At 40.7% G+C, this 1101189-nt stretch overlaps 9 protein-coding genes and 8 long non-coding RNA genes across 63 annotated transcripts; 5 read left to right on the forward strand and 12 right to left on the reverse strand.

Moving 5' to 3' along the window:
• Positions 1–3382: 3382 nt before the first annotated feature.
• Positions 3383–29560, reverse strand: SCYL2 (SCY1 like pseudokinase 2). Of its 2 annotated transcripts, none has more exons than XM_083462857.1 (18): positions 29311–29560; positions 26804–27008; positions 23851–24008; positions 23125–23269; positions 21607–21756; positions 20762–20983; positions 19951–20067; positions 19263–19388; positions 18681–18857; positions 17706–17828; positions 16811–16924; positions 15337–15469; positions 14808–14926; positions 13432–13532; positions 11898–11964; positions 11711–11800; positions 9669–9788; positions 3383–8716 (listed from the first exon to the last, which is right to left on the reverse strand). In XM_083462857.1, the coding sequence occupies exons 2-18, from the start codon at positions 26978–26980 to the stop codon at positions 8093–8095; spliced, it is 2763 nt and encodes a 920-aa protein (XP_083318983.1). In that variant the 5' UTR covers positions 26981–27008; positions 29311–29560; the 3' UTR covers positions 3383–8092. The 2 variants fall into 2 exon arrangements, with proteins under 2 accessions (XP_083318983.1, XP_083318984.1); XM_083462858.1 differs by having other exon boundaries at positions 29029–29509.
• Positions 29561–31330: 1770 nt separating this feature from the next.
• Positions 31331–41065, reverse strand: ACTR6 (actin related protein 6). The gene is made up of 11 exons (XM_083462950.1): positions 39611–41065; positions 39061–39178; positions 38513–38581; positions 37166–37289; positions 36646–36781; positions 36505–36561; positions 35279–35377; positions 34226–34304; positions 33114–33285; positions 31953–32091; positions 31331–31777 (listed from the first exon to the last, which is right to left on the reverse strand). Exons 1-11 carry the CDS (start codon positions 39676–39678, stop codon positions 31648–31650), a joined length of 1191 nt encoding a protein of 396 aa, XP_083319076.1. The 5' UTR covers positions 39679–41065; the 3' UTR covers positions 31331–31647.
• Positions 41066–41358: 293 nt separating this feature from the next.
• On the forward strand, positions 41359–74870 carry BLTP3B (bridge-like lipid transfer protein family member 3B). Of its 2 annotated transcripts, none has more exons than XM_083462876.1 (21): positions 41359–41568; positions 49746–49908; positions 50975–51013; positions 51533–51624; positions 52653–52842; positions 53990–54130; positions 55361–55531; positions 56265–56445; positions 56785–56868; positions 57831–58013; positions 58541–58659; positions 59775–59916; positions 61439–61632; positions 63081–64543; positions 65438–65613; positions 66737–66867; positions 69022–69172; positions 70063–70319; positions 70872–70980; positions 73370–73551; positions 73838–74870. In XM_083462876.1, exons 1-21 carry the CDS (start codon positions 41525–41527, stop codon positions 73961–73963), a joined length of 4338 nt encoding a protein of 1445 aa, XP_083319002.1. In that variant the 5' UTR covers positions 41359–41524; the 3' UTR covers positions 73964–74870. The 2 variants fall into 2 exon arrangements, 1 of the variants encoding a protein (XP_083319002.1); XR_014516489.1 differs by having other exon boundaries at positions 41430–41568; positions 65496–65613.
• A 389-nt stretch (positions 74871–75259) lies between these two features.
• Positions 75260–81054, reverse strand: LOC310687625. Its single transcript, XR_014516494.1, has 2 exons — positions 80921–81054; positions 75260–79797 (listed from the first exon to the last, which is right to left on the reverse strand). It is a non-coding gene; the product is annotated as an uncharacterized lncRNA (long non-coding RNA).
• A 1257-nt stretch (positions 81055–82311) lies between these two features.
• Positions 82312–407012, forward strand: ANKS1B (ankyrin repeat and sterile alpha motif domain containing 1B). 18 transcript variants are annotated; one of them, XM_083462891.1, is made up of 28 exons: positions 82339–82447; positions 97226–97283; positions 101639–101719; positions 105928–105998; positions 106387–106543; positions 117766–118062; positions 126525–126600; positions 127165–127266; positions 130572–130688; positions 132644–132819; positions 149634–149774; positions 171408–171573; positions 180516–180652; positions 184353–184533; positions 215144–215712; positions 217093–217165; positions 233549–233655; positions 262772–262870; positions 273382–273534; positions 375206–375313; positions 378963–379142; positions 387613–387687; positions 392373–392501; positions 395183–395254; positions 397859–397945; positions 400495–400632; positions 403124–403291; positions 405112–407012. In XM_083462891.1, exons 6-28 carry the CDS (start codon positions 117928–117930, stop codon positions 405220–405222), a joined length of 3300 nt encoding a protein of 1099 aa, XP_083319017.1. In that variant the 5' UTR covers positions 82339–82447; positions 97226–97283; positions 101639–101719; positions 105928–105998; positions 106387–106543; positions 117766–117927; the 3' UTR covers positions 405223–407012. The 18 variants fall into 18 exon arrangements, with proteins under 18 accessions (XP_083319004.1, XP_083319015.1, XP_083319014.1 ...); XM_083462878.1 differs by lacking the exons at positions 97226–97283; positions 105928–105998 and having other exon boundaries at positions 82312–82447; XM_083462889.1 differs by lacking the exons at positions 97226–97283; positions 105928–105998 and having other exon boundaries at positions 82312–82447; positions 387616–387687.
• LOC310687633 lies at positions 122913–124582 on the forward strand. The gene is made up of 3 exons (XR_014516505.1): positions 122913–123795; positions 123988–124051; positions 124571–124582. It is a non-coding gene; the product is annotated as an uncharacterized lncRNA (long non-coding RNA).
• A 4706-nt stretch (positions 407013–411718) lies between the features above and the next one.
• On the reverse strand, positions 411719–452427 carry APAF1 (apoptotic peptidase activating factor 1). 2 transcript variants are annotated; one of them, XM_083462896.1, is made up of 28 exons: positions 452281–452427; positions 450865–450976; positions 450457–450637; positions 448074–448263; positions 447370–447567; positions 446007–446190; positions 444628–444740; positions 443815–443946; positions 442775–443013; positions 440867–441034; positions 438683–438808; positions 437645–437758; positions 436137–436321; positions 435339–435465; positions 433786–433911; positions 431352–431486; positions 429942–430067; positions 428616–428777; positions 427113–427241; positions 425054–425179; positions 423372–423491; positions 421380–421505; positions 419235–419360; positions 418788–418907; positions 418378–418503; positions 416418–416543; positions 414563–414709; positions 411719–414221 (listed from the first exon to the last, which is right to left on the reverse strand). In XM_083462896.1, the coding sequence occupies exons 3-28, from the start codon at positions 450592–450594 to the stop codon at positions 414075–414077; spliced, it is 3756 nt and encodes a 1251-aa protein (XP_083319022.1). In that variant the 5' UTR covers positions 450595–450637; positions 450865–450976; positions 452281–452427; the 3' UTR covers positions 411719–414074. The 2 variants fall into 2 exon arrangements, with proteins under 2 accessions (XP_083319022.1, XP_083319023.1); XM_083462897.1 differs by lacking the exon at positions 452281–452427 and adding an exon at positions 451541–451844.
• Positions 452428–452582: 155 nt separating this feature from the next.
• On the forward strand, positions 452583–879646 carry IKBIP (IKBKB interacting protein). 4 transcript variants are annotated; one of them, XR_014516491.1, is made up of 5 exons: positions 452583–452702; positions 453472–453667; positions 454125–454242; positions 455884–457119; positions 879568–879645. XR_014516491.1 is itself a non-coding variant. In XM_083462951.1 (4 exons), the coding sequence occupies exons 2-4, from the start codon at positions 453498–453500 to the stop codon at positions 456700–456702; spliced, it is 1107 nt and encodes a 368-aa protein (XP_083319077.1). In that variant the 5' UTR covers positions 452583–452702; positions 453472–453497; the 3' UTR covers positions 456703–459320. The 4 variants fall into 4 exon arrangements, 2 of the variants coding, with proteins under 2 accessions (XP_083319077.1, XP_083319078.1); XR_014516492.1 differs by lacking the exon at positions 452583–452702 and adding an exon at positions 452719–452810 and having other exon boundaries at positions 879568–879646; XM_083462951.1 differs by lacking the exon at positions 879568–879645 and having other exon boundaries at positions 455884–459320.
• On the reverse strand, positions 461130–469277 carry SLC25A3 (solute carrier family 25 member 3). Of its 3 annotated transcripts, none has more exons than XM_083462979.1 (8): positions 469124–469277; positions 468784–468952; positions 466525–466649; positions 464287–464466; positions 464006–464187; positions 462525–462697; positions 461496–461606; positions 461130–461419 (listed from the first exon to the last, which is right to left on the reverse strand). In XM_083462979.1, exons 2-8 carry the CDS (start codon positions 468935–468937, stop codon positions 461259–461261), a joined length of 1086 nt encoding a protein of 361 aa, XP_083319105.1. In that variant the 5' UTR covers positions 468938–468952; positions 469124–469277; the 3' UTR covers positions 461130–461258. The 3 variants fall into 3 exon arrangements, with proteins under 3 accessions (XP_083319105.1, XP_083319106.1, XP_083319104.1); XM_083462980.1 differs by lacking the exon at positions 466525–466649 and adding an exon at positions 466806–466930; XM_083462978.1 differs by lacking the exon at positions 466525–466649 and adding an exon at positions 466806–466933.
• Positions 474208–495218, reverse strand: TMPO (thymopoietin). Of its 16 annotated transcripts, none has more exons than XM_083462940.1 (9): positions 493495–495218; positions 485026–485152; positions 483337–483495; positions 481168–481268; positions 478809–478928; positions 478612–478707; positions 477881–477994; positions 476955–477049; positions 474208–475705 (listed from the first exon to the last, which is right to left on the reverse strand). In XM_083462940.1, the coding sequence occupies exons 1-9, from the start codon at positions 493756–493758 to the stop codon at positions 475408–475410; spliced, it is 1374 nt and encodes a 457-aa protein (XP_083319066.1). In that variant the 5' UTR covers positions 493759–495218; the 3' UTR covers positions 474208–475407. The 16 variants fall into 16 exon arrangements, with proteins under 16 accessions (XP_083319066.1, XP_083319063.1, XP_083319055.1 ...); XM_083462937.1 differs by having other exon boundaries at positions 477881–477991; positions 478588–478707; positions 493495–494352; XM_083462929.1 differs by having other exon boundaries at positions 478588–478707; positions 493495–494352.
• On the reverse strand, positions 502026–508079 carry LOC310687627. Its single transcript, XR_014516495.1, has 3 exons — positions 505951–508079; positions 502835–504605; positions 502026–502768 (listed from the first exon to the last, which is right to left on the reverse strand). It is a non-coding gene; the product is annotated as an uncharacterized lncRNA (long non-coding RNA).
• On the reverse strand, positions 519771–521039 carry LOC310688126. The gene is made up of 2 exons (XR_014516791.1): positions 520731–521039; positions 519771–520645 (listed from the first exon to the last, which is right to left on the reverse strand). It is a non-coding gene; the product is annotated as an uncharacterized lncRNA (long non-coding RNA).
• Positions 733615–736141, forward strand: LOC310688188. The gene is made up of 2 exons (XR_014516797.1): positions 733615–733714; positions 735779–736141. It is a non-coding gene; the product is annotated as an uncharacterized lncRNA (long non-coding RNA).
• Positions 879647–923095: 43449 nt separating the features above from the next.
• LOC310687634 lies at positions 923096–932818 on the reverse strand. Its single transcript, XR_014516506.1, has 4 exons — positions 932712–932818; positions 930694–930784; positions 927356–927412; positions 923096–923282 (listed from the first exon to the last, which is right to left on the reverse strand). It is a non-coding gene; the product is annotated as an uncharacterized lncRNA (long non-coding RNA).
• A 44109-nt stretch (positions 932819–976927) lies between these two features.
• Positions 976928–994789, reverse strand: LOC310687632. Its single transcript, XR_014516504.1, has 3 exons — positions 994703–994789; positions 978804–978883; positions 976928–977063 (listed from the first exon to the last, which is right to left on the reverse strand). It is a non-coding gene; the product is annotated as an uncharacterized lncRNA (long non-coding RNA).
• Positions 994790–1010752: 15963 nt separating this feature from the next.
• Positions 1010753–1037038, reverse strand: LOC310687630. Of its 5 annotated transcripts, none has more exons than XR_014516498.1 (4): positions 1036912–1037038; positions 1035788–1035877; positions 1028517–1028698; positions 1010753–1010863 (listed from the first exon to the last, which is right to left on the reverse strand). It is a non-coding gene; the product is annotated as an uncharacterized lncRNA (long non-coding RNA). The 5 variants fall into 5 exon arrangements; XR_014516501.1 differs by lacking the exon at positions 1010753–1010863 and adding an exon at positions 1018853–1018988; XR_014516499.1 differs by lacking the exon at positions 1028517–1028698 and having other exon boundaries at positions 1010759–1010863.
• Positions 1037039–1062714: 25676 nt separating this feature from the next.
• NEDD1 (NEDD1 gamma-tubulin ring complex targeting factor) lies at positions 1062715–1098184 on the reverse strand. Of its 3 annotated transcripts, none has more exons than XM_083462911.1 (16): positions 1097935–1098184; positions 1095392–1095465; positions 1094872–1095018; positions 1088890–1088984; positions 1085508–1085624; positions 1083791–1083931; positions 1080673–1080902; positions 1079336–1079537; positions 1078598–1078787; positions 1076139–1076264; positions 1075754–1075801; positions 1075237–1075460; positions 1069462–1069609; positions 1068837–1068993; positions 1066105–1066171; positions 1062715–1065297 (listed from the first exon to the last, which is right to left on the reverse strand). In XM_083462911.1, exons 3-16 carry the CDS (start codon positions 1095008–1095010, stop codon positions 1065193–1065195), a joined length of 1989 nt encoding a protein of 662 aa, XP_083319037.1. In that variant the 5' UTR covers positions 1095011–1095018; positions 1095392–1095465; positions 1097935–1098184; the 3' UTR covers positions 1062715–1065192. The 3 variants fall into 3 exon arrangements, with proteins under 3 accessions (XP_083319037.1, XP_083319038.1, XP_083319039.1); XM_083462912.1 differs by having other exon boundaries at positions 1095392–1095933; positions 1096272–1098171; XM_083462913.1 differs by lacking the exon at positions 1095392–1095465 and having other exon boundaries at positions 1097935–1098171.
• Positions 1098185–1101189: the final 3005 nt, after the last annotated feature.

The following is a 1101189-nucleotide window of genomic DNA, read 5'->3' on the forward strand; positions in this document are numbered from 1 at the left end:
GCAATGCATGAACCTCAGCTAAAGCATCCATGATATGCTGGCCATACTGTCACCAGGATCAGAAGTAGCAAGCCACTGAATACTGGTTTCTGGGAAACAGTGGCAGAAGACGGCTACTGTCCTCACTTCTTAGCTGTGGGCTTCAGTATGGCCAGTTTGGATCTTATCCTTACTGACAATATGCTGACAGGGCACCAGGTGTTCACAGAGAGGCCTTATAGGTGTCTTCTTCTGATCTGCTGTACATTCTGGGTATCCTCTTAAAACCTATCTAAGCCATCTTTATGAAGGTTGACTTTAAAGAAGAAGAGCGGGAGCGACAGACAGGTGTGGTAATTTAATTTTGTTGTTGGAGGGTCAATGTGGGCTGGAATACAGTATATATTGAATGAATAGGGAGTGTAGCATCCTGATGTTGACTTTTCCTCCTTCCCAGCTTCAGTGATGTATGGTTTTTCAGCTTGGAAAGGCATTACAGTGGTGCCCCGCAAGACGGAAAACCCACTAGACGAAAGGGTTTTCCGTTTTTGAGCTGCTTCGCAAGACGATTTTCCCTATGGGCTTGCTTTGCAAGACTAAAACATCTTGCGAGTGTTCCGATTTTTTTCCGCCCCCCCCTTTTGCTAAGCCGCTAATAGCCTTTTAGCTGCTAATCCGCTAAGCCTTTAATAGCTGCTAAGCCTTTAATAGCCGCTAAGCCTTTAATAGCCGCTAAACCGCTAATAGCGCTAATCCGCTAATCCACTAATAGGGTTGCTTCGCAAGACGAAAAAACCGCTAGACGAAGAGACTCGCGGAACGGATTAATTTCGTCTTGCGAGGCACCACTGTATATAGACATTCCTAGTTGTTGGCCTCATTCACCATGACACCAAGAGATGGGCAGGATTATCTACCACAGCCTTTAAGATAGGACAGGTTCAGTAACAACATTTATGGTGTCTATATTGTTAGCATCCATCTGTCTCAAGAGACAATGGCATGCGTCTCCAGGGGTGAAGGCAAACACTGCATTAGCAGCACTGAAGTGACCTTTCACAGTCCACAAGCCTAAGCAGTGTGTATTGAGGGCTGGCCAGACCACAAGACCCCCCTCTCGGCATCGCTGATGTATTCCAAAGGAAAGCAGAGCAATACGTTTTGTACTAGCTTGGATTCAGGAGCTGCCGGAAGGAAGCGTACAGGCCCCATCCATCTCTGGATTTGTGTAGGGTTTACAGTGGTATCATAGAATCATAGAGTTGGAATAGACCACAAGGGCCATCGAGTCCAACCCCCTGCGAAGCAGGAAACACCATCAGAGCACTCCTGACATATGGTTGTCAAGCCTCTGCTTAAAGACCTCCAAAGTAGGAGACTCCACCACACTCCTTGGCAGCAAATTCCACTGTCAAACAGCTCTTACTGTCAGGAAGTTCTTCCTAATGTTTAGGTGGAATCTTCTTTCTTGTAGTTTGGATCCATTGCTCCGTGTCCGCTTCTCTGGAGCAGCAGAAAACAACCTTTCTCCCTCCTCTATGTGACATCCTTTTATATATTTGAACATGGCTATCATATCACCCCTTAACCTCCTCTTCTCCAGGCTAAACATGCCCAGCTCCCTTAGCCGTTCCTCATAAGGCATCGTTTCCAGGCCTTTGACCATTTTGGTTGCCCTCCTCTGTTGCCGTTCCAGTTTGTCAGTGTCCTTCTTGAACTGTGGTGCCCAGAACTGGACACAGTACTCCAGGTGAGGTCTGACCAGAGCAGAATACAGTGGCACTAATACTTCCCTTGATCTAGATGCTATACTCCTATTGATGCAGCCCAGAATTCGGGTAACTCGGGTTAAGTACTTAATTCGTTCCGGAGGTCCGTACTTAACCTGAAACTGTTCTTAACCTGAAGCACCACTTTAGCTAATGGGGCCTCCTGCTGCTGCCGCACCGCCAGAGCACGATTTCTGTTCTCATCCTGAAGCAAAATTCTTAACCCGAAGCGTATGTAACCTGAAGCGTATGTAACCTGAGGTACCACTGTACTCCTTAGCTTTGTCACATCCACTAGCACACTGTTGGAACTCATTAAGTCTTTACAGTCTTTACAGACTGCTTCACTTCTCATTATCGGCACGATAGATCAATAATACAATCTTCTGGACTTACTCTAATTCGAAACCATTCGGCTCTGTTATACCAAATACTGCACCAATAATTGTTCTTTCAGATGTTTGTATTGTATGAGGTACATGAAACTATATTTTGTATAATTCAATGCTTTTGCTATCGCCCAGCACTTTTGCTCAGTTACCAGAGTATTAAAAGCTCCATCTTTAGAGCTCATGAGCATGAGACTTAATCTGAGGGTCATGGGCCCAAGTCCCTTGTCAGGCAAAAGATTCCTGCATTGTAGGGGGTTGGACTAGATGCCCCTCATGGTCTTTTTCAACTCTACAATTCTATGACAAAGACTGATAATATTAGTTTCAGAAATACTGTAAGTTATCCTGGAGATTGAAAACTATGCAGTCAGTTAAGTACATCAAACTCCTATATGGAATTAAAAACAAAACAGAACACACCCACACCAAGCCACATTGCTCTCAATTTGCCAACTTCCATACTTTTTGAAAATCCAACTCTGTATCGTTTCATAAGGTGAGCAATTAGGGGAACTGCTTGCTGCTGAAACAAATTAGGCTCATGCGACTAAACATTTGAAGGTTTTATGGTTATCCCTTGCAAAAATTCTTAATAAAATTAAACATACACATGAATACATAGGTCTATGAGGATTACAAGTCACCGAAAACTTTCCTTCAAGTTGCTTTTGTCCAGCTCACATATATTTACTTAGAAGCAAGTTTACGGTAAATAATATGAAACTGAACATATATACCAAGCCCCTATGAAAGTGAATATGATGTTGTGACCCCAAGTATGCTTGCTCATCCACTTAACTTGAGATTCATTTTTAATTGGGGGGGGGGGGGGCAAAAGTTCTTCGGTGGCCTATGCTACACATAAATGAAGTTTGGCTGTTAATGTGACATGAAACTACATTTGACTTAAGAACTTTTGGTATTATGTTCCAATTTAGAACCTCACACTTGTTATGCTATAGTGACATCTTATGGTCATTTTATTCCATTTAGTTTCCATGTATATTGGATGTGTGTTTTTTGGTTCATTTGTTTTCTAAATTCATTGGACCTATGATGTACCTTATTCTTTGCTGTAGTTTCAGCTTAATACAAACATTACTGTATCATTTCAAGAGTGCTGAAATTTATGGTACTCAGAAATGCTGCAGTAACAATGTATATGCAGCGAAAACACCACCACAATGATGAAATATTAGGTACATTGAATTTTAACCATTTGGGAGGCATTACACTCTCACCTTAAAAGGTGAAAATATGAAAAGTTTATTATTTCAATAAAGCAACATCATTCAAGATTTGAAAACTACACAGTTATTCATTCACAGTACAAAGTTGTAGGAATTTCTTGTAACCATCACTGTACATTTTACATATTTTAAGTATTACCAGTTTTAAAAGTTGATATAAAGAATAGATTTATTTTGAAAAGCAGCAAAGTCCAATAAAACCAAAATAGAGTATCATGCTCCAACCATTCTGCTGATCACAAACCACAGCAACACTAGAGTAATATCATTACTTTACACACACAAAATTGAATGCCTTACAGTCTAAACATAAAATTTGCCACAACTAAGGAAGGACTGTACAATTAGACGGACATTAAATATTTTGAATCAGGCCTGAGTTCAATACATATAAAGCCATTGGATATACAACTTCCAACTTGAGAGATATATACAACACTTAAAATTGCCTGAAATTTTAGTATTTCAAAGAGAACCTCTTTTTACAAATTTCTGTACAAAGGGAGCCATTGAAGATTTAGACTGGAAGCCAAAATTCAAAATCAGAACCTGCTTGGAGTAATCCTAGCTTTCCCGTCAATTTCTCTTTGAATGCAGATTGTCACAAGAAATCTGGTGCATCCAAGTTCAGGTTAATTAAAATTGCAATCATATATTGTAACAGTCAATATATACTACAATGCCAAAAAGGCAGACCCAGGTAAATTGTTCTTTTAAAAAATATATCTGGAACTGCACAAACCCGGCAAAATTCAGAAGATATCCACAAGTCAATTTTGAAACATCATGTAACCAGGAGCGAGAGAGCAGTTGTTTATTTAGAGTGAAATATCCACCTCATACCAATTAGGCTAGATCGATGAAACTACAGCATACAAAGATAGAAAAGTATTATTTGTATGTGATACATACATGTGGAAAACTGCAAATCAATTGTCACAAGTTTACACTGAAATAATCCTCAACATTTTCTAATGTACAAACGACAATATTGCTTACTTGTTTTGTTTTACTGTTATGAGAGCCAAAAGCCTTGATATAGTTGAGGGGAAAGCAAGGCTACTGAAATATTAGCCTGCCTGTGAATTTCAGTGATTCGTGTTTTCCAAGTATTAAGACTTCTACCATAATATTGCTTTACAGACCCAGCTAAACTGATGTCAAGCTATAACTTTAATTCCTTCAATTTATAAGGGTGTATATTGGGTTATATCTAATTGGGGATCTGCTGACACAATGACACACATACACACCATCTGCTCTGGAGTGTCCCCAACTCTCTGCAGCCAATTTTGAGACTGTGCAGAAAGTTGGAGGGGACAGGAGAGGAAGTTCCATTGTGCACATGGAAGTCTCTTGTGCAAATGAAACCCCAGTGTTAGTAATTTTAATAAGGGAATATCATGAAAGTAACTGAATATAATAAGTGTTTTTTCATTACATGAACTCCTAACTTTCGTTAGGAACTACTCCCATTTGAAAGAGGGAGGTTACTTCTAGTTACATCCCTTCCTTTCTATTTGTATAAATAACACTATAGCAAAGGCGTTCCTCTTAAATGCCCAACTTGATGGCCCATTCAAACAAATTACATTTCAGCTCATGTTGAGTAAACAGGACTTGATCCCTGTTAAATACAAACGGGGCATATTTAAGCAGGTTTATTATCTGCTGCATCTGCTTTCCAAATTACATAATAATTTTTGTATTTCAAGGAACCCGAGAAGCTGAAACTAGGATTTACAGCTTGCTTTACTAATTAAGATCATACTTCAAGGTATTACAATTCTTAAGAGTACAATAAATAAGAATAGCATTTGTCATCAAGCATTTACAATCATTGTGTCTTTCATACTCCTTCACCCTATATGTTTTTTCAACCATCACACTCTTGCTAGTGACACCTGTCAAGTGATCTAAAGGTGTTGACATATCATGTGTAGATTTCCCGTCATTATGAAAAGGTGAGAGTACTGGTGTCACTAGCATTATCCAAACATCCTATTGAGCACATAGCAGCTCCTTTGTTTAGCTCACGGTAAAGGAAAAAGTCACCAGCTATAAAAGCATAAAAACAGGTCAGGGAGATTTTCATAAATGAACTCTACAAGGAATAGTCTATCTCCAAATTCACAACATCTTCTTGCGGAAATGGCAACTTCGTGGAATTCGGAGAAGTTGAACAAACATCTCTGCTAGCAAATCAGTGAAAAAAATTCCTTCCTGACTCCAAGAATACATAAATTATCTTGAAAAAGAACTTTACTAGAGATTTATTTGATAATCTCAGAAAGAACTATTCACATGTTATATTTAACAAGTGTCTTTCTCATCTGTTGTCTTATGAAAGGTAATCACTATGCTTCTATAAGCAAAAACATAACATGTTGATTTTGTAAGAGACTTTAGTCATGTATCAAGGTGTTTCCTCATTACATGTTTTTTCTGCTTGCAGCCTTAGCTCAAATATAATTGTCACTATTAAAAAAAAAGTGGCCAACAAAATTGCCATTGATCAAAGGTTTGTAAGGTAAAGCCTCCACAGTATTAGTACAAAATGATTTCCCTCCCCCTGCTCTCTCTCAAGCAGTCTCAATGGAATAATGAAATCTGAAAGGCTGAAAAATAAAAAGGTTAACAAGCAAGGCCAATCTCACATGTGAGTATACATATTTTTTTTTACAACAAACTGGGGCAGGGAGCTGTGGCTGGAATACAAAACTTATAATGTTTCATCATGGGTCATGATGGGGAGTTGGAGTTCAGAAACATCAAGAGAGCCCAAATTTAGCCACCCCTGAAAGAAACCACCCCCAGCCTTGTGTCGTTAAAGAAACTTGTTTTCCACATATTATAGGGAAGCTTCATATTCTGCTTTTTTAAAGAAAAGCTTTACACAAAAATGTAAAGTTTGAGTCTTAAGAAACCTGGAGACCATACAAGGAACCTAACACATTTAATATTCATAAATTTACACACAGATTTATGTAGCTAATTGAGCATATTCAGTGAGAGTATTAATATAACATAAATAACACAAGTGTTGTGTGTGTTTTTCTTTTTTAAAAACAACAACACAATTTTATCACTGGTCCCAGAGATACAAAACAAAAGTACTAAGGCAGCAGCTATAATACAAAGTTCTTAAGATACATTTAACAGTATTACAGCTTAAAATTGGAAATATAATTTAACAAAATACAGCTCACATTTACAGCATAAGGCCCTTTGGTTTCTTAAGCAGCAAATGAAAATGATTCAATCAGTGAAAGGCTTTGAAAAATAAAGTATGTAGGCTTTCTATGAAAACGGTAACTAATTCTTTCCTTCTCAAAATAGCCAGCTATAGTCCAAAGTATTATGTAAGAAAGATCTCAAAATTCCCAGGAAAGAAAGAGTTAAATGTACAGTAGAAATAGCAGACAGGGTAGAGACTGGTTCATCCCCCAACTAATTAACCACATAAACTGTTAATTAACCACATAAACTGTTGCTTCCATTTTGGGGGAAACTTATATTTGAAAGAATCCTTTAAGGGAGATGCAAAATGGTTGTTCACTCCAAATATGACTGCAGAAAATTTTATATTAGGCTTTAAAGTGAGACTGAACATTATGTATACAATGATTTGGCATACATTAAACAACCTGCCTTAGTCAACTGGTGCATCATCCAACTTTGTAATTTATTCAACTAAACTAAAACAATTCACTGAGGTCTGTTGAATGTGATCAAATTTAAGTTCAAAAGAAGTATGCATCGGAGGGATGGCAACCTCTTACTTTTGTCTTAAAAGTAACCAGAAACTTGGAGTACGAATTGAAGCTCTTTTCCTACTAGCAAGCCAAATTTCAATGTGATCAAAGTGACTTCTGAATTCTGAGGTCATCCACCTTTGCTTCTAGGATGATCCAAAACAGATTAATTTGCACTTGTATTCCTTTAGCGCCTAGATTTTCAGTGTAGACATAAGCATGATTATTTACTTACTTTTTTAAAGACCTGACTTTAACATCACCATGCCAGCATAGCGGCTTCTATGGTAGGGACTGAACTTTTGGCATAATCAACTGGAGGCAGGTTATGTAGCATGGTTACCTAAGCAGCATTTTTCAGTGATAAGGAACACATCTCAACTGGGAAAATATCACTCCTACATACCTTATTTTCTGCTGGGAAGATTGTAAGTAGCAATCTAGTGTCATCATGTTCAATCTTGTATGTTTATAGCAAGTTCCAGACTAATGTATGCACCCTACTATAAGGTATTATATTATACCAAGATGTATTTAGAACTCAGTATCATATCAAATTCAGACAATACAAGATCAACAAGAGCCCAGGGTTTGAAGACTTCCAACAGCTTATCAGCAATTACAACCTACTGCTAATTTTTATTAGTTAAGATATTTATTTGTAAAATAACATGGTGGTCAGAAGACACATTTCTGAAGTTGTGAGGTATGCGGTTTAAATTTTTTTCTAACTCTGGGCACCTAGATTGACACAACCTGACCTTAAAAGTTTGAAATTAGGGGCAAGAGAGATCACTTTGTGCCTAAGAAAATTAAATGCATAGGCAAATGAAAGTGTATTACTAAGTCGCATCCTGGAAATAGCTTTTCTCTTGTCCATTTTGCTAGATGATGTTTCTTCAAATCAGGTTTTTAACCATACATTAACTCGTTCACAATCAGAGCTATTACCCAAAGAGGTCTTTTAAGTCATTACTAGCTGAGCTGCTGCTTGTCATGCTGTTTGTTGGTTGTGTGAAGTTTTGAGGACTAAAGAAAGGATTTCCCTGCAAGCCAAAGCCAGATTGTCCCATCGCATTCATCTGCGTTCCTAAGGCAGTACTGTTGGAACCCTGAGGAGGTGCAAACTGATTAAGCCATGGGTTTGTTTTTTGTTGCGACAACTGATTCATACTAACTTTAGGTTTTTGAGCCGTAAATAGGCTATCTAAAGCTGACATATCTGGTGGTCTGCTTTGTTGTGCTGGTTGTGAAATTGCAGCTGTAGTGTTCATAGGACTATAAGGTGCCATGTTTGCTGCTGGCATCATATTCATGTTGGCCATTCCTGTGACACTAGCAGTACTGAAGTAATTCTGGCTTGTAGTACCAATTCCCATCCCAAATCCAGACGGCTGAAATCCCATATTAGCATTTAGTCCATTTCTCTTAGCGCTCTCAACAGGGGATGAAAACCCCATTCCAATACCCACTGAAGAAAAGCTATTTGAAGAGGGAACTTTAGGTTTGTTGATGGACTGGCTGGTCAATGATGCCATGCTTTCTCTCAAAGTGTCAGTCAAGTCCTTGGTCTGGAAAAAAAAGCACCTATGGTTAAAATACTTTGCAATAGCACTCAACATAAGCAGCAGCTCTAAGGATGAAAAATAGATGACAGTGCAGTAAGATCATTTTAGGAGGCTGGAATGCCATACTGTACGAGCAACTCAAAGATGAGTTTACAACAGGGGATGCTAACCTATGACCCACCAATAACCTTTTCACAGCTTTCCAAAATTTATCTTTCTTTCTTTCTTTTAAATTAACCATTTGGTTTGCTGCTGTGATGCTCAGTAGTTCTGTGGGCTTGGGGAGGATTCAAAAATGTCCTAACACCCACCCTCAATCAGGTGATAGCAGCACTGTATCCAGTAAGTTGTCTCATGCTTCCTTAATTCACGGGTGCTTCTGCTTTACATAATTTCCTAGAGATTGGATCTCTTTGCTCAGCATCATTGCGGCCAGGATGGTCAGTGCCAGCTGACAGAGAATGTGTGACACCAGAAGTTAACAGCAAAAGGGAGACTGAGTACATACTGCTCCCTCCTTCCACTTACCAGATTATTCATTTGGAGAGAATAAGCTACAATCCATGTGTATGTTCCCTGGCATGTTTGTGAGACATACGTGCACACTCTGTTGTGTATGGGATGTGTGTACATGTGCATGCTTATTGTGGGGTGGACAAGTCCCTTTTATGCCATGCCCACAATAGGCATGTACACTCATACAACAGATTGGAAGGTGCCAGTGTAGCCCTCAAGTTGGAAAAGATTAACAACTCCTGGTTTACAAGTAAATGTATGCGGTTACGCTTTTGCATTCACACATTTGCAACCCAATCACTTTATTAAAACAATGACTTTGGATGCTTATATGCAATTGCAAATTGAGATTTGGAACTTCAAATTTTACAGGATAAAACTTATTTTTATTAGTTAGCTGCAACAGGACCAAAGATTACAATGAAGACTGAATTCATACCTGTTTGACTGGGGCAGTAACTGTGTGAGGCTGAGGTTTAAGTGGCTGTTGGTTTTTCATTTTTTGTGCTTGTTCTTGCTCTTTTGCTAACTTTTGCTTCTCTTCAAGTGTAAGCGATCCCTTCAAAAGAATACACTGTTAGTGAGTGGCATCAACTTCAGAGACTTGAAATAGGCCCAACATCTATTCAGTATTAAAATTATTCAAAAAGAGAAGAGCCTTGCTTATTTATATTTGCAAAAGAATTTCTCAAGAACAAAAAAATAAATTCCTCAGTAGACACACATTATATTTCCTCCTAACAGGTGAGTTTAGTATCAGTTTTAATAATAATAGTAATAATAAACTGACTTAGGTGGAATCTACACACATATAAAAACCGTTCTTAAATGTTTATTTAAAGTGGTTTAAAAAAAAATTAATACTGATTTTTCCATAAGGCTCACCATCACCATCTAGTGTCACATTGTATATTGCACTTAAAACACACTTAAAACGTTTTATTTACAGAGGTTGCATCCAGATATAGTCCCCTCCACCTGCACTGCTTTTCTTTTCTTTTTCCTCACACCTTCCTCTATTCTGGCTTGTGCTGGAGAAGAACATATCTCTGACTTCTCCCTTCCCAATGCACATCTTCTCAGTCCAGGCCTTTTCATTTTCCCACTGCAGATTTACAGAGCGATTAAAGTACTGTTTCATTCAGCCTGCAACTGAGGATGGTGCTTGATCAAGATGAACAAGAAAACTGTCCATTTTAGCCTAGTACTGTCTACACACTGACTAACAGCAGCTCTCCTGGGTCTCAGGCTGAGGTTCTTTCCATCACCTTGCACCCGATACTTTTAGCTGAACATATCAGGGATTGAATCTGAGACGTGAAAAGCATGTTTACTACTCACTGGGTTATGGTCATCTTCCTAAGGTGCAAGCCCTGATATTAGAGGTGGCTGAGAAACTAGCTGATGGCTGAGTGTCATAAATATATAAAGAATGAAAACGAAACCTTCTGGTAACTTGCTTGGCCAGTATTTTCTTAACCCTTTTCTACAAAGTTCTCTTTTGGTTCCAATAACACCCACCCACAGGGACAACGAAAATCTGTTTGTACAATGGGACTTCTGGTTTCTCTTCTCCCCACTGCTTCCCCCATCCAAGCTTCCATTTTAAGAACATAAGAAGAATCTGCTCAATCAGGCCAATGGCCTATCTAGTCCAGCATCCTGTTCTCACAGCAGCCACCCAGATGCCCGTGGGAAACCAGTAAGCAGAACATGAGCACAAGAGCACTCCCTTCCTGTGGTTTCCAGCAACTGGGATTCAGGATTGCTGCCTCCAGCTGTGGAAGCAGACACAATAATCATGGCTAGCAGCCATTAATAGCCCTCTCCTTCTTGTATTTCTCTTATCCTCTTTTAAAGCCACCCAAGTTGGTGGCCATCACTGCATCCTGAGGAAGGGAGTTTCATGGTTTAACTGTGCTGGGTGAAGAAGTACTTTATCTGTCCTGAATCAGCTTCACTGGATGTCCATGGCTTCTATTTAACGCATTCTAGATTAAAAGTAATTCTAGCCAATATTTCAATCTGATTTAAAGATGCAAGAAATTCAACAAATAATTGGATTGGTCATTCTGATAAGTGCTTCCACTCTTTTGCTGTAAAAAAACCAGTTTGGCAACAATCAGGACCACTATTTCATACAAGGCTCAGCATCATCTCATGAAGAAATGCTGATTATTTCTATCAGAAAAACACAGGGGACACCATCTCTCTCCAGCACCCCCTCTACATAAAGGTGAACAATTGAGTACTTCCTATTCCTGACCTCGCAAATCTAGATTCTGAACTCATGAAACCCTGAACTAGCAACACCAAGAAGGAAGGAGTGCACATGGGTCAACCAGGATCCATTTAAACTGGGTTTATTCGGGAGCCTTGGTAGACCAAGATACATAGCTCAGGACAAAGAACCCCTGATAAGCATACTGATGAAAAATTCCTCCTTATTTATACCTTGCACAATAATTTATAAAAGCTTACCTTTCTCTTATTTGCCAACATTCCATTCTCTTTACAATCAGGTCCACTAGTTAAGATATCTGTTCCTAGGCTGCTAAACACCTTGTCAATCTGTTCAAATTAAAAAAGATGGATGAAGATGCATTTAACTTTAAAAATAATTTGATTAAGCAAATACTGGAATGATCCAATAAAGACAGCTTCTTGCCTGATTGCCTGTATTATTGGCTTTTGTTTCTTCAGGTGGGCTCATTGGATTAGTTATATCGAAAGATCTACAATGCAAAAATACAATTGTAACAAGGTGTTAGCAAATAGTTTCAGCATAAAACCAACCCCATAAAAAATGCAAATTAAGAAGACAAATGGTAGACAATTTGCTGTAATGAACTTCTAATTCAGTGTAAGAGAATATGTGCTTTGATTCACCTATGGGTGAAGAATTTGCAAGCTACTTTGCATAAATCCAAAATGATTTCTAATATTAATTTGTATATGTACTTCATGAAGTAAAGCTTATCAGATAATTAAAATATAAGCAACATTAGCTACTATTTGATAGTTTAAAAAAATCTCCTTAATAAAAGATCTTCACCTCTTCGGTTTCACCTGTTAGATAGACAGCACCTTGCCCAAGAGTATCTCTTTTACTTGATAATACCAAAAATGTCATTGCATACTTCTGCAAAATATATTTAGTTGCATCCAAACGTGTCATTCATTCCATGAATGGGACAGCTTCCCATGCTCCTCCTAAATCTGCTGCAGAGTGTTTCCCATTCCTCTGGAACAGACTTGGGGAGTTGCAGGGGCAGGATGAGAGCTGAAAATTGCTGCCTTCTCCGTTTCACTCATGGAAGTCTTATGGTTTCATGTCATCCTTAGTAAGAAAATCTATGTTGTAGGTAGGGAGTGTTTTTCAGCCTGAAAGCCGCATTCCCTTTTCGACAATGTTCCAATGTGGAGTGGTCTGGGAGCTGCATTTAGCTGGAGGGTTTCCATCCCTGCTGAAGAGCAATAACTTGTCTCCCAATTTTGTTTCCCTTTAATAATAGTTTATTCATGTGACAAAATAGCAAAACCAATAAAAAGTATGCTCAAAATATATATACAGTATCGGCAGAGCTAGGACTGAAACAATTGTGCTAAGGAAGAGATTGCTATCTGGTCTTAGATACTGCAATTTCATTTCTAAACAACATAGAAAGGTCATTTGGTTAGCATGGTTGATCTGCAACATAAAAATTAATATTTAAATTAGTGGGAGACATAGTGGATTGATTCCTTGAACATGGAAAACTGGTGTTCCAAGTTCTGCTGTTGAAAATCATTGGTGACTAACCTACCTGACAGAGTTGTTGTGAAGCTAAAAACGTGCCCTGAACTTCTAGAAGAAAGATGAATACAAATAACCAACCAACCAAAGAAGGGTTCTTCAAAAATGGCATTTAAGGAAAGGTTGGTCCAATTTGTTAATTCCCAGTCTTTGCCAATACTGGGAACTGGATGGATATGCAAGAAATGCAGATACCAAGTTAAAAACCCATTTATTATAAGGAAAACCACACTAAAAATATTTGAACTAAAAATTTGAACTAAAAATATAAAAAGGAAACTTGAGTGGTATAACAAAGACACTTGAATCTTGAATGAACAGTGAAAATTTTCCAATTAGTTTGGAAACTATAAGACTGTAAACTATCCTCTAATTCACTGTACATACAAACAATATGCACACTTACTTTTGCTGTTCTTGCATAATATGGATCTGTTCAAGTTTGGTCTTATGCTCAGCTTCCAATTTACATAACATCTCTTTTATGACTGAAATGAAGGAATTAAACTAGAAAAGAAATACATGTATTTTTAATTATTATTTTAAAGGCTGTGCCACCATGAGCAGAATACAGTCACACCTCGGGTTTAAGTCACTTCAGGTTGAGCGTTTTCAGGTTATGCTCTGCGGTGACCTGGAAATAACGGAACGCGTTACTTCCGGGTTTCGCCGCTCGCGCATGTGCAGACGCTCAAAATGATATCATGCGCAAAAGCGGCAAATCGCGACCCGTGCATGCACAGACACGGGTACCGTTCGCATCCAGAGGTACCACTGTATGCAAACAAGAAATATTCAAACTAGTTCCTAGATCTGCTTTCATTTATTAAATTATTAAAAGCTAAATGTTGCACAGCAACTATTGTGTCCCTCAGATTTAAGTTGAGGTAAAAATACAGAATTTTAAAAGTATTTTAAAAGGCATATGCTTTTATTTTTCTAAGAAAATAGATCAAAGTAGCTAACAATGGAATACAAACCCAGTAAAAAACAAGAAACAAACAAGGCAGGGAAGTCAAAGATGATATAAAAAGCAGCCTATAAAATGAACAGTTATAAATATTTGTCCTCGTCCATGCATTTGATCCATATATCTTAACAGCTGACTTTAAGACAGAATATGAGACTGGAAACTAAATATGGATCCCTTGAACATTAGAACACCCACTAGCTAGAGAGAGAAGTTCTGAGTACTGGGATCAGAGAGGGAAATACATTTCTATCAGCAAATGAAGATAAGAGTTGTTGAAAGAGAAGGGAGAAACTGGGCAGCAGAATTAGCATCCAAGTACCGTATTTTTTGCACCATAACACTCACTTTTTTCCTCCTAGAAAGTAAGGGGAAATGTCTGTGCATGTTATGGAGGGAATGCCTACGGGTGGCATGCCTACGGATTTTCCTCCTCTAAAAGCTACGTGCGTGTTATGGTCGGGTGCGTGTTATAGAACGAAAAATATGGTACATGTGAGAAGAAATGGTTCACCATATTTATGTAGAACTGCAATGGATAGCAGCAGGATATTTTCTGCTTTATAGTGGTGTACAAAATGAATAGCATTTTACAAAAGTGTTGCAATCTTACCTATAGCTACAGTTTTTGGTAAAACATGAGACTCTCAGGGTGGTGGGTTCAAGCCCCACGTTGAGCAAAAGATTCCTGCATTGCAGGAGGCTGGACTAAATGACCCTCGTGGTCCCTTCCAACTCTTCAGTTCTATGATTCTAAATCCCAATGAAATCAAGGATATTTACAAATAAACACAGGAGAAACATTATCCTACCTGATTTAGATTAAGATTGTTCTCAATGCTGAGAGGAATCAGATGGGGCAGAACCTTCCCTGCAAGTTGCTCTTTTGTAATTCCCAGTTTCTTATGACTAAACGTACATTTGTAGATACCTTTTATGAAACATTAAACACAATGATTTATCTAATAAATCTAATAAATTATATAATAATCATTATATATTCCTTTGAACCAAAGGCTAGGTTAAATGTATTTTTATTTAAAAAAAAAATTATCACACACAAACTACAATTTACACCTTTCTTAAAAGGCGAAAATGGAGAAACAAAAAGATGCTATATTAATTATTTCTATAACTGTGGGCATTGGTGTGAACTTTAAAAGTTAAACCAAGTCTTTACAGCGTTTGATCAAATTAAAAGAAAACAAAAAATATGGGATATTATTTTTAAAAGTTATAGACTTGTAATACCTTGTGGTATTGTACATTTAACAGTACCACAAAGATTAATACCACAGAGAGACTACTACAGACAGCACAAGAAACAAAATATCATGTTACCTAGAATTCCCATAAGGACTGCGGGTTCCTTGGAAGGAATTTGTTGCAAAAAAGGCAGAATATCATCAAGAACGAACCACTTATCCAAGTATTCCAAAATCTTTCCCAAACAGACTAAGGAATTTACACGTACCTAATGAATATAAAAACAAACCCTCTAAACTAAACTTTTATAAAAATAGAGAAAATGCTTGAAAATATCAATACAGGAGTTTTAAGATTTTTCAGTAGCCATATGTTCACAGGATTTGAATTTTGAGTTAATTTCATATAAACAATTAATGCTTCAATCCTAAACTTACTTGTCTGAGGGTAAGCCCCATTGTACTCAATGTGACTGACTTCTGAATAGACCTAATTTCCCAAAGTAAAGGATTTAGGAAGCAATGTGATTTATCTATTTTTACACACACAGGAACATGCTGGTTGGGAACTACATGTTGCAGTAAACTTACACTGCTGCAAACAGTATCCATGTGCCAAGCTCTCCCACTCAATTGTGTACTATTACTTAACCAGTGGTATAAGTCACAACACATTTTATTTAATATATCCTACATTTCAACCCAATTTTGGTTGCCAACAGATAAAACACTATCCAACACACAATATATAAGAGAAAAAGCAACCCAATGTCCTTACTTCTTTGAATATTGTAAAACAACCAAACTATGGGTGACATCCAACAGTAGTCATAAGCAGAGTAGACCAAATGAACTTAATGATTTCACTGGGCCTACTCCAAGTAAGACTAACACTGGAAATTAACAAAATCTTAACTATGACTATGAACAACAAAAACAGGGTCTTGAGGGTACGAAAAACATATTTTGGCATCAGAGTAGGGAACCTGCAGGAGTAATCAGGTTTTTTTTAAAAAAGTTCTTTTTGAAATAAACATGTTTTCAAGGGCTTAGGAGAGTTACAAAAAGTTTGGGCATTCATGGTATCACAGCAGGGACCCTCCCAGGAAAAATCTTTTGTTTAATGCCAAATTAGGAGGGCTCTGACAGACCCCCCCCCCAAAAAAAAACACTGCTGGGCACCACCTGTGGTCTACAGGTTATTCTGCCCTACCTTAATCTGAAGAATGAAAATGCTCTATTATATAATTCTTGATTTGATGAATCCACCACATTCAGTACCACTTAGGAAAGGCAGGTCTATGGTCACACAATAGTATAAGTCCAGTTTTTCACTATATATATAAATCCTTCAAAACTGGGGTTCTCAATGGAACAGACAGCCTATGTGCACAAAGCTGTGTGCAAATAGGCCCCCACACCTGAAGTTGAATGCAGAGATGTTGGGAACTTCCCTCTCCATTTGTTCATGTGGGACGGAGGATTCATTTGAATCCCTTTATAATGAAGCATAACTTGCAATTGATCAGGATATTATTTTTTTTAAAAAAGAAAATTAACAGCAAAACAATTTCAATATGGTTTTAAAAACTTCTGAATTTTCAACTTACAGCAAGAGATGATGTTTGTAAACAGGCATTTTTAATTCTTGGTATCAGTGAATTTTTCATTGATGGATAGTCTATAAGGTTGGCAAACGTAGGAATTATGTTTAAGCAGAGTTCCTGAAAATAAAAGTATCACAATTAGTATATATGAACAATATGCAGTTTTTAAAAATAATACTAAATCCACAGTTCTGTCTTTCTCTCTGTCTCTAAAACTAAATATACCATAGCATTTTATTTATTTGAAACAAAATTTAGAATTCCACATCCTTAAGAGTTCAGAGCCGCTAATAATAATGAACAACAATGTTTGGCCCTCTTGCCACAGCAAGCACAGCCAATAGTTGGGGATAAAGGGAGTTGTAGTCTTACAACATCTGGAGGGCCACAACTTCCCCGTTACTGGTGTAGGAAAGCCTCCCTTATCAATGTTATTAAAATATTCCTCTGGTAACAAAATGTCCAAAATAAGATGATTAAGCTTGAATGCTGCCTGCAAATGTTTTAGGAACTTTATACAATCACAGAGAGAGTGTAAACTTCCACGGGTTCCATGAATCATGACCAGAATGTTTACTAGAGAGAATCCTTTTATCACTTCTAACTTTCCTAACATTTCTCTCAGAAAGGGCTTCTGATTTAGTGTTGGCACCACTGATGAAAGAGAAGTGATTTTTTGCCTATACTCCCTTCCCCCCTGCTGTTCCCCCGCACCTATCTCCTAGAGCTTCTCTCAACTCCCTGGAACCATTTTCAGGGGTTACTGCAAGTGGAGTAAGCACAAATAGAAAAACAAATAAAAATGTGAGAAGAGAAGAGTGAGTTCCTTTCAGTAAGCAAATCTCCAGCTAGATTTTCCAGCTAGAATGAAGCTGAACAAAAACTGAAATTACCAGACCTGAATCTGAATCGAAGGTGCTTCTAATGCTCGGTAAACCATTGGTAGAACACTGTTCTTTATTTCTTCGGGAGGTGTTTTGGTTAGCAGCAAGTCCATTTTTTGAAGAAATATCAACAGAATCTGTTTTTAAGAAATGCAATATTGACATGTGTCAAAGCTTTAATTTTTGTTAATCACTTCCAGGGTAACATTTGCTATTACCTTATATAATCAAATATTCATGTAAACATAGCAAATGCACACACTCACCATGTTGCTAGCCTGGAAGCATGGAAAATAAGAACATTCTGACATTATTTAAAGATAGTAATCCAATAGCATACATTTGAACTTTCCTAGAGTACATATACAAAGTGCAGTGTTCTAGACTGACAGACAATATATACCCGTTCACTAAAAGTCCAACTAGAACCTAACCAATACAACTAACCAATACACATACTGAAATATGTGGCTGCTTGGAAATATTACTGGCTGTTAAGCTTAATATCATCATCATCATCATCATCATTCCCTGCCTTTTTCCCTGACAGGAATTCAAGGTGACTTACAGATAAAATAAGAACAACTAAAAACATGGAAATAATAATGATTAAAAATCAATTAAACATAAAAAGAATATTAAAAACATACAAATAATTACAACAAAAACAGTATAACACAAGCTCTTTCCTTAAAACAGTCAGTTCCCAAAAGCCTGTTGGAAAAAGAAGTTCTTCACTTGCCAGTAGAAGAACAAAGGAAGCCAGTCTAACTTCTCTGGGGAGGGAGTTAGTCTGGGAGCAGCCACTGAGAAGGCCCTCTCCCACATCTCTACCAAGTGTGCCTGCGAGGGTGGTGGGACCGAGAAAAGGGCCTCCCCCCAAGATTTAATAACCTGGTGTTCAAAAGATAGCCCTAAACAAGATAGCTCTAAAAAACTGGGTAAATGGTTCAAATGGGACCAGAATTATGTTTAAGACAGAAATGTACCTGAATTGGTTCCTGCTGTTTAAAGACAGGGTTGAGATCAGGTAGAATTAACTTTATATACTCTTCTTTGGAACATTCCTCTGCAATGAGCAGAACATTAGGCAGAACAAAAGGTACCATGTCTGGGTTCACAAATTCGGATGTCAAGGCAGGCAAAATCCTCTGCACTATAACACGCTGAAAGAAAACAGATATTATTTTGTAAGGAGATGAAATTTCTTCAGAAACCTGCAAAAAGCATGCTATTCCTATGTATTGCAAGGAAAACAGAAATTTTGCAAAATGTTAACAATATTGGTATATATCAGTTTGCCTTATAGCACACTTTATAAAATGCCAATTTAAATGAGGAACTGTTAAGGCCTTTGCTTTGCTGTATTGTTTTTAACACTTGATTGGGAGCCGCCCAGAGTGGCTGGAGAAACTCAGCCAGATGGGCGGGGTATAAATAATAAATTATTATTATTATTATTTCTTACTCCAAGAACACTATCATAGAGCAGCAATGCATGTTTTGGCTACAAAAGACACAGAGTTCTGTGTCAGTACACATGTCTAGTAAAATAATCTGAGATTGCTGACCTTAGGCAATTTTGGTAGAACTTTTGGCAGCCCTTTAAAAAACTGTGACTTTTGAAGATTATCCCTTTGGAATAACGAATCGAAGTACTGTAGTGTCATCGCCCCAACATCATCAAAGAATGGTATCTAAAAATACAGATATATTTTTTAAAAAGAAAGTGATATTTGAGGTCATAAGCATGGTATATATTAAACTTTTTCAAAAGCACCATAACATTTGCAGCACAATCTTTTCTATGTCTACTTGGGAAAAAGCCCCATTGAATTCACTGGGGTTTACTCCCCAGTAAGTAGGTATACAATTGCAGACTTAATACAATTAAGTTAAACCTGAAAAAGCATATATGAAAGAGAACAAATATAAAATCTCAATTAAATAACAAAGATGGGAATAACACTGAATGGAATTTTTTCTCTTTTTCATATATAGAGAAAATACATATTATCTAGCTTTGGCAAAACATCCTCCTCTAAAAGAAGAGAACATTTTGCAAAATAACAGTTCCAGTTACTCAACGAGTGCTTGTTATCGGGCAATAAAGAAGGTTTAGTCTCCTGAGTTGAAAATTTTAAACCAGAATGTTGTTTTTAAAAACCCTTCAAAATTTAGCAGTTAAATGCTGCTTATTAAAGCACTTTAAAAAAGGTTTTTCTTATATTCTACAGCTATTTTAAGTACTCTTTTTACCTTAGTCATTTGGTCAGCATCTGGTCTGACTGCAGGAGCTACGTTTAACAGTAGTTTTACATGCTCACGGACTTCTTCTGGAATGTCTTGAAGGTTATTGGCGCCCAAACGACTAAGCTGCATAAATAAAGCACATGCATTAGCATTAAAACAAAAGCCTGCATACAGTATGACTGGAATAGCGCTTGGAATTATGTAGTTCAGTTGCATGAATTCATTGATCTACTTTAAAAAATCATTAAAAAAAATCCCTGAACTACATGGAAGGTAGTTCACTTAATTGCTAGATAAACGAAATATGTGTTAAGTTCATTTTGGGGATAATATACCCCTGCTCAATTCATGAAAGACAAACCAAGAGCTTCCCCAGTGTGGCAAATATTCCCACTTCTGCACCCATTCTACATCCATTTTAGATGGTTTCAGAGACACTAGAACAGGTCCTGTAGCTGATTTTCCTTATCCCAATACAACACAATCAAACTTATGAAAATGCAAGTAAAACACATATTTCTACTTTGGTGATGTTCCTTATCAGCAAGGATGAAAGAAACTTTAATAGGGTCTTCTCACACACAGGTGAACCCAGTACCCTGAAACGTGGTGATAACAGGCTCTAAAGCATGAGGCAAGAGTTTTATTTACCCCACATTATTGCTTTCCATGATGACAGACAAGCCACCTCCTTCAGTACAAGTTAAATGTTCTTTTCATTAACATAGAACCAAAATACTTGTAGACACTTTAATACTTTTTCTTCATAATACTTATGTATTCAAATGTGAATTTAACAAACAGACCCATAAAATACCTGATCCAGCTGTCTGCTGAAACTTTTATAAATATCCTGTTTGTTGACCTCAAAAATAGGTTTTCCATTATTAAACACAGCATACATAATTGCTCCTAGAGAGTACATGTCACTGGCTGTCTCACAGCTCACTGAGAGGATGTATTCAGGGGCCAAGTACTCAGGATTTGGAAGACACAAAGATGGTAAGTTTGGATCCCATTCTTTACAAGAGAACTTTGGCTGGGAAAAAAACAGCAAAAAGGTTACAGAAACATAATTTAAAGTGTAAGTTTAAAGAAACATAGCTGGAGTGATTTTCTTTTACATTAATAATGACCTAAAGAGATCTAAATCACTCATGATACCTGAGAGACGTTATCCATTATATAAGGTAAGTAAATCCTGTGTTTACTCTGAGTGCATCCATTTTTTAAAGTTAAGTATATGAGGTCTTTACCATAACACATTAAGAAAATATAAACAGAACATACTTGTCTGTTTCACATTAGCTCTTGGCTAGGTAGCAAGATTATCCCCATTAGCAGTTAGGTAGCCTACCTTCAACATAAATTAAAAGCACTTAACTGGTATTGAAACACTCAATGTGTTGTTGTTTTTTGCGTGAGGGAATTATTCTACTATAACAACGCATGACTTCACATATATTAATGGGCAATATGCTACTCCAAGAAAGACTGTATAACTTAGGAAGAGTAAGCTGCTTAATTCTTGACTGTGGTCGTATCCCTAAAGTTTAATCCTGAACTCAGCAGGTATGTAGCTAAACATTAAGAGCTTAATTAAGAGTCCCAATGTTTCCAGGTTATCCTTTACTGACAATGAAAAACAAATTGAAACCTTACCTCTTGCTCAGATGGATTTATAGATGAGATGCTGAAGTCAAATCCAGTAATTTTCCATGCTCCACTTTTATTCAAAATTATATTTTCAGGAGTAAGGTTGCCATGGACCATTTTCACACTGCTATGTAGAAATGACAAGCCTTCAGAAACCTGTTAGGAGGAATATATTCTTGTCAGGGTGTTTGTTTTAGAGCATTTGGAATAAGCTTAGATATGATGGTATTTGTTGTTTTCCTCTTTGAGAAACAAATAATCCACAGAAGTGAACTGTTCCTAGAAGTGCTGCGGCTGGGGTAAAAAAGAAAGGGGTAACAAAGTAGGGAGATTCAAGTCCAGATCAATGACCAACACACTTTTACCTTCAATCCTTTGCCACAGCAACAGCCATTAGGCACAGCTGTGTCCATGGCAGCAGTGGTTTTGAAGCAGACCCGGATAACTTGCATAGCTGCTATCTAAATATTCCCACCTTTGTCTTGATAACACCACAGTGTACACCAGGATTTGGCAGATCGTAATTTGGCATTTTAATTTTCCTCACTTGTGGTTAAGAAAGAGACCAGCCATTTGTTTTTATAGAATGGGGTGGAGAACCTTTTTGCATCCTAAGGGTCAGAGGGCCTCAGTGGAACACTGCTGAGGACTGGTTGCCAGTGTTTGGTCAGGGGAACATACAGGTCTTTTTAACCAGCCCCCCCCCCACCTGTCCCATATCCAGCTTACCCATACAAAAATCACTGCCCCCTACAGAATACACACACCCTTTACCTTCTGCTCAACCCCTCTCGCCGGCTAATCTTGGCAGATCAGCCTAGATTAGGGTTACTTGGAGGGTTGTTTGAATCCTCATTGCAATGCTGGGATGGGGATGAAAATCACATTCTCCCTGTACATACCTTCTTCCTAATCTTCCCATCCTACACACTTGATCTCTTACTTTAGACAGAGGACATTCCTATCTGTGTCAACAATGTTTTTCAGTGCTTTACTGGAAACCACATTTCTGGGGTCTCTGAATTTCTTGGGGAAGCTGCTGAAAGCTGTTGAGGACTTTTGAATGTTTCCATAACTATGTGCACAGATTCAAGCACTGCAGAGGATCCAAAAATTATGCAAGAGACAGTGACCACTAGAAAAAGGCTAAAACCATTGGTAGAAAGGTCCTGCTCAGTCATATCTAACTAAATAACTGAAATAGGCTGGTACGGTGGGAAAGTGGGCATGATATGGGGAGTGTAGGAGAGGTGAATCCAGCAGCCTAGAGGTTCCCCATACCTAAACTAGAGCATATAAAGTGTGAGGAATAAAATATAAAGGTTTTCTGCTACAGCTAATTAGTTGCTGTGACTTCTTAACATTGCCTTCTAAACAGACGAGGGAAGAAAAAATGTTTCTGCAGGTGGCTATAGTGTAAATTTATTGCCTGGTTTATATAGGTTGATGGCTAGATATTGAGTGCATTATACCCACCCATGTGTAAGACTACCAGCACTACAGACAGGTCACCAATGTGCATACCTGAAGCAAGCCATATTTCATTTCTACATCAAAAAGTTTGTATTCTTTGATGTCAGATGGTAAAGGTGAGGGAAGATTGTCCCAGCTGCCAAGTATGTTAGCCAAACTTGCGCAAACTGGTTCTGTACAAAATGCCAAACAGTCCCTAGAAGGAAACAAATATCCTTAGTAAACACCCCAAATATACTTCAGAACAAGAGGTAAGTAGGTATATAGGTAGACTTTGACTTTGTGAACAGCAACAGTTAGGGAATAGACATTATGATGGTGCAGGATGTTCAAGAAAAAGCACCAGGTGTTGGGCTTCTTAACAGCCTGAAAAATGAAACTCCATGACAGTGAAATCAGCATTCAACATAATATAAATTTCTACTGCACCAGAGAGGGGGAAGGTTCACAAGACCTTCAGGGAATCACGATGAGAAAGTGAAGAACAGAACTCAAATAAGGACAACATGAACTTGGTGAGTTTTGCTCTGCCAAACAGCAGAAAGGAAAGCAGAATAAACCACATCAGTTGTATCTCTTAAGCACTAAAATAATAACGAGGATGTGAATACTTGGCATATATTCAGAATACGGATACACATTGGACAATTACACAATTTCTTTTGGAAGACGTGGATACAGTTTCCAGAAATTAGATTGTGTAGATTATTTAATTTTTGGAAAGTTTTGAGCATGTATGAAAACTCAAACCTATAATTGTTTTAGTAATAAACTTACCTGGATTCTTCCAATGGATGTTGCACGGTCAGCAGCCGAGGATGTCGCAGCCTTGTTAGCTGCTGAACTCCTCGTTTTAAGGAATCAATGATTTGATCCTTCTCAAATTTCTGATATTTGTCTATCAGCTTTTTATCAAAAACAAAAACCGCCACTTCCTAAAAATTAATCAAAAAATATTATTAGTGAACTATATGAAAAACTAAAATGCTACAAAATAATAAAATACTTTTCAATAATAATAAATAGCTTTTGTTGTCTTTCAATTTTAAAATAAATTAGCCACTGCTATAATAGTGTTTCCATCCTGTCTTTACATTATTACAGTGGGCCACTTCAGAAGTTAGGTGTGTTTGTGTGTGTGTAAATACAGGGGGAACTCACGGGAACTCAATTCTGGCACCTCTCAGGTGGGTGCTATTGCCATTCTAAGAACTAGGGAAGTGTTAGTGGTGCGTTCCAGCACCTCTTTTTCTAGAAAAATAGCACTGTATTTTGTGTGTGTGTGTGTGTGTGTGTGTGTATACACCCAAGGAAATTTTGAAACGTTGGAGATTTGGCAGAGGGAAAATGGCAGGAAAATGCACCCTTCCTTTGCAGCCCATCAATGCCAAATTCTGCCCTACCCCACATAGCAACCATATTAACATGGAAAGTTTGCTCCTTAATGTTAAGTTGTACTAACAAATTCAATATTCTATTGAACAATAGTTTGTCTAAACTGCATATTATATTCTCTTCCAGTAACAATTAAGCAAAATGGAAGGTGTTGTGTTAGATTCCCACAATGTCTACATATTAATTACCAATAATGTCCAAACAGATAAATGTCAGACTGCATCTCTATTAGATAGGCTTGCCATACGTTGGATATGTCTGACGTATACGTCCAGGGGGAATTTCTGTTGCAAAGCAGTGGTTCGCCCTGGATCTTCAGCAACACAACTGAATAATTATGTTCACTTTTTTTTTACCAACAGCTCAACAACTTGGGTCACATCTCAAAACAAAACAAAACAAAACAAAAACTCAACAACTTTAACGTTTTCCTAAAAAAATATATGGCAACCCTATATTAGAACACCACAAGACTTCTAAAATTATCCAGGAGGTCTTGCTCAAAGTGTCATCAGGATGTTACACATAGTAAAACTACAGCAGATAGAAGGGACTTATTCACATTGAGCATTTCTCATGGAAGAAACATGTCAGAGCCAACTCTGTTACAAGATTTCAATAATAATATTTTTCTTCAGAACAGAATTGCATAGCTACCAGTATTGTTGTTGTTGTTGTTTTAAATAACTTTAAGGTTTGCTTCTCATCATCAGTGGTAGGCAGGGCAATTTGCTACTGGCAGTTTAATGTGCTCATTTATCCTCTGTTCAACCAGCAGTTAAGCTTACTGAAGAAGAGTTGTAGTAACGAAAATGAATGTAGGAGCACTGGACAGACAGCAACTCTGGAACAGCCACCAGTCACAATGCCACTCACTGAAACCACACCCACTTTACCAAAGCATGAAATGCTGCAATTCTAAAACACACTTCCTTGGGAATTAGTCCTATTGAACACAATGGGACTTTAAACTGCACATTGAACTGCACTGCTAAATAAACACAGATTGCTAATGTTGTTTATACTATTTTTTCCTTTGCAGTCCACATTTATAGTATGGTTCATTTACCAAACAAGTGCATTCAGCATACTGCAACCCTTTTACCAAGCTGCTATGTTTTTATTCCAATAGTGTTTCACCTTAGTAAGTTTCCTATTGACATTTTACCACTACAACTGGCATTATATTAATAATTTTTGCTCTTTGTTGAAAAGATGCACAATATTAGTTATTTATCTACTTTAATACTTGTTATACCAGAGTGCAGATACATATATTGGTATAAGTGCCTAGAACTGGAAACTAAGTTTCAAAGGTATGTTGCTGAAAGACATTTGAATAAACCTATAACTTTCAGTCCCTTAAAACAATTGAGCTACTTTGTTCTGAAGTTAAATATATAACTGCTAAATCAAGTGGAGCAATTTGTTCGAAACAAATCAAAGGTACACACAAAACCCAATATAAATTACAAAGGACTTGATGTATCTATTTGCAAACAGCCAGAGCTACTTGGAGGTGACTAATCTGAGAAACTATGACTAGAACATTTAAATCTTTGCTATTCTTTCAAGATCTGTTTAACCTCAAGGACATTGTGCAAACCATATGAGTGCATACGGTACACTGTTGGCACCTGTCTGTCTTGAGAGACAATGGAGTGTGCCTCTGAGGGTGAAGTCAATAAGCCACTGTGTTAGCAGTACTGAAGTGACCTCCCCAGGGTGCAAGCCTGGGCAGTGTGTCTGGAGGTCCTGGGTTGCCAAGGTGACAGAACCCCCTCTTGGCCTCACTGATGTGGTCCAAAGGAAAGCAGAGCAATATGTTTGGCAACAGCTTGGTTACAAGAGTTGCTGGAAGAGGTGTAGAAGGCGGCATCCAAACGTGTAGGGTTTACTCTTTAGCCCTTTCTTCTCCCAAGAATGTACCGCAAGGCAGATGAAGTCTGTCTTTGCATGCAGGGGTATTCCCTAACTCACGGAGGGTTTGAAACCCATTTGCTACCCTCACTTGGTTTAACTGGCCAGTCAAAGCCATTTCTGGGGTGTGGCATGCTGACAGCTTCTAGGAGTCGTGGGTGAGAGATGAGTGCTGAGTGGCAAGCAAAGGTGGACCAACTACCTCAGAAGGAGCATAATACATCCCCAGCAGAGGTACTCCTCCTGCTTTAACACCCCATACAACTTATACAGTAGATACATAAAAATGATAAGTTACACATACTGTGATTTCTTTTTCTACACCTGTTAAACCATTTATTCTTAGGCAATTGTTCCTTAAAACATCATTGTAATGACATTAAAAGCAATACGTATTTCCCTCCTAAAACCTCACCTGTTTTGTTGATTTTTTAGTCCCATTAAAAATCTTCCAAGCAAGCCCATTGCCACCGCTAGCAATATGTCGTCCAACATCAAATTCCCTGGTAACTGGATTTCCCATGACTGCACTAGTGACATCTGCAGTCACTTTCGTAACCGTGCTCTTCAATTTGTTTAGCATGGACTCCATTGTTATGAATGTATGCTAGTACATTTGCCTACAAAAAATAATAATAATCTCAGAATCCATCTTGGAAATTTTGCTAAGCAGAACATAGACTCTAAATGTTATTAAGTAAATGATATAAATATTTAAGTCTATGTTTTTCTAGCCGGCATTCAATCTCAGTACTTATATCTACTGAAATATTCTGTCACAAATAAGAGCAAAAAGCAGCAGTTGAAAAACAGTTTCTATTCTTGTTTGAAGCGTCAGTATGAGAGATGAAAACTAAGTTGCTACATTTAACAAATTTTAACACAGTTAGCACTTTCTGTTATAATTTAGGTGTTAAAGATATCAGCTGTTTGGGCAAGTGAAAGAAAAACTGTATCCAAAAAAGGATGAATCAACAGATCATGCATAGGAATAGGCAGACAAAGTTAATATGCCAGTTAGGTCTGCCCCAGAATTTATGAAAAACTAATTAACCAGTAGAATTAACATCGCATTGATTGCAAAACAAGTGAAGAAAGTTCAGGGTGTGAATTAGTTATCATAATTGACAAATACCTGGATGTTTAGAATGAGTTCATTTAAAAGCTTAATTGCTGCAGTTGGATAGGCCAGCAAATATATTTTTTTAAGCTGAGCATTAAATGTCTGCTTAACAAATTTAGAAGTATGCCCAAGTGTGCTGAGACTACTTAAATAGTTTCTATCCATTACCTAACACAAACAAATCACTGGATCCAATACTCTTATCTTATCACCTATTGTACCTGTGTAGCAGAGTATATTTGTACAGCTTTTGGGGGTGAACAGGGGAGCTGCAGGGGGTAGGTGAGAAATGCAAAGCCCCACTACACAAGTGAATTTCTGTCACACTTAGCAGGCTGACCTCACAATTGAATCTTACTCACATAAAACTGTTGGATGTCAGCTTTGCAATAAGCAGCAGATAAAACAGTACCAATATATCATTTAAACTGTAAAACATTCTTCTTCCAATTGATTTCCTTATAAAAACCATGCATTACTTGCATAAGCAATTCAGAGCTTATAATGGATCATTTACTGCATTTTTTGTTGTTTTTTCTTAAAATGTTGAGGATTTATAGTGAAATATCCCAGTATACATGTGCAAACTTTGTCTTTCTCCCTCACACACAATATTATACTTTACGAAAGGTTAATGAATGCTACTTATCTATTAATATATAGTAACACCCATAAGACTGTAATGCCACCCTACTTTTAGCAGAAGGATAATTTTTAGTTTTCAGAGTTACTTATGATTTTCTCACAGTACGGTATCTACATTTTAAACTTAGTAAGTCATTCAAGAAAACATACTCTGATGATATTGCGGTATTATTATAAGCATCACAGCACTGAATTTAGTGGTTCCTATGGGAATTTTTAGTAAAGAATTCAGACTACTGCCACTAGCAACTTTCCCCAGGTGGTGTTTTCAAAGGGTAAGATTTCCATTTAACTGCTTACTGCTGCCAACATGCCTCCGAGGCTTGCTGACTATATTTAAACTGAATTGTCAGAAGAAAGTTTCAGAATGGACATTGAACATTCAGTGTCGGAGGCACCGGAAAGCCATTATTTCCTATACAGCAGTAGCCTAATGAAGGCTGTTCCCTTAAAAGAAGAGGTGTGGCTTAGAAGAGACACCTGACAATCCTCACAAGGGCTTTGTCACATACAGTCCTGTAATAAGCAAGGGAAGTAGACATAATATGTGCACAGATGCTCTCACGCCCCATTTGGAATCACAAAAGCTGCAGTTAATGTTCTACATAAGTCACTCGGGTGTGCTTCTGTCAATACAAGCCTTCAAATATATTTTCACGGTAAAATCTACCGTTACTGGACACTTCAGCAATATTTGTGCGGGATACTTTGCATTTATCACAACGAGACTGGTTTCATCTTTTAACGAAGAACCTTTGCTGCTGAAATCAGAGCGACAGTGGAGTAAGAGCAGAAACCTTAAAGAGCAATTAGGGAATTTCAATACCTCGACCGGCCACCCCTCAGCACGGCAGAGCAGCCCTCCCTCTTACCTGAGAAAGGGTTTGAGAGCTCCTGCCACACCGCAGGCAGATAGGCCCCTTGCCTTCCCTCTCCCCAAGTCGGCTGACAGCCACTCGGCAACTGCCTGTTCGTGGGCGGCGGCACAAAAGGGAAGCTCCCCCACCCGCCAAGCCCTCTTGCCCCACTTTGTGAGCAGCCCAGGCCCAACCCTACGGTTCTGAGGAAGGAAGCCAGCGAGCCCTTCCCTTCTCCGCGGTCTCAAGGCCACGCTCGGCCCCCCGCCGCAGCAAACAGCCCCGCGGGCTTCTCACCTCAACCTGAAGGGGGGGAAAGCGCTGCCCCACCGCGGGGCGTGGTTGACCGTGCCGCGACCCCCGGCTCTGCTACGCCATGACGGCCACCTCAGCACAACCTAACCTGACCGGTTCGAACACAGTATATATATATATTTATTTATTTCTCTCTCTCGCTTCCGCCTCCGCTGCTGTCACTGGGAGAGAAAACAGGGCACGGGAGCTGAGGCCGGAAGTCGAGCCCTAGGAAGCCCCGCCCCCCCGCCTCGCGCCGCCAACGGTGGTTTCCGTGAGGGCGGCAAGTTTGATTGTCAGGGCGACGAAGCGCCGGCCTGGCCCTCCGTCGAAGAAGCGACGCGGCGGGTGTGTTTGTTTTGCCCCCCCCCCCCCCGGGATACTTTCGAGCCTCCGCGGTTACCTTTCCGTTCTCTCACAGCGAAATAAAGCGGTGAAGTTATGGGAGAGGAGGAAAAGGCGTAACAGGTTTAAGGTCGAGGAGGAGGAATATATACGGACTTGGTTCTCTCAGCAGAGTGGTCCATGCAAGTGGGGCAGGATAACGGACCCATTACAGTGGTACCTCAGGTTAAGTACTTAATTCGTTCCGGAGGTCCGTTCTTAACCTGAAACTGTTTTTAAACTGAAGCTCCACTTTAGCTAATGGGACCTCCCGCAGCTGCTGCGCCGCGGGAGCACGATTTCTGTTCTCATCCTGAAGCAAAGTTCTCAACCTGAAGCACTATTTCTGGGTTAGCGGAGTCTGTAACCTGAAGCGTATGTAACCCGAGGTACCACTGTATTATTAAAATACATACTGAGTGAATGTACCACAAAAACAGCAAAAGGAATTCTGTGTAAGTGGACGGTGTTCAAACTTCACTAGGTTTGTTTGCTTTTTCTATGAGTGTTGCTTTTTCTATGAGTGTTTTACTTCTAAGGCAAGGAGCCCCAAGGCATAATGTTGGCCCTCAGGCAGTGTATGGTTTCCTATGGAAATGTTAAGGCCTACAAACATGAAGGTTCTGTGGTAGGTGACCATAAGGAGTAATGACTACCCACAGAGATACCTTAGGGTTGTTTCATCCCCTTTATTTGTCAAGGTGTAGCTTTTTAGGAAGATGAATAGGCAGGATTCAGCCAATGGGGTGGGATTCTTCCCATTTCCTCAATTATTCCTTTATGCTGCAGCTACAGGCTTGAATGAATCTTTATTTGCGCCAGCCATCAGCCATAGCAATAAAACAATTCTACAAAGAATAGAAATAAAAAGTCAATTATATAAAATACATTTTAGGGTTTTGAATCAATAGTCATTTATCTTCAAGGGCTCTGGGCTCTCTTCCAGCTTTAAGATTTAAAGTCTTTCAAGTCTTCCAACGAGCTGATGTTCCAAATAAAGGTCTTCCATAGAAAGCAACATCATAGGGTATATTTCACGATTAGTAACCTTTCCCACATCTTCTAATCCACTAGCATACGTCTTGAACAAGTTGGCGTTGTGGACAGGAGTTGCTTCCAAACTACTGTTTTGTGAGGTATAACTGTTTGAGCACACACGCAAATTGGATGCCTCTTTGTAAGTGTAGAACAGCTCAAGTAAACATAGCAATGGTGTCTGGATGCTCTTCTCTGTCCAGATTGCACCACACCTATGAGCAATGGGTTGTCATTCTGCAATGGGGGAAACAAATTATTCCTCGAACAAAATCCAAGGTGGGTTGAAGAGTTGCAGTTTTTTATTTTAAAAAGCAACACATGGCCTGTAGCTGATTTGAGCTGTTTCTCTAATAAAATACTTCATAATACTTTTTATTATAAAAATGTTTTAAATTGGTGACTCTTTTTGTTTGACTTGTTGTCCTCTTTATTCCCTTTCACAGAAAATAAAAGCATTCCTGCTTAAATCCCTCTTTAATGTAATAGTAGATAGGAATTGGTTAAGCAGAGTGTTTGAATAAATCTGGAACTAGCCTTCTAAATTTATGATCTAGTGTTCTTGTGTTCAGTTACAATACAACCACTATTTTCCAAATAAACATTGGATTCAAATGTTTTATTTCATTTCCTACTAAATATTCTAGCATATTTTTAATTGAAGAAATGTACTTTTATGGATATATTTTCAGTTCAGCCATTTGCATCCAGATTTCAGTTTCTACCAGCATTTGAGTGGCAAAGAATATGAAGGAAAAAACCCAATAAGCTACATGTATATAAAAATGAATAAAACCTTACATATATATTAATTGACAGTACAGTTTCATTCTTTAAAAAAAACTACATCAGGGTTCCAATCTAAGAAAACTTCCCAGGTCTTTAACATATACAATATAATGTCCATATCTTGTGAACCATTTAAATATCAAATTTCTCTTCACATATACTATGTCCATTTTCTTCATAGTCTTCTCTGGTTACTACCATATCTTCAAAATCGTCATTTTCAGAAATCAGCTTTCCACCTTCCCAGGAATAAGTAATAGGGCTGGAAAGTAAATAAAATAATTGTGTAAACTGTAAAATACAGTTAGTTTACAAAGTTAGTTTAATATTGATTTTCAGTATCAGCAAGTACTACATTATATGACAATATGGAATATAAAAATAGAGTGGGTAACTGTCAATTGAGAATCCACATTTGTAACTGGAAGGTTACTTACTTCTCTGGAAGAACAACAGAAACATCGTAGTCAGTGGGAGTGAGGCATCGGACCTCAGAGTAAACACGATCCCTGAAGCCGGGGAGATGTGTGTTTCCACCAGTTAAAACAATATTCTTAAAGAAATGTGGTTGCATTTCTATGAAGACCAGAAAGAAACAAGTTATAATTCTACAATAACTTGCTTGATTTCATATAGTTATATTAAGTCTGTAATGAAAAGCATTGGAAGCACTTGCATCAGAGTCTGCAATGAAAAGCACTTGCATTGGAGGCAGTACCTCAGTCACATGTTTAAATATTCTTCTAATGCAAATTGCTTACTTCCAAGTTTATGAAGAGGGTGCTAAGTGTTCTGGCTCCCAATCAACTTTGGATGCATTATACTACTTAATTCAGAAGTCTGGATATTGCATAGGTAACTTCAGCAATTTTACAACAGTAACATGTCAAGAAATAGTGTTTATTACAATTTGTTACTGGAGAATTACTAGAACAGAGGTTTTCAGCCTTTTTGAGTCCGTGGCTCCCTTGACTAACTACATTCTTTCTGCAGCACCCCTGTGGGGCTTAGGAGCCCAGCCTCTCACCATTTTTCAAACACTCCCTTGGGTGTTCCCTCAGCCTTCTCTCCTCTCCTCAGGGCAGCCACTACTGCCATCTCTGAGCTGTCCCCCCCGCCCACCTCAAAGAGATGTGCCTCCTCACACTGCCCCACAGGGCCTGGAACTTGTCTGTCCATTCCCAACAGCAACGGCTGGTGGACTGGCGGGCTGGGCTCCCTCACCTGTTTGCTTGCTTACTCCAAGGGTGTCTCAGTTCCTAGCAACCAGCACCTCTTTACCAGCCCCAGAGGCACCATTCGCCTGCAGAGCTTGTAGCCATGACTGCTGCAACAAACAGCTGTACAAGCCTTTGGGAGGCAGAGATGCAAGAGGGCATCAGAGGAAGGAGGGAAGGAAAAAGGGACAGAAGTCAGTGTTGCCCATAATACCCCTGACCATCCTTCAAGGGTGCCATGGTACACTGGTTGAAAACCACTGTTCTAGACAACTGAGTTTTTGTCCTTGATATGGGAACTTTAGAAGCAAAACAAAAAGTCTAACTATGCAACATGTTCTACAGTTAATTTTGGTAATTACATTGTTTAAATAAGAATACCTTCCGGCAAGTTCTGAATTGAATAAACAATGGCTTCAGGAATTCCCATTTCTTGAATACCAATATCTGAAGGATGGAAGAGTATCTCTGGAACAGCAAATCGCTCATTTGTAAGACGAAGTATTTGTTCACCAGTTTTGTATTTTCCACTTAACACCATTTCTTCCCTTGGCTAAATCAAACAGATGTGAATTAACACACATGTAATAATGAAACCAGCTTTTAATATCAACATTAATCAGTCACCTTATTTGCATGATTTTTCCCATGTAGTAGCTGGGATCCAAAACCTGTATGGGAATCTGAAACTTGTATATTTCTTCCATACAATTACAGTGGTGCCTCGCAAGACGAAAATAATTCGTTCTGCGAGTCTTTTTGTCTTGCGATGTTTTTCGTTTTGCGAAGCACGGTCCGTCGCAACTGCGCCTCTTCAAGCGGCTTTTAAAAAAAAGTGCAAGACGTTTTCGTCTTGCGAAGCAAGCCCATAGGGAAATTCGTCTAGCGAAGCAACGCAAAACCGAAAAACCCTTTCGTCTAGCGAGTTTTTCGTCTTGCGAGGCATTCGTCTTGCGGGGCACCACTGTATACCTAGCTATATCAGCACATAATAACATAGAAATTGCAGCCAACATGCTATGACTGAACAGTAAGAGGATGAATCAACAAACGAAAAATGGCAATTCACATCCCCCCTCTCTCAATAGAGACTATTTTTTTTCTAACTAGGTTGCATAAGTGTTGGAGAACCTTTCATCCTCCAGATGTGTTAATTACCTTGTTTTAAATTTGCGTTTTACATCTGACTTCCTCTAATAATGTTTCCTTTTGAAACATTTAATATAATTTTTATTATCTTTGCTGCATTAAATGTGCATTCTGTAGTTGACCTCCTTTGTAATGTTTTAGTTTCAAAATCTTAAAGGCAATATTTTAATTTCCTGTTAATTATGCTGCTTTGAATATATACTTTATATTGGACTTTCTTCTGTAATGTCTTCTTCCGGATTGTTTTATTTGATGTAGGTTGTAAATGCTTTGAGATCTTTTTCTTAAAAATATATGTAAGTATAAAAATGAAATGAAGAAGAAGACTGATTTTATGCAATTACCTTACAAAACCCTTTTTTTATTGTGCTGAAGTCTGGTAAAACATAGTCCAACATTACTGTATTTTCTTCCCCCTTCAATCTGAAACAGGTTGGAATTCAGAATACATCCTAAGTTAATGATTCTTCAGAGGCACAAAAAAAAAGTATTTCATTGTAAATAAATAATTAACAATTTACCCTAATATGGGTCTAAGTCCAACTTTCTCAAATGTGGAGACCTCTCAAAAGGAGGCTTTGATGATAACTAAATAAGAAAGCTGCATAGGATAACCTCCTTTTGACTTTTAATCAGTAAGACAGCTCACCACCATGTAAAGCTATTTGGGGTATTCAGTGCATATAGATGTTGAACTTAATAGCGGGACAATCACACCTTGCATGGGGTTTATGTTCTGGGGATGGCAGGAATATGCAAAACTGTGTAAATTCAAACCATCCCCACATAAGTATCCTTGCCAAGCGAGCCTTACCATCATCCCCCACACCCCGGGAAGACAGCTTTTAAGCTCTGCCATGCTTACTGGGCAAGTCCCACACACTGCATAGGCTTTGGGGTGCTCTTGCAAGTTCCTGTGGGACTGTCTGAGTTCCTGTGAGATCTTGCAACAACATGCCAGAACCTGTGTGTGCTCTGCATTGCATGCAATTTCAACCACGTAAGTTAATTGCATATGTAGAGCTTGAAAATGATTTGGAACATTGCAGATGTTTCAGTAACGGAATCAAGACTATAAACTCAAGTCTGGCTGAAATGGGACCTCAAAGATCATTATCCCTGTTTCCAGATATGGGGACTTGGGTCAGAACAGCACTCCATACATGCTCAAAGGCAGTCTTCATAACAACATGTTTCAGAGCTAACCCTTAATGAACCCAAGCTTAAATTTAAGCCCCAGACACAAGATGCTTTCAGTAAAGGATATTTAATGTATTCATAGACCACTGTCAACAGAATGGTGGGTTTTTTTCACCACAAGGCAATACATAATAAATTCTTCAGGCCATAGACAAAATTACCATTAACTATATTTAGCAGTATAAAAAAACCCATACTTGGCAGTCTCCATATCCTTGAAAAAGTCTTGGGAAACATAACATACATCTTCTTTCACTTGGTTAATCACATGGGTTTCATCCATAACATGGAGTTGCCTATAATTTTTAAAGAAAATAATGCTACTTTATCTTGTTTTCATTGCTGGTCTGTTATGAGTATTCAATATGAGTATTTATTGAAGCTTAAATGTTATAGTAAAGCTGTTAGATTAATTGTGGAAAACTCACTTAAGCCTTTAATCCTCTGTGGAGTAGGGCATGCTATTAAACCAAAGAACAGTAAGAGGAGGATGAACGTTCTTAACACTGCACTTCTTTGAATTCTCATTAAGTTGTGATTAGGAACTAATCTGTTAAACCAGATGAAGTTCATGGTTTTTAGTAGAAAAAGTTAATAATATTCTCATACCACCCTTTCTATACAAGAGGAACAAAATTATGTATATAGTAAAGGTACTGTTTGATGGGGCTTTTTAAAAAAGGTTATACACCTTTACAGAAGACATTCAGAATTGGCACATGAGTAGTATCTAACACTAAACATCCCTCTAAATAGAACCAGCAAAACCTAAGGATGCAGGGGGATCTTCAGAATAGAAAAGTTCTCACTACTGTTGAGATGGGGGATAGGACATGGGAAACAAGTGGCCATGAAATCTAGGTTGAGCAGCTTAACTCACTGTGAGGAACCCAGCTGGTTTTGCCCATCTGTATATTCCCAATGAACTTTCTAGGGTGTAGCTTATGAAAGTTTGTGTATACAAAAAGAGGTAGCCCTCAAGTGCATGAACCTCGCCCCATTATAGTCTACTCATGTGGCCTAGCATACCTACAGATTCACTCAGATTCTCCATGGAACCAGTAGCATTTGGAAACAACCAACAAGATATGCCAGTAAATTATGGTGCAGTTTCATTACCATACCTAAAACAATTCACAGAATAATTTTACTGCTCATTTTCTGGAGTGTTCCATCTATTTTTCCGATTTAACTTCTGCTGCAATTAATTTATTGCTGCAAAAAACCTAATTTTAAGTATCATTGCATACATTGCACCATAATCGAGGCAAAGTAAGCCTTCACAGTCCTTCAGCAAACCTTGATATCAAAAGTGAGCTTCTCTTTTATCTTTTTAAACAAGTATTTTTGCCCTATAAAATAAACTATGTTTTTATTACTGTGAACCAGATAAGATTGTAATAAATTCTAGTTAGTGTTTTACCTGTAAGAGATTATCTCCTTTAGATGATTGGTTAAGAGCTTTCCTCCCACGTTAATCCTAAGAACAAGAAAAATTTTCTTTTTTATATTGTAAAAACACGAATACATCTTTTTTAAAATATTAAAAAATATGGTTTTTTACCTTATAATGGCCTCCTTCTTCTTTTTACTCCTGCAGTAAGGTACAATGTGTGTAAAAGAATACCCACTGTCTACAATGATGCAACACAGTTCTGATGGGTTATCCCGGAAGTATCTATGGGCACTGAGAGCCCCAGCTGAAAAACAGAGCCATATCATAGTGTCAGATACATTTCTTAACACGTGTTTCAGGCAGAGGGCCTTCTCAGCAGTGGCGCCATCCTTGTGGAACACCCTCCCATCAGATGTTAAGGAGATAAAGAACTACACAACTTTTAGAAGACACCTGAAGGTAATCCTGTATTGGGAATAAATGTTTGACATTATGCTTTTACATGTCTTGGAAGCCACCCAGAGTGGCTGGGAAACCCAGCCAGATGGGAGGTGTATAAATATATTATTATTATTATTATTATTATTATTATTATTATTATTATTATTAGCAAACAAAGTGTTGTAGCAATGCCAAACGAAAACATTTTCTCCCCCAAAAATAAACAGTAAGAGGACTTGCCATTCACCATTTACTCTGAGAACTGCTTGGAATTGGTATTCTTCAAACAATATTTCGTTCATGGACTCTTGTATTGAGCTGAAGTTGAAATAAGGTTCTGTGATGATGATATTGGTATCTACAAAATCTACCTATGTAGGAAAATATTTCAAGATTCAGAAGCAATCTTTCTTTCTTTTTAAGAGTGTATCTAAAATTAGGGTCTGACTATTAATAAATATATTCTTAATAATATGTACAGAGAATATTTCAAAACACTTCACATAAATTATCTCAATAGTATTTGGAACTGCCTTAGAAAGATAGGCCAGTAATGCTCCTCTGCTGCAGATGAGAGACTGGGTAAAAGTGGCTTGATGAAGGGTCATCAATGGCTAAGGTGACATTTGAACTGGGGATTTTCTCCTAACTCACAGCTCACACTTCTTGCCACTGTAGTATAGTAGCTTTCTGTTGTGACAGCAGGAACACCTACTTGAAAAAAAATTGTAGGTTATACAAAATTTAATAAAACCTACATATTTTTACAGAGGTAACTAGTGAGTGGGCAAGTGACTAATGGATGAAGTAATTCAAGCTACCCATTTACCTGCAAGTAGGCTTCACTGAACTCAGAGGGACTTACTATTGTGTATACAGGTACAGCAGGGATGTCCAACAGGTTGATCCCTGGGAGCTTTTGGTAGCTTGCGGTCGATTGCTGGATCCCTTTCCTGCCCCCTCTCCCCGCCCTCCATTGTTGCATGATGTGCAGAATGTAAGACCTTAGTGTGAGCTTGAATTCTGGTTCAGCAATGTTATTTCCTTTGTGTTCTATGGAATTCTTTAGGAAACTGAGTGGTAACTTGCAATAAAAAAACCCCCATCCTAAACTATATCCTAAACTCTATAATGCACTTGCTAAAATGTATCATCCTGTATGCTAAAGACAGTAACCAATAAAAGTCTTGAGTAAACACTGGCTGAGATGGGTTTGCCATGATGCATCTTGGGATGTAAAATCAGCAGGTGCATCGGGGTAGGTCAAACTCCAATTCAGAAAAATATGCAACACTGAGATAAAATACTCTATGAAGGTTTGACAGATCCCACAAGCAGATATGGATTATTTTATCTGCTGATACATCATTCTTTAGAACACCTACACTGAACAAGCACATTTTTGTAAAAATAAAAACCCATGCTTTAAATGAAACAGTAAATGCCCTCATTTGTAGAAATCAAAACACTCACAGTTTAAATTAAAGCTGATGCACAAGCTTCAACTATTAGGTTATGCTGACTTCCAATAAGCAGCCTGCATTTTTATATTCTTCTAGTGCTACCTTCAAGATATAGGAAAGTGTTTAATTACCTGATACATTTCTTTTCCATAAAGATAGTCCCACACTTGTCTTTGAACATCCCAGTTTACCAAGTAGCCCTGTTATTGAAAAAGTAAAGTTACTGCTCTAACCATTTGATATTTGCATAATTTTACACTGTCCTTCAAACTTTCTTTAGCACCCTACTGGAAGAAACCTGATCTCTTGAAGGTGTTTGGATGATTTGGCTCCTGTCCTAGAGTAGTATTTACTCCATGTTATTTATTTATGATCAGGTATAATAAATACATTATTTAAGACTTTATCCTGACCATTTCTATATATAAGCATATTCCTCTGAAGGCAGTGGGACTTACACCTAAATAAGTGTTAACAGGTTTGCAAGTTTAATTTATTATTATTAAGATGCACAGCTAAATACAAACAATAATTTCCATCTAAGGCTCCGTTATATAGAAAGAAATGTTTCCCTCCTTTCTGATTTTAATTTCATTAATATTCTTCATGACTATTGTTCAAAAACTACATCTACTCATGCATAAATCTGACTAAACCATATCCATGCTATTTAAATTACCTTCTGGAACGGGAGTATATAGAAAAGTCCAGATGGATCTTTAATTTCATCCAGTTGGTTAGCTGTAAATGTTTTCAGACGAGCAGTCTTTGATCTAAACTGACAGTTCGGAATAACACTGTGGGGAGGGGAAAGAAACCCAACAGCTTTATACACATTTTTAAAGGTCAGTAACGTAAGTGGCCAACCAATGCCTGTGGGAAACCCACAAGTGTGACCCAAGCACAAGAGCTCTCTCTCCTGCTGTGGTTTCCAGAAACTAATATTCAGAAACCTTACCTCCTCTCACTTCAGAGGCAGAGTATAGCCATCATAGCTAGAAGCCTTTGAAAACCCTCTCCATGAATTTTTCAAATCCTCCTTTAGGTTGAATTTCCTCCCACCATCTAGGTTGGTGGCCATCACTGCCTCCTGGGAGAGTGGGTTCCACAGTAAACTACGGTACTTTAACGTGTCAATTTGCTGGAAACACCTTTTGTAACCCAGATCTCTCTGCCTGTTCCAAAAGAATTTAACTCCATCCAGACCTCAAGCGAATGAGGCTTCTCACCTGACATGAGCGTGACTGTATCCGATCTTGGCATTGTAGGCGCCGTTATCTAACACGAGAGTCGCCATTTTTCTCCTTTGGTCCTTCAGCTCCGCCCCATCTGCAAGCCAGCGCTAAATAACCATGCGGCTGAAACGTCTTTAGTCACCACCGGGCGGATCCTCTCTTTCTCGCCTTCTTATTGGTAAAAGGAACTTAGCCCCGTTGAATGATGGGATAGTGGAGGACTTTCCCGACGTAAGAGAAAATACTGTAGGGGGAAAGTCATAGAGATAGGAAATAATAGAAGAGCTCTAGCTTCCTATGTTTGAGTATTAGGCGTAGACTTGTAATCTTAGACTAATAGAGTCAGTTTTAATATAAACTTAGACTGCTTCATCCCAGTTTCCAGTTTCAGTTAAGTCCATTCAGACAAGAAAGGGGGATGTCTGTTCTTTGAAACTCGGCTCTTCCGTGGTGTGAAGGGAACATTATGTTTTGGGGACCTTTTGGGCATGTATCGGGTGAGATGCCCGGATAGCATCAGCGTTCACTTACAATATCTGTATCGCCTTATATTTCCGCATCTATATAATATGCGAGTACTGTGTATAATTATCGTGGAAACCTCTGTAAGGGAAAACTTCAGCCTCCAGCACTTCTGCAATGTAGGGAAAATTATGTCGCTCAGAGCCAGCTCTCGTCATCTGCAATATAGTCCAATATATAGACTTTTTATTTATTCGCTGCTGATGAGCAGACTTTTCCCAGGACATTAAAAAAAAAGCTTAAAGGAATGTGTGTGTCTCATTTTTCACCCATACAAGGCAATCTGGAAAGATTACTCTGCTGCCAAATGTTGTGTCCTTTAAACACGTTTAAACATTTATTAAAGTGGAAGGTCAGAAATTGGAGAGTCAAAAGGCAGTATTTCACTTACACTAGTTATCCCACACTACATAAACAAAATCCTATCTTTTAGTTGAGGGTAGGTATTGTCTTCATACTTTTAAAAATTCTACTATGACTTTTTCCCTTCAGGCTTTTGGATAGTTTGCGGGCTTAAGGTGATTTTATTCAGCTTGACACTTTGCAATTATTTCAGTAGTACTTATTATTCCCGAGTAATTGTAACCAGGATGTGCTCTTGGATTTTGATGGTAATTAGATGCTAAAATTGGTGAGGAGAAAAATAGTATAATGTGGGGAGGGGCAATAGGGAAGGAGTTCTAAATTGCTTTAAGGAGTCAGATCTTCATTCCCCTCTCATAGCGAATTTGGGTGACAGGGTTCATCGCGAAGAGAGAACACAGGAAAATAAATCGTGTTTTTGTATTACGCTCCTGATAAACGTTGCAAGTGGACCTGGAAAACAGGTAGTTAAGTGCTATTGTGTAAAAGCTGCCCCTCTTCGTTGCAAAAAAATCCAACAACCACAAAAAAACCAACTCCTCAAGATATTTCTCTTTCCCAGCATGGAAAACGGACTTTTGTGAGTGGGGCGGTGAAGCTTCCAGGCCGGCGTGCCTCGCTGCCGTGAAATTATTCCACTAAAGCTTGGATTTAGCGGGCGTCATTCACCGGAGGCAAAAGGTGACACCAGCGTCAGGCAGCAGCTCCCGGGGAGCCCTTGTGGCGGGATCCTCGCCGCCCTTGCCCGCCGAATCCCGGCCGAGAGCCGCCCGCTTCCCCCGTCCGGGTTCCAGGCGGGCGGCGCTCCTGGCGCTGGTGCCGCCCTTTCCCCGCCCGGCTCTGCTCAGCGAAAGCCTGTCAGCTGGCGATACTGCAATCAAGATGGCGGCGGGGCCGGAGAGCGGGTGAGCGGGGGCGCCTCCGCTCCCTGGCACAGGACGGCAGGAAGCGCCGGGATGGGTCGAGGAGCGCCGGGTTTCTTTCGGTTTCCCTGAAGCGGGCGGGGGGTGAGGCGCGCTGGCCATGGCGGGCATCATCAAGAAGCAGATCCTGAAGCACCTCTCCAGGTCAGTGAAGTGGGGCGTCGGAGGCGCCCTTGCCGGGGCCGCTCTCAACAGGCTTCTCTGAGGGAAGGGGGCAAAACTGAACCGCCTCGTAATAGTGCCCCGTTTCCCTTTCGCCGTGGGGCCGTAGGCGAGGGGTGGGAAAGTCCCCGAGGTTGGGACCTGTTCGTCCCTCTTGTATGTTTTGGAGGCGTTGGGCTACCAGAAAAAAACGTATCCCTGACGCGGAGGGTCACTGCGTGTCTGCACCTGAAGCTGGGCAGGTGTGTGTGTGTGTGGGGGGACACTCGCCCTGCAGCAGCAAGAAAACTGAGGAGGGGGAGAGTCTTCCTTGGGGGAAAGGAGCGGGTTGGCCGCCCCATCTCACTCTCGCCCCATCCTGCTTCTTGCCGCAGTCGGGGAAGCCCGCACAGGAATCCCTTCCCCTCGCGGCGTTAGAGGAAAGCCGGGCAAAGCGTGGCGGCGCCTGAGCCCCTTCGCCCGTCCCCGCCGGTGCTAAGCGCGCGGCGGCGACAAGGCAACCGAGCCGTAGGTGTCTCGAGAAGGGAGCCGCGCAGGCAGGAGCCCGAGGCAGAAGTGGGTGGATTGTAAATTGTGTTTGACACGTTGTCTGTGGGAGGGGCGAGCGGCAGCTTGGCTGATGTCACCCTGCACATTGTCTGTTGCAGACGGGTCTGGAGACGCCAGATTTGTGTGGGAATGAATGACAAATCGGGGTTGGGGGAAGCTTGGCAAGTTGTGCACCACGCCGGGGCAAAGGAGATGTCTGTCCGGGGTTTTGATTCGGCAAGGCGCACAAAAACAATAAGAAGAAAAATGGTGATTGGAACTGGGTTATGCTGTTTTCGCTGGCCGTATAAGCAAACCTTTTCAAATATCTCTGATATTTGCTATGCATTTGTAATCCATGATGATTTGATTGAGGGATGTGTATTCGCTGTTGCAGTCAAAGGTTGGCATGATAGGATCACACACAAATGAGGCATTGAGGAACACACACAAATGAGGCTATTTGGCTTGTGCTGCCAAGAAATGAAGAACTGGGGAACAGAGCAGAATGTAAAATCAAAAGCCCTTCCATACCACATTCAAGAGCATCTTATGGAATCTAAATATTGCATATTAAAGGCAACAGATCTGTGTGGTAGGATTTGGTGTTTTTATTTTCTGCCATCGTCTTGAAGGATGCCCTGATTTTCTGGAAAAATATTACTGAGCTTTGGTTTCCCAGAGTATTTGCTTTGCATGCAGAAAACTCCAGTTTCAGTCCCTAGTATCTCTAGTTTAAAAAGGACTCAGTTGGTATGTGATGGGAAAGAGACTTGGGAGGCTGCTGCCAATCGGAGCAAACAGTACTAGGCTAAATGCAGAACTAGACTGATATAATGCAGCCTGCTGTTTATTAACAAGGGATGTCAGCTTATTAAAAAGACTATGAAGTTGTCAAACTAATTAAACATATAATTACTTTAAAACAAAACAAAGCAAAACCAAGCAGAGATATTTGGAAGTGCAATCCTGCACATGTCTACTCAGAAATAAGTCAGACTGAACCAGGTAAATAATTAAACGATTGCAACCTAAGGAGGCCAAAATTTGATCAACTGGGATGGGAGTGGGAATGAGGTATTGTTTTTAAAATGTGTCACATATTCAAGCAAGTTTTGAGTGAGTTTTTTTAACCTTGGGCATTGTCCGAGGGCACATGATACAGCAATGCTGTTGGACGCTAAGGAGGTGTACTTAGAGGAGAGACTGCCAGTGAGCACAGTGTATGCTGTTTTGAATTCTATGATGAAAACAGGGTGAAATATAGCTATCTTTCTGCTCCATCATAGAACATAAGATGATAGTTCAACCTCTTCCTCCTGTGTGCAGTAACCTTTTTTGCTTTTGTGTGAGAGTATTAGGGGTAAGAATATAAACCACTGTTTATTCCTGTTGTAAGTAATAGGTAGACAAGTATAATCCTTGTAATGTGTAGCTTGGTTCCCTTGCTTTTTGGAGCTTCTGCAGACTCTATTCTGTAGTGCATCAATTGTCCTACTTTCATCTCTTCTCTGCATTCCCTAGTCTAGATTATAGGCATGTGTCTGTATGATCTGGAGAGTTCTGCATGTTGACAAGGGATTGCAATTGATTGCCCCAGGCAGCTTTCACATCTCCTTCTGTGAACCATGGTCTAAGATTCTTAAGTAATCAAGTGAACAGTGCGCTAGAGCATTTTTGCCCTGATTTCATTTGATCTGCCTAAACAGGTGTTTGCTTGGACTGTTTACACAATACCATGTGCCCTATTTTTAGTTGGGATTAGTGTGCTTTTGTTTTTCATTTTTACTTGGGGATGAAGTAGTATAATATTTGTTGTTAGTATATGCGAATGTCCTTTGAGATAACAGTGTGTTGCAGTCCCAGCAGTTTTTACATTGACTTCTCTCAGTGCATTCGCCATTTTCACAACCTACTTTGTTTCCTTCCCTACCTGTCAGCATGACACAGTCTGTACCTTTTCTATCTGGATGTTCTATGGACATTGGACTGTCACGAATAGGTGCATACTCAGATATAGTGAGAAATGTTATTCAGATTCTGTGTGAAAATGTATACAGTGGTACCTCGGGTTACAGACGCTTCAGGTCACAGACTCCACTAACCCAGAAATAGTACCTCGGGTTAAGAACTTTGCTTCAGGATGAGAACAGAAATCGCGCAGCAGTGGTGCGGCGGCAGCAGGAGGCCCCATTAGCTAAAGTGGTGCTTCAGGTTAAGAACAGTTTCAGGTTAAGAACAAACCTCCAGAACGAATTAAGTTCTTAACCCAAGGTACCACTGTACAGTGATGTGAATGTTAGTCCTAGTTCAAGGTGGGAACAAGTATGCTAACAACTGGTTGGGCATATCCTACCTGTTGTAGAATTCCTGACCAACTGCAAATGCAAGCCTTTCTATTTTTGTTGAACTCTTATAAATGGAGAGATGCAACAAGGAAATAAATCAGGAAGTGAAGGAGACTGGTGTAGAAAGAAGTTCTAATTGCTTTGGATTGAAAAACTGTAGTTAAGGATAGATCTACTCTGTGGCTGAGAATACACAATTACTTTCTTTTTAATTCTTTTCAATGGAATTTGGTGTTCATTCATTTATTTAAAGCATTTTGGCCCAATCTTCAGCTCTCAGATCAGCTTACAGATCAATAAAAAGCCAAGACAAAATTGACTAGAATTATTCTTTTTGGTTTTTACTTTCATTAGATATTATGATCATATCTGAGGCAGGAAGTACTTTGACAAAGTACCTGCCAGAATTAATTTATTTCCTTTTGGTCAGCATAAAGGAAGCAAGACCAAATAATTCATGTTTATTACTTCCTTTAGAGTGTACTAATTCATATATATTTTATAGCATATGTGGTAAAAAACACGCTCAGTCTTATTTTCCCCTGTAACTCCTGAACTACATGGTAACAGCGTAGTTGTTTGTTGGTGCTATACTATTTATTTAAGCTTTATAGAATCTAAAATCAGGACTTGGCTTTATCTTCTCCCCACCCACAATTTGAAGGCTTCATTTTAAGCCATTGAGATGAAATAGAAACTTCATTGTAAATTATTATCCAGTGTTGCTTATTAATAATATTGTTGTTAGTTATTAAATTTGTATATCACCCTTCATCTGAAGACCTGCATATGATGAACGGAAAGGGCATTTTGACTGTGTTTACATGTCACTATTGGAATCCTTCCATCTTGGTAGTCAATGGAAAAGTGCACCTTTGGGGATCAAGTCAAACTGTTGGAAGGTTATAGTACCTGCTGTGGCTGTAGAGATTGATATGGGAGAGACATGTTTTGTTGCAGCTGGAGGTGTCCAGCTGCGCTGCTGCAGATGCACCATGGCGTTTCTTCTCTCTGTGCTCCTCCCAGTGGTCAACCCTTCTCTGGTCACTGCTATGGATGTATGACTTTACTGTCTGTTTCCAGGCACTGCAGTTGCCTGCAAGGGCTTCCCACATAGCAGGGTTGATGTTGCCAGCCTTCATGCCACTTCTGCAGTAATCTTTGTAATGCAGAGTTGGTCTGCCAATGGGCCTCGTGCCTGAAGCCAACTACCCACAGAGCATGTCCTTGGGGATTCTCACATCTTCCATTCTGTGGACATGACCAAGCTAGCATAGACGTTGCTGAGACAGGAGTGTGAACATGTTGGGAATGTGGGCTTGGGAGAACACATCTTTGTTTGAGACTCTGACTTGCCCTGTGATGCCCTAAATCTTCCTGATGCAGCGCATGTGAAAGGCATTGTGGTGTTGCTGCTGCTGGTTGTAAGTTGCCCACAACTCACTTCCATAAAGCAGTGTGCTCAACACGCAAGCCTGGTAGACCTTCATCTTGGTATTGAACATTAGCATCATATTCTCCCATACTCTTTTGGAGAGATGAGCCATTGCCGTAGGTGCCTTGCCAATATGCTTGTCATTGTAATCCATTACTAAAAGTTTGCCATGAATGTGCAGATGGCTTCTGATTCGTCCCTCCATTAGGGAGAGCAGGAGCAACAAACCATGATCTCTGCCTTATGATTGTGGTAATTGGGGATTGTAGCTTGGGAAACTTGACAGTGGCGTGTTTTGAGGATTTAAATGAGTTCTCAGTAGAACAGAGTGTTGTTATCAGATTTGCTAGTGTGTCAATGCACTCATGTACAAGAAACCATAAGGGAATTAGCAATACTATTCTTTGGATCTTTGCTGGAGATTGTACTCTACAGACTGGATTGCATTGGTTGTGATCACCTTGCTTAGCTTGGGAACTCTAGGATTGACCAATATTAGTGTAACTTCTCCAGAGAGTGAGCAATAAACAAAGTGAAGTTGCAGTTGTAAAACAATTATGATAATCCATGAAAGCACATTGAGTTTTACTAGAGGTTAATGGCTTTGCAGCTTGAAACACTCATACAGAGACTTAGAGTAGAAGGGGTTAATAATGTGGGAGTTTTGCAGTTAAACCTATTAATGCATATCTATGCTGGTTAGTAAATGATCACAGAGCTGTAAATGTTTAGAGAAGGCACAGTTAATGCTCCCTCACCTTCCTGGTGGGAGGCTGTGTTGTTTGTTTCTGTTCCTTTCTCACTCTCTCCTCTTCCTTTTGAACCATGTCAACCCAGTAGACATCTGAGCCTGGGACTTCAGATTCAGACCACATGTTTGAGACTAACTTATGTATTTTGAAACCAAGAATACCTTGCCTGTGTTGTTTCTGCTGTAGCATTGAAGGATGCATGAGTGAGACCTGTGATTACTGTAAGTAAAGCACTGAAACGCACTTAAGGTGGTAGACTATTTACTCCGAGAGTGGTAGAGGCAGCCCCCCCCCCCCGAATTTTAAGCGCTTAATACTGGGACATTTAAATATCTAACCACTTATATTTCCCGTGCTTTACAAATGCTGCACAGATCTGTGCTTTAAATTCTGCTGGAGGCTATTTTGGCTAAAGAGTAAGCCAATCCCCACATGCTTTTTAAATTCAGAGTCACTTTTTCTTTGTACTTCCCCTCATGTGGGACTTCAGAATTAATTGGTATTCACCAGTTATTTATTTCCCAACAACTAATGCATTATACAGGCTAGCTAACCCCACCTTCTTGTTTAATTACTGTAGCACAAGGGGCAGGGCAGGGGCCTACAGGTGGAAACTTGCCATAAACGTAAGTAGGAGGCTGAGCCTTGCAGATTTGGCTGCAAATGGAACTGGGAGGCACAATAAGGTTGCAACTTTCCCAAAGAGTAGCAAATTAGGAAAATAAAGAAAATAGGAAGAAGCAAAAGAATCAAGACATGAAGATTTATCTGTCCCGTGCTTAAAGAAAACTGGAGAAATGAAAAACTTGAACTTCACTATAACTTAAGAGGAGTACTGTCAAATATAGGATAGGAATCCATGTTTGATATCAGACATAGTTTATTTTGGGGCTATTGGGAGAGATCAGTATGTGGCTCTCTTTACATAAAGAATTTTAATCAGCAAGCCTTGTAGAATTATGGGATCCCCTAATCCACCACAGTTCTCCGCATGTTACTGTTGAATTTTAATTTTGTTTCCAGTTAAAAATGTAAAAAATCCTCTTCTAGGAAGATACTGGTGGATGCCTTTCCATTGAAGAGTTTAGAGGCAAGGAAAGAACTGAGCTAATTTTTTTCTAGGAAAAGAGAGAAGGAAGACAGATGCTGTGGCCATCTAAAAGTGTGGTAGAGTGTCTGAAAAAGCGCAGTATGGGGCAGCTTTCTAATGTAGCTCCCAAGGCCTGAATAAATTGGGGGTGCAATGTGTACCCAGTTATAGGATAAACTTACTGGTGAACTGGCTGTGAATCTAATAGGACTTAGTACAAAGATCCAGGCTTGGACATGAGTACCTGATGATGCAAAAGACACTTTTTCATGGACCATGTTTAGATAAATAAATGTGCTATGGACCATGTTTAGATAAATAGATGTTGGCCATGTGATGAGACTTACATTCCAAGTTGACAGGATTACTGCATATCTGTACTTCCGGCAAGCTAATCAGCTTTTCTCCCAGCTCCATTTGGTTCTTTGCATTCTTTCAATTTCTATTTGTGTGTTCTCCTTGTTTGCCTCTTATAAGACTTAAGAGTTCAGGGCTGTGTTGCTTTTTTGGCTTTCCCTATTTCTAGTTTCAGAGCCATATCTTTACCTAAACATAGAATAGAGATGTTGTGGGTATGCCTTTGAACTACTGATTTTTGAAGCTGTGTAGCCTTCAAAAGGATATTGTAGTACTGAAAATTGGCACAGGATCCTTTTCAGTCAATGAATCTGTTTTCGATTCTCAATGCTTCATATTCCATCACTAGAATTCTGTCAGCCCTCTGTCTCTCTGCTTGTTCACTGTTTCTTCATTAATCAGACCCTCTTGTTGGAACTTTTCTTTTGTTAGTCTACTTTCCCATTCTCTCCCCCCCCCCCCCATTTCAGATCATTTCTTATTTCTGCTTTTGAGCTTCCTCTGTGAGGCAAACATTAATATTTTTCCTCCCCCCCCTTTCATTACTGCTCTGATTTATTTTGGGCTATAGCTCTTTTCTCACTTGTGTTGGCATCAGCAGTCACTTGGGAGGGTAAAATCTCCTGGACCCCTATAGGTTCACTGGCACTTTCTGCTAACAGATTATCCTTCCATAAATAGCATCCTTGATATCCTCTGTTAAAATCTATTCCTTCTCTCTTTTCAATTAGGGTAACTATTCCTGTAATCTCTTTTTTCCTTCCAAAGAAAACATCTCAGTGTTTGGCAGCACCTGAGGATGACAAAGCAGCCAGGCTTTAAATGAATTGCTATATACCTACTACAGTAATTGGAGATTGCTGGGAAAAGCTTTTTCACAACGGAGGAAAAGTCTGAGAGGAAGATGAATGATTTTTGGAGAGGTTGGCAGGGAAGAGAACTTAAGGGTTTTGAGAAGACAGGATGGAAAATTTATGTGAAAGTGTAAAATGTTGTAACTAAAAGTAATACACCCAGAGATCAGAATCTGACTAAAATTAGGTTTCAATAACATAATTTAGACTTTGCTTTAGGGATGGCATAGTAGTCAAATACTGTCAATAAGCTATTGAATATTTGACAGCGACTAAATAGTCAAAAAATATCATTAGGTAGTTTTTCTCTTTTAATTCATCAAAGTTTCATTTGTTGTCAAGAGCAGACATAACTCCCGTTTTTGCAGCAGTTGGGGGTAAACCTAACTGCCTAGGGGACATTCAGATATAGGCTACTTGCTATTACAGCAGACATCTCCAAGAGGAGCACAAGCCATTATTAGTGGCAAAGTCTTTGTCAGGCAAAGTCTGTTAATTGTCACTTAGCCTAGGTCAATGAACCATTTTAAACTGAAAGGGAAGAGTAGAGTTATATTCAAATATGAACTTCAGACTTCTTGTTGTAGTCAAGAGACAAACCACGTTGGTGTCTTCTCATGTTTTGATATTTAGTTGACTGTGCCCAAAGCTGCTTTGCACAAATAAAATCCCATTAGATATATTTTAAAATATTTTTTAAATTTGTATATGTTTAGATGTTTTATGTGTTTATCAATTGTAAGCGGAGTATTTGCTTTGTTGTGAAATAACTGCAGTGTTGATATTCTGTTTTAGGTTCACCAAAAACCTGTCACCTGACAAAATCAACTTGAGCACACTAAAAGGTGAAGGTCAGCTAACCAATTTAGAGCTTGATGAAGAAGTGCTTCAGAATATGCTGGATCTTCCCACTTGGCTTGCCATCAACAAAGTCTTTTGCAATAAAGCATCTATTAGGGTGAGTAAGTGATTTTCCTGACACAGGAATAAAGACCAGTTTGCCACAGTGGATTGGAGGACATTTGGTTAATAGGACGACTGAGGCAGGGTCCTCAGAAGTCTTTTGCTTCCTCTTCCGAGGGCGGGGGGGGGGGGGAGCTGGATTGGTCCAGACTGAATCAGATCAGATCAGGATTTACAAATTGTTTTGTACAAATAAAAATTGGGGTGGAGGGAATCGATAGCCCCAGTAGCTTCTTCTGCCCATATAGCTGTATGGTGTCTGTTTCCCCTCTTCTCTTTTGCAGGTGTTTATTTTTCCCTCCCTTGTTGCTTTTTTATTTGCTGTGTCCTTTTTCTAGAGCTACGGTGCTGGCAATGGACAGAATAGTACATAACATGGTCACCATCCATTAGAGGATGGAGGGTGCATGTGGGGATGTGAACACTAAGATATACTATAATCTGTAGTAATTTGTGGATTAGGAAAATGTCTGTCAAAAAACGGAAGTGCATTCACTATCAAATATAGGTGAGATTATCAGTACCCTTGCTTCTAACAGTGGTGATTACTCTGACTGTGAATTGAGTTACGGGCATACAGCAGTTTTTTGTTTAGTTTGCATATCTCTGGATAAGATTAACACCATGTTAGCTTCAGAAGCTAGGTGAAGGGAATTCCTTCCACATGCATATATATTGCATACAAGTATGTAGACCTACATGGACACACAGTCTCTTGACATATGTAGTAAAGTGTATGGAACTGATCCTTACTGAATCAGATTTGTATGTCCTTTTTGGTTTTCTTAATTTAAGTGTCACAGATTATAGGTTTTTTATATTGTGGTGTAATTCATTTTGTTTTGACTTCATTTGGTAAGTTTGCAAACACTTCAGTCCTTATGAACAAGAAGAGGCAAGTCTGGTTTTAGGCTTGCAGAAAGGTATAAATGAGACATTTAATTTTTATGTGTATTGTTATACGCAACGTGAGATTTCACAGTTGCTTTGAGCATTTTCAAAATAGATTGGTGATGATGCCATATTTTCTTTAATGATTTTGTTTTTATTTTATCTTGCAGATACCATGGACAAAATTGAAAACACATCCAATCTGTTTGGTGAGTATGGAATTCAGCTTCCCAAATTAACTATGGTAGAATGTTGATGCATTTGTAATTTCCTTGCAATCATACTGAAATCACTAAGTAATAGCTAGTGGAGAGAAGAACATTTTGCCATTACTGGCAATACAAATACAGGGTTGAATCCAATGAAGTTGTTCTGTTCAGCTGAGGACTTACCTCCTTGTCTTTTGTGCCAGGCCCCCCAAATCTTCCCCAGAGGGTTGGGGGGAAACCCAGAACAGATATGGGGAGCTTGTGGAAGGAGAAGAAATCCCATTGTGCACACCGAAGGTCTTGTACAAAGAGGACAATGTGATTGGATACAACCCACTGCATTTTACATGATTCTAAAGTGTTATAAAGTAACTAGCCAAATTGTTTCTGAAATATTTTGTGTCATGTATTTTCATGTGCTCTCATTCTAAGTTTTAATTCTGCGAGGTGGCTTTAAATTAATTAGTCACTGAATGTAAAGCATTTCAATTGTTCTAAATTTCTCTTGCATATCTAAAGTCACTGGATAAAGTAATAATGGAAATGAGTACATGTGAAGAACCACGCCCTCCTAATGGACCATCGCCTATAGCAACTGCATCGGGGCAAAGGTCAGTCATAATTTAAATGCTGCAATAGAATCAAGCATTACATATGTAGGCAGTGCTGAGGAAAACAAGCTGAATAGGCTTATATATAGTTGTTAATTAAAAGTGGGCTAAATGGCAGATCTGCTTGAGAAGGGCTGGGTTAGGTTAGCTAGATTTGTAGAATAAAGGTAATCAAAGCCCAGTTTATGCATATGATCCTAGTTCTTGTCTTTTCCATGTGGTCCCCACTGTGTAAAGGATCACATGGAGAGACCATGGTGTGAAGTGGGCTGCATGCAAGTATAGCCCACAGAGGCCAGTAGTGATTTCCATAACTGTGTGTGCATTTTTACAAGTCACTGTGACTACTGGAAAATGGCTGCTAGTCAGTAGTCCACATGTTATCTGTTTCATGCTCACATTTCTTGAAGCAATCCAAAGATTATATGTAGAAATAGGCACCTATTTCTCATGTGTGTCTTCTCTGTAAGTGATAAAAAGACCCCCTCCTCTTCCTTTATCAGCTCCACATTGCACTTACAAAGCTTTGGAGAGAATTAAATATAGCTTGTAATGTTGTCTGTAGGAGGGGGAAACAGCCTTGATATGACTCTACGTACACAAAGGGGCCTTATTGAATCATAATAGTGTTTGGGGATTGTGGTGGTGTACAATAAAAGGCAAACCGGTATATGGCTCTTTCATATTTCTCCACCCACCCCTGCAAATGGCTCAGTGTGAAGGAATGTGGTTCGTGGTGTTGTGTCCCAAATGCTTAGGATGCATTGCAGTGTGGCAAAGAACATAATATCTATTATCTCACCTACTTTTTCAAGGTGATCTTCCTGTAGTTCTAGTTTGGCACTCAATTGCAGAAGCTAAAACAGGGGTGTTGACTCTTGGTCTACATAGTTCCAGATTATGATCTGTTCTAAGTTCTTCTTTTATTGGTCTCTGAGTGATTTCAGTGCTAGTTTTATCTTCATTTGAAGTAGTTGTTAAATCTATGCTGAAATTCTGTTTTAAATGCTTGCATTTTATTTCACCAGTGGATATGGTTTTGCTGAAAAAGTTGTAGAAGGAATATCTGTTTCCGTAAACTCCATTATAATCCGAATTGGAGCAAAAGCATTCAATGCTTCATTTGAACTCTCCCAGTTGAGAATATATAGTGTAAATGCAAACTGGGAACATGGTGATCTAAGGTTTACTCGATTACAAGAATCTCAGCGTGGAGAGGTAAGGCTGACTTCAAATTTAGAACAAGCTATTTTATTCTCTCTTTTCTCTTTCTGTAACTAGTTTATTTTCTTTTATACAAAGAAAAAAAACACATTACAGAATCCACATTCCTATTGTAGCATTGTCTAATCAATAATATTAACCTAGTTATTTTGCTTTAATTTTACCATTAAACCTACATTATTTTAATAGCAACTTGCCGTATTGAGGCCCCTATCACCATTATGGCATGGCCTTTAGTTGGCATAGTTGCTGCTGACTTTGTTTGCATACTTGGCATATGACTCATTATTTCTGGCCCTTGCTAAGCATGATAAGTGAAGTGTAAGTGGGGTGGAAGGCTTTTGTGGACCCTAGCCAGTCTACTGGAAACCATGTCATGTCTAAAGAACAATTCCTATGCATGGAGCAGGATACAGCCAAGTATGAATGACAGTCCTTCAGCTATTAGTTATTTGCTACTGATGAACATAGATACCATAATATCTTCCTTTATGTTTAACAAGGGCAACATACTTATACAGTGAAAAAATGTGCTCAGGCGAGGATTTATCTATGAAACTAAAGAATAGTAATTGACATTGCCTTTTTAAAATAGGCATGTCCCTTGCTTTGTGTCTGAAAGTGAAACCATGCCTTTGAATTAAATGTATATTTTGAAATGCATAATATGTGTTTAGTATAAACATTCAGAAATATACTGTGTTTCACCAAGCATAACTATAATGGTAAAAAGGGACTTTTTAGAACCAAAGAAAGCTGGTTCTGCCTGCCCTAGTTCCATTGACTTCAACAGGCCTTAGACATGATTAACTTGGCCCAACCTGCAAAATATAGGTTTGACCATTATATATCTGACCCATTTAAAGTTGATACAAACATGTTCAAATAAAATAACGGAAGAAGTTTTGGATGCTTGATGTCAATTTATTTTTCTTTAATTTATGAGATTATTCTTCCAGGTAAGTTGCAAATTTAAATAGAAACCTTTTTTTGTTCAACAATTAAAGTATGAAGGGTAGAAAATTGAACCCAAGTTCAGATGTGACAAGTCAACAGGCCTGTGGGATCTAGGGAAGCAAGTCTGCCTTTTTACAGTTCTCAAACAGATATTTTAAATCAGGGTACGTGTGTTTTATTTTAGGTACTGACATTTAAAGAAATCAACTGGCAGATGATCAGAATAGAAGCAGATGCTATCCAAAGCTCTCAGCATGAAATCATGAGTGCTCCAGTTCGCCTCATTACTAACCAGTCCAAAATCCGGGTCACACTTAAAAGAAGGGTAATACTGCTTTGTGATGATTTTGTATATTCCTTAATGATGGCAAAGGTGATGGAGAGATTCTGCAAAAAAATATGTATATTTATGTTCAGCATTAGATTTGTTTAACATTCTATTTGACATGAAATGGGTAGAAATTTTAGTTAAAACACAGAAGATTATTGTACAAGCAGGATCCACAATTATGCTGACATGTTTGAGCTAGCACCATTTTCTTCTGATGAGATATCCTGCCTTTCTCTGAGCTTGGAGAGGAAAAGTACCACAGAGAGAGAGAGAGAGAGAGAGAGAGAGAGAGAGAGAGAGGTTGAGAGAGAGAGAGCTTGCTGCTTTATGGATTTCCAAGGCTTATGTTGGACCCTGGAGGTTTTCCCCTAAGTACCTTGTTTGTAGTACCTCTCATACCCAACATGATTACAGGAATGAGGGGCAGGATTACTGATGAGTGCAAGGTTTGATTAGCTAGTGGTCCAAGGCTTCCTAAAGCTTGTAGTCCTTTATTCACAGGTATACTCATTTGTGCTTGTTAAGTCATAGATAATGGAGGATATTAATCTGCCATACTTGCAATAATTTTCTACTATCATGAGAAACAAAGTCTTGCAACAGGTGGGAGTCAGTTTGGCATCTTTGCTGCCAACATTGGATGTCATCAGAATGAGGAGGCTAGCTTTCAATTTTCAGATAATGTATCACAAGGTTTATTATATATATTTATTTTGTATTGTATGGTTCATTTTGTTAATTGCCTTGAGCATGCTAATGGTAGGCTTTGTTAAAAAAAAGCTCAACAACTTAGCTGGTGTCAGGAATTTACTTTTTAAATATGACAATCCTAGCTAATGGGAAGGTGGGTTATAGATTTAATAATGAGAGGCATTGTTTTGCCTCTAACTCAAAAATATTTTTTTCCTGAAATTTCTTGGGACAAATTGATTAGGTATATATTTGTTAAATTAAGCTCCTGAAAAATACTTGTGTAAATTAATGATGCAAATTCCAGCTTGCCTCTACTCTTACTGCACTGCTAATAAAAGGTCACTCTCAGCAGGAGTACGAAAGAACAAAAATAATTGAACAAAGATTCCTGCTTTATGCTATGATTACTGTTATGTCTTGCTTTGTGTTTGCTTAAAAATCATTGACTGTAGTCTCAAATCTTGATATAAAATATATTCTATCAAAATCAACGTTACCAATATTCCAATTTTACTTTTCTCTTCACAACAGTTAAAGGATTGCAATGTGGTGTCATCTAAACTGATTCTAATACTAGATGACTTGCTGTGGGTTCTAACTGATTCCCAGTTGAAAGCTATGGTCCAATACGCTAAGTCTCTTAGCGAAGCTATTGAAAAATCAGCTGAGCAGAGACAAAGTCTAGCTTCTGAACCCACACAGGTAAGGAAAGCAATCATTATTGTGGCTTAATATTAGTAGGTATATTTTCAGGTAAAGTTTGTCTTATCTAATGGGACTCAAACACATTTTAGCCTCAGAAATTTTGCCTGAATGGGGCTTCTGAGTGAATATGTACAGTACTGCACAGTTAAGATTGCGTTAGGATCTACTGGTAGCCCTAGGAGTAACAGTATTGTATGTATTTGTAGTATTCTCTCTGCCTCTAAATTATATTATGCATAGAAAAGCTTTTATCCTGGGGGGTGGGATGAAATGCTGCTTTAAAAAATTATATTCCCTTTAATGAAATTTTGCACTTACAAATTACTCCCATGAAGTAATACAGTAATTACAAATTATTGGCCAGGCAAGTGAGGAAGGAGCTTCCAAAGAACAGGGTGATTGTGTGGGAGAAGTTTGGTATGATGCATCAAGGTACAGTACTTTTGCAAAGCTATCCTCTGTCCCACATGTATATCAGTATATGACTAAGAAACAAGTATGAAAAGAAATGCTTTTAGATTTGTTGAAAGCACCTAACTTTTAAGTTTGGATAGCAGTGAAATGTCATACACCCTTGATGATTAAAGGCGTGTTTCAGATGCTACATTTGAAAGCTTTCCTTAACATGAAAACAATAAGCATTTATGGGAATTCTTTTAACTCTGAGATTTTTCCCCCCAGTGCTTTGTGGTGAGGCTCTTGCTAAAGTTATATATTTGAATGTTTCCAGAGTTCTGCTCCTGCATCCAGTTCTCAGCAGGTGAAAACACAGCAGTCCTCGGCCACTAGTGATCAAAATGATGCAATTGTGAAATTATTCAATGATTTTGATGTTAAGGAAACTTCTTATCATCTAGCAATTTCCCACTTGGACCTGCATATATGTGATGATATTCACGCCAAGGAAAAGGGTAAGTGTTTTGTGTGATTCCTTTATGCTGTTTAACATTGCTAGTCTTTTGTTATGGCTGTCCAAAGATTGATTGCAGTATATTACTAGTCAATTGTGTTCATACACTTTCAGGTTTACGCAATATTTGTTGAATGCTAATTGGTCCTCAACAGCACAGAGCATGAAATGTGCATTGATATAGCCACACTTCCCTATAGGTATTCATAGTAAAGCAGTTTGAGACTTCCCAAGAAGGGAAGCATGTTGTCTTAAAAGTTACCATTAAAAGGCACTTCCTCACAGAACAAATAAGAAACACTACATATGCAGTATTTTTAAGCTTTGTATTATTTTGCAGATGCAAACAGGCATGTTTCAGGAGGTGCTATGCAGCTTTCCTTTAGTCAACTAACTGTAGACTACTACCCTTTTCATAAAGCAGGTAAGAGTATATGCTGAGTGGTTGTTTTTATCAGTCCTATTTGATCAAAATTAGTTCCCAGTATGATCCTGAAATAAATGTTTTTTTGTACTGTATACAACTTATTAAACTACTTGCATGTAGTTTAATATAACAGGAAATGGAATGAGGATGCTGCAGATTCAATATCTTGTGCAAAAATGTGTATTGCACCTTGCTTTCTGCCTGTTGAAAATATGCTTAGATATGTTTTAAAATTAGTGTTCCGAGCACTTCACTTACATTCTCAATAGTCTGTAAGATATATTATCTACTGGTTATTGACTGAAATTTTGTGTGTGTGTGTGTGTGTGTAGTCTTAGCCCTGTAGGATTGCCAAGCAACACCATCGGAGCCTTTGATTCACAGCTCAAATTCTTACCTCTCAAAGCATATGTTAAAATTTGGGCTGCAGCATTAATCAGTTAATTGAACTATCAAAGTGGCAGGTCTTGATTAAAATTATAGCATGATTAATGAAACATTGCTCATACGTCATTTTAAGCCCTTTCAGCTCTCTTCTTGGTTGTGTGCTGCTTCTACCAGAAAATGGAAGATCACCCCAGAACCACCTGTGTTAGTCATGCGGAAACCTCTGGGAGTGATCTTCCATTTCCACAGGGAGGAGCATCTGGGGGAAGGAGGTGGTAGCTTATGTGGCTTTGAAAAAGAGAGTCAGACAAATTAATGGAGAACACATTTACAGACTGAGAATATTTTAAAATGGCTTTAAAGGTGCCGGTACTCACAATGAAGTTGCTACAGTAAGTGCCACACTTTTTAACAATAAAAAAAGAAGTGCCAGTACTGCATACCCCTGAGTACCACCTGGGGGGAAAAGCATATGCTTTAAATAAAAGAGTTAAAAGAGTTTTAAAAAATATACTTAATGGCATGTTTCTAAAATTATTTTTAATTATTGTCCAAATATGTCATACTTACAGATGAGAGCTGCAGCCATTGGATGCATTTTAGCGATGCTACCAAAGCCAGAAGTGGATGGGCAGAAGAATTATTACACGATTTCAAAGGCAATGTTGAATTGCTTAAGCAGGTTATGAAGGATCATAATATAGATTCTCCCAGTAAATCCCCACCCCAGGGGTCTCCACAGCTCATACAAACAGGTACATTATGGCATACATTGTTAACTTATATGAGATGGTTTATATAAAGATATTTTACTGAAATCTTTACAATTGATTTCATGGGTATAGGCCACAGTAGTTTCAGTACATCAGAAGGAATAGTGCACATGCATTGTGATTAATTCCTTTGGGACTGTAAAATAATTTTTAGAAAGTGATGCTTAGACTCATTTGAGGAAAATAGCTGATTAGATTCCAAAGCCTGCACAGATATGGCAAGTGTGCAACCACCAAATTACAAGAATAATCATTTATATTTAGCAAATGAATGGGTTTTAATTTTGATACTGTTGATTTTTACTTAACATGCTTCTCCTTCATTTATCTTCCACTATTAGGTTATATTTTGACTACCCAACAAAGGTTTTCTAGGCAGTTTACAAAGCAAAAATTACAACCAAAGGCAACAAATAATGCAGCAGTGAGATTTTATAAGTAGTGTTTTAGTACAAAGACAGAGAAAGAGTTAATGCTAAACATGATTATATGCCTTCTGTTTCCTACAGGCAAGGAACAGATACCTAAAGGAATTGCTAAGCCTTCCCCTGTGTCATCACAGCAACCAAAGGATAAACTGATGTCCAGCCCTGTGGTAGTTAGACTTGCAGATATTAATATTTATCAGGTATATTTCAGTACAAATTGCTGATATCAGTTCTTTTGTTTGTTGATATCTGCAACTATGTTGAAGTTTTCTTTATACAGAAGCTGACTTTAATGAAAGCTGACACAGGCTTTACCAAGTGGGCATTAAAATGTTTATCTCTTGCAAATCTGGGCTTCCAGTTGTGCTAATTACATGTTTTAATATCTTCTCCTAACTCTGGTTCATCCTCACAATCACAGGGTCTTGTAAATTATTTGGGTCCTGTAGAAATGTAGCCGGGAAACATAGCTGGATTTCACACTGAATTTTGTTTGTGAAATTGGCTAGGTATGGTACAAGTTTGTTAAGGAACCCTTGCTCCTAGATGTTAAGTTGTTCCTCTTCTATTTTAGAAAATAATTACATAGAAAATGGCAGTTCTTTTCTAAGTTTATTCTCCCTTATGTGACATAAATACCCTTTTAAAAAATGTACATATTGATGAATGGGAATCTGAACCCCGGTCTTCAGGCCCTAGTCCAGCATTATAAAGACTCTCCTCCTGCAAAAAGAGGAGTGGTTGTGGGCGGGAGCCGGTCTCCGCCTCAAGCAGGGGGCGTCACCCCCCTGCCTCCCACTCACCTGGCTGGCGCACCATGCCCACGGGCAGGCACCCATCCAGGTGCCTTCGAGGGGGCGTGGACGGCAGCGTAAATCGCTGCCGCGCCAGCCATGCGGCCTCATTCTTCATCGTCCCCGTCGCGAACCACAACACTGGGTAATTTAGGCATTTGTTTGATCACTATAGTACATCAGTGAATTATCTAAACTATCACTGATCTCTTCCCCCTCCCAAGCCTATTGGCAAAATTGGGACAAAACGGGCTATAGTAGGGCAGCTGAAAGTAATCAGCACTCTGAATTTTGAGCATTTTAAGGCTGATACCATCTGAACTGTTCTTGGTATAAATCCAGATATGTGGAAAAGTAGGATAGGTAACAAAACAATTTACAACCCTGCTCCCAAAGCAGTGAAAATACTTTCAAATGTTCGAATACCAGCACTATGATAAATAGAGAAGCAATTGTTCACGTTTGGTACTTCACAAAATCTAAAATATTCTATTGCTAAATGCTGAACTTCCTAATTTCAGGTTTCTACAGCTGACCAGTGTCGTAGTTCTCCTAAAACGCTTATTTCATGCAATAAAAAGTCTTTGTACCTTCCATCAGAAATGCCAGCCATTCATATTGAATTCACTGAGTACTACTATCCGGATGGAAAAGATTTTCCTAGTAAGATGTTTTTAATTTATTTTTCCTTCTTGTAAAGTGTTACTTTTTTATATAATAGAGCATTGGCCAAGGGCAGTTAGACTATTTTGCAAACTGTTACTCTCCTTTACATCTAAATGGGCTTCATTGTGAAAAATGCGGAGCAAAATAGCCCAATGCTCAGAGTGCTCTTAACTTGGTGTGGTCCTTAAAGCCCCCTGTTTTTCCATACCAGTGAAAGCTATGTGTAAGGATGGGAAATGTGTGGCCCTCCAGATGTTGGACTCTCAAATCCTATCAGCCCTAGAGTGGTCAGGGATGAAGATAGAGTTGTAGACCAACATCTGGAGAGCCACAGATTATTCATCCCTCATGTACAGAAGTGTGCTGTGCTCAGATTATGACAATTGGAGATGATACTGCACAGGGATTACTACCCATGCATATTATTTCCAACATATTCTGTATCCAAAATGAGCTTTGCAATATGTAGAATCAGTCTGTGAGTAAAATGTTAACTAAAAGTTGTATGTAAATAAAACAAAAATGTGTTGCTGAATTCAGCATAAGTTTTCTTCAGGCGTTCAGGTGACAACAGTGGCAACAGGGGTGAGGCTGGTGCTTTCATCCTTATTGCCTCTCTTCACATATTTACTTTAATACCTGAAGAGGCTACAGTTGTGATTATAGGAGGTTAACAAGTGAGAGGTGAAGCCTGTTACTTTATATGCAAGGGTTATCAAGTTACTGATGGTAACCTAATAACTTTCAGTAAAGTTGGTACAGTTACAAAGGAAGCTGTTGCAAGCCTAGTGATTCACAGTTAGTTCTGTCAGTTTATATACTGGACAGGAGAATAAAAAAGGTCAAGATTTTGATAGCTCAATTGGAGAACATTATATTGGTGTGTGATTGAGTTTATTCAGTCTTACTCTTCCATGGGACATAGATGGGACTAGGAGAAGTACTGTAACTTAGAATTACCTTACTTTTCCTGTGATAAGGCTGTGTCCCTCCATCATTCTTTCCTGCCCCCCCCCCATATATGGGATTGCAAACATGGTGCTATCCAAATTTTTTATAGTACAGTTCCCATCATCCCTGACCATTGGCCATGATGGCTGGGGCTGATAGTTGTAGTTCAAACATCTGGAGGGCACTACATTGGCTACCCACATTGACTATACACTTAGAATAGACTCAGGGACTAAGATATCACCACTATGTGGCCAAATGAGGCAACTGGGGACAAGAGAGAGAAAGCATGTTCAGGAGAGCCCCAGTTGTGGAAGTAGAAAAAAAAAATCAAAATAACCCATTAAGAACTTGGCATACTCGGTAGCCACTGAATGCAGAGTTCAGAATGCAGTTGTTCAGAAATAGTACTCTGTATACAGCCAGAACATTGGCTTTCAAGATTGGCTTTTCCTATGCCCATAATACTGGATTTAGATTTTGTTAATGCTCTCAGCCAGTTGTTAGAGAGAATGGTGCTACTTCTAAAAATGTTTTTAAGATAATAATTTTGTTTTTATTCCTTTAGTTCCAAGTCCAAACCTTTACATTCAGCTAAACGCTCTGCAATTCACACTGGATGAGAGGAGTGTTCTTTGGCTTAACCAGTTTGTGTTGGACTTGAAACAAAGTCTCAGCCAATTCATGGCCATATACAAATTAAATGACAATTCAAAGCCGGAAGAACATGTTGACGTTCGAGTTGATGGGTTAATGATAAAGGTAATGTTGTCAAAGATACAGCACAACATTGCTCAGTGTTGAATTCCTGCCATGAATGATGCATGGGAGCGGCCACTTTAGAGAGAAAATATGTATTGCCCAATAAAGGGCAACTTGTGAAATGCAAACCACACATGATATAAAAGGGGTAAGTTGTTGTTGGAGATTGAGGCTTCACTTACTTTAAAAGTTAATTTCCAGCTCATTTGACTGAAAAAAAGTTAATTGGAGCAGGTTTTCAGAAGCACTTCCCAGTGGAACATTAGATACCACACAACTTTTTAAACTCTGTAAGCATATAAGGGAAAAAGAGTATGGGGTAATACAGATAGGTAGCCGTGTTGGTCTGCTGTAGTCGAAACAAAATAAAAAAATTCCTTCCAGTAGCACCTTAGAGACCAACTAAGTTTGTTATTGGTATGAGCTTTCGTGTGCATGCACACTTCTTCAGATACACTGAAACAGAAGTCACCAGACCCTTATATATAGTGAGAGGGTGGGGAGGGGTATTACCCTTCTGAGTAATAGTCTAGTAAACAAAGTTAAAGAGGAATAAACTCTGTGGAGTAGACAATTTAGATCTGAAAAGTATTTTAGTAACTTACAGTGTACTAATTTAGTGCATACACAAGTGGAAAACAGCCCAGAATGGAATATATAATCCATTTAAAGAATAGAATATATAACCTGCCAACTATAAGCAAAACCACTTGGCATCTGATAAAGAAGATTCTAGTCCACAAAAGCCTTAACCACAATAAATCTGTTCATTTTTAAGGTGTCAGAAAACACCCTTTTGTATTTTTATTTGCTATGCATATTTATCCTCTTATTTAGTTTTTATTAAGATAGCTTGTTATACTTTGTGGAATTATACCACTAAGGACATCAGCCTTTGTGCTACCCACATACAGCAATCCCACAATTTATGTGGGGGTTATGTTTCAGGGATTGTGCATAAAGCCAAAATTGTGTTTGGTCAAAACCCCATGGGTTCTTTGGTGGGTGGGATTCCCCATGTCATTTTTAATGGAATCCTGCCCCTTTCTGCCTCTCTTTAATTATTTTTAATTTTTTGCCACATGCGTAAAGCACAAGTTAAATGTACTTAAGGTGTGGGCTTACTGTATTCCTTCACCCTACTTTTAGCTTATGTAGTCACTCCAGTGTCACTTCAGCTCCAGTGGGAAGTAGCCAAGAATGTAGCAGTCAGGCACTCAACCTCACTCCAATTTCTCAGCAGTTCCAGTGGAATTGCAACCTGAACTTTGGGAAGCTATGATTGCTCAGAATTTCTGTGTGCTTTGATCAGTAATGTAGGCACTCCCTGCGGTAGATCACATTTCTTTCTGGCATATATTCCTGTAGTTTGAGAAACACTTTTCCCAAAAATTCTGCACTTGAATCGCTTTTGATTTTAAAATTAATATTTATGCTTTTTGTTGCAGTTCATCATACCTTCTGAAAGGAAACGAAACCATAAGGATGATCCACATTCAATTTCTATTCAGAGTTCTGAAATGATTTGTACAAACACAAGGCACTCACCAAACTGTAGGCACTCCGATTTGGAAGCAGTGTTCCAAAACTTCAAAGATTGTGAATTTTTCAGTAGAAAATTCACAGGCTTTCCAAAATCCCCTGACTGTTTTAATCTTCTGCATCCAATTTTCCAGCGACATGCCCATGAACAAGATACTAAGATGCATGATGTCTATAAAGGTTTTATCACTCCCCAGCTGAATAAATCTGCACTTAAAACATCTGCTGCTTCTGATGTCTGGGCAATTCATTTTTCCCAATTTTGGATGGACTTTGAAGGAATGAAGAGTGGAAAAGGACGGCCAGTGAGCTTTGTGGAGTCATTTCCACTAACACTCTGGGTTTGTCAGCCCACAAGATTGGAGCAATTGCACAAAGAGCCTTCTTATCAGAAGCCCCACACCTCAAAACCTGACTCTAGTGACCTTGCAAACCGACTGCAGCGCAAAAAGCTTCTGAAAGAGTATTACAGCACTGAGACTGCAGCCTTGGCTAACGGTATTGAAAACCTGTGCACTATGAGATCCCAATCTACACATTTTATATCTGACGCTGATATTCATGTTCTTGTTCATGTCCAAAAACATGTGAGCATGCAAATCAATCATTACCAGTATCTTTTCTTACTCTGCCTCCAAGAATCTCTTGTGTTGCTCCTGGATAACTTAAGAAAAGATGTAGAGACTGTGACAGGCAAACCTGCAAAACAGGCAGATGTCTGCATTGGGATCTTACTGAAAAGTGCAGACATAGCTCTGTTGCTTCATCCACTGATGCAAGGAAGCACCTGCAAGTCTCCTGTTTTAAAAGGAGAAAGTCCAGTGGCATCAGACCTTTCACCCCTGGAGAATGGAGAAGCTTATGCATCGGAGAGCAAGCCAATTCCTACTAATACTTCACAGATAAGCAGTTCAGATATGAATGCCGTAACTGACAGTAGGTCTGTGAATGCTGATTTTAGCAAAGCCATTCTGACAGACCCTTTTTTCAAATCAGATAGTGATTCGCGAAGGGGAAGTACGTTCTCTGATGATGCCTCAGAAAAACTCTGGGGGAAAATAAATGAAGAAAATAGTGGGCTTTTCAGTCGAAGTGATTCAGAAGAGATTTGTGAGTCACTCAGTGACAAGAGTAATACATATCCCAGGGATTTGGTGAATGTTTTGAATTGCAGAGAAGATTCTCTTGAGATGTTGATGGAGAAGGAGGATGACAAAAGTGTGTTTTCAAATAAGGAAAGTGGAGCAGGAGGTTCACCTCTTAAAGTCAGAGACTTCGAATCTGATGCTGCTTGGCAGTCTGAAGAGCTTGAAAGTGACAAAGAAAAGTTGGCTACAGCCAAAACGCTTGCATTTCAGTCTTCATTAAGGTATAGAAAACTTATAGAAAATTGACTTTGTTCAGATTCAGTAAAGTGGGGGGCCCATGCGGATAACCATATATTGAGACTTAAGGCTACTCTAACATGTTACCATCATTAGGAAGTTGGCAATGGGATTTCTATGGTAGCTTCTTCTGTGATAGCTGTACTGTGCAAGTGCCAGCTGCTGCCAGGAGAAATAAATGGGAGGCATGACTTCAATGAGTAAGGTAGAGAACCAAGTAATGCATAGTATGGGAGGAGAGAAAACACAAACCATGAGGGAGGTGGAAAGGCAGGATGGAATCTGAAAGGGGTTCCTGGTCTTTGAGAAAGGGGTAGACGTAAGCATATTTAGAAAAGGTTTAGAAGGCCTATACACATAAGAAATATATGCCCTATAGCTGTGGCAGCAAAACATTTCGTAGATGCTGGTTGGCTATGCACATTGTGCAGCCTTCCCAGAACAGTTGCTCTAGGAAACTTAGGAACATAGGAAGCTGCCTTATACGAGTCTCAGACCATTAGACCATCTAGCTCAGCTTCACTGACTAGCAGTGGTTCTCCAGAGGTTCAGGCAAGGGTTGTTGCCCCCCCCCCTGCAGCCGCCGCCAACCTGCAAAGTAGGTGTTGTGCCATTGCCATAGCCCTGTGCCATCTTGGAACACTTTTCCTTTCTTGCTGTTCAATTGCCAGGTTTGTTTGTTTGTTTTTAATTAAACAAATCTGTTTTTGACAGAAGTCAGAGCAGGATAAATTTTTGTACTGGATTTAATTATTGCCTTGTAGAAATACAAAATTCTCACCAACATTTGCCTTAATTTAATGGTTTGGAACATTTTTATTTTCTTTGTTTTTTAGTTTTTTACCTTAATAATTTCCTAATATCTTTATATTAAAAAGTGGAAAGCCTAAGGAACGCTGCCAGTCCAATCTCCCTGCATTCTCTGTTTCTTATAAGAACATGAAGAAAAGTCCATCACAAGCCTCTTTGGATACCATGTCTATTGATAGCATGTTGTTGGAGGAACAGTATTTAGAGAGTGATGGAAGTGATAGCCACAGCTTTTTGGAGAAAGGTAAGTAAATGTCCAGTTTTGGGAGGTTAAAGTGATAGTGAATCAAATAATCTTCTGAGTTTTTCTCCTTGATTCCACTAGTGCTTAGTACTAGTTTTAGACTGTATGTAGAAAAAGAGAGAAATATCTTATTTACATTTGTATATCTCAGAGGTATCATTTTCCACCTCTTGTGAAACTGCCATTGTTGTGAAAATACTGTACATTACAGGCTGAGCCCATTGATTTGTAGGGTTGGTTTACCATATGGCTAATGAGTTTCCACTTGACATTAGTGCCAGCATATCTAATTCCAGCCAAGCAGACTGGATCCTTAGAGTATTCCTCATAGATAATTGTTAATTATGACTAAATGCTGTTGGTGATTGCATGACTAATTTTTCCTTATATAAATGAGACATTTTATTATAAAGGACAGAGTTTGACTGGATATTCAGTATATATATAAGTTTTATTGAATTTACTTTGCCATGTATATGTTTAATTATTATGAAAAATTCACTTGAGAGAAATGTATAGATTAAAGTGTGAGCAAGATTTCGAAAATTAGCTTTCTGAGTATTTTTCTGCTGGAGACAGTACCTTATTTCAGTTTTATTGATTTCAGCAATTTGTATACTGCTTAATTAAACATTTCTAAATGGTATACAAGAGACTCAATACAATAAGATTAAAAATGAATTAAAACTATAAAATCAGAATTTAGTTTAAAAGCCTGTTGGATTAAAAAATTCCTGGGTGTTCCTTAGTGATGCACTTTGTGTTTTGTCTCATTGCATAACTAAGTTGGGTTCATTAATTTTAGTTCTACTCTGAGTATAATTAGGTGGATGCCACCTTGTGTTTGAGAGCTGCTTCCTGCAGTCTAAGATGAAAGACTATTCAAACGCTGGGTGAATTGCTTAAGTTGTGCGGTATTTTTGGAAGAGGCTGTAGGTAGATAATGGTTAGATGAACTGAAATTGAGCTGGTCAGTATGCCACATCCATAAAAGATAGATAACGTACACAGCAGTATGTGTGTAGCCCCCTTTAAAATTTAGAAACCTAGTGACAACTGCATGAAGTATCTATAAAAATATACAGCAAATGTAAACACACCTGTCTTTTTATGACTATATAAGCTATCTTGTCAAATAAACCATTGGAAAACACTCCTGATGAAAACACAGTGATGGAAAACTATGGCGGATCATCTCCGGATGTCCTCAGCGCAGCTTCAGAGAGTGCTCAAGATGCTAGCGAAGAAGAAATGGTAATGGTCTCCCAATAAGGAGGATGCTCTCATAACGTTTCTACTGGATGGGGTTGTTTGAGCAGATCTTTGGTCATGAGAATTGAAGCGTTGCTGTTTTGAAAATAGTGGGATGGTGGGGAAAGTATGCAAATGAGGGTGGCACAGCCTGGACAAAAAAAATGGTCCTCAGTGAAATAGGGGAGAAGGCTACAAAGTTCACTCTGCTTTAGCAACTACATAAAAAGAAAGTACAGTTGTACCTTGGTAGTCGAACAGAATCCGTTCTGGAAGTCTGTTTGACTTCCAAAACGGAAGCTCCTGCAGCCAATCAGATGCTGCAGAAGCCCTGTTGGACATTTGGCTTCCAAAAATAGTTCACAAACTGGAACAGTCACTTCCGTGTTTGCGGCATTCAGGAGCCAAAATGTTTGACAATGAAGCTGTTTGAAAACCAAGGTACAACTGTATATGTTGAATAATGTTTCCCCTAGCAATTTTGGAATTAGCAGACAGCCATGGAATCATACAAAAAGTTATGTAACTTTAACCTTTTGTGGCAGCCTCTTTAGTTTAACTACAGTGGTGCCCCGCAAGACAAATGCCTCGCAAGACGAAAAACTCGCTAGACGAAAGGGTTTTGCGGTTTTTGAGCTGCTTCGCAAGACGAATTTCCCTATGGGCTTGCTTCGCAAGACGAAAACGTCTTGCAAGTTTGTTTCCTTTTTCTTAACACTGTTAATACAGTTGCGACTTGACTTCGAGGAGCAACTCATAGAACACGGTGTGGTAGCCTTTTTTGAGGTTTTTGGTGATTTTCGAAGCTTTTCCAAAACTTTTCCGACACCGTGCTGCGCTAGACGAAAAATTCGCTAGACGAAAAAACTCGCGGAACGAATTAATTTCGTCTTGCGAGGCACCACTGTACTCTATAGAGGGGCCAGTATTTCCTTAAAAAGTGAGAATGGGGCTTGTGGATTTAATTATCTACACACACCCGAACAGTGCTTAGAGTAGGAAAATTCAATTGATATATTTATTTCTCATTATGCATAAATCATAAGCTTATGAACTAGCATAAGGTGAACAAATTGCTCCATATGTTTGAAAGCAAATAAATATATGAAGTCCTTCTGCATGGATCTCATGAATGTGAATGGGCTTTTTGATGAGCTGCTGCCAAAATAGAGCTTCTGTGGGTTACATTCACAATTATTCTGTTCTAATTATTTATTTTAAAACTCGTTCCCCTGCAAAATGCTCAGAGCCGCCCACAATAAAATGGCAATGGTATTTCCTTTGAAAAGAGTTTAGAAACTCATTCTGGTTGAGAATACAGGTATCTGACTGGAGCCAGATAGCAGAGCAGGTGGTGCCCTTATTACAATTGCACTGACATCCCATTAGAGTTCATGCCAGTTCAAAGTGCTGGTTATGACCTAAAATCCTAAAAGGATCAAGTTATTTGAAGGATTGTCTTATTCCAGTATAAACCAACCTGTACATTAAGATCTGTGTGAGACCCTTTCAGTGATCCACTATCTGAGAGAGAGAGCCTTCTTAGTACTGTGCCCATGCTCCAAAGCATTCTTCCTAAAGAAAGCTGTCTGTTCCCTTCTTGGGCCTTCCATGGGCATGCAAAGACCTTTTTGTTTCAGAGGCCTACTGAGTTGATTTGATTATGTTATTTGTCCTGCAAAATACATGTTTTATTAGCTCGTGGCTCTTTAGCTTCTCTTCTGTATTTTGACATGTGTGCTATTTCATTGTTTTATCTGTAATGTTGTGAGCTGCCTTGAGTATATCGTATGGAAAGGGAGGATATAAATTTCCCAAATTAACTAAAAATAATCTATCAGCCCAAATATTCAGTCAGCATCCCTGAAATAAAACAACTGAAATTCATCCAAGCAACTATGACTAACAGATGTATCAGATATCACTAACACACAATAGCTATGTTCAACTTGGAGCAGATGTAAGTAGTTTTATACTCAGTGCTATGAGTCAAAAGTTCCCAATGGGTTACAGAACCTACTCGAACTGAAATTGGTTTTTATTTCCCTTCTGTTCTGTTACTTTGACTATGTGATTCTTTGATTCTGCACATTTGTCGGGGTGGGGTGGGGAGCTTTCCCAGATGAGTTACTAATTGTATTTTCATTTTGTTGACAGATGTCTGTTGTGGTTTTTAAAATATTTGGTGTTAATGGTGAAATTGACATCAGAGGTAATGACACAGATGTATGCCTTCAGGTAAACCAGGTTGTACCAAATCAGTTGGGCAATATCAGTGTTCGGCATTACCTTTGCAACCGAACAGCAGGTAAGAACTAATTTAATATAAAAAGGCATTTCTGGTGCTTTCACGCTAGTGAAAATGTTTAAGGATTCTGTTTTGTTGGTTTTAGTATGTTATGACATAGCCTACAGATTTGGACAACTAAAGACTTTAAAGGGGCTTGAAAACTGTTTGCCTTTAGTGGATTTGTAGGTGTGTCTGTGTACTCTTCTGGAATTATCTGAAGAAAGGCCAGAACCTAGATTCCCCCCCCCCCAAGACTTCTCCACCTGCATTAAATGATTATCTGTATTCAGTTGGGTACTAGCATACAGTGGAATCCCATGTGGAGCAAATGGGACTATCACCCATGCAATGGCACTTCAGCTTCCTGTACCTTACCGTCTTTCATATGCCCCCTAAATCTGCTTTGAAGTGTTCTGTACCTCTGCAGAGCAGATTTCGAAGGCATACAGTGGGGCTGCAGGGGATAGAGAAAGTCTCGATCAGCAAGAATAAGTATTCCATTCATTCATGGACAGCATTGGATACAGCCCATAGATTATTCTGCAGGATTTATTTTATACTTTGTTGCGTATTCAGTACATCTGAAATGTCATTAAAAGGAAGAAATGCTATGCTGTGAAATTAATTTGTAAAATAGGCATTTGAGGGGAAATTATGAATACTTCCTTTATCTGATTACACTCCCTTTGACTTTAAAGATTATGGAAGCAGTTTCCATCCTTTTATAGATTTTTAAATCAAAATACCTAATGCAACTTAGCTGTCTAGTAGATGACATAGCCCCATTATATTTTGTGTTGTTTCAAAATAGTCAGTGTTTACATCATGTTGGAGGATAGACTATAAACAAGAGACATTTAATGTCATGTAAAACTGGTTTACCTGATTCTGTACTGGTTTTATAACAGGTTCAGATCCTAAGACTGTGACTGGGCCAGTTAAATCAACTCCTGAAATCAGACTGAGATGGGAAAGTGGACCCAGTGCTATAATACATTCATTGCTATCAGAAAAAAATGGGTTTCTACAATGTCATGTGGAAGGCTTGAGTGCTGATTTCCTAATGTCTTCACTTATGAACATTCAACGTTTTTTGGAAGATGAAATGGTTGCAGAAGTGATGCCCATGAATATAAAAATTTCTAATACAAGGATCAACTTAAAAGTATGTAATTTTTGGAGTGAGATTGATGTCAGTTCAGAGTAAATATTGATAATTCGGGATTGAGGGAAAGCATTGCTTAAAAAAAAAAGCTTAAATTAACAGTTCCTGTTAGGTACTAGTCAATAGTTTTAAAGTTATTAAATGATGTGATGTTTTCAAGCAAGCACTATTGAGTAAAATTTGGCTTCATAGAAAGCTATCCTAACATAAGTGCTGTATATTGCCTTCAGCTAAACTGCAAGATTAGATGAAGTAAAATTCAATGTTCTGCCTTGTTTTAGAGATATTTAGTTGGATGTTTGGAAGCATATTCTCATGAACTCTTTGCAGTATAGTCTCAGAGTTCATCTGTCAGAAACTTGCTTGTGAAAGAGGAGAGTTGGGCATGCAGAAGCAGCCATTTCTCAGAGTCAAGCAAAGTCTCTGTCTCTCTCTGCTTGATGCTTTTGGGAGTTCTGCCATTGACTCAAATATCACAGAGAACTTTACAGTCTGCTTGAATTTAATGTGATATATTTAAAAAAATATGCTCGTATCGCTTATATTTTCTAGGATGACAGCCCACGTGACAGTCTAACTGCTCCTGAACCAGCCCCTGTAACGCTGAATATTGACCTCCTTATGGTGGAGAGGAAAGATGACGGTTCATTTTGCATCAGAGGTCCGCCTGCCTGCCTTTATTTTACCAAATTATTTTTAGTGTTTGGAAATATTTATATTGAAAGTGGGATAAAACTCATAAGAAAATAGAAATAAATATTATAGTCTAATACCGTCATGGGGAAAAATCATGTGTTGCACAATCTAGTCCAAGCCTCTTATCATTTGTGATGTTGTTGGCATCTGAGAGACAATGGAGTGCACGTCCAGGGGTGAAGTCAAAGCGTTGCGTTAGCAACACTGAAGTGACCTCCCTGGGGCACAAGCCTCGGCAGTGTCTGGAGGTCCTGGGCTGCCCTTCTCAGCCTCGCTGATGGTGGTCCAAAGGAAAGCAGAGCAATATGTTGGCACCAGCTTGGTTGCTGGAGTTGCTGGAAGGAGGCGTAAAAGGTGTCATCCAATCAACTTGGGGACTCCACTCTGGATTTGTGTAGGGTTTACTCCTTAGCCCTTTATTCTCCTGAAGGTATCCCGTAAGGCAGCGAAGGTTTAGATCAGAGTTTTCTTTCTCCTGGATGTGCCACCTTCCCAGGTTGACAAGGCCCACCTGCCCCTCCCATTTGGGCTATATAAGGGGGGCGGGAATGCAGCTAGTTCAATAAAACATTTAAACTATGGAGTATGCTAAAATACTAAACTGTAAGTTCAACAGTTTAATGTTAAAGAACATCCGATTTTCCCAATTCATGGAATGAGGCAAGGATGATATTTATTCATAACAAAAATAAACATCATTTTTTATCATATAGATTGATATCATTGGTGAATCATGACTAAGTTTTTGCACTAATAGATTGAACCATATAGGTCAAGATCAGTCAAGCTTTATTAGTGGGTGAACAATCTTCAACAGCACAAGGAGGGTATTGAATTTCTTAAATTATTACCCTGTTGTTGCTGCTTGCCTGATCACCATAAATATCAAATGCAGAATTTAATAGCTTTTGTAATTTTGGACACTGAAATAGCATTAAATCAAACAGAAAGAAACTTTTAAATTAAGACTTTGGAAAATGCAACATAGGTGTAGTTTTCACTACAGGTGATATTAGCAGCCTCATTTAAATTTATAAAGGATTTAAGTTGAAGATGCAAAAGACTAGCTTGAAACTAACATATGAAAGGATAACTAGTTAAGCTTCCAAATATATCTCGAATGTCCGTTTGTAACAAGAGGGCCACATAATTTGGAAATGTATTCCTAGCCCCTATATGGCTCAGAACTCTTAAGAAGTTGCTGATACTTAAGTGTGAAAGGATTAATTTAAATTCTGATATTTGATTTGGGAGTATGACATGTAAAGACATAAATCTGTATTTAGCAAACTAACAGGAAGAAGTAAATGGTAAAACAAAGATGTGAACACTGACTCATTTCACTATCAATAATATTATGTGTTGGATGCAGCGAGATACTAAGGCAAAGGTTGTCTTGAGTAGTAAGAGTTAAAATTTGCTTCATAAACAATAGAACTCCCTCCAATCCAGATATTTTGGAAAGTAAAAAATGAATCCCCCAAAAGACTGATGGGGTAAAGTGGTTAGCTACATCTATTCACACAACTGTAATATCGTAACAACCACTAGACCAGTCTAGCTTATCCTTTTAAGGGTATCTGGTGGCTACACACGTGCCATTAGAACCATAAAGTCTAGTCTTATAAAGGCACCTCAGTTTAAGATGTCTGCAGAGATATAGTTATGTGAAGGTGTGATTGTACAAGGATGCACTTTTTGAAGGATTAGTTATTTACGAAAGCTTATGCTATACAGCTTAGTTTCATAGTACTTGATACTTTTTAGCTGTAGATCATTAACTATTTAATTTTTTTTATATTGACACTGTGCAATTCAAGTTACTGAAATAAATTGCTGTTGAGATACAATCATTGGATGCTATCAAGTGATTTCACTCTTTCTACTCAGTATGACTGATATTGCTATTTACTTATATTCTGCCTTTTTCCTGATTCAAGGCAACTTACAGATAAGAATAAGAACTGCTAAAACACAGAGAAAACAATGATTAAATAACAATTAAACACTGATTGACTTAAAATTATATACATATATAAAATCTATTGAAATCATACCAATAATTACAATAAAAACCAGCATGGCACCAGCCTTTTAAGAGCAGCCAGTTTCCAAATGCCTGTTGGGGAAAAAACCTCTTCATTAGCCAGCGGTCCCTCGGCGGGGGAAGGACCTCAAAACCTGGGCTGGAATGCAACGAGGGAATGCAAGTCTTTCAGATAGCTTGGACATAAGCTGTGTAGGGCTTTATAAGTCATAAGCAGCACTTTGATTTGTGCCCAGAAATAGACTGGTAGTAGTGGAGCTGTTACTGTTGGGTATTACCCATTTTAATTATTATTTATTTTTAACAGATAACCGAACACCTAGCAGTGATGTTCCAAAGACTAAGACAAGTAATGATACAAGAGAACAAACTGCTGAAGTTGATGCGCACAAAAAACAGAATTGTCTGTCTCAAGCTACACAAACATCTCCAGAAATTAGCGGGTCTCTTAAACCTTTTAGGAATTTATCTGATTCGATCAAGGAGCAGGTAACCATAAATCTACAGAACAGTTCATCGTGCAGGTCTCTTGACAAAAATTGTATGTTTTAACATGATTTTTTTCCTTCTGCTCTAGACCATTCCTTTTCAAACTATTCCCCCATCAAAATGAACTTTACAAAGCATTTTGAAAGAGGGAGATGAAGTAATTCTAGATAACTAATACCTTTGGTTCAAACTCATGGAAATTTCAGCATTATTTGGGGGGGGGGAATTGTTAAGAGGAGTCTATATAACACTTATTAAATTCTTAATTTCTACTTTATTATTCCAGCTGATTGAAGAAAATGAATGTCTTAAACAAGAACTAGCCAAAGCTAAGACAGCTCTTGCTGAAGCTCACTTGGAAAAAGACACCCTGCTTCATCAAATGAAAATGATGAATACTGAAAATAAATGACAGAAGACTCTATAATGTTGCACTGGAACAAAAAGGGATACATTTTAGACTGTTTTTGGAACCTGAGCCCTGAACAAAATTTCTGCAGAATAATCAGTTCTGTCAACATCTTCAAGGAATTAGGATGTGCTTCTCTTTAGCCTGAATTTAAGATGCAGTGATGCAGGGAAAATCAATTTCTATTATATGTTACTAATTTGTTTAATAGGTGGTGGCATGAATAAAATGTACCATGTGTCATTGTTAGGCTATCTTCATTTGTGAAGATAAAGTTCTGTTATTGGTAGAAGAAAAGTACTATTCAAGGGAGATTAAATTTGCACTATTAACTGTAGGTGGGCACAACGTGCTCCATCGTAGCTAACTAATACTGAAGTAATCATCCAGAGACTGGGCCTAACACCAACAGAACTTGCCTGGGACTGTGCACCCCCTTTATGCCTACATTATCAGCTGTGTTAATGTGTTGAAACCACTCTTGGAAAGGTGTGACCCAAGAAAATGAGGAAACACTCCAACTGTTCTGGAACCATGCTAATGTTTGGTTTCTTTTTATCCAGTATTTGTGACCATTATACAGTGAAGAATATTGGAGTGGTGCTTGGTCAGCTGATCTGTCACTAATTAATGATTAGACCAGGGCTCTTCAGAGATGATCACTGGTCATTTGTAGGAACATTCCTTACTTAAACCTTTTAACAGATTGCTTTTTTTTGTAAAAATGTAATCTAACTGTATATTAATGCACTTGGGAGGGGGAAAATCGAATAACTGCCCTCTTGGACTTGTGAAATTCCATTAAAAATGTAAAACTGCATTATAAACTATGGGCTACTTGTAAAAATTTAAATTCTAGTTTTCAGCTGAAAACTACTGCAAATATATAAATAAAAAGCACAGATTTGTGCAGGAGGTTCTAAATTTTTAAAATAATGAAGACTACGCCCAATAGGAAAATTCACTTTGGATAGATCTTTCTGAATCATTTTGTTGAAAACATTGTCTGGTATTTGTTTCACCTGAATTATACAATGTTTTACGGAATTGGGAAATACCTTGTTTTTAAAAGTGCAAACCAGAGTCCCAATATTTACAGTTCTGTGGTTGGAGTTTTATGTGTGTGGGAAAGTGAAGAACTGGCTTGGGTGGAAGTGTCTTTAATTAATTGTTTCTCCTGACAGCAAAAATGGGAGAGTGTATATATACTTTCCATTTTGCTAGTCCAGCTTCCAGCTTCCAGCTTCCTCTCATAAGGTCAGCTGCAGTGATGATATTGTGGTTGAAATGAGATAACACTTTTCAAAAAAAGATCTTGTCATTTTTAATAATTTCTTATCTCTAACTTGAAGTGTCATATGTAGTATACTCTGGGATTGCACCACATCATCTCAGTCATCTGGTCAATTCTGAAGAACTCCAGCTCTCTTCTTGTGTCATTCCCAGTAGATGATTCTGCATTAAGTAGCAAAAGTCTTTAAACAGATGATCTTACAGTTTGTATTATTACATTTCATCCAGTTCCTGTAACTCCAGACAGTGAGATCATTTGGTCCATCCATGTTATCTTTCAGTATTTAATTTGAACAAAAAATATTTTTATATTGACATCATCAGTGCATTATCTAAGTTCCAGTTAAACAAATTGATTTAGTTGAGGAGTTTCACTACCTCCTAAATATGAAGCCTTGCTTTCTGGAAATACTTTGATGCCCTTCGAATTAGGCTTTAGCCACATGCTTTACTAAACATTTTTTTATAAAAAAAGATTCCCAAGGAACATTCATTGTTGCTTCAATTACAGCAAGCTGAAGGACTTCAAGGGAGCACCAGCTCCATCTAGTGAGAACTCTTTGAACCTTCCTCTTGGGTTTGGAAATTGGAAATGCATTTTTAGTTTAGTTTCAAGGGTAAACTGTTATAGTTAGTCTTTATGAGGGTTTTATGAATGTAAAACCTACATTGACCAGAATGTCAGCCTTATTACAAATTCTTTTTTATGTGAATAAGTGATCTGATATTAACATAAATAGCACAGGAGGCTCAAATGCAATTTAATTCTCACATATAAAAACAGTCCTTGGCTTTTGACCTATACAAAAACCATTCTGCTTCTCCCCTCACCCCAAATGAAATGTGAGATCAGCAGAGCCATTTTCGCAAGCAACTGTTAATGCTTTTATTCCAGAATATAGAATACAGCCACTAGTCTTTCAGTTTATTTTGAAATGTAAAAACTGATTTCAATATCATTTGGAAAATGGCATGCATGTATTGTCTTTGTTAAATACACATGTCAAAGATGGGAAGAGAGGCACCTTTGGCGAAAACTCCAAACCTAAACATAGTAACACTTTTTGAAAACCAGCTCCTCCTATTTAGCCAACCCAATCCTCAAAACACCTTCCCTCTTCCTTCTAAATCAACCTACCAGGCATGACAGAAGGAACAGCAGCATTGCAGCCAGGATTACAGAGGGAAGGACAAAAATCAGATTTCAGCCCTGCCCCCTCATTTCAGCAATAGCAGTAACCCATGAAAACAGAACTCCCAAAGGTCATCTCGATCATGCTTGCAATGTGCCCGAGAGGAAGGAAAGGGAGATCAAGGGAAATGGAGGGTACAGGAAGGTAAGGTAAGAATTGTGGGTCTTGTGTAGCATATGGTTTACTAGAGGTGAGCTTTACTAGTTCCCCAAAGGTCATATCACAGCCCAGCATGGTTCACTGGCAGCTTAACCTTTGTGCCTAGTATTTTGCAATAGTCTTAATCTCTCATAGAATGTTGGAAAGGTTATGGTCATATAAAGTACCCATTATAGTACCTGCAAAAAACCCCAACTGATTTTATCTGAGCCACCTCGTTGGAAACACAAAACAAGCAAACAGAAAAATGTTGCTATCTTTGTGGACAGACAAGCCCTACAGGTGTACAACAAGAAGCTAAAAGCAGAGGAAGAATCAGAGCATTGGTAGGAACTAATAATAGATTGAGCATCAAGAGTACGGTAATAGGAAGAAAGCAGGCTGCAAGGGAAGAATAGATAGCAAGGTCCAAAGCATGCTCTGCTAGACCATGGACAGCTCCAGGATAGCAGATGACACACTTTGCATTTTAAAGAAACAAACATGATACATGAAGTAGTGTTCATAATGTCACTTAAGCACTTAAGTCACACTTGTCTTTTCAGCTTGTTCACTCACTGCTTCTCCTGGATGAAAAAACCTTGGAGATAAAATAGAAACAAAACCTTACCTAAGAAGAGTTAATAGCAAAGTCAGTGACAGATTTAATACAAGGTGCCACTGCTGTTCTGTGAACTTGGAAACCAAAGAGTGTATTTGGAACGACCCCAAGGAATTCCTGATTCCAACTGATTGGCAGAAATTGTAAACCTGTTGCCCAAATTATGTACAAGTTGTATTCTGGTTAACCATTGGTTAAAGGAGATCAATCATACAGTCATCTAGGAAACTGTTCCCTAATAGTCTCTGAGGTGGGGAAAAGGAACTGGTATAATGAACCTAAAGACTCAGCTATACAGCTGCAAATATAAGCTTTTAAGCGTGTTTTAAGCGCATTATAGACACTAGACTGGATGTCGATAGTACACTTATGTCAAATTCAATGTATTTTTCAAAATGTCTGTTTAAAAAGCATTTTAACAGCGTTTTTTATATGTGTTGAGATTCTACCTAAGAGGGGCTATGGACAGAGGAAAACACACATCCTCAAGCAGGTTCTGAAACCTTGCTATTTGAAAAAACTTTCTTAGTCAGAAACTGCATGTAACCCATTTTTAGCATACCCTCACTGGGGGTCAGGGATTTAAAGTTAGAGGTCTAATGGTAGAATACACAGAAGTCATTCAAAGTTTCCCCAGTGAGTTGTAAAGCTTTTACACAAAATCTTTACAGAAAAATCTACTGGTTTATACCCAACTGTACAGAAATTGTTCAAGGCACTATATTAAGATTGATAGTTTTCTATTCAATCTAAAGTTAGATCAAAATTCTGTTGAACCCTTATCAGTAATGTCTGATAAGTTTATCACCACAAATATAGAATATTAAGTTGAAATACTTTTCACTGAAAACTCTAAAAGTAGTGGTAACCTATAGAATGAAGAGAGATGCTTCAATTCTTCTTCTAGTTTTCAAATACATTTAAGCCTATTTGACATCAGAGGTTTTGCCAGTCATTACAGTGTTGAGATTTCTTGAGATGAAGCATGAGAAAAGCTTTTTGCTGATGAAAAGGGAGGAACTTAAAGGGGCTCTTCATAAATTGCATATTACTGTTGTGGGATCATACATCAGTGGCTGAGTCACTACATTTTAAGTGCCAATCAGGAAGCAACATGGAAGGATTAAGGTACTTATATAACTCTCATGATTTTCTATGCCAGGAACTGCCAGCTGCTGCATGTTCAGCTGTTCTGAGAGGGAAGGAGGAGGTGCAATGAACCATGTTGTTTACAGTGGAAGAGTTTAAAAGGGTCATAGGCAAGAGTTGCCTTGACTTATGGGACTTCTAATATGTCATTCTGCTGAGAAACAGAAAAAGAGCTTTCATATTTTAAACTTATTAATCTTTTTCTGGAATAGGTACGTTAGGGAAGTCATGGGGGTATAGATTTTGTTCTACGTGTATCTTTCATTTTACAAAAAGCAAGTGAATAGAACTTGAAAATAATCTCAGAACATGTTACATCTTTTATGAATTCCCCTCTGAAACATTAATATGCTCATTCTGCAATACTGTTTGGTAAACATGTAATTTAATTGGAGCTGATCCAGCATATTATGTAGACCATATTTCCAAGACAGCCTTGCTGTGCAAGGATAATTTCAAGGTTTTGACATGAGAGTGGCAGCTCCTGAAAACTCAGATTTGAGGAGGCACATACTAATACTGGCGTGGTGTGTGTGTGTGTGTGTGTGCGCGCGCGTGCGTGCGCGTGTGTGTATAATCTGAGCAGATTCTAATAAAAACATGATGTGCCATTTCTGAGCAAAATAGATCAAAACAGAAGAAACCACTCATACATCCAGGTCCTAAGCATTTTTTTTTTAGACTCAGTACAAGCTTGAAGCACAGTCCCCATTCCCCACACATAGCAATGCATGAGTCATGAAAGAAAATGGTCTAATTTCATTCTAAATTTACTTTTTCTACATTTTTAAAATTACGCGGGACTTTTCTGTCATCAGAGCTCAAGCATGGTATCTGCCCCATCTCTGGGTCCTGGTACAATGCATCCTTCTCAGCCATCCACTTAGGTTGAGCATTGGAAACATCTAGCTACAAAAACAACATATAGTAGAACGTTGGAAGTCTATTCATTCTCAGCTCAGTTTATACCCTCTCCAGTATGTCATCTACTTCAGTAGAATGGGACTACATTACCATTCGCCTGCTTTCTGAACATCAGGCATAGCAGAAGAGATTTCAAATACTAGATAACCATCATATGTTCTCTCAGAAAGAAAAGGAGCTGCTGCTAGCCTGTATCAACTTAAGCTTAGCAGCTACAGCTATCTTTTTGAGTAAGTCATTTGTCATTTGCTTCAGGAGCAACACCTTGTTTTACTATGGTATAATCAGTTATTGCTTTGGAAAACATTTTTAAGAAAGAAAAAGAGAAAAAGACATCTGCTAAACGGAACAGGTTGATGTGGGATAGCAATACTTTTCGTTTGAGAACCCCTATGGTATGCCATTTGTTGATGTTCCTCATCCCTACTTTCTGTTCAGGTGCTGTTAGATGGTAATCCTGATTCCTTTTTAGAATTTAAAACTAGTAGAGGGCAACCCTCACCAATGCTGAACTAAACCTGAAAAAAAATGCAACAAATAGGGAAGAGTACAATATTAAAGGCTGAGCTGAAAATTCTGTATAGAATGCTTTATCTTGAGGTTTGTCAGGGCAGGGACAAAAGGCATATAAAAAACAAGGCTATTTGGGGAGAAATGAATATTTTCAAAGTGTTTTGTTGGGGGCTTACCATTGGTGGAATCTGAGACAGCCTTTTTTAAAAAAAAAATCCTGCTAGAAACAGGAAGCTAGATTACACTGAATCAGACTACAGATCTCCCTTACTCAGTGTTGTCTACTAGGGCTGTGCAACTGCTTCATCAGAATCCTGAAGTGACTGTGTTCAGACCCAAGTTGGGCCTGCTTAAAGTGATCCAAAATAAATACCCCCCACCAAAGCTCTTTGGAGATTGTTTTTTATTTTATTTTATAAAAACGTCAGCCCATCTCTAAAATGATAGAAAAAAAATATGAAGAACATAATATAAGTGCCAGGATGGGGGAGAGGAAGGAAGGAAAAGAACTGGATCTTGATCATTGGGAGTTAGAATCTCACCCAACACACTCCGATCACAGTGTTTGGAGGGATGGATATAGCGTAATGGCTCGCTTCTCCAAAAGGGTATGGAGGAATACGATGCTAATAACCAATACCAAGAATATGGTCTACCTACCAGGCTTGTGTGATGGGCACGCTGCTTTAAGGTAGTGATACGAAAATCTAGGACTGTTTTAGAAATTATTAACTAGCAAGGCTAAACCTTTACAGATTGAAACAAAAGAAAGATTAGGGGAAATTAAGAAGAATGTTATAATAAATTTGATTTTAAAAGTTGTGTTAAATATTTAAAGATGTTCTAAAATCTGACCCCATTGCAATAGCCTCAGATATACATAATGCAAGTTCCACTCTCCAGCATAATGACTCTACAGAGTGAAGCAAGAGATATAATTCAATTCAGAGAATTAATTAAAAATATTAAGTTTCTTCCCTTTGAGGAGCCAATAAAAATGAAACGGAAGTACATAAGCCACCATACTGCACAGATGTAGATAATTATTTATATTACTGGCTGAGAAGAAACCACCTGCAGCAGGATAGCTATTTTTTTTATTAAAATAATTCCTTCTCTAATACTCACCAGGTTAGTGGACTTGGCTGTAGTAGTGGAAGTGCCCTGCGAACTTGAACCTCTTTTTTTAAAAAAATGGACTGGGGAGGGGAACCAGGCAACCCATATTTTAAGACAGGGAATCTATGGATTCCATAATATTCCCACCATGGATTCAAAGGTGCCATTTTCGTAACAGCCCAGTGGGTTTAGAGAGGCAAATCTGCCTTGATTAGTGGCTGGGGTGAGGTGTGTGGTGTGAGGACACCCTTTTAAAAAGTGTGGACGCACCGACAGCAAATGATTACTGCTGCTGCTGGTATGCACCCTATGGGTCGCCTCCGCTCTGGAGAACCCCAAGTTCCCCCATATATATCTCCCTTCCCCTCCCCGCTCCCCTTCTCCCAATGGGCAATCCTGGCCTCCCTCGTCACTCCCGTCGCAATGTGGGGAGGGCGGGGAGCGGGCGGCCCAGCTTCCTCCTTCGAAATGTTGTTTTCCTACTTCTCTTTCCCCACCCTGACGGGACTACACCGCGGTCTCACCCCACCTCACCCTCCGAGCTCCTCCCTTTCCCACTCCCTCCCTAACGCTATTCCTGCGTGAGGGTGGGTGAGCGCGCGCTACAGCCACGGCGCGCGTGCGCGCGCAGCTCCTCGTCCCCCCCCCCCCTTTTCGGGCAGCCGTTATCGATCGAGCCGTGCGCGCGTATGTATATGTGTGCGCGCGCGACACCGCAGTGGAGCGCGAGACGAGCTCCTGTTACAGTTGCTGCCGCTATTTGGGCGGGCTGGACAGCTGAGGGAGGGCAGCAGAATCCCTCAACGCAGCGGGAACGGGAGCAAGGGCACGAGACCGGGAGCCAGATAGGGGAGGGAGGGAGGGAGTGGGGGGGGGGAGACCCACATAGTCTGCCAGCCATTCAGAAGCGGAGAACTCTTGTCTCCTCAGCAACGGGCCTGGGTGGCCAAGACTGCGTCTCCCCTTATTTCGCGCCCTGCTGGTCGTTAAGATCTCCCTCACTCTTCACCCGCTTCAGCCTGGCACGAGAGCTCAGAGCACTCACTCTCTCTCTCTCTCCCCGCTTCACCAAACTAGAATTTGGGCAGAGGGTGGGGGGAAGAGTCTTTCTTCCTCTGCGCCCCCCTCCTCCCTCTATTTTTCTTCCACACTCCACCCAGAAATGATCTGCTGAAAATAGGAGGAGGTGATTTCCCCCCTCCCAACCACTGCTCCTGCTGCTCCTTTTTCTGCTGTGTTCTTGTGAAGGCTTCAGGAATATCCCTAAATCGCTCAGTCTGACAGGCGAGCAGGGAAATTATTTTTTTGTGGCGATGGTCCATTTTTGGGTGGGGAGGCGGGGATAACTTACACGGCGTTTTGGGGGTGGTCTCGTGTGAAGGTTCTCTGATGATTCCCGACCATGGGGAAGGACCAGGAACTGCTGGAAGCTGCTCGCACTGGGAATGTGGCTTTGGTGGAAAAACTCTTGGCTGGCAGGAAAGGAGGGCTCCTGGGCAGTGGATCTGGACCTATTCCTTTATCCAACTTGCTGAGGTAGGGATATGGTTTCCCAGCAGGTGCTGGGGATAGTAACCTCCTCCTCCTCCTCCCCTTCATCATCATCATCACCACAACCACCGCCACCCTCATTCTTGCTGTATTATAGTAACTATAAAATATGTCTTTCTTCTGAGTATGTACAGCTGAGGGAGAGGTGTGTGTCCTATATGAGTTTAAAAGCAACTGGCCATGATGTTATTGACATACAGTAGTAACATTTGCATTTATCTCCTTCAGTGAACCGGTAGGAACTTGTATTGGCTTCATTACTTGTACTAGGGCAGAACTTTGGAATATATTGGACAACTTGATGTGTACATGCACATTATTTCTCTCAGGTTTTCTTTTTTCATCTGGATAATAAAAAATTAGTTCATTTGGTAATTAAAGGCATGCTTGCATATTTGTAACTATATAGCAAATAGCCTTCCTCCATTGACTTATGCTTACTGCCCTCATTTGCAACAGAAATTAGCCATGTGTCTCATTAATAGGACTATACTGTTAAGAAATTTGAACTTCCTGGTGAGAGGTCAGCTACAAGCAATAGGTGCAAAATGTATGCAGTCAGTGATTAACATTTTCAGAACTATATGAGACTAGGTTATTAGGCATTTCCAGGTGGAAGGGGCCAATTTCTAATCCTGAAAGAGCTTATACAATGTGTGGGATAGCATTTAATGTAAAGCATGAATGGTACAGTATCAGTACAGTATCTGCAGGTGAGAAGAACATTTTTTTTCTTTACAGGTATTTGACTTTAGTCAAATAAAAGAAGGTCTGCAGCACACAGTTCTCTGTTACGACAGACACAAGTGCAGCAAGGGAAAATGAATTGGCATGCTATTGACCTAAAACTTGAACTAATCATTAAATGTGTTCCACTGCAAGAACAGAAGCAGGCCTGAAGTAATGAAAATTGTTTCAGTGACAAGCAAAAAAAAGGTCATGTAGTTTCCAGGATTCTCCATAGTAACAGGTTTAATATTTTGTCAGGCTGCCACATTATCTTTTTGCAAATGTAGTTGTTTTAAAGGTTATTAATTTTCACCCACTTATTTCTTATTTTTATATTTTGCAATGGTTCAATAAGAACAACATTTTTGTTAGTGTATTGGTTGGCATAGTGAATATATAGGATTGTTTTTAGTAGTATAATTATATAACTTGGGTCAAAAAGGAAATGTCAGTTAATTTCATGAATTTTAATGTAAGCATCATTAATTAAACATGATTTAAAAACCAACAACAACCCTACACATACCAGAAATTCACTTTGATGCAATTAACACCCATCTCTTCTGTAATCAGTCTGTACAGTTCTTAAATGTTTACTTTCTTTGGATTCCTTTTAATAGAGCAGTGTATTCCTATACACATCTCTTTGAGAGAATTTGATGGCTCATTTTTAAAAATAGGGAATAGATTGAAGAGATGCATTTGTAATGTGGCTTGAAGACTACAATGGTGGGTATTATAGAAAACTGTTGATTACTAAAAGTAGAAAGTTACATTAAGTGCTATCTGGCACTATTTTTAATAGAAAGCATATTAGTTTTTTAACGCATTACAGTTGCATATTGCTGCACTTTCCCACCACTCACTTAGCCCTGCTTTTGGAACCTATTTAAAACAAGACAATACATATATGACAAATGTCATTCAGGTTACTCAACAAAGCCAAAATTAAGGCCCTATCTTCAACAAGTACAAAATGTACATATTTATCAGTAAGGCTGAAAAAAAATATTTCTTATTTTTAAAAGTCAGTTAACATCCTGTTTCCTGCTTGGCAGGGGGTTGGACTCGATGGCCCTTGTGGTCTCTTCCAACTCTATGATTCTATGATTCTATCCAGGGTTGTATTCTACTAAGTTATAGAGCAGGCTAACTGAAATCAATTTGTCCATTGATTTCATTAGGTCTACCCCGACTTCATTGACGCAGTTGGTGCTGTGGGTAAAATCTCAGTGCCTAGGACTTGCTGATCGTAAGGTCGGCGGTTCGAATCCCCGCGGCGGGGTGAGCTCCCGTCGTTCGGTCCCAGCTCCTGCCCACCTAGCAGTTCGAAAGCACCCCTAAGTGCAAGTAGATAAATAGGTACCGCTTTATAGCGGGAAGGTAAATGGCGTTTCCGTGTGCGGCGCTGGTGCTGGCTCGCCAGCTGCAGCTTTGTCACGCTGGCCACGTGACCCGGAAGTGTCTTCGGACGGCGCAGGCTCCCGGCCTCTTGAGCGAGATGAGCGCACAACCCTAGAGTCGGTCACGACTGGCCTGTACGGGCAGCGGTACCTTTACCTTTACCCCAACTTCTTTAGATGCAGCACTAAACATTTGCATGGCAGTGTAGAAAACAGATAAATACAGGCACCACCATCACATCAAGTACCTCTCGAGCTTCTTTTGATAACTTTGTTGATAACATAATAAATGATCAGATACATCATATTGCCCTGATACTGCATTAAATTGCTGTTGGATTTAATGGTTTCTTATTCCTAGACTTAACAGTATCACTGACATCATAGTCACTTATTTTGTCTGTTTTTCAAGATCAAATGCTGGTGGCAATTGTGAATCCACTCACAGATGTAGCTTTCTCTGTACAATTCCAGTATTAATTAAAATTTCACTTTTGAAAACTGATGAACTCTCAAACTGGAATGCTTACTACAGTGAGATGAACAAATTTGCAGCTGTCTATTTGGATATTGGCATATGCAAGTGGGAATATTGTGGTATTATGACCCATTAGGAGAAGGATCATTCACAGGAACCCTGAACTTGTATGGTCCTGTACATATAAAGTTTGGAAGTGAAACAGGCCATTCAGAAATAAGCCAGCAGCTTTTGCATTCTAAGGTGGAATCTAGGTATACAAAATTAATTTAGTTTGTATCTTAATAATTGTCAAAAATACCTACAAGCTTGTTGGGGCAGAGGTGGATTTAAGGGAGAGTGATTGGTTCGCCTGCACTGAGCCTTGAGCTGAGAAGGCACTGCAGCAATAACTTAGACCCTCTAAATAGAGATGCTTGATCTCTATTTTCCAGGGTTGTCCCTGATTTAGAGAAGCTATCCCAGCTTCTGATTTGATCCCAAAATGTCCTGCTTTTCCTTAGGACGTCCCTATTTTCATCGGTTAAATGTTAGAGGGTATGGATACAGATAGGTAGCCGTGTTGGTCTGCCATAGTCAAAACAAAAAAATTCCTTCCAGTAGCACCTTAAAGACCAACTAAGTTAGTTCTTGGTATGAGCTTTCGTGTGCAAGCACACTTCTTCAGATACGAGGGTATGGAGGGTATGGAGTTATTCGACTCATGAGTTGTCTGAAAGCAATCCTGTATAGGGAAGTTTTATTTAATTTTTAATGTTTTACAGTGGTACCTCGGGTTACATACACTTCAGGTTACAGACTCCGCTAACCCAGAAATAGTGCTTCAGGTTAAGAACTTTGCTTCAGGATGAGAACAGAAATCGTGCTCCAGCGGCACGGTGGCAGCAGGAAGCCCCATTAGCTAAAGTGGTGCTTCAGGTTAAGAACAGTTTCAGGTTAAGAACGGACCTCCGGAACGAATTAAGTACTTGACCCGAGGCACCACTGTATTATGTTTTTATATATATTGGAAGCTGCCCAGCGGTGGCTGAGGCAACCCAGTAAGATGTGTGGGGTACAAATAGTAACATTATCATTATGGAATGAGATGTCCCTATTTCATCGGATAAATGTTGGAGGGTATGGAATAGAAGGCAAGAGGCCAGGTTGAAATTACCAGGGCCTAGCAATCTAGAAGGGGTCCCAGGGCCTGACTATCTTGCATTTGTTTTATGTAATTTCTAATAAAATATATATTTCATATTCATTGCACACACAATTCTAAATAACTAGCTTACCAACTTGTGCTGTAAACATTTGCGACTCTATATGAACATTTGCTTCTGTGGTTTGACAGTATGACAGTGCAGTCACATTTCTATTTTTTTTAAGTGATACACATTGTGTTGTGTTACACATACAAGTGTAACATTTAAAGTACTGTATAGCTAGTTGAGCAATTATTATATGAGTGCTTATTGATATTAGTCATTAGGATCTTAACATTCTCAATAGGTACAAATATTATATTTATTATTAAACTAAAAATGAGACCACACATTTATTTTAAATCCCATGTAAATATTTTTAGTTGGCCTGCCCTTGCTGGAGGGCACAAATTTTTTTTCCAGTGGGGCTCGAACCTGCTTTCAGTGGCTCTGGGAAGAGAAAGGTATATAAAAAAGAGAGAGGGAGAGAGAGAGTGGCAGGGAGAGGAGGTCTCACCTTGTGATACTTTTAATCCCTATCATTGCAGTACTGAATTTTCAAATATGAAAAAGGGATATACCGTATTTTTCGCTCTATAACACGCAGATTTTTTCTCCTAAAAAGGAAGGGGAAATGTCTGTGCGTGTTATGGAGCGAATGTGTGCTCCCTGGAGCCGAAAAATGAGGCAAAAATCAAACCGCGCTTCAGGGAGAAGGGAGCTCCGTGAGACAGGAAGCTGCTTTCCTGCATTCTGCCTCAGGGTCTTACTGCCCGCCCTCTCTGTTTCCTTGCTGTGTTTGCTCAAACGGAACAAAGAGCAGGGAAAGCCCCTCCCCTCCAGGCAAGTAGAGAGGGAAAGCAGAGCGTCCGAACAAAGAGCAGGGAAAGCCCCTCCCCTCCAGGCAAGTAGAGAGGGAAAGCAGAGCGTCCGAACAAAGAGCAGGGAAAGCCCCTCCCCTCCAGGCAAGTAGAGAGGGAAAGAGCAGAGCGTCCGTCCTTCTATCCTCTCCCTGCTCCGGAGGAACAATGTTTGTGAAGGGAAGAGAGATTACAGGTTCGGCTTAAAATTCTGATTTGACTTCCTGCTTTTTGTTTTTGGAGACACACAGCATTCAAATATGCTTTCTTCCATTTAAAGAGGGAGAGAGAGAGAGAGAGCGCGCGCGCTGGCTGGCTTGGGTGGGTGGGTGGGGGGAAACTTTTGCCTTCCTTTCCTCACGTTATAGCCCTCTCCTGCATTCTTAGCCTTCTGTGTTTTTCCTTCCCTCCCCACTTAAAATGTGGTTACAAAGCATGGATCCACATGGATCCTCAGGATCTTTGCATTGGGTCACCCCAAATTCACCATCAGAGCACACAGCATGCCCATGGCTACAGCCTGCCCCCCCCCAAAAAAATCACGCACCCACTGTTGCCTGGGGCTGCAATGGTGCAAAAACATGGTTACAAAGCATGGATCCACATGGATCCTCAGGATCTTTGCATTGGGTCAGCCAAAATTCCCCATCAGAGCACATAGCATGTCCATGACTACAGCCTGTCCCCCCCCAAAAAAATCACGCACCCACTGTTGCCTGGGGCTGCAATGGTGCAAAAACGTGGTTAAAAAGTATGGGTCCACATGGATCCTCAGGATCTTTGCATTGGGTCAGCCAAAATTCACCATCAGAGCACATAGCATGTCCATGACTACAGCCTGTCCCCCCCCAAAAAAATCACGCACCCACTGTTGCCTGGGGCTGCAATGGTGCAAAAACGTGGTTACAAAGCATGGATCCACAGGGATTCTCAGGATTTTTGCATTGGGTCACCCCAAATTCACCATCAGATCACATGTCTGTGGCCACAGCATGAAGCACAAAAATGATACGTCCACTGTTTCATTCAGAATATTTTTTCCCTTGTTTTCCTCCTCTAAAAACGATGTGCGTGTTATGGTCAGGTGCGTGTTATAGAGCGAAAAATACGGTAGCTATAGCTAGGTTAGCTGTACACCTTTAAACTCTACAAGTCTGGATTAATGGGAAATCTGTGTTGTTGTTGTTGTTGTTGTTGTTGCCCACACCTCCCAGTTGGAGAAATCTTGATGTTTGCTCTACACTGCTTTGAGAGTTCAAGAATACAGTACAGCAAACCACTGATGTTTTAAAGCAGACTGTGAAGTGGAGCAATGAACTGTCAATTCAGACATCACCCCAGCCTGTGTATCTGACTCTCTATTTGGTCTTCAGGTTGCAATTATAGCATTAGTTAGAAAGTCGTTTTATTAGCTAGGGAAGTGTAGTGTTAGGGAGGGAAGTGATACATAAAATCATTATATCTTTTTAAATGTAAGTGGGATTTCTTAGTGGTTTCTGTATTCTGGTTCTACCACTATCAGTGATGTTTCAGAATCATAGGGGACTATTCCTCCTCAGTCCTTACTGGATTGTTTTCAAAACATCATGCTTGGGATCAGTTTAAATACTTCCAGCGAAATGGCCTTCCTTTTCTTTTGTGGACATATTTGGAACAAGGCCATCTCCAGGTTTTGGAGGGTTTTTTGACAACATATTCTCACTGGGTCCAATTGCTTGCTGAACTCCCCACAATTTGCTCATGACAGCAAATTTGTGTCCAGCGTGGAGGTGCCAGGTGCCTCAGATTGACTGCAGTAATATACATTGTGAAGATGCTACAACTCCAGTTTCTCACCTTGTCCTCATTCTGTGCTAGGTTGTAAAAGCTACACAAGCTTAACAGAGAGGCTTGCCAATGATGTGTCTTTCAAACCATGGAGAGTTTGTTTCTTTTTCTTTCTTTTTTAAAAAGAGCTCTGCAGAGATGGAGGAGAAGAAAATCAATTTCTTGTATCGCTGCTGAATTATGAAGCCCATTCCTTTCCTGGGAAGAATGAGCTCAAGATTCATGTCATTTATGAGCAACCCAATGCCCTGGGGATAGCTAGGACTGACTCTGATTCTTCATGTGAGGAAATGACCTGTGCTGATGAGGAATTTTGAAGCTAGCAAGAATCTAGCTAATTCAGTAAGAAGGAAGTATGTTTCTGATTCAAGAAGACTTGAGCAGTGGTATCCCATTTGCAGAAGGAAGCTAATCAATAGGAAAGGACAGAAGAGAAATTATTATCTTTCATCTGCAAATGAGATACCATTGCTCTCCACTGAAGTCCTCTTGAATCAAGAGACATGCTTCCTTCTTACTGAATTGTTTGCTTGATTCATCCATTCATTTGCTACTGAAGGGGCAAAGATCAAACCATCCATAAATTCCCCACCCATTGGGCAGAGGTTGTGAGTATGTCTAAAGTGCAATGAGCTCCTGGCTCTCTGGGAACAAGCTTGTTCCCTTGAGGAAAAGGTGGTAGACCTGGAAAAGGGAAGAGAGAGAAATAGTGGTAGATGCAGCTTTCAGGGACGTTGTCGCTGTTTCCTACTGCCACAATGACAGCTGATATGCTGTCAGGGAAAATGAGGGTCTCAAATAAGGAAAGTGAGGAAGAGGGAAACATTTCCTTAGAAGGGAAATGAGGGGGACATCTATCTTCTGCTGAGAATACTTCTCCAGTGGGTGGAAGGATTGTGGTAGTAGGCGATTTGATCCTTAGATACAGTGGTGCCTTGCAAGACGAAAATAATCCGTTCTGCAAGTCTTTTCGTCTAGCGGTTTTTTTGTCTTGTGAAGCAACCCTATTAGCAGCTTAGCGGATTAGCGCTATTAGCGGTTTAGCGGCTATTAAAGGCTTAGCGGATTAGCGGCTAAAAGGCTATTAGCGGCTTAGCGGCTTAGAAAAAGGGGGGAAGTGAAAAAAATCGCAAGACGTTTTCATCTTGCGAAGCAAGCCCATAGGGAAATTTGTCTTGCGAAGCGCATCGAAAAACGGAAAATCCTTTCGTCTAGCGGGTTTTTCGTCTTGCGAGGCATTCGTCTTGTGGGGCACCACTGTATATAGTTGGGTGTGCAATGGACATACAGACCGCAGGGTGAATTGACTGCCGGGTGCTAAGGTTGAGGATGTTACCTGCCACCTAGATAACCTGGTAGATGAGGAGGAGACAGTGGTTGTGGTGCTTGTGGGCACCAACATCATCAGGAAATGCAGTCACGAGGTCCTGGAAGTCAAATTTAGGTTGTTAGGATGCTGAAAGCCAGGGCTTCCAAATGCTACTGGTCCCATGGAGGGTCAGCCAGCTAGGCACAGCTTTGTGGTCTCAATGCTTGGGTGAGACAATGCCTTTGGGAGGAGGAATTGGTTAAGTTGCAGGAAGCAAAGAGTAGGAAGGAGTAGAAAGGGGTTTCCCCCAAGGACAGGTATTGGAACTTGTACTTTTTAACTTGTTCATAAACAATCTTGAATTAGGAGTAACATGATGATGATACTAAATTGTTTAATGTGTGTGTGGGGGGGGGGAGATTGTGAAGAGCTCCAAAAGGACCTCTTCAATCTGAGTGAATGGGTTGTAAAATGGCAAATGTAATTCACTGTAAAAAGTGTAAATTAAGTGATGAATGGGACGCGGGTGGCGCTGTGGGTTAAACCACAGAGCCTAGGGCTTGCCGATCAGAAGGTTGGCGGTTTGAATCCCCGCGACAGGGTGAGCTCCCGTTGCTCGGTCCCTGCTCCTGCTAACCTAGCAGTTCAAAAGCATGTCAAAGTGCAAGTAGATAAATAGGTACTGCTCCGGTGGGAAGGTAAACGGCTTTTCCGTGCACTGCTCTGGTTCGCCAGAAGCGGCTTAGTCATGCTGGCCACATGACCCAGAAGCTGTACGCCAGCTCCTTCGGCCAATAAAGTGAGGTGAGCACCGCAACCCCAGAGTTGGCCATGACAGAGACCAGCCTTGTACATACACCTGATTAGATACTAGCCTACAAGTCCCCGTAAGTTACTAGCCCATAAAGGCTGAATGAGATAGATGAATTTCTATAGTAAGCAAAGTGGAGGAAGCTCTCTCCTCTCCCATGTGAAACTGTGTGTGTGTGTATTGTACAGACTGGCACACTGTCTCTTGGATATCTTATATATTTGATTAAAGGATATCTGGCCCAGATATCTGGCCCAGTCAGCAATATAGAAAGTTTGATTAATAAATTCCACATAATTTCAACATTTGTATTATAAGCTGTGAAAGCTGCCCTCAGACAGGTTGCTATTACAGTCATGGTCATTGCAGCCAAGATCTATGAAGACACTTACATGTAGTAATTAAAGGCATAATAGCAATTAGACTTTTCAATAGGCATGTTTTTGCATTACACCTTGGAGCGATGTATGCAGTAATTATAAGCAGTTTGTAGTGCTGCTTATTCAGATGGATGCTGATTATTGCTGTGTAAATAAGATAATTTAACAATGAGTTTTTCTGAAGATACTAGTAGTTTGTTTTAATATGAAATATGAACTTAACATCATATATACACTGGTAGCAAACAATTCTTGGCTGTTATGCCTATATATGTTGTTTTAAGAGCAGATTAACTTTAGGCCAAAATGAATTTGAAGAAAATTTTGAACATAAGCTCATGGTAAAACAGATTCTGATTGTTTCCATGTGGTGATTACAGTAGTGTTTTATTTGAGGGTTACGCAAAAACACATATACTTGAATCACCCCCTTGGAACTGCCAGATTCACAAGTCTACATACACAGGAAGGGCATTAGCATCTAGTTGGTGGTTATCTATAACCTCTGGGTCCAGGTCTCTTAATAAGAAGGCTCTTTTTGGCCTACTCTTGAAGGGTCAAGAGAGCCTAAGTAGTTGGACAGACCTCTGTCCTTATATGTCCTCAAGCTGCAATAACTGGATCTCAAAAAAATCAACCTGACAGTGCTCTACTCCAGGCATAGGCAAACTCGGCCCTCTAGATTTTTGGGACTACAACTCCCATCATCCCTAGCTAACAGGACCAGTGGTCAGGGATGATGGGAGTTGTAGTCCCAAAACATCTGGAGGGCCGAGTTTGCCTATGCCTGCGCTACACACTTCTCCAAAATCTACATTAATGTGTTGTCAGTGTCAGCACAGATGTGATAGCTGTGTGGGACTGTCTTTCCTCATACAAACTGACCCAGACCCTGCAATCATCATCTGTGGCTGTTCTTCATGTGCCTCCTCTATGAGCGGTCCCCAGAGGGTGGAAACACAAGAATGGTCCTTTTCTGTGGTAGCTCCCTGTTTGTAGAATGCTCACCCCATGGTGGCTCACCTGGCGCCTTCATTACATATATTTAGGTGTCGGGTGAAAACTTTTCTCTATAACAGGGCCTTAGGTTGATTAACTTTCTAAGGCCTTTAAAATGTGTTTGTGTGAGGGGAGTTATTGTTTAGTTTTTGTGTTCTCATTTTGTATTTTTATGTTGTGAATCACCCTGTGATCTTTGGGTGAAGGGTGATATACAAATTTAATTTTTTTAAAAAATGAAATAAAACATGAGCCAGTTTCATAGGGTCCCATCCCTTGGTTTAAAAATCTCTTTTAACTGTGGGGTTAAGGCAAGAGTGTTTTCTTATTCTATTTATGTTTGTCTTGCTTTAATGGTGTTATGTTTTATTTTCTATTTTCTATTGTCTTTATATTCATTTATTGTAGGCCACTCAGATAACTTTATGTTTTGTGGCAACATATAAATATCGTAAGTAAATAAAATTAGTTGATGATAAGGGCCATGGTCCTATCAAATTTGCACAAATTCCTACACAAAATCTGGAAATTACATAACTGGATTTTTAAATTATTAACCACTTGCAATGTACTGAGATCCAACCCGTGTAATGGCCACAGAGAAAGGAACAGAGAGTGAGAGCAGCCTTCCTGCCGTTAAATAAGGAGTTGGCTCTGTGTCACACGCAGCAGGTAGACTGCTGCTGAGACTGCTTGGCTGAATAGAATCTCTCTTGATTACTGCAAGTCCGCTCACCCCTTTTGGTGTGGCAGCGTTGCAGGACGGCCGAGGTTTCACAGGAGCCCCAACGATGGAGCCATGGCTTCAGTGCATTTCCTGGTAGGCAGCAGAGGCACAAGCCCCCATCACCTATCAGGAGCTAGATCCTAGCCTGCACCCTGCTTTAGAGAATGGGGATGCATTGGCAGAAATGACTGGCAGAATCCGAGACCTGGGAGAAGAGACAGTGGAAGAGGACTGGAAAAAGTTCAAGGACTATCTACAAAAACATTATAAACTGTATGAATGTTAAGAAGATGCAGGATAGAAAACAATATGGCACCAGCAATTTAAATTGAAAGAATATGAGAATAAGTGATGTTTAAGGAAAAGATGAAATTTGGAGTAATATTATGTTTAAATTAAGTATTTAAGCATTTGAAAAAATATTTAAAATTGGAGACATAATATTTGAAATTTATAAATTAATATTTGGAATAAGGTGACAAATTGCTGCTCATAATTTTATAATTGGGAACGCAGGATAGGGAGATGTGAGGATGTCCAAAAAGTTAAGAAAATATGCTTTATAGACAGTTGATCTTCTTTTATATTTTCTATTCTTTGTTTATCTTTTTGTTTCTTTCTTTTTATCTTTCTTTCTACCGTGTTTGTTATATTTTGGTGATGGTATTTTATATGTTTGGTGATTATATTGTCTAAAATCTTTAATAAATATCTTATAAAAAAAATAGAGAATGGGGATGCAGGTTGGGATCTGGACAGTGCCAGGGGGCGGAGCTGACAGAGCAGGTAGGCTTCTCTCGGGTCCACCCCCTGGCCATTTAAGTAGCCTGCACCTGGGGCACTACCTGTTTGTTCTTTCATCTGGTTTCCTTGCCCACCCACCCTTGGTTTAGGCTGATAGTCAAGGACCTTGCTGTGGCTATGGTGGTTGCTGTTCTTTATAGGGCGGGGTAGGAATTTGTCCACTGGGCATATTGGTTCTGACTTGGTGGTTTTGCTTACCTCATAGCAATCATCACAACTGAGGTGGGGCATTAGGGCAATCCGTTGTTTTGGATGGAGGGGAGGTTGTAGTATCCGCCTGCCCTTCCAGACACTCGGGTATCCTGTTAAAGGGATCTGGGGGGTGGGGGTGCTCATGTCCACATGCCCAGGCAGCGCCAGGACTGAAGGTACTCCCCCAGACAGCGGTCCCTGTGGGGGTCACCCTATTTCATGTAAGTCTTTAGGAACCCCTTCCTGGATTGACCTACATGTCATTTCCGGTGGGCAGGCTGGAAGTATTTTGATTGCCCCATGCCCAAAACAAACCTCGTTCATCTGTATTCAATAAAGTTGTGGCATGTTTTCATCCAAACAAGTCTTACTGATCTCTTATTTATCTGGTTTGAGGATTGTGGAGCACAGCGCCTTGGCCTGCAAATGGGCCTATCAGGCAACTAATGGGTATTTGGGATCCAAGCAAAAAATATTAATATTCCTTGCCAACTGAGAATCTTGCTCCCCTTGCAAATGACGCCTTTCATTAATGGGAAGAGTAGTTTTGAGGCAGAGAAAGTTGGAGAGCTAAGAGTTTGGATCTGTGAGTTTAAACTAGATTGGAAGTTATTTGGAGAACTGTAGGGGTCCACACATGTTTGTAGTTGGATTAATTGATTGTATGAACTACTCACATTTGCTTTTTTAGTTTTCTGAGTGTGTGGTCTTCAATACATTAATTATTTCATTTTATTTGCATTCTTTTAAGGCTATATAAGATGACTGAATGTGGCAGGTTGATTTCTTTAGAATATAAATAATCCAGTCCTTTAAAAATATACACACAAATATACAGATTCAGTGTAAGAGTTGCTATAGCAACTAGCTGGTATTTTGATTGGGACATACTGATTGCTGTACAGGTTTCATTATAGAACAAAGAATACGCAAGCATTACAACCCTCAAATTCTGTGTTGAATTAAGATCCTCTCCTTCCTATCATAAATTTCTAAAATGGCAGCTTTGCATAGCCGGAAAAAAAACCTTTCAGAACATCTGACCATGGAAAGTCATGAAAGGTAACCAGGGCTTGCAGTGGCTTGCAGATCACCCATGATTCTGATTGACTATGGCAGCTTCACCTGGAAAAATACCTGGGAAGGAGAAGCCAGCACTCACAGATGGAGAGAGGGTCCTCTGAGGAGAACGGACTACCTCTGTGAGGTGTTTATACAGGTTCGGCATAAGAATTTAAGAAGAGCCTGCTGGATCAGGCCAATGGTCCATCAAGTCCAGCATCACATTCTAACATTGGCCTACCAGATGCCTGTGGGAAACCCTGTTTTAATATCTTCATTCAATCTAATAGAGCTAAATTGCTCCCTTAGATTGGGCAGGGAGATTTAAATAGAATGTACTTATGAAAAAGCTGGTGGACGTTAGTTGCTTCTCCAAACTCAGAAAGCATCAGCTGAAGATGGGAAACAAAACAGAGTGGTAATGGTCTAATATTAAGGCATAGTAGAGATATTTTTTAGCCAAGATGTTTGGCTACTGAACTTTGCTCATTGGTACCTGACTCCATTACTATTAGCAAAGATTATGGGCTATGTTCCCCCAGATTGTTGGAGAAGGTGCAAAACTCTCACATCCATATGTGGTAGGTGTACCCATTGGTGCAGTTTTTTTGGCACTGTGTTCACGAGGAAATACATGCAATCTTCAGACAGAAGGTGCCGCTATTAACTCTGCTCAGCCTACTGCATATAGAGTTAATAGGGTTTTGCTTTGTTTTTTTTATTTGTGGTTGCCAGAGTTGAAACACCAAAAAAACTGGAAAAGTGCAGGAGGGTTATCAATCAAAGGGTATAGCTTTGTCTGAGGAGCTGACATGTACAGTTCATATTCTAGAGGAAATACTAACAATGTAATGTAATGTTACTAAAAATGTAATTCTACATTTCTTATGTAGAATTATTTATTTAAAATGTATACTACTTAATAAAATAAAAATTCCCAATTGGTTTATATAAAAATAATAGCAGTACAAGAAGTCAATAAAATTTAATAGCACTAAAGTAAAATCACAACTGTGGGACAGTTTTATGAAATATATAAGTCATCCAGATAGTCAAATGCACAGAGGTTTTTGGGAAAATGTATTGCAGCAAAAATCAAAGACTGAAATATTATGAAAGTAAAAGGAACTACATATGTGTGTTGATTTATGTCATAACCTAGGTGGGATGTGATTTAAAACACTTATTTTTGACTGTTGCTTAGTTTTTTTAATGAAATTTTGGTTATTTCTTGACGGTATAATAAATTATTGCATAAGCACATTATAATTAGCTCATGATTAGAGAGGAATTTTTTTCTTGTCCACTTTCACTTAAACTCACATATATTGTGGAATATTTTTCCAAATTAGCTTCCTGCACTGGTATAGTTTCCATACTTTCGAGTATACTGACAAACAGATTTTATTCTGTTGTTATAGATTTACAGCAGTGTTCAACTAACCCATCCATCAGTGCAATTATGCAGTGGGAATCATCCCTCTGTCCTTACCATGTACCCTATTCCCTCACCAAATCTGTTTCTAGAACAGGATTGTGTGCACACGGGGGAGGAGAGAGGTGGAAAGTACCGTCGTGCAAGCAGAAATCCTCGCAATGACTGAACATTCACTTAGTGATATGTTGGTTTCCACCCATATTATTTAACCCTAATTTTGGCTTAGAAATGTTTGTATCTGGTTGATACTTTGATTTTTGGGAATAGCATGATGATTGGACTCAGTTTGAAAATTCTAAAATTGTTGCTCTATTTAAGGCAATTGATGTGTTTCTCAGTAATGTATTAGTGCTTTGTCTAACTAATGTAAACAAGGCCACCTGTGGATGAGACTTCAGGTACTAACAGTTACAGCCTGGCTGAGCAGTTATTTCACAATTTGCTTGTTTTGAACCTGAAGTGTTCTGACTACAATGAAAGTAGTATTCCTTCAAAAGTCTCTTTGGATGATGTAACTATACACAAAGCTCAATAAACTGCCTTGTGCTTCCTTTCAGAAGGAGGCTAATGAGAGAGATCCATTGTTGGACACAGTTAACAAAGTTTTCATTCAGTGTAAGTTAAAAAGCTATTTTTTGACGAGTGGCAGAGTTTTTAAACTAACAACCTGTAAAGTAATAGTAAGGCCTGTAAATGTCATAAAAGATTTCCCATATTTTATTGTAAATGTGGAATCATATAAATGCAAACAATAGTAAACATAAGCAAATTAGGTAGCAGATACACAAACATTAATCCAAATCATCATGTTCTACTCATAGCTAAATATTCTTTTCTAGAACTTGATTTCTGTTTTAATATGGGACACATTTCATTCACATTATTATGCAGGACAGCTATTACATTATTATCCCACAGAGGTATTTGTGGCTTTTTCACTTAGGCCAAATATGTTCCTTCAGCACTGGAAAACTAATTAATGTATTGTTTCTTCCTTAGAGGTTAATTTTTCAGAGTTCTGTGGCATTTTTTTCAGCATGTTTAGACTACTCTCTTATCCCTAAAAAAAAATGTAACTTACACATTATCATTTTAAAATGCTGTTTTAAAGCAAGATATCCCTTCACAACACAACTATCTTTTTCAGGATGTAGCAGTACTACAAGTCACTTTAAGTCCCCATCAGGGAAAAAGCTGGGATATAAATATTGTGGGTATCCATCTGTCTCAAGAGACAATGGAATGTACCTCCAGGGGTGAAGTTAAATGGCTAGAGAATCACAGTGCTTGGTGTGGCTACAGAGACCAGTAACTCATAACTGCTGCCTTCCACTATGCTGTTTTTGTTGTGTTAGCAGCACCAAATTATCTCTCCAGGGTGCAAGACCCACTCCTTTCTCAGCCATGCTGATGTGGTCCAAAGGAAATAATAGCAATACATTTGGTGCCAACTTGGCTGCAGGCGTTGCCAAAAGGGGGCGTACAAGACGCTGTCCAACCATCTTAGGGACTCCACTCTGGATTTGTGTAGGGTTTACTCCTTAGCATTTTCTTCTGAAGATCCCGCAGGAGAGTGGGTCTAGATTATTCCTTGGGATTTACTCCTAGAGCCTTTCTCATAAATGAGTATAGTTGCAAGGGATATAACAACAACAACAACAACAACAACAGGAAGAAGAAGAAGAAGAAGACTATGAGTGATGCTAAAAAGTAAACACCTTTTGTTATTAGTTTTGCTCATTTCTATCCATATCCTTGCTACTGCCTAAGAAGATAAAAGTAGTCTATTTGATCATAGAATCATAGAACTGTAGCGTTGGAAGGGACTCTGAGGATTGTCTAGTCTAAACCCTGCAAGTTTGGTGTTATCAGCACCACGCTGTAACCAACTGAGTTATCCAGGAAAATAAATTCACTTCAGTACCCTATCCTGACAATGCAAAATCCAAATCCTTAGGGCATTGGATGCACAGGAAAATAAAATTAAAAGCAACTCAAAGTGTTAAATTTCCCTAAGCATATTTTGAAATTGCACACAGAAAAGTAGCAGAAAATGGTTTCTGCTTTGTCTCCTCAGCATATTCTTTGAATTTCAGCAGCATCCTTGTATTTCATTTGCCAGGGTCATTTGAGAAAAGTTCCAATACTGATCCTTAGAGATTATTTCTAGTAATTTGTTCCTTGGTTAACAATATTGATTGAACCTGTTTTACAGTTCCTGTGATATTAGTCACCTTACTTAATAATTTATTGTGTGAAACTGTGTCCTTTAATGAAAGCCAAATACATTAAATCAGATTTGTTTTCCTTGCCCAGAAAATTTGTTACTATTGTCCAACTCCACCTTACCTCAAATGTATCTAATGCAGGGAAGCCAAGATTAACTTTTGATTATGTTGGTGTGTTGGTCACATTAAATTACCTGACAGGGTAAATCCTTACAAAATCAGAAGGTCCATAAGCTAAATGGTTCACAAGAGCCTCATAGAGAACCAGCAGGAGAGGGGAAAGTGAGAAAGGAGGTTAAGGGCAAGAAAACAACAGCTGAGGCAAGAGGGAACTAAAGCCAGCATGAAGTCTTGGACAGTGAGGTTGTGCATGGAAACATGAAGCAAAGGGTGTGTAAAAGAACAAGATTGGGAGTACATGCTGGAAAGTTCCAAGCAAAAGTTGAACACAAAGTCAGGTGGACTTGTGCGGAGGCTAATGCCTGTGTCTGGAAGCTTTTATCCTCAGAAAGGTCACTTATGTACAGCTTATGGGTGGCAGTAGTGGGGCTTGACAGGCAGATCTATAGAAAGAAAAACCCATCAAGCTGAACATTCTATTCTCTCAGTCTAGGAAGTTGTCATCTCACTGCATTAAAAAATGTTGGTTTACAACTTGGAGAACTAATAATCTGCTTGTTGAACCAGTCTCGAAAATTACATTGCCCTGATGTGTGTGTGGGGGGGGGGGTTTACTTTTGTGGCCCCACACTTGTGGCAGAACACAGTCTGAATTAGATTAGACTAGTCTGGAAACCATCTGATGATTGCCATATTGAAATACAGTGGTACCTCGGGTTAAGAACTAAATTCGTTCTGGAGGTGTGTTCTTAACCTGAAACTGTTCTTAACCTGAAGCACCACTTTAGCTAATGGGGCCTCCTGCTGCCGCCATGCCGCCGGAGCACGATTTCTGTTCTCATCCTGAAGCAAAGTTCTTAACCCGAGGTAATATTTCTGGGTTAGCAGAGTTGTAACCTGAAGCGTATGTAACCTGAAGCATATGTAACCCGATGTACATAGCATGTCTGTATTTGCCAGCAGTTCCCACACAAGTGTCTCACAAATGTGTAGGGTGCAGGCAGGCCTGTGATCAGTCTGCACTCACCTTCATATATTGTTTGTAAGACGTGCTCATTTTTTCCAGCTGCTGCAATTGTACATATCACTGGCCACAAGCTTGTCCCTCATTCTTCCAAGTTGCTGATATGGAGGTTGCTAGCAACTGTGAGGTAGCCCTTAGTTCAGCCTTTCTGTGCTCCTGTGAAGTTTTGGACCAGTTAAGCCATATGGTGCAACCGTCTCATTTTGAGCAGGATATCCTAGATTGACAGAAGCCACCCCAGTTTCTGATGCCAATCTTGGATGTCCTGTTTTGGCTCCCTCTGCCACCACCTCTACCACAGCTGTTGACACACCTTTTTTGGTGCTGTGCTCCCCTATTTCTCCAGTGCCACTTCTGGAAATACTTGCATGTGTGGCATGTGTGTGAGTGTTGGCAGTGGGGGGGTAAGGCTGGCTGGTGGCGAGATGGTGTGAATTGTGGGGAGGCAGTTGTGGTAGTGTATAAGGGTGGCCGGTAGTGGGATGATGCAGGGGGAGGCTGCGGCAGTGGTGCATAAGGGCAGCAAGGTGATGTTGAGGTGTGTGGGGGAGGTTGTGTCCCAATTAGCCTTCCCCCCCCCCAGGATGTTGGAGGGAATGCAGTTAGAATTTCTGCTCTTAGAGACTTGTGAAGCTTGCTGGATCCTAGAATTTTGGCCACTTTTGATGGTTGGTTCCAGACATGTTTTCTCACAGTTTTGTTGGCATAAGTTTCCCTAGTTTATGAACAACCTGAAACTTATAAAACTGAAAGAGGGATTATTGAGAGAGCAGGTGGTGTTCAATTTATACCAAGCACAACAGGTTGCAGCATAGATCATTTTTATAAATTTCTCAGTAGAATGGGCAGTTGTAAAGGAATATTTTTATCAGTTGCAATTTTGCCTGAAAAGTCTCATTTGTTGAGCTCTTCCACCTAGTAAATTCAGATTGTTTCTACCATACTTTTCAAACAAGGACTCTGTGAATTGAAAAATGTAACATTATATGTACCTTTGTTATCCATGAAAATCTTTTAATAAAAACATTTTTATTAAAAAAAAAACACTTATGTTTTGTTAAACTTGAACCAAAAATTTTAATGCAGGTCAAGCACTGAGATGTTGGAAGCTGGTTTACAGGAGAGTCCCAAGGGCCAGATGAAGAGACCCAGAGGGCTGCATCCAGCCCTAGACCTAAGGTTTCCCACATTGGCCCTAGTCATAAGAGGTGGGGTGCATCACAGGCAGAATCAGTGTTTGAGCATCTGTACTTGAAATAACAGCCCCACTTGTATGTTCTGCTGTGATATTTAAGATTGATTAAGAATGTGAAAGAAAATTATATTTTAGAGATAAGGCTTTTGGATATTGGTCATCTTTCTGAGGTAATAAACTTTTCACATTCAATTGCTTTAAAAGCTGACCAAAGTGGTATACTCCCCACCACAAGAATATTCTGCTTCTGATTTTCTTGCTTAAATTTACCTTTATTTGTTGGCCAGTGTTTACATTTCAGTGAGCCTCTGTCTGTATATAATGATTATGGCTAATGTCTTTGAAATAAATAAACCCACAAAACTATGTATTTATTATAATAGAGTTTGTGCTTTATTTTCAGCATCTGGCGAGGACCAAATATAAACTGCACAGATAGTTCGGGTTACACTGCTTTGCACCATGCAGCTTTAAATGGTCACAAGTAAGTGTCAAATGGCTATCAATATTATGCTGGTATTACTTTGTGTTAAAAATGCTGGTATTAACCTGCATTAAGTTTAGACATAGTCATATTTTTGTGTGCACCAAGCTTTAGTAAACTGCCCTACTTAAAATACCTACCCCACTTCTGCTGTTGTAGCAGCCACCTCCATTTTCATGTGTACAAAATAATTTTGTTCTTTCTTTCTTTGGCGAGAAAATTCAATTTGGTTAACAGCAAGCATATTTAAAACACAGCTTAGAGCCCATTTTGGGTTCTAATCCAGGCAATGATAGTGGCAAAGAAATCACCACCATCATTGCATCCTCTCAGTTTCAACCATGGAACTTTTCTACATAGGTAAAGGCCTTTTGCAATGTGACTAGGTTGAAGATGGATTGGAATCTTCCTGCTCGGACCATGGCTATCTACATAATAAAATGCAGCAAGGTTATTTTGTTGTTGCTGTGTTTCAGGTTGTCTGTATCAGTCTTAGAGTTGTCTTTCTTGGAGCTGCCTGTCAGCATGTAAGCAGATTTTCTGGTTGATTGCAGTGCCTGGTATTATTTGGTTGCTGGCTGAGTGGGTACAGCTGGGGTGTCAGTGTGGAGTCATATGCCACACTAGAGGAGTTCACTGCTTTGGGTTACCACTTCAGGGAGACACAGGGACAGGGGTGTCCCACAGTGTCGGCTGGGATATAGAATTGTAGGCCAGACAGTGGAGGAGACAGGCCCATGACCTTCACCCATGGTGACAGCCTAGTTGAGGGGAAGTTTTATTTGGTGGGGTTCCCCCTGAGTGAGAGGCAGAGGGGAGAGTTGTAGTGGATGTACCATCTTCCACCTGACATTGTAGGATGTCTTAGTTTACTATCTGTAGGCCTAATCTCCCAGATGTTTATAGGGATGGAAGAAAATGGTGATGAAATGTGTCTGGGTGGGCAGCTAGCAGAAAGCAAGAAAGATGCTGCTCCAATTCCAGTGCAGGGGAAGGTAAAGTTGGAATGAAGGGACTGACTACCATCTGCAGTGGAGGCCTATATGTTTGGTTTCGGTTCCTTGTTCCAGCCATCCGACATCTCTGGAAGGTACTGGTAGCATTTCCACTGAGCCCTCCAGTCTGCTGGTGCTGTTAGTGAATACCAAATCAGTCCTTTATAAGACCAAGGTCATCCTAGACTTGATTGTGAAATTTGGGTGAGTGAGCTGGGTGGGCTTGACCTTATCCAGCTGTGCCCATCTGGGTACTCGGGTCAACACCAGCCTATACTAGTGCATTGAGAAAGAGGGTTTGCTGTTGTCCACAATAAATATACTTTATTACAATATCCTTGAACTTAAAACCTCTTGACCCTAATATAGATTTAGAGGGCCTGCACCTGGTGTTGGGCCAAAGAGACAGATTGGGGATGCCGCTGATCTACTGACCACCCTGTTCCCCATCAGCACCCCTGATGGAGCTAGCTTTGGTAGTCTCTGGGGTATTGTTGAAGGACCCAGGGTGATAGTCCTGGGTGACTTCAATAGTCATGTGGAGATTGTTACTGGGCTTGGGGCTTGATAGCCTCCATGACAACCATTGGTCTGTCTCAAATGTTCATCTGTCCCACACATCAGGCAGGGCATGATGTAGTCTTTGCCCCAAGTGATATGAGGGATAGGTTGACAATAGGGGTAGTGAAATGCACTCAGTTGTCAGGGTTGGACCGTTTACCTGTTATGTAGAGTGGTGGGCCCTTTTGCCCCAGAGACGGATGGAACTGGTGTGTTCCTGAATGCTCTGGGGTATTTTTAAGTGGAGAAAGCTGTCAGTGCTATTGAAGCCCTGGTCTCACTATAGAACAGCAAGATGAAACAGGTGGTTGATGTGATTGCTCCCGTGTCCTGTCTGGCATTGTGGAGCTCAAGTGTCCCCTTGATATTCTGGGGAACTTGAGGCTAGGAAGCAAGCTGGACAAAGATTTCAGTGCAAGTGACCCAAGTCTCACTCTGAAGCTGCCCAAACACTGGTTAAAGCATGTAATCATGTAATTATCAGTCTCTGTGGCTGTGAAGAAGGCTCATTTTGCAGCTTGCATTGCATCCTCTGGTAGCTAGCCGGTAGAATTATTTTGAATGGTCCAGAGGTCACTGACTCACACTGTATGTGAGGGACCTCTGAGTATACACAGAGTATAAAGTAACTTGACTTCAGAGTGATCTTGACTCTGCACTTATTGCAGCTCTAGCTGAAATACCCAGTGCCAGTAGGGTGTAGTGTGTATGGGGGCACTGTGGGGTGATTGCTCCAGGCATCTTTGGGGGGGGGGGGGCTCCTCACACCATCTTCCCTGAGCCAGCCTTACGGTGCTCTGTGAGGCTAGGATCTGATTAGATCCCAACCTTGCAAAGTGTGGTTGGCTCGGGAACAGCCAGCTTTGCCCTTGAGGGGCTGGGATCAAAGGGCACATGGTGTCCTTCTTATGACGCCTTCCCCGAGCCACTTTGCAAGGCTGGGATCTGATCAGAAACATAACTAAGAACCTTAAAATTTGAACACCTTATTATTATATAGAAGAATAGTTCGGTTATGATTATAACATGGTTTTGGGTGATATATTTTATTATGACCACCAACCAATATAAGCTGATAAACAGAGAATAATTAGTTTACATAATTAAGAAATAGATAATTTTTATGGAAGAGCAAAAAGAAAGTTCTTTCTTCACCATCTGTTTCTTGATGATAGAAAAATTTAACCACCTGTTTAAACAGTAATATAACAAGAATTTCAGTGAATCTTCCTGGTAGAGTTCATAATAAAGGAAGAGTCAGCCTCCCTCTGGGCTTTCTATACAATGGTAGAATAAAAGAACGTGACCCAAAGATGTTCATTAAATGGAATCGTCTTAAATTGGTCAGTTAACAGAGCAGAGGGCAGAACATTAAAGTGAGGGTGCATAAATTCTGACCTATATTTGTAAACAGTTGATGTCTGGAAGTATGAAGTTCTGGCAATTATAAAATATTACAATATGATCACATCTTACATGCATTTAACTTGTACAATTTCAACTATATGTAATTGAAGGACACCAGGAAAATGCAACATGAAACCTGCTTTTAAGCTCTCTGCCTTGGTTAGGAAGCAAGGTCCTTGCCATGTGAAGGTTCTAGAAACCCTGAGCGAGACTTTCTCAGTGGAACAGCTCGACCATCTGGCAGTTCGTTGTGAAGAGAGTTTTTATTCAAAGTCTCTTATATTAGTTGACAGAACTGGAGCTAAAATTGTGTCAAATGTTTTCACTCACCTTCCATTTTTCTTTCCCCCTTTTACAACCCTCTTTTCTCTCCTTATGCTAGAATATTCCATTACCTGCACTTGCAAAAATTGGCTAATGACCTCATGGTACTCTTGCATTATTTCTTCAGCAGCTACCTGTGTGGTACAATACTTTTATAACATGTCTTTGGAAGTGTTTGGGTGAAAGAGGAAGTATCCACAAAAGATGGAACAAAGCCATGATTTTTACCCTACCATCCCAGTATCCATGACCATCCAGCTAGAATATCTCCCCATTGTTCAGTTGACCTAAAACTGCACATGCTCAAAGTATTATTCTTTTTTAATCTGGGTTGGTAAACTAGTTTTTGGTTGTCTCTGTACTGTACCAGGAATGTATAAGTACTTGTAAAGCACAGAATTGTGAAATAGGGGTTGGAGGGGCTGGATAAGATAAGATAAATGCTAATAATAATAAGACTCTTAAGTCCAGCACCTAAATTACCTACCTGCACCACTGATTGAAGGGGAATTGAAATGTAAGCGTGGGATACAGAATAAAGGGGAAAAGAAGAGTTACGAGTGCTGATATTTAGTATTGTGGAGGAAAAGAGAAAGGACAGCCAAAGAGGTAGTAAAGCTGGTATCAGTGCTAATCCATAGGCAGTGGTCTGAGATGAGCTGGGAGTCAGGGGGTAGAAATTACATTAGAATATCAGAGTGAGGGGACAAAGTCAGTCAGGACTAATGGACAAATGTGGAGGCATGACTGAAGAGTAAGCAAGAACTGAAGGACAAAACAGGAGACAAGATCAAAGAGCAAGCCAGAAGTCAAAACCAACCAAAGGATACAGAACCAAGTAAAGGATAAAGCTCAGAAAGACTGTGTTTCTCAGACAAGACTCAACTGTAACTAGAGACCTTCATATTCCTTCCTGTCCAGGAAGATGCAGTGGTCTTTCTGATGTCATTCAAGGAAACTTTGCAGCTAGTGGATTGCTGAGCAGAGTCAAGGCAAGTAAGGGACTGCTGATATTAAATTGTTAATCATCCAGAACTTTAGCTGCAAGCCTCGGGTATATCAAATGTTTATACTCCCTGTAATCTGTCTCTTAAAATATGGATCTTATCTTTGCTCTTTTGATGTCATTATGAATATCTGTGGAATACCCAAGGAGAACAAACCTTCTGTGATTATGAAATATCTACTCTCTTATCCTGTGAGATATAATTCTTACAACCATTTGCAAATGTCTTAGCGATACTAGCTTCTTTGCACTTGTGTTGCTGTCATTTGTGTGCTTGTTTGGTTCCAATATATCATGACAATATGTGCTCTGATAAACCAGCTTTACAATGAAACCTTGTTGTCAATCCTTAGGTCATATTTTATGTTTTTCAGGGATGTAGTTATCAAATTACTTCAGTTTGAAGCATCAACTAATGTGGCAGATAATAAAGGGTATTTTCCTATACACTTGGCTGCTTGGAAAGGAGATGTAGAGATTGTGAAGATTCTTATCCATCATGGGCCATCACATTCCAGAGTGAATGAACAGGTGACGTTATTAAATATCTTTGTTTATGTCTTCAGAAAACACAAGTAAGTATAATTTTATTCTTACAGCTATATGGACGGATTCATGAAGCTTCTTCATGCTTAAAAAATTCTGTGGTTCAGAATAAGGATCATTGTGTTTGTAGAGCTATATGAAAAGGCCAGTTAATTTTAAAATAGCAGACATTAGCATTTAAACAGTTCTTATCATTATTATTACTATTGAATTGTATTCAGCATAGTCTTATTTGACAGCTCTCATGACTATTGAGGCATTGATACTGTTCAGTAGTGGATGGTGCAGAGGGGTAGTTCCTGGGAGTTCAGCATGGTGTATATGCACTAGCAGAGCCAATCTGGCACTCCTGCCAGTGTGTTCGCACAGCATCAACCTTCTCATCACCTTACCCTCCCTCTCTCCATCCCAATAAGCAGCAGCAACTCACCTGTTGGAAGGACAGGTAAACACTGCTGCCCCACCATATCATCTATTACTGGTACTATTACTGTACTACTAAGCAGTAGTAGGGTCTGCTACTATTGAATTCTTTACAGACAAGCAGTGTAGTCCCATGGTTTTTTAAAAAGAACTTTGTATTTCAGAATCACTGTGTGTTGTAGGTTTTCAACCTAGGTGATGTGATGTTGTATACCCATAATCTTTTTAAACCAAGAAATTAAAAACAAATAATACACCAGTGATTTCATACCATTTTTAAAGGCCTCTGAGCTCTGTTGTATATTGCAGACTTCACAGCCTAGCACTACACAACACTATACTGAATATCAAGGCTGCATGTCTTAAAATGAAATAAGATGCCCCCCCAAATCTTTATAATATTGTATATTTTTAGAAGATATTTCTTACCATAGCATGTGATACTCAAAACTATTGCCATTGTCTATACTGTATGTACATGGATTCCTGATCAATATAATGAATCTACATGAATCTAATGGAAACATGTACTATATATTGTATCCAGTGAAATCCCACAATGTCTGAAAACAAAATTCATACACCAGGAATTCTTATTAGCCTCTTCTTGTTCCATTACTTCCTCCTTAAAGAGGAATGCACAACAGATTTTCCAGAACAGCAGGAGTTGTGCTTTAAGGGAGAAGTTGCCAGACATGCTAGGATAGGAGAAATTAGGGTTCATTCACACACACACACACACACACACACACACACACCCATAAGGAAGAGGATAGTGTATTACACAGAAAACAGAAAGTGTCTGATGTAAGGTATTAAATTAATTATAATAATTATTTTAACACACTGATTTATAACTATGATAGTTTTTTCTTTTACATTTGCATACTGTTACAGACAGTAAGTGTTTTGTTAAATCAACAAATATGGAAATGTTTTCAGTTTTGCTCAGGAGGGATATATATGAAAGTAAAGAAGGAGACTTAACTTCCCTCTCACATCAGGATCTATTCAGTAATAGCTGGTCAAAATGTAAAATAGATGAAAATGTGCTGAGTGCAGAGAGAAATAAAAATGGGCTGTATCCAGAGGTTTCTTCAATGATGGAAGGCACCTTAATCCAGCAAAGGCATCCACCAGTGGTTCAGGGAGGGAGGTATCTTTTTCAGGTTCTCTTGTCCCTTTGGCTGAGAGGTAGCACAAATGGTTTCAAAGAAGCAGGCAGAACTGTTAAAAATTGCCTCACTATTCTGTCCTTAACTGAATCAAAGAGCTGTTTATCAGTGAAGGGCACCACTGAATACATCCCAATATGGTGAAATGAATACTCTTTTAAAAAAGGATTTTGCATACGGTTATGGCTTGTCCGGGACGCGGGTGGCGCTGTGGGTTAAACCACAGAGCCTAGGACTTGCCGATCAGAAGGTCGGCGGTTCGAATCCCCGCGACGGGATGAGCTCCCGTTTCTTGGTCCCTGCTCCTGCCAACCTAGCAGTTCGAAAGCACGTCAAATTGCAAGTAGATAAATAGGTACTGCTCCGGCGGGAAGGTAAACAGTGTTTCTGTGTGCTGCTCTGGTTCACCAGAAGCGGCTTAGTCATGCTGGTCACATGACCCGGAAGCTTTACGCCCTCGGCCAATAAAGCGAGATGAGCGCCGCAACCCCAGAGTCGGTCACGACTGGACCTAATGGTCAGGGGTCCCTTTACCTTTACCTATGGCTTGTCCAGGTTTGTAGTTGATGAAAAGAACTTTACAAATAAAAAAGTGTGGAATGACATTATTTTAAAACAATGAAATGGGTTATTTTAAATGCAAAAAATTAAAAAATCTAGTTTTACCATATATTTCCTGAAATATTTATATTGGCTATATATTATCTTGGTGAACATGACTAAGAAACAGACTGAGAAATACTGACAGACAGTATTTTTAATTGAGTTCCCTCTTTAATTAAATGCTTAAAAATCACACATGGTTCTCTCTTACTCTTCTTGATTTAGAAGCATTTTCAGAACTTGAGAGCAAACTGATGATTTTAGACAAGCAAAACTGGGATTTGTTCATGTCTTTTGAAATCAGCTGTATGGAATTTGGATTTTAATAACATAAAAATCACAGTAAAATAGTTACATTAGCAGATAATTTTTATTTAGCTGAGACTGTTTGGAGTCTCTTAGCACATTGTTTTCAATGCTTCCTTTAGATGCTTTCTCCTATTGCTACATATTAAAAAATAAATAAAAGTGCAGTAATAAGATCATGATTTTCTGAGCCAGGAAAACCTAGGCAGTAATTTCCTTTCCTTGGATTAAAAATAAGGAGAAATTTTGTGTTAATTGCTCCTGTAACTGCTCATCTCTGAACAGTCGATTACTTTTGTCTTCTCATTCTTGTTGCACCCTCTAGTGGTCATTAGTCTCCTTCATAGTGAACCTAATGAGAAAGCTACAAGATTTTGGAGGCGTTTGACTCTTAAATCTGGAGTTTCAGAGTAATTAAAGCAGCTCCTATTCACAACAATTGAAGAAATGAACCTATGCTGCCAATTCTCATAGTAGACCAGTATAAAGTAAGCAGCACATAAGCAGCACACAAAACACTACCAAACCATCCTACGTTCTAAATCTTATATTAATAATCCAAAAATTGAGAGAGCTATGTACAAGATCTACTACAGAAGCCACAAACAGAAAACTCATCCAAATTGTGTCCAAAAGGAAGATACAGTCTTTAAATGTTCCTTTAGCCAGGCTCCTGTAGATATCAACGAGGATAATTTTGATCAAACAAAGTGTTGGTGATGTTACGCACAAGTGTTAGACAGGGTGCCGGCGTTTGTCATCTGTTTCGCCTGTGAAGAGGCTTGGGCTTCTTCAGTAAATTCTCTCTCACGATTTTGATATATTTATAAACATTGAAGCCCGAGACAGAAAACTCTTTCTGTTTGTGGCTTCTGTAGTAGATCTTGTACATAGCGCTCTCAATTTTTGGATTATTAATATAAGATTTAGAACATAGAATGATTTTTTAGTGTTTTGTGTGCCACTTATGTGCTGCTTACTTTATACTGGCCTATTCACAACAATGGCATGAGAACGATAAATCTGCTATCTTTGATTTTATGTAAATGACAATGGAGGCTGCTTCTCTTTCTGTTGAGCTTTTATCTGAGATCTGCAAAGGTGCTACAATACGTAAACTAGGAGAGAGTGCAGAGGATAAACTGTGTAGAGGGGATGGTGTTTAATGATGGCTAGGAGTGTGAAACTAGGAAATAAATGTAGAAATATGTTGAGGAGGAACAATCAGGGCAGTAACTGGGGAGGGGGGAACCTTAGGCACGCTGTCGGAGTTATGATAAAAATAGTTAAGGGAAGAAATAGAGAAAATACAGAGATGAAATACAGAGATGGCAGGTATTAGGAAGATTGTAACAGAAACAGAAACATAATAGATAATTGTATTGGTACTACCTTCATCCAATTTTAATAGGAAGGAAATGCCTTAATCACATATGTATAAGCCATGTGGGATGAACCTTCTGTCTAGCATGTGTAATCATTGTGTGTGTCATTACAGTGTATTTTGTTTCATCTTTTATTTCTTTCATTTAATTTAAGAAGTTGAGTAATTCTCTTCCTTATGCGATGACATCTTAAATATGTCTATTCAGTGACAGAGGTGTCAATAGTTTTAATTTATTGTGAGTTGCCTTGGAGGCCTGCTGTCAGGCAGAAAGGCTGGAAACAAATATTGTGAGTAAATAATAAAATCAGGGGTTTTATTTTTTAAAATCTTGAAGTTATGTGACATCAGAATTAATGTAGCTAAAATATGTTTCATTAAAATCACCTGTCTGTTCTCATAGTTTATATATTGATCAAGTGATCATTAATCTTAAGCAGAAGACATTTTGCTTTGAAAAACTATCCAATATTACATTAAAAGCAGTGTCACACTTTATAATTTATTTAGGCTCTTTTTTATTAGATATAGTAAGATTTTAAAAAATCAGAACATGTATATTTATTGTTCATTTTGGTACATTATATTTAACAAACAATATAAAACTCATTCAGGTTTTCCTTAAAGGAATTAATTCTTCCATTGGGGCTTATATGGTTCACCTTTGCTCATTATCTTTAATCAGTGCTTTTTTTCAGCTGGAGCGCTCCGGGGCATAGTTCTGGCACCTCTCAGGTGGGCCCCATTGTGGGCTGGCACTCCCCCGGCCTGCTTCTTGCCTTTACATACTTCTGAGAAGCCCAAAATGAACATTTCAAGTCAAAACAGATGCTGGCCAGTGTGTGCAAGTCTACACTTTTTTTTTAGATCTATGTCTTCACCTAGCTCCTAGCCACTCCTAGATGCGATTTGTCAAGCTATGGGGCAGGGCCAATTCATATAACCTTTTATTCAATCCATTTCCCATCTAGCTGTGGCAGGATTTAAGCTTTCCAGCCGGTCCTCAACCATTGCACGTGCATCCGAGGGTATTTCTGAGCTGCCCTCGACATCCACTTGAATAAAGGAGTCGGGGTGCATTTATTTGGCCTCCACCAGAACCAGAGGCGACCCCAAACCAGCTAGGGAGAAAGGTTGCTGTAGTTCTTAGCACCTCTGTGGACAGCGAACACTGCTGTTGTCAAATTGGCATCCATTCAGGGCTGCCCTGAGTTGCCTGGTGACTTACTAGAACAACTTCATGGGGAGCTCCATCACCTGTTTTTCTTGAAAAAAAGCACTGTATTTAATATATTACAGAGTTAGTTTTTGCGGACATAACTCAGCACTTTAGGTAAAAAATCTTTATACAGATGAAAGTGAACTGAATGCACACCACAGCAAACCTTTCTGAAATGATAACATATGTCTAGAAGATATCATTTTAAACTAGCTGATAAGAAAATATAGAGGAGGTTTCAACAATTTCCCTGTTCTCCATCTTTTCTTATCCCTTGTGTGTCTTACTCTGTGCATCAGTTATTTCCTACCTTCCTTATTTCTCTCTCTCTCTCCCCCCTCCTTGCTCTCTACTTTCCCTTCCTCTTTTTTTTTCTTTTTCTGTTTCTTAGGGTCAACTCAGCAGTTGCAGTAGAACTGCAACCAGAGGTGTTTTACCAATGACACTGACACTAGATTGAAATTGACTAGACATTCACAGTTTTAGTCAGTTTCAATCTGCATCTTGAGTCCCAGGTAATGTCCTTCACAATTTTCTTGCAACATGCTATTCCATTTCTTCTGCACTAGTTTTTTCATGTACATTGAATTGGGTAGAATATATTACCTAATCTCAATGTGTGCTTTTTCAAGTACATCTTTTGTCCCTCTAAATTACACACATCTTAGAACTCCCTGTATCTACACAAGGCCGTGGTATACCTCACTGCCTATTTGAAGCATATGGTTATGCATGCATGGCTTATGGTATACTCATTATGCTTGTGGCTGAAACTATGTTCCACTATGTTTTGGTTAGGTAGATTACGTGTTTGTTTGGTAAAGACCTCTATGTTAAAAATATATTCATTTAAAATACAAATAACTTGAGAAATGTGGGGCCAAGTAAATTCCTGGTAATTTTGTTAGTGGTAATGCCTGTTTAGGTAAGTAAGTGAGTAAGTTACAACCAGGGTGAAATGGCAAAACTGAAAAATAAGATTTGCTAGCATACAGTTTACTGGCATGTTATTTGCCATAAATTTCCACTGACAAAGGAGAGCAAGGTAGGTTGGAATTTTTCTTCCTAGAGCTGCTCCAAAGAACTAAAAAAAATGGCCCAAATATAGAACATGGCATAGGATTAAGCCATTCTCTGCAGCCATTAAGCTATTCTGTTCCTAGGAAGTAGTGACTGATTGCTTTGGCTGTCTATAACTCTGTGTTCATTATTTCTCCCCCTGTTCAGTTTCACTATACTCTTCCTAGGTCACTGGCAGTATTGTCTTAGTGACAGACTTCATAGCAGGTAAAATTAATTCAACATATAAAGGGCATTGAATTTTCAATCCCACATACTTGCCTCTGCCAATTCATGCCCATGTTCTTTTCTCAACAAAACTGATCAGCAAACAACAAAACATTTTATTGTACTTTGTCAGTTCATTCATCCAAATCTGTTTTAAAAATCTGACAATTTCCTCCTATTGTGTACTAAAAGGAAAGGTGCTTCTGATTCCTCTTCGTTTGAAATTTTAGCCAAATTCACAATATGTACTTGATAAGATCAGCACTTACAATATTTTATTTGAAGCAAATATTATTTTATCAGAAAATAAACAACAATTTTAAATAAATACTGTGAACAGTAACACAGTACTTGGAGAAAAAACATGCAGCTGCCAAACTTTATCATGCATGGCTAGTTCTTACAGCAGCTTTGTCTTAAATAAAAGTTACCTGTAGGTTAAATGTGCACATGTATGTTGGTACTATTTTGAATAAAACAAGTGTTTGGAACTTGCTTTTTCAACTTCTGGAAGGGGTTGTTTGTAGTTTAACTTAGTAATTCAAACTACAATAGCACTGTATAGAACATATCTGTTCAAATGTATTATGTCTACAGTATACAGTGGTACCTCGGGTTAAGTACTTAATTTGTTCTGGAGGTCCATTCTTAACCTGCAACTGTTCTTAACCTGAGGCACCACTTTAGCTAATGGGGCCTCCTGCTGCTGCCACGCCGCCGGAGCACGATAAGCAAAGTTCTTAACCCAAGGTACAATTTCTGGTTTAGCGGAGTCTGTAACCTGAAGCGTATGTAACCTGAAGCATATGTAACCTGAGGTACCACTGTATTTCCAATTTCTGTGATATTTTACTATCAACCTCAAATAAATATCTAGTGTTCCTTATTTAGAAAAACATACTTGCAGAGCAATACTGCTCCCCCCCTCTCCCAAATCCACAGTTCTGGAATGAGTTAGGATGAGGCAGAGGTGTCTCTTTATCAGACCCTCCCAGCAGGGATGCTATGCTGCTGCACAGGCCCTTGCTGCAACCACCAAAAGCACAGTGGGGTGCATATGGGTGGTAATTCCTCTGGCACTAGCCTTTGGAAGACACAAAAATGAGATGCTAGGGGATGCTAGGTAGGGTCACTGGTGGACTGCATAGATCCAAAGATGGAGCAAAAAGTGAAAGATAGCCATCCACTAGGGATGTCATTTTGGGGGTGAAATTTTTTGCAAAATTCTTTAGTGAGATGACCTAAAAATATGATTTTGGGTGTAAGGAATTCAAATCTGTTATTATTTTTGTGACCGGACAACATTTAGCTTGGTAAATCTATGTTTGGTTGAAAAGTACATAAATTGCTCTTGGAAAATCAAAGAATTTTAATTTTACCACCTGAAATGTCAGGTAATGCAAAAATAAAAATAAAAAAGTCAGGTAATGCTATAAAAATAGAATTTTGGCTTAAAACATATCCTACTTAGCATACAGCATTACCTTGTAATCAAAAAAGAACATTAGAAAGTAATGTTAATAAGAAATTTAAGCAACATGTTTCATCAAGTCTTGCATTGATTCGTTCTTGGACATCAGCTGCCATCTTGCTTCTTGGCCTCTGATATAGCCCTCGTGTTTCTTCTGTGTATGCACCCTGCCTGCTGCCTCTGTGACTTGTTTCAAACACTTCTCTATAGACTGACCATAGCAGGGCCACTGTGGAACTTGCATGGGCTTATCAATAAACTTATTTACCAAGCAAAACAAAATTATGTTAAATTATCCAAAATACCCCCAAGTTATGTCTCAACTTATTAAGTCCCCTTATTTTTGGAATTTGAAAGTTGAAAATTCAACATCCCCTAATCAACCACCTTCTGCTTTGGCCATCAGGGCTTCAGATGCAGTGGTGGATCTGCCACACTGTTCTACCTTGCTGTCCAGGGCTTTGAACTGCTCCAGATACCCAATGAGGTTTACTTCTAAGTAGACATGAAGGATGTTGCATCAGTTCTCAGAAGTTTTCCATGATTATCTTATGGGCAATAGAAAAGAAACTGTGCATGAAATGAACGTCTCTAAATATGTTGGGATGCGGGTGGCACTGTGGTCTAAACCACTGAGCCTAGGGCTTGCTGATCAGAAGGTTGGTGGTTTGAATCCCTGTGACGGGGTGAACTCCCATTGTTCGGTCGCATTTCCTGCCAACATAGTAGTTCGAAAGCACGTCAAAGTGCAAGTAGATAAATAGGTACCGCTCCGGCGGGAAGATAAACGGCATTTGCATGCACTGCTCTGGTTCGCCAGAAGCGGCTTAGTCATGCTGGCCACATGACCCGGAAAAACTGTCTGCGGACAAACGTCGGCTCCCTCGGCCAGTAAAGCGAGATGAGTGCCGCAACCCCAGAGTCGTTCGCGACTGGACCTAATGGTCAGGGGTCCCTTTACCTTTACCTAGACATGAATAAATTTGTGTTGTCAAATGAGTATTTTATCACCATATGATATACTTAAAATATAAATGTGAATTGTAATAAATGTGAGTTATTACAAGTCTTTCAATCCTTTATATAAGCTACTGTGCCTAATTTTTAAACATATTTTTAAAATGATAACATTTCCTTATCTAATTGTGAAATATTTGTTTAGTGATATTTTTTTTTTGCACTTGTGTATGCAAATAAATGTGAAGTTCTATTCTTATTTCTACATTCTATTAGGGTAATTATGTATATGAATTGTGTGATGGTACAGTACAAAATAGTTCTTATTACATAGAGAATGTTTAAATATACGAAGCCAAAATTCCACTGTGCAAGAGATGGAACTTGTATATTTAAAAGTGTTTGGAGCTACTCTTTTGGGCACAGCCCATCCAAAGTAGCCTACCATTTGGAAAAAAAACAATAATACAATTTTCAAAAACTTAAATCTATCACTCAGCAATGCTCCACTTTTTTTTAATGGAGCCAGGAATAAACTAATTCAGCCAGCACGTTGAATCTGGAAGGAAAATGGGGGGAGGGATCTTCGGAGCTGTTGGAAAAGCCTCCAATTAAGAAATTTTATGCAATAGAAGGGAATTCCATAGCAGTGGATCCACTATATAGAAGGATCCAGGCAATGGGTTTCTAGACCATCTGAAGTTCTTAAAGAGTTTTTAAAAGCACCTCCTTGTCTTTAAAGGCAGCCCCCTGTAGATTGCATTATAGTAGTCCAATACAAATGTGACTCAAGCATTGATCACTATGGCAAGGTTAATCCTTTCTACATGGTGGCACAGTTGGCATACTAGCTGAAACTAGTAAAAGGCAGTCCTTGTCTCCAGTGCCACCTGGGCTTCCCCAGGCAGTGCTGAATCCAGGAGCATTCTCAGCCTGTGTACTTGGGAAGGGCTGCCCAAAACCAACACCATCTGTAAACCACCTTCCAGAGCTGGGGATCTCCCCATCCACAGCACCATATTACTTGATTCAACCTCAGTTTATTTGATTTCATCCATGCCAGTGCTGTTTCCAGTCAGCACTTTAGAATTTCCAGTTCTGAGGATGGAAAGAAAAGGTAGAGTTGTGTGTCCTCAGCATCCTGATGATACGCAGCCCAAATTTTCATTTGACTTCTCCCAGCAGTTTCATGTAATGTTAAAATGTTAAAAAATGGGGAGGGGGGCAAATTAGTCCCCTGTGGAACCCCACTAGCCATTGACCATGGGGCAGAGCAAAAATCCTTCAACACTACCTTCTGAGTGGGACCTTCCAAGAAGATCTAGAGTCACGTTTCAGACCCTTAAGCAGCCTGACCCCAGACTAGAATGGACCTAAGTATTTACTAGCCGTGTAGTAGGTAGCCGTGTTGGTCTGACGCAGTCGAAATATATATAAAAATATATCTGAAGGTATCTGAAGAAGTGTGCATGCACACAAAAGCTAATACCAATAACAAACTTATTTGGTCTCTATGGTCTACTGGACAATTTTAAATCCCCCCCCCTAAGTATTTACTGTTATCCAAAACCACCTGGAGTTGATAAAGCAGGTGTCAGCCTATCACATTGCTCAAAAGGACAAATTGGTTGTCCATGGCCAAAGGACCTAATTTGCTTTTATGTAAGAGAAGGGGTGTGATCAGTTTCCTCTTCATCTACCTGTCAAAGACTGGTGTCAAGGGGCTCGGTGATCCACCATAATGTCTTTTGGGGAATATATAGAAATTATTGCCTTTTGCTCATACACTGAAATCCTAGGATCTCAGCTAAAGTTTTTGTAGTTTTAGGTAAATGCCATCAAAAACAGTGTAACCCAGGTTTCCATCAATTAGTAGGTCCTTAAGTCATATATACAAATAATAAACTTTGTGTATAAAACTGAGTAGACCATTAGTTCCTATAGTTAAGACTAAAAGTATTTTGATTGTTCAAATATGTGCAAAATCCTATCCTCATTTTAGCATTAAAACTGTGTTATTTGGCTGTGTTTCTGTACATTTTCATTTGTTGGCAGCTTTGGGAACTATTTAAAGAAAATGAGTTGGGCAAGAAAATGTTTGTGTCTGAATTAGCTTCAGTAAGCAATGAACATAATCTGCAGAGCGGCATTCAGATGAGACCACATATTTGCCAAGGTTTATGTTCCTCCTGGAGGGAAGAGGCAGGCTTCCTGAACTGTAGTAGAGGGGGGGAAACCAAGCCACCAGAACTTTCTGACTCAGGCTATTGGCAAAATTGATTATGGAAATAGTATCTTGATCTATTTCAGTGTGCTCAACTCAGAGACTATGCCAAGCATCATACAGTCGTTGACAAGACTTTCCCCTTCCTCTTGTAACAGAACAATGAAAACGAAACAGCTTTACACTGTGCAGCCCAATATGGACACTCAGAAGTGGTAGCAGTTTTGCTTGAAGAACTTACAGATCCTACAATAAGAAACAGCAAGTTAGAGACTCCATTGGATTTGGCAGCCTTATATGGCCGTCTGCGAGTAGTGAAGATGATCATCAATGCATATCCAAACTTGATGAGCTGTAACACAAGAAAACACACGCCGTTGCACCTTGCTGCACGTAATGGTCACAAAGCGGTTGTACAGGTGCTGCTAGAAGCTGGAATGGATGTCAGCTGCCACGTTAGTATACAATTTCTAAAATTATTATTTAAACAAAATTTTGTTTTGTTCCATTTAGATAAAGAGATGACATTGTTTTTCATTATGTTTCATTGTTACAAATACAAAGTACAACCTACACTTTGCAACTGGAGTGGCTCTATACTTGACTGCCAGAAGCATATTATACCAGTGTTCAGTGTCTCCTTGGCATATTTCAAATAGGTGTTTCTGACATATATATCAGATGCTTCCTCCTTCTCTTCATATTTTCTATGGTTTCAAAGCTCATTTGAAAACAGTTTCTGTGCATCCAGCAATAGGTAAGAGCTAATAAACGTGTTCTGAGGGGGTATTTCCCAGCTTTATGAATTCCTTCAAAGTTTTGCTGTTACTGATCCTCAATAACTTTTGGAGGCAACATGAAGTTAATTTTTTTAGGGGGGATTTATTTAGTGGCCATGAATAAATTGAGTTGTTTTCATTCATGGATTCGAAACAGGGGAAATTTTTGCTTCAGTTGATCATGTTCAATACCACATCTTCTAATATCTGTGTAAAATTATTTGATGACAAGTAATAAATGACAAGTATATTTCTAAAGTGTTTCATTGTGGAATTTTGTTTACTTTTCTGGCAAATTAAAATAGGGGAAATGCTTCAATGATGTTGCTTTGCAAAAGAAACGGAATATTGAAAATTATCTGAATAATAGGTACATAGAATGCTGCCTTATACTGAGTCAGGACATTGGTTCATCTAGCTCAGTATTGTCTGTTCTGCCTGGCAGTGGCACTCTAGGGTTTAGGGTTTTCCCCCAACTCACCTGGAGACCAGGGACTGAACCTGCAACATCTTGCATGCAAGGCAAATGCTCTACAAATTATCTACTATTTCCGTCCACAAGCTATAGTTTGTTCATAGAAAGAACCATATCTCTCTCTATAAAGCTCAAGAACTACAACCAGGAATGAATTCCATATTTCTACTCTGCCTGTAGAGCATATTGGGCATGCTTTACCTTATTGGGCGTGCTTGAGTGTCTCAAGCAGCAATATTAATAGTGCGGTACTAACATTTATTTAGAAGCTACAGTGTTCCAGACAGACAAAACACGTCAAGTGTGAAAGGAAAAGCTCACATTTGACAATTTTTTTTATTTTAATATAACTCTGAAAGTGGATGAGTGAAGCAATAGCCGTAATATGACATTTACTGCTGTTGATGAATTGGTTTTCTATAAACATGTTGACATAAAGAATAAAAGCATTTTTTATTAAAGACAAAGAAGTAAAAAGTAATATAATCATTTATCTACTAATAGTTATTGCACAGATGTTAATTTTTTTTAAGCCAAGTTACAATAATCACTCTTTTTATAATGCTTTATTTGTCAGATACTCTTGATTATTAGTATTGCTTTAGCCATCAGTTTTCCCAGTTTTGTTTTCCCAGTTTTATGCTTTTCTTTTATTTTCTGTTTCAGGACAAGTTTTATTGCTACCATGTTCCCACAACACTTTATGGTGAAACATTTAACTTTATTTTCCAAGCAATATTCTGTTCTTCTATTTACTTCATCACCTAGGCATTTCAGCCAGAACACCATATATAGAGAACCCAGTCACCTGGCTTCAAGGTCATTTGCCGCTTCATTTTTGAAGCTCTCACAACAGGCTGAGCTCTATTTGTGGCCCTTCCTCTCTGGTAGGTCAAATATCAAACCTTCATTGTGGGCAGTAGTTAGTAATTTGTGCAGGGTTATTTCTTTCATAGAAGAGCCAGCCGATGAAAAATTGAACCCAACTTGAGTTTCCAGGTGAGAACTCTCTCTGAATGATAGGTAAGCACAGAGTTGTACTGCTGCATACACCCCAAACAAAGCCAGGATTGAAAACCTCACCCTTGATAGTAATACCATTTTCAGTTACCAAAAAAGCTGAAGTTGTCAAGTAGCCCAAGTCTACACTATGGTTTCTAGTATTTTCTCTCAGGCTCTGTACATTACCAGAGTGGTAATTTATTCCATTTAATCTACTGCTCAGTCATTCTACCAGAATATGGCATACCTTCATTATTCAATAGAAAATGTTTTCCTTGTTGCAGAATAAGCATCATGAAATACATCCCCTGTTCACAAATGAACATAGGATGTTGTTCAACATACAGTTGTTGATGTTAATTTTTAATATCTTTATTTTGAATCTTATGATTTATGTGGAAATTGTTAAATTTGGTTGTGTGCTTTTTGATGTTTTGTTTATTGTTTATGACTACTTTTGTTATGTTGGTAGTTATGTGTTTTTATATGTTGTAAGCCACCTTTCGCATGGTTTTAACTTTGGGAAGGCAGCATACAAATAAAATGATTGATTGATTGATTGATTGATAGATTGAAAGTCCAAATGAATCTACTTTTAGTGACATGGCCATCCTAATAATGCCAAGAATTGTGACTTCAAAAATTCATTTATTACCTGATTGAGCTGCACAGACTGAGGCAATTCTGAACTTCCCTAAGAGTACACTAAGCTCCATTTATACATACTTCATTTCACCCAAGGGTGGGCCTGTTTGCTCTCATCTGACCAATGCATGGGGTGGATTGATAATGTTTATTTCATAATCCAAAACTTCATTCTACACCTGAATCCCTCCCTAATATTTTTGAAATCAAAAATCAAAGTGTTTGAGCCCATGGTCACCTTTTATTTAAGATGCATTTGATTAGCATTTTTAAGATTACACAGAAAGTAGGTACAATTTCATCCAAATCTGAAGTTTTACTGTAAGAAACTCTTTTCCTTTCACAAAAAACGACATGTTTCTACTTACTCATTTCCCTTGATCATAAATAGAAGTAAGTCCTGAATTTGCTTGATGTCCAGGATGCACTGTATTTTTATTTGCATAGAATGAAGCAATTCTGTCAATTGTAAAGGAAATACCATAATGGAAACAGGCTTGTGTATGTAGTATGTATTTATTATTAATTTTCCATACCGCCTTTCATCCGAGGATAACAGGGCAGTTTACAATACAAAAACTCAAAAATACATAGCATAGTAAATTATAAAACACACACACACACACACACACACACAGTTTAAAAAACCATAGATCATTTAATTAGCCAAACTGGGACAAGAGGAATGTTTCTACCTGGCATCTAGAGATATGTAATGAAGACACCAGGTGAGCTAACCTGGGAAGAGCATTCCACAAGTGGGGAGCCACCACTGTTCTCATGTTGCCACCCTCTGGACCTCTCACGGAGGAGGCACGTGACTAAGGGCCTCGGATGATGATTGCAGTATCTGGGTTAGTTCATATGGGGAGATGTGGTCCTTGAGGTATTGCAGTTTGGAGCTGTTTAAGGCTTTATAGAGCAAAACCAGCACTTTGCATTGGGCCCGGAAACTAATTGGCAACCAGTGCAGTCAAGCTAGGATGGACATTATATGCTCAAACCATCTTGCCCCAGTGAGCAACCTGGCTGCTTAATTCTGCACCAGCTGTAGTTTCCAAACTGTTTTCAGAGGCATCCCCTCATATAACACATATCAGTAATCTAATCCAGAGGTCACCACAGCACAGATGATAGACGTTAAGCAATCTCTGTCCAGATAAGGGTGCAGTTGAACCACCAGCCAAAGCTCCATGCTACTAAGTCCACCTGAGCCTCAAGAGACAGCAGTGGACCTAGAAGTACCCCCCACACTGTTTATCCACACCTTCAGAGGGAGTGTAACCCCCTCAGGAACAGCCAACCTCCCATCCATCTGGCCTAGGGAACCACTCACTAACAGTGCCTCAGCGTTATGTGGATTGAGCTTCCGTTTAATGGTTCTCATTCAGTCCATTACTGAGGTAAGACCATAGCCTTAGCAAAGATACTAGATGTTTGAATTACAATCTTATCTGTCTGTCTATCTGATCAACATATGTCCAAGAAGCTTACAATAAATCTAATAATAAACCACAGAATTCACTTTATGTATACAATTAAATATACAGGATCATGAACAATATGAAATAGCCTAAAAATAATAATAATCAGAAACCACGTTTTAGCAGCTGATAAAAAATATTTTATTCAGGCCAGACTCCCAAATGCCTGCTGAAGTAAATCAAACTCGTCTAATGAATTTTCTGGGAAGAATTTTCTATTACTGAAGTGCCACCACTCCACCACTAAAAAGCTCTTGCTCTATGTCCCAGTCAGAGTATGGATACATTGAACAAGAGGCCTCTGAGAACTGTAGTCCAAGTTGCTGTCGTACATGACTGAATTTGTAGCAAATGTGGATACTGCTATTTCGTGAAAGATTGTTGCCTGTCTAGCAAAAGTATGGGGGCAAATGGAAGACACCATTTTCTGGTTAACACAAGCCTGGAGGAGTGGAACAGAATGACAGAGGCAGATTTAGGGGAGTGCCCCTGGTTTACTCACACTGGGCACCGAGCCAAGAGGGTGCCACAGGGGGTGCTGCAACAATGAAAAACAATGGAAGGGGAGAGCCAGGGGTGCGTCAAATTTTGGTGTTGCACAGGGTGCCACTGAAATTTTAAAGCCCAAAGTCCGCCGCTGCGAGGGGGCCACTAGGGGTGCATCAGAAGATGGCTGACAATAACATCTCTCCGACCCACACTAGGTAATTTGGAGGCTGTGATGGGAGTAAATAGCCTCCCTACCCCCCCCAGGATTGTGGGGGGGGGGGGCTGCCCTTGCCTGCTGTGCCCTATACCACCCCAGAATTTGTGGGGATGGGGGCACTAGCCTTCTGTGGATATCGGTGCTCCTGGACGCTGCCTCTGATCCGCGCCTCTAGCTGCAAGAACTTCAAAAGAAACGATTAGAACAAAGCGAATGCACATATTTCAAGGAAGGAGGGGGAGTAAAGACTGCTAACAGAAGAGATCTCTGATAAACAAGACGAGTCGGAAGAACAAGAATTAACCAGATGAAGATACACCAAGACTCGGTATGGCAAAAGGACTGGATGGGGGAGGGGGAAAAAAACTTTCCTTTCTTTCCTCTATGTGATTAAACAAGAATCCCCCCCCCACAAGTCAGAAATGTCGTTTGAAGGACTTAAGCTGTGGATTTATGTCTGTGTGGAGATAAACTTTCTAACCAAAGCATGCTTTTAAGAAGAGCATGGAATGTATAAGGGCTTTGGAATGACGCAGTTAAAAATACCGTCGCCATATTGGGAAGTTCTGTCGGAGGACTTAAGTCTGGGAGGAGAAATAGAGCTGTTTTTATATTGTGGGTGAAACTCCTCAGAGGGACTTAAGAACGACAGTTCTGTGATTAATGATGGAAAGAGTGATGTTATCTATGAATGCGATGATATATGGAAACCATCTCGATTTGAGGATTGGATGAACGGAAAAATTCACACAGGATTATTATTGGTGTTTATCGGCTTAAGGAGATTATCAGAAGAGATCATAAAGAAAAAAGAGAAAATATACGAACAAGATGAGATGTGGAAACAGCAAGATAAGACTGGATAGAATTATGAACTTTGTTTGGACTGATTTGGACATTAACGCAGTAGCAAGAAGATGATCAGAATCCCCCTTCGGATCTTGAAATATGGGTCCCCTCAACAAAATTTAAAATTCAGCTTTGTAATTCGGAATTTATGTGATGTGATTTGATTTGATTGGTCGGTTAATAAAAATTATAAACAAAAAACAAATCCGCCGCTGTAGAACAAGGAGATCCATGGAATGGAGCAGAAGGTGAGTCTCTTATCACACAACAAATAGATTTAAAATGAGATATATGACCATGATTCCCTGTGGGATGGCTCCATGGGTTATGGCTGGGGTGATGGTTTTGGGGATATATAGCTCGGCAGAGCATTTGAAAGCTGCTCTGATATGTTTTGTTGGCTGCTGTTTTTCTAAGTTGTGTGTGTGTTTGTTTGACAGAACAAAGCCGTCAGAGTCATGAAGTGTGCTGGATCAGCAACCCAAAAGCATGAAGAATTTATAGGTGATTGGCTCTGTACCACATACAGTTCAGGAATACTATGTTTAAAGTGGGCAATATGGGGACCCCCCCTTCCCCATATGTACAATTACAGAGCTACATTAAGAGCTTTGCACCAGACTCATGATCAGATGTGTTGGGGTTTTAAATTTTTTAAGCAGAACATGACCTGTGAATGGAATGGAACAAGCAACCCAGGCATGTCCCAGCCCTAACAGCACAGGAGTATCCCAACCCTAATAGGAAGATATTACAGACACCATTTCCGGAAGAAATAATACATCCACATACATGTGTTGAATGTATTTTGTGGTCACTGACTCTTAAATGGGTGTATGATTTCCACACTTCCCATTTATTGTGTTCTAAATGCTGTACTTTTCAAGATTGTAAGTGGACAGTGTCAGATTCATATGGAACTAAGGGGGACACATATGAAGATTTCTTTTAACTCTGTTCATATATCAGCATTGATTTGGGGAAAACAGTGAAATGTTGTTTCTTTGTTTTGGTGAATTGCAGAACATATGAAAGAAGTGATAGAAGTCATCAAGTGACAGATTGAAATGGACTTTCCTCCCACAATGCACAACTATGATACTTGGGAGAGCATTTACAATGAGAAGATGTCTACTACCAAGTTCTGTATTAGCTTGGTTCTGCATTAGCTTTAGTTCATGAACTAAACAACTGCCTGGATTTAATTCCTAATTCCTAAATGGAATTACTTCAGCCATGGAAACCATGGTACTACAGTACCAGAGAAGCATTCCTGACAGGAGTCTTGGTTTTGTTTGCAGTTGTATTTGTTATCGTTTTGCTTCCCTTAGCTAACATTTCTGATATTAAAAAGCATGGGTACTATCCAATGTTAATCATACTGAAAGTCGACCCACAAAAGACCTAAGTCCATTGTTTAATGTCTACTCTAAGTATGACTTAATTGCCTATTACCCCATTCTTCTCACTTTTTATTTCAATTTTTTGTAAAAGTATTGTTATTGTTTAAATTATAGCTAAGTGTGTTTGTATTAATATTTATTTAATTAAATGTATATAATTACATTTTGCTACATTATTCTATTTTATTTATTATATGGAAATATTACAATATTTTCTGTTACACTATTCATATTTTAGAAAGCATTAATCAAAGGTGCATTTTTCTATCAAGTAAATTAAAAGCAACAATAACGTTCTGTTTCGGTTTCTCTTTGTGGAATGCTTTCACAAAATGTGCATCTTAAAATCACAAGTTACCATCGACATCATGGGTTTGTTTGTTTTAATTCACACTACTTCCCTTTTTAAATCTCTCCTCCCCTAGTTACCAACTTCCCCCCTTCAAATAATGCCAACAAGCATTTACTACCAAACATTTATCATACGTGGTAATAGCAAGCTAATTCTGTAAATACCCATTTGTCAAACAACCCACAAATGAGGAAAGTATCAGCAAAATCCTAAGTTTTTCAGAATTGCTTTCACCAGTGGACACTGGAGGAGACCTAGCATATATATTGGGATAAGGGATACTACTTAACACATTTGCAGAACAGTTAAAAACATGAGAATTCATCTGACTAGTACAACATCATGTTCCTTTGTGGGAGCTACTAGTACATAAGTGGGCATAACAGCACTATTTGCATCTGGTTTGTGGAAGCAAATCAAAGAAGCCACAAATACATAAATATCCTAATAAAGAAAGTACCAAAAATGGTTGCTTGGCTAGGTGGTCCATCTACTAGTTAATGAGGTGCTTGCATGCACACTAATCTTCATTTTGAATTTGACTGACTCCAAATGCAGAACAATTTACTTGAAGTGAAACAGTCTTTGAGTTACAGGTTTTAAAAAGTATAAGCTTGCAAAAAGTGATTAATTTATTTTAACCTGCCAAGATTGACCTTGTCCTTGAACCGCTTGGGATGGTTTTTTAAAAAATCATGTATACTTTTTGTATTTAGGATTTTCAACTGGGAATGGTGTACAAATGTGTGGTCATGAAAAACAGTCTTGTTTTATAAATTATGAGTTTCACAGCAATAATTAAGAGTTTCATGGGGGGGGGGTTAACAATAAACAGCTTCTTGCATGTGCCTAAAAAGCATCTCCCTTGGATGCTTAAACTACTAACATGACCATGTAGAACCTTGTTTACTATACTAAGCCAGAGGACCTTTATGGAGAAATGGTGATCAAATTCAGATATCAGTTATCATTACCATCTGGCCCAATTGGTATTTTGAACCATGTAATTATGAATGTTAGCATCATGTTTGTGTTCTGAGGACTGAGTCTCACTGAATTTATTGGAATGTACTCTTTGGTTAAGAAAAATGCATATGATTTTGTTATATTCACACACAATCAGTGTCCCACGCTATAGTTTATCGTGATAATAAGTTAACAAGTTATGAGATAATTTCTAGGAAGTTAAACTATTTAATTATTGTATTTAATTTCTTTCCAGACAGAAAAAGGGAGTGCACTGCATGAAGCAGCTTTGTTTGGAAAAGTGGATGTGGTACGCATTCTGCTAGAAACAGGTAAATCATAATTATTCTCCAAATGAGTTGTAAATAATCTCAAACTTTCCTAATTTCAAACCATGTTATTTAGTCTTATCTGGTTGCTATTTCTTGCTGAATACCAGTAGGGTTTTTGTGGAACAAACTGTGTTTCCAATTGCCATGTGGCCAGACAGACAATGAGTGGTCCTTGTAGTTGAACTAAGACATGTTCAGTGTCCTTGGAGTATGTCTACTGATGTTAAGGCAAATGAATAGCTACCTCTCCTCTCAGAGTAACCCATACTTGAAGCTGTACTGCCAGGCATTCTATAGCAAAGGCTATTTTGTTTTGTGGTGAAAAAAAGAAAAAAAGAACAGTTTTCAAATTTCTGTAGCCATTTGACTTTTATGTAGTCCATAAACATATATATGAGATTTAGGATACTAATTAGTACATTTTTAACAGCTTGTATTGATATTCAACATGCCATCAATTAGCCTTACAGTAAATTACTGGTCTTGATGTTTGGCATTTATACTGAAAAATATTTTATCTAATAAGTTTAACCTTTAATTGTAAAAACACAATTTCTATTTTAGGAATTGATGCCAACATAAAAGACAGTTTAGGTAGAACTGTTTTAGATATTCTCAAAGAACACCCATCTCAACAATCACTCCAAATTGCTGCATTACTTCAAGGTAAGTCTGTATATATAAGGTGTATAAGATATGATTAAATATATGCATTATGTATAAATATAAAATTTGTGTGTACAAAATATATGAGAATTTTTGCAAAGTCCTTTGGTTATATGTATTATAGTATATTCTAATATTGCATGTCTAATCATGCCTTTACCAAAATGTTCACTTACTGTAATATAAAAATAGGATATCTTTATAGGCTTGGATTCCAAAATTTGTACTTCCTATTTTAAGAGGCAATTCAAAGGCACTCAATTTTTATCATTTTCAGATGCAATGCAGCACTCTTTGCACTCTTGTTTTCAGTGGAAGTGCTGATTGCTCATAGATGATACCAGTTGCGTGTTGAGATCCCGAAACCACCCCCTCGTTGATGAATGAGACACAAGGACACAGATATTTGTTGTTGTTGTTTAGTCGTTTAGTCGTGTCCGACTCTTCGTGACCCCATGGACCAGAGCACGCCAGGCACGCCTGTCTCCCACCACTTCCCGCAGTTTGGTCAGAGACACAGATATTAGGTTAATGTTACTGGGCAAATTTTGGCCACAACTTTATTGGTTACAGAATGTGAGCGGTATTGGCTTAGGCATTGGAATTGACCTGGCTGTATCCGACTCCTGCCTGTCACACAGGTAGTCCGGTAAGGGTCAACCACTGATAGGAGGAGCCCCGTTGATGCAAACAAACTCAAGCTCCCCCAGGTTTCCCTACGGGGTCGTGGCATGCCCCTAGCCCAGCCCTGGACTTCGGACAAGATCCACACCCCCGGATTCCTTTAACGGAATACGCTTAAGCTTGGAGGGGCCGGTGATGGCCACACCTCCCCACCCCCATCATAAGATCAACCAATGCCTAACTGCCAAACCTTACAAAGTTGTGACAATTGCTACGAGGTAGGCGAAAACCCAATGGCCCATGCCAATCTGCCAAGTGGAAAAATTCCTACCAGGCCCCTCAGCGGTGACCAACCGCAGTCCATAGCAAGGCCAAAGTAGAAACCTGCAAATTAGGGAGGGCGGGAGATTGAGGAAGCTCTCCGGCTCTTGCCTCTGTTTAAATGGGGCCTGGCCACGCCTCCCCAGCCAGCGGTCTGTGGGAGTGCTGATTGCCTGTAGATAATACCAGTTGATAAGCTGGTGTTGCACCGTATAATCAACTTTACATTTAAGAGATAATTTAACTGGATATATGTGTTACTGGGTATGATGAAATGTTTCTGTGTGACCATGCTCTTAAAAAGCAATATATATATAAAATAAATGATGTAGATGATATTGTTGAAATGTGGCATCCTTTTATAAAATACTTCGCTGGTAACCCTGAAGAATGGATTTTGTTTTGTATCTTTTTCCTTTTAAAAAAATTGTTATATATTGAAAATTAATGAATATAGATTTAATGAAGTATCTTACTGATATAATATTGGATGAAATAATGTCACCACTTAATCTGCAGTTTTAACAAAGTGCAGATGAGCATGGAACTTTCAAAATATGGAAGGACTTGGATGAGTAAGATTACATTGACATTTCTGCTCAGGCTAAGAATGAGGCACAGTATATTCTAAGTCTCTGGACTATGCTGCTGTAATCAGAACAGAAAATTGATGCTTTTGAATTTGCTTTGAAAGGGAGAAATAATTATTTATACAACTTTTGATTTAGACTTTCAAATATTGAGCTGTTTTGCTCCACTGTTGTGCTCCAATTAATTTGCCTTTCTTCTTTTTCCTTTGTATGTCATGATAGCAACTCATTCTTACCATCATTTATTTTAAAGCCTGCCACTCTGTCGTATTCTTGCAAAAATTATAGAACTCCTAAGCTGATGTATTTACATATGTTGTATAAATGATTATATCATCTGCAACTATCCGTATAAGTTCCTTCTTCTGAATTACTATTCCTTTAATTCCATTTGGCTGTCAAATTGCTAGAAGGGTTTGAGTGATATTACAAATAGGCTGGCAGAGGACTCACGTGTCTTGTCCCTCTACTAAGTTGAAAATTCTTAGAAGCTTTACTGTTAATGATCAGTGATGTGTTTTAACTCAGAATAAATTATATAAATCCATCTACCAAAATGCTTAGCTGGATGGTGGACAGGGATTTATTATGCTGCTAAATTATTGACAACACTTAATTTTCAGAAAATGCATTATGAAAGTTTCCTTTTTTTACTAGATTTTTACTGGTATTTTTATATTCTAAAACTGGCATGGGCCACATAATATTGGGCTCATTTTCTATCTTTTTATTTACATAGAGCTGCCACATATATAAAGCATCCACCCAATGCCAAATTAGATTTGAAGAACAGCTAAGTTGATATGTGAGAGATTTTCTAAAGCTGTCTCATTAGTCCCTTGAAATTCAATAGCTCATTCCAGCTGAGCCTGCTTGTATGCCATCCATGGCTGCATTCCCTCGCATTTCCTGTCTTGAAAGAAGGCAGCTGTGTTTCACTAATCGCAATGCCTGTGTTAAGTCTGCCCTTCATTTCTTGCATATTCTCTGATTGCCCTGTTTTACAGCTGAGTTTCTCACCATTTCAGTGAAGGTGTAATCTGGCAGATATACCACTCCTTCCAGAGTCTAATCTTTTAAATGAAGAGAAACTTATTAATTTGTGAAGAAAGAAGTGATCAAATGATCCTAGATAATGATGGAATCTCTATCCTACTCTATGTACCTTGCTTTACACTGCTTGTGCTTAAATGCTATAACAAAGTCATGTATGTAGCACAGATAGTCACTTAGCTTTTTCTGTGTCTTGTGTGATACAAATTGTTAGGCCTTTGCCTAAGGATAAACATGAAAAAATTTATACAATGTGACAAAAATGGGGCAAACTGGAACAGATACACCCACTCACACCACAGCTGTGTTTTCGCTGCCTAGGGCATTGCTGCCCATAACTTCCCCATAGGAAAACAAAGCCTCTTATTACCTTTTGGGAAAGGCCCTTTTTCTCTTTGGTGTGCCACCATTATTAGAAGGTCTGAGACAGAAAACAGGAGACAGAAGGAATGCTTTTTTGTTTCCTGTGTCACTTTTAAGATTTTCTAGTAACCGCATCATACTTCATTGGGAGTATGTTTCACTGATCTCAGTGGAATTTATACCTGAGTAAACATGCATAGGATTAGGTTGCATGTCTTAAGACATCCCATTTTAATATCCTATAATACTTCAAAACACACACATGTTGCATTAGGATAAATGAGTGAAATTCAAAAATAAGTAAATTAGATGAATTTAAGTATGGTATATTTACTTGTTTATTTTTTACTACAGAATACATAGAAACAGGAAATGCCACAGTTGCAGAGGAACCAATAGAGGAATGTCCAGTGACAAATCATCAATCCTGTGTTTTGTCTCCAGAGATTTCTCCTACGCAAACAAATAAAAGTAAATACTTTCTAAGAATTATTCCATAATAAAGTATGTTACAGAACTATTGAGAAGCACAGTCATTGTGAAATTTTTCAAATAGCTGACCTGTACTGGTTGTTGTCTGGCAAGAATTCAGACCCATCTTTACTCTTTAGAAAGTCAGTCACCATTAGTGTGGTTATTTCCTTTGCTTCTTGCAGCCCTTTACCGTCAAACAATCCAATAACCTTTTGCTACAAGTTATAATTTGTAGTACTCAGTTTCCCTTTCCACACCCTGCTTTACCTTAAACATCTCTTGCTGCCAATTGCCTTATTGGCGTGAGGAGGGCAGCTTGGTGAGGGTCCAGGTTTGGTTTTGGTGTAGTGCATCAATGTCTTCCTGTGCAGCATCCTTCCACAGATGAGCACCAGTGGCTGGTATCTGCTCAGTCTCTTCCCAGGTGGAAGGTTCTAGGGGTTGTACCTTGTGAGGTAGGACAGTCGTGGAGCTGGAATACCTTTGTTGGGTCTCATTGAGCACCTGACAATCTGGCTGTGAAACCTCATCCATCTCCTCATCACTTTTTATCATAGGGATCTTGTCATCAGTCTCCTCCCCTCTGGTTGCATTGCTTATTGGAATCTGCAGATGTGGACTACAGCCGTAACTCTTGTTATGTCAGTCTCCAATTGCGTTTTTTCAGGATATGAACGCAGCAAACCCGGAAGTGTATACTTCCGGGTTTCACCGTGTGCACATGCACAGAAGCACTCTGTGCATCTCGCTCATGCGCAGACGCACTCTATGCACCTCGCGTGAGCGCAGAAGCACTCTATTGCACTGCACGTGTGCAGAAGTAGCGCTCTAGTTGCGGACTTTTCGAGGTGCGAACGGCACCCCGGAATGGATCGAGTCCGTAACTAGAGGTACCATACCATACAGAGGTATTATACATCAATTCATGGCTTGTTTTCCTTCCTTTGACTCATCTGAAAAGTCTGCCACCATTTCTTTCTTGTCAGCTTTCCTGTGTTCATTAAAATGAACCACATGTCTTGTGCTGACTTTCCCAGTACACAGGTCTATTACTTTGTATCCTTTGCTTCATGGAGCATAGCCAATCTTGATAGTCTCTTCTGCTCTGGAATCTAACTTGTGGTACAGAGACGTAGACACTACTGCCAAACACACACATGTGTGTGACAGGTTAGGTACTCTTCAGTTCAAAAGTTCAAAAGGTGTATGTGTTGTTTCCTTGGTTGGCAGTTTTTTTGGAGCTATATTGCAGTGGCTACTGCATCTCCACACGTGCATTTGGGAAGACCAGAGTCATTCAGCATGCACCTAGCAATTTCCAGATCTAAACTTTCTAACACGCCTCCCTTGTTTTATGCCTTCCTTACTCAGGAGAGTTTTCATGTGGTGCTAATTTCAAAGTTTTCAGTAAACTATTTAAAAAGTTTTAAAGGAAGCACCAAACATGTGGAGCACTTTGAAAAAAAACAAAACTGAGTTCACCTGAGTGATGGGGATGTACTTTTGATCTGGAGGTTATACTTGTGCTGGCTATGGAGTGAAAGTGAGGGAAGCAGAGCTCATCCACAGCTCAAAAACCCATTTCTGAAACCCAGTAAAAATCAATAAAAAGTATGGTGCTTCTGAACATGTGAAGTTTTCCAAAAGTGAAAATAACACAGCCAATCCTGTCTGAATGAGGGAAAGCGAGTCCTATGTTTAAATCAGGATAGAGAACAAATTTTCATGGTGTTTTACTAAAGTCCTGACTTCTAGAAGAATGCCCAAGGAGAGTATTTAAATAAGAATTAACATCTGAGCAGTTTACATGTTTACAGAGAGAGGCCATCAAGTTGCCAACTCTTAATCTATTTCTAAGGTTAGACCATGCTTAACACAACATATTTTATATTATATTTAGACTTGTTTTGCTTGGCTTACTACAATGACAGGTTGTTTTGCTTTCTGTAAAGGTGAAGCTGTGACTGGGGAGTTGTCAAAACTACTGGATGAAATAAAACTGTGCCAAGAAAAGGATTATTCTTTGGAAGAGCTTTGTCATACTGTATCTGACCACTATCTGGACAATGGTAGCAAAGTATCAGAAGAAGAACCAGTGATGAATGAAAGCCAATCCACATCCAATATAGTAAGTAAGACAGGATATGGCTTAGTATCTGGCTATTAATAAATTGTTTAGTTTACACACACACATATGCACACACTTCAAATCCCACCACACTTGGCATAATCAAAAATTGTATACTAAATAAAACTATCAATGGTGACATTTTAACAGGAATAGGAATGACTGACAATAAATTCTGTATACATGTTCCTCAGAAGGTAATGCAGGACTTATCGTAGTTGAAGGAAATTGTCTTGATTATGTGGTGAGAGGCAGGAGGTTTTACTACTAGATAGCGTAGATTATCCTAGAACTTCCCAGATTCCTCTGCCTCCTTCTCCCACGGTGCTAAGTCTCTGTTGGGGAATGAATGGATCAGCACATTTGGGCTAGCCCAGGCATAGGCAAACGCGGCCCTCCAGACATAGGCGCCGACTCCATGGGGCCTGAGGGGGCCCGAGCCCCCTCAAAAATTCGTTCGGGGGGCTCCGCCCCCCCAATAATCTCGGGCGCCCCTCCAGCAGGGCGCCGCCGCCGTCCCCTGCCTCCTCCCCACCTGCTCCCTCGCCAGCCAGCCAGCCAGCCGCGCGCCCTAGCCGGAGAGCCCCGGCCATCCCCGTCGCGCAATCGGCTGGATCTCCCTTCAGCAGGCCGTGCTCACAACTCGGCCCAGGGACCCCCCAGCAGCGGATCTCTGGCCCAGCTGAAGAATCCGGCAACAAGCCCCCTCCTCCCCAATCGCTCCGGCTCCGCCGAAATACGCTCCAAAACCCCCCAGATAGGCCGCCAAGTCTCGTGGCGCCCTGAGCGAGGGTCTCTCCCCAACACCGCCACCTCGAACTGCGTTCTTCCGGCTACCCGAGCGAACCAGCGGCAGCTTCCCGGGCGCTCTTCCCGACTCTGCCTCCGAAGAAGAAGAAACAGCCCCCGCCGAGGTGCATCCCAAAAGTTGGACGACGACGCGTCCCGGTATGGGCCCCCCCAATATTTTTTATAAGTCGGCGCCCCTGCCTCCAGATGCTTTGAGACTACAATTCCCATCATCCCTGACCACTGGTCCTGTTAGCTAGGGATGATGGGAGTTGTATCCCAAAACATCTGGAGGGCCGAGTTTGCCCATGCCTGGGCTAGCCAATCTATTAGGTGCCAAGTGCCTGTTGCCTTTCTTGAGATTCCTCAGTGCTTTCCAAGCCTCTGAGCTTCAGAGATGATCCTGCCCTTTTCCATTTCAGGAGAAGAAAAGAGCTTTAGCAGTGGTGAACACATCTGTGGAAACAGGGGCTTGCTCACTGCTTTCTACAGTTTTCTGGATTGGAGCTAATATATATTAAAGGGGTGTGTGGGTGTGGATGTGGGTGAAGGCAGGTACAGTTAAGGTTAGCTAATAGGTAATATTTTATATTTCATTTTAAAAATTGTGTCCTAGTGCATGGCTCCTTAAAGACTTGGGGCAACTTACAATAAAACCTATAAACATTACTTAAATAACAATGACACCAATTAAAACCACAATAAAACATATGAACTATGAATTAATAAAATTACACTAGTAAATCTAAAACAGCAGCAGGTAACATAGCAACAGCATAGAAAATTGTCTGAAAAAGTAGCAAGTCATTTTAAATTCTGCTTATTGTCCAATGCCTGTTGAAAAAGGAAGATTTAAAAAAATAATTTTCCTAAAAGCAGAGATCCGCAGGAAAGTTCCACAGTACAGTTGCCACCATGGGAAAAACTACAGTGGTACCTCGGGTTACAGACGCTTCAGGTTACAGACTACACTAACCCAGAAATAGTACCTTGGGTTAAAAACTTTGCTTCAGGATGAGAACAAAAACTCCAGGAATCAACAATGATATTCTGAAGATATCCCAGAAAACAAACTAGATAACACTATTCCCCTCTACTGCAATACAGTGTTACCTCGGGTTAAGAACTTAATTTGTTCTGGAGGTCCGTTCTTAACCTGAAACTGTTCTTAACCTGAGGTATCACTTTAGCTAATGAGGCCTCCTGCTGCCACCGCACCACCGCCACACAGTTTCTCATCATGAAGCAAAGTTCTTAACCCGAGGCACTATTTCTGGGTTAGTGGAGTCTGTAACCTGAAGCATCTGTAACCCGAGGTACCACTGTATCAGCACCATTTACTGTGGATTTTTTACTTCTTCTTAAGTTATAAGGTTAGTTTTCTTTTAAGAACATGTTTTAATTGGTTTCAGTTACCTTTCTGGCTGCCCTTATTCTTGTAAAAATATCTGTATCTACCCTTTGCTCCAGATTCTAGGCTTTCTTCTTCCCTTCTGCTAAAATCTAGCAGGGTGGCTCTGGTACTGGCATCAGCATCATTGTAGCCATCAAGAATGCAAAGATTCTTACTGCATGAGCCAACTGCAGCATTCTAATGAAGCTAGACATCCCCTTTCCATTACTGTAGTGTTCTATGCTCCCCAAGGAACCTGCAGTGCAGTATGTCCTGTATTGTCCACTATGACAAACACATTTTTTTTTATTTCTCCTGGCACATTCTACAACATTTTACAATTTTTATTATTATTATTATTATTTAGATCTTTACCCCACCTTTCAGCCCACAAGGGAACATCTAAATTAAAACATGGAAATACAATAAATATAACAACAATGCAAACAATGCAACAAAAACAAGACTAAAAAGCATACAATCACTTCTAAAGACAGCAATGTGAGAACATAAAACAGGTCCATTTCAAATGAGACAAAAACACAATAGGAGGTTAAAAATGCAAGGCATATTAAAAGCTTGACAAAATAAGAAATTATTTGTTACTCTCTTAAAAACACAAAACAAAGGAAACAACTGAACCCAGCCGGGTGGGTGAGGTATAAATAAATAAAATATTATAAAATATTATAAAATATTTTATTATTATTATGAGGTAGTTACATAATTAGTGCCTTGTAATTGAAAAGGGCACTCTCTTGTGCCCCAGCCATCCATACCTTAGAACAGAGCTTTCCAAATTTTTCATGTCGGTGACACACTTTTTAGGCAAACATCATTTTGCGACACAGTAATTCAGTTTTACAAGCAAGCCAGAGGTCAAACCCCTTTCAAGCCCCAGGAGTTTAGAAAGCTCTGCCTTAGAAAGTGATTCAGAGGAAGGCCTCAAATGAAGAGCAGAGACGGAAATTTATGGTTCAGTTTGAACATAACACTAAGCCACACTATGCTTTAGGAAGAACATACAAACATGCAGGCTTCTGGAGAGGACATTGTGGTCACTTTGCTTCTCTTCATGCTGATGTGAGCTGAGCCATGGGCTCATGGGTTGTCTGCTGCAAATCACGAACAAATTACACCTCATGGTTTGTCTAGAGTGAGACAAATCGCAGGACTAGAGGAGGAGCTAAGTAGCTGAAATCTCCTCTCTGAGCCTGAGCATTCGTGCTTAGTCATGGTTTGACTTAGTGTTACTTGCAAACTAGATCTTTGTAGTTGGGAACAGTCCTTTAGGCAACTTGGTCCCAAGTTGATTAGGTACTCACCAGCACTTTCATGTAAAAATAAACTGGAAGCCAGCACAGATGATAAACAATGCATGTTATAAAGTGCAGATCTTCCAGGAAGTGTAGACAACTCTGGCTGTTGCATTTTGCACCAGCTGAAGTTTCCCAATTTTATTAAAAGGTAGTTATAAAATCTAAGTGTGACCAGGGCGTGAGCATCAGTGACCAGATCTCCACGAACAAAGAGAAAACGCAGCAGACGTTTGCCACATGCTTATTGTACTGTGGCCTTGGTAAAACACTATGCATTCAGTCTTTGAAAATGTGGATCAAATGCAATAGATCTATCTCATAACTAAACCTCTCTGTGCTTGCATAGAATGTATCTTAATTAGAGAATTGGCCCAATGTGGTTTTTTCTTTTTCTGTTTTTCTTGTAACATAGAAGATCTAATAAATGCTATATTACTACTACTTACTACTACTACTACTACTACTACTACTACTACTACTATTATCCAAAGATCACAGGGTGGTTTGCAATATAAAAATACAAAATGAGAACAAAGTGCATAATAAAACAAAAACAAACCAATAAACCTCCCCCCTTCCCACAAATACATTTAAAAGGCCATGGAATGTTCATCAACCAATGGTCTGGTTATAGAGAAACATTTTCACCTGCCATCTAAGGATCTGTAATGAAGGCCATTCTTGTGTTGCCACCCTCTGGACCTATTGCAGAACAAGCACATAGTCTGGGTTGGTTCATATGGTAATAGATGGTCCTTGAGATATTGTGGGCTTTTAAAGTCTTTATAGGTCAAAACCAGCACTTTGAATTGGGCCTGGGAACTACCGTAATTGGCAGTCAGTGCAGTCAGGCCAAATCAAATCATCTTGTCTCAGTGAGCAACCTGGTCTATGAATTCCGCACCAGCTGGAGTTTCTGAAGTATCTTCAGAGGTAGCCCTATGTATACAATGTGTTGCAGCTGGGCCACTAGGCAAAACTGATGAAAGGCACTCCATGCCACTGAGGCCACCTGAGCCTCCACCGACCAAAATCTAGCAGGAATCAATAGATTCTAACCTGTTCCTTTGTGTAAGGAACTTTTCCGTTCATCATCAAGGAACACTGTCAGAAGGTCACATGATACTGAAATACTTGTAGTTATAACCTTAATTCAGAAATCTTTACCGTAATTAGGGGACAGTCCTACTAAATGTGCATAAAACTAGTGGTGTGGAAAGAATAAAGCCCATGCCTATCTTTACAGTTCTTCCAAGTTCTATTAATATACTATTGATATATTATGTAGTATTGCTGTAGTATTTTATAGTTGTTCTTCAGGTTAATGCAGGGTAAAAATACTGATCCTTTGTGAGAATATTTTTTTCTATGTCTGTGGATGATCAGTTACTCTCTTAACATCGAATTTTGAAACTATAAATTTTATTTTCATCTGTCTAACACACAAATCTAGTAAACCTGTTCTGTCTTTTTGCTCATAAATCATTCTCTCCAAAGTAGTTAGAGCTAAATTCAAAGCAATATTGTAAAATTTAATATTTATGAAAGAGCTTAATTGGTTTTCTTGCAACCGAAGTGGAGCCAGTTCTAACTTATCATACAAACCTCATTTACTGGTTGAACCTGTAGACATTAAATGTGATCCAGTTTGATATCTCACCAACTAATGCAAAAATGTTGTTAAGAAACAATAAAAGAAGGATGTTTAGAGAGAAAAAACATTCTTAAAATTGCCCCAAACTCACATGGTGGAATTGTAATTGTGGATTGTAATTAGCTAATACCTGTAACCCCTAAACTGCCACCATTTTGAAACACGTGGCATAAATAATATGTCATCAACCTGGGTACTTTCAGTTCAAACTTCTCATAATATTTTCCCAAGGGGGTTGCTGCAATCTTTGACCTCTTTCTGGTCCAGAATAGTTATATTTTACTGAAGCAGATTCCTAAAATCAATAAGGACTGATAACACCTGGAAGTAATAAACATGTACAAAAATAATAATATAGCATCAATAGAATGCTTAGCTAGTCAGATTTTTAAAGTATTTTCCAATAGGTGGCAGTCTGGTTCAATAATATAAAGAACAGCATCAGCCATTTTATAAAAGCCTTTAAAAATTATGTGGTTTCTTGTTAGATTGTTATAGAATTAACAGCAAAATATTTTTAAAATAAATATTTGATTTTTTAAAGAAGCAGCTATTCTGATAATACTAAACAAAATATAGACTAAAATGTTGGAAAGAAAATTACATGTTGTCAAGTTTTAAGATGAAGCAAATGAGTTTAACGAAAGCTAAAAAGATACAAACCAGCACAACTAGTATGCCACGGGAAGAATTTTACAGGGAAATAGATTACATGGCTTCTGTTGCAGTCTCTCTCAAGCCCTAAAAAAAGATGGAACTCTGTTGTAGGTCCCTTTTCTTCCCTTTAATAGCAAAGTGGGTATATGTATTTGCATGTCTCAATAGTTTAGATGCAGAGTGAGTTTTCTACAAACCTTTTTTTTAATTTGTCATATTTATATCCCAATTTCCTCTGTGGAGATAAGAGCACAAGCCCTACTGGATCAGGCCAAAGGTCCATCTAGTCCAGCATATTGTTATCCCAGTTGCCCACATGCATGCCACCCAACATTTTGGGACGGTAATTTGGGGCACCCCCACCACCCGCTGACCCCGTCACTAGCCGTCTCCCTGCTACTGCCCCTTCCTTGCCCATGCACTCGCACCCCTACTCCCTCTTACCTTTGTCCAGTCCTCCTCATCCTCTGCAACCTCTGGGGAACATCAGGAGAAGCAGCATGGATTGGCATGGCCTGCCAAAAGGCTGCCCCAGTGCAGTGCAGACCCAAGTGGCCTGGGGAAGGCTGCCCAGCCTTCACCAAGTCTCACAGCGCTTAAATGCTAGGATATTGGGTTATTTGTGATATGAAGGGAGAATATAAGCTACAAGGGGATTCCTGGGCTGCCTTATGCAAACCAGTCTGGCTGACTCAGGGAAGAGCAGAGCTGTTAGCATTGCAATAGAGAGCAGTTGAGGGTCAACAACTCCTTGTCCCAGGTGTGACAAGAGACTGGAGAGTTGGAAGGTTGCCAGGGTAGCTGCACTGGGGGAGGGCAAGGGCCTCTGGGAAGAAGAAAGAGGAAGAAAGGCAGAGATCCATATTGGTGAGGGTAAAGAAAGGACTGCTTGCCCTGCTGTGGACTATGCTGTAAGATCTGGGGCCCCTCCATGCAGATGGAAGGTGTAAATAGGCGAATAAACCCTATTTCCTAAAGCACGACAGCCTCTATTGTCTCTTCTTTTCTCAAAAGGGACACAGACCCCTGCGTGGGCACCTGAGATCCCATACACTCTTGCCAAAGCTTGGCAGAGAGAATATTTAATAATGAAGGGAAAATACAAGCTGCAGAGGAATATCTGGGTTAGCCTAGGCCAGGGTTTCCCAAACCTGGGTCTCCAGCTGCTTTTTGGACTACAATCCCCATCATTCCTGACCACTGGTCCTGCTAGCTAGGGATGATGGGAGTTGTAGTCCAATAACAGCTGGAGACTCAAGTTTGGGGAACCCTGGCCTAGGCAAACCAGCTGTCTAGAAAAGTTCAGAGACATTAAGAAACAATGGAGTTCCATTAAGGCCATTGTGAATGTAATAGAACTATCCCTGCCCCTCTGTTCTGAAAGTGGACAGAGACAAGAGAAATAGAGCTGAGTGTCATCAGCTTACTGCTGACAACATACTCCAAACCTCCAGAAAAACCTACCCAACAGTTTCAGGTAGATGTTAAACAGTGTAGGGGATAAGATTGAGCCCTGCAGAACCCCACACTGAAGGTTCCACAGGGCTGAAAAGCATTCCCCAAGCAACACCCTTGGGGAATGACCATCCAAGTAGAACTGGAACCAACATAAAGCGGTGCCACCTACCCCTAGCTCGAACAGTCACTCCAGAAGGACACCATGGTCAACGGTATTGAAAGCCATTGAGAGATCAGGAAGAATTAACAGGGATATGTTTCCCTTGTCTCTGTCTCCACAGAGGTGAGCAAAGCAGTTTCTATGCTAGAACTGAGCCTAAAGCCCGATTGAAATGGATCCAGAAAATGAGTTTCTTCCAAAAGCGCTGGATCTGGTCTGCGACCACTCGCTCCAGAACCTTGCTCAGGAAAGGGAGATTAGCAACTCACTGGTAGTTAGTTAGGTTTTCTGAATCCGAGAAAAGTCATATACAAACTGTTAATATACATAAATACAATACCTTAAGGTGCCCTTGCAAATATTTTAAAGTAGCTGTTGTACTGTATGAGTATTATTGTACTATTAATATCCTTTATTCCAGTAAGAGAAACAAGTGGATTAGAAAAGGACCAGTTGAGGGCAATGAAAATGATTATAGCCCATGTAGAGCTTATAAATGACAAAAGAGATTTTAAAAGCCAAAGATTATTCACTTTTGAAAGGGAAAGATTAAGAAGAGATATGATAGAGGTGGATAATGTAATGAATCTAACATTGCTGCCAAAACAAATTGGTCACTTCTGTTCCTTCTGTTGTATAATACCAGGGGTGCTGAATGAATTTATATGGCTACAGATGTAAAGTGCACAGAAGGAAAGCAATTCTTTCATTCATGTTATTCATCAAGCAGAAATTTTGCTTCAGTTTAATGTCATTGAATCAACAGGAAAAACTTGATCTTTATTGTTTTTCTGTGCATTGCTCCAATTCAGCAGTAAATAGTGTGTTTTCACAGGAAAACACCAGGGGGGGGGGGAGCACTCAGACAAGGACCTTTAAAGCACAGACCTGTGCCTAGAAACACAGCATAAAAGGAAGTCTGGATGAGCACTTAGTTTTTAGTATTTGTTCCAGTTATTTTCAGAGAGCAAGCAGGAGTGTAAGTATACTCTTTGTTTATCAGCATACCAACAAATATGTATATTTAACACAAAGAATGGTATAGAGTCCTGTAAATAATGCAGAAATGTATTAAATTATTTTATTAATAATGATTACATTATTAAAGCTGATGACTCAAGGTAGCTGTTTTACTACAAGAATTTTTTTAAAGTGGCTAGGGGTTTCCTTCTCCTCTCTGCCCCTTCTATTGTGAGTGGAGCCAAAGGCTCATCTGCCATGTTTTGATTGTACATTCAAGCTGTCACAGACAACCTGGAGGCAACAGCTGTGCCCATGTATGCAGCTGAAATATTTAGAGCCTTCTCCTCCTATGTCAAAATATACTAGATGGTGAGATGTGTATTGGCTCCAGTGTTATAAGGTTTTTGTTCGTGTCAGTTTCCGAAGAAGAGTGAGCAACTTGAATTCTATGTTGGAAAAATGGTTCATGGGACCAGAATTGAGTTGTCAGGGTTAGGGCTGTAGTAATTAAGTTGGGATATTGGTCATGGTGGGCCAAGGGATCAGCTGGCAGGCAGCAGTGCTGGTGAGGAGACTCAGATAGCAGACACATTGGGTCAGGAGCTGGAGGCAAGGCTAAGGGTAGCAAACCAGGCCTGCTCCAACACCAGTAAACCTTCTGAAGGCACATATGCCTTTGCAGGGACCTGTTTTTTTATCTGCTTCCTGAAGAACCAGCTTCCAATTAAAGAGGTGTTTTTCACTTTGGCAAAATTGGTAGATTGCCTGATAATCTCTAGGACTAGTGTGAGATACCAGTAATTTTATAGTGTTTTCAGTATCTGTGTTTGGGGGCAAATTGGTAGTCTATCATATCAGCTTTTAAGTAGCAACATAAGAGCCTTGCTAGACCAGACCAAAGGCCTGTCTACTAGCACAGCATCATATCTTCCACAGTGACCAACCCAAAATTTGTGGGAGCTCATAAGCAGACATGATGGGGGGAAATGGCTGTCTTCACTGTTTTCCCACAGAATCCCATCTGCTGGTATTCCACTGAGTACCAGCAACTGATATTCAGAGGCATGTTTCTGCTGATCCTGGATAAAGTATACAGCTATCATGACTAGTAGACATTGATTATCCCCTGTGAATTTATGTAGTTATCTTGTTGTAAACCGCCCTGTGACTTCCAGGTATAGGGAGGTGTATAAGTTGAATTATTATTATTATTATTATTATTATTAAAGGTAAAGGACCCCTGACAGTTAAGTCCAGTTGTGAACGACTCTGGGGTTGTGGCTCTCATCTCGCTTTACTGGCCAAGGGAGCCGACGTTTGTCTGCAGACAGTTTTTCTGGGTCATGTGGCCAGCATGACTTTGCCGCTTCTGGTGAAACCAGAGTGGTGCACGGAAACGCTGTTTACCTTCCTGCCGGACTTGCACTTATCTACTTGCACTTTGACATGCTTTTGAACTGTTAGGTTGGCTGGAGCTTGGACTGAGCAACGGGAGCTCACCCCATTGCGGGGATTCGAACCGCTGACCTTCTGATCGGCAAGCCCTAGGCTCAGTGGTGTAGACCACAGCGCCACCCGCATCCCTACTATTTATTAATAGTTCCCTTTTAAAGCCATCTAGGTTGGTGGCTATCACAACATCTCGTGAAAGCATATTCCACAGTTTAACTGTGCATTGTGCAAAAGAAGTATTTTATTTTGTCTGTCCTGATTCAAGTATTATTTGTGATGGGGAAAAACTTTTCTCTATCCACTTTTTTCATACCATGAATAATTTAATATACCTCTTAATCACCTTAAAGGCACATATTGAGACAATAATTTATCAGTATCATATTTATCATATTTTAAAACTAATTTAAAATATGATACTTTGACAAAATAGCTCATTATCTGTTGTCTTAAAATCTCTTCCTCCCTGTCAGTTTCCATCCTGCCAACTGCCATATGTTGTCTGTTGCAAAGTTCAACCTGTTGTCAAGGGATGATCAGAGGAAATAATGAAAAACAGCTGGTTGTTGTTCTCTTCAAAACTCTTTATCATTTTCTCTATTTCAATAGACTAACTTCCCACTCATGTAGCCCTTTCAGCATGCCAAGATATTGATTTAGAACTTTTTATTTGTTTCTTTAGTTAGTAAGTAGATAATAAAAGCAGTGAGAAATATATGATTCTGGATCTCTTTTATTCATAATTTAAATGGTGTTGAATCAAACACTCTTGAACAGCTGGATATCTACTCCATTTCCAATTATCAATGTACAGAAAGAATAGTGACACTGCTATAAAGTAGTCTAGCAGAGAATGTAATGTTTCTTGGAAAAAATGATACAGTGCAAATAAATGTTCTTTATTTGTGATAACATCCTCAGCCTTTAACTCCAGATAATTAAATGATGGACATGTAGAGCATATTTTCAAAAAATCAGATTTTTTTTAATCTGAGCCATTTTGTAGGGCAAGGACATCTTCATGAAGGAACTGACTGTACCCCCCCAATGCAAATTAGAAGAAAAAAGTTGGCAAGAAGATAATAAAATTGTGACCATTGCCTACTCACTTGCCATATTATTTCTCTCCCTTGTTTAATTTAAGTTTCCTGTTGCAGCATGAAGAATAATGCATTTTCTATACTCTACCACCCACTTATCCACCCTCACTTACACAGTGGAAAGCAAAGAAGGGAAACTGTTTTTGAGCCAATTTGCTTTCATCTAGGTTGTATTTCATATCTACCATTGTTTATATGAATAGAATTCCCAGGGGGTCTGGCTGGTAAAATGAGACAACAACTACATACTTACAAATAATTCAAAAAGAAGAGTTCCGAGGTTCTACTATAGGTATATTTTTGTTTGCTTTGAATTTATGCCTTTTAAAATCTCTGAAAGCCAAAAAGGCCTTTACATGTACAATAATATAGGGCCGTTTGTTGTTGTTGTTGTTGTTGTTGTTGTTGTTGTTGTTGTTGTTGTTGTTGTTGTTGTTGTTGTCGTCTTCCTCTGTTTCCCAGCTTCACAAGAAGACAGCACCTATGTAGAAGAAGCATATATCAGTAGATTAAAGGGAATCCTGAATTTTGCAGAAGTTGGTAACAATTAAAAAGTTCTTTCCAATATGAGCAAAGATCCCCCAAATGAGTACCTGAAGTGTGGGAATGTGTGCAAAGAATGTATCCCTCACTCTGTTTCATAAACATTATTACTCATTCTGATCTTCTCTCAGATGAGGAAGCTGTGAATAAGTTCTTTTTCCATTGAAGTACGTTTACAACAGCAGAGAGAAATAAAGATGACTTTGCTGCTTACAGTTGAGGAAAGCCTGCCCCACCACACAGATTAATAAAGGAGGGGCTCACTTTTCACCTAGCCCTCCTCTCAGCCACAGGTGTGATGAAATAACCAGGAGAAACAGTGCAGTGGCACTTGGGCAGGATGGTGAATGGACATCTTGTCCTTGCTTAGCCAGAGGATGTGATACTGGGTTGGGCTATGGACTAGGCAGCTCCAGGCGCTCCTCCAGGAAACTGATTTTCTAGCTCCATTTTAATCAGGATTTAGGCCCGGTTTGGGCACAGAAACCACTTTGGTTGCCCTCTGTGATGACCTGTTGGGAGAGAGACGGAAAAGTGTCTCTGTTAATTCTCCTTGACCTCTCAGTGACTTTCAATACCATCGACCGTGGTTTACTTCTGGAGCGGCTGCTGGAGATAGGAGTGGGTGACACCGATTTGTGGTGGTTCTAGTCCTACTTTGATGGACATTTCCAGAGAGGGTTCCTTGGGGGGTGTTATTCAGCCCCCTGGAGGCTTCAGCGTGGGGTTCCTCAGGGTCTGATTTTATCCCCTATATTGTTTAACATCTACATGAAGCCGCTGAGTGGACTGGTTAGCTGGGAAGTTGCCTGCTCTTGATGGGGTTGCACTAAGGACTGGATACACATCTTGGGGGTACTTTTGGATCCTTTCCTGTCGCTTGAGACCCAGGTGGCCTTAGTGGTATGAAGTATTTCTGTTCAAGGTAATCCACCAGAATTTGGGTCATGTTCCCAGCTTCCTGATTCTTCTTAGGCCTCTAATTGATTTTTGTGTGTGTGTGTCCATTTCTGTCCAATTGTTCCTCAGGCTTCAGGGCAAGATCCTCTGTGGTAGTAGTGGCAAGTCTTAGTGCTCTGTTTGCAGTTTGAGATATGTATTTTAGTTGATTAGAAAGGTTTTCAAATGGTGCCAAGAAGATGGTACCATCACCCATGAGGGCCTGGCGAAGTCTATCAGTATAGGCACCGAGTCTCTATCAGCCTCCATGACTGCTGCTGCTTTTGCACCTTTTGGAGGATGATTGTTGCTTTTAGACATATTGGTATATGAGGCCTCACCTGAGTCCCCAGATAATGAGTCTTCAATTTGCTCTTGTATGTCAAGATGTGCAGACTTGCTTTTAGAAGCCATAAAATCATCAAATTATTGCCAGTAAGTTTTTTGCTATTTCAAAACCTATGGTTGTCCCTCAGTATGATTTTAGTCCTGTTGTGATTATGCTGTGTTATGTTGCCATTTAGCTTTGCAGCTAGCCATGCCACCCATTATTATTATTATTATTATTATTATTATTATTATTATTATTATTATTTTTAAATTGTGAACAAATGCATTAAAGATCAGAAAAACCTTAACTGCTTTACAGTGTAATTCTAAACATGTATATTTAAAAGTAAGATTTAAAAAACTTATTTCCAGGTAAGTGTGCATCAAACTTCTATTTTAAATAAGGCCAAGCTAGAAGTTCTCCTCCCCCAGCCACACCAACTTTCAGAGAGAGGAAATTTGCAGACTAGTTGGATAGAAGTGGGATTTTAAAAAAAATGTCAAATGGCCACTTTTTTTGATGTGATCATACTGATACGAGAGAAAGATAGGTAAAGGTAAAGGGACCCCTGACCGTTAGGTCCAGTCGTGGCCAACTCTGGGGTTGTGGTGTTCATCTTGCTTTATTGGCCGAGGGAGCCGGCGTACAGCTTCCGCGTCATGTGGCCAACATGACTAAGCCACTTCTGGCGAACCAGAGCAGCACCGTTTACCTTCCCGCCAGAGCGGTACCTATTTATCTACTTGCACTTTGACATGCTTTCGAACTGCTAGGTTGGCAGGAGCAGGGACCAAGCAACAGGAGCTTACCCTGTCACGGGGATTCGAACCGCCGACCTTCTGATCGGCAAGTCCTAGGCTCTGTGGTTTAACCCACAGCGCCACCCACATCCCTGAGAGAAAGATAACCTTTACCAATTTCATACATAATTCCCCCAATAATAATGCCACTGCTTTTATTAAATGAGTGTTTTGCATTCCTTTGGCATAGTCTTTAAAATATCCTCTAAGATTAACTTTTTTAAAAGAAGAAAGATTGGATCTAATTATAAAAGTGTAGATAGATGGTGAATCTGACACACATCTCTAACTATCAGGGACATATAATCTTAATGTGCTTGTTTGTATGAACAATGTACTAAATCCTTCAAACTCCAGATCCGGCAAAGTTCACCCTGCCATTCTAATCATTTGTGCAAGAGTGCTTGTTTCTATGGCAACACATAATGTAGTACCATTTCACTGTCAAAATAATTTGATCAAGTAGCACATTAAGAAATGCATTGAAATTTAATTTACAAATACATAGCAGATAAGCAAGTATTTTTAAAATGCAAAAATACAGTAAAATATACCCAGTGTATTTAAATGAGAAAGATAAATTGTACATTTAATCTTGGTCAGTCATATGGTATCGTATTTATTTAGTCACCTCAAGTTCCTAGGAGGAAAGGTAGGATAGTAATCTTTTCATTCATTCATTCATTCATTCATTCATTCATTCATTCATTTATTCATCATCCATTTCTATTTCTGCCAAAACACTAAAGAGGGCTTAACAGTTTAAAATAATTGTGTATAGCAAATTCAGATTCAAACTGTTACCTAATGAAGAGACCATTTTGGAAAGGAGAACCCAAAATGGCAGTTGATCCCAGCCAAACTGAGAGCGTGAAACTCATTGGCCTGGTTCAAAAGTAATGTTATACCTTGGTTTGTTTAGCTTAACTTGTTTGGGGACAACAAAACCATGGTCTAAAGTTGGTTGTGACTCTCAATTTCTGTTAACTTTGTTGTTGTGTTTGAGCTCTGTATCCTGATTTATCCTAGTTTGTTGTGTCATCCCATTCTTGCCACTTTCCTGGCTACAGAGAGTCAGCTAGAACAAGTTCTGACTCTCATAAAAATGATTGCCCTAAACATAAAATTGTCTTAGACCCCTGATGGTTTTTTTCCAGCATGCATTTGTACATCTCGATATCACCATGAAGGAGATGGTGTCACAGTCTTCCATAAATAATTATTAATTAGGAATTGCAGGGAGATGAGTGCTCAGAGGGCAGCCTAGGAAGTAGATCTGGGCAGATGAGTAAAAGAAACAAAATGGGAGGTGATGTGGTCCAGGCAACCCATCAGAACCATGTTGGCTAGACTTTGTGAAACTAAACTCAAAATGTCATGGGAACAGTATTGAACTCTAACTAAATTAAACATAAGCACACATAAACAAACAAAAAAATCTCTCCATAGTAGTGGTTGAGCTGTCCCTGGCTTAGCATATTCTGGTCAGAGATCTTTGCTGAAATACCTGGAATTATACAACAACCAATGGTGCCTGTGCTTGCTCTTGCCATTTTTTTTATTGTTTCCCCAGACATGCGTGGTAATCTAGTAGCATTTCACTAGGATTTGGAAATTGCCCATCAATGGAAGTCTCAGTTCTTGTTTACCAAGAGGGACTCATTAGTTAAAGTATCAGAAAAGTTGATGCAACAACATTGAGTTCTGTGGGGAGTGGTGCAGACTGACAATTTTGTTGACATCTGGTTTTTCAATATGTATATAGATGAAGGTAAAGATGGTGGGAGACCACCTGAGTATCAGAGCTTTTTGGAAAAGTCCTTTTCCACATTTATCCCAGGGCTTACCCTTCATAGGAAGTAGAATATGCTTGCTGCATCTGGAAATTTTGCTGTAAGCAATTTGAATGGTTTGGAAATTATACACATGACTTCCTCTTCTTTTATCTGCCTTTTGGTGAAATAAAACTAAAGGGAAAAAGGAGAAGTGAAGGAAGAAACTCTCCTTGGTGCTCTCAAATGTCTTTTCCTTCTTCCTCTGCTTGCAAGAGCCTCCTTTTTTCCACTTACCTTATTGCTGACAAACTCTCACACTCCACCCTGGTTGCCTGGATCCACAGCAGCCTTGCAGGGGGAGCAGGGAATTATAGGGACCGTGAGACTGATGGCTATATCTAAGAAGGACATACTATATCAACTGATGCAATTACACATTTGACCTAAAAGCTTCCCCAACTGCCACCTTCTCACTTCCTGCTAAGCCCTTTCTGTGGCAATCTACCCAACTCCTTTTATATCCTTAAAACCCCAAGTTACTGCTATTACATCTCTCTCTGCTTATCAATAAAGCTGAATAATATCCTTCTTGCGGCCACAGCAAGAAAGCCACAGCAGGAAAGAGGAGGACCAGCAAACCTTTATGGGGAGCATCTAAGAATGTGGGAAGGGAGGACAACTTAGCACTGTTTCTTTCCTTAGAAATGTGCTGAGAGGATTTATTGTTAGCAATGACTTGACTTCTTTTTCTGAGTTATTTTTTTATTACCCCTGCAAGCTAGAAACTGGTAACCTTGCTACTAATGTTGAGCTCCTTGAAAAGTGTTGGAGAATATTTATAAATTCAAGAATGGGTGGCATATTGGGTGCCTGTAGACACTTTTGCTCAATTTATACAATGCCAATTTAGTTATGAGGTTATGTCACACAAGTGGCATCAAAATGTAGACGCAAAGTAAAAAAAATGAAGTTTCATCTCAAGCATTGTTTCAAGCTTTCTAAAGATAAGGAAGGACACTGTTGCATAGTTTACTAATAAAATTAACAATAATCTGCTGATAGATTATTAACAAACACTTTGCTAACCAACAAGCACAGAACTAATTGGCTTTAAATCGATTACAATTGTTGATCAATTCTATGTTAGTCACATTTGAAGACTGAGTAAGAACTGTTGAATGCACTTTTCAACATGCCATTTGAAATTTAAGTAGACTGAAAGTGAAAACAATTCCATACTTCACTCTGTGGAACAGGTTACAATATTTTAAAATCTGAATCATCAGAATGAATTCCAAATAATGTTTATGTCACAGTCATGTAAAGTATAACTTCCTGTAGTTCCATTAGAAGATTCATTCATGCTGGCACAGTGTATACAAATTCAGCTGTGGTCTATTTCAGTAGACTTACCGGTATTTATTTATTTCATAAAATATACAATACACTTAATTTTTGAAATGCTACTCTTTCATCTTCAGAAATCATCCTCAACAAACCTGTTACCAACAGAAGAGGATGAAGAAGATGGAGGTGAAAACAGTTGTGGGCCTACAGGTTTGTGGGAAGCACTGACACCTTGTAATGGATGCAGGAATCTTGGCTTTCCTAGTCTTACTCAGGTATTTTATTCAATTCTTTACTTCACAATAAAACATTGGTTGAGTAATATTTTTTCTATTGTACTTTTTAGTGTTTATTTTTATACCTGAATTAAGAAAAAATAAAGGAGTACATTAAAGTACATTATGTCTTAAACATCAGATGACTTGAATGTTCGGGGGGAAAAACATTCAGAACAAATTGATTCTGAAAGTTAACAAATTACAGCTTTTAAAAATACTTAAATACCTTCTTTGTTCCTGAAACAATACTTTAAAGGCAAAAGGAAATCCAGTCAGTGGAATCAGCGTCTTCTCATCCTTGCCAACTGTTTATTGGTTTACAGAATGATACTAATCCTAATCCTAATCTGCAGAGGCAGCCTTGGATGCAAGGCCTCTTTGTTCATCAGATGATTGAGCAAGTGGCAAATGGTTATATATCTCTGACCTCATACTGTGCACCTTAGAGCTCACAAGCTGGGGGGGGGGGCGAACTCTGGAAGTAGGAAACTACGGAGGATATGTACTTTTCACACAAATGGGGCACAAAACAACCCATCTCCAGAACAGTTATAGGAATGTGAGCCCATTGATAACACTCTTCTGCCTAGAACCTTACAGGTTCCTCATCTCAGGACTCCAGACACTGAATGCCAAACTGCACCCCAACCACTAGAGATGCATGGAGAAAGCACTCCACACAGGTAAGTAACAGAAGCGGAAACATGCTGTAATGTATAACTGCTTCAACTGTCTTCTTTCTCCCACCCACCACCTTTGTTTCACGTGAATATGGGATCTTGTCTGAACTGCCATTCTCTCTCTGCTTCTCCCCCCCACAACAGCAGCAAACGGTGTTTCCCACATACAGGGAAACACTCAGTTAAGTTCTGCTTTGGCAGTGATCTGGCACTCAAATCATTGCAATTGTTGGCCAAACACAAGCACTTTTACTTTGCAGAGTCACATCCCAAAGGCATGGAGAGAAACAAACAGCCACTAGTGTTTCCCAGTGCTATGGCAATGGCACCCACCTAAGAGGTGCCAGAATTGAGTTCCTGTGAGTTCCAGTTGAAAAGGCCCTGGTGTTTCCCTGTAACCTCAAAGGGAGATGTATGGACACAGTCACAACAGTCTCTGTCAGTGGGTGAGAGGCTGAGAAATTAGCACTGTCAGAGTACTGAGGCAGCACCATGTCCAAACACTGGCATTGCTACCTGGCCAGGGTCACAGCAAGGTTGGGGCTGTGTGGTTGCACCAGCAGAACCACTGCACCATCCCAGCCTTGTCCAGGTAAACATCAGTGATGCCACTGTCAGTAAGATGGCTCTTCTGAAGCCCCACCACATGCATTGTTATTGCCACTTCCTTGCTTCTCTCACTGCCTCACAAACACCTATGGTATATTCAGTTTCAGGGACTTTGTGCTATAACCACTGACTTTTGCTTGTTGCTTTCTTTTTGTGTCTCCTCTTGCTCTCTACAGGTCAGTTACTGGTACAGAATCCATCTCATACCCCACTTCATTCTGGCCAGGAGGGAAGTGCACCCCATGACCAGCAGCTGTGACAAGGATGTTTATGGCTATTCATCTGTGGGATTGTTAACATGCTAGGCTCCTGTACCATCACAGGCTCTGTGTTGGATAGCAGGTGCACAATGGTGCTGGTGCCAAAAAGGACTCTGTACACACTACTTGGATGTATTTTGAGCTGCTTTCCAAAGAGAAGGAGTCTTGCTGCAGTAACCGGTTGGCAACCCCACCCATGTACTTTTCCCTTTCTAGATCACCATCCCAGATGCTGTTCAGTAAATGCTACTGTTATGGTGTTAGGGAGTAGTAGGTAAGGATTCCATGCACACACCCAACTAGGATCAGGCCTCAGAATGAGACTCGGGGTGTGATATTTATTTGTTTTAATTTTATTGTCAGGCATTCCAAAGGTAAATGGAGCCATATTCTTCCTGGAGGGATCTGAAGAACTATCTCCTGCTTCACAACTAGAGATGGTCAAATCTAATTCTTGGATCCAGCACAGATTCAATTCCTGGAATAGCCAGGCTACCTTCCTGGTGAGGTAATGGCCCTCTGAATATGGGGCATTAAAGTAACAAAGGAAGTGGCTCTGTGCCAAAAAACAAATGGGTGGGCCTTCTTCCCTCAACTCCCTGATAGTTAAAAAGACAAAGCCGGGAGTTCTATGTGTTTCCAGCCAGAAACTGGAAGCAAGGCAGCAGGTTCAGAAGGCAGTCAGAGCCATGCCTGACTTCTGCAGGAATTGAAAGCTGTGGCTATGGAAGAAGCAAGGCCCTCTTGGGGTATTAATGCTGTGAACCCCTCCATCATAAGCTCAGGTTGCGTATATGTGTAAATAAACCATCTATCATAAAGATACCACTGTCTCTCTTGTCCAACATCATGAAGGAAACTGAATGCTGGGTAAGCGCCTGGAACCCCTGGAATCTCACACTGCTCAAAGATTGTGGTGGTGTGTGATACTGGTGTCAGTAGTAGGATTCATGTTTCCTCAGGGAAGACCTGTGAGCAAGGTGTGCCCAAGTCATGATGGAGGGAGGAATAGCAACACTCCTTGAACAGTTTGAGAGAATGGAGCAACAGGGGAGCAAGCAGCTTGACCAAATGAAGAAGTGACAAAGTCAGCAGCAGAGCCAGTGGCTTGATAAAATAGACCAGCTGCAAGCAGAGTGGGTGAGACGCCTCCTTGGAGGTGAGAGCCCTGGCTGATGAGTTCTCCACTCCCTGGGAGCCTGCTGTAGAAGAATGGGTGCAGGAGGAAAGGCCAGTGAAGGAGGAAAGTGCTCCAGAGGAGAGTGAACTGCAAGATGGAGGTGAAGAGATGCTGCTTATGGATCTCTTCATTCCATGTGTGCCAGCGGTGATGCAAGAGGTGTGCATGCATGAGCAAGAAGAAACAGTGCCTGAAGAGATGCCAGAAGAAGTGCAACAGGAGGAATTGGGAGGTGTGTGTGAACAATGCAGAAGGATCAGCAAGCGCCTGAGGGTTGGCAGTAGAGAAAAATGTGTGGGAAAGTTGGAGACGTGTGTGCATGCACCAGAATAGCAGCTGGTGCCTACTGAATTGGACGAGATAAAACCGTCCAATGACATTGTCCCTTGGGTGCCCCAAGATAGCCTTGCAGGGTGGGGAACCAGTCCTTATAATGGGTGCAGCCCTTACCTAGGCCCCAGCAGTGAGGGTCACCCAGGTTCCAATGAGTTTTGGGGGCAAGAGCCACTTAAAGGCCTGCCTGCCTTTGGGCCCATGAAGTGTTTGAGAGATGTTGGGAGTAAGCAGTGAGGGGAATTCCTGACCGCCAACTTGACTGAACTGAGCCAGCTGATCCGGAAGGTGGTGCTTCCAGATCAGGACTTGTGGCAGAACTTTGATTTGAAGTTTGGCACAGGGGATGAAGTGGACTTACCCAGAGGCAGCAAGAGGAAAATAGATGGAGGGGACCTCCAGTGTGTCAGTGGGAAATCTGATCATGCAGTTGTGTCTTAAGGCCCAGTATGCAACCACAGAGACTGGGACTGGATTTTGAGTTTGGAGCCTCTGATCTACAACCAAAGGGAAGACCAAAGACAAATTGAAGAGTTCCACCTGTGATTTGAGCCCCAAAGCAGCTGTCAATCTACTTGAAATGAGAACTTTCTGAAACTCCAAGGCAAAGAACCATGCAAGCAACTGCAAGGGGTGGGGGCTTGTGCTTTTTGGGACTGTTTGCTTCTTTGCTGCAGGGATCCTTCCTGCAAGGTTTGGCATTATGTCTGTGTGTGTGTTTTGAAATGCTGTCAATTTGTGCTTTTTACATGCTTGTGTTTGATAGGAACTTTTATATCATTTGAGGAATCATTCTGATAACTTTGTGAAAGCTGCTTTGTGCTGCAGTGGGACAAGGGAAAGCATGAGCAAGGCCTTTGGGTAATGTATCTGTGGTACTGAGGTTTGCATCCTAGCTTAAACATGCTAGAAATCCATCATCTTTTAGCATGCCAAGGGTGGGGGACTGGGTAAGCTGCAGAACTGTGACTTAAAGCACCTCAGCTCTGCTTCCCTTTTATCACCTGAATCTTGATTGATCTGGGCTTAATGAGGCATGTGATCCTCATTTGTCCTGAGCCTACTCCAGCTGAGGAATCACACACCTCCTCCCAGAGCTAACAAACCCCACCTGGCCAGCTAGAGTGCTGGGCTGTGGGCCCTTGCTTGCTTCAACCTCCTAGAGCATACCTCCCACAGCTCCCTACATCTCAGAGCCCACTTTGTTTGTGGAGATGGGGGGCCCTCTGGTAATGGGTCCTGCTCTTTTGGTTCCTCTGCACTGACCCTCATCCCTTCGCCGTCCTCTGTCGCCCTGTGAGTACTTTATCCATCCTCCCCTTGCCCTGCTGTGTACTAGTTGTGGCTACATCCTCATCCCCATTGTCCTGCCAGGTCATGACAGGTAAGCACCTGGAACCCCTGGAATCCTGCAATGCTTGGAGATTGGGGTGCCATGCAACAATATGTTTTTACCTTCTCTCCTGGGCTGAGAACCCTAGGATAGAGTGGCTGGTCTACCAGTATGGTGGCAGTGTACCCCTGGTCTAGGAGCAAGGTAAGTATTGCACTGCTCTCTTAAGCGTCTTGCCTTCATGCTATATTATGTTGTACAAGGACTACCTCTCCTCAAACGAACCAACCCAGACCCTGCAACCATCATCTGAGTGCTTCCTCCATGAGAAGCCTAGAGTGCGGTTCTATTAGAATGGGCCTTTTCTGTCATGTATCCCCATTTGTGGAATGCTCTCCCCAGGGAGGCTCGCTGGGCACCTTTATTACTTATATTTAGGTACCAGGCAAAAATGTTTCTCTGTAACCAGGCCTTTGGCTAATTAACATTCTATGGTTTTTTAATGTACTTTTGGGAGGGGGGTGTTTAATGATTTCTTTTTCTTTTATTATATATTTTGTCTTTTCATTTTGTATTTTGTATTTTTATGTTGTGAACTGCTCTGTGTTCTTCGGATGAAGTATACAAATTCAGTTAATAATAATAATAATACAGTGGTAAAGGTAAAGGGACCCCTGACAGTTAAGTCCAGGCGCGAACAACTCTGGGGTTGCGGCGCTCATCTCGCTTTACTGGCGAGGGAGCCGACGTTTGTCCGCAGACAGTTTTTCCAGGTCATGTGGCCAGCATGATTAAGCCACTTCTGGTGAAACCAGAGCAGTGCACGGAAACACCGTTTACCTTCCTGCCCGAGCGGTACCTATTTATCTACTTGCACTTTGATGTGATTTTGAACTGCTAGGTTGGCAGATGCTGGGACCGAGCAACAGGAGCTTTTAGCAGATGACTAAAGCCCTTCTTAAGGAGCACTTGACAATCCTTCCCCCAATCAATATTAATTAAAAAGGCACTTTTGGTTCATAGCCTTAGTGGCTTTGTTGTTGATTGGTGGAGAAATAATAAATAAAACAAGCAAAGTATACAGTCTCTCTTATGACACCTTAACCTACAGTAAGGGAGAGATTTTGGCTGGACTGTGAAATGCTAAAATAAAAGGCTAGGCAACAATGAGAAAGAGGATGGGGGAATCAAAATTATTCCTTGGTTGGATGCTTAGGTGATGGAGATGGTAAAAGGTATTTTTTTCCTATGGATTGAAAGATTTGAATTAAACTTAAGTTGTGCTGCACTGGGAAGTTTCCAGACAGCAGATCTTCCAAAGCAAGAGGGTGGAATTCACTCAGCCTATACTGAAGCCAAGCCTTCACTTCCTGGCCCTAGGCAATTTCCTAGAGAGAATGGCAAGAGTATCTGTTTTTCTAGTAGTCTAGTGCAAGAGAGCTGCTTGCATTAGAGCTAGATAATTCTGCCACACTTGTGTGGACTTGCTTTGGTGATGCTTGTGGTGGAACAGCTTTATTAGACAAAAACATAGGAGGAAGAGCTGTAGCTCAGTGGCAGAGCACTTGCTTTGCATGCAGAAGATTCCAGGTTCAATCACCATCCTCTCCAGGTATGGACCGGAGAGACTCCTGTCTGAAATCCGGGAGACCCATTGCCAGTCAGTTTTCATAGGCAGCTTCCTATGTTTCTAAATGCTTGTGATTTTTGTTACAAGACTTTAAAGAATCTACTAGTGAAAAGACACCATTTTATGTTGATTTTTTATTCTAGAGTTTTGTTCGACATCTCAGTTCACTGTAAATCTTCCCCTTATAATTTGTAACAAAGACACTTACAAAAATGTACCTAGTGATTAAGTTAATGACCACATCATGCATAAATGTCATAGCTTTATACCTTCTATACAAAACAGCACAGTTATTATTAAAATTATTATGCAATAACTTTTTGATTTCTGAAAAGTAAGGCCATAGGCAGTTGTCACAGGTGAGCCATGGGCAGTTGCCAAAGAGCATGCCAGAACCACCAAACAAACCAAGAACTGGAGGCAATGAAAAGAACACTAGCAACAATTGCCCAGGCAAAATCCCAGCCAGCGCAGGAAGATTTTATAACCCTTCCTGGTGAGTAAAGCCAATGACCAGCTTGGATGTGTGGAGCCAATTCAGTATTCAGGAATATTTTATTGAATAGGAAAATAGTTTAGTGCATAGAACAATAGATTCTCAGTTCTAGCTACAACAGTTCCTCACAGATATTTCATGCTTAAATTAATGCTAAAATCAAGTAAAATTCAATGCTGGGTTTATCCTACATCGGACTACAGCATTCAGTTCATTTCCTAATGTTAAGCACTGAGAGTTGTAGGAACACTCCTGATCTAACAACTGAAGAGGACAGCAAAATATTTGGGTTGCAAGATTGGAACAAGTGAAGCTGTGTTCATTCTAATTGTCTTAAGCTGCTGGAACAGCAGCACCATACCTCTTTAAGATACATTTTTTGTGAACTGAACAAAATGCCTGTCTTCAAAAGAAACAAATCTCCTGCACCTCCAGAATATATTTGGGTTAGCATACGTATTTGAAAAGTATAGCATTGTATATGTTGCAAATTGTCCATTATGATGACAGTTCCATTTACATGGAATATAAGGAAACTAGGTCATTGACTGATATGTCTGCCATATGTCTGTCAAACTGGCAGGTGCAGATTATTTTTTTACTCATAGGGAATACAGCCAAAGATAAATTTGTTGGTCATTGATTTGATTTAACAGCAGCACACATTTTTGATTGAGTTCTAACAACTTCAAAAAAGGCCAGGTTTGTGAGAATCAAGAAAACTAGATAGTGGATTCCTGGATGTTAACAAATACAAAATAGTGAATTTAATTATTTACTTTATAAGGTATCTTATTGCCTCAGAAACTGTCATTCACCTAATGATTACACATTCATTTTAATAGCAGAATCTTTAAACAAAATCTTTGAAATTGAAACAACCCTGCTTTATATTTTATATCTTCCAGCGAATGAACAGTTATCTGAAACACTTGTTAACTGGGAAATTTTTTGTAACTAAGGAAATAGAATGTTGGGCTCTGGGAGTTCTGTTGCTTTTTCACATACTATAATTAGGAATGCTTACAATATTGTACCAATTCAAATTTGATCCTGGATTTGGGGTTTCAGCGTTACCTGATCTTGTTAGAACAGCAATGATAAGTGAGATATCATCCATTCATCTGTTTCTTTATTTCTGGACTTTGTTCAGACAGTTGAGTATGCATTGGTTGGCATAGTTTTCCTCACCACTTACTGATGTGCATTGCTAAATAACAGCATAAAAAGGAATCGTAATGGGATTGTGTGATTGCATCATGATTCCTTTTTGCTTTGTAGTTTAATCAATACATCTGTGGGCACATCAGTATGGGGAAGGGCTCATACACATGAACTGAAAACTACACCCAACCGCAGTTGTGCAATTAATTTAAAAAAATATCCAAGTTAAACTAGAAGGCAACCAGGATGGAATGGAGGGCAGATTCATACCAGAGAAAAAATGGTTGCATATACAACATACATTTAAAGCACATTGCTTCCATCAAAGAATTCTGGGAATTGCCATTTACTCTAAACAGAGCTACAGTTCCCAGAACTGTTTACAAATTAGGGTTCCCAGGATTATTTGGGGGGTGGGTGGGTGGGTGAGAGTGGGCTTTAAATGTATGGTGTATATGCAGCCAACAATCCCTAGCAAGCCTTAGGGACATTTCCAGTATCTGCCAGATACACATTCTTATGCTTGCTGAATGAAACCTCAATTGCTTAGTATTAAAGAGTTGGGTCTCACTAACATGCTCGCTGTGGTACCAAATTGTCACAGTACTTCCCACATAACTTGGAAAGGTGTTGTTTTGCATGCATATATAGTACAAAACACAGCGATTCCAACAGAAATCTGAAAATAGCATATTTATAAACCCATTGAAATGGAAGATGTGAATATCCCCAAATGGATAAAAGTATTTCCATATGATTCAGAAAGCTGAAATTGCACTTGTAACCAAGAGAACCTGATTATTAGCCGTTTCTGAAAGAATGCATTTGCATATGTCCTTACACAGATAGTTAATGCTAGCTAGGAAATGGAAATTTGGTACATGCACACACAAATCGAAACAAAACAACTTGATTACTTGAAAAGTCTGAAAAGGAGCCCCCCCCAATCCAACTCAAAGCCCAGCATGTAACTTATCATAGAAAGTAATGCCACAGCATTGGATTCCTTTCAGAAATCAAGCATGTCTACCCTGCAGCCCACTTCTAGCTTCTAGCTCTCACAACCTCAGCTCTGGATTCTGTTCTTCTAATTACCAGCTAGTTGACAGAGGGGGCCCCACCCATTTGCCCTCTGGTGCAGAGCCACTTCATTTGTTACCTTACCTTAGGGCATTAGCAATAAGCTGGCCAACTATTCCAAGAATGAGATTCTTGCCAAGGTTTAATAGAAAGCCCCCCGCCCTCACACACTATATTCCAAAAAAGCCTATACCAAATTTAGACTCACAAAGAACTGGATTTTTCCACTGAAGATATGCATCTTCAGGATTCCATAAGCTGTCAGGGGCTCAGTTAGATCATTTTTTTCTGCCACCACCATGTCTACTGTTATTTACTTATTTGCAATTGTCCTCAACATTCCATGATTCCTGGAGAGTAAGGATCATATTCAATTCTTACCAAGCTTTCTTCTCTCTTTTTTGGGGGGGATGTCTTTTAAATTTAGAATTCTACAGAACATATAGAAAATGCAACTTTATATGTGGTTTGCTTTGGGAACTCACAGTTGTACAGGAGTTCTGAGCTTTGGAACTCAGATGAGCAGATTCCTGCTTACCTGGCTCCACACCTTAGCTGTCTGGCACTGTAGAGCACTTGGTACGTCCAAACTAGGAACTAGTTAGCAGGAAGCTGCTCAGCTAGCTCTGGCAATGAGTGGAAGCAGTATTTCAATGGAACTGGCTGGGGAATTGGGGTGAAGGAATATGTGCTTTACATCAGGAATGTCCAACTGTTAAATAAATCACAGACTGTACCAAATGAAGGAAAATGGTTGGCTTAATTTCTTTGGAAAGTAACAATCAATATAAGGAAGCACTAAAATAAATTTCAGGTCTCTTTCACTATGCTGATTTTCCCTCAATCTTCAGCAGGGTATAATCATTGCCTGCTGATTCCTTCAGGGTAGAATACATAGTGCCCTTTTCTGTTGCTCAGTAGCTGCTTGAATGTGTGGGTGGTATACTCTTAAAGACTCCCAAACTTTCAGTTACCTAGCAGTTAGAAATTCTACTGTAAAGTCAAGAATTCACAGTGTACACTTTGAAGTTTATATGGATATTATGGCTTGCCAATATAGTAGTCCATTTTAATCAATTTAAGGGAGAGTACCATGGCTTTCATTCTACTTCAGCATGTTTGCCAGATTTCAGACAAAGGATATGCTGGAAATAATGGAAGAGGTTACTTTTGTACTTAGCTCTCCTGCTGATTGGCTTCTGCATGAGGAGATGCTGCTGTTGGCAGAAACAGCAGATGAGCAAGTAATTCAACAAATGTAATTATCATAATAAATGCAGTAGCTAGCAATTTAACAGGGAAATAAGCTAGTAAGGGTTATCCTAAAATAAATGTAATTTTGTCTCGTATTTCTCTGTGAAACAGGTAGCCCACGTTCTTTTCCTTGTAAAGTACATAAATTAGATCACGTACCACACAGAGAAAATTTCCTTCAATTTGCTTTAAAACTTTTATCATTGAGCAACATAAATGACAACCAATTTTCTCACTTATACCAACAAAAAAGATACTCCAACCAGTGATGTCTTATGACTGTTTTTCAGGATACACAGTAAATTATTTAAGTCATGCAATATGGTATTCATTTTAGAATCCACCCCCCCCCCCAAACCCCCGTTGCCGCTAGCATTCCATCTCCACTGTAGGATATTGTTGGACCAGTAAAGTGGTCTGTGTATTCTAGGTGAGTTCTAATCAGAGATGAGAAGTAAAAATATATATATATCATTGATTCAGAAGTAGTATTGGGTTACTATGGTTGATCAGAGATAAAATTTTGCTTGCTAATTCATCTTGTGCTATGATTTTTTAAATACCTTCAAAATGCTGTCCAGTAATACTTTTAGTTGCACGGGGGGGGGGGGGGCAGGAATCCACTTAGCACACATAGCTCTTTGCTGTTCTTCAGGCTACTGGCTGTGCTTTGCTATATACCTGCTTTTGTTGTTCTGCTTGGCTATTATGTCATTTTATTACTTGGCTTTTATTTATATTGATGGTTATAAAAAGGTTTATTGCGTGCCACCAGAGTCAATGAATTATTTAGAAAAAGGGCTATTAAAGGTTTAAGTAAATAGTGAAACTAGTTTCCCACTAAATATTTTAAAAAATGCTACAGCACTAGGGAGTTCAGCATTGTTTTTCCACCACAACATCTTCTCCTGGGAGCCTTGTTTAAGCACATACGAGCCATGCTGATAAGGTGTGTCAAAGGTCCCATCAAATTCTAACTGTTGGCGATGTGAAAGTAGCTTGACTGTTTGGGGATACACTCAAATCACGCTTCTTCTTTTCAAGGGAGTATGTAAAAGCACTCAATTGTCAGTACTTTTATAGGAAATGAGGTGTGCCCCTTTGCTTACTTAGAACACAGTCTTAATCTCCCAATACTGATGGTAGGGCTGTGTGTTAGGGTGGTGAATGTTGGCACTAGTGGAGAGGTGTGCCTCTGGGTGAGGGGACACTGTGGTAGAAATCTCAAGTATCACATTCTTCCCCAAATGGTGGCCAACAGTCAGCACTGAAATCGGGTGTTTGGTGGTAGGTGTTTACTGCCATAGCCACATTAAATCCACTGGGGCAGCAGCACCAGACTGGAACTGATGTAGCAAAAAATAAGGGGGGGAAATCTCCCTATCCTGATTGGCAGGAGCCGGCAAGGCTTCAAGTGTAGCAGTGAATCCACCACTCCACATCTTCCTGGCCTTGGTTTGGATTGCTCTGCTTCCAAGCATCATTAATATGATTCACCCATGGTTGAAACCCATTTTGCACAGAAAGACTGCTGTGTGGAAGCCATTTAGAACTGTATCTGCATGGAGACTGCTCTATATGGCAAACTTGTTTTCTGCAGTACAGCCCTACAGATTGTTTCCATATGGTCACAAAACATTTTTATCATTTTGAGAAAACAGTGGTGGCAGCTGATCAATATGGTAAACCATATTATGGTATCATATTTCTGAAATACCAAAAATGAAGCTTTTGCCTTTTGCCTTGTCTCTGTGTGTCTAATAATAGCAGATAATAAGCTTCAAAAAAAGTACCATGAAGTATAATCTTATTATCGACTCAAGGTTTATGATGCCCTAACATGATTATTTCTTTTTTCTTTTTTTAAACCGCTAATATGCTAATACTTTAACTGAATATTACTCTTTAATTATTTGCTAAGCTATGCACAGAGCTATTTATTATTTATGTTGCCATAGTAATAGAAATATTTTAATTACATTTTAAAGGAAGGAGACACATTTCTTTTTCTAAAAACATGCAGACTTTATAATGAATTTTATTTTAGTTTTTTTAATTATGTCATTTTCTTAGAAGAAAAAATGATGCATTCCTTGCGATCATGAGAACACTGTTGTGAAAAGCACACAAGGGAGATTCTCAGACAAAGGGCAACCACAAGTCTGGTAGGAAGGCACCACAGCCAGGAAGCCTACCCTGCGTGGTAGCAGATATATGGAACTTCTTCCTTGCAATGGCTAAGCAAAGTAAATCCCTGCCTAGCAGTCTATGACACCACAATCCCCTCATGTTTTACAGTCATGCATCAAGCTGCCTAGATATGCCTATCAAGCCTTCACATACATTCTACTCAGAGCTGGAAACTGAACTGAAAGGTTGTGCATGATCAACCATCACCCCTCCTTAGTGAACACAAGGCAATGTTTGTTGGCAACGTTTCCATACCGTATAGGTTGTGAGCATCACAGGGCTCATGCAGTGGCTCCACGTCTCTGCTTCCTGCTATCCATATGAGTGGGCAGTATCTTGGCTTAAAAAACAACAACCCACCTACACTATTCTGACATTACACGTTAATGCCGTTATCAGTTTAGTATTTCATTTGCTTTACTTTGTAATTATAAATAGGGATAGTTTTGCCAAAGTTGCTATCATCTAATGCAAGTTTACGTGGATTTTGACCCGTGATGAGGAATGTATCTCACGAGGCATATCTGGATGTTTCTCAGCAACTTCATAAACTTCCTGTGCTTGTTGCTTTCCTGAGACTGCAGAAGATTGGCAGGAAGGTGCTGTGCATGATTGGTGGCCCCGTTCAGTCAGCATAGTAGATCAGAAAACTTGCATAGCTCTGATATCTGTTGTTCATTCACAATTTAAATAAAGATTAAATCATATTATTACCCCTAAACTGAAAATCCAATAATAGGGAAATTGTTTTTCCCTAAAACAAATTAAGGCACAAATCCTTTCCTTCCAGATTGGAAAGTTGGTCCAGGTGGCTGCTGATATTGCAAAGGTTGTGGGTTCGATCCCCGTATGAGCCCGCTGCTTATTCCTGTATTGCAGGGGGTTGGACTAGATGACCCTTGGAGTCCCTTCCAACTCTACAATTCTACGATTCTGTGTGCATTAATAGTGCCTCAATTGGATGCACTCAAAATGCTCACCACCTGTATAGCATTTGACTACTAATGTATCTCTACTGTATAACTCAAAGAAAAACAGAGGGTCAGAGTTAGGTGGCCTTTGACTTTATGTAGCCATACATCACACATACATCTGTGAAAAGATGTATAATAGCCTATTGCATATAATAATTGGGCTGAGGGGAACTCAGCAGCCTGTCAGATGCAGTTATGTACAAACAGATGCAAGAGCAGATCACACACTTGTACCAGCATATGCAAAACACACTCTTATACTGCATCTCCCTCTCTCTTTTACACACACACACACACACACACACACACACACACAGATGTACCAGCTTCCTTCCCCCATCTACTGTCTTCCACTGCTAGAGCCTGGTGACAAAATTACTATTTTTATTTTGGGGTGCGGGTTCCACCAGAGAGGCTTCCATCTGCCAAAGAGACATGGGTGACAATACTTGCCCTTAGTTAAATGACAGGTTCAAATAGGAACTTAAAACCTTATAACAATTAATTTCCACTACGTTGACAGAAAGCATGCCCTGGCAATATCCTTGAATTTCTGCCATAATTTAAATTGCCCAAATGAAAAGATTTAGATATGATTTGGTGCTGTGGAGATAGAGGGGGGGGGGGTTACAGATGTGGAATGGCTGCTCTTCACCACCAAAAATTTAAACTGCTATGATTTTGCCAGTCTTTATTAGACTTTTTTGGAATGAAGTCAGAATATGCCAGCCTTCATTAGGTTTTTTTTGGAACTAGGTCCAAATATACCCCTTACTAGATAGATTCCTTGTTTCAAATATCATATTGATATGACAAATTGTCTTGATTTTACAAAGAACAGAATTCTCATGCATTAGGAAGATAAAATGCTGGGAAAGTCACCCTCCCTAACTTTAAAGCTCTTATGGCTCGATAATTCAGCATCCTATTATTCCCCAGCTCTGCTTCCCCCCCCCCCATTACATGCACAGGTTCTTTGCAGGAGAAGAAATGCTTATGCTGCTTATTCTTATTTTACTTCTAGCCATTTAATAATAGTTGTTTGTATTTGTTGAGAAGCATAAAAGATTGATCAAAATATTCAGATGACTTGACTGAAAACTGCATTATGTTTCTCACACATATTTTTAAAATAAAAAAGCAGATGTGGAATGTATTCCCTAAATATGCACATAGAAATGATAGGATAACAAACTGAGCTGTAACATGCTGCTCATAACTATATGTAAGAGTTTAAGCAAATGTGCCTCTTCTTAATTTTAATAAGAACAAAACAGTGAAAGTGTTCCCCTTGTAGTTTTGTTTTCCTTTTCAGCCACCCATTTAAACTTGGCAATGTCAATATTCACTTTGCTTAGCAGAAAACTGTTAAGAGCAAGAGAGCAGCGTGCAATCATGTCCCCAGTGCTGTTTGGTATCTATATTAAGCCATTGGGAGTGGTAATTAGGAGATTTGGAACATGGTGCTACAAGTATGCTATTGATACCCAGTTCTATTTCTCTGTTACTTCTGAGTGTTGTGGATGAAGGTTATGTGGGAAGGTGGTTCAAGAACTGGGTAATTTGGTTGTTCTAGATGGGATTACAGTCCCCCAATGGAGCAGATACATATCTGTGATGCTTTTTGGTTCTCATTTGTTCCTGGAGGCTACAGTAGGTAAGAGTGTCTTTTACCATCTTCTGCTGATATGTCAACTATGACCATTTCTGGACAAGGCTTATCCCTTCTCCCTTCTCCCTTCTCCCTTCTCCCTTCTCCCTTCTCCCTTCTCCCTTCTCCCTTCTCCCTTCTCCCTTCTCCCTTCTCCCTTCTCCCTTCTCCCTTCTCCTTTCTCCTTCTCCTTGCTTTTGCGTGATTCTACATTCTTTATTGCATCTAGTATACTTGCAAAGGAGTTGGGAGTTGTGTTTAATTTCTAGGAAGAGCAGAGAATGTCAAAACTGGTAAGGGTAGCGATGGCACAAGGTCAGCAGGACTTCTGCAAGTACCTTATCCAAGCCAGAACCAAGTCTCCGCAGCAATGTATTAATCCAAGTTTTTAGCCAGTAGAGAAAACAGCAAGTCATTCACATCAACAGGCTTCATCAGACATCCGTTATTGCAATAGGACAGATTGAGCAGTAAAACAATAAAACAATAAACTAAAAGCAAAGAGAAGCGATGAGGTGATAAAGCAGCTGGTAAGACGTTAGAACTGTGAGTTTAAAACCAAGAAGTGGCTAAAAACTACTTAAAAGCTTAACTGAAAGCAGGAGAGTCTGACTAGGCTGCTCTCTCCGTTGCCATCCCCATCTTGGCTCCTCAAATTCATTCATTTTATTCATTCAAGTACCTTATCCACATTCTCAGGTCTCAAAAGCTGGAACCGATCCCACAAAACCAGACTAGATGGTGCAGTTTAATTTGCTGCCTCAGTGTGTCCTCAAATAGTTGTCCACTAGCATTATTTGGAGGGTTTAATCTCCTCAGTGAATGAAGTTGCAGCAGCTATCAGAAGCCTGCTGTGACAGGTTTGCTAGGCATTTTGATAATAAAATTGCTTGCCTCTGCAGTGACTTGGATGCCATTGACAGACACCAAATGTAACACTCTCTGCAATGAGGTTTGCTCAAAACGTCGAGAGGTACAGCTGAGAGGTACAAAATTATGTACCTCTTTATTCTGAAAGCAATAAAAGGCATGTGCTATGTCATTGTCCTCCCCAAAATGTGACAAACTGAAAAAGAGATTTGAAACGACAAGCATATCAGCACATATTACTTTACAAGCTGCATGACCCTCTCAGACTGGGAAGACCAACTGTTTATAACCTACAACATTGCCTGGTTGTCACACTAGAATTGTATATTTTTGTTCCTAAATTCCCCACTTCCCTGCCAGATACAGATAGCCGCTAGAACTGAATGGAAAACAAATAAATGAATGTAAGATCCCTAGTGATTTCTAGGCCACCTGCCAGAACACCAGCAGCCACATAAAGGATTTTGAAGGCTAGACTTCCAGACACATTGTACTGGGCCTGTAGATCTGTTTCCACATTGAGTCAATCTTATCAGAAGAACACTGCTCTAAAATTTGGCAAGAAGGCAAGCCAGACCTTGAAGTCATCCTTTATGCCCTTGGTAACCCTAAAATGGTGGTGAGAAAATGTACAAATGATTCCTTCCAGGCCTTCATCTTCTTAAAATCTGGTTGTCTGAACTTGCACATGTATGTGCTCTTTTTAAACTAAGTTTCATTTAGTTGTTTCAGCAACTTCAAAAATGTTTCCAGAGGATTAAAAAGAACAATTGTCAAATGATAGAAACCTTGTACAGATTGTAGCCCAGCAGCCCCACTTCTGCGGCATACGTAGCAATCCTGTGGATGTTTGTTCAATTAAACTTATTCCACGGAAGTCTCTTCTGCCTTGTTCTCTGATGTCCTGGGGCTTATAGCACTGCAGGTTCAAGGAACATTTTGCTGTATTGGCGGTTTACCTGCTTATATGAACAAAATGAGGTAACAGCTATGAAGAAGTTTAGAAATTATATGACATATAATGTTGTTGATGTTGTTTTACTGTATTTTTACCCTGTCCATCTGACTGGGCTGCCCCAACCACTCTGGTGGCTTCCAACAAAAAATAAAAACACAGTAAGACACCAAACAGAAAAAGTTCCCTAAACAGGGCTGCCTTCAGATGTCTTCTAAAAGTCAGTTGTTTATTTCCTTGACATCTGATGGGAGGGCATTCCACAGGGCGAGTGCCACCACCAAAAAGGCCCTCGGCCTGGTTCCCTGCCTGGTTCACTTCTCGCAGTGAGGGAACCATCAGAAGGCCCTCGTAGCTGGATCTCAGTGTCTGGGCTGAATGATGGGGGTGGAGATGCTCCTTCAGGTAATTTTTCACTCAACCCTTTTATTATTACAAAACAATATAAGTTTATTGTTCTAGCCAAACCTACAGCAACAGTACCAATAGAATAATACAGATCACAAATCCATAATATGAACCAGCATCCACGATGTGAGAGGTTTCAGGAGACACCAACAAACTTAAATCCAGCTTGATTTCAAATTAAACCTCTGAATTACCACAATCTAACTCCTTTTTCCTGAAATATTTTGTTGCAGTCAGTACATAGAGGGCTGCTCTCTGTGTTACAAAGCTATTATTGTCACTCCCAAAAAACATACCTTCACTGAACCTGCTTTTGGAAAATTGCCTTGTTATCCTAATCAGATTTATGCACATGACTTTACTTACTCCCAATTTTAATACCTAGCTATAGATAGCACTGTCAACCTGTCTGTTATCATGCGATCTTAAACTGCAAAATGTATTTATCATAAGAGCCTTCACAGGGGTATTGTGCAGACAAGTTAACTCTTCACTCTCCCTCTCCCATATGTGTATTTGATGGTGGTGGGCTTGTATTTCTATTCCATTATCTCAGAGTCGAAGTAGAGTGTCATGGTCACTTGGTGTTGCATAGGTGCTGGTATGCAGAGTTTTTCCTGTATTTTGTTCTAGAGATTATGAGATACTACAAAATAGATAAGAGAGCTCATCTTGTCCAGTTCTGATGGAAAAAAGAGTATGCAAATATTTAAGCTGCAGAAAATACTTCCTTTGGGGAAAAGAATGATTTAAGTTGTCTTAAAGCTGGAATTCTCATTATAGCATGTTTATTTAAAAAATAAAATAAAAGACACATTATGTTTAATGGGCCTTACAAGCTAGTGTGTTTAGGACTGCATCCTATGTTAACAAGCAGTGAAAATACTTTGGTCACTTTAGAAAATGTATATATATAAAGCAAGCTTTATTCTCTAAGTTTGCCACATTGCACTTCCAAATTTAGCTATTAAGTTACATTCCTTCACATTGGCTCATCTCTGCTTCCAGGTGAGTGCTTTCAGGAACCATATAGACTGAGTGCCCCAGGCCTTGGTGTAGCCTTAGTAATATGCTTGCTTATATTAACAGTCCAACAGGAGTTCTTTTCAGGCATGGTTCAGTGATCCTCTGTAAGATGAAATCTGGGGGATGGCTAGCCAAAGGGTATGACTTAATTCGGGCAGAGGGCAGACAGAGACAAAGGATCCCTTGCACACTTGAATATATTAGGTGTCAGCATACACGTTCTGGTGATGTTTCTCATAAGAACTGAAAAGATGGGAAGATTCTTGAGTAGAAACAGGAACTCATCCAAGTGAATTAAAGAGTGTCTGTTTAGGAGGTTGCTCTACGTCAGCAACCATATGAGCCCCCCATGTGTAGTTTTGTGATTAGTAATTGGCAAATCTCTTTCCGTTTCTTATTTTTCCAGTCTTTCAGTTCTCCACATTTCCTCATCAGTTTGTGAATTTTTAAAAAATTCATCTCTCCTAATATACACATTTGTGTGCAATTTTGCCCTATATACATGTTTGCAACACAATTTCCCCCTAATATAATGCATATTTGTATGTTGTTTTCACCAATATATGCATTTTTATGCACACTTCACCTGAGTGTAAGTATTTTTGTTCACTGGAGAACTGCATTGCAAAATTCAGAATGGTTTGTATTTTGAAGGATGGCAATGTTTCGATTTGCATATTGTTTCTGTTTGTTTGTTTGCATTTTGACCATTCAAGCTGTAATACCATTTTATTTCACAGTGCCATTTTGGTAGCATTAGACAACTTTATTCTGAACCCAGAATAGGACTAGTTGTTTTTGCTAATTTCCCTTAGTAACTGAAATGTAGTGCCTCTTATCCATAGCGTGCTCTGACTCTGGGCAAATTTGTTTAAAGTATTATTGCTTTCCCAGAGCTTTGAGGTGTATTGTTTTTAAATAAGTTACTTCTAAACTTCCCTCCCAGTTTTGAAGTTCTTCCTACTGTGCCTCGAATAGTGGGCTTGATCAGCAGCAATTAGCATGTGATCTTGCCTCTGCCTTGAAAAGCTTCACCCACTGATTTCTGTAGTAGGACGCTTGCTATTTATCTGGAGTGGACGGCTGAGCAGTGAAGTGGTTGGGTTTGCAAATTAGAGCAAATTATTCAGAAAAGGGAAAACTGAAGCACACTGTAAAGAGCTCCAAAAGGATCTGTCAGAACAAGTGAATGGGCAAAAAAATGGCAAATCAGTGTAAAGTGAAGTGATGCATATTTATTTTTAAAATTCTGCTTTGTATATATGTTGGAGTAATGTGTGTTGAGTGTCTGAAGTGCATTACAGCAGACATGTACTGCAGAAAGGAGTCTGCAACACGTTTACTGAGAAATCTTCATATTGTGCATATTGCACACAGAGTGTGCAAAAATAGTTGAGCATGCACATCCCTCAAGGCCCATTGGAAATTATCTAGAATGTCCCGAGAATGTATACAATCCCGTTGAGATTTGCATATTCTTTAAGGCATGTTGGAACATATGTATATTGACTAAGAAATGTGCACAATTTCTTGTTCACGGACAGACCCTATGCACATTCTCCATGAAGTATGATGAATGTACACAGTGGTAGTTTTTTTAAAAAACACATTAGTTGCTCAATCACATCCATAACATATACATTGGATCTGAACTTATAACAGCTACCAAAGGTAGCTCAATGAAAATGTCAACCCAATATGTGGCAGCTGTGAAAAATGCAAAGTCCATGCTAGAGATTTTTTTTGGGGGGGGATGTTGGTATTGGAAAACACTTATATAAATCCATAATCATGGAATACAGTGTACAGTCCCAGGCATCTCAAAAAGAAAATAGAATTAGAAAAGCTATGAAAAGAACAACCACACCCCACAATGATTGGGGTGTGGAGCACATTCCCTATGAAGAAAGTCTAAAGGTTTTTTGGGATAGGCTATTTTAAAAAATGATTATTAATACTGTATGGTAATGACTGACACTTATGAATGGTGTGGAGAGACACTTTCCCTCCCTCCCTCCAACTAGAATGTGCATACCACAGTACTAGAACCCAATAAAACTGATCATCAGTAGGTTCAGAACAGAAAAAGGGACTAATTTTTCTTACAATTCATAGTTATTTTAATACTTAACATTTTTATGATTGTTGAGATTATATCCCATACATAATCTTTGCAACACTTCTGTAAGGCAAGCTAGTATCACTGTGCTCATATTGCAGATGGGGACTCAGAGGATGTTGTTTGGTTAGGGCCATCTAGTGATTTAAACATCTAGTGGCCCGATTATCAGTGGCGTAGCGTGGGGGGTGCAGGGGGGGCCGGCCGCACCGGGCACAACATCTGGGGGTTAGGGTTAGGGGGCGCAAATCCACGGGTTAGGGGGTGCAAATTACTTGCCTTGCCCCGGGTGCTGACAACCCACGCTACGCCACTGCCGATTATACTAGGTCCATCCTAGTGGGGGACCCAGATTCTTACCCACTGCCCTAGAGCACTATTAATGGTAACACTTTCAATATTCAGGACACACTATACAGCTTTTTGCTATTGTTTCAACTGTTCAGTGCTAAGTAACTGATACAGTCATAAGCACAGCTTTATTCTGCATGTAAACTTGGACAGCTCTGACATTTCAGATTAGTTTGTAGAGATTGAAGGCTGAATCATCTCTAATTGACTAAAATTAGACTCTAATGAAAGTCAGGATTTGATTTTAGGTATATTACTCAATCATAAGACAACAGCTAACAGATTTCTTAAAAATGTGCTGTATCCACCCTGTTCTATCATTGTTGCCCAGAAGTCCTGTTTATATCAGCTGAGGAAATAACCTTTACAAACTGTCAATAATATTGGGAAAATATCACTTTTTACTTGGATGTAGGAATAACGAAACATGCGAAAAGATTTTAACATAGTTTTCCCCCCCTCCCTCTGTTGTCTTCCATATGGTCAAAATCTACACTACAAATTTAGCTTCTTGGGGGTAGGAACTTTTTGCATATGGAACTACATAAAGCATTGTGCACACTACTGTAAAAATAATATAGTATGATCTTTAAGAATGTAATGTAGTATAACAATAATAATGTTCATGATAATGTTTGGACAGCTAGCTGGTTTTTCTATCCTTGTTATAAGAATTAACCCTGAATTCCTTTTTGAGGGAAAATATTATTTTAACAATTGCTACAAATTATTTCCAAAAGGAAAATAATATGCAGTATTTTTAAGCGGCAAACCTATGCACATTTATCTGAGAGTCAGAATTATCTCAATGAGACATACTTCTGGTTAGATATGCATAGGATTATATGAGATTAAGCCCTATTGAACTCAATGGGATTTACTTCTGACTTTGAATAGGCATGTATATAATTGCTTCCTTATCTGGTACTTTTAGAAGAACTTCCAATTATTAACATCACTCACTCACTCACTCACTCACTCACTCATACACACACTCATTTACACACTTTTGCTGTCTTCAGAAGGGCCATTTTTTAAAATTAAAAAGCTATATTTCTTTATTTCAGGAGTCCTTTCCAAAGAAGAGGAGTTATACACTGGAAGCAGTGCCATCTGCTGCTTCTGAGGCATTTCCTGTAGAAAATGAGAATGATCTCTGTGATTTTCTGGATACGACAGTTACAAAGAAGCCCTGTTCTTTAGAAATAGCAAGAGGACATTCCTCAAAGACAGGTAAATGCAGTAGTATTTTCTCTTATAATCAGTGCATTCTACCATTATGTGGTGCACACATTTTGATTAATAATGTGCTATGCACTTCTTTGACGGATGGATAGATACTATGTGCCCGCAGTGGGAAGCAAATACAAATTCCCTTCTCTGTGCATGAGGAATCTCAGGGGATGCTGGCTTCATCTGATTCGTGGTTCCCTTTCCTCCCAGGCCAGCATTTCCCATTGAATGCCCAGAGTTAATGGAGTAAGTTTTCCACTGTTCTTGTTTCTTGATTCCGTGATTCACCTGGCATGGCCCACACTATTTGCATGTCAGCTGGAAATAATCTGTAATTTGCTAAGACTACCTTTGTGAATATATGCTCTCCCCCCCACCAGCAATAGCTCAATCTTAGAGCATCTGCTTTGCATGCAGAAACTGGCAAGGCAGGTTGGAAAAGATTGACTTCCTGAAACCCCAGAGAACTGCTGCTACTCAGTGTAGAAACTAGATGGACAATTGATCTGACTCGGTATGAGATAGCTTCCTGTATTGTCCCCTCTCTTATTCTAATTAAGCCTCTCTTCCTTACAGAGGGGAGGAGTTGTGAGCAGGAGTCATTTCCCCCATTGGCAGGGGGCATTCCAGCCCCTGCCCAGCTGGCTTGGCTGTCGTGCCACACCCCCAGGTAGCCAACCAATTAGGTGGAGGCTTGAAGGTGGGGTTTAGCCACTCAAATGCGGCTGCGGCAGTACTTCCCTTTCATTCCGCTGCTGGTTTTCATCGGATCATACATACTAATGATACTTACTTAAAGAAATCCTTTCCGTTGATTGAAATTCAGTAGCTGGTTAAGTAGTTTCCTAGCACCCGGTCCATGGTCTTGCTTGCTTGCCTGCCTTGCCAGTTTGTCCCTGCTCTATACAGTGGTACCTCGGGTTACATGCGCTTCAGGTTACATATGCTTCAGGTTACAGACTCCGCTAACCCAGAAATAGTGCTTCAGGTTAAGAACTTTGCTTCAGGATGAGAACAGAAATATTGCTCCGGCGGCGTGGCAGCAGCAGGAGGCCCCATTAGCTATAGTGGTGCTTCAGGTTAAGAACAGCTTCAGGTTAAGAACAGACATCCGGAACGAATTAAGTACTTAACCTGAGGTACCACTGTACTTTCAAGGAGAGTTGGGGTAATGACAGATTGAACTCTAGCTTCCTGCAAGCAAAGCAGGAGCCTGGAAAATATATCCAGCCCCCTTCAGACCACTATAAATACTGCAAGCCTGGCTTTCTTTCTCACCTGGATGTAGGTAGGCTAAAAGGGAAAGTGATGGTGGCACTACCCAAGAGTAAATAACCAAAGATGCCATGGTGTCTTGGCCGGCGGTGGGTGGAGGCAGTGGTATTCCCCTGGTGGCGGTGCTGTGTTTGTGGGATGAGGATGGAATGAAGCAGCAGCAGCAAGTCTGGGACTGTTCTGGGGCAATCCTTTCTCATAGGATCAGTTTGAGTACTGCCCTGTTTGTTACTGAGCTTGACATACAGTGGTACCTCGGGTTGCAGACACTTCAGGTTGCAGACGCTTCGGGTTACAGACTCCGCTAACCCAGAAATAGTACCTCAGGTTAAGAACTTTGCTTCAGGATGAGAACAGAAATTGCATGGTGGCAGCAGCGGGAGGCCCCATTAGCTAAAGTGGTACCTCAGGTTAAGAACAGTTTCAGGTTAAGAACGGACCTCCAAAACAAATTAAGTTCTTAACCCGAGGTATTACTGTATTGGTATTTAATATGGTACTATATTTCAAAATGGTGCCTATCATTGCATTTACTGAGTTTCTTTCCAAGTTACCATGCCCGTTATATTACTGGAATTGCAAAATGTAATCTAGCCACAAATAGATGGAATGACTGTCCTCTGCTTCATAAGCCTTTTAATGGATTTAGATATGTATTACCTTATCACTGGGTGCAGGCTTTATTTACCTGTGCTTCTGTTACTGGAGGTCTAAACACAAATGCCTCTAATTTCACAGAGATTAGTGTCATGGGGGTTGGGGTGCTTGACTTCCTTTGCTTGCGCACGTGTGTTTTGGTCACAATTTAGGTAGAAGGTGGTTGCATAGAGGAGTTACTTAGAAACTGAATTTTTATTTTCACTTTTTTACTGTGTATTGAGGAGGCTTAAAGTAAGCCTTGCTTTTAAAAAAACCAAACAACTCCTATTTTTCAGCAATTTGTCTCCCATCTGACCCTTAAGTTAATAATTCAGTTGCCTTTTCTTCATGACAGATGTTGCCCTACTTACATTATTTTCCAGTTCCAGAGCAGCACCTGGATAGCCTCTACTAGACACTTCTATTAGGCCTATTAATTTGCATGTTTTCACTTTGTGACAAATTAATTCTGGTTATATATATATATATATATATATATATATATATATATATATATATATATATATATATATATATTAAAAAAACCATAATGTATTCTTGATTTGTGAGGCTGAGAAATCAATCATCCTTTGAAAAGTTACAGGATTTAATAAATCTGAGGTACCCTAGACACAAAGTAATTGTATCACTAAAGTGATAACTATCTGGCAGCTGTAAAGAAGTAAAGCTTAATCATTTTGGGTGATGATAGGAAATAATTAACTGGTGGATTTAGTGACTGAAAAGCAACCAAATATTTTGAAAACATACTTGTATTATTCAGATATGTGTGTGTTTGTTTTTATAAACAAAATACAAGCTGTAAATGTTGCTTGATTTGCAGAAAATTTAGCTTGTGCATTAGTGGACACACACACATTCCTCGTCTAAGAAAAACTATTTTCAATTTGTTCACATTTCAGTCTTTATTCCTGCCCACCAAAAGCACATACCTTTATTCTTTATATTACACAGAACAAAAGTTTGTAAAGAAATGGCCTCCTCTGCGTTGACATTCTTCACTTGCCATGCATTTCTGGATTATATAAATCCTTGCTGTGGGAAAGGGCCAAAGAATTTGGCAGTGACAACTGCAGGCAAACTGGATGGCCTTCCATACAAAGACATGCAGCAGACACAGCAGCAAACTATACCATGGTCTGGTGCGCTAAGGAGTAAACCTTACACCAATCCAGAGTGGAGTCCCTAAGACAGTTGGATGGCCCCTTGCATGCCTCCTTCCAGCAGCTTCTGCAGCCAAGATGGTGCCAAATGTATTACTCTACTTTTCTTTGGACCATGTCAATGAGGCCAAGAGAGGGGTATTGTTGTCTGGGCAGCTTGGGACCTCAATGCAGCTTGCGCCCTGGGGAGGTCACTTCAGTGCTGCTAATGCAGCAGTTAGATTTCACCCCCAGAGGCATACTCATTGTCTCTCAAGACAGACAGATGCCAACAGATGAGCCAAGTGCTCGTGTGCTTCCTTAACACATTATGATTCAATGAGTTGCTTTCGCTTTGGCACAAACACACAAATGGAATTGCAAACCAGCTTCAAACCATGGTTTGCAATCTTGTTAGCTTGTTGTTACTGCGGAATTTGCAAGCTGAGTTTTGAGTCAAAGAGAAAGAATTAATTGAATCAGACTGAAAGAATGAAGGAAGAGCAGAAGGAGCGCATGAGTACAAGTAATTGTACCAATGCTCCAGCTTTAAGATCTGCAAGGAAAACTCACTCGGGTCTTATGTGTGATCTTTCCTCTAACGCTCAAAGTAGGTCTTGTTTTATGGCTGCAATAATTGAACACACTCTGTAATGGGGCCTACCAGATTGCCTTTTTGTATATTTTAGAAGCCATTAGTGAAGTTCTTTCTTCAGGCATTTTATTCCTTGGGTGCTTTATTAAATGCTTGTATGTGTTCTCTGCTGTTGTTCTTTAACCATATTTTAATATTGAGGTTGTAGTGTCTGTTAAAGAGACATGTCTCCCCTTGCTTCTCTGGGTATGGTCCTCTCCTTATTTAAGTAGGAAAGTGAGAACCTTATTCTTTTCTTCAAGGCAAGTCCCATCTGCTATGCAGAGTTGTTGATCATACACCCACCCAGACCCACACAACCGCTACTACTGTATTTTTCCAAGACAAAGTTTTTTGCTAAAAAAATAAAAGGCAAAAGTTGGGGGTCGTCTTATACATGGATAATGAATGCAGGGGTGGGGTTAGCTGCAGCAAGCAGGTGTGCAATTTGAGGCTGGAGTGAGGTTTGCGGGTGATCAGCAGTGGGTGGGTGATTGGTAGTTGCAGTGAGGCGGGTGGGCAGGTGTTTGAGCAATTGGTGGCAGCGACCTCCCCAATATATATGTTGATGTTATCCTGACTCCTACTGCTCCCTGGTATTAGGACAGACCTGTTGCAAGGTTTCCTTACACAGTGAGTGCTCTTCCCAAACTCACGGAATACTTCGTTGTGTCAGAAGTGCAACTGCACCTTCCCAAACCCATTGAATGCTACAGATATTGTATTGCAGTCTTATTATTAATTGTATTTTAATCATTGTTGGGTGGTGTTTAACATCAACCATTCTTGGAGTAGACCTATTGAAAACAATGGTTCATTGGTTTCAGTTGGTCTCTATTCTGAGTATGATTAACAATCAACATCACCCATAGTTTCTAAATGTATTCTACTTTGTGTTCCAAAGACTGTCTAGAATTTGAAATGAATATAGTGTAGCATTGTTTGGAATGCTCCACTGGGTATTTACAAATTACTCAGGAAATGAATTATTCCCCCTCATTAGTACATAATGAGAATTGTTATTCCAGACAGTTGGCTGACATTACTAAGCAATTCCAGGATCTGTTTCTGCAGGTGAAAGATGAGGGGAAAGATGAGGTTGGTAATCCTCATGCTTATACTCTTTTATATGAGAAGAAAAACAAACTAAGCAGACTCCCTCCTGCCACTAGAATGCATTTCACTTGTAATTAATTCTAAGCACCACCCCCAAATAACTTGCAGAGACAATATCAGGCTTGTTATAGCTATTCAGTTATGTATTTACATTCCTGTTCAGAACAACAGTAGGGATTCCATTTTGTACAGCACAACAAATAATTCAAAACAATAAATGCAATCTGTTTTCTATTTTCTGTTACCCTTTGGTTCCATCTTTGGATCTTCCATCTGCTCTTTAGTTCTTTCTAGTAATATTTTTGCTGTCTGTCAGATCCAGAAATACCCATGTTTGCTACTCTGAATTGTGGCCATTGTAATTTTCTCCCCTTCAGCATATGAACTATGCAAAATTCTGCTCTACATTAAAGCTGCCAGCTTATTTCCCTTCCTCCCCCCTACTTATTTTATTTTTTTACTTACAGACTAAAGCAGCACCGTGGTAGGAAGGCAGCTCCTTGCTGCAACCTGCCCCCAGCACTTGGCAACAGTCTGCAGTGTACAATTTTAAAATGCACAGTCTATGTGCAAAACACCTTCCACCAACTCATCCTCTCTCTAATATATAAGCAGCATGTGAAATGAACATAAATTATTTCATAGGGACAGGTTGATCAGGAGAGGAATGGATCTGCTCTTCAATAACAGGAAGAGAAATTCTGTCTCTCTGTTTTTCTTTAGGAGAGGGGAGCGAGAGATGTGGTTGGTTCACTAGCCACCTTCAGTGAAATGGGTGGTGGAGGACCATTTTCACATTGGGGTTGGACTCTCTCAAGTTTCACATTGGAATTGGTCAGTTGACATTGCTCCCAGATTGACTGTGGTTTGGTTCAATATTAGTTTCGGAAATACCCACACAAATGGTTCAACAATTTGAAGACAGCTCATCACCAGTGTACTGTATTGTCTGACAAGGAAGATAGAGAGAAGGAAATAGAAGAAAATGGCACCATAAAGAGAATTCAGTTTATGAAAGCTTAATATATTTTGAGTCCAACAACTCTTCCTCATAAGCACCTGAAATTGTTTTTTCAAGGGAACTGCTTGAGGTAATCAGGCACTTTTGAAATACGTTCCCCTTCTCTATTGTTTCTTTATTGAAAACCCTCCCACCTCTAGATTTTGCAGTTCCACGAAAACAGAAGCTTTATTGAGCTCCTGGTATGCCATTATACATGGCTGGTGGGCTGTTTGACTTGTGGAGTCACAAGTGGTGTAATTTCTGATAGTTTTGTCTATCCCAAATCATCAGGTACTGCCAACTACCGTTTTTAGACAGTGTGGTGTTTAGTGGGTTTTCTTAATCCTCAGTTTTCACAATGACTGGTTTCTGTGACAGTAACCTGCTATATTAAAAGATGTCAACCTTCTACCAACACTTTTGATTATTTGATTGATGCCTCAAAGGAAAAGTGTCAACAAAGAAGCTTGCATTTGCCTTAGTCCTTCCCACCCCTTTTCCCTACCATGCTGCATATCATCCAAACCAATATTCATGGTAAAGTTGTCTGCTCACTAACCACAAGCTGTAGCCAGTGTGGGACTAGTTCATCACAAGTTCAGATGGCATGCTAAGCCAAACACAGCTTAGCACAGTGCAGCAGTACATTCAGACATACATACATAATTTTATTTGCTGGCAACCTTTCCAGAGTTCAAACCATGCTCAAGCCAGCTTACAACATGAAAAATACATAACTGCAACATAACGAAAGTAGTCAGAAACAATAAATAAAACATAAAATAAAGATACAAAAAGACTACCAGCAACAACAGCAACAACCCCTTCCCAACAAAACAGTCCCAACACCACCCGAGCTCAAGCAGTAAAAAGTACCAGGGGGGAAAAGTGGATTTGTGCTCCTCTTTAGGATCATCCATGCTCACATGGTTTTGCTAAGCCAAAGTTTGGCTTAGCATGTTGTAGAAACCAAGTCAGTTATCTGGCAACGCTAATAATAATTCTTGGAGTCTATATGTTTACACAGTTTCAATAAGCCCAAGTTTGGCTTAGCATGTGTGTGAATCAGCTTAATGTGTGGTTTACTTTTGGCACAACACTTTCACTTAGAAAGCTGTTTGCATATCCCTAATTGTATTGGCAGTCATTTTTTTTTTAGTGCATGCCTTTGATCAAATTTAAACACTTATAATTATGCAGCATTTCCCCCTTTGATTTCTTCAAACCAATGTTCTGCTCTTTGGTTGAAATGTTGAAGTTTTTTATTCTTTTGAATTACTTACAAAATTATAGAACATGTCAAGAAATAAAACCCTATCATGCTTGCAAAACATATTTTACTAATTTAATATTAGGGTCAACCTAGTCAAATCATTTGTGACAAAAAAACCCCAAACCAAGTGAGGTGTATATGAAAATTACTCCAATTTGATATAAAATATGGAATTGTATTGAGGATGAATGTGTATTCTACAGAAGTACAACTATACAAGAAGCTTATCTGAGACCTTTAATGAACCTTGACAGTAATTTATATGAAGTCTCATAGCCCACCCATACCTTAGTCATGCACTTTTTCCTTCAGTTAAAAATAGACATGAATGATTTTGTTGGCATCTGTCTGTTTTGAGAGACAATGGAGTGTGCCTCCGGGGGTGAAGTCAAACCACTGGAGAATCACATCACCTGCTGTGGCTGCAGAGACGGGTAACTCATAACTGCTGCCTTCCACTTTGTTTTTGTTGCATTAGTACATGCCTGGGCAGTGTGCATGGAAGTTCTGGGTTGCCCAGACTGCAGATCCCCCCAGTCTTTTGACCTCATTGTTGTGGTCTAAAGGAAATACATTTGGCTGTAGCTTGACTACAGGCATTGCCAGAAGGAGGCATACAAGATGCCATCCAACAGTCTTAGGGGCTCCAGGAATGGGTGTCTTTGTCCAGGAATCCAAGCGGGGACCGATGGGCCACAGCATCCTTCCCAGTGGTGGCCCTGCTGCGGTCATATCACTTGTCAGGGTCAATCCCCACCCTACTTATCCACCAGCAGTTGGGCTGTTTGATTCTGGATACATACCCAATGACTTGGCCCAAACCTACTTAAATCTGTAATAAATAAAAGTTATTTATGGTTGGCCCCTCACTGGGCCATGGACACAATGTGCCTGGATATGCAATGAAATATAAATGAGGAAATGTTTTTTATAGTTGCATTTATCAGAAGAAACAGATGTTCGCCAATGTATTTCCTGTTGTATTGATCCAAACTTTTAGTGCCATTCAAATTTTTTAGGTCAGACCACTGAATAAGTATTCCCTTTGAGCTTAACATTGCCTTTCTGGATGTAAATAGAGCAATTTGGACGAAATAAATAAGAGATGTGCTAGCTATCTTATATAGTTACTGAGTATCTCTAGTCCATGCCATCTGTGTTTAGCTAGAGTGCTTCCTGCACAAATGTTTAATGTGCAGTATATTTTGAATATTTTGTAAGTAAAATTATCATTGCACACAATAGGAACAAACTGAATACATTTTTATTGTTTGTGGAATCAATATTTCTAGAATCGGTATTGTAAGTTGCACACTTGGTGAATTAAGTATAGGAACCAAAGTAACTGACTTTTGACTGTGATCTGGCAATTGGTTTGCATAGCCACAAATTCTGCTTCCACCTAATAATGCTGTCAGTGATGATAGTACAGACCACCTACTGGAACTCAAAAGCTGTGTTTCAAATCAGCCTTTCCAAGCCAATTGGGGCGTCATGAATATATCCCTAGTGCCGAAATATATCAAATATAAATGAATATATCCCTAGTCACTATTTCACAGCATTCTTTTGTATGCTTGAATAATGCCTAGAGGGGTAATCTTCACACATAAGCTTGTTTCTGCAAGAGTTAGATTTGAATACGTGGCAAAACCTTTGATCAGTTCCATACTGCTCTTCAAAACCAGAAGTGAGCATATTCTAGTGAAAACAAACAATAATAATTTAGATGACAATAACTGTAACATATTCACATCCCCCCTTCAAATGCAATTTCCTGTTTCTAAATGTATTTTCCATAGAACATTGTATTCACTGTAATGCTATTTTTATTCACAGAGAATGCACCTCAAGTAGCAATTATTGCACCAGGTACCAGTAACCATAGAAACAGTTCAACAGGCCCAACACCTGACTGCTCTCCTCCATCGCCAGATACTGCACTGAAAAATATAGTGAAAGTTATACGACCTCAGGTGGGTGGTCGGAAATAAAAATGTTCTTTGATTTTGTTAAAGATTTCAACGTTTTATCTTACATTCCTCTAATAATTTGCAGTGATATGAACTATTTTAAAATGTTGAAATGAAATCCCTCCACTGATAATGCTAAAATATCTTTAAAAGCTTGATTTTAATTAGACCTGACCAGAAAGAGCATACCCAGATTTCTATTTGTGTTCTTTTTCAGCTATTATGCTTGATTTATGACATTTTATTGAAATCTTGTATTGCATTGTTACATTAGTGTACTACACCTTCTCTTGCTTCTCAGCACCTGTTTTTTCCCTCTAGGCTAGTTTTCTTCCTTTTGGACTTCACTGACCTCAGCCACATATGCCTTCACTGATGTTCATTCTGATTCAGTGTGGCAGCCCATGCAATTTTTTGTTGAAGAGGTCACAATGATGCATGAGGATATTGGGAATGCCAGTCACAGCCAAACAGATTAAACAGCAGTGGGGGCACTGAGGGTAAAGAAGAAAAAGTAAAATGATGTTAAGATGAATGAGCAGCTAGCAAAACAAAAAGACACCAAATAGTATTGAAATGTCCAAGTTTTGGTGAGGTGACTTTTCTTGTGTGTAATTAGTTCAGCTCATTTTAAACATGCCAATTTTGATGTAAATATAAAATTGGAGACTACATGGCATAAACATAATTTTGATTGACTGTTATTGCTTGCAAACTCTCAGTTTCTATTTACCTCTTTTAAAAAATGTAATGTGCTTCATGAAATTTATTTTATTTCATCTAAAAGACTTTCCAAGCGTCAGAGCTGTTTTTACTTCATGCTGTCCACACATGCCTCTTTTCAACTCTATAACTCCTTTTGGCTAGCACAGGGTTCTTCATTTCCTCTTTCTCCAGACACCGCTGTATTAGCCATTTATCACTTTCTGTCAAAGCTATTTTTTGTTTGATGGCTTGCACACAAGAAAGTAGAGAGAAATTGGAATTATTGTTAGAACAAGCTGTTATGTGATAGTTAATTGGAAACAGCCTTTAAATGCTATTTTCATCATGAAATTGTCAACAGATGGACTCAGAACATTGAATAGCTGTGCTCTTGGATTAGTTCATTACTAATTCAATGTCGGGACTTAATTAAAGTCAGAGACTTGGTTCCCACTGAATTCAGTAGCATTGCATTCTTTGAGTGCCGAACACTCTATTCAATATTTTTGAGTGAGTGAGTGAGTGAATGAATGAATGAATGAATGAATGAATGAAGTGGAGGCCATGCTTATCAACTTTGTAGATCAGGTAGGATTTAGAGTGGTAAAACATTTCATGCCTTTCAAAGCTTCCATACTGGTGATGTATTGAATTAAGTACCTCGGAGACTGTATCCTCCATAGGTATCCTCCCATATTCTCAGACTATCAGGAGTGCATTCCTCCATGTCCCATACAAAGAGGAAAAGTAATGGTATCCAGGAGCCTGACTTCTCCACAATGGCATCCACTCTGTGGAATGCTCTGCTGGTAACATCCCTCTTGCATCCTATTTACAGCTGTCATTCTGACATCTGGAATATTTTGACACTGGTTAGTGTCCTGGGAGTTGGTTGCTGCTGCTTGGGTTTTCAGCAGTTGTTAATGCAGTTGTGTGTGATGTTGACTGTGATGGTGTCATATATTAATTTTATTATCATTTTAGAAGTACAATTAAAATTATGGCTGTATATACATTTTAAATGCAGCACCTGCATTTTAAATAAACATACATTTTGTTGGTACTATTCGTATTCAAAATGGCTTAGATGCTGATATTCTGGAGCATGAAAGAGCATTGCAAAAAGGGATGAAATTATAGCCTTGTGCCAGAAATGGGAAAATTTGTTGCTAGACAGTGGCACTGCTAGAAAGAGCTAGAAATGATTGAGGATTTTAAAGACTGAAAATTGTTGTGAGTCTCCTGTTTGAGTGCTGTGAATGAGTCTGGGGAATGAGTATGAGTCTTACTTATGGGTCCCAATTGGCATTTGGGTAGTCATTGTGGGAAGCGCTTGCTGAATCAGATGGGCCTTTGGTCTGATCTAGTAGGGCTCTTATGTTCTTATTTTCTTTCAAGGTGTGGACATAAATGTATTTAATTGACCATCTCAGTGGTACAGAAGAGAATATAACACAGCAATGAACCCTCTGATTAAAAATAGGGGGCTTTTTTTGTCTGTCTGATATCTCCCTTCATTACTATCATGCCTGTAGTGTACATTCAGGCAAAAGTAGAACCCTTTTTAAATATTCTGTAATTGCCATCCACACACTTTTTGCTCAGTAATAAAAAGCAACCCATGATCTGCAAGCCTTAAGCAAAAGGTCTGGAGAAGTACTCTAAAGCACAGACTATATCAGGAAAGGCCAACTGATGTGAACCTAAGGCACTTCAAACCGAACTAACTCATTTTGGATTTCGAATGCGTCAAAAGCTTTGGATCAAATTAAAGTGGATTTAAGACAAAGTTTAATTTAGGTCTGAAGCATATTATTGAGATTGTATCACAGAATATACTCACAATGTTTATTTTAATTCTGTTCTATGCCTCATCTGTCTAGATATTAATTTAATTTTGCCATTGAATCAACATTGAAATGCTGTCTCTCCAAACCCACTTCGAAACCTACTAAAATGTCAATATTTTATTGGCATATAAGGTTTTCTATTGACCATACAATCTGTTACCTCGTACTGATATGTTTTTTGGTACTGTATTATAGCAGCTGGGGTGGAGCGGCAGTAGATGATTGCTGTCACATGCACATGGTACCCGCAGCATTGTATGGAGTGAACCATAGAAATAAACACAGGATATTTGTGTTGGGTTGAAATAGGTCAGAATTTATTATTGATTACAGATGTAAGTAGGTTTTGGCTAAGGCAATCAACCCACTTGCTGGTTGCGAAATGAGATGGGGGTCAACCCGGAGCTGGGTAGTTGCCTCTGACATGCACCAGGTGCTACGATCCTGCTTGGGCCGCATTGGGAGAGGTGTCATGGCCTATTGACTTGCCCATGTGGGTTTGTGGACAGAGACACCTCTCCTTGAGCCCTTTAATCAGCTAATGATCCATCCCAATGCCTTATTCACCAAAGTTGTGACTGTTGCTATGAGGTAGGCAAAAACCTGCAGACCAGCCAATTCGTCTGCAGGGGGAGGAAATCCTCCCTGTCCCCAAATAGTGATCAAATAGCCATAGCAAGGTCTTCACGCTGGTCCACCTACTCAACTTTCGGCAGGCCACTTACAACCTGAGTGGGCAGGTGGTGAATCCCATTATGATCTCCCAAGAGGGTGAACTACACAATATCGCCCTCTTAAGTACAGCGGGCATGGACTGGGCTCAGCCCCTTCCCCTGCAATCTGACTTTCCTGATCAATCAGGCCTTCCCTGTTGGGCTGGCACAGCTGGCAGGGGAGGCGCCAGGTGTCTCCCCCCACAATGGCCACATGGGAATAAGATGACCTCCTGGATTGGGCTGTGGCCCTGCTAAGCGACAAACGAGAATGCAATAATTGTAGGAATTATGTATGGAAGATCAATTTACAGGGGAGAAACGCAATGGAATTTTTGAGCATCTGTTTTAACAAACCATTTTTTTAAAAAGGTGATGAACCTTAGAGGCAGAAAATAAATTAAAATATTTACATTTCAATTCAATTTTTTCCAGCCGAAGCAACGTACATCAATAGTATCAGCTTTTGAATTTCATCGATTAAATCACAGCCATGATTATTTTGAAATCAACTCTTCCCTTGGATATGCAAGCTTTACTTCCAGTCCTCCAATCAGTCCAGCTAATTATTCCATTGGATCCATTGAAGGGAGCATTGAAGATAATGACATTCCAGGTAAAATAAAAATAAGTTGCATATTATCTATACATTTTGATGTTGCAATAAGCAACTGGCATCACATCCTAGGCCACCTCTGCTCCCTCAGGGGGACATGGCTGCTTTCTCGGTGGCTTTCTTTCTGAATTCCATAATACTTTTTATTCATTTACATTCCATTCCCTTCAGTTTTTCTAAAGGATTGTTTGAAGAATACCCTAAAGTGAAATACAGTCACGGGGCGCTTGCATTTGGGCTTACTTACACCCATGCATAAATGTGCGGTAGAAGCTAAGGTGTGGGATTAATATTTATCTTTTGCTCAGAGCAAACCTGGTATTTTTATCATGTCAGGTCACATCCTTGCTCTGAATAAATTGTATGATATTTATATTTATTCAGTATTGCACACTCTGTAAAGTGTTTCTCCAACTCATGAATCAAACCACTTTAGAACTGGCTACCCAGGAAATCTAGCTTAATGAAATGAATAGAAGAGTTTTTCATGCTTCGAAAAGGAGTGCTCTGATAGCTGTTCTTGCCCTCGAAAGAAATAATAAAAAATATGAAGAAAAAAGTAGAAGGTGAAAAATTCATCATGCTACAAAAATGAGTCTGTGAAAAACAGTGTAATACATATTGGCCCATCTAATCCAAACAACATTTTCAATTGCTTATATAGTTTGCAAAAGAAAGTCATATATTGCTAAATACCAATTTATCATATGCTTATGATAATGCAGCATTGCTTGTTGTGTTCTGTGGAAAGTAGGAAAGTAGGAAATCAGTGCTTGAACGTGTACTCTACTTGTATAAGTCTCAGGTTCAGTATTTGCAATCTCCAGTTAAAGGATTGCTGGTATCAGAGCTGGTACAATGTATTTATTTATTAAATTTACATGCTGCCTGTACAGCATAGTTTTCTTAATGGACAAACCCACTTAAAGTAAAATAATTAATAAAACAAATGCTAACACCATTACAGTGGTACCTCGGGTTCAGTACTTAATTCGTTCCGGAGGTCCGTACTTAACCTGAAACTGTTCTTAACCTGAAGCACCACTTTAGCTATTTGGGCCTCCTGCTGCTGCCGCGCCGCCGGAGCCCGATTTCTGTTCTTATCCTGAGGCAAAGTTCTTAACCTGAAGCACTATTTCTGGGTTAGCGGAGTCTGTAACCTGAAGTGTATGTAACCCGAGGTACCACTGTATACATCACATAAACCCATTATAGATGGGCCCCAAATCCTGAGGAGCTGCTGCCCATCACAGCTGAAAGTCTTGTACAAGGTGACTCAATAATTTTAAAAAAAGTTTCATATATTTTTAAACAAGATAATTTACTTTGCATACATAATATTGCATAGCTACTACTCTAGATTTCTTCTTCCAGTTTCCTAGACTGGCTTGCCTTGCATGACAGCTAACTGAATGCATTTATTTTAACTTTAGGTCACCTTCATTATAATTTGCTTTATTTCCTGTTCACAGCTGCTAATTCTTCTATTTATACTTGTTCTTGTTGCTCATACTAACATCAGAGTTGTATCTACAGAATGTTTGCAGCCATAATAATTCCTTAAGATTTGAAGAAATTGAGTCATAAGCCATTTAATTTCTACAGAGAAACCAAGAGATTTGGCTAGAAATAATCTTTCAAATAAATAGCCATAATAATCTCCAGCAAAACTATAGCATATTAGTCAGCTGGTTGTTGTTTATTATTTCCTCTAATATTGAACTTGGAAGGTTCCCATTCTATCAGTCTGGATGTGAGATGGGGCCAACCAAAAATAAGGTGGTAGTTGCTGAATTCTCAAGAGACTTCCTAGGTTTGCAGATGTATATTTGTTCATAAATGCAAACAAATCCAGAAAATACCTACTGGCTACCAGGACTTACACTGAGGGGCCTACAAAATGCTGCAGCGAGTTGAGCTATGGAATGTTGAGGTATTGAGAGAGGGGCGGAAAATGGAGGAGTGAGAGGAAGAAACTGGCCGGCTTGAACCTCGAACTACCTTTGGTATCTTGGAAGTGGTGATGAGAATTGGGCAATTGTGCACCATGAAATTAAAAACCTCTCTCATTCTAAAGCGCAGGATCCACAGGGAAGCAAGATTGTTCTTACTGGTCTGAACTGATCAGCTGCACAGGGCTTTGGAATTAGGTCAAGAGTCACATGAAAAGGACCGCAGGTTGCCCACCTCTGCTACAGAGGTAAAGGCAGACCTAGAAGAACGCGACTGGTTTGGTTGCACTAAGTGCAGAGCTTCTAAGGTACCGCAGCAGGTACCGCAGCAGTGACATCTGACAGAAGGCAAGAGGCTGGGGGGCTGCGCCAGCTTTTGGTGTCACGCAGGATGCCACTGATATTTGAGACACCGAGGTTTGCCTTTGACAGAGGAAGGTCTCATAAGAGAATTGCCCAAAATCAAGTTGCGGCCCACCCAGTCTGGGGTGACTCTTTCCTCCCCAGGCAATTCTATGCCCCACCAGTTACTATAAACTGATGATTTTGAGAGTGAAAACAAAAAAACAAAATTTCACAGTATGTAGAAGTTTTTTAACCATTAACAAAACATAATTCCCAATTGCTCACTGTAATTACAATGCACATACAATTAAAGCCAGTGGCATAATTCCAATTAATTTTAATGGATGTGGATTGTCCCATCAGAATTAGTGACCAAGATATTTCTTCTTCTTCTTTCTAATGGATTTTTTTAATAAATAAAAAACCTTACTGTTGCTTGAAATATCTATGCAATTCACATTCAGTTTATGCTTTTTATTCTGCCTGTTTCATCTTTGGATCAGATAGATATTCTTTTCATTTTTTTCCTCTCAACAGATTGTTTATAACTTTGAAAATGCTTGCTGGTTATCAGATAGATTTATATGACATATGAGCAGTAATTGGAGCTGAGGAAACTGGTTAAAAACCCGCTGCAGAGCCTGTAAAAATGAGAATTCTAACTACTGACCTCTTAAACAAACTGCTTCGCACTGTAGACTATAAAGTGCACTTCATTTTATCATGTAGGTACAATCTCATATATCTACTCAGAAGCAAGTCCTATTGAGTTCAGTTGGACATTCTCCCGGATAAGGATTGCAGCCTTTGTTTATTTTCTCCTTTCAGCTTTTGAAGAAGCAAGAGCATGCTTGTTTAATTTTCAAGTCTACATTGCCAAATTCTGGGTTTCTAGACTGGATTTCTGGTACTACTAAAAAACAGAATCTTACTTCCTTAGCTCGAGCTGGCACAAGACATTGTGGTGCCTGGGACTGTCCTAGCAGAATATCTCCCACCATTCCTGCAGTCTTCTCCTTCTCCCACCCTCCTTCTCCCACCCTCCACTCTCCCCTGCCACCATGTCTGCCTCACAGTCCTCTCCTCAGCCAGTCAGCTGTGGGTGCTCCCAGCTTTGCTCTGAGGAAAGGGTCCCTACTCAGAGTGAGGCATTGTGGATGAGGTCACCCAGAGAGCAACCAAACCAGCACTTTGTGGCTCTTTGAAATACATGTTAAAAAATTGGCATTAAATTTTATTTAAACTTTAGGAATTTTTAAACTGTGTTTTTAACCAGTATTTTAAAGTGTCACATATTAGTGGTGGTAGAGGTGCTTTCTGGGCAACCTTGCCCACAGTGCCTCGCTCTCAGTGTGAGCAGGGAGGTGGGCAGGTAGAAAGGAAGGCGAGAAGCAGCAGGTGAGCAAGAGGGAAGGAGTGGTGGCAGGCAGCAATGTTGGCCTGTCAGCTTATTGTGGCAGGTGTTAGGCAACCTTGTGGGGCATGAATGGTGATAATTCACCGCCTGAGGCGAGTGGCTCTTTTCACCTCATGGAAGGTTGGGCCTGTGCCCAGCCATTGTATTATGCTTTTGTGTGCTCATTGGACTTGGTAGTTCTCAAATAATTTACTCATCCTTTGAGTCATTTATTGAAATTGTTGACAGGAGAGAAGACATTTCTTATACAATTTTTTTTTGGTGGGGGGACAGCCACTGGCTTATCATATCTGCTTAAAGAAACAAACTCGGAATACTAAACATTTGCCTAAATAAAAAGATAATCCCTTACTTGCAAATGATAATGAGGCTTGGGCTGTGCAAGAATCCTGGCAGGAGAAAAAAAAATTCAAGCTACGGGGCATAATCTGCTAGTGCCTCAATGTTCCTTTTGCTGTTTATATCTGACACACATTAAGAGGCTGTTCTTGGCAGGCTACTTCCAGCCATAGGGAAAGTGACAATATGAATATATGAGAAATGGAACATCATGTTTTTAAAGGATGTTGAAGTAGTCTGAGCCTAATTTGAAGCCTTTTCTTTCAGCAGTTTGTGTGACAAGTCTTTGCATTCAGCTCTGCTTTGTGATTTTTACCTATTCTCCAATTGGACTGTTTTGTAGCTTAAAAGACAATCTAGGGCATGGGTTGTTCAAACCAGATCCCCCAGGTTATAGCCAAATATACTATATTTGTCAGAAGCACCCAGGAAGAAAGTATACTCAGATCTTCCTCCAAGTTAATAGCTATTGGACTGATGTCAAGCAAGCATTCACTCCACTAATTTTTATGTCTGACAGAAATCTTACCTGTAACCAAAGTGTTATATGTTTTCAGATATAGGCACTTAAAATGCTCTGTCTAAACTCCACACGTTTCTATATGGCAATTCTCTATCTCCAAACTACTAGTTAAATTTAGTATGGAATTATAAGCCTTCAAATCTCATCCTATGCTCTCATTGACGTACAAACAGAACATAAAGCATTTGTTTCAACAAGCTGAAATAGGGAAAGCTGTTTGCTTTTTTTTTTTTTAAAGTAACTGAAAATTGGAACAGAGATTTTTTCATGCTTTCAGTTTTGTTAGGAAATAATTTCATGGTAAAAAAATTGAAATGCACGTTTAAATTTTTTACTTTTTTGTAATTAGTTTTTTATCCCTTTTGGACAATTACACAATTTTCTGTATTTCCTTCCCCACACTGCCATAATCAGAGTTATGTAAAGTATACTTTTCTTTTCCCGTTTGTTCAGTGTAGCTTACAATGACCACTCCCCACATCAAATGGGGGATGCCTTTTGTGTGGTTGTGCGCAGCCCCCCAGATCCCAGTGCGGCTCCCGGTAGTTCGGGCTGGCTTCACCCTCTCCAGGCTGGATACCTGGAGGTCTCCGCCTACCTCAGCTAATTGCCCAATCCCGTCTGGGGAGGCGTTGCCAGGGGATCGGCCAGGTATGGGGAGGGACCGCCCTGCCCACACAACAGAAGGTGAATATTACTTGCGAAGCGTCAGTTGGCTCCAGAGCTTTTCCCACCCTGCCCTCCCTCAGTTAAGTCTTCTTTTGCAGGTTAACCTCTTCTCCACAGGTACGTAGGTGCTGCTACGTCAGGGTCGCTGTTGAAGGGCCAGAAAGGAATTTTCCTGCATTGGCAGGTTTTGCCTTTCCCGTAGCAAAACGTCACAACTTTGGTGGTTTCAGGCCTTGGGCGGAATCCTTTAGTCTCTCTTCTTAAAGGGTGTGTGTGAAGCCTATGCCCCCCTTGCGGCAGTAATCCCAGGGTTCCCCTTTAAAGGGGTCTTGAGGGGTGGCATTGGCTATATGCCGAGAGGTTGTCATTGCTCTCCCCTCCAATGGTGGCGGAATGGGGGGCGGGCTCTCTGCTTGAACATATGTTCTCCAGAGACAGCCCAATCCCCACACATTATGGATAACCCTGATGTCTCCCAGATCCCCAGCTGGGAACTGGGAAGGATAAGCGCCCAATGCCTGAGCCAAGGTCTCCCTACACCTGAAACTTAATAAAGTTGTGGCCAATTTTAATCCTATAGCACGTTGTCTTGAGTCATTATTCTGCCCAGGATGGAGGGGAGGCAGGCAAAGAAAACTACTAGTCCTAATACGGCTGAACTATTTCCTATTCACCATCTATCACTTGCCCTTTGAGAAGGATTCCAGGTTAGAGAAGGAGGGAGACAAATAAGACACTGCTCTTTTTTGAGCTTTTGTTTTGTTTTATTTCAAGTATATAACTTTTAATGTATCCCTTGTATTATACTTAATAATGTGGGGACACTTTGAAGGTTTCCGCTGAAAACCAGCATACAGAGCCACTTGCTTAAATAACAATTAAACAACCCAATCCAATCCTAATCAGCTGCCTTCACCTACCAATAAAATTAGGTCTGGTAGGAAACATACAGTCAGTTAAAACAAAACCCTGTAACCTGGGGAAGGTTCCAAGACTTAATAACATGAGCTAAGTATGGAGTGGGTAGTTACTATTAGTACACCTTGTATTTCAGAAATCCAAGTAGGTAGCAGAGGACGAAGAGGGAGGGTGACCTTCTCATACGGTCTCTTTGAATAGTCATTCCCAAAGGAAATACAGCTGAGATCCCTCTGCTTCTTGGGTAGAATTAACTAAATGATCAAATTGCACATCTTATTATAATAAAAGTGGTTACTTGAAAGGCAGGAGGAAATTTGATAGGAAATCTGATTATCTTGTGGTGAAGCATTTTGCACTATCATTATAGGAAATGCATTGTATGTGCTATCAAGGGGGAAACAGTGCTAGGCTTTCTCAGCTATCATGGAGGTTCTTTCCCCATAGCTGAACAAAGGGAATAATTTTCTATATTTCTTTTAGGTATTAGTCTTCAGCAGCTGTGCGTGTTTGCACATGCACAGTGCCTTGGTGAGCAAGGGATTTAAAATGAGTCCCTGGTCCTCCGAAATGGAATATTTTGACAAATATTTTAGGGTTGCAGCTTGGGTTCTCAGTGGGGTGTTCAGTCCATTTCTACCTCATAAATACTCCTGTTAGACGAGTGCCTGTGCAGTTGCTGTTTGTCAAAACAAAGGCAAGCAAAAAAGGATGTGAAATGAACTGCAGCTGATGCAAAATGTAGTGGCCAAAATTGAAACTGAGACTTATGTTACAGGACATATTACTCTGCTTCTGTTCAATTGGCACTGGCTTCTAGTTTGTTCCTGAACTCATTTCAAGGTTCTGGTTAACGCCTATAAAATTTGCTTGGCCATTACATTTTTTATCAAGGGGTTGCCCTATGTCCCACTGCCAGCAGATTTATAGTTGACTAGGGTACAGCTTTTTTGGTTGAGATACTCAGGTTGTGAACTCTTTCCTGGGAGAAGTTTGGTTAGGTTTCTTGTGATAATATCTAGGTGGATGGTAAATACTTTCTTGTTTTGCTATGCATTCGTCATAAATTCCTCCAAACTTAGTGGATTTTAATGGCTCTGTTTTAATGGCCTCTATGTTTTGTTTTTATGGTTCTGTGTTTTTAATGGATCTTATCATAGAATCATGGGTGGGGAGAAGTACCCAAGGGTCATCTAGTACAACTCCCTGCAGTGCAGGAATTTCTGACAGATGGCCATCCAACCTCTATTAAAAAAAACCTGCAATGATGGAGAGTCCATTGCTTTCTTTTTTTGAGAGAGAGAGTCCATTGCCTTCTGAGGTACATAGTCCATTCTACTGCTGAACAGCTCAGAAAGTTCTTCATAGTGTTTCATCAGAATATCCTTTCTTGTAATATGAAACCATTGGTTCGGGCCCTGTTCTCTGGAGCAGAAGAAAACAAGCTTCCTCCATCATCCTTCTGGCAGCTCTTCAATCTTCTCTTCTTCAGGCTAAACATACTCAGCTCCTTCAACCATTCCTCATAATGCTTAGTTTCCAGACCTTTTATCATATTGATTGCCCTCCTTTGCACACATTCCAACTTATCAATATCTTCCTTAAATTGTGGTGCCCAGAACGACACCCCCCACCCACCCCCACACACAATTTTTATCTTTCTGATTGCTATATATTGGTTTTATAATTTTTAGTCCTTTATTTTATGCTATCTTCTTTCATTCTTATTCTTCTTATAAAGCTCATTGAGAATACAATTAAAGGGAATTATTAAGGCAACTAAAATTAACAGAAATCTCCCTTTAGCTCAAAACTATGTTTTCTCCCTGAGGAGAAGCTGCTGCTACACTGACTGCTTGCTCATGAGTAGCCCAACCATACATACATAATTTTATTTGTATGCTCCCTTTCCACAGTCCAAACTATGGTCAACTTACAACATGAAAAAATATAACTACAGCATAACAAAAGTAGTCATAATCAATAAAAAAAACATTAGAAAACACACACCAAACTGAACAATTTCCGCATAAGTCACAAAAAGATCTAAAATAAAAATACAAAAACCCCAGCAGCAACACCCCCAACAGCCCCTCCCAAACAATACCGCCGCCCAAGAATAATCAGCCAGAATGAGTTGTTGTTGTTGCTGTTTAGTCGTTTAGTCGTGTCCGACTTTTCATGACCCCATGGACCAGAGCACGCCAGGCAGAGCACTCATTCTACAACTCAGAATGAGTTGTAGGCAGAGCATTTAATAAGAGACTGCAAGTTTCCATTCTGCTGACGTTTATAAAGCCAGAAGAAGTCAGGGAAACAGTCAGGAATACAGAGAACTTTGAGAACATTGAAGGTGGACTTTAGAGTAAGAGGTTGAAATTGAAATTGATAGGTGGGGTTACCTACCTCTCCCTGCATCCCCATGAGCAGAACTTCTCTGTTCTGACAGAAAGACAGAGAAGGGAGTGAGTACAATCTGCTCTTGAAGAAAGCAGTTGCTTAAGCAGTGAAGAGCCTGGGGCTGCGGCACCCACCTTTTCCAGCAAGAGGTATACTATTAATCACCTTATTCTCCCACTGTCTTTAAGTCACGCTGTCTTAAAGAGCTGCACGCAAACAAAGATCTCTATTGCATCCCATTCCATTGTGTACAAGTAGGGACAGCAGTTTTTTTTAAACCCAAAGAGGAGACAATCAGGAGTATGCAGCTGCAGCTTCTCTAGCGGCAGTGATAGATGCTGTTTTTCTTTCCCTTGAGGAACAGAAGGCCTTTTCAAGTTTCCATGAAGGAGCAAATCAGCCTACACAGCTGAAGTCTCTTTGGCAGCAATAGTAGGTGCCAGGCAAAATCATTCTCTTTCCCCAGGCCTTTGGCTAATAAAAAAACTATGGCCTTTTATTCGGGGGGGGGGGTTAATATTTTTGTTTGCTACTATGTATTTTGTGTTTTTATATTGTAAACTGCCCTGTGATCCTTGAATGAAGGCTGGTAGAGAAATTTAATAAATAAATTAAATAAAAGTAAAATAAATAGCAGGTGCTGCATTTTCCTTTAGATATTCTTAACATGTACAACGGGGGGGGGGGGAGATAAAAATTATGTATAAGATTAATATATGTATATCTGCAAGAAGGTGTACTAGCACTTAAAACAAGTTAACTAACCTTTAGCAGACTGCAGTGGTGGCTGCTGGCCAGGGAAGAAATGCTATTGTTCTCTGAATGCTATTATTGCAACACTACAGGTAGGAGCCAGTAAGTTAAAAAAAGATATACTTACTACCTGTATTTGGGGAGTTAGGGAATCAACTTTAATTTTCTTAGAAACTATTCCAGATTTGTTTTTTAAAAATACATCATGAATATGATTACACATAAAAGTATTACCCATTATTTTCCTTGGCATATAGGATTTTTCTAATCCAGAGAGATAGAGGGAGAGAAAAATATTGGAACGTTTTTTAAAAAAGATTTTCTCTATAATTATTCGGTGAGATACTGCTCTGTACAGCTTCTTTTTACAGTACTAAAACAACCAGACCTGAATTATATGTATGTGATGTGCATGCTTTTGACAATGGAATTTAGCCCATGGGTGTTTTTCAGAGCTAATCATCATTCTTGCTATTGTAATGAAATGAATAGGCTTTTTGAAATTTCTTGGTGGTGCAGAATCAGAATTGGAAGGGTTTTGCAGGTTATCTAATCCAACTACTTGCCCCGAAGGAGAATGTGTGGCTTGTATCTAAAGCAGCTGTGACAATTTTTCGTGGTTCTTTTTTTTAATACTGTCTTTGTCAGATTCATCAGTTACCAGCTTGCTCCAATAATTTTTTTCTGTTCATTTTGAAAATTTTAAAAGTTTAAAACAGAACACTCCTATATATATTTCAGTCTCTCCTCATGGCTAACTTGACCCTGTTCCTTCGGCTATTTATTTATTTAAATAAATACATACATACACCGCTTGATTGTAGTAAACCTCAAAGCAGTTTACAGAAGATAAAACAGTAAAATGAAGAAAAATTTACAACCTTACTTTAAAACATACAAAAGTTAAAATACTAAAACAAATTAAAATTACCTCAGCTTTTGGGTAGCATCTGGGTAGGCTTGTCTAAACACGAATATTTTTAGCAGATGCTAAAAAGAGTACTGGGAAGGTGCCTGCTTGCTTTCAATAGGCAAGGAGTTCCAAAGTGCAGGTGCTGTTACACTATAAACGACTGAGTTCTTACAGATGCAGAACAGGCCAATTCCACCGATCAAAGCAGTTGAGTGGGCGCATGTGGGGTAAAGCAATCTCGTAGGTAAATTGGTCCCAGGTTATTAAGGACTTTATACGCTAATAGTAACACCTTGAACCTGGCCCTTGTGTGAAACAATGTAAATAAAGGTTCTAGGTATCTCTCAGGCTTATATGCTGCATATGGAAAATTAGTTGGTCTAAATCATGGATAGGGAAACTTAGACCTTCAGATGTTATTGAACTTCAACTCTCATCACCTTTCAGCATTGAACATGCTGGCTAGGACTGTTGGGAGTTGGACTCCCAACAACAACTGGAGGGCCACTTGTTCACCATCTGTATTGTAAATAAAAATATATTACCTCACTTTTCGTTTGTAATGGGATTGTCCAGAGTAACACACTGTGAATTTATTTCTGCGTACTTTGCTTTGGCATAAACAGTGTGCACCAAACATCTGTTTCAGGTTTTCTTTGTAACTAGGGAGAATGGCAAAAACAGTTTCCTTTCAGGAAAGGTAATTACAAGAGCTGTGTTTGGGAGCTACAACCTTGAATAAACAAAACCTGTTTAATTTACTCCCAGATGTAGTTCAAGGCAAGTATGGCTCTGCAAACAGAACCATAATTAGATAAGCATGCTGGGACTACACATTTGTGAAAGGGGAAAATGTGTTGGAAAACCTTTCCTATCCTTATCATATACATAGAGTCAAGGAAAATGGTTCTTAAACCTTAAGGCTTTCCAAGAGGATTAAATAGAACTCTTAAGTGCAATACCATGGTCATGCTCTTGGGAGTAAGTCCCACAACAAAAGTAGGGCTTGCTTTTAATTAACATGTATAAGTTTTCATTTTAAGGATTTTAAATTGGCTCTCAAAACGTTATAGTACTCTTGAAAATTCTACAGCACCTGTATAATAGAAATGTGTTCATTTTTCAAAAAGCATGTCTGCCCTACATCTGCAAGACTTGAGGCAGATTCAAACAGAGCTTCATAGAAATAACGATAAAGACAAATTTAATACAATAATAAACCAACACAACAGAATCACCAGCATTAGCAACTCAAGGCCATAATGTCCATTCAGTAGCCATATAATCTTTTTTGAAGAGATAGGTTTCGTATCCTCTCTCAAAAGCTGCAAAAAACAGAACAGCTTTATACTACAGTTGTGAGGGGTGGAGGAGGCGTGAACAGTAATTCTACTGCCTCAGACCAATGGTGAGTGGCAACGAAGGTCAGGATCTTCTCAGAAATAGCACCTAAATTGTTGGGAAACCTCCTTGAGAGAGCTTAGCAAGTGAGGTCAGTATGCAGTGATTATGGATGTTTTGGTCCAGCAACATTTGAGGGTCAAATATTCCTCACCCTTGATTTATGCAGTGTGTGCACACAGACCACAGGTCACCTGTGGAACGTAAAAAGTGGTTGGGTTCATGCAGATAGTGATAAATAATCTAGTTCAGCATTTGATCTGTACTGAGAATAGGTAGCAGTATCTTTTTGTTATTTATATGCTGTTCACTAGCAACAAAAGACTTACAAGTACATGGTTGGGGAAAGACATGGTTGTATCTTGTTGGTTTTACTCTACTAATGGAAGTCTCATTGATCTAGCAGGCGTCTGTCAGCAGAATGGTGACAGACATAATCTTATCTTCTCCCTTCCACCCACCTCAAAATCTGCTCCTGAGCATTGAGGGACCCTTCAGAACAGTGTGGACCATTGGAATTTCCAAAAATAGTCTCTGCCTTAATTCTGCTGATGGAAGCCTCCATTGGATCAAAGAGCTTTATGCCAGCAGAGTAACTCAACTGGATACTACAACCCAAAGCATTTGATGCACCAGGAGCAGTATACGGTTCTTCAAGCAAAGTTAATAGTTCAAATAACCTAGCTGACTTCTATTAATGTTTGCATAGCCATGAAGAATACATTTCCATCTCAAAAGCTAAGCTTTGAAAATTAAAGCCAGATGCACCAGAACACTGGCGGTGTTCTGTTCTTAAAAAGTGTTTGTGGTGTGCTTTATCTGAAAGTACAGAATAACAACTTCACATTTGGGAGGGAAATAATGGCTGACTCATTGCTTGCCTACTAGGACAAAAGAAAAACCAGTCTATGGCAATTTTCAGTTTTCCTCTTTTGTTAGGCCATCTTTTCAAGCAGTAACAGAAGTGTCAGAAAAACAGATAGAAACTTCTAAGCCCCTCTCATGCAGACTTTAAAAATATGCTTATAATACAGACATAATGGTGTGATTATAGTTTGTCTATGCCATGTTAGCCGAAGAGATGCTAATAAATAGTAAAATCCTTTAACCCAGCTTATTCAGTTACTTGAGCACTTAACACAATTTAGTAATTGGTGTGGTCCCTTGAAGAAAGGATTTTACCCAATATGCACTGGGCTTCTGATAAACTCTGTTTATTGATCCAATCCACAAAACACACAATAAAACTTGCACATTTAAGACTTTTTAGCTGTTTTTGTCTACTACCTTAGGATGATCTCTCTCTCTTTCTCTCTCTCTCTCTCTCAGATTTGCTATTAAGCCTTTAATGCTGATGTCTATTTCTAGTGAGAGTTGAATTGCGATGATAGACAAAATTATTTTTGAATATGTCCTATAAGCATCCTGCTGTTTAAATTAAAAGCGTGCATGAAGGGCAGTGGCTATGATTAATTTGCTTATTATATTACCCATTGTTTCTTGGTAGCAGTGATGCTTTGTATGCAAATAGCTTAGGTTCTAGATAGATGTGGCATATTAACTTCTTCCTGAAATAAAAGAAGGTGAGTGGTGTCGGTGTTATTCTCTGAAGAAAATGGGAAAGAGAATAAAGAGGGAAGGGACTTTTAAGTCGTGTTTGTGTATTAAAGGGCTAGAATACACACCAATAAAATGAAATATATTGATATCAAAGAGACATACAGTACATGCATATACTGCATCTTCATATACTGTCTATTGGCCCAGAAAGGTTATCTTCTATACAGCCTGTGAAGATAGCTGTTTTTCATGCAGATGTGAACGTTGCATATTTTGTATGGGTAGAAGTGCACTAAAACAGATATGTATTGTTTTTACTATGGAAATTGCAAATGGTATACATAAATTTTAAATATTCCTAATTATAGGCCTGGTGATTATTTGATTTTGAATGTGTGATGTCATGGCTAGAGTACTGGACTAGGACTGGAGAGTTCTGGGATCAAATTCTGTTAGGTCCTGAAATGCACTTGGTGGCCTAGGGCCCGTGTGACTGTCAGCTTAATCTACCTCACATGGTGGTTGTAAGCATAAAATGGGCGGGAAACCATGCACATTGCCTAGAGCTCCTTGGTGGATAGGGAACATATAAATGTAGTAAGTAAATAAATACATAAATATTCATTATTCAGGAATTGTTTTAGATAGAAAATGCAGCATAGCAAAGTAGTTACTCTGTTCTGATGCAGAGTTGCTTGAGAAAATAAACACAGAACTTGCAAATGCTGATTAATTAACAGTTGTCACTTTGTACTATAAGGACATAATACTGAACTAGATGGGCCTTTGGTGTGATCCAGTAGGGCTCTTTATTTTTGTAAGTAAAACAAATTCTTTTACTCTAATGACCCCTTTCCAATATGTTTACTTTTGGTTTCCACTGTCTTATGTTGTTCCTGCATTGCAGGGGATGGACTTGACCTTGGGGTACCTTCCAACTATACAATTCTATGATTCCCTTGGCACTCAAATTTATTAATTTATATGACTCCCCTAGGCTAAGTCTGAAAGGCAGAAGCAGGCAATGTGGTCCAAGACAGGCCAATGGGCAGGCAGGCAAAGGGGTCTAGAGGCAGTTAATGTTGTTCAGGACAGAAATGGTATGAACTGAGTTGCTGGAAATAAGCCACGGATACTTCTTATATAAGGCCTGCAGATTCCCAGGTTGCCTGATAACTTTGGCTTACCAGTCTCTCTTCTGCCCATGGTAACAACATAGAGCAGCAATGCTCAGGCCAGTAATTCCCTATACCTTCAAACTTTCACAGTGCTACATAAAGCAAGCTGCCTGGACTCTGCTTATGTGGTTTGGGCCATGCATAGGCAGAGCAATTCTGTGCAGTTGCCTGTCATCCTGTGATGCAAATTATCTCCCTGGTATATACATTCCAAAAGCTAGCATAGTTGCTTTATTATATTGCTTAAATTAATAAACTAATTTCATTTGGGGAAATAATTTACCTGAGAATTTGGATTCCCACGCTTTGAATATGAGCTTCAGGATCTAATTGAGGCCATTTTCAATATAATAGTATATTTTTAGAATCGTTCTGAGCACTGATTAAAACTAAATTGATCCATTATTTCGCCCCAACAATTTAATGTAATCTAAAGATTAACACCAGCTAATATTTCTTCTATTTAGTACAAGTGACGTAGATTATACTTCATGTGAGATGAATGAGCAGTTCTACTGACTTCTTTGGCAAATGAAACTACCCAGAAACTGGACCCTTTTAAATCTGAATGACTTTCCATTCAAGAAGATTACCTTTTTGAGTTTTTTATTCTCAGTTTCATAACAGTGGTACTGGGTTGCCTAAGCAACCAGAAAAAACACCAAGATACTGGCTGTCTGATGGCTTATATATTCCTAAGTATACTTAAAATGTTCTGTAGTGACTGCAGGCATAGTACCATGCAAATCCCTAACTGTGATAAAAAAGAAAGAGAAAAAACATTTGCTGATAGATTTTGCCAAGAGAAAGAATGTATTGGTATTGTGCCTTAATTATGATGATGACTTTGCAGGATGCACAAGTGAAAGAGCATATTCGACTATATCCTGGAGATGACACAACTTGATTTAAGCTGGCATGTATTAAACCTGAATTGGGCACATAAACATTTTACAATATGATAATAATTTGTCTTTCATGTTTTTATCCCTGAAACAACAATACTGTCTAATGCTAGTGTTCAAAAATGTCTAGAATTGCAAATCTTACACTTTATCCTTTCCAGCAGGAAAAATGATTGCCAATTTCCAAGTCTTCTGCTTCTTGTTATCCATAGCCAGTTAACAACTGAAACAGTGAGTGAGTAGTGAAGTGATTTGCTGAAGGTCAAACTGCAGATCAGAATCTCCAGTTCATGATACTAATTTGTCTATTAGGTCAGCTATCCTTTTAAAGTTATTTATATAGCTGATAAGCCTGAGGAAGAAAAGGACATTTTATGCATGTGTAGTTTATATATGTTTGACTTTTACATGGGGGAAACGTTGGTTCTTATACTTCTATGTCACTCTGCAGCCTGTGACACTTGAAAAGCAGTTTCCCGCGCCTGCCATAAATACCTCACTTCCTCTTTCATGGAAGATATGATTCCATGAAAGTACTGAAAAGAGTAGCTGAAATAATTGGAGTACTGATGGTGGTGAATTTCCCCTACAAAGAGCAGCTTAGTCAATTGGAGCCATAAAAAACCCCCACACCGTTCCGCATTGATCATGGATAATAATTAATAAACAATATCACGGGAGAACTCATTAACACTGATTGGCAGTTCGTTCACTTTGGCATCTTCTATACTTGGGCTGCAATCCTGTGCTCCCTCAACTGGAAGTTTTATTCCCCTAGTACACACTAGGACTTACATCTGAATAAACACCCAAAGGATTGCATTGCATGTCTTTCCTTACAACTTGCGAGTTTTCAACCTGTAGCTTGAAACGCATTTCATCTCACAACCATTCTGCTACGTATTTTCTATACTTTCCTTTCATTTTTCTTTCCCTCATTCTGTTCGGATGGATCTTTTTTTACAGCATGTGGTCATTGTTTCCTATATGTTCAACAGCACATAACATCTCACACCAGGTTCTTGGTACCACATAGGAATAAGGGCGGGATCACATGCCCTCTTGTTGGTTCCATAACCAAATGTTTTTGGGGCACAGGTTTTCAGGATATTTGAAAATTTTATCACTTTCTCAGTTCCAGGATATGTCTTTATCATTTATCCAGTTTATGTGAGGATAATTGAAGGCACCCATTACTATAATGCAGGGGTAGCCTATGTGGTCCCTCCAGATGTTGTTGAACTCTTAATTCCCACTGGCCACTGGAATGGCCAGTATTCACAATTGATGGGATGACACCATGTTGGCTACCTATGCAACATATCCTTCATTGGATACCTTCCTGATTTTATTCTCTATCTCAAGATCACCTGAAACATTTTGGCCAGGGGGGCAATTGTATGACCCCAGTGATGATATTATTTAGGAGCTGGTATTGTCCGTTCTGTTAAGGGACGTGGGTGGCGCTGTAGTCTAAACCACAGAGCCTAGTGCTTGCTGATCAGAAGGTTGGCGGTTTGAATCCCTGCGACGGGGTGAGCTCCCGTTGCTCGGTCCCGGCTCCTGCCAACCTAGCAGTTTGAAAGCACGTCAAAGTGCAAGTAGATAAATAGGTACCGCTCCAGCAGGAAGGTAAACGGCGTTTCCGTGCGCTGCTCTGGTTCACCAGAAGCGGCTTATTCATGCTGGCCACATGACCCGGAAGCTGTACGCCGGCTCCCTCAGCCAGTAAAGCAAGGATGAGCACCACAACCCCAGAGTCATCCACAACTGGACCTAAAGGTCAGGGGTCCCTTTACCTTTACCTTTACCTTTATTGTCAGTTCTTTTACAGTATCTGTATTCATGATTTCTGACCACTCATATTTTAGAAAACCTTTTCCCCTGTCCTCACATTTCATGGAAAGCTTCACTGGTTTCCCTTCTCCCCTACCTCACTTCCATTATGTTATTGTAACCACATTCCCATGACAGGGTCCTATAGCTGCACAGGAGACAGCAGCATATATAGTAGAGGTAAGGAACATGTGGTCCTCCAGATGTTATTGGGCACCTACCTCCATCAGCCCCAGCTAGCAGGACCAGTAGTCAGAGAATATGGGAGTTTTAGTCCAGCAACATCTGAAGGGCTACACAGTCCTTCATCTCTTGTCATGAATTATTTTGTGTATGTGACTTCAGCTCCTATTTAAGAAATATGTCTCAACATATACAATCTTTAGTTAACTCTGGAAACTTATTTTAAAAAAATCATTTGGATGTAGCTGATATTACCATAAGAAAAAGCGCTGCCTGTGTAAGAGGTAATTACAAGGCTATGGAATTGACAATGAAATTAATGCTCTTGGTGTTTATCATACTATTAGCACTTTTTACATACACATTGAATAAATCAGTTTTGTACAGCTGGCTATTAAATAGGAGTCCATTGATTGTATAGAAAATTAGAGAGAGAAAGTTCTCTAAAGGGAAATGGTTATGCATGCAAATCAGAAGGAATGATAAACTGGTGTCTGATGCCATCAAAGCAATGGATGGGGGGCTAACATGCTTAATCCAGACCTCAGATTGATGTGCTGTTGATGAAAAGTACTGCAGATGTAGGTGAGGTAGTTCAGTCTGCTCTTGATTGGGTTGCCTTCCTTTTGAAACAGCACTGGGGATGCTCCTGGATCCATCACTTTCCCATGCTGCCCTGGTGGGATGACTATGAGCACCTTTCATCAGCTTGATATTGTTGACCAGCTGCAGGCTCTCCTGTAGAAGACAGAATTGGCCTCAGTTATCCAAACTTTGGCTACTTTCTGGCCAGACTGTTTCAATATACTCTAACTGAGACTAATTTGCGAAAATGGTCTAGACACTTCCGTAGGTTCAAAATGTAGCTGCCGGACATTAGTCTGGTATCTGCAAGCAGGAACATATACAGTGATGCCCCGCAAGACGAATGCCTCGCAAGATGGAAAACTCGCTAGACGAAAGAGTTTTCCGTTTTGGAGGTGCTTCGCAAAACAAATTTCCTATGGGCTTGCTTCGCAAGACGACAATGTCCTGCGAGTTCCTGCTGGTTTTTTTTCCTCCCCCCCTTTTTCTAAGCCGCTAAGCCGCTTATCAGCTGATCCAATCAGCAGATAAGCCGCTAAAAGGCGCTAATAGCGCTAATAGCGTTAATCCACTAATCCGTCAATGGGCTTGCTTCGCAAGACAAAAAAACCGCTAGACGAAGAGAATCACAGAACGGATTCTTTTCGTCTTGCGAGGCACCACTGTAATCCAATCCTTTGTCAGCTCCATTGTCTACCTATTTGCTTTGAATTCAAAATGATACAGTTTGCAGAACAGCACCACCGCAGCAACATATATTTGGATCTAGTCCATTATATTTTATGATCTCTGTTTTATTTATTTAACCTATGCAATGAGTTGCTCTGAGTACATCAGTGGAAGAGCAGGGTAGTCAGTGGTGGGGGAAGGTGGGTGCGGTCCGCCCTGGGTGTCATCCCTGGGGGGGTGACATCGCCGCTTCACTCCCCTGAGACGCTCACCCCGGCCCTACAGGAGGCTCACCCTGCCTCCGTGGGCAGCTCGCCCTGCCCCTGGGTACACAGCATGTGTGCCACTCTGGGTGCCAGAGCAGCTAGCTCCGCCTCTGAGGGTAGTATTCAGTTTCCAGGAGCACCAGTGGCACTGGCTGGTGGTCTCAGTTACAGATAGGTAGCCGTGTTGGTCTGCCATAGTCAAAATAAAAAAATTCCTTCCAGTAGCACCTTAGTTGGTCTTTAAGGTGCTACTGGAAGGAATTTTTTAATTTTGGCTGGTGGTCTGTTTGCAGGATGGCTGGCTTCAGTAGTGGAATGCTCTTTCTGCAGTATTAGTTTGATTATTAGGTATCATACACTGCAGCATTTTCTGAAACTTTAGTGTCTAAATCTTCTGATTTTTTACAATATCCTTAAAAGCCTGCCAGAGCTGCTTCTGGACCATAATATATATGGGAGGTAATTAGTGCATGGCTATCTGCAGCCAGGATGTCTTGATTCAGGAATGGCAAACCAGCCATAGCTGTGCATCATGGACTAAGTAAACCAAAAGGAGGTGTACCTCAAAAGAACTTCATGAACTTCAGCAGTGTTACCCTGCTCACATGATGCTGTGATGTCCCTTTGGAGAATATCCACAGATATTTTTTAACACATAAGTAAGAAAACAAATAGCACATTCATGCCTACTCAGTAGTAAGTCCCAGCCTCCTAAGGCTGAAGATTTCAATTCTTCAACCACTTACCCCAAAGTAATCTTCATTGAATTCATCAGGACTTACTTCTGAGTAGATGTACATATGGTTGCATTGCAAGTACTGTTCCCCCCATTTTCTCTTTGCTGTTGATGGCATCAGGATAGGTTTTCTTTTACTGCACATTCATCCTCCATCTTTGTCAGCTTTATACCTCTTTAATTTGAGTCAAAAGACATGTGTTGTATTCAATTGTATTAAATCAGAGAATTGCAGTTAATCTGGTTTGTAGTACAGAATTTTCATGTCCTCCAGTTCTTTTTTGTTCTAATATTTGTTTACAACCTTAGTGCTGCTGTTTTATATATGAACAGTAGGATTATTCTTTTCCATGAGAAGAATCAAGTTCCAGGCCTTAAGAAGCTTCCCTGGTGTGTCGGTGTTGATGCCGGCATGTAGTTACAAACAATATGCCTTTATAGCTTGTTTGGTGAGGCGGACACTTGTTTTCCCTTGAGAAATAAGCTCTGTAGAGCACTTGCTCACTCAAGAAGCCAGAAATATGTATTCACAACTTCTCAAATGCAGTAGTACCATTTCTAGCTTTAGCAGATTGCTACTGTCACACATGCTGTCTTGCTTACTTTTCTTGGTTAGCATCATGTAGGCTGCAGAAGCTGTAAAGAATTCAATTCTAGACCAGAAATGTGGGGTTGGATAAGACTTACCTATGCCTTGAATAGAACCACTGAAATGTTTATGACAAATTAGTATTGAATCATTTAAGTCCCATTGTTTTCAGATTGGCATGAATTCCATCTAGAATTTTTTGTAAAAGGCAGCTTTTCTTTGTAAAATGCAGTCTAATGATTACTCATTAGATTTTGTTTGCTTATTTTAACTTTACCTATTGCAAATATAGCAGTGGGGATGTAAATCAACATTGACAGCTGATATTAATAAAAGTATTCCATGAATCCTGACTTTAAACATATAAATTAATATCGGCAGTCCGTATGTCCAAATAGTTACCCCAACAAGATTGATGAACATAAGCTATATAGAAAGGGTAGAAAGATTTTCAGATCACTGAGTAGCAGATGGTGGGTGTTTATTGTTCCGTTAAGTTGCACGGTGTACAGTGAAGTCTGTTCCCAGGTAAGAGGGCAGAGGATTACAGCCTAAGATTTTCTGAATTTTGTATTCAGTGTCCAGTACCAAGTTCAGCATAGACAGTCAAGTTGTAAGGTATTGATGCAGGCCAATATACAGAAGTGCCCATTTGTAAATGGGCAAACTTACCGTACATTCCTAAGAGAAAACAGAGAAGAACAGTGTTTTTTTGGTGATATGAAGTTGCCTTATCCCATTGGTCCATCCAGCCCAATACTGTCTATTCTGCCTGGCAGCTGATCACCAAGGTCCCAGGTAGAGTTCTTTCTCCATTCTAATACCCCAGGTCAGTGCTATTTTTCTAGAAAAAGAGGTGCCAGAACTCACCATGAATGCTCCCCATTTTCTCTTATAATAGCAATGGCACCCACCTAATTGGTGCTGGAACTGAGTTCAGGTGAGTTCCCGCTGAAAAATGCCCTGCCCCAGATCCTTTTAACTTGAGATAGTGAAAACTGAATCTGGGACCTTCTGTTTGTAAATGTGTACCTTGCCACTGAGTACAGTGGTACCTCGGGTTACATACGCTTCAGGTTACATACGCTTCAGGTTACAAACTCCGCTAACCCAGAAATAGTACCTCGGGTTAAGAACTTTGCTTCAGGATGAGAACAGAAACCATGTTCCGCCGGCGCGATGGCAGCAGGAGGCCCCATTAGCTAAAGTGGTGCTTCAGGTTAAGAACAGTTTCAGGTTAAAAACAGACCTCTGGAACGAATTAAGTACTTAACCTGAGGTACCACTGTATAACTCTTTCCCTAATTACTGCATGACTTTGCCCTTGATATTAAAGTTTATTAATTGCTTTAATATAGTCTAAAAATCTCATGGGTAGGTATTGTTTGCCAAGTAGTTACATACATGTTCAATGCAAAATCTGTTAGTAAAATAACATAAGTTCTGAAGACTTAAGTTGTTTGAAGGAAAGAAAGAAAAAACTTTAATTATGTAATAATGATGAAATGATTTGTTCTCCATGTTTTCCTTGGTACTTGAACATCATTTTCATTCTTGTCAATTAAAAGGAACTAATTGCATATTGTTCAAGTTACTAGTTTCTGGGATTAGCACAAAATCCTCCACTCTCTCCTTACCCGGTTTTTCTAGTGCTGCAACTAAGAAAGTGGGGAGTTTGGTTAGACAAGCTTTGGCAGCTTGTGCCATATAAGCACTCTGTTATAATCCTGATTGGGAGTTCTTAAAAAAAAAAGATGCTTAAAAGTATGTTAATGGAACCAATCCACTAATTTTCAAATAAATTTAATTCCATATTATTCTTGGGGCTCCTTCATTCTCTCTCTCTCTCTCTTGAGTGTTCACATTTAGAAAAAATTGTTTTTAGATAAATTATCTCAGGAAAAAGCATTAGGATGTGGAACAGTGTGGTAGGAGTTGGGCTCCTATCTCATTACACTAATTAGCAAACTCATTGAGATACAAATGGCTTATGCACATCCAGTGAGACTTTTAGCTGTTTTCTTCAAACAGTAATTCCATGCTACATCCTTTTAAAGTCATCTTCCATTTATAATCTAGTTTGTCATGGAACATGAGAGTAGGGTGCCCTACTTTAAGAATACTATCCCCTATTTGAAGACATCCTTCTGGATGCCATACAACTCCAGCTCCCATTGTCCCTGCCAGCAGCATCTGTATTAGCCACAGGCTCCTCATTCCTGTTCTATTTCAAGGGCTATATCACACCCAAGTTCAGTTTTAAAGATAACAAACTCTAAGAAGGAAGAGCCTTGAAGTTGCCTATTAGCAGTGGACTGGGCAAGACAGGAGGTCATCTGGTCACAGTTTTCCCCATTATGCTGAGATTTATTTTTCTATTTATAGTCTTTCTAAATTTGCATTTATGGATATATGTTAGTATATGCAAGCTGTTATGCAAATTATCTTTTATCCTCCTATGGTGATGTGTAAATAGCCACCCTACATAGGAAGCTGCTGATCTAGAAACAGAAGCCCAAGCCTGGGTTGCATATGCAGACCTAGTCATGAAATTCTTAGGCTGCTGGGCATTTTTTTAAGACAGCCTCATCCTTTGGCATATGCTATTAAAATATGTGTAAGATGTATATAATGCAATGTGCTAGATTCAAAATTTGCATTAAAAAGAGCAAACTCTCAGTAGCTTTTTAATATCTTCTGCTGTTGCAAAAAAAGGTAAGCAAGAACCCTTTCCATAAGTTTTAATCAGTATCAGCATGCTTCCTGTGACCTATTGTACTGACACTTATTTTATCATGATTCATTTTCAAAATTATCCCTGTGAAATTTGGAACTGTATTTATGGCAGGTGAAATTAAATGAACTGCTGAAACTAAGGTCACTATTGTTAAAGAGTAGGTTGAATACAACCATAATTAAATGCAGATAGACTGTACAATGAAACGAATGACCTAGTGTATTGTACCCACTGACAAAGAAACAGTCAACGGTCTGTCATCTTAGTACGAACATGAAAGAAGCTTGAACAGTGAATTTATAGAGCTATTAAAGATGATAGAAAAAAGTCAGTTGTGTTAGTTATGAAATGGACTTATTTCTGATTATTCAGAAATGTGCACCAAAAATCTCAGTAAAATAAAACATGGCATTTGACAAATATTAATTTCCATTTTTGAAAGACTTGCTCTCTATTTGTCTTATTATGCTCTTATTTCTTGCTTTCCTTTTTCGTAATGTCAAAAAAAGTGCAGTGGGGAGATCAGGAATCAAGAAAAAGATTTTTTTTATCTCTCTTTTATTAGACAAAATGTATTTTCATCACATATAAAGAAAATCAGATTAGATTTTTTTGAGGCTAGTAGCATTTGAGAAATTTTAAGCAGGTGTAATTTCCTTCTGAGTCCTATTGTTGTTGCACTGGAGTAGTTTGCCATATTCTTGACGGGGGGAAATGGTTTTCTAACCTAAATATTTCAAGAGACTGGAGGTTAAAACTGAATTGCATACCAAAGTCCTGTGACCCTTAATTCCCTAGTAGGTAATAAACATATGTACACAAATATTTTGGTTTATGGGTTCAAATAGGCCACAAATAGGCCACGGGTTACAGATGTGAGCACTTTGGCTTAGGCATTGGGTGAAGCAGGAAGTCCAACTAAGGGTAAACCACCATTGGGGGGAGCCCTATGACTTACATCAAATAGGGGCACTCCCAAGGGTCCCTGCTAGGTACATGGCATGGCCCTAGCAGGGGTGAACAAAGGTGATGTGACACCCAGGGCGGGGCGTCGCTACGTAGGACGCACATGTGGCATTGCTATGTACGACGCATGCGGCGTACGTAGCGACCGTCGCACATGCGCTGTACATAGGGATTGGCTGGTGGCGCTGCTCCAGCGTTGTATGGACAGTGCCGGGATCCTCTGCTTGCGGCTGCAGCTATGAAGGGAGGGTCCTCTACATGCAGCTGTAGCGGTGATGGAGGGATCCCACCGCTGTCCGTACGGCGCTTGAGTGGCGCAAGGGGCAAACCACTATGTACAGCGCATGTGTGGCGGCGTTACGTACAGCACATGTGTGCAATGCCACACATGCGCTGTACATAGCGGTTTGCCACAGGCTGCAGCCGCGAACATAGGATCCTCCACATGCGGCTGCAGTGGTGCGATAGCTGCTCGCCCCGCGGTGGCGGGGCAAGTCCCCACAGGGTGCCTTCTTGTCACCCCCCCAGACATGGCACCAGGGGCGCACCGTCCCCCCGACCCCCATTGTAATGCCACTAGGCCCTAGTCCATGTCTGGGCATTGGACAGAATCCACACCCTGCAAAAGTTGACGAGAGAGGGAGGGCCCCGGCTGCGCCACAGTTAAATATCCCGTGGGTGATATTTAACTAGTAGTGGGGTGGGAGATGACTTTAGAGTTGGGGCCCTGAAAAGTATGAATACACACAGGCTGCAATCATAACCCCTCTTACATGAGAGTAAGCACCACTGAATTCAGTAAGACTTACTTCTGCATAGACATGGTTAAGCTTGTGTTGTTAGCTCCTAATTTAGCAGCAGCTGGAAATAGGGAGAGTGAGTAAGTAGCAGAATAGGCAAAGCCAGAAGCCTGGGAGTTTAAGCAGGTATTTATGTGCCAGAGATAAATTGCTTACCAATTTGTTTCAAGTAAAGCATTTGCTTTTTGAAGTATTAACAATATTGTTTTTGAAACATTTATTCATCATAATTAATTCAGTCAATTTTTACTCTATTCACTCCATTCACTTTTGCTGGCAAATCATATTTGCTTCACACAGGAAATAAATGGAGTATTCAGGGTTCTTTCAAAGTTGGAAACTCTGAAACAATACAAAGATAACTGAAGAGGCTAATACATTTTAAGAGCTACAACAAAGCATTGCTTAATGTAGTTCTTTTTGAACAAAAATGGATAGTTGTTTGTTGGTTTACACAAAATAGTTCAGTACTAAAGTAAGCAGTACAAAACTAAATACCGGTAAAAGTGGTTTTGCCTTTCTTGTTCCTACTACAAATAGGATCATATTTTTTTATAGACTGTGCCACTTCAGCAAAAGCCAATCCATGGAATAAGACCATTGGACACAGCAAACAGATAATAATGCATATTGAAATTGCCTAACTCAAAAATTGAAGCAAATTTGAGCATTCTGCCTGCAGCCAAACTTCTGAGAAATATTGAGGAAACCCAAAACTAGTTTTGATATAACTTGGGAAGTGGAAGCCTGCACATCCCTACTTTAACTAGGCAAAGCCCACTGGCAAAATCTGAAGGGCATTTGGCAGGGATGAAAGAATTTCACCTATTATGTTCCTTTCTTGTTCTTCTGGTTCACTTGTCTGAGTTCATCCTAATATTTTGTATCTTAACTGTCTAGAACATCTTGTCTCACTACTGTCAATACTCACAGTTCCATATTAGTCTGCTAGGGAGGTGAGGGTTGTTTGTTTATTCCCTGCCCCTCTTTCAGGTAGAAATAACTACCTTATTTTTAGTAGTCTTGGGTCTTCTTTTGCTTCACAAGCACTCTACTATCCAAGTTCGCCGTTAGAAGGAATAAGGCATGTTTTTCTGCTCTTTTGTGTACTTTTCATATGTTATGATACAGATTGGTGTCAGGGTTCAAATCCCCACTTAGCCATAAAGCGCAGTGGATGTCCTTGGGCCAGTCATGATCTCTCAGCCTAATCTACCTCAGAGGGTTGTTATTGGTGGTGCAATGAAAAATAGATATTTAGAAAGGAGATAGCCTGGATGCCAGGATCCAAGTTTGGGGCAAGTACTCTTTAGTGAGAGAACCCCAGCAGAGATTTAGAATTACAAAATATGCAGCAAAGCAAAATGTGCCCTTTCAAGTGAATTCCAAAGTTTTCCTCTTCCCTTAGCAAAGGAAAAAGACCACATGGTTGGGAAGTTAAAAATGGTTTACTTACAAACTCTTTAAAGGTTAGGTTCATGTGCATCAGGAAAGGTTGCACAGACAGTAAGACTTGGCTTAGTTACAAAGTGTTGCAACTTGGCTTAGTTACAAGGTGTTGCAAGTTCCTATATTATCGATATAGGAACTCAAGAGTGGTTATATGAGGCTAGTTACACCACAGTTGTGAGGATAAAATGAGGAAGGGGAGAACTACCTGGGCTACCTTCAGCTCCTTAGAGGAAAGGTGAGATATAAATATAATAAATAAAATTTTAAAAAGCATGATTTCATTCATACCATTTTAATATAGCAGTGCTTTAAAAACACAAAGTAACTAGCTGTCATTTGCCTTGCAGTATTCTTAAACAAGCATCTCCATTTTCTGCAAACATATACAGAGAAAGCATAAGGGGTGTGTGTGCATAAATGTTCTGCAGTTCTTGCCATCATTGGCTGCCAATCATTCCAGTGATTATGCAGCAATCATTGCTGATGTTACATTTATAGATAGGTGATCCAGATTTGTATCACCCAAATTTCTTTCTGGATCAAGCATAGAAAGAATTTAAATAGATTAGTAGCACAGGTGTCATAATGTGCTTGTTACCATAGCTATGGCACACATTTCAAGCAGGAGATTTTATTCCACACTAGAATCTCTTGCTATGGCAACTGCAGTGCTGCTTATTGATATAATGTGGTAGATATAATTGATTCACTGCATGTTAAGGCATTTTTTCTACAAACATTTACTCATCTAATGAATATATTCATGTTTTGAAATACACATCTTTATTCTATAGGTGTGAATAATTCAGTTAACATCCCATTGACAATTACAAAAATTGTAATTTTATTATTTTTAGTATATTGTTCAATTCTGCCATGTATGGATCATAACTGGAAGTAGGGGTTTTAGACTGATGCAGCGTGTGCACTGTGGAAAAACTGAATGCAAAAGAAACATATGCTTGAGGGGGAAATGTGGGCACATCCATGGGAAGGGTAGGACTGTTTCAGCATATAAATTAGCCTTGATTTGCAATTTACTGTGTTGTAAACCATTTTGTTTTCATATGTGATATTTGCAAAAGAGTAATTCAGGGATATGAGGAAAAAGCAAAACCAAAGTGGTTGCTTTTTGACTGTTAGAATGTTTCATTGAACACACACACACACACACACACACACACACACACAAACACACACACACACAGAGAGAGAGAGAGAGAGAGAGAGAGAGAGAGAGAGAATGTGGAATATGTATTCACAATCAGAAACTTCTTCACTGCTATAACTCCAAAGAGGAAGAGAGTCAGTTAGTAGACAGGGTCTGAAAACAGCAATAATATTAGAAATGCTTTAGAAGTGAAATGATGTGTATGGGTTTTCATTACAGAATTATATAAAGGAATGAAATTGGGCAGGAGCTCAAACATATTATCTTGGCCTTACCCCCCTCCTTCCACCCTGTTGAAAAACATGTCTTCCCTGAGGGGTTTATTCAAATTCAGTGCTTAAATATATTAACAGTTTACCCTGAATCAGAACCAAGGTGAAGCTGATTCAAAATGCCATCAGATGTACTAAAACGGAATATTTAAAAGAAGAGTTCTTTAACTCTTATCGTATAATTTAAAAAATCAAAACCCTTAAGCTAAAACAGCTTTGTATTTTTAGATACTTACAAATAACAAAGTTCCAGTATGGCTAGATGGTTTCAAATTTTCTACATAAATACAAATTGCACATCTTTATTCTGGGAAATGCATCTAGAATAAATATCAAATCAATAGAATAACAGCAACTAATCCCGTGGCAGCTATTCTTTTGCCTGCTGGCCCTTCTTCTGATTCAGTGCTGTATGTCTGAGAGGTTGTGTGTCCATTTCTTTGACATGTCTGTGCTTGGGGTGAAAGCAGATTGGTAGACCATAGGCAGAGAAAATGTTTGGCAACCCAGTAAGGTGCGCTGCCAAAGCAGGGATGGGGCACTTCAGACTTGAGGGCCAGGTACAGCCCTCCTAGCTGCTCTACCTGCTGCTTGGGACTTGCCCACACCACACACCCTGTGCCATGGTCCTTTGCTGGCCATGCTTTTCACCCTCCATGAGTTTTTTGTCTGGCTGGAATGTGCTCTTGAATTCTGCTTGCCCAGTTTTGCCTCCACTGGCATGTGACTTCCCCAGAGGTTGCCCAGAAGGGAAGGTTTCCCACCTCTTGCCTAAAGTTTTGGGATGTGGGAAGCAAGATTGAAATCCTGTCCAGCCAAGAAGCTTCCCATCCCTACCTAATATAAGAAGCATTTTGAATTGTGTTGGGCAATCCTCTTTCTCTTAGGGCACCTTTCCTTATGGGGACTGTGATGGGCAGCAGAGCCAGACCAGAGTCTGGGGACGCAGTCCCTCAGAAACTCCACCAGAGTGCTGGAGCCTCTCTCTGATTGGCTACCAAGATAGGAGCCAGAAGTAGGTGGAGCAGCACTCTGGCAGAGACAATAAAAGGAGCAGTTTCTGAGGGAGAGAGTTAGATAGGGACAGACAGTGCTTTTTTTTCTTCAGGGGGTACTCAAGGGTACGCAGACCTGCCCCTCTTTTGTTGTTGTTAAAAAGTGTGGCATTTACTTCATGATGAGTACAGACACCTATTTTTCTAGGGGGGGAAAGCACTGGAGACAGAGAGAAGGCTTAATTTGAGATGGGAGATAGGGATTCGGTTAGGGTTTGTCTGAGGGAGAACTGGTTCTGATTTGGAAAACCAGGTTGAGTGTCTGGGGAAGGTATACAGACAGGAGTTAACTGGAAGGCTGAGTAGAGCTAGGCGAGGTAGAACCTATTCTACCCAGGAGGGGAGAGTACTTCTGGGTAAAGAAGTCTCCCAAACCAATAACAAGGGGTGAGGTGATCCCCTGGGTCTGTTAAACTGATTAGAATACCTCAGGAGTGGAATTGCTTTTTTTAAAAAGGGAGTAACTGATGAAAAGTGCCCCTTTGCTTGTAAACCAAACTACAGTGGTACCTCGGTAATTCATTCTGAAGGTCCGTTCTTAACCTGAAACTGTTCTTAACCTGAGGTACCACTTTAGCTAATGGTGCCTCCTGCTGCCGCCACACGATTTCTGTTCTCATCCTGAAGCAAAGTTCTTAACCCGAGGTACTATTTCTGGGTTACCGGCCTCTGTAGCCTGAAGCGTCTGTAACCTGAAGCGTCTGTAACCCGAGGCACCACTGTAATAAACTGTGTTAAAAGTATTGACCTGAAGCATCTACCTGACCTAAGTGTAAGGACCTAGGAAACAGTAACAGAAACTGAAGTGTAACAACTGATTTTGAGCAAAGGGAGTTTAAGAGAAGCTATGCCTGCACTACTGTGCTTAAGCCTGTGACACCCTTATATTTAGTTTAAGTAGTAACTTCTACCTGAAAAAACACATCTCCTGACCCAACTTTGTTTCACCAACGTCCTTTTTTTGTAAATAAAGCTTTCCTTGTTTGATTAACTGCTGCCTGAGACTCCCTGAACCACAGTTTCCCTTACACAAGGCCCTCACCCAGGTAGCCTGTGGTAAATTGTAGACATTCATTAAATTGGTAACGTGAGGTAGGTCCACTATATTTAATTGGGGGCAGTTAGCAGGGTAAGTCCGCTACAAGGACGAATTTCAGAGGGATGTCTGTGTTAATCTGTTAGATTTTTGTAGCACCAGAAAGACTAGCACATGTATTGCGGCACAAGCATTTGTAGACCAGGATCCACTAAAATATATTGGTGTGGAGTGAGGGAGGACATTGAAAATAAAGTCACTGACTTCACCCCTTGTATTTCATGGGCTATATTTCATGGTATTTCCACATAACTCAGCTATACAGCTGCAAATAAAATGTTTTAAGTGTGTTTTAAGTGCAGTGTGACACGAGATGGCGATGGTGAGCCTGATGGAAAATTCAATGTATTTTCAAAAACACTTTAAAAAAACATTTTCAGAATGGTTTTTATATGTGTGTGGATTCCACCTGTTTGTCCAGCTGCTGACTATTTGTTTTCTCTGTCCAATATGTATAGTTAAAGATCTTCCAATGAGGCTGATAATTCTTCATATGATGTAGTGGGTTTTAGTTCCCAAAATTATGCAACAATAAAATTGTTCAAAGTCTTCAAAGTGTTATAAGACTTTGTTTTGTGTCCTCTTCATTAGGTTTTTAAAAAATAAAGCTAAAAACACATCATGAGCTTCTAAAGAAAGGTAACTAAGTCAGTGCCTGTAGAAATGTAGCAAAGCAAGTAAATAAATATTTCCCCTCCCCCTTCTCTTCTATTGTGCCAAGGTTTATTTACAATTAGTCCTAGTCAGTATAGTCAAGGAAACAATATGTAAGTACATTTTTCTTTGGCAAGTGGCATCAGGCATTTTTAAATGTGCACAATAAGCATCATGCTAAAATTACTATTTTGTTGAAGGAGAGGTTTGTTTTCATTTTGAAGAATATTTGATAAAAATAATAATTGAAATAAACATTTTATATTACAGGAACTCAACAAACCTCCATTGAAAGTGAGCAACTTGAAGCACACTCTGCTGAACAGTTTGCTGGCCTACTTCATGGATCATCACCTGCTTGTGACCCACCTGAAAACCCACTTCAGCTGTATAGAACAGGGAGTCCAGCTGATGAATTCTACCACAAAAATTCAATCCAAAGTATTTTGAATTCGGCACAGCTGCAACAAGAAAACAGCACTGATATTTCAGTTAAAAAGAAAAAACCACCCATTTTAAGCAGAACTATATTTCCTTCTAAAAGTAATCTAGGAGAAACTAACACACTTGCTGGCATCACAAGAACTGGGGATCAGTGGGTTGTTAATGCTGCAGGGTTTGTGGAACGTGCTTGCACACTTGGGAGGATACGATCTTTGCCAAAGACTCTCCTTGACATGCATTTATCCAAATATGTTTCAAAATCAGACTCTAATCTGATTTCCTACCCATCTAATGAGCAAAAAGCAAGAAGAAATTGGAATGAATCTACAGTAGATCCGGAAAGCTCTAGAAGAAATTCTGAAAGAACACCATCCTTTACTTCAGAATGGGAAGAAGTAAGCCTCTGATGTTTTTATACCATACATACATACATACATGAAGGATAAAGAGAATGTGATGGAGAGCCCTGAATCAAAATTCAGAGAGATTCATGTCAATAGCATTGAGGCCCTTGAGTGCAAAAAATATGTCTAAAATGTAGGATAAATAAATAATATAACTCCAAAGCTGTGATGGTTGGGGCTGAGGGGAGCTGTAGTCCAAAACACCTGGAAGGCATGAGGCTGGGGAAGGCTGGATTAGGTAATACTCATTGAGATGGACAAATAATCTGCCCTATTATAAGGCAGACATGTTCCTGTGCACTGTAAGATCTCTGAGCACAGTGGAACTTTTGGCATTTGTATGTGTGTTTCTTTTCTTTTTTTCCAATTTGTAGCCCTCCAGGTCACTTGAGAAGACCTGTTGAACATTTGGAGATTATAAAACACACACACATTCTAAATCAATTGGTGAACCTTGAGTTGTAAGTGTTTTTTAAAAAATTGGTAGAAAAATTGATAGCCATGCTGCATATATACAATCCTTTGCACATGATCAAAAGTGTGCTTGGTTTTTTGATGAAAACAAAAAAAGTACTATATCTAATGAAAAAAATTCCCAGGGAATATACATTGTGATAGCCCCAGAGCAGTTAGATATCTGGCACAAATTTCAGAGGTTTTTGTTGCAGTGCCATAAGCTTAATGGAGGTTATTATCTCCACAGAGAATTCAGTCACCTAGATGTAATCTGTGGCCTTTGGTTGCAAACCAATTAATGGTTCTGTAAACTGCAGTTTCCAAACCCAAGGGAATCTCTTGTTAATTCAACCAGTCTCCCTATAACAAGGGACAATAGAAGAAGTGTATAATGAAAAATTGACAAGCACTATGGGTATGTGGAACAAAGCTAATTGAAGAAATTACCAGCAGCCCTTTAGTGTTAAAAACACATATACCTTATGCTTTGTAATTGAATGAAAAGGGATGGGTCCTGTTGAAATATGGACATGTCTGCATCTATTCTTTATGGAAAGTCTTAGACTAGAGTCCCTCACCAAACCTTAGGTTTTCAATTTTTTTAAAAATCGTAGCTCCATTTCTCTTTTTTGCTATGTGCTATGATACCAAACATTTTAAGATACTGAGTTAGGTGACCTTCACCCGACATTTAATAGGGTGGCCCCCATGATGTTGGAACTGCATAGACTGAGCTGCTCTGATAATTTTTGAAGCTACTGAGATTGGAGAGGGGCCAGTCACATGTTTTTGTGTACTGTTCTCAAGTCTATTATTGCCCCTTAAATAATACAAGCAATTTTTGTTTCTATACTTGTAAATGTATCATGATGCATAATCATAGCATTTAATGCTCCCCCCCTTTTTTTCTTTCAGATTGATAAAATAATGAGTTCCATAGATGCTGGTATTACTACTGGACTAGAAGTGATTAATGATGGTATTGCAAGTAAGAAATAAATACTTTTTCTTTTAATATGATTACCTTAATCACTACTGTGATAGCTAGGAAAATGGTAAAATATAGCCATGTGTTGTGATTGTATCATAGTTTAGTAGCACTAGCCAGGGTTAAATTGCATTCAGCATTTTTGATGCAGTACAGCAGTTTGGGGGCACTTTTCACCCTTTAATCAGTACTAAAAATAAACAACCCATCCTGCTATTTGACTTTGAATAACCATGATGTTCAAAGCATATGCTTAAATTCAGTGCCTCTCTTTATCATTTTTAATTCATTTGTGGACAGATATGTCAATAGGATACTATTAGCAATGTCACATTGATCATCTATTTCTGTGCTAGGAAAAGCAAGTGTCATTGTCAAGAATTGTAACAAAAGAGAGCTATATCTAAGCCAGAAATGTTTTCCTATTGACTACTGAAAAAGATCAGTGTGATTGATATAAACTATGATTGACTAGAATGGTTTGAGTAAGTGAAACACAGAGGAGATGAACAGGAGAAATTGTGGCAGGAAATGTTGGTAGCGAATTAACTGATTTGAGTATGGATTGAATTTGCTGATGAGATATGGATGGGTAATATAACTGGTGTTCATTTTCTTTTTCTTTTTTAACTTTTCTAAAGAACAAAATACTGACCATGCTAGTGGTCATATCTGCCAGTGCAGCAAACTAAAGCTGTGGTGCAGACATGACTTAAATGCTTGTTATTTTCCACATATGACTGTGTCATGTGTTTCCAGTTGCTTATTTTTAAACACCAGCATTAGCATTAGGTGCTCTGGTTACAAAGGGACACTGGGGCCAGATTGCTAACCAGCCCTCATCATTACATGCCGGTATTGCTCTGCTATCCATGTGATAAGTGTGTACCTCTGCAGATGTAAAGCCTACACACATGGATTCCAGGCCTGTCTGTTTAGAATTCCCCAATGCTGCTGTCCATGCTCAATTTGCAGGGCCAAGGAGCTGCATACCTTAGAACTTTTTTAAATGCAATCTGAAGGCAAAACAATATGAGAATGGCTGCCATGCAACCTCCTTTGGGGTTGGCAGTCCAAAGCAGGGACTCTCTCACTGAAAAGGGTCTCCCTGTAATCACTTACTATACTTCTCTGCTGAGGATCTAAAATTATAGACAGGCACATATCAGCGGCGTAGCTAGCCGCTCAGGCGCCTGGAACATCACATGCACCCTTGGCTCGGGGGCGGGGCAAGTTGGGGCAGGGCATGCTGCACCGAGCCTCATCACCCCCCCCCCAGCTGTAGGGTGGCTGAGGGAGAGGTGGCAGGTGGATGTAAGCCACACACACTACCGTTCTGGGCAGCGTGGAGCCTGCAGGTGCCCGAGCTACCATGCCACTCCCAAGAGAGATGTGTGGCTTGGGCATGCTGCAGGCCCTGCAGTGAGTGCTGGCCCCCGTGGTGTGGCACCCAGTGTCCCGCCCCTGCCCCCTAGCTATGCCTTTGTTCTTGATTGATTCCAGCAATGTAGTTTGTTGTTCTGTTAGGCATTCATTTTGGGTTAATTGCTTCTCTGAATTAACCTGACAGTTACAAATGCCACAGACTTATATAGCCCATAGCCATTTTGTCACCCCCCTCAGTGATGACACCTGGGTCGGACCGCACCCACTGCACCTTCCTACGCCACTGGCACATATGGAGATGGGCCATCCTTGCCTCAGATATGTTCAGGTTCTCCATAGAAATCTCATAGACCTAGTGTCATCCTTTATATTTCATAGCTTTTTGGTCACACTGCTTACATTTTTTCTGTCTCCAAACACACTAACCGAAGATAACTTTTTGTATATCTGCAAGTGAGTTCTAGTCCACAAAAGCTTATACCACGTGAGTAGTCTCTAGACTGCTATGATATTCTTGAATGTTCTTGGAAAGAAAGTAGTTAGTTGTAATATTGTTTGAGCAACAATAGATTGCTCAGTAGCAGATTGCTCGATTTTTTTACTGTAAAGGTATATGGCACGGCCATGTTTTCCCACTCAAACTGATATCTCTTGAAATCAGAATACACATTTTAGAACAGGAAACAGTAAATGTATTTTTCTAAATACTGTCAAACTGCACCAATTGTCTTTTGTATGATCAGTAATAGAGCACTCATAAAGTTGATGATTGAGAAAGAAGAAACGAGTGTAAGTACGTATGTATTTAGCCTTTACTGTGAGTTGTTTAAACTCCCTTTTTCCTACATTCTGTGATATTGGTTTCAATAGGTATATGTTAGTAGCTCCTCAGTATAGTTGAGAGTGTAGTTACTACCTGTAATCTTGGTGTAACAGTCAAAGTTTCATCTCTTCCTGGATGAAAATAAGAGAGAAAAGAATAGCATAGAGTCCAAAAAACCCTTAATGTTTTTAAAGGAAGAAGCACTGCTATATTGGCCATTCTCTGTATTTGTTACCATATGGTTGTAACTTTGGCAAGCTTATTTTCCTTCAAAGCTGTTAATATCCTCCCTCTATAAGGGCAGAAATGAGATAAAATATAAGTATTTAATTAGAACGGAATTTTAATTGGAAACGTGTAGGCATTTTGATATAAACCATTTCCCCACAATTTTTTCTTATATATTTAGGAGAATATAGGTTGATGTACAGGGTTAGTCATACACAGAACCATTAAAATCAGTGGATTTCAGCCAACCTAACTGCTGTCTGCTGATCTTCACTAGCTACAGTAGTAGCTACATGTACTCTTCAAGAGAAGTTATCTTTATTAGTCTAATATGTGACACTGGCTTTGATATTGACTGTATTTTAATATGGATGCATGTGATGCATGTTACTAGTGGCTATGGGTGGTAAAGAATACAATCTCCAGATTTCTGCCAGAGTGATTCAAGACTCTGAGAGTTGCAGATACTTTATTTATATCACCATTAAACATTGTCTTTCTTAATGACAGCCATTAACAAATGCGGTTATTAAAATTGTGTGGGCTGAGCTTGAGAATAAATGACCACTCAGTCAGTAGTTATTGAGGACACCTACAGCCTGATTCTATGTATGTTTACCTGAAAGTGAGTCCAGTTTTGTTCAGTGGAGTTTGCTGTCAGGCAAGTGTGCATAAATAGTATCATAGCCTTCACCACACAATCCTTTTTCTGCATTGTAACAAGATTTTCTATACTTAATAAATTGCTCAGGCATAAACCTATTCATCTCTTATTATAATCTGAACTGTAAACAAAGAATAGGAGCAATGTGTGTTCTGTGCCAAGGAATGCTAGAGAAAGGAGCAGGGAGATATTAGAAAATAAAGACAAAAATATTGCAAGTATTCAGCTCTTTTAAACTGTTTTTTTCAGGTATATAAGCTATTCAAAATATTTAGGACCAGGAAACCTTTGTGATTTTGTTTAAGAAAGCAAATCTTAACATATTGGTCTGATGGCATTATGCGATTATTTATTTAGAATACTTAAAATAGCTTTATAGCTTTATTCTCAAAATAAAACCGCACTCAAATATGATACAGGTTGTAATCCAAGGACTGCATTCTATTCTGGGCAACTTTTGGGGAGCCACATGCCAGTGGTGGGTGGGGCTAGATGTAAAAGTGGGTAGAGTAATAACCACATTTTTACCTTTGCACTGTAGGCGAGTTTCTACACACCCACTGTGTGTGCCAGATAAGCAGGCAAGAGGCATTATCAGAGTTCAACGACATATTCCAGTCAGGCAAAACACTCAGGGAGGGTGTGAAGCGGGGCAGTTGAGGGGTTTGGCCAGGAAAGGGAGTGTGGCCTGGGAACTCTTATCCTCCTTTCAGGATTTTCAAAGGTTGATGGATAAATGTGTTTTAGTGGTGAACTTGATATACAGTCATACCTCGAGTTGAATGTGCTTCAGATTGAACGCATTCGAGTTGCGCTCTGTGGCAACCCGGAAGTAATGGAGCGCATTAATTCCGGGTTTCACCGCTTGCGCATGTGCAGACGCTCAAAATGACGTCACACGCATGCACAGAAGTGGTGAAACGCAATCCACACAGGCGCAGACATGTCATCGCGTCTTGCGTTCTGTTCGGGATGCAAACGGGGCTCCGGAACAGATCCCGTTTGCATCCCGAGGTACCACTGTATTAGCACCCATGGGGGTTGATGGTCTAGACTCTAAAGCAGAGCCTTCCAAACTGTGTGTCGCGACATGCTAGTGTATCGGCTGCAGTGTGTAGGTGTGTCGCACGAATGCTCCCCACGCTCCTTCCAGGGGTGGAAAGGGATTAGTTTAACCTCCAGTTTGCTAGTAAAACTGAATTACTGTGTCACAAAATTATGTAAAACTGAATTACTGTGTTGCGAAATTATGTAAAACTGAATTACTGTACTGTGTCGCGAAATGATGCATGTCTAAAAAGTGTGTCACCAACATGAAAAGTTTGGAAAGCTCTGCTCTAAAGTGATGATTCTGAATCCTCTTTGCAGTACTGGAAAGTCTGTGTGCTGTGTTACACATTGAGAAGGGGAAATTAATTGTTCATCTGCTTCTCGGAAATATCATTGCAGATTTCTCATCCTTAGGCCTTAAATAGAAATCTTTTGAAGCACAGAAAATCTGAAGTGATATTATTTCCTAGAGGCTGTATCTAAGCAATAATGTAAATGTGCACAGATAAGTTTGGAACTGTTGGCCTTGTTGCACACCACCCCAGTCTCTGAGCCATGTGAGATTCCAGGGGTTCATGTTTCCTTTGGAGTGAGGAACAGTGGAGACTGCAGTGTCTTCATGACATAATGATTATTTCCAGGTATTTACATCCTGAGCCTACAGTGCAGTGGTTCACAGCATTAACAACCCAAGAGGGTCTTGCTTCCCCCATAGCCTCAGCCTTGGATTCAAACAGAAATCAAACATCACTCTGTCTCTCTCAGTTGCCAGTTTGCTGTTTTTCTTCTAGCTTACATCACTCCACACTCTATTCTCAGCTTTGGATTTGTCCTTCTGTCTGTGAGTTGGAGGAGAGGCCCCACCCATTTGCCATTTCACACAAAGGCCCTTCTCTTTGTTCATCACCTAGGCTATCACTTTAGCAGGAAACTAGCCTGGCTGTTCCAAGAATTAGAAGGGGGCCTAGGCATTAGAAGGGTCTTGGCATACACCCTATTCCCCCTGCTCACAAACTCACAACACTATCCTTGTTCAGACCAGAAAAGCATTAGCATCTAATAAGTCAGCAAGGTCCCAGCAAGAAAACAAAAAAAGTAGTAATACATCTCTTTTCTGATTGTCCTCTCAGTACTATAGCCTAGTGAACTGCAGAGGATTTAGGGTAGACTTTCTATTAGTACTAGATTCTGACTGAACGTTTAGTGATGACATTAGAGAGAAAGGAATGCCAGACTACTGCAAGAAATGTTGAAGAGAAACTACAATTGAATTAGATTTCCAACATTCCTTGGGGGCTGACTTGGAAAAGAACCAAATCTGGTAAGTTGATTGTGTGAAGTAGACTGATGACGGGGGCCTTAAGCTCAGGGACTCTGACAAGTTGCTGGGAGTCTGTAGACTGGAAGAGTCTTCTTGTAGCTGAAAGAAACACTGTCTTTGGAGGGAGGAGAGGCAGGTGAAAGGATACAAGCACAAAGAGAGCTAGGACTAATTTATGATGCTTTACACACTGACTAAATTTATTTTGGTTGTAAGATTACTTGATTATTATTTCATGGTATCCTAATGGTGAGCTTATTGTCCAAGTGTGGATCCTTACATAGCTGCCCATCTACTACTGAGCCAGGTTCAAATTTCTTGTTTTACTTTACAAAGCCCTGAACAACTTAGGTCCAGGGTCCATCAGGGATCATCTGAACCCTTATATCCTAGCTTGATCACTGAGATCATCTGCAGGAGTGTTATTGGTCATTCTTCCAGTTGGTGAGGCTCTTTTGACAAAGCCTCTCTTTCTGCCAGAGGGGAGGAGTCGTGAGCGGGAGCCAGTTCCCACATTGGCAGGGGGGTGTATTCGGCCCCCTGCGTCAGTTATTCTGGCTGGCTTGGGGGCGGGGTTTAGTCACATTTGAATGGCCGCGGCAGTGCCGTGCCCTCATTCTGCTTCCTGAATTCGTCGGAATTCATTGGAATATGTGTGGTGTGTTGGAGGGCAGGTTGTGGCCATCACCTACCCCTCCCCTTGTTGGGTATTCCGTTAAAGGAATCCGGCGGTCGTGGATCCTGTCCAATGCCCTGCTGATGTCTAGGGCCATGGCATGACCCCCGTTGACATCAGGGGAAGCTTCCAGTTGTATTTGCATCAACAAGCTCCTCCCACTGGTTGTTAAGACTCAAATGACTCCCCGCTGTGCAGGGTGGAGTCATGTATAGATTGTTTGATCCAGTGCCTAAGCCAATACCACTCACATGCTGTAACCAATAAAGTTGTGGCCTTCTTTAGCCCATTAACGTAAAATACTTGTGTCCTTGTGTCTTATTTATATCTAAGTGGGTGGCAGGTCCTCGACTCACAACAAAAAGAAACTGAGCACATAGAAACAATTGAACATGTTTTTCTCCACTGCCAGTATTACACAAACATATGTGCTAGGTTTAACCTGCCAATAATACACAAATTTCCAGGACACACAGGGCAACTCTATATCTCCTTACTGCCAACGGAGATTTAGCAGGCACCTTCTGTGCCAACTTTTAAATGCCTGCTGAAAACTTTTTTTATTTCACCAGGTCTATATGCAGGCAATTGATAAAGCATCTTTCCACTATGGTTAATTGAGGTCTGTTTTTAACTATTTTAATATAGTTTTTATTGCATGGTTTTAGGGTTTTTTCTGCTGTAAATGGCTTTGGGTTTTTTATGGTGTAGCACTATATAAATATTTTTATTTCTTTTAAAAAGGTCCCATCTATGCACAAGAGGGAGAGAAAGAGTGTTGATGGTTGGAATCCTGAACAGAAGCACCATTTTATTTTTATATGTAGTGGGGGTTCAGGATTGCTCGCACTCTCCTCCCTGGCATGTTTTCCTAATCTTGCCTAATGTACGTGAATTGGCTGTCACATTTGATTAGAAGTTTGTGTACAAGAGTCTAACTGATATAAACCTGATGTCTATGTAATCCTTTTCAAATATGGGGAAGGGGGGACTGAACACACAGATTGTGTCTACATGCAGTCCCCTACTCCAACATGACTTCAAATAGTTGTCAGTCTGGCCTGCCAGTAAGTGGGCAAACATGGTCCTATGGACTACTTCATCACCATTAATTCACAGTTGGGGAATATCTTTATTAGGACCAACCAAAATGTCACAAAAGAATGCCTAAATAATTCTACAGAATTCTAAATCAGGCAACAAGTTGCACATGGGGACGGGGGAGTTTTAAAAAAGGACTGGGAGAGGAAGACTGGATTTGTACTGTATATACTTGAGTCTAATGTGCAATTGAGTCCAATGCATACCTTATTTTTTGTAATGTAATTTGGCCAAAAAAGATGAGGATTAGATTCAAGTAAATACCGTATTTCCATTCCATCTGAAGAAGGAGATTGCAAACTCAAGTAATCTCTTGTATTTGCAGGTATCAGATTACGTGTAGAATTCTGAGATGAAGAATCAATGGCCTAGTTTTTGAAAACATCAAATCTTTCTATTATTCAGCTCTTTTTCAGGTTTTAAGCAAAACACCCAGCTTCCTGATTAAGCAGAAAGCAGATGCACAGCAAAACATGGCAGTCTTTATATCATCAAAGCCCGAGAAAAATCTTGTGTGGTATAATAAGCAAAAGAGTTGATTCAAGCCAACTTGTGGAGTATTGCCTAGTGATAGGAGGAAATGTAATTCTCAATATGCAAAATCCCTTTTCCAGCTTGTAAAAAAATAATTATCCTTGTGTTGCAGATACCACCCTAAATGGCTAGATACAGTATTCTCCAAGGTACATAAAAAAGGCAGCTGTGTTGGTCTGTAAGGAAAAATCCTAGAAGTCCATAGCTGGACAATACTTATATCAGTGTTTCCCAAACTTTTTTGGGCAACGGCACACCTGTTTACTGAAAAAAAATCTCGCGGCACACCACCATTAAAGCCCCGCCCCGTGACGTCAGCGCGCAGCGTCACGCCGGGAGGGACGCACGAAAGTGAAAGTTTTTTCCCTCCCCCTTGCCGGGGAACCTCCAAGCTTTGGGGGTGGGAGGAGGCAGCAGAGCGAGGGACTGAGGGACGGCGGCAAATGAGGCGGCGGCGGCGGCTGTTGCGGTGGTGGCGGCGATAGCGGGCGGAGGAGGGGGCGGCGGCGGGGCTTGAGGAGCCGTCGCCGGGAGTTGCTGCTGCTGTTGTTGCTGCTGCTGCCCGGACATGCTGGCCTCCTCCTCCTCCGCTGTCTCGCGCTCCTCCCTTTTGCACGCGCTGCCCCGCCGCTCGGCACCACCACCGCGGAGCCGCCCCCGGCTCGACGCGGATCCTCGCCGCCGCCGCCTCTCACCGCCCGACTCGCCCGCCTCCCTCCCACGGCACACCAGCCAATGTCTCACGGCACAGTAGTGTGCCGCGGAACACCGGTTGGGAAACACTGACTTATATCAAGTAAAATATTGCAAAATAGTGTGCAGGCTTTCAAGTTCTTTAGAATAATTAATCGGGCAAGATGTCTTATACAAAGCAGGAGTTGTAGGTGGAATGAGGATGGATCTTGAAACCTTGTAGTCAGCATTTAGACCCAATCTAAAAATCTTCTAACCTTTTGTTTAAAAAAGTGTTTCATGTGTAATAGAAAAGTTTTAATCTTCTGCTAGAGACCGCATAAAATTTGATATTTTGCTACACTTTTTTGCCACTAGTTCAGCCAATGTCTAAGCAAGCAACCAAATTATTTTTAGCTATATAGGCTTGTCTAAAAGGTTCACGCTGTTTCTCACAATTCATTGATTTGGCTTGAACAACATACCTTTAGGCTATTTCTCTGCTCTTTCCATGCAGCTTGAAAGTGGGAGGTTTTAGGTTTTCTTAAGTTTAGCTGCATGGTTTATTATTACTACAGCATTTGCTTGCAAAACAAAAGTTCTGAAGTATCCATTTGTGAATCTGGGGGACGGGAAGGGCTGACATGGCAACAGGTAAAGAATTGCCACAACAACATTCTGGAATTGAAAATTGCCACAACTTTATTGATTACAGATGTAGGTAGGCTTTGTCTTAGGCATTGGGTGTGGGTGTGTATCCTGAATCAGCTTCTTGCCTGAAGGCTGAAGTTAAAATTCTCAGATTTAAAAGTAGCTTCAGTGTACATAATTAGTATTGATCTTTGTTTCTCAGGTGCATATCTCTTATCGGATCTTGATTAAGCCTATTCCCAGTTTATTACACACACACACACACACACACACACACACACACACACACTATTATTCATAAAAAGCAGTAGAAACAAAAGAGACTTCCACAAGACTGGGCCAATGGCACTAAAAGATTGGTTTCTTGTTGCTGTCAAACAAGTCTCAATGTTATTCCTGCAGATGATCTTGAAATCAAACTGGGATGTAAGTTCAAGCGGTCCCTAAGCTACCCTCGACTGAAGTTGTTCAGGGCTTTCTAACTTAAACCTGGCTTGGTATCATAGAATCATAGAGTTGGAAGAGACCACAAGGGCCATCGAGTCCAACCCCCTGCCAAGCAGGAAACACCATCAGAGCACTCCTGACATATGGTTGTCAAGCCTCTGCTTAAAGACCTCCAAAATAGGAGACTCCACCACACTCCTTGGCAGCAAATTCCACTGTCGAACAGCTCTTACTGGTAGTAGATGAGCAACACATAGACCCTTATCCAGTCCACCACTGCATTGAGACAGCTACCCAGCACTTTCACAGCCTTTCAGCCTTTCCTGATTCCCAAGGTATAGAGGAGTAGAGCTATGTGTAAACAGCATACTAGTGGCACCTTGCTTTAAAACTCCCAATGACTGCTCCCAATGGCTTCACATAAATGTTAACTAGCACTGGGGAGGGGATAAATCCTGCAGAACGCCATCACACAGATGCTAGAGGGCCAAGGAGCACAAATAATAAAAATAAAAATAAAAATAAAAATATTATTTATACCCCACCCATCTGGCTGGGTTTCTCCAGCCACTCTGGGCGGCTTCCAGCTGAATATTAAAAACAATACAGTATCAGACATTAAAAACTTCCCTGGGTCTGCCCTCCTGGTCAGGGGTAACCAACCTCTGGACCACATGGAGCAACTCTTCAGGATGGGTTCTTGGGGATGCAATGGAGGCAGCAAAGTAGGAGCTCTTTGCTGCCCCCGCTGCCATGTAGTAGGCTTGATTATGAGCTTGAACACATGCTCAGTTGGCTGCAAGAATTACACCACTTATGCTGTAACCCCCACCCAGTCCATTTCATCAATCACTGCTCCCCATAATACCAAATGAAGCATCAGGGGGACCTCAGGAGCAATCATATCAATGACCTATGAGTCTCAACATTCCATAATGAAACTAGGACTTCATCACCTGCTCAATCCACTCAGAAAACCCCCCGTAAGTGTTCATAAATCTATCACATTCCGTCCTAACCGGTCCGCCCCCCCCCCCCTTTGCAGGGGAAAATTGTTGCTGCAAGTTCAAACCTCCCTGGTTTGAAGGTATCAAAAACATTTCTGAAGGAGGGGAGAGAGACAAATGCCTAATTTTCTTATACATGGATTGCAGCTGCAGTGCACAGAACAGGATTTCCTCCATTCTGCCCTGCAAGCATGCAGGGAATTGGGGCATGCAGAGAATTGGGGCATGGAGAGCACCATATGGAAAGCCTTGTGTGTGTTAAATAAGCCTGACTAAGACGTGCCCTTATTACAGCTTTTCTCTTTATCTGCTATACCTCCTCCTGTTCTGATTCAGTGTGTTTCCGTATGTTTCACAGCAATTATAGGGGGGAAATCAGTGCCAGGCAGCTTACACAAACAAAACCTCATTGATGTTTGAGGGACCATATAGATGTGAAGGGTCACTAAATCACTTACCATATTGATCATGTTTGGTCTGCCCTTTATGTCACATGCAGCATTGCCCCATAGATGACATTTCTTTTACCATTTAAGATGTAGCTGTTGGTACCATATATTAGAAGCTACACTGCACCAGACTCTGATTCTCTCCCCTCATTTCTGGTTACAGACAAGAAACATGTAGCAGAATACATTCTTCAGACTCTTCTTCTCAGGTTCTACTACATCTATATTTTCTTCCCTGTATTTTACTTTAAAAAAAAAATAAAAGAAAAAAATGTAATGTAAATGTAGGGGCATATCACAAAACATCAACCTCATAGATGGTCAGTCAGCAAAGCCACAGCATACTACTTGCCTATTTAAGTAAGATGTACTGCAACATCTACTGTAACAATTATCTCCAAAAGAAGACACCCTTTCTTCTGAGTTGAAATATATACTGTATCACATTTTAAAAAGATAATCAGTGTAAAAGGGAATCCTATCTCCAGCATCAATGGCCATCTAATATTTTTATGTAGAAGATTTTTTTCCTATATTAAATATGTTGCTTTAGAAACAATTGGCAGGTTGCACTATTGTTTTTGACTTCTTAAAAAAGGTGTTGATATATTTGACATGAAACATAAAGCTGTGAAAATTGCATCATGCTGTATATAAGATGACAAATCTGGGCCAATACAAATGTCTGGAAAGAATAGTTTTGAAGAAATGTAGAACAACTATTGTGTTAAACGGAAACACAAAGGGAATGACATCAGCCTTTCAAAGTTGAAAACTAAATTTGAACAACTGAAAAGTCAAGTTTCAACACGACTGAACATTACAAACTTTACATTTTATGGTGCGAAGCCATGTGTATTATTGGATGGACTGCATAACTTAGTGGTAGAGCACATACTTTGAATGATAAAGGTCATAGGTTCGCTCTCCCACATCTCTAGGTAGGACTGGAGGTGAATCCTATATGAAACCCTGGAAACTACTAATCGTGGTAGACTTGCCTTCCTCAGCCAGATGCCATCCTAGTGTTTTGACTACAACTCCCAGCTGTGCTGACTGGGGCTGAAAGGAGCTGTAGTTCAAAATATCTGGAGGGCACTAGGTTGAGGTAAAGCTGGTGTATGCAATGCTGAACTAGGATGAACAAACTTATGATGCTCACTATAAGGCAGCTTCCTTTATCCCTAGAGTTCTTTTGACTTCTTCCATGCCACATGCAGAATTTGTCAAAAAAAATATTCCATTATTGCTATATAAATCATGTTTGAAAGTTCTTTATCAAAATTACTATTAAATGCTGTTATGGAGAAGGAATGTTGAATTTTAAAAAGTTTTTCATCCACACCCACATCAGTTCCTGTTGTTTTCCTTTCTTAGAAATGAATGTTGCTCTCTCCATTTCTTCTTGTACGAATATTGGGAAGCAAACTTCAGATTATACCAGTTGATTTGCTTCTACCCCCTACTCTCCTCAGTGCAGGGAGAGGTGAGAAAAACAACTGGGTGTGGATTACTAAATGGAGGTGTAATCCAAGCAAGTTAGAGCTGATTCTAGTCGGTAGGACTACCGATTATGAGTTAACAACACAGTTTGCATTAGAATGGGCTGCATTTGCCCTGATAAATTTTTTTTGCAACTTGGGGGTGTTTCTCTGTAGTAAAAAGAAAGGAGTGCATTTGCCAAGCTTAGGTTAATTGCCAGCTATGCATGTCTTAGTTAGGGCTGCCACATGTCTGGAATTTCCCGGACATAGCCAGAATATAGCAGTTGGAAACAGTGTCTGGGCGAAAAATTCCTGAAATTTTGATGCATGGCAACTCATGTCGGAATTTCAGATTTTGGCAAATTTCCATAAGATTTGGCAACCCTATTCTTAGTAAAGAGAGAACTTGCCATGATAACTCATGAAGTTAGTTGTCTTAAATGGCTGGGAGTTTCAAAGCTACATCAAAGCAAAGACTTTACATGGAACTGCCTTTGCAAAGTATTTCATGTAGCCCAAAATGCAGCAGTTAGAATTTTAGCAGGAACCAGCTTTATGGAAATATGCCTCTGTTGCTATTACAGTGGTACCTCGGGCTACAGATGCTTCAGGTTACAGACTCCGCTAACCCAGAAATAGTACCTTGGGTTAAGAACTTTGCTTCAGGATGAGAACAGAAATCGTGCTCTGGTGGCGTGGTGGCAGCAGGAGGCCCTATTAGCTAAAGTGGTACCTAAGGTTGAGAACAGTTTCAGGTTAAGAATAGACCTCCAGAATGAATTAAGTTCTTAACCCAAGGTACCACTGTAGACCAATATGAGGTTCTGATTCATTTCTAAGCTCAATTGAAGGTGCAGCTTGAAGAATCTATTTGTTTAATTACCAATCAGCCATGGTAAGGTAAAGGTACCAATGCTCGTGCGGGCCAGTCGTGTCTGACTCTAGGGTTGTGCGCTCATCTCACTCTAGAGGCCGGGGGCCAGCGCTGTCCGGAGACACTTCCGGGTCACGTGGCCAGCGTGACGAAGCTGCTCTGGCGAGCCAGCACCAGAGCAGCACACGGAAACGCCATTTACCTTCCCGCTATAAAGCGGTACCTATTTATCTACTTGCACTTAGGGGTGCTTTCAAACTGCTAGGTGGGCAGGAGCTGGGACCGAAAGATGGGAGCTCACCCCGCCGCGGGGATTCGAACCGCCGACCATGCGATCGGCAAGCCCTTGGTGCTGAGGTTTTACCCACAGCGCCACCCGCGTCCCTATCAGTCATGGTACTATTCCTTTAATCTCAGTGTCCCTGGTTAGTCTCCTTCTGTGCTCTTGGCTCTATTGGTATTGAATGCCAGAGCTACCAAGCCAAACAAAGCACACCTGCCATGCATGGCAGCCCTAGGCACTTGGTAAATCTCCAGGTTTTGCTTTCTCCTTGGGTCTGCAAACAAAGGTCATGTTGAGCACTTCTGGCCACTATACTTAACTTAATGGACTGCATATGGCTTGATGTCTGACAAATTGCACACCTTTGTGTTAATTGCTTCCCTATAAGTTCCTTGAATTCTTTTTTCTGCATGTGATACTTTATAGCCTCGTTTAATTGCACTGTCTGTTTATTCAGAGCATAGACACACATATATTATCCATCTTATGAATGTAGGGGAACCTGCCTGCCATTTTGATAAAGTGTGCATGTTCGTGTTTAAGCTGGATGCAGTTCAGAATTGTGTATGGTCTTACAATTCCATGTTTCTATATCTGTGTCATTGAACAAATTGAATTTTATCTATTTCTAGTCGCAGGAGGGCATGGTACCAAAACATAAAATAATAATTAAAAATAATCAAAATCTGTAAGTCGATGAAATGCTAATTCCCTTTTTAAAGATATTGAAGCAGATAATTAAAACTGGAAGGAAAATCATACCCAAGAGCTTTTTCTTTAACGTGTGTTGCAGTTTACATTAAATATTACATTAAACATTTATTTCCAATGATGAGGCCCACAATCCTTTGCAGAGCTCATTGAAATCCATGGACTTGGGTGAATCTAACTCTGCATACATTCAGGCTCTTACTAGGAGGTAAATCCTGTTTTGTTTGCTAGACCTACTTTTGAATAAGTGTGCATAAGATTGGCTGAAAATCTTTAATCTGCTTCCTCAATTCTCAAAATACTGTGAAACTGTTTCTTAGATTCCTGGTGGCTCTGAATGGATGAATTTACCTTAATAAATATCAGCAACAAAACAGAGTACTATTTGTTTGAAGTCTCCAATAAATATTTTTCAGTTCAGTAATGCTTCGTTGCCCATTCAGTAGTACATAGGTTATAAGAGCTGAATAAGATATTTTGAAGTCAACTAGATACTTCCCTCTGACTTCAGTTGCACTAGAAATGAGTCATAATGTGTTGTGCTTTCTGATTCACTCATGTGCTGGGTGTGTAATGTTTTGGTTATGAACAATAAAGGGATTGTTTATGTAGGCACTGATTTGCAGCAGTACACACCTGGAAATAATGTATTTGTAAAAGCTTCTAACAAATATATTTTTGACTAGATGTGAATTCCTTACCCACCATATTTCATGTATATTTAGAAAGTTCCTATAAATAAACTGTTATCCCTGTGGTTAAACATTGCATTTAAGGTGGAAAAAACAAAGTTTATGAATGAATTATTGTTATAGTTCCCAGGGTATCAGCTATATTGGTAAATTTAGAAATATTGAACATTCAGTCTTCTTAAAATTTATCATGTTTATATATTCTTTTCTCATTCAGACAGTTCCTCTTTTGAAAAGGAATATGATATTTTACATAGTAAAAAAAATCATTAAAGTGTTAGCATGAATTGATTACCTTTTTCAGACTGAATTTTAAACAGATTATAATGGAGCTTTGCTGACAAGTCTGGTAGTATTTTATGCTTGAAAAATTTAGAAGATGAAGAAATAATTATTTTGACTGAAATGGTGGTGTTCAATTTATGTTACTCGGTTTTAACAAGAAAACATGCAACACTTTATTCATTCATTATGAGCTGATTGAAAAGAATTAATAGGAGCAGTGGTTTAGAGCACACTGTGTGAGCAGAGCAAAGCTCAGTGCAGTCTAAAAAAAAGGAAGCAAGTAGTAAAGCATGCAATAGGCTACAGCTAATGCTTTGCGTCTCCTGATGTCTTCTGAAACGTAAAAAATCTACAACAGGCAGATCTCTGTAACGCATCACTGGTAGAAAGGTTCTATTCAGATTTTAGCGTTTTAGCTTGCCTCTGATGACCTGCTATTTTCTGCATTTGTTTTGACTGCTCTCATCATTCAAGATTGATGCTTGGATGGGTGTGTAGGTGGAAGCAGCAGTAGCAAGCTTACAGCTTACAGACAAAAAATCTGCCTTATCTGATGGCTATTATTGAAAATGCGAGGTGTAGCCTAGGCTGTGTAATGAAGGGGAGCGAGCGAGGGGGAGCAAGGAGCATGGAGCTGCATACTGATGAATGTAGGAGTATTTGATAAAAGATTTCTTGCTGCTAGCAGTGCATTGCTCATGGTGGAGTATTCCGACAATCACATATAACAGAAAACAGCTCAGCTGACAGCTTGATATGCCTTTTCCCCTCCACTGCATGACGTACTGGTCTGTAGTAGAGATTAATACCTACGAAATGTTGAGGTAGGAGCAGATCTTACTCTATAGCTTGCCCTGGAAACTATGTGCTACTTCTGACTTTCTTTCTTGCTGGAAGCATTCATTTGACAAGCTGGCGGGCTCCTTTGATACCAATTTTTCTCGGAACACAATGTGGCAATGCCACCTCTCAGCCCAGGACCATCGTTATTATCCTGTGGATGGATATTCCCTGCTTAAACGCCTCCCTTCTCAAACTCTTTCAGCACCCAGATGCCCTGTCCAGACTGTGGGACAATGGTTGGAAAATATTGGGCTACCTCAGTATGAGAACCACTTGCTGGCTAATGGATTTGACAATGTACAGTTTATGGTAAGTGATTTTCTCTGTGTAATATTGTGTGCTGATGTCTGGTTCTTTGCCTCATGAAATCTTATACAGCATAGAAGGGAATCTGTTTTGTGTTTTGCAGTGTGCTTTAGGATAAAAATGCATTTGCATAATCCTATCTGCCTACCAGTACGAGCAATGGATTTGGGAGCCACAGTTCTGCTTGGTTCATATTTCATTCCAAAGCATTTTTAAAGAAAGTAAAAGCGTGATACATCTGGACTACCCCTGAGGGGGTGTGGAATCAGTTTTTCTTTCTATGAGGACAAGTGTATCGGTAGGGAACAGATTACCCTAGTTAATATTGAAATTATGTAAAAATAATTAATCTCCATATTCAATTCTAAATGTTCAAAAGGACTACTGTATGTTGAGCTTTAAAAAAGAACTATATCCCTAGTGCATAGAAATGAATGGCTGTTCCTTTAAATGTAAATCTAAAACCCACCTATATTTAACTATTAAAGAGTTAACAGAGATGGATAAGCCAGATTTCTTTGGTATACAGTGCCCCTATTTTGTGTAGTGCTTTAAGCTATGAAAGCTTTCGACAAATATGACCATGGACAGGAATAAAGGTAACTTAGTTGATAAGGCAATAGCCTACCCTTTTGTATACACCTTCCAGTTCCTAGATGTAGTAACACTCACCACACCTGTTGTTCACAAGCTGTTCTTATAACACATTTCACTATATTTTCTGTGAAGTCAGATTTTTATGTGCTGCAGTGTTATTGCCATAATAGAAAACTTGCATACGCTATATGAAATGCATAGTTTTGTGTCAATGCACAATGGTGATTTTCTTAAACATGTAAAAAACCTTTATGATAAACTAAGATTTTAGAAAATTAGATTACAAGGTGGTTCTAAAGCATTTGAAAAATATATCTATGTGAAATATTACCAACTCCTAACTTCTAGGCTATATTAATCCAATTTCTTCATACGATAAGATTTTGCACACTGGATTGAGTATAAGAATCTAATTTTATGCAGATCAACCATTAATGGCTCTAGATCAGGCCCTGTGATATACCTATGCAGATATTCCCATTTATGATTTAAGCATTAAATGTCCAAGGTAATTCAATTACATGGGTTCTTTCCCCACCTTTGTATTGTAAGATCAATATACAATTGTTGCAGTAGTGTATAGCTGCTTGTACAACAAGGGATTAAATTAGCACAAATTTGGATGAAATGTTAGGTTCTTATAATCAGTTAAATTATTATACAACCAGTAAGGAAGAAAGTAAAAGTAATCATAAGTGATAAAATATGCCATGTTATTCATAGCCATGTTATACTGCTGTTACATTATTATCTTGGATACTTTGAAAAGATTAACCAATATCCCATCTTCAAATCTAACAATTTTAAGTGACGTATATACACTGCAGTTGCATATCATAAGTTCCTAGCATACTAAAAAATGCACAGTGTAACCAATGATTATTAATGCTAGAGAGACCAAATAGCATTTACATTCAAAATACTGAAAAGGTGCTAGTCTGCTGAGAAAGAATAAACTTGGTTAAGGTAAAACATATATATTTTGTTATTTTCTAGCATTAAATAATTGCTTATCCACTGAACATTTTGTATAGTGCAGACCTGTACATGTCTACCAAGAAGAAGGCTCCATTTAGTTCAGTGGGACATATTAGAAAGGAAGTGGGTTATAGGACCTCTGCCTGATTCTGTTTTATGAATGCTTATTTCATCAATGGAATACTCAACCCCATTATCAATTTTAATTCCCAGTTTTGAATTGTTATATCAGGACAGGCACTATTAATTTGACATTATCATACTTCCCATTTTGTTTTTCTAGAAATACACTTTGATGCTTATTTGTTTTCCTGTTGCCTAAGCAACACCATCACACACCTTTTTTAGAATTAAGTAGTAATGTATGTCTTACTAGATACTTCATGGAGGAATACGTATAGTTAATGGTGATAGAATTTTCAGTATATGAGGAAATATGTTAAGGCAGCTCTCAACAACAGTGCTATATTCATTAAAATCATATAAAGTCTAATGTTTTTCTCAAATAAAAAGCAAACTTGATAAAGCATTCATTAGAATAGTAGAATAGCCCTTGGATTTATACTCCTATGGCAAGAAAAGTAAGCATTTAAATACCATATAAATTTATTAGAGATATTGTTAGCAGCTTATGTACATAGAATGAAGAAAAACAATCTCTATTTGTTTTACCTACATTTTTCAATTTATTTTCATTATTTTTTGTCATTGTTTACACATGCAGTATGCAAGCTATGTCTTGCTTCCAAACATGTTATATTTTTAGAATATTTTTGCCTATAGTGAGTGAAATTCTGTAATCCTAAAACGTTGAGGCACAAAGCATCATAGGCAACCTGTTGATGGCTCTACCTAAGTTGAATTTCAGAATGTAGAAAACAAGTCACTAGATGAGATGGCTATGCTTCAGTAGATCCATTTATAGTACCACCAGTAATCTGTCACAGAGTAAGTTGTATCCTTTGAAAGTAAAAGTTGGATAATGGAATAGTGTGCACTTGCTGAAAGGACAATGATGACATCAAAGACAATGCAAAGCAATGATTAGTGTGCTATTTAACTGACTGCTAAGACAGTGGAAGAGTTATATCCTTGCAATTAGGGTACTTCAGCTAATTGCAAATTATAGCATCCCGTCTGGCCTAAGCACTTAGGAAACCTAATGAACTAATGGGCATAATTCTTTTTCAAAGATTTTTAACTCTTCTATTCCCAGTATAACCTTTATGCACACTCGGGAATGTACTGTAAGAGATCTGATCAGAGCAAACTTGAATTAAAAAACTGGATGATTGATATTTAAAATATATTTGATTACAGCTTTGCACTGGAATTGGGATAACATTTGGTTTCAGTAGAAAAACAGCTAAGCAAAAATTTAGAATGAGCCAACACATGATGGATTTGGAAAACCACATTAACAGACTTGATGTCATTTTAGAGAGGTGTCAAGAACCAACAGTCATAGTCAGGATATTAGACTTAAATTTAAAAAAACCAGAATTCCGAAATAAGCTTGGAAAAGTCAGACTGAAACTTATAAAGGTCTGTTTCTTTGCCCCTTTAGTCAGTATTTGTGGGAGTGTCTTAAAAGAAGCCCGATCTCTCCCTACAGTGGTTATTTGGGGTATGAAGGGAAGGCTGTATGCCCATGTATAGAATAAAATGTTTTGTTGGCATCCGTCTGTCTTGAGAGACAATCAAGTTCACCTCTGGAGATTAAGTCAAACCGCTGGACAAACACAGTGCCTACTGTGGCTGCAGTGACTGGTAACTCATAACTGCTGCCTCCCGCATTGTTTTTGCAGCATTAGCAGCACCGAAGTGATCTCTCTGGGGCGCAAACCTGGGCAGTGTATATGGAGGTCCTCAGCTGCCCAGACAACATGACCCCCCTCTTGGCCTCACTGATGTGCTCCAAAGGAAAGCAGAGCAATACATTTGGCACTAGCTTGGCTGCAGGAGTTGCTGGAAGGAGGCGCACAAGCTGCCATACAACTGTCTTAGGGACTCCTCTCCAGATTTGTGTAGGGTTTACTCTTTAGCCTTTTCTTCTCTCAAAGATGTCCCACAAGGCAGCAGGCATGGATTACTCTTCAGGGTTTGTTCCAAAAGCCTTTCTCATGGATGAGTATAGCCACAAGGTTTAGGGTCAGAATTTGATTCCTTTTCCTAGATGGGCTATCTTGCCAGGTTGGCAAGCCACACCTGCCCCTATAGCATAAAAAATAGAATAAAAACCCTTCAGGTATCTGATGGAATAGGTCCTAGTCCACAAATGTTTATGTTCAGTGCTGTTTTTCTAGAAAAAGAGGTGCTGGAGCTGACCATGAAAACCTCCCTTGCTCTTATAATGGCAATGGCGCCCAGCTGAGAGGTGCCAGAACTGAGTTCCTGTGAGCTCCAGCTGAAAAAAAACCTGCTTATGTTATACAGTGGTACCTTTGGTTACAAACACTTCAGGTTACAAACGCTTCAGGTTACAGACTCCGCTAACCCGGAAGTAGTATCTCAGGTTAAGAACTTTACCTCAGGATGAGAAAAGAAATCGTGCGGCAGAAGGAGACCCCATTAGCTAAAGTGGTACCTCAGGTTAAGAACGGTTTCAGGTTAAGAACGGACCTCCAGAATGAATTAAGCTCATAACCAGAGGTACCACTGTAATAATATATAGACTTTAAGATGTTAGACATCTGTCAGGGAACTGCCATTAGAGCCAGAGGGAGAGGGAGGGCTCCAGAGAGATTCCGGAGAGCGTCCCGGGAGGGGGAGAAGCAGCACATCTTCTGGGGAAGGAAATCAGCGTAACACCAGTGGAGAAGGGGGGCAGAGGGGGAAACGGTGAGGTGGCTCCAAGACTCCTCGCCGGGAACAGTGGGGAGAGCACGGGTCCTCCGATGCCCACACCCTCCCTGCGCAGAAGGCTTCCGCGCAGGGAGGCTAGGCGGAGACTAGGCGTCAAAGAGCTTCTTTGCTGGAAGAAGTTCAAGAAACGCCCACTAACGGATTCTGCCAGCGATTGAGACAGTCACGGGCGCGTGGCTGTCCAGACAGAAAGGGTTCATTCAGGCAACCAGCCAAGAGTGGCGTTGATTTACACACAAGCAACCCCTAGAACCATTACAACATCATATGTTGTTTTATTGCAGAAGAGAACTAGATGTAAGGAATGAGCCCAATGGGGTCAATTCTTACCCCCACTTTAGATAGTCACTACTACAGCATGGAATGTAAGAACCATGAACCTGGGTAAGTTGGATGTGGTCAAAAATGAGATGGCAAGAATAAATATTGACATCCTGGGCATCAGTGAACTAAAATGGACGGGAATGGGCGATTTAAGTTCGGATGACCATCATATCTACTACTGTGGGCAAGAATCCTGTAAAAGAAATGGAGTGGCCCTCATAGTCAACAAAAGAGTAAAGCTGTACTGGGATTCAATCTCAAAAATGATAGAATGATCTCAATTCGAATCCAAGGCAGACCTTTTAACATCACAGTAATCCAAGTTTATGCACCAACCACTGGTGCTGAAGAAACTGAAATAGACCAATTCTATGAAGACTTACAACACCTTATAGAAATGAAGGATGTTCTTCTCATTATAGGGGATTGGAATGCTAAAGTAGGGAGTCAAGAGATAAAAGGAACAACTGGCAAGTTTGGCCTTGGAATTCAAAACGAAGCAGGGCAAAGGCTAATAGAGTTCTGCCAAGAGAACAAGCTGGTCATCACAAACACTCTTTTCCAACAACACAAGAGACGACTCTACACATGGACATCACCAGATGGGCAGCATCTGATTATATTCTCTGCAGCCAAAGATGGAGAAGCTCTATACAGTCAGCAAAAACAAGACCTGGAGCTGATTGTGGCTCAGATCATCAGCTTCTTATAGCAAAATTCAAGCTTAAACTGAAGAAAGTAGGAAAAACCACTGGGCCGGTAAGATACAATCTCAGTCAAATCCCTTATGAATACACAGTGGAAGTGAGGAACAGGTTTAAGGATTTAGATTTGCAGGACAGAGTGCCTGAAGAACTATGGATGGAGGCTCGTAACATTATACAGGAGGCAGCAACTAAAACCATCCCAATGAAAAGGAAATGCAAGAAAGCAAAGTGGCTGTCCAACGAGGCCTTACAAATAGCAGGGGAGAGAAGGCAAGCAAAATGTGAGGGAGATAGTGAAAGATACAGGAAACTGAATGCAGAATTCCAAAAAATAGCAAGAAGAGACAAGAAGGCCTTCTTAAACGATCAATGCAAAGAAATAGAGGAAAACAATAGAATGGGAAAAACCAGAGATCTGTTCAAGAAAGTTGGAGATATGAAAGGAACATTTCGTACAAAGATTACCAAAATAAAAGACAAAAGTGGAAAGGACCTAACAGAAGCAGAAGACATCAAGAAGAGGTGGCAAGAATACACAGAGGAATTATAGCAGAAAGAAATGGATGTCTCGTACACTCCAGGTAGTGTGGTTGCTGACCTTGAGCCAGACATCCTGGAGAGTCAAGTCAAATGGGCCTTAGAAAGCACTGCTAATAACAAGGCCAGTGGAAGTGATGATATTCCAGCTGAACTATTTAAAATTTTAAACAATGATGCTGTCAAGGTGCTACACTCAATATGCCAGAAAATTTGGAAAACGCAGCAGTGGCCAGAGGATTGGAGAAGATCAGTCTACATCCCAATCCCAAAGAAGGGAAGTGCCAAAGAATGCTCCAACAACCACACAATTGCACTCATTGCACTCACTGACGACAGAGGATGAGATGGTTGGACAGTGTTCTCGAAGCTACAAACATGAGTCTGACCAAACTGCGGGAGGCAGTGGAAGACAGGAGTGTCTGGCGTGCTCTGGTCCATGGGGTCACGAAGAGTCGGACACGACTAAACGACTAAACAACAACAACTACAGCATTGGAAAGCTAAGTGCTTGCTTTGCTTATGAACAGAACATGGAAGGAGAATTGGGCTCTCAGCTGCAAAATAAGGTGAGAGCCCCTTAACAGCCATCCAGGTCTTACTGCTAGACACTTGCCAAGACAACAGCTCACAGAGCTACCATAGTAGTAACCTGGGAGCTCTCCAAAGTCCTGCAGATGATTTGGGGGGCTTGAATTCCTACCTTTAACTCTTTAGGGGGCACTACTGGGCTTCTGTGAGACTTGAGCTCATAGAACAGGATACTCTGTTTCTTATCTGCACATCGAAATGCTCTCTGATTGAAACCTCCCTTCCCGTTAAGTCTAGGTTTATTCATTTGATCAGACTAACCAGTCCCATCTTTGTTTTCTGCTAACACTCAGAATCCCAATATCTTCTTGAGTGCCTTTCCCAATATAAATCTGCCCAGACCCTTAGATCTTTGTCTGAGGCCCTTTTCCAGCTCCCCTTTTAAAGGAGGCTTGGAGGTTGGAGACAAGGGAAGAGGGCATTTTTATTTGTGGCTCCCCAACTGTGGAATGTACTCCCCAGCAAGGTTTGCCTGGTGCCGCTGTTGGCATTTTTTCAGTGCCAGGTAATTATTGATTCCCCCCCCCCCCGTGTTTTTGATAGACTAAGAGGACATAGATTGTTATTACTGTGCAGCTGGAGTTGTTTCTTCTTTGTTTTGTTTTATGGTATAATCTATTTGTGTTTTTAACAATATTGTAAGCCATTTGGGTAACAAGTGACTAACAGACGAAAGCATAATATTAATAGCCAACATATTCATGTAGACTACAGTATCTCATACAAAATAGCCTATTATTAAAATAATGCCCAGACATAAGTATCACTGGAATTTTCTGAAAATTAGTAGTATTACAAGGGTCTTTCAGCATAGCCAGTGCAATAAACGCACAGGTGTTGGTTATTGTTCTTCAAAATATTGTTTTGAATATTGTTCAGATATTGTTCTTCAAAAGTGAAGTTATGTTGTGAGTATATATTTATTTTCCAGCAGTATGCTGAATTTGGATCTGGAAAAATTCCATTTCTCCTTCAGCACATTGATTGTTATGTGAACTATGAATGCCCAAATAGTTTCCTATGGTATGAAAAATGAGGATGTACCATTTCATGCATTCCATTACTGTTTGTGGAACTTTGAGTTTATTTATGTATACAAATTAAAACCTTGAGACCTGTGCTTTTTCTACACTTTGTCAGTATTTGTCCAAAACTAAACTGAAGAGCAGAAAGCTCTCATGACTGAATGCACACAAACACATTTATATAAAAATGTTTCATGTTAAAATTTGTTGTTTGTATTTTCGGTTGTTGTTGTTGTTTTGCTTGCTGGCCACACATTTTCCTGCACCATATTAAACTAGCCCCAGGGCACACTCATCAAGCTCCATTTTACAAACATGACTTGCAAAATGCAGTCTGGTTATTTGTGCCTATAGATGAGGGCTGTTATCACATTGCTGGTGCTGAGTTGGGGCTTGTGGAATTATTGTGTCAAAAATAAATCAAGTCAGGTTTTTTGGCTAATGAAGAAGTTGCACAGGAAAGCTCAGTCTAAGACATCATATTTCTCAAGAGAGCAAGAGAATTTGAAACAGGATGTCTAATGCAATTTGTCAGGAAGACTAATACAATTTGTCAGTTGCTGGCTAATGGTTGTCTAATTGCCATATCTTCATCAGTATGCCTGGTCTGATGTGGGTCAGTTTGTTTATGGTAGTGGTGGGAATATTTTTCAACCTAGAGGGTGGCATGCCAATGGTGGGTGGGACCAGAGACAAGAGTGGGCAGAGTAACAGATGAACAAAGCAACACATCCACACAAACGTCACAGGTGTACACACACACACACACACACACACTTCCAACCTCTGTCCAGCAAGAAAGAGGCACTATCACTGTTCAAGGATGCATTTCAGCCAGCCAGAATAATCAAATATGCTATGGTGCAGGGAGGCAAGGCCATTTGGTCTGGAGAGTATCCTGTGGGTCTTTATTCATCTCCTGATCCTGAGATTCCTGAACCCCTTGTTTAAAGAATAAAAAGCATGTGTCAAAGTTATATGATTGATAGTTCAAGATCAGTCTTGAAGGTGAATAAGGAACATTTTTGTTTTGGTCCAAATAGGTATATATCCCCCTAGGTCATGTGCTAGGATAATATTGCCCACCACATAGGTCTGCTGTGTAACATTCCTGTTCCTGTGCCTTCTTGTACTGCTGCTTCTGGGTATAGCAATGCTGTGCTGAGAGTGCTGCCATGCACTGGGCATTCACAGAAAGCTAGGGCTCTGTTGTAAAGTATATATTGGCCAGTAAGCCAAATCATAGCTTGGTTTAGATGAAATAAGCACATGGCCATGTATTCGAATTGGATCATTGTAAAATAATGTCTGAAATGTCTAGGGAAAACATGACATGTGCTAAACCATTCCTCCAAAGGGAGGGATAAAATAAATATCTGGAGTGACATTTATGTAGGAGTTTATCTCACACTCTGCTTGCTTTTCCCTTATGACACAGATCCTGAAAATGTTTACTGGTGTTCTGAAAGACAAAACAGTGGTAGGGCCAACATCATCTTCTGCTTGTGATGTGGCATTCTGATGCTTCCTTTTCTATACAGCTTCAGTCATTGTTCTTAATTTTTCTTTCATTCATTAATCACTCATTTATCATAGATGAGGAGATAATCAAGTAGTACTAATTTATCTAAAATTGAATTTCCAAAAATTCCATTTCTAAACCAAGAGGTATATTAGTATATTATATTAATTTACCATTCATATGCTTAGCTTTAATCAGAACTAGATTAGATTTATCCAAACATTCTTAAGAAACTAGACTATGAACTGCAGACCTGCTGATAAATATATATAACTTGTCATTGAAATGAACCTCATACCATATGACTGGTCAATGTAAGTGTAAGATCAGTGTTTTTAAAAACTGTTACCAGCAAACCAGGAAACTACCGGTACTGCCCTTTTATCTTATTTATTTATTTTTCTATTTAGCTATCAAATGTACCCCTCTCTCCATCATTGTATAATTATCTGGGGGGGGGGGGTGTCTCACACCATATCATACAAATACATGAACTCACAGAAACAGTTACACACACACACACACACACACACACAGTATAGTTCAACAAAACCGGTCCTATAACTGTTCCAATTCAGTAAACATTCCCATGGATGTTCAGAAAGAGGCAGAAGAGGAATATTTTCAGCTAGTGCTGAAAACCGGCTAGCATTGGTAGTAGCCTAATACTGGGGAAGAGGGTATTCGACAGCTGAGGTGTCACCACTGAGAAGGCCCTATTATAAGCCCCAGTTCCCCAGAATGTTAGATGATGTGATCTTAATTTCTATTCTAAGATGGCAAAATATTATTCATATTTAACCAATGCACGTAGGAAAAGTTAGACTGGCTTTCCCGAAGAGAAATCAGGCCTAAGCAATTTTAAATATTTAACACCACCAAGAAGTATGCAGATGGAGTGAGAGTATGGTCTTGCATTTTCAAACTCTTTTTACAATAGAGAAAAGTAAAGTCAAGCAACAGAGAGCCCCATGGCACCCTCAATACTCACCAATGTATTGTAATATAAGCTTTCATGTTCTACAGCTTACTTCATCAAATGTATGACAACTGGCATTTGTCACTAAGCAAGCCTAGCAATTTTGGCACAAGTGGACAGAGTTGGGAAACTGGAAACAGAAAACAAATGATCAGTATAAATGGAAAATTTTCACAAAGGAGAGGTAAACAGTGGTCCCATAAGTCTTCTGAACCAATAGATTAACAATGTACAATTCTTGCAGATGTTGAAGAGTGTTAGATTCCCCCACCCCCATACTAAGTGGCTAGGTAAGATCCTTTTATTTTATTTATTTATTTGTTTATTTGGAAATTTTATCCTGTCCTTTCAGTGCATTTGCATCTTCCAGGATGATTAAGAACATATGAACCAATAAAATCAGCATATTGAAAAAAATGTAGCAGGCAAAATGAAGACAAGAGCAGGAAAACTAAATGAAATAAGTGTTTGCTGCAGTACAAAAAGCACATTCCCAAAGTGAAGTGCTTGTCAGAATAAAAAAGTGTTAGCTGTGTGGTGAAAAGAGACAGCCAAATGAATTGCAATATTTGGAGTTTCAATAGACTAGAGGCACAGTCACAGTGAAGACTGTCCATGAACCAGCTCTCAGAGATGTTTGACAGTGCCTGTGCTATTGAAAGACTTTTCTTACAATAATAAGAGGAGGTGATGAAGAATTCTTGCAACTTAAGACAACCTCAGGTCAAATAATGGAAAACTGATTATCTGAGTACAATTAAGCTGAAACTATCAGGGGGACCTGATTATGGGTAATTATATGTTGTACATAATATAATAATGTGTACAGATTAATAACAAGTGTGTAAAAATAAGTTTATGAAACTAAGGCAAAGTCATAGCCCTGGGCTATATCTTGATAAAATAGCAAGTGCTTTGATTCAAATTGTTTATTTAGCGACATCAATGGACTTGGACATGCCTAGAGGGATTTTTTACTTGTCGTTTATTTGAACAGAAAACATTCTACCAATAGATCTTCTTTTGAAAGTTATCTTACTGCAGTTTCAAAATGATTTGCTATATGCTATGGTGGTGAGTGGTGGGTGTTGGTGCTGAAGAAGCTCTTTGAGAATGCAGAACTGAGTGGTTATGGTACATAACCTAGATGATTATAATGGGAATTAAAGCTGAACTCAAAGTTTTATGACTTGTAACTGGGACAGGAGACTTTGGGGACAGCAATAATGTTCAAAAAGTGTTGGGAGCGGCACTTGCCACTGGTAGAAAGCAAGGAGTTTCTTTCTGCTCGCTCTTCCATGCCATCACTTATTTTTGCTGCTGCCTTGTAGTTGTGGTGATGGAGTTCCCCTCAGTGGCAGGAATTCGTCCTCCCCTCCTCCCCAAATGCCCCTACATCACGACTCATGACACAATATCATTCCAGGGACATTTGGGGATGAAGTTTGCTGACCGCTTAAAGGAGTTATGCCACTGCTGACTCATGTGGTGGAAAAAGTAAACGTCATGGTGAAACATAAAGGAGAAACTGCTGCTGCTTGCCCCACCCATTGCAAGTACATTACACAGCGGGTGGTGCTGTGTTCTAAACCACAGAGCCTCTTGGGCTTGCCGATCAGAAGGTTGGCGGTTTGAATCCCCACAACGGGGTGAGCTCCTGTTGCTCTGTCCCAGCACCTGCCAACCTAGCAGTTCAAAAGCATGCCAGTGCAAGTAGATAAACAGATACTGTTGCGGCGGAAAGGTAAACAGTGTTTCTGTGTGCTCTGGTTTCCATCACGGTTCTTCTGTTGCGCCAGAAACTGTTTAGTCATGCTGACCACATGACTCAGAAAGCTGTCTCTAGACAAACGGAGGCTCCCTTGGCCTGAAAGTGAGATGAGTGCCGCAACCCCATAATTGCCTTTGACTGGACTTAACCGTCCAGGGGTCCTTTTCCTTTTACCCCTGAAAGCTTTCAAAATGGTCCCCCACTAGTGACCAAATATCCCTCAATTTCACCACCTGTGAATTTTGAAGGGGAGAAGGCAGTTCATTTCAGGCCTAGCTGAGAATTATTTGAAGAGGTGGAAGTGAAAAATAAATTAAATTGGGGAGGAGGACTGACTGTACAGCATGAAAGAGAACAAAAAATAGTGTAAGAACATCAAGAAGCATGAGAGAATAAAAATGCAAAAAGTATAATAAAATGTGTTGATATAAAAGGAAATGGGAAAAGTTCTTAAATGTATTTCAAGGTTAAAAGGAATAGAAAGAGAAGTATGTCACCTGGCAGAGTTCAAACAAAAAAAATGGACAAGGGGGTTGTTCTGAAATGCCATAGGATCCTTTCAACTACCAGTGGCAATGCCTGTACATAGAACTTTCTCCATGTTCTCTTCAGTGGATCTATGGGTTCTATTTTGAGTTTTCATCACAAAGAATGAAGTAGGAAGATCAAAAAATGCTGTAAATGTTAATGAAGACTATTGGGATCTCAGGGACAAAGAATTTATATGAGGCAGATAAAAATGTATTTTGATAATTACAAAGTGAATCTTCAGGGTCGGATTTGTCAAAGGTGTTTTAAGGAAAGGATACATGGATAAATTTAGGACTGTTTGCATGCATATCTACTGTAAATTACTGCATGAGAAGAAGAGCGGTATTAATCTAAGCCTTACCATTTACCATACTTTTCCATGTATAAGACAAGGTTTTTTTATTTTAAAATTATGTTTAAAATTGGGGGTCATCTTATACACGGATAGTGTATAGGGGGGACATGGGATTGTTTGCTGCCACGAGCTGGAGATTGTCAGCAGTGATTGGGCATGTTATTGGTTCCTGCGGCAAGAGCTGGTGTTGATTTGCTGTCGCTGTGGCAATTGGGTGGGCGATTGGCAGTTTCTGCAGGGTTGGGGACAAACAATAGGTGGCTTTGGCGCCGTGTGCTAGTAGCAGCGTAGGCCAGGTGGGTGGGTGATTATCAGCCATTCCCCCTCAAAACATGCTCAATAACTCTGGGCAATCTCCCCCCAAAAATCTCCCCCCAGTCTCCCAAAAATACACAGGGACATGTTATACACAGAAAAATACAGTGCTCACTTTCACTGTATTTTCTTCTGGTGGCCATATGAAGCTGCATTGCTGCAGAGGGGCAACCATTTTTCTCCTAAAAAATGCCCCTGGGAGGATGCTATATATCAACCAAATAAAGATCCATTGTGGGGGCATAGGAGTGCTGCCACCATTTGCTGTAGTAGCAAGAATGAATTAAGAAAGGAGCAAAAGCAGGAAAAGATGTCTAGAACTGGAAATCACCCCATGCTCCACTTCTGAAAAAGTATTGTTGCATGTGCATATTTGCCAGAGTGGGAAAGGGAGACATGGCAGTGTATCTGCTTGGCATACAACCCAGCTAGCTGGCTTTCCTTTGCACACCACACAATACTGGGATGGCTGTTTGAACAAACCAGTGGTCTGCTCAGCAGCAATGGCAGTTGCAGAAGGAGGGCAGCAGAAGGCTGAACTGCATGGTGCTGGTGAGAAAGAGAAGGAGCAGAGGACCACATGGGTTCCCTGTACCCCTGAACTGAAGCAATCCCTATTTGCCCCCCCTCCCCTGCATATACTTTGCTGGCAGAGGATCACACCCATCCCGTACCACTCCATCCCTCAAAGCCTCAAGGGTGTGGTACAAAAGTGCTTCTCAATGAGTGACAATGTAGAATAAGGTGTTTGTGTGAGGAGGCAACATATCCAGCCTCTTAAAAACCAACATGTTTAACTCTAATTAATGCATGAAGGGGTTAAGACCATAGAGTAAGCTGTCCTGCCAGGCTTAGCTAGGTCACACACCCTCACCTTGAGAGGAAGGGCTACCAAACTCTTTGTTCTCTCATTCTCCTTCTACCATGTGGACCCAACCAGTAAGTCTATCTAAGCCAGATGCTCCAAGATTGGACCACATTGCTTTAGCAAGCCATATTTGTGTTTTTATACAAATAATATAGAAGCATTTACCACTTTGAAATGAATCTAGGTTTTGCTGCCTGTCTTTTTTTTGCTGTTTTATGGAAAAGCACATAAATCTGACCTTTGAAGAGTTTATAAGTAAACCATTTTAACCTACTAGTCTCTTTCTGTGCTAAGGAACGAGGGGAGCTTCGGAAGCAGCTTAGAAGGGGGTATTTTAAAGTTTTAACAGCCTATATTTCCATGCTTTGCATTGCTGCATATTTTGTGATTTTAGATCTCTGCTGGGGCTCTTTCACCAAAGAGAGACTAAAGGGCAGGGAGGGAAATTAACAAAGTGACATGACTCCACCAACTAATAACGTTCTCGGTTTCTGCCCTTTTTTTTGAGTATTAGACTTAATTAAATCACTTTTGAAACCCCCTAATACATTTTCCAGAATAATTAACAAGTATGAACAAACTTAATTAGTCTGTAATAACATGAGGGACAGAGATTAATAACATGTGGGACACAAATTAATCATCTGCTTTGGACAGACGTGTTAAGGAATAGATTCTTCCTTTGACATGTGAGATCCTTAAGAGCATAAGAACATAAGCAGAAATTAGGGTCTCTCAAGTCCCACAGAAGCCAAACAGGAAAACTATAAGCAGAGAATAAGGGCAATAAATATATTATAATTAAATAAATATATTATAATTAATTAGTTAACTTCTATCTACCTTTTATCTAAGGAGTTCAAGGTGACATACATAGCTCTCCTCCTCCTCCTCCTCGTTGAATCCATACAGCAAGCCTGCGAGGCAGTTAGGCAGATATTCCACAGAAATATTTCCCAGAGGATGGCAAAGTAAATGCATAAATAAGCATAACGAGCAACACTGGGTGATTTTACAGGGCTGGTGTAACCTACACACTCTCAGCCACAGTCCTGCCCTGTGCAATATACTTAAAATAATGATTGACTTGATTTGTATTGTCATTTACAGTGTTTTTTAAGAAAAATATGTACAAATTCGGAAGGAAATAACATTTTTTTCGTATGAGATATAATGAGTTCTTGTCTTTGCTTCCATCTTTTGTTTTTGAGTTGATACACTACTCCCTAATCACAGGTACACTCAAATTATGGGTGCCTAGTTGTTGTTGTTTTGCTATGGGGCAGCAATTTCTTCACCCAGGGAGACAGCAGGAAAGGACTTAAAAGCAACCCAAGAATCTAGATAATAGGTGCTTTACTCTAACCTTCTCTTTGTCTAACTGACTACATTGGATTTCCTAAATGTCAGTCATTGCAATGACTTCATTCCTTGGCTGAAACACTGAAAGGTGAGAGCAGGCTAGTTTTCCACAGAACAAATGAGAAAAATAGTGCTTGTACATTTTGCCTCATATCTCAGATTCGACAAATGCTAGAAATTTGCTAATTTTTAAAATGAAATATATAAATCAGGGGTTTATGGTTCAACTGGGGTGGGGGCAACAGCCCCTGCTGCGGGTGTGCATGTGATATTAAAGGTAAAGGGACCCCTGATCATTAGGTCCAGTTGTGACCGACTCTGGGGTTGCAGCGCTCATCTTGCTTTATTGGCCGATGGAGCCGGCGTACAGCTTCTGGGTCATGTGGCCAGCATGACTAAGCCACTTCTGGCGAACCAGAGCAGCTCACGGAAACGCTGTTTACCTTCCCGCTGGAGCGGTACCTATTTATCTACTTGCACTTTGATGTGCTTTTGAACTGCTAGGTTGGCAGGAGCAGGGACCGAGCAACGGGAGCTCACCCTGTCATGGGGATTCGAACCGTCGACCTTCTGATCAGCAAGTCCTAGGCTCTGTGGTTTAACCCACAGCGCCACCCACGTCCCACATGTGATATTACAATTTTTTAAATAGCAGATGAAGCAGGAAAATATTTTCAGCATGTATTATTCAACTTATTTTGTGATAAGCTAGCAGAGATCAAAATAATTCAAGTGATCTCTTATAATTAAATAGCTAGGCTGTAAAACTGGATTGCCACATCTCCCGCATACCAGGTAGACCTCTGTACCAAAAAGACCAATCTTAAGATCGCTAGTGAGTTATGTCTCCTCCTTAACCATCACAGATATGTGGAAGTTATATATTCATCCCTGATCTCAAGACCTTAAATGTAGAGTATGTGGACAACCTCAGCCTCATGGTAGTGGAAAAGATGAACCATGTGATGCTCTTAACCAACACTTTACCTTGCATTGGGCTTCAGCAGGACAAACCGCCAATGAATCATTCTGATAATAAATGGCAGTCTCGGAACTAGTAAATGTTTTAATTTTTTGTAATACATTGTCTCTTGTGAGAACTTTGATGCCTTATATATCACACTTTGAGGGAGCCTTTCTTTAGGGTTTTACTAGTTTGTAATCTTACAGCACCAATGAAGATGTGTCCAGTAGCTACCTAGAGATATAGTGGTGGTTAAATTTACTTTCTTCCTCCCATAATATTTTGTGTTATTTATTGTGAGGTCAGCAGTAAATAAAACATCAGTTATTCACATTTATTTCTTAATGAGATTTTCATGCCAGTCCTAGGCATATCACACTGAAATCTTGCTGTGGTTGCACAGATGGTTCAAGGGCACTGTCAAATGAGGATTGTGATATTCATGGGAACACTGGCATGGAAACATTGGGCAAGGATGGCCAGTTGCTAAGTCCAAGTTTCCTAACATTTTAAGCATCCTTTCATTTTTTGCTTGGAACAACAACTTGATCTAAAGTCATTGACTAGTGATAATGCTTTTCTCTATGCTAAGTTTCTCCTGACAATTTCTGCAGATAAAGCTGCTGTTAGAGGAACAAAAGAACGCCAAGCCATATTTTCTTGTCAGTTGGCAACTCTTCATCTGACTCAGAATACAAATTCCTCGTAGATGTAAGACCTGGGGAGGCCTGCTGTGTCTCTAGCTAGGCTTTTCATGCTGATTTTGAAGTTGGTGCTGTGGTACAATGCTCTCAGGGATTTCAGCATTAATGCCAAGGCTGACTGTTCCAAGCACTGTTGACTGTAACCCAGATAATTGCTGGCAGAAAATGTAATATGTGGTAGGAAATGTGTTCCCCTAGAGAGGCAAGCATTTCCTTGTTCGGGATTTCAGTATGGTATCTTTGTCATTTTCTTTGTCATTATTATATCATTACCTTCTGTAGGAATTCCTTCCTCTGATTCTTGTGAGATGGAAGTTAATCAGTTAAAATAATCTGCCAACCAAGATGAATGGAATCCACTGAATTTCAAAATTCTTTGCAGAATTCTTTTATACTGGGGGATTTTTCTGCCAGCTCTGATGATAACCTTGTTTTACTCTGCCTGTGCTGTACAGTTCTGATTTTAAAAGCATGACCCTTAATACTGATAAGTTTGTTACCAATGGTGGTATGTTTTAAACTGGCTTATTAAATGCAGTCTCTGTGTTAGTATTATTTACTGAATATATATATATATATATATATATATATATATATATATATATTGCAGACTTTTTTAAATTTTCAAGTACCATATATTATTATTGTGTAGCTGTTTGTCTTTCTTGCCCTTCAAAATTCTTTTTAGGGTTATTATGTGGAGTAACATTTTATTTTTTGGCAGTTTCATACTGTGTTATTTTTATCTTATGCGATTATTTCATGTATTTGTCAAGAGTTTTATAGATTCCCCTGAATCAGTGAAATGCATCCGGGGGAGGGGATTATAACCATAGCATCTTATTATTTTTGCCGGCAACATTCAGCCTGGTTTTTTGGTGCATCTCCCTTTTTCTGGTTGCTGTTCTGATGTTAGTCTTGTTGACTTGTGGAACATGATTCCAGGCATCCTCTCTCACAGCTTTGCTGCTATATATCCCCCAGTTTCTGAACAGTCTAATTTACTAGTTGCCCTGAGTCCTCAGCATGAGTCATGCTATCTAAACAAATAAAATCATTGACCTTGATGGCAGCTTGTTTCATTGATAATTTAGTTGAATTGTGGAATAGCAGGTCAAGATGTCTAGCAGCACAAGTGTCTTCTTCCATTTTCTCAACAGTTCAGGTCCTGGATTAAATTAGGATAGTACACAATTAGAAAAAACAGGTATGATTTATTTTTAAAGACTTGTGTCATACAAAGCCGTGGGAGAAATCTTTAATTTCTACTACTGTAAATTTCCCACCCAGTGTTCCAGATGATAAATGGCCTGGTGCACTTTGCTTGCTTATCGTTGGAGGCGAATAATCTTGAACCTGCTCTGATGAGTACGCCGCCTACAATGAGTCCCAAAGCATTAAACCACACATCATGCCAGGAGATCTGTGAATGATCTTACCTTTTTAAAAACTAAATGCTACTGGTAGAATGTGTGTGCTAATCTGATTAAAAAGTGGGGGGGGGGGGAGGAAGGGAATGGGGAAGCTTAGTTCTTTGTAGGCACACCATCTTCTTGCTCTAAATTGTTATTCCACATGTATCATACCTGCATTTCCTCAATCCATGGAGTAAATGTGTGTGTTTACATGATAAAGCTTGGCAAAATAGTGCAGAGGAAAGGGTAAACAACAACATCTCTGCATCATATTCCTAGTCAAATTAGCTGTCCCCACCCAGTGGCTGTGTTTAGTAAAAAGGAAAATAGTCAGGAAATCAGTGATGATGCTCCCAGTATATAGCATGCAGTTTAGCCCTAAAGAAATAGGAAACAAATTCATATGTTGACCTATTTTAGAAACTGGGTGTATGTTTTAAATGAACTTGGAACATATGTGTAATGGGTTTAGGGGTTGCTCGTGCGTAAGTTGCCGCCACTCCTGGCTAGGTTACCTGGTTAACCCTTTCTGACTGAGCAGCCTCCAGCATCGTGACTGTCTCAGTTGCTGGCAGAATCCGTCAGTGGGCGTTTCCTAAACCTTTTCCAGCATAAAAGTTGTTTGACGCCAAGCCTCCTCCTACTCTCCCTGCGCGGAGGTCTTCTGCGCAGGGAGGGTGTGGGCAGCGGAGTACCCGTACTCTCTCCGCTGGTCTCCAGCGAAGAGTCTTGGAGCCTCCTCCCTGATTCCCCCACCTGCCCCCCTTCTCCACTGGTGTTACGCTGATTTCCTTCCCCAGCAGATGGGTTGCCTCTCTTCCTACTGGGACCCTCTCCTGCATTCCTTTGGAGCCTTCCCTCCGCCTCTAGCTTTGATGGCAGTTCCCTGACAATATGTGAATGAGTTTGCGTAGTGGCTACTTTATATATTCTGTACTAATACATTTATTAGTAGTGTAAGATAAAATACTGTATTTTAATATTTTTAATCAATTATTTTTAAAAAACAAAAAGCCCTATTGCTTCAGGGATCCTTGCTGTGACAAAGGTTGAGAACCTCTTACGCATGAAGCACATGAGATCGCATCACAGCAGTCGTCTTGTTACCACAGTAACAGGAGTGAGCCAGCTAAGTGAGCCCCCCAGCTGCTGAATAGGAAAGGAGAAACAAAACACAGCCCTCTTCCTGTGTGAAATAAATTGCTGGAACATTATTTTTTTTAAGAAAATAAAAATGGCAACCTTTAATCAATTGCTCTTATATTTTTTTAAGGGTGGGAGAAGAATCAGGCAGTTGAAATTGTTTCCAGTAAGCATTGGGGATCCCAGGAATGTAACATTTCTACATAGATTATTCAAATAAGTATTAGGGAACACTTTAATTGACATTTCCTGCAGTCTGTTTTTTAAGATTCAAGTATCTGGCTGGTCTCCTGGTATAACTAAAGAATGAATGGAATAAACCAACTGCCTATAGACAAATAGTGGGATATTTCTCAGAGCACACAAGACTTCCATTCTGTAATCACCTTCTTTAGCATAATTTGTGCTGTTATGTTCTGATAAGAAAATGTGGTGTCTTCCATGCAGTTCTATAATGCTTGGCATTTTAATATCTCTAATCTTTTGTAATACTGTTACTAGGGATGGAAATCTATTTCAGTTTCAGTTATCTTGGTTTCTCTTTTTTCCAATCTTCGATTCAGTTCCCATTTCTGCAGCAATTTGCAAATTTTGTATTTAAAAAATCCTCATGAAAAATTTCCAGCATTTCAGTGTGTATTTATCCATAATCTTGCTGGGTTCAGGCACCAGTGTAGTGGCACATATTGCTTCATTTTGTTACTGTAACAAAATTTCATAAATAATTCAAGGTTTTGCACCTTTGGACCAAGGTGTCTTGTTGGGTTTGAAGGGCTTGAAGGAGAAAGTGACATAGAACAGTTTGGTCCAATGGGTTATAACACTAGATTGAGCCAAATGAGAAGCAGTAGATAAATGAAGTCATTTTCAAAGTAATAAAAATGGCAAGCAAGAAACCAGTTTTTAATATTTTACTGAACTATATACCCTGGATTAATGAGCTGTCGTTCCTGGATAGCACATCCCAAATACTACAATGAGGGTACAACATGCCATATAGAAAATGGTTTTAATAAATCAGCTTATTTGTTTATTTAAAGCATTTTACCCCATGTATTTTTGTCCGCCTCCTGCCACTAACTCCTGCAGTCAAACTGGTGCCAAAACTATATTGCTCTGGTTTCCTTTGGACCACACCAGCAACACTGAGAGGAGAGACTCATTATCTGGGCAGCCCAGGACCTCTATACACACTGCCCAGGCTGGCACCCCATAGACGTCATTTTGGTGCTGCTAACACAGCAAAAACAATGTGGGAGGCAGCAGTGACAAGTCACTGGTCTTTGCAGGCTCAGCAGGTGCTGTGATTCTCCATCCCTGGAGGCACACTCCATTGTCTCTCAAGACAGACAGAAACAAAGACAGCCCCTGCTTTCCGTCTAAAAGATACGATGCAAAAGAATAGCTGGTGAGCTGCGGTGGCGGAGAAAACCCTCAGGTGCTAGTTATTAAAGTTACTTTTTTATCATAGCTAGCTGTGATAGAAACATTTTATATCGTTCATGGTTGGTGACTGACTTATTGACAATGGAATCACTACCATTTACTGGGAGGGGTGAGGAAACAGGGATGTTGGCACTGCATGGGCATACTGGCAGGAGTGCCAGCAGAGGCGGATTTAGGGCAGCGTGAGTGGTGCCATCACATTGGGCACACAGCTGAGAAGGGTGCCTAGTACATCCATGCGTCTGGTCAAATAATTTCTTCTACACTAACATTAGGGTTTAGATCAGGCATAGGCAAACTCGGCCCTCCAGATGTTTTGGGACTGCAACTCCCATGATCCCTAGCTAAGAGGACCAGTGGTCAGGGATGATGGGAATTGTAGTCCCAAAACATCCGGAGGGCCGAGTTTGCCTATGCCTGATTTAGAGAAATCATCCAAATGTTAAAGCAAGGCACAAGGTTTTCATTCAATAATAACATTAATAGAAAAGCATTAGAGCAGTGCTCTTGCAATCACAGTGAAACGTGAACATTCCTGGCCATTTGCTAATTTTAATGTACAAGGGATGTATTTGATATATTGCCTGACTAATCTACGTTAAAAAGAGTCAGTTGAAAGAAGAGCTGAAAAACACATTTTCCCTTCCTTTTCTTAATAATCTAGTAAATATGTTTTTCTTTTCTTTTTTGCCTTTATGAACAAAATTACCAGGACCTTATTCCAGGCCTAGAATGGATACTCTGCATAGTGTAGGATCTCCTTTTCCCATGTGTTTTTTTTTTGGGGGGGGGGACACCATTTGAAAAGAAGGCCTCCATTTTGGAGATCTTTCAGCAGGCATGTGAACATACCTTCCATCATTTCTCTGGTGAAAATAGGGACATCCCATTCCATAATGATAATTTTACTATTTATACCCCACACATCTTATTGGGTTGCCCCAGCCGTTCTGGGCAGCTTCCAACATATATAAAAACACAATTAAACTTTAAACATTTTAAAAAACTTCCCTATACAGTGGTACCTCAGGTTACATACGCTTCAGGTTACATATGCTTCAGGTTACAGACTCCGCTAACCCAGAAATAGTACCTCGCGTTAAGAACTTTGCTTCAGGATGAGAACAGAAATTGTGCTCCGGCAGCGCAGCAGCAGCAGGAGGCCCCATTAGCTAAAGTGGTGCTTCAGGTTAAGAACAGTTTCAGGTTAAGAACGGACCTCCGGAACGAATTAAGTACTTAACCCGAGGTAGTACTGTACACGATTGCCTTCAGATGGCTCAGGTGTTAGACAACTCCATACCCTTGAACATTTATCCATTGAAAATAGGGACATCCTAAGGAAAAGCAGGACATTTTGGGATCAAATCAGAAACTGGGATGGCTGTGTGAATGGTGACAATCTGCAGTGCTTTCCAAAAGAGGGGAGGGATTATGCTGTGTGTTGCATGCAGATCACCTCCAAGGATTGAATTGCTCTGGATAGCCTCCTTTAAAGAAGGTGGGTCATAGTGGTGTGATACATAGCATGGTACCTCAACTTCAGTAAAATATTTGCCAAAAGATGTTCACGCTGCAAATTGCTTCTTTCAAAGTGATAATGGCCACTTTAAAGGAGATGATGTGCAGTGCAGTACCTCCCTCTTCACTTGGGATGAAAGAGAGGTGAGACAAAGGTCACAATATTGCAGTAAAGTGGGTTTTTCCTCTCCCTAGCGAAGTGCTACTTTTCAGAGAAACAGCCAGCAAACAGCATCTTTCATTGTGAAAAACAGATTCAGGGCTGGAACAAGATTCAGGGCTGGAACAGCCCAACATGGCTTCACACACTGATAAAGAAATATAGTTTCTATTACTGAATAAGATATGTTGCTAATTTACTTTACAGTGTGATCATAAATAATACACAGTTTTCCAATCATTAAATATATTGCGCTATTTCATGACTTAATATGTCAAGCGGGGTGAGTTGGCTTTTAAACATTTTACTAGCACATGAGAGCTGCTTTTTCTTGGTTTTGTCCTACAGTGCTGCTGTACTGTTTAAAGACCAGCAAATGGTCAGTCTGTGAGCCAGAGATGGAGGAAGGGGGCGGGGGGGGGGGGCAGGTCGCCCCGGGTGTCACCACTGAGGGGGTGACAAAATGCCAGTCGGAACTCATTGTGGGGCCTGCCCCAAACGGTCTGCCCACCACCTCCCCCTCAGCTGTAGGGTGGCTGAATGAGAGGAGGCAGGCAGACTCCTTGGAGGCCCCACGGAGCGTCCTGCCCTGGCTGACCCCGGCCCGCGGGCAGCTGGCCCTGCCCCTGGGCGCAGGGCACGCGTGCCACTCCAGGCGCCCATTTGGCTTGCTCCACTGCTGCTGTGAGCACTTAGAAAACGATGTTGTGATTACTAAGACCCAGCATGGGTTTCTCAAAAACAAGTCACGCCAGACAAATTTCATATATATATATATATATATATATATATATATATATATACACACTGTTTCAAGCTTGGGGGATCAGGGGAATGCTGTGGACATAGGGTTTCTTGTTATCAGTAAGGCTTTTGACAAATTCCTCCATGATCTTCTTGTGGAGAAGCTGGTAGAATGTGGGCTGGATGAGGTAACTGTTGTGTGGATTCGTAGCTGGTTGACTGACTGAACCCAAAGAGTGCTCACTAATGGCTCCTCATTACCCTAGAAAAAAGGGACAAGTGAAGTGTCACAGGGTTCTGTTCTGGGCCCATTGTTATTAAATGTCTTTATAAACAACTTGAATAAAGGAATTGAGGGGGAGATCATCAAATTTGCAGATGACACCAAACTGTGAGGGATAGCTAATGCTGCAGAAGACAGAATCAGGAATCAAGATGACCTTGCCAGATTTGAGAACAAACAAAATGGGAACAAATGTAAGGTTCTATACTTAGGCATGAATAACGAGCTGTGCAAATATAAGGTGAGAGATGCCTGGATTGCGAGTAGTACATGTGAAAAGGAACTGGGGGTCTTAGTAAACCACAAGCTTAACATGAATCAACCGTGTAATACATTAGCAAAAAAAAAAAAAAAAAAAGAAAAAAAAAAAAGAGGGGGTAATGCTATTCAAGGCTGCATCAACAGAAGTATAGTGTCCTGATCAAGGGAATTGATAGTACCAATCTATTCTGCCTTGGTCATACCCCACCTGGAGTACTGTATCTAGTTCTGGGCACCACTCTCTAAGGAGGATATTGATAAGCTGGAACATGTGCAGAGGGTGGCCACAGTGATCAAGAGTCAGGAAACCATGCCTTATGAGGAATGGTTGAAGGAGTTGGGTTTAGCCTGGATAAGATGAGGCTGTGAGGACATATAATACCCATCTTCAAATATCTGAAGGGCTTTTCCCTAGCCCTACGTTCCTTTTGTTATTCCTCCCTTTTCTTTAGCTTTAGATTTCTACCCTTAGTTCCTTTCCCCCACCCATACTTTTTGCCTTTTTATAACTATATTTACAAAAATATGAATTAAATATTTCTTTAAATGAAATATTTTGGAAAACCAAAATAAACTTACATTATATCCTTGTGCTTCCTTTGCAAGGATATGAATGAAAAGAGTGATTCTGAGTTGGCTCTGATGTGCAGCCATTTCTGTTTTTACAGACATTGTAGCCCTGTAGCCTTGCTGCTACTTCTGGTTCAAATGAAAAAGTAGGGACTCCCTGGGATAGCTCAGCATGAGACTCTTAATTTCAGGATCACGGGTTCGAGCCCCACAATGGGCAGAAAGATTCCTGCATTGCAGGGGGTTGCACTAGATGACCCTTGTGGTCCCTTTCAAACTCTGCATTTCTATGAGATCAACAAAACCAGAATTTCCCAATCAATAGAAAGTACCTTCATTTCTTCCAGTTTCCCATCCCACCCTAGCTCTGTGCTGACAATGCAGCTCCAAGGGTTTTAATACAGCTATAATCGAAGTCATGCTCTTTTTTAAATGCATAACGGTATTTGGAGTTTTCTGCTGAGCAGTGCACATTATTCTCTAACGTTCTTTTTTTGGGGTGGGGTGGGGAGACTGTTGTCTTCCTCCGAGGCCCATGAGAGATCAGGCTTTAACTTGCATTTGCACTCTCACTTATTGCTCATCAAATCTTTGCTCATTTTCAGAAAGTGATGCTTATGCACTATTTAATTGCTTCAGGCTTCCTGTTCTAGATCCTTAATTACAATGGGTATCTTTTCTGGGAGTAATGTTGGCAAAATTAAGGAGCAATGATTATGCCAAATATCAAAAGTAGTCTACTTCTTATGGGCCTTCAGTTTCATAAGCAATTCAGATGTCTCATTTCTGTCTTCAGCCTTTGGAGTTACTCTGCTTTCCACCCACCAAACAATCTGCTTTGGGGGGAAATATGCAGATATTCACAAGACCACATAATGGGTGGTTGCTGGTGAGCAGTGTTCTGGGAGGGCAAGGACTAAATGGCAGATTGTCCCAGCAGGTTAAGGGAATAGCTTTAACTTTCTCTCCACCTCCTCACACATTTGTTTGCTTGCTCAATTTTCAGCCCACTTTCCTGCATATTGAAGGTTACACAAAGAATAGATAGAAAATAATATAAAATTGCTTTACATAAAGCATGGAAAGTTGCTGTAAGAGCCCCAAATGTAAAATGGGATATGTTTTTTTTCTTTAGTATGTTTTCATCTATGTCTATTAGCTTGCAGCCATGTATGTATCACCCGTACATAAGCTAATAATAGCAGGGCTCTTCATTTAGTGAATGGTGGTACTGTGCTACAATTCAGGTAACTGGTGAATGATTCACACATGTACGTATGTAAATCTCTTAGTGTTTCATCTAGAGCTGCACAAAGGTTGCCTCCCACTTCTCCATCAGACCTTTCTTCCCAGCAAAGGTGTGGTTGGGAAATTCAGAGAGTGGAGAAAAGATCAGATGACATTTGGGTTGATGATGGCAGTACTACTTTAAAGTGCCAAGTTTAAATTACAAGGGGGCTTCTCCCATTAACACTTTTTCTGCCTCTTTAAAGCAATGCCTTGGGCTGGCTGGATACAGAGGAGTGGTGGGAGGCGCCAACTGAAGAACCCCCAAGGGATTGGGGGGGGAGATGTAGAGTGGGCAGAGGGAGAGGACTACGGAGAGGAGCAGGGGAGTACAAAGGGGGGTGCAGGGCATGCGACCCACCCCGGGTGTCACCCTGACGGGGAGTAACAAAATGGTGGGCAGCACTCATCACCGCGGGGCCTGCAGTGTGAATGAGCCGTGCTTCTCGCCGACTGCAGACTCCACACTGTCTGCCAGCTGCCTCCCCCCCCCCCAGCTGTAGGGCGGCTGAGGCCCCGCTGTGCGCCCATCCCTATGGGCACCGTATGCCTTGTCTTGTCCCGTATGGGTGTCCGTGCCATCCCTATGGGTGCCGGGCGCCCTGTAGTGTGTGGCGCCCATAGGCACGGAACTGCACAGGGCAGGGCGTGCAGTGTCCATAGGGAAAGGGTGCACTGCAGCGCCCATAGGGATGGCACGGCATGGGGCATCCATAGGGACAGGGTGTGCCGCGGCACCCATAGGGACGGCATGGGGCATGCGATGTCCATAGGGACGGGGTGCGCTGTGGCACCCATAGGGATGGCATGGGATGCCATGCGCCCTGTGCCGTCCCTTTGGGCATTGCGCCCCATGCCCCACGCCCCTATGGGCACCGTGCCCCACCCCTATGGGCGGTTTTCCCCGCACCTGGGCACACCACCCCAGGTGCGCGAGACCCTTCCTCCACTGCTGGAAAGAAGGTGTCAGAAGCTAAAGAGGGAACAGGGTTTAGTGAGCAGGAAGAGGCTGTGGCAGAGAGTTGTCCAGACTCAGGGGGGGGGGCAGGATACAGAGATGAGGCAGGCTGTTGAAGAATCCAGGGAGTCTCCCACTCCTGCTGCATCCAGCTCCTCCCCAAGCTCAGTATCCCATAACATGCAGATAAATGAAAAGAACTGAGCAGAGATTGGTTGTGTGCAGAAACAGTTTGCGACTCCTTGGGAAAAACCCTGGAGAGGAGGAGCCTTAGAGGGAGGTGGGAATACAGGGACCTTCAGTGTCTCATTGGGGCAAGACCTGCTGGGAAGAGTTACTATGATCACTGGACATGCGCTGTTTTGGTGTCAACTTTACTGACACCGGTTTTTATTTATTTATTGCTGAGATACTCCTAACCCTCTTTCCTGATAAGCACTGCAGTGGCTCGGCTCAGCCCCTGTCAGTACCACTGTTCTCGCACACTTTGGAGATTGGGTATCATTCCCAGGACATTATTTGGGGGGAGGAATAGTACTGCTGTCACCTCACCCAGCCAAATATATGCTCACCCTTCCTAATCTTTGTGAGAGCTTCCCCTCTGAACCCTTAAATGCTGGGATATTTGGTGGGTTGGAACATTTGGATCAGTCTTAGTTTCATCAGTGTCTCACTCATAGTAGAATGCATGAACTACCCTTTGAAAAAGAGCTGCATTTGAGGTGAGAGAAAAGCTCAGTCTGGGGTACATGATTTGCGTGTTTGGCACCCATGAGTCATCACTTGATATTGCCAGTTGAATGATGAACAAGCCGGTATTCACCTTACTCCAGATTCACCTGCTTGCCATTCTGTGTGACTTTGTTTCTATCTGCTTCTGAAATAGAGTTGTTTTAGCTACTGTGGCAATAGTGGAGTGTGCCGTAAGTTATGTTTATTGTTACAAAGTATTAACAATTAAATCACATGAGTTGCATCCAACTTGGTTTTTCCAGTTGAAAGTGCTAGACATGACTAACTTAGATACATTAATTTTAATGGCTCTGCTCTAAGTTAGTCACGTCTATCAATTTCAGTGGGTCTACTCTGAGTAGGACTAGCTTTGCCTACAACCCATCTATATGGTTCCTCCCAGTTGTCACTTAGATCCTTTCCCAAAATCATGCAATAAAATCCAGCAAATAAAATTTTTGAAAGCAGGAAAAGAAAGAGGAAGGGGGAAATCAACACAAAAGAGAACCAACACTGGATTCCTTGAATAGTACACAGATGTGTTGTTTTTAAAGGAGCACTTCTAAACAGCAGTTTAGTGTGGACTCCGTGCTGCTCATGTATGCAGCTCTTTGTGCAACAGCCACACAATGTCATCTCCATACAGTGATAATGATGGGAACATGCCCATGCAGTGCTTTTTGGTGTTGATTGGTACTCACTGGTGCAGAGTACTGTCACCTCTAACTGCCTGATCCTGTAACTTAAAATATGAACCAGACTAGCTTCCTGATGACATGATTGCCTGGGTGATGGGCCATTAAGGGGAACAAAGGAAAGGGGCTCTGTGTAAGACATTTTTAAGGATATAGCCAGAGTTTAGAGTTGAACGTTGCAATAATATGGGCCAGCAGCAAGCTGGAGAGAGAGTCAAAGCAATGTTTGACTTCTGTTTGAATACAAGGCTATGGCTATAGTAGAAACAAGACCCTTTTGGGGTATTAATGCTGTGAACCCCTCTATTGTAGGCTCAGGTTGTATTAATGTGTAAATGAAACGTATATAATAAAAACACTACAATTTCTGCTGTGCCTCATTTAAAAAGGAAAGATGAACCCTGGGAAAGCACATGGTACCCCTGGAATCTTGCACCACTTGGAGATTGGGGTGGCATGGAACAATATATTTAATTAATTGCTAATACTAGCAGTGGAGTAGTGATACTATAACTTTTACATTTTCTGAACCTGAAAAGAAGTGTGATCATGATTCATGATTTGTTGTTAACAATGTACAGTGGTACCTCGGGTTAAGTACTTAATTCGTTCCAGAGGTCCGTTCTTAATCTGAAACTGTTCTTAACCTGAAGCACCACTTTAGCTAATGGGGCCTCTTGCTGCTGCTGCGCCACCAGAGCACGATTTCTGTTCTCATCCTGAAGCAAAGTTCTTAACCCGAGGTACTATTTCTGGGTTAGCGGAGTCTGTAAATTGAAGCGTATGTAACCTGATGCGTATGTAACCCAAGGTACTGTACTTGTTAAAATCCAGTAGCATAAGATGTTTTAAACTACCTAAAATATTTGCCAATATATACCTGTCACTATATTTTCTTGTTTGTTTTAGGGAAGCAACGTGATGGAGGATCAAGACCTTTTAGAAATTGGAATACTTAATTCTGGACACAGACAAAGAATTTTACAGGCAATTCAGCTCCTTCCAAAGGTACCCTTTTGTTTTTCCTGTCCCCATTCCAATGTCATAAGCAAGAGGCCATTATTATTATTATTATTATTATTATTATTATTATTATTATTGCATCATTCTTAAGTACAAAATGTTGTCCTTCCGGGCCTCGCTATCTGCCAACATAATTTTTAGTCCTTGTCACCTGTGCAATGTCTGATTCATATCGGTGCCCTTTTTAAAATAACATTCTCTATAACTGGAGAGACAGCAGTAACATATTCAAGTAGGTTCATTGGTAGCCTTATGATCCATGACTTATTCTAATCATCTTTTAAAGTCATCCAAGTTGGTGGGCATCACTGCTTCTTGTACATTCCATGGTTTTCCCTCCTTGAGAAGGGAGGAAACCAATCCACAGGCACATCAGGATATTAAAACAGAAAGATGACTGTTTTCAGACAACAGAGACTGTGTTCTGGCACTGGGGATGAGTGACAACAACCAGTTTATCCACAAAAGTTCCGGGTCTTGTTGCTTCTCGTTGACTATATAGTGGTTGGAGGTGGGGAAGAGAGAGAGAGAGATGCAGCAGAAAGGCAGCCTGTAAGTCATCTTTCACAGTAGCTTCTGCTTTTTCCTAGAACTCCCCCACCTCACTGTCTGTGCATATGTGTGCTCAGTACCTCTGGGGCTCAGAAATCGCCACCATCTCCACCCAACCTGCAATGCCCAGCAAAAGTTAGAATAACTTCCCGTAGTGTCAGGTGTGGGTGATTCTATCCTCCCCTGGCAGCATCAAGGATCAAGGCAGAAGCAAGAAAGTTTGTATTTATGGTTCGCGTGGTGTAAGGCAAAGAATCCAGTACTTAACTCCATAGGGATGTTGCTCACTCTAAGCCCCTTCCCTTCTTTCCCCAGTCACAGCCTGTGGCCCTATGGGTGGCCTCAGGAGTCAAATGTCTTTGAGCCCTTTGCTCTTGATTTCTAAGTTAGCGATGTGTATGCAGTATGGTGGCTCTTCTGTGCTCTCCAAGGACATCTCTGCTGGCAATTCTCCCACTCTTACTCCTTTTCTCAACACCTCATAACTTGGCAGCTCTGAGTTCTGTTGCAATTCAACCCTGTCTCCCTCTTCTCTTGAAACTACTGGAGGAGGGGTGGATCCACCCACTCCCCCTCCCCCGAGGGAAGCAAAGGAGGAGAAGGGAGTGGTTCCCAGCCTTCCCCTTCAGTCCAGTCCCTGACACTCAGGCAACTCAAAGCAGCCAGGCAGTGCTCCAATACATTAATGATTTTTGAGATCCTTTCCAAGGAGACCTGCAATTCTTTCAAGAAACTTCCACTCTATCTATGTTTATTTGTTTTAAAAGTTTGTAAGATGCTCTGGACAATGCAAACATACTAGAAGCTTGGGGCATATATACTTCTAATAAAACTACATACACATCATGTTGGTTAAAGTTGTTCTGCCTTTGATACTTACGACTGGATGCAAATATGGAATCCATTCTGTTAATAATTTCCCCAAATATGAGAAAAAATTAATTATAATCTCTCAATGTGGAGTTATGACACATTGCAGACCCAAGCCCAGCGGGCCAGAGGTTACTGTGTGGAGGGGTTTTGAAGTGTAGAAGCAGCAAAAAATGGTGTGACACCAGTTTGGGATCGAAATGGCCACAACTTTATTGATTACAGATGTAGGTCGGTTTCGGCATAAGCATTGGGTATGCATCCTGAATCAGCCAACCCAACTGCTGGCTGATAACTCCATCAGGGTCGATCCTGTGGTTAAGGATCCCCTGTGATGTAGATCTGTAAGATGATCCTGCCAGTATGTCATCTGGGGTGTTCTATGGCCTGTTGGCCCATGTCTGGGCTTTCAGTCAGAACCCAACCACTGGACCCCGTTACTAAGGTTCCCTGAATTTTGATCCTGGGTCTGTGGGTTGGGCACCTACCTACCCCATAGCTTTAGACTAAGGATCCAACCAAGTGCCTTTTTCTGCCACATGAGTTGGCCCCTCCATTCCAGCTTGTTGCCCAACCACTCACATCTGCAACCAGTCCCACAGGCTCCAGTAGATGTTCATCAGCCTGGCCTCATTGCCTGTAGGTGATAGGTACAAGCCATTTCATTGATACAAGTCCATTTTGTCATAAGTGATAGCAGGATGCCAAACAATGCACTCATCTAACCAGGATACCAAGCAGGACATTGTGCTGTTCACCTTCTTCCAGACAAGATTGATAGAACAGTTCTGATGCTCCGTGCCACTGCCGCCACTCCAAGTACCTGTACCCAAAAATAGACAAGCTTGGGTGCGCCATATGAAGGCCTTGAGATCTGCAGCTGTTGCCCAGATGAGGTCTATGTATTTCTTCTTCTTGACCAGATCATTTTCAATAAGCTGAATAATGAGGGCATCAGGCAGCTCCAGTGCTGTCACCCATGCTGTCAACCATGGCATTAGATCATCCCAGGGCATGCCCATTTGGCTCATCCAGGTGTTATGTGCTCTGTCTTCTAAACCAAGGTGCTGGCCCCATGAAGTTGATAAAACATGTGCCTGAGCTCAGTGCACTATACTGTGACTGTAGATCTATGCCTGTTTGTGGCTTGTACCTGCAAGAAATCATCAACAAGAGGCAGTGAGGCCATGGATCGCAGTGCACACATAGTGCCTATAAGCAAATGATTGGCAATGGCCCAGAGCTTTAATGTGAGCCAGGGAAAGGCCCCAGCAGAAAGCCATGGTGGCTGCGCCTACGGTATACAAAAGGAATGTGCAGAAAATACTCTGGAGTCCAACCCACACTCAAGGATGGCTTTTCTAAGGAGTGCTGTGAACTGGCATCTGGATAAGTGAACACTGTCTGTGTGCAATAGCAGTGGGATGCCTATGTCAGGCCTCACCTTCAGGAATTTCCTTGTGTGAATCACTGGGCTGAAGTTGGGACATGTCACCATCTAAAGAGAGGTCGCCTTGCTGCGCGTACAGTTACCTAACTACGCTGCTGCACCACACAATGGTAAAAATAAGAATAAAAAGAAATGCAAAAACTGCCAATGAGAAAAAGGTGGTATTGTTGTAACACATGATATATTATGCATATCATTTTCACATGATGCACGTTTGAGATGCACATGCACAAAATCCTTAGATACTTCAAAATCTTGAAATAATGGAGAACATTTCCACCAAACACATAATACTGAATTCATAACTAGGTGAGCTAAGTATGATTTTTTAATTATCACCCATCGTTAGTTCCAAGACATATTGAACTGCATTGGAAATCTGAAACACAGTTGTGCAAAACCCAGTTGGTTTGAGCAGAATTTGACATTTAAAAGTTATAATATTATATAATGAAGCAGCGAGGCCATCAATGCAGTTGAAAAAGTATTTGGTTTTGGTGTCAAGAATCCTTCCTTTTCTATAGAGGTAGCAGGCAAGAGCATTCTGCTTAAGAAACAAGCAGCCATGGAGTCACCAAAAGGCCTAAAGGAAGAAGCTATCAGCCTGGGAATCAAGTGACAGCAGTGGAGGTCATGAAGCTAAGATGTGCTCATGAAAAAGAAGTGCTGAATATAAAATTATGAGCTAAAGAGCGGGGAAGATGACAGCTTGAAAGGCAAGGAAGGAGGCTAAGAATTGTGAGGAAGCTGATAATTTTGGGGGCAAGGTGCAGAGACACATTGTGAAAAGGCACCAAGCGAAAGTGTCAGTGAATCACGACCCCAAGCCAGTTATGACCACCTCTTCCTTCTTCACCCCACACAGACATCATAAAACACCTGGCACACCAGAAAAGCAACTATGTCCTAACTTTTAAAAGGATCATGCTGTGATTTCTGGATCTTTTATGAGCATTCAGTTGACTTCTGGTCTCAGATTTGTGAGTGTATAAATGAACTGCATAGAATGCGGAGGGTTTTGACAAAATCAGAAACTATGAAAAGAACAAGACTTAGATGAAGAAGATGATTAGTTTAACCATTAGCACAACTGATTTTTTTTAATGTTATCAAAAAAGTATGACGTGGCTTTTGCTATTTGGACCATATTTTAAATTACAGTACTGGATGGATGAATCAAAAGCTAGAATTCAAGAAGCAATCCTTTCCACTACTGAGCCGATAAAATGTAATTATTTGCCAGAGTGTTGCAAGAGGATGATACAATATAAGGAAAAGTACATTCAGCACCAAAGAAATCCCTGTAGGCATCTCAAGCTTGAAAATTAGTGCTCCAGTAGAGTCCTGAGGAACAGGAGGGCAGGGATATCAGTAACCTCAGAGCTGTAAACCTTCAAAGCATCTTCCTGAGTTCCAGCAGGAGCAACATACTGAAGGATGTGTGAAAGAGACTCAAAAATCTGTTTTAGGAGGAAGCCTTTGCCTTGTTATATAAATGCAGGTCCAGATTTGTATGCAAAAGGGAACCGTGTAATAAGAGCTCCTTTCCAAGGGGGTATGGGGCCAACTGGGAATTGCAATGCCAGTTAGTGGTTATCGGAAAAGTACTGACTTGCACTTCTCAACCTAACTGCTAAACCTCCTGACATCAAGAAGTTTTGCAAATAATAAAGAAGAAACTTCCACTGAACTTCCACTGGCTGCTGGTAGGGAAAAATATTAAAGCACTTCGTCAAATCTTTTATACCTGTCAGAAAGCAAGGAGGTCTGTGCATGGTAGAAGTACCCTTCCAGAGGATGTCCATTGATATTGTGGAACCATTGCCTTGATCCATTCACAATGGGTGTGGTGGCGGCATGTATGTACTGTATGTAGGATGCTTCTGAAATCATTGCCTGCTGAATTTCTCCTTGGTTTTTCAGGTTCTGAATTACCAGAATATTTTTCCAACTAATGTTGGAATCTTTAGCCATTCTGCAGTTTTATTTTGTTTTGATTTGTTTTGTTTCTGGCTTTTGGGCACCATCCGAAAGCACTTTGCCAAATAACTTAAAAGCTGAGTAAACCAAAAAGAAATAAAGGGCAGATGCCTAACACTTGTCTTCTCAGAAACCTTACAGGTACCCTGCCTCAGATTCCAGCCACAAACAGCCACCATGAACCTCAGTCCCACTGCTCGAAGGACAAGATACCCCACCTAGGTAAGCAAAGTCACCAGGGAGCCATACTTTCCAGTATGGCATCTGAAATTACTCTATCCTTCACTTCTAAGCTACCCAAGAAATGTCAATGGCCACAGAATGTTTCCCATTCCTCCACTGTAATATGTGGACACTGCTTAACAATTCTCCCCTACTTAGCAGGGTCTACAAGTTTTTCTTTCCCTAACCATGGAACACAGAGTACAGATGCTCTGTACGAAAAGGAGAGCTTTGATGGCTATAAACCCCCAAATGCAGGCAAATATCTACCACAGACAGACTGATGAACACAATAAAGAGCAGAGATACCTACGGGGGTGAACTTTAGGTACCCCAGTACCTTAATTGCAACTACTGGCAAATGCCCATTTTTCCTTGTGTGACCTGTTTTCCAAGGTTTAGTTACCCTTCCAACAGTTTGACTCCCCCCCCCCAGGCACACTCCTCCAGTGTCTCCCAAGGCAGACAAATGCTGAGTTGCTGTCAGAATGGACTACATCAATGCTCTCTGTGAGTCTGCCTCTTAAAGATAATGTGTAAATTTCAGCTGGTTCAAGATGCAGTGGCCAGCCAATTACTCAAACATCTGAACATATTTCTCTGGTCTTTCATAACAGGGATTGTTTCCAGGCTCAGTTTATATTGTTGATTTCAGCCTTTAAAGCCCTAAATGGTTTGTGGCCAAGCCACCTCAGTGCCTATCTTCTCCCATAAACTAGATCAGATTGGCATCTGAGTTCTGTTCATGATCCCACCCTTATATGAGATCAGATGGGCAGAGCCTTTTTGTGGTGGCACCAAAATTGTGGAATGCCATCATTGTGAAGTCCCATTGGTACTTTTCTCCTTTAGCATTCAGAAACATTTTGAAGATCTCTCCCCTCATTCAAAAAACAAAACAAACTCAACTCCTCATGCTTTTGGTTTGTCAGTTTCTGTTATCATGCTGTGCTTGGCTTTTATTATGTTGTTTTGGATTTGGTTTTCTCTGCTGATGTTTCCAGTTGCTTTGTTTTCAATTCTTTTCTTTTAGGGCAAGCCCTCACAAGGAGACTTACATTTTTAAAAGTCTCAAGCAGTATAGCATGGAAAAGAAAAATTGTAACAAAACCAGCATCATATAAAATTATATTTAAGGAGCCAGTAATATCAAAGGCGTAGATGAGGAGTTTTTTTAAAAATGTATTTAAGGTCTGCATTAAAGCTACAAGGAGGAGGGGCAAGAAAAGCTGTTGGAAGAGGAAGTCCACAAGTGTGGGGCTACCATTGAAAATGCCCTGTCCATGATCCCTGTAGGTCTTAGTGTGGATCTAGTCCTAGACTTAGGGCCTAGACAGGTTCATATTGGTGTAGGCATTACTTCCAATAACTTGGTCCCAAATTGTCCAGACTTACCTCCTATGCTTTTATAGATCTGCTTTTGGGTTGGGGAACTTTAAAGTTTATTTCATGCACTTCAGATTGTTTATATTAATTTATTGAACTTTTAAAGTCCAGCTACTTTATGTGTCCGTAGTACAGAAATAAAGCTAAAGATAATCTAATGAGCACCTACTCTGTTGAGTACGCTGTGTTACTCATTCTTCACTACCATCCCCATGTTTCTCTTGTGTCTCCACAGGCAACCAGGCAACCATTCAGAATGCATCTCCAGTGCCATGCAGACCTCAAGCAAGGCCTACAGCAGTAGAATATGGGAAGCCAATTGTGCCTCTGTGGGGTTGCCTTCCTCCTTTGTTTTCTCTTGTGTCTGGAGAGGTTACAAGAGTACATGACAGACTGCAGTTTAACAGATGCAGTTGTATGCAGCTGGAAATGGGGAAAACTGCATCTGTTGCTCACTGTCATGGAGATTACAAAGGCACAAAGGCACACAACAACTATTTTTGAATTATTTATTAATCATACTATAATGAGAAATAAATGTATGTATGTAAAAGTGATGTTATGCCTATATTTTAGTGTATTTGACATTAATTACTACAGGTCCCCCCCCCAAAAAAAGGTTTGTTCAATTTGTCTTTAAAAATATGGCTTTCTTTGTACATTTTAAAAAATGTTTGGTTGGGTTTAGGCCATGGGTGCCAGCTCCTAGGGGCTGAACCCTTTTGGCCCCCCTCTATATTTTTGTGGTATGGACTGGGGGCCCCCTATGCCTCAAAACCACAGAACAGAAGAGCAGAACTGAGTGTGCCGTGCCCCCAGTGACCAGCTGCTCCTCTTGCTCCTCCTGCCATGGAAGGGAAGGAGGGTCAAAGCAGCCTCCTGCGAGTGGCGCTGCCAAGAGGAGACGGAGTATGAGCTGCCAGTCATTGAGCTGTGTGGCCACCACATTTGCTCCTCCCATGGTCCTCCTGATGTCACACGCATGGCGTTGGGACGTTGGGATGTCATGTGCGCAACATTGTCCTCCCCAATCACCTTTAAAAGCTGGCGCCTCTGGTTTAGGCATTCCTTTTTGGTTAATAAGTGTTACTGAAATGTTGTTAAACATTGTAAAGATTGATTCAAAGAAGCTCATTCTTTGACTAAGAATAAACTTCATAAGAAAACTTTCATAAGAGGAAATCCTCAAAAGAGGACTTTCAGCTCAAATTTGGAGGACATAGGGAATGAAAAGGTCACCTACTTCCATCAGTTTTGTGGGCATAGAGAGGGGGGTGGGAATGTACCACCACTGCCAGAATTTTGGCCAACAACTGGCAACCACCATTGCCTTTTCCCCCACCCACAAAGCTGCCAGGAAAAGGTCACATAATGACCTTGCTCTTACAGGACTTCTAGAGGGGTGTTAGCCATGAATGGCAGCTATCATTTTATTTTCCTCGGAAGCTCTCATCTGAGTGACCCTGTGTCATGTGGAGTTATTCTGGGATTTTTGGGAGAATAATGTGATGACTGTCAGGAGCAGCAGTCGTGAGTTTCACCCCACTGACTCCATTCCCCCAAACCTCCCAGACATCCATTCAACTTTGCAGCTGTGAATTGGAGCACAAAATTGTGGAATCTTGGGTTAGCCCTAGTGTCCACTCTCAAAAGTATCACTGTCATCTGTTAGGGTTTTAAAGACTACCGTTGAGAGAAATTGGCAAACCTTTTATACAGTTTTTAGACACTGAGAAAATGTCTCAGAATGCTTTCCTTTCAGCACTTTTTTCTGTAACATCCAAAAGCAGTGAAAATGCTGTGATGGAAATAAAAAAACCTTTCCCATCTAATAGCTTCTGCATCCTTTTCAAGAAACAAGAGTTCTGTTTTTATATACACTGACAGGTTTTTGATACATAAAAAACAGCAGCTGCTATATATATAATATTGAAACAGAGTTTAATAAAGAGCTTCTAATATGTTCTTGTTATATAGGTGAGCTTTCCATAGCTGCATTTAATTAACTCTGAAATTATCCGAGTTCTTCCTTTTTAGTGGGTGGGTAGCTGGGGAGAAAACGTCAGTCCAAGCAGGGAGGGAGTCCAACACTAGACAGCTTATTTTGTCCCTGTTTGGTGACAACATCATAATTGGAAGCTGCTTTATCTCAAAGGAGAGGTAAGCCTATCTGGAGATGCAAGGGATTGAAGCTGACTGTACACATGTGAAGCACATGAGCTGCTACTGAGTTATGCCCTCCCCCACCCACACAACAATATGCTTATATATATTTGAAACCATAATTCACCTCATTACAGACATTATGGATTTTCATTTACCCTTAGACATTTAAAAATTCTTTTCTGTGATCTGAAAAGGAAAGCCAAAATATGTGATATGGAATTGATTACTGTTATCCTGTATACGAGCTAAGAACATTAATAAGTGTATTTGACGGGACATTATATGTTCATTTTTGGAATGAAATAAATTAACTCAGTTATTTGTCTTGTTCTTTTAAAAAATAATGTATATATCTATCTTCTCGTGTTCCATCCACATGTACTCATTTGTTTATACCATTTTCATACAAGTTACAGTTTTACCTTTTTCCTGTAACATTATGACTGACTAAGCTAAGGAAATTATTAAAACCATTTTCAAAGAGGAAGGAAGAAAGCACCTTCTTTTAAAAGCAGTATTGATTCCTTCTGCAAAAATATATCTCTGCAAAATATTTATTCATAGCATGCATCAACGTGTAACTTTTGTAGTTCTCTTAATCTTCATCTTCAAAAAATAACATCACACATTTCTTCTTTTCTATATTACACTTTTCGCTTTTCTCCCAGTTACATCATTGAAAATCATTGAATTATGCCGGTTTAAATACTGTTCCTGATCCTAATCTTTTTGTGTATTCCACTTCCCCAGCCCCTCTATTCCTGATACTTACTTCAGAAAATTTCTGAGTCCCGACACTGAAAAAAAAAGTTGTTTCCCTGTTTCCATCCATTTCACTGTGTGCCCTTTCTACCTATTTAACATAGGGATGTCTATAGAGATCTTCGTTCAGGTGATCCAACTACATGTATTTGAAGTGATGCAGATAACAGCTGTGGGGAGGGCCTCAACAGGCTCTCTTATCATATCAACATGCTGTACTGTTTTTAATATTCAGTTGGAAGCCGCCCAGAGTGGCTGGGGAAACCCAGCCAGATGGGCGGGGTATAAATAAATTATTATTATTATTATTATTATTATTATTATTATTATTATTATTATTTAAAAAACACAGTTCAAACTGTGAGAAGCATATTTTCCAACAGTCTGAAGCTTATCAACAGGGCAATTTCAGTGAGTTTCTAGAAAATACCCGTTTTCTCAACCAGTTGATTTATACCAACAACCCAGGAGAATAGTTTATGGAAGCCATAAGATAATTTTTCTTTTAAAAATTTATTTCCAACTTAAAATAAGTTTTCCTCAATTAATTGCTTTTCTTAAAGATGATTAAGATTAATCTGAATGGCCAGAATCCCTGTCTTTATGGTTTTCTGCATGTGTTTCTTTTTATAAATAAGGGCCCTGGAGACGAAAACTGGCAGTTTAAGTCCTCTTGACTCTGAGAATATGTCATTTCTTCTCACAGAACTCACGAAAGGGGGGATATCCTGTTCTAGGCTATCCCCTTTGGTTGTATGTGTGAGAGAAATTGGCAGACAGCTCAAGGCTACATTGGTCATCCATTTTTTTATTGCACTGTTTTACCACAGACGTTCTCCAACACTGTGGAAATCGTTAAAACAAGAAACCATTCATAAAAGTACAGTACTGTGAATCTACACTCTGCACTGCCAGATGTCAATAAAGAAGTTTAAAAGCTCAAATGGTCTGACCTAAGAATTTAATCCAGAGAACTATAGTGTTTTCATTACGCAGAAATTAGTCTGTGGAAAGGTCCTTTGGTATCCCTTATTTCTTCTCCTACTCACACACATCCATACATAATAACAAAAACTGAACTTTTTTGTGGGGCGTTTTTATGTTTCAGATGAAACAAATAGGCAACGATGGCTACAGCCCCACCTCTGTAGCAGAGTGGCTAGATTCCCTCGAACTGGGTGATTACATCAAACCCTTTCTGATAAATGGCTATACGTCGATGGACCTTGTGAAAAAAATCTGGGATATTGAATTAATTAATGTAAGTCAATATATTTTTACCTTTAAAAAAACCACCAGTTTTAATCCTTTAAAAATGGTCAAATGAAAATAAATTGTTGTTAAAAAAAGCGTAAAGCACCTACTAACTTGTTTGTTTGGTGTGATCAGTATTGATATCTGATGTTTAGACCTGCTTCTTCTGATATGCTCAAGATTCTTCTGTGGTGTAGTTCTTGTATGCAGCATATTGTTGGCCTCCGGCAAGCACATTACTGTAGAGAAATTTTGGAGCCTATTTATCTAAGAGTTCCTTCCTGCCAATTTAAAAAAGAAAAAGAAAACTATAATAATATTTTTTTATTTGTTCCCGGCCCATCTGACTGGGTTGCCCCAGCCTCTCTGAGCAGCTTTCAGCATATATAAAAACATAGTAAAACATTAAACCTTAAAAAGCTTCCCTATACAGGGCTGCCTTCAGATGTTTCCCAAATGTTATATAATTACTCATCTCCTTAACATCTGATAGGAGGGCATTCCATAGAGTGAGCACCACTACCGAGAAGGCCCTCTGCCTGCTTCCCTGTAGCTTCGCTTCTCGCAGTGTAGGAACCGCCAGAAGGCCCTCAGTGCTGGATCTCAGGGTCCAGGCTGAACAATGGGGGTGGAGACACTTCTAAAGGGATACTGGGCCGAGACTGTTTAGAGCTTTAAAAGTCAGCACCAACACTTTGAATTGTGCTTGGAAACTTACTGGGAGCCAATGTAGGTCTTTCAGGACCAGTGTTATATGGTCTCGGCAGCTGCTCCCAGTCACCAGTCCAGCTGCCGCAGACTGGATTAGTTGTATTTTCCAGGTCACCTTCAAAGGTAGCCCCACATAGAGCGCATTGCAGTAGTCCAAGTGGGAGATAACCAGCACATGTACCACTCTGGTAAAACAGTGCGCAGGCAGGTAGGGTCTCAGCTGTCATGCCAGATGGAGCTGGTAGATAGCCACTCTGGACACAGAATTAACCTGTGATTCCATGGACAGTTTTGAGTCCAAAATGACTCACAGGCTGTGCACCTGGTCCTTCAGGGGCAAAGTTATTGCATAATCTTAATCATAAACCAGATCTTCCACTGGTCTGAATAGTTGACTGTGCTGTCTTGAACAGTGTGTCGACTTATTTCCCCCCCCCTTTCCCCCCTCATAAATTTCAGAATGTTCATAAAGTATTGTTCTTAACATGTGATCCTATCTTTCCCTTTATAGTTTTTTAAAATTATAAAATCACTAATTTCACAACCACACAGACACCATTTAAGTTCACAAATCTCAGTATTCATCTTGTGTAAAAATAACTGTTCCTACTCTCTGGGTTCTTTAATAAAGGTCATACTTTGCTTTGTGGTTCATATAAAATCTGTACAAAGTTTTGTTTGTGAAAATATTTTGTCTATAACATTCATTTCTGTATCCAACACTTTTCCTTTTCTGTTGGTCGGTAACTGTAGGGTCAAATGTCAGCCTGGGGTTTGAAAGGGAGTTTGGAAAGTAATATCAGTGAGACTGAAGCAGAAATGTGCTATCATAACAAATGCCTTCCCTCAATGCCAGCAGAAAAATTTCATAATGAGAAAATGTTTATTTGAACATCTTCACAGGCTAACATGCATTTTGTCTTGTTAGTGGTAAGGTAAAGGGACCCCTAACTGTTAGATCCAGTCGTGGACGACTCTGGGGTTGCGGCGCTCATTTTGTTTTATTGGCTGAGGGAGCCGGCGTGCAGCTTCCGTCTGCTAAGTTTATGTTCACTTGATTCCTCTCCCTTTACTGAAGTGCTGACTGTTGCATTTTGTGTCACAAGGTCCTGAGAGAGATGACACCTTTTCAAATCAGAGGACTAGGAAAAAGCTGTCACAGATCTGTTTTTGTTATCCCACCCCCCAAACTGCTCCTAACAACATGGTTTCTCCAACACTATGAGTAAAAGAAAGAAGCCTGAGAGAAAAACAAAAGCTTCAGCTGCTATTGTTCAAATCTACATTAATGTATTGTTTAGCAGTCCCTTTTCAATTGCTTCCTGTGTAAATTTATGCAGGGTAGCATTGAGAGTTATTTTTAGATTAATACATCTAAAACATTGATTCAAAATCAGCCATTCACATTTAATCCAATGTAGCTGTCCATATAATTATTTGTGCAAGAAGCTGGGGTTGATCCAATTCATGGGATATTCTTCAAGAGAGTTGTGTGAGAATCATGCTAAGTGCTTTAAGGCACTGATTAGCAAAGGCCATGCTTGTGTGCATTGTAGGGTGCTTTTATCATGCTGTAGCACCCTTGCATTTTTGAAACCATTGCTTTCTGACCTTTGTTATATTTTATCAAAACATGTATCTGTGGAAGTTTGGCCTGCGGTTGCCAGTCAGTTCAGAATACTCCCAGCGTCTAAGCTCTGGGGTGGATATATTTTTATGGTTGTAAGTTGTTTTTAATTGTTTTTAATCTTGTAACCCACCCTGGGACCTTAGGGTGAAGGGTGGGAAATGAAGAATGAATGCCATGGGAAATTTAATAAATAGAATGGAAAACAGTGGGACTAGCTGGTGTAAGTGGGTGAGCAATATAAGGTTTTCCCCCCTTTATTTGAAAATTTAGTTTTCCCCTAATATTACATATTTCTTTTTCTTCTTCTTTTTTAATTACATATTTCAGTATTATGTTACAATCTAGAACTATCCCTGTGTACTTTTTCACCACTTCCTCTTCCTCTAATTATTTTAGGCCTTTGAATCTTGTATGTTTAATCATCTGATATTCAGAACATGAAAAGGGCTGGCTGCATTAGACCAGCTGCATTTAGTCCAGCATCCTGTTCTCACAGTGGCCAACCAGATACCTGTGGGAAACCCACATGCAGGACATGAGCACAGCAGTACTCTGCCCACCTGTGATTCCCAGCAAATGGTTATCAGAGGCATAATACCTATGGCAGTGGAGGTGGAACATAGTCATTGGGGCTACTAGCCATTGATAGCCTTGTCCTCCATGAATTTGTCTAATCCTCTTTTTAAGCCATCCAGTTTGGTGGTCATCACTGGCATATGTTCTGTGCAAAGAAGCACCTTCTTGATATCACTTGGCTTATCATATATGCCAGTCAGCATCATACTGTACAGTATATTTTATTTACTTCAAGTCTAGATTACTGCAGTGTATTCTATGTGGGGCTTCCCTTGCCCTTCATTCAAAGGCTACAGTTAGTGCAGAATGCTACAGCATAATTACTGACAGGAGTGAGGCCCTGCCAACATATAACAAATGCACTTAGTTGCTGATTGCTACTGGGCTACGTTCAGGGTATCAATATTAGTATACAAAGCTCTTCACAACTTGGGACGAGTTACCTGTGAGATCACCTTCCCCCATATATGTCCACTCAACCACTTTGATCTTTGGAAGCAGCAGTGTTACAGGTGTCACATAATACCCATTCTGCATTTGAAGGAAATGTTTATACCTCCACAGAAGGTATACTTTTTCCTTGCTCATCCATTTGAGAAATGAGGATAGGGAGAGGCCTGAACTCTCCGTTTTTCTGTTGATCAATAACAGCAATACTGATTATTACTCCCCCCCTTCAGTATCAGCCAGTGAGCAAGCAAAAGCGATTTTGGGGACCCATTTGCTCTGTCCATTACCCTGCTTTCAGTCCCCATGAGCAACTTGACTGGCAGCTGGAGTAGAGCAAGTTTCCTTCTCCATTTTTGCCTAGAGCAGAAGAGGGGAAAGAGTGCTAGAGCAGAGGAGAGGGGAAAGGAAATTACTAGATGGCTGGATGAGAAATGGATGCTTTCTGTGGCTCAAGTGCCAAACGAAGCTAAATACATATCAGCCCTCCAATGCTTCAAAACAGACAAAGGAGAAGGGGCGTGTTACCTGTTCGTACCTAGAGGAATTATGCTTGTGCACTGGATCCTTGACTTAGATTTTGGAGCACAACGGAAGCTATGCTTAGGGTAGGAACAGACTTTTGCTTTCACCATGTGAAATTTGTTAAAAACTTTCAACAGCTATTCCTTCATACACCAAAGTAATAATTAAGCCAAAGTCACAGCAGCATGGTGTCAAACATACTATATATTTTCTTCCCCCTTGCCCATTAATCCCTTTTAAAAACACTAAAGACTTTTCCAAGCCCTGAACTTTCGTTGCTCTTTTTATTTAAAAGTTTAATTTGTTTCATTCAGCTATTCTATTTTGGTGCTTTAGAGCCTTTTGAAACAACAGAATCATAACTTAAAGGAAGAACCACTGAATCGCTTAAATTGCAGCCAGGGAGTGATGAACACTTGTCAGCAGGAGGGTGATATTTTCTATCTGTCTGCCACCCACGGATTTATAGACCTTCTTTTTTCTTCCCTTTCATTCTCAGTTAATCTCCCTTCTGCTGTCCCCTTCAACTGTATTTATTTGCGAGAAAATTTGATATTGGTAGTTGCTGGAGAAGTGAGCACCACCTTGGTTGTAGTAGAGAGTCCTTGGTTGTAGTAGAGAGTATTCAACCATGTGGGTGTGGGCACATACACTTATATGGGGATCATTTGCAACATTCTATAATGGACTTTAGAGCTTTAATTATATTATTTCCATTATCATGCATATAATAAGCAGAATCAAAATGCTACAATGCAACTGACTGTTGCGGATGATAGAGGGCAAGTTGATTGTTCAAACACATATGCAGAGCGCTTGAAATTACATTTCATTATGTTGCTAAGGAACTAAGTGTGCTATCTCCATTTTCTTGAAGAAGCTGAGCTTCAATTATATGGATTTTCTTTATAGTTTCTAGATTAGATAAATGGTGCATTATATGAAATTCATTTTGATAAAGCTGTTATAGACATATTTGAAAAGACAAATCCTAAATGTCTAGTTTTGCTTTCCCTCACCAGCTGATACAAACTGAATGACATATAGTAATTTCCCCTATCTTTCCCCTCATCTCCATAATGCTTTGTCAGTGCCTGTGTGTTCGTATTAATCTGCAGTAATCTAAAGAATTGATCACTGATTTCACAAAGATCGCATTTGTCCACGTTCTGTGTCTTTTTATACTGGGTGAAAAAGCATAAAGGTTTAGGATCAGAGTTTTCCTTCTAGATAGGCTACCTTCCCAGGTTGATGAACCCCATCTGCAGTGAGTATACCATGAGTATAACATGCTTTAGTGTGTGCCATTCTGTATATGGAGTGAGGCATATTTTCAAAGGCCACTGCCGAGAGAAGAAACCCTATAAAAAGGGTAGAATGAACAATATCATTGACTGAATAGGTAATTCAAACAATGACAAGCTAATTTAACATATCCCCATGTGGACACAGCATACTGACAATTGGAGGTTAAAAAAGGAAAATGGAGGTAGTAGAATGGAATGGAGAGTCTGAAATCCTTAAATGTTGCAGTGTAGAATTCTTCTTTTCAGGATTCCAGACACTACATTCCATTCCACCAGTACCCTAGTTTTCCTTTTTTTTAGTGTCTCACTTGTATTTTTTTATCCTAAATGGCACCATAGACATTCAAGAGATAGGCACCAGCAGACTTAGGAAAACCTGAAATTGACAAAAACATCCACAACAACCCTAAACAGCCCAATGAGGACTGAGCATGCTCTGTAGCCATGGGATCTGGACTAGCCATTTTGGGAAATGGGAAATCGGGTGGGCAGGGGGTATTGAATGGTGTGTTGTGGAGGAGGACACGGCTGACTTAACTGGAACAGTGAACAGGAGCAGCTCCACACTGCAATATTTTTTATATTTTTTGCAGTTACCATTTGTTTCTTCTGCTATTGTTTCCTGCCCACATTTGCAGCATGGAACTTTCCATTCATCAATCCTTGCATATTATTAGTTGATGTGTATTGAGTAGGTATTATTTTGGGTTATTATTGCTGTTGTCTCCCAGATGTATTGTGTAAAACTAATCATGTTTGCTGTTGCAAGAATGTGTCAAATCAATGAAATGTGGAAATTTAGTACATTTTTGGACTGGCATCTTCGACCATGCTTAACTCTTGAGCTTTCAATAGACATTATTATCTTGTGGTTTGTGATTGTCCATTTGTTACATTTTCCTTTATTCCTAGTTCTTTCTAAAACAGACTGCACTGTTTCTAACTGAAGGCGGGAGTTCAGTGTAAGATGTGGTAGTTTTTCCAAATCTTCTGCACTGTCATTTCCTCCCACTTCATCTTAGGTTTCAGCAGGACTCAGAGTCAAAGGAAAGTGGGTGGGGAAAGTTTCTTCAGTAAAAAATGAATGCTGTTCACTATATCTTAAGGCTAGAGAAAAGTTGAAGGGAAGCAAAGCATGTACCTTGCAGAAAAGCTTTGCTGGTGCACTCTCAAAAATAAAAATCAGTCATTTATTTTTTGAGCCTTGCTTCAGCAGCTAAGCTGCTGAGACATGATGATCTGTGAAAGATTCTGATGGATGCCAATATTTCTGCCAAGCTGCAATCTTGTGCACCCTGATTTGGAAATAAGCTTGTCTGGAGGCTTACTTCCAAGTTAACCTTCATAAGAACAAGGAACTTTGGGACAAACTGCATCAGTGGGAGCTCATCCACACTTTGCTTTGTCGCATAATTTTGTTCCATTTGTTCCATGACTTTTTTGGTTTCTATTTTATTCGTTTACCACTGAATGAAAACAAACGTCAATTTGCAGAAAGCCCAGTTGACATTTGTTCCAATTCAGCACTAAACAGCAGGTTTTCCCAGGGAAAGCAGCAGGAGAAGAGGAAAACCTCTCGGACCCGTGCCTAGAAGTCATAGACCAAATACAAGTGTGGGTGAGCCCTTAGCATAGGAGCCAACTCCTAGGGGCCGTGCGGGCTTTGGCATCACAATCAAATATTTGATGGGCCAGGCGCCTGCAAAGTTGATGGGCATTACCATTCAAATAGTGTGCATGCACCATGTCCTGTGATCAATTATGCAGGGAGGGGTTTACCTGGGCCCCCACAATATTTCATTCAGGTTGGCACCCCTGGCCCTTAGCTGGTTCCTCCTAAGCTGCAAATACAGCCTGAGTCTTTTAAAAGAGGCCCCATGGATACAGAGTACACATCTTCCACGGGGCCTCTTTTAAAAGACTTGCCCTGTATAAGGAAATATTCAACAGTGAAATGTGCGTATTTCAAGTGACCCAGTCTCAGGGCATGGAAAAGAAGGCAAATGGAAGAGAATGAAATTATACAGAACTAAATTAGCACAGATAATTGCAGTGACTCAGACAATTATGAGGTATCAGGTGTAAAAACAATATATAATCAGTGATTTGTAAAGCAGGATCCTTCAAGCAACTGAAAGAACTGGCTCAGTCATTCAAGCATGGATCTTTTAGGTTTACTCAGTGCTGAATGCACCTTTAAAAAAAATTCAAGCTCAAAACAGGAGACAATGGATCATAGGGACCCATGTAACCAGGCAAATTGTAATTTGCAGTTCTGTACTACCGGTGAAATACATTACCATGGGATGATGTTAAAAAGCAAGGAGTGGTTTAAGATGAAGAGTTAAAGTCATGAAAATCCAGCATAAACTCGTAGCCATGGTCAGGGGATGCAAGCCGTCCTCAATGTATCTAAAGCTCTTGTACCAGAGGAAATGAATCTCTATTAATCTCTTTATCCATAAATTGCCCTTTGGTCTCACACTTCCTCTGAAGCATCTGACTACTTGAACAGATGGACCATGCAAACATTTGGCATGGCTCCTTTTTCTGCTTTAAGTGTGTGTGCTAAATCTTCCTATTCTTTTTTCTTGAAGAAGATGCAGGTATTTTTTTTATAACTGTGCAACCTACTTTCATGTGGATATTCCACCCCCTCTGTTTTTTTAAGCAAGTAATTTCCCCCTCTCCTTCCTGAACACCATTACATTCTGAAAAATTGCACTTGGTTGCTGAACCTGCTGATTGGCAGCAATTGTAAGCTGTGACAATCAAAGTTGAGTATTTTGGGTGCCTATTGTGTTCCACTTGAAGAATGCTGCCCTTATTCTATCATGCTGTGGCTATGGCAATAGAAATTATGCACCTATTAAGTGAGGTATGTATCTTGTTACACAAACTGTCCCAATTATCCCAAACAGATAATACTTTCCTGGAAATGTCCTGATGGAATGTTCCATTGTTCGACAACAAATTGACCTGACATACTGCCTAATGCATTATCATAAATCTTGCTATTTAGAGAGCAAGCTCCCTTCAAGGGTTCAGCATGGGGTGTTCCTATGGGGGAAATACAGAATCAGACTCAGGGCGAATGTAGAGTTTCTACTGCCTCTACATAAGCTAAAAAAAAGCCTCCCTTTACAGCCTACAATCCATCATACAATAAACTGATAAAATAAATAGTCTCTAAATGGTTTGTTGCCCTAGGCAACCACTGCCTACAGTATATTTGAGCAGCTCTGAATAAAGTATCTGCGCTTTATCTTTTTAACCCTTTACCGTTAAAGAACAATGGGGGGATATAATGTGAAGATTTTCTTCCAGACCTAAATAACAAACATTTTCGCATAATTTTAGTTCACCTTTCATGTTCTTGTTGATTGACATAACCTGAAATGAGATATATTTCATACATTTAGACTCTGACTTTCTTCCTATATACATAAGAATGCAAAATGTCACAATGCTCTAAGTTTGCATGACCACCAATAGGTGGCCTTGCCAATTGCAGTGTGAGGATTGCCAGCCCAGCCCAAGCAAGCTGCTTAAAGGATGTGGGGAGGTGCACAGTAGCATGAAGGTGGAAGGAACTGTGGGGAGATAGTAAGGGGGTGGAAAAAGCCACAGTAGGTGGGTGAGGTAGAGAACTGGCAAAAGAGACAGGGGGCTAGCAAGGAAGTCAAGCAGAATAAGCAGGGTCAGAGTGTTTAGTTAAGAAAAAAACAAATAAATTGGCAGACACTAAAAGCCTGCAGTTGCAATGTTGCAGCCCAGCCCTATACTGCAAATAACACAATCTGACAATTCAGATTTGAATACACTGATATACCTATAACTACACCTTTTTAACAATATTTTCCCACCCCTCTCTCCTCCCCCTACTTCCCACCACTATCTGCCTTATCACTTAAATATTCATTCCAGATTTCTTCATATTTATCCATTCTTATTTTGCGTCAACATGCAATTCGTTCATATGTAGCTAATCTGTGCATATTATCAATCCATGTGCTCAATGGAATCTTTTTGCGGCTCTTCCAATTCATCAAAACAAGTTTTGTTGCTTCTAATCTAGCACGGTACATCCATTATTATTTTTTGACCCCTTGAAATCTCCCACGTTTCCAGAATATAATTTAGAATTAAATTCAATTCCCCTAAATAACAATTTCTTTTTATTACTTGAACAATGAAAGCAGGCAGGCGGTGGCACAGGTGGGAAAGCAGCCAGCCCAGGCAGGCTTTCCTATGCTCTTCATGTTGCCACTGCCACCTACCTGCCTGCCTGCCTGATTGCACACACACACAACAGGCCAAGGGAAAGCTGGGGTCTGAATGAGTGGGTGGCCCAGATGCGTGGGCAGAAAGTCAGGTGAATGATCCAGGCCGGCCGGCAAGCCTTCACGTGCTTCCCTTTGCTGCTGCCACCCACACATTCCCCCAAATTTCCCCATCTTCAAACCCCCCCCCCCAATTCACCCCAGTCTCAAGATCCTGCTGCCATTGCTGGAGGAAAGCAGGATGAAGAGGTTCTTCTTGTCACCCTGCCCTACGGCCACTTCCTTCTGTTGGCAGCGCGGAGTGAAGGAAAGGGAAGGTAGACTCACCCCTTTTTATTACACTGATATAGGAAGCGGTACTATTAGGGCTGAGTTGAATAAAACATAAAAGGTATCCAATAATTTCTGAACAATCCCTCAGTGGACATGCCATCAATAACTCACTGACCTATTATGTCATTCTCCTTGACCCCCATACTATCAGAGCCTGCTTCTCTGTTTATTGCTTTATTTATAAGATTTCATGCCCACCATTCACCATAAGGTCCCAGGGTCACAGCAATATGATACAGAATTATACAAATGGATGGAAAAGTTACAAGGATTAAAAGAAATAAAACTGTTCCAGCCCCAACAGAGCAGTATAATTTCAGCAAAAGAGATGGATCCCACAAAACAAAATACAGTCAAGGGCCTTGGTAAAGAGGTGCTTCTTCAGCATCCTCCCCAAACTGTACAACAAAGCTTCTAGATGCTCGTCTGTAGGGAGGGAGTGGCACAATTCAGGAGAAGCCTCAGAAAAAACCCTGTCCTGGGCTGCCATTCGCCACATTGCTGAGGGTGGTGGAACTACCAAAAGATTCTTCTCTGCCAATCCTAACACCTCATGGTCAGCAGTGAAGAAGGCGGTCTTTCAGATATTTGAAAGATACTTCTTTTCTCTTGCAGTCCCCTATCTCATGGTGCAAACACAGCGAAACTATTACACTCTGCTCCGTTGACAATCCAGGAAGCCTCCCCACCTTACATACAGCCTGTCTATCAGGAAATTCATATTTTTTATTATAAATAGCTACATGTTGGCTGTCTTTTAGGTCAAAACCTGGAAAGGAGGGGTTCCACTTCAACACAAATTCTTAGATTGGCAGAACTCTTTAACTTTGGGAGAGAAAGTGTAATGCACAAAAACCATCCTCTTTTTAGTTCCCTATTCTATTTTTCTTTACTTCTTCCCAGTCCTTGAAGAAGGCAGAGTACTGACGCGTCGGCAAACCTGTGTTGAAATCCTCTTAGAAGTTGGTTTATGTACTCTATTTGTTCTAGTTGGGGCCATTGTATGTACACCCACCTCTGTGTATGTATTAATATTTATATACCACTGAAATATATTTAGCTGATTTGGGCTGTAGTGCAAGAGTACCTAAATGGGTCTGAAGTAAGAGTTGATCCCCTCCCCCTTTCATCAGAATCATTTTTGTCAACCTAATTGGAGTCAGACTGGTGGATGAGAGATGAGTCACATTTCTCTTCTCTCTTTGAGTTGTCAGAAATACAGAATCAGACTTAAGAGCCTTGCACAGTAAGTGGAAAAAGTTACACCTCTGCTTCTATGTATTTCCATTTTTGATAGGTAAGCTTGGCAACTTCAGCCACGTCCATGACAGTTCCTCAGTTTGAAAGTTCCTGCTTTGGTGGGGGAAGTTTTCATTATTATTTACAGCCAGTTGCTGTAATTTATTCTCATTAATTCTAGTTAATATATCTCATTCTCCAGTAGTCTTAAATAATGTATGTTTATTCCCTTCAGTTTTTTCAGAGTTGAGGAGGTCTCCCCCCCGGCAATAAGATAGATAAGCTATGCCTTTATTCAGTTCTTTGATCTCCCCCACTCCCTTTAGCCCCTTGGTTTTTCATGTATTAAGCTTTATATAAATTACATAAAATACAGCATTTTTCTGAAGCAAAATCTGAATTAAAATATTCCTAAAAGTTTCACAAGGGAGGAATTGTGCCTTGCAACAAAAATGACTGAGTAAGAAATCTGTGTTGCCTGAAAGATCTCAGAAACTGTCATTGATGTCTTTTTAGCAAAACCACACCAACACAAATCCACATTACTTGAAATAAAAACATGTTAAGTTATGGCTTCACGACTTTGCACTCTACCTGGGAGTAAGCCTCATTTAACACAGGGCTGGGGTAGACAGGGCCCAGTGACCTAATGGGGGTGCAAACTGCTGTTTCTCTGGATATCAGGTTGATCATTTGATGGGCGGAAAGCAACAGATAACCCTGCCTCCTCAGCTAATCAGTACAGATCAGCTAAGGGGAGTGGTGTGTGCATGGCCCTATCTGTACCATACATTTAAAGAGGTATGATACCACATTAAAAAATAATAGCCTTCCCCTAAGAATCCTGGGAACTGTGGTTTGTTAAGGGTGCTGAGAGTTGTTAGGAGACTCCTATTCCCTTCACAGAGCTACAGTTCCCAGAGTTCCCTTTGAAGAGGGATTGATTGTTAAACCACTTTGAGAAATGTTCCAGTTGCAGATAGGTAGCCGTGTTGGTCTGCCATAGTCAAAACAAAAAAATTCCTTCCAGTAGCACCTTAAAGACCAACTAAGTTAGTTCTTGGTATGAGCTTTCGTGTGCAAGCTCACAAGTTCTGAAGAAGTGTGCTTGCACACGAAAGCTCATACCAAGAACTAACTTAGTTGGTCTTTAAGGTGCTACTGGAAGGAATTTTTTTGTTTTCACTTTGAGAAATGTGACTCTGAGAGGAATAGGAGTCTCCAAATCCTTAATGAACTCCAGTTTCCAAAATTCTTTGGGGGAAGCCATGGTTGTTTAAAGTAGTTATCATTGTGCTTTAAATATATACTGAAGATGAGGCAAGTATCAACCTTTGTTTGAGAGTGTAGTAGCCACACCCACTTTTGCCTCACCTAATACTTCCATGTGGCTCCTGGAGGGTTGGCCAAAGGTGAACATAGCCCTCAGGCAAAAAAAAAGGCTTAGCCATATCTGCATTATATTCAGAAGGATTAGGCACAGCAGATATATTGAATTAGCAACCTCTTCCCCACTGAATATTAAATGCTCACTATGGAAGTCTGGGACCAATGGCTTGCTCACAATAATAACTGAAAGATAGTAGTCCACAGTGTCATTTGTGCCAGAGATTGGCTAAGCACTGGGACACTGAGCAATCAACAGAAATAATTTTAGTAGCTAGATCACTCTAGAAACAAACTATAGTCTTGTCAGTGTTCCAGTGTGTTAGCTTACTGCTCTAGTAGGCATTATTTGACACCAATCTATGCAGTTAGCTTAACCTTCTCTACCAGCTGGAGTGCTGTTAAAAGAGCAAATAACAGCCTTCAGAAGTGCCCCAGACATCATTCCAAAACACTGAATTAGAAGGGAAACTATTACTTGGGAATCTAGTATGGTCACTTTCACCAACCTTGTGCTTCCCAGATGTTGTTAAACTGCATCTCCCATCATCCATGTCCATTGGCCCGTTGGCTAAGGCCAATGGAAGTTGTAGTCCAAAACAGTTGGAGAGCACCAGGCTGCAGTCCAAACTCCTATATAAATCCATTATGTCCAAAGCATGGCCTGTCTGTGCTAAATGTTTGAATTCAGTTTAATAAAATGCATTGGAAACAGTGATGGGTTGAAAGAAATGACACAGAGCAGCTAAACAGATGGAGGATATGTGTTCTGTGCATATACAACTGTTAATGTACAACTCCCAACACAGATATTCGCACTCAAGCATATAAAAGAGAATAGATGACAGCTTCCAGCTGATTCAACAATATTAAAGTAATGTTTAGTTTGAAAGACAACTTGCTTTTTCATTATGATAGCTCTTGTTTTGAAGTAAATCTTATCCTCAACCCTTTCAAAAATAAAATAAGTTACCTTCTACCTATAGGTGGTGGGTTGTTTCCAGTACTGGCATTGCAGTACACTAATGGAAAGCACCTATACTCTGGCAAAGTGAGGCGCACAGTGTTTTCTGGTTCCCCATACTACTGCAGCCCTTTGCACCATCTTCCGTACTATTCCAGAAAGTCCCCTGGTCTTCCAGGCAGGAGTTGCTTTCTAGGGTGTTAGGGGTTTACACAGAACCTGCATAGCTCATAGCAGGGGGCCTGAACAGAGCGCACACAGTCCTCCTTGCGGCAAGGAAGGGGAATATGTTGTTGCCAAGGGGGGTGGAAGGGCGCACAAGGAGGGCAGCCACAGAAATACACTGAGTGCAGCAGCCTCCAGTGACTTGTTCTATAGAGTACCTGTGGGTCCTAGTAGCAGGCCCCCGCAAAAGTCCAAGGAACCTGAGTGATTAGGAAGTGGCAGAGCCAGTGCCCCAGCAACATCAAACTCCTTTCCCCACTACTGAGTCAGGTAAAGACAGACAGCCCCCATCTACCATTCCCTCACATTAAATAACAACAAAATGGCCATGTCAGAGCCTTTACTGATCATCATCCCAGATGAAATAGATCTTGAAAGGGAAAGACAGGTGTATGGAGTTGCCAACCAGTCACCTCAGCTGAGCTCCTGTTCCTGGGCTAGGCAGAAGGTACTAGATTTACATTTCCAGGTAGATCTCTGAGCAATTTGCAGTATGCCTGCAAAAGTTTCTGACTCTCGGTTGTTTTATAACAGCCACAAAAAATGGCTCCCCATGCTGTTGAAATGGAGAAAAGCTTGGGAGTCAAGTTTACTAGAATCTATTTGGTATTAAACCATAAGCATTGTCCCTTAGGTAATTAGAGCTGTGATATCAGCTTGAGGTGGACTGGTGTTGAAATCTTTATGTTAGAAGACAAATCTTGACAAAGGATTTCTTTTCTTAGCTAAATTAACCCATTGTTACGTTTGGTTCTGAAATGAGTTTCCATTAGATTGCATTGGGAAATGATTTGAACAGCCAGTGTCTCTTTGGGGGGGAGGCAAGAACTTGCCTTTTCATTTATAGCTAAACCCATTTATCTAAACCATGTATGTTTATCTTCCTAAATGTAACTGCTTTTCTGCTTTGTGGTGCTCCTTGCTTTCTCTTTTTCTATGATTGAGGCATAATATAATCTGGATTATATTATCTAATCTATTAAGAATGCCTTAGTGTAATTGTGTAGAACAGATTACTAATTCTTCAGGCTTCACCCAGGTACAGTAGAGCACAGTTATAAGTATTACTATCTAAAACCAACTTTATTTTGTAATCAGTGTTTACAAATTGGCATAAAATCAGTGCAGTAAAGGAACATTCCACTAGGTGGATCTGGTGTTCTTCTAACGAAGTATCAAACATTCTAGCGTCATGTAACTGGCATTTTATTTTGCCATTGTGTTTATATGTATAAACAGGGTACATATCATAACCTCAATCTGACTATTTGCTAAATTGCTTAACTCGTAAGATGTTATTGACAAGTTAAAGTGGGTATTTAATTCACTGGCTAATAACTTTATTTCTTTAACCTTCACCTGAAATCTTGAGTGTTTCTTGAGGGAGCTGCATGTAGAAATTGCATCAGTGGATGTTACTATTTTAATTAATAGAAGCAAAGTTTTGAATAACAAGTACCTTTAAAACCAGCTTGTTCAGTGCTAAATACTTTTTTTTATTTTGATTCTAGTGCAAATTTAAATCCTGTTGAAATTTACTGAAATGCAGCGATTACTCTTTTCAAAAGGAGAATGAACTCTAGTTGTGGTTGTTTCCCCAAGTATTCTGCACAATAAAACTATCAGTTTGGACAAAAACAAGAAAAGAAAATGTTAAGCAGATTAGATAATGTTTCTAGAACACTGATAGGAGAAGACATAAAACAAAAATTGTTCTTGACAGATGTGCCCATACATTTAGGCATCAAAAGCAAGTTGACAAATATTTCCAATGAAAATAAATAAATTCTGCCTCCATGTTTGATTAAGCATTAGGTGATTTCTGAACTCCAATGTTAAACTTGCATTTTACCCTTCTAGAAAATGTGAAGTATCTCAGTAGTAATGGGTTGGACTAGAGATTACCTGCTCCATTTGTTCTTACTTTTCAATCTGGGCTACAGTTAACATCAGCCAGCTATTGGTCCTGTGCCTGATAAAGTATTACATACTGTACTTCTTTGTAAAAGTAGTGATAATAACTATTGTGGTAGTGCTGCTGTTTCTCCATAAATAATATCCTGGACCTCGTAACAATGGGAAACATTTGCATGACCAACTTTTGAGAAACTAGCAGGCATTTATGCAATTTTACTTAAAATGTCCTTTTTTGCTATCCAATTCTATATTAGTTGAGCAAACTTGAAAACTGAAGTTGAAAAGCATATACCTTTAAGACATTTCCCTCTAACAAAGGAACCTTGCATCTTTCTCTGTTCGACCTTCTGTCTTATTTAAAAGTTTTCAGTGCAATGTTTTCTTTGTTGTCTCTGTTCCAGTTGTTGCAGCAGTTGGTTGCAGGCCTGTGACTGTTGTAGATATTCAAGCAGGGGTGGGGAACTGATTTTGGCCAGAAGGCCAGAGCTGAAAGTGGCTAACCCATTGCAGGCTACCTTGACAGGTAGCCAGGGCTGTAAAGGAGAGGTAGGGCATGCGCTTCTGATTGTTTTGTTTCTTGCAGCCCTGGCTACACTTTGGCACTTTTCCCTGTTCTACTTCCAGCAGGAAATAGAAACACTCAGAAGCAGCTAGAAGCTTCTGAGTATATCTGATCCCTGCCCAAATAAGAGGTCCTGACTCTGACATACTCTCCAACATTTCTCTGATGAAAATAGGGACATCCTATTCCATAATGATAATTTTACTATTTATACCCCACACATCTTACTGGGTTGCCCAACTCACTCTGGGAAACTTCCAGCATATATAAAAACATAATAAAACATTAAACATTAAACAAAACTTCCCTATACAGGATTGCCTTCAGACGGCTCTGGGGTCAGATAACTTCATATCCTCCAACATTTCTCCAATGAAAATAGGGACATCCTAAGCAAAAGTGGGACGTTCTGGTATCAAATCAGAAACCAGGACAGCTTCTGTAAATCAGGGACGTCCTTGGAAAATAAGGACACATGACTTTGGGAGGTCTGTAATCTAGTTAAATGAAATAGATCAACTTCTGGGAGAGGGGTTAAGTTAAGGCAGCAGCACTAGACAATTGGGGGCTAACCCTCCTTCCTGCTTTCCCAGTTTTGATTTTCTGATTAATTTTTTCTCCATACTGCTATATGCAACTCTGGAGGACATCTTACATCTAGAAAAGAGCATGGTGAGGAAATTTCCTGCCCCAATACCACAACCATAATTCAGGGTATGGAGTTGCTTTTACTTTTTCAAAACCGCATCTCAGAAGTTCTGATCATTTCTAGTTTGGCCTCAAGATCATAAGATTTTGATCAGAATCAGTGGCATGTGGTCAGTGGAGCAGGGGGACCAGGCTGGTCTTCCCAAAGCCTGGGAAGCTTGTGCCTGGCTTAGGGAGGGAGGTGCAATACTCCAAAGGGTCCAAGAGCCCTCCCGCTACCTTCCCAAAGCCCCCCTGGCTTTAGGAAAGAGGAAGGAGGACTCCAGCATGCTTTCAGAGCCCTGTGCTTCCTTCTCAAAGCCCAGGAAGCTTCTGCCCACCTTAGGGAGGGAGGCACAAGGCTTACCCACACAACGTCCCCCCATTGCCCTCCCAAGCTGGTGCCTCTGGCCCTAACTGTTCCCCTACAAAAAAATTCACCACATGCCTCTGATCAGAATGACTTGAGGATGAGGAAATACAATTCAAAATCTCTGGATTGTTCACTCAACCTGAAAAATATCCATTGTTTAGAATACACATGATTTACAGACATAAATTTTCTCCTCTGTTGCTATCACAAAGTGCCACAGACTCTTTGTCCAATGGAATTAACTCATATAATCCCCAATTAAGTATTATTATTATTATTATTATTATTATTATTATTATTATTAGGGGAAGAAATAAAAGATTACACTGTGAGAATAATTGTCTTACTAATAGTGACATGTGTACGTGGGCCCTTATTTAAAAAACACTCCCTCCTTTACCTTTTTTTTAAGAAATCCATATCAAATGTGTTACTACAGTGTGAAAATAGATGATATCCTGCAGGGATCCATTCTACATTAATAGAGGATCAAAAAAACAACATTTTGTAGCATATGCTTTAAAATAACATTATGGCTTATGCAGCTTTTGAATTAATAGTATCATTTAGAATACTGGGAATATAATATAAATGACATATGCAGAAAGATTTGTTTTCCAATAACCTGTTTTTGTGAGGTGTAATTATCACAATAACAAAAAAATGCATGTTTTTGCATTTGTGAAAGCTTTGGGTGGAATAGCAGGGAAGATGTACAAACATCTTTTTGGAAACTGAATTATGTTAAATGTTGAAAACAGTGTTTAGATCCTGAAAGCAATACATTATATAACACCATAGATGAGAGTTTTGGATTAGCATTGGAAGAACAAGTGGAAAATCCCTTTTTCAGAAATTATGTTTTTAAAGAAGTCATGGCAAGTGAAAGAAAAATAGAGATTCTTTATTCCCAGACTTAACTAGCTCATCATTATCTGTATGAATCAGAAAGGAACAGTCTAGCCTTTCAGACCTTGGGGTAAAATCTCTGTGGATTAATTTTAATTGCAAGTAGAATCATTTTTTTCAAATTACTGAACCCCCATGGCCATGATGTCATTTATATGGGTCAGCTGGCAAATGGAATGGATAGAGATGATAATATTAATTAAAATGATAGTATTAATTAAAATGGGGAAACGTTGGGTTTTTATAGAATATGGATTTGAATACATACATTTTGCTTCCAAAGTATCTCCAGTCTGTACTTATTTTTGACTAGAGGTCCAGTGAGAAAGGTATGCTCAGACCACACATATGTCACCATTTTGATTGCTGAGTAGCAGAAGACACATGGCAACCACCATCCTGGAAGTAACTAGACATGCATAAACAGTGGCGTAGCGTGGGGGGTGCAGGGGGGGCTGGTCGCACTGGGCGCAACATCTGGGAGTTAGGGTTAGGGGGCGCAAATCCACGGGTTAGGGGGCGCAAATTACTTGCCTTGCCCCGGGTGCTACGCCACTGTGCACAAAGGACAGCTAATGCAGCTTAGATCTGCAGCTGAATTTTGCCTAAGGAAGCTCCCTTAAAGATTTGTCACTTGGGAGAAAACTAGATCTGATGCAGGACATTCATGATCAGGATCTCCAGCATTTTTGTAAAATATTGGGGTGGGGGAATCAAAGTAGCCCTTGGAAGGAGGGAGAAATCAAGACCACAGTGCTGTGGTTAGTCTATTTCCTCATGTGCCACTTTTCTGATCTATATTGCATCACTGAGCTACTATTTCCCCTGGGAGGGGGAAAAACCATGTGCATCCTTGCAGATGTCTGTTTTATCTATATCAAATAGCTGCTTAAGATGGGAGTTATTTAAACCAGTTAAATCAGTTTGCAGGGCATCCTAATCACAGAACTTTTGTATGTCACCTATTTGCAACTCTTAGAGCCTGTCGTTTCACACCTTCATCAGAGACAGGTGAGAAAAAGGATAAACTGTATAGTACATCCTGCAGATGGAGGGAACCTCCTGCTTTTCCAAAATAAAATTGTGACACATGAGAGCAGTTGATTTCTCTGGTGACTACCCAAAACTGTAGAAGCTTGTCAGCTCTACAGAAGGTTAAGTAATCTGTCCTTTGAACACTTCAACTTTAGAGAATTGTACTTAGCTGGCTGAGCATCTCTTCAGCCTCTTAGGTTATGAATTAAAGTTTTCTTCCCAAAATGAAGAGGCACCAATTTGATGTTGTTTTTCTGTGTGTTAAATTTTTAAAAGGCACATCTTTTCTTTCTAAAAACTTTGTAAACTGGAATCTTTCTGCTGCATTGGGGATCTGTTCTGTCTGATCTAGCCAGACCTCCAGAAGGGTATTGATGTGGAGGGGAGGGTGGTTGACAAGGTAACGCTGTCAAAATTATTTTATTTATTTACAATTATTTATATCTTGCCTATTTGCTCAAGTGTGCCATGATTGCAAATAGGATTAAAACATTCAGTTCTTCAATTTTAAGGTCAGAATTCTTCATGCCTTGTGACAGAAATGAACTCCAAATAACTTTCTTCCTACTGTGGAGTTCTGCCAGCACTTGTGCAAAAGCATCACTTCTTACTCAGAAGAATACCCCAGCTTTCCAGAAAGGGAGCACCATATCCCTGAGAATAATTCACTCAGGGTTCTCTTTTGATTTCAGGTTGGCAGGTGGTGGTGGTTTCTCTGCCTTTAGTTGCTGAGAGCAGGCAGACTGTGAACACCCTGCTGATGAATGCCTGAGAGGAAGAGATGTGCTGGGGATACTCAAGGAATCATAGAATCATAAAATTGTAGAGTTGGAAGGGATCTTGAGGGTCATCTAGTCCAACACCCTGCTATGCAAGAATCTCAACTAAAGCATCCCATGACAGATGGCCATCGAACCACTGCTTAGTCTTAATCTTCCCAACCTCAATGAAACAAGTTTGGATTTAGGTATATTTCTTAATCCTCAATGTTTCTCCTTTCCCCCAATTATTTTTTGTAAGCTACCTTACCTTTTGTAAGGTAAATTTTGAGGGTTCCATCTGTGAAAACTGATCTTCCTTTTCAGACTTCCTAATAATAAGTAAAATGAACAGAAAGGGTTGGCTGGAAGACTTGACGCTTGGTGAATGGTTGTTAAGGCTTTACTTACTTCTATTGCAATCATTGCAGCAATTTGATTAATAATGAGCCTAACAGTTAATGTCACGGTTAAAAAGTTCACAGTTAATATCACAGAAAATGTTGTAGATAAAATTATACTGTTATCTTTAAAAAGCAGAGGCTTTTAAGAAGAAAATTTTTCCAGTAATTTTGTTTAAGGTTTATGATATTAGGCTGTAGATAAATAATACATTACTATATTAGATGGTAGATAGGTTGCTTATTGGTTTTTTAAGGTGAATAAATGTCTGCATTTGAAAGTATTGGGGTAGGGTGGATATATATATATATATATATATATATATATATATATATATATATATATATATCCAGTGGGTCTCACCAGTCCCCCCCCCCCCCAAAATTGAGAAATACTGGTCTAGTCTGCAAAAAGTTACCATGGAAGTAACCTAAAATCAATTTAAGTGGTTGCACTGGAAATCAGAGCAGATTTTCTGACTACTGTAAAAAAGAAACTCTTGGTGTCTCTCCATAAAATGAAATTGGACTGGTCTTGATAAATATTTACATTCCTTGGCCCTATAAATGATTCCCCTTCTTTATTGGCTTTCCAGAGAAGGTGCCAAATGTATCTCTTGCAATTGACCCTTGGCTCCTCTGAGTAGTTTTTTCTTTGTTTTTATAGTGTTGTTTTTCTGTTTTGATTAACCGCTAAGTTTGTGTTATTTTTTATTTATTTCTCTTTGGACACTGCCTTGAGTGCTGTAAAGGCAGCTAATAAATTCTTTCAATGAATACAGTTTGATTTGGATTAAAGGGCCTAATCTCAGAAATGTTTGAGGCATATCATGGCCTGTAGGTCTGCTGCTATCTACATTCTATTCTCATTAGCACTCTAGACCAGGGGTCAACAACCTTTTTCAGCCGTGGGCCAGTCCACTGTCCCTCAGACCATGTGGTGGGCTGGACTATATTGGGGGGGGAGGAGGAATGAACAAATTCCTATGCCGCATAAATAACCCAGAGATGCATTTTAAATAAAAGCACACATGCCACTCATGTAAAAACACGCTGATTCCCGGACCATCCGTGGGCTGGATTGAGAAAGCGATTGGGCCGCATCCGGTCCACGGGCCTTAGGTTGCCTACCCCTGCTCTAGACCATTTGCTTAATATGTAAATGCTCTTTCTATATAGGAACATCTTCTATATCAAGCACTTTCTATTTGTACAGATACTTTCTACCTGGCTTAGTTGTGAATCTGCCCCATGCAGCATCTCTAAGTTAGTGTATCTATACAGGAAAAAGGTGTGATTACTTGAGCAAAGGTGCTCCTAATTCCTGCTTACTTGCAATGTGTTGGCATTAAGCTATTACTGCTTTACAAATTACAAGGTGGCTTGGTTACAGCCAAGGATCTAAAATCAACTCAGCATAATCAGACTTTGCAACATGGACTTCTGTGCAATATTGGTATGTCATAATTAGCTTACCCAACTTGAAACTGTATACAAACATATCTAGCTCTTTTAGAAAGCTGTGCTTTTGCCCTAATAAACAGAGCACACAACGCACTTGTGAACCTTTGAGCTGAACTCTGTTGGCAAAAGCCTTAGATGTGATTAAGCAATTGATTTCAATTAGTTCTGTAACTTTAGTGCAGATATATTTAATTTGCAAACTACCAATGACACACTCCAGGTAGAAGCTGTTTACATATAAGAGTTTGCAAATCCTCAAGGATACACTTCCAGAGACACAACCAGATAAAGCACACGAGTGGGATCTACTTGTGTACATAGCATTGTATCTTCATAGTGAAAGATCTCTTGGAGACTATCGTTTGAGTATGTCTGGTGGTCTGAAGGCAGGAGGTGTTCATTTACTATTGTTAAACATTCCACTTCAAAAGTTCTTCTCAACTGTATATGATCATCTCCACAAGCTTGGATTTGGAGACATGAACATGAACATCATCTAAATGATTAAAAAGGACAACTCATTGCATTCATTCTAAGCCTTCATGGAGATTAAGTAGTTGTTATTTACCATGAAATCCCAAGGCAGGTTTTAAAATAATTGACTGAGAGGTTATGCTTATTGAAGGAGATACCCACAAAGCCCTGCAATGTATGGTGCCTCTGAAAATAACACTATTAGTGATGAGATCTGTGTAGTCTATGCCATGAAGAGCATTAGGGAAGAAATGTTTAAAGAATATCACAAGTTTGATGGGTCTTTCACCATTAGGATGCAGTTATACACACAACAGTTCCATCTCACTGTGTCTATGTGAGAGTGTCTCTTCGTGGATTTTGCAAACTTCTATGCATATATTTAGCTGAAAGTGAAGTATTTTGACCCTACTTGGCACTAAGCTCTTCCACTAAACGAGAGATTAAGCACACCTAACCCTGTTCTGTGTTGTGGCTTATCATGTGTCTTGGGGATCAAGTTCAGGAAAAAGTTGCTAGTTTCCCCTACAATTGTATGTTATGAAAAATAAAGCAAAGCAATAACACTCTACACCCCACCCCTTATGTTTTATGAAGGCTTGTTCTTCTGCCTTTTTTTCAGGCAGCTGGACAACCATATCTAACATAGCGCCCCAGCAGGAAATGCTCTAAAAATCCCTGGAAGCAGTGCCATCCAAGGACTTAATGAACCATCACTTCTTCAGCACTTTCTCTAAAGAATAGAAGATACATAGAGTCCTCCATTTGCATTTTGGGTAAGCTGCTTTATCACAGATTTATTCAAGCATAATTTTGGCTTACCTGATGCCTTTTGAAACTCCATGCCACCATGGGTTCTGCTTTGTTACAGAAGCAGCATATATAATATGCTACAAATAAGCAAACCCCATTGTACAACAATTATTTAAAAGGCAATGGAAATCAGCTCTCTTTTAGATGTACAGATTTCTCATTACATTTTTACACAACATTTTATCCCTAGAAAAATAGCCACATGCTGACAAGAAAGACCAAATTGACAGACCTCAGGATATACTTAACCTATATTTTCATTTTTAAACTGCTTTCCACCTAAATGATTTTCTGGAGGACTGGCAAAAGGTTAGCTAAGGGTGTTTTAATGATTGCATTTCAATAAAATATTATAAAATTAGTCATAAGAAGTGACTGAGTCAACGTAGGGAAAATTAAACTACCTGAATATATTCATTCTCCAACAGATTTTTGCAGGTACTAGAAAAGTAGTACCTTTAAAAAAAATAATTCATCCTTTTATTAGTTCCATAGTGATTGATTACACTCATTGGATCAAGACTTAGTCATCCTTAGAACAGACTCACTAAAATCAATTGGACTTAAGAACTAAGCCCCATTGATTTCAGTATGTCTGTTCTGAGCATGTCTAGGGTAGAGCTTGGTTCCAGTCCATATTGATTAAGACTTTCCAGGGGGTAACTGTGTTATTATGTTGCAACAAACAGAAGAGAGTTTTGTAGCAACTTAGAGACTAACAACTTTATTTTGCATTTGGATAAGAAAATTTAGGAAATCACCTTTAAAATCCTTGTAATGTGTTAAAAAGTCATATCTCTTCTTGTGGAAATTGGCTGCCTATCAAACCTGCTTAAATGCCATGGAAACGAAACATATATAAAAAAAGAAAGAAAGTAGCTTGCTTTTTTACTAATGTAACAAACAGATAAGATAATGTTGCGAAGTCATAAGTCAAAGAAAGGACAGTAGGTTGTGAGCAACATCCCAAAAGTTGCATGAATTGCATTTTCAAATAGCATACTTTGGTCTGGTCATATCTCTTTTGTAACAAGCAGCGGTAGTGGAGATTACTATTCTAATTGGGGGAAAGTGGTGTCACCCATTTTCCTGCTGAAAAATTACCCTCCTGTGAAACTACTACAGGTACTGTACTTGCTTCTTCAGGTGCTATTTGTTTCAAGTAACAGTTTCAGGGGCAAACACACAAGGGTGAAAGGATTAATGCCCCTCACCTTATGCTGTTGGCTCAGTCTAGATTGCTCCCTCTTCTCACTGTTTCACTCAGCTTCTCTGAGACCAAGCCACTTAAATGCAGCAGTATCTATCAATGCATCCTTCATTTGAGAATCACGACAAATTGCAAATAACAGCTTGGTGGGCAATTTTCAGCAGGGAAATGACGTTGTGGGGGGAGGGTTAAGCACTCCTGCCATACTGCAGCCCTTGTGAAGGCCATGGGCCCCCACAGCTGTCAAAGAGGCACACTCTTTTAAATGCAACTGATTTAACATGCAGTATGGTTCTCATTCACTGCTGTGTTATGTATTCACAAAAAGTTTCACTAAGAATGGCTGCCAGCTAGTTACTAGACTAAGTTAAAGGGGGTCGTTTTGGTATATAAAGCTTGGGATTAGGATATCTGAAAGATCGCCTTATATACCCAATAGATCACTGCTCTCTGCAGGTGAGGGCCTCCTGAATACACTATCTATCTTATTAGGAGGTCCTCTCTGCACAATGTAAGAAACTTATGGAAACAACTGATTGGATCAGGGTGTCATTGAGATCCAGGAAAGGGTGAAGCTCCAACTTCTAAGTCAGGTATAGGCAAACTCAGCCCTCCAGATGTTTTGGGACTACAACTCCCATGATCCCTAGCTAACAGTACCAGTGGTCAGGGATGATGGGAATTCTGTTCCCAAAACATTTGGAGAGCCGAGTGTGCCTATGCCTGTTCAAAGTCTTGAGTTGTTTCACTGCTAAAGCAACAACTCAAATCCAAAATTTCACCTTTTCTGATCTGGGAAAATAACAAGCTGTCATTTGCTTTTCACTGAACTGCTGATGGTTTGGATGGGACCTAGAGAGAAGAATACTGCACATATTTATCTGAGAGTAAAGTGCATTAAACTCAGTGGGGCATACTTCTGCATAGACGTGTAGAATTGCACTGTACAAAGCTCTTCATATTTCACATCCATTTGCAAGCACTTCCTTATTTCTGAGGACAGGAGGAACTATTTTTTGTAAAATTGTTTTTATTATTTCATTCTATAATGTATATAAAACAGAGAGAACAACTATAACAACAGGTGAAAATTAAAAGATGAAAAACAAAACATCCTATAATGTCAGAATAAAAAAGTACAAAATAGTTTTGATTCACCCAGGACACCAGTCTTTTCCACATATGGTGCAAGTAATATTACTTGCTTCATTGTTTTATTTGCTCCATGCTTGTAAAGGGGGAAATCTGCATTAGGGCTTGGAGAAATGACTCATTCTTCAAAAATAATTTTCTTCAGGCTCTTTCTGATAGTTCAGTGTTTCTATGGGTAATTCTGGTAGTATCATTAAGAAGATTGGAATGGCACATTTCCTGAATAAAATGATGAAAATGAAAAGTTTAATCTTTTTTTATATCTTCTAGAAAATTGCTTTCAGATAATCCATTGACATCTATATGTGAAGCAATGAACTTTCATGTTCAAGGCCCAGTGTCATCCTGATGCTGTGCCATGTAGCTATACCTGTTCTTGAATGAGCAATAGTTATGCCTTCTCAGCTAATAAAAAAGGTGGTGGTAACCTTGTGCCTACCATTAATTCTTTTAAAATAGTTGAAAATCATTCCCTATTATTTTCCTCCCACTATTGTGATCAAATTTTCACATTTGATCATAGAGCATCATAGACAATCTTTTAGTCCTTAAACTTAATAGGCTGAACAAGGCTTTAAAAATAACTGAGCTAATCTAGAATGGTTCCGGAAAGAAAATGGGATCTCTTGAGATTGTTGGGACTCAGGTTGTTTTGTATGTTTTTAAAGAAGATTACTTGGTTTCTTTGTATTTGGTCTCTATATATCTTTAGAACACTTTACATTTGTCACCGGTTTGCAAAATCTTGTGTGATAATGTCCCACATTTTTGCAAGTCTGTTGTCTGTCTATGTGGGCATTGAGGTGAGAAAATACTGGCCTGACCAATATGTCATGGTAAGATAGAATATGGCTTACCATGACTGCTTGCATATGCTGCCTCCCAGAGAGGCACTCACAGCCACTTTGCTTCTCCCTGGACTTTAAGTCAGTATGAGATGGCAGCTTAAGGCCAGGGAGGAGCGAAGTGGTTGCTATCTCCTCAGGAGCCAGTACTGTATATTCACCCAAAGTCATGTTTCAGCTGAATGTGATGTGCAAATACGGCCAATGTGTAAAAGTTGAAAAAATGAAGAAGATAATATGTTTTGTCTGAAGAACCAGCGATCTTCCTCTTGGGAAAGAAACAATAACCCTTTGTTTTATGAACTGCACAAGGAAATCTCAATACTTCCAAGAAACGTTGGTAATGTTAATCACAATTGCACCAGTTCCACACCTCAACCATGTTTATCTAAGTGTATTCTAACAACTATTGTACCTTACAGGACCAAACTAGAGATGAAGTTAATTGTGTGACTCTAATTAAGGTGCACATTTCCTGCTTTATAAATAACAGCTGCAGGGAAGCCTGAGAAGCCTTGGGACCATGAGGGAAGATCGACTTCAGCTCTTTTTCTCCCTGCCATGGTCCCAACAAAAATAACCTATCTGAAGCCAGTGCTATTGATATACAAATAACAGTTTCAAAGAGGGGAAGGTAAGTTAGCATTCACACACCCTGTTACTTACAGCCATTGGTGAAATGGAATTTCCCTTTGATCAGGCCATTCCTCTCTTTGCTTACTGGAGTTTACAACAGAGATGTAGAATATAGACATAGGTGCCAACTCCTAGGGGCCAAGGCAGTTTTGGCCTCCCCCAACATGTCTTTAGGGCCCCCCTGAATGTTCAGAGGGTGTTCAGCTCCATCCGCTGGCTCCTTTCAACATCACATTGGGCCCTCTCAATCATTTGGAGAAGCTATCTCCTTTGAATATAGAGATTCCTTCCCTGCACATCTCCTCAAATGTCTTACCACTGGTAGATAATAGTAACTGAGTAAATCTTATAATAAGAAGTACATCTTAGCACATACCATTCCATGCTGAAAGTTAGAGAAAGGGGGGAAATCGGCAATTGATTCCTCTGTGCTGTTCTCTTAGTGTGTCCAGTACAGGGCTAAGAACCAGGAGTGCATGTTTTGAACATCTCAGTTTGGCTCTTCAAATTAACTCCTGCCATCCTTTATCTATGCTATATATTTTTCTTGCTTTTTAACATTTCTTTAAACAAGAGCGCTTCATATATGCTTGAATAAGAGCTAGAAAGCTGATGGAGTTCTTTTATTTGGAGTGGGGCTACTCCAGATAGGAGATTCCCATCAGAGTTGCACCGTAAGTCTTGCTCTAGTATATGAAGGGCTCTTGATTAAAGTCATGTTAAAAGGAAGGGGGGCACCATAGAAAAAGTGTCAGAATAATACCCCTTGAGGAGGGGAGAACAGAATATCGTGCGGATCTACAGTTTGAGAAATAGCACATTATCATTACAACTAACACAAGTCCTTTTGCTTGATTGCCTGCTTGCTGAGGTGAGGAGAAGTACATCCTTAAAAGGAGCAGAGCTTGGATAGCTCTGTTAAAAAATAACGGTTTTTTGATGCACCTGAAAGTAAGGTCTGGGACAGGGTCATCTGAGAAATATAAGAAAATGTGAGACGAAACTATGAAGAGAGATGGGGAGGGAGACAAACAGAGGCGTAAACTAATGAATTTTAACAGGTTTTAATTGAAGAGAACACGATTACAGCAAATGGCTATTTATTTCTGTGTTTTTTCATTGAAACATGTACCGGTAGATGTTGTTGGAAAAAAACAGAAAATAACAAAAGCAAACAAAATGTAAATAGCTTACTGGTATATGGCTTTTTACCTCCAGTGACCTCCCCCCCCCCTCAAAATGTGTGCATATTTGATCTGCATTATATGATAAAGATTTTTACACTTTTTTGATATATCCCTAATGTAACTGTACTATAACTGAGGGTGTTCCATCCTCTTATTTGTGGGTGGAAATAAAGCACAGTATGAAAATATATAATCAAATATTTAGTAACCATTCTGACACAATGCCAACATATAGTTGCACATCACTCCAATCCACAAGCAGTGAGAGGTTCCAGGATTTCCATGCACTTAGCCAGGGGGCAGTTTCCTTGGAGTGTGGGACAGCGGAGACTGTCATGTTTATTAACACACACACACACACACACACAAACATACACACACACACACACACACACACACACACAACCTGAGTCTAGGATGGACTCTAGGGGCTTACAGCATTAATACCCCTACTATGAATACTGAACACTCTTTCACATATTAAAAACACACACAAATAAAAATGGAGGCGTAGGGCTTGATTTGTTTGATCAGAAATGCATGCTTTGGGGGCAATTGGAAAGCACACAAAACTCACACTACTTACAATAAAATAATTCCACCTTTATCTTTTCTTTTCCTTTGTTATTTTTCAGGAAATTGCTTTTGTATGTTTTAGCAGAAATTGTACATTGTGAAAATGTCCCTACATGCATTAGGAATCATTCAACAATCTTATGGCAGAGTGACAACTGTTCTTGTTGCAAACCTAGCAGCCCTGCATGCAGCCTTGGCATTAGCTCTGGCTCATTCTCTCACCAGCCTACTCAACAGCTGATCCCTGGGCAGGATTGCCAGAGAAACAAAATCAGAGCAGCATTATATATAGGATTAGGAGAAGAAAAAGTAGTAGCAAGGAAGGCAGTCCAGCAGCAAGTGCTGCTCGTATGATTTGTTGCAGAAGCAAGCACCTCATCCAGTAATAAGGATGACCAGACATGGTGTCGTTTACTAACGGCTCATTAGGAAAAGCTTGTAAGAGTTTATTTAGCAAGAGGACCAAAGTGGTGAGACCTTTCAGTTTGCAGGAGCTATCAAAGAAAACTAGTGAATGGTGGCATCATTGCCTATAGAGCTATAAACTACAGCATTAAGAATCAATCAAACAAATCACTTTGGGGGATAGTTCCGGCCATAAAAACTCTTATTTGATTCTGCTACATTTGCTACCCTACCAGTATTAGGCTCTGTCAGAAATTTCTAAACATTTTGGAAGGTTCTCTGAAAGTGCAGCTATAGTAGGCATTAGAGTTCCTTTGTGATTTCTCCCCAAACTGCACCATTTAAGGGAAATAAAAGTGACATTGTGCAGTTGGGGAAACACACTACTGCCATCTTGTAATAATGTCATTGTAGTCAGCAAAACCTTCTGACTACAGGCTTCTGCTTAAAAAAACCTTTGGCAGTTTAGAAACCATCCAGTTCCTCTGGAGTTGAACTGTTTCAATTCCAGCAATAGGTGACTATAAACCGCAGTTTTCATTTGAGAATCATTAAGAATTTCTCCAATTATTTTAAATTATTTAAAAATGTATACCCCATTTCTATTTACAAACTAATTATATATATATATATAATCTCCATCATAATAGCTTTTTTAAAAAAGCTTCAAAATCTGAACTGAATTGGTACTAGAATGAAACAAGAAGTTAACATATAGCTGGTACACAGGGGACCTTCATGTTCCGTAATAAATAATTATCTCTTTCTTACGTTGGCTATGCTACACCATTGCCCAAAGGAAATGGTAGAGTTTTCTACATCAGCATTTAATCAAGAGGGTATGTAAAACCATCGCGTACTGTGAAAAATTGAATACTATTTAGTCTGAACCTGACCCAAAGTCTAGAAACAAATAAATTATAAGTGCTGCTAATTCTATTTTTTTTTATTCAATAATAATCTACAGGAGTCTCTTTAGAACAGGTGTTGACCAGCCCTTCAATATGTGTGTTATAAATAGATTATTAGTTGGCTTTCTATAAATAATTTTCATTTTTAAAAATTTGTGTATATAAAATCAGCAGAATTCACAGGCATATTGTATTACATAGTAATACAAGTCACATATGATAGATAAATACCTTTAGACTACAATGCCCAAACACCCTTCCTAGCAGTGAAAATTGTAAGGAAATTACCAGTAATAAGTGGACGTTTCTGTTTACACTATAAAGAATTGTTCTTCAAAAAACAACACATACTAAGAAAGGAATGTCAGTTTCAACAATTCAAATTTATTTGGGGAAATATGACAAATCCCTTCCCTGAAGTACAGCTTTGAAATTATCCAGAGTGACTTGATACTCATTTTAAAATCTTTGTTTCCCCCTTCAGAATCTTAGAAACTGTGAGGTCTGATTGAATAAGTAGTATTGTTCCATATATTTGTTTCTCATATTTTAGCACATATTGCTATCATGTCAAGGTATGTGTCACGGATGCTTTAGTTGAGATTCCTGCATTGCAGGGGGTTGGACTAGATGATCCTTGGGGTCCCTTCCAACTCTATGATTCTGTGTTCTCAGACTGATTAACAAAGGCCCACAGTACAGTAATAATAATAATAATAATAATATACCCCGCCCATCTGGCTGGGCTTCCCCAGCCACTCTGGGCGGCTTCCAAAAGAATATTAAAATACTATAATACATCAAACATTAAAAGCTTCCCAAAACAGGGCTGCCTTCAGATGTCTTCTAAAAGCCTGGTAGTTGTTGTTCTCTTTGACATCTGGTGGGAGGGTGTTCCACAGGGAAGGCGCCACTACCGAGAAGGCCCTCTGCCTGGTTCCCTGTAACTTGGCTTCTCGCAGTGAGGGAACCGCCAGAAGGCCCTCGGTGCTGGACCTCAGTGTCCGGGTAGAACGATGGGGGTGGAGACGCTCCTTCAGATAGGGACTCTGTCTGCATCTGTGTCACATGCAGGCCACTTACTTCATACCAGGGACGTAGGAAGGGATGTGTGGCCTGCCCTGGGTGTCATCCTTGAGGGGGATGTCAAAATGGCACACCGCGGGGGGGGGCAGCAGTTACCACGGGGCCTGGCCTGCAGTGCGCCCGAGTCACGTGTCTCTCCTGGGAGTGAGAAGGTGGCCCAAGGCCCCGCACTACCCGAAACGGACTCTGTGGGCAGCTCGTCGTGCCGCCCCCTGGACGGATCACCACACCACGCCTGTGCACAGATCACCGCAGCGCCCCTGTGTGTGGATTGCTGCGGCGCCCTGTGTGGCGCCCCCATCCATGGATCGCCATGGCGTCCCTGTGCGGCACCTCCGTGCGTGGATCGCTCTGCCCTCGTGGGCAGCTTGCCCTGTCCCCGCCTCTCCGGGTGCCAGAACACCTAGCTATGCCCCTGCTTCATACATTGGGTGGAGAAAACCTTCTTAGTCAATTTGTAAACAAGCAGAAACCCTACATCATTGCATTAATGATGTTAACATTCTCCCCCACATAAAATACTTCCTGCACGTTCAAAACGTTTGTGTCAGAGAGAAGATTCTAGGCTAGTATTTTCATTGGCATACGCGTTCTGAATGTACAGAGGCTCTTTATGTGGGAGAACAGTCAAACGCTATACCCCACTCAGCCAACAGTATGAGGTGGTACAGCCTAGCAACAGCCAATCTGTTTTAGCTCTATGAATGAGTCTCTTTGAGTTGATTTAAGATTGTTATCTTAATACTATCGGGGAAGTAACTGTCATAGATGATCCACTCTACATGCCTTTGTTTTCTACTTGTTCGGTTAGCTGAATAAGTCTGTAAATATTTTTCTTCGTATTACTCACTCTTTACAATAAATCTGAGCAAGTTCAGCATGATGCTCAATGCGCAGTTAGTGTATTGCTATTGATTAGTCAGAAAAGATTATCATTTGCACAGCTCACACACCTTGGCTCAGGGTAAACTCACATTTAAATGTCTTATAGTTTGAGGACTGAATCAACTGATAACTTGTTGTGTGAAAGAACCACCACAGACCAAACATAACACAGTCAAGTATTTTCATTTTTATCACCTCAAAACACAATATTTTCAGTCCACAATGCTTCTCTATCAACCATCAAGTCATGTTTTAAAATAAGTTGCGTACATGTGGGATGGGCCCTTAGACAAACCACATATAAACATTACTGATACATTATTAATTCCAAAATAACAACTATTAATTCCAAAATAGTAACTAATAAGGATATCGGAACAACCGCACCAAACAAATTAAACAATTCGGATGAAGTTCAATACTTTTGTTTTAATAATTTATTTCTTTTTATTTTTTTAGGTTTTTGTTTTCCTGCTCTGGACAGCTATTCCCTCACCTTCCTCTTCCGAACCTCCCCTATTCTGAACACTCAACTTATTTGCCAGTCCAAGGCTAACTATGCATACTATGTTTTGATTTAACGTTTGTTAAAGTTAAGATCCAGGGCCTCAGAACTGCTCTCCTGGATCAGTGAGAATCACTTTGGTTCAGCCCAGGATTACTGAGTGGCTAGGAGATGCATTTTAAGATTCACATTTTCAGACCTTATTTTGTCTTTTCCCAGGAGTGCTGTGTTGCTCAAGACTTCAGTTGAGATATGAGAATTTCCCCTCTTTCTTCTTGACTTTTGTGGGTTAGCAACTTTGGGAAATTGTTTTGGGGCACGTCTGCAAAACGTAAAGTGCTACCCTTAGGCTGCACTCCCATGCTCAAGGTAAAGGTAAAGGGGCCCGTGACTATTAGGTCCATTCGTGACCGACTCTGGGGTTGCGGCGCTCATCTCACTTTATTGTCCGAGGGAGCTGGCATACAGCTTCCGGGTCATGTGGCCGTCATGACCAAGCCGCTTCTGGCGAACCAGAGCAGCGCACGGAAACACCGCTTACCTTCCCGCCAGAGTGGTATCTATTTATGTACTTGCACTTTGACATGCTTTCAAACTGCTAGGTTGGCAGGAGCAGGGACCAAGCAACGGGAGCTCACTCCATCGTGGGGATTTGAACCACCGACCTTCTGATCAGCAAGTCCTAGGCTCAGTGGTTTAACCCACAGCGCCACCGTAATTTGGAGCAATCCTCATTGAACTTAATGGGCTTTATTCCTAAATTGCATGACTCTAAAATGTCTGACAAAATCAGGAATAATTGAGGACAAAGGTACTATTTGGGAGAATTAGAATCATAGAATTGTAGAGTTGGAAGGGACCCTATCATGTAGTCCAACCCCCTGCAATGCAGGAATCTCAAACACCCATGACAGATGGACAACCAACCTCTGCTTAAAAACCTCCAATTAAGCGAGTCCACTACCTTCTGAGGGGGTCAATTTCACTGCCAAACAGCTCTTACTGTTAGAAAGTTCTTCCTGATGTTTAGTCAGGATCGTCTTTCTTGTAACTTGAAGCCATTAGTTTGAGTCCTACCTTCTGGAGCAGGAGAAAACAAACTTGCTCCATCTTCCATGCGACAGTCATTTAGATATTTATAGATGGCTATCATGTCTCCTCTCAGCCTCCTCTTATCCAGCCTAAATATACCCAACTCCCTCAACTGTTCCTCATCAGGCTTAGTTTCCAGACTCTTTACTATCTTGGTCACTCTCATCTGCACACGTTCCAGCTTGTCAATATTCTTCTTAAATTGTGGTGCTCAGAACTGGACACAGTGCTCCAGATGTGGTCTGATGCAGGCAGAATAGAGCAGGACTATTACTTCCCTTGATCAGGACACTATACTTCTGTTGATGCAGCCTAGAATAGCATTAGGGTTTTTGGGTTTTTTTTGCTGCTCCATCTCACTGTTGACTCATATGAAGTTTTTGGTCTACCAAGAATCTTATTTGTGCAGCTGGTTCTTCCTGCCTACTTTTTACTTTTTCCCAGGATTATGAGAAACCATTAGTGAGCACTCTTTGGGTTCGGTCAGTTGAAGTAAGGTAAAAATATACGGTCTTTCCTACTGTCAGCACCAGACGTATTTGTTTTTAGCTTTACTTTTCTCCCCACCACCACTCTGCTTCTAGTATTGGATCTGCATATAGAATGCAGCTGACGAAAGGCCTATTCATTGCTATTTTTGTTTTCACTACATTGTTATCGAGTATACACAGAACTCTACTAATTCAGAAGAAATGTGGTAATTTCAGGGACCCTTTATGAGAATCAAACACTCTCCAAATTAATCAGGGAGAGAGGGGCAAATTTTTAAAAGAGGCTCAAATCAAGGGCACTTGAGAACCCTAACCATCACACATGTGAGGTCCTGAACATGATTCATCCACTATTTAACAGCTTCAAAATACACAGTGTGCTGCTTTGGATCATGTCTGAAGCAGTGCTTTTCTTTGGTTAAAAAAATGAGGTGTTGGTACTCATAGCTTGATAAAAGTGCTTTGGATGCTTGCATGATATGGTTGACATGGGCAGCAAAAAATAGAGGTGACAGTACTCCATACCTCTGTTTACCATCACACAAAAAACACTGATCTGAAGCTACCCAAAAGAAAGTTGTTCAGAAGTTTCTCCTCTAATTACTAAAATAGTTGACCAATCCCTTCCCCCACCCCTGAAATCCCCATTTTTTATTTCTGTAACTTGTGGTTGACACCGTGTAAACTGTCCTTCAAAAGGAAAAGAAATGTGAGGTGTCCAACTTTTTTTAAAAAATATTTATTCAATTTATATCCCACCCTTTCTCCCTATGGAGCCCAGGGCGGCAAACATACCAATAATAATAAAAAAATTAAAATCATTCTAAGAACAGATTAAAAGCATCATAAAAGCAGATTACAGGTCACAGCCAGTGGCAGCACCAACAGAAGGGATTTACCTGCCTATCATAGGCTCCAAGATAGCTGATAGGAGGGAAAGCTTTTAGCATACCCTCCAACATTTCTCCAATGAAAATAGTGATGTCCTATTCAACAACAATAATATTTATATCCCGCCCATCTGATTGGGTTGTCCCAGCCACTCTGGGCAGCTTCTAACATATATAACAACATAATAAAGCATTGAACATTAAAAAGCTTCCCTATAAAGGGCTGCCTTCAGATGTCTTCTAAAGGTTATATAGTTACTTATCTCCTTGGCTCGGGGGTCACATACCATATCCTCCAACATTTCTCTGATGAAAATAGGGGTGTCCTAAGGAAAAGTGGAACATTCCAGGATCAAATCAGAAATGGGGATGGCTTCTGTAAATTCAGGATTGTTCCTGGAAAATAGGGACACTTGGAAGGTCTGTTTTAGGTGCGTGGATCCCAAGCCTTTTAGGGCTTTATATCTAGTACTAACATGTTGAATTTAGCATGATATGTTACAGGCAACTAGTGTAGTGCTTTTGAGGACCAGTGATCTTGATACTTGGTCCCATATGGCTGTTAACAGCCTAGCAAGATGCATTCTGCGCTAGTTGCAAGCTCCAGACTCCCTGCAAGGGTACAACACATGCACAACACATTACGTAATCCAGGTTATGCACAACACTACCTAAAGGACTGGACATGCTGTGCATGCAGCTCTTCTACCGTAAAGCAGACTGAGGGTGTTATCCCACACTTTCCAATGCATTTTCCTGTCACCTATCACAAAAAAAGTTCAATCTTTTGAGGAAATGGGCTTGTTCCACAGCCCTCCCAATCAACTATTAATTCTGCAATCTGAATTTGCCAGCATGTGATTGAATACCAGTCAAAAATACCAACAGCCTGGAAGTGGCCCCAGTATTTCAGTTTGATCAACAAAAAATTATGCAGGAAATACAGTGGTGCCTCGCAAGACGAAAAGAATCTGTTCTGTGATTCTCTTCGTCTAGCGGTTTTTTCGTCTTGCGAAGCAAGCCCATTGACGGATTAGCGGATTAGCGCTATTAGCGGCTTTTAGCGGCTTATCTGCTGATCGGATCAGCTGATAAGCGGCTTAGCGGCTTAGAAAAAGGGGGGAAGGGAAAAAAACCCCGCAGGAACTCGCAAGGCATTTTCGTCTTGCGAAGCAAGCCCATAGGAAATTCGTTTTGCGAAGCACCTCCAAAACAGAAAACCCTTTCATCTAGCGGGTTTTTCGTCTTGCGAGGCATTCGTCTTGCGGGGCACCACTGTAATAACAAATACCAACATTTCAGTTTTTACTTAAAAGCAGCTGCAGAGGAAGGGGTGATTGATTCTGCCCCCTTGCCCTCTTCCTGGTCTTAGTCACAAGCTCCATACTGCTATTAGTCTTGCAGTATTAGTCTTAGCTTTCTGCCCAATGATGCTAATAGCAGGTTTGGAGGGGTAGTTTAGATCAGGAAAATGGCATGAGGGGAAGGAATTAAACACGATCTCGCCAGGGCCACTATTCCAGCCAAACTTCGATCTAAAGCTACTTTTAAGTTGTTGTCTTTTATAAGTTTGGGAATCAGACCACAAATTTCCTGCATAACATATAGATTGGCCCTTAGTGTCTCATTCTTAATAAATGCAATTGGAATTAGCTTAGATAACTAATAGATTTAAACATTGTTTTCATTCCGAAGTGTTATCAGTCTTGGATTATCTCTCCTTTTTCCAGAGGCCTTTCCCTCAATTTCAACCCTTATTGCAACTGCATTGTTCGCCATACATCCAAGCCAATTATTATTCAGGATCATTAAAAAAGAGCTCAGCTGTTAATTAAATTTTGCATCTAAAGAGATTATCGCTTGCGGAACATTGCTTTTATTAAGTTCTTCCAGTAATGAACTTATTTAACCCTGCTAGTTATAGGCATGAAGGAAGGAATCCAGCTTTGTAAACAAAAGGTAGGATATTTAAGACAATGGAAAGAGGATTTGACCCACTAGAGAAATAGTAAAATAAGTGCATAATCCATATTTGAGAGGTTTTTTTAATATCACTCTTTTTAATGATCATCATTTATATATTCAAAAACTACTAACATGTCCCAGCTTAATTTTCTGTAAGGTTAAACATGCCCTGTTTCTTCATGTGGTAGCAGGGTGGGAATCAAATAAGAAACCTGAAGAAAGCTGTGTGAGTTAGAGACATGGCACTTAAGAGTAGATTCTAATGTTGGCGTTAGAAAATTAACAAAGGCCAGTACTGTAGCAGATTTTTTAACAAGGCCATACATGCAAGTTTAGCAAGCAGCAGTACAGAGGCTGCATCACACATGGAACTGAAAAGGTCGGTTGAGCCAAGGCATGTTTATTAATAGAATGACTTCCAAATATCCCAGAACATTTTCAACAGGAATGTTCTTTGTCCAGTGAAACTGAAATTTACACACACACACACACACCCCTATCCAAATCAGCCACTTTCTCCTATCCAACACACCTTAAAATAGCTTTTCACCTCCCTCTTCTAAAGTGTCAATAGAAAAGAAACTTTTGACAGAGCTCTCCCCTAACTCTGCACATCAGATGATCCTGTATTGCTTATGCAAATACACTTTTCATACAGGGGAATTGGGGTTGAAGTGAAATTTGCAGGCCAAACTGGATGTGGGAGGTCTAGGAATTTTGTTTTTGCTTTATTATTTTATTTTATTGCTACCTAGCAGCTCCATGTAGCTGATTTGAAGCTCAGAGAAGTGACACTTTGAGAAGAGGATGTTTGAAACCCCTGCTTTGAATCATGGAGGCCTCCTCTCCCCATTATTGGGGAAAGAGAAAGGTAAGATAGTATTAAATGCTCTCTCCCAGAGTGCCACTTCCAATCTACAAAAGCAGCCATGTGATGCAGGTAACTCTTTAAAAACCACATAATATACAGACAGTGCTAGTCACAGAGCTTCTACATCAAGTCTGCTTTGGCCTTCAGTTCACACAGGAATTCCTAACTACATACAATGATAATTGCATTAATTGCAATTATGCCATTGTGTGTGTGGTTTTTTTTTAAATACTGCCATGGGGGGCAATGCTTATTGGGAACAGAGTACATGGGGAGTGGAAGTTTAACACTTTCCACCTTACAACAACAAAAATCACACCCACACTCATGCTAGAGTTAGCCATGAGGTGTGTGTGTATCCCATTGGGACATTTTTCCTAAACCTAAGTGCCAAGAGGCAAGGGATTTCATTGTGATTGTGGTAGGTAAAAAACAACAAAAGCCAGGGTCGGCTGCATTAAATGCTATGGTCTACCTAATTTTCTAGAATTATAATTTTTATGATGTATATGTATTTTCATTGTTTTCATGTTGTCTATGTACCTAGTATAGAAAGGGATAAAATATTGTTTCCCTTGTTCTTTGAAAACAAGGTTAATTTTTTTCATTCATGTATATGGTGTTATAAATCATTCTATATGCTAAGCTAGTCGGATGATTAATGTGGGTCATAGTTGACAAATTCATGCTGTTACAGTCCACTGGTTCTCATTAATCAGCAACTAGTTAAGCACATTTATTTGAAGCATTTTTTTGTTTCACTATAATGTGTCCAAATTGTTTTCTCTGGTACACAGCTTATTGATGCGTGAGAACATCTTCCAAGCTTGGTATACACCAGAGCTTAGGGCAATGAAACAAGCTGTGATATGGCTTGAACACAAGTGGAGGAAAACTCCAGATGAATGCAGTTAAACAGTCATAATTATTGAGCCTATCCAGTGACAGGGAAGGTTGCAAAGAAGTACCGTAGTACTTTGTCACATCCATTGTATCCATGGTATGCTGGCCAGCAGAGCTTTTCCACATAGTGTGGGGCCTATTGCAGTCTGGCCCAAAGGAGATGGTAGAACCAAGTCATTCACTGTTGGCACTACTGTTAAATCAAATGAGTCTAAAGAAGTGTCCAGAACCCTGATTAGTCCTGTTGTATTGGATGAGTTTCAGTTAGTAAGGCTCAGAGATATGAACAATGTGTTTGGTTTGATCCAGATGACCACTTGTGCTCTTGACTCTCATGGCTGATAAAAACATGCAAGGAGGGGCCATCCTGCTGGGCCAGGGTGGTGACCAGTGCCTTCTTACAGGACAGGAAGTAAAATTACTCCTTAAGAAACTCTCATTGGAATAAGAAAACCTAATTAATTGCTGACCTGTTGCTCAGCTCCCCTTCTTGGGCAAGATCATTGAGTAGTTAATCACAGGCCAGATCCAGGCTCTCTTAGATGAAACTGATTTTCTAGATCCACTTCAGTCAGGGTTTAGGCCTGGTTCTTGCACAGAAACTGCCTTGGTTGCCTTGTATGATGTCCTGTGCCAGGAGAGAAATAGGTTTTCCTGTTATTTCTTCTTGATCTCTCATTGGTTTTCAGTACCACTGGCCATGGGATTCTTTGGAGCAGCTGAGTTGGGACTGAGCGGCACCTTCTACAGTGGTTCCAGCTCTACTTTAATTTTGATTTTCAAAACATGGTACAGTACTTAGGGAATATTGTTCAGCCCCATGGAGCCTTGAGTTTGGGGTTCTGCAGGGTTCAGTTTTATCCCCTCCCCCCAAGCTGTTTTACATCTACATGAAACTGCTGAGTGGGGTCATCTGGAGTTTGGAGGACTTTGTGAGCAATATGCTGGTGACACACAGCTCTGCCTATCATTTACATCTGCAAATGAGGCAGTGGATGTACTATATCAAAGTCTTTCCTCTGTAATGGACTGGATAATAAACTGAAGCTTAATCCAGACAAAACTGAGGCTTTATTAGTGGGTGGTTCCCTGAACCAGATGTATTAATTGTGGCCTGATCTATACTCACTCTGAAATAACATGTACTTAGCTTTGGGGCACATCTTGATCCATTGCTATAGTGATAGACTCAAGTGACCTCAGTGGCATGGCATGGAACACTTAGCGTCCCAGCTACACTCCTATCTGGACAAGAATGACTTAACTTCTGCTGTCTATGCTTTAGAAAGCTCTAGGTTGAATTACTGCAATGTATTATGCATAGGACTGTGTTCAAAGGTGGTTCAGAAACTGCAGCTGGTGCAGAATTTGACAGCCAAATAGCTGAATAGGGCAGAATGGTCTGAACATATAACACCAATTCTGGCATGACTACATTGACTACAAATTAGTAACTAGGCTCATTTCAAAGAGCAGGGTTTGACCTAGGGCCAGCCCATCTATGAGGCAGGGCTGGGGCAGCTGCCTCAGGTGGTGAAAGCTCAAGAGGTAACCTTGGTAGGGGCACAGTGCCTACCCTACTATCTCCAATAGAGGTGGAAAACAAGTGGCAGTGACGGCTTCCAGTGAGATCTTGCCAGAACCCACCATTGTTGCTGCTGCACAACCCAGATAAAGGAGGCTAGGGGTGGCAGTGGGGTCGCGATTTCAGGGTGGTACTTTTGTGTTTCACCTCAGGCAGTGAAGCAAGATGTGCCATCCCTAGTTTGAGCTATAAAGTCTTATATGGCTCAGGACCCCAAGACTCCCAAGGATGGTCTCTCCCCACATGAACCAAGTTGGATCCTGCAATCATCATCTGAGGTTCTTCTCAAAGTGCACCCTTCACAGGAGGTCTGGAGGGTGGTAAATGAGAATAGGCCTTTTCATTGGTGGCCCCTGGAATGCTTCCCCAAGGAGGCATGCCTGGCACCATCTTTATTTTTAGGCACCAGGAAAATACTTTTCTCTTTACCCAGGCTTTTGGTCCTTTATTTGAAGGGGGTCATGCACTTGTGGCCTTTTAGGGGGGGTAGAATCTGTGTTTATTTTAATTGGTTTTAATGAAAGACATTTTTGGTCACTTTTGTGAAGAATGTGACTAACAGTTAATAATAATAATTTTGTTCATCAACATTTAATTTTCCTTTTTAGGAATATTAATTCGTCTCTAATCTTGAAATAATTCCCATTGGTAAAGTGGGATATTATTAAATTTCATTGCCTCCTTTATGGCTGTTAAGAAACTCTTTAAAATGTGAATTGACTGTGAGCTGATACTGCAATGTCATATACACTAAATAGCTTAGGGAGTTGAGAATTGCTGTACTAATCTGAGTTCAAATGCCTACATATCTAAAATACTAGAGACGGGAATCTGAACTTATTTTTAATTTCATTTTGAAACATAGGAATGGCACAATTTAGACTAATCATGACTAAGTAGCAACTTTCAAAACCCAAGCCCAATATTAAAATATGTATTGTTTCTCATAGGAGATGGTAAGAAGGGGAACTCTCTTATGAAAACCTACATAGTTTTATCCTATTAATGCCAGATTTTTCAATTGATAATGCCTCTGGGAAATCCATATTAAGCTAGTTGATTTAGAGGGGTCCAATACACAACTGCAGTTGTGTCCAATGCACAACTACCACTGCAGTTTGGGCAGTGAAAATAACTAGACAATGAGAATGTATGGTGGTCACAAATTCCGCTGGTCTTTGTAATATATCAGTTGCCCCTCTTCTATAGAGATCTCCCATCACAGCATGGAAAACAAAATCCTAACTACTTCAAATGTGTCCCTATTTTGAGATACAGCAGCCTCGCTATTGGACCATTATTTTTCCCCCCAAAAAGGGAAGAAAAATGGAGTTCATGTGATAAACTGCTTTGAATACTGAAAGCATTATAGAAACTGTTGCATGGTTATGTATGGCTATCATAATTTATGCTGTGTAGGCATTATCTGGGAGAATACCATTACTACCTTTTTAAAAATGATGCCTGTAGAAATCAGTGAAGATACCGCTTCTTGTATAATTCCCTCCATAGCATTTCACTCTGAACACTGGCTATGCTCACTGTAAAATAAAGAACTAACTGGGGGGAAATGGTCCTGGATTAAGGGATATGCATAATTAGTCATTAAACTGTGAAATTTAATAGGTTCTTAGCTAGGGCACCTCTGAAATGTATTGTGTCATTGAATCTTAATAAGAGTTCCTTGTGAAACAATTCTGTGACTCTACTCTCTCTGCTGGTTACTTAGCCCCAATTCCTCCAAAGTAATAGTTGCATGCCTGCCATTTGAAATACAATGGTGTGGAAGCTAGATCACCTCTTTATGTGAAGCTGCTTACCAAGAAAATCCAGCAAGTTTCACTCTATTAATTACCCCCCTCCCCCCAAAAAGCCCCCACATTAATGCATACTAAAAATACTTTCTTTCACATGGTCTGTTGCACATAAACGGTTGGCCATGTGGAATACTTTCCAAATTCCCAGCTGCTGCCATGTTTGAATTAGGTCTGGGCCACAGCAGTAATGGAGTCATGTAAGCACCCTACCTCTTTCCAGTCCATAACCAAAGTGGGAGAGTACTAGCTGTTTCCATGTCCAGGATTGGAATAACTGTTTCCCTTTGCCTTTCTAAACTACTAGGGAGCCAGAGATAAACTGAAGAAGGGTCTGCTTCTATGTTTTCTTTTTCTCTTCAGGAACCGAGGGAAATCCTGGAGCAAGTTTCAGAGGGATATGCCTTAAGACCCTTAAGTGATAATTTTGTACCTTGAGTCAAGGTTACCAGGGGATAGCAGTTTCAACCTCATACTTGCACACAACCAAATATTAGCAACATAGAGCAGCCCACAATATATAGTGGAAGCATGTTGGTTGTGAATTGGAAGAAGCAATTCAGTCCTGCTTTGTAGAGACATCGAAAAGGAAGGAACCAACGCTTCTGAATTCAGGCTAGATCAGAGTGAGGAAAGCTTTATCCCCTAGGCTGAACACTGAGAAGTGGCAAGGCACTTGTAAAAATATGGCAGCTTTTCCTACAGTACCTCAGCTGGGTTTTTGTGTTTGTTTGCAAATATAGTAATATGCCGTTACCTAAAAGTAATCATTTAGTAGGGTGGACACTGGACATAGCACTGAATAGATGCAAGTTGTTGTTGTTGTTGTTTAGTCATGTAGTCGTGTCCAACTCTTCGTGACCCCATGGACCAGAGCACGCCAGGCACTTCTGTCTTCCACTGCCTCCTGCAGTTTGGTCAAACTCATGCTGGTAGCTTCAAGAACACCATCCAACCATCTCATCCTCTGTCGTCCCCTTCTCCTTGTGTCCTCCATCTTTCCCAACATCAGGGTCTTTTCCAGGGAGTCTTCTCTTCTCATGAGGTGGCCAAAGTATTGGAGCCTCAGCTTCAGGATCTGTCCTTCCAGTGAGCACTCAGGGCTGATTTCCTTAAGAATGGATAGGTTTGATCTTCTTGCAGTCCATTGGACTCTCAAGAGTCTCCTCCAGCACCATAATTCAAAAGCATCAATTCTTCGGTGATCAGCCTTCTTTATGGTCCAGCTCTAAGTTCCATACATCACTACTGGGAAAACCGTAGCTTTAACTATATGGCCCTTTGTCGGCAAGGTGATGTCTCTGCTTCTGAATTTCAGAAGCTTCTGTGGCAGAAATTTGTGACCTTTAAGCAGTAATCATTTATCTTTGATATTTTTCCTTTGCTTCCAAGCATAACTCCCAAAGCAGTTTATGAAAGATGCAATCACACAATTTTATTGTATATTTTATCCAAATTTTATTGTATATTTTATATAGATAGACTATAAAACACAGCAAACAAATATGTAGCAGAGAATTGTAAAAGCACAGTGCTGTAACAAGATATTTTTTCCAGCTCCATATCACTGTACTGGTTGTTGTGTTTATCTTGCTCATTGCTGCAAATAATTTAAAGTTTATCTCAGATATTTGTGTATTACTTCATGTGCAGCTTACTTACATATAGAAATTCTAGGACTAGAATAAATATAAAACTGCTTCACTGTAGTAGTGTGTAATTTTCAAATGTATCAAACAACATTTTGAAAGCGCCATAATTAATGGTTGATGCTGAATAACCTTTTACTCACGCAGTTTAGTTTTATCACATAAATGCCAAGATAATGAATTTATACTCAAGTGCAGTTTGGAAAATGGCTTGGACTATGATACTGCTTTTCTTGTTCATACCAAGTACTATTATTAATCAGAAATGATATAATTGAAATTGATTGGCTTGTTCATATATTAATCTTTTGCTTGACATGAATCAGGTCCTAATTCAATTTTACAAAAGAAGTAGGATATCCAGTGTGAATAAGTTGGCATGATGAAATTAAGGGTTTTTCCCCCATTATGTAAACCCAGGTTGTAGACTTTAGATGTTTAGTAACTTTTTTCTATTAACATTTCTGATAGCCATTTCAGTTTCTAAAGACTGTTCTCCCCTCAACAGCTCTTGAATTGTTAATGATCTAAAAAAATATTGATAGTGTCTCTTTCAGCTTGTTAGTTGTTCACCTTGTTTCAGCTCCTTTGATGGCCTAGAATAAGGCCTAGTAGATGAAAATAACAATGATTCAATTATTTTGCAAAACATAAAGGGGACCGTTGCTCTTGCAATAGAGTCTTGATAGATTTCTGGTCGTCATGTGTAATTATTTTTGTTACTATGTCAATGAATCCAAGGTATCAGCCTTGTGTATTTACAATTGTAAATGATTGTAAATGGGTTCAGTGGGCTTGCTCCCAACTAAGGTGGAATCTACACACATATACCGTAAAAACCGTTCTGAAAATGCTTTTTTAAAAAGCATTTTTAAAAATACATTGAATTTTCCATAAGTCTCACCATAGCCATTTGGTGTCACATTGTATATTGCACTTAAAACACACTTAAAATGTTTTATTTGCAGCTGTATAGCTGAATCCTAAGAGTTCATAGGATTGCAGCCTTTGTTCTTAGTGCCTGAGCCAAAGTATTTTAAACTGAATCCAGACTGAAGCTGTGCTCACATTGCTCGCCAACCCCACAAAACCCTGAAAGGAAAAGAGAGGAGGACTGCAAAGGGCTGTCAAAACCTCCCTGTGTGGCTTCTATGGTAGGAGTAGAAAGCTAGGGATAAGTGGCTTCCATTCAACAGAACTGCACCTACCTCCTTAAGCAAGGCATGGTCCTCAGATTTTCCCCTTTCCACCATAGTCAAATGGGATGAAAAGTCATCCCAGCAGGATTAGGCGCATGAGAAGGAGACTAGAAGCACTAGCAAGCCACCCTGGATATCTTCTGCTGTAGCAATGGATTACCAAGCCAGTTGGCCACCTTTGGTTGCCTTCCTGTGCTCCTAATTGGCTGCGGATAAGAAGCAGCAGATCCCCAAGCTGGTCAGTGAGGAGGAAGTTAGCTAGTAGGAGTGCTGGCTGGCCTGGCGCTCTAGATCCTGGGGGCAATGCTTCAGGGGCTGGCAGGTGGAGGAGCCAGCAGAGCAGGGCAGCTCCTGCAGGACTACTGCAGCCTATTCTGGCTGATGCTCAGTGGCTCACCTCAGACCCTCCCAAGTGTCCCTATTTTCCAGGGACAGTCCCAGATTTACTGAAACCATTCTGGTTTCTGATTTGATCCCAGAATGTCCCGTTTTTCCTTAGGACGCCCCTATTTCCATTGGAGAAATGTTGAAGGGGTCATCTCTATTTTCATTAAAGAAATGTTGGAGGGTATGGAATAGGATGTCCTATTTTTGTCTGAGAAATGTTGGAGGGTATGTAATCTACTCCTACTTGTTACACTGCATTTGTAGCACCACCTGTCTGTGACCAAGCAAACTGCAACATGATGATATTCTTCTATATTTACTAGATGTAAGGTATGCCTTCCAGGTGCACAACAGGAAATCTATAGAATTCATTAAGTTGAATCCAAACATCCAGTGGGCTTGTAAGCCATATTTACATTATATTTAGAATAATTTCTACTGTGCTTGCAATCTGTTTTTCAAGTGCTTTCTGAAGATGCACATTTTAAAAATCCCACGTATGTGAGGAGTTATGTTCATGCTATACAAACAAGAGTGGCAGCAAAAACGAATCAGAACAACAAAAACAAGCAGAAGCATATCATACAAAGCAGCTTAAACTTTCCGGTTTCAGACTAGTAATTTTAGAAATAGTTGTATTTGTGTGTGTGTGTGTGTGTGTGTGTTCTTTTCTAAAAGAAAAGTCAGTGGTGAATAAAACAGATTAAAAATAAACAAAAGATAAAGGTCAAATTGGGGTGATCAAAACTTAATCAGATGAGATATCTGCAAACCCCTTTCCTGTGCCTGCCATCTTTCTTCTTCTTTTCACACCAAACAACAATCAAAGCAGGAAGTCACCGGTTTCCTCTGAACCAGGAAACTATATTTACCACATTCAGAATAAGCCAAAATTCACAGTTCAAAATTGTGTTAAGATTCTGAGACTAAACATTTGTCCTACTTATGTTGATGTAGTTCTTTGTGTGGATTTCTTGTGAACTGGATATCATTTTTTCTGGATTGGCATAAGGACTGGAAGAAGAGGTTATTCTGACAGGCCACATTCATGTGTAGTCAAGTTCAATGTAGTACTGAGACCTGTTTTGGAAATACACTGACAGACTGGAAGGAAAAGAGAGGTGACAGGTGAAGACAAATGCAATTGGAATAGTAACATGTACAGTTTCGTGCCAATCTTGGTGTTCTAGATCTTTCACATTTCTAATTTTGGAACCTATTTTAAGATCTCAGGGCGGTTCACAATACAAAATTACAATATAAAAAATACATAATAATACATAATAAAAATAAGAACAGAAACAAACCAATAATACCCCCTTTAAAGGGCCCCAGACATAACATGCACACAAATATGTACACCAAACACAGCGAGTGGTTTAGAAAACACATATTACCCAAACCTGTGCCTTGAATCTACACTCAACACAGGGCAACAGTCTATTCTGACTAGTTGTGTGTTTGGCAAGGTTTTACAAACAGTTGGTAGGCAGATCTTCCTTTCCCCAGCCTTTAGTCACAGAGGGAAATGCTGGTAATCTTTAGTTTGGAGGCACCAGGAAAAATGAAGCTGAATACATTCTTCTCTACTGTTCAAAACTGTGAGCAGGCTTTTGATACTTTGGGGAACATGAACCATGATTAAAATCTTCAAGTCTCCTCTGCACATACCATTCTGAGGTTATCTAATAAGCAGTCATCCCACGAGGCTGGCAAAAACTGGTAAATTTGATGTTGCTGCAAACCTAGAAGGCTGGTGTAAATAACTAGAAAACACTCAGCTACCACCCCGCTAGGCTGAATGGTTGAGACAAATGTTCTGGGTTATGGAAGTGGAAAGTGTAGTTAAGAGAGAAAAAGACAGACTTCTACAGCATCTGGTACCCGCTTCTTAACTGCTGTTAGATAGATATGGTTCTTAAACAGATCTGACATTATTACTTTACAGATTCTCTGCAGATGTTCTCTGTAATGGGTGTCTTATATCCCAAATAGTTTTAGCCTGTTGAAATATTACCTAAGTTTCTGGTTAATTCTATATAATATGAATCAGAAAAGATAGAAAATGTGTTCTTCTGAATCCTGTATACTTTTGTGGTCTTGATAGAAAAAGTATTTATATCAGATGGGAGGGCATGCACACCTCTTTTGTTATTGTAAAAACAGGTGTTAAAAAGTTCACAACAGGTAACAGAGCAAATAGCATCAGGTGACTGGGGAAAAACCAAACCAAGCCAAGCATTAGGGAAATAAACCAATGGGTGAGAAAGAAGAGTACACAATGTCATAATTTACCATAAAGCCATCTGCCTCAAACTATTTAGTAGGGGTATTTCCAATTAAAATAGGATTAAAATCCACTTTATTTAGTTAATGGACTAATTGATTTTCCAGATTAATACTCAAAGAATTAAAATTGTTAGAGTTAAGCACAAAGCATTTGAATTTAAATAGCATAATTAAATATTTTGATACTGAAGTGGGAAATGAAACAATTCTGAATATGTGCAACCAGCAGCAGTGAGAAGAAAGCACTGTAGTTACAAATGTCAAGAGGGAGGATGTCTATGTTACTCATCTATTAGTTGCACTGCTCAGATGTAAAATAGCCTATCTAAACCAGTCCTCGCTGTAAACCAGTAACTAACATGTACATGTTACTCATGGGTAAGGAATAACGTGAAAAGTTGAGGTTCAGTTGAGTCTTGCAACAGTTTGAACAAAATATTATTATTATTATTATTATTATTATTATTATTTCAATTTATATCCTATCCTTCCTCCCAGAGGAGCTCAGGGTGGCAAATATTTTGCAAATCTTCTACCTTAGTTAATGGTTTACTCCTTCTTACATTGCATTTCAATTATTACATTTCTTTGCTGTACCTGAACAGAGTTCCTTGTAGTCTCTTGGGTTTGGCATCATGTTCTGCATTTGACCCCCTTCTGTGAATTTGTATTGGCGAGGTTTATGTTAGTAAAGCATTTTAATTACATTCCTACTGTCGCTTCACTGGTATTGAAACTTAATAAACTGTAACTAGGTCACCTAATGGGGGTATACATTTGTTCTCATAACATTGATCTTAAGTAGGATCTGGTGTGCGGATCTAACAAAAAATGTTAAAACCCGTCCAGAAATTGCAAAGAGGTAGCCTAGTGTGCAAGAACTGTGTGAAAGGCTCATTAAATGAGTGTTAAGGGACAAAAAAGGGGCAAAAATGTAGGTGCAACACTATTATCAGGTAGATATTTTTAAATAGTTCAAATCTAATTAGCTGAATTCAATAAAATAGCTATCAACAAGCTTTTGCTGAAGTTAATAACATCCTTCCATAGCCTTCTCCTCTCAGGCTAAAGAGCAGTAGTCATTAAATAATCATGATATTGTCAGATGGGGAAGGAATAGAATTCTAAAAATCCCATAATATGAGGAACATAGCCCATTTGCGCACTATAAAGGCAGAGCTACATCTGATTCCAGAGTAATTAGGTCTCAACCCCAGAATCTGACTCATACTGTTCATTAGCCAAGGTCCCCCACTCCTCCATATGGGTTGTCTGGAAAGGATAGCATTTTTGAATATAGATTGACTCCAAGCACAGGAGACAGGACTGCTGGGTCAAAAGGCATCATCCTAGGAAGGGTTGGACTCATTAACTGCTATTGCGTAAATGGCTGTGTAAAGACTGTAGTGACACTTTCCACAGCCCCACCTTCCTTGAATTCTGACTGAATTACTTTGAATGCAAAGACTCATTTAACTGATTATTTTTATAGTATGGCAACTATAGCAAAACTCAGTGGTAGAGCACATGCTTTGAATGCAAATGGTCCCAGATTCAATCTCTGGCACCTCCAGGTAGCATTGGGGAAGAATTCTGCCTGAAATCCTGGCCAGTCACTGCCAGTCAGTGTAGACAATGCTGAATTTGATGAACTAGTGGTCTAACTTGGTATTATGGTAGCTTCCTGTGTATTGGGAACTTGTAAATATTTTGCCTCACACAGGTTGTCTAGGTTATATGGATAGTTCTCCAAGTTAGCTTTCTATGTCCATTAGGTCCACTGACTCTGTTGTGGCAAACTATGGCAAATATGATAGAGCCAACCCACACAATGTGAAAATTTTGCACGTTGTTGTTGAGACATGAGAGGTGACAATAGATAAGCAGTTTTACATAAAATATTTCTAGCACTAGAAAAGCTTAGTTGTTGGATTCATTTTCAGCAGATGGTGCGTTTTCACAATTGAAAGAAAAGGCGTCTGTAGAAATCGTACTACCATGAAAATTCCAAAGTCCTTTTAAAAGTATGGGAGAAATGTTTAATATTTCCTATTCCGAAAGTCCATCTTCTACTAGTAATTATGTCAGAATGCTGACAGTTTGGGAGGATGCCATTTTAAAAAATATAATATTCAATGTAGTAGGTGGTTCATATTCAAAGCCCAACAGCAATGGCTAGTCGCATGAGATATCCAGGGTCATATCAGGACCTGACCTCTGTTGGCTTTATTTTGCAAATTTTAAGAACTGATGTTTTACCCTGTCAGTCAGTGTCACTTTCTTGAAGGACGTTCTTCAAGAAGGAAAAGGGGGAATAGTAATATATGCTACTGCCATTCATTTTCCTTACAAAAATATATTGTAGCTTATTTTTTCAGAATTTCAGCAGTTTGGTTTGATGTTTTTAGACTGAATCTTTGACCTGTTTCAAACATTCGACCTGTAGGTAACTAGGTAAAAGTATGTGCTATTATTATTCTTTATTTGCAGAATGAAAGTTGAGCTTATATATCAATGTTTGTTGGAATGAGCCCAAGGTGTAGGAGAGGCGCACACTGCAGCAAGGGGAGGGAAAGATGCAATTTTTGCTGATTTCTTCCACCATTCCTTTTGCCACATCCCACCCTATTCCAGTGGCTTCTCCAACTCTACATAGCAGCTTTCCAGGTGGCAGCAAAGGGAAGGAGGAATCAGCAGAAATAGCTCCCCCCTGCCCCACTTTTCAGATGAGAGCCTCCTACATGTGAAATTCTGTCCACCAGAACTTTGGATTCAACTTATAGCGGTGCTGTCCCTTTTTTTAAGGGAAATTCCCTTATTCCGAATAGGATTCCTCGCAAGAAAAGGGAAAATTTGACAGCTATGACTTATAGTGCAGAAATGCTTCCCAAGTTAGAAGAAAGATAACATAAGCAGGGTGAGGGGTTTGATTGTTGAAATTCTGTGCGTATAAAACAAACAACTGAATTATACAAATACAGTGGTACCTCGGGTTACATATGCTTCAGGTTACAGACTCTGCTAACTCAGAAATAGTACCTCAGGTTAAGAACTTTGCTTCAGGATGAGAACAGAAATCGTGCAGCGGCAGCAGCAGGAGGCCCCATTAGCTAAAGTGGTGCTTCAGGTTAAGAACAGTTTCAGGTTAAGAACAGACCTCTGGAACGAATTAAGTACGTAACCAGAGGTACCACTGTAGTGTGGTTTTACAATACAGTTTGAGAGTGTTTTAAAATGGGGATACTGTTGCACACCACCCCAATCTCTGAGCAGTGTGAGATTCCACCTGTTTACCCAGGACTCATGTTTCCTTTTGGAAATGAAGCACAGTGGAGACCGTTGTGTCTTTTAGATATAGGGTTTATTTACACATATACACAACCAGATCCTATGTTGAAGGGGTTCACAGCATCAATACCTCAAAAGGGCCTTGCTTCTCTGATAACCACAGCCTTGAATTCCAGCAGAAATCAAACGTTGCTCTCTGACCCTCTCCTTGCTGCTTTTTCCTCCCCTTCCTAGGTTACATAGCAGCCAACTCTGCTCTTCAACCCAGGCTTAATCCTTATAACCATCTAAGCATTGGAGGAGGGGGTAATCTGTTGTAGCTTTAAGAACTATGATCTATCCACATATTTACAGCTGAATTTAGATGGAGGGATTCCAGATCTTCTATCATGGTCATCTCAATAGGGGTTTGTTCCACACAGTACAGGAGGCATCTCTCCCAGCCTGCCTTCAGCAAGCCCAGATCATTCTGCCCTTTTTCTAAGCTATTCCAGGCCTTTTACTAAAGGCCCCAAACCCTTCCTGTGATATCTTGCCCAGTTACCCTGACAGCCTTCCAAATCCCCTGTCTCTCTTCACTCCTCAGGGCAGGGGGGAAGGACAGTTCTCTTGCATTGCCAATGGCCCTCAGTGGCCCTGTGTTGCTTCTTAATGGCCCTAGCTTGGCCAGGTCATTTTCTTTGCATAGGCTAGCCCAGGAATTCCTCTGCAGCTGGTATTTCCCCTTCATATCCCAAATAATCAAAATCTCACCATTTATTCATTTCTAGGATTTTGAGGGTCCCTTCCTCAAACCTACAACAATATAATAATAAACTGCTGGGTCTCTTCCTGTACAAAATGCCAAGAGAAATATAAGCATCAAAATAATTTAGTGATTTCCAAACCTTTTATATAAAGAAGTCTAAACTAATTACTTCTCAACCTGACAGCAGCTTAAGAACACCGCCAAAATTTACCTGTTTTGCTTGCAAGTTCAGATTACATTTTTTCTTCTCGATAATTATGTGCCAAAAATAGCATAGGAGTAACAAAATGTTAGCAGAAAGCATTTTGTTTAATTTATCCAGGGATGGGCTGTATAGATATACCACCCAATTGCAATCATGTTATTTGGTTTAATCCTATTTTACTGAAGTAGAAGGAGCTCATATGATGTGCACAATATGAAAAACAGTATTGTTATTTCAGCCCTGAATGGGAACCAAGATCACTTGGTGTCCTGCCATTTGCGTTAATTGCATAATAGGCAGATAAGAAATTATGTCCCAGTACAATGAGCAGAACTTCCAACATAGACTTCAATAGCTTTAAAGAAAGAAACTCTTTATGCTATATATTATGACACCTGGTTACACTGCACTGATTTACAATACAGTACATGCGGAATGTAAAAGGCAGTTGTAAAGCAGGTAAAAGAATAAAATGAAAAATATTTAAAGCTATTTTTAAATAATTTAAATTTTTTTTTTTGCTCCTAGAGCATTTAACAGGTTAGTTCATGGGTAGGCAAACTAAGGCCCAAAGGCAGGATCCGGCCCAATCGCCTTCTAAATCTGGCCCACGGATGGTCCGGGAATCAGCATGTTTTTACATGAGGAGAACGTGTCCTTTTATTTAAAATGCATCTCTGGGTTATTTGTGGGGCCTTCCTGGTGTTTTTACATGAGTAGAATGCATGCTTTTATTTAAAATGCATCTCTGGGTTATTTGTGGGGCATAGGAATTCGTTCTTTTTTTTTCCTTTTCCAAAATATAGTCCGCCCCCCACAAGGTCTGAGGGACAGTGGACCAGCCCCCTGCTGAAAACCTTTGCTGACCCCTGGATCTGATTCTCTTACACTGTCCTATTTGAAGTGTGTTGCATTTACCTGTCTCAGGAGACAATGGAAGTGTGTACCTTCAGGGGTGAAGTAAAACCCTTGGAGAGTTACAGTCCCTGCTGTGGCTGTAGAGACTGATACAGGAGAGACAGGTTTCATTGCAGATAGGGCAACAGAAGGCACTTGGTTTTGCTGCTACAGGTGTTTCTTCTGTCTGTGCTGCTCCCAATAGTAATAAGATAAGGATTTATGGTACAGCCTTTATCCATGAAAATTAACAAGAGATTTGACATTGCCTTTAAAGGCATGTGGATTTCACCCCCTAGGCTATGTGTATACACATACAGCAGGATGAAGGAAGAGATACTGTGAAGTACTTCATACCTATAAGTGCAGCAAGTTATGCACTTCAGGAAAATCCACATTGAAATCCCTCCCAGATTTGTGCAGGTTCCCTAGCACAACACCTATACTTTCCTACCATAGTACCCCAGTTTAGATAAAGAAATTGCTGTACTGACAAGAAATTCTCATACAGCTGCCACATGTGCATTGAGTAATTCCATACACTTTTTAAATTGGCAAATAAACAGGGCAATATAATGTAATGAAGAGATTATGTAGATTATGCTGGACACATCTGGAGCAAAGCTATCAGTATCAATGACAGGCAGAATCAGGCCAATTTCATATTCTAGTCAGCAAAAACAACTTCAAACTGCTGATTATTCTGAAGCTCCTCTCTTTTTTATACTTTAAATGCAGTTGTTAAATTTTCATTTTCTGTCAATGCTGAGACACATTTTCACTGAATTATGCAAATTCTGAATCTCTGTGCTTTAACAAAGAAAATATTTATCTCCAACTTCCAAACTATAATAGAACAAGGTTACTGAATGTTATGGGCTATATTTTGTGCAGTGTGAGAGACCATTCTAAGAAAGAAAGACAATACTCAAGGGAGCAGATAATGCAATCTAGTTTAACATAAATCTGGCATAGACTTGTATTCCTTTGAGTTCACTGTTTTGCTGGTCACAAGCCAAATACAGTCCACCAGTAATGAATGAAGGGTCATTTTTTCTATTTGCAGTGGACTAAAAAACAGGCATAGTCAAAATCCTTGAAGGATGTAATATAAGGCTAGTAGATTGGGGGAGTTGGGGGTATCATAGCTTATACACATAAGCTCTTTAAAAAAGACCCCACCTGCCAGTCCCCTGACATAACTATGAAGTCAGCTGATTGTGCACTTTGAAGCCTCAGTTTTTGGGACTTCTAAGCACAGCACAAGCTATTTGAGCCCTTTTGCAAACAGAACCATACTACTCTTTAAATTTCCAGAAATCAAAGGTTCAAAGAGGAGGGTGGGATTGTTTATGAAAGAACTTTAAACAGCCCTGCACAGCTGTTTGAACATCTGGTTTTCAGAGGTCCAGTGCTCTTTCTCTTTCTAAAGTGTATAGGGTGGTGGTGATGATAGTGTTGCTTTGTGATTGCTAGTGGAAGATGAGATTGGATTACTGGGCTCTAAGCCCTCTTCATTGGGAATTGTGCACATGGAGTCATTTTCCCACAGGACTAGGACTACAGGACCTAACATCCCTGGTCTGAAAACGGCACTTTGCACATGAGGCCTGCTAAGGATAAGAGACTTGTTGATGGGAGGAATCGTCTGCAGGGCATCATTTTCCCACTGAGCAAAGATGCTCTCTGCCTTCCTGCCTCCCATAAAGGATGTTTCTGGGAGCAATTTGGGCAGAGGCCAGTGGCTTATTGGATTGGAGAGAGAAGAAGATGCAACCAGGGCTATGTTAGCTTTGAGCCTGTTACCAAGCATTTGTTCAGAGGTGCTTTCAGAGGAAGATTTTTCCTCAGAACCATAGCAGGGTGAGAGAGGGTTAAATCCCCATCTATATCTGCTGAGACCCTGATAACTGTCAGGGAAGCATGTAATAATGCATTTTTTTAGAAAAGCTTGCACATTAAATGCAAAGTTGCATTTAACTTCACGGCTAGTTGGCCCTCATTTTTCTTCTCAGCATATAAAGCGCTCTAGGTCAAACTTGTTTTTATTAGTCAAGCTAGTGCTGTCTTACCCAATTACTAGATGACCTCTCTAGAAATAACTTCTACATTTTTTCAAGGACTAGGGGAACAGACACAGATCACAACCAGAAAAGGATCTATGAACTTTCTAGTCCTTGGCACTTGTGTTGCTGCTGTAACACTGGGATATTTACATTTCTCTGTAGTATTGTATCATGTTTTTTCCAGGATGATATTCTGGACTGAATTCACATCATCTGTCCTAGCTTTTCTAGTTAGCTTTTGGTACTTACATTTTAATTTCTCTTGGGTACAGCTCAATGGTTGTGTGACTTTATGAAGAAGTTTGTTCTGTCATTGAAACCTGTGTGCTGTCTATTCTGTAATTGTTTCATTCCATGGGGAAGACTGCTCTACTCTGCCATATCAGGTGTGTCCAGAAAAATCTTTTATACTGTTTTCTCTATGGTTTATCCATACATTTGTATCATAATCATTTTAAATGGGGTATATGCATGACATCCTTCTTTTTTTTCAATAACCACATGCTTTCCCCCTTAATCTATTTTTCCATTAATGCAGAAAAATCTTACTTAAAAAAAAAAAAGATTCAGAACAGCAGTGCAAAAAACGTTTTGGTGTGAATGTTTTTAGCACTTCTTTGTGCTTCTACCCTTCAGGTTTAGGTGGGTTTGGTTTTAACATGGATAGTGATGTTCTTGTGCTATCCACTAACTGTACTTCCTGCCTTCCAGTTGCTCTCACTTGTTCTCACCTGAGCCATTCTATTTTGGTCCACCATTACTGCCAGACATGCTTTTACTTCCATTTGTACCAATACTGGTTCTGAAAAGAACTCCAAGGGTCTCCAGGCAGTGAGTGGGAACATGTTTCTTGTTTAAAATTATTGTTTTAAAAAAATGAATTGGACATTAATTGAGAAATCTGTTATCTCTTTATCTCCTTTGCCATCCTGATTCCCTCCAGATGTTTTGGACAGATGGGAGTTGTAGCCCAAAACATCTGGAAAGCAGCAGATGGGCAAATGTTTCCTTAGAGACTGGGTGAAGGGCTAAGTCATAGTTCAAAAACAAAACAAAACCACAGCAACATGGTCTTCTTTGGGACAGACTGCCCTAATGAATGGTGCTGCATCATGATCTACTGCCATCCCCCCACTGTCCCACCCTGGAATGCCTGGGAATCATGATTGCTTACACACTCTCATCCATCCAAAAACTGCTTCGAACACTGGTTTCACAACCTCCCTGGGAATAAGGAGCTAGAAAAGAAAGGTAGAGCTGAGTGTGATCTACATACTGATAACACTTCAGTCCTAATCTCCAGATGACTCCCCACCTACCCAGCAGTTTCATCTGGATGTTGAAAAGCATGAGACAAGACAGTACCATATGCCAGTCTGGTGCCCAGATGTCATGCATTACAATTCCCATCAGCCCTAGCCAGTCCCAAGGAAACAGTGCTACCGCTGCGAACAGGAATTCTGCAGAAATTGCCTCCTGAACCCAACCCAGACACCTGCTCTAGAAGGGACATTATACTCAAAGCCACAGAGAGGTCCAGTGTAACCAATCCAGTTGCACTCCCCAAATTCCTTGGCATTAGTCATCCACCAGGATGACTAAGGTTCTGTCTTGAAAAAGCAACACATAAAGCTGAAGTGAGCATAACATGAGGAAAACAAATTATATCTGAGCCTTTGAGAAGAACAAGTACAGGAAAGAAAAAATATCAGACCCACAGGGGTTAGCGCAAGTGGGGAAGTAGAAAAGATCATGGAGCTGAGAAATTATGTACTTTTATCAAAATGTAGCAACATTTCATTTCATTTCCACCAGTAATCTGCTTACCTTTAATACCCAAAGTACTTGTTAAGAGGAAATATTAAACTGGAAGAGACCAGTGCCGGCCCTTGCACTCATTTCCATACAAGCCAAATTACCAGGCAATTAACTCCCTTGCTACATTTTTCCTTATTAGAGATGTTTTTATTGCTAAATGGAATACATTTACTAAAGTAAATAATCCTTTGGGAATCTTACTTGTAGCTGTTTTGTTTAATTCTTGCATTTTAGATTTATTTAAACATCGATGTAGAAAAAAGTTGCTTGACTGAAGGAAATGAAACTGAAGCTGTTGAAGAGAGTATATAGGTTTATTTGCCCCTCTGCATCTTTGGGTGCCTGTTACTGTGAGTGACCATTATTCCTCTCCCATTTTGTTCACTATTTATCCTTTTTTCATGGCAAGCGAGAGTCTGAAGGTGTTGTATTTTTGCAGCAATCACATTGCACATAGTCCAGCCAAACACATTTGAGTTCCTGTGGTTTCACAAGGAGTTAAGCAAGTGCTTAATAACCATGGCTACTTGCAATTTTGTGCACTTGCAAAAGTGAAAGCCTTGGTTGAAGAACCTGGGTACTGCTACCCCTTGATTGCTCTGCATTCCTAGAAATTTGCTACTTTAGGATCCTCCACCACCATTTCCCTCGCACGTTACAACCTCTGTAATGCAGCTTCTATATTATATGCTGTTTGCTGTAGGGACTGAAGGAAGTAAAGGATCTTACAGTGGTGCCCCGCAAGACGAAATTAATTCGTTCCACAATTTTTGTTGTCTAACGAATTTTTCGTCTTGCGAAGCACGAAATCCCATAGGAATGCATTGAAAATCAATTAATGCGTTCCTATGGTCAAAAAAAGTCCAAACAAAGCCAAATTTGGTACAACAACAGTTTATTAACTGCTCTTTAAAGTCACACATACTGTAAAGAGCAGTTCGAAAATTTAAGGGAAAATAAATTAACTTTATAAACAAAACATGTCTTTGTTTTTAGTCAAAGAAAAAAAGTCGCGAGACGTTTTCGTCTTGCGAAGCAAGCCCATAGGGGAAATTCGTCTTGCGAGGCAAATCGAAAACGGAAAAACCTTTCGTCTAGCGAGTTTTTTGTCTTGCGAGGCATTCGTCTTGCGGGGCACCACTGTATTTGTATGAAGTCATTTGTATGAAGTCAGAGACGTGGGGTTGGTAAGTTTGGACACTAGGCAGTAGGAATCCCCTCTCCTTTAGTGTACTTGTCCTGCTTGTCTTATATTCTGGTCTTCCGAATCTCTGTACTTTGCCCTTCCTTTTCCCTAGCAAATAAGATGATGATGATGATGATAACCCGCCCACCTGGCTGGATTTCCCCAGCTACTCTGGATGGCTCCCAACAGAGGACTTAAAACAGAATAAAACTTCAAACATTAAAAACTTCCCTAAACAGATGCATCTTTCTTCTTGTGGGTTCATTTGAGATCATAGAATTGTAGAGTTGGAAGGGACCCTAAGGACCATCTAGTTCAACCCCCTGCAATGCAGAAATATACATCTCCCAAACCTTTAAGCTTAGCATTGTCAGCGTTGGTGAGGTAGGAAGCTACTTTCTGCAAATATTGCAATAAGTGTAGGTGGATGTTAAAGACAGGGATAAATATTGCCCTGGGGGAGAAGTGCCTTTGACACTCCACTCCCCCATGGTTAGCTTTCCAGGATACCTTTTTATGGTGCCTGGTGCAGGTGTGATGTTGGGGGGTCCTGCTGCTGCCCTCTACAAGGGCCCATCCATGTGTATTAGAAGCTGGTGACTGCATGTGGGAATTATTGCATGTACAGACTCCTCTCTCTTGCAGTTGCCCTGGCATTCAGCACGATCCAGGCTTGCCTTTTCTGAGAGTACCAACAAGGCTTCTTTTTACTGTTGGTTCAAAACAGTTTCAGGTGGTGGCTTTCACAGTGCCAGTTCTTCACTAGGGAGTACCAGGACCAATAAGTAGAAACACTTGAGGGACATTCTGAAACAGCAAGAAAAATCACCCAGTGATTTCACCGCATACTGTAAGTGGGTTGAAAGAGAATCTAGGCTTAGATTAAAGAAGCAATGCAAAACATAAACCAAGAAGTTCAGTATTGGAGGAGCATGCTCTAATGCTTAATGGCTATTACACTCTTCCTAGCGGCACACAACTTGGCATTCCATAACTTTTAGCAATATCAAAAAACAGAACAGGGAAACACGGATGAAAAAAGGGAGAAGACCTGTTCTTTATGTTTTAAGTAGTCTTAATATTCAGTATGGCACGTACCAGGGAAAAAGTGATAGAGAAAGAAATGCAACTTGGGACACACCACTTACTGTTGGTATTCTTCAGCAGATATTTGCTGAACAAATAGAATATTTCAGATGAAAGATGAATTAAACAAGGATTGAAATTAAACCAGAGATGAATGAAATGCAAAAAGGGATCAGAAATAATATAGAGGTGTAGATGGCTAAGTACTGACAGGACTGAGAGATGAAACTATGACAAAACTTGAAGGAACAACTGGTGAAATGAAAGAACCTGCTATAAAAGTGAATGGAGAAATGAAGCAACTAAATGATAAAGCTGAGATTTTGGAAAACAAAAATGAAGTTATAAATGCAGAGACTGAGAGAGATCTGGATAATCTGATATAGATGGAATTGAGAGAGGAAGAGTTCTACCTATGACATGACATGATCCCAGGCTATAAAGCTATTAAATCTCTGTCATTCTTTTTGGAAAAAGAGTGGAAGAAACACCAATGAAAGAGTCAATATTAGTTAAGGCTGGAAAAACATGGCAAATGCACAGGGAGTAGAAACTGGAATCTACAGAGCTGGGTGTGGACCAATAATAAGAAAGGGATTGTGGAGTATGATCTTAAGATATGATCACAGCAGAGAGACTCTTATATGCTCAAAGAGGGAAATGTTTACCATTATTTAGTATGATGGCAGGATTGCTTGCTGAAATTGTTGCAGATAAAGCTGAAACTATTGCTGACATTTATCAATATTATTAATTGGGATCCCCTTTTGGACTTATTGTGTGAAATGGAAAGTGAACATGATATCTGAGTGGAAAAAATAGGGGAAATGCTGGTTTGTAGAAAGTAGAATAGTTGAATGTTATCATAGAGCAAATGTTTTGAATAATTCTTTTTATGTACCGGTAACTGACAGCCAGAGAATCGGGATCCCTTTCTCTTTTTATTTCACCCCCTTTTTCTTTCTTTGTCTCTTTTCATTTCTTTTCCTTTTCTTCTTTTTCCCTTCCCTTTTTTTGTTCTATACATGCTCATCACATCTTTACTTTTTCTGCTTTTACTTTTCTATAGACTTGGTGTTTTTTTAAATCTTGCTGTATCATAAAAAGCTTTAATTTTTTAAAAAATATATATATATGAAAAGAATAAGAAGAGCACGCAGCACCAATCACAAGGTGTTTTCCCCATGCCTGGATCCCAGAAACGGACTAGCAATTTAGACCCAATCTTTTTGTTTTAACAACGTGTGAGCTATCACAGTAGAAATGCACCTCCTCCGTGCAGAGGTGTGTGTGTGTGTGTGGTGTGTGTAGGAGTGCTTAAATGCTACTGGAGGAAACCGTGGTGGTGGGATGGGACACACAGAAGCAGAGACTGCCTCACTTTGGCAACACAACATCAGAATTTCCCCATGATTCGTGTAGCCAGCAGCTACGCGCGTCAGTCTCCCCGCCTGGTTACAGGTGCGGCGCAGTTCGCTTTTAAATGGCTACTGCGTTACTCCCGGCCCTTTGAATCCACTCTACTACTGAATTGTGCCTGGCTTCTTCCGCGAGCCTGTGTGGCGGTGGATGCTCTGCGCGTCACGCTCCGCGCCGGAGTGGAGGCATTTGCCTCAGCTGTGTAGGTGCCCTGAGGGTGATCCTCTCTCCCCAAGGCTGCAGCGCGGAGGCGCGTTAGGGCCTCCCTCCCTCCCTCTGCGTCTCCCTGCCTCAGCAGGGTGTAATCAGCATTTTCATGAACCTCCCTTAGCTCCTCAAGCCGAAGGAGCGGGGAGAGTCCGGCCCTGGCGGGATAGTGACAGGTAGACCTCTGGCGGCTGAGGCGAGGGCGGCGAAGCGACAGTCGCTGCAGCGGGGAGGGTCGCTTTGGGTGGCGGTATGTGGGCGCCCGTCGAGCAGCCCGGCAGCCACTTCCCTCTCCGTGTGCAGGCGGGAGCGGAGGAGACACACGGTGAATATCCATAGTAACAGGGGATGCGGGGGGGGGCGGGGAGGCGCAGCGGTAGATCGGCAATCTGCCCGGCCGGAACCAGCGCGGCGTACGGCCCGGACCTCTCCTCTGCGCACGGGAGAGCCCGGTGAGTGACGACGAGCGGCCGCGGCCCTCCTTTGGCGGGACGAAATAATGGGGTGGGGTGCGCGGGGAGCCGAGCTGCGGCGGCGGCCGCTTTTCCACCCCGCCACGAGCACGCGGCCGGGAGCGCGGGAAAAGGGGGAGAGGCGGCGGTGGCACCGGCGGGGGATGGGAGGCGGGGGGCGCGCGCCCCCCTCCCTCGCTCCCTCTCGCCCTCTGTCCCTCCCTCGCTCGGCGGTGCCGGCGGCTGGATGGATGGGGGGGGGGGAGGCAGGCAGGCAAGGGAGGGAAGCGCTCAGCTGCGCTGCGCTCGGCTCGGTTCCGCTGCGGCGTCCCTGCCTCGTTCGCCACACGGCGGGGAAGGAAGATGCACAAAGGAGAGGGATAAACGCTGCAGAATATAAATATCCCCGGCTTGGCTCGCAGCCCCCGCCTGCCCGCCGCCGCCGCGTTCGCTTCGCCTCGCCACCGTCGCGGCCGCCGCTTCTCTGCGCCTAGGTGAGACCGACCGCCCGGCCGGGGAACTGATGAGTAAGCGAGTCGCTGTGTGAGGGGATGGCTCGGGAGGAGGAGGGTCCGGGCTCAGCCAAGGACGGTCCCTGCCCCGGGCAGCCATGGGGGGCTCCCGCTCTTAGGCTGCAGGTTGGACGAAAGGGTGAGGAGGTGCCGAGCGAGAAGGAGCCTTCGTCGCTCGGGTCCGTCTGGCCGCCCCTGCCTCGCTTCGCTCTTCAGGCTTTGCGCTGTGCCACAGTGGAGTGGACATCACCTCAGAAGGGCAGCTTCCCTCCGTCCCTCATCCCCCCCCCTCCAAAAAACAAGCAGTCTTTAGGAATGTCGCCGGTGCCTAAAAATAGCCTTTTTAAACGGAAAGAAAAAAAATTGCAGAGAGACAAAGAGGGAGCAGGAGAGAGATGTGCCTCGCCTGCCATGTAGTTCTAAGGAGCGCCTGATGGAAGTGGTCCTGTCGTGTGGCGGGCGGCGAGTTTTTCCTCGCCTCTGAGTGCTGCTGGGGGAGGGGGACCGGGAACGCTTCATCTCCAGTGCGCTCACTCCATGTATTTTTAAGTAGTGATTAAAAGTGGGCATGTACTTTCCAGCGATACACCCTGGAGAGCAATAACGCAGCGTGCGAAGACTGCAACTGCTTTTTTTGGTTTTGTTTGGAGGTTGTGTCAGCGTTTACATTGCACTGGGGGGGCTTGATAACATTCGCTGTGGTCTCAAACTTGTCAAGGAGTGGAGGCCGATGGGGTCTTGGGTTTGCAAAGAGGCTCTTTTCGTCCTATCTGTTCAGATATTCTCAAAGAAAGGGGCTTGACTGCCTCTTCTCAGGTTTGGCACACCTGCTGATTGAAAACATCCTTTCATCCACAACATAAAAAAAATTACATTTAATGCCATCCATTAAATATCTTGTATTTTGGCCCGCCTTTTGAATGAACTGGACACAGGGGAGATGGAAACAATGTACAAACCTTTATTCCAGCCATATCTGACTGGAATGCTACCATGTGACAACATACTTATACAGGTAGCATTCTCTTAGGCCTTAAAAACAATTGCTTGACAGTGGTGCAGTTTCATTTATTTCAATGAGATTCTGTTAGGGTAAGAAGTTATTGAGCTGGTTGGCTACTCAATATCTTACAACTGCATGACTGTAGGTGTATACGTACATATATATTTCCTAGGGGACAATGTACGTCATTATCTGTGAAGTGTGCAGCAGTTGTTATTTTATTGCAAGCTGTACTCCCAACAAATACTCATGCTGCGCTTCAGACATGCTTTTCTCACACAAAAGTCTGTAACATAGTGGGAGTAATACAATGAACAAAACAGTTTTCGATGTTTTATACAAACCTAACTGTAGACCACATAGCGCTGAGAGTTTTAGCATATAGGTTTATGTGTATTTACACCTGAATGCTGAAACAAATTGCACCTTTGCCCATGTCTGGGGAAGTGAGTGATTTTAGAAAGCTGGTGATAATGTGTTTCAATGTGCATGAAGTCATGATTTATCTAGTAGCAATGTGGCCAGTATCTAAACCTTTTAAACCTTAATATTTAGCTTTGGCAACATAATACTAAATTGATGCCATTGTTCCTTGGAAAGATTTTCTATTGTTATTTGCCAAGAAGCCATTAATCAACCTTGAAGTTATCCCTTGGACACAGTGGGCAACACCTATGATTATAATCCTTTTTGGCCTAATCTGCATTATCAGGTGTGCTGAGGGAACAAGACTTTGTCACAAGAGTAGTTCTTTGGTTTTTCTGTTGATTTCTATATGTCCAAGGGTTTTTAAAGAGCAAAAGGGCTTTTCTTTTCAGAGCAGGAGATCTTGATCCTGCAATGTTTAATTATCTCCATGTAGTAAAACTCCATTCTAATGGCAACATAAAGATTTTAATGAAGCTATAAAATGGAGACTTAGTTATTTTAGTGAATGCTATTTGGTGCAGCTTGTCAGGGAGAAGTTTAGCTTTCTCCCCCCTTTGATATATGTAAATACAAGGCTGTGATCTTGCAGATCAGTGTTTTAACTGTTCACATGTGAGTATTTTTATTAAGCTCATTATTCAAACCTGTTGCGTGAATAAAGATAAGCTTTGCTAAGTTGTTGCTGAATGAGAGCCCTGAAGTAATGAATGCAAATGGCATGTCTGACTCATTTTGATTGGTAAAAAGGAAGGGCATGTACTTTTGCTATTTAAATAGGCCAGTTTAGTTACAAGAGGAGTTTTTAAATGAACTGTTATATTAGTTCATGCATTATATATTGATTAGGGTTCAGAAGGTATATAAGAGAAATAAGTTATATATCAGTTATAATTTCATCTCCCCAACTTTTTTTTTTAAAAAAAACCCCAGGATAAAATGAAGTGGTAGATAAGGGGTTGCAGTCTGACTATTAAAACAACCAGGGCAAGAGAGGAAGTCTAATATCTAGAATACTTTATCAGCATAATATCCTCAGAAATGGATGTGATTTTCACTAGTAGAGATTGCTGAACTTTGTAAAGTTGCAGCTCACAAATTGCACCTTCAACAAGCCCATTCACTGTGCTTACATTGGCATAAAACTAGGCTCTGGAATACGTAGAATCATTCAGTCAGTGAGATTTTTTTTTAAGCAGTAACATCACAACTATTAACAGTAAAGTTTTAAACCTTGAAACTGAGGACTCTCAGAAAATAAAATAAGATGTTAGCAGATTTAAACACCATAAGGCATTTCTGGCAGACTAAATGAGAAACTGATTTTATGAAAAGTATCGTACAGGCAACATGGAAATGGAAAAAGTCCACCCTGTGTATGAACTTTGAAGATATTTTGTACAAATTGTTAAAACCGAAAAGGAGTCAAATGCATATGCAAGTGAATGATAAATGCTGGTGCTGCAATTTTAGCAGATCTCATAGGTTTTGTATCTTTAGGACCTACCTCTAGATAAAAAAGTATCATAAATGAAATTTTATGTTGACTTACCAGTTTACCCATTGTTTATCCTATTAAAGCTACTCTCAGAGGTAGTATGCTTTGGAATGCCAGTTGCTAGAAATCACAAGCAAGTAGAGTGCTATTTATTGCACTCTGGTCCTGCATTTGGGCTTCCCATGGGCATCTTGGCTGCTGTGAGAACTGGATTCTGGACTAAATGGGCCATTGGCCTGATTCAGAAAGTCTAAAGTAATTCTTAATCACAGTTATCCGAAGCTTTGGGGTTATTATTTAAGAATCTCAGTCCCCTAAAAAGCAATTGTCTGGACATGTCTCATACGAACAGCAGATACTTTTTGAGATGGTCCTTAAGATATGAGTGTCCCAGACTGCACATGGGTTGAAAGGTTAAAGTCAGCACCTTGAATTATGCCCAGAATCTCACGGATGCAATATATGTCCATATTCCAGAAACAAAAAAAGGAATGGACAGCTGCCTTGTGAATCACTAAAGCTTCCAAGTCATCTTCAGTGGCAGTCCAGTTTAGATCAATCTTGGGAGTTACAGACACTGGCATGATATATTGAAATGTATCAGTTAATGTTTTGCAATGTTTTTGTTGTTGCTATTATGATTATATAGCGCTATATCTGAGGTTGTAAGTCACCATGGATTGATACTGTACATTGTATGGTGCCTAATAAATTTCTTCAATAAATAAATAGCCAGTAGGATGTATTGGGAGAGGTAGAATAAAAATTACAAGTGGCGCAGCATGGAAAGGTGGTAATACCAATCTCAGAGCTGAAGCTATAGGAATTCTCAGCATTTCATGGTTAGTGCTGAATCTGAGGTTGTTTATAGATAAATTGCTAACTGTAATTTAAATCAACCTGAAGACAGCAACCACCTTCTGCTTCTTCTCAGTAAACACTGTCCACTTGGCTTTTCAATTTTTTTTGACAAAGTTCCTCACTGAAGACTCCTGAGTAGCAGTTATGGGATAAGTGGGGCAGGTCCTTTTATGGAACAGTAACTATTTAAAGAATAGTTATCAGAGAATAGGAACAGTTCTGCAATGAAGGCATGTGAAAAATGAGTCCCCTGAAGATTAGTATTAGGACCTATGCTTTTCAGCTTGTTCTTAAATGACCTAGAGTTAGGGATGATCAGCAAGCTGACTAAATTCATTCAGGAGGTTAAAACTGACCAACTAACCAACTAACCAACCAACCACCCAAAGGGTTGTGAGTAGTTTCAAAAGGATCTCTCCAAACCAGGTGAATGGGCAGTAAAATTACAGTTCAGTGCATTGTGATACAATAAAAGCTAACATAATATAATGCATAGGGGGGAATCATTATTTCGCATGTGCAGTAATGAGATCTGAACTGGTGATAACTGGCCAGGGGTGAGACCTTGGGGCCATAGTGGATAGCTTAATGAAGATGTTGACTCAATGTGCAGAAGCAATGATGTCGCATCCTAGGAATGAATCAAGAACGCGTTTGAAAATTAAACTGCCAATAGCATAATGCCGCTATACAAACCTATGGTGCAACTATATTTGGAATAGTCATCGTATTGTGTATATTTGTGGTCATCTCACCTGAAAACGTGTATTGTGGAGCTGGAAAGTTCAGACAATTGGAAACAAAATGATCAAGGCATTGGAGTAATTCCCCTATGAGGAAAGGATTAAAACATTTGCTGCCTTTTAGTTCAGAAAAAAAAGTTTAGTAAGAGAGGACATGTTAGAGGTGTATAAGTGGTGTGAGGAAGTGGATGGAAGGGAATTTTTTTCCCTTTCTCATAATAGTGATGCTGAATATTAGAAGATTCCGGAAGGACAAGAGGAGGAACTTCTTCACATAGCATATAGTTAAATTATGGAATTCACTTCCAGAAGATGTAGAGGTCGCCACCAATCTGGATGGATCAGGTCATTTCCAAATGATTAGACAAATTCATGGATTCGAAAAATTCATGGAAGATAAGGCTATCAAAACTACTGGTCATAATGGCTGTATCTCCAGTTCCCAAAGTCTCTGAATATCAGGCCCTAAAGGTGGGGCACCTGGAAAAGGACCCCCAATGCATATCTTAAATTTCAGGCAGATCCCTTACTTAAAATATTTCTATTCCATCTTTCAAAACTGCTTGTGGCAGCTCAGTCAGAACATCTCTTCAAAGTAATTTAAAATAATATAACAAAATTAACACTTAAATTCTAAACAGTAAAACCTACAACTTCTAACCAAAGGCTTTCTTGAACTGTTGGGACTTGCAACCAAGCAGGCTGAACACTGAGGGGAAGTCATTACACAAAACTAGGCTTGCCCTCTATGCTCCACAAATATCCTGAAAGGTGAAACAGTTCATACAGAGACAGAAGCTTTCTAAAATATTTCAGTCTGGGGCCATGAAAGGTTTACAGGTAAGAACATACACCTTAAATAGGGTCTGGAAGCTCATTGGCAGCAAGTGCAGTTGACACAATGTGCTTCATTTGCCAGTTCCCACCAGTAGGCAGCCTTTGGGATTCTGCACTAGCTGTAGATTCTAAACTATTTTCAAGGGCAGCTCTTCGCACAGAATACTACAGTAGTCACTCCTTGAAATTTCAAAGACATAGGTAACTGGCATGGATAACTTTTATAAGGCCTGGCTTTTAGCAAAGGGACACAGCTGAAGAATCAGATAAATGTATTTAAACAACACTCCATACTGCTGCTTATTCAACAGCAGCGGTGGGTTTTGAAGGAAATCTAAATGGCTGAGCTGCTCCAGTAGAGCAACAAATATACCACCGATAGCAGATTGCATCGTCCTGAAGCACTTGGCCCTTCACCAAGCATAATTTCATGTCATCTTGATTCAGTTTTAGTTTGTAAACCCATATCCACCTTCCAGACATTGAATCAGTTTAACAACAGCTCTTGTTTGCTTACTTAAAAGTACAGAGCTAGGTAACAACAACAACAACAAGGTATAATCAACCCCAATGTAGCTTATTACATAGCTACATATTAAATAACATTATTAGCTACATATTAAATAACAGCAATTAGGGCCATCCCTGTCATAAGGAAGTGCAAGGCATCTTTGGCTACTTAAGGTATTATTATATTCTTCCCTAGATAAGGCTTAGTACTATTAGGTTTTGCACCTCAGGCCCCAAAATGCCTTGGGGAAAACCTGTCTTTGTATTTTTGGAAAGGGAGAGAAGAACTAGGTCAATGTTAGTGAAATGGTTACAAGTGATTTTGCACTTCCTTGTTGCTGTAATTCAGGCTGCAAATGCACCCGGGAACTTGGCGTCTGATTTCTCCACTGTGTTAACATATTTGGCTCAGAAAGTAAACGTGAAATAATAATATGAATTTGGGAAAATTCTATATAATAATTCCATATGAACTTCCTTGACCCCAGCTCACAGCATAGGTATACTTGACCCATTCTCCTACCATGTATGTTTAGTTATATGGATTGTGTATTGCAGTAATGAAGACAGAAAGCACTGTGACAGAGCTATCCACTGGGATCGGGGAGGAATGGGGCAGCAGGTCCATTGCCACATAGGCATGCCCTGCTGGTGGTAGTTGGCATTTTCTTCCTCTTCCTTTTCCACCATGTCAGCGTCAGGCTGGCATGGTTAAGGGTCCTGAGAATCAGGCCCTTTGTGTGATATTTAAGGCTTTGGATCTAGTCGATCCAAAACAGCTGGTGTTCTGCTCTCAAAACTCCCTGTTGTGGGACTTTCTACCTGTTACAGTGGGTAGGAGAATTGTAAACTCCCCTGCCCACTGTACCATTTCATCAACATGAAGGTTTAGGATTGCAGTTACTGTTAATGAATTAAGACCATTAAGGCTGCAAAGCTGAAGATACTTACTAGGGAATAAACCCCATTCAGCTCAAATAATCTTATAAGAAAACACAATTAGGATTACTATGTAAGATGATAGGGCAGTTTTGAGTTCTAATTTGTTTTAAAAATCAGTGACATTAATAATTAACGATAAAACAGTTATAACAGACATATTGTTTATCTGATATGAACTGAACTCTTGGTCCTTTGATTAGCTATTTCGTATGAATTTTTATTTCAGTTATATTTGATTTGGCATTTTGTTAGTTTGGTTTCTGGAAATATGAACAGAATTAATCAAGATTGGTCCTTGAGCATTCATCATATTCGTGTTCCCATTTGAGAAGTGTATGCCCTTGGACTGTGAGCTATTAGCCCTTTAGAAAATGCCTGTAGGGTCTGTATGTACATTTAACTAACTGCTTCAGCTTTCTCAAATATTGCTATAGGAAACTAAAAAGGCTGCTTGCGTACTGCTGTATGATTTCCCTATTTACTGCCTAGGCAATGGGTGCTTACTAATTATCTACAATAAGAACATAAGAATAGCCGGCTGAATCAGGGCAATGGCCCATCTAGTCCAGCATCCTGTTCCCAAAATGCTCGACCAGATTCCTGTGGGAAACCTGTAAGCAGGGCTCGAACACAAGAGCACTCCCTACTTCTGTGCTTGCCAGTAATTGTATTAAGAAGCATTGCTGCCTCCAACTGTGGAGCCGTGGCTAGTAGCCATTGATAGCCTTATCTTCCATGTTGCCCCATCCTCTTTTAAAGCCATCCAAATTGGTGCCCATCACTGCCTCCTGTGGGAGCAAGTTCCATAGTTTAACTAGGTGCTGCATGACAAAGTAGCTTCTTTTATCTGTCTTAAGTCTTCCAACATTCAGCTAATAATGATAAGAACTTGTACCCCACCCATCTGACTGGGTTGCCCCAGCCACTTTGGACGGCATCATTGGGTGCCCATGAGTTCTAGCATCATGAGAGAGGGACAAAACCTTTTTTAAAATCCATTTTCTCCATGCCATGCATAATTTTACAAACGTTTGTCATGCCACCACTTACTCGCCTTTTCTCTAAACTAAAAAGTCCCAAATTGGCCGCTATTTACTATACCAGTTGCCTACCCCCTTGGAGAACTTTGTGGGAGAATATTAAATGTACATTGGGTGAGCTGAATTTTTATTTATTTGGAATATGTACCACTTTTTAGCAAAGACTTCTCAAAGTATTTTACATAATAAAATTGGGCAGCAAGTTAAGTCTCAAACTTTCTTAGGCAGATAGGGTCAACAGCTCTTAGTTCTTGGAAGTCTTGATGATAATGACTGGGGGAATCATACTGGCATTTTCTGGTGATCTAGTTGTTGTTGGCACCTCTGGGGGTGAAGTCAACCCGCTGGAGAATCACAGCGCCTGCTGTGGCTGCAGAGACAGGTAACTTGTAACTGCTGCCTCCCATTTTGTTTTTGCTGCATTGTTGTTTAGTCATTTAGTCGTTTCCAACTCTTCGTGACCCCATGGACCAGAGCACGCCAGGCACTCCTGTCTTCTCCTGCAGTTTGGTCAAACTCATGTTGGTAGCTTCGAGAACACTGTCCAACCATCTCGTCCTCTGTCATCCCCTTCTCCTTGTGCCCTCCGTCTTTCCCAGCATCAGGGTCTTTTCCAGGGAGTCTTCTCTTCTCATGAGGTGGCCAAAGTAGTGGAGCCTCAGCTTCAGGATCTGTCCTTCCAGTGAGCACTCAGGGCTGATTTCCTTCAGAATGGAGAGGTTTGATCTTCTCGCAGTCCACGGGACTCTCAAGAGTCTCCTCTAGCACCATAATTCAAAAGCATCAATTCTTTGGCGATCAGCCTTCTTTATGGTCCAGCTCTCACTTCCATTCATCACTACTGGGAAAACCATAGCTTTAACTATATGTACCTTTGTCAGCAAGGTAATGTCTCTTCTTTTTAAGATGCTGTCTAGGTTTGTTATTGCTTTTCTCCCAAGAAGCAGGCGTCTTTTAATTTCGTGACTGCTGTCACCATTTGCAGTGATCATGGAGCCCAAGAAAGTAAAATCTCTCACTGCTTCCATCTCTTCCCCTTCTATTTGCCAGGAGGTGATGGGCCCAGTGGTCATGATCTTAGTTTTTTTGATGTTGAGCTTCAGACCATATTTTGCGCTCTCCTCTTTCACCCGCATTAAGAGGTTCTTTAATTCCTCCTCACTTTCTGCCAGCAAAGTTGTGTCATCTGCATATCTGAGGTTGTTGATATTTCTTCCGGCAATCTTAGTTCTGGCTTGGGATTCATCCTGTCCAGGCTTTTGCATGATGAATTCTGCATATAAGTTAAATAAGCAGGGAGACAATACACAGCCTTGTTGTACTCCTTTCCCAATTTTGAACCAATCAGTTGTTCCATATCCAGTTCTAACTGTAGCTTCTTGTCCCACATAGAGATTTCCTAGGAGACAGATGAGGTGATTAGGCACTCCCATTTCTTTAAGAACTTGCCATAGTGTGTTGTGGTCAACACAGTCAAATGCTTTTCCGTAGTCAATGAAGCAGAAGTAGATGTTTTTCTGGAACTCTCTAGCTTTCTCCATAATCCAGCGCATGTTTGCAATTTGGTCTCTGGTTCCTCTGCCCCTTCGAAATCCAGCTTGCACTTCTGGGAGTTCTCAGTCCACATATTGCTTAAGCCTTCTTTGTAGAATTTTAAGCATAACTTTGCTAGCGTGTGAAATGAGTGCAATTGTGCGGTAGTTGGAACATTCTTTGGCACTGCCTTTCTTTGGGATTGGGATGTACACTGATCTTCTCCAGCCCTCTGGCCACTGCTGAGTTTTCCAGACTTGCTGGCATATTGAGTGTAGCACCTTAACAGCATCATCTTTAAAAATTTTAAATAGTTCAGCTGGAATGTTTTGCTGCGTTAGTAGCACCAAAGTGACATCTCTGGGGCACAAGCCTCTAGTGTGTATGGAGGTTCTGGGCTTCCCAGATGACAAGACTTCCCTCTTGGCCTTGCTAATATGGTCCAAAGGAAAGCAGAGCAATGCATTTGGCACCAACGTGGCTGCAGTAGTTGCTGGAAGGAGGTTTACAAGACATCATCCAACCATTTTAGGGACTCAACTCTGGATTTGTATAGGGTTTACTCCTTAGCTTTTTTCTCTTCTGAAGATGTCCTGCAAGGCAGTGGGTAATGGTGATCTAGTAATGTGACTGCATCACTTGGTGCTCGACTCAGACTGTCTTGTTCTGTCGGATCCTTTAGAATGGTCCTTGTAAAATCTTATTCCAGCAGGATTGTTATGCTGAGTTTCATTTTGGACCCCCGGTGTGGGCTGTACAATTGCTTGTGACTGTAGTTGTGTGGATAGTGTCATTATATAGTATAGTGACTAGGTGACATTGGACTTAAGTCGTATGTGGGTGGCATCAGGAGTTACCATCTACTACCTGTTCTTGATGGAGAGAGACAATAAAGTTCTTGGACCAGTGTGTCCTCTAAACTTTCAGTGTTGCATTTCTGAGGACTTCTGTGTATATTGTAGTTATTGAACTGCTAAAGATTCTTACATGAATCACCTTGAGGGCCTCAGTGGGCTGAGAACATAATTGTAAATATAACAAATGATTAAGCCTTAGCCTAGATCTATTCAGTCCACATCTCGTCTCCATGTGGGCATGTGAATCAAGCCTATATCATAAACACTGTGCTTCTTATTTGGCAGGCATGGTCAACTTTGTTTTCAGAGCTGAGAAAAGAGAGACATATCTAGAATGCTTTAACAGGCAGTAGATTCCTAAAGTGTACAGTTATTTGGGGTTATTTACATAAGCTCCCAAGAGTGTACCATTTACCTGGTTTCAAGAATCATCATGGACTCAGCATAGTAGATAGAATGAGGGCATTCTACTAGTACTTTTTAAAGATGATTTTGAGTTTTGTCTCTCATCTGAAGCAGTGCCATAGCTACAGAGGGGCTAGACTTTTTTTCCAGGTGAAGCCTCCAGAGGGGTGCCATTGAAGCTCCTAGCCTGCCTGTGTGTACACAAATGCTTGGGGTATGGGTGTGTGCCAGACTGGGTCTTTGGCCCAGGTGAAATAAAGCCTAGTTTCTCCCTAGTTTACTTGCAGGGAATGAAATGTAGATATACCTCTATGTATGCTATGCCTGCCATCCAAATTAATATATTCCAGATCTGACCTTCACAGTTCTTTGTATTGCTTCTACTTAAAACTTTAGTTAAAGAAAGAAAGCCTTAGAGAGCGTGTGAAACTTTGTGATGCCTGATACATATTTTATGTTGTTCCATACAGATGAACTGGACCTAAGATCTATATTTCAATTGATGCTCAAAGCAATGCATCGTTTCCCCTTTAGCCAGTCCACAAGGCTATTTTTATTTCCCTGGGATCAGTATAGCAGGAGGTCAGGATACCGTACATTGTGCAGATAGTCTCAAAGGTATTAAATAAACCTATAAAATCCTTATATTATTTATGACACATGGTAACAATAAAGGAGTCATATGTGTATTCAGAAATGGTTAATCTTCATACTATTGCTATTAAATAATGGCTTTTCCAATAGTAACAGATCTTAAAGGCAGGTGGTTGGTAAAGTGAATTAAACACAAAGTTGGTTTGGGAAAGTAATGGCAACTTTTGGTTTAGAGTCTGGGGCATGGGCAGCCATTTTAAAGCACCCTTCCACTCATTTAAATCTCTTGTGAGCTGGCTTGGATTGTTCATTATCACAAGTTCCAGAATATCTTTGCTATATGTCTCTGACGTGTTTCCACCCTAATGGCTGCTAATGAAATTCTGCCAGAAAGTTGACTTTATTCTTTGACTTTATTGTACATGATTGCAGATCTGCTTGACAGAACAGTTCTAGAGTCACTTACACCATGTCTCTCTTTGGTTAAGAACTGCTTATTAATTCATTGTGCAGGAAGAACAAAAAGGTCATCCCCACTCCTTAAAGATGATTAACTGCCTGAATGAGCTCTTGTAGCTGCTCTGGATATTTGTGATAGGATTCAGTTTTTAGGAATTAAGTATCTCTAGAGATCACAAAGCATTTTATAATCCCTTTTCTTGGGAGGGGGTGCATAATATGTTTTTCCACAGGCTTGTTGGCTGGTTTGCTTGACTAAGTTGTGGAGGTCCCCAAAGTGTGTAGTCATAACACTAATGCACTATTAAAAATGGGGATGAAGCATAGTGCAGGAAACATTTAAGCACAATTTCATTTTCCACATCTGATGGGCTTCTGAAAGTTGTCACAGAGAATTTTAATTAAGCATAGGGCTGAGAGAACTGTAGACCTCCAGATTTTGCTGAACTAAAAGTCCCATCATCCCTGGCTATTGGGCATACTGACTAGGGCTGGAATCCAGCAACATCTAAAGGGCCCAAGCATTCTTCCTCTGGGCTAGCATACTGTAAAGCAGCTATTTAAAATATGCAATCAACGGGACACATTTTGTTTAGAGTTGATAATATGAATAATGTTTGTGCTGATTCTTGTATTGACTCCTTTAAAATACACATTATCCTAAAATGGTTCCAAGAAGCATATATGTTAAAATGAGGTTCAGATTTGGACCTTGTTGCTTAGTGTCTTTTAGGAATCGCATCTTTTTAGATGTTTCAAAAATGCAAATTATCAAAACTATTTTCATTTTAAAAATAAATTTCTGAACATTTGAATGGAGTGTTCTTTATGAATGCTCTCTTGACACAAAACCAAGTTTTGTTTTTTTTCCAGAGTAGCAGTGACATGTTATGTTGCTAGGTAACAAGGCAGAGCTGTATTGCTTTATTTGCAGGAAGAATAGATGGGTTGCTGTTAGCAGCAGTCACATATAAAATGTATAAGTTATTACTGGGGCAGTTAATTCCACCCCACCCCCCAGTTTCTGCAATAAAATGTAATTATTTTCTATGGCATGTTGAACCATTGCTTGCCAAGCTAATGGATACAACTGTGTTATTCTTACATTAATAACTTGCATATTTCAGGATGTTCATAAACATAAGATAAACTTTATTTATAGCTCCATTCATAGAATGTGGGACTCTTAATCTCAGGGTCATGCGTTCTAGCCCCATGAAGAGCAAAAGAAGGGGGTTGGACTAGGTGACCCTCGTGGTCCCTCATGGAACTTTGGAGTGTCAGGCATAGCCCTATTGGCTTTAGCCCAAACGTAGCAGAGTTTTCCTGCACAGCAAAGAAGCTAGTTGCGGCGGTAATGACTAGTCAGCTAGACTCAGAATAACTATTTACAGGATTTATTAAAAGGAAAAATAAAACCAGCAGAGTTTCTGCATACAAATAAAAGCAAAATAAATCCTCTCTTTCTCTCTCAAAACCATACACAGCACTTCTCCTTCAACACACCTAACACCAAACTGTGCTAGCAATCCCTAGATAACAGAGTTGAGTGCTGCTCGTTAACCAATCAGAGTGAGTAGTTTCTAGGTCAAGCAGACCTGGGCTTTCTGCCAAGAGTAAATTGACACCAGCTTGAGTTAATTGGTGAAGCTAGAATCTGCAAGTTTCCCACGAGAACCAATTAACAGAAACTGAACACCCCCTCACAGATTCTGCTGAACAATTAACACCAAATACACCTATGTAGGAGATCATTTTTCCAGCAAACCTAAACCCTTGCACATTCGCTTGTTCTTTATCTTTGCCAATGGTTTAGTTAACACATCTGCTACATTTTCTTCACTTGACACATAAGTACAGGTGATTACATTGTCTTGTACACAGCAACGTACATTTTGGTATTTTACAGAGATATGTTTGGAACGTGATTTGAAACCCTCTGTTTTACTTAAGGTTATACAAGCTTGATTATCAATGTAAACTTGTACTGGTTCTCCACAATTTACATTTAAATCTGCCAACAAATGCTTGAAATAAATCACCTCGTTGCACAATTCACTCAATGCGGCGTACTCTGATTCCGTTGATGACACACTTACAACGTCTTGCTTGCGTGACCGCCAGCTGATTAAAGCTCCACCGACCATTATGACTAGTCCTGTGACAGACTTTCTATCCGGCAAATTTCCCCAGTCACTATCACAGTAGCAACTCAACATTTCATCCTCTGAAGAATTTAATTGTAACATATAGCCAATTGTCTGTTTGAGGTATCTCAGAACTTGTTTTACCCCTTTCCAGGCATTTAGTGTGGGTTTTGAGACCAATCTACTTAATATGCCTACTGCATAGCTAATATCAGGTCTGGACCACTGTGCAAGATACAATAAACTTCCAATTACAGAGTGATATACATCAGGGTGTTCAAATTCAGGACTCTCATCTATGTGAAGTGTTTTTATGAAACCTGGATCCATAGGCACCGCTGCCCCTTTGCAATCCTGCATCCTGTATGTAGTCAGTAGTTGTTTAACTTTGTTCTGCTGACTAATTAAGCAGCTGCCATCTTGGGCCCAGCACACTTCCAACCCTAGATATGTCCTAACCGGGCCTAAGTCCTTCACTTTGAACTTACTGGACAATTGCTTGGCAAACCTTTTAGTTTGTTTATCTGTTTTGCAAGCATACAAAACATCATCTACATAAATCAGACAAAACTCTTGATCACTGCCTGTACCACGTACATAAACACAATTGTCAGCTGTACTCTGCTTGAAACCAAATGACACTAAGGCCTCATGGAAACATTTGTTCCAAGATCTTGCAGCCTGTTTGAGACCATATAGAGCTTTGTTTAATTTCAACACTCTATTGGAACCTGTCTCATAACCAGGCGGTTCGGCTAGATACAGGTCTTCTGATATTGGTGCATGTAAATATGCAGTCTGGATATCAAAATGGTTTAACAGGAGTTTTCTCTTTGCTCCAAGCGTTAAAATCAGCCTTACACTGTCCCCCTTAGCAGTAGGGGAAAAAGTTTCGTCATAATCTTTTCCAGGCCTCTGAGAATATCCTTGAGCCACTAAACGAGCTTTGTATTTGTACTCTCCTGTCACCAGAGGTTTAAGTTTGTACACCCACCTGCAGCCTACAATCTTTGCCCCCTCAGGCGCTGCTACTGGTGTAAAGACCTTGTGCTCATTCAGAGAGGACATCTCTTCCTCCATTGCCTGTTTCCAGCGCTCTGCCTCCTCTTTTGGTAACTTTAACACCTCCTGAAAACTCTTGGGCTCTGCAATTACACTAAACACATTTGCAGTATCTGGGGAAAAACGTACCGGAGGCACTCCTTTGTTTTGTCTTTTAGATCTTCTGGGAGAAAATTTTTCTTCTGACCCACTTTCCTCCTCAGAACTACGACCTCTCTTTTGTTGCTTAGCAACTGGTCTCTGGCTAACTCCACTTTCTTGAGAGCTCTTATCTGAACTTTCCTCCCCCTCAGACTCTGATTCTCTGTGTCTACCTTCAGAGTCAAGGAGCTCCTGGGAAGGTTCAAACCAAACCTCAGAATTGGCATGTAGTCTCTCCCAGCCACTATGTTCACAAAAACTGGCATTCCTGGAGATCACAATGCCATTTGTCCCTTCAGCAAAGCGGAAACCTTTTCCCAGCTCCTGGTAACCCACAAACACTAACTGTTTGGTCTTAGGATCTCCCTTCTTTCTCATTTGTTTCGGAATTAATACCCAGGCTTTTGATCCAAACACATGCAAATGGTCAATTTTGGGTTTTTTCTGAAACAATTTAAAGTACGGGGTTGTACCTATTGTTTGATGAAAGAGCCTATTTTGGAGATAACACGCGGTGAGCATGCTCTCCCCCCAATAAGACATGGGCAAATCAGCATCATCAAGCATGGCAAACATCATATCTTGTAAAGATCTGTTTTTTCGTTCTGCAACGCCATTCTCCTCTGGGGAAAAAACGTTCGTTTTTCTATGCCCAATGCCACGCTTTTGTAACCAATCTTTAAAGGCATTTGACATAAATTCGCCACCTCTGTCCGTCTGAATCCTTCTGAGTTTAATGGACAGAAATCTTTCCACAGATGCCACCCAGCCTTTAAACTTAGTGAACACGTCACCCTTATTTTTCATGGGAAAAACCCAGGAGTAACGTGTGGCGTCATCCACAATTGTTAGTGAAAAGCGCGATCCACCCCTGCTTACAGCAAATGGACCAATTACATCCATGTGAACCAGCTGTAGCGGTGACTCACTAACTCTGTCACTTCTGGGGTAAGAGACTCTGTGGGTTTTAACCTTTTTACAGACATTACAATCAAGGTACTTGTTACAACTCTTTAAATTACCCCCATCAGCCAATTCAGACATTTTTAGTACACTTTTCCAGCAAGCATGCCCCATTTTCCTATGCAATAAGTGCACACAGTTGTCATGTATAGCTTTGTTATTCACTGCAGGCTGAGATTTACTGACTACTGCTGCAACTTGAGATCCTGCTTTAAGCCAAAACAAGCCTCCCTCTGACTTAGCAGTGCCTAAAATCTCACCAGCCTTCTTAATAATGCAACTGTCTCCTTCAAAATGCACTTTAAACCCAGCTTTTAGCAAACAATCTACAGACATCAGATTGCTCCTTAATGACGGCACACAAAGTACATTTTGCAGGCATTCACGAAGACAAGGAACAAAAACTGCACCCCCCGAAATCACTTCGGAAGTACTTCCGTCTGCTAGAGCCACCTGGCTGCGCTGCGCTGAGTTCTTGGAAACAAACAATTCATCTGAATTCACGATGTGGCGAGATGCTCCCGAATCGACCACCCAGACCGCTTGTTTCTCATCAGCAATCTTGACCTCGCCGGTCACCAGCTGAGCCGACTGTTTTCGTTTGAAGAATTTATTTTTACGCTGCTGCTGCTGCTGATCTCGTCTCTGCTCCTGCACCGGCAACTGAGACTTGACCAACTCCGGACATTGTCGTTTTAGATGTGCTGAAGACCCACATCGGAAACAACGCCTAACAGCAAACGCTGACTCCTCACCGGTACGCTGCTTTTGCTCCACCTCTGGCACGGCATGAGAACTCCTTCCAAACCGCCCACCAGTAGAAGCCTCTGCAGCCACCGACCTTTCTTGCCTCTTCTGCCATTCTTCAATCAAACGCCCAGTAACGTAACTGACTGATAAATCACGCTCCTGCATGCCTTCTAGAGACAAAACTAAATTATCCCAGCTTTCTGGGAGAGAACTCAAAATAATAGCCACCTTCTCCTGCTGGTCTAGTGCACAGTCTCTTTCCTGTAGCGCAGAAAACTTTAACTGTAAACTGTGTAGGTGTTCCTGCATTGTAACCCCAGGCTGTAACATTGCCTTGTACAATGCCTTGCGAATGAACAGCTTGGAAACCGCTGTCTCACGCACATGGAGTTCTTTAAGTGCTTGCCACACACCTCTAGCTGTCTTGATTCCCCTCACATACGGCAACTGGGAATCTTCCAGCCCCAAGACAATTGTGGCCCTTGCTCTTTGGTCTTTATCGAGGTCTTCATCATCAGGCTTCGTAGGAAACTTACTCACCACTTGCCAGAGACGATCCCTCTGCAGCACTGCCTGCATGCGTTCCGACCACAGCAAGTAATTGGAGTCATTCAGACGCTCAAAAGCCATCTGAACTGGTTGTGAGGCCATCTTGAGAGCGATGTCCCTGGAACCCGGAACCAGCTACTCACGACCACCGAGAGAGAAAACAGGAACCACAGCACCCAGCACTCACACGCTGCAGCTGTTGTCCTTGTATCCGCTGCGTCACCAGCTCACCACGGTCAGGAACCAGCCAGTGTCCATCTGCTGCACCAACAGGAACAACAACTTCTGGAACTACTGGAACCAACGCCGTTGATGCTGACACCACCGCAACTCAGGCTGGCAGCACAATGCCCATAACCTCATGGAACTTTGGAGTGTCAGGCATAGCCCTATTGGCTTTAGCCCAAACGTAGCAGAGTTTTCCTGCACAGCAAAGAAGCTAGTTGCGGCGGTAATGACTAGTCAGCTAGACTCAGAATAACTATTTACAGGATTTATTAAAAGGAAAAATAAAACCAGCAGAGTTTCTGCATACAAATAAAAGCAAAATAAATCCTCTCTTTCTCTCTCAAAACCATACACAGCACTTCTCCTTCAACACACCTAACACCAAACTGTGCTAGCAATCCCTAGATAACAGAGTTGAGTGCTGCTCGTTAACCAATCAGAGTGAGTAGTTTCTAGGTCAAGCAGACCTGGGCTTTCTGCCAAGAGTAAATTGACACCAGCTTGAGTTAATTGGTGAAGCTAGAATCTGCAAGTTTCCCACGAGAACCAATTAACAGAAACTGAACAGTCCCTTCTAACTCCACAATTCTATGAAATCAAATCAAAATATTTAGCATTTCAGCTTCTGCTTTCCTTTGGTTACTTCTGTCCCCATCTGCTGCCTGATAACTTTGATCACCAGCAAGCTCTTCTGATATTGCTGAGTCTGCAGCCAACTCTATTTCTCGCCCCTGATTAAGAATCAATTGAAGATCTCTTCTGTTTCTCGTATGTTTATAGAAAATGGGAACAGTATTCCAGAACCAGTATGTAGTTTTATCCAGCATGGAAGAACAAATCTTTCCGGGAGAAGGAAAAAGCTAGTGTGTTCCTTGCAAAGAACAAGAAGTTCAGCCTTCTCCTGTTGCACACAATCACCTACATTTCCTGAGCTTTTCTGGACAATCCAGAGTGATCCTAGTTTGGTTAAAGCACTTGAGCTTTGACCTTGTTGGTATCTGCCTGTGGCAGAAGACAATGAGGGAATGTGCCTTTGGGGTGAAGTCAAACTGTTGGAAGGTTGCAGTGCCTGCTGTAACTGTAGAGACCAATGTGGGAGAGACATGTTTTGTTGCAGCTGGGGCAGATGAAGGCCTCTTGAATGGCTGCTGAACTGAAAGCTTTGTGTCACAACCGGTAAATCAGTAAAATAGCAGTTCCATCTATACCAGTATTGCATGCATGATTCCTCCCCTTTATTGTAAACTTTTCTACTGAGCCCTTCCCCACTTACCGGTAATCTCTGGGTCAGTTTACCAAGATGATTTGTTTAGCACAGCACAGGGGATTAATTAGGTCCATGTCTGTTTCTTCCTGTGGTGTGTTACCTTTTAGTATTCATTATGATTCAACCCATAGCAACCAGTTTCAGTGAATGAGATGCACATGTTCAGAGTGGGGGGAAATATAGCACTATTTTGCACTCCAGAGAGAAGGACTTTTCATTGGGTTTAGTTCAAACATTACTTCTAATTTGCTAGGTAAGGAAGAGGAAAGTTTAAAAGTATTACCTGCCCGAAGGTAGGATTTTATGCCGTGTAAATAGAGTATGTAAATTCCCTTCATTCTCCCTCTGCTGGATCAGCAGCATGCAGTGCCAAGAACTAAACAGAAAAGGTACTTTAGTGTCTACTACCCTGGGTAATACATTGAGATCAATAGGCAATGGAGAGAAAAAAATAAGTATGTTCTTTAGCCAGCAGGATTTCAACCTTAATATCTAAGTTATTCAAATATCTAAACTACTGAATTACTTTTCTAGTCATTAGCCCCACTAATGCATGAGAAACATAATACCACAGACATGGCAAAATTATTTGCTGCTTCATTCAGCGCATAATGAACTGGAGTAAATGAATCACTTTTTGAATTTACTGTTCATAAATTTATCTATAGAACTTTTTGAATAAGGAGTAACATTGAAATAACAGTACTGACCCAATTAATGCTAACTTTTATTTCCAAATATGTATCTTGCATCTTCTGTTCCATTGTATGCTAATCCTTTGTGGAGCAGAGCACCATGGATGTAGCTGGTCAGCTGTGTTTTGCCTCACACCACCTTGCTGTAGGGCTGGCGGATGAACTGGTGTCCTTATGCTCCAGTGATTCTAAGTCATTGAAACAGCTGCCAGAGAAGAGCACTACAGCTGCTGTCATTTGCTCTGGGGCTTCCAGTTGGGAAAGATACAGAACCACCTTTAAAAAAAATCTTGATCTTGTACTCGGCACATCTGTTTGTGTTCTGACAAAGCATGTAAAACAATTACATATCTTGTAAGTTTAAGACATTATCTGAAATGTGAATTTTCACTTCAGTGTTGTAAGAAAAACAATAATTTCGTATGACAACTTTGTATTTAACTTATTTCTATACGTGCAACCTGAGGTTTTTAAAAATGTAATGCTATGTACTGTACATATGATTTGATGGTTGCTATAGAAACTTGGAAGTTAGTTTATTTATTGCCAGTGAAGCTTTTAAAAATAGGTCTATCCTAATTCTCAGTAAAGTAAACCTGAACTGTTTCCTATAAAATTAATGAATTGCCACTATAGGAGCCACAAAATCTAAGCATATGTTGGCATCAAGAACATTCTGTGTTTGAAAGGAAATCTTTAAAATATATAAATCCTTTGTTCTTGTCAGTGAAGCACACTATGTGCTTTTTGAACTGGTCCCTATTAATAGAAGAGATATTTGTCTACACCAGAGCAAAATGTAAACTCACATCGACCTGTCTCCCCATTAATGAAGGAACATCCACACAGCACCCCCCCTTCTCAGTATTTGGTGTCATAGTACTCAGATAGTAATCTATTCCACTCCAGATCATAATAATATAGTAGGCAAAAGTACCTTAGGTATGTCACCTATTCAGGGAACTGAATTATCTTCCTCATCTTGAGCAACATCAAGGCTGTAGCTCTTGGGATGGGATAGTGAGGAATTCCTTATGGAGATGGTCTCCTCAGCTGGAGAAGTGGAGGAGATGGAGGAGGTGGCAGGCAACAGGTGCGGAAGACAGTGAGTGGTGTGTTCCCCAGGGCCTGGATCTGCCACCCTTCTCAGTTGTCTTCAGCCTGCCTCTTGGGACAATCGCCTCACTATGCCTCATGGGCAGGCCAGCCCTGAGTTGGCAGTAATATGGAATGCTGTTAATGCGGGTTTTTTTTTAATGTTAGAATTTTATTAATAATTATGACAGCTGCAGAGTTATCTTTTTAAATTTAATTTTTACAGGGTGCACATAATTTACATGAAGAGATTTGGATGGCATTCATAACCACAAGAAATTGACACATTCAACCTTTAGAAATTACCACATTCTAAAGGTGTTAATTCCTTATTTACTGTATACACTTTTTGACTTTCCATCCAGCAAAATACCATCATTATTACTGTATACTCAAGAGATATAGCAAAATATAATTGACCACTTTATATTTAATATACCGTATTGGCCCGAATATAAGCCACATCTGAATAAAAGCCACACCTTTAAAATTCAAGGGGAGAAAAGAAAAAAAGACAATACCCGAATATAAGCCACTCCCTTAAAATTCCGCAGGCACTTACACCTGTTCTGCTTTACCATATGTCTGTTTGAGCAGCGATATCATAAAAGCCAATTTTTGTAAGGTTGCAAATTTAAGCCACACTTTAACTTTTCATGGTCAGAATTTGGAAAAAAAAATGGTGAGGCTTATATTCAGGCCAATATGATATTTGTATTTAAGTGCATTAGAAACTTCATATTGTGAGAAATCTAGGGAACTTCTTTAGAGTGAAATATGGGAATTTTTATCATTTCATTCTACTTTTTCACTACACCTTTTGGAGTAGTATTGGTGAAAAGTTCTTGAAAATTCCTGGTTATTTGCAAGCTGAACTAACTGAGCCTAACCACTGTACATTATAATCTATATAGTAAAGTGACACATTCATATGTTAATCTGCAGTAAAAAAAGAGCACTAACTCCTTTTGATAATGTTTCACTGTGGATCATCTCACAATTTCTACTGTCTTTTCTATCCCTTGAAGCATTTCAGTTTCATTCTTTCCTCTCTTCTCATTTTCTTCCCACCCGTAAGCTGAGTACAGAGCAGAATGAGCTGCAAATTCAGATTAAATTGCTGAGCCAGGTGGGAGGGAGCAAAGCAGAAAATGGACGGAATAAAGCAGTTACATGAAAAGGAATTTGGGTGGGTTGTTAAACCAAGTAGGAGAGAGGAAATTATGGAGAAAAGGTTATCAAACTTGAAATAGGAATTCAGAATTTAAGTAAGTGAGAGAAAGTGAAGGATGGGGGTGGGGGAATTGAGTAGGAAAGAATTTGAAAATGCATATATTTGGCAGTATTCTGAATACTGACAATAAGCAAACACAAATCATTGCTTTCCTTGGCCTATAATAGATGTATTGTGGATTTTGCTTTTCTAGCAATTCACACATAAACATCTTGATCAATCACTGTCTTGTAGAGTAGAGATATTAGGAAGCTACCTAATTCATCCTTTTTTCCTCTGGCAGGATTAACTACACCCAAGGTATCCATGACAGGTGTTTATCCAATCTGTTTTTGTTTTCTGTCCTAGAATGCAGCCCCATCTTTGGGCAATTTCTTTCATGGTTCTTGTGATGGATAGACATTATCTCCAGACATCAACAAAATCCACTTGCCCTATTTCTTAACCCATTTTCTTATCTCTTGTTCTTAGAGAACTTGCCCTCCATACCATTTATCATCTTTAAACATTTTCAGTCTCTTCTGAAGCTGGGCAGCATCCCTCTTAACATAAAGTAGTAAAAAAAGTTGGCTGCCTAACCACACAATTCTATACTTGTATCCTCAGAAGTAAATCCCATTGAGTTCAGTAGGGATACTCTTGTGTGAGCAGTTATAGGATTGCAGTTTAATAGTGCTATATTCATGTTGGGGGGGGGGAGAGAACAACAGCACCAGCAATCTAAGAAAGTGCAGCAAGTCTCAAAAGGTGCAGAGAAACCTATATTGAAGTACTCCAGAATACTCCTGATTCATTTCAAGCATGAGCCAAAACTCTCAGCAGGAGAAATTACGGTATCTCATTCAGGAGACATAAAATAACCAACAATTGCCTGCGATAAACAGTTGCATCATATATGAAATTTGTAAGACATAACAAAATGTTCCAGATTGATTCAATAAATCCGTTTCTTAGCATTTTTGAAGGTTTGCCTTACGTTCGTGGATTTCTGTGATTCTCTTTATAATTTACACATGAGCTGAGTCTTTCATGTGGAAAGTTCTATGGGGATAGATGTGTCACCACTCTCACCAAGCCCCGCTCCTCACGGCCTGCATTGGCATGGGCCTTCTGGAGGGCCCGAGGTGCCTGCCTCAGACACTCCCTCCAGCAGCCTCCTAAAGGCCCAATCTTCTGCCACCCTATCAAGGATGCAGAAGAAGAAAATGTACAGCTGGCACTTGATGCTGCCCTACTCTTGGCCATGATCACCATGGTCATCCAGCACACCCCAGAGAAGAGGCTGCCTTTGCAGCAGATCATTGCAGATATCTAGGCCCTCTTCGCCATTTCCAGCAACAGCTGCCAGAGCTGGAAGGACTCAATTTGCCAAAACCCCTGCTTCAGTTTGAAGCTCAAGGGCCCATTGAAACCTAACGGCAACTGGAACTATTGGGTGGTGGACATGGCCTGCACCCCTCCAAGTTGCAGAACATCCCCATCTCCCATCGCAGCAAAGTGGCTTTCACCCAAGACTTGACCCCTCACGTGCTGCATTCCTCTCCTTACCCAGTACCTCTAGACCTCCCTGGCAAGCCCCACCTGGGAGGCGCATTTATGCTGGACAACCTCCATCTTGGACTCCAAACCCTGGAGTATAAGCCTCAAATTTTGCTGTGAGACCTAGAAGACCCACTCCCTTGCAGGCGTTTTCCCACCTTGTCTTGGGAGGGCAAAGCCCTGATTGCAGCTATAAAAGCTGAGGCTACTGAAGAGGCCCAGAGACCACCTTGGCTGTCTCTTAGTGCAGACCCAAGTCATTGGGAGAGAAACTGGGGAGGGGCATCCTTAGGGGAGGAAAAGTTGCTCCCATTTCCTGTTTTGGCTACATTGATCTGGTTGGGCATAGAAAGTTGCAGTAGTTGTGTAATGGATTTTCCTCATGCACACCCTGTTGCCATAGGATTGCTCTGTAAGTGCATCTTGGCCAAAAACATGTATGAGACACTGCACTAAAATTCTATAAATAGGATGTGTACTGTGTAGTTGAATAATTGTCCCATAATTCACACTGCTTAGAATTAATTTACTTTTAAAGCAAAGCAGTCAGTTAGTTTAATGTTGCAGTTCATGCAAGAAATATGGATACATAAAAAGAATCCCAAGAGGTTATGTAAAAATACTGCATTACAATTTAAATAATAGTTTTCTGGTAGTTTACTCCACATCTACTCTTCTGATTCATTATTAAAAATAATTCCAATTATTTCCATGTTGTGGCAAATTAATGATGTCAGTATCCTGTTTTATGCACAAGAAAAGATAGTGTGGAAAGTTGTTTAGATATTGTAGATTAATATACCTACCTCTTGCTTTTTATCATATAAATTATTAGTCTTTTATTTCTTCCAGATAAAAGCTGTCCATATCCAGCAGTGATTCAAGACTTGTTGCCTTCTTTCAAAATGCATTGTTACAGGCATTATTTCTAATTAGAACATTTTTAAAAAATTTGCATGTTCTACAAACTACTGCTTTGGCAAAGCTGTGTGTGTGTGTGTGTGTGTGTGTGTGTGTGTGCCTTTTCAAAACACTTTTGCTCCCTGTTAAAATATGTGTCTCCTATTGATTTTGTCTTTTGCACTCATATATGAAGGGTTTGGAATGGTTCAAAAAGGGGCAGGTTCATGGGGGAAGGCAAATCATAACCCAACCGCTGAGGCAAATATACCCAAAGTTACTTCAAGTTCACACTAATCCAATAGAATGGCAGAATGGGCTAAAATAAATAAAGTTCCAATTTTCCACCTTGAAAGATGGGACCACTTTTTGTGCCACTGTGCACACAAATGGGGAGAGCCCCCATCACTTCCTCTCCCCAGCTTCTGACTTCATTATAACTTGACATGGGGTTCAGTGGGAGCCCATCAGGGGCTGTGTTGGATCCTGGGGTGTGGGAACAGGCAGACAGAGCAGACCAAACAGGAAACTTACAGTCTGGTCTGTGCCTAGCTTTTAAAGGCAGATTGTTTGTTTCACTACGTCTGGACATTTCCACCCTCCTTCAATTCTCATCCCTTGCTTTGGATGTTCGTTAGCCACCAGTTGAAGGGGGCTGGGAAGGAATTTTCTCCATATCCATTACTAGCCTTAGGAATGTGGGGCTTTCATGTTCCCTGGAGCAAGGACCTTGTATTCATATTGTGTCATTTACAGTTCCCAATCTTCTGTTGTTACAACAATGATGGCAGGTAGGCATTGAGCAGGATTTCCAAGAAGGAAATAGGGAACATCCCTAAAGGTCTTGGGAGGTGTTGCACTATGGCACCAGCCCCATCTCTGGGCACTGCTGCCATTACACACCCAACTTGACAGTAGCGACCACTGGAATGGCCAACCCTGATGTGTCCCTGAATTGCTGGTCTTCTCCCTGATGGTTGGCAGCTAGGAGGTGGGCTGGGTGTGGACACTGGGCCTGCAGGCCATTGTGACCAGTAACGGGAGTCTCTCCTGTGCCATGCCAGACTTTGGGATTGTTGTTTCCAATGAGGTTGTGGTCATTTTTAAGCCACACTCAGACTCTGTGTGCTATTCCAAGTGGGGGAGGGGTTTCCAAAAACAATACAGTACAGAACACAAATGAACCTGAATAGAAATACAAAATAAAAATACTTAACAAGAATAATGATATATTAGGGGTGGGAGTATTGGTAATATGCTGTGAGTGGGGCATGGAGGGCATTATCTTATCTCTTATATTATCATTGGTGTGAGTTTATCCTCCTTTGGCACAGAGGTACTGCTGGTGCAAAGTGTAGAATTTGAAAGGAGGACATGATTCTGAGGCATATAGAGCCTCCCTCTTATGACCAGTCAACATAGGTAAAAGGTAAAGGTACCCCTGCCCGTACGGGCCAGTCTTGACAGACTCTAGGGTTGTGCGCTCATCTCACTCTAGAGGCCGGGAGCCAGCGCTGTCCGCAGACACTTCCGGGTCATGTGGCCAGAAGCTGCTCCGGCGAACCGGCACCAGAGCAGCACACGGAAACGCCGTTTACCTTCCCGCTATAAACCGGTACCTATTTATCTACTTGCACTTTAAGGGTGCTTTTGAACTGCTAGGTAGGCAGGAGCTGGGACCGAACGACGGGAGCTCACCCCGCCGCGGGGATTCGAACCGCCAACCATGCGATCGGCAAGCCCTAGGCACTGAGGATTTACCCACAGCGCCACCCACGTCCCTATGACCAGTCAACATGCAGATGGGTTAAATCTAGCACTGGATCCTTGTTGAGACACACAGTATTTGTGGGAGGTTTCTCCCACAATTTGTGGTTTACTATCCCAACCTGACTGGGAATGAGCTTTAATTATTTTTCTCTTTGGTGGAAGCATGTCATGTTCTCTTCATCTTCTAATGTCAATATTAGGTTAGTGTCCTAAAGCACAGCTGTTTAGTGCCCTGACCTATAGTTCCCTGATGAATACAACTATTACAGTAATGTTTGTGTACTCTGCTACAGTTGGTATTTAAAACCGAAATGAATAGAGTTGGAACAACTTGATGAACTGCAACTGAAATTCCTTTGTTAAAGTACACTAAAGTAAGTTTAGTGGTATAGTGTCCCATTAAATCGAAATGTTTTCCTTCTGCTTTATCAATATTGCCATTTCTTATGTCAGATTAGTGTCCATTGGTTATTTTGCATAGGGACTGGCCTATTTGCTTGATGTACGATGTTGTTTGCAAATAGCAGGATATGTGACATTGGAAGATGTCCAGGTGAATGAACCATTTACGTTGTTTGCTAATATTTATAAGGTTCTTTACTTACATTGCGAAAGAACTGATGACTAGTTTGTTGCAAGTTCTGGTTCCTCGGTTATGTATCTCTGTTATGTGGCCTATTATCACTGGTGAATACCTGTTTTAGATTAGGCTGTTGGTAAGCAAGATCAAGCCTATCTCCCAAAGCCATAATTTTCATGATGGGTTGCAGATTCTTGACAATAAGTTGCATTGGTTTTGGCTAGAAGCTGTAGATGGCAACAAGTTGCCTTCTGTCACTTTCTCCTCTGGATCTACCCTGCAATAGGTTACCCCAGGGTAAGTCTGGCCTTGTTGATCTGTTTACAATATCCACCCAATGAAATGAATAATCTGAGAAATGTCTATTGTAAATCCTTAAATCCTGAATATCTGTCTGACAGGTCAGAACAGAAGTGTTTGCATTTAGATAAAGGGTTGTGGTATCTGCTGAACTCAGGCTAGCAGAGGACTCATTTAAATCAATGGACCCCTCTTAGTGATGGCTAATTTAAGTCCATTGATTTGAATGGGACTTCTCTAACACTTAGCCAGATACTACCCCCAAAATATAGATATTTATTTTATAGAATTTATACACTACTCGATTGTAAAAACCTCCAAGTGGTTTACAAAAAGATAAAGCAATAATAATAATAAGCATTATTCACAACCATACATTAAAACATACAAAAGTTAAAATATTAAAACAGATTAAAATTACTTCAGCTTTCTAAGCATCTGGGTGGGCTTGTCTAAACAGGACTGTTTTTAGCAGGCCCCAAAAAGAGTACAGTGAGTTTCAAAGTGCAGGTGTTGCCATACTAAACTATTGAGTTATTATAGGTGAGGAAAAGGTATTATGTGACACCTGCAGTAATGCCAATTATAAATTAAAATGGAGCCAGCAAAGAACTATTATACCAAAAAATCAAGTTAAGAATAATACAGTTAAAGCAGATTTTAAGTGGAAGATGAAAAAAAACTTGAAAATAATTGTGAGAGAGTTGTGAATGACAAAGGAGAGGAAAATGTGATAGCAAAGGCCAAATTTCTTCACTGAAAGAATCATATAATGAAATATATGTGACAATCACAAGACAATGTGGGTATATGGCTTAAAAGGTTCTCAGTGTTTTCCCATCACATGTATGTCAGACAACCTCTTATTTACTGTTTAATTTATATTATGTAAGCTTCAACACACAGTGCTCTTACAGAGGCTAAACATAGATGATAAAAAACTATAATCAGAACACAAAAATGACAGTAACCAGCGTATAAATTATAATAAAGGTGAAGACCATATGCAACAGTGTTTGCCTGGTGCTAAAATGAGAACAGATGAATGTCTCAGTAAGTTTTCAGTTGTGGCAACCTGCATGCTAGATGCAGGTAGTCACAACTGAAAATATTATCTCTCCCATCCTCACTCGTCTTGTCTTCCTGGAGAACCTCAGGTGAAGGTTTCAGTGTTTGAGTGGACAAGTATGGATTAAGACAGTCCAGAGAGTCCTAAGAAATGTAGCTTTAAAGGGTAGGCATCAGCTAAGCATCATCACTTTGAACTGAGCTTGAGAGAGCACCATGAACCAACAAAGCTGTTTCAATATGGGTAAAATATGATCTAGATGATTGGTGTCAGTTCGCAACCCAGCAAATATCGTCTGCTAAATCTGCTTACCACTTTCAGTACCTTGGTGAATTTGCCACCCTGATTTCCTTATGAGAGAGAAGCGGAAATACAAATTAATGTAAGCATTACATTACAAATTAATCCACTACGGTCTGCTCCCCTGTCAGTTGCCCTTCCAGTTTAAATTGGGATATCCATACATTTCCCCTTGTATATATATTTACTGCTTTATAAGACATAACAAAATATTTAAAAGGAAAATTGAGAAATACTATTTATTATTTATTGAATTTATATCCTAACTTTGTCATGAATACAGTGGCGCTGTCACCCATGCAGATCAGCTGAGGAGGGGCATTATTGTCTCCTCTCTGCTCATCAAAAGATCACAGTGATTAACAGGGAGAGACAATTTGCATCTCTACCAGGATACTGGACTCTGCCTACCCCAGGACCGTGTCTATTTTGGGGCTTTTCTTAAACCCCAACTCTTGCTAAAATCAGTTGGATCTTTCAGGACAGGGAGAGGAAATTTGCTTGGAGGGCCAAACCAGCCTTCTTAATTTGGGGTTAGCTAGACAAGATTTTAAAAACTCCACAAAGATTTGACAATTCAAGAAAATACTATAACATTGGGCATCTACTCATACTGGTTTGTGTAGCTCTTTCTTCTTGGTTTTCATCTACACAAAAACTTGGTCCAAGCAGGCTGGCACTGAACATTTGATAAAGGGATCTGCATGAGAAGATATGCATGCTCTAACAGGAGTGATTATTTGAATTTATCGCAAATAGTGCAGGCTATAAGCTGTCTGACTGGAATTTTTCATGATACTTTGAGTTAGTGAGGAGAATTTACTTAGCTTGGTATGGATGACTATGACTTTTTTTAAATGCTGTTTGATTTGCAGGCTTTTGTCACCCTTCTTCTTTGATAATAGTCTTTCCTTTCTCACCTTAAGGCATTAAGGGAAAAGATATTTTGAGAAATGCTGTTGATGTCCCCTCCTTGCCCCTGGCAGAGTTAATCCAACTGTCCTGCTGTGCTCAGAGAGCCTGTTCTCTCCCACCCACAGTGTTTTTTCTTCACAGATTAAGAGCCAGAGAGCAGCAGGATGCCAGGCTATGGTGTGCTGTGCTAACTGGCATTGATTATCATTGTCTTTCAAGATAAGAACTGTATCCAGTTTAGATGGGATTCCTGGGAATGCGTTTTGTGATTCTTCAGGCTATGTTTGAGGAAGCTTGCCCACACAATTCCTGCAGTATGCATAACTGTTGATGATATCCTTCATTTCCAGCTTCACAAAGACATATTACTATTTTAATTTTGAGTATTTTTTCTTTATATTATAATTGCACTGCAACTAAACTATTCTCATTTCTATGTTGTTTGGGAGTCATAGTTCAGCTCCCAGAAAGTCTGTCCTCTTCATCAGAAATCAGGCAGATACAGTATGTCTTGCCTCCAACTACAAAACAGCCTACAAGTTATTTGAGAGCAACACCCCCAAAGAGAGTCAGGAGAATTGAGTAGCTAGTGGGTTTCTTAAATATACGTTCACATATATTACAGGATCCATGGGGAGGACCAACCAACCCTTGAACCTACTTCCTTAGAGACCGTTAGCTGTTCCTCCCTATATCTGCTACTTCTGATAATGTAGATAGAAAAATTGTGTCTTAGAATGGATATCCAGTCAGAAACAGAAGCAGCAGACAATTAACAAGGAGTCAGTTTTGGTAGAGGAAGAATCAGAGACTTACGGCGGGTGTGGGTGACAGTGGCCTGCCTTGAAGCAGAGGAAATCAAAGCTGCTCATTGCCACCATTATCATCATGAACAGGTGAAGAACTAACTACATTTGGAGAAATTACCTTTTCCAAACAAATCTCCTAAGAATCAAGAGATAGTTAATATTTGCATTGATTCAAATTATATTTGTAAGGGTATAATAAAAGCAAAAAACCCAAAACCCATTCAACCCCCCCCAAAAAAATAATCACCTGAGATATTTCATAGTGCTCTGCTTTACTAATACTATGACTAGAAAACTGGATATTAATTCATCTCTGTGTATTTTAATTTGGGCTTTTTCTGATTAAAGGTGTTGCTAATTTTGAATTATTGATTAACCTGAGAAGTAGCATTGCTTAGATATAATGAACATGCAATTGTAAAGTCGTTTTACAACTGTGCACATCTCAGGTTATTTTGGCCAACTTGCAAAAAGCTGTAAAGTTTGCAGGGGAGCTCTTGCTGCGTTGTTGTTGCTTTGATCAAGCAAGCACAGCTAGGTGCTGCAATTTTTACTTATGTTTATAATACAGGCAGCAACTATTTTGCATGGCGGTTCCATTCCTGGCTCCTGTGCACATCGGTGGACTGTGCATAAGCCCATTCTGCCCCCGTTCTGCACTCTTCCAGGTACAAAAGGACCCATGCATTGGCGGTCGCATGTTATTTTGATGCACACAAAATGGTTGCAGCCTATATTGCTTACAAATAAAGTTGAAACTGACAAAGAACGGTGGAATACATTTTTAAAGTTGAACAGAGGGATATCAGTTATAGCTTGCAGTATTTTACTACAGAGGAAAGGGGCAACTGCAATCAAATTTTCCCAGAAAGTATACTGAAATTTCAAAGCACTAATGGAGAACTACATGTAAGAGAAAGGCTTGTCTGGAATTAACAGAAATAAGCTTTATATTGCTTTCCATGTCAATTATTTTGGCTCAAGACTAGCACTTCTGCATCTAAGTCTGCCCTGGTATCTGCTGAAGGCTGAGATGCTAATGGGAATTGGTGGAAACTTTTCTACAGGATTCTAAAACATGAAGAAGGCAATAGTCATAGAGAATGTTACCTAGCTTGGTGAGAACTTGAAAGGCACCTGCTGCCTGGGACAGGAGTTGACATCATCTCAGAAGCGTCAATCAAAACATGAAGCTGTGAAATGGTACTACCTTTTAAAGTGCATCACTGATGTACTTTTCTTGGGAGCATTTACTGGTTTATCCCTCGGAATTGGTGATTCAAACAATGGAAACGTTTAAGGACTCATTGAACTGCTCTCCAGGTGAGACTTCAGGAATGTGTGCTACGTGTAGAGGAGTCACAGAAAAGGAGTGAGCGGCTTCAAGTGCATTATGTCCCCCGACTCACGAAATGAATTTATTGCAGAATGCTCAAATCTTATGAAACAACACATTTTGCTTGAGAGGCAATCTGCAAAGTACTGTGTAGTAATAGTACATTCAACACCAGATCTTCCCACACTGAACACACATTTCTTTTGAGATACATACTTTTGAAAGAAATGCAGTATGAAATTCAAGAAATATTTCTCAAGTTTGCAGATTGTAGCAACTAAAGGGGGGGATGATCAGTTGATAAATGATACACTGAAAGAGCATGCTATTCCTCTCAGTTATTGTAGAGCTCAAGCCTACAATAATGGGGCAAATATGCCCCTGCTGCTCTCTAGGCTCCACTTCTGCCTCTTATTCTGGACTGCTCTCTGCTGCAGACTCTTCCCGCACACTAAAACCTGTTACCTTTTCAGCTTCCAACACCTTCTCCTCCCGGTCTACCCCACTCGTTGTAGTCCCACCACTAATCCCCTGGCTCTGAGCCTTCTTCCCTTGGGGGGTTTCCCAGCTGGTGCCTCTCAGCGCTCCTCTGCATCCAGCCAGTCCATGACAGTCCGTATTGGCATTTGGCATAGTAGCCTTGGCAGTGAGGCCTTTGGAGATGTGATAGCTGCATCCCACTTCCAGGGTGGCAGCTCCCCTGCTGTCATGGAGAATGAAGGCCTTGGGGAAGGAGATTGTCAAACTGAGGAAGTGGGAAATGACCCTTTAGAAGGAACCCATTCCTTGGGGTATGAGTAGTTCATCCTCTTCTGCTGAGGATACTCCTTGGAGAGCGGGATTCTGGTAGAAGGTAATTTGATAATTAGGGACATTGATGATTGAGTATGTGGTGGACATGCGGCTTGTTTGCCTGGCGCACATCATCTAGATGCTGGGGAGGAGTCTGGAGGTAGTGCACAATGGCACCAGTGGTATAGCGAAATGTAGTGCAATCCAGGAACTGAAATTTAGATTGACAGGTAGGGAGTGCAGGTCCTGTAAGCCAAGACTTTCAAGGTAGCTTTCTTTGAAATGCTACTAGTTCCATGAGCAAGGCCAGCAAGACAGGCAGAGTTGTATAGTCTCGGTGCTTGAATGTGATGGTGGTGGTGAGAGGAAGGTTTTAGATTTGTTTCTAACACCTTCTAGCTGCTTTCCCAGCAGTGAAACTTGTACTGCAGTGCCTTAGATTTCTATTCAGCAGCAGACTTCCGGGATAGCGCGAACGGGTAATGGCGGATTCTCTCCGAGCTCCGGAGGGAATCGGCTCCGTTGAGGACGGGTCTTGCCGTGCCGGCGACACGGGGACCCTTAAAAACCGCAGGCGCGGAAGCCTGCGGACTTCGTGACTCGGTGGGCACCTTAAGCGCCCTCCCCGACCCGCGAAGAGCCTTTTTAAAGGCTGCGGAGTGGACTGGGGAGCGGCATGGTGCTGAGAGTCCATTGCTACCTCGGCGGAGCGAAGCCGCGAGCCAGGACCGAAGAGCGCTATCTTTCTTCCTGAAATTGGACTGGAAAATGTAACCCGTGAGTAGAAGGAAATTTCGGCACTAAAAGACTTTATTCTTGAGTTTAAGTACGATCGGGGGGACGTGTTAAAAAGGAAGTCCACACTCCCCCCCCCCCCCACTAAAGGACCTAAAGCAAAGAGAGACCACTAGGTCGGAAAAGACGCTGGTGTTTAAATAGATAACTTTCATAAATTGGATTAAGAAGTATTTGTGCTGGAGAGGAAGAGAGAGGAATTTCAGAGGTCTTCTTTTTGGGTTGACCCCCCCCCCTAGACCCGGGAAGTGCCCTGTGTGTGAGCCCGAGAAAAAGAACAAGGAGTTTGACAGCTGTCAAAAGAGCTGTCAAACGGGAGACTAAAGATTGGAACTGTGTTAATAATATCTTTTTGGATTAAAAGTGTTACATTAAAAGTGAACTGATTGGAAACAAGGTGACTGTGAACAACAAAGTAACTGATTGTTGGAAAAGAATTGATGGAAACCCCCCTGGAGGGAACTAAAGACATTGCAATGGCTGCAGAAGGAAAAGTATGGGCGGAGATAGAAAGAATGTTTTGTCTTGTGGGAACTCTACAAGAGCACAGTACTCTTATGAGTGAACAATTGATGACCTTCAATCTTGAACTAAACAACTCTGTCGATGACACAAAGTGGATGGAAAAAAACTCTGCAGCTGCAGAAGAAAAGATAATTTTGGAGCTGGGGGAAAAAGAAGAAGAGAGAGGAGAGGAAATGCAAGTGGAAAAAACCAACCAAGAGCCTGCAACCTTTGGAAACAAAGGAAGTAAAGAAGATGACCAGTGGATTACAAAACTGCAGAAGGAGAGAAAGATAAAGGAAGAAGCCCCTGGAATAACTCGAATATTGGATTATAAAAAAACAGACATTTATGATCGGGACTTCTTCTTTAGGTTGGAGTATGGGAGACTGATTGATCCTGGCCAGAAACTGCTCTTGGTTGATTTGGAAAGAGGGAAATACGAGGGGTGGATGGCAGAACCCCCTCGAGAAGAGAAGGTCAACAAAATGGACTGCCAACAAAACTGGTGGAGAGAGACCAACTGGGGCTTAAGGGCCTCGGATGTGAGAAATCCGGGCTAAAATGGTTTCTTTTCTTTAAGGACATTGGTTTGGGAAGGGACGGAAACCGGGGAAGAGGGGAGGGGAGAGTAGAGTAGTGAAAATCTGAGATTTAGAATGGGAATATATGATTTTTGGTTTAACATTTTAAGGAGGGAATTTGTGGGAGAGAATTTAGGCCGACTCTAGAGAAAGTACTTAATGTATAAAGCTGGATAAGCAAAATTGGGCCAAGAAAAAGTAATAAACTTTAAGAAAAGACAAGAATAACATTTAAGAGACGGGAGAAAATAATTTGCTGAGACAATTAAGGAAATTGGAAGGTGGAAAGGGGGGTGTGGGGAAGTCAAGGAAAGAAGGGAATGAAAGTAAGTTTATGAAATCATACGTGTTTTATTGTGTCTTTTTATGTTTGTATGTCTATTAAAATGTGAAAACCCAATAAAAATTTTATTAAAAAAAAAAATAGATTTCTATTCAGCAGCAAGTCTAACTAATTCCCAGGTGAATGGACATGGGAGTATAGCTTCAGTGTTCCTTCATCTTCTCTGCAGTGTGCATGCTGCATGCATTTACTTTTGCTTAACGGCTCAGCCACATTTATTTTTCAAAATAATGACAGCAGTTACACTGTGTAATAGATGCTAGGTTTCAGCCTAGGGCAAATGTTTATGCATGAAATATAGGTTTAGGGAAATAAATGTATATACACAAAGTACAGGTGTAATTTTGTTTTTTACATCTCTCTCTTTAGCAAGGGTTGGACTATGCTATTGCTGCAGGCTTCCATTCTGTCAGACCTTGCTGTGACTTGAATTCCCAGTATTTTATATTGTTCTGCCTATATGACTGTAAATAATTTTTATGTTAAGGTAGTAAAGATGAATTTTATGTTCTCAATACTATAACATCAGGAGGTGATAGCAATAAGTAGCTATATTTTCATTTGTTGATGAATCTTGAAGGAGGTGAGTCTAGTCTGCTAGAGTCAAATGGAAAGATGGTCTTCAACCTTTTCAGATCCAGGACACACATCCAACTCAAATATGCATTTGGAGATCCACTTCTTAATTTTGTACCATATATTTCTAGGGTGGTAGTGCTGCTGTTGTGACCCACCATGGATTAGGCCATAACCCAAAAGTGGCTCCCAACTTACAATTTGAAGACCGATGAATACTATAGCATTGTATCTTCTGAAACCTGAAATACTGTCTGACAGGTTGCCTGGTACAACCAATTGGCTGATTTGCACATAGCCTGGAAGTCATGAAATACCTCTTGAGCCGATCAATGTGTTAATGTGTTATCTTGCCAGATAAGTGATACCAAAGGGTTGTGAAGATTGTGTAGTGGTGGCAAGATGTATCTGACTTCGTTCCTTAGAAAGGATGGGAAACCAGAGGAGGCATATATCCTGGCAGGTCAGGGTTGTGTCACACAAGCTGATTATAATATACTAAAATCCATATTTAAATGTTATCTAAACACATCAAGGGGATCTAAACACATCAAGGGGAATGTGTTTATTAAAGGAATTTTGTCTCCAACTATTGAACTAGAAAGGGATATGATATCCCCTTGTGATTGGCTCTTTTGTGTGATATTCATAGAAACTAGCAAATGCTGTTTAGGTAAAGAGATTAAGGGATTCATGATAGGACAACTGGAGGTCAAAATTATCCTTTTTGCAGATGGCATTGGGCACAACTCGGCTAACCCAATAAGATTGTTGCAAAGGTTAACAAGATTACCCATCCATGTGAATATACATTCATGCAAAATTATAGCAAAACTCAGTTTATAATTTATTATTTAGGTTCTGAATGTAACTTCCTTTTGGCTAAATGGAGGAATAAAGTATCCAAGTCATACTTGGAGTAGACCCATTGGAATTATTTGGCTTACTTAGTCATTACTGAGGGTTGTGGCCTCTGCCTTAACTGAATGCCACTGTGGTCTCTATCTAAAACGTTTTTAGACCAATCTTAGTCTTGAGCATAGACTACATTAGCCTAAATCTTACCATGAATAAAATAAAAGTCTCCCTAGATTCATAGCTGAGAATCTTCTGCAGAGCACAGAAGGCTGTCCATGTGAGAAAGCTACCCAACATGTTTGTAAGAGCTAAGAATCACAGAGTAGTGGGTATATTAATGTTTTAGATGCATAGAAAGCCTTTAATAAATCATAACGTATTCTTTGAATTAAGAGTATTCAGATGTTTGGGTTAAGTAGTTCTTTCAGACTTGGTGTCTCTTGTCTGTTAGATGGCACCTGGCTCTCTGTCTCTATCTCGACCTCTCTGTTCCATCTGAATCAAGAGAGGCAGCTGAGGTGTTAGGCCAGTGCATGGAGGCAGTGATGGGTTGTATGTGGGCCAATAAACTGAAGCTGAATCCTGAAAAAGAAGTGTTATGTGTCCCAGGTTCTCGCATCCAGGAAGCAGGGAGGTGACCAATCCTAGATGGAGTTGCACTCCCCTGGAAGGAGCAGATTTGCTCCTGGATTTGACACTGTCACTGGAGGCTCAAGTGGTCTCTGTGGTTTGGAGTGCCTTTTTTCAGCTCCAGCTGGTTCACCAGTTACAACCCCTTTCGGACCAAGATTACCATTGTACTCCATGCTCTTGTAACTTCCGGACTGAATTATTACAATGCACTTGTATGTGGGACTACCTTTGAAGACGACGTGGAAAATGCAGTTGGTCCAAATTTCAGTGGCCAATTGACTAAGGTTTATTTAAATCTCATACAGCCCATTTTAAAACAGTTGCTCTGGTTGCCAGTTCATTCCTGAGCCCAACTTAAGGTGCTCACATTAGTGCTTAAAGCCTTAAATGACTCAGGCCCCAAAGATCTGAAAGACCACCACCTTCCCTACAGGCTCTCTTCAGTGCTGAGATTGGCATGGGAGACCGTCTTGGTAGTTCCTTCACCTTCAGACACTTGCTTGGGCGGTGGGGGGTGGCCCGGGAGAAGGAATTTTCTGTGGTGGCCCCTAAATTGTGGAACTCCCTCTGCACAGAGGTGTGTCTGGCGCCTTCATTATACAGCTTCCATAGAATGCTGAAGGTGTACCTCATTACCCTGACTTTTGACACATGATGTGCTTATTTTTTAGGACCCACCTTATTTTTATTTTTATGATTGGAAGTTGTTTTAAACTGTTTTTAGTACTGTGTTCTAATGTTGTAACCCACACTGAGACCTTAGGGTGAAGGGTGGGTCAATTAATCATCATCCTCATCATTAACTTTGAAACTAGATTATCCAACAAAAGATTATTCTACAAAATAACTTTTAAAAGAGGGAATAAGTACGGATGCCCCTTATTACCAGCAGTGTTTATTCTAGCTATAGAATTATTAGGAATTATTCTTACAAAGGACAACCAGATGAAAGGCATGTCTACAAATCTTAAGCAGAACAAATCAGCTATTTATGCAGATGACATTGTCCTAATGGTTATTAAGCCAATTAATTATCTAAATAAATTCCTGTAAGTTGCTTTTTTTAAAGTGTAGATCTTTGTCAGACTACACATTAAACAAAGAAAAATCTGAGTGATTAGGATTAAATATTGAACTCACGTTTCAATGTCTGTTGTATAATTGCAGTGATAAAGAAAACAAAATAAATGAATGAGGAATTGTGCTGACTACAAAGATTAAACAAAGTGGCACTGATTATGCAAATAGTTATGCAAATTGTTGTTTTCATAAAAACTGAGTAAATGGATTAAACTGAGTTCATTCCAGAAAAATTTGCAGCTACTGTGGAAGCACTCCGAGTCAGTTATTAAAATATGAGCCCCTTGTAATATACATACAAGAGAACTATTTCATGTCACCGGGACAATTAATGTTGGTATTTCGTTCTAAACTTTTGCAGTGGTTGCATGTTTGCTTTCCCCCCAAGTAAATGCTGTGTTGTTGAAATCCTTAAAGTGGTAGAACTGGAACATGCCAATTTAGGTTTTAAAGATACATTGAACCAGTCGTATGATTGCTTTATGATGTAGCATTGCTTGCTGTGTGTGTGTGTGTGTGTGTGTGTGTGTGTGTGTGTGTAAAAGTGTCATGGGTGCCAGCACGAAATGGCTGCTATAGGCAACAACAGCAACAACAACAACAAGGTGTCTGTGCACTGACTATGGGCCAATGCAGCATGGCTCTTATTCATGCTATTTCTTTAATATCATAATCTTTGGACCGCATGGGATGAGTTCACTATGTAGCTTCCCATATCAGCATTGCAGCTGTTTCTGAGGAGGGCAACAGACTGGTGAGAGAAGGAACCACATCAGTTCTCCCATGTGATCCAGGACTTTTGGCATGACTCAAATGGCACAGAAAGGAACTGTTGTACAACAGCTCATAGACTGGACTGTGATTCAGCCTTCCAAAATTAGCTCTAGCTCTTTTCTCTGTAGAAAGAGACAACTGCCATAATTTCCTTAGATAGCCAATGGGGTGCCCTCCAGATGTTATTGGACCCATCAGCCCCAGTCAGCATGGCCAATCATCAGGAATGGTGGGAGTTATAGTCCAACACCACACTGGCTACACCTTGTCTAATGTACTATGTGCATGTATTGGTGGATGTTTGTTTTATTTATTTTTAATGTGTGGCTCTTGTTATCCAGGGAATGCACAAAGTAGTGGAGCAGGATTGTGATGAAAGGACAGTCTGTTTTAAAGTGTATTTTTGTTTTCTATATAATTTAGGGGGGAAATTTCAGACAGAAAAATAGTCTAACTTAATGCCAGCCTAACTAGAACAATGTGTGCTTTTCAGTATCAGCAATAATCAACAGACTTGTCAGACTATGTGTGCTCCATTCCCCACCATACACACACCTGTCAACTTTAAGAAACTTTCAACAGAGTATCATTATTGCATTGTATCAATATATAACACTATCTACTGAAGTTAAACACTGTAATTCAATTACTTAGTCTAATGCATAGTAGCCTACACATATATTTACAGATAGAATTTTTGCACACATGCCATTTTTAAAAATATTGTATACCAAGTTGTAATTGAAAAGCAGAGATAGAGTTGTAGTATTCAGTAGTGCATGTCACATTCACTAGCGAAATTGGACACAATTTATTGATGCACTATACTAAAATTTAACCTGTACAATGGGTTTTTCTTTAGTAACAAAGAAGTGGTGTAATGCAGATCATTTATCACAGCACAGCTGCAAAAAAATTGTTTTAGGAATAAGCACCAAAAATTGACAGCACAGTGTAATTCATAGTTGCCTTGCTGGGGCGGGTGTGAATGTGTCAGATATTTTCTCTATAGAATGATCTGCCTTCATAATTAAAGTGGTTCAGTGTTCTGGATAATAATATGTATATCAGATGAGCATTGGCAATAAAAACATACCAAATATGCAACAAATGATGTTGATTAAAATTCCGCCTGATGTTTAGATACCATATGCCACCACCAGACTCTTCTACAATACACTTCCGGCAGTGACTTCCACTGTGTCAGCTCTGTTTCACAGTTTAGAGTAGTGGCAATATATATTTAGCCCATCCAAATTGTTCCTATTGAAGAAAGGGGCCTGGATAACTCCCCCCCCCCCGCCACTATTCCTCCTAGAGCTAGATGAGATTTGTTGGTGCAGAAACAACACTGTTGGATGCACATGCAATGCACACTGGCCCCTATTTTCCACAGCAAGTCCATGTTTAGTCTCTTTCCTCTAGCCTGAAATTCTCAAAGGATGCTATGACTAGAGGGCCACAGCAGCAAATAGTGTGTATGTCAAAAGGAGTGTACTTTGCAAGGAACATTTCTTGCCTTCCTGCTTCAACCCTAACAAGACAAACCAGGAGTTTGGGTTATTTTTTTATTCTCTGTATTTTATTATATTCCGTTTGAGTTCTTTTTGTGATTCTCTATCTTCCCTGTTTGCTGCGCTCTCCTCCCTGCTCCTCTGCCCTTCTGACATGGCACATCTCTCTACTGCTGGCCTTTTGGCTTATTCTGTAGCATTACCTCTCACTACTTTGGATTCTTTCTGGCATTCCTTCCAGCCTACTTTCCAACCAAACTCTCTATTATTAATAGTATCATTATATGCCTCTCCACACATTACTTTTCTGCACCTCAGCATCATGGACAATATTCTGATGAATAGTTACATAGCTGCATTTTCTTGGCAGGTTCTTCAGTCATTCATTATTTTAAAAATTTGTTTCTTTATCAGCTTCCTTTTACTTTTCAGGTTTTAAAAATCAGTTTGCTTGGCCATCGAAAACGCATTTTGGCCTCACTGGGAGACAGGCTTCACGAAGATCCACCTCAGAAACCACCAAGATCTATAACCCTCAGGGTAAGTTCCAGAAAATATGTCTTGTATTCCCTCAAACACATACTGTAAAAGGCCTATAAAATCTTCAAACACAAAGAATGATTATTTAGCAACTACCCATACGAACTGAGATTTATAGCTCTCTTCTTTTTTCACATTTTTATAAGGCTCTCTAATTTGTTTGACCAGCATAGTTTACTTGAGGGATTTTTATTTTATTTTTGTGATTTTGCTTGAGAAAAAAACACACTGTATTTAATAACATCAACTGGTATTCTTGTTCAACTACTTAATGTAATTAATGTTCATGTCTTACTGAATTAGTGTGTCTGTCTGAATTTTCTGCACAAAACAGTCTATAAATTGTTGGATTTGCTGGGCTTTTTAATTTCCACGGGTTGTTTTTTTTTGCATATGATGTTGGGGGGCAGTATCTCTGGTGGGGGACACATCGTGCTCCTTCTCGAGTAGTTTGTCCACCTTTGCTCCCCACCCTGCACTCAGCTCTCACCTGTGACTCCTAGAAGCTGACAGTGGCCATACCCCAGGAAACTTTGGCTGGCTAAACCAGGTGAGAGTAGTCTATGGGTCTTAAACCCTCAGTGAGTCAGGTGAGTTAGGCATTTGTCTATCCACTGCATGTAAAGACAGACTCCGGCAGTTTGAGTGGACAAGACCAATAGAGGGTCCAGTGCTCAAGAAGGCAGTTTCAGCATGTGCTGTTGAGGGAAATGAGGGGCAGATGGAACTCATCAACCTGGGAAGGTAGCCCATCTAGGAGAAGGAAAACTGATCCTAAACATCTGTTGCCTTGGGACTATACACATTCCTGAGAAAGGTTTTGGAAGTAAACCCTGAGGAATAATCCATACTCACTGAACAAACTCTACTGAATTGCCCCAGAGACAGCATTGAAGCAAGGTGGAACTACATCAAAGAGGCATCCTACTACTACTACTACTACTACTACTACTACTACTACTAATTTATTATTTATACCATCTGGCCGGGTCCCCCCAGCCACTCTGGGTGGCCTCCAAAAAAATACTAAAATACAGTAATCCATCAAACATTAAAGGCTTCCCTAAACAGGGCTGCCTTCAGATGTCTTCTAAAAGTCTGGTAGTTGTTCTCTTTGACATCTGGTGGGAGGGTGTTCCACAGGGCGGGTGCCACTACCGAGAAGGCCCTCTGCCTGGTTCCCTGTAACTTGGCTTCTCGCAGTGAGGGAACCGCCAGAAGGCCCTCGGCGCTGGACCTCAGTGTCGAAGTAGAACGATGGGGGTGGAAACGCTCCTTCAAGTATACTGGACCGAGGCCGTTTAGGGCTTTAAAGGTCAGCACCAACCCTTTGAATTGTGCTCGGAAACATACTGAGCCAATGTAGGTCCTTCAAGACTGGAGTTATGTGGTCTCGGCAGCCGCTCCCAGTCACCAGTCTGGCTGCCGCATTCTGGATTAGTTGTGGTTTCCGGGTCACCTTCAAAGGTAGCCCTACATAGAGTGCATTGCAGTAGTCCAAGCGAGAGATAACCAGACCATGCACCACAGATAGGGTCTCAGCCTGCGTACCAGATGGATCTGGTAAGCAGCTGCCCTGGACACAGAATTGACCTGCACCTCCATGGACAGCTGCGAGTCCAAAATGACTCCCAGGCTGCACACCTGGTCCTTCAGAGGCACAGTTACCCCATTCGGGATCAGGGAGTTCTCTACACCTGCCCACCTCCTGTTCCCCCAAAACAGTACTTCTGTCTTGTCAGGATTCAACCTCAATCTGTTAGCTGCCATCCATCCTCCAACCGCCTCCAGACACTCACACAGGACCTTCACCGCCTTCACTGGTTCTGATTTGAAAGAGAGGTAGAGTTGGGTATCATCTGCATATTGATGAACACCCAGCCCAAACCCCCTGATGATCTCTCCCAGCGGCTGCATGTAGATGTTGAAAAGCATGGGGGAGAGGACAGAACCCTGAGGCACCCCACAAGTGAGAGCCCAGGGGTCTGAACACTTCTCCCCCATCACCACTTTCTGAACACAGCCCAGGAGGAAGGAGAGGAACCACTGTATAACAGGGCCCCCAGCTCCCAGCCCCTCTTGCACTGTAATTGCTTACTACCGTATTTTTTGCACCATAACACTCACTTTTTTCCTCCTAGAAAGTAAGGGGAAATGTCTGTGTGTGTTATGGAGGAAATGCCTATGGGTGGCATGCCTACGGATTTTCCTCCTCTAAAAACTACGTGCGTGTTATGGCCGGGTGCGTGTTATAGAGCGAAAAATACGGTATATTGCTAGGAACTGTCTATATTTTAATGGAAATTTGGAGGAATGCAGTTGTAATTTTCATTACTGTCCCTTTTGAGATAGACAAAGGGAGGAGTGCATTGTAAATTGTAAGCAACTATCTTTTTCTCTCACACCGACACCTTACTCAATTCCACTTATGAAAACATTCATATGGACACTCTCACTCTCATTGCTGGCATATCACACCTGGCTTCTGGGAGAGAAACTATAGCTGCTTGAAAGACCGTGTTACTGAAAGTGTCACTGAGCTCATGGTATTTTCCCTTTGGAGAATTGCTCAAATACAGGGCATTTTTAGCTGCTGTTTCCTGGCACAATGTACTTCAAGAATGCTAAAATATAAATAGGGAGCATGAAGTGGTTGTAGGCTATGATCCAAGCAAAGGACTAGATAGTTTTACAGGGCTTGCCTTTGAAGTCCATGTACAAACATTTTGTATTGATACCTCTTCAAAGGGACTTTGAAATGAAGTGAAGGCAGGCACACCTTTACCTGCCTCACACCTGACATCACATATTATTATTAATAATTTATTAGTCACCCTTTACACAACAGTCTCGTGTGTGTGTGTGTGTGTGTGTACGTCCAGGGGTCCTTTACCTTACACACACGCATGCGCGCACACACCCTTAAAAAAAAAAATTAGTTAAAAACTCAAAAACAGCAGGCACATTTAAAACAATAAAAATAGATACTAGTGGCAAAACCCATTTATCAGAGAGATGTATAATTCTGTCAGCAGAGTGCAGAATGGATGAGAGTCAACCAAGGTGAGACAACAGAAGGCCAGAGAGAATAAGACTGCCATAATCAAGGCAAGATATGGGGATGAACAAGAGTTTTCTTGCCCCTCCTTATCTCTCCATGCTTATGTCCTGCCACACTCCTTCCTGTCACTTGTCCAGCTCTTCTACCCTCAGCTGTCCAAAGGTCTCCTGCCATCTGAAATAATTCCAGCCATTTCCCCTTCCTGCCCCTCATGCCTGGAACTGCCTCCGCAAATGGTTCTGTGTGACTACCTTCCTTAAAGCCTGTAAGTCCCTCCTTAAAATTCAGCATTTCCAGGATCATATCTATGGCTTAACGTAACGAAACCAAATATTTATATTCTTCCATTGCCCCCATTGCCCCAACTTTGTTCTTTTTCTCTATTTTAGAGTGTGATCTATTGATGTAGGAACTTGTCATACCTTATACCTGTAAAGCACCATATACATAGTGCTATATATATTATATATATGTCCAGCACTTGAAACACTGTGTTACTAGCTCTTGTAGCTGCAGTTCATACACGTTTAGTTTCAGTGCAGGAAATTCTGTTTATTTCATGCTGTTACTTTCTCTAATTATGTGCAGGAACCCAGCGGTAACCACACTCCTCCTCAGTTGTCTCCCTCACTCAGCCAAAGCACTTACACTACTGGTGGCTCCCTGGACGTTCCACACATTATCATGCAGGGGGATGCAAGGAGGAGAAGAAATGACAGCTATTTTGATGATATTCCTCGGTCAAAACTGGAGAGACAGATGGCACAGGTAATGTTGGAAAACCTTTCCTGCTAAAATTTAATATAATTAGGGTTGTATGTTCACTTCTTTAAAATTTGAGAAGATGTACCTTTAAAAATAAGAGTATATCTTTTTGTGAATGTTAGTATGTTTTGGAACCATAAACTAAATTGGTTTGCATTTATTTTGTAACTCTTTTATCCTGCTCTATAAACACACATTTTAAAATCTATGCTCTAGAGAGACTTTATATTCTGTAAACTAGTTTATTTGTATGCTAACAGGCCTGGGAGATATGAATAGCATTGAGATGTGAAATCGAAATATTCTGTTTGTGTTTGAAGAAGATAAGGTTTTAATGACTGATTTTTTTTGTCTCCTAAGAGCGAATGATACCAGCAAGATGCCTTATTGCTAGGATTTGGTTGTAGAAACAATGTTGAACACATTACTTTTTTTAAATGAAAGGCAGTTAAAGTCGAATTCCTTATCAGCAACATTTTTTATAGATCTTCCAGGGTGTATTCTCACAATTAAGTGGAATTAAGTGTTAAGTGGAATCATATTGCTACATTCAAAATAGTTTTGGCTGACTGTAGAATGAGTTCGTTTTGCTCTGTGTAACTCTGAAGTGAGTTGTGGAATCATGAATTGATGTCACGGTACATTCTGCACATACATAGGGCAGCCTAGGAGTGTCCTGTTTGAGCATGCTTTGATACCAAGTATATGGCAATATCCCTGTCCCCTTGCTGAGGCAGAGACCTTCAAGCATGGGAAGTCTGAGAGTACAGCTGGGAACAACCTGGGATGCTCTAGGTACACTTCTTACATATTTCTTGAAAAAAATCTGGAACTTACCAAAAAGCAACATATCCAGTCTGGAAATATTTCCCTGCAACTGAAAGCTATTGGGTGCATTCATTTATTGCAGAATCTAAACCATCCTTAGGATTTTTTAAATTAAGGTGTCTTGATGGAAACCTGACTGGGAATCTTGTTCAGCAAATGGTTTAAGTAAGGCATTAAGAATTTAATAGTTCAACACAAATTTAGCAAGCTTCAAAGTCAGGCCTATGTAACTGACGCCTTAGCATCCATCATAAACCAAGGGCAAAAGCCACCTCGTAGTTGAGTGGCTGCTAATGTACTTATGATACCTAGTTTTACTAGTTAGTATTGCCCTTCAGTAATTTCATTCCATGCTTATTAAGGAATTTCTGAAAGTTGCTTGTTTATTATCTCTGAAAATCACTCTCATCAATAATGGCCCATTTCTTATTTTTGGCCCCACAAGGGATAATTCTATGTAAACTGCAAATGAAGCCACTTTGTCTTCCCATCTAATTATGGATATTCTTTCTTATTCAGATTTTGACAGAAATACATTTCATAGCTTTTTGACAGAAATTGGATGCTATGTGCTCACATTTGGTTTTGATTTTTGCTGACATTATAGCAATTCAAGGGATTTGCTGAAGCTGTTATTTTTACAATTAGATTCCAGTCATTCTTAAAAGGGCTTTTGAGTACAGTGGTACCTCGGGTTACAAACACCTCGGGTTACAAACACTTCAGGTTACAAACTCCACTAACCTGGAAGTAGTACCTTGGGTTAAGAACTTTGCCCCAGGTTGAGAACGGAAATCGTGCAGTGGCGGCATGGCAACCCCATTAGCTAAAGTGGTACCTTAGATTAAGAACAGTTTTAGGTTAAGAACGGACCCCTGGATCAAATTGAGTTTGTAACCTGAGGTACACTGTATTGTATATTTAGATATTTTATGTTGGGGCTGTTGAAATATTTCCAGTCTGTACTTAATGAACACCATAATAATGCTGCAGACATTACACTAAACCAGAAGTGACTAACCTATGGCCTTTGGTGTATAACTCCCATCACCGTGACCATGGAGCATGCTGGTTGGGGCTGATGGAAACTGGAGTCCAATAGAATCTGAAGGCCACGATTATGTCCCACCACCACAACCACTTTCAGCACCCTTTAAAAATGGAATGCCACTTACCCTCAATACATTCTACCACAAATGAATAATCCACTGTCTACCTTAAATATAGCATATGCTTGACCAAAAACATATGCCATATTTCATTGTAATGGTCAGCATAGTTGAACTTCTATCAGTGAAAGTGCTGTGGGTGATATGTGCTGTTCTTTGATGGTGCACAGGACTTAAGGCCAGATCATAAACCATGTTGTAATGCATCACTGTACGCATCAGAGACCAAACTCTGAATTGCACCCAAAACAGATGGAAGGCCAGTTGAGTTCACGAAGCATGTTAGTGACATGAAAGTTTCACTCCACTGAGCAGGCATTCTGCCCTGATAGAGGCATCCAAGTGCCTGTCATAGCCATAAGTACAAATTGATTATTTCAGCAGTTCAACCTGGACCGGGGGGGGGGGTGTTTAATGCCCATATTGCAATCTTTTTAAAATCTAACAGCAACAAAAAAAAAAGGAAAAGTGTGGTTCCCTCTTGAAAAATCCAAGGGCAGCTGATAAGTTATATTTGCTCAGTTGAACATTTAAATACAAATGTTAATATGTGGTTTTAAACAGCTGAATTAGGTTTTCTGCTAACCTATTATTGGAAGGAATTGGGGAGTCCTCCTTGGTATGCAAGATAGCTTTGATAAAGAAGAGCAGAGTAATAAAACACCACTTACTATAAAAGAACTCTGCAGGTCACAAAGATTGAATGTTGGAATAGGCAATGCCAGATTTATTGTCACTGAGTAGCTTGATATATGCACATCGTGTCACTGAGTATCATCCTTCACTGTTGCCACTTCTAGTCCCTTATACCCTCTTCAAGCCCTTCTCTCATTTCTGCATATTTGAAAATATAATACTCCCCAGAGGTATATAATATTTCCTTTCTAGAAGTTGTCTCAATTTCATTCTTGAATTATCTCTCTCATACATGACATGATAAACATGCAAGGATGAAACTAAAGTTATAATTCCATAATATACTCAGCCTACTTCCTTCAAAGCAGTTCCACTGATTTTGTCCATAAAATGCATGTCACAGCCCATTAACATTTCTTTAGAAGTCTGGTGGGCTTCCATTTACATTTGTATTTAATATGTGATCTCTTTATAATTATGCAAATTCACTTCCTCTGTTCTGATCCTTCCTGTAGGCATGCCTATTGACCCAGGCTGTGTATACACTCCTGTTTAATCTGCATCCAGTGTATTCCCATTGCTGGCTTGGGAAGTAGTGTACACATCTTAGCCACAATCCATATCTATCCTGACGTTTCTTAGGAAATACTGTATTTTGATATGTCCCACCCCCCCCAAAAAAGTAGCTTTGATCCCTGTTGAGAAAAAGAATGACCTAGCTGTGATTTAAATCAGTAATGTGTACAGAGCCCCAAACTCTGGTAACATTTTCATGCCCACTGACTTCTAAGTGGGAAAATCTGGACAAATTTGATGTGTCTAACTCTGCTTGGAGTATTTTTTGAGCTGATTTCCTACTCTATACAATCTGGACTCATATTTTCAACCTCTGATTGTGAAATTGTTTATACTCTTTTTTCATACCTGCTTTTCCAAGGGAGGGTACTTGACCAAAGACATTTGACATATCAGCCACCCGTTCTAGAGTCATACTGAAGATGAAAGGCTGTTAAGGTTGAGAAGGTTATAGTGACATTATTAGCAAAAAAGGAAGTGGTTAGTCAGCAGAAGTTTTCATTTCACTGTGCATGTTTGGCACATTAGAACTGAAATCGCTAGGCTAAATCCTGCTTTGAGAGATGAGCACCAAGACTGACTTTTTTAAAAGATTAGACAGGGCTGAAAAACCCCCACAGTAACTGACAGCAGGAACCTGAAGCAATTGCCCCTGAAAAAAGCACAACTTTTGTTCAGCTAGATGGAAATTAATTTGAAAGCAGTTTGCAATAGTTTTAGGGCTGTCTGCATGTACCAGCTCATCTCAACCTTAGGGCAAACTTGTTCAAATAGAGAATTCCATCTTGGTGAATGAAGTGTGAGGAAGAAACTAGATTCAGGCAAATGTAGCCATCTTTCTGTTCTTTTTTCATCACATACAATGATGTGTTGTGAGTCTTGAAATGACTGGAGCAGCCACAGGCCTTTCATATCATGGATGTGAACATTCGGGCCCAAGAAAGATGTAGTCTAGTATCCTTAAAAGACACTTTTTATAACCAGAGTGCATCTTACAGGAGTGAGTTTTACTCAGAGTGGACCCACTGAAATGAATGAGCCTAACATGGTTATGTTCATTAATTTCATTGAGTCTAAATTTGGTTGAATACTACACTATGTGTTTGCCTCTTGAAGGTGTCAGGATACAGGCATGGGTGTTATACACTATACTAAAATGCACAAGAATAATGATGTGATTTTTTTGTTTCATTGCTTTAGCAGTCTAGAAAGGAAGGCTTCTTTGTAATTTACAGGATCCTTTATTTTAATGGCTATCTAAGTTGTCAGTTTGAACCTCAGAAGATCACATCCTTCCATAAAAACAAACTGAAGCAGCAGCTGATAGTGGAGAAAATTTCCTTAAAGTTTATTTGTTTGGGGTTTCCTCTCTATCGCATGGGGATGGAACACAACTGACACAATCTGACAATAACCTTATTATTGTTTGGCATGGAATGCTACTCTTTTTAAATACTTGCTGATACTTGCTGGGATAGTTCCATAGCATCTATATACCATTTCCTCACATAAATGGATTCTTCAGACTCCTGTAAAACATTGAGATTCACCAGGATAGGTTTGATGATCTGTCATACTATAGTGTTCAAAGACCTCTAGAAGCCTCAGCACCCAGCTCCAGTTCATCAGATTCTCACAGCTCTGTTACACTCAGGTTGCAAGTGAAATGGAGCTGGAAAGCAAAACAAATTCCCAGATGGCAAGAGTTATTAATATTAGTATTACAGTGGTACCTTGTGTTGCATACTTAATCCGTTCTGGAGGTCCGTTCGTAACAGGAAACTGCTCGTAACATGAGGCGCGCTTTCGTTAATGGCGCCTCCACTGCTGCTGCACCACTGGAGCACGACTTCCGCTCGCATCCCTGGGCAAAGGTCTCAACAAGGGGCATCTACTTCTGGGTTAGTGGAATGCGTAACCCGCAACATTTGTAAGGGAGACGGTACGTAACACGAGGTACCACTGTATTAGTAATATTTGGTCTACTCTTCTCTGTGATAGCTTTTCAGCATAATGAACCATTTACTTCAATTATTTATATGTGTTTTCAGGATGAATTACACCCAATTATCACTTCATCTTTTAAGAACTGCAGCAGGTTAACTCTAGGTGTCTGCTGCTTCCCAGATGAAGAAGTGCTACTTCTCTTTATGCCTTCATGGGAGCTTGCAAAGAGAAACTGACCATCTCCCCTGTGGGGAAATGCAGGAGTTGTCACTATATATAAAATTTGTGCCTCACGCTGCAGAGGAGTTGTGAGGGCCATAACAGAATGGTGGTGAATTTGTCAATATATTAAACATACCAATTTTTCCTTTAGTATCAAAATAACAGCTATAGAGTGCCTAACCTGGATCAGGACCTGGGAACATGGGGAGGGAGTTAACTCTTTCTCCCACACCACAGCCTCAATGAAAATAGCACATACAGCTATTTGTCTGTGAGGCAAAAGCTCCATTGGCTCCAAATGAAGTTTTCCTCCCAGGCAAATTGCTGCAGGGGAGCAGGCACATTTTCACTGGGATAACAGCAGAAGGGCTAAACAGTACTCCCTGACTGTCACAGCTCCAATCCTGCTTTCCTGCCATATTTTGACAGGAAAAACAAGCCAAATACAAATGTATTCATGGAACTGCTATGCAAGGCCACCTCAACACATGTTCATTTAAACTGCCCCAAGTTGCAGAAAGGACAAGCGACCTTTATATTAAAACCATTTTCATTCATACAGTTTGCATTTTCTGCCATGCCATTTCTCTGTTTCCTGTCCATTGAAACATTAACAGACATGGAGCTAGTTAATGAGTAAAATAAGCCTTAGGCATTAATGTAGTCAGAATAAATTATCTTCATAACTCTGCTAGGTCTTTAGGAATGCTTCAAATATATTCATTTATTTTTTAAAAGAGATAACTACTGACTTCTGTAGGTAACTTTTTGAAAGGCAGATGAATCCTTTGGCAGGAGGATACTCTGAGGCATGCAAAGTCCATTTTCTTTGTGCCAACACAGCTGCCTGGGTTCCTCTCTGTGCATGTGTTGCATAAGCACATCTGGACTGATAGAAGAAGAGAGCATGGCCTTTTAGGTAGAAAATAGTAGTGGCAAGAAAGCACAGTTCCGTTGCTTTATGTGTGTTCCTTAGTACCTTGGCTCAAATGATTTCCATTTTGTTTTGCCCATAAATGACAGCTAAGCAGAGGCCTAGGCATAGTAGGCAAAGTAAGCTGCTGTGTATAAGGGCTGTTCTCCATTACCATGGATGAACAAGACAATGATTCCCATCCTGTATTCAGTAAGCATGGGACCTCTGGAATGTGCTAACATGCTACCTTCACCCAATTCCAATCTACAATTTACAAGCACTTTTGCTTAGTTCTTCAGCACTCCTTCTAGTCCAGGCTGAAGCTATACTGCACAGCTTTGACACCCAACTCATCCCACAACCATTCCTTTCTCCCTTCACAAAGTCTCATAGCTATCTAGTTAATCAGCTTTAGTACCTCACAAGAGTGTTCCTCTACCCAGACCAAAGGAACTCAACATTGGCTATGCTGGACTTCTTTACATTCTGGCCAGTGTGCTAGCAGGACCACCCTCCAGTAGACTGATATCAGTAGACTGTCCTCCAGTGGAATGGGGTCGGATTGCATTGGTAACAGTTTGCCTCTAGCACACCATCTAATTCTCCAAAGTATGTACATACTCCAAAGTATGTCTGCAGTAGTCTATTTTTAACCTTTGTCCAATTTGCAGCTCAGGTAATTCTTGACATTGTTGCTAATACTTTGTGCAAAACCTACTGAGGAAGCAACCACCACATGGTCTGACATCCTTCAAATGACTTAACACATACATGATTTCAGTTTCAGTAGCCAAAGTACTAATATTCAATTACTATTGATCTGATTTAGACAGGAAGCGCAATGCAACTGGTTGTGACAGTGTGCTGCCACAGTGGATACCATACCCCCTCATAATCACTTATTTGCTATAGTGTGGGTTTCTAGGATTGAATTGTAGGAACACTTTCTGGTCAGTTTAGAGAAAGGCAGCCTCTACTACCAGTCCTTTGAATTTCAGCAGTGACACAGCTTGTCAGTCAGTGTGAGGCATCCATATTTCACTAAGGGAAACATGAGCACAATCGTGATTTTCTTGCAGGAAGCTGTTTCTGTTTGAATGCAGGCTTTATTTAGACACTGATATTAAATTCCTGCTGCTTGTCTTAACTGCTGGCTATGCTCTGCATACTGTGGTTAAGCTATTGATGTTTTAATTGCTAGCTACTCCAGAGATTGTAGTTGCATTTCTCAGCTGTTTAAAGCCTTTCATTGTTGCATTCTCAGGAGACTCTGGGTAGCTACTCTATTTGGTGCTTATTTTAGTTGCTTGGCTACTATGAGCTATTATATTGGATTTGCTTGTGGTGTCCAAATAAGGAAATATATACGACGTTCTGCTATCAGATGATATGTATCTGATTTCCCCTTCCTTTTTCTGTATTGTTGTAATGTGCATCTTGCTTTCTCTCCAAACACAACATGTGTTTAGCATCCTGCATTCCATATGACGGTTGGAATGAGATAGTGTGTTGCTACTCCATTTTACAGCTATGAATTTGTTCTTTTCTAATTGCATTTTAAAGGTATTGGTCCAATCTACTGAGCTCTGCTATTTCTCTTTCTGGCTTACCACATGGAAATGTTTGGAGACTGTGCATCATGCAGCCTTGGTTGACTGTAGCTAGTATCTTTCAAATAATTAAGGCCTTTCAAATACCTTTACAATGTTATCCACAAATACCACTGACGTTAGTTGTTATTGCTCTGCAGCAGCACATTTGATTATGCTCAGTATTTGTTTGTTTTAGCCTTTTCTCCCCAAAGTAAATCTCCATTGAAAAACCCTTTTCAGCTGTAGAATGCAAATCAAAGGCTAAGATATGATTGAACACTTTCCCCCTTTCTGCTATTAAGTTCTATTTCATAATCATATAATTGTTTTATTATCCTGAATAGGTCCAAAACTCAATCTGAAATCCTTGAGCTGTGTTTTCTTTCTATAAGCCCAAAATATGTTTTGTCAGCAAATATGTTAGAGGTCTTTAACAGCTGCTGCCAATTTGAAACGCTCTCTTCTTTTATACAAAATCTTGCAATTGTGTTCATGCCCCCACCTGCAATACTTTTTCTTCCTGGGCTTGGGGTGTTGGTGGTGCTTTACTATTTACAAGATGAGATGTAGTTTTCTGTTTATATTAGCAGTCTTCTGTCTGTGAAATTTGGACCAGCCAGAATGCAGGATATCCTTACACAGCAGTCCATCAGGTTCATAATGTAAGATACTTCAATAAATTGTCACTGTATTGGTGTTCATTGTGTTGCCTTGGTGTTGTTAATACTTTATACAGGTGCCATGCTTTTCAGACTTCAAAAAGCAATGTGTAGCATCCAATTATTTCCAGGATTGTACGTATGTGTTTTTACATTTTGTTTTCATAGTGTGCAATAAACTTGTTGGCTTTTGTGTAGCAGGATACAATTTTTTCAGCACCAAAGGTCAGTTTTTTAAAAGAAGAAGTGACCTCATCGATAGTTTAACTTCTGCTCTGGGTGCTTTGTCTTTGTTAGCCTTCAAAGACAAGGATGGGAGTAAATTGCATACATTCTGCAATTTTACTCGGTTTTGTGCCTTCTGTTTTCAGTGACCAGGAAGGATCCTTCTAGTTTCTTGGGGCTGCTTCTCCCTTTTTAAAAGATGTACTAGCTCATCATTTCAATGTGTTCTTCATGAATGGTATCTTGTAGCATGTCTAAACAATCTGACTTCTTTTAGATACAGGAAGTCCCTTGAAGCAATGTGCTCATATCATAAACTGTATCTTGAATATCAGCCTTATGACTGTCTTAATGTGCTACTTCAGTGCATGTTATACATGCAATTCCTTCCTAGCGCATGTGCAGAGCAGACAATTTCTCCATCATTTATATTGTGTCAGAATTAAAAAAACTATAGTCAGAGTTCACCTTTGCTGCAAAAGGGAGAAAACTGCCTAGAACCAGGGGACCAGAAATGCTGTAAGAACTGCAGCAGTATCTGCACCTTCCACCCACCTATGTGCTGTCAGTTCTGACAGTTCTATTATTACTAATAGTATAATACTTGTTATATAATATTTAATAGTATGTACAACTAAGAGCATTTTGGTATTTTGCTACTTAGTTGTGAGGCATGAGGAATGCCATCTGAACTGATTCCTATGCCTGCATCTTCCCAGCTATTAGAGGGAGGCAGAAGAAGGTCACAGGTCCTTTAAGGAACCCAGCAGAAATACTTAAATATGTTGATAACAACAGATTAATTTGAATTATGAGTTTTTTCACAAACCAATGAAACAAATAAAGGAACAACTTGAAGCTTAAATGACCCATTGAGAAACAAATGACAATTGCACATATACATACATGTAAGAGCATGTGTGCAATCAGTGGTTCTTTTTAAAATTAATGATACATTAAAATGCATTTTCAACAATGGCAGAATGGTGCAATAACAGGAGCTTCACCTGTTTAATTTCTGTGTGCCACTATTAATATTTACAGTGAGAATGATCTACCAAACGTAAGCACTTCTGCAGCTCACTAATTTTAATTATAGTTAAGGTTTGTACAGTCGTACCTTGGTTTTCGAACAGAATGCATTCTGGGAGTCCATTTGACTCCTGGAACCATTCAAAAACCAAAGTATGGCTTCTGATTGGCTGCAGGAGCATCCTGCAGCCAATGAGAAGCCATGGAAGTTGCGCCGGATGTTCGGCTTCCAAAACTCACTTTTTTCCAACACTCACTTCCAGGTTTCAGTCATTCAAGAGCCAATTTTTTGGGGAGCCAAGGAGTTTGGCTTCCAAGGTACCACTGTACTTAAATACCCCCAATTAAATAACTGGGACATAAAAGTTCTCCCATAACATAGATTTGGAAGACAATACTTATGTGGTAGACATATGTTTGACTGCAATTAGCTTTCTGCACTTACTTATACTTACGTCTCAGTTTAATTTTGTTTAGATTCCATAGCTGCAGCCTCTGCCACCAAAATCATAAATTTACCTGTTTAGTTTAAAGGCACTATGGTTTTTGTAAGACCTTGATCCAGACTGCTGAATATTTTCTCATTTCAGCTGTAGGTTCCACTTTTTAGCTATTGGACTGAGAACAGCTAGTCTGGACATTTTTTGTAAATTCTGAAAAGTATAAAATCTGTAAAACTGTGACATTAAAGGGTTCCATGTTCATTTGTAACAATGTATCCTAGAGTTGAGAAGTATGAATTTACATTGGGAACGAGAACACAAAGGGCTCTGGATCATGGACATTGTTTGACAGTGGGGTATATACAGGAAGATTCTATACTACCTCTATTTTTTGCATTTGTTACTGTTCTACATCCTAAAGTTTTTATACTCAGAATAAATCTTCATACAAAAGCAAATACTTATTTTGCTAAAACGTACTGTCCAGAGCTTTAAAACAAGCAGATACCAAGCATTCTGTCATCTTAACAATAGTCTTGACAATTTTAGCGTTCGGATGGAATAAAGTGTAATCTCAGAGCATAATCACATTTCTTTGAGTGATATTAATAAGATTACTTAAATAAATGGAAAATAAAAATGCAAGCCTTTAAGATTTTTTTGTCCACTACACTGAATTGCCATATCCAGTGATAATTCCACAAGGTCACAATGTAGTCAAAGTGAAATACTTGTTAGTGCAGCAGATTAAGTGATAAAGCTAAATATATTCCTAAAAGATGTTTCGCAGGATTATGCCCAGCATTTGAGGATGGTAAAATCAAAGGCTGACTCTTATTTTTGCAGCACACGTTTGCTATATATAACTGGTATTTGTGATATTGAACACTGTAAAGTGTGAAGAAAATTGCAGTAAAAATGCAGTGAGCATAGGCAAGAAAATTGTGGCCGATGTCAGTGCCTGAATACGTATCCACTGTATGCCCTTGGGTGTTTGAAAAGCCCTTCCATATTTCACCTACGGAATGCCATTATACATGTGGCAAAGAGGCACTGCATAAATTTTGAATGGGCTCAAAGGCAGATAATTTATCCTTATAGAGCCTCCATGTTTAAAAACTATGAGTGTCTAATGTTGATATTAGCAACTGCAAAATGTTAATCCATGTGACATGGTTTAAACATTCTAAAGTGCTATATAAAGCTAAGTATTAACTGTTATTTTATTATTGTCTACACAACAGACATTTCACAGTTTCAGCATTTTCCAGCATCAAGAAATAGTGATTAGATAAAGTGCTACTTGCTGGAAATGTAGTGTATCTGCCAAGTCTACCCAGACACCTCCTCCCTCCCACAAAAAAACAAAACAAAACTCAGAAAAGCACAGGAGTTAATAGTTGATTGCAAAATGCCAATTTATATATCTCTGAAGCACTTTTAAAGGAAAGTACCACATTACGATTAGTTTTCAATGAGGCAGTAATATTGGCACAAAGTTGTTTCTGCTTGTTTTGTCTTCTGCTTCAGTTTTCACATTGGAAGGTTACTATTAATTTTGATGTCTTCCAGTTTACCTTGTGCTTGTCCTTGTAGATCTGTACAAACCAACCTCTGTCTTGTCATGATTGTGTGGCCCATGAAAATGGATGTATAATGCTTGTTTTGTTTGCTCTGTCCTGGTTTACGAAATGAAACGACATTTTCTTTCATTGGAATTTTCTCATTTGCTTTCAACAGCAATTACGTGTTTCAGTTGCTTTGATTTAATCTTGGGATGGAGCCAGAGAAAAGGCTACAGAAGGGAGCTGGCAGAAGCTGGTTTTTTCTGCCCTCTACCCTGCCCAAGCAGTCTCCTGAGTAACAGGGATTCTGCCAAATGGGATGAATTGTGGCACAGAGGACTAAGGAGGAATCCCCCATAAATTGTCAGAGCATATTCTGTGAGCAGAGCTCCCACTCACAGAAGGCAACTTGCCTACTTTTTACAGATCCACAGCATTCACTCCCCTGATCTTCATGAGAAGCTGGGTGGGGCTGCCAGGGGGAGGAGGAGGAGGAGCAGAATACCAGATTCTGCTTCCTTCCTTCTGCAGGCCTTTTCCTGAATCCAACCTCTTATTTCTCAAGTTTGTTTAAAACTGTTAGTAAGCTTTTAACAAATAGTTGCCGATTTGATCTCAACGGAGTTGAAAAACAGTGAGTAGAAAGAGTATATTAAACTGGGACAAAAAGGCTCAGAAGTCGGAGATAAGCAAATTGTAAGATTTGTTGCAATACATATAGATTTAGAAAGTACTTTCCAAATGTAACCATTTTGTTAAATCAGTTTAAATATTTGCTTTTTTATCTGTAAGAAAATTAATTAAATTCAAGCATCCTTGGTGGTAGTTAAGAAACATATTCAGATTCTCATCAACATTTCCTCAAAATAAGACTGCAGTCCTATATACACTTAAATGGGAGGACGCCTCATTGAATTCAGTGGGACTTGCTTCTAAGGAGGCTTTCATAGGATTACAGAACAAGTCCCAATGATTACAGTTGGGCTTTCTCATAAGCAAGTGGGCACAGGCACAGGTTGCAATCATGTGCAAACCTACTGGACAAAGTGGATTTGAGTATGGGTCTCGTTGCATTACAATCCTATAGGTGCTTGAAATCATGAGGCTTACTTCCAAACACTCATATATATGGGCAAGCTGTTAGTTTCTTATGCACAAGGATAACAATGGTGTATAAGTAGCAGCAGCATTTAAATAATGTCTGCCTATTTTTGACATTGCTCCTTGCTAGACAACTCAGATTGGAGGCTGTAGTGAAGTAATAAATGCTGACTACATGGGCATTCATAAAGTTATTTTTATTCTTCAGAATGGCACGTTCTGTAAATAATAATATGTAGCCAAAATGCCATGGTTGCAACCACAGTGAAATATGCTAATTGCCTTCAGTTTACATTGCTTTTTGAATACATCTGATTTTCAGACTGGAGACTGGGGTGAACCATCAATTACCTTACGACCTCCTAATGAGGCAACAGCATCAACACCGGTACAATACTGGCAGCATCATCCAGAGAAACTAATCTTCCAGTCATGCGATTACAAAGCATTTGTAAGTTTGCCAAACTCAATGTTTTCTTTGAGAATAGTTGGAAATTGTCCAGATTAAGGAGTGACCATTAACATTTTGGTAGTCTTTTTCTCTACCATCACAACTATAACGTCTTTCTTACAGAAACAAAAATGATACAAATAATTTTTTTTTACATTATTGTGAACAGAATACAGAATGAAATTGTAGCTTTATCTTTAAATCTGTGTTTCAGTCCCTGCTCTTTATTAAAGAAACATCCAAATTTTTATGCCATTGACACCCAAAGTCTCATAAATATATAAAAAGGTGGTGCTAGGGAGAGAACTGAAGGGGAACCCAGATGCATTGTTTTCAAGGATTTTGAGTATGACCATGAAGACCACCATAGCTTTCCACCCATGCTTGTCCCCAGAATCAGGTACTCAGAACTGCACCATAGCCTGTGTACATGGATATTGAATTCAGCTCCCATATTGATAGACTAATCCTCCATTCATTTGCCCGATTCCTTTTAAAATCTCTCTAAGCTAGTGACCATTACCACATCTTGTGGTACTACTGCCTTCTATAAAATTCTTGCTGTGTGAAGTACTTCGCTTTGTTCACATGCTGATTCCAGCACATTGGAAGCAAACACTTCAATCGCTGTTTTAAAAGTGGTGCTATTAAAAATTACCAGTCCTTGGTTTTATCAAAAGCCTTGAAGAATCTGTCAAATCTACTACTCACTTAATAGAAAGAAATTAGGCTCTAATAAGACTTAATCTTTTTTTTAAAAAACCCCTAAAAAACCACCCTTTTACATCTTGAGCAGCAGTGTGCTACACACGTTATTTTTTAAAAAGGAAAAAAGCTTCACAGCTTTAATTCAACTGTACTGAGACGATTTAGGCTTTTTTTGCAGAATTATAATACTGGACTTTATGATCCTGGACAGAATTTCCTGGTAACACACAATAGTGAACTAAATAAAATGTTATATACCAAGAAGAATGTATACCACTGAGCAATAATGTGGTGGTGGAAATTTCATGAAAGGATCCACCGTTTCTTTGGCACCACTAGCCTGCTCCAGCCAGAGTAGAAGGTAGCAGTAGTGGCATCTTTCTCATTTTTCTATATGTGTCCACCCCCCTTTTATCCCATTGACATCAGTGAAGGAAGAATGACTACACCTGCTCTAGGACTAGTACAGATTTTTTGTGCTTTTCAGGGGAATGAGGGAATACAAGGCCTCCTGCAGTCTACATCCAATATTCCCCCTTCATGTCCTGCCACTGGCACTGCATCTACACCCACTGAACATGCCAGGGGCTCCTTCAGGGTCATAAAAGTGCCCCAGAGACGGAACTCCTCCACTGGTGGATTGGCACATGTGCCCCTCAGCTGCCCTTTGGCCAACATTAGAATTGCAACCTAAGTAACTTTACATCACATGTGCACCCTGCATGGTCCTGTAACTGCACAGTAGTGTGACTTTTTATTTTCTATTTGTATATGGACAGCTGGTATAGACATAGATTTTAAGAGTAAATCCTTGGTTTTGTTTTTGATGACTTCTCCCCATGAATATGACATCTGTAGGTGTTCCTCTATTTTAAAGGTGGAAAATGCAGAAGCTCAGGGCAGCGACGGAGGAAGCCACTTGGGCGCCTGGGGCAGCGTGCCCAGGGGCGGGGCGATCCTTCCATAGGGGCAGAGTGAGGGTGGGGCGAGCTGCCCATAGGGCAGGGTGCACCGTGGGGCCTCCAGAGTCTGCCTGCCTCCTCCCACTCAGCCGCCCTACAGCTGGCGGGGAGGCAGTGGGCGGACAGTTTGGGCAGCGTGGAGCCTGCACGCGCCCAAGCCACCGCGTCTCTCCCAGGAGAAACATGTGGCTCGGGTGCGCTGCAGGCTCCTGCGGTGAGTACCACCCCATTTTGTCACCCCCATCAGTGGTGACACCCGGGCACCTCCCTTCCTCTACTCCTGGCTCAGGGGGTCATGTTGCCAGACAGGGCATTCCCTGTAGCAGCCTCTAGGTTGTGGAGGTTCCTCCCCACAGATGTGTGTCTGGCAAGTTCACTATACAGTTGAATTATGAACGTGCACTTCTTTATTCTGGCCTTTGACAACTAAGTTGTTTTAAACTGTTTTTAATGTATTTTAAATTGTTGTAACTCAACTTGGGATCTTAGGGTGAAGGGTGAGTAATTAATAATAACATCAGCAACAACAACAACACCTGCTAGTACTGCTAATAAATTAACTTAGACAAAGAGCATGAAATAACACTTTGTAAATTTACTATGTAAAATCTAACATTATGAAAGGGAATATTATAGATTTGATTTAATGAAGAGGATTTAGCTCAATAGATTCCAGGCTGGAGAGCAAAATTCTTAAAATCACATAAAACACAATCACAAATCTTAAAACCCTTTTAAACAACAAGAGCAGCTAAAACCACCAATCAATACATTCAAACACTGAAAGTGCCTGGCACAAACAGGTAGGGCTTTACTTGGTGCCAACGTGTCAGCACCAAGTGTACTTCTGAGAAGAGCGAATTCAAGAAGCAGGGCACCACTACAGAGAAGGCTGTATCTCACATTGTCTACTCTCCCTAGAATGTTTTAGGTCAGCAAATAAGCTTTCTTTGAAATTTTGCTTACTCTGTTTCATAACTTCAGAAAACAGTGCCTTGTTTCTTTCATAAGTATTTAGGTTCTATGCTGGTAAAAGAGCTCAGAGGCACAGAATCAACGCAGGATGCCTGTGCAAAAATGAGGGTGAGTGAAACTTACTTTTTCAAAACAGCTGTAATAGGCCAGACTTTTACTTGTAACTGCCTCACTTCATCTATGTTGTACATTAAATGAAATAACTCTGGATTTCTTTGCAATATTCTTTATACTTTAGTTATACGTATGTTACATAGTTTTTCATGTTATCACTAAAACCTCCAACTGCATGCACATTGTACATTTCCTACCTCTTGATAAGTAGATTCCCCCCCCCCCTTGCACCTTTTTATTTCTGTAGAGAATATAATAAGATTTAGCAGGCCAAGCATTTCCTTAACAGAAAACTTGACTAGTAAATTCCCATAGGGCTGGATACTCAAGCCCCTTTTTGGTGGAACTTGGGAACTCCCTTGGGGAAAGCGTAAGCCATTTTAAATCCCTTGGAATGTGATGAGGGGGCCTGGAGAATTTCCACCTTTACTGCTGGGAGGCAGTGATTCAGATAGAAGTTGCTGAATGGTGCTTACTGGGTGGATGTTTTTTCCAGCACAGACACAGGCTGCTAACATTTGCAGGGACTCAACAACCATGCCTGTGCATGGGGCTGGCAGTGTCATTCCCACCTCCGCTGCTTCCTCCTGGCACCTAAAGGGTAAATATGGGAATTCCAATCCTGCATCAGTTGCTATGCATGGTCCACTGGCAGCTATTTGTAGCAAACTACATCGCTGGCCACCATTGGCCAAGGGAGTACTGGAGGAATATGGTGTCTTTTTGTAATGCCTGCCCATTTACAAAAATTCAAGCAGAACATTTAAAGCAGAGAGCAAAACCACTAGTCCTGTTTCACTTTCCCAAGGAGAACAACGGAAACCCCCAAAGTACTTTTCCTTTAACAAATTCAGACTCCTTTCTCTGCTCAAATTAAAAGGGGGCGGGGGGGGGATCCTTCTAGTAGTCTCCTTCTCCTTCCCTCAGACATTGATGGATGCTACGTTCCAAAAGCTAGTACCATCAGGGAATATTGGTTAATTCCTTTGGTTAATTCCCTGATAATCCTTCAAGTATTTCAGGCAAAACAGCAATAAGCCTGTTCATGCTAATCAAGACAGAAAACCCATAATAATATAGTATTAAAAACAACTGCTGAGAGCAGGGACAGGAGAGATCAGTGTGGAGTCACATTTCAGGAGTGATAATGCCCAATCATAACGTATTTTTCACTTAAGACATTATAAGAATATCCTACAATTGTGTCACTGGCAGTTGTCCAACAAAATCTATTTAGATAAGAATAAAATCTTAACAGCTCATTGGCATCATTGTTTTCATGTGTAATTACAAATTTATGAAATGATTAAGAATATATACCATTGAAAATACAAATTATTTCATTTTATTTGTTTCTATCTGCAGCAAAGTGTAAATAAGAGGCTGATATTTAGTTTTGGGGAGATAAAGGCTGACGCTTTTGAAAGGCGTTCCAAGGATGTCAATTAAATACGTATAAACCATAACCTCAATCTTTCTCATTATACATTCTGTATGTTCTTTTCTGGTGCTCAAATATATTATTTGTATGAAGAGGAGGAAAACTGTTGGCATCTTAACTCAACACTTACGAAGTATAATTAATATCTATATTTATCCCATCTAAATGTAGAACTATACAAATAAAAAGTTTTATAATCTTTCTTTATAATTCAAAAATCTTTATAATTAGGAGCTAACTAATCATTTTAATATGTTTTCCTTCTCCTGATATTTATTGTCTGTTGGATGTTTTCTTGTTCAGTGTTTCAGTTGGTAACTGCTTTGTGTTATCTTTACTAAAAGGGGACACAGATTATATTAAACATAGATAAAATAAATATGGCCCTTTTACATAATTTTTTGAGTTTTTCAGGAAGTAACAGAATCTCTAAAACCCTTAAAATGTCAAAGGAAACTGCAGTACTTCTACACAAGTGCATACAGGTGGGATAATCAGTCAGGCTATTTTAGCATTAAAAATTGTAGTGTATCGAAGAATAAGGATGTGATCCTGAGGGGTGTTAAACTGCAGGCCTGTTAAAGCCAAACATCTCACAGTAAGCACCAGAGTAGATGAAGTAGCCTCAATTGTCCAGATAAAAATCTGTTACATTATCAAGAAACTTTGCTGCTGCTTTGTCAGAGGCTTTTGTATTACCCACTTAAGAATGTAACAAGAGCCCTGCTGGCCCAACTCATCCATCATCCTGTTCTCACAGTGGCCAACCAGATGCCTATGGGAAGCCCAAAAGCAGGAGTTGAGTGCAACAACACTCTTCCCGCTTGTGATTCCCAGAAACTGGACAGTGGAGCTGGATCATAGCTATCATGGCTAGTAGCACCTGAATGCCTTATCCTCCATTAAATCCTCCCGGTGCTTGGAAGCAATGCAATCAAACTTCTTGTGGGTTTGACCAGTATTCATGTCTCTTGTACTATGTATGTGCATGTGGTGGCTTATTCCACGCATTTTCAGAGATGGGCTATTAAAATATATAATGAGATATATCCTCGATTTCCCATTCCCTACAGTTGAGTGTAGTATATTGTCTTGGAAAAGGAAATCAGATGTACATTCAATACACCACATTCTTTCATGTTTGTTTTTAATTTCAGAAGTCTACAGAACAAATGAAGAAAGTTCCTACTATTGTTTTATCAGTCTCTTATAAAGGGGTAAAATTTATTGATGCAACAAATAAGGTAGGCATCATTTGGTTACTTGTACATTTTATAATAAGATGTTCTTTCACATGTATGGCCACCCGTTTTCAAAGTGCACATTAGTGCTTTTGGCCTTCCTGGACAACAGTTTACTTGCACAGGATAATGGTGGGATGACTCCTAGCATAAGTTCCTGTCCTTTTCCAGCATTGTTTTCTCCGTCCCCATCTGGAAGCAACACGGCATTTAAACTCAGGCAAACAAAACACACAGGCTGTTCCCTTGTTATTTTTAAAATATATTCAATAAATCAAGAAAATATAGGCACAGCTGAGATCCCTTAGCAGTAAAATCCTGCACACGTCTATGCAAAAGTAAGTCCCATTGTTTTCCATTGTTGTGTGTATAAGCTTGCACCCTAAAAGTACAAAGTTAGCACTTGATGCACTAATTGTAGTAAAATGTAATATTGTTTCCCACTAGGTTGTTTGTACCCATTGAGTAGTTTACACAGTAGGTCTTGGGCAGTCACTGCATGCTTTTTCTGAAGAGAGGACAGTCTGGTTGGTTTTTGTAAAATCTGAAAGTACCCTTATGGAAGAGTTCTAAATGTAGTATCTCTCCCCTACATTTCTATCAGGAGCACAGGGACTGCCTTAAAGTGGCAAAGCACCCTTCCCCCTCCTGCAAATGTGGGGAAGCTGCTCTGCTTCTGCTGTAAGCAGGGGGGTGGCAGCGTTTCCCATCTGCATGCCACCCCCTGGCTGATTAAAGGAAAAGGAAAGGGCTTTAATGTCTGATGGGTAGAGTTTAAATTCTGCTGCCTATGCGGCATGATCTTGTTCCCAGCTGGAAACAGGGTGGCACAGCCAACATGGGATTAAACCCTATTCTCCCACCCATCAGCCAAAGTTACCAGTGACATCGGCTGATGGGTAAGTGATGGCCTGGTGAGCCAAGATTGTCCTGAAGGCTGGAAATTCCCCACCTCTGCTGTAAATACATGCCATATTCACTTAAGAGAGTTCAAATTCCAGCACATGTTTCAGTGGACCAGAACGGAGTTTGAAATGAAGATTAAAAACTATAAAGTCCACAGAACTTTATAGAGCTTCTTCTTTTAACATAAGCATTCTTTCCAGTTCTAATTTGTTCTGAAAACTAATCTTGTGCTATCAACCATCAACAGCCTATGGCAATCTTTTTTTATTCTCATTCATAGGAAACCGAACCCCTGCTTTTTAGTATCACTGCAATCTATTCTGAAATTAAGAACAAGGAACTAAAATTAAGACGTATTATTGGTTTTACCCAAAGTAGTGTAAAATTAAATGAGTATTAAACTTACTGAGTCTAAAGATCTTTACATAATTATTGCTCATTAAGGCATAATCATTAATTTGATTGTGGTCCTTTATGTAGAAATAACAGTTTTAAAAATGCTCCAACAATTTGAGATAAGAGGATTTAATAGTTTTGATTCTCTTCTAAAACACAAGCCCATAGATTCAAATAACCAGTTTTCAGTATGCATTATTAAAATAGATTGCTAAATTAATATTTCAATGAGCTCTCTTGAGCGTTCATAGTTGCCTGAAAATATACTTTCTCAGAGGAAATTTGTCACAGGGAAAAACAGATTAAGGATGGCACATGAGCATGGCAGATTAACCATCATCCAAATTCAGAAGATAATTTATTCTAATTCCTAAGTATGTGATTAAAGATGAAACATATATGACCAAATCCCACAGCACCAGTTCACAAACAGGGTTTTGGATTGTGGTGACAGTATTGCATCTGAAGTTCTTAGCTTAAACTAAACAAACTCATCCTGGTGGTTTTTATGTGAAATAACATTTGGAAAAGTTGAATGCAATGAAGGTATAAATATCATTTTGCTATACCAAGTGTTAATGTATCTGGACAGTACCCTTCATTTTGCTTGGCTCATTTAACTTCTTCACATCCCTGTTTCACTGAGCAGTGAGCCTTTGCTGGGTTCTGGTTGCCCTTCTGATTGCAGAGGAACAAGTCTGGATCCAAACCATTACAATGTTCTTGTTCTCTGCGTGGTTAGAGGTAGAATAACGGCCACAATCTATTCTCAGAATCACTAGTACATGTATATCCAAAGCCCTACTGGCCACGTGACAGCAGGACACAGTGGTGGGCATGCTTTTACTCTCCCTCTCTTTCTGAAGATTGGCATATGTATTTTTTCTCCCACTAGAAACAATTGGGAGGAAATATATTTATGACAATTCTGTTTTGGGGAGGGAGGGGTGTTGGGAGAATGGGAAGGTTATGTAGTCTTCAGATCTATGTCGTCTTCCTATCTGCCCCTGATACACGCATTTTTTTTTACGTCTGCTGACAAAGGAAAGGCTGCCTGAGTGTATTATTTATTGAGCTGTTATTAATGAGGCTTACTTGGGGGAAACCAGGCTGCTATGGTTGCTATGGAACGTTACCCCCATCTCCCACTGCCCCAGATGTTCATACTCTCACTTTGCAGCTGAATGATTGAAGGGCTGTATGATGTTAATCAAATCCACTGAGTTGCCATTTCTTTTTCTTTCTTTTAGAATATTATTGCTGAACACGAGATTCGTAACATTTCTTGTGCTGCACAAGACCCTGAAGACCTCTCTACATTTGCTTATATCACAAAAGACTTGAAGACAAATCACCATTACTGCCATGTGTTCACAGCCTTTGATGTGGTTGGTCTATAAATATATTTCTACTTGGTCACATTTTAAAATCAAAAATATTTATAAATGCAATTTTGCAGAGACAGATGCAAATACTTTAGGCTGCAATCCTAGCCCCACATTGCTGGGAGTAAGCAGAGGGGGGCGAACCAAGCCTTATGAGGAGCAATTGAGGGAGTTGGGTATGTTTAGCCTGGAAAAGAGGATTCCTGCAGCATTACAGCGGGGGTGGACTAGATGACCCTCTGGGACCCTTCCAAATCTACAATTCTGTGAATCAGTAAGTTCCATTGAATTTAAAAACCTTACCTCTAAGTAGGGATGCCGAGGATCACAGAAATAGAAGTATAACTAGCCAGATCATCAAATTCTCGGTTGCAGTTTATCTATGATGAAGATTGTTCAGGACCAACCCCGGTACAATATATTTTTTTTGCTCAGCTCTTCTGAAATAGGTGAACTCCACTTCAGGTGGGACTTTTTATTTTTTTTGAGATATTCACTTTTTAAAAGTGTGGCAATACTTTTATTTCTTCTGTTGTAAAAGGGCCAGTGAAGGTTTTTGAAGAAAATTAGAGACAGGTAACACAGGTTAACATTTATTATCATTAATCAGCTGGTAATAGGAAGGGGTAAGAAAAGAAAACTATTATATGAGCAAAAATGAATGTGCAAGGACCAGGAAAGAGGGATGAAAGAAACTGGCAGGCTTTTTTGGTTGAGTGGAAATAAGGTACAAGTTGAGGGCAAAAGGAGAAAGGCAGAAGAAATTACAGGAGATGGCTATAAAGACTTTGAGGGGCACGTAATGATGGGATAGGATAGATATACAAGTAAAACTCCTCTTTACAAAGATGAGTAACAATAACTCCAGAGCAGACCTGAGGAAAGCTTAGCTTTGAAACACCTTGTCATCAGGAGAACACTGTGGGAAAGAATTTAGCAATTTGGAAAGATGGATTAGATATCCGCTGATTATGCCAAACTGCTTTCATCTTGCACTATTTTGGAACTGGCTGTTCCCTTGTACCACTTTTTAGTGGGGGTTGGTCTTGGTGTTTTTCAGCTCTCTTAAGTAGACAGAAAGGTTGAGAACCCCCAAGTTAAAGCAATCTTGAATAGTTTTGTTATACTTTCAGGAATCTATGTTAAGTGATAGCACAATTTTGTTTTTTGGCTAGGAAAAGATACCTGGATTTAAATAAGGCAATATGATTTTATAGTAATACTCTTATACATTTCAATGCTCTAATAGGCTCTGAAAACAATGACAGAAACTCTTTTTAAGGAATGAAAATTTGACTTTTGAAAAATAAATTTATGTGCAGCTGGTAAATGATAAAGCAGGGGTGGGGAATCTTTGGCCCAGCAGATGTTGTGGGATGCCAACTGCCATCAGCTTCAGATAGCTCTGCCAATTGTTAGGGATGATGGAGTCGGAATCCAACAACATCTGGAAGATAAGAGTTCAAGGTAACCTCTTGTCTATTTTTAATTTTAACAAAATAGTAATAGATAGGTATGCTGGAAGCTTCTGTTTTATTAATTTAAATTTGTGCCATGAAACTTTAAAATATTATATCTTCACATAACTGTAGTGCTTTTAGCTTTCATACTTAGAAAAATAATAATGTGTGCATTATAAAGCATTAGAGTTCTCTTCTTGAGTTATGGCTGGTAAGTAGGAATGAATGTATGCAGATAGTTAAATTGTATGGAGAGTGGCTGTGAATTGGTTCCCCCACCCTCCAAAATACATTTTCTAATACAAATTGAGTAGAAGAGAAAAAATTTCATAGGGCTTCTGTTATTAACGATCATCTGAACTAAAAATTAATGAATGTTTTGTCTGTGTTCTGGGGATACAAAAGGTACAGAAAATTAACCAAAGAAGCATCTATATAGCAGAACAGCTCCTTGCTATGGTCTTTTTACAGATGTGCTGAGAATGCTTGCTTTAATGCCTCAAGCCCATATATTCTTGGGTCACAGGTCCACAATTTTCTTCCCCTTAAGAGTGAGGTGTTGTTCAAAAATGGGGCAAAGAGGCAGAAAAGAGCACGACAGGAGTAGAGAATCAATGGGTGGGTATGAAGAAAGCAGCAATAAAGACGGGAAGGCACTCAGAACAATATTTTGTGTAACACCATAACCACATCCATTACATTAACATATGATTTTTAATTCTATGTTTATTGATTCTCTTATTTCTTATTGTAGTGAAATTTGAATTCTATATAATTTTTAAAAAATACTTTAGGATCTAGCACACTGAATTACAATTGCTAAGCAGGCAGAAAAATCCATTAGGTGGTCTACCAAGACCTTTGGCTATTTTTCAAGTGGTCCAGGAGAAAAAGTTTGGGAATCACAGTTCTGCAGTATTCCAGAGTGTGAAAATTAAGCTCTGCCTGATATGTGACGATGTTATAATTTAGATTTCTAAAAGAAATGTGTTTAATCTAACCTGTTTTCATGCTGCTGTTTGTTGCTGTTCCAGAATTTAGCCTATGAAATAATTCTCACATTGGGACAGGCATTTGAAGTAGCCTACCAACTAGCACTTCAAGCTCGAAAAGGAGGTCATTCTTCAACCCTTCCTGAAAGCTTCGATAATAAACCTACAAAACCAATTCCAAAACCTCGTGTTAGCATTCGAAAATCTGTGGTGAGTAAAATATGTACAACCCATGAAAGAAGCCTGCTGGTGCTGGTGCTTAGGCTGAACTCATTTCCCCATTTCTGCAATGAAGGGTTCAGCAGATTGGGTCTTGGCTCTCTGCCCACAGGGCGAAGGCAGGCAGCAATGTTTGGGGACATAGGGCTCCCAGGATTCTCCACTAACACTCCTCTACTAGAAATATGCAGAGCTGCCACCTGGGCCTCTCCCAGCACCTTTACAGGACACTATTGCATAGATGCCTTCACTTCAATGGAAGCCACCCTCAGTTGGAAGGTCCTACTTCCTGAACACTGCAGCCTCTCTCCCACCTGAGATTGGGACATAGTAAAGCTATCCCAAACTGCTGACCTTTCATTGCAGAAATTGGAAAAAGTACTTGAATCATACTTTTCCATTGCCAATGAAAGGTCAGCTGGGCCCACCCTTAAGACCGGCTGCAGTACATCTGCTCTTCACTTCACTTTTTCTTAATCCTACATCCCAGATATATATAGAATAGAGTTTTTCTTTCTATAAGTCCTGATCTGTCTTGAGCTTGGTGAGTTCACAAACTGAATCCTGGGAGCTCTACGCCCTAAATGTTGCTGCCTGCCTCCGACCTGTGGGCAGAGAGCCAAGACCCAATCTGCTGACCTTTCATTGGGAATGGAAAACTACAATTCAGGTAGGTACAATCATACTTTCTCTTTATAATCAGCATGCTAGGGGCATGAGCAGTATTCCATTCGCTCATCTTTCTAAAGGCAGCTGTAGAAATTCAGTATAGTTACTAGCTCTTGGGCACACAAAATTCATTATGCAAAACAGTACTGGAGGGATTCCTAGGCATGCTAAGGAAGCCACCTGTAATTAAACATCAATTTCACTTATGTATCTGTGGTTCAGTTTTTCCTCTGTGGCCCATTCTCTGCTTAATAGCAACACTAATACTGTAGATCAAACATAGCTTCTTGTGATCTTTAGTTTATATTTACATTATAAAGGCAATACTTTTCTAGAAGCTCTTACCAGCAGTTCTCACCTTCAACTACCAGACCAGAACATAATCAGGTAGGTGTCCAGAGACAGACAGCTTTTTAAAGAAAATGTAAATATGTATTGGACAGAAAAGGCAAAAGCTAATTGGCATTATCATATGCTAATAAATCCATCAATTCTTAACACTGTTAAACAACTTATGTAGGTTAGTATACAATTTCTATGTGCACCTCTAGCCAAATGAAGAATTACATAAACAAATGAGTGCTGTGTACTCAGTTTCTCCTCCAAGTTGTCCAGGGTGTGCATGGTTAGCTGTTAGGAAAATCAGTGACAATGTAGATTAGCTGGGTAGGACTAAACCCAGCCAAACAGCCAATTGGTGTGTTTGCTGATTGTTTTACAAGCTGCACACACACATACTTGGAGCAGCGTTATTAGCAAGAGAGAGAGAAAGAAAAGCAATTTTGGCAACCTGATCTTCAAGGCAAGTTGTTGAGCATGAGTTCCTTGTGTTACTGAGAACAAAACAGCATACATACAGTTGATAAAATTATAGTTATATACCTATAACTTCAGATTTTATGTAGATACATCTCTTGTTGCACTGGACTCATTCTGTGAGAGCAGTGAAACCAATGAATCAATATCCTCTTGGATTATCATGATAAAATAGAATATAGACTGTAGCCTCAGGAAAGCAATCCATGGTGCATGCCGTGTGGATAATGATGTGCTACTGTGTGACCCAGTTTGAGCACTGTTTTAATGCTCAGCAATTAGAGTAGATAAAGCATCATTGTGTTTCTTTTGTATTTGTTTCAAAGCAGATAGATCCCACTGAACAAAAGACTCTTGCCAACCTACCATGGATTGTAGAACCAGGACAAGAAGCTAAAAGAGGAATTAATACCAAGTATGAAACCACAATTTTCTGATAGTGAACTGTCCTCTTGTTTCTTGTTGTGCCTTGCACTCAAAGCAGTCATAGCACAGCCTTTCCTTGACGGCAACTCTTCAGTCTAGTAGAGGGGAAGACTGCACTATATGAGTGGCCTTGAAACTAGCAAAAACATACAAACAAAAACAAAAGGCTGCTGGTCATTTCTGGTGATTGTTCTTCCTGCAGCACTGATAGAAGAATGACATGGGATGAAGACTTTTCAATTACAGCCCACAAGAGGAGTGGGAGATTGTTTCACGCACGCTCTTCTCTTAGGACTTTGCCACAGTGCTTTCTTTTGATTTCGTATTTTAACGTTCTACTTTCACAAAGGTCTCTAACGGTAATGCTGCTTAGTAATACAACGTTCAGTTGTGGTTGGGTTTTTATTTTCACACATGGCAGTTTTTAAATTGAAACAAACCCAGATTAGTTAACAAAATATTTGAGATATGTTTGTGAAAACATGGGGATCTATATAAGTTAATTCTACTGTTTAATATGCTTTTCAAAATTAGTAATGGCAAGACATTAGCTTCCTTGACTTCTGTATTTGCTGGTCTATGTATTCTTCATGCCATTTAATCCTCTAGAGAAATGAGGTTATATATGTCAGTGTGAAACAGAATCAGAGTTTATTAATGGCTTAAAAAAAAAGAGGAATTAATAATGCATGAAAATGCACCTTGTATTAAATATTTTTGTGGGAGAGAAGAAAACTATAAGAGCAAGTATGATATTTATGATAAAGGAGGTCATTAATTATGAAGAGAGTCTGGCTTTATTTTAAAGTTAAATAAACTGCTGCTGTACTATCTAACAGTAGTAACAGTGGGGCCATCAGTATGCTGGATGCTTCACTTCATGGGGTAAAACGGAAGCTGCCCAGCAATTGCACTACAGGCACATGCAACTATACACAGTTTTTCAAGTTATTATAGCCATGAGTTTCGGTTTTTAAAAATCTGAAAGATGGTTTTAAACAAAACTAGGAATTTTATCAAATTTTCTGTCTCAGAAAGCTGGTTTTAATGAAAAAGTTCAACTCAAAAGGTTTTTTCCTAAATGAAGTAAACCATTCCAAAGTAATAATTCTTTCCACAAATCAGTTGAGCATTGGCTTGACAGTTGACTTAATGAAATTTGCTTACCATTTTCTTTGAAGTATTTTAATTTTTTAATGTCTTTGTGGAGTATTTGTATAATAACATTATGTATTTCAGTGAAACTGAATGAATTATAACAGTAAAAATATCAATCATAGGCAAAAAATGACATTTTAATGTATGTTCTATCCAGTCAAATTGTGAATCATTTTGAACTTCATTATAGAGATATTGATGAATAGTGTGGTTGACTTAAATGTTTTTTATTATTCTTTCATATTTAACTGAAAGGTTTCAGTTACATTCAACAACTGAATTTTTAACAAAATTGATAATTGAACTTGATTTAAAATTCAAAATTGTATATGGTTTAGTTGAACCTAATCATAGCGCTGAATGACAAAAAACCTTTTAATACAGTATTCAATTTACTTGAACCAATCAGCTCCTTGTACATATTATGCCTATTCATTGTTGATATGTATGTAGTAGGCTGACAGTAAACACTGAAAAATATAGTACCAAAAGGAATATTGTATAGGAGAAAAGTAAATAGTAGCCTCACTGCAACAAATACTTCTGTGTAAATATGCTTGGGCTTCCAGTTATAAATTTTGTAATTTTTGTCATTATTTATATCCTATAAAAGCACACAAAATAAATTGAAGTTGTACAGTCAGCATTAGTTTCTGGAAAATTTAGTATTGATAATATTGAACATTAAGCTGTTGTTAAGTGATGGATCAGTCTTAAGTGTCAAAGAGACAATGGTATGATCCTATGAACCATTTCACTTCCACCCTAAGCTATCTAAAGAATATCTAATACTCTGCTATATCTCTCTACTGGGAGTACCTCTCATGCCACCTGTAAGATACTTGGGTCTCATTCTTCAAACAGCCCCTTCAAAGTTTACTCTGAAAATATTGAAAGTAAGAAAACCAAACACTACCTCAACATGGTCTTCAGGTACGTGGCAGCAGAGTCCTCTAAAAGAAATGGTAGCAATGGTGGGGGGACGAGAACCAAGTTCCCAAGAGAAAAAGCTTGTGATCCAAATGGTAGCTGCCAAAAACTCTCTCTCTCTGCCCTTGCTGCTATAGTTGACTTAGGGAAACAAAAGCAAAAGTCATGAAGGAAGGCAAAAAGCATTTTCTGAGTCCAGTGACACAAATGAGGCACCAGAGCTGAAAATATCACAAAATATAATACTTCGCTCCTCCTTCCTTGAAACCATAAAGCTTATTTGCACATATTTGGTGAAGCTGGCACAAGAGGACCTGAAACAGATGCATCTAATTCACCCATAATACGGCTTATGCCCCCAAAAGTGCTTTTGTTCTCAAGAGTAGCAGTCAATGGTGTATTTTTTCTTCAAAAAATTAATTTCAATTTAGTAAGTTTGCAATCAACTCACCCCACATTCTGGCAGAGGAAGGGCATTATATATTGAGCTTTTAGTTCAGGCTTCCTCAAACTCGGCCTTCCAGATGTTTTTGGCCTACAACTCCCATGATCCCTAGCTAGCAGGACCAGTGGTAAGGGATGATGGGAATTATAGTCTTAAAACATCTGAAGGGCCGAGTTTGAGGAAGCCTGTTTTAGTTAGATCTGAGGGCTTCAAACCCTACAACAAGCATTCACTTGAAAGGGCTAAAAATTATTGGCTATCCACTAGATACAGAATGGCAGTGCAGAACTTAGAATCTGTCACAAAGTGATGGCAAATGAAGGCCAAGTGAACATAATCAGCTGGCAGTTAGGGATACTTTCTACAAAGAAAATCCCTTTTATATTCGTCTCCCTGCTATAGGGCCACATACATCTCAGAGTACTTTTTATTCACTTCCTTTCATTTCTAAAATAAACTGAAAAGCATATCATAAATTCTCTCATCCATCCCCTGGGCTGCTGTTACATTCACTTCTTCCTCTTATAATGGCTTAATTTCCCGAAATTAAAACAAATTTCTGCCAAAAAACAACAACCGATTATCTCTTTTTATATTCCTTCAGTGCACCCTTTGGTGCTTTCCCCTCAGAGAAGAGAGGATTTATTTCCTTCCCCTACCCCCAAAGTCTCCAATTCTCAGTCACATTCACATACTTCCACCTTTGTTTCTTTAGCCCTACATGGGCAGAAGCACACACCTCAGATAGTTCTGAGGTGGAGACACCAGCTTCCATCTCAGATTTGGGGCAGGAGAGACGTCCTGACTTGGAAGGAGGACTGAAGTAAGGGGTAAGAGTTTGAGCATGTGTGGTGCTGGGGAGATGCGGAGGCACCACAGCAACTCTGGCTGCTGCTTCTTTTTCTCTTCCCTCTGCTCCCCACCCCTTTTTTGCCCCTCTCCCTCCCCCAGTTGGTTTGCCCATCTGCCTGCTGTCAGTTTTCTCTCCTCCAGCCTTGCATGCTATAGCCTCACTTTCATAACTCACATTCTCACATATGCCTATGCACTGAGCTTGCAGGGAGCTGATGCTGGGGCAGTTGGGAGCATGGTGAGTGAGGAAGGAGGCACTGGGGTGGCTGCACTTTTGAGGCCCACTGGCTATCCCTGGCCCACAGTTTGAGAAACCCTCTTTGAGGCAGTTCTCATAGAAAAAGAAAAGCACACAAAAAACCAGTTAAGCTCATGGAAGGCATAGCTATTGTATATCATTACTTGCCAATCAATAAATTCCCAAGACAAATGACAGTCTCCGCATCAGGTTGTGAAGAAGTTAATTCCCCCATCAACAATCACATTCTTTTTGATTTCCACAATCCAATCAGTTTGACAGCAGCCACTTCCCAACAGCAATTTAAGGTACTGCAGTACTCAGTAATATTTACATTGTTATGTCAAAGGTTTGAAAACAGCATTGCTTCTAGTGGCTAGTTTGCAAGCATGACATGCCTAAAATGTGCAATGCTACAGAAACAGTTTTGCTTAATGAATGAAAAAGAAAACACTCCAGCTCATATCGAAGAGTTTTAAATTTAAGATATTTGATATCCTAACGAACAGAAAACCCAAAGAAGTGTTATGTCTGTGTATAACACATCCAAATCACAATGCTTTTCAAAATCTCAAGGGCTCTACGATAATGGAAATTAAAAATAATTGAGACTTACCTGAACACGCATGGTAGTTTTTCATTTAGCAAAGCTGGGAACACCATCTAAAAATAATCTGAGATTTCTAAATTAAGAACTGCTGTATTTCTCTTTACTTCTGCTCTCAGCCTACCCAGGAACTGTGTTTTTCATTTAAGGTTGGGTACAATTCTGGGATACAAGCTAAACTCAGAATGAGGAGCAGTCATTGTTTTTTAATCCTGAAATCCTAGGTGTGTCATCTGATAATTGTAGCTATTACAGTGGTACCTCAGGTTAAGTACTTAATTTGTTCCGGAGGTCTGTTCTTAATCTGAAACTGTTCTTAACCTGAAGCACCGCTTTAGCTAATGGGACCTCCTGCTGTTGCCGCGCTGCTGGAGCATGATTTCTGTTCTCATCCTGAAGCAACGTTCTTAACCTGAAGCACTATTTCTGGATCAGCAGAGTCTGTAACCTGAGGTGTATGTAACCGGAAGCGTATGTAACCTGAGGTACCACTGTATATCCAGTCTCTCTCCCTCTCCCTTTTTACTTTTTAACTGAAACTTACACAGGGGCTTATGTTCTAGGGATAAAGTCAAAATCACGTATAGTCAAAACCCATTGATTACATGGCAGGTGGCATTGCCAAAGTATTTTTTACTGCCGTGGCTCTATGTATACAATTTCCACACTGCATACTCTTTACTAGAGTTGGATATGCCATTTGGAAAAAAAGCCACTGAAAGCCTTCTCCTCCATAGATTTGTCAAATCCTCCTTCAGTCATCTCAACTGGTGGCCATCACTGCTTCCTGTGGGTGTGAGTTCCATAGTTTAACTATGTGTACAGTGGTACCTCGCAAGACGAATGCCTCGCAAGACAAAAAACTCGCTAGACGAAAGGTTTTTCCGTTTTCGATTTGCCTCGCAAGACGAATTTCCCTATGGGCTTGCTTCGCAAGACGAAAACGTCTCGCGACTTTGTTTTCTTTGTCTAAAAACAAAGACATGTTTTGTTTATAAAGTTAATTTATTTTCCCTTCAATTTTTGAACTGCTCTTTACAGTATGTGTGACTTTAAAGAGCAGTTAATAAACTGTTGTTGTACCAAATTTGGCTTTGTTTGGACTTTTTTTGACCATAGGAATGCATTAATTGATTTTCAATGCATTCCTATGGGATTTCGTGCTTCGCAAGACGAAAAATTCTCTAGACGACAAAAATTGCGGAACGAATTAATTTCGTCTTGCGGGGCACCACTGTACTTACTTTATCTGCAATACCCCACCCTGATTTTATGAGAAAAGAGATGAAACTATAGTTACTTACCCGGACTACCTTGCCATGGTGGCCTTTTAATTATGGAGACACAAATACCAAAGAGGCTGTGAGGAAGAAACTGTTAAACAATGCCCCTGCCCAGCCCAAGGAAGCCATTCACAGTAGCACAGCAGAGGGGTTTGTGCTGTCCCATGATGATATCAGAAAGCAGCCACTAGATGCCATAACACTGTTTCACTACTTTGCCCACACTGGAGGCTGCGCTTGTCACTAAGCAACAGAGAAAGGGAATTCAGATATAATTAGAAGATCAAGCTTTCAAAGCAACAAATTTCTCCACCAGACAATTTCCCTTATGCTCACAAGGACATAACTTACCATTTTTAATACAGTGAGACACAATGACACTTTGAACTGAGCCAACTGTGAGTCATGGTTTTGTCCTCTACAGATGAATCATGGAAAACACTCCTTCACCTGCAATTCTGCCTTTCTTTGGTTTGCATTATCCCAGATCACCTTTGCATCCAAACTGGCAAACTCTGGTTTGAACCTGCACAGCAGACCAGGACTGCAAACCAGATTGGATACTGGTTTGAATTGCAAGCACAAGTAAAAGTTTACCAGTTTGTATGTAAGGGCACACTAGGAATACAAAAACCAGGGATGGATAGAGGCGATTACAATATACAAATGAAGTGACCATTTTATACTGATTTACAGAGTTTCACAAATGATCTTCCTACAACTGACTCCACTTGCAAAGCTACTGAGCTTTGGCACAGAGAAAACATCGTCTTTCCACAAAAGACAAGATCTAGATGCTTGTTCTATTCTTCCAACACAATCTATGCCTCTTTACTTGGAAGTAAGCCTTGCTAAGTTCTAATGGGGCTTACTTCTATGCACCCTTGTATTCTATATGAGAAAAGAAAATTCTCATATGGAGAAGACTTTGAACTTTGGAGAAAAGGAAGAAAATGTATGGACTAAGATAGAAAAAATACACCACATGCTGCAATATATTAAAATATTTATTGCTTTCAAATGCACAAACTTGTTTAATTAAAACCCAGCAACTTTGCTAATGCAAAGTTTTAGAAACATTAAAAAAATCAGCAGTCAGCAAAATCAGCAATTTCCCTTGATGCACAGATATATTCCAATTAACACCAACACAGTACAGTATAGCTAAAAGCAAAAGTTGAGCTGCTATTAGTACTCCGATTATCTCTTGTAATGCCAGATAAACCGGAAACAATTCCTTTCTCCTAATGTAATAGACCAATGAGCCTCATTTTAATTATCTAGCTTTATCTTAAGTTCCAATAGATAACGCCAGCGGAAAATTTAGACAATCTCATTTGATGAATGTTACCTTAAAATATTGTCCACAAGCCACTAAAATCTAAATTAAACCTTTTTAAAAACCCAACTAAATCCTTGTTTCTTCAACATCCTTCATTGAATCTTAATGAGCCCCCATAACACAATAATTCTCCGCTCCAGCTGCTGCACAGCCATTCAGTGGAACACTGTGTCAAAGAGTAAGGGTTTCCTTTACATCCCTTTGAATTGTGTTATTCTCTTAATGGGAAGACTTCCTAGCAAGGGATGCACAGGTGAGAATAGGGTCACAGTTCACTGAAGCTAGCCCAAAGGATCACATTTCCAGATACAGCATTGAGGGTACTGCTAATTAAAACACAACATTTTTTAAAAAAAATAATGCAGAAAATGCAGAAAGGCAATAATTAAATTTAACCTGAAACATAAACACAAGAAGTACTGAAATGGAGATGGCAAAAACTTTGAAACAAGTGTAACTAATTGGTTGCTAAAATTATTAGAGATTGCTTATGCATTGGAAATAATTTCTATTCCTAACCTGCTCATAAACTCCTTAGACGTTAATGGTGAAAATCCTAGATTTGTGGTGTGTACTCACAGTCGGTGACACCAACATGGGAAAGAGCCACATTGCAGACTCTTCCCTTTTGGCCTGAAGTCCTGACATCACTGGACTGGCTCCCATTCCATTAAGATGATGACGGGAGGAGTCCCAAGTATGACTAGAATTTGACCCGAAGGGGGACAATATATTTTGGTTAAAGATTATATTCAACATGAATTATTTTATGTTGTCCTTTTCAATTAAATATCTGCTGACACAAGAGTGAAGAAATTCAGTTGAGATAAAACTGAGATATGCTATGTTAAAATAAAAAATAAAGCTACATTGTGATTTTGCAATCAGAAAACTTCATTTAAAATAATACTATCTACTTCAGTAGATCTGACACTGACATTTTGGTTTTATCCAAAAACAAACAGATAAGCCAGCTTCCAATAACTTCAGGGAAACTTTACCTTCAGAAAATTGCACCTGCTTTATTCTTAGGGCATATGGAGACAGAGTTCTGCGCCTTTACCACACTGGCCCAGTTTGCATAAACAATGGCTTAAATGTGAAAGTATGTGATACTCACGGAGCAAATTACAGCTGCTTTGTTGCAGCACTACGCAGAACTAAGCCACTGTTTGACTTAGTGTTATGTCTGAGCCAGTGTTCATGGGTTGTCTCATCCAGACAACTATACTCACATTTTGATGTAATGCCAAGTCAAACCATGGTTTGGCTTACCTGTGTGGACCATGGCAGCAGCAGAGTCACAATTTTTCCTGCGAATACTCAAACACTTGTAAATTCAATTGACCATGGTTTGGCCTAGATTTATGTGCAAACCAAGGTTATGTTTGAGAAGCATGAATCTGCTACTCCTAAAAACATAATAGTACCATTTGGAATTTAATTTTCTCCTACTGGAGTTTTTAGTCACATTGTGTATCATGGCTCTTAAAATTCTTTTTAAATATTAAAGTGGTTTTTTTAAGAACAACCACACCCCTACTTTTGTCTCAAGACAAAATTGCATTAGTAAAACAGAAGTTTATGGTATTTTATGAAAATGTACTTATGGCTTAGAAACATTTGCCACTAGATCAGTGAAAATATTTCAGTTATCATAGGGCTGGTAATTCACCTTCCAATTACCATTAGTATACTACTTAGTATACATATTGGGTCAGGGCAACTTTAGTCCTCAATAATTAGTCCCAATGATTTCAGGGGGACTAAAGTTGGGCTAAAGCTTAATCTGGATGTAACTAACCATGGGAAAAGCCACATATAAAATGCATATCATCCTGCTGATCAAAACACAACATATAAAATGTATGCTGATTTAGGAACGTTTACAAATTTACCATACAGGTAATTTATGCCAGAGTAAAAATGACTTCACAGTTTAAAGAAAGTTTTTTGGGAATATGCTTCCGGCTCAAAACACTGCAGTTACAATCAGTTTTAAACAGATTTATTTCATAATCTGTAGCACGTAAAGAATGCCAAGATTATCAACAGTCACACATACTTTAAAATCTGGAGAAACGTGTAATGATTTAAGGTTTGTTCCATTGGTATAGAATGTTTGTAGGAGTTGCCCAGTAGCTACATTCCACCACTAGGAGGAAGAGAAAACAAGTTTTCAATTAGGAAGCAATAAATCTGAATGTAGCATGTTACAGATATGATACCAATAACTTGGGAGTCACACTATAGATCTGCACATTAAGTGCACACTATTAATTTCTCCGATGTCAGTTTCAGAAAACAATGGTTGAGGACAACTGACTGATACAACATTTTAACATCTTTAAACCTTTGGGATATATTTTCTATTTGCAACAAAACACTAATGAAATCCTGACAATTTACTATGTATTTAGAGTTATTTAACATTTTCACATTTGTTAATAAATTGCAAAATAATTCTCCTTTTGTACCCATTCTTGTTGAACTTACCTGAATGTATCCCCCAGAAGAAACAAGTATCTGCGTATCAGGGGAAAAGTGAAGGTCTGTTACCCAGCCTCCATAGGCTGATTCTCCCTCACTTTTTGAAGCCTGGGAATAGAGGTGAAGCAGTTCTCCTCTCAAGACATTCCAAACCTGAGACACAAGCAGTACAAAAACAGACAAAAACAGGATAAGGTTGCAGTGTAACTGTAGTTATGTTCCTAGTCCCTTAAAATCATAAAATAGTATAATTATCTAGTCCAATCCCCTGCAATGCAGGAATCTCAACTAGATAAAATGACCCTGGCAAAGAAAATTTCTACAAACCACAAGGAAACCTATCCCACACCAGAGGTCAAGGCAGGAAACATTTTTAACTCCATGGGGTCGACTTTGACAGGTGGATGACTTTACCCACCTGTCAATCATATAACATCACATGTCAAAATCACTTGTGCCCCCTTTTTTAAATCCGCCAGTCTCAGAAGCTTAAAAGGGGAGTGTGGGAAAACCCACAAAAAGCCCTTTAAGTCCCTAATCTTGGAGCCTTAAAAGGGGGAGATGGAACTCACAAAATCTTTTGCAAGTCTCCCAGTGCTTCCCTTTTAAGCCTCTGAAATTGGAGGCGGCGGCGAGAGGCTTACAAATGGCTTTAAGGAAGCCCCCATGCTCCTGTTTGATCCTCAGGTGCTGTCTCCACGAGCTGCTTCAAAGGGTGCTTTGGCACAGAGCTTTCATCCCAATTTAGCTGGTGGTTTTATAATATGAAAACTAATAATTAAAAAATCCTGCTGCCTTTGCTGTGCAATCTTGTTTTTGGCTGGGAAAAGAATTGCATAGCTAATACAGGATTAAACCATATCTGCTTATGAGCACAGTTTGAGGGAAATGGCCTCAAGGGTCAAACGGGATCCCATGGCATGCCAAGACCAGCCACAGGCCAGAGATTCCCCACCCCTGCCACAGGTGTTTCTGACATATCTGTCAACCCTGTTCTCTGAAACATCCTCAACTTAACAAACATTTCTGAGCCATGCTATATGTACTTTTCTGCCATTTAAACTCATTACCTCATGTGCTAGCCTTCATAAAATTATAGATTTAAAGAACTGTTTAAGAAGTCTCTCACAATTCACTTGTGCATGAAAAGTATGAAAATTGTAAATAAAGGCTACCACCTTTTCTTCCACACCATCTAAGAAGTAATGACTAATTTTAGAGTGTCACATACTGTGCTTACAACCAAGGCTCGATGCATACATTTCTCTGCACTGTCAGCCCTAATCCTCTACAAGTTTGGGGCAACACTGAAGCCCCAGTGGCACAATGGGCGTTCAAAGGGACCACTCCATACTGCATTCTCTATGTGCTCTCATTAGGTTTGGAGAGACAAATCACATGTTAGAAATGAATGGCTGCATGGGACAGAAGGGAAAGATTAATCAATGCAGAAAGACATAAAAATGTATGCAATTATCAAGATGCAACACATATTAACAACAAAACAGAGGAGGAAAGTAAGTCCCACATTTATATGTAAATATGTTTATGATCTATAATGAAAATTTGCCTTCCTTTCCCCAATACCCTTTAATCCTACTTTCCTTTGGATTTAATGCAGCCTTTCCATTTCTAATCATCTTTTTGTTATCAGAACTGCACCTGACATCCTTCTCCACCTCTGTTAATATTCTTGTTGCATAAAACCTGTGCGTGGTCATCCAAACCAGCTCTTACAGTACCAAAGAGCCACCACCTAATTTGTGAGTAACTCATGTGTCCACTTAACTAGTGGATAACTGCTGCAATAACTTTTTATGGTAAATTTTTTAATAAATCAATTAAAAACAAAATGGAGTACCCGTATTTCCCCATTGTCATCTCCTGTGGCCAACAATTCATTGTCAAGGGAGAAGGCACAGCACCTCACACAGCCGTCGTGACCATTCAGCTTATGAAGAACCGATGAACTTTCAAAACTCCATACCTAAAGATTTAAAACATGAAACACGTTGTTAAATTATATCCCAGTATTTTTAGGTTCATTTTGAGCTTCCTACCTGTAAAAGATATTTGGACTTCGATGACTCAGATATGAAAATTGGTTAAGGTACTCCCACAATAGAAAGCAAGCTAATTTTTTCTACACAGATGGTTTAGGATAGAGCAAAGTGCAGAAGGTATATAAAGGGACAACCAAAATGAGAACTTAGGTGGTGCACCCTACAAATGAAAGTTGACGTGTTTTAGGTTTTTGTTTCGTTTTAGATTAAACAAGACAGCTAAGGGAGAACACAGGGGTTTCTAAGTATGCCTGGCGCTGAGAAAGTGGACAAAACCTTTTCTCTCCCTCATCAACCAGTAAAATTATTGGAAGCAGATTCAGGACAGACAAAGGAAAGTACTTCTTCATGCATCACGTAATTAATGGAACTCAATGCAAGAAGATGTGGAGATGGCCATGAGCTTGTTTAAAAACATGAGATGGTTTTAAAAGAAGACGAATGCACAGAAGTCAGATCTACAAAGGCTATGATTGCCATGGAGGCTACACAGAAATTCCGAGGCAGTATGCTATTGAATCTCAACTACTGGGGAGCAACAGCAGGAGAGGACTTTTGCCTTCAGCCCTGCCTCTGGGCTAGGAGGCATATGGTCTGCCACTGAGTGAAGCAGCTTACAAGACTAGAAAGACCTTTTCTCTGCTCCAGTGAGGCTCTCCATATTACTGATCTTTTGACTGAGGATCTCCTAGGTAAACTTGTAAATATTTCTTGGAAAGTAGCTTTCCTACACTGCCCTGCACAAGAGAACTGTCCAGGGAGCTGCATCTAAATCCTTAATTTAGATGATTTATTTCTGAAATGGGAGAAACAGAATTGTAGTAAGCCCCTGTCATATACCATACCTGGCTAACTGTATTCAACTGAAGTTAAAAGAAGAGAAAGCTGACGTGTATTTGCAATTTGCAATTGTTTGTACTTCATATTTCCCTTGCCATTGTTAGAAACTACTTGTTTCAGAATAATGATGACAATTTAAATTACAAAAGCCCAATACTGCTTTGGCCAAGCTCCTAAAAAGATAGTTGCAAGGCTTGGAGGACAGGTTTTATCAGTCCAAGATTTACTCCTACTTGATGTTTCTCCCATTTACCTGGTAATCTGGAACAGGTGAATAATTTACGTGGTAAAGGTAACCCAAAAAAAGAGAAGTAGCAAGTGGAAAATCTTCTCTGAGCCACTTAAAATAGAATGGAATGGGTTAGGGTATAAATAACTATGGAATCAAAGGATCAGTGACAGGAAGTGATTTGAATCAAATACATGTTTGACAGTGCACACAAGATACAGGGACTCATTCCCTCTAAAGGCATTTGTGTGCATGTCATCCCTACCCCCGTGAACGTGTGCATTCCATCAAATCCATTTCCAAAGAGGCTGGATGAGGATGCACGGTGTGTATGGAGGCCTCAAATTCCTTGTAACAACATGGCACAGTGTTCAACAATATGTCATTTCACAGAGGGAAAGAAGAGGAGGGAAAGAGGGGGGAAAGAGTTCTGTCATGCCCTTAGGTGCTGCATCTGGAGTGGATAGGATTATGTCCATTGGATCTCATTGTATTTAGAAGAGGGGCCAGGACTAAACTCATAGGTCATGATTAAGTTAAGAGTTGACAACTTTTAAGATCTTTCTGATTATCAGCAAAATACCATCAAGCATTTATGTAACTCTTCTACTGAATTAGGATAAAAAAGTGCTAAACTCAGAGTAGATGGTGCTTTATGTTTTAGCATTCATTTGTAAACCTGTACTGACCTTGGCTGTCTTGTCAGCAGAGGTAGTGGAAAACATAGTGGTATTGGGTGAAATTACACAAGAAAGAATGGTGTCTTCATGGCAAATGATATCTCTCTCAAGTTCTCCTGTAACTGTGTTCCAGAGCTGTAATATTAAAATGTGCCAGTGAACAATAGTGCAGGTAGAAGGGCTTATAAACAGTACACAGGTGTTTGGTGTTTTTGTCTTTCAAAATACTTAGCAGCAGATGCTTTTTAAAAAAGTACGTACTTTAACCACTGAGTATTTTGCAGTCAAAACAAGACTCAAAAATAGTGTTATCTAACTTTGAAAACACAACAAATATGATGTTCACATGATGTGCATTCCTTTAAGGTTTAGCTACAGGCACCAATCTAAGTTGTCAATGCTTAGGTTTTTTTATTTACCTTAACTGTCCCATCAAATGACCATGAAAGAAGCCCTGAGTGTTTTAGAAGGTGAAAATTCTTGACAGGTTCCTTGTGACCTTTCAGGAGAATAAATTCCTCTGTTTGCCAATTCCACACCTAATAAAGCAGAAATTAGAATAGAGTATGTGAATTTGAGTTCAACTCTGGCTCGCTTTTATGGTGAAAACAAGACTGATTTCTTTAGTAAAACAAAAAAACCCCTCAACTTTTCTTTACAAGACAATACTCCTCCTCCCACAAGGTCTTTAAACCCCCCCTCCAAATGAATTATTTGATCTCTAAGAAGCATTTTCATCTTACCCTCACAAAGTACCCCAAAAATAAATAAACAGCAAGTTTTAAACAAAACATAAACTTTGCTGGACTGCACCTAGCTTCTTCAGAAATATATATTCTCAAGCAATAGTTTAAAATGTTCCGCACCTGTATAGTTGAGTCATCAGAGCTTGAAATGAGTGTTTTCCCATCAGAAGTAAACTGGCAGTGTTGCACAGCTTCCTTGTGTCCAGTTCTGGATTTTAAAATATTCCCACTTGACAAATTTAATACCTTTTAAAAATGGGATCAGACAACAGACAGTTGTGAGTTCACATTGATTACAGATTGAAAGGAAATAGAGATGCAAACCCACAAGTATATTTTTAAAAAGGAGTATAATGAATGAGATTGTGTTATAAAAAAGCTACTTCTTTAAAGCAATGTTTCTTCCTTCATTAAAGGTAAAGGTACCCCTGCCCGTACGGGCCAGTCGTGTCCGACTCTAGGGTTGTGCGCCCATCTCACTTAAGAGGCCGGGGGCCAGCGCTGTCCGGAGACACTTCCGGATCACGTGGCCAGCGTGACGAAGCTGCTCTGGCGAGCCGGCACCAGCGCAGCACACGGAAACGTCGTTTACCTTCCCACTATAAAGCGGTACCTATTTATCTACTTGCACTTAGGGGTGCTTTTGAACTGCTAGGTGGGCAGGAGCTGGGACCGCAGACGGGAGCTCACCCCGCCGTGGGGATTCGAACCGCCAACCATGCGATCGGCAAGCCCTAGGCGCTGAGGATTTACCCACAGCGCCACCCGCGTCCCATTATCTTCCTTCATTATTTTAACCTAAAACAACTAAAAGGAGAAATTATACAGTGGTGCCTCGCAAGACAAAATTAATTCGTTCCGCGAGTTTTTTCATCTAGCGAATTTTTTGTCTTGCGAAGCACGGTGTCGGAAAAGTTTTGGAAAAGATTCAAAAATCACCAAAAACCTCAAAAAAGGCTACCACACCGCGTTCTATGAGTTGCTCCTCGAAGTCAAGTCGCAACTGTATTAACGGTGTTAAGAAAAAGGAAACAAACTTGCAAGACATTTTCGTCTTGTGAAGCAAGCCCATAGGGAAATTCGTCTTGCGAAACAGCTCAAAAACCGCAAAACCCTTTCGTCTAGTGAGTTTTCCGTCTTGCGGGGCATTCGTCTTGCGGGGCACCACTGTAAATGAAACATGCAACAAAAGCTTCCTGCATGATCTATGGCCAGACATATGCATAGCAATTCATATGGACAGCAGCTATTCTTCTTTCTACTTCATTAGCATGGCTATTAAAAGGTATCTTTTTTAAAATGCATTCTTACTGAAAAAATTACACATTTATAGTAAGTATTGTATTTATAAAGTGCTTGATTATTTATTAGAGAGCACAACCAACAGGCACTTTATAATAGGTAGGTATACATAAAAAATACATGATGCAACAAGGAAATTAATGCATTCATCATCTGTGATGCTTCATAACTGGATTTGAGAATACCAGAAAACATACCAAGAGAACCTTAAAAACAAAGTACAATTCAGTTCTAAATACAATATTCTTTGTATATTTGACTCACAACATGTAAAGGAATCTGGGCAAACTAGTTTCAAGGAAGCGGGAAGTCTATTAAGGGACCTCAGTGCTCTACTGTAGCCTTTTATAAGTACAGATATTGCAAACCATTACATCTTGGGACAGAGAAATTCAATTAGGGAATTCCGTCCTTTTCCTTGGGTAAATTTTCAGGAAGAGGACCTGTTTAATTATAACGAAACAGAAAATTATTTTGCTTTTATATTTATTATATTGCAAAACTAATATATTTTTTCTGCAACAATATAGTAAAGCATGAGCTGAACACGAGAAAGGATAGCTCAGCTGGTACAGCATGAGACTCTTAATCTCAGGGTCATTGATTCGAGCCCCACAATGGGCAAAAGATTCCTGTGCTGCAGGGTGTTGGACTAGATTATCCTTGTGGCCCCTTCCTACTCTACAATTCTATGATTCTAAGGAGATGATCATCAGCTTGACTTGGTGAATAAATCTCTCGTCCAATCCCAATGTCATAATCTAAAGTGGCAGGCAATTTGAGGAGAACTGAATATTAGGTGCTTGATGGACCTAAATTATCCCAGAATAGAGTATTTTCCAACTGATTCCCGGCTAGTGTTTTGGTTGTGAGATTCTGAGTGACAGTTTATCATTTTTTGTATAACAGCTGAAATGATCACAATCAGAGAAGCCAATGCCTAACTAATCTCAACTACTTTACCTTTACTGTTCCATTCTTCTCCCCAAATGCTGCAGTCTGAAGGTCTTCATATAGGCAACAGCAGCTAATGAAAGGCTCCTGTTCTTCAGTCTGATAAACAGTATGGCCTGTGAAGCCATTAATTAGCTGAAATGCAATGGCATAATTGGAAATTATTATTGTACAACACACACACACCTTTCACATAAAAAAGCATCTGACCCTCTCCTCTACTTCAGTAGTGATTTTTAAGATTACTGGCATATTTATTACAATTTTATCTGCCCTCCAAACCAAGAAACTCCAAAATACATGGTTCTATGATCAGAAGTACCAGAAGAATTTACACTAAATAAGAAAGATAGGTAGTAAATGTGTATGATGGCACAACTGCTCTTTGTTGTTGCTTTGCTAAGAGTGTGCCTGCTTATCATATTCTTGTAGGTCTGAGTCTTCTGACGACTACATAGAAACAGTAAGAGCTTTGTATTAAGGGCAAACCACCCACAATTTCACTTTAGAAGGAGTTCTTCCGTATCTAAAAAAAGCTTGCAATTATTTTTCACAAATGCTTTAACTATTCAGCGGTAGGCAGACATGAACACCGCCATTGCACAGCTGCAACCTTCCCCCCCCTGCTTCACAAATATCCATAGCAACGCTAACAGCAAACACTAACTGAAGAACAAAAAAGAACATCACCACTTTGATCCTTATTTATAAGTCTGTTACAAAAAGGGTGGCCAAATTGGATAATTTTGCTCTTCAAAACAGTTGCCTAATGGCATTTCGTTTCTTCAAACAGGCAAAAAAACCACCAGTTTATGACATTTCAGTCTCATAGCCCTTTGACAGGTTAGAGAAGGGTTTATAGAAGACCCTAGAAGAGTCCTAGAAGAACCACATGCAAAAACAGTTTTTCTTTACCACTTTCTACTAAGATAGTTGACTGGGAGATTGCAAGAAGGGACAGAGAACTTATGAATGTGCCCTTTCTTCTTTTCTCCAAGCCTGCTTCCTGTGCTGAGGTGGGAGTTATAGCCCATATATTCTGAACATCACAGGAGATACGCTAGTGAATAGGGTGGTCCACAGGAGCTCTCAAAGTTCCATGGGAGAATAAGTGGAATAGAAATGTGTAAAACAGAGGCATCTGTATTGTTCTAGTACACACATTTCCACAAACATTTCCAAGGAAGTTTCAATGAGAGATTATAAATGGAGATAGAATTTCTTAACACCTATTGAATTGAGAACATCTCTTCTTCTGATGCTCTTTTTCTATTAATAGTTCCGGTTCTTACATGCACCGTTACTGAAGAGCTCAGCCTTTCTGCCAGTTTGAGTATTCCCCCAAATTCATACTTTTCAAATCTTCCTTTTGCCTTGGATGGTGAACTAGGCAGAGGCTTGGGAAACCACAGCAAGAGCATCGGTTAGCTACTTCAACTCCAGTGACTCTTACTCATTATGCAGAGGAATTCCATAAAATGCAAATGTCTTCCTACCTGCCTGGTCCCTTACAGGATCATGCTATTCAGGAGTGTCTGCTAACTGGCTGTCTGAGAACCCTGAGGAAGAGCAACTCCACACCCTGAGGCACTGTGAAGCCTAATGGTACAATCAATACCACTGGTATGTAGCCAGACATCAGCACCCATTGGCATTCATCAAGATTAGGGATCCAATCAACACAACTTGATTTATGCGCCACACATTTTGTACCCAGCAGACATGGTTGGAAAACTCAGATCCTGCTAGTGACATTAGATGCAGGTTTTTTCCTCTTCAATCTGGGAAGCTACTCTTCTCACTTAACATTTTTTGTCTGAGGGCTGCTTTCCCTTATGGACAACTTTCAGGGGTGGGGATGGCACATGCCAATGTTGGCCAGAGGAAAAGGCAGAAGGAGCAAGAGGGGCATCTATTATCTTGGGTACAGTAGGCTACATTCAAGTCATACAAGCCAAAGCTTTTTAAATGTTCCATATGCAACATACAAAACATACTTACTTGCAGGTGCTTCATATTGTCAATAGCCAAGATGAAAACTTCATTAACAGGAAACAAAACATCTATTTCACGTTTCAACACAACAGCAGAGGACTCACAAACCTTCTTTGTCTCCCATATCTGTTGAAGAGAAGAATATAGCAGAAGTTCTGCAATGTCAAAAATTTAAGACTTTAGGGCACAAATTGGAAGTTTGAATTTAGAACTGTATTTACTCTTTTAAAAATATACTTTAAAAAATATTGCTTTCATGTATGAAGTTACTTAATGCAGGCAGGCATTTTAGTTTTCAGTCACTTAATCAAACTACAATTTTCTCATATGGTCCTCAGTCCAAGTGATTTTTAAAAAAGAGGTTCCATCATTTGCAGAGTTAGGATCAGTGCATTCTCCACTGTGGCACTTAGACTATTCCAATTTCCTGCCAAAGACAACTTACCAGCCCCCATCACTAGCCACGTTCCACTGGCAAGTGTACACCGTGAGCAGCCAGTGCAGATGTTGCTGGAATGCACTCAATGGGCAGGGATGATGGGAGTTCAAATGTAGCATCTGGAGGGCACCTTGCTAGCTACCCATGATGCAGACCCTCCTGTTTTAAAAGGTCTTTACCAGCAGTTAACAATGCATGTTTCTATTTGCTGAGTCTATTTCCAACCTGTGGTGTTGCTTTTTTCTACTTTTAGGGGGAAAGGGGAGATATTTATGATACTATGGTTTAGTGTTTTTATTGCCCATGTGTACTGCTTTGCAATTATGGACTAGTGCCTTCTGATTCACAGAACAATCCTAACTATAGAAAGTCAACTTAAGTTTTACCTCTTCTAAACGCTGTTCAGAAGGAATTTGATTCACACCACCCTTTTTTTGCCAGCTAGGTTCTGCCGGGCTGCTAGATCACATAACCAAGGTAAAGTGGGAGTAAGTGTCTCCCCTTGCTGTCAGCTGCCCCCCCCCCGGAAAACCCCTTTGGGGGGACTTGCCTCAGCTTACGTTCTGCCAGCTGAACCAGGGTGAAGGAGTTATGCCAGCGTAACTCTTGCTTAGGCAAGACTCAACCAGAAAAGTACAAGGTCTACCAAATCCAAACTCATCCTGGCAATCTGAATTGTGCTAATAAGGTTTTTAATTTTAGTGTTTCTATTATATTAATTATTAATACTGCATTTTAAATCAGATATCTTTGTTCAGGAGCAGCGGCGAAGCTTCATGCTCTGGCACCAGGGGGCGGAGAGCAGGCAGGGGCGTGGCTGGCACGCATTCCGGGGCGGGGTGCACGTCCTGGGGGCATGGTGCGCCGCTCACAGGGGTGTGGCGCCCAGTGTGGGCGGGGGGGAGCCACAATGGCACCCCACCAGGATCGCACTGCCGGGGGCGGTGTGCTCCCCTGCACTCCTCTTCCTCCGCCAGTGTTCAGGAGAGAATGATAATAAATGTATATAGAGTATTTTATTTTCAAAATCTTTTTCAGTAATAAGGAATTTAATAAATGGTGCAGGTGACATTTCCCCAAATATGCCAAAGTTTCATGAATGCTTTGATTGTTACAATTCGTCATTTGACTCAACTCATAATAAATAAATACACAGATCTTGGGAGTCTATGACTGGATGGGAAAGGTAAAGCTTGCTTTATTAAAGAAACACAATTCCCAGCAAATATTTGAAAAAGAATAAGCTCACCCTTATTGTCTGGTCATCCGAAGAAGTGAGAAATAATGACCCATCAAGTGAAAATGTCACAGAATGGACCCAACTCATATGTCCTCGGCAGTCAGCAATTTTGGAAGAGGATTCAATATTCCATATCTAAATCAAATTCAGAACAAACTAGTTATTTGTAGTTTTGGTAGCAGTTTGGGACATCTGTTCACTTTTAATCAAAGTGTGCTTAGTTTAGAGTTAGTGTCTTTATCCATTTGTGAATGAGACTTCATTTGGGAAAATCCGCATTAACATACATATATGAGATTTTCAAAAGAGAAACAAAATATTCCTGCTATCTGACTCACAATTTCAAAGTTGCTATATTAAGACATGATTACAAGCTGTATCTCATGGCCACTATTGAATACCCCATATTACATGACCAAGCGGACAGAAGCAAATTAGCTCTGAATTGTTTTGGTATTTGTTTGCAGAAACATAGTGAATGAAGAGTGCAGTGGCTGACCATTTTTCATGAATGACTCTGACCATTTTTCTAGAAGATGATTCTATGAAATGTCACTGTTTTGATTTAAGATATTGCAGACTAATTCATTTTATTGTTAAAATATGCAGATTACTGGTTTAAACTGGCACTCTTACATGATGATTATATAAATGTTTAATTTTCTTTTGCTGAAATTGGTAAAGGATTCGGAACACTGATAAAAGATCACTGAGATAAATGAGAAAAAGATGTGACCAGTAAAACCCAGTTAACTATTGATTAGCCTCAACTAGATGGACACATAGCTGAATCAAGTGAAATTATTGTGTTACCTGAGTATCCCACGAAGTAAATCAGTGGAATCCTATGCATGATTTCTCAGAAGTCAACCCCACTGTGTTCAATGTGCTTTACTTATAGGATTGCATGGTATTTTTATGCATACACAGCTATATAGAGGCAACAGGAATTTCCTGCTCTTAAAAATGTTCAATTCAAGGTTGATTGCCGAACTTTAAAATGGGACTGAGCTCACCGACCAGATGAGCCTTTGAAAAATGCAGACTATACTAGAAAAATCCATACTCAAAAAGATTCCATTAAGCAGCGATAGAGGGATTCTTTCATCATTCTATGCTAAGGGGGTGATTCAGAAAGGTCAAACTCACTTGCTGAACAGTGAGACTTTAGAACACGGACAATACATATGGCTTTTCCTGTGAGTACTGCCATAACTCCCAGGGCTCTACTGGAAATGGATTAGGAAGGCGACACTGAGGCATATTACAGATCTTTGATCAAAATTTAACAGCAGTCATGTGTGTCTTGGTTTTGATGAAAGTAACTCTTTGATAGAAGGTAGTGCTTAAGTGATATCCTTAACAGCAGAACAGCAGTAGCTTTTGGCAAAAAGATGATCAATTTGAATTAGCTCAAATTGGCTAGATGAGCCCAATTCCACACAAAGGTTAACATTATAGCTTCCTAATATTGCCGTGGGTCACCTAGCTCAATTCCATTTGTTCTGATGGGCAGCTGCTCTGTTTTTCCCAGGTCTTTCTAGAGGCAAGTAAAGGTAAAGGGACCCCTGACCATTAGGTCCAGTCGTGGTCGACTCTGGGGTTGCGGCGCTCATCTCGCTTTATTGGCCGTGGGAGCCGGCGTACAGCTTCTGGGTCATGTGGCCAGCATGACTAAGCCACTTCTGGCGAACCAGAGCAGCGCACGGAAACGCCGTTTACCTTCCCAATGGGGCGGTACCTATTTATCTACTTGCACTTTGATGTGCTTTCAAACTGCTAGGTTGGCAGGAGCAGGGACCGAGCAACAGGAGCTCACCCCATCACGGGGATTTGAATCGCCGACCTTCTGATCGGCAAGTCCTAGGCTCTGTGGTTTAACCCACAGCGCCACCTGCGTCCCCTTTCTAGAGGTGCCAGGGATTAAACCTGGGATCTTCTGCATGCAAAACCTGTAATCTACCACTAAGCAATGACCTCTTCCCATTCTGAAGCTAACCACCAGAGCAAGAGGAAATATGAAGAATGGAAAGGATGTACTTACATCTTCTTAAATATAGCGACTTACCTCAACAGAATAATGTGATAAAGCAACTGCAACCATCTGGCTGTTGGGACAAAAGTCACAGTACTGAATAGTGCTGTGGTGGCTTATAAGAACCTCTGTCAACAAATCACTGGTCTTAACGTCAAAAAGCTGTAAACATAATAGCCATATTAAACAGCAATCTTAAATGTCACATGATTTTACATAAATATGTCTTTATACAACAACATCATTGACAAGAGTTTAAATACCAAAAATATAGTTACTTATTTCTTTCAACAGTATATAGACTGCTAGAGAACAAATTTTACTTTATTAAATTTTTATCCGCCCTTCCCCATAAGGTGCCAAGGTGTCTTGCAGCAATAAAATATACAATTATAGAACAAATAGAACAATTAACAAAACAACTACATATATAACAAGTAAAAATGTACTTCCAATACAGATGCAGACTGACATCTTAGCATTCCCCAGAGTGGCTGGGGAAACCCAACCAGATGGGTGGGGTATAAATAAATTATTATTATTATTGTTATTAATGGAAAATTGATAGCCAATTATATAATAGAATGTTTAACAAATTCAGTGTTTTACAACTATCCTCAAAAATAACACTATTTCTGTAAACTATAATTAAAAGGCTGAATGATGAAAACTTGAATAAAAAGTATTATTACACCAATATTATCTCCAAACCAGTTTAGGAATTTGAGTGTATGTTCTTCAAAACACTGCTTACAATTTTATGTGTGTTATATTTAAAAATCATTAAAATACTATCTTCTAACCTACAACAATTCCACTCCCTATGTTCATGGAACTTGATGGAACACTACCAAAATCTTTTGGAGTTATTTTCCTAACTCCAACTTATACTCTGCTCAAAGAGGATTTAACATTCTATAAATCAATACAATTTAGTCATGCCTTCTTACTGATAACTTAACAAAAATAGAATGATCCTTTCGAAGTCTGTGAATGCGCTATTACTATATGATATATGTTCTCTGAGCAATTTAGAAGAACTACGGCAAAAATTGTATTTGACCATTTCCAACATAACAAAAATCATCTCTTGACTGCAGTTCAGAGTCTGTGAGATGGCAGGACTGTACACTCGCTTGTTGACATCAAAACTACAATAGGGAAGAGAACCGGTGCAAAAGAGCCATTCCTTGTGGGACAAAACTGCAGCTCAGCAGAGGCAACTTGGAAAAGTCCTTTGATAAGTCCCTTTGAATAAGTGAGAAAGTGTGTGCACAGAGAAAGTGTGTGTGAGAAAGTGTGTGCACAGAACATAGGATGCTGCACTGCACTGAAATAACTTCTGGTCGGAGACCAGTGCTTGGTTGAAGGCTCTGCACCATGAAGTCTAAGCACAAATGATGTGTTCCCTATGTTTCTGTTGTTCTCCTCTCTTTCACTATTGCTCTCCCGCTCAATTTTAAAAATAAACACAAATGGAAAACAAGATGGTGACTCAGAGGAAAGAAGTCATTACTGACATACTTAAGTACTTACAAAAAGCCTGTTTTTCGCTGCCACCAACACTGTAGTTCCATTAGATGACCAGGAGCAACACTTCACTAAGACTTCCACATCATCCTGGTAGTCATCCACATTTCTAAAGCAGTCTCCTATGTCAATAGTTTTCAGTTCATTTGCCGAATGTGCATACCAAAGCTTTAAAAATAAATACAATATATTAAGCATTTAAAAAATGAATGTGAGTAGAAGACAAAATTAATGCTAACTAGTGATTTGTAAAATTTCATTTTGCAAAGGTATTTATTCATATCCAATTATAGCTGCTAACAAAAATTTTTACTGTCTCCAGTGATCTATAGACATTAAAGTCAACTGTCTGCTTGTGGAATTAGAAGTATATTTTTAAAAATCGCAGCATATTAAAATCAAGCAACTAAATTAATGTCAGACATTTTCTATTTGGGCTGATTTATATCTGAAATATTGCCAAATAATTAACAGAGCTCATAAATGCTTTTTGTTTGAGAATACCTAATACTATTTTTTTCAAGTGCAAGGTATTTGTGAATAACAGGGACATCTATATTTATAAGCTTTTCAATGTAAATTTCAAATGTCTTTTAGTTATAAAATGCCATCATTATCTCTCAAAGTAATCTGCTTCAGAAACATAAACAAGGCAAGAATGAAAAATGAAGAATGCTATAGTGACACATGTGTATGAGACTACATGAGGGTAATGCAGAGCTCCTACCATGAGCAAAGTCTCTCCCCCACAGGAATACAACAAGAGATATTCAGAGTAGACTTCAATAAATTAATGGACATGACTAACTTAGGCTCATTAATTTCAATGGGCCTACTCTGAGTAGAACTTATCTTGACTACCATTCCATGACTTGCTGTTAACACGCAGGCTCCTGAGGACAATGTGGCTGTTTCACTCCTCCCCAGTTACTTTTACTGCAATACCACACTAAGCTGGCTTAGCATGTTGTCAAAACCTGGGCTTGTGGTTTTGCTCTATCCAGACAAGCCACAAGCTGCAAATCAGTAACAAATCTTGTTTACAGCTTATGGTTAGCCTGTTTGTTGGAAGAGAAAAGGAGGGTGAACTGGTCCTTTATCTCAACCAGTAATACCTGCTTTAGCACTTAACTGTCTTAGTTTCTCTCCAGCTGGGTTTTCTTATAAGTGTGTAACAGAGAGTGAAACTATGCCCCCATTGGCTAAGAATGCATGGGCACTGTGCAGGATTGCAATCTCTGCTTTTGAAAAGCATTTAATTCCTGGACTACAAAATCAAAAGGTTATTGAATCTGGCTTTAAGTACTATAAGTCAAAGTTTCCAAAGCATACCTTTAAAGTTCCATCTGCTGAGCAACTAGCCACATACTTATCATCCGGTGAAAATCTGCAGTGAGTAACAGAACTACTGTGACCAAACAGTGTATTACGACACTGTTTCTTGTTCAAATCCCAGAGCTGCATATAAGAATTGGGGTTTGGGGGGGAGGGAATAGAGTAAAAAACATTTGAGTTTCTGCATAAAAAAAGTGGTTGATTCAGTTTCTATCCTCAAAATAGCCACCAGTACGAATTTCCTTTTTTGGGGGGGGGGGATGCTGCTTACAATTTTCAGTATGAACTTTCCGAATTTCCTTACCACAAACTGTTCTGCAATTTTAGAGTACAGTATTTTGTTTCGGAGAGTAAAGTTACAGACCCTATTCTATTAGTGCATTTCATTCCTTTAAATCTGTCTGCCTGCCCTTATATACAGCACCTGGACTATACAGTATACAGTATTATGTACATATACAGTACATAAAAAACAATGACAGTTATATAAAAAGAAGTCTCAAAATATGAGATAGATTTGCAGATAAGATAGGAAGCAGTGTGGGAGTTCCTTAAAGCCCATCGAACATGAATTAAGGATTGCTGGAGCAAGCAGCAAGAAAGTAAGATGTTCAGAAGCATCAATATGCATATGCATGCATGCACGTATTTAATAAAGCATCCTTTTCTCCCTAATTGAACCCTAAAGGCCAGCAGCAAAGTATATATGTGAAACATTTTACAAACAGTAATATAGGACAGACACTATTAAATCAATGAAAGTATATACAAATCAAATACAGAAGCCGAGCTACTTCATTTTATTACCTTCATTGTTTTAGAGAATGCCTTGAACAAACACATTATCTGACCAATACTGTTTTTAACCTGATATCTGAAGTCAAGAAGTATTTGTGTGTCCTCAGGCAGAGTTCTATAGCCTGTGTGCCACTGCTAATAAGTTCTCTTCCCAGGTGTTTCACCACTGCAAATGGGAGAGCAGCCTGGAGTAGCCTCCCCTGACAATCAATGAGAACAGGTAGGCTCATATACGAGAGATCCTTCAGATATCCTGGTTGAAAACAATTTATTACAAAAGTATACATGGCAAGCAGGAAGAAACTGGATATGTAATTAATGTGCAGTCCAAGCATGAAAGCCTATCAGTGACTTCTACCGGAAACTTGGAACCGGAGAGTAATGGACATAAGGAAGCAAGTCTGTAATTCCTTCTCCTACTCTAACAAAGCCAGCAATCATGCAGAATCCAGGTGGCCTCCAGTGGCTAAGGTGAGGGATACCAAGTCTGCAGATCTGAGATAAATTTCCATGGATACTCTCACCACTACAGAGTAAGAAAGTGTACAAATTACAACTGTAAAGTAAGTGTAACTATAAATATGAATTCTGTATTTTTTACTTACTTACTTTGACAAAAGTGTCATTTGAACATGTAGCCAATAGAAATGGGCGGTGATTTGTATTGTTAAACTGGCAGCAGTTGACCTGCTCTGCATGTTCTTCAAACACACACACAAGCTGGCCTGTTCTTGAATTCCAGACCTACAAGTAATTTTAAATAATAAAAAATAAGTGTTTGTGCCAAGTGTTTAAATAAGTGTTTTGAAATATTTTTCAAATATATATACTCTAATCAAACACTCATCTGGACACTTGGCAAAGCTTTCTAAAACATTTTTTCTGCATGAAGTACATTTCCTGAGATCTTCACATTTCAATGATAGTGGAGAATAGTTGAAAAAAACAGTTTTAAGCATGCTACTGTGATTTGGATAACCGAGAGTTACCATAGAGTAATCAGAATGAGTTGCAGAACCTGCTTACTGGTTTGACAGGCAGCAGCGGTTGTAGCCCGGTGTGGCCGTGGGCAATGGCGGGGGGTGAGATCCTTTTGCTCTTGCACAACCAAAATATCTCCCTCATTGGCTTTGTGGGATGCTGGGAAAGTCCATGAAATTCAAATTGGCTTGGCCAATCGCAGACCACGTTTAAATTTAAACGGCCCAATCATGGGATGGTTTGGGGGTGGGTCATTCAAGGTAGACCTGAGTGAAGCCTTTTCTTGCCTAGCTTTCAAACAGGCTCATATCCTTTCTATTCAACAGCACAGTCTGCAATGAATGTCTCTCCCTCCCACCCTAAAGTTTGCCCCTTCCTGAAGGAGATGTACAGGAATTGTACAGATGGAATTTGCAGAGAACCTAGAAAGCATTATAAATATAAATAATACACTGAAATACAAATGGAATGAAAGTCCAAAGCACTAAGAGTAAAAACAAAACAATTTTGTTATTTTCTAGGTGTGGGAAATAACAGCGATGTATTTAGACAGGGGAGATCTTGATTCAAATCCTGGCTTCAATCAGTCATGAAGCTCAATGGGTTACCCTTGATCCAGTCATATCTCACCACCTAAGCTATCCTCATGGGGTTGTGGTAAGAATAAGATGGGAATGGGTGGAAGAAGGACCATGTATCCCAACTAAACTTTCTTAGAGGGAGGGAAAGGGAGTATAAAAATGTAGTAAATGCCAGCATAAAATAAACTACAAAGGGGGAGCAATATCTTATTATATTTGTTGATCACAAACTAACTGTGGGCAAAATGCAGCCACAAACAGGGCAAATTAAGTTCCTACATATATTAGTGTAACTAGATGTGACAGCAGCATGACTTGTTGGAACACATCATGTTGATTTAACACAGAGAAATGTGATGGCTGGGAACAGAACACCCTCACGCCCCATCACCTCATCATACTTTCTTTTCTCTCAGAGAAGAAAGGACCTCCAGTCTGAGAAATCACCAGAACAAAGCAATAGAGAGTTTGGGGAGAAAAGCCACATCTTGTATGCTATCTTTCGACATGAAAATGCCAACCTGTACTCTAAAGGTATACATCTGTCACCATCATGTCTAAGCTGAAGCTCAGGCAAAACATGTCTAGTAGAGACAGGGAAGTGTCAATGTGATTTTAAAAATTTGGAGCACCAGTATATACTATTTGTTTAAAGATTTGTCTTGTAAACTACCATGTGAGGGTAGATAAGCCTGAAGGAAAAGTTAAAATAAATTTAAATACATTAAGCACTGATACCTTTCCGTAAGTTCCTGATTTCTTCTAAAATGCTGCACATGGCTTTACTTATCCATGTTTCAAAAGGATCCATTCATGCTAGAACAAATTCAAAGAGCAGCAACTAAAGTTCCAATCCTAAGCACGCTGACTTGGAAGCCAGTCTCACTTGTGATCCTCCATTATCTCTTACTATTAGTCATGCTGTCTGTTGCTCATGAAAGTTGGGTGTCCAAAAGCATCTGGTGGGCCACAGGTTCCTCCTGCCTCATCTAATGCTTCCCTTTTGGAAAGACAGAAGGACCTATAGTTCTGTTTTCTGCAGTGGCTCCCTGTTTGTGGAATGCTGTCCCCAGGCTCTGGGTGAAAAAGTTCTTCTTCAACCAGGCCTTTGGCTGATTAATATTCTGTGCCCTTTTAAATGTGTTTGTGGGAGTGGGGTTATTGTTTTGTTTTTGTTTTAACTATTTTGTGCTTTTAGTCTATACTTTTATTTTGTGAACTGCCATAAGATCTTCAGATGAAGGGCAATAGATAAATATAATAAATAATAATATAGAAGTTTCTATATATAGAAGATACAATAAAAATACTGGGCTAATTTCAAACTTAGCGTTCCATTCATGGAAGAAATCTTTGTAAAAGACGTTTGAGCTAACCCATCCAAGTTATTTTAAATGTATGAATTTCTCTGTTAACTACAGCCAGAAATGTAAATAGCTGTATAGGTTCAAAGGAGGATAACTGATATGTCATTTGCTTACTTTTACTTTTCTATCTGCTGAACAAGTGGCAACAAATCTGTCATCTGCTGAAAAAGTGCAACACAGCACTTCATCGTCATGAGCTTTGACTTCCAAAAGTTTTTCTCCACTTCCAGCTTTAAACACCTACAAATGCAAATCACAGATACATTAAGTTTAAGCTATTTTAAACATAGATATTAAGGCTGTTGTGTTATTCTTTTACCAGCTGCGCTGTCCGCATAACTGAAATTTTATTAGTTTAAAAGGAAAAGGGTGGAAAGAAGAGGAAAGATGACCAGCAATATTAAATGTACACCAATATATGCCATAGAGATTTCTCCTTTTTTCAAAAATGGTTGTATTGTGTGGCTGGAAAAACTCATTGGCATGGGTAATAGTGCCACCCTGTGGTCAAAGGCAGGAAAGAAAACTAGAGGGAAGCAGGCAACTCCATGAATCCAGTTTGCATCCTTGCCAGGCTTGAACAGGTTGTTTCAACAAGCCCCAGAAAGACAAAGAGAAAAAAATATTTATTTCCCTAACAAGAAACAATTATGTACACACCTAGAATAAATTTAAGTAATTGGAAAGCAGCCAAGAAGCTAGATGTGAGGGCCTGAGGAGCTTTGTCAATTAACACAGAATTACCATTCAGATGTGGGTGGCGCTGTGGGTTAAACCACAGAGCTTAGGACTTGTCGATCAGAAGGTTGGCGGTTTGAATCCCCACGCCGAGGTGAGGTCCCATTGCTCAGTCCCTGCTCCTGCCAACCTAGCAGTTCGAAAGCACCTCAAAGTGCAAGTAGATAAATAGTACGCTTTGGTGGGAAGGTAAATGACGTTTCCGTGTACTGCTCTGGTTTGTCAGAAGCGGCTTAGTCATGCTGGCCACATGACCCGGAAGCTGTACGCCGGCTCCCTAAGCCAATAAAGCGAGATGAGCGCTGCAACCCCAGAGTTGGCCACGACTGGACCTAATGATCAGGGGTCCCTTTACCTTTTACCATTCAGATAGGAACCAACAGTTCTTTCTCATATTGCTGGAGGACTTCATCAACATGGAGTGTACGAAAGCTCCTCAAACTTGGGTGGAATACGTGGCTACTGGAGGAAGCAAACAGCCAAAGCTTAAGTGAAGCAGGCTACGTCCTTCTCCCAGCCAGGTGGAAGGAGAGGGGAGAACATATGATTCCCAGCAAAGCCTGTGTGTAGTACACACTGGCTGTGTTTACATGTCATGCTGAACCATAGTTTAGCACTGGGGAGGCTAACCTGCAGCTCTCCAGATGTCGCTGAATTACAATTCCTATCAGGCTTTGCCAGTATTGTCAATGACCAAGAATTATAGGAGTTGTAGTCCAGCAGCTTCTGGAAGGCCACAGGGTAAGGTACTGCTAATTTAGCAGCAATTAAACTAGAGCTTGCATGCTCAAGATAGAGTTCAGAAGCGTTCACTTCTGTTTTAGCTTAACAATAGCTTGCTGTGTCATCCAAACCAAAAAATCATGGCTAATCTTAATTGTGGTTCATTTTAAGCAAACCAGCTAAAAATATACCCATATGTATCTTACCTGCAGCATTTTATCAGCTCCACATGAAGCTATTCTTTGTCTATCCTGGGAAAAACAAGCATGGTAAACAGCATCTGTATGTGGACGCACAACCAAACGGTACATGTTCTTCATGGATTTTTTATTTCTATATTATAAAAAACACACAATATTTTAGTTTGTATATTTCTGGGGGGAAATTTAAAACATATTTCAGGCAACAATATATATTACCAAATTTTGTTTTTGGAAGAACAGTCACTCACTGAAATATTTATTGTTCTTTTAACACATATATTGTTTCTTCATCAACAGGTTATTATTTCAAAACTGCCTTGCAAATTTCATCAATTTCCAACATAACTTTAATTTCCTTCCACATCATCATCATCTAGTTGCTCTTTTAAGTTCACAAGTGGACATTGTTATTTGAATTATATTTGTTTGCATTTTAACTAAGAGCCCAGCTGACACAATACCAAAAGATGCATGTTTCATCGCCACACACAGGAGTATTGTAAGCTGCCTTGTACTCAGTTAAATCCTTGGTGCATCTAGCTACGTATACCTTAACAGGCAGTGGCTCCCTAGGAGTTTCAAACAGAGGTCTTTCCCAGCCCTACCTGGCAGTAACAGGGATTGAACTGAGACCTTTTGCACATCAAAAGGCAAACACTGCTGGTTTCTGCTCAACTTTTATAAATCATGCATGCACAAACACTTCTGTACAGCACTGGGGTAAAAATTGTATAGACATTTATATTTTGGGGGACTGATTCGGACAGAATATTATTCATAGGTAAAAATGCATCTGCTTACATCCATTCCACATAAAACGCTCCTTTCTCAACTTCTTGCTGAGCTTTTAGTTTTGCTTGCCGATAGACTTCTGAACTTTCTGGCTGACATAGACCCAGCTGTACAATGTCTGGAAATGGTTGCCGCCCAAGGAGGTGCCCATTTAAGGATAGAAATTCCTGGAAGTTTTCACGTGCAATGGCATCCTGTGAACAATATATATCTTATCATAAAGAAAAGTGAACCTGGACAGTATATAAAAAGAGAGGCTGCTGGAAGTAGCAAGCATCATCCTGTAATAAGGAGGAAGCTAGACTAGATGAGGCCCCTCAAACATTTTCTGACTCTTACCCTTTGCCTCTTTCCTCACTCCTAGTTCTGTTTTCTAACATTGCTGAAATTCTGATTGCAAATTTCTCTCTCTCTCTCTCTCTCTCTCTCTCTCTCTCTCTCTCACACACACACACACACACACACACATATAGTTTGTAAAAATTTGCAAAGCACCATGTCAACTGCATAAAACAATAATCTATATTGTGATCAGCTTCTAGCAAGATGCCTTGAAGCATTTAAATACCGTATTTTTCGCTCTATAGGGCGCCCCGGACCATAGGGCGCACCTAGGTTTTTTTTTGGGGGGGGGGATAAAGAAAAAAAAAATATTTTCCCCCTGAGCCCCGAAGACCAAAGAAGCCAAGACAGCCAGCTCTTTAGCTGCGCACAACCTCTCCAGCCAGGAGAGGCTGCGCGTGGCTTTGGCACGCTGTCTTGGCTTTGTTTTTAGCCGCGGGGCTAGGGCGGGGGAAGCCCGAGCTTCCCCCAACCACAGCCCCCAGAACGGGTCCGGGAGCGAGGTTGCGGGCAACCTCGCCTTCGCTCCCGGAGCTTGCTGATATCCGCAAGCCTTCAGCCGAAGGCTTGCGAATAGCTGCCCAAAGCCCGGGGTGCGCAGCGCTGCACTCCCTGGGCTTCGGGCCACAGGCTGCTATTTGCAAGCCTTCAAAGCCCAGCGGGCACTCCCGCTGCGCTCCGAAGGCTTGTGGATAGCTTCCTGAAGCCTGCATTCGCTCCATAGGGTGCACACACATTTGCCCTTCATTTTTGGAGGGGGAAAAGTGCATCCTATAGAGCGAAAAATACGGTACCTTATGTTCAGGAATGAAGCAAATCACACTAATTCTGCTAAACAAAACTAGATTAGTGGGAGTCTAGTGGAGCTAGCTGATCAGAAGGGTAAATGGGACAAATGTTTAAACTGGGATGTTAGACACTTGACAATATAAATGGAATGCATCAGATCCTCCAAACTCTTTCTGTTACCTCAGTTACTAATATAATCAGAATCGGTTTCTTTTCACAAATGCAGATATACTATCTCTAAAGTCTTTAAAATGTCACCTGTTCCACACAAGGCAGAATTATCAAATATGCCAAAACTTGGATAAGTTATCACAACAAACTTATCTTTAAGTGAAAGAAGAAGTGCAAGTCATGCGAAGTATAGTTGCTAATTTCTCACAGTATACCTTTTCATCCAATATTTGACTGTATTCAGCATATTCATGAATTAAATGAGCAGGTCCTACCAATTCTGTTTTGGTTTTAATCCAGTCTAGTGAAAACATGAGAGCACAGAGTTCCTAGAATAAGAAAAATTCTGTAAGTAAATAGTCCTGTTTGTAAGCTACACTTATTGCTATTTGAAACTGTTACTTAGCTTTGCATTTTCAGAAGAATAAACTTCCTTTCTATTATAATGTTCCAAAATTTCTTTATAAAGTGATAACACTTTGGAAACATTAACAACCATGCACTGTTGCACATTCTTTCATTATTTAACAGATTAGCTAATGCTTTTTCAGATCAATCTCTTACACATCTAAAAATGAATATTTTTCTTGGCATGCTTTTTCCTATTTCCACAAAACAAGATGAATTGTTACCATTCAATTCACCATGTAATTATGGTAAGATCTTCGAACACCTGTATTGTGTTTCTGCTGCCATTTTATTTAAGGAGCGCATTCTTTAAGGAATGCAAACCAGACCACTAAGCAAAACCATGTCTAAGTGTAAACAAGCAGTGGTGAGGGTACTGAAGAGGAGAAATGTGACTGCTTTGCTCATCTCCCAGTCCTACTGCTGCTGTGTAACCCAGACTAAGCCATGGTTTGTCTAGTGGAGACATAACACAAAGCCAAAAACATTGCAAGGAGGAGCAAAGCAAATAGAGTTTTCCTCTGAGCACCTGCAAACTTGCTTATTCATGCATAGCAATAGTTTGACTTACTGTTACCTGAAAGAATTTGCAGTTATATATCCTTTTTCATTAAATTAAGCTTTTTTAGTGTTCAATGAGAAAAAAAGAATTGAGAATTTAAAAATACCTTATGCTGTTTTATGTATATTATTGTATTTTAGGTAATTTTTATCATTGTTTTATATCTATTTTAACCTTTGTTTTGGGAGTTGCTTTGAATTCAGTTTTTGAAAGAAGCAACTAAATAATAATAAACAACCACACTTCCCTTATATGCAGAAGATTAATATAAGTGCAGACTTACATTGTGCATATTGGCACTTGCCATATGGTAAGCCAGAAAATTATACCAGTACATGCAGTCTTCTTGTGATGGTATATACTGTTTATAACATTTCTTGTATTGATCAACTACTTTTTTATGTAGTGCCTGAAAAACACAATGCAATTGTTAATCTTGGTCTGAATTTATCCTTTATGTAGTCATTTTATTGAATTAAAATAACTGAAGCTGTCCTATTGCTACAAGTATACACAGGGTTGATAATTTCACCCTCGTACCTGTGGGACTGCCTCTCCTGGTATGCCCCACAGAGAAACTTACAGTCTTCAAATAAAAACATCTTGAAGGTCCCAGGCCACAGAGAAGTTAGGCTGGCCTCAACTAGAGCCAGGGCTTTTTCGGCTGTGGCTCCGATCTGGTGGAACACTCTGTCACAAGAGACCACGGCGCTGCAGGACTTGACATCTTTCTGCCTGCAAGACACAGCTGTTCCACCAGGCCTTTGGCCAGGGCACAGCCTGACTCCCTCCCTTGGCAATCTTCACGGAGCTCTGGCCCAATGGTTGCCAGTGGCTTGAATTAATTAATTTCATAATGAATTATTTTAGAGTGTTGGTTATGCTGTACTTTTGTACTGTTTTATTGTTGTTAGCCGCCCTGAGCCCGGCTTCGGCTGGGGAGGGCGGGATATAAATAAATTTTATTATTATTATTATTATTATTATTATTATTATTATTATTATTATTATTATTACTGCCCCGCTCACCATGATGATAGGGGAGCCAGGATCTGGTCAATGTACAAGAAGACACTGAAGTTGGAGCTATAAGCATACTGATATGCTGCCTCTTTCCACCTTAAGCTCAGATCTGAGAAGGAAAATGTTCGGGTTTCCCTCCTTGCCCAAATGGTACTCCAAGCGTGCACAAACCACTGCAGCTCCAACCTTCCTACAGCGAAGAATTGGAGACAGGAGGATCTGAACCTGAAGGGTGCTCTGGGCTCAGTGTGTCCATTAGCTGCGTAGGTTGAGCAAGCTGATACACTTCCATCTCCCCCTTCAGTTTTGTAGCAATATATTCAATGTCAAAATCAAATTAAAGAATTAGAATTGTAGAGTTGGAAGGGACTCTGCTGGTCATCTAGTTCAACCCTCTGCAATGCAGAAAATCCGCAATCCTAGACAGCCATAGAATTGGACAGAGGGCAAAAGGGCAAACAGCCAACCACATTTTAGAAGGTGTTTTGTTTTTTTACTACAGTTGATTACTCAGCAGAACTGACAAGCCACTCACCCATCCTTCCTGCACATGGCTGTCAAAGGGCCAACCTAGTTGATATGTTAAATGAATGCACTGGACATATGTGGTTTTTGTTATTTCAATAGCAGCTACCAGAGAGGGGGTTGATACACCATGACGGCACAACAAAGCATACCCACCCTGCTGCTGAATTGCAGCCAAAGGCTTCAATCCAATACAATAGCATACTCCAAGTTTCTAGGTAACCTAGTCTCTCAAATGACTACAATGTGAGAAGCAGCTTGTGTAGTGAGGGATGAATAATCAGAAAGACCTGTCCCAACATTGAAATCAACAAAGGATCCACAAAGTTTTCTCCCAAGCATATAAAGCCACTAGACCGAGCTTTTAAAATCCATCTTCCCCCACCCATTTTAGTATCATTTCCCAATATTTCTGAAATATTAAGTGCTTTCACAAAACAAGCTAAAAATATGCTCCAAAGATAACATAGTACTTTCCCCTATAAGGAAGACAATTTTTAATAACCCTAAAAAGCAAATAAAACACTTTTTTCATTTCAAACACTTGAGGAAATTCAGAAGAATTTAATTTTTAGATACTTCGGTTTGATTATTAGCAAATATAAATAGATTCCTCAAGATACTCCCTCCTCTTGGACTTTGCTCTGCTAAGGAATGGGAAGCATGCAAATTATTGTGTCATACAATAAACCTGCCAATGTCATATAGTGCCACTATTAATCTAACTAAGCATTTTACGTTGTGCTGTATCAAAATAGCTTTAAAAGTTGAATTAGTATTCAATTAAGAAATTAGTACTGATGGATATCTAACTGTACAACTAGCAATTTAAATAAGAAGATTTTGAACACTGCGTAAGTACATTTTTAAGCTATGTCTAATTCTTATATAAGTCACCATTAGAAATTCAGAAGCATACTTGAAGCTGAGAGCGATTCTTCTCTGTTAGAAAGTCAAGCTGGAGATCATGCAAGTAATACTGGAATGATTTTCCATTCCGATCACAGAACAGGAGAGATTTGTTAACAAATTCTTGCAGTATGTCTTCAGCTTCCTCTGTCTCCAGATCCCAAAGAATACAGAATACCTGAAGTGCATTTTGAAACAAATAATTGGTCAAGTAGCAAATACTTTTGCTGATAATCTAATTCAGAATTTAAAATATGCAAATGAATCAAATTTCTATGCAACCAAAGAAAACCAATGAAATCCATAAAGTTTTCCTACGTATCAATGGGAAGAGCCATTTTCAGCAAGGGGAGCACATTCCATCATAAGGAAACCTCTGGAGGCTGTATGTCAGTGGTAGATGGGACCAGAGGCAGAAATTGGTAGAGCAACTGTTAAGAGTCTTACCTTTGTACACTAGACTACATTCCAAGCATGAAAAATAAGGTTTCTTTCTCTCTCCCCCCGCCCTGCCCCAATCCTCCATCAGGCAAACAAAAGGCATCATCACAGTTCTAAGGTCAATTCCAAGTCAGGTAGAAACACCAGTGCGAGGCTCAGAAAGCGTCCTTCAGATGGCATTCAATGCAGCAGTCAGGCAAAAATGTTTCCGTAAAGGATAATTCCCCACGCCTCCTCCCTAGTGAAGGCCCCTAATGAAGTTTCTTCTGAGGGTCCTGGATCTTGCTAATATCAGTAGAAGCCTTAAGCACGTACTTCTACTACAGTGGTACCTCGGGTTAAGAACTTAATTCGTTCCGGAGGTCCGTTCTTAACCTGAAACTGTTCTTAACCTGAGGTACCACTTAAGCCAATGGGGCCTCCAGCATGATTTCTGTTCTCATCCTGAAGCAAAGTTCTTAACCCGAGGTACTATTTTTGAGTTAACGGAGTCTGTAACCTGAAGCATCTGTAACCTGAAGCATCTGTAACCTGAGGTACCACTGTACTAATTTTATTATTTATACCCTGCCCATCTGACTGGGATGCCTGGGTCCCAGCATATATAAAAACATAGTAGAACATTAAACCTTAAAAAGCTTCCCTATACAGGCCTGCCTTCAGATGTTTCCTAAATGTTATATAATTACTCATCTCCTTAAATCTGATGGAAGGGTGTTCCACAGGGTGGGCGCCACTACTGAGAAGGCTCTCTGCTTTAACTCTCTCAATTATATTTAAAATTAGTATGAATTGTTCCCACTACATAGAAACAAAATTGTACAAATATACATATAATTTTTATGAGAATCTGTGAGCTATTTTTCCAACTGCTTTTTCCAAGTACTAATATTTAATTATAAAATTTGGTATTATTAAGAAAATATATGTACGGTACTACTTTTGACATCTTTATCCTAATGTTTAACTAGTGCTCCACTCTATATCAATGCAGAAGCAATTTTAAGAACTGTTCCAACAGTTGATACCCCTAGCAGCTGCATAATGCCCACCACCCTGTGAGCAAACAGGCAAGCACTTCTGAAACAATCCGACCTCTGAGTCTTCTTTGGCTAGTGAGGAAGGGAACAAGACCAAACATTACATATTGCTCTGGTTCGCCAGAAGCAGCTTAGTCATGCTGGCCACATGACCCGGAAGCTGTACGCCGGCTCCCTCAGCCAATAAAGCGAGATGAGCGCCGCAACCCCAGAGTCGGCCACCACTGGACCTAATCGTCAGGGGTCCTTTTACCTTTACCTTTACCATGGCATTGAGAGAAATGGGGAGAAATTATGCTCAAGGATGGGTCAGTTCTAATGTCACACTCATTACAACATCAGTTTTCTGCAAGATGTCATGGTCACAATTTGTTTTTATGATTCAAAAGTCACAATCTCCATAACCTCCACCAGTGTTTCTTTAAAACGGGTTTTACCTTTGAAGGCACTTTAACATCCTTTTGAAGGACAGAAAGATCTCTGTAATAGTCTTTGAAATCTTTTGGCAACATTTCAACACTTATGGACATGGCTTCATCAAGTGCTTCATAATCATAAGATGATGATTTCCTTATTCTTTTAAATTGCTTATTTTGAAGTTGTTTAAGGTAGTATTCCCAGCGATTGGGGAAATCTCTTAATAATGCTCCTATCAAAGATACCACAAGAGGAGAACCTGAAAAACAGGAATGGATGAAATTACTAAATGAAAATTAAACTTTTGATAAAAGAATAGCAAATTGCAAAGAGAATGCTGTGAAGGAAATGTAATTTTTACATTGAGTTGCTCACTGGTCTAGCTTAGACATCAAAGTTAAATGTAGCTAATTGTTTACTATGCACATATAGTGGTACCTCTGGTTGTGAACGGGATCCATTCCAGAGCCCTGTTTGCAACCTGAACAGAACGCAACTTGCATTTGAGGGTCACGATTCGCCGCTTCTGCGCATGCATGTGACATCATTTTGAGCATCTGCGCATGCACAAGCGGCAAAACCCGGAAGTAACCCGTTCTGTTACTTCCGGGTCACCGCGGGACGCAACCTGAAAAGATTTAACCTGAAGCAAATGTAACAAGAGGTATGACTGTACTGATCTTACCCACTTTGCTTCTCTGTACTAGCACATGGGAGAAGAAACCATGATACCTCGGCTTAGCATTATGTCCAAACTGTGGGTTTTGCTTTGTTTTCTCTGAAGCAATGCATGATCTGTCAGTCAAGAGCAAACCTTAGATACAGATTGTAGATTGTTCAAAGTGAAAAAAACCACAATGCTCAGTTTGAAAACAGCAAGGGATTGTGGTTTCTTTCTCCTACATTTTTGCAAAGGAGAAACAAATGCTGCATTTTCAGTAAATCATTAAATATGGTTTATCATGACATGTGAATGAGGTCACAGTCTAGTAAACAGCATATATAAGATGAAAGTTAAAAATGGTTTCTTTCAAAATGCAGAGAAAAGGAGCGTTCTTACCTTTGCATTCTTTTACAATACAATCAGCTTTTTCTGGTAGTTCTGTTATTTCTATATTAACAAACCGAGATAATATTTCAAGTGATTTTTCATGTGTTAGTCCACTTTCCACAGGAATTTCATATTTCTTGCCTGTGTTTAGAGTTTAGATTCAAATAAAAAAGGAAATATTTAATTTAATGCATGCTACGTATGAATTTACACTGTAATTAGGATTTAAGTTACAAACATGGGAATTTTAACTGGGCTTGCTTAAATGTGCTGTATTTATTTATTTTAATTATTTAATTATTGTTGTTCATGGTATATATGCATGGTATATTCCATAGAATTGTAGAGTTGCAAGGCACCACAAGGATCATCTAGTCCAACCCTGTGCAATGCAAGAATCTTTTGCCCAATGTGAGATTAAGAGTCACATGCTGTACCATCTAAGGTATTATTATTTAATTTCCTCTATTGTTGTCTATCGCTTCCCTAATACAGTTGTCTGAATCAACTATTTACAGTTTTCTCAAATTTTGTATGCTCTTCAGTGATCTCACTATACTGGGTCATTCTGTGAAATTCAATAAGAAGCAGTATTACTAAAAGCTCAAATCCTGTCTTTCTACATCTCTGTCTTCCTAGCTACATAATAGAGATTATGAGCTATTTTTCAAGGACAGTGCAGTTTTTCTCCTCTGAACAATGCCTACATTACTGTTGCACTTAGTAAGTGTTAATGGTAGTCATGGCAACACAATTAAAAAAACCACACTGTACATGAGTAACCTTAAATACTTAAAAGGAGGAAGACGACGCAATCCTTACCAGCTACAGAATCTGTTACACTCCTATCTCTACTGGTGATAAGAACCTGGCAATGACTGTCAAAGGATTTTAATACCCAGGAATCCCAAATGTCATCAAGCACCAAGAGAGACCTATTAGGAAAAAAGATACGTCAAGCTTGGAGGCACTGTACACCTGCTTTGAAGATTCCTCAATATGTTAAGAACCAATAGACTTTTCATTTCACTTCATTTTTCAAAAGTGCTCCCTTTTAAATATTTATTCTAAACAAAAATTTGAGTCTCATGTGCTTTATATCCACAACAACTAAAATTGCCCAGAAGGAAGAATTATTGTCTGGGACAATTCTCAAGAGCTTGACTGGACTAAACCATAGCAGTTCTATACTTAATGAACAGCATTTTCTATGTATTTTACATTTATTAAACATTTGCAGAGTTAAAGGACATGCTAATACTGTATTCAGTGTTAGCCACATTTGAACATATTTGTTAAAAGATAGTTGTTTTCCAAAAACAGCTAGCTACGTTACAAGAAGCACAATAGAAAAAGCTAAATACTGCTAAATTCCGAATCTGGATGAGTTGAGATCAGCCAGTAATAGCGGGTGACTGTGGAGAAACCATAGCCTAGAACTTGTAAGACTGAATCAATTCAGGAAGTCTTTTGGACATATGTTCAACATATTGCTCATTACAACTAGAATCAAATGGGAGTAAGGAGTTCTATTAACGACAGCTAACAAATCTGGCTCATGCTTTAGGTCGAAGTGGTTTAACACGAAGCCTGCAGGGCAGCCTTTTTTTGGCAGCCCTTGCCAAGTACTAAAGGAGTGTTGCTAGTGCTAACGACCATTCCATTCCATTTTCAATTAAATATATTAATTGTGTATATTAAATAATATAAACTATATTGTGAACACTTCAATTTATGACCTGGAAATTTAATTCAGTGTGCGTCCTGCAGGTTCTGTCTAGAAGCACTCTTGCAGCCCACTTGGTCTGAGAGGCTGGATCACCCTGCTCTAGATGAACCAAGCATGCAATCTAGAATTCTTTTCAAGCCAGTAAACGTGCAAAAAATTCACCAGTGGTAAGGAACTTAAAATTCACATGCTAGAAGACACAGCATTGCTAATTGTGACTTGGGCTGGATCTAGACGCATCAAAGAAGCATTTCAATTTAAAGTGTTGTAAATTTAAACAAGGGAAACAGGTAGAGAAAAACAATGTTATATCGCACATGCAACGCATAAAAATCTCCTTTTCTTTACCAGTCTAACCGAGTCCTTGGAAAAGTCTTGATTAAGCCATTGGGTACATACATGAAACAAAGACAACACAAGTCTAGTAGCTGACTTGAAATGTTCAGATATTTCTTTACACTATTGACAGTACCTTGGGTATTTGCGCAAAAATAGCAAACGAAGGCGATCTTTAGCTTCCTCTATATTAAGTGGTGGCCTCTGAGAGTAAGTGAAATCCTGGTCTAATCTTAGACAGAGATTTTGGAGTTTCATTAACAGACCTGCTTTGTCTTGTTTCCCAACAGAAACCCAATGTACTCCTCCTGGGAAACAATCTAGCAAAAAGATATAAAGTTGAATTTATAATACAGATAGATACAGTTACATGTATGTCTAAACATAAACAAATTTGTTTATTTTAAAAAGCAACAAAGCTAACTGAAAAAGATTCTAAATGTTTATATTTAAGAACTTGTGCCTAAGTTGGCTTGATTTCCTCTTCTCTGCCATGCAATTTACTTTTGTGACATATTTTCTTGATTGTAAGCCTGAGCTCAAGGACTGTCTTGTTTGCTATTGATATTATGTAAACTGCTCTGAGAATCTTTTGGCTGCCAAACAGTGTAAAATGCTTAAAATAATAAATAAAATCAAGCTATAATTAAGAGAAACAAATGAGAACAGGATGTTTACATTCAGCACAAATAGGTATAGGACACATATATTGCATCATTCAAAGAGGGCATATAGGGCTCAGTTCTCAAAGCTCAAAATACTGTTATTCACACCAGATACAGTGGTGCCCCGCAAGACGAATGCCTCGCAAGACGGAAAACTTGCTAGACGAAAGAGTTTTCCGTTTTGGAGGTGCTTCGCAAAACGAATTTCCAATGGGCTTGCTTCGCAAGACGACAATGTCTTGCGAGTTCCTGCTGGTTCCCCCCCCCTTTTTTCTAAGCCGCTAAGCCGCTTATCAGCTGATCCAATCAGCAGATAAGCCGCTAAAAGCCGCTAAAAGCCGCTAATAGCGCTAATCCGTCAATGGGCTTGCTTCGCAAGATGAAAAAACCGCTAGACGAAGAGAATCACAGAACAGATTCTTTTCGTCTTGCGAGGCACCACTGTATGCTCTTTTGCTGCTATAGCTGTTGAATATAATACCCTTCACTTTTACAGTGATACCAGTATTACATGAAAGGTTAGTGTACCAATTGTGTTATAAAAAGAATGTAATTAGTTAATATGGTTGCAGCAACAAAGCCATCTTCATGAGATCCAAAATACGTTTTCAGCTTACTGCAAGTCATAGCTTATTTCATAACTACAGTATTTGCTTCTGTGAGTCAAACCGCACTACTCCTCATGTGATTTTCTAGTATTCACAAATTTAAAAAATACATGGTTTAGGCAAGCTATTTTCACCACTATTGCCTCTTGTCTGGAGGTAAACTATCCCTTGCAATAACCTCTAGGCAGCAGAACATTGCTTATTGATACAAAGCAGCTAGAAATACCTTTCAAAAGACTGTGGTCACGTAATGCTTCTGCCGCCAAAACAGTCTTTCCACAGCCTGCCATGCCATAAACAATAACCCATCCTGGATCGTTTTTTAATTTATACAATTTCTGTTGAATTCTATTTGCTAGTTCTGGACGAGTGACGAACACTACTGGTCGCTGTGGAACACCACCTTCACAGAGAATTGTCTTAACTTAAATTCAAAAGGAGAAGATACAAAAAAATAGAAATAATGTAGACAATATAACTTGCAGAGTTTTAAAGTATTAAATAGAAATACTGCATCACCACTCCTAATACACAGAATAGCATCATCACTCATGATAATTATTCTATTTAGAGGCCAACTAAAAGAAATTTGGCTTCAAATCACCTAGGTTGTAGGTGTAGCAGCCAGCCCTTTAAAAGAAGCACAAATTGCATTCCTCAGCTGTTTGGTATGGAGACAATGCTGGAAGGGAAAATCAATTTAACCTTAGCCCCAATATGTAATAGTATGAAAAGTAAACTCCTACACACAAGCCACAAAAACTAACGCAACCCTATTGTTGACTTACTTTAGTGGATTTGTATATTGTAGATTAAATCACTTGGAAATGAAGGGACCATAGAAATTAAATATATCCTGAAATACTTTTTTCAAAAAAAAGCAGAGTACAGAATATTTTCATGCAATGAAGAATAGTTTGTCATACTGACCATATGAAGTTACTCCATCCATAGAATTCTTTCCATTATAAGGGGAAAGAATAGGGATGCCATCCTGGAGAAGGGCAGCAAGATCTTTGTATCCCTCATGAAGCAGCGCATTATAGAAGGATACGTAAGCATAATTATCTTTGGCAAGAATTATTTTTACTAACATCGCTGCTCGTTCTCTCTGTGTAGTCTAATAAGGGAACAAAAAGACAATACATATTTGATACAATCCACCCAACCTTCAGCACTTTTAAGCCCCATTTCAGGCGCAAGGACAAGTATACAGAGGTTCCGCGATTGGAACACAATGCACTGCCAGGAAATTGTTCATTAGGCGAGCTGATGATTTCCATTATTTCCTTAGGAAACATTTCTAATCCATGCTTTCTGTGTGAAACTGCTGCAGCCAATCAGCAAAAGCCAAACAAAGGAAAATCTGATTTGTCCAGTTTCTCCTGCTCCCCGATATGTCCAATCTTTATTCCTCCACAGTTTCTGCCCGAAATGACTGCTGCAAACTAGTAAAACCCAAACAAGTAAGGAAGTGGGCAAACTCTGGCTGTTTGAATATCCGAATCAACCATTTGTGTAGCAAGGTTTGGGTGTAATTCTGTGTGTTTGGATAACTGAGATTTCAAGTGCTCTGATAGTGGGACCTTGCGTTTAAATCTTTTCGACTGAAATCAATTAAGTTTGGATTTAGGTGGATTATGTCCCATACAACAATTGCTAGGTTACTTAGCAAACAATCCAGGCAGTTGTGCACTTTTGCAGTCCAATATGATGCATGTCTATTCCAAAATAAGTCTCAATGGCAGTTTTTGAATGCCATCCTAAACCACAGTTTGGTTGAATAACCCTGGTTTCCTTCTGCACTTTCTGAGCTTCCTCCCAGATGGCCAAGAGTCGTTTAGCAACTGTTGCTTTTAGTTAAGCAGGATTTATCATATTATCTGATAACAACACAGTAGTTAAGAGTAAAACAGTTTAGCTTAAATTTCAAGTCATGGTTTATAAAATTTGCTTGTATTAAACTACCTGTGGCCCTCCAGATATTGTTGTATTCTATCAGTCCCAACCACCATGGTCAGGGAAGATGGGAATTTGAGTTCAACATCATCTGGAGTTCTCAGATTGCCCACCCAGATTTAAATTAACTGTACTTAATGTTAACCACGGTTCTAAGTTCAGATGACACAGAAAGCTGTAGTTAACTAAAAACAGAAGTGAAAGCTTCTTTTGGCCACCTGGTAGCAGAGCACAAGCGCCTAGAAGAATAGGTTTATTCACATTGTGCTAAACCATGATTTAGGATGACTTCCAAATGCGAGCACTATGACTTACTTCCAGGTAAGCATGTGGCAGGTGGCGCTGTGGGTTAAACCACAGAGCCTAGGGCTTGCCGATCAGAAGGTCAGTGGTTCGAATCCACATGACAGGGTGAGCTCCCGTTGCTCGGTCCCTGCTCCTGCCAACCTAGCAGTTCGAAAGCACGTCAAAATGCAAGTAGATAAATAGGTACTGCTCCAGCGGGAAGGTAAACGGTGTTTCCGTGTGCTGCTCTGGTTCACCAGAAGCGGCTTAGTCATGCTGGCCACATGACCCGGAAGCTGTACGCCGGCTCCCTCAGCCAATAAAGTGAGATGAGCGCCGCAACCCCAGAGTCAGTCACGACTGGACCTAATGGTCAGGGGTCCCTTTACCTTTAAGCATGTGTACATTTGCAGCCTTGATACCATGTACATACCACAGGCACACATCTATAAAGTATTAATTCAACAAACATACATTCATATGAAAAACCATGTCTAAGATACTCAGGGAGACAATTGCTCAAACCTATGAAAGAATGACACCCCTCTTCTCAAATTTGGAAACCATTTTTATAGGATATAGTCTGAGTGCAACCAGATCTTCTAGAAGATGAAGACAGTAACATTTTATTTGACGTAAATTGAGCATGTCTATTTTGCTATGTTTCCTATTAACATTATTAAATTACTGTTTTTAGTCACAGAATAAGTTATTTTCAGTTAACGGCCACTGAAATAAAGGGGAGAGTCCCACTGATTTCAAAGCCATCTGTCTCCAGATGAAGCTAGTTGCAATTAGTTTCCATGGATAGGTAGTCACATGTTAATTTAATGACTAACTTTCCATGGGATCTAATTGCAACTAGCTTCATCTGGAGCCAATCCAGGTTTTCATTTAGCTAAAATATTTCTACTTTTTTCTGTTAAAGGTATCAACTTTACAACTTCAATGTTCAACTTTGTATTGCACTAATGTCCATGAGAACCTGAAGAGCACTGCATTTATAAGAGAGTCTGTAGGTGCTTAAATATTACAGCAGCATAAAATACAAAAACTGCAAATAGTTTACCTGGGCTTTTACTTTCTCCTCTTCCAGCAATGTTAATGCTTCATCCGCAATCATATGATCCATTATGTAAGAAGTCTTGATATCTCTTTCCAATGCCTCGCAATTCTGAAGCAAATAACTTCGAGCCATCATATCCATTTTTATTCCAACTTGTTTCTTCCTTGCTGAATGGTAACATGAGCTAGCCAAGACAATATAAAATTAGTAGATTTTTTAAAAATACCCTTAAAGTGTGTAAAAATTACCATTACATTATTTCAAGAAAAACTAAAACTGCCAATCAAGTATCAATCTTCTTTACAGTACTGGCATAAAAAGTGCATTGTATACATGGATCAGAACACAACTGTTAATCAGGTAAAGATTGCTATGGATTCTATGGATTCTTATTAGACATACAACACTTACCAGTATTTCAATCTGCAACTGATTCTGGAGGCATCAGTATGTAGGTAGTTTTTAAATTATTCATGAACCAGGGGTTCACTGAAGTTTATAATACACCATTCCAAACAGTATTCTGAATGTAACAAAATAAAGAAATCCTTAGAAAACTTTATCAGAAGGTAATTCAATAATGCAAAGGAATGATGATCTGAGGTAGGCAAGCAGATATGTGAATAAAAATGTTATTTAATGATCTTGGGAAATATAGATACCAATACTAAAGAAGCACAATATTAATTAATTGAATCTACAGTAATTTACAGAAAAGAAGTGCAGTCAAATATGCAGATATTAAAAGTTTTTATACACTTGGGGAAAAAAACTGTACATGACCTATATAGAGTCTTAAAAACTCTATTAAAGCTACTGGAAGCTTGAGATTATAAAATTAATGTTGACGAAACACTCTACAGGTTTAAAAACTACTTGATCAAAGTGCTCTCCAAGCAATGGACAAATGAAATTGTACATAAAACACAGCTGAATCCACATGACAATTAAAAAACACACACATCATTAGAACACAGATAAAGTTAACAGAAGACTTTCCAGTAGAAGTCGCTGCTAGACTAATGTAGAACATCCATTACAAACTTCTGTAGTACAGTGCAACACACACTAGGAGACTATTGTTTACCTCTTTATACTTTATTGGTTCATACAATTACTAAGAAACTGCTGGCAACAGCAACGTAGCTTCCAAGTATAGAATAAGTTATTTAAAGCACACACTCAGTTATCTTGTCTACCCATCTGAATACACACACAAACAAAAAACAAACTTGCAAAATAATGTTAAGTCTCGAGACTGCACCAACTGAAGCCATTCTGCTCCAGATATGCAAGGACAATCTACCACCTAGACAAAAGGCAAATAGAGGGATGACATATGATCTTGGATATTTGCCCACATAAGCCATCAGAATTATGCAGAACAAAAGACTTGAGGAAGTGCATAATAATAATCTATTGTTACTGGGATTTGCGCTGTCAGGTGCATCAAACTGCGTCTTCAGGCAACAGATTACCACCAGAATTTAGTGACTGCCCCGGGGATATATGTGCATATTAATCTATCAGCTATGTGATAATACCCAAGCCCAGCCCCTCATTTGCCTTAATCAAGAAATACAGTACAGGAGCGGGCTTTTGAAAAGTCAATAGGCAGGCGGCCCACTCCCCCGCCCCGGGTAATTTAGCAACGCGAAGCTCTTCCATCTAAATGCGCCCCTCCTATGTGTGACCCCCACCCAAACCGTCTCTCATCCCCTTCTTCCCCACCCCCCTCTCTCGCGCCTGTTCGTGTCTTTCTTATTTTCTCCTCACAAGGCTACGCCCCCTCTGCCCCCCCCACCTCACGGCTGCTGGAAGGGTTACCTGAGGAACACAAGCAGCACCGTGCGCGCTTTGAGGGGAGCGGGCAGGGGCGCAGCTTCCCTGACGGGGTCTGCTTCTTCTCACCCCGGGTGGGGCACCCAGGAAATAGCGGCCACTTCCTCCTCCCCGGGGAAAGGCGAATGGCTGAGCGGAGGCGGGGCGCGTCCGCACCGCACCTTCCGAGGGGAGGCGCCTAGTTCGACGGAGCCCCCGCCTCTCAAGAAGCCCCCGCGAGGCGCTGGGCGAAACAAAGCCGCGGAGGCTCGTGGACCCGAGTTGGCCGCGGGTGCGCGCGCTGCCGTGTGCTCGGCACCCGCCAGCCAACCAGAAAGGAAGAAAGGAAGCGCGCGCGCCTTTCGCCGTCGTCGCTCGTGAATTCCATTCGACCGCCCCTCTCGCGCCCGCGAAGTTAGGCGGGTGGGGTAAGTATTGGCGAGCATGCGCTTTGACGTGGCGCCGAGAAGTGGATGTCTGCGCTTGAAGACCCGGGGGCCGAGGGAAAAGTTGGGAGAACTTCCGCTCCCTCCTTGGTAACGGGGGTGTGTGGGGTGCTAAACTAGGGAGCAAGGAGAAAAGGGAACGGGTTGAATGAGGGATTATGAGCATGAAGGGTGCAACCCCAAACATCCTGGCTAGGGAGCAAAGATGTTTGGGGTTGCACCCCAAACGGCCTCGGTCCAGTATACTTGAAGGAGCGTCTCCACCTCCATCATTTTGGCTGGACACTGAGGTGGTTCTGGTGGTTCCCTCGCTACGAGAAGCCAAGTTACAGGGAACCAGGCAGAGGGCCTTCTCGGTAGTGGCTCCCGCCCTGTGGAACGCCCTCCCATCAGATGTCAAAGAGAAAAATAACTATCAGACTTTTAGAAGACATCTGAAGGCAGCCCTGTTTAGGGAAGCTTTTAATGTTTAATAGGTTATTGTATTTTAGTGTTCTGTTGGAAGCTGCCCAGAGTGGTGGGGTATAAATAATAAATTATTATTATTATTATTAGTAGTAGTAGTAGTAGTAGTTCTGCACTTGCGTTCCTTAGGGGGCAGGCTTAAGATGCCTCTGCAAGGCTAACGCTCCACTGACTTGCTTCCTAATGAAACATGCATACGATGGGGGGGGGGGCACAGTCCATTTTTGAAAAGATTTGTAAGTAGCAGGTTGTCATCCCCCACCCCACCCCTGCTTGATCTATGCAGGCATTCCCATATAAGAGGTTGGAAACATGGCTGAAGTTAAGCAAAGAAGGAAAGCTAACCTTTCAGGCAAATCAACTGAAGATCAAGGGAAGACAGCACCGATGTTGAGGACTACTGGTGATGAAAAGTCCAGCTGGTGGGACCCACGAACAGCCTCAAGTTTACTGTCCCTTATAGCTTGCCTAGGGCTGACATGGTAAGCAAAATGACTGGAAAGTTTGTCTTTACACTGATGTCTTCTGCAAATGATAACCCCAAACCCGTTTTTTCATCTTCAGCTGCTTGGCAGGTTCAGCTTTTGGGCTCAAGTCATCTGTCTATACTGTTAAGTATAAACATCATGCCCTAACGGAATCCTTAACATTTGCTCTTTACTTATGGCATATATTTGTAACTAAATTATAAAATCAAGGCTAAGCTGAAATCGTACATGCAATTATTTGAGAATAAATCCCATTCAACTCAACTTACTGCTAACTAAACATGTATAGGATTGGGCTACCCAAGAAATTGCAGAGAGTCAGTTCATCCCAATATTTATGCAGCCATATTTTTGGATTGCAAGTTGTGCTGAAGTAGGTGATTCAGTAACGTGGAAAAAGTCTATTGCTTTTGTAAGTTGTTTGCTGATTCTGTTTTTCTACATTCCCCAGGTTTCTTTTTCAGCAGTCAGCTCAGCTGGCTGAAGTGGAAGAGAAATACTATTTATTAAAGCAGGAAGCTGCCAAGATTCAAGATACAGAAAATAAGATTAACTTAATATCTGAAAAGGTAATTCGAAAGGGTGTCATTTTAATGGTGTGGGTGTTTCTCAACTTCTCTAAAGTCTGAGATATTTTTCATTAACTAGTATTAACTGTACCTTGCTAGATAAACTACACTCAGGTGCAAAATCAAGTTTAGTAATTACATTTGCCATCCCTATATTAAGTCAGTTTCTTTTCTCAAAACCAGATGCTTAAAGTTGCAATCTTATACAAACTTCCTGGAAGTAACACTGAACTTTTTTCTGAGTAGATTACACTTTAAATTGATTTGAGCTGCTAAACATACTTGCTGAGAAATAAGTCTGTCATATTTCAGCCACTATTTTACCTTTTGAAACAGTTATAGAGCATAATACTGAATACAGTAAATGCTAATTAAGAATGTATTCAGAAATTATTATCAGTAACCCTACCAGACGCATTTATGCTGTCTGAAATTGTATTCATTTAGATGGCTTTTAAGTTTTACTTTGTATAGTGCAATTACTTATGAAAAATATTCTAATATTTATTGTGTAAGTCTTGTAATCACGAGACTGTAGCTTAAATGGATGGTCTTTTTTCTTTCTGATGTTACTTTTTTTTTAAAAAAACATTCATTTTGCTGCAGATTGCTCTTCTGAATGACACAGCTATAGAAGTGTCAGGATTAAAGTCTGGTTTTTTTGCACAGCCCTGCTTCCTTAGTGTCTGCTCATGGCACTTACATAAGTGCTTATAGGATTGCCGCCTTGGCTTCAGCTTTAGAAAAATGTCATTTATCTAGGATGACATTTCATTTCTTGTATATTTCATTCTAATGTTGCAATTCTAATCACGCCATAAATGGAAGTATGCCCTTTTCAACACTGGATTTTTCTACCAAGCAGAGGATCAGGCTGTACAAAGACAGCCAAAAGGTTGGAAACTGAGTGACCAGTGTCACACTAGAAGATACAACAGGAATGTCCTTTACTCTCCCCCCCCCGTACCCTCCAATCTGTTCTGAAGGGTCCTCCAACTTCCCAGAGCAAATCGGGGGGGGGGGGAGTGTGGTCTGCAGAGGGGAGACCCATTTGCACAATTGGGCTATGGGTTGGATGTCAGCCATAGACTTGAGGCTATGTATGCATGTGGATTTACAAAAGCAACTAAAAGTCTTGCTATCCAGTGCCAAATAAGAATTATGTCATGTGCCAGAACAAAGTTTGTTTTAAAACTGCAAAATAATCCAATTTTTGAAATACTTCAGAACAGTCAATATCTGAGCATACTGTTTTGTAGGAAATTACTGCCTCCAGGCTACCTTGTAATGCAATTCATTCCTCCCTATGGCAACATATTGAAGTACATTTGGCCAACTCAAAACACGTTTCTGGAATTTTAATTCTAAAGTGAAATTTGTTTAGTTTTTTTCTAAATAAAGCTATGCAGAGTTTTGAAAGTATGCATAGAACAGATTAATATGAATCAACAAACTGTTAGTTGCCAAACGCATGTGGACTCATTCTCTCATATATACAGACACACCCACGCACACATGAACGACTTATTTGGAATATGTATCTTAAAACTTACGTTTATCGAAACCTTTGTTTTATATTTTTTAAAAAGTGCAAAATCTGTATTAAGTGAAGATGGACATTGTTTTGTGTTACAAATGCAGTTTGAATCATCTTCGGGTATCCTGCAGGAAGCCTCTTTCTTTCTCTCCATGGTGACCAAGTTTGAACAAGAAGTAGCTAACCTCCGTAACATAATAAATGACATTCAGAACAGTGAGCAGGCACTCTCTAAAAGGATGCAGACCACTGGTGCAAAATTTCAAAATATAATCAAGTCCTGGGAAAAGAGCCAGACTGAACTGGATACAAATACTAGCAGTTTAAAATCGGAAGCCAGGCTTTTACATATCGAAGTGACTTCTCAAATCAATGCCGCAGATCAAAAACTAAAATCCCTTTCTGAAAGGCTGAAAGATCTTGAAGACAGTACTGTAAGAAACCTCAAAACATTAAGTAGGCAAGAGGAAGATGAACTGGCTAAAGTTGAGCAGCAGCTGCAGTCTGATACCAAGGCAGTTGGAAAATTAGAAGAACAGCAGAACAGTATATTAGCCAGAAATAATGATCTGAGACAAAAGCTTGCAGGCTATGAACCCAAACTGGAAGAGTGCAAAACTCATTTACCAGCAATAGAGAATGCCATTCACTCTGTTGTTAGAATATCAAGGGATCTGATGGCTGTAGAGAAGAAAATGGAAGACATGACTACAAAGGTGTTCAGTGTGGAAGATGAAATGATGAAAGCTGTATCTGATATAATGGACATACAAAAAACTCTTGAAGGCATGCAGTATGATAACCGCCTACTAAAACTGCAGAATGAAGTGCTTGTGTTAAAGGAGAAAGTCCATGACTTTGCTGAATCTACAACAGAAACACAAAAAAATACAGAAAAGTACCGCAGTGTGAATGATGAGTGAACTAGTCACAATGAACAGTACAGTATTGCTGAAGAAATTGCAACTTCAGTTAGCTGACTGATATTCACTGAAATAAGCAAAGTTTTTCCCTTTACATGAGAAGACTTTGAAAAGGTGAAAATACGTTTGCATTCCTGTGTGGGGTTTTTATTGGAATATGTATTTGCATGTTTGTTGTACTTTACCCCTCAAATATGACATTGTATTAGGAAGACATACAATATCTGTTATTGTGTTAAGCTGTATTATTCAAGTTAATGTACTTAGACTAATTTCAGCTTAAAAGGTTGTTTTAAATGCCTTTGCAGGATTAACTCTTACAAAGTTTGAACACCATGCTTTCAGAGAAAGCAGGTATGGATTCAGATGTAAGATTACAATTGGATTCTCACAAAGCTAAGAGGTATAAGCATAGCTGTCAACATTTCCCTTTTTTAAGGGAAATTCCCTTATTCCGACTAGGATTCCTTACAAGAAAAGTTGACAGCTATGTAAATAAGGGCTTTATGAAGTAAAGGCAGGGGAAACTATAGATATTTAATTGATATGGAAAGAAATGTAATAAAGCCACAGGCATATTGTCATATGAAAGGTATTCCCACTTCACCACTTGCATATGCTGCACGGAATCAGGCAAGTCAGAAAAATAATAGTTATTTAGAACGAGATGGTACAATTGGGTGTGATTGGTAGAAAGGAAACCATTTTCCTTTGAACATGACTTTGAAAAACCAACCATTCTCACAAACACATTTGTTTTGCTTTAACAGTAACTAAAATGCAGCAACACCATTTTTTCTGGATAGTAGAACCTATTAAAGTACTATATGCTAGTTTTGTATGCATTCGCCTGTGTGCCATTTTTTTTGGAAAATTGCCACCCAAAGTGTATTTTATTAGAAAGAACATCAGTTGTAATGATAACAAGCTATTATATTTATTATATTATTAATAAATTAATCAGGAACATATGTATGAGTTGCACATCCTTTCTCTCTTTAAAGTTTGAGGGAAACACTAAAGAACATATTGTACACTAATGTTTTAATTAAATTTCAAGACAGCTGGTATAAAATTAAAATGCAATTTTCTTATGATTTTTTTCAAATTCTTAGTGTGAGAAGACATTAAGCTTAATGGAGCAACTGGAAGATCTTCATATAATTGCTCAGATGAAGCACCTGCAGGAGGAAGTGAACACCATGCAGATCTGGTCTAGTAAGTTAAGTCAAGAAGAAGAGGAGCTTCAGCAGAACTTAACATCTCTCTTTCTTGCAGTTACTAAGTATGAGGAGATTATAACTTCAGTAACTAATAACTTCTCTGCAAAGATTGCTGCTGTGAAGACTGATATTAGACGCATTTCAGGTCTTGAAGCAGATGTAACCTCACTGGTAGAGAATCTGCATACTCTAGAAGACAAAGTTGATAAAGCTGAAAAGACTACAATAAAAAGTATAGGGACTCTCCTTACAAACAGCATTGACAGGACTACAATACTACGGAGTTCTGCATCTGAAAATGCCAGACAAATAGAACACATTAAGACAAAATCATCTGAGCTGAATGCTGAACTTAACAAGCAATTAAATAAGCTTTTAGATTTGGAAAGTGATAGAGCCAAAGTTCTTACAACAGTAGCCTTTGCAAATGACTTAAAACCAAAAGTACACAACTTAAAGATGGATTTGGCACACTTGGAACCAATGCTAGATGAACTAACATTAAGAATAGGAAGACTGCTTGGGGATCTAATGGAAAGACAGAAAGAAATTTCTTTCCTGAATAAGAAACTCGTCAATTTGACTTCTGCTCAGAGTGATGTTAAGACTATGAGTGATGAGCTAAGTGAAGTTTCAGATTTGAAATAGTCCTATCACATCAAGCCTCAGTTCTGGCACTGCTTGAGGTTGCTGGGTTACTCTTCAAGATTTAAGTTTTGGGGTTGAAGCAGTAGTGAATTTACGATTATCTGCTTACAGCAAATTGAATTCATAGAGTAAAATGTGCATAAGATGGTGCTGTCATGTTCACTACAACTTACACCCAAGGAACTATTGAGGACTACAGTCTTGCAAGTAGGAGTGTCACATATAATTGAGTTACATTCAATCAATGATAACTAGATCAAAAATTCTTTTATAAACCACAAAGTTGTGTTTGTAAAACATGTTTCAGTAAGTCTTGAATGGTATTAGATGTTAAAAAGATGATTGCAGACCAAAAATAGATTAAACCAAAAGAATAATGCAAGCAGAATTCTCAATGTTTCCACACATTGAAGTGCAGTAAGGAAATCTCTCCTTCCACATTAGGGGCAGGCTCTGCCGGATCAGCAGCCCTCCCATTTTTCAGGAAAGCTATTCTGGAGGCAAGTTACGATGATTTGTCTCAATCTATAGACTGACTGTAAAAGGGGGGGAAACAATCCTCCATATTTAGAGTTGAGAACTGACATCAACTGGGTAATACATGAACGCACTTACAAGGTATTAAAAAAGTTGTCTAATACCTTTTATAGGTGGATTGTAGAGCCATGTTTAGAGTAGTACTGTATACAATTTCAGTCGCTCCATCTCAAATGAGAGCTAATAAAGTTATATAAAAACTCGACTAAATGAGTGCGTAGGAGAAAAATTACTAGGGACATTAGTATACCTGTTGGAAATGATTTTTCTTCTTTCTTGAAATAGAATTCTGGGTCCCCTAATCAATTCAGTGGCAGAAAAATCTTTTGAGGTAACAGCATTCTTAAGTATTTGTAGATGGCTGATAACATATCAGCATGCATATATAACTATTGATTTTAGTGCATCTACGTGAGAGTATGACTCACCTTGATTACTGCCCACTGCTTTCTATTTCGGCCTCTGACCACTTGGAACTCCTTCAGGCTGGGCATCCATAGCTATGGCTATGTGTCCAGTTTGCAAAAGGGCTCTAAACCAGCATATATCCCTATAGCTGTTTCACACACCAATGGACACTCCAGAACAGCATCAGGGTACTGCGGGCCCTATTTAGCAATGGATTTATGACCAGGTACTGATCTGGAGGGTGGCAACACCAGAACAAGCCTTGTCAATGGTGGCTCCCCACTTGTGGAATGCTCTTCCAGGAAAGGCTTGCCTGACACCATCATTGTATATCTTCAGGCACATTCCTTTTTAACCAGGCCTCCAGCTTTTAACTACTGCCATTTTGCATGGGTAGGGTGTTTTAATAGCGTGTTTATTTTTGGCTTTAAAATAGTTAACTTGTTTTTATTTGCCATGGCAAAAAAGCAACAAATAATAACATATCCTTGCTGATACAGTGGTGCCTCACAAGACGAAATTAATTCGTTCCGCAAGTCTCTTCGTCTTGCGGTTTTTTCGTCTTGCGATGCACGGTTTCCCATAGGAATGCATTGAAAATCAATTAATGCGTTCCTAGGGAAACCGCCTTCAGACCAGGTCCGGGGACAGTCTGTCCCCGGACCTCTTCTGAAGGCTGGGGGGGGGGAGGACAAGGGCTTTTCTTCCCACCCCCAGCATTTTAAAAAACCCTGGGACAGCGGAGGACTTCTCTGCTGTCCGGGGCGATTTAAAAGCCCCTGGGAAGGCAGGCAGGGGGGACAAAGACTTTCGCCCCCTGCCCGCCTTCAGAAGGTGTTCCCGCCCCCCCCCCCCCCCCGCTTCGGAACAGCGTTCCGAAGTGGGGCGGCTGGGGCAGGTGTCCCCGCCCCCCCTCCCCGCTTCGGAACAGATTTTAAAATGCTGGGGGTCGGCAGCGAACGCTTCGCTCCCGCCCGCCAGCATTTTAAGATCGCCCGGGGCAGGTGGGGGGGGGGGGAAGGCAGGTGGGGGGGAGCAAAGACTTTTGCCCCCCGCCGGCCTTCAGAAGAGGTCCTCTTCTGAAGGCCGGCTGTGGGCGAAAGTCTTTGCTCCCGACCGCCAGCATTTCCCTATGGGCTTTCGTCTTGCGATGCAAGCCCATAGGGAAATTCGTCTTGCGGGTTTTCCGTCTTGCGAGGCATTCGTCTTGCGGGGTACCACTGTAGATATGTCAAGACCTTTCAATAATAATGGCTGCAGCAGTATTTACTGGTCATACATATACTTTGAATACATACGTCTCTCACTGGGTTAGTGATAAACATTTGTAAACATAATTACCTAACCTACCACTAAAGTGAAAAGATATAAAGCAAGAACCTGATTACCTAATTTATAGAACTGCCTTCACAGACACTCAAGTGAACCCACGTTAAGGCAAAGCAGTTTGGTAGATCATACTTGTAAAATACTCGATATTCATTATTTTCTTCTCTGCTTTAACCAACTGTCAGTAGCAACACATGAGGGGTCCTTTTTCAGGAGGAGACCAGTTCCCTTAGCCACCATGAAACCATTTTTTTCCAACAGGCTGAAAACTAAGGCAAACACTTGTCAATCTAGTACTTTATTTTGACCAACAGCAACAGTGAGGCCTGAGCAAACAAATACTTTATTCTCCTACATTGCCATGTGTATAAAGTTTTGTGATGTTATTTAGCCATTCAGTCCATGATCCATCTACTCAGAAAGACCAAGCTTTTTCTTCAGAGATTCTGGCATCTCTGGTGGAGGTGGGCGGGGAAGTCTGAAATAAACTTTCACGGAGTCATAGATGAACCACTGTAGTGCTGTCAGAGTACCAATCATAATAATACGGGCGAACAGACCCTTCCATACACCTGTTGGAACATAACATTATTAGTATCTGGAATTATTCATGCACTTTCACAGTTCAGTATCAGTTTAAATCCTCACCTTTAAATCCCAGCCTCTTCAGTACTTGAGCAGCTGAACTGCCTTTTTCTTTGTTCAACACGGATACCACAGAATCAGCAGGATGTGAAACGATGGCACAGAAGACCCCAGCTGAAAAGCAAGTAGTCACCATTAATTTAAAATATTCATTAATATGTTTATACATATTCCAGAAAGATCCTATGTCAACAGGAGACTGACTCACAACTGCTATAGGGAGATGAGATCTCCACAACTAATTACATAACATACTTGCATCATTAGATGCCCCTGTCACTTTAAAAGCAGTTAGATAATTCAATAATCCTGCAGAACCTACTAAAGACATTGGCCAATTTTGTGTGCAACATCCACAAATCTGAATGCGACTTCTGTGATTCAGGGCAGTAGCTTCCTGGTGCTTGTCAAACAGGTCAGTTTCAAAACAAGCCCACTAAACCATAGTTTATAAAGCTGGCTTTTAAAGCTGGAGTTTCAAGGTAAAGGACCCCTGACAGTTAAGTCCAGTAGCGAACGACTCTGGGGTTGTGGTGCTCATCTTACTTTACTGGCTGAGGGAGCCGGCGTACAGCTTCCGGGTCATGTGGCCAGCATGACTAAGCCACTTCTGGCGAACCAGAGCAGCGCACGGAAACGCAGTTTACCTTCCTGCCGGAGCGGTACCTATTTATCTACTTGCACTTTGACGTGCTTTCAAACTGCTAGGTTGGCAGGCGCTGAGACTGAACAACAGCTCACCCTGCCGTGGGGATTCGAACCGCCGACCTTCTGATCAGCAAGCCCTAGGCTCAGTGGTTTAGACCACAACACCACCTGCGTTCCATAAAGCTGGAGTTTATTATACTATTATTTATCATCTGTATGCAAGGGCAAACCAAGATCCTATGAAAGTGAAATAAAATGCTGCTGAAGGCATTTTAATCTGCCTACGTGGGAGAATACAGGAAAGCATGCAAGCCAGACTCTTCTTCGGACTTGCTCATGAATACTAAACTGTTACTATATTCCAAAAAGTTAGTATTTCCTTACCTATATAACCTGCTACAAATGTAACAACCAGCTGTTCTCCTTTTGAACATTCGCTCCTTGGTTTCGGGACAACGTACTTGTAAAGCGCTTCCACAGTTCTTTCAAAGCAGGCAAATTTCATCATGGTGTATGGAATCTGCCTCATCCATAATGGAACAACACCTTTGTAGAAACTTCAAAGTAGACAAAACAATTAGAAATCCCAAATTTAAGCGCTTCTGATTTGGAATTAATTCTGGAAGACATGGGAATTCAAATCAGTTACGCTACCTGAATGCAACAAATGAATCTCAATGGCAGAGCACATAGTTTTAATATAGTAGGTCCCAGGCTCAAAACCTGGCACTATTAGGCAGAACAGGGAAAGACACCTGTGTGAGACCCCAGGAAACACAGGCGTGACTAACATTTTGCCCTAAACAACCATGTCATTTATGCCATGGGTCGGCAAACTAAGGCCCGCGGGCCGGATCAGGCCCAACTGCCTTCTGGATCTGGCCCATGGACAGTCTGGGAATTGCCACGTGGATCGCCAGCGCACACTTTCTTTTCCCTCTCCCTCACACGGTAGCAGCACCTCCTCCCTCCCTCCTGGTTTCTCCCCACTCTGCCTAGAAGAGGAAGGGGGCTGGGCTTTGTTGGTGGCGGCAGCAGCAGCAGAACTCGAGTGGTTGCCATTTTAAGCCGCCCCTCTCCAGAGCCCTTTCGCATGCCGATCACTGTTCTGCCACCACCACCGCTAGCCCCTGCTGCTCGTAAGACACAGGTAAGCAGCCACTGCAACTCGTGGTACTCTTGCATAATTTTTTTTTTCAAAATATAGCCCGCCCCCCCAAGATCTGAGGGACAGTGGACTGACCCCCTGCTGAAAAGGTTTGCTGACCCCCGATTTATGCACACACTAGAAATACCAGTATTAGCAAAGACTGAATTAAGTTTAGTGATGCCTTGCCTTGTGAAAACACAGTTGCATTGAAGTGTTTCTTTCAAACTAGTCATATCAGAAACAACCTAAACCTCTAGCCTCGCTCTTAAAAGAACAATGGATATATAGTCCCTTTTGCCTTTAATCTTGGAATTGATTGATAATTGTCCACAATCCAGCCAAATCCTGATAGTGGAAAATGACATGTATTGTATTACAGCCATTGCTATCAGAACATAAAAGACCAGAGTGAAGGTATATTATTCTCACATGCCAATGACTCAAGCATCTTTGACTGTACAACCATAAAGTTGTTGATCCCTCTTGGCTGGAACTACTCAAAACCAAAGCTGTAAGCAGAACTCAGCACAAGAGACATCTAACAAAGATGGATCTAAGGGAGCATGTTGGCTCATATTGCTTAAGAACTCAGAACTCTGCTGCATGTCTAAAGCAATAATATCCATGATCAAAGCTAAACAGTTCATAAACAAGGAGCTGTGCAGGATCATCAAGAGCCACTTTAGGGCCATGACTTAACTGCTGTAATACTTACGCCCAAACACCTTCTTCGGCAAACATTTTTGGAGCAGCTTGTCTCAGTGTATTTGCATACCCAGGCTGTGTCTGAATGCGCACCTTAGCAGCTTCCATTGGAGCCAGAGCAATATCAGCAAAGAACTCTGCACTGGCAGATGCAGCCAAGTATAGTGATGTACGCCACAGATATGTATTTTCCTGAAATAAAATTTAACAGACCAGAAAATATGTTCATATGATATTCCTTGGACAAATTCACAATAAAGGGGTGCTGAACTGCAGGATAAATAAACTTACCTCTCCCAACATGTTGCTATACATGATTTTGAAGACTTCATAGAAACCAAATTTGCAGAGCCCTTGCATGGAATATCCAATAAATGTTGGAGCCCATCCTTTTGCCAAACCACGAACACCATCCTCTTTGACAGTAACTGAAAAGCCGTTGAAGATGCTCTTATATTTTTGTGGATCCACCTAAACAAGTTTTGAGAAGTCAGCAGTTAATAATTTTTTTTAACCTTTCTCACATTCACAGCAACAACCAATATACTCCAAACATATAGACATCGTACTTAATGATTGTTTTAAAGAGTTTAGGATTTTTACCAAGTGAAGAAGAATGCAGTGAAGAGAAAGATTAAAAATGACAAGTCAACTGACAGTGGCAAGATGATTGCAGAATTTCATGAAAGGTTTTGTGGAAGTAATTTTTGAAAGGGGAAAAAATTCTGTGACAAGTAGTAAGATAAAGAACAAATATAGGCTGCAAGTATAAGATTCCTGGGTTTTGACACAACTTAAATATATATGCATATATAAGATATACGCAACTGGCCAAACCAGCTCTACTCATCAATTTGGAAATTTAATCAAAGAAACATCCAGTTCTAACAGTGTATCATTCTACAAGGTACACTGGAAGCTGTGATGCACCATATAACTAAGTTAATTCTACAACCGAAGAATTGTAATCATCCAATATTGAAATGTTCAATTAAGCAACGTATTATGAATGTGCTTCAGTTGGGAGGAAGATTTTGAAGGATTAAGGCAGTAGCAAATACGACTTGCATTAATCAAGATAAAAAATTCCTTCCAGTAGCACCTTAAAGACCAACTAAGTTAGTTCTTGGTATGAGCTTTCGTGTGCATGCACACTTCTTCAGATACCACGAAATATGCACAGACTATGGCAGACCAACACGGCTACCTATCTGTGACTTGCATTAAGTGAAAGAAGACGGGATTTGGGTTGAACTGCAAGAATATGTGAAAGCAAAAAGGGACAGTATCAGTATGCAGATATTCAAACTTTAATATCACAAAAACTAACAGCGCATTGGGGTGGGGTGAACTGTTACTCTTCATGGTAAGAACACCAGTACTGTCTCAACTGAATAAATGGGTAATTAACAAGTGTCCACTTATTAGGGTTTTTGTATTGTTTTAAATGTATTAGCTTTTGTGTTCAAGTGTTTCATTATCTTATGTGTAAATGCATCTGAAACGATGGCTTAGAAAGCAATTAATAAATCAATTGTAAAAAGAAGTACTCAGAAAAGTTCTGCATAAATGTTCTGAAAAAGGCTGCAATTTGTTACAGTTATTTAAGGTTTGCCTAGATATGTGCAATCTCAGTAAAAACTGTTCAATATAACAAAAATATTTTATGCAGAAATTGGCAATATGCTATTTTGTTTAAAAAAATTGACTTTATAAGATGTTAATACTCTCTGGTCCTACCTTCCTACCTCATGTCGCCCTCTACTGACTTGTTCCATTTCACCTTTCATCTTACTTCCTGGCCTCTGACTTCTGCATGAACAGGATTACATTTTCTGTATTTGGATCATACACAGCTCAAGCATATTTCCTCAATACTTTTAGCTGCTTTAGAGGAATATAATATTTGAATCAACTTTGTGAAATAAATATCTAAAATATCTAAAATAAAAGCACTCTTTTTAATATATTACAAATATAAGCAAAGGGTTAACTTCAGATTCTTCATTCCACCTAACCAACTTCCTTCTGCCATAAAGCTAGAGGTTGGTTCATTATATGGCTAAAATCCTATGTACACTTCCTTGGGAGTGATTCCCACTGAACTGAGTGCAACTTCTAAGCTAATTTGCAAAGGATCATACTGTTTCTCATTGACTACATCCTCACATATTCAAGCTTCCATTGTCGAAGTTTCCATTGTCAAATGCATGGATCATTGTTATCTTTTCTTCAAATTATAACTCCACAACAAAGAAATGAGACATGCATGAAGTCATTCAGCCTTTATGCTACATGCATTATAAAGATTCTGAATGTTTAGTATTCAAATATATTAGGCTCAAATATTTTAGATGTATTTGTGCTCATTAACTCATGAAGCTTTCAAACACAAATATCTGCCATTACTGCTTATTTGTCAAATGCCAGTTACATAGTTCCTAACTAAATCTGGCTCAATTTAAAATTTGTCCAATTATTTCATCCCAAATGATGGGGGGGGGAATCCATATTTGGCAGCATACAAACCTGGATGCGACACTTCACTAAATCCAAAGGTACCACTGCTGTATGTGTCAGACCACAACTTAGGACCCCACCAAAGCCACAGAGAGCGTAAAACTTGAGAGAGCCATATTCACAACTGTGTTCTTCTGCAGCAAAGAAAAGACACACCATGCTGTTAAATAAACTACATGCAACGATATAAAAAACTTTATTTGGGTGAAATCCAAGCCTTGTTTCCTTTTGATTAGTAAGATTTCACACTGTTATCATGCTATGATAACCAACTTGACATGCAATCAAACCTGAATTCGGCATTTAACGAGATCTAAAGGAACCAATGCTGTGTGCGTGGTACCACAGCTAATAATCCCACCAAAGCCACAAAGGATGAAGAATCTGCCAGACCCATATGCACAGCTATAGTCGTCTGCTTAAAAAGAGATAAGTACAAGTTGACAAACTACAGAATATGGCATTTGAAGTTAGCATTAACTTATGTAAGCTCAATCAAGAAATTTCACTTTTCTCCTAAAACAAGTTTGTCTTCCAAAATTTATGAAGTGGTAGTATGTCAACTAAAAGCATTTATTGTTTTTACCAAGACTGCCTGAAAACATTCTCAAAGTAATTAAAATGGATCTTAATTTACTTTCAAATAACCATGTTCAAGGACCAGTATCAATATCAACACATAGGTTGGTATGCTACTTGACAAAGATGTCTATGCTAACAATGAATGGGATTCAAAATAATATAGTTACTGCACGTGTCATAGGAATGACCAAAATATAGGTATTTACAAGGTGCATTCTGCTTAAGGCAACACTTTCTTCCAAGAGATGTGCTGTGCAGCTATTAAAAGCCACATAAATATTAGATAAGGGTAAATCTCCAGTTATGCCAAAATAACATATATACAGGATATAAAACAAAAAAAAAAAAAATTATTTCAATTCAATTCAACAGAGCTTGATTGTGTTTGCTCATTGTTTTAGGTAACTTACCTGGCCCTGATTTCAGATTGCCTTGTAAGGGCTACACCAACAAGTAATTTCACAAGTTACTGCTGTGCAATTCTTTACGTGGGCATATAAACACTCGCTGGTCAATAGATCTTCACATGATTAACCCAGTATCTTTGTAAGAATATACTGTGAGGATTTATTCATTATAAAAAAAATTAAGGCAAGTAAGTACGTATAAGATACATCTTGGATTCAAAACTATTGCCTCAAAGCTACATGCACCAACCTCTTATCATTCCAGGGTTCTTGTAACATAAAAAGGAACTGCTATATAAGGGTCTCTTTTGATTTTTTTTAATACAAAAAACAAAGCTTAACTGAGTTATATATCATGAATGACATGTTGGTATGTGCCAACGGACGATGATGCTTCATGCATCTGACAAAGCAGTGTCTATTCTTTTCACAGGCCACTACAGCCATGTTCATCTTTTAAATGTGCTACAAAACCTTCTTCACTCTTTTTTTCTAATATACGGCTGCCCTATGCAATTAAATAAAGGACAGGTTTAGTAGTAGATATTGTGTCACTGTAAGAAAACAGATATGGCACTAACGGGACGAAGTTGATGGAGAACATTTGTATGGAAGTTTGCTTATTTTCATTATGAGACTTAAAAATATTGGTTGCTTACATAGCTGCAAATCGACCTAATAAACTCTTCAAGGTAAACGAAGAGTGTGGAAAACTACTCAGCCTCATCTGCTCCTCCCAGTGTCATTCTAAGCCTGTGACCTTGTCCACACCATACCACCCTCCTTTAAAAGTGTTACCAACCCGGGGAAGGACCAGGCCGCTGACTAGTTGCCATGGAGACATGCCGTCTTCTGCTAGCCTTGGGCTACTGCGCAAGCAGCATCCTTAAGCCGCTGAGGGCGACCACGCACTAGAAGACAAGATGTCCCCAACCACATGCAAGGCATGGCTAGGCCCGACGCCTTCCAGCCCCAAGGTCGCCGCGGAGCAAGCTTCCTCCGAGGCCTACACAGGCGGGGCTCAAGGCACAGACGAGAATGAGTATTCTGGGCTTTTCCAGTGGGAGGAAACGGAAGGGGCTCAGCCAAGGAGGCACCGTGAGCCAAGCACAAGCCCGGCCTGCATTGACCTTCCATGTCCTCCAAGAGGAACCCAGGGGGCCAAGTAGCTGAAGCCCCACCCAAGAGAGAATTCAAAAACCGGGGGGCCCTTCCAGAGAAAGAACCGAGGCAAAGGTCGTGCGCCCCGTTCCCCCCCCCCCCCACTCCGCCCACTTACCCTCTGCGGAAGCGGCTGCCAGGCTCCGCCGGGTGCACGAAGGCTCCGCGGGTTCGGCCGGGAGTTTCCTTAGGCTGAGTCCGTCTTGCTGCAGCTGCAGCTGCGGGGCGTGGAATGGGTTGAGCCGCACAAGCGGCACTATGGACGAGAACATGGCGGCGGCAGGAAGCTGCGGGAGGGAGAACGAGGGATGTGGTTAAGCAGGAGGCCCCCGCCTCGCCGTGCTTGTGGGGGGGAAAACAAAACTGCCCCCCCCCCGTCAGCAGCCGGGACTGAACACGCGGCAAAGCTGCGAGAACGGAAACGCCACCCCTGCACCCCATTCCCCTCAGGGACTCACCTTCTAAGATGGCGGAAACCGCTTCCCCTCCGCTCCGCTACTCGGCCGGCGACTGCACTCAAAGGCCGAATATCACCCTTCCTCAATGACTTTGTCCTTCTCTGACGCAAAAGGGCGGAGCGGCGGTCCAAAAAGGCGCGCTGCGATTGGGCGCCGCGGCCCCCGAGATTGCGTCACTCCGCCGACGCTCTCGAGAGCCAATCCTGTCATCTTGCCTAGCTCTGCCGCTCTCTGCTCCGCACCCTTCCATTGCCTTGCCTCGCCTCGCCTTGGAGCGGCCGTGAAATACCGGAAAGCGGGTGGAGGGAGAGCGAATGCGCAATAAGCACCAGACCTTGGAGCGAGCCTGCTAGCTGGACCTTCCTATGACTGGCACCGTCTGGTTTAAACCCTAGAGGCGACCGTGAACTTAAGTAGTTGGTTGAAGGAGAAGGAGCAAGGTTACCTAGTTGGCAGCGCCCAGTTCGTGCGTGGTGGAAATTTTGTGAAAACTTCCACGTACTGAGATCTGCTCATTGGAGTTTACATTGCTTGTTCCTAGAGTGTTTCAGTGCTTTTCCGACTGATATCGTTTGAATTTTAATACCACCAATATTATTTTTAAAAATAATTTTTAGAAAAGACACACGCACACACCGCAATACTCCTGTTGCTCGAAAATTCGACGGCGCGTTGGTCAGTCGACTAACAAAAAACAAGACGTTTTGCAGTAATTTATGTTCTCAGGCACAACAATAAATATCTTAGTATAAGGTGGACCAGAGCTTTATCCACAAGAGTGCAGTACTATGCAACCAGATTGTGGCTATGAATTGGGTGGTTTAAATGGTAACCTGATTTAGAAAAAGGAAATCTTCAAGTTGTGCTTAACGGGCAAGTGTGTTTCTGCCAAAAGCTTTGGAAAGCAATGGACTACAAAAGGCCATTCCAGGGGGAGAGTATTTGAGGGGTCATAAATCCTGATAGCAGTGTAGTATTCAAAGATGAGTACTTGGAATTCATCTACCATCTGTCAACTACAACCCTTCACCTACAGCATAGATATATTGTTGCAAATCTGGGGTGACAGTTGTGGGGAGGCGAGGGAACCCATAACTGCTAGCTAGGGAATGTTAGAAATTAATAAATGGTAGAATTTAGATAATATTTGAAATAATGAAGAAAAGATGTCAGATGTTAGGAAATGACCTGGGGAGAAAGACCAGCATGGTGTAAATGCCAAACAGTGTCCAGTCATTGACCCTCTGCCTGCCCTCTGGGTAAATAGTGTGGAGGGGAAGGTTACAGGGGGTGTGATGTCACACAAGAAAAATGTGTCCTTTTGAAATCTAGAGGTTGCAAGAGAAGAACTCCATGAGTGGCTGTGAAGTCCAGAACCATCTTGGCAGGCTGGCACAGTGGCACCGAGATGGCTTGCAGGATGCCTTGGACTCCAATGCTGCACTGCTGTGAATAACAAGCCCCTCTTGAGATGTAATGCTCTGAACTCTCTCCAAAGTAGACCTAGGCGTAAATATGTGTACAATAAGCCATATTTCTTAAAGACTAGTCTCTGCTGTGCTTTGATTTCCTAATGGAAACATAACCCTGAGCACCTGGAATCTTGCTACTGCTTAGCAGAGATTGCGAGTGGTACACAACCTTTGTAACACTGGTGTCAGTAACAATATATTACAGTATATTATCTTAATATACCAGTCTTTGGTCCTTTTCTCTTCATAGTAGTCTGAAAGGTAGCAACTGGTCCGAGATCACTAAGTAACTGTCAAAAGTTTGGAATTTGAGGCTCTTCAGTCTATGCACTGGGCCAGACTTTCTCTGACCGATTACAGTGGTACCTCGGGTTAAGTACTTAATTCGTTCTGGAGGTCCGTACTTAACCTGAAACTGTTCTTAACCTGAAGCACCACTTTAGCTAATGGGGCCTCCTGCTGCCACCACGCTGCTGGAGCCAGATTTCTGTTCTTATCCTGAAGCAAAGTTCTTAACCTGAAGCACTGTTTCTGGCTTAGTGAAGTGTGTAACCTGAAGTGTATGTAACCTGAGGTACCACTGTAGAGTTGGCATAAGATTATTGAAGTTATGTATATAAATTGCTTTGAATACTCAAAATGCTACAGAAATCCCCTTATTTCCTTTTACTCAAATCAGCTTACAATATTGTAATGTCCACAGTACCAACTGAGGGTTTAGGACAGTATGCCCAGTCCAAATACATGAATTTTCCTTCAATTGTCATGTAAAACCCTTTCTTCTCAGCAACTTACTTCCAGTGTTACATCCTGTAGTTCAGAAAGTAGCATCATACCTCTCTTCAAGAGATCATACTGTTATCTTCCCAACATGCTGGAATGCGGTAACATTTATTGTGCACTGTGAAGAACTGATAGGCCAGCATGTAATTCTTATCTTTAGGTTTAAAATAGACTATCCTTACATGTCAATTGCAGTTCCATGCTTGGAAATATCAAATAGCAAGCCCAGTGCATATTTCATGTAAAGACCCCTAAGAAGAGGTGTTGACAAACCTATATACTTATTAATATTAATACTTGTCTTTTAATACTTTGCCCCAGTTACATAGGATTGTTGTGTGACAAGTAATATTGCTACCATTATAAAACTGTTGCTATCTAAAAAGATGCTATAATAGGGTATTACAGTGGTACCTTGGGTTAAGAACTTAATTCGTTCCGGAGGTCTGTTCTTAACCTGAAACGGTTCTTAACCTGAGGTACCACTTTAGCTAATGGGGCCTCCTGCTGCCGCCGCACCGCAATTTCTGTTCTCATCCTGAGGTAAAGTACTTAATCCGAGGTATTATTTCTGGGTTAGCAGTCTGTAACCTGAAGCGTCTGTAACCCGAGGTACCACTGTATAAATGTTCAGCTCATATGGCAAATGTGGCTATTTTGCAGCTAGTTCAGGCATACAGACACGTGTACCTGTCTTTTATTTTAATATTGAAGACCATATGAAGAAAAGTTACTAAGATATCCTGAAGCTGTCAGACAGAATGTCATGTCAGAACTACCTTTGTTATAGTGCTTTTTCTGGGGGGGTACGCATACCCCTAAACATTTTGAGAATCTAAGTTTGGCCTTATTGAGGGACAGTATTTCAATATAAGTAGGAAAATGAAAGTACCCCTAAACATTTTTTAAGAAAAAAAGCACTGGCAAGCATAAGGTTGCCTTAGGAGCTAGCATGCAAAAAGCACTTTAAAGTGCCATCTAGTGGCACTATTGTGTCACAGCACAGAGACCAAATTATTGCCACATTATCTTTTACATTATATTACGTTCTTTTGCATCTTAAAAAATGCTCAAGACCCAACCAACACTTTTCAGTACTTGCAATTACAAAACACTGCCAACAATTTAGTTGGTAAACATGGTCCTATTTCAGAACTTGTAGAATCTGAATCTGTTAACATTTAAAGACCCAACACAGATTATTAAATAAACAATATTATATTATCATTAATATTGACACAACAATTAGCACATCATTTCAAATAAAGGATCTTGGGCAATATGATCTGAATCAAACCAAAAGCATCGCCTTAAAATAAAGCTTGTTATGAATTCATTTTTCACATGTATGTATTAAACCACATATAGGAGATAATCTATGTTGAAAATGCAAAACAATGAATGGTGATATGCAGAATATTTTTCCTCTTGCCCAAATATATTTTGGACAACTGAAATAAGAGAAATTGAGAATATAACTGGATATGATCTACCCAGATCTGTTGGCAAGTTGCTATCTCCAAGAGCCTGCCTGGAATAGATTATATTCCAGTATAACCTACGGTTTTTTTAAATGACTTTAATGTGGTTTCCTTTGCAAAGAAGGGAGACTAACAGCATCATGAGAAAGATGCCAAAATAGTTACATGGACCACCTCAACAGAGGTAATGGCTCATGTGTTGGGCATAGGACATAGGAAGGCAAGACATGGTTAAGGGCTAGATCCAGGTTTTCTTGGATGAAACCAATTTTCTAGACTCATTTCAATTGAGGTTTAAGCCTGGAAATGTTGCCTGTTTTTGATGGGGCTATACTACCTCGGAAGGAGTACGTAAATTAGGGATGCTTCTGGATCCATCACTGTCACATGAGGCTCAATCTCTTCTATCTCTAAGTGGAAATGCCAAGTATCTGGAACCTTTTTCGTGTAAAATATAGAAATAACACTTGTCATTGACACATTCAACATTTCCCTATGAACCACCACAATTTAATTAAGGAAAAAATGTCAGTAATAAGCACACTAGTTCATAACCCATTTAGAATACAGTACTGTGCAGCTAACTCTGATCAGGCTGTAAGGCTACAGTTCAGAGCACAGGTAGGCTGCTTACATCTTAGTGACCAGTAGTTACAAGTAGCCTAACTCACTGGTCACTGAGATGTAAGCAGCCTACCTGTGCTCTGAACTGTAGCCTTACAGCCTGATCAGAGTTAGGTACGCTAAAGCCCTTCAAAACATTAGAACTACAGTGGTGCCTCGCAAGACGAAATTAATTCGTTCTGCGAGTTTTTTTCGTCTTGCGAAGCACCTCTTCAAGCAATGCACCCTGGTATTAACGGTTTTAAGAAAAAGGAAACAAACTTGCAAGACGTTTTCGTCTTGCGAAGCAAGCCCATAGGGAAATTCGTCTTGCGAAGCAACTCAAAAAACGAAAAACTCTTTCGTCTTGCGAGTTTTTCGTCTTGCAAGGCATTCGTCTTGCGAGGTACCACTGTAATAAGAATGCCTAAGAGTGTACTCCTATGGTCCAGAAGCAAGGGGATACTAGAGCTACCTTTCCATAGTCAGGCAGCCCTCGGATGACTCTCCAGAGATGTCAGAGAAAGGGTGAAGAGAGCAAAAATGAGCTGCATTTGGTCTAATGGGCATGCCCCTGGAAAGGAGGAAGGAGGGAATACAACCTTAGAGTTGGTATACTAATTTCTCCTATTGGATTCAATGGATTGCTCCATAAATGTGCCTCTCTATAGCATCAAGTAAGGTGAGGTAGTAAGATAATTTTACAACAAAAGTTAAGGTTAATGTTTGATTGTATTAATACCAATTTTTGATGAGACTAGAACATTAAAAATAAGTTTATTGCATTTTGTATAGAATATGCAGTAATATCAAGATCCCATATGTGCTGCAAATTGATACATTCACATTATATTTGTAATAACTCACACTTGAAATTAATTGAAGTTACTTGATTGGTAAATGCAACTGATAACAAATTATGGCAGACTAAATTTGTTGCATCCATCAGCAGAACCTTTAACCTTGGTTGATACATAATAGGTAACATAACAATGTCTTTTTAATGAAAGTATGAAATGTTTTGGAATATGAACATCCATGGTGGTTCAAACAAAATTCTAAGTTGGAAAAAAAAGAAATCTACACATAGAAGTCAATTTATCTACATAAAAATAGAGGTTTTTGCTTGAGAGCATAACCATTTTGTAATAAGACAGGAATTTTAAATCTGCAGTTAATGATTTAAGATTGTAATTATTCAGTAAAAAAGTAGTTTAGTTTATTTAATGTAAATTTTCTTTCACACGATTTTACTAATAAATATGTTTTGCTCCAAGGACACCTATTGCCAATTTGATCAGTGATATGACATTAAGCACTAAAGAAGAGAACTATTATTAAAAATAGAGAATAGGGTTAATTGGAGTTACTACAATTAAAACTAGGACAGATACAGAAATGTATACAATAGGTTTACATTTATTTATTAAAATGTTACAGTATTCTACAGAAAAAATGCTGGATTTTCCATTAAACTACAATACACTAAACTTAGCTGCACAGTTTCAACAAAATGCATCCAAAAATGCATTTCCCTTTATTATCTTAGCACTTCCCACCCCTAAAAACAATAGGCAATGTAGAGAAATTTTCAGTACTTTATCTTTTTAATATGAAATAAAAACATTAAAACACATCTTCACATTTTACTATCACTTTTGCCCTTGAGCTTGCAAAAACAAATATACAATCTCAAATGAATGTAATGATATCCACGTTAAAAAAATAAATCCTACAAGAAATTCCAGAGAGATCTAAAAATATTAATTATGGCACAAAGTGATCTCCTAATACTGAAAAAAGTTAGTGATGTCCACTTATACTGTCTTGTTTATTTCACTTTTCTGATGCCGCTATTATTTGTATGCAGTCGCTGAAATAGATGAAGGATGAAGACATCTCTACAGTTAAATAGGAGACCAAGTTGTGTGTGCCATACAAACACTCAATCTGTCTTTTCCTCCAGGCTACTATTACTATTAAGAAATTTGGAGAATGGATTTCCTTGGTTGGTTTCCATAGACTGATAGACCAAAAGTAAGAAGACTGAAATAAGAACAAAGAGCAGGATTTTTATCCACATAGGAATGGAACGTTTTTTAATTGTTGGTTTCTCTGGGTTGAGATCTGCTGTGGCAACATATTTGGGGATATATTTTGATGAATAGGTTTCCTCCAGCCGGAAGTCACTGTGCTCTATAGGTCGACCAGCAGCTCCCTTGATTGGTCTGCGGCAGGTAGCACTGTTAATTAATGAGAAGTAATTATATGTTTGTTTAAGGCTAAAATAGACCTCATTTTTAAAAGGCATTTGGGAGAGGATGAGATAGGCATTTAATGCTCTGAAGTTTTACAACTCTCCAGGGAACACAGACAAGTGTTTTGCCTCACCGAAACTATGGATTATGATAAAGGAAATACATTGAATGAGCTTCATGATGGATACTAAATGTAATATCCATCAAATTTATATTGTTTGTTAAGATACCTGTTCTTTGAATGCCAGACTTTCGACAAGCTAGCATGGGGGGGGGGGAGAATAGAAGATCTGCCCCCTTTCACCCCCTGTCCATCTTCAGAGCATGCATGCCACCCAATAAAAAGGCCTTCTTTTGAGACAGACAAGAAGTGTTCTCAGCATTCAATATTCCTCGTTTCAAGTACTAGTACTGTATAGGATTTTTATAGGCCTGCAACTTCTAAAGCAGACAACTTTAGGTCAAGTTACTCTGCAAGAAAACCTGCACAACCTGCCCAGACTCAGGACTATAACGCTAAGCAGAAGACCAAGGGAAGCTGGGTAAACCTGAGCAATGTGTTGTCCCCAACTTGGCTGTGTAAATCAGATAGTTCCATCCTTGGGAATTAAAATCTATGACATGGAGTTCTACCTAAGGAATATAATGAGATGGAGGATCTTAATCTTCCACAAAGTTAAGGGTATAATAGCTGCTTGAGAGACAAGGTGCAAAGCTCTGTGAAAGGCAACTAACTGTACTGTGTACCCTATTACTGAAGCTTCCCTCCTAGTCCTGTTGCAAATATTTTCTGTGATTTAGCAATATGGCGCAAATCATATGTTGCTTTAGAAGCAGTAAGTTCAGTATATTTACTTTAGCAGGTTATACTGCCTGCTAATTAAAGACTATTCCTATGATGGCTTTTGATCTGGATATCTCAAACAATCAGCCAAATCCTAGAACAAACAGTCTGTGGTTCTGGAAGTGACAAGTACCTTAACACATGATTTGCTTCTAAAAACACCAGTTTAAATGATATACAGCTTTGAAAGATCTAGGTTTTTCTAGTTGCTACTGATAAGCATGAAAGAACTGGAAAACGTATTTTTAATATTATAAAAAATAACACTCCTTTTAAGACTGGATTCGTAGAAATGTTATTGTAACAGAGTCAAATGCACTGAGTTGTGCTAACAAAGCCTAAAAAAGGCAGCCACTGCAAGCTTGAAACAATAATTACACCTGTAAATACCTAATTCCTGTAGGTGTTGATGCCTCATAATGGAACATTTCTTTAAGAATATCCCTGTCTGCTCTTCTTTCCTCTGTAGATGTTTTCTCCATGACCTGTAAAAAGTTAGACGAAGGGAGAATTAAAAAAAAAAAGCACAAGAAAGCTGTACTAGAGAAAGAAAAAGAAAGTGTGCATCACTGTGTGATTTGTAAAAGAATTTGGTAAGCAGAGTAAACTTTAAGAAGATTCTTGCATGGAGTTTAGCTGTTGATTAAAGTTTGGTTATTTTGGTCTCTTTGGCCATTTATTGTATCCAGGGATCTTCAGTACCATCCTTTTGTTCTTTCAACATGAAGTATAGTGTTATGTAATAAAGGCTACCTTGATAAAGGAAGACTTAAAAGGCACTGTCAGCACTTCTGTCCTAACTGAATTGTATGGCTATTGAATATAAGTAATTTTATGTTTATTTCCCATTTCCTCTTGGTGGAAAGTGAAAAACGCTGTCAGTACAGAATAATACTATTTTAAAAACAGTGAGCACATATTTGTAGTGAGATTTCAAATTCTCCTATTTGTTAGTAAGGTAATAATTGGCACATAAGAAGCTTTTAAAAGAAATAAAAAGCTACACAACAGAGATGAGTAGAAAAATAATTATTTTGTATCTATTCTGCTGACTTGGTTATATGAATTTTGTTTAAAATTTCACATTTGATGTAGTCAGTAAGAGTTATGTGATGAAATCTTAAGTTCTTAGGTATCCCTAAATTCCTGGTTGCCTCAAATATACAAAACATCACTCAGGAATACACTGTAAGCTAAAGTGAGAAAATAGTTCAGAATTAAGTTAGCATGACATTTCCAAGTTAAAAGCCAAATGCATATATGCAAGTGTACCCTCCTCCCCTTTCTATTCAACAATCTATGTTTAATTCATTTACTTCAGCTGACATCAATGGTTTCTTTGGTGTTCTTCTGGGCAACTCTGAGAAGTCACTGATTGACAGTATAGGATCTGCATGCTTGAAATTTCCAGGCACCCTATTGACAACCTGCTGAAATTCAAATTGTTCAGACTCAGAATTAACAAAAGAAACAGCAATAAAAATCTTAACCAACCAGGTAGCCTTACATATGAGAAGCCAGCCCTCAGAAATTGATTGCAGTGTTTTAAAAGAAAATTAGTGCATTCCAGATAGATACATTATAAGAAAAACAGCTAATCTATTATCTACAGGCATCACCCCCATGTACTTAAGCAAAAGGAAGAGCAGCTTTCAGAGGATTATATCCAACAGCATGTGAACAGATTTGCACAATGGGCACCCCTTTCCTGCACTCCACCCTTCTGCCCCTTGTGCCTCCCCAAATCTGCTCTGGAGGGTTCCCCAACCCTCTGGAGCAGATCTGGGGCCACATGAAGACATGCAGGGGAGAGGGAATCCATTCCATAAACAGTGTTCATTCTGCTGAAAGACAGATGTAGTTGGATACCAGCCAGAAAAATGTAATTCAATATTGCTCCTTCTGATTTACTTTGCATCAGACTTAAGCGCAACAGCACATTTCTTTTTTAAAGGAGCCCCCATTCCCCCTTTTTCCAAGCAGAAAGTGTTTTTCCAGGAGGAGGAAGATTATAGAATACCACCTCTTGCAAATTCAATATATTTACTAGGGTCTCGTTGCTTGAAGCCACTACAGTATCAGCTATAGGAGTACTCTTTGATATTACTGCATCATGTACAGGTAGCGGTACTGTAGTTTCAACCTGTTTGTTTAAAAAACAAAAACATAAAATAAGTGTACAATTGTCGCTAGGGCCCTGAGGAGGAAAATAAAAGTCTAGATTTCAAATTAGCCTTGCATCACCCTTTTTCTTGGTGTTCTTCTTGATACTCTTGCAGACTCCCTAGAAACTGCCTGCAGAAGTCCACTTTTTGAAGATCCACTTCTCCAGAATGTCTCAGTAACTCCATCCTGAGAATAGTTCTATTTAAGCATCAGACATGTTAGCAAGCATATGGGTGCTTAATATTTTCACCAGATGACCACTACCGAGTGCCCTAGTACTTGTATCAAGTTATAGAGAAACATTTAGGCGCCACACATGGGTCCTATCCTACGTTACTCTTTAAAATAGCACAGAAAACAGAAATAATTATTAGGGATAACCAACATGGGGTGAACTCTATGTGTTATGGAACTCCAGCTCCTGTCATCTGTGACCGCAGGTTCAGTGTGTGATCATATGGCCATAGTATCTTTTGATTAAGGCTGCCTACCTATCCACACCTACCTGGAAATAAGGCTCACAACCAATGATGGAGACATAATTACAGAAATGGAGTATTTTCACTTGGAAAAAGCACAGGGCTAGGTAAGCACCCACAGAAATAATACATTTTGATCCCAACATTGACAATGAAGGGGGAAACACAAGAAACTAGAAGTCTTCTAATTCCTACTTAAATATATAAATGCTTGAGAAATGTGGTTGTATTTAATTAATGGAAGCCAAAATAGCTATAGCTTGAAACTGGAAGCAACTGATTCTATTCCATTCTTGTGAATGGTCTCATAAACCTGGCAATATGATTCTAATGCCTGAATTGATGTATCACATCAGAGGTCAGGTTGTGCTTATTATAAAACTGATTTATACAGAAATATGCATTGTTCATAATTCCTTGAATGACAAGCTTTAAAACATACCAAGTTATTTTTTCTTTGATCACTGAAAAATATTTATTCCCATAATCCTTGGGTTTTTCCTGTATATTTGTGAATGCATTTGGATATTTTTCACGAGAATAAAAAAAATTCAGAAACATGCCATTAGTTTTAGGCATTCTACTTAGCAGGCTCATTTTTATAATATTTGATTAGTAGCAGTATTTTTATTATCAAAAGAAAAAGGCTAGTTGTAGTTTCACACAGATCTATTCCTTACGTGTTCTTAAGATGTATGAACATTCCAGACCTCATACAATTCACAATAGACACTGCTATGCTATGTAAGTATCAGCTCAGAAATAAGTCCCCATCAAGTTTAATGGGACTTACTTAGATAAGCTTGCCACATTTTTTCAAATACCTAGATGACCAGTAAAAAAAATAGTCTCTTAAATTATTTGTCAAAATCCAAAAAGTAGCAATTAGGCGCCTTCAGCACCGCTTTCTATGCCACATACCATAGAATCCTGGGAACTTGCGCAAAAGTATTCCTACATGCTAGATCAGAAACATTCAAATCCAGTTATCTGCAGGTCTTTCTGTTAAGAAATTTGGTGAAAGAACTGGCTCCTGCTAGGAATATACATTGCCAACTTATGAAAGAAGCATCACTGACCAATGTTAGCTGGTTAGCTGACTATATATGCGTCTCACAAGACACTCAATACAAATTGGCAATGCTGAACCAGAATGCACCACTCCTTTTTGATGGTGAGGGATAAGCTGTTTCAGCGATCCCTCCCCACTGCCAGGACTGACAGAATGTGTAACCATTCCATTATGTTCAGAAAGCTCTGATCCATCTCATCACCTATGATCCTTTAGGGGCTGATTTGCAGCCTGGTTGGCTGCTACTTTAGCACCCCTTTTTCATATAAAAGCCCCTCTTACTAGTAGTAAGTAAGTAGTAACAGTGATGCTGTCATGCAACCATTTCTTGCTCCACAGCAATAGCACTTAGGGGCAAATGAAGCTAGTTTACCCCTCTTCTGAAGATGCTTTGTTTACCCTCTATGGCTGTATGATGTTACTATTGGGAAAAAGAACACTTTTCAAAACAAAAATAGTCATGAAGCTTGTTGCCAAAAGCAGCGATTCGGGATGAAAAGAAAAGGCTGGGGGAGCAAATTTAGATAATGTTTTGGGAGCTCTCAAACACCCCCTCTTCCCAACAAAATGTTTTCCTTAAAGATTATAGACTGCCACACTTCCAATTATTTTCCAATTCCCATCTTTCAAAAATGTGCCATTTTTAATGTATTAAGGAAATAGACAAGAAACTTAATTCTATTTAGCATAATATAAGGCTTTATCATTTTGCTGCAGTCAGGAAAAATGATAGTTTCCACTGCTATACAGTACTGAATTGCCTATAGCCCCTTAAAAATAAGCAACTGTTAATCAGTGTATACAAGATGTACGTCAAATTTCTGAGGACACCCTCATTTTTATATGAGAATGGTATAAAACTGGTAAGAAACTGCTATAATGGTACCTGATTATGTTCAGCAATTTTTCTTTGTCTAACTGTAACTGAAGTCTTTGTCTTGCCCTTCAGTGGTTCTCGCTTCTCAAGTCTGAATTCTGTTTTCGGATCTGTGAATAAATGCCATCTATTAGTATTATTTTTCAGGTAAAAATGGCAATTTACAGAGATATTTTCCAAACACTACAAATTATGTTAAAGGTTAACGTGTGATCACGGGCTTGTGACAATTTCACCAGCTGTTTCAATTTATATTTTTCAAACAACAACCCCCTGAACTTAAGAATATCCAGAGGTGCCAACACCAGTAATCTGAGCTCCTCTAACACTTGTTCCCCATTTGGTGTAGGCTTCCTCCTTGGAATTTGAAATATTTGCAAACATTCTCAAAAGTATTTCAAGCAAGACTTGAAATTCCAAGCAATACATTTAACTTCTTAAAAGAAAAAGAAACAAACCACTACTGTCCTAAGATATATTTTACATTTTAAAACTGGTTTTAGGGACCAGTACAGCTTCTATAGTTTTATCTTCTGTTATCTAATATTTTACACTATTTGCTTAATATTGTTATGGTTTTTATGGTATACTTCAAACATGGTGTAAAGAAGTTGTGCAGGAGGCGGTATTGAAATAAAAGTAAAACAGAAATATCAATGCCAATGCAGCTGCTGGAAATAAGACTTCTCCAAACAACATGATCTGATTTCTTCTGAATGTGTAAGACCTGACACTAAGCAGCTGATGAGTTATTAGTTCAAATAAAGTATAAATTTTATTTCATCTGATGTGAACACAAGTTAGAAAGGACATCAGTCAACAAGTATGTGATCACAGTAAAGCAATTTATGTCTTTTCTTCATCTGTAACCTAGTACTATCTCTCTGGCAGTTGGTGACAGTTTGAATGGAGGAGCTAAAGTTGATTTTGAGAAGACTGATGGTACAGATACAAATCCATAAAAACAACCCATTCAGTGATTGGCAGAGTCTTCCAGAATATTACTGTTTCAGTAGTTGAGAATGTGAGACTATTAAGACTACTATAAATTAAGAAATACTGCATCTACATCTTCAGTATATATCATGGGAAGGCAAACTAAGGCCTGGGGCCCGGATCCGGCCCAATCGCCTTCTAAATCTGGTTCACGGACGGTCCAGGAATTAGCATGTTTTTACATGAGTAGAATTTGTCCATTTATTTAAAATGCATCTCTGGGTTATTTGTGGGGCATAGGAATTCATTCATTATTTTTTCAAAATATATTCTTACCCCCCTCCCCAAGGTCTGAGGGACAGTGGACCAGCCCCCTGCTGAAAAAGTTTGCTGACCCGTGGTATATATGTTTATTCAAAGCACACACTAACTATAGATATTGCCCCTATGGCAACAAATGATACTTAATGCTGAAATGGGCTTGGCCCTAAAATGTAAAGGTCAGGGTTATTCAGTCTAAATTTTCTCATATGCTAAACTAAGGACCTAACTGGGAAAAAGTCTTCATATGAAGTTAGTCTTAACTATTTGTCTCATTTAAAAAAACTGAAATTAGTATTTTCTGTAAAAAGAATTGTTAACACATTTAAAGATTCCTTTCCATTGCTCATTACTGTGCAGAATTTAAAAATTATTATAAACTGATCAAGTTCTAGTTTATTATTGGATAGAAACCCTAAATACATTTCTACGGAGTAAGCCTCAGTCAATACAGTGAGACATACTTCTCAGTAAATATGGGTAAATTGGGTTATTAAGAACATGGACATCATTTAAATAGTGAGACTACAGAAGGAGAGCCTGAAGTTTCCTAGAACTAGTGCACATATATCATTATCAATTTCTCATACAATTTCTGTGCCTAATTTCTCATACAAAGTGATATTTTCCATCATTCTTCTTCCTGCTTCCAACCTTGCATGACCAGGGTTGAGTCATAGGCATAGTAGTTTCTTCTCCTCCCTTATCCAAGTCTACTTATAGAATGCAGTATCCAACTCGAGAGTTCCTGTATTAAATTGAATATGAGGTCTCAAATGGGGCACTACCTTCTACATGTGGTAAGGAAAACGGTGACCAATAGAAAACAATCAAACCCAGGAACTACTTCTAATCTACTGTAAACTATTATCTTAACACCTTCCTTGTCAGCTATTCATATTTCTTTGGATTTATTTCTACCTTCTTCGTTGTCACTGTATTGATCCGAGTCATTATTTCCATTTTGTTTGTTGTTCTCTGCAGATGAAGAAACAATTGGTGCAGGTATGAAAGAACTTGGCTCTTGGCCCTGCTCTTTCAGCTTCAGTAATTTCTTCTCATACAGCTTCCTTGTAGTGGCTAGAGAAGAACAGGAAATTAGATATCTCAGAATAGACAAAAAGTTCTAGTTCCTATATGTGAGTTGATAAGAAACTCCATTTTCCCTACTGTGTTCAGTGAATCACCAAGATTAACAGACAGTGCACTGCAAGCTTTTAGGATTATTTCAACAGTTTTCTGTTAAGAAATCCCACAGCAGTAAAGGAAAGATCAGGCTAGTATCTGTCAAGTAAGAGCTTTTTTTTTTAAAAAAAAAGGGTGCCAATGTAAAATGAACTAATAAACCTGGGGAACCTTTATATGAATCAAGGTGGCAAAATGTAGGAACCTTTGAGGATAGCCAAAACAATCACAAAACAAAATTGAAAACCCTCAGTTAACATAAAGTAAACAAGTAAACAAGGCCACATTTTATTGCTGAATGTTTTTAGGTTCAAGACTGTTTCTTGAATTATGTGATTATGAAATGACAGATGAGGAAGCTTGATGGATTCGTTTGAGGATGTGAAAGAAACACTTTCATGGAGTTAAGAATGCAAAATCCAGGAAGGGGTGAGGGAACAAGGGGCATACAAACACGTTGGTGGGCCTCTCAGGGCCAAACAATGCATTACAACAAATACACTTACTGAAGTGTGCTGAAGCTGGCCACTTTTATTGTGACAGAAAAGCGGCAATCCAGGGCCCTAAATCATCCTGCATTAAAGTTCTGTGCCTATTTCCCATCAGCAATCCCCACCCCTACCTACGGTGCTATTTGCCCCTGAATATGAGGTAAATAGCAGCAGAGGGTTTTTTCTTGGGCGGGGGCAAGTTCAGCAGAGAACTGTGGCCTTGGCACAAAATTAAGCCAGATTATAGAAGTATTATTTGTTCATATATACAAAGTGTAACATCAACAAAGGTTCAAATCTGGAAGAGGGGCAAGGCCCATAAACACATCTTACAAAACAAAGCCCATAAACACATCTTAAGTCTGTCATGTTTCCAAACAGTCAGTGAGATAACAGCTTAGGTACATCCAACGAAGTACTAGTAGCAGTTTTTCAAATTCTAAATTGCTATCTGCAACAGTAACTTCATGGTTGCACCACCTTTATGCAAACCTTCTCATTTCCCATGTGGAGAGTCGTTATTTATACCAGGGATGGGTGGCCTAGATATTGCTGAACCAGAATTCCCATCACCCATGATCACTTGCAATATTGGCTGGGGCTGATGGGAGTTGGAAACTATCAATGTTTGCAGGGCCACAGGTTTATATGACTCAAGAACAGCTTCTGCTTGTATCCTGCTAATCAGCATTATGCAAAATGATTTGAGGTGCTAAATTACTGAGTGTATGGACAATTATTATGGACTTGTGCACTTTGCAAGCATCCAAGTTAATGGCAGACATTGTAGCACTGACTAAAGGAAATGCTATTTCTGCCAGGCTGGAGGGGCTGGGCAATTACTAATGTTGATGAAGTGAACACCACCAAGCACGTGATTATTATTTTGATTTAAAAAACACTATTAATGAGATACTACAGCGTATTAGCTTACCCACAATAGGACCTGGATTCACACCATATCTCAGAAGCTGATCTTTGAGTTCTTCATTACTGAGATCTGTTACATCTATATCATCCTGCTCTTCTGGCCTCGGTTTGTCAGTCTTCTTTGTTGCCTTCTGGGAAGAGATAGCCAAAGTGTTAACTGCATCGAAGAACTAGGTTATTAAGTGTGTAAATACACAATAATATAAGCATGAGGAGCAATACCACCAGAGCAATTCAGATTCCATCTTAAGTGTTCCTGTGTACTGATATTTTGGAGTTGAATTGAAAAGAAGGCAACTTCCCTATATAGTTAATCCTCTTAATGCTGTGAAAAAATATGCTACCACCTTCTTCATGCCCTTCCCATTACTAAGAACAGTTTGCACCACCAGCTAACAATTCCCAGGCCTTGATGGAGTTTTGCTTTTTAAAAATCAGGCTATGTCACTTCCTTTTGGCCTATGTTACTTCAACATTTCTACACTGTCACTAAAGCATGAACTGTGTGCAACAAATCAAAACCCTATTTACAGTGGTACCTCGGGTTAAGTACTTAATTCGTTCCTGAGGTCCGTTCTTAATCTGAAACTGTTCTTAACCTGAAGCACCACTTTAGCTAATGGGGCCTCCTGCTGCCGCCAGAGCACGATTTCTGTTCTCATCCTGAAGCAAAGTTATTAACCCGAGGTACTATTTCTGGGTTAGCAGAGTCTGTAACCTGAAGCGTATGTGACCCGAGGTACCACTGTATTGTCTTTCCCAATTATGCTACTCTAAAGACCTTCCAGGGAACAGCATAACTTTGGATATGTTTGGTTCTTTTGTCTCTATAAAAATAACACAATACCAATACATAGCTCTGGAAGGCTGGGGGACCCTCTATAGCAGATTTTTAGAGTATGCAGAGCAGGAGAAAAAACAGGAGTCCTGTTGCACAGTATTGGATAAAACCCCCAGTTTCTAACTTTTCACTATCACATAGTCTATTTAACGATTCACATATGGAATGCCATAAAATCTTCATTACAAAATAGCCAAGGGAAGAAAATTGAAGCACATTTCTGCAAATGCATTCCTATATTCTGGAACAGCCTCAAGTAATTAGCATAGCCTCCTTGTGGATCCATGGCAACCCACAAACAGAGAACAAGTATTGTTAGTAAATATTATAGAAATCTGATAATATATTTGGTCCATTGAGATTAACACATTTCACAATCTTATAACGGGGAAAATAAAGTAGCAACATGGGACAAGTATAAAAGTTTGCTTTCCAGGAAATTCTTCCAATCATTCCTAAAACAGACTTTACACACTATGTGTAAGAATTTAGAAACAGAAGTGTTCTCCATTAATAAAAATCACAGCCAGAAAGGCCCAGCCAAAAGTCTTTCTACTGAAATAGAATCAGCTACGTCGCAAGTGCTACTGATGGCACACATTTTGGCACAAGCATTTTATACACACAAAATTGTTCAACCATTTAAACTTTAACATTTATCCCTGTAATCTATGACTGCATGTCAAACAAATTTGTGCTAGGGATTTAGCAGACCTGAAGGATAGGAGGACAAAATTAGGCCTCAATTGTAAAAATGAAATTAAGCACACATTAAGTTAAGCAAAAAGCTTAAGAACCAATCAAGATAGGCTGATACTGAAGTACTTTAAACTCCTTATTCAGTATTTGGGGTGCAAGACCCTTCTGCTTTTAATGACAATTTCTGAAAAGAAAATAATCATTGCTTTATCACAGGGATAGAGAACCTGTGGTCCTCCAGATGTTGTTCAACTACAACACCTACCCGCCCTGATCACTGCTCATCTGGCTAGGGTGGGAATTCAGGGTCCAACAATATCTGGAGCCACAACTAAATATTTAGCTGTATTGCAGGAGCCTGGACTAGATGACCCTCATCATCCCTTGCAACTTTACAATTCCATGATTCTTTGAAATACAGTAGTGCCCCGCAAGACGAATGCCTCGCAAGACAAAAAACTCGCTAGACGAAAGGTTTTTTCGTCCGCGATTTGCCTCGCAAGACGAATTCCCCTATGGGCTTGCTTCGCAAGACGAAAGCCCATAGGGAAATCTCCGGGGACCTCTTTTAAATGCTAGCGGTGGGGAGCAAAGCCTTTCCCCCCCCTCCGGCCTTCAGAAGAGGTCCAGGAAGGCTGGCGGGGACCAAAAGGCTTTGCTCCCCAGGGCCAGCATTTTAAAAGCAGTCCGGGATAGCAGGGAAGCGCTTCCTGCTATCCCGGACGGCTTTTGAAGGCAGGAGAGATCCGCGAAGCCTGGGCGCGCTGCGCGCAGGCTTCGGGATGCCGGCAAGTCTCCGCCAGCAGCGGCAGAGCTGCCGCTGCTGGCAGAGAGATCCGCGAAGCCTGGGCGCGCTGCGCACAGGCTTCGGGATGCCGGCAAGTCTCCGCCAGCAGCGGCAGAGCTGCCGCTGCTGGCAGAGAGATCCGCGAAGCCTGGGCGCGCTGCGCACAGGCTTCGGGATGCCGGCAAGTCTCCGCCAGCAGCGGCAGAGCTGCCGCTGCTGGCAGAGAGATCCGCGAAGCCTGGGCGCGCTGCGCACAGGCTTCGGGATGCCGGCAAGTCTCCGCCAGCAGCGGCAGAGCTGCCGCTGCTGGCAGAGAGATCCGCGAAGCCTGGGCGCGCTGCGCACAGGCTTCGGGATGCCGGCAAGTCTCCGCCAGCAGCGGCAGAGCAGCCGCTGCTGGCAGAGAGATCCGCTGGGAAGGAATCCCTTGGACCCCCGCCGGACTTCAAAAGAGCTTCGGGAAGTCCAGCGGGGGGCCAAGGGATTCCCTCCCAGCCGCCCGCATTTAAAAGCATTCCGGGCAAAGCAGCGAAGTGCGCTGCTTTCCCCGGAGTGCTTTTAAACGTGGGCGGCTGGGAAGGAATCCCTTGGACCCCCGCCGGACTTCAAAAGAGCTTCGGGAAGTCCAGCGGGGGGCCAAGGGATTCCCTCCCAGCCGCCCGCATTTAAAAGCGCTCGGGGGAACACCCGCCCCCGCCGCCCCACTTCGGAAAGCTGTTCCGAAGTGGGGGGGGGGCGGGGACACCTGGCCCCGCCGCCCCACTTCGGAAAGCTGTTCCGAAGTGGGGCGGGCAGGCGGGGACACCCGCCCCCGCCGCCCCACTTCGGAAAGCTGTTCCGAAGTGGGGCGGGGGGGGCGGGGACACCTGGCCCCGCCGCCCCACTTCGGAAAGCTGTTCCGAAGTGGGGCGGGGGGGGGCGGGGACACCTGGCCCCGCCGCCCCACTTCGGAAAGCTGTTCCGAAGTGGGGCGGGGGGGGCGGGGACACCTGGCCCCGCCGCCCCACTTCGGAAAGCTGTTCCGAAGTGGGGCGGGCAGGCGGGGACACCCGCCCCCGCCGCCCCACTTCGGAAAGCTGTTCCGAAGTGGGGCGGGGGGGGCGGGGACACCTGGCCCCGCCGCCCCACTTCGGAAAGCTGTTCCGAAGTGGGGCGGGCAGGTGGGGACACCCGCCCCCGCCGCCCCACTTCGGAAAGCTGTTCCGAAGTGGGGCGGGCAGGTGGGGACACCCGCCCCCGCCGCCCCACTTCGGAAAGCTGTTCCGAAGTGGGGCGGGGGGCGGGGACACCTGGCCCCGCCGCCCCACTTCGGAAAGCTGTTCCGAAGTGGGGCGGGGGGCGGGGACACCTGGCCCCGCCGCCCCACTTCGGAAAGCTGTTCCAAAGTGGGGGGGTGGCGGGGACACCCGGCCCCGCCGCCCCACTTCGGAAAGCTGTTCCGAAGTGGGGCGGGCAGGCGGGGACACCTTCTGAAGGCGGGCAGGGGGCGAAAGTCTTTGTCCCCCCTGCCTGCCTTCCCAGGGGCTTTTAAATCGCCCCGGACAGCGGAGAAGTCCTCCGCTGTCCGGAGCGATTTTAAAATGCCGCTCGCCTGTCCCCCCCCCCCCAGCCTTCAGAAGAGGTCCGGGGACAGACTGTCCCCGGACCTGGTCTGAAGGTGGTTTCCCTAGGAACGCATTAATTGATTTTCAATGCATTCCTATGGGAAACCGTGCATCGCAAGACGAAAAAACCGCAAGACGAAGAGAATTGCGGAACGAATTAATTTCGTCTTGCGAGGCACCACTGTAATTTCAAGCGGAGGATAGAACTTCTAGCAGTTGCATACATAGCCAGTAGGAGGCATCAAAGTCAGCAGAACATACTTTTACTTTCCTCAGTAGAACATCTCTTGCAGTACCAAATGGGAAAAGCTGCATATAGAGAAGCACTGAACAGATAACCCAGTGGAGAAAAATACAAAACAGTTTAAAGGCAGGGTGATTACAAGACCTCCAGAGAAATAACAGAAGATGAGTTGCCAGCAAGATGACAATTTATCATGCAAAATTGAGGTTGTGTCTGAAAACAAAGTGGAAACCAATATGCATGTGGACTACATAAATATCTATTTGAAAGGTAGGTTGGCCTTTAAGTTGCTTCAGCATGACTTAAAGACAACAACCAACTGGCTAACATAAAAATGAACTTGTAACCAGGTTGGCTACCCACAAATACCAGCAAAGGTTCTCATCAATCGGTCATTTTTGTTTCACTATCCTGCTAAAGGAGTTGAAATTAAGTAGAATACTGTTACAGATGTACTCCATTTGCCCATTATTTCTCCTCAGCTCTATTACATATAGTATAGTAATAATAGCTATAACATATTAACATCAAAATTGCTTTAGGCAAAGTATATATTCTATATATTCAAGAGAAACTTCAAGTATGCAGATAAAAAAATTGTTAAATATATTTTTAATAGTTATTTTAAAAAGCCCTATGAGGACTGAGTGTAGTCACTTCTGTCCACTGTTGAAGGCAGTTGAGTCAGGAAAAAGGAGTGAAATGAACAAGATCAACCCTAAAATAGCTTATACCCTAAGTTCTCTTCCAGAACACTAATTCATATCCTGGGGGAGGAAGAATTAAGAGTCAGAGAATGACTACATTAAGGGGTATGCATCCCCTAATTCATTCCACATAGTCTAGAATGATATGAACTACTACAGACTATTTAATAAGGGTGGCATGGAGGAAAAGTGTTCACTTATCCTAATTAACTCACTCTCCAGACCTCTATCAACTATGAATGACACAGGCTTCAACAACTTATGTCCTCCTAGAGAAGTGTAAACATGTGTATTCTTTCACTCCAACCCTCCTTTAACTCTCCCATACAGCAGAGAACAGATAATAGCTGCTTCTCACACAGTGCCACTCAAGATTAGCTCTCCTCCTCAGCTAGTGCTGAAGCTCACTAACAGGGAAAGGGTTGTCAAAATAGTATTCTCTGGGTGTTACTGGACTACACTTCCCATCAGCCCTAGCCAGCACAGGGATACAGAAAATTGTAATCCAACAGCATCTGAAGGGAACCACACTGGCAACTCCTACGACAGGGCAATTGCACTATTGGGTTAGTCTGCAGAGGATAAGGAATCTGTGCACCTAGTTCCATGAACAAGTCTCCGTTGTGCTGGTGGAATGGGAAGCAGAGTTCTCAATTGTTTATGCTCTTCAATTCATCACTGCATCACAAATTTCCCCCCACGACTGGAAAAACAAAAGCCTAGTTTAATATTGATTTTGTACTGTTCACATTTAATGGTGCACATAGTTAATTGCACCTACCTTCTACACCTCAACTCAAATCAATTTAACATTTATTAACCCAAGGAAGCTGCATCACATTGTAACAAAACAAGTCTCATGGCACACTGAAGACTAACAAATTTTATTAACTAAACTTTCATAATTATACATTAATTTTAAGTACTGTACGTCTACATTTTTCTTAAAATCCAAATAATATGAGGGAAATATATGCTACCAAGTTGTGATGTTTTGAAATATTCCAAATAAAATATTCCAGTAACACAATGTCAAAGTAACACTTTTTACTAAGTAAAATTTATTAATTCCCTTCCCCACCCTCAAATCAATTACTGAGTTTCTTTACTTTGGGCTATTGGAAAATTTATCCAATATTCAAACACATTTTGATTTACATTTTTTCCAATTAAAAATTTGAGAAAGCCCTCATTACTCTTTTGAAAATTTATTTAATGAATTGTACATTTAACAGCCTTGGATAAGTGAAAGGTGGAAAAACCCAACTGGTTTACCATGGAAACTTAGCCAAGGCAAAGTCAGCTACCCTTTTAAATACAAGGTCTTGCTGATTCACATTTCATACTTTCTTCTTAATTACCTGACTGACCTAAGGTCTCATGCAAAGCAGACTTTCAAATAAAAAGTATTATTTGTTGTTTATTTTATTCTGTGGAGAACGCAGATGCCTTTAAAAGAAATGAACTGCATATTTTTTCTAAGCATTAGCTGGATAGATTATTCATGATTTTAAATAAGTCACTGATAGGCCTATTGTGAAAGTCACTCCATCAAATTAGCAACTGTAAAGCAAATTTCTGTGTAGTGGAATTCTATACATTTATATAGTCGTACCTCGGAGGTCGAACGGAATCTGTTCCGAAAGTCCATTCGACTTCCAAAGCATTCAGAAACCAAGGCGTGGCTTCCAACTGGCTGCAGGAAGCTCCTGCAGCCAATTGGAACCCGCGTCGGACGTTCGTGCTCCAAAAATGTTTGCAAACCGCAACACTCACTTCTGGGTTTGCAGTGTTCAGGAGCCAAAACGTTCAACTCGCAAGGCATTTACCTTCTGAGGTATGGCTGTATATTAATAAACCCAGGTGAGTATGTAAATATGATTTATTGCCATTGTTATTTGATTTTTCAGATTGTTTTATTATGAAGCACATATTTTATGTGCTTGCTCTTGGATTGATTTGAATGAAAAGCAGGTTACCTAAGTAAAAATATGTTTAGATTTGGAACTTTTTCCTCTGAAGATACAAGAGTTACTTTGTTTCTAGTATTGCAAACATAATAATGAATGTTTGTTATACACTGTAGCCATCCACAGAAGCAAAGGACACTTCCAGATAAATGGTTCAGTGTCTCAGAAACAAATGATCCGCAGGCACAAGCACCACATCAAGCATTTTGGAGTGGTTGTCCCAAACTTTCTGGTTAGTATTCCTTTTCTGGAGGTGCACTTGCAACTTTAAATTGGGTTTGCCAATATTTTCATTGCTGAAATTGCTACACAGGATTGCCCTAAAAGCAAAATCCATGAGGCATCGTTCCAAAGAATGATTAAGACGGGGGGATTTTAAACAAAAACACAGATGGAAGTTGCTAAAATCCATAATTTCATTTTCTACATTAGGCAGAAATTTCTAGCTACACTTTCCTCTGCTCTTTCTTGTAGGTTTCAGAGGAGAGCTCAAGCAGGGTCAACATTTATGTGCCCTTTAAATATCAGGTCAACTCTCTGAGGTGCTTCAACAGAAGTTTGGTCACCTAATATTTCCATATCTGCACAGCTCCTTCAACTTAGCTGTTCAGTACTCCAAAAGTCACTACTCTTTGACACCAAACACCTGTTATTTGAAACTGAATCCCTGCCTGAAAACTTTCAAGTCACGACAAGATGCAGAATCTTGCAACACGTTATTTTATGGCTATGTTCATTAAATTGCCTTTTAGAAGACTGTTTTTAAAGAGGCAGGGGAAGATTACTTGGAACCAAGAATGCCTCTGATCGATTATGCAGAAGGAGCAAAAAAATAGTCAAAGAAGTTCAGCCATAAAAGTGCAGACCAGCTTTAAATAAACAAGCTTAAAGGGGATTTTACAAAGGCAACCACTTTTACTGTCCCGAACCTCACATTCATGCCCAGTGCAACATGGAAGTAGGTTTGTGTGCTCAAGGAAACGCACTCTTGTCGCGAAAGTGCTGCTAAGGATGACAACGTGGGTCGCCAGGGGCCTAGCTCGGATTTTTCACGTGGAGAAGAAGGGGCCTGGTGTAGTACAGGGCGCGGAGCCAAGGCCCACCACGTGCCTTGCTAGCGACAAGTTATGCAGAAGTGAAACCCTTCTTGCGCCTGGCAGGGCGCCCGCTAAGTTCAAACTCCTTTTAGGAGAGCTCTTCGCAACCCTCCTTATAGAAAGAGCGGTCTGCAGCGCCAGAGGAGGGCGGCAGGTGACAGCTTTTTGGGCGGGGGGAATCAGAGGGCAGCCCAGGTCAGAGGGCCCATCTTTGGCCATTCCGGTCGCGTTTTGCCACTAGAGGTTGGAGAGGCACCTTTCAGCTTACCAAGCGCCCCCTTCCCCCCGCAGACTTCCTGCCTGCCAACCTGCTTGCGCCAAAGCAGTTTCTATCCACGCGCAGCCATCATCTCTCTCTCTCCGCGCGCGCGCCCCGCCCGCCCGTGAGGAAACATGGCGCCGCCCCCTGTGAGAGAAAGCGGGAAAACTCCGCCGCCCCCTCAGCGCTCGAAGGCCGCTTTCCAGGCTCGTAATCTGCTCTGGCGCCAGATAACGGCCACGGGGAGGAGGGCGGCGCGGCTTACCCGGCCCACGGCGACGGTCGCGGCGCCATCTCCGCCGATTCTGTTCCTGGCGACGACCGGGCTGGGCTCCTGCTCCTCTTCGCTGGAGAAGTCGGGCTGCGCCTGGGCTCCCGGCGCGTTCCTCGAGGTGAGGTGCTGGAGGTAGAGCTGCACATACACGTCCTTGCGCTGCTCGCCGCCCGGCAGGCTCACATTGTTGGCGATCAGCTCGCTCTTCAGCTTCTCCTTGGTGAGCACCGACGGGTCCGCCAGGAACTCGGGCATCGCCAGGCTCGGGCTCTTGTCGCCGCCCTCCCAGGAGACAGCGAGAGAGAAGGAACCGCCAACAAAGAGGGGAAGGAGGAGGAGGAGGAGGGTGGCGGGAGGGAGGAAGGAGAGGAGGAAGAGGAGGGGCGGGATGGAGAGAGAGAGGGACGAACAGCCTTACTTAACGCACCCAACTCCCGCACAGCGCGAACGCCCCCTCCTTCGCCCGCCCGCCAATAAAGCGCGCCGGCATTGGTCGGCGCAATCACAGAGCCGCGCTGTGATTGGCTGCGCGGCGGAGAGGATCTGCGCGCGTGTTCCCCTCGGAGTCGGTACTTTGCGCGAGCTCCCTGTCGCGCAGTTTAAATTCGAGTCAGGCGGGAGCGGCGGAGAGCGCGGCCCGAACGCTTCTCCCGCGACGGGGAGCTTCGATTGTCGAGGGGCGGGGCTTGTTCAGTAAAGGAGGCAGACGCGGGCAGTGATGTGTCGTTACTTTCCCGCTCACTAACATAGGGAGAGAAGGGAAAGTAACCAAGTTGTTTCTACCGGGGTCGACCCTGGACGGGACCGGGATTGGGGAAGCGGGGTCTGTAGGCGGAGAACTGGTGAGGCGCCCATTGTGAGGAGAGAAAGTGCCTTTGTTTACTACATCAGCTCCTCGAGGGCCTTGTGATTCTGTTAATAATAATAATAATAATAATAATAATAATAGCTATTTAAACATGAAGTGTTATTCTCCCGTGCGCTGCTGTATTCCCCTTTGATCGTCTTGCCCCGGAGAAGCGGCCCGGGTGTCACGCGAACAAGCTTTCGGCCGGATTTGTTGCGCAACGCACGAAGCCACCTCGCAACTCGCCCAGTTTGTTAATTCCACTTGCGCAAGGCAGATTTTAAAAGTACTCGCTGGGCGACAAGTTGTTTTATTACGTAAAAGGAACAATTGGGTTTGGCACTGGTTGCATGATCAAAGGTTTTCTTAAAAAAACGTAGGTTGTGATAATTGCTAGTAATTTTACAGATAATTCCTGTAAAAGCTGAACTGCCAACAATATTAAAAACTTTGTTTTGAAATCACCTGCATACGCACCATGTTTTAGCACTAATTAAATAAGTGTTAAAAATCAGTCTGACCAGTGTAGAAAACTGCAAGGAGGTACTGTTCTGGTGTAGTAGAACTTGTAAGATTTTCTTGCAAGGAACTTTTTCTTTAACCATCCACATGGGTGTAGCCAGGATTTTTGTTAGAGGGGGACAAGCTTTTATGGGGGGGGGGCAGAACTTCAGATTTGTATTGATTTCTATTGATTTGGGGGACAGCTGTCCCCTCTGCGCTACACCCATGGCCATCCATGGCTGGAATTATATTTTCATCTACCTAGTGTCTTAGGCCAGATTGTCTTTTTATATTTTTATATTTATTACTTTTTCATGTAATCCATCTTAAGTACATTACACATTATTTTTGTTTTGTTTTTAACTTCCCATATCACTTCATAAGATGTAGCTCAGATCTCGTTACTGCCCATTTGTTTTTAACAATGCATAAAATTAAACCTACAAATATCAAATTCTTGTTTTTCTGTTGCTAAGGATATAAATCCATCTTGTATTACCAAAGAATTAAAATATTTACTTAGGAATCCAAAAAGGGTTTCCACTTTTCTACAAACACCTTATCGTTAGAGTCTTAGTCTGGCAGTTAGTTTTGCCATTTCAGTATATGGTGGTACCTTGGTTTACGAACTTAACCGCTCCAGAAGTCTGTTCTTAAACCAAAGTGTTCTTAAACCAAGGCATGCTTTCCCATAGCAGCAGGGGACTCAATTTACAAATGGAACACACTCAACAGGAAGCGAAACATGTTCTTATTCCAAGGCAAAGTTCACAAACCAAAACACCTACTTCTGGGTTTGCTGCGTTCTTAATCCAAGTTGTTTATAAACTAAGCTGTTCTTAAACCAAGGTACCACTGTAGTCCATTAATTCATTAAAATTAGGCCAGTATGTCAATAGCCCTCTTCATCCTGTGTATGTCCCCACTCCAGTTTAAGAAGAAATATGTGAACTTCCCCAACTATTGATAATAAATAGATTCTATAGTGCTGTGTAGACACTTAAGGGCTAGTTTCCCCTCCATTCCTGACTCAATTCATGAAGGCCCAGAGTTCACAAACCGCAGTGACCTTCTGGCAAGCTCTGTGGTTGCTGCATAAGCCACTCCACAATGTGCCAATCAATGCATTTCTGTAGGTCATATATGGTTGGGGCTTTGAGCTGCTGATTTTCTAGTCTGCAGTAAGTAAAAGCTGGTTTTTTGCAATCACTGTCACTACAGGCAAATGGGAGAAATGAAGGGGAGCAGAGGTGCTGAAAACATACATAAAAGTTTCCTGATGAGGGATTCCAGCAAAGGGGAAAAAACAGTTGTGGGGTTTCCTGTGTAATTTTTAGGAAAACACAGTTGCACATCAATTGTCACTGAAGAGTAGCTGCTGTAAGGAGATGCTTAAAACAAAACTGTAGAAGCAGGGAAGTGAGGGGAGCAAGTAGTTGCAGGTTTCTGGGACTATTGCTTAAAAATTCTGGATGCCATTCCAATATTTGCACTTTCACTGCACTTCAGAAACAATCACATAGAGAAGGTAGAGTAGAACACATGCTAGGTGGGGAGTTTTAGATATGGGAGAGCATTCAAACAAGCAACTGCAGTCTTAAATGTTTTAATCTTGGAAAGGTCCACTACATCCTTTTTCTTTAACCTAGATCAGTTCCTCACCAAACAATCTGATAGCTGAGGTGGTATGGATACCACTGGGTGTATATTTTCTGTTGGTGTGTGTTTTATAGGGTGATATTGCAAAATCCCCAGTTGCATCACATTTTAACATAATACCAGCATGAGGAAAGCTACAATGTCAGCACATTCACATTCTTTCCAAGAATATCTTCAGTTTCCTCATACTATCTTCTGTTCATAAATTTATTGTTCTAGCCCAGGGGTCAGCAAACTTTTTCAGCAGAGGGCTGGTCCACTGTCCCTCAGCCCTTTGGGGGGGGGCAGACTATATTTTGCGGGGGGAAATGATGCAAGAGAACCACAAGCCCTGGTGGCTGTTTACCTGTGTCTTGCGAGTGGCAGGGGCTGGCAGCGACGGAGGGACGATGAGCAGCACGTGAAAGGGCTCGAGAGAGGGGCTGCTTAAAATGGCGACCGCTCGAGCGCTGCTGCTGCTGCTGCTGCTGCTGCTGCTGCTGGCACCAACAAAGCCCAGGCCCCTTCCTCCTTTAGGCAGGGCGGGGAGAAGCTGGGAAGGAGGAGGCACCGCCATGTGAAGGAGAGGGGGGAAGAGGGAAAGAACACGCACACTGGTGAGCCACGCAGTGATTCCCGGACCATCCGCGGGCCGGATCCAGAAGGCAGTTGGGCCTCATCCGGCCTGCGGTCCTTAGTTTGCCAACCCATGTTCTAGCCAAAGGCCATGACAAACTTGTAGCAATAGTATTAATAAAATAATACCGAGCATCCATAATGTAAACCAATATCCAGGATGTATGAGAGAGAAGATACCAGAAACACCAAGCTAAAATTTCGCTTGATTCCAAGAATATCAAACAAATGGTTACATTAAGCGTACAATTCTATGCACACATATGGGAGTAAGCCACACTAAAATTGAGACTAACATCTGAGCAAACATTCCTAAAACTGGGTTTATAGAACTGTATTAAGTATTTCAACTGTTAGGGGGGAGGAACTGCTGAATGTGTGCCTAAAAATGCGAAGTATGTTGAAAGAAGAAGCCAAAAGTATTTGTGCAATACTGTGCCAGAATTTCTAAACTTGTAGGAATGTGAGAAGGGGAGATCAAAACAGTTCTTTAAGATGAAGGCACAATTGACTTTTTGGTAATCTGAGGTTTGGAAGTTATCAATGTTTCTTTTATTGCAATCTAAACAGAATTTTAATTTCTTATTCCCTAAGTTTTATGTTTAAGAATGAAAATTTCAATCACTTCTTGCATTGTAATTCCCTTCAGGCAGCCATGGCCAATGGTCAAGGATGATGTGAGAATTGTAGTCCAAAACATCTGGAGGGCATTAAGCTGGGAGAGGCTGACCTACATAAACATTAAACAAGATACAAATTATCATTTCTAAGCATCAAACTTAGGCGATATAAAATTAATATTTTGTTTACAATTTCATTAAAATAAATATTGATAACTTCTGAATCTCAGCTTATCAAAAAGTACCTTCACATTAAGGAATGTGTTTTGATCTACATCATTCACCATTAAGTATTTTCAGGATTAGCTCAAAACATTTTTTGTCATTATTATATACCACTTGATTGTAAAAAGAGAAAAGAAAAAACCCAACAACTGCAAAGCAGCTTACAAAGAGTAAAATAAGAAAATTACCAGTAAAAACAGTCAAAAACAACAATTTTAAACATTTAAGTAATAACTAATCAATAAAACATTCAAATAACACTGTTAAACTTTTTTCTATACCCTCTTCTATCTACTTGGTGCAACCTCAATATAATTCTATATCTAAATGCAATATTATACACCAGGAGTCACTAACCTGTGTCCCTCCAGATATTGAACTAGAACTCCCAATAGCTTCAGTCAGCATGGCCAATGGTCAGAGATGATGGGGTTTGCAGTGCCCACTTTCCTGAGCAGAAGCCCCACTGAACATAGTGAGATGTACTTTTGACAAAAAATGCATAGGATTATACTGTAAATTATTTAATCTGTAATAAGGACCCACAAAGCCATTCACATAAAATAGCAAAAATCACAATGTAACAAAAAAAGCCTCGTGAAATAAGAATGTTTTCAGTGCCCACTGATACTTTCACCTCCTTTGGGAAGAAATTCCATAACCAGGCAAAAAGGTAAAGGTAAAGGACCCCTGAAAGATTAAGTGCAGTCAAAGGCGACTATGGAGTTGCAACGCTCATATTGCTTTCAGGCCGAGGGAGCTGGCGTTCGTCCACAAACAAGACAACTTTCCTGGTCATGTGGCCAGCATGAAACACAGTTTACCTTCCTGCCACAGCGGTACCTATTTATCTACTTGCACTGGTGTGCTTTCGAACTGCTAGGTTGGCAGGAGCTGGGACCGTGAACTCACCCAGTTGTGGGGAATTCAAACCGTCAACCTTCAGATCAGCAAGCCCAAGAGGCTCAGTGGTTTAGATCATAGCGCCACCTGCATCCCTGATACTTTCACCTCCTTTGGGAAGAAATTCCACAACCAGGTACTGCCCAGAAAAGACCCCATTTCACATTTCCAACAACCAGACCTCTTCTGGAGGTGAGACAACAGGGCCTCTTGTAATATTTCTTGTGTTACACTAGGACTTCCTGTGTTACAGGGCCTTCTGTAAGACATCCTGTGTTACTAGTTCCTGTGCAACTCCTGTAACTAGAAGACTTCCTGTTTTAAATAATTTAGAAAAGAATAAACATGGTTTGTACATTTATGATTGACTTAGTAGACAAACAAGCTTAGTTATGGGACATCTTGCACAAGCAGACCATTGTGCAACATAGAGTACACTAATTGCTATGTAGAACATCACAAACCACAATACAGTAATTGCAGAATATTATCTTCACAGGAGTCAAGGGTGATGGGTGTAAACACCAGGCTGTCATTTCACATACACTTTCTCTCTCACACAAAAGTGAATAAGGTATCAACTGCAAACTATACTGTGATATGCAATGGAAAACAATCTTACATGGGAGAGTAGAAGATACCCTGCTTTTCAGCATCATAAAACCTAACACTGGAGAAAGACTTAAGAAGAGTTACATTACTCTGACTTCTGAGACTGAGTACCGCTTCTCATATGTATATATTTACACATGCATGCATGCATAGGTGCATAGGACAAGGATTATAGGACAGGTTGCCATTTCTGGTGTATATGATGGCTGAACGGTGGTGAGGTCTGGGTAGACCTGGTTTCTGAGAAACTTATTTTTGGTCTACCCCTTCATTGGTTCTCAATGAGTAGATTTGCTGTCTGTACAAGTAGACTGGTCCAGATAACATGTTTTATATATAGACTTGTTTTTAATTGTTTTATACATGGAACTGTTTGGCACTTTCCTTGTTTTATGGTTGTAACTGTTTTATTTGTTTTATAATTGTGTATTTTATTATTGTAACTCATCCAGGGATGGGGTAAGAAATCTAATAAAATAAGCAAACAAATACCCTTTTACTCACTGATGGAATCTTCATCCTCCTCCAACCCTTAATTGCACTACTGCTATATAATCAACTTTACAACCCTGCCAAACACTGTATTTCCCTAAAAAACAAAAACCATCAATGTGCAAGGATAATAAAACTGGAATACATACACTACTCTAATCCTCTCTCCCTAGCGAAATGGGTTTAACAATGCTGGTTTACTTTGAAGGAGCATAATCCATGGTCTCAGCCACAGCCCAATCCCTTGCAGGATGGGCATAATGTATGGATTTAACATGCATTGGCAATGGCAGAAGAAAATGTTTACAAACATCAGGGAGGGAGGAAATCACATTTCCACCTTTAAGATCTCAGAAAGCTCATGAACTCCTGTCTTTGTTGTTACCATTTATTTTTGGGTTTACATGCCTCTCTCAAATCACAGGTACACTAATATCTGAGCTATCTGAATTGTTTTCTGTGGGACAGCAGTCCACCAGGAAAGACTAGCAGAAAAGGCTTGAAAACAAGTAAAAAGCTTCCATCTCTTTGAGTCTATAAACAGCAGGTGTTTCAGTCTAGCCTTCTCTTTGTCTAATTGCCCATGTTTGTTTTCCATTGTATCAAATCATTGCTATGATTTCATTCATTAGCTAAAAGCGCTGAAAGGCACCATCAGGCTAGGTTCTCAGAAAACAAGTGAGGTCTGCACTTTCTGCCTCATATGTATCTCAGGTCCTAGGAACTTAATCTTAAAATGGTAACGCTTGGAATCTGGAGATTTCCATCTGGGTGATGGGAAGTGCTCCTTCTTACCCTGCCTGCAGACCCCCATGACTTGAACTTAACAACGGGCTGATAGATGTTTGTGTTGGTTGTGAAGACATAGTTGATTTTCACGTCACATTCCTTTGAAGCACCACCTGAAAATGTGGGAGTCAGCTGAGGAGGAAGATTAGTCCAGGCCCTGAAGAGATTTCCCATGTTTTATTTTTTTCATCAGACAAAAAGAGAGAGAGAAATGCTAATGCATTTTGCCAATTTACCTGAAATTATTACATATTTTAGAAAATTAAAAATGTAAAAAGCTTGCTATACTGGCAATTTTCTAAGTGTTCTCTTTAAAATGTTGGTTATGAGTGAAGTACATCCCTCACGCCTGTGCACAAGCAAAATGAACAATGTGGTAGAGAAACATCATGGTGGGTTCAATGTCTTTTTCAGAGTGCTTGCATGTGCTGTGTCAGCCATTCATTAATTGCTAGTCATCTCTCTTCTTTGCTAATGCTCCCACAAACCTTTTAATTAGAAAAGGATAATTAGGGTCTTTGCTGCCAGTGAAAGATCATCTGGTGCTTACCCAAGTTTGGTGCATAAAAGCTTGTGTCTGTGTACAAAAAAGAAAAGGCACAATCACTTTATTAGTGAGCCTTCAGACAAATTCTGTTTAAAAATGTATTCAGTGTTAAACAAGGGACACAGTTATAGAAGCTTTATTTCAGAAGAGAGCCCCCCACAAAAATGTCATATTAGAGTGCTGTTGAGCTCATGTCCTACTTGTAAGCTTCCCATGGGCATCTGGTTAGCCATTGTGAGAACAGAATGCTGGACTAGGGAGGCCTTTAGTCTGATTTAACAGGACTTTTCTTACAATTTAATAGCATATAAGTGGAACTTATACAAGTCCAAATAACCTCCCATAAACACTCCTTGATTTTTGTTATGGGTCTAGTCCAGCTTTGCAAAAGGAACACAAATGCATGCCTGTTTTTACTAAATACTGCCTTGTACATTCCTGCTTTGAAATGGATTGTCAGTACAGTATTCTACTTAAAGAGAATACAGATCATGAACCAGATCAGAAGAGTAATTTCAAGAGGTGGAGGGGGCCATGGTGGGTGGGGGTGGGGTATGATCTGTATAAAATGTAACTTGAAAAAAGAGACATTGCACATACTTTTGTAAACCAAGAAATCTTTAATAAAAAATACATTTTAAAAAAGAAGAGTACAGTGGTATCTCGGGTTAAGAGTACAGTGGTACCTTCGTTCCATTCTTAACCTGAAACTGTTCTTAACCTGAAGCACCACTTTAGCTAATGGGGCCTCCCACTGCTGCCGCGCTGCCGGAGCACGATTTCTGTTCTCATCCTGAAGCAAAGTTCTTAACCCAAGGTACTATTTCTCGGTTAGTGGAGTCTGTAACCTGAAACGTATGTAACCCAAGGTACCACTGTAATTTCAATTTCCACAGATCTTAGTGTTTTGCTTCAGCTTTCCAAATGTTTTTTAACATCAGATTAGGTTCATTTTCTGTTCAGATAAAAAAATGTAATAGTGCTTTCTAAGGCTGACACCAGGCCTGGCATGCAGCACACTTGGGCATGTGTCAAAGCCTAATGGCCCCATCAGAGCTCACTGCCATGATTATTGTTGCTGGGTGGCAGCAGCAACCACCCCTGCAGCTCCTGTTGCAGGAGCCTCCTAAAATCTGGAATCATTCTCTGCATGAGCAGAAACCCTATGGAGTGAGGATAACTTTCAAATCCTGAAGACAAAACCTACATACATACCTTATTAATCACTTTTTATTAAGCATCTCAAAGCAATTCACTGCACAATAAGAATATATAGAGAACAATTGCCTATATATAAAACATGAAAACATGTAAAACAATGTCAAATGCAATAGACACCAACTAGGATCTCCACTTGTTGAAGGAGGAAAGTCTTAAAACAGAAAGACAATAGAGACGGCACCAGTCTGATATGTAATGGGAGGGAGTTACAAATAGGTGCTCCCTACGACCCTATACAACCCTAGAGTCTGTCAAGACTGGCCCGTACAGGCAGGGGTACCTTTACCTTTACCTTACGACCCTATATATTGTGTGAAACAGATGTCTTTATAAGATTGTATATGCAGGAGTGTAGTGATTAGCTGAGAATATAAGGAATAAGATGATCTCTTGGGTATCCTGGTTTGAAGTTGTATAAGGCTTTGTAAACCAGTACCAGCACCTTGAACTTAGCCCAATAGCTACTTGGCAGCCAGGGCAATTTTTTCAACAGCAGAGTAACGTGATGGCAATATTTTGAGCTGCCGAGCTGACACATTTGGCACTAGCTGCAGTTTCTGGGTCAACCTCAAGGGCAGCCCCACTTTGATTGTGTTGGAGTATCCAGTCTAGGGGTTACCAGTGCACGGACAACTGTTGTCAGGCTATTCCAGCCCAGAAATGGCTGTAGCTTCCTTTCAGACAGAGCTGTTAAAAGGCACTCCTAGCCACTAAGGTTGCCTGGGCCTGTAGTGACAGTGGTAGATCCAGGAGCACAATCAGACTATGAGCCTATTTCTTCAAGAGGAGTATGACGCTTTTCAAAGCAAGCAATCTGTATATGTTTAGGTTCTATGCAGACATTGCACTGAGCATAGAGTACATAGATTCTACCTCTATATGGGTTCAGTCAACTGGATATGTTGTGAAAGCATGGATTATACATTATCTATAATCGATACCTTTTTCTTGACAGAAGTTGTTGGTATTTTATAAAATGATTGTTAGGAAAAACCCAGCAGGTGCAGTTTTTCCCCAGCATGACAATGCGGTGATTGGATAGCTTACACCCTTCAGTTTCATAGGCACTGTTGGATAGTCTCTCAGTGTGCGAAAATAATTTGTTCCCTAAACAGAGAACAGAGAAGCAGCAGCAGAAGGCTGAGACTGTTTTGTCTATGCAAGGACATTTTCTGTGGGAACTGTAACTATGAGCATGAGCAGTTTGCAGGGCCGGGTTTACCGGTAGGTTTGATGAGGCCATAAGCTACTGAAGGTAATGGGACCCTTTATATGTCCAGATGTGCTTTGTCAACAACCAATTGTCGCTGTTTTTTGTGTTGATTATTGTTGGACTCTAAACATGCCTTGACCATGGCAGTGGTGAATGTCTGTATATATTTGCTACCAATATGTTTTTATGTCTGCCAAGTAAACCTTTACACTTGACTGAATCTTTATGATGTCTATGAGTGTTTATTGCCTACTGTGTGTACCTTCAATCCCAAAGACACTTCCAAGGAAGGAGCTGCGTTGAGATGGAACTCTGCTGAGTGTGGATACTAGAACACATGTGCAGTGAAAGTGAGGCTGGATCCAGTCCTTTCTAATTCATCCATCAGAGGTTGATGGATTGATCTAACAGGCACAGAAGGAGGGATCGGATAAATTGGTGGAAAGTGTACAAAAATTGTTTTTGTGCAAATAGTCATTTTGCCTCATAAAGATTCCATCGAACTCAAGAGCCTATGAAGCATCTTTTGCCTAATGGATAACAGTAGATGTTAAAAATAACACCTCATCAGTCTTCTTAGGCCTAACTGCCTTTACATGCAAATGTGTGTAACAGATTTGCCATAGAAGCCAGTCAATTTAAAGAAGGACAGCTTTGGATAGAGGGAATATGACAGGAAGCAATGGGGCTACTCAACCTTTCCTTTGCCCATCATTTTTCTGTTCTCAATTGCACACACATTTCAGCACTTTCTGATAAAGAATTCAAGTTCCTGTTGATGTTACATTTTGAAATATTATTGTTGCATGCCGTCCCAATCTCTGAGTGGTGTCAGATTCCAGAGGTTCCAGGTGGCTATCCAGGGAGTGGAGAAATAAATCAGAAGCAGCCCCTCAGCTCCAGCCAGCTCATCTTTCTCGGAGGGTTGTCTTCCTCCTTGCCTTCAGCTACTGGTTGAATCTCTTCACAGTCCCAGCCCATCAGCTGCCCATCCACACTCTGGATCTCTTCAGCCACCCCTTTAATCTGGCTGCCTTGCAGCCAGGCTTCGGGGTCATTTTCAACCCCCTGTAGCATATGGTCAGGCAGGGCCCTCACCTTGCATGGAGTTACACTTTTCTCCCCTAGGAGGGTTCTCACATACTCTTCTTGCAACTGCTTAATTTTGACAAACCACTGGCTCTGCTGCTGGATCATTTGCCCACACCGCTCAATCTGTTGCTGGAGTTTCTGCTGGAGCATCAACCTGAAGGAGTGTTGCTGTTCATCCTCCATCTTGACCCACGCACACATCACTCACAGGTCCTCCTCCAGGAAACACAAATCCCACTTCTTACACCAGTGTTGCATGCCACCCCAGTCTCTGAGTGGTACGAGATTGCAGAGGTTCCAGGCATTTACTCAGGGTTCAGTTTCCTTGGAATGAGGGACAGCACAGTGGAGACTGCGGTGTCTTTATGATATATGGTTTGTTTACACATATATACAACCTGAGCCTATGATGGACAGCTCACAGCATCAACAGCCCAAGAGGGTCTTGCTTCTCCCATAGCTGCAGTCTTGGATTCAAACAGAAATCAAACATGTCTTTCCCTCACAGGCTTCAGCCTGCCACTTGTGTCCAGCTTCTACATCACATATACAACTAAACTCTGGCCTTTGTCTTTGAACAATCAGCAAATTTAGGGAGGGCAGCCCACTCATTTGTTTTCTGTCTCAGAACCACTTCCTTTGTTATCTTAATGGCCCACACTTAGGGGGACATTACCTCACCAGGAATTAGAAGGGACTGAGGCATACAGCCTACTCTTGTCCCCAACTCATAACACTTTGTTTGTTTTTCTGTGCATAAATTAATATCTGAAGTAGTCACATAAAGGATTGCAGAAGTTACTTCAATAGTTAGCAAAAAAAAATGCAAGGTGTGATTTTTTTAGTTACAGAAGGGGATGCTGCATGCACCCTTACTTCTGAAGTTAAATCCTTATAGGGTTAGTTACAGGGCTGGCCCACCCATGAGGCAAAATGCAAGTGTCACCTGTTGTCCATTCACATATGCACAAAGAGCAGCAGCTACAAGAGCCAGGGCAAGTTCACTGCTGGGCTTAATGGGCCAACACACTTTGCAAATGGATTTACATGTTAGTGGGGGTGTATGCATGAATGCTTATACAGGCACATGGCTACAATCACCACTTACGTAAATAATAGCAGCATCTAGCACAAGAAGCACTTTCTGTATTACGGGTGTTTGGCAGTTACAAGGAAATACTTAAAAATAAAAAAGCCTTTGACCCCGACGTGATTCGAACACGCAGCCTTCTGATCTGGAGTCAGACGCGCTACCGTTGCGCCACGAGGTCCTGGTGGTTTGTGGCAGGCAGGGCTGCAGAACTCGCTGAGCGCGACAGCTGAAAGATACCCAATTCAAAAATACACGGCGGTTGGGAAAGTTAAGCGGGGGTGGGGAGCGCGGGAAATGTAAGAGTCTGGCGGATGAAAAAGAGATATTTTAATCTAAAGCTAATAATTGCACTTGAGTCTCTGCTAAGCGACTGCGGGTTCCCCAGGCGGGAAAAGCTCCAGTCTGCTGAGGGTGTGAGGGAGCGTGAGAGTTATAGGGCAGGGACGAAGCCAGCATTTTTGTGGAGGTGGGGCAGGCCTTTTGTGTGTGGGGGGGGGGGGAAGAGAACACCTCAGTTTGTTATGCATTGAATTTCACTGATGGGGGGGCAGCTGCCCCTCCCTGGCCCCCCCTTGCCTACGTCCATGGGGCCGCTGCCCCCCATCAAGTAAATAAATAACCCCTCCCCACAGAATGCCTACCCCACCCGAAATAAATCCCGGTTGTGGGGCTGCCCCTGACAGGAGTCCATTCCAATATCCCCTCACTACAACTTACCGGTACTTTCCCGCCTTGTTCTTTTGCCTCCTTCCTCCCCTCCGCCGTCATCTCCCACCCCGATACTCCCTCATAGCCAAGCCTTTCTCCCCTCCAGTATCCACGTTTATCAAGGCCAACTAAAATGTCACAAATCATGTACAGTATAGAAGAAAGCTTTCGAGTTTTCTCTGACTCTGCTCTTATGGGCCGAGGACGCGGCTCCCTTTTCTTGCCCGGATCTCTTATCTCACCGCGGCGATACAGTGGACGTCACAATAGAACGCCAACTACATGAGGTCTAAAGAAGTCACTTTTCCAAGCAGCTCCTCGTTAGTATAGTGGTAAGTATCCCCGCCTGTCACGCGGGAGACCGGGGTTCGATTCCCCGACGGGGAGAGGCACCAATGTTTTATTTTATTTTTTTACCCCTTGATGTTAGTTTGCTTTCACACAATTTAACAAATAATATAATGCTAAAGAGCTGGACTAGATGTCTTTAAAAAAGAAAAGAAAAGAAAAGAAGAATCCAATTAAAAAGGCGGGAGAAGTCAATGCCATATCCCAAAGAGGAAACTGAATTGTGGTCTCTGACTTGACAGGCAGAGATATAAACCGCTATTATGCTGTTTTACTGTTCATTTTCTGAACATTTTGAGCCACTTGGTATAAAGTTTGTGGGGAAGTAGCATAGAATTGATTCTAATGAACGTTTATGAGAAAACCCAACAATCAAGGGTGTTTTATCACTCAAGGGTCGGGTCTCCTGGCATTGATGCTCCTTAGTAAGAAAGAATAACAATGCGAAGCATCAAAGTTAAATGCTCCCTCATTAGTTCTTTTACTTCCCCACCAGGAATAAGTTTCCAAGACTTTTTGAAGATTTACTTCCTAGAAACCCCAAATAACTGGAGGCTGTAACACGAGACCTGGATTGCCGGGTGGAGCTTGCCTTCTTAATATTTCATAACAAAAAAAGCAACTATTTATTCCTCAGGAACAACATCTACATCCCTGGTTATTGTAAGAGACAAACCAGCAATTGCAGCAAACACTCTTAAAATATTACCCTGCTTCTCGCCAATTTCTATTCATTCTATCTGCTAACACTACATCAATCAACAGGTCTGTTTTGCTATTTCTATTTAAAAGTAACATTGACCCAAAAAAGTGCTTATATTATTTATAGAAGCCGGCATGGGTAAGAAAGCAAAACTTCAACCCTAATCCCGGTGAGTAAACCTTATTTAGTTCCGTGGGGCTTATTTCTGAGTCAACATGGTTAGGATTCACTGTGTCTGCTTAAACCTATCCCAAGCTGTTGTACAGAAACCCTAAATGTAACATTTCTGTCTACACATCTGTGCTTTTTAACCTCGCTGCTCTGTGCACAACCAGTTTAAGTCGCTCAAAGGCAACTTAAACATATATAATTGTAGTTACAGATAGGTAACCGTGTTGGTCTGCCATAGTCAAAATAAAAAAAAATTCCTTCCAGTAGCACCTTAAAGACCAACTAAGTTAGTTCTTGGTATGAGCTTTCGTGTGCATGCACATGTGTGTATCTGAAGAAGTGTGCATGCACACGAAAGCTCATACCAAGAACTAACTTAGTTGGTCTTTAAGGTGCTACTGGAAGGAATTTTTTTTATTTTGATATATAATTGTGATGACACATTGCAAAGAATGATCCAAGCTAACGCTGCAGTAATAGCACCTGCTCCAGGGAGAGAACAGTTTGAGTTTCAACATTGTTGTTGTGGTCAAAAGGGCTTGAGACCTAAATACTTTATTATTATCAGGGCCGGATTTACGTTTGAAGAGGCCCTAAGCTACTGAAGGTAACGAGGCCTTTTATATGTCCAGCTGTCCTTTGTCAACAACAAATTGTCACTGAATATATGCTGTATGGTAATTTATGGACTTAATAGGTATCGAAAGCCATTTGCCACTGTTGCTGTATGTAGGTTTTATTTTATTTGTTTTTTTATCTTATATTTTGGAAATGTACAACCAGGTTTTTCCCCTTTAAATTTTTTTGGGGGCCCCAAGAGAGTAGGGCCCTAAGCAATAGCTTGTTTAGCTTATACGCAAACACGACACCAATTATTATTATTTAAAAAAACAATCAAGACCTCATATTTCTGGAAGTTTCAAAATAACACTCCAAACTAGCACAGACTGTTGAGGCAAGAAAGATAGACACGTCATGTGGAGTGCAAAGGATTAAGATGGTACAGAACTGCTAGGCACGTCTCCGCTCAGATTATTTTTCATCGTGGAAATTAGAGAAGCAAGCCGAGTCAGCATCGGTCAAACACCTGCTGCTGGCCTGCCGAAAAAGGAGAGTAGAAAAGGAGAGTGGAGGCCCACTCCCGCAGAAAATCAGCTATCTAGTGACTGAGTGGTGCGTCTGCTTCTTATGTTTATGCCCTGCACAATAGGCCACAGTAGGGCTGCACAATAATCAGATAGGGGTTCTGGGCAGGCAGGAAGAGGCTCAGTCATTCTTGCAGTGTATGTTTTTATTGGAAAACCCACAAGTACTGTGCATTTGCAGCAGTCTTCGCTCCCTCTAGTGGTACTCGGAGATTCCTTCAGAGCTAAACAACAGCAGCGAAAATGGACCGTTCTAAAGGGACATTTTTGGCACAGCTGGTGCCACCACAATAAACCTTAAAGCAACGCAGCCCTTGTGTAACTGGAACTTGTTTCTGTTGTGTAGACTTGTAGAGTTGGATGGGATCCCAAGAGTCATCTAGTCCAACCCCCTTGCAATGCAGGAATCTTGCCCACAGCCATCCCTGGGTGGGCTTGAACCACCAACTTTGTGATTAACTGCCAGATGCACCGACTTATTGCATACCCTACAACATTTATCCAATGAAAATAGGGACGTCCTATCTATAATAATTATAATAATGTTATTATTCATACGCCATCCATTAAACTTTTTAAAAAATCCCTTTACAGGGCTGCCTGCAGATGCCTTCTAAAGGTTGTATAGTTACTGATCTCCTTGCTTGGGGGGTTGCATATCTCCATACCCTCCAACATTTCTTTGATGGAAATAGGGACATCCTAAGGAAAAGTGGGACATTCTAGGATCAAATCAGAAACCAAAATGGCTTCTGTAAATCTGGGACTGTCTCTGGAAAATAGGGACACTTGCAGGGTCTGTTATTGCACCACCTGTGTTTGCTCGTTGAAGCTCCTCCTATTAGCAGTGGCAGCAAGCAGGGGTGCCAACCTGAATAAAATATTGTGGGGACCTAGCTAAACCCCACTCCACATAATCTATCACATGACACAGTGCACACACAACATTTGAATGCCCATCAACTTGGGGGGGGCTGGCCCCCTCAAATATTTTACTGTGGGGGCCGAAGCTCCCACGGCCCCTAGGACATATTGTAGCCCAACTTGAAATATAAAAATATTTGCTAGCACCAAGAAGCTTTGCTATTATTTTATGCTTTGCAGTCTGTAACTAAGCTACCATATTAACTTCTTGTGGTTATGAGAAAACTTATTAATAACAGACTGGCCTTAGGCAAGACAATACAGGGTAATCTCTATTTTTCAAGGGGTGTTTCAAAAGGACATGGAGCTCTAGCTTGTCACATTCATTGTTTTGTTGTTTCTTTAAAACATCAGTATTTTTTTACAACACAATAGGTGCCTAGAAAGAGGATTTAGAGATTCACTATAATAAAACACTGTCTGAATCTTGTGATGGCTTTAGAAATTTCCAAACATCTAACTGTGTAATAAATTGTGGTTGGCAAAGCTATCCCCCCCCCAATAGTGTAGGGGTAGTTTTAAAACATCTGACGTCTGAGGGGATTTTTTGGATAGGAGGTTATCAGGGATGACTGATAAGCTGTATTGTTCAGTAGACAGTTGAAAGCAAACCCAAATGTTCCTCTGCATAATGTGTGAAATAGCTCTTAGGTGCCTCTGATCGGACTTACATTTAATAAGATTTCCTTCATTACTTGGCAAACACAGAAATGGAAAATGCTTTCATACGCACGTTGAAAGATTAAATTCAGCATGAAAATAAATATTATTTGAGAATTAGTTATTATTAAATTCGTGTTTGTATGGATTAATTAAAGCGCTTTTCACAATATCTAAGACGTGTGTGTTTGAAAAGAAGAAATACCACACACACAATAGGAATTTTACAGGTTCATCAAACTCCTATTGCCTTTTCCCTCGGCACCTTGAAGGAGTCCTAAGCATGTCAGTCACAGAGAAGGGACTTGGCTCTCAGCCCGGCAAGTTTTTGTTCTGCCTCCAGCAGGTTTCTCTGACAGACGTGATAGGGGAGGAAAGTGTTCCAAATGCTCAAGTGCACTGCTGGGGGATTCTGAGATAGAAATACATTTTAATGAATCTTTCTTTCTTAGCCAACTTTGAAAATGGCTGAACTAAACAGTCTCTCCCACTCTTTCCCCAATCAACCTGATCGAATAAAGGTGCTAATATATTTAACTCCAGAAGGGGGAGCCAGCACCACAGCTATGCGTTCTCTTCCATACAAAATGTCTACCTGCTGTTCTTCAAAAAGGTTAGGTGAAGTAAACATCATCACAATTGCTGGGCTCATACTATATCTGGGATTGCTGCTTGCTGGCTGTGTCATTATCTCTTGAAATAGACACTGTGGTTGATGGTCCAGATGACCTGTTTTTAAATGGGAACAACAGGTTTGTGCAACATCCAAAGTGAGAGCAATGCTATATGGCCAGCCCCCAGTTCTGCATCTCTCTTTCTCTTCCAGGGAGAGTGTATTTTCAGCAAGATGAGGTGAATAGCATCACATTCTTCCTTCCATAAGGGAACCTCTTTAGCAATTGGCATTGTCACACCATTGCCTGCTTGCCAACTCTCTTTTCAACACCTGGCAGCTTTTCTTGGGAGCAAAGGAAGCAGCTGTGCTTCTAATATTATTTGGGGAATTAATGCATGTGGAAGAAGCCAAAAAGATTGGGCTGGAGATGCACTTTACCTCTAAAGCTCTTTTGAGGGAAGAATGGCAAAGGGACTGATAAGCAAATCAAATCCCTGAAGTTTTTGATGTTTTAATTGTATTCTTAGTTCTAACTCTTTGATGATAATAATAATATAAAAACCTATGCAAATTAATTACCTGCATTGCTTGCTTTATAGTCTGTCCACCTGTTCAGAGAAACACTTAGTGCAGCTCAGGAAGCTGTTCTGGCTGCTTTCACTTTTTAATAGAAGAAATATATTCTGTTCCAGTATGTTTTGGTCCTCTTTGCCTTTCTCTATGTCGTTCTCCATCAATCAACATGATTCAACTGAAGATGTCAACAAGAAGAAAAGTAGTGATGACTGGAAGTAAATAAAGTCTGGGACATGTCTGGGGGGGAAAAAAGTAATAATCAAATGACTTAGCCTGGTTTTATCAATAGCAAGTGTTTCTGAATTATATGTCAGGTTCCCAAGATCTTGGGCACTTTCTGGTGTCCTTTTTATGGCAGATTCACGATGGTCTGAGCACAAGATGCTGTTGGGTCAGTCATATGGCACCCACCTTTCAATATTGCTTGTACCTGCAAAAGTTTCAAGGCGGTTTCATTCAGTGCATATTCTGCAACTTCTGCTGAAACCCCATAACTTTTTATACTACAAATGTTCTGGTTTCTTTTTTCTTGCTTCCATTGTATCACCGCCCCCTCCAATACAGCAATAATGTGGTAACATTGGGGAAGCATCGAAGCACAAACTAAAGCAGAATTAAAGAACCCCTAATCCACTATTATTGTGTCAAGAGCACGTTGCAGAAGGCACCTAACACAAAGCAGCAGAGTGGAGGGGGCCTTTGACACTCAACTTTTCATGCTGATTTTGATTTAGTCTGTTGAGTAAGAGGGCTTGTATACCCAATACTCAAGCAGAAACAGTGCTTCTAGACGTTCACTGTTTCCGAGTGACAAATTCAGGATGCACAATTAGACTCGATTTGGCGGTCTTGCACAAAAGGTCTTTTCCCTGTTTTAGGATTATTGCATTCTGCGGCACTCAACTTGCGCTAGTACACTTTCGTTACGCTGAAGGCTTCAAGGAGCTTTATAGGAAGCCAGCAGAATTCCCACCAAGCTGTAATATTTCCCGAAGCTTTTGAAAGAACTGATGCCAGCTTCAACAGCAAAAAAGGGTGCCAAGCTTTGCATTGCACCCCGGCAACAGCTATCCAGCACAATGCTTCTGCTCAGAAATCTGCCTAGCAACCAGCTAGAGATGGAGGTGCTCCATCTACAGAGCAAGAAGGGGAATTGCACCTGACAAAGAGAATACAGTATACGCAGCTTTCCTGCTAGTTGTCAGGTTGAATCATTTGTTGCTGTTTGTATCTGGGTGTAGAGTTTTCCTGTGTTTTTAAGGAGGGTTCCTAACAAAAAGCTGTGCTCTGAATTTTCTGTATGAGCCAGGGCCAGATTACAGCGATGGAGTAGCTAGCTGGTTATGCATTGCTTACAATTCCCAGCACAAGCCATGGACATATGTCTTTGTGTGTGGAATGGTCTGTATTTTATTTTTATTAAATTGGGTAGTTGCTTTATCTTGCCCAAGGCAACGCAAAGCAACTTACAACCAACCAAACAACCCCCTCTGACCACATAGCTAAATTAAAACCAGGTAGGGGAATGCATTTAAAAAACATCCCACCCACTTCTAAAAGGTCACAGGTAGTTAAAGGCCAAAAGCCTGGTTATAGAGGAAAGTTTTTGGCTAGTACAGTGGTACCTCGGGTTAAGTACTTAATTCGTTTCGGAAGTCCGTTCTTAACCTGAAACTGTTCTTAACCTGAAGCACCACTTTAGCTAATGGGGCCTCCCGCTGCCGCCACGCTGCCGGAGTACGATTTCTGTTCTCATCCTGAAGCAAAGTTCTTAACCCGAGGTAATGTTTCTGGGTTAGCGGAGTCTGTAACCTGAAGCGTATATAACCTGAAGCGTATGTAACCCGAGGTACCACTGTACCTAAAAATATATCATGATGGCGCCAGGCAAGCCTCCCTGGGGAGAGCATCCCACTAGTAGGGAACCACCGCTGGAGCGGTACCTATTTATCTACTTGCATTTTGAGGTGCTTTCGAACTGCTAGGTTGGCAGGAGCAGGGACCGAGCAACGGGAGCTCACCCCGCCGTGGGGATTCGAACCGCCAACCTTCTGATTGGCAAGTCCTAGGCTCTGTGGTTTAATCCAGATGCCTACTGGAAGCCCACAAGCGGGGCCTAAGTTCAACAGATCTTCCCACTTGTGATACCCCTTAACTCTCTCTCTCTCTCTCTCTCTCTATATATATATATATATATATACTATCCTGTTTCTATGCCTTCAACAGCACCATGACAGGACAGAAATTTAGGAGAGGACAGAGGACATGGAGTTATTCTCAGTTGGCAGCAGGTATATTTATACTTGAATGCAATGGTACAGAGAAGAGGGGAGAAATTAAAGCCAAATGGCAATGAAATGTTAAAGGCACAGGAACAAAGCTCATGTTGGCAATAATAATGCCATGTGCCTGAAGTGACTGAAAAACCTTCTCCTAATATGGAGGTGGCCCTAATTAGCAGCAATAAAAGTTTTGAGGAGGAAAGAGATGTTTAAAACAACAGCAACAAAAATACCCCTCCAAATAGCCATATTGGAAGATGGAGAGGGAACCAGCAGGAAGGTGAAACCTGAGGAGTATTTTCAATTACCTTTTAATGTGATTTGGAAAAGAAAGTCGAAAAGTTTGATCAGGGGCTAATTAAGCATAAACATACATTAACTGTTAGGGGCAGGGACCGCATAAATCAGGCCTTCTTGGAGAATTACCACAGGAAGCAGTGAAAACGACTAGTCTTTTTTGTAGTTATTTTCAAATAGCACATTTTCCCAGCAGTCCTCCAAGGGAGAATATCAAAGCATGACATTGAAACAGCATCAGTCTATATTCTCCTAAACCGTATTTCCCTTCCTTAATTGGCTCCTGCCTGCTTTAATAGCTTCATAAATGTTGCAAGGGAATAATTAAATTGTACATCACTTGAAGTTGCAGACAGCACCAAGCTAGGAGGGATTTGCAAACACGCCAGAGAAGAGAGCCATGACAAAGTGTCCCAATGACATTTCAGAGAACTTGAGAACAAAGCTCCTGTGGAACGAGATAAATAATGGATGTGCCAATGGCAAATCTTGCCCCTATCTCTCCAGCTGCAGGAGCTTTCTTGGCAGAGGAGCTGGTGCAATGACATAATGCAGGGACATAATCAACTCAGCCAGATCATAAAAATCTATTCTCACAACTGCGGTGGTCTGGAGAAACCAGATTCCAAAAAGCCTCTCTCTTTCTGCTCATTATATTAGCCATTTTGCTGCCATGTAGTCAATTCTTCCCTCAAGGTAGCCATCTTCACTATACAGTTGTAAGGAGACCCCTGTTCTCTTCACAGAGCTATGATTCCCAGAGTTCCCTGGGAAGAGGGAAACCACTTTGAAAACTGTAGCTCTGTGAGGGAAATATGGGGTCTCCTAACAACTCTCAGCACCCTTCACAAACCACAGTTCCTAGGATTCTCTGGGAGAAACCATGGTTATTTAACAAAATGCCCTGCACAAGTGTAGAACTTTACATTTGTCCCTATTGAAATTAATTTTGTTAGTTTTGGCTTGGTTCTCCAATCTGTTAAGGTCGTCCTAGTTTGGTGCCATCTGCAAATAAAGATGACGCTCCACTTGTCACTTTTTCACAGGATGAATAGGAACTGTTAGTGAGCATTTTGGGGGTTTGTTTGGTCAGTCAACCAGCTACGAATCCACAGTTATCTTATCCAGTCCACATTTTACCAGCTTCTCCGCAAGAATATCATAGGGAACTTTCATTGTGAGAAGTAAAAGTTAGTGAGGAGATGACTGTGTGAGAATTTTCAGAAAGCTTGTTACAAAGATAAATTGGCAAAGCACAGCAGAACTGTCACAGTTCAGCTGACAATGCATTTGTATCCATTCTATGCTCCTTTCAGTGCTCCAGTATTACAGGCATCCAGGCTAACACCAGGTTAATAATAATACTAATACTACTACTAATAATAAATTTATTATTTATCCCCCACCCATCTGGCTGGGCTGCCCCAGCCACTCTGGGAGGCTTCCAACAAAATATTAAAATACTGTAATGCATCAAACATTAAAAGCTTCCCTAAACAGGGCTGCCTTCAGATGTCTTCTAAAAGTCTGGTAGCTGTTGTTCTCTTTGACATCTGGTGGGAGGGTGTTCCACAGGCAGGCGCCACTACCGAGAAGGCCTCTGCCTGGTTCCCTGTAACTTGACTTCTCGCAGTGAGGGAGCCGCCAGAAAACCCTCGGTGCTGGATCTCAGTGTCCGGGCAGAACGATGGGGGTGGAGACGCTCCTTCAGGTATATAGAACCGAGGCTGTTTAGGGCTTTAAAGGTCAGCACCAACACTTTGAATTGTGCTTGGAAACGTTTGAATGGGCCCTGCAGAAAGCGCTCCTTGGAATGCTGCTTTCTTTGTGGAGAGGCCTGCCAGGTGTACCTGGTGGTGGCAGAGGCAGGCCTCAGGACAGGACTGGGCAGATGAGTCTAGCATCATTTCAATGGGGCATCATGGGTAATTAAAATGGTGGTTGGATATAGCCACCTGGTGCTGCTTGAACTGATGGGTGAGATTTGAAAAACAAGACATGGGAGTCCAGGACTGGCATTAGTGCTGAGCTGCATTGCATGCTGGAGTCCCACAGCTGCCCAAGGATCATGGGCAACCCCCCCCCCATATTCACATTCATTTTGCTGTTGCAGGAGAACCCCGGGGTTAATTTGAGCCACTGCTCTCTGGGATTTGGCCCTGAATCTGCCTCATCACCAGGGCCCATGCTGAGAATCTGTGAAATATGAGCAAATGGAATGCCTCTGAACATGTGCAAAGTGCTTGCACACACTGCCAAATAGGCCTTATCTCAGCTGTAACAAAGAGCTCTAGACTGAAAGGCGTTGGGATCTTCTCATCAGAAAGAAAATGAATGTTATTTTGATATTTTTGTTGTAAGTCGCCCAGAGAACTCTGCTTATGAACTAGCAAGCCCCCCTACCTCCCACATATAATTTAGTTACCTATATTTGCTTTAAACATTTACTGGTTTTGTGTTTTAATGATGATTTTATGTATAGCTTGTTTTTTAATTGTGTTGTGTATTTCAGCTGTGTTTTAGTTACAATTGTAACTAAACACCTTTCGGTAGGTGATTTATCAATCTTCTAAATAAATAAAATGAGGGAATAAATAAATAAGAGAGTAAATAAATAAATGCCTGTATCCATTTACTTCTAATGAGAATTATGAATACTTTCTGCCCAGCCTGCTTTATTTTTCTCTATGCCTAATGTTTGAGCTAAAGCTGTACAACTGTACAAATCTAATCAAGAAAGAAAGAAAGAAAGAAAGAAAGAAAAGATAATAAGCCTCACATTTTAAATGTGGACAAAGGTGGTTGATGAAATGCCCATTTTGTTGGATCTCTGTCTCCATACTTTATTTTGGTTGAAAGAGAGAAATCCATCCAGTTTGACAGTGCAGGCTGGAGATATGGTACAATTCAGAAAGTTAGATATGCAATTTGGATTCCTCAATCCAGCATTAGTTCAGAGTAAACAATTATTACAAACACCCATAGGCATAAAATCCTACTGTGTTTAAAAGTATTTTATCTTTTACTTTGCATAAAAACTCAGAGCAATTCTCATATTTTTCTCTTTTCTCAAATCTGAAAAATAAGAATTTTAATTCTTGAGCTTCCAGGCTTGTCTTTGAATATGCACATTTACATCGATGAATTCATTTGTGCTAGTGACATATTTGAAAGTAGCCATGGGCTAATGTATAACTAATTATTATTATTATTTTTATTAACAATGACTGACACATAATGCAAAATTCACACCATTGTTATTCTGCATTTCCAAGCAGAGTGATACTTCCCCATTATCAGAGTTCTGATCCTTCTTGTGTTCATGGAGTGGGGCCAGAGATATAGCCCCACTCCAAGCACCCCATGTGTGTAGACAGGATTTTACGGGGGGGGAGGCCTTTTGTTGGGGGGGGCAGAACCGACGTGATTGGTCAGTTAGCTAAGTATTTCTATTGTTTAACTTGATCTAGGGGGGCAGCTGCACACCTGCCCATGATGCACCCCAGGCTGTGAGTTGTGGTCTACCTGTATGAGGTGTAGTCCCATCTACACCATGCACTTACAGCACAGGGCTTCTCCTTAAGAATCCTGGGAACTGTAGTTTGTGAAGGGTGCTGGGAAATGTAGCTCTGTGGGTATTTACTATAGTTTTCAGCAGTAGCATCTAGAGCAGCCTTTCTCAACCTGTGGGTCCCCAGATGTTGTTGGACTACAACTCCCATCATCCCTGAGCTCTGGCCTTGCTAGCTAGGGGTGATGGGAGTTGTAGTCCAACAACATCTGGGGACCCGCAGGTTGAGAAAGGCTGATCTAGAGGCTGTGCAGCTGGGAAAGTATTGCTCTCCTGGCTTCCCAACATAGCAAGCTGCTGTTTCTTACTGAGAGACAGCAGGAAGGGGTGCGAAGTGGGGAGCCTGGCAGTGGGAATGACAGACTGGCTCCACTTACACATGCCACATCGCACCAAGCCTCTCACACCATGCTGCTGCTGGTTCCCAGGATGCTTTGAGGGAAGCCATGATTGTTAAAAGTGGCATAAATGTGCTTTAAGCTTATGGTGTGGGTGTGATATTTGTTGCTGGAACGTACAGTGGTACCTCAGGTTACATATGCTTCAGGTTACAGACTCCGCTAACCCAGAAATATTACCTCGGGTTAAGAACTTTGCTTCAGGATGAGAACAGAAATCATGCTCCAGCGGCGCGGCAGCAGCAGGAGGCCCCATTAGCTAAAGTGGTGCTTCAGGTTAAGAACAGTTTCAGGTTAAGAACGGACCTCTGGAACAAATTAAGTACTTAACCCGAGGTACCACTGTATTAGGAATTTATAAGCGTTTGTAAACAAGGAAGTGGGCAAAGTCATGTTAATTGTGTTCTTCACAACTCAAGCAATGGGCATATCTGTCTAAAGGAGCAGTCCCTAAAGGCCATTACGTCCAGGCTCTAAGATTACCTGGCCCCATCGGTGAAAGGCTCAGCCACACCAGCAACTGGTTTTGTCCAAGTATACTCTTTTTTACTGCAGAGATAGTAACAGATCACTGAAATGAAGAACATTCTGGACATTGCAATACCTCTCCTTCCACGATGTGCTGCTCTCATCATCATTGCGTGGCGAGTTCCCGCCCCCCACCAGGATAAATAAAGACACGAGACACCATAGTTTAAGGTTAAATGGGCGAATTAGGCCACAACTTTATTGAATTCAGGAATGAGAGGCATTGGCTTAGGCATTGGTCCTAACGACTATCCGGCTCCAGCCCATTTGCTGGAGACACGGGGAAGGGTTAACACTAAATCGGGGGAGTCTCCCACCGAGGCACGTCGACTAAGAGCTCCCCCGGGTCACCGCTCTGGGGCGTGCCTTTGGCCCTCACCTCCATAGGCTTCGGACAGGGCCACGCCCCCCGGAGTCCTTTAACGGACCACCCTTCGCTCACTGGGGGGAGGTGATGGCGTTCCTCCCCCCCCACACATCCTCTTAACCCCTTCTTACCAATGCCTACCGCCAATGCCGAAGAGTTGTGACGAGTTGCTACGAGGTAGGCGAAAAACCAAATGGCTATAAATTGCCAATTGGGAAAAATTCCTACCATGCCCCATGTGGCGACAGACCGAAGTCCATAGCAAAGTCAGAGACCTACCTAAAGCCTACCTAAAGGGAGGGAGGGTGGGAAAACGTGGGGCTAGCCGGCGAAAAGAGGGCGAGCCCCTTCTGCACCGGCCCTAAATAGGGCAGACACGGCCGGGATTTCTCTGCTCTCGCGGGGGCTGAAACCAGCCCCCGCTCACGTGGGGGGTGGGCGTGAAGCCCGCAACCCCACCTCTTGGGGCAGGCCCAGAAGTGGCTTTGCGTGGCGAGTTCCCGCCCCCCACCAGGATAAATAAAGACACGAGACACCATAGTTTAAGGTTAAATGGGCGAATTAGGCCACAACTTTATTGAATTCAGGAATGAGAGGCATTGGCTTAGGCATTGGTCCTAACGACTATCCGGCTCCAGCCCATTTGCTGGAGACACGGGGAAGGGTTAACACTAAATCGGGGGAGTCTCCCGCCGAGGCAAGTCGACTAAGAGCTCCCCCGGGTCACCGCTCTGGGGCGTGCCTTTGGCCCTCACCTCCATAGGCTTCGGACAGGGCCACGCCCCCCAGAGTCCTTTAACGGACCACCCTTCGCTCACTGGGGGGAGGTGATGGCGTTCCTCCCCCCCCACACATCCTCTTAACCCCTTCTTACCAATGCCTACCGCCACACGAGCAATCGCTCGCCGCCAATACTCTCATGCCTGAAACCAATCTCTTACCCCCTTTGCTATATCAGTAAGCCACATGTCATTTCCCGCATCTGAAAGATGCACGCCATCAAGCCAAATATCATTTCCCGCATCTGAAAGATGCACGCCATCAAGCCGGTAGAGGGCCTCGCAGTTGCCCGGGTGGTCAATGACCCACCCACCCAGAGCTGCCACTCTACGCACCACCGCCCGATCCAAGGCTTTCCTAGCCCTATTTGTGGCTATCGGGCACCTGCTCTCTCTCCAAACCCGGCTTTCCATCAACAAGGCCCCAAGAATGGTGATGTTTGGATAAGAGGCCTTACGCACCACCGCCCGATCCAAGGCTATCCTAGCCCTATTTGTGGCTATCGGGCACCTGCTCTCTCCCCAAACCTGGCTTTCCATCACCAAGGCCCCAAGAATGGTGATGTTTGGATAAGAGGCCTTACGCACCACCGCCCGATCCAAGGCTATCCTAGCCCTATTTGTGGCTATCGGGCACCTGCTCTCTCCCCAAACCCGGCTTTCCATCAACAAGGCCCCAAGAATGGTGATTTTTGGATAAGAGGCCCTAGGCTATCGGGCACCTGCTCTCTCCCCAAACCTGGCTTTCCATCAACAAGGCCCTAAGAATGGTGATGTTTGGATAAGAGGCCTTACGCACCACCGCCCGATCCAAGGCTATCCTAGCCCTATTTGTGGCTATCGGGCACCTGCTCTCTCCCCAAACCTGGCTTTCCATCACCAAGGCCCCAAGAATGGTGATGTTTGGATAAGAGGCCTTACGCACCACCGCCCGATCCAAGGCTATCCTAGCCCTATTTGTGGCTATCGGGCACCTGCTCTCTCCCCAAACCCGGCTTTCCATCAACAAGGCCCCAAGAATGGTGATTTTTGGATAAGAGGCCCTAGGCTATCGGGCACCTGCTCTCTCCCCAAACCTGGCTTTCCATCAACAAGGCCCTAAGAATGGTGATGTTTGGATAAGAGGCCTTACGCACCACCGCCCGATCCAAGGCTATCCTAGCCCTATTTGTGGCTATCGGGCACCTGCTCTCTCCCCAAACCTGGCTTTCCATCACCAAGGCCCCAAGAATGGTGATGTTTGGATAAGAGGCCTTAAGTTCCTCAAAGTCACTAAAGATATGCCACATCAAGTCGACTGCCTTTCTGTAAGCTGAATCCTTTTCGCCTAATTGGATAACCAAAGCATCTGGGGGGGGGCCCACCGCTGCCGCTCTGGCCCTAATTGCAGACAACATTCCGGCCCAGTGCATTCCCCTCCGAGAGATCCATGATATATTGATGTAGTTAAGGTGCGGCCCGAGACCGGAATTGATGGCGCAGACCCTGGCCCAATGCACAATGCTGTGCCCGATTATCCAGATGCGCGCCCTCATAGCTCCTGCACCATAGGGTCCCTGTTAACGGCATGGTTTCTAACCCGGTGGACAGTGCAGGGCCTATAATCCAAATGTGCACCGCAACGTCACCTGAAAGCAAAAGAAGGTAACGAAGCCAGGTCAAGTATACTGTGAACAATCACAACGTCTTACGAATATATCCCTTAAATGCATCAGACTTCCACTGCCCCCAAGTCCTTCATCCTTTCAGCTGATAGTCGCAAATGCAGTGCTGTAGTGGCGGCCCCAATCCTGAAGGAGTTAGCCACGAATTCAGCTGAGGATAAACCGCAGGCAGCAATCACCCTTTGCATAATGCACGTGGACTGATGCCATGCAAGGCGAGAGCCATCCAAATGTATAAGAAATGGACCTGAGACGGTTGGTCTCACGTACATGAAATGTTTAGTGTCCTTTACTGCTGATCGGTTTTGGAACATTGGACATGCAGGACTAAATTGGATCTGAACAAGGTCAGGTCTCTCAAACTAACCCCAGGCAGCGGATTCTGGTTGGCCCTTACAAACCACTTTGCCAATGCGCATAGCGCCAAATGCAGTGGAGTATGCAGCTGAAAATAACCGGGCCTTGTCCTCGGACCAACAGATACTCCATATTTTATTTTATTATTATAATTTTAATTTTATTTAATTATTTATTTATTTTGGAATTGGCATAGAATGTCATAAGGGCCTTCTACCATCACTTTTAGGTGGCTGCAGCCTGCGCCAGCCCTACAACAACAACAATCATAATAGGAATAATAATAATTTATTATTTGTACCCCGCCCCTCTGGCTGTGTTTCCCCAGCCACTCTGGGCGGCTTCCAACAAAACACGACCCAGCACCCTCCAATGTACCAAGTATTGCAGAGCTTCAGCCTTGGTAGGGGGTGTGTCAAGCCTAGGATTTACTAATTTGCCTTGAGGTGTGTCAAGCCTAGCATTTATTCATTTATTATTTATTAATTTATTATTTATTTATTTATTTATTTATAAATTTGCCTTGAAACTCCATAAGATCTAAGCGTGGATGGGGCTCCTGAAGCTAATACTCCCTTCAGGACATCACGTTCCCAAGGCTCCAAAGGTGCTCCCGGAATGGCTGTGGCAATTTGCTGCGCCTGAGCATCTGTGATGTCATTGTTAACCCTAGGGGTAAATTTGGTAGAGAAAATAGATGTTTAATTCTAAGCACAAAAGGACAAAGGTCCGGGACAGATCTGCCACTCTAGGAGAGTGCGGTAATCGCTTTGACAGGACACTGACAACCGTTTGATTGTCGGTCCAGAAGCATACCTGGTGATTCCTGAACTCGTCAGCACGCAAATGCCATTGTACTTTTCCAGGAACTTCAACCCAACCTTCAGGTCTGACTTGACCACTTTAGAGAGGCGCACTCAGTGTTGGGGAGCACGCAGTCCCGCTGACAGCTTAGTCAATCACCCACAAAAGGGGGTGGCCAGGGGACACTACCCAGCATGCGAAGTTGAGGTGACCGAAGTGTGAATTTTGTGACGTGTGCCCCAATTTTCTGAATGATGTGCAAGTCCAGGTGCAGCGCTTACCTGGGTTTGGTTCCCCCTGGAAAGAGAGATGACTGGAGTCTTAAGGTGTATCTGTAATATTTGAGTTTCTTTACAAAGATGCAGGTTGAGCATAGGTTGGAGGCACAGCTTAGCACTTCAACGAATTAGCCACATCTACTTCCCTAGGTCAGATTCTCAGAGAGCAGTTCTCACACCTGCAAATCCTTCCGGGTTTCATTCCTACCTCTCCCTTCTTTTGTCTGGGCAGCTTTCTGGGCCATTTACCTGTAATTTCCTTAAGAATAGAAGTGGCTGGCATACTTAGTCACTGACTATTAAGCTGATTTAAGCAGCCCTTCTGGGTGCATTAACCCTCCCCTTTCCAAACCTCAAACTTAAACATTCATTATTTTCAGCAACCAAGTTGCATTTTCATTTCTAAATTCAGTGAACTCCTACTTTGGAACATCATTCCCCTGAGTCAAAATTTCCAATACACTGCTCCACCATCATGTTCTGCTTCCCCCCATTGCTTTTGAGCCTCAATTTTGCCTTACCAACTTCTGTCTACCTTTGGAGTTCCGGGAATTCTAAACTTGCTACATAGCCCTCACACGGGAATTTGCAAAATAGCTGAGGATGTAATTGCAGGATTTCCTAGATGTAAACCTTTGCAGAAGGATGCTTATTTAGTTTTGGAAACCACCGAGGAAAGGAACTAATCAATGCCCCTGGGCATCTTCTTCCATTGCCCAGATGTTCTACTCAGTGTTACTTTTCCCTGATATGCAAAGTAAAACTGTAGTGTGCACCCCTCAGAGAAGGAAGCCACAAACTGCTGCTTGTAACCATTTTAAACCTGGACATATCTGTGAATTTCCTGCTAGATTCCTGTTGGGACCTGTTCATGAATGCAGCTCCAGAGAAGTTGTGTGGATGATTATTACAGTTCCATATTTTCAACCATTGTTGTCCCTCGGGAGACTGAGATGTTAGCGGTACCCACACTGCAATACTTTATCAGAAGGGGAATACCTGTGATAGTCTTTTGGCTTGTGTTGTCTGCTAGGAAGGGTGCCAAGAGGTGCACTCCATATTGCTTCCCACATGCCAGAGATGGAGAACCGGTGGGTTCCTGATGTTCTTGGACTCCAGCTCCCATCAGCCCCAGCTAGCTAATAGTCAGGGATGATGGGAATTGAAGTCCAAGAACACTCCCACCCTAAGCCATTCCACAAGCCCTGAGTGCATGGGGGTGGGGGTTCCCTGCTGCTTGCAACTACAACTGGTGTTTCTTGTACTTCCCATGGCAGTCGTCAAGGAACCTGAAAGTTCCTATCATGTCACGACTTTGTCTTCTTTAAGCAGTTTAATATATGCCCAGTTTCTTCAGCTATTCCTATCACAGGCAAAACTCTTATTTATTGCTCCCATCTGAACACTATTTTAAAGTTATTAACTTTAACAATTTACTCAACACCGTGACTAGATCCAATCCTCACAGAAAATACAGGATAATTAGTCTGATAACTCATGCTTCCATTCCACCATCTTGCTGTCTCTAGCGGCCACATTTTAAAAATCCATCTTCTTACAGCTTTCCTTTACTGTTCTCAAGCATACAGTACAATTACCACTAACTTCTGCTTTCATTTGTCTTCCTCTGCACCTGCAAAGGACATCAATGACAAAAGAGACAATAACTTAAAATGAAAGATAGGTTCAGGATCATGGTCAATAACAGCTTCCAACCCAGGCTAATATGGAGCAGGGGCTTTCATGGGGATTGGGCAAATGGGCTACCCCCCTTTTTCCCGTGCCAAGGCCTCAATACTGTTTGTGCTCCTGTGTCTCAAAACCCCTCAGATATGTAAAATGTGATCACACATTTAATGCAACTTATAGTTGGACCCTAGTCTTAGTTATCTATTTTTAGTTATCTTAGTCCACAAACCAGAGTCAAGAACAAAATGGAAGCTACATGAAAAATGGTGGTAAGACCTAATTATCTATTCCACTCTATGAGCCATGCACTGAGCCTTATCACACATGCAAGCAAAAATTTACACAAGTTACTACAGATTAGAATTATAACCTTTTTAAAGTTTGGATGTGTGGGGGACATTGTTGCTTGTTGCTATTATTAAGCAATTTGGGAGGCAGGAACCCTTGCCAGCAGTAGCGGTTGGTGGGGTGGCACAATCAGGGGAGCATTGCTCAGCTGGCTTCGTAATGCTGTGCATCGCAGTCAGTTACTGAGGGGACTAGGGGCAAGGCAGCAGCATTGGCTTGGTGCAGGGCAGGCACAGTGGTGGAGGCAATCTGATGCTCCCACTACTGTACCTGCATTCAGTGGTGTAGGAAGGGTGTGTGTGGTGCGTCCCGGGTGTCATCCCTGAAGGGGGTGACAAAATGGCTATGAGCTATGTGACACAGTGGCTTGGGCACCTGCAGACTCCACACTGCCCAAAACGGCAGCGTGGGGCTTGCACTCGCCTGCTGCCTCTCCCTCAGCCACCCGACAGCTGGGGGGGGGGTAGTGGCGAGGCTCGATGGAGCGCGCCCTGCCCCAGCTTGCCTCGCCCAATGGGTGGCTTGCCCCGCCCCTGGGTGGAGGGCACATGTGATGCTCCATGCGCCTGAGCTACGCTGCTGCATGTGTGTGTGTGTTGGTCCCGTGGGTTACCCGAGAGGCAAGGTCCAAGTCCGGTCCGTGGTCAAAGGTGCAATGAGGAGCAGTCTGTAGTAGCTGAAGCTGGGTGCAGGGCAGGGAGTCGGGTGAAGTCAGGAACAGGCTTGCAAGCAGGGAGTCAGGGCGGGTCAGGAGCTCAGGCAGGAACTAGCAACCAACAGTGTTACTCCTGCAACTTGGGACTGGGGCTGGCCGGCTTTTATCTGCCCCAAGGCATTAGGGTAGCCCTGATCCTCTGGTGACTTGCCTCTCCTGGCCTAGAGGCGAGCACTCCTCCTGCGGGAACTTAGTTCCCTCTGCCTCTCTGCCCTGAGCCTCTGCAGCTCAGGAGAGGCTGGAGGGTTACTGGACCCAGAGGCAACCTCAGCTTCCCCTGACGGGGCTGAAAGTGGAGCACCTGCAGGCAATGCGTCCTCCATCACCTCAGGAGCCAGAACAGACTCAGCTGATGCCTGCATCTGAGGATCCAGCACAGGTGATGACCCTTCAGGCTCATGTCCTAGCCCCGGCTCAGCTGGTTCTGGAGGTGGGGAATCCTGTGCAGGCTGGGATCCCTCAGGTCTGAATCCCAGGCCATCACAGTGTGTGTGGTGGGGAACCAGCTGCAGATTGCAAACAACAGGAGCAAAGCATAGCAAACAGGTCTGCAACCAGCTACCCCTCTAAGAAGGCTTCAGCTGGGCAATTTGGAATGGGCAGCAAGCAGAGGGGTGCTGTGGGTGCCGTGGTCCTGGGCCCAATTTTGAGAGGGGGCGCAAACAGGCACCCCCCCCAGCAGGCTCTTTCACTGGAGCCTGACTCTGCACCAGAAGGAGCTGCGCTTTGGCAGTGGTGCTTGTGCCTGGCGCAGCTCTGCGGGGGCCAGGTCAGGCCTGGCCCAGGGAAGGAGAGCAGGTGAGTGGGTGGCAGTGCTGCTGCCCACGGCCACTGCAGCAGCTCTACCTCCAAGTCACTTCTGATCTGGCAGCGGAGAGCAGGAGAGCCGGAGGAAATGCTTTCCTCCTTGGCTGTGAGGCACCTCCTGCTTGGCTGCAGCAGCTCCCTAACCCTGAACTGTGACCCGTGGAGGGCGCCCTTTGGGGGCGTGCCCCATGTGCCCACCCCAGGCATTGTGGGAATGCGCTCCACTGCTGCCTGCAATGCACTGAGCCCCCGAATGCGTTGCCTCCCCCTCCCTCTCAATCACTGGCAGTACCACACAGTGTTGAGAAACCAGGTGAGCTATGCTGCAATGCCTGGCTGGCCTGCCCTGCTAGCTGCTACTGCTTCCCCGTCAACTTTAAATCACCCATTGATCTATCAGCAATCAATGCATGAGACATGCTGGAGAGATATATATGAAATATCAAACATACCATGGTTTGTGGCATATTCCACATCATTTTGTTTCCTCTTGTGACTAGGCATCTTTCACTTGGGAAGGGCTTTATATTCACACTCCAGTGTTTTTCTCTCAGCTCAACTCCCCTTCACTCCAGTTTTTAAAACCATTCCACGCAAGAGTGGGTCCTACAGTTTGGATTTTAGCAAGTTCCCAATCTCCAACTCTGCTTTAAGGTAGCCTTTGATAACAATGCAGAAATTGGTTTTCCCCCAGAAGTGACTTCAAACTTCACAGAAGTTTAAATTTTTCAACTCTTGTCCAATTTTTTTATTTTTTATTATTTTAAAGCAACTGCAGTGTTATTGGTTCTCTGAACCACTGGCAAACTTTTGATATATGAAAAGCTGCTTTCTAAGGCACTTCGGGAACATAAATCTTGCTGGAAAGAAATGTGCGGACTTTAGTACTTATGCTTTTACAAGAAGCATAAAATGTTCAGTTGTGATTTGGCCTGGGACTACCATTAGTCCTCTCAATTTGCTTTAGGGATTTGAGAGTATTTGGTGATCAAATCCTGTTGTATTTCATGGACATGTAACAGTGCTGAAACCCTGGAGGAAGGGACTGGTCTCAGAACTGCTACTCAGTTGACATTCTCTACTTAGGTACCAATACATGAACAGAGCGAATATGTGTTTAGGTACCTGGTACAGTGGTACCTTGGGTTAAGAACTTAATTCGTTCTGGAGGTGCATTCTTAACCTGAAACTGTTCTTAACCTGAGGTACCGCTTTAGCTAATAGGGCCTCCCGCTGCCACCGCGCTGCTGCCATGCGATTTCTGTTCTCATCCTGAAGCAAAGTTCTTAACCCAAGGTACTATTTCTGGGTTAGTGGAGTCTGTAACCTGAAGCGTCTGTATCCTGAAGCATCTGTAACCCGAGGTACCACTATAGCTGGGAATGTTTTATATCCTCTCTCTATAGGCTTGTGTGGTTTAAAATGAAACAAAAGCAACCATAACAAATCCCTGCTGTATCATTTCACAGATGGATTTCACAGTTTGGAATTCTTCTAAAATCTACAGGTGAGCTTCATATATGCTTGGAGTTATGTACATGTGTTTAAAACAACACCTTTCTATTTGATCAACATTGAAACAATGATTAGGAAAGGATCCAGGACCTGTTTCAGTGTTTACGGCTGTGAAAAGAGATTCCACAAGGTGGCAGAATTTCACACAGAATTTCCAGTAATTTGGTAAGCATAAGGCTGCAGGTGGGCTCACTTGACTATGGACCCCAGCTTTACTTTGCTCCCAGATGTAGAATTGACAGTCATATTATGAAGAAGGTATTGCCACTGCACATTTAAGGCTGCAGATTGCATTCCATTACAGTGGTGCCTCGCAAGACGAAATTAATCTGTTCCGCGAGTCTCTTCGTCTTGCGGTTTTTTCGTCTTGCGAAGCACGGCTATTAGCGGCTTAGCGGCTATTAGTGGCTTAGCGGCTATTAGCGGCTTAGCGGCTATTAACGGCTTAGCGGCTATTAATGGCTTTAAGAAAAAGGAAACAAACTCGCAAGAACTTGCAAGACGTTTTGTCTTGCGAAGCAAGCCCATAGGGAAATTTGTCTTGCGGAACGACTCAAAAAACAGAAAACTCTTTCGTCTTGCGCGTTTTTCGTCTTGCGAGGCATTCGTCTTGCGAGGTACCATTGTATATCAGACCTCACCTGGAGTACTGTGTCCAGTTCTGGGCACCACAGTTCAAGAAGGACACTGACAAACTGGAACGTGTCCAGAGGAGGGCAACCAAAATGGTCAAAGGTCTGGAAACGATGCCTTATGAGGAATGGCTAAGGGAGCTGGGCATGTTTAGCCTGGAGAAGAGGAGGTTAAGGGTGATATGATAGCCATGTTCAAATATATAAAAGGATGTCACATAGAGGAGGGAGAAAGGTTGTTTTCTGCTGCTCCAGAGAAGCGGACACGGAGCAATGGATCCAAACTACAAGAAAGAAGATTCCACCTAAACATTAGGAAGAACTTCCTAACAGTAAGAGCTGTTCAACAGTAGAATTTGCTGCCAAGGAGTGTGGTGGAGTCTCCTTCTTTGGAGGTCTTTAAGCAGAGGCTTGACAACCATATGTCAGGAGTGCTCTGATGGTGTTTCCTGCTTGGCAGGGGGTTGGACTCGATGGCCCTTGTGGTCTATTCCAACTCTATGATTCTATGATTCTATAACCTCATGTCTGGAAAAAAAGAGAGAAAAGGGCTTATTTATTAAATTAAACATGGCAAGTGATTGAAAGATGATGTCTCACTAGGTCACATATTATGTTAAGGATGCTTCAAAAATGCAGCCTTAAATGTACAATGGCAATAGCTTTTCCATAACGTGATGAAGCAGCAAAAATAGCTAATGCTATTTTAGGCTGCATCAACAGAATTATAGTGTCCCAATCAAGGGAAGTCATATTCTGCCTTGGTCCGACCACATCTGGAATACTGTGTCCACTTCTGAGCATGATAGCTTAAGAAGGATATTGACAAGCTGGAACATGTGCAGAGGAGGGTGACCAATATGATCAAGGGTCTGGAAACCAAGCCCTATGAGAAACAGGTAAGGGAGATGGGTATGTTTAGCTTGTAAAAGAGGAGATTGAGAGGAGATATGATAGCCATCTTCAAATATCTAAAGGGCTGTCACACGGAGGATGGAGTAAGCTGGGTTTTTCCTGCTCTAGAGGCTAAAACCCGAGCTGATGAATTCAAGTTACAAGCAAAGAAATTCTGACTAAACTTCAGGAAGAACTTTCTGATGCTAAGAGCTGTTTGATGGTGGAATGGACTCCTTTGGAAGGTGGTGGACTCTCCTTCTTTGTAGGATTTTAAGGAGAGGGTGAATGGTCACTTGTCACGTATGAGCTAGTCAGTGTAGTGTAGTGGTTAAGAGCAGTGGACTCGTAATCTGGTGAACCAGGTTCGCGTCCCCACTCCTCTACATGCAGCTGCTGGGTGACCTTGGACTAGCCACACTTCTCTGAAATCTCTCAGCCTCACAAACCTCACAGAGTGTTTGTTGTGGGGGAGGAAGGGAAAGGAGAATGTTAGCCGCTTTGAGACTCCTGAAGGGGAGTGATAAAGCAGGATATCAAATCCAAACTCCTCCTCCTCTTCCTCCTCCTCTTCTTCTGGTTGAGATTCCTGCATTGCAGGGGGTTGGACTAGGTGACCCTCAGGGTATGTTGGACAGTATTTTGGACTGCTGGCCTGATTCTACAGGCTCTTCTTATGTTCTTACGGGTTACCACCAGATCTTGCCCCATGAAGCCCTAAATGGCTTAGGACTAAGTTACCCAAAGACCTACCTTCCCCCATATAACCTACCTGAGAATTGAGATCCTCCACAAGGGTCCTTCTAACCAGTGCTATTTTTCTAGAAAAAGAGGTGCCGGAGCTCACAATGAATACCTCCATTTTTCTCTAATAATGGCAATGGCGCCCAAACTGAGGGTTACTGGACCTGAGTTCCTGCGAGTTCTAGCTGGAAAAAAGCCCTGCTTCTAATTGTCCCATCAGGTACCCATTAGGCAACAATGCAGAGGAGGTCCTTTTCTGTGGTCCCCTTGCCTCTGAAGGTTCCCCCCCCCCAAGGGATGAAAGTGCATAAGAATGTAATAAGAGCCCTGCTAGATCAGGCCAACAGCCTATCTTGTCCAGCTTCCTATTCTTACAGTGTCCCACAAATCCCCGTGGGAAGGCTGCAAGCAGGACAGAAGCGCCTTAGCACTCTCCTCACTTGTGATTCCCAGCATCTGGGGATCTGTGTGGCTTCTCCCCTGCTTGCATTTGGGATGGTAGTTAAAGCTTTTATTTGAACCTTCCTAGTTTTTTGGACTAGGAAGGTTAAAAAGAAAAGCTTTAACTACCATCCTCTGGAAGGACAGATCGTGAAGCTGAGGCTCCAATACTTTGGCCACCTCATGAGAAGAGAAGACTCCCTGGAAAAGACCCTGATGTTGGGAAAGAGAAGGGGACAACAGAGGACGAGATGGTTGGACAGTGTTCTCGAAGATACCTGCATGAGTTTGACCAAACTGCGGGAGGCAGTGGAAGACAGAAGTGCCTGGCGTGCTCTGGTCCATGGGGGTCACGAAGAGTCGGACACGACCAAACAACTAAACAACAACAACAACAAGTTTTTTGGACTGCCATAATCTCCATTGTCTCTGTTGCTTGTTGTTATTGTTTTACTCCTTTAGGCGTGCACTGCTCTGATCTCCTTAGGGAGGAAAAGCGGAATATAAATGTTCACAATGCTGCGTAATATCTTAAACATTGCCCTGAGTGCTACAGTAAAAGGAACACCTGCCAAACTGCTTCTAAGATCCCCATTTCTCAATACATCAAAGGAAAGTTCAAGAGACATTACTGGACAATGATCTTGGCAGGATATAATTATGCAGGAAGAAGCTTCTCCTTTATGGCCATCAGCTCTGCTTCAAATAAAGTGCAGAGATTTATAACTTTTGAAAAAATGCTATTTAATCTCTCTTTCTTTCTGTGTAATAAAGATTAGCTGTTTCCTTAGCAGCAGAATGCCATCATCATTGGCAGTAATATCTTCTTCTAAACCTCTTATGTGCAGAAGCAGAGGTTTAAAGTGCAACGCTGCCGTCAAAAGCCAGCCAGCCTCCCCTGGTGCCGAGATGAACAAAAGGACCAAGGTCCTTAGCAATGCTACAGCCCTTTGATCTCTAAAAGCCACTCCAGCTGGAAAGCAGCTGTTCTTCTGTAGATCTAGTTGCTCGCCCCCTACCCTCTCTGCTTTTCATGGCAACTTGCCAGAGTTCCCTTTGTCCTTCCAGTGCTAACTCATACTGTAGGTAAGGCATGCTGTTCGAGGAGTAGTTCTGAGGAAGCCTTGCAAAGTTGCTGAAAAGCCTATTTTGGGGGTTGGCTTACACTGCATCTCATAAAGTTAAAATCAGGGCCAAGCGGGGACCAGCAAAGCCCTTTTCTTTCAAAAGTCTGCCATCTCATTTGGTGCGGTGTGTTCCTTCCAAGCATGTGTTAGGATGTTGCCTGCCATCTATCTACATTTTACATGGTCATACAAGCCCTTCATGTCTTGGGATGTTACTGATCAGATCCCCTGCTTTATCTCGCTTGAGTCCCTTTGTGTAAAGTGCCCTTGTCTGACACTTTATGGAGGGCTCATTCGCACTTTCCTTTTGCCACGTCCGAGCACTTTTTCTGCCCCAGTATTTTCCCCACACAAACCCGCTCTTTAAAGCTGAATCGGAACAAACAGCAATTCAAGCCTGTAGTCTCCACTGCCATCAGTTGACACCAACATGGTTCTACCACTACAGAGAGTGGTAGCCATCGACTATAACATCAATACAGCTATGGGCCTTTCTGCTCTTACTGTTTATTGTGGTATAGTTGCTGTTTGATCCACTGTTTAAGAGTGAATTTGTAGCTGATTGTCTTCAACTTTGGTTGCATGTTCCTGCTATTGGAGAGTAAACCCAACATGGTGGATTGTGACGAAATTGAGAACTGTTCTGCGGCTGTAGCTACACCCCTTATGTACCATTGTCTTCCTCTGGTCAGTAAATTTCAGCATTATGAGCATGTGCACAGGGAAAACCCTTTTGCGGCTCAATTTTTTTTTTATTTAATGCCCAATAATCCAGAATTCTAATCCTGTGGAAATATAGGAGATTAGAAGGAACTTTATGTCTGTCTGAGCTATGGTAAAGCCTGGTTATTGTGATGTAATTTTGTCTGCATCTAATGATTGTTGTACTATGACTCAGTACCATTGTCTCTACCTGCAATATCTCCCTTGTAAACTGAGTTCACAAACTGACAGCTCACACCATGCCCACCATCCCTCAACCCCCCCCCCCCACTCAGAAACCAGGACTATGCTTGAACACATGCCACACAAATGAAAATATGGAGGAATCATTCCAGATCCTTCACAGAAGTTGGATTATTATTATTATTATTTTTTGCTTTACTGTAAAAGAAAAAAGCATTTTAATGGGTACATTATTCTGGAATACTAGCTGAATAATGATGACATTGTGTTGCAGCATTCCCCCAAAGTCTGAAATCCCCTAGCAACTATTTCAGTAGAAATGGTAAATGTGGAAAGACCCCTAAGGTGACCATTCTGTCCCATTATGCCAGGAAGCTGAGAAGTATGTGAATTTGCATTTGGATCTAGCGATCTGCCTACAGGCGTTTGACAGCTCATATATGGGGGAGTGATAGCGAAGATCCTCTGCTAGGAATATATTCTGAAATGCCTGCTTCTTTCTCCAAAAATATCCAACTGAATAAGTATATTTAATTGTCTGACACCTGACGGTTCTATTGTCCTCTCAAATTGTAGATTTAAACTTTTGATGCTCCTTGCTTCAACGGAGACCAAAGGCATCTGGAAGAGCTCAGAGCTGAGCCAGCTTTGGCAAGACACAGTCATTTCTTTGTGGACACACCTCCTGGTCTTGATGTCTCCATCATTCTATGCAACGCCAAGGCAAATCATCTGTATCTTCATCTAGCTCATCTTCTTTGTAGGGCTGTTCTAAATGTGACTGAATGGGTGCAGCTTCTTTATGATTTGTTCCAATCTGCATGACTCTCATCTGCTGAAACATTAAGATGAAATGAGAACACCCATATGGAGTGGATCTGAGCAGGGTCCTGTAATCTTTCTCCATGCAAAGTCACTGCAACAACATTATTGGGGGCCCTGCCATAGGAAAGATTCTGGTGTTCTCTGCCTTTTTCCTTTTCAGCAGACTTCCCTTAATATTGTAGTGTTCAAAGCAGATTGCTATGTCTCTAAGACAGGGGTGGCTAGCCTGTGGCTGCCCAGATGTTGCTGGACTACATCTTCCATCATCCCTGACTACTGGCCATAATGGCAGGAGCTGATGAGAGTTGCAAGCCTGACAACTTCTGGAGGACATAGCTATCCCTGCTCAAGGCTTTGCATTAGAAAGGGGCTTAGGTGCTCCTTATCTCAGTCAGCAAAGCATGAGATTCTCAATTTCAGGGTCTTGGGTTCAAGCCCCAAGTTGGGCAAAAGATTCCTGAGCTGCAGGGTGTTGAACTAGATGACCCTCATGGTCCCTTCCAACTATGATTCTATGATCAGGAGCCCATAGTCCTCCCTCTTTATCAGTGTGTTCAAGCTCTAAATTTGGGAATTGGCCTTTTCACCATTCAGTGAGAAAGCCCACAGTGTCCTTCCCATCTGATGATTTTAGAACCTTATGGACATGTGACAACGATTATTCTCCACTTATTCTATCTTCATATGTAGTTTCCTATTTGAAGCCATCATACTTTGCATTTTCCCGAGATGGTGATCTTTACTGACAGCTTGAAGGGAGGCTGAAAGCCAAATGAAATTAAGTCATGAGCTGCATACAGTCACAGGTTGCCCAGTCCTGGGACAGGGGATTTAGCCACACTATTTATATTTGGCTTAAAGGGCATTGTATGGCTATATTAGTAACACTGCACTAGGAAAACCCAGACTTGGCTCTTTTACTCCCTGGGCTTTCCATATTTGCTCGTGCCTTGCCTTCATTCTGGTCATTAAGGATGCCTCCAGGCTGTCAGTTTTTCTATGGGAGGGATTCATGTGCACACCAAAACTTGTGCAGTTAGCATGGATTAAAAAGCTCTGTGGACCGAGCTCAATGAATCCACTTTAAAGAAGAGATGAACTTTTTGTAGCTTCGACATGGGGAAATGTATTGAAAAGCATTGGGTGAATGGATGACTAATGGGAAATCCTGCAAGCAAATTGTGATGCCCAGAGAATAAATTATCCTTGTAGTATAACTGTCGTGCAAGCAAATCAGAATGAATGCTCCAAGAAGACTGGACTCCATGTAAGCTTGGTGCAAGCAAATCAGGAGGCATGTTAATGCATTCTTATATAAACAGGTAACTTGGAGGGGCCCTAAGGTACAACAGTGGGCATGTCCAGCAGGCAAGTGGCTTATGGTTAGCCACCTCAAAATCTGAACCTAATAGGTATGCTGACCCAAATCTTCTTCCTTCATTGGTTCTTCTGCCTTGCCAGTGTTCTCTTTGTGAAAAAGGAACAATATGTCTTCCATGCTTTGATGAAGTGCTTGTAAGCACCAAAGGGATAAATAGATATGGTAAGCAGTGCTCTTTTCTCCAAAGGTACCAGAAGAAATAGATGAAGAGTCCTGCAGAGGGAAGAAGCACTTTGCTAATGAGGACAGGATGACACTCTTACTGGCATAAATTGGCCTAGTTGATCGTAGCAGGTTTTGTTAAGGCTGGCAGTAATGCTGATCTTTAATCCCTGCTAAAAAGTGAGATCGTGTTCTTTTTAGAGCTCACAGTGAAAAGGCAGTGGCAGCCTCATTTTCAGTGAAGTGGGCACATGCAATAGTGCCATGACAGTCCTGATTACCAGTATGAAGGAGACGAAACTGAGATGATGAATGTGTTTAACTTCAGTACCGTTGGGCTGTTGTATTAATGTAAACACTATTTAACACAATTTAGAAATATGAAAACCAACAGAATATCTGTGTCCAGCATCAAGGTGGCATAGACTTCATGCACTTGTTATATCTGTGGGTAGAAACCTGCAGGTTGGTTGTACATGGGCAGACGATGTGCAGGTATGTAGTGAAGTTGCTTTCCTGCATGGAACAGAGCTCATTTGTCTGGACCACATCAGTCCTGGGTTCATAGGATGTAAGCTGCAATTCAACTGTTCTTAACACAAGGGATGTGCATTCCCTACAGGTCACACAAACAGGGCAACACTGAATTCTAATATCCGTTCACCAGTTTAAAATTCTGATACACATTCACCATTTTGGCATGTCCTCCTGCCATTCAAATGAACAGCCTAGTGTAATTTTCATAGCACGCTAACAATCTGCACAGCTGCAGTCACAGAAGAAATAAAACAATGGGTCTGTAACCTGGAATCTAGTGACTCTTTTCAGATTATATGAACCTCATTGTTCATTTCTTTTTAAGGAAAGAAGGTGGGGACACAATCCATCTTCTCCCACATTCACAGTTGTGCAAGTGGAAAGGAAACCCCATAAAGCTGTCTATCCTCTCCTCTACCTCCTCTTTCCTCTCTTAGGGGAATGTTGTATTGGGTTTAAAAACAAACAAACAATTTATAATTTAGATAGCAGAGTTACTAGCATGGAAGCTGGATCTACCTCCCATTCTGTCTCATTCTCCCATCACTAGGATTGCTTAAAAAGAGTAAACAAGGTTCCCTGGGGAAAAAAGAAAACTGCTTTACTCACTGTTTCTTCAAATTTACAAGGATGGCTTTGAATTCTAAGCCTACAGGGTAGGGCTGGTTTCATGGCTGCACCATGCAAGAGAGAAGGATGAGAGCAAGAGCTAAAAGAAGGGACCGAGCTTGGCAGCAGTGGCGGTGAGGGAGCATTGTGGGAAATCACAAAGTGTATTTCCCTCTGGCTATGTGTTTGTCTCAACCCTGGCCTTATACCTAACATGTTGCTCTGCTCACAATAACCATCACCTCCAACTGGAGAACCTACTATGCATCATGTGGAACATTCTTTTCCAGATGCCCTTAGGGCTGGCCAAAGGTATTTTGCTGCTTGGGGCAAAAAGACAAGATGGAGCTCTCCTATGTACAAAACTCAACCAGACTGCCAGATTTACTTGAACATTGGCAACAGGACGGCATAGCCTCTCTAAGGCTAGCTTAGAGAGCGCAGAGAAGATTGTGTGATGCATACAGCTCTGCCCACTTTGCACCCCCTAGTATCTGCTGCTAGAGGTGGCTGCTGCACTCTGCCTAGTGGTAGGGCCGGATCTGAGGCAACTTTTGCTCTTCGTAAGAGTAGTCCTGTGCTGGAATGCTGGACAGCAGCAGGCTGCTGTATCCATTTATGTGACTGCAGAGGAGATGGAAGAGGACAGACCACACCTGTCAGTCTATGACAAGAAACTGCACAGGAAAGATGGAGTGGATTATACCTCAAGTTCTTTGCTTCTCTAATTGTGCCGAATAGCAAAAGGGCCAAGACATTTTCAAGCTAACTGCTGGGTTTCTGTCTCTCTGACAATACACACATTAACAAGTTACAGTTCCCAACTCCTGAATATAAACTTGACTATATATATTCCAAATTTTCCAACCAGAATAAATGTAGGCATTAATCAAATGCACCCATTATCAACTGACCCAGTTGGTACCATTTCTGCAAGCTGCAGAATTTGGGTTTCTTGATCTCAGGCTGTATATATGAGCCCTGGATTGCTGACCAAGGAAATTGCAGACTTTGTAAAAGGGCTATTGATAAGAGCCCCTGTAAGTCGCTAGCTTATGTGGGCTAGAAGAATTTCAGCTCTATCTATATATAGATACAGAAAAATCATTTACTGGAATCCATACAAAATGTGCAAAGAATACTAAAGGGAAGCATTTCAGACTCTTGACGGCAAAGTATAAATAAATGCCATATGTAAGCCCTTCCCCAAGTACACAGAAGCCCACAGATGTTGACTATATTGGCAAAACATAAAGAGAGCCATATTTTAACGCAAGTGAAAATTAAGCTATTAGGAGAAACCTCAATGAATAAGAAAAACATGATTTAACACTTCCATTGTGAAAAGAATGTATTTGCCAAGATTGCATTACAAGTACAGTTTCACTGAACTGTTAGACAGAAACAAAGTGTTGAGAGAAAACACAATAAAGGTTAGTTCTGTATTGGCTCAGCTACCACAAGTTTTCACTGGGTGAGGATCACAGTTTGCCTGGCTATGGTAAATCATTCTTCCAGTTGCTAATAAAAATGCTGGATCTTCCAAATTACTGCAGACTGCGGCACCCTTTAAAAATAATTCCTGTTCCTTGCTGCTGAAATAAAATCCACTTGTATTCATTAAATAGGATGGCATTTTCCATTGGGACAGGTCTATTCTTAATATTGTGTTTCACTTGCATACTGATTGGCCTAACAAAACAGAGGTGAAGCACTCCCTGCTAATGGGAAAGATATGACAGATGGGAGATTTTGGACCAAAATCACAGAGAAAATTCTATCCGGCTGGAGACGCTGTGTTCTCAAAATAGCAGAACACGTGAACTACCGGTAGCTCTTCAGCTTTATAGCAACCCTTTTCTTCGATACAAAGAAGAATGTACTGCATAGAAAAATAAGGACTGAGCCAAACCAAGATAAGGGAGCTGGCTTTTCATACAAGACAATTCACCCTGCAAAACCCACTCCACCCAGCTTCAGTTTGGTGGGTGGTGAAATGGGGAGAAAATGTCTTATTCAGAAGATAGAGGGCGATCTGGCTGTGACCTCTGTCACCCCATTGATTGCCAGGGTTGATTCGGCTGATCTGGCTGGTTAGGCGGGTGTCCCCTTCCTCCCTCACCGCTCCATGTGCGTCCCTCCCGAAGCTGCATGCTCGGTGCAGTGGCGTAGCGTGGGTTGTCAGCACCCGGGGCAAGGCAAGTAATTTGCGCCCCCTAACCCGTGGATTTGCGCCCCCTAACCCGTGGATTTGCGCCCCCTAACCCTAACCCCCAGATGTTGCGCCCAGTGTGGCCGGCCCCCCCTGCACCCCCCACGCTACGCCACTGGCTCGGTGGAAGAGGACGACCATCCCAGATAGAAGGAGTGTACCGTTCTTCGGTCAAGGGTATTATACATTGTTTTATTTTTTATTGGGTTTTTACATGCTTGAATTTTAGCTTGTAAAATCATTTTGAGACTTTCTCTCTGTGTGTGTACAAATGCAATACATAATGCTAAATAAAAGATTTAAAACTCAGCAGGGTAGGTTTTGGACACGTATAGAGACACATGTCCCAAATAATCCCCTTTTCTGTGTTTGTGTGGTGTGTTTTATAATTATTTTTTATAAAGTTACAAAAAGTAGGACACCACAAATTCTTGAATAAGTGGCATACTGTTGCTACATGTTACATAGTGCAGTAAAGGGACATACGCATATTGCAAATGATCTGTGGCTAAAGAAGCCAATTTCTCTCCATGGCTGCAACCTCACCTACTCCCACCCCCTTTCCATAAGCAATCAATTCATAACCCTGTTCAACCCCAAGAGAAAAGCTCCTTTGTTAGATTACCCAGATTCATCTCACCTTTCTACATGCATAGAACTCTAGAGAACTCCACTTAACAGAAAGGCAGAATACTAAAGATGAGAAATGCTGGGAGGATCTGAGAGGAAAGCTGTTCTGTGAGGGCACAGAATTCATTTCAAGAAATGCCATTATTATGCTTCTGCCTATGACCAGACTTTAAAAGGCCAATTCCATTTCTGTAAGTGGAATCATGCAAGCAGCATCCTTTTGTTGTCCTTCAGGAAAATAGCCATTCTGTTCGTATTTATACTGCTGTGCTTGAATTGGGCCGTTTTCAACCTCTGTTTATCTCCTGAGCAGAAGCCAGGAGATAAACAGCCAGAACTTTGGAGATCTCCTAAGTGACTCATGTTCTGTTTTATAAGCTTCCTGATTATGAATCAGCAAGTGTTTGTGTGCATGCATATGCGGGGAGGACACCAAACTGCTCTTTAAATCCTGCTAAACAGAACCTTCTACACTAATGAGATTTTAGAGGTGACATTAAAAATGCTTTAAAATCCAGATTGCATTGTTTGAAGTAAAATCATTGTCATGTTCTGTTCACCAGGCTCTATTTCTACTAGCTTGTTTAGGACAAAGGATGGTCTCAGAAAATATCCAATCTAAATGAGTTGGTTGCTAGTTCTGTCTCCTTAGATCCCTGAAGGCATTCACTGCAGGTAGCCAAAATACACATCCTGTCGCAATACACATCCTACAGACATGTGCCCATAGGAAGATAGTTGTTGTTTAGTCGTATCCGACTCTTCGTGACCCCATGGACCAGAGCATGCCAGGCACTCCTGTCTTCCACTGCCTCCCGCAGCTTGGTCAAACTCATGCTTGTAGCTTCGAGAACACCGTCCAACCATCTTGTCCTCTGTCGTCCCCTTCTCCTTGTGCCATCCATCTTTCCCAACACCAGGGTCTTTTCCAGGGAGTCTTCTCTTCTCATGAGGTGGCCAAAGTATTGGAGCCTCAGCTTCAGGATCTGCCCTTCCAGTGAGCACTCAGGGCTGATTTCCTTAAGAATGGAGAGGTTTGATCTTCTTGCAGTCCATTGGACTCTCAAGAGTCTCCTACAGCACCATAATTCAAAAGCATCAATTCTTCGGCGATCAGCCTTATTTATGGTCCAGCTCTCACTTCCATACATCACTACTGGGAAAACCATAGCTTTAACTATACGGACCTTAAAGCTATGGGTTTCCGAGTAGTGATGTATGGTATGCTGCCTTATACCAAGTCAGACCATCAGTCTGTCAGATTCAGTGCTGTTGAAACTAACAGTAGCTTTTCAGGGAATCCTTCACTGCCCTACCTGGAGATGCCAGGGTTTGAGTGTGGGGTGCAGAGTCCGTGCTCACTGCCACCATGTGTGTATCCAGTACCTACATCCTAGCTTTTCTGCTTCCTGGAGATTGCAGAATGAACTTAGCAGTAGTTTCTTGAAAAAGGAGTAAAGTACCAGTTTCCAAAACCACCCAGCAAACTGAGGGGAACTTGGCACTGAAGTGAAGACCTGCTAATTGAAGCATACCAGGAGTTCTTAAGAGCTGGAGAATTTCAAGCATAATGCAACTATTTGTCAGAGGCAATGGTCATTCCGTGTCTCCTGCACGAGAAGCATTTTCCCTTGACAGAGTGCTTCCTGTTCATGCTTCTCAAATCTGGCAGCAGCTCAGCACTTTGATTAGCCAGTTGGGCTCTGTCACTTCCCAGAAAAACACATTGGGCATGGGGAATCTTAGGGTGGAATTCAGTGCTGAGCTTTTCAAGTTGTCTGGTCTGCGCAAACATTCCAGCTCGCCACATGGAATGATACCCCCCACCCTCTGCACACTGTTTTGGGGTGTTCCCTGACCCCACTCAGAGCGGGGGGAGGGGAACTGGGTCACCCATTGTGTTTGCAGCTCCTGTGCCCTCAGCAAATCGCTGAATTGTGTCAAATTATGCAAATTTAGAAGAGCGAGGACTGCCTTTTAAAGGATGGTTTACCAAAGCCGAAAGTTTACTCACTACAAGAAGATATTTTTTAAAAAAGGAAGTCAATTCAGTTATTGTCACAGTATGCTATAGTATACTATGCTATACTCCCCCACTGCACTGTAGAGTATTAATTTCAGTCAGCTAGCCCCTTTAACATGTATTTCAGCTGGATGCTCTTTTTGTTGAATTAAGATGCAGAGGTTCTCAGCTTGGAGAAAGAAAGGAACTGTTGCCAAGTGAATTCAAATTAAGTCCATTAGATACACAATGAACCCATCACTGTTTTCTGTAAAACACAGGTCATTTATCAAACACATTTCGCAATTCCCATTGGGCAGGATTATTAAAGCTTCTATGAAATGGAACTTCATAATACCTGCTGAAGCTTTTCTTCGCATTTCCCCTCTCTGCCATTACAGGGGCTTCCTTCACTCTGCTGCCACCGCTAACTTTCATTTAGTGAAATGCTTTTACCACTTTGCTTTCTGAGCATGTACTCCAAGACCTTCTGCGCAATCCGAAGAGAATGCATAGAAGCTATCTCTCCAAGGGGGTTTAAAGAAGTTTCAGTAAGAATGTAACATTTTAATCAGACTTATGCACTTTGCATGCAAATAAATCAACGTGAAAGAGACCTAGGTATGTATGTTAATAAAGCAAAATAATTATAATTGAAAGTAATACCATCAAGAGGCTTACAATAAGCATTTTCACCTTATTAAATAGTAACGAAGTAATCATCCAGTTCTCAATAACATGGTAATGAGGATCCAATTTAATCAGAGCTTGAATTAGTGTTACAATATTAAGGGTCTCTGCCTCTAAAATATGCCACCGTTAATGCTTATATAATGATAGTACAATAGAGCTTATTATCTTTACTATTAGGAGCAGTCTAATGCATGTGTGTGTATCTCAATGCTTTCATACCCTTCTGTTTTCACTCTCCCTTTCTCTAGAATTGGTTGACTATGGGAGTCAGTGATGTGTTTTTATACCTTTAACAGGAAGGCAAACCCTCCACTGACCACAGAACAGCAGAAATTTGCTACAGACTAACCTGCACACTGAAGTATGATAAGTCAATCTTTCCAATTAAGACATCTGTCTGTCTCAAGAGATGATGGAGTGTGCCTCTGGGGGGTGAAAAGGGTAGGTTAATTAATATTAAGCATACTCAACACAAATTTAAGGCACACTGCTTCTCCCAGAGAATCATGTGAACTTTAGTTTGTTAAGGGTGCTGCAAATTCTTTTTGAGATGAAAGCTATAGTTCCCAGAATACTTTGGAAGAAGTCATGTACTTTCATTGTGCATTGGATGTACCGTACTTCAAATGTGTAGTATGGATCTGTATTTGATCCTCACTGGAGGAGTCATTTTGTGGGAATGTGGATGGAGGCTTTGGGCCTAGTAGGAGACTTTAAGGTTGGAAAAGCAAACAAAACACTTTAAGGTTGGAAAAGCAAACAAAACGCAATCTGGAGAAAGTTAGACACACCCATTGAGATCTATGAAACTTGAATCCATCTAACTTTCTCTGGATTATATACTTCAAAAGGTATATTCATGTGAAGAAGTCGTTAAAAAGCTAAGCTGCAGTGGTTTTTTCCACAGTATGTTAGCATGTGGGTAATGATGATGCCATTATAGCTTCCTCTCTTTTCGCAATTCTGGTTTATTTATAATAACAGCACAGCCATGATATTTTGCATAGCGTAGTTTTATTTTTCCCTTTGTGAGGATGGCTCCATATGGCTGCTGCAGGTCGGAACAAAAAACATTTTCGGCGCTGAGTTTCCTAATCTCCTGCATCACATTAAAGCAAAAGAATTTGGCATCCAAAGGCCATGCTGCCTTTATTTCTTCTTGATGACACTCATTTAAGAGCCATTAAAATGCAAATAGAACTATGATTTTTAGATCACAAAATTAACATTAACAGTTGGATGATGGATTAAAGGTCATGGCAACTGTATGACTTAATTTCTCACATAATTGTGTTCAGTTTTCTGCAGATTGTTTAAAATTTGGAATTAATTTTATCTGTTGCTGAATACTGACAGCTTCCAGTAATTGGTGGGGGTTTGCATTTACGCTGTGTGCAGCCCCATCTTCAGAAGTCATAGGGATAAGAATTTCAGTACTGCCATCCTGTAGCTAGTTGGAAAGACTGTGAAGAGGATGTATATTACTGATCTAGGCAGGGCCAAAACAGCAACTGGTTTGTGCCCCACAAATTTGCCCAGTGTGTTTTATGGAAGATGAAAATGATGCACATTAATGGCCAACCAGGCACAAATATATCTTTATTATCTATTTTCATCGTGTCACGGCTGAGATTCAGCTGTTTTATGATCTGAATGGGCTGCTTCAGGGGTGGAGGCCAAATGCAGCACTCCTGGCCTCTTCTCTGTCTGGCCCTTGGATGTCTCCCCAGGACAACCCCTCCCCAGCCCTGCTCTCCACTTATAAGTTGTTTCTAAGATTCATAGCTGTGCAGGGGTTTGGGGGGAGTCAAGAGATAGTCTCCCCTCTTTAGGCACCGTCTTCCTAAGTAAGAATCAGGGTCCCCCATGCCTGCAATTGTTGTAAGGAAAACAAAACATTTAGTTCACTTATTTGAGAGCCAGTGTGGTGCAGTGGTGTAGCGTGGGGGGTGCAGGGGGGGCCAGCCGCACCGGGCGCAACATCTGGGGGTTAGGGTTAGGGGGCGCAAATCCACAGGTTAGGGGGCGCAAATTACTTGCCTTGCCCCGGGTGCTGACAACCCACGCTACGCCACTGGTGTGGTGTAGTGGTTAAGAGCGGTAGTCTCGTAATCTGGGGAACCGGGTTCGCGTCTCCACTCCTCCCCATGCAGCTGCTGGGTGACCTTGGGCCAGTCACACTTCTTTGAAGTCTCTCAGCCCCACTCACCTCACAGAGTGTTTGTTGTGGGGGAGGAAGGGAAAGGAGAATGTTAGCCGCTTTGAGAGTCCTTAAAGGGAGTGAAAGGTGGAATATCAAATCCAAACTCTTCTTCTTCTTCTTCTTAGCAAACATCTTGTTTGGCCCTTAGTCATGTTCTATGCTGTCATTGTTGGTGGGATAAAGATCATGCACTTTGGTGCCTGTGCCCGATTCCTGATTCCCTTGAGAACAAACTTTCTGGCAACTGAACTGTATGACTATGGATGCTCACTAAACCCACATGCAAACATGAAGAGAATAGCCTGCTTTTCAGACTGTGGAGCCCCCAAAGCATGAAAACAATCTTGTGATGCATTGTATTTCTCAATGACTGGGACCACGGCTCAACCTCTACATGAGAGGGTCTTTAGCAGGAGACAGATGAGTGTGGAGAAAGGATAACATGTCACAGACTATTTGGGACTGCCCATCTGACTGGTTTGCCCCAGCCGCTCTTTATTGGGTGGCTTCAAATAAACTTCCCTTTACAGGACTGCCTTCAGATGTCTTCTAAAAGTCACATAGTTGTTTATTTCCTTGACATCTGACGGGAGGGCATTCCACAGGGAGGGTGCCACCACCAAGAAGGCCCTCTGCCTAGTTCCCTGTCACCTCACAGGGAGGGAACTGCCAGAAGGCTCTCAGCACTGGATCTCAATGTCCAGGCTGAATGAAGGGGCTGGAGCTGGGGGTGGAATATGATATACATGTGCAATAAAGACTTTACTGGTAAAGTATCCAAAGATAATAATAATAATAATAATAATAATAATAATAATAATAATAATAATCGGCTTCCAACTGAATATTAAAAACAGCACAGCATCAAACATTAAAAACTTCCCTAAAGAGGGCTGCCTTCAGTTGTCTTTTAAAAATAAAATAGTTGTTTATTGCTTTGACATCTGCTGGGAGGGCGTTCCACAGGGCAGGCGCCACTACCGAGAAGGCCCTCTGCCTGGTTCCCTGTAACCTTACTTCTCGCCAGAAGGCCCTCGGCACTGGATCTCAGTTTCCGGGCTGAACAATGGGGCTGGAGACGCTCCTGTGTGTACCAGCCCCAAGTCTGCTGCTTACAGTGTCCATGTCATAAACAGGGCAAAACTAATTTGAATCCAGATGGCTAGTATAATTGCATTTTATTTTTTTTAAAGATATTTCCCCCAGGTTTCAAAAGGCTCTTGTATTTCATTTTAATACTTTATCCCTGTTACATTTTATTATTATTATTAGGGTAATAACTAAGGATAAATTTATAGAATCCTAATTAGGAAAAAGGTGCCTATATGTTTGTAAGCAGAGGCACTTGTCTATGACATCTTAAATCCTGAAGTTGTATTAGAGCTACTCAAATTTAAAAATCCAATTTGCTTCATAAATGTGCTGATTTAAAAGGACAGATGTGTAAACCTGCTAGTGAAAAATGAACTGAACTACAAGAATTTGTGGTTCTTAGTCCTTGGACTCTCAGGCAAGCAGGAAGACTTCTGTCCACTTGGGGGCACTGCATACTTAGTCTAAGATTTCAGCGCTTCTGTAAGGAATTGGGGATTCCACCCCCCAAATCCAGAGCTGTTAAAAACTGTTTTAAAAACTGTTTTAAAATTAGTATTTACTGATTAATATGCCATCTCCACTTCCAATTTCCTACCTACTAAGGGAGAAATCCTATTATAAATTACAGCTCAAAATGGTCTAAGAATCTTTGCATCCAGAACAGAAAAGGGGGTGTCAGCATGATCCCAAATCCTATATTGTATTGGAGCAATAGCATCAGTAGAAAAAACATCCCTTGTTCTGTGGGTGTGGTTTTGTAGCCACTTCTTTTCAAGACCCTTTCCCACTTAGCTTCACTAACAGAAGAAGAAAGTGGAACAGAGAGTACTGTGGCACCTTAAAGCCTTGCAAATTTTTATTGTGGCTGTAGCTTTCATGGATTAACAGTAGTATCATCAGATGCATGGAATATGCTCTTTTGGTTGTCATGTACATGAATACACATGCATGCAAAACGCGGAACGAAATGGCCGGAATTCAATAAGAATGGAATGTAAAAAGTGTGACACTTCCATTTGAACTGGAATGTTTGCAAAAGGACCCTCCACAAAAGTAGAGACATATTCTATTCCACAAATGCTTATGCCATAATAAAAAGTTGTTCATCTCTGCAATTTTTTTTTTTGCTACAACTTGCTAACATGAGCGCCCCTCCTGGAAATGAAAAAGTAGTTTCCTCCTCAAAGTTCTGATTGTACCAGGATGGAAGTCCAGGAACGTGATCAGATATTGTGTCTGAAGGCTGAAATATTTAAAGAAAATGCATCTGGGCATATGCAGAGTGCAATTTCTTCGCCATAAAGCAACTGATGCCTTACTCACACTAAGAAAACAACAGTGACAGCAGCAACTTATGTTGAAACTCCTAACACTGCTATGGTATGTCCAAATAGTAAAGGTAAAGGGTCCTCCGACCATTAGGTCCAGTCATGGCCGACTCTGGTGTTGCGGCACTCATCTCGCTTTATTGGCCGAGGAAGCTGGAAGCCGCTTCTGGTGAACCAGAGCAGCACACGGAAACGCCATTTACTTTCCCACCGGAGCAGTACCTATTTATCTACTTGCACTTTGATGTGCTTTCGAACTGCTAGGTTGGCAGGAGCAGGGACCGAACAACGGGAGCTCACCCCGTCGTGGGGATTCGAACCGCCGACCTTCTGATCGGCAAGCCCTAGGCTCAGTGGTTTATAGAACCTCTCTATTTTACTGATGGATTAAGGTTATAGTGCTAAGAATCTGCAAACATTTTAATTAGGATTTTGCTTAACAACAGCATAACTTGACTTCTTCAGCTAAAACTCACACCCAAGCTTCTAGCTATTCCTAGGTGTGGCAAGGAACCTTTCAGATGTATTAGAAGTGGTAGAAGATTGGATAGATACTTTTAAAAACAAAGCATAACTCTGAAGCTATATTTATTTATTTTTTAAAATTAAAGTATAGATCAGATTAGAATCTGACATGCTACAAGAGGGATTTCATGAAAATGCCTTTGGAATTTAGGATTTATTTATATTAATTTTATATTTTAAAAAATTCTAAGCTTTGTGATCGAGGAGCTCTCTAAGTGGTGTACATAATAAAATTGTTACCTAAAATTGTAGACTTCAAATATAATCAAACATAATAAAATGGTGTATTTGCTGTGTTGGACTTACTTTTCCATAGTAATATTGTAGTGGGGCATTTCAGTTGTGAAATATTACAGAACTTCGAAAGGAGGAATGCGTTTGGTTGTGTCATGTTTTCTGCTGCAAATGATTGAAGATTTGTAAAGTTATCTTTCCCTTGCTTCCATAGTAGGCACTTAGTGTGGCATCACCAGGCCTCTGTTTATTCACATTTTGGAGCAAAGTCTATGCAACACTTTCTTCCATTGTAATCCTCTCATGTTTTCATCAGTGCTGCTTCTTCTCTCTCTCTTTTTTTACCTCGTACAGCACAGCTTTCTTGAAAAAGTGAGGAGCACAATATTCACATGTGTAGATGTCCTTTGCAATAGTCTCTGGGTTTTTTTTTAAAGGTATATGAACCATCTATTCAGAAGATATTTGTATTTTGAGGAGTTAGTGATCTAACATGGTTATCCTTCCTGCCCCCGTTCCTTCCTTTTCCCTGTCTTTTGTTAAGCTCTTTGATGGCATGAGAGCAGCCTTTAATGTTTTAATCTGTTGGAAGGAAATGATAGGACTAGGTACCTTCTTTGATGTTCAACATTGTTTCAAGAAAGTGAGGCATTGGGAGAGGGTGGTTAATGAATAATCTCCACGTAGCTAGTGATCTGCAAGCCACACAGGTTTCCTATCTATAAATCAGATAGTTGAGACAGAGTGTTAGAAAGAAGCTTGTGCATGGACTGACGACTGCCAGGCTGTGCAAACTAAGGCTACCTGGGGGAGTCACTTTGCCACTTCTTGAGGGCTTCCAAGTGGCAGATTGGGGTGCTTGCTTGGTATGTATATATTGCTTGCTGTTTAGAATAAAATCTTTAATCTTCTCACTCATGGTTTGTATTACTTCTGAATCTCATTTTAAAAGAACCACCTTGCATTTGGCAAGACACAAGTGGTATGATTTTGACGTATCTAGTGGGTGAATTATCATACCTCCGTTGTGGTGGAACCATCATAAAAGTGTCAACATCAAGGGAATGAAGCTTGGGAGACCTAAACTGAGTTTCAGCCAGGGCTTCAACTCAGTAGTAGACTATCTGCTTTGCATGTAGAAGCTCCCAGGTTCATTCTCCAGTTAGGGCTTGGAAAGGCCACTGTCCGAAACCATGGAGAGCAACTTCTAGTCAGTATAGACAACACTATGCTAGATGGACCAAGATTCTGAAAGTGTATAAGGAAGTTTCCTAAGTTCCCGAGTGAGAGGGGGAGGGCAAAAGTAGAGCCCTCGTGAACCCCATGGAGACATCTCTTCATTCAGACACTATCTTTGCATGGGAAAATATTATGCTCTTACTGTTTCCACTCTTTTCTAAAAGCAAAGCCAAAGAAGCCATTTAGAAAACCATCACAGCAATACGACATGATTACAGCTCACACTTAGATCAACACGACAGCCAGCATATTACCGTATGAATAACAAACATACGTATTGTGAAGTTGAGTGCTGAATCAGACACCAGTCAGGCCCCTCCTCTCATGACTCAGGTGGGTATGTCCAGCTTTTAAAAAAGATAGGCATAGATCACAAACTTCTAAAATAAGATTAAGATGGAAAAACTAGGTATTGCAGGAAAGTCAGAAGCGCTGTGACATCACCCCTTTTGATGAACGGTTATATTGCATGCTGCAGCATTTACCTAAATAGCTCAATAACCTCAGGTCCTGGACTGGCTGTGCCCATCCAAACCTATCATTGTAGCCTCCTGGACAGTATGTACCACCCACTGGCAGATCTTCATGATTCAAGAACCACAAGATGAAAATGTTTTCCAAGCATTCATCTCAGAACAGAAAATATGATCTTTACAGAGCAAACCTACACTATTCACCAGTTTATTACCTATTTTCCCAATGCACACTACATGCAAAGGGTGTTTGTATATGTGTGGAATGACCAAATCAGAATGCAAGTCCAGGTGAAATGTGTGGATGGTGATTAATTAGGGGGAATTGATTTTCAAGAGTGACCTTAAAATGTACAAGCCAGTTATTATTATTTATTGAACTGAATTATGGCAGACCTTGCCACGTTAGGTAATTACCAAATAGAGCACACTAGCATGCTTATAGTTACTGTATTTTCATGTCAAATATACTTGCATTTTGAGTCTGATGGAGTCTACATTTCAGGCTGACAAGCTCAAGTGTGGAGAAAGGAGGGGGGCCTCACCCACACCCTAAAACATGGGTAGGCAAACTAAGGCCCGGGGGCCGGATCCGGCCCAATTGCCTTCTAAATCCAGCCTGCGATCGGTCCAGGAATCAGCGTGTTTTTACATGAGTAGAATGTGTGCTTTTATTTAAAATGCATCTCTGGGTTATTTGTGGGGCATAGGAATTCATTCATTATTTTTTTTTTCAAAATATGGTTCGGCCCCCCACAAGGTCTGAGGGACAGTGGATCGGCCCCCTGCTGAAAAAGTTTGCTGACCACTGCCCTAAAATTTGGAATACCCAACCAGAGTTGTCTTACGATTTACTTGCAATAGAACAAAGAGTTCAGATCATTAGGTCTATGGGATGAGCAGTGGACAAAGGTTGTCTGGGCATATTGGTACAGTTTTGTAATGTATGTACCCTGTACTAGTGGCTGGGGAAATAAAATGCAATAATGACATACAGCTCCTTTCAAAACAGCAGAGAATGCTAGCCAAAGAGAATATATAGAAAGCCATACTTGGCAAAATGCTTTTGGAGCCGTACTAAACTGCCCAAAGTCCTAACTTTCTGCAGGGTTCTAGCAGTGTGTAAGCAGTGCAGATTTTAACACGTCTGGTGCAGGATTTGCTTTTGATGCGTAGTTCCCTGTATCTCGCTTTTCATATCATTCATTGTTTAGCACTTGAGTATTTTCAACTGAGATGTTCTCATGCCCCTGCCCCTGCCTGGACCTGGATTATTTCCTGTCTCTGAGGCAGGGTAATAGTACTTCATCAGTGCAAGTGTTTTCAATATGTCTCTAGGGCTCACTAGTCTTCTGCTTTTGAAGTAGTTGCAGATTTCCATAGCTAAACAAAGAGGAACAGCTCTGCTTTTTTGCTTCCCCCCCCTCTAGTAACCTTATATAGAAAACCTGTGCCTTCTTTTCAACCAATCAAAACAGTAGCACTAAGTTTTTGTTTACCAAAGAAAGGAATTTTGCTAATGTTTTCTTGAGGACCTTGTCAGCACTTTTGGTCTCTATTCTTGGCCACCGCCCCACCCGCCACTCAAAAAAGCAGGGTGCTCACCAGATCACCCAAAGGCACCGCAACTCATTTTTAAATGTCCTTTTTTTTTGCATTTCTAGGGTTTCCAAATCTTGTAACATTTGCAGAAGCAGCATCATTAAATCTGAGTCTGCATCTGAACTGCCTGCTGGTCCAAGAAGGCATTCCTCTAGAAAAGTAGAGAAGGTGAGCCTGACATTCGCTCTCAACAGAAGTGCTTCAGAGATCACTTTGAACCTCTTGTTGACTACCAGGATGTGTGTGCGTCTGTGTACATAAAAAAAAACACATCTGGGGTTTCTGGAAGACAAGTGCCCCTGCCGCCCCAATCCTCAGGCACATCCATGAGCTGAGTGCTTCTGCAAAGGCATCCACATGCTCTTCTTAATTACCTGAACTTGTCAAGGTGAATTGTTGACACATGAGCCATTTCCCCCCCAGCAGAGGGGTGATACAGCACCTGCAGCGCTGGCGTTAGTACAGGTGGAGTGCTCTGCTCAACTCTCATCTAATCCAGCCATTACAATGCTGCAGACACTTCAGCAAGCCTATTGAAAAATTGCTATTGCCACTTACACAGCTTTCCTAATAAGCAAGAACCTCTTCGGCAAAATCTGCCCTTGCTTGTGCCAGTGCACGCCGCTAAAGTTCACACAAGGCACCTTCCTCAAACAAATTAACTCTGATCTCATTGGCAAAAGCCACATGTACCAATGCTCCCCTCTTAGTCATCACAATCAATGAGCACAAGTAATGCTTTTCATTTTTTAAAATTTCCTGCCTTATACTGCAAAAACAACGCTCTTCAGCCAGTAAAAATGGCAGAATTTCCCATTTTGATTAAAGCTATAAAAAGGTGCATGAAGTGGATATGATGCTAACCCGACACACATAGAAACAAATCAGAAGTGACTGTTGTACTAACCCAGCCTGTGATGTGCCTATTTTCATCAGATCTTGAAAGGAGGCTGACAAGCAGACTTTCTTGTTTCACAGATCACTTTCGGAACATGAATGAGCAGATGTTGTGTGAAGAAGTGGACCAAGAATGTTGACCTCACCTCTTCCTTTGAGACAAAGGAACAACCAATGCAACTGACTAGAATCTGAAGAAGGCCATCTGAAATACTCAAGATTTTTTTTTATGATATGTGATTATATATGGGCTTCCATGCAAGTATTGACTGCACAATTCACTTCGTTGTAAGGGTCTGTTCCAAAAGACGTGCAGAACCCAGTGCAAAACACTGTGTGCACACCAGAACTCTGTATCCTTAACCCAAACTAAGGTCACTAGCAGCCTGCAAGCTTCATTCGGGTGGTCTGTGAAGAACAGCAGGAGCAGCAACTGCAGGTGGCAGGCACATTCATTCTGATCTTTAGTTTTCTCTTTATTGCTTCTTTCGCTTCTTAGGTTCTTAATATGATTTATTATTGTATTTTACATTGTATTTTATGGAATTCAAATTGTAATGCAGTGAGATGGAATGTAAGAAGTAAAATAAGCAATAAACAGACAATTAAAAATCATACAGCATCTAGCACAGCATGTTACAGTCCATGGCACGGGCACAACCCCCTCTTGGGGGTTGACCAAACCAAGCTGAGTCCCTGGATTCCTTTAACGGAATACCCTTCACATAGGGATGGCGAGACCGTTCTCCCATCCCTATCACCTGAACCAGTGCCTGTCCACAACCTTACAAGTTGTGATGATTTGCTATAGGGCAGGCGAAACCCAAATGGCAACAGCCTATCAGCCAAGTGGGGAAAATTCCTGCTCTGCCCCTGTCCCAATGACAGACGACACACGACGGCATAGCAAGGGCAGGTGTTCCGTTTGCATGAGCTGAAAGAGAATCTCTGGGTCACGTGCAAGGGATTAAATAGGTCCCTCAAACCATTTAGACTGCACCCCATTGGCCAGATTACACCCAGCAATGAGGGACCTACCAGTCGGGTGTTGTGTCTGTCCAATAGACCCACCCACAACCAGGAGGTCAGTCTCCAAGTCTCACCGCAACATGTGCTCTCTTTTAGGGAGGACACGATTTAGCTTCCATTATTTCCTGGACAGTAGCATGTGAGCCAGTGAGGGATACCGGTTCAGGGAAACCTGAAGTGCAGAAGACACACCTGTTTATGCTGGCCTTTGACACTGTGTGTGCATACACACACACACACACACACACTTTCAACCCCTGGTGAAATTTAGTTATGAGGATGACAGTACATTTCAGTCAATGCACAAGTTAAAACATTGCTTCAGGGAGAGCCTATATGTTCTACCAAACCACAGAAACCCAGCTCCTTCTGCCACTTCATTAAAAATAGGAATGGAATTTACTGCTAATCTATGACCCATTCACGCAAGCCTGCTGCAAAATGGTTTCTGCTGATTTCAAATAAGGGCCCCACTTGCGATTTTGAATCTCTTGAAGCTGATGTCGCAATATAATTTCATAGGACTGACGGCAAATAAAATATTCTGCCACTTACTGCAATCTTTTTTGACGGTGTAATTATGGGTATCCTTGCTCCAGGCTCCCAGTCTGTTTTTCACCAGGCAGGTGGCCTTAGAGAATTTATGCATCCAACAAATGGATCAGTGGTTTTCTGAACATTAAATAAAAAATTGAATTGACATTAGAGAGCGGTCTCTTTCTAAGTTGTTTTCTGTCTTCCATGTTTCAAAATGCAAAGACAAGATTCTAGGGTGAATTACTAAGGCTCAGGAAGAAAGTAAGAATTTGGTGGGGCATTTTTTTCAGCAAAGTTTGGTTTAAAGAAATCAGATTAAGAATTAAACCCCATCCTGCATTTTGATTAAAGACCACTTAATTGGTAATATGAGCTGAAACTTTATTACTGGTAGTTGGATATTTGTTTATAAATAAACAAACACTTTGATTTAATATTCAATTTATTTGATTTCTTCAGATCATTATCATGGGGTCTCTTCACTAATTGATAACCAACACAGTGCAATCCCAATCATGTTTACTTAGAAGTAGATCCATTGAGTTCAGTGGAATTTACCCCCTAGTTCTAGTCTTTAGGATTACCATTTATACCATTTATACTTTTTGTTTTTCAGTACTTTGGCACTTAATTACTTATATAGTGGCACACAAACTAACAAATCACTGATAAGATAGCCATTTGCAAACATAGAGGCATTGTATAGCAAAATATCAAATGCTAAATTAGTAACAGTGCATACCTATTCCCATTCAATTCATTGGGTTTACATCTGGTAAATTTGTATAAGATTACAGCCTAAAACTCCAGTTACTGATTGATTTTAAGGGATTTATACTTTACTTTTTAACATAAGCAGTCATCCTGATCACACACAGCAAAACAGGAATAGCAAATTGTGATGAGAATGGATTAACTTTATCTTATTAACTTTATATCTGAAATTATTTATTTTGAATTCTCATTTCAGCTGCACTGAAAGCTCCAGGAACTAAAAAATTGTAGTCCCAATCTGAAAGACAGCGAACACCCACGAGTTCCATTAGCTTTCAAAAAGGCCTTGGCGACTTCCAGGCCCAAATCCTTTCAGTATTTGAACAAAATGAAACCTTTGTGACCCTTTCAATTACCAAGTTCTCTGACAGGATGTAACTGTTTGAGAAAGAACATGAAAATATTTCAGTGCAAAATCAGGAACCTGGCAGAAAAGAAGAGTAGGTTGATCTTGCGCTTTTTTTAGCTGACCCCGATAACATATCTACTTTTTTTTAAAGAAAAAAAACCTCAGCTATATCTTAGTCTTACCAATAACTGATCTCACTTTTGATCGAGAGACATGGTCTTTAGCTCTGACATGAAGCATGTGACAAGACTTTGGACTTCCCTTCTTCAGGTTTAATTGTGTAGTAAATTGTTCTTCCATCTCTTCATGTGGTCTAGGAATCTGCTTTTTGCTGGTCATCTGTCTTCTTTTATCACACTATGAGTTCTTTATCTTCTTCCACAGAAAGGCAATAGCCTCATAAAGGACTGCGAGTTCTCTATCTTCCCTCATATACAATATGATTTGTAAAATGAAAGATGCCAGGGCTTACAGCAAGCACAGAGATACAGTACTTGTTTTGCTTGAAACACAATTCCTCCTCACCCTTGATATGTGCGGTTGGCTTGTAGATTCCCAGTGGAGAGGAATGGGTTAAAATTAAGACTGAAACTCTTCTTTCAGATTTTGTTTGTTAATACAGCCTGGTCCCTTAGAAACTGTCTTGCCTGATTCACCACACTCTATCATCATCATAATCATCTTCAACACCTTATCATTCATATACTGCTTAATGCCAAATTCGGCTTCTAAGCAGTTTGCAAAGTATAGAAAACTTTAAAATATAAACCGTCATAATTAAAACATACAATAAAACAATGCTGCTAAAATATAAAGACCCATAATTAAAATAGTTTTTTACAATGTGAGCACTCTCTCAAGATGTCGGCAATATGTTGAACCACCTTATGTTTGCTACTGTTCAAATATTTGTCTAGTTAAGTGCTCAGGAAGAGATAGATTTTCTTCACATTTGTCTTACTACTGCTCCCCGATGCCTGATTTTTTAAATGTAGAGTGCAAAAAATTGGAATGTGGTAGGGAAAGAGTTGTAGCTCAGTGACAGAGCATCTGCTTTGCATGCAGGCAGTCCCGGGTTCAATCAATCGCATCTTCTGGCGGGGCTGGGTAGGCCCCAGTCTGAAACACCAAAGAGTCTCTGCCAGCTGTCCTTAAACACCTATCATCTCTCATAATGGTGTAACCCTTCTCTTATCACTTAACTGGCTCCTCTTCCATCACTGACCCACCGGTCAACTTGAGACAAAGGAAATTAGCTGAATTCAGTCAACTGAAAGGTGCCCCTCCCTAGCCCCACGCCCTAGGGAAAAACATCCCACACTCAGGCCATTCACTGAAAAATGCAAACATTCCTTCCCAACCCCAGCAATGACTGAGAAGCCAGGGTGATGAAGTGTATTTGGCTCAGCCTAGCTAGAATTTCAACTGCTGAACTGTTGAGGTGGAGCCAGGTTGAAATATCCCAAGATGTTACTCTTTCTGACCAATAGGTAGAGGGTGTTCCTAAATAGCTGTTTTACCCAACATCCCCACACCTGCTCTATATTGCCCCCATGTGGTGAGCTACACCACTCAGGTGAAGAGCCATTGCAATGAAATGTCAGGTAATGATACTCTATCTCTTTATTATAGAAATATCTCATATGTCTTCTCCATTTTACTGCTCCTGAATGGCTTTACCAGTACAAGGGGAGAAGCAGCATAAGAAAGCTGAGGGAGAGGAGATGCAATCTACTGAATTTGAGGAGAGATATCCCCCCAAGTGACGAATCCAGTACAAAATTACTATCCAGTGCAGAGTGAATGACAGCTATTATAAGTGATAATCCCTGTTTTCAGATGTGAACAGTTGCCACATTAGCAGCTAGTACAGCCAGTGCCTTTTTCTGGGGGGGGGGGACACAGGGGTATGCACACCCCTAAACATTTTGTGAATCTTTGTACTTTTGTCCATGTACTGTATTTCTTTTCCCTGATTTGAACTATAAAATGGTGATGTTCTTGAGTCAAAATGAGACTACCCCTAAACATATTGTTTTTTAGAAAAAAGCACCGAGTACACCCATCCTTCACCCCTACTTCCCAACATCAAAGAAGCAGAGTCCACGTCCAAAAACACAACTCATGGCAGAGCTAGGCAGGTAGGATCTATACATCTACTGCTAAGGTGGCCATGGGAATGGGGTGTGGGTGAAGTGGAGAAGGCACAGGCCTGAGTTAAAAGTGAGGCAGCGGGGAAATTGGCATAGTGCAAATGTACTAGCAGAGCCAATCCAGTGATTCTGCCAATGTGTTTGCACTGTACCAACTTCTCTCTCCCTCTCTTTCCCTGCAAGTAGCAGCGACTCAGCTGTCAGGAGGTCAGATGAGTACCACCACCTCACTCACTGTCCACTGCTGCGTCCTTTCTTTCTCTCCTTCTCCCTCTCTCTCACACACCAGCATTTTGATTAATAAAGGACCAGAATTGAAAATTTACTGGTCTTTCTTCCCCCTTCCTATTTGCGGTGCTTAACTGTGTTCCTTTTCTTATTTCAGAGGAGTTCTGATTGCTACTTAGTTTTCTTTATTGTCGATGCTCTGTGCGATAGCAATCACATTTGCCAGGAACACTAAAACAAAATGTCATTTAAAAAGGAAAGGCAAACATTCATGCTTGCAACCTATCGCACATCCTGACATTTTACAAATCAGAAGAGACATTCAAGGAGCCATGTGAGACAAATGAAGTACATTTTGGATGGAAGCAGCAAATGACCACAGCAAGGTGATTAGCTCTGGACTCTTTCTTCGAAAGGAGAGGAGGGGGGAATGCCACCAAATGGGAAGATCACAGATGTTCAATCCTGTAAAACAAGACTCTGGCAAGAATAATTGCAAAACTAAAGCAGCACGTACGATGCTCAGGAATAGCAGGGGGCTGTGAAGAAAAGCCACCACAGTGGGTGGAAATAGAGAGTTAGTAGGAGAGAAGGGCCACAATCCAGAGACCTACTTTCATCTTGCACCCAGATGGGCTTTTTCTTTGAGCAGCCAATCCTCATGCCAGATCATAAACTGCTGCTGAAACTCCACTGAGTTGGCAAAGAAATTTCCCAAGTGGTGCGGCGAGTAGCTGTTTGAGAAACACAAATGCAAAGCCTCATAGGGCATGCAGAACTAGTTATTTGGATTGTGTCCTAGAACTCCAGCCAGCCAGCAACCTTTAAAATTTCTGCTATTTGCCACTGCAAATATAGAAATGACTGAATTGGAAGATGATGCATAAATACGGTAACTATATGCACTCGTAGGAAAAATAACATTCAGATCCTAAAGTTAGTCCAGATAGTATGAAAGTCAAAGAACGATTCTGCTGGAAAAACAACTAGACGACTGCTTGTATACATTTATTCATTAACATCAAAAAGCAAGTACATGTTGTAATGTTTAATGTGTAGTTTTCTCTCTAAGGCCTTTTCCTATGGTATATTAGCTATGCAGTAGTGTTTTCTGTGACAGCAACAGAAAGGGATGTTGGTAACATCACATTCTTCTGCAATCTCCATAGTTTGCTGCACTCACACAATCTTTCTCTCTAATTTTTTGCAGATTCCTCACCTAGAAATCCAGTTTTGTGCCAAAGAACTGAGACATTGACTTGCCTTTCCCAAGCTGGTGCACTCCAGCTGTTCTGGACTACGGTTTCCATCAGTTGACCATTGACCATGATGGGAACTGTAGTCAACATCTGGAAGGCACCAGGTTTATCTGTCATTAGGCAGGGCATCATAACACAGGGAAAGAAACTATGATAAGCTATGTGGGACTTGGATATTTCAACCATCCCACAAGTCTATAAGGGCTATAACCACCTTCATTTGATGGTTATGCATCTTCCTGATGCTAGACTGCTACATTATTGAAGCTTGCTCATGGGTTTATCTCATCATGATAGCATTTGTATATTCTTACAACCCATACATTAAAGCATCTTTATATAGCACCACATGTATATCTGGACAAAGATAATGTCTCTAACTGGGCAGTCACCTGATTAAAGAACTCATGGTTGATTCAATAAATCAAGTAATTTATTTAATTTCCACAATTTTTATGAGTACTGAAGTAAAGAAAGCATTTGTTTTTAGATTATGCATCCATGTGTTGCAGCAAGCATCATCTTAGAAGAAGCATTCCATCCTGACCTGTCTTTATAAATACTGGATTGACTCTAGACTTACACTAGAGTCCTAACCTCACTTACCTGGCAATAAGCCCCATTGAGTTCAAGAGAGTAGGCGTGGTTAGAATTGTGCTGTAAATCATCTAGTGCAGTGTTTCCCAAACGTTTTTGGGCAACGGCACACCTGTTTACTGAAAAAAAATCTCGCGGCACACCACCATTAAAGCCCCGCCCCGTGACGTCAGCGCGCAGCGTCACGCCGGGAGGGACGCACAAAAGTGAAAGTTTTTTCCCTCGGCAGCTCCTCTCAGCTGCGCTCAATCCGCCTCGGAGCGCAGGAGCGATGCCTCTCTCTGGCTCTCCCTCCGCGCAGGCTGAGGGAGGGAGGGAGGGGCGCGTGTGACCCGTCTCTGCTGGGAGACCAAACCCAGCGAGGCAGAGTCGCGCGGAGGCGCCCAGGCAGCGCTGCCGGCTGCGAGGAGGAGTGCCAGGCAGCAGCAGGAGGCGCGGCCTCTCCTCGCCGCCGCCGCCCTGCCTCTCGCCGCCCGACTCGCCCGCCTCCCTCCAGGCATCTCGCGGCACACCAGCCGATGTCTCACGGCACACTCGTGTGCCGCGGAACACCGGTTGGGAAACACTGATCTAGTGGATCTGCTCTAAGTATGGTTTAAGTCTAGATCCCCCACCTGCAGTATGTTTATATGTTAAAAATTTGCTGCGTGGTTATCTGGGATATCTGTTTAATTGATCAAAGGATGGTTAATCAATTAATCTAATTAATCAATTAAGCTTTGAAGCTATATTCCTGAATCTCTTTAAAGGTCCTCTACCTTTTTCTTTTCCCTACACTTCTCTTCAGTCCCCTGTCCCTCCGATTGGCACTTCTTCCAAGCAATGAAATTGTTAGGAATATGACAACCAAGTGAGGAGTATCAAAGAGAAAGTTTTGGCAGTGTTACTGAGCATTTGATGAAAAACGGTGGGATTTCTTTCTCCAAGTGTGTATCTGTAACCTCATCAAATATGGACACAGCTTATGTTAAGATGGGCACACATGAAGAAGGCATTGACAAGTGGAATCATTCTGTCAAATAATTTGAAGAAGCAATTTCTGAACATACACTAAGTAAAAAAAAAATTGTATATGCTCTTTCTATACAAGACAGCTCTCAAGGGAAATCAGCATTTTAAAAATGATGGTGTTTTCTGAGTTTCTGACTGTTCAATCCTATAAATATGCATTAGTTACAAAACCATGAACTGTGGTATCCTGTAAAAGGCAGTAGTAAGGCCACTATCTGGAATACTTTGTCTAATTCGGGTCACTCTAAAATGATCATAGGAATAGAAAGTTTAAAGGAGTTTTGTCTGTGTAGCTGTGGAATGAATAGGTTAATGCTGTAATCCTAAACACACTTTCTAGGAATAAACAATGAGACCTACTCCTGAGCACCTATGCATAAGATTATTATTTGGTATGGGAAATTACACACACAAAAGTAAAAAAGAATGCTGTAAAAGTAAAAAAGAATGTTGTGGGCTTAAGAACCAATGATGTCAAATTGGGTGTTAACTTCTGATTAGAGATAAGAGTAGTTTTAACTATTAATGATATATAATTCTGTTCTCTGAACAGATATCTCTTCGTGTTCCAAATAGGTATGGATAAGTGAACAATATTGTACATAGTTATTTCCTCTGATCTTTGTCCTGCCCCACTTCTTCAGCTGCCATGACCATAGACGTTGAGCAGCTTGAAGATGCAGCTAACAATGATTTTTTTAAATGATAAAGATCTGCCCGATTCCCATATGGTGTTGGCAAATAAGCTAGGATCCAATTTATCCAGATCATATTATCCTTTCTGTCAATGATGTTTTCAGACATGTTCATGTGAGCTATCCAGAGTGATTTTCTATGTTAACATTTTAAGTTAACCTTTCAGTAGAGCACCAAGGATGTGAAAGGTTGCTTCTGGTTAGATAATTCCTTCACAGAATCCTTTCATGATGCCTCTTTGGCCATTTCCAGCCCTTTGACGGAACGCATAATACATGCATGCACATGCACGCACAAACTTTCCTGATTCTGAAATGTGGGTGTAGATTATCGGTGAGGAACCTGTGGCCTTCCAGATGTTGTTAGATTATAACTCCCATCATCCTTGACAATTGGCAATGCTGGCTGGGGCTGATGTGAGCTGGAATTCAACCACATCTAGAAGACCAGAGTTTCCCCATCACTGGGCCCTTGCATTGTTAGTTCCAATTCTTTGTGAAAAATGTATACACTGAAGTGTAATATAAACCTTTGTAAAGTGTTATGTTCTAGCTGCTCCACATAATGATGAGGAACAAAACCATTAGATGCACTATGAAGTGAAGAGGCTGCAATAATCTGAAAGGTTGGGATAACTGTCAGTGTTTGTTTGGATGGACTCAACTGGGTATTAAGTGTAAGTATTTAAACTAGAAAGGTGACCAGTAATCTTATTAATTGTGACAGATAAGTCAATTAGTAGGCCAGCTAAAGAGAAACTGATGTGGACAGTAAATACTGAATGATGTTTGCCAAACAGGGCTTTAATTTCTTACCTAAAATTTTGCTGAAGGATTTGTTCTTCAGATAATTGTGGCAATTTTAGAACTAAGTGCGTCATGTAGTAGATTTACTTTGATTACACAATGGTCAATATTATTGATTGTTTCAGGGCAAAGTAGTCCAGCTGTTCCAGCTCCAATCAATAGCTCTCAAAGCAAACAGCTAACAATTTCATCCGTGATCCTTATGTAATTCAGCCCATTGGACTGGTTTGTGTTTATTACAGATCTTTGGGAAGATTCGGTTCCATCTGTAATTAAGAGAAGGACTCGTTGGTATTTTTGCTCCAAATGTCCTTTGCTCCAAATAGGAGAAGATCTTAATTTGATCCTAATGGAATATTCCTGTTTTAGTGAGCTTCTGATCCAAGAAGCCCATCTGATATTTTGGAGCTCCAGTTAAAGCATGGAAGCTTCACTCTGGTTAACTTGAATGAGGTGCAAGTCACACATCACTACAGATATGGAAAAGTGGTGAGCTTATCTGCATCTTTTCAAGTTTGACATGATTAAGGGTTAAAGGACGAAATGCTGCCTAACATGGTGAGATCCACAGGTTACCATTTCAAGGACAGGGCAAACTATGATCTCACCACATTGCTACACTTTCGCAAAGACCATTTTCACATGATCAGGGTCATGCATTTTGTCCTCCTGGCTCTTGAGCTCTACACATTCAACCTAACAGGGGCATCAACTATAGGGTCTCTGGGTGCCCAAGCACCCACAAATTTTTTTGTGAATGACCTTGCAGTCCCAACTGGAACTTGTGATGGGCATAATCAGACCCAGAGGTTCCCAACCCCAGAAAATTGGCTCCGGTTTGTTCCACTCAGCATGATGCATTTTCACCCTCTTTATCATATGACAGGAAGGGAATTCCCATAAAATCCATACTCAATTCTAGATGCTATGGAGAAGGAAGGGAATGGGTTTCCTGCAAACATTCTGTGAGATGCTGCCTGTTCCATTGCCCAGATGTCATCTAGTCTGAAAGCCACCTCTGTACTTAGATTTATAACTCTTCCCATCTTTTGAAGGTTTCATTGGAACTACAGGCATTGCTGAAGACTGCAAGTGGCTTTATAGTTTCCAGGTGCAACACTGAAAAGCATCCTGCCACTTCAACATGTAATGGGATATTTCAGCCATCATCTTGGCAGCATCTTTTCTATTATTTTCATCATGGTCTCAGAGCCAGACCATCCGAAAGCATGTCAGTGAACCGCTGGTGGTTCCTGGAGTGCAATCTAAGAACAGCCTGTCATCACACTCAGACCACAACCGCTCCGACTGCTCCTGTAATCTGGCATCTGAAGCCATTTGTTCACTTAGTTTCACTGGCAAGGCTAGCCTAGGTAGTAACTCTTCTTTTCATGCCATGGAGATGGATGGGGAAATTAATTTAGCTGGAAGCTGCTTCAGAGTATAAGGGGACACCCCCTCCCCACAACCTTTCCATTCCTCCCATCTTGCTTAAGTCTGCTTTACAGTGCCATTTTTAAATATAGATATAGTGTTATGCAGATAAAAATGGCCTGATAGCTGATCTGTGTATTGATGCCCTTTCACTTTAAATTAATGTAATGCACGTGTCACCGGTAAGGCATATAAAATCTGTTTACGGAGACTGTAAAATTGTTAATCTCCTTCTCTTGGAAAATGTTATCCCCCTCCTGGTTTTTTGTTGGTTTTTTTTTTGGTATGGGTAGAAAATCCAGTAGCAACTGCCTTAAGTATTTTCTTCCGTATTTAGCAGTCTTCTAAAATCTATAATTCTGTAAGACATTAAGTACTTGGCATTTATTTCTAAACAATTCCATTCCACAAGCCATACTGAGAATTCAGCAGGGCATTCTTGTACTTGCTAGCTTTTGTTATCTATAACTCTACATGAAAGACATTTGATTTGTCTGCTAATGGAACATGCCATAGGATAATGAAGTCACCTACCAGCTTAAAATACTAGCTTGGATTGTAGTCACTTCCCCACCCCCTTTTTAATAAGAACTATACAAGTAGTATCTGTCACAATGTTGTGGTCATATGCCTCTTCCCCCTGCCTCCCTTATGCATAACTGACATCCCTTCCATTATACCCTGGGAGCTATGCTTCAAGAGAAATACAGCATGTTGAGTGTTTTTAAAATACTGTATATATAATTAGCTATTTTAAATGAAAGCTGTATATTACAGGAGCAACTAGCAAGACACTGCTGCAGAGCAGGTATGGAAGTGGAGCTGCAGCAAAGTTGGGAAAGCGTGGGTCCACCAGTGGAGCTGATCTGGTGTTCCTACTGTTGTACCTGTGCTGCCTTTACCTTACCGCTACCGAAATGCTTGTTTACAAAGCTATTGTACTACCAATCTTACTGTATGCTTGTGAAATGTGGACCACTTATAAAGGCCATCTCCAACTCCTTGAAAGATTCCATCAATGTTGTCTCCAAAAATTTTTACACATCACCTGGGAAGGCAGGCAAATTAATGCCAGTGTACTGAAAGAAGCAAAGATCACCAGTGTCGAAGCAATGATTCTTCAACATCAACTTTGTTGCACTGGTCATGTTGTGTGGGTGCCTGTTTATCTCCCAAAGCAACTACTCTATTCTGAACTTAAAAATAGGAAGCGTAATGCTGGTAGTCAACAAAAGAGGTTTAAAGACTCTCTCAAGGCAAAAAAAAAAAAAAAAAAAAAAAAAAAGTAGTATAAACACCGACAACTGGGAAACACTGGCCTGTGAGCACTCCAGTTGGAGAACAGCCTTTACCAAAGGTGTCATGGGCTTTGAAGACGCTCAAACTCAGGACGCAAGGGAGAAACGTGCTAAGAGGAAGGCACGCTTGGCAAACCCTCACCATGATCAACTCCCACCTGGAAACCTGTGGACAGATGTGTGGATCCAGAATTGGCCTCCAAAGTCACTTACAGACTCACTGTTAAAGCCGTGTTTATGGAAGACAATCTTACTCGGCTATGCGTGATTGCCAAAGAAGAAGACTACTACTCTGGCAACATCTCGGTACATGGTACTGCTGTTTGGAGACCAGTGGTGCTGGTCAAAGGTTTGAGCGCCACGTTGGACGAAAGAAACCTGCATTGCAGGAGGCTGGGCAGGATGACCCTGGTGGTATCTTCCAGCTCTACAATTCCAGGATTCAACGTGACTGACAGCTAAACCCAAAACTCTGTTAATACAAAAGGGTTTGCATATCCTGAGCCACCACTGGGTGGTGTTAACCAATGAGTTTCATTTTACATCAGCAGAGGCAGGCGCTGGCACCATGCAGGTACATAGGCTGGGCTGCACTGAACCCCGTTGTTCACAGTTGAGCATATGCATGGTGCTGGCTGAGTTACTCCCTGCTCCCAAGTGAGGCCTGGCAAGTAAGGGCACGAGAGCCCCTCTCCCTTGATTACAGCTCAGCAGGAGCTGCTGCTTATTTAATGTCAGCCCCATCACAGGCGTTACCACTGGCCTGCACACAACAACTCAAACTGTCACACTCTTGATCTTGGGGCTTTAAATCGTCACACATTAGGAACATGGAGATTTCTTATGCTGAATGGATCTTTCTGTGCTGAAATATGGCAGATCTATTAATAGTAATTATGTTATCTGAAATAAACAACCAAATGGACAAGTCCTGAAGAAACTTCTGTTTCTTGGAATCGAACCATCTAATGAGTCACTCTTGAAATTCTTTCCATGTCTGTGCTGCGTTCCCTGCAGATGTCCAAGTCAGCCTCTCTTCTCCCTTGGGGTTTGCACAGGAGGAAAGCTGCTTATTTCATTAATTGAAATATATCAGTTAATCCTTTTGGTAGTTTCCACACTAGCTGCTTAGTCTGGAATTGTCATCCTTCGTCTGTTTTTTTTCCTAATGGAAAATGCTTTCTTCATTTCCCTTTTCAGACCTGGGTGGAATCTAGACACATATAAGAAACGCTGCAAAAATGGTTTTTAAAAAAGTTTTTTAAATTTATATATTGAATTTGCCATTATGCTCACATTTGTATAATGCACTTAAAACACACTTAAAATGTTATATTTGCAGCTGTATAGCTGAGTCCCTGGAGTGATTTTTCTTTCTGAAAGTGCAACTGAAGCATCAGCTTGTCCAGTGTGCACGGATGAAGTGTGTCCACACCTCATGTTATCTTTTGTACATGGTGCAAGGAAGGTGTAAGGGAAGAGCTCAAATCCAGACTTCCACTAAATACAGTGGTACCTCGGGTTACATACGCTTCAGGTTACATACACTTCAGGTTACAGACTCTGCTAACCCAGAAATATTACCTCGGGTTAAGAACTTTGCTTCAGGATGAGAACAGAAATCGTGCTCCGGTGGCATGGCGGCAGCAGGAGGCCCCATTAGCTAAAGTGGTGCTTCAGGTTAAGAACATTTTCAGGTTAAGAACAGACCTCCAGAACGAATTAAGTACTTAACCCGAGGTAGCGCTGTATTATAATTGTGCATGACTTGTCATAGACCAAGAGGATGCAGACCCTAGGCTATCTTTCTATGGATACTGGTTTGCTAAGTGCCCTGTGCGTGGATTCCTAGCTTATCAGTGAAATGTAATTAATATTGTTTCGTTTGTATATGAGATGATGAAATACAATGCTATAGTCCCATGGCTGACTTGGTGGCAAACAGATAAATGTTAAAATTAGAGCTCCAATCCTAACCAGATGTACCAGGAGTCCTCTTGGGTTCTGTTTAGGACCAGACTGCAGATCTGTAGAGTTTAGCTAAAGGTTGACTATTCATTAGACTGCTGTATTTTACCTCCAGAAGTGCCAGCAATTTTATCGGTGTGGGTAGGAGAGACTGATTAGGGTAAAGGGAAGCAGGGGCGCGAGGATGGCTTCTTCAATGCATTATAGGCTTTGATGGGATATTGCATTAGCAAGAGTAATGGCAACCTTTTCAGCCAGGATTACTGCCTTGGGCAGGAAGAAAGTCCGCTGTGTACCTTTGTCATTGTCATCCATTTGGTACAATGCATATTTCCCTGACTTATCTTCCTTTTCCAGTGGGCAGATGCACACATTGCAACTGACACAATGATGGGCACAACTCTCATGCAGGTCACAGAAGGAAAAGGTCATTGTGACCAAACAAGAGGAAGCAAATCACCAGTCTGGGACACATTGGCAGGGAGATGTGACTTGAAATGTGCATTTTCCTCATGATTCTTTTCAAGTTTCAAGTTGTTATCTTTCGTATTCCCCAGTTTCCAGACCTTAAAACACTCGCTGTTGTTCTGTTGTTGTGACTGAAGATCGGGGTCAGTTTCAAACAAAACTCCCAGGCAGAGGCAGTCACTGCAAGGGAAACCTTTAAACAGCAAAACAATGCATTCTTGGAGGAAAATGGCAACAGGGGTTCTTTGCAGGGTGAAGAAGAGAAATGGATTTCAATGCCTGGAAATTCAAACTCCACAAAATGACTAAGGGGCACATAGCAGTGGAAAAGGAGAGAGATAAAAAGCAAGAGGCTTGGGATGGAGCCCAGCAGGTGATATTCAAGCACTGTTTACCAAGTAGAACAGCACAAATATAACCACCTTTAGTGCATAATGGATTTATTTCTTTTTTCAGATGTTAAGAAAAATTGATGTACATGGCAGGGAAGATAGAGGGAGGGAGGGGAAATGGTGTGCCAAAACAATAATGATAAATGAGGAGGATGATTCAGACATTCCTATGTTTTTCCACTCCCCCAGAAGGGTTTCTGGGGTTCTGTGAAAATGAGAAGCTTGCTATGCAAATAGGCCAAAAGAAAAGAGTAGATTAGAAATTATCAACAATGATTTGCTGCCTTGCAGATTTTTAGAAACTTATCATTCCTAGATCCTTTCGGATGTTGTAAAATGTCCTGGTCCACAAATAAATTACGAATGGCAAAGACACATCATATAGTTGGATGGGTTGGCAGGCTGGATAAGCTTTTATAGTGTGTTTCTGATCTGTTTGGTCCCTCCGAACTGGAGAGTCTCTCAACTCTCCATATGACCATGGAACCAGTGTGTGATGCATATTTTGTAAAGGCACCTTCCATTTTTTGGCACTGGGCTGTCCTGGTGTAAGATACTTTTCTTGGCTTCTTGACGTGTGTAAAAATGACAAAATAAACCCTCCACATTTTCATGTGATGATTTTCTACCACCTGAATACAACTTTTGATGGTTATGCTCTCTCCAGCAAGAATGTAATACTACCCAACTTGGTTTCTATTTACTTTCTAGCCTAGTATACCACCTAGAATCAACCCTTAGCACCACTACAGTGGTGCCTCGCAAGACGAAATTAATCCGTTCTGCAAGTCTCTTCGTCTTGCGGTTTTTTCGTCTTGCGAAGCATGGCTATTAGCGGCTTAGCGGCTATTAGCGGCTATTAACAGCTTAGCGGCTTTAAGAAAAAGGAAACAAACTTGCAAGAACTCGCAAGACGTTTCGTCTTGCGAAGCAAGCCCATAGGGAAATTCGTCTTGCGGAACAACTCAAAAAACAGAAAACTCTTTCGTCTTGCGCGTCTTTCGAGGTACCACTGTACTGTAAAAGCTGTGAGGTTTCTCTTTACTTCTGTGGTCCTTCTAGCAATACAGATAATTGCCATGTTGTTTGCACTATGTAAAAAAGCTGCTTCTGGAAAACTAGTGGAGTCTAGTAGAAGTTTAGCACTCATATCCGTGTTATTCGCTTCTAGGAAATCCTCTGTTTGCAATCCCACTAACTTGGTCAGGGAAGATGAGGTGCTGAAGTCCAGCAAGATCTGGAGGACTAAGGTTCCCCATTCCTGTTCTAGATGAAACATCCAGTCTATATTCTAATGTAGCTAATGGAGAATAGCAGTGGTGGCAGCATATGGAATTTGATTGCCAGTGCAAAGTAAATGTTGCCTATTATACTGAGAATAGGTTAGTTGTTCATAAATGCCAACAACATGCAGGTGTTTGTTTGTACTTTGCTCTGCCAATTACCTGACCATGTTCTAATATCCTGAACCTCGTTTTCTGCAAACAGAAATGTTGGGGAGAACCTTTACCCTTGCCATCTAGTTTTCCATGTGCAGGTATTTGGTCATTTTGTGCACAAGACCATTTCATCATCAGAGTCACCTACAGTCAGATAAGTGGTTCCACCCAGACACAGGTTTAGCATCTCAGTGATAGCGAGGGCTAAACCAGCGTGTAACGGAGGCTTATCAGAGATGACCATTCTTTTGGACAGTGGGATTTTAAAGGACTTGTGATGAGATGACTTCACCAGCACTCTGATGTTCAGACTAGCACTAGAAGTGCTGGACCGCAGTGGGACTGGATTCCCTTCTCATTTTTTCTGGGTGACGAAAGAAAATAATCTTGGCAACCCTGCAGTACATTCCAGTGTGAATTTGGTGCCGGATTTATGGCTTTGTGGCTTTGTTACATAGTAGGCAAATACAACGCAATGCAAAGAAATAAATATATTGCGAGCACAGAATGGACAGATAGTCTCAACATGAAAAATGGCATTAGTTTTTATCTAGCTTCCAGCACAGAGATAGGGAAACTCATAGACAGATGAGAAAACTAGCCTTTTCATTCACAGCTGGGCTAACATATGTTAAAATTGCAGCTATTGAAGATAATGACATTTTACTTTACGTCTCTTTTGAGAGATAAGTGTGTTTGGAACCGAGGCTACACTTTTGGCCAAACAGTTTAATCGCTATTGTATCTTTTAGTGGAGATTTAAGCAAACTGACTGAAATAAACCTTCAGGGAAAGCGTGATCTCTAAGGTAGGTCTCATTTGACAATAAAGGACAGCACAGTTGGGCTATGCACACTGTGCTATTTCCCTGCTTTCTTCCTTTGTTATAGCCTGTAGAAAGCAGGGACTGCAATATGTCTCTGTTGATCAATATTAAACGCATAGAGCAAAATGTCAAGGAGAAAATTAACTGAAATGATACTAAATTCCAGTGCTAGCTGTGAAATCTCAGGTCTCGAAATGGCAGTATTATAACTAATAATTGCTATTTAGTTTTAAGTAATGAAGCAAGTCGGAAATATAGAATGTGCTACATTGCCCCCTAAATGGAGCTTAGTATAATGATACTTCAATGTTTGCACGATCTTTAATCTAAGACATTTTCTCTTCATGTCTTAATAACAAGCCCTGGTACTTGAAATTTACTCCTCCATTGCAAGGTAGAAAAATGGAAGGGGGGAATTGAAAAGCACAATTATGCATTAAGCACATACCAGAAGAAAAGCAATGGCTGAGGTTGCAGGAGAGTGTTAGAGAGAGTCACAGTGAATAAAAGTCACATAATTTTGCCTTCATATCTATCTTTCCTGCAGGTAAGGGCAGGATTAGCATGAAGAATGTCCAAAATAGCCTTCCCTCCCCCTTGCCCCATCTCACGGTGAGCTGGATGTATCATTTGTCATTGTTTACCAGGCCTTTGTCCTTCTGAAAACCCACACAGAACTGAAATGAAAAGAGCAATTCCTACTTTTGAAAATGAGACAGACACATGGTCTCAAAGATAATGCATGGAAACATTTCTGTAAAAAAACCAAAACCACCCACTTTTTAGTATTGAATAACTGAAAAAAGCACAGAGGTGAATGTTAATGCTTTCAACTTAATGCCTCATCAGATTCTCCATTCAGAGGGTATTTTTAAATATACATCTTTTGTTTCTGGGATTACTGTGATAATGTAATCGTTGGAAGGGTTTTGCATTTATAGTCATCAGTAAGAGCAAAGGTTAACTTTGAAATATGAGTGATAAACCAAACCCTGTGTGAAATAGGGCTCGAGTAGTAAATGACCAAATAGAAGAATTACTTTATATCCTCCTAAATATTTGCTTCTATTGTTTGTTTATGATTACCATAGTAAGCTGAATTATTCATATGAACGGGACTAGTTCAAAATCCTGTCCTACACTTCAACCTAACCCATTCACATTAAGGATAACATAGTCATGCTTAGCATGTTCAAATGCACTGTTACGGGTTTGCTGTGGGCAAAGCTGCCCTAAAATTCCTGGGTGGCAGGTTCTCCCCCTAATTTCTCAAATTAGTAAATGTGGGGTTTGAAGGCAAGCTAGCTTCCTTAGGAGCTTGGCTTAGAGAGGTGCCACCCAAGAACAAAGCCAAGTGATGGCGAAAGGTGAGACATTCAGCATCAGGCAAGAAGTAGGGGTTGGAATTCCTTCCCCAGCTGTGTGTTAGTTAGCAAAAGACAATAGAAGAATTGAGAGGGGAAGGCTGCCAGGGTAACAGGGGATGTGATATCACCACAGGAAAAAAGAGCCTTTTGCAGGAAATTTTTGAAACAGAGGTTGCCAGGTGACAGAGGGGATGCTGGAAGCGGAAGGGGAGGAGGTTGGGGTAGCCTGTAACAATACCTAAACTCTGCACTCATAAGTCTCTTGAGGTGGGATGATGTGGTGAGTGCAGTGATGCAGGGCAACTGAAGAATCTGCATCTGTTCCCATACCCTCCAACATTTCTCCAGTTAAAATAGAGGCGTCCCATTCCATAATGATAATTTTACTGTTTAGACCCTACACATCCTACTGGGTTGTCCAAGCTACTCTGGACAGCTTCCAACATATATAAATACATAATAAAGCATTAAACATTAAAAATAATAATTCTGTACCCTCCAACATTTCTCCAATGAAAATAGGGACACCCTAAGTAAAAGTGGGACATTCCGGGATCAAATCAGAAACCAGGATGGCTTCTCTAAACCAGAGATGTCCCTGGAGAATAGAGACCCTTGGAGGGTCTGTATTCTACACTGAGTCAAATTTTCTGAGATTTAGAGACCACTACTCGTGCACAAATCAGTACGGCATCACTTTTCACCTGCTAGTACTGTAAGCAATTACTCCTAGATTATTTTACCATGTTTATAACATTGTAAACTTGTAAATTTTGCATGATTTGGACTGCATATTTCCTTAAGTATTTGAAGTGGGAATACATAGTACATGTTATGTATTGAAGTTCTCACCCTGGGCCAGCAGGGGGATACTGTAGATAGTTATGCAAATGAAGGATCGAAAGTGACGTTCAGTGATTGGATAGTTTTAGAAAGTTGCTACAGTAACTGTTGTACTGGAGCTCTATATAAGCAGGCTGACTGAGCCCTTCAGTTCAGTTCTGTTCTGCCTCTGAATAAACAAGAGCTGTTTGAAGAATCGCTGTGTCGCCTGATATGTTCGCCCACAACTTAACAGTTCACAAGCCTATTACCCATATTACAGAGAAAGTCACTTTCATTGGCAGCCTTGAGCTAGGTGAATCCCTGTATATGGTAGGTGGGCATCCTGAAAGCTTTCTGCTAACCTACCCAGATCTCCAACATCTGAATATCACATTGCCCAAGTTACAGATAGGTAGCCGTGTTGGTCTGCCATAGTCAAAATAAAAAAAATCCTTCCAGTAGCACCTTAAAGACCAACTAAGTTGACTTAGTTGGTCTTTAAGGTGCTACTGGAAGGAATTTTTTTATATTGCCCAAGTGTGGCATCTGTGCAGCATGTACTTCATTCTTGCTCTGCAAAAGGTTGCAAAGCCATGCAATACATTTTGGCACCTGAGGCGAACCACAAAGTGGTGCCACCCCCGCCAGAGAAGAAGTGGTGCATTGCCCGAGGGGGGAATCAAATCCACCTTGCAGTTGAAGTGGAAATCAAAGGCCGTTGGGGCAGGGAGGGAGTAAGAAACCAGCTCTGAATTACATTGGGAGGCTGAAGAATCTAGAAGACCCAAGAGGGCAGCCTTTGCCATGTTCTCCGTTGGGGTGGGAGGAGACCAGCAGTGTCTCTAATCCACCAAGAGGCTGCTGTAGAGATGGAATTGGAGAAGGCTGTCAAGGAGGCGGCAGATCCGGCCTGCAAGGTGCGTACTGCAGCTGTTGCAGCAACCACAGCAGCAGCAGCAGCAGCAGCAGGCAAGGCATTTATTGGAGGCTGAATCTGTTGCCCCTTTGGATTATGCCACCTAAGGCATTTGCCTGACTCAGCCTCATGGGTGGGCCAGCCCATGATTAAAGACTGAAGGACCATATTGGCCAACACAACATAAATTGTTGAGATAGTAAACAGATTAAATGGAGGTATGAAAATGATGCCAGATAGCCCTATCAGGAGAAACCCCCCCCACATCAAATGTAAATAGAGTGGTACCTCTGGTTACGAACACTTCTGGTTATGAACGCTTCAGGTTACGAGCTCCGCTAACACGAAAGTAGCTGCTCCTGGTTGCGAAATTTGCCCCAGGATGCGAATGGAAATTGTGCACCAGAGGCACGTACACAGTGGGAGGCCCCATTAGCAAAAGCGCACCTCAGGATAAGAACGGTTTCAGCTTAAGAACGGAACTCTGGAACGAATTAAGTTCGTAACCAGAGGTACCACTGTAATAAGAAAACCGGTGAAATACTTGGATGGACTTCCTTTCCCTGTGGAAAGATTTCAAATGGTTTTTGTTTTTGTTTACTTCCACATAAATCCCTTCCCCCAGTTAAAAAGCAATGGCTTTAAAAGTATGGAACAAAAGCTACCTGGACAAAAACAAAAAAGTGCACTAACCCACCTGTTAAAAGGAAGTGCTTGTGGAAGATATGGAATATCTACTTTGAACTCTCCACCTTCTGTCACATAGAAACCACAAAGGAAACTAGTCATTAATGCTCTAAGAACATGACTGTTGATAAAGCTGATATACCCTATCAATTATTATTGTTGGTTTGTTTTAACTGTATTTGTTAAAATAAAGTATGTATTTAAAAAGTGTGAGTGGCAGTGAGAAATTGTGACATATATCTGGACTGTGAAGTGGGTGGAATAGAGATGATAACTTCCTTAGCCAACTTCTGACCTATTTTTCCTTTTATGTTTGGTGCCAGTTCTCCCTCGCTCCCTCCACAAAAACCATTGCAGTGTGTGTGTGTGTGTGTATGTGTGTGTGTGTGTGTGTGTGTGTGTGTGTGTGTGTGGATAGGGGAGGGTATGCTGCTTTGCTGAGAGTTGACAGGCATCAATCCTTGGTAGGACAAATTGTGGAGAAAAGAGAGAAATGAGGTTGGGACTGGCAGCCAGAAAGGGATGACAAATCCAAGATTCGAGTTGTCCCCTTCCAGTAGAAAAACATAGATTAAATAAACTTGGATTTCTCTATCAATTTGCAAAACCAAGCCATTCAATTCTAAATCTAACTGCAAAAGTGTGAAAAGTTATTTACAGGTCTGTAGCCATCTCTGATTCCATCAATTTGTTCCCCACTCTCTGTTGTCATTGCTCGCTTCTCATGTATCTCCTGGGACTGTTCCTTGCTTTAGGAGAGAGAATGTCAATAGCCTGTTTCTCCTCCAGGATGTTTCCTGGTGACAACAGCAACGCTTCCACATTCTGATCATCCTCTGTTTATTTTATCTGCCTTGTGTACAATAACAAACACTTTAATTTTTTATTTTTTTAAAAAAGCAAAAGCATGAAAAGCCTCTAAAGCAAGCTGAAATGTAACAACGGACTAGTGAGGCTGTATTGGATATGATTGAAAAAATAAATTCATTAGCCTTTCTCTTGGAATTCAAGAACCTGTCATTACTATGCAGAAATCTTTTAGATGCTGAACAATTTCTAGATACTGGCACTGAGATAGAGAGCAAGCTTATTCAATGAATAATTTTGAGATGTCCATCTAAAACTGTATTTATTATATCAGTGTCTAAATGGGTTTCCATTTTAGGAAGGAGCTTGTGTTTTATATAGCTTTTGGGTTGCTGTTTTTTGTTTTTTTGTTTTTTGTTTGTATCAAGGCATGTTGTGAATTGGTAATATTTCTGCAAGGTACCAGAATAAAAGGTACCATATATAAACTAATGTTAATTCTAGATAGGGTCCTAAAATAATATCAGGCGGTCATCTGTATTTTGGAATATGCTAACTTAACTGTGTGTATGATGTTACAAATTACGGCATTCAACCAATATCATACTTATATGCGTTGCTGTTATATATATATTACTTTGGAGTTCAAAGGCAGGTATGCCATCTCTGTAAGCATCTTGATTTAGCTTTGTAAATCTGGACCTATCAGGTGGGTAGGAGCAGGGAATTGGGTACCACCAATGTACAAGCAGGAACACCACCTACACCTGTACAATGGAACACACATAGGTAAAAATGGTGTGGTTAGTTGCCTAATTGAAATAGAAAAGCAACTGAGACGGCCTGAGGGGAAGGGAGAAGAAGAAGAAGAAGAAGAGTTTGGATTTGATATCCCGCCTTTCACTCCCTTTCAGGAATCTCAAAGTGGCTAATATTCTCCTTTCCCTTCCTCCCCCACAACAAACACTCAGTGAGGTGAGTGGGGCTGAGAGACTTCAAAGAAGTGTGACTGACCCAAGGTCACCCAGCAGCTGCATGTGGAGGAGCGGAGACGCAAACCCGGTTCCCCAGATTACGAGACTACCGCTCTTAACCACTACACCACACTGGCGGAGGAGGGTAAGGGCGTGGAAGGGGTTCCTTCACTGCCGTCCCGCCCTCCGGCATCTTAAAGGGTCAGGGGGCCAGGCGGGCTGAGTTCAGGCCCCTGGTGGGCTGGATATGGGCCATGGACCGTAGTTTGAGGACCCCTGATATAATCATAGAACTGCAGAGTTGGAAGGGGTCCTGAGGGTTATCTTGTCCAATATGCAAAGGTAAATGTAATAGACCCCTGGACAGTTAAGTCCAGTCAAAGGCGACTATGGGGTTGCGGCGCTCATCTCGCTTTCAGGCTGAGGGAGCCGGTGTTTGTCCACAGACAGCATATGACCCATATGGAGATCAAACCCATGACCTTGCCATAATCAGCACCACGTTCTAACCAACTGAGCTAACTGCTGCTCTTGCAGACCTTCCAAGTGTCCCTATTTTCCAGGGACGTCCCTGATTTAGAGAAGCTGTCCTGGTTTCTGATTTGATCCCGGAATATCCCACTTTTCCTTAGTATGGCCCTATTTTCATTGGAGAAATATTGGAGGGTATGGAGTTATCCAAACCCCGAGCCATCTGAAGGCAATCCTGTATCGGGAAGTTTTTTTAAATGTTTCATGTGTAATTATGTTTTTATATATGTCAGAAGCTGCCCAGAGTGGCTGGATCAACCCAGTAAGATGTGTTGGGAATAAATGGTAAAATTATCATTATGGAATTGGACATCCCTATTTTCATCGGAGAAATGTTGGATGGTGTGCTCTTGTACACACTTGCTCCCATCCATGAGTTAGATCCAGTGAGGGGAGAAGTAGGATCTGATCCAGCCCTTTGTTACCCCCACCCCAAAATAAACTAAATAAAATGCTTTGACTGAAACCTCAGCTGATGTGTTTAGATGTGCACTTGCAAGAAAGCAATAAACAACCTTTCAGCTCATGAGGAAATGATTAAAAAAAGCTTCCTCTCCCTAATAGGATGCGACTCGGTTTTATTTGTACTGTTATATCTGCTAATAGAACCAAAAGCATTATTTGTCTGTAATAGATGTTTTGCTTCTCACAAAGTGGCTGTAGAATGGCCTGATTATATGGATGGTATAAAGTAGCTGCCAAAAGATTGGCCTCCATTGCAACCTCTGGATTTCAGCTGAGGTTGTGATGATGTACGGCTTTTTTGCATCTTCCCATCTTCCCATTTTTCTTCCCCTGTGTATCTTTGTGATGCTGCCCTCGTATCCTTGTGGGATCAATTTAGCATGGTTTTGTTTTATGGCATTGGATAGCTGATAGTATGTCCAGGCCTATTTGTTTATGAGAATTTGCTGTTGTCAAATATTACATGGTGCCTTGAGAGACAGGAATTTGTGAGTAAAAGAAAAGAAGCTTTTTTAATTTTTTGAAATCTGAGGTAGAGATGTGATTCTTTTGTTGAAAACAAATATTCAGATTAATCATGGGGCTAGTGGATCAGTCATCTAGAATGACAACTGTGTGACTTAATCATATAGATTGGAGGGAATCTAAATCTTTGTCAAAATACAGGGGTAGGGAACCCTTTCCAGCTGAAAAGCCCCATTACCTCAGAAAAATCTTCCCACGGCCACATGCCAGAGGTGGGTGGGGCCAGAAGGAAAAGCAGGTGGGACTACAAATGCAAATTTTACTTTTGCACTGTAGGCAATTTTTACTTTTGCACACACCCCTCTATATGTTCTTCATATAGACAAAGGGTACAAAGCAGGGCCAATAAGAGGTGTTGCCTGGGGAGAGTTCCAAGGGACCAATCGATAGGGCTGAAAGGCTGAGCCTGAGGTTCTCCACCCCTGCTGCCCTGAGGCAAGGTCTTTGGCCCATGTATTCCCATCAGGTTAAACTACTTGATTTAGAACCAAGCTACATGATTAGGAAAAGCCAGCAGGACAATGCCTGGACTATGTTTAAGGATTGCCAGGTGAGAGATTGCCTGGATAGAAGCAATTTTGGTAAAACCAGCTGAGAATGGAAAACTAGGGCAGCCGCCATGTTGAGATCACTTGTTGTAGTAAGAGCTTGCACAATGTTTGGTTGTTCTATTCGACAGTCTCCTGTGGCGTCATTTGGCAGTTGCAAATATTACATGGTACCAGCAGGCAAACAGAAAGGTAAAACAAACCAAAAATCAGAAAGGGGGAGGGGGGCAGGACAACCTGCCTGTCAATCCTGTGGTGTCACAATGATGACATAATGACCTGCCCATCAAAGCTGGCCTGCAAGGTGAGGCCAGATCTTTATCTGGAGCCGAAAAGGTTCTCCACCCATGGTATATTGTTCAGAGTTATTAGTCTAAATGGCCTCCCCATTCTTTCCTAAACCCCAACCAATGTTATTTAGTAATACATCTTTTCAATCTCACCTCAGAACACTCTCAGAATATGGGAAGCTAAAGAATTAAATGAGGGGATGGGTTGAGGAGGAACTAAGCGCTATGCCCTGAAAAACTGCTTATAGGAGCTTCTTTTTTCATCTTCTTTTTTAATGCTGAAAGCTGGCCTGTGTGCGCATCTACGGGAACCTAATTTGTAGTCAAGAAAGCAATGTTTATTTGGAGGCAGCTTACTCCTGAAAGTCAACGGAAATCTGTCAGCTGTTTTGTTTGAGGTTTCAGCACAAAAAGAACAGAGTCGGTTATTATTGCTGGCGTCCACTGACAATATGAAATAGTGTCTTTTAATGCTTTTGTTTAAGAAAGAAAAAGTTTACACAATCTATGAAAAGTTGTATCACGGGGAAAGAAACTTCTGGTTCTTCTGAATTTTATTGATATACATGGCACCAGTCTCTCTCTCTCTCTCTCTCTCTGCCAATTCTTTCTTTCCAGAGCTTGCAACTATGTTGAAGCAGAGGTCATGTCTTCCTTTGTGTTTGTTCTGAAGCTGGCACACTGTAAGCTGAGCTGTTTAATAATAGATAATAAAAATGAACTTTCAAAGTGTGCATTACGACGACAGGAAAAGGTAAGGTATTACTCTTCATATATCTACTTTATCTGAATTTCTGTCATAATCACGTCTATTATCCTTTGAATGTTCTGTGAACACGAGCTCATTTCAAAAAGTGCAAGCAGCTGCCCATACAGTGGATAGCATTGCTGCAGCTGGGTGGCATGCAAAGAACACTTCCTATGCTCATGTGCTTGGAAGTGGTTCCAAGCTGGACTGTATGCTGGCAAATATATGGCTACAAACTCGGAGCTTGCTGAAATGAAGTCACAGGGAACAATCATCACTAGGATTCTCCCATGAAAATGCCCCCTCCCCCTGGATGCTCATACCTACCCAGTCTTGAACATCTTGTTTTAGAGCACAGTATTGACTCTCTTTTTTTAAACAAAAAAATGTCTTGGAGAGGCACTTGCAGATCAGAAGTGATGTACAGGGAAAGCAACTCCTCTGACTTGTAAGATAGGCGTTGTGCTTTAAAACCCAAAACTTACTATATAACTAACATGAGTTATGACGAATGTTAGCCATTCATACATGTCCATTGGTGTGTGCACTTGCATAAAAATAAAGTGCTTTTTAGTTAATGCAACATTATATAAATGATACTGGGTGATCATGGCCAGTGTTTTTCTCAGTGTACTGATCCAACCATTTATTTTCCAAAGCAATTTCCAAAGCAAAAGGAAAAGCAACCAAGTGTTAAATCCTACCTATTTTAAAGGTGTCCTCCTACCTTTCAGAGCCAAATTGTTGTTCTCTGTTGAAGGGCTTTGCTGCCTGTGATTATGGAAATAAATCTGTAGTACATTTTAGCCCAGTGGCCCATTGCAGCCAGCTCCAGGTTCTTAGCTCTGAAGAATAACGACAGTCATTTTATGGGACTGAGAGATTATAAATCATTTGCTTTGTCAGTTCAATGTTTTCCGACAGCATTCTTCTCTCAGTTTCCAAGACAGCTGGCCCAGTAGGACCCACTCATTTGTGGCAACTACTCTGAAAGCTTCCACCCCCACCCCCTTTGGTGATCCCACCAGATTCCTTAAGTTTCATCAACTGCCTCCACCAGTCTGACATGCTGATGCATCAATCTCAAATGATATGTAATACAAATTATTTAGGACCAACATAAACCTTGGTTTATTGATTTTAAAAATAATGAATTAAAAGGAAAATAGAAGTTTGAGGGCAGTCGCGACACATTAGTTTGTCAGCTGCGGTGTGTAGGTATGTCGTGCAAATGCCGCCTGTACTCCTCCCGGGGCTGGAAAGGGGTTAGTTTAACGTCCAGTTTGCTAGTAAAACTGAATTACTGTGTTGTGAAATGATGCATGTCTAAAAAAGCTAGTCACCAACATAAAAAGTTTGGAAAGCTCTGGTTTGAGAGGTGTGTGTGTATATATATGGTGTATATATGTATAAGTATATATGGTGGTTGTTTTGTGCACAGAACTAACATCTGATAAGTAGACCAAGGATTTTTTGATTCCTCCAGCAATGTACCCTGCATAATCCATGCCCCATCAACCTAAGTCAGGGAGAAGCATACAAACACAGGCATCTTCCCATGTGTCACCCCACTAAAATGTTGAGAGTGGGACTTCGACTGAACTGGGATTATGTCCCGGTTATCTGGAGGGCACACTGGCTTGGTCTGGTTGTCTCTGGTTATTATGGAAATAATCTGAGTGAGCTGCATTTCCTTTGATACAAAATGGTTCAGGTTAGGTCTAAACACATGGCAAAATGAGGCGGAAGAATCTGCAGGTAAGGATGCTTTCTTAAATGTTGTAGTAAAAGCAAAACAAAACTCAGCAATATAAATTTAGCATATTAGGGGAAAAGTTCCACGCTTAGTTTATTACTGCTATGCCAGCTATTAAATACTTGCAAGTGATCCATACCTTTCAGTTTGCAAAAGTGACAATGCTTTCTGCTGCTTTTGGTCTCTGGTTCACCCCATTATACAGAATGTGTAGATCAGGCTTCAAACACTGCATACAGTAGTTTGGGCCAACTGGCTTCACATCATACAGGGTGGTTTTATTTAATGTGTCCAAATGCCTGAAATGGAAGCTGTAGGCTGATTGCCTAAAAGCTTGTATTTAACTGTAAGGAGGGGGCACTCATTGAAAGCCTTTGGCTATGTGTTTAAGCCTACCATTCCTCTGTATACTCTCCATAATCTGGAAATAAAAATCCACTTGCTACGACTTTTTCTTCATCCTGCAAATACATTGGAAGCAAATAATGAAACAGTATTATGAAGTTTGGCTACACTTTTCACATTACGTGATGCTTCTGTGGTAGTCTGCAATGTTGAACAAAACTCACATGTCAGATCTAGACTGCCATTTGAAGTGGTTATTTATAACACACCGAGACTTCTCTCTTTGCAGTCTTGTGTCAATTTATCTGAAGACCTGATCTTACTCCCACTGAGTTTGATCATTGTTAATCAAGAGCTATTTTTATCTTAATTTAAAATCAAGCTTAGTTCAATTTGCCTTAATTCAAGTGAAAAGATATTCAAACCAGACTGAAAAACACACCAGAATACAAGATGTCAAAACCACTATTGCAACAGTTCCCTCAGACCCACCTTTGCAAAGACCAGCACCTTCCGATATAATGGGGTACCTAATGATAACCTCAAGGTTATCTTTCCCCCGATCTGCTTCACGGCTACAGCCATGTCACAGTTCACCTTGATCTCATTTGCACACACGGCTAAGTCCAACCAATATACCAATAAAGGCTAAATGAAAGAATGACTAAGCCCAACCATGGCTTGGTGCAAACCAACAATTGTGTGTGCTCCTGGAGAGAACATCATGACTACTTTGCTCCTTTCCCAGTCTCCGAAACTAAATAGAAAGAAGGTAAAAACACTTTAAAAAGCCAGGGAAAATAAGTGAGAAAACAAGCAGGAAGGAAGGAACTCTGATGTATTGGGACAGCTTAAGGAGGCATCAGGCACTGCATGAAATGAGGTCATGGGCCACAGACTGCCCACCTGTGATACAGAACAGTCCATGGCATAATACTGTTACATGCCACCCAATCTTTGCTGAGCACTGCACAAGATTCTAGGGGTCCCAGGCGCTTACCCAGGATTCATGCTTCCTTTTGATATTTGATATGTATTTTATATTTGATGTTAGCTGCCCTGAGCCCTGTCTTGGCTGGGGAGGGTGGGGTATAAATAAAAATTTACTTACTTACTTACTGACTTACTTACTTACGGAAATGAGGCACAGCGGAGACTGTGGTGTCTTTATGATATATGGTTTATTTACACATATATACAACCTTAGCCTAGATGGTGTTCCCAGCATTACACTTCAAGAGGGTCTCTTGCTTCTCCCATAGACATAGCAGTATTTGGACCCCAAACACAGAAATGAGCCATGCTCTCTGTCTCTTTGTTACAGCCTGTCCTTGTCAACCCACCTGGTACTCTTCACCCCACTTCTTCCTCTTTACCACTAACAGACTGAACAGGATTTTTCTTCCCCACCCACATCAGGCAAACTGAAATCCTAAACCCTTTTGGTCTCTGGCCGCCAACACACAGCTGGAGGAGGGGGCCTCATCCCTCTTCATCCAGCAGAGGGTAACTGCCCTGTTAATCACCCATTATCTTTCTTTTGTTCTACATGATGGCTCTTTTGCCAGGCAATCTCCTGATCAGGAAAAAAATAGTTTAGCCTGTATTTTATCACTGCTAAATTCAATGGCTGGTACCTTCTCTTAACACTCCAAGTATTGGTTAAATTCTGACATTTACTAAATCTAGGAATTATGAGGAGGATCTGGCCCCCAGGAGTTTAGGGGATCCTTGCTCCCCACCCAGCTTATAACTATACAGTATCATTTGGGCTGGCATGGAGGCAGGAGGAGACAAAGGGGTGAACTATAATGTATCTTATCCTACCATTTCAGTTGAGCCAGTAATGGTTAGCAGTACAAATGCAGAGGTATTGCCTCTTTTAAATGTTGGCATCATATACTGCGAAGTTCAATTTTCTAAGGATCCATATTTTTTAAAAGGCAAACCAACCTGTTCCTCAGACAGGACAAATATGTGGAGTCTCAAATCACGCAATTTGTCTTTCCTTTTCCATTCTTTCCTTTTCTTAATGATGAAGCAAGGTGTTATTTCCTTTAATTAACTTGAGGCAAAGTGGTGGATTGTACTTCAGGTCTGACACTTGAAATATAAATGTTTACTTGCTTGAAACTCTATTTTCTATGCAGCCTCCTGGGTATCCAAGCCCTTAATGAATCACTCAGCCTTTGTATGTAATGATTAATGGCTTTAGAAACAACATCCATTACCCCATCTCCGAAAACGCAAACTTGCCTGCATACCCTGCTCTCTCAGAAATGGGAGAATGGAGCAATTGTTAACAGTCTGTGGGTGAGGTGTTTGGGCACAGGCCCTGGTTGCTAAAGAAGTTTTATTCCAGAATATAATTTGGATTTGGGGCTTGTTTGCAGAGCTAAAAGGGCATCAGTTGCATTCAACTAAGACATATTCTGATCCTATATACTAAAGTCAGTCATGATGACTAACAAGTCCGTTGATTTCAATGTATCTCTATCAAGCATGAGAGCTTTTAGCAGACCCATAGAATCAAAAGTGTGTTAAGCACTGCATCTCCATAAATGGTCATTAAAACGGAAAATAAACTGAAAGAAAAAAGGGCTACTTGTACATGCCATTATAGTTAAAATATATGATTTTTTAAAAAATAAAAATAAAAAACCAGTTATTATATGAATTGCACCTGTATTGAAGGAATTCTTTACTGTACTTCATCACTAGACAAGGGTCAGCAGAGGTTAGAGTTCAGTACAACTGGTTCCACTGTATAATGAACTAAGCCAGAGGGGATAAGTTTAGTGAGCCAAGTATCAGCTTTGAAAAAGCTTGGCTCCCTGGAAACAAAGGTTGAAATCCCAGCAGGTATAGCTCAATGTTTTGAGGTAGATAAACGGATTTCTAGTGCGCATTACTGCGTGCAGCCCATTTTGATAGCATGAGACCTTAAAAAGAGTGGTGTGTTTGACTCTGAACATTAGAAGACACCAGAGAAACTTTCTGAAGAGTAGGGGTTTGCCTTTGAAAGCTTGACCTGATGTTGTGAGGCTCACCATGAAGAGTTCTAACTCTTCAACTTAAAGGTGGGATGCACTTCAGCAGGTCTGCACATACTTAAAGCTGGATTTCACTAGACTGCATCGGAACTTTTTATAAAAATACAAAACCTAGTACTATGTTGCCCAATAAAGATGTCCTTATACATTATTTATGCATGTGAATACAAAGTAGTACACAAGACAACAATTTTGAAAGCATACGCAAGTTGTTTCATAGCTAAATTACACATATATACTATACACTAGTGGCCAAAACTGTGGAAACCTTTTGGGAAAAGTGTATTTCTGAGGTTTGATGGCTTTTAACACCATTTATTTTTGGAGTAATACCATAAAATTATATATCAATGGAAAGATAATTCAATGAAGAATGTAATGCAACAAGGTTTGTTCAATTATCTGTATTCTGTAAAAAGTTATAGCCAAATAACCAGAAAAAGGAAGCACAAATTGCTTAGGTTGATATTCAGTAGCTTTCCTTCATTTGAATGTAGCCAAAGAGCATGAGTGTTTAGAGAGCCAGTCAGGTGTTATGAGCCACCAAACCTCTGAAATACACTTTTTCCAAAAGGTTTTCACAAGTTTGGCTACTAATGTATTGGGGGGTAATATGCTCACCAAGTAAGCATGTTAGAAACACCAGAATCACAAATGTCCAGGTTATATGTCAACATTGTATCCTAGGGCCAATTTCAAATGGTTTATTTTAACCACAATCACTATGAGGTGTCTAATTCCCCAGCTGTGGCGGGACTGCTGTAACCTTTTACAAAAGATGATGTAACAGGAAAAACTGTTAAATTACCCTTAAACCCTTGAGGTTTAACATGTGGTCACTTTAAAGGGTTATTAACAGTCACATTCCACATAACATTTTCCATTTTCCATGATAGCATTCACTATGGGAGAATACTTCAGGTAGTATTTATACTTGGAAGCACATGAAATGGGATCATGGTTTTCTATTGGCTTCCACTAGTCTTCAGATGGTTGTCTGGACCCACAACCTGACTTATGATGGGTCGCTGCAAAACCACTACCACCATGCTGTGTTTCACCAACACTTTAGAAAAGTTTGAAGAGTTAAAGAAAATATATATTCAAAATTTCAGAGAAATGTTTTCAAATTCATTTGAATTTGGTGTTCATCTTTCAGTGGGGTGGGGCAGGATTTGTCACCAATAGTAAATGATGCTTTATCTTTATCTATATTGTTTTCATTTTTTTTTATTTCATAGGTTTTTACAATTGTAAGCCATTTTGAGACATTTTATGTAGCTCTGGGTGGACAGAGATTCCACTGATCAGAAACGGGCTTTATATGTGCTACTTCTGACAATGGTGCATTAGTTTACTTCTATTTTAATTTTTTATTTAAAGATTTTCCAAAGTTATAATTCATACAGATTTCAATTACCTTCATCTATCTAGTACAGACATCCCCAAACAGGACCAGTGGTCAGGGATGATGGAGATTGTAGTCCCAAAACATCTGGAGGGCCGAGTTTGGGGATGCCTAATCTAGTACATCTATACTTCTCTTGGTGCATTAGTCCAATTCAATTCTATTTCTTTGCTTACAAGCACATTGCAAGACAATGCTCATATCACACAAAGCTCAGGGAATGGCATTATGTACTCTAACTGAAATGATTAATTTCTGTCACTGTGCTCAAATAACTAAAACAAACAAGCAAACTTTATAATAATAACAAAGCAGGAACAAAAATGGCATTTTGCAATATAGGATTAATCAGACGATCCCCACAGACTTACCTTGGGGTTTTATTCAGCACCTCCAGCTATCATATAGGTTACATGTTTGTCCAGAGCAGAGAACAAATAAGAGACCTTATGAAAGTCTATTAGCTCAGTGAAACTTTTTATTAGAGCTAGACTAGAAATTTATTCTGCATTTTCTTTGACGATCCTTCATTAGTTAAGGAGAAAACAAATTATATCTGAAAATTATCAAAGGGGTCAAATATTTTGGGGAAATTCTCTTGGGTGTGTGTGCAGGGTTTTTGTTGCACTTTTCATTGGCTGAGGGTGTTTGTGAACACCTTTCCTTCTACAAAATAATCTCACCAGTGGTCTGCACTTTGCAGCCTTCCTTGGTTCCTGTATTTGTTTCAAAGCCCAGAAGACATCATGCAACTCCATCCATGGGGCACAGACAGCTGGGAAGGCTATAGAGTTCTATAGAAATGTTTACTGGAAGGAAAACCCTCAGCAACCTTGCAATACAATGGTAAGCTTAAAACCCTGAAACACACTGAAATGCTAAATAAATTCTAAAGTACCCCTAACAACGAAGCATTTTTTTAAATTAAAAAATTGGACGTCTCATTTACAGGATAATAAAGCTTTAGAGAAATTGGAGGACACATTTCAGCAGGTAGAAATCTCTCTCCAGAGGCCTTAGAGACAGGATCTATTGCCAGCCAAGGTGGGAAGTTGCAACGTTTCCAGGTGGCACTTCAAAGAAATCAGCAGAAAATCAGGAATATCCTCATAAATAATAGAGGCATCCACCATGCCACAAAGTCTAAGTGTCTATGTACATATTGATTTCTATGAATTGTTAGCGTCAGAATCAAGATTCCTGAAGAACAATCATAAGCGAAAATGCTTTTATCTACTTATAATGAATAGCTTCCTTAGATGAATATGAATTTCCTTAAGTTACCCCCTTTGAACACTTGGGCATGTTCACAACCATACATCTGCAGCATCTGAGCTGGGCAGATAGGTACAGTTTGGAATGTTAACATGTGGTGGGGAGGACAAGCCACCACTTAATTTCAGGCAGGGGTGGTGCATCCTGTTTTACCGCTAGAGGCAAAATAATAATAATAATAATAATAATAATAATAATATGGGAAGAGCCGCCCTATCCTGCCACTCCTGCCCAACCATCCCTTACATAGGTTGTGTGGTTGGGGTGGTGTGAAGTGGTGGCGACATCTTGTGAGATCTCGCTGGAAATTGATACCAGTGGTAGAGGAGGTGGGGCAGGGTGCCCATGGGGGCACCACCTCAGGGACTTATGCCACCTGAGGCAGCTGCTTCACCCTGTCTCATGGGTGGGCTGGCCTTGATCTCAGGAATGAGGGAACCTGTAGTCCTCCAGATGTTGCTAGACTGACCACAGAAATTCCTTACTGTGGCAACCTCTCTCAATAAAGATGAGAGCTGGGTTGGGGGGGGGTTTACATTGTAGACACTTCCTGTCAGTAACACCTGAGAGGTTGTCCGGGGGGAAACCTGTGAAAACTTTCCCCTCAGTTGGAGCACGAAGAATGAGACACATTGTAAATGAAACTGGAATTTTTGTAAAATACAGTCAATGACGGTTAAAGCTTAATGGTTACTCTGATAAGGATTCAGTAAAAATTCTACAGAAATAATTAAGACCTTTACTTAAGCTTTCAGTTTAAACTTGCTTCTGATTGAATGATTTCTCCTAGAATGGTTATTTGTTCTAGTACAACACTTCAGGCCCCTCCTAGTATCTTTGCGCGGGTTGCCACGCCTAGCAAACCCAGCCAGTGGGTGATGCTAGGAAATGGGTGGCGCTGTGGTCTAAACTACTGAACCTCTTGGGCTTGCTGATCGGAAGGTCGGTGGTTCAAATTCATGCAATGGGGTGAGCTCCCATTGTTGTGTCCCAGCTCCTGCCAACCTAGCAGTGCAAGTAGATAAATAGGGAAGGTAAACGGCATTTCCGTGGTGGGAAATGCCGTGGGAAGGTAAAAATGTGGTGGGAAGGTAAACGGCATTTCCGTGTGTGCTCTGGTTTCTGTCACAGTGTCCCATTGTGCTAGAAGAGGTTTAGTCATGCTGGCCAAGTGACCCGGAAATCTGTCTGTGGACAAATGCTGGCTTCCTTGGCCTAAAAAGCGAGATGAGCGCTGCAACCCTATAGTTGCCTTTGACTGTACTTAACTGTCCAGGGGTCCTTTACCTTTACCTTACCTTTACCTAAACCCTTGGGAAAACCCACTGTTAATTACTAAATTGGAACAAAAGTAAATCCGCAGAAAACCTGGTTAATGTTTGTTCTGATTCAGCAGTAAACAGTGAGTTTTCCTGGAGAAAGCAGAGGGGCAAAAGAAGAACTTACCGGACCTATGACTACAAGTCAAGGGACAAACAGAAGTTTGGATGAACCCTCAGTTATGTGAATAATAAAAGGAATGTAGGTAGGTGTAATGTGTATGGGTTGCTCGTGCGTAAGTTGCCGCCTCTCCAAGCTTTGTTGCCTTGCTAAACCTTTCAGTCTGGGCAGCCCTTCACTTCGTGGCTGCCTCAGTCGCTAGCAGAATCCGTCAGTGGGCGTTTCTTAAATCTTTTCCAACATAAAAGTTGTTTGACACCCAGTCTCCTCCTACTCTCTCTGCACGGAAGTCTTCTGCGCAGGGTGGGCGTGGGTAGCAGAGGACCCGTGCTCTCCCCGCTGGTGTCCGGTGAAGAGTCCTGGAGCCCTCTCGCCGATTCCCTCATCAGCCCCTCTATATCCCTGGTGTTGCGCTGATTTGCTTCCCCATCTGCGGAGCTGCCTCTCTCCCTGCTGGGCCCTTCTCCAACATCATTTGAGAGCCTTCCCTCCGCCTCTAGCTCCGATGTCAGTTCCCTGACAGTAGGGACCAGGCTAGCTGGGCAAAAACTTCACTGACTATTTCATGAATAACCCAATGTTATAAAAACAGGAAAGAAAAATAAAAGAAAATCAAAAGATGCACCCTAGTTTTAAAAAATATTGTGGGGTTTTCCAAAGCTCCAGAACACTTGCTCATGAGTAAGTGGTTTGACTTTAAATTTTCCACTATGAATGCATTTCTGCCATTCGAAAATATCTGTCTTCTTTTTTTCCTTCTGCATTTTAACATTCATCTCACTATGCCTTCCCTGCCTATAAAAATTTAGAAAGATGAAAGTTGGATGCATAAAAAAGAATCTTAGGACATAGCTGTTACCTTAGCAACCTTGTCGTAGTCTTCAATGGCCCAGGGTCAGCTTCAAAGCCCTTCACACACTAAGGAGACATTCATAATGACAGCTGCCTGAAATTTGGAAGTTGCTAATGAACTGCCAATTTATTTGATCAAAATCATAGGAAGAATATTGTCTTCATCTTTCTCTGCCCCTGAAAATGAGAAAATTGGTCATAGAATTAATGCTACAAAGTCTTTTTTTGGATACCATCTTCTGCACCGAACAACCAAATAAAAGTGATCACAACATAATGAAAACAAACTCCATTCATTGCCTCTTTCTTGTGACCCTTTTAAAAATGCAGGTGTTGGAATAAGCTGTCTCTATGGATGAAACATCTCCTGTTTTGAATCTCTCTACTGGTTCTAACAGCCTCATTGCTTTCAGTACAAGCTCACCTTCAAATCCTGTCATAATTTTCCCACTCTTTGCTTGACTTGATTTTTCTTTTTGACATGTGTCTTGTCACCCAGGCCACTTATTCTCTATAGCATCCCAACCAAATATGATGTCCATCCCACACTCGTCCCTGCCATAAAAAAAGAATGGTCATACAATCTTGGAAATACAGTAACTAAATTTTATTAAAACAGGTAACAACTTGGAAGGGGAGGGATTGGAAAAGGAAAAAAGCCCGTAGTGCTGAAATGAAAACAGCTGTAATGATGGCAACAGATGCTACAAGAGCCGGCTGAAGAGCTAATTTACTTCTACATCCACATCATTTGTGTTTTCACGACGGCGCCCGAACCTTCTGTGTCAGGTCCTTTGGGACAATGACTCAAAAATGGCATCTAGTGGGACAGTATTTAATGGAGCACATTATAACTTCAACAGCAATTACCTATCTGCCCAGACATTATTCTTGGATCATTTCTACAGTAGCATCTGTGTAATGCTTGTGTATAAGCCTGCCCTTCAAGACTAGACACCGTTGCAAGAAACTCTTGAGAGTGATGGGTCATGAAGATGTATATCCCACCCGTACTCTAGGTTCTGTGCTTGCTTACTATAGCAACACATTGTGTGTTTGATTAATTAAGCCCTGTATGGCTTCAGCCTAATACGCTAAAGAGGCTGCCTTCCCCCCCATGACCACCAACGACCTTATGACTTTGTTGGCTCTTTGCAAGGTAGGCCCCTTGAGATAAATGTTGGTGCTTAGAGAAAATGCTCTGCCCCTGTCCCTTACAACAACTTCTACAAGTGAGCTTATGTCTCTTGCCAGTTCTCTCTTCCAGAGCTTGGGCTCTGCATGTTGACCAGTCTGCAACTTCATTCCCATCTATTGGATTTGAGATATGATGATAGTAGGCAGGAAGGACCCTCCATAGCAACTTTACAAAACAAACAAACTGTTTAGCTAGGCCAGAAATGGTTGGCTTCTGCGGACATGACATAGATATTTGCAGAGATGCTGTCCTGGAATGTTGCCTGGATCTTTGCCCTCTTTCAAATATTCACACTGTGTATTGACACAGCGAGTTTACTCGTTTTGTTACTGGACATGCTTCACCACTCTCTACTATTTGTTTTATATTGCAGTTACTCTAACAAGAAGCCGTGGGGGGGGGGGACATGTTAATAATTCACAACACCAGTTCTTCCATTGTGGTGGGAACTTCAAGGGGAAGGAAAATAGAGGAAGGGCTAGACATTATAGCTTTGCTCTGCTACCATGGTCAGAGGCAGCAGTGCTTCTGAATAGCATCTGCAGGAGAGGAGAGTGTTCTTGGGTCCTGCCTGAGGAATTCTCACAGGCTTCTGGTTGGCCACTGTGAGAACATGGACTAGATGGGCCATTGGCTTTCCTCATGAATGTATGAAGGCACAAGTGAGAGAAAGAAGAAACTTCACTATGTGAGCAGACTTGCCCTGTACTGGATCTCATCCACTATCTGGGTGCTCTGTTCTATGTATTCATTTCTTTTTAAAATAAATTGTTAATTGAATTTACAAATCCTTCCCAATGCCACTTGCTACCATGTACAGTGGCAATTTAATTATTGCTATAAAGTAGACAGACACCCACCCACTTATTCCCAAATTGAATTGCTCAGTATCGCTCTGTAATACAACACTAATTCAAATGTGAAGAAAGGTTTCAGAAGGTTACAAAACTAGAAAGAGTTTAAAAAATAGATCAAATATTCTAGTTGTGTGCAGTTTTGTTTATTGGAAATAACTCAGTTTGTTTTATTGTATCATTTGTTACTGGACACTGGGCTCCAATAAACACTTTAATAAACATCAGATCCTGGGAACTCATAATCTCTGGTTATGTCTTTATAAAAATGTGTGTTGGTGTCATTCACCTCTGTATCCTGACTAAAAATTATATACCAGGAAATTATAATTTCCCCATATCTTGTGGGAGGGACACATTTCTTGTGAAAGCACAGGCAGAGCAGTATGGCGCTGGTTTAATCCAATAAACTTGGAACTCAAAGTGCTACAGATATTCGTTCTTCTGACATTTCTTTCATTCCCGGTTACAAGGTTAGCTCCATGTGGAGCAAAAGGTTCAGCAGAAGACTCACAAAACAGGCAATTTCATTGTATTATCCATGGGACTTCTTTCTACATAATTTAAGCTGTTTGCAAAATGACAGGGCCCAGCCTGTGTTCCCAACAGATGAAATGAGGTCCATTTCAACCCTGCTTCTTCTCCTCTCTTTTCCTTTCCGCTGCTATTTGCTTCAGACCTTTTTGTGGTGTTCCTCCCAGGGGCGTCTTACCCATAGAGGCTAGTGGTGCAGGGCGCCAGGGCGTCAAGTTCTGGAGGGTGCCAAGGAAGAGGCAGAGGCTGGATGTGGCACCTCCCAGCATTAGCTCGCTGCCCTCGCCCGCACCAAAGCAGTGTCATGCCCAGAGCCTCCGTCTGCCGTGGCCACCGTGGCATGAAGCGGCCAGCCTCCCCCTCTTCCCCGCCGGAGGAGCCACCCTCCAGCCGCTGACCACTTCCTCCGGCCCTGCCGGCAGTGCTGCCCTCCCTAAAAAACTCTGGGGAAAGGGGGGTGCGCACCAGAGGGAGCTTTGCACCATGGTGCCGAATATGCATAAGATGGCCCTGGTTCCTCTTGACTGCTTTAACATTAATGTCTTAGCGTTAGACCAAACAGCTATGGTTCCTTATGTTACGGCATGTGAAATGTCTGCTTATCTTTTCTGGTGGGTGGCTCCCTCATCATGTTCGCCTGGCCGCGTTGTGGGGAGCTGCTCCACTGTCAAATCAGCACTGGCAGGAGGTGTGGCCATGGGAAATTTAAACTGCGGTGCGGCTGGGGACCATCCATTGCCGGATTTCCTACCCATCTGCCCTCTTTTTATGCCTTGCTTTGATACAACCTTGCTATGGACAAATGTCGGCCGCCATATTTTGGGGACTGGGCAGGAATTTTTTCTGCTTGGCAAATTGGCTCCTGCCATGTGGTTTTTGCCTACTTTGTAGCAATCGTCACAACTTTGTAAGGTTAGGCATTGGGTAAGCCTTTGTTTGGATAGAGGGGAAGTTGTAGCCTCTGTCTGCCCCTCCTCATTAAAGGTATCCTGTTAAAGGGATCTGGGATCTGTGGATTCTGTCTGATGCCCGGATGTGGGCTAGGGCTATGACACAACCCCTATTGGATAATCTAGTCCAACCTGAGGATAATCTAGTCCCTTGAGGATGCCTCGGGATGCCCCTATTTTATGTAAGTCATAAAGCTCCCCCTGTTGGTGGTTTACCCTTAGCTGGACTCCTTGCAAATGGGCGGGAGCCAAGATATAGTCTGGCTTCACCCAATGCCTAAGCCAAACTGCTCACATCTGTAACCAATAAGCTTGTGGCCTATTCAAATCAATAAACCAAAATCCACTTTTCTGTGTGTTTATTTATCCACTAGGGATCTGTGGGTCATGGGGCCTTGGCACACAAGTGATTGTTCCTATCCAGTAAAGGATCCTACTTGTACAGAAGCAGATCTTTCTGAATGCATATCCTTAGTTGGAAGGGATTCAAATAGCTGCTGTATGCATAGATCCCCAGCCTGGGGGTGTGTGCTAATCAGCTGTTTGGAATGCTAATTGGGATGTGTGTGTCTGTGGAGATTTAGTCCCCTTACTTTTACTGCACTGTGAAACAGATGATTGGAGCTACTCAGAGTATCTCACTACACAACACACATAGACAGTTTGGTATGCTGGGAGGCAATCCCTGCTCAGTCATGAAGGTAACTACTGTTCTTGGGCATTCACCCTCATAGAGTTGCTGGGAAGCTAAATGAGACAGGAGTGGAAGCCACTTTGCACTTGAACAGTAGAAATTTAATGCAGATTAGAATAATTACAAAGTCATTAAGCAGTACTTCCCACAACCTCTAAACAGAAACTCTTAAGAGGCTCTTCTGTTTCCAAACAACAAAACCGCCCTGTTCCCAGGTGCAGTAAAAACACCCCTTAATAAATAAGAGTTTCTTTAAAATCTGTTAACCCAGTGGTTTTCAACCAGTGTGCCCTGGCACCTTGGGGTGCCTTGAATGATGGTCAGGCGTGCTGTGGGCAACACTGGCCTCCCTCTTTCCTTTCCTCCCTCCTCTGATGCCTTCTTGCGCCTCTGCCTCCCAAAGGCTTGTACAGCTGTTGGTTGCAGCAGATCTGGCTACAAGCTCCGCAGGTGAATGGTGCCTCTGGGGCTGGCCAGGGGGTGCTGGTTGCCAGGAGCTGAAGCAGCCTTGTAGTAAGCAAGCAAGCAAGCAAGCAAGCAAGCAAGCAGATGAGGGGAGCCCAGCCAATCAGTCCACCAGCCCTTGCTGTTGGGAACTGACAGACACGTCCTAGGTCCCTGTGGGGCAATGTAAAGAGGCACCGCTATTTGGGGCAGGGGGTGGAGCTCAGAGTCCAGGAGTGATAGCAGTGGCTGCCCAGAGGGCTCCCAAGAAGAGGGGAGGGAGAGGAGGCTGAGGGAATACTTCACAAGAGAAGGTGTTTGAAATGAGGTGAAAAGCTGCCAGCTCTACAGGCAAAGGGTGATATGCAAGTAACTGGGCTCCTGAACCCCATGGAAGTTCTGCATATAGAATGTAGTTAGTCAAGGGAGCCATGGACTCAAAAAGGTTGAAAACCTCTGCTTTAACCAGTTGGACCAACCCTAGGTCTTCCTTCTGCTTTCTTAAATCTTAGAAAGAGATAGGATAAGAGGAAAGGAGATGACAGTACAGGCTTTGCCTTTTCATTTTCAGCAAACACATGACAGGGGCAGAGATCAGTGCACTAACTCTGCCCCCCTTTGTGTCATTTCCTTCAAAACGGTGGCAGGCAACCTTGTCAAGTGGAAAGCCCTCCCCAGGCATTTTAGAACCTGTGTTTTCCAGGCTTCTAGAACGTCTGAGAATTCTCCATTAATACAGGAGACTCCCTGCTTCATGCAGTCACCTTTTAGGAGTTGGAGGGCAATGGAATCTCTAATGAGGGGGAGCAAATCTAGGGTATTGGTCCTCAATGATCCCCCTTATGTGTTTGCAGAACGGTAAAAGGGAACAACCAAAATAATTTGAGACTAAACACAGATTATTTTAATTCCAGGTGTAGCACATGGCTCCAGATTTCAAAGGCCTCATGGAGTAAATGACATTGAACAAAGACACGAAGCTTGTTTCCAATAACACTGTCCAAAGATTTCCTTTTATTGAGTAAACAGCTTCACAGGCCCCTACATGGGAAGATATCAAGATTCTCTTAAAGGTTTCAACAGCATACCAACTCCTTTCAAGCACTTTTAAAAAAAATAAAAAATAACCCCCTTCAGTATGAAAGCTTCAAAGGAAAATAGCTGAGCAGAAAGGAGAAAAGAACAGCTGGGAGAGAGGGCTGGTTACAAAGAGAATAATAATAGGTATAAATGGCTTCTTAGATGAATCAGAAATGATAACGCGTGCAGCACAGATATAACAGAAATTCCAGAATGGTTATTGGGGACTGAAGCAGCTGAGGCAATTGACTTAAAAACTGAAAATAGTTTGGTACTCTGGCAGCAATGAGACAAGAAGAGGGATTCTTTCGCTTGTTCAGGCTCTTTTTCCTGATAAAGTAGTGAAAAAAGAGCAGAAGACAGTAGGTTTTGTGCAGTTGAGAACTTCAATCATGGTGGAGCTGAAAGGAATATCTTGCTCCATAGCCATCCCCTGATCAGAATTGGCAAGAAGCCTGTATTAATCGGAAACAGAGTAGAGTCTGTGAACTGTGGCACATGGGATCACCCAGTGAATTACTTCATAATAGCCTAAGGGACAAAGGGCCTGTGACTTTAAGAGGTGCATGGCAAACTTAAATCAGTAGGCCAACTCTACCCGTTGATAGTTACTATGTAGCTCAGGTGTTGGAAACCTTTGGTCCACCAGCTGTTGCTGAGTTGTCTGGCCCTTGGCTGTGCTTGCTGGGCTGATAAGAGAGTTGTAGTTCAACAACATCTGGAGGGCCAAAGAGTCCACACTCTTGACATAGCTACTATATGCACCCTCTTAACTGGTGGTAACCCTGTCTCTGGCCTTCTGTGTAGATAAACTGAAGGATATGAGAATGATTACGTTTACTCTGGGCTTTGTGTGATAAATCAGCACACCAAAACTTGAAAAAGGTATCCTGGAGACTTTTTCTAAATAGCTATTAACAGTATCGATAGTCTGCTTCAATAATGAAGATTCAAGAATAGCGTCAAATATGCATTTAACCCCCTGGTTAACAATAAAATTGACTGAGAAGCCATATGAAGAAACAGCACAGGAGTGTTAAGGGCCAATTACCACACCTTCTCTCCTTACCACAATCTATATAGCCAAGGCTATTTTCCTGATCTTTTGTTTCCTGCTTGAATACCCACACAGAAAACAAAGACTAGACTGGTCAATGGACCACCATCACCCAATTCGTAATGTAAAGTAAATAGAAATAAAGAAGCATTTGCAAAGCCTGTGTTGGACAACTATTTCTTTTAGGGAGCCTTGCTCTCTTAGCTTGTCTCCTGGTACTCAGTGTCTGTTAACAATGAGGTCATAGAACACTTTGCAGGATTGATCCTTAGGAAAATAAATTGCTCACACCTGGGAAAGATCAATTTCATAGTTTAGAGGCTCTAATTCGAATCCTTAGCTGCAAAAGGGAAAAGGAAAGTAAGAGGGAGAGAGTGAAAAGGCATGTCTATAGATACGCTTGGTTAATGGTGTCAGGAACAACCATCAATCAAATTCCTCATATTGATTGGCTACATCTGTCTTCTCAGTTGGAAAGCAGACTCTCTCAGGTAATGCTGATTTATAAAGGAGATAGCAGCTTTTAGGCATCTTTATACAAAAGAGTCAATCTGTCTATAAATCAGCATTAACAAATTTAGACAATAATACTTCATGTTATATAACAGTGAGTCAGCTCCAGGAAAACAAATTGAATTAGTCACTGAGGTTCTGTATATTTTCATGGAGGCTTAAGGCAGGTGGGTCTGCCCTCCCCCTCCGTATCTTAAAAATAAAATCCCACATAGTACATAAGGGATTTTAGCACACTGCCTCACTGTAAGAAGCAGACCATTTTCAGAGGATTTGTTCTATTCTGAAAACACATTTGTACGTAGCTTTAGAATAAAAACAAAAAACCCACAAAATGTCAGTGTTTCTTTTTTTGAGCTCGTAACACCACAGAGACGAGAAATAGGCCTCAACATGGCACCTTTTCTGTTTACAGCTGATGTAGCTCTTCATATAGTTAATTTTTTATTATTATTTCCTTAATGTTAATTCCTACTGCATGGCAAAAGCCTACAGATAAAGGATAACATAACAATAAAGGCTCTCAGGAAGGAGGAAAAAAACAAAGGAGAGGAAACATGAAAAGGACTTGAAAGAAGAGGGTAGAAAAGGACCCCATACAAAGGCCATATTTAAAAAGATGATAGAATTAAGAAAAAAAATGTGTTCGTGTAATCTTTTAAAAAGGGAGAAATGATTCAACTCAACCCCCTTCAAACAAAAGATAAAATGAAGGAACATTAAAAAAAATTCTAGGAGATATTTTTATGCAGGCAGCTTAACCTGAGGGGACAGCCTTTGATGAAGCCAGATGTAGTTTACTGAAATTACGATTGTAATAAAACGTGTAGCAGCACACACAGTGCCATAACAACACGGTGTTTAGCACATCGTACTCCCATTTCCAATTCTTCATTTTTAACACATCATGAGAGAACTTTCTGAAAATGGGTATGAGGACAAGTCCAGTTCATTACGCCTTAGCTGGAATTTGACAGCACATTACACAAAACTGTGCATAATGAAGCCCTGAGAGATTTGTTGTTTTTAAGGAAAGCAGGCTTTGGGTGGCTATGGTTTTAAGAGGACAAGCTGAGGTGGGAGGGAAGAGGAAAAGTTGCAGAGGTTTTTCTGCTCCAAGCACCCACTAACACCTTGTAAACCATATGAACCATATGAGGAATTGGAACGATACTTGCTAACTCAGATAAGACATACATAGGGGAAGGGAATGTATGTCATGCCTTTGTAAGAAGCTCCGCCTCACACTTTGAGAACCACTGACTAGCTATGTTCAACTCATATAACAAAACCTGAACTGACTCCCTTGTTTCCTAAGAAAACTGGGGTGGACCCTTTTTTTTGAGTAGGAAAGTCCCCATTCCCCCATTCATTTTTCCACTCAGACTCACAGTCCTCTTCCACTGCCTCCAGTTTTTGTAGCCAGGAAACAAAGATGCCTGTTTAGGTTTTGTGATGTAGGTTTAACATGTTGTTTGTATTCAAAGTGTGCCTTCTTATAAGGGCACAGCCAATTATCAGAAGACCCATTCAAAATATATACAAGCTCCTAATGACCTCCTTCTGACCACTGCAACTCAAGAGATTATATGTGCCATTCCATTGTTTGAACACAAAAGCTCATACCAATAACAAACTTAGTTGGTCTCTAAGGTGCTACTGGAAGGAATTTTTAAATTTTGTTTCGACTACGGCAGATCAACAAGGCTACCTACCTGTAACTACATCTGTTGTTTGGTTAGGTTGGGGTGTGTGTGTCTTCCAGTGCAATCATATAGATTTTTATTTGCAAGTAGGCCCTTTTGACTTCAATGAGGTTTACTCCCAGGTAAGCAGGTATAGGATTGCAGCCTTAATTAGCAATTTCTCCTGCGAGGATGATCTGAGTCCAGATTGCCATGCTGAGCATCTGTCCTGGTGTGCAGCTGAATGAAATTACCTGCTTCAGGCAGCACCATGAAGTATGGACACATGAAGGTGTCTGAATGTTTCAGAAATATGTTTTAAACAATGTTGGCCCTAGTGGGGCTGGATGGGTGCCATATCATTTGGGCTCTGGTTCAGACACCCTGCAGAATCTTCATTTAACAAGGAAGAAATGAAGCTGGATAGGATGAAGACATATGGCATCATTAAGGAAATCACCAAGCCTATATGTGGTATGCACCAGTGGTACCAGTCATCAAGGAAACTGAGAACATCTCTATCTGCATAGACCTTACAATTTTTAATGATGGTATAGCTGGAGGAAAACATGTACTTCCAATGCTATAGGGCTTTCTTCCAAAAGTGACAGGAACCAAATTGTTTTCCCAGTTTGATGTTTCGAGCAGTTTCTGGTAAATAGCTAAACTGACTACATTTATCACATCCTTGCCTTGTTCAATGCTGCTTGCCATTTGGACCCACAAATGCTTCCAATAGAAGATAACATAATGCCTTAGAGACATAAAATAAATTATTATCTTCATGGACGGCATCCAAGACCATGGCTGTGTACATGCAACAGTATATTCTACATTCAATGACCACTGAGATATTATTTTTTTCTACCTAGTTCACACAAAATCTGAACCTATTGCATATTTCTTGCCCCAGAAAAGGGCTTTTTCACAAAAAAGCTCAATGCAAATTTATTCTGCATTATGCTCCAGTGTATCCACACCTGTTATGGGTCGGCATGTACCAAAATCTTAATTACCACTTCCTTCTTCATTCACCTGGTGCTTATGTGGGGAGGAGAATGTCATGGATACATAATTAAGGGAATGGTTTTCAAACACATATCAAATAGCCACACCCACCCTTGTGGATAGCAGAATCTAGAATCAATCTAGATGGAAAGCAACAATGGTTGATGATGAGCATACATGATTCCATATTAAGTAAAACTACTTATTTATGCTACAAACGGGTAACAGGATAAGTGTGTATAAACCCTATGCGAAAATGCTGGTCATCATCTTGAATTGGTTCTATGACCCTTGACTCAAGATAAACAAGAAGAAATCCATTGTTTGTTGTGAAACAAGAATTTTTCGGACAACTAATCACACAACAGTGGCAAGGCCTTGGAACATGGCACATAGTCAGTAAATGCCATTAGAAAGCTGAAAACACTGACTAACATTACAGGTCTGAGAAGGGGGTCAGATCAGGAGGTTGTCTTCACAAAGGTAAACGACATAGTCTCCAGTACTCTAGCCTTTTATGTTTTATGATGCCAACAAACCCACAAGGCAGCTGCGGAGTAAATGGAGTATTGCATGTTTTAGGATGGATCCCCTAACTGTTACTGAAGCAGAAAAATGCTATGCTTAAATAAAAAAAGGAGTGCCTTGCTAGTTAATGCATGCAAGAAAAACTTTTTACAGTTGTGAATGTGGTCTACCTTCTTTTAGACTCCTCAAAGATCATAAGCCATTAGTGACCTAAGAACAGGTTTCCTCAAACTTGGCCCTCCAGATGTTTTTGGCCTACAACTCCCATGATCCCTAGCTAGCAGGACCAGTGGTCAAGGATGATGGAAATTGTAGTCTCAAAACATCTGGAGGGCCGAGTTTGAGGAAGCCTGCCTAAGAAAAATAATATGGACCAAGTATGATGCCACCATCTTCTAAAAAGAATGCTGAGATTCAACCCAGTAGCAAAGTATGTTCCAGGAAAAAATCTGGTCATAACAGACACCATGCCAAGAAGACCCACAATGCAAGTATGGGAGGTACATTGAAGCTGTGCGTGTGTCTCTACCAGCACCTGAAAATAAGCTTCATCAGATCTAAATGGCTAGTCACAGTGATCCAAAACTTTAAGAAGTCTCATGCTAAATCAGATCAAGTTACTTTCCCCAGGGCTGAATATAGCATTCCAGTTGCAATTTTCTGTTTACAGCTGAGTAGATATTTTTGTTCAAGCTGTTCACAGTAGTATTTAACATTGCTAAAACAGCATCTTTTGGACCATTGATATGAATTGTGCTTTATTTTATTCTGGGTGTAGTTTGCTTTGGAAAATAGAAAAAAGGAAATTTCATCCTTCAGATGTTCATTATGGTTCTTAGGAAAAATATGGACCTTTTCATAACTTAAAAAACGTTTCAACTTAATTCACAATTAAGCAGATCTCTAACATACCGTTATGAAGGTTATGCACGCCCCCAATCAACATGGTCGATAACCATGTTGAATATAGAGGGTTGACATTAGGTCATCCTGTTTCACTCCACACTGCGGCCTGATTTCATTGGAGATCTCGCTTCCAGGCATGATTACAGTAGTGCTTCTATTGTATATATCCCCGATATAAGCAACCATCATTTGTAGGGTTTCTTTTATTGTACGATGTGCTACCAAGTTGAATGCTTTTGCAGCTTCAAGGGAGGCAATATATAACAGCTTTTTTCTATTCTTTGTGATAGCATAGTGCCATGTTCAGTAGGAACACATTTTCCAAAAACCCATCAAGCTGTTGAAAGGCTCTTTGCCATGGATCAAGGTGGACACCTCTCATCATTCTTAGTGTCAGGACTTTGTGAAAAATCCTGGTTAACACCAGAGGTAGAGTCCAGACACTAGCGTTGATTTCAATGGGGCTTAAGCATGGACTATAATGGTACAACCTTTCTTTACAAATAAATAAATAAATTTCAGTTTATTGCTCAGAATAAGTATTATTTAATAAAACAACAAGAGTTTTTTGTGATTCAAGGAATGTTGTGTCCATAAACATCCTTCCACCCCTGCCTGGGCTATTAGTTGTCTATATTTTCTCCATTTAGAGCCACCTTTTCCTGATTTAATGGTCTTACACTAGAAGCGGCATTATGGAAATAAGTTAGCAGCTGCTCTACATCAATGTTTAGAGAATTAACATCACCCCCATTATCCAGGACAGAAGTAGAATTTTAATGAAGCACAGAAACAACAGGCAAATTGACCTCTAACTTCATCAGAGAAATAGGAAAACATAAATTCAATGCAGAAAGCCTGCAGCTTCCACCAGAATTACCTGGCCAGAACTTTCGAGAAGAGCAGTTTTTTCATAACAACAAAGAGTGAATTTCACCGCACATGTGAGGAAGGGATGACAATGACAGCTAACCCATTATCTGACATTATTAAATCTTAGAACTATTTTTCATGTTGGCTTGACAGAGGAAATTGCAAAGTTAAAAAAATTGTCAATATGAAGTAAGGAAAGAAAGAAAGAAAGAAAGGGAAAATCCTGTTGATTGTGCATTGCTGTACATTGCTGTAAAGTGTCATAAAAGAGCTAGAAAAAAAGGTACAGAAACACACATACTCTCAGCTGTTCCTATTTACTGGGGGCAATCTGGATTTTTTGGCACCTGTATCTGGTAAAACACTGTTCCTCTTTTTCTCTTTGTTGACTTCAGGAGTGGGGGAAACATTGGAGATTATGGGTTGCAGAGTAGACCCACTGAAATATATGGGCTCAACTTAATCAAAATACAATTCTCCATTAAAAAAAAAAGTGACCTCAGTGCAGAGGCAGGAAGCCCCTGGTCCAGAAGAGAACTTTTCTAATGATTTTTTAACTACTGTTAGTTATGCACACATATACACTATGTAGCATATATACATATACACTATGAAGCATCGTAGACTTCGCCCCTAAAGACTCTAAGTGATCAGTCGCTTGGGCAAGATGGCACTCAGGAAGTTATTGAATCAGATGTGAAATTAAAAAACCATGCAGCACAATTAAAATCAGCCTCTAGTTGAGAGGATTGAAGTAAAGGTAACATAATACCAATGCATATAAAGGGATCTAGTTTTGATCTGGTAAATTACAGATCTGCTTTAAGTCTGTTCCCCATAAATTGGTAAAAACACACATATTAAACCTTGAATTCTGAAATATACAGAGCAACAAGCATTGCTGAAGATGAATCAACCTGATTACCAAAGGGAAGTCCTGTCTCTCCAACATTTTATATTACTTGGACCATGTCAACAAGTATATAGATAGAAGTGATCTATATGTCGTTGGGGTTCAACTGAAAACCACATGTCAGGAACTGGGTTGATTTTTTAAAAAGGTCTTTGGGGAAGCATAAGGCAGAATCAGGCTAATAATTTCAAGGTTTTGGTTCTTGAGGCCTACAGAATGACATCCTAGGCTATTATAGAATTAGTGGTGGTGAGGAGGACTTCCTAAATGCCCAAAATTGATTAGCTGGTTTGAATGCTCAGTTTTGGTGCAAGATGTATCCAAAGATCATCACTAGATAGAGGCTTTTAGTGAGGTTGATTGATAGAGAGCAGCTGCTGTTAAGGAAAGTCTTCTAAATAAATAAAGCATCCTTTGCTTTTATCGTGAAGTAGTTTCTTTGTTCTTGAGTTCCTCAACCCATCCAGCATGTATCTGAGAAGAAATAAATTTTAAACTTTCACACTGCAGTCTTCTCATGTGCTTAAATAGTCCATAAATATTCCTCAGTGGTCCTCCAGTGTTGATTGTTTCGCTAAATTTGCTCTTTTTAATAGCTTCATTGCTTTTTTTCCCCTCCCCCCCGAACTGTTACCCTCCTTAACTGACAGTCATATTAATTTTGGTGTGTTTGAATTAAGACCTTATATGTCCCTTGATATTCCTGGATATCTACTACTAATGGGCAGCATAAGGAAGATGAGAGTGAATCTATTATCTCTCTAGCTAATGTGTCATGGCCAGGTTTAATGAAGCTGAAAATTCTTAGTTAATATACCTTCTTTCCCTTAAAGATAATCTTTAAAGTATGCAATGCACTTTTAAGGATGTTTTTTCACTTTGGGGGGAAAATGTGGAAAGCACCAAAATCATTAATGACAGCTGTCCCTTGCTTAAGGCACTGTTTTTCAAACTGTGTTCCAGGGAATCCTGGATTCCTTGAAAGCCTGCTTGTCAAATATTTCTCAATGGGAGACCCCCGCCCCCCCCCCAGTAATGGTACACAAACTTTCTGGAAAGTCAGCTTGGCCTGTAGCACACATCTTTCCCTGGAATGTACTGGACAAGGGGCTTGTTTGGCTTGTTTTGGGTCATCTGGTGAAATGAGAAGGCCTAAAAGGGCAGGGTAGTTTTCGGTGAACTGACTGCACCTTAGAGCATATTCCAGAATGTTCTTAATCACATAATAATAATAAAAAGAGTTCCTCAGCTGAGAAGCTGATGTGGACAATGGTTTTTTTAAAGTTTAAAAACCACTAGTTTAAGGAAACAGCACAACCTTTATTTCACATTATGGTGGTGCTCTCAAGTATTGTCTGTAGACAACTGGGCTGGTTGTTATAACTTTTGAATGCAGTAAATAGGAAGTTTGGGAATTGGTGCCTGGGACCTACATAAATGTTCCTCTGCAAAAGTGTGGGACCACCATGCTTATCTGACCAGGTATCTCGATGCTCTGTGGGGCATCACGTGTTCTGTGTATCTGCTGAGGGCAATAACTGCTAGTATGGCATGGCAGCCCTGACACATATACAGGGCTGGAGAAGAATTTGACGTAAGAGGACTAATCTTCTTGGGATAGCCTCCATGTGCTGCAGAGGTAGTGTGAAGACAATTATAGTGATGAGATAAGAAGGGGAGGCAGTCATTTGGGAGGTGAAGTAAGCTCTCCCCCACTCAGTGTTGCAGCCTACAGCTCCTCACCCATCAATGAGAACCTTTTTCTGACTGTAGAATTTCCCAGTGAAACTCACAGGAGCTGGTGTGCATGATGCAGCCATGAACATTCTGTTGCCAATAGTTTGTCTCCCTGACCAGTTAAAATGTTTTGAACATTCTTTAATACATTTGCTGCACAGCAAATTGCTGGGAGGGTGCCGTTCAGGTTTTAGTCTGTTTTTACACACACACACACACACACACACACACAGAGAGAGAGAGATGTTGCTCACATTGGCTACATTTTATGAGTCTGGAGAGATATTTTGACATTTAGCGCAGTCTTCCAGTAAGTAGATAATTACGAAGGAAATTTTGAACAAGACACCTGTTAAGCAAAATGTGAAAGACATTACTTGGTAAATAACCATGGCAATTAAAGCTTTGTTTGTGCTGATTTATTTTGTTACATCCTTCCTACCCATTTTCATCAGCTCACAGCGCTGGATTTGTATGTGAACTACCAGTCATGCATGCTGCGAAAAAGACCTTTAAAAGCAATAAAAAAGTCTTTTGAAGTTTTCATAGTTTTATATTTATTCCATCTAGAAGTACTTGGCAATGTGTTTAATGTGAAGTATTGCAGATTTAAAACCCATTTATAGGCTAGTTCAGTTCCTATCTAAGACGTTATAGATAAAAGAAAGAGACATTAAGTTCACGAACAATCTCTCTTAAAGAGCTTTTTTTGTTCACATTCTTCCTAAAATGCTGTCATTTCACTGTAAGTTTCCACAGTGGAACAATTATATCTTGCTGCTTCTCGAAGAACCCCTGTCGTAGCTACTTCCGAGAGTAGCCTTTGTCCGCTGACTGGCCTGCTGATTCAATGCTCAGTTTAACAATAATTAATCTCTGTGGCTCTTAGGTGTAGAATCTTGTAATCTTGCTCCTTTGGGAAAAATTGTACAATTTCCTTGATTGCCAGAGATCACGGCAGCCCAAATCTCTTTCTTCGCCACTGCAGTCCCTTCAACCACTTTAAATTGCCACCCTACTGTCATTGGTGACAATAGACTCTTTCCCCTACAAATAAACTTTCCTACTTGGAACTCTCTTCATCTTCTGACTTGTTCCTGTCTTACCTTTTGTCTCATCACTGCTATCTAGCTGCATGAGACTTTCGTTCTTCACCCCCAGTTGCCCCAAGTTTTTTTGACACAAGGTCAATTGCTTCTTCAAAACCTCATCTTCTATTAAGTTTTTTTTTAAAAAAACTCTTTCTTACCTATCCTTACTCTTTTCTATTGTAATATGCAGTGCTTTCCCCCCTAGAAAAATAGGTGCCGGTACTACGTACCCTTGAATACCCCCTGAAGAAAAAAAAGCACTCGTAATATGTGATGTTGGGCTGCAGTGCCCAAGGTGACATGTATGCTTGGGGGCCAGTAGTTCTCTCCCCTCTCCCCTCCCCCCCCAAAGCCCAGAAGTATTTTGTTGTAGGCTCTTGCTGGAGTGTGTTCCATTGTGGGAGCAAAGTGTTGACAGAGAAATCGCATTATTGTAGGCTTTAATGTTTTAAACTTGGTGAATAAATGGTCTAGTCAGGAAGGCATTCCAGTTGATGTGGAAATGATATGGCAATATCTTGAAGGAAGTGGTTTCTTTGGTAAAAGCCTAAAGCCAAGGAGGTCAGTTTGTAAGTTTATAGGTATTACTTTATTTTTCAGTCTTTGGCTTGGGGAAGGGAATAAAAGTGTACTTTATCACAGAAACTAGCTTTTTCACAGATGGCCAGATTCTCTGATGAAGTTTAGGCCACCTAACAGTAAGGGTATCATAGGTATAGAGCATGCACTCAGGCATAGCTATGGCATTGCATACAGGATCAAAGAAGTGTTGCAATGTTAAAACAAGGTCTACCTCTCAAAAACTCAAAAACATCTTTTCTTCACTTGTGAATGTGTGGGTAAACATTTTGCCAAAACTTGATAAACATTTGGTAAGACTGGTAGGCTCCCTGAAAAAGACCCTGATGTTGGGAAAGATGGAGCGCACAAGGAGAAGGGGATGACAGAGGATGAGATGGTTGGATAGTGTTCTCGAAGCTACCAGCATGAGTTTGACCAAACTGCGGGAGGCAGTGGAAGACAGAAGTGCCTGGCGTGCTCTGGTCCATGGCGTCACGAAGAGTCGGACACGACTAAATGACTAAACAACAAAGACTGGTAGGTATCTGATGAAATAAGCTTCGGGGATCAGATCTGCCAGTTGGCTATCCCTTGTTTAAGCTATTTAGGAGTTTTTCAGTAGAAACCTCTCAATCGAGTTGTAACTGGGAGGTTTGGGGGGGATAAATTCTTACAACAAAATTTATTATTTATTTGTTTCCCCTTAAAAATGTATATCTTGCCATCTGTCCTAATACACTAGGGTGGGTAACAAGCAGGGAGGGTAATACATAAAGCAGTAGACAAAAAACACAGTAAAGTATCAGCACCCTGTCAGTTTCCGGTCCTCATCATTAAAAGGTCTTCAGCTGGTGCCTAAAGCTAAACAGCACTGGACACCAGCCAAACTTCTATGAGAAAGAAGCACATTGCATGACTGGGGTGCTATGGCTTACACCAGACCCTTGGAATTCACCCTTGGAATTCACTCAGTGGTGGAACTATCAGCAGTGGTTCCCTGCAGACAAAATGGACTGGTGTTTTCTAGACCAGCTACAGTTTCTTATGAGAAATTCCAGGCCAGAATGGAATTGACCAGGTATGAATCTCAAAGAAGCTGTCATAGCTGCAGTAGCATTCTGAAAATGATTGAAATTTGTTCGATCAATAACATACTGATATGCTTTGATTAAGCTTATACAGGACAATCAATATTAGATGAGAAAAAATTAAAGAATAGAATATAAAAGCATAGATTTGAATTAGAATATATGCAATATAAAGTTTATTATGTGAGACAAAGTGCGGAAGAGATTTGATGGAGGGAAGATACACAGGATAGGGAAGGTGGGTGCAATTCTTTTACAACTGGTGATTCTTGATGTTTGTAATGTCATAATTGTTTGTTTGTTTCCCTTTTGTATTTGCATATCAATGATGGAGTTTCTTTATTCTTAAATAATAATAAAAAAGGAAAGAAAATGATAGAAAGTTGTGGAATATCGGTATTTTTCTTTGTACTTTCAAAAATTACTTCAAAGACTTCTGAGTAAATTTATCAGTCATGGAGTAAGAGGAGAGATCCACTTGTGGATCAAGAACTGGCACACAGAATAGGATTAAATAGACAGTTCTCCCTATGGAAAGATATAGAAATACAGATTCCCATTGGAACCTGTGCTTTTTAACTTGCTTATAAATGAATAGAAATGATTGCACTTACTGTACTAAATTCCAGGAAAGAAACAGTCCTGATTCTTAAGATAACTAACTTCAGATTTTCTGTATTAATTAGGAAGCAAAATCCCCAAGTGACATGCTTATGGCATCCAATTTCCTTTTATTTCTAATTGTGAACTATCTGATCAATATTAAATCCAATTTACAATTGCATCCCCGAAATCGCTTGCAAGGTAATGCTGTAGTAACATCCCTTATTTCTGCTTTCTTGATCAGTCTGATTAGGGCATCCACTTCTCCCTCACCTGCTTGTACCTTTAGCGTTTCATCTATTAGGATGAGTCTGTGTAGTTAGAGTAAGGCAATATGAATCTAAGATTTTCTGAGTGGCCCATTAGCCATGGATATTGTCGTTGGCCTTGAGCAAGACATTATTTCCAAGCTGCACTTCCCGAAATGGAAAATAAAAACAAGGTTGAGCTACGTGACATGATTGTTGAGAGCATCAGTGTGCTAAGAATCTTTTACGTGCTTTCTCCATTTTGGCCAAAGGGATGTAGGAATAGGTAGATATATGCACAGATAAAACAATGTTCTACAACTGTATTCAGCTAGCAAATGCTTCATTTCTGCCCTGCCAAAGGTATGAAAATAGTATCTGAAAATGCAAACAAACGAAATTAGAAAAAGCATTTTTGTTTTCTCAATTGGTGGACCAAAGAAAACAATAATTGTTAGTCTCTTTTAATAATGGAAAGTATAATAGACATTTCCATAAATATTCTCCAGAAAGGAATGCACAGATTACTTCACTGCAGGGGGTCTAAATAACTTGCATTCTTCCATAATGTTACAATAGTAGCATACAATTTAATTTGTACATGAATTTAACTGTCTGCAGGGCAAATCTGAATACATCGCTTGCAAACACTTGAATGAAGTTCTGCAGTGTTTAGACTGAATATCCCAGACAAACCAAACAAGTTGTTATGCCTTTTACAAGTATCCTCAGGAGCACTTTATAGGTTATAAAAGTTTTACATGGAGGGAAACTAAGTGTCATGAAGCTAGGAATTCTGGAACAAAGAGAAGGTCCTTGATATATGTAGCCCTAAGATTGCAGAAAGACTTCCCCAAAGAAAAGAAGAGAAGAGCCAGACCTACCATTAGATAGAATAAGATAGACACCTCAGATGCCATATGCTGAGGACAGGTGGGGTGAGAGTGAGGTGGTAGAGGACAGCTGTGTGCCATGTGGCCTGTCTTGAGCTTCCCAAGGTTGCCTCCTGTCTTCAGGTACAGTGGAGAATATGGTCCCACCACTAGTGCTGAAATAAGATTTAGCTGCCAGTTTAGTCTGTATGTGGAATGAAGGTGGTGGTGCCATATTGTCCTTCACATCAGGCAGCAAAATGTATTGAGCCCACCTGAAGAGAGCTGGCAATCAACGTACCTCTCTCCCAACCACCAGAAAAAGGTCAAGGCCCCCTTTGTAAAGCATTGTGCAGTAAGCACTTGTTAATTTTGAAGTAATTGTGAACATAAGAATGTGAGAAGAGTCTGCTGGATCAGATCAATGGCCCATCTAGTCCAGCACCCAGTTTTCAGGGTGGCCAGACAGACACTTGCAAGAAGTCCCAAAAGAGGACTTGAACACAGCAGTCCTCTACCCAGCTGTGATTCTAAGCAACTGGCGTTCAAAGGCAAACTTCCTCTGACAGTGGAAGTAGAACATACCCATCTTGGCTAGTAGACTTCTCCTTCAATTGCGGATTTGCACAACTGTGGATCTCCAGTTTGCTTGGTTTTTAGTAGTTTGCAGCAATATTTTAACTACTTCATTTTCATCTGCAAACTTTATTTTCATCTGCAAGTTTCTTCTAATGTTGCACTAGCTATCTACACATGCCAGTTTCCTAATCTCCATATACCAAAACAAATGGAGTTGTCTGTGATGGTGAGCTGCAAGAAAAGAGTGTTAACTCTGATTTCCTGGTTGGCTTGCTTGCTTCCTCCTCCTCCTTGTCCTCCTCCTCGTCCTCCTCCTCCTTTAAAAATAATGTATTTATAGTTTGCCACCTGATACTCTGTTTATAAAAGTTATGGAAAAGACAATGGAAAAATCTCTGTGTATGTAAATACACAGACATAATGCAAATGAACAATGGCTTTTTGTCCTTATGAGAAGGGTGGCAAATTTACATGTTCCAGTTTTAGAAGTAATCTCTTTTTCTTGCAAGCCTTTGGGTTTACCAGTCTAGTCATGTCTCTGCTCTTTCTAGTGAACAGTTTTCATTCAAGATAAGATGTAGGAAGGACAAACTCATCTCAGCAGAGTTTCAGGGCACCTGCCTATCAATTCTTTATACAAGATCAGTCAAAACTTTGCAGTGGAATGGCAGTTATCCACAAGAGGGTACTCCGTTTCTTGCTGTCACTCACTGCCTCCATTCCATTTCAAGTAAGAATGTGTGTTGCTATGATTAATCCCACAGAATTACTTTTCTACCTCTCCAAAAATCCAGCAAGTGTATTGAGTTTCATCAAGTTAACAGGAGGGAAAAATTATCTAATTTCCACTTGAGCAGATGGATGGGTAGATCAGGATTAGAAAAATGAAATGGCTTTTGTCTTTGAATATTTTATGATCTGGCACATGTAAGTGAAAACTGAATAATAAAAATGATGGTCAGGAAAATGTCCTACTACCTAATTGTTTAGCCTAAATGCTTCGACAAGCTTGTTAGAAAGAGAGAGAGGGGGGGGGGAAGATGTAACTGGCTCCCCCTCCTAAAGATGCACACCCATACAATAACACATGGAAAGACTTGTACAGGCATCCTAACATGGCATCCTATGAAAGGTACGCAGAGTACTAACACAGTTCCAATTTTTGCTGCATGTAACCTCTACTTTAATTCAGTAGCATACATTTTTATTGGTTTTTGCAGACACAGAGGGCTCTGTGGTGCAATTTACAAAAGGCAGAGACATTATATTGTTGACAAAGATCCATATAGTTAAAGCTATGGTTTTCCCAGTAGTAATGTATGGAAGTGAGAGCTGGTCCACAAAGAAGGCTGATCGCCGGAGAATTGATGCTTTTGAATTACGGTGCTGGAGGAGACTCTTGAGAGTCCCATGGACTGCAAGAAGATCAAACCTATCTATTCAGAAGGAAATCAGCCCTGAGTGCTCACTGGAAGGACAGATCCTGAAGCTGAGGCTCCAATACTTTGTCCACCTCATGAGAAGAGAAGACTCCCTGGAAAAGACCCTGATGTTGGGAAAGATTGAGGGCACAAGGAGAAGGGGACAACAGAGGACGAGATGGTTGGACAGTGTTATAGAAGCCACCAACATGAGTTTGACCAAACTGTGGGAGGCAGTGGAAGACAGAGTAGGACATGAGTAATCGACTAAACAACAACAACAATTCTGTTATACCATGGCTTTATCAACTTCTGCATATTTCCAGTGCAGATTGTAGCCTATTCACACATATGAATTGTGTGAAGGCACATCAGTCATAGAAAGGGACTGTGGGTCTGCTCCTCTGGCCACATCCCAAGGTCATATGGCTTCCCCTGCCTCAAATGCAGCATCCACACATTAGGTGTGGATGTCTGCAATTCTATGTACATAGACCTCTATGGAAATAGGAACCCTGATCGTACAGGGATCCAGTTCACATGAAAAGCCTAAACAAATAGAGATATACATGTCTAGGCTTTCCCCTGCAGATGTCCATGCCCAAGTCTTGCAGTTCCTCATGAACCTCCTTCTGCAATGAATGTATGAAGGGGATGGATGTTGACAGCTTTTACTATATGCTGGATAAATGAACATGATAGGAACCTCAAATTCACAATTACACACAATGATTATTTCTCCTCTCCTTCTCTCCCTCTCATTTTACCCCACCTTACAATAAAACAGAACATTTTTTCATGATGACTTACAACACTTAATTTTTTTTTAAAAAAAGGCCAATGATACAATTATAAGCAGAGTTAAAACAACTTAAGACTTCAGCCTGTTTTCTTTCAGCAGTCATAAACTCCTCAGGATACATCTAAAAATTAAATAAAAAACCATCTAGAAACCCAGAAAAACAAAAGCAGTTTTTACCTGGTGCCTCAAGACCATCAAATTTGGTGCCAGGTGAACTGAAAGGGGATAAAAAATTATAACTGAGCTGTCATCATCTAAGCATTCTTTTAAACTGCTTTTTATTCGTGTTTCTATTTTTTAAAAAAAATTATTTTTGACTGTTTTTATGTGTTGTGGGGGGGTGTGATTGGCTGTTTCTGTTTATATTTTGATTGTGTTTTTTGTGTTTTTAGATTGTAATTTTATCTTGTGAACAGCCCTGGGACCTGCGGGTATAGGGCAGTATATAAATTTTAATAATAATAATAGGCTGTGTTATATTTGGTCACAACCACTTCACCTTCAAAAATGGGTGCACCTAGAGTCAAACTAGACATAGTATTTGTTGAGTAGTTAGCCCTGGGGGACATTTTTTTAAATTAAAAAAATAGATAACCAGTCTAGGGATGGAAAGCTGAGTTTGTAAGGGGGGGGGGAGCTGAGGGAAGGGAGCTTTAACCTTTTACCTTTGCTGTAGTTCCCAATCAGAATTTAGAATAGGGGTGCCATTAGCACCTTGAGAGGGCTGGATGGCCTTGAAAAGTTGCATCCAAATGCCTGCCTAAGTAAATAAATAATAGGTGTGTGGTTCTTGGTGGGTGGGGGCTGACTCCAGTCGAGACTGCAGCAGGGGCAGACTCCCTTGTTCACTCACATCCTGGCCTTATAGGATAAGGCTACCAATAGCTATGTTCTTCCTCCACTGTCGGAGGCAGTATCCTTCTGGATATCAGTTTCTGGGAATCACAAGTGGTGAGAGCACTGTTGCACTAAGGTCCTGCTTGTGGCCTGAACTAGAATGGCCTCTGGCCTGACTGAGCTGGGCTCTTCTCATGTTCTTCTGATCAGGCTGAAGAACCTGTGGGTTGACTTTTTATTTGTAAAATGTATTGCACACTGGGGATAACCACATATCTAGTTTGCTCCACCGAGTCAAGCCTCTGACAATGATCTCAACAGTAGATGTTCCTTCTGTTACACTAGTTATTATCACAGCCCATCACAGAGCTAAGTGTGCTCAGGCCCACTGAAATTACTGTAGTTGACAAAAATTATTTTGACCTTTGTTGCCAAGCCTCTTTAGTACTCCTGTCTTCTCTTGTACCTTGCATAGAGTCCTTCCCTCCTGACCACAAGCATTGTGAGGTTTCTTCAGAGTCCCCTCAGTCGGCATCTCTGATTTTACCTCTTTGTTACCTGTGTCTTTTCCTTCAGCTTTTCTCTTCATCTTCCTCAACCTTCAGGTTCCTGTTTCTCCATTACCTACTTTTCACTCTTTCTTCAGCCACTTGAAGGAGCTTTCTACATTATGGGGCATCTTCCCATTCTTCAGCTTTCCCCATGAAATTACTTCTGTCCTTGAAGCCTGTTGAGGTTTTACTTCCCGCTAAATCAAATTTCCCTTCTCTCCCTGAAGCTGCACATACTATGAACTTTCTGAAAGCTTTTTTCCCATAGTATCACAGAATGTTCATGAACCAGGTCAGCCAACCAATACCAGAGACTTTGCAAACACTAGTGCAATACAATGTAGATTTGATTGATACATACAGATCTACATTTGCTTTGTACATTTTTTTTTATTCAGCATTGAGTTGGGGATATGGAGATCTAACCCTTAATCAAAAAAGCTGTTTTCTTTCCTATTTATAGACAACTCTTCATTGTCAGAAATAGAAAGGTTCAAAGAGTTCTTATCTTTTCTTAAAAAGAACCTGGTAATTGGAAAAACAAAATCCCTTTACCACCATGTGGTTTTTCTGTTCTTAAAAGAAAGATTAAATAAGGTGATGCTATTCTACACTTCAGAAACTGGTATCTGTGACATCCATCAGGTGCTTTGATTTTAATTGGTATGCACACAAAATGGTTGCTCTGTGTGACTGAAAACACTCATAGCTAACAGCTGGAGAATCATGCTTGCCCTAAGAGAAAATGGAAATATTCTCTTTGTGAGACTCAGTTTCTAATCCTAATACAATTTATAAACTCTATTAGATATAAAATAATAACCCCCACACTGGTCATGCTTTCCCAAGAAAGAAAGCAGAGCAGAGCATACCATCCACCACAATAATAATAATAATAGGATATGCTTAAAGATCAAAGAGAGATAAAAAGAACAATATGTTTACTGGTTTGGAGCCCATAGGATCTGGCTTCCAGTGCCAAATAAATTTATTAAAGGACTTCCCTTAGGTATCCAGCAATTCCACAAACAAACATTGCAAATCTCATTATTTTTGCCATAGGCAGAACAGTGATTTTCTTTTAAAAGGCATGTAGATACTGTACATATTTTTCCCCCTGGGTTGTTTTTGAGTGATGCCTGTTGAATTTACCAAGGTAAACATTTTTCTTCCTGTCAAGAGCAGACACAGCATAGCTACACACTGACAAAACTATATTCTAAACTTGCCTCAAAATACTATCAAGAGAATTTCCTGGTGGTTATAGGAATAAACATGGAACTTGTGGAGCCGCTTTAAAAGGGCACTTTCTGGTGATAATTTATTAGAATTCAGATGCAGTAAGTATACAGCTGTAGACTGAGAGACTGTGAATTTGATGCTGTGTAGCAGCTCCTGCACTGGAAGGAGTTGGGAGGAAACAGGATCGCTAGTGAAACCCCTTTTTATGATTACAGCTCCCTCTGTGTTTTCATTTATCATAGGATCGTAGAATTGTAGAGTTGGAAGGGACCCCAAGAGTAATCTAGTCCAGCCTCCTGCAATATATTTCAAGAAACCGAATTTAGCTTCTTGGCATCTCTTGTCACTCACAATCTATACTTTATATCAGAGCATTCTTTCAGTCCACCCTCATTCGTTCTGTTTCTGACTGACATTGACTTGAAGGGAGCGTCAGTCTTGATTTTCTGTCATGTGAGATTTGGTGCTTTGTTCAGCTGAAGTGCAACTCTTTCCATCATCTCCTGATCATGGCTTTTCCAGGGGCATCTGGCACCAGCCTGGTCACCAATAGAAACAGATTGTTGCGGTAGATTGACCTTTTGGTCTAATCAAGCAGCAGCAGTCAGTGAGGTGCTTTGGTGGCTGGAAAATTGTCTATTCCTCTCTGGCATGGTCAGGTGGAGAGGTGAAGTCACATCCATATCAGTAACCAGTAGGAGGTGGCGCCAGAGGCCATGCAAATATGCAGCAACTGTGCATTTTATTTTAAAAGTCACCAGTTCTTATGTTCTCTGTGGCTAGCAAATGGACAGAAATGTACAGGGCCATCTTAAGCATATCAGGCGCTGTGGTGCAAAGATCCCTCCAGTGCCTCCCTGGTTTTGACCTTTTTAAGGGGGGGGTGACCCCAATGTTGTTGACCTTTTTTTAAGGAAAGGTTCCCCAGAATTGTTGACCTGAACTTGGGAGTTCCACAGATTTCCCTACAGGGAAGGAGAGGCAAGAGCTGGGGGTGGGGGGGAGCCTACCCCTTCCTTTACTGGATGAAAAGAGAGAGAGAAAGTGGGACAGAGGAAAGCAGAAAGGAGAGGTCATTTAACCCACTGAGGGAGAGGAGATGAGGGTGGTGGTCGGGAAGCTGAGCCGGGGTAGAAATAGTGTCGCTTCTCCCACCCACACAGGCCAAGAAGGAAGGACAGCAGGAGGTTTTTTTTTAACACAAATACACACTCCAACCCAGTTGCTCCCTGATTCCCTTGAAGTGAGTGGGTGGGTGCGGCAGGACAGCAGCAGATTGACCTCACTGATGACCACACATGCAGCAAACGGGGTGTGCATGTGCAGCCTGCTGCATTTCACAATGCTACTTAAAGGGAGAAATAAAAGTGCACTTGGGCACAGCTAAGGACAGGTCTGCTTCCCTCTGCTCGCCGGGAAGCCGCCGCACCGAAAATGGAGAGACGGGGTCCTCACTTGCTGGTGGGGAGCTTTGACAGGGAGCTGCTGGGAGAGGCTCCAGCATCCCCGTTGACACTGTTCCCACCTGCCTCTTCGGGTCTTCTCTCCCATGCTCATGCCATGTACAGGAGGCTTGGGAGGCAAGCTGCACACAACCGAGCGAAGGAGAGCACAGCTAGGAAAGAGGGAGGAGCAGGAGGGCAAAAGCAAGCTGGCTGCATGACTGAGAGAGCAAGCGCACCACAGGGAAAAGGAGGAAGAAGAGCCTCACCTCACGTGTGCCTCCTTTCGTTTCCCATCCCCAAGGCCTCGGCTCCCAAAGAGGGCGCACGAGGGAAGGGTTGCCGTGTGCTGCACTCGCTCAGCCACCCAGTTTAGAGGAGCAAGCATGCACACACCCCCCAACCTCACAACACAGCCAGCGAGCAACTATTGAGTCACCCAGGATGCAAGAGCGCATTAGTCGCCCAGTTCTGGAAATGTATTTACCTTATCTCAGCTATTTATTACATCATATCCCACCTTACCTCCAAAGACCTCAAGCTATTGTACTCCCCCTCCCCGGCCTCATTTTATCCTTGGAACAACCCTGTGAGGTAGATTAGGCCAAGAGAAAGTGGCTGGACTGAGGAGACCCAGTGAGCTTCATGGCTTGGTTGGGATTTGAACCCTTGTCTTGCAGATCCTAGTCCAACATTCTAACGACTACTCAGTGCTATTTTTCTAGGAAAATGCCTCGTGAATGCCTCCTTTGTTCTCTTCTAACAGCAATGGCACCCATCTAAGAGGCGCCGGAATGAAAGTTCCAGCTGAAAAAAAAAGGCCTGCCAATACTCCACATTTTCTCTTCACTTACTGAAGTGAAGCTGCCACTCTGTCACTCATGTGGCGTAGGAATTGGCCACTGTGGAGAGTTTTGTGTACAGGCTTGCTGGACCTAGTCAGGTGCTAGGACAGTGCTGAAGATTCAAAACATTGTACCATGTTTCCACCACTGAATGGCAGCCATTCCCCATAATGTAATGCATTTCTTTTAAACTCATTCTATTCCTTGTGAAGCTGCCTTTCAAAATACAATGACAGCAAATTCCTAGCGCAAGGGCCTCTTGCCCATTCTCTAGTCTTGAACATATCCTCAGATTAAAGCAAGTGTTCATGTAAAGAACCAAGACAAACAGCAAACCCCTATCCTTTCTCTACAGACTGTATGTTGTATCACACTGTGAGAAGGGTGTGTGTGTGTGTGTGTGTGTGTGTGTGGAAAGGGAGGGGAAATGTGGCATGTTTGTTCTGAGAGACATGTTCTGGTAAACAAGCTGAAGCTTTGTGGAGGCTTTAAGAAAGGGCTTCTTTTTTTTAAAAAAAGGGTGAGAAAATCCTGAACACCCGAGTGTCAAGGTCAAATGAAAGCAGCTGAACAAATGAGAGTAGCATTTAGATTTTAGATACTGCAGTGATAGGTTACGAATAATATAGATTAAGAAAATCAATTTAAAATGGCGGCGTTGAAAGGTGCTGTATTGATTGCTCCAGAAACTGAAGGTTTTTTTGTTTAAACAAGTGCTGCTTATGTAGCAGGTCAGGCTTTTCACTCCAGTAACATGGCTCAGAAAACCTGACCAGAATAGGGTTTTAAGAAGTCCCCCCCCCCACTTTAGGGTGGAAAGTGAAGAAATTAAATATATTTCCATTGCCTGTGGCAGTGCTTTCTGCTTATATCTTTAGACATAAGCAAGTTCATTTTACCATGACTTCAGAGCTGTCTTCAGAAAGTAATGGATTTTGAACTTTTTTTGAATACAAACTATTATACGACTCCCCCCTCCCCCTGTGGGGCATTTAGAAAACCTCTCTTACTTATTTCATATTAATTTCTTCCTGGTGCAGTTTTCACAACCACTAGTCTGTGGCATGTCCTGAATATCTTATAAAAGGGATGGTCAATATTTCAGTATTCGGCTTCTGCAGCTTTAATGGTTGTATATAAGTGGACATTTGGGCAAGTTCTGTTTTCTAGCATAGTGACATAATATGCTGGACCTGCTGAAATTTCTTCTTCTCCCACACCAGATATGACCCTTTAGATGTTGCTGGACTACAACTCCCATCATCCCTGTCCATTGGCCATGCAGTCCGGAGTTGGTGAGAGTACAAAAACACCTTGGAGGACTACCGGTTGCCCACGCCTATTCTCTGTTAAAAATTCAGAAGTGCTCCTGGCAGGTCTTTTGACAGAAGCATGGCAGACAGAAATTTAGTGTGTAGGCTTTCCTACTATGGAATGGAAACAAGGGGGAAAGCTTCACATCCACCTCAGCCATGAAGCGATTTCAATCCAGTTACTCCAGTTTCAGTCCAACGTACCTCACATGATTGATGTAAAGATAAAAAGGTGTGGTGTGGAGAAAAAAACATAGATGCTGCCCTGAACTCCTTGAAAGAAGGAGAGGGCATAAATGAAGTAAGTAAGTAAGTAAGTAAGTAAGTAAGTAAGTAAGTAAATAAGGAAAACCATCTATCTGCCATACAGTACATAACTATGATGACTGGAAGCTTTAAGCTAGGTTTCCACTTTTGAGGGGGACCTTTTTGTGCCCACACTACAAGCTTGATGGTGGGCTGACCAGCCAATAGTGACTGCCCTGCCCTGCCCTGCTATGGGGTTGCTTGCCTCCAACTCAAAGCTAGTTAGATGATGCAAGGGTAGTACCTGGCTTGAGTGGACAAAGTAGGAACTTTTCCCCACTGATCCTCTCTGTGGGGATATAGCAGTGGCACCTCCATGGGCCCAGCCAGCTGATTTCTGGCATACTTATCCTCTCTCCCTCTTTTTGTTGTGTTATCATAGTTTCATTAATACATCCTTCTGTTGCTATGGACCCAGAGTTAGCTGCTGGCTGATGAGGCTGGGAAAGAATTTTAAGTTCTCCTTCACAACCCTTGCTAATTACTACTTTTGACACTGGGGCATCAGGCAGAATCCTTCATCACAAGCATACACTCAGATGGTCAAGACGCATGAAGCTATTGATCCATGTCTGATTGAGCTGTTGATTGAGCATTTCTGGCAGCATGTTGGCTGCCAGAAACAGGATCCTTACTTGCATGCCTTCCCTTCCCACTGTGGAGTTGTATCCAATAACGTCCTGTCCTCTTTTTAGATTCATCTTCTGGATTTCCTTATCTGCTTCCATTCCTGACTACAGGCACAATGGACTCAGATGCCCATCTTCAAACCCTCACAAACCCTGTTGTGCATGTGGACTGCATTAAAAACAAACACCACGATCTGCACATAAACCTTGCTTCAAATTGTCTTTCCTAGATTGGGTAGCTCATGTTTTAAGTGTCCTTCTTCCAGCACCAAACACAGTATTTTTGAAACATCTATTTCTTGAAGAACACAGAACAAGTTTTATGCTGCAGCACATGAAAACCATTTGACAGAAATCACAACATAAAATATATTCCGTCTTGAATATTATCAATCTAAATATTATGTCATCGAAGGCTAAGCAAATATGTCTAGAGAAGCTCATTTATCCACTTATGCTGAAATGAAAGTTATTTTGCAAAAACTTACAGATGCACAGACTCCCCAAGTACAAGGTCTATAAAAGCATCCTTTCATTATGCAGCCAATTAAGGTGATTTGTTTGTTGCTGATGGAACCTAATGCAGAGACTTGTTTCCTTCCAATAAACGCCTTATACTAAGAAGCCAAATTAGCACAACTTTTTAATTGCTCCAATTCCACAGGGAGGCACAAAGAAGTTGTGAAGCTGCTAATTCATTAAAGCCAATCACCTGATACGAAACAGCACCAGGTCTTCATAAAACTTCTAGAGCAGACTAAAAATGATGTTGCATCAAATTTATAGCTTAAGATATGAGAAGCTTGATAACCATTTCTAAGCTTTACATCTTACAATGAAAAATAGACCTAATCTCAAGTGCCTCCTACAAAGATTTCAACATCTGTTCCATAAATTTGAAATAGATAAAACATTTTATCCCAAGTTTAAAGTCTTCACAATTGCATTTCCACAGGTTATGTGTTGATAGGAAGCACTAGGGCCTGAGGATTGCAGAACCATATGGGCTGTAAAATATATTGATTTAAAAAATCAATGGTAATCAAAGAATTTGATCTTAATGTTCAAGTTTTAAATGCATATACTAGAAAACCCATCTGTGATTAAGACTGCTGTATTTACTGGGGCCTTTGTTTAAATAGACCCACTTTCTCTTGTGTTATTTGAATTTAATAGTGATGCCTGTTAAACTCAGGGCTGGCCCTATCATTAGCTTGGCTGAACCACTTTTCTCGGGTGGTGGATTTGAAAGGGACACAGAATCAGTGTCTTCTCTTGCTGCCTACTTGAGTCCTGCCCCACTGCTTTAGTCTCCACCAGTAGCAACCATCAGAATAAACAGACTCTGTGTTGTTGTAAGCACTCACTTTACTGCCCATTGAGAAGCACTTCACATCCTGTCATGGAACCCTCTCTGTCTGTGCACCTGAGACACCACCAACATTGCAACCTTAGACCCTACCATCAGCAGCTGCCCGGTCAGGCAGTCCTTGTCTGTCATCTGATGTAGAGTAACAAATTACAAGACAGCGACTCACAGCTGGGCAGAGGTGTTCGATAGACATGTCACAAGATGTCACTAAAATCTCATGAGATTTTGGTGAAGTCTCACGAAAAGTAGGAAAGGTTTGTGAGAATTTGGGGGACTGCATGTAGTGTTGTTGTGACATCCGAACATGGTGGTGAATATTTCTGTGCACAGCGATAACATGTAGTTTTAGGCTGTGAGAGATAAAAGCAAATCTAAAACAAACCCACCACAGAATTCTATGTTACTTCATCCCAAATTATAGTGTTTTCCTTCTTTGCAGAGTACAAAATTCATAGCTGAATTTTGTGTTTTCCAAAATTGGATGGCACACTTCATGTGGTGATATGGAAAGGATAGACACTTCTGATGCCTGTTGTGAGCTGTCAGAAGGACTGCAGGAGAAGTAGATTTTGATTTGGCTAAGTGGAACATACTAGGCATGTGCCATCTAGTTCTATATGAACTCAATGATTAGATTGCCCATTTGCAATGGGATCATTGTGCTAAGTTCCTTTCAGATTCTTAACACAAGGTACTGATGGTGTTGGAGACTATGTAACTAACACACTTAGCTTTTGCTAATGTCTTGGCTTGCATGAGAAAGTCCCATAACTAACAAAGTCTACATGGTAGCTGATCATAAGATATTGAAATAGTGTTTCAGAAGGATTTTCTACATATTGTTGATGCTAGATGAATCCCTGAACCAGAGTTAATGTGAAGAAAATGAGCTAGATACATCTCATTAAAGGCTTATTGCTGTATTTGCATTTTTTACTAATTCTCAAATATTGAAATACAGCTGATGAGGTGTACATTTAAACCCCTTTCTTTTAAGACTAAATAAAGATTTAAGAAATGCCAATGATATGTAAATTGAATAGAAACCTGGACCATTCCATTGTACAATAGTTAGCAGGAGCTAGAAATGGACACATAAGTAATATTTGTTTTAGCCAACTCGATAAAACGATGCCACAGGAAAATTTAAGTGTTGAACCAACAACTTTACATTGTGCAACTCTTTTTACAACTGAACTCAAAATGGCTGCTCCTCTAGGTTTCAGTTCTCTACTGGTGCTTCCCAGAACTGCTTTGCCTTGTACACTTAAGGAACACTGCTTCCTGCTGTCATTGCAAACACTAATAGGACTCCATGCCAAAGCACTGTGCAATTTAGGGTACTTTAATTTATTGAGCATAATATGGGGTAAGCCGAAATTTTCATTCGTAGACTGAAAAATTGCAATGGGCTCTCATTTGAAAAGGGAATAGAGTTTATTTCCAGTTTTTCTTCATTATCATATAAAGTATGACTATTGCTGACATTAAAATTCACGTTTAGATTTTTCTGAAAGTGACTCATCCTAGAGCAAATAAGGCAATCAGTTATTTATGTTCAAGGTTAGATAAGCTTTAGAAGAAAACTTAACTGTTTTGTTAACAGTTGATTCTCATATTATTATATTGGTTGTCAGTTATGAAAGAGGCTTACGTTATAAAACCCATATTTATTTATTTATTTATTTATTTTACCCGATAACAGGAAACTATAAAACAAGCATCATTTTCCTAATGTGTACTTGTAGTGTCATGAATAGGCAATTCACACACAAACCTTCCTAATCTAATGGATACTAAAATGTGGGAGGCTTTCACACCTGAAACTTAAAGCAGTTCTTGCTTTAGTCAGGGTAAAATGTGAATCTGAAACCACGATTGGCTACAGTGCTCATTTGTACTGAAAATGGTTGTTCTCTACATTCTCTTTGTATGAACATTGCAATAAACAATATAAGAAATGGTAAGTAGTTATTTCAGCCTCATTTGTGAAAATGCTCTAAAGGATATACCAAAACCAGCACACTTATTTAATTTTATTTCACTTTTGTCCCTCAGTGTCCTGGTGCTCATTTTTATGCATTTCCCATGAGCTTACCTAACTGAGCCTTCAAATCAGTTTCAGAGGCTTGCTCTTTAGCCTGTCATTAGTTAAATTTAGCAACCCCAGAAACGGAATCTTTTTAGTGGTGGCTCCACAGTTGATAAACTTGTTCCCTGTGGAAATCTGACGGGTTCCTTCTCTTACTGCCTTTAAATATGCTGTGAAGACCTATCTGTTCGACACAGCTTTTAGAATATCATTATGTTAAGTGAGTTTTAGTAAATATACATGTCAAGAATGAAAGCTACCATGAAGGAAAAACAATTGACCAGGATAGAGGAAAGTAGCTGCAACAAAACAGAGGTAAACATCAGTGTAGAAACCTCTCCGGTCAGCAAGATACCATGTGTAACAGATCAATAAAACATTAATATTTCTCAGCTAACACTTTTTGGGGATAGCTACACAATAGCCTGATAAAATTGTTGTTCTTCCACAGAAAATCAGTGTAAGGTACAATTATAATAGTAAGACAATTTCAACAGCTGTTGATGACAGAGAAAAAAGTGCAGTTACATCACCTGGTAAGAAGAAATAGTGTACTAATGATATGGGTGGAGCTACCCAGACATTTCCTGATGGTGGTACAGCTTTGCAATTTCCCTTCCTCCATTTATTGGCGATGTTGGCAAGGGCAGGGTGCCTGTTAATGGCACCAGTGGAACAGTTTCCCCTTATGTTCCTGGGTGCTGGAACAAAGAATATCTGGATTTGGCCTTCCTATGCCATGAGTAATGCTTCCCTGCCTTTAGACTCTATAAGGGTATAGAGCAGTGGTTTCCAGTTGGTGGTCCACAGACCTCAGGGGGTCCAAGTACCCCACCCAGGGGGTTCATGGCACCCTTCACATAACAAAAATTACCACAGATATATCAAAATTTTACAAAAGTAGGAGGTCCATGGTTTGGCCTTTGAAAAAAGTCCATTCTCCAGTCCACTTGCTGGCTATTTAAGCTGGCTCCAGCCGTGCTCAGTAGCTTAGTCATTGTTGGAATTCTCTCCCTCCCACCCTATGCATCAGTTTATGGTCCTGTCCAAAGGTGAGCAGGCAGGCAATGCAAGAGACCTTGCTATGGAGATACTTGGTCGTTGTATTTGGGGCCAAGGAGGAATTTTCCTGCAGACAAATTGGGCCTATCTGGAGGTTTTGCCTACCTCAATGCAATTGTCACAACTTTTTCTTGGAGTGTGTGTGTTAGGCATTAAGTTGGATCCTTAGTCTTGATGGGGTTGGGGGTTTGGAGCCCCTCTGTTGCAGCAAATTTATTAAATTTATATGTCGCCGTTCATCTGTAGATCTCAGGATGGTTCACAGCATAAAAATAAAAGATAAAAACACAAAATACATAATAAAAACAAGAGAACAAACAAACCAATAACCCCCACACCTTCCCACTTGGGAGCCAATGGGCCATAGCAACCCTCCCAAATGGCGGCCTTGGAGGGATCGCCTGGAATTGATGCAGATCATAGGGTGACTGTTAACCTAGGGTCATAGAATCATAGAATCATAGAATCATAGAATCATAGAGTTGGAAGAGACCACAAGGGCCATCGAGTCCAACCCCCTGCCAAGCAGGAAACACCATCAGAGCACTCCTGACATATGGTTGTCAAGCCTCTGCTTAAAGACCTCCAAAGTAGGAGACTCCACCACACTCCTTGGCAGCAAATTCCACTGTCGAACAGCTCTTACTGTCAGGAAGTTCTTCCTAATGTTTAGGTGGAATCTTCTTTCTTGTAGTTTGGATCCATTGCTCCGTGTCCGCTTCTCTGGAGCAGCAGAAAACAACCTTTCTCCCTCCTCTATGTGACATCCTTTTATATATTTGAACATGGGTCAACATAGCCAAATTAATCAACCAGCAGTCAGGTTAGTTGATTCAGGATACATACCTAATGCCTATGCCAAAGCCTGCTTACATCTGCAATCAATAAAGTTCTGGGCCATTTGAACACAAGATCCAGCCTGGTCTCTTTATTTACCTTCCTTTTGGTGGACCCCACCAGCTGCAGTCTTCCTGCACCTGAACCCACAACTGCTCTTTATTTGATGCTTGGCAAGGGAAATGGTCTTTCATTTTATTTTATTGTCTTTCAGCAGGTGCTGAGAATCAGCTCTCCAGCAGTGGACTGCATATGTTCCCTGAATACCAACTTGGAAGATGCATATAGGCAGATATTATGTTACCAAGACATCCATCTCACAGCCTGCAGACAACTCCCTTCTCTACCTGACAACAAGAAGGGGGAAACAGTCAGAATTGCTAAGATGAAATGCAGGCAATGATGGGAATTAGGGAGCTTGTTGATTACCTCAGCCTCACATCTTCCAAATCTTCCAAACAAAAGAGCTTATTTTCTGTTTAAAAATATGTCCCAACTAACTGTATCAATCCCTTCTCTTCTTACACACCAGAGTGCGAACAAATTTGCAGCATGTGATGTGTTGTGTACACACTGCTACAGGCTATGGGATAATGCAGGAATTTCAGTGGTGGGGGAGGGGGGAATGTACATTTTCTGACCACCAATTGTTATTTGAAGATATCTAAAAAGCATTTAAATTTTAAACAGGCATACAAAATCCAAAGGAGACAACATTACACCCATATTATAATCATATTTGTACAGAATATGCCCCTGGGCTAGACTAGGGATTAGCACAAAATAGACCAGACTATTGTGGCAGTATATCACATTGGTTTGTAACATTCCAATAGAAAAATGGAAATAAGTCAGGAAGGAAGGAAGGAAGGAGTACCCAAAGGATGGGGGTGTTTTTTGCATTGAATTAATTGAGTTTTAAAGGATGACTTATTTTTTAAAAAATGGTTTCACAGCTGAAAATGAGAGACTGGGAGTTTCTAAACTGGATTGCTTGACTATCACTACCACCCTGGAAGACAGAAAGAAGTGGGTCAGGTAACTGAGTGTACAGAGCCTGGTTTTCCTACAACACCAGGAATCTAATCTCAAACATTTCAATTGGGGGAGCTTAGTGTAAAAGGGCTAACAAGCAATGGAAAGAGCAAAGGATCTGAGTAGATCTGGGCCACACAAATGGAATGTGATATTGTAAGATTGTGATCTGGACATTTGTAGAAATGTGAATTACGGCACTCATACCCATTCCATGAGCATCTGAAATTTCATATGAGCAAAAACAGGGCACAGCTCTGCAATATGTGTCTGTTTCAAGTTTGGAGAGGTGCATCTCTCTTCTCACAGCACTGCTGTGTTGTAGCCACAGTGTAAAGTGATTGCAGTTATGGAAGGCTAGCCATTCAGAATGGAGGATCACAGTCAAAACTGTAGTAGCCTATGCTCACTGAATTACTTTGTGGCCTTTTTATAAACCTTGCAGAACTTCACTTGAATTTCAACTGGTCTATCTATCTATCTATCTATCTATCTATCCTTGGGCATTTGAGAATGAGGTGCTTGAAATTTATGGCACAGAGGTGTAAGTCTGTATTGTTGATTCACTTGCTTTGGAGAAGAATTGCATCATGAAGTTTACCCTTTCCCCCTAGGAGATCATAGCGGAGCTCCACAGAGTTACATAGTTAAAATGCAATTATAGAAGGGTAAATAACTTGCATTTTCCTGCCCTTTTGTGACACCCAATTTGAGGTGCCTGAGGCAGCTGTCCCACTCTGCCTAATGATAGGGCTAGGTCTGTCTATATGACTACTGCAAATAAATTCCAGCCAGTCCATTCCACTGCATCAAAGTACTTTTTAATGAGCTCAATTGGCCTATTCCACCAAAGGGCCCTTTAGGAGCAATCTGAATGTTACATACCAAGGGCATTGGCTCCACAAATTAATCCTCATTTCTGCTTAATTTTCCACTGAGTAAAGAAAACCTAGGAATAATCAAGGATAATGTAGATGAGTGATATCCTGTCTATTCTGGCCTCTGTACTTTACATTGACATTTTAATTTCATTGCCTGACATTTAGCAAATCCTTAGTGATATTGCACAATGTCATGATTGAAATAAAAGCTCACGAAGGTGGCAGCCCCAAGCTCACTTGTGGGCAAGACATATAGATTTCTCAGATAGCGGCTTTAATATACTTCATCTTTAATTTTTGCTATATACCTTAAGAGCAATCAAATCTTATTTTAGCCATGTAAAAATGAACTGTATTATTCAGGCTGAATCTATTACTTAGTGCTTCTTTAAAAATATGTATTTATTTATGAGATATTTATATTAATCTAGGGAGAATGCATTAGTAGAAACTCTTGAAAATGACAATACCAGAAAGTTTTCAAACTGATGTTACTGTTGGATGTAGTGCCCTGATAATTTGCCAGCTCCTCTCTTTTTCATACATACCTAATAAGACGAGCCATTGCAATCACCTGAAGAAATAGCTTTAGGATGCCTCTGCAGATATTCTACAATAGAATCATATTCTTTCCAACAACCTACAACAAATCCTACAGGAACAATTATGAGAACTTCATACCCACTTGGCACAATAGCATATGGAAATTTTCTGCAATGCTAATGAGTACAGCTTCAATTTTTAGCCAAAAATGTCAGCACCCAGCATTCAATTAGTCGGCAGCAGAATTTTTAAATTGACCCTTGTGCACTAAATTAATTTGCCAATTTCTTTTCCTGGAGGCCATTTTTGAACTGTTTTTTCGGCTGGTACAGGTTTTTTAGATAAAAAGGTGCTTTTTATTTATGTTTCATAACAGTAATGTACACAAAACAGCAAGTGCATTCCTTTTATAGCTAGCCATGCTGGTCATCCAAAAATGTGTGGTTGCTGGATCCTATGCCTTTCCCAGTGCTTCCTTCCCTACAGACTATCCCGGTTGTTAAGATTGGCAGACAGTCCCCTCTTGGGAGAGAGTGGCCCAGGAGAGAGTGTTCAGAAATGTGGAACTCCCTCCCCGCAGGCATGCATCAAGCACTCTCATTATATAGTTTCTGCCATTTGCTGAAGATGCACCATTTTATCTTGGCCTTTCTTGTTGGCATCCATCAAGAATGGAATGCATCTCCCAGGGTGAAACCAAACCGCTGCGCTAGCAGCACCCAAGTGGCCTCCCCAGGGCTCAAGCCTGGGCAGAGTGTATGGAAGTCCTGGGCTGTCTAGACAACAAGCCTCACTGATGTGGTCCAAGGGAAATCAGAGCAATGCCTTAGGCTGGGCTGCAGGAGTTGCTAGAAGGAGGTGTGCAAGGCGCCATCCATCCGTCCAAGAAACTCATTTCAGGTTGACAAACCCCACCTGCCCCTCTCTACAACACATGCAGAAACTGCTATCTTGACCTTTGGACTGACTATTAGTCTTGTCCACTCAATCCTCCAGAACCTGTCTTCACATCTCTAACTCACTGGGGGTTTGAGACTCATTGACTACCCTCACCTGACAATTCTACATCTTTGAATGGCAGGTTACTACTTATACGGAGGGCTTGTTAACTTTCCTATGGCACATTTATGGAGAACACATTTCAATCTACTCCTTGTCTGGAAACTACCTTTAGTGACAAAGTGCTGTGGCTTGAAGAAAAGACTGATGTGCCAGACCCCTACCCCAAAGGACAGGGAGGGGTAACCAAGGCCATAGACACACCAGCAGCTTAAAATGCAACCCAGCAGCGTTTCAAGTTGCATTTTCATGTTACTAAGTGTCAGGATACTTTCCTGGGCTCCTGGCTGGTTGCCCAGGAAAGTATAAACACAAGGGAAGGTTTCTTACCATCTTTTTTATTCAATATTTAGAGAGAGAGGCTATAGAATCCAGCCTCTTGGATAATGGTGCTGTTCTGAGTTAATCTCCACCCCCGTCTCTCCCACTTCCTCTTTTGTCACTTCTACGGGTGCTGCTACGTGCCCTCTGTCTTTGAGCTGTGACCTCCCTAAAACCCCTGTTGTAAAACTATACCAGGGGTAGGCAACCTAAGGTCTGGGGGCCGGATGTGGCCTATTCGCCTTCTCAATCCAACCCACGGATGGTCCGGGAATCAGCGTGTTTTTACATGAGTAGAATGTGTCCTTTTATTTAAAACGCATCTCTGGGTTGTTTGTGAGGCATAGGAATTCGTTCACCCCCCCAATATAGTCTGGCCCACCACATGGTCTGAGGGACGGTGGACCGGCCCATGGCTGAAAAAGGTTCCTGACTCCTGATCTATACTGCCTTCCTCTTCCTCCTCCCTGGGAGGGTCAGGATGCCCAGTCCCTGACACTGAGGGAGTAACATTTCATGTTACTAGAGAGAGGGGGGGGGGGTGTTTTCACCCAATGCACATTACCTGATTTCCCTGCATTTGCAAACTCTCAAAACTGCAGTTCCCTGTGCATGTGCTATCATCTGCACATGTGCAACAGCTGTCTCGAATGTACACACCTCAGCTTAACTGCAGTTTATGTCTTCACATTGAATGGAAGCTGTCTTGAGGAGAAACACATCAAACAGCTGAGTTTCTCAAAACATTGCAAGATACATATGGATTGTGGCTCATGTCATGTGTACTCTTCTTCAAACACCAGTGGGGGTGAGGGTGTGCACTGGGAACTGAAGTACCTGTGCATCACTCAGGTTTGACAGCTGGGTGGGTAGTGATGCAACAAGCATGGAATAGTCTGTTGCCACTACCTAACCAACTCTTCAGCAGTGAGATGCACGAATACATAAGCTACTTTTACTATGGGTGTACAATTGGAGAGGCAAGCTATGCAATCCTATGCATTTTCATATTGGGGAAGACATCCAACTCTCATCAATGGGATTTCCCCCTAGGTAACTGTGTAGGATTTCTGTTAATAGGAATTAATAATATAGAATGTTTATGAATGTTTACTTCTTTTATTAATGTAAATAATGGTAGAATGAAGTGTTTGCCTTAGCATGGTTTCCTCTTACCATATCAAACTGGCACTTCATTATTTTGCTGTAATGTCTCTCATTAGGGAAAGAACCAAATCCACTACATGCAGTGGCTCCAAATGTTAGTACAACTCAGTTCGAATATCTGAGCCTTGTTCTTTATCCTAACTAGAACTCTCTTGATATAAATTGGGATTATAAATTGATATAAAGCCCAAGAATAAAGGCTGAACAGCTGGGAAGATTTTTTTTTGTTCAGTTTTATCTTTTGTTCAGTTTTAGCCAAAATATGCCTTTTATTCAATTCTTTCTCCCCCACCCCCTGAGACAGTTACTCTGCAGAGAAGTTACACATTGTTCCATCCTGTGGAGAAAATTAAAAACAAGTTTTCTGGCAGTTCCAGCTCTGCAGTACATTCTAGGCATTAAACTGTGTCATGCTGTTTTAAAAGAAGGATACTTCGGTGCAGCTCCTCAAATGGAAGCTGTGACTTTTCTAAGTGGAAGAAAATCTGTGAAGTAGAGTGAAAAGGGACATGCATGAAACTATTCTTGACTCACAAGACCAGTCATAGCTCCCAGCTATATAGCAATAACCTGTAAAGTCGGGGATGATCTTTAAGGTCAGCCTCTCGTAATGCGAGGGACTCAAATATCAACCCAAATCACAGAATCACAGAATTATAGAGTTGGAAGGGACCATGAGAGTCACGTACTCCAACCCCCTACAATGCAGGAATATTTTGTCCGATGTGGGGTTCAAACCCACAACCCTGAGACTAAGAGTCTCCCCAGGAGAGATTGGGGCAGGGGAATTGTCACCCTTCAGCAAGCACACAGTTACCTTAAGGGTCACTGGTGAGTGAATGGGCTTCCAGCATCACCCATGGATTTTTTTTAAAAAATACAGTGGACATCCAAGGTCACATGGTGACTTGAAAGCTTAGTGAGTCCCTAATCTGACTTGAGATGCAACTGAAAAAACATTAGAACTTTCCCCAAATCACCCATTTGTTTCACAGTTTGGGGTGCACAAAAAACTGATGCACACCCCTTAATAGGTAGCCACCAGGATGAAAAAGAATTTTAGGAATGTGAGGTCCCTGTTGATAATACTCACCCAGCAGATGGGGGAGGGTTCTTTGCCCAGGGACCTCTCTCTCCACTGCACTCACAATGGCTGCTATTTTGGATGCTCAGATATGAAAAGAATTTATATTGATTCTGCAGCATTGAATACAAAAGCACAGTGGGACGCTTGCAATTATAATTCATATTGCCTTTCCCACTTTCTATTCCCTTCCTCTCCTCTCTTCATTTTCATAATTTGTCTTTGGGCCTTCATGTTATTCATGAGCACATACAAACACAACCTTATAAATTGGGCATTATCTCAGAGTGGAGTTCCTCCCTGGCACAACCACTAAAAAACATGTTTAGAGAAGGACAGTTTTGTGGGCTGGTAAGCTGCGGAGACCTATGCAGGTGGCAACTGCCCTGCTGCAGAGCACAGGCAGTCCAGTAGGTCCCAGGTTCAGTCACATATAATAAGCCTGCGTTATTGAAAAGCCTTAGACATATTAGGGCACCCCACACTTTGCAAGCGGAAGCTCCCAGGTCACTCCTTGGCAATTCTATCTGCAGTGTAGGCATTCCAGGTTCAATCACAGAGGTACAGGGTTGTGTCAAGGGAACCCATATACCATATTTTTCGTTCTATAAGACGCACCAGACCACAAGACGCACCTAGTTTTTGGAGGAGGAAAACAAGAAAAAAAATATTCTGAATCTCAGAAGCCAGAACAGCAAGAGGGATCACTGCACAATGAAAGCAGCAATCCCTCTTGCTGTTCTGGCTTCTGGGATAGCTGCGCAGCCTGCATCCGCCCCATAAGATGCACACACATTTCCCCTTACTTTTTAGGAGGGAAAAAGTAAGTCTTATAGAGCAAAAAATACAGTACATGATTGGACATAGCTTTCCAAGGACAGGACTTGTGCCCAGTCTAGGAGGCTTCCAACAGGCTCTAGCACACATTTTGGGAACAAGACACTTGCTTCAGGGCCTTGCTCAGGTTCAAGCCTACTTCATTGACAAAATGGAGCCTCTGGGATCATTTGCCCAGTCAGTCACTGCCTGCTGCTCTGCCCACCTCAGCTTGTGTCAGTGGCCCAGTCTCTGCCTACAGCCTGTATTCTTCATGGCTGTAGTTCTGCCTGCAGTTACAAGGAAAACAGTCAACTTCATAATGCAAGTTTTACCTTGGAGAAGTCTTGCCAGCAGCGTTTTTCAGTGCTGAGTTTCAAGTATCAGTGTGAGTCTGCTAGCTTACAACATCTCTGCTTAATTTTGATCAACTGTATTCCATCCACACACCCCCGAGCTGACGTTTCCTTGCTGAGCTGGTCTGATATATTGCAACCAGGTGTGTGTGAATCAGGTTTCAGAGGTTACGAGATCTGTGAGATCTGCAGAGACTACCAAAGCTCTAAACTATGAATTCTCTGCGTGATAATGGCCAGATCAACATATTTTATATCCCCATTATGATAGACTTAAAAAATTGCAACCTCTTTCTGATGTGCCCATGATTCAGTAATGTTAATCTTTTAAAAGAAGGCGAAAGGAAATTTTGTCACGGCTCCGTCACTGCGTTCAAGGCACTCTGCCTTGTTATATGGAGCACTGAGTTCCTGTGAGCAGATCTGCTTCATCCTTCAAGCAAGAACTGCAGAGGAGCAGTTTTTGCTTATGTACAGGCCAACATCTTGCCAATTAAATTAATGCACATTGTGGCAAGTTCAATATACTGTCCCATTTATACAATACTATATCATTACAGAGTTAATGAAAGGATGATAATTTCAGCCTCAGAACAGGTTACATGATAATCACTTATGGGCCCACAAAGTGTAATTATGTTTCCAGACATCAGTTCTGGAATCTTCATTTCTAATTTAAGATTAACAATTTTATCTCAGCACTGTAAACTGTACCTTTAGAAGGCATAATTTCATTATCTTGATTATATTTTGGACTGGTCAGAAGAAAACAAAATAGTTAATCCAAGAAATAATTATTCCTAAACACTATTATTTAAAAAGTACAGAAAATTATCTAAAACTGGCCAAATCAATAGCATGAATTTATCTTTTCATTCACAGCATGAAATAAAAGTTTTATTTCTTGGCTGTCTAAAAAAGTTTTCCTCAAAATACTCAATGGATTCGGTGCATCCATAAGTCACATTAATTTCTTTCTGCTCTTTTAATACCTTGAGGTACTTGTTCTATTTTCAAGAAAATTGCCCCCATCCAATCAATAAAAATATAAGCAGAGGATATGAATCTTTCAGAATCAATGGTGCATATAATAATTACATGAGTGATGGTTGGGAAGCTTAGTCTGTCAAAACAAAAAGCTTGATTTCAAAAAACCTTAACAAACTAGGAGAAAAGCATTCAGGGTACAATCCTATACATGTCTACTCAGAAGTCCCATTAAGATTGATGTCAGTTATTCCCATATATGATTGCAGCCTCAGCTACTCCTTTCTTTTATGAGTAAATATCAAGGCAAATCTCCATTTTCACAAGAAAATACCTTTCACAAGAGCTCAGAGGTACTGTATTTGTAATGGGCAAAAGTATTAATTTCGTACAAGACCAAATTAATATTTGAAAAGTCCTGAAATCAACTGGTTTGAAGTCCTGAAATCAACTGGTTGCATTTTATTTCGAAGGGGTTTCAAGAACCAGACTTTAAAATATATTTGTAGCAAGTGTCATAGCTCAAAAGTGACTTGGTTTGGAAACTATGAATTTGGCATAATTGTAGTCTTCAGTAAGACATTCTTTTGACAAGTCTTGAGCAGTGTTTCTCAAATCCTTTATCAAGGAGACAGTTCAGTGCAATATTATATTTGTTCATTACCAAGCAGCTTTAGATGCTTCAGGAAGTGCCAATAAGTGGATTTGAGGGTTCCTTGTATTTTGTCTGCCCTTCTATTATAATGGCTGACTAGGAACTCACAAGCTGTATATTCTACCATGCAAGTTATTGTTTCGGCACCTCAGTGAAAATTGTACAAGTAAAGCACTGAGCACTTACTTGTTGGTCTTCTTGCAATGTCTGATGCCACATGTTTTTTGCCTTGATATCACCACTTGTTAGGTGCTTGCTGACCCAACTGATACATAATTTCAAGATCCAAGAGGCTGCAGTGCAGATTCACTCAGCCATATCTATATATATGCATGTCATTTCAGTTGCGAACCTCCCTCTATTGTGTGGGCAGGTAATCCCTCCCCTACCTGGCCTGGTCTCCTTGGCAACGCTTCCCCCAGGTGGGATTGGACAACTGACTGGGGTAGGCGGAGACCTCCAGGTATCCCACCTGAGGGAAGGCAAAGCCAAGCCTATGCTGTTGGAGCCGCTCCAAATCCAGGGGCTGTGCGCGTCCACGCAAAGGGCGCCCCCCGTTTTATGCGGGGAGCGGTCATTAATAGTCTGAAAAGCAGTCTGGGATTCTGCTAAGATAATACCAAACAAACAGCAGATGCTGACATCACAAATGAATGTTTCACTGACCACATGGAAAAGCCATAGAACATCTTTCTCCAACGTGGTGCCTTCCAGATGCCCACCAAGGGGGCACTCTAACTGCCTTCAGCACTAGCCAGCATGGCCAATGGTCAAAGGATGGTGGGAGTTCAAAACATCAGGAGGACACCCATTGGGGAAAGCTGACCTAGACCATTGAAAGGCAAACGCTGGCATATTTTCTTATATGTCTGGTAAAAGAGAGAGCTTAGGTACTGTGCTACTTCATATATCAGACAAAAACCATAGCAGTTGTGTGGGCGCCACCCTGTGTCTGAACTGCAGTAAAGATATACTAATTGGATCTACATTGACAGAACGTGCCATTTGAGGTTGTCCAGCTATTGAGCAATTATGCCTAAAGAAGAACCTTTGGTTTGAAAGACAGTAGAGTTTTATCTGTCTTCCTACACTATTGGCACAGCCCTCTCTGTCTGCGTTTCCTTAGATCTATGCCTCTTCCACACAAAAATAGAGATCTATATTTCTTGCAGATTTTTCACAGTGTTAATGTTTCCTGGGTGACCTTTGAATAATCCATCAGGGTTAGAGGTTAATGAGATGCAGAAAGTGTAGGAAGAAATTGTCAGTCTAGCCTGGCTACAAATGTTGGTGTGGCGAACTTCAAAGGCAGTTAGAAGGATATAAACAAAATTCAAATTAGGAAAATAAGAAACGATATGCATTATAAAGGATTTCCATTTTAATATTAAAGTTTCGAAGTGTCACATTGAAACTCAACTTTACCAGCAGGAGTCTACATGCTTAAATTTCAAACACTGAAGAAAATCACCTATTCAAGAGTTTGACAGTACCTTGTTCACAGAGATGGGTGACTCTTTAAAAAAAAATCAAATAAAGTGAACTTGAACATGCCTTCATTTTTGTGTCCTTGAGCTGCCAAGGAGAATGATACAACTGCTTAAAAGGAAATTTATAGCAATCATAAATGTCTGCTTCTTTGTTATACTCATGAAAAATATCACTAGGGTCCCTGTAGCAGCCAGCACCTTCAGATGTTTTGGACTAGAACAACTCTGGCCAGCAAAGCTGATGAAAGTTGTAGTCCAAAGTATCTGGAGGGTACCAGTTTGGTGAAGGCTGCCGTAAAGACTCCATGAGTGGTACCTGATTTAAACAAGAAAGGGATGCTTGAGGGGTTGCTCATCAATTAGCAGATGACCCCATTAGCGAATGCCACAGAAGACAGAACCAGGATTCAAGATGACCTTAACAGATTCCATAACTGGGCCCAAACTAAAAAAATCAATTTCAATAGGGACAAATCTAAGGTTCTACACTTTGGTAGGAATAATCAGCTGCACCAATATAAGATTAGGGGCACCCAGCTTGCCAGCAGTGCATGTGAAAAAGATCTAGGGGTCTTAGTAGAGCACAAGCTTCACATGAGTCAATAGGGTAATGCAGCATAAAAAAGAAGCAGCTACGACTATTCTAGGCTGTATCAACAGGAGTATAGTGTCCAGATCAAGGGAAGTAATAGTCCCACTCTATTCTGCGTTGGTCGTATCACACCTGGATTAGAGAGGTGTGTGTAGGATCTCTTTTTTGAGGTTCTGCATCTTATGAGACATATGAATATGGAAGTCTGCTTTCATGTGTGTAAAGCTGCTAGCTGGATTGGAAAGACTAGCTATTATTCCTATATGAAGTAATAGGATTTTATTTTATTTTTACATTTCATAGCATATGTAGCTATTACATTACTTGCTCCCTCTCCCACCATGAGATCCAACCCATTCCACTGAGTTGCAAATAGCCAAAAGTTTTAAAGCTCGCCATCTTTCTGCAAACAAACTGTATAAACTTCAATTTAATACACCCACTTCCCAATTTTCTGTCATTTTACAAATGCTCCACTATTTGAAATTTCCACTCACTGTCAAGCTGTGGGGAAAGGACTTTTTACTCTACAGGTAATCTTTGTATATTTATTAGTTGTACCAAGAGATTCATAATTTGTGTTTTGTTTGCCCTAAAACAACCTCTCGCAGTAGGTGTGAAATTAGTCTGCTAGGACATATATCTGTTGATATGCAGATTCTCCTCTTGTAATGCAGTGGCCGTTTGGTATTAAGTCATATACAGATGATATATGGAACACAGATCCACAAACTTCCTGTAACTGAATCTTCTTGAATCCCCTAGAAAATGAATAGGGCTTCTGCCAGACAGACAAAGGGGAGTTTAATGGAGGCAGATAAATGTGGTGTGATCCTTTGTGATGGAGACAAGCTGGGTTAGCATGTCTGGAAGACTTTCATGGATCAGGACTTCCAAGATGTGCATAAACTAAAGGAAAGGGGTATTTTATAAAACAGGGGTGGGGGGACCTGTGGCCTGCCAGACACTGCTAAACCACATCTCCCAGTATCTCTGACTGTTGGCCATGTTGGCTGAAGCTGATGAGGTATTAAAGACCCTTTAAATCTTGCACCTCTCATGGTGGTAAAATAATTCTGATAAATTCTGATAACTTGGTGTCCTTCAATGGTACTCTCAATCATTGCGGCTGTCATGGAAGAAAGACCTGCTCCCTGCTGCAAGGGCCATTTCTACCTGGCCTAGGGGGCAAGGCCCAGACTCACACCCTGAGCAGCTAAAAGGCTCCTGGGAGGCTACTGGGACATTGCTGGAACTACTCTTGGGTTGGGGCAACTGGCTAAAATGTTTTAAAACATTTTAAACAATTCTAATTTTGGTTCCTCTGTTGTCGGGTTGCAGGGGCGCCGACTTATAAAAAATATTGGGGGGGCCCATACCGGGGTCCTGCCGCTGGTTCGCTCAGGTAGCCGGGAGAACGCAGTTCGAGGTGGCGGTGTTGGGGAGAGACCCTCGCTCAGGGCGCCACTAGACTTGGCGGCCGGCGGCCTATCTGGGGGGTTTTGGAGCGTATTTCGGCGGGGCGATTGGGGAGGAGGGGGCTTGTTGCCGGATTCTTCAGCTGGGCCGGAGATCCGCTGCTGGGGGGTCCCTGGGCCGAGTTGTGAGCACGGCCTGCTGAAGGGAGATCCAGCCGATTGCGCGACGGGGACGGCCGGGGCTCTCCGGCTAGGGCGCGCGGCTGGCTGGCTGGCGAGGGAGCAGGTGGGGAGGAGGCGGGGGTCCTCACTCTCTTAGGAAACGCACCCGCGCACCCGATTGCCACGAAGTCCGAAGGGTGCGTGTGTGGAATTAAAAAGCAAAAACGAGATACGGGCAGGGCAGGCAAAGAGTTTTCTGCAAGAAGATGGAGGGCAGGTTGAAGAGAAAATGATGAGACAGTCAAATCAGCCATGATAAAATGGGCTCAGGATATTGGGTATAACATCATGTTTGAGGACTGGGAAAGGTTATGGACCACCGGAATGAAATTCACGGCATGTAATGCCTTGAAGGAAAATATTATGAAAATGATTTATAGGTGGTACATGACCCCAGTCAAGCTTGCAAAAATATATCACCTGTCTGATAATAAATGTTGGAAATGTAAGGAGGCTGAAGGGACATTATTTCACCTCTGGTGGACTTGTCCAAAAGTGAAGGCCTTCTGGGAAATGATCTATAATGAGTTAAAAAAGGTATTTAAGTATACCTTTCCCAAGAAACCAGAGGCCTTCCTCTTGGGCATTGTTGGCCAGAAAGTGTTAAAGAAGGATAGAACTTTCTTTATGTATGCAACTACAGCAGCAAGAATACTTATCGCAAAATATTGGAAGACACAAGATTTGCCCACACTGGAAGAGTGGCAGACGCAATTGATGGACTACATGTAACTGGCTGAAATGACTGGCAGAATCCGAGATTTGGGAGAAGAAACAACAGAAGAGGACTGGAAAAAAATTAAGGACTATTTACAAAAACAATATAATTTGTATGAATGTTAAAAATTTGGGAAACAGGAAATTATATTTTAAGTAAGAAAAGGTCAAAATCTAAGGTAATACTATGTTTAATTTAAGATATAAGTAACTGATGAAAAGTATGTTAAATTTAGAGGTATAGTATTTGAAAAGTACAAAATAAGGTACGAAACAAGGTAATAATTTGCTGATATCTTTATTATAAAGAATGCAGGGTAAGGGAGATGCGAGGAAGTCCAGTTAGTTATATAAAAAATGTGTTGAATGGTTGGTTTTCTTTTCTTCTTTTTCTTTTTTTCTTTTTCTTGTTCTTTTACTTTTTTCTTCAGTGTATGTTTCTAACTTTGTATTTGAAACCTTAATAAAATATTTATAAAAAAAGAAGAAGAGAAAATCCTTTCGCTTTTCTGGGGCTCAGGGAAGTCTCAGAGCCGGAGGTTGGGGAAGGGACCCCCTTTGCTCTGCCCTCTTCTCCCGTCTTAGATTTGCATGGGGGTCCCCGCCCAAGCTTGCCTGGCCACCGGGCCACACAAGGGCCGCGCTCTACGCGGCACACCTTGCTAGCCGCGCAGCTGTCCTCCGCGGCTGCGGAGCGGCCCTGCGCCGGTGCCCAGCCCCTCTGGGCGCCCGCTGCGCTGCCAATGACAAGAGGGCGACGTCGCGGGCGGGGAAGGCGTCGCTTTCTTTCCCGATCCTGCATCCTCCCAGTCTTCCAGCCCTTTTTTGGGTTGGAAGCTCGTCTCGTTCGCCCTTCTCCTTTCTTCACCCTGCGCGCAATTTTCCTCTTTCGTCTCCCTCCTCATTTCTCCTTCCTTCCTTCCTGACTGACTGACTGACGGGCTTGGGCTCGGGCTCAGGCTCGGGCTCCGGGTCGGGGTCGGGCTCCGGGTCGGGCTCAGGCTCGGGCTCCGGGTCGGGCTCAGGCTCGGGCTCGGGCTCGGGCAGCCACAGCGTCGGCGGTGTTGGCGATCGGCGGCGCGGGGGGATGGCCCTCCCGGGGGGAGCCGGCGCTGCTCAATGGGGTTGCCAAGGAGACAGGCCGGCCGCCCCCCTCCCCCGGCCCGGCGCCCCCCGCCGCGCCGGCGCCCGGGCGCCCTATAAAAGCCGCGGACGCGCCCACCGCCGCCCGAGATTATTGGGGGGGCTGAGCCCCCCCAAACGAATTTTTGAGATATAATTTTTTTAAAAATATTATTATCCATCTGATATCTGATCACAAGTGGGGAAAGTGCTCTTGTGCTCAGATCCTGCTTGCGGAATTTCTGTAGTTATCTGGTTGGTCACTGTGAAAACAGGATGCCACACTAGGTGGGCCCTGGTCTGATCCAGCAGGCTCTTCTTAGATTCTTAGGATCTAAGAAGGATTTAAGGACCCTTCTTAGGATTCTAATGGCAGGATCACTCTTGAACCAGCATAGCTCACCTTGAAGACTGCGGGCCCCAGATGCAATCTCAAGAATTGCCTTTATCTGGAAGCTCTTTAGATGTCAGTGCAAGGCATAAGCTGTTAAAGAGTCAGAAACTGGAAGACAGGTAGTCTAGAGCATCTCACTTCCTACTGCACGCTACATTGCAGGTGTTCGGGGCATATATATATATATATATATATATATATATATATATAGTTGTTGTTGTTTAGTCGTTTAGTCGTATCCGACTCTTCGTGACGCCATGGACCAGAGCACGCCAGGCACTCCTGTCTTCTACTGCCTCCCACAGTTTGGTCAGGCTCATGTTTGTAGCTTCGAGAACACTGTCCAGCCATCTCGTCCTCTGTCATCCCCTTCTCCTTGTGCCCTCCATCTTTCCCAACATCAGGGTCTTTTCCAGGCAGTCTTCTCTTCTCATGAGGTGGCCAAAGTATTGGAGCCTCAGCTTCAGGATCTATCTTCCAGTGAGCACTCAGGGCTGGTTTCCTTCAGAATGGAGAGGTTTGATCTTCTTGCAGTCCATGGGACTCTCAAGAGTCTCCTCCAGCACCATAATTCAAAAGCAGCAATTCTTCGGCGATCAGCCTTCTTTATGGTCCAGCTCTTTATGGTCCCCTTCATGGATCACTGCCTTGTCGTGGCGAAGGGGCTTGAATAACTCAGAGAAGCTATGAGCTATGCCGTGCAGGGCCACCCAAGATGGACAGGTCATCATGGAGAGTTGTGACCAAACGTGATCCACCTGGAGCAGGAACCGGCAAGCCACTCCAGTATCCCTGCCAAGAAAACTCCATGGACAAAGACAACAGGCATATATATATATATATATATATAGATAGATAGATAGATAGATATGGTTTGATATAATTTTAATCTCCTTCTCACAAACAGGAGAAGAAATGAGAGTTTCATAAACACCCTGTGAAGTAAAGCTTCTACAAAAAAATGATAAACAAAATCATCGTGGGACCAAGATCCTTGCCAACATGCTTTCTCTCAGCAACAGCAGATGCCAATTTTGAAGAAAATCCCAAAGATTCAAAGGATTTGTATATGCGTATGCATTATCATATTGTTGTTTAGACAAATAGTATGCCTGGTCAAATAATATGGGAAAATTAATATTTGCAAATAATTATTGTATGAAAAAGTGCCAATAATCAAAAGTGATATTATTTGCAAACACTTTTGGGGGAGAGGGAGGACTAGCTCTGATAAATAGGATAGCAGATGGGTCCAGATTAAATACATGGCTGTAAAATACTCCAGGGACCCGACTTGTTTACGAACAGCAGCTGAACCCTAAGAGTAAATTTTACCCTGGGAGCCTCCTGTTGTTGAATGTTGTTCTGCTTGCTGGATTTCTTTTTTAGCTAGGTTTTTTTGGGGGGGGGGCACAGTGACATTCATTATTTTTTGAAAAGTTGGGAATGGCTTTTGTATTGGGAATTGTGTTTCTTTGAATCTGTTTACCTCATGTGGTGTGTTTTTCCTTTTGACACTACAGTGGTGGGCCTATATCACTTTACTGGCCACTAGTTCAGCACATCTGCCACCTCACCTGCAGAGGATGTAGACGAGTAAACAGAGCTGCATGTCATCAATGTATTGCTTCAGATACGCATATAATGTGGGTAGAAATAACATGCTAAAGGCCACAGTTCTAGTCCAATCTGCATTAGGAGCTTTAACACAGCTGAGAAATGCTGAAAGACCCCACATACAAACAAATGTAACTTTAAAATATGTGAAATATTCAACTGTTTCTGATTCTTGTGAAATCTGATATTCATAATGCATAAATGAACAACAACCATTTATTCATGTTTGCTTTACTCCTTGCAAGCCTTATTTGTGATGGCTTTTAATATGTATTAATGCCTAAAAGAACAACATTAAGTCATGGAGCAACTCAGCTAAGACTTGCTGAAATTGATTAAATAGTTGGATCATCTTATCCCTTTTATTCAAATTGACAGAACGTAGGCCAAATACGCATACCATTGGTTTGCCCTTTTCGTTATGCTATGGCATGGTGATATACCACCTTGTTATTCATCTGTTCTTTAACGAAAATTGTACTAGGTAATTAGCAATGAAGATATACAGATATTCTGGGGTCTGAACTGTTAGCAACTGACCAGGTACCAGACCTTGGAGTCATAGCTGATAGCACAACAAAGATGTTGACCTAGTGTGTAGCAGCTGTGGAAGAAGGAACATTCCACAGAATCACTAGCAAAGGAACTGAAAACTGACAATATCATAATGTGGTTATATAAAGCTAATACAATGTACGATTCTGGTCATCTCACCTCCCAAGGGACATTGTACTGCCAGAGAAGGTTCAGAAAATGGCAACCAAAATGATAAAGGGCATTGAACAGCTCTCCTGTGAGGAAAAGTTTCTACATTGGGGTTTTTTGGGTTAAATAAAAGGCCAAGTAAGGGGCAACAAGATAGAGAAAGCAGATAGATAAAAGTTTTTCTCCCTCTCTCTTAATACTAGAACTTGTGAACATCTGGTGAAGCCGAAGGTTGGAAAATTCCAGAAAGTACTTCACACAGTGCATAGTTAAATAATGGGATTTGTTTCCATGAGAAGTAGTGATGACTTCCAACTTGGATGACTTTAAAGGAAGATTAGACAAATTAATGAAGGATATGCCTATATCAGTGGCAACTAGCCACAATGGTACTGTTCGTCCTCCATGGCAGGATGCACTATGCCTTTGAATACCAGTTGCTGGGAATTGCAAGTGGGGAGAGGGCTGTTGTGGTCAGGTTCAGTTTTCAGGCTTTCTATGGGTATCTGCTTGGCCACTGTGAGAACAGAGCGCTGGACTAGATGGGCCTTTGGCCTAATTCAGCAGGGCTTTGCTTATGTTCTATAACACAAAATGGTATCTCTGCAAAAACTGCTGACTTAATGCAATATCTTTTTTCTTCTTCAACAGCTTCGCTGTTGTATATTGCAGCTAAGTCTTGATTATTAACTTTTTGAAAAACATTACATTAACCAGTATGGTGGTGGAAGACAAATGCACCTGAAGCAATAAGAACGTGCTGTTATTTTTGCAACACAGAGAAAGAAAATATATGAAAGAAAATGTAACATTGACTAGCCTATTGATTGGAGACTTGTAACCAGACACAGTTCTATAAAACCTGCCATCCTGAATTCTCCTTAGCTTTATCTTCTACACCATGCTCATTTCCTATCCTACTACCCCCCTGCCTTGCCTCACTACTCTGCTTTTTCCTAATTTTAGTCCTTGGCTCTATCCCTATAGCATTTTGATTCATGGCCTGTTCTTCTGTTGCTGCCATCCTTTTATGACTGAGTGTTGTGCAAAGGGAATGTCAGAAGCACGAATGCTGCCATAGCAAGGCTGTGACTGACTAGAATCCGCTTTCTGTGCCTGCATGAATATCAGAATCTCATTACGGTTTTATTTAAATAGCAAAGGAACTATTTCCTGTCTTCCACCACCAGGGGGGACCATAGTTACAACCATGGCTGTGTCCTTGACTACTGTCAAATAGGTTTGCTTCTTGCATAGAAAAAAAAAAATGATTTCAAAAGGAGTTTACATATTAAACCAGAAACACCACTAACATCACAACAACAAAAGCCACATCTGCCCTCTTTCAGAGCTACTATAAAATTTGCTAACCTCGTTACGTTAAATGCACTTCAGGAAGCAGGGTAGACCCTTCTCTTAAAGTAAGGGCAAGCTATTTGGTTTCTTTTGTAAATGAAAGGGAAAGAAGTTTTCACATACTGCTGTTAAAAGGATAACCGAGACACCTACTGATTGCATGCATTAGTTAAATAAAGTGATACTTCAGCAGAATGCATTTTCATTGAAGTGCATGAGGAAAGATGCCTGTGAAGTAATTCCATGTGAGCCCTGCAGCATAGGTGGGTTCTGGATGGGGGCGGGGCTCATAAGGCAGTGACCACCAAACCACCTATCAGCAAATTAATCAAGCAAATTCTTTCTAGCTAAGCAATAGTCCATGAGAGCTTAGTGTAATGCTTGACTATTAAAAAGTGAACATGAAAAAGTTATTTGGATCATGGGATTTGAAATTCAAGTTACCGTATTTTTCGCTCTATAACACGCACCCGGCCATAACACGCACATAGTTTTTAGAGGAGGAAAACAAGAAAAAAAATATTCTAAACGAAACAGTGGATGTATGATTTTTGTGGTTCATGCTGTGGCCACAGACATGTGATCTGACGGTGAGTTTGGGGTAGCCCAATGCAAAAATCCTGAGGATCCATGTGGATCCGTGCTTTGTAACCACGTTTTAAGTGGGGAGGGAAGGAAAAGCACTCAAGGGACAAGGAACACGTGTGGGGTGGGTGGAGAAGGATGCTGTTAATAATGCAGAGAGGAGAAGACTCCTCTCCTCTCCCGCTTTGCTCCTTTAAAGCAAGCAGGTTCTGCTTCTCTCCCTCCTCCCCAGCTCGCTGAAAAACTTTGCTGCTATTTAGCCAGCTGAGTGGGGAGGAGAGAGGGACAGAGACCCTGCTTGCTTTAAAGGAGCCAACAGGACAGGAGCCACTTACACTCGTGTAAGCGGCTCCTCTCCTCTCCCGCTTTGCTCCTTTAAAGCAAGCAGGGTCTCTGTCCCTCTCTCCTCCCCACTCAGCGGCTCTTCTCCCGCTTTGCTGTTTCAAAGAGAGCCATGGAGGAGGGAAGGAAGGGGAACCATGGATCCTCTGCTCATGCCTGCAGCAGATCCCCCCGCCACCCATAGGCATTCGCTCCATAACACGCACAGACATTTCCCCTTACTTTCTAGGAGGAAAAAAGTGAGTGTTATGGTGCAAAAAATACGGTAAATATGCACAAGTTAGCAAAAAGAAAGATACTTTTATAAAATAAAATAAAAAGGTGAGTAGTTGGAGAGTGGACCATGGAAAATGGAGGCAGTCCTTTGCATGTTAACGATTGCAAGTTTAATCTGTAGTTCAAGTAGTAAGGAACTCTGAACAAACCAAGATCTCTACTTGAGATGCCCCAAAGATGCTGTTACCTGACTTATTTATCTATTATAAAATGCATAACCTGGACTTCAAAAATACTTTTCTTGACCATCTAGGCTTGTGACGTTCAGGGTGCACCTGCTGTCACTTTCAAGGGTTCGATGTTCGATATTCATTAGAACAATAGAATAATTGAAGTCTATGGAATTGCACGGGGCGGGGAGCCAGTGTGGTGTAGTGGTTAAGAGCGGTAGTCACGTAATCTGGGAAAACGGGTTCGTGTCTCCGCTCCTCCACATGCAGCTGCTGGGTGACCTTGGGCCAGTCACACTTCTGTGAAGTCTCTCAGCCCCACTCACCTCACAGAGTGTTTGTTGTGGGGGAGGAAGGGAAAGGAGAATGTTAGCAACTTTGAGACTCCTGAAGGGGAGTGAAAGGCGGGATATCAAATCCAAACTCTTCTTCTTCTTCTTCTTCTTCATCTAGTCCAACCCCCTCCAATGCAAGAATTCTGTCCACAGCCATCCCTGGGTGGGCTTGAACCACCAACTTTCTGGTTATCAGCCAGATGCATTGACCCACTGTGTCACATAAAGTTCTCCTAGCAATTGCACTACAAAAGATGTCACAGTGACCTGCCCCAAGCTGAAGCCTGCATGTGGCAAAAGCTGCTGTTCTGTTCCACTGGTGTAGTCTCAGCCAGATTGGGTTCTAGTCTGAATGTGTTATGCATGACTTTGGTTTCCAGCAAGGGAAGCAATGCAAAGTCAAGCAAGTCCAAATCTGAATTCCAGTAAAGGCAGCATCATGCAAGGCAATGGTTCAGGTTTTGATAAAGCCAAGTCATGCAAGGTATAGTTCAGGTTCCAGTAAAATTGTTCAAGCAAATGAGAGGTCAGATTTCAATAAGGTAAAGTCAAGTGAAGTTGAAGTTAAGTTCCAGCTAGGCAGTGTCCAAGCAAATGGGTAGCACCTTGAAGAATTCTGTGTGCCATTCCAGCTGAAGAGTCATACAAAGAGGCCCAATAATGGTTTCATTTAGATGTCCTTTTTATTGCACATTGCTGATTATTTGTATTAATGACACAGTCATGTACAATCTCCCTTTCAATACTGTTTGAGCCTGCAAAAATTTTGGGATGGCCACACATCTTCATTTCTAATCAGTGCATATCCCGTGACTTCCTGCTTGAAATCCTATAACATGGCACAAATCATATGGTGGGAATGGGGTTTTTTTTTGACATGCTTTTGTTGTGCTGCAGCCCCTTTAGACAGCACTAATGTGGTAGCATTGGAGGAGCATCACAGAACTCAGTAAAACAGAACAAAGCCATCACTTTGATTGTGCTGAGAATGTGTTGCAGAATACACCCACTGTAAAACACCCGTCTGGAAGGACTCAAAGACAAACCAACCAATACAGAGCCTTAAACAGAGAAGAAGCTCCACCTGGGTGACTGGCTCTGCCTCAGGTCACCGAAGACTCTTCAGTTAAAGGGGCCTACCTGATTTAGCAGCCATTGATTATGTTGGGGCTGGGAGATTGTAGTTTCACCAGGGCTTCTGGGCTGAAACCCAAGGACATGAATACAGTTTCCTCAGGCTGTACAGGTGTTTGCAACATGGACTTGGACTAGATCTTCCTTTGAATCTCTGTCCTTCTCCACCAAAATTAGGGAGTCAAAACCCAGGGCCATGAAAGGAATATGCAACACTTGTTGGCTGTGGACAGAGAACCAAGACATACAAGCATATATGGTTTGTTTTTGTTTTTTTAAAGGAAACAACCACATATTCTGAAAGGAAAGGACATAGCTCATAGGTAGAGCATCTGCTTTACACACAGATGATCCCAGGTTTAATCCCCATCATCTCTAGTCTGCAGGATTAACAGGGCTGAGGTACATGAGCTGGACACAGATAAGAGAGCTTCTCAAATGAGAGAGAGAGAGAGAGAGAGAGAGAGAGAGAGAGAGAGAGAGGAGGGCCATTAGCTGTGATTCCTGCAATGTAGAGGGTTGGACTAGATGACCCTTAGGATCCATTCCAACCCTACAATTCTATGATTCCCACTATTTTTAATTTACTCAAATGTTCCAGTGTCTTATTTGCCATACCTGCAGAAAAAAACTTTTCTCTTGTTTTTGCTAGCCAAACTTCTCAATCCTGAGTGATGATTTCGCCTCCCCTCTCTTCTCTAACTGCTGCCTTCTCTCTCTCTCTCTCTTTCTTTCTTTCTTTCTTTCTTTCTTTCTTTCTTTCTTTCTTTCTTTCGCATTCCCTCCAGCATCAAGCTGTTGTCCAATGTAAGCCATCACAATGTGTCTTTGTCACAATTTGTCTTTGGTGAAGAAAGGTTCCACATTAGTGGAGAAATCACATCATCCTGACATTCACCCCCTGCTAGCTTTTGGTGAGTATGTTAGATGAGGGAGACTAAGAAGAAAAATGAAAGCCCTGAAAGTCAAAGGAAACTGTTAAACACTTTTCTGACATCAAAATAAGCACAGTGTAACCCAGCAACACTTCTGATTCTGTGCCTGAGTTATGGATTCTCTCTTTAACAAATCAACCATAAACAGCCCACACAGTTGGCTCTAGTAATTTTCAAAATATGATATACATAAATTTAACTTTATAATCTTGTGATCAGTGCCACTGTGGGGAAAAATAATAAATCAAGCTCTATTGTGCTGTTTTATATGCTGCCAGAATGCATAACTGCTGTGCAGATATTTGATTGATTTGTCATGCATGGACAGGGAGACATGGATGGGGCTTATCAAGTGCCATTTTTGGCTTTGCAAGCCTGCAAGGCAGTCACAAAACTCTCACCATGCTCCAGTGTGTTTCTCAATTATGCCCCAGCTTATTTTATTGGTTATAGTATCTGTGGGACCTAAGCATAGTGCAAACCACTTGGTTCCATCTTAATGTCATGAAGAAGCAAGCTGTGTTAGCTGAGAAGGGAAAAAACCTTAGGCTGCAATATTATGGATACCTACATTTAGAGAAAGCTTCATTGAACTCAGAGGTACTTGCCTCTGAATAAACATACAGGTGTGCCCTGGAAGTCAAATGGAATCTGTTCTGGAAGTCTGTTCAACTTCCAAAATGTTTGACTTCCAAAGCATGGCTTCCGATTGGCTTCAGAAAGCTTCCGGTTTTTGATCATTCAGGAGACAAAACGTTCAGCAACTAAGCCGTTCAAATTCCAATGTACAACTGTACATAGGATTATGGTATCAAAAACTGCCTAGTCTGAATCCTTTATAATCAATGAAGTTATCAGACATCAACTTCCAATATAAATGGTCTAAGAGCCTTGTTTGTATTTAGTGTTTATCAAACCATGGTTTCTTGATAAACTGAACCCTTCCCAGTTGCGTAACTATGGTTTGTTTACTGCTAACAAACCACATCTGAAGTAATGGCTTGTTGGCTTATGAACCTTGGTTTATTTTGATTTGGTAGAGTGTGTGGACTTTTCCTTAACCATAGTTTGTTTTGCCACCCTCAGCCAAGATGCTCCAAACCTGCAATGGGATAAAGCAAGAGCAGCTGGAAGACAAACCAAGCTTTGGAAACTTGGCTTGTAGCTGAAACCTGGGAAGGGCAACAATGTCATGCAACCCACTGTGAAATAATTTCAGAATTGTGTGACTGGATAAATAAATTGCATTTGGGTATTACAGCAAACCATGGTGTGCTGTAATGAGATGGACCATCACACACCTCATGCTTGTTTGCTTCCCTTTCCTTCTTCTTCCTTTGTGCATGAGAGGAGATTTTAAGCTTTAAGATGCATTCAGAGGGAACCACATTTTCCCATATCTTCCAGAACACGATATAAAACTGTTACAGTGGTACTGTAGCCTTATTGGAATTCACCGATTGGGTCTGCGTTGCTCCGGGACAGGAAGAAGGAAGTCAAACAACACCTGAGGTTGATTCAAAGAAAGAGTTTATTCTGCTCTCCGGATAGCAGAAGGCACTTGCGTGATCAAGTCCACAGCAAGTCCAAAGAAATGACAGGTTTCATGCAGTTTATATATCCTCCAGGCACCCTCTCACTCCTCCCCTAGGAGCCCAACCACGTCGGCCTACATACACAGGTTGACATCACATATGTTCCTGATCTGGTACTCTCAACCATAAAAGGATTTTCCTTCCTGTACTTCTGACCATAAAAGGATCTTCCTCTTCCTACTCTTATCTGGGACGCAGAGGTCACCATTTCCGAGAACACACTCTGGTGTTATTCCCAGACATGGGTCTGCGCGTCTTTGTGGTCAGGACATAAGATATGTCTGTGTCTGTTCTACTGGTAAAGTCAAGGCCAGTCTTGCCATCAAACTGATAAGGGAGAGAGCTGTGTTCTTGTTTTACATTTGCTCAACGGCTAAAGTTTATGCATTTTAGCTAAGGAGAAATAGGGATTTTGGTGCAGTTTAAAAACTGCCTGCACAGTCAGTTTTGGGGTTTGGGAAACCCATTCCTTCAGTACCTTGGGTTACATATGCTTCAGGTTACATACGCTTCAGATTACAGACTCCGGTAACCCAGATATAGTACCTCGGGTTAAGAACTTTGCTTCAGGATGAGAACAGAAATTGTGCTCCGGTGGCGCGCCGGCAGCAGGAGGCCCCATTAGCTAAAGTGGTGCTTCAGGTTAAGAACAGTTTCAGGTTAAGAACGAACCTCCGGAACAAATTAAGTACTTAACCCGAGGTACCACTGTATTTGATTTCTATTTTTTTATTTGTAAAGTTGATTGTTTGCTAAAATCCCTGGATGACTGTTTGATGTTTCATTAATGGAAGCTAATGACAAGAGATAGCCGCTTGCTTTACAGTCCACCTTTAAGTTTTGGTAGCCATCACAAAGCAACATCTCTCCAGATGAGCTTTTATCATTGAGCTTTATCAGACAGAATCAACAATGGGCCCATAAAAGCCCATTACCTGTCGATATTTTACAATATTTTTAGAGCACCCCAAAAAGTACTACAAGGAATTGAGGGGTGCACTTGTCAGATTGTGTGTGCAGCCTCTTGGGACATAAAATGTCTTTGGCCGGTTTTGATATTATCAGAGGGAATTACTCTTATGCCTCAGTCCAAATCAAAATGCCAGATTTGCCTTTAAAAAAGAAGTGTTTGTTCCTTTTTTACACTACCACCATCCTGGTGTATTCCTGTACTTCACAGAATGTTTAGCACTTTCTGCCCTGTTGAGCACACCTTGACATCTTTGTCTTTCCCTTTAACAGCCCTTCCGTAGCATATGGCGTACATGCACAACTGCTCAAGTATTTTTAGATTTGCTCCCTTACAACCACCCAAATATCGAACAGATGTGCTAATGGTCTTTACAATGAATGCACTGTGGACACAGAGGTATGATGAGGCTCGTAGCAAACTCATTTCTTCATTTGCTCATGCGGTGCTCACCTGTGTTATACTGGCAGCCTGTTTGCTTACTGTATGCACAATTCTCTTCAAAACTAACTTTGGATCTTTTTTTGTTACCTGAGGGAAGCGCTTTATGTGACTTGCCCACCTTTTACACCCCCTAGACTTAGTTTGCTAGGTACAACTAAACTATGCAAGCAGAGGTTTATCTCATACATCCAGTGTTTAAACAGAATGCACACAAAATGAGCAAAAGTAATAGCTGGCTTGTTTTTAAGCCCATGTGGAAATTGGTGCTCTTAAATTTTCCCACATAAAGTCTGCTGTCAGTTCTCGTTATATATATGAGTTCCCATTTGTAATGTAAATGGACATATGCAGTCAGGAACAACCCATTGCAAGATGCTGGCTTTGGGGTTCACACTGATAGATATGCCCTTGGCTCTCATTTAAGTCTCATGGTTGCTGGTGAGTAGCAAGGCTTCACCTGAATTCAGTCTTGGTTGGATTGTGAACCTAGCCTGCTAGGTTGACAACTTTTTTTTGTAAGTTATAAGTAAACACTCTTGGATGTAAATACTGTTGAAATAAATAGGACTGGTTTCCAAGGGAATGTTTCTTAGGATCTGGATGTAGGTAGCACAGAGGCAGAGATAATATTTATAGAACTACCACACACTTGGAACCACGAAGGAAAGTTTAGCTGTTCTTAATGAACTGTGTACATCACCTTGATACATATATGTGGAAGTGATATTCTTATTATTAGCAATGAATAACCTTTCAAAAGTTAGAAGGGATTAAATGGCAATCTGGATCCACAGCAGTTGAAGCATAGTCATACAGTGATTTAAATTTAAGATTTTAAATCTTAAGAGCGTAGGCTGTTATTGTGTATAGTCTGAACAAAATGGGTGCCCTGATCATAATGTCCAGCCCTTGTGGTACAAAAAGATGTTCTCCAGATGAGCAAAACTAAGATATAACCATTTATGGAATTCTGTCATCTGAATTTCTATTTCTGTTCATCTAGTTCCTAACATGCATATGCTTCGCACTGAGGTTCTGGCAATCATGAAAATTACAGTGACTGAAACTGGTTATCATGGACAAAATATAACATTAGAGCTTTGAGTGACCAATAAAAAACCCAAAAGAACCATGTTGACTGTCTGAAAAGCCATTTAGCTGAATAGTTTTCTACGTAATGCTGCTTATCAAGAAAGTGGCTGCTGATCGCAATGATTCTGCAGTTGCAATGGCCCTTGTTCAGAAGTCATTTTGTAGGCAGGGACATTTTTCTGATATAATAAGTCTTGTGCCAGCAGAACTCTCAGTTGTGTTCATTGTCTTTGCCACTAAGAGTTCAATGGTCCTTGAAAGCTAGAGGCTCTTAGGCAGTAACAGACCTGCATTAACTCTGCTGCATTTACCTGTAGATATATTGTCAGACTTTATTAGTGCATGAATATTTGTTATGGATCCTTATGAGAAAATAATAGCTCCATGGCCTTTTAGGTTTCTAATACGTGGTTTGTTTAAACTGTAGATACTATACTTCTCTTAGTGTCTCCACAGTGCCTACTCTTTATTCAAATAAGCTACCAAACTTGGGTCTCCAGCTGGTCTGCTGACCACTGCTCCTGCTAGCTAGGGATGATGGAACTTGTAGTCCAAAAATAGCTGGCAACCCATGTTTGGGAAACCCTGGCCCTATGTGCACGACTCTCAATTTGAGGGCAAGAAGTTCTGGGTTCATTCTCCAATCAAGCTTCTGTAGCAAGGGGGAAGTGGGGCCATGCCTTGCATGTAGAGCCAGTGTGGTGTAGTGGTTAAGAGCGGTAAACTCATAATCTGGTGAACCGAGTTCGCGTCTCCGCTCCTTCACATGCAGCTGCTGGGTGACCCTAGGCTAGTCACACTTCTCTGAAGTCTCTCAGCCTCACTCACCTCACAGAGCGTTTGTTGTGGGGGAGGAAGGGAAGGGATAATGTTAGCTGCTTTGAGACTCCTTCGGATAGTGATAAAGCAGGATATCAAATCCAAACTCTTCTTCCTCTTCTTCTTCTAGAATGTCCCAACTCCAGCTTTTGACATATCCAGCTATATTGAAACAGGGATTGGAAATCTCTGGCCCATGGATTGAAAGCAGCCTTCCAAGCATCTCCTTGCGCCTCTCTCCAGACCATGCTTCTCCATGGCCCTGTTTTGTGCCCTTGTCAAATGCTTGCATGGTGGGGATGTGTATGGTGATGAATGCCTCTTGCTTATTTGGGAGGTGTAGACGGTGGTGTAGAAATCCTTGGCTTTTGCGTGGCTGGAGTGCAGCCTGCCTTAGAAAGAGAAGAATTGCATGCATCCTTTGATCTGCTTAACTCTGACCAAGAAGAATTGTAGCCCTGGGGCAGAAAATGGTTCTTCGCTTCTACATATGCTCCAAGTGTCCCAATTTTCCAGGGACAGCCCCAGAAGTACATAGCCCATCCCAGTTTCTGATTTGATCCCAGAATGTCCCTATTTCCCCTGCCAGTGCTGCTGTCACTGAGCTCAGGGAGGCGAGTGAGATGGTGCTTGTCCTGAGCGGTGGCAAGGGAAGCATCCTGTTACCTCTCCTTGGCCTCTCCATGGCCACTGCTGTCAGCCTCCTCCCTTGGGCAGATTGTAGCAGTTGTGGGAGAGCAGGTGAGGAGGAGAGGCTGCAGCCCTGCGTAACGCACTGGCCCTGAGGGGCAGGAAGAGGGCAGGGCTGCCCTGGGTGGGAAGAAAGGAGGAGCAGAGCAGAGCACTAGGAGTCTTGAATTAAATAATAATAATACATTGTGTGTCCACATCTAATCTTGCCACTTTCTAAAATTTATTTATTGGTGTGTAAATCTTCCAAAGAATAAAATAAAATCAGGATTAAAGGGTTTTCTCAGGACGATGGAGGGTGTGAGTGCTGTGTTCCATTGGTGTGGTGGCGGCCCTCACCCTTCTTCTTATAGGAAATGCTCTGTGGGGGGGGGATGGTGGAAGGAGGAGGGTCAGTGGGGAGTGAGAAGTGTTCCTATTTTCATCTAAGGAATGTCGGAGGGTATGCTTCTGTACTTAAAGGATCAGGTTGCAGCTGATGAGAGGGGCTTCTGTCAGAGACTCTGGAGAGCTGCTGTCAGAGCAGACGATACTGAGGTAAATGCACAAATGTTCAGATCTTGGTACAAGGCAGCTTCCTATTTAATGAAAATTGAAAATTTCAGCCCTGTTCTTCCGATTTTTTTCCTTGATTTATATAACAGATAGAAGGTGTGTGCTTTCCCCTGCTAATGTCAAACTTCATCATTCAGTTGTGTAAGAACATTTCAATCAGCAGAATATTTCTGAAGCCATTGATACACCCACTCAGTTGTGCATATGCTAATTTAAAGTTCGAACTTTCGTCTTCACAAAATATCAGCGTTAAGTGTACTACCTCATACAAAATTCCACACAGCATCTTGAAGCAGAAATGTTGTCAGGTATGAGTATAACTGGGAAATGCTGAAACTACTAGTCTTTTGTTTCCATATGCACAAGAGACCATTCGCTAATCATCAGGCTTGGAATACCTTTCCAATTCTCAATGATTTTTCTAGGGATTGATGGCAAAAAACGAGTTGGGAGTCCAAGCGCTGCATCCACCAGCGAGGGCCAAGAGTCAGACTTAAACTGCTGAATGCTGGCCAACAAAGGATTGGTTGTCCATGGTGCCCCCTCAGCTCACCCCTTGTAAGCAGCTGCTGAAAGACATATTGGAATCAGGTGGTTTTGCCCTTGATATGGCTGAAGGTGAGTTTTAACAGCAACTCACTTCAGCCCACACTTCTAGGTAGAATGTTAACAGCCCTTTGTAGATCTGCTATTATTAAAAGCCATGCCTCTTTAATCCCATTTAATTGTCTCATGTCTTCATTCTGGGTGAGAGGTATGTTCGCTGATTTAAATTAGATTTTGCAACACTAAGTAGTATCTCTAGGTCTGCTCTTAGGGCCGAAAACTCTCAGGTGTCATACAAACTTAGGCCAAATTTTACAGTGAAAATGCACAGTAACTTTATCATTCTAAACACTAGTTATTTGTTAAGAAAAGCATTTTCAGACGGATTTTCATTTAAAAAAACCTCATTTTTATAAGCACAAAGGTGTTCATTTCAGTTCTTAACAACTGAGAGCTGGACTCCCCCTCCCTTCACCCCAGTTTAAATATCACTGTTTTCTCAGTAAATATACAACTGTATGTTGTTACCACTTGCCGCTTCAGGCTTGCCTTTATATTGCTGTAATTCACTGCACTGTATAAACCTTTATTCCTTTTCCTATACAGGGAATCGTGTAACTCAAAATGTTTTCCTGTTGTGACGGAGAAGATGAAGAATTATAAAGACTAACACTACAATTTAACGCTTCACAGAAACAGTGTATACCATTCCTTCTCTGTAGACAAGCACACTAATTAATATTTATTGCACCTGTCAAACCTGTAGCCATGGTCAATCCATTGCCGCGGCAGTTCAGTGGGAGGCTGGGCACCATCTTTCTCCTTGGCAGGCATGTTTAGGTCATCAACAAAGACAAAAGCCCTTTTCCCTAGCGGAGCACTGCAAGCCCTCTTCTTTCTCCTGCAAAATTAAACCATTAATTTTATTCATGTTAATTTTTATCCTTGCCTGAAACAGCAGGAAGAAGAGGCAGAAGGGAGGGAAAGAGATATATAAAAAAAGAAAGGCAGCCTCTCTTTACCAGGAAACCGTCTGACATTATTGTTAGAATCAGTACTTTTGGAATCTGTGACCTTTGATTTTTATCAGCTGTGCCTTAAAGGTCAGGGAAGCATGGGGAGAACATAGTTATAAATCCACATGGTGTTTAATCAAAGATGGCAAGCCCTTCTGAAGTAAACAAGCTAATAAAACCATTCTAGTTAAAAACCTTTGTTAACAGAGTGTCAACAAAACCCTGCTGTCATTAAGTGACTAGCAACTGAATTAATTAAACATGGAGGGTAAAATTAAACTAACTTGGGTTGTCTTGCCTCCTGAAAGTATTTTGGCTTCTTGAGTTAGGCCCTTTCTGAGAACATAGTCTCTGGGCACGCTCCTCCTGCTGTTTCTTTCATCTTAGCTAAATTTGGAGGTATAAACATTCCCAAAGACAAAGGGTAAACTAGTCATGTAAACTAATTGGTATGAACAAAATAACACCAAGTAGTATTAGAAAGTTGTAACCAATGATTCCAGTTACAAGGGACTGAGGCCTTCAAAAATACAGATGCTTGAAAGTAGATAAGATTCTCTGCCCCTGATGTTTAGAATCTGTGTATTCTGTGAATAGAGGAAGAAACAGAATCCTGCCCTTGTTCTTGCTCTCAGCCTTGGCTATGTGCACATAAAACCCATGAATGTGAAAGCTGCATGCTCTTTCTGTGCAACCAGCCCTAAGTACAGATGCAGTTCCCCTGAAAATATAGTATAAGTGGGAGGCGGGGGGGGGGGACGGAGGGGTGAACCTGCCAAGCCTACTCATGTCCCTCATTACACACTTCATACCTAACACCAGTGCCTTTTTTTTCTAAAAAAATGTTTAGGGGTACTCTCATTTTCCTACTCATATTGAAATACTGCCCCTCAATGAGGCCAAACTTAGATTCACAAAATATTTAGGGGTATGTGTACCCCTGCATCTCCCCAGAAAAAAGCACTGCCTAAACACACACACAATCCCCCAAAGGAGTGATATTTTGAGATTTTAGGAAATTAGCAAAAATCGCTAAATCCCAATTTCCAAAATAAATTTGTTTGTTATAAGTACCAAAATTGGATTCAAAACCAAAATGGCCGCGTAGCTGGAATCGCCAAAATGCAGACTCTACAAATCTGACTAGACTAAAATAATAATAATAATAATAATAATAATAATAATAATAATAATAATAATAATAATAATAAATTTTATTTATATCCCGCCCTCCCCAGCCAAAGCCGGGCTCAGGGCTTATGCTTTTTTTCCTCGCCCCCCTCCCGCTTTGATAGAAATAGACAGAGGTGAGGAATAATAATGCTGCACTGGAAGGAGAGAGGTGTGGCACTAGAGATCTGTCAGGCTGCAGCGTAAATGTGGGACACTGTAGTTTAACACCCCCGCCCCCCCCCAGTTACAATTCTCAGAAACCCTGAGCAAACTACAGTGCCCAGGATTCTTTGAGGGAAAGAATGTTAAAGTGTCCCTATTTTCCAGGGACAGCCCCAGATTTACATAAGCCATCCCGGTTTCAGATTTGATCCTGGAATGTCCTGCTTTTCCTTAGGTTGCCCCTATTTTCATCCGAGAAATGTTGGAGGATACTGTAGGGCACCCCTATTTTCATCAGCAAAATGTCGGAGATTATGGAATAGGACATCCCTATTTTCATCAGGTAATTGTTGGGATGTCCCTCTTTTCACTGAAGAAATGTTGGAGGGTATTAGCAGTATCTGCTTAAAAGGAGATGTCAGCAATAAGGCTCCTGTGCCTTTAATACTTGTCTAGAAGAGTGGTTCTTAGCACATCTGGTTTGTCATATCACAGTTTTGCAAGGATTTAAGAGGCTGAATATTCCCTTGTCTGCACAACTATTCTAAGCACAGGGGCCCCTACTTTGAAAAGTTGGCCAATTCTGTGCTCATTGCCCTCATAAACCCTCCAGGTTGCACCAGGTACCTCCAACCACTGGTGGGACGTCATGTTTTTTAAATACGACCATGTTTATTTTTGCTTGAGACAAACGCTTCACAGACAATTTGGCCGCTAGGCCTGGAGAACAAGATGCACAGAGTCCTAATAGTGTGTTGAAGTGTTATTTTCTCCCTCACTGTTGCTTATACCTAATTTGTACAATAAACAGAATATGTGTTTGCAGCATCTTATTACAATCAAGGAACCAGCAGCATTTGACAATGAGTTTATTCATCTATCAAATCATAGATGGGCGCCGTGCATGGGTGGTCATGGTCGTCGACGTCAGAATATAACCTGAGACCGTAGATTGCCGGCTAAATTATTACTTTTATGAAATCACCCTTAAAATGATATACAGTCAAATATTTTAACACACACAATTTAATTCTCAGAAGAAACTCAATTTAATGCTTGTATAGTGTAGCCACAAGTCTTTTCTTTCAAGTGGATGAGTATTCCAGACGATGTAAACTACAAAATTATCATATGCTGCTGTAAAAAGCATTACTCAAATCCTGTAATGTTTCACATCATGGGCTATTAATAATTTAGCATAATTAATTCAAAGCACTTCACGCGGCGTGAGCTGGGGAGGGGGAGGGGAAAACGATGCATATTCCAGCCTTCAGTAGTGGAATTAAACACGAAAAACAAGGAAAAGATAAAGAGCTGCCAACACTTATTTGGAGAGTAATTCACCTATTTTGAACTTGATATAAATTTCATGTTTTAAGACTTTCAACTAAATTCACAGACCTAAATAAAACCTTCCTTTGCAAGCAAATTGTTTAACATAATTATAGTTGTTTGTCAGCCCTATGAGGAAAAGGAACAAATTAATCAATGAAGGACAAAGCACAGTGATTAAACACAAGAAGAGCTTTGCACAGAGCCTTTAAAATGCAGCGCCGCTCCCCAAATTGCAGCGCTTCACTGCCAAATGAGAGGAGCCATGGCTTTGTCTGTAAACGTTTCCCTCTGCATATGCTTACAAGCACTCTGTTCGTCAGTCACTTTGCCATATGCCTCATTGCATGCCCAATAAGCGTGGGATGCCTTTGCCCGGTGGTGTTGTGGCCCATAGATTGCAGCAAAATAGTGGGCAATTTGCCCAGTATCCTGTCTGCATGGGCTCATGGGAAAAAGCTGTCCCATAAGCCTTTGTACAGGGGAGGAGAGGAGAGTCTATATAAGGCTGCTTCCCCTGGAACTCAGGGCCATTTTGCCTTGAAAGCTTCCTACCCTTCCACCTTGGGGTTAGAGCCTTCACTGAGCAATTTTGGGTCACTGGTTAACAAGGCCAGGAAGGTCTCTTTTTTCTCTCAATCTGATTGGCACTTGGTTGGTTTCTCTCCCCACCCCACCCCCCGGCCCGGCCTTTCCCTTAGTGATATAATGGCTTGCCTTTGTTAGGTGAAAAAACAATGTTTGTTGAAGGCAGAAATAGCATTGGGCAGGATCAACATAGTATAGGGGGCCTGAGGGAAGGACCCCCCTGTTGAATGGTCTCTTTAAATTTGAAGGTTCATCATTGTTCCGCAAGATGTGTACAGTGGTGCCTCGCAAGATGAAAAGAATCCGTTCTGAGAGTCTCTTCGTCTAGCGGTTTTTTCGTCTTGCGAAGCAAGCCCATTGACGGATTAGTGGATTAGCGCTATTAGCGGCTTTTAGCGGCTTTTAGCGGCTTATCGGCTTAGCGGATAAGCGGCTTAGCAGCTTAGAAAAAAGGGGTGGAGAAAAAAAACCCCGCAGGAACTCGCAAGACATTTTCATCTTGCGAAGCAAGCCCATAGGAGATTTGTTTTGCGAAGCACCTCCAAAACGGAAAACTCTTTCGTCTAGCGAGTTTTTCGTCTTGCGAGGCATTCGTCTTGCGGGGCACCACTGTATTTCTTTAAAGGCCAGAGCAAATAATGTGACCTAGTTTTACAGGTGTGAAGCAGTGTAGCAGGTGCTGTTAAGTTGTGGTAATTAAGTTGTTGGGTATGGTATATAAAGAGCAGCATGTAGCTCTCACAGTACCCTGGTGGATGGGTCATGCTTATTGATATATTGTAATATAGTGTAAAAGGAGTTTTTGTTTTTGTTATTGTTATTAAAACCTAGCAAAAGTTACTTTGGGATTTATTGAAATGTGGGGTCCCCCCAGCATGCCTTCTGCAGCACAACTAATCTGCAAATAGCCAACAGCCCCCTGCTCAGGTAGGGGTATCTGCCTGGTTGGAATCTGCACCCTGGTTCCCCAGTGAGACCTTGCTTGGTTGGCTTGCACCATGGAAGGTTCAACATTGGGTGATTCCCATGGAACAGGTTTGGGGCAGTCCAAACCTGACAGATCCTTTCCATCAACACGGGGCTTGTGGAATGATGAACTGATCTTGGACCCAGCGCCATGCCAAGCCTTCCCCTGCCTGCTGCTGTCAATAAAGATTTGGCCTGATTTTATCCCACCACCGTTCTACAGTGTGGTTATTTTGCTGCTCTCATGAGTCACATAATGCACCTGCCTGGGCAACCTCAGCTCCCGTTCTAGGGCTTAGCTCTGGCATTTGAAATAGACACAAGCAAGTCATAACAAACCTGATTCTTCAGAGGAAGTTCAGGAGTACACTTTTTTCTTTTTGCGAGTTCTTATTGATATTAGTTTGCAGCCTTCATAATTGTGAATAGGCCTCAGGGGTGATCACAGCCTTAACAAAGAGGCTGGATTTTCTTTAGTTGTTAAATTTTTTCCACCAAATAGGGCGCAAGCTATCATGAACCTATCACTTGGTCCCGGTGCATGTGGGAAAGGTGATTAAATAATTGAACAACCAAAATATAAAGACACTTCCCCTGTAAATATATGTCCATGTATTCAAAGCATAACCTAGAATTGTCTTTCAAAAATATGATTCACTTGAGAATTGCAAAAATACACATTAGACATAATCAGCAGTTGAAAGCTGGCGGCAGAAAATTGGTTCAGTCTCTCACCTGTTCAGAAATAAAGAGCAGATGGTACATATATCACAAGGAGATCCAAATTCAGTTTGTGTGACACACAGGTGGTTGGTTCTTGATTTGTTTTAACAAAAACTGGCAGCACTCAAAAGCCAGTTCATTCTCCCATTATGCCAGCCATCCAGACACAGGAGGAATCCATCCCTGTGATTTAGACACAGTGACTATGAACTTCTGTCATTCCCATTGTTTTATATGCTGTATCTTGCTAGCATGGCCAGAGAACATAAAAGCTCATTGAACATGTGTGTTCAACGTGGTATTCAAGCAAAGAAACTGACACTGAATCTATTAAAAAGAATTGTCTGGCTGTTCCTTGCTCTTGTATTATGTTTAATACTGTGTGCAATGAGTAACTTCTATGAGAGAATATGCACAAAATGTTTGAACATTTGTGTGATGTAAAAGAAGTATCCACAAGATGTCTGAGCTTGCTATTGGTATATGAAAAAACAGAGCAGAAGGGCCAACCTCTTATTTGAATAGCTATAAATAGTAAGAAAATATTATTCTGAAGTTGGTGAGGAATGACTCCAGAGAACCAATAGCATCTGTTTTATGCTATACTTGTTATATATTACCATATTTTTTTGCTCTATAACACTCACTTTTCCCCTCCTAAAAAGTAAGAGGAAATGTGTGTGCATCTTATGGAGCGAATGCAAGCTGTGCAGCTATCCCAGAAGCCAGAACAGCAAGAGGGACTGCTGCTTTCACTATGTTTTCCTCCTCCAAAAACTAGGTGCGTCTTGCGGTCTGGTGCGTCTTATAGAGCAAAAAATACGGTAGTTGATTGGTCTGTTCAAAGTGTAGACGACTGCCATTAAAGCCCTGGGTTAGTTGTGGGAGACCTCCAGTCCACGGGCCTTTTTCTGTAAAAGATATCCACCTGCCACACACCTGATGGCACTGTGAGAAGCAAAGTTACAGGAAACCAGGCAGAGGGCTGTCTCGGTAGTAGCTCCCACCTTGAGGAACGCCCTCCCATCAGATGTCAAGGAAATAAACAACTAGCTGACTTTTAGAAGACATCTGAAGGCAGCCCTGTTTAGGGATGCTTTTAATGTTTGATGCTTTATTGTATTTTTGATATTTTGTTGTGAGCCTCCCAAAGCAGCTGGGGAAACCCAGCCAGATGGGCGGGGTAATAAATAAATTATTATTATTATTATTATTATTATTATTATTATTATTATTATTATTATCATCATCATTACTACTACTACTATATATGTGATGGGAGTCGGAGTCCAACAACATCTGAAGGTTAGCCACTCCTGCTTTAGGGACATCTGTTTTTATAATTCCACTGCTTCTGTCTTTATAATTCCACTGAGGTCAAAGAGATCTTACTCTTCATGAGCTAAGAAATACTGAGAGAAGGTCACAGAAAGGCCCTTTTCTTTTGTTTTCCCTATCCACAACTGTGCTTCCTCACTGTACTTTTCCCTTGTCCAGTAAAAAAAGAGGGCTACAATGGTTCATCAATTAATGTGTTAGATTAATCAATTAAAAGCGTTTTGATGGATTAGAAAATCACCCTCATTTAATCAAGCAGCGTATTTCCCCTCCACAAAAAATCTTGTTAATAATTTTAAATGCAAGTACTTTAATATAAGTACATATATAAGTTTCACGGGTGACAGGTGCCATTTCCCTCTCTCTAACAATGGACATTATGCAGATGATGAATATGCTAACTGAAGTACACCTCAATTATGTTACATCTAGCAGGAAAGAATGTCTCTTCTGCTGCTGGTGTTGAATACTTTTAAATGTATTTCTTTTTCTGGCTTTTATATGTTACCCATATTAGTTTATAATGAGTTTTTAACAGTATGTCACTTAAGAGAGAAGTGACTAATAAAATATATAAATGAATAAAACAATAACACAGTTCAAATTTTTCCGTGTTTCCTACAATTTACAGATGGAGGCTGCAATCCTATGTACATTTAGAGAGTAAGCACCATTCAACTTTTGTGTTAGCATTCATAGGATTGCACTGAGGCTCACTAAAAATGAGAGGGTATACCTTCGTCTATGGCAGATAGTGTTGGGGCAGGCCAGTGACTTAAAGCAAGCCTCTCTGCTGCTGGGTGATATTGACTAAACTACGCTCTCATTCCTCATTAGGGATGGACAAAGAACGTGTTTTAAATAGATTTATGCATGAAATTTGGTAGAGCTGACTCATCTGAGCTTTGCCTTCATTGGATTTTGAATGATGTGGCCCACTTCTACATCTCCCTGTATAGCTTCACTTTCTGCAATTCTTGCTTCCCTAAGACTTTGCAGTGGAAAAAACTGAGAACAGTAAGAGCCTAGCATGTTCTCAAGCCTTGACTTTGAGTGCTGCATTCTTTCATTGCAGTACCTGAGGACAGACTGGTCGTGTACCCACAAGAATCACCAGAGTAATGTGATTATTAATATTGTGCATATGGAAGCAACAGGATGAATAAAAACTAACGCTTGAATTAAAAATTGTCCAGTCCAAAAATATGATTCCAAAGCTTTACTAACAGAACTTGTTCCAAAACAGACACTCAAAACACTAATGTTACATCCAAATGGATGCATAATATCATCATCATCATCTTCAAACCTTTTATTGGCATCACATACAAACATCAAAAACAAATCAATACAGAATTACCACTTCCCCAGTGGCACAAAGCATTTACTAAAAGAAAGGAGGCAGAGCAGTCTATCGCATAATATCATGTGATTGTCCAAGCGCAGGTACAGCATGTTAGAAATATAAAATTACTTCAAACAGAGCTGAAAACAATAGCTCTTTCTCTCCCACAGCCTCCATTACAGCGTGAGGCTGTGTTCTCCTTGAGAGAGAATCATTAGCACACCTTCCTCTTGGGATGCTTGGGAACAAAGACTAGCTCACACACCCAAAATGGAGATTTGCAACTGAATACTTCTTATGTGATGTAAAATTAAACACCTCATGGCAGAGTAGCAGAGATACATTCCAAGTTAATTATCAACCTGCTGGCTCTCTGCAACTCCTTTGTTTAGCTACAGTGGAAGTTTCCATGTTATGCATTTAGCAGTACACACACAGAGATATTTTCCATTTCAATGTACAATTAAACTTAGCAAAGAGGAGGAATGCCCACTGGGAAGAGTGCAGAAAGAAGGAACACCATGGTTCCTTCCAGATTTCTTCATCTGCCCCAAAACCAGATTTCTTCATCTGCCCCAACAGCAATAAAACATGTCTCTCCCATGCTGGTCTCTACAGCCACAGCAGGTGCTGTAACTTTCCAATGATTTGACTTTGCCCCTGAAGGCACACTCTTCCACTGCCTCCTGAGACAGATGCTAACAATTTTTTAAAAATACATTCAGTTCACTTTCATCTTAAAGAAAAAAAATTAACTGAAGTTATGTCACTGAAAAGCTCAAGGGTTTCCACTAGATGGCTGGCAAAATCCTACCTATGTAGGGAGCGCAAATAATACACTAAACTTTTCTTATGGTGCCAATTAATGTTGTACTTGCTTTTCTGCCATGTGATGAGTTAAAAAATGTATGAGCTGGATGCTGAAAAAGCCAAAGACAATCCCCCTTAGACTCTGCAGTTCTTCCCATTGATCTTTTTGCCCTCCCTGTGTTGGCAAGGACTACCTATAGGCTATCACTCAGATCTTTCTCTAACAGATGGTTCTCTTTAATACTCAGAAGCCAATCTGGCAATTCCCTTTAATATGTTTTAGACTGATGAATACCCTGGACGGACAGTTAATTCATTCCCCTTCACCCGAAAGAAACATATGAAGAAAAAGTTAAGTCAACACATTCCTTTAGACTTGTCTTCCATATCTTGCACATCACATCAATCAGCAGATTTGTCAACATCAATTAGAATGCAGTTTCCTCACAAATGAACAGTATATAGGGAAACAAATCAAATTTTATTTATGTTGTCAGAAACTAAAAGAGCTATCTTTGTATTATTTTATGAACAAACTCTCTTGGGTAAACTAAGTACAATTGTGCACTTGTTTTTAATTAAAACACTGGGTGTCTTTTCAGGTTTTGTTCGGGAAGTGTCCTGGGTCTGATTAGCTGAGGCCTGCACTGAGAAGTTAATTTGACATCTAACATATTTTTCATGAGGTAACTGTCATAGGAAGTTGTTTGTAAAAGCACTCTTTCCAGGGCCTGCGGGGCCTACAAAAAGTAACGGCTTATTCTGAAGCAGCATCTTTTCCAGGAAGTGCATCTGCATAATGGTCTGAACAGCTCACAATAATGTCATTAAGCTGTGTGAATAAAAGAGGGGGTCCAAAAGATGTAGATAAAAATGTCTCATTGCCCAACTGTACACAAAGCAACAATAGAATTCAATCATAAAATAGTTTCAAAGCACATTAAAAAACAAGACCTAGAGAAAAGGCAGGAGGAAGGTAGAGAGAAAGTTACAGATAATGAGCAGTAGTAATGCTGGTTTGGAAGATTTGATGTAATGGAAAAAAGCTAAGAATCAATGCGTATTTGAGGACAGGATATTGAAACATAGCTTTTAATGATAGTGTGTAGTGTTTATTAACTGCTTTCATTTACAACACATGACACAAGGTTAAATGATGCTGTCATTAGGCAACCACCCCATGCAATACGATGGTTAGTATTTTTGTAGTTTTATATTGTAAACCACTCTGTGATCCTTGGATGAAGGGTGATACAGTGGTACCTCCGGTTATGAACTTAATTCATTCTGGAGGTCCATTCTTAATCCAAAACTATTCTTAACATGAGGCGTGCTTTCGCTAATGGGGCCTCCTGCTGCTGCCATGCCACGCAACTTCTGCTCGCATCCTGGGGCAAAGTTCGCAACCAAGAGCTTCTACTTCTGGGTTAGCGGAGCTCGTTACCCAAAGCGTTCGTAAGGATGACTGTACTTAACCAGAGGTTCCACTGTATACGAATTTAATGAATAATAGTAAAAACCCATAGACATAGCAAAGAAGACTTGTATGCTGATCTGCCTTGCCTCTTCTTGCCTTTCATTCTTTAGACAGAAAACCAACACACTTTACCTCACGTCTCAAAAGATAGACCTGATATAAAGTGCTACATCTACCTTGTGCTTATTTCAGAGTTGATTATTTTTTAAGGCTGTTGTTTCAGATGATCATAAGTGTAGGTTTGGCCAGTCATGAGGCCATGGAACCTTATTCAGCTGTCTGCCCCACCTCACTTTCCAAAGGATTTGACAGTTTACCACAAGTTATTGTGAGTGAAATTATCTTAGAGATTTCAGGGCTGCAGTGCACATTGTCTGCAATTCTCCCATTTCTTATGCGGTTGAAGTTCACAGAAAACGATTTCATGTAGCCAGAGCCAGCTTATATAAAGGGAATAAAGAAGAGTTAAACATACTGAACCTTATCATTCCTTCTAATAGCTAACCTGTGGTTGAACGCCTGTAGGTTTGGAAGTAAAACACAGCCAACCAAAAATAAAGCAGTGGTTTCTAAATACGACATTAAAAACAGTTTGAAACAACCTACAAGCAAAAAAAATGGATGGGGCCTAAGATATACATCTCAGTATGATGATGATGATGATTTTATATTATTTATATATTATGTTATTTTATAATGTAGTGCAGTGTTATCATTTTAATTAATAATTGTTGGGTATGCTTGCAGTATATATATATCGGTATATATAGGTCCCTCGGTCCATTTAGATAGCTCTCCATTGGCCAGATTAAAGCCAGCAGTGAGGGTCCTACCAATCGGGTGTTGTGGCTGTCCAATATACCCACCCACAACCAAGAGGTCAGTCTCCAGGTCTCACCTCAACACCTCTTTTAGGGAGGACACGCTTTGTTGAATGTTTGCCATACTTTTTTGCTGAGTTTAATTGCTGCTCAGATATCCATACCATGAGATCCTCCAAACCAAATTTCATAGTAATAGGAAAAATCATTTTATGAGCTGGATTTTCATGGTTTTATCATACAGTTCCTCATAGAGCTGCCAGCTCTTTCTCATCCTGCCTTCACTATCTACAAATGATATGGCAGCATAACTTACCCTTTTCTTTCCATTAACTAAAATGGACTTTTTTCACCCCTTAACCTTAAAACCTCAAAAGGTATTTCATATATATATATTCCAGTAGAATTCTACACATCTATTCAGAAGTACCGGTAAGTCCCACTGACTTCCATGACACTTCCAGGCAAATGGGTATAGTATTACAACTACACCATTTCAGTCTCCAGAAAGGGAGTTGATACATTCTTTAATGCAATGCAACCATTTAATGCACATATAACGCAAAAAAGTGTAAACAATCCTTCCTTTTCTAGTCCTTTTTTAATGTTCAACTTGGCCATTTTACTGTGTTGTAGGGCTGATATACCTATCCATTCTTAAGGAAATCAGCCCCGAGTGCTCACTCGAAGGACAGATCGTGAAGCTGAGGCTCCAATACTTTGGCCACCTCATGAGAAGAGAAGACTCCCTGGAAAAGACCCTGATATTGGGAAAGATGGAGGGCACAAGGAGAAGGGGACGACAGAGGATGAGATGGTTGGACAGTGTTCTCGAAGCTACCAGCATGAGTTTGACCAAACTGCGGGAGGCAGTGGAAGACAGGAGTGCCTGGCGTGCTCTGGTCCATGGGGTCACGAAGAGTCGGGCACGACTAAGAGACTAAACAACAATAACAACATTGGTTCTTCTGGACAAGCTGTAAATTTTACACACATGATTCTCCATGCCAAATTTCATATCAGCATTATGAAGTTATCAAATTTCATATCAACAAATCAGTTTTACGAGGAGTAGAAACAATAGCAGAACAATATAAAATGGTCACACCTTAACTTGCATCTTTCCTATACAGCACACCCATTGCTGTATGATTATACATAATATCTGTTACATGTCATATGCTATTTGGCCTTTTCTTGACCATCTATCTTTTCCTGACTCTCCTGTATATTAAGAGTATCCCAATGCCAGGTTCCTGACATATGCCAGGAAATCATCCATCTTGAAAGAAAATGTGCAGGTTCAAGTGCAATACTAGTGTGTAAAGGGTAGACTCTGACATTTCAAGATAATTGTAATGGTGTAGACTCAAACGTGAACTATCGTGATGGCTTTGACAGTGAGACAAATATTAGATGCCAAGAGACATAAATGGGTTTCCGTGTCAATCAACTGAATAACTTCTACAAAGATCTGACACACATAAACATCCGCCTGTGGAAACCTCCAGAATGTGGAGAACAATATTGCTAAATGTTTTTCAGGCTGTCCAGAAATTTGCTACAAATTATTTTTATACATTTTGCATCCATACCTTCTACAAAGAAGCTCAGAAATGCATTGACTATGCCCCTGTTTCTTAGGACAAGCAACATACTACTGCCAGCTATCAGGATCTAGATGGGGCTGTAGACACAGGTTGTGTGTGTGTGTGTGTGTGTAGCAACTGTTCATTCTAGAACATTTTACAGTGCGGCATAGTGGTTAGAATCTCAAACAAGGACCTGAGAGATATAGGTTCCTACTCAAATATGAACTTCACAGGCTGACTGTCTCTCAACCTAACTTACCTTACAGGTAGGGATGGAAGATCTGTCAATTTCAGTTTCTTGTCTCTCTCCCCACCCCCCATATCAAGTTCAGCCCTCCACATTTCTGCAGCAATTTCTGAAAATTCTTCAGCATATTAGTGCAAAATTATCCCAATAAATACACTTTTGTGTGCAGCTTTGACTAATGCACACTTTCTTGCAAGCAGTTTTCCCTAATATAATGCCTTTTCGTTCACTAATATGTTCACTTTCGTCCAATATATGCATTTTTGTAAACATCATTTGGGGAACTGCATTGCAAAATTTGCCTTAGGATGCTTGTGTTTTGGCTTTCTGTTTGTTTCAGAAACTATGAATCTGATAGATTTACCTTTCAATGTAAAGTTAACTGAACTTCTCTACCACATCTACTTACTGACAGATTGTTGTGAGGATAAAATGGGAGGGAGGAGAACCTTTCATGCCACCTTGAGGCCCTTTGAGGAAAAGTGGGGTGTAAGTGTCATGAATACAAATTTTGGATGGGCAGTTTTCCGATCAGAATTTGAATTGCCATTGATTTGAAGCTATCGGGTCCCTTTGCCTTTCCAAGAAAAACATTAATGTCATCAAACGAAAGATCTAGCCTGCCCCATGGGTTCAGTAGCCAGCCTGGGAGAGACCCAGTTCACAGGGAATTCCTTTAATAGCCCCAAGGTAAAGGCTCAGGTCAGATAAAAACAAGCCCCACTGTTTGCAACTATGGAATGAGAAGCCTAGAGAAACCAATCCAATAATGCATGGCAATATAAAACCAGTATCAAAAATTTGACAAGTCTTAAGCAGTAGCAGATGGGGTAGCATCACAGTGGCACTCATCTGACCTTCCTACAGCTGAGTTACTTGCCAGGAAGGAAAGGGGAGTTCAGCATGGTGCAAATGCATGGGCAGGAATGCTGGATTGGCTCTACTGGTGCGTTTGCACCATGTCAGCCTCCTGGCCATAGCTGTCAACTTTTCCCTTTTCTTGTGAGGAATCCTATTCAGAATAAGGGAATTTCCCTTAAAAAAAGGGAAACGTTGACAGCTATGCTCCTGGCTGCATCACACCTCCTGCTTTTCTTTCCAATACGCAGAAACAGGTCAGCAGATAGGAAGTCATTATGTCTTCAAGTGTTTTGCTTCTGGGGTAAACCTAAAAATTAAAATTGTTGCTGAAATTTGTCTGCAAACTCATATCACAGTGAGCTGACAGTGATGCAAAGGCTCAACAGAAACAGGACAGATTTATCCGCTCTCCTTCACTACCTGGAATAGATCTGCTGGACGGAGCTTTTCAGATGCAATGGCTGCTGAGCAAAAACGCAAAACACGCATAGGATTTTATTTATCCTCACATGCTTGAATAAAGAAGCATAAACAAAACTATGTGACTGTAGGAGTAGCAGGTTTTAAAAGGGAAACAATTTCTAACTGTGGCCATGACAGCTTATTTGACTGTTGAGGTTTTAATTGTGTTTTGTCACTTGAAATGAAATGCATTCCCAAGAAACTTTTTTCATCCCATAGCGGTTAGCCTCCCCTCTAATTGCAACGAACCTATGCCTTTAAAACATCTTAAGATGAACATCCTTATTACTAATTCATCACTGGGTTGTTTTGTTCATAATTAACACAGCTAATACAATGTGAGGTCAAGTAAAATGAAGGGTATGCAGAGGTTCAAAAACAAACAAATTGCACCTCTTTTACATGTTCCATAAATACACACATGCAATATATGTATCTAATCTTCAGAGATAAACTAAGCCCTGACTTTTGTTACTAAGTAAAGCATCTGAAAGGTCTGAAGAATCCAGGCACTGTGCATGCTTTTTTATGTCTTATATTTTCAAAGCATAATATAAAGGCTACTACTATTGAATGTATATTAATGATTTAGGAATATCATAAATAGGAATAACACAGGCAGAGGATCTTATAGGGCTGAGAGATAACTGATAAAAAAACGCTGCAGAATCACAGCGCCTGCTGTGGCTGCAGAGGCTTGTAACTCGTAACTGCTACCTCCCACATTGTTTTGATGCTTTAGCAGCATCAAAGTGCTGGTGTCTGCAAACCTGGGCAGTGTGTATGTTGGTCCTGGGCTGCCTGGATGACATGACCCACCCATCCCTGGCCTTGCTGATATGGTCCAAAGGGAAGGAAAGCAATACATTTTGCACCAGCTTGGCTGTAGGAGTTGGCAGAAAGAGGTGTTCTGTATCAGAGGCCATCAAACCACCCTAGAGAATCTACTCTGGATTTGTGTAGGATTTACTCCTTAGCCATTTATTCTCCCAAAGATGTCCTGCACTCATTCCAAAACCTTTATCAGAAATGAGTGTAGCTGTGAGGCAACAGAGTTTTAGGATCAGAGTTTTCCTTCTCCTAGATGGGCTACCTTTCCAGGTTGATGAGCCCCATCTGCCCCTCACGTCCCTCTACAGCATGTGAAGAAACCAGCTTCTAAATGACTTTGCTGGGACCACAAATCTGTTTTCCCTGGATTGCTGTGCTTTAATATGCTTTCTTTCAGCATGAATTATGAGTGTGATTAAAGTATTTAGGTGAATGAATGATGATATTATGATTAATTGCAATGCATGGAATGCCTCTCCTTACAGCTCCATAGTGGAAAGAAATTATAGTGAATTTAAAATAAAAACTCTCTTGTTGTACCAGGGAGTGAAATAGTTCATTTTGGGTTATGGTGGTTTGATATTTCTAATGAATTTAAAGGAAACAGAGCTTAAATTGACCATCCCTCAATAGGGTGTGTCATTTTAGGAAGTAGAATGTAATTTTTGCAAATTTCTTCAGTGAGGTATCTTAAAAAATATGTTTTTGGGTGTGAGGGATCATTTTTGTGATGGGACAACATTTGGCTTGGTAAATTTACATTTGATTGAAAAGCACATAAACTATGTAAAATGTAATATAATATGTGTATGTATAGTATGTATGTCTAGTATGTAATTATAAAAAAACCAATAAAGATACAGCACATACAGTGGTGCCCCGCAAGACGAATGCCTCGCAAGACGAAAAACCCGCTAGACGAAAGGGTTTTCCGTTTTTCGATGCACTTCGCAAGACGAATTTCCCTATGGGCTTGCTTCGCAAGACGAAAACGTCTTGCGAGTCTTGCAATTTTTTTCGCTCCCCCCCTTTTTCTAAGCCGCTAAGCCGCTAATAGCCTTTTAGCCGCTAAGCTGCTAAGCCTTTAATAGCCGCTAAACCACTAAACCGCTAATAGCGCTAATCCACTAATAGGGTTGCTTCGCAAGACGAAAAAACCACTAGATGAAGAGACTCGCGGAACGGATTATTTTCATCTTGCGAGGCACCACTGTAAACTGTTCTCGGAAAGCCAAAGAATGTCAGGGAATGCTATAAAAATGTTAGTTTCTCTGCATAAAACTAAGCATACCACATGACCTGGGGCACTCAGAGCAGGCATCTGATTGGCCACTATGAAAACAGGATGCTGGACTAGATGGGAGATTGGCCTGATACAGCAGGCTCTTCTTAACCTTCATTTCAAATATTGGTGGGAGCTTCTTCAGGAAATGTCCTATAATTTAGAGCATATCAGTTGCAGTGGAAACTCTGTGCCATGGTAGGCAAGTAATAGCCTGTTCCCAGGCAGGGGAGATGAAGCTGTGACCTTGCCCTTCTTGCCATGTATTAAGAGACAAAGACTAAAATGAATAATCCAAACACCTGGGTGGACTGACACTAGAGTTTATGCAGATTTAGAAATTGTAAGGGAAAAGATGTAATGACAACTAATTTTAAACACACACACACCCCTACGGATCTGTTGCCATTTTCTGAAGCAGATTGTGAAACACTATCAGAATGCACATTGTTAAAGGTAGAAGTTCAGGCACAACTACTTATATGATTCCTATAGTGAAAAAGTCTAGCTTTCCATTTCCAATAGCTATAACTCTATGGACTAAACCCCCACCCCACCCCACCACTCTTTAAAGGACTTGGAAAATACAATTCATTTCTGATCATTCAGTGCTGACATTTCCAATACACTTACAAAAGTGGAAAATTCAGCAAATATTTAGAAGAAAGTTTAAGCTGCCTTATATTGAAGTCTTTAGTCACTGTCACTTCATAGTCTTCAGGCTATTCGTACCAAAAATATTTGCTTTTATAGGGAATTTAATAACTCTCTCTCTCTCTCTCTCTCTCTCTCTCTCTCTCTCTCTCTCTCTCTTTCTCTCTCTCTCCCTCTCCCTCTCCCTCTCCCTCCCCCCCCTCTGTTTGTGCATGTGTGTCAGTGTAAGCAAGTCAAAAAGTTTGCAGATTTCCACCCCACCACTACCCAGTAAAGAGCCTTGAGCTGATAATGGACAACTACATTTGTTTTTGATATGCTATTAGATTTCTGCAGAAAATGAGAAAAATGTTACATATGGATTGTTAGGGACACTTTACTGCTATATCCGTTGCAATAATTTAAATTCACTATGTAAAAGCACTGTTAGACATTGCCTCTAGTCTAAATAAGTGTGGTGCAGTACTCTAAAACAGTAAACCAGAATAGTTATTTCTCAAGAGATTCCTACATAAATGGAAAGTCTCCCACACATATATGGGATAAGTTATTTAATAGGTCAAAAAGAAAAGAGCATTTACTGTATGTTGTCTGTGGACAATCACATATAAACAAGCAAGAGAGAGAAAAAATCCTAAACAATATTATAAACTGTTCTTGGAGCAGAAAGATTTTGGTTGAACTGCAAGGCTGTTTCTGATGAATGAGAGAACTAGTGTGTCAAAATAACATTTTAAAATTTTTAAATAGAAGTAAAAGGAAAAAAAGATCACTAATTATAAATCAACATAATATAATGACTAGAAACTCTTTTGAAAATTTAGTCCCCTGTGTTTGAGAACATTTTAAAAAGATTAAATCAAACTACCTGCTAGCTGTATGTGGATTCTAATTGTTATTATTATTGGCCAAACTGAAAGGATATATAGCCATTTAATTAACCCTCATACAAGAGCTAAGTATAATCCTTATTTAATCAAGGAGTCTATGGAAGCAGAGAACTTGAGTGGTCTACTGTAGGCAATAATGTGAGACTGTGACCATCTAAAGTCTACAGAAGGTGGTGGTGATGAAGACATTGTACCTTGCTTTTCCAACAAGTGGCCTGGGGTGGGGAGGCCACTCTGTGTTTGCTTGTTTTTCCTATCTTGACAGGCAACCCTGAAATGGAGATTGTGATGAAACAATCCTGAATGCGTAGATGGAAGCATAAATGACACCACTGATCACAGTTGATAACAGGATTTCAGGTAGCTGGTTGTATGAGTTTACAATACCCTATACTCTTTCTTCTAGACAACTGGGGAATAAGTCACAATGTGTAATTTTACACTTAACATTAAGGGTAATATAAAGGCAGCACACTATTCTGATGTATCTTATCTATAACAATTACAAAGAACTTTCAGCCTTAAACTGCTAAATGGTAGAGCCTGGAGAACCAGGAAATCTTGGCACAATGGGAATATTTTTAAAAATAGTATTTTGAAGTAATGCGGACACTTTTCAAACGATTCGGCTACAAGAGGCCTTCATGCAAAAGTACACATCAATTTTGTACACAGTCACTTTAGCTGGTTACATCATGAACTATATTTAGAAGGTCTCCGGTGTAACCATGGAAACTGCTTCCTGCTTAAGCTACTGCATTAATTCAACATAAGATGAGGGTATAGAAATACTTTAGAGCATTTATAGAACACTTTCTCCCAATTGTCAAAAATGAGACAATTATGTGTAGGCAGTAAGTTTTTCTGTTTATTTATGCTAATGTGATTGTAAAAAATGGGGAATATTGACATTTTTTAATATATTGTTTTCAAGTGAATGTTGACAATGGCTGGTGTATGCAGATAGGAAGGAAGCCGTGTTGGTCTGCCGTAGTCGAAACAAATAAAAAAATTCCTTCCAGTAGCACCTTAGAGACCAACTAAGTTTGTTATTGGTATGAGCTTTCGTGTACATACATAACTGATGTATGCAGTTAATCACCAGTGAAAGCTGACAATCTCCAGTAGTGATATTCACAGGAACATATACATTCTAAAAACAAGAGACAACTCCTGTGAAAGTCACACTTGTCCTGTTTGAAATCAGTTGTGGCTAACTTGTCCCATTTCAATAGGAATTAAGCATGTCTACATTTATTTGGATCAGAGTCACAAAATGTTTTGAGAGTGGATATGCAACTGTATAGTAGTGACAGGAGAATAAATAAGAATTGAGAAGGATATGGAGACATGAGTTTCAAAAAACAAATCTTAGCTTATAGGGACATTACTATCTATATATCATCTATCTATCTACCATCTACCACCTATATATCATCTATCATAGTCTACCTGTTTAATCAAGCCTTGGTGATCAGGATAGATGCTGCAATTGTCTTTAATAAGATTTATAATGGGCCTTGTTGTTAATATAGTCAAACCATTAGTTTTAAGGAGTCTTTGATTTAGGTTTTAAATGCTTTGTTTTCCAATATTAGTTTTCTGGCTTTGTTGCAAATTGTCTTGAAGAGGTGAAGCATGAATATAACGGGTTAGAGCCAGACTTACTCTCCCATTCACTAAGGTGTTATCACCCCAAGGATTTGACTCCCCATCTTCAGAGGAGTTGTCAAACCAGGAAACGAAATTGCCCTCAGAGCTGACCTCCAATATCCACAGTGCTCCAGAAGCTACAGCACAAGAGGAACCCATTCTACCAGCAGCTCTCTGGCCCGAGCTACTCTGATTCTGACTCTGAGGACGCCAGCATAGAAAACCAACAAAACCGCCATCTCCTTTGCTCCATCCGAGTAAATGGCTGTTGAAGCAGGCTATGCCCATTTGACTTCTGTTCACTCTGATGAAGTTGGATTCAGGTAGGTAGCCGTGTTGGTCTGACACAGTCAAAATAAATTAAAAAATTAAAAAATTGTCCAGTAGCACCTTAGAGACCAACTAAGTTTGTTCTGGGTATAAGCTTTCGTGTGCATGTACACTTCTTCAGATGCACACGAAAGCTTATACCCAGGACAAACTTAGTTGGTCTGTAAGTTACTACTGGACATTTTTTTTAAATTTTTTAATTTATTTCTGATGAAGTTGCTCACTCTGATGAAGCTGCAGTCTATTGCTGAAATGACATTCAAGCCTTGCTCCTCTGAACTCTCAGTGGAGCTGTCCAGGGTGCTATCTGCAGTTTAAACTCCTTCCTTGCATTGCTTAAATATATTTTACATTGGCTTTCTTTGCTTTTCCACAGGGTTGGAGTACCTCCAGCTTCCAGTCCAAATCAGGGCCATGAATGGTCCTAATTTGGCCCCAAGAGGCTGTTTCCTCCCAGCCATATCCACCTGGGCCTACCTGACATCTTATGACATCAGGTCAAAAGTGGCCTGCTATCACCTGAACCTTGTTTTGCTTTGCTTGCTTTGATCCTGCTGGCCTCACTGAAGCTAGGAATCTGCCCTGATTGCATCACCTGCCTCTGCTTTTCTGGTCCCTAAACTTGGGCTAGGAACCTATCCCCTTGGGCCAGAACCTTCATACATTGCTTGCAACGCAACAAGAAAAGATCCAGTGAAGCATCCCCAAACACCACTTCCCACACTGCTCCAGGGAGCTCCCAAGCCTCCAGAACACCTTTTGGGGAGCATATTTGGGACTGCAGGGACAAGGAGGAATGTGAAAACTGCCTCCTCCATACTTTCTTGTGGTCAAAGTTTCACCCAGAGGAACTCCGGATCCAACTCATTGAATACATAAGAGAAAGTGTACCTGGTTCCAAGTATTTCTCCTTATTTGAATTAATTTTCATTCTCTGCTAATGCAAGATCTAACAGTTTCATGACATTATGACTGTGCTCTGCCTCCATAGTCAGAGGTACTGTGCTTCTGAATACCAGTTGCTGGAAACCATAAGAGGGGAGGGGAGAGTGCTCTTGGCCTCAAGTCCTGTTTCACACAGGAATCTGATTGGGCACTGTGATAACAAAGTGCTGGACTAGTGGACCTTCGGACTTATCTTCTTCTTCTTCTTATCACTGCCCATGCTGGCAGGGGCTGGTTGGAGTTGCAGGCCAACAACATCTGGAGGGCACTGCCCTTACTTCCCCCATTGCAGAGCTGTTTTCAGCCCTGGAAAATTGGTTTATACATTATAAAATGAAGAAGTCACACTATGAGAAATGTGTTGCCCCACTCGTTCTATTGGGCTTTTTTGCTTGTTTTAAAAAGACAGCGAATACCCATATTTTGGGGTCAATCTGTTTCTAAAACTTGCTGTCAAGGAAATTGCTTACATACTTGGACCTAGAAGTGTCCACACAGTTATGTGTGGATCTTAGAGGGGTTTTTTTGGGGGGGGGGAGTACTACTATCACATTGGGCTTCAGTCAACGTGATAGTCCAATCATCATCTGATAACACAACACTATTATTGGAACTGAATAAATGAGTGCTTTCAGAAACAAACAAATGATAAGGATGGGGATGGGAGATGTTATAAATCTGAACATTACACCTGATATTGCATTTATACCCTAACCCTGATTGATACTAAGGAATTCACTGACTACTGCAATAGTGATGACATAAAACCCCTTTTCAGTTTTTCTAAGAAATATAGCAATACCTATAACACAACTGTGATAGCATTCATGAAACCCCATCACATCAATGCATTATTGTCAGCAGTTGCCTTCAATTGTTCTTTTGCCCAAGTGAGCTATGGCTAGGCCTTATTCCTCCCTAAATGTATGCTAGCTTATGAGAGAAAGAGAAAGTTTACAATCGCCTGCTCCCAGATGTCCTAAATTTATTGCATGCATCTTTTCATACTGGATAGCTTTTTTAAAGGAACTCTACTTGTTGTCTAAAGTGGTATTTTCCAGAATTCTATTACCTCATTCTGCATAGAACAGGTACGTTAGCTAAGAGAATATAGTATCTGTAACTGATGAAGATCAAACCAGGATAATGAGCTGGGAATTCAATACACAACAAAAACATTTGTTGTACTATGAAACATAAACATACTCTATATAAAAAAGAAACTCAAAAGCAATCAAATTTCCAGTTCTGGGACATCTAGTTACAACTATCAGTTGAAGGAATTTTGCTCATTTGCCTGCTTTGTTTTTGAGGAATACTACTTGGATGCTTATAAGCCTTATTTTAAAAATGATTATTCGCAACAAACTACTATTCTAAACAAGACATCCTTTTCTATTAAAATGATTGAAATTATAATTTAATTATAATTATAGTTGTAAGCACTGGTTCATTTTTATTTTATTGTGGATATTATTTTTAGAAAGCTCTTCAAACCCTCTCAGCTTTATTTATTATATAAGATGCTGGTAATAGAATGTGTGTATGAAAACTATGCTTCCAATGTAAATGAGTTAATCAGGAGGATAAAAATAAAGTTTAAAACTAAAAAATCCCCACAATTCTTGGAAGCAGGCTGATCCCCTTCCCCGTTAAATGTAAAAATACTGAGTTGCAAAGCTGAAACTCTTGCACTGCAAAGAAAGTTTGATCCTAACAACATTTCATTATATAAAGAATTTGGAATAGATTGCAGGTTTTGTCTGTCTGCTTTATTCGTTGTAACGGTACACTTGCAAATGGCAATATGCAGACGATCCTCTGTTGTACAATCATTTGTTAAGCTAAGTTCATAGACAGTTCCAAGCCTTTGCTGCCACTGCCTTAATGTTGCAAGGTAGCACAAGCCATCTCAGAGTCTTGCATAATATGCTGAACAGACTCCAATTTATCCGGAAACTATAAATTGCAAACTACCAGGCTGCAACTGAAGTAATAGACCCAGTGATCGCTGTTCCATACATTTTAGTCTGATATTTAAGGCCTCTTGGGAGATCAGTGTGGTATAACCCATTTCTCAGAGATGCTGTCAGCTATGTCAACCTCTTGTAATAACTTATACTAATATATTTTAACTGGTTTATGATAGTAGAGAGAATAAGTGACAACATCAGCAGAACCACTGTGATTTAGGAAATAAGGTTGGCAATGACTTGGGTGGTTAAAAAGTTTCTTTTCCATTAATGACATGGGTAGTTTACAAAGTTTTCAATTCAATGCACACTTGCAAAAACAAAAAAATACCACCATATGATTATATATTGCATTTTAGGTGCAACATGTACATAAACTACTTGATTATTCCTGTACACTGCATTGTTGACAGCTGAATAAATTTATTTATTTGATTTAGTTATATCCCACCATCCCTCCAAGGAGCTCAATGTGGCATACATGGCTTTCCATCTCCCCATTTCATCTTCACTTTACTCTGTGAGGTAAATTAGGCTAAGAGACCTTGACTGGCCGAAGGTCAACCAATGAGCTTCGTGACTGAGTCTGGTTTTGAACCCTAGTCTCAAAGGCCAACACTTAATCACTACCACACTGGTTCCTTAGAAAAGCATTGCATCTGAGATGATAGGAAAATTTTATTAGTGGAATCCCCCTCCATGTAAGTCACACATGTAAGTCATCAGTTCATTTTGCAGCCATCAATTAATGAGCATGTACATGTAAAACAGTCCTTGTAAAGAACTGTGGGCATTAATGGGAAGGCTGAGAAAATGAGAGGAGATTTCTGGGCTGATTGGCATCCTAAGCCCTTTTAAAATCTACCAGAGGCCTCGTTAAAGAGGAATGTCTTTGCCTGGTACCTAAAGTTATATAATGAAGGCACTAGGCGAACTTCCCTGGAGAGAGCATTCCACAGATGGGGAGCTACTGCAGAGAAGGCCCATTCTCATGTTGCCACCTTCCAGACCTCTTGAGGAGGAGGCACACGAAGAAAGGCCTCATAAGATGATCTCAGGGTCTGGGTAGGTTCATATGGAAAGAGGCGGTCCTTGAGGTATTGCAGTCCTTATCCAACTAAGTCATTCTTTAAAAGGTAAAGGGACCCCTGACCATTAGGTCCAGACGTGGCCGACTCTGGGTTTGTGGCGCTCATCTCGCTTTATTGGCCGAGGGAGCCGGCGTACAGCTTCTGGGTCATGTGGCCAGCATGACTAAGCCACTTCTGGCGAACCAGAACAGCACACGGAAACGCTGTTTACCTTCCCGCCGGTGCGGTACCTATTTATCTACTTGCACTTTGATGTGCTTTCAAACTGCTAGGTTGGCAGGAGCAGGGATCAAGCAATGGGAGCTCACCTTGTCGTGGAATAGACCTATTTAATTCTATGGACATAAGTTAGTCATCCTGTCAGGGCAGCCTTTCTCAACTGCTATTGTTGGACTACAACTCCCACCATTCCTAGCCAGCGTGACCCATGGCCAGGGGTGATGAGAGTTGTTATTCAAGAACATCTGGGGACAAAAGGTTGAGAAAGGCTGATTTTAGACTAAGACTTGGGAGATCAGGGTTCAAATCCCCACTCATACATGAAGCTCAATGGGTGTCCTTTGGCTAGTCACTATCTCTATGCTTAACCTACCTCACAGAAAATAGAATGAGCTGTGGGAGAACTGTTTAAACAACCTTGAGATCCTTGGAGGAAAGACGGTGTATATGTCAGGGGTTGGACTGAGGAGGAATGGTAGGGATTGCCCCCACTTTTCCTAAACCTTCCTAAACAGGAGGACACTATAGATTTAGAACAGTGGTTTGCAGAAGGGCATAGTTCAGAGGCTGCAGAGGGCAGAAGCTGGGAAATATTGGAAGAGGAACAGCAGGAAGAAGAAGCACCAGGAGAGAGACAGCTGACAGACTCATTGTCCTTGGAAAGTATTCCTGACACCCCTTCTCCCAGAACCAGGTGTGCATTGAATGTAGTAGAACAGAGAGCTCAGAGGCGGAAAGCTCAGATTAGCCCATGTAGGGGTGCTGTAGAATAGGGGAGATGTACGGGGGTGGGACTTTACTTGGAGCAACACTGTTATTTAGGGAACACTGCATTCCTTCGTCGCTCTTTGTGAATGATTGAATAAATTGCTTGGTAAGAACTTTTATCGTTTCTCTGTTTCTTGTCTGCAATTGTGGGAGCCTTCTCCAAAGCCTGACAGTATAAATGAAGTAATTAATTTAAAAACCATAAATTTCAGTAGAAATTTCACTAGATACAACCCTAAGTTTACTGTTGGAAAACAAATTACTTTGTGACATATCTATGCCAAAAGGACAACCAAGTGGAAAGGATTCTTACAGCTCATTCTATATCCCTTTTGCCTCCAACAGAGCTGGAGTCAAAAGAGGGACAGTCACGTGAGATATGCTTTGGGCCCTTGATTTCAATGGAAAGAGAAAGAAAGTGCCTAAGTTGACCTAACTAGCACTGGTTGCTACAGACAAGCTAAGAACTGCTTGGAGATTCAAATCAGTTTCCACCAGATCAACTTTCTTTGCCATGTAGAAATAGGGTGTGACTAGGGTTGGGACTTAATTAGGGACAGTTCAGTTTTTGCTCAAACTCGGAGCCTAAAAATGAAACTTTTCTGGGTTCCAGTTCATACTACCCTATGTGCATTTAAAAGTATTCTTTGCACATATAAGGCAGGGAAAACTGTGTTTACATTTTCTATGTATTCACTGTGGCATTTCAAAATCCCATAGGGAAAGAAAATAGCTGGCAGAATATTTTAGAAAGAACACTTGCACGCATTGCTTCAGATTTTTAATTGGCTGTTTATTTTGGCCAGGTTCATGCCCTTTTTATTATTTGCCATTCACAGGCATTCTGGAGAACAGAATATTTTTTGCATAATTTATTTGTATGCAGATAGAGTATTCATACATACACAGAACTGAATTATTCATTTTTTTTTTTTAAAAAGTGCATTGGGTATTTTATTAATGGCAATTAATTACCAGAAGTTTTGTTTCTAAAAATGTCCGTTTAAAAATATTTTACTTATTTACTTTCCCTACATCCCTGTCCAAACAATCTAATACGTAGATGTGTTATGATTTTCAAGGCCTGCAAAATTTCAGGCCACTACAAAACTTCATTTTCCGAAGTGACTGAATTTCTAGAAAAGAAAAGAAAAGAAAAGAAAAGAAAAGAAAAGAAAAGAAAAGAAAAGAAAAGAAAAGAAAAGAAAAGAAAAGAAAAGTGTGTTAATGATGTAGCTACAGTTACTGGCTCAATTCAAACATAATGAGAAATTGTGGTTTCACATATGTTTTATCATCATGACCATTTTAATTAAAAATTTTCAGCAATTTAATTTCAACGTTACAATACAACATTAAAGCAGTGTAAAACAACTGGCAGCCACAAAAGTAGGGTGAGTCCTAAAAATATGTATTTCAGGTGACAAAGGACAGGGTAGATAAGTGTACCTTCAGCATTCAGTCTCTGTGAGGGAGTTGGGTATGTTTAACCTAGAAAAGACACGCCTGCAGTGTGTAGGCATGTGATGTTGCACATCTGTGGGCACCCACAATCCTGAGGGTGAGATGGCACCCCCAGTACAGAACTGTCATGTGAATGCCCCTATCCTTGTAATGCCTCCTGTTAATGCCCTTGAAATGTTCAGCTTGTTATAGACAGTGGTAGAGTGAATATAACTGGTTTTTTAAAAAGCATGAGAGCAACTAAGTCCTTTCAGAATGCCTGTTAGCCCGCCTCTTCAGCTCCTGCAGGGAAAGAAAAAGTACAACAGTACAAGGGACGCGGGTGGCGCTGTGGGTTAAATCACAGAGCCTAGGACTTGCCAATCAGAAGGTTGGCGGTTTGAATCAGGGTGAGCTCCCGTTGCTCGGTCCCTGCTCCTGCCAACATAGCAGTTCAAAAGCACGTCAAAGTGCAAGTAGATAAATAGGTACCGCTCCAGCGGGAAGGTAAACGCCGTTTTCGTGTGCTGCTCTGGTTCGCCAGAAGCGGCTTAGTCATGCTGGCCACATGACCCAGAAGCTGTACGCCGGCTCCCTCGGCCAATAAAGTGAGATGAGCGCTGCAACCCCAGAGTCGGCCACGACTGGACCTAATGGTCAGGGGTTCCTTTACCTTTACCAATGACAGAAGTCTTGCAGAGTGGCTTCTGCCCCTTCCTTTCTCACAATATGAAAGTAAACAATAGGATCAGGTGATTCTCGCAATGGGAGGCATGAAAATACTGACAAGTCTGTGTGTGTACAGTTCTTGTCAGTTCTTGTTAGTCAGAGAGTCAGTGACTGGCCCAAGGCCACCCAGTGAGCTTCATGGCTTAGTGGGGATTTGAACCTTGGTCTCACAGGTCCTAGTCCAACACTCTAGCCACTACACCATGCTGGATTTTTGAACCAACTAAAAACTTATCTCTTTAGCCAGTTTTCTTAATTATGCAGGGCTCATGATGTGTTAGGCCACTGATACTTGGAAAGAAGAGAACTCTTACTATTTATAAATTGTATGTTGCTTTACTTAATATTTTGCTGTTTGCTTTTTTTGGTTACTATTTTTTAATTTATGCACCCCACCCTGGGTTTCTGTGGTTTAATGAAGGGTAGGACAGAAATGAAACTAGCAAACAATGCTTGTCTTTAGCTGGTAGAGTCAGCACTCAGCTGGCTCGTGTATTTGTCGGTTTTAGGCAAATTGTGACTAGAAGCTATGCACAAACTCAATTAGATTGCCATCAGATTGAGCCTGGGGTTTTAGAAGTAAATATTTGGTGTACTCTAATCCCCACAATACACAGCTCTTCTAGAACCATGCTTTTGAAAATATTTTTGAAAGCAAATAAAAGTTTCATTAGAGGATGGAAAAATAAATTGGTAAGGTGACAGATTCTATGATTTGATGGAAGCTCAATTATAAACGGATAACATAATATAACAAGTGCACATGAAATCCTATTAAGGTCTGAAAATCCAATATCTCATCTCTATGACTTTTAATTGATCTTTACACATATTGTCATTGCAGTCAAATATTTGAGATGATTCCTGTACACATAAACAAATGTAAGCACATTAACCCGGTTAATAATTTTAACAAGCAATTTGTATTTCCCATTAGACTGTCTTATATTTTGCTTTAGTGTAATTAAAGATATCATCAGTGATAAGCCTGGTGCAGTATTCAAAGTCAAGCCTGTTCCCAAGATTTACTTTTATCATTAACTGCAGCTTGATAAGATCCATGTGTGCCATTAAGAAATTGGATTTCCTCTCTCCCAAGTAACAGGGAAGAATTTCAGAAAATTCCTATTTGTGTTGCTGTCCATTGTGCACAGCTTGCTACTATTTATTAGTTTAGTTTAGACACAACAAGTCTTTTACTTTGGTGGAAAAAGTCATACTTTTGGCCGATACACTATTTTATCCCATAGCCATAGCATTACATCTGCCATGAATTCTCTTGAGCCTGCAACCAAAATAGATGAGCAAGGAACCAGCATAGGATAAAGTTTTGAGTAGACTGAACCTTGGGAGCTGGGAATTCACAATAATATAAGAATTCTAGAATGAAATGGAGGAAATCCATAGACCAAGCAACTCCATACATCAGTTTTGCCAGGATGAGAAATATACTACACCAGTGCCTTGGCTGCCAGATCTTATACCTGCTTTGAAAAGGAGGAGGCAAAAATACCGCTCTGAAAAACTAAAGTTCCCACAGTTCTTTGAGAAAAGCCATGACTATTAAAATAATATAAGAGTGCTTTACATGTATGGTGTGGACATGACCATTGTTTTCCTTATACATGACACAAGAATGGAACACCTTTATTTATTTAGTTATTTAGTTAGTTAGTTAGTTAGTTAGTTAGTTAGTTATAAAGCGCTTTTGAATTGTATCCATGAATCTGGAGTCAAACTAATAAAGTTGTGAGTTCAAGCCCCACTTTGGGAAAAAGATTCCTTCATTGCAGGGGTTTGTACGAGATGATCTTCGTGGTCTATTCCAAGTCTAGGTAATTATGGTTTTATAATTCTAAATAAAAGTGTATTTTTCATCAAAGTGAAATAGAATTCTTGGGGCAAGTAATCACACAACATGGGTCAAAGAAGGGGCATGTCACCACAATGCTTTTAGAAATGGTGAACTACTTAGGTTAGATATAATATTTTGTTCAGTTGGCCATTCCTGATAAACCATTGATAGATAATGCAAACTAATTTCCAGAATTAGAATTCTAATTATTCTGGACATATTACCACTATCCTTAAGCAAACACTGAGACAGAGAGAGCAGCATGAAATGAACAGAAAATCTTGAGACAGAATGACCTACATGTTACTTTTTAAGCTACAGGTCAGCACCACTGGTAGCTCCTGGATATAGCTCAGCATAATTGCTAATAGGACAACAAATCAGAATATCCATTCCAATATTAAATAAGGATCTCATTCCAAAGTGGCCTGACCTGGAAGAAGTTGTCACTTCAGATTGCCAAGGCAAGAGAGGTTATGAACATTTCTGTAACCATTATAGAGTTCCCAATTGCAGGGAGGCAGCTTCTACGTATATGAATTCAGCTGCATTTAGAAATCCCTTTCAGACATTTGAATGTGAGAATGTCTGCAGTGGACCATACACTCTGGGACATGGGACTTGTGGGGTTTGTGAATGCACACACATGCTATTCACTTTAAATCTGCAAGTTTAGGGCTTACATCTCATGGGTCTGAATTCCTTGAGAAAGTTATCATTGTTACAATCACTATCTTTAGTGTTATTATTATTTTACTGTATTAACAACAGGGTACAAAGGACAGGGTACCCATATCATATATATTTTTTTAAAAACTATATTACCAGAAAAACCATAACCAACAGTAAAGACGCAAGAAAAGAGCATCAAAGATATCCATTGCAAAAGCATATAATTAGGAAACAGTAATCCCTGGGAGTGGGACACAGGTGGTGCTGTGGGTTAAACCACAGAGCCTAGGACTTGCCGATCAGAAGGTTGGCGGTTCGAATCCCTGTGATGGGGTGAGCTCCCGTTGCTTGGTCCCTGCTCCTGCCAACCTAGCAGTTCAAAAGCACCTCAAAGTGCAAGTAGATAAATAGGTGCCGCTCCAGTGGGAAGGTAAACGGCGTTTCCGTGCACTGCTCTGGTTTGCCAGAAGCGGCTTAGTCATGCTGGCCACATGATCTGGAAGCTGTACGCCAATAGAGCGAGATGAGCGCCGCAACCCCAGAGTCGGTCACGACTGGACCTAATGGCCAGGGGTCCCTTTACCTTTACCTTTAATCACAGGGAGATGTCTTTACCTGGCACCAAAATGATGTGAATGATGATACCAGGTGGGGAAAGTATTTCACAACTGGGGTGGCACAAGTGAACAGAACCTCTCTCTCCTTCCTTCCTTCCTTCCTTCCTTCCTTCCTTCCTTCCTTCCTCAAAGAGGGCACCTAGATGAAAACTGAAGGGTAGGTTCATATTTGGTAATGCACCTGAAAGATTTTGGGTTTCTGAGTAGTATACTGCTTTCTAGGTCAAAACCAGCATTTTAATTGGGCCTAGAGATGTGCAGGTAGCCAGTGTCACTGTGCCTGAAACTATGGTTCTATGATCAGCTTGCCTCAAGCCTGTCAGCAGTTGGGAAGTTGTATCCTGCAGTTCCCAAACAGACTTCAAAAGCAGCCCCACATAAAGAGCATTATCGTAATCCAATCTTGAGGTTACCATAGTATTGATTATCACAGCCATGTTACCCCTGTGTCAGCAAAAGCATTCAGGGTGTCTCACAACATTAAGAGGGCCAACCAATAATTTCAATAAAACAATAAAAGGAGGGAGACACCAATCTTTAACAAATCAGTGCTTCAACAGATACAGCTGAAGAGGGACTCCCTTTTGAAGAGGTGCTGATCTGCCTGAATCTGAGGTTTTTAACTTTAGCTACGATGAGCATAGAGGTTTTCAGCCAGGATGCAAATTTCATGTTTTAAGCATAAGCAGGTTTTTGAATAGCTTCAGACAACTATGTTCAAACATCGGAAGTGTGACTCAGTGGTGCTTTTATACATATTATTAATGTCCGCAGCTGCTCTCTGTTTACCCTTTTTAAGTATCTTTCTCAACACATACTTTAAATTTAAACAGAGACCTACACAATAAGATGAAAGCCAACACATATTTTAAAAGAACCAGATTTTGGACTCTTCTCTCCTCCTCCCTTATCTATGCCTGTTAAATGCAAATCTGTTCTGAACTGACTTCAGTATGATGTTTTTGATACTGCTTATCAAAGCAAGGGGGGAAATATGAATATTTATTTTCCAGCTTGGAATATGAACTATTTGCTCACTGTACAAATGTGACATTTGGGAACTTTCTTTAGTTATCCACAATACAGCCAAGCTGTAAACAAAAGCAACTTTTAATACCAGCCATGACTAATCCATTGCTTAAGTTCAGTAAGCAGAACAAACATTTGATTCACCAACAGCTGAATTACCATGAGAGCTTGAAGAAAAATATTTTCTGGATGAATGATATTAACAGGCAGGTATAGGTACATAAGCACACTTGTATAGGTGTATAAGGTTTTTCAGGAAAGACTGGTAAATTCCCAAATAAAGAACATGAACAAAGATATAAACAAAGTTTCACCAAGTGTAAAATAATGGCTTAATTGTATTCTAGTTTATTTAAATATGCTCCAATGGGACTACCCTCACTCAATATTTCTGTTATGCTTTGATAATAGCAAAAGGTGACTTCACCACATAAATGTGTTGCTTTGAAAGTGCTCTCATGAGTTCAGTGTGTCAAAAAGAAGCATGAAAATTGACCTAATCTTGCAGATGAATTTCCAAAATGAGAGGTCTGAAGCACAATCCTGACTGGGAATTGTATCTTCTGTCAAGCAACCATTCTTTCTATAATTCCAGCTGAGTACATGGCAACATAAAAAGGACCCTTCTGAAGTAGACTAAAGGGTCATCTAGTGGTAAAGTGGTAAAATGGATGCCAATGGAGAGTCCACAACAGGATATGAGTGCAACCAGGGGCGCCAGCTCATGGGGACAGAGCTATTATGGTCCCTCCGATATATTTTGGGAGGGGCTGCCCCCCCAATATTGAGGGGGCAGAGGTAGCTGAGTGTAAAGCTGAGCACGGCACTGTTTCAATGGCCAGCTCCTCTTCCTTCTGCTGCAGAAGGAGGCTGAACGCAAAAGAGAAGTTCTAGAACATAATTATAAGCACATAAATTGTACATAATAATAGCCCTGGTGTTTTCCCAATGAACAGTGTTGCCAGATAGTGCCAGGAAGTAGTGTGACTTCTGGTGCCCCTTGAGCAAGTGTTTTAACATGTAGATTGAGACAAATCAAGTAATGTACAGGGAGCTATAACTTTTCTGCCTCCCAAGTTATAGCCCTGTTTCCTGACATCAGCACTCACTCTTTGTTTTGTTCCACTGAATCTAGTTTGATGGATTCTTTCTCTCTGCTTGTCATTTCATTTTAGTAGCCCTTCAGCCTCCTTCTCTCTCCGTCTCTCCAGCTTTCACTTTGATATGAAATTACAGTGTTTGCTGTACTTTATTGCACTTCTTACGTACTGTACAATAGTGTCTCGGGCTTTAGTGCATTGAGATGGTAACAGTTACAATCTTTATCAGAGTTATTTATTTTTTATTGATCAGGTAAAGCTTTATCACAACAGGTTCTCTCCCTTACAAGTTCTGGCATATGTGAATTCAACTTGCTTTCAGCTACAGTGGCTGATAAACTTGGAGCAATAATGTTGGGGCGATTCCTGGTTGACAACTCCCTTTATCAGCCAAGGGCAGCTGTTTGAAGTAAACCTAGGAGCGGTTTTCTAGATAAAGCCGCTATAACAGAAGAAGCACAACAGCTAACAATTGGTTATCAAGCTGCAATTGTTTAGCACGGGTTATGCTTGCCAATGGCTATAGCTGAAAACCTGCCATTTAGAGTACAGTCATATTTCGGGTTGGGAACGTGATCCGTGCGGGAGGCACGTTTGCAACCCGCAGTGCTGCGTCTGCGCGTGATGCGATTTGGCACTTCTGCGCATACACGTGACATCATTTTGTGCTTCTGCGCATGCGTGAGCACCAAAACCCGGAAGTAACTCATTCCAGTATTTCCGGGTTCGGCGCAGTCTGCAACCCGAAAACGCGCAACCCACGTGTTCGTAACCCGAGGTATGACTGTACAGTATATTAAAGAGACCACTTGGAACAATTCAATGTCAGTTTGGGCTACTCTTTGTTTGTCATTTTTCCAATCTTATGTTCAGTTTTCCATATTTCAACACCTCCACTGGTGATGGTGATTTTAAAGTCCTCGTGAAAACTCATCAGCATTTTAATGCAACTTTCTCCTCAAATACAAATGTTTGTATGCAATTTGACTTAATATGCAGATTTTTTGCAAAACAATTTTGCCTAATAAAATGCATTTTTGTATCTTATTCACACACACACACACACACACACACACACACTTTACATCAATAAATACAGTTTTGTACATATTACTTGGCTGGGGAAGTGTGAACTTTGAAGGGTGGCTGTGCTTTCAGTTCACATATTGTTTAGGAAAGTTCAAATCGGGGAAGTTCTTTAAACAAGAGCTGAATCAAACTTCTTTGCAATCAGCACTTTTGGTGGATTGCATTTGTGAAAAATGAGCAGAAACTTCTGCAAGCCCACAAGTATCTAACATTCAAGAGTTTCTGGCTGAGCTGGTAATTTATAGAGGAAAACATATAAAACTGGAAGCCTATTAGGAAATTGAATAAAATTGACTCTAGCGTTAACTAGCTTCTCTGTTCTTTGGATGGAACACATGGTATCAAGAAACTTACTGGTAAGAGCATTTGGTTTTCTCTATTGCTTTCTGCTCCATATATTTAACCTCTCTCGAGAGACAGTTTGCAGCAGCCTTAATGCGTCTTTGTCAGCTAGCCTAAGGCCAGAACTACGTTACAAGAAAAACATGGGTGTCCTAAGCCCATGTTTCCCTTGTAATACTAACACAAGATGAGGGAGAATTGGCAGGCAGGAGAAAGGGGATGATTAAGACCCCCTTTTGAATTCACTTCCCCTGCTCCTACATTTGCTTTAACCAGAAAGCTGGGTCGGGAAATGGAAGACTGCTGGGTGAACATGTCATTACACTTAAGTGAGTCACTGCGCTGGCCATAGTTTAAACCTAGGAAAATACCCAGCAAACCAGTTCTTTGATGGATGAGAAGCGTGTAATGCACTTTGATAGTGAAACAGCTGAACAATGCCAGACTCTATTCTTCTAGTGTTCTGCACAAGTTGATGTATGGTGGGTGTTTGGCTGAATAAAACTGGTAATGTTTACATGATTTTGGTCATGCCGTTCCCACCATTTGGGGGGGAATGAATTTGCCACACCCCTCCGTCCCCCTGAAGAAGAGGAGAGGTGATATCTCCCTAGAGGAGAATGTTATGGCCTGATGGGTGATTTCGCCCAATGGGGAGAGGTGGTGACAGGCTATTAAGCATGCTCTGCCTCAGACTCTTCACATTGCCAGATTGGAAAACAAAATAAAAAGAAGTTTGGTAAATGTCCAGAGGAATAAGCTTGTAAGATGAGTATGTTAAGTTTCCAAGTTCATTCTGGGCAAATAAGATAAATACCTGATTTGATTAAATATATTAGCTTAACCAATAACAATGGAATTTGCATAGTGGCAGGACCTTAATTTCTCAAATATTTTCTGAAATAATAGCATACTAATCATCATGGTTTTGATGATATTCCTTTAATAGACTTCCAAATGAGGCCATACATTATTACATAAATGTCTTGCTGAAGTTGGTTATTTAGGGACCAATTTGCTGGGCTTTTCCTCCATTGAGATCTGAATTATATCATCTCCACTAAGTACATTTGCCAAACTGTTTATAGCAAAAGACAGGGTCGCATATCGCAGTAGCACTGAAGTACTTAAATATTTATGATATAGTTTTACGATAATTTTATGCATCATTTTTAACAAAACACAGACCGCAAAGTTTAAGAAAGACTTTGGGGAATGCCTAATGAATTGCCCTTCATATCCTTAATGGAATTTAGTAATGATCAGACATGATATGATTAACAACCATTTAAAGATAACAATAAAGTTAAATGCAATAATAACATTGCATCCAAATTATTATTCCTAGTGTTGCTGCCAAATTTGACAATAACTTTGTGTGTTTGTTTATACTGCTATTTCTGTTCGTTAAATTGAATAAATACAGTTGTTTGGCCACATTACAGGTGTTTTGCATGTTACATGGGTATCCAATAGGCATCCAGCAGGTATTTCTAGTTTGGGTCTAAAGCCAGAATAGAGGAAAACAACATCTAGACAGCTGAGCCTGGCCTGACTCTGGCTCAATTGTAATATGTCTTAAAGCAAAAAAGGGTCCCAATAATTATTAAAATAAACCTATAGGTACCTAAGGTTTTGTGTATACTTTCCACTAAATGATTTGATGCAGTTCCCTAATTAAGAATCCCATAACCCAGACTTTTCCATCCTTTTTTACTACCTTCTCCTTAAATCCTGCTTATCTTAAAGGTAAAGGTACCCCTGACCGTTAGGTCCAGTCGCGAACGACTCTGGGCGTTGCGCGTTCATCTCGCTCTATAGGCCGAAGGAGCCAGCGTTTGTCCGCAGACAGCTTCCAGGTCATGTGGCCAGCATGACTAAGCTGCTTCTGGCGAACCAGAGCAGTGCACAGAAACACCATTTACCTTCCCACCTGAGCGGTACCTATTTATCTACTTCCACTGTTTGGCGTGCTTTTGAACTTCTAGGTGGGCAGGAGCTGGGACCAAACAACGGGAGCTCACCCCCATCGCAGGGATTCGAACTGCCGACCTTCTGATCAGCAAGCCTAGGCTCTGTGGTTTAGACCACAGTGCCACCCATGTCCCTTCCTGCTTATCTTACCCCTTAGCAAATGTGTTTAGCATGTATAGCATGTATATCTGGTTCCCAGCCCAGATCCAGATCTGCTTCGCTTTAGCAAGTGCCTTAAGAGTACAGCTCATATTTGGGACTACAAGTTTATATTTTCCTTGTAAAAATGTCTTCTGTTTCTTAGTATAGAATATATGGCTAGCATTCTTCTAAATAAGGTAAAGGTAAAGGACCCCTGGACAGTTAAGTCCTGTCAAAGGCGACTATGGGGTTGTGGCACTCATCTTGCTTCAGGTCGAGGGAGCCAGTGTTTGTCCACAGACAGCTTTCTAGCTTATATGGCCAGCATGACTAAACCACTTCTGGAGCAATGGAACACCGTGACGAGTGCCAGAGCGCACGGAAATGCTGTTTACCTTCCCACCACAGTGGTACCTATTTATCTACCTGCACTGGTGTGCTTTCGAACTGCTAGGTTGGCAGAAGCTGGGACCAGAGCAATGGGAGCTTACTCTGTTGTGGGGATTTGAACCATTGACCTTCTGATCAGCAAGCCCAAGAAGCTCAGTGGTTCAGACAACAGTGCCACCCACTCCTATTCTTCTGAAGAATGGCAGTCCATTCTACACATGTTTTCTTGGAAGTAAGCTGAAGAAGCTTTGCTCCTGTGACTGCAGCCTTAGGCTCGCTTCTTTAATGTGGCTCCAATTTATAAAGTTACACACACATAGAAGGTTTCTTTGGTAGATTATAACTCCTACGAGCTCTGATCACATACAGTTCTTCTTTCTCATGCAATGATCCCTGTGGACCAAACATATCTTTTAGATAGACACTGTGAGTTATTCATGTTTGTGAACTAACTAGCAAACTAACTCACAGACCAGCACAGAAAGGCTGTGAGATACACTTATTGTCTGGGGCGGAAAAATAATTATTTTTGCTGGCAATTTGACAAATAATATCTTTCCTGGTAGGAGCTAGTCACCATTTCAGAAAGTGATAAATAACAAGGCTCTTGGACAGGATTTTTATTATTATTATTTTTTTGTTATCTGGGCACCCTTACAGCTGTAATCATGCTTCTTGTCAGGTACTGCAAAGATAAAGACAAATGCTCTCCATTGCTATACTGTCGATGCATTTCGACATAAACCAAAGAACAGCTCACCTGTTAGGAGGAGAGAATATACTATTTGTCTTGTCATCGCTAGAGAACAAGGCACATCTTTTTTAGACAAGGACTTTAGGGCAGGCAAAATCAGATATGTAGCTCTGCTGATTTGGTATAGTACCCTTTTCTACCCATGACTTTTCATAGTCACAAAATGAAGATCAGAGTTTTGCAGCTGTAAAGAGGGATCTTTCTGTGCCTACCCACTGTGGTCAGCCTTAAAACATCAAGGTGGCATGGTCTCCTCAATACATGATTTCTTGAAAAACATACATTGCTTAGACAGGTATTAGGGATGGAACACCCCTGCCTGCTCCCCTCCCCCCCACTCCCGCCGGGACCAGAGACAGTTAAGGAACTTAAAAATTACTCTTCAGCTCTCAAGCACAACAGGACAACAAGGGGATGGTCCATTCTTAACCTTTTCTCTCTAGCCTTTCCCTGGACTTCCTGAAGGAGCTCCAAACGTCTAGAAGGCAATTTGGAGTATGCAGAGAATGTGAAAATAAATATAAGGAACCGCAGAAAGAGGGAGAAGGAAGTCAAGGTTCAAAATGTTTAAATTATTGTTGAATTATTGTTGTAATGCATATAAATGAAAATTATATTGTATATATTTTTTTAAAAAACCCAAACAAACTTCTAGAAGATAGTACTTTCCTGTGATAAATGAACTCTTCTTTTCCAGAAAGTAGTTGCCTGAGAGCTACACCCAAATTAGAACTAGGTATGTGGAGGAATGTTGCCTACAAACAAGCTAAACCTTCTTTCCTGATCACCCAATTCCATTATTGCACTGAGAAACAGCCATTTCAGCAAACCTATTCACAATCCATGTATGTTATTTTGCCTTTTACAGCTGGATGCTTTTTCTGTTCAAAAATTAAAGTGTGACTAGCCCTCATTGAATGACTTTATGCAAGTAACCACCACCAAATCTACCCTGCTCTACAAGGTGATAAATTGCTGCTCCGAGGATGAGCTCTTCAAAGTGATCTATATATGCAAGAAAAGAGAGAGAGAGAGAGAGAGAATACTGAACCATGCCCTCTAACATTTCTCTGATGAAAATAGGGACATCTTATTCCATAATTATAATTTTACTATTTATACCCCACACATCTTATGGGTTGCCCCAGCACTCTGGGCAGCTCCCAACATATATGAAAACATACTAAAACATTAAACATTAAGAAAAAACCTTCCCTATACTGGATTGCCTTCAGACGGCTTGGGGACTGGATAACTCCATATCCTCCAACATTTCTCCACTGAAAATAGGGACATCCTAAGGAAAAGTGGGACATTCCGGGATCAAATTGGCTTCTCTAAATCACGGATGTCCCTGAAAAATAGGGACATTTGGAGGGTCTGCTGAACTAGTATATTATGTGGTCATTCTATAATGGGTGGAGAACATTTTTGGCTTGTAAAGGCCTGACAGTAATACCAGTGGTTTGTAGGGAGAATGTGATTGCAAACACATCTCTGTGGCACCAACTGAATGCCTTAAATAAAGAGGTTAATCTCTACAAGTAAACATAAACTTTAATTTTTAGCACAATCTTTCACCCCCAAAGCAGCAGATGGAACTGATGTTAATTGTTAAAATAAATTGCCATATGGATTGGATATGAAACTGCACACAGTCTATAATTGTGTTTAACACTATTTTTTAATATGCTTCATCATGTTATCACAACTACCGTTGTCACGATCGATCGTCTGCTGAAAATACTTATTCAAGGAATTTGCAGCCCGGGATACCACTGCCAAGATATGGAATATAAATAGACCTTACCACCTGGAGCCTATTCATTTGTGTGGGGGGGGGGGACTCCTGAAAGGAAGAGATTGCCACGGTGTTAACACCTCCCTGCTGGATGTCAAGTTTTCCAACATCAGACACTTAAAACAAAGTCTTAGCGGGAAGACTTTTTGCTTACTGCTGTGCCAAAGGGTTAAGTGTGCTAATTGCTTTGTAATGCCCTTTAAGAGATGAAGTCTATGCTAACAACACAGAACTGGTGCCAATGTTGACAAAGAACAGAATGTACAACAGAGAACAAGTGTTGCAGCTGTTGGAACCAAGCGGTCATGCATAATGGTGTTCGCTGAGCATAGAAGGCACAAGCTCCAGGGTGAAGCAAGATCACCAGAGGGACAGATTTTGACTGGAAGACGCCCTTCAGGAAGAGACTTGAAAAAGGAAATGCATAAGACAGGGGAGGGTGCAAACCCACTAGCCAAATCGCCTCATTAGTAGATATGGCTACTTATATAAACTGTGAGGTAAATTTAGGATTAAGACAAGGAATAAAGTATAGTGAAAATGGTTCAGTGGTATCCAAACTTTTTTCAAAGAGGGCCAGATTTGATGAAGTGAAGGGCCACGAGGGCTGGCCAAAGGGACAACCCTTTTGTTGTAGTTGACCTTTTTTAGGATTTTACCCCAGGGAATAAACTGCCACAGGGGCCAGATTAAACCGACTTTGCATATGTCTGGTTTAAGCCAAGGGTTCTCAAAGCAACAGAGAGCTTCATTCTCTGAGCTTCATTCAGGTGGCCCACAGCATGTGTGTGGACATGTGGTGATGGCACATACAGCATATTAAATATTCATATTTATTTATTGCTTAGTTTATTGCTTATTTTATTATATCTTATCACATCACAACTTGAATGCTATGGCATTAAAATTGTCATACAATAAAATACAACCGATAAGGAATAAAAGAAGAAATAAAAATGCAATTAAAAATGCTATATCATCGAGTACCGCACATTACAATTGAAAACAACAGGAAGAAAAATCATGACGTGGCCCACCAAAAGCACCAGCAATTTCCATGTGGTCATTGGCGGAAAAGTTGGGGAACCACTGGTTGAAACACAAGCTGTCTTCAGACCTTACAAAGAAGGGACGGCTTTGTGCTTCTGTCTGTTTGAGTGCCATGGAACAGAAAGGAAGTGTTTAACTACCAGATAATTAAACATTTAAATATAAACCCCCTTCTGTCTTTGTATGTGAATTGATGTGAAATTGCTTTTGATGTCTTATTTCTATTGTTTGTTTATTTTTAGATTGCATTACAGTGGTACCTCGAGTTACATACGCCTCAGGTTACATACGCTTCAGGTTACAGACTTCGCCAACCCAGAAATAGTACCTCAGGTTAAGAACTTTGCTTCAGGATGAGAACAGAAATCGTGCAGCAGTGGCGCAGCAGCAGCAGCAGGAGGCCCCATTAGCTAAAGTGGTGTTTCAGGTTAAGAACAGTTTCAGGTCAAGAACAGACTTCCGGAACGAATTAAGTACTTAACCTGAGGTACCACTGTATTGGCATGGAGCAATTCCAAAATGTGTTTGTGTATGGCAAAATTTCATTTGTTTTAACACCCCAAAGAGGGCAAAATAAATAGGAGAGGGTGGGGATAGTGAGGACAAGCATGGCACCTCTGAACCTCTCCTGTCATTGTTTCTGTCACTTTCCAACTTGTAGAATGTGATGTGAGGTGCCTTCTGTAGTTCCCAGCTGGTCATCTAACCATCAGCAATGCATGCCAACAATATACATGAAAGCACATGAGGAGAGGACACATAGGGGTCAACAATCATGAAGGAACCATAAGAACATAAGAAGAACCCACTGGGTTAGGCCAATGACTCGTCTAGTACAGCACCCTGTTCTCAAAGGGGCCAACCAGAAGCCCAGAAGAAGGACCTGGTCACAACAGGTCACACTACGTACATGTGATTCACAGCAACTGGTATTCAAGGGCAAACTGAAGTAGAACATAGCCATGGTGGCTAGTAGTCATTGATAGCCTGATTTTAATGAACTCGTCTATTTATCTTTTAAAGTCAGCCATCACTACTTGGGGGAGAAAATTCCATACTTTGACTTTGCACTGTGTGAAGAAGTACCGTACTTTCTTTTGTCTGACCTGAATCTTCTGACATTCAATTTCGTCAAATGTCCACGAGTTCTAGTGTTATGAGGGGGGGGGGGGGATAACTTTTCTCTGTCCGCATTCTCCACACAGTGCATAATTTTATACACCTCTATTATGTATTCTGTTATTCACATTTCCTCTACACTAAAAAGCCCCAAATCTTGTAATATTTCCACATAACCATTGTTATTCAGTCCACAATTTAAATATTTTAATTGAGAAAGTAAAAAATAAAAAGTGGATTCAGAATGGGGAGGAAATGCAGCAATATATTTCATTAAAAATTGAGATATAAACGACCAGATGCCTGGAAATGCAAAGGCGCAGCTGTCACTTTTGCTGACACTATGCAGTCTGACATAGTGTCAACTTTAACTTTGAATTACTGGCTTTGGTTGGCTCATGTTCTCACTGTGAGGCACAATTTAAATGTACTTTTTGTCTGAGAATATAACTATAGCTCTTATATTGTCAATAAGAATAGGGTTCTTTTCTCTTTTTTTGCCCCCTCGGGGCAAACGCTCAAACAAATGGCATGTGAATCAATAAACACCTCAGACTCCTATATTTATTCATGAGATGTGTATCTCTTTGCAAATTCCTTAGGGGAGGGGGAAATCCTTAATTCTTAATCCCGCCATATTGGATTGACTATTTATCAGTCTTAAATTAGATCTGATTCATACTTTTCTTGCCCGAAAATGAATCTCGTGGGACAGGCTTTTGTCTGACAAAACCTAATTCCATTTCTATTTTTCTCCCCTTTCATTTTCTGCAAACAAGGTCCCAGGTAAAAGAGCATATGGCATCAAACTTGCATATATCAACATGCTTGCATTTGGATATTCTATAAGCCATGCTGCTATCTGCATATGAAAGGCCGTTCCCTAACCTCACCAATGCTTGGCTTCCCATCCACCAGTGACAGGCCTGATCTCTTTTCTTTCCTCCACCCGCGCTCCTTTGTTTTATCGTTGGCTCATTGGCAGCTGCTCTGAGTGGAGATCAGCTTGGCAGGGCTGAATACAATTACATTTCTAGGGCAACAAAGGTACTTACGAACCCTTAAGCATAACCAATGAACCTGATGCCATTTAGGTCCTACCTACTGACTGCTTCCTGAAAAATTCAAGAATAATATTTTGCTTGGGGCTCATTTGAATAATCTCACCATTCATTAGCTACAGCTGCAAGGCAAGGAATGGCAGAGTTCAAAAAGCAAACCAGGGGAATATATTAGAAATAAAATTACCCCACTGCCTTCGGGCATCTCCCCTCTCCACTGCAAATACATAGCACCATTAGTTATAACAACAACTTTGTCACTTGCAAACATTAGAAGTGTTGCTACATGAATATTTTGGTCTGGCTGAGAGGAAACGAATCCACATTTAGAATTTCTGATAATATGTACACAGTAAAGCTCTTGTATCCACCGGGTGTCATTCAACATGAAATTTTCGTTATTGCTGAACTGCAAACTCCAGACAGTGCCTTTAGCTTAACAAACCATTTACCCATTCCTCTTAAAAATCAAACATTAATACTTGTGCTATTCTGGGGGCAATAAATGGCATGAAAATGTAACATTCAGATATGCAAATGAGCCTAGCCTTTGCCTGATTCTTCCTGTTAAATTCTAATTAAGAGGCACATTTGTATTCTCCATCCAAATGACAATCGTTTGCCCATTAAAAATGCACCTTTTGTCAAACAGGTGACATGCTCAGAAAACCCATCTGCTAATATGCTTGCTGTAGCAAGCAGCTAGCACAGGAATGGATTTGTTGCTTTCAATTCAATTTGTACAGTTTGAGAATGCCAAAATGCTTCAGGGTTACCAAAGTGTTGACATCTTTAGTGCAATTTTCATCACTCTCTTTGCTAAATAAAATAAACTACCCAACAGGGCTCTGGAGATTGGAATGTTGCCTTCTCCTCTCTACAAATCAAGAATGTTTTTATTCTTTAATATTTATCAGCTTGCATCCGCAGGGAAACACACAATCTTTCAATCTCTACAATGTACATTTCTCCCTCACTCAAAGGACAGGTGGCTTCTAGAACAAGTCGAGATTTAAGTTTGTTTTTTATGTTTTTCGTCACGTGGGTCTAGAAAGAGATTGGGAGACACTTGGGGGAAGGAGAAATTTGTCATATATACATCACAGTGATTGGAAACTGAAATGCATGTTTTGGTTTCTGCACAGCGCTTCTCCCAAGCATATAAAATAGGCTATAGAAACTGCTGTCAAAAATGCATCTAAGAACTAAAATATGGGTTGTTTCTCACTTATGGCGCCAATGCAAGAGAAACCAACGGATAGCCTCAGGAAAGTATTCACATCTTTTCCTGATGGCAGCGGGGGCCAAAATGGTGAACATAAATCTGATTAGTCATGGCTGCAAGAAAGAAGTTAAACTTGGGCTAACTTCAATAAGTGTATTACAGTAGGTGTCAATTTAGACTCCTGCTGAATAGCCTGATGGTACGTGACCAAAGGTTTGTACTTACAAATGTTTAGCAGCAATGCAGTTCAAACCAGCTGGTGTTTCAAGGTGACTCCAAAGTTCCAAAGGACAGTTCACATTTCACTTCTATGAGCACATTTCTTGGTACACGTTAGTCAGTGGAAAAGCCAGCTAAGGAAGAAGCAGGAAACAGTAGTTACCAGGAGGACTCTTATTTTACACAGCTTTCTCTGCACTGGAGATTAAATGGCAAACTGAATGTTGTTGTTGTTTACCGTATTTTTCGCTCTATAACACGCACCCGACCATAACACACACGTAGTTTTTAGAGGAGGAAAATCCGTAGGCATGCCACCCGTAGGCATTCCCTCCAAAACACGCACAGACATTTCCCCTTACTTTCTAGGAGGAAAAAAGTGAGTGTTATGGTGCAAAAAATACGGTAGTTGTTTTAGTCGTGTTTGACTCTCTGTGACCCCATGAACCAGAGCATGCCTTGGAAACTCTCGCTTTCTTCTCAAAGCTTCTCCTTTTTTATGTCCATGGAGTTTTCTTGGCAAAACTGAATGTTACATAGATGTTATATACAAACAGACCCTTGGCCTGCTCTCTGCTGCCCTCCTTCTAGTCCTGCTGCAGCTGTGCCTCTGGCACTGCTGGGATGCCGCTGAGCACCAAGGAGAGCCAGCTGGCACTCCCATCGGGAACTCACTGAGCTGAGAGGGCGACCATGGCGTCTGACAGACGACCTCTGAGAGAAGAGGCCGCTGCAGGGGCACAGCAAAATCTGCTTGTTGCCTCCCACAAGGAGGTTAGGAGGAACTGCCAATGCATGCTACGCCACTGAATGCGCACCTTTGCTTCATTTTGCATTTCACCAAAAACAAGCCTACAGATAAATGAATAGTAATAAATGTGTGTCCTATTTAGGATGCTTGTGCATGGTCATTCATTACATTGGGATGGGGAGATTACCTGTCTCCAATGTCTGATTGGAGAGATCAACCAGTGACCACTACTAGGGATGGTCAACATTTCCCCCAAGCAGCATTATTCCAGAGTGTTGTGGAAGAAGGAGTAGAGAATAGCAGCTGCTACAAAAACAGCCAGCACAATTTTTCATCCAAATACCCTGGAACAGTCCTATGTTGGGGCACTCGGGGGGGGGGGGCGGAATCTGAGGGCTACACTTACAAGTTTGGAAGTGCATTCTGCCTGCTTGATTATTCTTAGATCTTAAATGATATTGGCTACAATCATATTCTCGATGTGCAACAACCAGCCCTGTGCATATGCTAATGGAACATCAGGTTCCAGAACACATGCACAGTGGTGCTTGTCTAGGTCTGGTATGGTGCTTTATGAGGTGTTGGGTTTTCTCTCCATATTTGCTGGTGTCTGGGAACACGTGAGAACACCAGGACATCCCAAAAGTTGTTGAGCTTTTTTTAAACAAAAAATGCCAAAGATCCAGGACAAAGTGTCGCCTTTCGGAAATCCCTCCCGACGTATGGCAGCCCTAAGTAAGCAGAAATAGAGACATGAGTTATGTTTCATAAACCGACATTCAAACATTAATACTAGAAAAGGTTGTGTGAATTGGTTCTAGATTATATTGAAATCCTAAGAAATTTAAAATTTGCAACTATTGCCTGGATTATATCGTTGCTGGTTTGGGGAGCAGATTTTGAAAATGTTCATGTACATGACAAGCTTGATTCAAAGAGTTTTGCATTTGAAGTTCAGCACCAGCTTTGAATTAGAGGTGGGCAGGCTTTGGGCTTTGTTTCTTACTGAAACTCCAAGATTCGCCATTCACAGCTGGGTGAAATAGAACTACAAATAAGCAACAAGGTGTCTCTGAGCACATTCTAAGTCTAGGTATTTGTTTTCCGTTCCAGACCTTAACTCATAGTCATTTTACATAAAAGTCCACTTCCGGGCTAGCTTCCTTCATTTCAGCATCCTAATATTAGATGAAAAGGTCATTTAGCTGTTCTTGTTGTTTAAAAAACTGGGAGTCAGAAACCACACTGCAATTTACCCAAAGATCTACAGGTATATCCCAATCTGCTTTCTGACCAAAGTACACCATGTTTTAAATAACAGGCAACTCTCTGGCTGCTAGGTATAAGAAAAAGGGAACATGCTTTATTTCACAGGGCATTAAAATCACTGAAAGCCATGACATGCTCTTACTGCAGAATATAATTGGGCCATTTTTCAGCATTTTGTATTTAGTTCACCTATTTATATTTAATGCGGCTGCAAATAGAAAGCAAGAATGTTGCCTTGGTAGAGTAATGATCTATTAGAGCAGTCAGAAAAACCCCAAGGCCTGGCAGTCCTGGTGTATCTAGTCAGCTCAAATGCCAGGTTAGGAGATTTGGAGTCAAATATTCCCTCCCCACCCCCACCCCGTTCCCCACCTCCTCTTCCCTCCCCACCCCCGCCCCGCTGCCCCCATCTCTTCTTTACTTTATTTACAGGAGAAAAGAAAAGAATGTACCAGGGAGGTGGCCCAGAAGTGCATTTGTGTTTAACCATTTGCAGCTATAAATAGCATTGGATCCTCAGAGGATCTGATGTGCTTCTACCATTTAAAGATATCTATTGCCAGTGCACATTTATTTCGTGTATTATTGGGCGCACTAAAGTTGACAATATACACAATAGGAACAACTGACTCTCTTTTATTCATTCAACTCTTTCTTTCATTAAATTTGTTTCTTGCCTTTCCTCCCAAAGGAGCCTCAGGCTCTAAAGGTGTTAATTGTGGTAATCGGAGAAAGGTAAAATCAATTGTTCTCAGGGTAAGGCAAACCACATTTGGCAGCAGCTGGAAAGCTGTGAAGCTCCAGGGAGGGAAAGGACTGCTCCTTCCCAACAACTGAGGTTTAGCTTGCAGCCATCAAAAATTCTGTGCCAAACGAGCTACATTTTTCCTGGAGAAAGTAATTCGTGTCATACCTTGGACACATTTTAGTAAGATCATTGCACGTGGATTGGAGCTACCTTTGAAAAGTATTTCAAGGCTTTAGGTCAAGCCCGGCACCAGCGGTCAGCCAAGTTGGGCACTGGCTGAAGGCCCCCGGGGACTTGCAAAACTTGCACTAGCTTATTATCAGTTTCTAAGACCAATTCAAAAGTGTGCTGGGGAAACCTGAAAAGACCTAAATGGTCTGGGAACTGGGATTAAGGTTTCTAAAGGACTGCCTGCTCCTATATGACCCAGTACTCCTGGTTTAGTCTGTGGTTTGCAAGTAAGTGGAGACAGGCTGCAGAGGTAGGTTTACTTGGGCTCCTTCCTACTGCCATTTGAGGAAGACTTTTTATATGATGTTCAAGCATAGCTTGGGGACTGAGTACCATTTAATCTGTTCCATTTGTTTTCTGATTTGTTCTGCTTCTGCTGGTGATCTCCCCTCCCTTCTTTTTTCCTTCATTTGATGCAATTAATTGTTACACTTTGAAACTATTACTCACCAAGGAGGATCCCAATGTGGTACAGAAAAGAGATATAAATTTTCCAAACCAATGAAGCTTTAGAAAAGCATGGGTCATATTAGGAGTTTGGCCACAACAGCTCCTTCTCCATTTGCCTTCATTCCTGGCTGGTTTTAGGAGGGAAGGTGAGTTGTTCCTATTGTCTCTTTTGGAAACTGCTGTTAGGTTGCTGACCAAATCCACCTCTCTGTGTATGCACTAGAACCAGATTCACACCATACATGCAAAGCACCATGATACCATTTTAAACAGTCACTCCTTCCATCAAAGAACTCTGGGAACTGAAGTTTGTTAAGGGTACAGAGAGTTGTTAGGAGACCCCTAGTCTTCTTGCAGACTAACAATTCTCAGAGTTCCCTGTGAAGAGGGATTGACTGAGAACCATGCATACTGTTTTGAATTTCATGGAGGGGGGGAATGTTTGAGAAATATCTGGCCAAATAGTTCCTAGTGTCTTTGATTAATAATGTTCTAGAGGGATGGAAAACAAACCACCTCAGGTCTATTATTTTGAATCAGAACCATTTCCTGACTGTTCCTTGATATAACTTTAATCAAGACATCACCAAAGGAAAAAATTGAGATTAAACTTCCACAATGGCAGTCACGAATTATGAGATCTGATGAAAGGCCTATATCACATTATGATCTCCTATGCTCCATTAACCTGACTTGTAGCTGTTATTAGGATGATAGGATATGCTCCTGTGATCCTTTCACTGATCCAAGTGCTATTGTCCTAGTTATGGTAGGCAAAGTTGTGCCTGTATGGGGACTTCCAGATGCTGTTGAAAAGACAAGTATTTGATTGCATGTTTGCTTCAGCTTCACATTTGTAGCATTTTAATGAGAATAAAAAATTAACAGCCTAATATGTATGCAGGCACTACAAGAGACTAGAACACCTACAAGCCACCCAGAGTGGCTGGGGAAACCTAGCCAGATAGGCAGGGTATAAATAAGATGATGATGATGATGATGATGATGATGATGATAATAATAATAATAATAATAATACAAGTGCATAGAGATTTATTTATTTATTGCTAACTTTGGCAGCTGTAGTTTGCAAATAAAATCATTTTTATAACCAGGCTCAGGTACAGCTAGTTGTTATGTTTTTAAAATAATTATTATCATTTCTGTTTATTAGTTGCTTCCAAGTGACTTTCAAAATGTAAAAGCATAAAGCATGGCATAAAATCAGAAGTTCTCTCTTTAGCCCTCCCCCCTTCCCTTTTATTTTATTTCCCCCCTCCTCCCATGTAAAATCTCCCATGTAAAACTGCTCTCATAGTGTAGTAACGATAAACTTAAGTGGCTCCTTCAGACATCCTTACAGGCCAAATCCAGTGCTCAGTTGCATGCAAGTGTGTGTAGAAATAACTGACTTTTGTTGGACTGTGGCCTGCTGCAAACAGGTAAAAGAGTCGCTTGGCTGTGGTCTCCAGAAGATTGTCCACAAGGGCTGTGCACCGAGAGTGGCTCCCCACCTCTGCTTTATAGTGGGGTTCTTTTCACAATTAACTACGCTTTAATAGTTGAAATGAGAGAAATGAAGGAACATAGAATGTACAAATATGAATTAAGAGGAAATTGAAGGATTTCTCTCTCTCTCTCTCTCTCTCTCTCTTTCTTTACTGTAATTCTGCCAAACAAAATATCCCATAAATCTGAGCTAGTGCTTAATATGCTGCAGACAGGGAGAAATAACTAGTTGGCTTTGCAGTAAACAATATCATTATCATAAAGGAAAATTGATTAGGCTCTCTTGAGAATCAAAAGTGGTTAAGAAAGCTTTCAGCAAAGAATTCTTTTAATGATAAGTGTCAGTTTAATAAGAAGTCTTCTCTGCCACATAATGGAGCGACAAGGTCAAATAATAAAATCTGATACATCAAATTAATGGATGAATTAAATACTCATTTATTTGTTACATTATCAAGAGGTGATATGAATACAAAGTTTGAAATATTGTAACGGAGGTAAATAAAAGCAGACCGGTTGACTTCTGTGGGTCTGGGTAAGGTGTGCTGGGGGTCTTCACTTCGCCTATGGTGAAGAGAAAGGTCTACCTGCAGAAAGGGAGACTGGGATTCCCAAGACTACCAGTGGCCTTAGAAAGATATGCAGCTGGTGCTTGTGGGTCCAGGGTTCACCAAGGGCTGGTGATGTCACTGCTGATTCATGTTTGGTTTGAGGTCTATTAAAGCATCAGGAGCTTTTGCACATCAGTGCTGTCAGATAAGACCAGGTAATTCATAACTCCAAAATCTGAAAGAGAAATCCAGATGAGGAGAATTTCAGAAGCATTCCTCGTCCTAGGAATCTTATCAACCTAGCTCTGGCTTTGAATCATGAGATTCCACTTCGTTCACACTGCTTCATGCATCAGATCCCCTGATATATAGTTTCCACAGAAATATATCCAACTGCTATGTTACCAGGATTAGAAAAGGCTATTCAGCAATACCATGATGATAATGCAGAGTAAAAGAGATGGTGAGATTTAAGGAGTAAGGTCAATTGCAATCAAATCATGGCCCTCACACAAAGCTTCCCTGACAAAAAGTGAAAAGCCACTAAAATGTATTTTCTCTCAAAAGCACCAACATTAAAAAGCAAGAAAAACATATATGCAAGCAACATTTGTTCCCAATATAACACCAATCTCCAAGCATTATGTAGTATTTGGTACAGTAATAATCTCTACAATTCATTCATTTTCAATTTAACTGGATTATCACCTTCAGAGCGCATATCAGACAAAAAGGTGCCTGGATTTTATTGCAGTCTTCATCTTTGACATTTCATAGCTGCATCTTTTAATAGAGAGCTCAGTTCTGATAGTTCCCCCTCCCATTCCAGGCGCAGTCCACATTTTGTTGAAGGAAGTGGCAAAATGCCCATTGATTTGAAGGGATCGGACTTGTATCTTTTAAATAGTAAACCATTCATCAGTCAGACCCAGTTGCAGTAAAACTTGTACTCTTATTTGTTCCCTAAACAGAACCTGCCCAAGACATTTTGGCACCTGAGCTGAACCACAAAATGGCACCCCCATTAGGGAAGAAGGGTGAGTAAAGATCTACATCAGGAATGGGAAGGGGGGGAACGGACTGAAAGTCTATATTGGGGACAAGGGGGGAATCAAACCAACTGTAGCTGATGACTGAAGTGGGAATCAAAGGCTGTCATGGGGGGGATGGGCCTGCTCTGAATCACACCAGGCATCTGCAGAGTTCAGGAGACCCCAGAGGGCAGCTCCCAACATTTTGTCCCTAGGGGTGGGAGGAAACCAACAGTGCCTCCTATTCATCAAGAGATTGCTGTGGAGGTGGCTGCCGAGGAAGCATCAGATCTGGCCACCAAGGTGCGCACTGCAGCAGTTGCTGCCACTGCATCATGGGTGATGTATTCTTTGGATCTGCTGCCCTTGTGGATCCTGCAACTAGAGGTGGTTGGTTCTCTTTGCCTCATGGGTAAGCCAGCTCTGTCCCTAAGTAGCCTGAAATGAATTAGTGAGGGCACACAGCAAACAAGAATATATATCTTCATTAGTCTCAACATTTCCATTTAATTTCTTACATGTTCCTTCATAGCTGCTTTCCCTACTAGAAGCACCCTGAACAGCAATGAAATGTCTCCCCTCCTCTCCATCCCCAAAGCTTTGGGGGGTTCTCCTAACTCTCTGGAGTGTGTATGCTGGAGTTCACTATTGAGGCATTATTCTCCTGCCCTCCAGATGTTGCACTAAAACACTCATCATTTTGACCGCTGGCCATGATGATGGGAGTTGTGGTCCAAGTATGGTGTCCAACATCCAGAAGGCCACATGTTCCCCCATCCTTGCTGTAAGGTAATTCACTTGTATTATAATGCTGTAAGTGCCTCCTAAAAACATGGAAATGGCTGTGCTATTTATATATCAAATGAAAAATGGCAGTGGATCTCATATAACTATTTGCAAACTCTATTGTCTGCAAGGTTAAATGGTTTTGTTTTGTTTCAAAACATCAACGGCACTGGTATTTAATCCCCTGTAGGTTAAAACATATTTATAATTTGTATTAGAGATGCGGAGCTCCCGTGGCTTTTTTTCTACGTACTTTCTGGAACTGCGAAAAGGTCAAATTGTTTTGGAGATTAGTGTTAAAGAAAACAGACAAAATGACAAGCATGAGAATTCCTGCAGATCCCTTACGTGTTCTGTTAGGATATTTGAAGGTCATAGTTGGGGCTGTTGACTTGGGGCTGGTCATCAATCTTTTGACCATAGTTATTGGAAGAAATAAATTTTTCAGACCTTATGAGAATAATAGCACAGAATTTGAAATGTGGCTACCCTAGGCTGCAATCCTATGCCTACTTACATGGGAGTAAGACTCACTGAACTCTATTGGATGTCCTTTGGAGTAGACATGTGTAGGCTTGCACTGTTGATGATACTAATCTACCATGTAGTACCACTCTGAGTGTCTCTCAATTGAAAATAACTGTTCTCTCAATGTCCACATCTCTTGTCAGCTGTTTTCTCGCCAAGCCTTAGCTCAAGTAGACTCTGTTCAGCTTGGAGATCTGACAAGATCACTGCCTGATGTATCCTGGTAACTCTTAAAAGTCACTCCAGGCAATTGTAACATTACACGCTTGACAATGGGCTGTTAGATCAAAGAAACCTAGTAATTTCATTTCTTTTACACTCCTGAAAACATCTACAGTGACATGAAATAAATGTCAAGTTAAAAATATCAATTTCTAGATCATGATTCTGAAATGTGGATTCATTGCATTTCTTTACGCTTATGCACGCCTGAATGATGCAGCTGCCGTGGTCATATTTAAGCTCCCCGATTCAATATATATGACGCTAAATATGAAATATTGTTTGCCCCATTTCTCCAGATGCTCACCTCTCAGAGCACCTGAAAAGATTTTACTACAACCTTCTGTTCTTACTCCTACCCATAGTTATTTGACATTTCAATCCTTTGCTCAATGTTGTGTCATTAGTCACTGAATCAGAAAGTAGAATAAAGGATACAGTTTTTGTGCATTATATTTTCTATGCAACAAAAAGTACAGCATCATAACCCTTGAGATTTCTTAGACATATGGGATGGAGAACTATGAGATATTTCTTTCAAGAAAGTGAATCTCATGAAAAAGGCCATAAAGCATGATATTGACTGTAACAATGCATTGAGAAACTAATTCAGAGAAGGAAAAGGGTTACATCAAGTATCCTGCCCCCCAACAATAGCACATCTTTTCTTACAGTGCAAATTAATTTTATACATTCAGTGGAGTTATTTATTCTGGCTGGAAGAAATAGCAGTAATTTATCATGTAGATCAGCAGTGCTGCCCATAAAAGAAGAATAACACCTTTATAGTTTTTCTTTCCATGGTATTTATAACATTCTGTGCTGAACTGCAGTGAAACTACCTATAATACATAATTCAGTTTTATTTTTAAGTTGCTCCCCAAATGGGCATACAATTGTATGAAGTTTTCCTCCCCACTCACTTCAGATTTAAATCCTTGTAGTCCAATGTCTCAGCAGTAAAATTATCGAAGAAAAGTACAGGAGCAGAAATGATCAGTGGTGTCCATAATAGGATTGTAATAACTCAATACTGTTTTATAAATTTTTGATTCACTCTGCTTTTTTTATTTGACAGCTTACCAAGTTCTAGTCTTTATCTGATCATCTTTACATTAATAACACATTACTGCGGGTTGCACTGAAAAGCAAATGCTCCTATTCTCTAAGAACACTTTTACCAACAAATACTTCCATTGAAATAGATCAACACTTTCCCCAAAACTTTTTTGGTCGTTCACACTCTTTTATGCATGTGAGAGTTTCCTGCATTTATTTCTATTAGGGCTGCTGTGTGTTTAATAATGTTTGTAATGTAAGAATATAAAAATATTGTTTACTTACATAGATTTTCAGACTCAGTTCAAGCACACAATAGCAGTGAAATAAATCAGGCAAAATATCTTTCTAGATTGCAAGAGTATGGGGTTCAGATCAAAGACCATGCCTGTGCTCAGAATAGCACAGGCCCTGCATCCTATCCTTTTGGCTGCATGGTGAGAAAGATACTGTTCTGCAGGTGGGAGGAAGTGGTGAGGATTTTCTTCCTATTGTTACCTTTCTCACCTGGGCAAGCAGAGGATGTGACCTCACTGAGTGCCCTATAGGAATTTACAGGGAACTCCATGTGTCTTAGCCCTTTGCTCCATGTGTCTTAGCCCTTTGCTCACCTAACCAACATGGATTTTTTATATTTTGACTGAAGCATCATTACCCCACAGTTCCAACCCAACAAGCTGGCTACTCCTGGATCATATTACAGTGGTGCCTCGCAAGACGAAATTAATTCGTTCCGCGAGTTTTTTCGTCTAGCGAATTTTTCGTCTTGCGAAGCACGAAATCCCATAGGAATGCATTGAAATTCAATTAATGCGTTCCTATGGTCAAAAAAAGTCCAAACAAAGCCAAATTTGGTACAACAAGAGTTTATTAAGTGCTCTTTAAAGTCACACATATTGTAAAGAGCATTTCAAAAACTGAAGGAACAATAAATTAAGTTTCTAAACATGACAGAAAAACATTTAAAAATCAACAAAGTGTATAGTACATTTTCTAAGACTCTGGGGGACAACTCGAAGAAGGTTCCTCTTCCACTCTATGCTTCTTGCTGAAGAACCCCCTCCTCAACTCTTCCCCCAGCCACCCACCACACAGAAATTCAAAGCCAGATTTTTTTTTAAAAAACAGCAGAGTGGCCCAATGGTCACAGAAAATCATAAAAATGCAGAAAAAAACCACACAAGCTTCCAGATTCTTGCAAACTCCTCCCCAACACCAAGTCCTTGAATTCCAAACACCCCAACCCAAAATCCAACCCCCCCAAAAAAAAGTTTTAGAAGTTTAAAAGAAGTTTTGGAAAAGCTTCAAAAATCACCAAAGTCTTCAAAAACCTCAAAAAAGGCTACCACACCGCGTTCTATGAGTTGCTCCTCGAAGTCAAGTCGCAACTGTATTAACGGTGTTAAGAAAAAGGAAACAAACTTGCAAGACATTTTCGTTTTTCATCTTGCGAAGCAAGCCCATAGGAAAATTCGTCTTGCGAAGCAGCTCAAAAAACGCAAAACCCTTTCGTCTAGCAAGTTTTCCATCTTGCGAGGCATTCGTCTTGTGGGGCACCACTGTATGCTAATTTGCAATTCTCTGTGCTGGCTGCTTTTTGGTCACAGGACACAATTCAAGGTGTTGGAACTCATGTACAAAGTCCTATAATACTGGGGACACACACGTTTAAAGGAGCTCCTCACCTAATACCTGCTTACTTACTTGCTTGCCTGCCTGTAGGGGAGGCCCTGATCATTTCCTGATCATTGTGTCATCAGTTGTTGAATTCCAAGGCACAGTGACATGGAGGCAGGGCCTTCTCAGTGTTGGCCTCCACTTTCCACATTGTCATCGTTCAAATGTCTTTATTTCACTAGAGTTTGGCTTGCTAGCTGTACATTTTAACAGACTGTCTACTGTTCTGCTGCTGTGTTTTTAAGATTTTACTTTTTAAAAAAAAAACACACACATTAATTTGGATTACTTTTAATTGTTATTTTTATAATATTTGGATTATGTTTTAAGATTTGTTGTTGGCTGTCCTGGCCTCCTGCAGGAGGAAGTGCTGGATATAACAGCAAGCGAGTGAGCAAACAAACACATACACAGACTTCAAAACATATTCCAATCCAATGTTAGTCTTATCAGCAAGTCAAAGGCATGCAATCTTTCTGCATCTGTCAAGCACATGATTGAAAGCACAAAATGGAGCACCTGATCACCTAAATCAGAAGCAAGCGGAACATGCCCTGAGAGATTGTCCAAACCAGGGGTTGCTCACAAGTAACATCCTGCAACCTAACATGTTTAGGTCAGTTAAAGTATTGAGTACTACCAAAGCAGCTTTCCCAAGAACTCATTTGCCTGTTTTCTTTCCTTTTCTTCTTCTTTGCTTCTTTCCATCTTTCCTCCGTAATTTGCTGCTTCTTTTTTGTTCAAAAGGAGTCCTTTGCATGCAAAAGATCAAACAGTGGCTCTCCACACCTGACTGGCTAATTCCTGCTAACATTTAGATTGCTTTTGAAAGCCAATATTGGCTGAATCCCATGAAGAACCAAACCAACCCCCCCCCCCAAAAAAAAGGGAGAAAAAAGGAAGGGGGAGATGGCAGCTCATCAGCTCTCACTATACCTATGCAATATTCCAAGTAATTATGTCAGAGTACAAAAATATGTCCCTATGTGGGTAGAAATATATTCTTGTTTTTCAAAATTAATCTAGCTGAATTAGCAATGATACAACTCCTCAATCATCATCTCAGCTGCAGAAGAATTGGACTAGAAGCTGTTTTCCAGTCTCCATTTGGGAATCATTTTCTCTACAAACAAACCAGAAATAAACAAATGGTCTCTTGCCTGCCCACATTTATGCCCATCTGTTTGGAAGGCATCAAGCTTCTTCAGAAAGAGCCCAAAACTTTACCAGCTGAGATTCATGCCAAGCCATGAAGATTTCACATGGAATTAAGCCAACTTTGTAAGTATCATCTGTCCTGCCAGAGATCCTCCTTCTTGAAAAGAACTAAATCTCAGCAAACCTCTTTTCACTGAGCCGCACCTGTCTTTAACACCTCAGCCAAACCAAAAAAACTAGAACAGGGAAGGCTTGAAGAATGTGGAGCCTATAAGTATTTCATATAATTTGCAGAAGATGAGCCTACTGCTGGAGACATAGGAGCCAACTCCTAGTGGCAGAGGGGTCTTCTGTTCCCCCAATAAAATATTTGAGGGGGCTCCTCCCCCAAGTTGATGGGCATGGCCATTCAAATGGTGTGTGGCACTGCATCATATGATCTATTATTCAGGACAGGGCTTACCTGCCCCAGTGGCGTAGCGTGGGTTCTCAGCACCCGGGGCAAGGCAAGTAATTTGCGCCCCCTAACCCGGGGCAAGGCAAGTAATTTGCGCCCCCTAACCCGGGGCAAGGCAAGTAATTTGCGCCCCCTAACCGTGGATTTTAGCACTCGAGTCTCTTCCGCGCCCCCCCCCCCAGATTGTTGCGCCAGGTGCAGCAGGCCCCCCTGCACCCACCACGCTACGCCACTGCTCCCACCACAAGTCTTCAGGACAGCCATCCGAAGGCTGGCGCGGGGAGAAGGTCTCTCCGCCCCACCGCCAGCCTTCGGAGGAGGTCCGAGGACAGTGGGGTTCCTGCTTCCTCGAGGAGGGCCGGCCAAACGCGCCCCCCCCCAAATGTTGCGCCCGGTGCGGCCGGCACCCCTGGCACCCCCCACGCTACGCCACTGACCTGCCCCCCTATTTTATTCAAGTTAGCCCCCCTGACTGGACATCAAGGCTTCTCATACCCTGGATCGCTGTATCTGCTGTATCCATTTGACCCCACTTCCAAAGCTGACTTCCTGTAGCTAGATCCAGGAAGTCTGACGCTGAGGTGAGTGCAGAAACAGGAGCTAAACAGGGGCTGGAAGTAGAGTTGTCCAAGAAATAATAAAAAAAAAAACCTTCAAAGAGATGTTGTGCCAGCAAATATACAAGGACTCTAGCTCATTAGTAAAGTATCTGCTTTGCATGCTCTTTCATCTTAGAAATCATCATTTAGAAATGGTTATGATATCTTAAGAGGTATCCAAATACATAGCAAATGAACTAATAACAAATTAAGTGGCAAAAACCACTGGGAGGGGGAAACCTTACAATTCTATAAAAGCTAATATACTTCCATCACTAGAATATAAAAACTAGATCTGTACCTAGGAATTGAAACTGCTCAGAGAATAAAATTAGCAAAATCACACAGAAGATGCAGTTATATTACATGGTGTAATCCACCTCTCCGTGCCATCTACCTATCCCCTTCTATGTATTTTTGTCCTCTGTCCTTCCAGTATGACTTCCTCAACCCCAAGTTTCTACTGTGTAGGCATGCAACCTGGTGTCCTCTGGACATTTTGGACTACAACTGCCAACAAACACAGCCAGATGGTCAATGGTCAGGGATAATGGGAGCCCAACAGTGTTTGGAGATCATCAGATTGGGGAAGGCTAAGCTGGACAGCATATTCTACATCCTAAGACTATTCCTTACTGGCAGCCAATATGAATTATTTGTGCAGTGATACCTCTGGTTAAGAACTTAATTCATTCCGGAGGTCTGTTCTTAAGCTGAAACTGTTCTTAACCTGAGGTACCACTTTAGCTAATGGGGCCTCCTGCTGCCGCTGCATGATTTCTCATCCTGAAGCAAAGTTCTTAACCCAAGGTACTATTTCTGGGTTAGCGGAGTTTGTAACCTGAAACGTCTGTAACCTGAAGCATCTGTAACCCAAGGTACCACTGTACATTTCATTTTCGGCCACCCCCAAAGGAATTTTAAGTGGTGGCACAGAGCAACTTTCCTGGCTCCTTAGGCCAACTACACCCATCTCCCGCAGCCAGTTTCACAGCTGAGTGAAGATTTGAGGCAGGTTTCCCACATGACAAAGGGACATGGGTGGCACTGTGGGTTAAACCACAGAGCCTAGGGCTTGCCGATCAGAAGGTCGGCGGTTCGAATCCCTGCGACGGGGTGAGCTCCTGTTGCTCGGTCCCTGCTCCTGCCAACCTAGCAGTATGAAAGCACATCACAGTGCAAGTAGATAAATAGGTACCGCTCCAGCGGGAAGGTAAACGGCATTTCTGTGTGCTGCTCTGGTTCGCCAGAAGCGGCTTAGTCATGCTGGCCACATGACCCGGAAGTTGTACGCCGCCTCCCTCGGCCAATAACACGAGATGCACCGCAACCCCAGAGTTGGTCACGACTGGACCTAATGATCAGGGGTCGCTTTACCTTCCCACATGACAACCCAACACATTCCTCACCATGACACCAAATTGTGGGTGGTGGCAAACATTTTGTACAGAGTTAACATTTCAAGAATAACATTGAAGTGTGATATCATTTTCTATCAAGTTTCTGGAAATAATTTCCAGCAGTGTAATGTGTGTAATTTATCCTTGCTTTTCAAAACAAAAAATCATTTTGAAATGAAACATTCTTTGCATATATGAGAAACGTTCCAATTCATTTATTGGCAAGTTGTTGTTTTTTACAGTTATTACATCTTTGTGTTAAGCTGCTGTTGCTGCTGTTTTTCTCCTCTTACCTTTGCTCATGTTCTGTTACTTCTTGTTATGATGCTCAATTCAAATCTTATCCAAATGTTGGTTGTATACCAATTGTGTATCATAGAATCATAGAGTTGGAATAGACCACAAGGGCCACCAAGCAGGAAACACCATCAGAGCACTCCTGACATATGGTTGTCAAGCCTCTGCTTAAAGACCTCCAAAGTAGGAGACTCCACCACACTCCTTGGCAGCAAATTCCACTGTCGAACAGCTCTTACTGTCAGGAAGTTCTTCCTAATGTTTAGGTGGAATCTTCTTTCTTGTAGTTTGGATCCATTGCTCCGTGTCCGCTTCTCTGGAGCAGCAGAAAACAACCTTTCTCCCTCCTCTATATGACATCCTTTTATATATTTGAACATGGCTATCATATCACCCCTTAACCTCCTCTTCTCCAGGCTAAACATGCCCAGCTCCCTTAGCCGTTCCTCATAAGGCATCGTTTCCAGGCCTTTGACCATTTTGGTTGCCCTCCTCTGGACACGTTCCAGTTTGTCAGTGTACTTCTTGAACTGTGGTGCCCAGAACTGGACACAGTACTCCAGGTGAGAGCAGAATACAGTGGCACTATTACTTCCCTTGATCTAGATGCTATACTCCTATTGATGCAGCCCAGAATTGCATTGGCTTTTTAGCTGCCGCGTCACACTGTTGGCTCATGTCAAGTTTGTGGTCAACCAAGACTCCTAGATCCTTTTCACATGTACTGCTCTCAAGCCAGGTGTCACCCATCTTGTATTTGTGCCTCTCATTTTTTTTGCCCAAGTGCAATACTTTACATTTCTCCCTGTTAAAGTTCATCTTGTTTGTTTTGGCCCAGTTCTCTAAGCTGTCAAGGTCGTTTTGAAGTGTGATCCTGTCCTCTGGGGTGTTAGCCACCCCTCCCAGTTTGGTGTCATCTGCAAATTTGATCAGGATGCCCTTGAGTCCATCATCCAAGTCGTTGATAAAGATGTTGAATAAGACCGGGCCCAAGATAGAACCCTGTGACACCCCACTAGTCACTCTTCTCCAGGATGAAGAGGAACCATTGATGAGCACCCTTTGGGTTCGGTCAGTCAGCCAGTTACAAATCCACTGAGTGGTAGCATAGTCAAGACCGCATTTTACCAGCTTCTTTACAAGAATATCATGGGGCACCTTGTCGAATGCCTTGCTGAAATCAAGGTAGGCTACATCCACTGCGTTCCCTTCATCTACCAGGCTTGTAATTCTGTCAAAAAACGAAATCAGGTTAGTCTGACATGGCTTATTTTTCAGAAATCCATGCTGACTATTGGTGATCACAGCATTCCTTTCTAGGTATGTGGTATGTGTATATGTATAGGCACTGCATGTGATTGTTGCTCCTCTGCTGTGGTACTGTTTACTTTGAAAGTGTTGATTGCCTGTTGGGCAAAGAGAGTGACTGGTTGCATGTGTTTCCCCAGAGAGGTGATTGTACTATCAGAGCTTAACGTATATTGCCTTTTTGTGTATGCAAAGCTCTGATCTAGTAAGAGGCACTGTGCACAAAACCCTGGGTGCTAGATGTGGGTATTCTGCCAAACAGTACCTATTTGTTCTGGAGACCTAATCAAATGGGGCCAGTTCATCAAAACATCTACCTAATCTTTTAAAAGCAAATAATATAGGCTAGCTCCATATTTCCAAATCAAAGAATGCAATATTAAAAAGCCTGTTCTGAGAGAATCATGAGGTGGGGTGATATGCTCTGATTTATTATATTTTTGGTGGGCTGGAGATGTTGCTGCAAATTCATTTTCTATTTGTTTTCTCTAAAGTGTACCTCTGCAATGCCACGGTCAGAAGTAAGCAAGTCAGCCCTTGGGATAAGGTCAGAAATGATGCTATAAAATGGAGAAGTGTCAGGGGGAAAAGAACTGAAATCAGAAAATATAGATAAGGAATACACATTGATAGGAGACAAATCTATGGGGGACTTGTCTCATGCACAGACCGCTCTTCCCATTAATTTCAATGGGGCTTGCTCAGGAGAATTTCCCAAACAGGCTGTGCTCATAGCTGACAGTGAAAAATCATTTTAGCTTTCCTTATTTAAAGCCTCCTTTAATCCTTCATCTACAATTAATAATTTTTAAAAATTCACAAGAATCCTCAGTTGTTTCTGAAACATAAAAGAAAGCTTCTTGTCTTTCATCATCTAAAACTTGTATATAAAACTTTGGGAATCAAAGTCTCCTTTCAAACATCTCAGAGGAGACAACTTTGAAAAATCCCAGCTACGGCTATCAGCCTGTTGTAAAAATGCTGACATCCAGCACTGTTAAGACAAGATGAGCTGTTCAGTGCTGCCAGTTTGTGAGGGCTCCATTAGAATGAGCAAAATGAAAAGAAGGGCTCCCCCCCTTAAGAAAAGTTGAAAAATCCTTCACATGCCTGAAAGCACAACTTTCCAGTTTTTTAAATACTCTCCGGCTGAGCAGTGCAAACTGAACGCTACCCAACTTGCCCTGAGGGCAGTTGCTGTCACTTGAGAGACTTATCCAACAGCTAGGCTTCTCTCCTCTGAGCACATTAGTGGTTTTGACCTGCTGGCTCTTGATTGGTTAACGGTGCCTACACCTTCAATGGCAGCTGCATTTACTTGCAGGTCAGAGGGCAGTCATTTGCTGGTCCAACAATCCTGGATGCTGTTGCTTTTTCCTTGCATATATGTATTATTCCTGATGCCTCTCATGTACAGTACTACCTTTGCATTTGTGCCAACTGCCTACTTTCTCACTGGCTCTGGAACTTCACCAGTAGCAAGGTCAAAAGAGTGATGGCTAGAGGGGTCAAGCGGTCACTTCATGGTCACGATAGGGGAGAGATTTTATTTGGTTCACATTGAAAGGTCAACTTTCCTAACTTGCCCCTTCCAAAACGTATATGCAAACTATCTGCTCAAATGTTTGGGACACCCTGAAGTCATTTTTCCTATTATTATCATTCAGCATGTCTGTATGAATGATATTATACTTTTTAAACAACTTTAAAGTTGTTTTTTCAAGTCCGGCTTGCTTGTCCCCTAAGTATTTTTTCCCAGTTGATAAATGTCTAATTTAAAGCATCTGATCTCCCTTCTACCCAGAAACCCTATGTTCAGCAATAGCTTCATTGTTGTCATCAATATGTTTTGGAAGAATCTTAATTTCAGTATTATACCATTATACTACATTAGACTCAATGTAGTAGCATGCATTCCTCATAATCCAATTAGCCCATAAATCCAGCAGTGTAGTGCTACTGGGAGAGTCAGTAGCCAAGTGGTGGGGGTAAAGAAAGAATTTTATCTTTTCTATAAGTAAATTACTGAAAATAATATCTTCACTTAATATCCACAGCCAGTTGCACTTAAATGAATCACAATTAAACATATAATAATACTAAGCCAATACATTAACATCGGTTCAGTAAACAAACAAAATAGTTGAATAATCGATAAAATAAATCCAAACACCTTTAGTTAATTGCACTTAAATCAGCTGTTATGAAACTAAACACTTCTAACAGGCTTCAGTGGTCCCGTTTAATTAATCAAATTAATCACATTCAAGCAGTACCTTAAATAGAACAACAATCTTCTCTCATAAATCACATATCACCATTATCTAACAACTACAAAAATGGTATTAACCACCAGCAGCCTTGCATCGAAGCAGGAATGTAGTCAATAGTCTGCAGGCTGAAGTTTCAGAAAAATTATGTATAAACTTTATGTATAAACCCATTAAGTGGTCTAGTTTGAGAACAGGCCTTTGGCAGCTGCAGGACAGATTAACAATGTCAGTTATGGTAGTTAAATATGTCCTGAGCCATAAAGTCCAGATCACAACAGGTCTGTGCAAATTCCACAGTCCAGAAACCTGCCACACTTTCTTCTCACTTCTGGGGAGAAATAATGGTGGAATTATTAATTTAAAACCACAAAAATAAGATATTCAACAATGCAGAACACTACAGGCCTGATGGCATGCACCTGTCACCACACAGTAATGAAACCTGGTTATTGGGGTCTGCTTGGTTTGCTTTCAGATGTGAGTGGTTTGGCAACATGGCAACAAGGAGGGGGCCATCTTGGGTGGCAAAAAAGGCATTGGGTTGGATCCTTAGTTTAGGCTACCATGGTAAACGGGTCCATGGGAACAGCTTTGTCCGGTGTCTAATGGGCCATAAAACTGTTGGAAGTTTCCATTCCACCTTTAGTTGCAGACATGGGATTGTTACGCGTTGCATGTCTGTTTACATTCCAGCACAGTTTGCTGGCGTAAGTGGAACTTCCGCTGTATTGCTTTTGTTTTGATTCTCTCTCTGAGGAGACGGCAAGGAGAGACAACATGTTTCTTTGTTCTGATTTATGTAAAATAAATCCGTAGTTTTAGTATGTATCCACAGCCTCAGCCTCTTCGGTTGTGCAGTTTACACTGCTACACATAGTGTGCTCAAGTCTGGGAGGCTTGAGTCACTGATTTATGTCGGAGCAGCAGCACAGCTGAGAAGGAGACGATCCAGCTGGGGGCTAGCCAGCTGGCCTTTCGACCCAAGGGTGCCGACAACGAGGTTATGGGCCCAGGAAAACAGTCAATTACAGTCTTTTATCAGGCAGTTTGTAAATCAGGAGTGCCTGCTTCTCTCGGCCTTAATTGCCTTGCACGGACTTCAAAGCCTTCCTGCCGTCGTGGCCAAAGTTCTGCCCCATTTGATTGGCGTAATGGGGGGATCCTTTAACCTAGAATCAAACCTAAAAGAGCAATCAGTCAGCAATTGGGCTAGGCTGATTCAGGACACACCCAATTTTCAAGCCAAAGCCTACTTACATCTGTAATCAATAAAGGTGTGGCCATTTTAATCCTAAGCAGTTGTCCTGCCAATATTAGTACTCTCACACTACCTGCCCCCAGTGAACCTGGACTCACTGTGCCTGGGCTTGCAAATGAGGAAGGAAGCAGCAGTGGCGTAGCGTGGGGGGTGCAGGGGGGGCCAGCCGCACTGGGCGCAACATCTGGGGGTTAGGGTTAGGGGGCGCAAATCCACGGGTTAGGGGGCGCAAATTACTTGCCTTGCCCCAGGTGCTGACAACCCACGCTACGCCACTGGGAAGCAGAATAACCAGCAAGCAGAGTTCAGTTGACCTGATTTCTTTAATAAATTGCAGGATTGTGCCAGATCCCTCAGATAAGAAAGCTGTCTTTGTCCTCCTACTCCACTTGGAGAGGGGGTAAGATTATCAACTTAAAGCTACACCAAATCTCCTCTTTATAATACATTTTTCTTTAGACAGAAATAATTTATCTTCTTATTTTTAAATAACCTTTTTATATATAGGAAGAAGTTTTATGCAGAGATAGGGAGGGGTTGGTGGTGTCAGGGAGCATTTGCCATTTATAATAGCAAAACATATTATAATAGATGTTAGTCTAGATCCTGGGAGGTCTGGAACTCTCCCAAGTAAGGTTAATAAAGGAGCTGGCATTTAACAGCAGGGGGCCTCTGGAGTTCAGCAACTGATATTGTGAAAGTTAAAAGAGAACCTTTAGCAAGGGCAGAACTAGAGTGTATTTTTCTCACCCTCTCAGCTGAAAGAAGTTGTGCTTTCCAGATTATGCTATGGTTTGTTCCAAGATGAGTATTTGCTTTCTTTCTTTTGGCCTTCCTTGTGAACTTAATTGGGTTTTCCTCTCAGAAACATCCCTGTTGGTGTTCTAATGAAAATATCAAATTAAGTTAAAAGTGATAAGAAAGTCTTGATTAGGGATGAGGAGAAATTTGATTTTGTTTGCATTTTAATGAGAAGCCACCTAATTTGAATATTCTCAAACCAATACATCAACCAAAATACAAGGCTCCTTCAGTATTTGCACTTCTCAGAATTTTGAAATGTGGTTTACTTACTGAGCAATGTGTACAAAAATGTATATGTTAGGGGAAAGTGTGCATTAGATTGCATATATTAGTAAAAATGACATATTCAAATGTATTATGTTAGAGAAAATGTCTTGCAAATTGCCACCACATTGCCCCACAAGCTGCCAGTGGGTTACTCCCCTTTGTACCATTTGGTATTTAGCTTTTCCCTTCACAGCTGACATAATCAACATTTTGTAGTGTTAAAGGTAAAGGTACCCCTGACCGTTAAGTCCAGTCATGGACGACTCTGGGGTTGCGGTGCTCATCTCGCTCTATAGGCCGAGGGAGCCGGTGTTTGTCCGCAGACAGCTTCCGGGTCATGTGGCCAGCATGACTAAGCTTCTGGTGAAACCAGAGCAGCGCACAGAAACGCCGTTTACATTCCTGCCAGAGTGGTACCTATTTATCTACTTGCACTTTGACATGCTTTTGAACTGCTAGGTGGGCAGGAGCTGGGACCGAACAACGGGAGCTCACCCCATCGCGAGGATTCGAACCGCCAACCTTATGATCGGCAAGCCCTAGTCTCAGTGGTTTAGACCACAGCGCCACCCGCGTCCCGTATTGTAGTGTTACTATATTCCGCGTTCTGTATTGTAGTGTTACTATATTCCTGTATTGTAGTGTTACTATATTCTTACTAGCTTCAAAGTTTTATTTAGTGGCCCAGCCTGCTCTGCCCGGATGTCATTCTCCAGTGCTGAAAGCATCTAGACACTATTTGTTTCTAATCAAGGCTCAACTGCGAAATTTATTTCCTGTTACTTAACATTAAGGCAACATTAATTACTTAAATTACCACTCATTAAAGGAACATTAATTACTGAGTTTTAACAAAGAAACCTGTGTTCTCCCTAGTTCCCACTCAATTAAAACCTAGCTTATATCTCTGAACATGTAAGCAGCCAAAGAAATCTGCAGTGCTTCTGTCTTCCATCCAGATGGAAAAATCTTTAGGGAAATGTTACTGCTGCCACCAGCTAGGTAGAAGAGGAACCCATATAAAAAGGCATGGGAAATTGTGATTTAAGAAAGCTCCAGGTTTGTTTAAGTTAGCAAAAAGGGGTTTTGAGTATTATTATTATTTAATCATTATTTACAATTTATTGGAGGAATGTAGTATTACTGATGGAGGATTCAAGGAAGGCTTTATACCTCAACTAATAGTCTGGCTGTCTAGGACAAGTTTTATCTAAGTTCACCATCCACCTTACTCTGCTCCTTAGCTGTGTTCATTTATGTGAATTGGTCTTGTGCAGGAGCAGAGTGCAAAATCTCAAAACTCTTTATTGCTATTAGTGGGGACTGCTTTGTGTATTGCCTGTTGGGGCCTTTCAAACAACCAGTTGGCTTCATTAGAACAATTAGAAGTGATTGTGTCAGAACCCACTCTTTTTTTATATAAATGAACCACACACAAAGATTCCCAAGATGGTTTTGTTCACAGAAGTACCATGCTAATGCTGTAGACTAACTAATGAAAACTCATTTGGGGGTTTTGTTGTGAGTACTCCTGATACTAGTCTACACTACACAAAATTCAGAAATTTAGAAGTTCCAAGGTCAGTCATTAGAACTGTTGTGTGGTATTAATAGATCTGCTAGTACAGAGATATTTGGCTGTGCAAGGAAACTCTTCCTCCTTCTCCGCATGCATTCCCACATCCCACCAAATCCATTCTGGGTGTTCCCCTGATTTTCCATAGCAGATCTGGGAAGGGCACAGTGGCATGCAGGAGAGGAGAGGGAGGAGGAAGTTCTGTTGTGCAAACTTAAATCTGCAAGGAGTACCGTGAGTATTTGCAAGGGCAAGGCCCTGAGTGCAGTGAGGAACTGCATAATCAGGCCCTTACTGCGTCTTGGGGGAGTCGGGTGTGGCCAGATCAGGAGACATGCAGCACCTGGAAGCAAGCCGAAGAGAAGTATATAAGGCCAACATTTTGCCCGGGTTCTTTGCCACAACAACATGGTTTATACCACATTGCCAGTTCCTGTTTTCACTCCTTAAAGGTAAAGGTAAAAGGACCCCTGACCATTAGGTCCAGTCGTGACCAACTCTGGGGTTGCGGCGCTCATCTCGCTTTATTGGCCAAGGGAGCCAGCGTACAGCTCATGTGGCCAGCATGACTAAGCCGCTTCTGGCGAACCAGAGCAGTGCACGGAAACGCCGTTTACCTTCCCGCCGGAGCAATACCTATTCATCTACTTGCACTTTGACGTGCTTTCGAACTGCTAGGTTGGCAGGAGCAGGGACCAAGCAACGGGAGCTCACCCCGTCGCAGGGATTCAAACCGCCGACCTTCCGATCAGCAAGTCCTAGGCTCTGTGGTTTCACCCACAGCACTACCCCCGTCCCCTTATCCTTTCACTCCTTAATTCTTATTTCACTCCTTATCCTGCTTCAATTCCTGATCCTGCTTCAGCTCTCCTGTCTCGTCCTGTCTCTTACTCCAGTTCCTCGTCCTGGTCATTTCTGATCCTGCGTTCCAGCCTCCTCGAGTTTCCATTCTCCATTAAACGGCTACCATTGTTACCATTCATACCCTGGTCCCAGCATGTGAGGTCTGGACTGCTGCTACCTATGTCCTGGACCGTGACAAAATCCTTGCACTTGCAGTTAGTTGGATGCCACCCATTACTTTGTGCTTAAAAACAATTGGCCATCAGTCAATGAAGATCCTATCTGGATTGCATGCCATGTGTGTATTTCTAAAGTGGATATCTATCAGCTAGGAACTTGATCGAAAGCACAAGCTTATTTCCCATATGGTGCACTGCAAAGCCATCAAGTGGTAATAACTGATGGTCCCTGTTGACCTGGAGGCAAAAGGCTTCTGTTATTTTTATCATTCCCATTGGTGTTCTGGTCATCTAATGGTTGTGCTGAAGCTCTCTGTTCTCTGATGTTCTGGAGGTAAAAGGCTCCTGATATTTTTATCAATTCCACTGGCACTCTATTCACTTGGGGACTAAACTTCTTACTGATGTTCTTCTGTGTACACACACACACACACACACACGAGAGAGAGAGAGAGAGAGAGAGGGGGGGGGGGAACCACACACACAACAAGAATGATAGAAAGGAAACTCAGCCCGTGGCTTTTTAGAACTCTTCAATTCTCACTCTGAAATTACAGCACACATAAAAAGTAACCATTATGATAGAAATTTTTAAGTTAAACCAAATCCTTTTACTTCTAGAAATATGTCTTGAAATAGCTGCAAACCGAACTGAACAGAAAAAACCCTTTAACAGGAAAGTGAAATTGCTCCTGAGTCACCATTCATAACACAAAGTGGATCTAAACTCATGTCTTTCAAGTGGGAAAGATGGCTGAATGATTTGAAAATAGCATCTTGGATATTTTATGCAATTTTTATACACCAATTGAAGTTGAAAATTGACTCCTGGAGTACAACGTCCTCTTTAAAAAAAAGACTCCCAAAAAACATTTTTTACTGTCAATCCTTCTTTTTATGGTTTTTGTGACTTTCCAGGCATGCTATTTCACATTGAAGGAAATGTGCATAGGGCAAAATTAATGCTTTCTACAGACCTTGCTTCAATCCCAAGCTTAAAAAATTAGACACAATGGGGCAAATTTAATACCTGGACAACTCTGGACAAGAGAAATTGATTTATGGTAAGGAGAGAGGCTTGTGCCAAGACTTTACACTGCACTTATGTGACCCAATCATTTTGTTTCCAGTCAGTTCTGTGCATTCAGACATCAAATAGTTAAATATATTGGGAAGCTGCAGTATTTCCAGTGATGCTTCAGGGCAACAGCACCTCCTTTAATTGGGTGGAGAAAGACTGAAGCCATGGATACTCTGGTCAAGATAGAGTTTAGAGGAGAAATTATCCCAGAAACAGGGCCGGTCCTTCCATCAGACAAAGTGAGGCAGTTTCCTCCGGCAGATGATTTAGGTAGTCATCAGAATGTAAGAAGAGCTTGCTAGATCTGGCCCATGTTCCATCCAGTCCAGCTCATCTCACCATGGACAGCCAGATCCCTCTGGGAAAACCTCAAGCAGGATTCACATGCACAAGCCCTCTCCCCTCCTGTCACCTCTAGCAAATGGTATTCAGAAAGATCCCTGTTTCTAGATGTGGAGGCAGAACATAACCATCATGGCTAGTAGCCAACAATGGCCTTCTCATCCAGGAATGTGCCCAATCTTCTACTAAAGCCATCTAAGTTGGTGGCTATCACTGCCTCCTGTGGGTTCAAGTTTCATAGTTGAACTATGCTCTTTGTTAAATACGTTCTTTTCCCTGTCCTGAATCTTCCAAAATTAAGTTTCCTAGGATGTCTGCGAATTCTAGTGTCATGAGAGAGGGAGAAAAACTTTTTTCTATCCACTTTGTCCATGTCATGTGTAATTTTATGAACTTCTGTCATGTCGCCTCTTACTTAGCTTTTCTCTAAACTGATGTCCCCAATGCTGCAACCTTTCTTAATGAAAGAGCGGCAAGTCGTGATTGTTTACTTTATTATTATAGGATAGGAGTGGGGAACCTCTAGCCTTCCAGACCCCTCTCCATTTGGCCCAGGAGGACACACACACACACACACACACACACACACACACACACTATCAGGTTTGGGGCAGATAGAACATCAAGGAACATAAAGTCCCTGATTTTCACTTCGATCAAACAAAGCATTCTCCCACCTGCATTAGCATGCGCTTTATGCAGGGCTACCTTTGAAGGTGACTTGGAAACTACAACTAATCCAGAATGCGGCAGCTAGACTGGTGACAGGGAGTGGCTGCCAGAACCATGTAACACCAGTCCTAAAGGATCTGCATTGGCTCCCAGTACTTTTCTGAGCACATTTCAAAGTGTTGGCGCTGCTTCGCCACTTAAAACCGTTCTCTCTTTTATATATGTCTGGCATGACCCATGTTTTAGCCCATGCCTCTGTCACATCTAGATGTAGCCTTCCAGTCAGCGAGGGCTGACAGTGATGCTCTGACTGCGGTCTGAGAAAGGAAATGTGGCAAATTCAGAGCTCATTTTAAATCATCTCAGGTGTAGAGACTATATAAATATATATATCTCTCCCATTTACAATGATAAGATCAGAAAGCTCACGATTCACTTTAAAGTAGACCAAACTCTGCCTCCTGATTAACATCAAAGAGCTTAAGCACCTGCAATAATGTGTAAAAGATACAATTATGTACAGTATGGCATTGACTTTCTCATTAGCAATATGAAGTGGAAATTGTTTTTTTTTTCTTTCAGAAATGATGTTAAGTAGGTTGACATTTTAAAATCAAGGTCTCTATCTCCTCATTTCTTACTGTGTGTTTAACTGCCCAGAAACTAGTTAGCTGAAGCTATGAACATTTATAGGCCCTCTAAACTGCTCTGGCATGGAGCTCTAAGCCTGGAGGGCATTCTTTCTTGGCTGTGGAGAGAAAGCTTCACTTAGAACTCGGTGGCTTGGATTTCTTATCAACTCCAGGTCTGATAACCTCTGGAAAAACTAATAGTGAATCTCGAGTCGTAAGCTCCACTTAAAGAAACATAGACATACAATTTTTTTTCACCTCAGAAAATTCAGCTTAAAGTATTTATTACTCTTTTTATCACGGTTCTCCTTTTAGAGAGCTGGTGAGAAACCCCAGGTAAGGGAGTGAATCATTTGCTTAGCTCCCATTTGCTCTGCTGTTTCATATTTACCAACATAACACATTTGTCTCTTTATTCCAATTGTTGCCCTAAGCTGTGTCTAGCAGAAAAAGTGCTACAATGGTTTACCGGTAGATCCTAAAATAGCTTAAAGGAAGTTCACAGAAGGAAAGTTGCCTGTTTTCCCCCTTGGAATCTCTTGTGCCTCTTGAAAACCTCTCTAAAGGGTCAGGAGACCCACTTGAACAATATGGGCTAGGGTTTGGGGTGTTACTGGGAAAGGAGAAATCTGGATTGGATCCTAAGATAAGTTAATTTAAGGAAGTTTGTGGAAAACTTCATCTCCCCTCCTCCCCACAACTACCCTACATTCCACGTTGTTCCGCTGAATCCCATGGCACTCCCCCTCAGAGATCCCTGGGGTATGGGTGGGGTGTGTTTCGACAGCAAAGGGATGTTGTAAGAGAGTCTCTAAACTCAATCTGAGCCCAAGGCTGAACATCATCTGAATTTAAAATATCCCTCCTCAGAGCCGAACAAAATTCAGCATTCTTCTGAAGAAAGCCATCTAATGAAAGAAATCATTTTCTCACAAAGGTGGGGTTGCTTTTGAGAGATTGCAACTAATTGCCAAAAATAATGAGATGCTTTCTAGGAAGAGTACGCTATACTAGGAAGTTGCCAAGTAACTGAAAAAACACACCATAGTTATAATAACAGATAATTCTAGATACCAGTTCTAGATACCTCTGGCAACTTCCAAGAGCTTTCTATAGGCACACCTATCGAAAAAGGTGATGTTCCATTCTTTCTAATATGATTGGTTAATTGCCGTTGCTGAGGGAAGACAACCAATGAAAAGGGTGTTAGAGCCATAGAGCTTTGTATTTGTGCCAGGCTTTGAAGAAACTGTATCAAGAATGCCACAGACATCCTTAGTCAGGAGAGATTTCTGGCAGTTTTACTAGTTCCACTATAAAGATGGTATCTTTATAAACTTTTAAAAAATAAATTGGCTTAATCATTCTGGCAGCAGGAACTGCTTCCATGTGGGTTAACAACTCTTCTTCCCTTGCCCTTTACATTAGCAACATCTCTAATGTTAACCCAAAAAAACCCCAAGCAAATTTGTAAGTAGAACATGTGCTGGTCAAGTTGCAATATTTTAACTGGACAGAGGAAGTGATGTGCTGGATGAGGGCCATAAATGTGTGTGAATCCTGAGAGGTGGGAAGGCAGCCAGTGTTTGATAGGGTTTGCTAGCTGTGTATGCATATGTTTCAATATGCAATTTGCTGCTCTGCTTTTCAAACCAGAATCTGCTCAAAGCAGCTTGAATTTGAAATCAATAATAATAAAATCTATGAAACAATGGCAACATGATCTGCAAAGGGCAAAAGCAACAGATTTGAAAGTGCTAGGATTTTTAAAAATAAGGATCAGGATAATTTCCTCCCACAAATAAGGTTTTAAAGTAACTTTAAAAAAACAACAATATGGGGAAATTAAGAGGGAAGCTTCTTTTCTTTCACAAATTAAGTTATATTTTGCTTCTTTCTTGGAAAACCTAAACACAGTTAACCTGAAAACAACCCGACATCTGTGTTTGGGTGGGAACAAGACATCATTTTAGTTAATTAATATAAAATATTTTACACCTACAAAACAGAGAGAGACCAAAAATAACAAAAAGGGGATAACTAACAAACACCTCGTGTTACTGAGACTTAATTATGTCCGCCCACACAGCTCCCCAAATGAGGTCTTCAAAAGATCTGTGCTATAATAAATAGGCTTTTCAAAACTGCTCGGTTATGCAAAGAACCCTGTTCTGCTTGAAACTTGATTAACATCAGGGTATGCAATGAAGATACTTGCCTCGTTTCATATATCCACCAGCCTACTTCTTTTTTTCCTTGATGAAAAATGGCCAAAGAGATGAGGAAGTGTTTGCATTTCATACATCATCCCTAGCAGAGATTTCCACACATGCAGAGAAGGGAATAGGCAACACTACTGTTGGTCAACAGAGTGTATGAAAGCTGTAGATGTATGAGAGGGCAATGTGACGTGTGTGTGTGTAGTGTGAAAGGTGTGTCTGGATGGGAAATGACCACAGAAGAGGTATCATAAAATGTGTGCATTTATGTGGCTCTTTATTTGCCCATAGGAATCTCAGATTACTGTTGCTACATTTTATTTTATTTTCATTTTCAGGATCTCCATCTGTAATTGAGGGAACGTAAGACTGGCCTACATTCTACATTTTTGTATGCAAACCACTATAGCCATTTAAAGAAAGTCTGTGTCACTGTTTTCAAGTGTATGTTTCACATGGAAAGAACTTTCTTGTTCTAATCATTGTGTTTGTCGGTAGAAGAGTGTAAAATAGTTAAAGAAAAATACTATGTCTGACAGAAAGGAAGCTTTCATGTTATTTGTCAGTGGGAACCTGTTTATGAGGAAAACAAGAACAGGAGTGAACCTTGAGCCATATTTTGAAAATATAGGAAATGAACCTCATAGAAAATGTTCTGGTACCTAATTGATAAAAAATGTGACTCACATTTTTAGTGAGGGTGGAAATTCTAATTGGTAAAAATGTGACTCATAAATTTCTTCTCTTCAGTACAATGCTAAAACAAGCTGGACTGAAAAAATTAGTTGTACATGAATACTACTTTGTAGCACTCTGTATGCCCTGGTGCCTGGTTTCCACCCTTGTTTGAATATCAAATGCTTATTACTGCAGAGGCTTCTGATATTTTCCCCTCCAAGCATAAACACTGTTACTAATCCTGAGGCTATAGATGAGCAGGGTTGTCGGCCATCTTGCTTTCCCCTCATGACATGCCTGCAGTCATTTAGGAGTAGAGCTGAAACAAAGTTGATTCGAAATGTAGTGTGGTTGCTGTTGTATGCTGGCAGCTTCTAGGAGCCTCAGGTGAGAGTTGACTGCAGGAGGAGGGTCAAAGGTGAACAAACTACCCCAGAAGGAGTATGACATGTCCCCCACCTGAGGTACTCACCCTCCCCTAAGACCCATGCACCTCCACAATAAACATAAACATTTGTGGAATACGCACACACATATGATCACATACAGATTGTTACACTAAAAACATCACAGCACTAGCCCTTTCCTTAGAAACAGTCAGTTCCCCCAAAAACGTTGAAACAAGAAAGTCTTCACCTGCCAGCAGAAGGACAACAAGGAAGGAGCCAGTCTCACTTTTCTAAGGAAAGAGTTTCAAAGTCTGGGAGCAGCCACTGAGAAGACCCTCTCCTGCATCGCTACCAAGCGTGCCGATGAAAGTGGCAGGACTGAAAGATGAGCCTCCCACAAAAATCTCAAAACCCAGGCAGGTTTGTATGCGTTAATAGTCTTTCAGACAGCTTGGACCTAAGCTGTGTAGGGCTTTATCAGTCATAACCAGCACTTTGAATTGTGCCCAGGAAAAGACTGGTAGCCAGTGGAGCTGTTGCAACAAGGGAGTCATTTGCTCCCTATAGCCAGCCCCGGTCAACAGTCTGGCTGCAGCGCTTTGGGCCAGCTGAAGTTTCTGAGCAGTTTTCAGTGACAGCCCCACATAGATCATGTTACAATAATCCAAATGGGATGCAACTAAGGTGTGCATCACTGTGGTCAGATCGGAATCTCTAGGAATGGGTGCAACGGGCACACTAGTTTTAACTGAATGCACTCCTGGCCACTGCAGAAACCAGGCATCCATGATATCAGGGCTGAGTCCAGGAGCGCACCCAAACTGTGAGCCTGCATCTTCAGAGTGAGTCTTCAGGGGGATCCAGCATAGGCTGAATCCTTACTCCATGTTCTGCCTTCTGAGCACCTCTGTCTTGCCTGAATTAGGTTTCAATTTTTTTCATCCTTATCCAGTCCATTACTGATGACTGACACTGGTTTAGAACTGATACAGCTTCCATGTGTTTAGGTGGAAAGGAGAAATACACCTGAGTGTCACCAATATGCTGGTGATACCAGGGCTTTTTTCTTCTTCTTCAGGTGAAGCTCACAGAAGTCAGTTCTGGCACCTCTCAGATGGGTGCCATTGCCATTCTAAGAGAATGAGGGAGGTATTCGTGGTGAGTTATAGCACCTCTTTTTCTAGAAAAAAGGTTGGTGATACTGAACCCCAAAACTCCAGGCAGCCTGTCTCAGAAGTTTCATGTAAATCATAGTCTCCACTGTACATAAACAAATTCAACAGCAAATAAGACAAATACAAATAAAACCCAGAGCAATCCAGACCATACAATTCTAGAAGTGGGGAGCAGGAGTAGCCAGGGCAAGCTCTGTCAGCAATGGCTGTAGGACAAAGAATTAGATTGTAAGCCATATCCTGGTATCCACTTGACAAAGTTTGCTTCATTCACCATGCTTTTTCTAAGCATGTCAGAAGAACTCAATAGTACTAGAATCATGCTCCCCACTCCATGTAAACATCTCTCTCTGGAAAACTTGAAGCATGGGACTAACAGCTTTGATTGGGACCACAGTTCAGAATACATCAAGCAACGTTTAGAAAAGGCAATAGCAGATCTGATAGGTTATCCCAGGGGTGGTCAACAGGGGTCCACCCACTATGGCCAGTGGTGAGGGCTGATGGGAACTGTGGTCCAAATACCAACTTATAGAGAGTTGACTATCCCTGGGTTAAACAAATGCAGTGTCATTTGTGTTCTGTAAGAACTGTAGATTAATAGCTAGCATTGAGATAACAAACTCAGGGATGAGCTCTAGCTCCAATTAAACCAAGCTAATACCTCAATTTGTTTTCAGTGCTCCAGTAGAAGGGACTTTTTTAAATAAAAAAGAAAAGAAAAGCCAGCCATTATGGAGGGGAGCAGTGTCTAATTGGCCACCACTTGTCAGTGCCTCAAAAGTGGGGAACTCGTTTAGCAAATTACTCACCTAAAAACATGAGCAAAGATAACTTGGTGACGTCCAAAGGCAATAGAGGAAAAAGGCAGAATTTCTGATTACAGTTTATTGTGAAATCCAGAGTTTGTATTATTAGATTCATCATGCACCTGTGGAGAAGACAAGTTTAGTTCTTTTGTTACCCGGCAGAATGATAACCTGTATCATTTTCTTGTTTGGAGGGTCACTTTCCTTCCTATAATCACAGCTCTATCAAAGAATGCCCTTTTCTTTCTTTGAAGAAAGGGAAAGAGCACAGAGTCATCTTATTATTTGGCAGCAATTGTGAAGTGAGTTTTCTTGCAGCACTCACTAAAAAGTGAGGACTTATCAGCAGAAAGAGAGATTCCTTCCCAATTATGAAATCTGAAAGTAATTCAGGAAGCTGTGATTTGGTCTGGTACACTTTCTATATAAGGAGGTCTGAAGGAGACATGTAAATTAACAAACATGTTTGTTATTAGAACACCCTTCACCATATTGGGTTTTCTTGGCACTTCTAAATGTGTTGATTACCTGTAATCGTTAGCACTGAGAGAAAATCTCTAGTCAAAAATCTACTTTGGAATAATAGAGCACAATAGATTTTGAGGGAAAATATTAAGATCAGGGTCTCATTGCGGTTCTCCAGCAGCCTTTTTGGGGAGTGGGCTGTAATGAGAGCTCCACCATGCCAGGGAAGACCAGATGATGACACTGGGGTAGGGGGAATTGTTAGAAGATCTGCCGAGAGTTTCATTCTCTGATGCCACGCCAACATACTCCTCAGGACTCAAAGTGTTCCAGACACTTGCTTTGATTTTTGCATAAATCAAATGTGTAAATTTTAAATCAAATAAATTGATTTATACAGATCAAAGAGCAGCTACAATTCCAAAGTGGTTCCCCCCTGCCATTCATGGTGGCTCTCAAAAAATTCTCTTTCATGTGGATTTATCTTCTAGTCGCTATTCCTATACCCAATCATTAAAATACTTCTTTTTTTAAAAAATAAGATGGCTCTCTGCATTCTAATGGGTGACGAAGGTATGCGAAGGGAAATACTGCATTTTGCAGGCCCAGCCAGACATTTTAAAAAATTGTATATGTGCTGTCCTTTAGGACAGCAAGTGTTAATAATAAAAAAGGGTTTCACAGAATTATAGAGATGGAAGGAATCCAACGGTAATCTAGTCCAACCCCCTGCAATGCAGGAATCTCAGTGCTTTGTTTTGTTCAATGCTTTGTCATAGCTGGATGAAAGAAGGGGCTTGTTCTTGAGATCTGTTCTCAGTTACAGGCTCTAGGACTGGAACTAGGACTTCTCAAAGTTACAGTGGCCATTGACTCTAGGAAAAGACTATGGTTTGTGCTGGGGCAACCATATGTAGCAGCTGTCATATGTTGAAAGGCTTTTGGCACACCAGTGGAACCACTGCTGTGGCATGCCAAAAGCCTATGTGTGGGATCACATACCATCAGGTATTGAAATGTTCTACTCAAACATGAAACCTGCCAAGGAATGACTGCAAGCATGTGCAGAGTAAATTTTTCCTTCCCAGGCTCCTGGAAATGGGGCAGGTCTCTTCTGTCAGAATCTGAAACATCAAGGTTACTGAGAACTTTTATCACCTCTCATCTGGGAAGAAGAAGAAGAGTTTGGATTGGATATCCCGCTTTATCACTACCCGAAGGAGTCTCAAAGCGGGTAACATTCTCCTTTCCCTTCCTCCCCCACAACAAACACTCTGTGAGGTGAGTGAGGCTGAGAGATTTCAGATAAGTGTGGCTAGTCCAAGGTCACCCAGCATTCATTCATTTATTTATTTACGGCTATTAGCCCATAAAATATGTACAAACATAAAAAAGCACAAAGGCTTAAAAACCGAAATATCTGACAACAGAAGGTGAGCACTGCGATGCAAGGGTGGGTCATTGGGCAGAGCCAAGTAACAGGATGTGGCCCGGAGAGCTCCAAGGGACGGTTCACAGAAAAGGAAAACTGAAGACGAGATCCGACATGCACTCTCATCATAACTGTCCGATTAGATTTTGATGTTGTTGTTGTTTTTTGGTGGTTTTTGCGTGTGAGATAACCGCATTCAGGAATCTCGCCACCTGCAGAGTAACAGAAGGATCTGTATCCTGCAAAAGCAGTGCGGCGTGTGACTCAACAGGCCTGCTAACCAAGCGCAGTAAAGCAGGGCCCAGGAATTTAGTCCTGGCTATGGTATGTAGGGGACAGTTGAACATTATATGTGGAAGAGATTCAACAGTTTTCCCATCACACACGCATAGCGGAGACACCAAACCCTTGGAAAATCTGTGGCTCAGCAGGTTCGATGGAAGGACATTGAACCTTGCACGAATAAATGCAAGTCGGTGTGGTACTGATGAAAGAGATGACATGTATGATGGAAGGTCAAGTGGTGGGGTTATTCCGTGATACCTGGGGGAGCAGACACCCCCACCTCTGGCAAGGTTGTGTTGATTTTCAATGTCTGCTAATCTTTGCTCAATGAGGCTTTTAGCTGAGCGTAAGTTCATCTTTAGGGAGTCCGCTGGGGAAATTCCGATGCTCAGAAGTTTGGCATGGATTTTTCCTACCCACGGATTAACAAATTCGTCCCGCCAGAGGCACTGAAAAAGGTAATGGTCGGGAAGCCTATGCCAGCTGGACAGCCAATAGCCAAAGACTCGCTTCCAGATGACAGTCTCCAATGTTGCAATCCTTAACTCCAGACGTATGGCTGCGTTGCTCACACACATGGGGAGTTTCAGGAGGCGACGGAGAAACTGATTCTGCAATGTCTCCAGCGATGTTAAATTGGACCCAGGGGCCCAGAGCGGGGCAGCATAGCAGAGGGTGGAAACCACTTTTGCGTGGTATACCTTCAATGCAGAGGGGATGTGGGAGGCTCCGTCAGCCGCAAAAAATTGGAGTAGAGCATAAAGTATTGTTTTCCCTTTGTTTAGTAAATACTGTATCTGTGGCTTCCAGCTTAGGTTGTAGTGAAAAAAGACTCCCAGGTATTTAAATTTGAAAACCTGTTCTAATTGGACTCCATCTAATTTCCAGCTGTAAGTTTTCCGAGACCTGGTAAAGACCAGGACTTTAGATTTCCCATGATTAATTGTCAGATGGTTGAGTTTGCAATAAGCCGCAAAAATCTTTAGAGCTCTGCATAAACCGACTCTAGAGTAGGAAAGGATCGCTGCATCATCGGCGTATAGGAGCAAAAGGCAGCGAAAATCGGCTAGGCGGGGGGCATGAATGTTGGCTTGAGACTCATTCAGAAAGAGCTTCATATCACTAATAAACAGGTTGAAGAGGAGTGGAGCCAAAATGCAGCCTTGGCGCACACCTCTATTTATTGGGACCTCGTTGGATAGGTTTCCCGCAGGTGTGAGTCTCACTCTAGCCGACGACCCGTGGTGTAATTGGGTTATAAGCCATAACAGTCTTCTATCTATGCCCCATCTCTCTAGTTTCTTCCATAGACAGTTTCTTGGGATACTGTCGAAGGCGGCCTTTAGGTCTATGAAAGCGACGCATAGGCGCCCCCGCCTCGGGGCAGAATATTTTCTGGCAAGATGATACATAATTACCATATGGTCAGAGGTCGAGTAATTGTTCCTAAAGCCCGCTTGCTCATGGCCAATCAGATTTGAGTCGTTTGCCCAATGAGACAGCTTAGACAGCAAAAATTTTGCATAGATTTTCCCGATGATAGACAAAAGGCTGATGTTCCGATAGTTCTCCGGGTCAGCAGGGGGACCCTTTTTATGGACTGGCACGATCACGGCCTCCTTCCATGACCTAGGGATAAGCCCCGTAGAATTAATTGCGTCAAAGACTTTGGCCAGAATTTCAGCCCACCACCTCGGTTGTGCAACAATAGCCTCAGCAGGGACTAGATCCAGCCCGGGGGCTTTGCCCGTTTTCAGATCTAATATCAAGTCCATTATCAGGTCTGGGTCGGTAGAGGGCCACAAAGGTAGATGGTCGGCTCGGAATTCCGTGGATGAGTTGGATTCCTCTGCCAAGGAGAAATATTTACTCAAGAATTTTTCCCATGTGGGCGCAGGGATAATCGTCAGTGGGTACTTCCTTCCTCTTATGTTTATCAGAGCCCAAAATTCCTGTGGTCTGCGGGATCTAGAGGCCGCTATCAAGGCTCGCCAACGCTTTTGATGCCACTCGCGTTTGGCTAGCTTTAAAGTCTGTTTGTATGCTCTTTTGGCTTGTAAATAGGAGGATGGTAGAGCTTGGGCATTAGAGTTTTTGTATTCATTATAGATGGAACGAAGAAGGGATCTTGCTTGTTTGCAAGAGGTGTTAAACCAAGGGGCCCCAGCACTGCAATGCGCCACTTTCGCCTTTTGAGGAGGTGATGTAAAAAAAGTGGTAAGGTTTGTTGTAAGAAGGTTAAAAAGTTTCAAAACCGAATTGGAATCTTGTAAATCAGTAGTTATTTGAGGTAGATAGGCAGTGATTTCCCTATGGAAAAAATCCTGGTATTTTTGGGCCACAGCCTCCGACCATTTGATCCCTCTTATTTGGACCGATGATGAGGTTTCCAGAAGGACTGAGTGTTTATAGTCCTTCTGGCGCCGGAACAATGACAAAGTGGTCACTACTGGAAGGTGATCACTGAAATGTTGATTTTCAACTTGGAAGGAAAGTACATTAACGGCCAAATTTGCGGAGATCAAGCAGTAATCGATAACACTGTTAGATGTTGGTCAAGGTCACCCAGCAGCTGCATGTGGAGGAGTGGGAACGTGAACCCGGTTCACCAGATTACGAGACTACCGCTCTTAACCACTACACACTGGTACCACACAGGGGAAATGATGTACTGAATCCAATTTATGGATGGACGATTCTGTCTGTCTTAGTTACTCTCGGTTTGTCATTTTTCCAGTCTGAGGTTCCAGTTCTCCACACTTCTGCATCAGCTAATTTTTAATAAGTCCTCTTGAAAATTGACCAGCATTTAAGTCCACCTTTTCATTAATATACACATATTTTCAACGAACTTCCCCTGATATAGTGCATTTCTGTATCTTATTTCATGTGTGTGTGCGCGCACACACACACATGTGCACTTCCCCCCATGACACACATTTTTGAACACATTACTTGGTTGGATAACTGCATTGCAAATTTCAGAGAAAAGGATTTCGAAGGTAGGCTGCAAATTAAGTAGTTTCACATAAAAATGCACACCAGACCAAATCTCTCCCATCTTCTTAGTCCAACTAGTTCCTGGCGTCAATGTTGCAGCTCTCTTTTTAACACTGAAACGAGAATTTCGGAAAAGGCTGTTGGCAGAAGAGGCCAAGTTTTTGTGAAAAAATTATATAATATTAATGCCACATCATCTGCACACCTATCTGGGAGTAAATGGGAACTCAAAAACTTCATGGGACTCAGTTCTGAGCTAACATGCATAGGGTTGTGCTGTGCTGTAATAGTATTACCAGATGTCTGAAAAATGTAAAGCTTTACTGTGATACAATGACCTGCTCCAGGAATGGGTACTCTGACATATTGCTGAATAGTTTCTCTATTTTTAGTGGAAAAGGCTGAATTGCACAAAGATTCCTTTGTATAACAGGAGTAGGGATTCAGTTGAAAGCAACCTAGATTGGGTTATTGCATAGCCAGCAGCCAGATGTCCTAAATGTTTGGCAGGTGCTCAATCTGGAGGGGTTGGCGAGTTAAAAACTGTAGTGACACCTGCCACAAAATGCACAGTGCTCCTGTTCAGGATACTCCATTCCTTTCTTCCCCCTCCCATCCAGTTTTCCAGATGTAGGAATGGTTGGCACAGTCAAGTGTAGAGGTAAGCCAGTATGAGATGTGGACGGACAGACAGTGTGGTGGAGTGGTTAGAGTGTCTGACTGAGACCTAGGGCACCAGGGTTCAAATCCTCACTTGGCCATGAACATGACTGGGTGACCTGATGCAGTTTTTAATTGGGATCCGCCATTATGAGACAGACTATGTTGCAAGATTAATAGCCATAGGGGGAGGCGAGCCAGCACGTTGTTACTTTGTTATCATGTTTGTATCTTAAGTTTGACTTGGCAAATCTTCTCTGGAAAGGCTAATGTATGATGCAACTTGTCTGGGAAAATTAATGAGCAAACACCTAGATTCTATTTCATCGGAACTGAGAAAGATGGCGTCTGCCACCCGAGGAGGACTGTTGGATGGATTCGGCATAAACAACAGCGTGTCAGGATTTATTGCAAACAAAAGACTTACCAGCTTTAGAAAAAAGGGAGAGCCATACAAAGTTCACACAGAAGCATGACATTGTTTACTTTAACTCGCCTGTGGAAATAACTCAGAGGCTATTAAGAAGAAGAAGGATAACCACAAGAAGATTGAAAGATGGGACTGGTGAACACTAAAAGCAGCAGAAATATGAGATGATTGGACCCTACTGAACTCGAAGCATGGGAAGCCCCAACAAAAAAATTATAATTTGGCAAAATATTTGGACTTTATGATATGTATTGGTATAATTTGGAATAATTAATGTGATGCGATTGGGTTGTTAAAATGGAAAACTTAATAAAAATTATTATATAAAAAAAAGAACATGACTGGTTTACCTCGCGCAAGTCACTGCCTCAGCTTCACATACCTCACAGGATTATTGTGGAGATTAAATGAGGAAGGGGAGAAGCAGGAATGCCAGCTTGAGCTCCTCAGAGGAAAAGGTGGGGTAGAAATGCAACATATCCAATAAGCCAAAAAGATCTGAAGAGCAGCGGAAGGGTGGGCCTGATCAGGCTGGAAGAGGCTGTGCATGGTACCCATACTGGAGGAGGAAGAGGAGAGACTAGACCTGCCAGAGAATAAAGGCATGGAAGGTAACCCATTTAGAGGGGTGGAGGTCCAAGCAGGGGAGGTAGAAAAGACAAAGAAGGAAGGGGCAGCAGAAAAAGAAAAAAGAGCTAGGCTAAGGGCAAGCCTTGCCACAGCGACTTAGGACTGCAGGCTGGGAGGAAGGAAAATGCAGCAAGTCTGGGGCTAGTCACCCCAGTGATGAATCAAGGAGGGAACGGGGAGGCTACTTATTCATGGGGAAGCAAGACTGCTTAAATGAACAGATCTCAGAAGGGCTCTGAGGATGAGCAGCGTGTTTTCTGAAGGAACAAGAACCCCTGCAGCACTTGAGACCCATAGTGGTAGGGCTGAAGCTCTTGCACAATTCCCACCCCCTCGTTCTGCAGTCCTCATGGGGCACCACACCCTTTTAAGGGATTTCCCCCTCAATATCTTTCTGTACTTTTGCAAGCCCAGCAAACCCCCATGGTACCTGAGTCAACAGCTACATGAGCCATCAGCACTCACAGTCTCAACATTGGAAATAGAGGGAATGGTTATATTAATAAAATGTTAGGGCCCAGGCATGGGACCATATTCTGTGGAATCCCCTTGTGCACTGTAAAGTACAGGGAGATTATGAAGTATTAGCAACAGCCTTTACTAAACTGTACATCACTAATAGGATGGGTGTGTGTGTTTTTTTTTGTCTTTTTAAAGATCTTTACCTTTAAAGACCAAATAAATCGAGTCTTTCCCAAGTAAAGTGGTACAAGTTGATCTAGAATAATTTGAACTGTAAACTGTAAATGTGACTTCAAAGGATCATAAGCATTTGGGGGGGGGGGAGGCTGTGTTTCCAAGCTATGGTGAATGGCATTCTAGTCATCTATGCTAATTAAAATTTAAATCGAAAACTGGGTTTTAATGAAGAGAAGCTTAGTGTTGTTCTTCTGGGAGCAACCTCAAAGACGCTGGATGGAAAATGCACATTGGTAAAAGAGACTTCGTTTTTCAGTTACAGGAAATAAATGGTAAGGTTTGTTGTGTAGGCCTCTGGAAAGAGTGAGGGTGGTATTTTTAACCTCAGTGTGGAGCCACATAACCAGTGCTTCTCCGTGTGTCTCAGATTCTGGGGAAGGGCCATAGTTCAATGGAAGAGCATCTGCTCTGCATTAAGAAAATCCCTGGTTCAATTTCTGGCATTACTAGTAGTGTTAGAAATGTCTCATCTGAACCCCTGGAGGTCTGCTGCCTTTTGGTGTAGAGCAGCGTGGGACATCTTTTTTGGCCTGGTGAGCCAGTCCCCCTATTGGTCTCCACCTGCGCCAATCAAGCACCTGATAAAATTATGATGTCGTATGAGTTTCCCCACCCACCTATCAAAGTCCCTTGTGCGGTGCTTCCAAAGCACCAACCATCCAGCTGGTTGTGCGTACTTGAGAACTTTAGCATCAGCAGGTTTGCCAGCCCTGTGCTCAGCACTTCTCAAGACTAGCTGGGACATAGGAGATTCATTTTTACAACATTTCCTATACTTAAAAGCAGCTGGGGCAGGACAGTGGAACTTAGACTGGGACTAGTGCAATAACAGCACAAAGGTGTTTTGCAATTAATCGCTGGAAATATGCATAAAATGGCAATCTAATTGATGCAAAGAAATTTATCTTGGGAAATGGCCATCTATCAAACACAGGCAAGGTAACAACAAATAATACAGGAGTGTATTTTTAAAGCTTCTTTTTCAGCTGCTTCAGGAACGCAGGTTTCAGCAAGGAAATCTAATTTAGTGTCAGGACTTTCTCCCAAGGTTGCCTATGTTTTGTGAAGACAATAAACAGATAAACAACAGAAAATGGAGACAGATTGCAAAGATCAACCAGGTCACCTCAGGTCATATAGCAAGACAGACTAGGCTGCAGTTGTCTTGTATGGACATTTAATTATGCTTGTGCAATTTGGAAATGCAGTAAATTACCTTCTTAGTTCCCATTTCTGAATAGTGGGAGAATTCTCATTTATTGGAGCATCAATCTCTGTTTTTCTTTTTTCTTTTTGCTAGACGCAACTGCAGTATTAAAGCAGCCTCTCTCTCTCCCTGTCTGCAGGCCCCTTCTAGATTAAAGCGAACTCCTGTCTTTTAAAGACTGTGAGTGGCAAGTTGTATTCCAGAAAACGAGAGATCTTGCAGCTCATCTATCACGAACAAAATGCTATGTCTCCTCACAATCCTCCTGCTGTCACTGTGTTCAGAGGGCTGCGACAGCAATATATCTCCCACCGGATGTACAGTAGAGAAGATGGCGACACTTGAAAAATAATGCACACCCTCCGAAGCACAGATTTCACAGGCGCTACCAGTTGAGTATGATTAAAATATGCAACATTTTAATTTTTCTCCCCATTTAACGATGAGCTTTAGTCAGTCTTGTTTAATGTCAGCACCGTTAATGAAGTTGTCAAGCTTGTAATTTTCATTGAATGCCAGCTTTGCCAAGAAGCTGGTACTACAATTACCTCCAGCTCTATATGATTAAATTCATCAAAGCACACCAAGCCTCCAGATTGTGCCAGACCTTTGAAGAATATCCCTGTGGCTTTGTAGTCCTTGCCACTCAGAATGGTTAAACAATGGTTTGGGGTGGGGAGGAAAGAAAGCAAGCTTCGAGATATTGTTTTAGCATGAAAAACGAACAGAGATTGGATACGTTGACTACTGCAGCTCAGCTGTTTGGAAACAGGGATCTCTAGCAACACTTAATAAAATTGCCTTTGCCTACAATCACTATGGCCCTCCACCACCAAGAATGAAGATGCAAGATGCTATATGGGATAAAAGGGCGGCAGCTTTGCTAACTTTCAAGATCTGAAACCAACACAAACACATTAGCTGGCTAATAACCCTTCAGGTGAACAATTCCAACCTAGCTCTGAGCACCAGGTTAGACTTGTCATTACCTGCTGAACTTAAAGGTGTGCTAAGGAGGCATCTGATAAATAACTCTCATGACACTCTGGCATGAGATATTATGAGACCACCATGATGTGAGCGCCCTTTTCTAATGCTGCTATTGTGCTATTGATCCTGCTGTGAGTGCCTAAGATACCATCACTAAGTTGCTCCACTGTAAGCTTCTGTCTGAAACTCTAGAGCAGGCCTCCCCAATCTGTGGCCCTCCAGATGTATTGGCCTGCAACTCCCATGATCCCTAGCTAACAGGACCAGTGGTCAGGGATGATGGGAATTGTAGTCCAAAACATCTGGAGGGCTGAAGGTTGGGGATGCCTCCTCTAGAGAGAGAGCTGCTCTCAGCTGGCACAGAGTAGGAGAGACCAATGAATGGGCTCTGCATAAAGTATATTTTTTCTGTTCCTGGCAATGTATTTCGATGCATGTTTACTCAGAAGTAAACTCTGTTGAATTTAAGGCAGCCAATGTAACTTCCAGCGGTCTTGAACCATGAGGAATTAATAGGGGTGGTTGTGTATTAGATCTAGTCTTATGGTTTCATTATCAGGAGCTGGCTGGCAACAGAAAAATAAATGAACCCAATTTAAAAGTGCCCTGGGAAGTGTAAAGTGCATGCAGCTTATTCTACATAGTCCATGATATATAACTTTCTCTATGCCCCAAGGCATTCCAGCAATGTGTGCTTGTCTGAGTAGACTGTATTTGTGCAGTAAGTGTAAAGGCACCCTGCAATTTTCTCTCGACTGTCACTCCCTTTAGCATCAGCTGTTGGAGCAGAGGGAGGGGAGGGGGAATCCCCGCTATTCCCACTTTTGAGTGCAGCTGGATCCCCTACATGGCCCTTTGAACTGATGAAAACAGTGCTAAGTCCAGTGACTCTCATACTTGTAATTATGTGCACACAGGGAACCCACATCCTTAATTTGTTTTTTGCCTCCTGTGGAGTGTAAATCACGATTTTCTTGCCATCCTCCTCTGCTGCAGGTTGAGGTAGCTTTTTTGCAAATCCCTCCCTTTTCTCCGTTTCTTGTGGTCCTTCAGATCCTATGCTAAGGTTCTGCTGAAAGGTTCCCATTAGACCCCTTAAAGAAGAAAGATTTCTAGGGTGAAGATAGTGTATTAATAAATGAAACCCAACCTTTTTAAAAATTAAACTGTCAGAAAAACCCATTAGGCTGTAAAAGAGTTGAAGTAAACATTAGATTTTAATACCTACTCCAGCTTAGATATTTCTGAACTGGGAAAAAATCCCCAGCGAGCACTTAAAACTTCATTACTACAGCGAAAGGTTGTGAAAGGCTATTTAAAGGTTTTCAATTTTGCTGAAGTCTAGAGGTTATTACAGCTAGAAAGAATACAAACCTTAATATTACATGGAATGAAAGGAATCAAATTTATGTTCTCATCTCCCCTGCAGTTTAATCCATTTCTATTAGGTTCATTGGAAAAATTAGAGCAAATGGAAACTTTGTATAGGTCTGATGAAAAATAATGTTTCATTGTGGTAAAAAAGCATTTCTATCCATTACCTGCATTAAAAAAAAAACCTCTCTCTTTCCAGCCCTGAGATAAAATTATGCTGTGTCTAGAAACCCTTAGGTTATGACCTGTGGCGAACCTGTGCAAAACACATCGAGAAATATGCAAGCATGGTGTTTGGCAACTGATTCAAAATTACCTGCTGCAAGCTAACACTTACCAGGGGGGGACAAATTAAGCAGTAACTGTGCAGCAGATCATAGGGCAAGATGCAGATTTTTAATCCCAGACCCAGTTGTCTGTCATTGAACAGCATTCCATATCTATGTTGCTGGACAAAACCTGTGAAACCAGGATCTTAGCAGATGGTAAATCAGTCACACAACCAATAGATCAAGACCCAAAGTCAGCTTGTATTCAATCAAGCATATTAAGTCAAGTATATTTTTCACACTTTAACTGAAAGCAGTCTGGAAAATAGATCTGGATTATTTCACATAGTGGGGAGAGGGAACTTTAATTGAAGCAAAGGCTTAAGCATTCACATGCATTTTATATTAACCAAGTTTTCCTTCCTCTCTCCTCTGTGAATCCAAACTTATTGTGGCAAAAAAAGTATCAGCATTGGTGGTGGTTTGCAGTGGTGTCAGCCTGAAATCTCCCTCGCTTGTTTCTTTACATTTCATGTGCTAGATCAGACTAATTGTCTTCCTGACCCACTGTTGACTACTTTGGCTGGCAACAGCTCTCCAGGGTTCCAGGAAGTTGGCTTAGCCTCCCGTAACTCAGTGACCACTGAGAATAACCCAGTATGCAACATATCCAAGCAGAGATCTGAGCCTATGACTCTTTGGTCCAAACCGAACTCCAGCTGCAAATCCCACTTTGGCAGGAACTGGTTTCACTTTAGGAACGCCTGAGGACAGCCACACCCAGAGGGTTTTACTGGTTTTTCTGCCAACCTAGCAGTTTGAAAGCACACCAGTGCAAGCAGATAAATAGGTACTGCTGCAGTGGGAAGGTAAACGGCGTTTCCATGTGCTCTGGCACTCGTCGTGGTCCTCTGTGCTCCAGAAGTGGTTTAGTCATGCTGGTCACATGACCCGGAAAGTTGTCTGTGGACAAATGCCAGCTCCCTTGGCCTAAAAAGCAAGATGAACGCCACACCCCATAGTCACCTTTGACTGGACTTAATCATCCAGGGGTCCTTTACCAATCAGCTGATTAGTGGTGCCTGGAGACCCTACTTTAAGTTGGGATCATCTCCATTCAGAATCCTAGTGAGGCTTGAATTTGGTACCAGATTCAGAACGTGCCAAAGTCAAGCCTGTCTTCTAAAGAAACAACCAGCAGTGCACTATAAGGATTCCAGTTATTCTTTTGCAGCTTGAGCTTACCTTCCCCAAACCTGATGTCACACCTGATGTCAGGGGTGGAGTAGATGGGTGTGGTTTGGGGGAAATGGCCTCGCTGGCCTAATTATGGCCTAATTAGACATGCTATCTGGAGGTTCGCTACTGCTGTTTGTGGATACATCAGGCATAGGCAAACTCGGCCCTCCAGATGTTTTTGGCCTACAACTCCCAAGATCCCTAGCTAGCAGGACCAGTGGTCAGGGATGATGGGAGTTGTAGTCCCAAAACACCTGGAGGGCCAAGTCTGCCTATGCCTGAGATAGATCTAAGGCCAGGGGTTCCCATGGTTAGGTTGTCTTTGGGAGTGTAAATATCAAAACTGGGTGATAGGAAGCAGTGGAAGCCATGGAGGAGAGCAGCAGCTCCTTCACTCCGAAAAGCCCACCTGGCCCCAGTCCTAGATCAACTTTCAGCATGTGGCCAATATCTACCTTTTCAGATGTGTCTTTGGCAGGCTGTGTTGTAATGGTATGTTGTCAAATAATAATAATAATAATAATAATAATAATAATAATAATAATAATAATAATTTATTATTTATACCCTACCCTTCTGGCTGGGTTTCCCCAGCCACTCTGAGTGGCTTCCAACAAAATCTTAAAATACAGTGGTCTGTTAAACATTAAAGCTTCCCTCAACAGGGCTGCCTTCAGATGTCTTCTAAAGTTGTTCTGGTAGTTGTTTTTCTCTTTGACATCTGGCGGGAGGGCGTTCCACAGGGTGGGTGCCACTACCGAGAAGGCCCTCTGCCTGGTTCCCTGTAACTTGGCTTCTCGCAGCGAGGGAGCCGTCAGAAGGCCCTCGGCGCTGGACCTCAGTGTCCAAGCAGAACAATAGGGGTGGAGACGCTCCTTCAGGTATACTGGGCTGAGGCTGTTTAGGGCTTTAAAGGTCAGCACCAACACTTTGAATTGTGCTCGGAAACGTACTGGGAGCCAATGTAGGTCTTTCAAGACCAGTGTTATATGGTCTCGGCGGCCACCCCCAGTCACCAGTCTAGCTGCCGCATTCTGGATTAGTTGTAGTTTCCAGGTCACCTTCAAAGGTAGCCCCACATAGAGCACATTGCAGTAGTCCAAGTGGGAGATAACTAGAGCATGCACCACTCTGGCAAGACAGTTCACTGGCAGGTAGGGTCTCAGCCTGCGTACCAGATGGTTAAACACCTACCCTGGACACAGAATTGACCTGCGCCTCCATGGACAGCTGTGAGTCCAAAATTACTTCCAGGCTGCGCACCTGGTCCTTCAGGGGCACAGTTACCCCATTCAGGACCAGGGAGTCCTCCACACCTGTCCACTGCTTGCACACCTTCCAACATGACACATTCCGAATCTGGGATGCCATCTTCCAGGTCCACACTCCTGCACACATCACATGACCTGTGTGAGATCACAGTCCAGCAAAAAGTGCTTTTTGAGGCACAGTGCCCCAAAACGTGCATTTTGGAGTGCATGCCTGAAAAAAGTGAAGCCTGACATCATGTGAGATTGCAGTGACCATTTGGGGCACTGTCCTCTTGTGAGAAAAAAATGAGATGTCCCATTTTTTTCCAGGGCAGGTGATGGGTATGTATTTGTGGCACCCATTTTGAAGGACTGGCTTTTTATTTTATTTTAAATGCTTTTTTAATTATTATTGATGGTGTATGCTACCTCGAATAGCAAGACATAAAATTATGTTTTATTTTTATTTTTTAATTGCTAGATAACTGGGGAGTTAGGAACTCTGGAGTCAGTAGCTCCAGGTGCCAGTTTGATGTATATACCTTGTTTCAATGAGAGAATAACCACATTACAATGGACTTTGTTTAATGTTTGTATAAGAGCCCCTGAGGGTATGCACACAAGTGGGAAGTCTGTTGCTATGCACTGTGTTCAGTTAGGTATGATGTGAATTACTGCCCACAAGATGGCTGTTTTAAGCCTCCAGAAGCATTTCACTTCTGAAAACACAAACACACGTACCTTTACTATAGGTACATAAAACGACACACTGATTTGTCTCGCTAAATCTGCAGTCAGACTTCAAGTTGGTTATCAGTGCAGTCTATACATGTTTACTAACAAGTAAATCCCACTAAGTTCAATGGGGCTTACTCACAGGTAAAAGAGACAGGCTACGTTTCCAGTACAACAGATTTTTCACCTATTGGGAAAATGTGGATCTTTACCTTATATACCTGCACTCGTTTTTAATTTTACTTATTTATTATGTTAATTTATATGCTGCTCTTAATTGAGAAAAATCCCAGAGTGGTTATGAAATGTATGTGTTTACAGTCTACAGAATATGATAATTTCCCCTCCAGTGTTGTATATACTTCATTTTGTTTTCAGAAATCTTGAACTTAATTTCTTAAATGTTGGCATGTGTGTGATCCCTACTATTCCCTTAAAGGTCACTGAGTACATTGTGAAAAAGAGAAAGAAGTAAATAAATGCTCGTTCACCCAGGAAGACAGGTGATATTTGAGTCATTCTTACCAGGCAATTTTCATCCTACTTCAAATTTATTCATTGTGTCAGCAACAACAAATCAATCACACATTGCTTGTTCAAATAGATATTCTTGTTTAGCAGGTGGAGAGAATTTGAGAAAAGAAACTACTATGAAACCAAAGGTACTCAATTGAGACTCCTACCAATGGCCTCTACTTAATTTCTAAAAGAAGAGGTTCTGGAGCTCATGGAACCTGTGGGTTAGATTCAGATTAAGTTAGTTATGATTTAGTTAAAACCTATGGGAATTAAATTAGTCTTTGCCAGAGATGGCAGAGAATTTCAATCCAGCCTGAAATTTACAATGACCTCTCCCCTGTCCCTCCCAATTCATCCTACTGAATCATTCTTCAGGACAGAACATAGATCTGAGTGTTAAACCAACAGATCTATGAACCTTTCTGAGGGCTGGTTAAACCACCATATTTATGAAGTGTACCAAGAGCTAGTATATATTTCCCCACTGGCTTTAACACTGTAAAGCCACCTGGAGCACATCCATCATATTCACACGCAGGGTAGAAAATCTTTAAAAGAAAATGCAGGCAATGTCTGCTATCGCATGTACAACAAATGGCTGCTTCCAGGGGTCCAACAATGGACAGCCATTTTATTTTATGCACAGTGGTGCTTTCTGCAATATGCAGTCACTTCCTGCACCATTTCCAAAAGCTTTCTTTTTTTAACCCAGCATGGTTGAAGTGCACCTTTAAACAGCCCGAAGCACCTTTACACTGTTAAAAGCAATAAAAAATACAGACCTGCCCTCAAAAGCCTCCTCAAGTTGTCTTTTGATGTGAAGTAATTTTTTAATGAAATGATTTTAGAATGTTGTATTATTTTATTGCTGTTAGCCGCCCCAAGCCCGGCTTCGGCTGGGGAGGGCGGGATATACTGTAAATAAATTATTATTATTATTATTATTATTATTATTATTATTATTATTATTATATTTTGTCTTTATATATAGATTGGTACTGATTTCCCCATAAATATCAAAATAAAAATAAAAATCAGGAATGGGGTGGTTAATGATAATAAAAATAATACAATCATTTTCATTAATTTATTAATTGCCTTCTACACAGACATCTCAAGGCAGTACACAGTAAAACACCACAGCAGTTAAATACAGAAAACCCCCAGCAGAGAACTATACTAAAATGGACACTCATGGCAAGACCCATTCATCCAGCTGGGAAAGCCCAACAGAAGAAAAATGCCACCAGTTGTTTCTAGAAAGTGGGCAGCTGTTGTATCTTGAAAGGAATGCTATTCCACGGAACAGGGGCAGCCACTGTGAAAGCCCTGCTCCGAGTTACTATGGAGTGGGCAGCAGGCTCCAGACCAAAATCAAGGATAGTCCCACATAGAGTGGATTGCAGTAACCTAACTGTGAGATCACCAGTGTGGGAACAGCTGTGGCCAAGCTATCTCGTTCCAGGAATAGCCATAACGGGTCTTACTAATTAAAGTTAGTAAAAGGCACTCCTGGCCACCAAAGACCCCCTGGGCCTCCAGTGACAGATTGGCAACCAGGAGTACTCCCAAACTATACTTTTGGTCCTTCGGGGAGAGTGCAACCACATCTACTGAGAAATTGAAAGGGGTCAGGATAATATCCTTGCATTTTAAAGAAAGCAGACCTAGGAGGTATTTGCCATCTCCGTAAGGTAAAGTGCAAAGGAAAGCAATAAATTTTATTTGACCAACTTTTGCTAGGCAGAGTAAGCAAGCTGTCCCCTTGTAAAGGTTAAAGCTATAACAATATAAAATTCAACCCTGTTTTAATGCACTTTCTTAAAGGATATGGGTTACTTCCATGACCATTCCATCATGTGCTTACAGATTTATTTAATTCTGGAAAAATCAATGAGATGATGTAGAAAGTTTATCTCTATTGAAGTACAACAGATGATTTTTTTGTAGTTTTTTAAAGAGCAGCACTGGCAAAAGCCTTTTGGTAATCAATAAATAATAAAACAGCAGATACATTAGTACTGATAAACTTCTTTCATGGCTTGCAGTTAAGTTAAAGGGTCCCTCCACACATCCTTTTATTGTGCATTCACGATGATTCACGATGATTTGTGCTCATGATGCTATCAGGGCAGTCACAGGTGATCCTGCTTTCAATACCGTTTGTGCCTGCAAAAGCTTTGGGTCATCACACAGATTCATTTCCCGTCAGTGCATATCCCATAACTTCCTGCTGAATTCCATAACATTTCAGTCCAAGATTGTTCTGGTTTATTTTTGTCCTGCTTTTAATGTGCTATAGCCACTCCTAACAGCAATAATGTGGTAGCCCTGGGGAAGCATTGCAGAGGAAACCAAATCAGAATAGGTCTTCTTGTGCCTTCATTTTGTTCAGACGGGCTTGCTTCACAGCCCTTTTGTAAAAATGTTTTAGGCTCCTGAGTTTTGTAATTATATAAAAGCAGCAAGTGTTGACCCTCTGTTTGGACCAAAGGCTTTCTATTGAACAGCTTTTCAACCTGCCAGTGATTTCGTATCCCACAAGTGTCCTGGAAAAACCAGGACATTCCATTTTTAATCATGGGAGCACAATGGCCGTTTGGGTTGTTGTGATCTCACGTGGTTTTGCAGCATGGTTTTTCTTCAAAAAAAGCTCTTTGGGGGCATGCAACCCTGTGCAGTGCAGTCAGTACTGCTTTGTGAGCAGTGCAGGGAAACTACTCACAAAGGAGCAGCACCCCACAGGGTCAAACCTGCCTGCTCTAGGTTGGGAGGTGGGAGAAGGAGAAGCACACCTTTCCAGCCCTCCCGACCCTGTATTAATATAGGGCTTTAAAAACCATTGGTCCTTCCCCTAGATTCCTTTCAGGGTGCATCTGGAGCAGATGGTCACAGGGGACAGATCAGCCACAGGTCAGGGCCACAGGGTGGTCTTGCGGGTGGAGCTACTTTTTACTCATCTTCATGTATTCAGGGCCTGAAGAATGATCTTTGTCATGCCCAGTATACCTGAAGGAGTGCCTCCACCCCCATTGCTCAGCCCAGACACTGAGGTCCAGCTCCAAGGGCCTTCTGGTGGTTCCCTCATTGCGAGAAGTGATGTTACAGGGAACCAGACAGAGGGCCTTCTCAGTAGTGGTGCCCACCCTGTGGAACGCCCTCCCACCAGATGTCAAGGAAATAAACAACTACCTGACTTTTAGAAGACATCTGAAGGCAGCCCTGTTTAGGGAAGTTTTTAATGTTTGATTTTGTGTGTGTGTTTTTAATATTCTGCTGGGAGCCGCCCAGAGTGGCTGGGGAAACCCAGCCAGATGGGTGGGGTATAAATAATAAATTATTATTATTATTATTATAATCATTATTGTCAAACAGCAAAATATTAGTTTCATTTAAGCTACTCTTGTGACTCTTGGTGCAATGGGAGATTATGAAAACTGCAATAATGATCGGAATTCAGTATATTTCTTCAGCCATTAATGAAGAAAAAAAATGTTTACTTAATTAAAAGCAACTGGAAGTCTGAACAGTCTGTATCACTATTCCTTTATGAAGATAATCTGAAATAAAGAAAGGGCATGACACAGGCTGATAATATTCTTCAAAGGATCTGTTAAATAATTAAGTTTAACTCCTGCATAAAAATTCATATTCATTTAGAAATGCTCAGGCAATTATTTCTGCACACAAAGTGCTGGCGTTTTAAGGAACAATCTCTGCATTTTTCAAACACAACAGAGACTTTGAATTCTTGCTATGTATGTGAAACTCAACTCTGGAGCTTTTAAAGACACACTTTAAAATATTTCTTGCAATCAAGCGCAGGAGGGAGAAGTTCTGCAGAGCCGATTCGCTATCAGCTGAGGACATATAGGGGTACCCAGGATATAGTGCATATATTGCCGAAACATGCAAGACCAGTGAGTGGAGTGTTAGCACATTGAAGATGTATGTGAATGGAAAGTTGCCTAGAAGATCCAATTAGTGCAGTCATTCTAATGTGCATGGAGATTATACCATTGCAGATAAATCTCCACTTCCTATGCCCTGCCAGCTCAAAGTGGTCGGGGCAGAAGATGTGGAAGTGAATTTTTAAGCCCACCTCACCCATTGATACCAATGGAATGGAAAATAAGCCTAGCAGGTAGCTCATTTTTGCCCCATTTTTCCTTTTCAGGAGAATGAGGATGCTTTGTAACTGGTAGATCTAAGACTGCTCCCAACCTGTCCCTGACATGATCCTGTCCTGTTTCCTCCGGCACACTGCCAGTAGTAGAGGGATGGTGGTGGACCTTTCTACCACATCACTAGGAAGGTCTGACCTGATGATCCTTTCCATGTGCCTGTGAAGAGGAAGAGCCACACACCCTACAGCCCCATGGCAACTCTCACAGGGAGTTGATTTTAAAAGAGGATATTTATGTACACAATAACAAGACTATTTATATTACTGCATGCCAGGGCATTATTCTCCCATTAGGCCCTATCTGAAACTAATAAGATATGAAGCTACCTGACTCATGTCACTGGTCCAGTTAGTCCAATATAATCACCTCCAACCATCGGTGGCAGTCTAGGTATTAGGCAGAGGCATTTCCCTTTCAAGTCTTCAGCACACTTAGTATGTGTTCTGCTACTTGATTATGGCGCCCATATGTAGACTTGGGTATTGGGTTCAGCCCCAAATGGAGCATCACCACAAACATACTTGCTGCCATATCATGCCCTTTGTGTATAGGGTGTTAACCATCATAAAAAGATAAATCTAAAAAGGCAACACATTGAAAGTTTAAAGTTTAAAGCATACAGTGATTATAAGGCTTCAAATACCGATAGCTAATGGAATCTGACTGATTAATGATGTCTTTCATTTATATAGTTATAATGGGGGGGGGAATTAAAGTCTGTTTTATCTTTCTTACACAGTCTGCAAGATTTCAAGGTCCTGAAATCCTCGTTATGAATAATTACATACTTTCTAGGAAAGAAGAATAAACCTGAAGTGACAAAATCATAATGTTACTGAGGCACAAATATGGCAATAGAAATGAAAGGGGGAAATAGAATGGAATAGTATTGACATGCGAGTAATTTCATTGCTTTATTTAACAAATGTTTTGTTCTCTCTCTCTCTCTCTATATATATATATTTGTTAATGTAATGGGCTGTCACCTAAAACAAAGGATGGGATATAAATTAGATTGGTAAAAGATCTGTGTCAAGATTTCCACAATCAACGGTGGCTGGATGAGGAGGAGAGCACAGAGGGTGACAAAAGAGCTGTGAGTAGAAGGGGGTCCTTTTCCTATCCTCTGGACCCCCTGGGATACTCAACAAAGCTGCTGCACCTGGAACTGGGTGTGGAGAGTGGAGAATGGGACACAGCTGTGGGCAGCCTGAGGAAGCACCATCCACCTTGGGTCTGTCCATGAAAAGCAAGTCTAGAGTGAGAGACTAGAGTGATGTTCGCTGTTTCCAGGATCTCTTCAGTTCCTGGAACAAACTCTTTTCATTGTGAGACACTTGCGGTTGAGCTGAGAGTCTGCTTGGACCCTGAGTGAGAACCTGGAGGCTGAGAGGGAGGATGTGCCAGAAGGAAAATGAATTGATATTGATTGATATATATTTGTAATTTTGTATAAATGTAACATATGTAACTGCATTTTTGAAATATTTTGTTTAGCTTGTCTGTTGCATGTTTACTGTACACATATATTGAGCTCAAATATTACTGCTTAATATATTTAAAAATATATTTAAGTGGTGTACAGGGTCTGTGTGTTTGTGTGTTTGTGTGTGTGTGTGTGTGTATGCAGTAATACTGATGGAACTATTTACTTTATAACTGGGTTCTTCCTGTTCCCCTTTCAAAGTGTACAGATATTCTCTGGATCCACCAGACTTGATCCCCAGGACATAACTCAGGTCCCACAATGATGTGTTTCAGGACTTGATAGTCTTGTCTCTGGATTAATTGTAGCCACTGTAATGTTAGGAAATCCAGTTTATCTTCTTTGTGTTCTGGTTCTTCAGTCTAGAGAAGTTCCAGTCCAGGGTTTATTCAAAGGTCATGCACTCTAGAGGCCAGGGTCCTGAGGCATCAGATGATATAGATATCTGGTGGCCTAACGTGTATTTGAATGGGTTCTAAATAAAACATTTTGATCACCATCCTTTGTGCAAAGAGTACATATTACAGCCACCACAGAGCCAAACTATGATTCAATTCACCTTAGTGTTATATTATGGTACTCTTGGTTCTTGCTTGCTCACCAGTCACATGACACATGCCCTGCCTTGTAGTAATACCACTGCTTCTGTCCTTTATTCTGGGATTTTTCAGGAAATTATGACTTGCTAAAGAATATATCTCTTCTTCCCTTCCTTTCTCCAAACTCTCAATTCCACTTTTGCCTCAAAATATGTAAGCTATCATTTTTTGTCCACTACTAGCACAAATAAATTCATAGCAAATATCCTAGTGAGATATCTATTAACTTGTCACCGGGGGTAGAATTTATTCAAAACTTAAAACATGTTTTGCTCCATAAAATGCTACCCAGTGCAGCAGTAAATAGTACATACTAGCCTAATAAAGTACTTCGTGAGAACCATGTTGAGAAACACAATCTACTTACTCTTTATAAATGAATTAAAATCGAATACCAAAGCCGTGACATGATGAGTGCCCCAAGAGTAATACATTCCATTTGTGTCAGCTTCACTGTCTCTCATACTATGACAAGATATTGAGTTCAGTTTAGTTTAAGCTCTGTTTTTTTACAAATAGCTCTTTCAGACAGTGGTCAAAAACTGGGCCAGATTAACCATCTTGCTAATTATAGAGCACCAGCTCAGTCGGGGGTCCTACTCTCAAATAATTATCTGTTCCCCCCCCCCCCGACTGTAGGAAAGGTAAGTTATCTTACACAAAAGGGCAAAAATAAGCAATGTCAAAACTGAATATTGGCATAGAATAAAGAAAAAAAAGGTCAACTTGTTTTAAAGAAAGCTGCAATTGATTCACTGGAGGGAAAACTCTAAAGAAAAGCAGAGGTCATATTTTAATGCATTTAAAAACCTTTTCGACTGTAAAGGAGACATGTTGCTCTATTTTTCTACTCTGACTGCCTCCTACTGTTAACTTCTCCTTTGAGATATGTTGAATTGGCCATTTAGCAATTTAGTGTGCGTCAGAAGGCTGCTGATTTCCCTTATCAGCCTGTGATTCATTTGGCTAGTAAATTCACTATTGAAACCCATTTTGCATCATTAACTGCTATTACTAAATCATTCAAAGGACTGAGGAAATGCAGCCACGGGAAAGGTTGCATGTCCAATGTGAAACACATTTGATAAGCCATTGAAAATAAAACTCTGGTGCCTAAATCCATTGCTCGTGTCAACGGAATCCCACACAAGAATTCAAGGTGTTTATGCAATGTTTTCCATACAAAGATATAGAATCCTGTCCTTTGGCAAATTGTTACTTTTTTGCCTCGCATTCTGATATTTTAAAGAAATCGTCTACCTCAGGGCCAAAGCAGATGTGACATTAATTGTGTGAAAGCAATCCATATGCCTGGGTTTCAAGAAATGAGAATAGTTACAACAGGAGCCCCATCACCGCCACACACCAGGACAGGCCCCGATGATCCTGAAAGCAGCGTCATGGGGAGGAGGTTTTTGTTGGGGCTACAGCATGGGGGAAGGGCCCCCAGCCCTCTCACTGCAGTCCCAATCTTTATCTCCGTATGTCGTTTTGACTTCAGGTGGTCTGTGACTGGAATCCAGAGTTCCGTCCAAAACATGCTGCAAGTGACAGGAAGGTGGCCCTGAAGTTAGGGGGCAACATAGGGGCACAGGAAAATGCCCCATACTGGTTTCTTGAGCTTGTGCAAGGACACATCTAGCATCTGTGTGCCAGTGCTAGGATTTAGGCTCAAGCTCAGTGCTGGCATAGCACCAGTGCTGCACCAACCTTATTTTGTGGTGTTGCTCTGCTGGGAGGTGGAATTGATTATGGCCCTTGATATAATATTTTGATGGCTGTTAGATTCCTGTGTCATTTCCTTTTAGATATTAAGAGTAGAAGTGTGGGGTGTAGCTGCCTCTTTCTCTCACCTTCAGGCTCCATATGTAGACGAGAAGCGTTCAGCCAATAGCAGCCTGTGGAGTGGTGTGGTCAGGGCTGCATACACTTCAACCATCCCAATTTTCCCGGGACATCCTGGAATTACAAAAGCCATCCTGGCTTCTGATTGAATCCCAGAATGTCCTGTTTTCTGCCTCCAGCACCGCTGCTGCCAAGCTTGGGGAGGAGGATGAGCTTGCAGCTGGCACTGCGACTTCCAGCTGGCTCCTACGATAGCATGGCACCAAGAGATGCATGTTCAGATTTTCTTCAGCAGAATGTTGAAGGGTCTGGGGTTGCAATCCTGACCTGGCTTCCCACAGTCATGAGTTGCTGCTAAGCAAGCAAGCAAGCAGAAGTGTACATGAACATGTGTTTGAACTTTTGTGTGGACTTTTTAAAAAGACAAATTGATGCGGAAATGGAACTAACTAAACCTACGACAAACGAGAAATTGAAATTGACATACATATCCATTCCTACCTGTAGAAAGCCGCACCTCCAATGTTACATGAATGGAGCTTCTTGTTCAGCCATTACAGTGGACGTTCGGGTTGCGAACGTGATCCGCGTGGGAGGCATATTTGCAACCTGCAGCGTCCGCAACCCACAGCGCCGTGTCCACACATGTGTGGTTGCAATTCAGTGCTTCTGCGCATGCGCAAAGCATGATTTAGCGCTTCTGCGCATGCTCGAGTGCCGAAACCCGGAAGTAACCTGTTCCGGTACTTCCGGGTATCGGCGTGTCTGTAACCTGAAAATGCACAACCTGAAGCTTCTGTAACCAGAGGTATGACTGTATGTTGGCTCCATCGCTGGAATGATCAGCTCACTGCTATATTGCAAAGCTGAGGCTAGGTTGATGGTGACAGCAGGGCATTCTTCTTACACCAGTTGGGCAGGCTTCTGCAGGAGCACAGTGGTGATGAGTCTACTTGGCAGTGACCAAGTGCTACTTTCAGCCATATTTAAGCTGCGGGATGCCTGGTAGTTTTGCAAGTTATGTCACAAGTGCTTTGACGTATCATGATTGCTTATATACATTCACATTTGACTAATGCACTTAAAGAGATAAGGTGCCTTTTGGAAACTTTACGAGCTGTATTTATTATCATGAGTGTCAGCAGTCTATTTGATTATCATTGATCCCTTCAACTGAGGCTTTGCTTCTTTTCTTAATCATAAAATGATAGTTTTGCTTTGCTTTAAAGCTTCATTAACTTGTTTATTCCTCGCCATAACACACAAAAGCAGCTTGTCAAAACCACTTGGCCAGGCCAATGTAAAACTCATCTGTTGACCTAAATCAGGCATTTTCTATTTGAGAATAATACCTTTGAAACATTTACTGGATGACTTTTTTTTTTTACTTGAAGACGAAAACAATTATTATTCTGGGTCACAGAATAAACTAGGTATCACACAAAACTATGACAACCAAGCCGTGCAACTATTTATCTCGAAATTCATTAAATATCTTCAATGAGTGTACTGAAGTCGTTCAGTTCATTTAGCAATGAACGAAACAGGGCACTTCCACATGGCGGTTTATTCTGGGCTCACGTATACACGGCATAACTCTGATCAAAATACCATCCCAAGTCCTGCATCCCGCATCAATTTAATCCAGATGTGTTGCGCCCACATTTTAAACTTATCAGATTTTCTATGGGAGCAGTAAATCTAGGTTTAAAGGGGCAATAATATGAAACAGCATTTTGATAAGGATGGTTTACATATTTACAAATTTATCTGGGCAGCCAATTTTCAGAAGGACAGTACACAGGCCATTACGATTTACAGTGTCAAAAGCCTTAGTCAGGTCAATAAATGCATAAGTCCAGAATTGGACCTCCACCGTCACTTACGGACTCATTGTTAAAACTGTGTTTATGGAAGACAATCTTACTCGGCTATGAGTGATCGCCAAAGAAGAAAGGATGGTATCTTGAGGATCCTGTGCAAAAGTTGTGTGCAAATTGAGGATTGAATGCATTTGTTGAGGAGGAGAGTTAAATTATAGGAACTAATATGAACTAGTCCTCTGGTAATGTGCTATTTATTATGCATGCTCACGTCAGCAATAATAAAACATGACCCCTTCGGTCCCAGCTGCTCTCCAGATTTTTATTTCCCTACTACTTCAATTCAACTTTTTCTCATCCTGCTTCCTCCACCTCTCATTTCCCCAGGTCCCTGCTTTTCAGAATACTGCCCTGCTCCATTTAGCCAATTGGCCTCTCCATTCTCTTTCCACTTAATTTTCTAGCTCTCATTCTCCTCGACTGCACAGCACTTTGTCTTTCTCTCTTCATATTCATGCCACCAACACCCAGCCTTTCCCATGGCTTGGACCAGGCTAGGGATGCAGGAGAAGATTGATTTCTGGGACTTCAGAGGCAAACTTACTTGATCCACACCATGTGGATCAGTTCATGTGTGGATCAGAATACCATTATTCTTTGGATTTCACACATGTCTGCATTTGCAATAAAAGGCTCAAGAATGTATCAGAATGTGTTAACATGCATATTGTAGATTAAAATTATTTACGTGTAGATATGTATTTAAATAGTAATTTGTGATGGGTTTTTGTTTTTTTTAGAACTCTCATAGATAAATGTGGAAATGTGATGGAAAGTATAAATGAATGAAACATCTTAAATCAACACCCTAAATTCCCTTTCTTTGTTGCTCTTTTCCTCAGTAATCTCCTGTCTGTTTCCTGCCTCTCACAATATTTCTGAATCTCTGGGACAATTCAGTGTCATATTCTCTCATTCAGCCCCACTATCTGTCTTCCTCCTTCTATCAACATCATTTGTCTGGTCTCCACATCTGGCAAAGGGAAGGTGCTCATTCCATCCACTGTGCTAATGCTGTGTACCCACAGCCGAAAGATACACAGTGAAGTTTTTTGGGAGGTGAAGCTTCAATGTGAAACATGTTGCTAGCTCAGGAATGCCCAGTCATCCAAAATTCGACCCTCAGGATTTTTCTTAAGCCTTCAGAGAAGTATGATACAATTTATATTGAGACTGGCCTTTGTGGGGGAAGAAGGTACATGAAATGTCTTTTTTTTATGTCCTGCTGGGCAGAACATTTTGGGGGTAGTTGTGGCTGAGTTTGCCTTTTGTTTTCCCCACTGTTTCATTCATAAAAGGAAAACAAACAAACAAACAAGTTCCCTTCAATGAGGAACATAGGGAATCTGCCTTATACCCAGTCAGTCCACTGGTTCATCATGTTCAGTATTGCCTTCACTGACTGGCAGTGGCTGTCCAGGTTTTCAGGCAAGGGCTTCTCCCAACCCTACCTCCACATGCCAGGGATTGAACCTGGGACCTTCTGCACACAAAGGTGGTGCTGTACCGCCTTTCCGAATAATTCCTTTTTTTTAAATTAAAAAGAATTTTTAATACACATATATTACAAATATACAAACATATATTTCATACAATCCTTAAGTGTTCAAACATACCTACACTCAATCCCACGAATAATTCAGTTTCCCATCACCATCCACCACCCCTCACCCCACCTTTGTGTTTGACTTCCAATCTACTCAATTGCCATTTCTTTCCACTTCTATTACTTTCTTTCACACACCTTTAACCTAATTTCATACTTCTTTTTCTGTTACACATTGTTATCCATCTTATTTAGTATTTCAGTATTTGAAACGGAACTTGTTCATTCTAATAGGAGTTCTGAGCCTTTCCGAATAATTCCAATGGGAGGGAAATAAATACACCAGCTCTAGGGCTAGCTTAATTCTCTCTCTCTCTCTCTCTCTCTCTCTCTCTCTCTCTGTGTGTGTGTGTGTGTGTTGGGGGAATCAAAGGGCTTTGGCTCATGCGGATCCACAATCTCTTCTAACATGATTGCAGGACAGCTCTTCCCCACGTTCTCACCAACACTGCTGTTCCAGTACTGGAGAGGCACCATCTGCAGACCTTGCCACAGCTTCATGAAGGAGGCATAAGAAATCAGGACATCCTTGGAGAAGGAGGTCCATAGTATTCTATCGGTTGTATCCAACTAAGTTATAGGCAGAGCAGACCTGTTGAAATTAATGGATGGACGTTAGACTAGTCATTTCATTGGGTCTACTCTGAGTAGGAATAGCATTGGATGCAACCCTGTGCCCCCTGGGAGATTATAGGACTGCAGCCTTAGAGTTAACATGCTTATTTTACCTTCTTTTGGCTCCCAGTCGGCAATTTTTTAAGGAGCCATTCATTAATACTGACTGGGACTTGCCTTTATACATTTCATTGACAATCTACTACCTTCTACAATAAAATAATGTCGCTGGGTCTAGATATCTTCTGCTCCATTCCCAAAAGCAATGATGCTGTTTGCACGATGAAATTCCCCCTTGGTCGCCTCTTCTTATGTGTGGCATGATGTGAGTAATGAATAAAAAGATAGAATTGGCCTGATGTTTTTGTTTGTGCGCTTGAGAGCCATGCCATTTTGCACCAGCTGCTATTGACAATAAATAGAAACAAACTAATTGTTCAATTTGTTTCTTAAAATATTATATTTAATTTATGATGAACTTTTAATTTAATCAATAATGCGTGACAGGACATACGTTATAATAAATGCAATATTAGGCACTTAGCAAAGCAAAGCTCCCCAATAAATCAAAAAGTGGCATTTTTCTTGCCTAACACTTACATACTCAAGGGTGTTATTGAAATCACATTTTCTAGCATCCGTGATATACTGTCCTTTTTGATTCTCTTGATAGGTTCTCATTAGACTTTAATGATTACAAAATGAGAATTAGGATGGAATAATTTATTATAGTACAATTACTGAAACTTTTCTATTTTTCTGCCGTCAGCTTTTTAAACAAACATCTGGGCACAGCTGACTGCAGCATGTCAATGTATTGTCATTTGCGCCCATGGATCGATCACATTATTCAATGTGTGAATTGTGCAAACTGCTAACAATGGTGTTCTAATTTTGAGAATCCCACTTTCCCACCTGTATCAACCAAAATACTTATCAGTGCAATCATATGCCATTGGGGATTCTGAACACAGAAGCGGTAATGTAGACTAACAAATTGAAGCTCAATCCAGTCAAGAAATATGTGTTCCTGTTTAGGAGAGGGTCAAACTCTGGAACAGGGACTCAGCCTGTTTTGGGAGAGATTTTACTCCCCTTGCAAAATCTGGCTCACAATTCAGGTGTCCTCCTAGATACAGCTTTACATCTAGATGGCCAGGTGGCAGCAGTGCCTCTGCTCAGCTTAGGATGGCATGTGCCCATTCCTGAGGAAAAATAAAAAAGTTCCTTCTAGTAGCACCTTAAAGACCAACTAAGTTAGTTCTTGGTATGAGCTTTCGTGTGCATGCACACTTCTTCAGATACACTGAAACAGAAGTTGCCAGATCCTTCTATATAGTGAGAAGGTAATACCCCTCCCCACCTTCTCACTATATAGAAGGATCTGGCAACTTCTGTTTCAGTGTATCTGAAGAAGTGTGCATGCACACGAAAGCTCATACCAAGAACTAACTTAGTTGGTCTTTAAGGTGCTACTAGAAGGAACTTTTTTATTTTGACTATGGCAGACCAACACGGCTACCTATCTGTAACTCATTCCTGAGGAAGTCGTACCTGACTATGGCAACAATGCCTTGGTTGTATCAAGATTGGATTACTGTACTTCATTTGACATGGGGCTACCTTTAAAGTATATGCAGTTGGTCCAACACAGGAACTAACATATTAATGGGTGCGTGCTCATAGGATCAGGTTATACCTGTTCTGCACCAGCTGCCAATTTGCTTCTGAGCACCAAAAAAGTTGATGTTTACCTTTAAGGTCCTAAATGTTTTGGATCCAGGATACCTAGGGGAATGTTTAGTCACATATCATCCTGCCTGTTCCTGCAGATCAGAAGGTGAAGCCCTTATCTGTGTCCCATGTAGAGTAGGGACAAGTGGCAGGGCCTTTGTAAAGGTAATTTTTAACTGTGATGTTTCCTATAGCTGAGTCTAAAATGTGTACGGTATGTATTTTTCTGACTTTGTTTAAAAATAAATATATTTTGTGTTTTCAATATATTTGTAAGCTGCTCTGGGTGGTACATTGGCCGTGGAAGGGTGCAATAAAATATATGGATAAAAGGAGAACATGCATGGTTCCTCATAAGTAAATCCCATTGTCTTTTATCTTGCTTACTTTGAAAAAGTGAACAAGATTGCTGCCTCAGTCAATGACACATACATATATAGTTTGAATGATCAGCAGGGTTAGCCATACAATGTTAGCCACTGATTTCAATCAGCCTTAGTTTGACTAAGATTGGCTATCACTCTGAGTATGTGCGGGCTCATCATTCAGCAGTAAGTACAAAGACAATCAGTAACTGTAAAGGTATAAAATACCTTAGAGAAAATTGTTCTTTTATTTCAATGTTCTGTTTGTTGGAACAAACGTATCACTACTGCAAGGGAAATCTTCAAACACATTGGCCTGATTCCAGTCTCAAACAATGGGTCTATACGGCTACAAAACCTTAGGAAATTCTGATGGATTTGCCCTGCTTGAGACCTTGTAGTGATACAAATTAAGATATTGGTCTCAAACAAGGCAAATAATAAAAAGGTATTATTTATTAAATTTGCTTCAGTCAAAATGCAGAATATACAGCTTCCTGATAAGAAATACTGAGTAACTAGCCTGTTTTATTAGGGCTGCTGCTCAGTAATACAACCTGGCGGGATGTTGAGATTTTATCAGTATGCAATATGTTGCTATTCTAAATATACCACTCAACATGATACAGGTATAACCCAGAGCCAGATAATACATAATGCATAATACAGTCTTTTAAAATCTGTCTTTGAAACCTAGATCAATGAACTGTGAAAGCATGGGAATGGCAATACTGCTAATGTTAAATATACAAGCCCGGCAAACAGTTGGGGAGAGAAGTCTTCATTCATTCTTTGGCTCCTTCCTTCTTTGATATTGTGTTAACATTCCATGGATCAGTAGATGTCATGCCAAGGTGATGCCTGAAAAGGTTGTCATGGTATGGTACAATGGACAGAGTGTTGGCTTTGAAGGTGGGCGCTACAGCTTACTTCTAGTTCAACCAAGGAGTTCACTGGAAGTCCTTAAAACATTTATACCAGGGAAGGGTGACCTTTGGCCCTCCAGATGTTGGGCTCTGAGTTTCCATCAGTTTCAGGTCAGGGATTGTGGGAGTTGGACTCCAACAATGTCAGAGGACCATAGATTCCCCATCCTGGGCTTATACTCCACCTCTCCAAATCTTCAAAGCAGCATGCCTACAACTGACACCTTTAGTAAAGTGTGTTTGTTTTTTTGGTAGAAAACCAAGCTGGACATTCTGAATTAAACATCTAAAAATAAACCAAATGGAGCAGAATGTCATTCACTTTTAAAGAAACACTAGACTATACACACTCAAACCAATTGAGGCAGTCTTGTATAAGGGTTAGAGTGTCAGACTAGGACCTGGCAGATCAGGGTTCAAATCCCCACTCAGCCATGAACCTCACTGAGCAACCTTGGGCCAGTCACTGATTTCAGCCTAACATATCTCACAGGATTGTTGTGGTGATTAAATGAGGAGTGGGGAGAACCATGTTTGCCATCTTGAGCTCCTTGGAGAAAAAGATGGGATATAAATGTAATGAGTCAATCAATCAATCAATCAATCAACATTGGGCTGTCTTCAGTAAAGTCATCCAGTTCGCACAAGGACTTCTTCAGCCTACACACTCCTTTTCCTCTCCTCACCTCATGTGCCTCCCCAGTCTGCTCCAGAGGGTTGTGGAAAGCCCTAGAGCAGAGAGAGGAAATCCCATTATGCAGCAAGAAGTCCTTACAGGAATGGGATGACTTTGTTGGGTACAGCACATGGTTTTTGCTCTGCCTGGCTGACTTACCTAACAGGGTTGTCATGAGCATAAAGAGATTGGGATGTATTAGCAGGGATGAGCTAGCAGGGTCCTACTGCATGAAAAACACTGAAATGAATATTTATAAAACCAATGAAGTCAGAAGATCAAATGAGCATGGATAATGGTGACAACGGCCACATACTATTTAAAGCTTTCCTTATGCGCATTGTGAAATAACCTTGTCACACCTTGCAGACAGTAACTATCACAAGAACCAAGATTGATCTGGAGGAAGGTTATCACCAAGTGAATGAATGGCTCATATGAGAAAGCATCCGCCAGGGTTTCTCTCCAGATATTTGCCATCTCCTGGGCAATCTGCTACAGCTCCAGTGGGAACAGAAGCACTATAAGAATACATTCGGTCTTCCAGTCCTACAAAGACCTGGCTAATTAAAGATGATCATACCAATCAAACCATTTTATATGGGAGCAGGTGGCTTTTTAGATGCCAGGTTGTGGCTGTGTTGGTTGTTGTTATTTGATATTAACAGAAGAGCAGGAGATAAATGAAGTACCTAGAGTGACTAAAATTTAAAAGTAGCTTAGCGTTGAAACATGGTTTTCTACAGTGTTAACATAAAGGGGAAATGGAATCCAAAGGGGGGGGTCACTGTGATATGAGTAATCTAAATATTGATTGCACAGAATTAAATGTTTTTGTTTTCATGCTTCAGAAGTCCAAATGCCAGATGGCGGTGAAGGTTTAAGGACTGGGGAATAAACAAGCAAGCACCACAATCAACTTTATTCTGAAAAGATTTTACCAACTGCCTACGTGGCTTGCCTACTCACAGAGAGCTAACTGGCATGCCCAACCAATGGCGATGTTTTATCATTAGCAGAATCATTTAAAATGCCAGTCTTTATTTATCGATCTTACAAGTCTATGCTATCTTAAACAGGCTTGAAGAAAAGGAATACATTGTGTGTGGATTAATCCTTGTAATTCTCTACAGCATTTTCCCTGTGATAAGTCACCCTCCCTTTGTCTCCTCATTATCTAAACAGACATGCCTTTCCTTAAGTCATCAGCAGAGGTCATCACACAAATGCCCTTGTGGAATATTCATTAATCTAATAACTAATTTGAAATGGATCTTCAAAGCATTATTCTTCCCCCATCATTCTCCATAGATCAATTTAAATGCCTTATGTGTATAATGATTAGGTTGATGGTTAATTAATTGTGAAAATCTGAATTAAAGCTTGGTTAGAAGATAATTTATCTGGCACAGAGGAAAAGTTTCGCTCCCTTTCATTTACTTACTTGGGGTTTCCTTCTTCCTACTTCCCTTCCATCACCTTTTCCCCATGGTGTGCAATTTGTACATGAGATAGGAGCCCACCACATTTCTTGGGGGTCAGATAGGAGAAGACGAATTTGATTGATTGATTATTTAAAAACAAACACAAAATACCATCTATTAATTTGAAGACCTCACTGGGTGGTTTGGAAACAATACAATTCACAAAATAAGGCAACCTATTTCAAACAGCAAAACAGCAACAAAGCAAATATTTATTGCTACGGTTAATAACCAGCACCAAGAAAACAAAACTGGAAGCATATAAAACACATTATACAAAAGTATAAAATAATATAGAATAAGGTAGATATATATTTTTAAAGCACAGAGTAAAATGAAACGGACATCAACAACCTAAAAGATGCAATCCTTTCGCACACTGTGAAGAGGAAAATTACAGAGTGTCTGGGATCAGTTCTTGGCGGGTTTTGCTCTCTGCAGCCCAGTACCTGGCCAGATGATGGCAATAAAAACAGTAAAAAACAGAATAAATTAAGAAAAATCAGCAGTTAAGACCAGCTGGATGATGTGCTTGAAAGCCTGGGCAAATGAAAGGCAAATGAAAGTATAGCTTCTGAGCCAGGCAGACTTCTCTAAAAAAGGCATGTTGGATAACCAGCCACAGCCAGCAGGGCTCCTGGAGTTGCAATCCAACAACATTTGGAGGGACAACATTGGCTACTTCTATTCTATTCTATTCTATTCTATTCTATTCTATTCTATTCTATTCTATTCTATTCTATTCTATTCTATTCTATTCTGTGCTTCCTTTTAATAATTGTGTGGCTGAGGGAATTTTGGCAGGCGTGACATCTTTTACACAGCTTTGAGCATGTGTTGTTGTTTATGATTCGGTAGTTTGTTTTTGTTTTATGTTCTGTGTCCCATCCTTCTATTTGCATTAATAAAGGGTACATACACACACACACACACACAACTGTTAACATAATGGTGCATAAGACAGCTTGAAAGCTTTGCCATCCCTGTTTTAAGCCAGCATTAATTCATTTCCTCTTGATGGCAGAGGCCAGGATTTGTTCATTGGGGCATGGCTTGTTATCACGATGGTGGCTCTGTTCATTTACTAGCCGTCTGACAGGCAGCAATACAACATGTGAGGTATTTTCAGCATGAAAGTGTTGTGGCGTGGAAAGCTGCACCTGTTGAATTATTCTTTTGACTGCATGCAACAATTAAAGGTATTCAACCTTTGTGGCAGTATGGGATGGCAATACCGTCGCTGCCATTATCTGCCTGGAAATTGCTGCTGCACGTTCTCCATTGTCTGTGCCGTCAGCTCAGTGCACATCTGGCTCTGCTGCCATGGAGTGCTGGAGATAAAAGTGTTTGCTGAGTGGGAGAGGTTGAGGCAGTTGAGTTTTAACAGCATAGTAAGAAACAGAATAAAGCTCTCAAGCTGTTTCCCTCTTTTTTTGCATAATTTCTGATTTGCATGTTAATTGTGTTGGGAAATTGGCTGCCATTTCTGATGGCTAACAACAACCAGAGATTGTTAAGCATCTTCTGCAGTCTACCAGTTGCAAGTAACTGATTTGTTTGCTATTCTTTGGATGTGTCCAAAAAGAATTGGGATTATGTTTTAGTGACTTTCCACGGAACTCTGTTAAAGAGACATCCTTTTTATCACAAGGCACATTCTCTTAAGCTGTCACACTACACTGGAGTTTATAGCTTTCGTCTGTAATATTTGTTCCCATTCTTGTTTTTCCTCTTATCCACTGGACTCAGAAATCAATCCAGTGTGGTTGCTGATGGATCCACCTGTCTCTATCAGGTCCATTGTCCTGGCAGTCAGTGCTACTGCTAGCCCATCTCTTTGTTTTGAGTTATAAAATTCACATTTCCATTGAGTTTTATTGCATTGCACTAAGGCTGCAATTCTATACACACTTTAACTCAACAGAACTTGCTTCTGAGTGGACATATTCAAGATTGAGCTGTAAGGCATGCTCCAAATTAAATTTTCGATGTGGCATGGTGAAACTGAGCATATTGTTGCCATAAAATGAGCAAACCGTTGCATTAGACATCATGTGTTCCCAGGGCCAGCCTTGCTATTTAGCAGAGTGAGGCAGCTTCCTCAGGCAACAGATGCCAGAGTATGGCTAGAGGACAGCTGAAGCAGCCCTTCCAGGCTGATTCTACCGAGCTGCTTATTCCTCTCTGTTAGAAGGCAGAGCTGTGTGTACCAAGCAGCCTGTCCAGAGTGTGCTATCTTCATGTGTGCTGGGGGACACGGTTCTATCTATGGCCAGTCAGATTCTAGTGCAACCAGCTTCCGTTATGTGGAAGGGGAGCCGTTATGTTCTTTGCCTCATGAAGAAAAAGATACAGCCATACCTCATGTTACCTTTGCTTCAGGTTGAGCATTTCCAGGTTGCGTCCTGTGGCAACCTGGAAGTACTAGAAAGGGTTACTTCCGGGTTTCGCCGCTCACACATGCGCAAACGTGCAAAACGACATCACGCGCATGAGCAGAAGCGGCGAATTGTGACCTGCAGATGCGGGTTGCGTTCTGCTCATGTTGCGAATGGGGCTCCAGAACGGATCCTGTTTGCAACCAGGGGTACCACTGTATTGGGGCAGCCCTACATTGACTAAAGTGCAGCATTTATCATGACAATGGTGTCAGGGACTGGACTGAAGGGGGGGGGAGGCTGGGAAGCGCACTCTCCTTCTCCTTTGCTTCCCTTGGAGGAGGAGAGGGAGTGGGGGGGGGTTGCCCCATCCTTCCCCAGTAGTTTCAAGAGAAGGAGGAGACAGGATTGAATTGCAGCAGAACTCAGAGCTCCCAAGTTATGAGATGTTAGGAGAAGGAGGGGGAGGGGGAGAATTGCCAGCAGAGACGTCCTTGGAAAGCATAGGAGAGCCACCATCCCCACGAACGCGCTGCTCACTGAGAATTCAAGAGCAAAGGGCTCAAAGCCGTTTGACTCCTGAGGCCCCCCGTAGAGCCACAAGGCTGTTACTGGGGAAAGAAGGGGAGGAGCTCAGAGTGAGCAATGTCACTATGGAGTTATGGACTGGGTTCTTTTTCTAGCATCACTATAACGGAATAAAACCATAAATACGAACTTTCTTGCTTCTTCCTTGATCCTTGATGCTTCCGGGGGAGGAGAGAATCCCCCAGGCCTAACAAATGGCAAGATTCCCAGTTTATGCACAAGACACCAAATGATTTGTTCTGTATGTGTGAACACACAAACCTGCTGAACTCTGAGCAACAGGTTGGCACCTATCAGGGATCCCTTTATGGGAAGATGGTTTTACCATCTTCTTTATGGGAAGATGGCAGTTTGGGTGGGAGAGTTACTTGAGAGTGAGGGGGTTAGCCCTTAGTGGCAGGAGGTAGATTTTCTGCCTGCTAGCACAGGTTATGCCTTCCCACACTCCTGCTTCAGTTACCACAAATCTTCCTTGCTATATTTTCATGAATATAACCACCGTTCCATTTGTGGGGCACCGTCTGGATATCACACGATTGGGAATATGAGGATAGGTATTTCAAGATTTGCAAAACCCTAGCCTTAATAAACACGCTACACTGTCATAGATGGTATTTATTGAGTTTTAGTAGGCAAAATTGAATATTTTAATAGTGCTGCCATTTCCTCAAGAACCTCCTGCTGAGGATGAAGAGTAGTCAGACTGCGGCTCACCTGACATCAAAGATACTTTCTGCATCCCCTTGCAAGAAAATATTACCCACTGAAATTAGTGGGACTTGCTTTGCAGTGTACATGCACTTAACTTACCGTATCCTCAAGGTCCCACCATAAAACTTCTGAAGAGGGGGTATTATGGGTTTCTTAAGAGTGTGTGATGTGCTGTGAGCTGGCTGGGATAGATATCTGTTATACAAGCACTTCACCTGGACTGCAGTGCGGCACAAGTAAATAGTTATGTGACTTGGCTCTGGCCCTCACTCAAATATGGCTAGTTTATTTAATCCATTGTATTCTAGTGCCACTAATTTTATGCCAAGGTGAATAACCTTGCTGCTTTCAGCAACAACACTTCTGTTTCACAATTTCAAGTACTAACTCAGCACAATTCCACTTTGTTAATGAAAGAAAACACACATGAATGCACAAAGTTAAGTCAGTTCTTAAGTTTTCAGAACATTTGTTATCAGTTCAGAAAAAAGTGCATTGAAGTAAGGAGAGAGAGAGAGATAAGTTTATCATTTTGATTCAATATATTTTGACAATGACTGATGGGTGAATAATCCAACTGTTTAATTGTGTGATATACTTACAGTTTACAAATTAGTTTATTTAATCTCCTGGGTTAAGCAAGATATCATTTTAGCAATGCATGGAACATTTTTGAATGCTACAAAAAAAAAATATTATGCTTCTCAGTTATTTGGGATTTTTAAAATGCTAGCTCCCAATAAACTCTCTAGTATCTCTCTTACAAATTCAATCTGCAAAATCTGATTTCTCCACTGCAGAATGGAGGGCCCTGATCCCAAACCTCTGGCTATGAGAATTGTAACTCCCTGGGGGATGGATTTGGCTAACACATACAACATCCCCAATCACTAAAGGAGAATTCGGATCCTCTTGGGACCCAGATGGCCAAATTCACAACACTATATAACAATAGTTGTGTGTGTGTGTGTGTGTGTGTGTGTGTGTGTGGTGGCTCACACTATTGTGTGGTTTGTGTGTTTGCATGTATGAAAGAACCCACAGCTCCTATGAATTTCACCCCATATTAGAGAGGTGCTCAGATATGTGATGGCAGCACTGTAACTGGAAAATGCATGACCTGGTTCATATCAGTCAACCACTGCATTGTGGGAGCAGCCTTTCCATGACATTTATTCCTTCTTGTGAACAGAATGAAAGATCAGACTTTTGAGTGGCAGAAATTAATAAGAGGCAAGTATTGACCATCATTTACAAACCAGGACCATGATCAGGAAAGGCTCACTAACCAATAAGTCGCCTCAGGGAACATGTCTCCTCCAAACAGATACTTGCTGCCAGCCCAGATATAATGTATGACACATTAGAATTAGTAAGACAAAGTTTGTGTACTCCAAATGCAGGGATTTGCACGATGCATCTCTCTTAGGCAAGATTACATTCTTGAAGCCCACTTGGTAGGAAAGTTACACACACTCATTCTAAAAGACTACTTCTTATTCTCCTCTTGACATCATGGCTATCATTATTATTATAAGCAGCCCCCACCAGATTGACATGCTGTGAGGTCAGGAACTTCTGTTACTGATATGGGTGATATTGTGAAACCCAGAGGAACTGCACTCAGTAGAGCGTTTTAGTTTCAAGAGGAAACTTAGCCATGGAAATTCCTGATCCTAATTTCTGGCATTGACTGCATTGCAGACTTACCAGACAACAGTTTTCAAGAACTGGTAGACAAGGAGGATTATAAATAGGTCTACAGAGTGGAGGGAAACAGAGAAAAAGATTAAAAACAATAAGAGATGCAGAGTAAAGAAGAACTGGTCAAGTATGAAGAACGGAAAAAGACTGAGAGGCCCCATCAATTACAGTCCAGGAAATTGAATAAATAAACTCAAGGACAGAAGCTCATTTTTCTCCTTCTACTGTTGGAAATATTGTTTCCATCCTAACTTGGAGGACAGGCACTCCTGTAGGGCTTCCAAATTTAGGCCACATATACAATTACTCTTCTATATATTTTCTTACACTTCCTATTTACTTTCCAGGATAAAACTATGTTGGGGAGGGGCGGGCGGTGGAGAGGAAGATTAACCATTATAGCTAGAAATAAAATACATATATCTTAAAAAAGAAAACAGTTTTGTTTGTAATAAGAAAAAAGCAGGTGCCAAAGTCATAATTAACTAAGTGCTTACATTTTTAGTAAATAGATATGCAAAACTCTTCACACCTGAAAATGCAGCCCTGCATATAGCAGGTGCTGCAAGAATCCTAGTGTTTTCCTCCCCCACCCACTTAATGATGTTGTAAATGGCTGCCTAGATTTACATATTTAGTGTGTGTCTTAATGATTCACATCAACTCAATTAATATTTGCCCATTGCATACAAACAGTGACTCAGTGATTACACACACTTCCGTAAGAACAGCATATAAGGATGACGAATCCTGCATAAAAGGAAAGCAACAGAGCCTTGTAGCGCTTTAAAGACCAATGTGTTTATTTGGGTGTAAGCTTTCATGGACAACAGGTCTCTTCATCAAATGAATTCATTCTAAACTGGCAAGCATACATACTGTATATATGGAGGGGAGAGAGGTCAAACAATCTAATTAAGGCAGTGTTGGCGATAACACAAGCAACCTGGCATTGGTAAACTAATTAACACATGGGCTGAGATTTAAAACAACACACGATTCATCTCAATTCAAGACACAGATGATAGAATTGTAATTTAGAGGTTTCACCCTGAAGTGCCCCTTTGAAGGTCCTTTGTTCAAGGATGTCCACCTTAAGGTCAGTTACAGAGTGTCCTGAGAGGCTGACATGTTTTCTTAATCATGTCCTCCATCATGGAGGGCACGTGTTGCGGTGAGATCACTTAAAACTGCCTCCTTGTTGTTGGGGCAGGACTGTTTGGATAGCCACAACACCCCATTGGTTGCGCCTCAGTTGCTGGGGTAGAATTTGGCTGTTTGGGGATTGTGATTGGCAACCGAGGGACTATTTAAGCTGCTGCACGTCCCATGGCGCTTTCTCTTTATCGCAGCATGCATTGGATCACCTGCCCCCCCCCCCTATATTTAGGGCTGTTCTTCTGACCTTGCTATGCCTGTTTAGGGGTTATTTGTTTTGGGAAGCAGGGGCCCGGTAGGAATTTTGCCATTTGGCTGCTGCCACTTAGTTTTTGCCTACCGTGTAGTACATCGTCACAACTTCGTAAGGTTGTCAGTTAGGCATTGGTTCAATATTTTGTGGAGGGGAAGTGGTTGGCTGTGCCTGCCCCTCCATTGCTGCTGCTAGGGAATTCCATTAAAGGAATCCAGGGGCTCGCCTTGCTTTTGTCCAAACCCTGTCAAGGGGCTAGGGCCTTACTTAATTAAGAAGGAGATTGTAACAAAAACACTGGGGCCTAATTTGAATAGTAAAGTGCCTGGTATCTGGTGGGCAGACCAAAGTACTTGTCAGGAGAGCTATGAGATTCAGGAGAGGGTCAGATGCCATGTCAATCCCAGCAGGCATATAAGAGGACGACCCGGCCTGCCCCGGCCTCAGTGGTTTAGACCACAGCGCCACCCGTGTCCCATGAATATGCTATAGCTGCTACTAACTAACCCATTCTCAATCTCATTTCATTTGTTTTTTCATATGCATGCACATTAAGGCTAGAATCCTATACTCTCTTACTTGGATTAAGTTCCATTGCTTCTGAATTGACATGTCTAGGATGCCTCTGCAGTGGTATATTAATAATATACATATTACAGGCTTTTCTTTTATTCATTATTTTCCTACTTCATGCATTATAATGAAAAGAAAAGGAATATCATTAAAGAATTATTTGAGAAGTGTGGTTTGGCGCATTATTTCATGCCACCCAAACAATCTGATTCCATTCTCAACCCAAGATATTTTATGGACACGAGACTTATTTAATGGAATCTCTCATATCATTCTGTGACTGCAAACATTTTGTGCACTCTTAAAATCTATGATAATCACTTTCTGCTTCTAAATGTGCCATTTATTAAGAGAGTCATTTCAATCATCTGCTAAATTATAGTATAAAAAACAGAAATATGATGTCTAAATATTATTGCTTAGCTTAACCCTCTGCAGAATAATATCTAGTGAGTGATAACTCTTGTGCTGATAAACCTACATGGGGATTTTATTTATTTATTTTCAAATCTAGTCACAATGGAGAAAAGGAGCACAGCATTCCTTAACAGTCAAATAGAGGGGGGGGAATAGTAAATTTTACCTAAAACAAAGTCTGCCCAGTGTTGGCATTTCAGTGCCGGTTGCCAAAGCAAAGCCACTTGAAAAAGAGAGTAAATGCCACATGAACTGAAACAAAGGATGGGTTTTTTGGAACCCAGGTTGCATTGTAATTGGCAGTTCTGTTGGTGTTGCCTAGTACCGGGGGTGGGGGTGGGGGGCAGCTTTCCAATGAAGCTGAACAAATGCCACATTTGCATTTCTGATCAGTGTTAGCATTCCTTACATTTCTCAAACAACCTTTGTTTAAAGAAGAATAGCTGAAATGTTACCCAAATTATTACCAAGTGAACTTAATCACAATGACAACACTGGAATTTTTTCGAGAAGAAGTCTCTTGACTCAGCAGAAGCAACTTTGCAGGCAGTGTCTGGGGACTGCAAGATATCATCTAAGGCAACTCGGATGGATATCCCTGTCTCTCCTTTAAGAAGCCTCCCAACAGCACCAGACTGTGATGTGTGCCAACAAGCAGGGGGTGTTATACACAAAACGTCCCATACACAGGAATGCATTCATAAGGGTAAAACAAAACCCAGACATTGTTCAGGGGGAATCTCAGCGCAAAACACCACTGTCTGCTTTGCTTAGCAAACAAAACATTTGCAATCTTGCTGTCTCTTTTAGTATTACTGTGCTATTCGCAACAAAGAATGCCCAATTTTACTGAAGAATTCAACAAAACAGATAACAGATAGAGACTAAGTGCACTGCAATGGATAAAACTGCTTATTTTCAATGGAAAATGTTAAAGAGAGCAGGAAATAATGGTGCAGAGTATCCTTCCATACTATACCTCTTGGCTGCTCTCAAAGCAAACAACTTTAATGAGAAATACTATGAGATTACAAAAAAATGGCAAAATAAACCTGTCTTTCCAAAACGGACAGTCAACAACTTACCTTGTTCCATAAACAATTTTTTTTATAAAAGATTATTATTGTTATTTAGCCATTTTTATCATAAAGGGGAATTCCAAACAATTTACAGAAGCAAACATTAAAAGCAAGAGTAAAAACAAGAGTAAAAACAACCTAAAATGTTCATGGACAAAATGTATAAAAGAGCAGACACAATTCAACTTGTCCCTCAGAAAAAAAAATGAACAGAGCATTAAGGTCCAAGAGCCTAAGTGAATAAAATGTCTTGCTTGGTGCCTAAAATCATAAAGTACGGAGAAAGTGACAGGGAATTAGTGCAGGACACGAACCTAAATAAGAAAGCATCTTAGGGAAAGATGTTTTTGGAGAGTGTTTCATGGCATCAAAACTTACATTGTGGTAAAATGTATAAACATTTGTACTTCCTCTTAGCCTGTGCTATAGTATTAGGGCATCTGCTTTGCATGCATAAGGTCTGAAGTTCAATTCCTGACATTTCCAGGTAAGCCTAAAATCCCGGAGAGCAGGCTCCACTCAGTATAGACCATTGTAGACCAGTGGTTTCCAAAGTTTTTTCAAAGAGGGCCAGATTTGATGGAGTAAACCTGCCAAAGTTGTTGAGCTTTTTTTGGATTGAAGTTGTTTGTTTAACTTACATTTACACTTAGGTTTTGAGGAGACAAAAGAGAGCAGTGACTGTGGTCAAACTCAAAGAAACAAGCTCTCCATTATTATTGGCATCTCCTTTCCTGGGCTGCTTCAACTCCGGAGACTCTACAGCAGCCTTTGTCAACCTGTTGCCCCAGATGACTACAACATGCAGCAGCAGTGACAGCAACAGATAGCATGAGAGCTGTGGCATAATTTGATGAAGTGAACACGTCTGTACTAATGCGAAGGGTGAAACTGAGATCTTCTGGACTGCAGCTGAGGGATCCCCACCCCCTCCCTCTTGCATGCAAGTAAGGAGAGGGCTGGCCAGGCCAGGTCTTCCTGTTATATACCTGCTGAAATTGACAAGGCATCTGACCCTCACCTGAATCTCATAGCTCTCCTGACGAGTGCTTTGGTCTGCCCACCAGATACCAGGCGCTCTACTATTCAAATTAGGCCCCAGTGTTTTTGTTACAATCCCCTTCTTAACTAAGTAATCAATTTCAATCTAGAATTTAAATTCTCAAAACATTCTTTTTTGTTAATTCAAGCAAGTAAACTACTGCTCTCACTTCATTACAAACAGTATTTCTACCTGCAACACTTAATCAAACCTGCTCCTCTTCCTTTCACAGATATTTTGTTGCCATTTGCAACTGTAGCTGCCTCTAATTAGTTATCATTTAACTCTTGGGGGAAATAATTAGCATCACATGTCATGTGCATGGAAGTTGCCAAACCAATTAACCAACAAGAAGGATTACTGTTAATAGCACCAGTTTTCCTAAAACTTGGTATTGCTGGATAGTTTTGATGAACTGCAGAAGCATTTTTAGTTTTCTTTCTGTAGCCATCCTGGAACTTTATTAGTGCCACTTTGTTTTGCATGATTTCTTGCAAATGAAGGAAAACAACTTTTTTGCTTGTATATATTGATAATATAATTTTGGTTACTAAGGACAACAAGATTGTACAAAACGAGATGGGTGCAGGCCTGGCCAGGACATAGGTGCCCTGACTGTGACAAAGGTGACCTGTGTGTGTGTGTGTGCTTGCTTGTTTGATTAACAGCTGTTGGGAACTTCAAGGTCCCTGCTCTGCCTTCTTATGGTCTTTGTACTGGACCTGGAGACTCCAATAGAGAGCATTCCATGTTAAGAAGGAGGGCAATTGGGCACCCTATCAAATGACAGGGCAGGAGCTGCACAGAGCAGGCCCTTTTCACTGGTGGTGCCCATTGTATGTCTTGCTCTTCCCAGACTTGCTCTCTTTTGGCCTGTATTTTGGAGCTTTATAATTTAGGAAGACTTTGAAAGAACTGGTTGACATGTCTTATCAGTCGCTGACGTATGAGCGGATTTTATTTGCTTGCACCAGGGTTTACACCAGCATAATCGAGTTGGTCAGGATGCCAGAAGGGATACAATTTATGAGCTTTCTCCATTATCTGCACTGCAGGGGTTGTTCAGTCAACAGTGCAAAGGCTGAGGTCAATCAGGCCAATCTAGATGGATTTTATTTATATCTATAAGATTTTGCAGACTTTGGTTGTGAACTGGGGCACTACAAAAAAAAACAAAAAAAAAACCAAGTTGTACCCCACTGCTTCAAATTGGGCACCACTACCTAGCCCTGAATCTCATAGTTGTTGGGCCTGAGTTGCCCTGCTCTTGCATGAAGTCTTGGGTTTACAATTTTGGGAGAGGGGAGACTGCCTGCTGGGGAGCGGACGGGCTGGCGAGGCCCCCTAGATTTGGAGGCCATAGGCTTCAGCCTACTTAGCCTATACATAAATCCGGCACTGGGTCAAGATGGCAACCACCCGTCTGCTACCGCCATCGCTCCAGCATCAACGTCCCAAATGTGTACTGTAGTATTTATTCATTTATTTAGCCATGCCCCCCTGGCTGACCAGATTGGTCAGCCAAAGGAGTGACACAGCCAGGGACTCCCTAATGGAGAGAGGAGGGGAGAATTTGTGACGAGCCTGCAAAAAGGAAATGGCTTTGGTGGGCAGGAGTTCTGGGGCCGCAAGAGATTGCTTTTGAAACCAGCCCGGGGTCCGCAAGTGGCCCCTGGGCCAGACTTTGGACATGCCTGGTGTAGACAATTCTGTGCTAGATGGACCAGCGATCTGACTCAGGCTGCATCTAGACATGTCAAAGAGGCAATTCAGTTAAACACATTGCTAACTCATACAGGGTAATCCAGTAGGGAAAGACATACTACACAGCACTATCTGTTGTCACAGGGTTATATCGCACATACAAAACATATAAAACACGTTTTCTTTACCAATCTAGCTGAGTCCTCAGGAAGAAGCAATTTCCTATGTCTGCAGGGCTACCAAAGGAAACGCCCTCCCCAACTGATCAAATTCTCAGTAGTCAATATGGTTTTGAGCTAGAATTCTTCCATTTTCGACATCTAAGCAAAATAATACATTGCCCACATTGGGAGTGGGATTTACATAACACGAGACAGGGAAGACTTCCTGGAATATCCTTCACTTTCAGCCACAGCACCAGCTAGCAGTATGCCTTGCAGTTCTGGACAAAAAAAATCTCCAAGCCTCAAGCAAACTGAGAAGTAATGTAGAAGCCTTGGAATTCTTATAAAGGAAAAAAAAAGAAATGGGAAAAGGTGCTAAAGCCCTTATTTGGTAACATTGCCCAAGTATGGCTGAAGGAGATGCATAGAAGTGCAACCTTGTACATCCATTCTTGGAAGCAAGACCCACTAGGTTTAGTGGGGCTTTCTCCCAGGGAAGTGTGAAGTGTGCATCCCTAGTTTGATTTCCATGCAGTGGCGGAGTTTGGGCTCTCAAATTTCAGCAGCTCCCTGTGCGGCACTAAAATTTGGCACCTCTGCCTCTTGCACTCCATTCTGCAGCATTGTGGTGGTGCCCCCTGAATTGGGGTGCCCAGTGTGGCCACACCAGTCACACTATCCTAAACCTGCCTGGGTTCCATGCCATTAAGACTTTCTCAGAACATAAATTAATTTCTCCCTTCCAATCTAGGTTCTCCCATTTAACTTCGTTATTTTTTGGAAAGTTGAAAGTGGTGGCGTGGGCCATTTTTATGTTACAGAGCTAGAGACATTGCACACATCTCTTGTATCTGTTTTGTAATAAGCAGGGTGACCTTTTTGTGCTCTTTCATAATTCCAAAAGTGGCTTGCTCTTAAAAGTTCAAACTTGTCATGCAGTTAATCCTGGATGAAGACAAGGGCATGTGACATGTTGGGAAACAATGGATTTTAAAATAAAAAAGGAATTAATATTCAAATTAGCTAACCTTTGCAGTGGTTTCAAATCTATTGGTGGAAATTGCATGGTGAACTAGGGGCTTATAAATATTCTAGTGCACATCTGGTCACGTCTTTCAGACGTCATGTCAGCCTCATGGCTAAGCATCTTGTGGCATTTGTGGAATCATCTACATATTGTGATTTGTGTACTCATTAATTGAACAATTTAGAGGCTCTTGAACGTTTTTACCATTCCATACCATTTCAGGTGCATGCTCTATCAGAAGCTAGAAAATGAGAAACACCATTTCTTCCTTGGATGGCTATTCAAATAAAGGAGACTTGAAAGGCCCAGTGAGATGCAGAATACTCTGGGTGGATCCAACTTTCTGTACAAGAGCACCTGGTAAGTGGTTATTTAAGTGGGATAGGGTGACCAATTATTTTAAATAAAATTCAGATTCATTTTGATCTGGTAATTACTGTCTGCTAAGAGGATGTGTGACACAAATGTAAGTTCTTAAAAAAAAAATAGTTATACTCCCATATGACAAATATTTGTCCGGGGACAGATTTGCAAATCCAGGGACTGTCCCCGGGAACTGGGGGCGTCTGGTAACCCTCCATTATCCCACTATTATGCAAAAAAGAGAAGATTAAACATTTGAATTGTATAGGTAGAAGTGGGGGAAACAGTGTCTATAGATCATCTTGATACCTTCCTTTTTAACAAAACAACAACCAGCAAATAAACAAACTACAAATCCCATCAGCCTGGCCAGCATGGTGCTCACTGGGGCTCCTGAGTTTGATTCCAAACCATTTGGAGGGCACCAGGCTGGGGAAGGTTGATATATAACCAGATGTTTATTTACGGTATTTATTTGACTTCACTTTGAGGACTAGGATATGGTTCCACTGAGCTTATCCACACACATACACAGGACTACAAAAGTTGTTTTGGTCTTCTCTATCAAATGGAAGCTTAGTGGAAGTTTCATTACAGTTTGTAGAGACTTCCTGCCAGCACAAATCAGAGAATTTTGTTATAACATGTATAATAAAAGGTTCCTGGCAGTACTTGGGCTGAATTATAGGTTGTGTCATGTAGACTGAAAGCTCTGCTGAGCTGAATGCTTCTCACTTGGCTTGTATCACAAACATGGCAACCTGTAAATCTGCTAAAATTATAGCCTCACACATTTGGCATCGTCCATAAACGGTTTGTTTAAAAATAAAAAAAGCATGTCAGATCATTATAATCAAAGATTGTCCTACAAAGTGGGAATCCAAAGAAAAGGGAGCAACATACCCAACAGTATGTAAACAAGCTGCTAATCTCCTTAATGACTATGAGCGCACAAAGCAGAGGCAGAAAAGCATTTACGTGTAATCTTTTAGATTTGTAACATGCTGCACTCTAACAAATTGTGGTGTGGTTGTTATCAGTAAGAGTTCTTATGGCACAGGCGCCTCAATGAGCTTTTGCGGGGTTCGGATGAGGACTCTGAACTCTGGAATAGTTCGGATATCCCTAATTATCTGTGAATAAGACCAGAATCAGCTATTTTGGAAGGGTGGGGGCTGTGTTTTTGTTCACAGGCTCTGTGGATGTAAGGATTGTAATGGAGGGTGGAATGGGGGAGATACGGAGTTTTGATCCCAATCCTGTTTAAAGTTATTTTTAAGATGTTGAGCCTGTGCTGGACTTGCACAAGATATCAAACAACTGTTTCATTTATTTCTGCAAGTAACGTTTTGAACTATCTAATGGGTCTAGACAATGTTTCAAGCCAAAAGGAGACAGTTTTTACGCATCCGGTTGCTTCAAGCTGCACAATATTAATATCTACAATAAAGGCAACCCGCCACTTCCTGAACTGCCAGCAGGGTGGGTAGCCCAGTGAATGAAGAGTTCAGGAGAGAGGTGGGGCAAGCATAAATAGCCCACACACCAGCCCCACTCCCTCTCCAGTGTCAGCACATGGTGCTTCTGCATATTGAAGCCACTTACCAGGGCCTCTCCATCCTTAGAGTGGCTACAAAAGCCACTCACTGCCACTGCTGCTTCAGGCACAGCTGGTGTGGGATTGTTTCTGCAGTTGTCTTCTATTTCCAGGACATGTCCTCTTTTTCATGGGTATGTAAAATGAGAGTCGTCATAGAGATCCATAGTTAAAAGTAGAAGCTGGCAAATGTGTCCTCTTTTTTGCTCTTCAAAATATGGCAGCCCTAGTCACCTGAAGATTATTCCACAAACCATCCTTGGAGTAGCCATAACCTATACACAATCCACGAAGGTGCAAATTAGGTCTGAGGGAGTCACTAGAAAATTAACATGGTGTGTGAGAGTGTGTGGTTTTTTTAAAAAAAAATACCTAAAAAAATAAATGAACTGGCCCATGCTTCCAAGATAAAAAAAATTAATTTTCCTGAACATAACATGCCAAGGAAATCTGGGTCAATAAGCAACTACTGGCTGTGAAATGCACTGGAAACCTACAGCAATGTTTAATTGCTTCTTCTCCAAAGTTCTGCTCCCTCCTCCTGCTTTTATTCATTTCAGAGAACCTTATTAATGTGTGCTAATGAACAGAAGGAAAGGAAGGAATAGAAAGAGCAGAGGGAAGAGGTGTCAGGCAAGAGAGAAAGGAAGCAAGAAGAAAGGATTTTTTAACAGTATTCTATAACCTAAAGAAAGGCCTGGTAGACAGATACCAGCAAGCTTTTCTGTGAAAACCGAATCAAGGCGCCAAAAGCTGAAAATAAATATTCAAAAACAGAAGAAAAGAAGAAAGTCAGAGGGAAAGATTTTCGAATTGCAAGGCTAGGTAATTATAAGTGAATAGGGGGAGTAGGTTTTTAATGGTTTCTCTTCATAATTATTTCTTCCCGTGTTATGATGGTGACATGCCTATTTCAGAATAAGCATTTCACATTGTTGAATATAACCTATTCGGTTAACTTTCAAGGGCCTCAGAGTAACATTGCCAAGAGCGACTTAAACCCCACTCTACATTCGCTTGAAATGGAAAACTAGAATTTAAACCCTGGTAGTCTGACTAAAACTAGGCACTCAACCTCCAGTAATTTGGCTTCCATGTGATATTTCTTTGTTAGCATTTCAAGGAGAAAAAGGAATTTACTCACCACTTTCTCTTCTAGAGAATTATCCATCACTCCCTTGTTATAATTGCTACCTTTTTTGCTGATGGATACTCTGCGTGTTTAATAGAAACATAATAAACAGAAGCCCAACAACCGTAACATTTCCAGGCATGGAGACTCAGAGGGAATGAGAAACATCAACCCACCACCTACCCATTTTCTTCATGCGCTTGTTAAAGTGTATGCCAGCCGTATGGGTTTCTACAAGGCTAAGGACCTGGTGAATGTGGAGGCTGGAAGGGCCATAGCAAAGTGGTTGAACACTTGCACTTGCACTGCATGCAAAAGGTTCCAGGTTCCGTTCCTACATCTCCGGGTAGGAATGGGAGAGCCTCCCTGGGACCCTGGAGAGCCAGTGGTAGACAGTGAACACAATGGACCAATGTTCTGACTTGGTGTAAGGAAGTTATTGCTGTATATTTGTTAAAAAATAGTTCATAGACTGACCAGGGTCTGTAGCGGATGTACTACACACTTAAAATGTTCCTGGAAAGATGAGAGAAAAGGAAGTGGAACACCTTTTTGTTTCCTACCACTAAGATTGCATTTTGCATAACATATTAGCATAAAAAAACCCAGAAGAGAGAGAGAGAGAGAGAGAGAGAGAGAGTGTGTGTGTGTGTGTGTGTGTGTGTGTGTGTTACAAGTCAGACAGGGTTTAGTATACTATATGAAGTGTGCCTGCCACTTTAAGATAAGGCAGCCTTCATAGGCCAGAAATGAAAACTTGAAAGGAACAAGTGAAGTTGCGAGGTAAGACAGACAACTGTGCATTTTTGTTCAATAAAATTATATTAGCGTTGGAAGCCATGAAAAATGGATGAGCTGTTCTTTGTGAGCAACAGTGTTTCAGGTGATGAGGTGCAAAGAAACAGAAGCTCAGTTACAGATGAGAAAAGAGAATGAAACCGGTTGATGAAGAAAATGCTTCTTTGCACTACACAACAGAAGGGAAGAGATACAATTTGACCTGCATGCAGGGACAATGTGAGGAAATGAGGCAAATGAGGAAATGGTCCTTTCCATGACTGACAATGCCAGTAAGACAGGGGCTGCCCACATAGTGCTCACTGGTGCCTCCTGTGGCCTCTGCAAAAGGTCTTAAATATTCCCTCAAAACTCCACGATGTGTTAATGATCTCTTTACTACACCAGAGTACAATAAAGACTTTTATATTTTGACCCAGGGCCAAAAAAAGCAGTGGCGATAGGGTAAAGGAATTCAATAACAAAATATGTCATACAAGGGAAGAGTTAAGTTCCCCACTCCCTCTTCCTTGCTCTCTTCCCCAGCAGAACATCTGCTCCAGGTTGCACCTTTCAAACCCCACCTTTGGGAATCTTGGGGAAACATTCAGACAACTGCTCCTGTGATCCTCAGAGAGGGAAGAGAAAGGAACAAGGACTTACAAATTAGCAACCAGAAGCGTTGAGTTCTTCATTAGCAACAGTATGCAGAGAGCGGCATCGAACCATACAGTAGAAGTTGCTCTCACAAGTAGAGAGTCTGGACAATTCCTTCCCCACATTTTCACCATAATCTCCCAAAAGAGAAATGTATCAACACGGAATTCAAATTATTTGAACAACCCTGAGCTTGTACGTTCCCTCTATGTGATTTCCTGTTCAGATTAGGAATTATTGCAGAAAGGCATTCAAAGTCTCTAGTACTTCTCTCTCTCTCTCTCTCTCTCTCTCTCTCTCTCTCTCTCTCTTTTTTTTTTCTTTCTTTCTTTCTCTCTCTCTCTCTCTCCAGAAAGAAGCCAAGACCATAAAACAAATTGGCCATTGTTTGGGGGAAATGAAAGGCAGGAAGCATAATGTTTAAGTGGGTCTGAGCACTATGAGGATGGACGGCAGTCTCATAAAAAATTAAGAACTGTGGCTGAGGTACACATGCAGGAAAGTCCCCGTGCATCCTTGCCTTTTACATGGAAGCTGGCGGCAATAATTGGCTGCAATATTTAAAAGAACAACATCCAGTACGCTTTTTAGATCTGTTGTCAGAAACTCATCCTTTCTAAATACTACTGTGAATACATCTCACACTCACAGGGTGTCATTATACAATAACACTGACTGATATTAACACTGACTGATCAATGGAATTTCTAAACTTAGAAATACCAGCTGGGAGGACTTTTAAAACCACCATTTGCACAACCACCACCACCCGGCTAATATCTCATCTTTCCTGGTCCTTATATCATTGCCGCATTTGCAACCCTCTTTTTGTCATTGCCTCTCAACTGTCTTTTTAGTATTTAATACGTTCAGTCAAATAAAGAAATATTGCCCAGCCACTGATATACATTTCTTTGTTTACAAGGTGACATAAATAAATCCATGGAATAAAGGTGGCCCTGCCTGCCTGCTTTTCTCTTACTGAAATATTAACAGGTTATCTGTGTGTCTTGGTGCTGCAGCAATTCGATTTTGAAATTGGTTTCACTGTTGCCCTCTTCACCTCATTTCTATGAGGGTTTAGTGTCATATTTTCCCATTGATTTGTCTCTTCTGACCCTAGAGAGATTGAATGGATACTTAGCTTTTACTACGATTTTCACTAAACCTCAAATTTATATCCCAACTTTTCTCTGCCAGTTCCTTTTTGGATCAGTGGGAAAAGGACAAACTCAGTAAAGTGTAAAAGTAACTATGTTGGAGGGTTAGTAGAAGCTGCAGAACAGTTGTTTGTGTGTAAATTGTCCTTCTTGATCACACCAAACATAAACTCATGACTTGAAACATACACACAAGGCATGAGTGACATCAGGAACTAAAATATACGGTACTTTTAGAATGAATTATAAACATGACATATAGGGGCAGAGGTGGGCCATGTGAGATATATTGGCATTAGTGGCCAGGGATTAGGGGGGAAATTATTTCAGTTCATATTTAAAGATAATCTCACAAAAAACATACCTTTCAAAAAATATGCAACCCAAAACCCAGCCATTATTTTAAATTCTAAGTTCTCTGAATTCTGCAATGCAGTTCTCCAGTCAAGTTATGTGCAAAATGCATAAAGTACGGTAGTCACTGAAATGTCTAGATGGAAAAGTGGTTACAAGAATCTCAGCGGTGGTATAACAAAGACTTGGTTTCTATTATTATATTATTATTATAATTATTATTTGTACCCCACCCATCTTCTGGGCGGCTTCCATAGAAACAAAAAATACAGTAAAATATCACAGATTAAAAACTTCCGTATGTTGCACATACATTTTTTTTAAACCATACATTCCCTGTTGTTTGAAAGACTACAAATCCTGCTTACCAGAGAATTAACACCACAGGCAATCATGTCAGTTCCATACTGCTGTCAACATTCTGGAAACATAAACAACTTTTGCCTGATTTTAGTTCTAGTGATATACCAGGTTCACACAGTTCATATGCAGAACGTACAGCTAAAAATGCTTAGAGGTAAATCTCAATAAAAATAGAGTAAAGACTCTCCTCCTGCAAGAGAGGGGAGTGGTTGCGGTAGGGATCCGGACTCCGCCTCAAGCAGGGGGCATTAGCCCCCTGCCTCCCACTCACCTGGCTGGCGCCCATGCCCACGGGCAGGCACCCAACCAGGTGCCTGCGAGGGGGTGTGTTTAGCAGCCTAAATTGCTGTGGCGCCATCTTCCCGACCTCACTCTTCATCGTCCCGTCACAAGTCACCCACCCTCCACTCCCTTAGAGCTCAGGGTCTCAGTTTTCTTTTGGCCTTGCTATGGACCTTAGGTTGGTCGCCCTGGTTGTCCGGGGGGCCTGGTAGGAATTTTTCCATTTGGCATTAGGCTTTTTGGTTTTTTCACCTACCTCGTAGCAATCGTAACAATTCGTGGTATTGGTGGGTAGGTTAGGCATTGGAATAATGTGTTGTGGTTTGTCGAAGGGCTAGGTGTGGCCATCGCCTACGCATTCAATTTTTGGGTATTCCGTTAAAGGAATCCGGCGGTCGTGTATTCTGTCCGATGCCTGCGTGGCGGGAGGCCATGGCATGACCCTCGGTGACATCAGGGGAGAACTTATAGTTGGATTAGCATCAACAGGCTCCACCTACTGATGAATAAACCCCCCTTGTTTTAGACTCACCCCTCTCTGAGGGGGTGGAGTCAGCTGACGTAATCCAATGCCTAAGCCTAAGTATTGACCTTTTCACTTGCTGTAATCAATAAAGTTGTGGCCTTTTCTTGCCCATTAACCTTATATCACGTGTCCTTGTGTTTTCATTTCACTATGCAGAGATCGGGTCCTCGAACCGCAATAAATGGGCCAGGACAGAGGTTTGGTGAAGCACAGAGTAATTCATTTAAAGCAAAACATTTATTTTCATACTTGATTCAGTTTGCAGACTTATGCAGACATGCTTCACAACTTCACGTTGGAAAATGTATGTTAGAAATGGAGATATATAGAAGTAGAATAAATGGTTTATATCCAATTTGTAAAAGTCATCTTTCGTAAGTTAGCACGAAACATGAATGTAAGAAAGCCAGACTTTGCCATTCTGGTGAGTCACCCAACTCCTTCCACTGAGAAATCTATATTAAACTTTGTTTGACCCACAGTTTTCTTACACTCAACTCTTCCTTGATCTTTTGGGTTTTATCTTTTGTGTATTATTCATCATTATAACCTTTTGCAGTACATGCTTTTGGAATGGGATATCTTTTGACTGAAACTGATTGTGGCCCTGTAAGTGAGTGGGTGGCTATAGAAGTTTCAATCCGTAACATCTTACTTAAGTCCTTTTTTCTTTGAGCATAAGAGCTCTCTTTGTATCTAAGCAGGCTGCTAGAATTCTCACAAAATGGCCATTCTCTCAAAACTAAGGACATTCCAAAAGTTCCAAAAGTTTGAGGTTCAATCAAACCTTATAATTTCATGGTACTTAAATGTTCCCTCTCCTACATTTTTCACCCATGTGCTCTCAATCTTCCTTCCATGCTCCAGATCAGGGTTCACAAGCTTACATGACAGGGACTGGCCAGAGGAGGAATGATGGAGGCCGCCTCCCCAGCCTGAACCTTCCAGAGAAGAGGATGACAGTATAGATTTGCAACAGTGGTTTGTGGGAGGTCACAGCTCAGAAGTAGATGAGGAGCAAAGTTGCGAAATAATGGGGGAGGGGGAGGCAGAGCCGGAGCAGCTGGCTGACACGTTACCACTAGAAAGCATTCCAGGGCCCCCTTCTCCCAAGCGTTGAAAGTAGGAGAGCAAAGGGATCAGAGACAAATGGCCCTAAGCGGCCACCATAAGGTGGGTGCTGCAGTTGGCAATTGAGGAGAGAAAGGGGGTGGAGATTACTTGGAGCAACAGCATTACTCTAAGCCTCTCTCTGTGAAAACTGAATAAAAGACAATGGTAAAAGACATTGGTAAGAGACATTGGCAGCCTACCGTGGGGGGGGGGGGTCAGATTCCCTGATGCCTGACAGTACACTTACTTTACATATAATGCTGCTACTCCTCTTTTCCTGTTTCGTCTATTCCTTTTCAATGTGTTATACCCTTCAATTTCTACATTCCAGCCATGAGTGCCCAGGTTTCAGTAATAGCTGCTGGGTAATATTTGTCATCCTGTATTAAGAGCTCAAACTTGTCTTGCTTGTTTTGCATGCTATGGGCATTAGTATAGAGACAATTGAAACCATGAAATAGGAAAGGAACATAAATTTATTTCTAATACATACCTATATAAAAGGTATTCTTCCCTAGGTAAAGGTAAAGGGACCCCTGACCATTAGGTCTGGTCGTGACCGACTCTGGGGTTGCGGCACTTATCTCGCTTTATTGGCCGAGGGAGCCGGCGTACAGCTCCCGGGTCATGTGGCCAGCATGACTAAGCCACTTCTGGCAAACCAGAGCAGCGCACGGAAACACTGTTTACCTTCCCGCCGGAGCAGTACCTATTTATCTACTTGCACTTTGACGTGCTTTCGAACTGCTAGGTTGGCAGGAGCAGGGACCGAGCAACGGGAGCTCACACCGTCATGGGGATTCAAACCGCCAACCTTCTGATCGGCAAGTCCTAGGCTCTGTGGTTTAACCCACAGCGCCACCCTAGATATGCGCAATTAATACATGTCTAATTCTCACCTACATTTGAATCACTTGATTTCTTCATTCTTGATAATTGCATGGTTAACAAGAGGTCCCTAAATGTGTGAACCAGCTCCATTCTGTTGCACAGCATTATCTTACTTCATGCTTTTGGCTGGGGCAACACTGGGAAAACAGTGCAAAGCCTCCATCTTTACCAGACAGATAACTTCCTTTCTGAAATGAGTATCCAAATTTGAAGAAAATGTAGCTACATAAGAGGAACTGTTCTTAAAGTCACCCACACCCTCACACCCACAAATTCTTGCTTTATATTCCAGTTATGTCCCATTTCCAGCCTTACTAACAAGTGTATGTGGACAGAGGAATAGAATATTGGTATCATGAGAAATGTTTTGAAATCAGAGCTGTAATTTTGCTGAATTTTCCAAGGCTCTGCAAAATGTAAGACTCTTGGAGGAATTACCTCAGGTTTCTTCTTCCTCCACAGCTGCTCAGTGTGGGAGTGGGATTATGATAGTGGTCACCTCTCTGCATTCAATGCCATTATATTTTTAGTTTTTGAATACCTATTATATAAATGAAAAGGTCACAGTACATTTTGCATTATGTTAGTTTTCAGAGGAACAAATGCACGCTAGGTAGAATTTATAGGAAACAAGTTTGTGTAAGAAAAGACTAAGTATACATTGGGGGGGGTGCTTTTTTTCCAACACAATTTTCGTTTAAAGCACTGACAATGGAAGACACAAAAAGGGCTAGTGCTTACGTTTATTCTGCTAAGAGAGCTTTTTTTTGAATTCAGTGAATGAACACTGATTACACTTTGAAGAGACCCAAAGGTACTATGAGTAAGAAAGATGAAGACAGCATCCTGGAACATTCAGACCAAGTCTCCAACCTCTAATCAAAGAAATCTGAAAGTCCACATAGCTGTTCAATATCAAGCTGTTAACCAGGCTCACTGAGAAGTGGCTAACATAGATTACTGTTAATAGGCTTCTTGAACAGCACTATGTCTCAAATAATATTTTAATTAAAATATCTATAAGTGTAAGCTGGGAGGCAGGGGTCTCTGATGTGGTTGAAAAGACAGGTAAACCACTAGATGTCAATTTCTAAAGACGATTTGGTTTATCATTGTGCAGGTGCTTTGATGTACCAGCTTTGATTCAAGACTGAGATCTTTTTTGCGGTGTGTTTAAGACAGCCTTTGCCAGCCTGGTGCCTTCCTCCTGATGGGAGTTGTTGACCAAAACATCTAGAGGACCCCAGGTTGCAAAGGCTGGTCTCAGAGTAGCATTCTCCTCACAGTGTGAAAGTTTTAAACATTGCCTTTAATCAAGATTCACTCACCATCATTTTCACCTTTCAGTTTGGGCCTATGAGGGTAACAGAAGACAGTCAGCTTCAAAGATTACCAACACGCCCTCCTTGACCCATGGACGAATCTGTCCGTTCTGGATTCTCATGTTTCCAAACTTATGTTCGGTTTTCACATTTCCACATCAGTTTGTGATTTTTTTTTATATAGAAAAGGTCTCAACAGTATTTTAGTGTGACTTTCTTCTAATATATACAGGTGTTTTGTGTGCAAGTTTGGCTAATGTGCACATTTCTGCAAAGTAGTCTTTTTGAAGGAAAGCACAAACTTGGAAAAATGAAGCAAGGTCTTCTATTGGGAAACTAATGCTTGTAACAGATTCCACAGACCAGTCATTTAAATTAAGGTGTTTTTCTCTCCTCTGCCAACTCTCCTTCATACTGATAGCGTCAGGACATTTATCCCATTATTTGAGTTACCTCTTGATTATTCTCTTTTAATGTATAACAAAGACGAACGCCAACAGTCTTAACAGATTTAGGGAATGGTAAGAGACACAGTAATACTGAGTAATCTACAGCACGGCAGCAAAATCCTAATTGAATATCTCCCCCCCCCCTTGATCCTTCTTGCTATTAATCTTCTTTTCATTCTGCCTAGCTCTTTTGACCATTTCACTCTTTGCTCCTTCAGCACATCCCATAAAAAACATTTTTAAAGAAAGAGATTCTTCTTCTACTGTGTGAGAAGGGTTTTCTTCTTCTTATCATTAGATTCTGTTTATCTGAAGATAAACTATTGAGTTTCTGAGGGAAGAAATAGCAGAGAACCCAGACATAGCCCTTAATTGGTATGCCAGCCCACGCAGAGCTATCTGATTGCATTTGGTAACTAGCGATAGACAGCCAGCATTTCCAAGGGAAATAATATCTAGCTGTGTGAGAGTGTGAATATGTGTATAAGAATTGAACAGTAAACATCAGGCTTAATTTTTATATCTTGCATTATACAGAAGTTTTAAAAGATGAGTGTTCTGATATTCACACAGCCCCCACTAGGCTACTACTGTAATGTTATCAAGAGAAAATGATGGAAGCCAACATCAAATCTCCAGCTGGCAGGAAAAGCTCAGAGTTTTAAGAGCACCAAGAAGTCTTCAATCACCATTTTCATCATTCAGGAGAAGTAGCTTTACCTATTAGGGAACAGGAAAAACCTGTTATTTTGCCAGGTTAGATGATTGCAGGCAACATTGCCTTTCAGGTTAGGTTTTTATAGCCTAACATGTAACACTCTAAATAGCCTTTAAAATGGAAAGCTGAAAATGTAAAACTATAATCCAGCTCTAAATGGTCACTTCAGCAGCGATCACGCCAAAGCCCAGGTGGGCTGAATACCATCTGTGAGGTGTTCCTGTGGGGGGGGGGGAGGGATTGTACTGAATGCTGAATGGTACTTCTTTAACATGTCTGCTGTGATGTGAGTGAGATGGAAATACCACATTTATCATCCTTTATACTAAACACGGACATCGGTGACACTGTGGTCTAAACCACAGAGCCTAGTGCTTGCCAATCAGAAGGTCGGTCCCTGCTCGTGCCAACCTAGCAGTTCAAAAGCACGTCAAAGTGCAAGTAGATAAATAGGTACCGCTCCGGCGGGAAGGTAAACAGCGTTTCCGTGCGCTGCTCTGGTTCACCAGAAGTGGCTTAGTCATGCTGGCCACATGGCCCGGAAGCTGTACGCCAGCTTCCTCAGCCAGTAAAACGAGATGAGTGCCGCAACCCCAGAGTTGTCCACGACTGGACTTAACGGTCAGGGGTCCCTTTACCTTTACCTTTATACTAAACACATTCTCCAAGTATGGATTCTCAGTGTTAGCCAAAATGGGACCACACTGGCAAGAGTGAGAAAATCAGCTGGCTTGGAGAACCCACAACTTTTGCAGAAATATAAAAGGAATCTTTAAAGGAAAACGGCGTGCACAGGAAACCACAAAAACGGACTAGTGAAGACTGAGTATCTCAGTGGGCATGGCATATGCGTTGCTTTTTATGCCGTGAAAGCTGCTATAAATAGATTTGCCCAGCACACTTCCGACCAGGCTTTTAGCAGAGTTGAAATACAGTCCGCAGCGAAGCGTGAGAAAATCAGCCCTGAGTCTTGATTGATGAGCAACACACGATTGTTCTAGGCAGATTACTTTATTGCCTGTCATTAAGCTTAACGGTTGCTATTTACAGACTGCTGTGGATCCCCACAGCAGCAGATCTGCTTGCATCCTCTCAGCAGATCAAAACCAAAACTCTCTCTTAGTCACACACACATAACACACTGTGCATGTCCATGACTTCGCTGTCTTATCTTTGCAACTGTGTATGCAATCCAGCTTCCCAGCCAGAGCTTCATCTTACGTGCAGAAACTCACAAAGTCAGTTTTCTGAAAACAAATGACCAATATCCCCAACAATATTTGCTGACTGGTGCAGTGGGTGGAAACTGGGAGAGGGGTATGGAACAGAGTGCCCTAGAAGAGGCCATGGCTGCCTGGAACTCAAAGCAAGGACACTCCACATTGCAGCATGTTAATCACAGACCACAGCCCAGGGGCAAGCAAACTCTTAAGTTTGGGCCTATTTAACTAAGAGAAATGCTTTCTTGGGTGACAAAGATAGTCCTCTGAATACTAGATGGGGTCATACAACAGGAGATGCAGGCAGGTGTCCATGCCTGGGAACAGGCTTCCTAGAGGCCTCTAGCTAGCTAGTGTTAGGAAAAGAATGATGGGTTAGATGGAAGTTTTTCACCCATCTTTGAAGAAGGGTTCCTCGTATGTGTGTGTGGAGGGAAGCAAGGCGAGATGAATGAATAACGGCCAACTCAGTGGGCCAGGACTGGTCCTAACGAAACAGTGCTCCAGTCATGGAGTGTCTCTGGTTCCTACCACACCTTCATTATTATTATTTTCAACTTACAGATATCTACTTATTTGTATTCCATTGCCCAACTTTGATGCATAATTTCTATATATGGTTTACCTTTGCCTGGATCTGATCACAATCACTTACACACATGCTGTTTGTTCAGTGAGTGCTGATGTTGCAAATTGACCTATGCATTAAAAAAAAAACAAAGTAAAAAGACTGTTAAGGTAATGCTGGCTGTGCATTAAGAGTGAAAATAAACTGTTTATGCCATTTGTTTCAGTTGCTGAGTAGTTCACCTGAGAAGGGCACCCTCCTATTTTCCTCCTACTTCACACAACTCCAGTAGTGACACACAACATTCTTCTTCCAGGTTTAGCATAGCAGACTAATAAAGTGTAGAAGTGTGTAAAGGCTGCTAGAATGAAATGACTGCCTGGAGTGCATAGCTATAGGATTAGATAGATTACAATTCTATGCCCACTTGAAAAACATAAGAAGAAGGAGAGCCAATGGCCCATAGTCCAGCCACCTATTCTCAACTGGATGCCCATGGGAAGCCCGAAAGCAGGATCTGAGCATAAAAGCATTCTCCTCACTTGCAATTCCCAACAACTGGCATTCAGAGGCATATGTCCTCTGACAGTGGAAGCAGAACACTGCCATTCTCACTAGTAGCCACTGATAGCCATACCTTCCATTAATTTGTTTATGGTCATTCAAGCTGGTGGCCATCACTGGCTTTTCATAGAATCATAGAAAAACTGTATCATAAATTTGTAGGTGGTCATCTAGCCCAACCCCCACATTCTAGAAATCCTACCCACAGCCATCCCTGGGTGGGCTCAAATCACCAACCTTCTGGTTTCGAGCCAGACACACTGGCCCATTGTGCCACAGGCTCCCTTGTGGGAACAAATCCCATAATTTAACTATGCAACGTTATGTTTCGTTTGTCCATCTGGAATCTTCCAACATTCAGCTTCATTGGACGGCCACAAGTTCTAGTATCAGAGGAGAAAAACACCTCTCTGTCCACTTTCTGCACACTAAATATAGTCCTATACATCTCTACCTGCTTACTCTCACTTTCCAGGAAGGAAACCCCATTGAGGTTAGTAGGGCTTACTTTTGTCGGTTGCACTATTAATCACCCTTAAATAAAAACTGTGTAAAGAATGTAACTGTGAAAAGGGGGGAGGGGGAAGGCTGTCAAAAACATCCCCGCAGTCTGTTTCTATTGTGGTAGAGACACAACAAATCACTGATTACAATAGGAAATTAGTGGGAGGATGGAATTAGAGTCCCTTAAAGAAGAGCTCTTCAGAGGAAAATGGAATAATAAAATCTTTTGGATTACCATAGTTAATAATCCAATTTTCTTCAAGCACTGTGCACAAAGACATGATGCTAAGTGGGAAATGCAACTGATTTTTGAAGAGCGTGGTGCAAAATAATATGGTTTTTTAGTGCGCTATTTAAAAAGTGACTGTGCTTCAGAGCTATTCAAGATTTCCAAGTCAAAAAGAAAGAGATAGAACCGGTCACCTCCCCTTGTAGTTAGGCTTAATGGGGGGAAAGGAGCATCACTTTGTTCTAACAATAATTCTATGACATTTGAATGAGTGCCTTCAAGCCTTTCCATAAAGTCTGTTGCTCTGATTAAAGCTCTGTACACTTGGCAGAAGTGTCTAGCCTACTTTCACAACATTTTGTGGAGAAAGAGAAGGGAAAAGGTGACTGTTCTCAACAAGTGCATGAAGTGATATACAGTACAATGTTCATTATAGTCCACTGATGTGTTTCCAGACACTCCTTGCTGTTGAGAGCCAGTGTGATATAGTGGTTAAGAACGGTGGACTCGTAATCTGGTGAACTGGGTTCGATTCCCCGCTCCTCCACTTGCAGCTGCTGGGGGACCTTGGGTCAGTCACACTTCTCTGAAGTCTCTCAGCCCCACTCACCTCACAGAGTGTTTGTTGTGGGGGAGGAAGGGAAAGGAGAATGTTAGCCGCTTTGAGACTCCCAAGGGTAGTGATAAAGCGGGATATCACATCCAAATCCAAACTCTTGATGACCCGAGTGTTCTCCTGATGTTCATCTTGCCATGAATTGAGCACATGGATTCTCAGACCCTAAATATGGAATGATCTTTGAAGCAGGGTTGGACAAAATGATCTCTTTCTTGTTCCTATTACTTTTGCATATGTTCATTCAGAAATCCATTTGTAACTGGAGGGAAGTAAATAAAAAAATGTATTTTCTGTTTAGTCTTAAAGACATCTGTAAAGAAACGAACTAATTCCATATAGTTTCATTTGTGGTTCCTCATAGTGCCACTGCAATATCAAATCTATTGGTTTATAATCTATTGATGCCATTTCTAATGTAAACAGACTATGATGGACACTGTACTACTATGCCTAACACAGCTCATTAATCCATCTTTCCAGCTGATCAGCTATCTAGTATGCTTTTGCACATAGAAAATTGACTGCATGATAAGGTAGAGAGGGAGGGGGAGACTAGACAGAAAACAATGGACTAACTCAAAACTTGGAAGGCAATGTCTGAAGTAAATATGAATGGAAGCATGGCATTATTCAAAGGACAGCTCAGGAGGCCAGGCCTAGACAGCACAGCTCCTCTTCCCAGTAGAACTTGTCCCTATGAGGCAGTTGTGGGAAATGAAGGTCCCCACCTTCTCACAACTCCCTAAGTTGCCTCCACCCCAGGTTCCTTTCCAAGCAATCTGAGGCTCCATCATCTTGCCTGTCTTTGCTCCACCCTCTTCATACCTCTTCAGGTACTGGGAGACCAGGGGGTTGGGGAGCTGGTTGCAGCAGGAATGGGAGACAGACTGGCTTCCTCACCAACCTGACTCAGCGCTGCATCTTGCCTCCTCTTCTGCCTCCTCTTCTAGCTCTGATTCTGGACTGCTCTCTGACACAGATTCGTCCTGCTCACTAAATCCTGCTTCTTCTTCAGCTTCCAACACCTCCTCCCAATCAGCTCCCTCTTCTCCCTCTGACCACTCATTGTCATTCCATTACCAATCTCCTGGCTCTGATCCTTCTTCCCTTGGGGGTTCCCCTGCTGGTGCCTTCCACCATTCCTCTGCGTCTCTTGGCCACGGGTTTCACTGTGCTGAAACCATTGATTTCAGTAGACTTAAATTCATGTATGTGTTGAATTGTGGCAATAGTGTTTTCTAGTCTGTATATAGCATTGTGGATTACAGCAAATTATCCTTAATGAAAAACAATTAAGCATCTGATTAGAAAAAAGTTCATTTGGATTGAAACAATCTAGTTCATTTTACATTATGCTGAAACACACACTCATCCTTATCTTCCAAACAGCTCTTAGTAATGGAGTTTAAAAAAAAAAAGATTAATTATGGGATCCATGCTCATAAATCTTTGCCAAAGAATGATATTTTAATCTTCTAAATCACTCCAGTAATGAAATTATTATCATATCTACATGTGATTTTTGAAGCCAAGCCATATCTTTATAAGTTCTAAGTATAGCTCCTGAAGTTATTACGGCTTATTAAACATCTATATTTCTACAGCAAATGAAAAACCAATGCAGCATCTTAAACTGAAGTCTTTCTTCAGGCAATACTTCAGTAGCCTTCAAAATTCAATAGGTGTATTGCATACTACAGCTGTCGATAACAGCCTCATGAGACTTTCAAAGTGGTTCAAAATTATATGTATTTTAAGAGGTACTGGAGCACAATAAGTCTTACCATCTCTATTGTCTCTTGGACTATCTGTTGCCAATTGGTTAAAAAGTCTAACAGCTATTCCTATAACCAACTTTTCACTGTGTTCACACACAGCAACCTAAGGGAGCATAGTTCCCATGACTAAAGGAATGTCTGAATGGTTTCCATGTGTTATTCACCACTGACATTGAGGGTAGATGAAGAAAACATCCCAGATGAGTGTGCACTTGCAACCTTGGCATTCCCACAAGGTGAGAAATTGTCCTACCCTGTCTCATTTTCAAAAGCTAGCAGAAAGGGTAGGTGTCAGGGAACTGACATAGGAGCTAGAGGCGGAGGGAAGGCTCTCCAATGATGCTGGAGAAGGGCCAGCAGGGGGAGAGGCAGCTCCGCAGATGGGGAAGCAAATCAGCGCAACACCAGGGATATAGAGGGGCTGATGGGGGAATCGGCGAGAGGGCTCCAGGACTCTTCACCGGACACCAGTGGGGAGAACACAGGTCCTCCGCTACCCACACCCACCCGGCGCAGAAGACTTCTGCGCAGAGAGAGTAGGAGGAGACTGGGTGTCAAACAACTTTTATGTTGGAAAAGATTTAAGAAACGCCCACTGACGGATTCTGCTTGCGACTGAGGCAGCCACGAAGTGAAGGGCTGCCCAGACTGAAAGGTTTAGCAAGGCAACAAAGCCTGTAGAGGCGGCAACTTACGCACGAGCAACCCATACACATTACAGCAGGTAACCTTGTTGGGACATATTTGTTGCTTCCATCTGGGTTCTGAACTTCTTGCCACACTCCAGAACTCCTGAATTGTGGCTCCTAAGCACTAATTCTGCTGCCCAACCTGCACTGTTACTTGCCATAACAAAGACCTCATTCTTACTTACAAGTTTGTGTGTTTGGGTGGGAGCCAGGGCACTAATTCTCTTTCAAAGCCATCCAAGTTAGTGGCCAACTGCAGATGCTATGGGAAGCCCAGAGGCAGCACCCGACTGTGACATCCCTTTCCTCACTTGTGATTCCAAACTTCAGAGGCTTCAGAGCTTCCAGCCGTGGAGGCAGAGCATCATCCTAGGAGTCACTGATAGCTTTATCCTCATGAATTTGTCTTAAAGCCATTGATATTGGTGACCATCACTGCAGCTTGCAGGTATGAATTCCTTAGCTTAACAGCATGCCATGAGAAGCACCTCCTTTTGTCAGCCCTGAATCTCCCAGTATTCCGCTGCATGGGTGCTTCCCTTGTTATTTACTTGGAGATACAGTCAAACACTGGTTTAAAAGCCAAGATGACATTTGAGTAAAAAAACAACAACTAGAAATACTAGAAAAACAGATTTCTCCTACAATATGTCACCAACAGTTCTAAATATACCTTAGCAGCTACGATGTGTGAAACTACAAATTACGCACTACATGATGCCTTGGGGTTTGTTTTCAAACCCTAGAGCCTGTAGTCAAAATATAAAAGACTGACCAAGCATCCAAAAATTTTAGTCTCATAATTCATTGAAACTATGAGGAGGAATACTGTTTAATAGAGCTTAAAACATACTATTGGCTGCTAAGGCAAAACATACATAAATGGACAGTGGCCTGCATCCAGGGCTGCGATTCCATTTGCAAAACAAATTTATATGTGGAGAATGAGAACTTTCTCTTCCTCTCTTCTCTCCCCTAGCTTTGTTCTTTCATGCCCAGAGGGCTGGGAAGATCTCTGCAGCAGATTCTGGATGAGCGGAGAGGAAATGAAAATAACTTTGCACAAGTGGAACTCCACTTGATATTGGATTACTTTTTGGATAGTATTTTGCATGGGTTTCCAAGTTTGCAAGCAACTTTCAATGTTTAGTTATTTTCTCTAGTTTAGGAAGTGTGCATTTATTTGGATTCTCCATATGACTTTCTTAGATCTGAATCTTCTGTTTCAGCTCATTTAATTTAATTTAATTTAAGAGTCTGGTTTAATTTAAAATTATTGAAACCATCTCAAACAATCTTTCAAATGTACTTACGTCAGTTACATTTTCCACAATGGGACCTTAAATATGAACTTTCATGAAAATGCAGCGTAAGTGAAAAAACATATTCATTCCATATATTTATTGAATATTAAGCAATCTAATTTTATGATGCACAACTTTGCAATCACAGTAACAGCAGCACTTGCTCACAGTATTTTTATGAGTATTGCTGTTTTTTGCAGACATTTTAAAATTATTTAATCCAGCATAACTTTTATGTGCTCTCAGAAGAAATAGGGAAATACATGTTTAAAATGATGTAGAATAGCCTTTCCAAAACATAAACAATAAGTCCCTGATTGAAGCAGGAGCAGCTCCATGGGGTAGCAAGGTGAAGGTGGCTCCAAACCAGCAGGGAAGCCACATACCTAGCCAGGTTACTAGTTTCACTGATCACAGAGAATCCAGAAGATCAGAAATATCCAATGAGAATTCTCAGTTTTGTATGTTCTGCCTCTTTCTGTTTAGAGGGACCCACTGAGGGTGCCATAGCCAACCACCCTTCCAAAACCAACCAACCAACCCAAAACCCTCTGGAGCCAACAATCTCAACTGAGCCATGAATTTACTGATTGGCCTTAGGCAAGATATCATCTCTAGGCTTCCCACCCCCCACTACTAATTTGTTATATGGGGATAATAATAGCCTGCTTAACAGCTGAAGAAGAAAAATGCCATGCTTTGAATACGTAGTATGAAGTGCTCTTTGAGTGTTGAGTTTTTGTCCCATGGTCAGTGGGAGAGTGGGGGAAGCAAAGGAGAGCTAACCTCTGCTTGTGGTGGAAAGGCCAGTGTGTGGGAGAGCAGCTGCTTAGTTGGAGAAGCTCTGGACCTACTCCTTGCACCAGTACCACATGGCTGCTGGGCAGGGACGATTCTATACCAGATGCTTCCAACATGAAACCTTTCAAATGGACTTTAGCTCTCACCATCCATGACCATTGGCTTTTCTGACTGAGGCTGATGGCAGTTGGAGTGCAACAACATTCAGAGGACACCACATTGGTTACACGCCAGCTCTGTGGATTGCAGTGGCTTAGCGTGGGGGGTGCAGGGGGGGCCAGCCGCACCGGGCGCAACATCTGGGGGGCGCGCTCTCTGCCCCTACCTGGCTCACTCACTCTCTCTCACTGCAGTGCTGGCTGTGCGAATCCGATCCGAGCCGCTGGGTCGCCGCCCACTGTAGAGGGGGTGGGTGCCAGGCGTGCGGTGCGGAGAGAGAGCGAGGGACTATCTGGGGGAGGGACAGTGCAGCGGCCGCCCAGCGCAGCACTGAGCACGGGAGAGAACCACACCAGACCAGACCAGGCAGCAGCAAGAAGAAGCTGGCAGTGGCGGCAGGTTAGGGGTTAGGTGGCGCAAATTACTTGCCTTGCCCCGGGTGCTGACAACCCACACTACGCCACTGGTGGATTGTCAAAAATTATCTCTTTGAGAGAGGTAAACATAGTTGTGTTCTATTTTATCTAAATTCTGGTGTCAGCCTCTCTTTTTTGATGCCACAACCCATGTTCAAAATCCCAAACTATCTTTTCATAGGTAAATGCTGGTTTCCTTCATCTGGTGTGCCCTCTGACTTTGTTTCCCAGTGGAGCAAAAGACCCTCAGAAAGTCTCCTTGAAGAAGGAACTCTCTCTAGCTAAGCAGCAGCCTCTGAGTTATATGGAAAATCCTAAAAGCAGCAGGAAATTGGGTTACCTGGTGTGAATTGTTCAGCTGTTACACCGCTACATACAGGGAATCAGGCCTGAAGGGTGGCCCAGAGAGGAAACAGGCAAAGTTTTGTAACAGTTACCAATTTATTTATTTTTAATGACATTACTCAACTCATGAGAAGAAAGGTCCAGATTGTTGTGGGATGAGAGACCCCAAATCGCACGGGAAAAACTGTGTGCAAAGGCTAAGCAAATCTAGTTTTTCCTGCTGAAGTTTCTAAAGATGAAAGTGTAATTCTGCATACTTGCAGCAAATATTATATACACAGTTATATTATATTATATACACAGTTGAAAGTTGAATCAGAGTTCTCATTTGCTTCTTAGGGTTTGAGGTTAATTCCACCTCACAAAATCTTGTTCAAGCCCTCCTATAAGGCATACCTCAGGCAAATTATTTTGTGTGTCATGAAAGAGTAGAAAACATGTTATTTATTTATATATATTATTCTTGTTTTATTTTTACTAACAGGGAGGTGGGAGGAAGCTCTTGTGGGGATTTTCTGCCTCAAGTGCCAAAATAAGTTGGCTGGCCTTCCAATTAAACTGCAATATTTTGTCACTGGCAAAATAAATAAAGAAGCAGCGCCATTTATCTTCACATACTGTCTTTCTCCTCGTTATAAAAAAACAACAACGCTTCAGTGCATATTATTTTACCACAGAACTGAATACTTGCAATTTCTATTCAGCTTTCACACATGGAAATTCCTTTTTCTATTATGTTTTTAAGAAAGTGTTGCCAGCTGTCCTGAGTGCAATAGGTTGTATCTTAACAGTGTGGCTCAGCAGATGGCAAAGCTACAAGCAAAGGAATAGGGAAGAAAAACCATTTTGTTGGTGATTCCCCTCCCTCTGCAGCTCCCTACACCCTCCGAAATCTGCTCTAGAGGGTTGTGTGGCCCTCCAGAGCATATTTAGCAGGAGCTTCAGAAAGGAAGGAAACTGCTGGAAATGGTTTCCTTCTCCATCCTGCTGACAGGAGCTGAGAGACACTATTGGATTCAACCCCACGGTTTTAGCAGAATATACAAATAAATAATCCTTAACATGAATTCAACAATATTGATTCGGCACAGTCATCAAATGCTACTGAATAAGATATTTAATGCCGAATCCCTCCTTTTCAGGGTGGGGCAAACCTTGCAGCCTCATACGAGGCTATTCCTGGAGTAAGTTCATTTATCATAGTCATTCTGAAAAATCCTGCAGAGAGGGTGTAACTGATTAAGTTAAGACAAACGCTCATAAATGAGGTGGGCCAGTAAATCAGGAGATGCTTTCTAATTAAGCAGAAAAAGTTTATACATTAATATCTTTGTGAAATTGCTAAATTGATCTCAGACAGTGATGCTGGAGAGGAATGAAGAAGAAAATTAGAGTCTCTGAGGAGATACATGACTGACTTCTAATTTCTGAAACATATGGAACTGAATTTAATAGATTTGATAGCTTGAACAGCGCTCGGACTACAGATCAAGTGGTGATATTGAAATGCTTTGATCAACTTCCAACCACTTCCCACTTTTGCCATTTCAGCCTGGGGAAGAAAAGTCTAAAGTCAGATCAAGGGGAAGGAGGAACATGGAGAATGGTTAATGTTGTGTGAACTATGGAAGGCAAGAGGTGGATCCAATCCTGTTTAGGTTCACATAAGGGGTTGGCATGGGCCTCTCTCAGTTTCAGTAGTAGTTTGTCAAATGGAACTAGGGAAGGGGGGAAAGTTTGGAATTTCCCCTGGTTTATGTGTTTTTGCACATATTGCTTGGTTGGAGAACCACATTGCAAAATTTGGAGAATTTTGAAGGATCGTTGTGTTTTGGTTCATGTATTTGTTTGATGAAGTACACATTTGGTATGTTAGCCTTTAAATAATGAAATGAATGATTCCCCATCTCTACTTTTATCTTTCCTTTTAGCGCATGTCATTTTTGGTAATAAACTATGGCCTGGGTTTAGCATCTGGTGGGGTTCTAGTAGGTGTGGAATTGGACAAGGTGACTTTTGGTCCTCTCCTGAAATGCCATTATCCTTTTAATGACAGAATTGCTCTGCTCTGAATGAGCTGTATGACACCTCTTACAGCATTACCCAATGCCATGATTGATCTAGCAACTGTTTATCACCATGGGCAACCAATGGATATCAGAATTTGAGAAATAATACACTGGCAAGGGCTTCAAGGTCATAACTGTTTAATTTGAAAGTGAACAACATTTAAATATAGATATTGTTTATTGACTTGACTTTTAAATTTCTCTCTGCAGGTGCTCTGCTGGAAAAGCAGTATTTCTGTAGAATTAATGACACATCATCATTATAACAACTTCTTTTCAAATCTCTTGAGTGCCTATAATTAACAAGTTAGGCTGTACTTCAAATGATATAAAGTATCATTATATGCATGATAAATCATTGAGAATTGCTGGGTTATTTGTTACTAAAATTGCTCAGGTAATTTCCTCAGCTTTGTTAATAACAGATTTCATGTACTTCTCTTTATACTGGAGATGCCTAACCTCAGGGGCTTTGGTGTCTTAACAGTCCTGTGCTACAACAAATTTGCAATGCTAATGCTATTACCTTTAAAAACAGAACTTACATGCAATATTGGACTAGCATCCCTACCATGCATATCAGCTTGCTTCATTTAAGGTTACCACATATTTGCAAGCCTTGTTTAAGATGTCTCCAATTATATGCTCCTTCTCCCCTCTTCTCCAGCCATTGTCCCCCAATATGTATACTGGAAATCCCAGTACTCCAGCTGAGATCTAACAGCTCTGACACCAGTCTTTACATTATCCACAGAAACACAGATGAACTTATGGCTCCAAAATGAAAAACACCACACTGATCCAGAATTCTTTTATGTCTGCTTTGACTTTGAATTTGTATTGTCTGAGCATTATTTGGTTTCTTTTAGATTTCAGCTCTCATATAGCTCCACTAGCTAATCCTTCTCTGTGCACTGGTTTACTCGCCACCAGGCCAGATGAATTTTGGGTTTTCTTCATTTTCCATTTTCCTAATCTTAAAATCAGTACTTCCCAGTTCCGCATCAGATTGCATTTAAAAGATAAAGGAGGGGGGGGGAGGTCTGCATGAAATCCATACATATTTCCATGTGCACCTAACAGTTTTTAATGGCAAGGCATTTCCCCTAATATAACACACTTTTGTACATTTTTTTCCACTACTATAAGTATTTTTGAGTGCACTTTTCTCTAACAACATTCATTGTTGCTGTGGTGGTCCTATCACAAAAATAGGGTAAGTGTGAACATTGAAGGCCAGCTGCTTGTGCATTGGTCCAAGATGTGTGTTTTAATAACTCATTATAGTCTGCTTCCCCCTCTGTACATTTTAGCATCTCGCGCCCTACCACCACTTGACCCAATTCTGTGATCATTCAATATCGCTTTGTTTCTACCTTGAGCAGTCTAACTTCATTCTCCTTTCATGCTACCTTGAAACACTCCACCACCTCTCCAGGTTACTCCCATGGCTGGGCACTACCACCCAGATTTACTGCACCTGTGTGAATTTTAAATATTTATGTACTGCACCTGGTACAGAAGCTACAGCTGCTTTATGGGTTGACCAGCATTACAGACATTATGTTGGTTTTGAAGTATTATCACTGGAAGCCTATTAGCTACTGTGTCAAATTCACGGTTTTGTTGTTGACGTTTCAATTCCTAAACACCTTGAATCCAGGATACATAGTAAACTTCATTCCCTGGTACAAACAGAGCCAATCAATCTTTAAGATATTCCAAGGAGACTTCTGCCTCCTTCCATTTCTTATGACAAGGTGGGAAATTGTATGAGGTAAATGCCTAGCAAATGCTCTGATTTTCCCATAGCTCTTCACTCCACTCCTTCACTTGCCAGAAATATTTGCTTCAGCCAGCAGGGAAAGGGGGGAGGAGAAGTATGTTTGCATCCATTTAGGAGATGAAGTGAATGAAACAGAGAGAAAGAATGCAGACAGGGAGAATTAGGAAGGCCCTGTTATATCTGCCAACCCCTTTCTTTCTCTGTGTTGTCCATCTCTGAAACGTCTGTGGCAAATAGAGAGGGAAAATGGGGAACATGGCTTGGAAACTATCAGGGACTTTCCTGCCCTGAATTTACTGCCTTGATTACCTCCTTCTGCTTTATTGGTACCACACACCTACACACAAAAAGGTTCAGCAGAGCCGTAAACAGCAAGAGGAGATGGCTGCTTGCCCTAACACCATTTCCTTTCCTTAATGCTTCTGAGACGATCTGTTCCTGCACTACACAGCTGCAGTCTGTTTGTGTATCTCATAAGGACCACACAGTGGAACAGGTTGCACATTGAGGTCTCATCTACCTCTTGCAAGTTTTTAATAGGCCAGGCATTTGCAGTCATATTTAGAGCCCGCACTCTCTGCCACAGCTGCTTCTCGTTACCTGATGTTGAATATATTCTGGTGACGCATCGTTGTCAAGATGGTGAAAACCAATGACCTCCAAACCCAGCTGGCAGCATCTCGGCTGTGCCCATTAAGTTGTCTACATAAATACTTAGCATTAAGTCATCCGCTTCTCTCACTGACAACAGTGGACAACATAAAATTGAAGCTAAAGATTGTCATTAGTCCCCTGGATATTGCAGGCACACACACGGACATCCACTCAGGCATTCATTTGCTTAGAAAATGCCAGCAGTCAAGTGTTAAGAACATTCCTAGTGACAAGTTTTCATACAGCTCAATTCTTCCACCAGCACTAAGTGATGCAAATATGAAAGGCTTGCCTTTCGAAGGTAATCTCCTCCGTACCTCTTGCTGTAACAACAGGAAATTGCATTTTAGCCAATGTGACAGTAAATGGGGGTGGGGCAGCATTTGCAGACAATGTAACATTGCAAATAAGTGTGTGAAGCAAATCCCACATTTGCTCATGGAATCCGAAGGCTCTGCTTGTAGGAGCAGCTCAACCAATCCTGGAGAGAGCAAAAAAATGGGGAGGGGGAAGCCTTTCAAAGTGATTTCAGAGATCTGCCAAACTGTCAAATCATCCATTTAATCAATCAGAAAATTAAAGAATGCGGCAGATCTCAGAGTAGCAAGAGGTTAAAACATTGCCAAAAAATTCAACTAAAGCAGGAAGCTTGTGTCACAATAGCAATTACTTAATGATTCATTTTCTGTCTAAGTGTTGATGTAAAAATGCAATTTAGTTTTCAAATTATTTGCAGCTGTGATTTCATCTAGAAACAAACTATGGAAACTTTTGCACAGTTGCTTCAACCACTGTTCCAAAATATATTCTTTATATGCACCCATACTAGTGCGGTGCAGAAACAAAAACAAAATCCTCTTCTACTTCCATAGGCCCACTCACAGGTCACAAAAGAGGGGGGTATTTTTTCTGCCATTTTCGGAAAAGTGGAGAGCTTCACCTGCAGTTTTCTTCTTTTATTTTTTGCCACTGTGGCAGCAGTAGAGCTCTTGCAAAGAGCCCTGTGGCCATGACTTCTCTACAATGCCTTTCAATGTATCATCATTCAAGGTGAAATGTTGTAGGGAAACATAGAAGCCTCTCTTGCCCATCATTCCCACCCCCCACCCCCAACATTGCACCTGAAACTGCACTGCACCATTGTGTTATGTCCTTGCATGCTGTGCCATTCAAGAAGACATTGTGGAAAAACTACAGCCACCACTGTGGCAAAGAACTGAGGGGGGGGGGTGGAATACAAAGAAAAGTGCATTCTTCCCTCCCCCAAGTCCCTGAATATATATTACATCTCCCCCTCCTATGACCCTCAAGGTTGCACACAAAAAATTAACAGCCAAACTGCAGACCCAAATGCACAACTTCCAGAAACAGAGAGTAACTCTTAAGATATCAAATGGTTCCTCTGTCAAAGTTATTTCAGTATTCATAGTATTCAGTAATACTATGCAGTATTGACCTAACACCTCAGCAACTGCAGAGTTTTCATTCCATATGGCAATCTTATTTTGCATCCATTTTTGCAGAGAGAGATCTGTGGAGATTTCCGGTAAAGAAGCCAAAAATGCAAGAGAATGAACCCAAATATATCACAACATATGATAGAGGCGGCAGCCCTTTGCAGGAAAAGCTGGTTTCTCAGTAAGTTTACTTGCTTTTTGAAACTGAAGACTGAAAACAAATATACCAAGACACAATTCTGTGAAAGAGTTTATAGCATCTGGCTAACACTTTGAGAATTTGAAGTCACATTGATTTCAGTAGTGTATGCAAAATTAAAAAACGCATAAGTCTATCTCAGTGAGACTTCAATAGTGCTTGACTTTGGTTGGAATGGAACAGCACCAATTCTATGCAGAACAAAAGACTTCAGACTTATGCCTCCTTGATGAGCCACACCAGAGGAAACTTGGCATCATGTACACCACCTTGAGCTTCATCATGAAGGAAAGGTGAGGTAAGAATGCAATGAGATAGAATTAATGATACATAATGTTCACAGGGCAAAAGATCTCCTCAGCTGATGCCCTTACAACATGCAGCATATGACTAATTTAGTCTTTTGTAGTTAACTATACCACAGTTTTCCAGAGAGCATCTGGCAAAGGTGGCAGTCACTACTACAGATGTATACACATTTATGCCAGGTGTACATAATGTGCATGTGCCCATATGCACTAGGGTGAACCTGTGCTAGAGTGAACCTGTGCTAGGGTGGCAAATTCACACCCACTGTATATGTGTATGGCTGTATGAACTGTTGCTTTTAGAGTAACCCATAGGTATGTATGAAGTTGTCTTCCAAACCACAGGAAGGGTAGTGCAAGTTGTCTATCCAGACTTTATTGTTAAGAACTAGTGTTTCATAGCATTTTGTGTATGGCTGTTTCCTCCATCATCTCCAGAGGGCATATCATTCAGCAACTTGCTTTCAGCGGCAGGAATGATTTCCCTGAACAAATAAAATCAGAGTGTATTCTGTGAAAAATGAGATCAAGTCAATACGGATAAAGACAAACATGGACACAACACTTGTTATGCACATGTTTGATGTGATATGGGCAGTTGCCTACCTCCCCATACTTTAGAAAGGGCTCTTAAGTAGACCTGGGCAGAAATGTTGCCTTGTTCTTGGGCTCCTTGCCATGAAAGTACACAGTAACCTCAGAATAATGCCTTCCTTTTACTTTATTGTATAACTTCTTCACTGACTGCCTCCTTCTCTCCAGCAGTACCTAAGCACTTTCACAACCATTTCATCCTCTCTCCCCTGTGTTCTTCTTGCTCTCTGTTTCTGTTGCTTTTAAATTAATTTGTTTTCTCCTTGTCTTAGTTTTGCTCTGTTACCCAGGTTGCCATCCTGCTTTCGTGCTGCTCGGAGCTGTAGGCACCATCCATTAGCTAAACTGAAAAAGACTAGAGGTAGAAGGCATATGCTGTGCATCACGCGAGTTTCATCTGCGGAGATGCTTTGCCTCAGAGCACAGTCGGCTGTCACTGTGGTGGGGTTGATCAGGGAGCCGTAATTAGGCTTCAGAGGCACATTTGTCAGGCAGGAGGTGGTGCTGACCCATTCCATTACTCTCTGTCTCTCCCCACACTAGGGCTCAAATGCTTATGCATTCCACAACCGAAGCAGACAAAACTGGGGCCCATGTAGTAAACTGGCTAGGCTTGTTGAAGGAATGTGACAGGAGGTAAGGGGCTTGGGTTCTCACACAACTCAGAATGCCAAAGGCAGACCAAAAATATAGGATGCTTCATGCATGTTATTTATTATGTATACATTCAATATGTACTTACATATGCAGGTGTAGATAGTGGCCAAGATATCTGATCTATGAACCAGGAAGCCTCTGCCATGAACTTGTTAGAGAAGACATCCTTCTATTAGCTTCCAAGGGTGGCCACCTAGGCATCACCAGGTGTGCCAACTTTAGGGAGCTGAGATGTCTTCAGCACCTTTGATATTTGCGGAACGGGGGTCTGGGCCCCTTAATGTTGAGGGGGCCTGGCACATGGGGCATGTGACGTGCATGGCATGTCGCAGCTCCAGCACCTGGCTCCTCCAGGGTGCATGGCCTCCTTCAGACAACACAACATCACAAACTTGACATCTGTGTGATGTCACACACAGGCAACGCATGCTGGGCTCCCTCAATCTTGGGGACAACCTGACACCTCTGGGTGCAAACCTAGTAATAATTAAGACCCTAAACCCAATACATCTCACCATGGTGGAAAAGACTTAAGAGTAGGTTACTGTGTGCCTGTCCAGTCTGCTATCCAGGTGAAAGACCTCTTGATGTGAAATAGCTTGTCCACTGTTGTCCAGGTATTCATGACCTGGCAGCGGGATTACTGCAATGTGCACTATTTGTGGGGCTGCCATTGTGGGTTTGTTTGGAGGTTGAAGCTAGTGTAGAATGCAGAAGATTCCTTGCCAGGGCAAACTACCACCAGCACATAACTGCCCTGCTTGCAGGATGTGCACTGACTCTGAATCTGCTACCAGGTCAAGTTCAAAGTATTGGTACTAGCATATAAGGCCCTGCACAGCTCAGGGGCAGGTTATCTGAGAGACTACACTATCCTGTATATAGCCAGTAGACTGCTTTGATCTGTGGGGGGTGGGGGTGTCTCCTGCAAGTTCCAAATATCTCAGAAGCCTAAGTTCTGCTCAGCAGAATCTCAGAGCAGGGCTTCAAGGTGCCTGCTCTTGTTTTGTGGAACATCATCCCTGTCAAGGTATGACAGGTGCCCACTAAACTGCACTTTCTGGAAACAATTGAAAAGATTTTTGTTCTGACAGGCTTCCCCAGCTGAATAAATGGGTATATTTGTTGAGGTTTTAGCCTTGTTTTAAATATATTTGTTGTTTTTGTGCTTTTAACTACCTCATATGTAAATTGCCTTGAGATTATTGTTTAGAAAGTGATTAATAAAACAACAATAATCATTTGTGTTGTTTATTGTACAAGCTGAGCATTCATTATGAGAACTTTTCTTAATATCCGAACCTTTCCCAGGAACTGGAAAAAGGATGCAGTTGCACATACTCGGAATTTACATAATTAGGCCACTTCCTGGCTTTGATAGCAGTTGGATGTAGCCCATTTCCTCAACCAATTTTCTTCTGTTGTGCAGAATCTCCAGGAAAAGGAGTAGCAGTAATGAGAGGCAATATGTTACCTGTGGAGACAATCTCTGTGTATTTTCTACTGACTTTATCTCTTTACCATCTGCTGAGCTCTGATCCCTTTACACCACTCCTTCAAGCCTTCCTACAGTTACAGAAGCAACCCTGAAACTGAAGTATTCATGGTGGAATAGAGGAAGCAAAGTGTGAGGTTATAAACATCCATCCAGGTCACTTCCCAAACTGAATGGGTGTGATTTATTTATACATTGGAAAGGTTTATGTCCACCACCTTTCAATCAAAAGATCTCCAAAGCGGCTTTTGATCACAGGCACTGTGGTTATGTCAATGCTTTATTGGGTGCCAGAGAAAAGTTCTTAAATCCAAGCATAAACTGTGGGCATAGTGTAATTTCTCAGCACATTCCCTTTCCTCCTGGGGCTGTGAGCAGCTCAGACATATTTCCCTTTGACTCAGTATTAAGCCTGAGATGAAATTACTCACAGGTTTTCACACACTTTCAGCAGTGTCTTTAAAAATACCTTCCCTTTTCTGGATCTTTCACACACAGATTTGTTTATTTTTTTGGTACACAAACTGGATGAAATTTTGATGAGAAATGCCCTCTCAGGGATATTTCAGCCCCATGTCCCTGAATGCTCAGCTTTCATTTTGAAAAGCAAGCCTCTAGAAGGGACATTGTAAGCTATTCTGACAGGGGCGCTTACAAAGTGAGAACACCTGTTAGATTGCTCGCAAGCAGGATCAAGATGAATAGAGCCCTTGATCCCATAGACTAAGGACCATGTACCATTTGCAGACCTCAATTTCCACTAAAACCACTGCCTCCCATCCTGGTGGGCTTTTAAAAGTATTCATTAGCAACATATTGATGAGTAAAAGCCGGTGTGGATTTGTCAAGAATAAATGCTCCCAGAGAAATTCTCATTCTCTCTCTCTCTCTCTCTCTCTCTCTCTCTCTCTCTCTCTCTCTCTGGATTAACTGTTTTAGTGGATTGTGGGGATGCTGTGGACTTGATGGCATGCAAGCCCCCTTCCGCTCTACTTCTGTCACTTGGCTATTATAATTGTGTTGCTGCAGGAAGAAGAAAGTGGAACAAGACCTACAATTTAAGGGAAGTCTGAGCAAAGAACCCTACAGAGAATAAAGTTGTGGTGGCCATCATCTTGGATGGCTTCCAAAGAAGGTAAGACAAATGGAAAGAGGAGAAGGTTATGACTGAATCCTAGCCATGATGACGGTGTTCTACCTCCATTAATTGCTGGGAATTGCTGGGAGTCTTAAGTGGGGAGAGTGATGTTGCACAGCACTCAGGTCCTGCCTGAAAGCCTCCCATAAGCACCTCCTTGGCCACAGAATGCTGGACTAGATGGACATTTAGTGCATTTGAATATTGCATACAGACATCCATCGGGCGGGGGGGGGGAGGGTGTCACGCCGAAGCTCGTTTTAAATCAGTGGGATATAGTTAATCATCATTAACTTCAGTCTGAATGATTTCTGTGAGATTTAAGGGCAATTCATTTTCTCCGGATTAAGGCCAGTGTGTTGAAAGGGCAAGGGAAGTGTTTCTGTTTGTGCTTCCTGGAAAATATTTGAATGGAGAATGATGCAAGCTCCTCTTTCATTTGAAACTTCTGTACCTCCCTGCGGGGAAAATGAGTTGCCCTCACTTCAGATAGAGCATAGGATAGAGTAGAAAAGTGCATGCTGCTGTAATGGTACATCAGGAATTCAGACCAGGTGGAGGAATGTGTTATCCCTCAAATGACACCGTTTAGGTAGTATCCATACCATCCAACACTGAACTTGATGAGACTTGCAAGTGTTTTGTTCTAAGTTATGTATTTCATTTGCATGAATTTATTGCTCTAATTTTCAGCGAAGAGCTATGCAACAGGGGGAAAGCAGGAAAGGCATGGCAAATGTGGACCATAGTCACTGAACAAAAGATTTAAGATCCTGTAGCATTCAAAGTCAGTCGCCATTTATATGTGCTGTTAAAAAAGCATAGCTGTACGTGTTAGTGAAATCGGACCACCTGTAGAGAAGCATGTGGTATTCCTCACACCACCTGTAGACCACTCCTAATGTAATTGTAGTGTGCAGCATCACTTCTTAAGGTGTTCCCAGACCAAGGGTTCTCCAAGTGTCAAGAGCACTCGTTCATATAGCTGTCTCGACTAGAGTATGATCAGTGTAATGAGCACAGTTCAAAACAGTGATCTTTCTAGCAAAGTCCTAGGCTATTGCTCTTCTGTTTGTTATAGTACTACCACTGTTAAACAGGCATGGAAGAAGCTGTGCTCTAGATGCAACCTTATAGAACTTGATAGTCAAATTACAGTGGAATGGATCTGTTATTTGCCAAGTTTATGCTTTGACCATCTGAAATCACAAGTTTTGTCCCTGTCTCTTACTAGAATGATTAAAGAGTCATTTGCATACAAAAAGTGTACCTTGTGGGGTTTTTTTTAAAAAAAGGTGCATATTTTATATAACAAGCGTGCATAAAATACAATTAAATGTGGACATTTGTGCACACTAAAAAAAATAATCCACTAAAACAGGACGGAATGAAGCTATGATTGAACAGTACTGAAGCTGAAATGCATGTAATTAGGCTAAGACCATCCATACTTAGTGTTCAAGCACAAAAGCCTTGCAGAAGGCCCTTAGAGTCAATTTAACAGCTAAGTATTTCAGTACCTGGTGTAAAAGTCACAAATCTGAGGGTATGACTTTATAGTCCTGTGACTCCCCTCAACCTCAACCACCACCACAGATAAAGAGTTCTGTTTAAGGGGTCATGCCAAATGTTTTTTCAAAATCTATTATCTGGTTTCAACATACAAAGAATACATTCATCTTGAGGAAATTTTTACAAATTAATAGGTAGACCTATTTAAGATACAGTGGATTTCTGTATATTTACTCATTCATTTAAATAATTAAGAACCACCTGATTTTTAGAAGGGTAAGAAATGTTTTGCTAGAAAATTAAGCAATCATATTTAAAATAGAATCTGACTTTGTTAGGATTCCTGAACTTCACTTTCTGACTGGTGATGAGCAGATGTTTTATGGATGTGACCAGTTTAAACAACAAAAACAAAAACACACAACTCTATTATGTAGTGAACAGTCAAAATTTATTAGACGAGATAAGCAAGGTAATTTTCAGCAGCTTCTGTCATACTGAGAATTTTTTTGTGCTTTGGGGGTATATGTAAAATTGTTTTTCTAGAAATTTACAGCACTTCACAAAGTTTTGTTACATCATCCTGGTTGTCAATAAAAACCCAATGATTTATTACTGTACAGGATTCATTTTCCAAAACATTTTTTTTAACGCAGCCATTCCATAAAATTTGCAAAAAAGGTACTTTCAGGTATGAGTGAGACCAAGTCCCCTGGCATAAATGCTTTTCATTCTCCACAATGTCGAGTTGATATTATGTGAAACAAACATTTTTTACGTCATGACATAGGAAACAGTGCTACTGATTCAACTAGTATGCATTGCCATGCTATTTCTGTTTTTGGTGTTTTCATACATATGCAGGACCTTTTAGGTTGCACTTGTAGCAGACTGTTGAAAGTTGGGCCTCTTTCAATCCAAAGATGTGCTGAGTCCTAAGAACATAATATCAAACCAAAGACCTATCTAGTCCAGCATCTACTTTCCCACAGTGAACTAGATTACGGGAGACCCACAAGAAAGACATGAATACAGCAGCATTTGTCCTGCCCAGCACCTGGTATTCAGCAGCATACTGCCATATACAGGACATAGTCTATAGCCATCATGACTACTAGCCATAGATAGATAAACTTATTGTCCATGAATTTACCCCCTTTAAGTTTGTGCCCATCACTCCCATGATGTGGAAATGAATTCCACTGTAATGTTGTACTACTGTGAAGTTGCGCACTGCATCTCCCACCATTCAGCTTAATCTCCCCAATAAAGTATCAAAGCAGAAAACACTGTTCCACAGCTAATACATTCAGAATTCATAGAATCATAGAATCATAGAGTTGGAAGAGACCACAAGGGCCATCGAGTCCAACCCCCTGCCAAGCAGGAAACACCATCAGAGCACTCCTGACATATGGTTGTCAAGCCTCTGCTTAAAGACCTCCAAAAAAGGAGACTCCACCACACTCCTGGGCAGCAAATTCCACTGTCGAACAGCTCTTACTGTCAGGAAGTTCTTCCTAATGTTTAGGTGGAATCTTCTTTCTTGTAGTTTGGATCCATTGCTCCGTGTCCGCTTCTCTGGAGCAGCAGAAAACAACCTTTCTCCCTCCTCTATGTGACATCCTTTTATATATTTGAACATGGCTATCATATCACCCCTTAACCTCCTCTTCTCCAGGCTAAACATGCCCAGCTCCCTTAGCCGTTCCTCATAAGGCATCGTTTCCAGGCCTTTGACCATTTTGGTTGCCCTCCTCTGGACACGTTCCAGTTTGTCAGTGTCCTTCTTGAATTGTGGTGCCCAGAACTGGACACAGTACTCCAGGTGAGGTCTGACCAGAGCAGAATACAGTGGCACTATTACTTCCCTTGATCTAGATGCTATGCTCCTATTGATGCAGCCCAGAATTGCATTGGCTTTTTTAGCTGCCGTGTCACACTGTTGGCTCATGTCAAGTTTGTGGTCAACCAAGACTCCTAGATCCTTTTCACATGTACTGCTCTCAAGCCAGGTGTCACCCATCTTGTATTTGTCACCCATCTTGTAATTCACCCATCTTGTAATTCAACCTTACCAGCTTGATAGATCCTTTTTAGTAATGAAATGGGATGTGAGGAGGTGTATGGGGTATTGTGTTGTCATGGTGTGTATTTCTGTGGTTTTAAGTTGTAAACCATGCTGTGAGCTTTGGATGAAGGGTGGCATACCGATGATGATTAATAATAATAATAATAATAATAATAATCAGAAGAATACATTAGTGTGTGTGATTTCTCACATTTCCCCATCCTTACCTGCCCTTCCCCACCTGCACACTGGTAAGTCCACCTAGTGTATTCATGCCCATTATTTAACACAATAAAGATGCCATGTACTAGTTAAGGGACATGTAGATTTTCTGCCACAAAGTCCAGGTGCAAATTAGTTGGTGTACTAGTTGCAAAGGACCATTATGTTTTAGTTGTTATGGACATAGGCTACTTCACAGAAGAGCAGCAAAATGTTTGAGTAGATGAGACTCTTGACTGTATCCTTGGGTATTGAGTTTGTGGTAGATCATCCATTCATCTGCAAATAAAACCCAATCCACTGAACAGGAGCAATTCTTCTCAGCTTTTGATTGAGACCCAGTAGCCCTAAATTAAGAAAGAAACAGCTTGAGAATCTCCACATTCGACTTTCACAAAGGTAAGTAGAAAGGGATGAAATTTTCTAATCCACTCTTATGGAAATATCTTCATTCCTCCAAAACTTTCCACAGCTCTGGGACCCTCTGCAGTTGCAGATATGGAAAAGATAGTCATTGTTTAACATTCACCATTGTGGGATGGGAGTGGAAAAACTGACTGCAGAAGGAGCTTCTGTCTCTAAGTAGAAACAGCCAGTGCCTCCTCAGGCATGGGGAATATGACACATGAAGAATCTCAAATGCCACTGCATTTCATAGGACTCAAATCAACCCTGGAACTCTAAAGGACTCATGATCATACTCCTAAGACAATTTTATGGCTATTGCAATCATGATTCCCCCAGAGTACTTTTCTATCAAATCTCATCCAATAAATGTGTAAAACAAGGTGTCGTTCATACAGTTATCAATCTCAGACTGTGGTTCAGAATTGTTTTATTCAAACAAGTGATACTTTAAAATTAATCTAAGGGACAAACCTTAGGCAACACATGTGACTGAAGTTATAGGAAGCCCTTATCTGAGTTGAGACTGTGGTGTTATTTCCTCCCATGTCATTGTCCTGATTCGTAGCTTCCCCACCCCCCAAAAGAAGGGAGCTGTTATTTATGTCCTTGGCAGTTTCTCTCCCATGCCCCAGTTCTGATGCAGATTAGGACCTCTCCATGACATGCAATCGTAATCATGCATTCAGCTTGTCATTTAACTTCATCCTAAATTGTGTGTGCCATGCAGTGGAAAACCCTTATTTCTCTTGTTGGGGCTGCATCATCAGAACAGTCAACTATGGAAAGAGATGTGGAGATAAAAGAGAAAGTCAGATTTGTTGTTTTTAAGAGGAACAGAAAACGATAAAAGTGAGTTTTATTAAATTTAACTTTGGGGGGGAGGAAAGACAGAGAAATAATAGATGCAAAAATAAAATAAAATAAATGATAGCACTGTAACACCGTTGCTTAATAGTCCCCCAAATACATCATGATACACAAAAAAAGAAAATGATATACACAAGGCTGATGATGCTGAGTAAATAGAGTGTATCCAGGCAGACTCTTGGCAGTGTAGAAGCCCTGGTGGCATGGCTGAGGTACCATATCACTGCAATCATGTTTGTAAAGGAGCACAGGAATGTGGTTGTCAACTGCTTCCCATGGCACTGCTCCCCTGTCCCACAACTATACTAGTCCACAGTGGTGACTAATGCACACTGGGTCTAACAGAGCAGAAGGCAGGGAGGTCAACAGTAGGTGGAATGAGAGCCAATTATGGACAGAGTTCTACAAGGGGAACACTGAGATTAAGGGGGAGGAAACTGACAGCCAGTGGCAACCCCTGGCAGGCAAGTGAGGGATGGTTATGGGCAGACTGAGGTTGGTTGGGTAGTTCCCCATCTGCCCTAATGGATCAGCCTGCAAGTTTCCCAGAATTCATGTCAAGAAAGGAAAAGGAACAGCACACGGTTTGAGCAAAAAAAATGCCAGCGCACAATATTGAGACTAAAGCTTGTCTTCTGGTTTAGAGGATCATTTCCTGAGTATGGGAGTAAAGAAACCTGGACCTCCTCATAAAGCAATAGAATTTAATTTGTTTTGTTTATTTTATAGCTCACATAATTCAGTGTTTCATACACAGTGTTGTATTTAATAACAAAAAATAAAATAAAAAATGTATTAAAAGATAAGACTTGGATGCTGGCTCAAAAGATGAATTATCTTGTGAGAAACTAGCTCCCTTATCCTTCAAACTCTAAGGGTGAGACAATGAAGAAACAGTGCAAGCGTGGAAGTCAACAACACAACATACTACATCATTTTCCAATAATCGTTAGCAGCTCTGCTACTACAATTCTATTCTGATGGCTCACCTTAGTTGATGATTTTTCACAATGTATTTCATGGCTTCCATCCCTACATGAGACTTTATTACTATCACATAGGAATAAAAAGCCATAAAACACTAAAGTGAATTTATCTTGATCAGAAGCAATACTGATTTTCTTCACATGATTTCACAACCATTTCCAAACTAACTGAGAATTTCATGCTACATTGCTCAACATTTTAAAACTGCATTTCAATGATTAAAAAACACACACTCCACAATGGTTACATCACAAATTAACAGCAATTTAGACTTCAGAGAGGTTGCTAGCTAAACAGATTGTGGGGACAGTCACAACACACAGCCATTGAATCCACTGAATAGACAGGACACCACAGAAAATAGCACTGGAACAGACATCTTTGAACACGTACAAAAGACAAGGGAACTATGAACATTGCCTTGGAAACTTTTAAGAATCCTTTCAGCCTTCCCCACTGTATTTTCCTGATGTTGCCATTTGCTTTCAGGGTTGGGGTGAGAACAGACAACATCACTATAGGCACAGTAAAGCATCTCAGATTAACAGGGAGCTGGTAATATGGTGATGTCAGTACCAGTGCTGCAAAACTCAAGGCCACAAACTGAAAGGCAAACCTTTCTCTGGATCTAAATATATCCCAAACCAGACTTAATCTACCACCTACCCACAGTCACATTTCTATCAGCCAGTGAAGAAATGATCATGTACTGTTATTTCCAAATCAAGCTAGGAATCCATAGGACCTGGGACTAATGCAGTACAGTATTACATAGATGAAATTACTAGTCTTCATATTCCCACTAATTGGCCAAATTGAAACACAAGTCTCTAGGGTCATTGAATTGTCAATAAGAGAACCTATCACAAATTCAAAGCCTTTTGAAAATAAATTTGCTTCCACATTTGTTCATAAACTAAAGAATATCTGATATGCCATACAAGGCTAAAATCAATATGATAAAGAAAATAGCTAATGTGAACCTTAACAAAAAACCACACCTGATGTTAGGATTAATTTTAATTTGCAGCTAATGATTACCACTGAAAGCCTCCTCTATTTTATTTACCTATTACTATTCTCTGGCTGCCTATCAAACCTATTCTTTTCTAGCACCCTATGCTTAGCATAAGTGAAACCCATAAATGAAAGGAGGTGCATAAATAAATTAAATTATCATGCATAAAACATGCAAATGATTTAAAAACTGTATATGAAACTCTAGTTTATATTCATTAATCTCAGGTTGCACTTTTGAGGGACAAAAAGACGCTAATTGGGTCCAGATTAATGCACTCCCAAACCTTCCAGTGTGTTTTAGGTGAGTTTTAAATGACATATATTAAAATGTAAATAGCTACTCATTTCCCTTTTTATCTCTCAGGTTGTGGGGGCAATGGCAACAAATACAGTATCATATTGGGATAAAAATATACTATAATACTAATATCAATACAAAACAAGCATGTTCAATTATGTTATATGCCGCTTCATGTATGTTGACATACACAACTCAAGCAGCCTTAATCATCTCTCCCTTTCATAGCTGACTCAATCCAACATGAAATAAGCCTCCTTGTGCTCACTCTATGAGGATTGCAATGCCCATCTGCCTATACATCTGCACCTTTATTGTGATGTTCATCTGTAACCCAGTCAATTGGATGGATGTGTCTTTTTTTATGATGGGGATACGCAACTGCCTTATGCCCAGTGGTTGTTGCACATGGCTAGTTCTGTGAGACTACAGATGATAGGAGTCCCTGTGCTTAAAAAAAATTTCTTGCCTATCTTCTTTTGACAACCAGTTGTTCGAAAATAAGAGGGAAAATGGGCCAAATCCAGTCCAAGTTAAGTACTTCTAAACCCTTTGATATAAACAGGAGAAACAGAAGCACATAATTAACTTTTTCATCGAAATCAGCAGGACATGGTTAAAGTTTGGCCTAATTATGCCCACTGTTCCTAATTCAGCTTTGAATTTCAGGGCGTTGCAAGTTAAGCTGCGGCCTTGTTTCTTTTGAAACAGCCATTTTGGGGAAGATTAATGCTAGGTTGGCATGGTGATATCACATGGCTCCGATATGTGGGAAACAGAGTCATGAAACTTTTTTTTTGGCAAGGTAGGAAGGAGAGGAGTAGAGAGGGTTTTTTCCTCCCCCCACTATTGTGCTCTTGCTTAGCCAAACAAAATTCACGTAACAAAATTGGCTTGGGGCCAGATCAATCCTTTCATTCTTGGGAGTCTTCTTAAGAAACACAGCCTTGGGTTGAAAGTTTTCTTTCAGTGCTTTTTGCATTGCATGGCAGCCTTTATTTGTGGAAGAAGGAAATTGTTTGTCTCAGCTGCACTCCCTTGTTGGCTGACAGCCTGAAATGAAAAGGAGGAAGCAAAGAGCTACAGGACGTTCAGCAGGGAGGAAGCCCAGACTCCAATTTTTCCATTTTTTAAAAGGGAAGGCTGCATGTCTGATAAAAGAAAAAAAGAAAATGAATAGCACTGACAAAAGGGTTTGGGGTTAGATATTTCAGAAAACTTGTTTTGATTATGTGTTTGTTTATGGGGCAAAATAAAGCAAAAGTGGCTACGACCCAATGACAGATTGATTCTCAAGCTTAGTTTGCACTGAAAACTGATTATTCATTTGTTGGAGGGGCCCAGAGAGTAAAGCTTAACATATCACCATGTATGCCAGTTGTGTCGTCTTAAGCATACATGTATGGGAAATTAAAGTTTAGTTACAGAACCCAAGTTAAATATGTTCATATATTTAACTTGTTTTAGGAAGAATTGAAACCACAATGTGCATCTCTAAGCATCTCCCTTTGAAAAATGTAAGCTACAAAGGATGACAAAATTGCCACAAGGAAGCAAGGAGACAAACAAAGACACGGACACACATTCACATAGATGCTTCAGACACACACATTTATTACGTCTCCCACTCTGGGAGCCTTTTGACGGCTATTTGTGCTTATTTACATATATTAAACTAGTTGTCATAAATAACAGCAATAAGGATAGCTGGTCTGTCAACGGACTCAACACAAATGACAAATGTTCAGAGGGCCATTTAGCGTGGAGATGCGCTTGTGCTGAAATACGCTTTCATTCATGGCTCCTAAAAGAGAAAATGATTGCATGGTTACAAAACCGTAAGTAAGAACTAAGGATATTCACCTCGTGAAGTCATTTTTCAACTAGTCTCTTGGCCCTTGCTGGAATTATTTGCAGCAGGCCTGCCACTGGTTCATTTTCTGCTGACTCCATGTGGGCAATTTTTTATCTCATTATTAAAAGTGAACCTGGCAATTCTTTCAAAGCTTCCCTTTAGGTGTGGCTGAGTCCGTAGTGCATCTTTTGTCTCAGAAATACATTGCGGAAAGCTCACTGTCACACGGAAAGAAAAAAACCTGAAAGTGATAAAAGTAAATTTTACAGATATCTATATAAACATATTTTAGACCAATATATACAGCCGGCAGATGAAATGGACTGTTTACCTTGGGAAGAATAGCCTTTTCTTCTCTAAACCATCATTCAGACCTGAATGTCATCCAAAAGCGATTCTGCCTTCTTCAACTTAGCCATCATCTGGGACTGTGAGATAACCCCCATGGCACTGGCCTCCTTTACTGACTCCTTCATTATTAGCCTCCTGGTGGGTGAGATAGAATACAATGAATGTAATAACCATACTTCACACAACAGGCCCTCTCTCGCTTTTAAATTGAAAATCCCCTTATTACAAAACAAGGGGTGTTCTTTTTCTTCTACCTTTAAGTAGGACTGCCACATTCATTGGTTTTTAGAAAAACGCAGCTGCTTTTTAAGCTACAGATAAATAGAATCTGCTAGGCGGTAATTCTCCTCAGCCTGAATTGCATTATTTTCTAAGAACACACACACACACACACACACACACACACACACACACTCCCCCCCCCCCCCAGACACACAAAGTATATGAAAAAGGAAAGTTATTTCCCTTTCTAATTATAATTCTTCTGCTTTTCGCTATTAATTTGCAATGCCAAGCAAATCTCTTAAGGTTTTGTTGTTGTCTGTTTGCCAATGCAAACATAATTTTCTTTTTGTTCGATAAAACAGTATTTTCAATAAAAAAATAAAGAAATATTTTCTTTTTTGCTGTAGGAAAATAGATGACTGATTATGCTGATTGGATGGACTAATCTTCGAAAATAGCACCAGACAATAGAGATGCAGCTATAAAAACAAGTAAATATCCTGAATAGGTGTATGGATGGCTAGGTTTGGATTTTCATTAACAGCTCAGACTATCATGAGTAGTTGGTTATGATGTCATCATAACCTTTTCATCCAAAAATTTAGCTCTGTTGTTATTATTAATTTTCTAGGATTATATATATATATATATATATATATATATATATATATATATATATTCTAGAATTTCTTAGTAGTAAGTTTTTTAGCATTATCTGTTGGTAATAATTGCCTCTGATTTCTCTCTAGATCCATGTATGCAAGTAAATATATACTTAGAACAAATGGAATACTATAACACAGCAAAGAAGGAGAAAACATCACCAGTTATTGGACTTATTATCATAATTATTTATTGAATTTATATACTGCCCTATGCCCACAAGTCTCACTTACTATTTCCTATAATACATTATTAAACACTGAGGCTGAGTTAATTGGTTAAACAATGCAATTAAAATACTAATTCCTTAAACTGCTAAGCACTTCAATGTAGTTATAATCCAGGATGCCTTGGCGAAAGGATGTTAAAATCATTTCATGAATGTAAACTTTCTATGCTCATGTTCATTTAATGATTCTGCTGCGCAAAATTTTCAGACAAAGCCAACTTGCATCATTTAGCCAAACAGCTCTTCCATTAAGGGTCTCCAAAACTCTGAGGAGTGAGATGCTGTGTTACAGAGGCGCCAACTTGAATAAAATATGGAAGGCAAGCCCTGCTCCACATAATTGATAACAAAACACAGCTCTCACACACCATTTGAATGGCAATGCACATCAACTTTGGGGGGCAGCCCCCTCAAGTAATTTATTGATTACTGATTTATTGATTTTAACAATTGATTAAAATACAGCTTAAAAAATAGAATCAGGATAAAATTAAATGACTGTCCATGAAATTACAACCACAGGGGTCGGGAACCTCAAGTATATATCAGGGCCAGCTATCCATGTTGGTCCCAGATGAGCCGATAAAAGGGCCAAAGAGGTAACTTACAGGGTCCCATAGAGGGGGGTCAAACTGGGCCTGGACCAAAGGTCAGGCAGAACAGCTCCATCTTGCAGGCCCTGCGGAAGGATATCAACTCCCACAGGGCCCTGGTCTCCTGCAATAGAGCATTCCACCAGGCTGGGGCCAAAGCCGAAAAGACCCTGGCACTGCTTGAGGCCAGTTTAACCTCCTTGAGGCCTGGGATCTCCAAGATATTATTATTTGGGGACCGTAAGGTCCTCCACAGGGCATACTAGGAGAGGCGGTCCCATAAGTACATATGGGGCACATTGGCCCCCCCCCAAAAGAGGACATGTCCACATTTTCCCAGACATATGGCAATCCTACTTAATGACAAATATAACTGACTGCAAAACTAAATTCTAGTAATGCAAAAGTGGTTTTGGATACTTCACTTTACTACGCACAAATGATATCACTGTAACAACAGTGGAATTATACATTTTGTTATAAAATACTAAGACTTTAATGCAAAATATTAGTATCAATGGATCATATATTTAGACTTCCCCACATGCATTGTAGTATGAAAGGCAATGTTCAAACTGAGATGTCAGAAACTGCAGGAATGAATGAATGTGCAATCCCATCTATAATTTCAAGTTCAGTTTCAATGCCTTCGGTGCTTTAAAAAAAGTAAGAGTGGAGGGAGAGTTCAAATTATTAAGGCAGTTCTTACCTGAAGCATTACTATTTAAATGTAATTCTGAATATTAAAAATGTGTAGTTAAAAAAACACACAGCTCTAGTAGTGTGGCACAGTCCAGAAATCTTGTCTGAATTCAAAATTATAACATTACTTTGGATTTATTGCTTGCAGAATTACAAATGAGCCATCTATTATAAGTGATGCTGTCTGCATTTTCTCCCAAAGCACATCCTTGTAAAAAGATACATAAATGCAGCTAACAGTGGTGACATTACAATGACATTCAAACGTGCTGCTGCAAAGAGGCCTTTTTATTCTTAGGTTACGGGTAGAAAACAGTGGGTGTCTGTAAGTTTTTATTAGATGGGCAAGCCAATCTCATGGGGCAGAGTCCTAAGATGACTAAATTGTTCCACATAAAGAGCAGTAGAAGATGTATATCTGGCAGCCCAAATATCTGCGCAATGTGTATTTGCTGGCACCACAAGGGTGCTGTTGTGAGGTTTGTAGGTGTAATAGTAGTTTTTTGAAATTCCAAGTTATTATCTACAGGTGCAGGAAGACTATAGCAAACAGGGCCTGCGGCTGGGGAAACTTAGCCAGATAGGTGGGGTATTATTATTATTATCATCATCATCATCATCATTACGTATGTGACACAGAAAGATGATGCCCTTGCAGCAATCTCCCCAGTAGTTCAAGGGAAGCACTGATTACCTGAACATATAAGGCTACCTAAGCCTAAGTAAAACCATTGGTTCAAGGGTCCTCAAACCTCCCAAAAAGAGTCTTGCAGCCCCTTAACACAGGAGTGGGGAACCTAAGACCCAGGGGTCAAATACAGCCTCCCACTTTTGCCTCTAGCCCCACCCACCAGTGACATGTGCCCCACAGCAAAGGTTGACCATCGGAAAATGCAATCTTTGGGCTGAAGGCAGTTTTCCATACCTGCCTTATTATGGCACCTGCTCTTTATTCACCACAGTATCTGAAGTAGATTTAAAATCTGATTTCACTGTGGATTATACCGTACTTTTAGCAATTTAAACCACCTTAGAATCAAATTTAATGAAGGGTTGTATAAAACTATTATACAGTAAGCCGGCAACGTACTCACAATTAATTTGTTCCCATTCAGCTTTACATGTGTGTAAATAAATATTTTAAAAATTAAAAGGGGACAGAAAGTGGGTGGAGTTCAAGAGAAAATGACTTTGGCAATCCTGGCTGTCAATGAACCCAATGGGTGCTGACTATACACGATTTTGGCTTTAGGTGTGATTCCCGGAACATAACCCCCATGTAAGTTGCGGGCTTACTATAAATAAACTCATGCAGATGTGTTTCCTGGCCCTGAGATTCTTTAAGTGAGCTCTGAATCTGGGAGCATATGCATGCAAAGTATGTACCACTGAGTAGGTCCACTCCCCTAATACGGTCACACAAAGCTACCCTATACTAAGCCCAACCACTGGTGCTGGGTCCTGGGCCAGTTGTCCCAGTACTGCTTCCTATAAACATTTTAAACGGAGGTGATGGGGATTGAACTTGCGGCCACTTGAATGCAAGCCATGCACCTCTGGGGAAGGGCTATAGCTGAGTGGCAAAGCATCTGCTTTGCATGCAGAAGGTTTTTGAAATATACTCGGAGTCCTGTAGTGATTTCCTGCTCTTTATTGCAGCTTGTAAAACAGTGATTGAATTACACCCCCCCCCAAGCCTCAGGCTTTTATATACATTATTTACACAATGAGTCCCATTGTGATTGGCTGATTCTGCTTCCCTCCTGGAGCCTGATTGGTCTTTTCCTGCAGGCCAGTCAGTTGTTGCATTCTACGATCCTACCAGCCTAATAGGCTGATTAACTTCTTCCTGGAGCCTGATTGGTCTTCTCCTGCAAGCCAATCAGTTGTTGCATTCTAGGATCCTACTTGCCTATTATTCTAGGATCTAAGCTTACTACATAACAGTTTTCAGTCCCCAAATCCCCAGCATCTCCAGGTAGGGATGAGAGAGATCTATGTCTGAAATCCTGGAGACTTGCTTCCATTTAGTTTACATAACCCTGAGCTGGACTGACCAGTGGCCTGACTCAATATAAGGCAGCTTCCTATATAGACTCTTACATTCCACTACACTTATGGGACACCACATTTCTGGTAGCATGAAAGCATTGGGCAAGGAGTGAAGGAACTTCCCATGCAGACATCATTTTAGAAATGGGATTTCATTATAGCTAAAGAAGTCTCAAATGTGTTGAATTAAAGCCAGCACACTTTAGCAGAGCAGCTATTAAACAAGGAAGGAGACTGCTTTAGCTGCTGTACTTGCAGGATGTGCCATGCTTATACCATCTAGCTTTCACTTAGTGCTGCTTTATTTCTAAACTGTTGCTGGGGCTGAATCTGCCTGGAGGTCACAGCTTCTGCCTTAGAAGCTCAAGTTATGTAGGGAGCTGGTTGTGGCTGCTAAGAGGTGAGCAAAGTTGCTCCCCACACATCCATTTCTTTTATTAATTTTATTAATGCTCTTCTTCTTCTAGGGCTCAACCTAGCATTGGAAATGGGTACTGCATGGCAAGTGGAAAAAACACCTATTTCTGTAGCTGGAGGGGTCCAAATACGATGTATGATCATATTGAATATTATAACCTAGGAATGCTCAATGCTGTGTATGCTGATTGGCATCAGCTCTGTAGGGTTTCCTACAAAGCTCTCTTCCAACTAAATCTGGACATACAAAGAATTGAACCATGGACCTTCTGTCTGCAAAGCTCTGCCACTGAGCTAAGACCCCTCCTTGCTAAGATACCAGGTATCTTATTTCATTCCACCCAAATACGTGATTACAGCAATCTCAGTGGAGGAAAGACTTATTCTTCAGACAAAAGGGGACAAAGACACAGAAATCTGCAGTCACGGTTCGCTAAGGAAGATAATTGGACACTTCATTTCCTCTGTGGCAATGCTCATTTTTTTAAAACAGGGTAACACACTTTGGACTATAAAGAAATTATAATGAAAGAAGACAGCATGAGCAAACATGGACCATTTACCTTTTGAACACGGTTACTTGATGATATTCTTTGTGTTTTATGAAAGATCAGGCTCATTAAGAAAGACAATGATTTTGGAAATGAGCTTACATCGAAATGAAAGTCTTAAAGCGTGGTCGCTAACAACTGTGCCAGGTAATGTTGTGTTTTGAAATGCTGACAGTGTACCTGGTCTTTAGTGTCAGTGAAACATCATAGACACCCCCCCCCCCAGTCTCAGCACCTGTGTGCTGGTGCAAGAGGTCAAAGGAATAAGTAATAGCATGTAGGTGGTCTAATTTAAAAATGAGCTAAGAAGCGCTATTATGTACATATGGACATGCCTAACTGAACAAGGCAATCAATACCAATTGACATAAAAGGTGATGAATTAAACCATTGGAAGACACCTTTAAAAATTATAGTACAAAATAATTTAAAAATGACTTCACTCCAGATTTGGCAAAGTGCAACCCGTTTTGTGCAATGACTGTGGTTCTTTCTGAATAAGGGTGCCTATCAAAGGTTTAATGGGGTTTGCATGCACATTGCGGTGTAGGCATGATGAAAATTGGAGAGCTAGGATTTCTGATAATATACCTCGAAAGGGTTATTTTCTGTTTCAGATCATTGGAGAGATGCTGCCTGCCACAGTGCACAATACCAAGTTTCAAGGGAGTTAGTAGGTGCTTAAAAGACTTGGGACACAGACCCATAACACAAGTCTGCATAAATATATACTATACTTCTGGGAAAATTAAGAGAGAAGGTGTATGGAATCTCACTGGAATTGGAATCCCCCAAAGTCCCCAACTACTCTGTAAGCAAAGTAATTAAAATGTGTTGTTGTTTTTTTAAAGTATGGGTGGAAGGGGCAGAAGATCCAGGGCTTGGCACCAAAGACCCAGAGCTAACAACACTTCTTTCAAGCTACCAGGACCAATGGACTGCCTGTGGTAGCTTCGTTTGCTCACAAATCTGTTTTGACACACCAATGTCCCTGGCAGGGTTGGAGTAGCAGACCCAGTCCAACCACAAAGTGGCATCTCCGCTTCCCTGCCACCTCTTCAGCCGACGGAGAACTGGTGATGGAGGCAGCGCAGCAGGTAAGGTGGTAGTGGCGGCAGGGAGGGACGGCACTTCCTATTTCACCTCAAGCAGTAAAATGGGATGTGCCACCCCTGTGGAATAGAATACATCTTCCAGAAATCATGATTTTGCTGCAATTAATTAAGAACACAAGAACAGAAGAGCCTTCTAGATCAGGCCAATTGCCCATCGATTCCAACATCCTACTCTCACAGCGGCTAACCAGATGCCTACGGGAATCCTAAGAGCAGGTCCTGAGCACAACAACACTTGTATAATATCACATTGGCTGAAGGCAATGTAGAGTTGTACCAACTAGATTTTGCCTGTCATCATCACCGTCATCATTTGCACTGTAATTGTTACACGTAGGAAAAGCAATGTCTCACAAGCACGGAAGTCTCTTTATTACAATAAGCTATAGCTAGTCACATAGCATTCTCCAAGTACTACAAAAGCCACTGGGTCAGGCTTCCTTTTTGATCAGAGCTAGGAAATCCTGCTCTTGCTGGCCACGGACTGATTTTACCTTGTTCCCTCTCCACTTTTGCTGTGCTTTGACCTGCCTCAGTCAGCCATAACCTGAGCTCAACACAATCCAGATCTAATAAACAGCCCTTTTTTCTTAAGCCATTAATAAGTGACAAAGCAGTAGGAGTCACATATCTGGTTCAACAAGTGCTCAACAAGTCAGGTTGTTCACATTTTCAGTGACAGGAATGTATTATGGGGCTTCTAGATATTTTCTGAATCAACATCATTTCTCCACATTCAGAACAGAGGATGTGAAGGAAACATAACATACACATGTGTATCATTTCCTGTCAAGAACCACAAGCGGATAGCAAGGACTAACTGTGCAATGGCCTAATCCATGGAAACTTTGTCATGCAGATGTTGCTGTGATGAATGAAAGGGATGTCTGGCTGTGCTAACAGAAACAAACGGAACACTTCTAAGCCTATTGATTTCAGTTTCACTGACTGAGATCAATCAGATTTTAAAAGGCTTATGTTTGGCTGGATTGTATCCATATTTGGGTCCAATATGGTGTTAGTAGTTTGCCTGGTATTAAATGCAAGTGCTGTTGAACCTATTAGAAACAGTGCCCACAGAACTGTCGAATTCAATATTTGTGGGATGTGAATGTCCAATCCCGTCACATTTGATTTCAAAAGATTCAAAACTGAGGGGATTAATAAAAAGGAAGCTGAAGGGAAAAGCAAGAAAGTAAAATCTCCTCCTCCAAAAAAAAAAGGGGGGGGAGGTTGAGGATTATTCAAACCACAATAAATAGAAGCTAAGCTACAATGTATATCACAGATGGGCAAAGTTACAACTAAGGCCAAGAAGATGCCAGTATGGTCAACAAGGGGAGTCAAGGAAATAATTTGAGGCACGAAGGACTACTTCAGAAAATTGAAGTCTTGCCCAAACAAGTTTAAGGGAAATGCTGGTGACAAGAGATGAAGTACGTTTAGGCAGAACTCAGAACTAGCTACTACAACATGTAGTAATGGTCAACATCTTGGATGACTTTAAAAGCAGATTGGACAAGTTCATAGACGATAAGGTTATCAGTGGCTGCATGATGGCAATGTACTCTAGTAAGGTAAAAGGATGCTGGGGCCTAAACCACTGAGCCTCTTGGGCTTGCTGATCAGAAGGTTGGTGGTACGAAACCATGCAACGGGGTGAGCTCCTGTTGCTCTGTCCCAGCTTCTGCCAACCTAGCAGTTTGAAAGCACGTGAGTGCAAGTAGGTAAATAGGTACTGCTGCGGAGGGAAGGTAAATGGCATTTCTGTGCACTTTGGCGCTTGTCACGGTGTCCCATCGTGCCAGAAGCATTTTAGTCATGCTGGCCACGTGACCCGGAAAGCTGTCTGTGGACAAACGCCGGCTCCCTTGGCCTGAAGCGAGATGAGCACTGCACCCCATAGTCGCCTTTGACTGGACTTAACTGCCCAGGGGTCCTTTACCTTTTTTACCTTTATTCTCTAGTTTCAGAGGTGGTGTGTCTCTGAATACCAGTTGCTGGGCAACACAAGTGGGAAGAGTCCCATTGAGCTCCTAACCTACTTGCAGGTTTCCTGCTGTGCGAACAGGATGCTGCACTGGATGGAGAACACAGCCATCATGACCAGTGAGCCTCAAAGTGGGAACGGGTGTCTAATTTAGCATGAGCAATGTACATACTGTAGACAGATGATTACATGCACAGATCTCTGAACTGAAATGCAAGAATATTTGCTAGATAAAACACAAAGTAAGCTTTTATTATCTTAAGAACTTCCAGGGACTTCTGTACATTTTTGGGTAAATGTGTTCTTAACTTCCAGTTTCGTTTCTATTCTTCTATTCTATTCTATTCTATTCTATTCTATTCTATTCTATTCTATTCTATTCATTGAAGCTTTAAAAAAAGAAAAAGCTAGAGCAGCTGTCTGTTTGTGTGTTTCACTTGGGTGACACACTTATTTACCGGGCCATTGTGTCTATCACATTTGATAACTAAAGGGAAATCAATTTAACACAAATTACTTTTAAACTCATTCACCCCACCACCACTCGCCCCAACTTCTTAATAATCCGCAGAGTACAACAGCACAGCTAAGTTTAGAAAGTTTTATAGAATGAAAGCAACTGAAGCATAAATCACCCAGGATGGCAAAGAACTGAGATGCAGGTTGGAGATGAAATCTAAAAACTAATTAAATTCAACAAGCGCCTCTCAAAAGGCAACATACCAGCTTAGCCTCCCATGCTAATATCATATTTTTGGAGAATGCAATAAATGGAGGGTCTTTCATGGCTGTAGTTTTCACAGTTTGATTGTACAGCAAAACCTGAGTGGGGAAGAAGGGGGTGTGGGAAGAGAAACACAACCAAGATTAGATGCATGGATTACAGTATTGAAAAGATGCCAAGGTCGAGATAAAAAGAATAGATAAATTAAGGCTTGTGAGGAGCTGAATTTGAAGCCAACTAGCAAAAAGGATTGGACCTTATTACCTCTAGTCACTGAGAAATTCCCCAGATGGTTGGACGTAATTTGAAAAGGTCAGGGGGGAAAATCCTTCACAGTATTATAGCTTCATGGTTTAAGGGCGTACATTTTGTGATGTGCCAACTCTAATCATTTTTATTGACTTGCTATCGAAAGACAGACAAAGGAGAGGCACGGCAGACAGTCAACATACCATATATCCTGTCTTCTCAAGAAAAAGTCTGAGATTTTTCTGAATCTTAAAAGCCTGCTTTATGATAGAACAGATCACAGATAAATCCAATTTACACGTCTCATGTTCATTTGACATATGATGTGAGAATAAACTCAGTGCTCCTAAGAATTTAAAAATCAGATTAAATTTAGCAAGTAAATTGTATTTATCTAAACTCCAGACCATTTACATAAATTACGGGAGCAACCCTAACACCCCTGATGTGGGTGGCTGGGGGAGGTTAGATTGAAGCACAAACACCTCTCTGTTGACTTTCATCAACAGAGATAAGAATCACTGAGGGGAGGAGCTTCTCTGCCGCCATGGCCTGATCTCTACCCAAGCAAACAGGAGGCTACAGAAGGTTTCACAGGTGGGCCATAGCTGAGTATCTTATGCCATTCTATTTTCAGGTGAGGGGCCTGTTTCAAGCTGGAAGAGAACAGAGCCTTCCCACCTTCTGCCATGACTGGCTGGAGTCCCCAGGGTTTTGGATGTGGCTCTGCTTTTCCAATTGTCCCCTGGGCAGGGTTAGGTTCTGACTGAAATCCTATGCACAATTTACTTGGGAATAAACCCCAATGTAGTAATGAATGTATAATAGTATTAAACTTGTTTTGGAAGGAATTGGAATTTACCATACAGGAAGAGGTTCAACAATTTGGATCTGAAAGTGGTAGTTATTTAAAGTGGTAGTTCTTAAAACTATACCCTCTGATTTAATATACTCTTTGCTGTTAGCATGGCTGGATTTTTAATTTTTAAAAAATCTATTAAATTTGTTTAATGTTAACCTATCCAAATGACTTGCAATCAACATGGCGGCATCAGAATTATAGCCAGGCTTTCTTCTCCTCATGCAATTTCAATCCAGTAAGATGTACAACACATAAATTCTATCATCCACTAAACCTTGATGAAGATTAATTAACATTAGATTTTCTTTCACTACAGAGTCATTTGTCTTGCAGCCGTACCACACAAAATCAGTATTCACTGTTCAATTGCTGCAAGACATTTGTAATGGACTTTTCAAAGTATGGTTCTGTGACTTCATCTGCCACATTATGTTTATGGAACCTGCCTCAAATCTCACTAAACAGTTTCCACTTGAATAGGAAAGAGATTTCCATATTTTTCCACATTTCCTCCACCTAACACCAATACATTCAGAGCAACAGACAACCAAACTGTACTTTTTCAACCCTCCAGCATAATGCCATTTTAGAAGACAGAAAGGGTTAACAGACCACACTTATTAAAAGGAATGTGAAGACTGAGCATTGTTTCAGTAACTGAAGTTGATGCTTTCAAATAAAGTGGGACTGTCTGGTGCTGCATGTGTGTATAGGGGTGTGTGTGTGTGTGTGTGTGTGTGTGTGTGTATACATTTTTTTAAAACAACAACACTTCCTTCAATTATTTAAAGGGTTGAAACAAGAAAAGTATTTGCATATGTTAACCAGAAAAATTAAACATGCATTTAAACAGTTGAACTGCAATGCTTTGAAACTGAAATTAGTCAGTGTTTAAAGTTGTCCCCCACTGTTGCTGTCGCGGAGCGTAAAGAGAAAATAAAGCCATGCCTGAATACTCTGGGAGTAGCAAGTAAAGCCTGGAGCTTAGTTAACTGCAGACACTTTGATAAGATGCCTGAGAAGGTATCTACTACTATGGCAACCTGCCTTCACTTTAACTTCATCTGCCGATGCCCTTCTCTGAGTGAGCTCTCCTTCAGAGGGGGAGGCAGATGTCAACTAAGTAGGGAACTTTTCCAGCTGCGGTAACCCAGTTCTGGAAATCTTTAGAAATCCTCATTTGCAACCGAGGTGATTGTCTCTTAGGTGCCAGCTAGAAACATCTTAAGCTTAAGGATACATCTGTAAGCTTTTATTTCCTGCTTTTGAGGACTGTCAAATCACTCTTATTTGCACTCCATGTCACGGTCAAGTGTTCACCTATAAGTCTGCTCTATCCCATTCCCACATAAATGTGCTATTTAATAAAACAAATCTACACAAAATGTCACATTTAAAGAGGTTTTTAACATGTGTTTTCTTTCAAATAACTATAATTATCACTATTAAAACAATAAATTATAAAAGAGAGCTCTCTCACAACAGACAGCACAAAACAATCTTCTGGATTTAACACAAAAGCCTTGATGAATAAAAAGGTCTTCACCTGGCATCAAAAATAAACCACCAGATGAACTTCTTCTTGGTGAGGTGATTCCAAAGACAGAGTGCCATATGGAAAGGGTCCTTTGCTTAACAGTCACTTCACGTTATATGTTGGAAGCAGGATCTCCAAAGGGACTATTAAGGTTTAGGAAGGCATCTGCAAGAGGAGGCAATCTTTCAGGTAACCTGGTTGTAAGCCATTCAAAGCTACACTGATTTAGAAAAGCTCTGGGTTTGTAAATAGATATGGAACTAGTGCAGTTGTTAAGTCACTGGCATAATACAATCAAAATATCCAGTCCCATTTAATAATCTTGGGGTTCTGTTTTGTGGTTCTGTGCATGGTGACCTCATGTACAATGGTCTAAAAAGAGTTTCCCAAATGTGAATAACTATGGCAAAACTCCTATCTTTATTGCTTCAGCAACTGGAATTTCCCATGACATCACAGCAGCTCAGCCAATTACTGCCAGTAGCTCCCCGCCACCCAGATAAACACAGCTCTTCATAGTACAGATAAAGATGTTTTAAGAACGCAGCTCAGTTTTGAGTGACTCCTCCTGATTTACAGGCCTAACTGTGTTAGCCGCTGGATATCTCATTTGGTTCTGTGACTTATGTATTGGGTTGTTAATAGCCTATAGATAGGATAATAAATAGCTGGAACTTTCATTAAAATTACAACCAGACATTATTTGGGAAGAGCTGACATGCATTATATTACTGAGAATATATCCAGGCTTGATCATCTCTAAAAGTGCTCATTAAAATATTCACAAAACTGCTTAGAAGCATAGCTTTTTTATTTCAACCCTTTAAAAAGAAACTAGACAGTTAAGGGGGCTCTGGAAAATGTATGGTTCACTTGCTAACTGCAATGTTTATGCATTACAGCCAGCTTACCCACTAAGAAAAAATGAGAGATATTTGGAGGCAGATAATAAAAATAGAAAAGCCTTGTGAATCTATTGTATATACAAGTTTCATTTTACCAAATCTCTCATGTGAACATTGATTTAGCTCCAGGCAATAATATCATGAGAATAAGCTTTCAAAAATGAGGTTTGGGAACAATGCGATTAAATTTTGTATGTGCTGCAGAAGAATCTGATTAATATTTCATCACCTTTAAAAGAGAAAAAAGGCGTAAAGAATTCTTTGTCCTTCACAAATCATAGTAGCTTATTTTAGCATTTCGTTTGAGTGATTAGTGCTTGCAAATCTGAACCAGAATATAAACCTTAGATAAAACAATCAATGTTGTTTTAAAGGGGGGTGCTAATATTTTATCCCATCAAATACTTTTCAAGATTAGACTTCTAAGCACCTCCACAATCCTGGTAGACAAATTTCAAGAATACAACCAAAAGAGCAAATACAGTACTAGTAGACTTACAGCACAATCTTATTCATGTCTACTCAGAAGTCCCATTGGCTTCAATGAAACATACTTCCAGCACAGGAGCATAGGCATGAAGCCTACATTTGGCAGTAAAAAAGGAAATGCAAGAAAGATCAGCAAAGCTACACAACCTACACCATACTGAGTATTTTATAGAAAGGCAGGGTATAAATGTAAAAAATAAATAACAATATGGGGGGGGGGCGATTCTAGAATTCCAATATGAGTCAACCTCTACCTAGTCAGAAGGTACCAGATTTTCAAAGACATTTCAGCTCTGAGGATACAATCTTTGAATTTATGTGCCCCACATCAATATTTCATTTTGAAAATGACTAAAATGCAGGTGCTCATTTCCCCAGGGCTCCTATCGCACATAGATACATGCCAAATCAGTGTGCTCAACATGCCACTTTGTCAATTCCCAAGAATATCACTTCTGATCTAAATCTGCTTGCAAGATCAACTGTCATGCGAAACAAGCGCCAGTAAATCCTAATCCCTATGACAATATGGACCTCTTTTATCTTATTGCTTTTCCAGATTGGCAGTAGCTACTACACATCTACAGGCATTAGTAATGTGTGTTAATTTAACATACTAGGATAGCACACAATGCAGATGAATGCACTGGCTCTGCTGCTCTGTCATTTATCAACTCTGCTCTATTCAAGTGTTTTAGAACCCTGATTTTTTGGGTGGCCTCCATGACTGCAGAGGTTCCAGGCTTTAGAAAGTTCCTCTTTAACTCATAGCTGATAAAAATGTTGAGGAGGCAGAGCTCTCATGCTCATGCTACACCTTCCCTTATGTATTTCTTTAACACACATTACAAATACCCGAGGGGGAGCAATTGTTCTTAAGGACTCTCAACACCTGGGAGACTGGATAGCTGTTTACACAATTTAGCAATGCAAATCCAGATTGCGTATCTATACAACATGAAAATAACACAACAGGCGACTATGATAACAATGGTTGATAGAAAAGGTTTAATAATGGTTGGCAGTAATTGTTTAATAATTTACTGGAGAGGGATAGACACATACCATTTCCCACCTTTTGACTAATCTCAGGAGTTTATAGCATCTACCTTGCACACTACATAAATGAATTTCAATAGAGACAAATGTAAAGTTCTACATTTAGGCAGGAAGAACCAGCTGCACAAATATAAGATGGGGCACCTGGCTTGTAAGTAGTACATATGGAAAGAAACTCAGAGTCTTAGTAGACCACAAGCTTAACACGAGTCAACAATGTGATGCAGCAGCAAAAAAGAAAAGAAAAGAATCTAATGCTATTCTAGGCTGCATCAACAGAAGGAACAGTCCCACTTTATTCTGACCACACCTGGAATACTGTGTCCAGTTCTGGACACCACAAGTTAAGAAGGATATTAACAAGTTAGAATGTGTACAGAGGAGGGTGACTAAGGTGATCAAGGATGTGAAAACCAAGCCTTATTAAGAATGGTTGAGGGAGTTGGATATATTTAGCTTGGTAAAGAGGAGACTAAGAGGAGCTATGATAGCCATCTTCAAATATCTAAAGGGAAGATAGAGCAGGCTTGTTTCCTCCTGGTCCAGAGGCTATGATCCTCGGGGTCTCTTCCAGCTCCACAATTCTATGATTCTATTACGTATTTAGTTTTTCTTTTAATTAAGGGCTTACGTCTAAATTCATTTAAGAAGCAGCTTTCAACAAATGTCCTTAGGCATAATTAGTTTAAATACTATTAAATATTGTTATGAGTTTGGGGACAAGGGTAGGCTGTATCCTTGAGGCCCCTTCTAATTCCTGGATACAGCACAGATTCAATTCCTGGAAGAGCCAAGCTAGCTTCCTGGTGGGGTAATGGCTTTCTAAGGATGGACTATTAAGGAAACAAAGGAAGTGGCTCTGTGCCAAAGAGAAAATGGATGGGCCCCCTGCCCTGAACTCACTGGTAGTTAGAAAGACAAAGGACAGAGTTGGGAGTTGTGTGTGAGAGCTAGAAGCGAGAAGCAGCAAGTTGCAGGATGGGCAGCTGGGAGAGACAGAGCCGTGCCCAATTCCTGTTTGAATCGATCCTGCAGCTGTGGGAAAAGCAAGAACTTCTTGGGGTGTCAATGCTGCAAGCCCCTCTATTGTAGGCTCAGGTTGCATATTTGTGTAAACAAGCCATGTATCATAAAGATACCACAATCTCAACTGTCCCTCATTCCAAGGAAACCAAACCCTTCAAAAGAGCCTGGAAACCCATGGAATTTTGCATTGTCCAGAGACTGGGTGTCATGCAACAATATACTTCTGCTTGAGGTTCTGTGAAGAAGGAAATATTACAATCTGGACCTCCTCCAAATGTGATGATTACCAGCTTCTTTCATCATAAATGACAGGTATATGATACGAAACTGACATATTAACATAATTTTCTAGTGAGTTTAACTGATCAAGACATAATGAGGAAATCAGCCTTGTGTCTGCAGAGGAGAAATAAGAATTGTTGTTGATCTTGCTATGACACTGCGACCCTTGTAGGATCTAGAACTGACATAAAAGAGGATCAGACCTCTAAAATCCCTTATGCATTGGAAAGTTTGCTGGCAATACTTTTGCTGCATGGTTTTCACAGAAACACACAGCATTACGGCTTCTTCTGCTGATATCACTAAAACAAGGTCCAATATTTTATCAACCTCTGTTCAGCTTTAGCTGCAGACTTGCTTCCCTCTAGCTCTGCAGTTTCCTATCTTTATTAGTCTTGAATTATTTAATACTTATATTTCAGTAGCACCAAGAGACTATGAGGGGGCTCACTGGAGCTGTTGTGCTTTGCATTGCACAAAGACAGGCATCATTCTTGCCCTAAAGGTCTTATAAGAAAGTTTTAAAAAATGCTGCAAGATTGTTACTATTTGACCTTGATATTTTCATGTTATCCCATCATTTTCTCACCTATAAGACATTGATGCTGCATTTTGTTGTTAGACTGATATGTATTCCTTAGACTCAAATCTTAACAACACTTACCAAGTAATCCTAATAAATTGCATGGGATTTCCTTCTGAGTAAACGTGATTAGGATTCAACTCTTTCTTCAAGAGTCTTAAGAGTGCTGCAACCATGTACAGTGGTACCTCGGGTTAAGTACTTAATTCGTTCTGGAGGTCTGTTCTTAACCTGAAACTGTTCTTAACCTGAAGCACCACTTTAGCTAATGGGGCCTCCTGCTGCTGCCGTGCCGCCGGAGCACGATTTCTGTTCTCATCCTGAAGCAAAGTTCTTAACCCGAGGTACTATTTCTGGGTTAGCAGAGTCTGTAACCTGAAGCATATGTAACCTGAAGTGTATGTAACCCGAGGTACCACTGTATTGCACAAATAGGCAATGCCTGGTAATGTTTGTCATGTACCTAGTAGTTACACTTTAGGCTGTACAGATGAGGGAATTAGAGAACTGTATTTTTTTAAAGAAAAATTATCTGCACAAAGAAAACCATAAAGAGTTATGGCTAGACTTATTTCTGACATACAAGTTTTCTACGTATGAGAGGGCTTTCTTCAAGGAGGGTGAGCATTCAAAAGCACAATATCTCACCAACAGTCTAAAATGGTGCAGCCCACGAATGATTCCACCACATAATAAAGTGGTTTGTGTAGCTTAAGTCTGACAAAGGGTCAGCAAGCAAAAAATGACATAGTATCTCTGTCACCACAATGCAGTGGGTTTTTATTGATTACAATTTTAACTTGTCCTTTCCAGTGCTGGATTAAACCCTGTGGAGACCCCTAGGTAGTCGAAATCTTGGGCCCCTCTCGTGTGTGTGATCTAGTGGGATAACACCGAACTAAGAAAGCTTGATTCTAATTTTATTTCAAGATCAAATCAATATTATTTTGATCTGCTGTTGCAGGGCCCCTAAAAGGCGTGGGGCCCATAGGCCAGTGCCTACTCTGCCTATTTGGTTATCTGACACTGGTCCTTAGTCCAAAGAGCTCAGAGCAATGCACAGAGTTCTCCCATTATGGCCTTACAATGACCCTGTAGGTTGGACTGAGAGAAGGCTGTGGCAGAGCAAGAATTTCAGCCTGAATTCGTCTGGTTAAATCTGTTCTAGCCACTACATCTCACTGTTAAGGAACATAAGAACAGCCCTGCCGGACCAAAGGCCTTTTTAGTTAAGCATCCTGTGTCCTGCAGTGGCTAGCCAGGTGCCTAAAGGAAGCTCACAAGCAAAAATGAGCACAAATGCCTTCTCCCACTGATGCTCTCCAGTCATATTCAGAGGCACACTGCAGCTGATCCTGAAGATAGTCTACAGCCCATCATAGCAGCTTCCATGAATTTGTTTAACCCCATTTTAAAGCATTCTGAGTTGTGGGCTATCACCATATCTCACGGAAGCAAATTCCATAATTTAACAATGTGCAGAAACACTTCCTCCTTTTTTGTCCTGAGTCTTCTACTAGTCAGCTTCATTGGAGAACCTCAAATTCCAATATTATGAGGGGGGCAGGGACATCTCTCTAGCCACTTTCTCAGCAACAGAACACATTAATCTTCACACCCTTACAGCCAACTCAGATGTTAAAAAATATATGCAACACGGACATTCAAAGATCTAAGCTTTTCATATAAAAGGTTGGGGCAGTGTCCTACGCAGTTGATTTTGCAGGAAGAGCAGCAATTTCATATATATATTTTTATGAAAGAGGCAAAGCATTTTCTTCCACAGGTGTCAAGCCCTGAGGATAAACTGAGGTTTGTTTTAAAAGGAAGAAAATGTTTCCAATCTGCTTCTTGTAGTCAGAGAGGAGAGAGAACAGGGAGAGTATGAGAGTGATGTTCATTTACACGATGCTACACTAGACTATGGGACGCGGGTGGTGCTGTGGGTTAAACCACAGAGCCTAGGACTTGCCGATCAGAAGGTCGGCGGTTCGAATCCCCGCGACGGGGTGAGCTCCCGTTGCTCGGTCCCTGCTCCTGCCAACCTACAGTTCAAAAGCACGTCAAAGTGCAAGTAGATAGGTACTGCTCCAGCGGGAAGGTAAACGGCATTTCCGTGCGCTGCTCTGGTTTGCCAGAAGCGGCTTAGTCACGCTGGCCACATTACCCGGAAGCTGTACACCAGCTCCCTTGGCCAATAAAGTGAGATGAGCGCCGCAACCCCAGAGTCGGCCACGACTGGACCTAATGGTCAGGGGTCCCTTTACCTTTAGTTTACACTAGACTATGGTTTTATATTACAACCAAACCAGCAGGTCCTTTATCCTTGGGGAACTGCCAAGGTCTCAGAAGCCTAGTAGGGCCCACTGCTACCTGTCCTGGACCCTCCTAGTGCACTATGAGTAAAGGACAGGTGCTCGGAGTGCTGACAATTTAGCCAGGTAAGTCCACAAGGACTAACCAACAGAGAACACTTTGCCCAAAGCCACTTTAGTCCTGGAGTCAACCTTCTGTCCATCAGCAATCTCGCATTATGGCTGGGAAACCTAAATAAAATGAGCTCAGAATGAACTCAAGACAGCATTTACACTATTGCGTCTAAGGCCAGGAAGATATGTAACCAGAGGGCAATGAGATTACTAGTCAGCCTCTGTTTTTCAGACTCATAGTCATGGTGCTAAGGATGGGGAAGAAATTCTGTTTGGTCACATTTTAATTTGAACCTACCTACCTTGCGTTTCCCCAAACAGTACATGAAATGAGTTATCCTGTAAAATTCACATCATGAATTTTGTGATGTTCTAAAAAAGAAAAAAAAGTGTGTACAGAATGAGTGTATAAAATGCATATATTTTTGGATTCAAACATACAAAAATGATTATATTAGGAAAAATTGCTTGCAGACATGTGGATACTAGGAAACTGCATAAAAGTCTGTAGAAGAAATGTGCCCTAAAAGGATAGCCTTTTCAGAAGAAAAAAATCACAAACTGATTCAGAAATGTGGCAAAGTAAAGTTAAGACTGGCTGAAAGAGGAGAGAGAAACTGAAATTAACAGTTTTGTCCATTCCTTTCTTGTGCTATTCCTTAATCAGATCTTCATGCCCCTGAAAGATATAGGAGCACTTTTCTTGGTCCCATGAACATCTTCCAGGTGACACACTAATATACTTAGTGCAAAGTACTCCTAGTATTCAGAACTCTTGGAAGATCTGAGCACTGCCATGCTAGCTTCAAAATATAAATTCTGGTTTTGTTGTCATAGTTCTCACTATGATTTTTTAAGCAGGGGGTTCCAAAACAATGTCCATGTTGTCAATAAAGCACAATATTCATATTTAACACTAGAAGTAAATCACAAGAAACCCAAACGACTTCCCATCTGCTCTCATGAATTAACTTTAGGAAATCGTATGTACGGTAATATAGAGATTTCTGTCTGCATATCATAAAGCCCTGACATATCCAGGCTTTCATTAAAAAGGCCCTGAGATGTGACTTGAATAACAATCTGTCTCAGCTAATTAGTATTTTCAGTTCAGCATATTCACTTTCAGACGTATTGCTGTTTGCACATGGTAATTTAGGTAAACAGATCCCATCCACAGCTGCATCAATTAACACTGCTAATCAAAACTGAATTCAGGTAATTAGGCACATTTATGCAAAAAGTGTGTAATTTAGGGGGGAAGCTGGATCCTGTTCAATAAGCAGAAGTCTTTTCTTTCCTTTTTTTGCAAATAAGATGAAGAAACAAGGGTAATTTAGCCAAAATGAACATGAATTGCAGACTCAGTGAAAAATATCTAAATTAAATCTCAGCAATTAATTGACCTGTATTTTCAGAAACTGTATGCATATAAATATAATTAGACCCCCTCAATATTTTTTGATGGATTCCCACTAAAGAACATTCAAGGTTAATGTATCTACAAACAGATATCAACGTGAACTTTGCTGGTAAAATTTACTATGGCAATTTTGCAAAAAATAAAATAAAAATACTATTCACAAAGCACTGATTATTTGCATGAATATAAACATGTTTCATTATTTTAAAAGTTTCTCCTTAAGTTTTCCATCTTTAGTCCACTTAAAAGTACATGGGACAAAATGAAGGAAACCATTTGGGAAAACGTAAAGAAGAACACTGAGTTATATATTGAGTGTAGGGAACAGCTCCATAATAAGAATGAAGAACAATTCATATCATTAAGGATTAAAGACTATTAAAGAAAAAAGGGACATGTCTTAGAGGAGTGTGGAGTTGTCACGACCATGGAATCCAACAGTGGTCACAACATTGATTTGGATTGTCACTAGCTAAGGAGCCAGATGGGTTTCCCATCAGTGATCAAGGAACCATTGTGTGGCTTGAAAGAGCCCACTGAATCTGATGCCATAGCACAAGGTCATGTAGACTGGGGACAGGACCTCATGGTGACTCCCTTTGAGCTTGAGAAACCAAGTCCCCCCTCCCCACTCTTTCCCCAGTCCAAACTCACAAGGAGCAGAACAGGAAGGGAGCAATGGAACACAGGAGAAATGCCTCCTGTGTTGGTCCTTTACTAGACTATAGTTATCCAAAAGGTGACAGCGTTTAGGAGAGGTAGCCCGGAGGCAGCCACTATGATGTAGGAATACATTTTAAAACACAATTCACAGCTCCTAAATTTATACGTGGATCAGGACAGAACATCTCCCAATGTTTTGATGTAGTATTGGTTCAAAAACAAATAGAAAAATACTCATTTTGTGGGGGAAACGCACACAACATGCATATTTTAGGGAATAATGCATAGAAAAGCAGAAAATTTATATTTTAGGAGAAAGAGCCTACTAAACTGGTATATCAGGGAGAGAACTGCATACAATTTAAATGCTATTTTTCATGAGTTGTTTCTTTTAATCTGCATAAAAGAGGAGAGAATGGAATAATGCTTAACCTCACGGAAAACTGACATGAAACTGAAATAGATTCATCTATCCCTATTTCACTATACAAATAGCAGATCTTCCTGTGACCCTGCCTCTTCTGAATCTCTTACCCATCACCACAAACAATATGCAATAGCCATGCATGCTATCATCAGTATGCCACTGTCTAGCCATCAGTGCTACATTATTTTTTACGTTTTCCCCCACCCCCTTCGTCCAGGGAGCTCAGAGCAGTGTATGTGTAAGCCACTTCTCAGACAACTCTATGCAATAAGTTAGGTTTAAAAACTGAAACAAGGTCACTCAGGAAGCTTCATGTTGGAGTGGAGATTTGAACCTGGCTTTCTGCAGTCCTAATTTGACATTCCTACACTAAACTACACTCTGCAGTTTCTGTCAGAGATAAAAGCAGCGCCTTTATCTTATGAGTGCATTGCATGGTTGATTAAGAGGCGACAAGATCAGGTCATTCATTTGTAAGTCCATCGAAGAAATTTATTGTTGCTGCAATCTGCCCTATTCCATTTCAGCCAGGGAGACTATAGACCTATTTTACTTTTGAAGAAGCAAACAGTAAAGCAAGATCTATTAAAGAGCCACTTTTTATTAATATGGTACTACAGTAGAGCAAGGGACATGGGTGGCACTGTGGGTTAAACCACAGAGCCTAGGACTTGCCAATCAGAAGGTCGGCGGTTCGAATCCCTGCGACGGGGTGAGCTCCCGTTGCTCGGTCCCGGCTCCTGCCAACCTACAGTTCAAAAGCACATCAAAGTGCAAGTAGATAAATAGGTACCACTCTGGCAGGAAGGTAAACGGCGTTTCTGTGTGCTGCTCTGGTTCGCCAGAAGCGGCTTAGTCACGCTGGCCACATGACCCAGAAACTGTACGCTGGCTCCCTTGGCCAATAAAGTGAGATGAGCGCTGCAACCCCAGAGTTGGCCACGACTGGACCTAATGGTCAAGGGTCCCTTTACCTTTACCTTTTTACAGTAGAGCAACTTCAAGAGTACTGTAATGTGTTGAAAACAGGCAGGGGCAGCTACGTAACTTGTGACCGCCAGGTGTCAGATTCCAACTCCCATTAGTCCTAGCCTGCATGCTCCATGGTCATGGATGATGGGAGTTCAAGTCCAAGGGCATTCTGAGGCTCACCAATTAACCAGTCTGGTTTGAGGACTTAGGCAGAGTAGACCCACTGAAATAGATGGGACTTAAGTTAGTCATGACTATCTTAAATTCCATTGATTTCAGTCTGGATCCAATTCTATATTTCTATAGCATATTTTACATTACAAAGTGCTTTACAAATCGATTTTGTTTACCCCCACAACAATCCTGTGCCCTATCTGTCATCCTCGCCACAGTCATACATCATTATAAAGTCAATAAAACAGTTAATATGCAACTCATTATCATGACAGCAAATCATATATCTAATGTGGCTAAGCAGCAAACACTTTGATATCAGTGCATCTCATTAAAATTCTCCTATTTTATTTGCTAATGAAAGTACATAGGCAACCACATGATGCCAAATATAATTTTCCATTAAACCATAGATGCTTATCCAAAGACAAAGCTGCAGCATTGTGGGATGTGGGAGGGAGAAAGGAGGGAAGCAAACAAGAGAACAGCTTGGCAGATGCAAAACGCACGCTCTGGATCGTGGCCTTTAACCATTCACTTAACTTCTAGCAATGACGTTTTTAACATTACATGTAGATTTTTTAACAAATTGCACCGTGACTAAATTTGTGTCCTCCTTTCCCAAAAAAGGGCCACAGTGGGTGGGGGTGGAATGAAAACAGCGATGCAATTCTCGTTGACAAATGCCTTTGTCATGTTGCAGCAGGAATTCCATGGGAAAACTTTACAAAGGGTATTATTGATGTGTTTTTTACAGATGTCTAAAATAAATCTATCAGTCTACCTACCCATGGCAAATTCATGTTCTCAAAACAAACCAATATAACCCAACATTGATTTTTTTCTAAAATAATGTGTTATCTTTTCACAAGCAAACAACAAATCATTCATATATATATATATATATATATATATATATATATATATATATATATGCATGCATGCTACTATTATTCATTTTCTGGAACAGGCAGTGTGAAACTAATTGAAACCAGTGAAACAGAATATTTATGGAATACAGTATCCTCCTTTACACATTTGTGTTATTGTGTGTACTCTAAAAGGTTTGACAGATGGTTGATTCAGGGTTGTTATCTGAACAGACAACCTTTCTCTACACACCAAAGAATTACAAGGTATTGCAGCCTCCTCCACTGTCTCAGGTCCTTTCTGCTATTTTCTTGTGCTTGCGTTGAATTCTGAACATCTTTTACCTTCATATATCCATGCAAATGAAAACCCCCTCAGCTGTGGAGACAGGTGCTTCCTCGGGGTGAATGTGAATAGATGTGTGGCTAGAAGAAGTTGTGGCCGTGAATAATCACATGGGTCTTTCCAATCCAATCACGAGGCTTCAGTACTGCACAATAGGGAAAGCAGCTACTACACATGTGTATATAAGCTAGCCCATTGATGAATCAGGGTGAAGTAAGCTCCTACAGGCTGTACCATTATTGGGCAGGGAGTGACAGCCCAAAGCAGAAATTGGCATCCGAGTGATGCAGCAAGAATTTTGAAACCTTTGTTCCTAGTGGGTGGACTTCAGCTGGCACTGCATGTGTACTTGTGAAGGGGCCTCATCTCTTCCACAAAAAGGGATGAGGAAAAAGTTCTTAAATTGCCAGGATTCACTTTGAACTCGCTTGAGTCTCTAATAAACCATTTAAATGTCAGAATAGCTGTTTAACTGCAACAATAACAACAACAACAACAACAACAACAACAGGATAACTGTTGCCCTGTCTACTGAGTAGACCAAAGATCATTTCACATCACAGCACTGTATGAAATGGTCAGCAAACCATTAATTTACTACTATACCATGTTTTCAGGAAAGATAAGTACTGTATCTAAATAAATCAAATTAAAGCTAGCTGGGTTTAAAAAAAGGTCTTCTGACTGAGATACTTAAATATTCCAGCCACAATCATATCTGAAAGTTTATTTTATGAGGAGAGAGAAAGAGAAACCTCTGTCTGAACGCTGCATGTTCAAAGTCTTATGTGTTGAACACAGATGTGCTGGGGTTTTTGTGTATAACTGTGATGGGAAGCCTTCCACCTGCTGGACTCCTCCACATGAACATTATGTGACAAGGTACATGTGAGGTACACACAATTTCTTATCTAGAAGTAACAGCGCTGTGGAACATGTATTACCCTTATAAAATTAATTTCTGTATACGAGCGTTTATTAGCATTTGCCATATTACTAGCATTTGCCATATGAAACCCATAAATTATAAAGTTACGGTACTTGCAATAAAAACCATTTCTAGCCAAGCGGTTTAATTTGTAATCTCTTGGCTGACAGATTATAACTTGTGAATTCATTTCTGAAAATTGAGAGGTTTCCTCATGTTCAGTCCTGCAGCACTACAAGACAATGCATGGTATTCAACCAAGTTTTCCTCAGATAGACCCATTGAAATTAATGAACACAATGCTGTTTAGATATTGCTTGGAAACCACTGTAGCAATATATAAATTGTGTAAACAAATAAAAGTAAGGGTAGGTAGTTTAATTTTGATGGGTCTATCTGAGGAAAACTTAGTTGCATACCAACTCAGATGATTATCCAGCTTACATTTCTTCTCCTGCATAACTATTTAAGGCACAGGGGCCTGGTCACCCTAGAATACCAGTCAGAACTCCTTAATATGCACATGCACAATCTTTGCTGGTAATTTGCTGGTATATTTCCATAAGCAAGGGGCTTCAAACAAAAGACCCTGCTAATTTATTTGGTTCTCTGTGGTCTCTGACAATACATTTTGCACCCCAAGATGTGCCATAAGGATCCCTAAGGATCCAGTGATTTTTAGGGCTAAGAAGCCATACATGTTTTGCGTACAAGCAGATAGGCTACTGAATTCTTCCACAGTCTTGGTGAAATAGTTAGTGAACTGCGTTTTTAGTTCTGATGTTCTTTTTATTGCCTATATTTGTTGTAAATTGCTACATCTTTTCAGTTCCTTTATACTTGTTCCTTAAATCAGGACTTGAGGCAATTGCACAGCAAACCAGTATTCCTCACACTGAAGAAGAAAGAAGGCAGACTTCAGGATATGGACTTGGGCAATTGATCCTCTTCCAAAACTTTATTTTTCCTATGTCTTTTCCAGGTTTGGTCTACCTCAGGCCACTTTCAGACCACTATCTTAGGTAGCTTTTAAAGGGAGTGTAGGCAAGCACATCCATGGAAGATATCAATGGTTACCAGTCATGATAGCTACCTGCTACATCTATGATCAGAGATGGCGTCTCTATGAATAGGGGCCAATTACAGGAGCAAGAGAAGGCTGTTGTCATCATATCATCCTTATGGACTTCCCACAAAACACCTGGCTGGCCACTGTGAGAAACAGATTGGATTCGCTAAGCTTTGGGACTGACCCAGCAAGGTTCTTTTTATATTTTTTGTTCAGAAATACTGAAATGGACCCAGCTTGCCATTTAAATCAGTTCATGGGCCTGAGGTTCCAAAGCAAGCCAATGTTCTTCATATTGATGAGGAGAGAAGCCAGCTATCAGGATGTGGACTTTGATAGGTAACAATCTTGCAAAGCCTTTTTATTGCCATGCCCTTCCAGTATTTCCTTGCCTGAAACTCTAGAAGTGAAACACTTGTAGCAGCTTGTGAACCTCACAATTGCCAAATTGTACCCATCAAACTGAAGGGAAATAGACCTGATTGGGCCTTTACAGGGACACACTTTGACCCTCCAAGTCATTTGATTGGGGGTTTTTACGCCCCTGTTTTAAGTCATGAATATGTATATATCCTAATTAGCAATAATTTATAATTATTTAAGAACTGCAGTATAGTTTTTAAATGAGGTGATAAACTGGCAGCTAGGCAGAAAATTTCATGCACATGTAGAAAGCATGAGATATATCTATATATATATATCTATTCAGTATTTACTGTTTCATCTCTTTCTTCAGTTTAAAATGTGGAAATAATGGCAACGTTCAAGAGAAGATGCATTAATACTAGATATAGACACCATTAGCAAAGCCAAATGGTTCCTTCATAGTAAAATAAATTATAGTTGAATAAGCAGCTTGGAATGCTATGTTATACATGGTTAAATTCTGTGCATGCATTGTCAAGTTTTAAATGCATGTTTTTGCAAGCCTCTAATCTCCATGTGATTGTCTGAGGCATTTGACAGAACAGGTGTATTATTTTAGTTTGTGCAAACATTTCAACATATATTAAGGGAGTTTACATGGTAAATTGAAAAGCAGAGAGGCAAAGCTGGCAGGTAGCAATTAGTAATATATATAAAAATCCAAAAGGAAAATGGAATGGTTATAAATGTTGAGGAGAATATAGTTAAGAGACCATTAAGCATGTGGATTGCTTAATTCAAACACTGGGGTTAATCTAGGTCTCAATGTGTGTGTGTTTTGTGTCCTGAAAGGGTTTACTTTTCCTTTCCTTTCTTTTCTTTTCAAGGTCATCCAACTGAACGAACTCCACACCAAGTTTAGTTTTCATCATTTTCACTTTTTTTCATGGGGTCCCATAAAAAGGTTTTCCCCCCTCCCTGGAGGGTGTTTTAAGTGTAAATGAAAGGGCTAGGTAGGATGTTGCTGCTGCCTCAGGCTCCTTAATTTCTCCACTACAACGCCTAGGACTTCACTATCTTCACAGTGTCAGTGGGAACTCATCTTTGATGAAAGAGAGGAATAAATTGAACAGGACAGGAGATTGCATATTTATTACAATTTTAATTTAAAATTTTTAAAAGATAGGAACTCTTAACTATGCAGTGAATGTAACGCCAGAATTTAACTTGGCTCACCAGTGCTGTTTCTAACCTTTGTGAGCTAGCAGGATAGAAAAGGAAGCAGGTTCTTAACTTTGCACTCTCATATATAAAGGACATAAGCTTCTTTCCATCTGCTATTCAACAAAAGGCTTATTAATTGATTAATTGTACAGCTATGCTGGAGGATATAGGCCAGTGTTTCTCAACACTGGCTGAGGCCCCCGTCTCATATTGGAGATTGCATTCCACCAGTCCCAACTGTATCCTCCCCAAATTCCACCCACACACCCTGGCCATAGCTACAAATCCACTCTGACCTAACCCAAGGGTGTGAGAAGGCCTCTTACAAATTAAAAACAAAATCTGCATCTTCTGCTCTATGGCCACAGGGCCTTTTTACTGCAAGAGCAGCATTTAATTCCCCGCCTTCATTTGGAAGTTGTGGAAGCCTCTCACAAACTCATGTGCTAGCATTGTTACACGTTTTCTCCTGTTAAAAATAATAATAATAATAATCTGTAAATAGAGAAAATTAGATTTCAGGTACTGTAGTAGGTTTCTCACCTAGACCTATTCCATACTGGAGCCCTTAACGCTGCTGACACTGCTTTTCTGCAATCATTTGTAGAAGTAGAACTAAAATGGTGGCTCCACCTAACTCCTAAAGGTAAAGGTAAAGGGACCCCTGACCGTTAGGTCCAGTCTGGGGTTGCGGCGCTCATCTCACTTTATTGGCCGAGGGAGCTGGCGTACAGCTTCTGGGTCATGTGGTCAGCATGACTAAGCCGCTTCTGGCGAACCAGAGCTGCACACGGAAACACCTTTTACCTTCCCGCCAGAGCGGTACCTATTTATCTACTTGCACTTTGACTTGCTTTCGAACTGCTAGGTTGGCAGGAGCAGGGACTGAGCAACGGGAGCTCACCCCGTTGCGGGGATTCGAACCGCCAACCTTCTGATCGGCAAGTTCTAGGCTCTGTGGTTTAACCCACAGCGCCACCCGCGTCCCTTACCTAACTCCTACATTAGTGTTATAGTTTCTGGAAATGGGCATTGCCATGGTCTGTATCCTTTTAATGGTCTGTATCCATTTAATGTTTACTATTTTACTATGTTTTATATCTGCTGTAAGCCACCCAGAGTGGCTGGGGAAACCCAGCCAGACGGGTGGAGTATTATTATTATTATTATTATTATTATTATTATTATTATTAGAGTAAGCTCCACTCAACAAACTTCACCTGGCATTTTAATTAGAAGCTGCCTTTTGTGACTTTAGTGATGAATTACCTCTTAATTTCCCCATAATTGTACAATTCCCCAAGCTTCCACTTTTTAAAAATAAATAAATAAAATGACACTATTCACAGTCAAAAAGAAATGGAAGAAAATTAAAGAAATGAAAAGAAACCTGCAATTTAAAACTCCCATTGTTGGTAAAGAAGAACTAGTTAACCAGCTATGCTATGCCACAATGAACAGGAAGCAGTTTGTGTCAGACACTCCAATGAGGAAGTTTCTAGTTAAAGGCGCAGTAGTGACTCTGAAAAGCCTCAAGAAAATGTTTGCTAGTCCACACTGGAGAGACTGGCAGTGGGTTTTTGTCTACTTGTTCTGCATGCAAATTAGTTGGGGAGCTTTGCATCCTGTCTTATATATACACGCTAACACCTGAGGACTAGATTCACCACACTAGCTGCAGGATGCAAAAAGAGTTAATTTGGGAGGAATCTACACACATATAAAAACCATTCTGAAAATGCTTTTTTTGAAAAAGCGTTTTTTAAAAAATACAGTGAATTTTCCATAAGACTCACCATCGCCATCTAGTGTCATATTGTATATTGCACTTAAAGCACACTTGAAACTTTTTATTTGCAGCTGTATAGCCAAGTCCCAAGGAGAACTATGAAAAGGTGCCTCCTCTATACTATCCTGCTGGTCAGGTGCAATATGGCAGATCCGTATGTAAAATGATGCTAGCAAGATTTTTGAGGTGTCAGCATGGAATATAGGAGGATGTGGAGAAACATGCTTCAAGGAAGTGCACACAAAAAACCAGTTTGAGAATTACTAGCATGCAGCACAATTGTATGCATGTCTAGACAGAAGTAGAGTTACTGTGTGGTAAGTAAATATAGGATTGCAGCCTCAACTCATCTTGTTTTTTTCCTATGTAATAGCAGGTGAACTGAGGATAATAATAATAATAATAATAATAATAATAATAATAATAATAATAATAATACCAGAAGGGATTCAGCAGTCAAATTCTGCATTATAATGGTTAAAATATATGTACCCCAAATCTGTGTTTTATTTCCATACTCTTAAACTACTGATTTCTATTGCATAATGAGCCTATTTTTCACTCTGCTTTTAGTTTAATTTTTCAAAAAAATAAAGATTTTATAATGAATTTGAAATTATGGCATTTCATCAACATTCTGGACATTAGTGAAGTGAATATTCCATATTTCCTTTCCATGCCATTTTATGTTTTTTTTCTTTAATCCGTGGGAAGTGCTAAATCAAAATCCCAAAATGACTCATGAAAGTTTATAAGAAGAAATGAAAGCTGATGCCTGCAAATACAATAAACAAGCTAACAAATAAATAAATACATTGAACATAAATATTGCAAAGAAACTTCAATTTCATATGGAATGAAGCTTGGAATTCCAAAATATTGCGCCAGTTCAATTAAATGCAGTAATGCCATATTGTCAATGCCACAGAAAGATAACACAAGTGATTACAAACATTAGTTTAAAGATGTATAAACCTATTGAAACCAATGGATCTATTCTGTTTAATCCAACTGAATATCACCAGTGGTATATGACTGCTAGCAAGGACTATCCTAAAATCCTTTTCCTTAACCTGGAAAAGTGTGTAGATGTTATTTTTAGGCCTCTGTAAATTAATGGACTCAACATGTTCCATAATAGTTTGTCAGCTTTAAAAGCAGACTTTCATACTTCGTACAAGTTAAACTCTTGAAACATTTTCTATGCTAGGGTGCAACATTAACAAATTAATTACCAGTGTTAATCAACTTGCAAGAACACAGTCTAATTAAACTTGATATTAAGAGATATTAAACAGATAATGTTTACTGTCCTACCTGTCTCACCTCAGGCTCACGCTTACTTCTGAAATTCCTTTGAAGAATATTCTTCTCTGGATTCTGGAAAGCGATTTTGTCATTTGAACAGCTTTGTCCAAACTGAATCATGTTCCTTTTTACTAGCCTGTCTTCTCAATGACATAGGGGAGGAGGAAAAAAGAAAATTAAAAGGTTTTTAAAAACTTGAATGATAACCTTTCCCCCCCTCTGTTTGCATTTAAATTGGACTGAATACTTTAGCACTAGGTTTTAATTTCTGAAGGGTTAATCACCCGAGCAAAGGTCCATCAAGCTTTAATCTCCAATAAAAATTGCTGTAGCCTGAGTCACCTGGGAGACATTTATTATATTCTTATTTCAGTGCAAAAGAATGCATCGCTAATCTTCTAGCCCTTTATATTAGCACATTTGCTATTAACATATTTCTCAAAATTATTAGTTCCTCTGAAACTATTACAAGCAGTTCATTGCTACATATCCCAGGAATTAATCCTGTTAAAAGCCAGACACATCTGCTGTGACATTGCTTTAGCGTTTCCTCCTGTAATCCATATAGACATTTGGTTCTCCAGCTGAGTTCTAACAATGCCCTAAGTCTCAATTACATGAATTATTATGGGAGTGCTGATTAAAACAACAATATACTTGTTCTAGTAGCATAATCTTTCCTTCTGTATGAAATTTGCATCACTAATCTGGTTTTTTTTTACTTCTATATTTACACCATTCTTTGTTTCCAAGAAAACTATTGAGTTTTTAAAAACCAATGGTGAACAATAAAAATGCCAGGCAAGGTTAACATTTTTACCTATAACTGATGATGTGGAAAGCACATTTCAGATCAAGAAATAAGCATTTCAGTTCAGAACAATATCCTGAGTAAAGGAAGAATATCAGCCGCCACTGCTGTTTTTCTTCTTCTAGGAATTAAAAAATAAATCATCACTAAATTTGACCAGACAGTATAAATTATGAAATACTTACTGAATCATCCTTAAAAGTCTTAGTGAATGTACAATGGGATCAATAATGTTTTAATATAGTTTACAGTCTGCAGGTGACAGACATGCTGTAATGGGGGGGGGGTGTGCGGGGGAGCCCAGTGTGAAATAGAATATTTTCAGGGATATTTCTGTGATCAGAATGACAACCCACCACAATAGCTACTGCATATTCACTTAAGCTGCAGTAGAAACTATTTTCAAATTTTGTTAAAATGTACAATTTCTTCTATAATTCTCAACAAGCCAAGAAAATATCCCCTTTTATTCCATGGGCTTTATTAAATGAAAATAGTGGTAAAGTATGCAGGCTTTATATACAATGTTTTCTTATTTCAAGTTTTCATGTCCTGTTTCATAAATCCAGTAGTGTTTCCTTTGTCTTTATTTTTCAATAATTTCCCATTATTTCTCTTTCTTTCTTTGTTTTTTTGTTGTTGTTTTGTTTTGCAGGGCGCATACACAGAACCATCAATGTCAATATTCAGAGTCATATGTTAGCTTGGCAATAGCAACATGTACTCTGGGGACAACTATGTGAGCAAATACCGCTCACAAAGAGGGAAGAAAATACAACTGCAAAGAAGAAAGAGATCTGCAAAGCAATTTCTTACCCATAAAACACATAAATATTTCAAATAAAGAACTGTGATATGTGATTATTTCTTAAATGGTTTGAGGTATTTCGAGTCAAGATTGTTAACCATGTATCGTTACCTCTGTATGCATAAGGAGATACATAAACGTGTATATTTTAACAACATTCCTTAGCATAATACCAGGAGGTCTAGGCTATGCATCATACATTTAAAGATATATGCAGGCAAAAAGAGGAAAAACCTTAGAGAACCTATTAGCAGCTAGAAAAAGAGAGGGGGGGGGACACTAAACCATAGCAGCAATTACCACGTTCACAGCTGATTTAAATAATGTTTGGCACAATAATTAACAAAGGCAAGATATTTAAAACTTGTTATGCAGATAATAAACAAAGATAAAGAAACATCAAATATTAATGTAGGTACCCCATGACATCCTGAAATGAAAATTCATGCTTTCTTAGACTGCACAAAAGGAAAATGAAGAGCGGAAATGCAATTGTGAAAAAACAGACATACCATTAGCCATTCAGGTGCGGTGCTTCTCATTCCAGCCACATAATTCTGCAGCTCCATTAGTCCAAAAGTCGACTCTGCCACGCTTGTGATCTTTGTGGGCGACAATGGCATCATACTGCTGGCAATTTTTTTCGATTAAACTTCTCAGACACGGTAGCAACTTTGTTAATTATGATATTAGGCAGCTGGCGGGCACGATCAATCATCCACTATAAGAAAGCCAGACAACGAGACATCTAATCATTGCAACCAGAGCAGATAAATTTTGTTCCTTTCTTATACGTGTCAGAGATTCTATCCCTCCTGACCCCTCTACACTGCCATCGACTGTCAAATTTAGATTCAGCAAGCTCCCGGCTTTTCTTTATCCCTGCCTTAGATCTGAAAGTCCTGGTTATCAGGAAGACAAGCGTCACCAGCTGTCTCAGAGCAGGAAGGCAATCAGGTGAATAGTACTTATTATCTTTCATTGCTTTCTGAGGAATGACAAGATTGATTTGGGACCAAGAGCACATCCATATCTCAAGAACTGTTACCGGGACTTCAAGTTCAGGCAGTGGTGCATATGTAAACCTGCACTGAGGGACATCACGGCTAACCTTATTAATAATACATACTTAAAATTTAGGGGATTAGGTAGAACCCTTGAACATTAAGACAATTCCCTTTTAACCATGACACTAGGTATTCCCTTTGCTCCCCCCCCCCCGCTCCCAAAATGGGCAATCCAACTCTACCCAGAGGGCTGTGTTTTACAGTTGGATAGTCTTAATTGGGCCCACAGAAGCAGTTGGCTTTCATTAAAGTCTTCTCTGTAGGCACCTTCCATCTTAACTGGTCTGACAGCCTAGGAACTCCAACAAGTGGAACAGGCACCTAAATTCTACCGTAATCTTGTTACAGGAAGGCTCCCTTCTAAATAAATGTAAGTTAAGTGATAGTTAACATTTCACTGTCACTCTTGAAAAATACTAAATACATCAATTTAAAACAGCGGACCAAAAAAATTGGATAACTATGGGAAATGGTTGAATCCTTACTGCAAGACGTGTCATGAAAATAAAATAACTATTCAGCAGATTCTGGGTCATTTAAATTCAAGAACAAAAAAAAAGCATGTGCAACATAAAGAAACTTTTGTTATCACCCAATATCACAGTTTGATAGAAAACAGCATGCTGAGAGTTACATTTCAAAAATTGGATATAAGTGCTTTCTCTGACTAGGATGATTTTACAGAGCAATGCAAAATTTATCTCACTTTTTCAAGTACTATTAGCACTTGTAGAGGAGTTACAGTAAACACACACTGTGAAGCTCCACTCTGACTAGTCATTGCTAGCAGCGATCATTCATATCTCAGAATCAAAATATTCTTTCTGTAAGCCTTTCATGCCTGGTACTGCTAGCTATGTTGCTGCACTTTAAGGATTATGAGGCAAGCAATTTACTTGGTTCTTTCTAAAGTTGTCATAAAAAGTATGCAACCCATCTCTATTCTTGAGGCGAAAGTCAAAACACTTGTGGAAATTGGTTATGACCTGCATTTTGCCTTGCATTTAAAATGCCAGGAGAAAACTAGTTCAGCCATGCAAGAATAAAATTCTACTATTTTTAGAACATCCTTTTTATTTATTTAAAATGTTTCTAGACTTATTTTTCTAAAAATCCAAGGAAGCTTACATCTGGAGCATTTAGATATAAACACACACATAATCCCAAGTTGACCTACACCCTTCATTTTCCAAACTAAAGTAATAATGACCCAGCTGCAAAAGTTTTGAAACAGCTGTTGTGCAAAATTACCCCCCCAACCTGGTTTTGTCTTACAATTTGCAATATAAACAATATGTGTACATACAATGCAACATGAACTAATATGTTTGGTGACTGTTTCAGAATTAAAGTGGTTAAGGGGCCGAAACGACCCAGAAAACCCTCAAAATGAATGGAAATTTAAGGAAATGCTTCCAAAACCTTAAAAAAAGTTGAAATTCAAAACTATAACGTAGGAGATGGAGCAAGACAATAAAGGGAAAGGAACAAGTACAGAGAGAGGGAGAAAGGAAGTCTTTAAAGAGGGAAGCTCCAAAATTACACAGGAGACCAATCATGCTGCTGTAGAACCATACAAGCAGTTATCCTGGAACGAAAAGTTTCACCCCTAGATTGCCAAAGAGAATGGGAGCGAGAGAGAGAGAGAGCTGTCCAAAGAAATGTAGCAATGATGGAGGGAAGGAATCTACAGATACCAGGTGCCTATTTTTCCCCATTAGCACGACATTGCACATGAAAGCATGGTGTATTTTTCCAGGGCTCATTATGAAATCACTGCATAGAGCAAGTGTCATATTTATGGAAACAAATATGTAACTCAAACCAAGTAAATTCTCAGGTATCTGAATGGCTTGGAGAACATCCAATAGATCCAGATAGCCTATTGTTGGCATCTGTCTGTCTCGAGAGACAATGGAGTGCCCCTCTGAGGGTGAAGTCAAACCGCTGCATTAGCGGCACCAAAGTGACTACAGGCCAGATAAATAAAAGTGCTACTCACACAGATTCAACAGTGGAGTTATATTAGGATAGCTAACAACGTTAGCTACACAGGAGTCAGTGGGACTTACTTCCTAGTACAAATGTTTAGGACTGCAGCCTCTTTTTGTGTGTGCACCTAGGGCAAGAGAGCAATCCTAACTGGGTCTGGGAGGGGGTGTCATGAGGCACATGCAATCAGATCAGTTCCCTTGGGTTGGCTTTGAATCCAGCAGATCCATTGCCAGGCCTGCTGTGCTCTACCCAACCTCTGTAACGGCCCTTTTTTCAACCTTACAAGAGCTATTGCTGGTGGGACCACCACCGAGGGGAGTGTGCAGTGGCCTGCGCTTTCAGTGGCTGCACAACACTGGAGTCCCCCTCTCCATGGAGCCCAGAAGAGGAACACCACCACTTCCTAACACCCGCCAGCAGTGTATGGGTGAGAATCTTGATAGTCATTTCTTTGTACATAAATGCAGCATGGTTCCTTTTTAAGGTTCTGTACCCTTTCCCACTGCATTTCAGGAAATAAGTTCTCACGTGTTTCTGATTGATGGAGACGGATAGGTATTAATTTGCTCTGCTATTTGTCATTTATTGCTACAGTTCAGCGCCAACATCCACCCTGGCTCATAAAGTTAGTAACAGCCAAGGAACCTGTGAAGTCTTCAGGATTAAGAAGAACTCACTAGGAATCATCATTGTTGAAATAGTGTGATCCTTTCAAAAACAGCTGAAATTCCTATTAATTCCTACCTGCCTCAACCAGCCATCTTATGAAAATAAATGATATGCTCGTGGCAGGGAAGAAGTCCTTGAGTAAGAAATAAGCTATATAGTTATATGTATGGCATTATCTCTCCAGAGCTTTGTATATGTATGTTTCAAGAACCCTCTTATTCCATATCTTCCTCTATGACATAGAGATGAAAGGCTGGCACAGCAGTCCAAGTTTTGCGGTTAAGTGTGTTATGGACGATCTCATTTATTACCCCAAAACAGAAAGGAACTGCAATAGTCTATTGTATATGGGTTAAATTTAGCATATTACATCTGGCCTCTGGATTTTTTCATATACTTTACCAGCAGCATCTGGGGGAGGGAAGCTGGACCTGCCGTTCCGACACCAGTATCAATGCAAAGTATCTGAATGGGGGTGAAACAGGATGGTTGTGATGTCAAGGTTGTGCAGTTGCACCAGCAGAAGCATCAGATTGGTGCACCTACATAATCCCAACCTGCCACCCCACCCCACCTTGGTAAAGGTAAAGGGACCCCTGACCATTAGGTCCAGTCGTGGCCAACTCTGGGGTTGCGGCGCTCATCTCGCTTTATTGGCCGAGGCAGCCAGCATACAGCTTCTGGGTCATGTGGTCGGCATGACTAAGCCGCTTCTGGCGAACCAGAGCAGCACACGGAAACACCGTTTACCTTCCTGCCAGAGTGGTACCTATTTATCTACTTGCACTTTGACATGCTTTCGAACTGCTAGGTTGGCAGGAGCAGGGACCTGTTCAAACCGCCAACCTTCTGATCGGCAAGTCCTAGGCTCAGTGGTTTAACCCACAGAGCCACCCGTGTCCCACCAAATCTGCCAATAATGCACTCTCAATACACATTCATTTTTAAACAGTAAGTAAGCTATCAGGAATATTGTACCTGAAGCAAACAAATTCAAGTATCTTAGAATTTAGAATCTAAGTCCTAGATAACTATCTATATGGGCGTAGGAGAAGTTTGCATATAGTCACATGCACAGTTATTGGCTCATCTGTTTCAGTATTGTCTAAGCTAATATGCAGCAATCCTTCAGGGTTTCAGGCAGGGGTCTTCCCTAGTCCTACCTGAAAATTGAACCTGGGACTTTCTCCATGCAAAGTACATGAAGGAAGGTAGAAATATCTTTCCTAGAACTGAAGTTCTAAGGCAAGCTCGAAAAACAAGTCTGGAAAATTTGCTAGAGGGTTTGTAAAAGTCTTCCTGAAATTTATTGGATCATTGTAGACCTACTCTTCTAAAATACACTGAATCCTAATATTGCAACAAATGTAAAGTCCAATATTGGCCAATCAATGAAATTAAAGTACTTTGGAAGCCGATCCAATCTCCATCTTCTTAGAGGCAGATTGCTACCTCCGTCAACATACTACTGTGTCAGAAAAATACAATTGCACTGCATTTCAGTTCCTAAATAAGAGGGCAGTTTCCTAGGATATTTAATAAGTATCACAATAATGCATAATAGCAAATAAAGTAACATAAACTGCAGTCCTGTGTCCACTTGCTTGAGTGTAATCCCTGTTGAACTCAATGGGGTTTACTTCTGAACAGGCAGGTATAGGATAGCACTGCTAAATGTCTATTTAATTCTATTATATTCCTCCCCCCCCCCCTCAATAGGCAGAAGTTATCCCATGTTTATGGGAGACTATATAATGATATAGTCATTATCTTGATAATGACCACATGAAATGTCTACAAGAATTTGTCCGGGTTGTGTTTTTTTTAAGATGGTTCCTCATTTCATTTAAAGATTTGACTTGTGTTAAATGTTCCTCCCAATTAAGCATACATTTCTTCGGCCATCTTGTGCATCCTTAAATTACATATACAAAACAGCTGTCATATTCAAATGATGCCACATCAAGTTCAACGCCCGTAAGAAGGGAACACAAAGAAATAGGAGAGCAAAGTAAAAAATATATACATGATGAATTCATGTGGAAAAAATAAAGCTGGAGTTGGGAAGATCGTGCATTAGGATGAAAGATGAAACAGATGCAACACACAGCAAAGATCAAAGAGCTCCATCAATTCATTCTGAAAGTCAAAATCCAGCTGAGCATTGGAGCCCTGCACACATAATAAGGAAGGTTGACTAAAACATAAGGATTAAACAGATGAGCTGTCTCCCGTGGATGTACAGCACAGAGACCCTGCTGAGCCACTTGTAAAGACACTTTGGAATAGTACACCTGCTATTCTGCAGTCAAACCCCCAGGAAGTCGGGCTGCAAGGGAAAATAGCCACTTATGTACTAAAGAGCCATTTTCATGGAAAGCGTTAGTGTCCTGAATAAGTACGTTCTTTTTAAATGAAATGGTAAAATTCAGAAAATTATTGTTTAATGATGTGATTCCCCCCTACCCCTGATCTGGTATAAGAAACTGTTCAGCAAAGAAAGGAAATAGCAGAAAACAACAAAGTGGTCATATTCAAATGCACTTGGCATTCATCTCATTTGCTCATTATTACAAAATATACCACACATGATATTTTCTAGGCAAATGATGATCTGATACAATCCAGCTATGCAGTAGTGCATCATCAAGCATTCAAGGCATGTCCAATCGACAGAGCTTTTCAAACAATGATTAAAAATGATAATAATCTAGTCCTCAAGACAGCAACTAGCTTTTGAAGCTACATGCACACATATGGATAGCTAGCATGATAACTGCTTCACCCGCCAGTGTCTCCCTAAATCCCTCTTGCCTGTAGGTTGGCAAATAGAATAGAAAAGCAGGAAGGTACCAAAGGCACAGCTGAAAGTCTCCAGGTACACAGATGTGTGTTGACTGAGACCCACATGTTTTACCAAATGCAGAGACGTCTTCAAGGACACTCCCGGTGGTCTCCAACTCTGTTGTGGAAGAGAATCTGGCTCAGTAAACACCTGCACAACCTGCAGGCTTCTTCTCCTTCTTCCGTAATGGATCTTAAAGTAACGTACAAATAACGTGCCAAGCAGTCCCTAATCCAGATACTGACCAACCCATGGCATGCTTAGCTCTAGTAAAATGGTAGCATCGCTTACTTTCAGATCGTTCATATACATCATATAGTCGTCTTTTCCAATATGTGTCCTCCCACTTTTTAAAAAAACATTTGGGAAATGCACATTGCAATTGGATCTCTTACACAAGCAAAATTGTCCATTTCCTTCAGTATAGGACCATTGATTTGCCCTCAGCACCAGGGACTGGGGAACCCCGAGGGTTCAGGAGGACTACATTTGACTCAGAGATCTCATATCTATAAGCCACATTTTGTATGAAGCAACATGTGAAAAGCCTGATGAATTAGTCCAAAAGCCCATCAAGTTCAGCACCATTCCCACTGTGGCCAACAAGATGTCCCTGGGGAGCCCATGAGCAGAACCTGAGCACATCACTTTCATCACCCATGATTCCTAGCAGCTAGCATTCACAGGTATACTACATCTGACATTGGAAGTTGAATATAGCCACTGTGGCTTAAAGCCATCGATAGTCTTACCTCCCATGGATTTGTCTAATCCTCTTTTAAAGTCATTCAGGTTGGTGACCATCTCTGTATCTTTTGAGAGCAAATTCCGGTTTTAACCATGCACTGTGTGAAGTAGTATTTTATTTTCTCAGTCCTGAATCTTGCAAAATCAGCTTCATCGGATAACTCCAAGGTCTAATATTATGAGAGAAGACATTTTCCCTTCCACCCACTTTTTCCACACCACGTACATCACACACCTCTATCGTGTTCCCTCTTTCTTGCCTTTTCTTTAAACTAAAAAGCCCCAAATGTAGTAACCTTTACTCCATCACCTTGATCACATCAGATTTGTATACAGTCATACCTTGGGTTACAGACACTTCAGGTTGTGCTTCTTTGGGTTGCAAAGAAGGGTTTTGGTGCATGTGCAGAAGTGCTAAATTGTGCTATGCGCATTTGCAGAAGCACTGAATCGCAACCCGTGCAGTGCTGCGGGTTGTGAACGCTGTGGGTTGCAAACGTGCCTCCCACACGGATCACGTTTGCAACCCGAGCGTCCACTGTAATGGCATTATGATATTGACACTACATTCATGCCAATGAGACATCCAATGTGTCATTTATTTGTATCTAATATTTGCGGACTAATTATTATAACCATCTAGTGTGGATATGATTTGAATTATTTGTTTTGCTGGTGCATTCTGAAACATGGTTTCATCTGAGGCCAAATTGGCAGTATATATGGTTTTCTCAATAGCTTTAATCAACAGGTTTAAAAGCTTGCACTCCAATCCAGCAAGGACTGGTGCATGAATCACCTTTTAGATTGTATTATGTGTTTCTGTGCTACAGTTCTGTGCTCAGGTCTGCTTCACAGCCCCCCTCTTACTCAATGGAGGCTTAAGGTGTAGATGGATCCCCTGTTTAGGGCAGGCCTGCATCCAGGTCTCCCTTCTGTTCTCCAGTCCAATTAGATAATTTGTGCTGTCAAATCTGACCACACTGACCAACTGTTCAGTGGCTGAATATGAGGATCTTTGGAGACAGGCCACTGTCTTTAAACTAATTAAAATCCTTACGCATTACTGTGGATGTTTTACTTGCATATTTTTGGCATCCGCAATAAGTTATTCAATTAAAAATAGCTACATATACATTACTCTAGCAGAAGGTTGGTAAAAGGCCATCAAAACTACATTTTTTCAGAAAGCCAGGATGTAAATGACATTGTTCTAATGCTTAAACTCATTCAAAGCTACCTCCTATGGTATCCATTCAAACTTAATCCTTGCAAATAAATAATTCAGCAGAAACTATTATTTCTGTAGTTTCAACAGAGACCATAGTTATTCCAGCTGGTAGCATAATCAAAACACTGCTCCAGTTTTCATTAGCAGGATTCTAAAGTATGGCAGTTTATAAGCAAGCAGTTTTTAAATGAGCATTGTATCAGGGAGGAAAAAAGACAAGCAACCCTGTTATATTCATTAGGTTATTAAGAGAAGCAGAAAAAGGAAAAGGAAGTGAAATTTAACAGAAAATGAAACAAAGGCAACAAGTTATGACTTATCAAAGCAATATAGCAGGTCTGTCGCATAGCATGTACCAGTCTTGTGCAAACATTGGGCTCCCAGTGACATCCTTCATGAGATGAAAACTGGGGTGGGATCTCACATGTGCCCAACATTATATAAATAGGTCCAGACCTTGGTAATATGCCCTGTGTGAGGCCAACATTTGATGCCCTTCCCCCAGCCCTCACGGCACTGGCTTAAGTCAGTCTTTGGGAAAGAGGTGCAAGGCTCTGGCATGGCCCATGGCTTTGGGGAGGAGGGAGGAGGACTCTGGGACCCTGTCAGAGCCCTCACACCTCCTTCCTGAAGCTGGGCGCTTACTGGGCTTTGAGAAGCTGCCCTCTTAGATTTGTGCTGCCCTAAATCCACCTCTGGCATCATCTGTGAGTTGGGCAACTGGCAAACATGTTTTCACCCAGTTTGATCCTTCCCCTCCCAAAAGGAGTGGAAATATCCTGCACATGGGCTGAATTGTGCACAAATTCTCTACTCATACGTGATGCTGGGCCTTCATGTAAAGTTACTCCTGACCATTAGGTCCATTCGCAGACGACTCTGGAGTTGTGCGCTCATCTTGCTCTATCAGCCAAGGGAGCCGGCATTTGTCTGCAGACAGCTTCCGGGTCATGTGGCCAGCATGCCTAAGCCGCTCCTGGTAAATTTTCCAGTCAGTCCCACTTTCTCATTTTTCCAAACTTAAGTTCGTTTCCCCACGTTTCCACGTCAATATGTGATTTTCTTTAAGTCTTCGTGAAAATTTGTCAGCATTTTTGTGTGAATGTTTCCTAATACACATGTTGTATGCAGTTTTACCTAATGCAAATATTTTTTTCAAAGCAACATTCCCTAATATAATACATTTGTTTGCTACTTTCACTAACACATGCATTTTTATGCACACTTTACCCTAGCCTATGTGTTTTTGTAGACATTACTTAGCTGAAGAACTGCATGGCAAAATTCAAAGTGTGGATTTTGAATCATATATTTCAGAAGTGTGGCTTTTGTAAGTTTGCTCTTAAATGTAAACCGAATTGAATCTCTCCCCCAGTCTATATATACTTAAGACCCAGACCCAAGCCTAGAGCCCACCCTGAGAATGACATTAGCCAATATCTCAATATGTATTTGCTTCGAAATTTTGCTGATTACATTTGTGCATTACTGTTAATTCCTTTATATTGTTACATGCACACTACTTATTTCTTAAGTGGCTGTTCCTTTTGCAAGGACTGACCAACAGATATGTAAACTGAAGCAAGGTTTAACCCTGCATTCCCAGTGGTAAGTACCTCTCTTACATTTTCTTTCACACCAAGACAGCCACAACTGCCTCTGTTAGGCTGCGTGAGAGATAGAGCGGGTGTTATGTGCAATCACATCTTTTAGCTGTCAGGACAATCTCTTTATGGATCTGTATACAGCAGATATATTTGATTTCCAGGTTATCTACTGCTTGCAGATACAAGCACTTTGATTGTTTACCATGAGGGAGTAATTGGTACCAGCTAAATAACTCCAGAGAGACTGATTTGAGAGCCCTCCACCTATTACAGGAATCAGGTACTTGATCATTCAGTCACTACGCAGCCAAAATTCCAATGCATCAAACAAAGCATAAATAAATGAAGGAGCGAATGACTACAACAACATTTTAACATGCAATCACAAACATTAATTAGCTGTAATTATATTCACAGAAACTTGATTTATATTTACAAAACAAAAATGAAACTAAATACTCGGCAATTTGCAGAATGAGGAAGCTTTTTCAAATGTAGCTTCCAAACGCTGACACCAAACATATTAAGCAGTTTCACATTGAAAATGTGGCATGAATAGGTTCAGTAAAAAGTTATTTTAAAAAACAACACACATACCAAATTTCACATAAAATGCAAGAAAATGGATCTTAGGGTTGGTGAGAGATATGAAAATTTGACAGCATGTGTCTCAGAAATCATTTAAACCCTCACTATTTCCCTCTGCTTTTTTAAAACAACAACAACAAAGGAATAAATTTCAACCATTTGCATAGACCTCTAAGGCCATTTCCAAGGCTGACATGCATCTTTCTGCAAATGGGTGTGTGTGTGTGTGTGTGTGTGTGTGTGTGTGTGTGTGTGTGTGAAGTAGCTTAACATTTAAAGAACTGAGTAGATGCACAGGTGAAGGAGGAATTCTTCTCCAGCCCACAATCCCACCCCTAGCCCTGCCCCCAAATCTCATTTTTCTGTTGCGTGTTGAGTCCCCAAAGCCACCCCCCAAAAAATTCACACATCACACATCAAATTTTGTTTAAGGTTTTTGGTATGATTTTGGCCACAACTTTATTCAAAATACAAAAAAATGTGAGTGGTTGCTTAGGCATTGGTTATGACTATCTGTCCTTGCCCCAGGGACAGAACTGACTTCCGTACTCCAACGGAAGCCAGCGTGGGAAACAAGTATTGGGTGAGAAAATGAAGCTGGGCATCAGTCCCTCACTCCTCACCCTCATGTTCCTGTGGGGCTTGCACGGCCCAAGTCCGATGCCAGGGACAGAACGTAAAGAATGGCAAGCCCCTGGATTCCTTTAACAGAATTCCCTTTCCGCACCACCATTGGAGGGGTAGGCACTTACCCCTCCACCAACCAATTTTAACCAATGCCTAACCGCCAACCTTACAAGTTGTGATGATTTGCTACGCAGTAGGCAAAAACCAAATGGCACCAGCCAATCAGCCAGATGGCAAAATCCCTACCAAGCCCCTGCTCCAAAGCAGATGACCCCATGACAGGCATAGCAAGGTCAAGCGATCAACCCCCCCCCTATTAAAGCGAGGGTGGGCGGGTGATCCGGTGCAAAACAGCCAAGAGGACGCCCAGTGTTGGGCGTCTTGTATTTAAAAACTCTGGCTCCTCCTCCGAAAAATGGCAACAATCAAAAATCCCCAGCAACCCAATTAACCACTTAATGGCTTGGGTTTTTCCAAAATCTGCCCAGCAACAGCAGGGTGGCTTGTTTTCCCCAACTGCAACACATGCTCTCTGTTAGGGAGAACACGCTGTGTCAGGGCCCATGGAGCTCTACTAGGGTCACTGATCAGAGAAAAAGAATGACTACCCACAATTGGTCCATGGGTTGCGAAAGTGGCAAACCCGGAAGTGTTTCACTGTGTGCACAAGCGCTGAAGTGCTCTACCGTGCCTCACGCATGTGCAGAAGCGATCTGCTGTTGCACGCGCATGCGCAGAAGTGGTCCCTCCGGTTGGGAAAACCTCGGGATCTGACCAGAGCACCAGAACGGATCCCATCCGCAACCGGAGGTACCACTGTACTAATTTAAATATGCATTTTCAAATTGCCTCAATCCACACGGGGACTTTACAATGAAGGCTGGGTAAGAAATCTAATAAATGGAGAGCTGGGCCATAAGTAACAAAATGAATTTCAATGGGGACAAAGGTAAATTTCTACACTAAGATAGGAAGAACCAGATGCACAAATATAAGATGGGGAAACACCTGGACTGCCATTAGAAGATGTGAAAAGGACCTAAGGACCTTAATAGACCATAAGCTTAACATGAGTCAACAGTGTGATGCAACAGCAAAAGAGCTAATGCTATTCTAGGCTGCATTGAGAAAGTGCCCTGGTTAAGAGAAGCAATAGTCCTGCTCTATTCTGCCTTGGTCAGACCGCACCTGGGTTTAAGGAGGATATTGACAAGCTGGAATACGTGCAGAGGAGAGCAACCAAGATGACCAAAGGTCTGGAAACCAAACCTTCTAAGTAATGGTTGAAGGAGCTGGGTATGTTTAGCCTGAAAAAGAGGAGACTGAGAGGAGATACAACAGCCATCTTTAATTATCTCAAGGGCTGTCACATGGAAGATGGAGCAAGCGTCTTTTCGCCTGCTCTGGAAGGCAGGACCCAAACCAAAGGATTCAAGTTACAAGAAGGGAGATTCCGACTAAACATCAGGAAGCACTTTTTGACAGTAAGAGCTGTTCAACAGTGGAACAGACTCTCACAAGAGGTGGTGGACTCTCCTTCCTTTTAGGTTTTTTAGCGGAGTGTGAATGGCCATCTGTCATGGATGCTTTAGCTGATATTCCTACATTGCAGGGGTTGTACTAGATACCCCCAGGGTCCCTTCCAACTCTATGATTCTTTGATGATGATGACGATGATGTGTCATCGGGTTCTGGCACTCCCAGGGGAGACAGCAGCCTATTTTAACACATGCAAAAAGAGCAGTGCACACTACCCACTCCAGATGGCTGCTATCTGTAATAAAAGAAAGAGAGAGAGAGTTAGCAGCCCTGGGCCACCTCATCACAAAATCAGGTAGCCATCTAGATTCGGAAGTGGACCAACCCTCAACCCACACATTAGCCTGAAAGCTGCAGATCAGGTGAGTCTGCTTTGGAAGTCACATTTTATGAATTCCTACCCATCCCTACATGGATGGGCCACCAACATATCTAGTCGGTCCTGAGTAAACGTGCCCAGGAATGGGCTTCAAACTGAATTGATTAGTTTATTATTGCTATTAGTAAATTGTTATATATTTGGGATTCCAGCATCTCTAAGAAAAGACACCTTTCTTCTACTTATTACAGTAGCAGTTGCTCTTTGTCTCCTCTTGAATATTTTTCCAGACTTTATATATGAGCTCTCAAGGTTTCTGCTCTGAATTTTTAATATAAAAAATTCTAAACACAAACTAATAAAGCATTTGATTTTTTTTTAATTCTTCCAAACAAACGTTGCTGTTACAACAAATTGTACCAACCATAGTTGGACTATAAATTATGTTGCACAAGGCTCTTTAAAGAAAATGTACTTATATATTTAAGTTATTTCCTTCCAGAATTTGCACATTTTGGTCCCTGCAAAGGGCACTAGTTTTAACTTACTTTCAGTGGAACTACCACAGAGTAAGTTCAACTTAAGCCTAAAGGCTCCTATTTAAATTTTGTTTCCATTGAGTTTTGTTCCTATGGTTATAAAATTGCTGGATGGTTATCCTGTTGTTAAAACAAATCCCAATGTTTTAGAACTCAGAGATGAACTGATTCACTGTACCTAAAATGTCAACCCTACTATCTCTACTTTTTCTACTTTTCCATAAATCGTGTCCTCCATCATGGAGGGCACGTGTTGCGGTGAGATCACCTAAACTGCCTCCCTGTTGGATAGCCACAACACCCCATTGGTTGCCCCTTGGTTGCTGGGGCAGAAATTTGGCCCGTTGGGTCGTCTATTAGCTACCAAGGGGCTATTTAAGCTACTGCACATTGCTGGGAGCTTTCTCTTTCCTGCGAGATGCATCGGATCGCCCGCCCTCCCACCCTATATTTAGGGCTGTTCTTTGGCCTTGCTATGCCTGTTTAGAAGTCATCTGTTTTGGAGCAGGGGCCTGGTAGGAATTTAGCCATTTGGCTATTTGGCTGGTGCCACTTGGTTTTTGCCTACTGTGTAGCAAATCATCGCAACTTTGTAAGGTTGGCGGTTAGGAATTGGTTCAATGTTTTGTGGAGGGGAAGTGGCTGGCTGTGCCTGCCCCTCCATCGCTGCTGCTAGGGAATTCCGTTAAAGGAATCCAGGGGCTCGCCTTGCTTTTGTCCAAACCCTGTCAAGGGGCTAGGGCCACGCCAGAGCCCCTGGGGGGTCTTCACACGCAACTGTCAAAGAGTAACATTTCAGTTATTCATTTAGAGATTATTTCAGGGATCAGGAGTGTGTGGCCCTCCAGCTGTCATTGGGCTACAACTACCATCAACCTCTATCAGGTTCGACATGCTATTGAATGTCTTGCAAGTCAGAGGACTGAATCCTAGTTTCAAACTGGCTCAGAACAGGCCTCTTGAGATCTTAGCCAAAGCACTTGCACCAACTGGTAGGTCCAACTTTTTATTCTTATCCCATTTGCCTTGAAACAATCCATGACACAGAGCACTTTTCATTGTAGTTGGCAACTGCACTATGGATTAAATTGGGGGCTAGTCAACCAAATATACTGCTCCCTGTGCACTGCAACAGGCTCTTCATCCAAGCTTAAGTACAACAAAACAAACAAACAAACAAACAAACCACCTGCCTACAGACAAGGTGTGGTTACCAAGGGTGCATTGCATTATCATTTTTTCACAGTAGGAGATTCTAATGAAAGATCTCTGTTAGTATAATATGCTGCAGGCTACTACCCTGGTATTTGGAATTAAGAGTTAGCAACTGCAAAGCTCACAATCTCTTTTAGTATGAAACAATTCTTTACTTTTCTTACAATAGTGGTTGGGCAGTTGTTAATTTTTTTTTAAAAAGAAAGATGTTCTAGCTATAGCACACCGAAAACTTGCTTTCCACAACTAATCATGATAAAAAGATGCCTTTAACATTAAATGTTACTTTTGCATCAACCTACTCAACATTTAATTTATTATCAGACGCATGAGGTCATATTACCCGGGAGAGAAAGGGTTCTATTCTTGGTGTCCACATGTCATTGATAAATAGACTCGCACACAAGTTTTGCGCAGAGAGTTTGTTGTGTTGATTAAAGAATGGCTCTACAAAGCTACCGATGGAAACTGAGCCAAGAAATGTATCATTTTACTGTAAAAACAATAAAGCATGTCAATTGGCTTTTGCTAAATAATAACAATAAGCCATAGGGTACAATAGTTTGACTGATTTCTCCAGGACTTAAAAACTTGAAAGAGTTGCAGTACACAATATGCCCTGTTCCGTGCCCAGTAAATGTGGGACGCCTTTGTCCAGTGGCACTGCAGCCCATAGATTGCAGCAAAATACTGGGCAAGGTTTTGCCCAGTATTTTCCCAGTGTGATATGCTCATAGGAAAAAGCTGTCCCATGAGCCCTTGCTGAAGAGGGGAGGGGAAAGCTTATATAAGTCTGGTTCCTCTGGAGCTCACAGCCATTTTGCTTTGAGAGCTTCCTGCTCATCAACCCTCGGGTTAGAGCCTTCACTAAGCAATTTTGAGTCTCATGTTGACAGGATTTTTTTCTCTCTCAACCTGATTGGCACTTGGTTGGGTTTTTTCCGCCTTTCCCTCAGTGAAATTAAGGCTTTTTTTTTGTTAGGCAGAAGAACATTGTATGGGGACAGAAATGGCATTGGACAGGATAAACATAGTATGGGGGGCCATAAGAGGCCTATGGGGAGGATTGACCATGGCAACCGCAAGCGTGGCTTTGGTATCTGCCTGGTTGGAATCTGCACCCTGGCCCCTCAGTGAGATCTTGTTTGCTTGGCTTGTACCACGGCAAGGTTCAACATGGGCCGACTCACGTCGTACAGGTTTGGAGCAATCCAAACCCAGTGGATCCATTCCATCAACATGGGGCTTGTGGAATGATGAACTGGTCCTGGACCCGATGCCATGCCAACCCTTCCACTGCCTGCTGCTGTCAAAAAAGATTTGGCCTAATTTTATCCCATCACCGTTGTACTGTCTGGTTATTTTGCTGTTCTCATGGGTCACATAATGCGCCTGCCTGGGCAAAGAGTGACAAACTTATGTATACAACCACATATACACACAACACAGAACCACAGCCAATTCTGACTTCCTGGTGTGAGCACCTATACAATAAGTGCATTTGTTCTTAGATGTATCAGCTTGTAAACTTTACAGATATATATACCTTTAAAATACCATATGGGAAGCAGCCCTTAGGCCAGCCTCACTTTGGGTGCGACCTAGAATTTCTAAATGATAGTCCTATTGTAAATCAAGTGATTAGACAATATGTGCCTTCACACCTGTCTTGAGTAGGACAAAGAGTCATGTTCATGTTTCAAGTTACAAGAAAGGAGATTCTGTCTAAACATCAGAGAGAGCTTTCTGACAGTAAGAGCTGTTCCACAGTGGAACAGTCTCCCTCAGGAAGTTGTGGCCTCTTTCCTTGGAGGTTTTTTAAGCCGAGCCTGGATGGCCATCTGTCATGGGTGCTTTAGTTGAGATTCCTGCGTTGTAGAGGGTTGGACTAGATGACCATTGGGTCCCTAGTCCTATGAGTCTATGATTCCATGTTCTTTGGAGCTGTGCACAAAACTTCAGATGAGCACCTTTGGGTTGCAACCCTCCATGCTGATTTTAAGACCTGTTTTGGATTCTGGAAAGGGAACATTTTAAAATGTTTTTGATGTGTTTTATTGTTCAGATTTATGTTTTATTGCATGCACGCGCGCACACACACACGACATAATGATATATAAATATTTTTTGTAATAATGTTGCGCCCTGTTAAGCCAAATTGACTGGTCAACATCCAGCATCCTACAGTCTGGTTCTTGCACATCTTGCCTAGTGCATAAATATTGTGTGTACAGAAGTCCATCTGCTACTCTCCAGCAAAGAAAAAGTAAATCTGTCTTTCCTTGAGAGTAGCAGAGGAATTCCAGGGGAACAGCTAGCCATACACAGAACTGGAGGATAGGATTCTCTAACCGTAATTCATGTTGTCCGTGTGTGTAAGTATGCATGCACACACACATGAATATGGGATATGCAGAGAGATACATAATTTCACTTTATACATCTAAATACACTGTTACTTTGAAAAGTCCATTGTGCAAAAAGTACACCCAGCACTTTTAAAACATCAAATTGTTCAAAACTCAAGCTTAAGCCACACTACATTCAAATTTGAACAAAAAACCCCAGTTATTTTCCACAAGTTTTTAATCACTAGTAATTTTAAGCACATTTAAATTTACTTCACAATTCAGTAACAACCATGCATCTACTGTAGCTTTCATTATCTCTAGAATGCTTCAACCTTATCATCAGCCCGTGAATTCATTAATTTCTTTATTAATCCAAATGATTTTCTTCAATTTTTATACGCCCTGAGGCTGTCTCACTAAGATCAACTCCCTCTGTGTTCCATAAAATTGTAATCAATCTCTATTATAGTCATGAAAATGGTATTTGTCACTTTGCTGAGAAAAAAATAATCAATATGTCTTCTAGGGCAGAACAGGCATTTAATACGTCGAATTGATGCCTGTTAGAGAAATTTAGCTTGCCAGCAGCTTGAGACAAGCTAATAGAAACCCAAGAAATTTGTTGATGGTTGGCAGATGAATATACAGACATGCTTGAAAAATTAATATTGGGGCATTGAGAATGGACTGTCATTTCATATGCTGAAGAGAAAATGGATTTAGACGAGCAAATCCCAATGGAAATCCTTTCCTTTTAAAAAGATAAATCCAGAAAAAGGCTACACACAAAAAGGCATACGTGCTCATATCATCCTTTTAGGATGGTCCGTGTTTTATAAAATGAAAGATTCTTCTCTATATCTATTCTAATGCTTTGTCCTGTATCTCTGGTATTGTTAAGTCTGCTGTAAAAGTTCTTTTTTAAAAAATCACCCATATGATGGCAAAATGTAAAATATTACTTCATTTATCAAAGGTTTAATGCTATTTTGGGTTCCCCGAAGATGGTGGGTTTATGTGAACAAATGTTTTGTTCTGGCTGAATATTAATCTGACACATTTCTTCTCTCTGTCAGATAACAGCAATTATTTCTATTGTGTTCTATACTGGAAGTCATCCTTCATTCCATAATCAAGTTTCGTGTGTGTGTGGGGGGGGCATATCAAAGCTTCATTTGTTAAGTACATGTGGGCAGGCAATGCCTTTGAGCAGTGAGGACTGGAGGTGCACTTCAGAATCCTATTCCGCTTTCATGTGTAAGAGTTATTAAACACAGAGAAAATATCTTTGGCAGGGGCCTGGGTAGCCTTTTGAGGTGTTCCAACTCTGCGCTGGAAAGTAAGTGGAAATCATTGTGTAGAAGCTCATGGTGATGGTGCCACTGGAAGCTGCGGATAATATCCAATTCTGGATTCACAATAGCACTTACATTACTTCAGAACTGCAGTTGGTGGTATAATGGAAAGGGAATGTGAAGGAACACACAGGCACAGCTTGCCTAGAAGAACAGAAAGGCAACAACAGCCTCGAAGCAGCAGTGTCACCTCTGCTTACCAGGAAGACGGAGGTAAGAGATGGAAGGGAAAACACATCTGTGCAGATCCACCACTGAAACTGATGTGGTGCCCTCACCTGCGTATCTGTGCAGTCCCAGCTTGCCCTTTCCTCATAAACTACAGAGCTGCTGCTGCTGCTGATGGGAGGCTGTTGCTGTGCCTCTGAGCAAGCCACTCCTGGAAACTTATTTCTGGGACCTTTTTCAGAGCAGGAGCAGCAACATCATCTGCTGGACCACCAGGGTAACTTACAGCCTTGTTCCAGCAGGCAATGACAACGCTTTGAGGTCCTTTTCTTTCATGGGTTTTCGATGTCATGCTAGCAATTCAAACGGGAGCTCTTCTTTGCAATGTTGTTGGCATGTCTAATTAAAAGCTAGATGTAATATTTCAGCTGACTGAATACCTTTTTTAAAGGCTTAATGTGCTTTTCGAGTTTAGCCCGTGCAGTTAGAAGTAAGCACCATTGAGTTCAATGAAGCTTACCACTAGGCAATGATACATAGGACCGTAGTCATGCTACAGAAAAGTTTAGGTGGCAATCCTAACCTCATTTGCCAAAAAGTAAGCCCCTCATAATTTAACAGGACTTACTTCAGAGGAGTCATGGTGAGGATTGTGCATTTATGCTGCTAAAAGTCTTCTTGAGTCATTCCTCCTTCATATGCTCTCCACGTTTGTGGGTTCTCCAAAAACTCATGATTTGGTCCTGCACTTCAAAACTTATCACTACACTTATCACTTGGTTTTCGAACGTAATCCGATCCAGAAGACCACCCGACTTCTGAAAGGTTTGAAAACTGAAAGCAGAAGCCTCAATACAATAGGGAAACTCAAAACGGAAGCCACATGGCACGTTCGGCTTCCGAAAATCGTTCAAAAACTGAAGCAGTTACTTCCAGGGTTTTGGCATTGAAAAGCCGAAATGTGCGTTAATGGAGATATTCATCAACCGAGGCTCCACTGTACACTACTGGCTGCAACTGCACCTTCCTCCCTTCTCCTTACATAGTTTAAATAAATTTTGCCCTTTATGTTCTTTTAAAGTTCAATAGCTTCCAAGAAGAGATGCAAGCTTGAAGAGCTCTCCCAGCCAGTTTCCAGCCACACTTGTAAATGTTCCTTTTAAAATACAGTGGTACCTCGGGTTACAGATGCTTCAGGTTACAGACGCTTCAGGTTACAGACTCCGCTAACCCAGAAATAGTACCTCGGGTTAAGAACTTTGCTTCAGGATGAGAACAGAAATTGCACGACAGCAGCACAGCAGCAGTGGGAGACCCCATTAGCTAAAGTGGTACCTCAGGTTAAGAACAGTTTCAGGTTAAGAACGGACCTCCAGAACAAATTAAGTTCTTAACCCAAGGTACCACTATATATGTAAAATTAGATACAGAATGGGATTCAGAACTATAGGCAATGGATAAACAAAAATGGCACTATTCTCTAGGAAGTTGCTTGAACAAAAGCTATGGAAATGAATCAAAATGTGGAAGACTATGGTTTTCATTTGTTTCCAGAAGTATAGCAAAGGAAAATATTCCTGGTACATTGTGCCTCTTCAGACTCTGGTATTTTTACATTGTAAAAATTAAAAAGTCAAACTAAACAGAAATCTTGCAACAGTAGCATATTCCCTTCCCTCTCCAATGCAAAATGCATAGTTCTGGTGTGCAAATGAGTGTTTCACATCTTATTCTACCACGGCCTGTGCTGTTTGCAAGAATTACAGAATTTAGCAATGCATTACATTGTCAACATTCATTGCTATTCTCTGCATGAGAGGAAACATTTGTAATTCAAACAAGAACAGCCAAAGTATTATTACAGATAAAGTGTTACTGGAGGTAGCTGGAAATATCAGTTTTCTCATCAATGTTGTCATATGTTATGTGCAGGTATCTGGTTTGGAAAAGGGCACATCTGTGATACACTTCATGAGATTGAAACCGTTGTGTTCACTTATCATCTTTTTTCTTCATTTTTTTTTTACCCTAAACAGAAATCCTGCCCACAAAATTGACATTTGGAAGATTTGCATATATCACTGCTTCTATTTTAAACCATAAGCCATTCTCCCACTCCCGCCACCCTATTCCGTTGTGTACATAAGAGATGTAATAGAGGCATTAAGTATTAATATTTTTATAATCAGTATGCTCAGTCCTAAGGGAAATATTCCCATCGATTTTTCTTTAGCTTTCATGTGATAATTTGTAAACTTCCCCATAAGCACATTTTACCTGTTTTAAAGCACAAATTCAACAGAGGGGAGGAGAAGAGGTAGACGGAACTACCATGCAAGAGTCTACTGACATAAATTTGATATAAATGTGATCATTCCATGAAGATGAACACAAGATATGGCTTAGTTAGCCGTCCTATCCTTTTGAAGATGTCATCTCTCTCACATGCACACTTCAAATATCTGCTTCTTTATTGTTTTTAATGCAGTGAGGTTAGCTTCCCTATCACTTCTTAAAGTTGAAAGAAATATTGGACTGTTAATTGGAATACAGCAATGTGAAATCAAGTCACGGCTGCTGTTTCAAGACTTGCTGGAGAATATGAACTCTACTCTTTCCTTTTGCCAGTCAACTTGCTGCTATGGCATCAGCCCTTGCCTAACTTGCTCCTTCAGTAATCTCAGCCATTTGCATCACAAGTTGTAGATGGCACAGACTTCTCGTTCTGTCTTCATATGCCCAGAAAAATAGCCTGGGCTTGAACCTTCACTTCTCCAACTCAAAGTCAAGGACATTTAAACTGCATTTGCCCACATCTGTTCCTTAATATATAAAGCCTTGAACAAACTCAGGAGCAGGTTATGCGAAAGGCTACTTGCCCCTGTATAAACATGTAGGTTTACGTAGATCATCTGGGGAAATTTTTACTTGCGACACCACACCCTACAGAATATCGCAGGGTAGTGACACAAAATCAGGCACTTTCAGCCATTGCCCCTGCATTCTGAATTGCCCTACCCTCTGCCATAGATGAAATATCAACCCTCGGTTGCTTCAGTTCTCTTAGAAAGAAATATATATTTGCCTAGGCTTTCCTTGATTCATCAGGTCAGACCCTGTTATTACTGAGTTCCTCTTTGTATATGTGTTTCCAACATTGTTTTACTGGTTTGTTATGTTGTCTCTCTATTTTTATGGTACTGTTTTCTTGTTTCTATGTTGTATTTTCAAACACTGCTTAGAAAGTTTTAAATGCACCCTTAGGCCCAGCGTTACCATAAGAGGCCCAGTCTTGGAGCCGCCGCCATTTTACTTTTCCCTCTAGGACACTGTGAAAAATAAAAATGGCAGGCTTCAGTGGATGTTAGTGGCATGATGGGAAATTTATTAGCAATGGCTCCCAACCCTACTGCTGGGGGAGCTCACAGAAGCATTGCTGCCCCTGTGGTCATTCAGTACCCCCAGCCAAACCCCAATATTGCCAGGAAAGCCAATGGCATAGGAGAGGGGCCCCCAGAGGAGACTTCAGGAAGGGCACCCTCAAACCTGAAGCTGACCAGACTATGCTAACAGTGCTGTATACCAAGAATAAAGAGAAGGTAGGTCAGGCTCTATTGATACATCCGTGGTTGAATTGCAGTGGATCAGCCAGCATTTTTGACTCTTAGCTGTCTAGTAATAACCACTTCTTAAAGGCCTTTTTCTTTTCCAAATCCAACTGCTGAAATCAACAAAGCTGGGAGGAGCGAATGAAATGAAGAGTGGATTTTCATGTGAAAGGGTTGTCTTTGATTTTCAATAACTTTTTAAAATAAGAAAAAGTATCAATAGACGACAGATTCCAGGGCTTATATAAATCAGCTCTGCCTAATTATTTCCTGGGAACACAAGAAGGATCTTCATTTAATCCATTGGCTGCCCATTGGCGATAGCAAGTTTTGATTGCCAGCAAAGGGCTTGGCTTTAAACATAGCCTATAAATTAATGAAACACTCCAATCCCTATAGCATTCCTTGGGCCATGAAGTTCCTGCTTCGTTTTATAATTGGTGAAATATTCCGCTGTCCATACACAGACAAAAGCTTAGCAAGCAGAAATAAAAAAAGTGACCACTGAAAATAGTATTTTCACTGAAAACATAAAATGAACACTGGAAAGAAATTTTCCGTCAAAGTTTCTCCAGTACTGGTAGAAACTGTAAATCAGTTCATTACAAAACTTATCTTGCAAACATGTGTGGGCTGCTCACAGCCTGCTTCAGAATGGATCTAATTTTGGAGAATGGATGGATCCAACTAAGTTGGAGTGGACCCAATGAAACCAACAGACTTAAGTTAAGCCCACGGATTGCAACGGGTGAGCATGGCTTAGTTGGATGCCATTCATAGCTCATGGCCGCATGAGATAAAGCTTTGTCAGTGGCTGCAGCAATGCTAAGAAATGCATTGCCACTTGAAGCGTAGGTTGTGGTCCTCTCTCTGGCTGCCTTTTGCCAGCTGGTAAATACATTTTTAATCCACATGGTAAGTATCATATTGTTATATAACAGTTGTGTTTTTATCTGGTGATCTTTGCCTTTGATGCAGCTTACTGTATTTTAACTGTTTTTGTATGACAGCGTGATTTTAAATTGTTGCAAGCTGCCCCAAGTACTGCACCCGTGGGTCTGAAATGCGTGCATAAATAAATCTGGGCCTGATTCAAATGAAGCCTAAATAAATAAATTAATTTAAATGTGGACTCTACCCAAACTAGGCCTGTCACCTTTCTTGGGCCATTTTGGAACTAGACCCAAGCTTTTGAGAAGCCGAGACTTAATCTTAAAGGTTTCTAGGTAGCTTAAACTGCTGGAATTTGATTTTTGACACCACCCTCTCCTATTCTGAGACTGGGTACCATCACTAATATCTTGCAAGAGAAATGCTTAACTGTTGAATTATAGCCAATTTCTTTGGCACTATTTGCCACTTTCCCTATAATGCCCTGAAGATAGCTTTGCATCATGAAGATACACATAACTGATGTATGCCAGAACTTCAGTAACACATGTTCCATATTCAGGTCTTCATGTGGCAACACAGAGATTTTAATGGATGAGAGTTAAGCATGTGTGTGAGTCTGACTGAACTGAATGGGGCTGCAAGCGTTTGCCTTTAGCTGGGTAGTTCCACTTGTCTGTGTTGCTACTTGCAAACCTAACATAGCTTCAACTTGTGATGCGGTCAGAAATAATAATACAATGTCCCATCTTCTTTCAGGCATTACAGCCGAGATGCTAATTAAGAGAAGCAGGATAGTACTAGTAGATGGGCTACCCTGACAGAACTCTCAGTGAAAAATAACAGAAGTGCCAGCATAGTTCTAAATCAAAACAGATGTGAAAATTAGGGTATCCTATCAATGCCAGTCAGGATGATTTTGGAGAGAATAGGGATTGCCACATAAATCTATTATTTCACATATCCCATGCTTATCTGAATGAAAAATGGAATCTTAATGACTGGATATAAAGAATTGTACAGGAGATGGTACAATATGGAGAGCGGAACAGTCAAATATTTTTAAAGGTGTGAAATATAATAAGGAACAAATATAGCAGGAAACCTACAAAATAAATATATCAAACAAATGTTTATTGCTTATTCAAAATCTCATTTACCTTTTCCTGTTCTTTGCAAACATGCTGCCAGCCCTCATTCTCCTAAATCTACCCTTCTATATAATCACAATGTTTTCTGCTCTCTTGATCTACTTAATCCCTTCTCCTTTGCTGTCCTCTAGGCCCTGGAATGTCCTCCCAGAATACTTCATTTTGACTTTGACTTGAAATCTTTTCTTAAAACCCACCTTTCCTGTGAAGGCTTTGGCTTAACTCTTTAGCCATCGTTGGGGATGGGTGAATGTGTAGGTTTTGGTTTCTCTCACCTCCTCATTTTTCCACCCTTAAGATTTTCATATCAGCTTGTGATTTTTATTTTTTTTAAAGTTCTCATGAAAATGCATGAGCATTTTAGTGCATGTCTCCTAAAATACAAATTTTTGCTTGCAATTTTGCCCAGTACACACATTTTTAAAGCAATTTTGCAAATGTAATGCGTTTTGGTACTTTATTCTCATACATGGCTGGAGAACTATGCCACAAAATTCAGAGAAGTGCAAATTTCGAAGAAAGGCTGTGATTTATGTTCACATATTATTTTGGAAAATAAGAAGTAGGTAGGTTCACTTTTAAATGCAAACTGAATTAAATTTCTCCCCAATTCCTAGCCATCAGCCCCAGATGCAAATAAGCCTATAGCTGCATATGTTCATGTCTATCTTTTGCGGCTTTGGAAATATCAAAATGTGTTGCTTATGCTAGCATTTAAAGAAAACATCGCCGTCCTGATGCCTTCAGATGTTTTAGACTACAGCTCCATCTGATGAATGCTGCTATAGAATATATGCTGATGTTATAATCAGCCTACTGAATACTTTTTAAAATCTCAGCAGGCATTTTAATTGAAGTATGATTTTATAGTTTCAACCAGTTTCTACCTTTTCTGTATTGTATCTTTTGTTCACTGCTTAGAGACTATTGTAATCAAGTGATCCATGATACATTTAAACAAATAAAATATAATAAAGGTCATTTCATATAATTGCACAGCTTTTAAGAGATTAAAATCAAAGGCCCAAGTCCAGGGAAGGTTGTGCTTAAGTCACACCGAAATTGGAAAGTTGTTAGTTGCAGCTAATGGATATCTCATTGGTTTCAATGGAACTTAAGTCTGTGTGACAATTCAATGCATGTTTAGTCAGATGGAAGTCTCACTTCATTTGATAGAGCTTACTCCTAGCTCAATGGACATAGGTGCAGAGCCAAATTTTATTTGTGTACGGTCCATTGTTTGCCTTGGATGAAAAGGGTGGGGAAGAGGCCAAGTACAGGAAGGAGATACTGTTTGCAATGGTGCAAATTTGCCTCTGGAAGGAATTCCACAACCAGAACACCACCACTGAAAAGGCTACCCTGCAACATTTTGAAGGGCTTCTGTCACTAAACAGTAGCAACTTTACTGCCATTATTACTCTGCTCGGCTAGGGGGAAGACAACACAGAGAGAAGCAGTCAGAATATAAATTGTCCCGTGTGCCTGCTGTGCTTCTCTTGAATAAAAAGACAGGATCTCAAGAGGAACAGACTATCTCAAGAAAGCCCGGGGGGGGGCTGTACTGCGCTTCACATTAAATGCACATCAGCATAGAAAGATCTTGTTTGCAGGGTTGGGAGGTTGGTCTCAATAAAGGTGCAATGGCTTTGCTCTCTCTGCAGAAATATTGACAGCTACAGTGCAATCAATATCCCAATCAGTGTAGCAAAGTGGTTATATCATGGCAGAAGCCAACCCATCAGCTAAGCTTGCAAAGTCCGCAATACAGAAAATAGAACTGGAGTCTAATTGAAATTAGGGTCAAAGTGATGGCAGCAGATCCAAGTGATTAAACACAAATCTGCCCCCAAGCACACAGAAAGAGTAGGGGTGGACCTAGAGAACCCTTAAAAAAAAAAAGAGTTGAGGAGTTGCATTTTGCTACTGTTGTTATGTTATGTCAGGTTGAGCAGTAAAACAATAAAACTAAAAACAAGGAGAGGTGATGAGGCAGCCAGTAAAACGCTAAAAATATAAAATTAGAATTAGGAAGTGGCTAAAAACTACTTGAAAGCTTAATTGAAGGCAGGAGTTCTGACTAGGCTGCTGTCTCAGTCGCCATCTTGTTTCCGTTCCATGATGTGCTATGGATGTTTGTATGTGATGCCAATAAAAGGTTTGATGATGATTTTGCTACTGGATTTTACACAGCTGAAGGACGCAGCAAGACATCCTTTCTGCACAAATACCTTTTCTGTGTTTGAATGCAGAAATAAGGAGAGGAAAAGTAAACAAATAATCATTTATATATATATTCACGTTCTTTTCAAAAAGTGAAAATTAGGGGGGAAGCAGCCTGTTAATCTTCTGTCTGGTGACAATTGGGATAACTCCAAGAGAAAATTTGTAAGGGTTTCAAAATGTTTGTTTGAGGAGATGTTAAGAATGTTACATTCTAGAATACTCTCTCTGGAATAATCATGAAAGCCTGGAAACTCACTGGGATCCAGACTGGGTGGAATACATTTATAATTCCCACTCACCTCCTCCCAACGGGTGGGCGGAGTTTGCAACCCCGTGCAGGACTTACCTGGCCGGGTGCCACCCACCTAGGTACAGGGTGTAATTGGCCCGCCCCTGCCTGGCAGGCCAATGGGCTGTGGGCAGGGGTGTGGCCAGGGACAGGTACTGGGGCCCATCCTTCAGCCAATGCTCATTCTTCTTCCTTCATTCCAGACTGAGTGGAATACATTTATAGATTTTTTTACACAAAAGTCTGCCCAACCATAAAACAGTACTGTGTTGAGACTTTCATGTGCCCGTTACAAGTTGATTTTCATCCACGTGCCAAAACACATGTCAAACAAGAAATTGTTTCAATATCTTTCATTATTTTTAGTATTTTCACTAACTCAACATATGACAGAAGCCTCAGGTGCCTTCTGACAGCAAGCTGAATTTTAGCAGGTTATCAGGAACCATGGGAATGACATATTTGGCACATATATGTATGTGGTATAGGACGGGAAACTTGTACAATCCTCCACTAATACAGATTGCAATTGTGTCAAAAAAGAAAAGAAAAAAGGGAGATATGTCATGGCCAACTCAGAGCTGTTGAACGGTAGCAGTAAGAAATACTAAGACATTTTTAAAATGGCATTTTCTGGTAATATTGGCACAAAGCAAGGTGTAGGTCTGTAAAATTGGAGTCTCAGCACGGAAATATGCATTATAGCTTACTGAGACAACATGAATGTTTGGTTTCCAGATTTGGCAGCCAATTTGCTCCTCCTGCCGGTCTTTGTTACTCCCATGCCACACTGAGCTAATGCAAAGTTTGGTTTGGTGTGTTGTCCCAACCAAGACTCATGATTAAGCTTTCTCTTTACTCACCACAAACAAACCTTCCAGGTCTAAGTGTGAACCAGGTCAGTGACTGAAATTACGTTTAGCAATTTTAATGTCAAATACTGTCAAATCACTCATCATAGATAGCTACCATCCCAAGGGGACACTACAAAAAGCAGCAGAGAGGTGGTAAGAAATAATGATTCATGTTGATTTACAACATGAGATGCTAATAATCTCTGCAGCTACCCTCAAAACAAAGTGTATACCTTAGCTTAGGGGTCCTAGTACTGAGTACCATCAGTGCTTTTTCTGTGGTAGTACTTACCTGTACAGAGTACCATGCCCTCTTTCTTTGCTGCCTCTGGCAGCCATTTTGTGATGACACTCACAGCACTTTTATCAAGCCATGAGTTCTGGCACTGCTTTCTTCTTCTTCTTTTTGCTACTAAAAACACTCAATACCACTTGTATGTCCTTGTAATTAACCTTGTTCAGATTAAATGAACACATGGTAAGATGTTCAAGGTCATACCACGAGCCAACCCTGGACTTCCATACCTTCAAAATCCCATTTCCATAGAGACCTATGTGCATAATTCTGAATCTGATCTGCACAGACACCCAGCACATGACCTGCACTACTATTTATTTTTGCAGAGAATTGGTCTCATGTAGCGCCCCCCCCCCCATGATCACCTTATACAGAGTCTTCATTAAAATCAGCCGAATTATTAGTAACTGCAGCTCAAATGGCACTCCCTAAATCACTGCAAAAAAACTTAGAAAATGCTGCTGAATAAACCTTTTACTGACATATTTGCATTTAAAAAACCAGCATGTTCATCTCTTGAGAGCAATTTATCCTTAAGAGTGCACGCCTTTCCAATTCTTCATAATTTTTTCAGGGGGAAACATAGGATGCACCCACTTATACTTCAAAATTATAGCTTTAAAAAGAACATTATATCTTTTCAGCTTTTTGTAACTCAGTCAAAACAAATTCCTTACCTGGCAGTAAAGTTGAGTGACATTGTGTGCACACATGATAGATCTATAAAATTCTTTAAGACGTCTCCTACAATTTACACATGCATGACGGATATTCTTCCATTCACAACATTGCTGGAAAGCTAAAGAAAATAACAAAACAAGGAAAATTACTAGGGAGGAAAATATAGAATATAGGACAGCCTAGCCAGAAAATATATTTTCCCTAGCAAATTAGAGTGCATTTTGTTATCAATAGGACGCTCTCTCTCTCTCTCTCTCTCTCTCTCTCTCTCTCTCTCTCTGTGTGTGTGTGAGAGAGAGAGAGAGAGAGAGATATGGAGGGGGGGGGAGAAAGGCTGTTGTACTAAAATCTATTGTAAGACCAACAGACCAAGAGCTGTGGAGGTCCTGCATACCTTAAAGCTTAGCATATCTACTGCGGTATAAATTTAGTGTTGTTCAGTCTACTTAATCAAATGCACAACACAGCATACAAAAACTCATACCCCAAAAAATGTGTTCTTTAGGCTTTATGGTGCCACTTTTTCCTGTTTGGAATCGACTATGACTAGGTACCATTAAGGAATTAACATTTCACAAGATAAATCTGCATAGAATTTTGTTGAGAGTCATGTGGAGTTTCCCACATCCCACACAGACTCATTCTTCAGCCTGTCCTAGAGCCCTAACCCACCCAACTAAAAAACAAATGGGTAAATGGGGAGAACAGAGGACATTGCACATTGGCAAAAGCAATGTAAATATAGGGTGCTCCCTTGTTCTAGTTTACCTAGTTGCATTTCCAATTTGTGCCTCATTTTTAAGTGAAGAGTGAGCAATAGGTCTAAAACGATAAAAGCAAGACCACCATGTCTGATTTGGACATAATAAGAAGCCACTTGCAGAAGCAATCAGGCAGCACACACAAGCCTGTAGCTCATTCCTACTCAACCACAATAAGCTAGAACGTTTGGCTTCTAGTTGCATGGAGAACAATGCAAGAATATGCAGGCAGTATCACACTGCCATTCTGAACCCACAGGCTGCTTTTGTTTCTTTCAGTTCAGTTCCATGCAGTTATATCACTATATCTCTATGCTCAGCACTGCATACAAAACAGAACCAAGTTCCTAAAGTGCACAGAGAATAAATCAGGGTTGCCATAAGTCCAGAGTTTCCTGAACATAGCCTGAATATTGCAGATGGAAGCAGTGTCTGGGTGGAAATTGCTAAAAATGTCTGGGAAAATTCAGACATATGGCAACTCAACAATTTTGGCAAAAGAAAAAAAATATCTTTGAAATATGGCAACCTTGAGTGATCATTAAGTATCCTAAGTATCACCAAAAAGTTCCTGATCTTCTTTTATGAAAAGTGCTCCAGTTCCCAGCAGATCTGGTTGGGAACTTGATCAGATAGATGTTTTCTTGGAGACGCGTAGGGGGCCAGAAAGTATAAGTTTCTCACTGTGGGAATTTTTTAAAATACAGTGGTACCTCCAGTTGCAGGTGGGATACGTTCTGGAGGTCTGGAAGGATCCCGATGTTTTTGCAACCGGAAAGACCACATGCGCATGCGGCAAAAACCCAGAAATATACTTCCAGGTTTGCCACTTACGTATCCCAAAGTTTACCTAACTGGAGGGATACGTAAGCAAAGGTGCGACTATATGGGATTATTTATTGAAGGAAAATTTATTTCCTCAAAATTCTAATGCAACTATTCTGGCCAATCTCGACAATACTCCAGGCCATCACTATTTTGCAGGAGAAATTCAAGTGCACACCAGAACTTTAGGTTTGCACAATAAAAGTAGATTAAAGTGCTTTGTCAGCCTAGCGCAAGAGCTGCACTTTAAAAACAAACAAACAGATCTTTGCATTAGAGAAGTTTTGGGGCAAATACACTAAAAAGTGTGGGAAGAATGAATGGTTAAGGGGAATATGTATCTATTCCTCACAAGCAAATCAGGATGAAAGCTCATTGTCATATAACAAATCAGACGAAATGCTCAATAAAGACTGGGCATAGTCTGAACATCACACAGACTTTGTGCAAGCAAATCAGGGTGAAAGCTGTATAAATAGGTCAGTTGGAGGAGCCCTGATCATCTTTCAAAAATGCAGTTGGAAACACACAATACAAGCTACAAATATAATAATGCTTGCAGTCCGCTAGACATGCTGCACAAATTAAACATTTTAGATAATTGATAGTTCAGTGCAAAGTTAATGGAATTTCATTCCTGGTCCTGCAAAATACCAAGTACTGGTTTGGGTTTCAGTGCTTATATGTACTAATGGTTTTCATCTTTCACATCACTGACAAAGAGTAAATTTTCCAGTAAAAGCATCAGAATGACTGGGTCAGAATCAAATAATGCTAATAAAACCAAATGGAAGAGGCAGCTATTGGGCAAATAAAAAACGAACGGAAAACAGCTGAAACAAGGCTTATGATGTTCAGTGTTTATCAAACATCTCTTCAAAATGTTACAAATTCCAACATTCCATAAATTAGGTATAGGTATTTTATATCTCATAATGCAGTAGAGGAGACAGAGACAAAGTGCTAATAAGCCCATTTCTATGTGGGTCTATGTGTATGGCACATTTCACTAAAATGTTTTGGAAATCTAAACATGGAAACTCAGTGAATACTAGAAGACTTTATAGAACCTAGTCCAGCAAGCTGAGGAAACCCAACTCACCATTGCCAACCACCTTGCATGCCAGTTTTCCTTCTACCAACTTCCACACATTTTTCCATGCAGAAACATTTCCCTGCTCTGTGACCTGAGATCTTTTAGGTGAAGATGCAAAATACCAAGCCCTGTTGCTTCTAAACAAAAAAGGCTATAGAATCTATCCAACTAATTACAGCTGGAGAATTGGAACATCCACCCAGTTATTAAAGAAATGTTTAGAAAACAATAAACTGGAGGGCCACAGATTGCTGGCAGAAGTCTTACACATGTTCTCTTCAAGGTAAAGGTAAAGGTAAAGGTAAAGGGACCATTAGGTCCAGTCGTGACCGACTCTGGTGTTGCGGCACTCATCTCGCTCTATTGGCCGAGGGAGCCGGTGTACAGCTTCCGGGTCATGTGGCCAGCATGACTAAGCCGCTTCTGGCGAACCAGAGCAGTGCACAGAAACACCGTTTACCTTCCCGCCGGAGCGGTACCTATTTATCTACTTGCACTTTGACGTGCTTTTGAACTGCTAGGTTGGCAGGAGCAGGGACTGAGCAATGGGAGCTCACCCCATCGCGGGGATTCAAACTGCCGACCTTCTAATCGGCAAGTCCTAGGCTCTGTGGTTTAACCCACAGCGCCACCCGCGTCCCTATTCAATGGGACTTACACCTTAGTAAACATGTGAAGGGCTGGGCTTGTGGGTTGGTATACTAAAGAGTTTTTCACAGTGACATTTATTTCATATAATCTTTTGTATCAAGGGTAACGGTCATTGTATTTCTGCCTCCAACTTCACTTGTCAAACATTAATGAAAAATCAATAATGAGTTATGTTCCCAATGTTTTCTGACACACCTGTGTTCAATCCTGAAGAAAGCAGCCCCGTTCTGTGGGGCTGACTGGAATATACGAGCAGATTTCCTGCAGCCATTTTGCTCTAAGTGGATTCAACTCAGAAGGATCGATGAGCCGTTCAATAAAGCCTGCAGAGCGAAAAGACAAGGTGTGTGTGAGAGAGATTATTTTGGATAACTTTCTTTCTTTGCAAATGTTGGGGGGGGGGGGATGAAAGGACAAAGGCTATTTTCCACTACAAATATGACATTGTAGTTTGAAAAGGAACTAGTGACATGTGAGGCCACCCCTGCCACAGCTTACTCCAGGAACCATTTTGATTTTTCAACATTCCTGTTGAATACTTGGGGGAAAGGGGGGCTTTCTGAGTAGTCAGTAGGAATGATTGGAAAGCTCAAATGGAGGAAGTGCAGTTCCCTGCAAGTCCCCCAGACATGCACCTTTCCTAAGCCAACAACAAAACAGAACCTCTTTGCAGGAAAAAAACAGAAGAAGGCAACAGGTGGCAGACAGGACTCACTACTATAGAGAAGGGGCTCAACACAGCTTCTCATTAGCTGGAAAAAACTATGAGTCCCAAGATCCCTGGCAAGAAATGAGTCACATCATTAACAACTAAGCTTTACAAGTAAAGATGAGAGGGAAATTCTGTTCACGTTTTAAGGCAAACAAAATTCACACTTTCCGAAACAATACATCAGCTGACACATAACCCATACATTTGGAAATTGCCCTTCTCCAGATTTTGCAATGAATTCTCTAGTCAAGCAATGTGTACAAAAACACACATGATTGGGTAAAGTTTGCATAAAAAGGTATTATATTACAAGCAATTGCTTTGCAAAAAATGTGTATATTGGGGGGAAATGCATTCAAAATTGTACTGCATACAAAAAAAATAAAAATTGCAAACTGATGTGGAAATGTGTATAAGTGAATTCAAGATTGGAAAAATGAGAGCCCAACAAAACTAAAATTAACAGATTTCCCCATCCCTACTTGCAAGTTCTCTCTGATTGTATGAGGGGTCTCCCCTGCCACAGGTTACCTCTTCCTCAGGCTATAGTTTCCTTCTTTTGCATGAGGAAGTCTAGAGGGCTGATAGAGATCCTGGATAGTAGTGGGAGCAGAATGTGAACCCCATGTCATGTCAGGCCCAGCTCAATGAAAGCAGGACCCAATTCAAAATAAGGCCAGACTGTCTGAGCAGGTGTAGTACTTATTTGACAGAGAACACATGAAATGCACTTAGTTTGAACAGAACAGTTAATCTGCGGCAAAGAATGAGTTAAGGTATGAAAGCTAAATCCAGAAGAACACCCATTCTGCCAAACATAATTATGTTCATATTAAAGTGTTGACTTGATATTCCCTTGATTAATTTTCATCACACTGTGTATTTGTTTTCTTTCAAGTTTATTCTAAATTAAGCCATTCTCCATGTCATTGTCAGTTCAGGTCTTGAATGCTTCTGCTAATAAAAGCTGCCAAAAGCCTTTTGACTTAATCAAACATGTCACATTATAGAATGATAGAGAAGAATTTGCATCTGTATCTGTGGCTAACAGTATGACCCTGTACACAGTTACCCAGATGCAATTCTCATTTTATTCAATAGTGCTTGCTACCAAGTATTTGCTTTTAGGATTGGAGTTTTAGTTGCCAATATATCACAATTAAATGTCATAGACACACTACAGAAAGTGGGAGAAAGCCTTTTTAAACTGACTTTCTAATCAATGTAAGTATAATTGATTTATAAACTAGGCCACTGCAGCAAAATAAGAATTACCCCCATTCAACCAGGGTGTTGGGTAGGACTTGGGTACATATGTATTTAACAAAATTTATATACTACTTGATTATAGTGAAAACTGTAAGCAGTTTAGAAGAAACATTAAAATTGTCAATAAAAACAGTGAAAACATTTAACGATAATTAAAACCAACATGTCTTGAATGCCTAAACAAAAATATTTTAAGTAGGTGCCAAAAAGAGTACCACAAATCGAAGTAGCTGAGTGGACAAATAAAGGGTCAAGTGACCACCTTGTAAATGGCTACTAATCACTAACATAAGGTGGATTACTAAATTTTGTGGAATGGTTTTCAAGAGGATTTTATTCTGCTCATTGTGATTTGGAAATGGGTAATTACTGCTGTAATTTGCCCTGAAGAAGTAGGCACCTGGGAGGAAGTTTTGACTCTTTTTGCCATGCTACACAGGTCACAAAAAGATGGGTGGCAAGGATAGTGACATAGCTGTCAACATTTCCCTTTTTTTAAGGGAAATTCCCTTATTCCAAATAGGATTCCTCGCAAGAAAAGGGAAAAGTTGACAGATATGGATAGTGAGCAATGTCTGTAATGAAAACCTTTGCTTTTCTTACCCACTATCTGGGTCTGAAAGCTTCCCAGTCAAGTTCAGGGGTTGCACATTTCCCTCCCCCAGCACCACACAATGCTTTGGAGCGTCACTAGGCTTCTCAACCAGTCCATAAAGCCTTTTAATAAACCTCTAAGATGGTAGTGGTGGGGATTTCCTTAGGTTTGTGCAAGCCCTAACTGGGATCCAGGACTTGGGCTAAGAGTATATTTAAGTTTTAAAAAGTACCGTTTGGGCGCATACAAAAGTGAGACTTTCATTCTGAGCTGTAGAAGAACTTTTGAGGGAAATCACACATCTGATTTCTACAGCATCCGATTATGAGCTTCAGTGTCACTGGTTTTAACAGTACATCCAGATGATCATTTTAAGGAGCCATTAGATGTATCTCATCCGTCCCTTGCACTCACTGACACATCCATCCAGAGCTTGTCCCCAGTCTGGTCCTGCTTGTCAACATAGTGTGAGAAAGGGACAGCACAAGTCATGCAATTCATAGAGGCAAAGTAGAACCTGAATGGTGCAAAACATAGTGGGGGTTGGGGAGGGCACCCATGAAGCTCTCCTGTTGGGCTCAAGGACAGAACACGAAAGACAGAACACAATATAGCATGAGGGCAAGACTGGACACACAAAGAGAATTTCCTTGCATCTTCCGGGCCTCACTCCAGGGTGAGTCATGGGACCCATAGGAAATCATGCAATGGCACGAGATCACAGCACCCAAAATGGCCACCACACTCTTGCATGAAAAGAATGGGATGTCCCAGTTTTCCCGGGACAGTTGAGGCATATGTGACAGAGCATTCCATCATTAGTTGAGATTGATAGTTGAGATTCCTGAATTGCAGGAGGTTGGTCGAGATAACCTGCGGGATCCCTTCCAACTCAATGATTTGGAACGGTCTCCTTTGGGAGGCTGTGGACTCTCCTTCATTGAAAGTTTTTAATTTCTATTTTGTATTATCAAATATATAAACTACCCAGAGGATGGGTGGTATAGAAAAGTAACAAAAAATAAAGCATTCAGGATCTGGATTCTGCTTAGGACTCCTTCTGAAATGTATAAACAGAGCCTATCTGAAGCTGTTGTTTGTTAACCATACCACAAGGGAAGCGTAAATGGTTCTGTAAGCAGAGCTGAGAAATCACAGCAATATTTTTAGATATAACATAAGTGCTTTATAAACACCTCGATGTGGAGCCAATCTTCTTAGCAAACATACTGACCAGAGAGAAAGAACTAGACAATAATTAGGCGCCAGGTGGGTGGACATTTGCTTGTTGAATCAGGAGCATTTATGTGATTTTTGAAAACATTACAGTACACAAATTACCCAAATAAGCTAGCGTAGGTTGAGCAGTAATTTGTTGGATTCTCTACACTGCAAACTCAGAAGTGGTATAAATCATAGCGTTTCCCAGTTGGAATCTAAAATGCTTAGCTCTTTAAGGACACTAAGAGGCATATATAGGAGTAAGGCCCACTGAACACAAGGAGCAAGGAGAATGATCTGTAGAACATTCCCACCACCTTCACACAACATTAGTTCCTATACTTTTCTTTAATAACCTGGAGGACTACATTTATAAGCCTGAAAACAGGCTTATATCCACAATGGAGATGTGGCTTTATTTTATAATAACAGCTGATTTTAAAAGCCAGTAAGCATTCTGGTTCTTCCAATATTAGTCATCTTAGACTAGGTTCATCTTTTAGTCAGGCTTACATTCAATGTGACAGATGTTATTTGTTACACTGCACTGGTGTTTCCATGTGTGTCTTTAAGTTATTATGATGTTCACCACTTTGGTGACTTCTGTTTTAAAAGTGATATACAAATAATTTGGATAAATAAGTGATATTGATATCCTGAAGGATCTCAAAAACTTGCAAATCCCCATCTATTTAAGAGCTGCAAAAATGGGCAGGAAACAGACATATGAAAGCTACCGTTATGCACTTCAACTTTCCACTACAGTTACAATCCCCCAAGCTGAAGAAATCCCCCTTTGTCTTGACTAGCTATATGCCATGCAGAAGGAGGATTTACATAGCTCCTTCTATCACAACAGTCAGTGCTGAATTAAACCCTGTGGAAGCCCCGAGGCAGTTGAAATATTGAGGCTCGTCTGCACGCTTGAGTGGGATAACATTGAACTAAGAAAGCTTGATTGTAATTTTCTTTCAATATCAAGTCAATATTATTTTGATCCGTTGTTGCAGGGCCCCTATAAAGCATGGGGCCCATAGGCCTGTGCCTACTCTGCCTATTTGGTAACCCAGCACTTGAAAATGGCAAACAAATTTGCATGTTCATATTCCCAGTCTCCCAGCAGCTATAAAAGGTGCAAAAGCATTTTTCATGGCCAGGCTTTGGCAATGTTGCTTCTGATTGAGAACTCAATTTCAAAAGTCCAAAACAGCATACAAAGACAATCATTAGGCATGTACAGCATTTAATGAAATGAATGGCTGCAGATGGGGAAGGCAAACTCTAGCCTACTGTGTTTGGCTGGGAGATGAGCACAATGCCACCTGCAGCCACTCTTACTACTATTATGCACTTGACACTCTTCGATTCCAAGAAGAGGCATAGGCCACCTAGCTTCAATGAGTAGCTAAGCTACCTCCCATTGGTTAGCAAGCTTGGAGGGTCTAATGACAGGAGGGACTCCTGATCCTGTCTGCAGCCAGACAGGTGTTCCATCAATTGTTTGGACAAAGCCTATTTTAATCATGGCAAAAGGATGTGATCACTCCCAGCATCCTATTGACACTGATTGAGGATCATCTGTTTGGTGGGAAGCTGATTATTCTAGACTTCGCTTCTGTGGATAAATGAAGCTACTGGTTACTGTGGAACAGGGAGATATGAAGAGGGGGTAACCTTGTAAGAAATTTTTGAGTTGTTTTACACTTTGGTAATAGATGAAAGTTTCCCATAATGTTGATTTTTTAAAGTTTGACCCAAGAGGTTGGAAGTTGTGGGAAGAATATGCCAGTAAAATGTGATGGTAATGAAAATCTTCCAAACATTTTATATACTTTCCATACAATGACATTTATTTGGGGATCATTTTATAAATCTTGGAAGCAGAAAGGGATAGGATGTTCCTTTTTGGACTGTTTTCATTATTATTACTATTGTTATTGTTATTGTTGTTATTATTAATAATAATAATAATAATAAATTTTATTTATATCCCGCCCTCCCCAGCCGAAGCCGGGCTCAGGGCGGCTAACAACACTAAAATAGTGCAACATTATAAAACATCATAAGAATTAATTAAAATCAAAATTGATGGCAACCATAAACTAAAGTATTGTAAAGATTGCCATTATTATTATTATTATTATTATTATTATTATTATTATTTGTACCCTGCCCATCTGGCTGGGTTTCCCCAACCACTCTGGGTGGCTATTACTATTTCATTTTGCTTAGTTGTCAATTATTTTATTTTTAACATGTGGAATTTATATTTTGTAGTTAATTTTCATTTGTAATACTTAATCTGATTTTTACGGAAGATATTATTTAGTTCTATATGTTCTAAAACGTGGAATTTTCATTCTATTCTAGTTGTTTTACTGTTGGGATTCACTGTTTAGTTGTTAGTTGTGATTTTTTTCTAGTTTTTCTCTATTTGATTTTTATTTGTAATGTTTTAAGGTAAGTTGTAAATTTGAATAATATTTTTTATTAAAGATTTTCATGAAATACAAAAGAACGTGCAGATAAGTGCAATAAGATATTTTTTCTCTTAAATATAAGTGGCATATAAATTGTTGGGTAAATTAATAAGAAATACAGTGGTTGCTCGGGTTAAGAACTTAACTGGTTCTGGAGGTCCGTTCTTAACCTGAAACTGTTCTTAACCTGAGGTACCACTTTAGCTAATGGGGCCTCCCACTGCCGCTGCGCCGCTGCTGTGCAATTTCTGTTCTCATCCTGAAGCAAAGTTCTTAACCTGAGGTACTATTTCTGGGTTAGCGGAGTCTGTAACCTGAAGCGTCTGTAACCTGAGGCGTCTGTAACCCGAGGTACTATAAAATTTATATGACAAAGCTATTTCATTCAACCAGCTACTGAGAAGTTAACAATAATGTAGAAATCAAAACCCCATTTTCAACACAAATTAATTCACAGAATACCTTGGACAATATACTTTAAACAGAGCAGATGGGTAGAATATTAGATTCACTTATAATGAATATACAATATACAGTGTTACATTTTTACAGATAATTAATCCTCCAAAGGTTGTTATAATAAGGTAATGTTATATTATTCACTGCATTTTAGAAAGAGCTTACATGTTTCTCAAGGTCATAAAGCCCCAAGATTTATACTGGGAGGCTCTTACTGGGAGGCAGTATGTTTCAAACGCTAAGTGGCATTGTTACTTACTCAGAGGACTATCAGACACAGGAGGGAAGACTGGGAAGAGGTTAGGGAGTCATATAAGATGGGGGGGTTGGCTAGGGAAGGATCAGATGACTGACTAGACAGGGCAAAAGTGATTTGGGAATTTCAAAACAAGCAACTCTTGAGAAAGGACTTAATCCAGGAAAAAGAAAACATTTAGACAAAACGTGTTCTCCTTCATGGAGAGCACGTGTTGTGGTGGGGGCTAGCGAGACACCCCACTGTTGCTGGGTGGGTAAAATTGAGTTGGCCACTGCTGCGATTGGGCTCTCCTTGTCATGGGGGAGATTTTGATGTTGCCATTTCGTGATTGACAGCTTGAAATGTTAAAACCCCTGTGCACAGCGTTGAGCTTCCTCTTTTCGCTGCGCTCATCGGATTGCCTGCCCACCCTCCCTTCATTTAGGGTTGTTTGCGTTGACCTTGCTATGCCTGTCATGGGGTTGTCTGCTTTTGGGGCAGGGGCCCGGTAGGAATTTTGTCCATTTGGCTGATTGGCTGGGGCCATTTGGTTTTTGCCTACTGCGTAGCAAATAGTCACAACTTGTAAGGTTCAGAGTTAGGCATTGGTTTATGGTTTGGTTGGTTGAGGGGCATGGATTGGCTGTGCCTGCCCCTCTAATGCTGCTGCAGCAAGGATATTCCATTAAAGGAATACAGGGGCTCGCCATGCTTTTGTCCGAACCCCTGAGAAGGGGTTAGGGCCACACAAGAGCCTCTGGGAGCATTTGGGGAGAGGTGAGGGAAGGTCCCCTTCTCCATCGCTCTCCTCTCTGACTTTGATGGTCATGCGAATGTCAGTCTGTCCCCAGCAGGGTCAGATAGTCGCAACCAATGCCTAAGCAACCACTCACATTTTTTGTATTTTAATAAAGTTGTGGCCAAAATTATGCCAAAAACCTTAAACAAAAACTAAGTGTGAATCATGTTTTTATTTGGGGTGGCTTTGGGACCTCAATGTGGAAATACGAAAGCAATCTATCATAATTTTTAATCAGCAGATTCTGTGTGCTGTTAGTTTTGTATTTATTGGCCCTAAAATAGTTGTGCTGACTGTATCATCTCTCTCTCTCTCTCTCCCTCTCTCCCTCTCTCTCTCTCTCTCTCTCTCTGTGTGTGTGTGTGTGTGTGCACGCGCGCGCCAGCCCCAGTGATTGTGTTGTTTGAATGGAATAAAAGGCAGCATGTGGCATGGTACTATCTTGCCAAACAGAAAGCAAATGAATAGAATTTTCCTACTGCGGTGGTTTCAGTTGTGTACTGTCATATCCAAATTTTCTGGATGATTTTTGGTGGCACATTGTAAATTACTGGAAATGTGTACGCTAGGTGTGTTTGGCTGGGTGACAAATAGATTTGAGAAGCCTCTATTAAGTCCTGTGACAAGCAAATGTTAGGCACTGAATGGATCCCAAAGTATATGGCAAATACATCATAATTCCCTCAACATTTTTGATATAATTGTGATACTATATATTCATCATATGCAATGCAGTGTATAAGAGATGAACTTACACCAAGGTGACTCAAGTTCAAATCCTTGCTTGACCATTAAGTTCATTGGCTTGCTTTGCTCTAGTCTCAATTTTTCAACCTCACCTACTTGTGATATTGGTGCTAAGATAAAATTAGGAAACCTTCATCTCCTCCGGTTCACTATTGGAGGAAGGGTGGAAAATGGAAACTGAATGAATTACTTTGTCATGCATGGTTCAAATTCCAATAGTGTTTCTGAGAAAACAAAACACACAGATGAGTTTCCACATATTTGCTTCTTGATTTTACCACAATGCTATTTGTTCAATCGCACTTTTTTTTTTAAAGAACAGTTTTCTGTGCAGAAAACACTGCATGTCTAAAAGTGTTTCTGGTTTATAAGTTCAGAGATTCCCCAGGTCCTCAAGGGACTATCACGGAGCCAAAGATTTTGCATTTTGATCTTAGATTCTGCTAGCAGATGTTTAAAAATGCATGTAACTAGACAGCTCCCTTTTGGCTACACATCTGAGAAATCTTGAAAACCTAATTTATTCTTTCAAAGGTCAGCTGTAACAGACACCCAAAATTGGTTTCAAATCCTCCTGGGAAAACTGTAGAATAAAAAGTCCTTCTGTGTTTGAGTAATTTTACCCATTTTGAGCATGCATTCATTTCTTCCACAGACAGATAATATATCTTGACAAGCTTATGTCCTATATGTGCTTCTGGACTCATATATATTAAAATCATATCAAACAAATATACACAGTGTAGATAGTGTGACAGAATACAGTCTTGGCTTACCAGCAGCCATGCTAAACATTTTGAGGTCATGGATCCCAAGCAGTCATCTTAAACTGGGTAAAGCTGTTCACAATATTAGTTGTGCAACAGAAATATTTTTACTAGCCAATAATACTCAATAATACAAAAATCAAGGCATGCTGTTTCCAACTTGCATGCCTACTTGGTATTATCTGGGGGGAAAGAATTACTTACATAGCACTTAACTGAAAATTTCACATGAATTCATTACTCTGTACATTTTTAAAATGCAAAATACAGGTTCTGAGATTCCCACGTGTAAATTCAAAACATTGAATTTCCCTGCATCTGCTGGGACACCAAAATTGTAGGCCTTGGAGGGGAATAAAAGATAACCCTGGGCAAAACCAAAGAAATCTTGGTCTAAGTTTTGGATTGTGGCGAGCTATGTATTTTTTAGGACTCACCTTATTTTTCTGATTTTAAGTTATTTAAAATTGTTTTTAATGTAATTTAAATTGTTGTACCTTGCTCTGGGACCTTAGAGTGAAAGGTAAGTAATAAATTAAGTTAATCATAATTATTAATCACAATTATATAACACCCTCCCTGGAGAGGTACCTTCTTTGGCACCAGACAGATAACTTTTCATTTCCCCAGCTTTTTAGATCCACACGCTTTTAATCCACTAGATTTTAGATCTACTTTGTATTTTATTATATTGTACAAATACTATGCGAAAAATTTGTACATATTACTTAGCTGAAGAAATGCACTGAAAAATTAAGAGAAGGGAGACTTTTGAAGGACAGTTGCATTTTGATGTGCGGATTATTTCAGGAAGAGCAAATTAGGTAGGTTTGCCTTTAAATGAAGATTGAATCAAATTCCTCATCTATCTCTACTCGATGAGCTGCTCATACGATGTGCGTAGATGCAACTTATCAAAGCAACTGAAAATGTCCCAGACCAAATTGAAACTTAAGTCCCTAACATAATGAGCTTAAAATAAAATAAAGAAAGCTTGAGCACAAGTCCACTCTGCCCTCTTGCTGTTTCCAGTAACTGGTCCTCAGAAATGTTACTGCCTCCAACTCGGAATGAGAGAAAATCCATCATGGTTAGCAGCCTTATCCTCCATGAATAAGGTTCAGTGGCAATGAGTTCTGTTACAATAACAAGTGCAATGGTTATACAGTGGTACCTCGGGTTAAGAACTTAATTCATTCTGGAGGTCTGTTCTTAACCTGAAACTGTTCTTAACCTGAAGCACCACTTTAGCTAATGGGGCCTCCTGCCGCTGCCACGCCACTGCTGTGCGATTTCTGTTCTCATCCTGAAGCAAAGTTCTTAACCTGAGGTACTATTTCTGGGTTAGCGGAGTCTGTAACCTGAAGCGTATGTAACCCGAGGTACCACTGTATGTGTACTTTAATTAATTAACCTTTAGTAACTAGACTGGAGCCAGATACAGAGATAACAGAAACTCCTTGTTGCAACAGCTTCACGGGCTATAGGTCCATTTCTGGGCAGAATTCAAAGTGATGGTTATGACCTCTAAAGCCATATATAGCTTGGGTCCAGGCTATCTGAGGGGTTGTACTTTCTGAAATGAGCCACTCCACCTTTTTATATATTTCAAACAGGCTTTTCTCTTGGTCCTGCCATGTGCATTGGGCCACAGTAGAGGGCCTTCTTGGAAGATGTGCCCAGATTGTGAAACATGCTTCCATGGGAGGCTAGACTGGTCCCCTCTCTGTTTTCCCTCCAGTAGCAGGCAAAGACTCTTTTGTTTAGATAGGCCTTTGGCCACTAACTAGCTGTAGCGGTGGGGACTTTTAACAGTAGATTTTGTATATTTTGTTCTCTGCTTAAATGGTTTTAAGTTGTTTTGATTCAGTGATGCTTTTAATATGGTAACTGTTTAAATATTTATAACTGGTGTTTTTTTAATTGTATCTTTTTAATTCACGAGCCACCTTGGTTTCTTGCTTTGGGAGAAAGGTGGGATATTAATGAATTGATATAGGTAAGGGGCACAATAGGTGAAAGACAGGTGAGCCTCCCATAAATTTAAAATAGGAGAAGGGAAGTGCTCAACTGACGATCACTTGAACACATTAGATGTGTGCTTTATGTGAAGATCGCATAGGAAAAGAAATACTGTTTCAGTATATGGTAAAGAAGGGACACGGGTGGCGCTGTGGGTTAAACCACAGAGCCTAGGACTTGCCAATCAGAAGGTCGGCAGTTCGAATCCCCACAAAGGGGTGAGATCCCATTGCTCGGTCCCTGCTCCTGCTAACCTAGCAGTTCTAAAACACGTCAAGTACAAGTAAACAAATAGGTACCGCTCTGGCGGGAAGGTAAACAGCGTTTCCGTGCACTGCTCTGGTTCACCAGAAGCAGCTTACTCATACTGGCCACTTGAACCAGAAGCTGTATGCCAGCTCCCTCGGCCAATAAAGCAAGATGAGCGCCGCAACCCCAGAGTCGGTCACGACTGGACCTAACGGGGCAGGGGTCTATATGGTAAGAAAGTTGCAAGACAGAAGCACACACATAGGCTTTGTGGTGGGTGTTTTGGGGTTGTTTTGTTTTGTTTTGTTTTTTGCATTACACCATTGTTTGCTCATTTAGATGAAATTGCAAACTATGGTGTGCAACAAATGAAGACCAGTGGAAGAGAATCGGCAGGTGTTAAATGAGGAGAAAAGAGGGAGAACTCAGCAATCAATAGCTTCATTAGCTGGTTGTTCACAATTAAATGTTATGTAATTAATATCAATTTAACTTTCATGTCCCGTGAACAATATTTTTCAGGATTCTTCCCTTTCCCGGACCATTCACTTAATCTGTCAGAGGGAAATTGCATGATGGCGATTTAAAATGAGAAGTCAGTTGCTTTCGGAGCAATGCAAGTAAATCATTTTTGTTGGTCTAATGTACCAAATTAAAAAACAACAACCAGAAGATAAACTCATATGAACTCTTATTTTGGAATAAGTCTCACTGAATACAGTCAGACTTACTTTTGAGTAAACGTGCAGAGTTGGGGTTTACGGTATACAGTATAAACTTTTTAAAAATGTGACCCTAACTATGTCTACTCTGAAGTTAATCCTTTGAGTTAATAAGGCTTGCTCCCAGGTAACTGAAGTTAAGAGGTCAGAAGGTGCAGCCCACATTTTGAAATATAAAAGCCCAGTTGGTTCCTTCGCTTGAAAAATAATGGAGACTAACTATAAAACTTCCTGAGAAACCGCCTCAGTTTATTGCTCTAGTGAAATTATAAATCTTATGGATTAATTCAAAAGTACTGATATCCTGATTGAATAAAAATGCATTCATAGAATAAAGAAAATTAAAGAAAGTATATGCCACTTTTAAACTCCACTGGTTAATGAAAATGTGGGCACATTACCCGAAAATCACAAAACCCAACCTAATTTTCTGTGATGTTTGGCTATTTGTGTACTACCTTAATTTCCAAGGACAAAACTTTTGAAAGAGCTGTTCACCTGCAAAAACACTGAATGAGGCCTCTTCTTAGATGAAGAAACAAACCTGTACTGCAGATTAAAATCAAATAATTATACCACATTCTAAATCATTTGAAATTGTCATTAAAGTCCCATTTTCATATAGTAATGAAATACATTTTTAAACAATGATTGACTGAGCACTGCTTATTGTTAATTTGGTTATAACAACAATCTCACCGCTTCAAAGCAAACAATTATAATTACTGTTTTCTGCAGTTATGTTAGTTATTTAGAGTGAAATTCAATTGTGTCCAGCCATCAGTAAAATGAACTTCTGCTTGCACAACTTCACTTCCTCTTCTCCCAACCAGAAGTCCCCACCATACCCAAAATCTGCTCAAGACGGTTGGGGGCCGGGGTCCAGAGCATATTGGCGCAGAGTTGCTAGGGCTGTGGAGAGGAGGAGAGGAAGATGGAGTCCACTCATACAATGTTGGATCTCACCCACAAACTTTTTCTTAGGCCACTCTTCGGGGTAGATTACACAGGAGGCATATTTTATTTTATTTTATTTTATTTTGTAGACTGCCCTTCATCTGAAGAACAATGCATTGGAAGAGAAAACAGTTTTGAAAACAATTCCAAAACCATTGGTACTTAAAATAGGTACATAAGCCACAATCACTCCATAAGACCAGTGAACAACTTAATCCATTGCAATCATTTTCTAAACAACAGTGCCAAAAAATATTATGAAGAACAAAACAAACAACCACATTTGGAAGGCTCGTTTGCAGGCCAGCTTTGTAGGAACCAAATGCAAATCTGTTGCAAGGGAGATCCACTAAACAAGGGCCCACCAGACAGGCAAAGAAGCAGGACTTCTGGTGATGACCTTAAATCGTGGGCAGGGTCATATGGGTCAAGGTGGTCCCAAATAGCAGTTTGAATTGGGCCAGGAAACAAACCAGTGACAACGGGTGGAATCTTGAGATCATATCGACTGACTTCCTGTTCCCAATCAACATCTGGGCAACTTCACTTTGTATCAGTTAAGGTTTCCAAACCTTTCAAAGGCAGCCCCACAAAGAGTACAATACAGCAACCCAGTCTGGAGGTCACCAGTGAAAGCATAAACAAGATGAAGTTCATCCAAAACAAATGCTAGTAAGCTGCAGAGGAAAAGAAAGCAAGTTTTTAAGAGGTGTTAGAATTTCTTGGGCAGATCGAGTCTGCCTTGCGCAGGCTACACTATATCTCAAGAACCAAGGGTGTCTATAGGCCATTATAAGCCCCATACGTTCAAAGGCCTCTGCTGCATCAGAGGTGTGGAAGGCATGAAGATGCCACAGTCCACATTAGGCCTACAAATGTATGGGATTGTTGGAGCTCCAACCTCCACCCACCCACCCTGACAAGCACAGACATGAACCTTCACAGCTCGGAACCAAAATTGTATGGCCTTCTCCATTGGTGCCAGGCTGACTGGCCTCTAAAATCCAACACACCTCCACCATCCCCGCCAGCTTGGTGCCAGAGAGGGGAGCCAGAAGCTGGTTAGTTGGCTTTACCTCTTTGCTTGTACCCATCAAGCACAGAAGTAAACCAAATAGCAAGTTTCCTCCCCTGTTTGAGGAGGGAGCATGGATCACCATCTCCCACTCTGCAGCTCCAACATTGGTAAGAAGTCCTGCTCACCACAGCCTGGCTGACCTTTCACCATACTGAGATGGTAAGTCAGATGGTAAGCATGATTGTTGGACTCTGTTCAGGATTAGAGGAAATATATTTCCAGGCACCCTTGAGCATCAGTACCTGTGACTGAGAAATTAAATACAGATCCAAACTCTTTGTTTTATAAGAGGGGCTCCTTACAACGTTTAGGGAGAGGATATTGTATAGTATTTTCAGGAATAAGGTTTACCTGTTGCTTACAGGCATGCTTAACTCCTCATTTTGAACTGTATCAGGGGCACATGAATGTGGCAGAGCTCATGAGTAAGGTGTGCATCTTCTGTTGTCACTTATTTGGAACATGTACTTCAGTCCTGAGGTTATGTTCCTTATCATCTTCTAATAAGCACATGCTTATTCCTCCTAATAAGCAGAAATGCTCATGCAGGGTGGAATTAAGGATTCATTTGCAAAAGAAAACTTTAAAGTGCCAAAGCGCTAAACTGATAGCTAGAGGGCAGTATGGAGAGGATTTAACGACGTGAAAGTAAATGAACAATATTTTGAGAATGTAATTCTCCAGTACAATTTTTCATCCACAGTTAATTTAGCTATTAATTTAGTTCATTTAGCTATGAATTGGATGGATGGAGAAATAAAGTACATTTCTTGATGAAAAAGGAAGGTTGAGGGTGATCCTGAAAGATAGTGGAGACTCAAGCGTGCCAATTGGCCACATGGGAATAGATCTGATTGGAGAGGAGAGGAAGAAGATGGGAGTGGGGGAATAGGCATTTGAAGTGCTGACAGCCGGAGAAGAAAAGTGACAGATGTCTCACCTCTTGTCCCCACTTCATTACCTCAAGATGTAACACTCACCCTAGAATCACAAAGCCAGAAGGATCAGTTTCTGCAACCCAGGCATCCAATGCCCTAAAAATGATTGACACTGTATAAATGCAATCCTATGCACACTTGCTTGGTGGTAAGTCACACTGAATAAAATGAGATTTATTTCTGAGTAAACCTATATAGGACTGCAGTATATTAGTATTCTATGGTTCCATGGGACTTTTTGATACCGTTTCCACTCACGCATGCAGTTTACTCCAGAGTAACAGGGATTTGGGAGTACATTTGTTTCTGCTTCACATACCATGAAACCACCTATAGATGAAGTCAGAGTAAGGGTCAGTCCATTGAACCCGTTCATATAAGAGTAGCAGACACTTTGGACATTCCAAGGAAGTGGTAAAACGGAAATATGGATCATTTTGACTTCCTCTTCCCACAGTCCTGATCTTATCAGGGGCAGAAGGGGATGAAAATCTGTCCCACAGACTTTTTTATTAACTTAAAAAACATTGTCCCCTTTCAAACAAGACTCATAAGCATGGGAAGCATAGGATCATCATGAATGTTCCTTGGAACAGGCAACACAACTCTTGTATAATGACAATGACTGATTTACGGGTCACTGGAGGACACTTTAGCCCTGAAGGTACATGACGTCTCACATCTATTCAGATTTATAGTCTTTGCGAGGCTTCAAGACCTGGCTTCATGTTAGTGTGCACCAGTTTTCTGTAGCCTTATGGTAATAATTTAGAATGTTACTACATACTCTCCAACATTTCTCTGATGAAAATTGGGACGTCCTATTCAATAATAGCAGCTATTATTATTACTACTACTATCACTACTACTACTCTGGCCATCTGACTGGGTTGCCCCAGCCAACCTGGGCGGCTTCCAGCATGTACAAAAACATAAGCATTAAACATTTAAAAACTTCCTTATATAGGGCTGCCTTCAGATGTCTTCTAAAGGTTGTATAGTTACTAATCTCCTTGGCTTGGGGAAGGGGATCCCATAACTCCATACTCTCCACAATTTCTCCCATGAAAACAGGGATGTCCTAAGGATGTTCTAGAACCAGTAGAACTCATCCTTGACAGATACATATAAAACTTCATTTGGAATGCTTAGTTATTATGCTTTTGTTTTCAGGGGATTTGACATATTTGCAGGTTTAATTGTTTCAAACTGTTGTTAAATTATATAAAGTAAAATAAATGAAATGCGGCAGCGGCAGTGCCAAGCTCAGTTCTGCACATCAAAGTTGCACCAGGACTTAAATACACACAATTCAACGTATGACAGCAACTGGTCAGCCTGATTCTGATCTCATGAAACCTCTTTAGCACGTAGAATTTGTATTACAGGTGCTTAAGTGCACTTGAAGGTGAGACAGGTCCTCTAGCGTTGTTCCTCTTACTCTTAAAAACCACACACCTTATAAGCTTGTTCCAAGTTTTGAAAACTGAAACACTTATGGGCCTTTGCCTGATAGCTAGATTATCAAAGTGTCAAGCGATTGTTTTCACATATTGCTGCTGAGAAGCGCAACCCATCGCTTTTTTATTATTATTCCTTTCCATGGAAAAGGGATTGAATGGGGATAAATAAAGCAAGACTTTTTTGTGTTGTTTTTGTTTTTTAAAAAGGCAATATTTTCAAATTAGTATCCAGCAGTTGAGTAGGAGCTTTTGTTAGCTACTCCTCCTGACTGTCATCCTTGGTTTCTGTTGCCATAGAAACCACAGCATCTAGTATTCAGGACAGTACTCAAGCCTTGTAAATTCATTCCCATTCCCAAGTCTGCTCCAACCAGGTACTCTGGGAAAATTATGCTGGCTAGGATGATCAGGATCTCTACAGCAGGCTTTCCAAAGGTAAAACTGTGGAGAGGTAGCAATTTATTACTTCTTTTATTAAGCTTTTACCCTTTGATTGTGGTGTTATTTCTAGTCTCAGTGCAGCAGCTGCCCCCTCTCAGTTAGCCCTCCAAATTGAGCTCGCGTACACAGACTGATTAGAATGACCGTCAGAAATAGAATAGAAATGGCTAGCCACTGTTATCCTAATGCGACCAGGAAGGGAGCTCAGTTGTGGTCAATGATGTCATGATCTGTTCTGCAAAGTGACAAGCTACATAGCAACCACTGAAGCAAACTGCAAGCCTTGGCAATACAAAACTGATATTTACAGCTGCCATTCTCAACTAAAGTTGTTCTGGTGACTTGAATGCAATTTCAGATATTATCACTTTCTTTGGACAGCAAAACAATGATTAATTCAAAGCAGAATGCTTTTCACCCCAGTAGTCTGGGTTTCCATATTTCTATTGGATGGGGAAGCTTAGACGTCTGAAGGGGATGGAGAGTTGAGGTTTCAGAATCTCTGTACTAAACCTCATTTTTCCACATAAGATGACAAGAATGAAAACAGATCTGTATCATTTTGAGTGATGGATGAACCACCACCATCTTGATTTGTAAGGAGTTTTTTTGGGGGGGTGAAATAGAAGGCTGCTGCTGTTTCTGAGCCCATTCCAATGTTCAGCTCCCATGTCCAAATGACATCATTGGGAATGAAGCGGGACTCAACCACCACCCTAACTCCCCTGTACTTTCTAACCTTGCCCCACTGCCCTTCTCTTTTCCTCTAACACTCACCTCTTGATGTCAGTGACCAGTGTCAATTACATCCTGCCATCTAGATCACTGAACTGATCATAGAAAGCTAGCACATTGGGGGAGAAGGGCTCCAGGTTAATAGCTTTCTTGCCTTACGAGAGCCGACACACAGAACCTGAGGGTACAGCCCAAACTCAGGACTACTTCCCAAATGAGAATCGGGCCCTGGGGATTCATGGTTTTTTCCACATGGGCCATCAAAGTACTTAGTATGGAATTCAGATACCCCCCAAAATTATACCCTGAGGCTCCTTCTGCCTCAGACACTATCATTCCAGCAGTCCATGTGTCAGGAAGTAATGGAGGGTTCACAGAAAGCCCTCCTGTGTGGCCTCCACATAATTGCAGACGCAGCCAGCTAGGAAAGGTATCTATAATGGCAGAAGCTGGTGGCTATGGCAGAAGAGTAAGATCTATATGAACTGAGGCAAATGTTTCCCTTCTCCATGCCATTTGGTGATACATTTTGTAGTACTGGCAATATCTCATTAGTAAGCAAAAGTAAACTAGAAATAATTAGCTGTCTCTTGCCCATAAGATTTTTGGATAAGGAGATGACTGAGAGGGGTATAACTTAAGAAATGTTGCTGGAACAGATGATGGCATAGCTGTCTAAGAAATTATGTGTATGACCGTATGCTCTGAAGGAGGAGTAAGCTCTAAGCCTTCTTCAGTGTTTCTTCCCCACCCCATGGTTATAATTGTTCTAAATCGCAAGAAGAGCCTACATGTGTGAAGACTTCCTGCTTTCGATCTTAACCCCCAAAGTGTGGGTAGCAGGAAGGGGATACAACAGTGGCAGGGCTAGCAAGCAGGGTGGTGAGCGCTCACTCTCTCTACCCCCAAATTTGATCCATGAAGAGAAGTGACTAAGGGGGAGGGGGGTCCTGGGCCAGTTTTGCAGAAGTATCTCAGCCCTTCCTGTGGCTATCCTGTCAAGAATAATTTACCAAAGGAACAGACACAGGGTCTCTCCATAACCAAGAGTAATCTACTGTAAAAAATAACCTCAAGGATTAATAAACACATGATCAACTTTAAAACTAGAAAATATATGGCCCAGAGTAACCACAAGTGAAACTGAATAGACATATTGAACTGAATAATTGAGAAGGCAGTGGATGAATAATATAGAGTAGTTTCCAATCACCAGGTGGTTTTTCTACAGACATGTACTGAATGGGACTGGGAAAATAGAAAAGGCAGCGGAATTTACCATACGCTATCACTTACTCCCAGCAGTGGTAGTAGTAGTAATATTAATTTGTGTATATTCCACCCATTTGACTGGGTTGCCCAACTTCCAACAGATTATAAAACAACAATAAAACATAAAAAAATTCTCTATACATCCCTTCAGATGTCTTCTGAAAGTCAGATCGTTGTTTATTTCCTTGACATCTGACACCAGCACATTCCACAGGGCAGCCACAACTACCAAGAAGGCCCTCAGAAGTCACGCCCGCCCTGTGGAATGCCCTCCTGTCAGATGTCAAGGAAATAAACAACTGCCATGGCGATATTACTGAGTAGATTGTAACATCCATAGCCCCAAATAATGGATATTTTTATAGCTCAATAGCAGTTCACTTCAGCCCTATCACACATTACTCACCTGTATGGCATATGTGTATAGATTAAGGAGGAACGCCTGAGGAGGAGCTCTACATGATTAAGGTTCCCAAATAATCAGATGTATTAACTGCACAGGAGTTTGGTTGTTGGGCTTTTTGCTTGCACAGCTGTATACAATATATGGTCACTAAAGGGAGGGAATGTGATGTTGGATTGCAGCTTTACCCCATACTCTATACACTTATGCCCTAGACATGAGCAAGACAGGAACAGAGTGACACATAACACACATATCCAAGGTGCCAATATATGGGAATCCCATTGGTGGGGGGAGGGAAGGGGGGAGTATCCCAGTAAGAAGTGGAGTTAAATGGACCTACCCTACAGAAATCAGAAACGGACTGGAATTTGATCCATTTTCAGCACAATTCTGGGCTTCCTCCCAGGTGACTGGAGATAGGATAGCATTCTTTATGTTCTAAAATAAATGAACATTGGCAAAGCTCAACAGAAGCCCAGTCACAACAAAATGATGCTCTTGCCAAGCTGTGTAGATGTAACAGCCCTTCATGTTTCTGACTAAGATGAGAGGCAAGAAATAATTGCAGCAAATATTCCTTCCCGTACTTTAGTCTCTCTGCCAAGGCCTCTTGTTAACTTAACATTTTTATTTTATTTTGCACTGTATTGGAACTTGTGCTGCTAGGCTTCTCCCACTACAACAGAGCCCATAGATGGTGAAAGGAAAGTGAACAAGACTGAACTAGCCATACATTAAAATGAGGAGAGATTTTCAAAGTGCAGGGCTGATTCACACAGCTACAATAGTGCTGCTCCCAGCTGTGGCTCTCTTCTGTGTCATTTAAGTGTTTTGAAATACCTGTCTGTGACATTCACACCTCATATTTTTAAAAAATCATAGGAAGCTGCCTTATGCTGAGTCAGACTATCTCATGCAGTGTTCTCAACATGGCTTGCCAGTGGTTTCAAAGAGGGGCAGAGGTGTACCTAGGCTCCCTCTCATCCTGTATCTGGCTCTCCCTCCCATGCCTTGCGCCCTTGGCAAGGAGGTGAATTGGTGCCTCCCCATGTCCAGAAAAAAATTACATAATTTAATAATCACAAATTACTCTTAAACTGGCTGTGTAACAGCACAAGCTTATAAGTGTCTACTCAAAAGGAAAAACCCCACTAAGTTCAATGGGGCTTATTCCCAGGGAAGTGGGTACACAGGACTACAGACTAAATTCAGAATATACATGTTTGTATACAATTTCCCCAAATATAACACATTTTTGCAAAGCAATTGCCACTACTATAATGCATCTGTAGTTGTATTTTCACTAATATATGCATTTCTGTGCACACTTTACCCAAATATATATATTTTTGTATACTTTCCTTGCCGGGAGAACTGCATTGCAAAATTCAGAGAAATGTATATTTCAAAGGATGGCTCTTTTTTAGTTAACATATTGTTTGGAAAACTATAAATTGAGTAGGTCACCTTTAAATGTTAACTGAACCAAAAGTTTCCACTACCCCTGTAAGTTATGATACTGGAAGATAAATGCTTATCTACCTAGAATGCAAGGAAAATACAAATTCACAGGGACTAAAGCTATCTACAAACTTAGGTTCAATTCACTCTTATAAGGCAGGAAGCACCATCTAAAGCCCTACAAGAATATTCTGTGTTCCAGCCTAATGTGTTTCAAAGGCTTTGTGCAAATCTTTAGCACTTTCATCCTTCTAGTAGCTTCTAGTAGTTTGGTGGCGATTTTCCCAAGGCTATCCCTTCCAGATCCTCTCTTGATGAAACATGTTGGGTATCTCTCATAGAGAGTATCTCTTTTCTTAGCATGGCAAATGGAGATATAGGAAATGAAAGCAAATCTAATGGAGGCAATCACTACCTTCCCCTCAAAAAGACCAGTGAGCATGCTCAGTGGCTCCAGAATGCCATGGCACTTGGAACAGAAAAGCAGATCACAAGAAGGCTGCTTGAATCAGTTCAGCATTCCATTCTCACAGGAGTCAACCACATGCCCATGGGAAGTCCAAAAGCACATGAGTGCAATAACGCTCTCCTGCTTGTGATCCTTAACAATCGGTATTCAGAGGCGTACAATAAGTGTGGTGAGGGGGCGGGTTGGGGGGACTCGAATGCCCTACTTGAAGTGAATGGCTGGAATTCTGAACAGAAACACTCTTATAAGGGTGGAGATTACAATGAAACATATTATTGCATCTCTTCTGTAGGTTTCAAGTATCGCTTTCTTCTGCCTTGATCAGACCACACCAGGAATATTGTATTCAGTTCTGGGAACCACAATGTAAGAAGGATATTGACAAGCTAGAACATATACAGAGAAGGGTGACCAAGATGATAAAGGGTGTGGAAACCAAGCCTTATGAGGAATGGTGGAAGGAGCTGGGTATGTTTAGCCTGGAAAAGAGGAGAGTGAGAGGAGAAATGATAGCCATCTTCAAATATCTAAAGGGCTGCCACATGGAAGATGGAACAAGCTTGTTTTCTCCTGCTCCAGAGGGTAGGATCCAAACCAATGGATTCAAGTTACAAGAAATGAGATTATGACTAAACATCAGGAAGAACTTTTGGGTGGTAATAGCCGTTTGACAATGGAATGGACTCCCTTGGGAGGTTATGGACTCTCCTTCATTGGAGATTTTTAAGCAGAGGTTGAGTGCCTTACTTGAGATTCCTGTGTGGCAGGGGGGTGGATTGATGACCCTCAGGGTCCCTTCCAACTCTACAGTTCTTGATTCTATGATATCTCACATGTGAATATTTGTGTGCATGTATAATTTTGAACATCATTCAGCCACAAAAAAGGTTTTCATATAAATCTGTATGGTGGTATTAGATGTATGCATTTAAAAAAAAACATTTCTAAAAAATGTAGGTTCAAGCAATGCTGCATTAAGCAAGCTAAGAAAAATAAAAAACAATGATTAACATAGCATTACTTTTATGTGAACAACACATTTCTGTCCCTTTGGCTCTCTGTATGTTTTATAAACACATGCCACAACAAGATTATATCTCAGAAGCAGAAAACAGTATGGCACCACAGATTTTAAAAGCAAACAACAAGCAAATAAGACTTGGTTCATAAGCATAAGGGAACATAAGGAAGCCAAAGTGTAGGAATAAAGTATTTCCCTTTTTTCATAGATTAGTGGAGAATGAGTGAGTGGTGAAAATGATGCACTCAGTCTCCAATAGAAGGGTGACAGCTGAAACACTTAAACAGCATCTCCTGCTGGTTAATCAATACCTCTGTATTTGGCAGCAGTTAACTAAGACAATGTAATTCTATCACTTTATCTTTTTAAGTAGACACATGGAACATTGGCCATTATGCTCAAGTCACTGAAATTTGCATACACCATAAAGAGAAGTGACAATGAAAACGTGAAGGCACTGTTGGTTTGAATTTTGCCATCGCTCATCCCATATAATTATGGAGGATTCCCATTTGTGTACTCTCACTTCTAGACATTAACTGGTACATTGTACATTTGTGATAAGTAAATTTTAGTGGGTTGCTGTTACACACGCAGACACAAGTGTGTGTGTGTGTGTGTGTGTGTGAGAGAGAGAGAGAGAGAGAGAGAGCGCACTCCAGTAATCTGGATCTCCACATGTTGACTGTTATTAAACCAGAAACTAAGGGTGCAATCCTATTATTCATTTATAGGTGTAATCCCCACTGAACTCAATGGGACTCACTTCAGAGTAGACATGCATAGAATTACACTGTATGTGATCAAAGTGCCAATACAGTGGTACCTCTGGTTGCGAACTTAATTCGTTCCGGAGGTCCATTCTTAGCCTGAAACCGTTCTTAACCTGAGGTACCACTTTAGCTAATGGGGCCTCCCGCTGCCACAGCTGCACGATTTCTGTTCTCATCCTGAGGTAATGTTCTTAACCCAAGGTACTACTTCTGGGTTAGCGGACTGTAACCCAAAGTGTTTGTAACCCGAGATACTGAAGGACCCTTCCGTACCACTGTACATTCCCAAGCTGTCATTATTTTAAGGTAAATATGTGTACATATTAAATATTGAAAGGTATTGTAATTCAGATTCCATTAAAGTCAGTAGCAAAACTTTTCCTGATTTTCAAGAAGTTATGCTGTGCTTATTATCATTTCGACCATTATTAAAATCCAATAGAGAAGCCATTGGTACTATCCTGTCAAATACTGCTATCGATTCAGCACCAAAAGAAAGAAAAGTTCTCAAAAGAGCCACCTTCTACAGTCCATTTAACAAACCAGCTAATTAAGTTTCCCACCTTCTCTACACCAGCAACTTTCACTGAACTTCTTGAAAATTAAACAGCATCTCAATATGTCTACATGAAAATACTTCAAATTTATAGAATCGTAGAATTGTACAGTTGGAAGGTACCCTGAGTAATCTAGTCCAACCCTCTGCAATGGAGGGATCCATTCCACAGCCATCCCTGGGTGGGCTCGAACCACTAACCTTCTTAAACGATAAAAATGTGGAACAGATTTAAGTGGCATATCAAGGTTAGCAAGTGTTTTAAATAAACCCTTATATAACATTAGACCTGCTATACCGGTAATTATGACATTCATAGCTGAACATATTTTGGTCTCCAAAGTGGTGCCTAGGTATGAACCAGTGATCAATTCTAACAGCAGCCAATTACCGGTAGCTGTTAACTTTCACTTCTGCCGCCTTTATGTGTTATGGCTTCTTTTAAAGAGAATAAAAGATTTCCTCTAAAGGGCTGCTTTTGTACAATTACCAACAAATTCAAGCTTTTCTTTGTTTATAATGCCAACCATCCCATCAGGCACAACACAGCAACTGGCTGTCCTTACAGTAGTGGCAATCTTAACTAGCCAACTCATTATTAAGCAAAAGACTGTGAAGTATTGCTGTGCTTTTTAGCTATGCTAAAAACACCAGATCATTTTCTCTGTTAGCTTGAGATCACTGTTACATTATCCTGGCATACAGAACCCAAACAAGAAGTCAAACCAGTAATTTCCATTCCAGCAGAAAAGAAATATTACTGTTCCTTTCCCTAAAAAAAAAACACTTTGTAAAAAAAAAATCCTTTTAATCACAGACGTTCCTTGTGAAAGAGATTCTCTAATACATGAAAATGCAAGGGCCATTAAGTATCATACAGGCAGAACATTTCTAATAGTAACAAAATCTGATAGTATTTGAGTTCAGGGAACTTGCATAAGACTGAAACAGTGAGCTTCTTTCAGAAGAGCAAAAGTACTTCTAACTGCAAATCTTTGTACAGCCACCGATAATGGAGTAGCACACAAACAGTATCAGATAAAGCAGCAGGGACCCTTTTTTTGGCCTCGTGGAACAAATACACTCAGAACTAATCTATTATATATTCAGGTAGAGAGATGGAATGGTAGTCATTCATTGTCAATCTACATGCCGTCTCATCACCAGATAGCAGAAATGAAATACTAATGCAAGGCAAAGTGAATGCCAATTTCCTTCTTTTTGATCCAAGTTTCAATGGTTCTCTAAAATAATAGATAGCTGTTTGCCGAGACTGGCTTGTTCCATACCATTAACTCAGAACAAAACATATTTCGAGTGGGACAGCAGTGTTTACTTCTACAAAATGATTAATTGCATGCCACCATTTATCATATGGATACAAAGACATTTAGTCACAATTTTGGACATAAATCAAGGTACATGCTCTTAAATGTAAAAAAAGAGAGAAAGTGCCTTGGCTCTTAAAGCGGCATAGATTGAGGTCAGATTAGCCATAGCAACCAAGATCAGTCCTTGGGCACCCATGAAGACTTAGCAATCACTAAATGAGCTGAGATCTCTCTTTATCTTCTGTGGTGTGAAAGCCAAAATTAAAAAGATTATATCACCCTGTTCGCATCACAATAGGTTTCACAATGAAAAAGTCACTTCTTCCCTTTGAGTCACATCAAACAAATAACATTCATCCCAAGCTAAAATGAACAACTTTCAAAGTAAATTGAATCTCCTTAGCACCGCTTTCCCCTGCTGAACCATATTTACATAACAATATATCACAGGAAGCTCAGAATGAATCTTGCAAATGGGCAACTGAATAAAATGCATCCCTCACATTGATTACTGTACACTCAAGCTTCAAATTGCCTTCCTTTTTCTTTCATTAAAAATCTCCAGTAGTTTACAATAAATAGAAAGTACTATAAAGCTCACAGCGTCAAAGTTAGTCTTTGTTCCTGTATGGGAGTCACACGGTAAATTTATATTTGTAAAGGGATGGCATGCTGTAGCAAATCCTAGGCTTTTGAGATAAGGAAATGATGGCATCTGGTTTACAGTCAATTTTTTAAAAAAAGCACCAATGCAGATTCACCTCCCCTCGTGTTCTTTTAGCTGTCTAACTTTATGCCTCAAATTGTTTCTCCAGCATTTTCACTCTAGATTTCCAATTTTGTGTTCCAAACAGAAACTCTGTTTACTATACTTTCCTTTTAACAATTATGGGTTATCCGGGAATACACATTCAGTAAGTTGTTTGTAGCATTCCCACAGCGCAACAAGAGAAAATACCATAAATGCATTTATTTACACAGATATATACATAAGCTTTGCTTCATTTTGTTAATGCTCAACTTGATTATTATTTTCTTTAAGCCACTGGCTCTTTTAAAGTACAGACTGCACATGCCTCTGTTTTCCTTGAAATTGTTGAGAAAGCAATGCATTAAAGTTTAAAGGTTACACCTGCATTAAAAATATATTCCCAGAATAATGTCTTCTTCCTGCTGCAGTGGTTCATGTAGATTATACTATTTGAACTCCGCAGGGAAGCTCGTTAATTTTTTTAACTCTCTGAACTCGGTACAGTTAAGAGTGTGAAAATAATTAAAAATTGGGTTTGATGGAGCACAGTTTTAATATTGTATATGTATGGCAGGTGCAAAGTGGCATTTTACCCCATTGAACCGTAATGAATAAATACTGCTCTACGTGACAGAATCCCCCTGTAAAAGAAAGCATCACAATGCATTTTTAAAAAGTGAGTGCTAGAAACATTTCTAATTAGATTAGTCACCATCTCGAGAGTGGGGGTGGGATGGAGTTGTGTTTTTATACTAGCAATGCAGAAACTGAATGGGGGAAAACCTATAGTCTGGCATCTTCATCCTTAAACAGTTTCATTTAAGCAGTTTCATTTCAAGCTAACAGATTCTAATGTGTCTGAAACCTTGAGAAAACAAATCATTCTTTCTTACCTAAACTTGCAAGTGGACTGAGGCTTCTCCATTGTTGTCACCTTCCGTGCCCCCTCTTCCCACCACGGAGACTGGTGCTGCTGTGTTCAGTGCACTGTGCCTTGGTTATAGCTGTGACACTAAGCTGCCTGCTTAGACCAGCAAAGGAGGGTGTGTGTGTGTGTGTGTATGTGCGTAAGGGGGGGGGGAGAGAGAGAGAGAGAGCATATGTTTGCGTGTGTGTGTGTGTGCCTCTGTGAAGAAAGTGAAAAGACAGCCTGCTGACTTCTAGACTGGGAACCTCAATCTCAGGCCAAGTCAGTGCTGAATAGAAATGATCAAAGCTCTGCCCCTCATCTCAAGGCAGTTGAGATTGCATCCCTCTGCTTCCCCGCCAAAAAAGTGGGACTGTCTTTAGGGCTTCTCATGAAGAAACCTCTTAACCAAACCAGACCTTTTCCATATTGCTGCTGACTGCCCAGCAGAATACAGGTACCTATTGTTCCCGAGACAGATATGCAGCCAGCCACTCAGACTCTCGACAGATCTCAACAAACCAGTGAGCCTGCCTTTATTTTAACTCTTTATTTACTCACGCATCCCTTTCATAAATTAACCACCCACAGATCTCTTTATAACCCACAGAAGAGTAGGGGGAATAAAATCAATGGTCAATTGCTAGGCTTCCATGACAAAACCAGAGAATGAAAAACACATCTACTTGATTTATAAAACACACACACTCAATAAAATAGGGGGGGAGGGAGAGAGATATTAAATGTAGGCAATATGAATAACTGATATTACTCTTTGGGCATATTTAGAATTCAACATGAACTAGATCTGCTTTACTCTTCCATGAATAATCTTTTTGTTGTTACAAGAGTTTAACACATATACTGTTCGTTTAGAAAAAAAACTAAATTATTTGTTCTATATATGGCCTGATATATATCTTAGCATACAAAATGTTTTCTAATTCCAATTTACTACCTGGTTCTACCCCAACTGATATTATCATTGAATGGGATACGTGATTCAGTAACAAATACCTAGATTTCCACTTTCAGTGAGCTGTATCTGTCTGCACAATAAATTTACATCTTTGTCTAGAAAATATTTATATTTTGTGAGATCTGGACAGTGGAGATTTTTCTGTACTTGATTCCAAAGGCAGATATGTGCTCTTGCAAGTTCCCTTCCAAAATAAGCCTCCCTCCAAATAAATTTTAAGAATTCATTTACATGGACAAAATAAGAAAAGCTCAAAATTAAGCATTGGATTTAAAACCACCCAAAGAGACAACATTGCACATTTTTATTTTACAGAGATAATTTCAGGTCAGATCTGATGAGCTTTTTAGTGTTTACACTGAGTTTCCTTTTAAAGCAAGTTAGAATGCTATTTGAAAACAGATTCTAATGAATGAGGCCATCTTCAGATTTTGTATTTATCTTGGCCTAACCCAGAATGATGCAAGGGTTCTTCTTTTTCCCGGAGTATTACTTTCCTTTGGATCATGAATTGATTTTCAGAAGTATACCAAAAAAGCAACTTTGGATACTATGTGAATTCTTGACACCTCTCTCTCTCTCTCTCTCTCTCTCTCTCTCTGTAAATGTGAACACCCATACATACATGTGAACATACTGAAATCTACATTCTCTGTGCTTGACAGGAGAAACCAGAGTTCCGATTATTTATTTTTTTCACTGAAACAACAGTAAGAAGAAAATAGTTTTATTATTAAATGAAATGTATCGCTGTGGAAATATTTTTCATTATACAAAAGAGAGTGGTGAGTAAATATAATTGTTTCCTGGGTCAGCGACCTTATCCATTGAGATATGCTGTGAAATGTCTTCACGGTTAAAATTTCAGATGAAATGTTTCAGCAAAAGTGTGATTTTATTTTGTAATATAATATGATGAAACAAGAATACTTTTGAAAAAAGATTTGTCCTCTTAAGAAGTATGGCATTTTAAATAACTACCTTTATTACAGAGACCTAATAAAGAAAACGAGCCAATTAAATTTGTAAGGGAAATACTACTAAATTTTACTCAGAGTAGACCCATTGAAATTACAGAGCCAAACTTTGTCATGCTATTTAATTTCAGTAGGTCGACTCTTGAGTAAAAAGCAGTTGAATACCACCCCAGATTATAACTTTCTCATAAACATGATGCAATTCTACCGTCTCACTTTTCAATGTAGTAAAGGCTAAACCATTTATGGTGGAATGATTGATCTGCTGTAAACATTCAAAACCATATATCATGGCAAATGTTAATTACATTTGTGTCCTGCTCTTCCTCCAAGGAGATGTGAGCAGCAAGGTTTGGCATCTCAACAAGCTTGTGGGGCTGAGACAATGATTTCTCAGATCCAAGCCGAGCTCTAGCACCACTGGATTTCAGTAGTGATGTCTGCTTTGAAAATAATTTCTAGGAGCTTCAGACTATCTCCTTATGTAGAGGTGGCACTGCTCAATTAAACAATTATCAAGTACAAGTAGCACTGACATAGAATCTCAAATGGAAACACAACTTTAGAGCTGCCTGGTGGCTCAAGTTTTATCTAGTCCAACCACTATGCAATGACAAAATTTCTTAGGACGCCCTGAGAGTTGCCCATCCCAGCTACTATTATAATATGCAGAGAATGATAATTCTCAGCTTTCTTGGCTAGATGGGCTTTGACTTTTACTTGCTATCCAGACACTTCTTGTTCCATAGCTAGAACCCATTAATCTTCTACTGTTTAATGTCCAGCAGTTCTTTACATCTAAAAGTAAACTCCTAAGGAGCACATTCAAAACACATTCTGTGCTATATCTATGTAACCATATATATTCTATATATATTGTATCAAAAGAACAGGAGATTCACAAGAAAAGCAAATGCTAACATCAGACAAGTCTGCTAACCCTGTTATCAATCATCCTGTACCTATCTACTAATATTTATGCTATGAAACCATCATGCCCCAAATATCCCCTTAACATGAGATTTCTGCAGATATTCTACCAGAATGATTTACATTTCCTATGAATAGATCAGACTATGCATATCCTAACATTATTTGTGCATGCACACAAACAGAGGAATTTTCGTTCCCAAGCTATTCTAGAGTATGTTCGCTTAGAAATACATGGACAGGGCTAATTGCGTGGGTCTTCCTCGACTAATCAGCATGCTTGTTCTGAACAAAACAGAAAAAGACCCCGGGGAAGTGTGTATGTGAAGATTACCTTCGTTTTTAACAGATCTGCAAAGAGAATGGCCTGAAGGCACATAATACCATGATACTGTTGAAGACTACCTAGGAAGTGTACTACAGTGGTACTTCGGGTTAAGTACTTAATTCGTTCTGGAGGTCCGTACTTAACCTGAAACTGTTCTTAACCTGAAGCACCACTTTAGCTAATGGGGCCTCCTGCTGCCGCTGCACCACCAGAGCACGATTTCTGTTCTCATCCTGAAGCAAAGTTCTTAACCTGAAGCACTATTTCTGGGTTAGCGGAAGTAACCTGAAGTGTATGTAACTTGAAGCATGTGTAATCCGAGGTGCCACTGTACTTTGAGGTCTTTGCAGGTGACGGGGTGTAAAGTGTAGCACAGGGCTACCCCTACCATTTGGCAAAAGAAGGCAGCTGCCTTAGATGTCAGTTACGTAGATGCATAGGCAACAGCACCCTGAGTGCCCTTCTTCAGCTGCCTGGCTATTCCCTTGTGTTGGAGAACAGACCTGTGCTGTCCTAGTGCCTCAGTAAGGTATTATCCCATCACCAGTCTTGAAGTCTGATTCAGATGCCACTCCAGTCAACTTCTAGAGCAGGATATCTTGTCTGCCTCAGGCAGCAAAATGCATTGTGGTGGCCCTAACATGGCATGCAAACAAACTGGATTTGCTTTCCAAACAATCTACTCACTTTCCCACAATGCAAGTCCCCAATGAACACTTATAACCAATATCCTTTCCCCAGGAAAAGTAGAGTAGGAAAGTTGACAACAGTGCTTAGTGTATTATTAGTATATTCAGGAAATATTACTATTATTATATATTAAATTTATATATCAGCCCTCATCCAAAGGCCACAGGATGGTTTACAAAAGAAAAACACAAAATACATTTTTGCATAAAAGTTTGGCAAGAAATAGTTTTAACTATTTTTGAGGTTGCTATGTTGATTGTTATTGATAATTTCACAGTTTTATGGTCTTTTGTGATATTTATGGCATGTCGTGTTTTATTTATTAAAGACCACCTTGTAGGAAAACAACACTAAAAGGTAGCCTAGAAATCTTTAAAATAATCAAATAAAAACAGAACAACAAAATCAAAAGCTTAAAAAGGGTCAATAGGAAATTTAGTACAACTCCATGTGCAAGTCAGAATACCCCGTTGCAAAGATGGTCCAGGTTTTCTTATCTTTCAATAAAAATGAATCTACTGCTCCTTCTGGCACCTGGTGGCAGCCCAGTCTTAAGAGATGGTACACTAGACAAATATGTGTGTATGCTGATCTATGCGCACCACTCAGGAACAGCAGGGACATTTGTCCAGTGCAGTGAAGAGGTACAGTGACAAAAATGTGAAGAACTGGTACATAATGGCAATGGTGCCCACCTGAGATGTGCCAGAACTGAGTTCTCATGAGTTGTTGCTGGGGGGAAAAGCCATTATTTAAAGTTACACATTTTTAAAGTGGTGGTGGGGGGCAGGTAAGAGAAATTGAGTCTGATCCAGACTTCACTTTCCACAGACAGAACGACCTCTTCTGCCAAAGGAAGACTTTTGATCCAGAAGGCAGATCCCATTGGTAGGAGGAGAGAGGTGCCTTTTGGCATTCTCCTTTCACCTGCACACTGCAGTGACATCTCCCACACTATTCCAAAGTGTCCCCCCAAAATCCAGCGGGAGGTAGTACTGGGAACTAAAGAGGGAATGAGCAGACGTCACCGAGTAGAACTCTGCTTAGGGGCTGCTGCCGCAGAAGAGAGTGAATTCAGGATCCAACCTACTGAATTGTTGAACTTTCATTGTGAATTTGGAATGACATGTTGCAGAGTAAGGCTGCAGTCTTATAAAAGTTATCAAAGAGTTTGCCCTATTAAATTCAACAAACATGCATACGACCAGCTGCATGGATCTTCATTCCAACAAATACTTATCATAATTAACAAGGGAGTTCACATGATGTGATGACAACTCAACCAAAATAGAGGTCCAATGCTTCTCGTGAACCAAGGAACAAGCACAAGTAGTATTTCTCTTAGATATTCTTCAGGGTTTATTTTGATTGTTCTCTGCAAATTTCAGCCAGGAGCATAACCTGCTTGAAAAGGTTTGGATATTTCCCAGAAGAAATATAAAAACAGGGGGAAAATACCTACTTTTATTGCATAATATACTCGTACACAAAAATGTTACCTGAGGATACAGTTACAGTATTCCCTTAGCTAACTCATAATGCTATGTGCTTTCCTACAAAGGCGCTTACTTATATCTAGGGTCCATTTGCCCTCAAGGAAAGTTTTAATGAATTAGCAGCAGCCTAGATCTAGAAAAATATTACATATCAAACACAGAGAGAAAATGCATAGAATTACCTCAGATTCATTCAAGTTTTTGCTAAAGGAAGTCTCAGAACATGTTTTCCAATATTAACCTTAATTAACCTTTTATCTAACTGTGCAAATCTGTATTATTTAAAATGGTGAACTCCCCTCTATAGGTTTAAGATCACTAATGTGGCATCTCCTAGTGCATATAACTTATAGAATGAATGGTATGTATTAACAAAATAATAAGATTAATAACAAAATTAAAAGTGCAAGGAGAGAACAAGTGTATGGTGTTTGGATAGGCATAAACTCTTAAAGATTAAAACTTTTAAAGGCTAAAATAAATATTTTAGTCTTTGATTGCAATCCTGAAAACATTTAATGCAACTTTAATCCCATTGGATTGTAGACCCATTAAAATCAATGTACTTTAATTAGTCATGACCAACCAAAGTCCATTGATTTCTGTAGGTCTACTCTGAGTATGACTTAGCTGGATACTGCCCATTGACTCCAGCGGGGTTCAAAAACATGGCTTTACATTCAATTGCAATCTTTATTGTCTAGGTATTAGCAAAATTAGTAGCAGATTTCACATGAAGAAATTTTAAAAAATCATTAATCAGGGTTAAACTTTAATAACAACAATAGCATGTAAGCACTGGATTGAAATAAAATAAAATAAAAGTTGAAACCCAACCACTTTCTCTGTTGAAGTCTACTGATGGCAATGATTCAAACCCAGCATAAGTTAATTCCCCCAAACTCCCTTCTGTTGATCTATTACAAAATAGATGTGTTCCCACAAACAAGTGCAACAACTGGCCTTTTAAATATCATTGCTATAAAAAATATGGTTTAGGACCCTGCATTATTTCCTAGGTACTACTAAAAAGGTTGGAAAGAATAGAACAGCAAGATGATAGGCAGCTGCTATATTCTAATTCAGAGAACCACTATCAAAAGTGCTTGTCATATTGACCCTCCTAGAGCATTATCTTTTTGGTAGATAGTATCTTCAGAAAGTCTCATTGCAGTAGGAATCATCACTATGTTGATGGTAACATTTCCCTTGCCCTTAAAAATCACAACTTCTTCCAGTATTCTCAGTTGTGATGTATTTTACACTTGTTTCTCAGCTCTTTTCAGGTATTCGCTTTGTTCTAAACACAAATGTACCATTCAGAAGCTGTTAGGTAACTATACTGAATATTGTGACCCAAGGGGGTGTGTTGGCATGGGATAATGTGCAACAGCTTCCTGGTTTTCAGTTCTGTTATCCTACCAACACTAGCCAGGACCGAAAGCATATTCAGAATAAAAACAGTATAATAAATGAGCATTCACGTAAATCAATCAACCTCTCATTTCATACTGCATACAATATAGTTGGGCAGAAGAGATTATTCATTAACATTGTGTTGCATGCAATTTAGATTCTCCCCCTCCCCCCCCCAAGCTATCAAGTTGTATGAGTATTTATTCTGACCTACCTTATAAGCCTTGTTCTGATGAAGTTACTGGTCTGGAAAGGCCATGTGTAGAATACCTTGAAGAAAATTAATACAAACATTCAAAAACTGCCCCTTTAGTGTCATCCAGCCCTATATAGTTAGTGTTATCATCAACATCTGATAAATGTCTGAATACATTATCTGCCAATGTAGCAAGGTAATTCAAACTGTTTTTCCAAGGTAGTGCTATATAGAATTTTTTTTAAAAGCAGTTTCATTTCACTCCACAAATTTAACCACAGATCATTGATTTTTATGATATGCCTAAAAAGCAACACTTAAATTGGTGTCAAATCATTTCATTTATTTATCACTGAAATATTTATTTCTGCATTTTCAAAAGTTTGCACTGCCAGGATTTTGGCTGGAGTTTTTGTTCCAGTTAAAACTCATAAGTCTACTACAATATCTAAATGCTTTCACGAGAAATACTACCTTCTGAACTTTGCATGTCACTGCAATTATAATTTAAAACCTTTATCGTTCCAGATATCCAACCTTAGCATTAAATTTTATTTATCTGAGTCACATGCTAAAAGTTAAGCTACAGGAAATGGAAGTAGTTTAACTTGGGGCTGACACAACCCATTTACAGTTGCACCACAACAATCTCTGAATGGCCCCTGTATGTCTAGTGCCACAAATGAATAAACTGGACCAAATCAACAAATTATACCTCAGAAAACCAATCAAAATTCACACCTGTCTTTTAAAAGACCAGGATATCTAGGGAGAAGCAATAATTCCTATTAGATGCAAGACACAAAATAAAAATCATGTTTAAATGTAGTAAACAGTATTCATAATTGTTGGCTTACCATCATTTTCTTTCTCTGCAAGCTTTGAGATGAATTCTGAAGAACTGGGACTTCAGGAGAGCTGCGGCTGTCTTGTTGCTTCTGTGAGAGCTTCGGCAGCAAGTACAGAGAAAGCCTGAAAGCTTTCCTTGTCTTTTGCAGGACCAGAGATGCTGCCTGCAACCCTTATTTAGCTCGTCCAGTGAATCCAGTGGCAGTTGCCTGTTGTCCAAGCAGGTCCATGGGAGCTATTACAACTACAGTCTCCTTCCTTCCTTCCTTCCTTCCTTCCTTCCTTCCTTCCTTCCTTCTTTATTATTATTATTTTTGTCCTTGCCAGCCTGTGTTCTGAAGGTTTCTTTCCTTTTGCATTTATTTGCTTTTGGAGGGAGAGGGTCACAGATTTTCAATCTGAGATCAAAGGCAGACACGTAAGGGGGTGAAACATTGCTTTCGCAGTTGTATTCAGCTCCCCGAGTGACTGCCTTTCTGGAAACCTCATGGTGTTCCTCACTGCATAAGCTCTAAGCTTTCTCTGTGATTACAAAAAAAAGAAGGTATGATGAAAAATTTAAGCAAATGAGATTTCCCCTACACCACTGCCATCTCTCTCTCTCTCTCTCTCTCTCTCTCTCTCTCTCTCTCTCTCCTCTGCTGTCGAATAGTAGCTATCTTAGCAAACGAAAGCGCTTAATAAAGCCATGGTCAGACTGCTTACACTTGGCATTTGCTGCGATAACAAATCAGAAATGATAGCATCATACAGATTTATGATTTTTTTTTTTTGCCCCCGCAGTCACAAACATCAGACGTTTACTTTATAAAGAAACCTTTTAGATTCTCCCTGCCGTTTCCATAGTGATCTCATTTCCCCCCCCTTTATCACAGATTGGCTGAAGTACTGCTACCCTTTGTACATTAAAAGGCTTGTGCTCACAACTGTCGATGGGATAGGACTGTAGCTACTTCCAAAGATGGAACAATATACTTTATTTAAGCCACACACAAAAAGCTTTCCATAATATTTGCATCCCCTCCACAGAATGGTAAGGCAGAATGTGATTTTGTCAAAATGTACACAGTTAAGTTACAACTGTTACATTCAAATGTTATCTATGATACAGTTATTTAAGTGGTCAAAAAATATAAAACCATCTCTTTTTCAAAAGCTTTAACATTGCATGCATTGCCCAAAATGTCACTTTTATTATTTCAACCTCATCCACAGCCAATGTTTATATTGGTGTTATTATCATTTATTTATTTTCTTTGCTGTTTGTTTTTTAAAAATGATAATCTGTTTAAAAAAGAGAGTTGTGGCATTATTCGGGGACATGTTTGCTTTGTCCTGGAATGCAACACTTTCTAAAAAAAACTCCTTGAACAAGGAGTTATTATAAAACTCCTAATATGTAGCATATATTATACACGCATTCTCCCTAAGTTTCCATCCCCAAATAAGATACAATAATCTTATTTGGCTCTACCCAGTGTATTGGAATGTATTTAACCTTCTTTCACAAATTTTCTTCCATAGTGTGAATTCCAAGAGCAGTTTACAGCTGTCCTGGGGGACTTCCTGTTGTAGACTAAGTTAGCTTATTAGAAAGTGATAATACGCCTAGTACTGATCTTCTGACATGCTATAAAAACAATAAAATTCCCAATTTATTGTGAGAATGCACAAAGCACATAGACAATTTAGGGGGGGCAGAATCTATGGGGGGAAATCTACAATTGTTTTGCAAACAATTGCATTCTGTATAATTTTCAGTAAAAGACAGGAAGGCAATGTGTGTTTGAAATGAACAGGTAGGCAATTCAAGACAATTAAATTAAATGCCAGTTTGGACATAAAGGCCTCAGCCACACAAAAATTAGTCATACAACTGAAACCAATGGGACAAGTTGTTACTAACCAAGGCCCATTTCTATTCATTGAAGTGGTGAAATTAACTTTTGCTGCATCAGGACCTTTATGTTCAAAGCTACCCCATATTTATTCTACTTGCCAAAGTATTCCACTAGCTTCTGTCAGATAAGATTGCTGAAAAACAGGCAGTTGGATCCAGAGGAACTCCCTTCATCTGAAGAAGGTGCTCTGTATCCAATCCACTTTTGATACTAGTAGACGCCTCTCATCTGAAACTTATTTATCTCCCCCTTACCTTAGAAAAACTACTAAAACCATAATAAAAAAAATCCAATTAGAAAAGGATACTAAAACTATGGAAGAAGAAAGCCCACTATCAGCCAGAACCAGCATCATCTCCAACGCTTTTATTTAAAATGGTGGATGAAGCACTACCTTCAGAAGCTAAACATTCCTTGGTGAATTCATTTTGAGATACATATATCAGACAGACAGACAGACAGACAGACAGACAGACAGACAGACAGCTAGATACACACACACACACACACACACACACACACACACACACACACACAGCTGATCAGTTGTGTGAACTTTTGGACTGTGGGTACACTATGCAAGTTTTCCATGCATTCACAAGCTGACTTACTCTTTCAGCCCCACTTCTCTTCATTTTCAGGTTAGCCCTGAAATATATAAGACTGTGGTGCAAAAGATCAGGCAGGAGCCTTAACCTACCCCTTCCATGCTTTTAGGAGTGTGCAAATAAATTTGTAAGAACCTTAACTCTCCTATCAAATGAAAGAAATTTGTAACCTGGAATTATTCCTCTAGCTCACACCAGTCACAAATGGTCACTATGAATTATAGGACTATCCCTATATAATCAGTTGGGCTATATCTCCCAGGACAACAATAAGCTTGGCTTATAAAAAGTTGATGCAGGTCTCTTCAAAATGTCTGGCTCATCTCCGCAAATGTATCATGTGTAAACAAACAACTCCTGTTTAAAAGAGCCCTAAAAAATAGAGCATTTATAATGAATATCCTGAAACTATGGGCTTCAATAATATCAAAGTCGGCATTAACTCTTATTTTAAGGCTTTCAAAATTCCAATTAGTTTTCTATGATTTAATTACAATTTAATCCATTTTCACACACTTACCTTACATTCCTGATTCTAGCTGGAAACAAATTGAAGTCCTGAAATACAACATTTTCTAATACCTCATAATAATTTCTAACCCCCGATTTGCCTAAAACATATTTTGGTTCATTTAAAAAGGTTTTTGAAAAGTATCCAGCTTGAGTTCAATGGGCATTATGACTACAGAAAAATGCAGTACAGCCCTATGCATGAACATCTCAGAAGTAAGACTCATTTATTTCAGTGGGGTTTATTTCCAGGTAAGTGGGCCTAGGATCGCTCCCTAAACATTTGATGAATTAGGAGACAAAAAGAGGTAAATACTCAGTTCCAGTGTATTCCACTATATTATCTACATAATTTACTAACTGCATTTAATGCCTACCTGGAACATTAAAAAAAACTCTTTCATATCAACTGACACACAGAACAATTAATACATGTACAATGATGCCTTATCCCAAATCAGGTTACTCCGTCTATGGTCTGGTCTGACTAGCAGTACAACTCCTGGTCTCAAGTAGTGTTTTTCCTCAGCTCAGCAGCTATTTGGAGCTTCCAGGGATTTAAATTTGAAGCTTCTCCATGCGAGACGTGTTGTCTATCCCTGACATTAATTAAAACCTAGCATTTGTGTGATTTTTTTTCTGCCAGAATACGAAGCTATGGAATAGGTAAAGTTCACACACCTCTCATCCACCCTGATTTTAACCAAATGTCCTTGTTTCCCATAGATACACAAGCTAAGCCCACATTATTTTACTGCTGCTTCTGGAATCAGTCTTCACAATAAAGTGTTCTGAAAATAGGTAGGCTCCTCAATAGTTAACTAGCTCCCTGAAACTCAGAAGGACTTCCATTTCTTTCTTTCTTTCTTTCTTTCTTTCTTTCTTTCTTTCTTTCTTTCTTATATAACTTACCCACCCTTCACCAAAAGGTCCCATAGCTAGTTAAAACAATAACACATACAATTATAAAAACAGATACAATCATAAAACAAGAAAAACAGTTCCAAATGGAATGGAACAGAATAGTATAAATTCAACAAAGGAGAGGGATCCAGCAAAAAGGCTAGTTATGGGGCCCTGGGGAGTGGTGCTACCGGAAAGGCCCTTGCTCACCCTTTTAGGGAAAGGGGATAGGCAGTACCACATTTTCCAGGGGTTGTCATGCTATTGCCTGCAGGCTGCTCATTTCCCCACTTAGACCTCTGCAGGTGGTTTGTGTTTAAATAAAGTGGCCCATAGATCAACCAACACTGTGAGTCTGACTCTTTCTTCCCAACTTCAGGTTGCAAGTTTGTCCATGAACTAAGAATGAAAAAGGCTGAAAATGTTTTATCCAGTCCACAGTCTTCTGTTTAGGTCTCTCAAGTTTAATGCCTTTAGGCAACCCACATTCGGCAGGCTTACCCAATATAAGTAGGGAGGCCAGCAGGCATCCCCATTACCTAACAAATTTCTTTCTAGAAGGTACATTCACCTTTTCAGCAATGAAGGCTAAATGAAGTTGACTGCAGGTCTCAAATTTCCCAGAAGTTGAGCATGGATACTTTGGAACTAGTGATAATACATTTATAGCATTTATATCAACACACACACGCAAACACATATCCATATATAATTTATATCAAATTTACATAAGGGTTTGCTTCCAAATTTAACTCACGTAAGCCTAGAAAAATATGTATGCACATACTACCAGATTATCACTAAAACAGATCATTCTCCTTCCAAACAGATTGTCATTCCATGCTCCCAAAATACCAAACTGTAACAAAATACAATGTTTTATTTGTCAGACATGTTCATTAATAACTGATACCAAGTGCTGAACTAGAGTTCAGTGTTTCCAGTGCCATCTGTATGTTTGGCTTCTAAACAGTATACATAATTATTTGGGAAAATTAGGGAACTGTAGAAGCTAAAGCCAGAATATCATTGCAGAAGTATGCCAAGTCTGTATTTGTGGAAGACATTCCAATTCCTGATGCTTCAGAAATCACACAAATGAAATGACAAGCACTGCTGATGCTCAAATTAAGTGTCAAAGGTCAATGAAAAGGGCAAAACATGAACTCCTTCCTTCAATAGGAAAGTACCCAAGTAACTTTGTAAGCACAAACTCATAAAATGAACTGAGGAATCTACTAATTTAAGGCTGTATACCTGACAAGCATGGCAAACATGAAACTATAGATTGTTGCCAACTAAATCTACTCAGAGCAGACTTATTAATGGGTCCATTAATTGAACCTTTTTCAATTTCAATGGGTTTACTGTGAGTAAGAATAGCAGAGGATGTAACCTTATGAAAAAAGATACCTGTATTTAATTAACCTAGGCTGTTTGCAATTAATTTTCGGTGGTGGAAACTTGTTCCTCCAAACAAAGGTCACAGTCCAGGCACAATCCACAGAACCGCAAGACTCATTCTGAATGACCAGAAGGTTGCTTTTTTAAAAAAATAAAAAATAAAAACAACTCTTTTTCTTTTCAACAGCAGCTCTTCATCCACATTCCAAATGGCTTTTGAAATCCCCCTGAGTTTCAAATGTAGCTTGCCGTGCCGCATGGATGACTGCTGTTTGACAAAAGAAGTTAGGCTCAAAAGCTCTGCTGGGCATGCTGAGTTAGCTATGTGGGGGCCATGAACTGTGGACCATGGTTTTATTTACCTGTTTACGAATGCTAGCTTCCAATGCTACACACATACCCCATACATTTAAAGCACGTTATCCCACCCAAAGGATCATGGGAACTGTAGTTTACCCCTCATAGAGGTACAATTCCTAGCACCCTTAACAAACAACAATTGCCAGAATTCGGGGGAGGGGGGAATGTATGACGTGACTGTAGCCATTATTTATGTGACTTGGAGACCTCTGCACTGCTTTTTACTTCATGACATAATTCAAAATTATGGTTTCTGAGGGACAAACAACATGCACATCCATTTATTTGGCTATAAAGTGGAGGTGGGAATTCATTTACAAGACCAAGCGGGGAGCAGGGGGAAATCTACCCTTCACCCATTCTGGACTCCACTGCTTCACAGCTTTTTTCCTCCGTCAAGTCACTTCTGATATTGGAGCCATGTTGAGATATAGCCAAATATGCACACGTCCTGTTCTTGATTCTGAGCTGGCCATCGCATGCAGGTCATGTGTAAAATGTTAATTCTGCTTTAGACCAGCATCAGAACTGCCTTTTGCCCTGCAACTTCCAGTTTAAGAACCTTAGTCCATAGAAATATTTATGGAATATTACATTTCACTCTGGGTTAAGCTTCAGTGACTTCTCAGACAGAACTAGGTGGTTGTTTATTGTTGCTGCTGGAGAGAATTGAGTATATTTTCATTAAAAGTTAATGTAGTGAACCTCAGATTTACTTGCTTCTCTAAACCTCACATGGCTATAAGATTTGTGATCATGTGACATTAATAAAACAAATTCAGAAGATAGACAACATTAGTGCCACCAGAACCTTTACCAAATAGGTGATGCCATTGAATGCTTTAGAATTACCCACAGAGTGGAACCACTGCATTTCTGGCCACGTTTACCACATCCAAACTTAAGTCCGTAACTATTTTAAGTGTTGTATATGTGAATGGGCTAACATCTCACTGAGTGATGCCATGTGAGACAGGTCCTATTCTGGAAGAACTGAAAATGCTACTAACTGAAAATACCTCATTTTGGACAAGTGCTCTTCAGCTTTTTCTCAAGGATGACTATAACTGGGCGAGGACAATGTTTTTATTATATTTTATTGTTCAAACCAAAGCAGGATTCTGGGCACTACCACAATGTGAAAAATAAACATCAATAACAACTGTCAGTCTTTCGGGGAATAAGAGAATAGTGCCAGGAGAATTTGGGAACTTGCTCATTTCTGCTATGGACGCCATTTGTTGCCTATTTGATGAAAAGCTATGGAAGCAGTTTATAGCTGACATTGCCTGAAGATTTCAGATCTTTTCCATTAAAGTTTCTGTCAGTAGAAGACAGAATTAACCACTCTATTTCTCACAAAAATCAAGTCATCCTTGGACAACAAAGGCTGTATTATTTTTACAAAAGAATAAAGGCTGAAAAGTAATAACAGCATATTTGATACAGAAAGAAACTTTCCCCTTTCAGCACAACAATATAATATTTAAAATCTTTTTATCATGATTTTCTTGTGATGGGACCTGAATTCTGTTCATATCTTCAGGCTGAAAATGTTATTATTTCATTTTAAATATTACAAGGTTCATATAGCAAAGAATGTCGTCCTGAAACTACAAAAACTATAAGGTTTTTTTTTTAGTTTTTCTCTCACTTCCCCATTTGGTCAGCTGGTTTTTGAGACATGAAACCATATTTTCTCATAGAAAATGAATATATGCCAGCCAAATAATCCTCTAGAAATTATATTTAGTCTACAAATAATTTTTATATATTAAAAAAATCATACGGAAATGCCTTACCATGATGAGCCATCATATCAAAACTTGGTCCAGTTAAGAACTGGGGTTTGAGTAGTCTTAGAGTGTAAGCTTCTTCCTGGAACTCACCACTGTGTTTTTAGATTTCAAATCTTAATTCCTTGCTTGAATAAACAGTGAATCTCTTCTATATGACCAAGCAATCGAAACAAATGACAATGAAGCTAAGAGCAAAGACACTAAATTCTTCAGTTGTGTAACCCCAATAAAAAAACTTCCAGAGGAGTATAACTCTATTGCAGCATAAATGACAAAAATCCCTTGAAGACTAATAAATGTTTTAAGAATGATTTTATTTATTTAAGCATTTCTGTCCTGTCCTTCTAGTTTCTATGCACCACTTAGGGTGGCTTGCAACAGTTTTAAATCCCTACACAATAAGAATATATTAAAATGCAAAACACAATTTAAAAATATACAACAGTAAAATACACAACTGTACATTATACTTATTGTGACATAGGTTTTTAAGGATTAGAGCCTACTTCTTTGGCTGCATGGTGAATTAAAGTATATGTGCAAGAATATCTCTGTGGCTGCAATAACTGATCACACAACCATCTTAGTATTTAGTATTATTATTTTTCCTATTTTTTTCTATAACTAACTCTGGATGTTGAACTTCACAAAAATCTGGTATAGAAAGCCCTACTCTAAGGCTTTCCTGTCTAAAATACAAGAGAGATACAACAGAGGAATGCAGTCCATAGAGGTTGAGTAACAGTGCAGAGAATATGTGCTGAGCCTTAGCTGCAATAAGGGACAGGGCAGATGTTGTGCACTCCAGATGTTGTTGACTACAATTTTCATCATCCCTGACAATTAGCCATGCTGGCAGGGGCTGATGGGAGTTGTAGTGTGCAGCATTTGGATGCTACCTGTGCCACAGTGGGGTGAAAAGATGAGTTTGGAAGAGGGATTTAAAAGGTAATAAAGCGGGTGGTCACAACAGAGGCAGCTGGGGAGCCAATTGCAGGAAAAAAAGAGACAGCAAGAAAAAATGAGAAGGGTCTCACTTTCAGTGAGATAACAATATTTATTCAAAACCGAACAAAGAGACTTAAACTGTATTCTCACTTGCTTTGGGATCCCAAACCCACCTTTTGAACTCAATGGGATGTATTTCTGAGTAGTGCTTCTTTACGGTAGATCTTACTATGATTTATGTGGAAATTGTTCAGTTTGGTTCTGTAGTTTTTGATGTTTTATGTATGATTTATGACTGCTTTTATTATGTTGTAATTATGTATTTTTTCATGTTGCAAGCCACCTTGAGCATGATTCAAACTATGGAAAGGTGGCATACAAACAAAATTATGTACGTGTGTATGAAACCTCTAGGCAGAGGTTGTGTATGAAACCTCAAGGTAGAATTGTGTGGGCTGCCTCCCCTTTTTCTGCCTCTGCATTTACCTGTCATGAGAGGCCAGGTTTGGCCAGAGAGGATTGGTTGCCCTTCTGACACTGCACTTTTTTGGGATATATTGGGTGGAAAGGTGAATGAACCCTTGATGTTGTTCATTCACCTTTGTTCATTCACCTGATGTTCTTAGGTCCTGTGACAATGTTGCCAGGTTGGATATGGATACTAAATTGCCACCTGGATTTGTTGCAGAGCCCAGAAGCAGCTCAGCAGCAGGTGCATTGCTGTTGCTTATTGGGAAGGACAGAAGAAAGTGGCAAGGTCAGCATGGTGCAAACACACAGGCAGAACTAATCTGGCACTGCTTCCAGTAGGTTCGCACTGCAATAATCTTGCTGCTGCTTTACCCTTGTGCCTTCTGGTAAGCTAGACTGACCACCTGCTGGAAAGCACACACATTTGAACAGCAAACCACTTCTGGCAGAGCCTGGCATCTGTGTTTGTTTCCCTGTAATTGTAGGTGGTAAGTAGCTGTTTTGTGTGAGGGGGCTGTCTGTATTGGAGAGGTAATAACTGTGGGTGAAAGTGCTGTTCTGTCACCGTTGGTCCTGTGTCTTCTGTATAGTAGATTCTTTCCAGCAGAGATGTACATTGACAAAAGGATTTTGTTCAGACCCTGATTCAGCACTTTAGAAAACAGCCCACCTCAGTCTAAGACATTTTATGGATAGTCTGATTCATCTGAACTGAATGAAATTTGCAGGTGTATTAGACCCTCCAATCTAGATAAGGCCTACCAAATTACAGGCAAATAAATCTGTGCTTGATACCTTTAAACCACAAAGCACTTCAGGAGACCTCTTTGATTTCTGCTTCCTTGTAGAGGTTCTGATGAAGTAGACTTTCATTCAGAAAAGCCTATGACACATTATATCAGACTTCAAAAAATATGACCCCAAACCATTTGAAGCTCTTACACCACAGTTGACCACAACCACAGAATGCCATTGAGGGTATGTCTCCCATTGCACACTGAATTTCAGCCATTTTGTGCAGGGGGGAAACCAAATTCTGCCAATGTTTATAAAATTATGTGTATTCTGAGGTGTAATGTGATATCTCTTGCTTTCATATGGCTCACAAACAATAGCAGGAATGATCAAATATACTTATTTCAGTTTCCTAGACGTTATCTATCAGCCAGAATTTCCTTCTATTCTACCTGTCGTCTACAGCAAAGTACCCTGGCAAAGTCATTCAGGTGCCCATTTCTCTAGTTATATTATGAAGTGCCAAAGACATGATCCATTGATAAATGTGAGACTTGCTCTTGGCACAGGAAGTCAGACAGTGCCACCTTAATGATTGATATAACACACTGCAATTCTGTTGTCTATCAATAGCTGTCCTGGTTTCTGTTATATGCAATTGAAGGAAAGCTTTCAGTGCTAACTTAATAGCTTTCAGTTCTCTAATCTCTACTACTGTCCACAAACTTAAAAAATGAGAAGTTCAAGATGAGTACACTGCCTTGAAGTTATCCAGAACTTGGAGAAAAACCGTAACAATAGAACATGCATTCAGCTCAATTCATTACTTCAAATCTACTTCTGTCGTTCTAAGTTAACAATGTATAAATGTGTTTACTGCAGTTCTGTTTTTATTATAAATCAGATTACCACTTTAGCAGTAAATTATATTTGCATTCTGCATGCTTCTTCCATTCAAATAATAGACTAAACAGTTAGCATATAATTTGGGTGCAAATCAGTAAAATGTTTATCATATTGCAAACACTGCCTTCCCCACATTAACACTGTTGTAAGACTTTGAAAATATTAACTACACAAGGAAAATATACTCATTAGCCTTAATATGATCACAAACAAACAAATGCCCTAGCTTTAAATTGCTTTTCAAAGCTGATTTTCTATATTTATAATCAATTTTCTAAGTAAAGTGCATCCATCATTATGAAAAGGCATAATGAAAGTCATGCGCATATTTCTGTCTTCAAATGACAGTGATTGAGAAAGGAGCAACTGCTTTCAGCAGACAGTAAGCAGCTGGTATCCTTAGATAAGGAAATCATTGCACATGGACAAGCTTCCAGTATTATGTAAAAATAAAGCAGGCAGAGAAGATGTCTCAGCAGTTGGCCCTTTTGTTCAGGCAGCATAATTTATAGTCAATATCCATAACATAACTTAATTATCAAATTACGCTTACAATCATTGGCATTAGTACATTCCATGCTGTCAACATATATCTCTACCAGAAAGGACCACTTTTAACTTTCTGAAGGAGGTTGAGATATAACAGTTTAACTGTAAACACTTGAAAAAGCTTGATTTACATTTACATTTTTAAAACATTTCATTTTGCTTTTCCTTAAAACCAGGTCCGTTCTTAACCTGAAAGTGTTCTTAACCTGAGGTACCACTTTAGCTAATGGGGCCTCCTGCTGCCGCTGTGCAGCCACCATGCAATTTATGTTCTCATCCTGAGGTAAAGTTCTTAACCCGAGGTAACATTTCTGGGTTAGCTGAGTCTGTAACCTGAATCGTCTGTAACCCGAGGTACCACTGTACAATCTAAAAACAAAATTACAGAAAAATCAACCATAACACACACACAAAAGAAACAAAGGAACTGGTTTTAACTGTCATCAAAGTCAGTTTGCCATTCAGAGATGTTTAATAAAATGGCAAGGTTATCCTGAGATGAAAACCATGAATGTCGTATGATCCTTTGTGTCATCCCAGTCATAAGGTTGGATGAAAATTCTACTTCAAGCTACAAACTTAGAACGTAATTTATTGGCAGCCTATTTTAAGCCCTAACTGCACAGGCTGTAGCCTCATGCGGTCAGGAAAACCTCCAAGATGGGGCTAGGCAAAGACAAGGCAGTACCATCTTGGATTCACTTTGTTCCCCTGCCCACAATGTAGAGAAAGATGATAAAACAATAGGAGAAGGAGAATGGTATCAGCCAGAGGGATGATGAAATCTGACCAATCAGCTGGCCAGCACAAAGACAGAGAAAGGAGAAGGCTGCCCAGTCTATGAAGAGCAGCCTACAGCTTAGTGGCATAGCATGTGCTCTGCATGTATGGGATTCCTAAGAGGAGTTTGCTGGATCAGGCCAATAGCCCATCTAGTCCATCAGCCTGGTCTCATAGTGGCCAACCAGATGCCACGAATAGCCTTATCCTCAATGAATTTGAATAATCCTCTTATAAAGCCATCCAAGTTGGTGGCCAATACCGCCTCCTGTGGGAGCCAATTCCATAGTTTAACTATGTACAACTGAAAAACTACTTTTTTTAATTGGTCCAGCATCTAATCTTATTCCCTGGTGTCTCAGGTTGAAGAATCTCAGAGTATTGCAAAGATCCATGCCTGAGACTTTTGAGAGCTCTTGTCAGCCAAAGAAGACAGTGCTGGGATAGATGTATCAGTGACATGAATCAGCATAAGCAACTTCATATATATATACTCTGAGCGTTGAAAACTTTGAGGCTGGGAGGGTGCCTTGTTTTTGAAAGAGCAGTTGCCATATCCTTTTCGCTACCAAACAGGGTAATTGAGGGTTGATGCACAAGGTCAACATGTTAACAAATGGTAAAGTGTGGTAATAAATCCATTTCTACACACAACACACACACACACACACACACACACACACACACACACACCGCTTTTTATCAGCCTATGGCATGATATCTGCAGCTTTTGGCAGTTGAACCATCCCAGATACTGTGATCATCATCTGAGGCTCTTCTTTGGGTACCTCCCCCACAAGAGATCCAGAGGGGGAAAACGCTGGAACTGGCCTTTTCTGTGGTGGCTCCCCATTTATGGAATGCTCTCCACAAGGAGGCTTGCTTGGCCCCTTCAATACATATATTTAGGCTCCTGTGAAAACGTTTCTCTTCAACCAGGCATTCGGCTGCTTAACATTCTATGGCCTTTCAAATGTGTCTGTGGGAGGGGAGGGTTATTGGTTTGTTTTGCTTTTGCTTTATTATGTATTATGTATTTTGTGTTTTCAGTTTTTGTTTTTTATGGTGTGAACTGCTCTGTGATTTTCAGATAAAGGGCAGTATACAAATTTAATGAAATAAATAGATAGATATTGACCTTTTTGTCTTAAGGAGACTCTGCTATTTTCACATGTCACTGAAAATCCATGTGTTTAAGAGCTGTGTCAAGCCAATGGACCATTTTAAAATCTTACAGCCAAGAATTTGTAGTCTGTTCTAAGCCTTCTGAGCAGATGAGAGGGAACAAACTGGTGGAAAGACTTCTTAATCCCCACTGTCATTCATCTGGTATCTACTGAACTTGGCTGGAGCAATACCTGATGACACCAGGTTCTGCTGCTAGTTCTGTTAATTAGGGGGTGTTCTGATGTGCAAATACTTATTAGAAACTAACCCTAGCTCTGACCATACAGTGTCCTGTGGCACATGGATTAACTTCAATTACAGGTTTTCTCCAATTGCCTATGCTCTAGTTAAGAATTACTCCAGTGGTGTCTTGGACAAACTATGGCTGTGTGGCAATGTCCTGGCCTTAGCTGGTTAAGCCCTTCAGTCACTTAAATTCAAGGTTCTGACCTTTGTACAATGTTAGGATTTTTCTTCCTTCCTCACTGCACAGCCACATGTTCAAAGAGTGATCTATAGGCTTAGTTTTAGAAACATTTTCACCATTTCTAAATAAGGCAGCATTTTTTCTTAAAGCAGAAAAATACAGAACGATAATCTGTCTCTGTGTTTATGTACTGTAATTAAGGATTGTGTTAACACTGCTCAGGGAGATGCTGAAGGTACATGGGCTGTGGGTGGTGACAGGCAGTGGCTGAGAATGAGATGTGAAAGCAAAACTGATTAGTGGAGCAGAGATATGGTGTTGTGACTTAACTGCTTATTTTCTTGCTTTCCATGGTGTGCGTTGGAGGAACAGGCAACCTAGCTCATTGAACTCATTTACATTTATATTTCAAAATCTCACACTAATTTAACTCCACTACTGTGTGCTGAACATTCACATATCAGGTAATAATTTTCACACTGATATGTGTTGTCTATCATGCAATCTAATACCTTATTAATTGCTCTTATTTCTCTTTAGATGTCATTTCTCAAAAACACAACATATGTTTCAGACAAAAGAAGAGATCCATTCTTTGGTATCATACCCCAAAGATTTGTACTGAAATGTTGCACGGGTCCCCATGTTTATTATCTAATCAGAAACCACAACAAAAATGGTCTCGTCATTCAAATAATTGTACATAAAATGTATGTTGAGAATAGAGGCCAGAACTCTATGTGAATAAGGCTCCATTAAGAGGCAAGGGAATTGCATTCATGTCCCTATTCCAACATAACCACCACACCCCTGATGTCCACATATTGTGCACAGACATCTGAGCAGAAGAAGGCTAAGAATGTAGGCTTCCCTGCTCAGACATCTGCACTTAATGCATGGGTGTCAGGATCCATGTCTGGGGCAGAACCAGAGACATAGTTTCCCTGCCTCTTCTGTGCGTGAGGCTATCTTCACACATGTAACACATGAAGGGGGCTCAGATCACTCTCCATTCACACAACCTGGTATATAAGTGACTGAACATCCATTTTCTCTAAGAAATGGAGGAGAGAGAAATTACCGGAACTGTACAGAGTAAGAAACAGATATAAAAATCTATGAGAAAGGGAGAAATTGCAGAAATATTTGCCATAAACATGTAAGGCTTAACAGAGAAATTTCTTACTAACTTGAACACAGGAGGGGGGGGGGAAAGGCACCCACAAATTCCCATGTTAAACTAGAACTGAAAAATCAGAATAGCACCAGGCACAAGGGGCATCAAAATCAACCACAAGGGCAGAAGCATGTTCTTATCCCCAGTCCATCAAAGAATGCAAAATCCAATAAGCAGTCTTACAGAGGTCAGAAAAATGCCCAAAGGGAAAACATTCCAACCTATCAAGCTGCGCTATAGCCCAGATTTCTCTCCCCATACCTGCATGTACACAAATAAGTGCACTTACACAGGACACACATTTATTTGCGACTGGAGCAACCCAACACAACTATTATGGCTGCAAAGAAGGTAATGTTGGGTTTCAGGTTGAGGAGGAGGCTTGGGAATGGGCTCTGTGAGTAGACCCACCTCCTTGATGCTATCACCACTGCCCATCTGTTTCCCTTCTTCTTCAGAATGGCCACCCAGAAAGTGGAGACTTCCATGCCTTCCCCCCACCCCCACCCCGGCCATTGCTTGCTTGTCAGAGAGAGCAAGTGAACAGGCAACCACAGCAAGCAGAAGGAGCCTCAGGAGGACTAAGAGCCTTCGGTGTTGGTAGTGAGCTCCTTCCTCTGGCACAGGTTCAGCAGGTGCCCAGTGAAGACAACCCCTGATCACAGCCCTGAAAATTAAGTCTTCTTGAAAGTAACCTGTTTGGTCCTAGTCAGAAATCAAAGCACAGTTCCAGTACTGAGCAAGATTTGAATAAGGTATGGAATGACAGATAGTAAAATAGAGAAATGGCATGTACAAAAAAGCATAAAATGATTTCTAGAGCAGTGACAGTGGGTTTTTTTATTACTTGGTTATATTTTACCTCCAAGAATACCTAAATCATTTGTTTACCCATGTAATCTATAGGCTTTCTCAGTCTGTCTCTCCCTCTGTCTGTCTGTCTGTGTCCTATAAGAAAAATAAACTTTCTGTGAGATCCAAATGTAAAATGCAAATTTTCTCAGAGATTCCATCCTCCAATTTCTGAGCAGGAGAGAGCTGAGATATGGAAGAAACTGCCAAAGAACATTCTCACAATAGTACCTAGTTTGAAATGCATGCAGCTCAGACATCTTTAGCTTTCCTTCTCTACAAATGAAGTAGAGACTGAGAGCAGCAAGAGAGAATAAGCCTGTATATTTTAATAGAAGAAAGTCTTAAGTCATGTCCTTACAGAGGCAGCACAATTTGTGTGCCAAGGTAGCAGGATCAAACATCAAGGGAGCTTCCAGCCTGCACCTTCTAAAAATTTCAGAATGGATGGTGTTTTTATATACTTTACAATACTTGAGCTTTGCTCAGCCTTCTCTGAAAATCTTCTACTTTCAGTTAGGCGAAATAACACAATTCAAACTCCTAAAGCAAAATTTCACTCATCAGATAAACCAGGAAAAAACTGTTCTCTTCTATCGCCAACAATAAGGACCTTTTAAGATGGTTCTTCTTTTCTATTCTGCTGACTTTTTCCAGAAAGCAAAAAATACAAGTTTCAGTTAAGCAACCTTCATGTGTATTTATGCAAGAAGCACCAAAAGCTAGACTTTTTGAAGATAACAGAATGTACCTACACATACTGGACATTTTTCTTTATTGTACCATTATAACTGTGCAATGCCCTGCACAGGTCCTTTTGAGCGCTATCTGTTAAAAAATGGAGACTACAAAATGCTGCAAGAGAGATCAACATGCATTCAGCTAAATTCACATAAGAGTTGCATTGGCTGCAGTTCCACCGTACATGGTGTGCAACCCATGTACATCAAAATAGAACCATATCTCAGGACCATGCTATATATGATAATAATTACATCATGGCAATTAATGTGCATATTTTTGTTACATAAATAGAAGCTGCAGGGGAGTCTAGCAGAATCAGGTCAGGTCACTAGAGTAGGAGAGTTTCAAGTCCCCTCCCAGTTATGGTCCTGAGTAAAACCTCCCCTCTCCTGTCCAGAGCTGGGGAGGGGGGATTTTCACTGGGACTAAACCAGAGAGGGAAAGGTTCTACTCTTCCTTCCTTCTCCTTGTGACCCCAGTGATGCTCAACACACACAGAGAGAAAGAGAGAGAGAGAGAGGGAGGGAGGGAGAGGGAGAAAGAAATGGTATTTACTTTAAAAGAAACATACGATTTAATTATGTTTACACAGTTAACATCAGGTGTAGTTTGGTCCTCAATGGTAGAGCAGAAGCCTGCATGGAAAAGGTACCACTTGAATCTCTGGTACAATCCAGTTAGGCCAGGAAAAGACTCCTGTCTGAAGCCCTAGAAGGGCACTACCAATCAACGGAGATAACACTGAGATACATGGACCAACAGTCTGCCTTGATATGAGGCCGATTTCTATATTCATGCTATTCAACACAGTTGCAATTTGGATAGCGCTCAGTTTGCTACATCTATTTTCTTATATCCAACCTGTACAATAGGTAGAGCTTGTAGGTGTTCTGCCAGCTGCAATATATTTCTGTTAAGTATAAAATTCTATATTCCTTGAGTTACCACCACAGCTGCATAATTTGCTTATATCTGTTTGCAGTGGGCACTAGGAGACATGTTTTTTTATTGCCATGCAGATGGACAAATAGGTAGATAATTGTATTAATCATAACAAGGTCTTAGTACCTTCCAAATATGCCTTGTTGTGAATTGATTTTCAGTTCTCATGGTGAGCAATAGGAGGGCATTGGATTTCTATTTATGATGTGGGCTTAATAGTAATAGAATTTGCATGGAATTTGAAGCAAAGAAACAGAATCTGGAACATAAGCAGCATAAAATTAATATTGTGCTTTCTTTTCAAAAGTAATTGTGCATCAAGCTGTGTCTCTTTATATGACACAACTTAAAAGAAGAAGCAGGCATTATTTCAGCATCCACACATGGCAAGTTGTTAGCAAATGCCAATTTGTTTTTAAATAGACACTTGATTAGTAAGGAACAAAAAATGTTTAGCAGAATTTTAATTTACTTTGGAGTGAAAAACTTTCAGAGGCAAAAGAGAAAGATAAAAGAGTTGGATCAGTATAAACAAGGCCTCCGTATCTTGCAACCCACCTAGTCAATCACAGATGCCCAGTCATGTATGGTGGCCCTCAAAGGGAATGTATGTTATGTAGAGGCTGATAGGAGTTGGAGTCCAGTACCATCTGTAGGGTATTATGTGGAGCAGTTGTCCCTAATGCCAAGAAGATTCTCAAAGACCGAGGGTCCCTGTGTGCCAGTGCCTGTATGTGGCTGAGGAATTATTCTAGAGATAAAATTAGGATGTGATTGGAGTTGTAAAGAGAACGCCCTGGTATCATGTGATAAAGATGAGACTGTTCTCAAAGAGGGCCATTGTCATCTCTGGAGAAAAATCTGCCTGACTGAGCTGCTGGAGCAGAGTGGAAAATCACATTATTGTCCTATATTAAGATTATAACCAGGGCTCTTTTTCAGCCGGAAATCGCTGGAACTCATTTCCGGCACCTCTCAGGTGGGTGCCATTGCCATTATAAGAGAACAAGGGAGGTGTTCATGGTGAGTTCCAGCACCTCTTTTGCTAGAAAAATAGCACTGGTTATAACTATTTCAAGAATCAAAAGGTGTTTTGTTTTGTTTTGTTTTGTTTTGTTTTGTTTTGTTTTGTTTTGTTTTGTTTTGTTTTGTTTTGCATATCAAGCTTTGAGCTACCAAAGCGGAATAAAAAATATATAAAATTAATTTCCCACATTTTCAGAAATGTTCCCCCTCCAGAATTGACCTTGTTCAGTCTTTGTGAACAACCCTCATGATATAGGTGTATTTAACCAAATGTATGACACTCCAAAAGGAGTGATCCTATGCTGCCTTTGGAAGCAGCTGGGGACTGTGGGATGTTGTGAATCTCTCTCTCTCTCTGCAGTTGGAGAAGGAGGTCTACATTTGGAGGCATTTGTGATGTGATCATGGAAAGCTCCACCACCATTGCTGAACAACCTTCAATGTTCCGAGGGAAGTGGGTCCTGAACTGAGCATTTTTGGGGGCACACCAGCAGTTGATTGAACATGCTCCCAGAACACGAGAGAGGGAATCCACCAGCCACCAATCTGGCATAATTATTTTCCCATCCATTGCAAAAAAAAAAAAAAAAATCCACTGAAAAGGAAATTTGTTAAAAGAAAAACTAGCAAGAACAGGAAAAAGGTAAGAACTACACAACTCCCACCTTCTATCCAGGTCAGTACAATTCCAGTAGTGCTTCGGGAATGATGCTTCTTCTGTGATGAACTCTCCACTCACTTAACTCCCTAGGATTGCTATTTAAAAACGGTAAAACCCTGTCGAGAGTCTTACTAATCCAGCAAGAATATCGACATATATAATTTCAGTTCTTCCTCTAGCAGAATTCAAAGTTTCAAGGGTGTGGGATTATTCTATGGCGCTGGCCCTGCACCTTTAGATATAAATATCCTTACGACTAAAATATTTTTACATTCATTCAGAGGGCAGGATTTTCTGAGCTTGGTCTTTAAAAGCATTTGTATGAAATTTCAAAAAATGTTTAAGGAATAAATCAAGCTTCAAATATTGCATAGTGCTATCACTAAATTATTTAACCAGGCCCTTGGCTGATTGGTATCCGATGCCTTTTTAAATGTTGTGAATCACCCTAAGATCTATGGATGTAGGGTAGTATACAAAATTAATAAATAAATTGACTATCTAACTAACTAAATGCAAAGTTGGGTATCTTGGGGTCACCAGTGCAGCAACTGCAGATACCACTGCACCTCTCAGTACCTCTGATGCCAAGTCAAGGCTCCCAATAATATACTGCTCAAAAATCTGGCTAGGCACCTCATAGGTTACCCCATTCAATTTTAAATGGATGCCAGCTTTGGATGCATGCGCCCCACCCCAGTCCCTTCTGTTATTGACATGACACAGAGGAGAGGGGACAATAGTTTTCCATGGGTGAGTGGTAATGGTGATGGCTGATTAAATGTAGATCAGATTTCTGAATGAGGGGGCATTCCCTGGTTCCCCTGGTAGTTGAAGCAGGCATCAGAGCCGGGTGTGTGTGGAGGATGCTGGAACCACTAGGTCACTGTCTGCACACTTCTGGTGGCAGAGTGGGTGATGGGACCAGGAGAGGGTTTTTAACACGGGGAGGGTTGATGAAATCCATGGGGGCATTCCCTACTAGCCCACCAAAGTCATGCTGGTGGTAACAGCAGTTACAGGGCCAAGAGGACTGCTTTCTGGAAGGGGTTGCACTGAGATGGGCAGTGTATGCTCAGCTATCCGCCTTGTTCTGGTTGGGGGAGGGCATTTCGTCTTTTATTTGTTTTTCTTCCTTCTTAAATTTAATATTAAAACAAATAATGTATTTTTTAAAAAGATCCTCAGGGGAAGGGATCATAGATTCAGAGTATATCTCGGACTGAGAGGAGAAGTTTCCTCAGAAGCGCTCTCCCAAAAGGTTCAGAGGACCCCATGAAGTCAGTGTCTCTCCAGTCTGGATGCCACAGTACATTCTTCAACTTTCCACGACTCCAGTTTGCAGGGCCACAGTAAGCACTTTGCTTGATTTTCAGCTTAGGCTCCAGTTGGAGCTATTCAAGATGCTAACCACATTGCTTCCTTTCCTTTTGGATCTTAACCACCACTTCCTTAACCTTGCTTATGAGGACTTACCCTCTTTTTTGTCTGACCTTATTTTTCTGGAATCTGACCTTAGCTTGACCTGACTTTCCTGGCCTGCTAGTGGAACATGACCTCCTATTCCTGGCCTCTGTGCCCAGCACAAGTCCCTTTCATGGCCTTGATGGATCTATCCTTGGAACTAGACTGTCCCCTTTTGGTTCTGTTGGATTTGTTTATGGCCTCTGATAACATGAGATCCTTCTGAGCCACTGGCTAGGATGGGATAGAGAAACACCATTTTCATTGTGGTTCTTATTTTTATCTGAAGGGGAGTTTCAGAAGGGGATGCTGGGGGATTCCTGTTTGACACTTTGGCTGTTGGCCTAATGTTCCAATAGATCTTTCCAGAAGAACTGCCTATAACAAATGTTTCTGGTTCTGCCAGTGACAATTCATATGAAATTGAACTGGAAATCTGGGGGCTATAACATCTTTACAACATTCAAAAGTGATATTTCTTTTTTGCACTGATAATCTTACACTCAACCAATTGCTATGTAATCCAGAATAATTAAATGTATAAGATATTGAAATTACCTTTGAATCACCTCCTTCTATTGAAATTGAGTGCTCTATTCATTAAACGATTCAGGCTTTCTTACACTGAAAAGTGTGGTATGAGTGTTTTGACGAACATAACCTAAGGATTTTAATTAGACTCTTCCCTAAAAGGTATATAAGCTCATTAATGAACAGATACAATGTACATCTTTACAACTAGGACAACTATCAAAGCTAATGACATATTTTAATTCCTGTCAGTTGTTGAAGATGTTATTCATATTCACAGTATGGGAGCTTCCATCCATGCTTGTCTAAATGCAAATGAACTGAAAGGGCAATCAAATGGAAACAGAGAAAAATATAATTTTAAATACTAAACTCAATGATGGATGAAATTCTGACTCCATCAAAGGCAAGACCCTAAGGCCATCTTCACAAAAAGTAGCCTCACTTCAGTGGGACCTCTCTGAAGTAATATGCAGGGGCTGCAAAGAAAGCTTTTTATTAATAAAATTAAGTACTTTAACTTGGAAAGTCAATCTTATACCTCATAAGGACAAAAGGCTTGTTTAGACTATAACTGGTAATTTTTCTTTTCTGAACTGAGACAGATTTCAAAGCTCAGAGTCGAGTTTTGTAGGGTGCATCTAAGCTGATCCTGGAAAAATGAAGTGTATTACTAGCATTTCACATTTGAAGTATAGAAATTTAAATTAAAAGAAAATGGTTTTAAATGCAAAACTATATGACAAGAACCTGTGAGCTGACAGAATACTGATGACAACTGAGCCTACGGAGGATAGAAAGTGTTCCAAATTTTAGAAACCAGAATAGCCCATGTAAAGTTGTCAAGGCAGTCTAGGGCTGAGACCAGTTTAAGTCACAGAATATTAGGATGCTTATTGAAAATTGACTTCTGCAATTCTGTATTCTGCGGCATTAGCTAACCCTCCCAGTTTGGTGTCAAATTTGCAGATGACACCAAACTGGGAGGGGGAGCTAATGCTACAGAAGATGGAATCAGAATTCAATATGACCTTAACAGATTGGAGAACTAGGCCCAAACAAAGAAAATGAAATCAAACAGAGACAAATGTAAGGTTCTACGTGTAGACAGGAATAACCAACTGCACAAATATAAGATGGGAACACCTGGCTCACCAGTAGTACAAGTAAAACGGACCTGGGGGTCTTAGCAGACCACTGTACTTTGAAACTGCCAACTCATATTAATCACTCACTATATAGTTTTCAAAGCCTACTCAGATATATAATTTAGTTAATTCTTTTTGTTTTTAGATGTTAAATCCACTTTTAATGATAATTCTTTTATGTTATGTTACCATTTTCCTGATATTATCTGCATTTTATTGATAATTTTAGTCTTCTGATTAAATGGTCCATTAATCTTTCTAAATAAGTAAAACAAAGCATTAACAAATTATGCAGCTATGAATTTAAATCATGATCACCATTGGAAGAAGCTTATGAATTGGCATAACAAACTGTTTCAAAATAATCAAAAATCATTAATGCAATTCTTAAGGATGTGCATTTTACTACACAGAAGAACCAGGAAAGGGTCTGAAAGGCTTTGTGTAGTGCCATCTCTGAAACCAAGTGAGTCTCAGCCTTGCTGGGAGGCTCCCAGGGAACCAATGTATACGCTATGCAAAGAAATAAAGAAATCTTTTCTTGTAGTTTCTGAAATGCTACTATTATAGAAAATGCTGTGCTGTAGTCCTGGACTGTATATTGGTTATGCCCTATTGCAATAGGAAGTGATGGATGTTTTTGACTTACGCAATATGAATAAGCAACATGAAGGCTATTACCCTTTGCCCATGAATCCTATTTCTTTCTTCTCATTCCCTGGTAATCTTTGCACCATGACAAGGATACCTTAAGCAGTGTTCCACCTTGATCTCTTTGTCTCTTTTGATCACATTGTTTTTGACCAAAAAAAAGTAAGTGCAATGGACCTAAAAAAAATAAAAATACAGATCTCGAATTAACCAGCAGCAATCTATTAAAGAAACCTACTTGCCCATTTATCATAACAAATTTGGCTCTACTGTTCCAATATGGATGAAAATTTCAAACCTTTGTGGTCAATGAAGCACGAAATAGGTTGTCAAAAATATAGTCTGAAATATGAATCATACAGAGTGGGGGAAAATAACCACACCATGCTGAAAAATGCTGAAGATAATTTTATTTATAAGACCAAAAATTGACTGGATCACACCTCCTGTAAAATCCCTGTCCTCTTTTTAGAAGCTTCTGCAATAATGAGAAAGGCCTTCCCCTTTCTTGGCTGTCTTCAAGGACAAAAACTGCATATATATTGGTTCTCAGACTGAACAGATACATATAAAAAACAACACAATGCTTGTAGCAAAGATGAGAGATGCAACCAGTGGTGGCTCTGATTCAATGGGCAGAAGGGCTCTTGACAAATAGAGAGAGAGAGAGAATAACTAAAGAGAATGGAGAGCTCATTCACAGAGTTACTGGAAATTGTTGTGCCCTCGGCAAATGCCCAATGGCTGAAAAGTCCTATTGATGTCTGAGCCTCACTCTACCTGTGATTGTTCTGGTGTTGTGATGTTGCTGTGCACAAGTGTTCTCCACTAGCCTGTTTGGACTTGAAATGAAATTTGGACAATTGCTTCTTAAGATCAAGTAGGTCAGGTCAAGACTGATCTTTGCAACAGGCTTGGGCAAAACAACCACTCAATTTTGTATGATCCTTAAAATATAAAATCCACCTATAAAAATGGAAACAAACTGACCTGCCTCCTGTACCTGTTGCCTGAAGGTAGACCTTCTAAACTCAGCAAAGCACTCTGCAGTGATCAACAGTGATCTCTGCAGCGCTGTCAGGTGACTCTGCAACCACAGTGTGGTGATGACAGCAAGGTTGAGTCAATATGATGATCTCAAGGGCAGGTCAATTCTCAAGGCTGTCTAGGTGAGGTGTGGATATAATTGCAGATGTGATCCAGGGTTTAAATTACATGGGGGCAGAGGGAGCTGGGACTACCTGCCTTTTATGAAAAAAATCTCCCATTTACTCGTTTTTTTAAAAAGGCTACAAGGTGCATTATTTAGCTAAAATTGGGTGTAGTGAGAGGTGGGGCTTTTTATTATTATTACTGCCCCCACAATTCAAGCACCTCTTTTCACACCAGGTACAAAACCCACCAAATAAGTTGCCCACTAATAAGGCTGGCAGAACGAATGGAGTTTATGTTCCCATTCATTTCACTGGAACATGCACAAGAGGTCCTTATTGGATTGTACTCATGTTCCTTAATACTGAGGAACACCAGACTACAAGCTGGAAGAGTGTTACAGCACCAAAAACTCATTAGCGGGATAAAAGCCTGACAGTATATTCTTCACACATCCCAAAGAAAATAACCTGCCCATGACAGCTACAACAGCAGCAATTTTCAACTTGCTCTATACATACAGCACACAGTCATTGCTCTTGCATAAATCTGTGTGACTTTTTTGTTATAATTTTGCAATCCAATACATCATTTTGTATTCCCCGTTTCTGCAAATGAGCCAGATAATACAGAATGTGCAAAGTGATTTGAGCTATCAGTGACATCAGGAGTTTTGCTGCTGTAGTTATTAACAGATATTTTCTCACCCAGCCGCATAGACTAAAATCAATCATTCTGATAACTAGGCATGGCATGAGCTGTCCGCACTGTCATTCCAATCTGATTAATCACACATACACAGACCTTTACCTTAAGGAGCAATTGTTCACATTTAATCACAAAGAAACATTCAAGCATACCACTGTACATTACTGAATTTAAGTGCAATTTATGTCTTCTGTTTTAGCAAATACATTTATGATAATGTGACTCCAGCGCAGAGATATATTGTTTCATTCATTTTAAAAACATTAAAACCTAACTTAAGTAAACTAATGCACAGTATTTGGCATCATTTATCATATTAGATTTGAGCTTTTGAAGTTTCCATTATCCACATGCTTTTGCTAACGATTTATCCTAATAATCATGGTACAGATGAGTTGTTCAGTATGATGTCTTCTTCAGTGGAATATCAAACATGCCAGATAGTAGATACTTGCTTGATCAAATAAGTTTTTAAGCTATATTTTGCTACAGCTTCTTCTAAAGTATTCAGCTAATTGGTCCGGCTCTTTTGAGGAGAGAAGAGCAACTGATTGATGTCTCAATTTGTTTCTAGGTCCCAGCATTCAAAATTGTGGATGAGTGCAAAGCTTAAATAAATAGCAACTGAAAATCGCTATTTGATTTGCCTTTAGTGTGATGCCTACCTGTCCTTTCTGCAACTGAGAATTTCTCTTGATGCAAACCTTTTGTGTGTGTCCCTCCCATCCAACCCCTGAGTGGCTACAGTGAAGCAGATTGGCTTGTTACTAAGACTGTAGCTCCACCTGATTCCAAGATCAAGCATCTAAATTTTGTTGTGAATGAAGGCCACAGGGTACTATAGGGATGAATTCTTTAGTGCAAATCTTAGGAGTACCCACTGAGGTCCTAGGATGGAATATTAGATCATCGGAAAGCCTGAATTTATTAGAATTTTGTAGCATTTCAGCTTTCGTTGATATCATTTAATTTAGAATGTTACTTGGTGCTTGTTTGTCAGTAAAGAAGATTCAGATTACTTTTATGGCTAGAACATGTAACGGAAATGGGCATAAAGTATTTGTTGATGGCTGGAAAGCCTTATGGTTTATTAAATAGGTTTTATTGACTTAGTTAACTGATTAATTAGAGCTTATTTATTTTGATGCATGTTTATTACTTGCCTTGATCAGGCAATTGACTGAATAGTAACTTCCTCAAAATGAAACAAAATAAAAAATGCACACGAAAGCTCATACCAATAACAAACTTAGTTGGTCTCTAAGGTGCTACTGGAAGGATTTTTTTTATTTTGTTTCAACTATGGCAGACCAACACGGCTACCTACCTGTTCCTCAAAATGGATAAGGATGAAAAGATGGATACTGGAATTTGTTTCGTTCACACAAGGGCTATTTAGCAAGATTCACAAATCTGGTTGAAAGACTAGAGATAATGAATAACAACAACAACAACAACAACAATTTATTATTTATACCCCGCCCATCTACCTGCACTTAGACAAGATGGGTTAACATGTTTATATGAAACTGACAGATCAGAGCATCATACTGATAATGAGTTTAAGGTATCAGATAAAAAGTGCTGAATGAACTGGCAAACGGATGTTTTGGAAAATAAAATGATTAAAAGTTATACAATAAATCAGAATTGTGCAATAATTACTGATGCCTATCAGTATAATAGGCATTTATCAGTTCCCAGAGTATGATCTTAAGCAGGGATGGGCAACTCTGGCAGTTTCAGTTTCTCCAAGTTTCTCATTATTCCAGGCTTAAGTTCAGCTCTTCAAATTTCAGTTAGTTAAAAAAAAAATGTCCTCATAAAAAATCATGAGTTTACTGCAAATTTATTTTAATATACATGTTTGTATTCGTTTTTGCCTAATATTCACACTTTTGAAATATAATGCATCTCTGTGTATGCATTTTTCACACTTTTGAAATATAATGCATCTCTGTGTATGCATTCATCTGCATTTTTATGAACACTTTATCCTAGTGTGCACTTTTTTTGTACCCATTACTTGGCTGGAGAACTGCATTGCAAAATTCAGGGAAATTTACATGTCAAAGGATGGCTGTGTTTCAGTTTGTATATTGTTTCAGAAAGTGCAAATTAGGTGGGTTTGGCTTTAAATGTGAGCTGAATTGAATTTCCCCCACCCCATCCCTCTTCTGAAGGCACATGAGGGCACACAACCTTGCTGAAGCTAAGCAGATCTATCTCTGGTCAGGTGACCCCCTGAGAAGTGCATATACACCACCTTAGGTTCCATGACGGGAGAAAGGTGGGATATAAATGTAAGAAAAGAAATAAAAGTTAATTTAATTGTGCAAGATGAAGAATGCGAGCAAATCCTATTCTTGGAGGATGGAGAAAATGTCTGAATGGTCTGGATGTGCAAGCTAACCAGGATCCAAGCGCGTGGGGCCATAACTGAGTTTTCAGAAGCAGCACATGCATGGAACTGTAGCATGCTGTAAGTGTGCGGGAATTGTGAACCAGCTTCTATCTAACAGGTCCTCCATTAGTGATATTATACACTAATCTTCACCCCCTATTGGCACTTACAGATCCAGAATTCACTGGACACATCTCTCAGGAGGGATACTTATAACAACTTTGGGAACAAAGTCAAGCGTTCTATTACAATTTCCAAGGCAAAAACCATTTGTGAAGAAATTTGCATCTTGCAGCCACAGAACTGGGAAACGGGAGTTAGCAGCTCTTTGCCAATTTAACATGAAATGACTGAATCATGGAGACATTACTATGATTTATTGTGCTGTTTGGAGCCGCTCATTATTTACCGCTTCCAAAAAAAGTAAGACACCTGTTCAACAAAATGCATTAATAATCCCACAATGATCAATAGTAAATTATTCAGCTGTCGTATTTTGTATTTAACAGAAACAAGGTCTTGGTCATTATCATCACTCCTACATATAGTTTAAGAGACATAAATAGCTGCCTTATATCAGAGTTTGGAGTAATTTGTCTTCATCTGTCTTTGCACTATGTCTTCATCAGTGAAAACGGAAGAAAAATCACATTCTTTAATATCATCAGATATTATATCAGATATAATATGAAGTGAGGGGTTTTAGCTATGGGATGCACAAATGCCCACAATTTTATACCACTGCAATTTTAGACCTGCAAATAAAAAGTCACAGCAAATTCATCCTTCCAAATTTTCTGTAGGATGTAAATCATTGTACTTTCGTTTAGAGCTATCTGCAGATGAGATCTGAAAACTCTCCACCTATTTGTGGGCAGAGAAACTGGGGGAACCATTTCAACCAATTTCTCAAGAGGGAGGAGCTTCTTTCATTTTTCCTAAGAGTTTGGGTTGGTTTGGGTTTGCCGTCACTTCAAGTGTCAGTGGAAGTAGCAAGTGTGCTGGCAGCATGGCCACCAATTTGAACAATTCAGCCCAGACCTAGCACAGTTCTAGAGCATGGAGGAAGACGCTGTCACAAAAGTAATGTTTCCAGTGAAAAATCTGCAAAGTGACTGGACTTGTGAAAATGAAATCTCCGAAAATGTCTTCTGATAAATTCAGGTTCGGCTTCCCTTTCATTTTGTACCATTGCACCTCTGGGGTGGTCTTCTGCCATGTTTTTGACTTCCAAATCATTAAACCAAAAGAGTTTCCAAGAATTATTTCTCTTGTTAAACAAGCTTTAATTCTCACTGGGCTCGGAGAATGATTTACACCCTGCTTTTAATCTGTGTGGTGTTTTAAAGCTTACAGGATGGTCTTTTTCCCTGCTAGTAGCGATCTGAGGGCAAAACTATATGTTATGTCAAGAGATACATGATTGATTTCCCATCTTCTTATTTATCTATTACTAAATGCAGCTTGGGCGGGGGAAGACTATTGTTATAACAATTAAATGGGCCCCTGCACTCAATACAAATGCCAAAGGCGCCACTCCCTTTGTTTTATAGTATTTATTTTGTTCTAAAACAGTGCCTGGTTGTACATTCCTATATTTATTCTGCTGTAGAAGAAAATAACCCACAACAAATGCTCTTAACACTGCTGTTTTTCAATATATCCAGCTGGGAGCCTTTGAACCTTGCTATAAATCTCTCCCTCGCCTATTGAAATCTCTCCTCCCCATCCTTTCCAAAACGGCTCCCCAGGCAGCCCTCATTGTTTCTCTAACTTTATAAAATCTCACCCTGATTCTCAGCCCCATAGATCATCCACTGTTCTCCTCCAACACAGAAACATCACTGTGCCTGGTCCTAAGCCACCTCCTCTCTTCTTCTCCACCTTCCTTGTTCCTCTTGCCCAGCACCACTAGACTGCTCCATACCAGATTATTTATATATGGCCTGCCCCACTTTCTCCTCCTTGGCTATTGCACCCTTTTCTCCTCCTACAACCTCATCAGTCTGAGGGTAACATTCACCAATCACATTGTCATCGTGGTTGTTCATATACTATATTAGCGCATAATGCTTTCCCTAGAAGAAATCCTTGCCCCAAAGAGCTCACAATAAGTGTGTTGTGAGCAACAATAGACAGGATGGAAGCCGAAAATGCATTGAAAATAGCACATCATGTGGCACATAATGAAATCTGTATCTTGATTTTGGTCAGAAAGACAGCAGCTCTTTTGCCCTAGCAGAGTTCTGGGAGGGGTGGGGAAACCTTGTTCATCCCAAGGGCCACATTTCCTTCTGGACAGCTTTCCAGGGGCCACATGCCAGTGATGGGCAACAAATGTCAATACTACCTTTGGCTCTCAGGCTAGTTTCTGCACATACTCACTCATCCCTATCTAATCCTCATCCAGAGTTCAGTGACACACTCCAGGCAGGCCAAATCATTCAAGGAGGGTAGGAAGCAAGGCTGTTGAGGGGTGTGGCCTGGGGCGAGTTCTGAGGACCAGAGACAGAGTTCTGGAGAGCCACATTCAGTCCCTAGGCATTTCTGCCCAAGCAACTAGTGTAAGCCCCATAACCCTGAAACCTTAAGCATCTCCAAAAACTTAAAGATGTTGTTTGGGAAGATAGATACAATCACAGCAGTGCATTAATTAGCAGAGATGTAAAACATTTGCTGTTGGTCTTACACAGGGATCAGCAAACTTTTTCAGCAGGGGGCCGGTTCACTGTCCCTCAGACCTTGTGGGGAGCTGGACTATATGGGGGGGGGGGATGAACAAATTCCTATGCCCCACAAAAAACCCAGAGATGCATTTTAAATAAAAGCACACATTCTACTCATGTAAAAACACCAAGTAGGCCCCACAAATAACCCAGAGATGCATTTAAAGTAAAAGGACACATTCTACTCATGTAAAAACACGCTGATTCCCGGACTGTCCGCAGGTAGGATTTAGAAGGCGATTGGGCCAGATCCGCCCCCGGGCCTTAATTTGCCTACCCATGGTCTTACACATACACACTCACCCTCCCTGATGCTCAGACATAGAGAATCACTTTATTGCCTTGCCTCAGCTCTAACCAGAGACATGCCCAGATCAGGGTGACCAGATACAAGTCAGGGAGAGCTCCTGCGCCTGTAAGTCTACAAAAATGGGGATTTTAGCTGCTGCTGCTGTTTGTCATGCTGGACCAAGTAAAGACTGTGGTTGTTCATCTATACGGTTCTGTCAGCAGTCATCAGACCTGTCATCTTTTGCATTTGGTCGCCCAACCCCCATGCCTGCACCACAATGTTTTAACTCACCTCATCTCACAGCTACAAACAACAGCCTGTCTTAGTATGAGCATTTTTGCTAACAGTGCCTCACCCTCAGCCTAAATTCTGTCTTCCTGCTGAAAAGCAAACTCATATTAAGCAACATAGCCATTCTGCCCCCTAGTGGGATGCTTTTCATAACAACATTGTATGAAATCAAGAACTGTGGAACCCATGGTGTTTTGTTTTGTTTTGTTTTGTTTTGTTTTGTTTTGTTTTGTTTTGTTTTGTTTTGTTTTGTTTTTCCCTGTAGCACCTGTATTCCTAGAACTTGAGTCTCTATCCATCAGACATGGCCTCTGAGGGAGCAAAGACATGTTTTCATAAAGGAATGCCTACTGTTCTTCTTATGCCTTTTAGTAAAGATAACCCATGTGAGGTTCGAAGCTCAAAAGAACTTTGTCGATTTATGATGTGGAACGCTCGATTTTGCTGGGAAGGTCTACCACTGAGAGGACCGGAAAAGTCAGACGTCAATAAGAGGAAGTGCTGTTGCATTATTCAGTGGAATGGTATTTTGTTGAACAGACAGACTGACAGCCCTGTTAAGCTGAAGAACTTGGATTTAATTAGTTCCATTTTAACAACTCCTTCAAAGTAGCTCTTCCCGATTGCTTGTTTTGCTCCAAGGAATGATGCTCAAGTACAATGCTGCTGGCCAACGGCAGAAGCAAAGCCACCACCTGCTGTGTCATCATGCCAGGAGTGCCTGCTACAGTTATGGAAATGCCTTTGAGGGGGCAGAGACAGGAAGAAAGAGCACGCTGCTCCCAGCCATATTGGACTCCCCCCCTCCCCATTACAATGTGCACCTATTACTAAAAGGTGCTGTTGTTATGCTGCTCAGCATATGGTAAAATTGTGTGTGTGTGTGTGTGTGTGTGTGTGTGTGTGTGTGTGTGTGTAAGTACATCACTCATCAGATGGGAGGTTTGTGGTCATCCTTTTTATTTAACCTACCTAGATATATGTGAAGCTGGCTCTTTCCCAGTCACCCCCCACACACACACACACACAATTTTTTGACACAAACAACATGTATATTGTGTAAATTATTGTAATAATTTACAGTGGTACCTCAGATTACAAACACTTCTGGTTACAGACTCTGATAACCCATAAGTCGTACCTCGGGTTAAGAACTTTACCTCAGGATGAGAACAGAAATCATGCGGCAGCAGCAGGAGGCCCCATTAGCTAAAGTGGTACCTCAGGTTAAGAACGGTTTCAGGTTAAGAACGGACCTCCGGAATGAATTAAGTTCGTAACCAGAGGTACTACTGTATATGAATCGGGTTTGGTTGCAATACTAAGCAGATTTTACCTGTTTAGGAGTTCAGGGTGGGCATTCAGGCAAGGGGTTACTTCCGAGATCAGGATCAAGGGGTCAGACAATAGTCCTAAACATACTTGGAATAAAATTCTAGACACCACAGGGGCATATTACTAAAATCAATATATTTAGGACTAGAGTGCCAAATTTTAATACCTGAGCTCTTATTCTGTTCTAGGGACTGGGCTTGCTGGCCGCAGCATTTCAGAATAAATGATTTGTCAGTTGTAGCCTTAGCATATCTCAGAGTGAGACACCTTTGATAATGACTGAGCCGCAGAAAATGACAAGTTGTAACATATCCAGGCACTTTCACAAAAAGCTTAGACAAAAGGAAGGAAGTGAGCTCTCCTTTCTGTCTTTTCACCGCTTTTGCTTACATAAATAGTCTTAAATCACTTGGCTGAGACAGGGCACCTCACCCCATCTTCTGGCCACAAGGCAATAATATGCCAGCTCAACTGCCATTGAAGTCAATGGGGTATTCCTCAGTGGATTTCATGGTTTCAGGTTGCATACTAAATATATGCAGTGTTTGCATTGAACCTAGTCAGAGCCATCATAAAAATATGTCATCCACAGTTTTAATGGAAAATGTTTTCTTTAAAAAAATAAAAAAATATTATGGTAAGCCATCATATGAGTATCGAGATTTCTTATATATCTCCATGGCAATGTAACCTATGTAAATAACCACTCATATTTATCCCAGCCTCTGGTTTTCCAAATGGCATTTTCCAAATGTCTCCTGGGCCATTCGAATAAAATAGGTTACGCTGACCGTACGCACAAGCCAGTCCTGGAAATGAAAGACTCACTCCAGCCTTACCTAACAGATTATTGTTTTGATTATGCCGGGTAAAATATTCTGTTCTCATTTACGTTAGGCCTGCAAACGTTTAATATCAGTAGTTCACAGCTCAAGAAAGTTTGACTTGGACAACGAATATTTATTTCTTGCTCTTCCAAAGTGAATGCCTCTGACAAAGGGCCTGGATCAGGCCCTCTGTTTCTGTGTCTGCAGGTGAAGGGGGCCAGTAAAGCAGGCACCAACTTTCCATATCCATTATAAATGTGCAGCCAGAGCCATTATTTCAAGCAAAGTCTATTTATTAGAAAAAGAAAAATGACGGGGAGGGAAAGAGTGGGGTTTTTAAATGCATTATATGCACTGCATTTTCTTCATCTTCCTCCTCCCCCCCCATGCTTTTCATATTAATTGCAAAGTACAAAATAGGTATTTTGGACTATGGTTTATGACCATATTTTATCTTTTATTAATTTTGCAGTGGCTTCTTTCGACTTTTCTCCTAGGAGCTTTCTCCCTGCTCCAAACGCCTCTCTCCCCTGCTGTTTGCATCTGCTGCATGTCTCTCTCGCTTGCTCTCCCCCTGCTGCGTACATTCACTATTTCTCCTCCCCCACTCCCACAAGCCTAGTTGCCATCTATCTCTTTCCCACTCCCCGCTGTGTCTATCCATAGGTTCTCTCCCCCCTCTGATATGTGCATCCACTGTGTCTTTTCTCTCTGCTCCTGCTGGGCACATGCGCCATTTCTTCACAGCTCCCATAGATGCTTCCCAACACACTCCTCTGTCTCTGTACCTTTGCTTTTAGTCCTGCACACCTCATCCTTGCCTTAGTGTGACACCCGCCCCCAGCTGCCTTGACCATTCGTTCCTCTTTCTGTGCTTGTTTTCACTCTGTGCAACTGTCCTCACATACCTGTGCTCCTTTCCCCCCCTTTTGGATAATGCCAAATGAAAACATTCCATAGCATTTCAGAATATATTTGTGTGTGTGTGTGTGTGTGTGTGTGTGTGTACGCACACACACACACACACACACACCCTTTGCATTCTGAGAAATTATCGTGGGGTGACATCACTGAAAGGAATCTGCTTCTTTACTAGGGCTGTGTACATATTACACATTTAAAACACATTTAAAGTGCATTCCACACACACCTCAAAAAATCCTGGACTGTAGCGTGTTAAGGGTCCTGGGAACCACTGCCATTCTAATCTGAAATACTTTAAAGTTGTGGCATATGCATACTTAGTTGGAATCATGTTCTATTATAAATCAGGTAAACGTATTTAGAGTCAAGTACTTCCTATAGTTAGTCCTGGATTTATTTATTATCAATGCAATTTGTGCTTTAGAATCAGAGGCTTAAAGCAAAGACAATAGTTATCAAATCAATAGAGCAACTCTTGATGCATAATTCCATTGACAAATTCCTTCCATTGCCTGTACATTAGTTTCAAGTGTTCTGCCGAATCAAAATGGGTTGATAGAAAATTCATTGCCTAGAAACGGAATGGAAACACATTTAGTATTGCAAGATAAAACCACTACCTGGCCGGGTCCCCACTTCCAATCTTATTGACTCTCCTCCTCCTCCCTGCTGTCACTCCTTGCTGTTCAGCTGCCCTCTCCAAATAAGTGAGCAGCGATGGGAGCAAAGAGTAAAAGCAGCAGCAGCAGCAGCCTCTGCTCACGTTGCCCTCCTTCCTCTCCCTTCCTGGGCAGATTGGGCTCAGAGGCACAGCATGGCAGCAACAAGAGCCACAAGGAGAAGGGGATGGGGTATGGAGAAAGGGAGCCTTTTGCCCAAGTCTTCCCCTAACGCTAGATCCAACCCTGACAAAAGGGCACACAGAGAAGTCAAGGGTGGGAGCCAGGGAGTGGATGCCAGGAAAAGCCCAGAAATAGATTTTTAAAATTCCCTCCAAATCTTGCTGAACTACAACTCCCATCATCCCTATCCATTTACCATGTTTGCTCAGGCTCACTGGAGTTGCCGTTCAGCAACATCTGGCCAAAGGTCTCTGTTTTACATTAAAACCAAAGGCATCCATGTTTACTCAGAAGTATAGCCAGTTGAGTTTAATAGGATTCATTTCTTGTTCCACATTGTGGACTGAAGAGTTGCTGGCAAAGACCTACATTGCAACCTTCTCTGCAGTCCTGGGGAAGCTCACCTGTCCCCCTTTCTAAGATTTTTAAGGGGGTGGGCATTTGACCAGATGAAGTGAAAGCTTTTACTGATCTCACTATTCCACTTTGTTCTCTCCTATGCCCATTTCTGAAATTCTTACCTTCAAGCTCTTTTTCTTAAAACACACACACACACACACACACACACACACACACACACACTGTAAGCTAATTTGTATATTTTTGTTTTGGCACATAAAGATGAGGTATAAGTACATTAAAAATATAAGTAAAATCTTCTTGGACTTTGGGTTGCATCAATAGACTCAGTTTTCAAGATGTGTAACCCCACTAGAGGATGCTCAAAAGCTACTGCAGTTTTGATCCATAACAACGCAGTCCTTCCTTAATAGAGAGAAACAGTCCTGTCCTGCCCTGTCCAAATTCTTATAAGCTTTGTAGTTTCAGTAAGACAACATGTACTCTTTGCCATTATTAGCATTATTACACATGCTTCTCTATTCGTACACAAGCACAAGCAATAAAGACAAAGGTGTGAGTCATATAGCTTCCTTGTGCAGATCTTCAGCCTTGAATCTACAAGGCAGGTCCTTTGAAACATCACAAAATCAGCACTGGCTGATGAATGTACAGGCAGGTTCTTGCTAACTGGTATTCCACTACACTGTTTGAGAATGCAAAAGCAAAACAAAATAAAAAATCAAGAAAATGGTCAGAAAGCTAATTAACTGGAATATAATCCAATTTAGCTTAAAATTAAACACAGGCTGAAAGCAGGTTTAAAATGGGGTGTGAGTATGCAATTGTGTAATTTTTAACTGAGTGCCAGACATTCAGTTTTCCAATACAATGATACCTCATTTGCTAGCCGAAGAAAAGAGATTACTAGAATTGAAAGAGCAAATCCAGAACCTTGCGCAGTGTGACTATGCACAGAGGTAGCCAGAGGGTCAAACTGCAAGTAGCCACTGCATGGCCATCAAAACTGGAGTCCTAATCAAAATTTAAGCAGCAGGAGAGGGCAGGAGGTACTGAGCACGGTTGTGGCCTAGAGAGTCTTCCCTGGTTACATTGACAGCCTGCATTCATGCCAGGCTGACTAGCCAATTAGCAACTGCAAAAATAGCAATGAGACCCCAGAAACTCGATTCAGTGCCGTTTCACTTCAAGATAATTACTTTGTAATGCAGGGATAGGGAACCTGTGGCCCAACAGAAGTTGTACAGTGGTGCCTCGCAAGACGAAATTAATCTGTTCCGCAAGTCTCTTCGTCTTGCGGTTTTTTCATCTTGCGAAGCACGGCTATTAGCGGCTATTAGCGGCTTAGCGGCTATTAGCAGCTTAGCGGCTATTAACGGCTTAGCAGCTTAGCAGCTTTAAGAAAAAGGAAACAAACTCGCAAGAACTCGCAAGACGTTTTGTCTTGCGAAGCAAGCCCATAGGGAAATTCGTCTTGCGGAACGACTCAAAAAACGGAAAACTCTTTCGTCTTGCGCGTTTTCCATCTTGCGAGGCGTTCGTCTTGCCAGGTAGCACTGTACTATAACTCCCACCATTAGTCATGCTGTCTCAGGTTGATGGGAGTTGCCTGCCCCCATCCCTATTGAAAGGTATGACTAGCCATTATCTTAAAGGTAAAAGTAAAGGGACCCCCAACAGTTAGGTCCAGTAACGGACGACTCTGGGGTTGCAGCGCTCATCTCACTTTATTGGCCGAGGGAGCTGGCATACAGCTTCCAGGTCATGTGGCCAGCATGACTAAGCCACTTCTGGCGAACCAGAGCAGCACATGGAAATGCCATTTACCTTCCCGCCAGAGCAGTACCTATTTATCTACTTGCACTTTGACATGTTTTCAAACTGCTAGGTTGGCACGAGCAGGGACCAAGCAACGGGAGCTCACCCCGTTGTGGGGATTCAAACTGCCGACCTTCTGATTGGCAAGCCCTAGGCTCTGTGGTTTAGACCATAGCGCCACCCATGTCCTGCGTCTTAGGCGAGTAGAATTGTGCAGGATTCAGAATTCAATGCAAGCAGTTTGTGAACTGTAAATATCCCAAGACTGTGAATGAAGAGATGTTGCAGAACTACCCAGGAAATATTTGTGGATGAATCCTGTTGATTTACAGCAACAGTCGTGGATCAGTAAGCCTCAGCAATTCCTAGCCATATAAATAGGTTGTGTTTGTGATTTCCCCAATCACTGCCTCTCAGCCTAAGCTACCTCACAGGGGTGTTGTGGGGAATAAATTAAAAAAGAGAGAACCGTGTACACCACTTTGAGCTCCTTAGAGGAAAAAGTGGAATATAAATGCAATAAACAAATAAATCTCTCTTCTTTGAAGCAGTAAACATACCCAAACACAACACCAAACTTCTACCTTAGCAAATAAGCTACCATACAAAGACAAGTAGACTAAAAAGAGCATTATCTTGGTCATCTAGAATTAGGTCACGGACAGTTTTGAATTTTCCACCTTTGCTAAATAAGACAGTCTTCACACAAGAATAAATTTCTATGCCCCAGAAGAATTAGCTGATCACAGGAGAGCATTCTAACAAAAATGACTGAAGCTCAGGATATGAATGTAAAACTGATTGCTTGACCTGCTCGGTAACACAGCTCATATCATGAATATGCACCTGAGAAGCTATTATGATTTTCACATCTTCCGTCTCAGCGACTACTATCCTATCAGTAATAACTTTTACCAGTCAAATCACCATCTCTGTCTCAGACTTCCTAATGTTTATGGCTCGCTTCTTAGCCACAGAAAAAGAACGAGATTGTTTTTGCTTTCCGCTTTGCCTTTCTTTTCTTTTCCTCTTTCTTATGGACAGAGAATGTATCCCTCTGTTTGAAACGAGACTCGTGTCCAATTATCTATCCCAAGAAATCAGGCCATGTATTTGGGAACAAAATGAAATTTGCCATCCTGCATGCTCAATAAAGCAGCCCCGTGGGAAGAAGCTGCCCCAATATTGGAGAGGAGCCCAAATATTTTGGGCAACACTGTTTAGAGCCATTTTATCCAAGGCTTAAAATGAACGTTGTTCTAGAATTTTAAATGTCAATAGATAATTGACACCAGCAACTAGGATCTGTGACCAGATTTAAAAATAGGGTGGAGGCAGTATTCGTTCCTGCACAGAAGGTGGAGATAAATGGAGAGGTTTCACAATAGCATGAAGTCAAAAGAAGGAGCCTCCATGGACCGTTGCTTTTAAACATATTTATAGCTGACTGAGAGTCAGGAATGAACAGTGATGAAGCCAGATTTGCAGGCTATTCTAAGTAATGAAAACCCAACAAAAAAAGTTATGCAGAATTCCCAATGGATTTTTCCACACTATAAGGTTCAGGAGACAAATTTCACATGACTTTGCCCAGAAAGGAGAAACGTGTATTGAAACTTCACTGAGAATGACAGTGTCACACTGAGCATCACATCTAGTTTGACCTTCAGTGTGTTATGGCAGCATAAAAGGCAAATTCAAAATTAGGAATTGCTAGGGGAAAGGTTGAAACTAAAATTCGATGCCACTGCAGACACACACGTGTCAATCGCCTTTAAAAACAGAACAGTGCTGTTGTTGCTGCGGCTCGAAAAACTTTAATCTTTCCCTCCAAATTAAATGTCCTCTGAAGGTGACCTTGTCGTTTGAGATGCCTGCTACCTCTAAGCATGCTATAAAAATGGAGATTTTAAAGAGGTATCCCCAACCACAATTCTGACATAAAACAGCACTATATCTAATCCCACTAGATTATAAAGATATCAAACTTTATATGGGGGTTTTTAAAAAAAAAACTAAAACACACACATTCCCATATGCATAATGTTTGAGGCAAACTATTTGCTATTCTGCTCTCACCAAGATGCAGAAGAACCACATTCAGCAAAGTACCTGTGAGCAGCAACCCTAACGCAGTGGAATTGCTTTCTTGCTTGAATGCTGGCTTAAGTGCTGCTACGCTAACTAGGAAGCTTGCATTCAACTCCAATGAAGCTGAAACTGTTTAATATCCAATGTGTGTTTATTGGGGCCAAAGCTAAACAGAAATCGATGGGGCTTACTTCCAAGTAAACAAGTTTAGGGTCAGGTTGTGAGTCCCATTAATTTTGATGGGAAATAGTGGGATCAAAGTATTTTATATTAATCAGGTTGGGTATAAGGAAATTGTTCAGCAAAAAAAAAAAAATCTACTTACCTTGCCTAGTCCATTAAATTCTAGATTGCACATCTAGAAAATATTTTAAATGTCTTGTTTAAAGCAGTTTATGGCAAAAACCCAGGCCTTTGGGTCAAATCTGCCATCAAGAGGGGTGCGAGAAGCGTAGTAAAAGTGACTGTGGCAACAAAACTGTTGAGATGCCAGTTTAGAGGTTAGAGGAATTAGTCGCTGATAGTACCCCCTGCTCTTATCTGAAAAAGACCTTTCAGGAAAACTAGTTCCTGATTATATATGGCAGAATGATCAACTTTCTTCATTCCCAAAGTATGAGATGCCTTTCCTATATATCTTGATTAAATGGCAGCACTTATTTAAACAGGCTTGGGGCGATCTGATGTTCTATCACAACACTGGGCTAAACCTCTCTTCCCATCTCAACACAGTGATGAAGATTTAATTCAGCAGTAGAGGGAGATATGTCTGCTTTGTGTGAGAGAGTGAGACACAGACAGACAGACAGACAGACAGACAGACAGACAGAGACAGCTGGCATGAGGCCCCTTGGTTGGTTAGCCAAAAGCATATGCAGCCCTGCACCAAACCATCTCCATTAGTCATTGTCATTTCCTGATCTCTCCCTAGACATTCAGTTGACGTAGACTGGATGCACATGTGAAGGAAGGGAGCATAAGAACTTAAGAACAGCCCTGGAGGATCAGACCAAATGCCTATCTGGTAAAGCATCATGCTTTCCACAGTTGCCCACCAGATGCCTATGAGAAACCCAGAAGCAGGGCATGGGCTCAACAGACCATGATCCCAAACTACTGGTATTTACATGCATGTTGCCTTTGATCCTGGAGGTAACATATATCCAGCATGATGACTAATCATAGAAAAGCAGGCCCCATCCTTAGCCTACACACCTTCAGTCTACTGTCTGCTCAGAACCTGAACCCCTCAAAAGAGAACATGCATGGGCTCTTTGGTGTGATGGGGAGCCCTTTTTCAGGTTTCCCAGCCGTATCTTCAGAGGCTATATATGTTCTGTTTACAGAGTCTGTGAGACTAGTAAATTCAACATGCACAGATTTCTGCAGAGCTTTCCATACAGCATCTAGCACTCTGTTGACACCATATGATATATTTATTCATTCAGCACTTGGCAGCATTATATATAAGGGAAACGATGTTTGTGTCCTAAGGCGAGATGTAATGAACAAGATAGATCTTTGGTCTGTACCAGTAAAGCTTGTGCATCCTTATGTGCTTACAGTCTAAATGTCAGTGGATTAATATTTGGGACAGACCAAGGAAGATAGAGAAGGAAAGCAGAGGAAACAAAGCACAAATTGTATGTAAATAATATAGTGTCATACAAATTTAGGAAACATTTAGGAGATGTAATAGCCATGTTTAATTCATTGGAGATAAGAAATGAAATTTTGAAACAGAATTATGTTAAAAGGTTATATATTGGAGGAAACCCAATTATTATTTATAAAGAGATTCCTTCGAGATTTCTTCGAAGGAGGGACCCATATAAAAAATTAACAAATCAATTGAAGAAAAATGGGATCCTGTATAGATGGGAGTTTCCGGAAGGCATTTCATTCTATTTCAAAGAAAAAAAGTTCAAACTGTCTACCATCTCAGAACTACAAAAATTCGCAAGGAGATATGAGAAGGATCTGGGGAAAATGATGGGAGAGGAGGAGGTGGGGAACCAGCAGGGGGAAGAAAATGGGGGGAGTGAAGAAGAAGAAAGAGAGGAGAGCTCAAAAGGAGAAGGAGAAGAACTAGAGAAAGGAGACAAAGAACAGTAGATTGCGCATAGGTTTGATAAGTTAACTTATATTACAGAACAGATGACGTTAAAAATACTAAACTGGAATGTGAATGGACTGAACAATAAAAACAAAAGGAACCAGATTACACATGTATTATTGAAAAAGAATTATGACTTAATATGCCTCCAAGAGACGCATATAATAAATAAGCATAAGAGACTATTATGTAATAAGAGACTGGGAGCAGACTTTGTGACATCAGATAGAGTGAAGAAAAGAGGGGTGGTACTATATATTAAGGAAAAATATGAGCCAAAACTATTATATAAAGATGATCAAGGGAGAGTAATCATTGTTCAGATGGTGTTTCAGGGAGAAAAAATAATTGTTGTTGGAATATATGCTCCAAACGATAAAAAATCTGCTTTCTATTCTGAATTAAGAGATAAATTGATGGAATGGATGGATCAAAAAATGATTTTAATGGGTGACTTTAATGGGGTGGTGTCTCCAAATTTAGATAAGCTAACAAAAAAACAAGAAAAGAAGGAAGGTAAATTACCGCGATCTTTTTTTGACATGGTAAATAATCTGGGATTAATTGATGCATGGAGACTCAAAAACCCCACTACAAAACAATACACTTTTTTCTCAAACCCAAATCAGAGTTGGGGGCGAATAGATAGCATTTGGATCTCGAAGGAATTAACCCAGAATTTAATTAAATCAGAAATTCTCCCAAGAATTATATCTGACCATAATGCGGTTTATAGTGAGCTGAAAGGCAAGGATATTAAAACAACTAGATGGAGAATGAATGAATTTCTATTTAATGATCAGAAGATCGTAAATAAGGCAATAGAGACAATAGAAGATTACCTTAAATGGAATCTAAACGGGGAAACTGCTATAGAGACGGTGTGGGACGCAGGAAAGGCAGTTATGAGGGGCTTTTTAATACAGAAAAATAGCCAAGTAAGAAAAGAAAAAGAGTCAAAGAAGGAACAGATCCTAACACAGATTATGGAAAATGAAAAAAAACTAACCATCAACCCCAGTGAGGAGACTGCAAAACAGAATATAAAGATATTACAAGCTAAACTTTCTACAATAATTGATCAAGAGGTAGAATGGAAAATTAAAATGATGAACCAGAGGACATTTGAATCCGCAAACAAGATAGGCAAATATTTGGCGTGGCAAATAAGAGAAAGAAGAAAACAAAATACGATTAGTAAGATAAGGGAAGGAGAAAGGATTGTGGAAGAGCCAAAAGAAATAAGGAAGATATTTCAAAAATATTATAAGGACTTATATAAAAGAGGAAAGGAAACAAAACAAGAAATAGAGCAGTTTTTGCAAGAACATCATTTAAAACAAATCCCAAAAGAAGAAAAAGAGATATTAGACCAGGAAATTACCCAAGAAGAGATAAAGAAGGCGATTAAAAAGATGAAAAACGGGAAAGTGCCAGGCCCAGATGGGCTCTCAGCCAAATATTATAAAACACTAAGTAACCAAATATCCCCAGTGTTAGGTGAAGTGATGAATAATATATTAAAGGAAGGAAGGATCCCGAATACCTGGAAGGAAGCATATATTACTTTGATTCCCAAAAAAGAGGCAGATACTTTGGAAGTGAAAAACTATAGGCCAATTTCACTACTAAATAATGATTATAAGCTATTTGCAGATATAATGGCAGAAAGACTAAAAAAGGTTTTGAACAACAGAATACATAAAGATCAAACGGGCTTCCTCCCAGGGAGACAACTAAGGGACAATGTAAGGAACTTGATAGACATTATTGAATATTTGGATATGAGTATAGATAGACAAGCGGCCTTGGTATTCATAGATGCTGAGAAAGCGTTTGATAACATCTCGTGGGATTTCTTGAAGAAAAGTTTGGAAATGATGGGAATGGGAGAGAAATTTAGAAAAGGCATAGAAGCTATATATAAGGAACAGAAGGCAAAATTGGTAATAAACAACACCACAACAGAATATTTTAGTATATATAAAGGAACTAGACAAGGCTGCCCCCTGTCCCCTCTATTGTTTATAACAGTATTAGAAATACTAAACGAGAGACTGAGGGGGGCAACAGAAGTCACAGGAGTCAGGGTAGGAAAGAGGGAATACAAAATCAAGGCCTTCGCAGATGACATTGTACTAACCTTAGAAGACCCAAAAAACAGCGTAAAAGAAGCTTTACAAAAAATTGACGAATTTGGAGCCGTGGCAGGACTTAAAGTAAATAAAACCAAAACCAAAATGTTAGTTAAAAATTTAACAAAGGAAGAAGTGATAGATCTAGAAAGAAAGACCAAAATTGCGGTAGCTAAGAAAGTGAAATATCTTGGGATCTGGGTTACAGCTAAGAACATAAATTTATACAAGGATAATTACGATGCCACCTGGAGGAGTATAAAGAAAGACATGGAAATTTGGGGGAGGATGAAACTCTCCTTTTTGGGGAGGATAGCTGTTGTTAAAATGAACATTCTGCCTAGAATGTTATTTTTATTCCAAACCATCCCCATACTTAAAGGCCTAAAACAATGTAAAGAGTGGCAGAGAGCCTTGGCAAAGTATATTTGGCAGGGGAAAAGGCCACGGATAAAAATGAAAATTCTGATAGACAAAAAAGAAAGAGGGGGTTTTTCTCTCCCGGACCTAAGTTTATACTATGAAGCGGCTTGTATATATTGGGTAAAAGATTGGATAAAACTGGAGAATAGAGAGCTACTGGACCTGGAAGGCTTTAATAATTGGTACGGATGGCATTCGTACCTTTGGTATGGGAAAGTGAAAGTTCACAAGAGTTTCTTAAATCATATTTTTAGGGGACCATTATATCAAGCATGGGAAAGGAACAAAAACCTCCTTGAAAGAAAGACCCCATGGTGGATTTCACCAATAGAGGCCTTAACGATTAAGAAAATAAATATGGAGGAGATAAACGCCACCTATGAAGAAATGTTAAGAAAAACTGACCAAGGGCCCAAACTCAGACCTTATGAAGAAATAAAAAATTTATTCACTGGTTGGCTGCAATACCACCAGGTGAATGATTTGTTAAAAGAGGATAAGAGGAAGGCGGGTTTTGATGATAAAAAATCAAAATTTAGTATAGAAGTAATAGAAGGCAAAAATAAAACCCTGTCTAGAATTTATGATATATTACTAGAGTGGTACACAAAAGATGAGGAGGTGAAGGAGGCAATGATTAAATGGGCAATTGACTTTGGTTATAACATTGATTTTGAAAGGTGGATAGAAGTTTGGAATTGTAACATAAAGTTCACAGCATGTATGGCATTGAGAGAAAATATCTGGAAGATGCTATATAGATGGTACCACACCCCTGTGAAATTGGCCAAAATGTATAGATTAAAGGATAAGAGATGCTGGAAATGTGGCGAGGTGGAGGGTGACCTATATCATTTATGGTGGACATGTAAAAAGGTGAAAGGCTTTTGGGAATTAATTTATAATGAACTTAAAAAAATATTTAAGTATACCTTTCCCAAGAGGCCTGAAGCCTTCCTGTTGGGAATGATGGATAAAGAAATTAAAAAGGAAGATAGGACGATATTCCTCTACGCCACCACAGCAGCGAGAATTATGTTGGCACAATATTGGAAAGTGGAAACCATCCCCAACATAAAGGACTGGCAGATTAGAATGGTAAACTATGCTGAGCTTGACAAACTAACAGGTAAAATAAGAGATCAGGATGAACAGAAATTTCTGAAAAATTGGAGTAAATTTTGGAAATATATTGGAATAAATGCTTAAAGTGAATTGACGGGGTTAGAACAATACGACCAGCGAGTGAATTTAAGACTATAGATTGAAAATCAAATACGTAATGGAAGGAGATATTTGATACTTATCAAAAGGATGGAGGGAAGTTCAGATTGTGTGTCTTTCTTTTTTCGGATGTGTGGTTTTTCTTTTTTTTCTTTTTTTCTCTTTGTAATTTTTTCTCTGTATTTTCATATATATCTGTTTTTTGTGTATAACTTCAATAAAAATGCATTTAAAAAAAAAAAAAAAAGGAAACATTTTGGGTCCTGTTTAAATCTATACTTGTTGCTGAATCAATTAAATCTATGCAAAATGACAAAGCTCTGTTGAATAGAGATCATATGATAAATCAAAGATACTGAAGTTACATAAGGCAGAGTGATTTAATACCCAACAGTAAATCCAGCTGTCTGAATGAATTACCAATTTCACACCCCCTACCACTCTTCACCATATTAATGAATAGTTATATAAAGCTTTCTGGAACTAAGACTTGCCCAATTTCCCAATGGCAGTAATGGCAGGTATAAAACTTAGAAAAACCAACAACAAAAAATATCTGGGACACATATACTTGAGAGGTTGATTAATCCAAAACGCTACATAGCTAGCAACCAGGCAACAGCCATTCATATAATAGGCTATAGGAAAAGTGGTTTGATTTACAAGCAAGCATTTTACAGATAAGCATTTGCTCTGTATCGAACTTATTTTGTGATACAATAAATCTGAAAAGTTGATCTGCGTCTCTATTAGTTATTAAATTGCCTAGAGAGATCCTTCTCTGACGGCATTTTGGATCAAATTTTCATACAGTCTCTGCTCTGCCTAATTGCTATGTACTGCTGGCAGCTTGCCTCAAAGCACAGAGCATATGGCATTCTCAGAGGAGAAGATATCATTTTCCCCCTTAAAACATTCAAGTCAGTTGGTCATTGTTACTCCTCTGTGGAATTATTGAAACAGCTGCTCCCTCCAACTTAGAAGGAAGACAATCTTTTGTCTTCCTTTATATAAAAATGATTTTCCTTTGCATAGATCTGTCAGGTAATGAACAATTGGTTTCAGGCTTTGAAGCTTGCTTGTGGCACAGGTTTGATCCACATAGTGAACAAAGAAGGCTGCCATGAAACATGCCATAATTTCCCCCCTATATATTTTAGCTCAGTCTCATTAGTCTGGTTTAGTTGCTGCAGTTCAAACAGGGGTGTCTGGCACTGGCTGCTGCAATGGAGTCATATGCTTACAGAAAGAAGTAATCTTTTGCACGCTTCCTAATGGATTAGCTACAGGTGGGAAATCTAGGATTCTGGGCATTGAGGAAGCCCCACCCACAAAACAGCCTGAAGCTGGAAACCCAATTACACTCTGACTGCCCTCCGTCTCTGTGTAGCCCTCAGTATTATAGCTTATAAAGAGGTGTGGGATATAGCAATTAATGATAAATTAACGTGTACCATTAAGGTAAGACAGGAAATATGCAAGAGAAATGATTTGGAGGGTGTTTGTAGAATGCGTACTGTTAAAATGGAAAGGGGGTAACCATCGCAAGAGGTATTGACATTTTTGGAGGTTGGATAGTTACAATGGAATGGTCCTCCGTGGTGGGGTGAACATTTTTATTCATGATTATTACTTTGTCAAAAATTAACATTAAAAAATATATAGCTGAAGTATTTATATCCTACCTCTCAATTTTAGTTCCCAAGACAGCTCGCAACATTTTTTTAAAAAAAATCCATATATGAAATGAAACAAAAATAACTAAAGCAATGGTACAAACAAGGGAAACAGTATAAATAAAGCAGAAGGGAAGCATGCCATTGAAACCATAAAACAGGTGTGGGAGACACAGTCTCCCCTCCTCCTATTCCTGCTCTCTCTTTACGATCCTTGCAGGTAAAGTGTTATCAGGACTGGGATCTTCAGAAATCCTCAGTAGCAGCCAAGATCTACCTGTAACCAGTGCAGCATTCCCCCTGCTTCACCCCTTGCTCTCTTTACTACAAGGCTGGACAGCTCCCTGAATGGCTCGGTCTTTGGATGCTCTGGTCCTGCTGGACAGCTCCTCTTCCACAGTGAGTAAAATTGTGTGCATGAATGGAATGGGCAAATGGACCCATGCCACACAGAAACCTATGAAAACCAAGCCTTTATTCATTATTTTCCTTCTGGTTTTTTAAAAAGCTTATTGAATAAAATTATGTACATGTGATTACAGACACCTAGGAGAGAATTTTTCAAGGACAACTTTTTATCATACAAGCATGAATCACAACAATGAATATTGGTGTGTGTGTGGGTGTGTGGGTGTGTGGGTGGGTGGGTGGGTGTGGGTGTGGGTGTGTCTATATATGATATTTGTTAGGATGAGCATTCGTGTAATGATTCCAATATCATATACATGTGTCAATACTTTTCATATCTCACAGAACATCATAGTGGTGACCCCTGTGATATCCTAAAGGTTTGTTTTAGTTTTCTCTTTTTAGTTGCCAATAATGGTTTTCTAGAACACACTTTAAATTTATTCTTTAGAACATGGGCATGTCCAATATGTCGGCTGTGGGTTTCAGCTCCTCACTTCTTTGGATCCTTTCTTTCCAAAGCGAAGCTGGATTCCCCTCCAATCCTGTCTCACTCATGCTGCGAATTTTCTTTAAATTATTTTTATTTAAGAGTGGATTAATGAAAATAATAACCAAACTGAAGAAAGAACACAAGGTCTACATGAAGACGAATGGGTAAATAAGCAGAAGTCGCCCGATAATATAAAAAACAAATGGAAATATGAAAGTGAGAAAGTCAAAACATAATTACGCAGCCATAAGCACCATATGTGATCATCAGATGCTTCTGAAAGAAACAGAGGGAGATGGTATTTATGAATGTGAAACAAATCTTTCAGCTTCACATGCTTAGACAGGAATCCTTCCCACCATACATTCAGATAATTCAGACATTCATTTGTCTGAATATGTTAGCACTGCAGCAGAAGTTAAAGTAAGCTTAGCAAGCTTCCTTTACTAGTGCTTTCCCCAAGAAACTGAAGTGCTATTGGAGGGAGCGCACCTTCTTTACAATGGAATGAATGCACACATACTAAGCATGAATTAGAGCACAAAATTGAACTTTAACTACCTGAAGTTTGCCTTTGTCCTATTTATGTAGATAACCTTGAATTAGTAGCACCCAATAAAGCTGACATGGAGGTTAAGCAGGACCCAATCCACCCTTAGTTGTGAATTGTTAAGGCACTTACCTCGCTCCTAGAAGACTGCTATATTCTGCTACAGTCTACATTCTTACAACTTCATGAAATGTACTGATTATGGCTCTCTTAAGCTCCATGTAAGATAAGCCCATAAATTTGCTTAAGATAGTCATTCCCTGTAGCCCATAATCATTATTTGTGCACTAAATGTGAATGCCAAACACAGACATGCTTGGATACACCCTATACTTCTGGGATTCTATTAACCTGGAGGTCCACCAGTTCCAAGTGTGAGAAGCTTCTAGAAGCAACCCAAATCAGTGATGGAGCAAAATAGTGCTTGTTAATGACATACTGTGAACTAGCTTTCATACACCGATCTGTGATGAGCGTTGACAGTTCCTATATGGTCCTACATCACAACCAATGGGATGTAAATTTGAAGATTATGATGGCACAGATAGCATGCTGCCCACACCCAACTCTGCAATTGGCTGTTTATCAAGCCACAACAATTAACTAAAAATCATCAACCAGCTCCACATTCATGGCCATGTAATACTGAAATGGACAAGACAGCACAATGAGCTAAAATGTGGAATGATGATGATGAAAACAAGCAGTAGGTTTTGTAATTTGTAATTTATTTCTTATGTGGATTCACTTTTGTTGGGATTTGTAAACCACTGTTCAAATATGAAGCAATATATAAATAAAATTAAATAATGACACCTACCTTGCAGACAAGTAGGAACAATTTCACAAGGAAGTAAAGTGGGAACTTCCCACTCTTGTCGCACCCTGTTATTTTCACTCAAGTTTCTACTCCATCCCATTTAAAAAAGCTCTGCTTCTGCTTTCACTTCAGATGTTTGCCTCCATTCCAGCTCATAAGAGGGACTCTTCTGTCTCCATGAGATCCCTCACTGCCTGTAGGCACCTCCCTCCCCAAGGTAAAGCTTTTTTTATTTTGGCGTTTGGGGGAGCAGAAGCTACAGGTTGCTTTTTGAGTGTACACTTGAAAATCCCATCCAGGTTACTGTGCATTCAGCATAAACACTTGAAAAACCAAATTTATTTTTGCATGAAGACACTCAGCCCTTCATTTGCCCCCAGTTTACTTCTTCCCTCACTCTCAGCTCCAGTATAATCAAACTGGAATCACTGGAGCATGGTGGAACTACAGAATTGTCCCTCAGAGTCCATCACAGGGATGATTGGGAGATTTTTGCCCCAGCTCAGTAGATACTCAACTACAAAGCAGAATAATACATTGTCTTGACTGAATATTGAATAGAATTCCTAGGATTTATCATGGTGGAGCATTGAAAAGGCTGCCTGCCTTAACTATATAGCCACTTGCATAGTTATATAATAGCAAATTAGGTATGTCATGTGAACCTGTTTCTTTTTTAGTAAGGAAAAAAATACTTGTGGTTAACACCCAACCCTTTAAATGCTGTCACTGGTTTTGAGGTAGGGAAGGGAGAGCCAATCATAGTTTTTGAGAAGATTGATATTGTTTTTTGACTGGGAAGAATGGCAGGTCCAATAATAAATTGTGCAAGGGAGACAGGAGTTTGATGATGAAAAACTTCAAGTTGCAAGACTTCAAGAGATCAAAAAGAGGATTGTTTGAGAGCCTCGTTATAAGTCTGACCTTTATACAATCTTTCAAAAAGAGAACATTGGGAGGGGGGAACCCTAGTTCATTGCAGAGATTATAGGAATGCTGAAGAAATACCAAGAATCGTTACAGATCCAATCTAATTTGGAGAGAATGTGCACTGTAAAACGAGCACAAATCTATAAATGCAATCAACTTGGTTAGCACTTTTCTTTTCTTTTTAATCAAGTTCTGTTGACCACGCCATATGGAAGAATAATATTCTTTCCCCGATAGACTGACCTTCACCTAAGATTCCAGAATTTTAAAAAGAAGTCACAGCTTTGGAAACAAGAGCATGGGATAGAATTCTCCATAAATGTCACAGGTCATTGTCCCCCAGCAATTGTACTTAACTTTGCCATTGCTTCTGGCAAGATGCCACTAACACCAATACTGCTTTCAAGCATACAGGATGACCATCGTAACATATGTTAGGAATGGGGCTCATCCCCTTACTGTCTTAGAAAATGCTTTCCCGAAGGCTAGAACATGATGGATGAAGAATGGTTCAGATATCAAGGAAAGGAATAAGGCTGGTGTGCCAAGCAGCAACCAATAGCAGCTTTCATTTACAGATTCCCGTTTCATGCGCAATGCTAAACCATCACTTGCTGTAAACATGTGAATGTGCAGCTTCCCAGAGAGACGACTGCAGCTGCTGTGCTTCTCCCATGGTCCTCTGCTGTTGTGCTACCAGAGACTAAGCCATGGTTTGATTTAGCATGCTGTCCCACCCTAGGCTCACTTGTTTTGTCGAAGCTCGTTGTTTGTTTGGAGAAGACAAACCATGAACCCAGGGTTCAGTCAGCATGCTAAGCCAAAGCATGGTTAGCCCTGGGAAGGACAGCAGCTAGAAGGTCACAGGAGACACAAAGCAGCTGTGATCGCTTCTCCAGGAATCCACACATATGTCCTAAGCCATGGTTTGATTTGGCTTGGCATGGCATTATATGCTAATGGAACCGTTCTCTCCTTGCTTCCCTCTCTATGCCTTGTGGCTCTGAAACTGTACGCCACACACATTGTATTTGGTTGCAAATGAAAATGAGTGAAGGAGATCTTGCAGATTGCAAACATTCAAAGTAACACTATGAGCTTGTTTGAATAAAAGAAACAGTATTCTCCTCATAAATAGTATGGGCCATGACAGCTTCTCAGAAAGCAGCCCTTCTAGCCATACCCAGCCAAGTGCTATCCAGATCCATCCATCCCAAGTATCTATGAGTGCTGCTCTCACAGGTGGTGACAGTGCTGCTCTACGGGACAGGTAAAAGTAGGTACCACTCACTGAAAGATGTGAAACTTAGAGGCAGGGGAACTTTGTGGCTTCCTCAGAGATGGGTATCCAAAAAGGGGAGGATCAAAACCTGTTCTTAAAGCTGCTCAACCTGAATTCATGAATCCAGATTGCATTGAATTAATCAGTTGTTCCCTAACTGCATTGTGTGAGAAAATAATTCCTTAGCACTGAATATTTAGAAGGCAGTTCACACCACCATCAACACCATCACATATTGCAAAGCAACAGAGATTTTTCATTTCTTCATTAGAGTAAGAAGAGACCAATAGTTCCATTAGGGATTCTGTGCACTATGGATGCCATATGTCTCCATCAACTAAATGCATTCTTAATGGAAAGCTCCTGTTGAGAGAAATCTGTACTAAAGATTTGGATGTTTTGTCCAGAAGCAAAAAACCACTTTGCCCAGATTAGTTTTGAGTCTTGCCTCATCTGTGCATCTTTAGATGTAGGAACTGAATCTGTCCATTGGTTCATCTAGCTCAGCGTTGTTTCAGCAGACTCACAGTAGGTCACCAGGTTACAGGCAGGGTTCTCTCCTAGCCCTAGAGATGCCAGGGATTGAACCTGGGACCTTCTGCATGCAAAGCTGATGTGCCACCACTGAGCTACAGTTCTTCCCCATCTTGAGATGCTCATAAGTGTTGGTGAAGAGAATAAGACGTTGACCCTTCATCAACAGAATGTCCCACTATTTGACACAACATATGCTTGACTCTTGGGACGCGGGTGGCACTGTGGGTTAAACCACAGAGCCTAGGACTTGCCGATCAGAAGGTCAGCGGTTCGAATCTCTGCGACGGAGTGAGCTCCCATTGCTTGGTCCCAGCTCCTGCCAACCTAGCAGTTCAAAAGCACGTCAAAGTGCAAGTAGATAAATAGGTACCGCTCCAGCGGGAAGGTAAACGGCGTTTCTGTGCACTGCTCTGGTTCGCCAGAAGCGGCTTAGTCATGCTGGCCACATGACCCGGAAGCTGTACGCCGGCTCCCTCAGCCAATAAAGCAAGATGAGCGCCGCAACCCCAGAGTCGGTCATGACTGGACCTAATGGTCAGGGGTCCCTTTACCTTTTACCTTTTTATGCTTGACTCTTAAGATTCTACTATCTTGGAAGATTCAACATAGCCCGACAACTCTGTACTTTTAAACCTGATCTGAATTGGAGTACTCTAACATCAAAACATTTGTAGAAAAGATCTGACGTCTTTCATGAACCTGCAAATGGCTTATCCAGTCAGAGGCTGGGAATGATTGCTTCTTTCAAACACTGCCATGTCTGGTCTGTGCAGTTGTCTTTCAGATCAGCTTTCTTAGACATCATTTACACTCTCTTCTCACTGAAAACTTAAAACTCAAACATATTTTTCTGTTTTGTGGGCATCTGGGGCAGGGAGGGAATTCTTCCACAGTGGATGTCAACAAAACCAAAAGTATGAAGTTCGTGTCTACATTTTTGCCCTAGCAAAGTAAATGCAACAACCCCATGACAACATTTGTGTTTGTGTGTGCACTCAGTGAGATTTCTTTAGCCATGGAATAATTTTCATCAACACTGCATTTCCTTATCTGTTAATTTTTACCACCCCTTATCTTCGTCTTTTCTTTTTATGAAATAGGACTTTCTTCTAAGCATACAAGAATAGGGTGGCACTGTTAGAGAGTGTGCTGTTTTGGTGCCCTCCACTTTTAAATGACCTCTTGACATTTTAAAGCCCAAAATTTCAGTTCACACCCACCCCACCCCACCCCAATGAAGAGAATTATGCAGCCCTTTATTCAGAAGCATTTTGGATCATGGCTATCACATCACACAGTGCCACAAAGGTGTGCTTATGCTCTGAACCTTGGCTATTTCTTTAAATATTTATGTCTGTCATGATACTGTGCATGTCTACTCAAAAGTAAATTGCACTGAAGTCAATGGAAGTCAATGTAACTGTGCATGTCTACTCAAAAGTAAATTGCATGTCTACTCAAAAGTAAATTGCACTGAAGTCAATGGAACTTACACCCAGGAGCCTGGGACAAAGACTCTCCTCCCTGCAAGAGAGGGGAGTGGTTGTGGGCGGGAGCCCGAGCACCGCCCCTTGCAGGGGGCGTTAGCCCCCTGCCTCCACCTCACCTGGCTGGCACCCACGCCCCTCGGCGGGCATCCAACCAGGTGCCTGAGAGGGGGCGTGTACAGCAGCCTTTTGCTGTGGTGCCAGCCTCTCCCCAGCCTCATTCTTCGTCGTCTCGCCGCGAGTTGACAACAATCAAGTTCAGATGCCTATAGATATATATATGTAAACCTATGATAGTTAGTGAGCTAGTTGTCATGTAAGCATGATATATTAAGAAATGTGTTCAATGAGATTCCTTTTTCCTTGAGTGGTGTGTGTGTTTTCTCTATTTTTAACTCTATTTCGGTATTAGAACATGTACAGTACAATTCTACTGAGGTTTACTCAGAAATAAGCCCTACTGAATTCACCGGGACTCACTCCCAGGTACATGAGATTCATTCTCTTTGAGCTAAATGGGACTTTCTTCTAAGTATACAAGAATAGAGTGGCACTGTTAGATTGTGCGCTGTTTTGGTGCCCTCCACTTTTAAATGACCTCTTGACATTTTAAAGGCAAAACAAGCCTCCTGCCTTTCTGTGTTGTGGAAATGTAGTTATATGAAGGATAAATGGGCTTCTCCTGCTGCTATCTAGCTGATCAAAGAAAACTCTGTCATTTTGCAAGCAAAAAAAAAAAAGAAGAATTCCATATTTCAGGAATACTGCTGACACGATTTTATAGCCCAACACCGGTGATAAAATTCAGCTTGAAATCTCCTTACATATAAACATTACTTTTCTTCTCCTGGAGTTCTGTGAAAAGCAATCATGGTATTACTGTCAACCATGGTAAAAGTAATCTAACAAATATCCTCTGTGCTTACCTTTTTATTAGTGTTTCAGCAGCAGTGCTATATACTGCAGTTATGGTTGAGATGGCCATTCCATTCTAAGCCTCTATTTTCAAGGCTTACAATTTTCTTTTAAAAATTACCTTTTGCCCTGAAATTTGTTGTGCCTAGTCAGCCTAACAATGATGATTCGTGTTTGTGTGTGAGAAAGAGAGACAGAGAGAGAGAGAAAGAATGAGAGTGTGCACATGCTGCTAGGTTCTGAAAGAAAAACCTTTTGGATATTTGGTTGGGGGGATGGTTCTAGTCAAGAGCTTTTTGATATTTTAATACTATTTTGCTTTGCACATCAATTAACCTAAAACTTACCACTCAGGAATCTGAATATCATGGTCTTTGCCCAAATTTGGGTTTAAAAAAGGGACCACATCATACATTTGTAGCATTCACTATGCATTACTTCATCTACAACAAACATAACAGAAGTGGAGTACAATAATAAAAACTCCAAAAGTTCTACTATAGAGATTTAATTTCTCTCCAGTGTACACAAACCACAGGAACTGCGCTCTATTAGGAGAAAGGACTGGATATTCATTTAATAAACAGAAAAAGCATCAAGCAGCTAAAATAGCTACAAAACTAAAATTCAGATGTATTAATTCTTCACAACCACCAACCACCCTTACATTTATCCCACATAGCAGAGCTATAATACATGTATAAAAACATGTCAACGGGGCTTACTTTCAGGGCATATGCTAGTTCTTGCCAGATAACCCCAAACTGAAACCATACCAGCCCACAACTGGTACAGTGAGAAATGCCAAACTTCTGAAAAGATGCAGACTGAGCAAGTTTGTCTCATTCCTTTTACCTTAATATGCTATTATAATAAAAGTTTTGCATAATGTGTTCCTGTTTTGCTAGTCATGAGAAGCTATAAAGGGCACTGAAATTCTGCCCCAACCATAGGATTCCACCTCCCTTCTGGCTTGTTAAGATTCCAGCAGACATGGCCTATAAACCTTCAAGAACATCTTTGCCGCCACAAGAGCAAGAAACAGGCTTTTTTTATATAAAAAGAAAACGCTGAAGTTCTACAGCGGATAGCACATTTTGCTCATTTCCTGCACTCTCAAAGAACTATAGCATACAACACACAGGATGCAACCCTTAGGACCTAACCCATCTTACATGCAAATGAGTGCAACCGAAACCTTATGACCCTTATTTTCTTTCCCAGGGAAAAATCACTTTGGGAGGGAGAGATCTGAAGTGAAGAAGTAAGAGGATGTCTAATCCTTTGCCTATGTGCCATTATTCCACTCTAAGCTTGCAATCCTAACCACGTCTGCTCAGATGTAAGTCCCACTGAATTCCATGGAGCTTTCTCACAGCTTTGTGGGACTAGGGTTGTAGTTGAAATCATCATTTAAGCTCCTCTCCCAAGCCCCATCAGGTTGTGAATGTTTATTGAGAACCATTCAATTCAGAGTGCTAAACTGAAGGTCAAACTCTCTCTCTCTCTCTCTCTCTCTCTCTCTCTCTCTGTGTGTGTGTGTGTGTGTAAGTCTTCTCCATTTGTGCCATTTTCCAAATTGAATTATCTCCCTCAACCTGAAGCTGGGGGTGGGGAGGTGTTTTTCATCTTGAGAGGATCTAAGTGAATTCTGTAACTGATGAAACTATTTGATCCTTGAGTAGCATGACAGCTTGTAACGAAATCCGGGCAAGTCACTCTCTAATTTTAAGTGACTAGACAATACACATGTAGTTGACTTTGTCATAAATCATAGCATCAGGCTAATATGACTCACATCTGTGTCATATTAAGAAATTCTCTACTATCTAAAACAGTTTGTGTTGATCCATATGCGTGGTATGCCATAGCTTCTTGCCTCATGGAACCTCATCAGCTTCATTCTCTACTACTAGTGAGACCCTTCAACAAAATGTTGTAGCGTATCCTCACCTCCTATCAAATATTGTTGAACTTCAGCTCCCATCACCCCTGACCATTGGCCATACTGACTAGGCATGATATGAGCCCAAGAACTTCTGGAAGTCTGTAGGTTCCTTATTCCTTTCCTAACAGGTATGTTGCTGTTCAGCCATACTCTCCATTCCGCTACCCATCTCTTCCATTCTACTTTTCTACTTGACATTCAACATTCCATGACTACTGATCACTAGGAAAGTGATCAATGCAATCTTACAGTGAAAAATTATACATTTACTTTCTGGCTGCATTCACATGGAATTATATTCAATTTCCCAATATTTCCCTAACTGTTAATTTCTGGATTTCACATGATATAAAAGCCACTTCCAGAAATCTAGCAGAATATGCAGGAAGTTTAGTGCTAATTTCTAGTTGAACTGGTTTAAAAAACAACAACCACATTTGCAACCATATTGAACCAGAAAATCACAGGCGGGAAGTGACAAAATTTGGGGAGGTATACCAGCAGACAGCTCATCCCTGTCATTTTCATGGCACGGATGCATGGAAAGGGTGGGGAGTAGCGACATGTTTCAATTATGTTCAGGGTCATGCCACACCACTCCCAGTGGTGTGAAAATTTTTTAACGTGATATGCCAGTAAATCGGTCAAAAAGCAACACTTCCATAATGCAACAGGCACTGCAATGTGAAAGGAACATTGGGAAATGGGACGGAAGTACAGTGGTACCTCAGGTTAAGTACTTAATTCGTTCCGGAGGTCCATTCTTAACCTGAAACTGTTCTTAACCTGAAGCACCACTTTAGCTAATGGGGCCTCCTGCTGCCGCCATGCCACCGGAGCCCGATTTCTGTTCTTATCCTGAAGCAAAGTTCTTAACCTGAAGCACTATTTCTGGGTTAGCGGAGTCTGTAACCTGAAGCATATGTAACCCAAGGTACCACTGTGCAACAATCAGGAAAACTGACGCAATGTTCCCCACATGCCTCATGATGCTGATTACTCAGTCAGTCTAGACCCCCTTTAGGAATCCTTCACTCCAGACATTTAATATGCATCCATTAGCACTCAGGCTTTCACAAGAGGTCATTACAGTTCAAAACACTCCACAATTTATTTTACTTACTTTGCTGCGCACTGCTGTAACTGTTTTAAAATCTGTTTTACCTCTATGCCCCATTATATGGCGGAAAACTAAAGAATAACTTAATACATCAAGATACACTGAGTTGTCATAAAGTGTTTTAGGCGGCATCCTTCCATCTTCTAGAAGGGCAAGCACCCCAAAGGGAACAGCAATCCCATTCCTAGGAGTATTCAGAAACCTATGCATATATACATGACGTGGCATAAATATGCAAACGGCACTTCATTTTACAATATAAAATTGGTAGAAATGTCAGTAGGCATCTGGGTAAGCTGTGGCCTTCCAAATGCTTTTTACAATAAATGCATGGATAACTCCGATACTAAGATACGTTAGGATCCTTGGCGTCTACGTTTTCATTCAAAAGAGTAGATGCAGACTGAACATTATAATACTATTTGAAAATTAAGGGAGGACACATTATTGGTAGGGAAAACATTCTTGGCCTTAAGCATTCAAAGTCTTCACACATCGCAATTTCCCGGTTCCTCAAGGAAACCGAAAGACAATAAAATATTGTTGTGGTAGCCTAGCTTTGTTACAGCCATCAAGACAGATCAATGTTACTCTGTCTACCGCAGTCTCAAAGGGGGGGAAATGTTACAACATCCAATATTAAAGAGGTTGCAAGAGATTATTTTGTTAAAATAACACTACGGCGAAAGTGTCACAGCAAATTAAGCCCAAGGTTCTATGCCAACATACTGTACAATGTTAGCGTATTCAAGAGATTTAGATGACAGTGGATTTCAGCTTGGGGTCTATATTTGTTTTCTACACCACGACTCTTTTTCACTTCCCCTACTTTCAGCAGGAGGTGTGGAGCAAAATTTGCACGAGTCAAACCTTCAGAAAGCCAAAAATTTACAGTGCAGTCTTAGGCATATTTAGTTGGTCAGTGGTGTAGGTAGGCGTGCAAAGGTTTGTAGCCTCACAATGCAATTCTATGCAACAGAGTTTGTTGGGATTAACTCTTGAGTAAGTGTGCATAAGATTACAGCCTTAAGCTCATGGTTCAGACAATGCTGGCATCCGTCTGTCTCAAGAGACGATGGAGGAGTGTGCCTTTGGCGGTGAGATGTGTTTTTCCCCTTGTGAACAGTGGATAAATTATTTTTATAAATGTATATTATGTTTGTATGTATTATTATAGTTTATTACCTGTCCTTTATCCTGAGGTTCCAGGGTTGGCGCCAATTAAAACACCATTAATATGAAAACACAGCATTACACAATATCCAAAACAGTTCAAAACAAAATTCATAAATAGGTGGGTCCTAAAAATTTCCATCTCAATTGCCAAAAGCCAAGATAAAGAAGTGTGTCCTCGTCGTTCGCCAAAAACTGTATAATGAAGGTGCCAGGCGCAACTCTGTGGAAAGTTTCACAACATAGGGCCTGCCACATTGGAGCTCCCAAAGCATCATGCAATGGGTGACATGAGAAAAGTATGGTACTAATAGTACGGCAAAGGTTTTGCTTCGTTTTACAGAGTGGCTCAGAACCGTGAACAGAGATTAAAATGGAGAGACCACAGGGCACTTCAGAAACAGGTCAGGTTTTCAAAATAAGTAAATAAAAATGCTCAGATACAAGGCAAATCTCAGGAGCTGTGCACATCTCTAATAAATTGTGTGGGCTGCATGTTCAGGTGTTAACTGAAGGCCCTTCTCTGGTACCTTCTGCTTGAGATTAGGCAGGTGGTTATTGGACTCAAGGTTCTTCCTGTGCCTGAGTCCTAACTGTTATGAAGCTACCTTCTAAGGAAGTCTTCTAGACAAGTCTCTGGGTGCCTTTGTTCCTACTCCTGAGGCTCCAGGCAAAGTACGCCTTGTTTATTCATGCTTTTGGTAATTAAATTTGTAGTTTCCTTTGTTAGCTTAGGGACTGAATTAGCTTGCCTTTGGGTTGATTTGTTCGGCTACTGGTTTGTATTACTGCAGCTTTTATTCTTACTATGTATGTATAAATGTTTGTGACTTGTATTTTATTACATTTTTATTTTATAATGTTGGTGCACTTGCTTTATTTTTTAATTATTTTGTTCTGGCTGCTTTGGATGCTGTTTTTGGCAGGAGGACAAAAATTTGCAATATAATAATAATTTCAATTATTTAAACTGAGTGAAGCACAACAGACCATAGGAACACAAGGTCCCCTGTTGCTTCTTTCAAGGTTTCGTCAGCCTTAACTCTGTGAAGATTCATTCTCTGCCATTCTTAGCAAACCTCTATTCATATTATTATGTTCTATGCATTTTTGTCTGGTCAGGTCTACTCCGAATCTGATCCTGCTACTGGAAGAAGAGCTTTCTTTCTTGTCACAAATGCAATCAACTTTGAATTTAAGGAATCATTCATAACTGCCTCCAACAGGGATAAGCAATGTGGTTCCTCCCCACCCACCCGAGGTTGTGGCATTCTTGGACACCTCCCTTGGTGTCCGCTCAGGGTACAAGCCTGAGATCTCCATGCCATGGATAGCACTAAAATGCCGGTGAATTTTCATGAAGCATAAACTAATGCAGAAATATGAAGAACTGAACTAAAGACTTGGAAATTGAGAATGAGAGAGAAACAGAAACTGACAGATTCATCCATCACTGATCTGCTTGCATTGAATTGTCTTTGAAATAAGTGACTTGCCTTCTAAGAGGTGGCATACAAAATCCTCCCTAGATATCCAGATTTAAGTTCTTGTTGTTTTTTCTTTCGCTCTTTCTTTCTTTCTTTAAAAAAAAGAAAGAAATGTATTATTAATTTGTATGGCCAAAAGGGCTTTCTGGAAATTCTGAAGGCAAAAGAGTGTCAGCTATGCTCTATTTGTATTAAGCAGCGGCGCTGGAATTTGTGAATTAAAACAGTTATCAAGTGCAAGTGAGTATGAAAGACACTCCCAGAGGGTTTTATTTGTGCCTGTAATATATCCTATTATGAAGTATATCCTTACTGCCACTTACTCATTTTCAACAATTAGCAGTAAATAACAGAGGAGGTATGGGGTTGGAAGGCATTAATAACAGAACAACTTTGAAAATTATGTTTCAAAGTTAAAAAGAACTCCAGGCATTAAAACACAGTTTAACAGATTATTTGGTATTATAAAACTGTGCCTATGGCTTGGGCATGCTGAATACTGGGAACCTGCAGAAGAATGAGAATATATATATATATATATATATATATATATATATATATATATATATATAACAAATGCTTTGATAACATTTGAAAAATTATCCCTAAGAGTATAGCTCTGCATTACATTTTATTTAGCTATTCATTCTGTCAGGCAGGGTGCTTTAGGAAGCCACAGGCATATAAACGCTGCCTATTTGCGGGGAGAGAAGCAAGAATTATGCACATTTCACCTTGTTCCTTTCATTGCTTTTTGCTCAGACGAAAATGCTCAAAACATGGATGGTAAGGAGCCAAAGGAGAAACTGAATCAGCACCCAATGCCCCAAAAGGTAGGAACAAGTAGGAATAGTGAGTGATTATTAATCACCTGCCTTCCCCCCCATTAACTAATTAAACCATTAAATATAATCACATGTCCATATCCTCAGGAACTCAGGATAGATCCCATTTTGCAATACTGAAGGGACTGCGAGATAATCTACATTACTTTAAGGATGCTACCATTCATTTTTACAATTACTATATTTCACATTAACATTCAAATACCTGAAACAAAACAGTATTGAAAAAAGAAAGGCGGGCACCTTTGGTTATCAAAGCTCTTCCTTAGTGTCCCTAACCCTGTACCCACTCCCCCAAATTACGGCTTGCTGGGCTGCACAAAATGGAGGATAGAAAGGGAAGAGAGTCTGACAAAGTGGAATAGCAGGGGTTGGGCTAGGTGACCCCTGGGGTCCTTTCCAACAATCCTAAGTGATGTGAAACAATAACTACTGGACACTGACAATCATCCTAATGAACAAGGCAAAGGGTGGGATGCCTGGATGCAGTTAACTGACTGGGTGCAGTGATGGGACATCCATGGTGCCACAAGAACCAGAACAACATTATTGCTCCATGTGCTACATATATCACACTGCATGCCCATATATATGTGTGTGTTTCTATTCCCAGTCTATTCCCTGGTAAACTGTATGATGAACTTTGATTGATTTAAAGCATTTTAATACACTCCTTTGTCCCTTTTGGGATTTCTGGGTGCTATACAGTCAATAAATATAAGAACAATACAGTTGTACCTTGGATCCCGAATGCCTTGGTACTCGGACATTTTGACTCCCAAACGCCACAAACCCAGAAGTGAGTGTTCCGGTTTGCAAACATACTTTGGAACCCGAACATCCAACGGGGCTTCCGATTGGCTGCAGGAGCTTCCTGCAGCCAATCAGAAGCTGCACTTTGGTTTCTGAACTTTTTGGAAGACGGATGGCCTTTTGGAACAGATTCTGTTTGACTTCCAAGGTACAACTGTACAATCAATGCAAACAATAAAATCACTTTAAAACGCCTGTAAAAACAAAACATTACCTGGCATTGCAGCTTTGGTGCCAGACAGGCAGCTCTAGGGAGCATGCTCCAAAGCTGGGTCACCAGCATGAAAAAAGCCTCCTTCATTGTTCAGTACTGTACTTCCTGTAGAGGAGGCACCTGAAAGGGTGTTTCAGCTGAGGATCCCATTCAGATATTTGGATGCCAAGCCATTTTAGGTCTCTTAATTATAATTGGGTCCAGGCACAGTGGAATATGGCCAGTCAACACCCTGGCAACCACATTCCTGAAGCTTCTGGGTTGTCTTCAAGAGCAGCTTTGCATATGGCACCTTGTAATAATCCAACCATGAGGTTGCCAGATCATGTAACACCAGGACCAGATTATCCTGGCTATAGTTGGAGGATCATTAGCTCCGCAAGGGGTCTCTTTGGTACTAGAGATCTTGCATGCATACAAAGGAGAGAGAAATGGGTGACAAAGTAGGTCAAGACACAGCTGGGCCAAAAGGGAGCTTCCAGGCACCCCATATCAGCTGATCAGAAGCAGCTGCAAAGCTCAGTACAAGGTGCTTTGCAAGCCCTGATGATCAGCTGGTCAAAGTTCTGTGCCTTTACCTGAAAATTTGATTATTTTTTCAAACCATGCAGACAAAACAAGGTCACCTGATGTCACTGCAGATCTGCCATCCAGATCCTGTTCCCTGCTCCTGGTTCTGATTTCTAGTGCTTCTCTTTATTTGCATTCAGTTTTCCAAGGTTGGGACTCATACCTTCCATTTCTCCTGGCATTCTCCTTTCCTGCCGAGCTTGTCGTTGTAGCTTATATTTGTTTCCCTGCATGCTAAAATGGCTGCAGCTTTCTTGAAAGTTGCTCTCATTCTGAAATCTAAAATGGAGCCTTTGGGTAGAGAGCCCAAGGTCAGGTTGAAAGGGACCGAGCATTCCACATGATGCATGCACTCAAGATGAAGGGTGTCATAATCACAGTGACACGCAGGAAAAGATTATTTTAACAAAGGCTTGGACCTGCCTCAAGGAGCAATTCAACAGCTACTTACCTTCAAGGAGACCATGCCATTCCTGAACCATCACTGAATAGCCACTTTAGGATTATCTAAGAAGTGCTCTTTCGAAGCCATTTCAATCCAAGTCATTTCAACAAGCAAGCAAACAAATAAAAAGCTTACCAAGGAAGCATTTCTCATCATCCACTTTCTGTTCCCCAATCATATTGCATTGACTGCTTGAATACTGTGTCACTTCTCTACATTTTACTTCAGTCTACTGGGCAGCGGAAACTTCCAAATGGCCCATATTAACTAAAGCCTAAATTAGAAATACAATGGCCAAACTGCAAAATTTGACTGGCCAAGACACAAGCAGTCTTAAAAGGCTTACCAAGCATACCAAATATACCAAGGTAGGCAGGCAATGAGCTGCTGACTCTGCAATACACAGGAGGTAAGATTACTTGCTAGTCTCCTTCACCAATGCAATCCATTCTGGAATCGCACTGTAAGCAGGAGTTGGGCTCACTCGGACATTAGAGCTGCCCTTCTTTAATGCAGGGAGAATTCAACCACTGTAACAGCCCGTGCAAGGTAGCAACAGAGTGTTGGGACCACAAGTGGGAGACCCAGGTTCAAATTCTCATTCAGCCATAAAACTCACATTAGAATCCAGTCATTATCTGACACCTACCACAAGCCTTGTTGTGAGGCTTGTTTAAACTGGATGTGTGAGCAGACCACATGGCCTCATTGTACAGAAGTTGGATATAAATGTAATAAACAGCAATAAATTGAAAGACAGGAGGAGGAGGAGACCAGGTTTCATTATGTGGCAATCTAGTGACCCCTTTGAGGACTAAGCATAATCTTATGGTAAGAAGTGTTGCTTTATATGAGTCAGACAAGTAGCTCATCTATCCCTGCACTGCCAAAAGAACTAATATGCCCTGTACCATGATGATTGCAAGCTGCTGGGCTCTCGTATGAATATCAGGACCATGTGGGTGGGTCTTTCCCATGGAATTGGCACAGTTCTATATCTGTTTGTGATTGTTTTAAAGTCTGCATGAAGTTTAGTAGAACTTCCTTCATTTCTTCATGTAATCTTGCCCAGTATAATATATTCACTAATATATTCAATTTTATGCACACCTTACCCCAGTATATGCATTTTTTTTGTACATGTTACTTGACTACAGAACTGCATTACAAAATTCAGAGAGGTGCAAATTTCAAAGGCATCCTAATTCATTTAGCTGCACCAATTATGTAGGTTCACCTCTACATGTAAACTGATTTGAATTTCTCCCCCATCCCTATTGGTAACAGAAATGGCGGGGGGGGGGAGTACAAAGAGACTGAAAAGTGTGGCATGTTCCACTTTTGGAATTAATCTGAACATTCTCCTAGTCAAACTAGAATTCAGGTATGGAATGCAGGGCAGGTCAAACCCATTAAATTTCTAAAGGAACAGGAGTCTATCCCTATGTCAGAATACAAATTCATGAAAGATAAAGCTATCTATGGGTACTAGTAATTATGGCTATATTATCTCCAGTTCTGAACACCAGGACTATGCACGAGATTCAGGCAAGGTCCAAATCCAAAGCCTGATCAGGCCTATTCAGAAGGATTCAGGCCTTGTTCAAGTCAGGTTGGCACAGCCTCTGATTGCTGCAGCCCAGTTTGAGTGTCCCACCCAAGGCTCTCCTGGTGTCATGCACGAAGGAGGTCCTGGCATAAGTGAGAAAAGGGCCGAGAAACTGTGGAAAGGTGAGGCCTATTGGATGGCTGCATCTTCACAGGAGAAGGTTGAGTGCCTTTCCCAGCAGGCCTCTATTCCTTCATGTTCCTGCTCCCTTTGCAGAATCAGATCTACCTTGCATGCATGGGAAGCCACTCACAGAGGTGCAGCAACCAGCACTGTACAGGATCCACCTACTGTTAAATGAGTGGATCTGGTCCTGTGGGGTGCTACTGCACCCCACCTTTTTTTAAAAAAAGAAAAACCTTTGGAACCCCTTAGCACCATTACCCCCAAATGAATTTGGGGGCAGGTTTGGGGTGAGTAGATCCCAAGGCAGCATATGGTGAATTGGCCTGATCCAGAGACCGAATATTGGGGCCACAGGATGGACTAGGTGCAATGCGTCATAACACATAGACTACATTTTGTAAATTAAGAGCACAATCCTATATATGTCGATTGAATTCAATGGTGCTTGCTCGCAACTCCCAGCTAAGAGTGACGAGGACTGTAACTTAACACACACACACACACACGCCTTAAGAGTAACTGCTGCCAGGCAAGGACTATCAACCACATCTCATTTTCTTCCTCTCTTTGTAGCAGGCTGGGGCTGTATATAAACTGTCACATTGAAAAGCACTTTGTTTATATAGATGCTTTGCACAGTGAAAGCTTCCAGATTAAAATTGTAAAGTGCATTTTACCTCTCTGCTAGTCTTAATTTTCTATTATGGAGGCATTCTTTCTGATAACATATCACATAGCCTGTAGAATCTTAGTGTAGGCTTGTCATAATATCTACATTTCCCCCAGGGCTCTTAAGACATATTAAAATCTGCCTTCTTTCTTGACATTACTAATATCTAGAAGTCTGCAGGTTTTGCGTTACATTGAATCTCTTGCCTTTCTAGCAATACACTTAACTGCATTATTTGTCAGAAATACCTTGTGGCACATATTCAGGAAGCCACAGACTGAAATACGAATGCCGGGGCGATCATGAAGCAGTTAAAGTAATGATTGTTCCCATTTTACTGTTTTTCATTGCATTTCAAATGATAATGCCATTCTGCTTGCACCTTTAAAAGGAGGCTGACTGGACACCTGAAAGATTAAAAACAACAGGTGGGACATAAATTCATTAGTCTGTGCTCCATCATTGCCCTAGATTAATAATAGACTTCTCTTACTATAGAATCTCTCATTATTTTTCACTTTTCTCCTGTCCTTCCTTGTCTGTTCTATATGACTATCCCTTTCCTTTTCAACAAGGTTCTTTATTCGCTTTCTATTTTAGTCAACTTTCTATTTGCCTGCAAGTATTACTCCATTATTTCAGAGCATGGCTTTTTGCCCTCCGATTTCTCCATCTCCTTGACTTGGAAAACAGGCTAACTTGCACACCTTTTTCACAAATACGGTTTCACATTCTTCATTAGCTCTGCATTTTGCTCCCCTCCTTTCTGTCACTAATCTCCTATGATGTCCTACCTAGATGGAAACACAGACAGGCATATACATAACTATCGGTGTTCCACTCTGCATCTCCACACAACATACACATGTTCTTAATTTAGATGCATGTATTAATTAAAGGCAGTAATTCAATTACAAGATAACTGCCTTACAGAGAAATAGTGGGGTGTGCAGTGTGAACTGGGCCTCTTATGCACTGCATTCTTCCCATCACCTGGAAACTAATTAGCAGGACATAATCACATACTTCCTGTTTAGCAAACACACTGGTCTCATAGGAGCAAATGATTTGTATCCTGAATCACTAGCCACTGCTGATTTGTAATTATCATATAAATGAGAGGCTTCGGATGACCTCCTATTCCTCATCCATTTTCTTGGACAATGAAGATGCACTCATTTCACCAGGGTGGGTGGGTGTAGACCTGAGGCAATTTGAATTATTTAGCCCCTTGGAACATTTTTAGATTACTCGGAAAGGGCTCTCCTGCTAATATTAGCAAAACTAGGCTAGTAATTTTTAATACTGAGTCACATAAGAATATCGAAAATGAGAACGGGCAATTTATGCAAAGGAAATTTCATAGGTGTCTGCTGGCCTACTGTTAATACATTTTTTTATTTTTATTTTGCAATGTCTTACAGCAGTAAGGGGCATGTTTGAGCAGTAGTTACTTTTCCACAGGCAAGTTAACAATATATGCCTAACTTCCTTTTCCAAACAATTTTGAGGGGGTCAGAAAGATTTGCTTGCAATCTCAGTTCAGGCAGGTCACCGAGTCCAGCATCCGAAGCAGCACAAATTAATGAGGTATCTCTGAATTTTAATAATTTGAGCCCCACAGCCCTGCAAAGTTCATACAGTAGCTGACAGCAAGGCAGCCAGGGAGCAAATCAAAAGGCAGCAGAAACCAGGCATCACACCTCACAAGTGACTGCTGCCGAAGAGGGGAGCACAGGGGTGCCAACACCTCCAGCACAACTGTGATTCCTCATGCCAATTATATATGACAACAAAGGAAAGAGAGAGACCAGCAGGCTTCAGCTTCTCAATTGGCCACCTACTGGTAGCCGACTGTGAAACACCACAAAATGGAGGACGCCAGAGAGTCTCTTGACCTGTTTGTTACCAAGCTCTGTAACTCAATAGGTTTCCCATATGCATGACTGCATTGTGCCAGACTGCTTTTAGGTGGGGTTGCTGGGTCTACAAGGCTCCTGTAAAAAGGTGGAATGAAAGGTGGAAATTCCACCAGGCACTTTCTCAGAACATCACAGCACTTGGGTGCTCAGGGTGGCCATGGGCCCTACTTTATAGGGTACAGTCCTCTATTTTGAAGGGCTATTTTAAGTACAAAAAAAACAATAGGTTCAATTTTTGATGAGCACCTAATATGTACTTTTTCCAATGGCATTCTCCAGTTTTAATATGACTGCTAGCCTTTCAATTTGTCCAATTTTTTAGTTGCTTTAACTTCTACATTTTTAAATTTGAAGTTTATTAGAACATAGTTTATTGTATTTTTTCATTTGCCATAATGATTATTTAATAGGTAGGATAAGAAGACAGAAAGTCCTCTCAGGGTCTAGACCTATCAACTCTGTCTTAAGTTTAGCTCATAGTTAGCTCCATGAAGTTTGAAGTTTTGACAGTTAATTAGCAAAACATGAGGATGCATCTTATCAATTATCATTTAAGAATGCAGAAGCACATGCTATTCTAGATCCTACTGCCCATTCTGCTTTGTCAAATACCTGAGTGAAGTTGCAGGTCCTGAATGAAGATAAATCTCAGCAGAGCTACCAACGTTTTTACAGGCCTGCTTCCTGTGCTTCTGTAAAAAGACACAGGATACAGTTATAATGCTGGCAACCTTGTACTTGAACCAAGTTATTGCATGTTTATTCAGAAGTATGTGCACATGGTTCAAATGGGACCAGCTTCCAAGGAAATGTCATATGACTGATGCTTTAGGCTTCAAGTAAGTTGTGTGTGCACTTAAGTAAACAGACAAATATGTTTCTGTTCTGTAAGCAATGAAAAAGGCACGTGGACTCATGACCAAATGGGCTTACTGACATGAAACTGGGTATAGGATTGCTACAAAAGGCTGCATTATTTATACACTTGCCTGGAAGCACATCTCACTGAACTCAACAGGTCCTCCTTTTGCAAAGGATTAGATGGTTAATTAATCAACAAATAATCCAGAACCAACGCAATGCAACTTAAAAGGGTAATTCATGTATAAGAGCATGAAGACTTGGGCCTCTGGCTTGTCACACCATTGTAGCTACACAGTCCCTTCTGCTTCCCCCCTTTCTCCCAATTCTCTTTAGGACAACATATTTTTTAAAAAATCTGGTTGTCACACATACAGTTAAAGAAATCTTCCAAAATATTCATCTTCTTGGTAACTACTTCCTGAGCTGGATTCAGAACAAAAAACTTAGTCTAATAGTATTTCCTTGTCCATCCACCATCTTTCTAGTAACCTTGAACATAATTCTAGTCATGAGAGTCAGAGTACAGAAACTCTAATGGGACAAACTAGTAACCACATCAACTGCAGTTATAAAGGTACAACACCTTTAAAAGCAATCATTAAAAGTCTGGACATATCGAATCAATTTCTGTACAGTATACTGGAACAAGATCACTCAGAGCCATAAACTAAAGAGAGATAATTTAATGTATATTATTAACCAATGCTGTTTTTGTTAATGTGTTTATTTATTTATTTTACTATTATATATGAAAAGGCCAACTTAAATTACTGGGCAATTTCTAAATCTAGTTAAAACGAGATCGCTATCTGACCACAAGTCATGTAGCCAGAATTTATTAGCTACCGAAGGCAAGTACCTTAAGATCTAATGCAGCTTATAATTAAGAAAGGGGGGCATGTTGCCAGCCAGATTTAATGGAATTGGATCAAAACCAGAACTCAAAGGCCAATTAACAATTTATGTAATGAAGGAAGAAACATTTCTAGCACTCTGCTGCAGAATGGGAACAGGTCAGAGAACAACAGAACACACTTTCCCTTTTATTATGTTTACTGGTTTTTCTTCTCAAAGGAGAGATGTTGCAACATGCACATTTCCTTTATGTGTGGATAAATGTCTGGCTGGCATTGTTAAAGCCCTGTAGAATCTTATTTTTAAAGGTTACAAAAAAGGAAAACTTTAATATAGAAATATACCCCCCCCCCAAAAGCTTGCAATATTTCACAATGAAAACAGAGATATTTGTGCATTTGTAACCCATCCTTATAATACCTTAGGTCCCCTCCCTCAGCATCTTCTACTTACCTACCTTGAGGTGAGATGAGAATTCTTAGAAGACATTTTTTACTAAAAAAGAAGTTCAGATTTTTCCTCTTTTTTGACTCCCCCAAAATAAGCCCACTCTACAGAATTTCCCTGAATATTCCCCACCACTTTTTGTGGCTGCCACCATTTGTTCTGCCGCAGCGCTCCACCATGTTGCGAAGTCCAGGGCACTGTGGAGAATGCAGAAATGGTCGCTAGGCTACAAACACAGTTGCTGCTGCTGTCATATGTAACGTAAGAACATAAGAAGATCCTGTTGAATCAAGCCAATGACCCATCTTAGACAAGCATCCTGAGGCCGGCCAGTTGCCTGTGGAAAACCCACAAGCAATAGCCTTTTCCCCCTCCTGTAGTTTCAAGTAACTGGTATTCAGAAGCATTACTGCCTCTGACCATGGGGACAGAACATACCCTAATCATCCATGATTTTGTCTAATCTTCCTTGAAAGCTACCCAAGTTAGTTGCCATCGCTTCCTGCTCCATAGTTTAACTAGACACTTTTATTTGTCCTGCATCTTCCATCATTCAGGTTCATTCGGTGTTTACAAGTACTAGTGTTATGAAAGAGGGAGAAAAGCTCTTCTTTATCCACTTTCTCTATGCCAGGTATAATTTTAAATTCTGTCGTGTCGCCTCTTATTCACCTTTTCTCCAAGCTAAAAAATCCTGAACGCTGCAAACCTTCCCTCATATTCCACACCCATGGTTGTTCTGTTTGCCCTTCAATGAACCTTTTGCAGCAACACGCTATCATTTTGGAGGTGAGATTACCAGAACTGCACGCAGCAAATACGGTCACACCACTGATTTGTATAACAGCATTATGATATCAGCAGTTTTATTTCCAGTTTGTTTCCTAATGGTACCTAGCATGGAATTTGCCTTTTTCATGGCTGCCACACACTGGGTCAACATCTTCATCAAGCTATCTACTATAAGCCCAAGGTCTCATTCCTGGTCAATGACTGCCAGTTTAGACCCCATGAGTGTATATGTGAAATTAAGATATATATTTTTGCCCCAACATGCATCATGTTGCACTTGTTTACACTGAATTGCACTTGTCATTTTCCCACCCATTCACAGAGCTTGGAGAGGCTCTTTCGGAGCTCTTCACCATCTCTTTTTGGTTTAACGACCCTGAACAATCTAGCATTATGAGCAAACTTGGCCATCTCACTGCTGACTCCTAATTCTAGATCATTTATAAACAAGTGTAGTCACAATAAAAGAAAACTAAAAGGTTTGGGGGGGAGGAACAAGAGAGTTATACTACTGTCCATGCTAATGGTGAGCCCCATCTCCCACAAAACTGTTGGAGAATTTGTCCTCCCCCACACAGTTTCTTTACCCAGAGGCAGAGGCACCAACTTTACAAGATGACTGAGGGGCCCTGCCACAATGTCCTGACATCACAAGGAACCAGGAGGTAGAACCAAATGCCCTTTGAACATTGCAGGGGGCTTCCCCCCTTAAAAAATAGCTGGGGGAGAAAACGCCTCGGCCCCTAGGAGCTGGTATCTATGCCCAGAGGCTACTCTGTCACTTAGGGGGCATTACAATACATTACATTACATTATTGTGATGAACTCCATGATATTTGAAGGGGACTATGTGCCTGCAATTCACAAAAGAAACATGCTTCTACGCGTTACAATAATTGCCAGAGCATGTCTTTTTAGACACTTTAAAGTACTGCGGTACTATTTTTGGTGCAAACCACAGAGACGTGGTTTGTACCACTTTTCTGAACACCACGTATCTGATTATGATGATATATCCATTTTTAAAGGGGGGAAAGAACAAACAGGAGAATCACTTAAACACATTTGCATTGAATTTTACAGTACATGTAAAGAACTAGTGACCTTTCTTTATTGACAGTATTACATGTTTGTTCCTTCATGCTCCATGCTTTCTCCAGAATTTGGACTTGAACAGAAATAAAAGGATAAAACATGATTGGTCTATGCGTATTATTCTGAACTGAGATCCAGTAGCTTTTTCTATACAAAATATATCTGTCATTATTTCAAAGCACGTGTTACTAGCATCTTTCATGAGGAATGCCAATAAGTGAAAGCCCAACATATAAAGTTATTACACCAGAGTGCAACTTTAAAGCCTGACTTTCACCCAACCAACTTTCACAAGGGCAGGAAAACAATGAATAAACAGGTTGCAATGTGTATGAGCTTTGCAAATAAGGCACAAAAGTAACAATGAATTTTTACTCAAAAATAAGTCTTGCTATGTTCAATGGGGTTTGCTCCAAATTAGGTGTACGTATGGCTGCAGCCTTGCAGCGTAATCCTAAGCATGCCTACTCAAAAGTAAGTCCCACTAAACTCAGTGAGGACTTGTTCTTTGTATGTTTAGGATTGCTTAGTTATTATTTGTCAATTGCCTAATTGTCTGGTGGCAACTGTTACTTGCCACGGGGAGTCAAGTGAACAGCTTTCATGAGGTTTGTCACACATGTTGGAAAACAGTAGCATTTTTCTTTTCCTTAATATAAGGATGTCAAGAAAGATCCATTTCCATATATCTGCATCCCCAAGCTTGTGTTTTATTCTCAGTGCCTTCTGGATATGCTCAGCATAGGAGCATGTGTGTGCTATGCAGGGCGTCTAAGCTTGGCCTCCCTTCAGCTTGGTTAATTACAAGAGGTTAAGCAGATACTTAGCATTCTGTCCCTCATAATTATCTGGTGTATGAATCCAAGCTTAGTGCTCATTATTGCCAATGTACTGAAAATGTACTCTGTTGTCCTCAGATAGATTTCAACAGAGGAAGAATCTTCCATCAGGGACTTTCAAGTGATCTAGGAAATGATGATCTTCACAAGAAGGCCGTAGAGGAAAGGACCACCCTCCATTTTAGGCTGCTCAGAAATCACTATCCACCAACACTCCTAGGCCACCAACGGGTAAACAAGTGTCCTCTCTGTTCCTTATGCTACCTTGGTAATACTGTACACTTAAAGTCATTGACCATTCTATCCACATTCCAAACACCAGCATATTAACTAATGCCATGTACACGATCACTTGCCATCAATGCCCTTCAGGAGTTTTCATCAGCCAAACAAGAAAGTCACTCTGAACAAGAATAAACGGGCAGTAATCTGACTTTCAGAATAGAAATGTACAGACACGAGTCAGGGAACATTTTCAATCTCCCCAAACATTCCCTTTCTGACCTCAAGGTCACTCTACTTAACAAGACCATTTCAGAGGGCAATTGGAATTCATTCCAGTATTCGATTTTATTTCCCAGGGTTTTTAACAAGGATTATGGGTTATATTTTATCACTAGAAAAACAAGAGTTTTCTATTTTAAGTATAATCTGATAACATTCTTTCTATGTTTAGTGCTTCAGCACCGATTCACATTATCTATGGTTTTCACTTTGTTAACTTGGGCTGTTCTTCACTGTACCTCCTCAACCCCACCACTCATGTGATGAAGCAAGAAGTTGCCTATGAACATCCATGCCGCAATGTATCAATTTGAAGACTTTGTGTTTTTTAATACCTGTGCAATCACCACAGGAGAATCTCAGTTTCTGTTGCTTTACAATAAGGAGGGCTTGAACAATCTGACCGAATTTCAAAAGACCAATAAGAGTCAGAGGAGTTGAAATAAACCCTCATTCATTTACCTTTCCTCTCTATTATTTAGGCTACCTGGGTCCGATCAGATAGGCATCTGCCAACCTAAACACAAAGTAACTCAGAGAAGGCCTGAGAAATGGTTTTTAACCCTTCCTGCAGCTTATGGATTGAGAATAGGTAATGTTTTCAATGTATGTGTAATCAATCAGGTATTCATTACAGACAAAGGCAGATATATTTCTCAGCTCTCTTCCAAGTAGAACAAGCATCATTAGTGCACTTAGGGCATTTGAAACACATCCAAACATGTTAATGTGTTTTAAGCTGATAAAGTGTGCACCAGTGGTTGTGGTGCTGAACCTGCAATAAATGCTAGGTATATTCGGAGGAGGAGGAGGGGAAGATGAATGAGGGGCAGGAGGAGAGAGAGGAGTCTTTCACTACCATGGCTGGTTTTGAGCAATTATTTATCCCTTCTGCTGAGAAGTACTAATACATTTGGATAATTATTTTATTTTATATACATACATACCCCGCCCATCTGGCTGGGTTGCCTTGGCCACTAGCAGTAATGATCCTGAGGGAGTAAGGACAACTGACCCCAACACTCTGGAGAACATGAACTTGTGGGCTTCTTGAATCAATGGCCGCTTCAGAAAATAGTAGATAGATTCCTAACAAGGTCGCAATTCTTATTGTTTTAATGTGATTGCTGAAGTACTGTAGCTTGGAGCGTGAGAATCCATCCTTCTTGTTATTACGTCATGCTGCTCAAAAAGTCAATTTTGCCAGCTGAGCAACAGCCACATGTTCTTGGTAACTCAACTTCCTGCACTTTTGGTAATATTGGGCAAAATCCAAAGTGAGCAGAACATCATTTGATCTGGCCAAGGCATATGCTAGTTAAGAGAAGCAGAGGCAATTTTCACAGAGTCCCCTTCCTTTTGCAGCCTCCTGCACTTCAAATAGCCTGGAAGATGGCACAGTGGGCTTCAGGGCAGAGTTGGGAAAAATGGCTCCCCTTCTCTTATGTGTTCAGACTCTTACACTAGATCAAAAGTCATTCAACAAGGAGAATAGTAGCACTGGATTTCACCCAATATTTTCAGGGTGTGGAACTTAGCAACAGTGGCCTTTAAAACAGCAATAACCACAACACACAGTTAATGATTTTTGCCCTGGAAAGTCACATAACAACTAACTTTCAAGATAAATTATTTCTAATTATAGAAGAGACTCATTTTCAAACCTGAGTCGCTGAATCCAGTCATATGAAATACACTCCGGAATGCATATTTCAGGCATTTCCAAAATGCAGCCAAATGGTTTCTTCCAATATTAAAATAATACATCATTGTTAAGTGACTATTAGGTACCACAGATTTACAGCACAATTCATTGAGGCCTTAAGCAGCAAAATGATGTAATCAATGGACAAATTCTCACATTCCTACTAGTACTAAATAACGTCCTCAATTTCCTAAAATAGAGAAAACAGCTGCAGATGGTCTTGAAGGCAAGTCTAGTAAAAGCTTCTACAATCACTCCAGCCTGGTGAAAACAGTCATTAAAAAGCAAAACAACCCGAATGCAGGCAAAGAGTAGACAACACAATGCTCCTTAGATATGCAAATGGTTTAATTCAAACCCACCCAACAAAATAAATTAAAAACAGGGGAAAGCCAATTGGACCAAATTCTAGAACAAGTTTTATTATTCTTGAATCAGAGTCAGGATTTTTCAATAGTAAGGGAAAACACACACACACCCAAAAATCTTTATTCATCTTTCTGCAGATGAACGTAAATCAACAGCAAATGTGTTAATGCACACATGACTGAATGTGGCAACATTCTATTAATTACACATATACCATTATAACTCCTTGTTTTGGAGTCTGATGTGGCTTTTCAAGCAATTATTTTGGGTCCCCTATGAGCCACCATGGAAAAGATCACAAAGGATGTTTAATTTATTTTTTCATAAGATGACTTTAATGCTCACAAAGAGGTGGGTTGCTATGTAATGCAGGGGTGGCTAAGCTTTTCTGCCCCAAGGGCCACATTCGTTCTCTGCCAACTCTCCAGGGTCCACATGTCAGTGGTGGATGTGACCACCCCACGCTCATACATGCACACACATTTGACATACATGCAGATAAGCTGAGAAGGACACATTATTGCACCTCCATGCTCATTAAAAGACTGATTTGATTACCAAGGAGGCGGTGATTTGCATCCCCATCAGAATGCTGGGATTTAGATGTCTCTGACTCCCCCAGTGCTATGTCTATGTTTAAAAAAGAATTATTGTGCTGCCAACATCAAATTCAATGGGGCTTTATGTTGAGGCATGGGCATATCAATACCTAATAGTTTCCTCAGAGTTTGAAAGCATATCCCACACTGTCCTCAGCAAGATAATCCTCTCTATAATTGCAAAGTACATTTTAAATACACACACAAAATAATCTGATGCCATCATGATGTGGGATTCCTCATCTCTATTAGTAGAAGCCAATGTTCCAACTCATGTCAGGGGCTTAAAAATTGGCCTACACAGGATTGCAATTTTTGGCTATGCAAATCAGCATGGCACACCTAATGTAGAGAGTAACTCCATCTTGAATTAGCCTTCCTTAGGCATGCTTTCAAAGCAAAAGCAAAAACAAGCAAACATGAAAATACTGGAAATATCCAACAGTGTCAGTATACACATGAGATTTATGAATGACTCGGAGGGTTCTCACAACTGCAGCTTTTCCACACAGGCATCACCTGTAACCCCACTGGCCCACAGAACCCCTCTCACAGCCCACTGTTATGTAACTATAGGATCAGCTCTTCCCTTCATCGCTACTCTTGCTCAACAATAGCTGCAGGCAATGCTGGAAAATCAAAAACCCATTCTGTGTTAGAGGAAGAGGGCAATCCCAAGTCAGCCTTGTTTTTATCATGTCAGGAAAGGATGTAAAACTGCAGGGCTTGAAGGACCTGATGATGAGGTATATCCAACCCGCCTGCAATGAGAAAGGCTTCTTGAAACATAAACTGTTCCAGGAAATGTAACCCATATCATCCGATATACAGATCTGCACACAGACAGCTGTTACAGGTCAATAAATAGCTATGCTAAAGAGGATAGCTGGGTGGGGAATCTCTGTTTAACTACTCAAACAAATATAGATGCATCAAGAAAGCATCAGAACACCTTTTCAGCCACTCTGTTATTCAATAAGAAGAAGCAATTCCTTCTTGAACATAGATATGACCTTAGGAAATCCCTTAGCAATCCAGAAAAATTCAATTAATTAAACAGCTGCAGTTTCTTAGTGGTTTCAAACAACTCCATCTTCATTAATATTCAACCTCCAGTTGGGTGCCACATACATACATACAGTAAGAATCTCCTATAAACAATCATGCACATAAGATAAGCTTGATATTACTTTCAGTTGTCTTTTAAAAATAAGAATGAAGGCATATAGGCAGACAGAGGAAGACTGTATCCTAATCCATCAATATTTACACTGCCCATTGTATAAACACACAAAACCCACTAAGTTAAGTTATCCTTTTACTCCTAAGTACAAATGTTTGAAGGAAAATATTGGTTTAATTACTTAATTAACCTACATCCATGTGGGTGTTATTTAAGTCCATTCATTTCAATAGGTCTTATCTGATTATGACTATCACCCCACAATTCCTACAAGAGTGTCTCATTTGGAGGAAATTTCTCTCTGCTATATTAGTACTTCCACAAGCAGAAGATCAGGTGATTTTTCTTTTCTTTAAAGCTGCACTTTACTATTTGTACAGACTCATTTTCTCACATTTCCCAATTTCTTTCACAACAGCTTAAACAGAGACCTTTTAAAAACACTCCTTAAAGTTAAAATGCCGAATTTAGAGAATATGTACACTGCTTCTTTACAACGATGTTTCACACTATTCAGAAGCTTTCCCTTTGCACTCAATAATTAAAATCTAACAGTAACAACAAATTAGAAAGGTTAGCATTACCATTTTGCACTGCAATGAGATTCTCACACAATTACTGCTTCCTCCCCAGTTAAGAACAAGGAATTGAAACATTGCTATAACAACAACGATTAAGACACAAGAAAAAGAAGAAAAATTAAGACACTGTCTTTGAAATGCTTCTTGCCTGGAAACTGACCTTTTCAAGTTTGTTCCAATAGCATTTTACCAGCTCCTAATTATGGTTCAATATTCTTCCTTTCCTACCAGCGCATGAATAATACTAATAATAAAAGAAGCCAACAGCTATCAGAGCTGATTTAGAAATTCAGATTCTTAACTGTAGCAATGGAGATGGTTTTTAAAAAGGCAGAATGCCAGTCATGGGATCTTACTAGACTATTAGTAAAGCACTGACCGCAGCAGGACAGCAAATTGATCAACAATGCAAAAAGCTGACAAAGAAAGTCACACCGAAAGCTATGCACTACTTTGCAGTTTGTGGGGCTTTTGTTATGAAATTTTGCTGCCTAACTGAATTTCACCTCTGATTGTTAGAGGAAAATTCTAGATTTTCTTTCAAGGTCCAGCTAGCCATTAAAAGAGAAAGACAGAGAGTCCTTTTTTCACCATTCAGAAAACCTTCATTTCAAAGACCATTAGTAACAGCCCTCCTCAGAGATAGGACCTTCTGTACAAAGAATAGCTACAGGGAGAGAATGTACACTTTTTCTTCTTTTGTTTTTAAAGAAAGAGAGAAAGAAAAGTGGATATAGAAGAAAAGGTTTCAGCTTTCATTGGGTAGTTGTTATAACAGTGCTCATTACGAGCTTTTCTAAGTTGCTATTTTTAACTTGATAACTCCAAGGATGCTTATAATATAGCGGTGAAAATAAAAATTCTCAGCTAGTGCTAATTGCCTTTCCTTTACGTGCATAAAACCTGTGTAAATCCCAGAATTAGATTTCAGCCCATCATGATGTTTTCCCATTTAAGCCACCTTCAAAATGCTCAATTATGCAAAGGCAAGTTGCAATGTTTTTAATTTATTAATGGTCTTGCTGTCGGCGTATGATAGTATCAGCAATACCAAAGGCACTTTTGTTCCTCTTACTAATCAGAGGTTTGGGACTATAAAAATAATCATGTTTTCAGCACTGTCATAAAATGTGGAATAAACTTGACGAGGCATGTGACTTTCAGCATGCTTGCTGGGGGAATCGGCTGGAAGGCTCTGGAAAACAGAGCGTTAGCTATGATGGTTCTTATAAATCAAATATTGGTATTTAGTACATTTGCCTGCTTAAGCAGAAATGGGAACAAACAAGCAATTCATAGCAGGAAACAGATGCTAGGATGTCAGCATGTAAATTATATTAAGATCTGGAGTAATTCCACAACTAACGGTTTACTGAGGCATTGGTGTAAATAGCTTTTAATTTATAATACATCTACAACAATGAAAACACGCTGCGTGAAACATAACCCTCATTGGACATAATAGAGAAATACATTCTTAAAATACAAAGTATCGTTCTATATAGATAAAGATTCATAGATGTATTAAAGAGATTGCATTCTTACTTTATCTATCATTAATAAAGAACTACCAACAATTCAATCATGCTCCAAACAAGCTAGAAAAACTAAACTTCCCAGGAAGAACAAGAGAAAATATGAAGACACTCGTTTATAGTAGAGGAAGTAAAGAAACGGCACCAAACTTTAATTATCATGTGATTTTTCAGGGCTATTGAACACAATCTGGAAAAGGATTTGAGTTTTCCAGAAACTGTGGGTTGCTTACTACCCTTTCATTTCAGGGAAATAATTGATTTCCAGGTGTTCCGTTAGAGTCACACTGCAGTATGGAAAAGGGTTCTAGCTTCTGTGGATAAGGTAAAAGATTTTTGGATTTTCAAATACTCACAATATACCTCCCATATTCAAACCATTTACAACAGCCTTTCCACTAAAATATCCCATTCAGAGAGTTTCTTATCTGCAATAGCTGTTTCATTTTCCAAAAATGAAATTGCATGTAATTAGTGTTCAAAACATTCCAAGCATTTAAAACAACTTACATCATTATTCCACAAACAATAAACAGACAACAAGTTATGTATATGTATTGCTATGTTGCTTTTTCAATTTGATGCACCCAATCTGCTGCATTCCTATATCCTGTACACCTGGTCAAAAAACACCTCTCCAAAGCTCCTGTTTGCATAGGCATCCATGTAGGCTTCCCTCAAAATGCAAACATATTTGGAGATGCAATTTTTGTCAGGATTGTGGTATGGAGGCCCTGAAATTGTGCAGGTTTTTCCATGGCTGCAATTTACATAACAAAAAAGATGCACGTTCATATCAGGTCCAGTTTGGCCCTGATATATTCTTCACAGTGGCAGCAAACCAGGTAATAAATCCCTCTATATTAGTAGTGCTACATATATTTGCCACAAGTGACATGGGTGGCGCTGTGGGTTAAACCACAGAGCCTAGGACTTGCCGATCAGAAGGTCGGGGGTTCGAACCCCCGCGACGGGGTGAGCTCCCGTTGCTCAGTCCCTGCTCCTGCCAACCTAGCAGTTCAAAAGCTTGTCAAAGTGCAAATAGATAAGTAGGTACCGCTCCGGCAGGAAGGTAAACGGCGTTTCCGTGCGCTGCTCTGGTTCACCAGAAGCAGCTTAGTCATGCTGGCCACATGCCCGGAAGCTGTACGCTGGCTCCCTCAGCCAATAAAGCGAGATGAGCGCAGCAACCCCAGAGTCGGCCACAACTGGACCTAATGGTCAGGGGTCTCTTTACCTTTACCTACATTTGCCACAAGGAGACTCTTTTTGACACATGCAACATGTGCACCAAGTCTAACCTGTGAGGGATTCCAGGAATAAGTGTAGGTCTTGCACTGAAATTACATATCGAAAGCCATTACCAGGATGAGTCATTAACTCTTTTGATTCACTGAGTACTGATTTGGTTTTCTTAATCAAATATTTTCAGACTTGACTTCCTTAGGTACTTCCCACACACCTTCCATAAACCTTTTAAAAATAAATTTCGTGTAATTTCTGAGGGTTCTTTGGGATGGGTGACTGTCAAGTTATGTTGCAGTTATAGATTCATACTTTGACATTATAGTATTAGTTTGTGTCAATTTATGGTGGTTTATTATATAGGGTTTTTGCTTTTCTATACATTTTGACTCAAGATTCTATATATGAAAACTGGTATTTCTCAATGTCATGGGGGGGGGGGATACAAAAATCTCTTCATCCGTGATAGATTTATGAAGAGAACTATTGCTCCATTATTTCTTCCTGACATATCTCAAGATTATTGAATGTGCTGGCTTCGAGGCTTGATATTCCAACTTTATAAGAAGCTTATAATCTTGGATGTCCAGGTTTTATAAGCAACTCCCAAGTCAGCTGCCTCCCATCTTTAGATTATTGCACTGATAGCCTGTTTTAATGGGGTGGGGAGAATATGTTTTATTACTAGCACTATATATCACTATATATTGTGAGAAATCACTATATGTGAGGAACTTATACTTGAAAAATGTCCTGCCTCTTCACGCTCAGCATAGCAAAATATGATAGATGGTTTCCAAAAACATCATTCCTTGGAATTTGCTACCTGTACATTGTATTCTCCATGTCAAGAATGCACTAGTCAGACCTCATCTAGAGTATTCTGTCCCGCTATCTGGGCACTGTTTTAAGAAGGATCTAAACAAACTCGAACAAGTTCAGAGAAGAACAGCAAAGATTGCCAGCGATATGGAAAATAGGTTCTAAAGGCTGTTTAGCTTGGTGAAGAGAAGACCGAAGGGGACATGATAGTACTCTGAAGGGCTGTCACACAGATGAAGTCAAATCCCTGTTCTCTGCCGCCTCAGAGGGCAGGATTACAGCTAATGGGCTAAACTTGCAGAAAAGTAGATTTAAGTTCAGCATTCTTTATTTCTATTTATTTGTTTTAAACTCTTTGTAGGCTGCCTTTTCAGGCAATGCTTGTCAAAGGCAGCCCAAACCAATAAAAATACAAATATGAAACCATCAAGTCCACTCCCTCCCACCAAAATAAAATGCAGTAAAAACATACTTGGTCAATTAAAACATTTCCCCCCACAACACTAGTATCCATGGTGCAGCCAATAAAATATCGACCAAGAAAAAAGTTTCTATAGAGCCTTCCAAAACCCTGCTATAGATCCACTGGCAGGGAGTGGCTCTGTGAGGGGAATGGGGTTTCCTAACAACTCTCAGCATCCTTAGCAAGCTGCAGGCCTCAAGATCCTTGGGGAAAGCTTTGAGTCTTTGACTGTTTAAAGCAGTATGATACAGCTTTAAATGTATGGTGCAGATGGAGCCATTGTCTCTCGCAGGGCTATCGTGTGAATTAGCTGGGTGGGTAAATACAAAGAGTAAAAATAAATGGTTGTAGGCAATGCTTTTGAATTATGGTGCTGGAGGAGACTCTTGAGAGTCCCATGGACTGCAAGAAGATCAAACGTATCCATTCTTAAAGAAATCAGCCCTGAGTGCTCACTGGAAGGACAGATCCTGAAGCTGAGGTGCAATACTTTGGCCACCTCATGAGAAGAGAAGACTCCCTGGAAAAGACCCTGATGCTGGGAAAGATGGAGGGCACAAGGAGAAGGGGACGACAAGAGGACAAGATGGTTGGACAGTGTTCTCGAAGCTACAAACACGAGTCTGACCAAACTGCGGGAGGCAGTGGAAGACAGGAGTGCCTGGCGTGCTCTGGTCCATGGGGTCACAAAGAGTCGGACACGACTAAATGACTAAACAACAACAAGGCAATGCTATGTACACATAGATCCACTGCTGCAACAGGACTTGTGTTTCCTCTCCTCCCCCCTCCTCATACACCCCAAATCTACCCTAGATGATCCCCCAAACTCCCAGGACCTGATTTGAATGAGGAAACAGGTGAGGAAGAGGAAGTCTCATTGTGCACATGGAAGTTCACTGCATCAGCAGAGCTGCATTGTTAAATACAGCCCAAAGAGTAATATCATCAGCATTTAGGCAGAATTTTAAATGTTTTAAATGTTCACCCAGGCATTTGATGGCTAAAATATACTGCTTCTAGGAAGGTTGAAATTGTTTAAATATGAATATAAGATATTTGATTGCTGTTGCTTTCTAAAAAAATTATTTTGTACTGGTTTGCTGTTTTATTGTTTGATACCCTGGGCGTGTTTGGGAGGAAGGGTGGGATAGAAAATTAAGAAATAAATAATATAAACAGCAAGCACAGGTATTACATCCTATTCTTCCTCCTCCCATAAACACACACACACACACACACACACACACACACACACACACACACACACACACACACACTATTACTGCCATAAAGGTAGCCTATCATTTTTTTCTTGTTTATTATGAATAATGGTGAAGTTTGGAAACTGCCTGGTTTTCTCAGGTAGATAAACCAATAGAAACCCCCCAAACTCTACCTAAACAACATATACCAAAGCAAAAATTGCCTTTTTCCACACACACAAATATTTTAAAAGAACCAAATAGGAAGAAGGAAAGAAATAGTGAGTCCCAACTACTGCTCACAATACCCATTATATTGCTAGAAAACATTCAATTATCACCATGATTGAAAGCAGCAGGGAAAACAGGGACTTGGCTATGATACATCAGAACAAAAAATGACTGCAATGCAGCTTGAATTCAGCTCTGTGGTAGCATCTCTGCTGCACCATCCTTGACTCTTGAGCGAATGTCTTTGCCTGTTTAGTTTAGACTGACTATACCAGAAGGGATGTAATAAGCTGCTGGGATAATATAATAATAGGTTTGCAATCTCTTTGCCACCACTGAGAATCCAGGGGCAAAGCGACTCTTCATTTTTGACAGAGCCTGTGGACAGAAATCTTTCAGTGACCAGTGGGGAACAAAATAATGAAACTTTCAATAAACTCTGAAGGAAACTCTGGATGAAGAATCTGGATAATTTTGTTGAAGCACTTTATAAATAGGTTAATGGTGGCTTCACTTGTTCCACCTTAACAGCTGGCTTTAGGTTTATATCCTATTAATTTTCACATGAACTCACATGTCCCCCAGAGATAAGTTCTACCTGGATGTTGAATATATCATCTCCCAAATTCCAAGGTACTAAAGCTAACAGGAACTCCAAGGCAAATTGTTTCCCCTAGCCCCCACAAGGGCCACTGAAGGCCAATTCCTCTGTGAGAAAGAACCAAAAGAAGCAGTAAATACACCATCACACACCTTCGCCTGATTCATCTGGTCTGTATCCCACGCTCACACCACCACAGTGATTATATAAAACCAACTGTCCTATGAAATAAAAGGAAGCAGAGTTCAGCTGATCTGCCCCACGCCTGGTCATGTGAGGCCAAGTACCTCGTGTGAGAGAACCAGGAAAAAGAGAACATGTCTTCTTCTGGTTCAACTGGATTGACTACCCCTTTCCCTCACCCCTCAAGTAATCAGACGAACTGCTTTGTAGCCAGTCATCCATCAAGCAAAGCTCAGCACAGCAAAGCTAAAGCAATGGAAAAGACATAAACACACAAAGGAATGTGAGGGGAAATCTCATTCAGTAAATCTCATTCAGTCCACCAGGTGAACATTCCTCTGAGCCATCACCAACCAATGATACTCTTGAGAAGGCAAACTTCATAGAGTATACCTGGCTATGGCGATATAGTATGAAGTTGCCCTTTACATCTTCTCTTAAGACAGCTGGGAATAATAGCCGGCTGAAGGAAGTCAGTCTATAAAAAGAAGTAACAATGGAGAATTAATTGGTCTAGGCATACTTGTTCAGTGTTGCTATGGTTGTTGCTTCTTATTTTAGAATAAAGTCTTTGTGATCTATGTCTGCTGTGATTCTTGGACATAGCACTAGCACAAAGCTGAACTATGGTTTCAAAAGAGAATTAGACAAATTCAAAGATGATCAAGCTATCAGTGGTTATTTGCCTATAAGCTGCCTCTAGAATCTACTTTTTCACATAGTACACAATAAACTAATGGGGTTCACTGCCACAATATGTGATGATAGCCACTAACTTCTACTACTTTGAAAGTGGATCAAATACACTGAAAATAAGGCTAACATTGGCTACTAATCCTGACATTATATGCAACCACCATCTTAGGAGGCTGGAAAAAGAAACCAGGAAAGGGCTACTCCTCTCATGTTAGGTTAGCTGTTGTGGGGAACAGGATACTTGACTTGTATTTAGTCTGATCAGCAAGACTTTTCTTATTAATGCCTTTGCATGTGGGAAAACCTGAAAGATTTCAATTGCATGATCTGAATCTGACCATAAACTGATTCTGAATGGTGGTCTATCTAGCCACACATTCTCAACATTCATAGTTAATATTAAATTGGAGACTTCAAAAATCAGACCTGGAACCATTACAGCAGAGAATGTAAGACTGTGTAAAACCAAGATTCTTCCCCAACCTCTCTTCCAGTTTGGCATTACAGTTTGTAACTGGAACCTACTCCTTGGAAAAGTTCTGTTATACTATTCAACTGCAATCTTTCTATGGGAAGATGTGTATCAGTTTTTCCCAGTCTGCTTCCCTTTCATTTTATGATATTTGCTGTTTGAAGCATGGGACCCTTTTTCTAGAAAGACAAAACTTGGTCTTATTAAAAACTGAGAAGATCGTTGGCCCTTTGACAGAACTACAGATTCCCTTAATACTAAAGGATAACATCTTATCTCACAGGCAGGATTTTCAGCTCTACATCTCACTTCTCCTAAGTCTCCACCATATCTATGCAGAGTTTTTCTTGCTGTTGCTCAGATCTGATAATCCATTTGTGTAGACTACTGTTGACTTAACACTTAAAGGGGTTCAGAGGAAACATAAAAAACACCACAGCGTTCTGGAATATTCTTCGTGCATGCTATCTCTATTTCAAATTAAATGCCTGCTTCACTCCCACTCTCTACAATGATAAAATTGCTTGATTCATAAACTTCATGTTGACATTTTATTATATCATAAAAAAGGATTGAGTGCTGTTCAAGGTTATATCCTTACATCTGTCTGACCTATAACTTATCTGGAATTATCTTATTTCACTTTACAGACCTAAAGTGTTTCTTTCAGAAAACTGAAGAGACGGTGCTTTTCCAGAATAATTTTCCAAGTTATACAGAAAGGAAGACTATTTTCTGTCAGTCTGGCAGAATACTAAATGGTTTACTGAAGACCATTTCAGTTGTCAAATTCCTAAAAAAAACACACGCCAGAATTTGAATAATAGTATAGCAACCTCTTCCACTTTAGATTGACCTGATAAAATCCCCCCTTTCCTTTATTGTAGTTAAAGGTCACTTCAACATACCTTTAAATTATTACAGAGATTCCTGAGTTTATTTCATCACCCCAAACTGGGAACTCTAGAGCAAGACTGTGATTGTCTGGTCAGGTAGCCATGCTGCAGCCATCTTGGCAGCAGAGTAGAGTGTCCCCCACCTCCAGGATCCAGGCAATTCAGAGATGGGTTCAGAAGCTTACCACTCTTTGTTAAATTCTTCCTCCTAGAGGCCTGGCATACAGATCAGTATGGATTTGTGGGCACAGCATCACCCATCAGGTGAAGAACCACACGCTGTCATGTGGGTGGTGTCTACACCATCTGAGTGAGAGGGTGGAATGGAAATTGAGACATGATGTGGGATGAATTCATGCTATCAGTCATGTCATGTATCACAGCCAAGAGCCTTCTGATTATATCATCATACAACTTGGTAAAAATGATCTAGGCAGGCAAAAGGGAATCATCCTTAGCCTTACATGTTGATTGGACACCCTGAAAGCTGAATTCCCACAGATGGTGGTCATCAGGCTGGAACTCCTCAGGGGTTGGGGCTGGGGAGGGCATAAACCCTGGCATGGTCAATGAAGCCCAGAGAAGGTCAACAAAATGATTCATTGGAAGCTGCTAGTTCTCAGAGAACTAACTGGTGAGGCAACATCTATCAGTATAATTCAGAAGAGATGAATAGGGCAATGTGCATCTCTCTGGGGCAGGCAATGAGGCCTGGTTGGTGGACATTCACAGTGGTCTGTGTGGATGGTTGCAGGAGCTTTAGATGTGGCAGTGAGTTGGGGCATTCCCCTCAACTCTTGTGGTGGGAGAGGCATTGGGCTGGATCCTTAGGAGGCAGGGAAGATAGGAGAAGGGATAGCCTGCCCCATCTCATCAGGGGATCACCATTAGGTGGTGCTTTCTGCCCATAATCCCAGTCAGGGGGTGACGGGTCATAGCACCTGTTACCATTGACCTGACAGGGTCCATGGGAAGCAGTTTGTACAATAAGGGGACTCCAAATTTTGGCCAACTCTCATCCATCAACTGGCAGCATATCAAGCAGCAGGCAGGCTGATGGTCATTTGATATGTGCCCAATGCCCATGCCAAACTTATTCTTCTGTAAACAACAAAGTTGTGGCCTAATTTTAATCCAACACTGGGTGTCTTGGTCTTTACCACCTGCTCCTCCACCCCATGGCTTTACTGTGCCTGAAGCCACAAGGAGGCCAGCTTCTCAAAAAGAGCTTTTCAGGGCCAAAAAATATGCAATAGTTCTAGATTGTGTGTGGACTACATAGAAAAAAACAAGTACAGAGTCTCTATTGATTCTAGAATAAAATATTGTGCATACACAACCCTAGTGTCCAATAAATATGTATCATTTCTATCATTTCCCTAACACATACATCTTAACATGTAAATAATCATAATAAAAATTGCAGTTGAATTTATTGTTATATGGAGATCATAGCTGTAATAAGATCCCTGTCACACTAAGCTTATATTTCACAAAGAGTTCTTCTTCCACCACAGATTTTGAGGCTGTTGCAGCTGTCCAGATCAGAGTTGCTATCCAGATTCCCTGAAAGCAAACTGAGGAAACAGTGCATCAATATTTGCATCTGACACCATGCCCTGCACATGGTATTGCTTCAGGGCACTGCAGGGGCAGGGAGATGGCACTGTCACACACACACAAAAGATGGTGAAGAATATTCAGAGAAAATTCTACAAAGTGCCCTTCCTTTTCTTGGGTGAGAACTAGAAAAAATATCAGAGATTTCTTCTATTCGGTTTAAGCCAATGGAGCCCAGAACTTTGAGAGTACATTTGCACACAGCTTTATTTAGCACTATTCTATCATGATACATTCAGTCAACATAATGGAGAGCTAATACCTTGATCCTAAACATGTTTATTCAGAAGTCCACTGAGCTCAAGTATGCAGAAGTCTTTTGCTCTTGTTTTGGAGACAACTTTAGTCATTTGTAAAAGTTCATTAAAAATCAGCTCATATGGGCACAAGACATAGGTCATTGGGCACAAGACATAGGTCATGACATAATGTTTGATGATTGGGAACAATTATGGAATACAGGTATTAAGTTTACAGCTTGTAATGCATTGAGAGAGAACATAATGAAAATGATCTATAGGTGGTACATGACCCCAGTCAAACTTGCAAAAATTTATCATTTGCCCAGTAACAAATGTTGGAAATGTAATGAGACTGAAGGTACCTTCTATCACCTTTGGTGGACCTGCCCGAGGGTAAAGGCCTACTGGGAAATGATCTATAATGAAATTTAAAAAGTCCTTAAACGGACATTTTTGAAAAAACCAGAGGCCTTTCTCCTGGGCATGGTGGGCCAATTGGTGTCAAGGAAGGACAAAACATTTTTTATGTACGCTACCACAGCGGCAAGAATTCTTCTGGCAAAGTATTGGAAGACGCAGCAGCTACCCACTCTGGAAGAATGGCAAGCGAAGGTGATCGAGTATATGGGAATGGCAGAGATGACAGGCAGAATCCGTGACCAGGGGAGTGAGACGGTGGAAGAAGACTGGAAGAAATTTAAAAAATATCTTAAAGACTGCTGTAAGATTGATGATGGCTGAGATGTTATGGTCATAAGAAATAGAGAATTGCAGCTGTAAATCATAACTTTAAAGAATGTAAAATGAAAATGAGCGAATCAATTGAACGAAGGGTTGCTGAGAAAGGGTTAACATAAGGATGCAGAAAAAGGGAGGTATGGGGAAGTCCGGGAAATAAGGTGTATGAAAATAAGTCTAAGTAATTATACATGTTTATTTGTTTGTATGTTTTGTATTGTATTGTTTTGTTTTATTATTTGTTTTATTATATGTTTGGAAAATTAATAAAAATTATTATATAAAAAAAATAAAAATCAGCTCATAAATGTGTTGTATGTGGAGAAATAAATGAGAAATGGAAGAAGGGACATAATTTTCATGCTTGTTATACTAACTCAACTTCTATGAAGGTTTTGCCAGTGATGATGACCAACTAGATTATTATCCCTGGGCAAAACACAATATATAGTAATGTATTCTTAAATGCTGAACAGCAGCTAGCACCTTCTGAAGATAAAAACAGATGTGTTGCCATGAAAGCAGAAACTCATTATGATTAACAACCTTTCAGCGTCTCCAATCAAAGAGGGAGCCTAATAAGGGGGGAAATGGAGGAAATATGAAGCTTCTACAAAGTAGAAAGATCATTTGGTGCCAGTCCTATTTATATACTTTTAAAGCTACTTAATGTGATGCAAGAGAAAATAAAAGAGAAGAATGTAGCTAAATCTGGAGCAAATAGCAATTCTGGCACTGAGAATTAGGGGTGTCTAAACTCCCATGCTACTGATATATCACTCTCTCACTGCTTCCCAAATAAAATATAGATTTTGTTTCAACATAGTCTTGTAAATTAATTTGCTTTGCTCAGCTGCATTGAACATGTTCACAGGTTAATGGGTAGAGGATCATTCCAACAAAGGGCTACAGATTGAGATATTCTGAAAGAAATAACAATATTTATAAACCATAATGCTCTCCAGCAAACAAAACAACCACTCTCAAGCTTGTCCTGAACACATCAACCACCCAGATACCAATTTAAATTCTAAATTATAGGGCATGTTACCCTTATGGTATTCAGCGGACCTGAGATTTTCTTTGTAATTGTGCTAATGGTTGCTGTAGGAATCAAACTGAAGCCTGTTTTTATTAGTTTTCCTGACTCTACTGTAAGAGGATAAGTATGCAAGATTTCTGCTCATTGAATATCACAGAATTTGGACAGATTTGAAAACAGAATTAGTTGTATGTCTTGAGAGGAGCTGGGAAAGTCAAAAGACATGGACAGCCAACGAAGCACAATGCTGAAAGATTCTGGACAAATAAAAGAAAGTGCTTCTTCACTCAGCACATGGTCACCTAGATGTCTTTAAAAGAGGATTAGACAAATTCATAGAGAAGACTGCCAATGGCTACTAACTTGGATGGCTCTGCTCTGCTTCCAAATATAGTGGTACCTAGGGTTACAGACGCTTCAGGTTACAGACGCTTCAGGTTACAGACTCTGCTAATCCAGAAATAGTACCTCGGGTTAAGAACTTTGCTTCAGGAAGAGAACAGAAATCGGGCTCCAGCAGTGCGGCAGCAGCAGGAGGCCCCACTAGCTAAAGTGGTACCTCAGGTTAAGAACAGCTTCAGGTTAAGAATGGACCTCCAGAACGAATTAAGTTCTTAACCCGAGGTACCACTGTACCAGTTGCTGGAGGCTACATGCTGGAGAGTGATGTTGTTTGTATCCTAGAGCTTGCGCTGCACTCCCACCTGGTTCCTTTGGTTACTGGCTCCTGCTTCCTCTTGACTGCCTGTTTCATCTCGCACTTGGATCATTTCTGCAAGCTTGCTTCCCTCCCTTGGGGTTGCTCACCCAACCCTTTGCCATTGGGAGAGGTTCCAAAACAATTACATTCTCGGAGAGGAAATTAAAGCACTGCCTTAGTCTTAAAAGAGAACTTTTGGCTTCCCAGTGCGGCAAACAGCAGCTTGCATATTTGATGTCTCCAGTGTTAATTCTAGCCAGTTGGTTTCAAAATGGTTGCTTTCTTACTGAAGCTAGAGGGCAAAACGGTTTCTCAAAGAAACTTTGTGATAAAGGGGGGGGTGGACTCGAGATGATAGGTGGGTTGGATTTTTTTGTAGAGTATATTCACTTCAGTGTAAATGCAGAGACCAAATAAGCTTCCTTTAATTTCCATAATGAAATTGTTTTTGTAAAGTTAAAAATACTGTAATGAGGCCCAAACGGTGTGCTTTCAGAGGCTCCCATGGTGAAGCAAATGAGATTTTAGCTTCTCTAATTGGGCATACTGCAAGCTGGGCTTGATGCTGTCCTCAGCACAGGATGTCTGTTATCCCTAACAAAAAGAGGTCTACAGCTGTCAGCATAATACTATACGGCTTTTCAGGAGCCAAGCCATCAGGCACAGGACTGCAGCTCTGACTGGGACCACCCAAAGGGAAAGATCAAGTAGAGAGTAGCTCCGCTCTTCCTTGATTAAGAAGTTATTCGTAAGGTAATTTGTTTACAGCTATCAAAGAGAGGCTTTCAAAGCAACTGTTGAGAATTCCCAGAATTCTCTGAAAGTATTTTTATTTGATTAAGTAATGAATATGGATGTTTTATTCTCCCCTCTCCTGTGAATTAAATCTCATTACCTGTCAACACAGGTTTTTGGAGCCTTACTGTTCCTGGAGAAAACTCAAGCTAGAAAGCATTGCGCGGTTGTGTGCATTGCTGAAGTCTGCTATCTGTCATGTACAAGTCCATAAGCCTGAAAGACCGTGCAATTTTTTTATATAACAATATCAACTAAAACTTTTCACATCTGAGATGTGTGCATGAAGCCATACTATCTGAAAATGAAGTAATCTAAAGATTTGAGTTCAAAGCAATCTTGGGAATTGTATGCTACTACTATGCAGAACACAAATGAAAAACAGAATTCAATAAAATGAGTGAAAAATTGGAGCAGTATGGGTGTTACTCTCTCCTGACAAGTAGCTACTTCTGATGACTATATATAACAATGTGTGAATCAACACATAAAGGAGGCAATTGTCTTCCCCAGCCCTTTGAACTAGAAATTCCCAGAGTTTGTCAAGGCCAGATTCCACAGTTTCAAGTTTGCTAATGAATACCCTTCCAAGTCTTCACATTTGGGTCGGCCTTTTTATATTATATATATTGTGTGGTGTGGGTGTGAGTGTGTGGGTGTAGTTTCATATTGTATCATACAATAAACGTTTCCAAATAAACAATATCTCGTCTTAAATGTACTGTTACAGTAAATACGGCATTCAGAAAGCATCAAAGGAAGGATACAGCATTTCAAATGGAGAAATTATCATCCACAGCCTCTCCAAAAACCAGACTGGATGCCTTTAGTTATCATGTTTATAAAAGGCAAAAATGGAAACCAGACTGTGATAAATGCATCAAGTTTGGTGTTTTCACCTTTCCATTAAAGCCAGATGCCAAATGCAGCTGCACCAGTTGCTATTGGAGAAGTTAGGAGACCTTTCCCAATGTCCTGCTACAGTCATTCTGGTGGGCACAAGGAGAAATATAAAGAGATCCTTATGAGAGCTGGACCATAAAAAAGGCTGATCGTCGAAGAATTGATGCTTTTGAATTATGGTGCTGGAGGAGACTCTTGAGAGTCCCATGGACTGCAAGAAGATCAAACCTATCCATTCTTAAGGAAATCAGCCCTGAGTGCTCACTGGAAGGACAGATCCTGAAGCTGAGGCTCCAATACTTTGGCCACCTCATGAGAAGAGAAGACTCCCTGGAAAAGACCCTGATGCTGGGAAAGATGGAGGGCACAAGGAGAAGGGGACGACAGAGGACGAGATGGTTGGACAGTGTTCTCAAAGCTACAAACATGAGTCTGACCAAACTGCGGGAGGCAGTGGAAGACAGGAGTGTCTGGCGTGTTCTGGTCCATGAGGTTATGAAGAGTCGGACACGACTAAACGACTAAACAACAACAACATGAAGTTGTTTATAGTAAAAACAGAGAGAAGAACTAAGGAAGAAGACTTGGGAACTGGTTGGTGTGTAATCTAGGGATGTGGTTGCAGATAGAATCCCAAAAGTGAGTACATTGGGACAAAGTCACTGCATGTAAAGGTAAACGCCTCAGTCAGTGCAGTCCCTCTAGCAGTTGGGTGGCAATGGGAAGTTAATGAAGCTCCATTCTAGTGAAGCAGCCCAGACATCTGCAGCAATGTGAAGATGGTCTAAGTTATAGCAGGATAACACACAATCCATTTGTACCACTAGATAACATCTTTATAACTTTCTGAGGTTTCTGGCTGTTAACTAGGCAAATACAAAGGCACAAGTTTTGGCTATGTTTTGGCTTCTAATTTGTTAGTGGAAATGCATTATTGCCTTATGAACAACAGTATTCTGTTGTATTCTAACTGGTGTTAGGTTGCTGTGGCTTCATTTACAACTTTAATTTTAAAACAACTCCATCAAAAATGCATTGGAGAAATGATGAGCCTTTAATGAAGGCTAAAAACAGTAACCAGCTAAGGGTTTGGGGTTTTTTTGCAATTGTGGGAATTAACAGTGGAAATCTTGAAATGCTTTATTAATTTTAAAGGACTTGCTTCAGCAGAAATTCTCTGAGACTCACACTTTATATAATTACTTAATTGCTACCTTCTACTAAAATTATTCATGATATTGCTAGTGAAATGTTTCAACAGTATGGCATAACATATAAATTTAAATTTAAAATGTGTGCTATGCACACCTACTGACTATCATGGGAGAGGGTATTAAGCAATATATCTGCATTACAGTTCCTTCTACAACATGTCAAAACACTGACAAAATGTGGAGTGTGAAGCTGAGGGCAAATGTAAGCACACTAAACCTAATTTGTTGCTGGCACTAGTCATGGAATTGACTATAATTGGCAAGTGGTTACTGATTTTGAGAAATAATTGCGCTGCCATTATTTCTAGAGAACACTGCCAAAAACAGACATACCTCAATAAAATACTTATATGAATTTCTTCTAACATTTCTATTTACTTCATATTGCCATTTGCCCCTTTTTTTTCAATTTCACTTCATTTTCTATCAATCATTCTTTATATGATTGAAACTAATGAATGTAAACAATTAAATTTGTTATTTTTTCAGAGGTGGTTTGGATAAACATATCTCAACTTGATAAGCCAAGTCTTTCCACTCTGTAGCATGAGTGAACAAACCAGCAAGTATTTAATTACTGTAAAACTATGGTTACTAGCTTTCAAAGAGCTCACAAGATTAAACCGGCTTCAAACCATGGCTTAATATCCCTGCATGTTCTGAGGCTGGCAACCAGAGTTCCCACTTCAGCCAAAATGGGAAACTATGGTTATTTTCTGGTTTGCTTGCTTGTACCATGAAGGGACAGTTGACGGTGCTGCATGCCTGGGCAAAAGGTTGCTTCATATTTCCACTTATTGAACTATGATCATCTAAACACTACGATTTACAGTCCCCAATCCAGGTTAACCCACCAACAAAAGCTCACATGACTGGTAATGATATGCATCCGCATTTGCATCTCAAAGCCAACAGCCAGTTCAATGATGCACTGATGAGCAGAGCATAACAGGTATGAAATGCACATCCACATTAGCTAAATGTTTTCTGCATGTAGGGCTCCTTTTCTATAATCAGTCAGCCCAAGGTTTATTACGGTCAACCAACAACACTCTGTCTTGGGGAAATTGCCTTACGTTCAACATCATGTGGCATCTGGTCATGTGATGCCAGATGCAGGAAGATCCAACAAGAAAAGGTAGTGGGGGTGGCATAAAGAGAGAAAGGGGGAGTTCCCAACCACTTTGGACCTTGGACCCCACCCGCAACTGGCTTTAGTCTCAACACACTGCCAGAAAGTGGCCCCCAACAGATCACGTAAGAAGAGCCCTGCTGGACCAGGTCAAAGGCCCATTTAATTCAGCATTCTGTTCTCACAGTGACCAGTCAGATGCCCATGGGAAGCCCACAAGCAGGTTATGGCTTCAATAGCATTCTCCTCACTTGCAATTGTCAGCAACTGGCATTCATAGGCACACTGCTTCTGACTGTGGATGTACAACATATCTATGATGGCAAGTCACCAATAGCCTTATCTCTAATGCTCAAACATATCTCAGATTACCTAAAATGGAATGCAGCCCTCAACACCCAAAACTCTGTTCTACTTCCATTTGTGTGGCATCAACGTTTGTGGACTACAGCCTACTTCATCAGATGCATGGAACATTAAGCCTCTCCTCCTGCAAATGAGGGGAGGGGTTGTGGGCAGGAGCCAAGCCCAGCCTCAAGCAGGGGGTGTTAGCCCCCTACCACCCACTCACCTGGCTGGTGCACCATGCGCACGGGCAAGCGCCCAACCAGGTGCCTTGGAAGGGGCGTGGACTGCAGCTTAACTCGCTGCTGTGCCAGCCACGCGGCCCTCACTTTCTGCCGTCCTGTCGCGAGTCACCCATCCTCCACTCCCTTAGAGCTCAGGGTTTCAGTTTTTCTCTTGGCCTTGCTATGGACCTTAGGTTGGTCACCCTGGTTGTCTGGGGGGCCTGGTAGGAATTTTTCCGTTTGGCATTAGGCTTTGTGGTTTTTTCGCCTACCTCGTAGCAATTGTCACAACTTTCGTGGTATTGGTGGGTAGGTTAGGCATTGGAATAATGTGTTTGTTATGTGTGGAAGGGCTAGGTGTGGCCATCGCCTACGCCTTCAATTTTGGGTATTCCGTTAAAGGAATCCGGCGGTCGTGTATTCTGTCTGATGCCTGTGTGGCGGGAGGCCATGGCACGACCCTCAGTGACATAAGGGGAGAGCTTATAGTTGGATAAGCATCAACAGGCTCCACCTACTGGTGAATAAACCCCCCTTTTAGACTCACCCCTCTCCCAGTGGGTGGAGTCAACTGACGTGATCCAATGCCTAAGCCAATACCTTTTCACTTGCTGTAATCAATAAAGTTGTGGCCTTTTCTTGCCCATTAACCTTATATCACGTGTCCATGTGTTTTCATTCCACTACGCGGGGATCGGGTCCTCGAACCACAACCTTGAGTTAGCAGGTGTTTGTAAGATACAAACACTTGTTAACTCAGGATAACACTCAATGCAGCTGATGAAGTGAACTGTAGCCCGCAAAAGATTACTCCATAATAAATTAATTGAGCTTTGAGGTGCCTCATGAGTCTGTGGTGTTTTTGCATCAACCAACTAACACAATCTCACTTCTGGGAATTCTCTGTAGTGTATCTTTCCCCCCTTTATTCTACTGTTCTTTTCTCTTCAAAAGTTAATTTTAAATAGACTTTATAAATGACATTTCACTGAATTATTTTTATGTAAAGTGCTTCAGGCACCAGTTAAGAGCTATATAAATAAAAATGATTAAGCAATTAATATTAACAAAAAGAAGTTACAACTGCCACACTGCTGTGGGCGGTGAATAATGTCACACTGACGGAAGATTTGTTGTGATATTAGTCAATTAAAGCTGTCTATAAATGATCTTGTTTTTACTATAGCCACACCCACTTCCACTAAACAATCATAAATTGCATTTTGGATTATTTGGGATAAGACGAGTGTTGCTGTCGTTTAAGTTCAAGGGCCAGCATTTCTTCTGTGGCTTCTGAAATGATTGAATTGACTTTTCTTGATCATCCAACTTATTTAGTTTCTCTTAAGTTCCAGTAAAAGAGTTTACTCCTGAAGCCTTTCTCACGAATGAGTATACCACAAGGCTGTGGATGTTTAGGATCAGAGTTTTCCTTCTCCTAGATGAATAATCTTCCCAGGTTGATGAGCCCCATCTGCCCCTCACTTTCTTCTACAGAATGTGCAGAAACCAACTTCTTGACTGTGGGACCCACTATTGGTCTTGTCTCATCAATCCACCAGACCCTGTCTTCACATCCATGGGAAGTCCCTAACTCACTGAGGGTTTGAGACCCATCTGCTACCTCACCTGGTTTAGCCAGCCAGTCGAAGCCATTCTCGGATTGTGTCCACCGTCACATGGTCTACCAGGTTCAGTTGCTTTGTGAAGACAATTCTAATGGGGGAAATGGAAAGTGGGAAATGAGTAACGTTCTCCACTCCACATTGCCCTCACCATGAGCAGTTTGAGCAAAGAAAAGCTACTCGTGGTGAGGGCAATCTGGAGCAAACGGGTCACTTGGGCTACAGTTAAAGGCGTTTGCATACAATGTGCCATGCATGTACTAAAAGCGCACATTAGGGACACAGAAACATGTTCTACTTTTTATTGTGGGTTAAGAGCAGCAGATTTGACAGTAGGACCATCTGCCATTACTTCTCTTTTGTATCATGATGCCAGCTCAGTCAAAAGCAATTAAATGTGTTTTGCCATTAAAATATGGAGATAATTATGATGAATTACAGTTTTAAAATGGCCTTCAAAATTATGCATATGCTAGGTATATTCCTCACAGCTACTGAGGTAAAAAAGAATTTTTAAAAAAATCCTACCCTTGTGAAATATTCCATCTATTTTATTAATGATGTTAGCTCTGTAATGAGATACCTACAAGGAAGTTTCAGAGATGAAGAACCTGACAGTCATTAGCAATCTATTTATAACTCAGAAAGTTTCTTTGCGAAGGAGATAACAGAGCCACAGCATTCTTCTTGCTTGCTGTTGGACAAACTATACATTGTCCAAAGCTCTGTGTTGTTATTTTTCATCATGTCACAAAATCAATACAGTGTAAAAATACCACAAAGAAACGGCAAAAGGAGGGAAATTATATCTGTTTTCAATTAGGTAGTCCTATGAGTGTGTCTTCAAATATTATTCATAATTTTAATTGAAGTTCTTTGAACTCTGTCAAAATTGTCCAAAGCCTTCAGGCAATCCTTTCCACATCAGGTCGTGAAGAAGCCCTGAACATCTGCTGAGGATCCCTGTTTGCTATGCAGTACAGTGGTACCTCGGGTTAAGTACTTAATTCGTTCTGGAGGTCCGTACTTAACCTGAAACTGTCCTTAACCTGAAGCACCACTTTAGCTAATGGGGCCTCCTGCTGCTGCCGCGCTGCCAGAGCACGATTTCTGTTCTTATCCTGAAGCAAAGTTCTTAACCTGAAGCACTATTTCTGGGTTAGCGGGGTGTGTAACCTGAAGCGTATGTTACCTGAAGCGTATGTAACCCGAGGTACCACTGTACTCTGCAGCATGTTCTAAGCCCTCATTTGGCTCACTGCTGTGGCTCACTGCTGCCCCATCCCATTTCCAGACACATTGGCTTCAACCATTTGTATGGAATGCAAAACCTTGCTCGATGCCATCACATCAGCATCTCATATATTTCATGTTGAGCCTCAATTACAGATGAGAGAGAAATTCAATTCAGCTGGCATTTAAAGGTGAACCTACATAATTCACACTTTCCGAAATAAAATGCAAAACAAAACACAGCTGCCCTTCAAAATTCACACTTCTTTGTATCTTGCAATGCAGTTCTGCATATGTTGGTGAAAGCGACATACATTATATAGAGGGAAGATTGCTTTGCAAAAAAATGTGCATATAAGCCAAAATTGTATAAAAATATATGAGGAGAAATGAGCACTTTAAAATGCAAAATGTGGAGAGCGGAAGACTGGAAAAAGAAGAAACAGAGAGAAACCAAAACTGGCAGATCCACACAACCCTAGTCTCCATGTAACCCCACAATCAAAGTGGGGATCAAAGTAAACAATATACCAAATCCATAGGAGCATTGGGAGCTGCCTTTTACAGGTCAGACCACGGGTCTATCTAGCTCAGAATTCCTTATACTAACTGGTAGCACCTTTTCCAGAATTTCAGACAGGGGACAGGATGTCAGGATTGAACCTGGGACCTTCTGCGTGCAAAGCAGATGCTCTACAGCTGAGGTACAACCCTTCCCAGGGCCAGCCCAAGACATTTTGGCATCTGAGGCAAACCACAAAATGGCATCTCCCTCCTCCCCAGCCATGCAAGAAGGGGTGAACAGGATCTACATCAGTAACAAGGGAGGAATAAGGATCTACATCGGGGGCTCAGGCCAGCAGAGCTTCCTATCCATCCATAGGTCATTGTAGAGGCGGCATGAGGGGGAAGGGCTGCCGAGGAGGTGGCAGATCCAACCTCCAAGGAGCTCACCACAGCTGTCACTGCCACGATGGCAGCTGCCATGGGCAAAGCATTCCTTGGAGGCCAGATCTGCTGCCCCAGGATCCTGCCAACTGAGGATGTGCTAGCCCTGACTCTACCCCTTGCTTATTAAAGTAACGCTTTTTAGTTTGGGGGAGTTGCCGGATACAGGATGCACAGAGGGGGAAGATTTCACTCTGCCCTCTCTGTGCCACAGTTCTGGTGAAAACTCCCTCCCCTTGGAGCCGCTATTCTTCTTCCCATAAGGAAGCTGCATTTGTGGCCATGGCAGCCTCCTTTCCCGAAGAAACAGCAGCTTCCAGGGGTGGAGAGCTCACAGGGACTGCAATTTTCATTGGGACCACAACACAAATATCGAAGAATACTATTTGGAATATCAAATGTGAAAAGGTGGGGGTGTCTGTGTGTGTGTGTCTGTGTGTGTGTGTGTGTGTGTCTGTCTGTCTGTCTGTCTGTCTGTCTGTGTAGAAGTGCATGACTCGGTTCTTTAAAAAAGTGCAATGCCAATCCAGCTGCCACAAAAGATTACTTAGTAAAAGACACACAATCTTTGTAGATTTCACTGCTTTATTAAAAAAAATACAGTGACACTGAGGTGTCATTTGTTTGTGTGTGATTTTAAAACATTGATATAATATATTCCATCTCCCTCCACTGTTTTTGGCTTTGTCGTCCTAGTTAACAGCTGCCAATGCACTGCCATACTTTTTACCCCCTGGCAGATCAGGCAAATTGCTCCCAACAGGACAGCTGCCAATCAACATAATGGCAAAAGGTGTTAGGTGGGCAACAAGGATCAGTCTTCTGCACACAGAACAGTGAAAAATCTTTTCAAAACACTCACTTTCAACAGACCAAGGCCTGGGGCTATTTTTTTGGGTGGGGGAGCCCTCATGTTAGCATTTACCAATGTAAATTTAGTATCTCTTCAACTTCCATAATTAATTTTTCAAAATAATGTGAATGTTTTAATAAGCAGGCTATTGCTATATAATTTTTTGATTAGGCATTCATCTGAAAAGCTCCTTAATCAAATACTATTGAAGAAAATCAGTGTTCAGATTATCTGTTCATTTGCAAGGTTAATTTTTTCATGCTATTCTGAGAACTGCTTTTTATTATTTGGCATGGTACATGGTATCTGTGCTTGCCCTGTATATTAATTCATTCCATCAACAATTTCAAAGGAGTCACTCAGGATTTCAGGATTAAAAATCTCATATCACAGAGAATTGTAGCTTGATGAGAAAAGTCTTTCAGGCCATAAATATTTCTGAAAAATACTGTTTCACCAATGAAATATTAATCAGGATGCTTCTGTTATATGAGTCATAGGGAAGAAAGAGTTTGCACCTCTTGTCGTATAATTAACTGACTCACAACCTTTGACTAATGAAAACACTGTATGGCACTCAAAAGCTTCGGTTTTATTTAACAGGATTGGTACTATATATATGAAACCACCATCACTCTGATTTATTTTTTCCATAATCAGATCTGGAAAGCAAGTCATTATATTTTAAAAGTTGCCTAGAACAAAGTTATCCCAAACAGATGAAATAATTAAATTTTAAAAAATTAATAAGAAGAATTTACCTTATCTTAGATAGAGCTTTGAATCCATCTATGGAGAAAAGCAGAGATTTCACATAGACATCTTGTGAGCTTGTCTGCCCCATGAGGATGAGAAGAAGAGAAGTATTTCGTCTCCCTAGTTTGCAAAGGAAAAAAGAGCAGATACTCAGGGAGACTTAAATATACAAGGAGTTTAGGTTTCAGTCAGTCTAACATCGTCATCTTTCAAATATCATTCATAACCTAACAAGTTTGTGAAGAAGTTTCACTGAGGCAGTGAGAACTCAGACACTATAGAACAGCCTTCATTGATGGTGCCCTCCTGAGGTTTTGGATTACTGGCTGAGACTGAAGGGAGTTGTAGTCCAAAACCTCTGGAAGGCAAGAGGATGGTGAATGAATTTGATTCAATTCTCATATTAAGGCAAACCAATCTGATCTCAAACAGTCCAAAACAACACACAATTCAAAATGTGCCTCTCATTCAAAATTTGCACTTCTCCGAATTTTGTAATGCAGTTCTCTATTCAAAAAATGTATACAAAAATGCATATATGAGGATAAAGTGTGAATACAAATGCATATATTAATGAAAATAATATACAAATGTTTATAGATATTGTGGAAATTTTATTAGGGGAATGATATCATATTGTGGGAAATTGCTTTGCAAAAATTGCATATCAGGAAAAATGGGATAGGAAATGTATTCGGAGAAATTCACACTGAAATGCTGAGGCAGGACTTCTTCTTTAAAAAAAATAAAAACTGAAGATTTAATTGTTAACTGTTAATTATTAAAATAACACCCCTTTGATCCTTTGCCAAGTCATCATTTTTCTTAGTCACTGTATTATGAATTGATCCAAGATGCATGTCACCTCAGCCCACCCACTGCAGGCTGGTCTTGCTTCTCAATAAACAAGCAGCCCTCGTGCCCAATGGGGAAGGAGTTATTAGCATGCAAGAGCCAATCAGAACACAAGCAAGCTACTCTATGCCCACATTTTCTGTATGTGAGAGGCGAAGGTTTCAGTCTGAAACCCAGTTTGAGTTAGATTCATTCATTTATTGATTTATTGATATTTGACTTCTTCCCACCCTTCGCCATAATGTCCCAGGGTACGTTGCAGCGATTTAAAAACACAAAATAATTTTTAGACCAATCACAAACCAGAAGAGTTGAGGCTGCAATTTCAAACCCCTCCCCCTTTGTGCTGGGCCATGAGAGAGGGGATGGACTAGACACCAGTGTCTCTCCACCCAGTTCTGTCACTGCCCTCTATCTGCAAGACCATGCCACCATCCCACGCCCAGAACACTTTGAGCAGGTCACACAGGGAACTGCATGCTGGTGGCACTGGCTCAAGCCCAGTGTGGACCCAATTGCTACACTAGCTCAAGACCAGCGTAGCTATTGGCTGCCCGCCATCTTCTGCTAGTATTGGTGGCAGAGCTGCTCCATTCAACTCAACCACTGCCTGTTTGGGCTTTGGACTGCAGCCTAAGTCTGTAGAGCAGCCACCAGTCCAGCAGACTCCAGTGAGATGTATGCACAATGGCAGGTGCTAAAAGAAATGCAGAAAAGGAAGCGTGTATATAAGCAGCAGCAGCCTGAATCCCAGCACCTTTTGGTGTGAATAAAAGATTTATCCACATAAAACCATTTATCCAAATAACAGAGCCTGACTTAACAATAATACCCCAAATTGTTGCTGTTTAACTGCCATTTAACAGCCACACTCTAGGGATGCGTCCAATCAATACCCACACTCTTACTATTGCATTGCAAATCCCTTTTATCCCTGATAAAAGCATCACCACTTAATCTTTACGTGATTCTTGTGCATATGCACTGCCTCCTCCTGCAATTGGGAGGCAAATTGATGGTGGGGGAAAATATTTGCATCATTGCATCTGTTCAAACGTGCTCCCATCAGTTTAATGGAACCCTAGTACATCAGCTCAAGGAGAGAGCATTGAAATAGGAGTAAGAGTGGCCATGTTCTGGGGTTATAAACCCGCCACACCTAGCTTCGGCTTCAATCTCTATTTAAATTCAGCTTGCTTTTGTTTTGTTTTTGAAGAGGTGGTTCTGAAAATAATGGCGGAAGTGTGGGGGTAACAGCCAGAAAGAAAGCCAACCTATGGCACAAATCAAACTGTGTTTAGGACTAGTTTATAAGCAAAATGTAGCCAACATCTGGAGGGCACCATGTTGGCTACCCCTACTCTGATTTATTGTTAATCACAAACATTCCTAGGCAATGCCCCATCTATATTGACAGATGCTTAGAAATCCAGCAGTTGTTCGTTGGATTTGAGGCCAAGACAATTTAAAATAAATGGACTCTTCCATCACAATTAGAGGGCATGCCAATCACAATGAATCTCATTCGCGTTGAGCTGCAGCCTCAAATATTTGGGCGCCGCAATGTAAGCCCTATGGGCATTTGAAAGGTCTTATGACTTGTGGGATCAGGAAATCTAGAGCGGGGAAGCATGAATTTGAAATTGTGGGAAAGGTTTTGTTACTCAAACATTTATGTTTCATCAAAGTAAATAGGGCAGGATCCAGGTTGAGGAGACCCTAGGAAAGCTCCCTCTGGTGGGACCCCTCTGCCATTGGGGGGCCCCAGTGGACTTAACTGGCAGTGAACAGCAGTACAGTGGTACCTCGGCTTACATACGCTTCAGGTTACATACGCTTCAGGTTACAGACTCCACTAACCCAGAAATATTACCTTGGGTTAAGAACTTTGCTTCACGATGAGAACAGAAATCAGGCTCCGGCAGCACGGCAGCAGCAGGAGGCCCCATTAGCTAAAGTGGTGCTTCAGGTTAAGAACAGTTTCAGGTTAAGAACGGACCTCCGGAACGAATTAAGTTCTTAACACGAGGTACCACTGTACTCCAGACTACCCTGAACTTCTTAGCTCAGGCACTATTTTAACTTACCCCAATGGCCTCCCTATTGTGTTGTTCTGAAGCACTGAGGATAACTAAAATGGAAAATAATCCTACCTGCCTGTTGCTAATCAGTACACCAGAAAGAGTTTGATTGGTGTGAGGGGGGAGCAGAAGGTTGATGTACGTGACTGAGCTTTCTGGAGAGCTGTAACCCCCATAACTTCCCAAGGATACCCAGTACTTATGTTGGGACAGAACACTAAGTGTCAGTAAAATATTCTGAGAAGCTAAAGGTATTAATGTTCATTAAGTAAAATAAGCAGGGCTGGCTTTAAGTAGGGATGGTGAAATCTGTCCTTTGAGCACCAAATATGCACTCTTTCCGGTGAGTTCCGGTTGAAAAAAAGCCCTGTTCTTAACACTCTAGTAAGCAGGTTTTTCAAATTCTTCCGGACTACGTTCCAGATATCATTGTGGGGGGTTAAATGAAATTGTCACATAATGTGTTTTAGAAATCCTGAATTATTCATCTGTTGTTCATAAATTTCTGATATTTTGTGGAAACATATCACCCACATACACCAATAGGCTAATGGCCCCTTTGCACAGAAGGGCTTCTCCCCTTAATTTTCCAATCCCCCATCCCTGTTCTGAACTGGAGGTAGTTTTTAAAAAAAACAACAACTAAGAGGATTTCTTTAAAGCCAAATTTGTATTTTTTTGTTGTTTATTTCCTCCTTTCTTCTCACAGGATCATAAACAGCAGCATGAAATAAATATGGGAGACTGCAAAACAGCTTTACTTCACGAATGTGGATTTTAAAGACCAAACATTTATGTTAAGAAATAAAAACACCCCCACAGTGCTTAGGACTGCAGAACATTTGTAACACACTTAAATTGTTTTCCTTTGCTAAAATGTTTTTCAAAATACATTGAAAAGCACTTTTCTGCAATGCATATAAAACAGAGGTGGGAGAACTAAACCTTAAAATCAAAAAAAGTTTCATCATTTGTAGCAGAATATGGAACCACAACAGCATCCTAATAAGTTGCCAGAAACAGACTTTGCATTTAATGTAATTTTTATAAATGCATGTTTAATTTATGCAACAAAGTGTGTTTTCCTCTGATACATCCCAGGAGGAACCTGCAGACTGCACTCTGACTGGAGGAATCATAAATAAGATCACCTACCAAAGTGCTCTGCAATGCATCCTGAAAGAAAAAATTGTAGGAGTCCCCCCCCAAGAGCACCTGATAGGTAAATTTGCAAGAACAGGGAGGCAGATACGACTCTCGCCAAATGATGGAGCGGGGGTTTTCAGGCCAGGATCATCAGCCTTGGGTTTTTGTGGGGAGGTCACGGGGAGAGATGCTGTTGAAATATTTTTCTCAAGGTGCAGGACTCCAAAGGATGCCTTTGTATGGGCGTTCCTATAGTTGTTGTATGATAATGTCACTGCAAATCCAGGGGATGTGTTGTAATTTTCTCAGCGCACAAGGAAAAGTAAACGCAACATACAATTTCCAAGTAGCCTTTCTCTCTAAACTGACAGAAGCATTCCTGATTCACCTTGTGTTAAATAGGAAAATAAGCACCTAGTCCCCTTCAGAGTACACTATAAGCTTTTTTTGTTTTTAATTATAATAATTTCTTGCTCTTAACCTCGATGGGAGCTAATTATCTTGCATAAGCTCATATCAAATTTTCAGATACTTTAATTCTGAAAGGTGCATGAGTCAGAGAGAAAGGAAAAGTCAGGAGGATAAAGAATGCTAATAAGCATGTTCAAACAGCCAAAGGAAAACACAGATATTATATTGATATTTAAGTTTACAAAGGAAGCACATGATCTCTTATGATTCACAGGAATCAAAAGTAGCCTGGAAAGGCTGGCTTCCCCAGACCCATCAATCTTCATTCTCCCTTCAACCCTCAAAGCTATACCAGCTCTCTAACCTTCGCTCCCATCTGAAAAAAGAAAGATTGCATAGGGCTTGCTTATTCCTTACTCTTGTGCCAAGAAAACAGCAGTGCATCAGCACATGACACCATTGGGCTCACTGCTATTATCTGTCATGCCCTGCTTAACTATTTTCCCCTGGCCTGGACCTCCAAGCAACACCAAGCCAGAGGCACACTTAGGCATTGGTGAGACCTGTTTTGCTGCCTGAGGCAAAACAGAAAGGTGCCACACCCACTGCCACCCTATCACCAAAGCCTTGCTTACCGGGTCATGTGGTAGTTTCCAGGGCTCCATGAGATCTTGCCAGAAGCAACTCTGGCGGTGGTGACAGGGGTGGGCAAGGTGCCCATAGGGGTGCTGCCCTGTGGGATTCCGCTGCCTGAGGTAGGCTGCTTCACTTCTCCTCATGGACAGCTTGTCTTCTGCCTAGGGCTGATAAGAGTTGGAGCCAACAACCTCCGGAAGGCCACAGGTTTCCCACTCCTGTATTCGACAGACTTTAGAAATTATTTTTGATGGTGAGTTAGTTATTCCATAACAAGATGGCCCCATTATAGCCTGCACCACGATTGAATCCCTGTGCTGTGGCTTGGTCTTTCCAGTATGCAACAATTTCTGCTCTGTGGGGAGGTAAAAAACTAGTTCCTGGTATGATACTTCTGCTTAGTCTTCTGGAAAAGCATTCAGTAATGCTCCTCTAGGATCCATATGAGTTAATTGTTCTGTGATGTTCAGCCTCAACATTTGCCTTCCAATAACATTAATAACTGGACATGAATATCACATGTGGATACAAGCCCCATATCGTCTCCAACAACTGTTGGATCACAGGTTTTTGAAACTTGACAGGGTTAAAGGTGCTAGCTAGTTAATACCTTCAGCTCTTGGCAATAATGGATTTCATAGCTCTACACGGAAACATTCACCCCACTGGGGTTTATTAAAAAAAATATTGTTCAACTGCTGCCAGATTCCCAAATGGATTTTATTCCTTTAGAAGTGCCGCAGGTGCCAGTTTTTAAGTGCCAATTTTTGTAACATGTTGGGAGGTTGAAACAAGTAACTTCTCAAAACTAGTTAACAAGTGTGCTACTGTCTGAAAGAAAATCTTATTGCTAACCATGTTGGGTTACTTTCTGAAAAGCAAACTCCTAGGTTTCCTGTGACCAATTCACCTCTCTCTTGCCAGTCATTCCTAGACATAAACATAGAATTGTAGAGTTGAAAAGGGACCATGAGGATCATCTAGTCCAACTCCCTGCAGTGGCAATTGAACCCACAAGCCTGAGATTAAGAGTCACATGCTCTTTGAGCTGAGCTATCCATCAGTGTTAATATGAACTTTCCATAACGTGGCACCCACCTACTACATTAGCCACAGCCAAAGGCATGAAGTTAGGGGAATCCGATCTATATTTGCTGAGGAACCTCTTTCCTTTCATCTAGGCTATATCACTGAACATCCCAAATGTTGTGCATGCTGAAAGGAACCTAATATTTTATTGCTCACAAGAGAGCAGAACTTTATAGATTGCTTCCTACCCAGATAATAAATTCTCAGATATGCCAAATTTATGAAAGCAAGCCTTACCAGAGTCAACTGCAAAATGAATTACCAAGTGCCCTGCTCAACTTATTTCCTATTCTTAATTAAGATAAAGCAAGTCCTCTCTGAATTAATCTTTAAATAGCTTAATATCAGACATTAGGGTAGATCACGTTATTAAAAATTATATGATCTGGGTCAATAGCAGCAATCATTACAAGGGCTATAGAACTCACTTCAGTGGCAGTGTGTAGCCTATTTTCTCTTCCCCTTTCTGCCTTTGATAGAAAAGGAGGATAATGATCCTGCGGAAGGAACTGTTAGGGCAAATTATCAATGGCAGACTCGCAAATTTCAAAAGCACCCTATGCGATGCTAAAATTTGCTGATGCCCCCTTGCTTCTCATGCTCAATCTTACTGTGTTTGTGTTCTAAGTGCATGCCCAATACTCCTTTCCCAATCCACAATCCTCTAATAATTGTACATTAACTCCTCTCATTTTCTTCTAGCACCTTTTATTCCATGGGGGGGGGGGAGTCCGTTACCTGTTTTCCCATGACAGTCCAATAACAGATGATGGGGACACCTCTCATTTCCCTTTATGTGTTTTTATGTGCTTCCTGGCTGGGTGCTACTTGCTGTAGGCAACTGCAGAGCAAATCTGGACATAATTTAAGCACGTTTGTTTTTAAAATGCTTAGACTGATGGCCATGTCTCTTTAAAGCTTTCCTGGTGCCATTTTCCTGTCCAATACCCCCCCCCCCCAAACAAGCTACTGTTTGTGTTATGTATGTATGTACAGTGCTTTTTTTCTTTAAAAAAAATGTTTAGGGGTACTCTCATTTTCCTACTCACATTGAAATACTGCCCCTCAATGAGGCCAAACAAAGATTCACAAAATGTTTAGGTATATGCGTACCCCTGCATCCCCTCCCCCAGAAAAAGGCACCATGTATGTATGGTGTGTGTTTTTATGCAATGTCGCCAGCAGATAAAGATTTTATGTTACCATTCTTCACATGAGCTGTACCTGAAGATAATATGCTCATTCTAATGGAATGTGTTACCTTGTACCATCCATAGAAACACTGCAAAGAACTGAACAATGGGAGATAGTAATTAATTCTCCCAGCACGCCTGGTCTGAAACAACAATGTATATGAAGGACTACACACGTGTAATGGATTTTATACTTATAAGATGTAACAGAGGTGCTGTTTGTAAGGAGGAAGATGTAGTCAGCTGCAAGAATGATGTAACAAAGATTGACGGAAGACAACTGAACACTAAATAAGAAATGATGCTGCTTGGGGAGGAAGCGATCAACATATGTTTGCAACAGGAGCAGGAAACCTGATTGTAAGAAACTGTATAAAATTAAAGTAATTTGGTTGGATTTGTAATAATTTGGAGAATTAATAAAAATATTGGGAGGAAAGATAATATGCTCACTCTGAGGCACGTTCCTGGTTTGAATTTTGCTTTCAGTGACCTCCTTGTGCAGAATGTGAAGCAGCCAATGCAGTCCTCTCCACACTCCCCTTTCTACAAGTTAAGACACAAGGTTGAGACAACAAAGAAAATCAGACTACAATCCTGTACACATTCACCTGGGCAGAGGGTGCATCGAAAGTAATGAGACTTAATTCTGAGTAAATAGGTGTACATCTGCCTTGCCAAAGACTTTTATTCTGTATCTAGCAATCAGTTCCAAATGAAGCAGCCTCTCTTATCAGGAAAGAAAGCAGAATCCACTTGCACTTCTCTTTACATGCAGAGATCTTTCCTCTTCATTAAAATGCATAGGGAGGCCAGGATGCTAAAGTGATCCTCCTGTATAATGGATTGCAAAATGCTAGTTTGGGACATTTCTTTTAAAAAAAACTTATGACCAGTTATCCTAAGAAATATAGAGAAGAATTATATCGGCTTATCATTTAAATATACCTCTTTTTTAAATAAGTGAGCATTTCAGGCTTCTTACATGACACATAGAAATGATGCAAAGTTCATAAAAAGAAATTGTGTGTTTATTTTTTAATTTCTATCTTGCAAAGGCCACAGTGGTTGGAAAACGTAAACACTGGATACCGTACTTTTATCCTACTTATTAACCAAATAAACGAAAATGGCACCAAAATTCATAATTGCCTGGGCATCCACAATACACATCATAGCTTGTCCAGCTTGTAACATTGGCTGCACTATGAATCATATATCATTTCCACCCATAAATTCTTATTGAGCTATGAATATAAATTGAGCCTATGCGCGCAGGTGGCAAGCAAGCAGCTGATCAGGCTGTTCCTAGGCATATGCACAAAACTTCCGTAATGCTAGCCTTCCTGCCCATGAAACCCTTGCTGAAATTTATATTGATCCCTGTAAAGGTTGATCCCTATGAACTACAAAAATAACTACTTGTAAGTAAGTGTGTGTGCAGAAAACCTTTAAGGTTAATCTTTACTCTTATGTATTTATTTAAGTAAATGTATAACCAGCCTTTCCATTGGGACCACAATGTTCAGGGCAGCTTCCGACAAATCAAAAAAGAATTACAAAATAAATCAGAAAAACAGCTTGAGAGCAGGTCAAATGCCTTGTTCCCTACCACCACCTTGGAATCACTGAAGGGGGATTTTTTACAACTCCTCTAGTCCTGGCATGTTTGTTACCAACTCTATGGAATTCAGGTGTTACAATCCAGGGTGCTAGGGACATGGGTGGCGCTGTGGGTTAAACCACAGAGCCTAGGACTTGCCAATCAGAAGGTTGGTGGTTCGAATCCCCACGATGGGGTGAGCTCCCGTTGCTCGGTCCCTGCTCCTGCCAACCTAGCAGTTTGAAAGCACGCAATGTGCAAGTAGATAAATAGGGACCACTCCGGCGGGAAGGTAAACGGTGTTTCCGTGCGCTGCTCTGGTTCGCCAGAAGTGGCTTAGTCATGCTGGCCACATGACCCGGAAGCTGTACGCCGGCTCCCTCGGCCTATAGAGTGAGATGAGCACGCAACCCCAGAGTTGGTCACGACTGGACCTAATGGTCAGGGTTCCCTTTACCTTTACCTTTAATCCAGGGTGCTACAATCCAACAATATTATACCAAATAACCTATATACCAAATGTTGCTCTGCTCCAAATTTAGAGAACCTTTTCCTGTGCCAGGAGCAAATTCCATACTAAGCCAATAGGTTACTACAAGGAATGAAGCAGGATGAGATGGGGATGTGTGGATCTGATACTTAATGTGCTGCTTGTTGGTGCTGGGAAGTTATTTTGTGTTTCTGGGAGGTGGAGAGGAAGCCATCTAACAAGAAGCAGGCAGACAGCGAAATAAAGATGAAGCAATTAAAATCCACGAGCAACAAATGTTTTCATGGCATGAATGAAAGATGTACTGAAATGTATGACATTCATTCCCTTGCATGAAGACTCGGCGTTTCCCAAAAAATCATTTTTCTTAAAAGAGCAAGACAATCATGACACTTGACAAAAAAAAGTGCAGCAGCTGAACATGAGGTGTTTGTAAATGACAGCTAAACGTGTTCAAACTATTAATCATGCCTGTGGCATGTCTCCCCCCCCCGCCCCCCGCTCCTCTAATGTTCCCTTTATTTTGCTTTTAAAATGAGTTTGCTTGTTCTTTTTTCAAAACCTTTGATGTGCAGTTCTAGTCTCAGTCCTGGTCCTTCCTGGATGTTTTGCAAATTTTTGTCACTGTTGTTTCTAGGGACAGATGTCTGTCCACCACACTGCCATTTTTTTACCCCTTTCTAAAGTTACTCTACCTTCTAGACCCCCGCAATTCAGCACCAACTATAGGTGGGTGGTTCATGCAAATCTCCCCATACCTTGAGAGTTTGCATAGAAGTGGTCGTGGGAACTTGCATACTGCCTTTGAGTGGGCTTGCCACTGCTAGTCCACCCCACTTTCATGCTTCCTTGTCTGGCAGTTCAGTGGACATCAGAAGGAGCTTCACACACAGAGAGATGCATCTGAGTAAAACCACCACACACAAGGAGGACCCTAACTAGGCAGCAGGACATCAGGGATGTGTGGAAGTGAGTGCGAGTCCTCAAAGTGCTCTATGAACATGCTTTCAACACATGGAGAGATTTGCATAGGTGCTGAATTTTAGGGGCCCAGAAAGTTGAGTAACTCTACAAAGGGATTCAAAAGGTTTGGGAAATATTATTACTGCTATTACTATTAAACTTATTAGTCGCTTTTCTCACAAAAGTGACCCAAACCAACTTACAAAAACAATATAAATACTAAAACCAGTTATAACAAACAGAACCAATGAAAGTCTAAAAACACATCTATACAGACAAGACAGGTCTTACAGATCCTGCCTTGCTAAAAGAGGCCACAAATACCTCAAACCCTTCAAATTAAGGGCCAAAAGTCTGGGTAAAAAGAAATGTTTTTGCCTACAAATAGATAAAAAAGAGATAAGGATTGTGACAAGTATAATGTACCTCCCTGGAAAGAGCAATCCACAAGCAGCAAGCCACCATTGAAAAGGAGCATTTTCACGTTGGCACTGTTTGGATCTCCCATAGAGGGGACACACAGAGAAGGTCCTCAGTTGATGATCACAGAGTCCTTACCTTCATGTGGGGGGAGAATGGGGATCCTAAGTCACATAAGGTTTTACAGCGTGGAAACAAATTGGTAGCCAGTGCAATGGTGCCTGAGTAGGTGCTATATGTCAGAACCATTCTTCCCCTGTCAACAATTTGGCCACCCAATTCTGCACCAGCTATAGATCCTGAATCATCTTCAAAGGGAGCCCCACATAGAACACATTGCAGTAATCCAACCTAGAGGTTACCAGAGTGTAGTTAGGATGTCTCTGCCCAGATAGTGGAACAGCTGGGCCACAGGTCGAAGCTGATGGAAGGCACTCTGCACCACCGAGGCTACTTGAGTCTCAGTAATTGATTCAGAAGTACCCAGGCTACATACCTGCTCCTTCAGAGGCAATGTAACCCCACCCAGAGCAAGCTGCACCCCATCCCTCCAATGGGATGACTTTCACAGATGGTGTGTATCTGTCTCTTGAAACAATAATAAAAAGGATTTGCAAATCTACAACTTGGGGCAGAACTTCTGGAAAAACATGTCAAGAAAGAAAGAAAGAAAGAAAGAAAGAAAGAAAGAAAGAAAGAAAGAAAGAAAATCTGTCATGAGAGGTATGATAAGTGAACCTGTAGTAACAATTTTGTGTTGTCAAGGTGCCATAAATAAACATGCATGTGAAGAAAGGGTAAGTGTGGATCAAAACAGCCCCCAAACAGGGAGTTAATACTGTTCTCACTGGGAGGGCAGAGATCCAGTTTCCTCTTACAGAAAACTTTTAATACATCAAAGCAGAGTTGCACAAGGCATTATTAAAGAGGATCACTTCTTGAAACATGGCTTCTGTCTTGCACCCAGAGGAGAAAGCAGCACAGTGCCTTTGTCCAAAAAACCATTTTTCTACCTGGATAACTTTCTCTTTCCAAATTCCCAAGTATGTAGCTGATGAAATTACACTTTAATAGTTTGGTCATTGGTGCTATAGCAAACCATTTCTAATAAACTCCTTTCCCCCCACTGTGTTTTGAGCTGTTAGTAAAGAATTATCACCTTCCTTCTTCCCACACCATGGATAGGTCTCTTGGTGACCTCCAGACTATCGATAGTGATGACCTCTTTTGAACCCAGTTTGTTGCTAAGACTCTAGTCTTCTTTTTATTTAGTTGTCGATTCCTTCCGTTCTTTATCCTTCTCTTCTTTTCATCCTTCACTCCCATGGTCATTTCTCTTTGTGAAAAATATCATGCCAAACAATAGCACTACCTGTTCTCTGTTGCCTCTGCCTGACTGGAAAGCTTTTTTCAAGACAAATGATTAGAGGCAAACGTTGTCTGGCAAGCAGAGCAGGGGAGAGATAATGCAAAGTTCTACCATGAAGGAATTCAAATGCTATATGGTTACTAGCAAATAAATCAGTTATATTATTTTACTGGTTGCTAGTGCCTTTTGATGCCCAAATTAAAATGCTACTATGGCTATTTTTGAAGCCCTAAACCGTTTGGGAACCAGGCCACTTAAAGGAGTACGTGAATGTATAAAAAGAAGAGAATAAAGTTAAAACAGAGATATTTTTTTCTTTTCATTTGTTGAGGGGACCAAAAAGTATGTGTTTTGTGATTGATATAACACACTAAATCAACATAAGTTTTATTGTCCTAAACTTATGGGATTTTGTTCCTAACATAAAGGTTTTTTGTCAATTCACTAAATGAGAAAGAAAAACTATCAATATAATAAACATTTATTAACCTATTGTCTACTTTCTTGGAGAGGTATTTAACTGAACTTGGATAAATTCTGATACATCTTGTATGTCATGCTTCTGGTTGTTTTCCTCACATGTAAACTGCCATTGTGAAAAACTCTTGCCAGATAATTAAACTTTGGGAAGTTATCTTCTAAATGATATAGAACCTGTATATGAACATGACAAATAAGTCTGGAAGTTGACATTTTCATTGAATTAGCCTACTATATATTTTGGAAAGTTTTTTGTCTCTTTGTTCACCATGCATTTAGACCCCTCTTAAAATATTATAGCCAAATCCTGCATGTTGATCCTTCAGATAATAGAGCAGGTCTTTGACTATATTTATTTGGATACAACTGGATGCTATTTTGAATCAAGACAGTGGACTGAACCTTTCAAAACTGCAATGATTTTAACCTCTGATTTCAAAACCGCACTATCCCCCCTCCCCCCCCCCCCGTTTTCCAAACAATGCCAGGAACTTTCCTTTAGCACAGTATAAACATTAATGAATCATTCTACACATATTATTGGTTGATTTTGAAATTGTCTCAAAGAAGCATATCTGGCTCAAACCACACTGGGACTGATTCATGTTAAATAAACCTATGTGCATCAAATTGAATTTGATGTTCTCTGATATGCCCGTAACTGCTATGTATTCAGTGGTCTGTGTTTGCCTGAGCTTGAGTCTGGACTAAGGAATCTGAGCTCCTGAATTCTGATTTGATACATGATATCCAATCACAAAACATTTCAGGATTTGGGCCTCTGCCATTGGCCCTTAAACTCTGAGTCATGATTCACAGCTTGGAAGTTTAGACAGCCAATCACGCTGGGAGTGGGAGTGGCCCAGGCCTTCAGAAATGTACCTATATAAGCAGTTGCTTTGTCCCTGTTGTTCATTTCCGTAATTCAGTAAAGGTTCTTGTTGTTATCACTGTGTCTTGCCTTGTGGGAACCCACCTACACTTTAGTAACACTGTTCACTCTACCAGTGTGCTGTGCTTGCTTCAGTTTTGCATCCACAGACAAGCAAGGTGGCAGAGATGTTAGAATACTGCACTTAAAAGCAGGGAGAACCAGGTTCACATCTTCACTCAGCAATGAAGCAATGGGGGGGATTGTGGACCAGGTACTTTCTGTCTCAGCCTGGCCTGCCTCAGTCACAGGACAGTTGTGAAGATAAAATAGAGAAAGAAAAGCCCTTGTAAGTCATCCTGAGCTCCTTGGAAGAAAGAGTGGGATAAAAATGGAATTTTTTTTAAAGAAATAATATTATGCATCAGCTTCCTTGAATTTCACATGACATTGTTTCAGCAGTTTTTAATGTAGTCATTATATCCTGGAAATAGATATATTTGTCAGGAATTATATATCATCATGAAAAATACTGCAACAAAACTATATCTGCAATTATAACAATATTTCATAATCCTGCAGCAAGGGAAAACAAAGGTTCATAATTCAAAGTATGGTTTCATTTAAAATATTTACCACCACTCCCTATTAAATATGGATTAGCTAACATCCTTCTTCCCACCCTTTTACCACTTGTTAATTGTTTCAACATAATTGCATATATGTTTCTGCAGTAAAAGTTGTTATGCATAATTTGCTATGCATTAAAAAGAACCCACAAAAAAATTAAGCGTACAAAAAAGTTAACAATCAAATTACATGGCCTATTGCACACTTCTAGCAAACATCTCTCTTCCTTCTTTTATTAAAGTCTACTATTAATACTAGGTGATTGTGACAGCTGTGCTTTCATAAACCAGGTTAAGAAGGAAATAGGGTTTTATTACTTTTCCAAAGACAAATAGATAAGTTTAAAGTAAGGGAAGTCTTATCTAATTTCTACCAGTTGTAAGAAAAGTACCTGAAGTACAAAAAGAAAAGTTATTTGGACAGAAGTGGCAAAAACAGTCTTCCGCAACACCCTCTCATTCTCTCTCTCTTCCTCTCTGTCTCTCTGTGTCTGTGTCTGATGTGCCACTATCTTGTGAGATTTTGCTCAATCCCAACAAAGGTATTCCCAAACTGCAGATTTTTTATCTTTTTCTATGGAACAACATGACTCTCTTTGCTTTTTAATGCTATTTCTGGTAAGGGAGCAATTCAAACCCACCATTACTCAATTTGTACAAATTGTTTTATATGTCAGAGCTAAGCCTAGTTTGGGATAATGGCTGTATTTCAACAACAGTCAAACCTATACATGTCATTTTTATTTCATTACTCATTTGCTCCATGTTTTCCTATGGAAATCAACGGACTTCAACCATTCTGCATTTAGAGAAGGTGTACAAAGCTACACTGCACCTACTACTAGGAATAATTTTTTATTACATACAAGCAGCTCAAGTTACATATAGTGTATTCTAAATAATTATCACGTTGGCTGTTGTGGACAGTATTTTCTCTTATCTTACAAAGATCTACTGATATTAACTTTTATGCATTTCAGGAAGAAGCTACTCTGGTGAGTAAGTGGAAATGTGTTGTACGTATTACCAAAAGGCATGCATTTAGGTTTACTCTCAGAGGAAAAGTACCTTGGAACTCGCTTATGTTTTCAGCCTGCGGCTCAAAATGTCTTAGCTAGCAAATGAGGTTTGCCTGACTGTTTAGCTCTAAACAAGTTCATTTGTTAAAACGGAATAACCTTGTTTGTCCTTCTCTATATGGAACAACTTCCAGCAACACAGTGCAGTTTTTCAAATCACTGAAGACATTATCTGTCCTCCTGTAGGGATTGCCAATGATCCATCTTTCCTCCTTCCAGACTATACACAAACTGCATCATGCCAGTTTTTACACACTCTTACAAAGGTTGGGTGCTACCCCCACTCTCTTCTGAGCTGTGGCAATATATGGGGAGGGGGGCGACTTCCAGGCGCTCACCCAGGGGTTGTGGTCCTTCGAGAATCAAGACTTGGTGGAGGCTGTTGTAGCTTTAAGGAATATGATTTATTCATATATTTACACCTGAAATTAGATGGAGGGGGTACAGATCTTACAGCATGGTCTTCTCAAGAACGGCTTGTTCCACAGAGCAATGCTGCACTGGAGTCCAAGACATCTCTTCCAGCCTGCCGAAAATGGTGCTCCTCTCTTGTTCCCAGCTAGAGACCCAAGGCTCCTGACAAACAGTGGTGTAGGAAGGGTGGGTGTGGTGGGTGTCAACCGCACCAGGTGTCATCAATGAGGGGGTGACAAAATGGCAAAAATATGAAGTTGTGTTTTTTGTAAAAAAAATGGGCTCGCAAAACTTTTTAGTTCAGTCACAAGTGCAATAAAACGTGGCTGGCACAGGGCCTACAGCGTGCCCGAGCCACACATCTCTCCTGGGAGTGAATGGTGGCTTGGTCGCCTGCAGGCTCCGCACTGCCTGAAACGGCAGCATGGGGCTTGCGTCTGCTCATTGCCTCTCCCTCAGCTGCCCTACAGCTGAGGGGGAGGCAGCGGAGAGGCTTTGCACAGTGCACCCTGTCCTAACTCTCCCCGCCCCCAGGTGCCGGGTGCTTGCGCCGCCCTGGGCACCCGAGCTGCTAGCTACACCACTACTGCCAAATACACTCTTTTCCTGTCACACACACACCAGAACCTTGGCAACCTCTGTCACTGGTGAGCTGGTTCTTGGATTGGAACCACTATTACCACAGTATTGTAATCAAGGGTGCAGGGAAGGAACATGCCTGTATCAGAACTGTTGGGAGGCAGAGGGGAAGATGACTGATGAGGGCGGACTTGAATTGCCCTGCAGTAGTGACTGGTGGCTGGTTACTGGCTAGCTGATTAGCCAACAGCCCATGCTCATGCTAGGAGCTTGCGTCCAGTCAGTAAGCACATGTTGCATTGTGATGACTGAGTCAATCCCTGCTTACTCTGTTGCCATTGGTTGCTAGAAAGTGTGGGCTTGCCCTTCTCCTCTTGATGGTCTTGGAATGGTGTATGTACTGGTGGCAAATGGTGGCCACCAGAGAACCACCTCAATGGACACTGCTGCCCAGAGCCTCACTGTTTCCAGTAGTTTATACCCAGGTAAATGTGCATAGTGTTGCAGACTTAGAACATCTGTCTGTCTTCATCCCAAATTCAGGTTCAAGCCACACTGTTAAAAATATATAACTTGGCTTGGCCTGACTCCAAGTTTATCCATAAACAGGAGCAAGGGGTGAATGTGAGACTGGGTATGGTTATTTATATACTTTATAGAACTTGAAAGATGTAGTCAAATAACGGTCAAAAAAATCAATAAAGAAGGATCTACATTTTCATTTTCATAGAATCTCAGGCTTCCTTTTGTAATGTTCCATTTGAGAAGCAGCTATCAGTAGTAAGATATTTCCAGGTAGCAAACCTTTATCCACTAACCTGGAAGTAAGTTCCTTTGAATTCTCTGGGACTTACTTAAATTGACATATATAGGATTATTGCCTAGCTTCTGACACTGTTACAGGCATGGCTGTATAACCTTCTAAATTATTTCCATTCCCCACACATGAGAGAAAACATAAAACAATTGCCAGTTGGAATGAATAACAGGATTATTTTGGGTTTCTATATAAGTTTCATAATTCTTACATTTTTTATTTTATATATAACAGCAGAAGCAGTTAAGAATTTAGCAGGAAGAAAAAACGCTCAGAAATGCTGCTTCCTTCTTATCTTAGGAGGCTGCTCATTATATAAATTAAACAACTGGGGAAATTATTCTTTAAAGCAATTGGTTTATAAATCAACTAAGTATATATCACTTTAAGACACGCACGCACCATAGCAATTTCTGACCTTTTGATGTCAGAAGGTGTAATCAATCCACGTTGATTATTTGCTTTAATGTGTGCTGGCAACTAAAGTTTAAATGCCAAATAGTGTTTCTTACTTCACATGTGAGAGTCTGAGGGGCATTTATTGTAAAAGTTAAACAGAGTGACAGCTTGCTTTGGTTGATGTGCAAAGTTCTTGATGGTGCTAGTTTACTTTCTCCCATAATAAGCAGTTAATAGAAATTCACTGACCTGCAGTGCAGGCTTAATTTATCACGAACAGCAAGTTGATTTAACAGGATTGGAACGCAGTAGAACAATAGATTTTTTTGTTGTTGTTGCACCTCCTGGTGATCTTTAGACATTTTGTCAGTAAAGAAAATCAGTCTTAACATCCGGGAAGGCCTGTGTGACTTTGAATAATTAGGCTACATCTTCAAAGGTAATTGATCGATATACACCAAATCAGAGCCAACGAGAAATTAGAAGGTATCTGTTGATTATTTCCTTTCAGCTGAAACCTTTTCAGTGCATAACGGTGCCATTGCTTGATTATGTTTGACAAATGAGTTTGGTATGTTTAATATCTCAGCAAAAAGACATTGACCTGTTTTGCACATCATACTTAAGCCAAACCATGGCATAGTGCAGACACACGGCCGTACACATTCTAGGAGAGGAAACTATGGCCACTTTGTTCCTCTCCAGTCTTTCTGCTGCACTAAGTCATGGTTTGGCTTAACATGTCATCCAAATTCCAGCTCATGGTTTAGCCCTCTGTGACAAACCACAAGCTGTAAGCCATAGAACAAGCTTTAGTTTTAGATCATGGTTAATGTGGGGAGTGCTAAACCATAAGCCCATGTCTGAACGGCATGCCCATACCCTCCAACATTTCTCTGATGAAAATAGGGACGTCCCATTCCATAACGATAATTTAACTATTTATACCCCACAATCTTACTGGGTTGCCCCAGCCTATCTGGGCAGCTTCCAACATATGTAAAAACATAATAAAACATTAAACATTTTTTTTAAACTTCCATATACAGGATTGCTGTCAGGCGGCTTTGGGATCAGATAACTCCATACCCTCCAGTGAAAATAGGGACATCCCTCCATACCCTCCAACGTTTCTCTGATGAAAATAGGGATGTCCTAAGGAAAAGCCTGACATTCCAGGATCAATTCAGAAACCGGGATGACTTCTCTAAATCCGGAACATTCCTGATAAATAGGGACACCACACCACAGTCGTCGTGTTCCACTATTAACTGAGATATTAAAACAAGAACAATTAAAATACGCTAGAGATTCTCCATGGAGCTTTCCACTTCAAGTATCACTGCTTCTATATCCATTGTTATTTAAGAAATAAAAGCTGAAGAAACCTTGTACAGTCAAGATGAGAAATGTCAAAGCAGACAGAAGCAAGTCAGCCTGTCTTGAATACCTCACTTTCTGTTCAAAGGCTGACACATGCTTTGCCATTTGAACTAAATTACTTTCCTCCCTATTCATCAGTTGTTTAAAATCATTGTTTCACATTCTGGATCATTCTTAATTAGCCAAGTAAGAGAACATACCTAATTATATTTTCTCTTTGCTGTTTAATTAACAAAGTGTGACATTGTATTGAAACTTCTTGCCTCAGCATTGCAGTTGGTACTCATTATGTAATACATTAGAAGGAAGAAAAATCACAAATAAAGTGGCAAGAGGGGTGGGGGGTAGTTAAAGAGGATGTGCAGGACAGAATAATATTTTTGTATGGGGCTTTTCTTTAGGGGGGACATGTTTCTGTGTTATAATTAATTATGGCACTTTAATCTTAGTCTTCTGCCTTGTGTTGAATGTTAGATTGTAAGATGTGCGGCGCAAGGACCTGTCGTCCTATGTATAACCCAGAGGAGGAGGAGAAAATACTTCCAAAATTCACATGTGTGCATGTGAATGTGTGCTACCAGGGCATTTTTCTAAGAAAGCCTTTTTAGAAAGGTGCAGAATTTCTACTCCAGTGGATAAGGCTGTTTTTCCCCACTCCCACCTTGGGTGGATGTACTGCTGAAGAACAGCAAGGGAAGAGTGAAGCTGTGATGACCCCTAGAACTGTCACAGAATGGGAATGGTATGAAAGGACAGCTGATGCCCAGTTGGGGCGAGCAGTGGCAAGCATACATTTTTGGGGCCCTGAATCTTGAACCCTTCGCAACCAGCAATGAGATCTGGGTAACCACTGTTATCTTCTTCAAGGGGATTGTTCCATGACAGATCACCACACCTTTACAGCATCTGTACTACTAACTGTCAAACTTGGGGGTTGTTGAAATATATACCCCCAAAAAATCAATTTGAGTCATGCCATTCAAATTGGGTCTATTAGACACCAAAAATTTTAAGCAATGTGGACTAGAGTTGCTTCTGTGGCCCCTCTGGGATTGGCGGCCCTGAAGCTGAAGCTTCAATATTGGATGGTGCCTTCAGAGCACATCTGTGGACATTTTGTCGAAAGCAGTATATCTTTTATCTAAGATACAAGATGCTGTACCTGTAAAACTACTGGATTGAGCAGGGCATTGGACCACCAGAGCCCCTTCCAAGTTTAATCCAATGATTCTATGTTGTAAGACCTGTAGCGTAAACAGTATCAAAACCATATCAAAACCAAGCCAGACAAACCCTAGGACAACATGATGAGCAAATTGTCTTAGGCAAAGTGAACAAAAACTACAGCCTCATTTGTATATTGTCCAGTGTGTCTATAAAATTTATGATTCTGATAGTTGTGATAGCTCACAAGCATTTAGCAGTGGTCGCTATCACCGGCGAATTGCTGATTTAGATGTCTTGTGACAGCATGGCCATTTCAAAGTTCTTATGAAATGGGATTAGCTGGTTTCCTAAATATGACCAGCAAATTGATATAAGCAACTTGGTAATGTGCATCTTAAAACAGAAAAAATAGAAAACAGATATTTTTGAGAAATACAGCACTATCTTCCAGATGTAGCCACTGTTGAAACTGCCCAGCAACCCAGTGAAAAACAAGACATTTCAACATTTTCAAATGTTATTCATTTATTTCTGGATGCTAAAGGTGTAAGAATCAATAGGTCAGTTTTTTTCAGTTTACCTATAATAATTGCTACAGTAAATTAGACAGGTGTAGGATGATGTTAATGGACACTAAATACCGTGCATATTTATACTTTCCTTTTGAATCCTCCCCCACAGCCAAGTAAAAAGGTTTCCGAATTTCATAATTAGAATTTTATCCAGCTTCTTTCTAAGTTGCATAAGTAGTTGAGGGAAAATAATTACTAGGATTCTCTCCATAAAATTTATCTTCTGCCCTTCATATAATCTCCCTGTAATGTTAAATTCAAGATAGCGTGTGATAAACTCCAACTAGACTAAACGTGAAGTACTACACACATTTTCTTTAGGTACTACACACATTTTCAGTTAGTAAGTCTAACTGAATACTTACTTCTGAATTACAGTATCCATAAGAGTACTGTAATTGTGTTAGTCTACTGCAGAAAAAAATGGTATTGTAGCATCTTAAAGACTAAACAATTTATTGTGACATAAGGTTTTGGGGACTTCAGTATACTTCATCAGATATATGAGCCATTATCCTAAGTTGCTGGTATATGTGGTGGGGGATTGTAAACAGTGAAGTCAGAAGGAAAGGAAATGTGGAAAAGTTTTTGGGTTTTTTGTGTTTTTTAAAAAAGGTTAAGGACCCCTGACAGTTAAGTCCAGTCACAAACAACTCTGGGGTTGCGGCGCTCATCTCACTTTACAGGCCGAGGGAGCCGGCTTTTGTCCACAGACAGTTTTCCCGGGTCATGTGGCCAGCATGACTAAGCCGCTTCTGGCGAAACCAGAGCAGTGCATGGAAACGCCATTTACCTTCCCACTGGAGCGGTACCTATTTATCTACTTGCACTCTGACATGCTTTTGAGCTGCTAGGTTGGCAGGAGCAGGGACCGAGCAATGGGAGCTCATCCCGTCGCAGGGATTTGAACCGCCGACCTTCTGATCGGCAAGCCCAAGAGGCTCAGTGGTTTAGACCAAAGCGCCACCTGCGTCCCTGTGGAAAAGTATAGACAGTGATATTACATTATTAGCAGTGACTAGTTAAAACACACACACACACACACACACACACACCCCAGTTGTTGCTAATAACACATTGGCTGTAGAGAACAATATGGGAGAGACATGTTTTGTTGCAGTTGGGGCAGATGAAGGTGCCCAGTAGTTGTGGTACTACAGAGATGCACCATAGCGTTTCTTCTCTCTGTGCTCCTCCCAGTGGTCATTCCTCCTCTGGTCACATTGCCAGCCTTCATGTCACATTTGCAGACATCTTTGTAATGCAGAATTAGCACAGACATTCTGTCATTGGTAAACCAATTAACATATGTCAATCCACAAGAGATAACACTGAATCTCTTGATGAATTTTAATTCAGCAGTTTCACATGGTAATCTCCTTTGAAAGTTCCTCTGTTCCAGTATGGCCAACTTAAGGTCAGTTGCAGAGCATATTCACTCACCAGTTTGGGGGGATTGCCATTTTTGATACCAGACTTGTTTCTGTTTACTCTTTTGCGTACAGACCGGCTAGTTTGTGCTATGTAGAATGACAAAGGACATCACTGCCAGAGGAATGAATGGAAGACAAGTGAGTGATCAATGTTATGGATGACATTATTAGGTTATGCAATCATATTACTAGAGTAGACATAGGGACAGAGTCACATCTGGGTCTATGCACAGTATGTGAAAGGGAAATTGTCCAGGATGAACTGTAGGTCATTAATTATAGTTTTGAGTGTTTTTAATTGGAAGCGGTAAGTGAAAAGTGGTGGTCTGTCATTTTCTTTTCTAAGTCTACCCTGTAGTATATTATTCCTGGAAACCTAGGTGGCTTTGCTGATCTATTTCTTTACTTTGTTGAGTAGATATTGTAGTCTGAAGAACACTTGAAGTAATTTTTAAGTACTCCGATGGAACTCAGTAGGGCTTCATTTTGAGAGACATGTATAGGATTGCAGTGTTAAACACCATTCTTTATTCACATCTATAACTGGTAAATAAGGAGTCTATATGGGAATCTTGAAAATTTTGAGCTTAAACGAGGCTTTGGGGAGGTAAAAACCTATGTGCATTGGGATGAAAGATAGGTTACAAATGTAATGAATACATATAAAATATAGTCTGGATCATAAACACATATTTGAAAAAATGCTTAGCTGATAAGCCGCCCAATATAGAAAAGAAATATTGAACACTAACTCTTACTGATATATAAAAAAGTATAAAGATGTATTTCCATCATGATAATTAAAACTAAAGGCATTTTTCTATAAGCGGTGAAGAAGTTTCATGATCCAAACTATTTAAAGAAAAAGGAAAAGAAAGTTATAATGAAATAATCTGGAGAGATTGATTTTTCTCTGAAAACTAAAGTAATAGGTCTAGGAGACACCATAGCATTAGAATGACCATTACAAGGAGTTGATAGAACATGACTTATTCCTCTAACCACCTTTTATTTGTTGCTGTAATGGTCTAGATTCTTGATGCTAATTCTGCCAGACGGCAGTGGGATATGACCTGCCTTCCCACTGCTTGATATAAATCTCCACTGATACAAATTGAGTTCAGCCGCAGTGAACTCAAATGCTAATGCTGGTAACATAAGGCAACCTGCTGTTTGTTACCAGAAAGTTTTTAACACTGCCATACTCCCACACACTCCCTTTCACAGTGTAAATCAAAGTGGCACCACACCATTAAGGGCTGTAGCTAGATTTACATAAGACAACAGTGCACATAAATAAGGCATCCATCAGCATCAACATTTTGTGATGATGCTTCCCCCCCCCCCGCCTCAGGGTTAGTGCTTATTTCCCTGAAACAAGAGGTGCCAAAGGCTCAGGCCTATGAGGAGGAATCGCACCCTGTGACCCGAATAGTTATCCTATGAGCTGAGACAACATTACTCAGAGGTCATTTTTCTGATAATTTCTTTGAGATTCGTTTCCCCTCAACTCCCTGCCCCCCATAAAAAGAATTTCCCCTGCTTTTTGTTGGGGGGGGGGTCGCTATTTTCCCACTCATTCGTTCATTTATCTGGAAGTCTGTTTTCCACACACACAAAATCATGCTCCGAGTGGTTTGCAACAAAGGAACAGGGATGCATTTCAAACACTGTAAAAAAACAATTTCATAACACTATAACAAAACAATAGCAAATATGATAACATACTTTTAAAAAACCACCACAATCCAATACAATAAATATAACCAGATTACTGAAACAACAGGCAGCAACCAGCAGCAAAAACAACAAGGGAATGTCACATTTTCATCTTAAGAAACACCGCTTCCATGACATTGCTCCTTGCAATGTCCCTGAACAATGCTAAGTTCAGGGCAATGTGGGGGTGCTAAATCATGACCAGGAGGCTAATACAGTTGTTTTCACTGCATGGTCCATACAGTGATGGTCCAAAAAACCCCCACAGAAAACACGAGGGTGGGGTAAAGAAGTTTAGCAATGGTAAATTGGGAGCACCACTCCAATAAGTTGTTGAAACATTTCATCTTTCAGCTACCCACTTCAGCCCGAACATAAGTATGAGCTATAACGGCTGTATGGTTGGCCATGACAGGGATCTGCATAACCTGCAGGATTAATTTCACTAAGAAATCTGTTTCCTAGCCAGGAAGACAGATTTCCATAGAAAATTAATTTCTCCTTGTTTCAGTTTCAGACTCCAAAATGTCAATTAAAAACCCCAGAGGTCTTTGTGCATATGTATTTAGCACATCCAAGCACTCACAAGGCTCTGGATCCAGAATGAAAATACAGGGAAGGATGGAATCTCACATAACCTCATTAGCTAGGGGAAATTAGGCAAAATACATGAGGCAAAAAAATGCAAGGGAAACTGCTCTAGCAGTTGACCTGGAGCATGTTTCAGCTTTTTAAGCAAGCAATTTGCAAACATTGTTTGAAGTATTCTCTTTTAAAAAGAAAAAGAAAATCACACATACAGAAATCTGAAACCTCATTTCAGGCTGTATTGCTATAACTTTAAGCACAGCATCTGAGGAACAGAAACAAGCCTACATCCAATTAGAGGCAGAGGTTGTTTATAACTAGCCTGGAGTCCATAAAATCCTAAACATTTTGGAACTACTAAAGAGAAAGAAAAAATATTTTATTATTTCAACATAATTCTTATCTATACCAAATTTATAGCTAATAAAGAATGGGTCAACCAGCCACCTAACCACCTTTTTAAATTATGGTTTCTTTTTCTAGGTTTCTATTTTATCTGTAAGCCACCTTGAGTCCCTGTCAGGAGAAAAGGCAAGGAACAACAACAAATGTCCTAAAGTCCTTTTGACTAAAAGCCTCGCTACCCAACACTTGGTAAGCTTCCTGGCAGTATGGGAAGGCAGTAGAGCTTAGTGGTGACTATAAGCTACTCACTCACTTGCAGTCTAACCTACTTCCTAAGACTGGTTTGAGAAAGTTGAAGCAGTCATAGGGAAAACCTTGAACACTGCCCTGAGCTCCTTGAAGACTGAGCAAGATAGAAACATAGATCAATTAAAATACATCTGTGAAGTTTACAAGTGGGACATAAAGTTAATCGCATCTCACTGTTGCTTGTAACTCACACCTGGAATTCAGTAAGGGAGTCTTTCAGGCTTTTTAATATGTAGGTGATATATATAATTACATCTCTGAAGTTTAAGTGTTATGTTCCCATCTCTAAAATAGGCAGATGTTTTCTGGAAAGTTTTCTACATGCAGTTCTCTACTTCTTGGCAATATAATGCACATCGTGTGTGACTTGACTTTGCTTACAGGGTGGCTGAGTGCATTGCAAAGGGGGGTGCAGGTGAGACCCCAGAGGCATTTTGCCCCGTCCCACAATGGGAAGGAGGATGTCTGAGCATGATTGAAAGCAGAGGGCAAGAAGCCACCATTCCTTTTCTATTTTAGCGTCGCTCCCTCTTCATCTTTCTGAATTGCATCATGGTCCTGCACAGTCCCATTATTTCTCTCTCTGTCAGCGTTTCCCATTCTGCATTCACCCTGGTGGTGCTCATATGTGCTCCTCTCTTCACACTGTCACCTTTATGTTAATAACTTCTCTTGCTCTTTCACCTTCATCACCCTGTTTCTTTTGCATTCCCATTAGGATGTTCTGTCTCAGCCTGAGTATGGCAAAGGCACAGGTCTCATCTTTCCTTTCAATACTCCCACAAGCTGCAGACACACACACACCATTTCTCTTGGTCAATGCCTCTCCAGTATGTCATCCTGACTCTTTTCTTCCCCCAACAAACTGGGGAATCTCCAGCATCTCCCCCTTTTCCCACCTTTATTCGCTGCTAAAACCTTCTTTGATTGCTTAATCGCTCACCAGCCTTCCTTTCCTGTTGTTGCTTCTCTGAAGTCTCTCTTTCTCTGAACTATTTCTTCTCTTTCCTCCTTTTCTAATTTTTCACAAACCTATTGCGTATTTGGATCCTAGTATTCCCTTTTGCCACTATCCTATGTTTTCCATTTACCTTGAACACCCTTCAATACTCTTTCTAGCCAACTCACCTCCTTTTAAAACCTCTCTTTCTGCAGTGGAAAATTCCACAAATGGCTCCCCTCTGTGCTGTTTACTGACAATGTCCTCTCTCAAACCCCCATACTTAACTTTTGCTCACCCCCAATCCTTCCCTCTTCACTTGCATTCAGTATTACATAGGGCAGTCTTCACACATGTTGCACTCATTGTGACACAGGGAGAGGCTGTACCATGGTGACAACAGCAGCAGCATCTTCTGCAATGTTAGTGGGGCAGACCCAGTGCTTTTTTCTGGGGGGACACGGGGGGACACATACCCCTAAAAATTTTGTGAATCTAAGTTTGGCCTCATTGAGGGGCAGTATTTCAATATGAGTAGGAAAATGAGAGTAGCCCTAAACATTTTTTTAGAAAAGAAAAAAAGCACTGGGCAGACCTATTGGGAATGACATAACCAGCTTCTCAAAACTCATCTGCCTTTCCCCCCATCATCTCTAGATCATTTTGTAGGCGTTCAGGTGCCTGGGACTAATCCCCATGACACTGCACAGTATGTGTGTATACTATGCCACCACCTTGCTGCCTTGCACTGGCTTTCAACGCTGTATATAGAGCCTTTCTCCAGTCCTGATGGAAATGCAGTATTGCCAATCACTTGTTTCCCACTAAGGCTAAAGGGTCAATACCCAGACCTATGTTCTGTTTACAACCGATGAGGGAGGTCATGTTTGTTCTTCCTTAGGGTAGCTTGCATACCAAATTGTCATGGAGGATGCCATCACGTAACTTGCTACGAATTGGAGCTTTCATCCCATTGTGACTAGCAAGTGTATGGAGTGCAATGGGGGGAAAGTGTTAATGCCCTCCCTTCCCTGCACCATGGTTCTGGCCCAGTTTGCCCCCTGCAGGCTATTTGTTTAGCAACAATCAACATGAAACTACATGCCAAAATGTCTAGTTGGCCTCAAGATGTGCACGTGCTGTGTTAGAAATAGTATTTTTAGTTGGTGTATTTTCACTCCTCTTTCAGTGACACATTAACCTTTAGCACGTTATTCAGAACCACAGGAAATACTCTCCTTGACCATGTTTGCAAGGTTTGGCACTGTGTCCCATGCACACACAATCCAAGGTCACATATCCTGAGCAAACTGTTAAGCTTTCCTCCTCAGTCTTTCCCAAAGTTTGCTTTTAAATGCACTAACGAAATATTTCTTTTCCTCAACAGTCAGTTCTGAAATCTCCTTGAAGAAGATTTCAAATAATGTCAGCTTTATTAATGTGGGAAAGTTTTGCCTTGGCTAATAGTGACTTGAGGCCATTTGTCTGCCATAAGGTAAATATTTAGCAGCAAGTTAAGTCAATTCAAAACCAGTAGAGAAGCTTTTTAATCTCTAGCAAGTTCCCTTCCTTTACCCAGTCTAGTTGCTGGCTCAGAATTCAGTTACTAATTAAGGACAGAAATTAATGCAACTGCTGCACTATTCTTACTAAGGACTGGGGGGAAATCTGCTTTCTTGCTAATTTACCATAAGGTGGTTTTAAAATGCACATTACCAGAAAATTTTCATCATACATTTAAGGAACTCTTGGCTACAGATCAGACTATGTTTTTATAGAAAGGAAGTATTGCAAATTGCAGAGTCTGCTCTACTTTATACAACCAAAACTTGCACACCAAAGTTAGTGAATATGCAAGTGTATTAAATATTAATCTTTTGTTAGATTGCTTGTTTTCCATTTCTGTACTAAATGTGGCCAATAACTATCCACACTTGTTTCCTTGTAGCTGCTGAGCTGGTGTTCAGGTAACCGGTTACCAAGACAACATATTGGCAAGGGATTATAGCAGACACTTGTATGTGTATAACTCTGAATAATGCAAACAATGTTAAGTGATACATTTTTCATTATGCTAACATAATGCACCATGTGATGCCATCTACTCCTTGCCTGTTGAACATGCCCTTATTAAGAATCCAGTTTCAAACCTTACCGGTGGGTATAATGATTGCTTTATTAAAACAATAAAAATACGGGTTCATACACTTTTTCAGATGAGTTCCATACACAGTTGGTGAAACATCTGTTCAACTTACTGTAATTCACTTTTAGAAGAAAATAATCATTGCCAAAAAACCACATTTTCTTATACTAAGGGGGTGGGGGACAGTGATCACTCAATCTTCTGTGTGGGCTTATGAAAAGATACACCCACAAATGGTTAGTGACATATTTAAGCAGCCTTCTGCAGCCTGGGAAGTATTGATTTACAAATTTTCAATGTTCCTTCAAAATTACTGGAGTGGCAGCAATGCAGAATGTAAATTGCAAATTGCAAACCATTACTAAAAAGGAAGGCTTAATTTGACCCCATCAAATGAGCTTGAACATCCACTAGAGGTTGAGAGATCAAAGCTGCAGGATAAATAAAAGGGGCACCTTGTAGTGGAAGGAAGTAGTCAGAAATAAGTCCTGATGGTGCACACAGCTAGCCGCATAGTCTAAGCCAGTGTTCCCCAACCTTGGGCCTCCAGCTGTTTTTGGACTACAATTCCCATCATCCTTGACCACTGGTCTTGCTAGCGAGGGATGATGGGAGTTGTAGTCCAAAAACAGCTGGAGGCCCAAGGTTGGGGAACACTGGTCTAAGCAGAAGGTGCTAATGACAACAGTCCCAAGGACAATGCTAGAGAGGAGTCAGTCATTCCAGTGATCAAATGCACATTCAGGTCCAATGCTATGAGAAAGATTCAAAGACAAACCGTAAGGCCAGGTTCCCATCTCTGAAGAAGATCCAGGGTTGGAATCTTAGGGTCAGTCCCAAAATCACAGTCCAGCGGAGCTCGCAAAATAGTCAAGCTGTGGTCTATCAATGGCAAAAACTGAGCAGGCAGAGTCTCTGCCTTGCTTCTCTTTTTGTTCCTCCCAATCTTATTGGATGCACCTGAGCTTGCTCCAGCTGAGTAGCTGTGTCTCTCCACTTAACAAAGCCTGTGATTGTCACCTGCCCTGAGATTAAACAAGCTGAGTGACCACAAACCTCTTCCCAGACCTAACAAATCCCATCTTCACCTCATCAGCTAGTAAGCGGTGCTGTCTTCTCTAGCCTGCCTCAGTCCCTTAAAGCAGACTTCCCACACCTTAGAGCCCATCATGTTTGCCAAGAAGGGGTCTCCTCCAGTTCTGGGGATGTGTCGACTTCCTCTGGCTCCCATGAACTGTCGGTTGCCCCTTCAATGTCCTCTGAAGTCTACTGAATACCTCCTAAGCCCCCAACTTCCTCTTCCCCATTTTCAGCTTGTCCCAGTCAGTGGCAGAGCAAGCCGATCGGGCACCTGGGGCAGTGCATGCCCAGCACCTAGGGGCAGGGTCAGCTACCCACAGGGCAGGGCATGCCGGGGCAGGACACTCTGCAGGGCGTCCGAGAAGTCCACCTTCATCCTCCCACTCAACTGCCCTATGGCTGAGGGGGAGGCAGCAGGCAGACTATTTGGGGCAGCGTAGAGCCAGCGGGCACCCAAGTCACCGCGTCACTCCCAGTAGACACATGGCTCAGGCACGCTGCAGGCCCCGCAGTGAGTGCTGCCTGGCATTTTGTCACCCCCCTTAGTGGTGACATCCAGGGCAGCCTGCCCCAACCCCCTTCCTCCGCCCCTGGTCCCAGTGTGTACCAATCATGGCCTCACCAGGATCATCTTCCTCCTCTTCAGTGTCCTGCCAGTTCATGACACCAGTGTAGGCAAACCAAGTCTGAAGTTTAAGTTACCTCCTTATTTGGAACAGCAAAATATCACTATAAGGTAGCACCAGAGGTTGTTGTTTCCCCGCTTTCATTATCTTCTTCCCCGCTTTCATTACCTTCTTCTGAATGCAGCCCCATGTGATGAAATGCATAGTTACCTACATTATGCAAAAACAATAGAAAGCTAGCATTTTCCAGGGCATGCTGAAATATCAGTCTGAGCACATGAATGTGCATTGAGGGGGGGGATATTTCCCACAGGAGGACGATGGAAAAGCTCGTAGTAATGTTCCCCATTCAGAAGTTATTATTTATTTATACCCTTATACACTGCTCATCCTCCAAAGACTTCCAAACAGCTTGCAAGGGATTCCTGGGTTGTCTGCCACCCAGGAGACCGCTTGCTGTATCATGTGCCTTCAGAACATTTTCTCAACCCCAAAAACTAAAGCTGCTCAATTGTTAACATGCTTTGGGACCGTAGCATAAATAAGAGAGCAATGGTGTACATTTACGCACGCTATTTGCATGACATTCTCTGTATATTTGTGCAGATATAAGTCAGTGGTACAACCTACTCATCCTGTAGTGTCCACCCTTATTGGCCGTAGCTCTTTGGGGTCTCAGGTTTTTGTTTCCCTAGTCCCAAATCCCTCTGAATGCCTGAGGAGATACTTTGAAGTGGAGATGACTGAAATGGAGACTTTTCACATGCAACACATTGTGTCCCCTGGTTGGATCTATACTTTCCTCATGCAATCCCTGAAATCTGCATTACATACATACATACATACATACATACATATAATAATAATAATAATAATAATAATAATAATAATAATAATAATAATAATTTATTTATACCCCGCCCATCTGGCTGGGCTTCCCCAGCCACTCTGGGCAGCTTCCAGAATAATATTAAAATACTGTAATACACCAAACATTAAAAGCTTCCCTAAACAGGGCTGCCTTCAGATGTCTTCTAAAAGTCTGGTAGTTGTTGTTCTCTTTGACATCTGATGGGAGGGCGTTCCACAGGGAGGTCGCCACTGCTGAGAAGGCCCTCTGCCTGGTTCCCTGTAACTTGGCTTCTCGCAGTGAGGGAACTGCCAGAAGGCCCTCGGTGCTGGACCTCAGTGTCCAAGTAGAACAATGGGGGTGGAGATGCTCCTACATACATACATACATACATACATACTGTGTTCTTAAGGCACTGCAGAGTCTGTAAACAACTGAGCTGATGTCCTGCTTGTGGGAATAGAGGGAGAAAACATTACTGAAACTAAAATGGGCCACAACTTGATTAATAAGCATGGCATGAAAAACAGAATGACTTTAACCTAAGGTCATTGCATACCTCCCAACATTTTGGGAGAATAAATCAAGGCACCCACCACCCGTCCTTGCCTGCTCGCTACTGGCTCCCCCCCCCCCACTTTATCGGCAGCTTCCTCCTCCCCCTCCACAGCCTTGGTAAATGCCATGCCAGCCTAGGGGGGGAGCCTCAACAAGGGGGAAGCCTCTGCCTCCTCCTCTCCTGGGACCACACAGAAAGGAGGAAGAAGAGTGGTGACATTCAGGGGCAATGTAAGATTTCATTCTGTTTTTTGATCCTGCATTCTGGTGTGGGACGACGGACTGTGCGGCCAGACCACAGGAGCCAAAACGGGACATCCAGGATCCGGATCAGAAGCTGTAGTTTGGAATCAACTGTCTGGCACAACAGTCGGTTTCCAAAAGTCTAGCCTGGCTTACTCTTTGCTGATGACATGCTGAGCTACCTATGCTGAGATTTTTGTTGGTTGGTTTTACATACCAATATTTGAGAGGGAAGAGGAAAAGACAAGTTCTCCTCAACATTCATGCTCAGGAAATATTCTATAAATTATACTGGAGGAGGAAAGTATTGCTGTTCTTGACCTTATCTGAAGAGTGAGCATTTTCCGAGTTGGATGGTTTGTTTTCCCCTCCCTACAAAGTTCTATTTTGCATAAACAACCATCATCATTGCACTCTTTGATGCAGTGTAGAGATAATTTGATGAGAGGCTTATACAGATAACCTTTAGAATTTTCCTCTGTGGCACAAGTATCTATTTTTATAGAAACATAAATAGGAAAACAGAACATAGAGTGCTAGATACTTTTACTATGCAGAGATCTTCAGTGATACTCTTTTTAATTAGATCTTTGTTCCGCATCCTAATTAAGCAAGTATTATCTTACGTCCACTGTCCTGTCACTCTTCATCAACCTCTCACTTCCAGCAAAATCATTTCTGGCTCTTGAATTTGCTGTTTTCTATGTACAAAGGCACCCTCTCAAGATTGTTCAAGCAAAAAGAAGAAGCAAGATGCCTGTATTTCTCTCTTGAGCATAATTACCAACAAAACAGTTTAAAGTTGCTTAATATTTAACATAAATGTGATGAACTCTTCCTTTCTGTTGTTTGCAATTACAATATGGTGGAACCTCGGGTTGCAAATGTGATCCGTGTGGGGGGCACGTTCGCAAGCCACAGCATTCACAACCTGCAGTGTCGCATCTGCGCACATGCGTGACGCAATTCGTTGCTTCTACGGATGCGCAAAGCACGATTTAGACTGTTGTTGGCATCTGTCTGTCTCAGGGGACAATGGAAGAGTGAGCCTTCAGGGGTAAAGTCAAACTATTGGAAAGTTACAGTGGCTGCTATGGCTGTAGAGATCGATACGGGAGAAACATATTTTATTGCAGGTGGGGCAGATGATGGCATCCAGTTTTGCTGCTACACGTGCACCATAGTGCTTCTTCTCTCTTCTCTCCTCCCAGCGGTCATTCCTCCTCTGGTCACTACTGTGGATACACAACTTGACTGTCTGTCTCCAAAATGTAACATTCTTCAAACCGTAACAGTAGAATTATAAGCAGAATACAAGGTATGATAATAGAAATGCTTCATTATTCATTTGATTCCAAAGGTAAAAGCAATTTCACACAAATCTTCTGCAGTTCTTACAATCTTAGCAATACAAAGCTGCACATATTAAATATAACCTATTGCATATAAAATTGAAGAGACAGCTGAGTTTTTAATATTTTCAATAGTTTTAGTGTCTTCAGAAGCATAAGCAGAGAATGCTTTTGTACAATACTGACTTTTATTTGATTATTAGTTTTAATACACATATACAAAGTATTCTGCACTGGTTTATGCTGAGGTGTGCAATCATGATATATTTATGAAGTTTGAGAGAAATTCCTCCCTCTTTCCCTCCCACCCTATCCGATTCATTATCTACAATAAAGTCCTTGCAAAGTTTTCGAAAACTCTGGATGTTTCTCTGTTCTCTGAAAGTTCCAGAACAACAACCTGAATACGCGGGTTATTTATTTTAATTCTTGGGAGCTTTCTGGCCATGTATATTCATATCTGCACATGCAGCTTCCATCTCTTTTAAACAAGCAATCTGCTATTCAGACAGAAAGGTGCCAGACGACAAGGAAAGCACTGGAGTGAATTACAAATCCCCTGTTTTTGCTGTAATATTCAAAACGTGAACTTCAAAGCTCACCTGTAGCAAGAGCTGAACATTCCAGGGGCTCCCCCCTCCCTCATTGCAGCACATCACCTCTGAGGGTATTCTCCCCACCCACTTGAGATTCTTGTACATGAGGGGGCAGGGATGTGCACCCCCAGGCATTATTACCTCTGCCAGGAACGATCTCCCCTCACCCCCAGATGACATGCTTAGTCTAGAATACACCACACCTGCTCTGTGCACTGGCAGCATATTGAATGTTTGCTCTCCATGGCAAGAGAGAGGACGTTCTCTGTGGTGGCATTATGGCACTATGAAAGATTGCTCCACACTCAGGGAGCTCTCAAGCAGGCAGCAGAGCAGCGTGATGTTAATGTCGCCTTTAACAGAGAACGAGAGCAGAGACGGAGGTGTAAGGATTGACTAGATCGTTAGACATCTGGGGATGGAAACGGACATTTCTGAAATTAAACTGCTCTAAACCAGTTGCTATGAATATTTGGGGGGAGGATTGTGAGCTGAGATGAACAGCCTCTATTATCAAGGGACATTTTGTGAAGAAATATGAAGCCCAGTGATAAATAACTGTTGAAAAAGAAATGCAGGATAAAAATATGGGGGAAAGGAAGACTTGCTTGTTGAAAGGAGAGGGAGAGGCAGTATGCCCTCTTCCACTAAACTAGGAAGGTCCAACTGGTAAGGTCCAACTGGGACTTGGTCGTCCCCTCCTCATATAATTGCATCAGTCACCAGTTCCCCTAATTCTGTGCAAGGATAAGATGAGCCCCATCCATTTCCCTCTCCAATCGGCCTCATAAACTGGCACCTCTGGCCCTAACTGTTGCCCTATGAAAAATTTCATTGCACGCCACTGCAGAGAAGCCACTGGTGGGCATACTGACACCAGCATGGATATATCCATAATGAAGAAATTCTATTTAAAATGAGTATTTTCTTGAATTTATCAACAGCTAAGCAATCTGCATAATTGATTTGAAATGCTCCCTTTCCTTCCAAACACTGTAACTCCCTACCTTATTCTCACTTCACCTCCAGATTTATTATCTGCAATTTTAACATGCTGTTTACCTTCATTTCCTGATGCTAAATAAATATGTTAATTAAGAAATTCAAATCCCTGATGCACACCCTGGAAACACTACAATTTATAATTAACTTATTTATTTCCAAATTTGTAAATCGAACACTCATACCAGTCTCTGTGAATTTAGATCAACAGATTTTCAACACTGCCAAAAACTGTTTACATTCTTTCATTAGTTTTTAATCCATGTAGTAATCTTCATATCCAAGCTTATTTGAGTTACCTTTTTCCATGAAGACTACACTTGGTAGGTTATCAAAATAACGTAATGAACTCCAGACATCTATATCAGACAAAATACCTGCAGACGCTTAATCTTTTTAAAATTAAGCTGCTTCATCAGTTATGCAAATCTCTTACATTTTGCATCAGCAAACCAATGGGCCATAAAAAGTCTGTGGACTCTAATAAAATGGTAGGTAATTAGAGACATTCACAGAAATTGCAGCACAGATGTTTATCTAAAGTATTTGAGGCTCTTCAACTTTTTTGATGCTTATATTTTTATACCCTTGTATTTGAAGAGTCAAATAGTTTTCAGCCACTCAGTTTATAACATTGTAGAGCTTCTTCTTTTACAGTAAGCTAAAAATATTATATTGTCTAAACTGTTATTTCAAAAGTTCACTCAGAGTTAGTGATGAACCCTTGTATTCTGACAGTGTTCTCCCTTTTCCCACGCAAAGTATCTTTAAACATATGGGTATTTGGCTTCATTGTTTTTAAAATAATTTCTATAGAATGTCTCCGTAAACTTTTCCCTGTGTGCTAGACTGTGCAGCTATTAACTTACCCCCTTGTGTTCTAATGATACTTTACAAGGGTCCTTTGGAAAAGCACATCCAGAGCTTCTCACTTCCTTAATAAGACCTGGGCTTAAGGAAAGAGGTCCTTGTCAGTAAGACATAGAAATCCTTCAGATCATCAGACAACCTAGTGCTTTTGACCAGAGTTTTAACCTGACTGGGTTGGGGGAAAACTTTGTAAAAAGGGGGGTCTGCCAGCCTGTAGATAATGTTCTCATTGCTCACTGGGTGCAATACTTCAACTTCACCAAGTCCAGCTGGGGCGTTATTGGATGTGGTATCTATCCCACTCCAAGAGAAAGAAAGAAAGAAAGAAAGAAAGAAAGAAAGAAAGAAAGAAAGAAAGAAAGAAAGAAAGAAAGAAAGAAAGAAAGAAAGAGGTCTCTCCCACCTTCCACAGCAAGTCAGCAGGACTTAGGAAATAGTGGTAGCTCCACTCAGGGCTTTTTTTCAGCCAGAATTTGCCAGAACTCAGTTCCAGCACGTCTTAGGTGGGTGCCATTGCTACTATAATAGAACAAGGGAGACATTCATGATGAGGTCTGGCACCTCTTTTTCTAAAAAAATAGCACTAGCTCCACCACAGAATCTCCTACACACACACACACACACACACACACACACACACACACACACGATCGTTCTGCCAAAGTTTCAGAAAATTACTTCAGTCACAGCTGTTGACTATTATGCTTCACAAAACAATGAAAATCCCTAAACTCTCAAATTTTTAAAAGACTGAATCAAAATCAGTAACAGGAAACGACTTTGTAAGCCAGCCTTAGAACCTGAAAAATCATTAGATATAATTAAGGCAGGCTTCATGGACTTCCAGCTTAGTGACCTTCATGAAATTCCCTGATATGACAGACCATTCTTGTTCCTCTTTTGTAGCATATATTATAGGTGGATGAGGCTTAGTTGTCTACGCAACACATCACATACTTTGATTAATTTACCACAAGCATTTGAAACACAGGCATTTTCTTGCAACAGCTTTATGAAATAAAGCTTAACAGCAACAAAAATAAGTAATTTTTGGCCTGCTATGTCATCTGTTATAATTAATATTCATTGTAGTAGATTCCTCTGTTGGATAAACATTGTAACATATCACAAAATTTGCAGTTCATCTGTTTTCATAGTCAAATAAGAACAGGAACAGCAAGTGCCTTGACACAGAACCACAAGCATTTTGCTGACATACAAACAAGAAATATTCATGGAAAGCTGACTTTTTCCGCACAGTTATTCTGATGAATCTGTGTTTATGATGGATCCATTTCCTGCTCCTAGACACTTTTCCAGATGTATCCTACATGCTAACCCATCTGTGGTTTTATCCTGGATTAATCAGATATCTTACTCTCTCCTAGTTGTTTTGGCCTTCTGAATATAGAGATGCAACAAGTATTATTTTTTTTTTCAAAGTTGTCTGGAACATATAGATATGTGGTTGCCAAACTTTTGAGGCTGAGGGGTACATTTGGAATTTTGAGAGACTGTCATTTACACCAGTCACAAAATGGCTACCACAGGGGCCGTGTCTTGGCACAAAATGGCTTCCCACAGAATTGGGAATACTGTTATTCTTTATAACAAAGCATGAATTGATTTGTTGACCTAATTGATCAACATCGTTCAAATCTGCATTCAGTCATGATGTTCACTGGGAGATTTAAGATCAATCACTGTCTCTCAGCCTTACCTACTTCACAGAATTGTTGTGAGGATATAATGGAGTAGGGGAGAACAATGTATGCTGCCTTGAGCTGTGTGGAGATTATCATTATTATAATAAAATTTTAAAATATACACCCTTTGGGCAAGAAAAAACAAGAAGTCAAGCCTCAAGGAAAGAGGAAATGCAGCCCATTTGCTGCTGCATCCCACACTGTAAATCAAAATGCAAGAAACAGCAAGAAGGCAGCCATTTCTCTGCTAGTCATCAAAATGGCCTCCAGAACTAGGAGGAAGCTAAAAGAAGGGAGACAAACCACAAGTACAAAACCATCCCTGACATCGGTCACATTCAGCAACAAGTGTAGACACAACTCTTAACTAACTGAGTAATTGAGAATGGTAATTTACTGTCCCATTCCTCTTAATTGGAGAGGGGCATAGGTTTGCAGCCATTGTTCTTATCCTTTTCCACCACACTCCCAATTCTGCCTTTCTCTTTTCCCTTTTACTTCATCATAGTTATGATGGCCTAGCTCTTGAATCTGCTTGAATTATGTCACTACAACATAGGGCAAAGCACAGAGAAGTCCGTATCTGGGGACCATATAGGAAAGGGAAATCTGAAGGCTTTGCATGATAGTTTGGACAACTGTCCTAAATTCTTTCCGCCCACAACAGCCTGGCAGCAACAGTCCAGACGAAAATCCTAAGGGAGCACAGAAACCATTTTTGGCATTTCCCATGAGGTCAGATTTCAATTGTTTTTACAAAATTCAGCCACAAGAAATTGTGAACTAGAAAACCAGTGAGGTTGTAGGTGTGTCTCTTTGACGGTACATTCTAGTGCACTATACTTGGAAACAGGTTCCATTAAGCTGAATGGAACTCACTCCTAGGTGTAGAAATGTGCCTTAATTATGTTTATGGTGAATTTATTGTATACAGTCATACCTTGTTTTGCAGCCAGGATCCATTCCGGAGCCCCGGCCACTAGCCAAAAAGGACACAGGGCATAGCGCTGCGCTTGTGCACGGAGCGATTTGCGCTTCTGCACATGCACAAGCAGCAAACCTGGAAGTAACCTGTTCCAGTACTTCTGGGTTTGCCGCGGACGTTCGCCGGAATGGACGCTAGACAAGGCGGACGTTTGCTGAGGTATTACTGTATTTCTTGATCTTGGTTTTTGTTAGTAACTTGCTTATTATTATTTTTGTGTAGTAATGTGGGATTTAAAGACCAGACATTGAAAATGTGACACTAGTCCAGGAGAATCACTGAAGCCATTTCATTATTCACTTGGCTTAACTCTGGGATTGAGAAGTACTGTAAAAAAAACTACGTCACAGGGCTGTGGAGTCTCAGGACCACCATTTCTCAGTGGCCCCTGCAGTACTCACCTGTGACCTAGAGACGAGGGTTGGTTTCCTCACAAGGAGAAAGGACTAGAACCAGGGACCAGGCATGTAATTGCTGGTGAAGCACCCAGGGGGCTCTCAAAGGGGGAGTGGAAGATCCTTAGTAGTAATTTAGAAACAAATAAATAATGTAACTTTATGTTAATTTACTTTTACTTGTGTGATACAAAGTGAATAGGGATTTTCAGATTAGAGTTTTGTTGATTATTGATCATAAATGCTAAAAACAAAAAACAAAATGTGAGCGAAATATGCATGGTAAATGGTTATTGCCATCAAATAAACATTTCACGTCCCAAATCCTAGCACTGTCTTTTTCATATAACCACAGTTTTTGCACAAAGGCAAAATAAATATTTCAATCAATATTAAGAGTATTGCTGTTTTAAAAAAAATATTTGTGTGTTAAAGCCTGTGCAAGATCTATACTGGAGTGGACAACAGTTGCATAGCCTGTTCTTCACAGCCAGCTGGCATACTCTTCAGGGGTAACTGATGCATTAAATTGTAAAAATGACGCTTTTCTGTTGTTTTGGACAAACTATGAAAACAAGGAATTTGAGGGGCCAAATTTTCTTTGGCAAAGCTTCAGTCCTCATACTCCAATCCAGGTGAGGCTCCTAAAATGTATTTTCCTTTTATTGAGAGGGAAAGGTTGAGGGGAAACATTAGGAAAAAAACATCTCCCTGTATGTTCTGCTTGACAAAATTATATTGAATGTGATTGAATTGTACTAGCACAAAAGCAGAGCTCAGTTTTAAAAATCAAGTCAACCAGTGTGTCTTGACATTCTTAAAATGTGAGGAATGTCTAAAATAGTACTAGGATCTCTCTCTCTCTCTTTCTCTCTCTCTCTCTCTCTCTCTCTCTCTCTCTCTCTCACACACACACACACACACACACCGCTCACACCCTCCTTTACGTTACCCTGAGGATCAAATTAGACAGTAATGTGCCTAATATGCAAAGGATTTTTAAAATGCTAATTGTATCAGAGAGGGGGGGCAGATAATTACTAGAATCAGAAAAGCCACAAAGATAACATATAAGCTTTTCCTCCTATGTTGTGGAAAAACCCTCTTCTGAACCTGCTGCAAACAAGGGATTTTTTCTCAATGCAACTAGCTTCAGAGAAGGGATTTTTTGCAAGAAAAAGGGGAAGAGAGAGTTAACTTCCCTCTTAATGCTTGCTCTGATCCTATTAATTATCAGTCCGCTCCCCCTTCCCAAAGCATTTTGCATTGTTTAAATCCTGCATGTGAAATGCAAAGACACATTTAATGCTACATCTAGTTGGACCCTGAGGTCATTGTAGAAAGGGCAGGAACAAATGAAATATTAAGTCTATACAACAATTTTCTATTATTATTAAATAATTGTTTTGAAACAACCAAATATATAAGCTTCTTGCTTCTTGATTAACTGCATATCTTTGAGATGTGCTGCTCTTACGGCACACTCCTGAGAGATGTTGACCATTAATGGCCAGCGACTATATTCAACTAGGGCCACCCTTCGCAAATGTGGTGCTCTCCAGTTGTTTTCAACTGAAACTTCCATCATCTTTGACCACTGACTCTCCTGCTTGGAGCTGATAGACGCTGGAGGCCAACAACATCCAGAGGCCGCCATGTTGGGGAAGGCTGATCTAGGAAGTGCAGCAGCCAAGCAATTGGTCTATTTCATGACACACCTGAAAATTACTGGGTGAGGTCTCTCTTGGACTTATTCTGCAGGGTCACCTCCAGTTCTTCCATTTGAAAATGGGAACTTGAACTTCTAGAATAGAGAAATCAAAGGAACTGGATTTGTTACTAAACACTTCACTCCCGTTTAATTATAGAACTGATCTGGGGTTTTAAAAAAAAATAAAAATAAAGAAATACAGTGGTACCTTGGGTTAAGTACTTAATTCGTTCCAGAGGTCCGTTCTTAACCTGAAACTGTTCTTAACCTGAAGCACCACTTTAGCTAATGGGGCCTCCTGCTGCTGCTGCACCGCCGGAGCCCGATTTCTGTTCTTATCCTGAAGCAAAGTTCTTAACCTGAAGCACTATTTCTGGGTTAGCAGAGTGTGTAACCTGAAGCGTATGTAACCTGAAGCATATGTAACCCGAGGTATCACTGTACTTGTTAATAAGGTAAAGGTACCCCTGCCCGTACGGGCCAATCGTGTCCGACTCTAGGGTTGCGTGCTCATCTCACTCTAGAGGCCGTGAGCCGGCGCTGTCCGAAGACACTTCCGGGTCACGTGGCTAGCGTGACAAAGCTGCAGCTGGCGAGCCAGCACCAGCGCAGCACACAGAAACACCGTTTACCTTCCCGCTAAAGCGGTCCCTATTTATCTACTTGCACTTAAGAGTGCTTTCGAACTGCTAGGTGGGCAGGAGCTGGGACCGAACGGCGGGAGCTCACCCCGCCGCGGGGATTCGAACCGCCGACCTTACGATCGGCAAGTCCTAGGCACTGAGGTTTTACCCACAGCGCCACCCGCGTCCCTCGTACTTGTTAATGAGTGGCATTAAAATGCTGTTAATAAATAAGGATAATTAAACCCTTCAAAACTATCTAGCACACCCTCATTTTAGATCATCCAAAAATTTATGGAATGCCTATTTTTAGAGACCACGAGTATTTCCTTCCTGATCTTTGACCTTGAACTATGCAGTAGGATTATCAAGCCACTGCTACCAATTACTGAACTCTGCCTCCCAAAATGCAAATGGGATGAAAGCAAGGCTGATTGTCAGCTACTTCTCTCATCCCATGGCCAGAGGCATAAAGATCAAAAGTAAAGAAGAAAAAAGAGCAGGGTCACAAGCTGTTGCATCAGCCAGTGACCTCCCCTTCAAACAGCATATACTGAAGATCACTAAAGTGGATTATTTCACTCTCAACACCCTTAACGACACTGAACAGTGAAACCACCAGCAAAAGGTTTAAAAGGGTAAAGTGGATTAACTTGAACCAGACAGTTAAATCTAAAATACGTGTGATCATATTTACATTCCATGGTAGAGTGTTTCAGTGTCCATCTCCCCAAAGCAGCACTTCACAGCCATTTGTGATCACTCCATTTGCCTGTTTGCGTATTGCTCATTTAAAATTTTCTCTTCGTTTTTCACACAAAAGCCCCATATTTAATTTTGCTCCCTTATCACCTCCCTCCCTCAATCTGCTCTCTCCTATCCTACCCCTCTTCACACGATATTCCTCCTGCCACAAATAACTGAAGGAGGGAAAATAAGATAGGCTTTCAGAATAGTTCAAATCCATGTGTTATATCCCACACCTTGGGTTTTTGTTTTTGTTTGGGTATGATATAGTATTCTCAAACTCACAAGCTAGAGCAACAATGGTCAGCCTTTGTGGGGTACATGTGATACAAAGAGGAAGTACAAAATACTAGACACTACTACTCTACCGTGTGCCTCAGAACTACAGACCACTCCAAAAGTGTGGGAATTGCTTCTTGTTTAGTCTACTGATCCAGAGAGCAGGTGACAGCACAATATGGGAGACTCTACAAAGGAGAACTGGAATGGCTGTAGCATAGCCAGGTAGCGGCAGACCTTGGGGCCTCTAATTCCAGTGGCACCCTCTGTGGCACCTAAATTTGGTGCTCCCCCTGCCTCTCGCCTTCTATTCTACACCGTAGTTGTGACACCCCCAAGGCTTGTGCTAAATCTGCCTCTGAGCCAGGTCCAAAGAAGTGCCACAGTCTCTAATTGCCACCAGCTGCTGCTGAAGGCCTGGGTCCTGCTCTTCAAAAATCAGAAGATACTTCCACATAATATAATAAAAAGGACCACAGTCCTAATGCACACATTTGCAAAGCAGAAAAATCACTTCCACCAGCAAACCTCTAACCCAATCTTCCCCTATGCACACAATATTATTTTATGTTAATTAGTAGTATTAGTAGCAGCAAATTTATTGCCTGCTCTTCACCAGCAGGTCCTAGGCCATGCTACAACATTTAATTGTGCCTGGAAATTAACCATTAGCCAATGCAGCTGGTTTATAACAGGGGTTATGTGAGTTATAAGGCAACTGGCTAATGCATTTTGGACCTGTTGGGAGTTTCCAAGTCATCTTCAAGGGAAGCCCTCATGGAGAGCTATTTGCAATAATCCGATCCCGAAGTTACCAGCACATGAAGTGCCATGACCAAGTCATACTTGCCCAAAAGAAGCTGTTGCTGGCAAATCAGCCATAGCTAGAAATAGGCAGAGAGAGAGAGAGAGAGAGAATTTAACAATGTAAGATTGAGATAGAAAAAAAATTCTAATCAGTAATTGATCTGAAATAATAGGCCATGTAATACTGTTTTATATAACATCAACATCCCGAGAGTGAAATATAACGATGTACCCAAGAAGCAACTTTTCACTTTCTTCCCACTCAGAGTTTACATTACAGTGTACCCATTAAACATTTACCTGAGGATAGATTTTTTTATTAAAAAAACCTAAATTGTAGCACCTTTAATTAAAATCTGCTGTATACATTTAAACTCAAGGGATCACTTCGTGTTTACCCACCAAAACTAGCAGATTTCTTTATCATCTGCAGACTTGTGTCTTCTCTTACAGCTCATTCATTTAAATGATTTGGGTTTACGAACGGTTAGCTTCCATTAAGGCAGATATAGCAGCAGTTATTCATGGGGAGGGCCAGTTCAGACAGAACATTCACTTTTGTTCCCCCAGATCCAATAAAGAGCTCCAGCAATCCCAGTGCAATATGTTGCCTACAGATATTAGAAAAGGAGAAAGAAGTATTTTTGTTTTGGTCGGAAAGCAAGTTTATGAAGATAAGGAAATCAGTTTCAAAATTAATATCATTCTACTGTGGTAGGCTAAGATATTAAGACTGATGTGTGAAAAATATACATCCATCATTGGCCCAGCTGAAACTGTGGCATTGTTTTTCGCTTGGGGAATGGGACTGAACACTGAACATAAATGCACCCAGCAGCATGCAAGTGATGTTGTATGAGAACTGAGTGATGGTTGATGCATGATTCACACAACCTGCATGATACATCTTTTGTTTGGGGGTGGGTGTCAAGGAAGAATTGCTTAATTTTCTAATATTGCACAAGGAAACATAATCAGTGTGCTAGTTTTCAAGGCCTGGTCCACAGCCTCCAGCACAGAAAGCATTACTACAAAGAGCCGCAGGATAGAAACTGGACCTTAAAAGACTTTTGTTTCACTGGGATTTTCTAAAAGGTGTTAGGCCATAATCCTTGACACAAACCCAGGGTATGCAGAGCTTAGACCTATTGCCCTCCTATCTTCACCCTTGCCACATGGATTTTTCATTTGTGATAGATCGGGGGGCTTTCTTCTTCTTCTTTTAGATAAGTCCTGATGTGCTGCCCTATCCTTCCATTACCTCCAAGATTATTGTGATGTCCTTGATGGCAACTTGGAAGCCCTAGCTAGTCAAAATGCAGTGATGGGCAAATCTTAGTCCCTCCTGCTGGACTCACACTCCCTTTAGCCTCAGAAGTATGGCCAATCATTGAGGATTATAGGAGTTGTAGTGCAGCAACACATGGAGGCTCTCAGGTTAGCTTCTTTTGATCTAAAGCCTTTTGTGGCCTTGGACTCTCCCACCTTAAGGAGAACCTTTTCCAAAGCAGCCCACTCACCATTTGAAGTCAGGTGTCTGCCCATTCTGTCCATGTCACAGATCCAGACAGGAGCAGCAAAATAACATGGCCAGGCTATTTTGGTCCTTGCTACTAGAGGGATTAGGAAAGATTGCCCTTTGATACTGTTTTGGAAAGACTGTAAGGCTTTTTCTTTTCAGTTGAGCTTTCAAGGAGTGTTGAATTCTTTTGGTGGTCTTGTTTTTATTTGATTTTGCTGTCCTTAGAAGTTACTTCAGAAAAGGATCGATGTTATGTGCTTTTAAAACAAAGTACAAAAAAGCAAAGTCAGGGCAAGCAAAGCATACAGTCTGGCTTTTGTTTTCCTTCAGATCCAGCTCAGGTACAGCTAGGATTTAAGAGTGCATGAACACTGGATGGCAGTCAACTAAATAAATGTGTGAACAGAACAACTTCCACTTGCTCAATGGGACTTCCCCTGCTCTCCTCCCTCAACACAAGCTGTCTGCCATCCACAAATCTGCTCCTGAACAATTTTAGGGGACACAAAGGGGGAAGTCTTATTGAGCAAGCATAAGTCATTCCACGTCTCCAAAGTGCTACTTTGTGTTGAATGCAACCCACTATATTGGAAAGGGTTTACAATACCCCCCCCCACTCCCCAAAATAATGTCTAAATCCTTACGGTTTAAACTACATATTGTTCATAAGAAAGTCTAATTTCATTATTGAAATTAGATACGATAGTACAGAATCATGTGAATGTTGAATGGAATGGCCATGAAAGAATTATTACAATTCAAATAACTATCTGTGTTTTAGAGTTCTTGTTGTCCCCACAGGCACTTTTATCACCACTGTGTAAAAATTGGGATGAATATATGTATTTAGAGATATTTAGAAAGATGTTTACAAATAATAATTTTAAAATATACATTTTTCCACCTGGGGCCTCAAGCTATGGCCGTGCAAAACTGGCAACCAAGAATATAGTCCAAAGGCACATGAGGCCGCCATTTTGCTCAACGTAAATCAGGTCTGGGTCTGGTGACAGCCTAGATGGGTGACCATCCTGGGTCCCATGACAGAAGGAATGCAGGATAGGAATGCCAGAAAATAAATGAGAACAAAGTAGAAGGAACTGGGAATAGCAAAAAATGTAAAATTTCTCACATGTGCAGCAACGGTGCTCACAAACACATATCAATAATTCCTTCCCATGACCAAGAAGTGCTCATTAATGCCTCTTATTAAGTGAAGTAAGGTGAAGCTTAAAACATAGGCTAGCTCTGCCCTCTTCTGGACGCATATTGTGAGCAACAAAATTTCACAAAAATAAGAGCTATTCCAATTTTAGAAGAACTAAACATCATACTAGAATATTAATTTTAAAAAACAACACTCAAGGTATGGCCTTTATAAAAAATGTATATCAGGATAAAGTTATTCAAAGATACAAGGAGTGGCAAAGCATAAAAAGTTTCCATTCAATAAACTTGTATATATAAAGGCAACATCTTCAAAAGCTAATATTCTCTATAGGTTGAAGGTATTTCACTACACATCTGCAAGGCTGAAATCCTACACCAAAGTGTAAGCCTCACTGACTACAGTGGAGTTTATTTTTGAGTAGATGCATAAGACTGCCCTATAAAAATCTCTTAAGACAGTCTGTGGTTATGAGTCCCAGACAATTCGTCGTCATTGCTCCAGAGTACATTGCAACCACAGGCAATTCCAAAAGCGATGGCAACTCCACTTAGGCATCACACGTCCATGAGAATGCTTCTACATTTTGCAGCAGTCTTTAGGACAAGGGCAGGGAACCAACCAGAAATTATTGCCAGCCTATGCCTTGTATCCTCCTGTGACAGATGTAGTGACAGCAAGTTGGTCTTGCTCATTCTTTCCTAATAACTCCCACAGGTAGTGATAGACATCTGCTCTGTCTGTGGAAAAAGTCTCAGATGCAGAACCCTGTCACTTAGTGAAGAACTGTCTAAAATGGGGGGGGGGGAGAGAATTCCATGTGAGCCTTCCCTCTCTTGTGCTCAAGAGGCATCTATGCTGCCTATGGGCTTCTCCTGCCCCATCCATATGCCTAGTGTGCAAACATATTCATGGCCTCACATGTGGCTCATTTACACATTTAACTGCTCAAAGAATCCAGCGACACATAGAGCTTTTGCCCTGGGATTCTCAGAGTGTCTCTCTGTGGCACAGAGAGTTATTGCTATTAGTAGTGGCACCAGTGCTGTTTACATGATCTCCAGAGGTGAAGGAAAGAGCGAGTTCGACAAGAGTTGTTAGCACTCATTCAACAACCATTTGATCCTCTGAAGATGCATCAACATATCCACTTGATCATGAATGAAAAGGCTCTCCTGGCATGATGGGTGAGCTGGGCGGCTTTGATCTATACACATCTGGATACTAGGTACAGAGCGCCAGGCTAGACTGAGAGATTGAGGTGGGGGGTATCTTGCCTTCCATACTTAACACAATTGCCAGCTAAACATTCATAACTATGCAAGCTGAATACAAGTAATTCAAAATCAGTTAATTACAGAGCACCGTATTATGTGTTATCGTGAGAACAGTCACTGCCACAGCACCCCTCCGTACAACCTGTTTATTGACCGTTCATTCCAATTTGCTGTAGGGTGTTGATAGGGCTTCCTGGTAATCACTCATTCGTCCCAAACATCTCAGTACATTTCCCCTGTCAGTCTCCTAACCACACACACACACACACACACACACACACACAGTGGTGATTTTATAAGTGGATTTGTTGTGCAAAGGCAACAGAGCACTTTGATCCACTTTAATTGTGGAAATTTAGATTTTCAGTGTGCATAAGCAAAACAGGACGAGAGCCAGTGTGGTGTAGTAGTTAAGAGCGGTAGATTCGTAATCTGGGGAACCGGGTTCGCGTCTCCACTCCTCCACATGCAGCTGCTGGGTGACCTTGGGCCAGTCACATTTCTCTGAAGTCTCTCAGCCCCACTCACCTCACAGAGTGTTTGTTGTGGGGGAGGAAGGGAAAGGAGAATGTGAGCCGCTTTGAGACTCCTTCAAGTAGTGATAAAGCGGGATATCAAATCCAAACTCTTCTTCTTCTTCTGCTCATTTTCATGAAACCTCCCCACACAGCAAGTTTCCCAAGTATGCAGAAATCACTCTCCGTTTTTTGTGATCCTGTTTCACTTCCAAACTTATATGCAATCAACCCCATTTATATAGAACTGTATGTAGTTCTTCCTTGATTCCAATCTTGCCTCCTGAAGCCCAAAATGAATGCCATCAAGTTCTGGAGTGGCCCTCAGGATACACAATTCCTGTTCTGTCAACTGTGGAGGTTATTTAAAGGTAAAGGTAAAAGGGACCCCTGACCGTTAGGTCCAGTTGCGGATGACTCTGGGGTTGTGTCGTTCATCTCGCTTTATTGGCTGAGGGAGCCGGCATACACATTCTGGGTCATGTGGCCAGCATAACTAAGCCGCTTCTGGCAAACCAGAGCAGTGCATGGAAACACCATTTACCTTCCCGCTGAAGCAGTACCTATTTATCTACTTGCACTTTGATTCTTTAAGCGGTTCTTTAAGTGGGGTTAAATAGTGCCACCTAATGGCAGTTAACAGCAATACACACTTTGGTGCTATCTAATTGACTGTTAACATTTTAATTGCAAAGGTAGAACTCTTGGTAAATTTATCCAGTTAGAATATTAAATTTTGGAGTCACCCAAACACTTGCCTAATTCGTAAGAGGAAAGTAATTTCCCCTCCCCTTTCCCTGACATAGCAGTCAAAAATAAAAAGGAAAAGGGCATCTAGCTATCACAATTAGGAGCAAGCACTTAGGTTAATTAAAACATCCTACTCTTTCCCAGTTACAATGTGTGACTGACATGATCATCTAAAATTTTAATTTTCTCTTAAAATAGAACAGCTAATAAGCCTCCCATAAACCTTTCAGACCAAAGAGCTTCAGCACACCAGGACACCCGGGCAGAATTGAAAAATGCAGGTAGGAGGATAGTATGCATCACACAGGGCCGACTTGCTTTATTTATACATCACAATGTGAGATCAAAGTGATACGGTAGCGTGGGAGGGGTTGCCATGCATTTGGACTCTGTGCAAATCTGTTGTTTCGGAGAGTAATGAGTTGAAATGGGGAAATCTTATCCAGTCTCTCTGTTCTGTGTGTCTTTTGGCACCCTGCTCCTTCTCTACATCCCTTAAACGGACTGGCCATTTTGCATTTGCATCAGGGGCTCAAACTAATACGCCTCACGTGCTGAAAGGAAGGCGGGGAAGAGCCCATCAGCCCCTTCCTGCCATACCCACTGGCTTTACAGCCCCACACATTTGGCAAGAATGAGAAAGGGCTGTGTGCATATCAATGTGCAATGAGCTCTTTCATTTAAATGGGGGGGGGGTCTTTACATTCAGTTCATGTGTTGATCTGTACCTAGGGTTGTCAATTGCCTGCTGTGGGGGTGCATGCTTTGAAAGTATGAAGGGAGTCAAGCTGAACCCACCTACCACCTACAAATTCATCCATCCCTATTTGCAAGCCAGCTGGTTTCTGTATTCTGAAATGCACATTGTTGTTTTAAATCTGAACAATGTCTATGTACATTGGTAGTAAACCACTAATGGGAACAGGTTTCCTTCTCTTCCGAGACATGGAACCATCGAATCTTCCATTAATACAGGAAGCTTCTAATGGTTCAGACTCTCTCTTTTTCCTAGTATGGCTTACTCCAACTGGCAGTGGCGCTCCAGCAGAAGCCTTTTCAGCTACTGATGGTGGCATGCTAAGCAGAAACTGTATCTTGGATGTTATGCAGTACAATGCCAGTGTGAAGATTTAAAGCCTGCAAAAAGAAGAGAACACCATCATTCTTTTCCACATATTTCTTTCATAACCATGAAGTTTCGTGGCCTTTAGCTATTCTGCCACTGAAGCAGTACTATTGAAACAAGACGACGTTTCAGGAGCAGCGACTTAAAATGCAGGTGTTTTTTGTGTTTGTTGATTTCACGGACAGGTGCCCCACTAGAAAGAAGTGACCTTTCAACCACGTCCAGATAAGCGCCTGTCAACTTTGTACAGAATAAAAGTCCTAAAGGGCGGTGGGGAAAGGGGGGAGCAGCAACACTGGCATATCATTTGGTGCTCTTGCAACAGCAGATATTATAATCAAATTCCCTTACTCCCCCACCCCCACCCCCCAAGCTTGAGCCTGGCTTTCAAACCATTCTATATTAAGCAACTACATGCTTCACTTTCAAAGCGGAGGTTAGAGATATCCCTGCCACTTACATCATTGTTTCTATGGCAACTAAACGTACTTCAGAAAGACAGACTGTATGGTTTTGGTCCTGTTAAAATAAACAGAAAGCCCCAAAAGGGAGGCATGGAAGCTGGGAAGACTTTGCTGTTAGTTCAGGGATATGCATCACTCCTGAGCAGCAGAAAGAATTCCTGGTGGATGCCAAATGCTTTTTCTAATTTTATACAGCATCCATCACCATTCCTTGTTTCTGCTGCCTATTTTGTTAATTAAAAGGAAAAGATGGCTCCCCTCCCCCTTCCTGAAAGACATGTTACTATGGAAACAATGGATTTGCTTGATATAGATATCCCTTGGGTTCACCCCGAGTAAGAAATGAAGCTAAATAAAAGGGCAAGGCAAGCAACAGGGAGTCGATATAGAAGCTGGTGGAGAACCCAGCGTTAAAAAACACCGAAACATAATGCACTTATAAGGAGGCTCAGCATATTTGTGGCAGGTGTACAACTGGGGGTAGGCAGTCTTTCCACAAAGAAACATAGAATTGTAGAGTTGGAAGGGATCACCAAGGGTCATCTAGTCCAACCCCCTGCAATGCAGGAATCCTGCCCACCGCGGTTCCTGGGTGGGCTTGAACCACCAGCAATGGGTCAGCCACATACACTGACCCATTGTGCCACAAGAGGGTAATAGTAATACAATAGGCACAGGTTAGAGTTTTAAAAGTGGGTTTAAAACTCGAAACCTAGAATCTGTATCCCCTATAAAACTTTAGCCTAGGGATCGAGAAATCTGGCTGCCAACCGCAAACCTCCTCCCTCCCTGCTTTTTAAAGGCTTTTCACATGAAGGAAGCAATTGTGTCAGTGTTGTGCACCATCACTGAATAGCAGTAAGGCAAGTTTCCCTCATACTCACAGAGACCAACTTACACTGGCTTATTTAGCCAGTTTATTCCAGTCCTTCTGCTCCATCACACTATGCAGATCTTCCTCCCAGGCGCTTTTCGATCCTAATAGTGGAGCAGTCTGTATCTCCAGTGATATTTTTTAGAACACAGAGACAACTCCCATATCCTCACTACCCCTACCATAACCACAATTTGCCCAAAATTTGTCAATGGACTGCATGGGATTTGGCATTTTGGTCAGTAAGGAACATAAGGTTACAGAACTCTGGACAACTTAATCATTATACAAGATGCAGATTTCCTCTTTTTCATATCAAAGGTACAAATTCATTTGATATGAACATCCCCTTTATTTTTGATTCGTGTATTGTTTTATCCATCTTCTTCTGTTCGAATAAAACAGAATTGTTTAAGAAGGGAACTAGGTAGTCTGAGAGTTTCCTAAAATGATACAGTTTAAAGGCCCAAAGTACAGCATCATTCATGTATGGTATGTGTTGTGGAGCCTGTTCCTCCTGATGTGTTTAAGAAGAGTTGTCACTACATTAATGCACCCCCTTCCTCTCAAGCTCTCACCTCCTGGAATTGACAAGATAAAAGTCTCGTGATGGCTTTTCTATCAAAAGGAAACATAGGAATAGAAACTAATTTTCCTCTAAAGATAAAGTTGAATATGACAAATTTTGAGTACTTATAACATATCATTTAAAAAATCCTGACTAGTGCCAATTGTTATATTTTGATGGCAGATGCCAGCGCATTTTATGTTATCGGCCCCCAAACTGAACAGAGTAGGTTATACATTGAAAAAGAAACTGATATGACGTTTTAAAAGCCAGCACAGTGTGTAGTTGGTTAAGGATTTAATCCTATGGTCCTTGGGAGGGTAGCTCAGGGTCCAGAGGCTCTGATTTCAGAGAGAGATCCGATGTCGGAGCCTGCCACTCTTGCCACCTCCTCCGTTGTCACTGCCCAGCAGTGACACTGCCCAGTTCTGTTGGTAGAGCCCCAAAAGGGTCATGCTGCAATGTGGTTTCGATGCAAACCAAGGACAGTCCCCAGGAACATCCTTAAACCTTGGGGGGTGGGGATTAGACATGTTTCTGAAACAGGATGAATTTTAAAGAAATGAATGAATGAAGTTAAGGGAGGAGTGCAAGTGTGTTCCTTTGCCTTCACTTCCATCCTGCTGGCTCCAGCTTTTTCCTTACACACACCTAATGACTGCAGACTAAGTGAATTAAGCCCTCATTATGTCTTCTACTCATCTTTTCTCATAAACACACAGAAGTCAATACACCCTAGTATGAACAATGTGCAGCCCTGTTCACCGCATCTTATTTTAATCATTTGTTTTAGGCTGGCTTTCATGTGGGGTCCAGATCTTCCATGTGTGTGATTAGCCATCACAGCAAAACACACTAAAAATGTTAATTACTGAATACTGCTATTCTGTTTCAAAACTGAATAGCTTCTAAACATAAACATTCACTCACTTTTGAATGGAGTGGATCTCATATTCTGCAGCAAACAAGCTTTCTGCCTGCCTTCTGAGTGGTTAACCTAGAAGCATATCAGCATTGTATGAGAGATGCAAGAAGAAATCCACTGGTGAAGCCCAAGTTTTCCATCAGAGTTTATGAGAACAAAAAAGCACCTCCTTGTCCCAATTATAGAGAAAAAGAAAATTATAACAAGCCAAAGGTGAGGCATGTAATTGAACACAGAAATATATGCTTTAATTTTAAATTCTCGATGTTATTGCACCTTAACACATAAAACCAAAACAAAAGCATTTAATGTGCTGCTGTGAAAGTTTTAAAACTAAAAGTACTCAATGTTTCTCCCCCTTTAAGGGTATTTCTCGATTTTATGTCTACATATTAGCATTTTAATGTCCCATTGATTTTGATCTATGCAGCATGCAAAAGCAAAGCAGTATATCTTACAAATTCTCTTGCATCAAACTTTAAAATGCTTTACATACGAAAATGAGGGCAAATGAAGACAAGTACTATTTTGACGTGTGTTATCTCCAAGTTTTATATCTCTGCCAAAACAGTATGCATTCTTTCTGTACAAAGCTGCAGCTGAATCACGCACTTAAATGCTTTACTTTCGACAGTAATTCCCATAGGTATGATTGCATATAGTCATCTGCAATTTCAGTTTTAGGAACATCAATCCTGTATTACTCCCCTGAGGTCTGGATGATTGCTGCCTAGTTTCATGACGTAGTAGGAAAACAAGGGAAGTCTGCACAGTCAAAGGTTACCTCTAAATATAAGGAACAGCCAACACAGAGGTCAAGAAGCTTCTTTTCTCCAAAATCCCAGAGAAGTACTCCGGGTCAAGTCTGCTACCATGAAAACAAAAGCATGGCACCTTAAAAAGTAAGCTTGCGGTAGCACAAGTGGAAGGCAGCTTGTACAACCCCTTTTCTCTTTTGCTCCTCTCTGCACCCCTGAAAAAATGCTTTTTAGGGACTGGGAGGCCTCCTGAACAATAGGGCCTGCATCATATTGGGCTGCTATGGGAGAGGGGAATCTCCCAAACGTGGGCAGAGAGATCTTGGGTCAGTTAGCTGTACACATACAAGAAACACATCACTAGCTTCATTTAGTGCACCTTCCTCTTTCACATACAATTGAGTGACCCTGATGGTCAGCAGAAGTTATTGGATGTTCATACTGTCCTTCACAACATAGTATTTATAAATAAAAATAGCAGAGGAGAAGCGATAGTCCTCAACATACTTCCTGAAATCCTAAAAAATGGGATGAAGTAAGTCCTAGTGAACATCAAATTACCAAGTAGACTTGTTTACCTTTAAGGGTAGAGCCTCCTAAGGCAACTATGTGCATAACAATTACACTATTGATATTGTTAATATAGATTTTGGGCTTCTAAGAAATTATGGCGTCAGAGAACAGCAATGATAAGAAAGCCAGGCTGCAAGGGTTGGTCATTCCCTCCACCCAATCTAAAGCCCCTCCCAAGGCAAAAACTGGGTTGAAATGCTTAAGGCTGTTCCTTAATGATAATGATAATTCTCTGAAGACAAGCCAAGTTTTGTAGTCAACTTGAGATGTTCATGATAATCTTACAGTGCAATTCTACAGACATGTCTACCTAGAAGTCAGTCTCATTAAGCTCAATGGGACTTACTTCGATGAAGGCTGGCACGACTGCAGTCTTAGCTGCAAAGACTGTTCAAAATGTTGGCAACAACTTTTCATTTTAAAAATTAGTTTGCCTACTGTCTGAACAGGCTGCATGTGAACCACAAAGTAAGCCCTCAATTTACAATGCAAAAATGGTAATATGCCAAGAGAGTTTAAACCTGTAATCAGCCATTACATTTAAGACAAGAGTCAAATAGGAATATGAGTTTGATTTTCTGCTCTTGACTAGTCATACAGTGGTAAATATATCTTTTCCAACCACAACTGCAGACTGGGTAAAATGACAGATGTTCTTATGACTCTTAGGACTGCACTGGACCTGTGCTAAAAAGAGAGCTTGAGGACCAAGCTGGAAGTCAGAAACAGAGGACTGGTATTAGTCAAGCATGTTTATGCAACTTCACAAATTGTTTATTCAGTTGGAACAAATTATCAGTATGCCATTAAATTATGTAAATATGCAACTCAGTTGTAACAAAAATCTAAGATTGCATCCTACACCTACAAAGTAACATTTATAGGAAAAAGTCAGTAGCAAAAGAGAATATACAATAAAAACTGCATGTGAAACATTTATGTTTTTTCTAGCCAAAGGAAACAAAACCAAGACATTGTCATGGAAGTCTTCATTGCAAAAAAATAACTGAAATGCATAATAAATTTATCAGAACAAAGCAATTCTTATACAAAATACATTTCCTATTTAGTTTCCCTTTATAAAAAGGCACTTTGTTTATAGCTAAAATTGATTAATACTCTTGTTAAGCCTCTCTTTATAACCAATGTATTTCAAGTTTTCCATAAAAAAACCCTTTGATATAAACATTATTAGTGCATATTTTTGTATTAATCAGTTAACTATTGCCTTTTCTATTTTAAAATAAGGTTCTTTAGTGCTGGAAAAAACACTGAGTTTACACATACTACTTAAGTGTCAGACATATGACATCAGTGTGCCATAGCACAATAAAAAAAATTCAACTCATTTTCCTTGCATGAACATGGACTTTTTAGAAGTGGGCTTGCAATCTTTTATTTTCCTCACGTAATCTCTCAATTTCAGCTACTAAGCCGTCGTTTACAGAATATCTTTCAAGTAAGGCATGCATTTCATTCTAGAGGGGAAAAGAACAGAATATTGCATTACTAGAGAAAAAGATTTCCAAACCCGACTATGCATTTTTATATAGAATACTAATGTTGGAATCAAGGTGGTCAGAAGATATTGGCCCCAGTTCACATGCTATAGCAAGCCACAGGCTGAAATAAACTCTGGTTTACTGTGATTGAGCAGTATGCTCATATATGCTACTCAAATGCACCCACCTTGTTCCTCCCCCCCCCCCTTTGCAAAACCACACAGAGTGGCTGGCTTAGCATTACATGTGAACAAGTGCTCATGGGTTCTCTCTCTCCAAACTACAGGAAGGAACATTCTCTGGTTTGTGTCTCAAATTGGCAAAGGGTGGGTGCAACTGAGCAGTGTACATGGTAAACAATCATTTTTCAGACTATGGCTTATTGTGACATCCAAACTGGGCCACTGTAATTTTTCCACAGAAAGATATCCACCCATCCATCCCCTTTGAAAATTTGAAGTCAATCACCAAGAATGTAGGAAGTCTGTCTCAAGCACTACTTTCTCAGCAAAGCAATCTAGTTTCCCTTCCACCCCAAGTATGTGATATTACACTCATCAGACAGTACTACTCTGTGCCCAGCTTTTAAGAAACAACAGATTGCGAGTTAGTTTGCAGTGTCACTTAGCAAAAATTATAGTATTCCAAACCTAGCAAACCGAGGTTCTCAATAATCTCATTGCTCTTTCTAGGATCTTAAAATGAACAAGCAATCCAGAGTAGGGTTTTCAGCTGAAATGCTTTTAAAACACCTGCACATTTCTGTATATATTTTATACATACCAGCTGCACATGAAATTGTTTGATCATCTCCACTTGCAAATTCACAATGTCACGATGGCAGGCTTCCCTGAAGGAACAAATACCATGCACCTTCAATTCCTGTTCGCAAGTTTACCCATTTCTCTTTGGTTCTTAAATTAAAGGTGATTTTCAGGACAAGACTAAACATCTAAATTCAACGATAATGCATATCTTTATTGGAGCCCACAAGAACTAAGATGACATTAGGGAAAGCATAGCACCTTCGCAGCAATTAATTTCCAGTACAGTGGTACCACGGGTTAAGAACTTAATTCGTTCTGGAGGTCCGTTCTTAACCTGAAACTGTTCTTAACCTGAGGTACCACTTTAGCTAGTGGGGCCTCCTGCTGCCGCTGCACCTCCACTGCGCCATTTCTGTTCTCATCCTGAAGTAAAGTTCTTAACCAAAGGTACTACTTCCGGGTTAGCGGAGTCTGTAACCTGAAGCGTCTGTAACCGAAGGTACCACTGTACTGGTTTCTTAATGAGTTATAGAGTCACAGAATTATAGAGTTCAAAGTGACCCCAAGGGTCATCTAATCATCTAAGGTTAAGGGCACAATTGAAATATCTGATATTTTATTATTTTTGATGCAGCAGCTATGGTCTGCTGCAGCAGAGAGGCCCATACTGGACTCAGTGCCACAGCCTGCCAGTAGCTAGACTGGCTTAATAGCCAGTAGATTCTTGAGTAGCTCAGCTCCACTCCCACCCTGCCTCGAAACACCCCATTTCAGAGATATGCACCAGCTGCCAGTAGTAACTTCCATCCACCCACAAATTACAAGGGAGCACACGGAACCTCCATGGCTAGGCAGAGGGGCACCATCAACTTAAATGCCTTCCAGCATAACAGATCAAGGGTTTTGGATTACCACTCAGTAATGCCATAGACTCTTTTTTCTGTAAAAAGGTAAAGGACCCCTGACAATTAAGTCCAGTCACAAACGACGCTGGGGTTACGGCGCTCATCTTGCTTTACAGGCCAAGGGAGCCGGCGTTTGTACGCAGACAGTTTTTCTGGGTCATGTGGCCAGCATGACTAAGCCGCTTCTGGTGCAACGGAACACCAAAACCAGAGCAGCACACAGAAATGCCGTTTACCTTCCTGCCGGAGCAGTAACTATCTATCTACTTGCACTTTTTAGCGTGTTTTTGAACTGCTAGGTTGGCAGGAGCTGGGACCAAGAGTCGTAGGGATTCGAACCGCTGACCTTCTGATCGGCAAGCCCAAGAGGCTCAGTGGTTTAGACCACAGCGTCACCTGCATCCCTTTCTGTTTGCTATAGACTATGGTAAATGGAATAGAGACAAACTTTGGAAGTGAAGGACAAAGTACTAGAACCCCCTCCTCCCTCTGCTTTTTTTTACAAGTCACTCCTTCTAGCCAAGAGGCAATGGCCAGTTTCACAACACCAGGTGCAAGAAGAATGCTCTGCTATAAGCAAAAGCTAAACAAGGCTAGTAATAAGAACAGAAAAGGAGAAATCTGATGACAACCCAAGTAGTATTAGTCAACTAATACTGAAAATGTACTATTTCAGATTCCAGGAAATGAAACACACTGAGTGTTTCTTGCCATAAAATTTCTTTTTATTATAAATTGGGAAAATGTAATTGCTCCAGATGCACATTGGAACAGATTCCAACAAACATTCTTCATTTACAATAAAAGCTTCATGATATGTGCCTACAGATGCACCTGTAAACTGTTGCTCTGTGGCAGATTGTATTTACTCGAGATGAAGAGAATCTAAGCCATGTCTGGCTGTTTAAAATGTGCAAGAGCAGCACACTCCAGGGGCTTTGTGAATTAACTTACCAACTTCTTGAATTAATTCATACAAAAGTTTGATTACGTCCTGATTGAGTTGTACTACAACAGCACACTGAAATGTGGTGGGTTTTTTGCTCATAAACAAGTAACAAGGCTAAGAAAAGATACAGTGATGTCATAGAACGTCACAATGACAAGAGAAGCACTTAAGACACAAATCCAGAGCTGACCCCACTGCTTTCTTAAAACCACTCAAAGACAATTAGCTTTCCTGGGGCAGAAAGAATGCTGAAGTGTATATTTGGTAGGTATATTAATTTGATCTATTTCTGATGTGATGCTGAAATGCCAGCCAATTCTATAGCACCCTGCTAACCTTTTCTTTTTTAAGTCGGAACTGCAGAGGCCCACGACACCCAACAGACTATGAAGAATGAAGCCAGCAATTTGGAGCATTCATATTCACCACAGGGTTGTTGTCAAAACAGCATATTTGAGGCAGGCTTGAAACGCAGCCCAGAGTTAATACTGCAGGTCAGAGGAAGGGAGAGGCTGGTTCAGAGTCTGCCAAAATTCTCCCGTACCTCTCAGGTTGCAGCAAAGGTCACCTTATCCTCTCAAATCTCATCCCTGGCCAAATCTAGTACTTGACTGCATGAAGCTCATGCTCTACTGACCTGCATGGGAACTGGACACACTTTTAAATATTCATAAACAAAGAAGATGTTCCTTAAGACAGACCCAAGCTAGAGCTGAGATTAGTGCCTGTGATGTATCTTCTGTTTCTTCACACACACACCCTCAGCCACAAGTAACCCACACACTCCAGAGATACACTGCAACATCTTGCTGTCGGGCTCCGCTAAAGTTATTATTTTGCTCAGGCTTTATAAACTGATAACTATAGTCAAAGTGTCGATACAACTCAACTTACCTGAAGTTATCCAGAGTTTCTTGTATCATATTCTGAATGAAATGAATTTGAACGGATGATAAAGGTGCATTCAATCTGCTGCTTCCAAGAGTGTCTGCTATTTTTTCCGATAGCGAATTGGCAACTCCAGCAGTAACCGAAGAAGTTATCTTTGAAGCTATGCAAAGTAAATTATGAGCATTTCATTTTAACTTGGGGCAAGAAAAGGGGACCCAGAAAGATACAGACAACTACTATATAAACAGGCAAGATGGGCACACCACAGCACACACGTCACATTATTTCTAATCACCACCTATATTTATGGAATGAAAACGTAAGTTCTTGACTGTTCATAAGTGCTGGGATTTAAGAATTTAAAAGCAGGCGCATGACTGGAAATGTGATTGAAGTGCTGAAGTGATTGAAGACCATTCGTGGAAAATTACGCAAACTAATTGGCAGAGTACACCATGCACACAAAGACAGAAACATTAGATGATGCTACATTTTTATTCAGTAGTACATCATAAATTTTATATATTAAAAAAATATTTAGAGACTGTTGCACTCCCATTACATTCACCCAGGATGCCATTAGCTAGTTGATTATGTTCCAGAACAGAAAGGTGAGATTTAGACCTACTTGCTGAGGTAGGACCGTTCACTGGCGATTCATAGGTCAGTTGTGCCTGAAGGTTCTTCATAAGCCTCTCTCGGGGATCAGGACTCCTGATTATGTTGGCCAACGGGGAGGTATTCATATTTGTAAACTCAGAGCTGGAGGAACTCAACTTTGTACAGAAGGGGGAAAATAAATGTGAAAGCCAACACAGCCCCACAAATATAAACATTTCTTGCCTGATAAGTAGTACACTCAGTCATGTGCTGGGCCCTTTGGGACAATCAAAATCAGCACTATCTAGCAACAACAAAAGATGGGAGAAAGCTTATTATCTCAATCCACCCCAAGCTGCAGCTTCTAGGAGTCACAGGTGAGAGCTGAGTGCAGAGTGGAGACCAAAGGTAGATAAACTACCCCAGAAGAAGCATGACGTGTCCCCTGCCAGAAGCACTATCCCTCTCCTAACACCCCAAAACTGAAAGGGGTGGGGGGGATTTGCATGCATTACGGTGCTCCTAATCTCATGACTATGGTTAGGAAGCAAACAGCCCATGCCTAGAAGGCACTGTTAGGATATTTCCGTTCCACCTTAAAAGGGAGCAGGCTTTTGTAAGCAACAGAGTCTGCGCATGTCCTATTCACAGGATGTTTATGCTTGCTGTTTTTTCCTTTCGTTTTCTCAGTCGGCTCAGACACGCTGACAGAATGGACGTGTTTTCTTTTGTTCTGTTAAACGCTAAATAAAGTCTGTAAATTATGCTCTTCTGCTCTTCTGTGATGCAAGCTTTCGGCTGCGTTTCTGCTGATAAAGAGGGTGCACCAGCCTAGGAATGATGCCAGGAATTTCCAAAGGCTTTGTGCCCCTAACTGTTGGATCTGCGTGAGTACGGGAGGCCGATGGACGTCCAGAACTCCGGCTTGGGGGCTCATGATGGACACTATCTCCCTGGCAGTTTCCCAACAACAAGGTTATGGGCCCAGATTCACGGCACCTACAGGAGAGTAAAGCTGCAACAGACTGCGTAAGAGGTATGAAGGGGGGAAAAGCGAAAGGGACGGACGCTTTTTCTGTTATACCTCGGCAAAGAGCCTTTGAACTCCGGCAAGGCTTAATTGGCCTGGGAGCCGAGCCAAAGAGTTCGTGATTAATGAGCTGCCAAGATAAGGAGTCTTTCAAGTTAAAATAGACTCACGGCTAAAAGCCAAAAGCTGGAAATGGAGTTTTTCCAAGCTTCTGGAGATGCTCAGTCCCTTAAGTTACATGGGCAGAATTATGAAACCTGGGCAAAATGGTGTGAATCTTTGCTGCGTCAGTTTGGGGTGTGGCATGTTGTTTCTGACACCCCCCCAGTTCCTCTGACAGAGAAATGGAGATCAGCTGATTCGAGAGCGATGGACATAATAGTCCTATCCGTATCTCTTGAGGAAATTAAGACGCTGGCTGGCAACACCACTGCACGTGCAATGTGGTGTGCATTGATGAAAGCTCACAAGCCAATAATCCCAGCCCAGAGTTTGACTGCATCGGAGGTCCTAGCTGTTTCCCAGAATGCGAGTGAATCCAGGGATGCTGAGGGCACCGGTTGCAAGCTGCAGGGGGAGCTGACCGTCACGTCATCCCAGGCAGCATTCCAGCCTCCAGGGGGAGCCAAGGAGTCGGCAGCTGAGAGCTCTGTTTCTCATGGGAACCAAGGCCATCGCCTTTGCAGAGGCCGGAAAGGCAAAGGTAAACAGAACCACAGGCAGACACCTGCAGATGGCCAGGAGCAGAGGGAGGGTGAAGAGCCCGCGCAAGGGGAAAACAAAGCATTGTTTGCTGGCACGGCTTCACCAAAGGCTAAAGGCACGTCTGCAGATGGCCAGAAGCAGGGGGGCAAGCTGCAAAAGCCCACGCCAGTGGAAAGCAAGGTTTTGCTTGCTGGCACAGCTTCACCAAAGGCTAAAGGCACGTCTGCTGGCCAGGAGCAGCAGGGGGGCAAGCTGCAAAAGCCCACGCCACTGCAAAACAAGGGTTTGCTTGCTGTAAAGACTGCTCCAACAGCCAAAGGCAGATTTATTGTGGACTCAGGTGCCAGCCGCCACGTTTCCAAGGACAGGCATCTCTTTATCTCCTTCAAGCCACAGGAAGGTGAGATCCACCTGGCTGATGGAAGGACGTTGCAAATTGCAGGAGAAGGGACTGTGAAACTTGCAAGTTTGCACACAACCATCAGTGGTGTACTATATGTTCCAGGCGCTGCAAGCAACTTGTTGAGCGTCCCACAGCTTACTGGGCGTGGTTTTCAGATTTCCTTCAAGAGGAGCGTCTGTGTCATCAGTAAAGGCAAAGAGGACTATTTGCATGCAAAGTTTATGGATGGTTTGTTCCATATAACTTATGATGACACTGTTGTTGTGAATAATGCTGATTCTTGTTGTGTTGCACAAACTAACAAAGTTCTTCATGCAGGTTGCATTCACGATGCACATCGAAGGTTTTGTCACCTCTCTTGGAAGGCACTGGCCAAGATGCCAGAGGTGGTTGAAGGTTTGAACATCAAACCTTGTAAATTTCACATGAAATGTGTATCTTGTGCAGAGAACAAGGTGAAGGTTGCTCCAAAAGGCAAGGAGTCTAGCAGGCAGGCTTCCAAACCCTACCAGCTAGTGCATGCGGACCTGGTTGGTCCACTAGCGCCCTCTTTAGGAGGAGCAAGGTACTTCATGATTCTGATTGATTCTTTTTCCAGGTACATTCATGTGTATTTGCTCGAACAGAAATCGCAAGCGTTTCCGAAGTTTAAGGAATTCTGTGCTTGGTTGGAGAATGTGCACAGTAAACGTATTTCTTGTTTGTTCACTGATCGGGGCGGGGAGTTTACTTCTCAGCAGTTTGAAGTTTTCCTGACTGAGAAGGGAATCCAGCATGACATGTCAACGCCCAGATCGCCATGGATGAATGGTCTTGCGGAGAGAGCAAATCAAACATTGCTGCAAGGAATCAAAACCTTGTTGCATGATGCCAATCTCCCTGATAAGTTTTGGGGGGAAGCTTTGGGGAATCTGGTTTACAGTTATAATCGCAGATTGTCATCACCCATTGGTTGTACCCCCTATGAGAAGATGTTTGGCAAGAAACCCAACACCAAACACATGAGAATTTTTGGTTCAGACATGTGGGTACGCACACAACAAACCAACAAGCTTGGGAAGCGTGGGGCACATGGTTTGTTCATGGGGTACGAAAAAGGTGCATACAGGGTATGGATGACTGACTCTAAATCCATAAAGTTCACAAGGAGTGTTGAGTACAATCCTAAGTGGGGGGAAAATGTGGGAATTTTCCAGAGTTACCCAGAGGAGGATGAAGGTGATGTCAAGCAAGCAGCTAAAGCTGAGGAAGCTGCTGATGATGATGAGGATGATGATGATGATGATGATCAGAGTTCGGATTCCAGTTCAGTGGGCGGCGCTGCTGCTGATGTCAGTGAAAGTGATGACACAGCAGACTACCAGAGCGCAAAGGCCTCAGTCAGACCATCTGATGCGTCTGACAATGAACTGGAAGAACCACTGTTCACCATTGGTCACTTTTCTCCTAAGAAAGAGGAGATGAGTCCAGAAGACTTGCGTCTAGTACGCAGATCTGAAAGGGCGACAAAGGGCAGACCTCCAAAGAGGTATGCTGATGAGTTTGCTAAGACAGCAACTGCTGTTCTTAGTAGCTCAGAGAAGGTATGGGAACCTTCAAGCTTCAAAGAGGTTCAGGAGTTAACCTCTAAAGATGCTGAGCCTTGGCTAAATGCCATGAAGGCTGAAGTTGATTCCTTGAACAGGAACCAAACTTGGGAATTGGTACCGGTAGTCCCAGGAATGAGACTGGTTGGCAGCAAATGGGTCTTCAAGGCCAAGACAGACCAGAATGGCAAGGTAGTCAGACACAAAGCCAGATTGGTTGCCAGAGGTTTTTCACAGGTACCAGGACAGGATTACCACGAGACCTACTCACCCACAGTCAAATATGAGAGCATTCGGCTGATGCTCAAGGTCGCTGCGGAGGAGAAACTGCATGTTTCCCACCACGACATTAATACAGCTTTTTTGTACGGGATTTTGAATGAACAGCTGTTCATGCTTCCACCTGATGGGATGGAGATACAGAAGGGTATGGTCTGTAAACTGCGGAAATCCTTATATGGTCTCAAGCAGAGTGCCAGGTGTTGGAACACAAAACTCACTGAGACATTGCTTTCTCTAGGTTTTCACCAGGGCAAAGCTGATCCATGTGTGTTTGTCAAGGAGGAGGGGCAAAACAAACTGTATTGTTTATGTTTTGTTGATGATCTTCTGATGTTTTGGAAGAATCAGGCTTTCTACCAAAGCACCCTAGCTCAGCTGAAGGAGCACTTTGACATGAAGGATCTTGGTGAGGTATCCAACTATCTTTCTCTGCAGGTGGAGAAGGACCAAGCAGGTAATTTTCTGGTACACCAAACACAGAAAATTGCTGATGTGTTAACCAGGTTGAATTTGGTTGATGCAAACCCAGCAGACACACCGATGGTGACAGGTTACCAGGTAGACAGTACTGCTGAAGCGTTTTCTGACACAACGCTATACAGATGCATTCTAGGCAAACTGAATTTCATTGCCAGATGTTCAAGACCTGACATTGCTGTAAGCTGTAATTTGCTTAGCAGACATGCCAACAATCCTACGGTTCAGGATTGGAAAGCTCTGAAGCGCATAGCTCGCTATTTGAAAGGGACTATGCACTACAGGCTGAGGTTCACCAGTCAGAAGACTGGAGGTCTTGAAATCTTTGCAGATGCTAGTTTTGGAAGTGACACCACGGATGGTACAAGCACTTCTGGTGTGTGCTACATGTACAACCACTGCCTGTTTGACTGGTTGTGCAAGAAGCAAACAACAGTGAGCCTAAGTTCCTGTGAAGCAGAACTCAATGCTCTGTCATTTTCACTCATGGATTGTGAATGGTTGATGCAACTGTTTAAGGACATCGGGGTTTCTGTGAAATGTCCTATACAAGTGTATCAAGACAATAGATCTTGTTTGGCTTTGCTGAACTCGGAGAGTTGCAAGCAGAGAACCAAGTACTTGCAGATTAAGCTACATCGTGCAAGAGAGTGTATTCAGAAAGGACTGATTCAGGTGTCCTACATGGCAGGAAATGAAATTCCTGCTGATCTGTTGTCTAAGGTTGTTAACAAAGAACAACTAAAGGTTTATGTACAAAAGTTGCAATTGAGTGAACCACAGGTACAACAGGTTACACGGAAAGGGGGAGGATGTTAGGATATTTCCGTTCCACCTTAAAAGGGAGCAGGCTTTTGTAAGCAACAGAGTCTGCGCATGTCCTATTCACAGGATGTTTATGCTTGCTGTTTTTTCCTTTCGTTTTCTCAGTCGGCTCAGACACGCTGACAGAATGGACGTGTTTTCTTTTGTTCTGTTAAACGCTAAATAAAGTCTGTAAATTATGCTCTTCTGCTCTTCTGTGATGCAAGCTTTCGGCTGCGTTTCTGCTGATAAAGAGGGTGCACCAGCCTAGGAATGATGCCAGGAATTTCCAAAGGCTTTGTGCCCCTAACTGTTGGATCTGCGTGAGTACGGGAGGCCGATGGACGTCCAGAACTCCGGCTTGGGGGCTCATGATGGACACTATCTCCCTGGCAGTTTCCCAACAGGCACTACTATCCAACATGTGCATGTTTCTACACAGCAAAAAGCAGAAACAGCAAACAAAAATGCAAGGCGGACAGCTCAAGTCACAGGCAATTAGAATTACAGCATTACCTGTTTGAAATGTTCTCTGGACTCTTGTCTTCCGTGATTAGTTTTCTTAGCATCAACATCTGGATTCTCATCATCCTCTTTGATAGGAGAGCCAACAAATATATTAAGTGGACTAGAATGCATTACTTGTGGGCCAGATCCTACTGGATTTTTTCTTACAGGCAATGCAGTGCTGAACTGGGAGAGAAAATCCAGACTGGAAAGGTAAGGTTGAAAATCCATACCTAGAATGAAAAGCAAAGTCACACACTTGTGTATTTTTTATTATTTTATTCATTTCATTTCCATACCACTTTATATTTTAAAGGATTATAGATTTGTACTGTTTGAACCAAGAATGTTTCCTGAACACAGGTTTAGCATGCACAGTGTAGCAAATATGACACCCCATGCCCCAGTTTGTTTTTACTTACCTTCATTTATTGGTACTTATTCAGATTTCCTGTAGAATTAAACCAATTTAGTGTCAGGCTGGGCCCTCAAGAGATACTAAAAATGTACTAGAGTAAGTGCTTACCATCACTCTTTCCGGGAACATCTTCACTTGTTTTACAAACTGCAACATCTATAGGACAAAGCAATAAATACTGACTGTAAAAAGGGAGGAAAATCCTATACAGGTAGAATCTGAGTAACAGCTCTACCTGATCTTTTGTTCAAACAGTAAACAATTACTGCTTAAGTTTTTAATACAGTAGGCATGGTTTGGGGATTATGACTGACCACTATCTAAAGAGGCACCTTATTAATTTGGCTATAATATTTTATTTTATTTTAATAGCATATGCTCTATATAGGATGGGCATGACTGCAAGCATTAAGGGTCTTAACTGCGGGATGTAATAGGATGGAGTCCTTTCCAGCACACGTATTGATACAATCTTTTTCCAATGTCAACTTACCATCTCGAAGTGGAGAGAACAAGTCACCTAAACTATTTCTCCCCAAATCATCAGCTGGATTAGAAGTATTCCCATGATCAATTTCTTTGGAAGGAATTACATCCAAACTGCAGCTGCGTGGGAATCCTAGAAGAGGAACACATCCATTTTCCTGAATAAGAGAGTCATTTTAAATGACAAATTAAGCTTTCTTCACAAAATCTATTAGACACCAGCACTTTCTAGTTCCATAAGCAACATAAATGTTTATGCATAGAAGAGTCCTACAGGAAGAACAAGACAAGTTCAATATAGTTCAGCCAGGGTATTTAAGCACCCTAAAAGAAGCTTTAAAAAGGTAGAAGGCTGCCAATAAATAAACTGGAAACAAGTCCCATAGGAACCAATAGAATTTGGTTCTGAGGGAAGATGTCAAGGATTTGGAAGGAAGTAAAAGCTGCTGCCATTATCAATAAGCCTCTGACAACAGGTCTAGCAAACACACTAAGGTACAACAAAACCTGTTGCCTTATCACATTAACTGTGTGGACAATAAAATTACTCAGCAGCACCCTATCCTCCAAAACTGCGATAAGAGGATTCCGCCTTAAGCTTTAATGCTAGCATTACCTAGCAATAAAGATAGCTTTACTTCAATTTGGCACCCAAAGTGCTTGACAGAACTCCCACTCACATTTCCACAAGGAGGTGAACAGGTATGAACTCCATTCATCAAGACAGATTAAGCTGTCAGATTGAGCTTAGTGAGAAAGCATCACACTTAATTGAATGTTTTATATGTACCGAAAAGGATCACAACATACAGATATTTTTTAATGCTTTTATAAAATAGTTAAGATCTAGAATCACGTTCTTCATCTTTATTTCAGTCACTTGTGCAGTGGTCTGGAAAAAAAATTAAGTCAACTGCTAGCAACGATGAATGAACACTTGGCTTGAGCTTTCCAAGTCTGTATTCTGGGTGCCCTTTGGGATGAACTCTGCCAAGAGAAGGGTAGGAAGAGTATAACCCAGTCCTCTTGGCCCCCTCAGTGGCTTTCAGTGTTATCAACAATGGCGTCCTTCTGAATAAGCTGTCTGGTTCAGTGTTGGATATACTGTCTCACAGTGGTTCTACTGATACCTGGATAGCTGATTCCAAAAAGTGGTGCTAGAGGGGGCAGGATATCGCTGTACCCATTGCCAATTATGCTATGGGCTCCACGGGGATATTTTTATCCCCATGCTATTTAACATCTACAGTAAATGACTCAAATAAATAATCCAGAGGTGAGGACTGAGGCATCACCAACAGGGGTACAACATGCAGCTTTCTCTTTCCTTTTCAACTAATCCAGGTGAGGCAGTGGGTGTGCTGAGCCAATACCTGGGTATGGGAATGGAGCCAGATTGCTTAGATGATCTTCTCCAACCATATATGCCTGCCTGGACCCTAAGAGACCCTTCTCTGAATGCACCCCACCAAATGAGAGGAAGTGGGTAGCTAGTGTAAGTATCTTAAATAAAGGAAAGTAATAGTATGACTAGTGCCCCAGTTGCGGAATATCCTCTACATAGGTGGTGGTAATAAATAATAAGAATAATAATAGTTTTATTTATACCCCGCCCATCTGGCTGAGTTTCCCCAGCCACTCTAGGCGGCTACCAACAGAACATTAAACACAGAATAAAACTTCAAACATTAACAACTTCCATAAACAGGGCTGCCTTCAGATGTCTTCTAAAAGTCAGATAGTTGTTTATTTCCTTGACATCTGGTGGGAAGGCACTCTACAGGGCGGGTGCCACTACCAACAAGGCCCTCTGCCTAGTTCCCTGTAACTTCACTTCTCGCACTGAGGGAACCGCCAGAAGGCCCTCGGCGCTGGACCTCAGGTCATAGTGTTGAGCTTCTTTTTGGCACCAGACCTTATTTTCTCAGTACTTTGGTCTGCAACATTTTGGACCTGGGGGCACTTTTTAGAGATCAAGAACACTATTGTAGATACTTCAAAATGCCTTTTTCACAGAAGAAAAATTGGCAGTGTTTAAAATCTCCCCACTCCAACCCCAAAACAAACAAAACAAATCAAAAGAGCAGGTGCCATGATCCAAACAACCCTCCCCCCCCCAAAAAAAATTAAACATTTGGAGGAGCAGGAGGCCTTTGCAGGCACCAAACAGGGTGGCTGAATGTACCAACATATACCACACTGGGGAGCTCAGCTTTAGACTTTTGGTGCTCCTGTTTTCTCTGTTGCTGGATTTATTCCAATATTATTATAACTTGGTTTTAATTTTCTCTACACTGCATTTTTATATTTTAAGAATTTGTTTTTTAAAAAATGTATACCACCCAATAAATACTGTAAGTCAAGAAATAAAAGAAAGGATCAATTAAGCAATTATTAAAATGGCAACAATTGGTACTTTCGTATTTCCCTCCTTCATGGTTCTCACAAGTGCTGGCATTTTTTTACCAGATTTATCCTGAAGGGCATCAGCTCCTTTAACTTCAGCTGTTGGCAAGGATGGGGACAGGAACGTGGCAGGCATGTTAGGAGTAACATTTTTGATCATGCCAGCATTCTGAATCCCTCCAGTATTGCTTGTTGTTTTGACATCAGATCTTTTGCAGGCCTGCTTAGTTAAGGATGACTTAAGGCTAGACTGAAACAGAAATAAGTTAGTCAGAAGTGCTTTACTCTGACGGGAAAAAGGACAGTCAAATACTAAGTTACAACTTTCTTCTAATGCTGCTTCCCAAAAATAGCAGACACCATTTATAATACAGTCATACCTCTACTTACGTATCCCTCTGGATACACAAACTTTGGGTTGCGAACGCTGCAAACCCAGAAGTGTATATGTCCGGGTTTCACCATGAGCGCATGCGCATAAGCAGCACCTCCGGATACGGACTTTTCAGGTTGCAGACGGACCCCCGGAACAAATTAAGTTCATAGCTGGAGGGTCCACCGTATTGGGAGCGGGGGGGGGGGAATAGAGCACTCAAATAGATGTGTGTACACAGAGCCATCAAGCTTTGAAAAAAGGGTCAGTTGTATACAAGTCTAACTACGATTACAATGGAAAAGTGATACAGGGCTTAGCACAAACATGCCATCTTGTGTGCCTTGGCATATATTGATCATAATTAGCCACATTTTATTTCCGTTTTAACCTACACTTATACACTAAGTGCACAAGACATTTACCCTTGAAAAGCTGTTAGAGCACTGTAGTGTTATGCATTTCACAGAGGTTTTGTGAGCACTGACTGATTTCACAGGTGCGGACAGTTTTCTTAGGTCATAATGGTATATCTTTCCACGAGAAGATCCAACCACCAAGGAAGTTCCTTCAGGCATGAATTCTACTGCAGTTAGAGGAGATTCTGCTACTAAAGTCTTCAGCTGCCTTTTTTGTGACGAAGAAACATGTTGAACACCCAAGAAGGGGGGGGGGGAGAGAAAGGACAGCTACAATTTTATTTACAGTTTCCAAAATAACAGTTATTTTTCATTAACTCTTCACTTAGCTGTTGGCCAGGTTAGACTAAAAGGTAGTGTCTGCCCCAATATTACTCAGTGGGCTTCACAGACAAGCTAAGACTTAAACCCAAAGCCAACACTATTATACCACACTGTAATTTTAGTTCTGCTTATTTCCCAATGTTATGTTTAAGTTAATACAATACATAAAACTACATTCTTCAAGCAAATACACACAATCCCAGCTGCTAATGGATATCCCCTTTCCTCAAAAATGACAAGAATTCAAGTGTGTAGGTAGGAAGGAAACTGCCAGTGTCAAACAGCTCCCTGTGGGCTGTCCCCCTTTCAAGTGTCCTCTTGTTCTTTGGAGGACTCGGGGCTCCCTCTGCTTTGGATGCCCAACTCTGGCAGGCCAAGGAAGGCAGAAGGAATACCCACAATGAGTACATCCAGCCCAATGAAGAATTCTCAAGATATTGAGAGCTTGCTCCCTATTTTGCAAACTTTGGTTGGTCCTACTAAAGGTATTGCTCAACAGTGGGTTTTGGCATTTTCCCTGTGGCTCATATATTGGCTCTGCAGATGCAATAAAGAGACTTTTGCAAACTAAAACCATTAAAATGTCAAAATGTCTCAATTTTAGACACCTCTCATGAAATGTGTGTGTACCAAATAAGAAAGCTTTCAAGTCAAGCAGAAGGACTCCATCAGCTTTAATATTCCTACAAGCAATTCAGTAACTAAGACAACCACACACAAATTGCTTTCCACCATTAAGAAACACACTCCAGATATTACTTTCACAAAACCAAACCTTGTGGCACGTTAAAAGTTCCACACCTAACCATTTTTGTGAAGAAATGCTAAATGTTCCAGTTGCCTCAGTCAATTAAAAGGAGACCAAATCAAGCCTCAGTAGACTGGCTTTATTCTTATTTGTTTGTTGATCAGCAGCGCTTCACAAAATATATAATAGTATGCCATAAATTCCATTTTATACCACTGAAAAACACACAGAATTCTGTCAATAGATAATATTCTAACAAAGGTATACATACTTTTTACTGGTGGTGTCATAGAGAATGATTCTTTTATCCAGACCTACAGTTACAAATAGCAGCTCACTGATGGGAGAAAAGCAGATTTCATAGGCCGGAGCTTTATGAGCACTTTCGAAGTTATGATATGGGGCTTGACTATTGACATCCCACAGAGTTACAGCCCCACTGTCGGAAACGCTACCCAATAATGCTTTCTTAAAGGTAGAATATTTCAAGTGCCGAATGGGCTGAAAAAGAAAGAAAACACATCTGCATATGTTAAAAGTGATGGCATGCTTTGCCAATGCATATATTTAAACTACAGTACGTGTACATTTTTTAAAAAACCTCTTTGCTAATTAGTTGGCAAGAGGCTGCACCACTGGAATCCTAGTACTAGCCTTACCTTCAGAACTTTTAGGTCTTTGCCATCCTTAATACCCAGTTACCATAGGTGAAATCTGGCAATAAAGCCTAATCTATTGGGGGAGCAGGGAATTGGAGGGGAAAAACAGCACACCCCTGCTGCTCCTTTTGTGGTACAGTGGCAGTTTCAGCACATTATAACAAAACAGCGAGTGACTGCTTTGCAGCAGGAGCAGTCATAAAAATATATTTAAAAATGGGGTGAGCACAAAAGTATTCATGAAAAAATCAGCCCCCAATTCTGATTCAACTCTATTAAGTGCTCATGCAGTGCAGCTCCCCACCACAAAAGAGATTGAATTTGACATGGTATCTAGTAGTGAGAAACAGAAAAAGTAACACCTAGAAACCCTTTAAGTGAGCATCAGCACTGATACATCTTTATTACAAGAACAGCCATTTCGGATGTTTAGTCAGCAAGTCTGCCATCTAGGCCTCACTGGAGTGACATGCAATTAAAATTTAACAACTTTTCCAAGCTCGGCATTTTTGCAGTAACAATAGAAACTTGAATCCTGACAAAGTGCCAAGCTTTTTAAGTCTCAACCATTAAGAGTTTTCAAGAGTGGAGCTGTGATTCAACAAGATACTTTAGACCTGAAATTGATGGAATAATGGGCTTTAAGTTGAGTGCATTCTTTGTTACTGTTAAGACTTTAAATAACTGTCCTAATTTCAAATCCATGACAATCTACTTTCAAAAACAGTCCTTATGGGTTCCTTAATGTATTAGGCTTTTAGCATGCTCTGAATATACATTTTAAAACAATGCAACACGAAAAAGGCACAGGCATATAGGCAATAATAAGAAAACTTTTATTTGCCTTTCCGCACTCCTCTCCCACAAGCCCCTTTGACGTGGTCTTTGTAGCTAGGAAAACATGTATCTTTGAAGAATCTGCTGCAGCTTCTCTCCATCCCCATGAAAGACTAACAAAGAAACATGTACCAACCAAGCCAGGTGATGACTATCAGGTATTTAAACTTCCAAAATAGATGTGCGAAAAAGGAAATGCCTGTTTAAGAAGTCTGTTTAAACAATAATTAGAACGTGCCCTCTCTCTTGGATTAGGGGCAGGGGGAAGCACCCAGGTTGCAGGAAAAAATTAAGCCACCCACTTTATGTCTCTTCCCAAACCCACTGCTTCCATTTGCCTCTCTCTCTCTTTTGTCCCGCATGACAGTTAAGTAAAATAACTCACTCAGGAAAAGAAATGTATAAATAGGTGGTAGTCAGAAAGAAATGAGATATTTTAATGCTTCTAACATTATCCCATACAAATAAAGGATTGCATTGTTTTCATTAGTGCTATATGGTTTGTGTAATAGGCAATATTTAAACCCTGTTTTGATATTCTAGCATAAACCTATCCGACTTCACTGTAAATTACATTGCTCCCTATATTTTACATTAATATTCCTCAAGGTTTAAAGAGCAACCCAATCTCTCCTCAGCAGCATGTAGTGTAAAGCTACAAATGGCAAAGTAAATAGCAGGAAATAACAGTCAATGCAACTCAACTGTAAGATTTTCAGCATCTTATCACTGCAGCTCAGATCCTCCTCCACCACCACCACCACCCTGCTTTCATTGCTTTGGTCTTTAACCCACAGCACGTTGTCCATCAATAACTGTCAGAGAGAGTTTCCCAAATAAGCCACACATAAAGCACAGCTATGACAACTTTATTAGCTCTGCAACGAGGTGGCTTTTTAAAAAAGAGCAAACTGACTATTAAGAAGAAGTTTGCATCAATATAACTGATGGATGATAACAATGAATCAAAAACAGAGCTTTTGAAAACTTGGCTTTTGCTTCCAATGAATACAGTGCTACCACTTGCAACCCTCAGTATGTGTGACACTTAACTTGTCCAACCTGCTAGAAATTCTAATAAGAAAACCCAAGCACATTCATTAAAAAAAAATTTTTATAGCTTTTCAACATCAGCACTGAAATGTGGCTATGACCAAGCTGTGCCAGCAATAAAACTATTCAAGGAGACAGCAAGGAGAAATGCAACCAGGCCCATGTTCACATTAATAGTTACTTGAGTTTTAAAATCTCAGATATTAACACTGCTATAAGCTGTTCTGAACCAATGGGAAAGAACAGGATATAAGTAAATTTATTTACTTATTTATTTTAAAAATCAAGAATAGGAGTAAAGGTTTCACCCTTAAAGTCCTATTTCCTTGCAAGGACTTGCAAGTCTATCCCGACTCCGATAACCCATTTTGCCATGACACATAAGTTCAATCAGATGTGCAGAAGATGATCAAGAGGTTGTGACACATGAAAAGACCCAGTTCCACAGCAATCTACTGTGTAGCATGGACAAAGGTGCTACGTCAGGGATAGAGGAACTGCTTGTACAGTATACTGCAGAACTGGAAGGTTGGGGGGTGGGGTTGGGCAGCTCAAGTTCAATACACAAGTTTAGCATGGGCTTCCTGAAATGCCAACAGCCAAATGCTATGCATTGTTACTCGGGGGGGGGGGGGAGTTTCACTGTATTCAACGTGACTTACTACCAGGTAAGGGTGCATAGGATTGCAGCCCAAGTATGGAAGTTATTGGGGGTGCAGAACAATTACCTGGGGGAGAGACAATTAATTATAAATCTAATTGCAAATGGTTAGACCCAACCATCACTTGTATGACACACTGCAGCTGAACCATTGGAACCACATTCCACAGACACTTTACCTGACTGCTGCCAAAGCCAAATGGAGTGCTGGATAAATTCGTAGTAAGACTATGCAGGATAATTTCACCACTCATAGACCCCGAAGCAATATAGCAATCATTCCAATTAAATGTTACAGAAGTTATTTCATCTCTGTGATCCTAAAGAAGATAAGAAAATGCAAATATTAGCCAGTTGCAATTGGTTTTCTTGTTTTTACAAAAGGTAGTTATCCTTTTAACCTCTCTTGTTCTGTCAGGTTTTAAGTAATACAAGTATTCAAGCCACACGGCATAATCCAGCTTTGTCTCTCTCACACTTTTAGGGCTTCACAAAGCAGCAGCTGACAATGGACCCAGCTAACTTCCATGTGTTTGGTTATATTCTATTCCAGAAGCCTATCAGTTAAAAAGTTCATATTTAGATTTGTAACTGGCTCAATCTCCAAAGGTTGGTATCAAAAATTAAAAGACCCAGCAGGACTAAGACCCTCACCTGCACGTCTAAGGGGGAAAGGCACAACTTTGAACAATGGGAAGGTGGGCTAATCCCACAAATGAATCCTCCACATCAAGAATTGAATTGTTTCAATTGATTTTAATCTAGCATTTCTATATTGTTGCCACCTGCCCTGGGACCTTCTGTTGTGGGTCAGGTATGAAATCCAACAGACTGACAACTCTGGCAATGAAAAGCCAGCACATCAGGCAAGCCTAGCCTAATCTAATGTTCCTCCTAACATGCAACTCCTTCACATGGTAGAGTATTCAAACTTGCAATAGCTAAACAGTTTGAAGCCACTATCTGAAGGATCACCATCTCCCATATGATCAAGCCAAAAATCACCCAGAGATCTAATCTACCATCTGCCTACCCCTATTCTACAGTGATAGAAGTAGTGTTTTTAATAATAATGTATCCGTAGAAGACATTCATTCATATAGAGTTCATGTATTCAAAAGTTTCCCAGATTCAGTACATACAAAATGCTATTCCAATATAGCACAGTTACATCAACTGTTTCTCCAATACATACAATTTTTGTTCAGCTATTTACCTAAGAACTGTCAGTCTTCCAGATAATCCTACATTTGCATACATATAAATGTCAAAGCATTATGTTTTCAGATAAAAGCTAGTTATTTAAGAGGAGCTTTATTGCCATTTGGCAACTATAAAGCTAGAAATCCTAAAATTAGCATTGAAACTAAATTCCATAATTATGGTGGCATAGGTATACAGGGATTATCAACAGATTAAAAGGATTAACTGATTAAAAAAACAGAAAACTGTAGAAAAACACATTCAGGTTTGTTAACCGGTACGAAGCCAGAGTTCCCCATTTCAAACACAACAGAAGACTGGCTTAATACAAGCAAGGAGCTTCGCACTGAAGGCAGCACACAACACGAGGGGCAAGAGAAGTGGAGGAAGTGGAGTGCTCAGCCCCGACACTCATTGCCAACTTCACATAACATGGTTTCTGAAGACTCAAATAATCATTCAGAGATACAATGTAATAAAATGACAGCTTGAAAATATTCCTTATATAGCAACACAGTCCACAAAGCCTGCTGCTAGCACAGACACCTATGGTGATAGAAATTAAAAATTTAAGTTGAAATTTGGGCTTTAAAGATCAGAACCCAAAGCTAGAGGGTTTGTTTTGAGGGGGGGTATTTTTTCAGAGTCATATTTAATAGACAAATAGATAAAACAGGAAGTGTTTTGTCTTACCTTAAGAGCTCGGTGAAGTTTTCTGAACTTTAAATCCCATATGTTAACAGTGCTATCCGCACCTCCACTTGCAATATATATTGAACTAGAACTCAAACTTATACAGGTTTGTTTTGCCTGGTTAGGGAGGGAATAAAAAGGGGGAAACATAGTATCATTTAGCGGCCCTTGCAGTAAAGTAGGAGTTGTTGTTGTTGTTGTTGTTGTTGTTGTTGTTGTTGTTGTTGTTGTTGTTAAATGTGTATAGTTCTACTCATGGAATCCCTAACCAAACCCAGAGAAAGGTACAGTATTGAGGAAGCAATTTCACCAATTCATCTTTTCCCCTGCAGTCTCCAAAAAATCAGTCCAGAATGTTGCGAGACCCTCTGGAAGAATGTGGAAGTGGGCATGACAATGGGAATCTAGAAAAACCACTTCCCATTTCCTCCAGCAGAAGCCTCTGCCTCCCATTCAAGAAATGGGTACTCTGTATTCAACCTGAGTTGGCAATCAAGGTCCATTAAAACCAATATTCTTATCCGGCTGTTTAATTTGGCAGGGTTCTAAAGTATGTGAGGAGGCTTTGAATGTCGGGCAGGGTCTCCAATTCAGACATTCTGTGATGGGGATGAAACAGAGGCAGCGAGGCCAGTGAGCACAGACCCACTCTTCCCTCTGTGGGATTCATATTATGTTCAGGATTGAGTGCCTCAATGAAGTTTTGTTGTGCAAGTCAATGAAATATAGAGCACTCTATAGCCCTGTTTCTTGTTGCCCCTTATGTGATTAATACTACTGAAGGGTACAGCAGGGCCATGCCTTCTAGACTCCCTTACTGTGACTCCTTCCCATCACCCAGCCTTGCTGACCTCCATACGCTGGAGGGAAATGCCTGAAGCTGTGAGCCTGCAATACATGAAAAGGTGCCCTGTGCAATTCAGAACCCTGAATATGTGGCAGAGCAAGTGGCTGGGGGTGACCCAACTTTCCCCATGACTGATGATCATGTGAATATTAATCAAGAGGTAAAAGGGCAAATACTCTTCATCAAATACAGGTAGAGAAAATGAAATTAGGGGAAAGTGGAAAAGAGGAATTCACCATGTTTAGCTTGCATGTAATTTGCAAACAGCATGCTCCAAAAGCTAACATACATAAAAAACAGATTCTACAATATTCCTTTTATGATTTTCTTTATCCCCAAGGGTGAGCAAGTATTGGCAAGATGTTGGAACACGGACTTAAGCATCGTGAGAATTAATATGCAGTTACTTGTCTGCTTGCTCATTTAAGAATGTATGCTATTTTGGGGTGGAAGGGCGTGGGGAATTTGGTGTGGCCAGTCAAAGAAGCGGTAGGTTGCTTGCCTGAGGTAGTATATATCGACTAGCCAATACTAAACAGTGTTGAGGCATCACTCACTCACTCACTCCTTCCTCTGCACATTTCAAACTGTCTTCCAAGTTTTTCACATTGATACAAAGCTCCTTGGATTGAAAGCCCATGTTTGCATATAGGCACCTTTTAAAAACTTTTGTATAAAACTGAGATCATTGTACATGTGACAAAAAAGATCACAACTAACATAACGATCTGAAGAACACTGGTGAGTGTTGATTGCTTATTTAAAGCTTAGAGAGAGCATTTTATCAGTCTAAGGCCCTATGTCACCACAAACCAGACGGCAGGAATGTTCTGTTGTTAATAATGGGCCGAGAACAGAAATTTATGTTCAGCAATGTATCAAAAGATCTCTCTCAAGACTCGCAGCCATGTTCATTAATGCATGTCTGGGTTTCATTAAAGTAGCTGCAATACAGCTAACAAAAGCCAATCAATACAAATACATTTTATGCACACCATATCACCTTATTCAGACACAACACTAAACAGTGATTTAACTTTATGAGAAACAGGTACAATGAGCCTCTTGTAATCCCTCTCTGGTACAGCTGTGTGGAATTTAGTATTTTTCACTTCCATTTTAGATTGACTGCAACTATCCATGATGTCCAAAGCCAGACAAACTGTGGCTAAGCTATAAGGCTGGTTTGTTTCAACCACAATTTGTTTAGGTTCAGCAGACAAGTTAAAAGGAAATTAATATGAAACACAAAAATCCTCCTCTTCGTCATGCTGGAAAAGAGCCAAGGGGGAACTCAACAGCCAATGTTCACTGCAGCTCCTCCATATAATGCTAAAGCAGGCATAAGCAAACTCGGCCCTCCAGATGTTTTGGGACTACAATTCCCACCATCCCTGACCACGGGTCCTGTTAACTAGGGATGATGGGAGTTGTAGTTCCAAAACATCTGGAGGGCTGAGTTTGCCTATGCCTGTGCTAAAGCATGGTTTAGAACAGGAGTGCTGTCTTGTGGTCCTCTGGATTACAGCTTCCATCATCTCTCACCATTGGCAATGATGGCTCAGGCTGCTGAGAATTGGGAGTGCAACAACATCTGGAGAGTCACAGATTAGTCACCCCTGCTTTAGAGTTGCATCCAAACAAAGCCAGCCTCTGTGGTACTCACTCAAAGTTGTTAGCAAGCTATATTCTTTTTAGAATGGCAAATAAAATTCTCTCACTTCCAATTTCTTCCCAGTTTCCAGCCCAGCCCCAGTGAATACCATTTTCCCTTTTTATTAATTTCCAGATTTTGTTCAGACAACATGTAACCCGCTTGCAAGTTAGCAATGTGAACTTATAAAATTGCACTGCAATTTGGTCAATGAACATATACACTCAGCAGCCTACAAGGGGAGTAAAATGACATGTACCAAAGTCAGTTAGACTTTGGAAATCAGGAAGTCAGATGGAACAAAATGCAAGGCACAGTGAACTCAGTAAACAACAGAGTTGAGCATCCTTTTAACCCCATTAGTGTTAACACTGTACTTGTGGGGTTAGCATTCCAAATTGAAGCATACACAGAGGAATGTCAACTTTACTCAATTTTAAATTTGAGTAGCTCATTATAATACTGTATACAAATTACATGCACAAATGCTCTGGCCGAGGACTGTGTCATGTACGTTTGGTACAACTCCTTGGCTCGCACAAGTGTCAATTAAAGCCACAGAGGCAGTAGGCAATTGGAAACATTCTCCATTAAGACAATGGGACCTTTTGAAGTATTTTTTTTTTAGGATCACCCTGTGCTCCAGATACATACTTATGTATAACTACATTTTTTAAAAAAATCTGTTATTTTGAAAGAGGGAATAGATGAAGTAACTGTAAGTCCTATCTGTGTCTATTCTGTCAATCCCATTGTGTTCAATGGGGTTTACTCCAAGGTAAAGGTGCACTTATCTGCTGAACACAATGGGACTTGCTTCCAAGTAAACATGCAAAAAGTCACACTCTATGGCTCCGAAGAAACAAGTCTGTTTTACTTACCCCTTCAGCTAGCTCAAAGAGTGGAACCGGTTTACCTTTACCATTTGAAATCACTATTTTATCACCAGCAGCAGAAGCAGTGACCAGAAAATTATCTGAAACAGGTGTCATGGAACATAGCACAAAGTTTATATAGTTAGTAGCTGAAAAGGGGAAAGTATTAATCCAAGCCCCTTAAACAACATATGCTAGCATAAAATTCAAAACAGAAAACTGTTGATTCAAGTGTCTTTGTTAGTTTTTATATACTATATAGTATATACTATATACTATATAGTATATATGCTTTCGTAGATTTTCACGGGTACAGGAATGCAGGTTTTGGTGTCTTCGGGTGTCTTCCCGTGTAAGAGTTGGGGTGTCTAGGCGACGTTTCGACGAGGTCTCACTCGTCATCTTCAGGCTGGTGCTTTCGGCTTCTTGTTACTGGAACAGAGCAGGATCTCAGTGTTTGAGTTCCTATAAATACTGTTGAGGGGGTGTGGTGTATAGCCTCCAACGTTCTGGGCAGAGAGGAAGTTCCCAGGTTAGTGTGCCTTTTCTTCTTTTGTTCCTTAATTACTTGAGGGATATCTTGAGTGATTTCTTGAGTGATATTCTGAGTACCACTTAGGTGGGTCATTAAGTGTGGATTAGTTGCTAAAGCTTTCGTGTCTTGACCTCTTGAGCTTGTGAAGAGTTTTTCTGAGAAGATGGCTGTACTGCACTTAGTTGTGCTCTGGCTTGGCTTCGTGTATAGGGGCGAGCTGTGGTTTTGTGCCCTGTGCCAGCCAGATCTGTGTAGGGATTGCAGGGGGGTGCAGCATCCGGAGGTGCCACTATGGTTTGGCTACTGGATGGTGTCTGTAATTTATCTGTGGAGAGGGTCTGGGTTTGGGTCTGGTGTGGTTGATTGGTGATGGCGTTCTGTGTGCCTCTGGTTCTGGTGTCGGTTTTTGTGGGGAGGGCTAATTTCCAGATGTCTGGCAGGCGGGACGTGTCGTCACGCTTGTTCATGTTGTGAGGGTGTTTCTCTATCTCGATGGCTTCCATGATTATTCTCTTGTGGTGATGTTCCATGTTAAAGAGCAATTTGGAATCTGCAAAATTAATTTCGTGTCCTGTTTCTTTCATGTGTTGGAAAAGAGAGGAAGTTTTTTCTTCTTTTTTGACGGCATTCTTGTGTTCTGCGATACGTGCATTTATTCGTCTGTTTGTTTGTCCAATGTACGTGGCTGGGCAGACTTTGCAGGGTATTTCATAGACCCCTTGGTTTTCCAACTGGATTTTATCTTTGGGGTTTCTGAGGATATTGGCTATTTTTTGGTTGGTGCAAAAGGCTGTTTTGATATTGTGTTTATGGAGGATTTTGCTAATTTTATCTGTAGTGCCCTTGATATAAGGAAGGAGGGCCATGCCATTGTTTTCTTCTGTGTCTTGGTTTTTGGGGGGTGTTTCTTTTTGGATTAGCTTCGTAACCCTGTTTTGCTGGTATCCATTGGCGATTAACACATTAGAGAGATTCTGTAACTCAGTTGTCAAGTGGTCTTTGTCAGCCAGGCGTTTGGTTCTGGAGATGAGAGTCTTGGCTACGGAGTTTATTTGTGCAGGGTGGTGGTGTGATTGTGCATGTAAGTAGCGGTTGGTGTGTGTTTTTTTCGGTAGATAGTGTGTCCTAGGGAGCCATCAGGTTTTTTGTAGATTAGGACGTCAAGGAAGGGAAGTTGGTTGTTGGCTTCTATTTCCATAGTGAATTGTATTTTGGGGTGTAGGCTGTTGATATAGTATATACTATATACTATATGCTATATGCTATATGCTATATGCTATATGCTATATGCTATATGCTATATGCTATATGCTATATGCTATATACTTAACACAAGTTTATGATTTTAAAAATACTCCTTCAACAGAGAAGTGCAACTTATTCCATGTCCAGTTTGTTCTACTTGCCCACAAATTCTATCCCCATTTCAAAGCAGTATTTGCTGCTAGTATTTTTGTGATAAAAAATGTGTTTGCAAAAAGTAGTGATCCAATGCATTCTAAAGTTAGCTGTGTTAATGCTAAGCAGTGGAATTGCCAACCACAGATTGGGCATCTGATATCTCCAGATCTTCAGCCCAAGATATTAACACTCAACTGAGTACACTTTCTACCAAATTACATCAAGACATTAAGCCAGAACCTGAACAGCAGCCTGTTGATGTAGAGAATGTTTATTTCTAACACCTCCCTCTTCACTTACATCCACCCACTTCAAACAAACACTAGACAAGTGCAATAAAACCAAAGCAGATAAATACCCCTAAGTTTCAGTATCACACTGACTGCCACTGTTGAAGTCAGGATGGAATTCCTCCATATAAAACTTGCCAGCTGAAATCTGTACAGGGCTGTGGTATTGTTTTTTGCTTCTCTGTTTATTACAAGCCATCATTTGCTTGAGCTATACAGGTGTGCTTTAGAATACTCCCTTGCCCACAAAGAAGTGATAAGGGCTCCTTTACTTACACCTGCCCCATTCTGCAGCAACACAAATTACATTATAAACAGTTAAACTGCTTAAGATTTTCAGGTATTACCAATCCTTTATTTTAAACAATTGTCGCAAACAATGTGTCAAGGTGGCTTCTCAATGAAAGGTACGGCCTTTAGAAAAGAACAAAAACCTTCTATATGCCTACAATCTTCTGCAGCCCACTATTTCAGGTGTGTACAAGGTAACTTTCATCTCTAACATTTAGCTGTCACTTTTGAGCAAAACAGAAAACGTCTAAAGAGATTTCCTTACTTAGCGCCGTAGTACATTAGTACATTGCTTTCCATGCGCTGAAGCTTGTCTAACTCAACACAGGATGACAAGCTGCTGTACCCTTGATCCCGAACAGCCAACAAGATCTACTTAATGGCTCAGACATCCCGAAGTAACTAAAGCCTTCAGCAATTAGAGGAACAGATGAATTCAAAGCAGCTTCTGCTGTGCTGAATGGCACCTACACACTGCAGGGCGGGGGGAGAAGCAAGAAGATCTAAGTCATTGGGTGACAGCTCTGGAAAAGCACAAGACTCCCTGACACAGAACACAGACTTATCAAAAATGGTATGTACTAGTGTCCCTTCTCAATGATACTATTTATTCTGGGAGATTTTCCTTTGTATGACAGTTGTCAACTCAAGGAAAATTCAAGACCTAGAAAAATTAACACTTCAGTTATCATTACTGGTTTTCTTACATGCCTTTCACTATATGGTCCCAGGTCAAGATACAACAGTTTTAAAATACAGTATTGACACCAAATTACAATCAAGAGGGTATTTTTTACTAAATTCTTTTTCAGTAGAAATTACACTGCTAAATTTACTGTAACATCCAAAACCTACCTTCTTACAAACAGAAACATGTTGTGAATGAATAAGAAAGCCAAGCATCATCCAAGCAAACCATTCTTGTGCTTGCCTGTATATAGCCCCATCTGCACTATCCCCTGACATCATTCTAATGATAAAAATGGCAGGTAAGGCTCCATCAAACATCCAAGCAAGCATCTTCTAAGATGCACCCAATCAAATGTGCATGGTCAGAAAGATGCCTATGATACAGAAAAGAATGGAGTAGCTGGTATGAAAACTCACTATCCCTACCTAGGAAGCAGGGGACATTTAGCTACAATGAACTACTGGAATCAGGTATTTTGTATGAACATTACTAAGAGCTGATTCACACATGCAAGTGAAATCACTTGATTTCTTATCATTTGGGGTAACTTTTAGCTGAACTAAGCTTTTGTTTCTATTAGATGTATATCCTCATCTGGTAAATAGGTTCAGAACAGCTTACAGCATTTTCTAAATGTCAGCAGCTCTGTTCCCAAAGGGCTCACAATCTAAAGAAATCTAACGGTTTGGAGGATAAAAGAGGTCAAATAAAATATAAATGACACTGTGGGCATAGCATATATTTTCTAAAAGCAAACAGAACCATAAATAACCAATCCAATAAGCCACCCAGAAAACAGTACTTTTTTGCAGTCTCCTGCCAAATGCCTAATCAATGAAATGATACTGCATTAAGTAAACTGGCTAATGCATAGACTTCAGTCCCAGTTCCTCTGGGGCTCTTCCCAGGAGGGAAATGATTCCTCACTCTGTTCTTGGATAAAGAAAATAAAAAGAATTCCTTAGGGTTAAGACATGACAGCCAGTGTGGTGTGGTGGACATATGCAGCTTCACTTGCACATAAAAAGGTAAAGGACCCCTGACCATTAAGTGCAGTCGCAGACGACTCTGGGTTGCGGTGGGGCCCTCATATTACAGAGCATGGCCATATCTAGCACATCTGGAGAAAAAGCCCTGGCACTGCTTATTTCCTCATCTTATATCCCTCCTGGAAAGAAGAAACAAATATGCATACTGCCTCAAGAACAAAGACTGTGTAAGGACATTGCATGTTGTTGTTTAGTCGTTTAGTCGTGTCCGACTCTTCGTGACCCCATGGACCAGAGCACACCAGGCACTTCTGTCTTCCATTGCCTCCCGCAGTTTGGTCAAACTCATGCTGGTAGCTTCGAAGACGCTATCCAACCATCTTGTCCTCTGTCGTCCCCTTCTCCTTGTGCCTTCCATCTTTCCCAACATCAGGGTCTTTTCCAGGGGGTCTTCTCTTCTCATGAGGTGGCCAAAGTATTGGAGCCTCAGCTTCACGATCGGTCCTTCCAGTGAGCACTCAGGGCTGATTTCCTTCAGAATGGAGAGGTTTGATCTTCTTCCAGTCCATGGGACTCTCAAGAGTCTCCTCCAGCACCATAATTCAAAAGCATCAATTCTTCGGCAATCAGCCTTCTTTATGGTCCAGCTCTCACTTCCATACATCGCTACTGGGAAAACCATAGCTTTTACTATACGGACCTTTGTTGGCAAGGTGATGTCTCTACTTTTTAAGATGCTGTCTAGGTTTGTCATTGCTTTTCTCCCAAGAAGCACTGCATAATCCTCCTTATTAGAGAAGTCAGGGATTGAACCTGGGACCTTCTGTACACAAAGCACATGTTCTACCACAGTCTTTCCCTTGAACAGTAGAGAAACAATGCAGCACTAACGGCAGCTGCTTCTAGGGGTTGAGAATGAGAATATGTACACATATATAAGCGTTCCTCCTCTGTGTCCTGGAGGAGAGGCATGAAGAGGAACACAAGGGGAGGTATTTATAGCCATCTGTATCCAAGAGAAATCACAAGAAGGAAGATAGTTTAAACCAGGGGTCAGCAACCTAAGGCCCATGGGCCGGAAGCGGCCTGCGGAGGTCATTTTACTGGCCCCCAAGCTGCCCCTGCCCACTCTCATGCTGCGCTAAACTGGCGCCGCACGCCGCAGGGACTCGCTTCTGCGGCGCCGAAAATCGCATCTGTGCACATTACGTCTGCACAGACGCAGAAAAACGCGGGCAGGCGTGCAATCCGGCCCACAGACGGATCTCCACGGGACCAATCCGTCCCAGGCAAGATAAACCTTGCTGACCCCTGGTTTAAACTAAGCTGTTATTGAACCAAATTGCCAAGGCAGTCTGTAAGAAGTAAACGAGGTATATTCAAATACACCTTTGAAATGCATTCCATATCCATACTCTGATAAATTCAGCTTTTGCTCTTGAGCACATTTGTTCTCACATATGCTTGTTCACTCTCTCCGGAGGCCAGGGGTATTTGGAATTTTAAAGAACAGAGCTGACTTGTTATTCATATTCTTTCAGTTGTTACAGCACAGATGCTATTTAACGGATGATAGTTTATGAATGTGGATGCCCAAAATCCATGTAGATGCTGCTACTATAGCTCATTAATTATATCAATTAAATCTCATCAGCACTGCAAATGTATCTGTGGCTTGTTTGTTTGTATTAAAGCACAGCTCACTGGCCCCAGAGACAAAACTAAAAATTGCCACCAAACAATGAGGGCTATAGCTCTAGATGTTGTGCCTCATGAAGTGGCAAAGGATACTGTTGCTGCCCCAGCATACAGAGCTAACTGGGTGTGATGAAGAATGGGGACTGAACTGTTCCACTACAGTTATGGATGAAGCGTCCCATATTTTAACATCATCATCTCCCGATGAAGCAAATCGGATGCTTTCCTGCATGGCTGCACCTAGAAGCAGAAAGAAGAAAATGCAGGTGAGATTGGTCATACCTATTAAAAATTATTCTAAATGACAAAATATTCTTTGTTATAATTGGCAGAAGTGTAAAGCTAGGCAGGTTAATACAATAAGTTATGGAAAACATTTGAAGCCCAGACATTTCCTGTTGGTGCTGCCTTATGTTCACAGCTAATTGTTGGAAAATGATCAGATCAATTATGAAAATAAACACCTGTTTTGAAGTTCCATGTGAGACAAAATATAAAGTCAAAAGCAATTAAAATCATATGTTGAGATGCATTCTGAATTAATTCTGAATTATGAACATTCCAGGATTTATTTACTCAAGTATTTATTATTATTTACAGCATTTATACCCACCTTTCAAGCAAACAGACTCTCAGAGCAGCTTACAAAATCAGTTCTAAGGCAGGCCCCGCCCTCAGTCATACAATCTAAAAAGACACAAGACATGAGGAAAAAGGAATGGGAGAGAGGAGAGAAGAGAAGAGCAAGCTCTTAAATGTTACCATCCTTAAAGCTACAGCCAAGGTCAATGCTAGTTCTGGCTGCCTTATTTATTTAGTTTCTATGCTGCTCTTTACCACCAATGACCTTGGATGGTTTACATTTTAAAAAAACTACAAAACACAACATTAGAAATTAAAAAGAACTAAAATCCATACCAAAATGGGCAGCAGCGGCAGTTACCAAAAACAAGTGCACCCAAAAGCCTTGATGAAGAGGTATGTCTTCATCTGACAGTGAACTCTATTCAAAAATGTAGGTGCCCTGCTACATTTATAATAGAAGAGTTCCATAGCTGGGGTACCACTATAGAAACATACCTGTCACAAGCCACAGCCCAATGTAGCACAGATACTGCAGGATATATAATGAAGGGTATCTTATGTGGATCTTTCCTGTACAGTGGTGCCCCGCAAGACGAATGCCTCGCAAGACGGAAAACTCACTAGACGAAAGGGTTTTCCGTTTTGGAGGTGCTTCGCAAAACGAATCTCCTATGGGCTTGCTTCGCAAGACGAAAATGTCTTGCAAGTTCCTGCGGGGTTTCCCCCCCTTTTTTCTAAGCCGCTAAGCCGCTTATCAGCTGATCCGATAAGCTGATAAGCCGCTAAAAGCCGCTAAAAGCAGCTAAAAGCGCTAATCCGCTAATCTGTCAATGGGCTTGCTTCTCAAGACGAAAAAACCGCTAGACGAAGAGAATCACAGAACGGATTCTTTTCGTCTTGCGAGGCACCACTGTATCAATCTAATTTCCAGACTGTTAAATCTGTGTTTAAGTAAAAACAAAGAATTGCCAATTTCCAACAATAATTATTCAGGACAAGCCTGGAAAAAAAATATGTTGGCAAATCACATTTGAATTCTGATGCCTGTCCCACTAAATTGTAAGGCAGCAGACAAGTTCAGAAAGAAAATCCAGAAATTATCTGCTTCCCATGCACCTTATTATAGAATTTCTACCCGCTTGTATTGATTAAACAGATTCAAAGGAGCTTACAAATAACTTTTTTAATTGCATCAAAACATAGTAAAAACCACCCAACATTTACTAAAACCAGTATATAGTAAGAATAAGAACTTCAATTGAAAAGCATTAAACTGCTGTTGACATCCACCTTACATCAGGTGATAGTGGGTCCCAAGGCACCAGTTGAAGACCAACAGCCTAGAGTTTATACAGAGGGGTAGGCGCATTTATGAAGTTGCCATAGAATTGCTACTTACCACCAGTTAACAGATAAAGTGAAATTGGTGTGTGGATGTGGGTGTACACATTCATTATGAGACTACAAATGCCCCTCCATTCACAAATGTGATTTTTGTGTAACAAAAAAATTGGATGGAGGAACACTTATGCTGCTGATGGGGGAGAAGCTGCAATGAACCTACTTCCAACCTGCCTGCCTAGCTAGTTGCTCGCTCAGGGTCAAGCATTCAGTGGCGGTAACCTAGTTTATTCATTTGCCATAAGCAGGAGGGGAGAGTGAAGTTGCACTCAGGCCCTGCTTTCAGGTTCCCATAAGCATCTGGACCGCCACTGTGACAGCAAGTTGCTGAAGTAGACAGGCCTTGGCCCTGATTCACCAGGGCTTTTTCTTATGCTAAGAAACAATTTGATTGATATCCTATGCCTTTTTAAAATGTGTTGGGGAGGTTATGGGGTTGTTGTTTAAATATTTTGATTATGTACTTTGTGGTTTTATATTCCGATTTCATCCTGTGAACCGCCCTGAGACCTGCGGGTACATATAGGGCAGTATACACCGGCTTTGTAAGAGACACTGTGGCAGTTCAAGAGCCGCTTCTGGTTACAGTGGTACCTCGGGTTAAGTACTTAATTCGTTCCGGAGGTCTGTTCTTAACCTGAAATTGTTCTTAACCTGAAGCACCACTTTAGCTAATGGGGCCTCCTGCTGCTGCCGCGCCGCTGGAGCATGATTTCTGTTCTCATCCTGAAGCAAAGTTCTTAACCCGAGGTACTATTTCTGGGTTAGCGGAGTCTGCAACCCGAAGTGTATGTAACCTGAAGCGTATGTAACCCGAGGTACCACTGTAGTTCCAAGGGGAGCAACCTGGGGCAAAGGAGAAGGGGGGCAGGAGGAGGAGGAGGGCCGAGACATCGCCACCCGGTGGCTCCCACCTCTCACTGAGGGCGGATAAAGCTGTTCCAGGTGGGGCAACCAGTTCAAAGGACAAAGGGTGCCTACACCCCTCAGGGCAAAACAAGGGCCCAATCCCAGCCAATCAGGGGCCTCTGTGTCCCAACAGGTGTCAAATCGCCATGAGGACCAGAGGGAGAACTCCGCCAGCTGTCAGGTAACCCGCCAGGGACCGCCCCCTCCCCCCAAACACCCACAATAACAGACACCCCTCCGCGCGCGCCTCCCCTTCCTCACCTCCCCGCTTGGCCGGGACGCCCCGCGTTAAGTCTTCTTTCTACCCCATGCGACTCATTTCCCCGGTCGCTGGGCAGAAGAAGAGCCCCAAACTTTCGAAGCAGCAGCCGCCGCTTTCGGTTTCTTTATCTCGTGAGGCAAAACGGGGCCACTAAAAGCGCAGCTTCCGCGCTCCTTACAACTTAGCGGCCCGTCCCAACATCCACCGCGGGACTGGGCTCACTACCCCCCTCCGCCGGTCAGCGAATTTCCTTTACGGCAGCCGAGGGAGGACAAAAGAGAGAAGGAGCCGCGTTCGCGTTCCCTGGTTGAAGGAGAGAGAGAGGAAGAAGTGGGCGGGGCTTCCATTCAAACCGAACCGTCGGCCAACGAAGTTGGTGAGGTCACGCGGCGGAGTGCTTTTGTTGTCGTCGTTTCGTCCCGCTGGTTTGAAAAGCGGCGTTGGTGTGACCAGGAGGGTGGCTCGGCCTGGGCTGCTCCCTGGAGACTTCGTGGAAAGCTCTTCTGACGCGCTAACAGGAGAATGCCAAAAGTTCATGCCAGATGATGTTAACACTTTATAATCGTTTCATGTCGGTGAAAAGATCCATCATGATGATGAGAGTCAACTGAATTTGTATTGCGCGTCCGGTGCTTTGTTGTCAGGGCCCGGGATGTCCTCAGACTCAGTCAAGAACTTTATTGAAAGCTTATGGAACAGTCAAAGGTGTTTTTTTACTTTATTTTGACAAGGCTTTAAAAAAAAACAAGGCTGGATTATTTATTCCCATAATATGGCATGGTGCAGCATATTAAATTTTCTCAAAAATAATGGTGCCTGAAGGGGGGGGGATATCAAATGTGATTTATATATGTGCAACAAAAATGACTGAGCATAGTGATGGACGCCAACATTAAAAGATAAGACAAATTCATGAAGGATTGGGTTATTCATAGCTACTAGCCAGTACACTTCTGAGTACCAGTTGCTAGGAATCACAGGTGAGGAGAGGGCGGTTGTTGCATTCAGGTCCTGCTTCTGAACTTCCCACAGGCATCTGGGTGGTCACTTAGAACAGAATGCTGGACTAGGTGGGATCGAAAGCAGGGTTTTTTCCTCCATCCTCCTTTACAATGACTTCTATTTAGGTGTAAGAATTTGCTGCAGAATCCAAAACTATATCTGCTGAAAAACAGGTTAACCTTATGTTTTGTAATGTGTGAATGGATGTTGTGCTGATCCTTGTCCTAAGCCATCTGGAACTAGGAATTTTACTGTGCCATCCTTGTAAGTCACATGGAGTTCAACAGATCTTACCCTTAGGTAAGTTAGTATATGGTTACACCCTTTGATAGCTTCGTTCCCACATGGTCAAGCCTACAGCACTGAAGTTGAAGGCATCTCTCCCAGCCTATCTTTGGCCAGCCTGCCCAAGAGGAGAGGGATCTCTCTCTTTATTCTCCCAGCTTCTTCCCAGCACACCTTGCTAAAGACACTATTTTCCTATCACCTCACACCCAATTATCCTGGCAACCTTCCAAATCCCCAATCTCTGTTCACAAGTTGGGGTTGGGGTGGGGAAGGACAGTTCTGTTGCATTGCCAATGGTCTTCAGTGGCCCTGTATTGTTTCTTAATCATAGAATTGTAGAGCTGGAAGGGACCCCAAGGGTTATTGAGTCCAATCTACTGCGATGCAGCAATCCTGCCCACAGCTATCCCTGGATGGGCTCAAAACACCAACCTTCTGGTTAACAGCCAGATGCACTGACCCATTGGGCCCCAGCTTGGCCATGTCATTTTGCATAGGCTGGCTTAGGAATTCCTCTGCAGCTTGTATTTCTCCCTTTGCCTAGGCCAAAGTATGCAAGTGTGCTGTGAGCTGGGTGGGCGGCATATGAATTTAGCTGTGATGATGGAATTCCTCATAAACTAAAAAGAAAAAAAATCTTGGTGGCAGAGGAATTGGGGGAAAGGTATACAGGAGGCCTGTTGGCCAGTTCTCTGGCAGGTCATTTGTGCATCTGCATCTAGACATGAATTGACTCACTTTGTGATTTCCAACTGAGTTTGTCAATTATTTTCTGCAGCCCTAATTTATAAGATATTTCTCAAATTCAATCTGAAAAATTCATCAGACATGAAATTTAACAAATCATGAATTATAATAAAACATGAAGAGATATTTTGAAAATCTATTTAGTTTCAGACATACAATTTATTTTATTGAATTGTTGCATAAGAACTTGCTTTTCTCCAACTTCCTTAGAGTAGTAATTTTTTCAGTGTATTCTTCTAGAACTTGAAACAAATTCTTAATCTCTGATGTTTGCTATGATGTTTGCTTCAGTTGCTATAGTTACAGCAGTATCAGAATCTCATCCTTACTATTTTTCAGCTGTGTTAAGAGGTGTTGAAAATTCTTACTTTATTATAAATATCTTAAAAGCATAAGCTATTTAAAAATGTGGCAAGTGTCATATTAAATGTTTATTTTAATTGCCATGACAGGTACCATGCGGATTGTTGTGCAAAGACAGTGATTCTAAAACAGATTTTAATTTAATTACTAATATATCCTTTAATCTGGTTTTCAAACTGTGTTACTCTTTTTAATTAAGATGCCTACTATGCCTCAAGCAGAACTTCAAAGTGCTTTAAAAATGAGCTTGTGCCTTTTTGCTTATGATACATAAACATCTCTTGGAAAATCCTTCTCAAAAAGGGGAGTGGGTCTTTATTCTACTGTGCTTTTTATCTTTGAACCAAATATGCAATGCTTTTCTTCTCTTTTGCTGGAGGTATTCTTGAAGAGCACCAGAAAAAGGATGAGGGAATTTCATTCATCTTTTAACTAAAGAGAGAGAGAGAGAGAGAACTAAGCCCCTTGCTACTTGTCTTAGGTATTTGGGTTGATAGTTCACTATCTATTCATCTATTCTGAATCTTCCAATATGTAGCTTCACTGGATGAAGGTTCTAGTATGTATTATGAGGAAAGGAGATTTAGGATTAAGGGAGTCCTTATACATTCTTACCACCCTCCCCAACAGCTGTGCTGAGTGTATATAGGCTGAAAATGTCATTTTCTTCCCTATGCAGCCACTGCTGCAGTAACTTCAGTAAGGATGAGAAACTCCAGTCCATGGACTTTATCTGGCCTACTAAACTTCTTAACCCAGCTCCGGGCACTCTCCTAAGCCATGCTCCCCACTAGGTCACACCCCCTCACATGTCTCATTCTGCAGCGAGTTGGCCATGAAGGAACAGATTTCTT

This window comes from Podarcis liolepis (assembly GCF_965112155.1).
Source record: "Podarcis liolepis genome assembly, chromosome: 10".
Lineage (NCBI taxonomy): Eukaryota > Metazoa > Chordata > Lepidosauria > Squamata > Lacertidae > Podarcis > Podarcis liolepis.

Excerpts from the sequence above, each read along its gene's own strand:
- NEDD1 (XM_083462911.1), bottom strand. The coding sequence starts at position 1,095,010 with ATGCAGGAAAGCATCCGATTTGCTTCATCGGGAGATGATGATGTTAAA. Across the intron at positions 1,076,265-1,078,597 it reads TGCCCTTCAGGATAAATCTG|GATTCCCACGCAGCTGCAGT; the intron begins GTAAAAAAATGC and ends TTCCTCTTCTAG. Across the intron at positions 1,066,172-1,068,836 it reads GAAACTCTGGATAACTTCAG|GGAAGCCTGCCATCGTGACA; the intron begins GTAAGTTGAGTT and ends TTGTTCCTTCAG.
- ANKS1B (XM_083462878.1), top strand. The coding sequence starts at position 82,314 with ATGGGGAAGGACCAGGAACTGCTGGAAGCTGCTCGCACTGGGAATGTG. Across the intron at positions 130,689-132,643 it reads TCCTACGCAAACAAATAAAA|GTGAAGCTGTGACTGGGGAG; the intron begins GTAAATACTTTC and ends CTTTCTGTAAAG. Across the intron at positions 149,775-171,407 it reads GCTTTCCTAGTCTTACTCAG|GAGTCCTTTCCAAAGAAGAG; the intron begins GTATTTTATTCA and ends TCTTTATTTCAG.
- IKBIP (XM_083462951.1), top strand. The coding sequence starts at position 453,498 with ATGGCTGAAGTTAAGCAAAGAAGGAAAGCTAACCTTTCAGGCAAATCA. Across the intron at positions 453,668-454,124 it reads GCTTGCCTAGGGCTGACATG|GTTTCTTTTTCAGCAGTCAG; the intron begins GTAAGCAAAATG and ends TACATTCCCCAG. Across the intron at positions 454,243-455,883 it reads TTAACTTAATATCTGAAAAG|TTTGAATCATCTTCGGGTAT; the intron begins GTAATTCGAAAG and ends TTACAAATGCAG.
- ACTR6 (XM_083462950.1), bottom strand. The coding sequence starts at position 39,678 with ATGGCGACTCTCGTGTTAGATAACGGCGCCTACAATGCCAAGATCGGA. Across the intron at positions 39,179-39,610 it reads TACAGTCACGCTCATGTCAG|TGTTATTCCGAACTGTCAGT; the intron begins GTGAGAAGCCTC and ends CCCTCCCCACAG. Across the intron at positions 36,562-36,645 it reads AAGAAGGAGGCCATTATAAG|GATTAACGTGGGAGGAAAGC; the intron begins GTAAAAAACCAT and ends TCTTGTTCTTAG.
- TMPO (XM_083462929.1), bottom strand. The coding sequence starts at position 493,758 with ATGCCCGAGTTCCTGGCGGACCCGTCGGTGCTCACCAAGGAGAAGCTG. Across the intron at positions 478,929-481,167 it reads AAATTGCTGAACATAATCAG|AACTATTCTCAGGATGGAGT; the intron begins GTACCATTATAG and ends ATGCTTAAATAG. Across the intron at positions 475,706-476,954 it reads TCAACACCTACAGGAATTAG|TGCTACCTGCCGCAGACCAA; the intron begins GTATTTACAGGT and ends ATTAATTAACAG.
- SLC25A3 (XM_083462978.1), bottom strand. The coding sequence starts at position 468,937 with ATGTTCTCGTCCATAGTGCCGCTTGTGCGGCTCAACCCATTCCACGCC. Across the intron at positions 466,934-468,783 it reads GGCAGCCGCTTCCGCAGAGG|CAGACGACTATAGCTGTGCA; the intron begins GTAAGTGGGCGG and ends TCTCTTTTTAAG. Across the intron at positions 464,467-466,805 it reads TCGTTAAATGCCGAATTCAG|GTGGATCCACAAAAATATAA; the intron begins GTTTGATTGCAT and ends AAACTTGTTTAG.
- BLTP3B (XM_083462876.1), top strand. The coding sequence starts at position 41,525 with ATGGCGGGCATCATCAAGAAGCAGATCCTGAAGCACCTCTCCAG. Across the intron at positions 52,843-53,989 it reads AAGAATCTCAGCGTGGAGAG|GTACTGACATTTAAAGAAAT; the intron begins GTAAGGCTGACT and ends GTTTTATTTTAG. Across the intron at positions 59,917-61,438 it reads GGATGGAAAAGATTTTCCTA|TTCCAAGTCCAAACCTTTAC; the intron begins GTAAGATGTTTT and ends TTATTCCTTTAG.
- SCYL2 (XM_083462857.1), bottom strand. The coding sequence starts at position 26,980 with ATGGAGTCCATGCTAAACAAATTGAAGAGCACGGTTACGAAAGTGACT. Across the intron at positions 21,757-23,124 it reads TGAAATATGGCTTGCTTCAG|GTTTCTGAAGGCTTGTCATT; the intron begins GTATGCACATTG and ends TCCTCCTAACAG. Across the intron at positions 18,858-19,262 it reads TTCTACCAAAATTGCCTAAG|CGTGTTATAGTGCAGAGGAT; the intron begins GTCAGCAATCTC and ends GTTTTCTTTCAG.
- APAF1 (XM_083462896.1), bottom strand. The coding sequence starts at position 450,594 with ATGGATATGATGGCTCGAAGTTATTTGCTTCAGAATTGCGAGGCATTG. Across the intron at positions 438,809-440,866 it reads AGAATCGCTCTCAGCTTCAA|GCACTACATAAAAAAGTAGT; the intron begins GTATGCTTCTGA and ends TGTGTTTTTCAG. Across the intron at positions 435,466-436,136 it reads GCGTTTTATGTGGAATGGAT|AAATAAAAAATCCATGAAGA; the intron begins GTAAGCAGATGC and ends TTTATAATATAG.